This window comes from Somniosus microcephalus, chromosome 27 (genome assembly GCF_052327205.1).
Source record: "Somniosus microcephalus isolate GS21.2 chromosome 27, FLI_Smic_1.0, whole genome shotgun sequence".
Taxonomy (NCBI): domain Eukaryota; kingdom Metazoa; phylum Chordata; class Chondrichthyes; order Squaliformes; family Somniosidae; genus Somniosus; species Somniosus microcephalus.
The window spans coordinates 15,562,307-16,560,439 of record NC_141013.1 but is presented as its reverse complement, the minus strand read 5'-3'; the positions used below and the strand labels follow the sequence as shown (position 1 = coordinate 16,560,439).

The window sequence follows — 998,133 nt, the reverse complement described above, 5'->3', positions numbered from 1 at the left end:
TTCTAACATGAGTCCTTCTCCACAGACTCAGTTAGAAATCTCTCCTGCACAGAAAGCTGAAGGCTGTCACTTTTAACAGTTCGCAGCCATTCTGCTTTCTGTGCCGGTGAGATGAGGGACTCCCGAGACCTAAAGGAAGGAAGGCTGTAAAGGTAAGAAAAGGTAATTTAAACTTCTTTAATCACTTTACACACACCAAACACACTTACCTTTGCACTCATGCACACATCACTCACCTGAACACCGACATCTCGACCCCTCCAAGTCCTTCAACCCGATGGCCCGCCTCCTCTAACTTGGCGTGGTTTGGAGCCATCGGGAATCCCACAGTTCAAGCTTAAAAATAGGGATTAGGCTAAAAACTGCCTGTTAACTACCTGTTAACAGGCAGTTAATTGGCACTAATCTCCTTCCCGCCTCAGGGAGGCGGGTCCCAGTGCGGGGCAAGTAACCACCTCCTTTGAAACTGGCATGGAGGCGGGTTGGGGGGCGGGATAGTGTCGGGACCCCCGATTTCGGGATTTTAACCCCTCACACGCCTCCAATCCTGACTCCACAGCCCAATAAAAATCCTGCCCGGTGTCTCTGCCCAGGCCTCCAGCATGATCCTGAGCTGGGCCTTAATCACAAGCCCCCACACCTAACCCTAAAATAGATCTCAATGTTTCAATTAAGTTTACTTTAATGTTCCTAAAACTGACAGGCCCTCCCTTCAAAGAGAAACATATATAGTTTCATTGTTAATTAATTCTCTTGAGCTGAGAATGTGGTGCCAGCTGATGCATTTCTTTAATCTCTACACGTGGACTGTTAAAAGTACAGCCCATAGGTCACATGTGACCCATTCTGTGATTGTTCTCATTCCACCAAATAATGTTAAAATGTATAAAGTATTACAGCTCGCTGAAGTAAAAAATTGATTCTGTGCAGGGCCCGTGTCCGACTCCTAGCACATCTCTGAGGCTGCTCAGGCAGGGTAAAGTTCCATCACCGGCAATGTCAGCGGAGCAACTTTCACGCTGGTCAGTGAGGAGGAAAATGTCGAGCGTGCAGGTGGAGCCCTGGCTGGATGGGAAGTGGCCACATTCTCAGTGGAGTCGATCTGTCCCACTCCGTCTGATATGTTTGGTGAACAAATTCAATCTCCGGCTGTTATCACATCAGCTCGGAGGAAAGCTGTTGTGACAAAGTTTTTCAAAATGATACTCACATGAGCAGAAATGAGCTTATGACAGCCTCGTAATGTAATGCGTGTATGTACATAAGCATCATATCGCTTCAAAACATTCCAAAGTGCTTCATACCCCGAATTAATGTGACATTTTGTGTTTGAAAGGAGATTGTTGAACACCGGCGCTGGTTGCGCTGCATGTTGATTCCTGACAAAGATTTGGAAGAATATATGAGGTATTCTTTGGGAATGGCTCCCATTCAGGGCGGTTATCTGCAGCCAGGGTTTTGCTGATTTGTTTGCACTTTCTTTCAGGAAAAATACCCCTGAATGAAACCCGCCCTTCTTTCTTGGCAACTTCAAGAGTGGCCAGCACTTTCCTTGGATCGCGGTGATCTGGACTGACACCACACTGCATGGCCAAGTGGTCCAGTAGAAGTCATATCACGCAAATTTCACAGAGCATGTGCAGGCCATCCTGCCGAACCCTCCCTAATCTGTGCAGGCAGTGGGAGTGTGCGACAGCATTCCACACACTGCTTCAATCACTGACCATCCTTTATGCAACTCCCTCTTCATAAGCATCATCACTTTGTGGATGATGTAGTGGAAGCAGTGGCCGTGGCTTGATATCAGATCCATGTCCATAATCGCCCAACAGCCACCCATGAAGTCATCTCTCAAGCATTCTGTACACAGCAGACTGAGATAGTGTGAAAGACTTGTGTGTTGAGTCTGGGCACCTGGTACTTGAGAGAGAAGGAATTGAGGGAATTAAGTCAATCAAGAAGGGACCCCGTGAACTTTTCCTATTACTAAATTTCTTGAGTTATTAATGCTAAATTAATTTTAATGTTAAAACTATTTAACATTGACCACTGAAAGTCATCAAGCACCACTCCATGGAAACATTCTGAAAAATAGTTGAACTGAACCTTGGATATATCGGGCACAAGTACAGAATTGGTCAGGCCCACCTCACACTGCCTCCAAGCTGGAGTGCTCTGGAGATTTTCTGGTGTGCTTTACCTTCCATAAAATAGTCAGTGGAAATCTCAAAGTGATCAGTTCAGAGCAGTAAAGACACAAACGTTAGGGTGGGATGCGGAGGGGTAGGTGGAGGGAGTAGAGAACTGCTCTGGCTCTTGTGTGTAACTGCAAGGGAAAGAGGTCTATTTATTAGAAATGCGGTTAGGAGCAGCTACATGCAAGATGCAAAATTAAAATGGGACAATAGTAACAGTTGGATGTGGATTTTTGTGAGCAAAGTTTATCTACAAGAAACAGATAAGTATTTCCATCCCTAATATATATTAGGCCAGGTACAGACATGGATGTAATGCGCTGTACAACTAATGGAGGAGGGATTGGGTTCAGCGGGTCAAGCACAGCAGGCATATACTCCTAATGTCTCTTCTTTCATCCCCTCCCCCATTTCCCAGCCCCCAAACTGCCTTTTAATCTGTTTCATTTCCTGCCTTTTTTTCTCAGTTCTGAAGAAGGGTTTCAACCCGAAACATTGGCCCAGAAATTCGGGTCGGGGGCTTCCCGTGGTTGTAAGCCCCCGACCTGCACTTACCTTGCGCGCCGGCCGTTGAGCTGCGGGCCCGCGTGGGATTCCGATCCTGGGCCTCCTCCAACTGCCGGTGCACCAGTGCTTGCGTATCCCAGGGGCGCAATTAGTTCGATGCGTCCCCTGGGATCACGTGGGCCATGGAGAGCCAATGGTAGCAGGGAATGCTTCATTCATAAGTTTGACAGGAAGGGCTGTCACACTTATAAATACTATAAGCCCCAAAACATCACTAAGGCCTAGAAATTCAGTTAGGGGCGCCCAGCTTGCCTGGGCGCCAGAATTACCGCTGCGCGCGGAGCCACTTGCGCCAGCGGGAAATTCACTTTCAGCGCCCCAAGTGGAAGCCGGCCGCTAAACAAGGGTTTTGGCGCCCCGCTTGGGGCGCTGGAACTGAATATCGGCGTGCAAAGTGCCGCAGCGCCACCCGCTGCGGCACGGCAGCCTATGGTACTGCAGGCCTTCCTCTCAGTCTTAAGGGGGAGGTGCCTGCAACAGCGCGATCCCCGCTCGCGAGTGCCGGCAAATGAGCCCGGCACCAAGGAGGAATGCCGGGCTCTCTGGAAACAGCCGGCAATGCCGCGGGGGGGTGGTGAAGGAGGCCGGGGACGGAGGTGCGGGCAGGCGGCCGCCGAAAAAGCGGCCGGCCGCACCTCCACCTTAACTCGCCCCACTACCGGCACAGGTAGGCCCCGTGTACCGGTCGCTGTTTGCGGCCGGCGCGGGGGAGGCGGCAGCAACCAAATATGGCCAGCGGGGCGATAGTGGGGCGCTGCGCACACCGATGGCGTCATCGGTGGCGGCGCAGCGCTACTGGCTAACGCCGCCATTAGCGCCCCGCTAAATATCGCGGTAGGTTTGCACAGTGGCGCAAAAGCCCTCTTTGGGCGCAAACTGGTGGCGCAGGCCACTGAATTTCTAGGCCTAAGTCTTCAAATTAAAAAAAATTTTAAATCACATTTTTAAATAAACTATAAATTACATGAAATAACTATTTTAAACAATAATCTAAATTTTTGAAAAAAATAATTTTATTTTCTAACAGGGCTAAAAATAAACTTACCTTTCTTTAAAGTATTTAAAAATAATAAACCTGTGGAAAAAATGTTTTAATTTTAATTAATTCACCACTTACCTTGTAAAAAGCAGGCCTTGCGACCGCTTTTTATATGTGTAACTTCTGGAGACTTACCCTCCCGGGAAAACCTGCAAAAAAAACGTAAGTTCGATGCACACACGCAGCCTCACCTGCGCACGCGTTCGACCTCTTAACCCCTTCTTTCAGGGGAACGGAAGTGCCGGTTTCCCGCGCATGCGCAGTGCATGCACGAAACCAGCACTTTCGTTGGGCCTACGCTTGAGTACCCCGTGCGTACTCACCCGTGGAGACCCGAATTTCTGGGTCTTTGACTCTGTTTCTCTCTCCACAGATGTTGCCTGGCCTGCTGAGTTTTTCCAGCATTTTCTGTTGTTAATTCGGATTTCCAGCATCCGCAGTATTTTGCTATCGAATCAGCATATACTCCTGCCTAACTTCTTATAGGATTGGGGTGGGGTGATACATATCCCTCGCCTCTACTGCCAGTCTCAAGGAACTCTACTGTCCTGAACGCTGGAGCTGGTTGCAGCTGAAACAAGTTTGCTAGCAACATCGCTCTTCCTGTGCACAGCATACCACATTGTTTGAAAGCAACCCAACCCAGCAGGGACACACTACTCCAGCCTTAACTGCTCCATACTTTAACATTAATGCAGTGTACTGCTAAACTGTAGACAACAATGTTCCATCAAAGTGAGAGAAACTAAATACATTTTAATAGAGCAAGGGCAGGAGGCAAATTAACCCAGCATTACATAGCGATATTGTAACTGCATTCAAACGAATGATGCTATGACACATAGCAAGCAGAGCAATTCTGTCCTCAGCACTTTGAAAGATTAAACACTGAAACTCCAAGGATAAAACTGAAAAGTCTGAATTGCTCTGGCATCTAAAAATAGCTGGCTATTGATTATGTCAGCTTACTAAAGTCAGTACGTGCACTCCATCCCTCTAATACATGACAGCCATTGAACAAATTCATACACATGTTTCACTAAATAGATAAAGATGATGGGTAAGATCAGAAATGCTGAACAGGCCAGCATCAGTCATTGCTCAAATTATGGCAAATATGACTGATCTCTTCAATCAATGATCTCCCTCATTTTTAATGGCCTGGCTCTTGGCAGTAGATCAAATCTCTGATTTTCCTCTACCAACTCAATAACCCTTCAAGGTCCACAGAAACACTGTAAAACCCATTGATTTAGAGTAAGGAATAGTACGTATCTCAGCTTAAAGGAAAGCTAGAAGTTCATTTAGAGCAATCACTTTCAATGATACCTGTGGTGCAACATCATTCCCCAGACTCTGCCACACCTTCCTGTTGAGACCGCAAATATGGTGCGATGATTGAAATTAATATGCAAATAAGCTACAAATAGTTGAGGTAACTCACTGGAAATGCAGAGGGAGGTATTCAGGGAAAATAAGTATGCTCTTAGTCATGCTTAGTGTGACTGAATAGGTATGCTCTGTGTATATGAAAAGCACATGTTTTGCACTGATTTGAAAGTGCTATCTCTGAAACACCTGGGCAGATAAAACACATCCAACTGCATTCCTTTGTCTCCACCATCAAATAAAACAGAATGTTTTGCTTCTTCTAGGCCAAGCTGGGTTACAATGCCGGAGCTGGAAGTGGAGTTGGAGGGGAAACTTGTCCTCGAGATGACTCTGTTACATTAGGAACATATGAACAGGAAGAGGCCATTCAGCCCCTCGAGCTTGATTTGCCATTTAATGAGATCATGGCTGATCTGTATCTCAACTTCATAAGGTCCCGCATAAGAGATTAGCGTGCAAAATTAAGGCACATGGGATTGGGGGCAAGGTATTGACTTGGATAGAGAACTGGTTGGCGGACAGAAAGCAAAGAGTTGGAATAAACGGGTCGTTTTCCGAGTGGCAGGCAGTGACTAGTGGGGTACCGCAAGGATCGGTCCTAGGACTCCAGCTGTTCACAATATATATTAATGATCTGGACGAGGGAATTGGATGTAATATCTCCAAATTTGCAGATGACACAAAGCTGGGTGGGAGGGTATGCTGCGAGGAGGATGTCATGAAACTCCAGTACGATTTGGACAGGTTAGGTGATTGGGCAGAAACATGGCAAATGCACTATAATGTGGATAAATGTGAGGTTATCCACTTTGGTGGCAAAAACAGGAAGGCAGCTCATTATTTGAATGGCAATAGATTGGGTGAAGGGGAAGTGCAAAGAGACCTGGGTGTTCTTGTGCACCAGTCGCTGAAGGTAAGCATGCAGGTGCAGCAGGCGGTTAAGAAGGCAAATGGTATGTTGGCCTTCGTAGCAAGAGGGTTCGAGTACAGGAACAAGGATGTCTTGTTACAGTTGTACAGGGCCTTGGTGAGACCGCACCTTGAGTATTGTGTGCAGTTTTGGTCACCTTACCTGAGGAAGGACGTTCTTGCCATGGAAGGAGTGCAGCGAAGATTCACCAGGCTGATACCTGGGATGGCAGGAATGACGTATGAGGAGAGATTGTGTCGATTGGGCTTATACTCACTGGAGTTTAGAAGATTGAGAGGGGATCTCATCGAAACCTATAAAATTCTGTCAGGCCTGGACAGACTAGATGCTGGAAGGGTGTTCCCGATGGTCGGGGAGTCCAGAACCAGGGGTCATAGTCTAAGGATAAGGGGTAGGACATTTAGGACAGAAATGAGGAGGAATTTCTTCACCCAGAGAGTGGTGAACCTGTGGAATTCTCTGCCACAGAGGGTGGTGGAGGCCAGTTCATTAAATATATTCAAGAAAGAGTTGGATATATTTCTTAAGGCTAAAGGGATCAAGGTATATGGGGAGAAGGCAGGGACAGGGTACTGAATTTGAATGATCAGCCATGATCTCATTGAATGGCGGAGCAGGCTCGAAGGGCCGAATGGTCTACTCCTGCTCCTATCTTCTATGTTTCTATGTTTTTATGTTACCTGCCATTGCTCCATATCCCTTGACACCCTTACCTAATAAAAATCCAGCGATCTCAGTCTTACAAATTTCAATTGGCCCAGCATCCACAGCCCTTTGGGGAGAGAGGGGTCCCAGATTTACACTACTAGCCTAGTGGAGTTTCTTGGCCACAAGACCCTTCTAGGGAGATTCAGGGAAAGGACAGGGGAATGGGATTAGAGTAGACTGCTTCAGTTGAAGACCTAACACCAGCATAGACATCGCGGCCTCCTTCTGTGCTGTAAGTTCCATGATAATAATAGGTCCGTTTGAGATGGGGGGAGGGATGTGCATGTCTGCGTATATGTCATGTGCTCGCGTACACTTGTAGCAAGCATCACCACATGCAGGCAATAAAGGTCTACAGCAAGAAGTGCCATCATTATACAGGAAGATTAACAGGCACACAGCAGGAGGTGCTGTCACTGCACCGGATGTTGAACATGCTCTGCATTAACCTATGTTTCTTATAATGGATGAAGTGCTTGCCGGTCTGCTCACTGGGCATTCCTGGCATAAGAGGAAGAGCATCCCTCTCCCCCATGCACGTTGGCAGCATTGAATCACCAATTCACAGGATATGGAGGTACAGCAGGGTGTTCCCAGTGACAGAAACAGCACCAGAAAATGCTGGAAAAACTCAGCAGGCCAGGCAACATCCGTGGAGAGAGAAATAGAGTTAACGTTTCAGGTCGAAACTTTTCTTCAGAACTGAAGCTGAACAAGGTTGAAGAGCCAAACGGAGATCACATCAAAGAGAAGAGCAGAACTTCTTCAAGGTAGGCATTCCTAGAAGAGATGTGGCAGTGAACCAAACACTAGTAAGATAGCAAAATATTGCAGATGCTGGAAATCCGAAATAACAACAGGAAATGCTGGAAAAACTCAGCAGGACAGGCAACATCCGTGGAGAGAGAAATAGAGTCAACGTTTCAGGTCGAAACCCTTCGTCAGGACTCAGATTTACTCAGAGGCGGCCTGGTATGATGAAATACAAATAGAAAAAAGACTTGAAAATTGGGTCTTTTTCATTCGAACAATGTAGATTATGGGGCGATATTATAGAATTGTTTAAAATTATGAAAGGATGGGACGGGGTAAATAAAAGCAGGCTGTTTCCAATAGTTGAGGGCCAATAACGAGGGGCCATAGATGCAAAACTAAATGTAAGAGATTTAGAACAGACAAGAAGAAAAATGTCTTCATACAAAGACTTGTGAGGCTGTGGAATTCATTTCCAGGGTTAGTGGTTGAGGCAAAATCTGCTCTTATCTGTTATTTCGGATTTCCAGCATCCGCAGTATTTTGCTACTGACAGAAACAGCACTATTGGTGAGGGGCTGTTCCCAGAGCAGTTCTCAGAGAGGCAGTGAGTCGTGCCAAACACATCTAAAGGGAATGGAACTTCTCGCTGGGCTCCTGGGGATGCTATTTGCTATATCGGCTATTTGCATGGTGTGCCTGTTTCATTTGACTCCAGTGGGGAGCCCTGTGCAGCAAGATCCGGACGCTATCAATGAAACCCGTACCTCACATCTCGAGCCACCTGCACAACAGGTCATCTTGGAAGGCTTTTCCAACCTGAGCTGGGAGGTGCAATAAACGCCAGCTGTTCTGGCGCAAGCTGCAGATCCTCCACTAATGACCTCACAGCACAGCGGCTGCTTCTCATTCAGAGGCTCACACTCCAGCGATGGGCGGCACCCTGGGCGACACAATCCAGTTGGCTGCACGGGCATCTTTGCCTCATTGGGGGCACTGTAGAGCTGCAGTTGGCGCACTTATTGCACTCAACAGAAAAGGGCACCAGTTGGTGGTGGGAGCCATTAACAAGTCTTAATTGACCGCATATTAAGCTATAGACAGGAACTTGGAATAGTGCTAAACCCTACAGCTAATGCTGCCAGCACATTTTTTTTTGGCTAGTTTTCCATCCCTTTAATGACCATCCCCAGTGGAGCTATGCTTTCAGCCCCTGTATTATTCAGTAATTAACCATGTTTCATTATTACTGGACTGTAACTTTAATGAAGCCTGTCTTGGTTAGTTACAACTGTGTCAGCTCCCTTCCCTCACCCAAGGTTCCTGCCTGTCACTGACCTGACTCTGTTGTGTACCCATGTCTGTTTGCACTGCATCATTGTTCAGCGAGGCAGCTGAATGAGGCAACAACAACAACTTGAATTTATATAGCGCCTTTAACGTAGTAAAACGTCCCGAGGCGCTGCACAGGAGTATTTCAAGACACAAAATTTGACACCGATCCACATAAGGAGAAAATAGGGCAGATGACCAAAAGCTTGGTCAAAGCGGTAGGTTTTAAGGAGCGTCTTAAAGGAGGAAAGAGAGGTAGCGAGGCGGAGAGGTTTAGGCAGGGAATTCCAGAGCTTAGGGCCTCGGCAACAGAAGGCACGGCCACCAATGGTTGAGCGATTATAATCAGGGAAGCTCAAGAGGGCAGAATTAGAGGAGCGCAGATATCTCGGGGGGTTGTGGGGCTGAAGGAGATTACAGAGATAGGGAGGGGCGAGGCCATGGAGGGATTTGAAAACAAGGATGAGAATTTTGAAATCGAGGCACTGCTTAACCGGGAGCCAAGGTCGGTCAGCGAGCGCAGGGGTGATGGACGAACGGGACTTGGTGCGAGTTAGGACACGGGCAGCCGAGTTTTGGATGACCTTAAGTTTACACCGTGGAGCACGATACCCCATCCTCAGGCGAGGGGGAAACAGAAATCAGACAGTACATGGCACTACAATTCATCACTGCCAAGGGTCAGGAACCAATCTCTGTCCTAGAGTGCCCTGTTCCCTTCACGACCTCCAAATCTTAGGCTGGATCTAGGACAATGAGTGATCTAGGAAAGAAAGAGGTTAGCAAAGCTGCATAAATGTGACAGACACTCCACAGTATTCAGGTAAAAGGATTTATTTAACAAGAACAGAGCACAATGGACAGATTGTTCACTCAGCGGGTGGCACTGACTATATTCCAGAACATCCCATTTACATTTCTGGAAAGAAATAGTTTGGAAAGCTTGCGGCACGCTCAAGGGAGCTCTGCAAAGTGTTTTTTATCCCTAGAATTTTTTTAAAATTACAACCAGTTGAGCTAAAGAAAGACAATAGTTGTCTTGTTTGTGGAGTGACCCATCTCTGTATCTTACTCATTGAAGAGTCCGTCTGTTAGGTGAGTAACCCATCTCACTTACTCACTGAATAGTTTGAAGGTTCGTGAGTAACCCATCTCTGTGCATTAGTCACTAAACAGTCCAACTGTTTGGCGATGTATGAAATGTGAACTGGAATTCCTTCTCTATTCTAATCTTGTGTGTTTAAGTCAAAGATTGATGACAGATAGGTCATGTCTGAAGAAAAAGAGCTGTAAAATGTGATCTGTCCAAAGTAAAGGTTTATTTAACAGCAAATCCCAGCTAAAATGATCCTATGTAACAGGAAGAGGAGTAAATATCAGCAGAAGATGGGGCGGGAGGGAGCGATGGAGGGGTGGGGTGAGTGTTAGGTGGGATTCACAGCACGTCAGACAATGTTGATGTCCTTCAGTTAATGATCTTAGCGAAAAGGTTTCTATCATTTAAAATAGAAACCTTACACTTTAACACAAATCATTGCCAGATGCCCAATAACGTGGAATGGGCCACTGCTGGCCCTTCCTGACAAGGAACTGAACCTCGGGTCACTGTGACAGAAAGCTGTAGTTGGCAGCTCTCTCTCTGCCTCTCCCGGCTAAAGCTTGTCCGGTGAGGTCAGGCGCATAGAAAACTGGGGCTGTCTTCTCCACAGGTCCCCTCAGACAGCAAGAGACTGACACACAAACCAGCTTGGGACACCGAGGGTTACAGCAAGGGTTTAGACAAGAGATAGCACATGCATCACAATGAGTCACTCTCTGAGACTTACTGCACAAAGGTTAATCTAGATGTCAGATTCCGTGACAGCTCTGAAATTGCTTCAGGGCAATGCTCCATCTGAAGTCTTAACACAGCACTCAATCTTACCCTGCCTTTAGGAAATGAAAGATTTTTTTTTTGTTTATCTGCCGAATCCATGTCACAACTTTCCCAGTGCTTGATACCTTGTCTAAACCATGTGTGTGTGTCTCACTCAGGTTATTTAGTGCCCAGCCTGCTCGGTAATATCCCCAGTCGCAGATCTGCAGTTCCTCAGTGATGAGCGATCTCAGGAAATCTTCAACTTAAAAAAAAAATGTCATGTTTTATTCAGGCTGTGATGGACTTTAACAGCGTCCGTTCTTCTGAAAGTGAAGCTGTTCACTATTGTTCTTATTAAACGGTCTGTCTAATGAGTGAAGTTGTGGGGTGGCGGGGGGGGGGGGGGGGGGGGAAAGTCAGGCCACTGGCACATGATAGTCATCTTTAGCAAATGATATCATTCTCCTGTCATGGTGCCAGATCACGTCTCCTGCACAAGATGAATTGGATGTCAGCACAGAGTGCTGGGCGCCTCAAGGAGCAACACTCCCTGCCAGTAGAAGGGCACTTGCCCTGCCAACCCATTCTCGTGTTTTATTTAGCAAATGGAAAACCTTCAATGATTTCCATTTTGCAGGAGCTCCTCCCACTGCTCAAGCTGCAGTCTAATATTTTTTTTTTTAGCTGTGGCATCGCAATTCCCTTCCGTTCTAATCACACTACATTCCAGGGTCATGAGGCACTGAGCAATGGACGGGAAATGATTCTCCAGTCTGTGACAGCGCACATCAGCCATGTCATTAAGAGAAGTGTGCTCGCTCAGCCGCTCTCTCCTCATTTCCCAGCTTCTGCCCTCATTGAGATGCAGGGCCCGCAGCAGCCCACTTGTTGGCTTGTCTCGCAACAACAGACCTTTTCAGTGCAAGTGTGATCCTCGCGATGTCTACATTTCCGCCACAACTCTGCGGCAGCTGCGTCAGTCAATTCAGGGAGAGAGAGAGAGAAAAACACACAGCGTGAGAGGAATATTAAAGGGATCAGGTGAATCGGCCTCAGAGGCGGCAAGCACTTCAAAAAAAACAAGCATGTGTTTTACACAGGAGTCGGCCTGATCTTGAATTAATACTTGGTATCGCAGACACTGGGATCCTGGCCACTGCTTATGAACTACACACACATCCTTATTAAGCCCTCAATAATACCGACACCAATGTTGACCTCTCATGGCCCTGGAGTGTGCCTACCCATCACAGAGAGAAAGCAAACCAGAATGAACAACTACATAAAACAGACAGAGTGTAACTATAAGCAGCAAGAGGTTTCACTGCAATGATTTCAAATCTATAATCTAATTTTGAGAGGGGCTAATCAGGGTTCTTAAGTGGATGAGAAGTTTGCTTTCACAGTTCATGTAGCTGCATGAACCCCCTTTCAATTAAATAATCATCTCGCATTTACTCACGACCATCTGTTATTCCACCTTTACCCTTGCCACTCCTACAGGCATGTTCCGAGGTTAGATTGGCAGGGGCGGCACAAGTCTTGCGATGCAATCAGCTAATTACTATGATCTTTTTTTAAATTGAAGGCTAAGGGAGCAGTTTGGGCGCTAGGTGCTCCACTCGAAGTGCCTCAAGGAAAATCCCTGAGCCAGTAGTGGCACTGGAATCCACGCACATGGCACAATAACAACTGCTACACTCCAGAGACTTGAGCACAAAAATCTAGGCTGACACTCCAGCGCAGTGCTGAGGGAGTGCTGCACTGTCAGAGGTGCCATCTTTTGGATGAGACGTTAAACCGAGGCCCCCCTCTGCCCCCGCAGGTGGACGTAAAAGATCCCATGGCACTATTTCAAAGAAAAGCAGGAGATTTATCCCCGGTGTCCTGGCCAAAAGTTATCCCTCAATCAACATCACTAAAAAACATTATCTGCTCATTATCACATTGCTGTTTGTGGGAGCTTGCTGTGCGTAAATGGGTTGCCGCGATTCCCACATTACAACAGTAACTACACTTCAAAAGTACTTCATTAGCTGTAAAGTGCTTTGAGACAGCCGGTGGTCATGGAAGGCGCTATATAAATGCAAGTTTTTCTTTCTACAAATTATTTCAATGTAAAAAGGATGCAAAAAGTGTAACACACACTGGGCCATCCTTAGAAAACTCCCAATGTCACTAACCGCCTAATAATTCTCGGGCACGGTTTGGCAAATGCTAAACACACAAGTGCTACAGCTACAAAAGTAACTGGAGAACCGGTAAACTCTTTTGATCAGGTTTTCTACCCAAAGGTATTAGTTCTGGTGAAGCCTCGTCACCTCTCTCAGCCTTGTCTTCAGCTCACAATCTACATGATTTTAAAACCTATGGCTTGGTGTCACTTGACCAGCATGTCCTGATTTATCTCCTCTTCCCTCCCACTCTTCAGTCTGGTTCTTTATTGCTCGGTGGCCCTTCACCAGTTTAAGAAACCCTGCTCTGTGTGTGTGAATCAGCTCTGCTTCTTTATTGTACATTTTGACAATTTTGGCTTTGAAAAGATATCGCGTTTAATTCTCAGTAAAAAATTTGAAAACGTCTAACCCATAAACTTATCGTAGATTCCTTCAATTCAGATGAATGTATAATTAACGAGTCTGTTCTATGGGTCTGTCATACAGTTGCAGTTGAATTCTGCTGGTAAACTATTTGAGGGTCACCTTTCGCTGGAGCTATGTGTTTCGGAGTCACATGATTTTGAACAGAGTGCAGATTTCAGCTGTAGTACAAACACACACACAGCAGGCTGACCGCTCCGTGTCTGTTTTGAAAACCTTGCTTGGCTAAAATACCTGATGAAATAATAATTTATCATCGAGAGGAGTCTGATCAGCAGAATCAGGCCTTTCGAGTCCTTCGCTCCTCCGTGACAGTTTTCTCCTCTCCTGACAGCACTGACACAGTGAGGTATGATAATGTGAGTGCTGCTACCTCACCAAGTAGCCAATTTTTTTTTAATATGCATCCAGTAATATTATAAAATGGTATGCTCAGCATGCATTTCCTGTCTGTCACACTTCAGATGTCATACTCAACTTTCTGTATCACACTTGACAGAAAAAATATAAACAAACGAAGAAACCCACCAGGACCACTGAATACCAGAGCCAGTATGTCTGCAGCCTCTTAACTGACATCTTTACTTGTCCCATTACCATCTCCTTTGGCCTCGCACCATCATCCCTTTTGTCTTTTAATCTCTCCTGCCTTCCACCCTATCACAGACCTTTTCCCCTCTCCCCGCTTTCCCTGTCTCTGCACTTGTTTAAAACCTGTTACATCTCTAACCTTTTTCAGTTCTGAGGAAAGGTCATCGACCCGAAACATTAACTCGGTTTCTCTCTCCACAGATGCTGCCTGACCTGCTGAGTATTTCCATCATTTTGTTTTTATTTCAGATTTCCAGCATCCGCAGTGTTTTGCTTTTGTATCTGGATAAACTCACCCAGTGTTTACTTAACAGCAGCAGCCCCTTAATTGGCCTCTGTATGAATTCAGTGTTTTCTTAACAGCAGCAGCCTCTTAATTAGCCTCTGTATGAATTCAGTGTTTACTTAACAGCAAATAGACAGTGGGGGCGAAAATTCAATGTTGGAGGGATGTAAAATGGAGATTTGATAACTTTTTAAGTACTGAATGCTTCTCTCAAAGCTATTCACTCAAGAATGAAAACACAATCATTAGGCCGCTCTGTAATTAGCTCCATCAATGTGATTTTTTCTTTTGCGAGGGTGGACCACTGTGAAAGAATTAAAACCTCAGTTAAGGAGCTGGCTACTTAAACATTTGTTAAATGCTGAGTTTGTGGCCTTATTCTTAAACCGGCCACTGGTTTCACATAGCATTACATAGAAGCTACAGTACAGAAACAGGCCATTTGACCCAACAGATCGTTGCTGCTTTTTATGCTCCACACGAGTCTCCTCCCACCCCTCTTCATGTAACCCAATCAGCAGAATCTTCTATTCCTTTCTCCCTCATGTGTTTAACTAGTTTCAGTTAAGACATTAAGCCGAGGCCCCGTCTGCCCTCTCGGGTGGATGTAAACGATCCCATGTCTCTATTCGAAGAAGAGCAGGGGAGTTCTCCCTGGTATCCGGGCCAATATATATCCCTGGACCAACACCCAAAACAGATCATCTGGTTATTTATTTCATTGTTGTTTGTGGGAGCTTGCTGGGTGCAAATTGTTTACTGTGTTTCCTACATTACAACAGTGACTACAATTCAAAAGTACTTCAAACCCTCATCCATGCCTTTGTTACCTCTAGACTTGACTATTCCAAAGCACTCCTGGTTGGCCTCCCACATTCTACCCTACGTAAACTTGAGGTCATCCAAAACTCAGCTGCCCGTGTCCTAACTCGCACCAAGTCCCGTTCACCCATTACCCCTGTGCTCACTGACCTACACTGGCTCCCAGTTAAGCAATGTCTCGATTTCAAAATTCTCATCCTTGTTTTCAAATCCCTCCATGGCCTCGCCCCTTCCTATCTCTGTAATCTCCTCCAGCCCCACAACACCCCCCCGAGATATCTGCGCTCCTCTAATTCTGCCCTCTTGAGCATCCCTGATTATAATCGCTCAACCATTGGTGGCCGTGCCTTCTGTTGCCTAGGCCCTAAGCTCTGGAATTCCCTGCCTAAAACCTCTCCGCCTCGCTACCTCTCTTTCCTCCTTTAAGACTCTCCTTAAAACCTACCTCTTTGACCAAGCTTTTGGTCACCTGCCCTAATTTCTCCTTATGTGGCTCGGTGTCAAATTTTTTGTCTTATAATACACCTGTGCAGCGCCTTGGGACGTTTTACTAGGTTAACGGCGCTATATAAATACAAGTTGTTGTATTGGTTGTAAAGTGCTTTGGGACGTGTCTGAGCTTGTGAAAGGCGCTATAGGAATGCAAGTTCTTTCTTTACAACAGTTGCCCTCGAGTGTTTTCATGATCTATACCCCTGAATTTGTGGTGTTGTCACCTGTGGTTCGGGCAATACCTGCACTGGCAGCTTGGAGCAATGGCCCTGCCAAAAAATGCGATGCTAGCTCCTCCCACTCTCTGTAACAGGCTCCCAGCAGTACGCTAGGAAAGACTGGTTAAAAGAAACACTGAGGAAATTTGCAAAAATGGCAACCTCCACATCTAAATAGCCTAATGCAGAGAGCACAATGCAACGAAATATCTCTGCTTCCATTAAAGCATACATAATGTATCAGTGTACTTTCGGAACAGAAAAGTAGCTTTAAAAATCCAGCTACAATTACAGTAGAATAGGCTGCTGATTTAGCATAAAATGTGTCCATTTTATACAGGTGGGGGAGTGGATTTTGGCATAGGACTTCATTAACTTAAGTTCTTCTCCACAAGGAAGCTTCACTTTGTGTGTGAAATTTTGTTTGACTCACTAATGCTCCCTGCTGCACGTTATAACAGCCTTGGCTCAGTGGGTAGCACTCTCGCCTCTGAGTCCGAAGGTTGTGTGTTCAAGTCCCACTCCAGAGACTTGAGAATAACATCAAGGCTGACAGAGGGGTCAATAACCAGGGGGCATAGTTTCAAGGTAAGGGGCAGGAGGTTTAGAGGGGATTTGAGGTAAACCTTTTTCACCCAGAGGGTGGTTGGAATCTGGAACTCACTGCCTGAAAGGGTGGTAGAGGCAGGAACCCTCACAACATTCAAGAAGCATTTAGCTGAGCACTTGAAACGTCATAGCATACAAGGCTACGGACCAAGTGCTGGAAAATGGGATTAGAATAGACAGGGCTTGATGGCCGGCGTGGACACGATGGGCCTCTTTCTGTGCTGTATGACTGACTCTATGACACTCCAGCGCAGTACCGGGGTAATGCTGCACTGTCAGAGGTGCTATCATTCAGATGAGACATCTACCCTCTCAGGTGGATGTAAAAGTGGACGTGGTACTATTTCGAAAAAGAGCAGTGGAGTTCTCCCAAGTGTCCAGGTCAATATTTATCCCTCAACCAACATCACTAAAACAGATTATCTGGTCATTATCACATTGCTGTTTGTGGGAGCTTGCTGTGCGCGAATTGGCTGTCGCGTTCTCTACATTGCAACAGTGACTACACTCCAAAAAGTATTTAATTGGCTGTCCTGAGGTCGTGAAAGGTGCAATATAAATGCAGTAGGCCCCTTTTAAAATGGAGCGATGGCACCCTAGATTATTTTGTGGGCCCTGGCGGTGCATTCTTCGGTTTCATTGCCAGTGGAACTGGTTGGAACCGGCATGGTGCCGGCTCGGACCAAAAATGGCAATCGGAGTGAGGCATATCCCCTGAAACAGGCCAGCCTTTGGACACCTGGCGGTAGGCCCCTTTCAAAATGGGTCCGGCCGCATCGCCAGTGTTAATGGGGCGGGAAGGCCTTTACCGCCCCCTTAATGCCAGGCGAAGACAGTCAAAATCGCCCCCAATGTGTTTGGAAGTGCACTGTGTAACACGCCCACACACCGTGCTCCAACCCGTGCCCTAAGAGGCCATCACGTGGCCTGTTAGTGCAGCTTTGTCTCCTGTCACCATGAGTTAATGGGCTGGATTTTCATTGAGGAGTCGGGTAGGAGGCGGGACTACAACTTTTCGGGTTGTGGTCCCGCCTCCATCGAGTTCTAGCCAACCCACGCGATTTAGACTTGATTGACCTTGTTGAGCCCACCCAGCGGGCTCAGCAGGCCAATTAAGGGCCACCCGGCAACAGGTGACATCACAGATTGAAATTTCATCTGTCAAGACCTTTTGACAGATGAAATATCAGTGTTTGACAGCTGTTTGAAGCTGTCAAACATTGACAATCTGTACTCCAGGTAATTCCTTCCTCTCAGGATGATTTAGAGATCTCCCCGGAACAGAAAGCAGAGGCTGCAGATTTTGACAGCTGGTGGCCATTCTGCTTTCTGTGCCGGTGAGATGAGGGACTCCCGAGACCTGAAGGAAGGAAGGCTGTAAAGGTTAGTAGAACTTCTTTAAACACTTTACACAGACCAAACACACTTACCTCTGCACTCATCCCTCACATGAACACTGGACATCTTGACCCCTCCAAGCCCTTCATCCCGACGGCCCACTTCGCTAACTTGGCGTGGTTTGGAGCCGTCGGGAATCCCACATTTCAACAATGAAAATAGGGATTAGGCTAAAAACTGCCTGTTAACTACCTGTTAACAGGCAGTTAATTGGCACTAATCTCCTTCCCGCCTCGGGGAGGCGGGTCCCAGTGCGGGTCGGGTACCCGTCTCCTTTGAAACTGGCATGGAGGCGGGTTGGGGTCAGGACCCCCGATTTCGGGATTTTAAACCCCACACGCCTCCAATCCCGACTCCACGGCCCAATGAAAATCCAGTCCAATGTGTCCATGCACATAACAAATTTAAAATACACGGTCAAGGACACTCAGTCAATGAAAGCTTTAAGAAAGTCATAAATGTGATTACATTTAAAGGGCATTAGCAATGGAGACATTAAATCTAATAGACCAAAATGTTTCTAAATATGTGGTGCAATTAGGAGACTTTAAATTCCAAAGAATAGATTTTGGTTTTGAAGTAATTTACATTACAAAGCAGGAATAACTGTCCAATTCTGATTCACCTCGGACAATGGACTTCTTGCTCTCAAGGGGATCCAGAAGTGGTTGCACATCTTAAAATTGCAGTGCTGCTGCGGCCTTTGCTGTTGTAGAGGTAACCTTGACCGCTAAAGTACGGCTGCATCACGAGGCATTGATCTATCTACACAACACACAGTGTTATGTCAGCTTTCCCGAATTCTCCAATAAAAGCCCATCAGTTCTGAGAGTGATATTGCCAAAGCCCATCTGCCACCTCCAATAGGCTGTAAATCAAATTTATTTTATAACAGTAAAACTTTATTGTGTGAGAGATGAGATGTAATTTAGAACAGTGCCAGTGAATGCTGCAGTTGGAGTCTGATGGCCCTCGTGATATCACTTATGGTTATGTATTTCTTTGTTGATTAAATAAATGTGGACTTTCTTCCTCTTTCTCCCAATGGCTGTGAGCAGGTTTGGTAACCAGCAGGGAGGGACGTTTGAGCCCTGTGGGCCTGGAACGCGAACCTTTATGGTTATATTCAGTGTTTCTGTGTGAATAGTAAGTATGCCTTTTCTAACTGAAACCCTGAAGGAGACATTGGGTTGCTCCAGTCCCATCAAACAAAAGCAAATGTGCCCCCTTTTTAAGAGGGGAACAACTGATATGGAACTAAACCATAAAAAAACAAAGGAAACTTATCAATTTAAATAATATTCTTACCAGTGTCCAATACATACTGCAGACCCTGCGGTGGGATTAAGCTTAAGATTATAACATAAGAAATAGGAGCAGGAGTCGGCCATTTGGCCCCTCACGCCTACTCCGCCATTCAATAAGATCATGGCTGATCTTCGACCTCATCTCCACCGTCCCCCACTATCCCCATATCCCTTGGTTCCCTGTTAAGTGGGTTTGTATTTTTTTCGCTTTCCGGTGCAGAGCAAGGAATGGTTCAGACCTAGGTAGGTTTACAATTCTTTCTCTCCCATCTGAACATTTTTGAAAGAAAAAATTGAAAAGGCTGGGAGCACCCAGCAGGTCGTTTCAAGTGAAGATCCATCTTCAAAACTGAAAGATACAAGGCAGGCAGGCGTATTAATACAATCAGGAAAAAAAGGAACAGGGGGTGGTATGGTGGAGCAGATCCTATCAGTCAAGTGACCGAAACAAGTGTCTCTTCACTTCTTCTGTTCTCTCCCAGCCCTGCCTTTCGATCTGTTTCATTTCCTTTCCAGTTTTGAAAAAGGGTTACGACCTGAAACGTCGACTCTATTTTCTCTCCACGGATGTTGCCTGGCCTGCTGAGTTTTTCCAGCATTTTCTGTTGTCATGACCGAAACAAACATTGAGACATTAAAGAGTCAAAAGCTTTGTAAATAGCCAAGGAAGAGGGAGGCCTGAGGAAATGCAAGAAATTGGAAGAGACGGAAAGCGTAGGGGGCAGGCGTGGAATTAAAACAGGTTTGAAAATGAGCCACAGGTAGCCCAGGGGTGACACTTGCGGACTGGACAGAGGTGTTCGGCAAATCTGCATGTGGTCTCCCCAAGGTAGGGGAGACTACTCTGTGAGCTGTGCATATGCTAGATTGAAGGAAATACACTTGCCACTTTAACTGCCCCTCCCATTCTCACTCTGACTTTTGTTCTGACGGAAAGGTCCTCACTTGAAACGTTAACTTCTCTATTCTGTCCATAGATGCTGACTGATTGGCTGAGAGCCTTCAGCATTTGTTGTTTCCTATTTCCAGTATCTTGCTTTCTTTTACACGGACCTCTCTGTCATTGGCCTCTTTCTACTGGGCACCCTGCAACCCTCTGGCCTGAACAGTGACTTCAGACTTCAGCTGCATCCTCATTTTCAAACAATTTTTAAAGAGAGATGGAGAAGGACACAGCTAAAAAGAGAGTGAGAGAGGCACACACAGATAAAAAGACTGAGAGTGCGAGAGTTCTGTGTGAGAGTGAAGAGAAACAGAAGGACTTTATTTGACGTGGTCACTGTGCGGCTGATAATAGAAGTGGTAAAAATTGTAATGGTCTCATGCCCACATGACTTCATATTTCACTCACATAAACCATTATCAACAACAACTTGCATTTATATGGCACCTTTAACGCAGAAAAATGTCCCAAGGTGCCTTCACAGCGGACCAGATAAAAATGGATGCCACGAAAGATAAAGCTATTAGATGGGGAAACCAAAAGCTTGGTCAATGAGGTGGGTTTTCAGGAGGATCTTAATGGAGGAGGGGTGAAGAGCAGGAGGGGGTTAGGAAGGGAATTCCAGAGCATGAAGCCTAGATGGCTGAAGGCACAGCTGCCAATGGTGGGGCGGAGGGAAGGGGGAACGCGCAATAGGCTGGAGTCAGAGCTATTATTTTTTGTTTTATTCATTTTTATGGGATGTTGGCGTCGCTGGCAAGGCCAGCATTTATTGCCGATCCTTAATTTCCCTCGAGAAGGTGGTGGTGAGCCGCCTTCTTGAACCGCTGCAGTCTGTGTGGTGAAGGTACTCCCAACAGTGCTGTTAGGGAGGGAGTTCCAGGATTTTGACCCAGCGACGATGAAGGATCAGCTGATAAACTATCTCAGGATGATGTGTGACTTGGAAAGGAACTTGGAGGTGGTGGTGTTCCCATGCTCCTGCTGCCCTTGTCCTTCTAGGTGGAAGAGGTCGCGGTTTGGGAGGTGCTGCTGAAGAAGCCTTGGCGAGTTACTGCAGTGCATCTTGTAGATGGTGCACACTGCAGCCACGGTACGCCAGTGGTGGAGGGAGTGGATGTTAAAGGTGGTGGATGGGGTGCCAATCAAGCCATATAAGATGTTATCACGGCATAGTGAGAGTTACTGACGTTTAGGGTTAGCTGGTGTAATCTGCTGTCCCCAGTAAACTACTGGTGTAGCGGAGAGCTTGAGATCTCTGCTTCTACCAGACCAAGGGCCACAAATGCTGTCAAGAGCACTCATGGGTTCGGTAGATGCTGCTGTTGTAACCAACCTTCCCTTTAAGCTACGCGGTCGCGCAGAAGTTGCAACGGGCTGCGCAGCACGTTAAAGGGGCGGAAAAACAAAATTAGGAGGAACATTGGTTGGAACTTCTGTCTTGAATTTGTTATTGGCAGAAGTAATCCTGTAACACCATCCCATGAGTCATGTCATGAATAAGCATCCGTTCCCTTTGCCACAATCTTTCTTCTCACATTGGACTGACATCACATGGAATGGCCCTGGTTAGCACTTGCCATAAGGGTGACTGAGATTTGTTTTAGTTGTAAGACTGAGATTTGTTTAAAACAATATGGATGATCAGAAATGAGTTACAGGAGAGTTACTCAATCTTTTGAGTTCAGGAACTGTGTATTGACCACTCGAGTGTCATGGGGCTGTAGATTTATGACAGTATGTGAAGCCTTTACCCTCTAACTGGTTGATTGCTCCATCTGGCCAGCCCAATTATGAAGACTGAACAGATATTTTATCCACAGTTTCGTTAACCCTTCGACTGAATCAGCAGCATGTCTGCATTAAAAAGGTACCGTTTTGGGTTTACTCAGAATTTTGCAAAACCTTCTTAGACTTTTCTGCTTTTAATCAGCGTCAGATTTACAGAGAATCGCTCAGATGGCAGATGATGGAATATATTGTAAACTGCAAATGCAGTCAGATTCCAGCCTACATGAAACAACAGGACCCTTAATTAATGAGTCTTTAATGAGCATTCCAGCTAACTGCATTTTCAAGGAAATAAAATACTAGAGTTACACAGAGCATTGCGCAGTCGCTTGGGAACTGCCCCATTCACTGATGGACCTGTACTTCTGAATGGGAGACATACTCAGTCAGGGGGGGGAGGTGAGACGGGGGACAAGAATTGTACGCTGCTCTCTGGTGACTGAGATTTGAAATAAATAAACATTGGATCTAGCCGTGGCCACGCTCACTTTCCTGCTCTCACATAGCTAGTCCTCAGCCATGATGCCACAGAATGTACCTAGCACGGGGCCAGAGTTCTTGGGGTACACTTCTGGTGCTGTGTGTAGTGACATCGTAAATGCATTGATGAAGATTTCCTCTAATGAAATTGGAAATGTGTTTGTAAAATACCACTTAGCAAGAGATACAGACCAAGAGAAATCTTCCACAAACCCTTTTATGAGTACGCTACACACAGTGCCCAGAGTCATTGTTACCCCTTGTTATTTAAGTGCATTGGTGTCAGTGCTAGCCTTGATCTTGGTGCCAGTCCTGCTGTCGGTGCCAGTCCCGGTCCAATTTAATTGTAACTCCCAGGATGGCGATTTTGTTCAGCGGGTTACTGGGCAAATATTAACCATCTGACTTTCAGGAATTTCCAGCTCACTCTCAGACCTGGAAGTCCATGGGGTATGAAGGAGGAAGAGAGTGGCTCGCATGTAGCAGCAAAACATTACATAAGGGCGTGGGTTCCCTTCCACCAAAAGCAACATGACAAATAAAACTAAAGATGGCTATAGAATAAAAACATAAAAAAATAAGTTAACAACAAAACAGAGTGCTTCCTGCAGCTTCTCAACACTCCAGCTCCAACTCGGAGTAATGCTGAGACGGGGGCCATCCCATAAAACAAGCTGAATGACAGAGAACGGGAGTGCACTGTTTGCAGGCCGTGCAGCTCTGGCTGTCCCGTGATATGCACTGTGAACACAGTGATTCAGCGCCACTCATATTTTGCCCCCAGTTTATGTCCTTGAGTTGGTGTTAAGAGGTGTGTAACATCAAGCCTCCAGAGCTGTCCACCATTACTTGGTACCCAATGTGCTGTCCTGCTGGGCTTCCAGAATTTTACTGTAGTCAACAGTGTTTCCACCTTTTGTCCAATTGCCGATCTGCCAGTTTTATAAACTTCCATGTCCGTAAGGGAATAGTACGGATAGGCTTGGTTGGGCGACTGTTGCATCACCTTCTCTCCGTTTCAGTATAAATTAGAATTGTAGAACTGGGATTTAAAAGTTTTCTAAATGCGAGAAACTAGCTCGGGATTGACGAAGCGGAGGACTGGTATGCTAAGCTCACTGTTTCCCTTGTTGACAATGATACACAATGCAGGCTTCTCCAGGCTTTCTCTGTACAGAGTGCCATCTACCCACGGACATTTGTCCTTTGCTAAAGTGAGTCTCTCAGAGCACAGCACTTGAGATTGCTTGGTACAAAACTATTAACAGGAATCTATACAGTGTGGCTGAAGAGCAGTGACACTCTCGAGAGTTTAAAGTTCATACTCGGACTCTGATCTCCTACACACACAGTTCTGTACATATAGCCTCTCTGAACCTTGCGGTGAGGAGCAGATCTGCAGTTGGCACAAGTCTGGATGACAAGCAGCCAAAGCCAAAGCCCAGTAAAACAATCATTCACCTCCAGGCCACCAACAAGCGATCAGAAGGAACAGGCGCCTCTGTGCAACCTGGGGCTTCCCTCCGCTCACACAAGCATCATCTGTGGGTCTTCCCCATGAAGGAGAAATTGACTAGGCCGATGGGTACTGATGCAAGCTCTTTAATGCTCAGTAGCCATGCACAGTCACACTCGATATTTTAATGCCAAGGAGACCTCTTGCTTCCAGTCTCCCTGGGAGAATGGGGTGGCCTAACCCAGGACTTCCGCCTGACCCATCAACACTCCTTGAGGTGGATCGCGATATCTTTTCACCTCCGCAGAGGTGACTGCCTCCTCAGCCAAGGACCAACTGAATTAATGTCAGCTGTAGATAGTGGCACTGGGTGATGGGCTGCCATCTGCTTGGCAGGCCAGTTCTGTATGGCCTTGGCTGCCGGTCGCTACTGCAGGATAATTACTGGGTCTGCAGGGAGAATTTCCCATGCATTTCTAATAGATATCAGGTCTACAAACTCTTTACTGATAACTCGGAGGAAACAGCGATCAGGTTTCACTCAGCATCCCCCTCCCGAGACAGGCATCAGCACATGTCTGCGGCTCATTGCTCTTTGACCTGTGGCACAGGAAGTGAATGGTACGGGAGCTCTTCCTGCCTCCACATTATTAATATGGAGTTTACTTTTTTTTTAAACTTTGCTGAGTGTCGTAGCATGGAAATAAAAATAAAATGAAAACATTTTTGTGTATAAATATACAGGTGGATAATGCAGGTGTCTATTTAAAGCATCATAACTGCAGCACACAAGGTAGCTGACGATAACTTTAAAATAACAGTTGGTTGACAAAAAGTACATAGAACTGGCCAGGGTAGCAGCCGGATTCAATTTACACCAAGCGATTTGCTGGACATAAGAAACCATCGGGGCACCTGCCTTTGACCACTGGGTATTTCAGCTCAGTAGCCCAACGGACCCTGGGGTAGCTCATCTGCTGCACTTCTCTGGTTTATAGGAACATCCTTTATCGATCCTGTAATGATCAGGCAATTGCCCTCATCAGGTTTAAAACGTTCCAAACATTGTTGATCCTTTTTTGTAAGTGAACTCGGAATGATCGTCCAAATGCCTCGGAGGCCGATTCCTTTCAACTCCAGATCCAATCTGAATTCACCGTCACAAAGCCTGAAGAGAATGCAGCTCCATGCCAGCACCTGCTCACCAGATGAACCGCTGAAATATCCAGGAACACGGGAACGGAAACTGCAACCTTATCACAAATTTGGCTTTTTTCACGCCGAGAAATGTGTTTGAACCCTTCTTCGAGCCGGGTTCGGTGGTTAGAGAATCCTAATTATTTGGTGGGCTTTGCCCTGCTCTTAAGCAGAGGCCTCTCTCTCTCGTATTTAAAGTGAGTCGGGATAAAGTGACTAGGTTTCACCAGTATGGAGGGATTCTGTTTGGAACCAAACTTCTTTTCAGTTCTGTTGCAGCAGCTTTCTGTGCGCAGGTACCAGGAAAACCGCCTCAGAAACAACTGTACATTTTATATACAGCAGGCACTTCACTTTTTTCATTTCCCAAATGAAGCCGTAGTTTACTGTTGGGATAAAGTACATTCAGAAGGGGGCCGGTGCACTTAGCCCACTAGCCAAGAATATCCAGGTAGATGGGGGAGGTCTTGCCCAGAGCTTGTAGTATCCGATGAATGTCTTTGATGGTCAGCCTCTGCTGGGGTTCCCGCTGCCAACATCCCAGCATGATGTCGTACACCTCCTTGGGACAGACTCTTGGCCTCTCCAGCACTCGTCCTTGCGTGATACATTCAATGACCTGCAATTAAACATACGTCCCTTTAGTTTCTGCAATCAGCTCCAATAGTTTTCCTGCCGAGTGCTAAACAGAGATTGCTACAAGGCAAAATCCGCTGGCGGCCTCTAAGAAAGCCTGTTCGGCAAAACATATGAATACATTACAGGCTCTGAAGCAGCCACTGACGGTCACTGCCTGCAGTTACACTGATCTACTCACTGTCAGGGTCTGTGCACCAAATTATTTGCTGAATTATGGAAGCTGTTCTAGGTGACTGCCCCGATTAGAATGGTCGCTGTGGAATGTGACACTCTGCCATTCTAGTTTGTAAATGCCCACTTTCTGATTTCGCTGGATCACAACTCCTCAGTAACTGACCAACCGTCTCTGTCCTGTCCTTATCCATCAATTAAAAAGAAATTGATTAAGTTTAAAATAAATTAAATTTGTTTTTCCTCTTGGCTGATTGGTGTTTTAGCTCTAGTGGATCTCCTTGATGCTTATAAGATCTTTACCTCTTCCCTCACTACTACTGAAGCCCTACGCTACACCTTCATCACCTTGAGGATTGACTTCTCCAACCCTCTCCTTGAGAGATCCCTACTCCAGCTAGTCCAGAACTCTGTACTCCAAGGTCTCTCCCACCAGTCCTGTATAGTCATCCTTACCAAACTCCATTGGGTCCATGTGCCCTAGTGAATTCATTGTCCTCATCTTCAAATACCTCCATGACCACACTCCACCCTTTCTAAATGAACTTCTCCAGTCTTATGTCCCAGCCAATGCCCTCCCACTCGGGATTACTGCTTCGCTCCCGCCTCTTCTGCTCTACCACTGGAGCTTGATTCCTCACTCAACGTTTCTCTGGCTGCTTGAAATCCTTCCGTAAACCAATTTGCCTTTCTCCGCCTGTTTAAAAACCTCTAAAGACCCTTCTCTTTAACTGTGCCTACCTTCTTCTAAAGACCAAAAGCAAAATAATGCGGATGCTGGAAATCTGAAATAAAAACAGAAAATGCTGGAACACTCAGCAGGTCAGGCAGCATCTGTGGAGAGAGAAACAGAGTAGACGAAGGGTCATCGACCTGAATCTGTTTCTCTCTCTCTACAGATGCTGCCTGACCTGCTGAGTATTTCCAGCATTTTCTGTTTTCTCCTTGACTATGCCGTGCACCCTCTTTCCTTCTAAAAACTTCTAACACCCTTCTCTTTGATGGTTCCATGCTCTCCCTCCCTAATGTCCTCCTTTCCCCCTTGTTAAGCTCGTCGAGACAGTTCCTTTATGTTAAGTGCTACCATGTCAAACCTGTAATAGAAAGAAGGAAATGAGCCAATGCTTATTCACACTAGAAAGCAGAAGGGGCCTAATTACTCCAAGGTGTTTCCATGCATCTCCTCAATATTTGCACTGCCCAACTGAAGAGTGGCAGATGCAGGCACTGAGCGAAAGCACCGTTGAACTCTTAGGTTAGGGAATAAGTTACAACAGAGAATACTAAAGAGGAAGGGGAATGACCAAAAGAAAACAGAAAAATATAAATTAAAAATGACAAAAAGATAGAGAGTGCATATTAAGCTGCAAAGAATGGATTACAAATCTTGCTCAGGTCTGTGTCAATTCTGTATATTCCGCTATTTGGAGGTTATTATCACACAGACAGGGAATACCCAACACTCATGGGTTAGGCAATGGATATGGAGCAAAGGCGGGCAAAATGGAGTTGAGGTACAGATCTGTCATGACCGAGTTGAATGGCGGAGCAGGTTCGAGGGGCTGAATGGCCTAATCCTGTTCCTGATGTCCCTGTGCCTCATATGAGTTAGTGAGAGAATTGCCAACAGTCAGAGGTTAATATCAGTCAGCAAGTGAATCACCAGCACTGAGGAGGTTATCACCCACCAAGGAAATGGCCAATACTCGAGGGGTTAATATCGCCCAGCGAGGCAATGGTCGGCACTCGAGGGGCTAATATCGCCCAGCGAGGCAATGGTTGACACTCGAGGGGTTAATATCACCCAGCGAACCAATGGTCGGCACTCGAGGGGTTAATATCGCCCAGCGAGGCAATGGTCGGCACTCGAGGGGTTAATATCACCCAGCGAGCCAATGGTTGGCACTCGAGGGGTTAATATCACCCAGCGAGCCAATGATCGGCACTCGAGGGGTTAATATCACCCAGCGAGCCAATGGTCAGCACTCGAGGGGTTAAAATCACCCAGCGAGGCAATGGTCGGCACTCGAGGGGTTAATATCACCCAGCGGGGCAATGGTCGGCACTCGAGGGGTTAATATCACCCAGCGAGCCAATGGTCAGCACTCGAGGGGTTAATATCGCCCAGCGGGGCAATGGTCGGCACTCGAGAGGTTAATATCACCCAGCGGGGCAATGGTCGGCACTCGAGAGGTTAATATCACCAGCGAGTGAATCATTTTTGCTCCACCCCCACTTAATTTCTATATTTTAGTAAATGAATTTTTATGTGGGTTTCCTGAATGAACACGACAACTCAGGGCGCTGTGTGTCGAATTGACCAGTCGAGTGCAGAGCGCGGCACGGTAATTATGAGCTAACGGCACCAATAAAATCTGCTTGCGTGAAACAGCTACAGGTCGCAGAGTGGTCACAACTTGAGAGCACTGTTTTGCAAAACTGAATTATGCAAATGACAAGAGAAGCTCATCTGGCTCATCACCAGACTCTGACTGCACCACTCACCCCACAGCCTGCGGCATGCATTTAATTACCAGGCACAAATAAAATGAGTTCAGATACATCGGGAGCTGAGAGAACATTGAAACAGAAAAATTAAGTGACAATAAAAGGAAATTAAATCTTCACAGCATTATGAACAAGGTGCTTAATCCCGTCCTCTTATAGCATGCATGTCACTAATTAGGTTAATTAATTACATTTTAACTTTGACGACATTCAGCTGTGATCACCTGTTTGCAAGTGCAACTACTTCGGTAACATAGTGAGTCCCAAGTGAAAGATCTGTCCCAAGTGGAAGATCAGTCCCAAGAGGAAGATCTGTCCCAAGTGGAAGATCAGTCCCAAGAGGAAGATCTGTCCCAAGAGGAAGATCTGCTCCAAGTGGAAGATCTGTCCCAAGTGGAAGATCTGTCCCAAGTGGAAGATCTGTCCCAAGAGGAAGATCAGTCCCAAGAGGAAGATCTGTCCCAAGAGGAAGATCAGTCCCAAGAGGAAGATCTGTCCCAAGAGGAAGATCTGCTCCAAGTGGAAGATCTGTCCCAAGTGGAAGATCAGTCCCAAGTGGAAGATCAGTCCCAAGAGGAAGATCTGCTCCAAGTGGAAGATCTGTCCCAAGTGGAAGATCTGTCCCAAGTGGAAGATCTGTCCCAAGAGGAAGATCAGTCCCAAGTGGAAGATCTGTCCCAAGTGGAAGATCTGTCCCAAGTGGAAGATCAGTCCCAAGTGGAAGATCAGTCCCAAGAGGAAGATCTGCTCCAAGTGGAAGATCTGTCCCAAGTGGAAGATCTGTCCCAAGTGGAAGATCTGTCCCAAGAGGAAGAGCAGTCCCAAGAGGAAGATCTGCTCCAAGTGGAAGATCTGTCCCAAGTGGAAGATCTGTCCCATGTGGAAGATCTGTCCCAAGTGGAAGATCTGCCCCAAGAGGGCTGTGGCGCAGAGACTGTGGGGATGATCAGGACCTGTGCCACTGAGAATAGCTACAATTGGAAAAACAACAGCAACAACCTGCATTGATATAGCACCTGTAATGTAGGAAAATATCCCATAGTGCATTCACAAAAATGGACTCCGAGACAAAGAAAGAAATATTAGGTGATCAAAAGCTCGGTTGAAGAGGGAGGTTTTAAAGAGAGTCTTAAAAGCGAGGGAGGTGGAGAGCCAGATGGGTGCAGGGAAGGAATTCTGGAGTGTGAAGCCTAGGCAGCTGGGGAATGGAGGGGTGGCGGGGAAGATATACACAAGAGGCTGGAATCCGAGGTAGAGAGAGTTCGGGAGGGATTGTAGGGCTAGAGGAGGTTACGGGGATAGGTTGGGGCAAGGCCACAAAGGAATTTAAACATGATGAGGATTTTAAATTTGAGGTGTTGGGAGGTCAGTAAGGTCAGGGGTGATGGGTGAGTGGGACTTGTACAAGACAGAATACAGACAGCAGAGTTTAAAGAGGGTAGAGCAGGGGAGACAAGTCAGGAGAGCACTGGAATAGTCGAATCTGGAGGTAACAAAGGCACAGGTGAGGGATTCAGCAAAAGATGAGCTGAGGCGGGCGGAGGGGGAGGAACATTACGGAGATGAAAGTAGGTCCTCTGATGGAGTGGATAGACGGTCAGAAACTCATCTTGAGGTTATATAGGACGCCAAGGCTACAAACAGTCTGGTTCAACCTGAAACAGTGTCCGAGGAAGGTGATGGAATTGGTGGCAAAGGTATGGCTTGTTGGGATAAGGGAAGGTTGGGAGGCAGCTGAATGGACGGTCTCAATCTTCGTGATAACAAAGCTCATGACACTTTCTACTGGAGCCGAGGGGAGAGGTTTAAGCCGATGTTTGGTAGTGGAGAAAAGTGGGTCAATCTTTGTTCTTGAGGATGATCCCAGAGTAGTTGGCGGTTTTGGCAGAGAGCGAGTGATGCCCGATAGTGCATTAGACCTGGTCCAGCCAGATTTGGTGATGGAGAGATAAAACGGTTGTACACCAGATACGCTCAAATGTGTGCCCCTTGGACTTGAGGGAGCAAAGATGGGAGAAAGTAAAGGTTTTGCTGGACACAATACCTGGCGTGAAATTGGCACGTGTACATTGCATGTCATATTGTGCCCTTCAGTGCCTGGTTATCGCCAGTTTCTAGACCAAGGTCACTCACAAGACAGTTTATGGCCAAAGTGAAAGGTGTTAGGATAAACGAGGATATACATTGAATAATCAATTGTGCAAATAATAGGAAATAATGGTGACCGATGGTGGTGGATCTAACTGGACAGCTGTGACCAGTAGAGTCCAACAGAGTTCGGCCCAGGGATCTCTGCTGTTTATAATGTTTATAAAGATTTTGATGAATGTACTAAAATTAGAATGTAAACATTTGCAGATGATAGCAAGTTGTGTGTGGTTGGGGTGGGGGGGTGGTGGAGGATGTTCAAAGGAAAAGGATAAAATTGAGAGATTCACAGAGGATTAGAAAATGGGGGAGATGAATGACAGATTCAATTTAATATGGAGAAATGTACAATTAGGTTCTAAAGTAGCAGATATGATTAAAAAATTAATTTACTTAAGGTGGAACAGTCAGTGTCTCCCATGCAGTGTTCTAACATCATCAAAAGGTAGAATCTTGTGTTAATAATTGAAAAATGAGCCCACAGTAAAAGCAGAACGTCTGTTATTGAATGTAATCTGACCTTGACTGTTCTGACTAACTCATCATATCGTCACTCAAGGAAACACAGGTTGACCACTTGTGGAAGGAACAGCATGCATCCCAAGAGACCAAAGAGCGAGGCAGACAGGCTCTGCTCACAGTGACTTGTGTCTCTAAGCACCATGTTCTTTGTAGCAATTCTAGCCTTTTTTTCTTAACTCCTCCCCATGACACTTTTCTCCAAGGAGTGTTTCTTCCAGTTTCTTACCTCGTTGTTTGAGAGCTGGAACCAGGGTTGTTTGCCATAGGTGAAGATCTCCCACAGGATCACTCCGAAGCTCCAGACGTCACTCTCGGTGGTGAACTTGCGATACATTATACTCTCAGGAGGCATCCAGCGGATTGGAAGCATGGTGTGACCACCCACCTGGAACACAACCAATCAAGAAAGTGAATGACTGAATTAGAGAAGCGCCATAAACATCAGCTACATTATGGCCTACCTTGTCACAACCTTGTCACAACCTTGTCACAACATAACCCAACAGTAAAAACATGGGCACAGTGTGGACTAACACAAGGATGGAATACAATACTGGAAAGTGTGAGGTTATGAACTTTGGCAGGAAAAATCGTAGAGCAAGTTATTATCTTAATGGCAAGAAACTGGAAAGTACTGAAGTACAAAGGGATCTGGGGGTCCTGGTGCACGAAACTCAAAAGGTTAGTATGCAGGTGCAGCATGTGATTAAGAAGGCCAATGGAATGTTGGCTTTCATTGCTAGGGGGATAGAATATAAAAATAGGGAGGTATTGCTTCAGTTGTACAAGGTATTGGTGAGACCGCACCTGGAATACTGCATACAGTTTTGGTGTCCATACTTAAGAAAAGACATACTTGCTCTCGAGTCAGTACAAAGAAGGTTCACTCGGTTAATCCCGGGGATGAGGGGATGGACATATGAGGAGAGGTTGAGTAGATTGGGACTCTACTCATTGGAGTTCAGAAGAATGAGAGGCGATCTTATTGAAACATATAAGATTGTGAGGGGGTTGGATCGGGTGGATGCAGGGAAGATGTTCCTGATGATGGGTGAAACTAGAACTAGGGGGCATAGTCTTAGAATAAGGGGCTGCTCTTTCAAAACTGAGATGAGGAGGAACTACTTCACTCAGAGGGTGGTAAGTCCATGGAATATGCTGCCCCAAAAAACTGTAGAAGCTACATCATTACATAAATTTAAAACAGAAATAGAGTTTCCTAGAAGTAAAGGGAATTAAGGGTTACGGGGAGCGGGCAGGAATTTGGACATGAGTCTAGGTTCGGATCGGTCATGGCCCTGTGGGTAGCAGAGCGGGCCCAGGGGCCGTGTAGCCTGATCCTGCTCCTATTTCGTGTGTCTAATTCTGTTAGATGCAGGAGATGGTTCTGTGATAGTGGATTGGCAGTTAGGATCAGATCAGCCACGATCTTATTGAATGGCGGAGCAGGCTCGAGGGGCCGATTGGCCTACTCCTGCTCCTATTTCTTATGTTCTTATGTTCTTATGAAGTAGTGTGTAATGTCATAGCTTGGTGAGATGTAGGCTTATGGCTCCTGATCTTAGCCACATGGGGCAAGTGACACCTTGTCATCTAACTCAATGCATACAGATGATCCCTATTGGGAATGACTGTAAAACATTGGCTGCATCACGCAAAACTAGAACACACAAACATGCATACACATGCACAAGCACACGTATGCACAAACACACACCAATACACAGGTAATATCAACAGCCCTGGTTCAGCAGGTGCTGGTTTTGAGTGCGCTTGACCTTGCCCAAAACAGCTTGCTAATTCTCAGCTTAGAAATGATATGCCATTCCAAAGTGAAAGACACAATTGTTCTATTATTTGATTGCGACTCTGTTCCAGCCAATAAGAAATGACCTTGTGCGATATCAGAGACAATTAATTTTTTTTCATTTCCATCCTCACTCTTCCACTCCTCCTCACCTCCCTCCTTTCATCTTGCCTCCTTTCACTTCATCTCCCCTCCTTTTGCTCCCCTCAAGTGTAGTGTTCAGAGAGAGAGCGAGAGCAGACTGATGGTGTCTGGTGAGATTTCCTGAACGTGGCACTTGTGCCTGATTGGAAGCTGTATCATTTCTAAATATAGGGAGCACGAATCTCTCTCCTATCTCTCTCTCTCTCGCTTCACCTATCCTCCTGTCTCTCTCCATCTCTCCTCCTGTGTCTCTCCATCTCCGATGTGCCAATGTGTCACTATAATGAGTGGAACAACTGTTATTAAGCCGCCTGCAGATGTTACTGTTTATGTAACTCAGTGTTTGTTGGTTTAGCACATTCATTTGATTGAAGGTTTATTCAGCTGTATGTAGTTTGGAACTTGTTACTCGCAGTAGCTGCTGTGTGACTACAGCCAGCTGCACTGACTCCTGACCTGTACTCGTGTATTCATAAATGACTATTTTTTTTCAATTCACAAATCCCCAGCAGTCACTGGATTTTGAAGCCTGTCTCCTGTGGTGTGTCATTTTGTGAAGCTCATGCTAGTAATCAGCAACTGAACAACTTCTCCAGCATCATCAAGAGTTTCTAGTAACTGGTGGCATCCCAGTGCCAAGTGACTGCCCTAAAACAGGCACAGTGCCTCCCAGTGTCTGCAGGGGTGGTGCGCCAGACTGCAGCTTGAATGCAGATCCAAGAGCCACACCATAAACATTTGCAGGGGTCAAGAGGCAATCTTTGAATATCGCACGGATCATAGCTGCGGCCATCACTGCTGAATCAGAGGGAGAGGCTGAGATGATGAATGAGTTCCCATTTCAGTGAATGATCCATCTCTCCAACATATTAGGGGACTCCCCGGAAAACAAATTCACAGCTGTGACATGCTTACCCCTCTCAATGCTGATTTACTCCATTTTCAAGGGTCCAGTTGCTTTCTGTTTCTATTCCTGCCATGGGCACATTGCTGATGGGGTGGGGTGGGTGGACTGTCGGCATTGTTGACTGACCTTTACCTTGCTTACCTCTTCACCCCACACCACCCCCCTGTCTACGTGTCACTACATGGTTGAGAAAATTGACAAGCCCCCCCCCCCACCCACCCCGAGTGGAGCACTTCACAAGCAGCAGAGTGAGGGTGAATTGCCACCATTCTCTTCATCACAGCATGGACACACACCATCAAACCGCGGTGCGGAGCTTCATCAGCAGCTATCTGTCTCTCTGCAACTCAATCCGTGGCCGGCATCGAGCCGTGGAGATGAGAACGTACTCGGCCTTCTGGTAGGACTTCCCAACAGCTGTCGTCTTAAGCCTTAGAGTTTTTTCATCAGCTGTACAACAGACATCTGCCCTCAATGGGATGAAAGGATCTAAATGGGGCACTTTGCATTATGCCAGCCACATTTTTGTTCTAAAAATCCAAACACATCCAAGGCCGGTGCCATTTATCAGACTTAATCCAAGTCTTCTTGTTTGGGGCTTTGGCAAAGAGGTGTTCTTGCTGTGAGGCTGGCTCTCTCTCTCCAGGGAATTCTGGGACAGGTCGGCATAGTCTTCCCTCCCTGTAGCCACTTCCACTTTCTGCCACAAATCCACGTCATATCTCATAGCTTGATCTTGCATCTTGCACATGGGCTAAAGAGTGCCCTTCCATCGAGCGCCCTTCCATCGAGCGCCCTTCCATCGAGCGCCCTTCCATCGAGCGCCCTTCCATCGTGTGCCCTTCCATCGTGTGCCCTTCCATTGTGTGCCCTTCCATCGAGCACCCTTCCATCGAGCGCCCTTCCATCGAGCGCCCTTCCATCGAGTGCCCTTCCATCGAGCGCCCTTCCATCGAGTGCCCTTCCATCGAGCGCCCTTCCATCGAGCGCCCTTCCATCGGGCGCCCTTCCATCGAGTGCCGTTCCATCGAGCGCCCTTCCATTGAGCGCCCTTCCATTGAGCGCCCTTCCATTGAGCGCCCTTCCATCGTGTGCCCTTCCATTGAGTGCCCTTCCATCGAGTGCCGTTCCATCGAGCGCCCTTCCATCGAGTGCCCTTCCATTGAGTGCCCTTCCATTGAGCGCCCTTCCATCATGTGCCCTTCCATCGAGTGCCCTTCCATCGAGCGCCCTTCCATCGAGCGCCCTTCCATCGAGCGCCCTTCCATCGAGCGCCCTTCCATCGAGTGCCCTTCCATTGTGTGCCCTTCCATTGAGTGCCCTTCCATTGTGAACCACAAAAGAGAACTGTTTGGACACAAGTTCCACCACAAGTTAACCTGCAATGAACTTTGCTGTCAGTGTAGAAAGATGAGAAATATGGAAGTGCCTTTCGCCCCTTCCTACTGTGGAACTGGAGGACTGTGTCCAGACTGAAGATGGCATTCACCTGGGCACCCATGACTCACCTGAGACTTTATGTTGGACAGGCCAGAAGCAGTCTGGGGGTTGCGAGAGCTGGTACTGAGTATTATCAGTGTATGTGTGAAAGCTGACTCTAGATAAGGAACAGGAGGGTGCTGAGGATAGAGCGGGAAGGTGACAGCATGGTGGAGGCTAGAGAAGCCATTTTGGAGATACACTGGCTGTGTTCTGATAGGTGGGAGTGGAACCATGCATGTGTGGAGCTGTATTACAGAGCAGTGACATTGGAGGATGGCAAAGTCAATCACATCAGAGAGTTCGAGAAGGAATAAAGCACCTTGGTCACAATTACAGAGGATGCCATTCATGACTTTGGACAAGATGGTTTCTGTGCTGTGAGAAGGCTGGAAGCCAGACTGGAAGCGTTTGAACAGGGAATTTTAGTAGAAATGGGTAGAGAGCAGGGAGGCAACAGCATGTTCAAGGACCTAAGAGGAAAGGGAAGTGGGACAATAGTTGGAATGGACAAAGGCATGAAAGAAGATAGTTAGAAAGAGACTGTTTACAGTAATTGAGGGGTCTAAAACAAGGACGTAAACGGAAGATTAAATGTAAGATTTAACAGACCACAAGAGAAACTGTTCTATACAGGTTGTGAGGCTGTGGAATGCACTACTGGAGCTAGCGATTGAAGCAGAAATCATGTCAACTTGTAAGAAAGAATAGGTCCGATCGGGTGGTTGAAGGAAAGAGGATTAAAGGGAGATGGGAACAGAGCTGGCATGTGGAGAATAAACAGCAACATGGACTGGTTGAGCTGAATGGCCTGTCTCCATGTTGTAATTTCAAAGTAATTCTATTGCTTCTGATATCAATGCTATTAATCAGTTCACAGGATGTGCAAGTACAGCCGATGGGATAGAAACCTCGTTAAATCTGAGGAAATTGGACTGCTTGTAATAGGTGTTTGTTTAATCGAGGTTACCACTAATCGGAGTAGAAGGAAGGTCAGAGTGTTGCAGGGAGCCTAAACGATGCTTCGCAAATCCCAACATCCACAATTTAGTGAAAAGAATGAATCCCTTCTCTTGTTCTCGATGCCTGCAGCATTTACATCAGTTACATGGGAAGCAGAATAGTAGCTTCGCCGTGGGAATGGTAAGTGATATTGATGGGATTTGTGCTTCTGAATTGGTAATCAACAGCACAGCAGTCTCAGAATTCGACTGAGCCATCTCTAATCTGTTCAAACTGAGGGGTCTTGTAACCCTCTCAAAGAGCACGGCTAACAGGATTATTGGCAGGTTTATAAGAAAAGAAAATTAGACCCTGGATAGATTGAGAAACAACATAGTGTCACAACAGTGGCTCCTCTCCTCCACAATAGGGTTCCTTCCATAAGCGGGCCCTCTCCCCAACAGGGTCCCATCTTCTCCTCCTGCATCCTGTGGCCTCTCTAAGGAACCTTGAAAATGACTGCCCAATAAGGGGCAGTTGTGTGCTGTAGGCCAATGGCCACTGGGAGCTGGACTGACAGAAGATACAGTAGGTCGGGGCTGAATTCTGGGTTGCAAAGGGAAAGGGCGCTGTCCAAGCCAGTGCATCAAACGTATGCGTTTGAGGCTTCTTTAATGTTAGCTGATGGTATTCACGATGCCTTTACTCTCATGTCACTGGACTATTAGACTGAGTAGGAGGAGGAAACAAAAAGATGTCTAAAGGGATATACAGCAATGCTGTAAGGATTCTCCAAGGCCTTAGTGCTCACTGAATTAATTGCTTAGTGCTGCCTGGGATTTAACAATGGCTGAGGCAGTGGAAGTTAAATTGACAGTCCGCAGTTGGTGTGACCATTCATAATCCTGGTCTCAAAGTGCCAATCTCTTCCTGACTGCCTGCGCACTGCGGAGCTCTTAAAATATGTCACAGCATTTAAAATTATTCAAAGAATAAATAAGATCAAATTCTGAAGAAACGATGACTGGGGAACCCAAGGGACCCGGAGGCTTCAAACTCAATTCATTTCTGTTGAATTTGGTGCATGTCTGCAGCAACATGTCTTTGTTTTGCTAGAGAGCGGGTTGCAGTGTCTAATAAATCCTGGAATAATTAAATCTACATGCGGTAATTTACAATTGTGAAATGATCTGGGTCCCAGATAGTATCAAACACCCTCTAATTGACTTTACAGCAACAAGCACAAGGCGAAGCCAAGGATTCACTACAATTGATTTGTTTAAATGAATACATTTTTCATGCACTAGTGAAACTAATATTAAATATTTCAATAATGACCTATCATTTAATTGTAGGAAAATGGTTGTTAAGTGATACCCCAGGGACATGATTCGCAGACATCTGATTTCTGTTAAGTAGCACTGGACAGCAACAGTTGATGTAACGGTTATAGCATTTAACAAAAAAATGTGCTCAAACTGTCGAACAGATCACTTCCACCAGTCGTCCCTTTTGGATCCTCTGTCTTCACTCTTTGAGAAGGAGGATTGCAATCTATTTAATCAAACTCAGCAGGGGACAGCTGCTGTGCTGGGCTTGTCCTCCTACACCTGCCCTGAGGGTTCTTCATCCGTGGCCACCTCAAACATAATGACTACACAATGGGAAAGCAGTGATCCGACCTTTCCCTTGTGATGTCTCTATCTCTGTGGTTTCCTCCGAGTGACACTGCCAAATTAGTGCCAACTACTGGCGTGCTGGATGGGAAGGGAGTTCGAGTCTGTGGGCTGATGTACACTGGGGCGGGCCCGAGGCTGCAGTGAACTCATTTCGCACTGGGCCTTTGTGTGCATTACCGAGAGAAGATAAAATATCTATCGGATTAAGAGTGGAACAATTTTTTGCTGAGGTCCCTGAGGTGCTGCACCTGTACTGGAAGAAGCTGGTTAAATTCTTTATCCAGTAATGCAGCCATTTTGAAGACTAGCAATTTTGGAAAACAGACATTTGCATTCAGAAATTCTGTCAAACCTTGCATTGAAGAGCTGGTCGTTCAATAGGCAGAAGGTGGTTAGGCAGTGAAATTGGGGTAACATTTTAAAATTATCCGAAAATCTCCTCATCCTCTTGCAAAATCTTCAAATTTTCAGCCGTATTTTTCCCACTGATTTTTTTTCCCCTTCTCTCCGAGGGTCATGAATCTTGCTATCTCTATCTCAACCAATTTCTTCACATGAGTCTAGGCAGTAAGGGGGTCATTTTAACCTCCCTCGTCGGGCGGGAAACAGGCGGGTTCGGCTCGGCCTGATTTGACAGCCCGCCCAATTTCACTCTCTGTTAAAGTCAACGGAGAATGAAATCGTCTGGGGTGTAAAACAGGCGGCCGACCCGATCCCTCAGCTTGGGTGCCAGCAGGGGATGTGGTAGGGGACACCACAGCCAAGTCTGAATCCCTCCTCATCCAAAGTCTGCACACATGCTCTTTCCACTCGGGACAGGAACCCTGGATGATATTCACAACCACCCCCCCCCCCCGCCCCCTCCTCCCCCAGCCCCCCCCTCCCCCAGCCCAGTGGCACAGAGACAGACTGTAGCACTGCTACAGCCACCCTGGCAGAACCACCTAACTCCGCATAGAACAGGGATAAACCTGGCACCGTCTGGTCTGTATGGTTCAATATATCAACTCACTTGACATAGAATAGGAACATCTATGCTGAAAAATATTAGATCAGCTTTTTATCAAATTATATCACATTTACAGATTCTCTGCTAATTCTCCAAAACAGGAGGTGGTTTATATAACATTGGCAGATCTGGTGATGTTAAATATGACACTGGTGTTCTCCCTGCCACAGAGTTCTTTAGAGTGATGAACAGACCCTGGAGTTCCATTCATGTAACTGGCGGTCGCTTCCATTCAGCAGTGTATCATGTGCCAACTGCAGTGGCTCAGTCCCATTTGCCAGTGTCCCACATGCACTGCTGGTGCTACAGTCTCCCTGGAATGAAGTGCTAATCCTATAAGACAGATCCTGCAAGAGGGAATGTTTTTGGAAAGATATAAACGGCGGGCGAATGAGAACAATGAGAGCTTCTTAAAGGGAAATAGAGAGTTTGACAGTAGAACAGTCAGTATTGAAATATCTACCCTATAATAATCTGTACTGATGAGGCACCTAACCTGTAATAATGCAAGAACAATAACAACTTACATTTATATGGTGTTTTTAAATGTAGAAAAACATTCCAAGGCACTTCACAGAGACGTAACTTAAAAAAAAACACAATGCCAAGCCAAAGAAGGAGTTATTAGGAGGAGTGACCAAAAGCTTAGTCAAAGAGTTAGGTTTTAAAGAAGGTCTTCGTTAAGCCTTCAGCTGCCAAGGCCCTAAGCTCTGGAATTCCCTCCCTAAACTTTTCCATCTCTCGTTCCTCCTTTAAGACGCTCCTTAAAACCTACCTCTTTGACTAAGCTTTTGGTCACCTGTCCTAATTTCTCCTTATTTGGCTTGGTGTCAAATTTTGTTTTATAATGGTCCCGGGTCTGTTCATCACTCTAAAGAACTCTGTGACAGGGAGAATGCCAGTGTCATGAAGTGCATTGGGACGTTTTGCTATGTTAAAGGCGCTATATAAATACAAGTTGTTATTGTTGTTACAGGTGGAGAGGCAGCGGGGGTTAGGGAGGGAATTCAAGAGCATGGGGCTAGGTAGCTGAAGGCACACCTGACAATTGTCGGGTGATGAGATGGTGGATATACAAGAGGCCAGAAGCAGACAAATGGAGGGATTGTAGGGCTGGCGGAGTTTACAAAGATAGAGTGGGGCAAGGCTATGAAGGGTTTTTAAACCCACGGATGAGAATTTTAAATCAGAGGCATTGGGGAACTGGGAGCCAATGTAGGTCAGCAAGGACAAGAGTGATGGGTGAGCAGGACTTGGTGCGGGAGAGGATATCACAGATCACAGAATCACAGAAACCCCACAGTGCAGATAGAGGCCATTTCGGCCCATCGAGCCTGCACCGACACATATCCCACCCGATCCCCGTAACCCCTGCACCAACACATATCCCACCCTATCCCCGTAACCCCATGTATTTAATCCCCCTAACACTAAGGGTCAATTTTTATCATAGCCAATCATCCTAACCCGCACATCTTTGGACTGTGGGAGGAAACCGGAGCACCCGGAGGAAACCCACGCAAACACGGGGAGAATGTGCAAACTCCACACAGACAGTTACCCGAGGCCGGATTCGAACCGGGTCCCTGGCGCTGTGAGGCAACAGTGCTAACCGCTATGCCACCGTGCTGCCGTCAGGGTTTTGGATGACCTGAAGTTTAGAGAGGGTGGAGGGTGGGAGACTGGCCTGGAGAGCATTGGTATAGTTGTCTGAAGATGACAAACGCACGGATAAGGGTTTCAGCAGCAAAGAGGCTCAGGTAGAGGCAGAGGCGGGTAATGTTACCGAGGTGGAAGTAGGCTGTCTTTGTGATGGAGAGGATATGGGGTCAGAACCTCAGCTCAGGGCAGAATAGGAAGCTGAAATTGCAAAAACAGTCTGGTTCAGCCTGAGACAGTGGTCGGGATAGGAAATGGAATCGGTTTGTGTTGGAGCCTAAGGCAATGGCTTTGGTCTTCCCAATGTTTAACTGGAGGAAACTGCACTTCATTCAAGGCTGGATGTTGCACAAGTAGTCTAACAACACAGAGGCAGCAGAGAAGTGGTGGAGAGGTAGGGCTAGTGTCATCTGCGCATGTGTAGAAACTGACCCAGTGCCTGTGGCTGATATCACCAAGGGGCAGCAGGTAGATGAGGAAGAGGAGGGGGCCAAGGATAGATCTTTGGGAAACTCCAGAGGTTATGGTGCAGGGATGGAAAGAGAAGCCATTGCTGGAGATGATCTGGCTAAGATTGGATAGGTATGAGTGGAACCCAGCGAAGGCAGTCTAACTGAGCTGGAAAATGGAGGAGAGGTATTGGAGGAAGATGTTGTGGTTGACTATGTAATCAAGGATGATGAGCAGGAACACACTATGGTCACAGTTACAGAGGATTTCACTTGTGACTTTGATTAGGACCATTTTGGCAGTGGTAGAAATGTGATTGGAGAGATTCAAACATTGAGTTGAGGGAAAGATGGGCACGAATTTGGGAAGTGACAGCACGTTCAAGGGCTTTGAACAGGAAAGGGAGATTGGATTTGGGGTAAGAGGGTCGAGCATGGTTTTTTTTGAGGAGGCAGTTGGTGACAGTGATTTTGAAAGGGAAGTAAATAGTACATGAGGAGAGGGAACCATTTGCAATGTCAGTTTAGCCTGAGGGCCAGGAAGGGAAGTTGGTTGGTCAGCGTATTTTTGGGAATGGTGTCAACGGAGCAGGAGGTGGGTCACTTAGACGGGATGACCTTACAGAGGGCATCAAGGGAGATGGGAAATAAACTGGAGAGCGGCATCTATAATCATCATATATAATGAATGAGGAACCGACACGATAATAATTCATACTGAATAAGGAATCTACCCTGTAATAATCTGTAGAGAATGAAGCACTTAACCTGTACTCCATAGTGAATGAGGTACCTGCGTTTAATGTCCATAGTGAATGAGGTACCTACCCTGTAATAATCTGTAGTCAATGAGGAACCTACCCTGTAATAATCTGTAGTCAATGAGGAACCTACCCTGTAATAATCCGTACTGTAGACATCTCTTGACATTCCAAAATCGCCAATTTTAACCTGCACAGTTCCTCCGACCAGGCAGTTGCGGGTGGCCAGGTCTCTGTGCACAAAATGTTGTGAGGCCAGGTACACCATGCCAGATGCGATCTGTGTGGCAATGTTTAACATCTGCGAGATGGTCATCTCCCCCTTTAGTCGTGGTTGTCCGTCCACCAGAATCATTGCATCCGGACCGCGAGCCCTGTGAAACCAGTAAAGAGGACCATCAGTGGGGCAGGGTAATCGTGCACACCAAAGCTCCTCTCATTTACTGAAATCTGACTGTCTCAACAGATTGGGTTTTACAAAAACAATTGGACAAGATAATCCCACAGAGAGGCTCATCCAAAATAGGCAGCTCGGGCAGGTTTACACCTCACGGATTAGAATCACATCAGGCGTTTCCCATCTGAACTTTCTCCTAGTACCCAAACATGTCCCTGTTTTACCTTTTTTGAACCTTATACTCATCAAGTGCTGAGAAATGAAAGGAACACTTCCCATTTCAGGCACCCAGTGTCAACATCAAGCACTCCCAGTTTAGGTACAGCAAGGATTACATAGAAAGTAAAGCTCCCCGCTACACTGTTCAATCAAGCACTCCCAGCTCAGGTACAGCACAGTTTAGATACAGAGTAAAGCCATCTACCCTCTCCTCCCCAACAATGTGTCTCATCCCCAACCTCAAAAGAGCCTCCTACTCCATTTTGATTCCCTATAACAAATTCCTTCTTCATCTCTTTAATATATGTGGGTAGAACAAATGAAGTTCAGAGCCAGGATGAGTTGCTAGTCCCTGTGCTTGCTTTACTAGGCCAGAGCGAACTGAGCATGCTCATACCAAACCATGTGACAAACCATGTGATAATACATTACACTGCTTTCCCCGTAAAATTTTTTTTTTACATATTCCCCTCTCAAATACAACAAAACTCTGGTCCCACCTTCCCCAACATTACATGTACCACATAACAAAAACTCCTGTCTTTTTTTCTTTTAAATCAACTACAAATGAACTATAAATCCAGTTTAATAACAGGTTTGCGGAGCCTTTCTGATCCCCTTACAAAAGGTTTTGGCGTTGAACCAATTTTCGGGCTGTTTTGTTCTGGTTCCGAACTCAAAAGATGCTCGTTTCCACCTCAGACTTGTTTGAACCTATATGTTTCACTTCAATCCACTTTGCTGACAAGTGATTCAAGATCACTGTCCAATCCAGGCCAGTAAACAAAACTGATTTCATACTGATGATCCCTGGATGTTCAGTATGAAATTCGGTCAGAATTCTATCTCTCAAAGAAGTAGGTACCACCACTCTGTTTCCCCACTTGATACAACCTCGCTCACAAGACAATTCAGTACAACGGTTATGGAATAATTTCCACTGTGTCCAGACACTGATCAGTCCATCCACTTAAGGTGTGTTCATACACTCTTTTCAGTACTGAGTCCTGAGTCCTTTTGAGTCTCATCTGCAATCTCAGTTACATTCACGGGAAAGTCTTTGTCAACTGCAACTAGCATGAAAATCTCACCTTCACTCCCAACACGAGTCTTCATGTGGCAACCTGGACAAGGCATCTGCGATTGCGTTTTGCTTTGAAGTGCAATATTCAATCGTGTAGTCATATTGTGACAACAACACTGCCCAACATTGCATTCTTGATGCAGCCATTGCAGGGATGGCAGATTTGGGCCCCAACATTGCTAGGAGTAGTTTGTGATCGGTTATCAGGGTAAACTTTCTGCCGATCAGGAACTGTTGGAATTTCTTGATTCCAAATACTATGGCAAGTGCTTCCTTTTCAATTTGCGCGTAGTTTCTTTCGCTCTTTGTGACGATTCGCAACGCGAACGCGATTGGTTTCTCTTGGCCATCATCCATTATGACAGCTCCCACACTGTAGCTAGAAGCATCACACAATAACTTAAGCTCACACTCTGTGTCGTAGTGCACAAGTAGAGCATCGCTAGAGAGACTTCTCTTACAAGCATTGTAAGCTTCCTGTTGTGCTTTCGTCCACTTCCACTGGACATCCTTCTCGAGGAGCTCATGCAATGGAGCTAACATGGTCGCTAACTCAGGTAAGAACCGTGCGTAGTACTGGACCATTCCAAGGAAAGATCTTAACTCAGACACGTTCTGTGGCTTTGGAGCATTGATGACAGCATCAACCTTTTCCTTAACTGGTTGCACGCCATTTGCATCAACTTTCAGACCAAGGTAAACAACCTCGGACTGCACAAAAGCACATTTGCTCCTTTTCAATTTGACATTGTGGGAATTCAACCTTTGAAGCACTATATCTAACACTTCTAGATTTTCTTCCTCGCTGCTTGTTGCAATCAGCACATCGTCTTGATTGCATAAACAATTTGGAATTCCTTGCAAAATGTTATCCATCGTAGCCTGGAAGATTTTGGGGGAGGACTTTACACCATTCGGCAGCTTGGTGTAGGAGTACAGTCCCTTGTGTGTGTTGATGGTGAGATACTGTTGATTCGCTTTGTCAACATTCAGCTGAGTGTAAGTGTGCGACAGGTCAAGCTCAGAGAAAACCTTTGACCCCGAGCGTGCTGCATACAAATCTTGCGATGTAGGTAACGGGTACTGCTCATCGTCAACTGCTTGGTTGATAGTAATTTTGTAGTCACCGCACAAGCGTACAGTTTTGTCTGCTTTGGGCACTACCATAATCGGGGAAGCCCATTCACTTTTGTCAGTTTTTACCAGCACTCCGTTCTCTCTGAGTTTCTCTAGCTCTTCCTCCACCTGACTTTTCAATGCATAGGGGACCGGCCTTGCCTTACAATAGACAGGCTTTGCGTTGGACTTGATGCGGATATACCCATAACTGTCTGAGAACATGTTTTTATACTTGTTCAGCATTGTGTCGCATCGCTTCTTTGAAGCATCTACACTGAAGATGTTTTTCCAGTCTAGTTTCAACTTTCTCAACCAGTCTTTGCCCATGAGGGTTGGCCTGTTGCTGTAGCTCACTACAATAATAGGCAGCTTTACTGACTGGCCATTGGGCTGAACTGTACATTCCATTTGTCCACATGTCTCTAGGATTTCTCCGGAGTAGGTTTTTAACTCTACATTACTCTTTGTAAGTAGTATTTGATTAAACTTACTCTCATATGTGTCCTTACTCATGATAGAGCAGTCTGCCACCTTGTTAATGCATATAGCAATATATTGGTCACTGATAAAAAGTTTTGTACGGAGGTCTTTCTCACAACTGCTAGCATTGCTGCTAGTGGCATAGATACTGTCGATGCCTAGTTCTTCATCAGGTGTGTTCACCTCAATATTGTGAATTCCTCTCTTTTGTTGTCGCTGCTTTGTATTGCCACTAGAATGATTCTTAATTCCTGCTTTCGATCTAGCTCTGCAAGCTGTTGAAATATGGCCTTGCTTCTGGCAGTGAAAACACTTCGCATTTCTGTATTGGCAGGACTGTGGTGAGTGATTTCCATTGCAGTGATAACAATTCACTGAACTGCTCTCACCGACATGCTTTTGACTCGGTCTCACAGCTTTAGGTTTGACGGTGACTTTGTGACTGTAGACCTCAGCTGCACTAGTCCCTTGAGTTGGACGGAGCTCCCTAGCATTCTTAGACGCCATCTCCATAGATAGAGCAATTTTGCATGCTATGTCAAACGTTAGGTTCGGAGTGTTCAGTAACTTGGACTGTGTGCGCTCATCCACCAGTCCACACACAAACTTATCTCGCAACGCACGATCCGACAACGTGCTGAAGTTACAATGCAAAGACAGGTTCTTAAGAGCTACAATGTACTCACTGATGGTTTCACTTTGTTTTTGGTTTCTGGTACCAAACTTATAGCTCTCTGCTATTTCTAACAGCTTTGGGTCGAAATGGTCCTCGAGTTTCTTGACAATGTCTTCAAACGACGCACCCTTCGCTTTCCCTGGTGCGAGTAGGTTTGTCAACGTTCAGTGGACATCTTGCCCGATCTCCGTTAGAAAACTGGCTTTCTTGCGTGCACAAATTACTTTATTTTGAGCTTGAACATTCTCATCTGCACCTTCAGTTTCAATGTTATTGGCCTTAAAAAACATCTCAATCCGCTCAATGTAAGAACTGAATGGTTTGCGAGCTCGGCCATACATACCGAGGCTTCCGATGAATCCTGTAGGCGCGGCCATGATTGTCCCGATCCCGTCGAACAGTGACTCTGCACGCAACCTGTGTACCTGTGTGAATCAACACCGCTGTTGCTGTGTATACATACACACGAAAGCGAAGCACAGACGATTCTGCATCAGCATTAACAGTAAAACATTGCAAAAATTCAGTTTAGGTGTCACAAATTCACCTTAAACTTTTCCACGCGAAGGTTGAACACTGTGTCCTTCCTGTAATGTATATACCTTTAAGGGGGGAACTATGTTTTACAGCTCATGTATACTGCAGTACCGGCAGTGACCACACCTGTATATAGCACTGAGTAGTAATCTGTACAGATCAGTTGCAGTGTGAGCCATGTTGAGTAAACACCTGTTGTACCGTTCTCCGCAGTCTGTGTCTTATTATACACGGACGCAACACTTCCATGATCTCTAAAAATGGCTTTGGGATCCCATCCTTGTCGCCAAAATGTAATATATGTGGGTAGAACAAATGAAAGACAGAGATAGGATAAATTGCCATTCTATGTGCTTGCTTTACTGGGCCAGAGCAAACTGAGCATGCTCATACCAAACCATGTGATACTACATTACAATCTCCAACAGCTTTTTGACCTGTTTCAACCAGAAAGCACATTTACAATCAAAACACTGCAATCTCTCTGTTCTGTCTGTTTCCACTGTCCCTGGGGCCACTGTCACTCTCTCCTCTGCAGCAGCACACTGATGTTTGACTGCCTATTTGTTAACTTGTGCGTAATATTAGATTGATGACTGGAATAATAGGATACGTTTCAACAGTACAAATGCCACTCTAAACACAGCCCTTGATCTGTGGTAAATGCACAGAGCGACTTGCTACTTATTGTCAGCATTCTGTTTCACTTTCTGTTTTGGACACGACAGGTATTATAACTGCCTATGGGGATGAAGCTCTAGCTTGAAATTGCAGACAGAGAGCTCCAGAATACATGCAGAGACAAGTTCAGATTTCCCCAAGAATAAACAGATTAGTTCAAGGTATTTGCCCATTTCTTGGAAAGATCGTTATTATGTGTGCATGTGAAAGGCTGGAAACCTTGAACTGAAAACAGCAACGAATAAAACCTCCAACATGGATACCCAGGGGAATAACAATCCAGAGCAATAAAACTCCTGACGTGAGCACCCAAGGGTATAAAACTTTTGATGTCAGCACAGTAGGGAATGAAAAGAAAGACTTGCATTTAGATAGCGCCTTCCATGACCACCAGATGTCCCAATGCACTTTACAGTCAATGAAGTACCTTTTGAAGTGTAGTCACTGTTGTAATGTAGAAAACGCGGCAGCCAATTTGCACACAGCAAGCTCCCACAAACAGCAATGTGATAATGACCAGATAATCTGCTTTAGCGATGTTGATTGAAGGATAAATATTGGCCAGGACACCGGGGATAACTTCCCTGCTCTTCTTCAAAATAGCACCATAGGATCTTTTACGTCCACTCCAGGGCAGACAGGGCCTCGGTTTAACGGCACCTCAGACAGTGCAGCACTCCCTCAGCACTGCACTGGAGTGTCAGCCTAGGCTTCTGTGCTCGTGTCCCTGGAGTGGGACTTGAACCCACAATCTTCTGACTCAGAGGCGAGTGTGCTGCCCACTGAGCCACGGCTGACACGGAAACCAGAAAGTTCTGAGTGAATAAAATTCATCTCGATCTAGGTCCAGACATCAAGAAATTAGTTATTATTATGAATTCCTGGGGAGGTTTTATTATTGACTGAATATTTGGAATCCTTCCTCTGACCTCTCCCAATCCTCAAGAGCTGGCACATTGACATTGGGCTTTGTCTGTGGAGTAGTTCACTCGGCTAATTGCTTTAGTGGAAGTGATTTGTCATTTTCCTAAAGTCCCAATGAAAGTACTTTTATTACCAAGTTGTGAACATTTATAAAATGAAGATATTGGTGCAGATAGAAATATTCTGGACAACCTTATGGCAGGGTTGTGCTGTGACCGGTTAGAGACAACCTGTCAGAGTTGGACAAGCTGGATCTTAAAGTGTCTCATTCTTCACTTCTGCCGATGATTGAAGGAAGGAAATGAGCAAAAAAGGAAGAGAGGAAAAGGAGGAGGAAAGGCTAAGAGGAACCAGATCTCTTACTGTGTGACAGCTCCAGCCTACCAGAAATGGCTTCACTCATAGAAATTTGATACTGAATTGCATCCAATGTTTTATTGGTGACAGGGACACACATGAACCAGTCTCTACAAATCCAGTCATGTCTGGGAACTGAAAGTCGGACTCCAGTAGGCAACCATGTTGGCCCGGAACTTGCGGTCCTGTTGATGGCGAACTGGCTGAGTTGAATTTTTCAAGTAGGTGAAATATGCACCACTATTTATTTCAGCTTCTACAATTTAAATGTTTGTCAGGTACAGAGTTCACATCTGATATGTATGTTGTGGAATTGCTCTTTGTTTTATCAATTGAGTTGTTCTTTCTGGGATTCAATCAAACCCTGAATGGCCTGGTTTTATATTAGCTCTAAATGTGTCGATGCATAAACAGGAATAAAACAAGCCAGATAGTTCAGATTGTCCCTTTGGTTTCTAACATTGGTTGATAGAAACTTTGAAGAAGTAATTCCCTGTCCTATCTACTTTTGATTTGAGCGTTCCTCTTTGTTAGCTCTGTTAGGTGACAGAACGGCAGCCATGTCATTGAAAGCTCCCAAGCCGGAAGCTGCCATCGGACAGAACGTGCAGTCTCTTTTTATTACTGTACAGTAATCATTGCCTGAGTAAAGCCAATCAGTTTAACGAGTGGAGAGGCTCTCGCTCTTGCGCCTGCTCTTTTTCCGATGCTGCAGATCTTTCCCATTTATTCGTCTGAAGCATAGCTCCCAGGACGTGTGCGAATGAAGCCATCTATTTTAAAAGAAAGACTTGCACTTGTATAGTGCCTTATCGCATCTCCCAGAAACGTCACAAAGTGTTTCACATATAGCTGTAATTACAGGAAACTCTCGATTTACCGGCAGCTAAATAACCAGAAATCTCTGTTAACCGGCAAAATTCAGGAGTAGGTTCAGGTAAGTTTTACTTCATATTAGTGGTCGTTCCTGGATCTGTGGCTGTGTAACCGGGGCTCCTACACTTGTTGCTAAGCAACAGGGACGCTTGGTCTGTGGCTGGAGTTCCTGCACCTGTTGCTAAGCAACAGGGAAGCCTGGATTTGTTGCTGTGTACGGAGCTCTCGTACCTTTTAACTATACCTCTCTGTAATCCGGACTTTTTGATAAACCGGCACCACGCGATAAAAAAGAGTTTCCTGTATTCTGAAGACCAGTGATTGTCTTTGTGTGGACAATGTGGCGGTTATTTTCTGTAAAGCAATGAGATCAATGGCCATTTAATCTGGTCCTGTTGGCTGTCTGAGGAATGCTCCCCAGGGCACTGGGAGAACGCTTTGCTCTTAGTGCCTTGGAATCTTTCTCATACGCCTATTTGTTTATCACTTCAATTTAGATAGGAACAGAGCAATTCAGGTCCATCATTATTTTATACAGTATTTTTGCTGAAAGTAAACATCGCTTTAAAAGATTTTCTGGAGGTGTACATTCTGTTAACTTCGCAGCAGCTCTTCAAAGCTTGTTTTACACAAATCCTGATAACTGCCTCTGATAACCAACAATGTCTCTTTCTGATCAAACTCATAATCTAACAAGGTTTGGCAACAAAATCTTCCAATTAACTTTTCACTTCCTGTTTTTGTTAATATTTGTGACAGTGTTTGCAAAGAGTAGGAGAAAGTAAAACGGATTAAATTTAGCAAATGGACAATTGCATAACATCCCCGTTTATTGTGAGTGGGTGAGGGTGGGAGAGAGAGAGAGAGAGAGAGAGAGAGTGTTCGTGTGTGTGTTCATACACGAGTGAGGTATTTAAAATGATTAAGGGATTCAATAGGGTCGATACAGAGAAACTATTTCCTCTGGTGGGGGAAATCCAGAACAAGAGGGCATCATCTTGAAATTAGAGCTCGGCCATTCAGGAGTTAACTCAAGGAGCACTTTTCCACACAAAGGGTAATGGAAATCTGGAATTCGCTCTCCAGAAAGGCTGTAGATACTGGGTCAATTGAAATTTTCATGACTGAGAGTGATAGAATTTTGTTAGGTGAGGATATCAAGGGATATGCAACAAATGCGGGTAAATGGAGCTGAGGTGCAGATCAGCCATGATCTCATTGAATGGTGGGTCAGGCTTGAGGAGCTGAAAGGCCTCCTCCTGCTCCTACGTGACAGAAGGCAAGACAGAGAGAGAATTTGTGAATTCTTGATCATGGTTTGTTATCTCTAGAAAATTACTGCTAAGGAGGAACACCGGTAAATACTCGGCCAGTCAGATCGACGGGTCTGACAGGGCACGTGCACTGTAGTCTCGTGCCCCGTATGATGCATGTAAGCCAGCGGCTTTGACCTTCCATTTCATTTCCCCTCTCCCTGTTCTGAAAGCTCCCAGTTTGTTTATTTATTTCTCCCCTGACAGCCGCTTCCCGGAGGAAGCCACTCGCTGCCTCACTCCTTCCATCAACGGTGACAATATAATTTGTGGCCATTGCTTCTCAGCGACATTTCCATGGCCTGCTGGGCCAGTGATCTAGTGGCTTCTGAATGATTGCATCAGCGAAGTACGGCAGAAGCACGAGACATTCGGCACAGCTTAAATCCCCGAAGGAAGGCCTTTTTAAATTAAAGAGGCAGTTTCCGCACCATCGGTCACCTTTATGGTTGAGTATTTCCTCTAAACACAATAAGCAATAAAACATCGACCTTTCCCACTGACAACCCCTGCTGTTGGCTCTGAATGGATTAGGTTGATAAAACTGCATGCAGGAATGTTACAAACCTTGTGTATACACAGCACATAGCAGCAGCACTCCCACTCCCACTCAGTCCAGGCGATAATGAACATTGTCCAATTACCCAAAGTGGTTGTAGCTTCATTCGGACAATCACAATATTTGGTTAATCCTCCAGTTCCCAATCTCAAGCTTTCGCTGGTTTTGCCTGCAGCTCTGTGACAGGCGGTGTATAGGGGCATGAAAATCTTGAGGCCTGTGTTTGCTTCCAGCACTGAGACGGGGAGCCCGGAGTTCACTGTACTTGTTGGAATCCAGGACAGTCATGAAGAAAATCACTGGGTCAAAATAGGGTTTCCAGCTCTAGTTGAATGTATTCCTGGAGGTTCTGTCACATGACCTCCTGCCTCCAACTGCCCTGCCCCCACACTCCTGCCATTGGTCGCCAGACATGTCCATCCTCACGACGCCCCGCCTCCCCACGCCAAGTGAAAAGTCAAAAGACAATTCATTGCTCAACTGGATGACTCGTGACTGTCAGTCAAACAGCCATTTTTCCCCATCTCCAATATTTTTATAATAATAAAGAAAGGAAGACTTGCATTTATACAGCACCTTTCACAACCTCAGGACGTCTCAACGCGCTTTACAGCCAATTAAGTACTTTTGAAGTGTAGTCACTGTTGTAATGTAGGAAACACAGCAGCCAATTTGTGCACAGCAAGCTCCCACAAACAGCAATGCGATAATGGCCAGATAATCTGTTTTAGTGATGTTGATTGAGGGGATAAATATTGACCAAGATTCAGAACTTCCCTGCTCTTCTTCGGAATAGTGGCCGTGGGATCTTTTATGTCCACCTGAGAGAGAGCAGACGGGGCCTCGGTTTAACGTCTCATCCGAAAGACGGCTCCTCCGACAGTGCAGCTCTCCCTCAGCACTGCACTGGAGTGTCAGCCTAGAATTTTGTGCTCAAGTCCCTGGAGTGGGACTCGAACCCACAACCTTCTGACTCAGAGGTAGGAGTGCCACCCACTGAGCCATGGCTGACACTAGCTAATAAACAAAAGTGTTAAAAGAAAATGAAAAAAAACACTATTTTTATTGCCCAACGGAAGGTTGGCAACCATAGTTCAAAAGCATTATTACAGTTTTAAGGAGGGATATCAAGCTTCTGAACACCAAAGGGCAGTCTTTAACACAGGAACAAGGGCAGTAATGCTCAAATAGGTAGCAAAGAATGAGTAAGATTACATAAATCCATAAAATGTTCCTCTCTTCACCACTCCAAAGGTTGACAAAGGTTGGTTTTCCACATACTTATGAATATTTCCATATGAATACCACCCACATTATTCAGGTGGGCGGAACTGTTGATGATACTCAAAACCTCAAGTTTATCAATTTTATAAAATTTTAGATTTGAACAGTGTGACCCAGCAGGGAGCTCGAGATTGTTGAGAGTCATAAACCAAATGTACATCATTTTCTTTAAGAGGAATGTGGAGTGGCAATTGTTCACCGAATACTTCAAGCTGCGATTCTGCTTCCCCAGAAAATGCCTCAAGGCTAAAGGCATCACAGAGCAAAATACAGTAAATACTGCAAATTCCCCCAGAGCAGTTGCATCTTTAATTCAGTACAATTTTATTTACAGCTTTTGAAGTATAAATGGATAGAAACATAGAAATATAGAAAAATAGGAGCAGGAGTAGGCCATTCGGCCCTTCAAGCCTGCTCTGCCATTCAATATGATCATGGCTGATCCTCTATCTCAATACCATATTCCCGCTCTCTCCCCATACCCCTTGATGCCTTTTGTGTTTAGAAATCTATCTATCTCCTTCCTAAATATATTCAGTATAGAATCAATTTTATATGGGATTCCCAGACCTGTGCCAACTTTTCCTGTTGTCCCAGCCTGGGCCTCCTGCAGGATTTGCGCCTAACTGCAGGAGGAGCAGTGGGATGGGAAATGTCATTCGTACCGATGGGTTGGCCGCTAACTCTATGGACAAGCAGTTCAGTAAATTGGGACTTTTGTTCAGAATCAGCTGAGGAGGCCCTTCAAATCCAAAGTCTGAGATTGAAAACTGCAAAGGCAAGTTATATGGGCACCGTTGCTTAGAATCATAGCATGTTGCAGCACAGAAACAGGCCATTAGGTCCGCCAAGTTTACATCGGTGCTTTTCTCCACATGAGCCACCTAGCCCTGCTTGCTCCCCATATTCATAAATTTTCCTACTCACCCAGGTTTCTCAGTGCAGAAACCGGTCTATAGGATTGCAGAGCAGCTTTACTCAGTGCTCCTATCACTGGAATGTGTGTTCAACACAGCCCAGACTGATAGGTTGGAAGTCACCTCTCTCCCTGCTGTAAGTGTCCACTGTGAAATGAGACTGAAGCTATCTCAACCCTCTTCCAGTTGTATAGCGACCACAGTATGAAATCTCACACAGTGCAGCACACACCTTCATCCTCACTCAAGAGAATCTGATGTGGGAAGTGCAAGAATTCACGTCGATGTGGTACAAGTGCTTTTTTGAAGGTGGATTTGAGACTTGGGGCTCGATTTTCAGTGTGCTGTGGAGTCGGGTTTGGAGGCGTGCGGGGGGTTAAATTCCCGAAATCAGGGGTCCCGACCCCATCCTACCCCCAACCCGTCTCCATGCCAATTTCAAAGGAGGCGGGTACCCGCCCCGCACTGGGACCCGCCTACCCGAGGTAGTTAACAGGCAGTTTTTAGCCTAATCTCTATTTTTAAGCTTGAACTGTGGGATTCCCGACGGCTCCAAACCACGCCAAGTTGGAGGAGTCGGGCCGTCAGGTTGAACGGCTTGGAGGGGTCGAGATGTCGGTGTTCAGGTGAGTGATGTGTGCATGAGTGCAAAGGTAAGTGTGTTTGGTGTGTCTAAAGTGATTAAATAAGTTTTACATACCTTTTCTTACCTTTTCAGCCTTCCTTCCTTTAGGTTCGGGGAGTCCCTCATCTCACCGGCACAGAAAGCAGAATGGCTGCGAACTGTCAAAAGTGACAGCCTGCAGCTTTCTGTGCAGGAGAGATTTCTAACTGAGTCTGTGGAGAAGGACTCATGTTAGAAGTAAGACTGTCAGTGTTTGACAGCTTCAAACAGCTGTGAAACGCTGATATTTCATCTGTCAAAACGTCTTGACAGATGAAATTTCAGTCTGTGACGTCACCTGTTGTCGGGTGGCCCTTAATTGGCCTGCTGAGCCCGCTGGGTGGGCTCAACAAGGTCAATCAAGTTAAAATCGCGAGGATTGGCCGCATCTCGATGGAGGCGGGACTACAACTCCGAAAGTTGTAGTCCCGCCTCCAACCCGACTTCTGAATGAAAATCCAGCCCATAGCACGAGGGGAGGGAGCTCTATGCTCCTGGCCTGTGCTCAATGCCGACACTGGGTGGAAACATGTCTCACTCCCTAGCACTACCATTCCTGTCTCTGATGAGCACATTCACTCCACCTCCCACTAAAAGAAATATAAATTGCATTGGGAATACACAAATGTGGCAGAAGTAAAAAGCACTGTAATAGAACATTCATCTGCTGCTACAACAACAACATGCATTTATATAGTGCCTTTAATGTAGTAAAACATTCCAAGTCACTTCACATCAGACCAAATTTGACACCGAGCTACATAAGGAGATATGAGGACAGATGACCAAAAGACTGATCAAAGAGGTAGGTTTTAAGGAGCGTCTTAAAGGAGGACTGAGGAAAAAAAAGGCTGAGAGGTTTAGGGAGGGCTTTTCGAGCTTATGGCCTAGAAAGTTGAAGGTACGGATACCAATGGAGAGAGGAAGGAAATGGGGGGGGGGGGTGTACAAACATAGAAACATAGAAACATAGAAACTAGGAGCAGGACTAGGCCATTCGGCCCTTCGAGCCTGCTCCGCCATTCAACGAGATCATGGCTGATCATCCAAACCCTAGCACCCGGTCCCTACACCGACAGCCATCCCACCCAAGCCCTATCCCTGTAACCCCGTAACCCCACATATTTAATCCCCCCTAACACTAAGGGCCAATTTTTTTTATCATGGCCAATCAACCTAACCCGCACATCACAAGAGGCCAGAATTGGAGAAACGCTAAGTTATTGGAAAGTTGCAGGAAGAGGTTATAGAGATGGGGTAGGGTGAGGCCATGGAAGGATTCGAACACAAGGATGGTCATTTTAAATGTGAGGTGTTGCTGGACTGAGAGCCAATATAGCTGAATGAGCACACGGGTGGTGGGTGAACGGAACTTGATGTGAGTCATCTACACTAAGAAGGCCAGTCAAGAATCTGTGCTGGGGCCTCTTTTGTTTTCCATTTATATAAATAATTTGGATATATATGCACAAGGGGTATTATATAGAAGTTTGATGATGATAATACCAAATTAGGGAGCATAGCAAACTCTGAGGAAGACTGGAGGAAGCAGCAGGAGCACATGAACAGGTTAGCAGTGGGCAGATAGGTGGCAGATGCAGTTCATTGCAGAGAAAGATGAAGTAGTACATTTTGGGGAAAAAGAACAGTGAAAGAAAGTGCATCCTGATTGGGAATGTTCTCAACAGAGTGGAGGAACAGAGATCTGTGAGCTAATATAGAGATCTTTGGATGGAGGACCTCATCAGGATGGTGCAACCTTACTTCTATCTCCTAGTAATGCTGCCTCCTTGGTGAAGCAAACAAAACACGGGAAAAAAATACCTGGAAATCAAGAAAAACTCTTAAAAACACCACAAAACGACAAATGGGATTCTGGGTTTTATACATATGATGAATCTTTCGGGTCCTTGTGCACGAAACACAAAAAGTTAGCATGCAGGCGCAGCAAGTAATCAAAAAGGCACATGGAATGTTGACCTTTATTGCAAGGGGGTTAGAGTATAAAAGCAGGGAAGTCCTGCTACAACTGTACAGGGAATTGGTGAGACCACACCTGGAGTACTGCGTACAGTTTTGGTCTCCTTATTTAAGGAAGGATATACTTGCATGGGAGGCAGTTCAGAGACAATTCACATGGTTGATTTCTGAGATGAGGGGGTTGACTTATGAGGAAAGGTTGGGCCTATACTCATTGGAATTTAGAAGAATGAGAGGTGATCTTATTGAAACGTATAAGATACTGAGGGGGCTCGACAAGGTAGATGTAGAGAGGATGTTTCCCCTCGTGGGGAAATCCAGAGCTCGGGGGCATAGTTTCAGAATAAAGGGTCGCCTTTTTAGAACTGAGATGAGGAGGAATTTTTTCTCGGAGGGTCGTAAATCTGTGGAATTCTCTGCCCCAGAGAGTCGTGGAGGCTGGGTCATTAAATACATTTAAGGTGGAGATAGACAGATATTTACAAGATAAGGGAGTGAAAGGTTATGGGGAGCGGGCAGGGAAGTGGCTTTGAGCCCAAGATCAGCCATGATGTTATTGAATGGCGGAGCAGGCTCGAGGGGCCAAGTGGCCTACTCCTGCTCCTATTTCTTATGTTCTTATAGGGGCATTGGATTGAATTTGTACAAGATATTTATTAGACCACAGTTGGAGTATTGCATTTAGTTCCGGACACCAATTATAGGAAAGATATTAAGAGTCATGGAAAGGGTGCAGTGAAGATTCACTAGAATTATATCAGACAGGAGAGGGAAAAAAGGCTCAAAAAATTGGGGCAATTTTCAGTGGAACAAAGAAGGGTGAGGGACATCTGATAAAGGCTTCCAAAACCATGAAAGGATTTGAAAGGGTAAATAGTGAAAAATTGTTTCCACAGTTTGGCGAATCAGTAACAAGGGGATACAAATTGAGGATAACCACTTGATTAACGAGGGGGGGGAAGTTCGAAGACATTTTTCTCACATGGAGGGTTATTAGAACATGAAAATTTTTATCACCTGGTACTATAGTATCACTTAAAAAAGAATTAGATATGTATTAAAAAAACAAAAGTGCTGTAATGTCTGATTCTATAAGGATAGACCAAGGAATTTCATTTGCCTGATAATATCAGCAGCACACTGACAGACCCTTTCAGTCCTCCCTTCTGTCCTCTTCTCAATGTAAAGCACTTTGAAACATCTTTCTGTGCCTGCGGAGCACTCCAGAAATGCAAATTATTGCTGTCTGCTAGCTCTGGGAGCTGAAGACTGATTGACGTGCTGAGTGTAAATAAATGCTCACTTATTTAAAGAACAGAGAGCAGTCCGCATGGGATTCACGCTCTTACCTTTTTACACTGGAATCATAACATTGAATTCTTGCTGGCAGACAAACTGGTTCTGTGGTTATTGTCCATCTGCAGGCAACCTCTTCAAGAGTATTTTCAACTACCTAGCTTCCATGCTCTGGAATTCCCTCCTTAAATTGCTCTAGCTCTCCACTTCCCTTTCCTCTTTTAGGACCCTCCTTAAGACCCACCTCTTTGACCAAGCTTTTAGTCATCCCTCCTAATATTTCCTTCTTTGGGTTGGCATCAATGTTTTTGATTATGCCTGTGTGAAGCACTTTGGAACATTTTTCTATGTTAAAGAAAGACTTGCATTTATATAGCACCTTTCACAACCATCGGACATCTCAAAGCGCTTTACAGCCAATGAAGTACTTTTTGAAGTGGAGTCACTGTAGTAATGTAGGAAATGCGGCAGCCAATTTCCGCACAGCAGGCTCCCACAAACAGCAATGTGATAATGACCAGATAATCTGTTTTTAGTGATGTTGATTGAGGGATAAATATTGGCCAGGACACCGGGGAGAACTCCCCTGCTCTTCTTTGAAATAGTGCCATGGGATCTTTTACATCCATCTGAGAGAGCAGACGAGGCTTCGGTTTAACGTTTGATCTGAAAGATGGCACCTCCGACAGTGCAGCACTCTCTCAGCACTGCACTGGGGTGTCAGACTAGATTTATGTGCTCAAGTCCCTGGAGTGGGACTGTGAACCCACAACCTTCTGACTCAGAGGCGGGTGTGCTACCCACTGAGCCACAGCTGACACTATAGGCACTATATAGAGTTGTTTTTGTTCTTCTAGTAGTTGTACCACTAAGGAACACTAGACTGCTCCTGCAGTCATGTTTATCCAACATTTTAGGGTGTCTCAAGGCAGGACATCACATTATGCTGGCCCCAGAGAAGATGGTGCCACCCTTAGACCGCTCCCCCCCACCCCAACCCCACCAACAACCACTGGCTCTTAGATCCTATCACACCATCATCTATCTTGTGGTACTTCTAGCACAAACTTGTCTGTGAATCGTAAGGCACATTGCTCTGGAGATGGAGGCGGGTCTTTAACTGAATTAAGGCACATGCTCGGTGCCCAAAATGGTCTTAGATTTACTCCAATTGACTTCATGTCCAAAGAGTTTCACCTGGTTTTCTATTGTAGGGTCTAACATGAATCAGCCATTCATGAAAGAAAGACTTATGAAATAATACTGTGCGGCCTGCAGGTGGTGCTGTTCAGGGAGAGTATAAATACTCGGGCACGGGCCCAGCTTGCACAGGACATTCTTAACAGAACTAGTGAAGGACACAACTAGACCTCCATGTTGTAAAACAATTGATTAAAGCTTTGTTTAACGCTTAGACCAAGTGCCTAGTAGTTTTCTTACATCAGGGTCTATTGTGATTTGCTTGGCTTGGTTAGTAGTACAAACCTGTGCAGGGGGAAACAGATAGTCCAGCAACAGCACTAACATATCTCCCCCTCATATCAGCAGTAAAGGCAAAATAATGTTAAAATAAAAGGGGAAAAACTACAAATATTGGAAATCTGAAATAAAAACAGAATGTTCTGTAAATTCATAGCAGGTCAGTCAGCATTTGTACAGAGAAAAGACATTTCAAGTCTGTACCATTCATTATAGCTCAGCAAAAATGCCATAACCTTTCTTTTCTCTCCACAGATCTGCGATGTACTTCCTCAATTTTCTGTGAAATAATGTGACCTGGCCAGAAAAGAAGTGAAGGTTTTCCTCAGAGAGGTCACATTCTGAGGTTGACAGGTGTCCATGTCTGAAGAGCTAATTTAGTGCCAATTAACCCATCCAAAGAGTTTCCCTGGTTTTCTGCTGTGGGCTCTCAATGTTTCCCCTGGTTCCCTCCAGGAAGAGTAGGTGAGCTACCAGCTTGCCTGCACAACCCCAGTGTTAGAAAGAAAGACAGACAGACAGACGGCACCTCCGACAGTGCAGCACTCCCTCAGTACTGCACTGGAGTGTCAGCCTAGATTTTCGTGCTCAAATCCCTGGAGTGGACTTGAACCTTCTGACTCCAAGGCGAGAGTGCTACCCACTGAGCTACAGTTATCAGTGAGTTGTTCTGCACACAGAATTCAGTTGCTCTGATAGGATCTTATTAAAAGGAAACACTAACTTGTTCTAACTAGGATTCCTCCGCCTCTCCTGTTCCAGTGATCATCAAGTTAATAACCTTCCCCCTGATACTTCCTCTTGAACTTCAGTTTCAGCTGAGTGAGTTGTCAGATTTAACGCTAATTATCCTAGATAAGGATTGACTCCTTTTAGCTGCTGAATTCATTCTTTTAATGTTCAAAGAAACAGTTTGATGTTGAGATACCGCGGCAAACGTGGGAGTCGAGACAGAGCTATTGAAAACACAGCTTCTTTATTCTGACCACATGGCAAACAGGAACTAGAAAAGCCCGCGCATCCACTTAAATACTTCCCAGACAGGAAGTGCTCCCGGCAGCCTGTCCCTGCGGGAAACAAGTTGCTGGAGGAAAGGGCCCCCGGCTGGGGGCTTCTGCTTAGACTGTCTGTGCCGCCGTGAGCGGATTATGTCCAGTGGTGGCGTGTCGCCACAGAGCTCCCCCCAGAATCCGCTTAGGAGGAGTGGACGAGTCGTGACGGTGGTCTAATGGTTCTGCCGCAGCGGCTCTGAGTGGTCGCCGGTCTGGTTGGTTGGGTCGGGCGGTTCGCCGCCGGCTGTGCTGGCTTGCCGGGAGGACGGCCTCTGGCTGGAGGCTGGGCCACGGGGACCTGTTCCCCTGGTTCTGTGTGTGCTGGTTTGAGCCGGTCGATGGAGACTGTCTCGACCCTGTCGCCGAGTCGCGGCTTGAATACCTTGTCCCCGGTTTGTAGTACCTCGTACGGACCGTCGTACGGGGGTCGCAGGGGCCCGCGGTGCGCGTCGTGTCGCACGAAGACGAAGCGCGCCTGCTGTAAATTTGGCGGGACGTGAGGTGCGAGTTCGCCGTGTCGGTTGACCGGAAGTGGGGCGAACTGCTGAGCGGAAGAGAAAGAGTCAAGCCGCTGCTGTTCGGCCGACCAAGGCTTGGTAGGCTCCGGAAGGAATTCGCCTGGGACGCGCAGCGGTTGTCCGTAGACTAACTCCGCTGCCGAGGACTGGAGGTCTTCCTTGACCGCGGTGCGTAGGCCGAGTAGCACCCACGGTAGGCGGTCAGTCCAGGTACTGTCCTGCAGGCCGGTGCGGAGTGAGGCCTTGAGTGACCTGTGGAAGCGTTCACAAAGTCCGTTGGCCTGCAGGTGGTACGCCGTGGTGCGGTGGAGCGTCACCCCGAGGTTGCGTGCTGTGGCCGTCCAGAGTTCGGAGGTGAACTGGGCGCCTCTGTCGGAGGTTATGTCGGCCGGTACGCCGAAACTCGCAACCCAGGTGTTAACAAACGCCCTGGCAATGTCGGCTGTGGTGGTGGAGGTCAGCGGCACTGCCTCAGGCCAGCGTGTGTAGCGGTCGACCATCGTGAGGAGATAAGTTTGGCCTTGCGATGGCGGCAGGGGACCGACGATGTCGACGTGTACGTGGTCGAAGCGGCGGCTGGGTACCTCGAAGTCTCCCAGGGGTGCTTTGGTGTGCAGCTGTACCTTAGCCCGTTGGCAGGCGAGGCAGGAGGTGGCCCAAGTCCGAACATCTCTGCTAAGGCCGCGCCAGACGAAGCGCTTGGAGAGGAGTTTGACGGATGCGCGGGAACCCGGGTGAGAGAGCCCGTGGAGCGCGTCGAAGACGCGGCGGCGCCAGGTCTCAGGGACGACCGGCCTGGGTTGGCCGAGTGAGACGTCGCACGTGACTGCCGTGGCTTCGGGCCCGTGCGCGACCTTGGCTAGGCGTAGCCCTGGCAGGCTGGTAGCCGCCGAGAGGAGGTCTGGGTCCGTGAGCTGGGCCGCTACTAGTTGTGCGTAGTCGACCGCGAGGTGATTCGCACAGACGGCGGGACGGGAAAGGCAGTCGGCGACCACGTTGTCTCTACCGGAGACGTGCTGAATGTCCGTAGTAAACTCGGAGACGGCCGCGAGCTGGCGTTGCTGCCTAGCGGACCAGGGTTCGGTGTGCTTGGCCATCGCGTATGTGAGTGGCTTGTGGTCCACATACGCGGTGAAGGGGCGGCCTTCCAGGAGGAACCTGAAATGGCGGACCGACAGGTGGAGCGCGAGAAGCTCGCGGTCGAAAGTGGAGTATTTGACCTCCGGGGGGCGCAGTTGGCGGCTGTAGAAGGCAAGTGGCTGCCACGCGCCATTGACCCACTGCTCGAACACGGCCCCGACCGCGTGGTCGGAAGCGTCGGTGGTGAGCGCGACCCGGGCATCGGCCCTCGGGAGCGCGAGCAGAGTGGCGTTGGCGAGCGCGTTTTTGGTGGCGTCGAAGGCGGCTGCCGTGTCAGTGGTCCAGGCTACGTCCATCTTGCCGGATTTCCCTCGGAGGGAGTCGTATAGGGGCTGCGGCTCTGGGGATGAACCTGTTGTAGAAGTTCACCATCCCGAGGAACTCCTGGAGGCCCTTGATGGTTGTGGGGCGGGGGAATTGCTGGACGGCCTGCACCTTGTTGGGCAGGGGGACGGCCCCAGCAGGGGTGATGTGGTGACCGAGAAAATCGATCGCGGTTAGGCCGAATTGGCACTTCGCCGGGCTGAGGATGAGCCCGTGTTGGGCTAGGCGCCCGAACAGGATGCGAAGGTGTTCGAGGTGTTCCTGTTTGGAGGAGCTGGCCACGAGAATGTCGTCTAGATAGACGAATAGGAAGTTCAGGTCCCGGAGGACTGAGTCCATAAGGCGCTGGAAAGCCTGTGCTGCATTCTTGAGGCCGAAGGGCATCCTCAGGAACTCGAACAGGCCGAATGGGGTGATGACGGCCGTTTTGGGGATGTCCGCGGGGTGTACGGGGACTTGGTGGTAACCGCGCACCAGGTCGACTTTGGAAAAGACGGTTCGTCCGGCCAGTCGGGCCGAGAAGTCCTGGATGTGTGGCACCGGGTACCGATCGGGGGTGGTGGCGTCGTTGAGGCGGCAGTAGTCCCCGCAAGGGCGCCAGCCTCCGCCGGGCTTGGGGGCGATGTGGAGGGGCGAGGCCCAAGGGCTGCTGGAGCGGCGGATGATGCCGAGTTGTTCCATGTTGGTAAACTCGGCCCGCGCGATTTCCAGCTTGGCCGGGTTGAGTCTGCGGGCGTGGGCAGAAACTGGGGGGCCGGTGGTGGGGATATAGTGTTCCACACCGTGCTTGGCGGCTTTGGCCGAAAAGGTCGGGTTAGTGAGGGCGGGAAACTCAGCTAGGAGTGCCGAGTAGTCGTCCGTGGCTCTGGCGAGGCAGTAGGTCGTCGGGCCGGCCGAACGGGCCGGGGTAAAGGCGCCGGGGATGGGGGCCATAGTGTTGATGTCGACGAGGCGGTGCCTCGGAATGTCGACAAGGAGGCCGTGGGCGCGTAGGAAGTCGGCGCCGATGAGTGGGCAGAGGACCTTGGCTGTCAGGAACTCCCAGCGGTAGCGGCGGCCCGCGAGGTCGAGCGTGACCATGCGGGTGCCATATGTGCGGATTTCAGAGCCGTTGGCTGCAGCCAGTGTGATACCCCGTGTGCCTCGTTGGATCTCAAGGGCGGAGGCGGGGGTGATGCTGTGCTGGGCCCCTGTGTCGCACAGAAATCGGCGGTTGGTTCTGTCGTCAGTGACGTACAGTAGGGGCTCCTTCTGCCCCGCGGCCATCACGGGGGCCGGTGCGGGGGGGGGTTTGAAGGAACACGGTGGCGTGCAGCGTTGAGCCCTAGCGCCAAAACGGGTGTGGTAGTAGCAGTGACCCGGAGTGGTAGGGCGGTCAGGCCTAGCGGCCCGGGAAGACCGCGTGGTCGTTGCCGTGAGGTCGGGCGCGACGTCGTGAGCGGCCTGTGCAGAGAGCAGCCGGTCGGCCTTTTCGGCTATCTCATTCAGGTCCGTGGAGTCAGACTCCACAAGGAGTGGGCGGATGCTGGCGGGGAGCTGCCGAATGAAAAGCGTGCGAAAAAGGGCGCCGGGATTTTTGTCGTCTGAGAGGGACAGCATGTGGGAAAGCAGGTCTGATGGTGAAGCGTCACCAAGGCCGGGGAGGTCCAGGAGTTGGCAGTGGCGCTGGTAAGAGGACGTTTGAAATTTTTTAAGTAGCGCAGCCTTCAGATGCTCGTACTTGCCCTCCGTTGGTGGATTCTGCAGCGCTGCCCAAACCTTGGGGACTGTAGCGTAGGTGAGCGAGGCGACGAGGTAGTCGTACTTCGTGGCGTCGACTGTAATGCCTTTCAGCTGGAATCTGGACTCAGCTTGAACGAACCAGGCTTCGGCGAGGTTCTCCCAAAAGTCAGGTAATTTAACCGTGACTACGTTTGTATCCGCCATGCTAACTTAGGATTCGTCCTGAGCGTCGGGGTCACCAGTGTTGAGATACCGCGGCAAACGTGGGAGTCGAGACAGAGCTATTGAAAACACAGCTTCTTTATTCTGACCACATGGCAAACAGGAACTAGAAAAGCCCGCGCATCCACTTAAATACTTCCCAGACAGGAAGTGCTCCCGGCAGCCTGTCCCTGCGGGAAACAAGTTGCTGGAGGAAAGGGCCCCCGGCTGGGGGCTTCTGCTTAGACTGTCTGTGCCGCCATGAGCGGATTATGTCCAGTGGTGGCGTGTCGCCACATTGAATCATTTTCGTCTTTCTTGTAGAGTAACCAAGTTGGTCCCTGAGGGATTCATCCCACTACCACTTGGCAGGATGGGCGCACCAACGTCAGTGTTCTCGCTCAGGCCAACATCCCCAGCATCGAAGCTTTGACCACGCTCGATCAGCTCCGATGGACGGGTCACATTGTCCGCATGCCCGATACGAGACTCCCAAAACAAGCGCTCTACTCGGAGCTCCGACACGGGAAGAGAGCCCCAGGTGGGCAGAGGAAACGCTTCAAGGACACCCTCAAAGCCTCCTTGAAAAAGTGTAACATCCCCACCGACACCTGGGAATCCCTGGCCCAAGACCGCACAAAGTGGAGGAGAAGCATCCGGGAAGGCGCCGAACACCTCGAGTCTCTTCGCCGGGAGCAAGCGGATTCCAAGCGCAGACAGCGCAAGGAGCACACATCAACCCAAGCACCCCACCCACCCACCCCTTCAACCACCTGTGACAGACTGTAGGTCCCGCATTGGACTCATCAGTCACCTGCGAACTCATTTTTAATGTGGAAGCAAGTCATCCTCAATTCCGAGGGACTGCCTAAGAAGAAAAAGAGGGAATGTAGGAGTCTCTGCACTCCTAACAAAGAATCTATAACTTACTGGAAGTTAACAAACTGAATTTATTGTCTAAGAACTTTACAAAACAAGAAACTACAGGAGAAGCTCAAAACAGGTCTTTTCTCTTTCAATCCACACGAGGACTGGCTGGCCCCGCCCTCTACCTCTGACGTCATGACGTCATCACGTTTCCCGCCGAAGGGGACGTCACGTGACCCACGTGATGACGTCATCGCGTCAGATCGCGATGTTGTCGATCTAGCTCTGTTTAACCAGAGCCAACTTGAAAGGTAATAACATTGGTTACAGACAATTAATGCTAGAGGTAATAACATTGGTTACAGACAATTATGTAAGTCACTGTAAGAGTCTCTTAGTGGTTTTGCCACATACGCCCCCCCAGAATTGTCTTTAACGAAAAGAGTCAATCGCTGAGGAGGTCGGACAAGTCTGTTGGACCGACTCCGAAATTCCCGGAGGGGAAAACGCTGAGCAGGCGGCGAACTGGTAGGCAGCACGGCGTTGTCAGGTGTGGTAGCGGCCAGCGGCCGGCCGCGGCACGGAGGCTGCGCCAGCTCGATCGGTCGTTCGAGGTCCAGGTGCGCAGGCTTGAGGCAATCGACAGAGATGTGATCCGGTTTGCCCCCGACGTCAATCGCGAAACTCTTGTCCCCGCCTGCAAAACCTTGAAGGGTCCGGCATACGGCGGTGCGAGTGGGGTACGATGGCCGTCCTGGCGCACAAACACGAACTTGGCTTTCGACAACTCCCCCGGGACGTTGGACGAAAGCAAACCGTGCCGTGAGGTCGGAACTGGGCGGAAACAGCGGGCCGCATCCCGGAGGGTCTCTTTTTGTGTGGCCGCGGACCATGGTCGCGTAGGTAACGGCAGGAATTCACCTGGGACTTGAAGCGGTTGCCCGTAAACCATCTCCGCCGCCGATGACTGGAGATCTTCCTTCGGCACCGTGCGGAGTCCTAACATCACCCACGGTAGTTTGTCGACCCAGGATGCATCCAGCAGGCTGGCCCTGAGCGACGCCTTCAAGGAGCGGTGGAACTGCTCGCACAAGCCGTTCGCTTGTGGGTGATAGGCCGTAGTGCGGTGGAGTTTAACGCCCAACACGGAAATCACCTCGTTCCACAGTTCGGACGAAAATTGCGGCCCCCGATCCGACGAAATATCCGCAGGGACACCAAAACGGGCTACCCAGGATGAAACGAAAGCTCGAGCAACGTCCGCAGATGTGGTGGACGTCAGGGGAACTGCCTCCGGCCACCTCGTGGTGCGATCCACCATCGTCAAAAGGTACGTAAAGCCCCGGGAAGGTGGGAGTGGTCCCACTAAGTCGATGTGAATATGATCAAATCGCCGTTCCGGGACCTCGAAGGTGGCGAGCGGGGCTCTGTATGGCGCTGCACCCTGGACCATTGGCAAACAACACAAGTGTTCGCCCAGTCCCTGACGTCTTTGCATATTCCCCTCCATACGAATTTGGAGACCAGCAGTTTTTGCGATGCCCGCACTCCAGGGTGCGATAGGCCGTGTAAGGCATCGAAAATCGTACGACGCCATTTAGATGGGACGATCGGACGGGGTGCACCCAGCGAAACGTCGCAGAGCAGAGTGGTACCTGCGGAATGGAAAGGCACATCCCTCGGCTGGAGGCTGTTTGGAACCGAACGAAAACCCTGGGTCTCCGGGTCGTCCGCTTGGTCAACTGCCATCTGTGCGTAGTCAATGCCCAATTGGACGGCCTGGACGGCGGCGCGGGATAGGCAATCGGCGACGACGTTGTCCTTACCGGCCACATGTCGGATGTCGGTGGTGAACTCCGATATGTACGTCAGCTGCCGTTGCTGCCGAGCCGACCATGGTTCCGCAGACTTGGCCATTGCGAACAGCAATGGCTTGTGGTCGACAAATGCGATGAAGCGTCGTCCTTCGAGGAGGAAACGGAAATGGCGGATGGCCAAAAACAAAGCCAACAGCTCTCGATCGAAAGTACTGTACCGGCGTTCATGCCGTTGTAGCTGGCGGCTAAAAAAGGCCAGGGGTTGCCACGCGCCGTCGACCCACTGCTCCTGGACGGCCCCCACCGTGTAGTCTGACATGTCCGTCGTGAGAGCGATGGTGGCTCCCGGCAGGGGGTGTGCTAACATGGTCGCATTGGCGAGTGCGGCTTTCGTCTCCTCAAAAGCACGATCCATGTCCTGTGACCATACCACAGGGTCCTTTCCCGTCGAGCCTCTGAGGGCCTCATATAGAGGACGCATGAGCTGTGCAGCCCTGGGGATGAAACGATGCTAGAAGTTAACCATCCCCAGGAACTCCTGTAAAGCTTTCACGGATTTCGGTTTCGGGAACGCTGCAATTGCTTCCACCTTGACCCGAAGTGGCGTTGCCCCCGTGGGGGTTATGCAGTGGCCCAGGAAATCCAGTTGCGATAGGCCGAAACGGTATTTGTCCGAGTTAACGATGAGGCCGTGCTGCTGAAGCCGTCTGAAAAGGACCCGAAGGTGCTCGAGGTGTTCCTCCTTGGAGGTGCTGGCAACCAGAATATCGTCCAAATAAACAAACAGAAAGTCAAGGTCCCGCAGGACTGAATCCATGAGGCGCTGAAACGCCTGTGCCGCGTTCTTAAGCCCAAAGGGCATTCGCAGGAATTCAAAGAGTCCAAAGGGGGTAATTACCGCTGTCTTTTAGACATCCTGAGGGTGCACCGGCACCTGATGGTAACCACGGACGAGGTCGATTTTGGAGAAGATGGACGTCCCCGCCAAATGTGCTGAGAAGTCCTGTATATGGGGAATGGGGTAGCGGTCGGGCGTCGTTATGTCATTGAGGCGGCGATAATCCCCACAGGGCCGCCATCCCCCGCCGGGCTTGGGGACGATGTGGCGAGGGGAGGACCAGGGGCTACTGGACCGATGGATGATCCCCATTTTTTCCATCACGGCGAACTCCGCCTTTGCTGCCGCTAGCTTGCTGGGCTCTAAACGTCGCGCCCTGGCGTAAATGGGCGAGCCGGTAGTCGAAATATGGTGCTCCACCCTATGCTTGACGGTTGGAGCCGAAAAGTTGGGCTTCGTCAGCTCGGGGAAATCCTCGAGGAGACGGGTGAAATCGTCGGGCTGCGGCCGCGCACATGAAATCGTGTGTGATGCAGCTGTGCTGCACGTCCCCGAAATATCGTCGAGCGTGGCGGCGCGAACGAGGCGTCGATTTTTCACGTCCACCAACAGGCCGTTGGCGCCTAAAAAGTCAGCACCCAACAGGGCCTGTGAGATTTGAGCGGTGATGAAATTACAGCTGAAAAACTGTCCACCGAAACATACTCGGACGAGGCGCTGCCCGCAAGTGCGGATCGAACCCCCGTTGGCCGCTTGCATAGGGGGACCACGGCTGCCGGAGCGAAGGTCTATGACCGAGGCGGGCAGTATGCTGCATTGTGCCCCCGTGTCGCATAGAAAACGACGGCCGGAGATGGAGTCGGTTACGTAGGTGAGATTCCCAGAAGCACCGATCGCCATCGCGGCTGCGGGGGAAGTACCGGGACCGGCGTGCTTGACTTGCGGCGGTCTATTCGACGGTCTGGTAACGAAACTGCACGGCAAGCGGCAGCAGCGGGCCTTCAGGCCGAAACGGGCGTGGTAGTAGCAGAAACCGGTCGTCGGAGGCGCCTTTGTCAGAGCCGGGGCCGGGCTCTTCGTGGCGGGGCGTTGCGCGAGGGCGCAGTATTGTTGCCGGACCGCGGAAATCTTATCCGCCTCTTCGGCGAGCGCGACGCAGTCTGCGGTTTCTGCTCGGGCGAGGGACGCCTGTACTTGCTCAGGAAGTTGAGTAAGGAACAGTTCGCGAAACAGAAAGCACTGGGGCTCGGACCCCAGGAGAGTCAGCATATGACTCATCATTTCCGAGGGTTTGGAGTCTCCTAACCCTGGTAGAGCCAGTAAACGGCGAGCACGCTCCGCTTTGGTGAGACCAAATACCTGCAGCAATCGTGTCTTGATGGCGACATACTTGTCAGCAGTCGGAGGACTCTCCAGCAGGCTGATGATTCTCGACGCCGTCGAGCTCTCGAGGGCGGAGACCACGTGGAGATATCTGGTCTGATCCTGAACGATGTTGCGGAGCTCAAATTGCGCCTCGGCTTGCACAAACCAAGAGGCTGCCTGTTGTTCCCAGAATTGGGGGAGCTTCAAGGCCACTGCATTGGCCTCCATCACTGGCCTGTGTTCGGCATTCACCGCGAAAAACGATCGCGAGGAATTGGGGTCACCAATGTAGGAGTCTCTGCACGCCTAACAAAGAATCTATAACTTACTGGAAGTTAACAAACTGAATTTATTGTCTAAGAACTTTACAAAACAAGAAACTACAGGAGAAGCTCAAAACAGGCCTTTTCTCTTTCAATCCACACGAGGACTGGCTGGCCCCGCCCTCTACCTCTGACGTCATGACGTCATCACGTTTCCCGCCGAAGGGGACGTCACGTGACCCACGTGATGACGTCATCGCGTCAGATCGTGATGTTGTCGATCTAGCTCTGTTTAACCAGAGCCAACTTGAAAGGTAATAACATTGGTTACAGACAATTAATGCTAGAGGTAATAACATTGGTTACAGACAATTATGTAAGTCACTGTAAGAGTCTCTTAGTGGTTTTGCCACAGGAAGGACTATGTTGCAGATTCACTCACTCCATCATCTGTGTAAGCTTGGTTTTAACACATTTTTAAAAAATGTGCTACCATCTGAGTTAAAATAATGTACAATTATTTCATGCAGATGTGTTAAATGTGCACTCACTGACACTGCACACAATAATCACAAGGCTTTAAAGATAAAAGGTTTACTAATTGGTTAATTATCTGAGCTCCAAAACTGAGCCAAAGTCTGTGACTCTCTGCCGCCTCGCCAGTATTCTTCAGTTCTGACTAAAGGTCATTGACCTGAAACGGTAACTCTGTTTCTCTCTTCACAGATGCTGCCTGACCTGCTGATCTCCAGCATTTTCTGTTTTTATTTCAGATTTCCAGTATCTGCAGTATTTTCTTTTTCTTCTTCCATTGGGTGTTCTGTCTAATGGAAACCAATGCAGCAACTCAGCCCCAGAAGATGGGGTTTGTAATCCAAGACTCACATGGAATGTGAGGTTTGCAATCCAGGATCCATAAAGAATGTAGGGTTTTATATTGCCGGATATCTTTTTTTTGGATGGAGAATCACAAACATAATCACTTTCTGTATACTTGGGTTGAAAGACTAGTAGGGAGCCAACATTTGGAGCATTCCTACGTTACAACATTGACAACACTTCAAAAGTACTTTGTTGGCAATGATGTACTGTAGGATGTCCTGAGGTCATGAAAGGCGCTATAAAAACAGATTAACTGGTCATTATTTCATTGCGGTTTGTAGGATCCTTTTGTGTGCAAATTGGCTGCCACATTATACTTAATAACAACAGTGACTACACTTCAAAAGTGATTTATTGATTGTCTAGCACTTCAGGATGTCCTGAGGACAAGAATGGTGATATACAACTTCAAGTTTCTCTTTCACCCAAGCCTCAGACAGCATCCAATCCAAGCTTCACCCAACATCGCTCCTGAGCTGCAGGCAACATCTAATCTGAGCTTCACACAACATCTTATGCTAGTTTCACTCAGCTAACTACAGCTGTACGCAGTGTCGAACCCATTCTTCACTCAATCTCTATCCTTGGCTACACGCATCCTCTGACCCTCAGCTTCAACCAACATCAGCATCCACCCAAAATCTAACCTGAGCTTCAACCAATATCTAAACTGACTTTCATCCAGCACCTAGCACATGGTTTGCCTGACATCTAATTTCAGTTTCACACAACCTCTAACTCATGTCGTTCCTCACCTCTAACCCTAGTTTCATCCAATCTCTAACCTGAGTTTCAACTAACCTCCAATCCAAGCCCACCCAACTGCCAAACCTAAGTTTCAACAGCATCTAATCCTGGCTGCACCCAACCCGTTTCATCCAACAACTAATCCTACTTTCATCAGTCGTCTAAAGCCAGCTTCACTCAACATTTAACCTAAAACGTAAGCAGAGCTTCAGGCAATGAAACCCAGCTTCAGCTAAACTCTAACCTGAGCTTCACCCAACGTTTTAACCACAGCTTCGGTCAACCTCTAACCCCAACTTTATAAGGCTTCTACACCCAGTTTCATCTGACATTTACCACCTTTTTCACTTCAGCTAAATACTTAAACTCAACTCATCCAACATCTAAGCCAAGCTTCCCCCGCCATCTAATGCTTGCTTCACCCAATTTCTAAACCTAGCTTCATCCAATATCTAAACCAAGCTTCATCCAACGTTAAACCCAGATTCATCCAACATGCTGCACCCCAGTCCCGTTCCCGAGTATGAACAATGCAATCCTTATCTGCTCTCCTGTCCTGAACCCTGTCCATTCGGGACCACAGAATTTAACAAAAGCAATTTAAAGAGGTTGAGACTTGATTTTTGAACAGATTTTTGATCAGCTTCATTAATAGAGGTATTGAGTACAAAGTAGAGAAGTTATGCTGAACATTTATAAAGCGCTGGTTAGGCCACAACTGGAGTATTGCGTCCAGTTCTGGTCACCACACTTTAGGAAGGATGTGAAGGCCCGTGAGAGGGTGCAGAGGAGATTTACCAGATTGGTTCCGGGGATGGGGGATCTTGGCTACAAGGACGGATTGGAGAAGCTGGATTTGTTTTCATTAGAGCAAAGGAGGTGAGGGGTGATTTGATAGAGGTGTACAAGATTATGACGGGTTTGGATAGGCTAGACAGGGAAAGGTTGTTCCCACTAGTTGATGGTACAAGGACTAGGGGACACAGATTTAAGGTTTTGGGCAAGAGATACAGGGGGAATGTGAGGAAAAACTTTTTTACGCAGCGAGTGGTGAGGGCCTGGAACTCGCTGCCGACAGAAGTGGTGAAGCGGAGACACTCAATGTTTTCAAGGGGAGACTGGATAGGCACTTGAGGGAAATAAACTTGCAGGGCTACGGGGATAGAGCGGGGGAATGGGACTGACTGGATTGCTCTACAGCGAGCTGGCACGGACTCGATGGGCTGAATTGCTTCCTTCTGTGCCGTTATGACTCAATGATGTCAATAAAAGCTTCAGTGTTGCATGCAGGTAGGCACTGTAGTTTTAATTAACTCAATATTTCTACAAGAGAAGAAGTCTAACAGCAAAAAGAGGAATCATTTTATATAAAAAATATCGCTCTGCCTTCTGATGCAATTGACTGATGGAGTAAATTACATGAAATGACTTAGTCTGCCTAAGTTGCTAACTCTCCTCGGTGACGGAACTGGTGCTCATAGTTAAAATGCAATGAATGTAATGGAGAGAAAAGCAAAATACTGGGATGCTGGAAATCTGAAATAAAGAGAGAAAATGCTGGAAACACGCAACAGAACTGATGAAGGGTCATCGACCTGAAGCGTTAACTCTGTGTCCCTCTTCGCAGATGCTGCCTGACCTGCTGCATGTTTCCAGCATTTTCTGGTTTTATTTACAATATAATAAAGAGGATTTACACTTTGATCCCTAAAGGCCTGCACTCTGATTACGCGCCTAATCTGCAAAAACAATGAAAGGACAACGAATAAAACAAAACAGAGAATGAGCTATACCGAACATGTAACTATTCTGTTACCACCGCCACTGGTTCAGTATTTGTTGATGCAAGTAAACAATTCATTTCAGAAATAGCAGCAGTCTCCAGATCTGTAATTCCTCGTTCCTATTCTTGGCAGCTTTCACAATACTCCAATCAATACAGGACCTAGTGGAGATTATTGAGCAAGATCATATTAAATGCTGGTGCTCCACAAGTTTAGCTGTGGAAATTTGAAAAGTACTGCAGATCTATCAGAAGTGAAAGTGGCAATAAACACGCAATTACAGTCACACAATTTCACGTAACTGGCTTCAGACAAACAGCTAGAGCATTTGGTAATAAAATCACAATGAAATAAGTCAGTTACTCTTCTGTCATCTGATGGAGATTATGATTCTGTCTACATTGGCAACTGACTGGGTGACAACAGAATGATAATGAAATGTAAATGTAGCTGAAAGAATGTATGGAATTGACAATGGATTGGCAATTGACAACACCTTCAGCTCATTTATTAAAATGGGATAGAAATTCCACTCACTGGCGAATAAAAATGAATATGGATTTATTTCAAAGAATTGGGATATCAGAAGCAGTAATAAAAGAGGTGCCTGGAACCTGCTGGTGTTGGAATCACCACAAATTGTACTGATAAATGAAAAAAAACAATGCTGGAAATCGGAATTAACAGCAGGCTCACCGGAAATATACAGATCTTTCAGCACCAGAAACAGCACAGGCTGATTAATGTTTCATGCGGGTTCCTTCATCAGATCTCCGTTAAACAGTCACACTTGAAGCCTATCTTTCAATTTCAGACACTGGTCAGAATTTCTCCTCAGTGAGCTCAAAATGCTTCTCTCCAGTTCCAATCCAAGTGTAGCAGAGCAGAATGTAGAATTAAAAATTGAATTAATCTGGAATTGTAGTGTTGGATGTTTCTCACAGTTCAGGCATATAGAGAATGAAAAACACAGACACAAACCTCACACACACACCTCACACACACAAACCTCACACACACACCTCACACACCCCCCCCACACATACAAACCTCACATACAAACCCCACACACACAAACCTCACACACACACCTCACACACAAACCCCACACATACAAACCTCACATACACACCTCACACACAAACCCCGCACACAAACCCCACACACAAACCCCACACATACAAACCTCACACACAAACCCCACACATACAAACCCCACACACACAAACCCCACACATACAAACCTCACACACAAACCCCACACATACAAACCTCACACACACACCTCACACACAAACCCCACACACAAACCCCACACACAAACCCCACACATACAAACCTCACACACACCTCACACACAAACCCCACACACAAACCCCACACATACAAACCTCACACACACCTCACACACAAACCCCACACATACAAACCTCACATACAAACCCCACACACACAAACCTCACACACACACCTCACACACACAAACCCCACACATACAAACCTCACACACACAAATCCCACACACACAAACCTCACACACACCTCACACACAAACCCCACACATACAAACCTCACACACAAACCCCACACACACAAACCTCACATACACACCTCACACACAAACCCCACACACAAACCCCACACACAAACCCCACACATACAAACCTCACACACACCTCACACACAAACCCCACACATACAAACCTCACATACAAACCCCACACACACAAACCTCACACACACACCTCACACACACAAACCCCACACATACAAACCTCACACACACAAATCCCACACACACAAACCTCACACACACCTCACACACAAACCCCACACATACAAACCTCACACACAAACCCCACACACACAAACCCCACACATACAAACCTCACTCACACAAATCCCACACACACAAACCTCACACACACCTCACACACAAACCCCACACATACAAACCTCACACACAAACCCCACACACACAAACCCCACACATACAAACCTCACACACAAACCCCACACATACAAACCTCACACACAAACCCCACACACACAAACCCCACACATACAAACCTCACACACAAACCCCACACATACAAACCTCACACACACACCCCACACACACAAACCTCACACACATACAAACCTCACACACACAAACCCCACACACAAACTGTAATGTATGTAATGTATATATACCTTAAGGGAGAGAACTACTTTTTACAGCTCCTGTACACTGTAGTACCGGCAGTGACCACACCTGTATATAAACCCTGAGTAGTGATTTGTACAATTAGTTCTAGAGTAACCCTCATTCAGTAAACACCTGTTGATCGTCCTGTTGTCTGATTATTGAAGGACACAACATTAAGATACACGGATATAACATTGGCGACGACGCAGATTCGAACCTACCTGCAACTCTGCATCACCTCCCAGGGATTCGCTCCTGGAGAACAGTGGAAGGAGGTCGAGTCCAGAAGCACGGGCGTCGACCACGGGCACCGCCCAGTCATCCAGCGGAGATTTGAGCATCGCAGGGGAGGCTGTCGAGAGCCAGGCTTGGCTTTCCAGTCACGGTGGTCCAGCGAAACGGGCTGGCAACAGGTACTGTGCAGACCCTTCCCGGACAGCGGCGGCTAGAGCTGACCGAGCGGCACAGAAAAAGGCCGAGCAGCGTCGAGGGGGGAGAGAGAGAGGGCAGAGCGCACAGGGCGCAGCCGGTGTTCAAGACTGAGCGGCGTCAACGGGGAGAGAGACGAGAGAGAGCAGAGCGCAGCCGGTGTTCAAGGGCCGAGCAGCGTCAACGGGGGAGAGAGGCGCGCAGGAAAACGCGAGGCGCTGCCATTGCCACAAGGACCGCAGAGAGCGGCATTGGCAGCAGCGCAGGAGCAGCGCACAAAACCCACAGGGCGTTGCCATTTGCCACGAGGACTGCCGAGAGCAGCGTTGGCAGCAGCGCGGGAGACGCCATTTTAAGCCGCAGCGGGGAAGAAAGGAAAGAGCGGGAGACGCCATTTTAAGCCGCAGCGGGGAAGAAAGGAAAGCGCAGGAGACGCCATTTTAAGCCAGTCTAACCATACCCAAAAATGCCAAAGAGTGGCAGTATCACAGCGTCCGACAATGAAGTCGAAGATTGGACAACATATGTCGAACGCATAGAAGTATACTGCAAGGCGAATGAAGTGCCAGATGACAAGAAAGCGCTGGTATTGTTGAATTCAATGGGTGCAAAAACATATGGCTTACTACGAAACCTAGTAACCCCAGAGAAGCCAGTAGAAAAGGATTTTGAAAACATAGTGTCAATCCTACAGGACCACTTAAACCCCACACCGCTGCTGATAGCAGAAAGATTTAAGTTTCACAAAAGGAACCAGCATAAAGATGAAAGTAATGCTGAGTATTTAACAGAACTGCGCAAGCTATCGAAACACTGCCAGTTTGGAACGAGACTAGCAGATACTTTAAGGGACAAGTTTGTGTGTGGGCTTCAAAGTGAAGGAACCCAGAAGCGGCTTCTATCAGAAAAGGATCTTACGCTGGACAAGGCTTTCAGCATTACAGTATCACACGAAGCAGCAGCACGGGGCACTGCAGAGATACAATGGAGACTGCAAGAATATGGCACAAATGAAATGTCATACGGAACAGTGAAGTGCTATCGCTGCGGCAGAACAACACACGACCATAACGATTGCTGGTTCAAGGACAAAGTGTGCAGACAGTGTGGAAAAGTAGGACACATAGCAAGAGTCTGCAGGTCGGGAAAGAAAACCAGCAGCAAGAAATCTCCACAGGAGAAGTACAAGAAGGTACATAAGGTGACGGAGAGTAGTTCAGACGAACAGAAGAGTGATACAGACTCCGGAAGCAAGGAGCTGGGTTGTCTGAAACTACATAATGTGATCAAAACGGAGGATCACCAAACTATCTGGGTCACGCTCAAGATAGCAGGAGTCCAAGTGAAAATGGAATTGGACACAGGATCAGCCCTAACAGTCATAAACCGAAGGGACTACAAGCGGCTATTCTCACATATACCCTTGAGAGATACAAAGATTGTCTTGAAGACGTACACGGGGCAAAAAGTCTACCCCAAAGGAAAAATAAGGGTGAATCTATATATATAAAGCGGTTCTTCTGTCTGTCCTTCTGTCTGTCTGTCTGTCCTCACGTGTGTGTCTGTCCGGCTATGCGCTCGAAAGTTATAGAGCGTACCTACGCGTGCGTTACCTCCAAAGAAAGCTTACGCTTCCGTGTCGCTGGTAAGCATATTTACTTTTCGGTCGGATGAAAATTGTTCGCGTCTTATGCAAAAAACCTTCAAAATTAAACTCATTATCTGCTAGCATTGATTGGCTGACGTCAAGGTTCGACCAATCCTGTGCCGTCATGATTGACCAATCCTACAGTACAGTCCCCTGAAGGTTGGCCAATCGGTGTGTGCGTGTGTGGGCGGAACTAATCATTTTCATCTCGGGGATCTGGCAGCCATTGTTTCAGTGCTGCCATGACTTCAGCTTCCAGCTCAAACTACTTTGAAAGTTAGTATCTCTTTTAAAAATAACATAAGATTTACCAAAAACGTTTTATAAGTACTTTCACTTTCATCTTTCAAGGTATTAAAAGGTAGAAATGTTGCCCGGCAGCACATTCACAAAGGGACACAGACAGGGCCCCAAAGCCTGGCACTCGATTTAAACCGCCTGCCCCAAAACAGCCCTGGCATAGCCGGGCTCCCCCAGCTAGTGTTATATATAATGGCAAGGAAACACCAAAAATGGACCTATATCTATTGCCAGATGGAGGACCACCACTACTAGGACGTGAATGGATCTGGAAGATACAGCTAGATTGGCATTCCATACAAGCACTGACTGTAGATGCCAAAAAGGATGACGACGTCACACCTGGACGACTGTCAAAAATGCTAACTGACGCACAAGAAGTGTTCCAGCAGGGAGTCGGAACACTAAAAGGCATAACAGCGACGATCAAAATAGAGGAAAATGCAAGCCCAAAGTTTTTTAAGGCCAGACCTTATGCGATCCGCCCAGCCGTCGAAGCAGAGCTGGAAGGTTTGGAACGTTCAGGAGTACTGTCCAAAGTGGACTGGAGCGAGTGGGCTACACCCATCGTTACTGTAATGAAGAGGTCGTTGAGTAATACGCCTGGGGAACCAAAGAAGGTTCGCATCTGTGGGGACTTTAAGGTGACAGTGAACCCAGTCCTTCACACGGTACAATATCCGCTTCCGCGGATTAAAGAAATTTTCACCTCGCTATCTGGAGGGAAACGCTTCACTAAGATTGATCTGGCCCAGGCGTACCTGCAAATGGAGGTAGAAGAAGCCTCGAAACAGTACCTCACGATCAACACTCATAAAGGTCTCTACCAATACAACCGGCTGCTGTTCGGGGTAACATCAGCTCCGGCTATTTGGCAAAGGGCAATGGAACAAGTCCTGCAAAGGATTCCAGGAACCCAGTGTTATTTGGACGACATCCTGGTCACGGGCGAAAATGACAGTGATCACCTCGCCAACCTGGAGCAGGTGCTCACTAGATTGAAGGAATATGGGCTCCGAGCTAATCGCCACAAATGCGAGTTTTTCCAGAAGCAGATCTCGTATTGTGGCCACGTTATTGATAAAGAGGGGTTACATAAGTCCCCTGAAAAGATTGAGGCAGTAGTCAAGGCTCCAGCACCGGAAAATGTGTCACAACTGAGGTCATTCCTCGGGCTGGTGAACTACTACCATAAGTTCTTGCCGAATTTGTCCACCGTACTACACCCACTGAACACCCTACTGCAAACGGGGGTACCATGGAAGTGGAGTGACGAATGTAAACGAGCTTTCCAGAAGAGCAAAGCATTGATCACATCAAAAGAGGTGTTGGCTCATTTCAACCCAGCACTACCAATTCGGTTGGCGTGTGATGCATCACCCTATAGCATTGGAGCGGTGCTGTCGCACAAATTCCCGGATGGCTCGGAGAGGCCAGTAGCCTTTGCATCTCGGTCACTAACCTCAGCCGAGCGTAACTACGCCCAGATTGACAGGGAGGCCCTCAGCCTAGTGTGGGGAGTGAAAAAGTTCAATCACTATCTGCACGGGCAGAAGTTCACCTTGCTGACTGACCACCAACCACTTGTCTCCATCTTTAATCCAAAGAAGGGCGTTCCAGTGATGACTGCGCAACGGCTACAAAGATGGTCCCTTTTTCTAGGGGCGCACCAATATGAAATCGAGTATAAGGGCACAAAACAGCATGGAAACGCTGATGGGCTATCATGCCTGCCACTGCCTACTGCGGAGGAAGCACCAGCAGTGGATCCTGTCGAAATATTTCATTCGACTATAATTGAATGCTTGCCAGTAACTAACGCTGGTATAGAGAAGGAGACCCGAAATGACCCGACACTGTCTCGGGTATATGATTTGACGGTGAAGGGATGGCCAGCACATGGCGACTCACTGTTGCCAGCATTCTCATCCAGAAGAGAACAGCTGTCAGTATGCCAGGGGACCTTGATGTGTGGATCCCGAGTGGTAATTCCACTCAAGTTAAGGGAGAGAGTGCTCAATGAGCTTCACGAAGGTCATCTGGGAGGGGTGAAAATGAAAAGCCTTGCTAGGGCTTATGTGTGGTGGCCGGGGATCGATCAGCAAATCGAGGACCTGACAAAGAGCTGCTCAAGATGCCAGAAGGTCCAAAATGCACCACCACATGCCCCTCTACACCCATGGGAGTGGCCCTCATCTCCATGGCAACGGGTGCATATTGATTTTGCTGGTCCATTCATGGACTCAATGTTTTTAATAGCCATGGATGCGCACTCGAAATGGCCTGAGGTGATCAAAATGTCCTCCACCACCACGGAGAAAACTATTGCAGTCCTACGGACCATTTTTGCCAGGAACGGCTTGCCAGAGCAGATTTGCTCTGATAACGGACCACAGTTTGTGTCCGAAGAGTTTCGAAGATTTATGAAAAGGAATGGGGTAAGGCATTACACATCCGCCCCGTATCATCCAGCCACAAATGGATTGGCTGAGAGGTTCGTACAAACCTTTAAAAAAGCAGTAAAGGCCATGTGCGATGACGGCATTCCACTGCAGCATAAGGTGGACAATTTCCTGTTAGCCTACAGAAATGCGACACATGCAGTCACCAACCAGGCCCCGGCCATGATGTTCTTTAACCGAAGGTTGAGATCTCGTCTGGATTTGCTCAGACCAAATGTACGAAGAGATGTTGAGAGTAAGCAATTCCAGCACATCAATGAGAAGCCGACAAGGAGCTTCAATGTAGGGCAACCAGTCTTGGCCCGCGACTACCGAACAGAGAAATGGCAACCAGGAACGATATGCACACGGCAGGGGTCACTAATGTACACAGTGGATGTTGGGGAGAACATTGTGAGACGCCAGATCCTAGAGTCACAGGAACGAGTCAACCCCATGTCTCGGCCATACGTACCTGGTGAGGAACCCGACGTACAGGTCGCATCTACCTCAGAAACAATAGCATTGGAAGCTGATGAATCAACTGACGACAGGGTGCTAGAATCGCCTCCGCACCAAGGGCGAGACACTCGGGAAAGGCATTATCCAAAAAGAATCAGGAAGCCTCCCCAGAGACTGAATATATGAATGGACTATTTTCATATAACATTGTATATTAAAAATGTTAATTGTTAAATGAGTATTATGGTACTGTTAATCTAAAAGGGGAGGAATTGTAATGTATGTAATGTATATATACCTTAAGGGAGAGAACTACTTTTTACAGCTCCTGTATACTGTAGTACCGGCAGTGACCACACCTGTATATAAACCCTGAGTAGTGATCTGTACAGTTAGTTCTAGAGTAACCCTCATTCAATAAACACCTGTTGATCGTTCCCTGCAGTCTGTTGTCTGATTATTGAAGGACACAACATTAAGATACACTGATATAACAGAAACCACACACACAAACCTCACACACGCTAACCCCACACACAATCCCCACACACACACAAACCTCCCACACACAAAACTCACACATAAACAAAACTCACACACACAATCCCCACACACACACAAACCTCACCAACAAACCTCACGCACAAACCACACACACAAACCACACACACACACAAACCACAAACACACAAACATCACACACAAACCCCACACACACACAAACCACAAACACACAAACATCACACACAAACCTCACACACACAAACCTCACACACACAAACCCCACACACACAAACCCCACACACACAAACCCCACACACACAAACCCCACACACAAACCCAAACCTCAAACATGTGGCTTCCAGCAGCTCTGATATTCATAGCAGATTTGGAAGCAGATGCTGTTTCCTATGCAGCTGTCATTTAGGAAGCAACACGATACTGACATTACGACGTGGAACAAGACATCAAACACTAATCAGAGACCAACCGAACCAATTAATGAGTCACTTTATTGTTCCACAGGAAAGGAGTTTGGAAAATATTCAGGAAAAGCCGCCACCAACATCCAAATCAGTCACAAATTGTGGAAAAATGTCAGAAAATCATCTCAAGTGTAAGAATGCCATAGACACCCTAGTAAAGAAAATCATTTTAAATAGTGCCGTGATACAGTTGAAGCTGATGATCAGGATTTGGTTATTGTGTGATTTCTATTTAGAGGAGACCTTCTCTCAAATTTCATCCCAGGAATGAGGATACCAAGAACAGTTCAGACCTGACAAGTTGGCTCCATTAGTAACCTTCTGAGTCTGAAGCCCGACCCAAGTCACCGGAATTACAGTTAATGTTCTGCCTGATCCAAATTATCCCATGGGGACTGTTATAAGTCTCATCATTCATCAAGAAACTACTCGTGAAATAACGCAGGACAGCCAGCTGGTGGCGCCGTCCAAGGAGTATAAATACTCGGGCGTCGGCCCCAGCTTGCCAGGGACATTTTGTAAGACAAGGAACTAGTGAAGTACAACTAGAACTCCATGTTCTGAAACAAGTTGATTAAAGCCTTGCTTTATGCTCAAGCCAAGTGTGTAGTGAGTTTTATTATGTCAGGGACCTTCCTGCCGGTTGGTGCCACGTTGTGCTGTGCGAGTTCAGCAGGTGGCGAGTGAAGCGTTGGGGTGATCGAAAATCGGAAATGAGCCTTGTAAGAAATGCAAGTCCCTAATTTAAATATATGGCCCAGAAATTCGGGTCTCCACGGGTGAGTACGCGCTGTGTACTCACCCGTAAGCCCGATGGAAGTGCCGGTTTCGTGCATGCACTGCGCATGCGCGGGCAACCGGCACTTCCGTTCCTCTGAACGAAGGGGTTCAGGGGTTGAACGTGTGCGCAGGGGAGTCTGCGCGTGCGCTTTGAACTTACGTTTTTTTTTACAGGTTTTTTCGTGAGGGTAAGTCTTTAGAATTTAGAAATTTAAAAAGCAGGCATAAGGCCTGCTTTTTACAAGGTAAGTGGTCAACTAATTAAAATTAAAACATTTTTTCCACAGGTTTATTATTTTTAAATACTTTAAAGCAAGGTAAGTTTATTTTTAGCCCTGTTAGAATATAAAATTCTTTTTTTCAAAAATTTAAATTATCGTTTAAAATAGTTATTTAATGTAATTTATAGTTTATTTAAAAAATGTGATTTAAAAAAAAAATTATTTGAAGGTTTACTGCTATTTTGGGGCCGTAGTATTTATAAGTCTTGACAGCTCTTCCTGTCAAGACTTATGAATGGGCTTTTCCCTCCTCCGATTGGCTGCCCATGGCCCACGTGATCCCAGGAGACGCATCGAACTAACTGCGCCCTGGGACATGCAAGCACTGCGCGCCGGCAGCTGGACCAGGCCCCGGATCGGAATTCCACGGGGCCCTACAGCTCAACGGCCGGCGCGCAAGGTAAGTGCAGGTCGGGGGCTTGCAACTGCGGGAAGCCCTCGACCCGAATTTCTGGGCCAATGTTCTGTAGTTAAAATGTTCCATACGTGCGCTTCTGACACCAGCATCTTGGCCTACTCCTGAGGTCCCCACCATCACAGAAGCCAGTCTTCAGCCAATTCGATTCACTCCACATGATATCAAGAAAGGGCTGAGCGCACTGGATACAGCAAAGTCTCTGGGCCCCGACAACATGCCGGCTGTCGTGCTGAAGACTTGTACTCCAGAACTAGCCGCGCCTCTAGCCAAGCTGTTCCAGTACAGCTACAACACTGGCATATATCCGACAATGTGGAAAACTGCCCAGGTACGTCCTGTCCACAAAAAGCAGGACAAATCCAATCCGGCCAATTACCGCCCCATCAGCCTACTCTCAATCATCAGCAAAGTGATGGAAAGTGTAATCAACAGTGCTATCAAGTGGCACTTACTCACCAAAAACCTGCTCACTGATGCCCAGTTTAGGTTCCGTCAGGACCACTCGGCTCCAGACCTCATTACAGCCTTGGTCCAAACATGGACAAAGGAGCTGAATTCCAGAGGTGAGGTGAGAGTGACTGCCCTTGACAGCAAGGCAGCATTTGAGCGAGTGTGGCATCAAGGAGCACTAGTAAAACTGAAGTCAATGGGAATCAGGGGGAAAACGCTCCACTGGCTGGATTCATACCTAGCACAAAGGAAGATGGTTGTGGTAGTTAAAGGTCAATCATCACAGCCCCAGGACATTACTGCAGGAGTTCCTCAGGGCAGTGTCCTAGGCCAAACCATCTGCAGCTGCTTCATCAATGACCTTCCCTCCAACATAAGGTCAGAAATGGGGATGTTCGCTGATGAATGACTGCACAGTGTTCAGCGCCATTCTCAACTCCTCAGATAATGAAGCAGTTCATGCCCGCATGGAAAAAGATCTGGACGACGTTCAGGCTTGGGCTGATAAGTGGCAGGTAACATTCGCGCCACACAAGTGCCAGGTAATGACTATCTCCAACAAGCGAGAGTCTAACCACCTCCCCTTGACATTCAATGGCATTACCATCACTGAATCCCCCACCATCAACATTCTGGGGGGTCACCATTGACTAGAAACTTAACTGGACCAGCCACATAAATACTGTGGCAACAAGAGCAGGTCTGAGGCTAGATATTCTGCAGCGAGTGTCTCACCTCCTGATTCCCCAAAGCCTTTCCACCATCTACAAGGCACAAGTAAGGAGTGTGATGGAATACTCTCCACTTGCCTGGATGAGTGCAGCTCCAACAACACTCAAGAAGCTCGACACCATCCAGGACAAAGCAGCCCGCTTGATTGGCACCCCATCCACCACCTTAAACATTCACTCCCTCCACCACCGGCGTACCGTGGCTGCAGTGTGTACCATCTACAAGATGCACTGCAGCAACTCGCCAAGGCTTCTTCGGCAGCATCTCCCAAACCCGTGACCTCTTCCACCTAGAAGGACAAGGGCAGCAGGTGCAATGGGAACACCATCACCTCCAAGTTCCCCTCCAAGTCACACACCATCCTGACTTAGAAGTATATCGCCGATCCTTCATTGTCGCTGGGTCAAAATCCTGGAACTCCCTAACAGCACTGTGGGAGTACCTTCACCACACGGACTGCAGCGGTTCAAGAAGGCGGCTCACCACCAACTTCTCAAGGGCAATTAGGGATAGGCAATAAATGCTGGCCTTGCCAGCGACGCCCACATCCCATAAACTAATTTTAAAAAATCGACCTTATCCTATATAGTGGGCGGCACATGTCCTGCCCGCCCTATTGGAGGCTTATGAGGCCAATTAGCGCCCAACAAATGGGTACTGCACGGCCAATGTTCTAAGCCCGTGTGTCCCACACAGCTCAGCTGTAAGAAGTTTGTCAGTGAAGGTTTGCGGTTCTTGCTGGAGAGCGAGTTCTGTTATTGTTCAAGAAATCCAACCTTGAATCCAATCTGAGTGAAGTAGCTCGCTCTGATACTGTGGTTCCCCCTCCCCACCCCTTCCACCACCTTAAATCCCTGATTAGCTGAAACAGTGCCAATGGGCATTGTTTGACAGCAACATTGTGATGACACCGGGGAATGATCATTAAGAGGCTTCAATTGGATCACAAGAATTGAAATAACATAACACATCATTAATTCCAGCACTTTTTGTGGCAATTAAACATCCTGTAATTGTTAAAGCCTTGTTATGGTCCCTCTTAATCTCTTTTCTGTTGATCTATCATAACTTTTATGACAATTGCAATAAACAGGGAGCATGGAGCTGCATCATTGTTGTAAAAGCACCAACTGTTTACATGGCCCACTGTGAACAGTGCAAACTGCACCTGCACTCTGATTATTCTGGATCGGAGCCTCTGGTCCCACTCCAAATGCAATCATTACCTCACTCCTCAGTGATTGGGAGGGTCAGTGTCAACATGAACTGTAACGTGCAGCTTTTAGTCTTTTACATTGGGAGCCTCTTTCTTGTACAACTACAGTATCCCAATAATTACTAAAAACCAGCGGACAGGTGCAAAAAATAATTTTAAAAGGCTAATGGAATGTTGCTCTTTATCTCGAGGGGGCTGGGGTGCACAGGGGTGGAAGTTATGTAATCTAAAGCTCTGGTTAGACCTAATTTAGAGTAACTGCGTTCAGTTCTGGGCACCGCACCTCAGGAAGGATATATTGGCTTTGGAGGGGGTGCAGCGCAGATTCGGCAGAATGATACCGGGCGGGGGGGGGGGGAAAGGGCAGGGGAGTAGGACTAGCTGAAGTGCACTTGCAGGGAGCCAGCACGGGCTCGACAGGCCGAATGGCCTTCCGTGCTGTAACCGTTCTATGATTCTACAAAAGGGTTAAATTCTGAGGACAGGCTGCATAGACGAGGCTTGTATTCCCTTGAGTATAGAAGGTAAGGGGTGATGTAATGGAGGTGTTTAAGATGATTTTAAAGGAGAAATTGAGTAGATTGGGCCGAGACTCTCTGGAGTTTAGAAGAATGAGAGGCGAACATATAATATTCTGAGGGGGATTGACAGGGTAGATGCTGTCAGGTTGTTTCCCCTGGCTGGAGAGTCTAGAACTAGGGGGTATAGTTTCAAGATAAAGGGTCGGCCATTTAAGACTGAGATGAGGAGGAATTTCTTCACTCAGAGGGTTGTGAGTCTTTGGAATTCTCTACCCCAAAGGGTTGTGGATGCTGAATCATTGAGTATATTCAAGGCTGTGATAGATAGATTTTCTCCTAATCAAGGGATATGGAGATCGGGCGGGAATGTGGAGTTGAGGTCGAAGATCAGCCATGATCTTATTGAATGGCGAAGCAGGCTCGAGGGGCCATGTGGCCTCCTCCTGCTCCTAATTCTTATGTTCTTTTTGATTTGATAGGGTAGATAGAAACTATTCCCTCTGGTGGAGGAGTCCAGAACAAGGGGGCATAACCTTAAAATAAGAGCTAGGCTGTTCAGGGGCGATGTCAAGAAGCTGCTCTGCACACAAAGGGTAGTGGAATTCTGGAACTCTCTCCCCCAAATAGCTGTTGGGGCTGAGAGTCAATTGACAATATCAAAACTGAGATGAATAGATTTTTGTTAGACAAGGGTATTAAGGGTTATGGAACCAAGGCAGGTAAATGGAGTTAAGGTACGGGTCAGGCATGATCTAACTGAATGGTGGAATAGGCTCAGGAGGTTGAATGTCTTACACCTGTTTCTATGTCACTGTGTTCCCACCCCTTCCCCTACTGGCTAATAATCTATTCCACTGCTGTTATAGAGGCAGCAACACAGGACATTTTAGGCTGCTACAAAGGGCTGAGGGCTTCACTGAGTGGCTGCTGGTAGCAACACCGCAAACTGAGGAACATACAAAAAATGGTGGAGAGCGGTAGAGAGGCAGAGAGGTTTAGGGAAGGAATTCCAGAGCTTAGGATGTAGGCAGCTGAAGGCATGGCTGCCAATGGTGGAGCGATGAAAATTGGGGATGCGCAAGAGGCCAGAAATGGTGGAGCACAGAGATCTCGGAGGGTTGTAGGGCTGGAGGAGGTTACAGAGATAGGTTGGGGTGAGGCCATAGAGGGATTTGAAAACAAGGATGAGAATTTACTCATTTACATTTACTCGAAGGCCAGAGACCTCAAAAAATGGAGAAAAAAAGCTTGTAAATGAAGACATCTCCTGAAGCAAACCTGATCCTTTAATGCCCGTCAGGAAACTGGGATTGTGGGTTCTGTGAGAGAGATAAATTCAGTTCAAGGCAGGGAGCAGGGGATTCAACACAACAAGGTCAGATGGAAAAACACAGAGATAAATAAAGACGACCAGGTTTTTGTGGATACGATTTCTTAGCAAGTTGGACCAATAGCTCAAGTCGTTGATGCCTGCCTTCAAAGCAAGTGGGTTTGGGTGTCAACCTTTCTATCTGAGTTGGGCGGGCTCCTTGGTCAGACTGCTTGAGAGAGTACTGCACAAGTATTCTAACTCCGAGAGGGACCGACATTAACCGGCTCACCAATGCTGAATCCTGTCTCCTCCCAGAGGCACAGGGGCAGTCACGGCGATGACTGTGACTCAGGTCCTGATGTCCTCCCAGTTACAGGAGAACATCTGGTAGGAAACAGTCGGCATGGCAACAAAAAATAGAAAATATCTATGTAAACTAAAAGAAAATGTTCAAATCCCTCACTTCCTTGCGAGACAAATTAAATTACAGTTCATAAAATCACAGAATGTTCTAGCACAGAAACAGGCCATTTGACCAATCAAGTCTGCACTCGTGCGTGTCTCCACATGAGCCCACCTGGTCTAACCTTAACCTCCTGTTCATTCCCCGTGAAGTTTAATATTACAACAGTTCCTCAAACTGACGAAGGGTCCTCGACCCGAAACGTTGACTCTGTTTCTCTCTCCTCGATGCTGCCGGACCTGTTGAGTGTTTCCAGCATTTTCTGTTGTTATTTCAGTTCCTCAAACTTCCTGGGCTAGAAATTCGTCTCGGGCGGTGGCGCAAAACGGGCGGTATCGGATCGGCCACCCGTTAGACCCAGTGCCCAGGCGCCGCATATAACGGGCAGCCCATCCAATACCGCCCGCCTTGTGCCCCCGCTTGAGACAAATTTCTGGGCCCCTTTCTTCCAAACCTCCTCGTTTTCAATGTGTGCACTGCAGGATTTGTCTGCTTTGCCGAGTGTGCATTTGTTCACCAGGACAACACTTGATTAGATTAGGAGACTGCAACCCTCATTTATCGGTTAAAAGATGAAACCATTTGTAAAAGAGCGTCAGAAATAATAAGGGATGACCTATAGAAAGAAAAAGAGGAATGTGCGGCAGCACGTGAGCGTGCGCTTCTGTGGACGAGTGTATTTGTAAATGTCTTTGTGTAAGAGAGACAGTGGCCGGGATTTTGCTGGCGCTTAGAGTGCGGCTTCGGAGACAGGTCCACTGTCAAAATCCAAAAGATTGACAGTGGGGCGGTATCCCGCTCTGAACCCGCCTCCTTGTGAGTTTCCAAAGTGCCGGGTCTGTCTTCGCTTCACAGACCTGAGACCAAGCGGCAAGCCAGCCAATTAACATCATTAAGAGGTTGTTTAAAGGTATTTATAAAGAATTTTACTGGTTACTTACCATTTTTCCAACTTTTCAGGAGGTTTCCGTCACTCGGGCATCACGTCAGGTAAGTGTGTCAGGTTCTCTATGTCTCCCCATTGCTGTGAACAAGTGACAGCTGCAAGAGTGGTATAAAAGCTACCATTTCACAGCTGTTCACTTTCCAATGTCAGAAGCTTGAGCCTTCAGGATTTGGAAGACTCTTTTGAGCTTTATGCAGCTTGGAAGTGTTTGGAGTAAACTCTCTATCCACTGTCATCTCCTTGGAGCAACCTCTCTCACCATTGACAGATCGCTTCTGTCATCTCAACTTCAGCTGCCATCTATTCCAGCAACATGGGTGCCCTTGAAACTCTCTCACTTTGGTCCTCAGAATCCCACCACGATCAGCCCCAACACCAGCACCAGGCACACCAGCAGCACCAACAACACCAACCTTCTCCGCAACCACCTAATGCTGCACAGGACACAAGGCATCAGCACCTGACCACACTGCTGCCTGGGACGCCAGGGATGGCCTCACCATGGCCAGATTTACTTCACATGGCTGCCACATGGTGCGCCAGGTTAACACCACCCCACACCAACACCATAAAGCATCGCTACAATGCCCAAGCCATTCCTTTCATACTCATCACCATTGCGGGGGGTACCGTTATGTCTCACCATTCACTGCAACTCACTAAGCCACTTCCAAAGGTGCACACAAATCTGTCCAAGAAGGCAAAGTGTTGAAAACAAAGATCTCCATGTTTGACAGCACATTAACAGAAATTTTACATGAACATTGGCTATAGACCCAAGTGCCTACCCTTGTGTGTTGTTGGTTGGTATGACTGGACTAGGATGATGGTGAGTGTGAGGGGTGGCTAATGAGATGGGGAAGTGACAATGTAGATAGAGAGGGATGGGTGGAGGTGCAAGGTAAGTTGGTGTGAGTAAGGATGTGCAGGAGTAGGGTAGGGAAGGCAGAGTGATGGGGATGTGATGAGAGGCACAGCAGGATGAGGTTGAGTGTGGCTTTGCAATAATGTTTCGTGATCTACTGGGATCATTGAAAGGTTCGCACCACTGCAGTCTGGTCCTCCTGACCACATCCCTGCTTGTGCCCTCCTCTGCAATGTGTAATCAGGCTGAGTTGGTCTCCTGGGGAGGTCTCTACTGCCCATGAGAAGGGAAGAGGACCTCCCTGCATGCTGTGACTCCCTCCTTAAGCATAAGGAGGGAGTCATGGGAGAGCCTTGGTGCAGCCGTGCACCTTTGTGCAGTGCTTGTCATTGTTTGCAGCACCTCAACTGTCAAAATGAACGTGGCCGTGGTCCCTTTAAGGAAACCTGCTTCCTTTTAATTGGCCGGGAACCTGGCGGGGCAGGCTTAACAAGCCCTATTAACGGAAAATAATTTCAGAGGCCGGGATCGACGCAGCTGCGGAGTTGGGACCCACCGAGTTTGGTAAAATCCAGCCCAGTATGCATGTGTGTGCTTGTATGTGTGTGAGTGCGAGTGTGTTTTGTGTGTGTATCTGTATGTGAGTACCTTTACGCAGGAGTCTATGTGTGAATGTTTGTACATGTGTGAGGGTCTGTGCGTATGTGTGTGTTTGTATGTGAGATTATGTATGTGAATGCGAGTCTATGTGTGTGTGTATCTGAGTGTGTGTCTGTGAGTCTGAGTCAGAGTGCGTGTCTGTGAGTATCAATGTTTCCTGTAAGCAGCGCGACCGCCCAGCGCTCCAAAAAACCCGCCCAGTGCTCCAAGAAACCCGCCCAGCCGGCTTTTCAATACAAAAACCTTGCATGCTCGGTATTTTCAATGGCCCACACAGCCCCTTAAAGGGGCCGTGCAGGGCCAAACAGAATTAGAGGGAACATTGGTGAGTATGTGTGTGTTTATATGTATGCAAATGTGGATGTGTGACTGTGAATGAGTGTGTGTATGTGAATGTATATATCTGTGCGAGTATATGAGTGTTTTTATATATATCTATATATGTGAGTATTTATATGTCTGTGTGTGTGTCTGTGTCTGAGAGTGTGTATGTTTCTGTGAGTGTGTATATGTGTCTGAGAGTGTGTATATGTGTCTGAGAGTGTGTATATGTGCCTGTGAGTGTATATGTGTCTGAGAGTGTGTATATGTGCCTGTGAGTGCATGTGTCTGAGAGTGTGTATATGTGTCTGAGAGTGTGTATATGTGCCTGTGAGTGTATATGTGTCTGTGAGTGTGTATATGTGTCTGAGAGTGTGTATATGTGTCTGAGAGTGTGTATATGTGCCTGTGAGTGTATATGTGTCTGAGAGTGTGTGTGCCTGTGAGTGTATGTGTCTGTGAGTGTGTATATGTTTCTGTGAGTGTGTATATGTGCCTGTGAGTGTATATGTGTCTGTGAGTGTGTATGTGTGCTTGTGAGTGCATGTGTCTGTGAGTGTGTATATGTGTCTGAGAGTGTGTATATGTGTCTGAGAGTGTGTATATGTGCCTGTGAGTGTGTATATGTGTCTGTGAGTGTGTATGTGTCTGAGTGTGTATGTGTCTGTGTGTGTGTATGTGTATGTGAGTGTGTATATGTGTCTGAGAGTGTGTACATGTGCCTGTGAGTGTATATGTGCCTGAGTGTGTATATGTGTCTGTGAGTGTGTATGTGTCTGTGAGTGTGTATATGTGCCTGTGAGTGTGTGTATGTGCCTGTGAGTGTGTATATGTGTATGTGTCTGTGAGTGTGTATATGTGCCTGTGAGTGTGTATATGTGTATGTGTCTGTGAGTGTGTATATGTGTCTGTGTGTGTATATGTGTCTGAGAGTGTGTATATGTGTCTGAGAGTGTGTATATGTGTCTGAGAGTGTGTATATGTGTCTGTGAGTGTGTATATGTGTCTGTGAGTGCGTATGTGTGCTTATCTGTATTTGAGTGTGTATATATATATATATATATATATATACTAGCTGGGGGGAGCCCGGCTTTGCCAGGGCTGTTTTGGGCCGGGCGGTTTAAATCGAGTGCGAGGCTTTGGGGCCCTATCTCTGTGTCCCTCTGTGAATCTGCTGCCGGGCAACATTTTAAATCGAGTACCAGGCTTTCAGGCCCTGTCTGTCTGTCCCTCTGTGAATCTGCTGCCGGGCAACATTTCTACCTTTTAATACCTTGAAAGATGAAAGTGAAGGTACTTATAAAACGTTTTTGGTAAATCTTATGTTATTTTTAAAAGAGATACTAACTTTTTCAAAGCTGGATGAGCAAAGTAGTTTGAGCTGGAAGCTGAAGTCATGGCAGTGAAACAATGGCTGCCACATCCCTGAGATGAAAACGATTAGTCCCGCCCACACACACACACACCGATTGGCCAACCATCAGGGGACCGTACTGTAGGATTGGTCAATCGTGACGGCACAGGATTGGTCGAACCTTGACGTCAGTCAATCAATGCTAGCAGATAATGAGTTTAATTTTGAAGGTTTTTTGCATAAGGCGCGAACAATTTTCGTGCGATCGAAAAGTAAATACGCTTACGAGCGTCCCGGAAGCGTAAGCTTTCTTCGGAGGTAACGCGCGCGTAGGTACGCCGTATAACTTTCGAGCGCATAGCCGGACAGACGCACACCCGAGGACAGACAGAAGGACAGACAAACAGATCGACTCCTTTATATATATAGATATATATATATATATGTATATATATGTGTGTGTGTATAAGTGCTTTCACTGTGAACAGAAAGCTTTGTTACATCAGACACACTGCACAGGAACAGAAGTCCCTGCAGAATTTCCCACAATTCTTTTGATAAACTGAAGCTACATGATTTCACTTCCTCACAAACCTTTTGTGCTGCTGCCCTTTTACACGCAGATACCGCAAGCTTTCTGAGATTATTATTAAAACGTTGGTAAAAATTGCCTGCCAATGATGCTGAAGTGTGATTGAACAGGCTCTGCACTAGAATGGGCACGGGGGACTGGGAGCTCAGTTGCTGCTTGGTGCTTTCATCAATTCTCTGTCCCATTCTTAGCCTCCCCATCAATCAGACTCAGCATCCTTCACAACACAAGGAACATATATGTAACATCAACACTTTTTCAACGGAGTCCTTTGTGTGTCCCTACTTTAAAACATAATCTTTGTAAAAGTGTAAAACCGTTCTACCGATGATCTCTAAATCACTCTCATAAATTATGAAGGATGCAATATCTGTATAATTATCATTCAATTGGAATCAGAGACATCGGGAAACGAAGGATTGACTTTGGGGAGACAAAGGATTGACAACAACAACAATTTGTATTTATATAGCGCCTTTAATGAGTAAAATGTCCCAAGGTGCTTCACAGGAGTATTATAGAACAAAATTTGACACCGAGCAACATAAGGAGGTATTAGGGCAGGTGACCAAAAGCTTGGTCAAAGAGGTAGGTTTTAAGGAGCATCTTAAAGGAGGAAAGAGAGGCAAGAGGCAGAGAGGTTTAGGGAGGGAACTCCAGAGCTTAGGGCCTAGGCAGCTGAAAGCACGGCCACCAATGGTGGCGCGATTAAAATCGAGGATGCTCAAGAGGGCAAAATTAGAGGAGCGCAGATATCTCGGAGGGTTGTAGGGCTGAAGGAAATTACAGAGATAGGGAAGAGATTTGAAAACAAGGATGAGAATTTTAAAATTGAGGCGTTGCTTAACCAGGGGCCAATGTAGGTCAGCGAGTACAGACATCGGGAAACAAATGATTGACATTGGAGAGACAAATGATTGACATTGGGAAACAAAGGTTTGATGTCAGCGAGACAAAAGCATAAACAGTGTTCAACCCTCATCCTGAGTTTGGACTCTTCAATACTGCTCCCCCTGGATCTGAAGCAGTGCACTAATCACTGGTGCTGAGGGATGGGTAGCAATAACTTGGGCTTGGTCCCGTCCAAACTCATTGACAGTGATCTGAATTTAGCTCAATTTAGGCTACTTATAATATGGCTGCCCTTGGTGCCTCATTATTGGCTCACTCTCAACATTGCGTATACATGGCTTTTTAAATTATATTTTGTATATACAACACCGCTGGTAATCTATGTAGGTAGGCATGTGTGTGCGTGCGTATACGTAGGTACAAGTGCATGAATCCCTTGGAAGCTGTTGTGTAAGTTATTCTCATTATGTTCACTGCTAGTCCAGCGATGTGTAGGTACCCAGCACTCGATACTCTGGCACTTGTATTGACCCATTGTAAGACGGGGCTGATGGGTATGACTTCAGGTTCAGGTTTAGCCAGTGTAAGAAGAATTTTGTTGTTTCAATGCGAATTACCTCACATTTATCAATATCAAAATCCATCTGCCATCCTTGCCTAGCTGCTTCATTTATTTGCATTTTTGTGAAATTAAATAAATTTGCTTAATTTGATCCCCTGAATGCTATCAGTCTCCATGAGACTCATCATCTAGCCAGATGGGGTGCTGTCAATGGCAAATGATATAATATTACAAACATTCTCCTCCTAATCTATGAGTATAGGAAACAGCAGTGACCTGGAACAGACCACCTCAGGACTCAACTAGTCAGAACTTTGTCCATTTATCACCACCTTCTGCTTCCTATTCCCAGTTTCCAGCTCAGTTAACTAATTCACCAATATTTCCACGAACTTTGATCAGTTTTAAAAGGCTCGTGTGTGGAATGTAATTAAATGTCTTCTGAACATCCAGTTAAATTATAGCCACTAGGTAGCCCCGATCCATTAATTCACTTAACTCTCTGAAAGAATCTCAGCAGACCCACGGGACTTGCCTTTTCACTCGTACATCCATGCCGAGTGTTTCTCAGCCTCCATCAATGTTCTGTTCTTCAATGTATTTTCCACTCCAGATACTGGCTTAACTGATCTATTCCCTGCATCCTGACATTACCGTTCCAGTACCCATTGTTTTCTGACTTTCAGCCAACTTCTTATCCATATCCAAGTTTGCCCCGAATTCCCACAGTTCTGAGTTTAGTCAGCAATCTTTCATGTGCAACTTTAACAAATGCCTTTTGGAAGCCTAAGTACACAACGTTATAGCATTTACTACAATCGCCTTGGGTTGTCACTTCCTCAAAGAGATCAAGGAGATTGGTCAGGAAGGATCTTTGCCATTTAAAGCCATGTTATTAACTGTTGTTTACTAATCCTCCTGAAAATTGATTCCATTATTTTACACAGAATTGAAGATTAATGAGTCTGTAGTTGCCCGTGTCTGTTGTGTCACACTTGCTGAATATGGACACTGACATGAATCTTGTCATTCATGTGGAAATGACATGAAATAATACTGGGTGGCCTGCTGGTGGCGCTGTCCAGGGAGAGTATAAATATTCGGGCGTGGGCCCAACGTGCTCAGGGCATTCTTTAACAGGAACTAGTGAAGGACACAACTAGATCTCCATGTTGAAAAACAGTTGATTAAAGCTTTGTTTAATACTCAGACCAAGTGCCTAGTAGTTTTCTTACATCAGGCACCACATTAGGCTGTTTCCAATCTACCGGTACCTCCCAGTGCCCATTGATTCTGTCATAATGACTGTCAGTGCCTTGAAATCTCCTTGCTAGTCTCTCTCAACGCTCTGAGAGAAATATCATGTGTCCCCAGAGGTTGACTTGTTTTAAGCTCTCTCAGCTTGTCTAGGACTTCCATCTCATTTATATCAAAGCTCACCGGTCTCTTCAGGAGTACAATTGACTGGAGCACAGATTCCGGGGGGGGGGGGGATGTTACGAGAACGGGCCGAAAGATTTTTGTGGGAGTCCAAAGGAGCATGGCTGCTTCTTCAGGCACCACCAAAAAATCAATTAAAAAAAAAAACTTACCTCTTGGGAGAGGTCTCCAGCGGTCCTTCCAAGGCCACTCAATGGCTGGAGAAAGTGGGATTGGCTTCACCCGTTTTTACATAGGACTACATAGAACTCTGGCACAGAATCAGGCCATTTGGCCCAACTGGTCTGTGCCGGCGCTCATGCTCCACAAGAGCCTCCTCCCACCCCTCTTCACCTAACCTATTTCTCCTCAAAAGTTGCAATTGGTGTCCAAAAAGAGGCGTAGGATCCCGATTTGCATACTTAAACATAGAAACATAGAAGATAGGAGCAGGAGTAGGCCATTCGGCCCCTCGAGCCTGCTCCGCCATTCAATGCGATCATGGCTGATCATCCAAATTCAGTACCCGGTCCCTGCCTTCTCCCCATATCCCTTGATCCTTTTAGCCTTGAGAAACATATCCAACTCCCTCTTGAATATATTTAATGATACTTAAATTGTTCTGGGCGGAGCTGCTGGGCTTGAACGTTGCTTTGGTGGGTGGGCGAGGAAGCAAATGGTGCACAGAGGCCTCACCAGACATTCACCTGCCAGTGGCTCGTTTGTTCAAGTTGAGAAAAATTCAGCCAAAAGCTGAAAAGGTACTAATGAGAAAGGATTATGACATAAATGACCCCTTGCAGCCCCGAGCTTCACTGCTCTACTGCAAGGAGAGCTGGCAGCACCCGTAGCTTTTGAAGAGTAATTATTCAATATGCTTCCTGTTCAGAGCTTTCGACTGGACTATTAAGGAGCCATTTCAAAGGCAAATGTTGCTTATATTGGTAGGGATGATCCAGGTCCATTTACATTGCCGATTTTAAAACCCGGGTTTTCTGGGTGTTTTTAGTTTTTTTTCTTTAGTGCCGAAAATCTGGGTGGAAAAAAACTGAACTAAAAACCCCGGGTTGATGTGGAGAAAATCAGCAAAAAATCAGTTTTTTGTTTGGAACTTTGCTAAAGACAAGAAAGAGTCTAAAAAGCACACACAGTTGAACTTAATCACAAGCCAGCACCTCAGTGATGGTAAATCTGTTCCACTGCACATCTATACTGCTGCTGTGAAATGAAAATAAATTTAAACATAAAATGATGCACCATTCTCCTGGAACATTTCCTTGTTCAGCCGATGTCTGCACTGAGACATTCTGCAGTTGCTGTCAAACTTCATCAAACCCACAGTAAAGAGATAATAAGTGTTGGGGAAAATGTAGTCGATATTTATGCTTAGCTGCACCACAAACAAAGTTAACATTCAATGCAAGAAGAAATTAAATTACTCGGCTCTGCGGCTTTATATAAAACATATGACGTTCTAGTTTCTTCCCCTCCATTTTTAAACCAATTTCCTTAGTTGCTTATATTGGAAGCTGGAAATCAATTCCAAGCTGTAAGTGCCTCATGTTGTGATATAATCAGCGACGCAATGCAAAGGGATTTTTTTTTTTTAAATTAGTTCCTGGGATTCTGGGCATTGCTGGCAAGGCCGGCATTTATTGCCCGTCCCTAATTGCTCTTGAGAAGGTGGTGGTGAGCCGCCTTCTTGAACCGCTGCAGTCAAGGTACTCCCACAGCACTGACTTTGTCGTAGCAGTTTGGTACAACTGAGTGTCTTATTAGGCCATTTCAGAGGGCAGTTAAGAGTCAACCACAATTACTGTGGGTCTTTAGTCACATATAGGCCAGACCAGGTAAGGACAGTAGATTTCCTTCCCTAAAGGACATTAGTGAACCAGATGGGTTTTTACGACAATCCGGTAGTTTCATGGTCACCATTACTGATACTAGTTCTTTAATTCCAGACTTTTTATTTAATTAATTGAATTTAAATCCCCCAAGCTACCATGGTGGGATTTGAACTAACGTCTCTGGATTTTTACTACCAGGCCTCTGGATTACTAGTCCAGTAACATAACCACTCTGCTACCATTCCCTTGGATGGAATGAGAGTTAAAATGGAAACGCTACACTTACCGCTCACTTCCCACCCCCGCGGACATTTTAACGCCGCTGTATTTTCGGGCGGCTGAGGTTTCCGACCCCCCACCCCCCAGTCTCAGGTGAGGGCCTCATACATTTATGCAAATCAGAACCTATCACTTAGCCAGGATGCCAATGCAATTTTAATGGCCTAACTGAGCATTACCTCTGCGGCAGGCAACCTGCTCAGTAAACCTGGTGGACACGAATCGGAGGGCCTGTGAGATAAATCTTTTCTTTGTGGGGACAGGAGGATTTAGCCAAACACAGGCCATGGTATCAGCAGCCAAAATCAGGTCCAACCCACATCCCGGGGGCTGAGTTGTTTATACTGGCCACCCCAGGTAATCAGCAGCAAAACTGTGACTCCCACCACCGTTTGTTTTACTTCTTTACTGACCACAAACTGACTGGACAGTGACTGGAAACTGACCACAAACTGACTGGACAGTGACTGGAAACTGACTGGAAACTGATCATAAACTGACTGGACAGTGACTGGAAACTGATCACAAACTGACTGGACAGTGACTGGAAACTGACCACAAACTGACTGGACAGTGACTGGAAACTGACTGGAAACTGATCATAAACTGACTGGACAGTGACTGGAAACTGATCACAAACTGACTGGACAGTGACTGGAAACTGACCACAAACTGACTGGACAGTGAATGGAAACTGACTGGCAACTGACTGGACAGTGACTGGAAACTGACTGGCAACTGACCACAAACTGACTGGACAGTGACTGGAAACTGACCACAAACTGACTGGACAGTGACTGGAAACTGACCACAAACTGACTGGACAGTGACTGTGAACTGACTGCACACTGAGCCTGTTGGGTGAGCACTGCCCATAATGTAAGGGGGAATATGTTGGGTGGACGTTAAGTCATTTATTTAATTTACATCACCAGTAACCCAGATTATCCCTGATCTGTCAGGATTTTCCCTCACTGCAGGAACCATTCCAGTCAGTCCCCTGGAATAACTCCCTCCCTCCCCTCAATTGTAAGAGCTTCATAGACACACAATGAAAACACTCAGTAGAATGAATCATGGAAAAACATCTAAACCACTAGAACAGAGGCGCTGAAATATACTTACATCAATGCAATAATTTTGAAACTAGCCCCCATTGTACATTCTGCAATTAAATTAAAACCTATTATCTAATCATGAATGCTTACAATTAAGCATTTAGAAAAGGTAAGGCATTGAAAAAAATTAAATTAGCAACTCTCTAAATTGCCTAAAGATCTTCTCTGTTATCTTTTGTTTGTCATGCAGCATTGCTGCTCTCGTGGCTTGCGGGCAACGCACTCACCTCAGGAACTTGTTCAAGTCGCCGTTCTTCATGTATTCAAAAACCATGATGAGAGGGTCTCCATCCACACAGACACCATAGAATTTCACAATGTGCTCGTGCCGAAGGTTGGTGAGGAGCTCCGCCTCTCGCTGGAAATCTTTCCGTGCCGAGACAGTGGCATCTTTCAGAGTCTGCGGGGGGGACAGGGGGGGGGGGAGGGGCACAGTTACATTGTTACAATCATTCTCAAGCAAGGAAGCTATGCTAAACCTTTGTAAATCCCTGGTTAGGCCTCAGCTGGAGTATTGTGTCCAGTTCTGGGCACCGCACTTTAGGGAGTACGTCCAAGCCTTGGAGAGGGTGCAGAGATTTACTATAATGGTGCCAGGGATGAGGGGCTTCAGTTATGTGAAGACCAGGGGAGTGGAGAAGGTTAAGGGGAGATTTAATAGAGGTGTTCAAAATTACGAGGGGTTTTGATAGAGTAGATAGGGAGAAACTGTTTCCACCGGCAGGAGGGTCGGTAACCACAGGACACAGATTTAAGACAATTGGCTTTTGTTTTAATGCAGTAGTGAGTTGTTATCATCTGGAATGCACTATTGAAAGGGTGGTGGAAGCAGATTCAATTGCAACCTTCAAAAGGGAATTGAATATATACTTGAAAAGGACAAAATTGCAGGGCTATGTGGAAAGAACAAGGGAGTGGGACTAATTGGAGAGCTCTTTCAAAGAGCCGGCACAGGCATGATGGGCTGAATGGCCTCCTTCTGTGCTGTATCATTCTACGATTAGCTTTCAGAGCAGTTCCCCAAAATGCGACAACCTGTTTCAAACAGCTTTACCTGTTCAGGTGAGGAACTTTGGGTCACGTTTGGTGGGAATGGTTCAGCAGAAAGGTCGTAAACATCAATCAATAAACTGCTCCCAATGCCAATCAGCACAATCCCTCTGAATGGTAGCAGCAGCTTTCTAAAACTGACACCAACGGGCGGGAGAGGATTCAACCGCAGACACACCAATGGGTGTTGGATTTATGCTGGGCACAGACACTGTTTGAAGTGGCACAGACTGCTGGCACCGGGGGATTCTGGCTGGTGTGTGTGTGTGTGAATCAGGTTGAAGAGGCTGGCCATATCCTTAGGCTGTTTCACTCAGATCAGATCGAGAGCTTGAGCAGGGCTGGCCACGCTTACACCTAAACCTGCTCTCAGTCCAAGCCCATCAACATTCTGCTGCTGCAGTTGGGATGTATGTTCACCTCAGGCCCTGCCCTCCACACTGTACTGGAATTAGGAGCAGAGTTGGGTGTTAGATTTTAGGACAAGGAATCAGGGTAAGTAGTTGTGTTTGGCACTGGAGTTGCAAAGTTTAATCATGAGCAAAAGCCAGCACTAAATTCAATCCGCAACAAACTACAAACAGGGTTTTATTAAAGAGGTGAATTAGGTGTCATCTCCAGGGTACATGATGCACTCACCTTCACTGCCACCAGCATCTTGTCCTTAGTGGGGCTCAGATTGTAACATTCAGCCAAGAAAACTTTGCCAAAAGCTCCCTCACCCAGCTCTCGTTTCAAAACAATGTCCCTCCTCTTGATATGCTGCACATCTGCGAGATCAGAATAACCGATACAGTGAATGCCTGAGGTTGAGACAAACAGCGTGGGTTAGATACAGATACTTGGTCCCATTATGCACTCCCAGGCCAGATACAGTATAGAGCAAAAGCCCCATTACCTGGCAAAAACTGCTTTTACATTAGGTTGAAGGAGTGCCAGTGCTGCCGGTTACCCATCGCAAGAGCTATGGCAACCCCAGTGCAAACCTGCCAGATTAGGCCGGCTCCAGATCCAGAAAACATCTTACTTCCCCAACAGGCAAACAAAGAAATCAGGGTTCCTGCTCCTGATCACTATCCAGGGACCCCCGGGTTAGGGATTGGTTCCTGCTCCTGATCACTATCCAGAGACCCTTGGGTTAGGGATTGGTTCCTGCTCCTGATCACTATCCAAAAGACCCTTGGGTTAGGGATTGGTTCCTGCTCCTGATCACTATCCAAAGACCCTTGGGTTAGGGATTGGTTCCTGCTCCTGATCACTATCCAGAGACCCTTGGGTTAGGGATTGGTTCCTGCTCCTGATCACTATCCAGAGACCCTTGGGTTAGGGATTGGTTCCTGCTCCTGATCACTATCCAGAGACCCTTGGGTTGGGGATTGGTTCCTGCTCCTGATCACTATCCAGAGACCCTTGGGTTAGGGATTGGTTCCTGCTCCTGATCACTATCCAAAGACCCTTGGGTTAGGGATTGGTTCCTGCTCCTGATCACTATCCACGGACCCGGGGTTAGGGATTGGTTCCTGCTCCTGATCACTATCCATGGACCCGGGGTTGGGAGGGGTTCCTGCTCCTGATCACTATCCAGTGACCCCAGGATTGGGGGGGTTCCTGCTCCTGATCACTGCCGAGTGACCCCGGGGTTAGGGAAGGGTTTCTGCTCCTGATCACTATCCAGTGACCCCGGGATTGGGAGGGGGGGTGGTGGTTCCTGCTCCTGATCACTATCCAATGACCCCAGGGTTGGGAGGGTTCCTGGTACTGAACACTATCCGACGATCCCGGGGTTGGGAGGGTTCTTGCTCCTGATCACTATCCGATGACCCCAGGGTTGGGAGCGTTCCTGGTCCTGATCACTATCCGATGACCCCGGGGTTAGGGAGGGGTTCCTGGTCCTGAACACTATCCGATGACCCCAGGGTTAGGGAGGGGTTCCTGTTCCTGATCACTATCCAATGACCCCCGGGTTAGGGAGGAGTTCCTGTTCCTGATCACTATCCAGTGACCCCGGGGTTAGGGAGGGGTTCCTGGTCCTGAACACTATCCAGTGACCCCGGGGTTGGGGGGTTCCTGCTCTTGATCACTATCCGATGATCCGGGGTTAGGGAGGAGTTCCTGGTCCTGATCACTATCCAATGACCCCGGGGTTAGGGAGGGGTTCCTGCTCCTGATCACTATCCAGTGACCCCGGGATTGGGGGGGGGGGTTGGAGGGGTTCCTGATCACTATCCGATGACCCCAGGATTGGGGGGGTTCCTGGTCCTGAACACTATCCAGTGACCCCGGCTATCTGTGGCTCTCGAGTGAGGAGGGAATTGGTCTCGGCTGTGATGGGCTCACCAATGAAGAACGGCCACTCGAGCGATATACTGGTGGGCAGCTGGTACCCGATACCTCAGCACCTTCAGGAGAGGAGGGGCAGCAAGAAGTCTGCACGGTTTTAGGATGTAGCAATAAAAAAAGCGAGGCAAACGGAGCAGAGGCGGAGACACTTGCTGCACTCGCCTGACCTCACTCGGGGGGGTTCAGTGCTTTCAGCTCCTGATAGAAGCGACCACCTCAGAGTAAACTTACAGGGGCGCAAAGTGTAAACGCTGGAAATCTGAAATAAAAGCAGAAAGTGCCGGAAATACGTACGAGCATCTGTGAAGAGAAAAGACAGGGTAACTCGTGGTACGAGGTGTTCCCTTTGCAGAGGTTGTGTTACCGGAGCTTCATTCTGTTAATCCTCAATGTGTTTATGTGCTAAGTTTGACCGCCAGAAAAAAAAAACACCTTTTCCAGATCCTCACACAGAACGAGTGAATTGACAAATTTACTCTGGGGTTGCTGTCGACTGGATGTCAGGATCTGCCAGCACTAACACCCACTAAACCCGGGCAGAAACCTTTTGCCAGGCTGAGAGCCAGCAGAGAATAATGTTCCATTCTGTGGACTTAATCAAGGGTGGGGGGAGGCAAGTCCCATAGAAACAGGAGAAGCAAACACAGTGCAAAACGCTGAGAGCAGCGCCGGGGAAATTAAATGGGGGAAACACAAAAAAAACAGCAGAAACAATCAGATTCGCATCTCATCAGCCTGTCAAACACACGGTGCTGGAGTTAAACAAACTGCAAGCAAGCTGGCGTGACAACCTGCGGGAGTGTGAACAGGATCGGTCACGCAATGTTACGCGAAATACAAAAAGCAGTGACCCCCCCCCCCTTCGGGCCGTAAAATGGTTTGTTAAATTAAATATACAGCAGGAGCCCAGAGCAGGCACGTGGCTGCGAGTCTGCAGGCAACATGTGTAGAAAGGCAGCAGCCCACAGAAGCTCAATCACACAGACAGCCTGTTAGCAGGCTCACCTCGTGAAAGCTCTGAATTTATGTGGGCAGCTGGAAAGTTAAGCGGGGATTGACTTGACACAAATGAAAGGATATTGAGAGCAATGGTCTGGGACTCCTAAGACGGTCCCCGCTATTGTCAAGCTATATTTTACATGCACAGCCGCTAAATCACCAGTGATGGATCGGCATCCGACAGCCAGAGAAACAGTTGCCCCTGGTCTCGATCACTGATTCCTGCTCGGTTTCGCTCCTTAAATTCCACCCTAATGCACAAGGACCTTTCCCACACCAGCTCACAGTTAGTTAACTAAAGGAATTCAATTCAATCAATGTTCTCATCACTGCAATTTAGCTCCAGATCAGTGATGCTTCCTCCTGGCCAACACTGTGCAAGCTGCTGATTTCTCACATAATACGGTCAGTCGCAGACCACTATGGTCAAAGCAGGAATGGGGGGTACTATTTATCTGGGTTAGGAATCAACTATGTAAAATGGATATCTAAAATCAGCTGTTAAGGATGATGGGGGAGAAATTCGGTTGCTTTGCGCCTCCTGTTAGCGCCCTAAGCAACTAGCGCCCGGGCTCGGTGCCGCCAACGCCTCCCGCGAAATTCAGCGGGAGGTTAGCGGCAGCGGTAACCATTAGCGCCCCGCGGCGCTGCGCCACCAGCGATGACATCATCGCCGTGTGCAGCGCCACGGCCGTGATCTTCGGTAGCGCCCCGACTTACCGCCGGACGCTATGTCCAATGGGGTCGGGGGGGCCTACCTGCGGCCGGGGCAGCGTTATTTAAAGGCGAGGTGCCGGGCGGCCATTTTTGTTGCTGGCCGCCTGCCAGCACCTGCCCCCATTGCCTTCCCCGGTCTCCTGAGCAGCCCCCCAACCCAGCGGAGTGCCGGCTGCGCTCCAGGAGCCCGGCACTTCTCTTTGAGTGCCAGGCTCTTTTGCCGGCACTCCCGATCCAGCTGGGCTTCGGGTCGTGCTGCGCAAGCCCCTCCCCTTTAAGAAGGGGAGGAAGGCCTGCAGTACCGCGGCACGTAGCCCCGCGATATTCCCTCACAGCGCCTGATCAGGGAGGCGGGACGCTTCCAGTAGAGCCCCACTTCTCTCTTGGGGCGCTACTGATGAATTTCGATCATGGGGGTGCTAATTTTCTCGGGGCGCGACTCAATTTTTCCCCGATGTCTTTGTTTTCCACGTAGTGGTGAACCTCAAGATGTAGAGACATTGATTATGAGATGAATGAGGTTTGCAATAAATTTTCATTAGCAGCCATGTAAGTTTCAGAACTAAGTCCTTAACTAACCCCCACCTCATCCTTTGCACCGTCCTTACCGTAACCCTCACCCTGCTCCCACATGTTGTTGTGTATGTACCTTTAAGAGAAGAGAAGTACCGGCAGTGACCACCCCTGTATAAAAGGCCCTAGCAGGCTTCTGTACTTCAGTCTGACGTTACCCTCTGTTCAGTAAAATACCTGTTTAATTGTTCTCCCGAAGTCCGTGTATTATTGAGGCGCGGACTTTACACATGCCATCCTTACCCAGCTACATCCCATCTCCTGCCTCAACCATCCTCTACCCGACTCCCTATCCCAGACCCTGTTCCATCTTTACCCAACCAACTGGAATAGCCCTAACCTGAATCCTGACTCCCGCTGGTGTCCCAACCTGAACCCGGCCCCCCGCTGGCGTCTCAACCTGAACCCTGACCCCCGCTGGTGTCTCAACCTGAACCCTGACCCCCGCTGGTGTCTCAACCTGAACCCTGACCCCCGCTGGTGTCTCAACCTGAACCCTGACCCCCGCTGGTGTCTCAACCTGAACCTTGACTCCTGCTGGTGTCCCAACCTGAAGCCCTAACTATTACCGCTCTCCTAACCGGAGGCTCTGACTCCTGGTAAAAGTTCCAGTGGTGCTTCCACACAAATTCTGGTAGGTAGTTGAGAGTGACTTAATGGGTGAGTGCGGATAATGAAATTTACGCAGTGTGTCTATTTGCAGAACTGGCTCCTGATACCGATAATAAAAACCTCAAAGAATTACTGACTGCAGAGTAGTGCGATATCCTTCTGTGAAGGAGCCGTGGCACCCGCAGTGCCTGCTTGGAATTTCCTCAGAGCTGCTCCTGCTCACCGAAAGTTGGATGGAATGTTCATTGATGCCGTAAAACAGGGTTTCCACCGCACGTCCAGTGAAGTTATGGCAGTGGCGCGCGAGCAGCTCCAAGGAACTTCCGACCTAAATAATATTTGGTGCTGCCTGGGCATCTCCAGCTCCACCTCACAGCACACTGACAAAGAGAAACACTACTGCCATCAGGAGCAGAATAATAAGAATGCTTTCTCACGGGAGCCTGTTCCAGGGTTGTGAGATATGACGGGCTGTCTGCTGCTAACATTTGGCGCTCTCTGTTTCCACAACACAATCTCCTTCGTGTTTCGAGATTCTTGTGGCTCCTGCCAGCTCCTATGCCCCCTTGCTCTTCTATCAGAAAGTTTTTTGACAGTCTGAGCTGGAAGGACAGTCCGTTTCTGTCGATGGACAATCTCAGACGCAGAATCTTCCAACTCTTGTTTGGTGAGTTGTTGTTGGACCGGGTGATCTATGCACTCAGGGTAGGAGCGATGCCAGTTTTCCATTTCCTTCACCCTCCCATATTTCCATGCAGACTCCAAGTAGAAGCCAGGCCAACAACAGTCAAAACTCAGCCATCAGAAGTGAGGTTCTGTGAGATCCAGATGTGGGCTGGGCCCATGGTTCTATCCTCTATCACCAGCCATTTATACAATTCAAAACATATTTTCTCAGGGTCTGATAAACCCTTTCAAGGTGTCAGCCTTGGCTCAGTGGTAGCAGTCAGAGAATCATGTGGTACAGCACAGGAAGAGGCCATTTGGCCCATCGTGCCTGTACCGACTCTTCGGTAGGGTTGTCCAATTAGTCCCACTCCCCTGCTCTTTCCACATAGCCCTGTATTTTTTTTCCCTTCAAGTATTTATCCAATTCTCTTTTGAAAGTCACTATTGAATCTGCTTCCACCGCCCTTTCAGGCAGCACATTCCAGATCACAACAACTCGCTGTGTAAAGAAACGGCTCCTCATGTCGCCTCCGGTTCTTTTGCCAATCACCTTAAATCTGTGTCCTCTGGTTACCAACCCTTCTGCCACTGGAAACAGTTTCTCCTTATTTACTCTATCAAAACCGTTTATGATTTTGAACACTTTTATTAAATCTCCTCTTATTCTTTGCTGCTCTGAGGAGAACACTCTCGCTTCTGAGGTAGAAGGTCATGGGTTCAAGGGCAGAGACGTCAGAGACTTGCGCACATAATCCAGGCTGGCACTTCAGGTCCTGTCTGCCCTCTGAGGTGATGTAATAGATTCCACGGCACTATTCAAAGAAGATTAGAGGAGGGCTCCTGGTGTCCTGGCTAATGTTTATCCCTCAAACAACACCGTTAATGCAGGTTATTACACAGTATTACAGCACAGGAACAGGCCATTCGGTCCAACAGGTCCAAGCTGGTGTTTATGCTCCACACGACCAGATTATCTGGTTGTTTATCTCATTGGGCCTGAATTTCCGATCGGAGACTTCCTGCGGGCGGACGCCGCCGATTGGAAAAAATCTACGCACTTACCTGCTGGCTCCGTAGAAACATAGAAGATAGGAGCAGGAGTAGGCCATTCAGCCCCTCGAGCCTGTTCCGCCATTCAATGAGATCATGGCTGATCATTCAAATTCAGTACCCTGTTCCTGCTTTCTCCCCATATCCCTTGATCTTTTTAGCCTTAAGAAATATATCCAACTCCTTCTTGAATATATTTAATGAGTTGGCCTCAACTGCCTTCTGTGGTAGAGAATTCCACAGGTTCACCACTCTCTGGGTGAAGAAATTCCTCCTCATCTCAGTCCTAAATGGCTTAACTCTTATCCTTAGACAGTGACCCCTGGTTCTGGACTCCCCCGCCATCGGGAACATCCTTCCTGCAGCTAGCCTGTCTAGTCCTGTTAGAATGTTATAAGTTTCAATGTGATCCCCTCTCATTCTTCTAAACTCTAGCGAATACAAGCCCAATCGACCAATTCTCTCTTCATACATCATTCCTGCCATCCCAGGTATCAGTCTGGTGAATCGTCGCTGCACTCCCTCCATGGCAAGAACATCCTTCCTCAGATAAGGCGACCAAAATTGCACACAATACTCAAGGTGTGGTCTCACCAAGACCCTGTACAACTGCAGCAAGACATCCTTGCTCCTGTACTCGAATCCTCTCGCTATGAAGGCCAACATACCACTTGCCTTCTTAACCGCCTGCTGCACCTGCATGCTTACCTTCAGCGACTCATTGCACTTCCTCTTTTCCCAATCTATTGCTGTTCAGATAATAATTTGCCTTCCTGTTTTTGCCACCAAAGTGGATAACCTCGCATTTATCCACATTATACTGCATCTGCCATGCATCTGCCCAATCACCCAACCTGTCCAAATCATACCGGAGTTTCTCTGCATCCTCCTCACAGCACACACGCCTACCCAGCTTTGTGCCATCTGCAAACTTGGAGATATTACATCTAGTTCCCTCGTCTAGATCATTAATATATATTGTGAATAACTGGGGTCCTAGCACCGATCCCTGCAGTACCCCACTAGTCACTGCCTGCCACTCGGAAAAAGACCCGTTTATTCCAACTCTTTGCTTCCTGTCTGCCAACCAGTTCTCTATCCAAGTCAGTACCTTACCCTCAATCCCATGTGCTTTAACTTTGCACGCATATCTATTAGGCGGGACCTTATCGAAAGCCTTCTGAAAGTCCAAATACACCACATCCACTGGTTCTCCCTTATCTATTCTACCAGTTACATCCTCAAAAAATTCCAGTAGATTAGTCAAGCATGATTTCCTTTTTGTAAATCCATGTTGACTTTGTCCGATCCTGTCACTGTTTTCCAAGTGCTCTGCTATTACATTTTTTATAATGGACTCTAGCATTTTCCCCACTACCGATGTCAGGCTTACCGGTCTGTAATTCCCCGTTTTCTCTCTACCACCTTTTTTAAATAGTGGGGTTACATTAGCTACCCTCCAATCCATGGGAACTGTTCCAGAGCCTATAGAATTTTGGAAGATGACCAGCAATGCATCTATTATTTCTAGGGCAACCTCCTTAAGTACCCTAGGATTTAGATTATCAGGCCCTGGGGATTTATCGGCCTTCAATCCCATCAATTTCCCTAACACCATTTCCCTACAAATACTGATTTCATTCAGTTCCTCCCTCTCATTAGAACCTATGTTCCCTGACATCTCTGGGAGGTTATTTGTGTCCTCCTTTGTGAAGACAGAACCAAAGTATGTATTTAATTGGTCTGCCATTTCTTTGTTCCCCATTATAAATTCCCCTGATTCTGACTGCAAGGGAACTACGCTTGACTTCACCAATCTTTTTCTCTTCACATATCTATAGAAGCTTTTACAGTTCGTTTTTATGTTCCCTGCAAGCTTACTCTCATACTCTATTTTCCCCCTCTTAATTAATCCCTTTGTCCTCTTTTGCTGAATCCTAAACTGTTCCCAATCCTCAGGTTTGCTGTTTTTTCTGGCCAATTTATATGTCCTCTCCTTGGATCTTATGCTATCCCTAATTTCCCTTGTTACCCAAGGTTGATTCACCTTTTTTGTTTTATTTTTATGCCAAACAGGGATGAACAAATTCTGTAGTTGAACCATGCGATCTTTAAATGTTTGCCATTGCCTATCCACCATCAACCCTTTAGTAACGTTCCCCAATCCATCCTAGCCAACTCGCGCCTCATACCATCATAGTTTCCTTTATTTAAATTCAGGACCCTAATCTTTGAGTCAAATACTTCACTCTCCATCTTAAAGAAGAATTCTATCATATTATGATCGCTTCTCCCCAAGGGGCCTCACACAACAAGATTGCTAATTAATCCTTTCTCATTACATAATACCCAGTCTAAGATGGCCTGATCTGTAGTTGGTTCCTCGACATATTGGCCCAGGAAACCATCCCATATACACTCTAGGAATTCCTCCTCCACAGTATTGTTACTAATTTGGTTAGCCCAATCTATTTATAGATTAAAGTCACCCATGATAACTGCTGTGCCCTTATTGCACGCATCTCTAATTTCCCATTTAATGCCATCCCCAACCTCAGCATTACTGTTTGGGGGTCTGTATACAACTCCCACTAACATTTTCTGCCCCTTGGTATTTCTCAGCTCTACCCATACAGATTCCACATCATCAGAGCTAATATTCTTCCTTACTATTGTGTTAATCTCCTCTTTAACCAGCAATGCTACCCCACCTCCTTCTACTTTTTGCCTGTCTTTCCTGAATATTGAATACCCCTGGATGTTGAATTCCCAGCCTTGGTCACCCTGGAGCCATGTCTCCGTAATCACAATTATATCATATCTGTTTACATCTATTTGTGCAGCTAATTCATCCACCTTATTACGAATGCTCCTCACATTAATACACAAAGCCATAGGGGTCGCAAAATTCAGCCCAACGTTATTTGTGGGACCGAGCTATTAGTTATATTACAATAGCGACTACATTTCAAAAAAGTACATAATTGGCTATGAAGCACTTTGGGATGCCCTGAAGATGTGAAAGGTGCTTTATAAATGCAGGTTCTCTCTTTCTAACTCGAAAACAAGGAGCAGAAGAGGGTGTGTAGCCCGCAGTACATGTAGAGAATGAATCTGCTCCCAGGTCACTGACCTCTGACCACAGAATGAAAGTTCTGAGAAAAGAAAGAAAGACTTGCATTTATATAGCGCCTTTCACGACCACCGGACGTCTCAAAGCGCTTTACAGCCAATGAAGTAGAGTCACTGTTGTAATGTGGTAGCCAATTTGCGCATAGCAAGCTCCCACAAACAGCAATGTGATAATGACCAGATAATCTGTTTTTGTTATGTGGGTTGAGGGATAAATATTGGCCAGGACACCGGGGAGAACTCCCCTGCTCTTCTGTAAAATAGTGCCATGAGATCTTTTACGTCCACCTGAGGGAGCAGACGGGGCCTCAGTTTAACGTCTCATCCGAAAGACAGCACCTCCGACAGTGCAGCACCCCCTCAGCACTGCACTGGAGTGTCAGCCTAGCTTTATGTGCTCAAGTCTCTGGAGTGGGACTTGAACCCACAACCTTCTGACTCCGAGGCGAGGGTGCTACCCACTGAGCCACGGCTGACACATATGAGGATGTATTTGTCTCTGGGCCAAGTTTCAGCTCTTGCTTTAAACTGGTCAGTCTGCATAATCTGGTCATATGCATTCCTGAACAGTGATGTATCCTGTACTTGCACCTTCCAGCATTTCAAAGACCCTCACATGTCACCTCTGAATTGGAAAGGGAGGCTCTGAAACAGAGTCATCTATTGCCAGGGACCATTTCAGACTGAAGTTAAACAAATGGGTCCCTCATTAGTTCACACAATGCCTGCATGACAGCGCTATGGTCTCTCTCACAGAGGCTGTGCACACACAAAGCAGATTCTGACATCAGACAATCCATCACACAATGGTTCCACATCCTCTTTACAGTCTGACATGTCTCAAAATATTCTGGTTTACTTGCAATGCCAAAGAACGGGAAATTAAATTGAGTTAATTCCTTGAGAAGCAAGCAAACACATACATACATTACAATCACAGACACACACGCTGGTTCACAAACAATAACACATCACCCATACACAGCAACAATAACCTGCTTAATCAATCAGACAGAAAACTGCCCAGTCTCACATGCAAATCATTCAAAAACAACTAGGATAGGAGCGTTAATATAGACACACTTCCCAAGTAGCTTCACAGAGGCGTGAGAAAAACGACAGTGAGCTAAAGAAGGAGAGGTCAGAAGGGTTGACCAAAACCTTCGTCAGAGAGGTGGGTCTTATAGGAGGCCACGATTTCCCCTACCTCAGCGGGTTCGGGGCGGGCGATGTCGGTGGCAGGTCCTGACCCTGCTGCCAGCTCCAGTCCGCCCTATCGAATGATTTTTCATTGATTGGGCTTGTTAAGCCTACCCAGCGCGTTTGCCGGCCAATTGAAGGAAGCGGGTCTGATGACATCATTTGATGACACGTCATCAGCCGGTTTCCTTAAAGGGACCATGCGCAAATTGATTTTGACATTTCTGCTGTCAGTGTTCTACAGCATTGAGGTGCTGCCAACACTGACAGGCACTGCACAGAGGTGCACAGCTGCACCCAGGTTCTCCCAGGATTCCCTCCATATGATAATGGAGGGAGTCACAGCACGCAGGGAGGTTCCCTTCCCTTCCAATGGGCAGAAGAGACCTCCCCAGGAGACCAACACAGCCTGGTTGCGCATTGCAAAGGAGGACACAAGCAGAGATGTTGTCATGAGGACCAGGCTGCAGTGGCACAAACCTTTCAATGATCTCAGTAGATCACAAAACGTTACTGCAAAGCCACACTCAACCTGATTCTGCAGTGCCACTCATCACATCCTCATCACTCTGCCTTCCCTACCCTACTCCTGCATATCCTTACTCACACCAACTTACCTTGCACCTCCACCCATCCCTCTCTGTCTACATTATCACTTCCCCATCTCACTAGCCACCCCTCACACTCACCCTCATCCTAGTCCAGTTGTACCAACTAACAACACACAAGGGTAGGCATTTGGGTGTTTTAGCCAATGTTCATGTAAAGTTTCCGTTAATGTGCTGTCAAACATTGAAACCTTTATTTGCAACACTTTGCCTTCTTGGACAGATTTGTGTGCACCTTTTGAAGTGGCTTAGTGAGTTGCAGTGAATGGTGAGCCATAACGGTACCCTCCGCAATGGTCATGAGTGCGAAAGGAATGGCTTGGGCATTGTAAGGATGCTTTATGGTGTTGGTGTGGGGTGGTGTTAACCTGGTGCATCATGTGTCAGCCAGGGTGTACAGCGCCAAGTGAAGTAAATCTGGCCATGGTGAGGCCATCCCTGGCCTCCCGGGCAGCAATGTGGTCGGGTGCTGATGCCCTGTGTTCTGTGCAGCATCAGTTGATTGCGGAGAAGGTTGGTGTTGTTGGTGCTGCTGGTGTGCCTGGTGCTGCTGGTGTTGGGGCTGATCGTGGTGGGATTCTGAGGACCAAGGTGAGATAGTTTCAAGGGCACCAATGCTGGTGTCATAGATGAATGTGAGATGACAGAAGCGATCTGACAATGGTAAGAAAGGTTGGGCTGAATTTTGCCAATGGGGAGCTTTTGGAGGCGGGACTCCCAATTTTTGCCAGATGAATTGTCATCGTTTGACAGCTCTGTGAAGCTGTCAAACACTGACATTCTCTGTAGTTTGATGAGTTCTTGAATTCAAGACACATCAAACCTCTTTCTTTAGCAGAAATTAGATGGTTGTTGCACTGGAGAATGCAACGGCCATCTGTCATCTCTGCTGCGGAGATGCGAGACTCTCTGCATACCCAACGATTGAAGCCTGCAGGAAGAAACAAAGGTAAGTAAACTTTTTCTAACACTTTCCACTTACCTCACCTACTCACCTCTCCACACTTGCACCCATCACTTACCTTCACAGCGCACCTTTGCACCCCTCCGACCCCCGCAGCCCCACTGCTCACCTCGGTGACCCTGGTGGGGTTCGCAGCCTTCGGGAAGCCTGCACTTGTGTGGGTAAAATGGGGATAATCCTCTTATCTGCCTGTTAACTACCTGTTAATGGGCAGTTAAGTGGCTGTAATTCCCTTCCCACCTCCAGGAGATGGGACCCGGCGTGGGTCGGCTACCCGCCTCCTGGGAAGATGGCACAGAGGCGGGTTGGGGGCGGAATGGGCACCTGCTCCCAGATTCTGCCATTTTCCCGGCAGTCCCACCTCCAAACCCACCTCCCCAGGGCTGGCAAGATTGCGCCCGTTGTTCCAATGAGGTGACACTGGATAGAGAGTTTGCTCCAAACAGTTGCAAGCTACATAAAGCTCAATCTGTCCTCCAAATGCAGTAAGCAACAGCTTCTGAGCTTGGAAAGTGAACAGCTGTGCGATGGGAGCTTTTATAGCACATTTGCAGCTGTCAAGTAATGAGATGGCTCCATGGTCATACAACCCCTGACCACTTTACTTGACGTGATCCCCGAGCAGCGTGGGCCCCTTGGGCAACCTCATAAAATGGTAAGGTGGGCTCAAAATACTTTTTAATGGGCTGTTAACAAGGTCATAATGACCTGAATTGCCTCCCCTGCCGCTGCGTGTCAGGTCTGTTCAGCCCTGACAAACCCGACATCTGGGAAAGTCGCGTGGCGGTGGATTGACAGCGGGTTCCAAAAAAAAATTCCCACCTGACCCGCCACCGAACGCGTCCACTGACCCCCTGAAAAATTCCCTTCGAGTTAGCAAGACAGAGGCGTTTAGGGAAGGAATTCCAGATAATGAGACCTAGGCAGCTGAAGGGTTGGCCATCAAATGGTGGGTGAAGAAATAATAATAATTAATAATAATAATTCAACTTTTATTGTCATTGCACAAGTACATGAACAACGAAATGTGATCTTGCAAGCTCCCATGAGTCCAGTACAAATAACATTAACATTAAACGTAAATAGCACCGTCCTGGGAGAAGCAAAGCCGCTGCGTCTGTGCGCGCCGCCATTCCATTTCCACCATTCCTCCTGTCCGACAATCTTCAGCCCAACGCCCGGGCCTGCTCACCAGCGAGGAGGTTACACAAAAGGGATTTACAGGAAGCTTTCGATTAACCGGCCACTAAATAACCGGAACGCTCTATCCACCGGCAAAATTCAGGAGTCGGTTCAGATAACTTTTTTTACATTTAGTTACTTTTTTTACTCATTTGTTGCTGTGCAAGCGTGTAGCTGAAGCTGTTGCTAAGCTACAGAGACGCTTGCAAGTTGTGCCGATTGTTTTGAAGCTGTTGCTAAGGGTTTGTTGCTTTAGACGGAGCTCAGAAGCTCCGTATCTTTTAACTATAGCGTTCGGTTATCCGGCATTGTTGATGGACCGGCACCAGGTCGGTACCGTCTGTGCCGGATACCAGAAAGTTTCCTGTACCTCACCACCACCTCTCTCAGCACCTCCACTGTCTCTAAATTCTCTGACTGCTTGTCTAACATCCAGTACTGGAGGAGCAGAAATTTCCTCCAACTAAATTGTCTTTGGTCCCCGCCATAAACTCCGTTCCCTAGCCATTGACTGCATTCCTCTCCCTGGCAACTACCCGAGGCTGAACCAGACTGTTTGCAACCTTGGTCCTTGGTATTTGACCCCGAGATGAGCTTCCAACCACATATCCGCGCCATCACTAAGATCACCTATTTCCACCTCCATAACATCGCCCGACTCCACCCCTGCCTCAGCTCATTAGCTGCTGAAACACTTATCCCTGCCTTTGTTACCTCTAGACTTAACTATTCCAACGCACTCCTGGCCAGCCTCCCATCTTCCACCTTCGATAAACTTAAGATCATCCAAACTCTGCTGCCCGTATCCTAACTCGCACCAAGTCCCGTTCACCCATCGCCCCTGTGCTCGCTGACCTACATTGGCTCCCGGTTAAGCAGCGCCTCCATTTAAAAATTCTCATCCTTGTTTTCAAATCCCTCCATGGCCTCGCCCCTCCCTATCTCTGTAATCTCCTCCAGCCCTACAACCCTCTGAGATATCTGCGCTCCTCCAATTCTGGCCTCTTGTGCATCCCCGATTTTAATCGCTCCACCATTAGTGGCTGTGCCTTCAACTGCCTAAGTTCTGGAATTCCCTCCCTAAACCTTTTTGCCTCGCTACCTCTCTCTCCTCCTTAGGATGCTCCTTAAAACCTATCTCTTTGACCAAGCTTTTGGTCACCTGTCCTAATAGCTCCTTATTTGGCTTGGTGTCAAATTTTGTTTGATAATCACTCCTGTGAAGCGCCTTGGAATGTTTTACTAAGTTAAAGGTGCTATATAAATACAAGTTGTTGTTATAAAACACACACAGACACCTACTCAATCAATCACATACTCACACAGACACAAAAATCACTTTCCTTTGCACAGCACTGCCCAATCACACACACTGCCCACTCAGTCACTGTACAAACGCTTGCTAGTCTATCACCCCTTTAACAACCCAATCACCACACACACAGCAACCCATTCAATCACACACAAGCACTCTGATGGAAAAGCGTGATGTATTAGTAAATTCTCTCACATGCTTCATTAAAAAGGCCTTTGCATTTCACTAGGATTCACTAGGAAGTGATATGAAGGGTTTCCTGTGAAAAACAGCAGGCCCCTACCTGATGAAGCCGTGCCCCCCCCCCCCCCCACTCACCCTGAATTATTAAGGCCTCTCTCTTATTACAAACTCTAAGAACAGCGAGCAGAATGAGGAATCTCTCTCAGTTCCTAAATGTCTGACTAAAAAGTTTAGATATGCTACGGTTTCAAATATTAAGGGCTGGCGGTGGGCTACTCATTTACTGAGGGTGGTCCTGATTATAATCCCCCTCCCCACGTTTTCTTCCCTTTTCCCCTCCATTCCTGAAGGTGTTGTCTCTCACTCGGGGATAGATCCAAGGGTACTGGGTGCCACTCAACTGAACCTAAGTGGGCATTCTCCATGTACAATCTCAGACTCTGAATCTCAGCAGGGTATTCAAACATAGGGGACAACAGAGGTGGGCCTCATCCAGTCCCCACCCAATGTCCCCCCACACACACACACTGTTGCCGTGCCTTCTGCTGCCTAGGCCCTAAGCTCTGGAATTCCCTGCCTAAACCTCTCCGCCTTGCTACCTCTCTTTCCTCCTTTAAGATGCTCCTTAAATCCTACTTCTTTGACGAAGCTTTTGGTCATCTGCTCTAATATCTCCTTATGTGGTTCGGTGTCAAATTCTTTTGTCTTATAACACTCCTGTGAAGCGCCTTGGGATGTTTTACTACGTTAAAGGTGCTATATAAATACAAGTTGTTGTTGTTGTTTCAGCAGGCGTCACTGGAAATGATCAGAAACAGGAACCCCCGGCTGATATTTCCTTTTTCGAGTCCAGGAGCATAGATACCAAGTGTAGCACTCCCTACTGCTGGCCCAGTTAACAACAACTTGCATTTATATAGTGCCTTTAATGTAGTAAAACAATCCAAGGAGCGTTATCAGATCAAATCTGACACTGAGCCAAACAAGGAGACATTAGGACCAGTGACCAAAAGCTTGGTCACAGAGGAAGGTTTTAAGCAGCGTCTTAAAGGAGGAGAGAGATGTAGAGAGGCAGAGAGGTTTAGGCCGGGAATTGTATAGCTTACGGGTTAGACAGCTGAAGGCACGGCCGCCAGTGGTGGAGTGATTAAAACCGGGGATGCGCAAGAGGCCAGAATTGAAGGAACTCGGGGGGGGGGGGGGGTTGCAGGGCTGGAGGAGGTTACAGGGATAGGGAGGGGGCGAGGCCATGGAGGGATTTGAAAACAAGGACGAGAATTTGAAATTCCAGGTGTTGCTGGACCGGGAGTCAATGTAGGGCAGCGAGCGCAAGGGTGATGGGTGAACGGGACTTGGTGAGAGTTAGGATACGGGCAACAGAGTTCTGGATGAGCTGACCTTATGCAGGGTGGAAGATGGGCGACCAGCCAGGAGAGTATGATCAGCTAACTCAGCAGAGATCAGCGATCAAACCCAGGACCTTCGTTCTGTGTTCAGCTTTTTAGGTTCTGTTTTGATTCTCTCTGATGAACTCCACAAGCATCTTTGAACAGCATGCCAGGTGTTGAATATAATCTTTTAGGGGGAAAAATTCAGTTGGTTGCACCTCCCGTTAGCGCCTTAAGAGGGCGCTAACGGACGCAAAGCAACTAGCGCCCGGGCGTGGCACTGCCCACGCCTCCCGCAAAATTCAGCAGGAGGTTAGTGGTGGCGCTAACCGGTAGCACCCTGCGGTGCTGCACCGCTGGCGATGACGTCATTGGTGTGCGCACCGCCCCACTCACGCCCCGGCCACGATCTTCGGGAGCGCCCCCTGACTTACCGCCGGACGCTATGTCCGACGGGGTCAGAGGGGCCTACCTGCGGCCGGGGAGGCGCAATTTAAAGGCGAAGTGCGGGGTGGCCATTTTTGTTGCTGGCCGCCTGCCAGCACCTGCCTGCGCTCCCGACCCAGACCTCCGGAAACGCCCCCCCGCCATCCCCCGCGAGTGCTGGCTGCGCTCCAAGAGCCCGGCACTTCTCTTGAGTGCCGGGCTCTTTTGCCTGCACTCCCGATCCCCGGGGGCCCAGCTGGGCCCCAGAACGCGCTGCACAAGGCCCCTCCCCTTTAAGAAGGGGAGGAAGGCCTGCAATACCGCGGCGCGACGTGCCACAGCGTGTGGTGCTGCGGCACATAATGCCGCAATATTGACTCCCAGCGCCCCAAGAGGGATGCGGCGCGCTTCCAGTAGCGCCCCGCTTCCATCTTGGGGCGCAACCACTCAATTTCCGGCGCGGGGACGCTAATTTTTCCGGGCGCTACTTTTAGCGCCCCGGTGAAGGGACGCTACTCAATTTTTAGCCCTTAGTCCCTTGAAAGTATTCAAACATTTTCCCCTTGTAGAAGCGCAGCAGGTACCCCTATTTGCAGCCATTTCTAAAACCCTCTAACCGGCACCTGTTTATACCAAGGATTTCACTCTCCACAAAGCACAAATTCCCAACAATAGGGCTCTTAAACACTGTCAGACAAATCAAGTAAAAATGCCACGTGTCACATAAACCTGTTGGATTAATTAGAGCCTTTCAACTGACACAGTGCTGGGGATGAGCAGTACGTGACAGCAATGTTAATGATAAATAATTTAATTAAGTACAAAACAAAATGTTATCTTCCCCCGTGTATCAAAGCACGATTGTAATGTCAAAAAAGGGGTTTGTTTAAGATACACCCCCATCCATTCACACGCACCCACCCACACATCCTGAACACAATCCAGTCCCACATCCTCATTGCAATGCACTGTCATCCCAGGATCTTCATCCTTTGCTGTTGTCAGCAGTCTCTTGCTGAGTGGCTTCTCAAATCCCAAGCGCTGAATTCCATTCCTCCCATGTTGTCTTCCATGGGTATCACATAAAAGGGCCAATTTCCCGAGTCCATGCAGCAACAAAATGGTGGGCAGTGCCTCATGACTTCCCATGGGGCGGTGAGCAGGTGGGGCTCCCACAGCCTGGAAAATTACCCTTGTAACCATTACAATCACATGGCTCCGTTGTTGCTGTCAAACTTCTCCTGTCTCTCGCTTTATTTGATGTTCTTTTTAACCCATACTACCCAACAGCAGTGTGGGAGCGCCTTCACCACGGATCAAGAAGAAGACCCACCACCACCTTCTCAAAGGCAACTAGGGATGGGCAATAAATGCCGGCCTTTCCAAAATGCCCATATCCCAAGAATGAATTTAAAAACACTAGTGAGCTAGAATCAATGACTTGCTGCTACTCCAGCTTTAACTAACCATGAGTAAGAGAATAATCCTTTGTCTACTGCTGGTCAATGATCGCTTTCCTTTCAGGGCAAGATCTACTGTTCATCCACTTGTCATTATTGCTGGTATAACTTGGGCAAATATTTGTATATGGACAACAAACACCCAAAATTTGTACTGCCCAGTAAATATTAGAACTAGGTTCCCAGACCAGCAAGGAACTTGGGGTAAAATATACATAGAAACATAGAAGATAGGAGCAGGAGTAGGCCATTTGGCCCTTCGAGCCTGCTCCGCCATTCAATGAGATCATGGCTGATCGTCCAATTTCAGTACCCTGTCCCTGCCTTCTCCCCATATCCCTTGATCCCTTTAGCCTCAAGAAATATATCCAACTCTTTCTTGAATATATTTAATGAACTGGCCTCCACCGCCCTCTGTGGCAGAGAATTCCACAGGTTCACCACTCTCTGGGTGAAGAAATTCCTCCTCATTTCAGTCCTAAATGGCTTACCCCTTATCCTTAGACTATGACCCCTGGTTCTGGACTCCCCGGCCATCAGAAACATCCTTCCTGCATCTAGTCTGTCCAGACCTGACAGAATTTTATAGGTTTCGATGAGATCCCCTCTCAATCTTCTAAACTCCAGTGAGTATAAGCCCAATCGACACAATCTCTCCTCATACGTCATTCCTGCCATCCCAGGTAGCAGCCTGGTGAATCTTCGCTGCACTCCCTCCATGGCAAGAACGTCCTTCCTCAGGTAAGGTGACCAAAACTGCACACAATACTCAAGGTGTGGTCTCACCAAGGCCCTGTACAACTGCAGCAAGATATCCTTGTTCCTGTACTCGAACCCTCTTGCTACGAAGGCCAACATACCATTTGCCTTCTTAACCGCCTGCTGCACCTGCATGCTTACCTTCAGCGACTGGTGCACAATAACACCCAGGTCTCTTTGCACTTCCCCTTCTCTCAATCTATTGCCATTCAAATAATAATCTGCCTTCCTGTTTTTGCCACCAAAGTGGATAACCTCGCATTTATCCACATTACAGTGCATTTGCCATGTTTCTGCCCAATCACCCAACCTGTCCAAATCGTACTGGAGTTTCACGACATCCTCCTCACAGCATACCCTCCCACCCAGCTTTGTGTCATCTGCAAATTTGGAGATATTACATCCAATTCCCTCGTCCAGATCATTAATATATATTGTGAACAGCTGGGGTCCTAGGCCTGATCCTTGCGGTACCCCACTAGTCACTGCCTGCCACTCGGAAAACGACCCGTTTATTCCAACTCTTTGCTCTACTTATATAATATCTCTACTAATATAATATCAGCTTGGCACAGTGGTAGCACTCTCACTTCTGAGTCAGGAGGCTGTGGGTTCAAGCTCCACTCGGGAGACTTGAGCACATAATTTGGGCTGACACTTCAGTACTGAGGGAGTGCTGCAATGTTGAAGGCCCTGTCTTTTGGATGAGACATTAAACTGCGGCCCAGTCTGCCTTTTCAGGTCGATGTAAAAGATCCCATGGCGTTCATTATTCGAGAAAGAGCAGGGGAGTTCTCCTGGTGTCCTGGCCAATATTCAACCTTCAACCAACGCCACCAAAACAGATTAACTGGCCATTTATCTTGTTAATGTTTGTGAGATCTTGCTGTGTGCAAAATGGCTGCTGTGCTTGCCTACATAACAACAATGACTACACTTCAAAAGTAATTCACTGCCTATGAAACACTTTAAGAGGTCTGGAGGATGTGACAGGCACAATGTAGATGCAAGTTTTTCAAAATTCCAATGCACGGCTCCTTGGTGTGCTAGGACTGTAGTCACAGTTTACAATTTTCCATCAAGTAACGTTAACAAACTGATAATTATGGGGTAGGGGGCGATTCTGCAATACAGGAAACTTTGTTATATCCGGCACCGACAGGACCGAGCTGTTGCCGATCTATCAAAACTGCCGGACATACCAGCGTTAATGTTGAAGCATACGGAGGTTTTCATCTCCGTATTTGACAACAAACACTGTTGCTTCAAACAGTCGGCCCGTACCTTGGAAGCGTCTCTGTAGCTTAGCAACAGCTTCAGAGAGACTTTCCAGAGCCTGGCTGTTGGGAAAAAAAAGCCACGAGAAGAAAAAGAACCTAACAAAATGGCTCCTGATTTCTGCCGGTAGATCGAGGTTTCCGGACACACAACCTCCGGATAAACCAAAGTCTCCTGTATGTGGTCCAGGTGTGCGCCATGAAGTTACTCATCAGAGTTTTTGCCTTTTTGACACCTCCCCCAGACACACAGGCAAAAACAAATCTATCAACTTTAGTATGTCCATTCCATGAACCTGCACCAGATTCAATTGAAACCCAAAGAGAAAATGACTCTGAGCACAGGGAGCGCGCTCAGGGCCAGCCTTCCATTTATCTGCGCTCTGATATAATCTTTCTTTAAAGGGACAGGAGCACTGTAATATTACAAGCCGCAAGCGTCATGCACAGTCCTGAATGATGCTGCCGTCCACGTGGGACGGGGCTTCGGAAATAAGAGTTCATTTTAACTGGGGCTGTATTTGGGATGGGCGGGAGGGAGGGAACCCCTATGGAAACTTCAGCCTGACTGCAGCACTATCTGGCGGCCAAAGCCGGCGGGAATGACGTCACAGCTGGCAAGGGCAACCCCAATGGAATGGTACAAAAAGAAAATACTGCAGATGCTGGAATTCTGAAATAAAAACAGAAAATGCTGGAGATACTCAGCAGGTCAGGCAGCATCTGTGAAGAGAGAAACAGAGTTAACGTTTCAGGTCGACTGCTGCCTGACCCAATGGAATGGTCCCCGGCAGAAGGTTAGTGGTGGGACGGGGAGGTCTCCAAGGAGCTGCTGATGGTGAGAAAGAGAGGCAAGATCGCGGCAGGGGTGGCCCAAGGGAACCCACAAGGAATCCACAGAAAATGTGAATTTAAATACTTACTGGGGCCTCTTCTGGCCTCCCCGCTCACTGCTGCCAGGTTTTGCTTTTGGGGTTTGACCCATCCCGTGCAGGCCTCCCGAATTGTTCTGGGTAAAATAGCGTTGTGGTGCTGGTGACATAATCGGACCGTGACTTTTTAATGTAAAGTCGGTTCCCGTCTGCCTGGGGTGGGTTTTCCTCTTGTACCTGTTCTGAGGAGTTAAGATGGTGGGAGGGACAAGAAGGCGGCTTAATGCCCCTGCAACCTTAACCCCCCCATCCGTAGCATCCCTGCCTCGCGGGCGGGCGGGTGGGGTTAAAATCAATCCTAAAGAGCTCAAAATCATTTCCAATTATTAAAGTTCAAATGATGCTTTGGATAAGTTAACCTATTCAGCTCCTCCCCTGTCATGCACCGCTCATCTGCCTCCATAGTGTCCACCTTTGTTGCTGCACTTTATCCCTCTGTTCTTTTGGTCCTTTCCCAACAATCTATGAGTGAGAAGAGATAGTAATTCTTGCAGAAATTAGCTCAAAATGAACTCCAGTGAAGTTTATTGCACAGGAAGCCATTTGGCCCATCACATCTGTGTAGGCTCGCTCTGAGAGCTATCCAAAACTAATCCCAATGCCCTGCTTTCTCCCCATAGTCCTCCCCATCACTTGGCTAACTGTAGTGTATGTGCCTTTAAGTCAGAACTACTTTTACAGCTCCTGTATACTGTAGTGCCGGCAGTGACCACACCGGTATATAAGCTTTGCGCATGCCTCTGTACCCCCAGTCTTGAGACTACCCTCCTCCAGTAAAGACCTGTTTATTGTTAATGTACAGCATCCGTGTCATTATTTAATAACAGCATATCCACTGAGCCACAAATCCAACAGTGGCGACGAGTGTCGATTCGAATCTACCTGCAACATAAAAAAATAAAAAAAATAGTCGAGGCCAGGAACACGGGCGTCGACCACGAGCAACCGCCCAGCAGTCAGGCAGAGATTGAACTTCGCAGGGGAGGCTGTGGTGCGCCGGGCTTGGTTCCCCAGCCACGATGAGCAGCAAGAGACCGACGACAGGTCCAGCGCAGACCCTTCCCAGACAGCGGGGGCTGGAGCCGACCGACGGTGGAGAGAAAGCCGAGCAGCGTCGACAGGGTAAGACAGAGGGTGAAGAGCGCAGGGCGCAGCCGGGGGTCGAACACCGAGCAGTGTCGAGAAAAAGAAAACAAACCGGAGAGAGAGAGGGTAAAGAAACAGCCGGGTTCTAGACTGAGCGGCGTCGAAAAATATAAAAAGAAGAATGCGCAGAGCACAGCCAGGGCTCACGGGCTGAACAGGGTCTGCGGGGCGAAGAAAGGGGAGCGCGGGAGACGCCATTGAGCCGCGGAGAAGAAGGAAGAGCGCGGGAGACGCCATTTTTAGAAGCCGCAGCGGAGAAGAAGGGCGAGCGCGGGAAGGAAGGAAAGCGCGGGAGACGCCATTTTGTGCCAGCGGAGAAGAAGGGGAAGCGCGGGAGGCACCATTTTTGACAGTTAACTCACACCCAAGGATGCCGAAGAGTGGCAGTATCTCTACGTTCGACAATGAAGTCGAAGATTGGGCGACATTTGTGGAACGTATTGAGGTGTACTGCAGGGCGAATGAAATGCCAGATGCTAATAAAGCACTGGTTCTGTTAAATTCCATGGGTGCAAAAACTTATGGGTTACTGCGAAATCTAATAACCCCAGAGAAGCCGGTAAACAAGAATTTTGAAAGCATAGTAGAAATCCTATGGGACCACTTAAACCCCACACCGCTGCTGATAGCAGAACGATTTAAGTTCCATAAAAGGAACCAACACAAAGACGAAAGCAATGCTGAGTACCTAAAGGAACTGTGCAAGCTATCGAAACACTGCCAGTTTGGAGCGGGACTAGCAGATACGTTAAGGGACAAGTTTGTGTGTGGGCTACAAAGTGAAGGAACCTAGAAATGGCTTCTATCAGAAAAGGACCTTACGCTGGACAAAGCTTTCAGTATGGCAGTATCACACGAAGCAGCTGCAAGGGGCGCTGCAGAGATACAACGGAGACCGCAAGAATATGGCACCAATGAAATATCCTATGGAACAGGGAAGTGCTATCGCTGCGGCAGAACAACACATGACCAGAAAGATTGTTGGTTCAAGGACCAAGTGTGCAGACAGTGTGGGAAAGCAGGACACATAGCAAGAGTCTGCAGGTCTGGGAAGAAAACCAACAGTAAGAAATCTCCACAGGAGAAGTACAAAAAGGTACACCAGGTGATGGACAGTGGTTCAGACGAACAGAAAAGTGACACAGACGCCGGAAGCAAGATGCTGGGTTGTCTGAAACTACATAAGGTAACAGAAATGGAGGATCACCAGACTATCTGGGTTACACTCAAGATAGACGGAGTCCAAGTGAAAATGGAATTGGACACAGGGTCAGCTCTAACAGTCATAAATCAAAGAGACTACAAGCGGCTATTTTCACACATACCCTTGAAAGCTACAGAGATTGTCTTGAAGACGTATACGGGGCAAAAAGTCTACCCCAAAGGAAAAATAAGGGTGAAAGTGACATATAAAGGCCAGGAAATACCTAAAATGGATATATATGTATTGCCAGATGGAGGACCACCACTGCTAGGATGTGAATGGATCCGGAAGATACAATTAGATTGGCATTCCATACAGGCACTGAAGGTTGAGGCCAAAAAGGATGATGACGTCACACCTGGACGACTGTCAAAAATGCTAACTGACGCAAAAGAAGTGTTCCAGGAGGGACTAGGAACACTAAAAGGAATAACAGCAACGATTAAAATAGAGGAAAATGCAAGCCCAAAGTTTCTGAAGGCCAGACCAGTGCCTTATGCGATCAGACCAGCTGTTGAAGCAGAACTGGAAGGGCTGGAACGTTCAGGAGTACTGTCCAAAGTGGACTGGAGCGAGTGGGCTACACCCATCGTTCCTGTAATGAAGAGGTCGTTGAGTAATACGCCTCGGGAACCAAAGAAGGTCCGCATCTGTGGAGATTTTAAGGTGACAGTGAACCCAATCCTTCACACGGTACAATATCCGCTTCCACGAATTGAGGATATTTTCACTTCGCTATCTGGAGGTAAACGCTTCACCAAAATTGATCTAGCCCAGGCGTACTTGCAAATGTAGGTAGAAGAAGCTTCGAAACTATACCTTACGATCAACACTCATAAAGGTCTCTATCAATTCAACCAGCTGGTGTTTGGAGTAGCCTCGGCTCCAGCTATCTGGCAAAGGGCGATGGATCAGGTCCTGCAAGGGATTCCAGGGACCCAGTGTTATTTGGACGACATCTTGGTCACTGGCAAAAATGATGGCGATCACCTCGCCAACTTGGAGAAGGTGCTCACCAGATTAAAGGAGTATGGGCTACGAGCTAATCGCCACAAGTGCGAGTTTTTCCAGAAACAGATCTCGTATTGTGGCCACGTCATCAATGAAGAGGGGTTACATAAGTCCCCTGACAAGATTGAGGCAGTAGTCAAGGCTCCAGCAGCGAAAAATGTGTCACAACTGAGGTCATTCCTCGGGCAGGTAAACTACTACCACAAGTTCTTGCCAAATTTGCCTACGGTATTAGACCCACTGAACACCCTACTGCAAACAGGGGTACCATGGAAGTGGGATGATGACCGTAGACGAGCTTTCCAGAAGTGTAAAGAATTGATCACATCAAAAGAGGTGTTGGCCCATTTCAACCCAGCACTACCAATTCGTTTGGCATGTGATGCATCACCCTATGGTATTGGAGCGGTGCTGTCGCACAAATTCCCAGACGGGTTGGAGAGGCCAGTAGCCTTTGCGTCTCGGTCACTAACCTCAGCCGAGCGCAACTACGCCCAGATTGACAGGGAGGCCCTCAGCCTAGTATGGGGAGTAAAAAAATTCAACCACTATCTGCATGGGCAGAAGTTCACCTTGCTGACTGACCACCAACCACTTGTCTCTATCTTTAATCCTAAGAAGGGCGTCCCAGTGATGACTGCACAGCGGTTACAAAGATGGTCCCTGTTTCTAGGGGCGAATCAATATGAAATAGAATATAAAGGCACGAAACAGCATGGGAACGCTGATGGGCTATCGCGCCTGCCACTGCCTACTGTGGAGGAAGCACCAGCAGTGGACCCTATCGCGATATTTTATTCGCCAATAATTGAACGATTGCCAGTAACGAACACGGATATAGAGAAGGAGACCCGCAATGATCCGACACTGTCTCGGGTATATGATTTGACGGTGAGGGGATGGCCAATACATGGCGACTCACTGTTGCCAGCATTCTCATCCAGAAGAGAACAGCTGTCAGTATGCCAGGGGACAGTGATGTGTGGATCCAGAGTGGTGATTCCACCCAAGGGAGAGAGTGCTAAATGAGCTACATGAAGGTCATCTGGGGGGAGTGAAAATGAAAAGCCTTGCTAGGGCTTATGTGTGGTGGCCAGGAATCGATCAACAAATCGAAGACCTAACTAAGAGCTGCTTAGGATGCCAGAAGGTCCAAAATGCACCACCACATGCCCCTCTACACCCATGGGAGTGGCCCTCCTCTCCATGGCAACGGGTGCATATTGATTTCGCTGGTCCATTCATGGACTCAATGTTCTTAATAGCAATGGATGCTCATTCAAAGTGGCCTGAGGTGATAAAAATGTCTTCAACCACTACAGAGAAAACGATTGCAGTCCTACGGACCATATTTGCCAGAAACGGTTTGCCAGAGCAGATTTGCTCTGATAATGGACCACAGTTTGTGTCCGACGAGTTCCAAAAATTTATGAGAAGGAATGGGGTAAGGCATTACACATCCGCCCCGTATCATCCAGTCACAAATGGATTGGCTGAGAGGTTCGTACAAACCTTTAAGAAGGCGATAAAGGCCATGTGCGACGAGGAAATTCCACTACAGCATAAGATGGACAATTTCTTATTAGCCTACCGAAACGCGACACATGCAGTTACCAACCAGACCCCGGCCATGATGTTCTTTAACCGAAGGTTGAGATCTCGTCTGGACTTGCTCAGACCAAATGTGCAAAGAAATGTTGAGGACAAACAATTCCAGCACATCAATGAGAAGCCAACAAGGAGCTTCAATGTAGGGCAACCAGCCTTGGCCCGTGACTATCGAACAGAGAAATGGCAACCCGGAACGATATGTACAAGGCAGGGGCCATTAATGTACACAGTGGATGTCGGGGAGAACATTGTGAGACGCCACGTCGATCAGATCTTAGCGTCACAGGAACGCGTCAACCCCATGTCTCGAGTACCTGGGGATGAACCCAACATACTGGTAGCATCTACTTCAGACCCAGTAGCAGTGGAACCCGATGAACTACCCGATGAAAAGGGGTCAGAATCGCCTCTGCACCAAGAACAAGAACCTCCGGGAAGGCGCTATCCCGAAAGGGTCAGGAAGCCGCCCCAAAGACTGAATCTATAAATGGACTTTTGTTGTTTAATGTACATGTTGAAATGTTAATTGTTATTTGAATATTAGGGGTACTACTAATCTAAAAGGGGAGGAATTGTAGTGTATGTGCCTTTAAGTCAGAACTACTTTTACAGCTCCTGTATACTGTAGTACCGGCAGTGACCACACCGGTATATAAGCTTTGCGCATGCCTCTGTACCCCCAGTCTTGAGACTACCCTCCTCCAGTAAAGACCTGTTTATTGTTAATGTACAGCATCCGTGTGATTATTTAATAACAGCATATCCACTGAACCACGGATCCAACACTAACAAATACCAGATACAGTAGGAAAGAGAACTGCCCCCTATTCTGTAACTCCCCAACCCTCCACTCCTACTTGATTACATCCAGGCAAACATAGATCCAAATGAAGCCGCAGTTGTACAAACCTTATCCACCCGGGCTCAGGGGGTAATGCACCACCGGGCGAGATACAGCGCCATGGTGACCAGGGAGGTCCTAAATTTCATCTCTGGCCTGTGCTGAGACAGCTCATCTCAGCTGGGTAGGAATATATTGCTGGTTTGGATGCAATTCAAGGTTTCAAATGATTTATATATAGAATAATGGATACCAGGAGTGAGTTTATAGACTGGAATCTAATCAAGGGGTTGGGATGGATATATATAGAATAACTGACAGGCCGGAGTCTAATCAAGGGGTTGGGATGGATAATTTATAGAATAACTGTGACACCCAGGAGTGAGTTATAAGCTGAGTGGAACAAATTTTTGTTAAAATGCCATTTGGATTGACTAAAATGATGGGAAGATTGTGTGTATCGTAAGTCTTAAGATGCACATGAGAAATATAATTAACGTATGAGAGGTAAATGGTTAAAGTAAAGCAACAGCTGGTGCAGTGCCCAGCATATGGTGCTGGTTTGGCTGTGAGAGGGACAGCTGGGTACATGACTCCCACCCAAATGAAGCTTTTAAAGAGGCTGTGAGACCTTTGAGCAGCCATCCTTCCAGCACAGGAGATTGACCATTCAGCTATTCAACTCTCCAGATCTTCACAGCGTCCAAACAACGCTGATCGGGCTGGCTTCGGAAAAAAGGGAGTCAAAGTCTGGGTATTTTAGTCACGCCAGAACGATGCTCTTTAAAATATCGTTGGCATCGTTCCAAAGTCTGGCATTGCAGGAATGAAGCACATCTCTGGAGAACTTTCTGGACACCCACGCTACACCACTCATCAGGTGTGTGGGCCTCAACGGGGAGAGAGATTCCAATTATGGTGCATTCAGTTATGGCCAAAGTGATACATGGCAGAGAATTAAACTTTGGAACATTAACACGGATATTTGAAACTTGCTTCTTATTGGCTGTCACAGTCTGGTACACCATGGAGTGACTGGGCACCCAATCAACTCCCTTCCCCCATCCCCATTCAGCTGATTTCCAATCTTGGATATACTCTGGGTGAAATCAGGGCTGGAAAATTGGATGGACAGTGGGAAACTTCCACCAGGCTCTTAAGCACCCAATGGTGCCAACTATGAGTGGCATTATGTGTGTCAGTTAGAAGGTTGTGGGTTCAAATCCCACTCCAGGGACTTGAGCAGAAAAATCTAGGTTGACACTCTAGTGCAGTGCTGCATTGTCAGATGTGCCGTCTTTCGGATGACATGTTAAACCGAGGCCCCATCTGCCCTCAGGTGGACGTGAAAGATCCTATGGCACTATTTTGAAGAAGAGCAGGGGAGTTTTCCCCGGTGTCCTGGCCAATATTTATCAACATAACAAAAACAGATTATCTGGACATTATCACATTGCTGTTTGTGGGAGCTTGCTGTGCGCAAATTGGCTGCCGTGTTTCCTACATTACGAAAGTGAATACACTTCAAAGAAGTACTTCATTGGCTGTAAAGCACTTTGGGAGTTGCTGAGGTCGTGAAAGGCACTATAGAAATACAAAGGGGGAAAAATTCGGTTGCTTTGCACCTCCCGTTAGCGCCTTAAGAGGGCGCAAAGCAACAAGCGCCCGACATCACATGAGCTTCGCCAACGCTCTGAGGTAACGCCTTGCTCCTCGGCATTAGTGCCTTAAGAGAGGTGTGTAGCGCCTGATTTAGCACTCCAATTACCTCCAGGGGCGCCCAGCCGACAATTGCGCCCCAAATGGGGCAATACCGAATTTCTCCCCCCAAGTCTTTATTTTTTGGGCAGAAAAATGGAGCAACAACAGGTTGCATGCCCTTGTCGTAAGGAGAAACACCTTCAACAAACACAGCCTATATCAGTAACACATGGAGCCGAGATTCACTGAATTACCAATCAGTATTTAACAGATTTTGCTGCTCTAAACACTCAATGCATAATTTATTCTGAAACATGCTCCTCAGCACCCCAGGCACTGTCAGTAATAGGTGACTGGTTTCACTAACTAGCCTGAAGCCTACTCTATTCAGTTAGAATATTCCAGAAATCTCTCCTAATTTTACCTTTTTCTCTATGTGCAGAGGAAAGTTTGCAGATGATACTAAAATGGGAGGGAAAGTAATGAGTGAGGAGGACATAAAAAACCTGCAAGGGGACATAGACAGGCTAAGTAAGTGGGCAGAGATTTGGCAGATGGAATACAATACTGGAAAGTGTGAGGTTATGCACTTTGGCAGGAAAAATCGTAGAGCAAGTTATTATCTTAATGGCAAGAAACTGGAAAGTACTGAAGTACAAAGGGATCTGGGGGTCCTGGTGCACGAAACTCAAAAGGTTAGTATGCAGGTGCAGCGAGTGATTAAGAAGGCCAATGGAATGTTGGCTTTCATTGCTAGGGGGATAGAATATAAAAATAGGGAGGTATTGCTTCAGTTGTACAAGGTATTGGTGAGACCGCACCTGGAATACTGCATACAGTTTTGGTGTCCATACTTAAGAAAATACATACTTGCTCTCGAGTCAGTACAAAGAAGGTTCACTCAGTTAATCCCAGGGATGAGGGGATGGACATATGAGGAGAGGTTGAGTAGATTGGGACTCTACTCATTGGAGTTCAGAAGAATGAGAGGCGATCTTATTGAAACATATAAGATTGTGAAGGGGTTGGATCGGGTGGATGGGGGGAGGATGTTCACGATGATGGGTGAAACTAGAACTAGGGGGCATAGTCTTAGAATAAGGGGCTGCTCTTTCAAAACTGAGATGAGGAGGAACTACTTCACTCAGAGGGTGGTAGGTCCATGGAATATGCTGCCCCAAAAAGCTGTAGAAGCTACATCATCACATAAATTTAAAACAGAAATAGACAGTTTCCTAGAAGTAAAGGGAATAAAGGGTTATGGGGAGCGGGCAGGAATTTGGACATGAGTCTAGGTTCGGATCGGTCATGGCCCTATGGGTAGCGGAGCGGGCCCAGGGGCCGTGTAGCCTGATCCTGCTCCTATTTCGTGTGTCTAATTCTGTTAGATTCAGGAGATGGTTCTGTGATAGAAGATTGGCGGTTAGGATCAGATCAGCCATGATCTTATTGAATGGCGGAGCAGGCTCGAGGGGCCGATTGGCCTACTCCTGCTCCTATTTCTTATGTTCTTATGTTCTTATAGTGAAACTGAGGCTGAATATAAAATCTTTTTTATTCATTATTTTAAAAGTTTGTTTTCAACGGAGTGAGAAATATCAAAGTCCTTGCAAGAGGATTTGAGTACAGCAGCAAGGATGTCTTACTACAGTTATACAGGGCCTTGGTGAGACCACACCTGGAGTAGTGTGTGCAGTTTTGGTCTCCTTACCGAAGAAAGGATATACTTGCTATTACGTCCGTGAATGATTGAGACACGGACAGCAGGAGTGGAACAAAATAAGTCTTTACTGATGGAAGTCAATAGTGAAACTGAAACAACAGAGGCTCACTAGCGCCTTTCATACAGGGGTGGTCACTGCCGGTACTGCAGTCTGAGACCAGTTATTCTGTTAAAGGTACATACACAACAATTCCTCCCCTTTTAGATAAACAGTACATAACATTCATTTAACAACTAAGTGATAACTAATTACAATCACAATTACTGTTGCTAGATACATTGGTTAAGTTTAAGCAATTATAAGTTCAGACTTTGAGGAGGCTTCCTGATTCTGTCTGGATAACGCCTCTTTGGGGTATCAGGTTCTTCTGGCGATGTTGAGTCGGGATCAATGTCGTTGTTTGGTTCATCTGCTTCCAATATTACCGGTTCTGCGGTAGCTGCAATTGGAACGTCGACTTCATTACCAGGCGTATCAGATCATGGTGTGGAGTTGACGTTTTCCAGTGACTCTAGAATCTGGTCAGCATGGCGTCTTACAATGCTCTCCCCAACGTCCACGGTATACATGAGAGGTCCTTGTCGTGTACAAATCGTTCCTGGCTGCCATTTCTCAGTGCGGTAGTCCCGGGCCAAAACTGGTTGACCTATCTTAAAACTCCTGGTCGGCCTTTCATTCATATTCTGAAACTGCCTGTTCTCCACATCTCTTCGGACGTTTGGCTTAACCAAATCTAAGCGGCATCGTAGTCTTCGATTGAAGAACATCATGGCTGGAGTTTGGTTGGTAACCGCATGTGTCGCATTCCGGTAGGCAAACAAGAAATTGTCCACCTTGTGTTGTAGGGGTATATCTTCATTACACATTGCCTTGATAGCCTTCTTGAATGTTTGGACAAACCTCTCGGCCAATCCATTAGTGGCTGGATGATATGGGGCAGATGTGTAATGCTTAACACCATTGTTCTTTAAGAACCTCCGGAACTCTTCAGACACAAACTGTGGTCCATTGTCAGAGTAAATCTGTTCAGGCAGCCCATTCCTGGCGAATATGGTTCGTAAAACTGTGATAGTTTTTTCCGTGGTGGTTGAGGACATTTTTATTACCTCTGGCCACTTTGAATGTGCATCCACTGCAATTAAAAACATCGAGTCCATGAAGGGACCAGCAAAATCAATGTGCACCCTTTGCCATGGAGATGAGGGCCACTCCCATGGATGCAGAGGAGCTTGTGGTGGGGCGTTTTGGACCTTCTGGCATCCTGCACAGCTCTTGGTCATCTCTTCGATTTCTCTATCGATTCCCGGCCACCACACAAACGCTCTGGGAAGTTCTTCATTTTTACCCCACCCAGATGACCCTCATGAAGCTCATTGAGCACTCTATCCGTCAACTTAGGTGGAATTACTACTCTGGATCCACACATCAAGGTTCCTCTGCACACTGACAGCTGTTCTCTTCTCGGCAAGAATGCTGGCAGCAGTGGTTCGCCATGTGCTGGCCATCCCTTCACCGTTAAATCATAGACCCGTGATAGTGTCGGGTCATTCCGTGTTTCCTTTTCTATGTTTGCATTCGTCACAGGGAGACATTCGACTATGGTCGAGTGGAATAACTCCATTGGATCCACTGCAAGGTCTTCTTCTTCCACCGTCGGCAACGGTAGGCGTGACAATCCATCAGCATTTCCATGCTGTTTAGTTCCTTTGTACTCGATGTCATATTGGTGTGCCCCTAGGAAAAGGGACCATCTCTGCAGCCATTGTGCTGTCATTATCGGTACGCCCTTCTGAGGGTTGAAAATGGAGACAAGAGGTTGATGATCGGTTAGTAGAGTAAATTTTTGACCGTGCAGGTAGTGATTGAACTTCTTCACCCCCCACACTAGGCTGAGGGCCTCTCTGTCAACCTGGGCGTAGTTACGCTCGGCAGAAGTTAACGAGCGTGACGCAAAAGCTATCGGCCTCTCTAAACCATCAAGGAATTTATGTGACAGTACCGCCCCAATGCCACAGGGAGACGCATCACACGCCAGTCTGATTGGCAGTGCTGGGTTGTAGTGAGCCAATACTTCCCTTGAAGTGATTAAGTCCTTACTCTTCTGAAAAGCACGCTTACAATCATCGCTCCATTTCCATGCTACCCCCGTTCGTAGCAGGGCGTTCAGTGGGTGCAGAATTGTCGACAAATTCGGCAAAAACTTATGATAGTAATTCACCAATCCGAGGAATGACCTCAGTTGCGACACATTTTCAGGCGCTGGGGCCTTAACAACCGCTTCAATTTTGTCAGGGGACTTATGTAACCCCTCTTCATCAATCACGTGGCCACAATACAATATCTGTTTCTTAAAAAATTCGCACTTGGGGCGGTTGGCTCGCAGCCCATGTTCCCGTAGTCTAGTGAGCACCTGTTCTAGGTTGTTAAGGTGTTCACTGTCATCTTCACCTGTCACAAGGATGTCGTCCAAGTAACACTGAGTCCCCGGAATCCCTTGCAGGACTTGTTCCATCGCTCTTTGCCATATCGCCGGAGCCGATGCTACTCCGAATACCAATCGATGATACTGGTAAAGACCTTTGTGAGTGTTTATCGTGAGATACTTCCTAGAGGACTCTTCAACCTCCATCTGCAAATATGCTTGTGCTAGGTCAATTTTTGTAAAACGCTTCCCTCCAGACAGTGAGGCGAAGATGTCTTCTATCCTTGGAAGAGGATATTGTACTGTGTGAAGGACTGGGTTCACCGTCACCTTGAAATCCCCACAGATGCAAATCTTCCTTGGCTCCCCAGACTTATTGCTTAACGTTTTCCTCATGACAGGAACGATGGGTGTCGCCCACTCGCTCCAGTCGACCTTAGACAACACGCCCGCCTTCTCCAAATTCTCCAGCTCTGCCTCGACGGCTGGGCGAATTGCATATGGTACCGGTCTTGCTTTGAAAAACTTGGGAACTGCATTCTCTTCTATTTTTATCGAGGCGGTTACGCCTTTAAGCGTGCCCAGTTCTTGTTGAAATACCTCTTTGGCGTTAGCTAAGATTGTTGACAATCGTCCAGGAGTGACGTCTTCATCTTTTTTACCATCCACCGTCATTGCATGAATGGAGTGCCAATCTAAGTTTATCTTCCTGATCCATTCCTGTCCCAATAACGGTGGTCCACCATTTGGCAGTATGTAGAGATACAATTTCTGTATTTTCTTGCCGTTGTATTCGACAGGCACCCTTATTTTTCCTCTGGGGTATACTTTTTGCCCCGTATACGTCGTCAAGACGATGGATGTCTCTCTCAAGGGTATGTGTGAAAATAGCCGCTCGTAGTCTCGTCGATTCATGACGGTTAGCGCTGATCCTGTATCCAATTCCATTTTAACTTGGGACCCTGCTATCGTGAGGGTGACCCAAATGGTTCGGTGATCCTCTTTTGCGATTACATTGTGAAGTTTGAGACAGCTTAGTCTCCTGTTCCCGGATTCACTATCGCTCATCTGGTCTTCGGAACTACTGTCCGTCATCTTTTGTACTTTCTTGTACGGTTCCTTAGTAGCCTTTTTGTTGTCGCTGGTCTTCTTCCCAGACCTGCAAACTCGTGCAATGTGTCCCAACTTCCCGCATTGCCTGCATATTTTGTCTTTGGACCAGCAGTCCTTCTGGTCATGGTTAGTTCTGCCGCAGCGATAACATTTTGCAAATCCCCGTGTCATTTCGTGGGTGCCGTATTCCTGTGGTTTTTGTTGAATTTCTGCAGCTCCCCTGGCTGCTGCTTCATACGATACTGCCACACTGAAAGCCTTATCTAGCGTCAGCTCTTTCTCTGAGAGTAACTTCTTCTGTGTTCCTTCACTCAGGAGTCCACAGACAAATTTGTCCCGTAGGGTATCTGCCAGTCCTGCTCTGAACTGGCAGTGCTTTGATAGCTTGCGTAGTTCCGTAAGATACTCAGCATTGCTCTCATCTTTGTGCTGAGTTCTCCTGTGGAATTTTAATCTTTCTGCTATCAACAGCGGTGCAGGGTTTAGGTGTTCCTGTAGGACAGCAACAATTTTGTTAAAACTCTTCGCCTTCGGTTTGGCTGGAGTAATCAGGTCCCGCAATAGGCCGTACGTTCTAGCACCCATTAAGTTTAGCAATATCGATGCCTTTTTCTCCTCCGCTATTTCGTTTGCCTCGAAATATACCTCGACTCTTTCCACATACGTGGTCCAGTCCTCTATTGTAATATCAAAAGCAATGATACAGCCAGTCTTCGGCATCTTGCAAATCTAAAATGGCGCCTCCCGCGCTTTGCCTTCTTCCCCGATTTAACAAAATGGTGCCTCCCGCGCTTTGCCTTCTTCCCCGCTGATTAAGATGGCGCCTCCTGCGCTTTGCCTTCTTCCGCGCTGTTGTTAGCGCTGCTTTCCACGGTTTCTTGAGCGTTTAATATTTTTTTTAAATTATTTTCCCATCGTGGAACAACCCTGTGGGACTCTTGCCTCCCTCTTTGCGGGTCTATACGCAGCCCGGCTTCGTAGCACCGGCCGCGCCCTGTGTGCTCCACCCTCTCTCTCTCTTCTTCCCGACAACGCTGCTCGGCCCCGTTGCAAACCACCCGCTCGAGTTCGCGACCGCCGCAGCCCAGGAAGGCTCAGTGCACTACCTGCCACCAGCCCGATTAGCTGAAGCACCGTTGACAGGAACCAGGCCCCGCATCCGACAGCTTCTCCAGCAATCTTCAACTCTGCAACACAGGGCGGATGCTCACGGTCGACGCCCGTTTCTACTGCCTCTTACTTTCTTTTCTTTCTGGCCTCGACCTCTGCTCACTTCGCTGTAGGAATGGATCCCAGGAGGTGGTGCAGACTGTAGGTAGGTTCATATCTGCTCGTCGCCAGTATTACGTCCGTGAATGATTGAGACACGGACAGCAGGAGTGGAACAAAATAAGTCTTTACTGATGGAAGTCAACAGTGAAACTGAAACAACAGAGGCTCACTAGCGCCTTTCATACAGGGGTGGTCACTGCTGGTACTGCAGTCTGAGACCAGTTATTTTCTTAAAGGTACATACACAACACTTGCCATAGAGGGAGTGCAGCGAAGGTTCACCAGACTGATTCCTGGGATGGCAGGACTGTCGTATGAGGAGAGATTGGGTCGAGTAGGCCTGTATTCACTAGAGTTTAGAAGAATGAGAGGGGATCTCATTGAAACGTATAAAATTCTGACAGGGCTAGACAGACTGGATGCAGGGAGCATGTTTCTCCTGGCTGGCGGATCTAGAACGAGGGGTCACAGTCTCAGGATACGGGGTAGGACATTTAGGACTGAGATGAGGATAAATTTCTTCACTCAGAGGGTGGTGAACCTGTGGAATTCTCTACCACAGAAGGCTGTGGAGGCCAAGTCACTGAATATATTTAAGAAGGAGATAGATAGATTTCTAGACACATCAAGGGGTATGGGGAGATAGCAGGAATATGGTATTGAGATAGAGGATTAGCCATGATCATATTGTATGGCCTACTCCTGCTCCTATTTTTCTATGTTTCTATGACTGGATAAATATGAAGCTGTAGTAGCACTCTGACAGAAAAGGTTTGAGGCGTTTCCTACATTACAATAGTGACTACACTTCAAAAAATAAGTACTTCATTGGATGTAAAGCGCTTTGGGACGTCCTGAGGTCGTGAAAGGCGCTATATAAATGCAAGTCTTTCTTTCTTTCTTTCTTGTCTGTGACTGAGGCGGTTCTATGGAACAGGCTTTGGTCGCTGCGATGTGAAATAACCACTTTACTATATGGGGTCCCACACTCGCAGCTGCTGAAAACATCTGCACGGCTGTGCTGATCTCCTGCTCATTAATGTAACGAGGATGGTCCAAGATGTGACCTGGGCAGAAATAGCTGAACCCTCTATTACACTTTTGCCCTTCTGATACTAGACACTTCAGCTTCTGTATTTTAGACCACGAGCCTTAGCTCCTTCACGGCCTTGGGAATACCTTCAATGCCCTACTTTCTAGGCAATTGTTCGTAATGTGCCCAGGATAACAAAGAGAAAACCTTTCTTTAAGATGTTCCTCGGCTAAAGGATCCACAGGATCTTTCTCGGGTCTTCAAACTGCTGCAGAGCATCACAACATCAGACATTGTTTCAAACGTTAACTAACAAGCAACTGGAAAGAAGAAAGACAGACTTGCATTTATATAGCGCCTTTCACGACCACCGGACATCCCAAAGCGCTTTATAGCCAATGAAGTGCTAATCGAGGAATAAGCGAATGAACAACAGTAACACAATGCACGGCCGAGATAGCTCCTCAAAAAGAAAATAATAATTGTTCGCACTCACTCTGCTAAATTATTATTTTACAGTTAACCATTATATACACAATTATTCCTCTTATACCCTTACCTATCCATTGAAAAGTTCCAACTTGGCTCAATGATTTGAACAGACCAGTCTCATTCGATAGTCCCCAAACAGTTGCTGGGATTTAAATAACTATCAGCTTAATTCAAAAGCAACTGCCAGCCATATACAGGAAACTCTTGTTTAAACGGCACCTAAATATACGGAATTCTCTTAACCGGCAAAATTCTCACTCCGAAAACAACACCTCAATAACCGGCAATGTTGCCGAGTCCGAGTCTCCCGCGGTGGCCGAGTTAGTCAGTGGGGGTAGTTCTCCAAACTGCCACTACTCGGCTTCTTGGCGCTGTCGGAAGTCAGAACACCTCAGTACCCCTGTAACAGGAGTCTGGCTCTCCCGCGCTGCCAGTAGTCTCTTCTGATCCACCATTTTACAGGGGTACTGTGTGTCTCCCACGCTGCTGGTAGTCATTGCATTGCATTACCCTCAACTGGCAGTACTGTACTTAATCAAGCATCTTCCACCATCCATTTAACACAACATTCTGTAGGTGAGTACCCAATTACTGTATACTGCACATTTCTTGATTTTTTTATTTTTCTTTGTTAAAAATAGCCTCGGTAGATAACCCTCTCCGTCATCCGGAATTTTTGATCAACCGGCAACACGCCGGTCCCGTCGGTGCCGGATACCAAAGAGTTTCCTGTAAATGACCAAACAAATGATACAGCAAGGCAGATTCTTGTCGTCACCATTCCATTGAGATCATTGGGATGAAAATCAGATGGGTTCGACAATGAGCGGGCAATCTCTTCCACCAGGTTATCGTTCAGGCGGTGAAGACAAAAATTCCCCCCCCCGCCCCCCCCCCCCAAGTGTGTTTTTATTTGAATGTGGCTTGTTTCATCTTCTCAAGCTATTTGCTTGGAATGTTCACAATATTGTATTGGATTAGGTTTCGCGACACGATTTTGATTGCAGCTGATTTTTAAATTCCCTCCGTGTTGTGACTGAATTAAAGGGATTACTCCCAAGCTAAGACCAAACAAAAAGGCTTCCAATTTTGTCACACCCTCGTCACGCTGGTTGGGCAACAAAAGAAAAAATAAAGCAAGTCTTGCACTTAAATAGCGCCTTTCCCGGCCTCAGGGTGTCCCAAGGAGCTTTACAACCAATTAAGTACTTTTTGAAGTTTAGTCACTGTTGTAACATAGGAACAGTGGAACCACTCAGTAACAATCATAACAAAGAAAGACTTGCATTTATATAGCGCCTTTCACGGCCACTGGACGTCTCAAAGTGCTTTTTGGAGTGTAGTCACGGTTGTAATGTAGGAAACGCAGCAGCCTATTTGCACACAGCAAGCTATCCGGATTCTATGGGCTAGAAATTCAGTAAGGCCCCGCCAGCTTTGCGCCCAGTTACCGCCCAAAGAGGGCTTCTGCGCCAATAGAGGAGTTTGCGCTGATATTCAGCGCAGCAGTAATGGCGGCGGTAGCCGGTAGCGCTGCGCCGGCACCGATGACGTCATCGGTGTGCGCAGTGCCCCGGTTCCGCCCCGAGACCGGCCCGACCCCCATATTTAGTTGCGGCCGCCTCTTCCTCAGCGGCCGCAAACAACGTTCTGCAACCGTGGCCGTCCTGCAGCCTTGGTGGCGCTAGTTAAGGCGGAGGTGCGGCCGGCCGCTTTTTCGGCGGCCACCTGCCCGCACCTCCTTCCCCGGCCTCCTCCACCCCCCCCCCCCGCGGCATTGCCGGCTGCTTTCCGCGACAGTGGCATAGTGGTTAGCACTGTTGCCTCACAGCACCAGGGACCCGGGTTCGAATCCGGCCTCGGGTGACTGTCTGTGTGGAGTTTGCACATTCTCCCCGTGTTTGCGTGGGTTTTCTCCGGGTGCTCCGGTTTCCTCCCACAATCCAAAGATGTGCGGGTTAGGTTGATTGGCTATGATAAATTGACCCTTAGTGTTAGGGGGATTAAATACGTGGGGTTACGGGGATAGGGTGGGATATGTGTTGGTGTAGGGGTTACGGGGATCGGGTGGGATATGTGTCGGTGCAGGCTCGATGGGCCGAAATGGCCTCTATCTGCACTGTGAGGTTTCTGTGATTTCTGTGATTTCTCCGTGGTGCCGGGCTCATTTGCCGGCACTATCAAGCGGCGATCTCCCCGTTGCAGGCACCTCCCCCTTAAGAGAAGGAGGAGGCCTGCAGTTCTGCAGCCTGCCGCTCCGCAGCGGGTGGCGCAGCGGCACCTACAGCGCTGAAATTCAGTTTCAGCACCCCAAGCGGGGGCGGGCACACCCTGGAATAGCGCCCGGTTCCGACTTGGGGCGCAAAAACTGAATTTCTGACGGTCGCAACTGGCTCCGCGCGCAGCGCTAACTTTTGGGCGCAAGCGAGCTGGCGGGGCCTTACTGAATTTCTAAGCCTATATCTTATAACGTCAATGGGAGTTCCAGGAAAGCCTTGGATAGTCCAGACTGATAATGGACTTGGGATATCTCATTTGATTTAATTATAATTCAAAACAAAATATTCCACCCTTGAGCTGCTTTTTATTGCCCCAGTGGCCTGCTAACATGTGTGGATCTTGCACAGTCCAATGTGTCCTTGAAAGATTTGCTAAGGCCAATGGCTGGAAAGATCTTTTTTTCCCTGGGTCTTTCTGGTCACCAGCCTTTTGTTTATAGATCATTGGTGAAGATGCATTAGGAACGCTGTGCAACCTTGAAAAGAACATTGATGCATTCGTGACAGGCAAGGATTGAAGCACTGATATCCGTGGCCTCGGGCACTGAAGCCTGAACCATTACAGAACTGAAAGACAATCAATGTGTAGGCTGTGAACAGTTTCTGTTTAATCTGCATAAGATATGCAGCACAGCAATTACTCTGACTGACACCTACTCCACTGTGAGTTTCTGCTCCTCTGTGGCAGATGATTGAGTGAGGTCTGCACTCTACAACAAACAATCTTTGCAAAAAATATACACACATTCCTCACTGGAATTTCTGCTCTTAACTCCACAATAAAAGAAAATATAATCCCCTTTGCATTCTTTATATCTATCATCGCTTCTTGTGAATTAATTCCTTGAATTGTGTTTGGTATACTGCTGGTTTGATTTCTACAGCTTACCTAAGTTAATGCCATTATTTCATTAGTAAGAGGTTGCGTTGCGCTGACACAAATGCAGATGTTTCATGAGTGGGATTACAGTGTGCGAGACAAAACCTTCATCTAAAATGTCTGTGACAGATGGATTAACCAATGTCATCTTTTAACCAGAGCTCCGGCATGATGACTATGATATTTTAAATAAACTTTTTTCTGAATCCCAACAATTAAAGATGTTTCTCATTTTTTTTTCATATGAAAACATTATAGTTCATTTACTGCGGTGCTATCCTGGCACAGTGCGGCCAATTTACCCCTCCCCGAGCCCTCTTCAAGATGGTGCTATTAGCAACTAAATTGTAAAGGGGCTTTAGGAAGGCCTGCACCTGCACAAAAATCCAGGTTTATGCCACTGCCCATCAACAGCACAACAATTCCGTGGCGGCTAAACAAATGATGCTGAATCCATTTTTCTAGATGCTCTTTAGCAATTACTCTTCAGGCTTTTTGGGCCATAGATCCCTCTCACTAATTACCACAGGCCTCGATCTCTCACTAATTACCACAGGCCTCGATCTCTCTCACTAATTACCACATGCCTCGATCTCTCTCACTAATTACCACAGACCTCGATCTTTCTCACTAATTACCAAAGGCCTCGATCTCTCACTAATGATCACAGGCCTCGATCTCTCACTAATTATCACAGGCCTCGATCTCTCTCACTAATTACCACAGGCCTCGATCTCTCACTAATTACCACAGACCTCGATCTCTCTCACTAATTACCACAGACCTCGATCTCTCACTAATTATCACAGGCCTCGATCTCTCTCACTAATTACCACAGGCCTCGATCTCTCACTAATTACCACAGGCCTCGATCTCTCTCACTAATTACCACAGGCCTCGATCTCTCACTAATTACCACAGACCTCGATCTCTCACTAATTACCACAGACCTCGATCTCTCACTAATTACCACAGACCTCGATCTCTCTCACTAATTACCACAGTCCTCGATCTCTCACTAATTACCACAGACCTCAATCTCTCTCACTAATTACCACAGGCCTCGATCTCTCTCACTAATTACCACAGACCTCGCTCTCTCACTAATTACCACAGACCTCGATCTCTCTCACTAATTACCACAGACCTCGATCTCTCACTAATTACCACAGACCTCGATCTCTCACTAATTACCACAGGCGTCGATCTCTCTCACTAATTACCACAGGCCTTGATCTCTCTCACTAATTACCACAGACCTCGATCTCTCACTAATTACCACAGACCTCAATCTCTCTCACTAATTACCACAGACCTCGATCTCTCACTATTTACCACAGGCCTCGGTCTCTCTCACTAATTACCACAGGCCTCGATCTCTCTCACTAATTACCACAGGCCTCGATCTCTCTCACTAATTACGACAGGCCTCGATCTCTCTCACTAATTACCACAGACCTCGATCTCTCACTAATTACCACAGACCTCGATCTCTCACTAATTACCACAGACCTCGATCTCTCACTAATTACCACAGATCTCGATCTCTCACTAATTACCACAGGCCTCGATCTCTCACTAATTACCACAGATCTCGATCTCTCACTAATTACCACAGACCTCGCTCTCTCACTAATTACCACAGACCTCGCTCTCTCACTAATTACCACAGGCCTCGATCTCTCACTAATTACCACAGGCCTCGATCTCTCACTAATTACCACAGACCTCGCTCTCTCACTAATTACCACAGACCTCGATCTCTCTCACTAATTACCACAGGCCTCGATCTCTCATAAATTACCACAGACCTCGCTCTCTCACTAATTACCACAGACCTCGATCTCTCACTAATTACCACAGACCTCGATCTCTCACTAATTACCACAGGCCTCGATCTCTCACTAATTACCACAGACCTCGATCTCTCACTAATTACCACAGACCTCAATCTCTTGCACTGTCAGCTGTGGCTCAGTGGGTAGCGCTCTCACCTCTGAGTCAGAAGGTTGTGGGTTCAAGTCCCACTCCAGTGACTTGAGCACATAAAGCTAGGCTGATACTCCAGTGCAGTGCTGAGGGAGTGCTGCACTGTCTGAGGTGCCGTCTCTCAGATGAGACGTTAAACCAAGGCCCCGTCTGTTCTCTCAGGTGGACGTAAAAGATCCCACGGCACTATTTCAAAGAAGAGCAGGGGAGTTATCCCCGGAGTCCTGGCCAATACTTATCCCTCAACCAACATAACAAAAACAGATTATCTGGTCATTATCACATTGCTGTTTGTGGGAACTTGCTGTGCACAAATTGGCTGCCACATTACAATAGTGACTCCACTTCAAAAGTACTTAATTGGCTGTAAAGTGCTTTGAGATGTCCAGTGGTCATGAAAGGCGCTATATAAATGCAAGTCTTTCTTTCTTAATTACAGCAGGCCACAATCATTCTCCCTAATAACAACGAACCTCGATCACTACCACTGACCGCGATCTCTCTCATTAATTACCAGAGGCTGCATTCTCTTTCACTAAAAGCAGACAGTGAGCTCTCTCACTAATTACAACAGACCTCGAGCTTTCTCACTAATTACAAGCAGCCGTGATCTCTCTCACTAATTACAATAGGAAGGCATGTTAGGGAAATAAAATTGATGAGCTCACAACCAGGTGCAAACATTAAAATGAGTTGGGAAGTGCCAACCACTGCCATAATGTTGCATCCTATTTGCAATGAGGTACCCGATTGCAACACATCCCTCAATGACCCATCGCCCAGCTGACTGATGACATTCGGGAAATTGATGAGACAGCTGTGACTTTTCGTTCAAGTCTCCAAAAGTGGATGACACCTCATTAAACAAGGAATGAAACACGGTGATCACTCATCACAAAATGGATGCTCCTATCTACATGGCCTTGTCTAATATCATAACAGCTTACACTGATATAATGCTTTTAACATAGAAAAGGCCCTTAAAAAGGTGGAGAAATGGATGTCAAGCAGTAGTAGGAGAAAAGGTAGGGGAGGTGAAGAGATGACACAAGTGACAGCTTTTGAGAAGGTCGCTGAAGGTGGGAGAGAGCTAGCAAGGTAGAAAGGTTTTAGGTAGAGAGTTTCAGAGCACGGGGCCAATACAGTCTGAAGGTGCTGCGACTGAAGTTGGAGTGGAGAGAATTCACAGGAGTCTAGGGTGAGAAGTGTGAAGGCTAAATACTGGCACATAGAGATGAAGGAGATTGCAGAGGGTAGAAATATAGAAACAGGAGCAGGTCATTCAGTCCCTCGAGCCTGTTCCACCATTCAATGAGATCATGGCTGATCTGTATCTTAACTCCATCCACCCATCTTGGCTCCATATCCTTTTATACCCTTTGTCTAACAAAAATCTATCGCTCTCAGAATAAAATTATGAATTGTGCTAGCATCTACTGCTTTTTTGCGGGAGACAGTTCCACACTTCTACCACCCTTTGCGTGAAGAAGGGTTTCCTAACTTCTCTCCTGAATGGCCTGGCATTGATGTTAAGATCATGTTCCATTGGGTAGGGTGGGCAAGGCTGTGGAGGGATTTGTAACTGACGATGAGGATTTTGAATGAAATGCACTGGGTGATGGACGTTGGCAAGGGTAGGATGAAATGTGAGCAGGACTTACTGCAAAGTAGGTGGCGTTTTAGATAAGTTTGAATTTGTAGTGTGGAGCCCAGGAAGCTGGCAAGGGGGGAATTAGAAAAGTCAAGGCTGGAGGAGAAAAAAGCATGGTTTCAATGGCAGTGCAGTTGAGATAGGGATGAAGATGAAGGATGATGCAAAATGGGAATTACGTGGTCTTGATGATGAATTAGTTATGGGTTTTGAAGCTCAGTACAGGGTTGAACGCACTCCTGGCTGGCCTCCCATGTTCTACCCTACTTAAACTTGCGGTCACCCAAAACTCGGCTACCTGTGTCCTAACTCACACCAAGTCCCGTTCACCCATCACCCCTGTGCTCGCTGACCTACATTGGCTCCCGCTTAAGCAGCGCCTCAATTTCAAAATTCTCATCCTTGTTTTCAAATCCCTCCATGGCTTCGCCCCTCCCTATCTCTGTTATCTCCTCCAGCCTGACAACCCCCCCGAGATATCTGTGCTCCTCGAATTCTGCTCTCTCGAGCATTCCTGATTATAATTGCTCAACCATTGGTGGCCATGCCTTTTGTTGCCTAGGCCCTAAGCTCTGGAATTCCCTCCCTAAAACTCTCTGCCTCTCTTTCCTCCTTTAAGACTGACATGAATCTTGTCGTTCATGTGGAAATGACTTATGAAATGATACTGGGTGGCCTGCTGGTGGCGCTGTCCAGGGAGAGTATAAATACTCGGGCATGGGCCCAGCTTGCTCAGGACATTCTTTAACAGGAACTAGTGAAGGACACAACTAGGTCTCCATGTTGAAAAACAGTTGATTAAATTGATGTAAGAAAACTACTAAGCCTTGTTTAATACTCAGAACAAGTGCCTAGTAGTTTTCTTTTGTCAAAGACGGTCCTTAAAACCTACCTCTTTGACTAAGCTTTTGGTCATCTGCCCTAATTTCTCCTTATATGGCTCGGTGTCGAAATGTTGTCTTATAATACTCCTGTGAAGTACCTTGGGATGTTTCACTATGTTAAAGGCGCTATATAAATACAAGTTGTTGTTGTTGTTGAACAGTTACCGAGAGTGTGCACCACCAGGTTCACACAGATTGAACAGCTGGGCAGGGGGATGCAAGCAGGAGGGTAGGCTGCGGAAACTTTGGCGGGAGCTGAACAGGATGACCTCGGTCTTGCCACATTCACGTGAGATGAGGGCTTCTCGGACTCAGCTAAATACGGTCCTATTACAGCGTACCCTTTGAAGGTCATAATCATGAAGATCGGTTCTTGAGAGATCAGTATTGCTTTTCATGGTGATACAAAATTAAATAAAGGCCCCTGAAACTTGGCTGGGTACGGAATCCAGCTGCAGACCTGGTGTGGTCTCAGCTTCTGATTGCACAAATGCTGCCTGATTTGGAGCTGTCAAAATTGCTGGCTTCACCTGGGAGATGCGAGAATCAAGTTAATTCGTGAACAAGTTCACAGAAAATAGGGGAGATCAGGAAATAAATCAGATCTATCCGAGATTAGTAAATAACTCATATCCATCGGTGAGATTAGCAAAAGTTTGACATCTGTCCGTGAGATTCCCTCAAATGTTTAAAAAAAAATATATAGCTCTTTATTATGTAGGGTTATTCAGTATACAAGTTACTTAGGCACACCAACAAAAGCACAACAGTTTACAGCATCGTTTGTGGTCAGAGAACCCAACGGAGCCCCTTCCGTCCAGTCACACCCCTTATCCTGTATAGACACAATGCACAATACAGTGCTCTCAAAAATCTCATGGTCACCATCTGCTGCTTACAGGGCAGGACCAAATGTCCAGGGACATCTGCAGTTGGAGAGAAAACAGGATTCCGAAACCGGATATCCCATGAGCAGCACTCGTGGGCTGCAGGGAGTAGCAGTGACAATGCTCTGGCATCAGTGCAGTCCTCTCCACTGTCCAGTAGGGAGCTTCTAGTCTGGGCATTGGGCGCGTATGCAACATGACACTGCAAGCAAATCCTTCAAGGGACGTTGACTTCACTGAGTGGCACCTCATTCCTCGAGGGGTTCATCAGTACAGTCCCAGCCACAAACCTCAAGACTTCCTGACACTGAGGTTAGAGTCATGAGTGAAGAGAGAGAGTCACGGCGATGAGATAGCAAGGGCTAGTCACGGCGATGAGGTAGCAAGGGCTAGTCACGGTGATGAGGTAGCAAGGGCTAGTCACGGCGATGAGGTAACAAGGGCTAGTCACGGCGATGAGGTAACAAGGGCTAGTCATGGCGATGAGGTAGCAAGGGCTAGTCATGGCGATGAGGTAACAAGGGCTAGTCACGGCGATGAGGTAGCAAGGGCTAGTCACGGTGATGAGGTAGCAAGGGCTAGTCACGGTGATGAGGTAGCAAGGGCTAGTCACGGTGATGAGGTAGCAAGGGCTAGTGATGGCGATGAGGTAGCAAGGGCTAGTCATGGCGATGAGGTAACAAGGGCTAGTCACGGCGATGAGGTAGCAAGGGCTAGTCACGGCGATGAGGTAACAAGGGCTAGTCATGGCGATGAGGTAACAAGGGCTAGTCATGGCGATGAGGTAGCAAGGGCTAGTCATGGCGATGAGGTAGCAAGGGCTAGTCACGGCGATGAGGTAACAAGGGCTAGTCATGGCGATGAGGTAACAAGGGCTAGTCATGGCGATGAGGTAGCAAGGGCTAGTCATGGCGATGAGGTAGCAAGGGCTAGTCACGGCGATGAGGTAACAAGGGCTAGTCACGGCGATGAGGTAACAAGGGCTAGTCATGGCGATGAGGTAACAAGGGCTAGTCACGGCGATGAGGTAGCAAGGGCTAGTCATGGCGATGAGGTAACAAGGGCTAGTCATGGCGATGAGGTAACAAGGGCTAGTCATGGCGATGAGGTAACAAGGGCTAGTCATGGCGATGAGGTAACAAGGGCTAGTCATGGCAATGAGGTAGCAAGGGCTAGTCACGGCGATGAGGTAACAAGGGCTAGTCACGGCGATGAGGTAGCAAGGGCTAGTCACGGCGATGAGGTAACAAGGGCTAGTCACGGTGATGAGGTAACAAGGGCTAGTCATGGCGATGAGGTAACAAGGGCTAGTCACGGCGATGAGGTAACAAGGGCTAGTCATGGCGATGAGGTAGCAAGGGCTAGTCACGGCGATGAGGTAACAGTAGAAGCAGAGCACAAAGAAAGGACAAGTTGGTAGAATAGTGTATATTTCTGGCAGTTCAGTGCATTTACGTATTTTTTCCCCAGAGAGGCCTCCTCTTCTTCCTCTCATACGATGATTAGTGTTTGCAACTGCCCTCTCCCAGAGAGGATATTAGAGGTACTAGAGATTAGCTGAATGATTATCTGAGAGCAAGGAAAAGGCCGTCGCTCGAGGAAAAATGAACCAGAGCTACTCCCAGGTAGCATTCGTTGACATGTAAACAGAGGTGGCTAACATCATTCACTATCTGAACATTCGGGGAATGAAATCATTTTATGTTCATGAAGTCGATGGGATTTTCATATGGGGCCGTTATAAACACATAGGTGGCATCAATGGCACCTTCCACTAATGGGAATCCAGCCACTCAGGAGAAGTTGATGGTTCTCTCTCTCTTTGTTGGGTCCACGTAGAGTTGAATGAACTCAGAAAGGTGCCAAAACAGGGCATCTGGGATGTGTCTAGTAGCAATGAACTGCTAACTGACTGTGACTAATATCACCAGAGGCTGCCTGGCTGCCTCCGATGCATTTAAAGTTAAGTACTGATGTTACCTTCACAGCCACAGACAAGACAGTGTTCCTGGTGGAAAGAGCCTGTAAGTTAGCTTGCAATGGTTGGCATATCTCTTGTCAGGATCTGAGGGATAAAAGCAGCCTTCTCAAACACTGTCGATAGGGAAAATCCAGATAGGACCTCTGTGGTCTGTAGACCCTGTGCTCAGATACCTGCGGCTCAGGTGTTGCCTGCATGCATACTGCCACCCTATGTTAGCTTCCATTCTTCCATCTCCTCCTCCTCCTCAAAGCGCAGGAATAATGGAATCTCCATTATTTCCCTTCCTTTAAATCCTCAAAGTACCTTTCAATGCTCAGAAACTGCAGCTTCAAAGTACAGAAAATGACTCTCACCCAAAACAGTGTTGCAGAATTGCATTCTGTAGTGTATGTACCTTTAAGAGAGAACTACTTTTACAGCTCCTGTATACTGTAGTACCGGCAGTGACCACATCTGTATATAAGCCTTGAGCATGCCTCTGTACTGTTAGTCTTTAGACTACCCTCCTCCAGTAAACACCTGTTGATTGTTAATTTACAGCCTCCGTCTAGTTATTGGAAAACATCATACTTTAAGAATCACGGATTTAACAGTGGCGACGAAGTCGATTCGAATCTACCTGCAACTCTGCATTTCCTTTCAAGGATTCGCTCCGGGAGGACGGTGGAAGAAAGTCGAGGCCAGAAGCATGGGCGTCGACCACGAGCATCCGCCCAGTCATCCGGCAGAGAGTGAACATCGCAGGGGAGGCTGTTGAGAGCTGGGCTTGGTTCTCGAGCCACGACGATCCAGCAACAGACTGGCAACAGGTACAGCGCAGACCCTTCCCGGGCAGCGGCGGCTGGAGCCGACCGACGGCACAGAAAAAGCCAAGCAGCGTCGACGGGGTAAGAGAGAGGGTGAAACGCACAGGGCGCAGCCGGGGGTTGAAAGCCGAGTGGCATCGACGGAAAACAAAAAGAGAGAGAGGGTAAAGCAGCAGCCGGGTTCAGGACCGAGCGGCGGCAACGAGAGAGGCGCACAGGAGAACGCGCAGAGCACAGCCAGGGCTCAAGGGCTGAACAGCATCTGCGGGGGAAAGAAAGGAAGCGCGGGAAACGCCATTGAGCCGCGGAGAAGAAGGGAGAGCGCGGGAGACGCCATTTTAGAAGCCGCAGCGGAGAAGAAGGGTGAGCGCGGGAAGAAAGGAAAGCGCGGGAAACGCCATTTTGTGCCAGCGGAGAAGTAGGGAGAGCGCGGGAGACGCTATTTTAGACAGTTTAATCACACCCAGGGATGCCGAAGAGTGGCAGTATCACTGCATTCGACAATGAAGTCGAAGATTGGGCGAAATATGTGGAACACATTGAGGTGCACTGCAAGGCGAATGAAGTGCCAGATGCTAGGAAAGCACTGGTTTTGTTGAATTCCATGGGTGCAAAAACTTATGGCTTACTGCAAAACCTAATAACCCCAGAGAAGCCAGTGGATAAGAATTTCAAAAGCATAGTGGAAATCCTACAGGACCACTTAAACCCCACACCGCTGTTGATAGCAGAAAGATTTAAGTTCCACAAAAGGAACCAGCATAAAGACGAAAGTAATGCTGGGTACTTAACGGAACTGCGCACGCTATCGAAACACTGCCAGTTTGGATTGGGACTAGCAGATACATTAAGGGACAAGTTTGTGTGTGGGCTTCAAAGTGAAGGAACCCAGAAACGGCTTCTATCAGAAAAGGATCTTACGCTGGACAAGGCTTTCAGCATGGCAGTATCACATGAAGCAGCCGCACGGGGCGCTGCAGAGATACAACGGAGACCGCAAGAATATGGCACCAATGAAATGTCATATGGAGCAGGGAAGTGTTATCACTGCGGCAGAACAACACACGACCAGAAGGATTGTTGGTTCAAGGACCAAGTGTGTAGACAGTGTGGAAAAGCGGGACACATAGCAAGAGTCTGCAGGTCAGGGAAGAAAACCAGCAGCAAGAAATCTCCACAGGAGAAGTACAAAAAGGTACATAAGGTGATGGACAGTAGTTCAGACAAACAGAAAAGTGATACAGACTCCGGAAGCAAGGAGCTGGGTTGTCTGAAACTACATAAGGTAATCAAAATGGAGGATCACCAGACTATCTGGGTCACACTCAAGATAGACGGAGTCCAAGTGAAAATGGGATTGGACACAGGATCAGCCCTAACAGTCATAAACCAAAGGGACTACAAGCGGCTATTTTCACATATACCCTTGAAAGCTACAGAGATTGTCTTGAAGACGTACACGGGGCAAAAAGTCTACCCCAAAGGAAAAATAAGGGTGAACGTGATATACAAAGGCCAGGAAATACCCAAAATGGACCTATATGTATTGCCAGATGGAGGACCACCACTACTAGGACGTGAATGGATCCGGAAGATACAATTAGATTGGCATTCCATACAGGCACTAAAGGTTGAGGCCAAAAAGGATGACGACATCACACCTGGACAACTGTCAAAAATGCTAACTGACGCACAAGAAGTGTTCCAGGAGGGACTCGGAACACTAAAAGGCATAACAGCGACGATTAAAATAGAGGAAAATGCAAGCCCAAAGTTTTTTAAGGCCAGACCGGTGCCGTATGCGATCAGACCAGCCGTCGAAGCAGAGCTGGAAGGGTTGGAACGTTCAGGAGTACTGTCCAAAGTAGACTGGAGCGAGTGGGCTACACCCATCATTCCTGTAATGAAGAGGTCGTTGAGTAATATGCCTGGGGAACCAAAGAAGGTCCGCATCTGTGGGGATTTTAAGGTGACAGTGAACCCAGTCCTTCACACGGTACAATATCCACTTCCACGGATTGAGGATATTTTCGCCTCGCTATCTGGAGGTAAACGCTTCACCAAAATTGATCTGGCCCAGGCGTACCTGCAAATGGAGGTAGAAGAAGCCTCGAAACAATACCTCACGATCAACACTCATAAAGATCTCTACCAATACAACCGGCTGGTGTTCGGGGTAGCATCAGCTCCGGCTATTTGGCAAAGGGCAATGGATCAAGTCCTGCAAGGGATTCCAGGGACCCAGTGTTATTTGGACGACATCCTGGTCACGGGCGAAAATGACAGTGATCACCTCGCCAACCTGGAGAAGATGCTCACTAGATTAAAGGAATATGGGCTACGAGCTAATCGCCACAAGTGCGAGTTTTTCCAGAAGCAGATCTCGTATTGTGGCCACGTTATTGATGAAGAGGGGTTACATAAGTCCCCTGAAAAGATTGAGGCAGTAGTCAAGGCTCCAGCACCGGAAAATGTGTCACAACTGAGGTCGTTCCTCGGGCTGGTGAACTACTACCATAAGTTCTTACCAAATTTGTCTACAGTATTACACCCACTGAACACTCTACTGCAAACGGGGGTACCATGGAAGTGGAATGACGAATGTAAACGAGCTTTCCAGAAGTGGAAAGAATTGATCACATCAAAAGAGGTGTTGGCCCATTTCAACCCAGCACTACCAATTCGGTTGGCATGTGATGCATCACCCTATGGTATTGGAGCGGTGCTGTCGCACAAATTCCCAGACGGGTTGGAGAGGCCAGTAGCCTTTGCGTCGTGGTCACTAACCTCAGCCGAGCGCAACTACGCCCAGATCGACAGGGAGGCCCTCAGCCTAGTATGGGGAGTAAAAAAATTCAACCACTATCTGCACAGGCAGAAGTTCACCTTGCTGACTGACCACCAACCACTTGTCTCCATCTTTAATCCAAAGAAGGGCGTTCCGGTGATGACTGCACAACGGCTACAAAGATGGTCCCTTTTTCTAGGGGTGAACCAATATGAAATAGAGTATAAGGGCACGAAACAGCATGGAAACACTGATGGGCTATCACGCCTGCCACTGTCTACTGTGGAGGAAGCACCAGCAGTTTGTCCCTGTCGAAATATTTTATTCGGCGATAATTGAACGATTGCCAGTAACTAACGCGGATATAGAGAAGGAGACCCGCAATGATCCGACACTGTCTCGGGTATATGATTTGACGGTGAAGGGATGGCCAACACATGGCGACTCACTGTTGCCAGCATTCTCATCCAGAAGAGAACAGCTGTCAGTATGCCAGGGGACAGTGGTGTGTGGATCCCGAGTGGTAATTCCACCCAAGTTAAGGGAGAGAGTGCTCAATGAGCTTCACGAAGGCCATCTGGGAGGGGTGAAAATGAAAAGCCTTGCTAGGGCTTATGTGTGGTGGCCGGGGATCGATCAACAAATCGAGGACCTAACAAAGAGCTGCTCAGGATGCCAGAAGGTCCAAAATGCACCACCACATGCCCCTCTACACCCATGGGAGTGGCCCTCCTCTCCATGGCAACGGGTGCATATTGATTTTGCTGGTCCATTCATGGACTCAATGTTCTTAATAGCTGTGGATGCGCACTCGAAATGGCCTGAGGTGATCAAAATGTCCTCAACCACTACAAAGAAATCGATTGCAGTCCTATGGACCATATTTGCCAGGAATGGCTTGCTAGAGCAGATTTGCTCTGATAACGGACCACAGTTTGTGTCCGAAGAGTTTCGGAAATTTATGAGAAGGAATGGGGTAAGGCATTACATGTCCGCCCCGTATCATCCAGCCACAAATGGATTGGCTGAGAGGTTCGTACAAACCTTTAAAAAGGCGATAAGGGCCATGTGCGATGATGAAATTCCACTACAGCATAAGGTGGACAATTTCTTGTTAGCCTACAGAAATGCGACACATGCAGTTACCAACCAGACCCCGGCCATGATGTTCTTTAACCGAAGGTTGAGATCTCGTCTGGATTTGCTCAGACCAAATGTGCGAAGAAATGTTGAGGATAAGCAATTCCAGCACATCAATGAGAAGCCAACAAGGAGCTTCAATGTCGGACAATCAGTCTTGGCCCGTGACTACCGAACAGAGAAATGGCAACCCGGAACGATATGCACACGGCAGGGGCCATTAATGTACACAGTGGATGTCGGGGAGAACATTGTGAGACGCCACGTCGACCAGATCCTAGCGTCACAGGAATGAGTCAACCCCATGTCTCGCGTACCTGGGTTTGAACCCGACATACCGGTAGCATCTACCTCAGAAACAGTAGCAGCGGAACCTGATGAACTAACTGACGACAGGGGGCCAGAATCGCCTCCACACCAAGAACAAGAACCTCAGGAAAGGCGCTATCCAGAAAGGATCAGGAAGCCGCCCCAAAGACTGAATCTATAAATGGACTATTTCAGTTAATGTGCATATTAAAGTGTTAACTGTTATTTGAATGTTATGGGTACTGTTAATCTAAAAGGGGAGGAATTGTAGTGTATGTACCTTTAAGAGAGAACTACTTTTACAGCTCCTGTGTACTGTAGTACCGGCAGTGACCACACCTGTATATAAGCCTTGAGCATGCCTCTGTACTGTTAGTCTTTTCCAGTAAACACCTGTTGATTGTTAATTTACAGCCTCCGTCTAGTTATTGGAAAACATCATACTTTAAGAATCACGGATTCAACACATTCCTCTCTCACCTTTCCTATTCTTGATCTCTTCCCGCCTGTGGGACACCATGGGCCAGTAATTCCGGTCCCAACGCGTGAGTACGGACGGTGTACTCACGTGTGGGCCCGTTGGAAGTGCCGGATTTCTGCATGCACAGCGCATGGGTGGGAAACCGGCATTTCCTCTCCATCGAACTAAGGGGTTAAGAGGTCCAACGCGTGCGCGCAGGACTCTGCGCGCACGCGTTGAACTTCCTTTGTTTTGACAGGTTTGCGCGTGTGCAAGGGCCTGGACTTTTTGGAAATGAAAAAAGGAGGCGTAAGGAGTGGATTACTGAAGGTAAGTGGTTTATTATTTAAAATTATTAAATTTTTTCCACAGCTTCATTGTTTTTAAGGACTTTACAGTAAGGTAAGTTTATTTTTAGACCCGATTTCGTAAAAAATTACTTTTTTCAAAAATTTTATTAATTGTTTTTAATAGTTTGTTTTACAGTTATTTAGAGTTTATTTAATTATTGGGATGTTTTTTAAAATCTTTTGGGTGCCTGTACTTTTCATGAGTTTGACAGTCTTTACTATCAAACTCATGAATGAGTTTCCCCTCCCCTGATTGGCTGCAGAGTGCTCACCTGATCCCAGCCGGCACATCGCACTAACTACGCCACTGGATCAGGTAAGCACAGCGCGCCGACATCGGAACCGGGCCAGTGACAGGAAATGCAAGCAGGCCCGGGCTTCAGATGTCAGCGCGCAGGGTGAGTGCAGATCGGGGGCTTGCACGCGCGGCAAGCACCCGATCCATATATTTTCAGAACTGCTAAGCTGGTGGAAACACAGGGTAATCGCAGGGGTGGGGGGCACTTGGCCACTCACCTACTCCACCCCCCACCTCACCGCATGTCTTTTATATGCAGTGTGGCATCTTTCCAGCAGGCAGATCAGGGTCACAGTGGTGTCATGGGAAGCCATTATGGGGCAGAGTTTTCCTGAAGGGTCCCTCTGCCCCATTTTGCCAGACCACCTGAAAATGGGCACTTTCTTCCAGGAAAATCCTGGTCCTTATGTCTGAAAAAGAACACGCAGATCATCTCTTCCAAAGAGATGAACAGAGAGGAGCAATTCACCAGCCTATGCTTGTTGCTTGGACAGATCTGGGTAATTCAGAAGTTGATCAGACAGCGAGAGATCCAGATCAAGCCTTAAGCAAGAACTCCAGACACTTTTGAGTTAAATAAATAAATATTCCCCCAGCAACAAGCCACTGGCACCAAGTCACCTAGTAGCATTCTATCTGTACAGGAAAAATCAACTCTGCCGTGGGTGTCTCTAGTTATCGAGAGCAGCCATTAGTGACCGTGAATAATTGTACAAACTCTCTGATGAGACATCAGAAAACCGACCTTGGGATGAGCCAAGGTCAAGCAGTATGGATGGCATCGCTAGACCTCATTACATAAAGACATGTTTCAGAATTTAACATTACTCAGTTATCAGCAATTTCCTGTTAACGCGTTTTTGCTGTTTTTATCTGGAAATGTCAAACCTTGACAGGCTTGTTTACCAGGAATTCACATTGGGCATGGTGAATACATGCAAAAACTCATCAAATGGAAAACCTATCACTTTGGAACATTCTAACTGAGTTCTCTGATGCTTGAGTGAGTCCGCTGCCTTGTGCGTGAACCAGGATATCTCAGGTTCTGTGCCTCTTCTGTACTGAGCTATTTGATTTCAGCTGGGGTAGCAGTTACCCTGAGCGAGGCAGGGGAAATATCTGCCACTGGCACAGCCACCACTGTGAAGCATGTGCCCTTAATACAGATGGTACAGCTCTGCCCCCTTCAGCATCAGAGCCATACACTGGCATCAGGGTCATGCAGTGGACACTGCTCCACCATGAGGGAGTAGGTCAGGCAGGAGCACTAAGCACTGTGTGAGACACTAAGACAGAGGCCCTGTATACCCGTGGATCGCAGGGACAGAGGACACATCAGAAGCTAAGAGCTGATTCTTCTCCTCTTCTGCCTGACAAGGCCCCACACTTCAAACGTTTCCTTGAATCACTTTCCTTTCTCAGTGATCTTCTACGATGGCTCCAACGCATTAGATTGAGCACACCAGCAGAATTCTGGGTGCAAGTTAGAAACAAGAGAAGTAAAAATGGACCGTCTGGGGACTTTGAAATATAAACAATACTCCCAGGACCAATAAATGCAGGCAACTCGAGTCATATGAGATCAGCTGAGGGATGTCTGGCTTTCAAACGTCGATGAATCGTTGTATAAATTTAATACTTTGATTCTTTATTAAGACCTGACGAAGGTAATTTAAAGAGATGATTTTGAGTACTGATATTAATGAGTCACAGACCTTTCTCAGGACCACTAATCTATCTGGCATTCGCTTTGTTTGGCCCTATTATGTTACTGTATCCCTTACACTGGCTGAATTCAATAGTAATTAATTATTTAGGTGACTACAGGGAGATCTGCCCACTGTGAGATGGTATTAAATCAGATATAAACTGCCTGTTTGAATACCTCCAAAAGGGGCCACACAATGCACATGAGAGGCATGTGCGTGTACTTTTACCAATTCTGTACACATTGGAGATATGAGACACAGAGGGTTCTATCATTAACATTGTCTGTCCCACTCTCAAATACCATTTCTCCACCCCAATACTCACAAATTCCTGCTGCTTCAACACCAACACAGCCTGTCCCACACTCAAATACCTCCTTCAACAGCAACGCAGCCTGTCCCACACTCAAATACCTCCTTCAACACCAACACAGCCTGTCCCACACTCAAATACCTCCTTCAACAGCAACGCAGCCTGTCCCACACTCAAATACCTCCTTCAACAGCAACACAGCCTATCCCACACTCAAATACCTCCTTCAACAGCAACACAGCCTGTCCCACACTCAAATACCTCCTTCAACAGCAACACAGCCTATCCCACGCTCAAATACCTCCTTCAATAGCAACACAGCCTGTCCCACACTCAAATATCTGCTTCTTCATCCTCAACTCCGTCCATCCCGTTCTCAAATAGCAAGTTGTCCATCATTGGCACACAACCTGTTTCATTCTCGAATAACAGCTTCTTCATCCCATAACATATCCTGTCCAATTCTCAGATTTTCCAAGACCAATACAGCTCGTCTCACTTGCAGCTACAAGCTACTCCAATACCAATACAGCCTTGTTTTCCTTGCAGATACCAGCTCCTCCAACACCAACACACAGCCTGTCCCACTCCCAGATACCAGCTCCTCCATCACCAACACACAGCCTGTCCCACTCCCAGATACTAGCTCCTCCATCACCAACACACAGCCTATCCCACTCCCAGATCCTCCATCACCAACACACAGCCTGTCCCACTCCCAGATACTATCTCCTCCATCACCAATACACAGCCTGTCCCACTCCCAGATACCAGCTCCTCCATCACCAACACACAGCCTGTTCCACTCCCAGATACCAGCTCCTCCATCACCAACGCACAGCCTGTCCCACTCCCAGATACCAGCTCCTCCATCACCAACACACAGCCTGTCCCACTCCCAGATCCTCCATCACCAACGCACAGCCTGTCCCACTCCCAGATACCAGCTCCTCCATCACCAACACACAGCCTGTCCCACTCCCAGATGCCAGCTCCTCCATCACCAACACACAGCCTGTCCCACTCCCAGATACCAGCTCCTCCATCACCAACACACAGCCTGTCCCACTCCCAGATACCAGCTCCTCCATCACCAACACACAGCCTGTCCCACTCCCAGATGCCGGCTCCATCACCAACACACAGCCTGTCCCACTCCCAGATACCAGCTCCTCCATCACCAACACACAGCCTGTCCCACTCCCAGATACCAGCTCCTCCATCACCAACACACAGCCTGTCCCACTCCCAGATACAGCTCCTCCATCACCAACACACAGCCTGTCCCACTCCCAGATACCAGCTCCTGCATCACCAACACACAGCCTGTCCCACTCCCAGATACCAGCTCCTCCATCACCAACACACAGCCTATCTCACTCCCAGATACCAGCTCCTCCATCACCAACACACAGCCTGTCCCACTCCCAGATACTATCTCCTCCATCACCAACACACAGCCTGTCCCACTCCCAGATACCAGCTCCTCCATCACCAACACACAGCCTGTCCCACTCCCAGATACTATCTCCTCCATCACCAACACACAGCCTGTCCCACTCCCAGATACCATCACCAACACACAGCCTGTCCCACTGCCAGATACCAGCTCCTCCATCACCAACACACAGCCTGTCCCACTCCCAGATACTATCTCCTCCATCACCAACACACAGCCTGTCCCACTCCCAGATACCATCACCAACACACAGCCTGTCCCACTCCCAGATACCAGCTCCTCCATCACCAACACACAGCCTATCTCACTCCCAGATACCAGCTCCTCCATTAAGGTCACTGCCTTGCTCAGAAGCTTTCACAGATGGATAAAATTTCCCGATGTGGGACATGCATTACCCCCTCTGCTTGCCTCTGAATTTTATAGCAAAGTCTGTATTTTCTACTTCAGCACCAGCTGTGAAATGAATTGTCCATAAATAGTATGCCAGGCAGATGTGACTGTTTGCTTTCTGCTGGCTGACATTTTAGAGTTGCTTGTTGGGCAAAATAGGATGCGGGGAACCATGCCTGTGGTTATTAAAGAAAGAACTTGCATTTATAAAAGACCAGATAATCTGCTTTAGTAGTGTTGGTGGAAAAATAAAAATTGGCTAGGACATCAAGAGGACACCCTTGGTCTTCTTCAAAGAGTGCCGTGGGATCTTTTAACTAAGAAGTTAGATAGGGCCTCGGTCTAACACCTCACCCGAGTGCGTAGGTGAACTGGAATGCTAGCCTAGGTTATGTGCTCAGTCTCTGGAGCGGGCCTTGAATGTACAATCTTCTGACTCAGGTGCAAGTGTGTTACCCCCGAGCCAAGGCAGGTTTAAAAGTCACCTGTTCCAAAGTCCCATCATTCCAGGGATAAAAATCTTAAAGAATGGTTTTGTGTATGGCTGGTTCCTTTTGAATCATTCTCATCAGCTCCCCATATCGTGGACTCCAAGACCTGATGCCAAAAATTCTTAGCCCTGAAGGCTCCGAAGCCAGTATCGTACAAATCAAAATTAAATGATTGCCTCAAGTGTCTTTTATTGCAAGGGGGATGGAGTATAAAAGCAGGGAAGTCTTGCTTCAGTTATACAGGGTACTGGTGAGGCCACACCTGGAATACTGCGTACAGTTTTGGTTTCCATATTTAAGAAAAGATATACTTGCTCTCGAGGCAGTTCAGAGAAGGTTCACTCGGTTGATTCCGGAGATGAGGGGGTTGACTTATGAGGAAAGGTTGAGTAGGTTGGGCCTCTACTCATTGGAGTTCAGAAGAATGAGAGGCGATCTTATCGAAACATACAAGATTGTGAGGGGGCTTGATCGAGTGGATGCAGTGAGGATGTTTCCACTGATGGGTGAGACTAGAACTAGGGGGCATAATCTTAGAATAAGGGGCTGCCGTTTCAAAACTGAGATGAGGAGAAACTTCTTCACTCAGAGGGTAGTAAATCTATGGAATTTGCTACCTCAGAGAGCTGTGGAAGCTGCGACATTAAATAAATTTAAAACGGAGATAGACAGTTTCCTAGCTGATAAGGGAATTAAGGGTTATTGGGAGCGGGCAGGGAAGTAGACTTGAGTCTAGGTTTGGATCAGCCATGATCCTATTGAATGGCGGAGCAGGCCCGAGGGGCCGTATGGCCTACTCCTGCTCCTACTTCTTATGTTCTTATGTCTACCTTCTCTATTACTCAATTCAATTTGACTGAGTCATCGACATGTTTAAAATGAGGTCTTAAGGAAACAGAAAATTGGGAAGAAACTGCTTCTAAATACTAAATGAGAGGTGAAAACAAGGATTAGGTGGTGCGGTGGATGAGATGTTCTCCCTTCACCTACCTGACTTAGATTCATTATTGACCTGGACTGAGGGGATGAAACCCTCTAGTCACTGGCATCTGTTGAGCATTTGAATGGATTTAATTCAAACAGTTTCCATCCATTTCCTCGCACAGTTCACAAAACAAAATTTATGCTAAAATGTTCAGCAGAATTGTAATGAATAAAACAGTGTTGGCCATCGGAGTAGGAGAGTGGGGAGAAATAAAAAGAACTAGTGCAACAAGAGATTTCCGGAAGGGGACTTTATGAGCGAGAAGAATGCAGAGCGTGATGTTTCTTTTTCATCAAAAAAAAACCAGGAGAAATCTGAACAAGCTGCAAATGAAATTGCAGGAAATGGCACCTAGCTTTGAAACAGGCACTTTCTGAAAACACAACTTTATTCAGCGTGTCTATTGACACTATTGTATCAGCCAATAAGTTGTACTGTGTTAGCCAATGAGTTGGAGATGGGGTGGGACTAAAGGCAGGACTTGCAGCAGATAGTCTATTTACTAAGCAAACAGAGTTACTTAAACAACGCACTACTGCTACCAGTCTACAGAGTCTATTTTTTTTTAATTGCCTACGAACTACAGCAAACAGAACTCATGATTGCAGCAACGTCACCCGATAAAAGCAAGGTGATCATAAATGCAGTGAGTGGAGAATAGTTACATACAAATTATGGGTGTTAAATCAGTCCCAGTCACTTACAGCAGTGCTGTCTCCAGGTGAGAGTGACGGGGGAATTACCCAGTCATCTCCTTTCGGGCTGGGAATAGCGGTGTCATTATATGCAGCCAATTTTGCTAGCAGTAACAAAAAGATGAGCAGCCAATCACAATACACCTAGAACAATGACCGGGTACCTGAGCAGGAGATGTCCACACCAATGGGTCTGGCTGCCTACTGTGGCCAGTACAGATTTTTCTCACCTCGTGCATTTCCCAATCGACATTCCTAGAACTCCCTTTGGATGCATTCTCTGAGGCACCTCTAATTGATATCAAGGGAAGGGGGAAGCATTTAAATCTGCAATGAAATCTTTCCTCTATGTTATCCTATTACATAAATGGGGGTGGGGGGGGGCTCTAATATTGATATAAAACACAATAAACTAGTCCTTATACACACCACAGAATAAATGAATGCCGTGTTACACCAGTCACATTACCTGCCCAGTTACAGCTCATCCTTTATCCCTCTGCACTATCCGCACAACTCATTTACGCACAGTCCCTCACCTATCTGCAACTTAAACAGAATATTTCTGTCTACACAGTACTGTAGTTACCAATGTAATCACACACAGATGGGTCTAATATTCCACTCTTTTACACATGAAAACTGATATATCGAGACAGGCACCTCCTCCCTCACAGAAACGTAACATGGAGATATCAAGACAGCACGGTGGCATAGTGGTTAGCACTGTTGCCTCACAGCGCCAGGGACCCGGGTTCGAATCCGGCCTCGAGTGACTGTCTGTGTGGAGTTTGCACATTCTCCCCGTGTTTGCGTGGGTTTTCTCCGGGTGCTCCGGTTTCCTCCCACAGTCCAAAGATGTGCGGGTTAGGTTGATTGGCTATGATAAATTGACCCTTAGTGTTAGGGGGATTAAATACGTGGGGTTACGGGGATAGGGTGGGATATGTGTTGGTGTAGGGGTTACGGGGATCGGGTGGGATATGTGTCGGTGCAGGCTCAATGGGCCGAAATGGCCTCTATCTGCACTGTGGGGTTTCTGTGATTCTGTGATTCTGTGACAGCTCTTCCCTCACAGGAATGTAATGTGGAGATATTGAAATAGGCACCTCCTCCCTCACAGGAACATAATGGGATCTAATTCAGAACTGACTAACTCCTCCAACAGAAATCACATGGACTGTATAATCCAACCAGCAAAAATACCCTGTTCAGTGTTTCCTGCTCGCGCCAGGGGGTTGTGCTTCATTTCCAAAGGTTACTTGAACATAATCCATTGTTAACTGCTGGCTTTGCACTCTGCTCATCGCACCTCATTAGCAAGAATATTCTGTCAGTTGCTGACATCAGGAGTTGATACCAGGGGGTCTGTGAGAGTCTAGTGCTGGACCACGTATTCTGCACTAAAGTGACTCACAGCTACATCAGGAGCCTACCCATATTCAGTTAACACAGCAATGGCATTAATTACCCGCACTGTTACCTGGTACATTGAAGACAATGATGGAATGGAAGTGGTGAGGCTGCTAACTGCTGGCTGAGTACTGAATGTCATCTCTGACTAATGCATAACAGAACTTGGGTCAGTGCGATCTGTGCGGGGATCGAGGGGATATCTCTGAAACTAGCTTGTTCTCCTTTATAGTGGGCACGATGCCACGAGTGTGGTTAGTGGTTACTGGTGAAATCACCTCACAATATCAATCTCCCCTTTATCTTGGCCCAAAGTGTTTGGCATTGACAGAGCCTCACTGGGTGTGGTACTCAATGCAAAAACAAAAGCAAGCTGAGAATTTATTTCTTTAACAGTTGCTAACAAGGGCTGATCATTCACACCAGTCACCAAGCACAAACATACAGTGCATGAATTTAGCACCGACTGGTTCAGCGTCCTTGGGATGATTTAACGTAATTGGCAAAAGAATCAGAGGGGAGATGAGGAGAAATTTTTTTATACAGCGAATTGTTATAATCTGGAATGCACTGCCTGAAAGGGTGGTGGAAGCGGATTCAATAGTAGGGAATTGGATATATACTTGAAAAGGGAAAAATTGCAGGGCTATGGTGAAAGAGCAGGAGGAGTGAGACTAATTGGAGAGCTTTTTCAAAGAGCTGGCACAGGCATGATGGGCTGAATGGCCTCCTTCTGTGCTGTATGATTCTAGGACAGTGCTATAAGAGCTTCAATAATGTGGCACTGCAGTTCAACAGTCTGCATGTGTTCAGCCTTTATGCCAAGTGCTTTATGCCATTAAATCTCTTGGGTGATGAAAATTAATTTGGTGCTTACCAACTCCCCTCCAACGCAACACATCGGTGACAGGAAACTGTGGCACAGTGAGCTACTGTCAGAACGGACACTGCTCCAGACAACAAGCCAAAGCATGCTGCCCTCTTGGGAACAGCCACTGGCAAAAGCATCAAACCCCATCACCGCACAGGGTGTCTCCAACACCAGCCACCACGGCCCTTCCCCAACCCCCCCACCTCCTCAAAAAATCGAAATCAGATTCCAGTTTCCATATGGCAGAAGCCCAAACTATCCGAAAAACTCGTTGCGTATTCTGAAAAATGCTCCACAGCTGATGGCTGCCTCGCTCGCACTTTTAGAGACCCCGACAGTTTACGACACCGTTTGGAACCCTCGCTGAGGTCAGTATCCTGTAATAACTGTTTAAAATCCACCCACATTGCCAAAGGGCTGTCAGCCATTTTAAATAAACTTTATTACTTCACTGATAATCAAACATGAAATGAGTAACAGTGAATGTTTCGACAAAGGAGCAACAATCTGTTGGTAATTTTAGTGCTCACATCAATTTTACAATAATTTCACCCTAAATTTAGCTTGTAAAAATAACCACAATCCCATTATGCTTTGTGATGGTGAGTTACAGAGTACAGGAAACTTTGGTTTATCCGGAGGTTAACTGTCCGGAATGCTCGAGCCACCGGCAAAAATCAGGAGCCGTTTCATTTGGTTTTTTTTCTTTTTGTTGCTTTTTTTTCACCAGTCAGGCTCTGCAAGGTCTCGCTGAAGCTGTTGCTAAGCTACAGAGATGCTTGCAAGGTACGGCCGACTGTTTAGAAGCAACAGGGTTTGTTGCCAGATACGGAGCTCAAAATCTCCGTATGTTTCAACATTAGCGCTGGTTTGTCCGGCAGTTTTGATGGGACGGCAACAGCTCGGTCCCGTCGGTGCCGGATAGCACAAAGTTTCCTGTACTGTTAGTAACTAATAAAAACTAATTCTCAGACAGCATTTCAGAGAATCCTACCCATCGCTGCCAGGGTCTGTGTTCAAGCTGGAACAAAAAGGCCTCAGTCTTTTTTTTAGTTTTAAGCTCCCGTAATATCCCAATTATCGTCAAGGAGAGTTATTGAACATGTATTACAGATAACACCGTATGTGTGGGCAGCTTAGGTACAGAGCAACTTCAGGCTGCAGTTCAGGAGAAATTATCACTTCATTCTTAAAATGCTGTCACTGCTATTTGCTCCCCCTCTCCTGGGCTCCGATGCTCTTTGGCGTAAGAGTGTGGGGAGAGGACGGGATTGAGGTCCCTCATACATGATTCTGATTCAAACGGCTTCATTTTGAATTTTGAAAATCAGGAAAATATAAATGAAAACAACCTGTTTTGCACATCCCCGATTTCCTTCGTTCCACCATTGGCGGCCGTGCCTTCAGCTGCTTGGGCCCTAAGCTCTGGAATTCCCTCCATAAACCTCCCTTCATTAAGATGGAGAATGAAGTAGTTGACTCAGAGACTAGGGTCCTCAATTTAAATAAAGGAAACTACGATGGTCTGAGGAGCGAGTTGGGTAGGATTGATTGGGGAATGGCACTCAAAGGGTTGACGGTGGATAGGCAATGGCAAACATTCAAGGACCGAATGGATGAGCTACAGAATTTGTTCATCCCAGTTTGGCATAAAAATAAAACAAAAAAGGTGACTCAACCGTGGCTAACAAGGGAAATTAGGGATAGCATAAGATCCAAGGAGACGACATATAAATTGGCCAGAAAAAGCAATAATCCTGAGGATTGGGAGCAGTTTAGGATTCAACAAAGGAGGACAAAGGGATTAATTAAGAAAGGGAAAATAGAATATGAGAGTATGCTAGCAGGGAACATAAAAACTGACTGTAAAAGCTTTTATAGATATGTGAAGAGAAAAAGATTGGTGAAGTCAAGCGTAGGTCCCTTACAGTCAGAATCAGGGGATTTTATAATGGGAAACAAAGAAATGGCAGACCAACTAAATTCATACTTTGGTTCTGTCTTCACAAAGGAGGACACAAATAACCTCCCAGAGATGCCGGGGAACATAGGGCCTGATGAAAGGGTGGAACTGAAAGAAATCAGTATTTGTAGGGAAATGGTGTTAGGAAAATTGATGGGACTGAAGGCCGATAAATCCCCGGGGCCTGATAATCTACATCCCAGGGTACTTAAGGAAGTGGCCCTAGAAATAGTAGATGCATTGCTGGTCATCTTCCAGAACTCGATAGACTCTGGAACAGTACCCATGGATTGGAGGGTAGCTAATGTTACCCCACTATTCAAAAAAGGTGGTCGAGAAAAAGCGGGGAATTATAGACCGGTAAGCCTGACATCGGTAGTGGGGAAAATGCTAGAATCTATTATAAAAGATGTAATAGCAGAGCACTTGGTAAGCAGTGACAGGATTGGACAAAGTCAACATGGATTTACAAAAGGTAAATCATGCTTGACTAATCTACTGGAATTTTTTGAGGATGTAACTGGTAAAATAGATAAGGGAGAACCAGGGGATGTGGTGTATTTGGACTTTCAGAAGGCTTTCGATAAGGTCCCACATAAGAGATTAGCGTGCAAAATTAAGGCACATGGGATTGGGGGCAAGGTATTGACTTGGATAGAGAACTGGTTGGTGGACAGAAAGCAAAGAGTTGGAATAAACGGGTCATTTTCCAGTGGCAGGCAGTGACTAGTGGGGTATCGCAAGGATCAGTCCTAGGACCCCAACTGTTCACAATATATATTAATGATCTGGACGAGGGAATTGGATGTAATATCTCAAAATTTGCAGACGACACAAAGCTGGGTGGGAGGGTATGCTGTGAGGAGGATGTCGTGAAACTCCAGTACGATTTGGACAGGTTGGGTGATTGGGCAGAAACATGGCAAATGCACTATAATGTGGATAAATGTGAGGTTATCCACTTTGGTGGCAAAAACAGGAAGGCAGATTATTATTTGAATGGCAATAGATTGGGAGAAGGGGAAGTGCAAAGAGACCTGGGTGTTCTTGTGCACCAGTCGCTGAAGGTAAGCATGCAGGTGCAGCAGGCGGTTAAGAAGGCAAATGGTATGTTGGCCTTCGTAGCAAGAGGGTTCGAGTACAGGAACAAGGATGTCTTGCTACAGTTGTACAGGGCCTTGGTGAGACCGCACCTTGAGTATTGTGTGCAGTTTTGGTCGCCTTACCTGAGGAAGGACGTTCTTGCCATGGAAGGAGTGCAGCGAAGATTCACCAGGCTGATACCTGGGATGGCAGGAATGACGTATGAGGAGAGATTGTGTCGATTGGGCTTATACTCACTGGAGTTTAGAAGATTGAGAGGGGATCTCATCGAAACCTATAAAATTCTGTCAGGCCTGGACAGACTAGATGCAGGAAGAATGTTTATGATGGCCGGGGAGTCCAGAACCAGGGGTCATAGTCTAAGGATAAGGGGTAAGCCATTTAGGACTGAAATGAGGAGGAATTTCTTCACCCAGAGAGTGGTGAACCTGTGGAATTCTCTGCCACAGAGGGCGGTGGAGGCCAGTTTATTAAATATATTCAAAAAAGAGTTGGATATATTTCTTAAGGCTAAAGGGATCAAGGGATATGGGGAGAAGGCAGGGACAGGGTACTGAATTTGGATGATCAGCCATGATCTCATTGAATGGCGGAGCAGGCTCGAAATGCCGAATGGCCTACTCCTGCTCCTATCTTCTGTTTCTATGTTTCTGTTTCTATGTTTCTCTCCTCCTTCAAGTTGTTCCTTAAAACCTACCTCTTTGGCCAAGTTTTTGGGCATCTGTCCTAATATCTCCTTCTGCGACTCGGTGTCAAATTTTGTCTGATAACGCTCCTGTGCAGCGCCTTGGGACATTTTACTACATTAAAGGCGCTATACAAATGCAAATTGTTGTTGGCGTTTGAGATTTTCTCCCAATTCAGCACACTGCCTGGTATCCTCAGTCTCCGAACTACAGACAGCTCAGAGTCTCAGCTTTCTGTGGATGTTGTGTCACTGTATTGTACTATTTCCCTGTACTAAACTGTGTAGCTGTACAGTATTAGGTACTTGTATCATGTATCTGTGCTGTATTATACTTTGCCATAGATGTTTACCATGTTCCTATACAGTACCATTAACCTGTTTGATGTAACTGTATGGTATACCTGTGTATATGTATGGTATACCTTTTTTGTACAGTGTACCTGTACTGTATACTCGCACCCTATTCTTGTACCATCTTAAAACCTTACTAAATAATCAGCCAACCACATTAATAATAAACTGTAAAACTTTAATTTCATTGAATAAATCTTCTGAAATCATTACAATTTTACTTATGATTCTGAGAACATTAAAAATTCAACAAAATAACCTGAAGAGAAACAGCAAATTAAAGTCTGATTGTAGAGAAACTGTTTCCTGGTGGTCTCTCGGAGGTGACGTGAACTAAAGAATCTGTTGGGCCTTTAAAATGGGGGTGGGCGGTCCCACAGGACAGGAGATTGGAGTCTGTATTGGAGACTCCTGAGATCAGGATGCAATAATGAAGTCTCTCTGGTCCCCAACTGATTTCTGCTGGCGTGCTGGAACCCGAAGCATACTCCTCACTAACCCATCCACAATTTTACTTTACACACTGACACCAAGTAGTCTTTCATAGTGCGGAGATTACATGGGGAGCCGGGAGCGCGGGAGACGGGAAGGGAGAGTCACAGGTTTCATTTCTGTGAACGTTCTGCAAAGTGCCTTTTCTTCTTCTTTCAGGAATGATGCTATCAGACCCCGACAACAAAGCACCTGATCCCGCAGTAGTGGTTAGATTTGAACGCAGGGGCTAGGGCAAAAGGATTTTCCTAACTAAAGTGGAATGAATCCTTATGTTCTTTTAGAAAAAAGCTTATCCCACGTGTTTAAAATGACAGAATCACAAGAGTGTTCCAGCACAGAAACAGGCCATTCAACCCATCAAATCTCTGCCACTGTTTTTCTTCACAGGTGCCATCCATTCTAACCCAACTCTCCTGCTCGCTCCCCATACCCTTTAATATTCCTCTTTTTCACACAATTCCCATTTGTAGAATTTGCGGTTTCTACTTCAGCGACAGTTTGTGGCAGGGAGTTTCACATTCTAACCACACTCAGTGTAAAGAATTTTTTCTTAACCTCCCTTTCAATTCTTTTCACGATTCTCTTAAACTAATACCCTCTCGATACCATCTCACCGTGGAAACAATCCATCACTTTAACCCTATTACAACCTTTTGTGATACTGAAGATCTCGATCAGGCCACCCCATGAACATTTTCAGCTCTAACAAGAAAAGTCCTAACTTCTCATCGTCTGCTGTTATGTGCCTGGGATCAAAGGATTTTGTTTGTAATGCAAAGCACACCACACAGGGCTGTAGAGTTTGGAGGAGAGTATTCCTATGAGGGAAACAGGCTTCGGCAATGATGAGATGATAGCCTAGATTTTTCAATCAGTATTATTTTACTGCTGCCGTTAAAATCCCATCACTTGGAAAATCTGTTGGGTTGTTGGTGGGTCTCATCCTCTCCTGTCTACAATACCCGGCCTCCTTGAGAAAGTCAGCTAGCAAAGGCAACACTCAGCCGGGACCATCCACTGAATCCCAGGTGGTACTGCATGTTTGTTATCAAATAAGATGACTGTGTCTCATTGCTACCACAATGCCACAAGTGTCTTCTTCTTAGAAAGGCTCGAGACCATCGAAGTCTTAGGTTCCATCCCCAGTCGGTGCTGAACTCAACCCAGGGCCGTAGTTGGGAGCTATCATTGGCCTCAGTGCCTCTGCATTAGGGAGGGGGAACAAAATCAGCAAGGCTTCTTGCTCCTGTTTGTTAACCAGTGACTTCTGTTAGAAAGTGCACAAGGGAAACGGAACAAGGGACAATGGCTAAGGGAAAAGGATAAGAGACAGCAAAGTGAAAGGGAGGGTTATCAGCGTCCAATAACCCATGGACGTGTCTCAGAGTGCAGTAACACAGGACTATCACAGATGTTTCTGAGAATGCAGTAATGACTTTTGGAAGAATGCTGAGGGGCACAAGGGGCTAACAGGGCGACAATGCAGATGTTATCATCATGGAATGATCTTGGGCTTTGATTCATAAGTGGTAAGAGGCTCCTTTTCATCCCCTTGCTTGCGCAGGCACCTTCATCCCTTTTTTTAACCTCTTCTTAGAACTTGAGGCTTTCTTCCGGTACAGTGGATTTATAACAGACACTGTTCTTGACTAACTCGAGAGTCAGTGGACTGCCAGCTTTTCTTGGATCCAAGGGCTGGATGATTCCCTTGGTCACTTTTTGTGGATGGACTGCGGCAGTCTGTGCAATTCTCACCCAATATCATTAAACCTTCACACAGTTGAGGATGTGAACTCATGGTGCCTTTCCTCACCCCTAGTGAGAGTACTTATTCTTGCTGCAGTATGGCTTCCATGGACAGCAACTGCCCTACAGCACCTCACCCAAAATGACCACTTGGGTGTGATTAGTTGGCAGGATATTTGACTGTGAGGGGCATCACATCCAGGCCAGAGACTTTCCTCACCTAATGTCACATATGCACCCACTCACAGGATAATGAGCAGAAGATGGTACTTGGGCTGATCTTCTCCCTCCCTAGCCCTGGGTTGCTGTGTCAATTGTAGGCCTAGGATTGATCTTGGGACTTTCTACTCTGTACGTACCACACCAGGCGAATGGTGAATGGCTGCTGCTTACAGAGAAAGAAAATAAGCAAGGACACGAGGATAGGCACGAACGGAGGCAAAGGTTTTAAGAAATGAACGACACGTGAAATACACTCAAATCTTTGGCATCTTGAATCTAACTCTCCTGGTTCAGTAGATCAGGTCCCAGGGTGGGTTATGTATTGTGGCCGGCGGCTCTTTTGAACCTACAACAGGAAAAAAAAAACACACAAACAAAAAAAAACACAGAAAACATCAAATTAAAACAATGCAAATAAAATAGGAACTGGAATTAAACAGGGTGAAACAGAACTGAAACTTTAACTAAAAACACAAAACAACTTCGACAGCTTGGAGATTGAAGAACTTGGAATTATGTAGCACTTTATCACATCTCTCACAAATACTTCAAAGCGCACTGCGTACAATGAATTACTTTGAAGTGCAGTGACTGTTAGCAGTTAGAAAAATGTTGCAGTCATTTGGCACATAGCAAGACCTTGTAAATAACAATGAGATAAACGACCACTTAATCTGTTTTTGGTGGTGCTTAAGGGAAGAATGTTGGCCAGGACATTGGGAGAACTCCCTTCTCTTGATTCACCCCATGGGATCCTTAATGTCTCGAACAGGCAGACGGGGCCTCATATTAATATATTCTGAAGGACAGCATCTTCGACAAGGCAGCACTCTGTCAATACCGCACTGGAGTGTCGGCTTCAATTATGTGCTCAATCATTGGTGTGAAGTTCTGATAAACCATTCAGCTCGATTCTATTTTACACTAACACAAAATAAGCAGCAAACTCTGAAATCTCTGGAACTACAGTCCTGCAAAAGGAGAGGAGTTTGAACATTTCACCCCGTAAAAATTCACTTTAGACAGGACTGAGAGTAGACGAACATCTCTCTGCTACTGGAGTAATGTTCTAGTGGTACAGAGTGCTGGGTTTAGGATTCGATAATGGGGTCCAGGGCACACAATCTTTAAGTTTGTTTCCAATAGATTTAATTTTGCAAAACTTCTGAATTCAAATTTGAAAAGTTGCCATATCGCAAATGCTCGTACTTAAAGGATAGCTGATGCAACCGATCCACCCTCAAAACCTCTACCACTGAGTGGGTATGGACTGGAGACAAGTGACTTACCAGACACAGACTGGGAGAGAGTGACCCAGTAAATACAGGCTGGGAGCAAGTGGCCCAGCAGATACAGCCTGGGAGAGAGTGACCCAGCAGATACAGACTGGGAGAGAGTGACCCAGCAGATACAGGCTGGGAGAGAGTGACCCAGCAGATACAGACTGGGAGAGAGTGACCCAGCAGACACAGACTGGGAGAGAGTGACCCAGCAGATTCAGACTGGGAGAGAGTGACCCAGCAGATACAGCCTGGGAGAGAGTGACCCAGCAGATACAGACTGGGAGAGAGTGACCCAGCAGATACAGTCTGGGAGAGAGTGACCCAGCAGATACAGACTGGGAGAGAGTGACCCAGCAGATACAGTCTGGGAGAGAGTGACCCAGCAGATACAGTCTGGGAGAGAGTGACCCAGCAGATACAGACTGGGAGAGAGTGACCCAGTAGATACAGACTGGGAGAGAGTGACCCAGCAGATACAGACCGGGAGAGAGTGACCCAGCAGATACAGACTGGGAGAGAGTGACCCAGCAGACACAGACTGGGAGAGAGTGACCCAGTAAATATAGACTGGGAGAGAGTGACCCAGTAGATACAGGCTGGGAGAGAGTGATCCAGCAGATACAGACTGGGAGAGAGTGACCCAGCAGACACAGACTGGGAGAGAGTGACCCAGCAGACACAGACTGGGAGAGAGTGACCCAGCAGACACAGACTGGGAGAGAGTGACCCAGCAGACACAGACTGGGAGAGAGTGACCCAGTAGATGCTACAACCTCTACGGACACTTTTGCAATTTTACAATAAGCGGATTCCGTACAGTATTTCACCTCGCAAGTCACAGGACATGTTTCCTTCTCTTCACTATCTGACTCCCTAATGGGCGTATTCACACAGCTCAGGCTGGTTTGCAATCCTATTTCTTCACCCTCGATGGTCTCTGAAGTGGGTACAGTCAGGGGGTGGAGAGAGGCAGGGTAAGGAAGCAGTCACTTCCTTAGATTATTTCACCTGAACTAACTGTGAAATTGAAACCACTGAAAAGGAGAACCTATAAAGGGCAGCTTCTCATTGTCAGACTCTTTCTCCTGTAGTTCAGTGGTACCAGTTACAGATGAAAAGGAAGTTTGCAAAGGTGCAGTGTAACATAAAATGCAACAGGCACATCTTTCGATAAAATAATAAACAACGAGAGACAAGAGAAAACTAGAGGTACAGAAACCCTTGATCAGGAGGAAATCAGACCCAACGACCTCAGTGAAACCGTCTTCCTGTATGACACTAATTAGCTTCACTTCATAGGAACAGGAGTAGGCCAATTAGCCCCTCGAGCCTGTTCCGCCATTCAACGAGATCTCGGCTGATCTGTGACCTAACTCTGTATAGGCAGAAGGGCACTGGTGGCGCAGTGGGTTAAACACTGGCCTTTCGTCCCTGGCGCCTGGATTCAAATACAGTGTAAAGTAACAATATGAGAGTCTCTGCTGTCTGTGACCATATAGCGTTCCTGTGTTACAGGCTTCGACCCAAGTGATGGGCTCAGGTGACTTCATAAACCATGACCTGATTATAATTGGCATCTGTAGACAGAGATGAAATAAGAGCTCACTGCGTCAGTTATTTTTATTGCGCTGGTTATGACTGGTTTAATTTGCTTCTGGGTAGTGCGTTTTCCAGGGTTGGTAGCCCTGGACTAACTCCCCGATCCAGCCCAAAGTTGTGGCCTCAATTAAAAGGAGCAGATCTGCTCCAGGATGCAGGGAGCTCCTCCCTGACAGTGATTTCACAAAGTGTCGAGTCTCATTCAGGCAGGCAATTTGACTTGATTAAAAATATTGTAATAATATGTTGGTTGCTCTATTTTTACATAGGTATTGGCGAGGGACTTGGAACAAGCAATGCACGCCTTCATTAATTCACATTAAATAACCTGAAATATAGTCAGTAATACTAATTCCCAGATGGCCTGTAATACAGTAGGAATAATCGGTAAGGCTACTCCACATTGGAGTCATTTATGGACCAGTTAAATGCTGCAATGGGAATATGGTAGTGTTGGAATTCTGGGCGGTTGAGACCAAATGGGCCAAAGGACCTCTTCATCTGAACCATGCCTTTGAAACTATCTACCTCTCTATATATACAATATATATATGCACCTAAAGAGCTTGCATCTAGCACATGTCGCCACATCTCAAGCATCATAACTGGTATGCAAATCTTATGTCGCACTTGCACCTGATTGGTTGAAAGTTTATATTCATAAAACTGCAATAGATCCCAACTGAACTGGCAGGCATGCACCAATCAAAAGCAGGTGTTTAAACTTCTAAAGAAAGACTACAAAGGACACGTGAAAACAAGAGATCAATGATGAGTAGGCAGCAAAAGCGACCAATAACAATTGAAGACAAACCCATGAAATCGCACCAAATAGGTTTGAAAATCCTGTTAGCCACCACTTTGGACTTTTCCTCACTTCACTGGAAGTAAGGCTTGTAGCATAACATAGACATTAAAAATTACAATATTTGCAAGAAAATGATTAATCTTACCTATAGAAAAGCATTTCTGTGTTTAGAACGAGTCAGAGGGTGGTGAATCTTTGGAATTCTCTACCCCAGAGGGCTGTGGATGCTCAGTCGTTGAGTATATTCAAGACAGAGATCGATAGATTTTTGGATATTAAGGGAATCAAGGGATGTGGGGATAGTGCAGGAAAGTAGAGATGAGGCCGAAGATCAGCCATGATCTTATTGAATGATGGAGCAGGCTCGAGGGGCCAAATGGCCAACTCCTGCTCCTATTTCTTATGTTCTTATCCCCTGCTTTTGAAGTGTAGTATATATTATCTGTCAATCTCAAATATATTAAAAGTCTTGTGTATGAGCAAACCTCATATAAGTGCCATACTTCCTGTAGAAATTTCCTGTCACACATATTACCTTTGTGCTTTTTTGTCACAGGTTTCTGCCACTATTACTTCAATTTACTTAGAGCAGAGAAGGTTAAGGGGTGATTTAATAGAGGTGTTCAAAATCATGAAAGGTTTTGATAGAGTAAATAAGGAGAAATTGTTTCCAGTGGCAGGAGGGTCAGTGACCAGAGGACACAGATTTAAGGTAACTGGCAAAAGAGCCAGAGGAGACATGAGGAGGATTTTTTTTTTTAACGCAGCGAGTGGTTATGATCTGGAATGCACTGCCTGAAAGGGCGTTGGACGCAGATTCAGTAATAACTTTCAAAAGGGAATTGGATAAATACTTGAAGGGGAACAATTTACAGGGATATGGGGAAAGGGCAGGGGGAGTGGGACTAATTGGATAACTCGTTCAAAGAGCCGGCACAAGCCTCCTTCTGTGCTGTATCATTCTATGATTCTATTCTATTCTCTGATTGAGTTTTCCATGCCTGGTTTGCAGTGTAGATGGCGCTGTTGCACACCTCTGAGATTTTTCCCCAACCCAGATCATGCGATTGGCACCCCACCAATTTTAATGGGAAGGAATATCGGGAGTGGTGTAAAATGGCCGCTCCTTGCTCGCTTCCTGGATATGTTCCATTGTGCAAAGTTCTGTGCCAGGACCGCTAATTCATAAAATCTGTCCCTGAAGAAACCTCCAATAGCAACAGTAACTTAGCCTTGAATTCACCTCAAAATGGCCCTTTTTAGTCCACTTCCCAAAGGGAACACCTGAGCATAATATACGATTTGTTGTAACATAATATCGTATGTAATAAAATACAGTATGTAAAACAATACACTGCAATATAATAAAGTCTATAATTTACTATAGTCTCGAGAATACTGTAGCCCAGTATAATTTTTGGTAATATAATATAGTTTATAATATAATGTAGTCTGTTAGTTAATAGTCTCTATTATATGCTGTAATATAATAGTCTGTAATACACTGCAGTTTGTAATCTAAAATTACCTATAACATAATATAATCTGTAATATAACAGTCTATAATAGTGTTTAATTGTATATAACATAATATAATACATCTACTAGTCTGTTGTATAATAATGGAAGCATACGATGAAATAAGGGTCGCTAAATTAAATTAACACTGGAGAAGAAAATCAGGAGAAATTTCAATTTTTTTTTAAAGATGTACATTTTATTTCTTAGTCTGTTGTGTAATATAATAACAGTCTGTAATACAATAGTTTGTAATGTAAGTCAGTACTATGTTCAGATATATAATATTGTCTGTAATACATCATATAATAGTCTGCAACATAGTATAGTTTGTAATATAATATAATCTGTAATACAACTTAGTCTGTAATAGTATGTATTCTGTAAATTTAGCATTGTCTGTAATATGCTGTAGTCAGTAATATAAATATATTATAAAGTGTAATAGTCTCTTATAAGCCCCATTTATTTAGTGCAATTCATTCATATGAGGTGTTTTGCGATAAATTTCTGTTGTTGTAAGACAGAATGTGATGTAGGTGTTAGCGACTGATCCCATTTAAAAAGCTGATGAGTGTTCAGTGATTCTGTTGGCTGTTTTTCTCAAGTCAGGGCTGGAGGCGCACTGCTGCCACCCTCTTCCTGAGGCATTCATGTTTATTTAATTTCACAGACGGGAACAAAATGAATTTGAATGGAGTGTTTGTTGTTGCCCAGCTGTTAAATAATGCAGAGCTAGCACAGGTTAAACAAATCCCTCCACTGAATGACACTCGCTGTCAAGGCTGTAGGAGAACGGGTTCAGTGAATAGTCTGTTCAGAAATCATAGAAATATCACACCACAATCAACAAGAGAGCCCTCCGTTTTAACAATTGATGAACCTTACAGCAGATGAAAAAAGATTCAAACCACTAAGCCAATGACGGAAAAGCCACTTCTCAGAGGTGGCTGTTGCTGACACATAAGTGACTTAATGAATACTAAATAAATAAACCGTTTCCCAGGAGTGACCCAGCCTCTGCTCACTGTCACCAGTGCGGTGGGACCCTGCCATACTCAACAGGGCTGCAATCTACTTACCAAACCGAGTATTTGAGAGAATGTCAATACTTACAGTGCTGGGATGGACTGATCCAGGGCCCAACATACAGGAGGATTCAGCCTCAATATTGCACCGCAGTGGGTATAGACTGATTCAGCTCCTTCATCGGCTCTCAGCAATCAATAGGCTGTGCTAGTTCTGATTTGAAAGGTCTCACCCAAACTATTAACCTGTTTTTTTTTTCTCTATCAGATGCTGACTGTGTATTTCCCACATTTTCTGTCTTTACTGTATTGTGACTGTCTTTTTTTCAAATGTTCAGACCAGTTTCTCCCCTCTTATCCAGAAGGTGCTGATTCTTGCTAGGGTGCAGCTCCACATGTGTATGTCTAGACGGTGAATATTGGCAGGGTATTGAAACATGGGGGGGCATCACAACTGAGCTGGATCCTGTTCTCATTCACATAACTCGGGGCACTGAAGCCAACTGTAGCACACTCACTGACGTAAGAAAACTACTAGGCACTTGGTCTAAGCGTTAAACAAAGCTTTAATCAACTGTTTTACAACATGGAGGTCTAGTTGTGTCCTTCACTAGTTCCTGTAAAAGAATGTCCTGCGCAAGCTGGGCCCGTGCCCGAGTATTTATACTCTCCCTGGACAGCGTCACCCGCAGGCCGCTCAGTATTATTTCAGAAGTCTTTCTTTCATGAATGACTGATTCATGTCACTCACCATCGCCCAGGCTGAGATTGACTCACTCAGAATGGGATCTTCCTGTTCTGTATGAGTCAGCTCTTCAATGGCTGAACTTGCTGAGCCATTGCGGAGGCTACTGGGATGATTGTGCTTTTGTTTCATATTTTCATTTATTACATATCCTTTATTGTTATGTTCACTATTCATAACTCTCATATTACACATCAAATGAACAACTGCCCAAGTGTGAAGATATTGCTCACCATCCCTCACTCATGCCACACTCTCCACACACTAAATCTGCCATTAAAACCACTTCAAAAATAATCAAAGGATTTCACATCTCTCTGTAGAGCTGCCCCTACCTCCCTCACTTCCATTAGCACAGAGAAAGCTCACGGCTTCAAATCGCACTCTTCCAAGTTAGTATGAGGTTCGAAAGAGTGATCGGACCCTTTAGGGAGAGTACGAGGTTCCAAAGAGTGGTTGGACCCTATAAAGAGAGCTGAAACCCTCCAGAGAGCGATCAGGCCCTGCACAGAGAGCATGAGGCTCTAAAGAGTGCTCTGACTCTCCAGAGAGTGACTGAGCCCTTCAGGAAGAACACAGGACTGGAGAATGATCAGGCTCTTTCCAGAGAGAGCTCAGAACCTGGAGAGACTTGGAGCCTGTAGAGATTCCAAACAGAAGAAAGAAATGCCCCAAACACAGCCAGCTCCAGGGAATATTTCCGAAACAGAAGCTTTTCTTATGGGTTGGTGAGGTGCACAGGCCACCTAAAAATTGGGTCTTCCTTGCATCCAGCTTTAGCAGAATTGGCAATATACTGTGGGATTTAAGTCTACCGTACAAGAACCAAATGTTGGGAGCTGGTGTCCCAACACCTCACTAACCCAATAAAAAGCAGCTAGAAACTACAACCACCACAGTCACATCACAAGATCTTATCCACAAAATACATTAATGAAATGTATGCATTTGGATGGTACTGGATTTCCCATAACTAGGAGGTCACAACAGTAACTCCTTTCACTTGACTGGCGTGAAAAAGCTTACTGTTTACATGCGTCTGCAGTTCTTGTGAATTATGAGGCTTTCATGCTGATGAAATTAGCGCGGCAGCCGCTGCTATTGAAGTGATAGCCCACACATTCTGATTATTTGAGACAGTGAAGCAGGAATTTAATAAGAAGCAGAGATGAAGATATTTCGGGGCAATAGCAGTTCACCAATGAATTTCATAATATCACGTTAAAAGCTGCACCGGAGATAATGGGAGTTGATGTTTGTTTAATATTTATGAAATACAATCTTGTTCTGAAACAGACATGCTGATATAATTCAGCTTATTATTAAAACACTTCAAATTCAGGAGAAAAATTCTGAGCTCTGTAATGTTGCCCAATCCTCCTGCAATGATTGTCTGACTTCTCTTTTGTTTCTATGACATCTGTCTCGTTCTCATTGTTTGAACTCAACCCAGACTGACACTGGGGTCAATTGTGTTCAATCCACTCCAGTTAATTATGGTACAACTATCAAACTCACTCTTTCCATAGACCATGAACAAGCTATCCTGTCACGCCTGTACCCAATTTGCTTAATCTTCTAAGGGAAGGATTCTGTCTCCAGCTGCATGTGGAGTTTCTTGTGTGGAAAAGTCCACTTTCATTTATCATTAACAGGAGCCAAAGTGAAGACACTGGACTGAAAATGAAGAGGATGGGATGGGGGGCCTGCAGCAATCTCAGGTATTTGATAGGAGCTGAAGAGAATGGAATGGGATGGATGGGATGGGTGGGAATGGGATGGGATTGGGGGAGGGTTGCAGCAATCTCAGATGTTAGACAGAAGCTGAAGAGGATTGTACATGGAAGGGAATCACTACACTTTCAGACATTTGATAGAAGATGAAGATGATGCCTTTGGAGCGGGAGAAACTGCACTTTCAAATATTGGACACAAGATCGAGAGGATGAGATGTGGGGCGGGTGGCGGTGAGGGTGGAAATCACCGCACTTTGTGTACTGATCTAACACTTTCCATTAGAAATTATTTCTCATCAATAGAGTCAAATGAATTGCACTGTTATCAATGGTCCGCTTTTAATGAAACTGGTAGAGCCATACACACACTGCCTGCCTGTAATTGAGTCTGTAATTGAGACTGATACTATCTGTAACACTTTATCTACACAGAAAGAATTTGTATATGAATATTAATAAAAATTCAGGCCAGAATTTTAGATAAGTCTGACTTGGGGAATAGTCAAAATAAAACTTTAAAATCTGAATAATTGACTTATTCTGCTCCCCATCAATATTAACTGCCAAAGCAGATTTAATGAGGGAGATGTTCAGATGCAATTATCTGAGCAACACAGAGTGGTCTGTTGGAACATAAATGAGTCAGCCACAGGGAATGGAAATTATGACATAATTAACTTAGCAACAGAACCTGATATAGAGTTACTACTACATTGTGTTGAGTTTTAAACTAAATGTCTCCCCTCCTTTCTTTGAAGGCGCTAACTCTTGCTGTGGTCCATCCCATGGACATTGGTTGCCTCCAGTATCTCACCAAGGTAGTCATGTATGATTGCAGGCAGTGACTGCCGACAGGATATTGGATCACCACATTCCCGCACATTTTCCACCAGGGGTCACCAGACAGCGATCAGGAGCTGGAGCTCTGGATCATGTTCCCCTCCTTAGGCCAAGGGCGCTGAGGCCAAACGAGTTAGCTCAGCACGGAGCAGACTCTCTGCTCTACATGACTTAGTGACACACTCTTGCCTCTGAGTCAGAAGGTTGTGGGTGCAAGTCCCACTCCAGAGACGTGAGCACAAAAATCTAGGCTGACACTTCCAGTGCAGTGCTGAGGGAGTGCTGCACTGTCGGAGGTGCAGTCTTTTGGATGAGACGTTAAACCGAGGCCCCATCTGCTCTCTCAGGTGGACGTAAAAGATCCCATGGCACTATTTCGAAGAAGAGCAGGAGAGTTATCCCTGGTGTCCTGGCCAATATTCATCCCTCAATCAACATCACTAAAAAACAGATTATCTGGCTGCAAACCACTTTGGGACATCCGGTGGTCATGAAAGGCACTATATAAATGCAAGTCTTTCTTTCTTTACACTGGATGGTATTTATACCCAGAGGCCATCTATGATGCATTAAGCATTGTGGTTTACACATTAAATGGGACATTCAGCGATTCCAGGGACTTAGCAACTTCTGCAACTTGGGATCACTGTCAAACATCAGATAATAGTGTTCAGGGAATAATCACTTAGACTAAGCATGCCCTTGGTGATGTTACTGTAAGTAAAAAACAGATTTATGGTCCCAGGGATGTGGCTATCATCTGATTTTTCACATAAGAGCTTTGTTACAAAAGGATGACAAAATGTTATTTCTCATGAGGACTGGCAAACACTCTGCACGTTTTTGCACTAATATATTACCACCATTAAGCTTCACACATCCAGCAATTTTACCTCAATAAGCAAGTACCTTGAGTTATGTATCATAAATCATTCATAACGCAGGTAGGCAGACCTGAATGGTATGTTTAACACATGGTTCCTGTAACCTATTTATTAACCTGCAAGTCCTCACTAAGAGTTATGTATTATAAATCATCTGCATTCTCAAGCGTTAAAAATTCGTATGATTTATAATGCATAAGTTCAGGCATTTATTTATCAATGATAAATGTGAATTTTTGGACTGTCACTGATTCCTATCTTTAAGGTAGGGTGGAACAGAGGTTAGGCAATAGGTGTTTAACTGTGGAGCATTGCAAACAATGTTCCCTTTAATTTTTTTGGAGGGGGGGTTCAAGATACCGCACCTGCGCGACTGTTCTGATTTAAAAGCCGGTGAGCCAGCTACACGGGAGCTGCAGAGCGCTGCACGGCTGCGCAGCTTAAAGGGAACAATGATTGCAAGTGAGCTTGGTCCTGTCCTCACCCGATGTCTACACACATGTGCTTCCATTGGGCCCAGGGTGGCAGCCCTGGCTGATAGCCCCAGGGCACTGAAGCCAGTTGTTGAGCCATCCCAGCAAAGATCAACAAAACCAGCAGCGCCTAGAAATTAGATCACACGTTTATCATGTAATTATTTTCACAGCGTTTTCCTTTGATGTTGTCCAATGACACAAGACTCTGGAATATCATTTACAGGCTTGAAGGATATTGTGCTGTGATGTAGAATCTCGCAGAATATTGGGCGTGGTTGTAGGACTGGGCGAGTGGAGAATTGCAGAACTTACTACAATATTTAGAATTTTAAAAAGAGTAAATTGATTTTTCTTCCTCGACAATTTTCTCCCTTCTCTCCTGGAGGTGCTGTTTCTCGCTGGGGGTGGTTCCACAGGCGCAGGCTGCCCTCCAATACATCAACCAAGTGATCTTTGTTTACATATGTGTCTAGACAGTGAGTGTCAGCGGGCTATTTAACTGTGGGGGACCATTACAGATGAGCCTGATCCTGTCCTCATTGTCATCTACACAAACACACTACCAACAGGAGTCACCAGATAGAAAACCAGCTGATTTTTCCAGAATGTCTATTGACACCACTGTGTCAGCCAATAAATTGGAGCTGGGGCAGGATTTACGGCAAACAAAGTATTTAAACAGTACACTAATGCAAACAGTCTACAGAGTCTATTTAAGAGTCTCTACGAACTACAGCAAACAAACCCCATGACCGAAACTACAGCAACATCTCCCGATAAAAGCAGGGTGATTTCTCCAGAAAATGCAGTGAGTGGTGGATAGTTACATACAAGTAATGTACGTAAAATCAATCCCAGTCACTTACAGCACTGATTGACGGGGGAATTACCCAATCATCTCCCTTCTGGCCGAGAATACTGGTTTCACTATATATAGCCCTGATTTTCACCACCCAATATAGGGCCATTGAAGCTAATTGTAACAAACTGCCTGAAATCAGATAAGCCAAGCCAGGCCATGGATGGAGCACAGGCCTGGGGCCCTTTAGATCTGTAGGATTCAGCTACTCACTGGATAAACTGTCTAAGTCATCAGGGAGCAAGAAAGTACAAGATTAAAGGCTGCAATTTTAAATGGGTCGTATCCTCTGGGATTTAGCTTGCAAATAGAAACACCTGATCACATGGCATTGAGATGTTGCACATTGCCGAGATTGTTGTTCCTATAGCAGAGAATTGGATGACATCAAACAGAAACTGTTAGACAGGTGAGTCCATCTGATTACAGTACTTCAACATAAATTCATTTTGGTAACATTTTTATACATCCTTCCAGGTTGTAATGTAGAACCTTGCAGGATATCAGGCTGTGGCATAGGACTTCACAGTACATTTGGGTGTGATGTGGGATCTTATGGGATGTCAGGATGTGATGTTCGATCTCATGGGATATTAGGATGTGATGTTCGATCTCATGGGATATCGGGATGTGATGTGGGATCTCATGGGATATCGGGATATGGTGTTCGATCTCATGGGATATTGGGATGTGATGTGGGATCTCATGGGATATCGGGATGTGGTGTTCGATCTCATGGGATATTGGGATGTGGTGTTCGATCTCACAGGATATTGGGATGTGATGTTTGAACTCACGGGATATCGGGATGTGATGTGGGATCTCATGGGATATCGGGATGTGATGTTCAAGCTCACAGGATATCGGGATGTGATGTTTGAACTCACGGGATATCGGGATGTGTTATGGGATCTCATGGGATATCGGGATGTGATGTTCGAGCTCACGGGATATCAGGATGTGATGTTTGAACTCACGGGATATCGGGATGAGATGTTGATCTCACAGGGTATCGGGATGTGAAGTTTACTCTCACAAGTATTGGGATGTGATGTTCAAGCTCACGGGATATCCCCTGCAGTATTTTACCAAAAGCCGTTTCAATTATTTCTGCTGAGAAAATTCTAAAACTAACATAATTAAATAGGCATCAACTTCAACTTTCCATCTTACAAAAATAATCATCCTTAGACCGTATATGCACACTGACCTCACTACTCAATTATCTATTGCGGTTACCCAGTAACAGTTTAAACCAGCGATAATCAGAATATTGCATTTTGGAGTTTTAGAAAGTCTTTTTATCAAATGATCCCCATGTGATTTTTTTTTTAACCTAGTTTTTGACATCAGTGTTTGTCACCCAGAATCAAAGACACCAATCAACACACAGGTTCAGAGTGTGAGATTTGCCTAGGCTGAGGTTCTGATGAATTCTTCTACAATTAGCTGCGACAGGAACTGCAGTCCTTCTGGTATTTAATAATTGGGTCATGTCAGCAAAAGTAGAAAAGTTAAACAGAGGCTGTGCTGTGGTAAACGTGTCACCTTATCTTCAACTTTCCAATCATAGAGATTTGATGCTACTCTGCAATCATTTCTTAGAATGAATTTATCCCCGTATCAGACATCTTCTGGGATCTCTTTGTCCTTGTTTCTTAGCACAAAGCTGGGAACATGTGCTTCGACTGAAAGCGCTTATACTGCAGAAATACAGTCTTAGCATTTTAAATCCTTAAAAAAAATAAAATGGCAATGTTTTCACTTGTGGGGGAGTCCAAAACTAGGGTCCATAAATATAAGATAGTCACTCATAAATCCAATAAGGAAAAACGTCTTTACCTGGAGAGAGGTTAGAATGTGGAACTCGCTACCACAGGGAGTGGTTGAGGTGAATGGCATAGATGCATTTAAGGGGAAGGCCAGATAAGTACATGAAGAAAGGTGTAGAAGGATATGCTGATAGGGTGAGATGAAAGGAGGAGGCTCATGTGGAACATAAACACCGGCATAGACCATTTGGGCCGAATGGCCTGTTTCTGTGATGTAAATTCGAAGTAATTCTTTACAAAATCCCTGTTTCTCGAATTTGTGACAGAGAAGGTGATGAGAGGCAGGGAATGGGGGAGCGTGATAGAGAAGGAAGGGAGCAGAGATGAGCACTACTAAGTGGGGTGTAAGGAGAGGGGGAAAATAAGGGGGAGAAAGGGAGAAACGGGAAAAGGGGGGAGAAGACATGGACTGACTGAGAAGGTGTATGGGATAGAATGGGAAAGACGGGAAGGGAAGATGAAGGTAAGGGTCATGGCCAGAGCTTAAGGGTCATCATGGGAAGAAGGCTTGGGGACAGGGGAAAAGGGAGGGTAGAAACAGCAATGTAGCAGGAGTGACAGAGACAGTCAAGATGGCTGATCCTGATAGTGAATTGTAGAGGGGGAGTCAAGGTAAAGGGGTCAGGAGGTTGCAGCTTGGGTGGAGAGCTTGGGTGGCTGTGAAAGTTTAGCTAGGCAGTGGGGCAGGGCATGTGTCAAACTGCAAATACACTGTGCTCGCTGACCTACATTGGCTCCCGGTTAAGCAGCGCCTCGATTTCAAAATTCTCATCCTTGTTTTCAAATCCCTCCATGGCCTCGACCCTTCCCTATCTCTGTAATCTCCTTCAGCCCCACAACCCTCCCGAGATATCTGCGCTCCTCTAATTCTGCCCTCCTGATTATAATCGCTTAACCTTTGGTGGCCGTGCCTTCCGTTGCCTAGGCCCTAGCTCTGGAATTCCCTGCCTAAACCTCTCCGTCTCGCTACCTCTCTTTCCTCCTTAAGACGCTCCTTAAAACCTACCTCTTTGGCCAAGCTTTTGGTCACCTACCTTAATTTATCCTTATGTGCCTCGGTGTCAAACTTGTTGTCTTAAAATACTCCTGTGCAGCACCATGGGATGTTTTATTACGTTAAAGGCGCTATATAAATACAAGTTGTTGTTATTGTTGTTGTGGTAAGCACTTTAGTGCTTTACCGCCCCTCACCTGTCTCCTGAAATAAGAGAACCAAGAGGCAGACAGACAGAAGTAGATGGCCCAGAGAGAAGCAGCAGAGTAGATAGAGAGCAGAAAACAACAACCGACAGGTGAGTGAAGCTCCTCTAACTCCCCAGGAGCAGTGGCACGGGAGACCTGCTTATATCTGAATAAAAAGTGTGTGTCTGTCATACTTCTGACATTATGCTTCGATACATACGCAAAAACAATTCAAAAAAATAAAGCTAGGCAATCAAGGGGGAAAAAATGACCCTCTGATGGAGCTCAGAACATGCCTACTTTCAGCAACTACATCTTGTGGCCTTAGTCACCTACATGATAGTTACATAGGTCGGGAAATTCCTCAGAGCTGCTCCCGCTTCGCTGGTGTTACTTTGAAAGAAAGAAAGAAGAAGAAAGAAAGACTTGCATTTCTATAGCACCTTTCATGACCACCAGACGTCCCAAAGCGCTTTACAGCCAATAAGTACTTTTGAAGTGTAGTCACTGTTGTAATGTGGGAAATGTGGCAGCCAATTTGCAGACAGCAAGCTCCCACAAACAGCAATGTGATAATGACCAGATAATCTGCTTTTGTTATGTTAATTGAGGGATAAATATTGGCCAGGACACCGGGGATAACTCCCGTGCTCTTCTTTGAAATAGCGCCATGGGATCTTTTACATCCACCTGAGAGAGCAGACGGGACCTCGGTTTAACGTCTCATTCGAAAGATGGCACCTTTGGCGGAAATGCGGCGGAAACTCTTTTGCGTGTATAAACGGGGTTTCTGGCACACTGCGGGCGAAGTAGTGCTGGTGGAGGGGGAGCAGTTCTGAGGAAGTTCCCAGTCCTGCAGTTCCACCTTAGGAGAAGACCCTGAAATTCCTCATTGTCTTCAGCACTTCCAGCTTTGTAACACCATTATTGCAACAAAAAGATTGAGGAAATTTGCATTTTAGCGCATTACGCCGCTTATGCACCATTATTGCACCAAATGCAGATTTCTTTTTAACGATGCAAATCTTACGCCCGCCAGTGCCCTTCAGTGCTTATATGCATAATTGCGGTGTTTAAATACACTGAGGTTTCCTGAGTTTATGCCGCTCCTACAAGCGGTGTAACTTTACACCCAAATAAAAATGATTCAACAACTCCCCATAGCATTTCAGAGCAGTGTAAGTGAGAGATTCCGAGCTGAAGAGGGCTCCAACTTCACTTACTGATTACAGGCTTTTGAGGAACAGTTTTGAACCCCTTCCGTCACATTTATTTAATCACTGACATCCGTACTTCATTTTACTGTTGTCCTTTCCTCTCTTCCGAGAATTTTTTTTCTGGGACCCCGACTTCGGCCAACCCCACACTCAGATTGACTTTGAGCAAGGGGCAGCCTTCCCCATGGGCAAACCACTCTATGGCATCGTAATGGAGGGGGAGCTGCAAAAGCAGCATGTCGAGGCCAGGAGAATCAGGCAGCATGGTAGAGGACGGAGGTCCACTTAGGTATGACCCTCCCCAATGAGAGTAAAGGCCGCACTGGTCCTACGACCACCTCCCCATGGTCCTTTACATCAGATGGCTGCCGCTCACCAAGGGTCCACTGGGCATCTCTGCCAACTTCATCACGACGATTTGGAGACTCGCTCCACTGCCACAACTGCTCTGTCCATGGCAATTAAAGTGACAACAGAACCTCGGCATTTAACGGCTCCAGGACCTTCCAGGGGATCTGTGCGTTATTAACCGGAGAGCTGTCAGGCTCTCTTCAATAGAACAGTCGTATACATTCGCTGCGACAACAGAGACACAGAGCCAGGGATTTCCATGGGCTATCTGGATTCCACAGGGTACGGATGAATAGATGACACCAAAGCAGAGTTCTTTGGCCCAGCAGGACTTTGCCAGAAACCCTCACCTGTGTGAAGAAGTCCAGGCCTACCGAATGGTCTATTTCCTGACACTGTAGAGGGACAAGCCTGGTGACAGGCTTTACCCTTGTCAGTCCTTGTGAAGGGTTTTCAGTTCTTGCTGCACTGTTGATCAGTCCTGGGCATGAGGGAGTTGGGAGTCAGTGCCAGCTCCCTGCAGATGACAGGACAGTTCATCTCTGGCTTGGCCAAAGGAAGATCAAGGAGTCTGAGGCTTCTGTCATCAGAGGTCAGTTGGACTTCTTCTGCCTGCTGACACGATGCCCAGTGGGCACAGCTGGCATCATAGGTGCCGATCTAGATTGATGCAGTGGGTGAGAATGCCATTGAGTGATCTGATAGATATTAAGAACTAAACCACTTGTAGTCTGCTGATCTTGCTGTTGATCAGTGTTTAGCTGCTGCTGGGCTTCAGTAGGGTGCTTTTAAAGAGTTCCGTTCTTGTTACATGAAGCTGGATTTTCATTAAGCTGTCGGGAAGGAGGCGGGACTACAACTTTCGGGTTTTAGTCCCGCCTCCATCGACGTCCGGCCAATCGACGCGATTTTCCCTTGATTGACCTTGTTGAGCCCGCCCAGCGGACTCAGCAGGCCAATTAAGGGCCACCCGGCAACAGGTGACGTCACAGGCTGAAATTTCATCTGCCAAGAGTTTTTGACAGATGAAATATCAGTGTTTCACAGCTGTTTGAAGCTGTCAAACACTGACAGCCTGACTTCTAACCTGAGTCCTTCTACGCAGACTCAGTTAGAACTGTCACCGGCACTGAAAGCTGATGGCTGTCACTTTTGACAGATCGCAGCTGTTCAGCTTTCAGTTCCGGCTGAGTGATGGACTCCCGATGCCTAGAGGAAGAAAGGCTGTTAAGGTAAGTACAGGTAAGTAAAACTTCTTTACACACTTTAGACACACCAAACACACTTACCTTTGCACTCATGCACCCATCACTCACCTGGACACCGACATCGCGACCCCTCCAAGTCCTTCAGCCCGACGGCCCGCCTGCTCTAACCTGGCGTGGTTTGGAGCCGTCGGGAATCCCACACGACACCCCTCAAAATAGGGATTAGGCTAAAAACTGCCTGTTAACTACCTGTCAGGCAGTTAATTGGCACTAATCCCTTCCCGCCTCGGGTAGGCGGGTCCCAGTGCAGTGCTCGCCTCCCTTGAAACTTACATGGAGGCGGGTTTTGGGCGGGATGCTGTCAGGACCCCCGAATTCGGGATTTTTGCCCCCCGCACGCCTGAAAGCCCGCCTCACGGCCCAATGAAAATCTGGCCCATGGAAATTTCCTGAGGTGGGGGCCAGTAACTGGCAAAGTTTCTACACTAAAGTTACACCAGGCCTGCACCAAAAATATTTATATTAATTTACCCCAGGAAATTTGGTTGTAGCTCTCTCTGTTGGTGAACAGTGAACCAGCAATGGCGTAACTGACATTGAGGAAATTCAGGCCCATTGTGTGTACTCTGCTTCTACACTTACAAAGCAGCACATTCACCGACTCAACATGAGCGACACCATGGGAGACCAGCTAGTAACAGATGAAAAAACGATTTATCTTTGTGGCTATTTTCCCCTGCCACAGACATCACGCTCCAGAGGGAAGATGCTTGGTGAGGCACTGACTATGCGCATCCAAATAATGTTCCTGTCACTTAAACAATGAAGTGATTGATTTAAAATCCACTAAACTTGAAAAGATGCTTGGGAGCTTCTTTCTATCTGCAGCATACAATGGGGCCACCAGCACAACACGAAATACACATAAAAACATTCTGATTGCTTTGTTACAATTCTGGTAAAACATAAATGAAACAGCAGGACATGGGAGTCTGCTTTGAGGACAGGATCACTTCTGAAGGCAGAGCTGTGCTGAGCTCTGAATTACAGTGGGGCTGATTACAGCACTGACCTTCCCAATTCCAGGTTTGACACCCAGGAACTGAAAGACTTGAGTGTCTGCTGTCTACCCTGCCTCCGCAAGATCCTGCAAATCCATTGACAGGATAGGCGCACCAATGTCGGTGTTCTCGCTCAGGCCAACATCCCCAGCATCGAAGCTTTGACCACACTCAATCAGCTCCGATCGACGGGCCACATCGTCCGCATGCCCGATACGAGACTCCCAAAACAAGTGCTCTACTCCCGGAGCTCTGACAGGGCAAGAGAGCCCCAGGTGGGCAGAGGAAATGCTTCAAGGACACCCTCAAAGCCTCCTTGAAAAAGTGCAACATCCCCACTGACACCTGGGAATCCCTGGCCCAAGACCACACAAAGTGGAGGAGAAAGCGCCGAACACCTCAAGTCTCTTCGCTGGGAACAAGCGGAAGCCAAGTGCAAACAGTGGCAGGAGCGCACGTCAACCCAAGCACCCCACTCACCCGCCCCTTCAACCACCGTCTGCCCCACCTGTGACAGAGACTGTAGGTCCCGCATTGGACTCATCAGTCTCCTGAGAACTCATTCTTAGTGTGGAAGCAAGTCATCCTCGGTTCCAAGGGACTGCCTAAGAAGAGAAGACAGACAGTCTGGGCATGGTCAGAGAGTGGAGTGGAGATGGGAGCTCATTAATCTTCCGCTATACCCTCAGTTTGTCAGTGTGCTGCACATGAACCTCATTATTATTCAATCACATCTACAATTCGCTCCAAACTCTCCGTCCATATTTCCAGCAACCCAGCTGGTTCCACATAAATGCCACCTGACGGGAGCAGCGCTCTGATCCAGCATCGAAAGCCAATGTAGCAGCCATGGTTCATTCAAACTTCCAACAGGCCCGCCACTTCGACTCACTCCCTGACGGCTATATCTATTCACGGCGGTATCAGTACTTTTTCTTTTGTCCATTGTGTCGTTGTTGCTGTCTAGCGTAGGACTCATGCTGTTCTTCCTAGCCACTGCAATAGCTGCGCTGCGACTGCTGTCCAATGCGGTACTTGTACTGTTATATCTATTCATTGCAGTCCTTGTAGTTACTTCTGTCCAATGCAGTATCTGTACTGTTATTTCTCTCCACTGCAGTACTTGTAGTGTTATCTCTAAGTCGAAGAATGGCTGCCAGGTACTTTTTGCTGACTGCAGTGCCCCGAACTACAATCTCAGCTACGATATTAAGGAGGGCTCTGGGGCTACTGTAAGCTTTACACTGGCTCTGAGCCAACCACAACACTTTAATAAATTGACCCATAATAACCTAATAAATTTTTTTGCTGAGTGACCAGTAATCACAGCTTAAAATCAACACCTAGAAAATTAAAATTCACTCCAGGATATTTTTCTCCAGCTACTAAAGTACTAACTGCAATTTATTATTTGAAGGATGGTTCGATAAGGGCTTCCCGAACAATTGTTCCAGTCTGGATTAAATTTCAAAGTTCCATTTAAATGTCAACTGTTTTTTTTTCAAATGCCAAATCACCGTGTGAAAGGAGGTCTCGATGACTAGGGAACATGTTGTCAACGCCTCGATTCATCTTAACAATGAGCCACTTTACTTATTGTTTGATCAGTGAAGGCAATGAAGGAGTCACCATCATTCACCAGCCTTGACCTGGAAGTCAGGCAGCCAGCGATGCCCCATTAAAAAAAATAATGGGGTCAGGAATGAGCAATCCAGGACGAATCCAGGTCCGAATGTGTTTCAAACAGCTTTCATAATTTTCAGGCGTTTAACGGCTTTGCACCCTCAATATAAGTGCTCATACTCAGCACGTGTAGCCCACGGTGGCTTCATAATGTCTGGATCATGACATCATTACATTGCTACATCTCTCTCTCTCTCTCTCGCTTAGGCAGTCCCTCGGAGCCGAGGATGACTTGCTTCCACATTAAAAATGAGTTCTCAGGTGACTGATGAATCCAATGCGGGACCTACAATCTCTGTCACAGGTGGGGCAGACGGTGGTTGAAGGGGCGGGTGGGTGGGGTGCTTGGGTTGACGTGCGCTCCTTGTGCTGCCTGCGCTTGGCTTTCGCTTGCTCCTGGCAAAGAGACTTGAGGTGTTCGGCGCCTTCCCGGATGCTTCTCCTCCACTTTGTGCGGTCTTGGGCCGGGGATTCCCAGGTGTCAGTGGGGATGTTGCACTTTTTCAAGGAGGCTTTGAGGGTATCCTTGAAGCGTTTCCTCTGCCCACCTGGGGCTCTCTTGCCATGTCGGAGCTCCGAGGAGAGCGCTTGTTTTGGGAGTCTCGTATCGGGCATGCGGACGATGTGGCCCGTCCATCGGAGCTGATCGAGTGTGATCAAAGCTTTGATGCTGGGAATGTTGGCCTGAGCGAGAACACTGATGTTGGTGCACCTATCCTGACAATGGATTTGCAGGATCTTGCGGAGGCAGCGTTGGTGGTACCTCTCCAGTGCTTTGAGGTGCCTGCTGTACATGGTCCATGTCTCTGAGGCATACAGGAGGGCGGGTATCACTACTGCTCTGTAGACCATGAGCTTGGTGGACTATATCTACAGTCCAAGTGACTTGTGAAACTTCACTGCAGCCAATGGCTGGAGCATCCACTTGAACCACTTTCTCCAGAATTCTAACTACCAAGAGATCTCTGCCAGACCGGAGCAGCTCCTGTGCGAACCATCCCAGTAATGTTGCTGTTGGGGGCAGGAAATTGGCTTGTTCTTCTTTCCAGTTGCTGATAAACCAAAGCATTTCAATAGCCCTTTAAAAATTCCAAACCGTTCATAATCCGTATGTCACTCTAATGTTAATCTGCTTATGCAGAGCACTACTGACACCTACTGGTACACCAGCCCCAGCTTGGCCACCTTTACACCAAGTCACTTGAGATACGCTGGCACCGTGCCTTGAATATTGCCAGATTAATTTGGAAGATCTCAAATTATCAACAATGCCAAGTCGTAAGAGTCAGATGTTGGATCTTGTTACAAACTCAATGTTCAGACCCCCAAAACAACCAAGGCTACACTACACTAAAACTGAGGCAGCATCTTGCAGCTTCTCCTGATCAGCCCATTTTCAGGGGGATTTCCTCTCTTTGGTATTAGTTTGTGAGAGATTGTCACAGTGACTGCACCAATCCCACAACTGCTTGTAGCGGCTTTTCCTGTTTATAGCTACTCGGGGTGAAATATCCTCGTACCGCCAACTAACTCCAAACGTCAACTTGTCTTTTATCTCTACAGATGCTGACTAACCTGTGGTGTGTTCCAGCATGCACAAAAATTTGAATGGGCCACTGCATTGGGTGAGGCAGGCCGCGCAGGAGGCAGTGCAGCTTATGGGGGACATTGCTGGGCACCCCATTATAATCGGCATATTAGAGTAATGGCCAGGGTACAGCGTAGATCGACGAGAATGATACCAAGAATGAGGAGTTGCAGATATCAAGAAAGGTTTAAAGAATTGGAACTTCTTTTACTCAAACAGAAAAGGTGAAGGGGAAATTGAAAAAAGAGGTTCTCCACACGATGATTAGTTTCGTGTGAGCAGATAGTGAAAGGTTATTTCCACTGGTTGGTGAATGAGTAACAAGGGGGCACAGACTGAGGATAACCACGCAAAGAACGATTTTACACAGCGGGCTACATTAGCACAAGCCACTATTAACACAAAGACAATAACAGCATTTAAAAGGAAACTGGTTAAGCATTTGAAAAGGAACAATATGAAAGTAGCAGAGTTAGTACTGGCATGGGCACGATGGGCTGAATGGCCTCCTTCTGTAATTTCTATCATTCTATCATCTGAGGATAGTGTGTAACCCGTTGATAAGCTACAGCATTCAAAATTGTGATTAATGCCTAGTTGCCCACCACTAGTGTTTAGAGCGAGTGGTCAGTGCTTTGGGTCCATATTTACATCAGCACATAATGACTGAAATGGTCATGAATATCTGGATTTCGCGAATGATCTCTTCTTTATGTTTGCTGAACTTCGCGCGTGTGGAGAACAGATGTCACTCTGCTGTGAGAATGCAAACCATGTGCTGCGAATCGCTCCCTATAACTCCAGGTGTATCTGCCGCCTGAATGTGAAACTTGGAGCAACACTCAAGAGCTGTTGGCTTCTCCTTGAATGTGCTAAAGAGCTGAATATTGACATTATTGGAGTAAGGCTTCATGTGGGAAGTGGCTGCACAGATGCTCAAGTGTACGGTCAAACTATTGCAGATGCTCGTTCTGTTTTTGATATGGGGCAGAGAAAAGTTTCAACATGCACTTGCTTGATGTCAGTGGTACCCTCCTTGGGTCACTAAACGCTAATTTGAAGAGATTATTAGGGCTAAAAATGGAGTAGCGCCCCAATTGGGGCGTTAACTTCGCCGGGGCGCTAAAAGTAGCACCCTGGAAAAATTAGCATCCCCGCGCAGGAAATTGAGTGGTTGTGCCCCAAGAGGAAAGCGGGGCGCTACTGGAAGTGCCCCGCATCCCTCTTGGGGCGCTGTGAGTCAATATTGCGGCGTTATGTGCCACAGCGCCACACACTGTGGCACGTCGTGCCGTGGTATTGCAGGCCTTCCTCCCCTTCTTAAAGGGGAGGGGCCTTGTGCAGCGCGACCTGGGGCCCAGCTGGGCCCCTGGGGATCAGGAGTGCAGGCAAAAGAGCCCGGCACTCAAGAGAAGTGCCGGGCTCTTGGAGTGCAGCCAGCACTCCGCGGGGGTGGGGGGGGGGGGCATTTCAGGAGGTCTGGAACGGGAGCGCAGGCAGGTGCTGGCAGGCGGCCAGCAACAAAAATGGCTGCCCCGCACCTCGCCTTTAAATTGCGCCTCCCCGGTCGCAGGTAGGCCCCTCTGACCCCGTCGGACATAGCGTCCGGCGGTAAGTCAGGGGGCGCTCCCGAAGATCGTGGCCGGGGCATGAGCGGGGCGCTGCGCACGCCAATGATGTCATCGCCAGCGGCGCAGCGCCGCAGGGCGCTACCAGTTAGTGCCACCACCATCCTCCCGCTGAATTTTGCAGGAGGCGTGGGCAGTGCCATGCCCAGGCGCTAGTTGCTTTGCGTCTCGTTAGCGCCCTCTTAAGGGCGCTAACTGAATTTTTCCCCCTATGACTTTCAGAAATTGTGGCTAGACAAGTATTTGCCCTCTGATTTTGAGGGTTCTTATCATTGCTGAGGCTGGTCGGTTATATGTGGCATCTACCTATACACTGTAAGGATGTTGTCTTCAATGACAAAGTAGCTCTCATGATGATAATGTTGGAAATGACAGGACCTCGTGTACTATGTAAATGATGGAGGTTATAGTGGTGTCATTGGGGTTGTTGATTGCTTCCCATTACGAACCGGACAATCTCCATCTGCCAGAAGCAAGTGGGTGAAGACTTTGCAGTTCATGTGGATGATGGAGATGTGTCTGTAACTCTCACTGCTCTGTAGACATTTCCTGGCTTTGTGTGCAATCCATTTTTAATAAAAGAACAAAATGTTCTTACTGCAAATAATATGTATTTCTAGAAATTGCATACAGTTAAATTAATTTCAGCTTTGTACATGGTTCCTTTGTCTGGGTCTCTCTCTGCTGAATCATAATACACGTCAAAATGCTGGAAAATCACCAAAAAACTTTAAAAATTCAAAATATCTGGGGTAGGGCCATGCCGACAGACTCCTCAACATATAAATTTTACACAATCGGAGTGCACTTCGCTCTTCAAAAAAATTTAAATCCACCACTGCAAAAACTACAGGTGCAGCTTAAGGCACAAGTTCATGTCCCACTTCACTCTCAGTGTAACTGCCTATTGTATGTCATAAACACGGGGTTCAATTTGCACAGAAAAACAAACTGAATTGCAGAATATTATCTGAAAACACTACAGTATTAGAAATCTGGAAATCCAAATGTAATGAAAAAGAATTGAACTTATTCATTTGTCATGATTTTGGCCATAGGCTTTTATTCAGGGCTGCTTTCTCAGTTGTACATTTTTATTGAGTTTTTTATTTATTCGTTCAGAGGATCTGGACGTCGCCGGCAAGGCCAGCATTTATTGCCCATCCCTAATTGCCCTTGAGAAGGTGCCGGTGAGCCACCTTCTTGAACCACGGCAGTCTGTGTTGCCACTTTTAAGGGTCTGTGCTGTTGAAGCTTTTCTGAGTTTTGTTTGTTGGCATGTATGTTTACAAAGGTCCCTCCCCAAATCAGTTGTGCATACAGCTGGAGATCCAGCTCCCTTCCCCCTCTCCTTCCTCCTTTCCAGGGAGTAAGCGCCTCACTGTCTGGCAGCCTTTGGTTTCACTCGCTGTAAAACATACCAGACTATACTGACATTATTTCAGAAAGCCAAAAAAAAATCATCACATAATTAACCAAAGTATGCTCCAGCAGCCTTCCAGCAATCACATAAACATACATTTTTGGAATATTATGGCTCAATTTTCACTGAATTTAACAAAAATGAAAAACATACTGTCACAACACACCTCAGGAAGCCATTTTGTTTTTCTCCAAAGTTTGACCTGACTGGGCCTCAACTCACACTTGCCAAGAGTGCTCCCTCCACAGGTGTCAAAGCGCATTACACTGAGGCAGGTTACAATCTGCGCCCAAACTCTGCAAGCATCAGGAAGTGCCTTGCAGAGTTCAGCGCTGTTACTGGCTGCCTAATCGTTGTTATGGTGTTTCGGCACGCACGTGTGCATCTGTTACTTATTATTCACAGTGTTGCGCAGCAATTGTAATGTGGCAGATCATAATGCAAAAAGTTGTCAGAGGCAAAAAAAAAGTGAAAAATTATTTGTACTTACATGTCTCCGGGTGTTTTCCGAGGCTGTGAGTCTGGCGGAAATACTGAGGGTTTTCAATCACCGGGATCCGGGTCATCCCAATAACAACCGCGTCTGGTCCGATATCCATGGACGAGGGTGTGATAATCCCATGATTGATGTGGTGGAGTGGGCTGCCGGAATCTTCCTCCCCGCTGATCACGGCCACTGGCCCTGCAACACAGAAGAGAAAAATGGACATAAACCATGCTCACGTCTCTCACCAGGATTTGCCCCGCTCTGTGCCATCTACCTTCACCTCAACACCCCAAACCTAACAGTATTCATCCCACACACTGTCAAACCTATGATTGAGATGCGATTCCACAGCCTGTGACTGACATGTGATTCCTCCACATTGTGACTGAAATGATTCCTACACAGTGCGACTGACATGCAATTACAGAGGAAACTGTTAAATGAATATGATTTTGCCAAGCAATTTTATTCGCTTAACCATTTTATTCTTTTCACTATTGTACCAAGTTTGATTGACGTGTGATTGTGACTCACACACTGAAAGAAAGACTTGCATTTATACATCACCTTTCATGACCACCAAAGTGCTTTACAGCCAATGAAGTACTTTTGAAGTGTAGTCACTGTTGTAATGTAGTAAACACGGCAGCCAATTTGCGCACAGCAAGCTCCAACAACCAGCAATGTGATAATGACCAGATAATCTGTTTTTTTTTTAGTGGGGTTGACTGAGGGATAAATAAGGCATAACTCCCCTGCTCTTCTTCGAAATAGTGCCACGGGATCTTTTATGTCCCCCTGAGAGAGCAGACGGGGCCTCGGTTTAATGTCTCATCCAAAAGACGGCACCTCTGACAGTGCTGCACTCCCTCAGTACTGCACTGGAGTGTCGGTCTAGATTTTTGTGCTCAAGTCCCTGGAGTGGGTCTTCTGACTGGGCCATGGCTGACACTGAGACTGGTGTGTGATTGTGCCTCACATACTGAGACTGACATGTGCTTCTTGCTCACCTAGTGGGACTGATTGCTGCCACTACTTTGAGTTGCTGGCCCATACCTTGAAAAAATACCCTTAGAGTAGTCTGTTTTCTAAACTCTGTAGATGCCACCCACGAACAGTTGCCCTACTTCATATTTAAAATTCCACAAGGATACATGCCTCCCACAGTCTGAGAAGTCAAGGTCACATCTTTGCTCAGAATGAGATTTGGTATCAGATGGAGTTGAGCAGATTGAAAAACCATTTTAGCGTACGAAACGGTTTATTTCTTTTAAGAGTCAGGTGAATTGAAATAGCCTACTTTTTCAAATCAAACAATGGTGTCTGAGTGCGGATGAGATCTAGCAGGTATAGCAATCCATTGCTGCCACCTTATACATTCATGTTAAATACTCCACTGAGCCCCGACACCACGCACAATGTCAAACTCCTCTTGGACTACCTGCAGACACTCATGGCTGTCTGGGACCATAATAAAGCTATTAACGTGAAGAAATTCGACTGCATTTTAAAAATATGATCCCACCAAAGTAAAAGATCGACGCTGTTTAAGAAAGTAACGTACAGAATATAACTTAAATGGATCTAAATCCATCAGAAAAGTACCAGGAAAGTGCTTGGACTTCATCCTAGGGTCTTAAAAGAAGTGGCTAGTGAGATAGTTGGTTTTAATTTTCCAAAATTCCCTAGATTCGAGGAAGGTTCCATTAGATTGGAAAATAGCGAATGCAACTCCTTTATACAAAAAGGGAGGGAGACAGAAAGCAGGAAACTACAGGCCAGTTAGCTTAACATCTGTCATAGGGAAGATGTTAGAAGCTATTATTAAAGACGTTATAGCAGGGCACTTAGAAAAGTTCAAAGTAATCAGGCAGAGTCAACATGGTTTTGTGCAAGGGAAATCATGTTTAACCAATTTATTGGAGTTCTTTGAGCAAGTAACATGTGCTGTGGATAAAGGGGAACCGGTGGATGTACTGCACTTAGATTTCCAGAAGGCATTTGATAAGGTGCCACATCAAAGGTTATTGCGGAAAATAAAAGCTCATGGTGTAGGGGGTAACATATTGGCATGGATAGAAGATTGGCTAGCGAACAGGAAACAGAGAGTAGGCATAAATGGGTCATTTTCTGATTGGCAAGATGTAACGAGTGGTGTGCCATAGGGATCAGTGCTGGGGCCTCAATTTTTTACAATTTATATAAATGACTCGGATGAAGGGACCGAAGGTATGGTTGCTAAATTTGCTGATGACACAAAGATAGGTAGGAAAGTAAATTGTGAAGAGGACATAAGGAGGCTACAAAGGGATATAGATAGGTTAAGTGAGTGGGCAAAGATCTGTCAAATGGAATATAATGTGGGAAAATGTGAAGTTGTCCATTTTGGCAGGAAGAATAAAAAAACATATTATTTAAATGGTGAGAGATTGCAGAGCTCTGAGATGCAGAGGGATCTGGGTGTCCTAGTGCATGAATCGCAAAAGGTTACTATGCAGGTACAGCAAGTAATTAGGAAGCTAATAGAATGTTATTGTTTATTGCGAGGGGAATTGAATACAAAAGTAGGGAGGTTATGCTTCAGCTATACAGGGCATTGGTGAGACCACATCTGGAGTACTGTGTACAGTATTGGTCTCCTTATTTAAGGAAGGATGTAAATGCGTTGGAAGCAGTTCAGAGAAGGTTTACTAGACTAATACCTGGAATGGGCGGGCTGTCTTATGAGGAAAGGTTGGACAGGCTAGGCTTGTATCCGCTGGAATTTAGAAGAGTAAGAGGTGACTTGATTGAAACATATAAGATCCTGAGGGGTCTGGACAGGGTGGATGTGGAGAGGATGTTTCCTCTTGTGGGAGAATCTAGAACTAGGGGTCACTGTTTAAAAATAAGGGGTCGTCCATTTAAGACAGAGATGAGGAGAAATTCTTTCTCACAGAGGGTCGTGAGTCTTTGGAACTCTCTTTTTCAGAGGGCGGTGGAAGCAGAGTCTTTGAATATTTTTAAGGCAGCGGTAGATAGATTCTTGATAAGCAAGGGGGTGAAAGGTTATCGGGGGTAGGCGGGAATGTGGAGTAATCAGATCAGCCATGATCTTACTGAATGGCGGAGCAGGCTCGAAGGGCCGAGTGGCCTACTCCTGCTCCTAATTCGTATGCTCGTCTGTAAAAATCTCTACCTCCGGTGTGTAAGCAGACCGCGAGAGCCAAGTATAAGAGAGGACACTGCTCTGCAATTTCCGGCTTGCAAGCCAGAAATTCATGCACAAAGACAGCAATTTGCATCAATAAAAATGGAAGGCTGCCATTTTTTTTACAATATGGATGTGCGGACAGTTTCAAAAGATTGAATCTGAGGGATATTTTTCTGACTCTATGCTCCCAGCGGAAGTGTGAATCAGAAATTCAGGTGTGCACCGTGCATGATATTCCGACCATCCATTTAAATAGTCAAAAAAATCATGCACAACAGAACATCAAACCATGTTCCCGTAAGGTTGGGTTTCTTGCTGGGAATGTAGTTAAAAAAGAGAGAAAGATCTTGCATTTTATACCACCTTTCACGACCTCAGGGCGTCTCAAAGCACTTTTCAGCCAAGGAAGTACTTTTGAAGTGTAGTCACTGCTGTAATGTAGGCAAACACAGCAGCCAATTTGCGCACAGCAAGCTCCCACAAACAGCGATGAGATAAATGATCAGATAATCTGTTTTAAGTGTTGGTTGAGGGCCCCGAGGGAACTCCCTTGCTTTTCTTCGAATAGTGCCATGGGATCTTTTATGTCCACCTGAGAGGGCAGAAAGGGGCGCCTCGGTTTAACATCTCATCCAAAAGACGGTACCTCTGACAGTGCAGCACTCCCTCAGTAACTCACTGGAGTGTCAGCATATATAATGTGCGTCCATGATTTAAACTGCAGTTATACCCCATATGGTAGCAAAAATAAATGAGAATACACATAAGTACAATGGGCCGGCTATTCCGATCCCTACGGGTGTGTACGTGCTGTGTAGCCACCCGTAGGGACATTGGAAATGCCAGTTTCAGGCATCCACTGCGCATGCGCTGGAAACCGGCATTTCCGATCTATCAAGAAAGGTCTTGACAGATCCTCCGCCTGCCCGGGAGAAGGGCCTCTGCGGGCGGATAGTTCCGCTTTTTGGAGACCCTCCGCCCGCAGAAAACACTTACAATTCTTGCACCTGGTAAAAGCAGGCATAAGGTCTGCTTTTACCAGGATAAGAGTTGAAAAAAGTGAAAAAAATAATTTTTCCCACTGATTTATCATTTAAAATACTTTTTAAAAAAAGTAAGTTTATTTTTAGCCCCGTTAAAAACTTTAATTATTTTTTTCAAAAATTTAAATTTTTGTTTAAATTAGTTAATTTATGTAATTTCAAGTCATTTTAAAAATGTGATGTTTTTTAAAAGTTTATTTGAAGTTTTACTATGTTTTGGGGGTGATCTCCATTCATATATTTGACAGGTCTTCCTGTCAAGTGTATGAAGGGAGATTCCCTTCTTTGATTGGCTCCCCATGGCCCACGTGACCCCAGGGATGCTGCGAACCGCCTGCGCCTCTCGGATACGTGGGCCCTGCGCACCGGCAGTTTGGAGAGGCCCAGCAGCGGAACTGTGCGCCTCCCGGGAGCCCTCCGGTCCAAGCGCAGATTTTTCCAGATCGCAGCCCTCCGCCCGCGGGAGGCCTGCGATCGGAATATCTGGGCCAATATTTGTAATGGTGAATTTAGACATTTTTGAAGGGTGGGTGAGCTTTGGTGGCCCCAAATTTATTTCCTAGGGGTCTGGGAGTATGTCCCCCAGGAAACTTTGATTCGCAACATCTTTTGGTGCATTTTTCAGCATTTTGAAGTGTATTGTGATTTGGCATTTGAAGACAATAATATATTGTTAAATACTAAAACAAATGTAGCTATTATAAGTCACAATTGATGGTTGACTTTTACACCATCAGAACGTAACACTCAAACTCACCCAAACCATTGAGACTATTAAAAATTAAATACGGCTCCTATCTGGCTTTACTTATGGTCCAAAGACAGGTTGATACAAAATTCAGTTACAGTACTTAGCTCTAGCAGTGGTTGCATATGGTATGTACAGATAAAGGTTTTCTTTATTATTGTTTTAGAAACTTACACAAAGCCAACCAGAACTGCAGATAACAATGTTTGCAACATTTCAAATAGAAAATCCAGCCTTTAGTTTCCTTTAGATCCCAACAAATGAAAAGTTGTTAATGAAACATATCAGGATGGGCTGTAAATGGACAGCACACCAAATTGATGGGCAAACTCGAAACAACAACAACAACTTGCATTTATATAGTGCCATTTAACATAGTAAAAATATCCCAAGGCACTTTACGGGAGCGTTATCAGACACACAGCCATATAAAGAGATATTAGGATAGGTGGCCAAGAGCTTGGTCAAAGAGATAGGTTTTAAGCAGCGACGTAAAGGAGGAGAGAGAGGTAGAGAGGCATAGAGGTTTAGGGAGGGAATTCCAGAGCTTACGGCCCAGGCAGCTGAAGGCACGGCTGCCAATGGTGGAGCGATGAAAATCGGGGATGCTCAAGAGTCCAGGATTGGAGGAGCGCAGAGATCACGGAGGGTTGTAGGGCTGGAGGAGGTTACAGAGATAGGGAGGGTGAAGCCATGGAGGGATCTGAACACAAGGATGAGAATTTTAATATTGGGACATTGATGAACCGGGAGCCAATGTAAGGTCAGCAAGCACAGGGCACGGGTGAATGGAACTTGGTGAGAGTTAGGATAAAGGGCTCAATAATCCAGTAATACATAGCAAGGACACAAAAAGCACTCACATTTTTCTCTGTGGAATATGTTAGTTCACTTAACCTTTGTTAATCTCTCCCAATTAAAGGTTGCTGAAAATTTATTTTTATGAACAAAGCTTTTAGAATAAAGTTGGTTGCTATTACTGATGAATATATTCTTGCCATACATTAGATTAAATTACACTGCATATTTTTAATGTAGAGAACATTTGTTCTACTTTGTAAACAAGCATCAGTTAATTTTTGTTGAGAAAATATGAGTGTGCCATTCTTTTGTGGCATAATATTACATCCCTCTCTGACTGGACCTTCACCTTTATTGTTTTTGATTAATATACCAAATAGTTCAACCCAGTGACCACCCACTCTCGTTAACAAATTGCCGAAAAAATCCTTGGTGAGTGCAACGGCAAAGTTAAACTTGAATAATTGGACACAAGGATCTATGGTTGGTGCGTTCGTTTTTCTCGTAGTTATTTATCTTATGGATGGAGGCAGAGTGCCGAGGGCTTTGCTGATGTGAGACTGAGCTCATTATCACTGTGCTTGGAATTAAACTGTGCTGTTCAGATATTTATTTACTCAGTAAATATAGGGCCTGAATTATGCTGCTTTTTGCAATTTGCATTAAAGTAACCAATTTTATTTAAATGTAAGTGCTTTGTACGATTACTCACACTGAAGTGTAGTTTTCTGCATGAAACTCACGCCAAATGCAAACCTTGTGAAAACTGGGAATCTGCCAAAATAATAGAGAATTTGCTTCCCTTTCAGACCAGGGCTTTCGGATAATTTACATTCGGATTTAGTAATGATCTGTAAAGGTCTGGCATTCATCCACAGTTCGAGAGATCATATGTTAGACTCCCCTTTACTTTGGCAGTGAATGATTTGCCATTACTCTATACAATCTGTATTGTAGCACTCCACCCACTCCCCCCATCCCACATTCCCTGAAAGTAAATACCATACGAGGATCTTGGTGGATCCCTTCAAACTTTGTACTTGTAAACTGAAACACTGCCCCACTGATGAGATTACTGTTTCATCATTCCCCTGGTGATAATTAAACACTTCACCTCATAAACCCCTGTCCTTTATCGAGTTACAACGAGGCTGCAGCACAGAAACAGGCCATTTGGCACAACTGGTCCATGCCGGTGTTTATGCTCCACACGAGCCTCCTCCCACCGCTCTTCATCTCACGCTATCAACAGGTCCTTCGATTACTTTTTCCCTCATGGGCTTATCTAGCTTCCCCTTAAATGAATCGATGTTATTTGCCTCAACTTCTCCTTGTGGTAGTGCGTTCCACATTCTCTCCATTCTTTTGGTAAAGAGGTTTCTCCTGAATTCCCTATTGGATTTATTAGTGATTATCTTATATTCATGGCCCCTAGTTTCGGTCTCCCCATAAGTGGAAATATTTTCTCTACGTCTACCTTAGCGACCCCTTTCATTATCTTAAATACCTCTATCAGGTCACCCCTCAGCCTTCTCTTTTCTAGAGGAAAGAGCCCCAGCCTCTTCAGTCTTTCCTGGTGGTTATAACCTCTCAGTTCTGGTATCACCCTTGTAAATCATTTTTGCATCTTCTCCAATGCCTCTATAACCTTTTCTATAATATGGAGAGGAGAACTGTGCAGAGTACTCCAAATGTGGTCTAACCAAGGTTTGGAACAAATCCTTGGGCTGACCTAAGAAACACTTGCCAATATTTCTAGCATGCAATTGCCCGGGTTTGAGTGGGTGGTGGCGGGGGGGGCTGATGAACTAACCCCACAATGCATTGGGTGTTATCTCTTCGTCACATGGACTGAAACATCACTCGTGTGCAGAAGAGATAACACACAGTGAAATGTGGACTGATTTTAAATGCCCAAAAGTGGCATATTTGTGAGGCTTGGCAGAGGAAGCATGAAAGTGGGCCAGAAACACCAAGCAAGAAGCAGACAGTTGGCAACTATGCATATGTACCTCACTCCCAAACTATACTCAGTGCCCCTCCTTTAACTTCACACACACACCCCTCCACAATGCTTCACAAACGTGCCCCCTCCCCATACTTTGCATAACTACCTCTTCCCCAAATTTGGCACATTCCCCATTCCTATCTTTTAAACAGGAGACCTTTCCCCTTCTACAGCACGAAGCCTTGAACAACATTCCAATTCAAAATCAGGAAACTCTTGATATAAACCGAAGTTTCATCAGTAACTGTCCCACCTCCTCTGCATTTCTAATACTTTCCATTTTTATTTCAGATTTCCATCATGTAGAGTTTTAAAAAATATATATTTTTCAGTTCCAATTTAACAAATATTTTACTGGGTTTTCAAACCCAGTTTACTCCATTCCAACTGCTCCTTTAACCATTAACTACAGAGCCAACAACGAAATACATAAGAAGATAGAATGTACTAACTGCAGCATTGCAGAGCTCTTGTGTTGCAGCATGCTTACTCCTTGGGCCAAAGTTGGGAACATTCCAAGAGCCTTTACTACTCCACTACTGAAAAAGCTACACTTCCATACAGTCTCTCCCTCCAAACAGATACCCCCGCCACACAAATCCACCTCCACACAGACTCCCTCCATACAGATTCGTCCACAAAGACTCCTCCATACCTAATCCCTTTTGTCATAGACTCTCCCTTTTTGTACAGACTCCGCTCTGCACTTAAAGCTAGATCCAGGAAATGCAGATTACATCACATTACTAACCTGGAAGCACAAAATCCATTCTTGATTAAGACTAAAGACCTATAAGAAGCATAGGAACAAAGGAACGTCCAGGACCAGAAAAGGCGATTATGGCCCCACTGTCCGGGAAGTATCATAATCCTAGAATAGCTCTCAAAATCCTTCAATCGGATATTTCTCCAGGTACTTGTCCAACTCTCTCTTGAATATGCTGATACAATCTGCCCCACTGCCTCCCATTCCATACATCCAGCTCCCTCTGTGTAAGGTATTGTCTATTCACCCTCATTCGTCCAAGTTTGAAGCTTATTGTAGATTGTGTGACTATGTTAAACATATTGGCCCAGAAATTCGGGTCAGGGGCTTCCCGCAGGTGCAAGCCCCCAACCTGCACTTACCTTGCACGCCGGCCGTTGTGCTGTGGGCCCCCGTGGAATTGCGATCCTGAGCCTCCTCCAACTGCCGGCATGCAGTGCTTGCGTATCCCAGGGACGCAGTTAGTTCGATGCGTCCCCTGGGATCACGTGGGCCATGGAGAGCCAATGGTAGCAGGGAATGCTTCATTCATAAGTTTGACAGGAAGACCTGTCAAACTTATAAATACTATAAGCCCCAAAACATCAATAAATCTTCAAATAAATTTTAAAAAACATCATATTTTTAAAATAAACTATAAATTACATGAAATAACTATTTTAAACAATAATTTAAATTTTTGAAAAAATAATTTTATTTTCTAACGGGGCTAAAAATAAACTTACCTTTCTTTAAAATATTTTAAAATAATAAAGCCGTGGAAAAAATGTTTTAATTTTAATTAATTCACCACTTACCTTGTAAAAAGCAGGCCTTGCGAATGCTTTTTATATGTGTAACTCCTGGAGACTTAACCTCCCGGAAAAACCTGGAAAAAAAATGTAAGTTCGATGCACACGCGCTGCCTTTCCTGTGCACGCGTTCGACCTCTGAACCCCTTCTTTCAGGGGAACGGAAGTGCCGGTTTCCCGTGCATGCGCAGTGCATGCAGGAAACCGGCACTTCCATTGGGCTTGCGGGTGAGTACCCCGTGCGTACTCACCCGTGGAGACCCGAATTTCTGGGCCAATGAAATTTGTCTTGTCGATGCCATTTAGGATCTTTAATGATTCCATGTTAGATCACCCTGAGCCTTTGTGGTAAACCACTGTATTGTATATTGCCACCTCTGGGTGGCGCTGTGTATGGAGGCATGCCTCAGCTGACTCCACCCACCACTGTGTGGGTTTCGTTCAGACTTGTTCAGTCACTCACGAAGAAGCATGGTCTCTTCTTAGCTAATAAAAGCCTTATTCATCTCTTCTTTCGACTCATCATCTCTTCTTCGACTCATCACCTTTTATGAAGTAATTGATAAGCGTATCAATTTTATTAGCTAAAAGTTAAATGGCGACACCTGAGGAGCAACAACAGCAACGGATACAGCAGACATTGCTGAGAGCCCTCAGACCACCACGCCTGGACCTCGACCCTCAAGATGTGGGTGCATCAGCCAAGTTTGAACACTGGCTGAGCTGCTTTGAATCCTTCCTCGCAATCTCACAGGTTACAGAGGAGGATCACAAACTGAAAATTTTGACCGCCCAGGTGAGCCATCAAGTATATATGCTAATCCGGGACTCTAATACGTACGTGGCGGCCCTCGAGCTACTAAAAGGGCAATATACGCGCCCAGTGAACACAATTTACGCCCGACACCTCTTGGGATCCCGCAGGCAGCAACCGGGAGAATCGGTAGGGGCATTTGCACGGGCGCTACTGGCACTCTGCAGAGACTGCGATTGTAAAGCGGTAACGGCTGTGGAGCACGCGCAGGGACTCGCCTGTGATGCCTTCGTCAGGGGCCTCCAGTCAGACCACACCCGGCAGAGACTGCTAGAAAGCAAGGAACCCGACCTGAAGACGGCCATTGCCCTTGCGCTCTCGTTAGAGGAGGCCCACCGAAACCTCGAGGCATACCCCCGTAACGGCGCCGAGACATGGCAATCGAAACCGTGGGACACGGGACCGCCGCCCCCGGCACCAACCGCTGCAGCGACCCAACCGAGACAGCAGCCTCCGGTAAGAACTGCTTCGATGCCCAGTAACCAGGCCCAAAAATGCTATTTCTGTGGCCAGTTAAAACATCCCAGAGCGCACTGCCCAGCTAAGACAGCTACCTGCTCGGGCTGCGGGAAGAAAGGCCATTACGCTAACGCCTGCAAGGGGAAGCCAGCCAGCAGCGCAGCGTGCGGGCCGTGGGAGCAGCCATCTTATCCGCCATTTTGTGTACCCCCGGCCGCATGGCATCCGCCGCCATCGTATCCAACGCACTCAACCGCCATTTCGTCACCGGAACCGACCACCGTCTCGGCGGATGACTATAGTGACTCACTAAGCCACATACTGGCCTCCGTGACGCTGGATCAAGGCCACCCTCACCATCTATCCAGCTCCATGATGGATATCGCGGTAAACGGCCGCGCCACCAGTTGCCTGATCGACAGCGGGAGCACAGAGAGTTTCGTCCACCCCGACACGGTACGTAGCCACTCCCTCACGATTCTGCCAACGCACCATCGCATTTCTATGGCGTCCAAGTCCCAGTCAATGGACATCAGCGGCTACTGTGTGGTGACCCTGTCAGTAGGGGGCACTGAATATCAAAAATTTAAACTGCTAGTCCTGCCCCGTCTTTGCGCTGCCGTCCTGCTAGGGTTGGATTTTCAGTGCCACCTTAAGAGTGTCACACTAGCATACGGTGGACCCCTCCCCCCACTCACAGTCTGCAACCAACAACTTTTAAATCGCCCGCTGCAAACCACCTGCAGCCTTTCCACATTAAAAGTCCCCCCCCCTCCCCTGTTCGCTAACCTCACCCGCGACTGTAAACCCATCGCTACCAAAAGCAGGCGGTACAGTGCCGGGGACAGAGCTTTTATCAGCTCTGAGGTGGAGCGGCTCTTGAAGGAGGGCATTATCGAAGGTAGCACTAGCCCCTGGCGAGCCCAGGTTGTAGTCGTTAAAACCACTGCAAAACGCCGCATGGTAATCGACTACAGCCAAACCATAAACCGGTACACCCAGCTGGACGCGTACCCCCTCCCTCGCATATCTGATATGGTCAATCAGATTGCGCAATACAAAGTATTCTCCACCATCGACCTTAAGTCAGCGTACCACCAGCTGCCCATCCGCCATGAGGACCGCCAGTATACTGCCTTCGAGGCAAACGGCCGCCTCTACCACTTCCTTAGGGTCCCCTTCGGCGTCACCAACGGGGTTTCGGTCTTCCAAAGGGAGATGGACCGAATGGTTGACCAGAACGCGCTGCGGGCAACCTTCCCCTATTTGGATAACGTCACCATCTGCGGCCACGACCAGCAGGACCACGACGTTAATCTAGCAAATTTCCTCCGTACGGCCCAACGGCTGAACCTAACGTACAATAAGGAAAAATGTATGTTTCACACCAAGCGCCTGGCCATCCTCGGCTGCGTGGTGGAGAACGGAGTCATCGGGCCCGACCCCGACAGAATGCGCCCCCTAATGGAGCTACCCCTTCCCCACTGCCAAAAAGCACTGAAGAGATGCCTGGGGTTTTTCTCCTACTACGCCCAGTGGGTGCCCCTCTATGCAGACAAAGCCAGGCCCCTCATCAAAGCCACCTCCTTCCCCCTGACACCAGAGGCGTGTGCAGCCTTCACTCTTATCAAGAACGATATCGCGAAGGCCGCAATGCACGCGGTGGATGAGTCCATCCCCTTCCAAGTGGAGAGCGATGCCTCCGACTTCGCCCTAGCCGCAACCCTTAACCAGGCGGGCAGACCCGTGGCCTTTTTCTCAAGGACCCTCCAGGGCCCCGAGACGAGACACTCCTCCGTCGAAAAGGAGGCCCAGGCTATTGTAGAAGCGGTGCGTCACTGGAGGCATTACCTGGCCGGGAAACGATTTACCCTGCTCACTGACCAGCGTTCAGTAGCTTTTATGTTTAATAATAAGCAGAGGGGTAAAATCAAGAACGACAAGATCTTGAGGTGGAGAATCGAACTCTCCACCTACAATTATGATATCTTGTATCGGCCAGGGAAACTCAATGAGCCCCCAGATGCCCTATCACGTGGTACATGCGCCAACGCGCAGAGTGATAGGCTGCAGTCCCTCCACAATGACCTCTGCCACCCGGGGGTCACCAGGTTTTTCCATTTTATCAAATCCCGTAACCTGCCCTACTCCATCGAGGAGGTCAGGACCATGACCAAGAGCTGCCAAATCTGCGCCGAGTGCAAACCGCACTTCTATAGGCCGGACAGAGCAAGCCTGATCAAGGCCACCTGCCCCTTCGAACGCCTGAGCGTCGATTTTAAAGGGCCCCTCCCCTCCGCTGACCGCAATGTGTACTTCCTCAACATAGTTGATGAGTACTCCCGTTTCCCCTTTGCCATCCCTTGCCCAGACATGACCAGTACCACGGTCATCAAGTGTCTGAATGACATCTTCGCTCTGTTCGGGTTCCCCAGCTATATACATAGCGACAGGGGCTCATCGTTCATGAGCGACGAACTTCGGCAGTACCTGCTAACAAGAGGTATCGCCACGAGCAGGACCACCAGTTACAACCCCCGGGGGAACGGCCAGGTGGAAAGGGAGAACGCGACGGTTTGGAAGGCAGTCCTCTTAGCACTAAAATCTAAGGGCCTTCCGACCTCCCGCTGGCAGGAGGTCCTCCCTGCAGCGCTTCACTCCATTCGGTCACTGCTTTGTACTGCCACTAATGCGACCCCTCATGAGAAAATGTTCGTTTTCCCCCGGAAGTCTACATCGGGAACCTCGCTACCGGCATGGTTGACTTCTCCTGGGCCCGTCCTACTGCGGAGGCACGTGAGGACGCATAAAACGGACCCCCTGGTCGAGCGGGTGCACCTCCTGCACGCCAACCCCCAGTATGCCTGGGTGACATACCCAGACGGGCGGGAGGACACGGTCTCCATACGAGATCTCGCACCCTCGGGTACCCCTGAATTACCACCGTTATCCCCCTTACCACCGTTATCCCCCTTACCACTGTTATCCCCCACCACCCCTCCCAACCCAACCCCTGCAGACGGCATGCCAAAGCCCCAGGAATCTTCGCCAACCACCCAGACACCAGACCCGACGTCGGATGCTGCAACACCACCGCCGCCACCACGACGATCAGGACGTCAGACAAGGCCTCCTGATAGACTTAACTTGTAGTACCCTTCACCCCGCCGGACTTCACATTAAACAAGGGGTGAATGTGGTAAACCACTGTATTGTATATTGCCACCTCTGGGTGGCGCTGTGTATGGAGGCATGCCTCAGCTGACTCCACCCACCACTGTGTGGGTTTCGTTCAGACTTGTTCAGTCACTCACGAAGAAGCATGGTCTCTTCTTAGCTAATAAAAGCCTTATTCATCTCTTCTTTCGACTCATCATCTCTTCTTCGACTCATCACCTTTTATGAAGTAATTGATAAGCGTATCAGCCTTCTCTTCTCCGGTGTAAACATTCCTAGCTTCCGCTCCCTCTCCTCACAACTCCCTATAATTCCAACTATCAATCTGCTCTTTTTCTGGACCCTCTCCAATCTTCCTCATAATATAGTGACCAGAATTGCACACAGTACTACATGTAGAGTCGGAGCAGTGTTCTGTACAAACTCAGAACGACCTCATGAGATTTGTGTTACATTCCTCTGCCTTTACAGCCTAAGATTCTATCTGCTGCCACACTGACCTGACAGCTTCAGTGATCTATCCAACAGTAACCCCAAATCCCTCTGCTCTGTATAATACCATTGAGCTTATATCGCCACTGTTTATTGCCCTTAGCAGTCATTAGTTTTACACAGTGATGTTCAGAGAACCAGATACTGAAAAAAAAATCTAAATAAAATCACGGGTTTAAAAGCTTCAAAGGGAGCTTGCACATCTTGTGAACAAAAACTTTTTGTGGCCTTGTAAATGGTAAGTAAACCTTTCCGAGACTCACTGGTAAGACTGAATCTTCCTTTAGATACCGAGCTGTTTAGCAGCTGAATTATCCTAAATTGACGATGGTGAGGCAAATCTTAGCGACTTTCTTTCTCCATTTGTCCCTCTCCTCTCCTGAAAGCGCTGTGGATGGTTCCGGGCCAGTCTGGTACCTCGTCCAAGTGGCCACTTTTCACGTGTGTACCTTGACAGTAAGCGTTGGTAGGCTATTAAACCACGGAGTGGCATCAAAGCCGAGCCCAATCCTTTCCTCATATCGTATCAATGCAGACACGTACTTCCCAGACACGTACTTCTACATAAATGATTTGGATGAGAATTTAAAAGGTATGATCAGTAAGTTCGCAGATGACACGAAAATTGGTGGGGTGGTAAATTGCGAGGAGGAAAGCCTCCGGCTACAGGACGATATAAACGGGTTGGTCAGATGGGCGGAAAAGTGGCAAATGGAATTTAACCCTGAAAAGTGCGAGGTGATGCATTTTGGACGGACAAATAAGGCAAGGGAATACACAATGAGTGGTAGGACCCTAGGAAGTACAGAGGGTCAGAGGGACCTTGGTGTACATGTACATAGATCCCTGAAGGCAGCAGAGCAGGTAGATAAGGTGGTTAAAAAGGCATATGGGATACTTGCCTTCATTAGCCGAGGCATAGAATATAAGAGCAGGGAGGTTATGATGGAGCTGTACAAAACGCTGGTGAGGCCACAGCTGGAGTACTGTGTGCAGTTCTGGTCGCCTCACTATAGGAAGGATGTGATTGCTTTGGAGAGGGTGCAGAGAAGATTCACCAGGATGTTACCTGGGATGGAGCGCCTCAGCTATGAAGAGAGGCTGGACAGGCTGGGGTTGTTTTCCTTGGAGCAGAGAAGGCTGAGGGGGGACCTGATTGAGGTGTACAAAATGATGAGGGGCATAGATAGGGTAGATAAAGAGGAACTTTTCCCCTTAGTGGGGGGGTCAATAACAAGGGGGCATAGATTCAGGGTAAGGGGCAGGAGATTTAGAGGGGATTTGAGGAGGAACTTTTTCACCCAGAGGGTGGTTGGAATGTGGAACTCAATGCCTGAAAGGGTGGTAGAGGCAGGAACCCTCACAACATTCAAGAAGCATTTGGATGAGCACTTGAAATGCCATTGCATACAAGGCTATGGACCAAATGCTGGAAAATGGGATTAGACTGGACAGGGATGGATGGGCGGCGCAGACACGATGGGCCGAAGGGCCTCTTTCTGTGCTGTAAAACTCTATGACTCTATGACTCTAACAACCAGTAGCAGGAAGCCTGGCCGATTCTGCTCCTCCCTAGCTCAGTCTGCTTAGGCACTCCTACACAGCCATCCTTGCTGAAATCGGAATCTGGAAGTTAAACCTGAGACCTTCTGGGTCTGTATGGCTGTTACACCAACTGCTTCTTAGGGGGAGCAGTGCAGTTCAAAATTACTATCTTCATGGACAAGGAAGTGACAAATATTCTTTTGTTTGTGAGGGAGAAGAGCTGGAGGAGCAGTATCACATTCATTCCTGATGATACTATATAAGAGTCACTATATGATGGATTTAGTACAGTCCATTTCATGATGACTGACATAAGAAAACTACTAGGCACTTGGTCTAAGTATTAAACAAGGCTTTAATCAACTGTTTTTCAACATGGAGATCTAGTTGTGTCCTTCACTAGTTCCTGTTAAAGAACATCCTGAGCAAGCTGGGCCCATGCCCGAATATTTATACTCTCCCTGGACAGCGCCACCAGCAGGCCGCCCAGTATCATTTCATAAGTCATTTCCACATGCATGACAAGATTCAAGTCAATAACTTTACCCTTTAAAAAGAAAAAGACTCAGAAACATAGAAAAGTAGGAGCAGGAGTAGGCCATTCGGCCCTGTGAGCCTGCTCCACCATTCAATATGATCATGGCTGATCCTCTAACTCAATACCATATTCCTGCTCTCTTCCCCCCTACCCCTTGATGCCTTTTGTGTCTAGAAATCTGTCTATCTCCTTCTTAAATATATTCAGTGACTTGGCCTCCACAGCCTTCTGTGGTAGAGAATTCCACAGGTTCGCCACCCTCTGAGCGAAGAAATTTCTCCTCATCTCAGTCCTAAATGTCCTACCCTGTATCCTGAGACTGTGACCCTTCGTTCTCGACCCCCCAGCCAGGGGAAACATCCTCTCTGCATCCAGTCTGTCTAGCCCTGTCAGAATTGCATACATTTCAATGAGATCCCCTCTCATTCTTCTAAACTCTAGTGAATACAGGCCTAGTCGACCCAATCTCTCCTCATATGACAGTCCTGCCATCCCAGGAATCTGTCTGGTGAACCTTCGCTGCACTCCCGCTATGGCAAGTATATCCTTCCTTAGGTAAGGAGACCAAAACTGCACACAGTACTCCAGGTGTGGTCTCACCAAGGCCCTGTATAACTGTAGTAAGACATCCTTGCTCCTGTACTCAAATCCTCTTGCAATGAAGGCCTACTAACAGAGACAACCTGGGTCTATTAGAAAACCCAATTCTAATATTATTGGAGTGTGTCATAGCCACTTCCGCTCAGAAAATCTTAACCTTTGAGCAATCTCATATTCAACACTATTAGCGTCACCTTTAAACATCAACAAGTATATGGGGGCGGAGGACACCAATCCACAACTTGAGAAACATTGCTTAAAAGAAACAGAGCGACAATTGGAGGAGGAACTAGGATTTTTTTCCTTAGATGTTGCCATTCTTCATATTTTGCCAAACCTCTGAGGTTGAGACGGAAATTCAGGGCTGGTCAGCTATTGAAAAGGAAGGACGCCCTCTCAGCTCAGAGTACCATTTTGCTGCATATTTTCATTGAAACATCTGAGCAGTTATATCTGTCAAGGAGGCACCTCTGGAAGAGGTGAGAGCACGAATGGAGATACAAAGCAACTTTAGCTGTAGGCGTTTAAAACTCAGTAGTGGCGTGTGTTTTCTAATCAAAAAACGGCACTGCCAATTCCAGTATTAAATCATGTGTTGTTTTCAATTAGGAAAATCAATTAGCGTTCCTGCAATATTAAGACGACAACACCATAAGGGAAATACCTTCACACTGATTAGCTCAGGCAATCTGAACCTTGTCCTAGTGAACACAGGTCTAAAAACTGCTCATAATTTTGCGCAAATTGACAATCTCGCTCTGAACTCTCAAGGCCAATGGCTCATCTCCCTCAATGGCCCATAGATGTTGTTAAGCACTCAATACTGAGAACTTTCATATCGAGAGGCTGCTGTAGTTTATTGTTAAGGTTACTGGAAGAGGATGGGGTTGGGAACAATGCAGGTGAACTGGACCTAACTGTATTGAAATCTACAGAATCTAAGGGCTGGATTTTACCAACCTCGGCGGGTCCGTGGCGGGCGATGTCGGTGGCGGGTCCTGGCCTTGCTGCCAGCTCCATTCTGCTGTTTGAAATGATTTTCCCCTGATTGGGCTTGTTAAGCCCAGCCAGCGTGTTTGCCAGCCAATTGAAGGAAGCGGGTCTGATGATGTAATTTGATGACGCATCATCAGTCGATTTCCTTAAAGAGACCATGCGCAAATTGATTTTGACATTTGTGCTGTCAGTGTTCTACAGCATTGAGGTGCTGCAAACACCGACAAGCACTGCACAGAGGTGGAGGACTGCACCCACGTTCTCCCATGACTCCCTCCATATGCTTATGGAGGGAGTCACAGCACGCAGGGAGGTTCTCTTCCCTTCCAGTGTGCGGAAGAGACCTCCCCAGGAGGCCAACACAGCCTGGTTGCACATTGCACAGGAGGGCACAAGCAGGGATGTCATCAGGAGGACCAGGCTGCAGTGGCACAAACCTTTCAATGATCTCAGTAGATCAGGAAACATTACGGCAAAGCCACACTCAACCTCATCCTGCTGTGCCACTCATCACATCCCCATCACTCTGCCTTCCCTACCCTACTCCTGCACATCCTTACTCACACCAACTTACCTTGCACATCCACCTGCCATCTATTCCATCAGCATGGGTGCCCTTTGTACTCCCTCACCTTGATCCTCAGAATCTCACCACAATCAGCCCCAACACCAGCAGCACCAGGCACACCAGCAGCACCAACAACAACACCAACATTCTCCGCAATCAACTGATGCTGCACAGGATACAGGGCTTCAGCACCCGACCACATTGCTGCCCAGGACGCCAGGGATGGCCTCAACATGGCCAGATTTATTTCACTTGACGCTGTACACCGTGGCTGCTACATGATGTGCCAGGTTGGCACCACCCCACACCAACACCATAAAGCTTCCCTACAATGCCCAAGCTATTCCTTTCACACTCATGACCATTGCAGGGGTACCGTTATGTCTCACCATTCACTGCAACTCACTAAGCCACTTCCAAAGGTGCACACAAATCTGTCCAAGAATGCAAAGTGTTGAAAATAAAGGTTTCAATGTTTGACAGCACATTATCAGAAACGTCACATGAACATTGCATAAAACACCAACGTGCCTACCCTTGTGTGTTGTTAGTTGGTATGATTGCACTAGGATGAGGGTGAGTGTGGCTTTGTACTAACGTTTTGTGATCTACTGAGATCATTGAAAGGTTTGCAGCACTGCACCCAGGACCTCCTGACCACATCCTGCTTGTGTGTTGATCTCCTGGGGAGGTCTCTTCCGCTCATGGGAAGGGAAAAGGACCTCCCTGCATGCTGTGACTCCCTCCATAACCATATGGAGGGAGTCATGGGAGAGCCTGGGTGCAGCCCTCCACCTCTATGCATTGATTGTCACTGTTTAGAGCACCTCAATGCTGTAGAACACTGACAGCACAAATGTAAAAATCAATTTGCGCATGGTCCCTTTAAGGAAACCGGCTGCCATCAAATGACGTCACCAGACCCGCTTGCTCTAATTGGCTGGGAAACACGCTAGGCAGGCATAACAAGCCCAATCAACGGTAAGTCATTTTACAGAGTGGGGTGAAAGCAGTGGAGGGGTCGGGACCCGCCACCAACGTCGACCGCCACGGACCTGCCGAAGTTAGTAAAATCATGGCCAAAGTAACAGTTAGAAAAAATGCAGAAAGCAAAATATGTCAACTAAAAGAGAAAATATATTTAATAAATCGCAGTGTGTGTTCAAAGACAGAAAGTGTAATGTATGTACCTTTAAGGGGAGAACTACTTTTTACAGCTCCTGTATACTGTAGTACCGGCAGTGACCACACCTGTATATAAACCCTGAGTAGGGATCTGTACTGTTAGTTTTTAGAGTAACCCTCATCCAGTAAACACCGTTGATTGTTCCTCTGCAGTCTCTGTCTATTTATTGAAGGACACCATACATCAAGATTCACGGATTTAACATTGGCGACGAGTCGATTCGAACCTACCTACAACTCTGCAGAAGAAGGCTGATTCCAGGGGCACGGGCGTCGACCATCCGGCGGAGACTCCAGCGAGACGGGCTGGCAGCAGGTACGGCGCAGACTCTTCCCGGATGGCGGCGGCTGGAGCCGACCGACGGCACAGGGGAAGGCCGAGCAGCGTCGACGGTGTAAGAGAGAGGGGGTAAAGCGCACAGGGCGCAGCCGGGGTTGAAGACCGAGTGGCGTCGACGGAAAAAAGAGAGGGTAGAGCGCACGGGGCGCAGCCGGGGTTCAGGACCGAGCGGCGTCAACGAGAGAGGCGCGCAGGAAAACGCGCAGAGCGCGGCCGGTGTTCAAGGGCTGAGCAGCGTCCGCGGGGGGAAGAAAGGAAAGCGCGGGAGACACCATTTGAGCCACAGCGGAGAAGAAGGGAGAGCGCGGGAGACGCTATTTTTGAGCCGCAGCGGAGAAGAAAGGAAAGCGTGGGAGACGCCATTTTGAGCCAGCGGAGAAGAAGGGAGAGCGCGGGAGAGGCCATTTTTAGCCAGTCTAACCACACCCAGGGATGCCGAAGAGTAGCAGTGTCACCGCGTTCGACAATGAAGTCGAAGATTGGGCGACATATGTAGAACGCATAGAAGTGTACTGCAAGGCGAATGAAGTGCCAGATGCCAGGAAAGCGCTGGTATTGTTGAATTCCATGGGTGCAAAAACGTATGGCTTACTGCGAAACCTAGTAACCCCAGAGAAGCCAGTGGAAAAGGATTTTGAAAGCATAGTGGCAATCCTACAGGACCACTTAAACCCCACACCGCTGCTGATAGCAGAAAGATTTAAGTTTCACGAAAGGAACCAGCATAAAGACGAAAGTAATGCTGAGTATTTAACGGAACTGCACAAGCTATCGAAACACTGCCAGTTTGGAACGGGACTAGCAGATATTTTAAGGGACAAGTTTGTGTGTGGGCTTCAAAGTGAAGGAACCCAGAAACGGCTTCTATCAGAAAAGGATCTTACACTGGACAAGGCTTTCAGCATGGCAGTATCACATGTAGCAGCCGCACGGGGCGCTGCAGAGATACAATGGAGACCGCAAGAATATGGCACAAATGAAATGTCATATGGAGCAGTGAAGTGTTATCGCTGCGGCAGAACAACACATGACCATAAGGATTGCTGGTTCAAGGACCAAGTGTGCAGACAGTGTGGAAAAGTAGGACAAATAGCAAGAGTCTGCAGGTCGGGAAAGAAAACCAGCAGCAAGAAATCTCCACAGGAGAAGTACAAAAAGGTACATAAGGTGACGGAGAGGAGTTCAGATGAACAGAAAAGTGATACAGACTCCGGAAGCAAGGAGCTGGGTTGTCTGAAACTATATAATGTAATCAAAATGGAGGATCACCAAACTATCTGGGTCATGCTCAAGATAGACGGAGTCCAAGTGAAAATGGAATTGGACACAGGATCAGCCCTAACAGTCATAAACCGAAGGGACTACAAGCGGCTATTCTCACATATACCCTTGAGAGATACAGAGATTGTCTTGAAGACGTACACGGGGCAAAAAGTCTACCTCAAAGGAAAAATAAGGGTGAACGTTATATATGACAGCAAGGAAACACCAAAAATGGACCTATATGTATTGCCAGATGGAGGACCACCACTACTAGGACGTGAATGGATCCGGAAGATACAGCTAGATTGGCATTCCATACAAGCACTGACTGTAGATGCCAAAAAGGATGACGACGTCACACCTGGACGACTGTCAAAAATGCTAACTGACTCACAAGAAGTGTCCCAGGACGGACTCGGAACACTAAAAGGCATAACAGCGACGATCAAAATAGAGGAAAATGCAAGCCCAAAGTTTTTTAAGGCCAGACCTTATGCGATCCGCCCAGCCATCGAAGCAGAGCTGGAAGGTTTGGAACATTAAGGAGTACTGTCCAAAGTGGACTGGAGCGAATGGGCTACACCCATCATTCCTGTAATGAAGAGGTCGTTGAGTAATACGCCTGGGGAACCAAAGAAGGTTCGCATCTGTGGGGACTTTAAGGTGACAGTGAACCCAGTCCTTCACATGGTACAATATCCGCTTCCGCGGATTGAAGATATTTTCACCTCGCTATCTGGAGGAAAACGCTTCACTAAGATTGATCTGGCCCAGGCGTACCTGCAAATGGAGGTATCAGAAGCCTCGAAACAGTACCTCACGATCAACACTCATAAAGGTCTCTACCAATACAACCGGCTGGTGTTCGGGGTAGCATCAGCTCCGGCTATTTGGCAAAGGGCAATGGATCAAGTCCTGCAAGGGATTCCAGGGACCCAGTGTTATTTGGACGACATCCTGGTCATGGGCGAAAATGACAGTGATCACCTCGCCAACCTGGAGCAGGTGCTCACTAGATTGAAGGAATATGGGCTCCGAGCTAATCGCCACAAATGCGAGTTTTTCTTAAGCAGATCTCGTATTGTGGCCACGTTATTGATGAAGAGGGGTTACATAAGTCCCCTGAAAAGGTTGAGGAGTCACAACTGAGGTCGTTCCTCGGGCTGGTGAACTACTACCATAAGTTCGTGCCGAATTTGTCTACCGTACTACACCCACTGAACACCCTACTGCAAACGGGGGTACCATGGAAGTGGAATGATGAATGTAAACGAGCTTTCCAGAAGTGCAACGAATTGATCACATCAAAAGAGGCGTTGGCTCATTTCAACCCAGCACTACCAATTCGGTTGGCGTGTGATGCATCACCCTATGGTATTGGAGCGGTGCTGTCGCACAAATTCCCGGACGGCTCGGAGAGGCCAGTAGCCTTTGCGTCTCGGTCACTAACCTCAGCCGAGCGTAACTACGCCCAGATTGACAGGGAGGCCCTCAGCCTAGCGTGGGGAGTGAAAAAGTTCAACCACTATCTGCACGGGCAGAAGTTCACCTTGCTGACTGACCACCAACCACTTGTCTCCATCTTTAATCCAAAGAAGAGCATTCCGGTGATGACTGCGCAACGGCTACAAAGGTGGTCCCTTTTTCTAGGGGCGAGCCAATATGAAATAGAGTATAAGGGCACGAAACAGCATGGAAACGCTGACGGGCTATCATGCCTGCCACTGCTTACTGTGGAGGGAGCACCAGCAGTGGACCCTGTCGAAATATTTTATTCGACTATAATTGAATGCTTGCCAGTAACTAACGCGGATATAGAGAAGGAGACCCGAAATGACCGGACACTGTCTCGGGTATATGACTTGACGGTGAAGGGATGGCCAACACATGGTGACTCACTGTTGCCAGCATTCTCACCCAGAAGAGAACAGCTGTCAGTATGCCAGGGGACCTTGATGTGTGGATCCCGAGTGGTATTTCCACCCAAGTTAAGGGAGAGAGTGCTCAATGAGCTTCACGAAGGCCATCTGGGAGGGGTGAAAATGAAAAGCCTTGCTAGGGCTTATGTGTGGTGGCCGGGGATCGATCAGCAAATCGAGGACCTAACAAAGAGCTGCTCAGGATGCCAGAAGGTCAAAACTGCACCACCACATGCCCCTCTACACCCATGGGAGTGGCCCTCCTCTCCATGGCAACGGGTGCATATTGATTTTGCTGGTCCATTCATGCACTCAATGTTTTTAATAGCCATGGATGCGCACTCGAAATGGCCTGAGGTGATCAAAATGTCCTCCACCACCACGGAGAAAACGATTGCAATCCTACAGACCATATTTGCCAGGAACGGCTTGCCAGAGCAGATTTGCTCTGATAACGGACTACAGTTTGTGTCCGAAGAGTTTCGGAAATTTATGAAAAGGAATGGGGTAAGGCATTACACATCCGCCCCGTATCATCCAGCCACAAATGGATTGGCTGAGAGGTTTGTACAAACCTTTAAAAAGGCAGTAAGGGCCATGTGCGATGACGACATTCCACTGCAGCATAAGGTGGACAATTTCCTGTTAGCCTACAGAAATGCGACACATGCAGTCACCAACCAGACCCCGGCCATGATGTTCTTTAACCGAAGGTTGAGATCTCGTATGGATTTGCTCAGACCAAATGTACGAAGAGATGTTGAGAATAAGCAATTCCAGCACATCAATGAGAAGCCGACAAGGAGCTTCAATGTAGGGCAACAAGTCTCGGCCCGCGACTGCCGAACAGAGAAATGGCAACCAGGAATGATATGCACACGGCAGGGGCCTCTAATGTACACAGTGGATGTTGGGGAGAACATTGTGAGATGCCATGTCGACCAGATCCTAGAGTCACAGGAACGAGTCAACCCCATGTCTCGCGTACCTGGTGATGAACCCGACATACAGGTAGCATCTACCCCAGAAACAGTAGCATCGGAAGCTGATGAACCAACCGACGACAGGGGGCCAGAATCGCCTCCGCACCAAGAGCAAGACACTCAGGAAAGGCGCTATCCAGAAAGGATCAGGAAGCCGCCCCAAAGGCTGAATTTATAAATAGACTATTTTCAGTTAATGTTGCATGTTAAAAGTGTTAATGTTAAATGAATGTTATGGTACTGTTAATCTAAAAGGGGAGGAATTTTAGTGTATGTACCTTTAAGGTGAGAACTACTTTTTACAGCTCCTGTATACTGTAGTACCGGCAGTGACCACACCTGTATATAAACCCTGAGTAGGGATCTGTACTGTTAGTTTTTAAGAGTAACCCTCATCCAGTAAACACCGTTGATTGTTCCTCTGAGTCTCTGTCTATTTATTGAAGGACACCATACATCAAGATTCACGGATTTAACAGAAAGAACTATTCACTGATCATAATCTGCAGTAACGTTTTCTATCAGCAATCTCTTTACACTTTGGGTTAGTTTTTCACCCAGAATTTCCTGGATCGCAGTTACGCAGAAATTATGCTGCAATTTATGCCGGTTTCTTTGCCGATCTTGTAACGAGAACTTACGTCCAAATTACCAATGGAACTCATTTGCCTACACCAGAACATTAAAACCGGGGTCGTACAAGGCAAGTGCAGTGTCACCAATGGGGGTAATGAGCAGTAATGATACTCGCCCTCCTGTATGCTTCAGATACATGGACCATGTACAGCAGGCACCTCAAAGCACTGGAGAGGTACCACCAACGCTGCCTCCGCAAGATCCTGCAAATCCATTGGCAGGATAGGCGCACCAATGTCAGTGTTCTCGCTCAGGCCAACATCCCCAGCATCGAAGCTTTGACCAGGCTCGATCAGCTCCGATGGATGGGCCACATTGTCCGCATGCCCGATACGAGACTCCCAAAACAAGCGCTCTACTCGGAGCTCCGACACGGCAAGAGAGTCCCAGGTGGGCAGAGGAAACACTTCAAGGACACCCTCAAAGCCTCCTTGAAAAAGTGCAACATCCCCACCGACACCTGGGAATCCCTGGCCCAAGACCACACAAAGTGGAGGAGAAGCATCCGGGAAGGCGGTGAACACCTCGAGTCTCTTCGCCGGGATCAAGCGGAAGCCAAGCGCAAACAGCGGAAGGAGCGCACGTCAACCCAAGCACCCCACCCACCCGCCCCTTTAACCACCATCTGCCCCACCTGTGACAGAGACTGTAGGTCCCACATTGGACTCATCAGTCACCTGAGAACTCATTTCTAGTGTGAAAGCAAGTCATCCTCGGTTCCGAGGCTGCTGTGTTCTGCTATGGTGCCTCACTCTTGGAACCTCTTGCCTCTGCTGCTCCTCTGTCACTTCCATTATTATGTAGAACAGAGGTATGCCCATTGGGAAGGCCATTCCAGTTGCTCAGTCCTTCTGAATGTGTGTGTGTGGAGTGGGGGTGGGGCGGGGGGGCGCATCTGAAAAATTTCATGTGCACACAGACTGACAGTACTTTGTTTCAGTGTCGTGCAGGTCACAGTAAGAAAAATTCAAAAAGTGGAGCAAATCCGTTCTTATGCCATAGTTACACTGAAACATTCTGGGAAATTCTAGGCCCTTGTGTATTTATACATGTCCATGAATATTCTTGTATTTAATCCCTGTATATATACACATCTATTAATCCCTGTCAATACATCTCCTTATGCTTACCCACTATCTTTCCATCCTCTATTTAATCACTATCTACGGATCTGCTGTTTACTCCCTTGTATCACTGTCTAGACATTTCCTATTAATTTCTTCTATACATCTTTTTGTATTTTATCCACCTATACATGTACTATTTAATCCTGTCTATACATCTCATGTCTAACCCTCATCTATAAATCTCCTTGTAGTTTACCTGTCCATACATCTCCTATTTAAATCTCATCTATGCATCTCCTTGAGTTTGATCCCTGTCTGATGCCAATCAAACACAGCAAGTGAAAAAGCTTAAAACAAGACACAGAAGAAAAGAAACTGCTCACCAATTTTCCAATTAATATTAAACCCAGCTAGCGACCTACTTCAAAGATAGATGTTGAGCAAAGCAATTAGAGTTCAGTGGGTGGTAAACAAGTAGCCTTATGTTTCTTTTTATTCATTCATGGGATGTGGGCATCATTGGCAAGGCCAGCATTTATTGTCCATCCCTAATTGCCCTTGAGAAGGTGGTGGTGAGCCGCCTTCTCGAACTGCTGCAGTGCGTGTGATGAAGGTGCTCCCACAGTGTTGTTAGGGAGGGAACTCTAGGATTTTGACCCAGCGATGATGAAGGAACAGTGTTATATTTCCAAGTCAGGGTGGTGTGTGACTTGGAGGGAAACTTGGAGGTGATGGTGTTCCCATGCGCCTGCTGCCCTTGTCCTTCTAGGTGAGAAAGGTCATGGGTTTGGGAGGTGCTGGTGAAGAAGCCTTGGCGAGTTGCTGCAGTGCATCTTGTAGATGGTGCACACTGCAGCCACGGTACACCGGTGGTGGAGGGAGTGAATGTTTAAGGTGGTGGCTGGGGTGCCAGTCAAGTGGGCTGCTTTGTCCTGGATGGTGTCGAGCTTCTTGAGTGTTGTTGGAGCTGTACTCATCCAGGCAAGTGGAGAGTATTCCATCACACTCCTTACTTGTGCCTTGTAGATGGTGGAAAGGTGGAAATGTCATCGACCTACGGAGCTATTTAGTGTTGGAAAAGCCCAATAGTAGCCCCATTGTTGGCACTGATTTCATACCAAATCCTACTGGCTCCAAGGTTTAATTGAATAATAATGTAGTAGAAGGGAGGAGAGGGGGAGCAGCCAAACCCCATTCTTCAGCCCATTCAAAACTGAGGAAAATACAGCACTAGTCAAAATATTACAGATAAAAAAAGTATGCATGTTTAAAATACTCCGTCACATTCCATGGGGTGGACATGGGTCCAAAACTGCTTAGAATTTGAATAAATTAGAAACTTTAAAGTTAATGAGGATGGCTAGCAGGGGCAATGGAAATGTGATTCTTCAGAGATTGGGATTAAATTGCCAGACTGGGACACTTTAGAGAGAGCTTTACTCTGCATATTACCAATGCTGTACCTAGCCTGGGAGTGCTTGATGGTGACACTAGGTACAAAGGTGAAAGCATATTTCATTTCTCAGCACTGACATCCCTCACCTTAATGAGCAGAAAATTCACAAAAAAGTACTCCTTTAATAAACACCATTTTACATCTTCAGCTAAAATTAGACATCCATCAGAAGATTACATCTTATTAAATTAAATTCATTGCAAAGGTCATTAATTATCTGTAACACCAAACCTGATTAATTGCTGGAGCCATTCTGCAGTGTGACTCAAGTGCTGGAGTTGCTGCCCCTCTTTCTATTCCGGGAGGGACTTGTTGACGGGATATTTTAATTATATTGCTCTAATGAACTGCAAACTGGAATGTAACCTTCCCTAGCTACTGGAAGACAAGCTGGAAACTCCTTTTTTGATTGGAGTGAGAAAAGAATTCTTGGCACTTGGCAGCATGAAAAGTATATCAGTGGCATTGAATTTCCATAGAAAAAAACCTCGACTGATTCATACTGTGTGCCTCTCGTATATTGAACTATCTTTTACTCGAATGACACCGAGAATAATTTTCTTTCTGAATGGGGAATAAACAAAACCATAAACGTTTGCAGCTCAATGCCAGGCCTTGCTAAAGGTTCATTACCCAATGCACTTCATCACTCTCAGAGTGTTGGGCGGTGTTCCTCGCCCAGAGGAGAGAGAATGTCCCCTGTAGCTGTATTATTCCATTCGTTCCCTTAGATTCCTTTTGCAAACCTTCAGTCTGCTTTCATCATTACAAGATCCCAAATACTTTATTTTCATCTCAAAGTCTCTCTTTTCATCAGTTACAGAATAAATCTGGCCTCGGGCGACTGTCTGTGTGGAGTTTGCACATTCTCCCTGTGTCTGCGTGGGTTTCCTCCGGGTGCTCCGGTTTCCTCCCACAGTCCAAAGATGTGCAGGTTAGGTTGATTTGGCTGTGATAAATTGACCCTTAGTGTTAGGGGATTAAATACGTAGGGCTGTGGGGATGGGGTGGGATGTGTGTCGGTGCAGGCTCGATGGGCCGAAATGGCCTCTATCTGCACTGTAGATTCTGTGATTCTGTGATTCTGTGAATAGTTGGTCACCACCATTCATCCTGTAGCAATCACTCTCAGCACGACCACTCTGCTCATTACAGTCACTCTCAGACACCACCAGTCACCACCATTCTGGCCATTACAGTCACTCTCAGACACCACCAGTCACCACCATTCTAGCCATTACAGTCACTCTCAGACACCACCAGTCACCACCATTCTGGCCATTACAGTCACTCTCAGACACCACCAGCCACCACCATTTTGGCCATTACAGTCACTCTCAGACACCACCAGCCACCACCATTCTGGCCATTACAGTCACTCTCAGACACCACCAGCCACCACCATTTTGGCCATTACAGTCACTCTTAACCACCATGACTCTGCACATACAATCACTCTCACCCTTCACTCCGCCCATTGCAGTCACTCCCAGCATCTGTAGGACAGAGAGTACCTGTAGGATTTAGGAAACATTGTTAAAATTTGTAACCATTGTTAAATAACTGTAATATGTGAAATTGTATGTTAAAAACCTAAAAAGCCTGTATAAAATGGCGAACGGCTGAGAAGCAAAGCATGATGGGAAATTGCGCCAACTTGATGTAATTCTGTAAAATGGTCTGTTAAGTAAACAAGGAGATAGTGGGGAACAAGAAATTCAGCAACATTGCAAAAGAAGACTGTCTCCAGCCCCATATCTTCTTTTGCAATGTTGCTGAGTTTATTATCACTGTTTATACTTTTAGGTCACTATAAATTACCAACAACTCATCCAGGATCACTAGTAATTACCAACAGCTCACCCAGCGTGAAGATCCTCCCATTCTCTGGCAGGTTGACCATTATTTGCACCTCCTTTTTGTGACCCTTTCTCTTGACTGATTCTCTGCTTTCTGCAAATGTAATGGTTCCTTCGGTTTCCATAGCGATTTCAGAGCCAATTTCGATTGTTCCATTATCATTCTGTAGCAGTTCTTAATATTTTCGGCATCACTCCATTTAATTAAATTTGGAAATGCATCGTGGTAATTTTGTAGGAGGCAGGATTGTCAATTGGACTGATGGTCTTCAAATACGAATCCTATTCCCCTTTAAATGATGTGATAGTGTCTGCCTCAATAGGCATTTTTGGTAAAGCGCATGTTCTAATTACTCATTGTCTGAAACAAAAATGCTTCCCCTTCATTCTTCGAGTGATAATCCTGAGTCTATGCCACCTTGTTATTGATTCACTGACCAGGGAAAAAATATTGCACTATTTTCCTTCTCAAAGCCCATCAGAATTTTGAAAACCTCCATTAGATCCTCCTTAATTCTTTCTGTTCTAGTCAGAAAAGACCCAAGTTTTTGAGCTGTATTCACAAGGGGAAGCTAGAGAAATACATGAGGAAGAAAGGAATAGAAGGATACGTCTATAGGGTGAGATGAAGGATGTGGGAGGAGGTTTGTGTGGAGCATAAAAACCGGCATAAACCGAATGGAAACTGTTGGGCCACCACAAACTCCGTTCCCTAGCCACTGACTCCACCCCTCTCCCTAACATCTGCCTGAGGCTGAACCACACTATTCGCAACCTTGGTGTCATATTTGACCCTGAAATGAGCTTCCGACCACATATCCGCAGCATAACTAAGACCGCCTATTTCCACCTCCGTAACATCGCCCGTCTCCGCTGTTGCCTCAACTCATCCGCTGCTGAAACCCTCTAGACTTGACTATTCCAATGCACTCCTGGTTGGCCTCCCACGTTCCACCCTACGTTCACTTGAGGTGATCCAAAACTCGACTGCCCGTGTCCTAACTCGCACCAAGTCCCGTCCAACCATCACCCCTGTGCTCGCTGACCTACACTGACTCCCAGTTAAGCAGCGCCTCAATTTCAAAATTCTCATCCTTGTTTTCAAATCCCTCGATGGCCTCGCCCCTCCCTATCTCTGTTATCTCCTTCAGCAGCCCCCCCCCCCGCCACGAGATATCTGCGCTCCTCTAATTCTACCCTCTTGAGCATCCCTGATTATAATTGCTCAACCTTTGGTGGCCGTGGCCGTGCCTTCTGTTGCCTCGGCCCTAAGCTCTGGAATTCCCTGCCTAAACCTCTCCGCCTTGCTACCTCTCTTTCCTCCTTTAAGACGCTCCTTAAAACTTACCTCTTTGACCAAGTTTTTGGTCACCTGCCCTAATTTCTCCTTATAGGGATCGGTGTCAGATTTTTTGTCTTATAATATTCCTGTGAAGTATCTTGGGACGTTTTACTTTGTTAAAGGCGTTATATAAAATACAAGTTGTTGTTGTGCTGTAAATACTATGTAACTCTAACGTTTCATATCTGGATTGCACTGTTAAGGAAACTGGACAGGGAATTACAACAAAATGCCATTCTTACATCTCCTTGGCCACCTCAGATCAGACCAGGGATGGAGCATAGGACCTTCTGGTCTGTACCACACCAAGCATTATAGAGAATGGTGTGTATGGCTCAGTGTCTCGTTGAGTGGTGTAGTTAATGATCTATATGGCTTTTTAGGGATTTACTCATTGAGGCATCCAGATAGCTAGCAGATGTTCTAAATTTTCTCCGTGGAAATGTTGCTTCCATTTTTGGCCCATTGAAATATTGTGCGTTACTGGTCACGCTATTTGAAAGTATATTAGTAACATGTGATGCACCGCGGTTTACAACAAGCAATGGGAGGATGAAATCATTACAGCATTTTATTGCACAATTAAAGTTTCTTTCAAAAATAAATCTAGGGAATGAGAAACACGGGTAAATTAAGCAAGATGGCACTGAAGATTGCTACTTTAATGATCTGCACAACATCCTGAACAATGCAGCCTGTTGGGATATTGGCAGTTCATGACTCACTAGTGCGTCTGTCAATGAGCGAAAAATCAATAGCCAGCAGAGTGCAGCTCATTACTGCGCACTGTCTAGTGTCCGCACATAGCGGATAATGATGGCGTCTCCCAGTGGGAGAACTCAGGTTGAATTCGGCCATATAACGTAAACCATGGTGAGAAGTAGTTCAGCTGTAACAAAATTAGAGCATTGAGGACCTTTAATTTAAGATGAATACTTTGTAGGATTTATACTCAGAAAAGGAAGGTAATTGTTTTATAAATGTGAATTGGTGAGAATGCAGCAGCCAGAGATTGGATGCTGGTCATTCTGATAAGGTATTGATGAGATATTTTGTTGAAATAGCCTAATTTCTTGATCAGAGAATTTCTAAATAACAATAAGATAAGCCTGAAAGAGTAAGGGTTGTAATAGGAAATGTATTAACAATGAAAACATATCCTCTAATGGGAACATACTGACAATGAGGTCACACTAATAAGGAGGTGGCATTGACAATAGTAATATGCTGACAGTGGGGATCCACTTAATATGAGGTCACACTGAAAGAAAGAAAGACTTGCATTTCTATAGCGTCTTTCATGACCACTGGACGTCTCAAAGCGCTTTACAGCCAATTAAGTACTTTTTGAAGTGGAGTCACTGTTGTAATGTGGGAAACGTGGCAGCCAATTTGCACACAGCAAGCTTCCACAAACAGCAATGTGACAATGACCAGATAATCTGTTTTTGTTATGTTGGTTGAAGGATAAATATTGGCCAGGACACTGATGGAGGTGGTATGTGGGATGAGAAAGGAAAATAAACTGAGTACGATAGCAAAATACTGCAGATGTTGGAAATCCGAAATAACAACTGTCTATTAGAATCCAATTTTCATGAAGATCTCCCCAATGGAGAGAGAAATTAGTCACTAAATCAAACTAACCTGAAATATTAGTTGGGTAATGGTCCTCATCCTTACTTTTCATGCCAATTAACTGATGAAAGAAAGTGTTAGAGCCAACAACAACAATAACAACAACTTGTATTTATATCGTGTCTTTAACGTAGTATAACGCGCCAAGACGCTTCACAGGAGCGATTATAAAACAAAATTTGACACCGAGCTGCATAAGGAGATATTAGGGCAGATGACCAAAAGCTCGGCCAAAGAGGTAGGTTTTAAGAAGCATCTTAAAGGAAGAAAGAGAGGCGAGGAGGTTTAGGGAGGGAATTCCAGAGCGTAGGGCCTTGGCAACTAAAGGCACGGCCGCAAATGGTGGAGCAATTAAAATCGGGGTTGTGCAAGAGGCCAGAATTGGAGGAGGGCAGAGATCTCGTAGGGTTATGGGGCTGGAGGAGGTTACAGAGATAGGGAGGGACGAGGCCATGGAGGGAATTGAAAACAAGGATGAGAATTTTAAAATCGAGGTGTTGCCTAAGTGGGAGCCAGTGTAGGTCAGCGAGCACAGGGGTGATGAGCGAACGGGACTCGATGCGAGTTAGGACATGGGCAGCAGAGTTTTGGATGTGCTTAAGTTTATGGAAGCTAGCCAGGAGAGCATTGCAATAGTCAAGTCTGGAGGTAACAAAGGCATGGATGAGGGTTTCAGCAGCAGATCAGCTGAGGCAGGGGAAGGGTCAACCCCCCAGGCTGCATTGACTTGACCTTCATATAGTCAAGAATAAGACCTGTACAAAATCTGTTCCATCTGATTTACTATAACTTAATAAGGAAGCTCACTATATGCAGTTCAACTTTGTGCTAAGGGAAGTAATGCTTTCTAGTATGAGGGAGTCAGGGTGCTCTGAGGGGTAGTTTTGACCTGACATGAATAGAACCTGTAATCCCGATCCAATGAAGGAACATGATTATCAGATGATACGTCAAAATCAATTGCTGAATGTTATTGGATCGGCCTGCGACTCGGACACCTCCCTGGGGCAGCATTTGGTCAACACCATGGTAATTACTGAAGACAGATGGACACTTCTAACACAAAGAAGATCTTAGTGTGTTATCAAACTCCAGACGTTATCAATACAAAGCAGTCACAATAACAGAACCATTTAACCCCGTGAGGAATGTGGTCACATGTACATGTACAAAAACTGGGAGTATCTGGGATTTGAGAGGCCCTCCATCTGTAATTGGATAGCCAAGGATGAAGTTACTTTCTCTTGGCTATTCCCACATCAACATTAGATTTTTATTTTTTGCAGAGTTCATGTGAGCATCTTGAAACTGAATTCTTTGATTAGCATATGAACATTTTGGCCCTGGAGCATCGCGAATCTTTTGCTTACAGAAACCACGAACAGCGGACCGCACTGGAACGTGCAGGCTGATCCAATAATATTCAGCAATTATTTTCAATACATCATCTGCTAATCATGTTCCTTTGCTGCTCTGGATTACGGCTTGTATTTTTAATCAGGCCAAGACTGCCCTGAGAGCACTCAAGCTCCTTTGCACAAGAAAGCAATGCTTCCCTTATTGAACAAAACACAACTGTAGAAAGGGAGTTTCTTCATTAATATGTAGTAAATCGATTTTAATCTTGACCATGTGAAGGTTGTAAGAATTTTGTATGAAATTCCTTCCTCTGCCATTTTAATGCAGATGCGAACCTGCTTAAAGAATCCAGCCAGTGCCTCTGTTAATCTAGTGGACAGAAAATGTCATGCACGCGCACTAAGTATTCATCCAAGTACTTCAAGTGCTCAGTTTCAAGGCATGGAACAATCAGAGCCGGAGCAGCAGAGGCTACACTTTGTAGAAATCACTGCCAGCTTCACTTAACTTTATTGTATGTCTGAGATCCGTGAGGTATTATTATGCATGAAGGAAGCGGCTCATCAACCGTTAATCGAGTGTAGCTGGAGACAATTAATTATTTTAAGCCTGATTAGCTGGGAAAAGAGAGAATTTTTTTCGTATTTGTTAACTTCTCCTTTCTTCACTTTCATTTTTATTCTGTTCTTTCCTTTTTCTTTTAATATTCCTCACACTCCGTACCTGGGCTTGGACAGCCATTGATAAGAAGCAAAATACAAAGAATTAAACAATGTACATCCGTCGTGTGCATGTGAGTGGTTTTACCCAACTGTCTGCTAGTCTCTGTCGGAGATGGACTGTGATCTTCTAGGAACGCCAGCAGTTAATGGAATCCAAGCTAGTGCCCACCAAATCACAATGCGCAGGCGTTAGCTTGTGATAAAGTTGTTAAAGAAAAACTTTGTGTTAGAAGTATTGATTGATCGAACAGTGCCTGCAAATATTAACCCAAGTAACTCTCTGATTCCAACCTGCCCAAACAATCTTGCTCATATTCTATGTCCACAATGTCGGTTAATTCAACCAGTTGTCCAGGTTAGAGATTTAGATCTAGAAATTATACTGTGTGGCGGAGACCACATAGGGACAGTAACACAATTCACTATGTATAGCCAATGTTGTTATCGCTCCACGTTAGGTACAGAACTTGGTTGGGTTATCGGGGCAGGGTCCCTTTAAGAGTCGTCGATTGTGTGCGACAAGGCCGAGTCCCTGAGTCCATGCGGAGAGTTAATAAAGCTAACACGCGTTTTTCTTTGCTGCTATGAAAGTCTCGCAGTCTGTTTATTTCCAACGACTCCTACATTGGATCACGTCGGGGTGACCAATGTAGGAGTCGTTGGAAATAAACAGACTGCGAGATTTTCATAGCAGCAAAGAAAAACGCGTGTTAGCTTTATTAACTCTCCGCATGGATTCAGGGACTCGGCCTCGTCGCAGGGCTATGACGTCATCACACAATCGACGACTCTTAAAGGGACCCTGCCCCGATAACTTCTGTACATAACGTGGAGTGATAACAACATTGGCTATACATAGTGAATTGTGTTACTGTCCCTATGTGGTCTCCGCCACAACTGTGCAATATTGGCATCCAAGCACTTAACATGTTTAGATCCAATTCCTTTGTTTTAACAAAGATATTAATTGGCTTTGTGCTCTTAGCAAGGAAAGGGAACACATAGAGGATAATCTCAAACCCGACCCCAACCCGCCCACTTCCGAGTTTAACGGAGTCGGAACGGGGGATTATAGTCTTGCGGATTCAGGGAAGTACCTGGATGTCTGAGCTGACAGATGACCATTCCTATTGGCAAGAGCTCCAAAAAAATAATTCCCATATTTCTAAATTTTGCTACATAACTGCACTTTACAAAATCCTCAAGCTCCCACACAAAAATTGTTCATCAAACAATGCAGTGATTGATGACTACTTCAGGGAATTGCGGGATGTCAGCATTTAACGGTTCTGAGCTGGAGATGGTTGAACTTAACCATGAGAAATGAAAGGAGCTTTGAAATAGGAATAATGCATTGATCTGACTGCACAACACTTCATTCACATCTGAACAATTAGCACATAGGAGAGCACTGGCTATGATATAGAGGAAAGTACAGGTTATACTATAAATAACTAGACAGTACCAGGTGTAAGAACATAAGAAATAAGAGCAGGAGTAGGCCATTTGGCCCTTCGAGCCTGCTCCGCCATTCAATAAGATCATGGCTGATTTTCTACCTCATCTCCACTTTCCAACACTATCCCCATATCCCTTCATTCCACTACAGTAATATCCAAAAATCTATCAATATAGATCAATAAATCTTGAATATGCTCAATGGCTGAGCCTCCACAGCCCTCTGGGTTAGAGAATTCCAAAGATTCACCACCCTCTGAGTGAAGAAATTTCTTCTCATCTCAGTCCTAAATGGCCGACCCCTTATTCTGAGACTGTGACCCCTGGTTCTAGACTCCCCAGCCAGGGGAAACATCCTCCCTGCATCTACCCTGTCAAGTCCTGTAAGATTTTTGTATGTTTCAATGAGATCACCTCTCATTCTTCTAAACTCTAGAGAATATAGGTCTAGTCTACTCAATCTGTCCTCATAGGGCAATCCCCCCATCCCAAGAACCAGTCTGGTAAACCTTCGTTGCACTCTCTCTATGGCAAGTATATCCTTCCTTAGGTAAGGAGACCAAAACTTACACAATACTCCAGGTGTGGTCTCACCAGGGCCGTATATAATTGCAGTAAGACGTCTTTACTCTTATACTCAAATCCTCTTGTAATAAAGGCCAACATACCATTTGCTTTCCTAATTGCTTGCTGTACCTGCAGTTAACTTTCAGTGATTTGTGTACAAGGACACCCAGATCCCTCTGAACACCAACATTTCCCAATGTCTCACCATTTAAAAAATACTCTGCTTTTCTATTTTTTGTACCAAAGTGAATAACTTCATATTTCTCCACATTATATTCCATTTGCCATGTTCTTGCCCACTCACTTAGCCTGTCTATATCCCCTTGAAGCCTCTTTGCATCCTCCTCACAACTTACATTCTCACCCAGCTTTGTATCATCAGCAAACTTGGATATATTACATTTGGTCCCCTCATCCAAATCATTGATGTAGATTGTGAATAGCTGAGGCCCAATCACTGATCCTTGCGGTCTTCTTCTACTTCTTAGGCAGTCCCTCGGAACCGAGGATGACTTGCTTCCACATTAAAAATGAGTTCTCAGGTGACTGATGAGTCCAATGCAAGACCTACAGTCTCTGTCACAGGTGGGGCAGATGGTGGTTGAAGGGGCGGGTGGGTGGGGTGCTTGGGTTGACGTGCGCTGCCTGCGCTTGGCTTCCGTTTGCTCCCGGCGAAGAGACTCGAGGTGTTCGGCGCCTTCCCGGATGCTTCTCCTCCACTTTGTGCGGTCTTGGGCCAGGGATTCCCAGGTGTCGGTTGGTATGTTACACTTTTTCAAGGAGGCTTTGAGGGTGTCCTTGAAGTGTTTCCTCTGTCCACCTGGGGCTCTCTTGCCGTGCCGGAGCTCCAAGTAGAGCGCTTGTTTTGGGAGTCTCATATCGGGCATGCGGACAATGTGACCCATCCATCGGAGCTGATCGAGTATGGTCAAAGCTTCGATGCTGGGGATGTTGGCCTGAGCAAGAACACTGACGTTGGTGTGTCTATCCTGCCAATGGATTTGCAGGATCTTGCGGAGGCAGCATTGGTGGTACCTCTCCAGTGCTTTGAGGTGCCTGCTGTACATGGTCCATATCCATGGACCATGATCCTTGCGGTACCCCACTAGTTACAGCTTGCCAACCCAAAAATGACCAGTTTATTCCTACTCTCTGTTTTCTGTCCATTAACCAATCCTCAATCCATGCTAGTATATTACCCCAATCCCATGAGCCCTAATTTTGTTTAATAACTTCTTGTGTGGCATCTTATCGAATAACTTCTGAAAATCCAAATACACCACATCCACTGGTTCCCCCTTATCTATTTCCCTTTCATAAATCCGTGTTGACTCTGCCCAATCCCATTATTATTTTCTAAGTGTCCTGTTACCATGTCCTTAATAATAGATTCCAGCATTTTCCCTACTATTAATGTCAGGCTAACTGATCTGTCATTCCTCGTTTTCTCTCTCCCTCCTTTCTTAAATAGTGGGGTTACATTTGCCACCTTCCAATCTGTGGGAACCATTCTAGATTCTATGGAATTTTGGAAAATGACAACCAATGCATCCACGATCTCTATAGCACCTTTTTCAAAACCCTAGGCTGTTGGCCATCAGGTCCAGGAGATTTATTGGCTTTCAGTCCCATTAATTTCTCCAGTACTATTTTTTTACTAATATTAATTTCTTTCAGTTCCTCATTCTCGCATGAGCCTTGATTCTCCACTATTTCCGGTAAGTTTTTTGCGTCTTCTTCCATGAAGGGTTGGATTTTACCAGTCCTGAGGAGGAGGGTCTGGAGGTGGGACTGCTGGGAAAATCAAAAAAATAGAAGCGGGTCCCGAACCCACTCCTGACCCACCTCCAACCAATCTTCCCAGGAGTTGGGTCCCTGATTTGCGCAGTGACCTGACTCCTAGCGGCGGGAAGAGGATTATAGCCACTTAACTGCCTGTTAACAGGTAGTTAACAGGCAGTTAAGAGGCTTTTTCCCATTTTGAGACTTCTGCTGCGGGCTTCCCAACGCCGGGAAACCCCACCAGGGTAAGTGAGGCATGCTGTGGGTCTGTTGTAATTTTTGTGTATAGATGACAGCTGCAGAAGTGGTGTGAAGGATGCAATGGGACACTGGTGAGTATCAGAGGTAAGGAAATGTTGGGAAAGTCATTTTTAATGTGATTAGATTTTTCTGTAGGTGAGAAGCTTTGAAGTGTTTGTGTGGCCTCACCTCATTGGGAGAAGTGACAGATCACTTCTGTACCCTCACCTACAGTTGCCATCTGTTTTATCCTAAGGAGAGAGTCATTGGAGAGTCTGGGTGCAAGGGCTCACCTTTGTACAGTGATTGTCAGTGTTTGATAGCACCTCAATGCTGTCAAACACTGACAGATCATCTGTCAAAAATAAAAGATTCATGTCACTTTAAGAAAGCCGGCAGATAAAGCGTCATCAACTGACGTCATCTGACACTGGCTTTCCCTTAATTGGCCGGCAAGCCCGCAGGGCGGGGCTTAACAAGGCCAATCAGGGGAAAATAGCGTCTCTGCGTTGGATGTTGCTGGGGGCGGGACTAGAACCCGGAATGCAGCAGTCCCACCCCCAACTTGTCTCGGCAGGTAAAATCCAGCCCAAAGTATTTGTTTAATTTCTCTGCCATTTCCATATTCCCCATTATAATTTCTCCTGTCTCAGCCTGTAAGGGACCCACATTTACTTTCGCTAATCTTTTCCTTTCTACATACCTATAGAAGCTTTTACAATCCGTTTTGATGTCTCTCGCTACTTTACTCATATTCTATTTTACCTTTCTTTATCAATATGTAAGATATAGGAGAGTGCTGGATATAACACACACAAGAGTACTGGCTGTAACATTCACCCATCACCCCTGTGCTCACTGACCTACATTGGATCCCGGTTAAGCAACGTCTCAATTTAAAAAAAAGAAAGACAGACTTGCATTTATATAGTGCCTTTTTTGACCACCGGACCTCCCAAAGTTCTTTACAGCCAATGAAGTACTTTTGAAGCGTAATCACTGTTGTAATGTAGGAAGATTCTCATCCTTGTTTTCAAATCCCTCCATGGTCTCGCCCCTCCCTATCTCTGTAATCTCCTCTAGCCCAACAACCCTCCGAGATCTCTGCGCTCCTCCAATTCTGGCCTCTTGAGCATCCCCGATTTTAATCACTCCATCATTGGCGGCCGTGCCTTCAGCTGCCAATGCCCTAAGCTCTGGAATTCCCTCCCTAAATCTCTCCCCCTCTCTACCTCTCTTTCCTCCTTTAAGGCGCTCCTCCTATCCTAATATCTCCTTATGTGTCTCGGTGTCCAATTTTATTTTATAACGCTCCTGTGAAGCCCTCTGGGATGTTTTACTACATTAAGGGCGTTATATAAATGCAAGTTACTGTTGTTGAGAGTACGGGCTATAATGGGCAGTAGATTACGGAATATAATACACAGGAAAGTACTGGTTATAATATACAGGAGAGTGCTGGTTATACTCAAACTCCACACGGTCACCAGTAATTGCCAAATGATAGCACCTAAAGTGTTTGGCAAGTTGGCGCAGAACCGTTGTAAATATTATGCTAAAAAATGCTGGAAACAGAGTACATTCCTTCTGTAAAACCGTTTTTTGCAGCGGCTTGATAATTTTCTAGGCTCCGATGTATTTGTACCTAAAATATAGAAAATACAGATTAAAAAAAAAATTCCTTCAGCTTACTTAGTGATTGATCCAATTGAAAAGATAACAAACTATCCTAAAACCATAGGGCGCTAACAGGACGCAAAGCAACTAGCGCCCGAGCGCATCGCCGCCAATGCCTCCTGCGAAATTGAGCGGGAGGTTAGCGGCGGCGGTAACCGTTAGCACCCCATGGCACTGCGCCGCCGGTGATGACATCATCGCCATGCGCAGCGCCCCGCTCGTGCTCCGATTGCGATTTTCAGTAGCGCCCCCTGACTTACCGCTGGATGCTATGTCTGACGGGGTCAGGGTGGGGCCTACCTGCGGCTGGGGCGGCGCTACTTAAAGGCGAGGTGCCGGGCGGCCATTTTTGTTGCTGGCTGCCTGCCAGCACCTGCCTCCGTTGCCGTTCCCGGCCTCCTCTTCAGCCCCCCCGCGGAGTGCCGGCTGCTTCTCTTGAGTGCCGGGCTTTTTTGCCGGCACTCCCGATCCCCGGTGGCCCAGCTGGGCCCCGGGTCACGCTGAGCAAGGCCCCTCCCCTTTAAGAAGGGGAGGAAGGCCTGCAATACTGCGGCGCGACGTGCCGCAGCGCCTCCCTTGCAGCGGCTCAAGGGGGAGGCGGGGCGCTTCCAGTAGCGCCCCGCCTCCCTCTTGGGGCACTACCAGTCAATTTCGGCCTCGGGGGTGCTAATTTCCCGGCGCACTTAGCGCCCCAAAGGGGGCACGACTCAATTTTTCCCCCATAGTTTTTAATGAAAAATACCTTTTCATGTTTAGAGAATGCTCATTTTTGTTGGTTAGGTGGAAGGAAGGATTGAGTTTGTAGCTGAAGGTTAGACTGCACAGCAATTTAGTTGAGTACAAAGAGGCAACAGACCACTTCAGCTATCAACACGAGAATAAATCCAATTGAGAGGAAGAATGTTTGTGTATTCTGAGTGGCGTGGTGTAATTATTGGGTCTTTCACTGGTCAGTACTTGTCATGGAGAAGGTCTCACAAGGGAACAAATTTCAGTTTATGGTGTAGTTAATTAGTTAGAATCATAGGGGGCGGAATTGGGTGCCTTTGCACCTCCCATTAGCGCCCCCCCGGCGGGCGTTAACAGGGATTGTGCCCGGGCGGGGCGCAGAAAATGACTTCCGCCATATTCAGCGGACGTTTTGCAGCGGCGCTATGGCGTTGCGCCCTGACCTCCTTCGCCCGGAGATCGTGATGTCATCGCCGTGCGCATCGCCCCAGTAGCGCCCTGGACCCGAAATTGACTTCTGCCCCCTGCAGCAGCATCGGGCGAAAACACCGACAGCTGCAGGAGGCGGGCATCGGGCGGGCGGCCGCTTCAGTGGGGGCGATGATTAAAGGCGAGGTAAAAAAACTTACCTTTCATGTTCTAGTTTTTTTTCGCGGGTTCCTGGCCACGATCGATCAGCCCAGTACTCTACTGGAGCTGCCTTGGTGGTCCAGGTAGGTAATCTTTCTATTGCAGAGCCTGCAGCGACGGCCCTTCCCTTTAAGGGAGGGAAGGAGCCTTTGAATGTGGCGGCGCCGCACGGCCCAGTGTGCAGCGTTGCTGGAGTCTCCGCCCCGCCTGCTGCTGATTGCGCTCCAAGAAGGAAGTGGAGCGCTTCATTTAGCACTTCACTTCCTTCCTGGAGCGCAAAACTGAATTTTTTAAAAGTTTAGAAACATTAGTGCCTGCCGCTAATTTTCTCAACTTTTAAAAGTTAGCGCCCCAAACGGGGCTCTAATAAATTTCTCCCCCACGGAGTTTGATTTTATTCCAATTCTTACTGCATCCAATCTTTTCATTTAACAGGACTAGACATACCAGATGCAGGAAGGATGTTCCCGATGGTGGCGGAGTCCAGAACCAGGGGTCACAGTCTAAAGATAAGGGGTAAGCCATTTAGGACTGAGATGAGGAGGAATTTCTTCACCCAGAGAGTGGTGAACCTGTGGAATTCTCTACCACAGAAGGCAGTTGAGGCCAGTTCATTAAATATATTCAAGAAGGAGTTAGATATATTTCTTAAGGCTACAGGGATCAAGGGATACGGGGAGAAGGCAGGGACAGGGTACTGAGTTTGGATGATCAGCCATGATCTCATTGAATGGCGGAGCAGGCTCGAGGGGCCGAATGGCCTACTCCTGCTCCTATCTTCTATGTTTCTATGTTTACAATATACTGTCCACTGCGAGATTCTTCTGTTTAAATTTAGGCATGAGCTGGTGAAAGGGTGACCGAGGGGAAATGGGTATTTGAATCGCTTTTTCGGAGCATGTATGCCTCGGGAGGCAGCACCATGGTAACCATTTAGAATCGCAGGGAACTGATAAGCTGCTTTCAAGGTTCACCAAATAAAACTCCTCTCAGCAACTGGATGAGACCAGAACCTCACCGAGCGGCAGGTCGTGGCTGAGAATGCCTGTTCCACGCGTCCCCGTTTCAGCTCTCTGCTCCAGAAGACTTGACCTTTTACAGGGAAAACTGTCCTGTAGCGAGAATAGGGAGCAGCATCTCTCTCATTGGTTAGGATTCTAAGGGCTTTGATATCTCAGAGGAGGCATCTGGTGATGCGTGGGGTCACCGATTCACCGCTCCATTAGGTTATCAGATCTAGGTTTCTGCCCCTCACCTCCTCCTGGGTGATTTCCTAAGCTCAGCCGACATCTTGTGGGAGCCGCGGAAAATAAATCAGAGGAGGAAACGAGCGGAGCCGGGCTCACATACCTCCCGGCAACTGAATAAAAAGAAGCACAAAACACAGGCAATAGGCTGCCTCAATGAGCATAACTAACGTAATATTCAATAGCTGGTCTGAAGGTGTGAGGAGCTGGGAACAGCTTGTTCCTGTATCCATGGAACACTGCGCACAACGAAGTCTCTATTATCAGATGTACTTTAAAAAGGGATAAAGAAATAAAGTAAATATGATCATGAAATCCGCATTTAAAAGCTTATATCGATTTTTAAAGAAGCTTTATGGTTTATTTAATTCTCTTCCATTGCTGGATTAATCTCTGCCATGCCTCAGAGTCAACTGCAGTGACAGATGTGCAGTGCTGAGGTAGTGCTCTATTGTCGGAGGTGTTAAACCGAGGTTCTGTTCACCTCCAGTGCTCAGATGGGTGTTACAGGTCCCATGGCGCTATTTGAAGAGCAGAATTGTCCTGGCCAACATTCTGCCTTCAAGCAACACCGCCCATTCATCTCATTGCAGTTTGTGGGCTGTTGCTGGTGCAGCATGGCCGCCACCTTTGCCTCCATAACAACAGTCACTACAGCCCAGCAGTAATTAATGATGTGAAACACTTTGAGATGGCTTGATATGTTATAAAAAGGGAAAGATTATTAGTACAGACTTCAGAATTCCAATTGACAAGCTTTATGTACAAAGGGGCTAACTTCTGTATGAAAATAGCACAGACAGGAATGTGGTATCAGAGGGACTTTGACTGGAACATTGCTGGTCGGAATCTCTATCCTATGAATCTGGTGCCATGAAAACTGTCGGTCGATCTGAATATACAGTCGCAGTCCACTTATACCACCCACATAGACAATAGCAGTCATGGCAAGAGCAGGAAGAAAGATGCTTAACTGAATGTAGGAAGAGGAATGTAAAAAGAGAGATCTGGACACTGGTGGCTGGACACCAATGTTCCCTTTAAGCTGCACAACTGCGCAGTGATCTGCAGGTCCCACGTAGCCGGCTCAACGGCGTTCTAATGGCAAAAACTGCGCATGTGCGGTAATGTGAATGGGCCGCGCAGCTCCTTAAAGGAGCCACGCACCCAAAGAAAAAATTAGCGGGAGCATTGGTTCTTAATGAAGCAGATGAATCTTAATTTTACAACTGTTTCCCCAATTGCAGTACATTAAGATAAACCACAGCTTAAAATCATCCATTTTATGGTCCAGGTTGCCGTGGACCAACCAATGCCTCAGTTGACAAGCCTTGGTCTCTACTACGATAGCAAAATACCACGGATGCTGGAAATCCGAAATAACAACAGAAAACGCTGGAAAAACTCAGCAGGCCAGGGCAACATCCGTGGAGAGAGAAACAGAGTTAACGTTTCAGGTCGAAGACCTTTCGTCAGAACTGGAAAAAAAGCAGGAAAAGGGATAGATTTTAAAGCAAGTGGGGGCTGGGAAAAGGGGGAGGGGATGAAAGAACAAAAGGGAAGGTCAGAGGTAGGATAGAAAGCAGGAGAGATTGAGAAATATTACGAGATATTCAAGGAATAAAGGATGGCTCTAGATGAAGTGGGAATGGCCCGGGCAGAGTGAAGGACAGCTGCCATGTGGGAGGGAAGAAAAAAGCCCCAACGAAAGTGTGGATTAAAAAAAGGGGGGAAAAAAATATATATCTGTGATAGGGGCCGTGGAACAATGCAAGAGGCCGAGGACGGTGAGGTCTGAGTGGGAATGGGGCGATGAATTAAAGTGACAGGCCACCGGGAGCTCGGGGTCCCCCTTACAGACTGAAAGGTGTTCCGCAAAGTGGTCAGCCAATCTGCGTTTGGTCTCGACCTGAACAACCGCTGAAACACCCGACATGAATCTCCTAGCATAAAAGGGCTTGAAGTGTGAGATGTTTTCATTATACTTTTAACTCACAAGTGGGTTCACAACTGAGAGCAGCAGTGTTTCCAGTCAGGCGGCAGAGTTTCTGCAAATAGCTTACTTGCCCCCAGTGATGCTTTACTTAAGGAGGAAGCAGCTTGGGCAAAAAATTGGAGAAGCAAACCAGACAAGCCTCACCCGTCTCCAACACCCTATGAATACGAGGCGGCTCTCACCCCTCCCCTATACCCCACACAAAAAAAACAACCCTCACCTTCCGCTGCACGTTATAGACAGGATACAACCCTCGCTCCACCTCCACACCATATAGAAACAAGACAAACCTCACCCCTCCCCCGCATCATATAGAAACAAGGCAACTCTCACCCTCCCCCGCACCATATAGAAACACAACTCTCACCCTTCCCCCACACCATATAGAAACAAGACAACTCTCACCCCTCCCCCGCACCATATAGAAACAGAACAACTCTCACCCCTCCCCCGCACCATATAGAAACAGAACAACACTCACCCCTCCCCCGCACCGTATAGAAACAAGACAACTCTCACCCCTCCCCCGCACTGTATAGAAACAAGACAACTCTCACCCCTCCCCCACATCATATAGAAACAAGGCAACTCTCACCCTCCCCCGCACCATATAGAAACAAGGCAACTCTCACCCCTCCCCCGCATCATATAGAAACAAGACAACTCTCACCCCTCCCCCGCATCATAAAGAAACACAACTCTCACCCCTCCTCCGCATCATCTAGAAACAAGACAACTCTCACCCCTCCCCCACATCATATAGAAACAAGGCAACTCTCACCCCTCCCCCACATCATATAGAAACAAGGCAACTCTCACCCCTCCCCCACATCATATAGAAACACAACAACTCTCACCCCTCCCCCACACCATATAGAAACAAGGCAACTCTCACCCCTCCCCCACACCATATAGAAACAAGGCAACTCTCACCCCTCCCCCGCACCATATAGAAACACAACAACTCTCACCCCTCCCCCACACCATATAGAAACAAGGCAACTCTCCCCCTCCCCCGCACCATATAGAAACAAGGCAACTCTCACCCTCCCCCGCACCATATAGAAACACAACAACTCTCACCCCTCCCCCGCACCGTATAGAAACAAGGCAACTCTCACCCTCCCCCGCATCATATAGAAACAAGGCAACTCTCACCCCTCCCCCGCACCGTATAGAAACAAGACAACTCTCACCCCTTCCCCCGCACCGTATAGAAACAAGGCAACTCTCCCCCTCCCCCACACCATATAGAAACAAGGCAACTCTCACCCTCCCCCACACCATATAGAAACAACACAACCCTCGCCCCTCCCCCGCATCATATAGAAACAAGACAACTCTCACCCCTCCCCCACACCATATAGAAACAAGACAACACTCACCCCTCCCCCGCACCATATAGAAACAAGGCAACTCTCACCCTCCCCCGCACCATATAGAAACAAGGCAACACTCACCCCTCCCCCGCACCATATAGAAACAAGACAACACTCACCCCTCCCCCACACCATATAGAAACAAGACAACTCTCACCCCTCCCCCACACCATATAGAAACAAGACAACTCTCACCCCTCCCCCGCACCATATAGAAACAAGGCAACTCTCACCCCTCCCCCGCACCGTATAGATATGAGATAATCCTCCCCCTTCCCCGAATTCAAACAGGTATAAGACGCTCCTCCCCCACACACAATATAGATACAGGACAAACTGTGTTTCTCCCCCACACCCTATAGAGATGAAATAACTTTTGCATCGTCCCCCCACATCATATACATACTAGACAATTCTTGCCCTCCTGAATGCCTATAGATATGAGACAGATATCACCCCTTTTCCACCTATTGGGAAGACCGAAGCCATTGTTTTCGGTCCCCGCCACAAACTCCGTTCCCGAGCCACTGACTCCATCCCTCTCCCTAACATCTGTCTGAGGCAGAACCACACTGTTCGCAACCTTGGTATCATATTTGACCCTGAAATGAGCTTCCAACCACATATCCGCAGCATAACTAAGACCGCCTATTTCCACCTCCATAACATCGCCCGTCTCCGCCCTTGCCTCAGCTCATCCGCTGCTGAAACCCTCATCCATGCTTTTGCTACCTCTAGACTTGATTATTCCAACGCACTCCTGGCTGGCCTCCCACATTCCACTCTAGGTAAACTTGAGGTCATCCAAAACTCGGCTGCCCGTGTCCTAACTCACACCAAGTCCCGTTCGCCCATCACCCCTGTGCTCACTGATCTACATTTGCTCCCGGTTAAGCAACGCCTCAATTTCAAAATTCTCATATCCTGGTTTTCAAATCCCTCCATGGCCTTGCCCCTTCCTATCTCTGTAATTTCCTCCAGCCCCACAACCCCCCCCCCCCCCGAGATATCTGCGCTCCTCTAATTCTGCCCTCTTGAGCATCCCTGATTATAATCACTCAACCTTTGGTGGCCGTGCCTTCTGCTGCCTCGGCCCTAAGCTCTGGAATTCCCTGCCTAAACCTCTCTGCCTCTCTTTCCTCCTTTAAGACGCTCCTCCTTTAAAACCTGCCTCTTTGACCAAGCTTTTGGTCACCTGCCCTAATTTCTCCTTCTGTTGCTCGGTGTCAACATTTTTTGTCTTAAAATACTCCTGTGAAAGGCCTTGGGACGTTTTACAATGTTAAAGGTGCTATATAAATACAAGTTGTTGTTGTTGTGTACCTATTACTACACAACATTGTCATCATCTGTTAAATATGAAACACTCCTATTTAGATATGAGACATCGATCTAGATGTCAGGAGATTGTCAACCTCTCCCCCATAAGTACAATGTAATCACCCAGCCTCACAGACAGGAGATAGTAATCCTCGCCCCTATAGATAGATATAAGACAGCTACGATTCCCAAATCTCCTATAGATAAAAGCTCTAATCTGTTATAATTTGCCCTCAACATTTCTTATTTATCACTGTGCGGTAACAGTTCAGTGCTAATCTTTCATGGTGTGTCCTATTTTGCAGTCAAAGTGCAAGTACACATGTTACTATATTATTATTCATTAGACTGCACTTTATCAGACCTAATCTAAATTTGAAAGGGAAGAGCCTTATTCTGAGGGGAGTTGCCTGTACAATCTGCAAAACCATTCTTTAGTTATTTTGTTGTCATTTTGGCAAAGGCAGACGGGCAGATGGATGGATAGGAACACCGGTGGATCTCACCTTCCACAGGGGAGAGAGGATAATGAGGAATGATGTTCTCCAAGGATCTACTGTTTTGCCAAACAGAAAATTATGCTTATAAACAAAGCTGCCAATTGGGACTATCAAAGATGGAGGCAAAAAGGCTTCATGCACAGATTGCAGCACAGTTTTCCATGAATTGGACAAACCTTTCTACAAAGACACAAATATGGCATTTCTTCAAAACAAAAATCTTCATTGTGATCCTATAGCAAACTTGCATTTTCATTGTTCTCTGATTTTACCTCATTGATGCCATCACTATGGCAACAGTTTAGGCTGTGCTAATTCATGACCAGAGCTGCCCTTCTTCTAGTCTCCCAGCATCTGTAGAAGAGCAAGTCAAATGCAAATGCTCACTCTCTGTGGATTCTGCGTTACAATCTCCAATTAGATAGCCACAATTAGTTGGTTTAAGTGTAATGATTCATCAGCCAAGTTTTTCCAACACTGTTGCTCGACTTTCGGGGGGCAATTTTTCCAGGTTCAATGGAACAGCTGGGGCATAACAAATAGTGAAAAAATGGGCAAATCAGAGCGTACACCTGAAAAGGAACCCGCCCGATTTTGCAATAATGTCTGTGCCCAGATAATCCAGAAAAATCTTCCCTTCTAAGTGGAGGTTCTTTATGAATCAGAGCTAAGCTGGCTTTGGCAATTCTGCAGGATGCTTCGGTATTGACATAGACTTCCCCAGACAGGGTGCTCCACAGGTAGGTGAATCTGTCCACAGCCTAAAGCATGTAATCACCGCTGATGATGATAGGTGGAGTGTAATCCTTGTCTGGAGCTGGTTGGAAGAGGACCATTGTCTTTCCTAACCCTCCCATCGAAGCCCATTCCTCTAGTGCCCTAACCTTCCCATCAAAGCCCATCCTTTTAGTACTCTAACCTACTCAATGAAGTCCATTCCGCTAATACCCAAACTCTCTCATCAAAGCCCATTCCTCTAATATCCTAACCTTTTTATTAAAGCTCATTCCTCTAGTACATTAACTATCCCATCCGACCTTAATTTCCTAGTACCCTAAGCTTCCCATCAAAGCCCATCTCTCAAGTACCCTAACCATTCCATCAAAATCATGCCCCCATACCCTAAACCTCCGATTGAGGTTTGCCCCTCAGTATTCTAATTCCCTTAAATGACTCCCCTCTGTTGTATCCCATTCCCCTCTGTACCTTAGCTCTCCTCCAATATACCCAGTCTTTGCCCCATTTTACCACTTTACTTGTTCATATGTGTGCATTTCCAAAAACAGGCTGTTTTCCTTTAATAAACCTCGTTCTTGTCTGATCTCTCCAGCGACGTCGTCTCTTCCTGTGTTAATCTTTAAACTGGTGTTGAGCTAGCTCAGTGGGCTAAATCTGAGACTCCATCCTCACCAACATCTCTTAAAAGTTCTCCGCAGCAAATGAAGCCAATCAGCTCAAAGCAAGAAGCAGTGTGACAAGAAAAATGCAGCTAGAAGAGGTTAACAGAAAGAAATAGGACAGAGCTATCGGAGGAAAACGAGCGAGGATAATCATTATTCTTTTCAGCAGGGTAAAGAAAAATTGATAACATTGCATCATTCGAATTAAAGGGAAGCGTGGGGAGGGTATTGAACTCAACCCATTAAACATTTACCATTATTACTAGTGAAAGGAAAATGAAAGGATCCATTGCGCCAAACAAGAGGGCAATCAATCTCATGCCAGCTCTGGCTCTCGAGGCAGTCCTTCTCATTGCAGATGAATTCCTCCTTATTTTTCCTCTATATTTGCCAAGCAGGGGAGAAATGATTACAAATTTCTGTTACAAAAAATCGTGACCAAACCCGATTATTTGAGAGATACAGAGCTTGGAAGGCCGCAGCCTTAAGGAATCTGGTATTTCTAAAGACGCAGGTTCACGATGTACGGCTTGAATTCAAGGCATCCTCAGCCTCCCAAAAATGCCATGGTCCCTCTATGCAGGGCCAGTGGGCTCTCAGGACACAGAAATAAACCATTTCAAAAAGATATTGATGGTTTCGAGAGGTACAGAAATGCGAGAAGTGTGATTTTGAGATTTTACTTGTTTTAATTGGAGCTTGAGAACAAACGGAGGTTATCTCCATATAGCTGTAGACTGCCAGATAACACAGTTAATGTGTGAATTAACACCTATTTAAAAATATTCTGTTCCGAGTCTGACTTGAGGTCATCCAAAACTCGGCTGCCCGTGTCCTAACTCGCACCAAGTTCCGTTTGCCCATCACCCCTGTGCTCGCTGACACACATTGGCTTGCCAGTTAAGCAACGCATCGAATTCAAAATTCTCATCCAAAATTCTCATCCTTGTTTTCAAATCCCTCCATGGCCTCGCCCCTTCCTATCTCTGTAATATCCTCCGGCCCCACAAACCCCAGTGATATCTGCGCTCCTCTAATTCTGGCCTCTTGAGCATCCCTGATTTTAATCGCTCAACCATTGGTGACCGTGCCTTCTGTTGCCTGGGCCCTAAGCTCTGGAATTCCCTGCCTAAACCGCTCCGCCTCTCTACTTCTCTTTCCTCCTTTAAGACTCACCTTAAAACCTACCTCTTTGACCAAGCTTTTGGTCATCTGCCCATAGTCGGCTATCGACCATAGAGCACATATACCAGAAACGCTGTTTACGGAGGTCACGGACCATCATCAAAGACCCTACCCACCCCAGCCACAGTCTGTTTGCCCTCCTGCCATCTGGGAGACGCTACAGATGCATTCGCACCCGAACGACCAGATTTAGGAACAGCTTCTTTCCCAGGGCTGTCATCCTACTGAACTCCACAAATAAACTCTAAAGCCTGCACATCTGCCAATGCACTTTATTATGGTTATGTTTATGTTAATGTATTACAAGCCAAATGAATGTTGAATGTTTAAATGTCTTAATCTAAATGTACACTCTCGGGAGCCGCAAGCCTACATTTCGTTGTACTGCACTTGTGCACTAACAATGACAATAAAGTTGATTATGATGATTATGATTATGATTATTTCTCCTTATATGGCTTGGTGTCAACATTTTTGTCTTATAATATTCCTGTGAAGCGCCTTAGGACATTTTACTATGTTAAAGGCGCTATATAAATACAAGTTGTTTTTGTTGTTGAGTACCTGGTTAGGAATGGAACTGAGGATTATACGGATAGGTTGAGATAGAGATGATGGGATGCTGTGTGGAACCCTGCGGCTATAAGGCCAAGGGAGGCAACTTGCCAAAGATGCCTCATGCAGAATGTGAGGACAGAAGGAGTTCTGCTGTGAGAGGGCAGGGGAAAATGTTCCAGGGCCTTACCTCGACAGATGATGTATGCAGGGTAGTTTCTGCTGGGGTAGATTGTGCATGCCCTATGTAAGGAACGACTCAATGTGGCAGATGGTCGTTTCACCTTGTATTACTCCTATCTTCAAATCAAAGAATCACAGAAATTACAGCACAGAAGGAGGCCATTTGGGCTGATGAACTGCTGGTGCTAGCTCTTTAACTGGAACTATCTATTATAATCCCAGTTCCCTGCCCTTTCCAGGTATCCTTTATATTTTTCCTTTTTAAACACATCCAGTTTCCTTTTAAATGATGTTACAGCTTCTGGCTTGATGGCTAATGTGGTAATGCATGCCATATTTTAATAACCCTCTGTGTGAAAGCATTTCTTCTAACTTCCCCCCTTTATTCTTCTAGTTATAATTAGTTCTTGTTCCCTTGTTACTGACTCACCAACAAGTGACAACATTTTTACCATTCATCATCTCAAATCCTTTCATAATTTTGAAAAACTTCTATTAGATTCCTCCTGAAACTTCTCTGTTCCAATAAAAAGCCTCATTTTTTGAGCCTTCCTTTATAGCTATAATAACCTTTCATTCCTAGTATCATTCTAGTCAATTTTTACCATTCCCTTTCCATTCTATAATGGGGTATCCAGAATTGCGCACAATACTCCAACACATGTTCCCATAAACAACACTATCGATGTCTACACTAACATACAAGTTTGCCTTCAGTATTATTGATGGATACACTAATGTTCACAATTCTATACAGTGTTACAGATGAAAACTGTTCCATGTAGTACTTGCTAATTCCATATTCCACAACCATAGGCTTTTCCAAACTGTATTTGATCATTTCTTGCCGCAGCAGCGACAGGTGGATGAGGAGATGTGATGGACTCACTTTTAAGGTGTCTGTGTGACAGGAGTGCAGTTCAATGGCCCTCCCTTTTAATTAATGCAAATGATTTTAGATAAGAACAGAAATATTGTTGAGCTTGCAGTGCGGTTAGTTCTGATCGCTTAATGCATCCTGCAACTGATTGAATCCCAGCCAATTGCTTGCAAATATATATCAATCCACACTAAGGGGGAGATAGATGGCACACTCTGCTAACACTTGAATGTGTGGCAGTCCAGGGCTTTGTGCTGCACTGAGGAGCTCTCCTTTTCTACATTACCTTCTACCATGGAACCTTTGACCCATTCTCTCCTACCGATACCCAAAGGGTCAAATACAGAGCCCACTTTAAAGTGCATCAACCTATTATGTTCATTAGGAAGAATCACAGCTCGGGCCTCTGTGACTCTGCAGAGTTTTGACTCCTTTTCCTGGGCCAAGTTCCAACCTTGGTCTCGTGGGACAAGGACTGTAAGGCCTTGGCATCGTTCTCCAATGCACCATGCCACTGGGCCTCTGCGAGTGCTTCAGCACATGCATTAGGCAGGTTTATTGCCAATTATTTCTTACTTACGAGCTATGTGAAATTTGGCACAGGTTGGAATTATCCTCCAAAGTACTTAAACCTCCCGCAGATGATGGGACACTAAAAGCAGAACTAATCGGCTCCCTCAGCATCAGTTTGATGGAATATACTTCAGCAGCTATTTTAATCAGTCAATCAAGCCCATCATAGTCAGAGTTTGAACGGACTGAAGCTAATTTTGGAACACATTATGATGGAGAAACCCAATCCCCGGTAAAACCCCATTTAAGTAATTCCCTGAAGCAACAGTGGTCATTGTAACAAGTCTTAAAAATCCAGAATTCAAGCAACAGAGATCCCGTGCCTGTAACACAATTCTACTCAGCAACACGATTCTATTCTGTTGTGATCCTTACACCCACCGCCCAAAACAATGCCACAAAATGTGGTTTTGTTTCTACCTTATTAGCCTGTTCCTGCTTCCACCCCTCCCTCCTCCACACCTTGCACCAGCTTCCTTGACACCCCGTATCCTGATTTGTGAACTTTTCTTTGCGTTCTATGTAAGAAAAGAATTAGGAGCAGGAGTAGGCCATATGATCCCTCGAGCCTGCTCCACCATTCAATAAGATCATGGCTGATCTTCGACCTCAACTCCACTTTCCTGCCCGATCCCCATATCCCTTGATTCCCCTAGAGTCTAAAAATCTATCGATCTCAGCCTTGAATATACTCAACGATTCAGCATCCACAGCCCTTTGGGGCAGAGAATTCCAAAGATTCACAACCCTCCTCTCCTGAAGATGAGGCTCACACTGGGGCAACAGTTCCATGTGCAGTGGCACCTTCCGAGAACAAACTAAACCAAGCTCTGCTGTAGTATCACCGCACTACAGAATGGTCTGGTTCAGTGGCACCATAGCGCAGCCATACTACTGCCCACGCACCCCAACCATATCAAAGGGCAGCCACCTCATTTAAATAGAACTCGGGAGCCTAATATCCCTAGCGCTCAACTTGTGTACTCACTACCTTCACTGGACACGCTGAGCACCTTTGGTGGATTGTAGGCCTCACACCTCTGTGCCCAGTTTTCCAGGGAGCGGATGTTGTAGCACCTTGGGTACCTGCTTTATTGGTTCCAAAACATCCTTGCATTACCTTGTACAATGAGAGGCTCAGCCCTCCTCAAACCAATGTTGCCATTAACTGGGTACCATTTACTAACATGCTCCGCTGATATTCATTTCATTAGGTACTGGTTTCAGCCACATAGGTGTCAGCTGTGGCTCAGTGGTAGCACTCTTGCCTCTTAAGTCAGAAGGTGATGGGTTCAAGTCCCACTTCAAAAGAATTGAGCCCATCATCTAGGCTGACTTCTTCGTGCAGTGCTGAGGGAGAGCTTGCACTGTCGGAGGTGCTGTTTTTCGGATGAGACGTTAAACCGAGCCCTCGTCTGCCCTCTCTAGTGGACGCAAAAGTTCCCACGGCACTATTTGCAGAAAGGCAGGGGAGTTGATGCTGGCGTCCTGGCCAATATCTATTCCTCAACCAACATCTAAAACAGATGTACAAAAAGAAAATACTGCAGATGCTGGAAATCTGAAATAAAAACAGAAAATGCTGGAGATACTCAGCAGGTCAGGCAGCATCTGTGAAGAGAGAAACAGAGTTAACGTTTCAGGTCGATGACCCGATGACGAAAGGTCATCGACCTGAAACGTTTACTCTGTTTCCCTCTTCATAGATGCTGCCTGACCTGAGTATCTCCAGCATTTTCTGTTTTCATTTCTAAAACAGATGATCTGGTTATTTATTTCATTGCTGTTTGTGGGAGCTTGCTGTGCACAAATTGGCTGCTGCCTTTCCTACCTTACAACAGTGCCTACACTTCAAAGGTACTTCATTGGCTGTAAAGTGCTTTGGGGCGTCCTGAGGTTGTGAAAGGTGCTATAGAAATGCAAGTCTTTCTTTCTTATAGAAAATGCTCTTTCTATTAGAATCCAAAAATGATTGTCTAAGATTGATCCGGAAATGAGGAAACAGAATGCATCCGCTGGAATTTAAACTTGTGTAAACAAAAGTAGTGTTTGAATGTTTACTTCACATCAGACAGAAAACATGTCAAATTTTGTCCAGTGTATCAGGCACAAAAGCATCGAGAAATACATCTGAACAAACTATTCCATTGATTAACCCATTGCAGCATCATTCATCACCTTGCTCCGTTGCAAATTAAGTGGCTCACTCCTGGCAGCCTGCAGATTATTCCTGGTAACAGGGTCATAGATTTATATCTCTCACACACAAAAAAAAACACTTGTCACCGTTTGACAGCTTTTTTTTTCCCAAGGTCGTGTGTGTGTGTGTGTGAGACTGCATCGTGTTTAATGGGACGAAACCGCATTCAAATTTATGACCAAAAATGGCACTGGGTCCATCGAGGGATTTGTTTTTTGCATCTGAAAGGTAGAAATTTGTCACGATGCTGTAAGTTTGTGGGTGGAATAGAGCAATGCTGCAGACGTCAAGATGGAAGATTATTACAAGACAGGGAATAAAGCAAAGTCGTGCCCCCAGCACCACTTACATTCAGGCTGCTAGTTTGGATTGTGAATGCCAATTAATAATTGTAGAGGCTTCGGAGAAGAGCAAAAAGAATGATTTGGGGATTTAGGGCCCTCAGGTTATGAAGAAAAGCTCAGATAACCATGGCTGCATTCATTGCAAAATGAAGATTAAGAGGAGACATGATTTAGGTCTTTCAAATGCCGAGAAGACCAGATAAAGGAGACATAAGCAAGCTGTTTAACTTGGGCTTGGAAGGCAACTAGAGGACACAGGTAAAAAATTAATGAGCCTCAAGCGAAAAGGGGGATTAGAAGAATTCCCCCCCCCCCTCCCAGGCACAGTGGATAGACGGAAGAGTCTGAGGAAAAGCAGCGATTATAGACTCCATCAAATAGAAAAGCAACTGATTAATATTTTTAACAATGTGCCTGGCCACAGAGTCTCAAACATTCAATAGATTGTAAGGGTTTCTCTACCACTGTGACCAGCTAAAATGCCAGCTGGGGAAGGCAATGTGCTAGGTTTGAGCACGGAGATGTGAGTGTAGGTACTGCTGAGGAGGGGTGAGTGTAGATTCATTAACTTGCCAAATTTCGCCCTCAGTCACAGTGAGGACTCAGTCATTGTTTGCATGTTTTTGTGTCAGCTGTGGCTCAGTGGGTAGCACACTCGCCTCTGAGTCAGAAGGTTGTGGGTTCAAGTCCAACTCCAGAGACTTGAGCACATAAAACTAGGTTGACACTCCAGTGCAGTGCTGAGGGAGTGCTGCACTGTCGGAGGTGCCGTCTTTCGGATGAGACGTTAAACTGAGGTCCCGTCTGCTCTCAAGTGGATATAAAAGATCCCATGACATTATTTCGAAAAAGAGCAGGGGAGTTATCCCCGGTATCCTGACCAATATTTATCCCTCAATCAACATAACAAAAACAGATTATCTGGTCATTATCACATTGCTGTTTGTGGGAGCTTGCTGTGCGCAAATTGGCTGCTGCATTTCCCACATTACAACAGTAACTACACTTCAAAATGCACTTCATTGGCTGTAAAGCGCTTCGAGATGTCCTGAGGTCGTGAAAGGCGCTATAGAAATGCAAGTCTTTTTTTTAAATAAACAGCAGTGAGGTCTCTACTCAGCTGTGCTCTTCCTTATAATCCACTGAATTAAAAATAAAATATTTCCTTGGGATTGTGTAACTTTCCTTCTGTTTTGCTAGAACTATTTTTATATGAATATTATTATGGTGGCGAATCCCAAAATGGTGGCATTTCAGGAAAAATTATCCAGGCTCTGGGTTAAAAGCATTGGAAAAATTTTACAGGGCTCTGGGGAAAGAGCAGGGAGTGGGACTAATTGGATAGCTCGACCATGGAGACAGCACAGGTTTGAATGGACTCCTTTTGTGCTGTATGATTCTTGGTTCAAGGAATGAACTGTCCCACTGATGTATTTCCTGTGCGCTGCCATTTTAAGATTACTCACAAGAGCCCACAGACTCTCTGCCTAGTTGCCATAATGACACCATCTGCTACCTCAAGTCCCTGGGAGCAGGGATTGTAGTAGGAAAGATGCCAAATGGTGTCTTTAGTTAAAGGGTCGGATCAGTTCAAACCATTTGCTGGAAGCCAAGGAAAACAAAACAAGCAGCATTTACAATACTCAGTTCAGTGTCTACTGCACATTGCGAGATTATTAGTGATCTTATGAGTGATAGCTGTGGCTTCACAATGAGGCTGAGGTTAACAGACACTGCTCTCCTCCGAGGGCACCTTGAACCTCCTTTGGCAACACTTAAACCCAAAGGATTGAGTCTTTAAAGGAAGCAGGTAGCAAACCTTTGTTGCACCTGCTCCCAAAAGTTATAACAGCATCAATATCTTCAAGAGGACACCTGAGGCCAGTCCAAATTGTGGCATAATGACGTGGCCAGCATATGTGCAAGCCATTTGTGTCATTCTCATTATCAGCAGGGATTTGCAAAAGGCCATTCACAATGTATATCCCACAGTTTGACAAGTTTGGGAAAAATAAATACAAGACCCATCTTCAGGGAAGGCAGTCTGCTTGGATGGTATTCTATTGCACTTGATGAATAAAACCCCTAATACATAGATACATAGATACATAGAAGATAGGAGCAGGAGTAGGCCATTTGGCCCTTTGAGCCTGCTCCACCATTCAATGTGATCATGGCTGATCATCCAAATTCAGTACCCGGTCCCTGCCTTCTCCCCATATCCCTTGATCCCTTTAGCCTTAAGAAATATATCCAACTCTTTCTTGAATATACTTAATGAACTGGCCTCCACCGCCCTCTGTGGCAGAGAATTCCACAGGTTCACCACTCTCTGGGTGAAGAAATTCCTCCTCATTTCAGTCCTAAATGGCTTACCCCTTATCCTTAGACTATGACCCCTGGTTCTGGACTCCCCGGCCATCAGAAACATCCTTCCTGCAGCTAGTCTGTCCAGGCCTGACAGAATTTTATAAGTTTCGATGAGATCCCCTCTCAATCTTCTAAACCCCAGTGAGTATAAGCACAATCGACACAATCTCTCCTCATACGTCATTCCTGCCATCCCAGGTATCAGCCTGGTGAATCTTCGCTGCACTCCTTCCATGGCAAGAGCGTCCTTCCTCAGGTAAAGCGACCAAAACTGCACACAATACTCAAGGTGTGGTCTCACCAAGGCCCTGTACAACTGCAGCAAGACATCCTTGTTTTGTACTCGAACCCTCTTGCTACGAAGGCCAACATACCATTTGCCTTCTTAACCGCCTGCTGCACCTGCATGCTTACCTTCAGCGACTGGTGTACAAGAACACCCAGGTCTCTTTGCACTTCCCCTTCTCCCAATCTATTACCATTCAAATAATAATCTGCCTTCCTGTTTTTGCCACCAAAGTGGATAACCTCACATTTATCCACATTATAGTGCATTTGCCATGTTTCTGCCCAATCACCCAACCTGTCCAAATCGTGCTGGAGTTTCACGACATCCTCCTCACAGCATACCCTCCCCTCCAGCTTTGTGTCGTCTGCAAATTTTGAGATATTACATCCAATTCCCTCGTCCAGATCATTAATATATATTGTGAACAGCTGGAGTCCTAGGACCGATCCTTGCGGTACCCCACTAGTCACTGCCTGCCACTCGGAAAACGACCCGTTTATTCCAACTCTTTGCTTTCTGTCCGCCAACCAGTTCTCTATCCAAGTCAATACCTTGCCCCCAATCCCATGTGCCTTAATTTTGCACGCTAATCTCTTATGCTGGACCTTATCGAAAGCCTTCTGAAAGTCCAAATATACCACATCCACTGGTTCTCCCTTATCTATTTTACCAGTTACATCCTCAAAAAATTCCAGTAGATTAGTCAAGCATGATTTACCTTTTGTAAATCCATGTTGACTTTGTCCGATCCAGTCACTGCTTTCCAAGTGCTCTGCTATTACATCTTTTATAATGGACTCTAGCATTTTCTCCACTACCGATGTCAAGCTTACCGGTCTATAATTCCCCGCCTTTTCTCTATCACCTTTTTTGAATAGTGGGGTAACATTAGCTACCCGCCAATCCATGGGTACCGTTCCAGAGTCTATCGAGTTCTGGAAGATGACCAGCAATGCATCTACTATTTCTAGGGCCACTTCCTTAAGTACCCTGGGATGTAGATTATCAGGCCCTGGGGATTTATCGGCCTTCAGTCCCATCAATTTTCCTAACACCATTTCCCTACAAATACTGATTTCTTTCAGTTCCACCCTTTCATCAGACCCTATGTTCCCCGGCATCTCTGGGAGGTTATTTGTGTCCTCCTTTGTGAAGACAGAACCAAAATATGTATTTAGTTGCTCTGCCATTTCTTTCTTCCCCATTATAAATTCCCCCGATTCTGACTGCAAGGGACCTACGCTTGACTTCACCAATCTTTTTCTCTTCACATATCTATAAAAGCTTTTACAGTCAGTTTTTATGTTCTCTGCAAGCTTACACTCATATTCTATTTTCCCTTTCTTAATTAATCCCTTTGTCCTCCTTTGTTGAATCCTAAACTGCTCCCAATCCTCAGGATTATTGCTTTTTCTGGCCAATTTATATGCCCTCTCCTTGGACCTTATGCTATCCCTAATTTCCCTTGTTAGCCACGGTTGGGTCACCTTTTTTGTTTTATTTTTATGCCAAACTGGGATGAACAAATTCTGTAGTTCATCCATTCGGTCTTTGAATGTTTGCCATTGCCTATCCACCGTCAACCCTTTGAGTGCCATTCCCCAATCAATCCTACCCAACTCGCTCCTCAGACCATCATAATTTCCTTTATTTAAATTGAGGACCCTAGTCTCCGAGTCAACTATTTCATTCTCCATCTTAATGAAGAATTCGATCATATTATGATCGCTCCGACCCAAGGGGCCTCTTACAACAAGATTGCTAATTAGTCCTTTCTCGTTACATAATACCCAGTCTAAGATGGCCTGATCTCTGGTTGGTTCCTCGACATATTGGTCCAGGAAACCATCCCGTAAACACTCCAGGAATTCCTCCTCCACAGTATTGTTACTCATTTGGTTGGCCCAATCTATATGTAGATTAAAGTCACCCATGATGACTGCTGTGCCCTTATTGCACGCTTCTTTAGTTTCTCTTTTAATGCCATCCCCAACCTCCGCCTTACTGTTTGGAGGTCTATAAACCACTCCCACTAACGTTTTTTCCCCCTTAGTATTTCTCAATTCTACCCATACAGATTCCACCTCATCAGAGCTAATATCCTTCATTACAATTGTGTTAATCCCTTCTTTAACCAGTAATGCTGCCCCACCTCCCTTTCCTTTTTGCCTATCTTTCCTGAATATCGAATACCCCTGGATGTTGAGTTCCCAGTCCTGGCCTTCCTTGAGCCATGTTTCCGTAATCCCAACCAAATCGTATTTGTTTACTTGTATTTGCGCAGCCAATTCATCCACCTTATTACAAATGCTACTCGCATTAAGACACAAAGCCTTCAGGCTTGCTTTTTTAAAGCTCTTAGACCTATTAGAATTATTATTTACTGTGGCCATGTTTGATTTAAACCGTTGATTTCTCGGACTGCCACTTTTGTTTTTCTCCTTCCTATCTTTTGCTTTTATCCTTGTTTCCCTTTCCTCTGTCTCCCTGCTCAGGTTCCCAACCCCCTGCCATTTTAGTTTAAAACCCTCCCCCACAGCACTAGCAACACAATTTGCACACTGTGGGGTCGATTTTCCTGGAGCCGTCAGGCGGGGTTTCAGGCGTTTGGGGGGGGGGGGGGGGAAATCCTGATTTCAGGGGTCCCGACACCATCCCGCCCAAATCCCGCCTCCATGTAAGTTTCAGGGGAGGCAGGTACCCCCCCCCCCCCGCACTGGGACCCGCCGACCCGAGGCGGGAAGGTATTAGTGCCAATTAACTGCCTGTTAACAGGTAGTTAACAGGTAGTTTTTAGCCTAATCCCTATTTTGAGGGGTGTCATGTGGGATTCCCGACGGCTCCAAACCACGCCAGGTTAGAGCAGTCGGGCCGTCGGGTTGAAGGACTTGGAGGGGTCACGATGTCGGTGTTCAGGTGAGTGATGGGTGCATGAGTGCAAAGGTAAGTGTGTTTGGTGCGTCTGAAGTGTGTAAAGAAGTTTAAATTACCTGTACTTACCTTAACAGCCTTTCCTCCTCTTGGTTTCGGGAGTCCATCACTCAGCCGGCACTGAAAGCAGAATGGCTGCGAGTTGTCAAAAATGACAGCCTTCAGCTTTCATTGCCGGTGAGACTTCGAACTGAGTCTGTGTAGAAGGACTCAGGTTAGAAGTCAGACTGTCAGTGTTTGACAGCTTCAAACAGCTGTGAAACACTGATATTTCATCTGTCAAGACCTCTTGACAGATGAAATTTCAGTCTGTGACGTCACCTGTTGCCGGGTGGCCCTTAATTGGCCTGCTGAGCCCGCTGGGCGGGCTTAACAAGGTCAATCAAGGGAAAATCACGTGGATTGGCCGAACGTCGATGTAGGCGGGACTAAAACCTGAAAGTTGTAGTCCCGCCTCCTTCCCGACAGCTTTATGAAAATCTACCCCTGCGATTCCAAATCCCAGATGTGCACTGGAGGGAGTTCCTGAGCAAATGCTAGATACTTTTCCAAAGGGAGGGAGGAAATCTCGGGGGATTCAAGCATGCCTCATAATGGTCTACTGCACAGTGGTATCCACAGAGGCTCAGGGGAAGTCTCTTGCCCACCACCACCACCACCAGAGAATCGCACGTAGCTGTCAGCCCTCTCAACTAGAGGATGAGGTGCAGTCGCCCAGCAGAACAAGGCCTGGTTGCCTCGTCTTGGCTAGAGAGTGAGGTGCAGTCATCTGCTGTCTGAAAGAATCATAGAATGGTTACAGCGCATAAAGAGGCCATTTGGCCCGTCGAGCCCGTGCCGGCCCTCTGCAAGAGCACTTCAGCTAGTCCCACTCCCCCACCCTTTCCCCGTAGCCCTGCAAATCTTTTTCCTTCAGGTACTTATCCAAATCCCTTTTGAAAGCTGTGATTGAATCTGCCTCCACCATCCTTTCAGGCAGTGCATTCTAGACCCTAACCACTCGCTGAGCAAAAAAGTTTTTCCTCATGTCACCTTTGATTCTCCTGCCAATCACCTTAAATCTGTGTCCTCTGGTTTAAGTCATCCTCGGTTCCGAGGGACTGCCTAAGAGAAGAAGAGAAGAGTGTCCTCTGGTTCTTGACCCTTCTGCCAATGGGAACAGTTCTCTCTATCTACTGCACCCTCTCTAAGGCCTTCACATCCTTCCTAAAGTGTGGTGCCCAGAATTGGACACAATACTCCGTTGAGGCCGAACTGGTGTTTTATACAGTTTCATCATAATTTCCACACTTTTATACTCTATACTTCTATTCATGAAGCCCAGGATCCCATAAGCTATTATAACTGCTTTCTCAACCTGCCCTGCCACCTTCAATGATTTGTGCACATATACCCCCAGGTCTCTCTGTTCGTGCACTCCCCTTTAGGATTGTACCATTTTAGTTTATATTTCCTCTCTTCATTCTTTCTACCAAAATGTATCACTTCGCACTTTTCTGCGTTGGATTTCATCTGCCACGTGTCTGCCCATTTCACCAGCCTGTCTATGTCTCCTTGAAGTCTATTACTCTCCTCCTCACTGTTCACTGTATTTCCAAATTTTGTGTCATCTGCAAATTTTGAAATAGTGCCCTGTACACCCACATCCAAGTCATTAATGTATTATCAAGGAAAGCAGTGGTCCTATAACTGACCCCTGTGGAACACCACTGTATACCTTCCTCCAGTCCGAGAAACAACTGCTCACCACTACTCTCTGTTTCCTGTCACTTATCCAATTTTGTATCCATGCTGCCACTGTCTCTTTTATTCCATGGGCTTCAACTTTGCTGGCAAGCCTATTATGTGGCATTTTGTCGAACGCCTTTTGGAAATCCATGTACACCACGTCAACCGCAGTGCCTTCATCAACTCTCTCTGTTACCTCATCAAAAGAATCAATCAAGTTGGTTAAACATGATTTGCCTTTAACAAATCCATGCTGGCTTTCCTTAATTAATCCACAAAGGGATATAAATTGCTTGATCAAAACAAATCCTAAAGACGAGCTGCATTTACCTAAGGAGGAGGGATCGGGAGGGGCTTTATATTTTAAAGGGCACCATTTTGGTGAAAAAATGTTTGAGCAAACCTTTTCAAATTTCATTACAAACACGCAGCAGGGTGCGGTAAATCACATCCAATGCATCGCTGCATCAGCTGCGTGTTGTCATGGTGACAACGGTGTCAGTTGGTTCTTTCAGGTCCTTCTCCCTGATCAAGCCAAACAGGTGAAATTCTGGATGGTAACAGCTTCCCTTTAAGATCTGCTTTTGCCTTGTGTAGCTTTATTCCTACAAGCTATAGCCAACACAAGGAGCTTTGGGACAAGAACTAAATTCATCTGGCCTACCGACCCAGGTCTAAAAGGACGATTTGAAGCCGGCCCAATCGACGGGCGGGCAGTTAAAATCACCTGTGGGACTCACTCGCCAACATCCCATGCCACTCCTGCAGTTTCTGATTGTAACTGCTCTTCTGAGCAGGCGAGAGGGACACCCGCCAAAATCCAGGGGGGGTCCTTATTTAAATATGCAGATCGGGCTCCGATTCTGTTATCAGGGCCAGACTTCTATGTTAACCAGAGGCCTGCATGGGGAAGCTGCTGTGGCTTCCCGGACAGGCCAACTTTGCGGGAAGAAGAGTCAGAGCCAACAGCGGGTCAAAATAGTAAGGGGGAAAAATAAAGTGCCTTATCGCCTTCCGTTAGCGCCAGCAGATGGCGATAATGAGGCGCTAAAGCAGTATCGCCGGGGTGAGGCGAATCCAATGCCACACGCCAAATCCCGACCCCCACAGTGCTGCCGCTAACAGTTATCGCCGGGAGCCTCAATGCCAGGTGGATCGTGACGTCAGTGAGTGTGCAATGCTCACTGGCCGCCCGATCTGCAAAACTGATTCTCATGGGCGTCATGCTGATGAGGCCAGGATGGTTTGTTGCTCACTTCGGCCCCCAGAACCGCCCTCCCCCTCCCCATCAAGTTAAAATCTGGGCCAACAACAATAACTTGCATGTATATAACACCTTTAAATTAGTAAAGCTCCCAAGCTGCTTCATTGGAACGTTATCAAACAGAATTTGACTCTGAGCCACATAAGGAGATATTAGGGCAGGTGACCAAAAGCTTTGTCAAAGAGGTAGGTTTTAAGGAGGATCTTAAAGGAGGAGAGTGGTGTAGAGAAGCAGAGAAGTTCGGTCCGTAAGGGTGACCCCGAGCTTCCAGTCGCCTGTCATTTTAATTCAACGCTCCATTCCCACTCGGACCTCACTGTCCTTGGCCTCTTGTATTGTTCCACGGAAGCTCAACGTAAACTCAAGGAACAGCACCTCATCTTCCGATTAGGCACTCTGCAGCCTTCCGGACTCAATATTGAGTTCAACAATTTCAGATCATAACCTCGGCCCCGATTTCATTTTTTCTTGTAATTTTTCCACTCCTTTCCCCCCCCCTTTCCTTTTCTTTCTCTCACACACCTGGCAGCTATCTCTTGCCCTGCCAGTACACTTTACACCCAATCTCAGCCTATTACCATCTCGTCTAGCTTCTAATACCTTTTATTGTCTCTTTTTTACTTCTTTTGTTTCTTTTATTCTTTTGTCCGATCGCAGCCCTGCCTCCGATCTATCTTTTCTTTCCAGTTTTGAAGAAGGGTTCGACCCGAAACGTCAACTCAAATTTCTGTCCACGGATGTTGCCTGACCTGCTGAGTTTTTCCAGCATTTTCTGTTGTTACTCCAGAACTTAGGGCTTTGGCAGCGATTAAAAGAGGGATTCAAGAGGCCAGAATTGGAGGAGCGCAGAACTCTCAGAGGGTTGTAGGGCTGGAGGAGTACAGAGATAGGGAGGGGCGAGGCTATGGAGGGATTTGCAAACAAGGATGAGAATTTTAAAATCGAGGCATTGCTGGACGGGGAGCCAATGTAGGTCAGCGAGCACAGGGGCGATGGGTGAACGGGACTTGGTGCGAGTTAGAATACGGGCAGCAGAGTTTTGGATGACCTCAAGTTTATGGAGGCAGAAAGCTGTGAGGCCGGCCAGGAGAGCATCGGAATAAGTGAGTCTGGAGGTAACAAAGGAATGGATTACAGGCAAGCTGTGCATTCCCACCACTCAGAACTACTTATAAACCATCAGGTCCATTGCCTGTAGAAATGATCTATGGGACATAGTGAGTTTGTTTGCATAGAGCATAACAGATGGTTGGGAGTCTGTTCAAGGCTGGAGCTTGCTGGAGGGGTTCCCACCTTGTTAATGATACAGCTCTGAACACAATCCCAGCCATTACTTCTCCTTTATACCACATGATGATGATGATGATGATGTCTGATGCTTGTTTTTGTTCAAGTTGCAATTTGCCATGTGAAATATTTCATTCACCTCAGTGCCATCTTAATGCCACCAATTCTTCAGCACAATAAGCAACACCATTATGGACGACATGATTTGGGGTGTGATGTACCAACATGCAACATAACCATATCTAGAAACGTCACAGTCCTAGACACTGGGGGTGTTAAGTAAAATGTGTGATCTTTTAACGAGAGTGGACCAGATTGGAGGGGCTGAATGGCCTACTCCTGTTCTTACATTCCTATGCCACTGTTATTGGATTAGAACACTGCAGAAAGCACATTTATTGTTATAATTTATGGGGCATTGCATAAAATGAGCCATCTCTCAATGACGTTCCGATTGGGGTGCCATTCTCACTGCAATGGATCCTGTGCAAGATCTCTGTATAAATTCTGACGATGCAGTGATTTAGCTGGTTAACTGACAGACTGAGGTCCCTCTTTAGAGGATGGCATCTGCAGATGTGCAGTCGCTCAATGAATTAACCCTTTGTGTTTCCTGGCGGTTATTATCTCGCAGGTGAGGAGCAGTTTACCTGCAGCCTGCTGACATCAGCCAAGCCATTGCTCAGCAAACAGGAAATGCCGTCAGCCTCCGTGACAAGAGGCATCGGGAAAGTGGCTGTTATTTTTAACTCAATCTTTTGGACTTTCAACAGTGACTGGAAGTGAACCAACTCTGCGCTTTTGAAAGTCGGGCAATCACCTGGAGGGCTTCTCTGGCTGACTTTGTGCTGCATGAGTTTCACTGCCTCATTAGTGAAATAGGTGAACTCTTTAACTAACAGCTCTCAGGAGATACATACAGATAGCATCATAGCCAAGGAAGAGGGGAAGTATTATACATTAGTTTCCCTGTGCAATGGCCCTCCTTCAATATCATTCCATGGCAGCAGGGTTATCAATAAATACCAACATGTGACTCGGTCAAACCTGGCAAGTTCAATCCAAAGTTTGGACTTGCTGAAAGGGTTAAAAGCAAATCCTTTCAGTGTTTAAAATGCAGGGCAAACAAATTAAAGAGAGAGGAGTCATGTGCGAGATCACGAAGAGCTGAGGAGAAGCCAGGTGGCAATAAAATGTCTGCCCAGCTCAAGGACTTTATACAATGGAGCCTTACAAGAATAAGATAAGGCATAGCCACCAAGCTACACACAGCTAATGCTGAACTGTGAGGAAGATTTAATAAAATCAGCTAAACTTAAAGTAGTAACATAAAGAAACAAAATGGCTTGCGTAATTATTAAAGAAGCCTCAGCCTAGCAAATATGGTCTGGCAGCCTGTAGAACCAGACGTCATAATCCAGGTGGCAGAGATAAGAAATAGAACAGAAAGAATGGGCTCAGTTACAAACGAGTTGTTGATACTGTAACCTATGACCTGCAGCCCAGTGTTGCAGACCAAGAAGGGTCACGAGGGCCTAACCGCCAGAATCATTGCAGGGGAGGATTAATTAGCTATTGTATTGAAGGGGTTAAATTGAACCCTCTCAGAATTCGGACAGCCGAGGTAACCACTACTTAAGTGATGCCAGCAAAATTAAAATCAGAACAAAGGAGTGGGGTCATGTGAAAGTGACTAAAAGAAATCAGGTTGAGATAAGAAATATCACAATAAAAATTGACTTACGTAAAAAGGCAGAACTAAACAAAGAACAATGTGAGAAGCTTCGAAAAACCAAGATTGTTGCGTTTGCAAAGATAATCCAGAGACCGTAAGCAGAGTTCAGTTCATGCTGCTTTTATAATGGCTGCCATACACACACACACCCAGGCACAAGCAATCGAATACCTATACACAATACAATGATAACAGCACGATCAAACTCCATGTGCTCAGGCCAAGGCAATCGAGTACCTATCGCCAATGTCAGACATAACATTTCCTCCCCCCTCACAGAATTTCAAACATGAAATGTAGTGACAAAGTCCTGTAGGTGGCCAGGGCGAGAACGTGTATGAACAGGCCGAGGTGCGGACTGGTGAAGAGCAGGCTGAAGTGGAGACTGGTGAGGAGCAGGCTGAGGCACAACATCTGCTTGGGGGTTGGCTGGCTGAGCCACATGTGCATCCCGCCACTCTGGGGGTAAGGCTTGGGGATTAGGTCCGTATAATCCCGCATCAGGGGGTGCTGGCACCTTCCGAAGGCGGCTGGCATGCCACCAAGAGCCGTCAGTGAGGCAGAAAGTGGCTGGTCCAAGTTGGCAGCTGATTTGGAGAGGGGAGGACCAGAATGACGCCATCTTATTGTTGCGGTGAGGCCTGCGGGCTCTGACCCAATCGGAGACTGAGATGTTGGGCACCTTGGCCCTCTTTGACTGGTCGAAGCGGAGTTTCATCTTCTCCTGCTATCTAGCAACTGTGGCTTGAGCCAGTGGAGCAGGGCTCTGAGCTAGCGAGGGGCAGAGCCTGCCAAGGGGCAGCATGAGCTCACGGCCTAGCACGAGGGATGCAGGTGAGACCCCTGTAGTGGAATGCTGGGAGGCTCTGTAGTGCAGCAGTATGTGGAGGAGGGCCTTGTCAAACGCACATCCCTGGGATAGGTGTGCTCTGAGGCCATTTTTCAGTGTCTGGTTAAAACGTTCCACCCCCCCATTTGATTCGGGGTGGTAGTACGTGACGGATGCCCTTGCTCTCAAGGTAAGAGGAGAGTTCCGAAGAGACCATTTGGGGGCCATTGTCTGTGGTGATGGCCTTTGGATGCCCCCAGCGGGAGAAGAGGGACTCAAGGATATCAATGATGATCCGAGAGGTGACGGAGCCCACGGCAGTGACCTCTGGCCATTTTGAGTGCAGATCATAAGTCACCACTAGGAACCGTTGATGGTGGGGGACACCATGGATCTCCCCGCAGACGTCCAGCTGCAGGTGCTCCCAGGGCTGAGAGGGCCAGGCAAGGGGTTGCAGGGGTGGAGGAGCTTGGTGGCCAGTCTTGCCACTTACAAGGCAGGCTGCACAGTCCTTGACCAGGGCCTCGATTTCCCTGTCGATACCCGGCCACCACACTAGGTCTCGGCATCGTTGTTTGAGCTTCACTATGCCCAAGTGGCCCTCATGCGCCATGGATAAAACACGCGCACGAAGGGCACTTGGGGTCACAGTGCAGAGCCCACGTGCAACACAGGAGTCATTCCAGCAGGAGAGCTCCTCTTTAACTCTGGAGTAGGCAGACAGTTCCTCAGGCACCTTGCGAGGCCAGCCATCTCTGATGAAGGTGCACAGCTGGGAGAGGGCCGGATCCTGTTCAGAGGCCTCTTTGAGCTCCTGGAGAGAGACTGTGGTTTGGAGAGGCGTGTGCAGCATCTGGACGATATCCTGTTCCACATGGTCAGACCCGACGAGTGGGGCTGGGGCAGAGACAGTGCGGGAGAGCAGATCTGTAACAACATTGTCACGTCCTGGTGTGAACTGGAGACTGAAATTGTATTGGCGGAGGCGGTCAGACCAGCGGTGTAGACGCAGTGGTCTGTGGCCCATGCCGGATGTTGACATCAGGGCAGTGAGAGCCTGGTGATCAGTTCGCAGGGTGAAGGCACGGCCATACGTGTACAGGTGCCACTGCTCACATGCCCAGACGCACGCCAGCGCCTCACGCTCGCCTACTGAGTACTGCTGTTCGGTGGGGCTGAGGGCTCGGGTGGCAAAGGCGATTGGTTTCTCCACTCCATTCTGTATCTGCGATAACACCGCCCCCACAGCTGCAGCGGACGCATCACAGGTGACAAGGGTGGGGCTGGCGACGTCAAAGTGAGCCAACACTGGAGGCAACGCGAGCTGTGATTTGAGGAGGCGAACAGCTTCTGTACAGGCTTGTGACCACACCCAGGGCTCATCCTTTCGCAGGAGCTGGCGCAGTGGGACTGTGGTGGCTGAGTACTGGGGCAAAAACTTCAGGTAGTACCCAGTCATGCCAAGGAAGGAGGCAACCTGTGCTGCAGAGCTGGGTTCTGGGATGCTGTGAATGGCATCCACGTTTGACTGGAGTGGGGATATATCATCAGCCGACAACCGAAACCCCACAAATTCGATCTCTGAAACAGCAAAGACACACTTTTCGCCATTCAGTGTGAGCTTGTGTTTTGCTAGAGCCGTGTAAACTCTGCGAAGACGTTCGTCGTGAGTGGAGGTCGAGGGCCCATGCACGACGATGTCATCCAGGTAGATGGCCACCCCAGGAATGCCCGCGAGCCCAGAGGACATCGCCTTTTGGAAGCAGCTGGGTGCAGAGCTAAGTCCAAATGGCATCCTGGTGTACCGAAAGACACCAGCATGTGTCACAAAAGCAGTGAGGTCCCTGCTGCTGGGGTGGAGGGGAACCTGTAGATAGCCCTGTCGAAGGTCCAGTTTCGAGAACAGGATGGAACCATAGAACTGCGCTGTGAGTTCCTCTGACGTGGGCAGTGGATATTTGTCAGGGATTACGGCCTTATTCACTGCTCGAAGATCGACACAGACGCGTAGACCACCTGACTTTTTCGTTGCGACCACCAGGTTGGAGACCCATGGGGAGGCATCAACTGGTTCGATGATGCCAGCTTCCAGCAGCTGCTTTAGTTCAGCTGTGACCCCATCACGGAGAGCAAGCAGGATGCGGCGCAGTGGCTGAATGACAGGGGTAACGGTGGAGTCAACCATGGGCTGGTGGGTGAAGGCAGTCAGGCAGCCCAGACCCTCGAAGAGTGCTGGCCATGTTTGGCGCCACGATGAGGCGACGTGCAGAATCGCAGACCTGCCGGTGTCCAAGAGAGAAAAACCCAGGTCAGTGAAAAGATCCAATCCCTTCAGGTTGGCTCCTTGGCGTGCCACATGAAAACAAAAATCTGGCAAAACTTTTGTTCCATAGCGTACAGTGAGGTTGACTGAGTCCACTAGTCAAATTTTTGAATTACCATACCCACAATGGGCAGTGGAAGGCGCAGAGAGTGGCAGGGAGCTGAAAAAGCGTTTGAATGTGTCCACATTCAGCAGTGAGACGCTGGCACCGGTATCCAATAACAGAGGGATGCACACATCATTCAGGTTAATTGTGCATGACTTGAAAGCCACTACTGGCCCAGAGCTCACGTTGTGAATTATAGGCCAACTGCTTGAGGACTGAGAGTGTTCATCTGTAGCAACAGGGGCAGAGCGGCAGACCTTGGCAAAGTGATTTTGTTTTCCACAATTGCGACAGGCTTGGCCGCGCGCGGGGCAATTCTGCGCTCTGGTAGCATGTGAACGAGATCCGCAGTTTCCACACTGTTGCCGCGATAGCGCACGTTGCTGCCGTCGCGCGAGCATTACTGTGTCAGGGCTGTCGGGGCCAAGGGCGCCGTCACTGGGTGTGTGTGCTAGTTTCGCTGCACATTCGGCTGCAGACTCCACTTGAAAGGCAATGTTGACTGCCTGTGACAACGACAGATCGTCGGACTCAAGTAACAGTCTTTCACGCACTCTCACGTTGTTGGTGTGCTCTATTAGTTGATCACGCACCATCTCATCTTGTAGCGCACCGAACTTGCACGAGCTAGCTAACCCCCTCAAATTAGCCACGTATTGATGCACTGACTCGCCGGGAAGTTGGTGACGCTGTCTAAAAATGAATCGCCGCAGGAGGGCACTTTGTGGGGCAGAGAAGTGTGTGCTTAACAGAGCCACAGCCTCATCATATGTTTGAATTGAGTCTGCTGTGCATAATGTCCCAAGAACACGCTGGCCTTCCGCTCCCAAGCAATGGGATAACAGTGCCTTTTTCCGAGCCGTACTCACAGTTCCTAGTCCAAGAGCAATGAGGTAGGTTTCAAAGGACTGTAACCAGCGAACCCATGGGATCGGGGGCTCACCTGGTAGTGCAAGGAAGGGAGGAGGTGGTGGAAGAGAGATTTCAGCCATCCTCGTCGCCAAATGTTGCGTTTGCAAAGATAATCCAGAGACTGTAAGCAGAGTTCAGTTCATGCTGCTTTTATAATGGCTGCCACACACACACACACACCCAGGCACAAGCAATCGAATACCTATACACAATACAATGATAACAGCACGATCAAACTCCATGTGCTCAGGCCAATGCAATCGAGTACCTATCACCAATGTCAGACATAACAAAGATAAGACGCAGTTGTGGGACCAGACAGAATATGTGCGTTTTGCGTAAGTGATAAGGAATATGCTGCTTTAGCTAAAAATTGTAGACACAGCAGAATATAGGGGTCATGGGAATTTGACCTGTGACCAAAGGCATAGTAAGATGTAACTAACCTTTACTAATACTGAAAATAATCCCTTTGTGATCAGGTGATTATTGTAATACAATGTGATCAGGTGATTATTGTAATACAATGTGATTGGATGAAAATAGAATAAAAAGCTGTACCAACCAAGAGAGAACGAGAAGGTGCTCACACAGACCGTGGGGTCTGAGACGCTTCTCCCAGAGCTCTGATAATAAACTGCATATCTTCAATATCATTCCATGGCAGCAGGGTTATCAATAAATACCAGCATGTGACTCGGTCAAACCTGGCAAGTTCAATCCAAAGTTTGGAGTTGCCGAGGCCCTAAACTCTGGAATTCCCTCCCTAAACCTCTCTACCTCTTTCCTCCTTTAAGATGCTCCTTAAAACCTACCTCTTTGACCAAGCTTTTGGTCATCTGCCCTAATATCTCTTTATGTGGCTTGGTGTCAAATTTTGTTTTATAACAAGTTGTTATTGTTGTTGTTGTTGAATTTCATAATGTTGCAATCCGTTCCCCATTTCTTCAGGACCTATTGTACTTCTCCAGAACTGCTCCAATACTCAACAAATAAGCAATGGATTTGCAGACTAACTCTGCTGGACCTGATGTCTGTCTGCAGTTCTGACGAGATGGGGGGGAAGTAGATACAACTGGGTACCCCAAACACGGGAAGGGGGGGGGGGGTGGGAGTGCCCAAATTAATAATGAAACTGATCAGTGATAAAATAAATGCAGTATAGAAAACAGAATAAACATTTTTTCCCGAGTTTCCGTCAACTTTAATTTAAGATGTTCAATTTACAATGGAGCTTTTCTTGTCTTTATCTCAGCAAGTGGCATAGAACTACATAGAATGTACAGCACAGAAACAGGCCAGTTGGCCCAAGTGGTCTACGCCGGTATTTATGCTCCACACAAGCCTCCTCCCACCCTACTTCATCTAACTCTATCAGCATAACTTTCTATTTCTTTCTCCCTCATGCGCTTATCTAGCTTCCCCTTAAATGCATCCATGCTATTTTTTTTTATTCATGGGATGTGGGCATCGCTGGCAAAACCAGCATTTATTGCCCATCCCTCATTCCACTTGAGAAGGTGGTGATGAGACGCCTTCTTGAACCGCTGCAGTCCGTGCGGTGGAGGTACTCCCACAGTACTAGTAGGGAGGGAGTTCCAGGATTTTGACCCAGCGACGATGAAGGAACGGCGATATATATCCAAATCAGGATGATGTGTGACTTGGAGGGGAACTTGGAGGTGGCGGTGTTCCCATGTGCCTGCTGCCCTTGTCTTTCTAGGTGGTAGAGGTCACGGGTTTGGGAGGTGCTGCCGAAGAAATATTTGCCTCAACTACTCAATAATGTTATTGAAATCTACAGGTCTTTTTAGATCACTTTCAATGGGAAGAGTTGCTGAGCCATTAGGTCTTGACTGACCCATCGTTGCGAGGCTATAGTTCTTCACACGTTTGAGCGCACTAAACGATCTTTCTGTGCTGACCACAGTCGCTACTGTGCAGCAAAATATGCGCAGTGCAACATTCAGGTTGGGGAAGAAGTTCTGAAGAGAGACCTCATATAGCTTATTTAGTAAACGAAGCGGCGATTGTATTTTTTGGTCAATGTTTCCCATGTGTTACTCTTTTTTTTATTGACGTCAGGGAATGGCTTGTACAGCTGGTGCTAGCTGTGAGCGGCGGTCTAGCCAATTGGCGAGGCTAAGGTTGGAAGAAAACCTTGAGGGGCCCCATCCCGCGTTCAATTTTCTCTCCATTAGGAAGAGTGCCCAAGGAAACCGCTTTCCTCTGATATTCCTTTTTGGATGGCATTTTATTTTCCAGTTATGAAGCACAAGTCTCTCTAGGTCATCCTGTTTTAGGGGCCCTGCACTTGAAAGGATTTTCTCAACAGAAACATGAGGTGGTGCACTGTCATCTTTTTTCCCTTTGTGCTCTTCCTCCGCCTGCGCTTCATCTAGGAACATAGGAACAGGAGTTGGCCCCTCGAGCCTGTAATGCATCTTAATGAATCTCAACTCCATCTACCTGCCTTGGTTCCGTACCCCTCAATAACTAACAAAAATCTATCGCTATCGATTTTGACATTTTTAATTGACCCCTCAGCTCAACAGCTTTTTGGCGGGGAGAGTTCCAGATTTCCACGACCCTTTGTGTGAAGAAGTGTTTCCTGACATCATCCCTGAACGGCCTAGCTCTAGCTTTAAGGTGATGCCCCCTTGTTCTGGACTCCCCCAACCAGAGGAGATACTTTCTCTCTATCAACCCAATCAAATCCTTTAATCATCTTAAACACCTCAATTAGATCACCCCTTAATCTCCTATACTCGAGGGAATACCAGTAGGAGGAGGATTACCATCTTCTTCATTCTCTTCAGCAGCAGACTCAAATTGGTCTGGCTCCATTTCGTTGTCATCAGCGCCAGCATGAGATATGTTAGATAATTCACCACTCTCTGTTTCTGAACTCTCTGGGGGAAAAATTCAGTTGTTTGCGCCTCCCGTTAGCGCCTTAAGAGGGCGCCAATTGGGGCGCAACGCAACTAGAGGCCGGGTGCGGCGATGTTTGTGCCGCTCGCGAAATTAACTAGGCATTTTGTGGCGGCGCTAAACACTTCCGCCACGATCTACTGCGCCGGTAGATTGTGATGTCATTCGAGTGCGCAATACCCCGTTAGCGCCCCAGACCAGATATTGAGTGGCGCCCCCTGCCTTACCGCCTGCCACTAGCAACGACAGGTTGAGGGGAGCGTTATTCTGTCAGAAAGGGACAAGGGGAGCGCTATTTAAAGGTGACCGCTTCCTGCCTTTTTTTGTCGGTGACATTTTTGCACCACGCAGTCTGACAGAGAGAGAGACTTCTGGAGAGATTCAACGCTTTGTGAAGGAGTTTTGAGTACTGAGCAGCACTTTGCAGGTTTATTTTGATTTGCCCTTCCTTGCTTTGCCAGCGCTCTGAGGTAGCGCCTCGCTCCTCGGCCTTTGCACCTTAAGACAGCCAAGTTTGCTGTTGGAGGCGATAATTAGCGCCAGGTGCTGAACTTTGCGCACGGCTGATAACGGCGCCCCAAATGGGGCGATACCGAATTTTCCCCCCTCTATCTTCTCGGATGACTCGGAAGATTTCCCGTGTCACTGCTTTGGTCTCCATCCCAAAGATTCGAATGTCTTTTTCCCTGCTCCTTGCTCTACACGTTTTCTCTGCCTTTCCTTTCTTTTTCTTCTCCCCTGACGTGTCTGCACACTTTGTTTAATTACTGACTACAGCCCGAGACCCTCCAGAATTCCATTTTACTGCTTCTAGCGGTAAAAGCTCACCAATCGGGAAGCAACAAAGACCTAGAATGTTCCATAAATCCTGATTGGTTAACTTGGGTGGGTGACACCCTGACATCACCGAATGCCCAGTACAAATCTGGTACTACAAAACTTCTTTTAATGAAATTTATTGCTATTTCTTGGAATAGAAAAGAAATAAGAAGTTAAAATTTATGGAAATCTTAGTTATGTATGATTTATGTAGGGTTAATTAAGCAACCCCCTTATATACAGTAATATTGTGCGTAGAATTTTATATTTTCAGTCACTATCCGAGCTATCCCCATACTTTTCTGCTTTCTGTCAAATAAACTTTAAAAAACTTATATTAATTTATTAAATGATGAAAAGTACAAATACTTGTTTCCTAAAATCCATTCTATTAGACACTATAGCAGATTTTGAACTGATTGGCTACAAAACTCAGCATTGTGGTGGGGGTGGTGCGGTGGGAGGTGTGTCCCAACGAAGGTGATCTACCGAGCCTCCAAATTCCTCTCGATGGGCTTGTCTGTCCGCGTTCCAAATAAATATTCCAGACTGCGCAACTCCACCAACATGCCAGATTGGCCAAGGTTCACCGAACACAATGAAGTCCTGGCCAGTCAAACCCCCAGGGGCTACAACCCCGCCACCACCCCACCCTCCCACCCCCGCCCCCCAGCCTTGTATGCCTAGAAAAATCGCAAAGTGTCTGCCGACATTTTCAAGAAAATCTGCGTTAATTCTGCTTTATGTGAACTTGTGCCAAATTACACTATGCTTAGGGAACTGGTTTATGCTGAGCTTTTAGTTCAAGTTACTGAAACTAGTTAACAGCCGATTAGAAAGTCTTCCAGCATAGTGGATGTTTCGTGACAAAATGGCTGCTCAAAAGTCTACATCACTAAATTCTCAAACTCTCCTGGGCTATTCTGCTGGCACCTAAATATACATTTCAGCTAATTAAAATAGAGCAATTCTATTCCCACTTCGAAATGTTGAAAATGGCCATTATATGTCTTCCCAAAGCAGCCACCCGTGGTTCCAACAAGCAGATTCTATCATTTACTCATTTTTGTAATAAGTTGCACAGTATTCACTGATGACACAGAACTTTAGTGCAGCTTTGTTATTGCTTATTAAAATTAAACATATTGGGAGTTGTTCTTGACTTGCTCTTGACAGTAATGTGGCGAGGCACTCGGCTCACTGCAAATTAGGGACACTAATGACACTGGATTGGAAAAAATCCCCAAATGGGAAAAGGCAAATGGAGAAGCTTGACAAGATGTCACAAGTGTTTGTTCATTTAACTATTGAGCAAATTTTTAAAAGATCAGGCTTTATGTAATTTGACTGTCAATAAGGATCTTAACTTTCTGCATTAATCCCCAACTCTCAGCTGTCAGTGCTGTTCACCTTATCATCTACCTACTCAACACTTCATATGCTCTGAGATGCCTGCTCCTGACTCTCCTAATTGCCTAATTTCTCTCCTCTCTTGTGTTACATTAAAAATGTGGTTAAAAAGTTCATGCCAAATAAACCCAGTGCCAGTAGGTGCCAGCTCCAGGACTCAAGTTAATAGGCAGCCCTGTGATATCTAATTATCCTTTCTGATATGGAAATGTCAAGCAGACAAATGGGTAATAATAGGAGATCAAAGTGTAGAAAGAGCAGGTCTGCTTGCAGAAAAATATAAAGTTTCTGCTCCTCAACTTGATTCAAAGGATCAGTTGTGTGAAAATGATCATCTCCCTACGCTTTGGGTTATTTTAAGATCTCTAAGATGTGTCAGGTTCACCAGCCATTTCATGGTGTACAGTACTGACTGCCTTGTAAAGATCAGGTCAACTCAGGCCCATCAACTCTGCCTCATTTGGAACCGATTCACTCATTTTGGTTTAAAAATGTGGCCTATTTTGGACTCATTTCAGTCTTAACAATTAGCTCCTCAGGTTTGGGATAAATCTCATTTCCCTTGATTAGCTGTGGCTCAGTGGGTAGCATGCTCGCCTCTGAGTCAGAAGGTTGTGGGTTCAAGTCCCACTTCAGAGACTTGAGCACGTAAATCCAGGCTGACACTCTGAGGGAGTGCTGCACTTTCGGAGGGGCCGTCTTTCGGATGAGACGTTAAACCGAGGCCCCGTCTGCTCTCTCAGGTGGACGTAAAAGATCCCATGGCACTACTTTTAAGAAGAGCAGGGGAGTTATCCCCGGTGTCCTGGCCAATATTTATCCCTCAATCAACATCACAAAAAACAGATTATCTGGTCATTATCACATTGCTGTTTGTGGGAGCTTGCTGTGCGCAAATTGGCCGCTGCGTTTCCCACATTACAACAGTGACTTCACTTCAAAAGTACTTCATTGGCTGTAAAGCGCTTTGAGACGTCTGGTGGTTGTGAAAGGCACTATATAAATGCAAGTCTTTCTTTCTTATAAATCTCTCTCCTAACATTTCCCCAATGTTAACGGCTCTGTAATGTTCAATTGATTTTAAAGATTAAGATCCTGGTTTACTATCCCGTGCTTTGCTTTTTAATTTGGTGATAAGATTTGCACTACTACAACGCCTTACCACATCTCTCAGAAATCTCACAAAGCACGTCACGTGCAATGGATTCCTCTGAAGTGCAATAACTGCTAGGTAAGAGAACCCCAAGGCTATTTTGCACACAGCAATATCCCACAAACAGCAAAGAGATTAGCAACCAGTTAATCTTTTTTTGGTGGTTGAGGGAGAAACATTGGCCAGGACATCAGGACAGCTCCCTGCTCTTATCCAAATAGGGGCATGGATTCTTTGACATCCACCTGAACCAAGAGAACAGGAAAACAGGCCTTGTTTTCATGTCTCACTTGACGGGTGATGTGACAATCACCAAGCAGTTTTGTCTAAGATTTAACATGGCATTGTTTCCTTTAAGTTAGTTGTATTACATTAGGAGGTTAAAAACAGGCGCAGACAAGCTCCCCAGATAGGACGTGAGTCTTTTCAGGATTCTCATGGCAAAAAATAGGGCGCCAATACAGTGCTATGGAATCACTTAAGAGGGCACTCAGGAAATCTCTTGATTTCCCATTTGGACAGTCCACCCCTGGCTGGAAACCAGCTTAACTCAATACAGTTCTCACCACTTACACCGCCCTCACTTATCCCGGACAGGCGCAATATCGGGCAAATGACGTTAACTATCTGTCGTCACCATAGGCGTCAATTAAAAAGGCAACTCTTAAAACGTATTAAGTGCATCATTTTGTGCAGTTCAGTATGTACTGATTTTTAAAAGCCGATTTTTTTTACATCCGTATCCAATCAACATCTCACTTTGCAACATAAGCAGGGCAGTAAACAGAACCACAGAGGCAATAACAGAACATAGGATTACACAGGATGTACAGCACAGAAACAGGCCATTCGACCCAACCAGTCCATGCCGGCATTTATGCTCCACTCGAGCCTCCTCTTGTCTTTCCTCATCTAACTCTATCAGCATAACCCTCTATTCCCTTCTCCCTCATATACTTGTCTAGCCTCCCCTTAAATACATCTATACTGTTCGCTTCAACCACTCCCTGTGGTAGCGAGTTCCACATTCTGATCACTCTTGGGGTAAAGAAGTTTCTTTTGAATTCCCTATTGGATTTCTTGGTGACTATCTTATATTGATGGCCTCTAGTTATGCTCTTCCCCACAAGTGGAAACATTCTCTCTGTATCCACTCTATCAAAACCTTTCATAATTTTAAAGACCTCTATTAGGTCACCCCTCAGCCTTTTTTCAAGAGAAAAGAGGCCCAGCCTGTTCATCCTTTTCTGATATGTATACCCTCGCATTTCTGGTATCATCCTTGTAAATCTTCTCTGCACCCTCTCCAGTGCCTCTATATCCTTTTTATAATATGGCGACCAGAACTGTACGCAGTGTGGTCTAACCCAGGTTCGATACAGGTTTAGCATAACTTTCCTACTTTTCAATTCTATCCCGCTAGGAATAAACCCTAGTGCTTGGTTTGCTTTTTTTATGGCCTTGCTAACCTATGTGGCAACTTTTAGAAATGTGTGTATTTGTACTCCTAGATTCCTATGTTCCTCTACCCCACCTAGACTCGCACCCGCCAAGTAATAAGTGACCTCCCTATCCTTCCTACCAAAATGTAATACCTCACATTTATCTGTGTTGAACCAAGACTTTATTGCAGAGGTTAACCTGATCTAAAGAGCTGGCGCAGACTCGATGGGTCGAATGGGCTCCTTCTGTGCTCTACTACTCTATGATTCTACGTTAAACACAGCGGCTGATCAAAGCTGCCTGAAGTCACCACTTTCCGACTGCCTCCTGTAGCAGTGCCAACAGCTGATGGAGACTTCGGGCAGCTTCAATCAGCTCTTCGCACTGTTACCAACTATAGGAGACGGTCAGAAAGTGCAGTCATGCCACCATGGCCACTGAAACTCCTGCAAAGCTTTCTTGCCAGCTCGTTGAGCCCCACATCTGTAAAGAACCCCTTAATTTTGTTTTGGTTACACCTGCCACCGCGTATAGTGGCCAAATTGCATTGACACCAACTACAGGAAACTCTTTTTTATCTGGCACCGACGGGACCGGCGTGGTGCCGGTTTATCAAAAAGTCCGATTACAGAGAGGTATAGTGAAAGGTACGAGAGCCCAGAACACAGCAACAGATCCAGGCATCCCTGTTGCTTAGCAACAGGTGCAGGAACCCCGCCACAAGATCCAGGCGTCCCTGTTGCTTAGCAACAGGTGCAGGAACCCTGGTTACACAGCCACAGATCCAGGAACGGCCACTAATATGAAGTAAAACTTACCTGAACCTACTCCTGAATTTTGCCGGTTAACAGAGATTTCCGGTTATTTCGGTGCCGGTAAATCGAGAGTTTCCTGTATAAGCGGTGGGTACCGTACATTGTTTGGTTGACCACCTTGCTAACTCTAGGTAGATTGTTTAGGGAAGGGGCTGAACCACACAATTCAAACACAAAGATGCTGTGTGATTTGCTCAGGCCTGTTTCTGATTGACAGCATTTTGAAAAAAAAAAGTTATTTAAATTTAATGAAACCCTGGTAACAGTTTTAAGGGTGTTTATTAGCCTTCACTGTTCAAATCAGTGAGTGTAATATTGGAAAGAAAAGCTAAAAGACTAGCATTTATATCACGACCACCGGACGTCCCAAAGCGCTTTACAGCCAATGAAGTACTTTTTGAAGTGTAGTCACTGTTTTATGTGGGAAACGCAGCGGCCAATTTGCGCACAGCAAGCTCCCACAAACAGCAATGCGATAATGACCAGATAATCTGTTTTAGATGTTGAGTTAGGGATAAATATTGACCAGGATACCAGGGATAACTGGCAAGTGTACAAAAACAGTCTAACTGAAACTTTTGAAGAGTATTAATTAAGGTTGATAACTGTAGTTGATAAGAGGGAAAAAAATCAATAAAGAGGATTAATTGCAATTAGTTTGGCATAGGGGTGCAAACTCTTTGTTGTTTTCCACTTTATGGTGAGTTAGCGCAATTTAACAATGATATCGTGAAAATATATGTTAAGATCCTATCATTTGTTCGCTTGCTCATTTACTGCGTATTAAATGTGTTTGGTAGTTAAAGCCTAAAACAAGGTCAAGTATGGTGTAAAACTCCCGCTTCTTGGAAATAAGCAGCACCTGTGCAGGCACAAGGCAGAACCAGTAGCTAAAACACTCTTAAAAAAAAAAGGGTTTTCTGCTCATTATGCTGGATAAGCTATCAGACCTATCTAGATAGTAGCAAGAGCTGTAATTACGCAATAGAGTAATTATCTGAATAATTAGTGTTTTTAGAACAGTTCTATTATGAATATTAATTCGTCATGCTGTATATATAAACAGGTCGATCAGCCTATCAAGTCTGTGCCATGTAAACCACCTAATGGTTGATTTTAACCCTACCTGCCCAGGGGAAACCGAGCGAGGTACACAGGACCTCGATGCAATTTTAGTGATTCAACAGGCTGCACAAACCCCGCCCAGTGGAACTCAACATAGAGCAGCCTTTAAAGGGACCACTGGAGGCCATGTTGAAAATGCTCCAGGTAAGTTATTTTCACAATTTTTGTAGCATGAATGCTCCTCCTGGCCCCACAAAAGCGATGAAAAGATCTGGTCCCGTCCACTGCCACAGCCCCTCACTGCGATCATCTGCGCCCACCACCCCCCCTTAATTAAATACTGCCAGTTCAGTTCCACGAAGGAGCCACCAGAATAACATCTCAGTAACCAACACCTCACCAACCAACACCTCAATAGCCAGCACCTCAATAATCAACACCTCAATAATCAACTCTTCAACAACCAACACTTCAACAACCAGCACCTCAATAACCAACACTTCCACATCAGTATACATGCAGGGAAGTGGAAAAAGGACATCAGTTTTGAAATTGAACGTTTGGTGTCACGTTTACATCTTGGAAATTTCAGGACTCCCCATTCATAACTGAACTGTCTGGTTCAAAATTGGAAAGATGGTGACCCCGAGTGGGATAAGTGAAAGTTGCTTTCCATTCACAGAAATTAACTTGATACTCTTCTTGTTTTTCCTGTTCCCTGGCAAGATGTTGCCCACTGTGCTTCCTCACATATCAAGCCATCAATAAAATCCAGCTCAGTGCCATGTAAGCCAAGTTCAACCTAATGATGCAGATACACCTTAATTGTAGCCCATAATGAGCTGGAGCAACTAACATGGCCAATTATCCTCCCTCCTCAGCCTGTATGCCAGGCAGGAAGAGTGCATCCAGATCATGATTCACTTGCAGTGACTTGAGCCCACCTGTATTTCTGGGTCCAAGTCATTATCAGCACCTATCTTCCATCCCCCAATGTGCCTTCGGCCTATAGACAGGGGCAGAAATACAACCACCAGCTTCAGGGCCTCGTGGCTGCTGTTCAAAAACAGTCTGAAGTTTATCACGTGCATTAAAAGCACACAATCTTACAATCATAGAGGGAAAAAATTCGGTATCGCCCATTTTGAGGCGCTAATATCGGCCGGGTGCAAAGTTTAGTGCCCGGCGCTAATTATTGCCTCCGGCTGCAAAATTTGCCTCTATCACCCCTGGAGGTGATTTGAGCATTAAATCAGGCACTACATACCTCTCTTAAGGCGCAAACGTCAGGGAGCGAGGCGCTACCTCAGTTCAGGCGATGCCAATTACCATGGAAGCCAGACAGACTGTCGCCGTCCAGTTCTTAAAGGGGAGGGGCCATCTTGCTGGTCAGCCACTCCCTGCTCATTGCAGCCTTGAATCTCGGCCTGGAGAGAACTCAAAAGCAATTGTGTTGGAAGCACTAATGGATAGGCCCAGGGAAAGAGCTCGGCACTTAGGAACCTCAAAAGTGGTGCTGAGGGCCAAAACTCCTTAGGGCAGCATTAAAACCAAAAATTTTGCCGACAAGAAAAGGCAGGAAGTGCCCGCCTTTAAATAGCGCTCCCCCAGCCCCTTCCCGACTTGAAAACGTTCCCCTCTACCTGTTGTTCCTAGCGATAGGCGCTAAGGCAGGGGGCGCGACTCAATATCCGGTCTGGGGCGCTACACGCTTGACTGGCGTCACGATCTGCGGGCGCAGGAGATCATGGCGGTAGTGTTTAGCACCGCCGCAAAACTACTGGTCAATTTCACAAGCAGCGCTAACATTGCCGCGCCCGGGCGCTAGTCGCTTTGCGGCCCGTTAGTGCCCCATAATATCTTAGAATCAGAATCTTGGAATCACAGAATATCTCTGAAAATCCAAGCCAGGTTTTATCTACTGCACCGCTCTCATCAGCCAATTTAGTCGCTTTCTACACATTTGTGGGCCAGTTGCATCATAACCTCGTTAACCAGTTCAAAGCAATAAAAAAAGGCTTGAAAAATCAGCACCAATTAAAGAAAATGCGTTCTGATTTCTACAGGCTGTACTGTGGGAATGGGAAGCTCTACATAACTCTTAACTCTTCGCGTCTTCAGGCCCTGGTCCTTGTCCATCACAAAAGAAGATACAAAGGCAAGGAATAAGAAAAGCCATTGGGCCAGCCAGCCTCTTCCTCCCATACACCATGTACGGTCTTACCTAAAATACTACGGGCATGCTTTACCGCTTCAGTCAGCGGCTAACCTACAAATTTATACTGGAACTGTGAGAAATTTAATGTCGTGGGGCTGTAGATAAAGATCGAGGATGGGCCATCTCCCTCCCCACTCCTGAACTGGACACCGTGAAGTGGACACTGTCCAGACCGAGGATGGGCTGTCTTCCTCCCTCTCCCTAAATTGCAAGGGAAGATTTGCAAAAGCAAACCCATTTCAACACCATTTACACCCAGATTCCCGTATTGGTTCGATAGCAAAATACTGCAGATGCTGGAAATCCGAAATAACTTTTGTCTCCACCGGCCTATTACCATCTCGTCTGGTTTCGAATACCTTTTATTGTCTCTTTTACTTCTTTTGTTCGATCGCAGCCCTGCCTTCGATCTATTTTCTTTTCTTTCCAGTTTTGAAAAAGGGTTTCGACCCGAAATGTCAACTCAAAGTTCTCTCCACGGATGTTGCCTGACCTGCTGAGTTTTTCCAGCATTTTCTGTTGTTATTCCCGTATTGGTTGCCTGACTTCCCATCAGCCTTGTCACTCTGAGCGCCCTGGCTAGTCTGGGAGTTTGATGTGCACAGTTTCCTGAGTGAGTTCCGACTTCCCTAACTGTGCAGAGGGCTTGATATAATTGGATTCAGATTATCCGAGTCCCAAACAGATCCAAGCTTTCTTCTTTGAAATAAACAGAACTCCATTTACTCTGCTGACTTCTACAGAACCATTGCAAAAAAAATCCCCAAATCTGAAGAACTGAACCCCAAAACAGCTGGTCGTCAGCTACAGCTGTTTCCCACCCAACATTATTTATAGTAAACGCACAGAGCCACGAGGAAGCCGAACGATGCTGGAGATTGATCTTTTTCCGTCACTAGAGGCAGGGTTGTGATTAAACTGCAAGAAGTTGCCAAACTCAGCAAAGCTCGGGCTAATCCATCTCGCTCACAATGTGAGCCCAGCCATTTCCAGAGTAGAAACACTAGAGAAAACAAACAAGCTTTTTTATTGTTGTGGACATTGCCATTCTTTCCCCCACCCGTTTTGAAGCGGGTTTGAATTTTTGCACAGAGCCTGCTCTCTACTCACAGCTCTCTGCTTTTGTAACTTACAGCAGTCTTGTCACTAATTATCAGGTACAAGGAGATAGATGATAGCGATTTGTAAATGTTGGCGCGCGGGGGGGTGGGGGGGGCGAGTTGGCGGGGGCGGGGTGGTGGGTGAAACTGCAATCGCCTCAGATTGTCCAAAAATGACAAAGTTCTCCAGATCGCAGCCAAGGTCAACAGCTCAAGTCATCAAACCGCTGACGTTTTAGAACTACCGTTAAATGGGGGTGTTTGCCAGCGAGATCCAGAAGGCCACCACCACTATCTCAAGGGCAACTAGGGATGAGCAATAAATGCTAGCCTTCCCAGTGAAGTCCACAACCCAAGAATGAATAAACTAAAAACCTGCCACTGCTGTCAGGCACAGTGTCACGCATAAAGTGCTGAAGTCAGTAAACTCACTACCCGCTGCTGACTACCCTAAAACTGATTCCACAAACTAATAAATATGGATCCATCAATCAGAAACTTTAAGGTTTGATCGTTTTTAATTTGTGTACATGACAAAATTCCACATTTGTTGTGTTTACAAATCAGACAGTCCTTTTCTTTATGTGTGTATAAAAAGCAGAATTTGAAAATCAGATTGTTTCTAATCTGGCAGTGTTCAATGAGGCAGCGTAGTGGGAGCTTTACTCTGCATCTGACCCATGCTGTACCTGACCTGGGAGTGCTTGATGGGACAGTGTGGAGGGAGATTTACTCTGTATCTAACCCTTGCTGTAACTGCCCTGGGAATACTTGATGGGATAATGGAGAGGGAGCTTTACTCTGTATCTGCCCTGGGAATGCTTGATGGGATAATGCAGAGGGAGCTTTACTCTGTATCTGCCCTGGGAATTCTTGATGAGATAATGCAGAGGGAGCTTTACTCTGTATCTGCCCTGGGAATTCTTGATGGGATAATGCAGAGGGAGCTTTACTCTGTATCTGCCCTGGGAATTCTTGATGGGATAATGCAGAGGGAGCTTTACTCTGTATCTGCCCTGGGAATTCTTGATGAGATAATGCAGAGGGAGCTTTACTCTGTATTTAACCCATGTGGAGCTTGACCTGGGAATGTTTGAAGCTGACACTAGTATGAGTTCCATTTCTCAGCAGTGATGTAGCTCGTCTGGATTGATATCAAATTTACCTTGAAAACATCGTTGATGAAATTATTGACTTTGTTTAGGAAATTGCTCCTTGAGGTTGGAGACCAGAGAACTTGTTAAATGTCCTGTGCAAGCTGGTGGGGAGCAGCAGGCAGTTTGATTATTTAATTTAATATTACTTCCCTTTAAGAATCGGATTCAGCAAATTCTCAACAGAAAGCTGTTGGTTGCTCGGGGTAACGCCTCAGTGGCCCAGGCTTACTACCTGCCGTTTTACATCCTGAAGTTTATTATAATGCAGCTTTTAAAATCCCCTCTATCAAATCAAAAGAAAGTCACAAACAAAAAACAAGGTGACCTTTGACCCATCATACTGCATAATAATGTCACAAATGACAGAGATGAAAATGGGAGAATGAGAAGGAAAACAGAAACTGCTCACGATGATTGGCAGCTAATGGCCTACTTAATCTCTGCATTTCACCACTTGCTTTGTCTATTCTGTCATTTAACGCCTCTGATCAGGCTCTTAAAGCAGCTGGATGCTTTGCTTCTGTTTAGAAGAACTACTTTTCTACATTGTAAACCCACTGGGGTGCATTTGGCAGCAGCTCTGTCTGAACTTTGCCAGTAATCTTCTACACCTGGACTTTCATGTGGCATGCATCACACTTGTGCTCAGCCTTCCTTGCGACCCATTCCCCCTTTGATCTGTGACCTGTGTTGATCAGCTCCCATCCTGACCCATTCCCCCCTTTATCCATGACCTATCTTTAGCTCTCCTCTGACCCAACAACAACTTGTATTTTTATAGCACCTTTAACGTAGTAAAATGTCCCAAGGCGCTTCACAGGAGCAATTATCAAACAAAATTTGACACTGAGCCACGTCAGGAGAAATTAGGACAGGTGAGGTAGGTTTTAAGGAGTGTCTTAAAGGAGGAGAGAGAGGTGGAGAGGCAGAGAGGTTTAGGGAGGGAATTCCAGAGCTTAGGGCCTAGGCAGCTGAAGGCACGGCCGCCAATGGTTGAACGATTAAAATCAGGGATGCTCAAGAGGCCAGAATGGGCGGAGCGCAGATATCTCAGGGGGTTGTGGGGCTGGAGGAGATTACCGAGATAGGGAGGGGCGAGGCCGTGGAGGGATTTGAAAACAACGATGAGAATTTTAAAATCGAGGCGTTACTTAACCAGGAGCTAATGTAGGTCAGTGAGCACAGGGGTGATGGGTGAATGGGACTTGGTGCGAGTTAGGACACAGGCAGCTGAGTTTTTGATAACCTCAAGTTTACGTAGGGTAGAATGTAGGAGGCCAGCCAGGAGTCCGTTGGAATAGTCAAGTCTATTCCCCTTTTATTCATGACCCGTGTTTAGTTCTCCTCTGACTCATTCCCCCTTTTATCCATTAACAGGCTGCCTATCGGATAGCAGAGCTGCATGGGGGTTGCACAGAGGCTCCATTCAAATGCATTCACTCAAAAATGGCTGACAACAAGGCCATGGCTCATCACCTCTGCTACAAGACTGTCATTTTCCATTAACAGTGATTATTTCTTGTCTCTGATCAGTGCATGTTTTAGTTAAATCATTGGGCACCAAGTAGCATGATGATAAAAGACTCATTTTCACAATGGGTAAAACCCACTAGAATTTGTCAGAAATTAAAGCCAATTTTCCATCCCTCAAAATCTTTATAGTAAAATTACTATGAAACAAGATGGTATGTGTGAGGAATACAGAGTAATCCCCCCACCTAGGAAGCTTTTAAAAAATAAATTCCCATATGGTACGAGATGTTTGATTATTTATTTCCCTGCCCCCCGCCCCACACACAGGGCGCTCCTATGAAAGGTCTCTAAAATCAGCAGGGCCTCACTGAGTTGAGGTTAATAATGTGATCGAGTGGCTCCATCAGCAGTGCCATGGTTCCTATCCTGAATGCTAATCAGGAAAACGCCCTACTCAACACACACCAACCCTGGAAAGAAAGAACTTGCCAAAGAACTATGGCGTCTTTTACATCCTGAAGAAATCACAAAACACTTCACAGCAAAGAATTACTTTTGAAGTGTAGTCACTGTTGTTTTGTCGGCAGATGTGGCAGCCAATTTGCACACAGTAAGGTACTACAAATTGCAATAAGATAAATGGCCACTTACCTTGTTTTTTTCTGATGTTGGCTGAAGGATAAATATTGGCTATGACACCGGGAGAACTCCTCTGCTCTTATTTGACTAGTGCCATTCATCCACCTGAACCGGCGGATGGGGCCTTGCCTTTAAAGACTGCACCTCCAACGGTGCCTCAGTGCTGCACTGGAGTGTCAGACTAGATTATGTGCTCAAGTATCTGGAGTGGGGCTTGAACCAACAGGTTTTCTGACTCGGAGGTTGAGAGTGTTATCACTGAGTCAAACTGGCACTTATAAGTGAGAAATGTGATGGCTAGGAATGTCTGAGCTGTAGTCACGCCATGAAAAGCATTAGGGTGATATATTGGGTTGATTGCTCCACTGTACAACTGACGGCTGGTGTGTGAATGGTGAAGAATAAACTGGCTGTGAAAGGACCAAAATAAACAGTTAATATAAGAATAGCTGATCAAAATCTTAGGTTTTCTGTTGCTGAATGCAAGATATGTAAGAATAATATGTAGGCAAAAATCAGTTTGGCATTTTAGAAGCACCCAATAGCGTATAAAACACACAGGTTTCCCATCCCCCAAACAATTTCTTTCTTCCTACAGCTCCCCTGCCTTAAGACAAGCTGGAATGATAGGGTGGGTAGCCTGGTGACTGAGGTACTCAGAATACCATTTCTCGATCCTCTCCGACAGACCTTATCACCTAGACGGGTGTTCTCTAAGCTGCTGCCTCACTTGGCGGACCCCAGGTCTCCCCTTGAAGAGTGGTGCTCTCAAAAATGTTTCTCATCATTAACCGGAAAGAAACCAAAATCACTTAACAAGCTGTTTTCGGTGCAAGTGGGAAAGGAGGTGAAGTGGCAACAACCAGGACATAGAGTGACACCCGCCACGGGAGTGGGGGTGATCAGTGTGACATAGTTGGGGTGAGGGCTCGTGGTGTGACAAGTCACAGGGGAAGTGCATGGTGTGACATGGTTGTTGGTGGGGGTCATTTTGTAACACAGTTGAGGGGACTCACAGTGGAACAAGGCCCTAGAGGGGATAATGTGGCACAGCCGGGGAAGGGGGCTCACGGTATGGCTCAATCAGGGAGGGGGCTCACAGTGTGGCACGGTCAGGGAGGGGGCACAGTTGGGAGGGTACCCTGTTCAGAGACAAGGTGAGCATCTGAGAGACACAGGACTGGGTCTGCTGCTTTTCACCCATAGGCACGATTCTCTAGATTGTTGTCATCTGGTGATAGAAAAGCAATTTACCCTCTGGAGCGGGTAACTATGACAAGTGGGCACAAAAGTAAGTCCATTTTGAACTTCTTTATAGTGTATTTAAAAAAGATGTAGTGACGGTAGCACTAAGTACTGAAGCTGTGCTCGGTGCACTGAGCAGAAATTCTCTAGAGCCTGATGTTCCTACGTTGTGTGTGAACTGAATTTGTTCAAACTGTACTCTTTACTGCTCTCTAAAACAAGGTAGGTTCCAAGGGACTTCAGTTTGCTACACCAGGTTTCCACATTCCCTGTAGTACTGACACAGGTTTCATTTGGTTGCAATTGGCTGGGTTACAGAAACACACATACTGACATCGTCCCCAACGCTTCTTTCCTCGGGCATTTCATAGTTTAGGCTGCAGTGGTGTGATTCCCTCGAAAACATTTGATTCCTCTGGCTCCCCGGGCCATATTTTCCAGCCGTTTTGTGGCAACTGGATACAGAGGAACCAACAACACAAACCAGATCTATCCCAGGGTTTGATGGAGTCCTCAGAAACTGCAACAAGGGCAGCAAGCAAGAGGAACCTGCCAACCTTACCTGCTCTGGCCTACTCAAGACTCTACTCCACACTGTCAATGACTCTCAAAGCTCTCTTTATTGGTCTAGCGAGCCACTCAGTTGCAAGAAGGTTCAACACCAACTTCTTGGGCAATTAGGGGTGGGCAATACGTAGGACCATGCCAGGATTCTCCACATCTTGATAAATTTAAAAAAAATGCACTGCAATATATTCATCCCAATAGCAAAAAAAACCCAGCAAATGGGTAGTCAGGTGATATAAATGTTAAACCTGTACTAAGGATGTTGCCCCTGGGCATCTGCCCACAAACACTGCAGCCCCCTCTAGTAAAGAACTTGTGTGATTGTGACTTTTGACCTGTTTTAAAAAAAATAGATTTCCCTCTTTTTAAAAAATTTTCAATCAATGTTTCTGTTTTGCTTTTGCGCAGAAGGCAGAACCCTAAGGTCACCTGTCGCTGGGACTGAGGGGACACATGTGGCCCTTTGATCTGCGGAATATTTGAAGCTATAAGCAGGTTCAAACAGTGCAGGAACTGCACCACTTCCAACAGTTGTAGGCTTCATTTTGACGAGCGTCTCTATTGACACGCGGTACACACACACACACACACACACACACACACAGAGCTCGGCTGGACTGCGCTCATGTGAATCACTGGATTGTCCTTTATAATAGTTTCTGACACCATCTCTCATGCACTGAAAAATGGATCTATAATCACTGTGTTCTATCTACTTGACTCATTGGAGACAGCTGCATCGCAAACATATTTCCAATATACTCACTTGCTCCGCAAGTAAGCTAGAGAGAGGCCATTAAAATGCCAGGCATTCTTCATCTCTTACTTTACTCAGTCTACACTTATTTCCTTGTGTTCTTTCCTTGCCCTTTGCCCATCGCTATCTATTTGCCGGCAGCCACTTATTTTTTGTTTTTACAGTGAGCAAGCGATGGATCTTCCCCGCCCCCGCCCGTTGACACCTGTTGTTACTGGCGGTGCTTCTTTTGGTGCGCTCGTTGCACGCACCGGCCACTCGCCTGGGTGGCCCTGGAGATGGAGCACGCGGTATCCGCCGGCACACATGAGGCCTTCCGAGACCGGTGGGCGCCGCGGGGACTAGAGTGCATCATCACCCCAGCAAACCAAATTTTAATTTAATTTGTTAAGTTTTATTTAAAGTTTTATTAAGTGACAGTTAATTTACTGTTAATTTGGTTCAATAAAAAGAGGACTGGCCACTCGGCTAGCAGGTGATTCATGCCATTTGCAACGAATGATTTGAAAGTATTAATAAATCCAGAGAGGGCCTGCTGGTTTTGCTCGCTGACACACAGCGAGGGGCCTGTGCCAGTTGCCTCGCAAACCGAGCTGCTTAAAGAAAGAGGTTTTTTTTTAAATTGTGGAACAGTGCTGCCACAGGCTCGCAGCCCATTTAAAGACAAAAGCCACAGCAGCGGGGGGGGGGGGGGGGGGAAAAGGGTCACAGTTGCACGAGTGGTACAAGTCCGATTCTCAATGAATTTCAGTGTCTCGATGAACCTTCTGAAAGTCTTGGAAGGGAAAACACGTTACTGGAATATGCTAATTGGACATTGTTTTTTATATTTAAATTAGCTTAATTAGTAAATTGTCTTTCTTCTGTAACTGCAAACACCATTAGGGATTGGAATTTGTTAACAGAGTATGTTAATTTTATCTAATCTGCATATATAGATTAGTCTGATTACAATATAGTTCTGGCATGGAAAATGCCTGTTACCATGGTAATCACATCAGAACAGAGGACATTTAGGAAAAGGCCATTAAACCCAACATGCCTGTACCTTATTCATAGATTAACCCCACCTTCTCACCATAACCTTCATAACTACTCACAGAAACACATCTAGTTCCCTCTTAAGCCCATTCCTACTGGTCACTTCAATGTCCTTCGCTGGTAACTTATTCCACAAACTCTTTTACCCATTAGGTGAAAAAAGATTGCCTTGACTTTCCTTCTTACTCCGAACTTCCTCATGTTTAATTACATTAATACTCAACCCTACGCTCTACATAGAGACAAAGCAAATAACTTAAAAATAGCCACAATTAAAGCCAGCGGTAGCTGTCACTGTGACATCATCAACTGGGGACAAAATGCTGCTGAGAAGTGAATGGCAGCCATTGGGGCACAAATCATCTCCTCTCTCAAGCGATTTGTTCGTGTAATGAGTTAGCAAGAAGGAAAGACTTCTGTTGGGCTCACTGTGCTGAATAGAAATTGTACTGGAGCCTGAGCTTTAGCATTGATGCATATAGCCTCTGAATCTAAGAAACAAATGATGCTTTCTACCCTAATACCAATTTAATGCCAGCTTTGTGCAATAATTAATTGAAGGAACAATGCTGGTCTCATTTGTATATGGTGCTAACCTGCCACTTTGTAACTAAGGCCTGGCTGCACTGGCAGATGGCTGCTGGTCCCAGAGGTGGCCCCTATTGAATTCAATTACTGAATACTGAATTCAATCGCAGTCCTGTCTACAATCAGCTGTTTAATACAGGTGGCTGTTTAACAAAGGTGATCACAAGGGCAGTTTCTTTTCCTTTCTCATCCCACATACCACCTCCACCGGTGTCCTGGCCAATATTTATCCCTCAACCAACATAATAAAAACAGATTATCTGGTCATTATTGTGGTGTATGTAACCTGTTCCACCTTAAGAGAACTTAAGCCTGTTCCACCTTAAGAGATGTACTACTTTCTCTGGCTGCTGTATACGTAATACCGGTGGTGACCACCGGTATATAAGCACTGTGTAGTAATATTGTATTTAGTATAGTCCTGACCTCCAACCAGTAAAGACCTGTTGAACTTTAATCTTGTAGTCTGTGTTAGTAATTACAACTAGAACACACAGAATTAACAGTGGCGACGAGTCCGATTCTTACCCTGCGGCAGTTTATATCCACGGCGGCTTCGTCCACAGAACGGACGTCGAAGAGAGGCTTCCACCCTCATCACCCTGCTGGAAGACACGTCGCGTGGCAGACATCGAGAAACCAGAGTGCAGAAGACATCCTGAACTCGAAGCCTCCATCAGCGGCTGTCAGCTATCTTCTTTCGACCTCGGTGGTGGGTAAGCCGGGCAGCGACGCGACCAGAAAGTCGGCCGCGTTGGCTGTACAGACGGGGAGGGAAGACGGAGGAATAAGGGCGGTGAGATCGATCGCGACCGGAGATAAGGGCCGGGCCGCATTCGGGCCGAAAGGCACAGCGCGGGGACATCGATCGCGGCTGGTGATAAGGGCCGGGCCGCATTCGGGCTAAAAAGGCGCAGCGTCTGGGGCAACTGAAGGCGCGAGAGTCGCGGTGAAGCGGAGACAGCGTCGGGGGACGGGTGAAGACCGCCAAACGCGGGAAAACCGCCATTTTGTAGGCGGAGGACGAAGACAAGAGCGGGAAGCTGCCATCTTGGATAAAAATTAAAATAAATTAAATCGCAACGATGCCTAAACATGGGAACATTAATACCTTTGATAGCGACATCGAAGATTGGGCCATGTATGTAGAACGCATACAAAATTATTGTAAAGCAAATAAAATCCCAGATGAAGAGAAAGCACTAACATTATTAAACTTAATGGGTGCGAAGACATACGGGCAATTGAAACACCTTTTATCACCAGATGAACCAGCGGATAAGATGTTCGAGGAGATTGTTACTGTCCTGAAAAATCATCTAAACCCCACGCCGCTGATGCTAGCGGAACGATTTAAATTTTACAGCAGAAGGCAGCTGAAGGATGAAAGCAATGCTGAATATTTAATGGAATTGCGTAAGCTAGCAAAGGACTGTCAGTTTGGAACGGGACTGACAGACGCGCTAAGAGATAAATTTCTGTGTGGATTATTAAAAGAAGATACACAAAAGCGACTGCTCGAGGAGAATGAGCTGACGCTTGAGAAAGCGGTCACTATGGCAGCAGCACACGAAGCCGCAGCGAGAGGCACGGCAGTAATGCAGCTATGGTCACCGGAACTCAGTACAAATAAATTGGGTTTGAGTACTGTAAAATGTTATCGTTGTGGAAAGACAACGCACGATCAGAACCAGTGTTGGTTTAAAAACCAAGAATGCAGAACGTGTGGCAGGCTTGGCCACATAGCTAAAGTATGCCGGTCAGGAAAGAAGACCAGCAACAAAAAGTCACCGCAAGGAAAATACATAAAGGTACACAAGGTGACAAAGAACAGTTCGACCAAACAGAAGTCAGATTCAGACGCTAGCAGTAATGAACTGGGTAGCTTAAGAGTACACAACGTTGGTAAGGATGCAGATCTCCAGACAATTTGGGTCACCCTTCAGATAGCAGGAGTCCAAGTAAAGATGGAATTGGACACTGGATCGGCATTGACGGTCATGAATAAGAAAGATTACAAAAGGTTATTCCAACATATTTCCCTACGGGATACGGAGATTATATTGAAAACATACACGGGGCAAAGAGTGTACCCCATCGGAAAGATAGAGGTAAAAGTGGTCCACAAGGGCGAAGAAAGCCAAGTAATGGACTTATATGTGCTACCTGAAGGAGGTCCACCACTACTGGGATGGGAGTGGATTAGGAAAATGAATATGGACTGGCACTCCTTGAAGGCACTAACGGTAGATTCTGGGGAAACAGATGTCAAACCTAAACGATTGTCCAAAATATTGGATGATGCTAAAGAGATGTTCCAGCAGGGACTGGGAACACTGAGAGGAATTACGGCAAACATCAAGATTGATGAACATGCACACCCAAAAATTTTTAAAGCCAGACCGGTACCCTATGCAATACGACCTACTGTAGAAGCGGAACTGGAAGCACTAGAACGTTCAGGTGTACTGTCTAAGGTAGATTGGAGTGAGTGGGCTACGCCCATTGTTCCCGTTATGAAACGTCCTTCGAGCAACAAGCCAGGAGAACCAGGGAAGGTTCGCATCTGTGGAGATTTCAAAATCACCGTTAATCTGGTGCTTCACACGGTGCAGTATCCGCTTCCGCGGATTGAGGATATTTTTGCTTCGTTGTCTGGCGGGAAACACTTCACTAAGATAGACCTGGTGCAGGCGTACTTGCAGATGGAGGTTGAAGAAGTGTCACGCCAATACCTCACGATCAACACGCATCGAGGTTTGTACCGGTACAATAGGCTGGTTTTTGGAGTGGCATCGGCTCCAGCAATTTGGCAGAGGGTCATGGAGCAGGTATTACAGGGAATTCCAGGCACACAATGTTACCTGGACGATATTCTGATTACAGGTGATGGTGATGAAGAACACCTCGCAAACTTGGAACTGGTGCTCAACAGACTGAAAGAGTATGGACTTAGAGTTAATCGGCAGAAATGTGAATTCTTCCAGAAGCGGATCTCGTACTGTGGTCATGTCATTGACCGGGAGGGGCTTCATAAGTCTCCTGACAAGATAGAGGCAGTTGTAAAGGCTCCCACTCCGGATAATGTCTCTCAGTTGAGGTCGTTTCTAGGATTGATTAACTATTACCATAAATTTCTACCAAATCTATCCACGGTACTGCACCCGCTAAACGCTCTTTTACAGAAGGGGGTACCATGGGAATGGAGCGAAAACTGTAAGAAGGCATTTCACAAAAGCAAAGAATTGATCACCTCAGAGGAAGTGTTGGCTCACTTCAACCCGACACTGCCTATTCGGTTGGCTTATGATGCTTCTCCATATGGTATTGGGGCAGTACTCTCACACAAGTTGCCAAATGGCACGGAAAGGCCAGTCGCGTTTGCATCCAGATCATTGACCTCCGCTGAGCGCAACTATGCGCAGATCGATAGGGAGGCTCTCAGCCTTGTATGGGGAGTGAAGAAGTTTAATCATTACCTGCAGGGCCAAAAATTCACACTTCTGACAGACCATCAGCCATTGGTATCCATTTTTAACCCTAAGAAGGGTGTTTCAGTGACGACAGCACAGCGTCTCCAGAGATGGTCCCTTTTCCTAGGGGCACATCAATATCAAATAGAATTCAAAGGTACGAAGCAGCATGGCAATGCTGATGGGCTGTCGCGCCTGCCACTACCTGAAGAAGAAGAAACGACGAAAGTTGACCCTGTTGAGTTATTTCATTCGACCATCATCGAGTGTTTACCAGTCACCAATGCAAGTATTGAAAGAGAAACCAGGAACGACCCGACACTGTCCAGAGTTGAAGAAGGGTCAAACCCGAAACGTCAACTCAAATTTCTCTCCACGGATGTTGCCTGACTTGCTGAGTTTTTCCAGCATTTTCTGTTGTTATTTCGGATTTCCAACATCTGCAGTATTTTGCTATCGTACTGTCCAGAGTCTACGAGGTGACAGTGAAAGGATGGCCAACACGTGGTGATCCTCTGTTACCGGCATTCTCGGCAAGGCGAGACCAGCTGTCCGTCTGCCATGGTACTTTGATGTACGGGACAAGAGTGATTATTCCTCCCAAGTTAAGGGAAAGAGTTCTAAAAGAACTGCATGAAGGTCATCTGGGGGGAGTTAAGATGAAAAGTCTTGCTAGGGCTTATGTATGGTGGCCGGGTATTGACCAACAGATAGAGGAGTTGACGAAAAGCTGCGCTGGGTGCCAAAAAGTGCAAAATGCACCTCCGATTGCATCACTACACCCATGGGAATGGCCTTCAGCCCCATGGCAACGCGTACATATTGACTTTGCTGGTCCATTCATGGACTCCATGTTCCTAATTGCGGTGGACGCACGTTCCAAATGGCCAGAAGTGATCAAGATGAATACCACTACTTCAGAAAAGACAATTGCAGTGTTAAGAACAATATTCGCAAGGAACGGATTGCCAGAACAGATCTGTTCGGACAACGGACCACAGTTCGTGTCAGAAGAATTCCAAAAATTCTTAAAGAAGAATGGGGTGAAACATTATACCTCTGCCCCATATCATCCGGCGACAAACGGGTTGGCCGAGAGATTTGTCCAAACATTCAGAAAGGCAATAAAGGCCATGAACGATGATCAGATTCCGCTACAGCACAAGGTGGACAATTTCCTAATGGCATATCGAAACGCCGCTCATGCAGTGACTAACCAAAGTCCTGCCATGATGTTTTATAACAGGAGGTTGCGGTCCAGGTTGGACTTGTTAAAACCAAATGTGCGGAGGGAAGTGGAAAACAAACAGTTCCGGCATATTAATAACAAGACCACTCGAAGTTTCGACGTAGGACAACCAGTGTTGGCAAGGGGCTATGGAAACGAATAATGGCAGTCTGGAACAATTCGGGCCAGACAAGGACCTCTGATGTACACAGTAGATATTGGTAACAATGTGATAAGGCGTCATGCGGATCAACTGGTAGAATCGAGAGCAAGGGTCGAACCCATGGTTGCGACAGAGACAACTGTGGAAGACGTTAATGAACCTGAAGCATCTACCTCGGCAGGGAATGTACCTGATGATGATAACACCCAATGCATGGGAGACCAACTAGAGGAGTCACCTCAGCAACAGGAATCAGAGACCACTGTGAAGTAAGATTTAAAAATGAGCGTAACAAGGGCACATTTAGTAGAACGCAATTGCGCAGCAAAATGTTTAAAGATGAAATGTACTAATTATTCGTATGTTTAATTGCAGAAATGACCATACCAGTTTAGAGAGATGAAACTTACAAAAAGAGACAATGACATAACCCTTTTCTGGAAAAACGAAACTTAGTCGTGGTCAAGAGAGAGAGGGTCTCATTTCTCAGAAATCACATGACCTGATGACTCATTTCCAAGAAATCAGAGGGGCCACAGGCCCATACAGTGAAAAGTGAAACTTATGTTATTGGTTACCTTGTAGAAGTTAGACACACCTAGTTAGTGATTAATGTATAGACTTTTAAATCGATTGGACCTCTGGAGTAGGAGGTCTCGGAATATGTGTATAACTGTGTAAACCTCAAGAGATTCGGTGGAGTTGGAGCCTTGTGTTGGGACGCAAGAGCCATAGCTCCCCAGGCCTGAATAAACCGTTTTACCTCAATTATTGGGTCTGTCTTTCTTACAACAAGCCAGTGTTGTCGACTTTGTATATCACTCAGTCCACACTTTGGGGGCTTACATCAATTGGCGACGAGGATGGGATGCGCGTTCTGAACCAGACTCTCGGACAGCGTTAACCTAAGACGGGTGAGTATGTTTTAATTACCACCTGTAAAATTAGGGGTTAATCGCTGGTGAGACATTGAGTCAGAATCGACGTATAAAAGAACTATAAGGAGAAAGACACCCTTAATTGAAGGCGGTTAAAAAGATAGGGATAAGGTGTTCCCTAAGCTGTATAGCGGCAAACCGACAGGGGCGGAAAGACCCCTACCCCGGGAGGCGGGAAATCCTCATTTAGCCGTGTGGCGGCAAACCGACAGGGGCGGAAAGACCCCTACCCCGGGAGGCGGGAAATCCTCATTTAGCCGTGTGGTGGCAAACCGACAGGGGCGGAAAGACCCCTACCCCGGGAGGCGGGAAATCCTCTTTATCCGTGAGACGGCGAAATCTCAACAATTGAATGAATGGGTGCACCGTGGTGAGTGAATGAGATAAAACCCTACGGTCATAAAGAGGTTAGAACGGACAAGGGTGAGGTCTGTCCCCAGCACCTAGCCTGAGCCTGAATTAAGAGGACAGTAGTCCCACGTGACGGCCAGGATCAAGTAGGACGCCGGGAGCTACAGACCCCACAGTACCGAAACCTCGGAACTAAAGGGTTGGTGTGTTTAACGAAACGAAGTGACTAACAGAAAGCAAGAAACTAACTAAGGTAACGCTATAGGGGTGAGCAACGTAGTGTATAAACCTAATTCACCAATACCGTGAATTACGCATTAAACATAGCAGTTAGTTATGACTAAGAGGGTGGAAGAAGAATCCTCAAGGGACCTGGATTCGATAACCCGACTCCTGGAAAAAAAAACAGTGCAGAGAGCCAAAGGCTTGGTAGGGAGGAGCTAAAGATAAAGAGGCAACAGATAATGTAAGGAATTGAAACAGAAGGGAGAGATAAAGAAGGAAAAAGATCTAATTTGCAGGCGAACCAATTTGAAACCCCAGCAAAAAAAAAAAAGAAACAAACAGGGATTTGGAAACTAGGGAAAGCTGTTGAGTCACCGAGTTAAAAAGGAAGGAAAAGATAAACTTAAAGTTTTACCAACATGGAAGTTATTAGCATCTGTACCAAGACAAGTAAAACACGAGATTTGCTGAGTGAAAGGAACCTTAGACATATGCTGAAATTACAGTTTGTATAAAAATGTGTGAGTGTGGATGTTTTCCTGATTAGGAATGTTTAAGAGGATTCAATATTCCTTTGTCTGAAAATCTGTCCGTTAAGAAAAAGAACTGTCTGCTGTGTTTTGTAGCCCCACCCACTTCTCTGTGTTAAAGAAAAAGCATTTAACCCCTTTGTCTGGTCTTGGATTTTGGAAGTTTAAGAATGTGCAAATAAGATTGTGCCCTCAGAATGAAAAAAAACCTATTACAATTTAAGTTAAGCTGGAGTGTAAAAACTGAGAAGAGCAACAAAAAGTTTGTTTAATGAAAGATTAAGTTTCAGTCTGAGATCTAACCTTGAAGTTATGAGGTAAATTAACCTATTAAAACCAGACTTTCATTGTGGCCACAGTGAAATTCTGGTTGATGTAAATTGGTGTAGTCCGAATTGAATAAGATAACTCCACTCCGCAAGAATATCTGATAGCGGCAGGTCCCTCTACAATATTTAATTGACTATGGTACTGGAAGCCTTATAGAAGGCGGGACTAGAGTTAAACCTTAGAAAGGTATAGGTAGGGAAGGATGAAGTAGTCGACCTAGGATACATAGTGACACAAGGGAAGAGACAAATGCCCAAAAACAGATGGGAGGGGCATTAGGACTGGCTGCGTGCTTTGATTGCTCGCAAGCTTCTAGGGATGGCAGCAGGAAGGGACCGCGCCAGAGAGGGGAGGGGGATCCGAGGATGTTTGTTGATGCATTGGTAGGGGGCCGACAGTGCAAAATGTTAATAGACACAGGAGCCACAATCTCATTGACAGACTTACCCTTGCCCCGAACGAAACTTTCAGTTAGTATAGCAGGAATCGGTGGACGAAGAATCAGGGCTTATAAGAGCGAAACAGTCTTACTAGAAATTGGCTGTATAATAATACCTACACAGTTGTGGGTATGCGAGAACACCGAAGGAACAATCCTAGGGATAGATATACTGCGAGAAGTAGGAGCTTTAGTCGACCCTAAAGCGAATGAAGTGTACTGGCCCCCAGATTATAAGTCAAACAAACAGGCAGACCCGGGAAACAAAGTAGAAATGGCCCAGCCTATACAGGATTTGATCAAAGGGGGGTAGCCAAAGGAAAATGTGTAAACCTATATAGATAGTCGGAATGCCTTTGGGGTGGTGTCTGATTACATGATAGCGGGAGTAGGCAGGGATATATGACACCAGGAGAAGACCCGTAAGAGACAAGAATATAATCAAAGAATTAGTAGGAACCTCTCTCCTACCCAAAGAGTCCGTAATAATAAATTAAAGCGCACAAGAGGATGGGCAGCTAAACGATCAACTGAGAGAGGGAATCTGACCAATGAAGCCCAAATGTTCATGTTGAATCAAAGTGTGAAACCACAACTGTCTTTCAGTCAGGGATGTTTTTTGGGTTGCGTGGAGTGACGCAATAATGTTTAGCTCAGCTCCACCTTCAAAAGCCTGCGAAGGAGTTAACCCTTTCCACTGACAGCTGTTTGAGTTCACCAAGCAACAACTTCAGTATTACTGAATAGAATTTAAAGATATTGGACATTATTAAATTTAAGTTTCTTAATGTTAAGCTGATATTTCCCCACAGTGATAGAAGGAAAATTAGGATTTGATAAATGGAAGTTATCTTATAAACTAATTGCAGCACCGTCTCAAACGGCCGGGAGACTGCTGGGGAGGCTGTCCTGTTACCCAAAGATAAATCTGGACAGATAGTTAGAGACATGAGGCCAAAGACCAACAGATTATACGGGATCGAGAACAGGATACACGGGACGACCAGGAGGAGGTCTTAGCAATAGATAGCAAAGTGATAGCAGAAATAATACCAGCCAAACCAGGGCTAGCACCCAGATGGTCAGGACCTTATGAAGTATTAATGAATAATGACACGTGCTCATGTAGATGGGTCTGGAACGGGTAAAGGAAGGTGGAAACACTGGACCCAGTTAAAAATATATAAGAAAGACAATGAGTAAACCAGAGATGGTGCCCTTTTTGACAGAGTGAGGAGTATACTAGAAGATATAAAGAATGGGAAGGGGAGTTACTACATATATCAATGATAGGGCTGTGTATGATGATAATAGGCTGTGTATGATGATATTATATGCCATAGTTTGCATCTTCAGGTATGTCTGGGGACAGAGCCACAGAACAAGAAATGAACCAGATGTACAGCATTTTGAACTGATAAAATGTATAAGAGCAGAATAATTCTAACTGGCTGGTGACGACCAGCCCCCTTTTTGTAATTACAGGAACATCGGACGTCCGGAATGAGATGGAGCGTCCTCGCCTTGATTCTAGGGATAAATATAAGTATTGCCATTATCGAGGGGGATTAGTAATAAGGAGAACACAGGATGAGGTGTATTTTAGTGTAGCACATAGAGTTACTAAGCTTGCCATTAATATGAGTACTTTTGAGATACAAAACAAACCTGGAACTCCCTGTGGGTAAAACACTTAGAGGATCCACAGGAAAAATCTGTCTTACAAAGATGTAAGAAACGGGGAGTATTGGAAGCGACCGGAGCAGGGTATGCGGCCGGGTTAGCAACAGTTAATAGCTTGGACATAGAAGGAGTAAATGAAGGAGTAGAAGAATTACAAGCAAAAATAGAGAAGTTACTAAAACAAGCTGCTGGAAATAGCCAGCAATTGACACTGGCAGGGAAACCAAACAATAATGCAATTGTCGGGGGTGGAAGAGATAGTAGCCCCCCATGCAGAAACAATCAATACAATTATTGATAGACTTAATATTGCTTCGCGCCAAACCGATAAGGAACTAATGTGTGCCACATAGGGCTCATGGCTATTGTCGAATGCTCAGCATAACATGAGGCAAATAAATAATGGACAGATCCCTGATTGGATTACTAATAAGGATCTGGAACCTTGGATTGACACAAATAAAAGCCTATGCAAAGGATGTAAAATGGGACAAGTATACCGGGCAGGCGATTGTCTGACCCCATGGACTAAGATGATTGGCTTTGTACTGGCCATCCCACAATTCCCAGAAGGGGGACAACCCCGATACGACGTGATTAATATAGGAGAAGTACAAAGGGAAAGTGGGTTAAATATCATGATGTCCCTACCAAGGCGCTTTGGGAAAGGGATGAAGATAATAAACAGAAGAATGAAACCTAAAGGGGGGTGGTAGTGGACAGGTGCCACCACAAGGCAAGGACATGGGTGTGCACACACCCCCCCACCGAGAGAGACACATCCGAGTACGGATTTGCGAAAATTACCAATTGCACCCTCGAGGTACACCCAAGGGGATACACCGGACCTGGGTAGCATCAAGGAACAATGGGACCTGTTGTGTCACCACAATTGAACAGAAATATGAATATCAAGATATGGCTTATACCATTCCCCAACCAAACCGTTGTATTGGTCTAAAGATACCTACACAGATAGGAAAACCTGGTCATTTGATAATATGGGACTTACTAAAAAGGGGTGAAACTTATGTCATACCAGAGCCCAAGGCAACTCCTAAGTTAGAGGAAGCTTGGCAGAAGTTACGGCAGGAAACAAAGGAAATTTTAAAGTACTATCATAAAATAGAAGAAGGCTTAAAGAAACAACAAAAAGACATTAGTACAACATTAGAGGAAACTCACCCACTTCCTCATATTTTGATAATTGGGGACCAGGATGGTCGGGGACATTGGGCGCCTCAGTGATACAAGGCGTAATGATATTCCTCTTGGTTGTTATTCTGATATATTGTGTATTTTTATTTCTCCAGTGCCTTTGTGCCAGAATGAGTAAGGCCGAAATTGGTGCGGTGAAGGAAGTAGAGCCTGAGGAGGGGCAGGTAGCGATGTTAAGAATGGACAACTCCACCGCCTCTCCAAGGCAAATGGTGTAAGACGTGATGGGAAGCCCTGAAATTATATGGGATTAATTGGGCATGGTAATGAAAGACCGGGCCGGCCAACCGTAAGATGGAGGTGGCAGAAGGAGGGTGGCAGAAGGAGGGTGGTGAATGAGGATTGGTGTGTGATGACAGTCTCGAATTGGCATGTCACACACCCCACGTGGGAATGAGGGACAGGCTTGAGCAGAAAAGCCTCAACCATTAGTGCAGGGTCTAAGGGGCCCCGGGAATGGTTACACCGGAAGGAGTGCATAAAGGAAAGCCCACCCTAAAGGAAAGACCACCGTAAAAGAAAGATCACCATACCACAGGGGGGGAAGTCGGCTTCCAAATTAATAAGACATATACATGTATAACCTAGACTGGTAGAAGGCCAGAGAGTGCACGCTTTGGCAGACACCAGGCAGTGGAAATACATGTTGACCTGTTTTGGAACAATTGTCCAAAAGGTCAAAAGGAGGGACTGAAGTAAGATTTAAAAATGAGCGTAACAAGGGCACATTTAGTAGAACGCAATTGCGCAGCAAAATGTTTAAAGATGAAATGTACTAATTATTCGTATGTTTAATTGCAGAAATGACCATACCAGTTTAGAGAGATGAAACTTACAAAAAGAGACACTGACATAACCCTTTTCTGGAAAAACGAAACTTAGTAGTGGTCAAGAGAGAGAGGGTCTCGCTTCTCAGAAATCACATGACCTGATGACTCATTTCCAAGAAATCAGAGGGGCCACAGGCCCATACAGTGAAAAGTGAAACTTATGTTATTGGTTACCTTGTAGAAGTTAGACACACCTAGTTAGTGATTAATGTATAGACTTTTAAATCGATTGGACCTCTGGAGTAGGAGGTCTCGGAATATGTGTATAACTGTGTAAACCTCAAGAGATTCGGTGGAGTTGGAGCCTTGTGTTGGGACGCAAGAGCCATAGCTCCCCAGGCCTGAATAAACTGTTTTACCTCAATTATTGGGTCTGTCTTTCTTACAACAAGCCAGTGTTGTCGACTTTGTATATCACTCAGTCCACACTTTGGGGGCTTACATCAACTGAAAGGCGTTATCCAAACCGAATCAGAAGGCCTCCTGAGAGACTGAACCTTTGAACTGTTTATACCTGAAGTTATATATGTTATTATGTTATGTTAAATGGGGATATGACTGTTAAGCTAAAAAGGGAGGATTGTGGTGTATGTAACCTGTTCCACCTTAAGAGAACTTAAGCCTGTTCCACCTTAAGAGATGTACTACTTTCTCTGGCTGCTGTATACGTAATACCGGTGGTGACCACCGGTATATAAGCACTGTGTAGTAATATTGTATTTAGTATAGTCCTGACCTCCAACCAGTAAAGACCTGTTGAACTTTAATCTTGTAGTCTGTGTTAGTAATTACAACTAGAACACACAGACTTAACAATTATCACATTGCTGTTTGTGGGAGCTTGCTGTGCGTAAATTGGCTGCCGCGTTTCCCACATTACAACAGTGACTCCACTTCAAAAAGTACTTCATTGACTGTAAAGCGCTTTGAGATGTCCGGTGGCCGTGAAAGGCGCTGTAGAAATGCAAGTCTTTCTTTAAGGATGGTGAAATCAGCTCAATGCTGCTCAAACCTATTCAGGTCGAACCACCACAGCCAACAGAGAGAGCGGACACATTCATCCACTTGGTCTGGATCATACTTGAAGACAAGCCTCAGAGGTACAAGGGCAGCGGTCGAACAGACTATGTGTCCAATCCCTCAAAAATGATTTAATCTGCCATTTGATCTCAGTGGGATTGGCTTTAAGTAGGCTCACCTGTCGTGATTTTCTCCTGGGTAATTGCAGTGACACAGTGTTAATAGTACTTGTCTCCTACCCATATGCTCAGGGAGCTGGGTTCTACAGTTCTAATCTGCTAGCCACGGTTGCCGAGGGTCTGAGTTATAGAATCATGGTATAATACAGCACAGGAGGCCGCCATTTGGCCTATTGTGCCTGCTCTTTGAAAGAGCTACCAATTAGTCCCATTCCCCTACTCTTTTCCCATAGCCCTAAAAATTAATCCTTATGAAGGAAGACCGGAGAAACTTGGGCTTTTCAGCCTTGTTAGGGAGGTGTCTGAGAGGTGATCTTATAGGGGTATACAAGTTAGTGAATGGTATGGAAATAATGGCCTAGAAATTCGGTGGGGTTAGCGCCCAATTAGAGGCGTTAGAGGGACTTGCGGCGGAATTATAGCCGCGATCGAAATTGCGTTGGGCCCTACCATCGGCGTTAGCCGGTAGCGCTGCGCCGGCACCGATGACGTCATCGGTGTGCGCAGCGTCCCGGTTGCCGTGGTAACGCGGCCGGACGCCCAAATTCAGTTGCGGCCGCCTCGCCCGTGGCAGCCGCAACCAACGATTGTTCAACGGGATGTTGCAGCACGTAGCGCCGGCGCATTAAGGTGGAGCGGCGGCCGGCCGCTTTCCCGGCGGCCGCCTGCCCGCACCTCCCTCCCCGGACTCCTCCACCACCCCCCCGCGGCACTGATGTGTGTGGCCCACGAGCCCGGCACTTCTCCGAGGTGCCGGGCTCATTTGTCGGGCGAATCGACCGGTCAGCGGTCGGCTGCAGGCAGCTCCTCCTTAACAGAAGGAGGAGGCCTGCAGTACCCCAGCCTGCCGCACCGCATCGGGTGCCGCAGCGGGGGATTAGCGCCGCAAACCTGCATTCAGCGCCCATAGCGAGGCGCTGAAACCCTCCATTAGCGCCCGCAGCCGTCTGGGCGCGGGGCAGCTGAATTTTTGGCGGGCGCAGCGGCAATTATCGCGGGCGCAAAATTTCGGCCGCAAAAGCCCTGGCGGAGGCAAACCTAATTTCTAGGCCAATCAATCCAGAAAAAAAATACATTATGTTCAATTATGGGAGCAGGACAAAGGGATACAGGCTCCATCTACTGAAAGATAATTTTAGAACTGATAGCACAAAATTCTTCTTAACACAAAGAGTGATCAATGTGTGCAATAGACTTTCGGACAGAGTAGTGGAGGTGAAAACCTGGAATCATTGAAGAAACAATTGGATGCTAAAATGGGGAGGGGTATGTGGGGGGGGGGGACGACTGTAGGATCTTTCTGAACAGATGAGCTAAGATGGGCCACATGGCCTTCCTCATCTGTAATTATCTTGTGACCTTGTGAAGGCTTGGCAGAGTGTTTTGCAGTGACTGTTCTATCTCAAGTTTGTGGAATAACTGACTTTGGGAATCTTGCCTGTGGTATGCAGTGAATGGTGCCTCACTAATGCCTGTCTTTGAATTGTATCATACTCCCCCTGGTAATCTGAAGGTGGCGGCATGGGGGTCAGACAAAGAACATCCCTTCAGCAGACACACAAAATTCGGGTGTAAAATCTAAGTGAATAAATTGGGTCAAACAGGGGTAAGAGACCATTCAAAATCACATGTCACCTCATTAATGCTCCCTCTCTGGTTTGACTTGTGCTACCATCCCAGAGATGGATGGCTAAGATGGACGTGCCTTTTGCAAACACTTCAACCCTTTACAGTGTCAACTTGGCTCAGTGGGAGCACTCTTGACTCTCATTCAGTCGGCCATGGGTTCAAGCCCCACTCAAAGACGAGCACATAATCTAGGCTGCCACTTCAGTACATTACGGAGGGAGTGCTGTATTGCCAGAGGTGCCACCTTTTGGATAAAACATTAAACCCAGGCCCAGTCTGTCTGTTTAGGTGACGTAAAAGATCCAATGACACTATTCAAAGAAAAAAGCAGGGGCATTCTCGTGCTCTCCTGGCCAACATTCATCCCATGGCCAGCGCCATCAACACCGAGTTAGTGGCCATTTACCTCACTGTTGTTTGTGGGATCTTATATGAAAATTTGCTGCTACATTTGTCTACCGAATAACAGTGATTGCACTTCAAAAGGAATTTGTTGACTTTGAAGTGCTTTGGAACATCCTGAGGACGTGAAAGGAGTAATAAATGCAAGTTTGTTCGCTCTTTCTTTGCTTGTCTCAAAAGTTTGAATTCTTCAAAATTTGATATAAAATGTCCTTGTAGTTATCGCTCAATGTCACGTCCCTGCACATTAAATTGTAACAGTTGCCAACAGCCTGGGTTACAGAGCTGCACAGAATGATTTAGTAATGGGTACCCAGAGCTCACTTGAAAAAAGCAACAAATAAACCTCATGTGGGCCAATGCACCTCTGGTTTATGGAAGAGAAAAATTAGCCCAAGGCTCCTGCAACTGATCACGGACCACTGACACTTGTATGTGTGGACGCGGGTCAGGTTGGCTATGATATCCCAACAGGGATAAGATACAACAACAACTTGCATTTATATAACACCTTTAATGTGGTAAAACATCTCAAGGTGCTTCACAGGAGCGATTATCAAACAAAATTTGACACTGAGCCACATAAGGTGATATTAGGACAGATGGCCAAAAGCTTGGTCAAAGAGGTAGGTTTTAAGGAGCGTCTTAAAGAAGGAGAGAGAGGTAGGGAGGATACAGGAGCATGCTACATGGACAGGATACCGGGACCGGAAATAGGGATAGAATCCATGCACAGGACACAAGGACAGGATACACATAACAGGGGGACAGAATACCATGACAGCACAGGGACAGCACATGGGAGCAGGTGACAGGGACAGTATACAGGAGCAGGAAATGGGGACAGCGTATGCATCTGGGATACAAGGATATAATGCAGCAGCAGCATATGGACCAGGAATACAGAGAGAGAATATAACAACGGGATGGGGGAATGGTTATGAGCACAGGATATGGCAACGTGTCGTACCAATGTATAATTCATTTTCTGGAGGATTTTCAGTAAGCAGGTGCCTGCAGATGCTGAGCTATAGTTCAATGGCAATTCATAAACTGTTAATTCTACTATCTGTGGTGCTGCTGTTAAACGGAAAAGGTTGAGTGACTCCATAATCAAACTGCAGCTTAAACAACAGCTGTGAGAATGATTGAATTTTTAATGAGGGCCCTGATGTTGAGCATTCTATAGCAACACACCATCTCCCCTCCAGACGGCACAGCCTCTCACTTGGAGCTGAACTCTTGGCGAGGTCCTGTCGGAAGTAATTTACATCAATGAGTGCTCGTTTGATTGGTGAGTATTGAATCTCCATAGCTGAAGTCCAGGACCAGCCCCAGGAGTTCCGGTTACATGGTGGGGGTAGGGGCGAAGAGTTCAGAGAAGAAGATGAGCCTGAAATAATCTATCCAACTTTTCTTCTTGACTTCTTGCACTCTGAAGAGTTGCCTCAAAACCGGAGACCTGACATTGACTCACCGCCAGTAAATCACTCAGCCACCCCACCATACCTCTCTCCGGATTCCCCGCCTGTTACTGTATGTTGAACTAAGAGTTGTGCCGAATGTTTGTGCTGAAGTTTATGCAGTTACTTCAGGCCAAACTAACTCTCGTTCTCTGGATCTATTCCTTTCGCACAGATGCTGTTGCTGCTTCTCCCTGCTCCCAACGTCGGACATTAATAACTGGCCCTCAAACCTCCTCCTGAATCTGCAGGCTGGCTGCGCACTGCTAACAGAACCCAATGTGCTCCTGGAGCTTTTCCTGCTAATGCAAACACTTCCCCACACCCCAGTCAGTAGACATACTGACTAATGCGGCTTTTGAATACGTGAGACTTTCAAATGCTTCACTCTGTGATGGACCTCAAAGAACAAGCGTCATTATCTCCGCTTGTGCCTTACCCTGGGGGAAGGGTAGGGCAGGGGGTTGCTCTTTTATGATTCCACACTTTCCCTTTGAAGATCGAGACCAACATGGCTTCTCCAAGCCCGTCAATCTCTTTTCCTCGTTCCCCAAGTATTTTCTTCAAGACTGCAAGCAGAGTCCCTAGACAAGGAAGAGTAAATATGATTCTCTGGCGAAATGCCTAAGCATCTAATGCCCAAACCAAGGTTCGCATTTGTTGGTAGTTAACATCAAACAGTATGGACTGAGTTCACAACCATTCGAAATCCCAAAGGCTTTCATGGATTTAATGAACTCAGTGTCAGTTCCGACCTTCTCACTGACCAAGGATAATCCCAGCCTCACTCCTGTCAATCTCAAAAACCCGACAGGAAATCTGAAATTAGCATTTTCGCAACTTTCATTTATGTTTTCTTTTTATGGATCATTTATTTGAAAATCAAACCCACAAGCATTGCTATGAACAATTTTTCACATCTTGGAAAAGACGTAGAGACACGGAAAGCGAAATAACTATATAATATTCTCTGCTTTGTGGTATGCAATCAGTCCCAAAATGGCCCCAAACCCATCAGCTTTTACTTTTGATTACTTTTTGAGGAGACTCAAATTATTATTAAAAATTATATATTATAACTCATAATTATTGATTTAAAGACTTTAAGAGTCTGAAGCCAATATTAATCAATAAGAAGGGAGGAGCAGGGCCTGAGCCAACAGCCAAGAAGCAGCATCCAGGCAGCCTCTGCCAATCAGCAATACCAGATACTGAGGTGTCAGCGTTAAACAAGTATGTCTGCAATAGCAACTCTTAAATACTCCCACGCTCCAACCCTTAAACACCCCACAAATAAAACTTCGGAAATGATCCCTTTCACTACCTCAACTACCTCGCCAAGGCTTCTTCAGCAGCACCTTCCAAACCCGCGACCTCTTCCACCTAGAAGGACAAGGGCAGCAGGCGCATGGGAACACCGCCACCTCCAAGTTCCTCTCCAAGTCACACACCATCCTGACTTGGAAATATATCGCCGTTCCTTCATCGTCGCTGGGTCAAAATCCTGGAACTCCCTCCCTAACAGCACTGTGGGAGTACCTTCACCACACGGACTGCAGCGGTTCAAGAAGGCGGCTCACCACCACCTTCTCAAAGGGAATGAGAGATGGGCAATAAATGCTGGCCTTGCCAGCGACGCCCACATCCCATGAACAAATAAAGAAAAACCACAAAGCCAGTAATTTGACAGGACTTTGCTCCAAAGCACTCGCAATAAAAGTCACCACACTGACCATTAACATGTTCATTGGATGGCACAGCCCTGAATGTGCTCCCTCAGTGTCCTAACTGACCCCGAACTGAGCTTCCAACCCCATATCCTCTCCATCACCAAAACTGCATACTTCCACCTCATTAATATCTCCCATCACCTCCCTTGCCTCAGCTGATCCACTGCTGAAACCCTCATCCATGCCTTTGTTACCTCCAGACTCGACTATTCCAACGCGCTCCTGGCCAGCCTCTCATCCAAAACTCTGCTGTCCGTATCCTAACTCGCACCAAGTCCCGTTCACCCATCATCCCTGTGCTCGCTGACCTACATTGAGTCCTGGTTCAGCAACTGCTCAAATTTAAAATTCTCGTCCTTGTTTTCAAATCCCTCCACAGCTTCATCCCCTCCCAATCTCTGTAACCTCCTCCAGCCCTACAACCCTCCAAGAACTCTGCATTCCTCCAATTCTGGCCTCCTGTGAATACCTGATTTCCTTCACTCCACCATTGGCGACCGTGCCTTCAGCTGTCTAGGCTCCGAGTTCTCGAATTCCCTCCCTAAACCTCTCCGCCTCTCTACCTCACTCTCCTCCTTTAAGACGCTCCTTAAAACCCATCTCTTTGACCACCTGTCTCTTTAAGTGGCTCGGTGACAATTTTTGTCTGGTAACGCTCCTGTGAAGCACCTTGGAACGTTTTACTACATTAAAGGCGCTACATAAATGCAAGTTGTTGTTGTTGCTCGGGACACGATCCCCACTGTTACGCCAGGTTTGTGCCCACCAGCGCTGTCCCCATGGAGTTTGTGGGAGGGCACATCATTTGCATGGGCAGGTGGGTGCAAGTACACTACGGGTGCATTTCTGGCCTCTGCCTGCTTCACGTGGCCAGAAAATCTGGTGCCTTCTTGCCATGCAGCGGGTGTTGCTCAGGCACCCTATCTAAAGAAGCTGGTACACATTTGTTTTTTTTTTTGGAAAAGTGCTGTCCCCTTTCTTTGGAGAACCAGGTCACTTTCCTGCCCTTGGCCTCACCGGTGAGGCCCACTTTCACCTCTTTGGTGGAGCAGCCTCCAGAGATACACGGGGTTCTGACTGAACCTGGCTATCCCGAAATTTAAAGGGGCCCCGCATTAAAAGAAACAGGCCGCGCAGACCAAAACGCAGCTCACAGGGAACGTTGGCAGGCACCGGGGGTCTGTGTGTTTGTCATTTTCCAGGTGCTGCCAGTGGGAGACTGGTGGAACTCCTGCAGAATTTCGGGACCACTGTAACCATGATGGATGCCTCATGAATTTGACCCTGGCAGTTGTGACGAGCACAGAAAGATTGGCATCAGCGGCTGTGTGGTGGCGGAGGGATTGAGAGGGAGAAAAATGGAAAAGCTTTAAAAATGTTTCCCTTCCTCTTTTACCTATCTCCAGTACATTGCTGTACAGGTTGAATGATCTGGAGTTGGTTTGAGTTCAATGCATCCTCCAGAACTCATTTCTCCAAATTTTCCAGAAAATCTATACAACAAAAGAACAGAGAACTAAGCTGATTGATTTTTTTGAGGGGCGTGTGCAACTGAAAGTAAAAATGAGCTGCTTTTAGCAGATTTATTCCCAGTATTACAGAGGAGCACAGACTGTTCCTGCCAATTTGTACAGTTGTGCCAAACTACCATTCTTCAAAATAACAATCATTGGAAGAACTGTCAGAGTCCGCAGCACACAAACGCTTTCCTCCTACGAACTGGGTGAGACAGACAGCAGCAGCAGACAACATAAGAACATAAGAATTAGGAGCAGGAGTAGGCCATACGGTCCCTCGAACCTGCTCCGCCATTCAATAAGATCATGGCTGATCTTCGACTTCAACTCCACTTTCTCATCTGATCCCCATATCCCTTGATTCCCCTAGAGTCCAAAAATCTATCTCAGCCTTGCATATACTCAACGATTCTGCATCCACAGCCCTTTGGGGTAGAGAATTCCAAAGATTCACAACCCTCTGAGTGAAGAAATTCCTCCTCACCTCAGTCTTAAATGGCCGATCCCTTATCCTGAGACTATGCCCCCTAGTTCTAGACTCTCCAGCCAGGGGAAACAACCTTTCAGCATCTACCCTGTCAATCCCCTTCATGATCTTATATGTTTCAAAGAGATCACCTCTCATTCTTCTAAACCCCAGAGCATTTTGGCCCAATCTACTCAACCTTGACCCTCATCACAGACAGGCATACCCACCTCGGTGCCAGCTCCCCCAACTCAGGCAGGCTGACCTCACCAGGTTAGCCTTCCCAGCTACTTCAGCTCAGGCAAGTTGGCTTCCTTACCAAAGAGGGTTGAAGCAGGAAGAAGACTGGCACTACCCAGGGGCCCAAACGTCCTCTCCTACCAACCAGAAAGGCACAGTTGGGTTGGAGAAGGCAGATAAAAAGGGAGCAAATCTATAAAATAATTAAAAATGTTAACACCTTCAACAGAAGTCCTTTCCATAAAAGTGCAGATGGACACCTCAGGTGGGATCTTCTGCTCGGGCAGAATCCTCAGGCAACTTCAGCAGGGTTGGACTTTCACCCACCCCAATGTCCTGCTCCAGCCCCAGTCAATTTACTGGGGCTAGTATCATTAGATTCCATTCTGTATCAGGAAGCCCTTTGTGGGAGGGTTGTGGGAGGAGGTAGAACGTGTGGCAAATCGCTTCTCATCACTAATGCGTCATTTGAATATATCCACCCCACTTCATAGAAACATAGAAAAATAGGAGCAGGAGTAGGCCATTCGGCCCTTCGAGCCTGCTCCGCCATTCAATATGATCATGGCTGATCCTCTATCTCAATACCATATTCCAGCTCTCTCCCCATACCCCTTGATGCCTTTTGTGTCTAGAAATCTATCTATCTCTTTCTTAAATATATTCAGTGACTTGGCCTCCACAGCCTTCTGTGGTAGAGAATTCCACAGGTTCACCACCCTCCTGCCCATCTCTGCTGGAGATCTGCCCAAGAAACTGAGCTGGTTTAAGCACAGTTACAGATCCCCTGGTGCAATGATGCATAACAATCTGGAACTGGTTTAAGCAGTTACATCCTCAGGAACCTTATGGAGATAGAAATGAGAAGCCATCCTAAAACCAGTGGAAAAGTGACCCCTCATATGCGACTTTAGGTAGGTTTACAGGTTGTCTGGGCACTTGTAAGAGCACCTCAGATAACAGTCAAGGTCTACTGCAGGACAAGAATAATCCATGTACACGTTTGCTATATCCATTCCTTTGGCCTGGATTTCCTATTCACTGTAGGTTCGGCCAATAAATCTCTTCTACGTTCAGATCCAGCATATCCCAGTGACCCCTTTTAATCGCTGGTCTGCTCATTACCACTTAATGGTCCGTAGTATAGAACATTGCCTCATAAGGTGTTAATGTGTCTGTTCAAAAAAGGTGAGAAGCATGTGCGTCATTCTCCTTCAACAGCACAAGCCTGCGTGCCTCTCTCTCAATGTCTACTGTCAACCACATGCATCTAATGAGTTTCACTGTGAAAGTGCGCTCTACCATCCACTTTAATAGATCATTGCACTTCACAGTAATTTACTTATCTGTGCCAATTTCGGGATCAGTTAGTGAGGGGGAAGACGAGAGTCTGACAGATGCAATTTATGACTAGGAGCAAATTTTTTTTTCTAATTGGAAAATTCTACTTCCTAAAGCAGTGGCAACAAACAACACTTCAGAAAAAGATTTCTCACTTGTGTATTGATCCACAAACTGCCAAATGGCTGACAAAACCATTCTAGTTACCTCACCAGAGAAAAATAAATCGCTCCCAGATCTCCTTCATAAATTTAAATATCTATTACTCATAACGAGCTCCCACAGCCTATCAGAATGAGCTTCCTGTAAAGTTACACGGAAATCCATGTGATGCCCACTGGAGATGTTCAACAATTGAAGTTATCTCCTCCTTACAGTTTCCTAAAACCAGAATCTCTGTTGTCTCTGTTATTTTAATTGGAATAAAATACTGGTTAAAGTAGGCCTCTCAGGCAAACTCGATACGGCCACGTCTTGAATCTGTAAAAAATCTCAAAATTGAAGTTTGAAACAAAAAGCGATCTCTTTTACCTTTCCTCCTTGATAATTGACAGCCAATTTAACTTCTATCAGGGCGATGAGTCCTTCAAAACACAAGAGCAGGAGTCAGCAGACTCCAAACGCCATCCTTACATTGAGTCTGCGATATAGAGCAACTACTGGCTGGGGCGGTCAGGATGCTCCTCCACTCACCAGTCTCTGTCCTATTTTCTGCTTCCTTCTATATCTGTGCTCGGAGGTGTGCAGGTCAGCTGTGCCGGCAGCTTAAGTGTCTTCTTTTTGCGCGGTGTGCACATCAAGCGCTCCCAGGAACAATGTGCAGCGTGTTGGATGCACAAGGAGAGCTTCCCACAGATGGTTTCCAAAACATATTTCAGAAATACGGCTTCAGATAAACAGCTCCCTGCTGCGTCAAACATGACATTTCCAATTGCTTACACCAGCCATCTGTACGGCCTCCCTAAGTGAGGCTGCCAATTAATGCAACTATCTGCTAATTTGTGCTGAATTAAGGGCAGTGTGCTGCTGTAAACTAGCTCTTACCAGAGCATAAGATGAAACCAATTACACTCAAATTTTCTCAGGATCTGCATAAAAATAAAATTGCCAGACTGGACACCCTCATCCTTTGTCTGGACTGGAATTTAGTTGGGTCATTCACTTAGATGCCCAGTGACATGATTCAGTCATTCTTGAAAGAAAGACTCATGAAATAATACTGAGCGGCCTGTGGGTGGCGCTGTCCAGGGAGAGTATAAATACTCGGGCATGGGCCCAGCTTGCGCAGGACATTCTTAACAGGAACTAGTGAAGGACACAACTAGACCTCCATGTTGTAAAACAGTTGATTAAAGTTTTGTTTAACGCTTAGACCAAGTGCCTAGTAGTTTTCTTACGTCACCCAGTACCCTGCTGAACCTCTTGAACAGGAGAGACAAGTTCAGACAACGGTGTCTGATGCTTCCCCTCGGACGCACCAATGGCCGATTTTCTCTGAACCAGTCACACAAATAACCAATCCCCAGCAAGGGGAATTGACAGGATAGATGCTGAGAGATTGTTTCCCCCGGCTGGAGAGTCTAGAACTAGGGGTCACAGTCTCAGGATAAGGGGCCTTTCAAGACTGAGATGATAGGAATTTCTTCACTCAGAAGGTTGTGAATCTTTGGAATTCTCTACCCTAGAAGGCTGTGGATGCTGAATCATTGAGAATATTCAAGGCTGAGGGCGATAGATTTTTGGACTCTAGAGGAATCAAGGGATATGGAGATCGGGCAGGAAAGTGGAGTTGAGGTCGAAGATCAGCCATGATCTTATTGACTGGCGGAGCAGGCTCGAGGGGTCGTATGGCCTACTCCTGCTCCTAATTCTTATGTTCTTAAGTGCCCCCTTAGGGGAGCACCACTAAAATAACTTCCAACTAAAAAAACCGCATGGGTCAATTTACAATATGACATTATTCCCATCTATATATATATAAAAGAGTTTGTCTGTTTGTCTGTCTGTTTGTCTGCTTGTCTGTCTGTTTGTCTGTCAATCAAAAGTTATAGAGCGTACCTACACATATGTTATATCAAAAGAAAGCTTATCATTAGGGGAGTCTAATAGGCGTATTTATATTTTGGTCAGACAAAAATTGTTCGGACAGTATCCAAAAAAGGTTCAAAAAACGGCAACATTCCGCTCATTAGCGTTGAGTGACGTGATGGTTCACCAATCGTACAGGGGATAGCGTTGAGTGACGTGATGGTTAACCAATCGGTGCATCACGGGGGTGAGGTTCATTGTGTGTGTGGGCGGGCCATCCTACAGGGGATAGCGTTGAGTGACGTGATGGTTGACCAATCCTACAGTTGAGTGACCTGATGGTTGACCAATCGGTGCGTCACGGGGGGCGTTTCATTGTGTGTGTGGGCGGGCCTAATCCTTCTGAGCTGAGGTGAGTGGCCGCCATCTTGATTCCTAACTATTGATTTATTTTTCCCACTTTCTGTGTGTTTATTTTGAAATATAGATTTCCAGCAAAAAAAAAAGTTGGTTTTAAAAGAAAAAAAAATCCTTTTGCAAAGGGGACTCGGGCTTCCCCCCCCTCGGTGTTGGATGAGCTGCCTGCAGGCCTCAGGCTTCGACGCCTCGGCCTCTCCTCGCCAGCCACGCCCAAGCTAGGCACCGCTCGTCCCGCTGGGCCCGATTCCAAACCAGCGGCCCGCGATCGCCGCCATCTTGGTAAAGGCTGGCGCGGCGGGACTGAGCCGAGCATAGCCATCGCCGCCATCTTGGTAAAGGCTGGCGGGGCGGGAGACAGTGAGTGCGTGAACGTTGGCGGCAGCCCGGAGCGGGACCTGAGATTCGCCGGGCCTCACGCGCTCGGCCGTGCACCGGCCGGCCCTGAGGCGCTGATCTGCACACGGGGGCTTCGGCTCACCGCGTCTGGGCTTGGAGGAAAGGGAGAGAGAGAGGGGGAGGGAGGGAGAGAGAGAGAGGGGGAGGGAGAGAGAGAGAGAGGGGGAGGGAGGGAGAGAGAGGAAATCAGGGAGAGACAGGGGGAGGGAGAGGACAGGGGGAGGGGGAGGGAGAGGAGAGGAGGAGGGGAGGGAGAGGAGAGGGGAGGGAGAGGAGAGGGGGAGGGAGGGAGAGGAGTGGGGAGGGAGGGAGAGGAGAGGGGAAGGGAGGGAGAGGAGAGGGAGAGGAGAGGGGGAGGGAGGGGGAGGAGAGGGGGAGGGAGGGTGAGGAGGGGGGAGGGAGGGGGAGGAGAGAGAAGGAAGGGGGGTGAGGAGAGAGGAGGGAGGGAGAGGAGGGAGGGAAGGAGGGAGAGGAGAGGAGGGAGGGAGGGAAGGAGGGAGAGGAGGGAGGGAGGGAAGGAGGGAGAGGAGGGAGAGGAGGGAGGGAGACGAGAGGGGGAGGGAGAGAGGGAGAGAGAGAGAGGGGAGGGAGAGAGAGGGGGTGGGAGAGAGGGGGAGGGGGAGGGAGGGAGAGAGAGGAAATTAGGGAGAGACGGGGGAGGGAGAAGAGAGGGGGAGGGGGAGGGAGAGGAGAGGGGGAGGGAGAGGAGAGGAGAGGGGGAGGGAGGGAGAGGAGAGGGGAAGGGAGGGAGAGGAGAGGGGGAGGGAGGGAGAGCAGAGGGGGAGGGAGGGAGAGGAGAAGGGAGGGTGAGGAGAGGGGGAGGGAGGGTGATGAGAGAGGAGGGAGGGAGAGGAGGGAGGGAGAGGAGGGAGGGAGGGGAGGGAGGGAGGGGAGGGAGGGAAGGAGGGAGAGGAGAGGAGGGAGAGGAGGGAGAGAGACGAGAGGGGGAAGGAGAGAGGGAGAGAGCGTGGGGAGGGAGAGAGAGGGGGAGGGAGAGAGAGAGGGAGGGAGAGGGGGAGGGAGAGAGAGGGGGAGGGAGAGAGAGGGGGAGGGAGGGAGAGTGAGGGGGAGGGAGGGGGAGGGAGAGAGAGGGGGAGGGAGGGGGAGGGAGGGGGAGGGAGGCAGAGGGGGAGGGAGAGAGAGGGGGAGGGAGAGGAGAGGGGGAGGGAGGGAGAGGAGAGGGGGAGGGAGGAGGAGGAGAGGGGGAGGGAGGGGGAGGAGAGGGGGAGGGAGAGGAGAGGAGGAGGGAGAGGAGAGGGGGAGGGAGGGGGAGGAGAGGGGGAGGGAGGGAGAGGAGGGGGAGGGAGGGAGAGGAGAGGGGCAGGGAGGGAGAGAAGAGGGGAGGGAGGGAGAGAGAGTAAAGCAGGGAGAGACAGGGGGAGGGAGAGAGAGAGGGTGAGGGAGGGAAAAGAGTGAGGGGGTGGGAGAGGGAGGGAGAACTCGCCTTCTTCCTTCCTTCCTTCCTTCGCAGGGGTCCATCGGGCCAGGCCTGAGGCGCTCCTTCCCCCCCTCTCTCTCCAGGCTAATCCCAAACTAAATCCAGCAGTCTCTCTCTCTATCTTCCCACCCATCTCTCTCTTCTCCCCCAAGTCTCTCTCTCTCTTCCCCCCAGTCGCTCTCTCCCCCCCTTCCCCCCAGTCGCTCTCTCCCCCCCAGTCTATCTCTTCTCCCCCCAGGCTCTCTCTCTCTCTCTTCCAACAACAACGTGCCCTCAAAAAACCCTCGGCACCGCCGGGCACTCCAGCTAGTCATCAATAAAATGACATGTATCTTGCAGTGCCCACCGATCTTGAAAGGCTTGAAGCGAGACTGTGGACATCACGTGATTCCGTTCTAGAGTCACCCGGGTGTGTACGAGGGGCAGTCCATCGATCTGGACCTGTAGATGGTTAATGTTGCCAGGCCCAGGAACAGACTGACCAGGATGTCCTCTGACCTGCTCACCCCCCACCCTCCCTGGCCCCCTTGCCCCACTCCCTGGGTGGCCAAGGATAAAGTGTCGGGGGGCAAAAGTGCAATCAGAATTTTAGGAACTACCCCTTCAACATGTGAAAAAGGGGGCAGCAATCTCTGGCACTGTGCGTGCATGTGGAAAACAGATTCTTATTAGTCACAAAATACACACGTGGCTTGAGCATTTGTAAAGTGCCTGAGGAACTAGTTTGAAGCTACTGCACCATGCAACACCTTCCATCCTAGGTGCCCAGTGGTGCCAGGGTGGGTCCCAGAATAAATGGCTTTCCACTGGGGAAGGCACCAATGGCATACCCTGTTCATTCTAAAAGGAGTAATAATGAGCCCATCAGCCATGAGTACCCATGAGTGCAATGCACTCAGTGGTCCTGTGTTCCTTTTGTCCGTTCGGTGTATATTTGGCCACTGCTCCAGGAACTCAGTGTATTTACAGTTCGCTAGAAGCACTTAATCTCGATCAGAGAAAAATCCCTGTGGGCTAAGCAAGAGTCAAAGTCCAGACTGACGCTGCTACTGATGATGGTACATTCCCACTGGCAGTAATCCAATGATTAAAGTTGTCACTGCACCTCACATAAACACTGAATTAGGCTTTAACACAATTGCATCAGTTGATTAAAATACCAATTAAGACAATTATAGGTTTGGATTTATTTCAATAATTCCAAGTGTTTCCATTCGTTTCAAGGTACGCCCATTTGTGGGCAGTTTTTGTGAGAAGAAATGGATCGAGATTAGTAAAATTCATTTTACTATGGAGACTTACAGTTGGCAGTGAGGGGTGAATCTTTCCATTAGACTGGGCTGGATTTAAACCCTGGACCCAGATGTGACTGGTTAGTTTCTGATGTGCTGCTCACTGTTACTGAACTCATTCAGCCAGTTCTTTTTCCCTCTTCATCGCCTGGAGTGTTAGCTGTGGCTCAGTGGATAGCACACTCACTTCTGAGCCAGAAGGCTGTGGGTCCAAGTCCCCACTCCAGAGACTTGAGCACAAAAATCCAGGCTGACGCTCCAGGGCAGTACTGAGGGAGTGCTGCACTGTCAGAGGGTGCCGTCTTTTGGATGAGACGTTAAACCGAGGCCCCGTCTGCTCTCTCAGCTGGACGTAAATGATGCTATGGCACTATTCCGAAGAAGAGCAGGGGGAGTTATCCCCGGTGTCCTGGCCAATATTTATCCCTCAATCAACATCAATAAAACAGATTATCTGGTCATTATCACATTGCTGTTTATGGGAGCTTATTGTGAGCAAATTGGCTGCCGCGCTTCCTACATCACAACCGTGGCCACACTTCAAAAAAAGTACTGCATTGGCTGTAAAGCACTTTGGGACGTCTGGCGATCGTGAAAGGCGCTATATAAATGCAAGTCTTTCTTTCTTTCTAGCATGAGACATTTTGTTGGGTTTCGGTGCCAAAGGGCTGTTGTGGTTTATCTAAGGATTTCCCATTTTACCTTTTCTAAATGTTGGATCAGTGCATGTAATTGTTGTGGTTTGTTTGATTTCAGGCACTTGCCTTCACATGTCAGTGCGGTGTGCTGCAGTTTTACCTTCTGGCCACCAATGGAGGACCACAATGTGCATTTTTCTTTATTGAGGTGAAGGCCTGTTATGATGGACACCATCGAGGCTGAGGAAAGTAGGAGAGAAGAGGAGAATAACCATGATGCAGCGGCTAGGTGACACCAAGCTTAGTTTAAAAAAAAACCTGCAGATTATTGGAGATGGGGAGACTGAAGGAGGCGAGGAGCTCCACAGTTTTGAGGTCATGGGAAAGAATGAGTTGGAGTAGGATCTGCCTCAACATTTAATTGTAAATTGTGTCCTGCAGCTTACATTCTGATGTTGTTTTAACTGATGTGGGCAATTTGTTTTTCTTTTAACGTGCCGCTCAACCTGTGAGTAACATTCCTCTGGTGCCCTGGCACTGCCAGTGATCCCTCTGGGAAACCCGCCACAGTGCTTTACGCGCGGCTAAATGAATCCACTTTTGCACTGTCACTGTACTCACTTATTCTTAGTTAATTGCATCGCTTGCTAAATAGATGAGTGTGAATGAGGCCGGCCTCAGGCCCAACATATGGAGTTGTGCTAAAGAAAGCATGTCCGGGAACAAGTTGTTCGCAGAATGCATTCGTGTTCCGGAGCTAAGTGATAATAATCAATTCATTTGTTTTCGCTGCCCCAGAGCCGTTTAACATGGCAAATTCATGGGTCAATCCCACCAATGGTTTTGTGGAGCTCGGGCAGATTTGGCAATTCAGAGGTTCAAGGCAGAAATAAAAGGACCGGTTGTCCTCTCCTGATGCTGACCGGGAGCAATGTGATCGCAACAAATTGGAAATTCATTGTAACAGAAAATGCTGAAAGCACTCAGCAGGCCAGGCAGCATTCGTGGTGAGAGAAACAGAGTTAACGCTTCAGGTCTGGGACCCTTCATCAGAACTGGAAAAGGTTAGAGATGTAACAGGTTTGGGCGACCGCTTTGCGGAACACCTCCGTTCAGTCCGTAAGGGTGACCCCGAGCTTCCGGTGGCCTGTCACTTTAATTCTCCACTCCACTCCCACTCTGATCTCTCTGTCCTCGGCCTTTTACACTGTTCCAATGAAGCTCAACATAAGCTCGAGGAACAGTACCTCATCTTTTGATTAGGCACTTTACAGCTTTCTGGACTCAACATTGAGTTCAACAATTTCAAACTATAACCCCTGCCCCCATTTTTCAGGCGGCTGTTGATGATTCTGCCGTTCCCCATTTGCAACGTTTAATCCCTCCTGCCTCCTTCCCGAGCACAGACTATTCCTTCAGTTCCTTCCTCCCCTCCCCTCCCCGCTTTCCCTGCCTCTGCATCTGCTTAAAACCTGTTACATCTCAAACCTTTTCCAGTTCTGACGAAGGGTCACAGACCTGAAACGTTAATTCTGTTTCTCTCTCCACGGATGCTGCCTGACCTGCTGACTGCTTCCTGCCTTTTCTGTTGATATTTCAGATTTCCAGCATCCGCAGTATTTTGTTTTTGGAAATTCATTGTGCCTGGAGCTCAACCACAGAGGCAAACTTCCTGTCGAGCATAATTTAAAAAGTGCGAGTGTGCAGCGGACACATTTGGTTGGAGGGTGAGGGGTGGGGGTGGGGGGTGTGTGGGGGGGGATTACGAATGGGTGCAGGCCAAAGGAAGTCCAGGCACTCCTGGGATCTTCATGCTCCTGTGTGGTGAGTTTTCTTGAACTGTTAATAAGAATATCTCGTGTCGGCGATCTTGTTGAAAGAGCTATGTGATTCTGTGTGAGCTGATGGATTATATGGAGCTGCAGCCTTTGCGTCACGTTTCTTTGTAGGGGGAATGGATTGCACTGATGGTGCCTTCTTCCGTAACGCTGGAAGTGAAGTCATTCAACAATGTATTCATTGATCAATCTTAAATAGATGAGTGTGAATCACAGTTTTAGATTTTAAACTGTTGAAATCCATTTTTGCCAGCCAGAAGCTAAAATTTGCATGTCTCTGCTTCTCTCGTTTATTTTAGTGTCACTTCCCCTGTGGGAGCTGGTTAGAGAGTGGCAAAATGTGACAAGAAGTAGGTGGAGGATAAAGAGAAACGGGTGTGGGTATGAAGAACAGTGGTGCGGGAAGAAGAGGAGGATGCTGGTTTGACTGCGAAGCTTCTTCTTTCATTCCATGGGCATGGAGCAGGTTTAAGGTCCGAGGGTGGGGCGGGGGGGTGGCTGGGATAATCCTTCTCTGTGATAGGGTAAGAAGCATTTGTGGCTCAGGAGGACAATGACTTCAGCAGCTGACAAAGGGGGTTGTGGTTGTTTCCCCACGCCGACCTTTCAAAAGGGGGTGGCGTGGCACAGTACCGCCCCAGGATGCCATCATGAAGTGTAGAATCCCAACAGCTATCAGCAACAAGTCCCGAAGCAGCAAAATGATTCGCTATTCAAAAAGTTTAAAATGAAGACAATACCAGCCTGTCCCTTAAGAGCGATGGCGCCTAAACTCAGGGATTAGTCGTGTCAGGTTTTTATGGGAACAGTTCGCCCCTGAATTGCACCTGGAGTTATTCGAGGATATTTGGGTGTGAAGCTTCCTCATGTTCACTGGCATGAAATTGACATTGCTGCGTTCTCTTTGGGCACGGTCAGGGGCAGACATCAGGAAAGAACATGGAGGAAGCTCAGGCGCATTTATACAAGGCCTTTAACATAGAAACAAATCCCAGGGTGCGTCACAGATGCGTAATCAGACAAAAATAGTCTCCAGGCCAAAGAAGGAGATAGTGGGGGTAATTTTGACTATCGGATCAGCCACCCGTTAGACATCTCTCCCGATTTTCAAATTTTACACTATCGCCCAGTCAAAATTAGGAGGGGAATTTGGTCAAAGAGGTGGGTTTTAAGGAGGGTCTTAAATGAGGAACAAAATAAAAGCAAAGGATTACCACACACTTTCTCTCTGCTACATACCCATTTTTCAAGCACCATTTGGGAATAGGACAGGGGGAAATAGTCTTAAAGTATTTAGAAACCAGAGAGACCACGGGCTCGATTTTGCCATTGGGGGCAGGCTGGGGTGTGTCAGGTGGTTTTCGTGTCAGGACCCCGACTCCGATGTGAAGTGGGAAAAGAGTGCGATTTTGCCCTAACTGGGAACTTGATTTCCAGCGTGTGGAAACCCCTGGCCCAGTGAGTCTTTTCATACAGAAAGTCGCCGCCGATGACGTCATCAATGCTGCTGGATTTAAGGCCTGCAAGCAGCCTTGCTTCTTCTGGAGACTGGAAACTTTATGCCCATTGTTGTGATTGCTTCATTCAGCAACTATGTCCAGCAGTAAGCCAAAGTGTATTCCAAGGTTCGATGAGGCCTCCCTCCTGTAAAGTCTGTGGGTTTTTTAGTTAATTAATACACAGACTACCAGAGTAACTTAAAACAGGACTTTACTATTCGAAGGTCAGGGCGAATCTGCCCAATAAATCCTGACACAGCACTTATATACCGATGTGGTCATCGTCGGTATGACAGTATACAGAAGCCAACAAAGTAGTGCAACACCAAAAGTAGTTCTCTTAAAGGTGGACGGTTACATACAATAGTTCTCTTAAAGGTAGACGGGTACATACACTACAATCCTCCCTTTTTAGCTTACAACATACTGATTCCCCATTAAACATACATTATAACATATATACAACTTTATGCAAGACAGTTCACAGATTCAGTCTCTCTGGAGGTTTCCGGACTCTGTCCGGATAACGCCTCGGTGGTGTCGTAACTCCCGTCGGGGTAGTAGGTGCTTCTGGCAAGGTCGATTCGGCTTGAAGGACAGTGTCAGGTTCATCTGATTCCAGTATTACCAGATCGGAGGTAGGTGTTCTGGGTATCTCTGTCTCAACATTAACCGTGTAAGGTGGTGGAGTAGGTTGGCCATTTGTGGCTGACCCTATGATCTGGTCAACATGGCACCTTATTATACTGTCCCCAATGTCCACGGTATACATCAACAGCCCTAGCCTTTTTCCAATAGTTCCAGGCTGCCATTTCTCGGTACGGTAGTCCCGGGCCAAAACTTGTTGACCTATCTGAAAAGATCTAGTTGGCCTTTCATTCATGCCCTGGAATTGCCGGTTCTCTACGTCCCTTCTGACGTTTGGCTTAAGCAAATCCAGCCGGCATCTTAGTCATCTATTAAAAAACATCATGGCGGGAGTTTGATTTGTGACCGCATGTGTTGCATTCCTGTACGCCAACAAGAAGCTATCCACCTTATGTTGTAAGTTAATGGCTTCATTACCCATGGCCTTTATGGCCTTCTTGAAGGTCTGGACAAACCTTTCAGCCAATCCATTGGAGGCGGGATGGTATGGGGCTGACGTGTAGTGCTTAACCCCATTGCTCTTTAAGAATTTCTTGAATTCTTCGGACACAAATTGCGGTCCATTATCAGAACAGATCTGTTCCGGCAGCCCATTCCTAGCAAACATGGTCCTTAACACTGTGATGGTTTTTTCCGTGGTGGTGGTGGACATCTTTATTACCTCCGGCCACTTGGAGTGTGCATCCACCGCTATTAGAAACATTGAGTCCATAAATGGACCAGCAAAGTCGATGTGCACCCTTTGCCAAGGAGATGAGGGCCACAGAGGAGCCTGTGGTGGCGCGTTTTGGACCTTCTGGCATCCTAGACAGCTCTTAGTGATTTCTTCGATGTCCCCATCAATGCCTGGCCACCACACAAACGCTCTTGCTAGGTTCTTCATTTTCACTCCACCCAGATGTCCCTCGTGCAGCTCCTTTAACACCTTCTGTTGAAGTTTGGGTGGAATCACCACTCTAGATCCACACATCAGGGTTCCTCGACACACTGACAGCTGTTCTTTTCTCTGCGAAAATGCTGGCAGCGTTGGTTCGCCCTGTGCTGGCCATCCCTCCACCGTTAAATCATAGACTCGTGAGAGAGTCGGGTCATTTCTTGTTTCGTTTTCGATCATCGAATTTGTTACTGGTAGACATTCCACTATGGATGAGTGGAACATCTCTATCGGGTCCACTGTAGTCGCTTCTTCTACTATCGGCAATGGCAAGCGCGATAACCCATCAGCATTTCCATGCTGTTTGGACCTTTTGTATTCGATGTCATATTGGTGTGCCCCAAGTAACACGGACCACCTCTGTAACCTTTGCGCTGTCATGGTGGAAACGGCCTTGTTAGGGTTGAATATGGACACCAACGGCTGGTGGTCTGTCAGTAATGTGAACTTCTTGCCCTGCAGGTAATGATTGAATTTCTTTACGCCCCACACAAGGCTGAGGGCCTCCCTATCTATTTGAGCATAATTTTGCTCCGCGGAGGTCAATGATCGGGACGCGAATGCCACTGGCCTTTCCGAGCCATTTGGTAACTTGTGTGAAAGTACTGCTCCAATTCCATAGGGGGAAGCATCACAAGCTAGACGAAGAGGTAACGGTGGGTTGAAATGAGCCAACACTTCTTCAGAGGTAATCAACGCCTTGCTTCTGCGAAAGGCCTTTTTACATTCCTCACTCCACTTCCATGGTACTTCTTTCCGCAACAGAGCATTCAGCGGATGCAGCACCGTGGATAGATTCGGCAGAAACTTGTGATAATAATTAATCAACCCCAAGAATGATCTTAACTGTGATACATTTTCCGGAGCGGGGGCCTTCACGACAGCTTCTATCTTGACAGGTGACTTGTGCAGCCCCTCTCGGTCAATGACATGACCGCAGTACGAGATCCGTTTTTGGAAGAACTCACATTTCTTGCGATTAACTCGAAGGCCATATTCCTTCAACCTAGTGAGCACCAGTTTCAAATTTGTGAGGTGTTCTTCCTCGTCTTCTCCCGTAATCAGGATATCGTCTAAGTAACACTGCGTGCTTGGAATTCCTTGTAATACCTGCTCCATGGCCCTCTGCCAAATTGCTGGAGCCGAAGCTACCCCAAAAACCAGTCTATTATAACGATACAAGCCTCTGTGTGTGTTGATGGTGAGGTACTGACGCAACTCTTCCTCGACTTCCATTTGTAAGTATGCCTGTGCCAGGTCTATCTTGGTGAAGTGTTTCCCTCCAGCCAACGAAGCAAAGATATCTTCAATCCGCGGAAGCGGGTATTGTACCGTGTGAAGCACCGGATTCACTGTGATCTTGAAGTCTCCGCAGATGCGGACCTTCCCCGGTCCCCCTGGCTTGTTACTTGGTGAAGACTTCATGACGGGAACAATGGGCGTGGCCCACTCACTCCAGTCCACTTTTGACAGTACCCCTGATCGTTCAAGTTCTTCCAGTTCTGCCTCCACAGCAGGTCGTATCGCGTAAGGTACCGATCTGGCTTTGAAAAATTTTGGGCTTGCATGTTCTGCAATCTTAACCTTTGCTTTAATTCCTCGCAGTGTTCCCAGTCCTTGCTGGAATACCTCTTTAGCTTCGTCCAATATTCTGGACAACTGTTCAGGTTTGACATCTTCCTTTCCGGAATCTACCGTCATGGTGTTTAGTGAATGCCAGTCTATCTTTATTTTCCTGATCCACTCCCGTCCCAGAAGTGGTGGACCTCCCTCAGGCAACACATACAGGTCCATCCTTTGGTGATCTTTGTCCTTGTATCTCACCTTGACTTCTATCTTTCTGATGGGGTATACTTTGTGCCCCGTGTATGTCTGCAATACTAGTTCCGTATCCCGTAGGGGAATATGCTTGAATAACTTTTTATAATCATGCTTATTCATGACCGTCAACGCCGATCCGGTGTCCACTTCCATTTTCACTTGGACTTTTGCAATCTGTAGTGTGATCCAGATAGCTTGTCGGTCAGCTTCATTACTCACATTGTGAATTCTCAGACTATCCAGTTCCTTGCAGTTGGAGTGTGAGTCCGAATTCTGTTCTTCCGGACTCTTCCTAGTCACCTCATGTACCTTCCTGTACCTCTTTTGTGGTGACTCATTATTGTTGGTCTTCTTTCCTGACCGGCATACCTTAGCTATGTGACCGAGCTTGCCACATTTCCTACATTCCTGGTTTTTCAACCAGCATTGGTTCTGGTCATGTGTTGTCTTCCCACAACGATAGCATTTCGTTGTACCCGAAGTAATTTGCTGCACACTGAGTGCCGCTGCCTTTAGCTGCATTTCCGCCGTTCCTTTCGCTGCGGCTTCGTTCGATGCAGCAATAAGGACAGCCTTATCAAGTGTAAGATCGTTCTCTTCGAGCAGTCGTTTTTGTGTTTCTTCCTTCAACATTCCGCACACGAATTTGTCTCTGAGTGCCTCTGCCAGATTTTCCCTAAACTGACAGTGTTTCGCTAGCCTACGCAGTTCAATCAGGTACTCCGTGTTGCTTTCCTCTTTCCGTTGCGTTCTCGCGTAAAATTTGGATCGTTCCACTAACATCAGTGGTGCTGGGTTAAAATGATCCTTCAGGACAGCAACAATATCATCGAAAGTCTGATCCGCCGGTTTAGCTGGTGCTAGTAGCTGCTTAAAGAGCCCGTATGTCTTCGCGCCCATCGAGTTTAGCAAGGTTATAGCTTTGTCATCTTCTTCTATTTTATTGGCCTCACCATAGATCTCAATGCGTTCCACATACGTGGCCCAGTCTTCTACTTCGGAATTAAAATCGTTGATGTTACCACGCTTAGGCATCTTCCTCTCTTCCTGATAACACCACGGATTATTTCTTTAAATTTTCTTTTTTTTCTTCTTCAAGATGGCGGTTCCCGCGAAAATGGCGGTTTCCCGCGCTTATCTTCTCTCCCCGCCCACTTCAATGGCGGTTCCCCGCTTCTGTCTTCTTCTCCGCCTAATGGCGGCTTCCCGCGTTTCTTCCCCTGGTGGGAGGGGTACACTTTCCCCACGGGCGACGGCCGCTGGCTTTCAGGTTCACAGCCTGCGCGTCGGCTTCAGTGCTTTCCCTTTTTTTCGGCAGGGCAACCGGCGCTAGGTACACCCCGTTGACGGCGAACAGTTTCAGCCGCTGGGCTGGCTCTCGCTCAGTTCCCCTTGCTCGGGCTCTGTCTCTCTCCCGCTCGCTCGGCTCTACCGGCACTGGGTACACCCCGTTGACGGCGAACAGTTTCAGCCGCTGGACTGGCTGTCGCTCAGTCTCCCTTGGTCGGCTCTGCCTCTCCCGCTCGCTCGGCTCCCAATCGTGCCTCCCAGCCCTCTCGCAGTCCGGTGCTTCCCTCCTCGGCTGCGGCTGAGTTTTTATATCTTCCCGCGCCTACGCTCCCGGTCGCAGCGCTTCATGGCTTCGGTCGCTGCCCGGCCTTTTCCGCCGGTCGCGGTCTAGCTGTCTCACGACGCCGTTGCGTCCCCAGCCTGTCTGTACCGCGGCTTCCTTGCTCCACGCTGCCCCAGTCTCAGCGCCTCTGGGCCCGACTTCTGTCCGGCTCCTTTCCCCCTCGACCGTGGTCGAGTGCACCGCCCTTATCCTCCGGTTATTCTTTTTACTTTTCCCTTACTCACAGTCACCGTGGCCGGCTTGCTTCTCGTGCTGATCGGCTCACTCCTCACCGTGGCAGAAGGGACAGTCAGTGCCTGTTGCTGATGGAAGTCTTTGTCTCTGAATTCTTCCTCCTTTCCAGCTCTGCAGACTCGAGTTTTCTCCCAGCAGAATGACGAGGGCGGTTGCCTCTTCTCGACGCTCGTTAACTGCTTCGGAAGTATTGTTGCCGCAGGGTACGATCGGACTCGTCGCCACTGTAAAGTCTGTGGGTTGTTTAGTTAATTAATACACAGACTACCAGAATAACTTAAAACAGGACTTTACTATTCGAAGGTCAGGGCGAATCTGCCCAATAAATCCTGACACAGCACTTATATACCGGTGTGGTCACCGTCGGTATTACAGTATACAGAAGCCAACAAAGTAGTGCAACACCTAAAGTAGTTCTCTTAAAGGTGGACGGTTACATACAATAGTTCTCTTAAAGGTAGACGGGTACATACACTACACCTCCCAGCACTGGTTGAGGGAGCAAGATCAAATAAGGAGGTGCTCTTCCCTTCCTCAGGGAGAAAAAAAGCCTCCCCAGCAGACTAAAGCTGTGTGGATGCAAGTGGCCCTGGAGGTCAACTCAATCTCTATGTGCCGCAGAACTTGGCTGCAGTGCAGGAAGAGGTTTCATGACCTTCTCCGCACAAGAAAAGTGAGTATGACTTTCCCATCACCCTTAATCTGATCCCCATGGCCTCTCCTCACCAGCACTCTGCTTTGCCAAACTCTTCCTCCACATCCCACTTGACACTGACATCCCTGCACCCTTACCCATTCCCTTTCTCTCTATGGTAACATTCACTTAACTATTCGACCATACAGCCCTCACACTCCCTATCACTGTGATGCAATGACAACAACTTACAACACACAGGGAGGGCCCTTTGTCTCCTTCTAAGCATCTATGCTGTGGATTCTCTACACTCACTCCTTCATTCTCACTCAAACTCCACTTGTGTCCCTCATTGCAGGAAAAGAGAAGCCACAATAAGAGGGAAAGAGCGAGGACAGGAGGAGGGCCACCCTCAGAAGCCCAGCTCACCACCTCGGAAGAGGCGGCCCAGGAAATCACCGGTGTCAAGGAAGATTCGCAAGTGGGGGACGGACAGGCGGGTGCATCACAGCAAGCTGGTGACAGAATAGTTTGGCATCTCTCTCATTGACATTGCATGAGTGACTGATAATGATTCTGATGGTCTAACAGATTGACTTATGATCATCTGCACAATTCAATGTGCATGCAACCTTTACCTCACATCTCTAACTCTTTCCTTTACTCCCCCACAGGACCATCGACAGCCCCCGTCCCCACTGTCCAGGAGGAACAGCTGGAGCCTCAAGACTCCTCAGAGGAAGCTGCAACCTCTGAGGGCGCAGCGTCAGCAGAATTCAGCACACCCAGCACCAGCGCAGACACTCACACATCGGAGGGACCTTCGCGAGATAGAGTAGTGTTGTCACCTGGTGTATCACAGCTCACAAGTGAGCATCAGCAGATGGTGGAGACAGGGACAGCAGCGGAGAGTCCTCGTTGGAGGGCGCAGGACTCTGCCAGCTCGACTCAGCTGCATGTTGACCCTGTGCCTCCGGGTCCATCCAGAAGGATAGCGGTGCTGGAACTCCAGGAACAGGTGCAGGAGTCTCTGGCAGGTTTTGTCTCCAGGGTCGCTGCGAGTGTGGAGTGAATGGAGGAGTCCATCGCGAACATGAGCAGAGCCTTTGTGGAGGCATTGGCGCATGAACGCATCACCATGGAAAGGATGGCAACCTCCGTGGAAAGGATGACTACGGTAGAGGGAAGAGTGGCTATGGCCATGGAGGAGCTAAGTAGCCAGAGTGTTGAAAACATGGCAATTATTCGGAATAGACTGGCATCTCTTGAGGAGCGATGGTCAGCTATTGAACATAGAAACCAGATCTTCATGGACGTCCTCTGGATTAGGACTTCCAGTGCAGAAACGGGGCCTCATGGCCCCCCTGAAGTGCAGCCAGGTGCTGTCAAGTCACTTGCTAGCTCTGAAGTAGGGCTGACCCATGAGAGGGATGTTGGTGGCAGACAACAAGGAACTGGGGGCTCCTCTCCAAGCACTCACACGACCATGCCACTGCAAAGCCCTCGGTCAGAACCCCACCAGAGTCCTCACCCAACTGAGATGGGCTTCTCAGCCCCTGCACAACCACAGGAGCAGCAGACTGTTGCTGAGCCCTCATAGGTTCGCAACCCCAGAGGACGGCCGCCAAAGGTGTCGAGACAGGAGCAGCAAGAAAGTGAGCAAGGGGCCTCCACATCTGCTGAAGCCACAGGGGAAGCACCACGTAGGAGCACGCGTAAGAGGAAGATAATGCACAAGTAGTCACAAGGGTAGTCACTTGGGTGTTATGTTGTGTTTATTTTTGAAATGCCATCAGTTGCTTATTGTGATAAAAATATTGAGGGCAAACTGTTGAAGTTGTGGCCTGTGTCATTTCGCAAATGGGACTTCCACATTGAGGGCTTAGAGCGACTAGCAATTGTCAGTATGGTGGTCAGAGTGATAGGAATCCGTAGGTTCTTGGCCATTGTCGATGCTCTGGTAAGAAGGTGTGAGGCAAAAGTGTTTGATTGTGCAGGCTAAGCAATCTGGCCAACATGAGTGCGTCCCTTGCATCCCGGGCAGCGATGTGGTCGCTTGCTGGCACCTTCTGGCCTGTGCAGCTTCAGGTGGGTGAGCAGCAGCTTGGCGCTCCTGTTGTTGCTGCTGCTGTTGGTGCTGCTGTTGTTCATGGTTCTGCTGCTGTCACAGCTGGTCTTCGTCCGAATCTGATGTCCAGGAGCAAAGGAAATAAATGGTTCCCATGCTTCTGGTATATGCCTCAGTTGAGGAAGCGCTCAGTCAAGGTGGGAAGAGGGGTTTCCCAGGTGGTCACACTGGAGATGGGTGTCAGGCTCCAAACTTCCACAACAATGAGTATGCCTGCTAAAAGTTCCCCCAGACCTGAGACAACAAAGTTCTGCCACCTGCAAATGATCATTGGTGAAAACTCCTTTTTAATGGTGGGGCTGCAGCTGTTAGTAAGCAATCCATCTGTGAGGCTGCCAGGATTAACTGGCGTGTTCCAGAGGAGGCGTGCAGGACGGGGGAAATGTGTTAAAATCAGAAAGGCCTCTCAAAATGGGATTATAAAGGCAATTAACTGGTTAAGGTCCTTAAGGGCCTATCCCACCTCTTGGAGGAAGGATGGAAATGGGGTCTGAAACCCCAATTCTGGGAAAATTGCTCGGAGGCGGGCTGAAGGCGGGATTGGAGCCGCCCGCCATTTTTTGCGATTTTAACACCTCACACGCCTCCAATCCCGCCTCCTCGGGACTGGCAAACTCGAGCCCCACGACTTAAGGGCTTGGATTTTAACTTTCAGAGCAAATTCACCAACCCCCATGAATCAAAGATGGATTACAATGCTATATCATTAATTCACTAACCCTGGCTCTGTTCGAGTGCCACTTGAAGCTTCGGAGAATGCGGTCAATGAATTTACCCTTAGTGTACGTTTAGTAGCTTAAAAATTCCAACTCCTTTTGGTCTCACTATATTTATCCAGATATTGGATAGAAATGGTGCACTCCGAATCATAGGGAATATGAGGTCCACTTATGGGAGTGGCTGGGGACACAGAACCTAAGAAATTACCAATGATGAAAACCCAAAAAGGTGGCAGTCACACTCTACCTGTTCATTGAATCTGGCTGGAAAAAGAGTTTAGGGAAGGAGAAGAAAGGAGAGAACATGTTCCACATTACTGTCATTAATAATCAGTTACTGTCCTTGCTCCGCATGTGGGCGAATAAGAGCAGATCTGAACCTGCAATTCCGAATCTTCAAAATAGTAATTTGCAAATGAACTAGGTTTAATGAGTAGCAGAGGGGTGCTGATACGTTTGGCTGTTTAATTGTGATATTCATCAAAATAAAAATCCATCAATAGCAACGGCCCATAATTTGCTAGCAGAATAGCAGTGAGGGTAGTGGCGTTTACCGTTATTTATGCGCAAATGCCACAACTTCAAGCAAGGGTAAATGCACGGTTCAACGTGGCCATGCAAAAGTTGCTGTCGGAGATGTGCCCCTCTGCGAAAATGGCATCTCGCTGTCTGGCTCACCATTGAAATGTACTGAACAGCATGAAGTTGCTGTACTTGCGCGGTAGATATGAACTAAACTCAGCACAGAAAGCCCATTTCGGTCTAAATACCCTTTTAACCATGTGATAGGTGTTAATTACTGCCAGTCTACCTCTCTGGCACTGAAAATTAACCATTACAATTGTGGAGTCTCATTTCTTCAGGTTTTAATGGTTGGAAATTAAAAAAAAAAAATTAAATTTAATTTAGTTTTTTGCTTTACCTTTTTGTCACTTTTTTCCACTTTCTTTTAATCCAATCTTTCTTTCCCTCCCTTTATTTCTCTCTCTGCACCTGAATTGACTTTGAATTCACCCTTCCTCCTAACTTACACTTCCTTCTCAGTCCTTCCGCTGTTTATAATCCTAGAATCATCGAAATTTACAGCACGGAAGGAGGCCATTTCGGCCCATCGTGTCCGCGCCGGCTGACAAAGAGCTATCCAGCCTAATCCCACTTTCCAGCTCTTGGTCCGTAGCCCTGCAGGTTACGGCACTTCAAGTGCACAGCCAAGGACTTTTTAAATGTGGTGAGGGTTTCTGCCTCTACCACCCTTTCAGGCAGTGAGTTCCAGACCTCCACCACCCTCTGGGTGAAGAAATTTCCCCTCAAATCCCCTCTAAGCCTCCTACCAATTACTTTAAATCCATGCCCCCTGGTTGTTGACACCTGTGCTAAGGGAAATAGGTCCTTCCTATTATTTTAATTTCACAATCATTCAATCTGATTGGCTAAGGAGATACACAGTTGCTTTCCCTGTTCACTCAGGTCCTACCTGCCCGGTTTCACTCGCTGTGATGTTATCAACTCGCACTTTCAGCAACTTGCCACGCAAAAAATGTAAAAGCCTAAACGTGCAAGAGCATGTCTAACTAACGGCAGACGTCGTTAGATGCCCTGCCACACCAAGTTATGGCCCAATATCTTTGTCATCAGAGTTGACGAGGAGAAATGAGACAATTCTGTGATTGGACTGACTGTACACACAGATTTGTCACAACACAGTCAGTATAGCCCTGTCCAACATCCACATGCTTTAACTTCACACCTCCCTCCCACTCACTCCATAGCCAGTGCTGCTACCACCTCTCTCCGTGTCCTCACCACCGGTGAAGGCGGAATGTTGGAGGGGTGCGTTCTGCAGCAAGTTGTCACAAGTGGTCAGCTACTCCTCAGTAGCTGCATATCAGACCCAAAATATTAACCAAAGAGCACAAAATCTGTGATAAAACACTGAATGTAAAATGCTCAGTCCGTGATCGAGCCATGAATACAGTGTTTAGCCTGTGATACATTACCGAATATAGTGCATGCAGACTGTGATAGCTCACTAAATATAGAGGGTATAGTTTGTAATTGATAACTGAATATAGAGAGTATAAACTGTGATAGATCATTGAATATAGAGCATACAGTTTGTGATAGGGTCACTGATTTTAGAGGGTACAATTTGTGGTAGATCACTGAATATAGAGCAGGCAGTCAGTGATATATCACTGAATATAGAGCATACAGTTAGTGATATATCACTGAATATAGAGCATACAGTTAGTGATATATCACTGAATATAGAGCATACAGTTAGTGATAGATCACTGAATATAGAGCATACAGTTACTGATATATCACTGAATATAGAGCATACAGTTAGTGATATATCACTGAATATAGAGCATACAGTTAGTGATATATCACTGAATATAGAGCATACAGTTACTGATATATCATTGAATATAGAGCATACAGTTAGTGATAGATCACTGAATATAGAGCATACAGTTAGTGATAGATCACTGAATATAAAGCATACAGTTAGTGATAGATCACTGAATATAGAGCATAGTTAGTGATAGATCACTGAATATAGAGCAGACAATTAGTGATATATCACTGAATATAGAGCATACAGTCAGCGATCACTGAATATAGAGCATACAGTTTGTGATAGGTCACTGATTATTGTGGTAGATTACTGAATATAGAGCATACAGTCAGTGATATATCACTGAATATAGAGCATACAGTTAGTGATATATCACTGAATATAGAGCATACAGTTAGTGATATATCACTGAATATAGAGCATACAGTTAGTGATAGATCACTGAATATAGAGCATACAGTCAGTGATATATCACTGAATATAGAGCATACAGTTAGTGATATATCACTGAATATAGAGCATACAGTTAGTGATATATCACTGAATATAGAGCATACAGTTACTGATATATCACTGAATATAGAGCATACAGTTAGTGATAGATCACTGAATATAGAGCATACAGTCAGTGATATATCACTGAATATAGAGCATACAGTTACTGATATATCACTGAATATAGAGCATACAGTTACTGATATATCACTGAATATAGAGCATACAGTCAATGATATATCACAGAATATAGAGCATACAGTTACTGATATATCACTGAATATAGAGCATACAGTCAGTGATATATCACTGAATATAGAGCATACAGTTACTGATATATCACTGAATATAGAGCATACAGTCAGTGATATATCACTGAATATAGAGCATACAGTTACTGATATATCACTGAATATAGAGCATACAGTCAGTGATATATCACTGAATATAGAGCATACAGTCAGTGATATATCACTGAATATAGAGCATACAGTTAGTGATAGATCACTGAATATAGAGCATACAGTTAGTGATAGATCACTGAATATAGAGCATACAGTTAGTGATATATCACTGAATATCGAGCATACAGTTAGTGATATATCACTGAATATCGAGCATACAGTCAGTGATCACTGAATATAGAGGGTACAGTTTGTGGTCGATCAAACAATATAGAGAGCAGCTTCTGCACCTAATCACAGAAGTCGTGTCAGCAATGTTTGCACATCTACCTATCTGATATTCCTACTGGCAGGGGACAATGAAAAGCTTTGACAACATCCATTTTACCCAACCAAGAAACTGCCTCTTAAGGCATATTGATGGTCGGAGCTTGTATGTGTGTGAACCATGCTTGTGACAGAACTGTAGCTGCTCCAGAGAGCAGGCACTGAGAAACGGCAAGGTAAAAGTTTACTTCTGTGCATTGATGCCTGAAGATCCCTTTAGTCACACTTCAGCAAAGATACTATTGTAAGTGGCAGGTCTAATCCTTTGCTTTGCACGGTTCATTTCTTTCACAATTAAGGTTTTCATTCTCACCTCAGCAGAGAAAGGTTAAAATAAAAGAGCGCAAAGCCTCGGAGGCTCCAAGTTCCATTTTCACTTCTCTCACACGACCAGCGAATCTTTCTTCAGTTTGTTCAGGGAGCCTGGTGTGCCCGCAACTGCAGCATGTGGGAGTTTGTGGAGAGCATTGTGATCCCGGACAACCACGTTTGCAGTAAGTGCCTGCATCTTGAGGAACTTCAGCTCAGAGTTTTTGAGCTGGAGTCTGAGGGGCAGACATTGCGGGGCATCAGGGATGAGGAGAGCTACCTGGACACTTTGATCCAGGAGCCAGTCACACCCATTAGGTTAGGTAGTAGTACAGGTCTGGTTAGTGGTCAGAGACAGGAGGGTGTGACCGCAACTCAGGCAGGTAAGGGGAACCCAGGTGCAGTGCTGGAGGAGCCTCAGCCTTTGCCCTTGTCCAACAGGTATGAGGTTCTTGCTGCCTGTGTGGATGAGGGAAAAGCCTGCAAGACGAATGAACAAGCTGACCATGGTGCAGGAGGCCATTCAAGTGGGGGGAGTGAAAGGGAATGTCGTTGTGGTCGGGGACAGTATAGTCAGGGGGATAGATACTGTTCTCTGCAGCCGCGACCGAGAGCTCCGAAGGTTGTGTTGCCTGCCTGGTGCCAGGGTTAAAGACATCTCTTCACAGCTGGAGGAGAACTTGGAGTGGGAGGGGGAGGATCCAGTTGTCGTGGTCCATGTAGGAACCAACGACATAGGTAGAACTAGGAATGAGGTTCTGCTGAGGGAGTTTGAGGAGCTAGGATCCAAATTAAAAAGCAAAACCTCAAAGGTAATAATCTCTGGATTGTTACCTGAGCCATGTGCAAATTGGCATAGAGACAAACAGATTAGAGGTTTAAATGCGTGGCTCAAAGAGTGGTGTGGGAGGAAGGGGTTTCAGCTCATGGGGCACTGGCACCAGTACTGGGGAAAGAGGGAACTGTTCCATTGGGACAGGCTCCATTTAAACCGGGCTGAGTCCAGTGTCCTGGCGAACTGAATAACTAAGGCAGTAGACAGGGCTTTAAACTAATGAAGGGGGAATGGGAGGATTCAGGAAAGAGTAAATTTAAAATCAGCAAGAGAAACGTCAAGGCTCTAGAGCAGAGTAGAGTTTTGGGTAAATATAAGCAGAGTGGGTAACAAAGGTAACAAAGCATCAGTGACTAAGGTGACATCAGGGAAAAATATAAATAAGTCAAAGCTAAAGGCACTATATCTGAATGCGCGAAGCATTCGCAACAAAATAGATGAATTAATAGCGCAGATAGAAATGAACAGATGTGATCTAACAGCCATAATGGAGATGTGGTTGCAAAGTGGCCAAGGTTGGGAACTAAATATTCCAGGATACTTAACATTTAGAAGAGATAGGCAAAATGGAAAAGGAGGAGGGGTAGCCCAGATAATAAGAACATAAGAACATAAGAAATAGGAGCAGGAATAGGCCATTTGGCCCTTCTAGCCTGCTCTGCCATTCAATGAGATCATGGCTGATCTTCTGTCTCAACTCCATTCACCGGCCCTATCGCCATATCCCTTGATGCCCTTACTAGTCAGAAATCTATCGACTTCTGTTTTGAATATACCCAATGACTGAGCCTCCACAGCCCTCTGGGGTAGAGAATTCCAAAGATTCACCACCCTCTGTGTGAAGAAATTTCTTCTCATCTCAGTCCTGAATGGCCTACCCTTTATCTTGAGGCTGTGGCCCCTGGTTCTAGACTCCCCAGCTAAGGGAAACATTCTCCCAGCATCCATCCTATCAAGCCCTGTAATAATTTTGTATACTTCAATGAGATCCCCTCTCATTCTTCTGAATTCAAGAGAATACAGACCTAGTTTACTCAATCTCTTCTCATACGACAGTCCCGCCATCCCAGGAATCAATCTCGTGAACCTTCGTTGCACTCCCTCTATGGCAAGTATATCCTTCCTTAGGTAAGGAGACCAAAATTGTACACAGTACTCCAGGTGTGGTCTCACCAAGGCCCTATATAATTGGAGTAAGACTTAATTACTCCTGTACTCAAATCCTCTTGTAATGAAGGCCAGCATACCATTTGCCTTCCTAATGGCTTGCTGCACCTGCACATTCACTTTCAGTGACTCATGTACAAGGACACACAGGTCCCTTTGAGCATCTGCATTCCCTAATCTTTCATTTAGGAAATACTCTGCCTTTCTGTTTTTTCTACCAAAGTGGATAACTTCACATTTATCCACATTATATTCCATCTGCCATGTTCTCGCCCACTCACTGAGCCTGTCGAGATCCCCTTGAAGCCTCCTTGCATCCTCCTCACAACTTACATTCCCACCCAGCTGTTCCCATTCACTTTAAGGAAACCAATCTAGAAACAATCTTGAGAAAGACTTCGGAAACAAAACTGGGAGACTACAGAATAAAGTGAAAACTATTTTCCAAAAAGACCATTCCAAAGTCAAGTAATGAGCCTCTATCTAACAGCATAAAAAAAACCACCTTTAATATTCCAGTATCAGATAACTCCTCAATCTTCTGTACTCAATGGCATACAAGCCTATATTAAGTAGAGGGTAACATAGAAGGGTAATGTAGCAGAGATAACACAGAGCGAGTAAGGCAGAGGGGTATCACACAAACTGATGCTATTGCTGCATAAAAAGGTTTCATTCTCTTCACCTGTATATACAACTGCACGTGTCCTCCTACCATAACTCACGCACCTGCGCTTCCCCCCTCCCCCGTGACAGTGCGAGCATCTCCCCCATGTCTCCTCAGTGTACATTCTAACCCGTTTCATTCAGAAAGTGATATATATTCCGCATAAATGTGCTGAGTATCTGAGAGCCAGGACAAGGCAATGGCTGGAATCCAACAGCCCGTATCGCAATCCGAATGCACTGCTGGCGCAGGCAGTAAGGTCACAGCGCACCCCGTGAAGGGTTAACGTGGTTTAGTTTGTAATCCCCAGTGAGTGTCTGCTGATAGTCAGTGAAGGCTGGATCCTGACATTGTGTTGTAAAGTATGAAAACCCATTTGCTCGGGTGCAGTAGTAACTACGGAAAATGATATAACTAATTTCACTTTAATGAACTAGTTTGTGGGTTATGCTCATAAATTTTCCAAAAAGCAATCTAATTTCCCCCCCTCCCCCCCATTCCACAGGCTGCGAAATCCATTTAATCTTTTTTTAATTAACTCTGTTTACCGAAATGAAAATGTGAGATGAGACCTTCTGCTTGCTGCATATGTGGCAGAAAATAAAAAGAAAGAGGTGATGAATTGGTGGGACGGGGAACTGTCAATGAGTCCAGCATAAATCCGAGGCATCCTCAACAACTCAATTATATCTCGATTTTCAAATAGAGCTCCTGGCTACGTCTGAACCCCCATTAACACCAATTAGGTTAGATACGTAATAAAAAATGCTATTTTACAAGATGGACCTCTTAGTGAATGATGAGGCTGTGAACATATGCCGTTGTCCTTCGATGAAATGAGGTGGCTGATTGACAACGCTTGGCAGGTAAAGTGCTGAAAATGTCACTGTGGGGAGGACTGCAGGCCTGGATCAAAGGTTTAGTTTTAGAAGCCTGCAGGGACCAGGGATCCAGGCTGTCGTCAGAATGAATGGGTAATGCGATTCATGAACACCTCTTACAAATAGGAGGGAGCGGTAAGCAAATCAGATCGTTAGAAAATCGAATAATGAGAGAAAGGAGCAGCCAAGGGGCAAGTACTGGAAATCTGAAACACTAAATGGAAAATGCGAGAAACACACAGATCAGCCAGCATCGATGGAGAGAAAAGACATTTTGAGCAGGGCCTTCTTTCAGTGGAAAGCAGTTTAGATTATTTAGTTGTATACAATGCCAGTGAATGGGATGCTGGAATTATGTCCTTGAAATACACTTAAATCGAGAGTCTATCATTTTCAGTTTTGATGTCGGGTTTATTATGTGGACTTCAATGGAAAGAAAAATCAGATGTAAAATGGGCTGCTGATTCTCTATCGCCCGTTTTACACAAAACAACAACTTGCATTTCTAAAGCGCCTTTAATGTAATAAAACATCTTGCGGCACTTCACAGGAGCGTTATCAAACAAAATTTGACACCGAGCCACATAAGGAGATATTAGAGCAGATGGCCAAAAGCTTGGTCAAAGAGGTAGGTTTTAAGGAGCATCTTAAAGGAGGAGAGGGGTAGAGAGGCGGAGAGGTTTAAGAAGGGAATTCCAGAGCTTAGGGCCTCGGCAGCTGAAGGCACGGCCGCCAATGGTGGAGCGATTAACATTGGGGATGCGCAAGAGGCCAGAATTGGAGGAGTGCAGATATCTCCGAGGGCTGTAGGGCTGGAGGAGGTTATAGAGATAGGGAGGGGTGAGGCCCTGGAGTGATCTGAAAACAAGGATGAGAATTTTAAAATCAAGGCATTGCTTAACCGGGAGCCAATGTAGGTCAACGAACACAGGGGTGATGGGCGAACGGGACTTGGTGCGGGTTAGGATACACTATCGCACAAAGTCAAAATGATCCCCTATGGGTGCACGAGCCAGTCAGCTTGCTGTGCTACCGGTCCAGGGACAAACCATCAGCTGCATCATAGCCATCATCTGCTTGAGCGCCAGGCTGATCGCGCGGGATCGCGGCTGCCTTGATGGTCCAGGTAGGTAATTTTTCTATTGCAGAACCTCCAGCGATGGCCCTTCCCTTTAAGGGAGGGAAGGAGCCTTTGAACGCGGCGGCGCTGCACGGCCCAGTGTGAAGCACTGCTGGAGTCTTTGCCCAGCTCTCCGATGTTAGCGCCCTAAGAAGGAAGTGGAGAGCTTGATTTAGCGCTCCACCTCCCTCATGGGGCACGAAAACTCAATTTCGCTGTCTTTGATGCTAATTAACACCCCAAAATGGTTGATACCGAATTTTTCCCCCTGTGATGCTGAAATTCCACACAGCTTTAGATGGGTCTGCTATTCTACTGGTTGTCCTAGGTTAGCATCACGAGGGGTGGTTGGCTGTTCTCGGTGGGACAAAAAGCTCATGAAAATGAGGTGGCTCTCATCTCCTAGAAGCTTGTTCCTGGAGGGAACCTCTGCTGGCTGAGTCTCTGGAGCTTAAGCCTGGGTAGCCTGATGTACTGGCTGGCCTCCCACATTGCACCCTACGTAAACTTGAGGTCATCCAAAACTCAGCTGCCCGTGTCCTAACTCGCACCAAGTCCCGTTCACCCATCACACCTGTGCTCGCTGACCTACATTGGCTCCTGGTTAAGCAGCACCTCGATTTCAAAATTCTCATTCTTGTTTTCAAATCCCTCCATGGCCTCGCCCCTCCCTGTCTCTGTCATCACCTTCAGCCCCGCAACCACCCCCCCCAAGATATCTGCGCTCGTCTGATTCTGCCCTCTTGAGCATCCCTGATTATAATCGCTCAACCATTGGTGGCCGTGCCTTCTGTTGCCGAGACCCTAAGCTCTGGAATTCCCTGCCTAAACCTCTCTGCCTCTCTACCTCTCTTTCCTCCTTTAAGAGGCTCCTTTAAACCTACCTCTTTGACCAAGCTTTTGGTCAGCTGCCCTAATTTATCCTTATGTGGCTCAGTGTCAAATTTTTTGTCTCAAAATACTCCTGTGCAGTGCATTGGGATGTTTTACTACATTAAAGGCACTATATAAATACAAGTTGTTGTTGTTGCCTCTTACATGCCACTGGCTTTGAGAGGGAATGCCAGTGGCCTTGGCATGTGTTGGTATCCTGAGGAATGGCAGCGTCAGGCAGGTCTATTTTAGGAGTCATCATTTCAATGGGCTCTGGATCTGTGTTCCCACTGATCAGATGGATGGCCTAAAGGCAGCTGTGAGATCCTGAGAGATGGCAGCCTGCATGCTGGCCCCCAGGGTCTGGAGGCTGGTACGCAGGATACTGTCTAATCTGTTCCCTACTGCCTCCAGAGCAGCCGTCTGTGCTTCTGTGGCAAAGGAAGCACCAATTGAGCCCTGGCCACTTCTTGGGTGGGGGAGTTGCAGCATATTCTAGTGAAGAGGCTACCTGCTCCATTGATGTCTGCCATAGTCTGTTGCTGCACATCCTCAGAGACTGCCCTCGGAGTATGCATGTAGGTGTGAGGTTCGTCAAACATCTGTCATTTCAGGCAAGTACCTATATGTTCTGGGTCCAACAGCTCCAAAGCCATGGGCAGCTTTCTCCTTGTCCCCTGCCAGGAAGGTGGCACATCCTCACCCACGCCACACTTCTCCAGCTCCCTCATGCTCTGTAAATCACCCAATGTCACGGACACTACCTACTTCCCCCCAAGTGAAAGTATCTGAGCCAGAGCATGGAGTGAAAGAGCAAGCGATGCAGGGGTTGAGATCAAGGGGGTTGTGGCAGAAGAACACAGGGCAGGATATTGGGTTGGTCCAGCCTCTCAGTGGGGAGGCATGGCCTTGACAACCTCTACTTCCCTTAAATTCGCCTCAACACGTCAACGAGTTATCAGGGTAAATTATGTAAGTCCCCACTCGCCGGCTGCCAGCTCATATCACAGGCCCTCCCACAGCCAGCACCTATCAGAAAATAACACACAGCACCCGCCCACCGTCAGCGTTAGGTTTACCCCGTTTCAATGAACCATTTATCACCACCTTAGGGTCACACGGCCAACTTCATCCATCCAACACATAGATCTGATAAAGTAAGATCAAAGCTGATCCTAAATTGGCCTTTGCGCCAGTGCCCGCCCCATCCCCAACCCAACAGCAGTCTTCAGAACATGTCACCAGGACTACCCCACAGATGAACGTCGGGGGGGTATCGGCTTGACTGGGAATCGCTAACAAGCCGGTAATGAATTTATTCTAGTACGATAGCAAAATACTGCGGATGCTGGAAATCCGAAATAACAACAGAAAATGCTGGAAAAACTCAGCAGGTCAGGCAACATCCGTGGAGAGAAAATAGAGTCTATTTCTCTCTCCACGGATGTTGCCTGGCCTGCTGAGTTTTTCCAGCATTTTTCTGTTGTTAGTATGGATTTATTCTGTTCTTCTGGACCAGGAGCTGCATCGCAAAATAGCAGCTGTGGAACCAACTTGTAAAAGAAAAGAGGAAGTGCCGCCTTGCCTTCGGGCGAGTATGAGGGAGTGGTGGCCTCCCCAAGCGTCCAGCTGCTGGCCTCTGATGCGACTGAAATGATGTCAAGCAGCGGAGACACAGAGAGCAGTTGCGCCACAGGGTGTGTCGAGGCTTCTGAAGCCAGAGTGGATTGACGTTCCTTGCGCTACGCACAGCTCTGAAGTGTCCGTCCCAGCAACAGGTAACATTTAGAATGCACGCAAACCATTCTCGGGCGCATCACCCAACCAAAAAAAAATACACTTGGAACATTCGTGTTCTAATGTCAGACGTGTGCTGTAATAAACCTGCAATTTTCATCCTCACTCACCATTCATTTCCTTGCCTCCCGCTGTCAGCTGTGAAGCTTTGCTGTTGGTTTATAGCAATAATCATGTCCTACATTGTTTCACATCTTGTTAAACTATCAAAGATTGTCACACAGAACAATGCTTTAAAGCGGCATCCCTTTAGAACGCTGACAGCCAAGCTGAAACAGGCTACGAGGGACATTTTTTTTGTTATTATATATACCACATTATTTATGTGTGATGTGGGTACATAGTGACAGATTTATTCCCACCTGGAGTAAATTTAATGGAGGCCGCAGACAGGGTGAGCTCATGTCAACAGCCTCGACATTCGATAACGGGTCTGCTCATTTATAAAATGACAAGGGGTTAGATAGAAACTAAAAATCGGATGCACGCCCAGTGTGGTACTGAAGGGTACCGGCTAGGAAGGTTCCATGCCCGGTCTATGAGTTTGCTGATAGTAGTAAGAGGTGCTACAATTGGACTCAGTGCCTATGGGTTAGGAAAGCAAAAAATAAAATGAAAAATCAGCTCCCGATTGTTATCCAGTGAACTCCTTTTGGAAATGTCGGGTTCGGGCTCAGCAGCGCTGCCACCCATGGTTGAATATCCTTCTGGTGTTCGCTGTCTGGCCTCATACAGGAAGAACGGCCTCTTGGACGAGGTGCTGGGGGTTGCCAAGTACCTGTGGAACTCAGTCGGTGTCGTCAGGAGAAGAGGAAAGAAAACTGGGAGAATTTTAAAAATAAAGAATGCTTGTTGGTGCAGGACTGAAGTGACAGGGGTCCGAGTTCTCAAATCCGAGTTCTCAGAGACAAACACCAATGATCCATTTATCTCCTGTCATACCGAGACTTGTCTATCAGAAAAGAGCCTCCTGGGTTGGGTTGGGAAGCCTGAACCTTATGATGCCGCTTCACAAAAAACACCTTAATAGGCCACTTAATGTCTGCATATATTTTCCCATTCAACCTCCATCTGTCTACTTTCTGTCCAAACTATGTTTATTCATTTTTTTGAGAAAAGACAACTCAAAATTAGGTATGAGGAGGGTTTACAGAAAGTGCAAGTGAATGGATGCTGCAAGAGGAACAATAGGCAGTGTTCCATATTGACTAATAACGCATGTCATATGAAGCTCTATATTCATCACATCACTGTATTGTATAATTTCAGCACAAAAATTATCATTCAATATGTCTTCTGAAATGGCAGCTATTGCCCGCTACAGTGCCAAGGGGAAATCGCAATACCGCCACTGCCCGCTACAGTGCCAAGGGGAAATCACAGTACCGCCACTGCCCGCTACAGTGCCAAGGGGAAATCGCAACACCGCCACTGCCCGCTACAGGGCCAAGGGGAAATCGCAATACCGCCACTGCCCGCTACAGTGCCAAGGGGAAATCGCAGTACCGCCACTGCCCGCTACAGGGCCAAGGGGAAATCGCAATACCGCCACTGCCCGCTACAGTGCCAAGGGGAAATCGCAACACTGCCCGCTACAGTGCCAAGGGGAAATTGCAGTACCGCCACTGCCCGCTACAGTGCCAAGGGGAAATCGCAACACCGCCACTGCCCGCTACAGTGCCAAGGGGAAATCGCAATACCGCCACTGCCCGCTACAGTGCCAAGGGGAAATCGCAACACTGCCCGCTACAGTGCCAAGGGGAAATCGCAACACCACCACTGCCCGCTACAGTGCCAAGGGGAAATCGCAATACCGCCGCTGCCCGCTACAGTGCCAAGGGGAAATTGCAACACTGCCACTGCCCGCTACAGTGCCAAGGGGAAATCACAACACCGCCACTGCCCGCTACAGTGCCAAGGGGAAATTGCAACACCGCCGCTGCCCGCTACAGGGGGAATGATAGCATGGCCATTGCTCATTACTGTGCTGAGATGATGGCAGCTTGGACACTGCCCCCTACAACAATTGAAGGCAATGATTAAACACAGCCCAGATAGTCTATCCGCACTGTTTCTTTTACTATGTCCTTTTGCTGGCTGTCAAAAAGAACACCAGTTCCAGCCAGGGTCGGTGCCTTTTTCTGGGAGCAGGGATATTAGACCAGCCCGGAGATAGCCACTTAAATAATGGGCAACTAGTCACCAGAAATCATTCCTGTCCTGTCCCCTCGAAACAGACTTATACAACACAGCTAAAATTATTTTAAAAATGTATTTGTGTCAGTGCTAAATTGTTCCTGCACCATAAGACAAGGTGCAAAATAATTAAAAGCTGGCGCCCTAGCTCACAGCCGAGTCCATTATTAGTCGGAGCTTTAATGTGTAAAACAGTAAATCTACGTGACACTCATCTGAATTTCATAGACGTTCTTTTGAAAGTTCTGCCATTATTCTGACCATCTATTTATTGAGGGTGACACGTTTCACATTTGGTCTTCCTTTGATATAAATAAGTGGCTCATTCTGAATTAACAAGGTTGGTCTGAAACTGATGAGAAACTCACATCACTGATCGAGCATTGGCAAAGTGATCTAGCGTATGTGGGACACAGATAGACAATGGACTGACCAGCAGGGCGGGTACACATCACTGACTCACCACCAACAGTTCAAATATAAGGTCAAATTCAGCAAACCTGCACTTCCAGCATGGAACCTCACTACATAGAAGTTCAAATCAGTGATACAGCTAGAAAATTGTGTTCTTGTATCGTGAGGTTCTGTGCTAGGAATACAAGATTACTGAACAAACTCTACAGCATGGAAACAATTGCATTGGCTCACCTTTTATTACAATATTCAACGGTACTGTTGTACCAGTAACAATTTCTAGACTGCTCCTTTCATCTCTCACCTCCTCACTACCCATGTCCTTGAGGAAATGATGGCTATACCACAACAGCACCAAAAAACAAAATTGGTCCATTCCTGACACATGACTGTCTGACCCAAACAAAGAATCCTGATGGGCCACTCACAGCGTGAAGAATTCCAATGGACCAAACTACTTCCCATTCATTAAAGAATGATTGTGTGCTATGAGATTGAGATCCCCATACTGTCAAGCTTTGTTCTTAATTCACAGAGTGAGTACGCATCACTGACTCACCACCAGAGTGGGTACACATCACTGACTCACCACCAGAGTGGGTACACATCACTGACTCACCACCAGAGTGGGTACACATCACTGACTCACCACCACCAGAGTGGGTACACATCATTGACTCACCACCAGAGTGGGTACACATCACTAACTCACCACCAGAGTGGGTACACATCACTGACTCACCACCAGAGTGGGTACACATCACTGACTCACCACCAGAGTGGGTACACATCACTGACTCACCACCACCAGAGTGGGTACACATCATTGACTCACCACCACCAGAGTGGGTACACATCACCTACTCACCACCAGAGTGGGTACACATCACTGACTCACCACCACCAGAGTGGGTACACATCACTGACTCACCACCACCAGAGTGGGTACACATCACCTACTCACCACCAGAGTGGGTACACATCACTGACTCACCACCACCAGAGTGGGTACACATCACCTACTCACCACCAGAGTGGGTACACATCACTGACTCACCACCACCAGAGTGGGTACACATCACTGACTCACCACCACCAGAGTGGGTACACATCATTGACTCACCACCACCAGAGTGGGTACACATCACCTACTCACCACCAGAGTGGGTACACATCACTGACTCACCACCACCAGAGTGGGTACACATCACTGACTCACCACCAGAGTGGGTACACATCACTGACTCACCACCAGAGTGGGTACACATCACTGACTCACCACCAGAGTGGGTACACATCACTGACTCACCACCAGAGTGGGTACACATCACTGACTCACCACCACCAGAGTGGGTACACATCATTGACTCACCACCACCAGAGTGGGTACACATCACCTACTCACCACCAGAGTGGGTACACATCACTGACTCACCACCACCGGAGTGGGTACACATCACCTACTCACCACCAGAGTGGGTACATGTGGTAAACCACTAATCTGCCTGTACAGAACATGTCTGGGCATGCCTCAGCTGGCTCCGCCCCTGGCTCCACCCCTAAGCCCAGGTATAAAGGTGATTGACCTCCAGTCCCCCTGGCTTTAAGGATCGGTCTACCAGCAGAGGCATGCTCGTATTCTTTTGTTAATAAAAGCCTACTTGTTATAAGTTTAACTCTTAGTCTTCTGGAGTTATTGATGGCGCATCAATTTTATTAACAAAAGGTTTTGAAATGGAGCAAATCCTGAAACCGGAACGCCTGGAACTGGACCCTCAAACGGCGGATGCATCAAATAACTTCGAGCACTGGCTGAGCTGCTTCGAAGCATTCCTGCAGGCCTCCAGCACTACCGTCAGGACCGAAGCCGACAAACTGCTAGTACTGAACTCACGGATGAGCCACCAAGTATATTCGATTATCTGAGATGCTGTATCCTACACGGCTGCTATCACGATACTAAAAGAACAATATACTAAGCCAGTCAACAAGGTCTACACTAGACACCTCCTGGCTACCCGCAAACAGCGACCCGGGGAATCGGGTGACGAATACCTACGGGCACTGAGAGTCCTCGGCCGGGACTGCAAGTGCAAATCGGTGACGGCCGCGGAAAATACTGATGACCTAATCAGAGACGCCTACGTCGCCAGCATCAGGTCCAGCTACACTCGACAGAGACTGCTAGAGCAAAGTGGGCTCAACCTGCAGAAGGCTGTGGCCCTTGCTAACTCACTGGACGTGGCCCTCCGAAACATGGATGCCTACCCCCCCGACCATACGGCCCTCCCCGCCCTGTGGATGTCGTGGGGGCCGCCATCTTGGGACACGGTAAGGCCACAGGCCTGCGCCACGCCACCACCGCCATGGCCCACCTGCAGCCCAACTACAGCTGCGATGTCCAGAGGCTCAAAGTGCCATTTCTGTGGCCAGGCCAAGCACCCCAGACAACACTGCCCGGCGAAGGACGCGATCTGCTCCAAATGCGGAAAGAAGGGGCACTATGCCAAAGTGTGCAGGGCGAAACTGACCAACTCCAGCAGCGCCACGTGTGAGCCGTGCAGGCCGCCATCTTGGACACCACCAGCCGTGTGTGAGCCGTGCGGGCCGCCATCTTGGACATCACCAGCCGCGTGTGAGCGGTGCGGGCCGCCATCTTGGACGTCACTTTGGGACCAGGCCCCTGACTCCCCCACTGCCTCGCGCGAGTACAACAGCGACCCACCGACCTCAACGATGGCCTCCATCATCCTGGACCAATCCAGGCCTCATCAACTGGCCAGGTCCACGATGGACATCAAGGTAAACGGTCACGCAACAAACTGCCTATTTGACTGCGGGAGCACGGAGAGCTTTATCCACCCCGACACGGTGCGACGCTACTCCCTATCAGTCATGCCCATGCACCACCGGGTCTCTATGGCCTCCAAGTCCCATACGGCGGACGTCGGCGGCTACTGTGTAGCGACCCTGGCAGTAATGGGCACAGAGTACAAAGACTTTAAACTCCTTGTCCTGCCACAGCTCTGCGCTGCTGTGCTACTGGGACTGGATTTCCAGTGCCACCTAGAGAGTGTCACGATGGCGTACGGCGGGCCCCTGCCCCCACTTACAGTCTGCAGCCGGCAAAATTTAAAACAACCGCCACGCACAATATGCAGCCTATCCACCCTGAAAGTCAGCCCCCCCCCGTTGTTTGCTAATCTCGCCCACGACTGCAAGCCCATCGCAACAAAAAGCAGGCGGTACAGTGCCGGGGATAGAAGCTTCATTAAAATAGAAGTAGAGAGACTCCTGCGGGAGGGGATTATCGAGGGCAGCAGCAGCCCATGGCGAGCCCAAGTAGTGGTCGTGAAGACCGGCGAGAAACAGCGCCTGGTCATTGACTACAGTCAAACAATCAATAGGTATACCCAATTAGACGCATACCCCCTTCCCCGCATATCTGATATGGTCAATCAGATTGCACAGTACCGGGTATTCTCTACCATTGACCTGAAGTCGGCATACCACCAACTCCCTATCAGGCCTGAAGACCGCCAGTATACTGCCTTCGAGGCAAACGGCCGCCTCTGCCACTTCCTCAGAGTCCCCTTCGGCGTCACCAACGGGGTCTCAGTCTTCCAAAGGGAGATGGACCGGATGGTTGACCAGAACGCGCTGCAGGCCACTTTTCCCTACCTGGACAATGTCACCATCTGCGGCCATGACCAGCAGGGCCATGACGCCAATCTAGAAAAATTCCTCCGAACAGCCCAGCGTTAAATTTGACATACAACAAAGAAAAGTGTATGTTTCGCACCACCCGCCTCGCTATCCTTGGCTGTGTAGTGGAAAACGGAGTCATCGGCCCCGACCCCGGCCGAATGCGCCCCCTTCTGGAACTACCCCTGCCTCACTGCCTCAAAGCCCTGAAGAGATGTCTGGGGTTTTTCTCTTATTACGCCCAATGGGTGCCCAATTACGCGGACAAAGCCCGGCCCCTTATCAAGTCAACCTCCTTCCCCCTGGCGGCAGAGGCCTGTGCAGCCTTCACCCGCATAAAAGAGGACATTGCAAAGGCTACAATGCACGCCGTGGACGAGTCCATCCCTTTCCAAGTGGAGAGCGATGCGTCTGACTTCGCCCTGGCCGCAACCCTTAACCAGGCGGGGAGACACGTGGCCTTCTTTTCACGAACCCTCCAGGGCCCCGAAATTAGACACTCCTCAGTCAAAAAGGAGGCCCAGGCTATAGTGGAGGCTGTACGGCATTGGAGGCATTACCTGGCCGGTAAACGCTTCACCCTGCTCACTGACCAATGATCAGTAGCATTTATGTTCAATAACAAGCAGAGGGGCAAAATCAAAAACGACAAGATATTGCAGTGGAGGATCGAATTATCCACCTACAATTATGATATCTTATACCGGCCCGGGAAACTTAATGAGCCCCCGGACGCCCTATCCCGTGGAACATGTGCCAACGCACAGGTCGATAGGCTACGGGCCCTCCACAACGACCTCTGCCACCCGGGGTTCACCAGGTTTTTCCACTTCATTAAGGCCCGCAACCTGCCTTACTCCATCGAGGAGGTCAGGACCATGACCAGGAACTGCCAAGTCTGTGCCGAATGCAAACCGCACTTTTATAGGCCAGACAGGGCGCACCTGATAAAAGCCACCCGCCCCTTCGAGCGCCTAAGCGTAGATTTTAAAGGGCCCCTCCCCTCCTCTGACCGCAACACGTACTTCCTCAACATCATTGACGGGTACTCCCATTTCCCGTTCGCTATCCCCTGCCCGGACATGACCAGCGCCACAGTCATCAAATGTCTCAATGACCTCTTCGCCATATTCGGTTTTCCCAGCTACATCCATAGTGACAGGGGCTCGTCGTTCACGAGCGACGAGCTGCGCCAGTACCTGCTCGAAAAAGGGATAGCCATGAGCAGGACCACCAGCTACAACCCTCGGGGTAACGGACAAGTAGAAAGGGAGAACGCGACAGTGTGGAAAACCGCCATGCTAGCCTTAAAGTCCAGAGGCCTCCCAAACTCCCGCTGGCAAGAAGTCCTCCCCGATGCGCTTCACTCCATACGGTCACTACTCTGTACCGCCACGAACGCCACCCCTCACGAGAAAATGTTCATCTTCCCTAGGAAATCCACCTTGGGGACATCGCTACCGCCATGGCTGACGTCTCCAGGGCCCGTCTTGCTCAGGAAGCACGCGAGGAGCCATAAAACAGACCCCCTGGTCGAAAGGGTCCACCTCCTCCACGCCAACCCACAATATGCATACGTTGCGTAGCCTGACGGGCGGGAGGACACGGTCTCCATACGAGACCTCGCACCCTCAGGTGCCACCGAAAACACCATTACCCACTACCCATTACCATTACCCACTACCATTACCCACGACACACCCCTAGAAGGGAATCCACATCTAACCCAAGTAGACGGCACGTCAGGGCCCTGTGACCCACCCTTATACACCCACCGACGCCGCACCCACGAAGACGACACGCCGGTGCTCCGGCCCACGCGGGAAACAGCCGCGGGAAAAGAACCGCCGCAGCCGGCACCACGACGATCACTACGGCAGACAAGACCCCCGGAGAGACTTGCCTATACGAACTTCTGAGACACTTCACCCCGCCGGACTCATTTTAAACAAGGGGTGAATGTGGTAAACCACTAATCTGCCTGTACAGAACATGTCTGGGCATGCCTCAGCTGGCTCCGCCCCTGGCTCCACCCCTAAGCCCAGGTATAAAGGTGATTGACCTCCAGTCCCCCTGGCTTTAAGGATCGGTCTACCAGCAGAGGCATGCTCGTATTCTTTTGTTAATAAAAGCCGACTTGTTATAAGTTTAACTCTTAGTCTTCTGGAGTTATTGATGGCGCATCAGTACACATCACTGACTCACCACCACCAGAGTGGGTACACATCACTGACTCACCACCACCAGAGTGGGTACACATCACTGACTCACCACCACCAGAGTGGGTACACATCACTGACTCACCACCACCAGAGTGGGTACACATCACTGACTCACCACCAGAGTGGGTACACATCACTGACTCACCACCAGAGTGGGTACACATCACTGACTCACCACCACCAGAGTGGGTACACATCACTGACTCACCACCAGAGTGGGTACACATCACTGACTCACCACCAGAGTGGGTACACATCACTGACTCACCACCAGAGTGGGTACACATCACTGACTCACCACCAGAGTGGGTACACATCACTGACTCACCACCACCAGAGTGGGTACACATCACTGACTCACCACCAGAGTGGGTACACATCACTGACTCACCACCACCAGAGTGGGTACACATCACTGACTCACCACCAGAGTGGGTACACATCACTGACTCACCACCAGAGTGGGTACACATCACTGACTCACCACCAGAGTGGGTACACATCACTGACTCACCACCACCAGAGTGGGTACACATCACTGACTCACCACCAGAGTGGGTACACATCACTGACTCACCACCAGAGTGGGTACACATCACTGACTCACCAACAGAGTGAGTACACATCACTGACTCACCACCAGAGTGGGTACACATCACTAACTCACCACCAGAGTGGGTACACATTACTGACTCACCACCAGAGTGGGTACACATCACTGACTCACCAACAGAGTGAGTACACATCACTGACTCACCACCAGAGTGGGTACACATCACTAACTCACCACCAGAGTGGGTACACATCACTGACTCACCACCAGAGTGGGTACACATTACTGACTCACTACCAGAGTGGGTACACATCACTGACTCACCAACAGAGTGAGTACACATCACTGACTCACCACCAGAGTGGGTACACATTACTGACTCACCACCAGAGTGGGTACACATCACTGACTCACCAACAGAGTGAGTACACATCACTGACTCACCACCAGAGTGAGTACACATCACTAACTCACCACCAGAGTGGGTACACATCACTGACTCACCACCAGAGTGGGTACACATTACTGACTCACCACCAGAGTGGGTACACATCACTGACTCACCATCAGAGTGGGTATACATCACGGACTCACCATCAGAGTGGGTATACATCACGGACTCACCACCGGAGGTTGGACTATTCTCCTTACTGCACCATCAATTTTGTTTAAATACTGAAAGTGGGCTGGTCAAGTCATTTTCCAAGCAACTAATTCATTTTAATTCTAAGGTTCAGGTATTTTCTAATACTTAGGATGACTCCTAGGAACACTCCTATCTGTGGTTCACAAAAGGATCACTTACAGCCTGTCCCATGTCCACCTCCAGTATTTAGCCCTGGCTGATGTCTTTCCACAGGCAACATTTCCAGGATCCCAATTGCCATTGAGTTCTATGGAACATTTGACCATTTCCATCTACCCCTCCAGTCCTGCTCCTAACCTGATATTTATATCCATTGCTCTAACGGGAAAAAAAAAATTCTTTTCTTTGATCTTGCTGGAGGTTTGTCTTCTTGTACCTATGCCCCCCGAGTTCTATGTTTTGAACCGAAGATAAATAGACTACGTCATTTCCTGTCTGTCGGTTTTCATTCTTTAAACAGAAGAAGATACATCTTCAGCCAGTCTCATGCAGAGGGCAGGCTGAATTTTAAGACATTGCACTGCTACAGCGCCATCATACCTCTACGATAAGTCACATTTATGTTTGAAGATTATCATCGAGGAGGCAGAAGAGCAACAAACCATCATATTACAGAGAATACAAGATGCACTTTGATTCAATGATGGCAATTAAATCTAAATACCAGTATTCAAACATAGTCAATTAGCTTGGCCCATTATATCAACCACTCGAGCCATCCTTATATTATACACAGTCAAGTGTGAGCACAGCTTAAATGTCAAATGCAACATTAGGAGCTGCATGAGGATTTAAATTCAGTATTATAGCAGTATGTCACCATGGTTCAGTGACTCCAAAAGGACGGAGGCAGGTACTGTTGCAGACATCAGTTCATCCTTCTGATTGTAGTGTTCATTTATGAAGCCTCGTCTTCGGGGACAATCAATCATTCCTCCAGGAGTGACTGTTAACTGTCCCCATTTGCTTTTCTGTGAGTAGGAGAGTGAGCAACAATAACTCTCGATGCAGGATGTGGAGACTCAGTTCTGTTGATCTTGGGCCAATCTACAGCGACATGTGAGAAGTGTTCCTATTTTCCTTATACTCCATCAGAAGTTTGATGATTCTGGACCAGAGCTTTCTGCCCCTTCCTTCACCCCTGCACCTGTGCTTGATTTGTATAGCAACAGCAACAACTTACATTCAAATAGCACCTTCAATGTGGATAAACTTCCCAAGGTGCTTCACAGAGGCATAAGGAAAACAAAAGCCAAGCCAAAGAAGGAGGAGTGGTCCAACATTTTGGTTAAAGAGATAGGTTTCAAGGAGCATCGTAAAGAAGTAACATAGAAACATAGAAGATAGGAGCAGGAGTAGGCCATTCGGCCCCTCGAGCCTGCTCCACCATTCAATGAGATCATGGCTGATCATCCAAACTCAGTACCCTGTCCCTGCCTTCTCCCCATATCCCTTGACCCCTTTAGCCTTAAGAAATATATCCAACTCCTTCTTGAATATATTTAATGAATTGGCCTCAACTGCCTTCTGTGGTAGAGAATTCCACAGGTTCACCACTCTCTGGGTGAAGAAATTCCTCCTCATTTCTGTCCTAAATGGCTTACCCCTTATCCTTAGACTGTGGCCCCTGGTTCTGGACTCCCCCACCATCGGAAACATCCTTCCTGCATCTAGTCTGTCTAGTCCTGTTAGAATTTTATAAGTTGCAATGAGATCCCCTCTCATTCTTCTAAACTCCAGCGAGTATAAGCCCAATCGACCCAATCTCTCCTCATATGTCATTCCTGCCATCCCAGGTATCAGCCTGGTGAATCTTCGCTGCACTCCCTCCATGGCAAGAACATCCTTTCTCAGATAAGGCGACCAAAACTGCACACAATACTCAAGGTGTGGTCTCACCAAGGCCCTGTACAACTGCAGCAAGACATCCTTGTTCCTGTACTCGAATCCTCTCGCTACAAAGGCCAACATACGATTTGCCTTCTTAACCGTCTGCTGCACCTACATGCTTACCTTCAGCGACTGGTGCACAAGGACACCCAGGTCTCGTTGCACTTCCCCTTCTCCCAATCTATTGCCATTCAGATAATAATCTGCCTTCCTGTTTTTGCCACCAAAGTGGATAACCTCGCATTTATCCACGTTATATTGCATCTGCCATACATCTGCCCAAATCATACTGGAGTTTTTTGGCATCCTCCTCACAGCACACACGCCCACCCAGCTTTGTGTCGTCTACAAACTTGGAGATATTACATCTAGTTCCCTCGTCTAGATCATTAATATACATTGTGAATAGCTGGGGTCCTAGCACCGATCCCTGCGGTACCCCACTAGTCACTGCCTGCCACTCGGAAAAAGAGCCGTTTATTCCAACTCTTTGCTTCCTGTCTGCCAGCCAGTTCTCTATCCAAGACAGTACCTTGCCCCCATTCCCATGTGCTTTAACTAGTTTGGAGTTGGAGGTGAAAAGCTGGAAGGGTATAGGAAAGCGATTCCAGAGCATGGGATCCAGGCTTATGAAGGCGTGGCTACCAATGGAGGGGTGAAGCGAAGGGGCAATATGCAAGAGGCCGGAGTACGATAAACAGAGAGGTTATGGGGGTGGGGGGTGGTGTTGCATGGCTGGAGGAAGTTACAGAAATAGGGAAGGTATGAGGCCATTGAGAGATTGAAACACAAAGATAGGAATTTTAAATTTGAGGCATTAGGGAACTGGGAGCCAACAAACGATTCAATCAGTTAGGAATGAACCTTGCAGACACACTTTAAGACTTGTTTTTAACAATGTACAGGACAAAGAGGGACCACTGAAATCTATTTGGCTAGTCTCAAAATTCAAAAAATACCACCTCATATTTTTTATATCACTCAATGTACAATGAACAATGCACTTTGGTCAAAACACAGCAGTGACAATGGAGTCTGAGGTAGAAGCTGTCATCAACTCCAATTCTGCACAAAGTACACATAATGATGTGCATAAAAATAGACAGTAAATTGTAGTGCTATGTAATTGCCTTTGTTAGAAAACTTTCAGATTTTGAGTGAGTTAAGTACAGAGATGGAACCTGGCTATTGCGTCTTTCCGTTTATACAAAAATTGACCTCATTAAAAGGTCATGAGGCCCTTTATTAATTTTTCTTTCAAAATTCCTAGCTAAGGTGGTTTTAGATAATAGGTTGGTCACAATCTTGCTAAATAACCAGTTGATCTCCCGTGATGGTGCTCAAGGCAGTGGAGCTACAGCAGGAGGAGGCAGGGGAGTTCGCACTGTCCGAGTGACCTGGTTTGTGGCAGCACGGTGAAAGGAAGCAATTCAATTCAATTTTATTTGCCATATGTAAGCAGTACAAGTACAATTACAATGGAATGCTTACTCCCCGTGGGGACACATCAGCTATTCTTACAGCGCCATGTTCAGAAAGTCAATTCAATGGCATCCAGTGGCAGTGGGAGCACGATGTCCCTCAGCCGCTCCGTCCTCCTCGTCATCGCGGCCTCCTCCTCACTGTTGCCGGCTCCAAGTGGTGGCCTGCTTTCCCGCTCACGATCCGACCTCTGGCCACCATGCCCGGCTCCCCTCCTCCCAGTCGGACTGTGAGCTTCACACCAAGGAGCTGCCGGCCGACGTGCTGCAGCGGGTCGTCGTGGCTGCTGCTGCTGCTCGTTGCGCTGCGCTGCCTCCGCCCGACTCGCCGAACACATCATCGGGATGTGAATGCTCTGGTCGCCGCGGCCTCCTCCTCACCGTCGCCGGCTCCACGGTCCGACGGCCCGGGGCCTGCTTCTCCCGCTCACGGTCCGGCCTCTGGCCGCCATGCCCGGCTCCCCTCCTCCCAGTCGGAATGCCTTCCTGCCGAGGAGCTGCCGGCCGACGTGCTGCCGGCTAATGAGTGGAGCATGGAGGTGGGGAGTGGAGTAGGTGGCAGGGAAGAATGGTGGGAGCAGGGTATGGAGGCAGGGAGAGTGGCAGGAGCAGAGAATGGAGCAGCGGGAAGTGGGCTCATTCTTAAAATTAGTGCATGGGGCGGAAGCAGTCGAAGCAGTGCTGGAGCATTGGAAAGAACGAGGGAGGGGAGCAAAACTGAAGCATTCGCAGCAATTAGAGGCTAAGGCCGAGCCTGAGAGTGAACAGATCTTAGTAGGGTGGGTAAAATTCCCAAAGCGCAAGACGAATTGAAGGGGAAACCGGGAAATACAATGGCAGCTGAAAACGGACAGAAATATTTTTCCAACAATCTGATTGGTCGATAATGTCATATGGTTAGCATGGACTGATGTTGGGATTTCATTGGTGTATGATGTCAGGTTGCTAACATTGACCAATCAGCAAGATTAGAAGCTCACTACAATATTACAGATGGAAGATTTACCAGGAATCAGTCATGCTGTGTTCATACCGGTATGTGACATGGTTTAAACAGTTCAAATATAAGGGCAAGTTCAGCAAACCTGCACTTCCAGCATGGAACCTCGCTACATGGACGTTCAAATCTGTGATAGAGAGCTAGAAAATTGTGTTCTTGTATCGTGAGGTTCTGTGCTAGGAATACAAGATTACTGAACAAACGCTACAGCGTGGAAACAATTGCATTGGCTCACCTTCCATCACAATATTCAACGGTACTGTTGCGCCAGTAACAATTTCTAGGCTGCTCCTTTAATCTCTCACGTCCTTGAGGGACTGATGGATGTACCGTAACAGCACCAAAAAACAAAACTGGTCCATTCCTGACACATGACTGTCTGACCCAAACAAAGAATCCTGATGGGCCACTCCCAGCGTGAAGAATTTCAACGGACCAAACTACTTCCCAATCATTAAAGAAAGTTATGAGATTGCGATCTGCATACTGTCAAGCTTTGTTCTTAATTCACAGAAACCATGATTCAAGCAAAACCGGAATAGAAGTCTCTATTGTTTCACCAATTCTAGCTATTCAGAACTTTATCTGTTGATCATATTTTAGCCAAAAAATTGCTGTTTCCAGTCAAAGAAATCATCCATTAAATCCCGACAGTTCATTCATCCTCTGATGAGCAGTGATACCTTCAACATATTCCCCCCCCCACCAAATAACCCAGCACAGCAGCATTGCAACATGCCTGGAGTGGGCAGGGCAGGCACTTCAGTATCATTACTCACCCTTCATTCCAAATTTGGAACGCCGTCCATATTTGTTAATCATTATGAATAAGATGAGCAGGAGGACACAGGCAAATGCTGCGAGTCCAACAGCGATGGAGACCTGTGGGGGGGCAAAGCAGAGCATCAGAAATTGTGTCTCTGGAATTCAAAATACTCTGACTTCACCATCACCAGGCACTCGTTAATGAGCAGCAATCTGGTTTCTCTTCTTTTCCCTTGAAGTATCAACCATCAAATATTCATGAAGCAAAATCCAATTTAAGGGACATTTTTAATTAACCAACTAACAACCTCACTCACATAATATGTGCACCTTCAGACTCAGTTTGGACCCCTACCACGTGGTGAATGTACACGCTCTGTACCCCAACATGGGTTCAGTTTTCTGACCCTGATTTGGGCACGTTCCCATTCTAAGAAGGGATCCCTTGCCTGGGGGAGGTCCAGGTCAATTGGGGCAAAGCTCAGTTTCACAGTGCACTGTCCAAATTGCACTCAGGTGGAAGATCAGCGTGTACATCATTTAAAAGTTTTTTACCTAAGGTTAGTTTAATTCGTTACAATCTTTATTATTTTATCGACCAGAGCAGTTAGGTGGAAGGATATCCACTGTAAATATCAGTAAATAACTATCAGGAAAGACTGAACAGGATGGGGCTCTTTTGTCTAGAAAAGAGAAGGCTGAGGGGTGACCTAATAGAGATCTTTATAATTATGAACAGCTTTGATAGGGTAGAAGTAGAAAGGATGATTCCACTTGTGGGGGAGTCCAAAACTAGGGGCCATAAATATAAAATAGTCACTCATAAATCCAATAAGGGATTCAGGAGGAACTTCATTACCCAGAGAGTGGTTAGAATGTGAAACTTGCTACCACAGGGAGTGGTTGAGGTGAATGGCATAGATGCATTTTTGGGGAAACTGGATAAGTACACGAGGGAGAAAGGAATAGAAGGATATGCTGATAGAATTAGATGAAGTAGGGTGTGAGGAGGTTTGTATGGAGAATAAACACCAGCAGAGACCAGCTGGGTCGAAAAGTCTGCTTCTGAGCTGTAAAGTCTAAGTAATTCTTTATAAATATATAACCATATATGATTTACTAATTCAGTTGTTCAACTTTTGTAATATAAACTCGTTGACATTTTAAACTTAAAACTAGGTCACGTGATGTTTTATTGCATTCGAAGATTGGAGTCATAGGATAAGTCTAGTAGCTAAATGTATTTTCCAGACTAAGCTAGTGTTTCAATTCTGGGGCACGTTATTGATCGTTTGTCTAGGTCTCAAAGTAAGGATAGACGCTCTTGAAGATGTGAGAAGTTGGGACTCACCGATGAGAGTGATTTAAGATACGAGACCTGAAATAATCTAGAATACGAAAGTTAGAAAAGACCCAAAACATAACACCATGCAAAGTCCTCATGCAAAATATAGGCCTTGTGCACCCTTCACACTCTCAAATGAGCATATATACCCCTTGTGTGAGCATAAAGACTGTTTATATCCCCCACATGGATATACATTTCGAGTGTATACCTCTCTGGGGTTATATACCTTGTACATAGAGGAAGAGGATAGCATGCCGGACATCCCATGGAAACTAATATTAAATCTGGGATGGGGACTCACCAAAATTAACGTAAGCAAAACAACAGTAATGAAGAAAATAATGGCACTAAAAAATGACAAATCCCCTGGACAAGATGGTTTCTATCCCAGGGTTTTACAGGAAGTAGGTGAGAACATTGCAGATGCTCTAGCTATAATCTTCCAAACTTCTCTCGATTTGGGAACTGTTCCTTTAGATTGGAAAATTGTGCATGTCACTCTGCTATTAAGAAAGGTGAGAGAGGGAAACCAGGGAATTATAGACCAGTTAGCCTAACATCTGTAATTGGGACAATAGCAAAATACTGCGGATGTTGTTATCTGTAGTTGGGAAATTACTAGAGTCTATAGTTAAGGATAGAGTCGTGCAGACCATGTATATTCCCCACAGGGTCCACAAACTGTGTATATTCCCTATGTGGGGGGTACAGATTGTTGAGTATATTTTCTTTGACTGTCCCTCCTTTCTACACATTACACAGCACAGGAGTCATAACAATTTCCTTCTCCACCGAGTACCAGCACTGCCTCAGTAAATGTTCTGAAGACAGTCTCCAGTAACAATTCGTCACGGTGATCATGTACATTTTCTTTCTTTCACACTGCTTATGCTCATGAAAATGTTAATCCTTGGACTGCCGGCTGCTCCAAGGAATTTTTGTGTTCCCTGAGTCAGCCAGATTTGTTAAGGATTTCAGTTCAGCCACATGACGCTGAACAATCCATTAATATTACAGTTAAAATATTACAGCAAAACATTTTGAACTGCACAGCTCATGAAAACCTGTGAGCAGGATGTATATGATACGACTAACAATACCTGTGGGTTATTAAGGAGATACATTCTTAAAGTGTTTTTCCTCACTCTTTCATCTCCCATTTTTCTCCATCTCAACGATCATTGCTTTTCCTCCTATTCTATTGATGCATGTTAAACATGGGCCTGGATTTGGCGGTGGTAATGACGGCAAAACTGTCAGCGTTCGCCGTCGTTACCCCTCTGAAACTGACCGTAACTTCAGGATTTAGCAGAAGCGCAGATAAACGCAGAAATCCTGAAGTTGCAGTCAGTCATCCCCTGCTCTGCCACAGGCTGCGCTGTGGAACTCCCCATAGCCAGCAATCAGTGAAATCAGTTGAACTGATGAATACTTCCCCTTTTTCGCTCAAATAAAATGTTAAGCCTCATTAAAATAGGTGTAACTGGGGTTTTAACAGTGTATTGACTGCTAAACAACCATTCTGGTCCTGAAAAACGAATTTCATATTTGTGGAATGTCAAATTTCTCTATTATGATAAAAATTACTAGATTTTTAAAATAATAAAACAATTATATTTTTTAAAGTTTGTTTATGATAGTTCAGCTTCTACCTTAACCCCATGTGTATGGCTCAATCTTTATTTTGCTCTCTGTAAAAATTTTAAAAAGTGAATGATAATCAGTGCTTTTTATTTCCTGGTTTGCTGTCTCTGAGAATTCTTCAATGTGATTGGCGGCTTAGACAGCTTGATGACATCACTGCTGCTGTGCCCTTTTGACAGTGCTACAATAAAATTAAGGTCGAGAAAGCTAAAGTTTTCACCACAGACTTCAAATTCTGGGCCATAGAGTATAAAAATCAAATTCTACTTCTGACCGAGAGCAAACCATAAAATACAGCAATGGCAGACTGCAAACATGCTCACTGTGCTGATGTTGATCTGTGTGTAGAACACACAGGTACACATTCAATACAGATACATGATTACTAGTGCACACATCCAATAGTGTGAACAGGTCTATATCCAATAGTACATACATAGAAACATAGAAGATAGGAGCAGGAGTAGGCCATTCGGCCCCTCGAGCCCGCTCCGCCATTTAATGAGATCATGGCTGATCATCCAAATTCAGTACCCTGTCCCTGCCTTCTCCCCATATCCCTTGATCCCTTTAGCCTTAAGAAATATATCAAACTCCTTCTTGAATATATTTAATGAATTGGCCTCTACTGCCTTCTGTGGTAGAGAATTCCACAGGTTCACCACTCTTTGGGTGAAGAAATTCCTCCTCATCTCTGTCCTAAATGGCTTACCCCTTATCCTTAGACTGTGACCCCTGGTTCTGGACATGTACATATTGAATAATACACAGATATATTGACTAGTACACACAGATACTTAATAATATACACATTGAATAGTGCACACAGATGTACATTCAATAGCGCACATGTTCAATAGTACACACAAAGACCACAAAACTGACAGCTTAAGCCAACTTGTCAGTCTTGGTACTTCAGCGTTCCTCTTTGCCAGCCGTAGTTTTGTGATAATTAAAATGTTCCCCTATCTGCAAGTGAAGCTGTGCTAAAAATCCTACCAAGCCAAGAGCTTCCCTTGTCGTCAATACTGTCAAGCATGATTACCTCACAATGTTCTGGACCATTATCTCAGCCAAAAATGCCTGCCAGTTGGAGCACAGCTATTTCAGGTTTCCCATTGTGTGATGGTGCTCCTGCTATAAGGAGCGAATAAATACTTTGCTTTGGCAGGTGGAGGCATTAATCTCATCGTTGAAATGCAATTACACAATGAGAGCACCAATAATGTCTTCCCCAAACTGGTCCTGTTAAATTCTTCTGCAGATCATAAAGGTTTTTGACACAAAAGTGGAGACAGGAACACTCTTGGAATCACAGAGGACCCTTGATGCAGTGCTTGCCAATAACAACGAGAGGTTGGTTCCTTCAGAATCAAAACTGGTTCTAGAGGGATCAAATCTGAAATCCTTCAAAATCTAAAAATGCCAATGTTAAATAGAGAATGAACCGAACAGGGCACTTTTGGAAGGGCACTAAGGGATTTTAATTTTGCCGGAGCATTCACCTACTGGTACATTGAAAGGCACCACTGGGAGGGGTGATAATGATATTGGGCAACTGGGAAATGGCATAATCCTGAACAACTTCTTTATTATTTGTCCGTGTTTGTGGAAAAAGCTGCGGACTCTCTCCCAGAAGTGAGGGTTGATTTTTTGAGAAACGAAGAGGAAATTTTAAAAGCAAAGTAATTATTAATAAGGGAATAATGGAAATGTTGAAGGTATTGAAAGAGAATAAGGTCCTGGGGCCAGATGAGTTGCACACAAGGGTACTCAAGATAGCCATCATGGTATTGGGAAAGGTTCAGAAAGAGGCCACCTGGCATATCGCAACTAATCTTGTTTATACTAGAGAAGAGAAGATTGAGAGGGGGGTTTTATTGAGGTAATCAAGATCCTTAATGATATTCACAAGTTAAACCCCGAGAAATTGTTCAACATGACTCCACAAACAACAGCAACGTGGAGGTATGGCATGAAGTTCAGAAGAGGGAAGGTGACTGAATAGACCAGATACAAGTCTTTTACAGATAGGATGGTGAATGTTTGGAATAGACTGCTCAGTGAAGCAATCAAAGCTGATAAAATCAAACAACATAAGAGGTATTTAGTGAATAGGGATAGAGACAGTGGCCTAGAATTTCAGTATAGCCAGTTTTGGGGCGCTAACCTTAGCGCCCGCCCGAAGTTAGCGCCCGCCCCAAAGTAGCGCCCCGTTGCCGGAAATTCAGTGGCTTCGCCCTAAGAGGTTGTTGGAGCGCTAAAAGAGGCATTCCACTACTATCTTTAGGCGCTAAGCCGGCGGTCCAGAGGGATAGCGCCCAGGCAGGGCGCAGCGCGGGTGCGGTCATTTTTTGACTGACAGCAGACCCCGTGGCGCCGACCAGCTCTTAAAGGGGGAAGGGACGAATTGGTCTGCTGCCACGCCCTGCACACTGCAGCCTTGCAAAAAGGCCTCAACACTGCTGCTCAGCCCCAGGGAGTCATGGCAACGCCAGAGAAGGCCCGTGAGCGTGCCCTGCGCTTCTCAGAGGGTGATCTGGACATAATGGTCACAGCTCTGGAGCAGAGGCGCAGGATCTTGTTCCCAGAGAGTGGGAGGAATCCGAACCACCACGACTACACCAGAGCCTGGAAGCAGATCGCCCAGAGGGTGACGTTCACCGGCGATGCCCCCAGGACCCACAAACAATGTCGTAAAAAATACAACGACCTGACCAGGATTGTCAGGGTGAGTACCCTTTCCAGTCTCCTCCTCATTCTTGCATGTACACCTGACATGATGGGCAAAGGGAGCTGAAAGTCCTAATGGCCAGCCCTCAGCCAGCAGCATTGGGACAGTCATGAGCATCAATTGGCCATTCTGCACTCTACACTCTGGCCCAGCTATTCCACCATGGGAGGCAGTGCACACGACATCAGGGCTACACTCTGGCCAAGCTATTCCACCATGGGAGGCAGTGCACACTACATCAGGGCTACACTCTGGCCAAGCTATTCCACCATGGGAGGCAGTGCACACTACATCAGGGCTACACTCTGGCCAAGCTATTCCACCATGGGAGGCAGTGCACACTACATCAGGGCTACACTGCGCACTTACAGCCCGTCCTTTCTCTTGCAGGCTAAAGTTGCGTATAATCGCCAGGCCCGTGCCAGGGCCAGGGGAGGCCGTGCAAAGCTGCAGAAGCTCACTCGGCTGGAGGAGCGCGTGTGTGTGCTCATGGGAGCCCGTCTGATCGTGCGCACAGCGTGCGGAGTAGCCGACCCTCCACTGCCCGGCAATGGTAAGGACCTCGCCTTTTGGCCCTCTCGCGTCGCACTTGCGCATCTGAGCTACCTCCTTTGCCACTGTCCCACCAATGCGCTGAATGCCACCAGTCCTAACTCCCTCGCTGACGCCATCTCCTCACTCTGAAGCTACTCTTGTGCATTCCTGCTTTCAGCTGGTGACGACCAGGACCCTGAAGCTGCCAGTGACAGCCCCTCCGAGCAGGAGGAGGAGGAGGAGGAGGAGGAGCAAGCCGGACCATCGGGGGAACACTCAGGTCCCGCCGGAGAGGACGAAAGGCTTGACACGTCCTCACTGGACGAGTGCCTGGAGGAACTGTCGCAGGGGAATGCAGCTTCTGGGAACAGTGGCGTCCAGCCACCCAGGAGCCGTGCGCGTGGCCCGCGGCCTTCCCCCCAAAGGGGGGAAGGATCAGAGGGGAGTGCTGCTGATCGGCACACTCGCCGCCACCAACGTGGCAAGGTTCCCCTAGTTCGGCCCCCTCCTCCCCAGCGGGAGAGTCGCGACTCCAGTCCGGACACCTTCACCTCGGAGGAGGTGCGGAAGCTGGATAAGATGGCCGAGGATTCGGACCGGCGCCACACGGAGCTCATGAGCGTGGTGGGGCGCATGCCTGAGGCCATCGAGTCGCTGGCGACCAGTGTGCGCGAGTTCGGGGCAGCAACTGCCGCGAGTGGCCGCATGCTGACTGATGCCGTCAAGACCCTGGCGGGTGTGATGCGGGTGCACACCAGGACAACAGGGGCACTCACTGCTGCCACACGCGCTGTCTCAGGCAGGCATCGCCAGGGCAGCCGCCGCGCTGGAGCATCCCAGCGAGCCGCCCCTCGGCTGATTGTTGCGGATCCTGCAGTGCGGGCCCGGCCGAGTGCCAGCGCGCCACAGCACCAGCCAGCCCATCCCAGACGCCAGCTGGCCCACATTGCGCCATCCGTCGCCGCCATTCCCCCACTGGGGCGTCAAGGGCAAGCGGCTGGAGCTGATGGTGGCCAGGCTCAGGTGCGCCACTCAGCAGACGGCCCCTCGAGGCCCAAAGGCCGTGTAGGCCGCCCCCCAGCGGCATCTGGCGGAAGGACATCTGAGCCTCAGGCGCCTTCCCCCAGCCTCGCAGCAGCCACTGGGCAGAGCTTGCAAAGGAGCAGCAGGCCGGGCAGGGGAGGCAAAAGGCTGGGCAAGGTCTCGCCCTCGCGGGCCACTCAGTAGAGGGTGTGGCCAGCTTTCGTTTTATATGGCGGTGGCCATCTTTCTTTTGCCCATGGTTGTTTGGTTCGTGGGCTTTTTTTTTTGGGTTAGGCAGAGGTTGAGGCCCGGGTTTTACAAATGTGGAGTGACTCCTCCCCAGTTTGTGGGAGTGAGTCGTTTGTTGGGCTTTTTGTTGGGCCCGTTTATTGTTTTTGGGGATTCATGTGGGAAGCGGTTTTCATTTTTGTGTAATAAAAAATTATCTTTATTCATGCAGTCTCCATGGTTGTTCTTCTTAGTGTTTGTTGGCTTCGCCAGCTGAGGGCTTGCGGAGCGGCTGCATTCATCTTCCCTCATGGCCCCAAGGCATTCCCTGACAGGGGGCTTAGAAGTACCGTGTAATAAGGTGGCGTCGCGCGGCCCTTGGCCCTGGTCGCTCCCTCCTGGGAACGTACTCCTGCTCCTCCTCCTCCTCCTCCTCCTCCTGCTCCTCCTCATGCTCCTCCTGCTCCTCCTCATGCTCCTCCTCCTGAGGTGCTGCTCCAACGTCAGGTGGCAGTGCCTGAGTCCTGCGGATAGCCAGGTTGTGTAGCATGCAGCAAACTACCACAAATTGGGAGACCCGGTCCGGCGAATACTGGAGAGCTCCTCTGGAGCGATCAAGGCAGCGAAACCGCTGCTTGAGGACCCCAATAGTTTGCTCGATGATGTTGCGGGTGGTTTGATGGCTCTCATTGTAGGTCTCTTCAGCAGCGGTCCTGGGCGCGCGGAGCGGGGTCATGAGCCAGGTACACAAAGGATAGCCTTTGTCCCCGAGTAGCCATCCTCTTGGGGGAGGCTGTGCCTCGAACATGTCATGCACAGTACTCTGCCGCAGGATAAAGGCATCGTGGCTGCTGCCTGGGAAGCTGGCATTGACAGCCATGATGCGCTGCTTGTGGTCACACACCAGCTGCACATTCAGAGAATGGTAGCCCTTCCTGTTGCGATACTGCTCGCCATGCTCCAGAGGGGCCCGCAAAGCCACATGCGTACAGTCAATGGCGCCCTGCACCAAGGGGAAGTCCCCGAGTCTGGCAAATCCCAATGCGCGCTGATGCTGGCTCTCCAGGGCCATGGGGAAGGAGATGAATTGGCTTCTCCTTCTGAACAGTGCTTCGGTCACCTGGCGGATGCAGCGATGCGCACCATACTGGGAGATGTTTGCTATGTCCCCAGCAGCGGATTGGAAGGAGCCGGTGGCATAGAAGTTCAATGCCACCGTCACCTTCACTTCCACTGACAGAGACGTCCTGCACCTGAGCTTTGGCCGCAGATCTCTGCGAAGCAGGTGGCAGATCTCTGCAATCACCTCCTTTCGGAATCGGAGCCTTCTAACACATCGCGCGGCACTCATGTTTAGGTAGGAGCGCTGCTGGCGGTATAGCCTGACTGGGTAAGGCCTACGTGGCCGACGCCTGTAGCCCCCTCTGCCTCTAGCCAGGGCTGCCCCTCTCACAATGCGTCTGCGAGCCCTACGGACATGGCGCTGCAGCTCCGCGTTGGCACCCCATGCAACCCCCATCAAATCCTGGCAAACACTCAAATTTCCAAAAGGCCACTTGCAGCGCTCTGGCCTGAGTCCAAAAATACCTGAGCTGTTGCTGCTTGAAACCAGTTAGCTATCCTCCTTGTTGTGTGTCCAGAAATGCGTTGCACAAGAGTGTTTGCTGAAAAATGGCTGGCCTTTATACTGGAGGGCACGTCCCCTTTAATTTGCACCCCCTGGGGCCCGCGCTGGTTGTGTTGCGTTCCTTTTTTCAAACGCTCCGGCCGCCAGCCGCACAATGGGACGGTGCGACTGAAGTTTGGAATCGGGGCGGCCAAAGGGCGTTGCACGAGGATGTGACGTCATTTTGTGCGCGTGCATCCGGACGGGCGCTAAACTTTGCGCCGGCGCTAACGGCCAACTTAATGTGGGGCGAGGCGCAAACTGCGCTGCGCCCGGGCGCTACACGCATAGCGCCCGGAAATCACTTCTCTTAAGGCGCTAACTGCTGGCGCAAGCAACTGAAAATCTAGCCCAGTGAACTGTATATTCTGTTATTTGAACTAAGGAATGGTCTTTTCCAGACTTGAATGTTCCTATGATTTTAGCTAAGAGCACTTGCTATTGTAACCTTCATTTATGCATTGAATCGACTCATTAGTTGGAGGTACAGGGAACTCTCTTTTAACCGGCACCTAAATAACCGGAAATCTCTGTTAACCGGCAAAATTCAGGAGTAGGTTCAGGTAAGTTTTACTTCATATTAGTGGCAGTTCCTGGATCTGTGGCTGTGTAACTGGGGTTCGTGCACTTGTTGCTAAGCAACAGGGACACTTGCTCTGTGGCCGGAGTTCCTGCACATGTTGCTAAGCAACAGGGAAGCCTGGATTTGTTGCTGTGTACGGAGCTCTCGTACCTTTTAAACTATACCTCTCTGTAATCCGGACATTTTGATAAACCGGCACCACGCCGGTCCCGTTGGTGCCGGATAACAAAGAGTTTCCTGTAGCTACCAATCCCATTCTACCAGGGATTGTGTGATCAGATACATCGCTACCACACTAGCTACTAACTATGGACCAGTAGGGCTTGGAAAGATGCAGTGCTTGTGGAAGCTTGCATAACCTAAACCACCCTCCCTCAAGGCTGTCAGTGATTGAGTGGACCACTATTTTCTTTAATTCTCGGATGTGAGTGACGCTGGCCAGGCCGCTTTTATTGCCCATCCTTAATTGCCTTGAGAAAGTGGTGGTGGGCCTTCCTCTTGAACCCCCACATTAATTTTTTTTTTTTTACAACTGAATGGCTTGTTTGCTAGGCCACGTGAGAGTTCAATCCCACAGTGTGGGACAAGAGCCATACGCAGGCCAGACCAGGTGAAGGTCCCTGCCCTGAAGGACATTAGTGAGTCAGTTGTGTTTTTATAACAATCCAGCAAATTTCGTGGTCATTTTTTTCTGGTGCCAGTCCACAAATCACCAGATTCATTGAATTCAATGTTTTCACAAAGTGCCTTGGCAGGAGTTGTACTCATGACCACTACACTATTGTACCTTGTATTACCGAGAATGGCACAATCCCTCCAGACACCTAGAGATTCAACAGATGCAGCATTACTGGAGAGTTTGACATCCCCCCCAACACAGAGTTTCAACCTGCACTCTGCTATTGCTGTCAAGACACGCAACATTTAATTAAAGGGAAACAGTTTTAATTTTGAGGTAACATCACGAGTATTAGGGTAACAGCTGTTTAATGTAGAGATTTAAATAAAGAGCAGATGGTAAGTGAGGATTAGCAATGAAGAACTGGGGAGGGGACAACTGAGACGTAATGTGCAAAAGCACAGGTATGAAACTGTCATTAAATTAGTCTTCATTGCAGAGGAACCTCACAGGCAGATTGACAGCAGAGGACAGTCCGAAGACAAAGGTCACAGATGAGCCACATACAATATAGAGCAGGTAGGACATCACCTCAAACTCGATTACTCGGCAGAACTCTGCCGTCAGGTCATGCCCGCACCTCACCATCAGTAAAAGGTGTGTGGCAATGGGAGAGCAAGAGAGCGAGGAGCAAAAAATGACAGAGAAACTGAAAGTGGGCCGTCAATGACACCATCGTCCCCGGAGACAGATGTAGTGATTGTCAGATTCAGAACCATTTTTTTTCCCCTGCAGGTCATATCTGTGAAATTACAGCAGTTTGATAATACAGCAACAAATCTTTCCATCTGTACTGTCTCCTTCCGGCAGACAGATGAAAACTCAATTGCAAGCAGAACCTCAGGGCACAGAATGATAATATCAAAGGATGCCAATCTGTTCAGCGAAGGGATCTCACTGTTCAGCACTCATTAAAACTGGATTTACTGGAAAAAAAATCACCTCAGATCATTAAATTGTGTCATTATTTTGGTGACATTACGAAAGCAACGAGGTAAATACCTCCTCTTCATACTGTAATTACCAAGAGGAATGAAAGAATTACACGGCCAAGAATACAGAAAAAGCACGAAACAATTAAGTACAATGAAGGCAAAAGACGTGAGAAGGTTAAGAGGTGATCTGAGCAGGGAAGAGATGTTGGATAACAACAGAAAATGCTGGAAAAACTCAGCAAGTCAGGCAACATCCGTGGAGAGAAATTTGAGTTGACGTACAAGAGATGTTGGATATTGGAACGAGGGAAATACGCTGAAGATATGAATGGGATGGGGGAGCAAAACTGAAGATATGAGGGGGCAGAGGGAGACACAATGGATATCTGAGAAGAGAGAAAGATACTGGAAATCCTCAGGGGTGGGGCGGGGGAGGGTGGAAGAGATAAAAAGCTTCAGCAGTAGCCTGACAATGTTACACTCTCAGTACTGGTCTCCTTAAACTGATTTCCAGAGGCAGCACAACAACAGAGCTGAACATCCAGTTTACCTGGGTGGATACAGGAAGCAGTGTGAATTCAGCAGATCATTAGGTGTCTGGCATAATGGCAGTGCCTTTGCACTCATTTACATGCACCCACCCACAAAAAGAGAGGTGCTTCCAGAAGCAAAATGTAAAGAGATCTGGCATAACCGATCTTCGCCCAAAATTCTGATTGGGAATGTGCACTTTGTGCCCAAATAGCAGGTGCTCCCAATTGGAAAATCCAGGCAATTTGAGTATTAGCATCGTCTGGTGGAATCATTCAGTTTGTGGGGTCCTGATCTCAGCGTCTCTCTCTCTCTCATTTATACCCATCCCTGGACGGACAATACTCCACATCTTATGTCGCCAGCTCCTCGTATAATACAAAAATGAATGGAAGTTGATGAAAATTGGCTGGTAATTTAACTGAAACTTTGGAAAAACATCAAAACAAAACAAATCATTTGAAAACAAGGTGAAAAGTGAAGCGTGCAAAGCAGTAATTCCACTTCCCGACTCTGAACCTGCCTGTGTATTGCTTGTGTTACAGGCAATGATCCTCAGGCTTATTGACAAAGTGCTCTTTTCAACCTGTTAAACTGATCGATTGGGGAACTCCTGGGGGAAGTTAACATGATTCTATATCAGGACTGTTTCACCAACAAACATCAATTGGGAGATCGAACCTGATATTTCAAATTTAAAGAATGATGGACAAGATAAAAGGAGTGACTTCAAACGCTTTGTCCTTGAACGTCAGAAGGGAAGGATGTACCTGAACAGATCCCGCTCATTCTTTGCTGCCTTGTGTCCGAAGAATAATCAATGAGCTTAACATTTCCCAGCTAAATGACAGCGCAGTAATTCCACTTAAAGAGATACTCACGCCAAAAGTGTCTCCCTCGGGCTTGTGGGTTACACTGACGGGAGGACCTGTCGTCACTTCAAATGATGGAACTAGAAAAAGAGATCACATGGTTGCCCAGAGTGCCAAATAATTGCGCAACTGCTCACAAACAACCTCAAACGTCGTTTGGAACCTCGTCCCTAAAGGTTCCCTCACTCTCCCTTTAAAAGGGATGCAGTAATGCTTCTTCAGTAACACAGACAGGGCAACTCAGGGCACTGGACTGTTAACAGAGGCTCAGTTGCTGGCTTGAACCCAAGTGGTTTCTCTTCAAAGCCAGGGGTTGGACTGGATCCAAGTACACAGATCTGCAGAATTACTGATAATAATTGGAAGCTTTGATAAATAGTTCTGACAGGAGTAGGCTCATTTATATCCTGAGTGCCTCTCCCCAGGTAGTGCATTATTATGTCGGACCATACAGGGCGGAGCGTTCAAGATGCAGGTCTTCACAGTAATTAGGTGATTCGTGACAACAAATCAGACAAAAAGTCGGGCAATCCTGAGGTGATTTAAACAGACACCTCCTTCAAGTATCAGGAAATTACTGTCCCATTTGGCATGCACAGGTCAGATACAGCATGAATTAGATTCAGAGTAAAGCTCCCTCTGCACTTTCCCATCAAACATTTCCAGGTCAGATACAACACGGGTTAGAGACGGATGAAAGCTGCCTTTGCATTGTCCCATCAAATACTCCCAGGTCAGCTACAGCACAGGTTAGATACTGTTCTGTATGTGAGCTGCCTGACTGCACATCCTGTTCCTTTATACAAGTGTCCGCCTGCCAGAACACTCACTGATTGCTCTGTATTTTACTACAATCTAATATGCTTTTTGCTGACTTGTGCTTTTCCCCTCACTCTCCACTCCCTAACAGCTGGCTCATCAGCATTTCAAGGGATGTTGTCAATTATCTGTCTTGTGCAAACCAGCAGGAAGTGCACCTGACTGACAAGGGAAGAGAACTTCACCCTGTGTAACTGGCCCTCATTCCCTCATTCCCCGGAGAGCAAGCCACTGGTTAATAGAAGGAATTCTAAGATGTGGAGTTGAACCCAACCAGTTGCCAAGGGCCAATGGTAGGGACTTGGCACCAAGTCACACAGCAGCTCTCTTGAGTGGGGAGTGGTGTGGAATCCTGAGGAAATAATAATTTGGGAAAACTGTAAACCAGGCCAGTTAAGAGCGTCATCTCATTCTCTCACATCCCCACTCTTCTACATCCTTGTCAGTTTGGTATATAACATTATTTGTATTCATTTATTAAAGGGGCACTGCCCTCATGAACATGTGATCGGCAACCTTTTTTATATCATACAACATGAAATGGCATGCATCAACAAATCATTGTGTCCCTGGTGCGTGATGCTACTTGATGGAGACGGAGCCCACTTAGTAATTAATAGTCTTGCTGTAGCATTTTGTCATATTATGACCTCTGTGCTTTGGCACACAGAGTGACGTAGCAAGTAGCCTCTCTGGAGCATGCTCCTCGCTCACAGCAATTCTCTTCAAACCCATAAAGAGGGTACAATCCAAGCTTAGTAACGAACAGATACTTACTATAAAAGGAGTTCTCCAGGCTTTCTGCAGAGAGGAAACAGAAAAGGAGAATGTAATTTAGTTCGAAAGAAAACAGGCTGGGCAACTTAGCTCCTGGGTTCACGCTGAGAGGCTGCAGAGTGAAGCTGCAGTTAACACCGAGCTAAATCTGTCAACATGCGGAGGAGCACAAATTTATTACCAACTGCACGTTGAGGTCCTCCATTTTACAAACTGTGCCTCTCAAGGGCACTGCCACAGAGAAGCTGACATTTGTCACAGCAGTGCTGGGAGTGTGCGCAGCTTACCTGCTGGGCCAAGGTCCTTCCACTGCTCCTTAAAGATATGTCCACTCACTCATTTAATACAATTCTAACTCTCTGGGGACAGTGAGCTTTTAATTCAGGATTTTTTTTTTCCTTTTCAGAAGTTTCTGTCACAACTCTTAGACCGGTGCCAACAGGCAGCTGCCTGCACCTGTCACGCAAATACTTCGGGAAGCGAAGGCAGATCTATCAAACGTGCCTTGGGATGGAGAGCCTCATGATCCATGCCCAGCCTTTCCATTATTTTGTTGCAGAAAGCTCACCTGGGAGTTTTTGTAGCAATGCTTTTGCTGCCACTGAATGTTCCTGTTGGTCTGTAATAAACCAAGAGGGTTCTTGCTGACTTAAAAAGTATGGATACTGCAATTATTCAAGCCTAGAAGCAGAATTAGGAATGGTTGTGAGGGGTGAGGGGGCGCTAATGGGGCGCTAGGAACTTAGCGCCCGAGCGCAGCAATTTTAGCGCCGCTCGCAAAATTGACCAGTCGTTTTGCGGCGGCGCTAAACACTACCGCCACGATCTCCTGTGCCCGCAGATTGTGACGTTCAGTTGAGCGCGCAACGCCCCGATAACGCCCCGGATCGGATATTGAGTCACGCCCCCTGCCTTAGCGCCTGCCGCTAGGAACGACAGGTAGAGAGGAATGTTTTCAAGTCGGGAAGGTGCTGAGGGAGCGCTATTTAAAGGCATGCGCTTCCTGCCTTTCTTGTCGGCAAAATCTTTGGTACACGCAGAGTGAGAGGGAGAGACACGTCTGGAAATATTTAACGCTGTCCTAAGGAGTTTTGGCCCTCAGCACCACTTTTGAGGTTCTTAAGCGCCGAGCTCTTTCCCCGGGCCTATCCATTAGTGTTTCCAACACAATTGCTTTTGAGGTCTCTGCAGGCCGAGGTTCAAGGCTGCAATGAGCAGGGAGTGGCTGGCCAGCAAGATGGCCCCTCCCCTTTAAGAACTGGACAGCGCCAGTCTGTCTGGCTTCCATGGTAACCGACATCGCCTGAGCTTCGGTAGCGTTCTGAGGTAACGCCTCGCTCCCCGACGTTTGCACCTTAAGAGAGGTGTATAGCGCCTGATTTAGCGCTCAAATCAAAAGGGGCGATAGAGACGAATTTTGCAGTCAGAGGCGATAATTAGCGCCGGGCGCTAAACTGTGCGCCCGGTCGATATTAACACCCCAAAATAGGCGATACCCAATTTTTACCCCTCTGACTCCAATCTGACAGCTTCCAGTATGAAAGGTTTCTTAGTTCCTGTCTGCGGCTGGATGGCATGTTCCACCTCAAGTGGACGGGGGGGGGGGAGGGCAGGAGAACCTGGCACTGCCCATCCCATCACTCCACTACACCTCCTGCTGATCCATCACCTGTGACTGTAAGGCTGTGGCCTAGGTGAGTGCTCCCTCTCCGTCAGCTAGCAAAATAACAAGTGGAAATTAGTGAGTATAAAAAACACGAGTGCTGGAAATGCTCAGCAAAGCAGAAAGTGTCAGAAAAAGAAAGGATGGGTTGTGACTGGGTGGAGTGGGGCTAATTTTCCTGTGGTTAGCACTCAGATAACACATTCCCCAGGCACAAAGCACAAGGAAAATGGACACTGGATCTCCTCTCCTCCCCCATTCCATTGCCTTGGAATTTCCCCTGAGGATAGCGGAGTGCGTGCACCTACAATACGAGCAGGTAATTAAGTGAGGTGGGAGGGGAGCTTCCAGCCTTCCTGCCTCACTCTCCTTTGGTTTGCCAGAGGGGCTCAGACACAGGGGCTCAGACACAGGGGCTCAGACACAGGGGCTCAGACACAGGGGCTCAGACACAGCGGCTCAGACACAGGGGCTCAGACACAGCGGCTCAGTCACAGCGGCTCAGACACAGGGGCTCAGACACAGGGGCTCAGACACAGCGGCTCAGACACAGGGGCTCAGACACAGGGGCTCAGACACAGCGGCTCAGACACAGGGGCTCAGACACAGGGGCTCAGACACAGCGGCTCAGTCACAGGGGCTCAGTCACAGGGGCTCAGACACAGGGGCTCAGACACAGGGGCTCAGACACAGGGGCTCAGTCACAGGGGCTCAGACACAGGGGCTCAGTCACAGCGGCTCAGACACAGGGGCTCAGACACAGCGGCTCAGACACAGGGGCTCAGACACAGGGGCTCCCAAGGAAGCTGTCACTGACCTTAGTGCCTACCCTACCCCCTCAGGTCAGCGTGTCTGAGAGAAGGAGGCAGTATTGCAAAAAAAGCCCCAAAATGTAATTATTTCAAAAGTGACCTATCACATCCTCTGGGATGAGACCTTCTGGCAATTGATGTGAGACAACAGCTACAAAGTACCATGATTACAAGACGACAGTTAATGGGTTCATAAATAGATGGAAAAATAATGCGAACATAAGAACATAGGAAATAGGGAGCAGGAGTCGGCCATTCGGCCCTTCGAGCCTGCTCCGCCATTCAATAAGATCATGGCTGATCTTCTACCTCAACTCCACTTTCCTGCACTATCCCCATATCCCTTGATTCCCTTAATATCCAAAAATCTATCGATCTCTGTCTTGAATACACTCAACGACTGAGCCTCCACAGCCCTCTGGGGTAGAGAATTCCAAAGATTCACCACCCTCTGAGTGAAGAAATTTCTCCTCATCTCAGTCCTAAATGGTTGACCCCTTATTCTGAGACTGTGACCCCTGGTCCTGGACTCCCCAGGCAGGGGAAACATCCTCTCAGCATCTACCTTGAACTATTGGACAATGTGCAAAGTTTTGCTCAGTCTGCGAAAAAGCTTTACTGGACACAGTGGCAGTGCAATTCAACTTCGGCAGGGGTGCATGGCAAGGAACATCAGGTGGGGCCGTATGTCGGGCGGGGCACATATTGGGCAGCCAATCCACTACTGTCAGTTTTGCATTCCTATTGAAATTGAAATTCACCCTCAGTGTCTTTAACATTTAGGTTAGTGAGGACCGGTGTGACAGTGAGGACGGGTGTGGCAGTATGGACTGATGTGACAGTGAGGACAGGTGTGACAGTGAGGACGGGTGTGACAGTGAGGACGGGTGTGACAGTGAGGACTGGTGTGACAGTGAGGACGGGTGTGACAGTGTGGACCGATGTGACAGTGAGGACAGGTGTGACAGTGAGGACGGGTGTGACAGTGAGGACGGGTGTGACAGTGAGGACCGATGTGACAGTGAGGACCGGTGTGACAGTGAGGACAGGTGTGACAGTGAGGACCGGTGTGACAGTGAGGACGGGTGTGACAGTGTGGACCGATGTGACAGTGAGGACAGGTGTGACAGTGAGGACGGGTGTGACAGTGAGGACGGGTGTGACAGTGAGGACGGGTGTGACAGTGAGGACCGATGTGACAGTGAGGACAGGTGTGACAGTGAGGACGGGTGTGACAGTGAGGACCGGTGTGACAGTGAGGACCGGTGTGACAGTGAGGACGGGTGTGACAGTGAGGACCGATGTGACAGTGAGGACAGGTGTGACAGTGAGGACGGGTGTGACAGTGAGGACCGGTGTGACAGTGAGGACCGGTGTGACAGTGAGGACGGGTGTGACAGTGAGGACCGGTGTGACAGTGAGGACGGGTGTGACAGTGAGGACCGGTGTGACAGTGAGGACTGGTGTGACAGTGAGGACGGGTGTGACAGTGTGGACCGATGTGACAGTGAGGACAGGTGTGACAGTGAGGACGGGTGTGACAGTGAGGACCGGTGTGACAGTGAGGACTGGTGTGACAGTGAGGACAGGTGTGACAGTGAGGACTGGTGTGACAGTGAGGACTGGTGTGACAGTGTGGACCGGTGTGACAGTGTGGACCGATGTGTCAGTGAGGACGGGTGTGGCAGTATGGACTGATGTGACAGTGAGGACAGGTGTGACAGTGAGGACGGGTGTGACAGTGAGGACAGGTGTGACAGTGAGGACGGGTGTGACAGTGAGGACTGGTGTGACAGTGAGGACAGGTGTGACAGTGAGGACGGGTGTGACAGTGTGGACCGATGTGACAGTGAGGACAGGTGTGACAGTGAGGACTGGTGTGACAGCGAGGACCGGTGTGACAGTGAGGACCGGTGTGACAGTGAGGACAGGTGTGACAGTGAGGACCGGTGTGACAGTGAGGACGGGTGTGACAGTGTGGACCGATGTGACAGTGAGGACCGATGTGACAGTGAGGACAGGTGTGACAGTGAGGACGGGTGTGACAGTGAGGACGGGTGTGACAGTGAGGACGGGTGTGACAGTGAGGACCGATGTGACAGTGAGGACAGGTGTGACAGTGAGGACGGGTGTGACAGTGAGGACCGGTGTGACAGTGAGGACTGGTGTGACAGTGAGGACGGGTGTGACAGTGTGGACCGATGTGACAGTGAGGACAGGTGTGACAGTGAGGACGGGTGTGACAGTGAGGACCGGTGTGACAGTGAGGACTGGTGTGACAGTGAGGACTGGTGTGACAGTGAGGACAGGTGTGACAGTGAGGACCGGTGTAACAGTGAGGACGGGTGTGACAGTGAGGACCGGTGTGACAGTGTGGACCGATGTGACAGTGAGGACAGGTGTGACAGTGAGGACGGGTGTGACAGTGAGGACCGGTGTGACAGTGAGGACTGGTGTGACAGTGAGGACTGGTGTGACAGTGAGGACGGGTGTGACAGTGTGGACCGATGTGACAGTGAGGACTGGTGTGACAGTGTGGACCGATGTTACAGTGAGGACCGGTGTGACAGTGAGGACAGGTGTGACAGTGAGGATGGGTGTGACAGTGAGGACAGGTGTGACAGTGAGGACCGGTGTAACAGTGAGGACGGGTGTGACAGTGAGGACCGGTGTGACAGTGTGGACCGATGTGACAGTGAGGACCGGTGTGACAGTGAGGACCGGTGTGACAGTGAGGACTGGTGTGACAGTGTGGACCGATGTGACAGTGAGGACCGGTGTGACAGTGAGGACCGGTGTGACAGTGAGTACCGGTGTGACAGTGAGGACTAGTGTGACAGTGAGGACCGGTGTGACAGTGAGGAGGGGTGTGACAGTGAGGACTAGTGTGACAGTGAGGACCAGTGTGACAGTGAGGACCAGTGTGACAGTGAGGACGGGTATGACAGTGAGGACTGGTGTGTCACATGACTCGTCTCAGAATGCATGTTGGAACAGCCCAGAAATTCTTATACATATTCTCGGAGGAAACAGCAGCTGAAGGAGACAGCCTCCTCACAGTGTATTGTTTAATAGCTAAAGTAAATGCACAGGAGGTCAGTCAGTATCTGAAGAAGAAAGGGAGGGTAATGTTTCAATTGCGACCTTTCATCAGCTCTAACAATGGGTCCTGGCCCCAAAGGTTAACCGACCTTTTCTCTTTTAGATTTAGATGAATATTCACAAATCTTTGAAGATGGCAGGGCAAGTTGATAAGGCAGTTAAGAAAGTGTATGGGATACTTGGCTTTGTAAATAGGGGCATTGAATATAAAAACAAGGAAGTCATGCTAAACCTTTACAAATCTCTGGTTAGGCCTCAGCTGAGGTAGTGTGTTCAACTCTGGGCACAACGCTTTAAGAAGGGTGTCAAGGCCCTGGAGAGGGTACGCAGGTTCACCAGGGTGATACCAGGGATGAGCGAGTTCAGTTCTGTGGAGAGACTGTTGAAGCTGGGATTGTTCCCTTACAGCAAAGAAGGTTAAGGGGAGCCCTAATGTCATCCAGTGGCTCAGTGGGTAGCACTCTCGAGGCGGGAGGGGCTAGGAGTGAGCAGATGCTGCTGGGTGCTTGATTACTGCAGGGAGTTGGAGTGAGTTTGTAAAAAGTTGGTGGTGGTTTCTTTTTTCAGGTTTTAGGGCCTTTTTGGTCCTTAAACAGCAGCTGAGGGGTGTCGGGTCCCTCAGAGGACAATGCTCCAAAGGATGAATTGAATCAGGGGAGAAAATGTTGGGGGAAGGGAGAAAAAAAGGCCCAAAGATTTGGGCCGGGACCCCAGGAGGTTTGGAAAAGAAAACACGGTGGTGGTTCAGCGCGAGGATAAGGAGATACGAGCTTGGGATATTATCCAGGCGGTACATGAGGATTACGGCGAGGGACGCTGCTTTGTCTGTCGACCAAAGCCGAATGTTGGGTTCGAGGTGACGGTCAGTGGCCGAGAGGAGTTGGAAAGACTTTTACTGAGTTTGAAGGTTGGAGATAAGTTCTTGGAGGTATCTCTGCTATATTCTGAAGAGGTGGTGGTCTCATTCTTAAACCTGCCGATTTATATTGAGGACGATGTGCTAATCAAAAAATTTGAGTCGTGGGATATTAAAATTTGCTCAGCAATAACTATCCAGGAACGTGGGTAGCAGATGGAACACGTTACGTAAAGGTACGGTTCCCAGAGGGGGTGAAGTCATTGCCGTATAGCATGAAATTCGAGACAATGCAAGGAGTGCAGTACTTCCAGGTACTGCATGATAACCAGGTGAAGGTTTGTTATTATTGTCTTGGACACGACCATTTTGTAATAAGCTGTCCAGATTTGTACTGTTATAACTACGGCTAGTCTGGACACATCGCTCGGAGCTGCAAGGTGGAGAGCTGTGGGGTGTGTCACAAAGGCCCCACCCACTGTGAGTGTGAGGCAGAAGGAAGCCCCTTGAGTGACGAGGAGATGGGAGAAGGAGGTGCAGGAGGAGTGAGTGGAGCGGCTGGAGGAGCAGAGCAGGGGGAGGACACAGCTGCTGAATTGAAGGAGAAAATAGAGCAGGAAGAGGCAGAAAATTGCAGGGCAGAGAACAGGATGGAGATGGTGGAAAAAACATCAAGTACGGTGGAAAAGGACAAAGACAGCAGAAGGCAGCAAGGGTTGAGGGCAGAGTCAAGCCATAATACGGCTCGGCTCTCCCTAAAGAATCTGGTGTCTGCGGGGGGAGAGGAGGCAGGAGCGGGCTGCGGGGTAAGTGTAAGTGCTCCAAAGAAAGACAGGGAGCCGGACATCTCAGGGAGCAGGAGGGGACAAGACAAGGAGAGGGTGCAAGAGGTAGGAGCCTTAAAGAGGCAGCAGGACGGGAGCAGGGAGACAAAAATGCCAGAAGGGAGCAAGATAGGTGCAGATGCACCATTGACCCAGAGAGAGAAGAAACAGGGAGCAAGGGTCAGCAGTGGAGATGAGGCTGAAGGGAGTGACACTGTTGGAGAAACCGTGATGGCAGGAAGACTCTCTAAGGGAGATTATGTATCTGACGGGGAGCAGGGATGGGAGGTTACAGAAGAACTCGAGAGTGAGAAGTCAGAGGGGGACAGAGACATGGCAGTGGGGGGTGGGGTGGCATCGTGTGGAAAGGGAAAGGTTGGTGAGGGGCAGAAGGAGGGAGAAGGGGCAGCTCCTCGGCCCAAACCTAATGTAAGGAAGAGGCTGAAACTGCAGGGAAGGTTCAAACAGGAGGTGATAAAGAGCCGGAGGCTGCAGGAGAAAGCAACAGCTGCCCGAAAAGTTGGGAAGGAGCTTGAGAGAAGGGAAGGGCCAGAGATTAAATGATGGGGGGATTATCAGGCACACTTCCCTTATTCAGAGCCATGATTACTGATCAATTTTTAAAGTACAATAGATTAGTATATGTTATGGGAGACAAATTAAACTTCAGGTTTTGATGTTAATATGTGGTGGAGGAATGGCTGTGCAGAGCAGCGGAATGGGTTGGTATGATACAATGGAATGATCACGATGTTGTAAATGTTTTTAATTTTCAATAAATGATATATTAAAAAGAGTTGGTAGTACTCTCTCCTCTGAGTCAGAAGGTTGTGGGTTCAAGTCCCACTCCAGAGACTTGAGCACAAATATCTAGGCTGACACTCCAGTGCAGTACTGAGGGAATGCTGCACTGTCGGAGGTGCCGTCTTTCGGATGAGACGTTAAATAGGAGGCCCCGTCTGCTCTCTCTCAGATGGACATAAAAGATCCCATGGCACTATTTCGAAGAAGAGCATGAGAGTTATCCCCGATGTCCTGGCCAATATTCTATAGCTCAATCAACATAACAAAGACAGATTATCTGGTCATTATCACATTGCTGTTTGTGGGAGCTTGCTGTGTGCACATTGGCTGCCGCGTTTCCTACATTACAACAGTGGCTCCACTTCAAATAGTACTTCCTTGGCGGTAAAGCACTTTGAAACATCTGGTGGTCGTGAAAGGCGCTATAGAAATGCAAGTCTTTCTTTCTTTCTAATAGAGCTACTCAAAATTTTGAGGGGTTTTGATAGAGCAAGCAGGGAGAAACTATTTCCTCTGGCATGTGGGTTGGTAACCAGAGGTCATAGATTTAAAATAAATAGTAAAAGAACTAGAAGGTAAATGAGGAGAAATTTCTTCACACAGAGGGTTGTTAAGATCTGGAATGCACTACCTGAAAGAGTGGTGGAATTAGATTCCATAGGAACTTTTAAAAGGCAATTAAGAACGTTAGAATTAGGAGCAGGAGTTGGCCATACGACCCCACGAGCCCGCTCCGGCATTCAATAGGCTCATGACTGAACTTCAACCTCAACTCCACTTTCCCGCCCGATCCCCATACTCCCCTCGAGTCCAAACATTTATCAATCTCAGCCTTGAATATACTCAACATCTCAACATCCACAGTCCTCTGGGGTAGAGAATTCCAAAGATTCACCACCCTCTGAGTGAAATTGGACATGTACTTGAAGAGGTCTCATTTTCAGGGTTGTGAGGAAAAAGCTGGCGTGTGGGACTAAATTCGACAGCTCTTTCAAAGAGCCAGCACAGGCACGACGGGCCGAATGGCCTCTTTCTGTGCTGTAAGATCCTATGGGGGAAAAATTCAGTTGTTTGCGCCTCCTGTTAACGCCTTAAGAGGGCGCCAATTGGGGCACAAAGCAACTAGCGCCCGGGCGTGGCGATGTTTGCACCGCTCGCGAAATTAACTGGACATTTTGCGGCGGCACTAAACACTACCACCACGATCTCCTGCGCCCATAGATCGTGACGTCAGTCGAGTGCGCAACGCCCCGTTAGCGCCCCGGACCGGATATTGAGTGGCGCCCCCTGCCTTACCGCCTGCCGCTAGCAACGACAGGTTGAGGGGAGAGTTTTGCAGTCAGGAAGGGACTGGGGGAGCGCTATTTAAAGGCGACCGCTTCCTGCCTTTTTTTGTCGGTGACATTTTTGCACCACGCATTCTGAGAGAGAGAGAAACTTCTGGAGAGATTCAACGCTGTGTGAAGGAGTTTTGAGTACCGAGCAGCACTTTGCAGGTTCATTTTGAATTGCCCTTCCTTGCTTCGCCAGCGCTCTGAGGTAGCACCTCGCTCCTTGGCCTTTGCACCTTAAGACAGGTGTGAAGCGCCTGATTTAGCGCTCCAATCACCTCCAGGGGCGATAAAAGCCAAGTTTGCTGTCGGAGGCAATAATTAGCGCCAGGCGCTAAACTTTGCGCACGGCTGATAATGGCGCCCCAAACGGGGCGATACCAAATTTTCTCCCCCTATGACTCTAACTGACCTGCAGTGCATTGGCAGCATTTTTTGTGTTTGGTTGAGATTCCCAACATTCCTGCTTTTTCATCTTTCCTTTTGGGTTGGCTTCCCTTTACCAGAAAAATAGAAGCTGAACCGAGTATTTCAATCAGCCGGCGTCCCGTCATTATCAGAGGTGAAAAGAGGCATGAAAATCATTCAGAGAATGAAAATGAAACAGCAGGATTCTGAATTATAAAGGGCAGGATTCTGTCGTAAATGATAACCGAATGCAATCGCAAGTTACAATTACAATCTGCACAGCTGTGAACATTGAAACAATTCAAATTAGATGAATTAAGATGGAGCTGCTTGGGACAGATTTTATTTGCTGATGCATTGTACTTCCACTGTCTCTGTGAGGCAGGAGCTTTGTTTGAATATCAGATAGGATCTTTGTGTTTTCATTAAAACATATAACAAGCGCTGACTGGATTTCTCTTATCCTCGCACTAGTCACATCCAGAATTGATTACTCCAACGCTCTCCTCACTCAATGTTTCTCTCATCCTCCACAAACCCCAACTAGTCCAAAGCTCTGCCGCGCCTGTGTTATTGCACACTACGTCCCTCGCGCCCATTACCCCCCGTCTTTACTGACCTACACTTTGCTCTGCATTCCCCAATGCTTCCATTTCAAAATTCTTGTCTTCCTCTTCAAATGTATCATGTCCTTACATCTCCCTGCCTCTGCAACCTCCTCAGCCACTGTTCCGATCTTACCCCCTTCCGCCCTGTGGTCTCTTAAGCAATCCTCCCACCCACCTCTTACTTTGCCCCGCCATTGATCGCAGAGCATTCAGCTGCCTCGACCTGCTCATCGGAATTCATTGCTAAAACCCTCCACTTCTCTGTCCTTTAAAAACCTCTCAACACCCACCTTTCTGACCTAGGCTTCAGTCACCTCATCTAACCTTGTTGAGTATATTCAAGTCAGAGATCGATAGATTTTTGAATATTAAGGGAATCAAGGGATATGGGGATAGTTCAGGAAAGTGGAGATGAGGTAGAAGATCAGCCTTGATCTCACTGAATGGCGGAGCAGGCTCGAAGGGCCAAATGGCCGGCTCCTGCTCCTATTTATGTTCTTATGTAACCTCTTTCCTATGGCTCAATGTCTGTTCCTCTTATTATTTCTTTGTAAAATCACCTTGGGATGTCTTGTACGTTAAACACACTATATAATTGCCAGTTGTCGATAGTGCAACAGGAACCATCCTGAGCATAAATATTTAAACAACCTTCTCGCAGAGTCTAGTCAGCCACACTCAGGGATATTAAACACTCCCAACTCCCAGCACAGATGAGACTCATCCTAAATCAGTAAATTAAATCAAAAGCTAGGGTTGTCAACCCGCCAGGATTGTCCTGGAGTCTCCAAGAATTAAAGGCTAGTCTCCTTTAAGCAACCAAAGTCATTGGGGCTCTAAAATAAAGTGTTTTTTTTCATTTTTTGAGCCTCTATTTATTAGATACAAGTTGGGGGGGAAAGGACAGTTTGACTAACAGTCATGGATCAGCCAATCGGGGAACGAAGAGTCTGTTCGCTCTCCGATTGGCGTGCGAAGGCAGCGCTTCGTGCGGAGCAACATGTCGGGCAACCAATAGCAGGAGCAAGGGAGGCGGGGCTGTTGGAGACGAGGAGGTCATTTTATGAAACCTCCCAGAATACGTCCAACCAGAGTTGACAATCCTTCCAAACACATTTATCAGTTCTTCACATTCGAAAAGCTTAGCATTGAAGCATTGGCTGGTTAGCGATGGTGCTTCCAGCAGTCATTCCCCACACACAAGGACTATAAACACCCTGAACCTAATGCTTGCATCCTGATTCTTTAAATAAAGCTGTTGGAAGCTTTACCTCAACAAAAATAGAGCTTCCTTTGGTGTCCGCCATGGCTCAGTGGGTAGCATTCTTGCCTTTGAGTCAGAAGGTTGTGGGTTCAAGACCCACTCCAGAGACTTAAGCGCAAAAATCTAGGCTGACACTCCCAGTGCAGTACTGAGGGAGGTGGCATCTTTTGAATGAGACATTAAACTGAGGCCTCGTCTGTTCTCTCAGGTGGATGTAAAAGATCCTATGGCACTACTTCGAAGAAGAGCAGGGGAGTTCTCCCTGTGTCCTGGCCAATACTTATCCCTCAATCAACATCACTAAAAAAACAGATGATCTGGTCATTATCACATTGCTGTTTGTGGGTGCTTGCTGTGCGCAAATTGGCTGCCACATTTGCTACATTACAACAGTGACCCGGGTTCAAATCCGGCCTCGGGTGACTGTCTGTGTGGAGTTTGCACATTCTCCCCGTGTTTGCGTGGGTTTGCTCCGGTTTCCTCCCACAGTCCAAAGATGTGCGGGTTAGGTTGATTGGCCATGATAAAAATTGGCCCTTAGTGTTAGGGGGGATTAAATACGTGGGTGTTACGGGGATAGGGCTTGGGTGGGATGGCTGTCGGTGTAGGGACCGGGTGCTAGGGTTTGGATGATCAGCCATGATCTCGTTGAATGGCGGAGCAGGCTCGAAGGGCCGAATGGCCTACTCCTGCTCCTATCTTCTATGTTTCTATGACTCCACTTCAAAAAGTACTTCAGTGGCTGTAAAGCGCTTTGGTGCTCGCAGGTGGAAGATGAGCCAAGTCCGTGCTGCTTTACAGCAATGGAGAAATGCTGAAGCCCTTTCTGTGAACCACACAGTGAATATAAAATGGATTGAGTGCAGCACATCCTCTGTGAGCCAAACAGGCAGCTCTGCAGCACTGACCTAGCATCAAGCTACAGGAATAAAAGGCTAGACTCCCCCCCCCCCCCCCGCCCACGCAGTTTAGCACCAAAACTCTGCACTTTCCTCTCATTTTTATGCAGTTCAGAAACCATTGAGATACAGAATCTCCTTGGTCACAGCTTTCTACTCAGCCTCACGAGGTGCTGGTCTTCCCCGGAGGTAACTCTGTGCTCTTCTCCAGATGTGTGTTATTTGTCACCGTCCCCATACAATTTCTGTCCTCCTCAGTCAGGAAGATGTTGCAGTTATACTGCAGTTACATCCTGCACATGACCCCTTTATGTTCCAGGGTTACCTCCCATGGCAGAAATACAATGAAGGCAACTCTTGACCAGAAAAGGACCAGATAGAGGCCTTGCTATATGAGCCAACAAACACCCTACCATGGTGATCATTTCACTGGGTGTCTCTGATAGGAAGTGTCATAGCAGCAAGGCTAAGTGCTCCCATTGTTAACACTTAATCTGTGTTGTGTCTGGCCATGAGTGAATGAACCTTTCGCCTGCCCATAAGGCAAGCGATGCGCTTTCACCCAACCTTCCCCAGCACTGCATTATAAATGGGGCAACTCACACCTCTGCAAACTGACTCAGTGGATGAAATTAATGGGCCGGATTTTGCTGTAGAAATAATGGTGCGGCTAACAGCGCCCACCGTTATTTATGTGGATATCTGACAGAAACTTTCAGCGGCCGCACGTGCGCAGTTAAACGCGGAAATCAGGAAGTTATTGTCCGCGATGCCCTGCTCCTCCAAAAGCTGGGCGGTAACGGTACCTCGCCGAGAGACTCGCCATGCAAATATATTGAACGGCGTGAAGTTGCTGTACTTACCTGATAGACACGCACTAAACTCACCAGAAAATGTTAGGACTTGTCCATTCCAGTGAAAGTACCCTTTTAATGGCATGGTAAGTCTCAATTACTGCCAGACAACCTCCCTGATACTGAAAATTCACTTTTACAAGTGTGGAGTCTCATTCTTTCAGATTTTAATTATTGTTGGAGATTTCAAAAAATTAAAAATTAAAAAAAAATGTTTAACTTTTTTTTCTTTCTGCCTCTTTTCTCTCTCTCTCTTTTAACCCAATCCGTATTTCCCTCTTTATTTTTTCTTTCTGTACCTGATTTGACATTGAATTCAATATTCTAACTGACACTTCCTGGTTCAGACTCTGCGCTGCTCAGTGACGATCCTTCAATCTGATTGGTTAAGGAGAAACAAAGTTGCCTGCCCTTTTCACAGAGGTCCCAGATCCCCTGTAGAGGGCGCTGCACTTTTTGGATGGTTGGCTGACAGGAACTTCCAGTGCAAAAGCCCACAGCAAGTCTATGGGTAAGTGCAAGTCTAAAGAATGGTGCCGCTCAGAGTAAACTCTGGCCCTATATAAAAGTCGGATCAACAAAACTCGCATTCCAATGTCTAGGACAAGACTGCACCCCTCAAGGGTTAACCTGCCTTTTCTCTTTCAGATGCTGATAAGCCTGTTGTGTCGTTTCTGTTATTATTGCAGCATTCTGGTACACAATGCTGTTCTTCTGTTCATGACATCCCTTAGCTGTGATTCTCTCCCTCCTTGTGGCGTGGATCTCATCTCCGTACACTACCTTCCCCGATGCCATTACTGAGATCATGTTCAAAGATCCCACGCTGCAAGTTGATGTCTTGGCAGCGAGAGACATGAGGGTAATTTTGCTTGTAATAATCAGGGAGCACTTCACCAAGGGTGACCTGCTTCCACTAGACTGCTGATGTTTAAGTGGACATCAGTCAAATGCCATTGCTCCTCCACTGTCCTGTTAATGAGCGACAGAATTCTTTGAATAATAAGTAGCCAGAAGTCTTGGAGCCCATAAAAAAATTTCAGAACAGGCACCAAGGCTGCTGTTTATTTAGATTCTCTCTCCATCAATTAATTACTGTAAAAATTCCTGGTGCTTATTACTGTGTGCTCAGGATGGTTCAATTGATAGAACTCGCGCCTCTTCAGTCAGAAGGTTGTGGATTCAAGCCACACTCCAGCACTTGAACACGTAATTTAGCCTGACTTCAGTGCAGTACTGAGGGTATTTCTTGGATGAGTCCCACAAGGATCAATCCTTGGCCGCCTTCTCTTCATCTACATGCTGCCCCTTGGCGACATCATATACAGAGATACGGTCAGCTTCACACGTACGCTGATGACTCCTGGCATTACCTCTCCTCTCTTGACTCCTCCACTGCCTCTGTTGTCAGGCTGTTTCACAGAATCACAGAAACCCCACAGTGCAGATAGAGGCCATTTCGGCCCATCGAGCCTGCACCGACACATATCCCACCCGATCCCCGTAACCCCTACACCAACACATATCCCACCCTTTCCCTGTAACCCCACGTATTTAATCCCCCTAACACTAAGGGTCAATTTATCATAGCCAATCAACCTAACCCGCACATCTTTGGACTGTGGGAGGAAACCGGAGCACCCGGAGAAAACCCACGCAAACACGGGGAGAATGTGCAAACTCCACACAGACAGTTGCCCGAGGCCGGATACGAACCCGGGTCTCTGGCGCTGTGAGGCAACAGTGCTAACCACTATGCCACTATGGAACATTTTAACCTAACCTGACCGGCAGGAATCGGACGGGATCGGGACTTCAATGGAGAGTAAAATTCGGAGGGGTATAAAATGACCCAAACCCGCCTGTTGAATTAGGTTGAGATTACCGCCTTTGTTCGACATCCAGTTTTGGATAAGCCACAAAAGTCCTCCGGTTAAACACTGGGAAGATTGAAGCCATCATCTTCGACCCCTGACACAAACTCCAAACCCTCATCATTGATTCCAATCCCTCCCCAGCCAATGTCTCAGACTGAACCAGACTGTTCGCCACCTCAGCATCCTGTGACCCAGAGCTGAGCTCACCACCCCATATCCTCTCCGTCACATCGACCGCCTCCTTCCACCTCCATAACATCGCCCATCTCCGCCCCTGCCTCAACCCATCTGCTGCTGAAATCTTCATTCATATCACCTCCATACTTGACTATTCCAATGCACGCCTGTCCGGCCTCCCATCCTTCCCTGCCCTAAACTTTAGCTAATCCAAAGTTCTGATGCCTGTATCCTATCCCACACCAAGTCCCACTCACCCATCATCCCTGTCCTTACTGACCTACATTGGCTCCTGGTCCCCCAAGCCTCAAACTTAAAACTCTCATCCATGTGCTTAAATTCCTTCATGGTCTAACCTCCATCTCTGAACTTCCTCCAGCCCTACCATTCCACCCAGCCCCCCACCCACTAAAATCTCCCTTCCTCTGATTCTTGCCCCATCCCTATCTCTGTCACCTCCTCCATCCTTACAACTACCACCCTCCCACCCCCTGCAGAGCAATAGGCAATGCACTTCAAACTTCAACATTGTGAAGTGATTTTGGATGTCTTGAAGGCATAGAAAAGTGTGATATAAAAAGCAACTTATTTCTTGCTTAGTAGTTTTAACTCATATATTAACTGAGAAATAATATTGACTACTGACTAGTTATATAGCAGTGAAAACACGCCACACCGATCAGTTGTACTGAGTAATGATTCTCAGCCACCCACAGTCATCATTCCGCTCAACTTATGTCACGTCCTGTATTACTGTGCTGTTCTCTTCCTACTGAAGCAAAATTAAAGTACTCAATTGAGGCTTGAAATACCTCTCAGGCTGCGCCAAGGTGAGATCACACCTCATTCCAGATGTACCGAGCCTCAAAGATGGTACAACTTAAAGCCCAATTACAATTTGAATTCATTGATGCCAAAGGACTTCACAATCGACAGAGGGATTCAACATTGCATCCAGCTCCTGTCACATGGCTACCCAGACTGCACACTTACTTCTGCCACTAAATCTTATTTAAAATTCATCCCTAAATGTAAAATCGACTGCCTCTTAACTTTGGGCCACACCCTTATCTTTATGCGACTTTGAACTTTTGTCTGCATCGGGTCCTTTGGTTCTTGGAAGGTGAAGTTTGAACTCAGGCTGCCTTTCCAACTTACAGTTCCCAAAACTTATTCAGCAACACATTGAGGATTATTGGACTGCAAAACATCAAGATATCCGCACTAAACAACAGGGCTTCCATACAATACCCCCCGCCCCAAACAGGCCCTCCTGTACAATAACAGGTCTTCCCTAAAACAATACCCTCCCCCCCCACAACAGTTCTTCTACCTTCTTCACAATTGACAAAGCATCTGAGCTTAGTACCATATGCAAACTTAATTATACTTCCCCCCTGTTCCTAATCCAGGTCATTTATGAATAAAGTGAAAAGCACCAAATCCTGGGTTACAACTGCTCACAAATCCGAGAATGGTCCTTTTATTTCAACTTCCTGCCTCCTGCCTCCCAACTAGTTTCCTATCCATGCCATGAGACTCTCTCATTCTAATCATCTCAGTTTTAGCTTGCAACCTCTTGTGTAAAACGTTAATAAATGCCATGTATGCAACATTCATCTAACCCCTTCAGTAAGAAGCCCACTTCAGTAATTGCTCATCTTCACTATCCCTCTGGTATTTTAGCCTTTTTTCCTGCCCCTCTAGTATTTTACCCTCTGTTACTGTACCCTCTTTCCGGCATTGCATCCTCTTTCTGCATTGTCGAGAGAAAAGCAAAATATTCATTTAGCAATTCCAACACATCGTCTTCCTTAATTATTTACAATGGTTTAAATTTAAAAGCATTTAAAACATTTCCCTTCTGGAAATGTGCAAAACAACAAATGCTGAATAACTTGATTGATCCCACACCATTTAACAAATATTCCCAAATCAGCCCTTCTATAACTTGTAGATTCTGAGCAATGACACCAGCTGGCTAACAATCTACACGGAGTTTAGAATGATATTTAAAAATAGCTATGTAATGAATATCCAGAGGGCAGTCTTTAGTTTTTAAACTGATGAGCGGGGGAAATGTTGCAGAGTGTGGGATATGGGTAGCACCCACGGGGAAACAGCTGCAAGACATCTGGCTACAGATTCATAAATTAACAGATTTAGGAATATCTAATGAAATTCCTCCATCACCATAAAATGATCGACCTTGAGAAACCTCTACGTGATTCTACCCAGACTCTATGCCTACACATTCTGGGATTGTGTTAACATCCTACCTCTCTGGAATATGCAGCTTGTTTATTCAATTCACCCAGGGATACAGTCAGAAACAGAACCCACAATGCTGCCATTATGCCCCCTGTTCCAATCCTGGGTAGATGCCACTCTGTATTGTGGATAACCTGCCAACCGCAACCAAAAGATAATTTTATAAAACTCATAGTTCATATAACATCCCTGGATTTAAAATAATACCAAGGATCTAGAGAATCCCAATTATCCCAATCTTCTTTGCTTATTCTCGTCCCATTATTTTCCTTATAATTATTGTGCTCACTGAGTTTAAGGATGTCCCTGCTGGCATTGGAATGCATCTGCACATTCTGCACCAAGATTAGGTACAGCATGGATTAGATATAGCATAAAATTCCCTGTACGCAGTCCCATCAAGCACTTCCAGGTCAGGTACAACACAGCTTAGATTTTACTCCCTTTGCATTGCCCCATCAAACACTTCCAAGACAATTTAGATATAGAGCAAGGCTCCTTCTGCACTGTTTGATCAAACACTCCTAGGTCAGGTATAGCATGGATTAGATGCAGTGTAAAGTTCCCATCATTGTGCCTTAATCCCAACCTTAGAAGTGTGAGATTTTCCCATTTCCCAAACCAGCCATCCACTTTCAGCAATATTATCTGTTACTAATGCCAAATCCATGCCGAGTTTGTGAATTCAGATTGCTCCAAATTCATCTCACATCAGACTTGTACAACTGATGGAGAGAGGTGATTTATCCCATCAGCTTAGACTAGATTCAAACACATGTGTCCCTGCAGTATTCCCCTGATTTATAAATCTTTGGTGCGACCGCACTTTGAATACTGCGGACAGTTCTGATCGCCGCAGGGCAAAAACGATATTGCAGTTCTTGAACAGATGCAGAAGAGAGCAACCAGAATGATTCTGGGGGTGAATGGATTCTGAGGAGTGATTATGTAAATTGGGCATGTTCTCACTGGCAAAAGTGTTGAGAAGTGATATGATCGCCCTTTTTAGGATTCTAAAGGGACGAGATAGCGTACACTGTGACAAGCTGTTTCACCTTGTCCAGAACAGCAGAACCAGAGGACACGGCCTGCACTAGCAGGGGGGCAAACACAAAGCTAATCTACGAAAACGTTCTCAGCGAGCGAGTGGTAAATCTATGGAACAGGCTCACTAGGGAGACAGTAGAAGTAGATTGTATTGATTCATTCAAATACAAATTAGATAGACTTCTTTCGGAAAATGATTATTTTGGAATACAGAATATGAGTAATTTGAGGCATGACATGTGGTAAGTGTAGCAAGTTTGGGAAGAACAGGGGACTTCGGATCTTTGGTTCCCAAAGCTCTCCACCACTGGGGTTTTCCTTTCCTTGCCTCATGTTGTAGACTAATTGATAGAGACCGACTGTCAAAATGAGTGAACTTCATTATTGTTGTATCATGCGACTACCAGGATGGTAGACGGTGAACTAAATGCGCCTTGGTCTTTTCCCGTCTAGAAATTCCTATGTTCCTATTCCCTGACTGAGGGGCCACATGGTAATGGGCTCCCAGTCCTCTTCCAACTCTGCTCTGTAATCAACTCCAGAGATGTGTGACAATGGCCCAGTCCAATTGATCTGCTCATTTTCTTCCCTCGATCACCTCTACACAGCCTGGTGTTAGGGGAATCGAAATACTGTCAGTCTGAGGCACACATCAGAAGGCTGGCTACAGAGACTAGTCTGGAATCATACCTTGATTGATTTTGATCAGTTTGGATGAAACTATATCAGATTATCATCACAGCAAAATAAAACCAAAAATCTCAGTGCTTTGTGAAAAGGAAGATAGCCTCCTCTTGTAAATATTCCTGTTTGGGATAAATCTGGCATTTGCGTGTTCACACTCACCCGCACTCACACATTTCCCTTTAAAAGCACATGTGATTTTATTTATTCTTCATTTACAGGCTTCAATTCAATTGGGGAAGGGAGGGCGAAGTGGAAGGGAGAGAGGGGGAGGAAGAAGGCTGAGCGGGGAAAGGAAAGGCGAAACAGGGAGGAGGAAGTGGATAGGGGAAAAAACAAAGGGAAGAGGGGAAGGAAAGGAGAAAGGGAAGGTGAAAGGGAGAGGGGAGGGGAAGGAGAAGGGTAGAGGGAAAGAGAAGGGAGAGGGAGGGAATGAGTGGAGGGAGAGAAAATGAAGGGGAGGGGAGGGGAGGCGAAGAGGGTGGAGGGGAAGGGGATGGATAGGAGCTTTAGGATAGGAAGTGGGTTAGGGAAGGGACCAGGAGTGGGGTGGAATAGAGAAGGAAGAGGAGAGGACATGGGGTGTGTTAAGGGGGTAGGTTAGGGGAGAGGCAGAGATGGGATAGGAGAAGAAAGGGACAGGAAAAGAGGAGTGAAGGAGAGGGAATTGAATGGGAATGGATTTTAGAGAAGGGATAGAGGTTGGGATAGAGATGAGATGGGGTAGGGTGGGGCAGAATGAAGGTTAGGGAAGGGCTGGAGGTGGGATAGCAGTGGGTCTACGGTGAGATAGGAGTGGGCAGGGATCTAGCAGGGCAGAGGGTGATATTGAGTTCTGATTTTTGCTTTGCTACCGGTCAGTGCCGCAACTTCACGACAATGCCAATCCGAGAGACGAGCATCGAAGCCTCAGTGCCGAGGTGAGGGGTCCATTAATGAATCAGTCAGAAGGTGAAGCAAGGTGAAATAAACCCACTGAGACTATCACAGAAAAAATTTCTGCAGCTTGTACTCAAACATTTCTGCAGTGATGAAAATTTCACATCCAGTAAATGAAGTTTGCTATGACTGCATTTGTCCTCACTGCAGACGCTGAAGCATGATACGTTATATCTGTTTGACAGGAAATTAAAGGAACGCAGAAAGAACCGTACTTCAGGTATTCTACAACATTAAGAATACACAGAGCCAATCATGTGGCACAGGAATGCAATTATGCAACTATGTGATACTTTCTGATAATTCTAGTAATTGATCTGAAATACAGTCCACTTAATTACGCATCATTCAATTCAGCATAATCTCGACAAGCGTACCTGTGCACTACACGCCTGGGATAAGTGTGCACTGTACGCCTGGGATAAGTGCGCACTGCACGCCTGGGATAAGTGTGCAATGTATGCCTGGGATAAGTGTGCACTGTGCGCCTGGGATAAGTGTGCACTCTACGCCTGGGATAAGTGTGCACTGTACGCCTGGAATAAGTGTGCACTGCATGCCTGGGATAAGTGTGCACTGTATGCCTGGGATAAGTGTGCACTGCACACCTGGGATAAGCGTGCACTGTGCGCCTGGGATAAGTGTGCACTGCATGCCTGGGATAAGTGTGCACTGCACACATGGGATAAGTGTGCACTGTATGCCTGGGATAAGTGTGCACTGTATGCCTGGGATAAGTGTGCACTGTACACCTGGGATAAGTGTGCACTGCACACATGGGATAAGTGTGCACTGTATGCCTGGGATAAGTGTGCACTGCACACCTGGGATAAGTGTGCACTGCATGCCTGGGATAAGTGTGCACTGCACGCCTGTGATAAGTGTGCACTGCATGCCTGGGATAAGTGTGCACTGTGCACCTGGGATAAGTGTGCACTGCATGCCTGGGATAAGTGTGCACTGCACACCTGGGATAAGTGTGCACTGCATGCCTGGGATAAGTGTGCACTGCATGCCTGGGATAAATGCACACGATACACAGGTGGTAGGAAAAATTATGGAATCCTTGTTAAAGGAGAAAATAGAAGAACATCTAGAAACCAAAAATATAACAATGAATAGTCAGCATGGATTTCAAAAGGGAAAGTCTTGCTTGACCAACCTCAGTGAATTTTTTGAAGAGGTAACAGAGAGAGTAGACAAGGGTAATGCAGTAGATGTAATTTATCTGGATTTTCAAAAGGCCTTTGATAAGGTACCCCATAATAGACTGATGAACAAGGTCAGAGAATGTGGAGTCAGGGGACAAGTAGCAGAATGGATTGCTGGCTGGCTTCAGGACAGAAAGCAGAGAGTGGGAGTAAAGGGTAGCTATTCACAGTGGCAGAAGGTGGGTAGTGGTGTTCCACAAGGATCAGTGCTGGGACCACTGCTGTTCACAATTTACATTAACGATTTAGACTTAGGAATCAAAAACACAATTTCTAAATTTGCAGATGACACCAAATTTGGGGGGATAGTCAATACTGAGGAGGACTGCAACAAGTTACAGGAGGACATTAATAAACTTGCACCGCTAACAACGACAGGTTGAGGGGAGCGTTTTGCAGTCAGGAAGGGACTGGGGGAGCGCTATTTAAAGGTGACCGCTTCTGCCTTTTTTTGTCAGCGAGATTTTTGCACCACGCATTCTGAGTGAGAGAGAGAGACTGCAGGAGATATTCAAAGCTGTGTTGAGGAGTTTTGGGTACTAAACAGCACTTTGCAGGTTCTTTCTGATTTGATCTTCCTTGCATCGATTTAAAAGAGAATATGGGGGCTGCACTCTGAGCTCTTTCCCTGGGCCTCTCCTTTGTTCTTTCCAACAGATTTGATGTACAGCTCAATATTCCAGGGTATAGAATCTTTAGGCGAGACAGTGGGGGGTGTAAAAGAGGAGGGGGCATCGCAATATTAATCAAGGAGTTAATTACTGCTGTAAGGAGGGATGATATCTTAGCAGGTTCCTCTAATGAGGCCAGATGGGTAGAATTTAAAAACGAAAAGGGGGCAAGCACTTTGCTGGGAGTGTACTATAGACCCCCAAACAGTCAGGGGGAGATAGAGGAACAGATATGTAGGCAAATCTCAGAGAAGTGCAGAAATAATAGGGTAACAATAGTAGGGTATTTCAACTTCCACAATAATTACTGGGATAGTCAGAGTGTGAAAGGCTTAAAGGGTGCAGAATTCTTAAAGTGCATCCAGGAGAGCTTTTTGATCCAGCATGTAGAAAGTCCTACAAGAGAGGGGGCGGTACTGGACCTAATTCTAGGGAATGTAGCCGGGCAAGTGGTAGAAGTGACAGTGGGAGAGCATTTTGGTGACAGTGACCATAATTCGGTGAGATTTAAGGTCGTCATGGAAAAGGACAAAGATGGACCAGAAATAAAGGTTCTAAATTGGGGGAAGGCTGATTTTAATATAAGGCCGGATCTGGCCAAAGTGGACTGGGATCAGCTACTTGTAGAAAAATCCACATCAGAGCAGTGGGAGTCTTTCAGAAAGGAAATAGAGAGAGTACAATGCCAACATGTTCCCGTAAAGGTCAAGGCTGGGACCAACAAGCCCAGGGAACCCTGGATGTCAAGGGATATACAAGAATGGATTAGGAAAAAAAGGGAGACTTTTGGCAGATACAAAGGACTAAAAACAGTGGAAGCCCTAGAGGAGTATAGAAAGTGCAGGGGGGGTACTTAAAAAAGAAATTAGGAAAACGAAGAGGGAGCATGAAAAAACACTGGCGGGCAAAATAAAGGAAAATCCCAAGGTGTTTTATAAGTATATTAAGGGCGAGAGGATAACCAGGGAAAGAGTAGGGCCCATTAGGGACCACAGTGGCAATCTGTGTATAGAGCCGGAAGATGTAGGTGAGGTTTTAAATGAATATTTTGCATCTGTGTTCACTATGGAGAAGGACAATGTAGGCATAGAAATCAGGCAGGGGGATTGTGATATACTTGAACAAATTAGTATTGAGAGGGAGAAGGTGCTAGTGGTTTTAGCGGGCTTAAAAGTGGATAAATCCCCAGGCCCAGAAAAGATGTATCATAAAAACATAGAAGATAGGAGCAGGAGCAGGCCATTCGGCCCCTCGAGCCCATTCAATGCGATCATGGCTGATCATCCAAATTCAGTACCCGGTCCCTGCTTTCTCCCCATACCCCTTGATCCCTTTAGCCTTAAGAAATATATCCAACTCCTTCTTGAATATATTTAATGAACTGGCTTCCACCGCCTTCTGTGGTAGAGAGTTCCACAGGTTCACCACTCTCTGGGTGAAGAAATTCCTCCTCATTTCTGTCCTAAATGGCTTACCCTTTATCCTTAGACTGTGTCCCCTGGTTCTGGACTCCCTGACCATCGGGAACATCGTTCCTGCATCTAGTCTGTCCAGTCCTGTCAGAATTTTATAAGTTTCAATGAGATCACCTCTCATTCTTCTAAACTCCAGCGAGTACAAGCCCAATCGACCCAATCTCTCCTCATACGTCATTCCTGCCATCCCAGGTATCAGCCTGTTGAATCTTCGCTGAAATCCTTCCATGGCAAGAACATCCTTCCTCAGATAAGGCGACCAAAACTGCACACAATACTCAAGATGTGGTCTCACCAAGGCCCTGTACAACTGCAGCAAGACATCCTTGTTCCTGTACTCAAACCCTCTCGCTACGAAGGCCAACATACCATTTGCCTTCTTAACCGCCTGCTGCACCTGCATGCTTACCTTCAGCGACTGGTGCACAAGGACACCCAGGTCTCGTTGCACTTCCCCTTCTCCCAATCTATTGCCATTTAGATAATAATCTGCCTTCCTGTTTTTGCCACCAAAGTGGATAACCTCACATTTATCCACGTTATATTGCATCTGCCATGTTTCTGCCCAATCACCCAACATGTCCAAATCATCCTGGAGTTTCTCGACATCCTCCTCACAGCACACACGCCCACCCAGCTTTGTGTCGTCTGCAAATTTGGAGATATTACATCTAGATCCCTTGTCTAGATCATTAATATATATTGTGAATAGCTGGGGTCCAAGGACCGATCCCTGCGGTACCCCACTAGTCACTGCCTGCCACTCGGAAAAGGACCCGTTTATTCCAACTCTTTGCTTTCTGTCTGCCAACCAGTTCTCTATCCAAGTCAATACCTTGCCCCCAATCCCATGTGCCTTAACTTTACACGCTAATCTCTTATGCGGGACCTTATCGAAGGCCTTCTGAAAGTCCAGATACACCACATCCACTGGTTCTCCCTTATCTATTTTACCAGTTACACCCTCAAAAAATTCCAGTAGATTAGTCAAGCACGATTTACCTTTTGTGAATCCATGTTGACTTTTTCCGATCCTGTCACTGTTTTCCAAGTGCTCTGCTATTACATCTTTTATAATGGACTCTAGCATTTTCCCCACTATTGATGTCAGGCTTCCCGGTCTGTAATACCCCATTTTCTCTCTACCACCTTTTTTGAATAGTGGGGTAACATTAGCTACCCTCCAATCCATGGGTACTGTTCCAGATTCCATCGAATGTTGGAAGATGATCAGCAATGCATCTACTATTTCTAGGGCCACTTCCTTAAGTACCCTAGGATGTAGATTATCAGGCCCTGGGGATTTATCGGCCTTCAATCCCATCAATTTCCCTAACACCATTTCCCGACAAATACTGATTTCTTTCCGTTCCTCCCTTTCATCAGACCCTATGTTCCCCGGCATCTCTGGGAGGTTATTTGTGTCCTCCTTTGTGAAGACAGAACCAAAATATGTATTTAGTTGGTCTGCCATTTCTTTGTTCCCCATTATAAATTCCCCTGATTCTGACTGCAAGGGACCTACGCTTGACTTCACCAATCTTTTTCTCTTCACATATCTATAAAAGCTTTTACAGTCAGTTTTTATGTTCCCTGCAAGCTTACTCTCATATTCTATTTTCCCCTTCTAAATTAATCCCTTTGTCCTCCTTTGTTGAATCCTAAATTGCTCCCAATCCTCAGGATTATTGCTTTTTCTGGCCAGTTTATATGCCCTCTCCTTGGATCTTATGCTATCCCTAATTTCCCTTGTTAGCCACGGTTGAGTCACCTTTTTGTTTTATTTTTGTGCCAAACTGGGATGAACAAATTCTGTAGTTCATCCATGCGGTCTTTGAATGTTTGCCATTGCCTATCCTTTGAGTGACGTTCCCCAATCAATCCTACCCAACTCGCGCCTCAGACCATCATATCCCAGGCTATTATGTGAGGCAAGGGAGGAGATTGTAGGGGCTCTGACACAAATTTTCGGAACCTCTCTCTGGCCACAGGGGAGGTACCAGAGGATTGGAGAACAGCTAACGTAGTACCATTATTCAAGAAGGGTAGTAGGAATAAACCAGGGAATTACAGGCCAGTGAGCCTAACATCAGTGGTAGGGAAATTATTGGAAAAAATTCTGAGGGACAGAATTAGTCTCCAATTGGAGAGGCAAGGATTAATCAAGGATAGTCAGCATGGCTTTGTCAGGGGGAGATCATGTCTGACCAATTTGATAGAATTTTTCGAGGGGCTGACTAGGTATATGGATGAGGGTAGTGCAGTTGATGTGGTCTACATGGACTTCAATAAGGCTTTTGACAAAGTCCCGCATGGGAGACTGGTCAAGAAGGTAAGAGCCCATGGGATCCAGGGCAATTTGGCACATTGGATCCAAAATTGGCTTAGTGGCAGAAGGCAGAGGGTGATGGTCGAAGGTTGTTTTTGTGACTGGAAGCCTGTGTCTCGTGGTGTACCGCAGGGATTGGTGCTGGGTCCTTTGCTCTTTGTAGTGTACATTAATGATTTAGATATGAATGTAGGAGGTATGATCAGTAAGTTTGCAGATGACATGAAAATTAGTGGAGTGGTAAATAGCGAGGAGGGAAGCCTCAGGCTACAGGACGATATAGACGGGTTGGTTAGATGGGCAGAACAGTGGGAAATGGAATTTAACCCCGAAAAGTGTGAGGTGATGCGTTTTGGGAGGACTAACAAGGCAAGGGAATACACAATGAATGGTAGGACCCTAGGAAGGACAGAGGATCAGAGGGACCTTGGTGTGCATGTACATAGATCCCTGAAGGCAGTAGGACAGGTAGATAAGGTGGTTAAAAAGGCATATGGGATACTTGCCTTCATTAGCCGAGGCATAGAATATAAGAGCAGGGAGGTTATGATGGAGCTGTACAAAACGCTAGTTAGGCCACAGCTGGAATACTCTGTGCAGTTCTGGTCGCCACACTATAGGAAGGATGTGATTGCATTGGAGAGGGTGCAGAGGAGATTCACCAGGATGTTACATGGGCTGGAGCGCTTCAGCTATGAAGAGAGACTGGACAGGCTGGGGTTGTTTTCCTTAGAGCAGAGAAGGCTGAGGGGGAACCTGATTGAGGTGTACAAAATTATGAAGGGCATAGATAGGGTAGATAGAAAGGAACTTTTCCCCTTAGTAGAGGGATCAATAACCAGGGGGCATAGTTTCAAGGTTAAGAGCAGGAGGTTTAGAGGGGGTTTGAGGAAAAACTTTTTCACCCAGAGGGTGGTTGGAATCTGGAACTCACTGCCTGAAAGGGTGGTAGAGGCAGGAACCCTCACAACATTCAAGAAGCATTTAGATGAGCACTTGAAACGCCATAGCATACAAGGCTATGGACCAAATGCTGGAAAATGGGATTAGAATAGACAGGGCATGATGGCCGGCGCAGACACGATGGACCGAAGGGCCTCTTTCTGTGCTGTATAACTCTATGACTCTATGACTAGATCTCTCCAGGCCGAGATTCAAGGCTGCAATGAGCAGGGTGTGGATGGAGAGCAAGATCGACCCTCCCCTTTAAGAACTGGCTGGCGCCAGTGTGTCTGTGTTCCATTGCTGACTGACATCACATGAGCTTCGCCAGCGCTCTGAGGTAGCGCCTCGCTCCTCGGCCTTTGCGCCTTAAGACAGGCGTGTATCGCCTGATTTAGTGCTCCAATCACCAAGGGCGATAAAAGCCAAGTTTGCAGTCGGAGGCGATAATTAGCGCCAGGCGCTAATCTTTGCACCCGGCTGATAATTGCGCCGTAAATGGGGCGATACTGAATTTCTCCCCCTATAGATACATGTGTACTATACACTTAGGATACACCAAGGGTACATGTATTCTATACTCCTATCGCTCATGTATACCCAACTCTCAGGGTATACTATATGCCTGGGATATGTGTGTACTCTGCATTATACACCTGCGCTGGATGTGCACTGTAGTACCTCAAACAGTTCCAAGCAAGATTTGGAAAAGCGCTGTTTTCAAGGATACATAATTCGTGTTTAAAAAATTGCACTGTTTGTATCGAACAAAAATTCTCGAATACTTCACTGAAACACTGCCCGTGACTGTTCTTGTTGGTTTCTGTTTGGTCAACAATGTGACAGAAGTCAACTCGGGTCAGCAACAAATTCCAAAATGACTTCAAGTTTACAATATTGAAACGTTTTCAAAAATACAATAGGCCAACATTTAAAAACTGAACTGAACTCAAGACGCAGGAGTCACAGGTCTGCAAACCCCCTGGACAGATCAGGCGCTCTGGTCTGCAGATGCTGCCCAACAAGCTATTCTAACCAATCGCTTTCTGCTGGTCCCTCCAAGCAGGGCTCAGGTCCCGATCAGAAGGCCTTGGTTTGTTGCCCTCCATCCTGTCAATTTGCATTAACTAGGTTCAGAAGCACTAGTTAGCAGATAGCTAAGGCACTCTGAATATAGCAAATACCAAGAAATTCCCTTTATAATCCCATATTATTTCAACAATCTCATTAAGGCTGTAGCTTCAATTTGGATAATTGTTCATAATGTGCAGAAAATTGATTTTAATTACTCTTCCATTAGAACTGGGAAAACTTTCATACTTAAATTATTAAAGGATAAGCATTACTGTACTTAATTAGCAATTTCTAAAAGAGGTTCATGTTAAACCTCATCATAATGCTGTTTTGGAAGTGCTGCAGTCTGTTGCTACCTGCTGACTATCTCCTATTACAGTAGTAGGTTGAGGGATAATCTCTGTAACCTCTGCTGCAGTAACACAAACACTTAACTATTTCTCTGCCATGAAGACAGCCGTTGAAGAAATGCACTCCCCCCCCACCCACCTCCCCATCAACCTCACTTTTCAAACTTGCCACTGACAGGCTCATGGGTTGGGAGGGCCTGTTATGTGTCTAAGGGCCCTGCTGGACCAGTGGAAGACTGTCTCTTGCTGTCCCTATGAGCCTCGATAGTCATCTCCAAGTCGGCCTGGAGCCTCGGCCTATGCCTGTGTCCCAGGATGCATAATAAAAAAAAGTTGGGATACGTACCGGGAAACGGGATACCCAGGAAGTGTGCGTAGACGGTCTCTGTGTCGGTCCCCAAGTCATTTTCAGCCACAAGTGTGTAGTTCCCGTTGTTGTAGTGGGTGGGCTTGTCGAAGAGCAGGCAGCCGTGGAGCCAGTCTGCAGTCTCCTCGTAGACATTTGTTTTGATGTAGTCGGTTTCATTCAGCCTGCGGCCCTGGTGCAGCCAGTGAATGGTGGGCAAGGGGTTGCCATAGACGGTGAACTGAATGCAGTGCATGTGTCGCTGTTCGGGCTCTGTTAGCTCCTTAATATCAGGAGGATCTGTAAGTTGGAAGAAAAAAAAAGCACTCAAACTCATTAAAGTTCAGTGAAGGGCCAATCCAAGGTCCTCACCCTGACTCTGAGTTTTTACCAAATCATAAATGTGGGGCTGGATTTTCATTGAGGAGGCGGGTAGGAGGCGGGACTACAACTTTCGGGGTTGTAGTCCCGCCTCCATCGAGTTGTAGCCAACCCACGCGATTTTGACTTGATTGACCTTGTTGAGCCCGCCCAGCGGGCTCAGCAGGCCAATTAAGGGCCACCCGGCAACAGGTGACGTCACAGATTGACATTTCATCTGTCAAGACCTTTTGACAGATAAAATATCAGTGTTTAACAGCTGTTTGAAGCTGTCAAACACTGACAATCTGGACTCCAAGTTAATTCCTTCCGCTCAGGATGATTTAGAGATCTTTCCGGAACAGAAAGCTGAATGCTGCAATTTTTGACAGATCGCGGCCATTCTGCTTTCTGTGCCGGTGAGATGAGGGACTCCCAAGACCTGAAGGAAGGAAGGCTGTAAAGGTAAGTAAAGCTTCTTTAAACACTTTAAACACACCAAACACACTTACCTCTTCACTCATGCACCCATCACTCACCTGAACACTGGACATCTTGACCCCTCCAAGCCCTTCAGCCCGACGGCCCGCCTCGCTAACTTGGCGTGGTTTGGAGCCGTCGGGAATCCCACACTTCAAGAATGAAAATAGGGATTAGGCTAAAAACTGCCTGTTAACTACCTGTTAACAGGCAGTTAATTGGCACTAATCCCCTTCCCGCCTCGGGGAGGCGGGTCCCAGTGCGGGGTGGGTACCCGCCTCCTTTGAAACTGGCCCCCCGATTTCGGGATTTTAAGCCCCCACACGCCTCCAATCCCGCCTCCACGGCCCAAAGAAAATCCTACCCGTGATGTCTGGTCGTCACCGAATCCTGTCACTGAGTCCCTCTAACAGAAAGTGATCTGGGATGAAGACCAATGCCTGTAAAAGCATAATCATCGAATCATACAGCACAGGAGGAGGCCATTCGGCCCATCGTGCCTGTGCCGGCTCTTTGAAAGAGCTACTCAATTAGTCCCACTCCCCCTGCTCTTTCCCCGTAGCATCTGTAAATTTTCCCCTCATTTAAACCCGGGATTCCTGCAGCCTCTCCCAGGCAGAGTCAATCAGTTGAATGTCAAAGTCACCCTTAACACTGGATCTTGCAACTCCCTTATGCCCACCGACAGGGATAAGCTGCTATTGAAACTGTACTCACAGTAAACGTGCAACAGCACTGAGGCATTCGTCATCCCCACCACATTCTCTGCGATGCACGTCAGCAGCTTTCCGTTATCCTCCTGATCCACGTTAAATAGGGTGAGATTTACAGCCGAGACTGTCGTCAGGTTATTGTTGGTCTGGCAGAGAGAGGGGAAAAAAAAGAAAATAAAGAACTCCTGACTGATCTCACAAAGCAAACACAGGAAACCCCTGAAAATCCAGGCAGCCGGTGGGAATAATTAACGAGGGCCAAGGACAGCAGGGATAAGCCTTGGGTGGAGTTGCTACATTCCCCCCAAAACTTGCCTCTGATACAAATTAAAAATTCATGTGTGCATGCACATCACCGCAGTCACTTGTTTTATTCAGATTCGAGGCTCAGAGATGTTTTCAGGAAAATCAATCTCTCTAGCAGAATCCAAGATGTTCTTATGAACACTACATAAGAACATAAGACGTAGGAGCAGGAGTAGGTCATTTGGCCCCTCGAGCCTGCTCCGCCATTCAATAAGATCATGGCTGATCTGATCTTGGCCTCAACTCCACTTCCCTGCCCGCTCCCCATAACCCTCGACTCCCTTACCTTTCAAAAATCTGTCTATCTCCACCTTCAATATATTCAATGACCCAGCCTCCACAGCTCTCTGGGGAAGAGAATTCCAAAGATTCACGACCCTCTGAGAGAAGAAATTCTTCCTCATTTCCGATTTAATAGGGTGCCCCCTTATTCTGAAATTATGCCCCCTAGTTCCACGAGGGGAAACATCCTCTCTGCATCTACCCTGTCAAGACCCTTCAGAATCTAGTGGGCTAAAAATTGAGTAGTGGGGCGCTAACTTCGGCGCCCCAGAAAAATTAGTGCCCCCGCGCTGGAACTTGAGTGGTTGCACCCCAAGGGGGAAGCAGGGCGCTACTGGAAGCGCCCTGCATCCCTTTTGGGGCGCTGCGAGTCAATATTGTGGAGTTATGTGCCACAGTGCCACACGCTGCGACACATCGCGCCGCGGTATTGCAGGCCTTCCTCCCCTTCTTAAAGGGGCGGGGCCTTGTGCAGCGGGACCTGGGGCCCAGTTGGGCCCCTGGGGATCAGGAGTGCAGGCAAAAGAGCCCGGCACTCAAGAGAAGGGACGGGCTCTTGGAGCGCAGCCATCACTCCGCGGGGGGCGGGGGGGCATTTCAGGAGGTCTGGAACAGGAGCGCAGGCAGGTGCTGGCAGGCGGCCAGCAACAAAAATGGCCGCCCCGCACCTCGCCGTTAAATTGCGCCTCCCCGGCCGCAGGTACGCCCCCCTGACCCCGTCGGAAAGTCAGGGGGTGCTCCCGAAGATCGTGGCCGGGGCGTGAGGCGCTGCGCACGCCAATGATGTCATCGCCAGCAGCGCAGCACCGCAGGGCGCTACCGGTTAGCACCACCACTAACCTCCCGCTGAATTTTGCGGGAGGCGTGGGCAGTGCCGCGCCCGGGCTCTAGTTGGTTTGCGTCCTGTTAGCGCCCTCTTAAGGCGCTAACGGGAGGCGCAACCAACTGAATTTTTCCCTCAAAATGTTTCAATAAGATCCCCCCTCATTCTTCTAAATTCCAATTAGTATAGGCACAACCTGCTCAACCTTTCTTCATAAGACAACCCCTTCATCTCTGGAATCAACCTCATGAACCTTCTCTGAACTGCCTCCAATGCGAGTATATCCTTCCTTAAATAAGGAGACCAAAACTGTACGCAGTACTCCAGGTGTGGTCTCACCAACGCCCTGTACAGTTGTAACAGGACTTCCCTACTTGTATACTCCATCCCCCTTGCAATAAAGGCCAACATTCCATTTGCCTTCCAACATTGAGCCTATATTGGATGATCCAAGTTAATGTCTCACTCATATTGGTCTCCTCGACTATGCATCTCTCCCTGACCACGGCAGCCTGCATAGGGAGTCAGACCCTTGCCAACGCCACTCTTAGTCTGGCGTCCAGCAGGTGCTGGAGCTCAGCATGTCCCCATTCCTGTTCTGATTTTCCTTCTCTTCCTCTTAGTAGGTCCCACACCTCCCCTCACTCCCCTCCTCCATTTCATAGGCAGCCCATCACAGAAGGAATCCTTGGATCTCCTGCACGGCTGGTGTGTGTGGATTCCTGATGCTGGACGGTAGCAATGCTGTACGCATTTAACCAAAGCTGACCATGGATCACTAAAATCAGTACAGGGCACCAACTGAGGTACACTGCAACACTGCCAGATTTCACCCTCAGACCTAGCTTAATCAGTTAGTCAGAGTGTTACTCAAGCAGCAGCACGAGGAGTGTGAACTACACTAATACCAGCAGGATCTCTGAGGAAGCTTCTTAAGAATGCACTACTTTGACTGTAATTCTTGACAAGCTGTGTTTTTGTTGCCCAAGCTGCTAAAAATGCATTAGTGCCAATTTAGTGTTGTATTTAGGAAGCTTTAGAACAAGAGATACAAAGGTGTGGGTCGAAATCTCCAGGGACTTATCACACAAAATAATTTGAAAATCATCATTCTACCAGGAAGCCCGAACACTGTTTCTTCTCCATCAAGAATAAAATGTTCTAAATATTTGATGCGCGTCCATCTTTCACTCTCCAACATGCCAGATAATCACTTGATTATCTTTTTGATCATTCTTTCAGGTGCCAATTTTGTCGAGAAGATGTAATTACATGGACTCCGCTGGGACCCATCAAATCCTCATCCATGAGTGCACAGGTGACAGTGATACCAAATCCCACAGTGAGGCATTGCTCTGCTCTCCAGTGTAGGAAGGGCACAGTCCAGTGAGATGGGTGTGACTAGATATGAGGTTGCAGTGCAATCAGATTAATTAGACAATCTCACTGAGAGACCACAGCAGCTCAAGAAATGGAACTGTCACTCCAGTACGGAGAAAGGTGCTCGCCTGGATCAAGTTAGGGATTTGTTTTGTTACAGTAAAGTCAAGTGTCAGGGCAGGTCCTACATGACTTCTAAGCTGTAATATACCTGCCCCGAGAGCACTCAGTGCTGTCATTAATGCAGTCACTGCTGAGCTTTCATCTGTCTCTTTGATGAGTGCAAATCGCCAAAGGAGAAAATAAACTGCAGGTCTCACGGAATCAGCAGCGAAAGACAAGTTATTCACCATGTGACAGCACAGAGAGGAGTGTTAAGCAGTAGGGGGAAAAAAATCAATACAAAAAGTAGCAAAGTCTCTCAGCTCTAAAATGACCACCGCAGATTGACCAATCCTTGACAAGTTTCTTTTGATCTGCGTGTGAATTAGATTGGGGTATTTTAAATGGTTGTGAATGGCTAAATCCCGGTGTGCGCAGCTGGGTAGGGCACACGTCGGTCGGTGTTGCATCCTTTGGCCTCCATCCACAAAGTGTTAAACCAGCTAACATCTCAGACAGTGCTAATGTACTTAATCATTAGCATTCTGTGAGGTGAGCTTGTAACACGTTGATATCTAAATTGTCACTGAGAGAGCAAAGAAGAAATTTCTTTACAGAGAGTTGTTGGAACATGGAATGCTTTGCCACAGGGAGTATTTGATGCATCTTCTAAAGGAACATTGGATAATTATTTGAAGCAAAGAATGGTACAGGGCTATGAGGAGACAGCAAGATTAGCTTTGGATTGTTCTAGTAAAGAGCCTGCACAGACACGATGAGCCGAATGGCCTCCACCTGTGCTGTATACTTCTATGTTTCTACTGTATATTTTCCATTGGAAAAATACTAAGGCGGAGAAATTCAGCAGCGCCCAGGAAGGGGCGTTAACTTTTGAGAAATTGGAAATTTAGCGCCAGGCGCGAATCAAGCTCGCTGCCCACTAAATTCAGTCTCAGCGCTCAAAGAATGCAGGGGAGCACTAAATCAGGCGCTAATGGCATAGGTGAGTGGCGTTAGGCTCCAAGCGATAATGAATATGAGGTGTTGTGTAATCGGGAGAGAGCACTGGCGCAGGCGCCTTCCAGCCATTAAAGAGGAGGGTCACTGGAGTCTACACACCAGCCCCCAATGATTCAGGGAGTGCAGAACAGCGATATGCTGTGAGATGAAATGCAAAGTGCTTTGACAACCCGCAACACTCTGGGGAATAAGCAACCTTTATTTGGCATCCTGCGCTCTCTGCCACTCATAACTGACCGTTGGAACGGAAGTTCCTTGACAGTTGGGGGCGCATCCCTTTAAGTAGCGCCCCGCCAGCCGGCTAGCTCACGCCTCCACTCCCTGGCACTGTCCGCACGAGGCAGTAAGGAAGGGGGCACTACTGATGTTTGCAGATCGGGCGCCCAGCGAGTGTTGCACACTCACTGACGTCACGACCTACGTGGTGAAAGGGATCGAAGCGCTAACTGTTATCGCCGGCGCTACAGGTCCGGCGAATTTGCCGTGCGGCACGGGATTCATCTCCACCGCAGCGCGACTGCCTGAGCACATCATTAGCGCCCCCGCCAGGCGCTAACTGGAGGTGCTAACCTACTGATTTTCGTCCCCTATGTGTGCTATTGTCATGTGACAAAATGCTATTATAATTTTGACATTAAAGTTATCAAGGTTGATTGGCAGTCCTAACTCCAAGGGACCAGTGAACGTAGAGCTGAACTTTGTCTGCTAGTCCTGCAGTTTATTTTTTAACTTGAGCCTGTCAGAAGGAAGAGGTCAGCATGACAGGTACCACAACAAACTCGAATTGACAGATTTTAAACTACAGAAAACTTCTTCTTCGGGAACAGCTCAGAGTAGTTGAGTGAACTTTTCCATGCTGTGTGTGTGTAAAATATTACCTTGTGACTGTGGGTTTTTTCCAAGTTCCTAAACTTTTGTATATTTAGTGTGTGTTACTTATTTTTTTTAAATTCGTCATTTTAGCCTGTGGAAGTCTGGTCTGCTAACAATATTTCCGTATCTAAATAGGCTGACGGCACAGTGGGAATCCTACGTAAACTCCAGTACAAAGGTACCTGCGGCTGAGCTTGTTGTTAGACCTCCAACCACATTAGCCCCTGTGAGGGCAGAGCTAGTGACATGTAAGCTACGTCAGATGGTGTTCATTCGGACAATTGTTTCAAGTTGTCTCTACAAGAAATCAGTAGAATGCCTTTACAATACCAAAAAAAGTCAGAAATTAACTTTTACAAATGTTTCCAATCTCAATTTATATAGGCCTAGAAATTCGGTATAGCCGCGTTTGGGGCGGTAGTCCTGGCGATGCGCAAAGTTTAGCACCAGGCGTAATTTAGCGCCACCTAGCGCGATATTGGGTTGCAGCGCCCCTAAAGGTGATTGCGGCGCTAAATCAGGTGCTGCACACTACTCTTAAGGCGCTAACCCGGCGGCGCAACCCAATTTCGCCGCGGCGGGGCGCAGCGAGGGTGCTGTCAATAATCACTTTCCCTGAGACACAGTGGCGCCGGCCAGCTCTTAAAGGGGCAGGTCAATTGGCATCACCAGACACACTCACTGCCTTGTAGGCCTTCAAAGCGGTGGGAGCCTACCTGTGGCGCACCAGCCTAGCAAGACATGGAAAGGGTGAGGCAGAGGGCGGAATGCCTCACTGATGGGGCATTGGATGCTTTGGTTGGCGCAGTGGAATCAAGGCCAAGGAAGATGGTCGGAATGTGATTTATGTTTTCGACAGTCTCCCGGGTGTGAGAGGCAGTTATGTGTCAGTGTATTAGTTTTGCTTTCTGTTGCCATAGCTTTCTCATGTTTGAAGGAACCACATTTTGTGTAATGAAACACTTTCTTCATTTACAATGGCCATGCCTGCTATTTACATGCATCTTGCCCTTCACAGGCTTGGGGGTATCAGACCAGTTCCATTCCTGTTCTTGGAATGGCAGCAAGCATTCCGTGAGAGGGGCCTAGAAGCTACTTCTGATCAGCCTCTGACGCGCAGCCTGAGAAGAGCCGCTCGCGTAGAAGTTCAGGCCAGCAGTCATCTTCTCAGCCTCCGACAGAGATGTCTTGCACCTTATCTGAGGCTGCAGATCTGGCTGAAGCAGCTGGCACAGCTCAGTCACCACCTCCTTTCTAAATTGCAGCCTTCTGACACACTGCTCCTCCGGCATGTTCATGTAGGAAAACTGCTGTCGGATAACCCTGCCAGCGTAAGGTCTGCTGTGGTGACGTCTGTTGGCCCTCCTCCGTCTGGCCATGCCCGCCCCCCTCTCCCAGCGTCTCAGTGCCCTTTCCAGATGATTCAGCAGCAGGACGTTCTCCTCCAATGCAGCCCCCATAATAAGTGCCCACAGGAAGGTTCCCCGTTGTCAAGGCTCACCAACAGCAAAGTGATGGTCAGAAGGCTGAAGATCGTCTGCCTGCGCTGGCTCAGTGGTCAAATGGCTCTCAGTGTGCAGCTCAGCAACTCTTTGTAGCTCTCGAGGAAGTTGTGATCCAAAAATGGCTGCCATTTTTAAACCACACCAGTCCCCTTTAAATAATGCTCCTCCAGCCCGAGAGCGACTTGGTAAGGTCCAGGTAAACTGTCACTATTAGCACCAGGTGCTACGGAGGGGGGCGCCATTGAATTTCCAGTCCAGGGCACCCAAAAGGCGTTGCACACTCAAATGGCATCATAATCAGCCTGCGCCCATGAGCGGGCGCTAAGATTTAGCGCCGGCGCTAAATGCATGCTCAATATGGGGTGAGGCGCTAGGCGCCTTGCGCCCGCCCGGAAATTGGCTGACGCCCCACTTCTCGGCTTCTTTAGGCGTTAATCGGTGGCGCAACCAACCGAATTTCTCCCCCTTAGTGCCTTATCGCAGCTCTCGGAAATGTGTAGAAAGTTCCTCACATACAATGAATTACTTTGTAGTACAGCAACTGTAGGCTAATGCGGCAGCAATTTTTGCACAAAGCAAGATCCCACAAGCAGCAATGGGATGAATGAGCAGTTAACGTGTTATTTTGTTGGCGCTGGCAGAGCAGGGCACCAGAAAAAAATGCCTGCTCTTCTTGCAGTGGTGCCACGGGCTCTTTAACATCCACCTGAGCAGGCAGAAGAAATCTTGGTTTAACTTCTCATCCAAAGGAAGGCACAACTAACCATGTTATACTCGATTATTCTTTATCCTGGAGTGGGACATGTATCCACAATGTTCCGATTGAGAGGCAACGGTGTTACCAATTGGAATTTAGAACTGAATAAGAATGATTATGCACAGCGGTTCATGCTCGTTAGTTTTGTACCTGAGTCCCCTAGACCGACCTATGTGCACACGCCAAATTAAACAATTTGCTTGCATTCACGTTACCCCTGAACTTCAGTGTATTAAAAACTTGGATCCTATTCTGGCAGTATGGAGCAACAGATTGTACGAGGCTCCACATTAAGTTTAGTTCAGATCTGCTCTGATACATTCACACATAGGCTGGGCCTGCTCTCACATTGAACTTTGCAGACACGCCCCAGGCCTGCTCTCCCACACCCAACGCCTGCTCGTAATCACACCCCAGGCCTGCTCGTACTCACACCCCAGGCCTGCTCGCACCCACCCCAGGCCTGCTCGTACTCACAACCCACCCCAGGCCTGCTCGTACTCACACCCCAGGCCTGCTTGTGCTCATACCCCAGGCCTGCTCGCTCACACCCCAGGCCTGCTCGTACTCACACCCCAGGCCTGCTCGCGCCCACCCCAGGCCTGCTCGTACTCACAACCCACCCCAGGCCTGCTTGTACTCACACCCCAGGCCTGCTCGTACTCACACCCCAGGCCTGCTCGCTCACACCCCAGGCCTGCTCGTACTCATACCCCAGGCCTGCTCGCTCACACCCCAGGCCTGCTCGTACTCATACCCCAGGCCTGCTCATACTCACACCCCAGGCCTGCTCGCTCACACCCCAGGCCTGCTCGTACTCACACCCCAGGCCTGCTCGCGCCCACCCCAGGCCTGCTCGTACTCACAACCCACCCCAGGCCTGCTTGTACTCACACCCCAGGCCTGCTCGCTCACACCCCAGGCCTACTTGTGCTCATACCCCAGGCCTGCTCGCTCACACCCCAGGCCTGCTCGTACTCATACCCCAGGCCTGCTCATACTCACACCCCAGGCCTGCTTGTGCTCATACCCCAGGCCTGCTCGCTCACACCCCAGGCCTGCTCGTACTCATACCCCAGGCCTGCTCGTGCTCACACCACAGGCCTGCTCGTACTCATACCCCAGGCCTGCTCACTCACACCCCAGGCCTGCTCGTACTCATACCCCAGGCCTGCTCGCTCACACCCCAGGCCTGCTCGTATTCATACCCCAGGCCTGCTCGTACTCATACCCCAGGCCTGCTCTCACACACCCCAGGCCTGCTCGTGCACACCCCAGGCCCGCTCGCACACACCCCAGGCCTGCTCATACTCACACCCCAGGCCTGCTCGCACACACCCCAGGCCTGCTCATACTCACACCCCAGGCCTGCTCATACTCACACCCCAGGCCCGCTCGCACACACCCCAGGCCCGCTCGCACACACCCCAGGCCTGCTCATACTCACACCCCAGGCCCACTCGCGCACACCCCAGGCCTGCTCTCACACACCCCAGGCCTGCTCATACACACACACCCCAGGCCTGCTCATACTCACACCCCAGGCCCGCTTTCACACACCCCAGGCCCGCTCGCACACACCCCAGGCCCGCTCGCACACACCCCAGGCCCACTCGCGCACACCCCAGGCCCGCTCTCACAAACCCCAGGCCCGCTCTCACAAACCCCAGGCCTGCTCTCACACACCCTGGGTTCACTTCCACACCCTCTGGGATCATTCTCATGTACTCTGGCCCACTCTCACAAGCAAGGGTGTTAATTTAACAGAGCTGTGCGAACGAGTCCCCTACCCTCCACATAGTGTGTGGTGCTAGTAGATGGACAGCAAGGGGGAAAAATGCTTCAAAGTACATTAGGAGAGAATCTTGCCCTGGGATAGGAGGGGGCTGGGGGTGTGGTGGGGTGGGAGGAATATCACTTGCATGTTGACACTGTTCAGTTTACATTCAGTCGAGAGCAGAAGTCTTTGTGTCAATATTATTATTGTAAATGTTTGTAAATTTTCATTAATGAAAACAAATCCTGGCTTTAAAATACATGGAAAGTATGTTTGTTATGTATTATGGAAAATGTATTAATTATGTTAATGAGAGGTAATTTACATGTGCAAATTGGGTTAATTAAAATGCGAGCTGTCCTATAATTCAAAGGCAATCTCATTATTGAGTAATTTAAAAATAAAAACCTGACGCTGCTCTATAAAGTATTTCAAGTCAGCGGTTGGCCATAGGCAAGCTCCATGGGACACTCACAGCTTTGTGTCACAGGCACTCACCTGGGCCCTTCACAGGATGGTCACTCATTACATGTGCGACTGAGCTCAGCCATGTGCTCAGACACAGTAATAAGTCTTTTGCATTGAACACCTTTCCTTAGGAAGCCGTAGGAGCTCCAATGCAGGGATTCCCTCGCTCTCAGAATGGTGGTGGGGGGGACACCTTGGAGAGCCTGTGGGGAAATCCTGAAGATGTCTTTCTACAGGATGTTCTTCCTGAGCTCTAACTAGCCGGCCCGACATACTCTTCCTCCTCCTCTCATCCTCACTGTGCTGAAACCAAGATCATTGCACTGTCTCCAATTCCTTCTTACCCAGGGTTCTAAAGCTGTGGAATCTCTTACCTCCCTCAGAATACCCTTCCCCCTACATCCTACAGGCCTTTAATACCCAAGCTTGATTTACCACTGCTTTCTGATCTAGTCATCTTCAACTTGGAGGTGTCCTACACTGTAAGACAAGACTCTTTGCCTGGTTTTGCAACAAGATTGGAGAATATCTATTTAAAATTCAAAATACACCATTCAATGTGTTCGTCTTCCTAAAATAATTAGTTCGCTCCTGGTGAATTTTATATGATGCAATGTCATAGGTAGAAAAACTGGGAACAGAAAATGTGAATATCCATAACTTGAGGTCAGGCTCTAAGGCCTAAAGCTTGTGCTTGACCCCTGCTGAAGGTCTCATTATACATACTCTCAGGTTGGTATCCAGCATAACAATTTTCATCAATAGCTTATCTTTCCTGTGTTTAAATGAGCTGCTTTTCTTTCATGTCCAGCTGAAACCAGCTACTGTGACAGAAAGGGAGTACGGTGTGTCTTGGAAGGTACTGAAGGAGCAGCCATTGATGATCTCTGACACATAACATCTAACTTCAATAAAGGTCCAATGCACCTGACAGTGAGGCCTTTTTGTCTGTAGTAATCTAACATTATGAAGAATGGAGGATTTATCCCTCATAAATTGAATCCAATGGTATAAATGGTCTAATTTGATCCCCTTCGCCCTTGCCTACTTTCATTTACAAGCCCAGTATACACGCACTGAGGGACATTAAACCGTGCCCTCTCTGTAAGGAGACGGCATATAAGCTGTGCATCAAATTTCTTTTTTACACACTCCTCCGTGACATTCTGTGAAACCTTCACAAACAAAACACTCATTTGCATATTCAGACTGGAGCCCCGTTTCAAGACTGAACTCCAAAGGTGAAGTCAGGCGTGGAAAATTCTGAGATATTAAAGAATTATCAGCATCTGAATCGTGTCGCAGTCAGAGAGGTTTTTAAAACATTCAGCTGCTTAAGTCTGGCTGGGAACATAATGGGCTAGAAATTTGGTGCATTTGCGCCTCCCGTTAGCGCGTCCGAGAGACACAAACGACTTTTCGCCCGGACGCGGCACAGCTAACGATTCCCACTAAATTCAGCGGGAGTTTAGCGGTGGCGGTAACCGGTAGCGCCCCGCTCTGCTGTGCAGGCGATCACCGAGCACAGCGTCCCGTTTTCGCCCTGCCTGCAAATTTGGCCCACGGCCCCATAATTTGTGCTGGGCAATGACAGCGACCGATTCAGGGGGCGGGAACGGAGCGGCAGGAGGCTCGCAGGGCGGTAAGTAAAGGTGAAGGTGGCGGATGGGGGAAAAATAAATCGGCCGACTTACTTGTCGTGGCCCGTTGCGTCGTTCAATGCGGGGGTCCGTGCCACGTCTGCTCCCTGGTGGTCCAGGTAGGGCCCGGCAGAGTTGTGGGCCTGGGCCCTCCCCTTTAATGAGGAGCGGAGTCCGTCCATGCGGCAGCGCTACGTGGCCCAGTGTGTAGTGCTGCAGAACGCACCACCCCGATATTCGGGGTTATCGCTCTAAGAAGGAAGTGAAGCATTTGAATTAGCTCCACCTCCCTCTTGGGGCGCTAAAACTAAAGTTAGCGATCGCCGGCGCTATTTTTCACCGGGCACTAAATTTAGCGCCCAGACGATGTTAGTGACCCAAAATGGTCGCTAATGAATTCTTCCCCCAATATTTTTTGTTCTTGACGCCACCCCCCACCCCGCCAAAATGTTATTCCACGTCTCTAAAGCTGCGACATGGCTGCATATAGTGACACCACTATTCCCAGCAAGAATGGAGATGAGAGGGTAATTCCCCCCGGCAATCACACTGCTGGAAGTGACTGGGATTGATTTTAACACATAATTTGTGTCGGGAGACCTTGCTGTAGTTTCAGTCATGTGTTTAGTTTGCTGTTGTTCGCAGATTTAAATAGACTCTGTAGACTGTTTGCTGTAGTGTGCTGTTTAAACAGACTCTGTTTGCTGAGTAAATAGACTTTGATGGCTGTAAAAAAAATAGACTGTTTGCTGCGCGTCCTGCCATAAGTCCCACCCCGCCTCATTGGCTGGCACAGTGCAACTCATTGGCTGACACAATGGTGTCAATAGACACTCTGTGCTGACACTGACCAGGATATGGTGCCATAGGTGTTAGCTCTCACTAAAATAAGGTTCCACTATGCTGACTATCACTGGGATATGGTTACGTAGACACTGACTCTTGCTGAAGTAAGTTTTCGAGGCCGTTGAGTCTTGCTGAGATGCTCTGAAGAGCAGTCAGTGTTGTTCTGTAATCCAAACATTATATCTGGCTCACCTTGGCTCACTCTTGGCTCGGACTCAGAAGGTTATACTTGCAAATTCCACTGCAGAACCTTGGCACAGAATCCAGGCTGCCACTTCAGTGCAGTCCTCGGGGAGTGCTGCATTGTTGGAGGTGCTGTCTTTCAGATAAAATGTTAAACGGAGGCTGCACCTGCTTGCTCCAGTGAATGCAAAAGATCCCAGGGCATGTTTTCAAAGACAAGCACGGGAATTCTCCCTGTGTCCTGAAAAGTATACATCTCTTAACCAACTAAAACATTCTCTCATTTGTTGTTTGTGGGACCTGGCCATGTGCAAATTAAAGGTTGCCTACAAAATCAACAGTGCCTTCAAAAGTAATTAATTGGCTATGAAATGCTTTGGAATGTCCTGAGGATGTGAAAAGTGCTATATAAATGCAAACTATTTCTTTGTGTGTGTGTCCAAACAGTGCGTGTTATCAGGCTATTTGACCACAGCCAGGCTTGACCCTAGCCTCACCTGACATTCATATACATGCACCTTCCAGTAATAGGCATTGGACAGTGATAAGGAGCCGGAAGATTGACCCAATTTTCCCCTTCCCAACACCTAGCATTCAGGAGAATTGTAGAGAGCTTGGCTGACATCAGCTAACTCAACACTGACCAGGGATGGGACCAGTGTTCCGCTGCCCTGTAACACAATGAACTGTGGCTCAGCAGGTAGCACTATCACCTCTGCGTCAGAAGGTTGTGGGTTCAAGCCTCACTCCAGAGACTTGAGCCCAAAAATCTAGGCTGACACTCCAGTGGAGTGCTGCACCGTCGGAGGTGCCGTCTTTTGGATGAGATGTTAAACCGAGCCCCCGTCTGCTCTCTCAGGTGGATTAAAAGATCCCATGGCACTATTTTGAAGAAGAGCAGGGGAGTTATCCCCGGTGTCCGGGCCAATATTTATCCCTCAATCAACATCGCAAGAACAGATGATTTCGTCATCATCGCATTGCTGTTTATGGGAGCCTGCTGTGCGCAAATTGGCTGCCACGTTTCCTACATTACAACAGCGACTGTAAAGCACTTTGGAACATCCTGAGGTCATGAAAGGCGCTATAGAAATGCAAGTTTTTGTTCAATTACACGCTGAGGCATCGGGTACCCCGAGGCTTCCTTTTAATAATACGCACATCAGAGCATCAGTACAAAATGTGACGGGAACCCAAATACTGAACGTTCATTAATATCCTAACACACCTTCTCCAGGCAGCACCAATAATCAAAACAATGACGAGTCAGTCTGCACATTTATTATAGCATCACGTCGCAAATCATAAAATTGCCTCAATTTAATTCATTCTTGTTTTAAAGGTCATGATATGAGGATTACAATCACAGTGTGGTTCTAAAGAGAAAGGGAGCGGGTGATTAGTGACGACAACAGTATTCATCTTAATCCGCCTTTCCTCTTTCCTGCAGTTCCCCCCAACAGACACATAATGTAATCGCTGATGTTTGCTCCAGTTTATTGCTTGTAAATACCTCGCCTCTTCCAATGCCTTTTGTCTTCCAACCAGTGAGACTCGGGGCCCCCCACAAATCGACTGGATTCATTTCAATGATTGAGGCTGCGCTCAGTCGTTGAAAGGAGCACCAGGCAAACTGATTCGTGATTTGCAGACCTTTTCTTCTTTTATCACATTCTCAGTCAATGACTCCAAGCCGCAGAGACTGACATTAAGCAGGCATTTTGCACACAGCAAGATTCCACGAACAGCAGCGAGATGAGTAACCAGTTAACCTGACTCCGGCAGTGTTGGTTGAAGTTGGGATCAGTAAAATGTGCGGGCACAGAAACAGGCTGTTCGGCCCAGCTGATTCATGCCAACGCTTTGCTCCGCGTGAGCCACGTATTCTGATCCCGTCCTCCTGCTCGCTTCCCTAATAAATGAACATTCCTCTTTTTCCAGCAACTGTTTAGTTCACTGTGGTGACAGGTTCAAACGTCAGGTGGCAGAAGTTGAAAATGAGGAAGTTAGGAGTGAGGGGGAAGTCTTTTCACACAAAGGGTCGTCATGTTGTGGACTAGGTCGTCAGGACAGCTACGAAAGTGGACGGTTTAAGTGTGTTCAAGGGGACATTAGGGGCTAGATTTTCAGTCGCTTGCGCCAGCAGTTAGCGCCTTAAGAGAAGTGTTTTTCGGGCACTATGCGTGTAGCGCCCGGGCGCAGCGCAGTTTGCGCCCCGCCCCAAATTAAGTTGCCCGTTAGCGCCGGCGCAAAGTTTAGCGCCCGCCCGGATGCGCGCGCAGAAAATGACGTCACATCCTCGTGCAACGCCCTTTGTGCGCCCCGATTCCAAACTTCAGTCGGACCGCCCCATTGTGCGGCTGGCGGCCGGAGCGTTTGGAAAAAGGAACGCAACACAACCAGCGCGGGCCCCGGGGGGCGCAAATTAAAGGGGACGTACTCTCCAGTATAAAGGCCAGCCTTTTTTCAGAAAACACTCTTGTGCAACGCATTTCTGGAGACACAAGGAGGATAGCTAACTGGTTTCAAGCAGCAAGAGCCAGGTATTTTTGGACTCAGGCCAGAGCGCTGCAAGTGGCCTTTTGGAAATTAGAGTGTTTGCCAGGATTTGATGGGGGTTGCATGGGGTGCCAACGCGGAGCTGCAGCTCCATGTCCGTAGGGCTCGCAGACGCATTGTGAGAGGGGCAGCCCTGGCTAGAGGCAGAGGGGGCTACAGGCGTCGGCCACGTAGGCCTTACCCAGTCAGGCTATACCGCCAGCAGCGCTCCTACCTAAACATGAGTGCCGCGCGATGTGTTAAAAGGCTCCGATTCCGAAAGGAGGTGATTGCAGAGATCTGCCACCTGCTTCGCCGAGATCTGCGGCCAAAGCTCAGGTGCAGGACGTCTCTGTCGGTGGAAGTGAAGGTGACGGTGGCATTGAACTTCTATGCCACCGGCTCCTTCCAATACGCTGCTGGGGACATAGCAAACATCTCCCAGTACGGCGCGCATTCGCCAGGTGACCGAAGCACTGTTCAGAAGGAGAAGCCAATTCATCTCCTTCCCCATGGCCCTGGAGAGCCAGCATCAGCGCGCATTGGGATTTTCCAGACTCGGGGAATTCCCCTTGGTGCAGGGCGCCATTGACTGTACGCATGTGGCTTTGCGGGCCCCTCTGGAGCATGGCGAGCAGTATCGCAACAGGAAGGGCTACCATTCTCTGAATGTGCAGCTGGTGTGTGACCACAAGCAGCGCATCATGGCAGTCAATGCCAGCTTCCCAGGCAGCAGCCACGATGCCTTTATCCTGCGGCAGAGTACTGTGCATGACATGTTCCAGGCACAGCCTCCCCCAAGAGGATGGCTACTCGGGGACAAAGGCTATCCTTTGTGCACCTGGCTCATGACCCCGCTCCGCGCGCCCAGGAGCGCTGCTGAAGAGGCCTACAACGAGAGCCATCAAACCACCCGCAACATCATCGAGCTAACTATTGGGGTCCTCAAGCAGCGGTTCCGCTGCCTTGATCGCTCCGGAGGAGCTCTCCAGTATTCGCCGGACCGGGTCTCCCAATTTGTGGTGGTTTGCTGCATGCTACACAACCTGGCTATCCGCAGGACTCAGGCACTGCCACCTGACGTTGGACCAGCACCTCAGGAGGAGGAGCAGGAGGAGCATGAGGAGGAGGAGGAGGAGGAGCAGGCGTACGTTCCCAGGAGGGAGCGACCAGGGCCAAGGGCCGCACGACGCCACCTTATTACACGGTACTTCTAAGCCCCCTGTCAGGGAATGGCCAGGGGCCATGAGGGAAGATGAATGCAGCCGCTCCGCAAACCCTCAGCCGGCGAAGCCAACAAACACTAAGAAGAACAACCATGGAGACTGCATGAATAAAGATAATTTTTTATTACACAAAAATGAAAAGCCCTTCCCACATGAATCCCCAAAAACAATAAACGGGCCCCACAAAAAGCCCAACAAACGACTCACTCCCACAAACTGGGGAGGAGTCACTCCCCCTTTCTTCAAACCGGGCCTCAACGTCGGCCTAACGCAAAAAATAAGCCCTCCAACAACACAACCATGGGCAAAATAAAGATGGCCACCGCCATATAAAAGGAAAGCTGCCAACACCCTCTACTGAGTGGCCCGCGAGGGCGAGACCTTGCCCAGCCTTTTGCCTCCCCTGCCCGGCCTGCTGCTCCTTCGCAAGCTCTGCCCAGTGGCTGCTGCGAGGCTGGGGGAAGGTGCCTGAGGCTCAGATGCCCTTCCGCCAGATGCCGCTGGGGGGCGGCCTACACGGCGTTTGGGCCTCGAGGGGCCGTCTGCTGAGTGGCGCACCTGAGCCTGGCCACCATCAGCTGCAGCCGCTTGCCCTTGACGCCCCAGTGGGGGAATGGCGGCGACGGATGGCGCAATGTGGGCCAGCTGGCGTGTGGGATGCGCTGGCTGGTGCTGTGGCGCGGTGGCACTCGGCCGGGCCCGCACTGCAGGATCCGCAACAGTCAGCCGAGGGGCGGCTTGCTGGGATGGTCCAGCGCGGCGGCTGCCCTGGCGATGCCTGCCTGAGACAGCGCGTGTGGCAGCAGTGAGTGCCCCTGTGGTCCTGGTGTGCGCGCGCATCACAGCCGCCAGGGTCTTGACGGCATCAGTCAGCATGCGGCCACTCGCGGCAGTTGCTGCCCCGAACTCGCGCACACTGGTCGCCAGCGACTCGATGGCCTCAGGCATGCGCCCCACCACGCTCATGAGCTCCGTGTGGCGCCGGTCCGAATCCTCGGCCATCTTATCCAGCTTCCGCACCTCCTCCGAGGTGGAGTTGTCCGGACTGGAGTCGCGACTCTCCCGCTGGGGAGGAGGGGGCCGAACTAGGGGACCCTTGCCGCGTTGGTGGCGGCGAGTGTGCCGAACAGCAGCACTCCCCTCTGATCCTTCCCCCCTTTGGGGGGAAGGCCGCGGGCCACGCGCACGGCTCCTGGGTGGCTGGACGCCACTGGTCCCAGAAGCTGCATTGCCCTGCGACAGTTCCTCCAGGCACTCGTCCAGTGAGGAGGTGTCAAGCATTTCCTCCTCTCCTGCGGGACGTGACTGTTCCCCCGAAGGTCCGGCTTGCTCCTCCTCCTCCTCCTGGTCGGAGGTGCTGTCACTGGCAGCTTCAGGGTCCTGGTCGTCACCAGCTGAAAGCAGGAATCCACAAGAGTAGCTTCAGAGTGAGGAGACGGCGTCAGCGAGGGAGTTAGGACTGGTGGCATTCAGCGCATTGGTGGGACAGTGGCAAAGGAGGTAGCTCGGATGGGCCAGTGCGACGCGAGAGGGCCAAAAGGCGAGGTCCTTACCATTGCCGGGCAGTGGAGGGTCGGATACTCCGCACGCTGTGGGGACAATCACACGGGCTCCCATGAGCACACACACGCGCTCCTCCAGCCGAGTGAGCTTCTGCAGCTTGGCGCGGCCACCCCTGGCACGCGCCTGGCGATTAACCGCTACTTTAGCCTGCAAGAGAAAGGACGGGCTGTAAGTGCGCAGTGAAGCCCTGATGTAGTGTGCACTGCCTCCCATGGTGGAATAGCGTGGACAGAGTGAAGCCCTGATGTAGTGTGCACTGCCTCCCATGGTGGAATAGCGTGGACAGAGTGAAGCCCTGATGTAGTGTGCACTGCCTCCCATGGTGGAATAGCTTGGACAGAGTGAAGCCCTGATGTAGTGTGCACTGCCTCCCATGGTGGAATAGCTTGGACAGAGTGAAGCCCTGATGTAGTGTGCACTGCCTCCCATGGTGGAATAGCTTGGACAAAGTGTAGAGTGCCGAATGGCCATGTGATGCTCATGACTGTCCCAATGCTGCTGGCTGAGGGCTGGCCAATAGGACTTTCAGCTCCCTTTGCCCATCATGTCAGGTGTACATGCAAGAATGAGGAGGAGACTGGAAAGGCTACTCACCTTCACAATCCTGGTCAGATCGTTGTATTTTTTACGACATTGTTTGTGGGTCCTGGGGGCATCGCTGGTGAACGTCACCCTCTGGGCGATCTGCTTCCAGGCTTTGGTGTAGTCGTGGTGGGTTGGATTCCTCCCACTCTCTGGGAACAAGATCTTGCGCCTCACCTCCAGAGCTGTGACCATTATGTCCAGATCACCCTCTGAGAAGCGCAGGGCACGCTGACGGGCCTTCTCTGGCGTTGCCATGACTCCCTGGGGCTGAGCAGCAGTGTTGAGGCCTCTTTGCAAGGCTGCAGTGTGCAGGGCGTGGCAGCAGACCAATTCGTCCCTTCCCCCTTTAAGAGCTGGTCGGCGCCACGGGGTCTGCTGTCAGTCCAAAAATGACCGCACCCGCGCTGCGCCCCGCCTGGGCGCTATCCCTCTGGACCGCCGGCTTAGCGCCTAAAGATAGGAGTGGAACGCCTCTTTTAGCGCTCCACCAATCTCTTAGGGCGAAGCCACTGAATTTCTGGCAACGGGGCGCTACTTCGGGCGGGCGCTAAGGTTAGCGCCCCAAAACTGTCTATACTGAAAATCTAGCCCTAGGTGTTACCACTTAGAGCAGGATTGAGGGATCTGGTGAGGACACAGAAAACTGGAATTGATCTGTCAGAAAGGGGAAGGTTTATTGTACTTCACAGAATGCGACAGCACAGAAGGAGGCTATTCGGCCCATCGTACCTGTGCCGGTTAAGCGGAACGTTCTTCAGTTCCTGGAATCATCCAAGGACGACAATGCTGATGGTGGCCAGTGATGGCTGCTTAGGCCATCCCCTCACCGTGACTGTAAGGGGGCCACAGTGCCAGACCAGATCAACCAGCAGAAAAAATTAACAAAAATGCCCTCTTTACAGAGCTGTTATTATTTTGCAAAATCGGATTGAAATTCAGCAAGCACCACGATGCCCTGTCAATCCTATTGAGAGATAACTTGTTAATATGCTTCAGGATATAAATCGAGGCTCTGGGACCTCCACGATTGACAATCAGCCCTTGATCCAGTTGGATATTCGGAGCATGTTATAAAAAAAATGATCTGTTTTGTGAAGATAGAATTGTGAAGGTCTGAGGCTTTGTTGAGTTATTTCCCATGAAATGGAGATTGTCTATAAATGTTATATATATATGAATACATATATGAAATATAGGAATGATAGAGATCGGAAAAACACCCTTGGATTTTTCTAAATTTCCATGTTAGTTGCTAAATTAACACAACAACATTCCAAACAACAAGGCCACCTGACACCCTGCCTGTTACATTCGATCAACAACTGATTGTCAATCATTTCACAATCAGACAGGTTTCATCAAAGATGTGTTCCATACTACAGCCAATGCTCAGCTTGAGAATTCTATCATTTGCCGACGTTACCATAAGCTCCATTTCACTTTATAAGTAACTTGAATTGACACACTAGTCCTGATTTTCCACAACTCTGCTGCAGCCCTAGGGTCTCACGGCAGCAGACGCAGGTATGAAAATCGCTATTGCCTCAGCGTTAATATATAGGGCTATGTTATTACATAAAGTAATGATATTCAATAGAGTACCAATGCTTCATAGAGGAGTCTTACTAAGCTGAGCAGTGTTACTCGACAACGATAGCATCCCTCAAAATCAGCGACCCTCGGCAACAGTTACCCTTGGCAACAACAGCATCTCTCGACAACGCCGACCCTCGACAACAACAACCCTCCCCTCCTCCCCCTCCCCCCCACACATACACAATCTGCAGATACCACAGGTAACTATAGAGAGATGGCAGAAATATTAAATCGTTACTTCGCTTCAGTATTTACCAGAGAGATACAACAGATGGATATGACATTGGATGACGAGATTAGTAACAAGATAAGTGCATTTAAAATTTTAAAAAAGGGGATATATTAAGTAAACTAATCAAACTCAAAGAGGGTAAAATCCCTGGTCTGGATGGATTGCATCCACGCATTTTAAAAGAATCTAGGGAAGAGATGGCTGAGGCATTACGAAGCATATTTATTAATTTGTTAGAAAAAGGTACAGTGTCAGAGGACTGAAAAGAAAGAAAGACTTGCATTTATATAGCGCCCTCCACGATCATCAGACGTCTCAAAGCACTTTACAGCCAATGAAGTACTTTTGGAATGTAATCACTGTTGTAATGTGGGAAACACGGCAGCCAATTTGCGCACAGCAAGCTCCCACAAACAGCAATGTGATAATGACCAGTTAATTTGTTTTTGTTAATTGAGGGATAAATATTGGCCAGGACACCACGGATAACTCCCCTGCTCTTCTTCAAAATAGTGCCATGGAATCTTTTACATCCACCTGAGAGAGCAGGCCTCGGTTTAACATCTCATCCAAAAGACGCACCTCCGACAGTGCAGCACTGCACTGGAGTGTCAGCCTAGATTTATGTGCTCAAGTCTCTGGAGTGGGACTTGAACCCACAACCTTCTGACTCAGAGGCAAGGGTGCTACCAACTGAGTCACTGGTTGACACCCACTAGCGGATAGCTAACGTAATACCGATATTTAAGAAGGGGGATAGAACATGTCCAGGGAATTATAGGCCAGTCAGCTTAACATCGGTGGCAGGAAAAATAATGGAATCCCTACTAAAGGAGAAAATAGAAGAACATCTAGAAACCAAAAATATAATAATGAATAGTCAGCATGGATTCAAAAGGGAAAGTCTTGCTTGACCAACCTTATTGAATTTTTTGAAGAGCTAACAGAGAGAGTAGACAAGGGTAATGCAGTAGATGTAAGTTATCTAGATTTTTAAAAGGTCTTTGATAAGGTACCCCATAATAGACTGATGAACAAGGTCAGAGAATGTGGAGTCAGGGGACAAGTAGCAGAATGGATTGCTGGCTGGCTTCAGGACATAAAGCAGAGTGTAGGAGTAAAGGGTAGCTATTCACAGTGCAGAAGGTAGGTAGTGGTGTTCCACAAGGATCAGTGCCGGGACCACTGCTGTTCACAATTTACATTAACGATTTAGACTATTTAGACTTTGGAATCAAAAGCACAATTTCTAAATTTGCGGATGTCACCAAATTTGGGGGGATAGTCAATACTGAGGAGGACTGCAACAAATTACAGGAGGACATTAGTAAACTTGCAGAATGGGCATATAATTGGCAAATGAAGTTCAACACAGATAAATGTGAGGTATTACAGATTAGTAGGAAGAATAGGGACTTATCACTTGGAGGGTGCGAGTCTAGGTGGGGTAGAGGAACAAAGGGATCTCGGAGTACAAATACACAAATCGCTAAAAGTTGCACCACAGGTTAGCAAGGCCATAAAAAAAGCAAACCAAGCACTAGGGTTTATTTCTAGAGGGACAGAATTGAAAAGTAGGGAAGTTATGCTAAACCTGTATCGAACCTTGGTTAGACCACACTTGGAGTACTGCGTACAGTTCTGGTCGCCATATTATAAAAAGGATATAGAGGCACTGGAGAGGGTGCAGAGAAGATTTACAAGGATGGTAACAGAAATGCGAGGGTATACATATCAGGAAAGGATGAACAGGCTGGGTCTCTTTTCTCTTGAAAAAAGGTTGAGGGGTGACCTAATAGAAGTCTTTAAAATTATGAAAACTTTTGACAGAGTGGATACAGAGAGAATGTTTCCACTTGTGGGGAAGAGCATAAGCAGAGGCCATCATTATACAGGAAACTCTCTTTTTACCGGCACCTAATAACTGGAAATCTCTCTTAACTGGCAAAATTCAGGAGTAGGTTCAGGTAAGTTTTACTTCCTATTAGTGGTCGTGTAACTGGGGTTCCTGGATCTGTGGCCGTGTAACCGGGGTTCCTGCACCTGTTGCTATGCAACAGGGATGCCTGGATCTGTGGCCGTGTAACCGGGGTTCCTGCACCTGTTGCTATGCAACAGGGATGCCTGGATCTGTGGCTGTGTACGGGGCTCTCGTACCTTAGTAAGTATACCTCTCTGTAATCCGGACTTTTTGATCAACCGGCAGCACGCCGGTCCCGCCAGTCCCGGATAAAAAAGAGTTTCCTGTAAGATAGTCACCAAGAAATCCAATAGGGAATTCCGAAGAAACTTCTTTACCCAAAGAGTGGTGAGATGTGGAACTCGCTACCACAGGGAGTGGTTGAAGCGAACAGTATAGATGCATTTAAGGGGAGGCTGGACAAGCATATGAGGGAGAAGGGAATAGAGGGTTATGCTGATAGAGTTAGATGAGGAAAGATGGGAGGAGGCTCGAGTGGAGCATAAACGTCGGCATGGACTGGTTGGGCCGAATGGCCTATTTCTGTGCCGTATATCCTGTGTAATCCTATGTAAGCAACTATCGCAAACAACTGGGATCTCAGCAACAACAGACGTCACTCCATTTCTTGAAAATAACAGCACCGTACACTACCAAGTTTAAAGGCGAGCAGAAGTGATGGAGCAGATAACCTGATTCTCAGAATAATAAAATACTCGAGAGCTTCACTTTCACTGCCTTTCAGATCTCCGAAGTAAATGACTGACTTGCTGTCTCTCTCCCAAATGTCTACACACAAAACCACGGTTCACAACCATTGAAACCAAAGTCAGGTATAAATTATATGAAAGTGGGGTGGGGGGGGAGAATTACCTTGGAATGGGTTTGATAATACAGGAAACTCTCGTTTAAACGGCACCTAATTATCCGGAATTCTCTAATAACCTGCAAAATTCAGGAACAGGTTTTGAGGCTTCCGTATACTGAATAATTGCGGCTGTGTAACCGGGGATCTCGTACCTTTTGTTGTGTACCCATGGCTCCTGCACCTCTGGTTGTGTAACCGGGTCCCCTGTACCTGTGTTACGGGGCTCCAGCACTTCTGGCTGCGCTACGGGGCTCCAGCACTTCTGGCTGTGCTACGGGGCTCTCGTACCTTGGGCCACTGTCACTCCATGTAGTACAATATGCTTTACATGCGTGTGCAGCTCTAACATTAACCAACTGTAAACTGTGGGTGGGTTCTACCCTGTCTGTCAGCTCCTGGTTATTTGCGTTCGGTTGGAGGCGATTGTTTGGTAAGTTCCCAGCTGCTCAGTGGCAGATGTTGGTTCTATGCTGCCGTGCCTGAACCACGAACTGGTAGGATTCAGCGTGCCCCCTCCCCCCACCCCGAGAGTCCCCACCAGGCAAGTTCTGGAGGTTAGCAGGTGCCACCTGGAGAGATTCTGAGTCAAAGGTCGGCCAGCGTCTCTCCTGATCACCCCTCTGTGCACCGCTACAGGAACAGCAGTCCAGAGGTAGGCCTGGGGCTCAGCAAAGCTCCGACAGGCAATAAATAATGGAGAACGAAGATCATTGATTTTTGGATTATGTTACTGATAATTTTAAATGGATGATAATCACCTCTTTTATTTTCCTGCCCTCAGGTTTTTATATTTTGCCGGAGCCCAGAATGGACTGAGGATCCAACATGGCTTCACATGAAGGGAAAATTCCCTTAGCTCTGATTTGCCCATAACAAATGAAGAGGATGTGGAACTTAAAGTGGTACCAGATAAATTCAGGTTTACGTCCCAGGCACCTCTCACCCGCAGAATAAACAGAAGAGCCTAAATCGTCTGCTGGCAGAAGCGTGGCACACCTCAGCGGGACATGCTCCTTCCACTGGCATACGCCCCTGGTCTGGGCCAGAGGGTCATTTGCATTTTCCAGGTGAGTTTTCCAGCCTCTTCCAGGGATTCCAAGGGTTCGGGAGGGGTTGTGGGGGGGCGGGGACAGAGATTGACTATGGTAAGTCCTGGTGGCCACGATCGATGGCAGAGGTTTATTGGCCATTTTGATTTTAAAGGGACCCTCTGCTGCCAATAGCAACCTGCACACCAGGGATGGACAGGATGTGGTCCCTCACATCCAGCCCTACTATTGTGCAAACGACAGAAGATACGTTGGATGGCATGTTTCCATCATTTGCATAACATTTTACAATATCCGACCATATATAGGCAGATGGACTGTATGCCCCCGTCACTTCCAGCAGGAAATCCTGGAAATGGTGAGCACCAGAGAGGAGCCAGCGGGTTTAGGGCAGCTCCTGGGCAAAACTCCAGCGGAGAATCTGGGCCAGTATCTCACCAGTGAGAAACAGCAGCATGTATACCAAGATCTCCTTGATCACGCTGATGATTACAAGGCAGTTCATTAGGGCAGATGCCCTCTTTAAATATAGTATGGCAGAATTCAAACCTCACTGTGCTGGATCTCACAGGCAGACTGTGCACAACAGGAGGGAATGGCGTTGGTACTTGGAGTGCTGGCCAAGTCTTTGCTATACAACACTTCATCATAAACAGGTTTTACTCTACTTTGCAAGTGTTACTTTGACTAGGAGCATAATTCCTTATGTCGTTCTGAGACCAGATAATATCTATCCTACTCTATGATACTATTCACTGATTGACCAGCACAAGTATATCGCCGATCCATCATCGTCACTGGGTCAAAATCCTGGAACTCCCTCCCTAACAGCACTGTGGGAGTACCTTCACCACACGGAATGTAGCGGCTCAAGAAGGCGGCTCACCGCCACCTTCTCAAGGGCAATTAAGGATGGGTAATAAATGCTTACCTTGCCAGCGATGCCCACAACCCATAAACAAATTTTTAAAAAAGAGATAGGAGGTATCAGCCATGGCTCAGTGAGCAGCACTCTTGCCTGAGTCAGAAGGTTGTGGGTCCAAGTCCCACTCCAAAGACTTGAGCAGAAAATCTAAGTTGACACTCCAGAGTAGTATTAAGGGAGCGCTGCATTGTCAGAGGTGCCGCCCTTCAGATGAGACATTAAACTGAGGCCCCATCTGACCTCTCAGGTGGACATAAAAGATCCATGGCACTATTTCTAAGAAGAGCAGGGAAGTTCTCCCCGGTGTCCTGGTAGAGTATCCTTCAACCAACATCACTGCGACAGATTATCTGGTCCTTATCTAGCTTGTGGGACAATTGTCCAAACTGTGCACAAATTGGCTGCCGCATTTCCTACACTTCTATAGTGACTACACTTCAAAAGTACTTCATTGGCTGTAAAGCGCTTTGGGACGTCCTGAGGTCATGAAAGGTGCTGTTAAATGCAAGTCTTTCTTTCTCTTACCTGGTGGATGCCAATGGAGTGCACATGAGTGACGTTCCAATCCACGTCGGGGAGTGGAGAGCCCGATCCGTTACACGTCACCACCGCGTCCTCTCCCGCTTTCACTGTCACATTACTGTGACTCACGCTGATCTCCGGCAATTCTACACAGCAGAAAAAAAAGCATCTGGTGAAGGGAAACCCTTACAGATTAAAGCACTTGTGTCCGCAGCAGCGGAAGGGGGAGGGAACAAGGAGATTAAAGCAGGAGGTGAGACACATAAAAAAATCTTCTGCTTTAACCGTGTCAGAATCCTGTGTCTGAGACAGAAGCTGCTGGAGGTCGTACAATAGGACCACTCCGTCGTAATATTCTACACTAAAACCCGGGACTCACGAGGTAGAGATAATCGACAGGCTAAAGGGACTGAACATCAACAAATCGCTTGGGTTGGATGGCGTATATCATAAGGTGCCAATTATGAAAGAGACATTTAAGGTTCCACAGGGCTAGAAGCAGCAAATATAGTGTCTGCATTAAAATGGGGATCAAATATGAGGCCGACATCTATCATTATCAATGACAGGTCAAAGAATAGGGGTAAGTTGGAGAAGAACCTGTACAACAATAGCTTAATAAAGAACATTCAGCATGGAGTTAGAAGGGGTGGGTCTTACCAATAATCACAGAATCATAGAATGTTACAGCACAGAAGGAGACCATTTGTCCCGTTATACCTGTTCCAGTCCCTGCCATACCCCCATTTCTTCTTTTTCAAGTATTTGTCCACTTTCCTTTTAAAAGCTATTATGGATTTTGCTTCCTCCATTGTTCCTGGCAGGGCATTCGATGTCCTAACAACCTAAAGCTGAAAAATAATTCTCCCAGTCTTTCCTGTCATTGTTCTGGTGAATTTTATGGCCTCTAGTTACCATCTCACTAATCAATGGAAACAGTTTTTCCTGATTTACTTTATCAAAGTCCCTCATAATTTTCCAGTATCTCTGTTAGATTTCCTTTTAGCCTTCTTGACTCTAATGAAAAAGAACCCCAGTTTCTCCTCATTACTAAAGCCTCTCATCCATGATATCATCTTACTGGATCTCTCTTCACCCTCTCCATTACCTTGACAACCACCCAAAAGAAAGACACCCAAAACTGGGTACAATATTCTAACTGTGGCCTAAGCAATAATTTGTATAGGTTTAGCATTACCTCATTGCTTTTGTACTCAATGTCCTTTTTAAAAAATAAAACCTAGAATCCATATACTTTTCTTAATTTAAAAACAGTTTTATCAACTTATTCTCCATCTTTTAAAGATCTGTTTATCTGAACCACTAATTTCTCTGTTCCTCTACTGCTTATAAAGTTTTACCATTTATGATGAAGTACATAGCTGATTTCCCCCTGATACAATTTATTTCTTGAAGCATATAGCACAGAAGGAGGCTGTTCGGCCCATCGTGCCTGTGCCGGCTCTCTGAGAGAGCTACCAATTCGTCCCTTAGTGTTAGGGGGGATTAAATACGTGGGGTTACGGGGATTGGGCTTGGGTGGGATGGCTGTCGGTGTAGGGACCGGGTGCTAGGGTTTGGATGATCAGCCATGATCTCGTTGAATGGCGGAGCAGGCTCGAAGGGCCGAATGGCCTACTCCTGCTCCTATCTTCTATGTTTCTATTCCCCTGCTCTTCCCCCATTGGCAAATGTTTCCTTTCTAAGTATATATTCAGTTCCCTTTTGAAAGTTACTATTGAACCTGCTACTTAGACTTTTATTAATCTTTTGAAAAGTTCCACATGAAAGACTCCTAATTAAACTAGAAGCTGAGTGAAACCAGGCTAGAACATAGGACTGGATAAGAATTTTGTTGCAGGATAAGAAATAGACTTAACCCGTGAGAGGAATGACGACCGACTGAGGGGATAACATAAGAAATAAGAAACAGGAGCAGGAGCAGGCCATTCGACCCCTCGAGCCTGCTCCGCCATTTAATGAGATCATGACTGATCCGATTTTGGCCTCAACTCCACTTTCCTGCCCGCTCCCCATAACCCTTGACTCCCCTGTTGCTCAAAAATCTGTCTATCTCAGCCTTGAATATATTCAATGACCCAGCTTCCACAGCTCTCTGAGGTAAAGAATTCCAAAGATTCACGACCCTCTGAGAGAAGAAATTCCTCCTCATCTCCGTCTTAAATGGGCGACCCCTTATTCTGAGACTATGCCCCCTAGTTTTGGATTCCCTGATGAGGAGAAACATCCTCTCAGCATCTACCCTGTCCAACCTCCTCAGAATCCTATTGGGAAAAATTGAGTCGTGCCCCCTTTGGGGCACTAACTTTGCCAGGGCGCTACTTTTATTGTCCCGAAAAAATTAGCGCCCCCGCAGCCAAAATTCATCGGTAGCGCCTCAAGAGAGAAGCGGGGTGTTACTGGAAGCGCCACGCCTCCCTCTTGGGGCGCTATGGGGGAATATCGCGGCACTATGTGCCGCAGCGCCACACGCTGTGGCATGTCGTGCCGCAGTACTGCAGGCCTTCCACCCCTTCTTAAAGGGGAGGGGCCAAGACCCGGGGCCCAGCTGGGCCACCAGGGATCGGAGTGCCGGCAGAAGAGCCCGGCACTCAAGAGAAGGGTCGGGCTCATGGAGCGCAGCAGGCACTCCGCGGGGGGGGGACTGCTCAGGAGGCCGAGGACAGCAACGGGGGCAGGTGCTGGCAGATGGTCAGCAACAAAAATGGCCGCCCAGCACCTCGCCTTTAATTAGCGCCGCCCCGGCCGCAGGTAGGGCCCCCTGACCCCATGGGACATAACTTCTGGCGGTAAGTCAGGGGGCGCTACCGAAGATCGTGGCTGGGGCACGAGCGGGGCGCTGCGCACGGCATTGACATCATCACCGGCGGCGTAGTGCCACAGGGCGCTAACGGTTACCGGCGCCGCTAACCTCCCACTGAATTTTGCGGGAGGTGTTGGCGGCGCCCTGCCCGGGGGCTAGTAGCTTTGCGCCCCGTTGGGCTCTAACAGGAGGCGCAAAGCAACCGAATTTTTCTCCCTTTATGTCCTCCTCACATCTTGCTTTCCCGCCTATCTTTGCATCTTCTGCGAATTTGGCTACAATACACTCTCTTCCTTCCTCCAAGTCATTAATATAGATTGAAAATAGTTGAGGCCCCAGCACTGATCCCTGTTGCACCCCACTTGTTACAGATTGCCATCCTGAAAATGACCCATTTATCCCAACTCTCTGTTTTCTGTTAGTTAGCCAATCCTCTATCCAATCTAATATATTACCCCCAACACCATGAGCTCTTATCTTATGCAGTAACCTTTTATGTGGCACCTTGTTGAATGCCTTTTGAAAATCCAAATACACCACATCTACTGTTTCCCCTTTATCCACCTTGCTTGTTACCTCCTCAAAGAACTCTAATAGATTTGTCAAACACAATTTCCCTTTCATAAAACCATTGTATTACGATTTTCTAAATGCCCTGCTATTACTTCCTTAATAATGGATTTGAGCATTATGCCAATGACAGATGTTAGGCTAACTGGCCTATAGTTTCCTGCTTTCTGTCTCCCTCCTTTTTTGAATAAGGGCGTTACATTTGCGGTTTTCCAATCCACAGGGACTTTTCCAGAGTCAAGGGAATTTTGGAAGATTACAACCAATGCATCCAATACCTCTGTAGCCACTTCGTTTAACATCCTAGGATGCAGACCATCAGGTCCAGGGGATTTGTCAGCCTTTGGACCCATAAGTTTGCCTAACATGTTTTCTCTAGTGATAGTGATTGGTTTAAGTTCCTCCCTCCCTCTTGCCCCTTAATTTTCTACTATTACTGGGATATTTTTAGTGTCCTCTACTGTGAAGACAGATACTAAATATTTGTTCAATGCCTCTGCCATTTCCTTGTTTCCCATTATTATTTTCCCAGTCTCGGTCTCTGAGGGACCAATGTTTGGGAGTTTGCTGTGCGCAAAGGAGGTATTCAGTGCCATACCACAGGGTCAGTGCTTATGCCCCCTTTTTAACTTCAGCTGGATTCCCCGTTCAGGTCAGAGTTAAAATTACAATCGGGTCTCAATGATGTCACCAGACCGCAGCATGCATATGTAAAGAAGGACCCTGTTGGCTCTGGGCGGGTGTCCTTACTGCCTGCTCAGAAGAGCAGGTTAAAATTGCAGATGTTGCGATCATGGCGGCTTTTGGACAGGTAAGAGGCAGGACAATTTTAACCCCCCACCCGCCAGGTTTCTGCTGAGAGAGTAGGGTTAAAATCACCCCCAATTTAGTAATGGCCAATATAAATGTAATGTAACGATAGCAAAATACTGCGGATGCTGGAAATCCGAATTAACAACAGAAAATGCTGGAAAAACTCAGCAGGCCAGGCAACATCCGTGGAGAGAGAAATAGAGTCAACGTTTCAGGTCGAAACCCTTCGTCAGGACTGAAAAAACACAGGAAATGAAACAGATTAAAAGGCCAGTTTGGGGGCTGGGAAATGGGAATGAAAGAACAAAAGAGAAGTGAAGAGACATTAAGAGGTATTCAAAACCAGACGAGATGGTGATAGGACTAGTGGAGACAAAAGACGGCTCTAGATTAGGTGTGAAATGCGCTGGCAGAATGAGAGGCAGCTGCCATGTGGGAGAGAGAAAAAGGGGGACGGGCACAAAACAACGGTGTGGATAAAAAATATATATATAAAAATGTAATAGGGGCCGAGGTTATGATCTGAAATTGTTGAACTCGATATTGAGTCCAGAAGTCTGTAAAGTGCCTACTCGGAAGATGATCGGAAAATGTAATGTAAACCTGTTTAATTTGCAAACAACACGCAAAAATATAAAAGAACAGTGGGGACCGTGTCTGCAGCTAAAGACTTGCAGAAAAATTTAGATCAGTTATGCACATCAGTTATGCAGATACTGTCTACTCTTCTTAATTCAAAGTTGCTTAATTTGAATTATTCATGAATTCAAATTGGAAAAACTGTGGGGGAAAAATTGCTCTCTGTGCTGTTTTCTTAAAAGTGCTTAATTTGAACTTGCGGGTAATTTAAGTTTTCTTCAAGTGAAAGATGACTTTGAATTAATAGGATTCGATTGTATTTGGGTCAGCAGCACAGGCCCAATAACCTTTTCATCTTCCTGGTGTTTCTTTTATGTTCTATGACCTTCTCAGGAAATTAGCCAATCAAGACACATAGGCCTTGATATTTCTCTTCAGCTCACTGTGCTGGGGCGCAAGTCAAAGACAGGACATCCAAAGTGCACTGCGCCTGACCTGAACTAGCTGGTACTTGTGGGTTTAAACCTGCCCCTGGCAGTGGGCAGAAAGGTAGCCAAAAACAGCAGTCAGAAGATCTCCAGACCAGAGGATCCAATGGGTCCCGGGGGGGGGGGGTGCGTGGGGGGAAAAGAAGGCCCCTTGTCTTTTTAGGCCTTCTCGTGACCTGAGAAGGGGCTTCTTCGCTAACCCCTGAAAATGGGCAGCCAGCTGCTGTTCGGAGAGAAAAATGGGGCAGGAGGAACAGTTAGAATGTCAGCTGTGGCTCAGCTAGTAGCACTCTAACCTCTGAGTCAGAAGATTGTTCAGAGACTTGAGCACAAAATAAAATCTAGGCTGACACTCCAATGCAGTGCTGAGGGAGTGCTGCACTGTCAGAGGTGCCGTCTTTCGAATGAGATGATAAACTGAGGCCCCGTCTACTCTCTCAGGTGGACGTAAAAGATCCCACGGCACTGTTTCAAAGAAGAGCAGGGGAGTTCTTCCCGGTGTCCTGGCCAATATTTATCCCTCAGTCAACATCACTAAAACAGATTATCTGGTCATTATCACTGACGTAAGAAAACTACTAGGCACTTGGTCAGAGTATTAAACAAGGCTTTAATTGACTGTTTCACAACATGGAAGTCTAGTTGTCCTTCACTAGTTCCTGTTTACAAAATGTCCCTGAGCAAGCTGGGCCCATGCCCGAGTATTTATACTCTCCCTGGACAACGCCACCAGCAGGCCACCCAGTATATTACATAAGTCCTTTCTACATGAATGGCACGATTTATGTCATTCACATTGCTGTTTGTGGGAGCTTGCTGTGCGCAAATTGGCTGCTGCGTTTCCTACATTACAACAGTGACTACACTCCAAAAATACTTAATTGGCTGTAAAGCGCTTTGGGACATGCTGAGGTTGTAAAAGGCGTCTTCTTTTTCCTTTTACAATGTCTCCGCATGTTGTAGGTGCTGGTGCTCCCTCCCCACACCCACCATCGTGAAAGGTCACAAGCCAATGTAATGAGGGTGGAGATCCATTTTCGAGGATCTCGGCCCCTCTTCTTTGCGTCCAAAGTGCATTGGAGAGGAATATCAAGACCCTAAAAGCAAATTGGATATTAACGCACAGAATTTAGTTCAGACCAAAATCTAGTCCCGCCCATTGATGTTTTTCGAAATGTTTTCTGATTCCTCTGTTCAGGAATGAGTTTTCTCAGCCATGTCTGAATGATACTTACCGCACTGTGTGATGTTCATCTGGGAGAGGAGGATGTTTGCTCCATCAGTCTTACAGTACAGCTGCTGCCGCTCCAGCTGTGCTTCGCCTGCCTCCTGCCACAGCTGGATCCAGCGGATGTCACAGCTGCAGTTGAATAGGTTTCCGACCAAAATACTGGGAAGTCACAAAAGAGAACAAAGTGTTGGTTCAGAGATTAATCTCTAAGATAGATCGCGCTGCCATCTTTTTTTTCAGCATATAAGCCTCATTTTGTCTAATTTTCACCTATCTCCTTGAACCCCACTCCAAGGACAGCCAAGGGGATTAGACGAGCAACTTTCTCTCACACCTCCACCGATGCTGATCTGACCGCCACACTGATTCTTCCCCTACAGCTCATGGAGATGCACTAGGCCTCTGGAGCAGGTCTCTGAACCAGGCCTTCTGAACCAGGCCCTCTGAACCAGGCCCTTGAACCAGGCCCCTGAACCAGGCCCTCTGAACCAGGCCCTCTGAACCAGGCCCTCTGAACCAGGCCCTCTGAACCAGGCTCTCTGAACCAAGCCCTTGAACCAGGCCCTTGAACCAGGCCCTCTGAACCAGGCCCTCTGAACCAGGCCCTCTGAACCAAGCCCTTGAACCAGGCCCCTGAACCAGGCCCTCTGAACCAGGCCCTTGAACCTGGCCCTCTGAACCAGGCCCTTTGAACCTGGCCCTCTGAACCAGGCCCTCTGAACCAAGCCCTTGAACCAGGCCCCTGAACCAGGCCCTCTGAACCAGGCCCTTGAACCTGGCCCTCTGAACCTGGCCCTTGAACCAGGCCCTTGAACCAGGCCCCTGAACAGACACAGCTGAGATCACTGACTTTGTGGGGAGGGATAGTATGGGGGTTGGCGGGGGGATTATAGGCTGAGTCCACATCGTGTTAGCCCGTGGTGTTAGTCGCTCCAATAACTTGTGTGGTGGCAGCAACAATGGAAACACACACGGCTAGTATTTCCTGCAGACTGTGTCTGAAATATGTTAGTATGAAATGTGCAGAGTTACCAGTCATGCGATACACACAGGAGAGTCTGCACCATGTGTGGGTGCAACCTGGCCGCACCAGGATTGTAACTTCATCTGCAACCCAATTACTACCTGGGTTCAAAAGGCAAGGGCTGTGGGCTGATTAACCATCAGGGGCCAGGAGTAGTGGGCACTGGCCGCACACCCACTGGGGTCGAGGAGTAGTGGGCACTGGCTGCACACCCACTGGGGTCCAGGAGTAGTGAGCACTGGACCGCACACCCACTGGGGTCGAGGAGTAGTGGACACTGGACCGTACACCCACTGGGGTCGAGGAGTAGTGAGCACTGGACCGCACACCCACTGGGGTCCAGGAGTAGTGAGCGCTGGACCGCACACCCACTGGGGTCGAGGAGTAGTGGGCACTGGACCGTACACCCACTGGGGTCCAGGAGTAGTGAGCACTGGACCGCACACCCACTGGGGTCCAGGTGTAGTGGGCACTGGCTGCACACCCACTGGGGTCGAGGAGTAGTGGGCACTGGCTGCACACCCACTGGGGTCCAGGAGTAGTGGGCACTGGCTGCACACCCACTGGGGTCCAGGAGTAGTGAGCACTGGACCGCACACCCACTGGGGTCCAGGAGTAGTGGGCACTGGACCGCACACCCACTGGGGTCCAGGAGTAGTGAGCACTGGACCGCACACCCACTGGGGTCCAGGAGTAGTGAGCACTGGCTGCACACCCACTGGGGTCGAGGAGTAGTGAGCACTGGACCGCACACCCACTGGGGTCCAGGAGTAGTGGGCACTGGACCGCACACCCACTGGGGTCGAGGAGTAGTGAGCACTGGCTGCACACCCACTGGGGTCGAGGAGTAGTGAGCACTGGACCGCACACCCACTGGAGTCCAGGTGTAGTGAGCACTGGCCGCACACCCACTGGGGTCCAGGAGTAGTGGGCACTGGCTGCACACCCACTGGGGTCCAGGAGTAGTGGGCACTGGCTGCACACCCACTGGGGTCGAGGAGTAGTGGGCACTGGCTGCACACCCACTGGGGTCGAGGAGTAGTGGGCACTGGACCGCACACCCACTGGGGTCCAGGAGTAGTGGGCACTGGCTGCACACCCACTGGGGTCCAGGAGTAGTGGGCACTGGACCGCACACCCACTGGGGTCCAGGAGTAGTGAGCACTGGACCGCACACCCACTGGGGTCCAGGTGTAGTGGGCACTGGCTGCACACCCACTGGGGTCCAGGAGTAGTGGGCACTGGCTGCACACCCACTGGGGTCCAGGAGTAGTGGGCACTGGACCGCACACCCACTGGGGTCCAGGAGTAGTGGGCACTGGACCGCACACCCACTGGGGTCCAGGAGTAGTGGGCACTGGACCGCACACCCACTGGGGTCGAGGAGTAGTGGGCACTGGACCGCACACCCACTGGGGTCGAGGAGTAGTGGGCACTGGCTGCACACCCACTGGGGTCCAGGAGTAGTGGGCACTGGACCGCACACCCACTGGGGTCCAGGAGTAGTGGGCACTGGACCGCACACCCACTGGGGTCCAGGAGTAGTGGGCACTGGACCGCACACCCACTGGGGTCGAGGAGTAGTGGGCACTGGACCGCACACCCACTGGGGTCCAGGTGTAGTGGGCACTGGCTGCACACCCACTGGGGTCCAGGAGTAGTGGACACTGGCCGCACACCCACTGGGGTCGAGGAGTAGTGGGCACTGGACCGCACACCCACTGGGGTCGAGGAGTAGTGGGCACTGGCTGCACACCCACTGGGGTCGAGGAGTAGTGGGCACTGGCTGCACACCCACTGGGGTCCAGGAGTAGTGGGCACTGGACCGCACACCCACTGGGGTCCAGGAGTAGTGGGCACTGGACCGCACACCCAATGGGGTCCAGGCGTAGTGAGCACTGGACCGTACACCCACTGGGGTCGAGGAGTAGTGGGCACTGGACCGCACACCCACTGGAGTCCAGGGGATTTTGGTAGTGGAACAAGCAGCCACTGACACCAGGAGGCACAGATTGTGTAACCACTGGGGTCCAGGGGAAGTGTGCTACAGGTTAGGAAACCAGAACTGATATTACGTGAGGAACCTCCACATTCAGGATGTAACCATAATGAATAGAGACACTGAGTTACTGGAATCAGAGTGTTTCCCTTTAAATAAATGGGCACCGCGATGTACTAAAGATACGGATGCAGGTTGGCATTTTTGCAGCAGGCAGCCAAAGGAAGCAGATGTCGGCTGAACAATCAGGAACTAAGACATCAGCTGTGCCGAAGTAAGTTTCTTCGTATAAAAATCAACGGCTGGAGCAGCTGCCAATGGAAAGTGAATAAATAGAATGGGATGGGGAGAAAAAGGAGCGAGACCTGGATAAAGAGGAAGGACAGGGAATGTCAGAGAGGAGGTAGAGAAGGAACGAGCGGACACAAACAGGGAAAGAGAGACAGGCAAAAGCAGAGTCAAAGACAAAGAGAGGAAAGAGGGCGCACAGACAGGGAAAGAAAGGAGAGAAATAGAAAAAGAGAGAGACAAGGAGAGAGAAAGGGAGAGAGACAGAGGAAGAGAAGAGAGATGAGAGACAGAGAGATGCGACGAGAGGGACAGAGCAGGGACAGAGTGGGAGAAGGAAACAAGAGCGTAAAGAGAGACAGAGGGAAGTACAGAGAAAGAAGAGAGAGGCAAAGGGAACCATGTAAGGAGCAGAGGGGCCGATAATTCCTTAGCTCTTCTAGTACTGCCATTTTTCAATCCTCTCTTGCTTCAGGTGTGTTGCCGGAGAACTGGAGGACTACTAATGTGGTAGCCTTGTTTAAAAAGGGAGAAAATGATAGACCTAGTAATTACAGGCCAGTCAGCCTAACCTCGGTGGTGGGAAAATTATTGGAAAGAATTCTGAAGGACAGGATAAATCTTCATTTAGAAAGACACGGATTAATCAAGGATAGTCAGCATGGATTCGTTAAGGGAAGGTCATGTCTGACAAACTTGATTGAATTTTTTGAGGAGGTAACAAGGAGGGTAGATGAGGGTAGTGCATTTGATGTAGTGTATATGGACTTTAGCAAGGCTTTTGATAAGGTTCCACATGGCACGGTCAAGAAGCTAAAAGCCCATGGGATCCAGGGCAAAGTGTCAAGTTGGATTCAAAACTGGCTCGGAGACAGGAAGCAGAGGGTAATGGTTGATGGGTGTTTTTGTGACTGGAAGGCTGTTTCCAGTGGGGTTCCGCAGGGCTCAGTACTAGGTCCCTTGCTTTTTGTGGTATATATCAACGATCTTGACTTGAATATAGGGGGTATGATTAAGAAGTTTGCAGATGATACTAAAATCGGCTGTGTGGTTGATACTGAAGAAGGAAGCTGTAGACTGCAGGAAGATATCAATAAATTGGTCAGGTGGGCAAAACAGTGACAAATGGAATTCAATCCGGAGAAGTGTGAGGTAATGCATTTGGGGAGGGCTAACAAGGAAAGGGGATACACATTAAATGGTAGGACACTGAGTAGTGTAGAGGAACAAAGGGACTTTGGAGTGCATGTTCACAGATCTCTGAAGGTAGCAGGCCAGGTAGATAAGGTGGTTAAGAAGGCATATGGAATGCTTGCCTTTATTGGCCGTGGCATAGAATACAAGAGCAGGGAGGTTATGCTTCAACTGTATAAAACACTAGTTAGGCCTCAGCTAGAGTACTGCGTGCAGTTCTGGTCACCACATTACAGGAAAGATGTGATTGCACTAGAGAGGGTACAGAGGAGATTTACAAGGATGTTGCTGGGAGTAGAGAATCTTAGCTATGAGGAAAGACTGGATAGGCTGGGTCTGTTTTCCTTGGAACAGAGGAGGCTGAGGTGTATAATTGAGGTGTATAAAATTATGAGGGGCATAAAGTGGATAGAAAGGACCTATTTCCCTTAGCAGAGGGGTCAAAAACCAGGGGGCACAGATTTAAAGTAATTCGGGGAAAGTTTAGAGTGGATTTGAGGGGAAATGTCTTCACCCAGAGGGTTGTGGGGGTCTGGAACTCACTGCCTGAAAGGGTGGTAGAGGCAGAAACCCTAACCACATTTAAAAAGTACTTGAATGTGCACTTGGGATGCTCTAACCTGCAGGGCTACGGACCAAGAGCTGGGGAGCGGGATTAGGCTGGATCGCTCTTTGTTGGCCGGCGCGGACACGATGGGCCAAAATGGCCTCCTTCCGTGCTGTAACTTTCTATGATTCTGTGATTCCAGTGGGCCTGCAGCGGAAGGGCTGGAAAATAGACCAGGACCTGGATCTTCCGAGTCATGGTCTTATGCTAGGGGTTCATGTGGCCTTTGTTGGGAAAAGAGCTTGCAACCACCCAAACGCCCACTGGTCAGAAGGGGCAGGAACTCCGTGCACTGGGAGTTCCCGTATCCCTGACCTCACAGAGGCCTAGCCCATCTTTGAAGGACCTCCATGGTCATATAGTCTGTCTCTGGATTCACATGTAAGGATGGCCACTTGACTGAGGAACCAGAGGGTGCCTGGCAGCTGTGGAAATGTACTCCAACCAGAGCCAGTACCTCCAGGAGGTGAGAGGAGAACACTGGCGGAGGATGGAAAAAGGGGTGATGGTCAGCACAGTGCAGGACCCCTGTTCTTCACAGTTTCACTCAGCTTACAACTGCATCATGCAATGTTCCAGCACTGGAGCCGGTCAGTAGAAGTGAGGTAAAGAGATCCGGATCACTAGAGTGGCCAATAGACCAGCCGACGCGCCCAAAGACTTCACCTCAGTGTTAGGAAGAGAAAAGCAGAGCTTGTAGCTGAGATTGGAACGCTTACAACATCCACACATGTTGTACTTACAGCTGGGAGAGTCGCAGTGTTCTGAAAGGCTGCCAGGACAGGCTGATGAGCCGATTACCCGAGAGGTTACTGCAAATTCAAGAGGAAAGGAAATACATTATTAATTACTTTCAGTTGAATGTATTTGAGGGTCCAACGTCAGAGACCTCGCTGTATTCAGAGCTACCTGAGGCGGCAACCGCTGAACAAACGCACGCGTCCATTCGTTATATTCACACTTCGACCAGTGAGTGGGGGCTTGCTGCATTCAACCAGCTCAATGGGGGCTCCTGCCCCACCAGGAGAGTGCAAATATAACCAGAGTGATACCCACCCCCAAAGCTGCCCAACATCTCCCAAAGGCAGGCAGTTACAGAGGATGCTGAATCTTTGAGTTCATTTTCTTTTAGTTGATTCTGTTTCCATAAATCAGAGAGAATGCAGAGCCGGGCAGGTATTGGAATCGGTGGGGTTGGGCAGGAGCAAGGCACCCTGTTCAGAAGATTAAGGGGGGAAAAATTGGATTGCTTTGCGCCTCTCGTTAGCACCCGGGCAAAGCAACTAGCGCCCAGGCGCGGTGCTGCCCATGCCTCCCATGAAATTCAGCGGGAGGTTAGCGGCGGCGCTAACCGGTAGTGCCCCGCGGTGCTGCACCACCGGCGATGACGTCATCGTCGTGCGCAGCACCCCGCTCGTGCCCCGGCCGTGATCTTCGGGAGCGCCCCCTGACTTACCGGCGGACGCTATGCACGACGGGGTCAGGGGGGCGTACCTGCGGCCGGGGAGGCGCAATTTAAAGGCGAGGTGCGGGGCGGCCATTTTTGTTGCTGGCCGCCTGCCAGCACCTGCCTGCGCTCCCGTCCCCGACCTCCTGAATGCCCCACCCCCCCACCGCAGGGTGCCGGCTGTGCGCCGTGAGCCCGGCACTTCTCTTGAGTGCCGGGCTCTTTTGCCGGCACTCCTGATCCCTGGTGGCCCAGCTGAGCCCCGGGTTGCGCTGCGCAAGGCCCCTCCCCTTTAAGAAGGGGAGGAAGGCCTGCAATACCGTGGCGTGACGTGCTGCAGTGTCACGTAGCACTGCGATATTGACTCACAGCACCACAAGAGGGATGCAGGGCGCTTCCAGTAACACCCCGCTTCCCTCTTGGGGCACAACCACTCAATTTCCGGCGTGGGAGTGCTAATTTTTCCGGGGCACTAAAAGTAGCACCCCGGCAAAGTTAATGCCCCAAATGGGGCACTACTCAATTTTTAGCCCTAAGTGCACTCTCTGATTAAAGTGTGTCAATAAATAGCTGGGAATCAAAGAGGGAGCCTCGCCAGTGATTGACGTTATCAAATATTCAACATTAAAGGCAGCCGCCTTTTCCACTTCAGAGACTTGAGTACAAAAATCCAGGCTGACACTCCAGTGCAGTGCTGAGGGAGTGCTGCACTGTCGGAGGTGCCGTCTTTCGGATGAGACGTTAAACCGAGGCCCCGTCTGCTCTCTCGGGTGGATGTAAAGGATCCCATGGAACTATTTCGAAGACGAGCCGGGGAGTTCTCCCCGGTGTCCTGGCCAATATTTATCCCTCAATCAACATCACTAAAACAGATTATCTGGTCGTTATCACATTGCTGTTTGTGGGAGCTTGCTGTGTGCAAATTGGCTGCCGCGTTTCCCACATTACAACAGTGACTCCACTTCAAAAGTACTTCATTGGCTGTAAAGCGCTTTGGGACGTCCTGAGGTCATGAAAGGCGCTATAGAAATGCAAGTCTTTCTTGCGAGTCGGTGATGGCTGAATCCATTCCGTCAAAGGGGGGCTGGGCTGAGAGGAATGAATTGCATGCACAGCGGGATTGGTCAGCTAGCGGCCAGGGCTTATTGCGAGCGGACAGCTTGATGTCCCAGCATGCTGATACGGGCTGGCAGCAAACTCTGAAGCAAAGAACCCCACCGCCACGGAATTATTTCATATGGGGTCAACAACCCTAATCCCCAGCCCTCCTGGCCAGGGTCTGTGAGGGAGCACAGTGCCGCTCCAGTTGCCAGTGTATTTTTAGAACGCCACCCTGCGGTGCCACAGTGGGACGTTCAGCAAATACGTGGCGGCTCATTCAACATCTGAAAGAGACGGCGGGGATCACTTTTCAAGTGGGTCCCTTCATCAGAATTGATCAAATCGAGTTGAAGGGTCCTTGCTCTGAACTTTTAACTATCCTCTTCTGAAGCTGACAGGTCTGCTAAATATTTCCAGCGTTTTCCGGACCAGCCAAGACCTGGTTGTATTGTGTTTGCACAGTCTGTGCAGCAGGTGCTCAGATTCTTGAAGGGGATCTCCACTTCACGATAAAGTGTTTGGGAAACATCACCCTGTCAGGACTGATCGAAACAGCAATTGAGGCTCAGAGAGAGGCGTTTCACGGCACAGCTCGCACCCCCTCAGAAGCAACTGGTTTCTGTTTTTGTATTCAGTTGATTCTATTGTTACACCGATGGTCAGGTCACGTGTCCTGTACATGTGACCGACGTTCCCAGTACCTCCAGCAGGAATTGCTGATCCCAGCACTGAGCTCCCACAGAAACCTCCAGACATTCAGCCGGCGTCTGCGCCTCAATTATTACTGACAAAGATCTTTATTCAAATGGAATTAAAATTCTCTTTGTTTAGTGAAAACGTTGTCTCACCACAGATCAGCATCCGCTACTGTAAATTCACAAACCAGTGCCCTCTATTGCCCCACCTCGAGACACTGCCCTCTACTGTGCACCAACAGAAACATAGAAACATAGAAGATAGGAGCAGGAGTGGGCCATTCGGCCCCTCGAGCCTGCTCCGCCATTCAATGAGATCATGGCTGATCATCCAAATTCAGTACCCTGTCCCTGCTTTCTCCCCATACCCCTTGATCCCTTTAGCCTTAAGAAATATATCCAACTCCTTCTTGAATATATTTAATGAATTGGCCTCTACTGCCTTCTGTGGTAGAGAATTCCACAGGTTCACCACTCTCTGGGTGAAGAAATTCCTCCTCATTTCTGTCCTAAATGGCATACCCCTTATCCTTAGACTGTGACCCCTGGTTCTGGACTCCCCGACCATCGGGAACATCCTTCCTGCATCTAGTCTGTCCAGTCCTGTCAGAATTTTATAAGTTTCAATGAGATCCCCTCTCATTCTTCTAAACTCCAGCGAGTACAAGCCCAATCGATCCAACCTCTCCTCATATGTCATTCCTGCCATCCCAGGTATCAGCCTGGTGAATCTTTGCTGAAATCCTTCCATGGCAAGAACATCCTTCCTCAGGTAAGGCGACCAAAACTGCACACAATACTCAAGATATGGTCTCACCAAGGCCCTGTACAACTACAGCAAGACATCCTTGTTCCTGTACTCAAACCCTCTCGCTACGAAGGCCAACATACTATTTGCCTTCTTAACCGCCTGCTGCACCTGCATGCTTACCTTCAGCGACTGGTGCACAAGGACACCCAGGTCTCATTGCACGTCCCCTTCTCCCAATCTATTGCCATTCAGATAATAATCTGCCTTCCTGTTTTTGCCACCAAAGTGGATAACCTCACATTTATCCACGTTATATTGCATCTGCCATGCTTCTGCCCAATCACCCAACCTGTCCAAATCATTCTGGAGTTTCTCGGCATCCTCCTCACAGCACACATGCCCACCCAGCTTTGTGTCGTCTGCAAATTTGGAGCTATTACATCTAGTTCCCTCGTCTAGATCATTAATATATATTGTGAATAGCTGGGGGTCCAAGGACCGATCCCTGTGGTACCCCACTAGTCACTGCCTGCCACTCGGAAAAAGACCCATTTATTCCAACTCTTTGCTTTCTGTCTGCCAGCCAGTTCTCCATCCAAGTCAATACCTTGCCCCCAATCCCATGTGCCTTAACTTTACACGCTAATCTCTTATGCGGGACCTTATCGAAAGCTTTCTGAAAGTCCAAATATATCACATCCACTGGTTCTCTCTTATCTATTTTACCAGTTACATCCTCAAAAAATTCCAGTAGATTAGTCAAGCACGATTTACCTTTTGTAAATCCATGTTGACTTTGTCCGATCCTGTCACTGTTTTCCAAGTGCTCTGCTATTACATCTTTTATAATGGACTCTAGCATTTTCCCCACTACCGATGTCAGGCTTACCGGTCTGTAATTCCCCGTTTTCTCCCTACCACCTTTTTTGAATAGTAGAGGGTGCTGTTCACAGAACAGCACCCTCTACTGTAAATTTACAGAACAGTGCCCTCTATTGCCCCATATTGGGGCAGTGCCCTCTACAGAACAGTGCCCTCTATTGCCCCACACTGGGGCAGTGCCCTCTACAGAACAGTGCCCTCTATTGCCCCACACTGGGGCAGTGCCCTCTACAGAACAGTGCCCTCTATTGCCCCACATTGGGACAATGCCCTCTATAGACCAGTGCCCTCTATTGCCCCACCTCGAGACACCGCCCTCTACTGTGCATCCACAGAACAGCACCCTCTACTGTAAATTTACAGAACAATGCCCTCTATTGCCCCATATTGGGGCCGTGCCCTCTACAGAACTGTGCCCTCTATTGCCCCATATTGGGGCAGTGCCCGCTACAGAACAGTGCCCTCTATTGCCCCACCTCGAGACACCGCCCTCTACTGTGCATCCACAGAACAGCGTCCTTTACTCCACCCACAAATGGCGCCCTCTACTGCCCCATCAACAGAACAGAGCTCCTCTGCTGTACACCCACAGAACAAAATAATCATGTTGGGTTATAATATTTTTACGTGGGACAGAGTAGGCAAGAGAGGAGGAAGAGGTCATAAAATATGGTTAGAGACCAGAATTAAAAATGGCCTGTTACATTAGTGGAGGCACGACAGACCCCCTAATTGTGGGAGTGAAATGGAAGAAGAAATGTGTAGACAGATCAGGAAGGTGAGTAGGAATAACAGAATTATTGTTTGATGAGGTTTTTATTAGCCATTCACTGATTGGGACAGGGAGTGAGTAAACCGAGAAAGGCAAATAGAATTCCCAAAATTACTCCTTCCTTGGGCAGTAGGTCCTGACACCTAAAAAGGGAGAAATGTTGCGAGATCCAGTTATGAGGAGTGAAATAGATCAAATAGAGAAGATAAGTGTGGGTGTAATGACCATAATATTATAAGGTTTAAGGTTCAATAAGAAAGGAACGAAGTAGAAACACAAGAGCAGGTTTTGGAAGTTGAGTCATGGGCCAGCTGAAGTGAGGTGGAAAGAGAAATTGGCACAAGGACGACAGATCGACAATGGGACATTATTAAAAAGGAGATTGCACAGTTGCGGAATAAGCATATACCTTAAAAAAAGAGGCTACCTTCAAGCTTCAGGAGGCCGTGGATAAATAATGACGTTGGAAACCAACTAAAATTGAAGAAAAGGGCATATGTGGTGTATAGATAAGATAAAAATAATAAAAAGAGAGAATACAAGAAAATGAGGAAAGAGGTTAAGAGATAAGGAAAGCAAGGGGGAGTACGAGGAGAGAATCTCAAAAAGGACAGTATTCTACAAATGTATCAGTAAAAATAGAATTGTTAAATGTGAGGCGGAACCCTTGGGAGGAGAGCAAAGTGAGTTAGCAGAGGATAAATGGAATTTGCCGGGAATACTTAACCAGTACCTTGCTTCAGTGTTTACAGAAATAAAGATACTGGCGAAGAATGATTACAACCAGAAAGTTAAGCTACAGAAGAACAAAGTACCTGGACCTGATGGGATGTATCCAAAAAAATCCTCAGGTAAATGTGGGAAAAAAGAACGGAGGTCCCAGACATTATATTTCAGGGTTGTATTGAGAGTGGGTGTGTGTTAGAGAACTACAAAATGACCATTTTCAAAAAGGACAAAGCTAATCCAAGTAATTACAGGCCAATTAGTTTAACATCTTGTATTAGGGAAAAGTTCAGAACTTTCAATTGAAGATGAAATTACTAAATAATCTAGATGAAGAACATAATTGGAAGCCTGATAGAGTTCTTTGAAGAGGTGACAGATATGGTGGATGGGGGACATGCAGTGGATGTGATTTACATGGATTTTCAGAAAGATTTTGACACGGTGCCACACAAAAGTCTATCGGAGAAGATTAAGGGGTACGGAATTAGGGAAGAGCAGCAAATTGGCTTAAAATCTTAGGGGGAAAAATTGGGTCGCGCCCTCTCTGGGGCGCTAACTTTGCCGGGGCACTACTTTTAGCACCCCCGCGCCCAAAATTCACCGGTAGCACCCCAAGAGGTAGGCGGGGCGCTACTGGAAGAGCCCCTCCTCCCTCTTGGGGCGCTGCGAATGAATATCGCGGCACGTCGCGCCGCGTTAATGCAGGCCTTCCTCCCCTTATTAAAGGGGCCACCAGGGGTCGGAGTGCCGGCAGAAAAGCAGTCAAGAGGAGTCCGGCGGTAAGTCAGGGGGCGCTACCAAAGATCCGGTGCGCGAGCGGGGTGCTGTGCATGGCGATGACATCACGGCCGGCGGCGCAACGCTGCAGGGCGGTAACGGTTACTGCCGCCGCTAACCTCCCGCTCAATTTCGCGGGAGGCATTGGCGGCGCCATGCCCAGGCGCTAGTCGCTTTGCACCCCGTTAGCGCCCTCGCTAACTGGAGGCGCAAATCGACCGAAATTTTCCCCCTTAGAGTGGTTGGAAGTGGGTAGCAGTGTCACACTGGGTACTGATCTGGCACCACTTCTGTTCCATGCGTTCACTGATGATTTGTCTATAAAGTTAGAGGCTGTGACGTCCACATTTGCAGCTGATGCTACAGTAGGAGGCATAGTAAATAATTCTGAGGACCAAAGAAAGCTGCTAAGGGATATTGATTAAGATGCATAAAGTGGCAGATGGAATTCAATGTCCATAAGTGTGAGGTGGTACATTTTGGTAAATAAAAGTAATAATTATACTTTGAATGGGGGAAAGTTGGAAGATGTGGAAGAGCAGAGGGATTTGGGGTTCAGGATCACAAGACATTAAAAGTAGCACCTCAAGTGGATAAGGCCATAAAAAAAAACTAATAGAATACTGGTTTATGGCTAAAGACAGAATATAAAAGTCAAGATGCAATGGTGAATCTAAATAACACTTTAGTAAGAACATATTTTGAGCACAGCATGCAGATTTGGATTCGCACTATAGGAAGGATGTTGAAGCAATCGAGAGGATACAATAGAGATTGACTGGGGTACATGGTGAAGCAATAGGGAGGATACAGCACAGATTGACTGGGGTACATGGTGAAGCAATAGGGAGGATACAGCACAGATTGACTGGGGTACATGGTGAAGCAATAGGGAGGATACAGCACAGATTGACTGGGGTACATGGTGAAGCAATAGGGAGGATACAGCACAGATTGACTGGGGTACATGGTGAAGCAATAGGGAGGATACAGCACAGATTGACTGGGGTACATGGTGAAGCAATAGGGAGGATACAGCACAGATTGACTGGGGTACACGGTGAAGCAATAGGGAGGATGCAGCACAGATTGACTGGGGTACATGGTGAAGCAATAGGGAGGATACAGCACAGATTGACTGGGGTACATGGTGAAGCAATAGGGAGGATACAGCACAGATTGACTGGGGTACATGGTGAAGCAATAGGGAGGATACAGCACAGATTGACTGGGGTACATGGTGAAGCAATAGGGAGGATACAGCACAGATTGACTGGGGTACATGGTGAAGCAATAGGGAGGATACAGCACAGATTGACCAGGATGCTGTCCAGTATGAGGAGAAGCAAATGCAAAGAGGAACTTGGAAAAATTAGGGTTGCTTTTTTTGGATTACTGTGCGATTTATAGACGCATTAATATTATGAAGCGATGGGACAGAGTAGATAGAAACAGACTGTTTCCAGTGTTTGACTGGTCTAGAATGAGGGAACATAGATATAAGATGAAGTGCAAGAGACTTAGGACAGAGAGCAAGAGAAAATCTTTTTTACACAGAGGGTCTGAGACTGGAATGAACTGTAGTGTTGGTGATTGGAGCAGAGGCCATGTCAACTTTTAAGAATAGGTTAGATAGATGGTTGAAGGAAAGGGTGATAAAGGGATATGGGAACAGGATGGAACATAGGATTAGGATTACTGCTCGTGTGGAGGATAAACACCATCGCGGACTGGGGGAGCTGAACAGCCCAGTTCCGTGTTGTAATGTCTTTCGTAATTCTATTAACAGCACCCTCTACTGCCCCAACCACAAACAGTGCCCTGCATTGTCCCCCACAGAACAATATCCTCTACTGCCCATGTAAAGAACAGTACTCCCTAGTGCCCCACCCACAGAAAGGTACCCTCTACCACCCACTCTCAGAGCAGCACATTGTATGGTGGGACTTGAACCCACAACCTACTGACTCCGAGGTGAGAGTGCTGCCCACTGAGCCAGGCTCAGAGGGTAGCACACTCGCCTCTGAGTCAGAAGGTTGTGGGTTCAAGTCCCACTCCATGAACTTGAGCACAAAAGCTAGGCTGACACTCCAGTGCAGTGCTGAGGGAGTGCTGCACTGTCGGAGGTGCCGTCTTTCAGATGAGATGTTAAACCATCTGCCCTCTCAGGTGGATGTAAAAGATCCCATGGCACTATTTCAAGGAAGAGCAGGGGAGTTTTGCCCGGTGTCCTCAACCTACACGAAAGCAGCTGGTCTAGTCATTATCACATTGTTGTTTGTGGGACCTTGCTGTGCGCAAATTGGCTGCTGTGTTTCCTCCATTACAACAGTGACTTCACTTTAGAAAGTACTGCATTAGCTGTAAGTCGCTTCAGGATGTCTTGAGGTCATGAAAAGCGTGATATAAATGCAAGTCTATTTTCTTTCTTTATACACAGAGCAGCACTGTCTACTGTACACTTACTCTCCTCCCCCACCCACAGAAGTGTCTCTACTGCCCCACCCATGGAACAGTGTCTCTACTGTCCCACCCACAGTACACTCACTGAATGGCGCCCTCTCCTCCCCCACTCACAGAACAGTGCCTTCTACTGCCTACCCACAGAACAGCACTCACTACTGTCCCATCACAGAACACCCTCCATTGTACACCCAAGGAACAGAACCCTCGACTGCCCAAACCACAGAATAGCTCGGATCAGATATCTGATGACCAAATCTGCCACAGCCCGTTTACTTGGTTCCAAGTTTCAATCCCAGGTATGTTGTGTTTGAGCCACAACTTCCAATAGGATCTATTTATCACCTCACCACAAAGGATCATAATCACCAGATCACGAATTGGTTGTTACTAACTGACAACCATGAGTTTGGGGAGCCATTGATAGGCGGGCAGCATGAACCAGGAATTATTTACAGTGGCGCAGCAAGTAGCATAACACGCCGTAAGATGCGAGAGTCCTCCTCACTACCGCATGTACACAACACACCCCAGTTAATGGTGGTTCCACCAGTTGGGAGGTGCGGAGCTTCAGGTACATCTGCTTGCCCCACTACAACCTGACCGTGGGAGGCATCGCGCCCTGGCTATTGGAGCACATGTTCTCTTGCTTAGCCTCCTGGTAACACCTTCCAACGGTGGTCCCTAGTCTCAGAGTTTCATCAGTTACACGATGGCCATCTGCCTTCATCACCACCTCCCAGTGAGTAAAGGAACTAATTGAAGGGGAAGATCTAAACGTGAGTAATTTATATCCTTATTTAAAGGAAATATCCAAGTCAATAGAAGCCACCAGTCACCTTAATGTTCCAGATGACCAAATCCTGCGCTGGGCATTTAACTTAATCACCATTAGCTACTTAATCCAGTACTGCTATGATGCTGACTCAGAGATGGATCGGTGGAGGTTGGCGCCCATTATCCCTGCAGTCACTTCCACTTTTTTTGCCACAAACGGCCTTGGACCTCATATATGAGGAAGAAGCAACTCTTCTGAGGAGTTCTGAACCATAAAGGAGAACAGCGCCCTGTATTGTTCCACTCCCAGAACAGCACCTCCCATTGTTGTACCACCTATGATGCCTTGCCTCCTACTGCCCCAATATAGAGCTCACAGAGTGTATAGCTCATGGAACAACAAACCACATAACACCCAGCAATTTCAATCCCTAGAATCTGTGGTAAAATTCCTATATTCCTGACAGTTTCAGATATTAAGCCATTACTAATGTCTGATATTTACTGTACCACACAAACAGCCTGCACGGCTGTACAGAATAAACCCCTTCCTTAGAGCTGTGGATTAAATGCTAATTTTCTAAATGATTTCAGTTGATGTTGGAGTCCCAGGCAGGTGTGAAAAGTGACTGACTGAGCAAACACAAGGTGACAGTAATGAAAGCAGAGGTCAGTAACAGATAGAGGCGGGACAGTGGGTTTCAAGACTGTCCATTTATCAATCTGGCTCAGTTCCTCTGACAGATGGAGGCGAGTCTCCTCTCTCTCTGATGAGGATGACTGGTACAGTCCCTCTCTGCTTTTATCTGCAGTACCTGGGCTTCAGTCCAACGGAGACAGATGCAGTGACAGTCTCCACTCTCTCTGTGGGGGGATCTAGCTGGCCTCAGGGACCTTGGCTGAGATCCAATACATTCACAGGATGAAACGCTCTTCTCTCTGACACCTGGGGAGGGTGCCAAGGGGAAATGAGTTCAGGTTGTCTCAGGTGAGGTCCCGGGGACCGATACACTGCATAAAACCAGCCGTAATAGAATAATCAACCTGCACCAATTGAGCAATCAGTTAGACAAGAGTGGCTGGTGCTGAATGGAAATGTCCTGGTGAAGGTTTTCTGTTAAAATGCAGAGCTCTTTATTTGGAAACTGCCTCAACGCGGGCTAAACCCAGCCTGGCACAACCTGATAGGGGCAGCATGGGCAGAGTGAGCGTGGATAGTCAGACAGACACAAGCACACAGAGAGGAACACATTAAGACATGCCCACACACGACACACGAAAAGACAGCTACACACACTGACGGAGAAGGAAGGCCAGATTCATTTGGAGACAGACGGATATAGATGGATACACACACACACAATCACTAGCAACACAGGCAGAGACACACGTACATAGACAGACAATAAGTTTTATCGATATAATGTTCCTGAGCTGTATGAGGGGGAGTGGTGGTCAGCACGCAGGAAAGAGGAGGAATTAAAGAGGGACTGGAGAATCAGTTGGAGAGATGGGTTTTTAGGAGATTTTTGAAAATAGGGAGAGTGGTAGCAAAGTGATTCAAGCAGAGAATTGCAGCGGGCTAGAGCACAGTAACAGATGCACACACACATACACACTCACAAAGACACACACCCACAATCACACACATGAAGTCAGACACACACAGAAACGCACACACTTAGACACAAAGGCACACACAGACACATACAGACAGACATAAAGACACTCACATAGACTGACGCACACAGACACACGCCTGCATACAGACAAGAGAGAGAGAAACAGACATGCATACAGAGAGACAGACAGACAGACGCACACACACACTCGCACAGACTAATGATGGAACCTACAGTTAGCTTTGAGTGAGATTCTTATTAATGAGCTCTTGCCTGCTGGGAGGAGGGTTTGAAGATTTCCACAGTGTGACTGGTGGTTTCTATTGACTTGGATATTTCCTTTAAATACTCACATTTAGATTTTCCTCTTCAATCAGTCGCCTTTTTACAGAGCTCCATTTGGATACTAACCCTCATCAACACTCAGACCTTCCTCTCAGTAGTGTCCGCTGTGCTTTGTGCAAAGTGTAACATGGACCTTGTATATTCGTGACCCCTTAACTGCGAGCAGGTAAAACAAGGCTGAACTAACCAGATTTGGTGCATGTTTACTTACAGTAAAACTCTCCTGGGTCACTCCAGCAGTCACAGATTCTCAGGAGGCCCATTATCCCTTGAGTTCTGAATCTTTGACAGTAAATCTACACCCAACCCTTGCAAAATCTGTATCAATGGAAGAAGCTGTGTCGTGGAAAGGCTGCAATGAGTGTGGTACAGCCCCCCCCCCCGAGTGTGGTACAGCCCCCCCCCCCGAGTGTGGTACAGCCCCCCCCCCCGAGTGTGGTACAGCCCCCCCCCCCCCGAGTGTGGTACAGCCCCCCCCCCCGAGTGTGGTAGAGCCCCCCCCCCGAGTGTGGTACAGCCCCCCCCCCCGAGTGTGGTACAGCCCCCCCTGACTGTGCAAACCCCCCCTGAGTGTGGAAAAGCCCTGTACCAAGTGTGTAACACTCCACGCTATTGGTGGCATAACCCCACTGATGGTGATTAGTCCCTGGATTATTAATGGTACATCCCTGCACGAATAAAACCTCACACTACATGTGGAGCAGCACAGTGCTGTGTGCAATGGCCCCACACTATTAGTGGTACAATAAGGTACAACACCCACACTAAGTGTGCAGTAGTCCTGCACTATTAGTGTAACACACCTGCACTGCTAGTGTAAAGAAAGACTTGCATTTATATAGCACCTCTCACAATCACCGGATGTCCCAAAGCACTTTACAGCCAATGAAGTACTTTTTGGAGTGTAGTCACTGTTGTAATGTAGGGAACGCGGCAGCCAATTTGCGCACAGCAAGCTCCCACAAACAGCAATTTGATAATGACCAGATAATCTGTTTAAGGGATTGAAGGATAACTATTGGCCAGGACACCGGGGATAACTCCCCTGCTCTTCTTTGAAATAGTGCCATGGGATCTTTTACGTCCACCTGAGTGAGCAGACGGGGCCTGGGTTTAACGTCTCATCTGAAAGACGACACCTCCGACAGTGCAGCGCTCCCTCAGTACTGAAGCATTGCTTATTAACATCTGATACCTTGCGTATTATACTCTGCCATTATCCAGCTTTTATGGGCACAATGATTCGGATTTTCACTACAAACAGTTTTCACTATCCGAGGGTTTCATTATAAGCAGGTAACATTACATCTGAGCTCAGCGCTTATTAAGGATGTCAGATAATGTGGTAGTGAGCCGTACATACTCCAGAGGTCCCAGGGTTCTGTGTCAGTCTGTGCTGAGTTAGCTGGGCTCAGATGGGATGGCAGTAGAGGTGTTACAATTGGCTTCTGCGTCAAATGGCTGGGCGGGGTGGGGCGGGGTGGGGGCTGGTGGAGGAGAATCAGCCAGGGCTCCCGCTTCTGGGTTACCCGAGCCCCGGGAAACCTGGCCCAGAGCCTGATTTAAATATTATAATTCCTTACCCGCCTCTCGGGAGCAGGTTACTTGCTCGACCCTCAACCTGGCCTGGTTAAGCCGGAAGTAGGCACATTCGTAGCGGGTTTCCCGTTTTTAAGCATAGTGGTTATGTTACTGGACTAGTAATCCAGAGGCCTGGACTAATGATCCGGAGACATGAGTTCAAATCCCACCACTGCCAGCTGCCGGGCGGGAAACGGAGAAAAAAAATTCAAATGAGATCCTGCTGTTAAATTCAGAAGGACCTCTGCGTTGTTCCTCTTTCCGGTAAAAGTTGCCCCCACTCTCTCCCTTCCTCCCCATAAATATCAGGGCCTGTATCTAACCTGCGCTGCACCTGATGAAAAAATTTAAATGAAGTGGCTCGTGAGGAGGTAACTTACCCAGTTATACCTGAGGGATGAACAGCCACTGTAGAACACAGACCTCCTTACTGTCTTGAGTATAAGCACCACTTATCATAGAATGATCGAATTTTACAGAAGATAATTCGGCCCATTGCGCCTGTACCAGCGCTCTGAAACAAGCCTCCAATATTAACAACTTGCATTTATATAGCGCCTTTAACGTAGTAAAACATCCCAAGGCGTTTCACAGAAGTGTTATCGAACAAAATTTGACACCGAGCCACATAAGGCAGTTTGAGGGCAGGTGACCAAAAGTTTGGTCAAAGAGGCAGGTTTTAAGGAGCGTCTTAAAGTAGAGTGAGGTAGAGAGGCGGAGAGATTTAGGGAGGGAATTCCAATGTTTAGGGCCTTGGCAGCTGAAGGCACGGCCGCTAATTTATATTCTTATGCAACTCCACGCACCCAATATCCATTGCTTTTCATTTATCAATACACTCCATTATTTCCTCAAAGAACTCTAATAAGTTTGTCAGACACATCTCGCTGTTTACAGTGCTGGCTATCCTTAATTAACCCATATGTTTCTAGGTGAGTATTCATTTTATTCCATATTAAGGCCTCTAGAAACTTACCCACTACTGACGTTAGGCTGACCTTCCTGGTTTGTATACTAGTGTTGTATCAGTGTGAGTATGCACTGGTGTTATATGAGTGTGAATTTGCACTAGTTTTGAATCAGTGTGAACGTACACTAGTGTTCTATCAGTGTGAATGTGCCCAGTGTTGTAGGAGTACACTTACCTGGTTTGTCCCTTTGAACTGAAGTGTCGCACTGGCACACTGCCAGTCTACTGGCACACTGAGAGTGGTGATAAAATAACATGCCACCAAGAGCCAAGTGAACCAGTGCCGGCACCAAGAACGAACCCTACACTTTACACAGGAAGAGACCGCCTGCACGTTGGGAAGAGTACAACCCAACCCAAGAGCAGAACATTCCAAGTTTCAGGAATACAAAGAGTGAGGAAAGGCTCAGGGAGTTTTCTTTTAAAGAAGGAGACTTCAATTTGATCTGATTCAAGTTTACAAGGTGAGGAAAAGGACAGACAAAAGCGAACCGGGCAAAGGGTTTCAAATCTCAGGAATTACAAGACAAAAATGAGGAAGGCAGGAAGACGAGGGAAGTGAGCAGAACTTTTTCACCCAAGGACTTTGTGGAATACATTATCGGTGGAAGACACTGAAGCTGACAGTATAAATAGGTTCGTCAATCGGATATGTTTCTAGGGATTGAAGAGATTGGGAGACATTGTGAGAAGGTTTGGGTTGATCTATGAAAATGAGACGAGATTGTCTAATTGCTTTTTCCTGTTACTAAAAATTCTTCTGCTCTTAAACGATCCAAAAACAATGACAAAAATAAAGGATTAAATCTGCTCAGGAATGAATAATGAATCAGGCTTGTCAATTATTAAAGGCGTACTTTAATTCTGTAATAACTCTTCCATGTCACAGAAGCAATAGTGAGCTGAGTGACATTTAAATCAATCCCTTTCATTCCCTTTTATTGCTTCTCATTATTTTCTGTGCCACGTGTTTCTAGTTAAGCTGGTGGCTGGACACCACTCGTCCTTCCTGCCCTGTCCATATGCCCCTTTGATCAGCCATGACCCCAGCTGTGTGTCTCTGCACTGAAACCTTACGTCCAACACCCCCATCTTCTCATCCATATTGGGGGGTGGACGTGTGCTGGGGGACATCAAGTGCACTGACCCTTCTTAAGAACAAGCGGGGGGGTGGCAAGAACGCGGACAGGATATTGTCCTTGTACTTATTAAAAATGTATTGAGCTGAAATACCTGACTGATGTTTAACAGGAAAAAGGAATTAACAGCAGCAGAAGATGCAGCATCTCACATCAAAGCAAATCTACGACCGTCTATAAATTCAGAGCATTTCAAAATCTATTTTCAGTTATTACCAGTGTGAAGAAAGTCTCTGCATCCTCTCCCAAGGAGAGGCCCCGTGCAGTCTAATGAAGCTGCCCTGTTCTGTATTCCCCTTTAGACTGCTGCATAAAAAGGGCAGCAGCCCAGCTAATGAGTAGGAAAATGTGTCCATTGAACCCGGACGCTTTGTTAATCCATACATGGGTCTAGGGCTCAGGGCAAAGGGTGCTCAGAAGCTGGCCTTAGTGTCAGAACAGAGCACAATTGTGGCCGAGACGTTAATCTGTCAGGGGGAAGGTGACTGACATGAATCAGTCGTTCATGAAAGAAAGACTTATGAAATAATACTGAGTGGCCTGCGGGTGGCGCTGTCCAGGGAGAGTCTAAATACTCGGGCATGGGCCCAGCTTGCACAGGACATTCTTAACAGGAACTAGTGAAGGACACAACTAGACCTCCATGTTGTAAAACAGTTGATTAAAGCTTTGTTTAACGCTTAGACCAAGTGCCTAGTAGTTTTCTTACGTCAGTGACCACAGGCATAAGCGCTGGAAGGGGATGAGTGGGATGCGACTCCACCAAAAATCTTTTGGCACAGGTTATGTCATTCTCTTCCTTCCTCCAAATTCTAGAATCACCTCAAGTGTCCTTCCCTTCCTCTTGATGTGTGGCTGCACCTTTGAAGATGATGACGACCCTGGTCATGTGTCATGCTGACTGCTCCTCACATGAGCTGAAATTTGCGCTGTTTCTAAATACAAAAAGCAAATCAGCAATTTCTTTTTTGGCCAAAGAAGCCTCATTGTGTTTGATATTTAATTGACAGCCACATTCCTGTGCTTGCTGTGCAACAGGAACTGGGAACAGGCCGAGTGATGGATCCACCTGACTCTAGAGCCAGCCTTCCATAAAAGAAAGAGAGAAAGAGAGAAAGAAAGAAAAGGGAAGGAAATAACAACAACTTGTATTTAACGTAGTAAAACGTCCCAAGGTGCTGCACAGGATTATTTTAAGACAAAAAATTTAACCCCGATCCACATAAGGATAAATTAGGGCAGGTGACCAAAAGCTTGGTCAAAGAGGTAAGTTTTAAGGAGCATCTTAAAGGAAGAAAGAGAGGTAGAGCGGCGGAGAGGTTTAGGCAGGGAATTCCAGAGCTTAGGACCTCGGCAACAGAAGGCACGGCCACCAATGGTTGAGCGATTATAATCAGGGATGCTCAAGAGGGCAGAATTAGAGGAGCGCAGATATCTCGGGGGGTTGTGGGGCTGAAGGAGATTACAGAGATAGGGAGGGGCGAGGCCACGGAGGGATTTGAAAACAAGGATGAGAATTTTGAAATCGAGGCACTGCTTAACTGGGAGCCAGTGTAGGTCAGTGAGCACAGGGGGTGATGGGTGAACGGGACTTGGTGCGAGTTAGGACATGGGCAGCCGAGCTTTGGATGACCTCAAGTTTACATAGGGTGGAATGTGGGAGGCTGGCCAGGTGTGCGTTGGAATAGTCAAGTCTAGAGGTAACAAAGACATGGATGAGGGTTTCAGCAGTGAGGCAAGGGTGGAGACGGGCGATGTTACGGAGGTGGAAGTAGGCGGTCTTTGTTATGCTGCAGATATGTGGTCGGAAGCTCATTTTAGGGTCAAATATGACACCAAGGTTGTGAACAGTGTGTTTCAGCCTCAGACAGATGTTGGGGAGAGGGATGGAGTCAGTGGCTAGGGAACGGAGTTTGTGGCTGGGACCGAAAACAATGGCTTCGGTTTTCCCAATATTTAATTGGAGAAAATTTTTGCTCATCGAGAACTGTATGTCGGACAAGCAGTCTGACACTTTAGACACTGTGGAGGGGTCGAGAGAAGTGGTAGTGAGGTAGAGCTGGGTGTCATCAGCGTACATGTGGAAACTGACGCTGTGTTTTCGGATGATGTCGCCAAGGGGCAACATGTAGATGAGAAATAGGAGGGGGCCAAGGATAGATCCTTGGGGGACCCCAGAGGTAACGATGCGGGAGCGGGAAGAGAAGCTGTTGCAGGTGATTCTCTGGTTACGATTAGATAGACAAGAATGGAACCAGGCGAGTGCAGTCCCACCCAGCTGGACGACAGTGGAGAGGCGTTGGAGAAGGATGGAGTGGTCAACCATGTCAAAGACTGCAGACAAGTCAAGAAGGACAAGGAGGGATTGTTTACCTTTGTCACAGCCACAAAGGATGTCAAAAGAAGGAAGGAAAGAAGGAAGGAAGGAAATGAAAGAAAAAAAGAAGTAATAAGATAGATGACCAGATAAGCTGTTTTTAGTTCTGTAGGATATTTGACTATCCCTGCACCTATGCCTTAAACCTCCAGTCCCATTCTTAGCCAGATATTTCTCCAGCTCCTTTTTTACAGGAGTTGATTGTTTTAACCTCAGTTGCTTTTGCAGTGAGTCTGATCCACATTCCCTGCTCTGTGGGGAACGGGCATTCTTCTAACACGCAGCTAGCTGTATCCTTCTTTTGTGTTTGAAGCTTTCAATTCTTTGATCAGTCTCACATATTATTATCTTTTGGGTGTTCAGAGAGAACATAAGCTGCTAACAAAAAAAAAACATAAAATAAAAATCCTTCCAATGTCGGTTACAAAGCGCTCGAGCACTTTGCGACTATTTTTTTTTACTGAGCTCACTTGAGTGAGTCACTTAGGAAGCTACAAATAAACCTTCACTTTTAATGATGTTCAGGACATATGTGCCACTGCTGACAGGCAGAGCAAGTCAGGAATCAGAAACAGAACGAGCGTTTCTATACCTCTGCTAGGAGCAGGAGGCTGAGTCATTAAGGGGAGACAGGCTAAATCATCTTTCAAAGTCGTGTCTGATCTGAGCTCAGGCAGCTGCAGTGGCCGAGGATCTTAGAAGTCACAATCCTGTCAAGGCTCTACCATTTAGTGCCCGTCTCATCTTACTACCCTACGCTTAAAAGGTGACTGTCATTTTAAAGGTTACATTTCATGTTCCAATGCTTTATCTTCTGGGTACTTTTCAAGTATAGTCACAAACCGCTGAGGTAGAATGGGAGAAACCTGAACTCGTACTGGCAGAGACCCTGCTCAAAGTGTTCTAGTTGTCGACAGACAGGGATATAACATAATAGGAAATAAGAAACCGTTCTGGGGGTCTTTGAATCAGACATTCTGTTGCCCAGAGGGTGATATGAATGCATGCCCCCCGATTCTCTCCTGGTGGCTTGCTGTCTTCCACAGGTGTCATCCTCCATGGACAAAGTGGATGTTCTACATATATTATTACTTAATTAACCTTCATTTAAAAGGAAATCTCCCCTGTTCAGATCCCACCAACCCCCACTTGTTTTTTTTTATTGAGGAACCTGAGTGAAGGGTCAAGGCCCACAGAGCAGGACACCACCCGGGTTGGAAAAAAGTAGGAAAGAAGATCAGGAAAGTAGGTGGCAGCAAGCTTGGGTTTTAACAGCCTGTAGATTATAGAAGGAAGCGAAGACCAAAGCAGGCAAGGAGCTACATAGCTCTCAGGTCTAGGAAACAAATTCGAGTAAGGGGGGGTATGATGAATCTTTGCTGCCGGAGAGAGGAAGATTGCATGGGGCGTGGTATTTGGAGCTTAGAAGAAACAAGACGGAAACGTTCAGAGGATCACTGACCATCGTAATAATATTAATAAAACAGAACAAGAAAGGCTGCAGCAGAAAACCTTTCCTCTGTCATCTAGTCCAACATGCTGCCAACACAGGCCTATAGCCTAATACCTCATGCTAAATGTGAGTGTCTATTATTATGCTTTTATTAATAATTAGGAGATTAATATAGCAACAATATCATTCTGCTCACGCATTCTGGCCATTACCAAACCAGCCTGAGATAGTAATGAGGCCCTCAGGGCCAGTAACAACAACAGTGCCCGAGTACAATTGCATTACAATCATTATCTCAGGCCGGTGTGTAATTTGCTCTCCTCCATCATTGCTTTGTTGAACTAGACAAGAGAGTCTGGATTCCTTTTTTAAGATGACAGAATTCACTTGAATTTCCTGCTGCTTTGTCAATGGGACCCTTAATCCCAGGTTTCAGATTCAGTAAGAGCTGGAATCACCTCTCTTCTCTCTTAGGCAGTCCCTCGGAACCGAGGATGACTTGCTTCCACATTAGTGGAATCACCTCCAAGACAATGGCCCAGGCAATTTTTTCAGTGACTGAGTGGTCCGTGGTTGAAGTAGTCACTGCCCTTTAACACCTCGGACAAATCATCAGTAACGCCCTAACTATTAGTACTCAGCATGTCGAAGAGCCTGAAATACTTGCATTCAGACAAAAGAGATGAAGATACCAACCCATCAGCACTGACATTTTGGGATAATACACTGAGGTGACATATGCACTCATACTGAAATCAGATACTTATTGGTGTAGGGAATATATTGTTTCAGATTTTATATTGGCAAAGTTAAAAAAAATAAGGAATTAAAGCACAGAAATATTTGTGGTGAGATTAACACCAATAAAGAATTTAACGAATTCAACTAGTCTTAGTCGTCCAGAACAAGTCAGATAATGCCTCACTGGTCAATACTCAAATGGCATTGAACCATAAGGGTCGATTTTAACTCAGGGTGGGAGTCGTGTGTGTGTGTGTGGGGGGGGGGTGGGGTGGGGCTTAGGGATAGGGGTGGGGTGGGGGGGGTGGCAGAGGGCAAGGCAGGCGGCAAATAGTCCAGACCTCTGCTGTGTGTGGCCTTGGAGATGTTAATTCCTGGGCCTCATCTGCACAGTCTCCCTGCAGCAAAACATTCCATGCTCCAACAACTCCTTATGTAAAGATCTTCCTCCTAACCTCTTTCTTCACTTTCTTAGTGATCATTTTAAATTGAACGCCCTTCGTCACTGACTCCCCAGCCAGATAAAATAGTCTTTTCCTCTTCACTCTATCATAGTTTGGAAACCCTCAATTAAATCTCAATTCAGCCTTATTTGCTCCAGTGGAAGTCGTAATAGCATCTCAAATCTGTCCTCATAACTATAGTTTCCTATTCCCGACATTATCCTGGTAAGTCTATGCTGAATGCTTTCTATGGCTTTAATGTACTTGCTAGAACGGGATGTCTAGAGCTGTACATAGTTCTCTAACTATGGTGCGATCAGGTGCCCTTGTGCCAGGATGACCGGTATCTCCACACCAATTAAACCTAGTCAACAAAAGGCACTTTCAATGCTCCTGCTCACTTTTACTGTTAGGTTCACAAAGACAAAATCATACTTGTCATAGACCCCATGCCTCTCCACCCTGCAGGTCTGCCCCTGATCTGAAACATTTGGTTTTATAAGCCCCTTGCTTGTTTTACTAGATCAGGGACACGTGTGATGATATATTGGGAGCCTACCTGGCCACCATCATCCACACCCCATGGTTCAAGTACCCAAAAATTAAGGGGTAACCAATATTTTGTATAAACCTATTGTTACTTCTTTATTCTTGTAACCTGTGCCCCTATTTATAGAACCTATCCTGTTAATAATGTGTTTACTTCAGAAAGGAGAGAACTGGGCTTGCCTGTGATGCGCTCATGCTGAATAACCTGCCACCTAGAAGGACAAGGACAGCAGGCGCATGGGAACACCACCAGCTCCAAGTTCCCCTCCAAGTCACACACCATCCTGACTTGGAAGTATATCGTCATTCCTTCATCGTCGCTGGGTCAAAATCCTGGAACTCCCTCCCTAACAGCACTGTGGGAGTACCTTCACCACACGGACTGCAGTGGTTCAAGAAGGCAGCTCACCACCACCTTCTCAAGGGCAACCACAGATGGGCAATAAATGCTGGCCTTGCCAGCGATGCCCACATGCCATGAACGAATAAAAAAAAACCTTGGCATGGTTTTGAATGGCTATCATAGAAACATAGAAACATAGAAGATAGGAGCAGGAGTAGGCCATTCGGCCCCTCAAGCCTGTTCCGCCATTTAATGAGATCATGGCTGATCATCCAAATTCAGTACCCTGTCCCTGCTTTCTCCCCATATCCCTTGATCCCTTTAGCCTTAAGAAATATATCTAACTCCTTCTTGAATACATTTAATGAATTGGCCTCCACTGCCTTCTGTGGTAGAGAATTCCACAGGTTCACCACTCTCTGGGTGAAGAAATTCCTCCTCATCTCAGTCCTAAATGGCTTACCCCTTATCCTTAGACTGTGACCCCTGGTTCTGGACTCCCCTGCCATCGGGAACATCATTCCTGCATCTAGTCTGTCTAGTCCTGTTAGAATTTTATAAGTTTCAATGAGATCCCCTCTCATTCTTCTAAACTCTAGCAAATACAAGCCCAATCGACCCAATCTCTCTTCGTACATCATTCCTGCCATCCCAGGTATCAGTCTGGTGAATCTTCGCTGCACTCCCTCCATGGCAAGAACATCCTTCCTCAGATAAGGCAACCAAAACTGCACACAATACTCAAGGTATCAGCCTATATGGAACCATACCCCAACGAGAACCAGCACCTTCAAGAGGGGATGGGGAAAACATGAAAATTAAGAAGAAAATCAGAAAGGCAGAGTGCTGTCTCACCTGCAAACTGTCTCATTGCAGTGGCTCAGGGCCTGCAGATACAGGCTGAGGATCAGGCCTACTTCTAACAGCCAACTGTTCCACAATGAGTAACCAAACCTACTGAAGTCAGCAAGTGCCCGCAGGCAAGGGGACAGTGAGTCAGGCGATGGAGAAATAACATTAAACCTGCTTCAGAATGGCAACATATGAACATACGAAGATACCTCCATTTACTCCCTATGAGGAGAGATTGAGTAGATTGGGCCTATGCTCTCTGGGGTTTAGAAGAATGAGAAGTGATCTAATTGAAACATATAGGGGGCAAAATTCCCCTCGCCTACGCCTCTGGTGTGAAATTCTGCGGGAGGTTTGCGGCGCCGCTACTGGGTATCGCCCCGATCTTCTGCCCCCGGAGATCATGACATCATCTCCGGGCGCAGTGCCCCGGTAGCGCCTCGGGAGAAAAATTCCCCCTCGCGCCCCGCAGCAGCGCCGGGCGATGTTACCGACTGCTGCAGGGGTCGCGAACACTGAGGCCGGCCGCTCGCGGGGCACCATTTAAAGGCGCGGTGGCCGGCCGACATGAAAAATATCTTCTGAGCACCGGAGGTGGGCTGAATGCCGCGATCGGTCAGCCCGGCACTCAGCTTGAGTGTCGGGCTGATCGTGCGGCACTCCCGCACCCCGGTGCTCCAGCAGATGCCAAAAAAATGCGGAGCTCGCAGCGGGGAGACCTTCCCTTTAATGCAGGGAAGAGCCCCTGCAACGCAGCAGCGCCACGCGTGGCCACACGTGGCGCTGCTGAGCACATCGCCCCGGATCGGGACATTCCCTGTCTCTTATGCTCCAAGAGGCAATTGGAGAGCTAGATTTAGCGCTCCACTTCCCTCTTGGAGCAAAAAATGGGAATTTCTCAAATGTTTGAAAATGTTAGCACCTGACGCTAACTTTTCAAACATTTTTGACTTAGCGCCCCAAATGGCCCTCTAGGGGAATTTCTTCCCCATAATATTCTGAGAGGGCTGTACAGGGTAGATGCTGAGAGGCTGCTTCTCCTGGCTGGGGAGTCCAGAACCAGGGATCACAGTCTCAGAATAAGGGGTCGGCCATTTTGGACTCAGATGAGGAGAAATTTCTTCACTCGGAGGGTGGTGAATCTTTGGAATTCTCTACCCCAGAGGGCTGTGGAGGCTCAGTCGTTGAGTATATTCAAGACAGAGATCGATAGATTTTTGAATATTAAGGGAATCAAGGGATATGGGGATCGTGCGGGAAAGTAGAGTTGAGGCCGAAGATCAGCCATGATCTTATTGAAGGGCGGAGCAGGCTCAAGGGGCCGTGTGGTCTACTCCTGCCCCTATTTCTTATGTTCTTACTGACTTAACTGTATTTAAATGAAAAGAAAAATCTGAACTTTAAAAAAGCGGAAATAAGCAGCAGGCCTAACAATGTCAGAAAAGGGAAAAGATCCAAGGTTCCATCTGAAACATTAACCTGATTTTCTCTCAGACACTGATTGGCCTGCTGTGTTTTCCCCAGCATTTTCAGTTTATATTCCTTTTGGTGTGAATCACTTAATGTCCAGTTGTGGACCAGAGACCGACTAATTCTGTGCATCGTTCCTCAGCTTTTATTTTTTAAATCATTGAAAGAAAAAAAAAGAATTGCATTTATATAGCGCCTTTCACGACCACTGGACACTTTACAGCCAATTAAGTACTTTTTGAAGTGCAGTCACTGTTGTAATGTAGGAATCACATCAGTCAATTTGCACAGCTCCCACAAACAGCAATGTGATAATGACAAGATAATCTCTTTTAGTGATGTTGATTGAGGGATACATATTGGCTAAGACACTGGGGATAACTCCCCTGCTCTTCTTTGAAATAGTGCCATAGGATCTTTTACGTCCACCTGAGAGAGCAGACGGGTTAACGTCTCATCCGAAAGACGGCACCTCCGACAGTGCAGCACTCCCTCAGCACTGCACTGGAGTGTCAGCCTGGATTTTTGTGCTCAAGTCTCTGGAGTGGAGACTTGAACCCACAACTTTCTGACTCAGAGTCAAGGGTGATTATCAATGAAACCACTGCTTAAGTACGACTCATTGTTTTTTCTAAACAGCCTGCAGCACCAGCAGAACGCTTCTCACCCCCAAGGCAGCTACTGAATCCTCCTGCCCACAGATATCAGATAGGCACCTAGAATGTGCGGCCTGTGCTCAGCCGATCACACATGGGGTGTCAAAACCAAGTGAAGTCCAAGTGAAGACTCCTCAGAGGGAAAAGGATAAGTGAACCAGAGCGTGTGAACATAATTCAGTCACCATTTTAAAGTGATACATTCTGTCCTTATGCTTTACGCTTCTCTAATATATGAGAGATATATAGATTTTTCTATCAAATTCCTGTTAGATCTAATCCCAGTGATGGCAGGATCGACAGATTGCACCAGGAGGACTACACAGATGACAGGCTATTGCATTTAAAGGCAAGGTGTTGCTAACCTCAAGTGTATAGAGGCCCAGTCACTCACACAGCTAGCTGCTAACAGTGCGGAAAATAATTTATTCCAAGCTTTCGATTTTCCGCCATGCTCGTGCGTGCAGCTCCAAACCCCCAACAAACCACAAGACTGGCCCCGAGTGCGAGAGAAATCATTTGTGAACAAAGACTGGGGAGACTTGAAGCCTAGAAAGGAGACATCTGAAAGCTGATCTTATAGAGGTATACAAGGCAGTGGACACTATAAAACTGGTAAACCTGGAAAATTACTTTACTGCCACAGTTTCAAAGTGATAAAAGGCCAGATACCAAGAAGTTCTCCTTCACACAAAGTGCCTTCAATACATGGAATGAATCTTCAGATAGAGCAGTGGAGGTGAACACCCTGGAATTATTTAGGAACCAATTTGATATTGCAGTGAGATTTATGGGTCATTCTTCATAGATGTACAAAGATGGCCTTCCTCATCCATAATTATTTTTTGATCAAAACAAGTGTTGGAATCCAGGGCTGATTGTTTGCTTTATCATAACCAAGCAGAGCTCTCCTGGTATTGTGATAAGGGCTGGCTCATAGCCATGTCTATCCCCGTGCCTCGCCCTAGATGACCATGGCAGCTGTCAGGATTGGCCACCTTAGCGCACCTGGCACATAGACCTGAAGGAACAGAAGCAAGAAGCACAAAGCCTGATGGTGAGGTTATATTAAAAAGAACAAAGAACTCGACAGATAAAAAAAAAATGAAACCGTACCATGTACTTAACTTAAATTGAATTTAGTATCACAAACGCCACCTGAATTTTAATCCTGAGCTCCACCAAGCTTGCATCGGTTCAGAAGCACTGTGGTCTAGAAATTCATCTTGTGCCGTGGCGCTATATGAGCAGTATCGGATCAGCATTGACTGCAATGGAAGTGAATATCAGGCGCTGCGTATAAAGGGCGGCCGATCCGATACTGCCCGTTTTGCGTCACCGTCTGAGATGAATTTCTAGGCCCATATCTTAAGCTAATGGGAGTTTGCGTGACATAGAGGACGATGGATGTGCCTCCATCTTGGTACCTCAGCATCTTCCATCATGTGAGGGCAATTTTAAAAGATGTTGGGGGCAAAACTGGGCCGTGCTTTTAGCGCCCCGAAAATGTTAGTGCCCCCGTGCCCAAAATTCACTAGTCGCGCCCCAAGAGGGAGACCGGGCACTACTGGAAACCTTCCTCTTGGGCCCTACGAGTGAATATCGCGGCGCTACGTCACACCGCGGTACTGCAGGCCTTCCTCCCCTTATTAAAGGGGAGGGGCCTTGTGCAGCGCGACCCAGGGCCCAGCTGGGCCACCAGGGATCGGAGTGCCGGCAAAAGAGCCCGGCACTCAAGAGAAGGGCCGGGCTCACGGAGCGCAGCCGGCACCCCATTGGTGGGGGGGGGGGGGGGCGCTGAAGAGGAGGCCGGGGATGGCAAAGGGAGCAGGTGCTGGCAGGCGGCCAGCAACAAAAATGGCTGCCCAGCACCTCTCCTTTAATTTGCGCCACCCCGGCCGCAGGTAGATCCCCCTGACCCTGTCGGACATAGCTTCCGGCGGTAAGTCAGGGGGCGTTACCGAAATACGTAGCCGGGGCGCGAGCGAGGCGCGGCGCACAGCGATGAAGTCATCGGCGGAGGCGCAGCACCATGGGGCGCAAACGGTTAACATCGCTGCTGACCTCCCGCTGAATTTTGCGGGGGCATTTGTGGCACCGCACCCAGGCGCTAGCTGCTTTGCGCCACATTAGTGCCCTCTTAGGGTGTTAACGGGAGGCGCAAATCAACCAAATTTTCCCCCGGTGACCTTTATAACTCCAGTTTTACTTTTCTCACCTTTTAATTTTTTCTTTGCTCTTTTACTCTCTGAGCTTCCTCCCATCCTACTATTCATTGATTCATTCCCTTCCTTCTCTTAGTGTTTTTCTTAGCCCTTTATTTTCATTGACACTTGCACGCTGCACGCTTAGAGATTAGGTCAATGGAGTCAGACAGGGGTCGTGACACGGTGTCACTAATAAAATGACAGTGCAGACAACCAGCTCCGTGTATTAACATATCCATAATTCCACATATCAGCAATCACCCACTCCTGCACAGAGCGGGATTAAATCGGAGTGGACTTAAGCAGAGTGTTTTATTTGGGAATTTGGAAAGAATGGGAATTGGGAGAAGAGGGGGAAGGAGTTGCTGCTTTTTGCCTGCACTACTTGTAGTGCTTTGTGTAGATATTTAATTTCAGTACCCATAACTTAATCTAGATCAAGTAAGAAGTCAAGAAACTATGCTGTAAACTAAGTTAACTAATCACAAATTTAATTAAATAAAACAAGGTCATACAGGGCTGGCAGTGCAGGCGGTGTGCCGCAACTGCAGCATGTGGGAGTTTGTGGAGAGCATTGTGATCCCGGACAACCACGTTTGCAGTAAGTGTCTGCATCTTGAGGAACTTCAGCTCAGAGTTTGTGAGCTGGAGTCTGAGGTGCAGACATTGCGGGGCATCAGGGAGGGGAGAGTTATCTGGACACTTTGGGCTGGATTTTGCCAGTCCTGGGGAGGCGGGTTTGGAGGCGGGACTGCCGGGAAAATGGCAGAATCTGGGGGTGGGTATCCATCCCGCCCCCCAACCCGCCTCCGTGCCATCTTCCCAGGAGGCGGGTAGCCGACCCGCACCGGGTCCCGTCTCCTGGAGGCGGGAAGGGGATTACAGCCACTTAACTGCCTGTTAACAGGTAGTTAACAGGCAGTTAAAAGGATTATCCCCATTTTTCCACCAGAGGTGCGGGCTTCCCGACGTCGGGAAACCCCGCCAGGGTCACCAAAGCGAGCAGTGGGTCTGCAGGGGTCGGAGGGGTGCAAAAGTGCACTGTGGAGGTAAGTGATGGGTGCAAGTGTGGAGAGGTGAGTATGTGAGGTGAGTGGAAAGTGATAGAAAATGTTTACTTACCTTTGTTTCTTCCTGCAGGCTTCAACAGTTGGGGATGCGGAGAGTCTCGCATCTCACCGGCAGAGATGACAGAATGGCTGCTGCATTCTCTAATGCAACACCCATCTAATTTCTGCTCACAAAAGAGGTTTGATGAGTCTTGAATGCAAGGACTCATCAAACAACAGAGAATGCCAGTGTTTGACAGCTTCACAGAGCTGTCTTTGACAGATGAAACGTCATACGCCGGCATTCTCTGTAACCGGCTTCCCCTTAATTGGCCTGCTAAGCCCGCTGGGAGGGCTTAACAAGGTCAGTCAAGGGAAAATTGCGTAGGTTGGCCACAAGTTGATGGAGGCGGAACTGAAATCCGACAAGCAGCAGTCCCACCTCCAACGCGCCCCCATTGGCAAAATCATCCCCTCAGATTCAGGAGGTAGTCACACCTCTTAGGTTAGGTAGTGGTACAGGTCTGGTTAGTGGTCAGGGACAGGAGGGTGTGACTGCAACTCAGGCAGGTAAGGGGACCCCAGGTGCAGTGCTGGAGGAGCCTCAGCCTTTGCCCTTGTCCAACAGGTATGAGGTTCTTGCTGCCTATGTGGATGAGGGAAAAGCCTGCAGGATGGATGAGTAATCTGTCCATGGCACCTTGGTGCAGGAGGCCATTCAAGTTGGGGGAGTGAAAGGGAATGTCATTGTGGTAGGAGACAGCATAGTCAGGGGGATAGATACTGTTCTCTGCAGCCGCGACCGAGAGTTCCGAAGGGTGTGTTGCCTGCCCGGTGCCAGGGTTAAAGACATTTCCTCGCAGCTTGGGGAGAACTTGGAGTGGGAGGGGGAGGATCCAGTTGTCGTGGTCCACGTAGGAACCAACGACATAGGTAGAACTAGGAATGAGGTTCTGCTGAGGGAGTTTGAGGAGCTAGGGTCCAAATTAAAAAGCAGACACTCAAAGGTAATAATCTCTGGGAGAATTCAGGAAAGAGTAAATTTAAAAACAGCGAGAGAAATGTCAAGGCTTTAGAGCAGAGTAGACTTTTGGGTAAAAATCAGCAGAGTGGGTCAGGAAGGATCAGAGAGAGTAACAAAGGTAATAAGGCATCAGTGACTAAGGTGGCATGAGGGAAAAATAGAAATAAATCAAAGCTAAAGGTACAATATCTGAATGCATGAAGCATTCGCAACAAAATAGATGAATTAATAGCGCAGATAGAAATTAATAGGGTTGATCTAATAGCCATTATGAAGACGTGGTTGCAATGTGGCCAAGGCTGGGAACTAAATATTCCAGGATACTTAGCTTTTAGAAGGGATAGGCAAAATGGCAAAGGAGGAGGGGTAGCCCTGATAATAAAGGATGGGATAAAGACAGGAGAGAGAAAGGATCTTCGCTCCGAAAATCAGGAAGTAGAATCAGTTTGGGTGGAGCTAGGAAACAGCAAGGGGCAGAAAATGGGATAACAAAAGCAGAGAGAAATGATCTTAGCTCAACAAAGCAAACTACATAGGTATGAGGGGCGAGTTGCCTAGGGTAGATTGGAAATTTACATTAAAATGTATGACGGTAGAGAAGCAATGGCTAGTCTTTAAAGAATTAATTCATAATTTACAACAAATATATATTCCTTTAAGGTACAAAAACCCCTCAGGAAAAGTCGTCCAACCGTGGCTAACAAGAGAAGTTAAAGATAGTATTAGATCAAAGGAAGAGGCTTATAATGTTGCCAAAAAGAGTAGTAAGTCTGAGGATTGGGAAGATTTTAGAATTCAGCAAAGGAGAACCAAGAAATTGATAAAGAAGGGGAAAATAGAGTATGAGAGTAAACTAGCGAGAGACATAAAAACAGACTGTAAAAGCTTCTATAGGTATGTAAAAATGAAAAGATTATCAAAAGTAAATGTGGGTCCCTTACAGGCTGAGACAGGAGAAATTATAATGGGGAATAAGGAAATGGCAGAGAAGTTAAACAAATACTTTGGGGGGAAAATTCAGTTGGTTGCGCCTCCCATTAGCGCCTTAAGAGGGCGCTAACGGGACGCAAAGCAACTAGCGCCCGGGCGCGGCACTGCCCACGCCTCCCGCAAAATTCAGCGGGAGGTTAGCGGCGGTGCTAACCGGTAGCGCCCTGCGGCGCTGAGCTGCTGGCGATGACGTCATTGCCGTGCACAGCACCCCAATCACGCCCCAGCCACGTTCTTCGGGAGCGCCTCCTGACTTACCGCCAGACACTATGTCCTACAGAGTCAGGGGGGCCTACCTACAGCCAGGGAAGTGCAATTTAAAGGCGAAGTGCGGGGCGGCCATATTTGTTGCTGGCCACCTGCCAGCACCTGCCTGCGCTCCCATCCCAGACCTACTGAAATGCCCCCCCCGCCCCCGCGGAGTGCTGGCTGCGCTCCAAGAGCTTCTCTTGAGTGCCGGGCTCTTTTGCCTGCACTCCCGATCCTCGGGGGCCCAGCTGGGCCCCAGGTCGCGCTGCACAAGGCCCCTCCCCTTTAAGAAGGGGAAGAAGGCCTGCAATACCGCGGCGCGATGTGCCACAGCATGTGGCGCTGCGGCACATAACGCCGCAATATTGACTCACAGCGCCCCGGCGAAGTTAGCGCCCTCAATTTTTAGCCCTTTGTGTTTATCTTCACGGGAGAAGATGCAAAAAACTTCCCAGAAATAATGGAGAACCAAGGGTCTAGCGAGAATGAAAAACTGAAAGAAATTAGTATTAGTAAAAATATAGTACTGGAGAAATTAATGGGACTGAAAGCCAATAAATTCCCTGGACCTGATGGCCAACATCCTAGGGTTTTGAAAGAGGTGGCTATAGAGATAGTGGATGCATTAGTTGTCATTTTCCATAATTCCATAGATTCTAGAATTGTTCCTGTAGATTGGAAGGTAGTAAATGCAATCCCACTATTTAAGAAAGGAGGGAGAGAGAAAACAGGGAACTACAGACCAGTGAGCCTGACATCAATAGTAGGGAAATTGTTAGAATCTATTATTAAGGACGTGGTAACAGGGCACTTACAAAATAATAATAGGATTGGGCAGAGTCAACATGGATTTATGAAAGGGAAATCATGTTTGATGAATCTGTTAGAGTTTTTTGAGGTTGTAATTAGCAGATTAAATAAGGGGGAACCAGAGGATGTGGTGTATTTGGATTTTCAGAAGGCATTCGATAAGGTGCCACACAAGAGGTTATTAAACAAAATTAGGGTTCACGGGATTGGGGGTAATATACTAGCATGGATTGAGGATTGGTTAATAGACAGAAAACAGAGAGTAGGAATAAACGGGACATTTTCGGGTTGGCAGGCTGTAACTAGCCGCAAGGATCAGTGTTTGGGCCTCAGCTATTCACAATCTACATCAATGATTTGGATGAGGGGACCAAATGTAATATATCCAAGTTTGCTGATGATACCAAGCTAGGTGGGATTGTGAGAGATTGGGAAATGTTGTGTTCAGAGGGACCTGGGTGTCCTTGTACATGAATCACTGAAAGTTAACATGCAGGTACAGCAAGCAATTAGGAAAGCAAATGGTATGTTGGCCTTTATTACAAGAGGATTTGAGTATAAGAGTAAAGACATCTTACTGCAATTATATAGGGCCCTGGTGAGACCACACCTGGAGTATTGGGTACAGTTTTGGCCTCCTTACCTAAGGAAGGATATACTTGCCATAGAGGGAGTGCAACAAAGGTTCACCAGACTGATTCCTGGGATGGGGGGAGTGTCCTATGAGGAGACATTGAGTAGACTAGGCCTATATTCTCTAGAGTTCAGAAGAATGAGAGGTGATCTCATTGAAACATACAAAATTCTTACAGGGCTTGACTGGGTAGATGCAGGGAGGATGTTTCCCCTGGCTGGGGAGTCTAGAACCAGGGGTCACAGTCTCAGAATAAGGGGTTGGCCATTTTGGACTGAGATGAGGAGAAATTTCTTCACTCAGAGGGTGGTGAATCTTTGGAATTCTCTGCCCCAGAGGGCTGTGGAGGCTCAGTCGTTGAGTATATTCAAGACAGAGATCGATAGATTTTTGGATATTAATGGAATCAAGGGATATGGGGATAGTGCGGGAAAGTGGAGATGAGGTAGAAGATCAGCCATGATCTTATTGAATGGCGGAGCAGGCTCGAAGGGCCGAATGGCCTACTCCTGCTCCTATTTCTTATGTTCGTATGTTCTCCCTCCCAGCAACTGGCGGTTCCCAACTTCTGGATTCCGATCCTGATTTTTACAGAGTGCCTTGTGGTTAGGGGGCCACATAGTTAAATTTGGTTTTACATCATCTAAATCAGCATCTAAATCTATGCAGCCATGACTCATGGCACATTTGACCAGAAGCAGGACGCAGGTAGAACGAGAATCATGCTACAACCAGAATAATCAAACTTACCATTGGACTCTTGAAGCAGTGTTTCAGAGATTTAAACATAGAAACATAGAAGATAGGAGCAGGAGTAGGCCATTCGGCCCTTCGAGCCTGCTCCGCCATTCAATGAGATCATGGCTGATCATCCAAATTCAGTACCCTGTCCCTGCCTTCTCCCCATATCCCTTGATCCCTTTAGCCTTAAGAAATATATCCAACTCCTTTTTGAATATATTTAATGAACTGACCTCCACCGCCCTCTGTGGCAGAGAATTCCACAGGTTCACCACTCTCTGGGTGAAGAAATTCCTCCTAATTTCAGTCCTAAATGGCTTACCCCTTATCCTTAGACTATGACCCCTGGTTCTGGACTCCCCGGCCATCATAAACATCCTTCCTGCATCTAATCTGTCCAGGCCTGACAGAATTTGATAGGTTTCGATGAGATCCCCTCTCAATCCCCTGGCACCTTACAGTACAACTCCCCCTTTCCCCCACTCTGCCAGCTTTTAAGAATAATTGTCTTCTGCTGCATTCTCCAATAACTTCACCCTGCAAAGAGGCTGCAGATGCCAGTTGATGACTAGGATACAGAAGCCACAGCAGACCAAAACAGGGTGAAAATGCCAATGAGGAATTAGCTGCCAAAGCAGAATTGCAACCACAAAGACTGGTGTGCCAGGTACTGATTTACGGTACCTTCCAAGATGTTCCACAGCTGCACCATTTCCTAAAGCAGCAAATCTGCCAAGAAATCAGAGCCAAACCCATTTATCCTGCACTTCCATATTCAATTCTTCAAATATCATCAATAGCCACCTTATGCTGCCCCCAGTAGTGCCAATCAGATTGTTGATGCCCTGAGACCTACTTGGCTGTATTCAAGCCCCACTCACTTGAGGGCCAGAAGATATAGTCCTCTCCGCTCTCCTGCCCAAGGCATCTGCAATAGCAGTCACAGCTTCCATAGCAAAAGGTGTGACTGCCCTCAGCTTCTCTGCTGCAGATCATTGCTGACTTGCTACACACTGCAGGATTGTGCTGAACACACATCCATCATAGTGCCACAAATGTGGTTAGTGGACTTCTCCAATCAAACCACCATCTGCAGCAATGCTGGGACACTATCCCCAGTGCGCTATATTCACCCTTCTTTTCAATGCAGGGCCTCTGAGATGTGGGTCCTGAGGCTCCTGGGCTAAGGCCAACAATCCCCTGATCATCCGGTCAGCCTCCTCATGTTCTATGCATTACTCTGTGCACTCCACTCAGGCTCACTAACTACTCCTCCATGGTGAGTGCCTCTGGGCTGTTTCTTGGAACTGACAAAGTGACTGGCAGTCGGTGTGGAGAAGGGCTGGACTGCTATGAAGCAAAGGGACCAGGTTCCTCTTGTTGCTCTTCAGCTGCTTGTTAGTGTGACACAAATTAAAGTGCACACAAAGAAGAAAGGTATACATGGGTAGGGAAATCGTATAAAGGCCTTCCAATCACAGTTTCAATTCACAGCTGATAAGAACATAAGAATTAGGAGCAGGAGTAGGCCATACAGCCCCTCGAGCCTGCTCCGCCATTCAATAAGATCATGGCTGATCTTCTACCTCAACTCCACTTTCCCGCCTGATCCCCATATCGTATGATTCACTTAGAGTCCAAAAATCTATCAATCTCAGCCTTGAATATACTCAACGACTGAGCATCCTCAGCCCTCTGGGGTAAAGAATTCCAAAGATTCACAACCCTCTGAGTGAAGAAATTTCTCCTCATCTCAGTCCTAAATGTCCTGAGACTATACCCCCTAGCTCTAGACTCTCCAGCCAGGTTTCTTCTGTTTCATTGACTGTTTCACTGTGTAAGAGTTACTCAAAAACAGTAAAATTAGGGGTATGCTGCAGTCTTCGTAACCCTCAAAAATGAAAGTAACCCTCAGTTAACCCTCAATAGCATACAAACAGCTTACATCCTTCAATTCCCTAACTCAATGATTGTCCTTACAAGTTCACTTGTCCACACTTTGATAACTAACTTAATGTCAGTTTATGCTGAACTGTGGGTGGATTTGTGCTGTGGCTCCATGGCCATTGGGAATCAATTGAAACTTCGCCAAACTCATGTCACATGGGACAATTAAAGTCAGCAGAACGAGGAGACTTTCATCACATCATTCCGGGCTATATTCGAATATAAGCTTTGGAGGTGAAAGGAGGGTGTCTAATCCATTGCATTATCCAGACTCATCCTCCTTCAAACAATTAAGAATTGTTTTATAATGCAGCGTATGTAAATGAAGTCTGGAAACCGCAGTCACCAAGAGGACTTGATTCAATCTGGCACTAATTGTTATGAGGTGATTGGAGACTTGCATTTTTAGCCACTCTGTCAATATTTTGGTTTATTATGCTGGATCGTCTCTCAGGTTCAATGTCACCAGCCATCTCCATAAGTGGACCTAATGTCCCCTACAATCTGGAGAGCACCTTTTTCTATCTAATATCTAAGCAAATTATAGTATGACCCAGCAATTGTAACAGAGAACATTTACTCTGTATATCAGCTACATAACTGTATCAAATGAACTCCCCTCTCTCTGAAAGGTGAGCTGGATAAGTACTCTTATCAATTCAAGACACAGGCTTTGAATCAATAAGTGATTTTATTTCCATAAAGTATGTGAACAAATAGCCCACAATGAGATATATGTTTCTCTACCCCATGATATATAAACAATAAAGACGAAATTTGCTTTCTCTCTTTTCATGGATATTTAAGCAGAAAGCCACTTACTGTGAACTCACTCTAACCTAACTCCCTCTGGTTAGGCTGGTACCAACTTTCTAGTGTCAGCCGTGGCTCAGTGGGCAGCACCCTCACCTCTGAGTCAGAAGGTTGTGGGTTCGAGTCCCACTCCAGAGACTTGAGCACAAAAATATAGGCTGACACTCCAGTGCAGTGCTGAGGGAGTGCTGCACTGTCGGAGGTGCCGTCTTTCAGATGAGATGTTAAACCGAGGTCCCGTCTGCTCTCTCAGGTGGACGTAGAAGGTCCCATGGCACTATTTTGAAGAAGAACAGGGGAGTTATCCCCGGTGTCCTGGGCCAATATTTATCCCTTAACCAACATAACAAAAACAGATTATCTGGTCATTATCACATTGCTGTTTGTGGGAGCTTGCTGTGCGCAAATTGGTTGCCGCGTTTCCCATATTACAACAGTGACTACACTTCAAAAGTACTTCATTGGCTGTAAAGTGCTTTGCGACGTCCGGTGGTCGTGAAAGGCGCTATAGAAATGCAAGTCTTTCTTTCTTTCTTTAGACACTTGGGGGAGAAATTCAGTATTGCCCCATTTGGGGTGTAATTATCGGCCGGGCGCAAAGTTTAGCGCCTGGCGCTAATTATCGCCTCCAATTGCAAACTTGGCTTCTATCGCCCCTGGAGGTGACTGGAGCGCTAAATCAGGTGCTACACACCTCTCTTAAGGCGCTAACGCCGAGGAGCGAGGCGCTACCTCAGAGCGCGGGCAAAGCTCATGTGATGTCAGTCAGCAATGAAACACAGACACACTGGCGTCGGCCAGTTCTTAAAGGGGAGGGTCGATCCTGCTCTCCATCCACATCCTGCTCATTGCAGCTTGGAATCTTGGCCTGGAGAGACCTGTACATCAATTCTGCTGGAAAGAACAATGGAGAGGCCCAGGGAAAGAGCTCAGAGTGCAGCCCCCATAGTCTCTTCTAAATCGATACAAGGAAGATCAAATCAAAATGAACCTGCAAAGTGCTGCTCAGTACCCAAAACACCTTCACACAGCGTTGAATCTCTCCAGAAGTCTCTCTCTCTCTCTCAGAATGCGTGGTGCAAAAATGTCAACAACAAAAAAAGCCAGGAAGCGGCCGCTTTTAAATAGCGCTCCCCTAGTCCCTTCCCGACTGCAAAACGCTCCCCTCAACCTGTCGTTGCTAGCGGCAGGCGGTAAGGCAGGGGGCACCACTCAATATCCAGTCTGGGGCGCTACCAGGGCGTTACACGCTCAACTGACGTCACGACCTGCAGGCGCAGGAAATCGTGGTGGTAGTGCTTAGCGCCGCCGCAAAATGTCTGGTCAATTTCGCAAGCGGCGCAAACATCGCCTCGCCCGGGCGTTAGTTCCTTCGCGCCCCATTATCGCCCTCTTAGGGCGCTAACGGGAGGCGCAAAGCAACCAAATTTTTCCCCCTTAGCCCTGCAGCTGGCGACTGTGAACTCTGACTGCTCTCTCTGACTGACTCCAAACGGCCAATATAATTCTGTGAGATGAAGTCTGTGCCCACCAAGCTGTCTGTCACTGAGGCCACTGGGGCACTGCCCTCTTCTCAAATGTCTCAGCAACAACTTAATCACTACCCCAGGTTGGGGCCTTTTCTTTGAGCTCTGAATGCAAGCTCGATAACACCCCCTGCAGATCCTGAAACAAAGGCAGCAGATGATACACCTCTCATTATTTAATTAAATGAAGTGGCCATTCATCAACATTGAATGAAAGCGCGCTCTAATAATGGCCTAAGATGTTTGTTATGGAATGCAGCAACACTGACCAATTGACACCTCAAACTGCTCAGTTTATCAGTTGGCACTTAAGACGAATGCCTGAGCTAATTTGTCTGGAACTGAACTGATGTATTTCCTTTTGAGAAATAACGTGTGTGATGCTGTTTTAACCCCTCACATGCTGACTCTAGCACTACAAAAATACAAGTTGAAAGGTTCAACACAGTTTGGCTGTCTGCAGGTACAATGCAGATTCGTGAAGCGGATTGTTGTTGGCTCCTGATGGCTTAGTGAATTTACCCCTGTGCTCGCTGACCTACATTGGCACCTGGTTAAGCATCGCCTTGATTTTAAAATTCCCATCCTTGTTTTCAAATCCCTCCATGGCCATGCCCCTTCCTAAAGAAAGAAAGACTTGAGATGTCGGGGAACATAGGGTTTAATGAGAGGGAGGAATTGAATGAAATCAGTATTCGTAGGGAAATGGTGCTAGGGAAATTGACAGGATTGAAGGCCGATAAATCCCCAGGGCCTGATAATCTACATTCCAGGGTACTTAAGGAAGTGGCCCTAGAAATAGTAGATGTATTGGTGGTCATCTTCCAAAATTCTATAGACTCTGGAATAGTTCCCATGGATTGGAGGGTAGCTAATGTAACTCCACTATTTAAAAAAGGTGGTAGAGAGAAAATGGGGAATTACAGACCGGTAAGCCTGACATCGGTAGTGGGGAAAATGCTAGAGTCCATTATAAAAGATGTAACAGCAGAGCACTTGGAAAACAGTGACAGGATCGGACAAAGTCAACATGGATTTACAAAAGCTAAATCATGCTTGACTAATCTACTGGAATTTTTTGAGGATGTAACTGGTAGAATAGATAAGGGAGAACCAGTGGATGTGGTGTATTTGGACTTTCAGAAGGCTTTCGATAAGGTCCCGCATAAGAGATTGGCATGCAAAGTTAAAGCACATGGGATTGGAGGTAAGGTACTGATTTGGATAGAGAACTGGTTGGCAGACAGGAAGCAAAGAGTTGGAATAAACGGCTCTTTTTCCGAGTGGCAAGCAGTGACTAGTGGGGTACCGCAGGGATCGGTGCTAGGACTGCAGTTATTCACAATATATATTAATGATCTAGACGAGGGAACTAGATGTAATAGCTCCAAGTTTGCAGACGACACAAAGCTGGGTGGGCATGTGTGCTGTGAGGAGGATGCAGAGAAACTCCAGTATGATTTGGACAGGTTGGGTGATTGGGCAGATTCATGGCAGATGCTGTATAATATGGATAAATGCAAGGTTATCCAGCATCGGACCGAGGAGTGAGCAGCGAGGTCAGGAGGAGGAGCTATAACCCGGCATAAGTGATTGGTTGGATTGGTTGGTGAGTATTTCTTCTTTTTATTACAAGCTTAAATTCGGCGGTTTTTTTCTAGGGTCTGTGCTGTAAGGGAGACAGTTGGTTAACCATTAAACTGGTGTAATTTAGAGGGATTGATTTAATCTAAATCCAATTAATTAAATAAAATTTTTTATAATTAATTACATAGAATGGAGCAGATGATGTGTTACTGTTGCGAGATGTGGGAGCCGGTAGACCCCATTGAGGCTAACGGTGATTACATCTGTGACAAGTGTCTGCTGCTACAGGATCTCCAGCTCCGTGTTGATGAGCTGGAGTCTGAGCTTCAGATACTGCGACACATCAGGGAGGGGGAGAAGTACCTGGACACTGTGTTTCAGGAGGTGATCACACCTATGAAGTTAATTAATTCAGATGTAGCCCATGGTCAGGGACAGGACGGTGTGACCACGAGTGAGGCAGGTACGGGGATCCAGAAGGTAGTGTTGGAGGAGCCGCAGCCCTTGCTCTTGTCCAACAGGTTCGAGCTTCTTACTCCCTGTGGAGACGGAAGCAGGGGCTGCAGGGAGGATGAGCAACCTGGCCACAGCACCGTGGAGAGGGGGGCCATTCAAGAGGGGGGAGTAAATAGAAATGTTGTAGTGGTAGGGGATAGTATTATTAGGGGGATAGATAGAGTTCTCTGCAGCCAAGAGCGAGAGTTCCGTAGGCTGTGTTGCCTACCCGGTGCCAGGGTTAAGGACATCTCCTCTGGGCTGGACAGAAACTTGGAGTGGGAGGGGGAGGATCCAGTTGTCGTGGTCCATGTTGGTACCAACGACATAGATAGGACAAGGAAGGAGGTTCTGCTGAGGGAGTTTGAGCAGCTAGGGGCCAAATTAAAAAGCAGAACCACAAGGGTAATAATCTCTGGATTATTACCTGAGCCACGAGCGAATTTGGCTAGGACAAATAAAATAAGAGAGTTAAATGCGTGGCTCAAAGACTGGTGTGGGAGAAATGGGTTTTGCTTCCTGGGACACTGGCACCAGTACTGCGACAGGAGGGAGCTGTTCCGTTGGGACGGGCTTCACTTGGCCAGTGCTGGGACTAGAGTCCTGGCGGATCATATAACTAGGGCTGTAGAGAGGGCTTTAAACTAACTAGTGGGGGGGAGGTTCCTAGAGAGCAAATAATAAAAATGACAACAGAGAAGGTCAAAGACTTAGGTAGCAGTGGGGAAATTAAAAACCAGAGCGTGTCAGGAAGGGGTAGAAGGTGTGGAGTAAAAGGTAAAGTAATAAAAAGGGCAATAGCAGGAACTAAGTGTCACAAAACATATTTGAAAGTTCTCTATCTGAATGCACGTAGCATTCGTAACAAAATAGACGAGTTAAAGGCACAAATAGCTACATATGGGTATGATCTTGTGGCCATTACAGAAACATGGCTGCAGGGTGACAATGCCTGGGAATTAAACATACCAGGTTATTTAACAGTCAGGAAGGACAGGCAGGAAGGAAGGGGAGGTGGGGTGGCTATGTTAATAAAGGAAGGAATCACTGTAATACAGAGAAATGATATTGGGTCAAAGGATCAGGATAATGAAACAGTTTGGGTGGAGATAAGGAATAATAAGGGGAAAAAAACACCAGTGGGTGTAGTATATAGGCCTCCGAACAGTCGCAACTCGGTTGGACGGAGTATCAATCAGGAAATAGTTGAGGCTTGTAATAAGGGAACATCTATAATTATGGGGGATTTTAACTATCATATAAATTGGACGAATCAAATTGGGCAGGGCTGCCTTGAGGATGAGTTCATTGAGTGTATTAGGGATGGGTTTCTTGAGCAGTATGTAACTGAACCAACCAGGGGGCAAGCAACCTTAGATCTGGTCCTGTGTAACGAGACAGGATTAATTAAAAATGTCCTAGTAAAGGATCCCCTTGGAATGAGTGACCATAACATGGTTGAATTCCATATTCAGTTAGAGGGTGAGGAGGCTGTATCTCAAACAAGCGTGCTAAGCTTGAATAAAGGAGACTATGAAGGTATGAGAGCGGAATTGAGTAAAGTGGATTGGGAAAATAGGTTAAAGGATAAGACGATACATGATCAGTGGTGTACATTTAAGGAGTTATTTTACAAATTCCAAAAAAAGTATATTCCACTGAGAAAAAAAGGGTGTAAAAGAAAAGACAGCCATCCGTGGCTAAGTAAAGAAATTAAGGATAGTATTCGACTAAAAACAAGGGCATATAAGGTAGCCAAATCTAGTGGGAGGATAGAGGATTGGGAAAACTTTAAAAGACAGCAAAAAATAACAAAAAGATTGATTAAGAAAGGGAAGATAGATTATGAAAGTAAATTAGCAAAAAATATAAAGACAGATAGTAAGAGTTTTTATAGTTATATAAAAAGAAAAAGGGTGGCTAAAGTAAATGTTGGTCCCTTAGAGGATGAGACCGGGAAATTAATGGTGGGAAATATGGAGATGGCAAAAACACTGAATGAATATTTTGTATCAGTCTTTACAGTAGAGGACACCAAGAATATCCCAACACTTGACAAGCAGGGGGCTATAGGGGGGGAGGAGCTAAATATGATTAAAATCACTAAGGAAGTAGTACTTGGTAAAATAATGGGACTCAAGGCGGATAAATCACCTGGACCTGATGGCTTACATCCCAGGGTTTTGAGGGAAGTGGCGGTAGGGATTGTGGATGCATTGGTAATAATCTTCCAAAACTCCCTGGACTCAGCAAAGGTCCCGGCAGACTGGAAAACTGCTAATGTAACACCCTTATTTAAAAAGGGCAGTAGACAGAAGGCTGGAAACTATAGACCGGTTAGCCTAACATCTGTGGTAGGTAAAATTTTGGAGTCCATTATTAAGGAGACAGTAACAGGACATTTGGATAATCATAATTTAATAAGACAAAGTCAGCATGGTTTTATGAAGGGGAAGTCATGTTTGACAAATTTGCTGGAGTTCTTTGAGGAAGTAACATATAGGGTGGATAAAGGTGAACCAGTGGACGTAGTGTATTTAGACTTCCAAAAGGCATTTGACAAGGTGCCACACAAAAGATTATTGCTTAAGATAAAAAATCACGGGATTGGGGGTAATATTCTGGCATGGATAGAGGATTGGCTATCTAACAGAAGGCAGAGAGTTGGGATAAATGGTTCATATTCAGACTGGCAATCAGTAACCAGTGGTGTTCCGCAGGGGTCAGTGCTGGGTCCCCAACTCTTTACAATCTATATTAACGATTTGGAGGAGGGGACCGAGAGTAACACATCAAAGTTTGCAGATGATACTAAGATGGGAGGGAAAGTAGTGAGTAAGGAGGACATAAAAAACCTGCAAGGGGACATAGACAGGCTAAGTAAGTGGGCAGAGATTTGGCAGATGGAATACAATACTGGAAAGTGTGAGGTTATGCACTTTGGCAGGAAAAATCGTAGAGCAAGTTATTATCTTAATGGCAAGAAACTTGAAAGTACTGAAGTACAAAGGGATCTGGGGGTCCTGGTGCACGAAACTCAAAAGGTTAGTATGCAGGTGCAGCAAGTGATTAAGAAGGCCAATGGAATGTTGGCTTTCATTGCTAGGGGGATAGAATATAAAAATAGGGAGGTATTGCTTCAGTTGTACAAGGTATTGGTGAGACCGCACCTGGAATACTGCATACAGTTTTGGTGTCCATATTTAAGAAAGGACATACTTGCTCTCGAGTCAGTACAAAGAAGGTTCACTCGATTAATCCCGGGGATGAGGGGATGGACATATGAGGAGAGGTTGAGTAGATTGGGACTCTACTCATTGGAGTTCAGAAGAATGAGAGGCGATCTTATTGAAACATATAAGATTATGAAGGGGTTGGATCGGGTGGATGCAGGGAGGATGTTCCAGATGATGGGTGAAACTAGAACTAGGGGGCATAGTCTTAGAATAAGGGGCTGCTCTTTCAAAACTGAGATGAGGAGGAACTACTTCACTCAGAGGGTGGTAGGTCCATGGAATATGCTGCCCCAAAAGGCTGTCGAAGCTACATCATTACATAAATTTAAAACAGAAATAGACAGTTTCCTAGTAGAAAAGGGAATTAAGGGTTACGGGGAGCGGGCAGGAATTTGGACATGAGTCTAGGTTTGGATAGGTCATGGCCCTGTGGGTAGCGGAGCGGGCCCAGGGGCCGTGTAGCCTGATCCTGCTCCTGTTTTCGTGTGTCTAATGCTGTTAGATTCAGGAGATAGTCCTGTCATAGTGGATTGGCGGTTAGGATCAGATCAGCCATGATCTTATTGAATGGCGGAGCAGGCTCGAGGGGCCAATTGGCCTACTCCTGCTCCTATTTCTTATGTTCTTATGTTCTTATGTAAACAGGAAGACTGATTATGATATGAATGGCAATAGATTGGGAAAAGGGGAAGTGCAACGAGACCTGGGAGTCCTTGTGCACCAGTCGCTAAAGGTAAGCGGCAGGTGCAGCAGGCGGTTAAGAAGGCAAATGGTATGTTGGCCTTCATAGCAAGAGGATTCGAGTACAGGAGCAAGGATGTCTTGCTGCAGTTGTACAGGGCCTTGGTGAGACCACACCTTGAGTATTGTGTGCAGTTTTGGTCGCCTTATCTAAGGAAGGATGTTCTTGCCATGGAGGGAGTGCAGTGAAGATTCACCAGACTGATACCTGGGATGGCAGGAATGACATATGAAGAGAGATTGGGTCGATTAGGCTTATATTCGCTAGAGTTTAGAAGAATGAGAGGGGATCTCATTGAAACTTATAAAATTCTAACAGGACTACACACAGGAAGGATGTTCCCGATGGCGGGGGAGTCTAGAACCAGGGGTCACAGTCTAAGGATAAGGGGTAAGCCATTTAGGACTGAGATGAGGAGGAATTTCTTCACCCAGAGAGTGGTGAACCTGTGGAATTCTCTACCACAGAAGGCAGTTGAGGCCAACTTATTAAATATATTCAAGAAGGAGTTAGATATATTTCTTAAGGCTAAAGGGATCAAGGGATATGGGGAGAAAGCAGGGACAGGGTACTGAATTTGGATGATCGGCCATGATCTCATTAAATGGCAGAACAGGCTCGAGGGGCCAAATGGCCTACTCCTGCTCCTATCTTCTATGTTTCTATGAAAGATTTGCATTTATATAGCACCTTTCACGGCCACTGGATGTCCTAAAGCGCTTTACAGCCAATGAAGTACTTTTGAAGTGTAGTCACTGTTGCAATGTAGGAAACATGGCAGCCAATTTGCACACAGCAAGATCCCACAAACAGCAATGCAGTAATGAGCAGATAATCTGTTTTTGTTATGTAGATTGAGGGATAAATATTGGCCAGGACACCGGGGATAACTCTCCTGCTCTTCTTCGAAATAGTGCCATGGGATCTTTTACGTCCACCTGAGAGAGTAGGCGGTGCCTCAGTTTAACATCTCATCTGAAAGACGGTACCTCCGACAGTGCAACAGCACTCCCTCAGCACTGCAGTGGGGTGTCAGCCTAGATTTTTGTGCTCAAGTCTCTGGAGTGGGACTTGAACCCACAACCTTCTGACTCAGAGGCAAGGGTGCTACCCACTGAAGCACAGCTGACACACTCCCTAGCTCTGTAACCTCCTCCAACCCTCCGAGCTCTCTGCGCTCCTCCAATTCTGGCCTCTTGAGCATTCCCGATTTTAATCGCTCCACCATTGGTGGTCATGCCTTCAGCTGTTGAGACCCTAATCTCTAGAAATTCCTCCCTAAATCTCGACGCCTCTCTTTCCTTCTTTAAGCCCCCTTATGTGGCTCGATGTCAAATTTTGTTTGATAACGCTCCTGTGAAGCACTTTGGGACATTTTACTATGTTAAAGGCGCTATATAAATGCAAGTTGTTGTTGTTACAGTTGAGCTATGCAGGCCAGAGGGTATCACATTGAATCCCTATTTGGTGCTGAGTGAGCTGATCTGAAGTGGGACACAGCTGGAGGTGTCACAACTGACCTCAGTGACACTGCGTTGAGAAGGTGTTAAAATCTGTGATGGTTTCCAATTCATGGTTCGGTGACGTTGTTGTGTCAAGTAATGGTAGCCCAGACTCCACTATGATGCCCTTCATGGTAAAATAGCGTGCCACTGCTCACTGTCTTGGCAAGATCGTGAAGAACAGCTAGTTGAGTGAGGTATAGGAGGACTGCTGGTGGCTGTGGAGCTATACCCCAGTGACATGAATCTTGTCATTCATGTGGAAATGACTTATGAAATGATACTGGGCGGCCTGCTGGTGGCGCTGTCCAGGGAGAGTATAAATACTTGGGCATGGGCCCAGCTTGCTCAGGACATTCTTTAACAGGAACTAGTGAAGGACACAATTGGATCTCCATGTTGAAAAACAGTTGATTAGAGCCTTGTTTAATACTTAGACCAAGTGCTTAGTAGTTTTCTTACGTCAATTTAATCAACTGCAACCCGCTCCACGCTCCACGCTCTGAGTAATTTGGGAACAGACAGCTATGATTCAAACTGCAGAAGGGAACTCGGACGTAGTAATCAATCCATCATGGAGAAACTACTCAGACCCGCCCGTCTCGACCTGGACCTGAATTCACTTACAGCTGCTAAGGTATGGAAACACTGGTATCGTACCTTCAGCAACTGCCTCGGGGCTTGTGGTGAGAATGTTCCTAATAAGTTACGAATGCTTGCCAATTATGTATCCCCTCATGTGTTTGACTATATCGAAGACTGTGTAGACTATGACTCCACTATCCAAACTCTACAGCAAGTATATGTTAAGGCCCCAAACAAAATTTTTGCTTTGCACCTACTGGTCACAACTCGACAACAACCCAAGGTATCACTTGACGAATTCCTTCAAGAGCTTCGCAGGCTCAGCAAAGATTGTAACCTTAAAGCTGTCTCAGCTGAGCAGTACCGGGAGGAATTAATTTGTGACTCTTTTATTAACGGAATTGCTTCTCCCCTCATACGCCAGCGTCTGTTGGAGAATAAAACCCTTGGGTTACAAGCTGCCTATAACCAGGCATATTCTCTGGACTTAGCTCAAAAAAATGCAGATGCCTATTTTTTACCATATGCATGGACTGCTGCTACCACTTTTAGTGACTCCCCCAGTAAGCCTCAGGTGGAAGCTCTCACTGATGACGACCCTACCCTAGCAATCAAAAAAGAAGTGTTTCTTCTATGGAGGTGCATTACATTATAGGAAAGTCTGTCCTGCTCGTAATGCAACCTGCAATCATTGCAGTAAGAAAGGTCACTTTTCTAAAGTATGCCGGTCAAGAGCCTCTACTAGTGTTGCAGCTGCTATCTATAAAACTGCTCCTCCCCCAAGAGCCACTACTAGTGTCACAGCTGCTATCTATAAAACTGCTCCTCCCCCAAGAGCCACTACTAGTGTTACAGCTGCTATCTATAAAACTGCTCCTCCCCCAAGAGCCACTACTCGTGTTACAGCTGTTTTTCCCCAAAGCCTGTCCCATGTAGCCACGAGAGTTTCGGTAAATGGACACATTTTGAGTGCATTAATCGACTCATGTAGCTGTGACAGCTTCATCAGTGAGCGGGCTGTCAGTAAGTTAAAACTGCGTATTTACCCCTCGGACAGGGAAATTGTAATGGCTCTGATGACACTGACCACTAACTCTTCCGGCTTTTGTCTGGTTGACTTTATTCTCAATGGCCACACTTATTTTTCCACCCGGCTCGGGGTGCTCAAAAACCTATGCAGTGATGTGCTCCTGGGACAGGATTTCCAGAAACAACACAAAAGACTCAATTTCGAGTTTGGAGGGCCAAAGCTGGAGCTTACTATTTCCAAAGTACTGTTTTGTGCGCTTTTGGCAGCTTTGCTCGATGAGCCCTCCTTGTTTGCCAATCTTTTCCCCCGATGTAAGCCCATAGTCACTAAATCATGACGTTTCAGCCAAGATGATCTATCCTTTATCGAGGCAGAAATCTCTCGCTTTCTAGCTGATGGTATCATTGAGCCATGTTCATCTTCCTGGCGGGCTCAAGTCGTCGTTGTTAAAAATCCTCTGAAGCAACACAAGAAACGCAAACTATTAACCAGTATACCGACCTGGATGCCTACCCACTACTATGCATCGATGGCATGGTCAATAACCTTGCCAACTACAGGGTATTTTCAACTTTTGACTTAAAGAGTGCATACCATCAAGTACCGTTAAAGGACTCTGACAAAAAGTATACGGCCTTTGAGGCCAATGGTCGGCTTTACCAATTTTGTCGCCTTCCATTTGGGGTCACCAATGGGGTGGCCGTCTTTCAATGGGCAATGGAGAGCCTAGTCAAACAGGAGAACTTAACGGACACTTTTCCATATCTGGATAATATCACTATTGCTGGTCATGACCAGAAGGAGCATAACGCCAACCTCCAGAAATTTCTTGACGTTCTCCATCGTCGCAACTTAACCTTAAATGAGTCCAAATCTGTGAAATCAGTACCATCAGTCAACATCCTTGGCTACTGGGTGGGCAATGGTGTCATCAAACAGGATCTGGAGTGACTTCGTCCACTTCAGGAGCTCCCTCCTCCTACGAATCTCGGCTCTCTTCGTCGGGCCCTCGGCATGTTTGTCTATTATGCGAAGTGGATACCCCACTTTTCTGACAAGATCCAGCCCCTGCTTCACGCGAAGTCATTTCCGTCGGACACGATGGCTATTTCAGCTTTTGACCTCCTCAAGCAACAACTGGAAAAAGCCACGCTTCATTCCATCGATGAAAATCTCCCTTTCGTGGTCGAGTGCGATGCATCGGAGGTGGCGATCTCGGCTACCTTGAATCAAGGCGGTCGGCCCTTTGCATTTCTGTCCAGAACTTTGCAGGGTAGTGAGCTCCATTATCCTCCTGTCGAGAAGAAGGCTACGGCTATCATCGAAGCAGTACGTAAATGGAGTCATTTTCTCGCTCGTCGCCATTTCACGCTCATAACTGATCAGCGCTCCGTGGTCTTTATGCTGGATAACCGGAAACACACTAAGGTCAAGAATAACAAAATACAGCTCTGGAGGATGGAATTGGCCGCCTTTGGATACACCATACATAATCGACCCGGCAAAGAGAATGTGGCCCCAGATACCCTCACGCGTGCATTCTGCTCTTCCATGTCAACTTCGACTCTTACGGGTCTTCATACTGACTTATGCCATCCTGGCATTATCCGTATGTTGCACTTTGTGTGATCTAAAAATCTCCCATTTTCTATGGAAGACGTGAAAAGAACATGCTCCACTTGTAGAATTTGCGCAGAATTAAAACCACAATTCTTCCGTCCGTCGGTTGGCTCGCTCATACACGCTACACAGCCTATGCAGCGACTCAGCATTGACTTTAAAGGGCCATTGCCTTCCTCAACACAAAACACCTACTTACTTACTATGGTGGATGAATATTCACGCTTTCCCTTTGCTTTCCCCTGTCCCAATATGCTTACTTCCACAGTGATCAAATGCCTCGATCAGGTCTTTTCCCTTTGCGGTATGGCCAATTTCATCCACTCTGATCGGGTCCCTCCTTCATGTCAAGCGAACTCAAAAGTTATCTTTTCCAATGGGGAATCGCCACAAGTAAAACAACACCGTATCATCCTATTGGAAACGGACAGTTTAAGAGATACAACGCCATCGTTTGGAACGCTGTTCGTCTTGCACTGAGGTCACACAACCTCACAACCTATCAGACCAGCAGTGGGAAACTATGCTCCCTGACGCGTTGCATTCCATCAGGTCTCCTCTGTCTACATTCACCAACGCTACTCCTCACGAATGATTCTTCAGCTTTCAACGTCGCTCCACTCATGGGACATCCCTACCATCATGGTTAGCAGCTCCTGGCCCCGTGCTGCTCCGAAGATTTGTCCGATCCTCTAAGAGTGATCCCCTCGTTGACGAAGTGGAACTGATGGATGTCAATCCCACGTACGCGCACGTGCGGTACCCTGATGGCCGGGAATCCACAGTGTCACTTCAGGATCTGGCTCCCTGCCCAACCGGTCCCACGGACCCAATCGCTAGTGGGATCTGTATTAATGACGCCGATATCCTGCACTCCTCTGAGGATGACGCCCTACCCGGGACGTCAAGGGATCTGCCAGCTATTCCGCCGGATCAACCCGGGGAACAGAGCGCTCTCTGCGGGATGGCCACCCAAAGCCAGGACGCCGGTCAGTCACCGACTACTGAGCAGGGTGAAGCCAGCTCTGTGCCTGTTGGGGCCCGCACCTGGAGTCACGATCTCCCCAGTCCCCCTCAGGTCGATCAAGGCGATACAGACTCTGCCGGCCCGCCGGTACGAACCAAGCGACCCAGGGACCAAAACACGGTCCGAGGAGAGGTGCCTTCCGGCCTCCAACGGAGATCCAAACGACTGCGTCTATACTTAGTCCGATTAATTCGGTAGAAGGAAGCCACCGGACTTCCAATCTTTCAGGCGGAAAGAATGACATGAATCTTGTCATTCATGTGGAAATGACTTATGAAATTATACTGGGCGGCCTGCTGGTGGCACTGTCCAGGGAGAGTATAAATACTCGGGCACGGGCCCAGCTTGCTCAGGACATTCTTTAACAGGAACTAGTGAAGGACACAACTAGATCTCCATGTTGAAAAACAGTTGATTAAAGCCTTGTTTAATACTCAGACCAAGTGCCTAGTAGTTTTCTTACATCACCCAGTGTCTTCAGGAGCAAGAGAAAATTGGCAAGAACATTTTTTTAAATAGCAAAATAATGTCCACGAATCTACTTCCTGTTATTTCAGTGCTAGGCATCAACTGCCGTTATTAGGAAAGAGGGATATCATAATTCAAGTTCATTAAGAGACCCTAAATTTTCCTCTTAGTTGAATACATTATTGTTGAAGGTGCAGCTTACTCTATACTTAATATTTTAAACTTTTACCCCACATTATTCTAGAACTCCACTTCTACATTTGCCAAGAGTTTAATGTCCATGCGCACCCTATCATAGACTCCATCCATCCATTTAATGTCCTTCCACACCCCATGTACAATTTACCCTATCACTGTCTCTATCCATTCACTCAATCTCCCTCTACAGCTTGTGTACAATCCACCCCATCATTCACTCCAGCTACTCTTTTAATCTCCTTCCACAGCTCATGTCATGGACTTTACTCACTTATTCAATCTTCTTCCATAGCCCAAGCTTAATCTCCCCTATCATAACGCCTACCCCAGCCTTCTGATCTCAAGGGGAAATTGTGCATAAATAACCCCAGATCCCATTGGCAATCACAAGAAACCCCAGAACATCTCCCTAGCCTACATCTCCAGTACAGAACAATTGGCTAGTCACTTTCTACAGCCAACATGTTGTGGGTCCCAGGAGTATTTGTGTGAGTATTTGTCCATTGTGCCCACTCAATCCCAATCCTCATCACATATTGATATGCTCTTTTTTTGAAGAAGTTCATCGATTTAGTATTAATCATTTTGCTGGATTCTGGTCCATTGCTTCGTGGGAAAAATGATTTTATGTCCTAATCAGCAGTCACCTTCCAGATGTGTTAATGTTGTGCTTGTGTCTTCTAGTTCTGGGCTCACTGACTGCACAGCCAGTCTGCTTATTTCCACCCCACCCCAACACTGTACTGTGATAACCCCCTCCTTGGGTGGGAGGAGAATACAGCAAGCATTTTGAAGTGCTCCATAGTTTTAACCAGGTTTTTCAGTGAATGCTCGGTGGCAGGTGGCTAAGAGGTTTTATACGATCAGTTTGCAGAAGACATTTAAATTCAGCTACGCGGAGATACTCAACTGCGGAGACACCGATTGTGGACATCCTGAGGCATCCTGAGACATCACGGGTATGATAGCCTAGTGGTTATGTTACTGGACTAATAATTCAGCGGCCTGGACTAATGATCTGGAGATTAGGCACTTTACAGCCTTCTGGACTCAACATAGAGTTCAACAATTTCAGATCATAACCTCAGCTCCTATCATATATATATTTTTATCCACACTTTTTGTCTGTGTCTTTTTTTCTTCTCTCCCACAGGGCAGCTGTCTTTCACTCTGCCAGCGCAATTCACACTTCATCTAGAGCCATCCTTTGTTTCTTAACCTGTTCCATTACCATCTCCTTTTGGCTTGAATATCTCTTAACGTCTCTTAATCTCTCCTGCCTTCTATCCTATCACAGACCTTCCCTTTTGTTCTTTCATCCCCTCCCCGCTTTCCGAGCCCCTGCACTTGCTTAAAAATCTGTTCCATTTCCTGCTTTTTTCCAGTTCTGACGAAAGGTCATCGACTTGAAACGTTAACTCTGTTTCTCTCTTCACAGATGCTGCCTGACCTGCTGAGTATCTCCAGCATTTTCTGTTTCTATTAATGATCTGGAAACATAAGTTCAAATCCCATCATAGCAGCTGGGGAATTTATAATTCAATTAAATAAATCTGGAATTAAAAAGCTAGTATCAATAATGGTGACCCTGAAACTACCAGATTGTTGTAAAAACCCATCTGGTTCACTAATGTTCTTTAGGGAAGGAAATCTGTCATCCTTCATATGTGACTCCAGACACAGAGCAATGTGGTTGACTCTTAACTGTCCTCTGAAATGGCCTAGCAAGGCACTCAGTTATATTCAACAAGGCAGCTCATCACCACCTTCTCGAGAGCAATTAGGGATGGGCAATAAATGCTGGCTGACATGAATCAGTCATTCATGAAAGAAAGACTTATGAAATAATACTGAGCAGCCTGCGGGTGGCACTGTCCAGGGAGAGTATAAATACTCGGGCACGGGCCCAGCTTGTGCAGGACATTCTTAACAGGAACTAGTGAAGGACACAACTAGACCTCCATGTTGTAAAACAGTTGATTAAAGCTTTGTTTAACGCTTAGACCAAGTGCCTAGTAGTTTTCTTGCATCACTGGCCTTGTTGGCGACGTCGGCATCCCGTGAGTATAGAAAAAAGTCCTCTTTAAATCATACCCTGCACAATGGTTCCTCAACAGTTAAGGGCATAAAGCGGGATAGTGACCAAAAAATAAACAAGGTAAGTAAATCTTAGAGTTCGGCTGACAGCAGCTTTTTAGAAAGGTCACTTTAGCAACAAGAAAAATAAATGTCAGCCAAAATTGAGTTCCAGAAATCAAATCTCCAACGTCAACAGAGAGTAAATTGAAGTATTTTGGTTACTGAGAGTGAAAGCATTAATCAAATACGAGGCGGATTCGAATTGAGAGGCGGGAGGGAATACCTTCAAACTCTCGGGAAAGCAAACCGTTCATCCACAGGTATGTGACCCTGTTGCATCTAATGGGAACTGGGGCAATAAGTGAATGAGCAGAAGTCGGCACTGCAGAGAAATATTTAATTTCATGCATTGCTTATTAAAAAATATACCAAGAAACAGGGAAATCTTTTCAGTAAATACATGAGGAGCTCTGAAGCTGATCCTCCAGAGGCTCTGCATCTCATTATTTCTGTTCAGAGTGTGAACACACGGTGAGCATTGTGCCTTACCTTAAACTGACACCACGTCTCGTACCCTGACAGCAAGCACTGATGATTACCCTGCCCCCACTGGGCCATAATGCAAGCTTCTATTGCTGCGCCCAAAATTGGCTTTTCAGCATCCGAAAAGGTTTGTGACACCGACAGTTGCAATTAGGACTCGCGGTCAATTTTTGGCTTACGGACAAGGTGCCCAGTTTGATTATCAGCAAAGTATCAGAAACACAAGCCAACAACAACAACTTGCATTTATATAGCGCCTTTAACGTAGTAAAACATCCCAAGGTGCTTCACAGGAGCGTTATCAAACAAAATTTGCCACAACTTTTGTCAACTGCATTCCCAACTCTTGTCTTCCACTGTGAGTAAAATTACAGGGCAGATTTTCCTGTTCCAGCACCCGAGGCAATTGGAGCACCACAAATCCAGGAAAATTGGGCTAGGGTGAGCATACACCCTTAAGGGAGCCCACTCACTTTTCTGCCCATTTAAATTAATGGACGGATAATTGGCCACACTCCATTAAGGGTACGCGCTCCTTGCTGCCCGATTTTCCAGTATTTGCGTCACCCAAGCGATCCAATAGCCCCGGTTGCAAGAACCCAAGATCCGTTGCATTTTCTTTTCCTATCTATGTTCCATCCTCCCAGTGAAATGTAGCCTTCCCCACCCAGGAGTTTAGGCAGGTAACGGTGTGGGAGAGTGAGGGACAGGGGCACCTGCTGACATTCTGTCCCTTCCTCTGGGCAACACCTCGTCCAGATAATGTGACACCAAATGGGGAGCCAGATAAAAGTCCCATTCCAGTCCGCTGCAGTCCATGAGTATGGCAATGCATTACGAGTATGCAAAATCCAGCTCCGCACTTCACAAAGCACAAAAAAGTGACACTGCAACAAATGCGAACTTTATTTTGAACTTAAATTCCAAAATTAATTTCAATCAGTTTCCAACTCACTAGAGCTAATAGAACTGTAGAGCAGCCTCACATTGGGGGGAAAAATTTGAATTAATTAAAAGTGAAATAAATTATCTGATTAAACTGTATTAATGACAGACATGGATAGAACTCTGGGATTAATTACAAGGATGTGTAAATGGCAGCCCTTTCAAGACTGTGAAAGATCTGCAGCTGACGGAAATGCTTTGGGGTGAGCAAGTTACAAGCCTCAGACAGAAGCAAACCATCTTCACATCTCAAACAGGGAGATATTCAGGGCTGAGTGTCTTGGTTACTGACACCGTGGCATCTTGAGACCCGAAGAAAGAAAGACTTGCATTTCTATAGTGCCTTTCATGACCTCAGGGCATCCCAAAGTACTTTACAGCCAATGAAGTACTTTTTGAAGTGTCTTCGTCTCCTTAGGCAGTCCCTCGGAGCCGAGGATGACTTGCTTCCACACTAAAAATGAGTTCTCAGGTGACTGATGAGTCCAATGCGGGACCTACAGTCTCTGTCACCAATGGGGCAGACGGTGGTTGAAGGGGCGGGTGGGTGGGGTGCTTGGGTTGACGTGCGCTCCTTCCGCTGTTTGCGCTTGACTTCCGCTTGCTCCTGGCGAAGAGACTCGAGGTGTTCGGCGCCTTCCCGGATGCTTCTCCTCCACTTTGAGCGGTTTTGGGCCAGGGATTCCCAGGTGTCGGTGGGGATGTTGCACTTTTTCAAGGAGACTTTGAGGGTGTCCTTGAAGCATTTCCTCTGCCCACCTGGGGCTCTCTTGCTGTGTCGGAGCTCCGAGAAGTGTAGTCACTGTTGTGATGTAGGAAACACGGCAGCCAATTTGTGCACAGCAAGCTCCCACAAACAGCAATGTGATAATGGCCAGATAATCTGTTTTAGTGATGTTGATTGAGGAATAAATATCGGCCAGGACGCAAGGGTCAGAAATTCACACGGCATCCAATTTTACACTTTTAGCTGCTGCCTGTGGTGCGAATGTTCTTGGGACTGAAAAGCAAATACAGGAAACTTCGCGATATCTGGCACCGACGGGACCGGCGTGATGCCGATCTATGAAAACTTCCGGACAGACCAGCGCTAATGTTGAAGGATACGGAGGTTTTCATCTCCGTATCTGACAACAAACACTGTTGCTTAGCAACAGCTTGTAAACAGTCGGCCCGTACCTTGGAAGCGTCTCTGTAGCTTAGCAACAGCTTCAGAGAGGCTTTCCAGAGACTGACTGTTTAAAAAAATGCTAGGAGAAGAAAAAAAAAGAAAAAAAACCGAACAAAACGGCTGCTGATTTCTGCCGTTAGATCGAGGTTTCCGGCCATACAACCTCCGGATAAACCAAAGTTTCCTGTACAAACTTAAGTTTGAGCTTTGGAATTGAGCTCCTCCTCCAATGGACCACCAAGAAATGGGCAAATAAAAAAAATAAAGGAGCATCACGGTGGGGGTGGGGTGGGGGGGCAGTGAGTGGGGAGAGAAGTGGGTTTCTACTCACAGCCATGGCAATAGTTGAATTGGTGTCTGTGAAACACAGTTTGAGGATTGTAAAGATATTAACAGCACTGCCTGATTTTTTTTTCAGGGAGGTTGAGTAAGAAACTTAAGAGTTTCTTAAAAAAAAATGCAGTGCCACTGTGGGCCAAGGTTAACCCCCGCCCGTAAAAAGAGCGCAGGCAGCACCGTTATTTGCTGATTTAAATGAGCGCTGAGCAGCACCTCCCGTGCAACGCACTCTTTCAGGCGGTAAGATCAGCAGGAGGCCGAAGGTTGAGTTTAAAGTATCTGTGCAGCATTATCAGGAAATTGCGATTGATGAAAGTGAAGTGGAATGTTTCTGATTATGGTTCTCGTGTTTTGTAGGGTGACAGAGAGGGTATGCAAGATAAAGCAAAGCCAAAAATACACTAATCTGTCAGATTTTAAAGAATGCAACCCGCAGTTTAGCTGAATTCTATTTTTAATTCAACTGCTGACACTCTCAAATATTTAGCCGGCTAATTTGCCAACTACAATTATTAATCAAAAAATGCCATCATTAACTGCAATTTGGGTGGAATCATTCGAGCAGTTTGAGGTTCCAAATACTTGAAGTTATGAAAACTCATGCTACATGTGTCATCAAATTTCTGATTCCACCATCTAGTGCAAACAATGTCAAAGTTATTTGAAACAGTGATCAGGAATGCAAACCTGTCACAGAGCCTGAGTTCGGTGGGGCTGCACCTACTCTGCATAGTTATTGAAGACTTCTCAGGGATCTATAGATCTCTGCCGCTTTCTCCCGGGTCTCACGCTGGCAATGGCTGCACGCACGGGCGTGCTTTGGAGAGGGCGGTAAAAGGAGCGACGACATCCAAAATCACTCAGCTAGTGTCAATTCGGCATTGCACGGCGATTGACATCACGCTCTTGATCATTAAAATATTTGTGGCGAGCACAGGCAATGGCAGTGCTGCCAACTTATCCAATATGGCAGCCGCCGCGTTCCACGCCGGAAAGTGGGCGGAAGCGAGGCGGCCGCCATTTTTTTCTTAAGGGCCGGCGCTAAAGATTCCAATTTCTAGGCCAATATAACTGATGTTATATTAGGACACATGGCGTTGACATTAATTTACAGGTAGCAACTGAGAACAAAGTCAGTTTGAACCTAAATGTTCACTGCCCAATATCAAACAGCACTTGGCACAGTTGATGTCAATGCAACACTTCCATAAACAACCAAGGCACTGCAGGCTGTGGAGTTGTGACAAGAAAAGTAATGGGCCAAATAGAATGATTTAGAGTGTGCCACACACTTGGTCTGAAATTGGCCTGGAAAAGTTGAGTTGATCTGACGAAAATATTAAATATTTTATGCCCATCACATGCTACTGCTCTTATACGAAGATTCACGTTTGAAAGACTTTAAAAACATCTCTACTGTAATCACCATAACGTACTTCCATCTGTGAATCCAATTTTGATTTTACTGAGATAACATTGTCACTATGGCAACAGCACCAGTTGTTCTAATATCACACTGTCTTCCCTGGCCGACCGCACAGTTCTTTCAACAGTTGCACTGTTTGATACATTGATTTTAAAATTTATTTCAGAGTGTTAGTCAAATATACAAGCCTGGTTCAGAGGTAAGCTTTTTCTGGTTTTCCCCTTTTTCCTACATACTGAGATTGACTTCCATTAAATGTATGCACTGGTTATAAGCTGGGGGGTGGGGGGGTTTAGAATATAAAAATGAGGAAGTGATGCTTCAGTTACACAGAGCCTTGGTCAGATCCCATCTGAAGTACAGGAAGCTTTCGATTAACCGGCCCCTAAATAACCGGAACGTTCTATCCACTGGCAAAATTCAGGAGTTGGTTCAGATAACTTTTATTACTTTTATTACTTTTTTTACTCCATTTGTTGCTGTGCAAGGGTGTAGCTGAAGCTGTTGCTAAGCTACAGAGACGCTTGCAACTTGTGCCGATTGTTCTGAAGCTGTTAGGGTTTGTTGCTTTATACGGAGCTCTGAGCTCCGTATCTTTTACTATAACGTTCGGTTATCCGGAATTGTTGATGAACCGGCACCACGTCGGTCCCGTCCGTGCCGGATACCAGAAAGTTTCCTGTATTGTGTTCAGTTTTGGCCATCAAACCTCAGGTGATTCGTAGATTCACCAGAATGGTAATGGGACTTGAAGCGTTAAATTATGAGGACAGGTGGCATAAATGTGGTTTGCATTCCCTTGAGTTTAGAAGGTTGAGAGGTGACCTAATCAAGGTGTATAAAATGATAAAGGGATATGATAGGGTAGACACAGAGAAACTATTTGGTCTGGTGGGGAAATCCAAAAACAAGGGGGCGTCATTTTAAAATTAGAGCTAGGCTATTTAGGAATGAAATCAAAAAAAAATATTTCACAGAAAAGGTAGTGGAAATCTGGATCTCTCCCCCCAAAAGGCTGTTGATGCTGGGTCAATTGAAATTTTCAAGACTGAGATCAATGGCTGTTTGTCAGGTAAGGGTATCAAGGGATATGCAGCAAAGGCAGGTAAATGGAGTTGAAGTACAGATCAACCATGATCTAACTGAATGGTGGAACAGGCTCAAGGTGCTGAATGGCCTACTCCTGTTGCTATGTTCCACCCATATCCAGTGCGCACTCCTCTTCCAGCCACTCCGCCCATCCCCCAAAAGGAAAACAACTGGAACACACTAAAATAGCAAGTTGTTGAAAGTCACACCGCTCTGGTCTTCAGCATCAAGCAATCGAGCAACTGCTAAAAGTTTAGACTGTTGGAGATGGCATATTGGCATGTGGTGAAAGTGATACCGTTGAAGAACGCACCAATCACTATGATAGAGCAAAAACTAAAACTCAACAAAGGTAAGGCTAAATTAAGGCTGAGGTGTTCCATTTCTAGCTTATCTCTGTGATGAAATATTCCATTCATCACTGCCTGTGACTGTGGTTGGTTTCAGGTTCCCCCTTACCATTGTATTGCCTGTGACTGTGGTTGGTTTCAGGTTTCTCCTCACCATTGTATTGTGTATTGGAATGTATGGAATGTGTTGTGTGTAGGGCTCCGCCCATACCTGGCCTCTATGTAAGCCAGCTCAGTCTGGCCTCACAGCCAGTACTGCAGACCTCCAGGGAAGATACCTCTCTCCACTTCTAAGTTAATAAAAACCTTGTTTTGTTTCGCTAACATCGAGTCTCAGGGTTATTGAGGCACATCAATTTTATTAACTTATTTTTCAACACAATGGATCAACTCCTGAAACCCGAACGTTTGGATTTGGATCAGCATGCTCCGGACGCATCAGCACGCTTCGGACACTGGTTTATGTGTATGGAATTCTTCCTGGACAAGTCCGCAGCCGTCAAAGACGCTACGGACGCTGTGAGTATGAAACTCGGAATTCTGCGGAATTGGGTAAGCCACCGGGTTTACCCCCTCATCCAAGACGCCGACACGTACCTGGCCGCCTGCGACATCTTAAAGGCGCATTACCAGCAGCCTACGAATGAGGTGTATGCTAGGCATCTGCTCGCCACTTGCGCACAGCGACCTGGGGAATCGGTGGAGGAGTTCCTAGGCACCCTGAAAATGCTTGGCAAAGACTGCAAGTGCCGAGATGTAAAAGCCGCAGTGTACACCGACGAGCTTGTTCGCGATGCCTTTATCACAGGCCTCAGCTCCACTTACATCCGGCAAAGACTGCTGGAAAAAACGGGATTGGACCTGAAACAGGCTGCGGACACCGCGCGATCCCTGGATGTGGCCCAGAGAAACTCGGACGCCTACTCTTCAGCCCGCGCCGTCCACGCCGCCACGTGTGCACCAAGGGCGCCGCCATCTTGGAAGGCATCTTCCCCGCCCAGAAGCCCTACGACAGCCGCGACGCGTCGGGGACCCAACTGCTACTTCTGCGGGCAACCAAAGCACACCAGAAACCTGTGCCCGGCGAAAGGCACCACCTGCTTTAAGTGCGGTAAGAAGGGGCACTTTGGGAAGGTGTGCAGAGGGAACCCCGCTGGAAAACCAAAACCAAAACCCGCCACCGCCGCGTGTGCGCCGTGGGAGCGGCCATCTTGGATGCCATCTTGCCCGACCTCGTGGGGTCCGCCATCTTGTGAGCAGACAGCGCGGACGCCATCTTGTCTCGATCAGGGCCCTACAGTGGCATCGGTCACAGTGGACCAGACCAGGCCCCACCCGCTATCCAAATCAATGGTGGACATCGAGGTAAACGGGTGCGGGGTTAAATGTTTAATTGACAGTGGAAGCACGGAGAGTTTTATCCACCCGGAACTGGCACGACAACTCTCCCTAAAGGTGGTCCCTACTCGGGGTACCATCTCTATGGCTGATAAAACCCAGACATCGACCATTCTGGGTTACTGCACGGTACAATTGTCCGTTAACGGGACTGTATACGATAATTTTAAAGTGTTAATCATGAAGAATCTATGCGCGAGCGTGATCTTGGGCCTGGATTTCCAGTGCAACCACCAAAGCATCACGCTCAAGTACGGTGGGTCCCAGCCGCCCCTCACAGTGTGCGGCCTGGCTACCCTGAAGGTAAAGCCGCCTTCGCTATTCGCGAACCTTACCCCTAACTGCCGGCCAATAGCGACCAAAAGCAGGAGGTACAGCTGGGAGGACAGGCGGTTTATCGCAACCGAGGTAGACAGGCTCCTGAAAGAGCGCATTACTGAATGCAGCAATAGCCCGTGGCGCGCCCAAGTGGTGGTGGTAAGGGGTAGCGAGAAGAAACGGATGGTGATCGACTGTAGCCAAACGATCAACAGGTACACCCAACTAGACGCCTACCCGCTACCCCGCATATCAGAAATGGTGAACCAAATCGCCCAATACCGGGTGTTCTCCACCATCGACCTCAAGTCAGCGTACCACCAGCTCCCTATCAGACCAGAGGACCGCCCGTACACCGCCTTCGAGGCGAACGGACGCCTCTACCAATTCCTCAGAGTCCCCTTTGGGGTGACGAATGGGGTCTCGGTCTTCCAGAGGGAGATGGATCGCATGGTCGATGACCACCACTTGCAGGCAACCTTCCCCTACCTCGGCAACGTCACCATCTGTGGTCACAACCAGCAGGATCACGACTCGAACCTCGAGAGGTTCCTGAAAACCGCACAAAAACTCAACCTCACCTATAACGAGGACAAGTGCATTTTCAACACCACGCGCCTCTGCATACTAGGCAGCGTGGTGGAGAATGGGGAAATCGGACCAGACCCCGACCGATTGCGCCCCCTACGGGAGCTGCCCCTGCCCAACACTCCCAAAGCCCTGAAAAGGTGCCTGGGGTTATTTTCTTATTATTCCCAATGGGTCCCCAACTACTCCGACAAAGCCCGCCCCCTCTTGAAAGCATCCTCTTTTCCGCTCTCTGCTGAGGCCCACGCCGCCTTCAAAAGCATTAAGCAGGATATTGAGCGGGCCACGCTACAGGCAGTGGACGAGAACACTCCATTTCAAGTGGAAAGTGATGCGTCTGACTTTGCCTTGGCGGCCACCCTCAACCAGGCGGGGCGGCCCGTAGCTTTCTTCTCGAGGACCCTCCAAGGGCCCGAGATCAGACACTCCTCCGTGGAAAAGGAGGCCCAAGCCATCGTGGAGGCAGTGCGCCACTGGCGCCACTACCTAGCCGGCAAACGCTTCACCCTACTTACCGACCAGCGGTCGGTAGCGTTTATGTTCAATAATAAACAGAGGGGGAAGATCAAAAATGATAAGATTCTTAGGTGGCGGATCGAGCTCTCCACCTTCGAGTATGACATCATTTACCGGCCAGGGGCCCTTAACGAATCCCCAGATGCCCTCTCACGAGGGATGTGTGCCAGCGCCACCGGGGATCGGCTACAGACCCTCCACAACGACCTCTGCCACCCAGGGGTCACGCGGCTGTTCCACTTCATAAAATCCCGCAACTTACCCTACTCGATTGAGGAAGTTCGGTCTCTGACCAGGAACTGCTGCACTTGCGCTGAGTGCAAGCCTCGGTTCTACCACCCTGATAGAGCCCACTTAATCAAAGCTACACGGCCCTTTGAGCGGCTCAGCTTAGATTTCAAGGGCCCCCTCCCGTCCGTCGACCGCAATGTTTACTTCCTGAACATTGTGGACGAATACTCTCGTTTCCCATTCGCCTTCCCCTGCCCAGACATGACCAGCGCCACGGTCATTAAATGCCTCAACAGCCTGTTCTGCCTGTTCGGTATGCCGAGCTACATCCACACGGATAGGGGGGCGTCCTTCATGAGTGAAGAGCTACGCCAGTACATGCTGTCCAGGGGTATCGCCACGAGCCGTACCACCAGCTACAACCCCCGGGGTAACGGTCAAGTGGAATGAGAGAACGGGACAGTATGGAAAGCAGTCACTCTAGCTCTAAGGACCAAGGGCCTCCCTATCTCCCGCTGGCAGGAAGTCCTCTCAGAAGTGCGCCATTCGATACGGTCGCTATTGTGTACTGCCACTAATGCCACGCCTCATGAACGAATGTTTAGCTTCCCCCGGAAATCCACCTCAGGCGTATCCATGCCGTCATGGCTCTCCACCCCGGGTCCAGTATTCGTGCGAAGGCATGTGAGGGGCCATAAGACGGACGCCCTCGTGGAGCCAGTGCACCTACTCCACGCCAACCCCCAATACGCGTATGTCCGGCACGCCGACGGAAGGGAGGACACCGTGTCAATAAAAGACGTCGCCCCAGCCGGTAACGACAGCAACCACGGCAATAGCAGCAACAACGACCACAGCAACTCTTACCCACCCACTACTCTTTCATCACCCCCGGAAGAACATCGACCAACGGCACCCCCACCAACTACCCCTTCAACAACCCTGGCGGCACCCCCGGCAGAGACCCAGGAGGCCACCGGGGACACCCAGCCGACACCCGCGACACCACAACAGCCACGTCGGTCGCAGAGGACTACCAAGCCCCCGAACAGACTAAATCTATAGAAGGGGTGAATGTGATGAAATATTCCATTCATCACTGCCTGTGACTGTGGTTGGTTTCAGGTTCCCCCTTACCATTGTATTGCCTGTGACTGTGGTTGGTTTCAGGTTTCTCCTCACCATTGTATTGTGTATTGGAATGTATGGAATGTGTTGTGTGTAGGGCTCCGCCCATACCTGGCCTCTATGTAAGCCAGCTCAGTCTGGCCTCACAGCCAGTACTGCAGACCTCCAGGGAAGATACCTCTCTCCACTTCTAAGTTAATAAAAGCCTTGTTTTGTTTCGCTAACATCGAGTCTCAGGGTTATTGAGGCACATCAATCTCACTTCTAGCAAAGATCTGAAGCCAGATCCAGGTCAAGTCATAGCAGTGTTGGAGATGTTCAAACTACAAATGTCACAGGAACTGAAAGGCTCTTTGGGCTTGTTACTTATCTCACTACATTTTTGATGAACCACTGATGTATATCAGCCACTGAAGAAAGTTAACACTGAAGATATGGAATGGTATTGTTACACAAGTCAAGAGACCATCCAGCACAGAAATACTGCAGTCCACTGCCACTTTAGAATCAAGTACTGGGAGCAGTTATCACACTCATTGGACAGCCAGTTCCATGTGCAAGTAAAGCACTTGCAGTCACTGAAGCTCAGTGAGCCCAGACTGAAAAAGAGCCACTAGCTCTGAGCTCAAGAGATTCCATCAAAATACTCCTGGTAAATCATTGACTGTCCAGACAGATCTTAAAGCCTTAGAGGAATATATAGCAGAGTTGGAGTCAGTTGATATGATGGACGATGCACTTATTGTTGAGGAACAACTACAAGAAATATGGGGGCAATAATATAACCAAGGATCCTCATTATAGGCTATTGAGGGCTGAGGCCTTTTAAGAACTACTGGTGCTGAAAATCTTGCCCCAGGACTGTGGCACTCATGCAAAATGCACTGGATCACCATTAAAATATTTAGAAGACCTCATATTATTGTGTGTCAGTTCATTTGGGTGAAGATGCATGCAGTGCCCAAGGAGCAGCTGTCCAGGCAGCACATACTGCAAGACAAAAAAAAATACTGCAGATGCTGGAAATCTGAAATAAAAACAGAAAATGCTGGAGATACTCAGCAGGTCAGGCAGCATCTGTGAAGAGAGAAACAGAGTTAACGTTTCAGGTCAATGGTCTTTCGTCGGAGTTGTGCACTGTTGGAGATGGAAGCTTTCAGACCCTGAACAATATTATGTTGAATGGTTGGCCACAGCACAAGGCAGAACTCCCAGCCCCAGTCATTTCATTCATTTACTTTGGAGATGAATTCGGTATCTAGGATCACATGTTATTTAGGGGGCGAATGAGCAGTAATCTCAAGAGTTTTGCAACAGGACATGGTGCAGTGCATCCCACACTGAAACAGGACACGATGCAATGTATCCATCCATCCCACATCGAGGAAAGATTTGATGCAGTGCTTTGTTGAGCACTAGAAACCAGACAGCAATCTTCTTCTTAGGCAGTCCCTCAGAACCGAAGATGACTTGCTTCCACACTAAAAATGAGTTCTCAGGTGACTGATGAGTCCAATGCGGGACCTACAGTCTCTGTCACAGGTGGGGCAGACGGTGGTTGAAGGGGTGGCTGGGTGGGGTGCTTGGGTTGACGTGCGCTCCTTACGTTGCTTGCGCTTGGCTTCCGCTTGCTCCCGGCGAAGAGACTCGAGGTGTTCGGCGCCTTCCTGGATGCTTCTCCTCCACTTTGTGCGGTCTTGGGCCAGGGATTCCCAGGTGTCGGTGGGGATGTTGCACTTTTTCAAGGAGGCTTTGAGGGTGTCCTTGAAACGTTTCCTCTGCCCACCTGGGGCTCTCTTGCCGCGTCAGAGCACCGAGTAGAGCGCTTGTTTTGGGAGTCTCGTATCGGGCATGCGGACGATGTGACCCGTCCATCAGAGCTGATTGAGCATGGTCAAAGCTTCGATGGTGGGGATGTTGTCCTGAGCGAGAACACCGACGTTGGTGCGCCTATCCTGCCAACAGAATTACGCTGACGTCCCATGAACCTGATCAGCCTTGGTAAAAGGTCGAAATTACCTGCTTCTCTTTGATGGCAATGATCGCCTGATCGCCATCAATTCCTATTTAACGTATTGGGAAGTTGACACTATAACAAAGAAAACTCAAGGGTCAGGTAGCGGGAGTTGGAAAGTGGGTATCTATTCATCAGATAATAGTCCACAGTTTATATCTTACCAATTCACCAGAAAGGGAATTTCAACAGGTAACTTCATTGTCAGGATATCCACAAAGCAACAGAAAGGGAGATCAAGCAGTCCAAAGAACAACATCTCTTAACGGGAAGAGCAAAGATATCTGGGACAGACTTTGTAATGTTGGGCAATAGGAATAAATCCACACAAGGAATGGAAGTTCATTCAGTGCAGCGCTCACCGAACAGAAGAACTAAGACGCTATTACCTAGCAGAGGCAATCTACTCAGGTCTAAAGTATTGACAACAATACAACAGAAGCTCCAGGGGATAAATGCACAGGCTCAGGATTATAACAAGGAAGCCGCCGAGGAAGGAAGATGTGGGAAGAGTGTCTTGCAGGGACCATGAGAAAGATTAAAAGAAAGCAGCAATCTCAAGACAAGCAGGTATCATCACATTTTGTGAGGTTCTTGCAAAGAAGGTGGACAGGTAGTGAGAAGAATTTGTCACCATTTGAGGAGAACAACAAAGCACAGACTGCACTATCCTGGGCCCATGCGCTCTACATCTACACAAGCACAAACAGAGCGACGGTTTTCAATTACATGGAATCTTTAACGGGATAAAACAGCCCAAAGTGCTTCACATAGGCAAAACTGGACATCAAGCATCAATGGGAGAAGAGTTGGGGAGGATACTGAAGGCGTGGTCGAAAAGTAACTTTCTGGAGGCTTCTGAAGAAGGTGAGAGAGATGACAACTCAGAGGGTCTAGGGAGATTGTTCCAGAATATATGACCAAAATGGGTGAAGGCTGTGTAACCAAAGGTAGAAGAACGGGTTGTAGAGGTCAGACCTTTGTTTCAACCTTTGACTGCCGCTGATCAGCTGTTTCACAGAGTGCCAGCTAACTTTTCTGTCGTCTGAAAAGTACAAACATCACATTACTCAACTGGAAGAATGGAGACCATGTGCTGCACCTTAGGATGACAGAGATATGAGTGAAGAACCAGACTAGAGAAATCAGATTACTTGTTCCACAACTGATGATGAATAAAGATCACAGCGAGTTGTGACATGATCGGGAAGGACTGTTTAGAGAACAACTCAAAAGGGAATTAGATATATAATTGAAAAGGAGAAATTTGCAGAGCTATAGGGGATAGAACAGAGGAATGGAACTAATTGGATAGCTCTTCAAAGAGCCGGCACAGACATGATGGGCCAAATGGCCTTCTTCTGTGCTGTATGTTTCTGTGATTTTGTTAGTTATTGTATATGTGCTGATTCACTTTGATCTGGGCCAGTTATAAGGCGTGTATAAGATATTCAATAGAGATTAGTGGTCCAGGCTAGGGACAGGGATTTGATTTGTTTCTGCGGTACCTCTGTGGTCATGCTGAATCCAATGGTTAGATTGAGGATGGAGCCAAACAGCTAACGGTTAGCTTAGATATAGATTCCTGGAACAGCGCCGTCTGGTGTGTAGGCTGAGCAATAACCTGTAACTGTATGTATACAACACTGGTCATGGTGAGAGCGGCGTGCAGTGGCCGCAGCCAGCAGTGCCTTCTGAAATAGTGGTCTTGTTTGGAGACGCAGGCTCTGATGTCCCTTTAATTATACAAGGAACCAGAGGGGTAAAAATTGCTTGGTCTTTATGGCTGAGTATCCACAGAGCCATCAGGGGAGCGAGTGAAATAATATTGAACTTTCAAGCCGGCAGATTTATCTGTGAAGCCATCGTTCACTGCGGCAGCAGATTGTCATTCAGTCACAGATCTCAGTCGTGCTGCTGTTTGCCTCAAGCTGTCCCTGGCTGCTCCTTTTGTCTCACTTCCCCTGCTGATGATTGTTTTATAAAGATGCTGATGTTCTTATTGAATTCCATCTGTTCCATGTTCAGTTGATGTTGCACGAGTGTGAAACAAGTCTGATTGAACAGTGTAATTAAAAATATAGGATAATTAAAGGGATATTGTCTGCAGGAAGAAGTATTTGCCAAACTCACTGGCGTCCTGTTTGCAAACACGTGACACAATGATGCGGGCTACATCAGAGGTTGCTTGTACATGATGTGTTGCATGGTTCTGTACTGCTCTACCACCCCAGACCAAACATAAAGGATTTGTCAGACATGTTTCTATTAAGATACTGAGTGCCCCTTTAACCTGGAAACTGCAGACTCGTCCTCTTCAAGGACATGTCCAATTACCGTTTGAAAGTTCCTGTGGAACCTGATTCCAGCATCCTTTCAGATGGTGTGTTCCAGATCTTAACAACCCTCTGTGTGAAAACAATTCTCCTCATTTCCCTCTAGTTTTTCATGTCCTCAACCTGAAAGAAGCTTCACTGAGAACCATTTATGGCAAAACAGTACATCCTATGTTGTCCTGTTTCCTACAGGCATCAGGCTGTAGCCAATGGGTACCAGGCAGTGTGCCCAATGCTGCCCACTGCAGCAAATAGGTATTAGAATGTGCACTCGACAGACACCAGGCTACAGTCAATGGGTACCCAACTGTACATCCAATGGTGTGAGGCTGCACATTCACGGGGTACCAGCCTGCGCAGCCAATGGGCACCAGACCGTGATTCCGATGCTGCCCACTGCAACAAATGTGCACCCTCTCCCTAAATACAGCTTGTGTGAACTACGAGGTACTGGCACATCACAACAAACGCATATTGGAGTTCATCACATCCTAAGTTAGAAAGGTGGAGCTTTTTTCCCCCTCTTCTTGCATTTATACACGCACAGAAATCCCCCAAAATACTAATAAATAACACCAACAGGAGTGACATGAATCTTGTCATTCATGTGGAAATGACTTATGAAATGATACTGGGCGGCCTGCTGGTGGCGCTGTCCAGGGAGAGTATAAATACTCGGGCATGGGCCCAGCTTGCTCAGGACATTCTTTAACAGGAACTAGTGAAGGACACAACTAGATCTCCATGTTGAAAAACAGTTGATTAAAGCCTTGTTTAATACTCAGACCAAGTGCCTAGTAGTTTTCTTACATCAAGGAGCATGCTACACAGAAAAGGAAATCTGAGGCTTTGCCCAAAGTATTTCCTAATTTTTTTTCCTGACTCCCAGTTAATTCTGATGTCGGAAACATTCCTGAGATGTCTGGAAATTATCAGATTTTGAGTGAAATCCTGAGAGTCCTTGTAAAGAAAGAACCATTTTAAGAGCTTGTTCTGTAGGTTCGTTAACTGGATAATCATCATAAAAAAGCAGTTAAAGGATCATCAGAAACCAGTCAGCTCAGACACCAAGGGAGATGATCCTCTTTTAAACAGATGTCAGTTTGTTGAACCTTTAACTTCATTCTTTCTTGTAACAAATTGCTTAATTTGAAAATAATGGTAAGTTTACTTATTTCAATTGAGTTAACACCTCTATTAAAGCAGGGGAGAAGAGAATTGCAAGTGTTTTCAACAATAACAACTTGCATTTATATAGCACCCTTAACATAGGAAAACACCCCAAGGGGCTTCACAGAAGTATAATCAGACAACTATTGACACCGAGCCGAAGAAGGAGATATTAGGAGGAGTGACTGTAACTAAAAGCTTGGTCAAAGAGGTCGGTTTTAAGGAGGGTCTTAAAGGAAGAGAGAGAGGTGGAGAAGTGGAGAGGTTTAGGTCGGGAATTCGAGATCTTCAAGGCTTGACGGCTGAAGGCACAGCCACCAAAGGTGGGGGCAAAGGGAGTGGGGGACACGGAGGAGGCAAAAATTGGAGGAACGCAGAATTCTCGGAGGGTTGTAGGAAGTTACAGAGATAAACTTCCATACATGACCATCTATAATGGGTTCTGTGGAATAGAGTGCTCATGTTGGAAAGCCCCTTGGCTTGGCAATAAACTGGCTATCTCTGAGAGGCCATAGCATGGTTGGTATGGGAAATGGAAATGTGACTGGCACTATAGGGGACAATCTTCTGAGGCGAAGGTTAGCGCAGAGCAGAAGGAACTTTACACTACATCTAATCTGTGCTGTATCAGACCTGGGCGAGTTTAACGCACTGTCGAGGAAGCTTTACTGCATATCTAACCTATGCTGTACCTGACCTGGGAATGCTTGGTTGGCACTGATTAGAGGGAGCTTTACAGTACATGATCTAACCCATGCTGTATCTGATTTGGGAGTGTTTGATGTCGACACTGGATCTCTGACATTAGGACAGAATTTATACTCTCACGCCCATGTGATAACACAAATCATTTGAAGAATATTTTCATCGCACTCCACAGGGACTTCCTGCTGTATTACTTAAACCATTCATTGGAGATCAAGCCACAAGAAGAAAAAGTGAAGTGAATAGACAGAAAGACAGGAAGGTCAAGTGCAAGGAAAATAAATGAGGAGGAGTACAAGAATAGTTTTAGACACAAAAATATAATAACAGATTCAATTGTGTTTCAACAGAAGGAGATTGCACTGTTAAATTTTCAAAGTGAGGTATGTCAGTACTGGAGAATGGAACATGTTCCATGTGAGGCATCTAGTGTCAATATCAAACACTCCCAGGTCAGGTACAGCACAAATTAGATACAGAATAAAACTCCCTCTACACTATCCTGTAAATCACTCCCAGGTCAGGTACAGCAAAAGTGTTGTTCCTAGAATCATAGACATCTACGGTACAGAAGGAGGCCACTCGGCCCATCGTGTCCGTGTCGGCCGAGAAAGAGCTCTCCAGCCTAATCCCACTTTCCAGCTCTTGGTCCGTAGCCCTGTAGGTTACGACAGTTCAAGTGCATATCCAAGTACTTTTTAAATACGATGAGGGTCTCTGCCTCTACCACCCTTTCAGGCAGTGAGTTCCAGACCCCCACCACCCTCTGGGTGAAAAAACTTCTCCTCAACTCCCCTCTAATCCTTCTACCAATTACGTTAAATCTGTGCACCCTGGTTATTGACCTCTCTGCTAAGGGAAATAGGTCCTTCCTATCCACTCCATCTAGGCCTCTCATAATTTTTTACACCTCAATTCAGTCTCCCCTCAGCCTCCTCTGTTCCAAAGAAAACAACCTCAACCTTGATCTTACTGCTGCCCAGCTGAAATCAATGATCTCAGCACAGACCAGGGATAGAACCGGAGATCTTCCTGGTCAATGTGGCTCAATATCACACTGGGTTTTGCATTTACCCATCGAGTCATCGGGGGAATCCCACATCACATTGTTCACAAGCTCCGAAATGACCAAAGGTGTTACACCGATGGGAGATGAACCTGAAACAGCGACAGCAAGGCAGCGGGAACCCCAGACAGCAGGGAATAAAACCGCTCCAGCAACAGAGATAGAGGCTGTGATTGAGAATCAGAGAACAGAGTGGGAGACAATTCTGAATTTTAATGAGACTCTGTGCACTGCATCAACAAATCCAGCACCTGAAACAACAGGAGGGTGTTAAATAAACAGCAGCGCAATAAAATATTCAAGGACATCAACAGGTCACAAATAGCAGACGTGCTCAGATCCGCTCACTGCCCCAGCATTAATTCTTTTTTGCCACAGTAATCAGTAATTATTTGTAATTATTATAATTAGTTTTGTCAAACGCGCAGCTGAATTTCCTACATTTTAACACATTGGTGGATCTGGATCCAGTCTTTTCCGGTCATGTACTTTCCTATGTAATCTTTACCATCAGGACCACTCGAAGCCTCAGCCACCACCGCTAATTATCAGCCCCACCCCCCCTTTGAGAATTGGCTTTAAGATATACTTGGGATCTAAATTAAAATTGCATGACCACCAACTTTGCTTTATGAACTGTTCAGGTTTGTCTGATGTCTTTAGCTCTCAACAGCCTGAGTGTAGCTGGGACACAATCCATCCACTCTTTTCCAACTGTCCCAAACTACCAATGGAGAAGAAAAGACATCCTCATGTCTCGGAACTAAGCTTAATTTTTAATCGGCCAAATACTTTATGCAGACAAATAGGGGAATTTTAACCCCCAAAACGGGTGGGTTTAGGTCGGGTGGTATGTAACATTTTTAAATTCTCAAACCCAACCCACCTCAAACCCGCCCACTTCCGGCTTTAATGGAGGTGGGACGGGGCGGGCAACTGACCTGCTTCCAGGAGGTGAGTTGCTCACTTAAATATTTTAGTGAGGTGGCATGTCTGAAATTTTATTTCTCTTACAGTTTGAACCCTGGCTGGCTGGGTTTCCCGGGCCTCAGGAAACCTGGCAGCTAAAGGGAAGCGTGGACAGCTGCGTGAAAGATGTAAGTGCCTTTTCAGCGCTGCTTGTGGGCCAGGAGGAGCAGACACCACCCCCCGCCATGAGCGGAGCCACCCCCCCCCACCGTAATTGCAACTCCCCCTGCGATATCACCAACCCTCCCCCTGGCCGCCCATCTCTGCCCCATGATCTGTCTCTGACTGCCCACGATCACCCCGATCCTCCAAGCCACACTGTGCCCCCCCCCGCCCACCTGCTCCATGGTGACTGCCTCTTCTGAAGCGTTCCCCACCCAACAGGGAGCCAAGCCTGTCAATCAGGCTGGCTTCCAGGGTGGGGAGGATCCTGTTGAAAAAAAAAACGCGCGTGTTTGGCCAGAACTCCTGCCCCCTGCTTGGAAATCCTGCTCCGGTAGAGATTGGCGCCAATGCCTCCATTAGCAGCTTCAGTAGCCCAAAGCCTTGTAAACCCTCTGAACAAGCAGATCTGGCAACTCACACTTAACAACTTGTTTTTTGTCACATTTCACACATAAAAGAACATCTTAGCGATCTTAACAAAGAAAAGAAGTGGACAACAAGCAGAAGGAGGAAAAAGTGAGGGACTGAAGCCACAGTGAAAGAGAAGAGGCTTCGGGGCTGCTGAAGAGAGGGAGCAGGTAACAAGTCTTGAACAAGAATTCCAGAGAATAGTGGTACAGTAATTGAAAGAATAGCCTCTGCTAGGGCAGCGGAGGGTGCCTGAAACAAGCAGCAATCTGGATTCAGAGGAACAAAGGTGCATGGGAGGGCCTAAAGGAAGAGAATATCACTCTGTTAGGGCGGGGGTGGGGTGGGGAGTATGTATGGCTACAGAGGATCATTCTGATCGGGTGAGGCAATGACATATGGGTGGAGAAGATCACTGATTGGGTGAGGTGAAGATGTATAGCTGGAGGGGATCACTCTGACTGGGTGAGGCAGGGATGAATGACTGAAGAAGATCACTATGGTTGTATGGACCAAGGCCATGGAGAGATTTGAAGATGAGGATGAGGCAATTTGCTGGAGCACAGGGAGGCCAAAGCTTGGCACAGTTGGATGGGCGGGACTTTGTGCGGGAAAGGAGGCAAACTGTGGAATTCCGAACTCGATGAAGTTGATGAAAGGTGGAGGTGGGGAGTGGGTGAGGAGAACGGTGGAGATGTGGGTATGGTTTCAGCAGCGGTTGGGGGGAGAGGCAGAGGTTCAGTGTAGAATATTTCAGAGGGGAAAACAATGCATCAGGGGAATGGGCTAGATGTGCAGCATGAAACTGGGCTCTGGATTTAGTAGAATGCCTGAGTTACACACCTCCAGAGTTAGCCTGAGATGGTAACCGGGCAGATTGGTTGAGTTAGGGTTGGCGGAAGCCCAAAGGGACAGCTTCAGTCTTGCCAGTGCTGAGCTGATGTAAATTCATTTGGAATGAGATATACTTATTTTGGTTTAAATGCATCAGCCGTTTGAATGCATCTCACTCTTATGAATAAGCAGAGCTCCATGGAGTGTCAATGTGTTTGGGATCAGCCTCATGCTTTTTAATAATATATCACTCCTGACAATGACAGCTGTAGTGCAGCACACACTGCTGCAGACAGAAAGACTCACAGCTCACTGGGCACAATCGTCCTATAGCAGTTAACGCATCCGTCGCGCGCTGTCCGTTGCATCAGCTACGACATGTTAATACTTCCTCGGCTATTGTGCAGACCAATATTACATTACTAGAACATTGTTCCACATAAGTAAATGATTGATTTTTCAATTAAAAACACAACCAGCAGACATGTACTGCTACACTTTCTGAACATGTTCTATTGTGGCTTGTAATTACACAGATAGGGGCCTGTAGGAGCGAAGGCCATCTCAAACCTCTGTCACTTTACAATTAAACAAAAATGCTTCTTTGGAGCATGCATACAGTAAGATTGCCATTTGAGATCTGAGGCATTTTGTGCACAGCATATATGTGGCTATTTATCATTTAAAGGATCTCTCTCTGCAAAAATTTCAGAGGTTTTTCTTTGCATTGTGTTGCTGGCAGCATATTCAAGAGCAGTTTAATGAAACACGTTCTGAGGAGCCGATGAGGCATGTAAAAGCAGTGGCCTTGCAATTTTGTGCCTGAAGCTGGTCTGGCCTTTCTTAACTGGGCTGCCACTCTGAATGATTATTTAGTTTGCTACTTTATGTAGAACGCTCCTAACAGCACCAACCTGACAGAGTCCGTGAAGAGATAGATTGTGAAAGGTGCAGGTTTGATGGGCTGAATGACCTTTCGTCACTCTCCTGTAACTGCTGCTGTAACTGAAACTGGGGCAGGTTGACAACTGTCCTTGGTGGGATAGCTTATATTGCACGAGCCCTGATGTTGGCTGGTACTGCACTGCCCCTAGTGGGTTAACTGGTATTGCAGCACCCCAATGAGTTAACGAGTACTGCACTGCCAATGGTGGGATGACTAAAATACACGATCCAAAGAAGGGTAACTAGTGTTGCACTATCCATGGTGCGGTGACTGGCTTTGCAGACTCCCTGGTGTTGAATGGTAATGCATTGCCCCGGTGGGGTGCCTGGTGAGTGATATTTTAGTGTTTCATTAAACTGACATCACTGCACAAGGATATTTAGACATCCCCATCGGACCTGGAAACATGCATTCCCATTAGGTTACCATGGACACATGTACCCAATCAGAATAGGAAACATACACTCCAGTTGTACCACCAGATAATAACCCCTGTCCCTCTCAAAAACAACAAGGACTATGTTAGAATCATAGAATGGTTACAGCACGGAAGAAGGCCATTTGGCCCGTCCAGCCCATGCCGGCTCTCAGCTAGTTCCACTCCCCTGCCCTTTCCCCGTAGCCCTGCACATTTCTTTCCATCAGATACTTATCCAACTCCCTTTTGAAAGCCGTGATTGAGTCTGCCTCCACCACCATCTCAGGCAGTGCATTCCAGATCTTAACCCCTCGCTGCGTAAGTAAGTTTTTCTTACGTCGCCTTTGGTTCTTTTGCCAATCACCTTAAATCTGTGTCCTCTGGATCTCGACCCTTCCGCCAATGGGAACAGTTTCCCTCTGTCTCATGATTTTGAACACCTCTATCAAATCTCCTCTCAATCTTCTCTGCTCCAAGGAGAACAACCCCAGCTTCTCCAGGCTATCAACGTAACTGAAGTCCCTCATTCCTAGAATCATTCTCGTAAATCTTTTCTGCACCTTCTCTAAGGCCTTCACATCCTTCCTAAAGTGTGGTGCCCAGAATTGGACACAGTACTCCAGTTGCGGCCGAGCCAGTGTTTTATACAGGTTCATCATAATTTCCACACTTTTGTACTCTATACCTCTATTCATGAAGCCCAGGATCCCATAAGCTTTTTTAACTGCTTTCTCAACCTGCCCTGCCACCTTCAACAATTTGTGCACACATACCCCCAGGTCTCTCTGTTCGTGCACCCTCTTCAGGATTGTACCATTTAGTGTATATGTCCTCTCCTTGTTCTTCCTACCAAAATATATCACTTCGCAATTTTCTGCATTAAATTTCATCTGCCATGTGTCCGCCCATTTCAGCAACCTGTCTATATCTTCCTGAAGTCTATCACTCTCCTCCTCACTGTTCACTATAGTTCCAAGTTTTGTGTCATCTGCAAATTTTGAAATTGTGCCCTGTACACCCACATCCAAGTCATTAATATATATCAAGAATAGCAGAGATCCTAGAACCGACCCCTGGGGAACACCACTGTATACCTTCCTTCAGTCCGAAAAACAACCGTTCACCACTAGTACGATAGCAAAATACTGCAGATGCTGGAAATCCGAAATAACAACAGAAAATGCTGGAAAAACTCAGCAGGCCAGGCAACATCCGTGGAGAGAAAATAGAGTCAACGTTTCGGGTCAAAACCCTTTGTCAAGACTGAAAAAGCACAGGAAATGAAATAGATTAAAAGGCCAGGCTGGGAGAGAACAAAAGAGAAGTGAAGAGACATTAAGAGGTATTCAAAATGAAATGAGATGGTGATAGGACTAGTGGAGACAAAAGACGGCTCTAGATTAGGTGTGAAATGCTCTGGCAGAATGGGAGACAGCTGCCATGTGGGAGAGAGAAAAAAAGAAAGGGGCGGGGGGGGGGGGGGGGGAAAGGGCCAAAACAAAGGTGTGGATAAAAAATAAGTAAAAATGTAATGGGGGCCGAGGTTATGATCTGAAATTGTTGAACTCGATATTGAGTCAGGAAGGCTATAAAGTGCCTAATCAGAAGATGAGGTGCCGTTCCTCGAGCTTACGCTGAGCTTCCGTGGAACAATGCAAGAGCCCGAGTACTGTGAGGTCTGAGTGGGAATGGGGCGGTGAATTAAAATGACAGGCGACCGGAAGCTCGGGGCCATCCTTACGGACTGAACGGAGGTGTTCCGCAAACCACTACTCTCTGTTTCCTGTCACTTAGCTAATTCCGTATCCATGCTGCCACTGTCCCTTTTATTTCCATAATTTGCTGGCAAGCCTATTATGTTGTTGTCGAGTTGAGACTCAGGCACCATTTTCCAGTGCACTGAAGTTCAGCCATAAGTAAAATGAGCTGTTCAAATCATGTATGCCACGTTAGTAAACTGGTCAAGAACTAACCAACAGCCTTCAAAAAGCTGACATTTAAAGCTACCTGAGTCTCCCCCCACCTCCCGTTCCAATTCACAGATTCACTGTGCTCCTTCCAACTCCACGCTGTTCGCTGAGACTCTCCCTCCCCTTCCAAAACCAACAGTTGCTGTTGCCATTTTTCTCCCACTCCAACCCAGGTCAAGATGGTACTTTTCTTCTAGCCCCACCCGTACAAGGTTGCACTCTATTTTCTCTCCCCCCTCTCAGCTCATGCTGACACGCTCCTTACACAAAGCAGCACTCCTGGATTTTCCCCCAACAATTCTCTGTCCCCCCAGAGGTCAGAAGATTATTATGAATGAGGAAGGCCATTCGGCCCATCGTAGCTCATCCATCCAGAATTAACCTAAAGTCTTCCCTTTTTTTTATTCATTTATGGGATGTGGGGCCAGTGTTCTGGCGAGTCGTATAACTAGGGCGGTAGAGAGGGCTTTAAACTAAATATTGGGGGCATGGGATCAAATTTGGGAAGATGTGGTAATTCAAAGTTTAGAGACAAGGCAATAGAGAAAGGTATTAATATGGGAAATGATAAACAGACCGTGACAGGAAGGGATAGAGAGTACAAATCTAAGAGTACAAATCTAAGAGTAAATCAACAGATAAGGCTAGAGGTTACTAAAATAATGGCCCAGAAATTCGGGTCTCCACGGGTGAGTACGCACGGGGTACTCACCCATAAGCCCAATGGAAGTGCCGGTTTCCTGCATGCACTGCACTTCCGTTCCCCTGAAAGAAGGGGTTCAGAGGTCGAATGCGTGCGCAGGAGAGGCTGCATGTGCGCATCGAACTTAAGGTTTTTTCACAGGTTTTCCCGGGAGGGTAAGTCTCCAGAAGTTAGACATGTAAAAAGCAGTCGCAAAGCCTGCTTTTTACATGGTAAGTGGTGAATTAATTAAAATTAAAACATTTTTTCCACGGTTTATTATTTTTAAATACTTTAAAGAAAGATAAGTTTATTTTTAGCCCCGTTAGAAAATAAAACTATTTTTTTCAAAAATTTAAATTATTGTTTAAAATAGTTATTTTATGTCATTTATAGTTTATTTAAAAAATGTGGCATTTTTAAAAAATTTATTTGAAGATTTAGTGATGTTTTGGGGCTTATAGTATTTATAAGTTTGACAGGTCTTTCTGTCAAACTTATGAATGAAGCATTCCCTGCTACCATTGGCTCTCCATGGCCCACGTGATCCCAGGGGACGCATCGAACTAACTGCGCCCCTGGGATACACAAGCACTGTGCGCCGGCAGTTGGAGGAGGCCCAGGATCGCAATTCCACGGGGGCCCAGAGCTCAACAGCCGGCGCGCAAGGTAAGTGCAGGTCGGGGGCTTGCACCCGCGGGAAGCCCCCGACCCGAATTTCTGGGCCAATAAAAGGACAAAACTAAAGGCTCTGCATCTGAATGCATGTAGCATTCGAAACAAAACAGATGAACTGATAGCGCAAATAGAAATAAATAAATATGATCTGATAACCATTACAGAAACATGGCTGCAGGGTGACATAGATTGGGACCTGAATATTGAAGGGTGCATGACATTTAGGAAGGACAGGAAGGTGGGAGAAGGTGGAGGGGTGGCTCTGTTAATTAATGATGGCATTAGCACAATAGAGAGGGATGACCTAAGCTCAGGAAACCAGGATGTAGAAGCGGTTTGGCTAGAGATGAGAAATAATAAAGGCAAGAAGTCACTTGTGGGAGTGGTGTACAGACCCCCTAACAGTAACCACATGGTAGGATGGAGTATAAAGGAAGAAATAATGGGAGCTTGTCAGAAGGGTATGGCAATAATCATGGGGGATTTTAATCTGCATATAGACTGGAAAAATCAGATGGGCAAAGGTAGCATAGATGAGGAGTTCATGGAATGTTTTCGGGATAGTTTCTTACAACAGCACGTTCTGGAGCCAACCATAGAGCAGGCTATACTAGACCTGGTATTGTGCAACGAGATAGGATTAATTAATGACCTCATAGTGAAGGCAGTGATCGTAATATGATTGAATTTTACATTCAGTTTGAGAGAGAGAAGAGTGGGTCCAAGACTAGTATTTTAAACTTAAATAAGGGCAATTATGAGGGCATGAAAGCAGAGCTAGCTAAAGTGAACTGGCAAATTAGATTAAGGGATAGGTCAATAGAGTTGCAGTGGCAGACATTTAAGGGGATATTTCAAAATACACAGAGTATATACATTCCAACAAGAAAGAAAAATTCCAAGGGGGGGACCCACCATCCGTGGTCAACTAAAAAAGTTAAAGATAGTATTAAACTTAAAGAAAAAGCATATAATTGCGCAAAGATGGGTGGCAGGTCAGAAGATTGGACAGAATATAAAAAACAGCAAAGAATGATTAAAAGATTAATAAGGAGAGAAAAATTAGAGTATGAGAGAAAGCTAGCTAGAAATATAAAAACAGATAGTAAGAGTTTCTATAGATATTTTTTAAAGAAAAGAGTTAAAAAAGTGAGCGTTGGTCCTATTAAAAGTGAGTCTGGGGAATTAATAATGGAAAATAAGGAGATGGCAGTTGAATTGAACAGGTATTTTGCATCGGTCTTCACTATAGAGGATACAAGTAACATCCCAGAAATAGCTATAAATCAGGAAATGGAAGGGAGGGAGGAACTCAAGAAAATTATAATCACCAGGGAAGTGGTACTGAGCAAATTGTTGGAGCTGCGGGCTGACAAGTCCCCGGGTCCTGATGGACTTCATCCTAGGGTCTTAAAAGAAGTGGCTAATGAGATAGTTGATGCGTTGGTTTTAATTTTCCAAAATTCCCTAGATTCGGGGAAGGTTCCATTAGATTGGAAAATAACGAATGTAACTCCTTTATACAAAAAGGGAGGGAGACAGAAAGCAGGAAACTACAGGCCAGTTAGCTTAACACCTGTCATAGGGAAGATGTTAGAAGCTATTATTAAAGACATTATAGCAGGGCACTTAGAAAAGTTCAAAGTAATCAGGTAGAGTCAACGTGGTTTTGTGCAAGAGAAATCATGTTTAACCAATTTATTGGAGTTCTTTGAGCAAGTAACATGTGCTGTGGATAAAGGGGAACCGGTGGATGTATTATACTTGGATTTCCAGAAGGCATTTGATAAGGTGCCACATCAAAGGTTATTGCGGAAAATAAAAGCTCATGGTGTAGGGGGTAACATATTGGCATGGATAGAAGATTGGCTAGCTAACAGGAAACAGAGAGTAGGCATAAATGGGTCATTTTCTGATTGGCAAGATGTAACGAGTGGTGTGCCACAGGGATCAGTGCTGGGGCCTCAACTTTTTACAATTTATATAAATGACTTGGATGAAGGGACTGAAGGTATGGTTGTTAAATTTGCTGATGACACAAAGATAGGTAGGAAAGTAAATTGTGAAGAGGACATAAGGAGGCTACAAAGGGATATAGATAGGTTAAGTGAGTGGGCAAAGATCTGGCAAATGGAGTATAAAGTGGGAAAATGTCAAGTTGTCCATTTTGGCAGGAAGAATAAAAAAGAAGCATATTATCTAAATGGTGAGAGATTGCAGAGCTCTGAGATGCAGAGGGATCTGGGTGTCCTAATGCGTGAATCGCAAAAGGTTACTATGCAGGTACAGCAAGTAATTAGGAAAGCTAATAGAATGTTATTGTTTATTGCGAGGGGAATTGAATACAAAAGTAGGGAGGTTATGCTTCAGCTATACAGGGCATTGGTGAGACCACATCTGGAGTACTGTGTACAGTATTGGTCTCCTTATTTAAGGAAGGATGTAAATGCGTTGGAAGCAGTTCAGAGAAGGTTTACTAGACTAATACCTGGAATGGGCGGGTCGTCTTATGAGGAAAGGTTGGACAGGCTAGGCTTGTATCCGCTGGAGTTTAGAAGAGTAAAAGATGACTTGATTGAAAGATATAAGATCCTGAGGGGTCTGGACAGGGTGGAAGTGGAGAGGATGTTTCCTCTTGTGGGAGAATCTAGAACTAGGGGTCACTGTTTAAAAATAAGGGGTCGTCCATTTAAGAGAGATGAGGAGAAATTTTTTCTCACAGATGATGGTGAGTCTTTGGAACTCTCTTCCTCAGAGGGCGGTGGAAGCAGAGTCTTTGAATATTTTTAAGGCAGCGGTAGATAGATTCTTGTTAAGCAAGGGGGTGAAAAGTTTTCGGGGGTAGGCGGGAATGTGGAGTAATCGGATCAGACATGATCGTATTGAATGGCGGAGCAGGCTCAAAAGGCCGAGTGGCCTACTCCTGCTCCTAATTCGTATGTTTGTGGGCATCGCTGGCAAGGCCAGTATTTATTGCCCATCCCTAGTTGCCCTTGAGAAGGTGCTGGTGAGCCGCCTTCTTGAATCGCTGCAGTCCGTGTGGTGAAGGTACTCCCACAGTGCGGTTAAGTAGGGAGTTCTAGGATTTTGACGCAGCGACGATGAAGGATCGGCGAAATACTTCTAATTCAGGCTGGTGTGTGACTTGGAGGGGAACTTGAAAGTGGTGGTGTTCCCATGCACCTGCTGTCCTTGTCCTCCTCGGTGGAAGAGGTTGCGGGTTTGAGAGGTGCTGCCGAAGAAGCCTTGGCGAGTTGCTGCAGTACATCTTTTAGATGGTACACACTGCAGCCACGGTATGCCGGTGGGGGAGGGAGTGAATATTTAAGGTGGTGGATGGGGTACCACTCAAGTGGGCTGCTTTGTCCTGGATGGTGTCGAGCTTCTTGAGTGTTGTTGGAGCTGCACTCATGCAGGCAAGTGGAGAGTATTCCATCACACTCCTCACTTGTGCCTTGTAGATAGTGGAAAGGCTTTGGGGAGTCAGGAGGTGAGACACTCGCCGCAGAATACCTAGCCTCTGACCTGCTCTTGTTGCCACAGTATTTATGTGGCTGGTCCAGTTAAGTTTCTGGTCAATGGTGACCCCCAGGATGTTGATGGTGGGTGATTTGGCGATGGTAATGCCGTTGAGTGTCAAGGGGCGGTGGTTAAACTCTTGCTTGTTGGAGATAGTCATTGCCTGGCACTTCTGTGGCGCGAATGTTACCTGCCACTTATCAGCACAAGCCTGAACGTCGTCCAGGTCTTGTTGCATGCGGGCATGGACTGCTTCATTATCTGAGGAGTTGTGAATGGCACTGAATACTGTGCAGTCATCGGCGAACATCCCCATTTCTGACCTTATGTTGGAGGAAATGTCATTGATGAGGCAGCTGAAGATGGTTGGGCCTAGGACATTGCCCTGAGAAACTCCTGCAGTGATGCCATGGGGCTGTGATGATTGAACTTCAACCACCACAACCATCTTCCTTTGTGCTATGTATGACTCCAGCCAGTGGAGATTTTTCCCCCCGATTCCCATTGACTTCAGTTTTACTAGGGCTCCTTGATGCCACACTCGGTCAAATGCTGCCTTGATGTCTAGGGCAGTCACTCTCATCTCACCTCTGGAATTCAGCTCCTTTGTCCATGTTTGGACCAAGGCTTTAATGAGGTCGGGAGCCAAGTGGTCTTGACGGAACCCAAACTGGGCATCAGTGAGCAGGTTATTGGTGAGTAAGTGCCGCTTGAAAGCACTGTCGATGACACCTTCCATCACTTTGCTGATGATTGAGAGTAGACTGATAGGGCGGTAATTGGCCGGATTGGATTTGTCCTGCTTTTTGTGGACAGGACATACCTGGGCAGTTTTCCATATTGTCGGATAGATGCCAGTGTTGTAACTGCACTGGACCAGCTTGGCTAGAGGCACGGCTAGTTCTAGAGCACAAGTCTTCAGCACGATAGCCGGGATGTTGTCGGGGCCCATAGCCTTTGCTGTATCCAGTGCGCTCAGCCGTTTCTTGATATCACATGCAGTGAATCGAATAGGCTGAAGACTGGCTTCTGTGATGGTGGGGACCTCAGGAGGAGGCCGATATGGATCATCCACTCGGCACTTCTGGCTGAAGATGGTTGAAAATGCTTCAGCCTTGTCTTTTGCACTCACGTGCTGGGCTCCACCATCATTGAGGATGGGGATATTCATGGAGCCTCCTCCTCCCGTTAGTTGTTTAATTGTCCATTACCATTCATGACTGGATGTGGCAGGACTGCAGAACTTTGATCCGTTGATCATGGGATCGCTTAGCCCTGTCTATAGCATGCTGCTTCCGCTTTTTAGCCTGCATGTAGTCCTGTGTTGCAGCTTCCCCAGGTTGGCACCTCATTTTTTTTAGGTATGCCTGGTGCTGCTCTTCTACGCTCCTTATTGAATCAGGGTTGGTCGCCTGGCTTGATGGTAATGGTAGAGTGAGGGATATGCCGGGCCATGAAGTTACAGATTGTGGTGGAATACAATTCTGCTGCTGCTGATGGCCCACAGTGCCTCATGGATGCTCAGTTTTGAGCTGCTAGATCTGTTCTGTATCTATCCCATTTAGCACGGTGGTAGTGCCACATAACACGATGGAAGGTGTCCTCAGTGTGAAGACGGGACTTTGTCTCCACAATGGCTGTGTGGTGGTCACTGCTACCAATACTGTCATCTGCGACAGACAGATTGGTGAGGACGAGGTCAAGTAGGTTTTTCCCTTGTGTTGGTTCTCTCACCACCTGTCGCAGGCCCAGACTGGCAGCTATGTCCTTTAGGACTCGGCCAGCTCGATCAGTAGTGGTGCTACCGAGCCACTCTTGGTGATGGACATTGACGTCCCCCACACAGAGTACATTCTGTGCCCTTGCTACTCAGTGCTTCTTCCAAGTGGTGTTCAACATGGAGGAGTACTGATTCATCAGCTGTGGGAGTGCGGTAGGTGGTAATCAGCAGGAGGTTTCCTTACGCATGCTTGACTTGAAGCCATGAGACTTCATGGGGTCCGGAGTCAATGTTGAGGATTCCCAGGGCCACTCCTTCCCGACTGTATACCACTGTACCGCCACCCCTGGTGGGTCTGTCCTGCCGGTGGGACAGGACATACACAAGAATGGTGATGGAGATGTTTGGGACATTGGCTGAAAGGTATGATTCTGTGAGTATGACTATGTCAGGCTGCTGCTTGACTGGTCTGTGAGATCCCCTTACCATTGGACCAAGACCTTGCTCTGTCAAGCCTGTGTGGTAGCTGGTGTACAAAGGCCACCCCATGTTAAAAGAATTCACGCACAGGCATCTTCCAAGAGAAGGGTCTGTGGGACAACTCTCTCAATTTTGAGCACAATCCCCAGATGTTGGTGAAGAAGACTTTGCACAGTTGACTGGGCTAGTTGTGCCTTTGCCATGTCCGTAGCCGGTGCCAAGATCGACACCGTGTCGTCTGTCCGGTTTCATTCTTATTATTGTGTTTCATAGCGGTTTGTTGCAACTGAGTGACTTGGCCATTTTAGAGGGCAGTTAAGAGTCAACCACATTGCTGAGGGTCTGGAGTCACATATAGGCCAGACCAGGTAAGGACAGTAGATTTCCTTCTCTAAAGGGCATTCGTGAAACAGATGTGTTTTTACCACAATCCGATAGTTTCATGGTTACCATTACTGATACTAGCTTTTTAATTCCAGATTTTATTTAATTAACTGAATTTAAATTTCCCAGCTGCAGTGGTGGGATTTGAACTCATGTTGCTGGATCATTAGTCCAGGCCTATAACTAGTTTACTAGTCCAGTGACATTACCACTACGCTACCGTTCCCGTAACAGCCAATCAGTTCTAAAATGATTCCTAAGTTTTTGCCTCCAGCACTCTATCCAACAACAGCAACAAGAACCGGCATTTATATTGCACCTTTTATGCAGAAAAACATCCCAAGGTATTTCAGGAGTCCATTGCATGTATTAGTCACTTTTAGTGTGAAGAAAAACATCCTAAGTACTTTTTACTGGCTAAAAACCGTGACCTTTAGAGTTACTGTCTCAATTTATTTTAGAGTAATTTTCCAGATTTACCTTTTCCATATCATTTACAAACTTGTATAAGAGAACCACTCAGGTAACTCATTTGAAGGCTGAAGTGCCCAAGTTTCTCCAGTCTTTCCTCCTAATTCAGATCGCTAAGACTGGGGATCAGTCTTGTAGCTTTTCTCTGCACTGCCTCCAGGGCTTGAACCTCTCCGCTGTGTCTCAATGACCAGAACTCGACGCAGTACTCAAAGTGTGGTCTGATCAGAGCACTGCACAGTTTGAGCATGCCTTCTGCTGACTTGTACTCCAGAGTTCTGGCTATATAGCTCAACATTCTATTGGCTTTGCTGCTCATACACTGTAAGGTCAAAGTCTACTAAGACGCCTAGGTCTTTTTCCACTTCATCCTCAGCTATTTCAACACCAATCATGCTGCTCATATGTGAGTAATTTTGTCTTCTACATACTGTTGGCTGGGAATTCCTGTTCTCTCAAGGTTTACTGCATACAGTATACAGCGGCCAGAATAACGACACGTAGCAGTGGGACTTGGGTAGGACGATGCTGAGGTAAGGATTGGGGGAGGGGGCTGGCCAGTTAGCATTTATGCAAATTGGAGAATTCAGCACACAACTGGAATCAGGCCCAATCTGGCCATGAATTTCTGATTTACAATTCAGTCAGCCTCATAATCACATCTAATAAGTTAAACACACAGCGCGTCTCTCTAACAGATGTGATATATTGATGTAGATATTTCCTGCCTCCTCTGGGGTTGTGTAATCGAACAAAACTATGGAGAGAAAAAATGTCAACAGCATCACAGCCCAGCCCTACCGCAGCCCAATCCCTGCTCCTCACAGTGCAGCCTTACTGCAGCCCAATCCCTGCACCTCACAGTGCAGCCCTACCGCAGCCCAATCCCTGCTCCTCACAGTGCAGCCCTACCGCAGCCCAATCCCTGCACCTCACAGTGCAGCCCTACCGCAGCCCAATCCCTGCTCCTCACAGCCCAGCCCTACTGCAGCCCAATCCCTGCACCTCACAGTGCAGCCCTACCGCAGCCCAATCCCTGCACCTCACAGCCCAGCCCTACTGCAGCCCAATCCCTGCACCTCACAGCCCAGCCCTACTGCAGCCCAATCCCTGCACCTACACCGTGCAGCCCTACTGCAGCCCAATCCCTGCTCCTCACAGCCCAGCCCTACCGCAGCCCAATCCCTGCACCTACACAGTGCAGCCTTGCCGCAGCCCAATCCCTGCACCTACACCGTGCAGCCCAATCCCTGCACCTCCCAGTGCAGCCCTGCTGCAGCCCAATCCCTGCACCTCACAGCCCAGCCCTACTGCAGCCCAATCCCTGCACCTACACAGTGCAGCCTTGCCGCAGCCAAATCCCTGCACCTACACCGTGCAGCCCAATCCCTGCACCTCCCAGTGCAGCCCTGCTGCAGCCCAATCCCTGCACCTACACCGTGCTGCCCAATCCCTGCACCTCACAGTGCAGCCCTACTGCAGCCCAATCCCTGCACCTCACAGTGCAGCCCTACCGCAGCCCAATCCCTGCACCTCACAGTGCAGCCTTACTGCAGCTCAATCCCTGCTCCTACACAGTGCAGCCTTACTGCAGCCCAATCCCTGCACCTACACAGTGCAGCCTTACTGCAGCCCAATCCCTGCACCTCACAGTGCAGCCTTACTGCAGCTCAATCCCTGCTCCTACACAGCCCAGCCTTACTGCAGCCCAATCCCTGCACCTCACAGTGCAGCCTTACTGCAGCCCAATCCCTGCTCCTCACAGCCCAGCCTTACTGCAGCTCAATCCCTGCTCCTACACAGCCCAGCCTTACTGCAGCCCAATCCCTGCACCTACACAGTGCAGCCTTACTGCAGCCCAATCCCTGCACCTCACAGTGCAGCCTTACTGCAGCTCAATCCCTGCTCCTACACAGCCCAGCCTTACTGCAGCCCAATCCCTGCACCTCACAGTGCAGCCCTACTGCAGCCCAATCCCTGCACCTACACAGTGCAGCCTTACTGCAGCCCAATCCCTGCACCTACACAGTGCAGCCTTACTGCAGCTCAATCCCTGCACCTCACAGTGCAGTCTTACCGCAGCCCAATCCCTGCACCTACACAGTGCAGCCTTACCGCAGCACAATCTCTGCACCTCACAGTGCAGCCTTACTGCAGCCCAATCCCTGCACCTCACAGTGCAGCCTTACTGCAGCTCAATCCCTGCTCCTACACAGCCCAGCCTTACTGCAGCCCAATCCCTGCACCTCACAGTGCAGCCTTACTGCAGCCCAATCCCTGCTCCTCACAGCCCAGCCTTACTGCAGCTCAATCCCTGCTCCTACACAGCCCAGCCTTACTGCAGCCCAATCCCTGCACCTACACAGTGCAGCCTTACTGCAGCCCAATCCCTGCACCTCACAGTGCAGCCTTACTGCAGCTCAATCCCTGCTCCTACACAGCCCAGCCTTACTGCAGCCCAATCCCTGCACCTCACAGTGCAGCCCTACTGCAGCCCAATCCCTGCACCTACACAGTGCAGCCTTACTGCAGCTCAATCCCTGCACCTCACAGTGCAGTCTTACCGCAGCCCAATCCCTGCACCTACACAGTGCAGCCTTACCGCAGCACAATCCCTGCACCTCACAGTGCAGCCTTACTGCAGTCCAATCCCTGCACCTACACAGTGCAGCCTTACTGCAGCCCAATCCCTGCACCTCACAGTGCAGCCTTACTGCAGCTCAATCCCTGCACCTACACAGCCCAGCCTTACTGCAGCTCAATCTCTGCACCTACACAGTGCAGCCTTACCGCAGCCCAATCCCTGCACCTCACAGTGCAGCCTTACTGCAGCTCAATCCCTGCTCCTACACAGTGCAGCCTTACTGCAGCCCAATCCCTGCTCCTACACAGTGCAGCCTTACCGCAGCCCAATCCCTGCACCTCACAGTGCAGCCTTACTGCAGCTCAATCTCTGCACCTACACAGTGCAGCCTTACTGCAGCCCAATCCCTGCACCTCACAGTGCAGCCTTACTGCAGCTCAATCCCTGCTCCTACACAGTGCAGCCTTACTGCAGCTCAATCCCTGCTCCTACACAGTGCAGCCTTACTGCAGCCCAATCCCTGCACCTACACAGTGCAGCCCTACTGCAGCCCAATCCCTGCACCTACACAGTGCAGCCTTACTGCAGCCCAATCCCTGCACCTACACAGTGCAGCCCTACTGCAGCCCAATCCCTGCACCTACACAGTGCAGCCTTACTGCAGCTCAATCCCTGCTCCTACACAGTGCAGCCTTACTGCAGCCCAATCTCTGCACCTACACAGTGCAGCCTTACTGCAGCTCAATCCCTGCTCCTACACAGTGCAGCCTTACTGCAGCCCAATCTCTGCACCTACACAGTGCAGTCTTACCGCAGCCCAATCTCTGCACCTACACAGTGCAGCCTTACTGCAGCCCAATCCCTGCTCCTCACAGCCCAGCCTTACTGCAGCCCAATCCCTGCTCCTACACAGTGCAGCCCTACCGCAGCCCAATCCCTGCACCTACACAGTGCAGCCTTACTGCAGCCCAATCTCTGCACCTCACAGTGCAGCCCAATCCCTGCTCATAAGAACATAAGAACATAAGAAGTAGGAGCAGGAGTAGGCCATACTGCCCCTCGGGCCTGCTCCGCCATTCAATAGGATCATGGCTAATCCGAATCTAGACTCACGTCTGTGGTGTATGTAACCTGTTCCACCTTAAGAGAACTACCTTAAGAGATGTACTACTTTCTCTTGGCTGCTGTATACTGTAATACCGGTGGTGACCACACCGGTATATAAACGTTGTGTAGGGATTTGCTGGGCAGTTCAGCCCTGACCTCCGAATAGTAAAGACCTGTTAAAAGTTATTCTTGTGATCTGTGTCCAGTGATTTATAATAAGCATAACTGGGACACACAGACTTAACAACGTCCACTTCCCTGCCCTCTCCCTGTAACCCCTAATTCCCTTATCTGCTAGGAAACTGTCTATCTCCATTTTAAATTTATTTAATGTTGCAGCTTCCACAGCTCTCTGGGGTAGCAAATTCCATAGATTTACTACCCTCTGAGTGAAGAAGTTTCTCCTCATCTCAGTTTTGAAAGGGCAGCCCCTTATTCTAAGATTATGCCCCCTAGTTCTAGTCTCACCCATCAGTGGAAACATCCTCCCCGCATCCACCCGATCAAGCCCCCTCACAATCTTATATGTTTCGATAAGATCGCCTCTCATTCTTCTGAACTCCAATGAGTAGAGTCCCAACCTACTCAACCTTTCCTCATACGTCAACCCCCTCATCTCCGGAATCAACCGAGTGAACCTTCTCTGAACCGCCTCGAGAGCAAGTATATCTTTTCTTAAATATGGAAACCAAAACTGCACGCAGTATTCCAGGTGTGGCCTCACCAATACCCTGTATAACTGCAGCAAGACTTCCCTGTTTTTATACTCCATCCCCCTTGCAATAAAAGCCAAGATTCCATTGGCCTTCCTGATCACCTGCTGCACCTGCATACTAACTTTTTGTGTTTCATGCACCAGGACCCCCAGATCCCTTTGTACTGTAGCACTTTGCAGTTTCTCTCCATTTAGATAATAACTTGCTCTTTGATTTTTTCTGCCAAAGTGCATAACCTCACACTTTCCAACATTATATTGCATCTGCCAAATCTCTGCCCACTCACTTAGCCTGTCTATGTCCTTTTGCAGGTTTTTTATGTCATCCTCACTCATCCTCACAGTGCAGCCTTACTGCAGCTCAATCCCTCCCTTGGAGCTGCCAAGCACCACACCACACACAGCCTCCTCTATGGCAGCCTTGGACACGTAGCATATTCACCTCTGAGTCAGTAAGTCATGGGTTCAAGCCCCACTTTAGAGACTTGAGCACATAAAGTAGGTCGACAATCCAGTGCAGTAATGAGGGAGTGCTGCATTGTTGGAGGTGCCATCTTTTGGATGAGACGTTAAAGCAAGGCCCATCTGCCCTTTCAGGTTTTATCTCATCGAAACCTATAAAATTCTAACAGGACTAGACAGACTAGATGCAGGAAGGATGTTCCTGATGGCCGGGGAGTCCAGAACCAGGGGTCATAGTCTAAGGATAAGGGGTAAGCCATTTAGGACTGAAATGAGGAGGAATTTCTTCACCCAGAGAGTGGTGAACCTGTGGAATTCTCTGCCACAGAGGGCGGTGGAGGCCAGTTCATTAAATATATTCAAGAAAGAGTTGGATATATTTCTTAAGGCTAAAGGGATCAAGGGATATGGGGAGAAGGCAGGGACAGGGTACTGAATTTGGATGATCAGCCATGATCTCATTGAATGGTGGAGCAGGCTCGAAGGGCCGAATGGCCCACTCCTGCTCCTTTCTTCTATGTTTCTATGTTAAAGATCCCATGGCACTATTTAAAGAGGACTAGGGGAGTTCTCCCCGGTGTCCTGGCCAACATATATCCCTCAACCAGCATCACTAACACAGAGTATCTGGTCATTATCACATTCCTGTTTGTAGGGCCTTGCTGTGCACAAATTGGCTGTCACGTTTTATACATTACAAGTGTGACTACATTTCAAAAGTACTTCATTAGCACTTTGGGATATCCTGAGGGTGTGAAAGGCATTAATTCAGTGCATGTTCTTTCTTTTCTTTCTCTACATGTGCAGGTCATCTTCCCCAATTATTTCAGTAAACTTATCACTGCAATTTAGGATGGATCACAGCAAGGCCAAAGCAGTAGACGAAAGTCCTGCCCGGGTGCATTTCCACTTCCTTGCCAGCATCTGTGGAGTCCTAGGCCACCGTGTTTTGTTCACGTGAGCTGCATTGAGCCAGATATCTCACTAAAAACTAAAACTCACCAGTGAACAGCACAATGGGCAGTTTTCATAGTTTTCATTCACAATGGGAGAGCAAGATGGCGTCCGTGGCGGTCGCAGGGTAAGCGCTCTCCCTGAGTCGGTCAGCCCACTCCCACTACAGACGCTGTGCATCGGCGCTGATGAGTTCGGCGAGTCGGCGGGGAGGCAGCAGAAGCAGCGATGGAGGCCACGACGACCCGCTGTAGCACAGCGGCCGGCAGCCCCTTGGCGGGAGGCTCGGAGGTCAAAATGGTAGGAGGGGAGGCGGCCAGCGGACCGAGGGCGGGAAAAGCAGGCCCTGGAAGGTCGGGCACCGCGGGAGGCTCGGAGGTCAGACCGGGTGGAAGGAGAGCCAGGGAGAAGCAGGCCCCGGGACGTCGGTACCACGGCGGCTGAAGATTGTCGGGCAGGAGTGCGGGATAGGCGGAGCGAGGCGAGAGCGGACCCTATTGTGATGGCACCAATGAAGATGGCTGCCGTCCTTGCGGGCTCCGTGCGTACCAGGCAGCTAAGTGTCCTTTGCTGCTTGGTGCGCTCGGCTCGTTAAGAAAAAAGCATTTCACTGACTGGATTTCACTTGTTGTATTTGGTTATGTGACAAATAAAATTGAAATTGAAATTAAATTTCACCCAGATATAAAGAGGTCTCAGTTGACTAGAAACTTAACTGGACCTGCCACATAAATACTGTGGCAACAAGAGCAGGTCAGAGGCTGGGTATTCTGTGGCGAGTGTCTCACCTCTTGATTCCCCAAAGCCTTTCCACCATCTACAGGGCACAAGTCAGGAGTGATGGAATACTCTCCACTTGCCTGGGTGAGTGCAGCTCACACTCAAGAAGCTCAACACCATCCAGGACAAAGCAGCCCGCTTGATTGGCAACCCATCCACCACCTTAAACATTCACTCCCTCCACCACCAGCGCACCATGGCTGCAGTGTGTACCATCGGCAAGATGCACTGCAGCAACTCGCCAAGGCTTCTTCGGCAGCACCTCCCAAACCCGCGACCTCTACCACCTAGAAGGACAAGGGCAGCAGGCGCATGGGAACACCACCACCTCCAAGTTCCCCTCCAAGTCACACACCATCCTGACTTGGAAATATATCGCCGATCCTTCATCGTCGCTGGGTCAAAATCCTGGAACTCCATCCCCAACAGCACTGTGGGAGCACCTTCACCACACGGACTGTAGCGGTTCAAGAAGGCGGCTCACCACCACCTTCTCAAGGGCAATTAGGGGTGGGCAATAAATGCTGGCCTTGCCAGCGACACCCAGATCCCATGAATGAATAAAAAAAAAGTAGCAGACTCCCCCCCATTCTCGCCTTTTTATTTTAAATATCTGCCGAACCGGTTTTCTCCCCTCCTCTCCTAAAGGTGGTGACTCCTTGCTGGGGTAAGGTTTCATTGGTGCTCTGGTACCATGCCCAAGTGGCCTTTTTCATGTGTTACTATTGATAGTGATGGCCAGCGCTGGGGAGTAGGAATATCACAACTGAACCTGATGAAAAAAGAAAAAAAGACTTGGGCCTAGAAATTCACCAGTCTCGCCAGGGCGCCGGAAGTACCGCCCCGGAAGGAGTCGCGAATGCCCGCCGGAAATTCAGCTACTCGAGGCGAACCCGCATCCCTCTTGGGGAGCTGCAACTGAAAATCGCAGCGCAACGTGCCACAGCGCCACACGCTGCAGCACGGCGCGCTGCGGTACTGCAGGCCTTCCTCCCCTTCTTAAAGGGGAGGGGCCTGCTGCAGCGCGATCGGCGAACACGAGTGCCGGCAAAAGAGCCCGGCACCGAGGAGAAGTGCCGGGCTCCTGGGACACAGCCCGCACAATGAGGGGGGCGGTGCTCAGGAAGCCAGGGATGGCGGCGCGAAGAGGTGCTGGCAGGCGGCCAGCAAAAAAAATGACCGCCCCGCACCTCTACGCCTCTACCGCCGCAGGTAGGCCCCCCTGAACCGGTCGCAAATTGTGACTGGTGTTAAAGCAGGGGGCGCTACCAAATTTCGCGATCGGGACGGTAGCGGGGTGCTGCGCACACCGATGATGTCATCGGTAGCGGCGCAGCGCTAACAGCCAGCGCCGCCATTAGCGTCCTGCTAAATTTAGCGGGAGGCGTGGCCAGTGGCGTTAAACCCACTAAGTGCCCTCTTTGGGCGCTAACGGGTGGCGCAGCCCACTGAATTTCTAGGCCCTGCATTTCTATAGCGCCATTCACAACCACCAGACGTTCCAAAGCACTTTACAGCCAATGAAGTACGTTTTGGAGTGTAGTCACTGATGTAATGTAGGAAACGCAGCAGCCAATTTGCACACAGCAAGCTCCCGCAAACAGCAATGTGATAGTGACCAGATAATCTGCTTTTTAGTGAAGCTGATTAAGGGATAACTATTGGCCAGGATAACTCCACTGCTCTTCTTCAAAATAGTGCCATGGGATCTTTTATGTCAACCTGAGAGAGCAGACGGAGCCTCGGTTTAACGTCTTATCCGAAAGACAGGACCTCTGACTTTGTAGCACTCCCTCAGTACCACACTGGAGTGTCAGCCTAGGTTTTTGTGATCAAAACCGCAAATTTAATTGAGGAGGTAGGATGGGGGCGGGTCAGCTAGTTTCTGGGTTCCGGTCCTGATCCCAGCTGCATCCGCTCTGCAGACGTGATTTTACCTTGATTGGCCTTGTTAAGCCCGCCGGCCAATTAACAGGAAGCGGATCTGATGATGTCATTTGATGACGCGTCATCAGCCGGTTTCCTTAAAGGGACCACGTCCACATGAAGTTTAACAGTTGTTCTGTCAGTGTTTGACAGCATTGAGGTGCTGCAAACACTGACAATCACTGCACAAAGGTGAACGCTTGCACCCAGGCTCCCTAATGACTCTCTCCATATGCTTATGGAGGGAGTCACAGCACGCAGGGAGGTTCTCTTCCCTTCCAAGGGCAGAAGAGACTTCCCCAGAACACCAACTTACCTTGCACCTCCACCCAACCCTCTCTATCTACTTTACCACTTCCCCATCTCACTAGCCACCCCTCACACTCACCCTCATCCTACTGCAAGCATACCAACTAACAACACACAAGGGTAGGCACTTGAGAGGTTTAGCCAATGTCCATGTGAAGTTTCTGGTAATGCGTTGTCATACAGTGAAATCTCTTTATCAAAAAGTGCCCCTTATTGGACAGTTCTGAGTGTACCTTGAAAAGTGTCTTACTGAATTCCAGTGATTGTTCAGTCATAAATTCCACCCCCCTCCCCACTATAGTGATGAGTGTGCATGGAATGGCTTGGACATTAAAGGGATGCTTCATGGTGCTGGTGTGGGGTGGTGCCAACCTGGCGCATCATGTGGCAGCCAGGGTTTACAGCATCAAGTGAAGAAAGTCTGGCCATGGTGATGCCATCGCTGGCCTCCTGGCCAGCAATGTTGTCAGGGGCTGATGCCCTGTGTCCGGTGCAGCATCAGGTGATGACAGAGAAGGTTGGTGGTGATGTTGGTGTTGGGGCTGATCGTGGAAGGATTCGGAGGACCAAAGTCTGATTGTTTCATTGGCTCCGATGTTGTTGGAATAGATGGCAGCTGCAGGTGAGATGACAGAAGCGATCTGTCACTGGTGAGAGAGAATCTCCCAATGAGGTGGCACTGGACATACAGTTGGATCTAAAAGCTTGTAAGCTAAAGAAATCTCTATACGTATAAAAAAATTCAGTAATCAACATTTCCTGTGCTCTGAAACTCACCATCTGCAACATGGCATCCTTGACACCACTTCTGCAGCTGTCAGCTTTTCACAAACATCAGAGCAGGCTCACAACACGCCAGGTTGAGCTGGCGTGTTCCCCGAACAGCAGGTAATCAGTGAGGCAGAAGGTAAAATTACAAATAAACCTCAAAATACTCTTAAATTGGCACTTAACAAGCCATTTAAGTACCAGAATTGTCTCCCCCACCACTGGGTGTCGGGTCAGTTCTGCACTGACAGACCCGACACCTGGGATACTCGCGTGAAGGCAATTTTGACAGTGGACCCACCCCCAAACCCTCGGCGCAATTAAATTCGCAGCCCAAGTCTATGGAGCGAGACTTGAACCCACAACCTTCTGACCCAGAGGCGAGAGTGCTACCCACTGAGCCACAGCTGACACACAATAAGGCCTCTCCTGATATTCACACATGAGCACTGCAACAGCAGTCACTGGACAGTAATCAGGAGCAGGTACCTTGAATGATTTTTCTCTCCTAACCCGAGAGCTCTGAGGAAAATTGAACCACCCCTACTAGGAGTCAAATGCTGCTGTGGGTGAGCTCACTGCCCTTACACCTCTTATTTCCAGCTGTCACTCTAGCACTCTGAGGGAAGGACCAAGGTTCATAATGCAGGACACCACCAGGGGAAGAGCCAAGGCCCATAATACAGGGCACCATTCTGCTTCTTCTTCTTAGGCAGTCCCTCGGAACCGAGGATGACTTGCTTCCACATTAAAAATGAGTTCGCAGGTGACTGATTAGTCCAATGCGGGACCTACAGTCTCTGTCACAGGTGGGGCAGATGATGGTTGAAGGGGCGGGTGGGTGGGGTGCTTGGGTTGACGTGTGTTCCTTATGCTGCCTGCGCTTGGCTTCCGCTTGCTCCCGGCGAAGAGACTCGAGGTGTTCGGCACCTTCCCGGATGCTTCTCCTCCACTTTGTGCGGTCTTGGGCCAGGAGTTCCCAGGTGTCGGTGGGGATGTTACACTTTTTCAAGGAGGCTTTGAGGGTGTCCTTGAAGCATTTCCTCTGCCCACCTGGGGCTCTCTTGCCATTAGAGGATGAGCTGAGGCCCACAGTGCAGGGCGCCAGTGGAAGGACCAAGGCCCATAGTGTAGGGCTCCAGCAGGAGAAGAGCCAAGACCCATAATACAGGGCACCATTAAAGGATACCATTAGAGGACAATGCAGGGCACCAGGGAAAGGACTAAGTCCCATAATGTAGGGCACCAACAGAGGAAGGGACAAGTCCTACAGTGCAGGGCACCAGCAAAGGACTATGTCTAGGATTGAAACGAGTATGAGAAAAGGCAAAGATAAATAAAGAAGTGTTATTAGATCAAGCTTGGAGATTAAAAGCCTGTGGACAGCAGGAGGAAGGGGAACCTGAGGGGGGTTAGGAGTACCACAGTTTTGTAGTCTTAGTAGGACTCAATGCAATGAGTCTTGATTTCAAAAAAAGTCACAATGTAAGGAAGAGTAAAAGTATATTGAATGGGGTAATTGGAGCTCAGGGGAGCCCCAAATTGTCCACTCAAAGTGCTCCAGCTGCCTTGTAACTGGTTTGACACAACTGCCATACATTACCCAGATCTACATAATGGCAACTTTAAACGTGAATGCACTGCGTGCATATTGCTGCAAATTCAGCATCAACAGGATGTGGCAGATGTTAAATATAATATTTATTCTGTCTTAAGTGGCTGTGTTTTGTGAGATTCTGACATATTTACATAAAAAAGGATTAACAATTGCAACAACGAGAACGTGGGCCATTAACCAGCTACATAACGAGCAATGTTTCAATATTGAAAAGATCGGCAAATTTCAACACTGAACCATTGGGCTAGTTAAATTACACAGTCTGAGGTGATGTCAAGCGGTTTCAGCTTCGCATCGATTAAACCGTGCCATGTAATTCAGGTGTTGTTACTCAGCACCCATTTGGGTAAGAGGTGTGAAGACACCACAGGAGGAAGTCTCATACCCAATACAAAAAGAAAATACTGCAGATGCTGGAAATCTGAAATAAAAACAGAAAATGCTGGAGATACTCAGCCGGTCAGGCAGCATCTGTGAAGAGAGAAACAGAGTTAACGTTTCAGGTCGATGACCTATCTGACGAAAGGTCATCGACCTGAAACGTTAACTCTGTTTCTCTCTTCACAGATGCTGCCTGACCTGCTGAGTTTCTCCAGCATTTTCAGTCTCATACCCAACTCAGCTTCACACCTGACTCTACACATCTGGGATCAGTGCTCGTGCTGAAAAAATTCCCACCTGCAGCACGCGAGGATTATCACTGCATCGACTTCTTACAATACAGGAAGAGGCCATCGTGACGTACACAGCCGCTAATATTTCTGTGCAGTTTCAGCTTACAAATAATAATCTTTAACAAAGGAAAAGAGATCATTTTCAGCGAAATTGTGAACAGGGAGCCAACAGATTAACATTCTTTTCATAAAGAACAGGAAATTATTGGGAACGCGCAGTAGGTCTGTCAGCTTGTGAAAGAGAAAAGGCGGATTAACGTTTCCGGTAGGACCCATTATCAGAACTGGCAGGAGGCGAAGGGGCTGCCCTCACCGTGCCTGTTCTGATGAATGGTCCCACCCGGACATTAACCTGTCTTTCCTCTTTCAGGTACTGATAGACTGCATGGCCAGCGTTCGCTGCTGTTTGCCTACACAGCCGTCACTGTATTTCAGACATTAATGCATTGTTTGCAAAATGCATCGAGACATCATAAAAACAAGGATTATCATATTATTACAAAAGAAAATACTGCAGGTGCTGGGAATCTGAAATAAAAACAGAAAATGCTGGAGATACTCAGCAGGTCAGGCAGCATCTGTGAGGAGAGAAACAGAGTTAATGTTTCAGGTCGATGACCTTTCGTCAGAACTGGAAAAAAGCAGGAAATGGAACAGATTTTTAAGCAAGTTTAGGGGCTGGGAAATGGGGGAGGGGATGAAAGAACAAAAGGGAAGGTCTGTGATAGGATAAAAGGCAGGAGAATTAAAGAGACATTAAGAGATATTTAAGGCAAAAGGAGATGGTAATGGGACAGGTTAAGAAACAAAGGTTGGCTCTAGATGAAGTGTGAATTGCGCTGGCAGAATGAAAGACAGCTGCCATGTGGGAGAGAAGAAAAAAAGGGCACAGACAAAAAGTGTGGAGAAAAATTATATATATGATAGGGGCCGAGGTTATGGTCTGAAATTGTTGAACTCTATGTGGAGTCCAGAGGGCTGTAAAGTGCCTAATTGAAAGATGAGGTGCTGTTCCTCGAGCTTACACTGAGCTTCAGTGGAACAATGCAAGACGCCGCGGACGGTGAGGTCTGAGTGGGAGTGGAGCGGTGAATTGAAATGACAGGCGACCGGAAGCTCGGGGTCCCCCTTACGGACTGAACGGATTATTATATTATTATTAGAACACTTGTTAATATATAAAAGAAACAGTTGCCTTGTGTATTTCCAGTATTTTCTGCCTTTATTTCAGGTTTCCATCATTCCCAATCTCTCTCTTTCCTCCCCCCCACTTTTTTAGATGCTGTAAGTGTTTCATTTGACTTTGCCTTGTTATTTTCTTTAATCCCAGGCTGATTCATGACGCAATAGTTTTTCTGAGAGTCTTTATGCTCCACGAAGTCTCTTCTCCTTGTTTATTCTAGATCCACATTGATAAGGAGGTTCTGGGCTGGAGCTGTGAACTAAATCTATTAAGCTGACCGATATTGCATCTTCTGTACAACAGAAGGCGTTTGTTGCAGGGGTTGGAGGGTGCGATCCAGTAAATATCGCCCCAGGATCCTATCTACAGGAAACTCTTGTTTAAACGGCACCTAAATATCCAGAATTCTCTATTAACCGGCAAAATTCATACTCCGGAAATGTTGCCAAGACCGCGTCTCCCGCGGTGGCCACGTTAGTCAGTGGGGGTAGTTATCCAAACTGCCACTACTCGGCTTCTTGGCGCTGTTGGAAGTCCGAACGCCTCAATAACAGGAGTTTGACTCTCCCGCGCTGTCGGTAGTCTCTTCCGATCTGCCATTTTTCTGCTTACTGTATAAGTTTTGTTTTACTGTTAAGTAATTAAAGAGTTATGGATTACCCTCAACTGGCAGTACTTTACTTAATCAAGCATCTTCCACTGTCCATTTAACACAACATGTGAGTACCCAATTACTGTATACTGTTAAAAATAGCCTCGGTAGATAACCCTCTCCGTCATCCAGAATTTTTAATCAACCGGCACTGTAGTGTATGTACCTTTAAGAGAGAACTATTTTTACAGCTCCTGTATACTGTAGTACCGGCAGTGGCCACACCTGTATATAAGCCTTGAGCATGCCTCTGTACCCCCAGTCTTGAGACTACCCTACTCCAGTAAATACCTGTTGATTGTTTAGTTACAGCATCCATGTGGTTATTGAAAAGCATCATACTCTCAGAATCACGGGTCTAACAGTGGCGACAAGTGGCGATTCGAATCTACCTGCAACTCTGCATTTCCCTTCGAAGATTCGCTCCAGGAGGGCGGTGGAAGAAAGTCGAGGCCAGAAGCACAGGCGTCGACCACGAGCAACCGCCCAGTCGTCCGGCAGAGAGTGAACATCGCAGGGGAGGCTGTGGAGAGCCGGGCTTGGTTCCCCAGCCACGACGATCAGCAACAGACTGACGACAAGTACAGCGCAGACCCTTCCCGGACAGCGGCGGCTGGAGCCGACCGACGGCGGAGAAAAAGCCGAGCAGCATCGACAGGGTAAGATAGAGGGTGAAGCGCACAGGGCGCAGCCGGGGGTTGAAAACCGAGTGGCCAGAGAAAAAAAAAACGGAGAGAGAGAGGGTAAAGCAGCAGCCGGGTTCAGGACCGAGCGGCGGAAACGGGAAAGGCGCACAGAAAAAAACGCGCAGAGCACAGCCAGGGCTCAAGGGCTGAACAGTGTCCATGGGGAGAAGAAGGGAGAGCACGGGAGACGCCATTGAGCCGCGGAGAAGGAAGAGCGCGGGAGACGTCATTTTTAGAAGCCGCAGCGGAGAAGAAGGGCGAGCGCGGGAAGAAAGGAAAGCGCGGGAGACGCCATTTTGTGCCAGCGGAGAAGAAGGGAAAGCGCGGGAGACGCCATTTTTGACAGTTAAATCACACCCAGGGATGCCGAAGAGTGGCAGTATCTCTATGTTCGACAATGAAGTCGAAGATTGGGCGACATATGTGAAACGTATTGAGGTGTACTGCAGGGCGAATGAACTGCCAGATGCTAGGAAAGCACTGGTTTTGTTAAAATCCATGGGTGCAAAAACTTATGGGTTACTGCGAAACCTAATAACCCCAGAGAAGCCTGTGAACAAGAATTTCGAAAGCATAGTAGAAATCCTACAGGACCACTTAAACCCCACACCGCTGCTGATAGCAGAACGATTTAAGTTCCATAAAAGGAACCAACACAAAGACGAAAGCAATGCTGAGTACCTAACGGAACTGCGCAAGCTATCGAAACACTGCCAGTTTGGAGTGGGACTAGCAGATACGTTAAGGGACAAGTTTGTGTGTGGGCTTCAAAGTGAAGGAACCCAGAAACGGCTTCTATCAGAAAAGGATCTTACGCTGGACAAGGCTTTCAGTATGGCAGTATCACAGGAAGCAGCCGCAAGGGGCGCTGCAGAGATACAACGGAGACCGCAAGGATATGGCACCAATGAAATGTCCTATGGAACAGGGAAGTGTTATCACTGCAGCAGAACAACACACGACCAGAAGGATTGTTGGTTCAAGGACCAAGTGTGCAGACAGTGTGGAAAAGCAGGACACATAGCAAGAGTCTGCAGGTCTGGGAAGAAAACCAACAGCAAGAAATCTCCACAGGAGAAGTACAAAAAGGTACACAAGGCGATGGACAGTAGTCCAGACGAACAGAAAAGTGACACAGACTCCGGAAGCAAGGAGCTGGGTTGTCTGAAACTACATAAGGTAACCAAAATGGAGGATCACCAGACTATCTGGGTTACACTCAAGATAGACGGAGTCCAAGTGAAAATGGAATTGGACACAGGATCAGCCCTAACAGTCATAAACCAAAGGGACTACAAGCGGCTATTTTCACATATACCCTTGAAAGCTACAGAGATTGTCTTGAAGACGTACACGGGGCAAAAAGTTTACCCCAAAGGAAAAATAAGGGTGAAAGTGATATACAAAGGCCAGGAAATACCTAAAATGGACATATATGTATTGCCAGATGGAGGACCACCACTGCTAGGACGTGAATGGATCCGGAAGATACAATTAGATTGGCATTCCATACAGGCACTGAAGGTTGAGGCCAAAAAGGATGACGACGTCACACCTGGACGACTGTCAAAAATGCTAACTGAAGCAAAAGAAGTGTTCCAGGAAGGACTCGGAACACTAAAAGGCATAACAGCAACGGTTAAAGTAGAGGAAAATGCAAGCCCAAAATTTCTTAAGGCCAGACCAGTGCCTTATGCGATCAGACCAGCTGTCGAAGCAGAGCTGGAAGGGTTGGAACGTTCAGGAGTACTGTCCAAAGTAGACTGGAGCGAGTGGGCTACACCCATCGTTCCTGTAATGAAGAGGTCGTTGAGTAATACGCCTGGGGAACCAAACAAGGTCCGCATCTGTGGGGATTTTAAGGTGACAGTGAACCCAGTCCTTCACACGGTACAATATCCGCTTCCACGAATTGAGGATATTTTCGCCTCGCTATCTGGAGGTAAACGCTTCACCAAAATTGATCTAGCCCAGGCGTACTTGCAAATGGAGGTAGAAGAAGCCTCGAAACAATACCTTACGATCAACACTCATAAAGGTCTCTATCAATACAACCGGCTGATGTTCGGGGTAGCATCGGCTCCGGCTATTTGGCAAAGGGCAAGATGGCGGCGCGCACAGACGCAGCGGCTTTGTCTCTCCCGAGACTGAGCGTTTTCACCCTCCTTCTGAGTCTCTTCTGGACTCTGCTGATACGGGAATTGAGGGCAGACCTGCCGTACAGCCGGCAGACGCTCCTAGACATCAGGGCCGACTGCGTGCGGCTCACACTCGGCGACATCGATCTGCCTCCCGACATCGCCTGACCCCCGGGACCAGCGTGGCGTCCTTCCCCAGCCGGAAGTCGGCGCAGACCGCGCAGGGAACACAAGCAGAAGCGGGGTAAGAGGGCCGGTATCCAAAACAGGCTGAAGAGGGCCCCACACAAACCCTCCCTCCCAAGTATTTTCCTGGCCAACGTCAGGTCACTAGAAAACAAAATGGATGAGATCAAACTGGATCTCTCCACACAGAAAAGGACAAAGGAATGCTGTGCCATGATCTTCACAGAGACCTGGCTGAAAAACGGCATCCCTGACACCACCATCCAACTAGAAGGACGCACGGTCTTCCGCGCCGACAGAACTGCAGACTCCGGTAACAGCAAGGGAGGCGGTTTGTGCATTTACACTAACAATGCCTGGTGCACTAACACGGACATAATTGATAGATCCTGCTCGGCTGATTTGGAATTCCTCATGGTAAGGTGCAGACCCTCTACCTGCCTCGGGAATTCGTGGCTGTTATCATCACTGCGGTCTACATCCCACCACACGCTAATGCCAAACTAGCACTGAAGGACCTCTACAGGGCCATCAGCGAACAACAAACTGCACACCCAGATGGAGCTTTTATCGTCGCGGGGGACTTCAATCACATAAACCTAAAAACTGTACTACCGAAATTCCACCAGAATGTTTCCTGCCCCACAAGAGGGGAGAACACTCTGGATCAAGTCTACATGAGCATTGTAGACGCTTATAAGGCCATTCCCTGCCCCCACCTTGGGAAGTCTGACCACCTCTCCCTGCTTCTAGCCCCGGCATACAAACCGCTCATCAAAAGAGGGAGAACATCAGTGAGAGCAGTGAAAGTATGGCCAGAGAGGGCAGTATCGGAGCTTCAGGATTGCTTCGAACGCACTGATTGGGGCATGTTTGCCCATAATGACATCGAGGAATACGCATCCACAGTGCTATTCTACATTAACAGCTGCGTCGAGGTCGTCACGACCCATAAAAATATCAGGACATACCCCAACCGGAAACCCTGGATGAACGGAGAGGTCCGCTCACTGTTGAAAGCACGCGACGCAGCATTTAAATCTGGCGACGCGGCGGCTTACAGTGCAGCTAGGACCAACCTAAAAAAGGGGATCAGGACTGCCAAAAGGAAACAGACACTGCGGATAGAGGATCATTTCCACAACAACTTGGACCCCCGGCGCATGTGGCAAGGCATCCAGTCCATCACTGATTACAAGGGCAAAAACACCAGCCCCCTGGTTAGCGATGCCTCCCTTCCGGAGGAGCTTAACAACTTCTACGCTCGCTTCGACAGGGACAACAGGGAGCCGGCTACCAAAGCCTTGCCACCCCCGGAAGACCAGGTGCTCACTCTGTCGACCTCCGACGTAAGGGGTGTTCTACGCAGAGTGAACACACGAAAGGCTGCTGGACCGGATAGCATCCCTGGACGGGTACTCAAGGAATGTGCTGATCAGCTGGCTGATGTCTTCACCGCCATCTTCAATCTGTCATTGGCTCAGGCAGTAGTCCCTACATGCTTCAAGACCGCTACCATTATTCCTGTGCCAAAACAAACGGCTGTGACGTGCCTGAACGACTATCGACCTGTCGCACTCACACCCATCATAATGAAGTGTTTCGAGAGACTGGTCCTGGCTCACATCAAAGCCAGTGTTCCCGCCTCTCTTGACCAACACCAGTTTGCCTATCGTGCAAACAGATCAATGGAGGATGCAATCACAACTGCTCTACACTCGGCACTGAATCACTTAGATGGTAAGGAGACCTACATCAGAATGCTGTTCATAGACTACAGCTCAGCATTCAACACTATCGTCCCCAACAAGCGGGCCACCAAACTCCAAACTCTTGGCCTGAACACTTCCCTCTGCAACTGGACCCTGGACTTCCTAACAAACAGACCCCAGTCTGTCAAATTAGGTAACCACACCTCCCTCCCCGCTGACCCTGAACACGGGGGCCCAACAAGGATGTGTGCTGAGCCCCCTCCTCTACTCCCTCTTCACCCACGACTGTGTGGCTGTTCATGGTTCCAACACCATCATCAAGTTTGCGGATGATACCACGGTAGTAGGCCAGATCACCAACAACGATGAGTCAGCCTACAGGGAGGAGGTCCAGCATCTCGTGAAGTGGTGCGCCGATAACAACCTGGCCCTTAACATCAAGAAAACCAAAGAAATCATTGTGGACTTCAGGAAGTCTAAAGGCGGAAGTCACACCCCCATACACATCAATGGGGCTGTGGTGGAAAGGGTGGACAGCTTTAAGTTCCTCGGAGTCCACATCATGGAAGACCTCTCCTGGTCCCTCAATACCCCCTCTCTGGTGAAGAAGGCCCAGCAGCGCCTATATTTCCTAAGGAGGCTGAAGGGATGTAACCTGTCACCCCTGATCCTCTCTAACTTTTACCGCTGCACAATAGAGAGCATCCTGACAAACTGTATCACAGTATGGTATGGCAGCTGTAGCTACTATGACCGGAAAGCCCTGCAGCGGGTACTCAAAACTGCCCAACGCATTACCGGCACCCGGCTACCGACCATAGAGCCCATATACCAGAAACGCTGTTTACGGAGGTCACGGTCCATCATCAAAGACTCTACCCATCCCAGCCACAGTCTGTTCGCCCTCCTGCCATCTGGGAGACGCTACAGATGCATTCGCACCCGTACGACCAGATTTAGGAACAGCTTCTTTCCCAGGGCTGTCATCCTACTGAACTCCACAAATAAACTCTAAAGCCTGCACATCTGCCAATGCACTTTATTATGGTTATGTTTATGTTAATGTGTTACAAGCCAAATGTATGTTGAATGTTTAAATGTCTTAATCTAAATGTACACTCTCGGGAGCCGCAAGCCTACATTTCGTTGTACTGCACTTGTGCACTAACAATGACAATAAAAGTTGATTTGATTTGATTTGATTTTGATTTGATCAAGTCCTGCAAGGGATTCCAGGGACCCAGTGTTATTTGGACGACATCCTGGTCACGGGCGAAAATGACAGTGATCACCTCGCCAACTTGGAGAAGGTGCTCACCAGATTAAAGGAACATGGGCTACGAGCTAATCACCACAAGTGTGAGTTTTTCCAGAAGCAGATCTCGTATTGTGGCCATGTCATCGGTGAAGAGGGGTTACATAAGTCCCCTGAAAAGATTGAGGCAGTAGTCAAGGCTCCAGCACTGGAAAATGTGTCACAACTGAGGTCGTTCCTCGGGCTGGTAAACTACTACCATAAGTTCTTACCAAATTTGTCCACGGTATTACACCCACTGGACACCCCACTGCAAACAGGGGTACCATGGAAGTGGAATGATGAATGTAGATGAGCTTTCCAGAAGTGTAAAGAATTTATCACATCAAAAGAGGTGTTGGCCCATTTCAACCCAGCACTACCAATTCGTTTGGCATGTGATGCATCACCCTATGGTATTGGAGCGGTGCTGTCGCACAAATTCCCAGACGGGTTGGAGAGGCCAGTAGCCTTTGCGTCTCAGTCACTAACCTCAGCCGAGCGCAACTACGCCCAGATTGCCAGGGAGGCCCTCAGCCTAGTATGGGGAGTAAAAAAATTCAACCACTATCTGCATGGGCAGAAGTTCACCTTGCTGACTGACCACCAACCACTTGTCTCCATCTTTAATCCTAAAAAGGGCGTTCCAGTGATGACTGCACAACGGTTACAAAGATGGTCCGTTTCTAGGGGCGAATCAATATGAAATAGAATATAAAGGCACGAAACAGCATGGAAACGCTGATGGGCTATCGCGCCTGCCACTGCCTACTGTGGAGGAAGCACCAGCAGTGGACCCTATCGAGATATTTTATTCGTCAATAATTGAACGATTGCCAGTAACGAACGCAGATATAGAGAAGGAGACCCGCAATGATCCGACGCTGTCTCGGGTATATGATTTGACGGTGAGGGGATGGCCAACACATGGCGACTCACTGTTGCCAGCATTCTCATCCAGAAGAGAACAGCTGTCAGTATGCCAGGGGACAGTGGTGTGTGGATCCAGAGTGGTGATTCCACCCAAGTTAAGGGAGAGAGTGCTAAATGAGCTTCATGAAGGTCATCTGGGGGGAGTGAAAATGAAAAGCCTTGCTAGGGCTTATGTGTGGTGGCCGGGAATCGATCAACAAATTGAAGACCTAACCAAGAGCTGCTCAGGATGCCAGAAGGTCCAAAATGCACCACCACATGCCCCTCTACACCCATGGGAGTGGCCCTCCTCTCCATGGCAACGGGTGCCTATTGATTTCGATGGTCCATTCATGGACTCAATGTTCTTAATAGCAGTGGATGCTCATTCGAAGTGGCCTGAGGTGATAAAAATGTCCTCAACCACTACAGAGAAAACGATTGCAGTCCTACGGACCATATTTGCCAGGAACGGCTTGCCAGTGCAGATTTGCTCTGATAATGGACCACAGTTTGTGTCCGAAGAGTTTCAAAAATTTATGAGAAGGAATGGGGTAAGGCATTACACATCCGCCCCATATCATCCAGCCACAAATGGATTGGCTGAGAGGTTTGTACAAACCTTTAAGAAGGCGATAAAGGCCATGTGCGATGATGAAATTCCACTACAGCATAAGGTATTATTAGCCTACCGGAATGCGACACATGCAGTTACCAACCAGACCCCGGCCATGATGTTCTTTAACCGAAGGTTGAGATCTCGTCTGGACTTGCTCAGACCAAATGTGCGAAGAAATGTTGAGGATAAACAATTCCAGCACATCAATGAGAAGCCGACAAGGAGCTTCAACGTAGGATAACCAGTCTTGGCCCGTGACTACCGAACAGAGAAATGGCAACCTGGAACGATATGCACAAGGCAGGGGCCATTAATGTACACAGTGGATGTCGGGGAGAACATTGTGAGACGCCACGTCGATCAGATCTTAGCGTCACAGGAACGAGTCAACCCCATGTCTCGCGTACCTGGGGATGAACCCGACATACCGGTAGCATCTACCTCCGAACCAGTAGCCGTGGAACCCGATGAACTAACCGACGAAAAGGGGCCAGAATCGCCTCCGCACCAAGAAGAAGAACCTCTCAGGAAAGGCGCTATCCCGAAAGGATCAGGAAGCCGCCCCAAAGACTGAATCTGTAAATGGACTATTGTTGTTTAATGTGCATGTTAAAATGTTAATTGTTATTTGAATATTATGGGTACTGCTAATCTAAAAGGGGAGGAATTGTAGTGTATGTACCTTTAAGAGAGAACTACTTTTACAGCTCCTGTATACTGTAGTACCGGCAGTGACCACACCTGTATATAAGCCTTGAGCATGTCTCTGTACCCCCAGTCTTGAGACTACCCTACTCCAGTAAATACCTGTTGATTGTTTAGTTACGGCATCCGTGTGGTTATTGAAAAGCATCATACTCTCAGAATCACGGATCTAACAGGCACCATCTTGGTCCCGTCGGCGCCGGATACCAAAGAGTTTCCTGTATTTATTGATGTACAGATGGCTCAGGCAGAGCGTTCCCTTGCAACAATAATGGACAACCTACAGGAGAACAGGCATCAGAGGAGCAAGGGAAGGGGACACAACTGTCAAGTGAGCTAGAAAGCAATGAGAAAAATGACCAGAGTGCAGAGGGGCCTGAAAGGAAGCCATTAAATTTAATTTCTGGCGCAATAAAAATTCAGTGAGCTTTTTCAATTTTGATGGAAATTGTGTCATTTTTATATTGTGCAACAAAAAAAATGGTTTTATGATTGAATAATTGTGTGGAAAATTGCATACAGGAGCCTGCGGTCACTGGGACGTTTATCCAGAGCTGTGAGCTGAATGAAGGAGAAGTGATGGAGCCCTCCCCACCCCTGCCCAGTGCAGAATCTCCATGATGGGGAGCCCCTTCCCTGAGGTGCTGAATCTCAACAATGGAGCCCACTACCATGTTGTTGGGTCTCAGCAGTGATGATCTCCCCTCCCCCCCACCCCACACCTCACACACACCCCAACGTCGGTGCAATGAATCAATTACAGAGCCCCTCCCCGGGTGCAGAGTATCAATGATAGGGTCCCACCTCCACTTCTACATACTAGAGTCTTATCCTACTGAGACGTGTGTTGTTTTGAACAGTAAAACTCCATTTTTAAAAGGGTATTGCTTCATGAAAAAGTGTCAAATCTTGTTTCATTTTTTGTACAAACACATGACACAATGATGTCAGTTGTGTTGAAATATGTCGTTGGATTCCTTGTGGGAGTGCAATTCCCGAAACAAAAGGTTTGCCAAAGACTTCAAGTTCATCTGCACATTGCTTCATACCACTTTCTTTCCTGAAGGAAATGGCAGTGCATCAACAACCTGACTGCAGGAATACATGTACGGGACCATGCCAAGAGGAACATTTATAATCAAGTGTGACACAAACTGTAAATCCATTTAAAGGCATTGTACAGATCTCCAAGTGATCACAGATCACAGAATCACAGAAACCCCACAGTGCAGATAGAGGCCATTTCGGCCCATCGAGCCTGCACCGACACATATCCCACCCGATCCCCGTAACCCCTACACCCACACATATCCCACCCTATCCCCGTAACCCCACGTATTTAATCCCCCTAACACTAAGGGTCAATTTATCATAGCCAATCAACCTAACCCGCACATCTTTGGACTGTGGGAGGAAACCGGAGCACCCGGAGGAAACCTGTAGTGTATGTAACGTTCCACCTTTAAGAGAACTATTTTAAGGGTTGCACTACTTTATCTTGGCTACTGTATACTGTAATACCGGTGGTGACCACACCGGTATATAAGTGCTGTGTAAGGATTTATTGGGCAGATTCGCCCTGACCTTCGAATAGTAAAGTCCTGTTAAAGTTACTCTTGTAGTCTGTGTATTAATTCACCATATACCCACAGACTTTACAGTGGCGACGAGTTCGATCTTACCCTGCGGCAGCGATACATCCGAAGCAGTTAACGAGCGTCGAGAGGAGGCACCCGCCCTCGTCATTCTGCTGAGAGAAGACTCGAGTCTGCAGAGCAAGGAAGAAGGAAGAATTCAGACACGAAGCCTTCCATCAGCAACAGGTAGTGATCGTCCCTTCTGCCACGGTGGTGAGTGAGCCGATCAGCCACGAGAAGCAAGTCGACCACGTTGACTGTGAGTAGGGGGAAAATTAAAAAAAAAGGAACGGAGGAAGGGCGGTGAACTCGACCACGGTCGGGGGGAAAGGAGCCAGACAGAAGTCGGGCCCAGAGGCGCTGAGACTGGGGCAGCGTGGGGCACGGAAGCCGCGGTGCAAGCGGGAACGCAGCCGGTGTGAGAGACCGGGCTACCAGCGGGAACGCAGCCGGTGTGAGAGACCGGGCTACAAGCGGGCTGGGAGACGCAACAGCGTCGTGAGACAGCTCGACCGCGACCGGCGAAAGGCCGGGCAGCTACCGAGGCCGCAAGGCACTGCAACCGGGATTGTAAGGCGCGGGAAGAAATAAAAATAAGAAACCACGGAGAACTCAGCCGCAGCCGGGGGAGGAAAGGACCGGACTGCGAGAGGGCTGGGAGGCGCGATTGGAAGCCGCTGAGGGAGAGACAGAGCCCGAGCGAGCGGGAGAGACAGAGCCGAGCGAGGGAGACCGAGGAGATTCAGCCAGCGGCTGGAACTGTTCGCCGTCAACGGGTTGTCCCCAGCGCCGGTTGCCCTGCCGAGAAAAGGGAACAAAGAACGCACTGAAGCCGGTGCGCAGGCTGCGAACCCCGAAAGCCAGCGGTCGTCGCCCGAGGGAAAAGCTTACCCCTCCCGCCAGTAGGCGGAGAAGAAGACAGGAGCGGGAAACCGCCATCTTGAAAGTGGGCGGGGAAGAAGACAAGCGCGGGAAACCGCCATTTTTGGAAAAAAAAAAGAAAAAAAAAGTTAAAGAAAAATTTCGTTGTTGTTTCTCAGGAAGATTGTAAAGATGCCTAAGCGTGGCAACATCAACGAATTCGATTCTGATGTGAAAGATTGGACCATGTATGTAGAACGCATCGAGATATATTGTAAGGTCAATAAGATAGCAAATTATGATAAAGCTCTAACCTTACTAAACTCAATGGGTGCGAAGACATACGGGTTATTGAAGCATCTTCTATCACCAGCTAAACCGGCGGATCAGTCTTTCGCTAATATTGTTGCTGTCCTGAAGGATCATGTGAACCCCACACCGCTGATGTTAGCAGAACGAGCTACATTTTATGGGAGAACGCAACTAAAGGAGGAAAGCAACGCGGAGTACCTGGTTGAACTGCGTAGGCTAGCAAAATACTGTCAGTTTGGGGTAAATCTGACAGAGGCACTGAGAGACAAGTTCGTGTGCGGGATGTCGAAGGAAGGAACACAAAAGCGACTGCTCGAAGAGAACGATGTTACACTTGATAAGGCTGTCCTTATTGCAGCATCGCACGAAGCCGCAGCGAGAGGCACGGTGGAAATGCAGCTGAAGACAGCGGTACTCAGTGTGGATCAAATGACTTCGGGTACAACGAAATGTTACCGTTGTGGGAAGACAACACACGACCAGAACCAATGCTGGTTTAAAAACCAGGAATGTAGAAAATGTGGCAAACTTGGTCACATAGCTAAAGTATGCCGGTCAGGAAAGAAGACCAGCAACAATAAGTCACCGCAGAAGAAGTACAGAAAGGTACATAAGGTGACTGTGAAGAGTCCAGATGAACTGAATTCGGATTCAGACCCCAACAGCAAGGAACTGGGTAGTCTGAGGATTCACAATGTGAGTAAAGAAGCTGACCGACAAACTATCTGGGTCACACTGCAGATTGCAAAAGTCCAAGTGAAGATGGAAGTGGACACCGGATCGGTGTTGACGGTCATGAATAAACAAGATTACAAAAAGTTATTCAAACATATTCCCCTACGGGATACGGAGATAGTATTGCAGACATACACGGGGCATAAAGTATACCCCATCGGAAAGATAATAGTCAAGGTGAGACACAAGGGCAAAGATCACCAAGGAGTGGACTTATATGTACTACCCAAGGGAGGTCCACCACTTCTGGGACGGGAGTGGATCAGGAAAATAAAGATAGACTGGCACTCACTAAACACAATGACGGTAGATTTCGGAAAGGAAGATGTCAAACCTGAACGGTTGTCCAGAATATTGGACGAGGCTAAAGAGGTATTCCAGCAGGGACTGGGAACACTGAGAGGAATTAAGGCAAAAATCAAGATTGCAGAACATGCAAGCCCAAAATTTTCAAAGCCAGATCGGTACCTTACGCGATACGACCTGCTATGGAGGCAGAACTGGAAGAGCTTGAACGTGCAGGGGTACTGTCGAAGGTGGACTGGAGTGAGTGGGCCACGCCCATTGTTCCCGTCATGAAGTCTTCATCAAGTAACAAGTCAGGGGGACCGGGGAAGGTCCGCATCTGCGGAGACTTCAAGATCACAGTTAATCCGGTGCTTCGCACGGTACAATACGCGCTTCCGCGGATTGAGGATATCTTTGCTTCATTGTCTGGCGGGAAACACTTCACCAAGATAGACCTGGCACAAGCATATTTACAGATGGAGGTCGAGGAAGAGTCACGCCAGTATCTCACAATCAACATGCACAGAGGCTTGTATCGATATAATAGACTGGTTTTTGGAGTAGCTTCGGCTCCAGCAATTTGGCAGAGGGCCATGGAGCAGGTCTTACAGGGTATTCCAAGCACTCAGTGTTACTTGGACAATATCCTGATTACGGGAGAAGACGAGGAGGAACACCTCACAAATTTGAAACTGGTGCTCACCAGGTTGAAGGAATATGGCCTTCGAGTTAATCGCCAGAAATGTGAGTTCTTCCAGAAACGGATCTCGTAGTGCGGTCATGTCATTGACCAAGAGGGGCTGCACAAGTCACCTGACAAGATCGAAGCGGTCGTGAAGGCCCCCGCTCCGGAAAATGTATCACAGTTGAGGTCGTTTCTGGGGTTGATTAATTATTACCATAAGTTTCTGCCAAATCTATCCACGGTGCTGCATCCGCTGAATGCTCTGTTGCGGAAAGAAGTACCATGGAAGTGGAGCGAGGACTGTAAGAAGGCCTTTCGCAGAAGCAAGGCATTGATTACCTCTGAGGAAGTGTTGGCTCACTTCAACCCAACGCTACCTCTTCGTCTAGCTTGTGATGCTTCCCCTTATGGTATTGGAGCTGTACTCTCACACAAGTTACCAAATGGCTCGGAAAGGCCAGTCGCATTTGCGTCCCGATCATTGACCTCCGCTGAGCGAAATTATGCTCAGATAGATAGGGAGGCTCTCAGCCTTGTGTGGGGAGTAAAGAAATTCAATCATTACCTGCAGGGCAAGAAGTTTACATTGCTGACAGACCACCAGCCGTTGGTGTCCATATTCAACCCTAACAAGGCCGTTTCCACTATGACAGCACAAAGGCTACAGAGGTGGTCCGTTCTACTAGGGGCACACCAATATGACATCGAATACAAAAGGTCCAAACAGCATGGAAATGCTGATGGGTTATCGCGCCTACCGTTGCCAGTGGAAGAAGAGGCGACTACAGTGGACCCAGTGGAGATGTTCCACTCAACCATAATGGAATGTCTACCAGTAACAAATTCCATGATCGAAAAGGAAACAAGAAATGACCCGACTCTCTCACGAGTCTACGATTTAACGGTGGAGGGATGGCCAGTACATGGCGAACCAATGCTGCCAGCATTTTCGCACAGAAGAGAACAGCTGTCAGTGTGCCGAGGAACCTTGATGTGTGGATCTAGAGTGGTGATTCCACCCAAACTCCAGCAGAAAGTACTAAAGGAGCTTCACGAGGGGCATCTGGGTGGAGTGAAAATGAAGAACCTAGCCAGAGCATTTGTGTGGTGGCCAGGTATTGATGGAGACATCGAAGAAATAACCAAGAGCTGTCTAGGATGCCAGAAGGTCCAAAACGCGCCACCACAAGCTCCTCTGCATCCATGGGAGTGACCCTCATCTCCATGGCAAAGGGTACATATCGACTTTGCTGGTCCATTTATGGACTCAATGTTTTTAATCGCGGTGGATGCACACTCCAAGTGGCCGGAGGTAATAAAAATGTCCTCCACCACCACGGAAAAAACCATCACAGTATTAAGGACCATATTTGCCAGGAATGGGCTGCCGGAACAGATCTGTTCTGATAATGGACCGCAATTTGTGTCCGAAGAATTCAGGAAGTTCTTAAAAAGCAATGGGGTTAAGCACTATACGTCCGCCCCATACCATCCCGCCACCAATGGATTAGCTGAAAGGTTTGTCCAGACCTTCAAGAAGGCCATAAAGGCCATGGGTAATGAAGACATAAATCTACAACATAAGGTAGATAACTTCTTGTTGGCGTACAGGAATGCAACACATGCGGTCACAAACCAAACTCCCGCCATGATGTTTTTCAAAAGAAGAATAAGATGCCGGCTGGATTTGATTAAGCCAAACGTCAGAAGGGACGTAGAGAACCGGCAATTTCAAGGCATGAATGAAAGGCCAACTAGATCCTTTCAGATAGGTCAACAAGTTTTGGCCCGGGACTACCGTACCGAGAAATGGCAGCCGGGAACTATTGGAAAAAGGCTAGGACCGTTGATGTATACCATGGACATTGGTGAAAGCATAATAAGGCGCCATGTTGACCAGATCATAGAATCATCCACAAAGGCCCAACCTACTCCACAACTCTATACGTCTAATGTTGAAGCAGAGATACCCAGAGCATCTACCTCCGATCCGGTAATACTGGAATCCGATGAACCTGAAACGGTCCTTCAAGCCGAATTGACCTTGCCAGAAGAACCTACTACACCACCGAAAACGACTACACCACCGAGGCGTTATCCGGACAGAGTCCGGAAGCCTCCAGAGAGACTGAATCTGTGAACTGTTTCACATAAAGTTGTATATATGTTAAGATGTTATATTAATGGGAATATGTATATATTGTTAACCTAAAAAGGGAGGATTGTAGTGTATGTAACGTTCCACCTTTAAGAGAACTATTTTAAGGGTTGCACTACTTTATCTTGGCTACTGTATACTGTAATACCGGTGGTGACCACACCGGTATATAAGTGCTGTGTAAGGATTTATTGGGCAGATTCGCCCTGACCTTCGAATAGTAAAGTCCTGTTAAAGTTACTCTTGTAGTCTGTGTATTAATTCACCATATACCCACAGACTTTACAAAACCCACGCAAACACAGGGAGAATGTGCAAACTCCACACAGTCACCCGAGGCCGGATTCGAACCCGGGTCCCTGGCGCTGTGAGGCAACAGTGCTAACCACTATGCCACCGTGATGTGGTGCCATGAGCCCAATCTGCTGTCTACCAGCCAGTCCTCCAAATTACAGGAGGGGCAGGATTCAGCAGAGTGGCCCATCATATATATTGCAGATCCAGGGACTCAGCAGGCAGGCCACCACATATACCGAAGATCCAAGGACTCAGGAAGATGGCCCACCACACATACCGCAGATCCAGGGCCTCAGAATCCTTCACTTCCACATCCTTCTGCTAAACTCCAAGTGTGGAGAGTACTTCTTGTCTCCCACAGGTAATGTGACTGAGGCTGTCACCAACTATGGTACCCCTGTCCTAGGCTTCCCACCATCACCCATACCCCTGCTCCACTGTATTCCCCATACCCCCGACTTCATCCCTTGTCCCTGCCTAAGCCCCTCACATGTCCCATTTGGCTCTGGTCTGGGTAAAAGGTCGCACCTTTAGCAAATGAATGCAAGTGATAGTTTGTGACATGACAGCATATTTTGTCACCATTCACTTCATTGCTTCAGTCTTTGTACTGTGTCAGCTGTGGCTCGGTGGGTATCATCCTTACCTCAGAGTCAGAAGGCTGTGGGTTCAAATCCCACTCCAGAGAATTGAGCACAATAATCTAGGTTGACACTCCAGTGCAGTGCTGAGGGAGTGCTGCACTGTCGGAGGTGCTGTCTTTCAGATGAGACGTTAAACTGAGACTCTGTCTACTTTCTCGGGTGAACGTAAAAGATGCCATGGCACTATTTTGAAGAAGAGCAGGGGCATTATCCCCGGTGTCCTGGGCCAATATTTATCCCTCAATCAACATCACAAAAAACAGATTATCTGGTCATTATCACATTGCTGTTTGTGGGAGCTTGCTGTGCGCAAATTGTCTGCCGCGTTTCCCACATTACAACAGTGACGACACTTCAAAAAAATACTTCATTGGCTGTAAAGCACTTTGGGACATCTGGTGGTCGTGGAAGGCGCTATATAAATGCAAGTCTTTCTTTCTTTTCCTCTCAAACAGAAGAACAGTTTGAAAAATGCACACCTGTCCACTGAGTCAGGGTCTACCCAACAGGAACCTACTTCAACTAAGAAAGAGAACGGACTGGCAAGCTTTGAAGACAGATGTTCTTTTTTGACTTTCTGTAAAAGAATAAAATGTCTCCAGCAGGGGCTAATCCAATACTCAAGTCAGAAACACAAGCTTCAGCAACATTAGGATTTTAAATTAACATAATAATTACCCCAGAAAGGAATAAAATTAAAAATATATTGAACAAAATCAATTGAAGATTGGCGTAGGTTCACGGATGATGGGGGAAGACCTGCAGGTGGCTCACATGTGACTGAGTTCCCTAAGGCCACATGTGCGTTATCTGTGGGTCTCTCTCGTGGGGTGAGGGGGGGGGGACACAGATGTACAATGGAATTTCATGCTTTGTCAGTGTCACAAAGGCATCGCCATCCTTCAACCTGAGACTAGCTGATATGGGAGAAGGAGAGCATTGTCTTCAGCTATCTGCAGTTTTCAATCGATGTTCCAATTATTGCCATACCTTGACATTTAGCAGCTTTTATGAAAAATTACATTAGATTTAGACTGCAGTAACTCACGCCCTGGAGTTACAATGCAACATAGCACATAAAATCTGCCAGCATTAACTCACAGACCTGAAAATAAACTCCATTCAATGAGATATTTGCTGTACAATAGCAAAATACTGCGGATGCTGGAAATCTGAAATAACAACAGAAAATGCTGGAAACACTCAGCAGGTCAGGCAGCATCGAGGAGAGAGAAACAGAGTCAACATTTCGGGTCGAGGACCCTTCATCGGAATTGGAAAAGGCTAGAGAAGTAACAGATTTTTAAGCAAGTGCAGAGGCAGGGACAGGGAGGAGGGGAGGAAAGAATATTGGGAGGGACTGTGATAGGCTGGAAGGCAGGAGTGATTAAAAGACAAAAGGGATGATGGTGCAAGGCAAAAGGAGAAGGTTAAGAAATAAAAGATGAGTCTAGATGAGGTGTAAATGGCGACGGCAGAATCATCAACAGCTGCCATGTGAGAAAAAAATATAGGGGCCGAGGTTATGGTCTGAAATTCGATGTTGAGTCCAGAAGGCTGCAAAGTGCCTAATCGAAAGATGAGGTGCTGTTCCTCGAGCTTACGGTGCGCTTCATTGGAACAGTGCAAGAGGCCGCGGACAGAGAGATCAGAGTGGGAGTGGAGCGGAGAATTAAAGTGACAGGTGACCGGAAGCTCAGGGTCACCCTTACGGACTGAACGGAGGTGTTCCGCAAAGCGGTCACCCAATCTGCATTTGGTCTCCCCAATGTAGAGGAGACCGCATCGTGAGCAGCGAGTACAGTATACTAAATTGAAAGAAGTACAATTATGGGTTGTCATAACAACATTGGATTCAGCTTTTTAACCTTTTAAGGAAGCGGCAGTGTTTCTGTTCTGAGTATAAATATTAATTTCAGTTTATTTGGAGAACTATTTAAATAAAGAGTTGTCAAATCTAATAGAAATGTTCAAAATTAATATGGTTTCAGCAGATAAATAGTAAAAGGTTATTACCACTGGTTGGTGAATTGGGAACAAGCCCTAAAGTGAGAAACAGTATGAGCAGCATAAAGGGGCAGGCTAGAAGTAATGTTTTCACGTAAAGAATATGGAATGAACTGAATTCACCAGTTCTGGGCACTTTTTCAAATACTACTTTTATCATATTAAACTCACGTATAAAAGAATTGTCATTGTTTGGTGGATTAAAGAAAAGACAGATTTGAAAGAGTACAATACGTCTGTGCAGTAATCAGCTAAATGAATGTTAGGAAAATCTTCCCAATTCACCAACATAACAAATTGTACCAGAATAGCTTGTCTAAGGGCAACAGGGATCTGTTAAATGGATCTGACTAGCCATGTTCTTACCATTTCAATATAGTAATTGGTCTTCGAGCAAGAAATCCAACCTACACAACATCACTTCATCTTGTGCACTCTTGGGCATTACAATCTCCTTCTATTCAAGCTTTTTTCTATGAAATTTGTAGAAAAATTAAGGACAATTGTGTTTGGTAATTCAGTGGCTCCGGCAGATTCCCTGGAGGGCCCAAGTCTGAATCTGAGCCTCGGCAATTAATCAGCCTTAGCTCTATTAATCAGCCTAGGATCTATTAATCAAACTCAGCTCCATGGGCAAGTTTCATTGTTTCTCATCTTCAACAAATGATAGAACTAAAGGTCCAATTGGTATTGGTGTCAAAGGTCGCCAGCTGAGAGATGCGAGGTGATTTTCCATGTGCCAGGCTGTGGCAGAGACAGTTGCCTTGACGGAAACTTTGCCTGACATGAGGATGCAAGACAAATAGTGACATCTCGCTGACTAAAAGCATAATAACAATACCGAACAAGTAAGTAAACCAAACAAAAAATTGTCACAAGTAGGCCAGCTTATTATTCAGTGGTAATGTTCTGGTCACTGGGGGGTCCTGCCAGAACCTTCAGAGTCTCCAGAAGGTCTGATCTGTTAGCACTAGCTTATCGCCGGTGAATAGAATGCACGAGGATTGTTTTGCACCCAGGCTTTAGCAGCAATACACACTGAAATATGGACTGACCGGCCAGGGTGTTAGATTGTTCCTGTGATTGGGCTTTGCTGTGAAACCAACTGGTCCTTCATACATTATTCTGATCAGTGCTGATACAATCAGTGCTGCTAACGATTGCACGGTAATTGTGGCTGAATAGACGCTCACAATTATTTCCCTGCTTAGTCATATAACGCCTGAATTACAGGCACCAGACACGGTACTTACATCTGCTAATCCAATAATGATTCGGTTACGGTCTAGACTGAGGATTACGCCCATGAAACAACAGCCAAGTCTAACAGGAGATGTTATCAGTTTAGAGAATCCAGGAGTCGAGTCTGCACTTGAAGACTATGCCCATGGAAAAATTCCCATCAGACAAGCTCCCATTAGTGGCAAAGAATGGAGACATGCATTGGGAAACCACTGACTCCCACATATTCAGGACGAGTGAAACCCTGATCCATGCCTTTGTTACCTCTAGACTTGACTATTCCAATGCACTCCTGGCCGGCCTCACATCTTCCACCCTCCATAAACTGGAGCTCATCCAAAACTCGGCTGCCCTTGTCTGAACTTGCACCAAGTCCCGTTCACCCATCACTGTAGCTCGCTGACCTCCACTGGCTCCTGGTTGAGCAATGCGTCAATTTTAAAATTCTTATCCTTGCTTTCAAATTCCTCCATGGCCTTGCCCCTCCCTATCTCTGTAACCTCCTCGAGCCCTACAATCCTCCAAGGTATCTGCGCTCCTCCAATTCTGGCCTCTTGCGCATCCTCGATTTTAATCGCTCCACCATTGGTGGCCATGCCTTCAGCTGCCTAGGCCCTAAGCTCTGGAGTTCCCTCCTTAATGAGGAGGAATTTCTTCACCCAACGAGTGGTGAACCTGTGGAATTCTCTACCACAGAAGGCAGTTGAGGCCAACTTATTAAATATATTCAAGAAGGAGTTAGATATATTTCTTAAGGCTAAAGGGATCAAGGGATATGGGGAGAAAGCAGGGACAGGGTACTGATTTTGGATGATCAGCCATGATCTCATTAAATGGCGGCACAGGCTCGAGGGGCCGAATGGCCTACTCCTGCTCCTATCTTCTATGTTTCTATGTTTCTATGTTTCTATGTAAACCTCTTTGCCTCGCTACCTCTCACGCTCCTCCTTTAAGACGCTCCTTAAACCCTACCTCTTTGACCAAGCTTTTGGTCATCTGCCCGAATATCTCCTTATGTGGCTCAGTGTCAAATTTTGTTTGATAACGCTCCTGCGAAGAGCCTTGGGATTTACCGTTTTACTATGTTAAAGGCGCTATATAAATGCAAGTTGCTGTTGTTGTTGAGCGGGATTGTGAAGGACGGGTCGATGAAGGCATAGCCCGCCGTCTTCCCAGCTGAGGCAGGGAGAGGAAACTTGGAAGGAGAGTTGGGAAGCAGCAATAATGCCTCCCCACCCAATTTTTCCTCCATTTTCCTCTGCTACACTGCCCAACTTAGCACAGTATAGTAGAGGAAAATTCAAGCCTTAGTGTCTCTGTCTGTATCCCAAACCCTTCTGTGTCACTGTGCTCTGATGACCTGGTGGGATCAGGATCTCCAAGGGTCCATTCACTAACCAATGCCAAGGTAATCTAACATCAAAAGAGATTGGAACTCAATAATTTGTTTCTGTTGCTGCTCCTGCTAATCAAAAGCTAATCAATAGGGGTTTTGGGAAATGGGTCATTAAAACTATTGATTCAATGTGCACAGGTAGTTAAGGAAGCAGATAAAATGTTGGGGTGTGGAGCTAGGATATGTCTAAAGAGGTGATGTTGAAGTTGTATTCGGCTTTGGTGAAGCTGCATCTGGAACAGTGTGTTTAGTTTTGGTCTACGTATTACAGAAAGGATACAGAGTTATTAGAGAGATTCCAGAGAGGGCTGCAGGGATGATTCCTGAACTTAGGGGCTGTGTTGTGAGGAAAGATTGTCGACCCTGGATGAGTGGGCCTTGATAGAAGCCTGTGGGGGAAAAATTTGTCCTCGCCCGGAAAGCAGTCGGTGTCCTCGCCAACTGCCATTAATGGCCACCGCGCTAAACGAGGTAAGTTGGTGTGGGGGGGGGGGCATGGTGGTAGGTGGCGCAGCGCTAACCTGCACGAGAGATCTGGTACTAATTCTGATGAAAGGTCTTCGACCTGAAACGTTGGGCTGGATTTTCCTTAAGCTGTCGGGAAGGAGGCGGGAATACAACTTTCGGGTTTTAGTCCCGCCTCCATCGACGTCCAGCCAATCTACGCGATTTTCCATTGCTTGACCTTGTTGAGCCAGCCCAGCGGGCTCAGCAGGCCAATTAAGGGTCACCCGGCAGCAGGTGACGTCACAGACTGAAATTTCATCTGTCAAGAGTTTTTGACAGATGAAATAGCAGTGTTTCACAGCTGTTTGAAGCTGTCAAACACTGTCAGACTTACTTCTAACCTGAGTCCTTCTACGCAGACTCAGTTAGAACTGTCACCGGCACTGAAAGCTGAAGGCTGTCACTTTTGACAGATCGCAGCCGTTCGGCTTTCCGTTCCGGCTGAGTGAGGGACTCCCGCAGCCTAGAGGAAGAAAGGCTGTGAAGGTAAGTAGAGGTAAGTAAAACTTCTTTACACACTTTAGACACACCAAACACACTTATCTTTGCACTCATGCACCCATCACTCACCTGAACACCGACATCGCGGCCCCTCCAAGTCCTTCAACCCGCGTCCCGCCTGCTCTAACCTGGCGTGGTTTGGCGCCATCGGGAATCCCACACGACACCCCTCAAAATAGGGATTAGGCTAAAAACTGCCTGTTAACTACCTGTTAACAGGCAGTTAATTGGCACTAATCCCTTCCCGCCTTGGGTCGGCGGGTCCCAGTGCGGGGCGGGTACTCGCTTCCTCTGAAACTTACGTGGAGGCGGGTTTTGGGCAGGATGGTGTCGGGACCCCCGAATTCGGGATTTTTGCCCCCCCCCCGCACGCCTGAAAGCCCGCCTCACGGCACCCTGAAAATCTGGCCCGTTAACTCTGTTTCTCTCTCCACGGATGCTGCCTGGCCTGCTGAGTTTTTCCAGCATTTTCTGATGTTATTTGGGACCAATTTCTAGTCCTGTTGAGGCGTTGCTGCTTCCCCGAGCGTCTGTGTGCGAGGCTGTGAAGCTCACAATGCATTGTGGGCGGTGAGCCGCTCTGAAATTTAAAGGGCCATGCACATTGAAGCAAGGGAAAATAAAATGCACTGATTCAACATATTTTTCAGCCCTTTCTGTCTTTTAACAAATAATCAATATTTAAAAGAAGTTCCACATGTCACTATTCAGTACTTAAAGCTGAATTGCCTTCCTAAACTCAACAAATGGGAAAACTGTCTCAGGCCTACCACAAATGGACTCAGCAAGCCAGAGAAGGGGCACCCAGGGTCTCGCATGCAGCACTCCAGCTTTGTGCAGGGGGTCAACACTGCAAGACTGGCCCTCTACCCACAGGGGCCAGGAGGCCCTCCAGAAAGAACAATGTGGGAGTACATCACTAAGGCCATCACTGCCAGCAGTGTCGCACCCACCACCTGGCTCCTGTGCCCAAAGAAGCTTCATGACCTTAGACCTCTGGTCAATGTCAGTGAATGCATCTTCAAAAGACGTCATCTACAAACTGAACCACTAGCCTCACACACTGCTCAATGCAGGACCCCCAATCACTCACCTACCAACAATCTGCACCAATGACGAGGCACATCTCCCATTCCTAGCATCACCTCACCCCCTTGGAGGAGATGGTGCAGGCCATTCTTGGCAGGGGCATGGCTGAGCCCTTGTCCAGCGGCGGGGCTGCAAGGATACAAGATGCGGGTATCCTCATTCGTTATCCTCCTTCTGGCATGCACCTCTAGGCTTCCTGCCCTCCCGTCAGCACAACTCCACCCTTGTGCCTTCCTCATTTCACACACCAAAGTAATGCATCCTGCCCAGCCAGTGGGACCGCAGACAGATGATTCCATCCCAGATATGCCGGCCAAAAAGGGGCTGTCTGGGATGCATCCTTCCGTCTGATTCCTCCTCTTCTGCGTCTTCCTCTTCCACCTGCAAGCGGACACTGTAAATGTGAAATGACAGCATTAAATGCTGCAAATACTCAGTGGGTCAGGCAGCATGTCGACCTGAAATGTGAACTCCATGGATGTTACGTGACCTGCTGAGTGTTCGTAGCATGTTCTGTCTTCTCAAAGGCATTCACTTACTATCCGAGCCCTTGCAAGCATCCATCAGCACTCCCAAAACACTTAAAAAACTTTTCATATCTATTACAGCAAGCCACCACTTCAATAAAAAAAATTTTTTAAATTCCATTCAAACTTACCTGATTGATGTGTGTGTCCCTTTAACAGCCCCTGTCAGCATCTGTCAGCCCACTTGTACACCAGGTTAACCTGACGTGCTTAGGACCCAGGGCTGGCTTGAGCGCTAGGGTCGAAGTTCGCGTAGGTGACTTTAAGTCGGCATGACATCACCACGCTGCCATTTTTTTTCAGGGTGTTGCCGGTTACCAGCAGCACAAAGCGGGCGACCTATATGGCGGGCGCTGCCGGGACCGCCTCCAGCTGCCACAAGAGCGGCGGCCACCATTTTTTCACGCATCGCTGGCGCTACCAGGTGGTGGTAAGGACATCAATTTCTCGCCCCATGATTTTCAGGGGTGTGGAGAAATGAGTTTGGGAACACCATCAGCTCCAAATTCCCCTCCAAGTCACACACCATCCCGACTTGGGCATATATCGTGGTTTGGAGGAAGTGAGTGGAGTCAAAGGAGAAGTTGTTCAATGTGAGAACAAGTTCAGCCAGGCGGAGGAGGGTGGTGGTGGATGGGGTCTGGTTGGGCCTCTGTTCAATGAAATAGGCGGTTTTGGTGATGAAATGGATATGTGGTTGGAAGCTCATCTCGGGGCCAAGTACGACACCAAGGTTGCGAACAGTCTAGTTCAGCCTCAGAAAGTTGCCAGGGAGAAAACAAGAAGGAATAGAACGATAGCAAAATACTGCAGATGTTGGAAATCCGAAATAACAACAGAAAATGCTGGAAAAACTCAGCAGGTCAGGCAACATCCGTGGAGAGAAATTTGAGTTGACGTTTCGGGTCGAACCCTTCTTCAAAACTGGAAAGAAAAGAAAATAGATCGAAGGCAGGGCTGTGATTGGACAAAAGAAGTGAAAGAGACAAAAGCAGTAGAAGAGACAATAAAAGGTGTTCGAAGCCAGATGAGATGGTAATAGGCTGAGATTAGGTGTGAAGTGTACTGGCAGGGCAAGAGATAGCTGCCAGGTGGGAGAGAGAAACAAAAGGAAAGGGGGGGTGCGTGGGAAAGGAGTGGAAAAATTACAAGTAAAAAATGTAATAGGGGCCGAGGTTATGATCTGAAATTGTTGAACTCAATATTGAGTCCGGAAGGCTGCAAAGTGCCTAATCGGAAGATGATTTGCTGTTCCTCGAGTTTACGTTGAGCTTCCGTGGAACAATACAAGAGGCCAAGGACGGTGAGGTCCGAGTGGGAATGGAGCGGTGAATTAAAATGACAGGAGACCGGAAGCTCGGGGTTACCCTTACGGACTGAACGGAGGTGTTCCGCAAAGCGGTCACCCAATCTGCGTTGCCTGACCTGCTGAGTTTTTCCAGCATTTTCTGTTGTTATTAAGGAATAGAACAGGTTTGAGTATTTCAGTTGTAGCCGCACTGCTGACTCTTCTGATCTGACTCCCGGTGAACTCATCTGCAAAGTTCTGTTGACTGTGACTTATTGCGACCAGCACTGATTTAGGTCCTTTGCAATCATTTGCTAAAATCATCTAATGGAACTGGCAGATTAAGCCTCAAAAAATAACTCGCACGCATAATGACTTCAGAATTTTCCTTTCAAAACTTTGGATTTAACAACAGATCAATGAGTTGTCAGAATTGAAAAAGTGAGTTGTTTGTCAGTGTTGAATCGATTTTCAGATCAATCTGCCAATTATCACTGCACTTGGTTTATTTTACCTGAAAATATAGCATAATAAGAGGCATTGGTAGCCAGAATCTTGGGAATATGCTGCAATTTGATTAGCAGAACTGTCTGTATCGATTCATATTCTTAAAAAATAAATGCCTCATGAGCATAATGCTATAAAATGTCTGAGCTTGCAGAACCGTGAATGAAATGTTGGGAAAGTGTATGAAGATTGAATTGATATTGGAATCTTTATGGCTGTGAGGCACTTTGCTGCTGCATAAACACCTCTGGAATTTCCTGACTGTCAGCAGTGCAAACAGCTGATGGCCTGCATTAATATTCATTGGCAGGATTTACTGGGGTAATGAGCTGGTGTTGAGGTGATGGGTTAAGGGCTGGTGAGCTGCATGCTTAGATTTACACGTTAAATCATTTTCGGTGAGATGAATTGTAATGAGTGAAAGTGATGGGAAGGACAAAAGACGGGATGAAATTGAAAACTTGGAGCTCATCCAAATCAGCATGGAACAACCCGGGACCGAGAAAGAAAAAGGTAAAAATACGTAACACCTTCAAGAGCCAGGGCGCACAGGCTAGCAAGATTTCAGTCAGGTGTCTCTCCTTCCAATGTTCAGAGCTGAGCTGGCTCCTTGAAGTAGATTTTCCACAACGTGCACAGATGCAGATGGAGTGTTGCAGTGCAGACTTTGCCCCCACATGAGGGACTCATGGACATCCCCAGTGAATCTTCCAGAGCTGGCCCTAATTGCACATTCATTGAGCTCCTGGTGTGCATTCTATCAGTGATGTGAGCTTGCAGATTTGGGAGGGGGGTCGCGGGGGTGGGAGTGGGTTATCTGGTGCTGTTGCAGTCAAAGAATGTGAAGAGGTAACAGAGAGAGTAGACAATGGTAATGCAGTAGATGTGATTTATCTGGACTTTCAAAAGGCCTTCGATGAGGTACCCCATAATAGACTGATGAACAAGGTCAGAGAATGCGGAGTCAGGGGACAGGTAACATGATGGATTGCTGGCTGGCTTCAGGACATAAAGCAGAGTGTAGGAGTAAAGGGTAGCTATTCACAGTGGCAGAAGGTGGGTAGTGGTGTTCCAGAAGGATCAGTGCTGGGACCACTGCTGTTCACAATTTACATTAATGGTTTAGACTTTGGAATCAAAAACACAATTTCTAAATTTGCGGATGACACCAAATTTGGGGGGATAGTCAATACTGAGGAGGACTGCAACAAATTACAGGAGGACATTAATAAACTTGCAGAATGGGCATATAATTGGTAAATGAAGTTCAACACAGATAAATGTGAGGTACTGTATTACATTTTGGTAGGAAGAATAGGGAGGTCACTTATCACTTGGAGGGTGCGAGTCTGGGTGGGGTAGAGGAACAAAGGGATCTCGGAGTACAAATATACAAATCACTAAAAGTTGCGACACAGGTTAGCAAGGCCATAAAAATGCAAACCAAGCACTAGGGTTTATTTCTAGAGGGATAGAATTGAAAAGTAGGGAAGTTATGCTAAACCTGTATCGAACCTTGGTTAGACCACACTTGGAGTACTGCGAACAGTTCTGGTCGCCATATTATAAAAGGATATAGAGGCACTGGAGAGGGTGCAGAGAAGATTTACAAGGATGATACCAGAAATGTGACGGTATGCATATCAGGAAAGGATGAACAGGCTGGGTCTCTTTACTTTTGAAAAAAGGCTGAGGGGTGAACTAATAGAGGTCTTTAAAATTATGAAAGGTTTTGATAGAGTGGATACAGAGAGAATGTTTCCACTTGTGGGGAAGAGCATAACTAGAGGCCATCAATATAAGATAGTCACCAAGAAATCCAATAGGGAATTCAGAAGAAACTTCTTTACCCAAAGAGTGGTGAGAATGTGGAACTCGCTACCACAGGGAGTGGTTGAAGTGAATAGTATAGATGCGTTTAAGGGGAGGCTAGACACGGATATGAGGGAGAAGGGAATAGAGGGTTATGCTGACAGAGTTAGATGAGGAAAGACGGGAGGAGGCTCGAGTGTAGCATAAATGCCGGCATGGACTAGTTGGGCCAAATGGCCTGTTTCTGTGCCGTATATCCTATGTAATCCTATGCAATCCTATGTAATTACGCAAGCATGATGTACTTTGTCTATTGTTATTGTAGCGTAGCACCAAAGAACAATATCCAGCTTTATAGACACAGCATTTGAGATGCAATGACAGAGGTAGGAGAAAGGGCACCGTCCCCACAACAGAGGTCATGCAATGTGTAAATGCAGTCTCCAGCACCCAAAGAGAGTGGTACCAAATAGGACCGAAGGAAATCAGCCCAGGTAGGGCTACCCACCAATACCTTATACCTTCTTCTTCTTCTTCTTCTTCTTAGGCAGTCCCTCGGAACCGAGGATGACTTGCTTCCACATTAAAAATGAGTTCTCAGGTGACTGATGAGTCCAATGCGGGACCTACAGTCTCTGTCACAGGTGGGGCAGACGGTGGTTGAAGGGGCGGGTGGGTGGGGTGCTTGGGTTGACGTGCGCTCCTTGTGCTGCCTGCGCTTGGCTTCCGCTTGCTCCTGGCGAAGAGACTCGAGGTGTTCGGCGCCTTCCCGGATGCTTCTCCTCCACTTTGTGCGGTCTTGGGCCAGTGATTCCCAGGTGTCGGTGGGGGTGTTACACTTTTTCAAGGAGGTTTTGAGGGTGTCCTTGAAGCTTATACCAAGTAGATGGGCAAAGTGTACGTCATAAAGTGTTTCCTCTCATAGCTTCAATGTTATACATTGATTGTTGACCTGGACAACTCCAACTGAATGCTCACCATGCATGTCCATAATGCAGCAGGGCACAATCTATGGCTGAAACCTATCTATAAAACTCTTGGCACAATGACATCTCACAAAACCTACATACACGATGTATGTTATGTACTCGCACATGATATGTAGAAGGATGGGCACTTAGGTGTCATTTTATCTGTCCCTGATTCTTCTAATATCTCAACACTACTTTTCCGCTTGCAGGACAAGGCAGCACAGAGCAACAGGGAGCAGATCTAAACTGGAGAGGGGCCCACAACCATCAGCTTTTGAGTGCCTTTAAACAGTTACCTTGAAAATTCTTAATATTGGCAGCAGAGGGAATTTGGCAGGGTTAAAACGGAGGCCGACTCCGCAAGCTCAGGTCTACTATATTCTCATGTTCTTTCTGCTCTACCTATTCACTCAACACCTCCACCCAGGCAAACACTCAAGCACAACACGAGGCAAACAGTGTGTAACCAGGTAAGGAAGAATTGGCGGGGAGAATTGGCGGGGTACTGCATAGCTAACGTTCCAACATATGTTCCTAGAAGTGGCATCACAGCAGTAGGAAACCTGCCTGATTTTTCCTTTTGTAACTCGGGTATTCTCACCAATTGTATCACTGCTACCAGACTGAGATTATCTTACTCAGCACTGACTGGGGATCAAACATTCTCTGTATGGCACAGTGGTGTCTTTACGAACAAGTTATTGGAGGGTTCTGACGAAAGGTCATTGACCTGAAACATTAACTCTGTTTCACTCTCCACAAATGCTGCCGGACCTACTGATAGTCCCAACATTTTCTGTTTTTATTATTAGAAGAGTTACTGGTTGCCAATATGTATATATTTTAAAAATTGCCTCCGACTACACTATGTAAAATTAATTGTGACGCTAGGTTTGTGTATCTGATGAATGGCTCTGTTGCTACAGCTGTAATATAAGGGGAGAGAGGAAGAATTCATCAAAGGACATTTTCAGTTGCCCTGGGTAAAATTGTAAATGTTGAGCTCAAGAGTGATGTGGGGAGAAGAAAAATAAATTGGAAAATAGCACATTGTAGTCTCCAAACCTATTGCAATCCTCAGGTTCGAACGCTGCACCTACTGACGCAGAGGTGGGAATGCTAACACTAAGTCAAAGGCTTACTCCTGGGCCCTAGTATTCTGCCTACAATGAAGTGTCCAGCACTGCATACAATACTCCAACTGTGGCTTAACCAATATTTTGTACAAATTCAACATCACTTTCTTGTTTTTATATTTAATTCTCATGTATAAAACCCACGCTCCAATTTGCATTTTTACTCATGGCCTTTTCTACCTGCACTCACACCTTTAAAGATCTAAGTACCTGCATCCCTAAGTCTCTCTGTTCCTCAACTCTAGTTTCAGCTTGCACCTTCTTAGAGGTTTTACTTGGGGTTAGTCACCTGCCTCAGGAAATGAAGTTGGGGAAAGTTTATGAAAGGCCAAACTACACATGGTCTACTGAAGGAACAAGCTTAATGAGTCAATTGCCTTTACTTATTCTAAACTAACGTACATTCCAAACATTACAAACATATATGGACTTTCAGGGGGAAAAATTCAGTTGGTTAGTGCCTTCTGTTAGCGCCTCCAGGGGCGCTAACGGGGCGCTAGGAACTTAGCCGCCACGATCACTTGCGCCCGCAGATCGTGACATCAGTTGAGCGTGTAACGCCCCAGACCGAATATTGGGGGGAAAATTGGGTGAGTAGCGCCACCTGTTAGCGCCTAAAGAGGCAGTCAGTGGCTGTAGCGCCACTGGCTGCGCCTCCCGCGATATTCAGCAGGGGCGCTAATGGTGGCGTTAGCCTTTTCCACTGCGCCGACACCGATGACATCATCGGTGTGCGCAGCGCCCCATTCGCGCCCTGATCGCGATATTTGGTAGCGAACGCCGCTGTAGCGCCGTTCGCTACCCGCGCCCGGTTCACGGGGCCTTGCTGCGCCGGCAGAGGTGCAAGTTAAGGTGGAGATGCGGGGCGGCCGCTTTTTTGGCGGCCGCCTGCCAGCACCTCCGTCCCCGACCTCCTGGTCCCCCCCCCCCCTGCGGCATTGCCGGCTGTTTCCCGAGAGCCCAGCACTTCTCCTTGGTGCCGGGCTCTTTTGCCGGCACTCGCGATCGGGGCTCGTGCTATTGCAGGCCCCTCCCCCTTAACAGCGGGAGGAAGGCCTGCAGTACCGCAGCGTGCCGTGCCGCAGCGTGTGGCGCTGCGGCACGTAGTGCTGCGAAATTAACTTTCAGCGCCATAAGAGGGACGCGGAGCGCCTCGAGCCGCGCCCCGTCTCCCTCTAGGGGCACTTCAACTGAATTTGCGGCGATCGCTAATGCGGCGATCACAGCGCAAATTCCAGCGCCCAGGCAAACTTTGCGCCACTTGGGCGCCTCAGGCCAGTTTCTAGGCCATTGAGTTTAGCGGCTGCCACTAGGAATAACAGGTAGAGGGGAACATTTTCAAGTCGGGAAGGGGCTGGGGTAGCGCTATTTAAAGTCGGGCAGTTCCTGCCTTTTTTTGTCGACAAAATTTTTGGTACACGCAGGTTGAGAGGGAGAGAGACGTTTGGAGAGATTTAACGCTGTCCTACAGAGTTTTGGTCCTCAGCACCGAGCTCTTTCCCGGGCCTATCCATTAGTGCTTCCAACATGATATACCTATCAATTCATCCAATGAAAAGCGACGAGTTAAGATAGTAACTATAGGTTTTTATTGGCTAAATAACAGAGCCCACCCTCGTGGGTGATCGGGTCCAACAAGGAGGAATACCAGCCAGTCGACCACCTTTATACCTGGGCAAGCAGGCGGAGTCATGGGCGGAGTCAGCTGTGGTCAGCCCAGGTATAACAGCGTGACAAGAGGTGACCTTGTGTAGTGATACAACAGTGTAAACAGTGATAACCATAGTGTAACGATATAAACAGTGATAACCATAGTGTAACGATAGTGAACGATGAAAGTGGTTTACCACATTCACCCCTTGTTTAGATTTGAGTCTGGCGGGGTGAAGTGTACTACCAGTTCGGGTATGTCAGTCTGTCCGGAGGCCTCGTAAGTCTCTCTGATCGGCGCAGCAGCGGCGGCGGTGATGCAGTATCCGATGTTAATGCTGGTGTCTGCGTGGTCGGCGAAGGCTCGTGGAGTTCCGGCATGCCGTCTACCTGGGGTGGATTTGGGGGGGTGGTGGGGGGTAACGGTGGTGTCTCAGGGGTGCCCGAGGGTGCAAGGTCTCGTAAGGAGACTGTGTCCTCCTGCCCGTCTGGGTATGCCACATAGGCGTACTGGGGGTTGGCGTGCAGGAGGTCCACCCTCTCGACCAGGGGGTCCGTTTTATGGGCCCTCACGTGCTTTCGCAGCAAGACGGGCCCCAGAGAAGTCAGCCATGTTGGTAGCGAGGTTCCCGTAGTCGACTTCCTGGGGAAAACAAACATTCGTTCATGGGGGGTGGCGTTAATGGCCGTGCAAAGCAGTGACCGGATGGAATGCAGTGCTGCCGGGAGGACTTCCTGCCAGCGAGAGGTTGGCAGGCCCTTAGACTTTAAGGCTAAGAGAACGGCCTTCCAGACAGTCGCGTTCTCTCTTTCCACCTGGCCGTTCCCTCGGGGGTTGTAGCTGGTGGTCCTGCTTGCAGCAATGCCTCTCGCTAGTAGGAACTGGCGAAGTTCCTCGCTCATGAAGGATGAGCCCTGGTCGCTATGTATATAGTTCGGGAACCCGAACAAGGCGAAGAGGTCGTTCAGGCATTTGATGACCGTGGTACTGGTCATGTCTGGGCAGGGGAAGGCAAAGGGGAAACGGGAGTACTCATCAATGATGTTGAGGAAGTACACATTACAGTCAGAGGACAGGAGGGGCCCCTTAAAATCGATGCTCAAGCGCTCGAAGGGGCGGGTGGCCTTGATCAGGCTTGCTCTGTCCGGCCTAAAGAAATGCGGTTTGCATTCGGCGCAGGTTTGGCAGTTCCTGGTCATGGTCCTGACCTCCTCGATGGAGTAGGGCAGGTTGCGGGCCTTAATGAAGTGGTAAAGTCTGGTGACCCCGGGGTGGCAGAGGTCGTTGTGGAGGGTCTGCAGTCTATCAATTTGCGCGTTGGCGCATGTACTTCGTGATAGAGCATCTGGGGGTTCGTTCAGTTTACCAGGCCGGTACAAGATATCATAATCATAGGTGGAGAGCTCGATTCTCCACCTCAAGATCTTGTCGTTCTTGATTTTGCCCCTCAGCTTGTTATTAAACATAAAAGCGACCGAACGCTGGTCGGTGAGGAGGGTAAATCGTTTGCCTGCCAGGTAATGCCTCCAGCGTCGTACTGCCTCCACAATCGCCTGGGCCTCCTTCTCGACCGAAGAGTGTCGGATCTCAGGGCCCTGGAGGGTTCTTGAGAAGAAGGCCACAGGTCTCCCCGCCTGGTTAAGGGTTGCTGCTAGGGCGAAGTCGGATGCATCGCTCTCCACTTGGAAAGGGATAGACTCATCCACCGCGTGCATCGTGGCCTTAGCAATATCTCCCTTTATGAGGGAGAAGGCTGCGCACGCTTCTGCCGTCAGGGGGAAGGAGGTGGACTTCATGAGGGGTCTGGCTTTGCCCACATAATTGGGCACCCATTGGGCATAGTAGGCGAAGAGCCCCAGGGTTCTCTTCAGCGCCTTTGGACAGTGGGGGAGGGGTAGCTCCATGAGGGGGCGCATTCTTTCGGGGTCGGGGCCGATGACCCCGTTCTCTACTACGCAGCCGAGGATGGCGAGACGCGAGGTGTTAAACACACATTTCTCCTTATTGTAAGTGAGGTTCAGCCGTTCGGCCATACGGAGGAATTTCTCCAGATTAACATCGTGGTCCTGCCGGTCGCGGCCGCAGATGGTGACGTTATCTAGATAAGGGAACGTGGCCTGCAGCCCGTTCTGGTCAACCATCCGGTCCATCTCCCTTTGGAAGACCGAAACCCCGTTGGTGACGCCGAAGGGAACCCTAAGGAAGTGGTAGAGGCGGCCATTCGCCTCGAAAGCGGTATACTGGCGGTCCTCAGGGCGGATAGGGAGTTGGTGATAGGCCGACTTAAGGTCGATGGTGGAGAATACCCGGTACTGTGCAATCTGATTGACCATATCAGATATGCGGGGAAGGGGGTATGCGTCCAGCTGGGTGTACCGGTTTATGGTTTGGCTGTAGTCGATGACCAGGCGGTTTTTATTGCCGGTCTTAACGACTACGACCTGGGCACGCCAGGGGCTGTTGCTCCTCTCGATGATGCCCTCCTTCAGGAGACGCTGCACCTCAGAGCTAATAAAAGCTCTGTCCCCGGCGCTGTACCGCCTGCTCTTGGTGGCGACAGGTTTACAGTCGCGGGTGAGGTTAGCGAACAGGGAGGGGGGCGGGACCTTGAGGGTGGATAGGCCGCAGGTGGTATGCGGTGGGCGGTTTAAAGGCTGCTAGTTGTCGACTGTGAGTGGGGGGAGGGGTCCACCGTATGCCAAAGTGACACTTTGAAGGTGGGATTGGAAGTCCAGCCCTAGTAGGATGGCAGCGCAGAGCTGGGGCAGGACGAGGAGTTTAAAATTTTTATACTCCGTGCCCCTAACCGACAGGGTCACAACACAGTAGCCGCTGATGTCTGTAGAATGGGACCTCGACGCCATCGAGATCCGGTTGCGCGTTGGCTGGACAGTGAGGGAGTAGTGGCTCACCGTGTCTGGATGGATGAAACTCTCCGTGCTTCCGCTGTCGAACAGGCAGGTCGTGGCGTGGCCGTTTACTTTGATGTCCATCATGGACTTGGACAAGTGATGCGGGCGAGCTTGGTCCAGTGTGACGGAGGCTAGTGTATGGCTGAGCGAGCTGCTGTAGTCTGCGGGTGAGGCGGTGATCGGGTCTGGAGACAAGGTGGCGGTCGAGTGTGGTGGACAAAATGGCGGCGCCCACGAGGTTGAATAAAATGGCGGAGGAGATGGCCGCCCCCACAACTCACATGAGGCACTGCTGGCGTCGGTGGCCTTGATCAAAGATGGCCGCCCCCACAACTCACACGAGGGGATACTGGCATCTGTGGCCTTGATGAAAGATGGCCGCCCCCACAACTCGCATGAGGCACTGCTGGCGTCTGTGGCTCTCCCCCTGCAGGCCTTAGCGAAGTGGCCTTTCTTGTGGCAATCGGAGCAAGTCGCGTTTCTTGCAGGGCAGCGCGTCCTCGGGTGTTTCGCCTGGCCACAGAAGAAGCAGCCGGCGGCCCGGTCGCGGGGCTCCGATGTTGCAGCCGGTACCGGGGGTGGCGGTCCCGATCGGTTCTGGGACGCCGACGTTGAGGTAGGTCCCAGAGGCGGCGGTGCGAGGGGTATTGCGGCCGGGGTCGGGCCGGAGTCCCAGGGTCGCGCAGCACAGTACCTGGAATACGCCTCAAGGTCCCGATGGGCCACTTCCAGAGAGCGAGCGAGGGCTGCAGTTGTATTCAGGTCGAGGTCCTTTGATTCGAGCAGTCTTTGCCGTGAGTAGTCAGACCGAAGGCCTTTCACGAAGGCATCGCGGATATTCCCTTCAGTATTTTCTGCAGCCGTTACAGCTTTAAAGTCACAGTCCCTGCCGAGTGTTTGTAGCACCCGTAAAAATTCATCTACAGACTCTCCTGGCTGTTGCGAGCGGGATCTTAGGAGATGTCTGGCATACATAGAGTCTACCGGGCTCCGGTACTGCTCTTTCAGCAGGTTGAGGGCGTCCTCATATGTAGTAAGGTCCTGGATGAGTGCAAATACTTTAGGGCTCACTTGGGCGGTCAGAACTCTTAGTTTGGATCCCGGAGGCACGCCGGATTCTCCCAGGTAGGATTCGAAACAGCTCAGCCAGTGTTTGAAGTCGAGGGCTGAGTTCGCTGCCTGTGGGTTTAGATCCAGGTACGGCGGTCGGAGGGCTCGCAGCCAGGCCGGCTGCTGTGGCTGTTGTAGCTGGCCGTTTGGCTGGTCGTTTGGCTGCTCCGATCCACTCATTTCAAAATTTAGCCAATAAAATTGATATACCTATCAATTCATCCAATGAAAAGCGACGAGTTAAGATAGTAACTATAGGTTTTTATTGGCTAAATAACAGAGCCCACCCTCGTGGGTGATCGGGTCCAACAAGGAGGAATACCAGCCAGTTGACCACCTTTATACCTGGGCAAGCAGGCGGAGTCATGGGCGGAGTCAGCTGTGGTCAGCCCAGGTATAACAGCGTGACAAGAGGTGACCTTGTGTAGTGATACAACAGTGTAAACAGTGATAACCATAGTGTAACGATATAAACAGTGATAACCATAGTGTAGCGATAGTGAACGATGAAAGTGGTTTACCACACAACACAATTGCTTTTGAGGTCTCTCCAGGCTGAGATTCAAGGCTGCAATGAGCAGGGTGTGGTTGGTCAGCAAGATGGCCCCTCCCCTTTAACAACTGGACAGCGCCAGTGTGTCTGGCTTCCATGGTAACGTCATCGCCTGAGCTTCGGTAGCGTTCTGAGGTAGCGCCTCGCTCCCTGACGTTTACGCCTTAAGAGAGGTGTGTAGCGCCTCCAGGGGCAATACAGGTGAATTTTGCAGTTGGAGGCGATAATTAGCGCTGGGCGCTAAACTTTGCGCCCGGCCGATATTAGCGCCCCAAAATGGGCGATACCCAATTTTTCCCCCCTCAATGCTTTGGCCTGTAACTTTTATTCTGTGAATTTATTAGACACCTTGCTGGCTTTGAGTTCAAATTCATCAAACAGATATATTTGACCTCCACGCAAAACTCTTTTCCAACACTATCCAGGTGCTGCAACACTTTTGGATTCTGTTGCTGTGATTCTTTTATTTGGCGATGGAGCTGTCTTTGCACAGGAATCGTGAGCATTTAACACTTCGATAAAGCAGCCACCATAAACAAGAATGTCAGTCAGACAACAAACAATACCTGAAATAACAACAGAAAACGCTGGAAAAACTCAGCAGGCCAGGCAACATCTGTGGAGAGAGAAACAGAGTCGACGTTTCAGGTCGGGGACCCTTCGTCAAGTTCCTCGAGCGCCTCATCTTCCGATTAGGCACTTTACAGCCTTCCGGACCCAATATCGAGTTCAACAATTTCAGATCATAACCTCGGCTCCGATCATATTTTTATATATTTTTTATCCACATTTTTGGTTTGTGCCTTTTCCTTTTTTTTCTCTCTCCCACATGGCAGCTGTCTCTCATTCTGCCAGTGCATTTCACACTTCATCTAGAGCCATCCTTTGTCTCTTTACTTATCCTATTACCATCTCGTCTTGCCTTGAATATCTCTTAATGTCTCCTCACCCCTCCCAGACCTTCCCTTTTGTTCTTTCATCCCCTCCCCCATTTCCCAGCCCCCTAACTTGCTTCTTAATCTGTTTCATTTCCTGCTTTTTTTTTCTCAGTCCTGACGAAGGGTCCCCGACCTGAAACGTTGACTCTGTTTCTCTCTCCACGGATGTGGCCTGGCCTGCTGAGTTTTTCCAGCGTTTTCTGTTGTTATTTTGGATTTCCAGCATCCGCAGTATTTTGCTAACACAATACCTGAAAATGGACGTTATCCATCCATATCATCATGCAGAAAATTAGCACTGGTAATAGAAAATTCGGCTCAAAGATCTGCCAATCAAGCCACCCTAAACAGACTCATCATTAAGACGTTGTTAATCAAAAGGCCCATTCCAGATGGTGTGCAGCTCCTCAAAAAAAACCAGGAATTTTCACACAACTGATGTGCCAAATAACTGGCTGAATCCATGAGGTTAAAGCTTAAAACTAAAGGCTTTTATTAACTAAGAACATGGCATCAAGTTAACACAGGGCAACCATCATTCATCACTGACCCAGCCCTTGGTAGAGCATTCCAGAAGAGGGGTGGGGCTAGGGAGGAGCATTAGTGGTTACACCGGTAGAACATTCCAGACATTAACAAGTACAACAACAACAGACAATATAAATGCCAGAACACAGAGTTATTTCATCACATTCACCCCCTGCTATAGATTCAGTCTGTCAGGAGGTCTGATAATCCTCTGGGAACGACATAACTCTTGCTGAGGCTCCTCCCGGAGTACTAACTCCGGTTCATTCGAATTCCCAGAATCATTAGTATTTTCTACACTGAGGGTTTGTGTCCCTGAAGGTCCAATACCACGATTGAAAACTCTACTCTCAGAGTTGAACTCTTTTCGAGCTCCAGCAGGTGCAAGATCTTTAATAGAGACCGTATCCTCTTGCCCATCCGGATATTGAATATATACATACTGGGGATTAGCATGGAGGAGTTGTACTTCCTCCACCAATGGATCAGTCTTGTGGCCTCTCACATGTCTGCGCAACAACACAGGGCCCGTGGTCGTCAACCATGTGGGTAACATTACTCCATTAGTAGCTTTTCTTGGAAAACTAAACATCCTTTCATGAGGGGTGGCATTCGTCGCTGTACACAAAAGAGACCTTATGGAATGCAGCACGTCTGGCAGGACATCCTGCCAGCAAGAGGTCGGCAGGCCTCGCAACTTCAGAGACAGAACGATAGCCTTCCACACTGTCGCATTTTCTTTCTTGACCTGCCCATTACCACGAGGGTTATAGCTGGTAGTTCTACTCGTTGCAATCCCTTTCGATAGCAAAAACTGTCGCAATTCTTCGCTCATAAAGGAAGAACCCCTATCACTATGTATATAGTTAGGCATGCCAAACAAGGAAAACAGTTGGCAGAGGCATTTAATTACAACAGCACTAGTCACATCCGGACAGCGGATAACAAAAGGAGACCAAGAGTACTCATCTATAATATTACAAAAATAGACATTACGTTCGCTCGATGGAAGGGGACCTTTAAAATCGAGACTCAAACGCTCAAATGGTCGAGTTGCTTTAATAAGATGAGCTGGCTTGGATGGCTTATAGAAGCGGGGTTTGCATTCAGCACAAACACGACAGGTTCTGGTCATTGTCTGGACCTCCTCAATAGAGTAGGGTAGATTGTGGGACTTAATGAAGTGGTTCATTCTGGTAACCCCAGGGTGGCAGAGTGCGTCGTGGAGACTTTGAAGCTTATCTATACCTAGACTAGCACATACTCCTTGTGACAAAGCATCCGATGGCTCATTAAATGCTCCAGGCCTGTACTGAATATCATATGTTGACAGTTCTATTCGCCATCTTAAAATCTTATCATTTTTGATCTTGCCTCTCTGCTTAGTATTGAACATAAAGGCCACGGATCGCTGGTCAGTAATGAGCGTAAAACATAGGCCAGTGAGATAATGTCTCCAATACCTGACTGCTTCGATAATCGCCTGTGCCTCCTTTTCCACTGAAGAATGTCGAACTTCTGGTCCTTGCAATGTACGAGAGAAGAAAGCTACTGGTCTACCAGCTTGGTTAAGAGTTGCTGCCAATGCAAAATCAGATGCATCACTTTCCACTTGAAAAGGGATCTTCTCATCCACGGCACATACCACTGCCTTCTCAATGTCCCGTTTGATATTAAGGAAAGCCTCCTGAGCTTCTGCCGATAGCAGAAAAGACGTCGACTTAATAAGAGGTCGGACTTTATCTGAGTAGTTAGCCACCCACTGGGCATAGTACGAGAAGAATCCCAGACACCTTCTTAAAGCTTTTACAGTGTGAGGTAAAGGTAATTCCTTAAGTGGGCGTAATCTTTCAGGATCTGGCCCGATTACCCCATTCTCCACAACGCAACCAAGAATACACAAATGTGTAGTATTGAAGGTACACTTGTTTTCGTTGTAGGTCAGGTTTAACCTCTTTGCAGTCTCTAGGAACTTCGCGAGATTTTGATCATGCTCCCGTTGGTCGCGCCCACAGATAGTAACATTGTCCGGGTACGGGAATGTTGCTTCCGACGCGTATTCATCCACCATACGATCCATCTCCCGTTGGAAGACGGATACCCCATTCGTCACTCCAAAGGGCACCCTAAGGAATTGGTACAGGCGCCCATTAGCTTCGAAGGCCGTATAAGGTCGGTCTTCTATTTTAATGGGGAGTTGATGGTAGGCAGACTTTAAATCAATGGTGGAGAACACGCGGTACTGAGCTATCTGGTTCACCATCTCAGAAATACAAGGCAAAGGATAGGCGTCTAATTGGGTATACAAGTTTATAGTCTGGCTATAATTGACCACAAGTCTTTTCTTTTCATTAGTTTTAACCACCACCACCTGGGCACGCCACGGGCTATTACTGTGTTCGATGATTCCCTCCTGTTGAAGCCTTTCCACTTCTTCATTTATAAATTTTTTATCTTCTGAACTATACCGTCGACTCTTAGTCACTATAGGTCTACAATTAGGAGCAAGGTTCACGAACAAAGAAGGCGGACTTATTTTTAAAGTAGAAAGGCCGCAGACTGTGAGCGGCGGCTGGGATCCACCATACTTAAGGGTGACGCTCTCATGCTGACACTGGAAGTCCAAGCCTAAAATTAAGTTCACACACAACTGAGGTAATATGAGGAGTTTAAAATCCTTATACTCCGTATCCTTAACGGTCAATGTGACTTTACAATATCCAGTTACCTCCGAAGTAAGGGACTTGGACGCCATCACGATTTCACTTCGAGTAGGATACACCTTCAATGAACAGGAGTTAACAAGGTTGGGGTGTATAAAACTTTCAGTACTGCCACAGTCTATCAAACACCCAGTAAGACGACCATTAATCTTGATGTCCATCATAGATTTCGACAAGGAACACGGTATGGTCTGGTCAACCGTAACCGAGGCTAGAGTAAAACAATAGGCGGCAGCAGAAAAGACATCGGGTACAGGATTACCCTTACACACTTTACTAAAATGTCTCCGTTTCTTACATTTAAAACAGGCAGCCTCTCTGGCTGGGCATCGTTGCCTGGGGTGTTTAGATTGGCCACAAAAATAACACTTAGACCCATGGGGTACAGCCGCAACAATAGGATTTAGTGGAGGCTCCATTGGTGTTATGGATGCCTCCATACTCAGAACACATGAGGCTGAGAAAGACGCGTGGGCTGATGCATACACTTCTAAATTCTTCTGGGCTACATCTAACGATCGAGCAGTAGCAACGACCGTTTTTAAAACTAACGAGTCATTCTCGAGAAGTCTCTGTCTAATATAATTAGATCGGAGGCCAGATATGAAGGAATCGCGGATGGCCTCTTCCTGATACAATATGACAGAGACAGCCTTGTAGTTGCAATCCTTAGCCAAAGCCTTAAGGTCCTGCAGGAAATCGTCCAGAGATCCCTCGGGTAATTGCCTGCGAGTAGACAAAAGATACCTGGCGTATACTTCGTTAACCGACTTAAGGTGCTGGGCCTTAAGGGCTGCGAGGGCCTCTTCATATGTAGTAATATCTTCAATTATCGAGTAAGTTTGATGACTTACCAAGTTGGTTAGAAGACCCAACTTGTTAACCGTCGAATCGACCGATGCGATGAAGTGTTCAAAACATCGAAGCCAATGCATAAATTTCTTCGACGCGTCTGCCGAATGGGGATCAATATCCAGATGCTCTGGTTTCAAAAATCGATCCACCTTCCAAAAGTTGTTACTTAATAAAATTGATGTGCCAAATAACTGCCTGAATCCATGAGGTTAAAGCTTAAAACTAAAGGCTTTTATTAAGTAAGAACATGGCATCAAGTTAACACAGGGCAACCATCATTCATCACCAACCCAGCCCTTGGTAGAACATTCCAGAAGAGGGGCGGGGCTAGGGAGGAGCATTAGTGGTTACACCAGTAGAACATTCCAGACATTAACAAGTACAACAACAACAAACAATACAAATGCCAGAACACAGAGTTATTTCATCACATTTGCCAATCAAGCCACCCTAAACAGACTCATCGTTAAGACGTTGTCAATCAAAAGGCCCATTCCAGATGGTGTGCAGCTCCTCAAAAAAACCCAGGAATTTTCACACAACTGAGACCTAAATTTAGTTAAGCATTCAAACAACATTAGATATTTATAATTTTTATACTACAGGGCACAAACAGCTCATTTCTAACAGGGAAGTCATTTTAAAATGTCTTCTACACAAGAGGATTTAGAAAAGTAAGCCTAAATATCCAAGACCCCAGGGGGTTGTAGATAGAGATGTTTACTTGGGTACAGCAATTAAATGCACAAAGGACAGAACCAAATGAGATCAATTAAGTTTGAATGAAGTGCTTTCAACGTGTTAAAAGCCACTTGAACAACATGCCAATAATATCACAGGTTCTTACAGTGCAAAAAGACAATCACTGGCCTTGAACTTCAAATGAAACAAAAGTGGGCAGTTTATTTCTCACTGAGGATAATCCTGAAAAGAAAATGTTAGAAAATTAAAAAAATAACAATGATTGCGGCAGCAAGATTAAAGACACAGACTGAGAAAGATGGTGGATGAAAAGTGAAGATCTTCTGTATCAGAATATCATTTCTTCATGCGATTGCAAAATACAGGAAATCTCTCCTAACCGGCAAAATTCAGGAGTAGGTTCAGGTAAGTTTTACTATATATTAGCGGCCGTGTAACCGGGGTTCCTGGATCTGTGGCCGTGTAACCGGGGCTCCTGCACCTGTGGCCGTGTACGGGGCTCTTGTACCTTGGTAAGTATACCTCTCTGTAATCCGGACTTTTTGATCAACTGGCATCACGTCGGTCCCGTTGGTGCCGGATAAAAAAAGAGTTTCCTGTACTGCGGATGCTGGAAATCCGAAATAACAACAGAAAACGCTGGAAAAACTCAGCAGGCCAGGCAACATCCGTGGAGAGAGAAATAGAGTTAACGTTTCAGGTCGATGACCCTTCGTCAGAACTGAGAAAAAAGGCAGGAAATGAAACTGATTAAAAGGCCAGTTTGGGGGCTGGGAAATGGGGGGGGGGATGAAAGAACAAAAGGGAAGTGAAGAGACATTAAGAGGTATTCAAGACGAGACGAGATAGTAATAGGACAAGTAAAGAGACAAAAGATGGCTCTAGATGAAGTGTGAAATGCGCTGGCAGAATGAGAGACAGCTGCCATGTGGGAGAGAAAAAAAGGGGAAAGGCACAAACCAAAGGTGTGGATAAAAAATATATAAAAATGTAATGGGGGCCGAGGTTATGATCTGAAATTGTTGAACTCGATATTGAGTCCGGAAGGCTGTAAAGTGCCTAATCGGAAGATGAGGTGCTGTTCCTTGAGCTCATTTCTTCATGCTGGATTTGTTCCTAAATAACACAATGGCTGTCACAAGAAAGTCTCCTTACTCACTACTAATGAAGCACTTACCAACATTATATGGCATCACATTGCCAGTCACTGATTGAACCAGACATGAGGACTTTCGGACAATTATACTCTGCAGTGAACCAATCCAATACAATCCAGACCAAACCAACCAACCCATCATCCACCATATGTCGCAAATTGGGTGACCAAAATCTAACAAAAGACAGAAATAAATCTGGAATTATTAAGTACAGGGGTGAGCAATATTCTCTTTGTGTGCAACAAACTCCATTCTTTATAAATGACATTGCACAATGACATTTTACAATTCTGCAATGGCATAAACATACCGCACAGAGCAAATTTCTCCTGGGATTTTTTTTTTGGGAGGGGGAGATGAGCCAGAATCTCACCGTGGCATTTTGATGTCAACTGTTGACTTGACACCAACTTGGGTTAATACTGCTCCATTCTGTCTGAACCTTGAACCGTAGAGATCTAACAGTCTAGAATTTTGCCTTACAAATGAAGAAGTGGATGCTTGGCTGTGACGTGCGTTAATCTTGAAGCAACTGTAAACATATTGATAGGGTTAGTGGCTCCAAATCCCAGCAGAGTTTGCAGGGTCAGTGGGCGGGCAACTAGTTATCATGCAGCTTGCAGGCACAAGCACTACTACAGGTACATTTCCAGCAACTGCCTGCCCCATTCCCACAGGTAGGGAGGACTCCAACCTCCTTTACCCACTCCCCGACCCCAACCATTTTCCTTTTGGTTCCCCAACCAACTGGACTAATCTGGATTTTTTTAAATGACTCTCTTCAAGGGCCTGGACCCAACTGATGGGCCCCACATACACCCTTGTGGAGGCTGGTATGCCTCTACTCACCCAGCGAACCAGCCTGCACTGAGACGCCATGCCCCTATACAACCTGACGAAAGTCACAAACGACATCCTTTGTGACTGTGACAAAGGTAAACTATCCCTCCTCATCCATCTTGACTTGTCTGCAGCCTTTGACATGGTTGACCACTCCATCCTTCTCCAACGCCTCTCCACCGTCGTCCAGCTGGGTGGGACTGCACTCGCCTGGTTCCATTCTTATCTATCTAATCGTAGTCAGAGAATCACCTGCAACGGCTTCTCTTCCCACTCCTGCATCGTTAACTCTAGTGTCCCCCAAGGATTTATCCTTGGCCCCCTCCTATTGCTCATCTACATGCTGCCCCTTGGCGATATCATCCAAAAACACAGCGTCAGTTTCCACATGTACGCTGACAACACCCAGCTCTACCTCACCACCATTTCTCTCGACCTCTCCACGGTCTCTAAATTGTCAGATGGCTTGTCCAACATCCAGTTCTGGAAGAGCGGAAATGTTCTCCAATTAAATATTAGGAAGACCGAAGCCATTGTTTTAGGTCCCCGCCATAAACTCCATTCTCTAGCCGCTGACTCCATCCCTCTCCCTAGCATCTGTCTGACGCTGAACCACACTGTTCACAACCTTGATGTCATATTTGACCCTCAAATGAGCTTCCGACCACATATCCGCAGCATAACAAAGACCATCTATTTCCAGCTCCGTAACGTCGCCCGTCTCCGCCCCTGCCTCAGCTGCTGAAACCCTCATCCATGCATTTGTTACTTCTAGACTTGACTATTCCAATGCACTCCTGACTGGCCTCCCACGTTCTACCCTAAGTAAACTTGGAGGTCATCCAAAACTGGGCTGCCGGTGTCCTAACTCCCCTTAAATGCACCTATGCTATTCGCCTCAACTACTCCATGTGGTAGCGGGTTCCACATTCTTGCCACTCTCTGGGTAAAGAGGTTTCTCCTGAATTCACTAGTGGATTTATTGATGTTCGTTCTTGCAGAGGGATATTTTGCAGCCAGTGTTTTGGAGTTGTGGATGCAACTTGTGAGCAACTACAGGTGTGCAGTAGTTTCAACATCGCTGCTAATCTCCAAATCCACCTTGCAGTTTTACTGGGGTGAACTTAGAACACCAGCAACCATACCACATTGGTCCTACAATATAAATGGGGCATTAAACATGAGGTAGGATGCAATAAATCTCGGTTTAACTAGGTAAAAGTACACACTAATCAGTCACAGCTCATTACGCCAGCCCTCGTTAATCCATCAGTCTTGGATTCCAGCAGCACATTCAGGACCAAAGAGGCATCTGCACAAGGAGAATTAGCCATTGAAACAGCGATTTAAATTCCGGCTCTGTATGCTTGATTTATAGGCCAATTTACCCCTATTTCAATATACGTTCAACACACCACATTCTAATTCAGGTCGATTTGTGCAGAAAGGAGCTGAAGATAGATGGGAAGCCAGATCAGATAGATACCTGCAAACAGATACTGATAGATAGATGGGACAGATACAGAGGTTAGGGACCATCACTAAATCACAAAATATTTGACTTCTAAATGACAGCGATAGAATTAACACTGATTTAAGATGGTTTGAAACTGTCATTGCTATATTGCCATCATAATGTCTAAAAGTTTCAAGATTAGCCAAAAGCACTGAACCTTCAGCGGCCACCACCTGTTTAGGTCAACCACCTATACCCGCCTATAGTAGGACCTCGATAACATCCAAGTGGCAGGTAACTTCCATGCCACATAAGTGCCAGGTAATGACCATCTCAAAAAAGGGAACACCCAGCCCTCTCCTCATGACCTCCAACAACATTATCCCAGTCCCCCAGCATTAACATCTTGCTGGGGTCACCAACGACCAGAAGCTGACTTACTCAATTCAATTCAATTCAATTTTATTTGTCATGTATGCAGCAAACGTGTGTACTGCACAATGAAATGTTGATTTTTACGAGTCCTCCCAACATTGGATAAATATGGCATAGCAATGATAAAAATACTAATAGAAATACAGTAATAATAAATAAAACAACAGTAATAAATAATAATAAATTATTCGTTCATGAGTCTTATGGCCTGGGGGTAGAAGCTGTTTCGAAACCTGCTGGTACGAGACCGTATGCTTCGGTATCTCTTACCGGACAGGAGCAGGGCGAAGAGGTTGTGGCTGGGGTGGCTCGCGTCTTTGATGATTCTCAGGGCCTTCCCCCGGCACCTCTCGGGGTAGATATCCTGCACAGCAGGTAGTTTAATTCCTATAGTGTGTTGTGCAGCTTTCACCACCATCTGTAGAGCCTTGCGGTCTATGGCGGTGCAGTTGCCATACCAGGTAGTGGTGCAGCCGGACAGGATACTCTCGATGGTGCACCGGTAGAAGTTGGTGAGAATCTGGGGGGCCATTCCAAATTTCTTCAGTCTCCTGAGGAAGAACAGGCATTGGCATGCCTTCTTGGTTACGACGTAGATGTGATGGGACCACGTTAAGTCCTCCGTAATGAATACACCCAGGAATTTGAAGCTGCTAACCCTCTCCACCTCAGCCCCTTCGATGTAGATTGGGGTGTGTCCCTCCCCCTGCCGCTTCCTGTAGTCCACGATCATCTCCTTTGTTTTGCTGATATTGAGGGAGAGGTTGTTGTACTTGCACCATTCTGCTAGGGCTCTTACCTCCTCCCTGTAGCCTGTCTCATCGCCATCTGTGATCAGGCCTACAACGGTAGTGTCATCAGCAAACTTGATGATGGAGTTGGAGTTGTGCGTGCATATCAACACTGTGGCGACAAGAGCAGGGCAAAGGCTGCGTACTCTGCAATGGAGTGGCTCCATGACAAAGGGTCTTCGACCTGAAACGTTAACTCTGTTTCTCTCTCCACAGATGCTGCCTGAGCTGCTGAGTATTTCCAGCATTTTCTGTTCCAGCATCCGCAGTACTTTGCATTTGTAGAGGATTCATGAAGATGCCTGTAGGCCTGGAAGAGGTTACAGAGATAGGGAGGGACAAGACCAGGAAGAGATTTAAACACAAGGATGGGTATTTTAAGTTTGAGCCGTTGGGGGACCGGGAGTCAATATAGATCAGTGAGGACTGGGGTGGTGGGTGGGTGAGTGGGACTTGAAATTCTGAAACACTGGAATACCCTACTTAACACCACAAGGACTGAGCAGTTCTAGGAGAAGGCCCACCACCACCTGCTCAGAGCAACTAGGGATGCACAACAAATGCAGCCTTGCCAGCATTACCCACATCACAAGCACAAATAATAAAAAATTATGTAGCTCCTTATCACATCCATGATATTCCAATGAGGTTTTTTTTCAACAAATGGATAACTTTTGAAGTCAGTCACTGTAGGTAAAAATGGCAGTCAATTTTCACACAGCAAAACTCCACAAACAGCAAATGAATCAAATCAAATCAAATCAACTTTTATTGTCATTGTTAGTGCACAAGTGCAGTACAATGAAATGTAGGCTTGCGGCTCCCGAGAGTGTACATTTAGATTAAGACACTTAAACATTCAACATACATTTGGCTTGTAATACATTACCATAAACATAACCATAATAAAGTGCATTGGCAGATGTGCAGGCTTTAGAGTTTATTTGTGGAGTTCAGTAGGATGACAGCCCTGGGAAAGAAGCTGTTCCTAAATCTGGTCGTTCGGGTGCGAATGCATCTGTAGTGTCTCCCAGATGGCAGGAGGACGAACAGACTGTGGCTGGGGTGGGTAGGGTCTTTGATGATGGACCATGACCTCCGTAAACAGCGTTTCTGGTAAATGTGCTCTATGGTCGGTAGCCGGGTGCCGGTAATGCGTTGGGCAGTTTTGACTACCCGCTGCAGGGCTTTCCGGTCATAGGAGCTACAGCTGCCATACCATACTGTGATACAGTTCGTCAGGATGCTCTCTATTGTGCAGCGGTAAAAGTTAGAGAGGATAACCATATAATCTTTCTCTTTCACTTGTCTTGCTCAAGGGAACAATATTGGCCAGAAGGGAGAACTCCTGGCTCTGTTTCAAACAGTGCTGTGGGATCTTTTACATCCACCTGAGCAGACTGATGGAGCCTCAGCTTAACATCTCATGTAAAAGACGCCTAGATGGAACACACATATTATACGGACTTGTATTCCCAGCATCAGGCGCTCATATCAATTGAAACAGCGTGACTTGAGGTTCCTTCTCTTCTTTAATGTTTTTAATTACATTTGAGGGAATATATAGCGATGAGGAATAGAAGTTCCCTCACCCGATTCAACAAATGAGAAAAAGCTCACAGACACCCCGGTGCTAGAAATAATGAATATGGATCACCGGGCTGTGATCTTCCAAGATTACAGCCTATTCCTGTGCTATTGTACCAAGCGTTCAAAGGGCACCAGCTGTGGTAACTGTCTCAACAGGGGGTTCTGGTTATCAAACTCACAGCTGTGCTTTGTTTTCAAAATGGATTAAGGGCTTGAGTTTTCTGAGAGACTGCCCAAATACCTTTGAAATTTTTTTTTTGGTTGCCAATTCTTTAAGCCAGACTATGCCTGAAACGTTGTAGAGTTATACAGCGGAGGTTGACGAGAGACCCAGTGGCCAAGAAATTTGTTCCGCACTGAAGTCCAGAGTAAAACAGGCTTCAGGCCTGGAACGAGAGCCCGAAGATGTTGGCCTGAGGCTCGCTGCAAATTAGTCCTCAGGCTTTATCTGCACACGACCACCAAGCTACAGACGCCAATCGGTAAAGAAAGAAGAACTTACATTTCTATAGCGCCTTTCATGACCACCGGACGTCTCAAAGCACTTTACAGCCAATGGAGTACTTTTGAAGTGTAGTCACTGTTGTAATGTGGGAAACGTGGCAGCCAATTTGCACACAGCAAGCTCCCACAAACAGCAATGTGATAATGATCAGATAATCTGTTTTTGTTATGTTGGTTAAGGGATAAATATTGGCCAGCACACCAGGGAGAACTCCCCTGCTCTTTTTCGAAATAGTGCCATGGGATCTTTTACGTCCACCTGAGAGAGCAGACGGGGCCTCGGTTTAACGTCTCATCTGAAAGACAGCACTTCCTACAGTGCAGCACTCCCTCAGCGCCAGCCTAACTCTATGTGGTCAAGTCCCTGGAGTGGGCCTTGAACCCACAACCTTCTGACTCAGAGGTGAGTGTGCTACCCACTGAGTCACAGCTGACACAAGCTAACACCAGGTAGCCTCTAGTGGTCCCTTTGTGGACCTCTGGTTAGGCTGCTGTAGACCAGGAAAAACTGAGCAGAGCATTCGCAGCACCTGTTTAAGGAAATTTAGGAGTGGGGGCCGAAAGCAGGTGTTTGGGCCCATATTAGTATATTTACGGGAACTCAACATCTTTTCAGGCATGTGCCCTGGGCACTTGGGAGATTGGGTGTAAGAGATCAGGCTCAGAAATTGGTCCACCCAACAGTAACGTTTTGCCCAAATAAAGCGGGCATGGCAGGGACCAATTTCTCCCAGTCTTTCTCACATAAAAGTATTAAATAAAATGTGTGTGTTTAAAGGACTGTGAAGAACTACTGAAGGCCTCTTGACTTTTATTATTTTGAAAGGGACATTGTGAGTTACAAATTATTGTAAGATAGCAAAATCGGATATTTGTTTTAATCTTGCTTCTGTTATTCTCACTTTCCAATAACCTTGACTGATAGCTTTTAGCCTGAGATAGCTGCCCTGGTATTATTTGTCCAATAGTCAGAGATTCCATATTGTGTTCGGTGTATGCAGTATAATTAAAAAGGTCCATTGCTCAGACTCTAATGTACTGTACCAGATTAGTTGATGCACATAGTAATATTTCACCTCGTAAGGATTGAAGATTTGCCTAAGGAAGTGAACTTTTGTATTGGGCATGAGAAAAATATCTGGAGTGAGCTCGAATCATTACACTGCTCTTGTGTTACATGTAGTGCCTGGTTATACAGAGGCAACAGAAAGAAATGGGAGTAAATTATCTGACTACTTTCTATAGTAGGAAATCTGAAGAAGAAGCACAGTTAAAAAGTAAACACAGTGGCCAGATCTTGCTGGAGTGGGGCATCTCACGGTGTATGCCGTTAGACTTTATCCTGCACATTTCAGCTCAAAAATGCTTCTTCAACAGCACCTCCCAAACCCGCGACCTCTACCATCTAGAAGGACAAGGGCAGCAGGTACATGGGAACACCATCACCTGCAAGTACCCCTCCAAGTTACACACTATCCTGACTTGGAAATATATCACCATTCCTTCATCGTCGCTGGGTCAAAATCCTGGAACTCCCTCCCTAACAGCACCATGGGAGTACCTTCACCACACGGACTGCAGTGGTTCAAGAAGGCTGCTCTCCAGCACCTTCTCAAGGGCAATTAGGGATGGGCAATAAATGCTGGCTTTGCCAGCGACGCCCATATCCCAGGAACTAATTTAAAAAAACCTTGCTCAAAGTGTGAGGGCAAGGGGCATCTAGGACCTTAGTGAATGGTGGGACCAAACAGTGTATCTCCTTAACCAATGAGATTTAAGAACTAAGAAACAGAAATGGCGGAGAAGGAGGGTGAATTAGAGTCAAATTGGGTAAAAAAGAGAAACAATGAGAGGGAAAGAAAGATTGGATTAAGAGAGAGAGAAAAAAGAGAGAAAGTAAAAGTAAGAAAAATATTTTAAAATTTAAAATTTGATATTCTTAAAAACTCTAACAACAATTGACTACATGCAGGAATAAGATTGATCAGTTTAAGTAGTTCTCTTTCTGGGTCCGAGAGGTTGACTGACATTACATTAGCAATTGTCACGTTGTTAAATGGGTACATACACTGTTAAGTTCCAGCCCTAACTTTCTGCGGCGAGTTTAATGAGCAATTAATGTGCAAATTGAGCAGGCTCTTAAAAATAATGGCTAGGCTAAAGACAAGATGCCTTTTATATGAAGCAACCGGCAGAGTGGCGTAAATCGACCAGCAAGTTCTAGAGTTTCGCAACTCATGGCGTGTCTCTCAATCTCCAGAACTCGGCTGCCTTTGTCTTAACTCGCACCAAGTCCCATTCACCCATCACCCCTGTGCTCGCTGACCTACATTAGCTCCCAGTTAAGCAAAGCCTCGATTTTAAAATTCTCATCCTTGTTTTCCAATCCCTCCATGGCCCTCGCCCCTTCCTATCTCTGTAATCTCCTCCAACCCCACAACCCCCCAAGATATCTGCGCTCCTCTAATTCTGCCCTCTTGAGCATCCCTGATTATAATCACTCAACCATTGGTGGCCGTGCCTTCTGTTGCCTAGGCCCTAAGCTTTGGAATTCCCCGCCTAAACCTCTCTGCCTCTCTATCTCTCTTTCCTCCTTTAAGAAACCTACCACTTTGACCAAGCTTTTGGTCCTCTGCCCTAATTTCTCCTTATGTGGCTCAGTGTCAAATTTTTTGTCTTATAACACTCCTGTGCAGTGCCTTGGGATGTTTTGCTATGTTAAGTGTGCGATATAAGTACAAGTTGTTGTTGTTTGTTAAAATGCACCAAATTTTCAATCAATGAACATCACCGTCTGCACAGTTCTGGCCTCCCTCCAAGCAGAATTCAGCAAAGACGAATGTTTGGGCGGTATAGCACAGAGCCAACACTCTAAGGTAGTAAACCCTTGGGGACTGCAGTGGCAGCTATTCAATTACTTTAAATTAGAATACTTCAGAACTGTCAAAAATTTCAGTCATCGAGCTATCTGATGGAACAGGGCCGCAGTTGAAAGAAATCTGAATGATTGCGCTGGGTTCTAAATGCTCAAGGCTTCTTTATGGGTTTCTTGCCGATTACGGTCCAGACCTTCTCCCAACACTCGGTGTTTTGCGCTCATGGAAGAAAGACGGTATCCTTTATCAGACAGAGTCGCTCCTATGAATCAAACCCTGCACCTTGTGGCGAGTGGAATAGCATGCCCATGTAGGGTTAACAATTATTAGAACTAAATATTCTTGGTTATAAAGTGTTCAGGAGAGAGAGAGAGAAAGAAGAAGGGAGGAGAGGTTGGCTCGTTAATTAAGTACATGATTGCAGCCATTGAAAGCAAAGTTCTTACTGGCAGTGGTGCTCAGACAGAGCCTGTCTGCATTGAGTTAAGAAATCTTAAAGGATCTGTTACTACATTGGTAGTACATTATAGATCATTGAATTGTAGGAAGAAAATCAAGGATGAAACTTACACTCTGACTAAATCTCATCCTATTTTCACCTTGATAACTTTGCTTGCCTCCACCCCTATTCAGCCCAACCACCATTGAAGCCCTCAAATATACCTTCATCACTTCCAGACTCAATTACTGCAATGTGTTCCTATACAGCCTCCCTTGCTCCATCCTTCCTAAACTCCAGCTTGTCAAAACTCTGCTGCTTGTATCCTCTCCCGCACCAAGCCTGGCTCATCTATCTGATTTACATTGGCTCCCGATTCCCCCCAGTATCTCAAATTTAACATTTTCATCCTTGTTTTTGAATCCTTCCATTACCTCAAGCTCCCCAACTCTGTAACCTCCTACAGCCCTACACACTCTCTGTTCCTCTTGTGCATCCCTTCACTCCATGATTAGACGGCCATGCATTCAGCCGCCTGGGATCCACTCTCTGGGATTTATACCCTAAACCCCTCTGCCTTCACCCCTCCCTCTCCGCCTTAAAACCCTCCTCTTTAACCAAACTTTGGATCACCACTCCTAATCTCTCCTTCTTTGGCTCAGTGTCTATTTTCCTCAGTGCCTGTCTGAAGCGCCTTGGGATAATTTTCGATATGAAAGGTGCAGCAGGCGGTTAAGAAGGCAAACGGTATGTTGGCCTTCATAGCGAGAGGGTTTGAGTACAGGAACAAGGATGTCTTGCTGCAGTTATACAAGGCCTTGGTGAGACCACACCTTGAGTATTGTGTGCAGTTTTGGTTGCCTTATCTGAGGAAGGATGTTCTTGCCATGGAAGGAGTGCAGCGAAGTTTCACCAGGCTGATACCTGGGATGGCAGGAATGACGTGTGAAGAGAGATTGGGTCGATTGGGCTTGTACTCGCTAGAGTTTAGAAGAATGAGAGGATCTCATTGAAACTTATAAAATTCTAACTGGACTAGACAGACTAGATGCAGGAAGGATGTTCCTGATGGCGGGGAAGTCCAGAACCAGGGGTCCAATCTAAGGATAAGGGGTAAGCCATTTAGGACAGAGATGAGGAGGAATTTCTTCACCCAGAGTGTGGTGAACCTGTGGAATTCTCTACCACAGAAGGCAGTAGAGGCCAATTCATTGAATATATTCAAGAGGGAGTTAGATATATTTCTTGAGGCTAAAGGGATCAAGGGATATGGGGAGAAGGCAGGGACAGGGTACTGAGTTTGGATGATCAGCCATGATCTCACTGAATGGTGGAGCAGGCTCGAGGGGCCGAATGGCCTACTCCTGCTCCTATCTTCTATGTTTCTATGTCTCTATGTTATATCACTGCGAGTTGCAGTCGCCGAAGGCAATTTAGCGAGGTTTTTAGCAGTAACAGAATTGTAATAATGTAGAACTGAACCTAGCCAGGGTCAGCACGTTTAGGAGAGGAAGAAAACTTAAAGTAAATAGGGCTAAAACAAACATTTGCAGTCAAAATGGGAGAGGTTCTTAGAATCATCCAGGACTGTTTCCTTATTGAGCAGGCTGTGTAGCCAACAAGGATACGTGTCCTGCTGGATCTGGTTCTGGGTAATGAAGCAGGAAAGTTAGTGACCTGAGGGAGAACACTTGGGAAATAGTAACCAGAACATAATTAGTTTTACATTTTAAATAGAATAAAGAAAAAAGAGGAGTCCAAGATAAAAATGTTGGATTGGAAATTTGTTAATTTCAGTGGAATTAAAGATGATGCAATGGTTGGGGGCAAAAAAAATCAGTCAAACAGTGGATAAGAGGAAGATATTTAAATATGAAATGGACAAGTACAAGCTAAATACATTCAGACTGGAAGCAAAGGGTGTGCATCAAAGGGCATGATAAATATGAAGGGGATAATACAGAAATAAAAATACTAAATATAAAAAATTATAAAAGGGAAGCAAAAGGGAAGATTAGGAAACTTAAGAGGGAATATAAAAGACTGGCAGTCAACAGGAAACTAAAGATAAACACATGAGATGTAAAAGAGCAGTCCATAAGGGATAAGGGGACCAACTTATACTTGAAAGTGAGGGAATGGAAGAGATGTTTATTAAGTGGGACTACGGGAGTACCTGAAAACGATGTGATAGAGCGATTACTGGAGATAAATATTCAAAAGGAAAAAGGATCAAAAAGGACTCAAAGTAGAAAAATCACCAGGCTTTTGAGTGTGGTTGGGAATTTATTTTTAATTTGTTCATGGGATGTGGGTGTCGCTGGCAAGGCCAGCATTTATTGCCCATCCCTAATTTCCCTTGCGAAGGTGGTGGTGAGCCGCCTTCTTGAACTGCTGCAATCCGTGTGGTGAAGGTACTCCCTCAGTGCTGTTCGGGAGGGAGTTCTAGGATTTTGACCCAGTGACAATGAAGGATCGGCGATATACTTACAAGTCAGGATGGTGTGTGACTTGGAGGGGAACTTGGAGGTGATGGTGTTCCCATGCACCTGCTGCCCTTATCCTTCTAGGTGGAAGAGGTCGCGGGTTTGGGAGGTGCTGCCGAAGAAGCCTTGGCGAGTTGCTGCAGTGCATCTTGTAGATGGTACACACTGCAGCCACGGTACGCCGGTGGTGGAGGGAGTGAATGTTTAAGGTGGTGGATGGGGTGCCAATCAAGCGGGCTGCTTTGTCCTGGATGGTATCGAGCTTCTTGAGTGTTGTTGGAGCTGCACTTATCCAGGCAAGTGGAGAGTATTCCATCACTCTCCTTATTTGTGCCTTGTACATAGTGGAAAGGCTTTGGGGAGTCAGGAGGTGAGACACTTGCCGCAGAATACCTAGCCTCTGACCTGCTCTTGTTGCCACAGTATTTATGTGGCTGGTCCAGTTAAGTTTCTGATCAATAGTGACCCTCAGGATGTTGATGGTGGGGGATTCAGCCATGGTAATGCCGTTGAATGTCAAGGGGCAGTGGTTAGTGACATGAATCTTGTCATTCATGTGGAAATAACTTATGAAATAATACTGGGCGGCCTGCTGGTGGCGCTGTCCAGGGAGAGTATAAATACTCGGGCATGGGCCCAGCTTGCTCAGGACATTCTTTTACAGGAACTAGTGAAGGACACAACTAGACCTCCATGTTGTAAAACAGTTGATTAAAGCTTTGTTTAACGCTTAGACCAAGTGCCTAGTAGTTTTCTTACATCAGTTAGACTCTCGCTTGTTGGAGATAGTCATTGCCTGGCACTTCTGTGGCGCGAATGTTACCTGCCACTTATCAGCACAAACCCGAACGTCATCCAGGTCTTGTTGCATGCGGGCATGGACTGCTTTATATCTGAGGAGTTGTGAATGGCACTGAACACTGTGCAGTCATCAGCGAACATCCACATTTCTGACCTTATGTTGGAGGGAAGGTCATTGATGAAGCAGCTGAAGATGGTTGGGCCTAGGACACTGCCCTGAGGAACTCTTGCAGCGATGTCCTGGGGCTGTGATGATTGACCTTCAACCACCACAACCATCTTCCTTTGTGCTAGGTATGTGCTAGCCAGTGGACAGTATTCCCCACGATTCCCATTGACCTCAGTTTTACTAGGGCTCCTTGATGCCACACTCGGTCAAATGTTGCCTTGATGTCAAGGGCAGTCACTCTCACCTCACCTCTGGAATTCAGCTCCTTTATCCATGTTTGGACCAAGGCTGTAATGAGGTCTGGAGCCAAGTGGTCCTGGCAGAACCCAAACTGGGCATCTGTGAGCAGGTTATTGTTGAGTAAATGCCACTTGATAGCACTGTCGATGACACCTTCCATCAGTTTGCTGATGATTGAGAGTAGACTGATGGGGCGGTAATTGGCCGGATTGAATTTGTCCTGCTTTTTGTGGACAGGACATACCTGGGCAGTTTTCCACATTGTTGGGTAGATGCCAGTGTTGTAGCTGTACTGGAACAGCTTGGCTAGAAGCGTGGCTAATTCTGGAGCACAAGTCTTCAACACGACAGCCGGCATGTTGTCGGGGTCCACAACCTTTGCTGTATCCAGTGCGCTCAGCCGTTTCTTGATATCACGTGGAGTGAATCGAATTGGCTGAAGACTGGCTTCTGTGATGGTGGGGACCTCAGGAGGAGGCCGATATGGATCATCCACTTGGCACTTCTGGTTTTTCCACACAGATGGTTCTTGGAACCTGAAATGCTTTACCACAAGTGGCTAGTAAGGCGAAAACTATAACATCTTTTAAAAAGAAATTGGACAAGAAAGAAAAAAATTCTTGCATACATACAGCACCTTATCACATCCACAGGATATCTCAAAACACTTCTCAATCAACAGATTGCTTCTGTAGATAAAAGCGGCAGCCAATTTGTGAGGGCCCACAAACAGCAAATGAATGAATGACCTGATAAGCTGTTGTGAATGGTGTAGGTTGAGGAACAAACGTTGGTCAGAACACTAGGAGAACTCCCTGCTCCTCTTCAAATAGTGCTATGGGGTCTATTACATCCAACTGAGAGGCCACAGTGCCTCGGTTTAGATGGGGGCATGTGAAAGACAGAACCCGACTTCCTCAGTACAGCACCAGAGTGTCAGCCTAGATTTTGTGCTCAAGTTCCTGAAGTGGGACTCGAAACCACAACCATCTGACTTAGAGGCAAGATTGCTACCACTGAGCCACGGCTAACACCAAACAATGAATCTACCTGTAAAGACCCGCTGATAGTTATAGGAAATCATAAAAAGCTTTGCTTCTGAAGTTCAGAATAGGGCTTAAACCCATAACCTTCTGATTCAAAAGAGACAGTATAGCTAACTGAGCCAAGTTGCCACTATAAAGTATTTAAATAGAAATATAAAAGGAGCCAGGGAAATGAGATTACTGTAATTTGCTCCAGTTAAATGGTTAGCATCACTGTAGGCTGAATGGCCTCCTACTGTGCTGTAATTTCTATGATTCTATGATTAGAACACAGGTCAATTCCCCCTAATCATGTTATCAACCACTGGAGATCATGTGGAGAAAACATGTGCTTTTGTCTCCTTCAAAAGATGAAAAGTATTGCTCAGTCAGATTAATGTGTACAAGTTAAAACTAATAGATTTCTTTGCAGGTTGATTAATGTGCAGAAGCAGAGAGACACAGCAAGATATAGAGAGCACAATAACTAGAAAACAATAAAGATAGAATCTACAAGGAGTTAAGAAAGCCTTATCAGAACACATTTTTTACACAACTTCCTAAGCAACAGATTTGGATGAAAGAATCATGACATACACGGGTAATACAAACTTCCAGTTCCCCCTGTGAAGTTTGGACTCCCAGTCAGAACTAAAGACATGAAGGCATTCTGTCATAGTTAAACTATCTTAAAGATTCTAAAGTCTATTGTTTGACCATCCCTAGTTAAAAAGATAAATATTTGGCAAATCATGGGGTGCTGATCAGCAGTTGTTTCCACATTAGACCACTCTCACATACCTGCTGTAAATCATTTAATTAGCACCTAGTACAAAGCCCCCTGTATCTTGAGTGATTTACATGGGTTTGAACAAAAAAAAATCTTTGGCCTGGATCTGCAGACAACAGGGCTTCTGACCTCCATTTTGACATGTGGTCTTCTTCTTATTGTGTCCACGGACAGTCTATACATAGACCAGCCAGAACTGGACACATTTTTGCGCCTTGTTGTTGAATTCGGCAAGATCTGGCAAGTAATGGCAAGGAAAGCCAGCTTCCATTTTACATGTAGCTATTAAAAAGCACTGCTTGAAATAAAGACAGAAATTTCTCATCTTTGTCACGATACCTTTTGCTGTTCTTTCTGAGTCCTGACTTGATACAATGGGTTTAAAATTCCATAATAACCCCCTCTGCTTATAGCACTGGAAGTTAGCCAAAAATTAGCCCAATTCTATCTGCTTTTTCTTCTCTGGATAGGCACTAAAATAACATGATTAATTCCTGCAAAATGCGTTGAGTTATCTGTAGGAACACTCCAGATAAAGGATCTCCAAGTTGAACATTCTGTTATCTATCGATCGATCCGTGCTCCTCACTAAACCTGCCAGAAAATCTGAATCATTATCTAATTTCTTTGAGACTTTCTCCTGTCGCTTTTATTATTAGTGTCAGGCACAATGCTAATGCCTCTCTAATATCAGATTGGTTCAAGACCTGAATCAGCCATGGGTTGCAAAAATCATTACAGGACCATCCAAAGAAGCATCCTGCACTGTGATTGCTCACAAAGTGAAGTGTGTACTCACTGCCTAGCACAGTCATCAGCTGCAACGCTGAGACCGATTACTCAAATCCATCTAAATTACTGGTTAAAAAGCTACAACTCTAGCCTTGTCTTACATCAGACCCACTCCATCATCTCAGCTTAAAGCTCACATTTCTCCTGGCTCGGATTCCAATCTAAGGTTCGGCTAATGTTGACGGTCAGAGTGAGCTACATCAGCAATAATAGGCAGATGTTTGCTTGGTCTCGCCACATTGAGGTTGGGCTGGGCATTTGGAGAATTGGCTCATGGATCTTTCAGTGTAGAAAGATGGCATGAATTCAGCGCATTACAGCAAACCTCAGGACTACTTGTACCTTGTGCTGGGTGGCATGAGTGGTGGCATGAGTCTATTCATCTTCTAGTTCAGGAAGACATAGGAACCTATAGAATTGGGAGTGAGCACAGCATTCCATCAGGTTGCTCTCAAAGTTCAAAGAATATCACACATTACTCATCTCACACACCCCTTGATCGTTTTCTCTGCCAAAAATCTGCCTAACATTCTCTTGAATTTGCTGGAACACCCAGTATGAACGAACCTAAGTGCATTACAGCTAACTTTGGTTTTAATTCCAAACTTGCATCATATTGCAGCTTTTAGGCTGTTTTTATCAAATATTGGGCTTTTTCTATAGCCGTTCATCTAACACCCATGGCATCATCAAAGTACCTTCACTGAGGACTAAACCAGCAGTAACAAATGAGGGGTGGCTGAACAAATGACACAGTGGAGTTCAGTCCTTAAAGGGACAGAAGCTTTTGGTCAGATTCTTTGATGCTGTTTCTAATTTTATTTCAAACTTCAGTTTGCAGGTTCCTCGAGCTTACTGTAGATATTTACTTCACAGAAACAAAGTTAAAATGTGCCACAAGTTGCCCAAAACAGCAGCACTTTATAGTGAAAACACAGAACCAAGTATGAGCTGATCAAAGGGTAGGTCGCGTCGGACTAATCTGGTTGTATTTGTTAAGGAGATCACTAATGTGGTGGATAGGGGAGTGTCTGTGGATGTTGTCTACATGGACTTTCAGAAGACATTTTCTATGTTTCTGCACAAGACATTATTAACAAAAATGAAAGTGCACGGAATTGAGGTTAACCTTGTGACATGGGTGGGTAAATGGTTGGGAGGTGGGGACAGAGAGTAGGAATTAAGAGATGTACTCTGATTGGCGGGATGTGACAAGTGGTATTACCCAGGGATCTTTACTGGGGCCTCAGTTTTTCATCATATCGATAACCTGGATGAAGCAATAGAGAGTTGTATATCCAAGTTTACAGCTGACACTAAGCTAGGAGGTACAGTAAGCTGTATAGATGGAAGTTACAAAGAGACATTGACAGACTAAGTGAGTGGACAAAACTGGTAGATAGAGTTCGATGTGGGGAACTCTGAGATCATCCGCTTTAGATCAGAGAAAGACAAAGCGGAATATTTTCTTATTGATGAGAGACTAGGAGCTGTGGAGGAGCAAAGAGATTTGAATGTCCAGGCACACAAATTGCTAAACTCTAGTGCACAGGTACAGAAAGTAATCAAAAAGGCTAATGGAAAGTTGGCCTTTATCTCAAGGAGGTTGGAATACAAAAGTGAGGAAGTGATGCTTTGGTTATACACAGCCTCGGCCATCTGGAGCACGACTGCCTTCAGTTTGGGCAATGCACTTCTTGAATAGTATATTGGCCTTGGAGAGATTACAGCACAGATTCACCAGAATGATACAGGGACTGAAGGGTTAAATTATGAGGACAGGTTGCATAAACTTGGTTTGCATTTCCTTCAGTTTAGAAGGTGGTCCAATCAAGGTGTTGAAAATCATCAAGGGATTTGATAGGGTAGATAAAGAGAAACTATTTTCTCTGGTAAAGGAAACCAGAACAATGGGGCATAATAAAATTTAGGAGTGAAATCAGGAAGCACTTTTTCACACAGAAGCTGGTGGAAATCTGGAACTCTCTCCTTCAAATGGCTTTTAATGCTGAGACATTGGACTTTTCAAGATTGAGATTGATAGAATTTTGTTAGGTAAGATTATCAAACAATATGGACCATAGGTGGGAAGATGGAGTTGATGTACAGATCAGTCATGATCGAGTAGAAAGGCAGAACAAGCTCGAGGGGTTGGATTGTCTATTCCTGTTCCTAGGTTCCTATGAAACTTGAAAATATATTGGAGAAATACATCAAAGTGTTTCCTACAAGAAATCTAATCAAAGTAAAAAAAAACCTTCGTATGTTTGCACTATTAATGTTTCAGCACCTGAGGTGTAGTGACTAAATTAATGACAATGTCAAGTGTGAATGGCCTGAGGGGTAAATGTAAGATTCACAATGATGAGTTCTGCCCCATACACAGTAACTCATTATCTACCAAATGGTGCATGAGATACAATTAATGCTTGGAGTGGGATATAGATCTTAATCAGCTGCACAAGGGGGTTGGAGTAAGAGTGGAAGGGCAATAGTGGTAGGAGACTCAATTGTGAGGGGTGCAGACAGGCGTTTCTGCAGCTGCAGACGTGACTCCAGGATGGTATGTTGCCTCCCTGGTGCCAGGGTCAAGGATGTCATTGAATGGCTGCAGGGCATTCTGTAGGGGGAGGGCGAACAGTCAGAGGTCGTGGTTCACATTGGGACCAACGACATAGGTAGAAAGAGGGATGAGGTCCTGCAACAAGAATTTAGGGAGCTAGGTAGCAGATTAAAAAGCAGGACCTCAAAGGTTGTAATCTCTGGATTACTCCCGGTAGCACATGCCAGTGAGTATAGGAATAGGAGGATAGAGTAGATGAATGCGTGGCTAAAGAGTTGGTGCAGGAGGGAGGGCTTTAGTTTCCTGGATCACTGGGTCCGTTTCTGGGGAAGGTGGGACCTGTACAAGTCGGACGGGTTGCACCTGAACCGGAACGGGACCAACATCCTTGCGGGGAGGTTTGCTAGTACTGTTGGGGGTTTAAACTAACTTGGCAGGGGGATGGGATACAGAGTGGAGCTATAGTAGGGGGTGATGCACAGCCAAATATAGAGGAAAAAACAAGTCAGTCTGGAAGGCAGAGCAAATATGTAATGGCACAAGGGGGTATGGCAAGGCTGGATGGCATTTATTTTAATGCAAGGAGTCTTACGAGTAAGGCAGATGAATTGAAGGTGTTGATGAACACATGGGAGTATGATATTGTTGCTATCACAGAGACATGGTTAAGGGAGGGGCAGGACTGGCAGATCAATATTCCAGGGTATAGAATCTTCAGGCGAGACAGAGGGGGGTGTAAAAGAGGAGTGGGTGTCACAATATTAATCAAGGAGTCAATTACTGCAGTAAGGAGGGATGATATCTTAGCAGGTTCCTCTAATGAGGCCATATGGGTAGAACTTAAAAACAAAAAGGGGGCAAGCACTTTGCTGGGAGTGTACTATAAGCCCCAAAACAGTCAGGGGGAGATAGAGGAACAGATATGTAGGCAAATCTCAGAGAAGTGTAGAAATAATAGGGTAATAATAGTAGGGGATTTCAACTTCCCCATTATTAACTGGGATAGTCAGAGTGTGAAAGGCTTAGAGGGTGCGGAATTCTTAAAGTGTATCCAGGAGAGCTTTTTGAGCCAGCATGTAGAAAGTCCTACAAGAGAGGGGGCGGTACTGGATCTAATTCTAGGGAATGGACCCTGGACTTCCTAACTAATAGACCCCAGTCTGTCAAATTAGGTAACCACACCTCCCCCCCCCCGACCCTGAACACAGGGGCCCCACAAGGTTGTGTGCTGAGCCCCCTCCTCTACTCCCTCTTCACCCACGACTGTGTGGCTGTTCATGGTTCCAACACCATCATCAAGTTTGTGGATGATACCACGGTGGTAGGACAGATCACCAACAACGATGAGTCAGCCTACAGGGAGGAGGTCCAGCATCTCGTGAAGTGGTGCGCTAATAACAACCTGGCCCTTAACACCAAGAAAACCAAGGAAATCATTGTGGACTTCAGGAAGTCTACAGGCGGAAGTCACACCCCCATCCACATCCATGGGGCTGTGGTGGAAAGGGTGGACAGCTTTAAGTTCCTCAGAGTCCACATCACGGAAGACCTCTCCTGGTCCCTCAATACCTGCTCTTTGGTGAAGAAGGCCCAGCAGTGCCTATATTTCCTAAGGAGGCTGAAGGGATGTAACCTGTCACCCCTGATCCTCTCTAACTTTTACCGCTGCACAATAGAGAGCATCCTGACAAACTGTATCACAGTGTGGTATGGCAGCTGCAGCTCCTATGACCGGAAAGCCCTGCAGCGGGTAGTCAAAATTGCCCAACGCATTACCGGCACCCGGCTACCGACCATAGAGAACATCTACCAGAAACGCTGTTTACGGAGGTCACTGACCATCATCAAAGGCCCTACCCACCCCAGCCACAGTTTGTTCGCCCCCCTGCCATCTGGGAGACGTTACAGATGCATTCGCACCCGAACGACCAGATTTAGGAATAGCTTCTTTCCCAGGGCTGTCATCCTACTGAACTCTACAAATAAACTCTAAAGCCTGCACATCTGCCAATGCACTTTATTATGTTTATGTTTATGTATTACAAGCCAAATGAATGTTGAATGTTAAATGTCTTAATCAAAATGTACACTCTCGGGAGCCGCAAGCCTACATTTCGTTGTACTGCACTTGTGCACTAACAATGACAATAAAGTTGATTATTATTATTATTATTATTATGAGATTATGAGGTGTATCCCAGGCTGTTATGTGAGGCAAGGGAGGAGATTACAGGGGCTCTGACACAAATTTTTAGAACCTCTCTGGCCACAGGGGAGGTGCCAGAGGACTGGAGGACAGCTAACATAGTACCATTATTCAAGAAGGGTAGTAAGGATAAACCAGGGAATTACAGGCCAGTGAGCCTAACATCCGTGGTAGGGAAAGTATTGGAAAAAATTCTGAGGGACAGAATTAGTCTCCACTTGGAGAGGCAAGGATAGTCAGCATGGCTTTGTCAGGGGGAGATCATGTCTAACCAATTTGATTGAATTTTTTGAGGGAGTGACTAGATATGTGGATGAGGGTAGTGCAGCTGATGTAGTCTACATGACCTTCAGTAAGGCTTTTGACAAAATCCCGCATGGGAGACTGGTCAAGAAGGTAAGAACCCATGGGATCTAGGGCAATTTGGCACATTGGATCCAAAATTGGCATAGTGGCAGGAGGCAGAGGGTGATGGTTGAAGGTTGTTTTTGTGACTGGAAGCCTGTGTCCAGTGGTGTACCGCAGGGATTGGTGCTGGGTCCCTTGCTGTCTGTAGTGTACATTAATGAATTAGATATGAATGTAGGAGGTATGATCAGTAAGTTCGCAGATGACACGAAAATTGGTGGAGTGGTAAATAGCGAGGAGGGGAGCCTCAGGCTACAGGACGATCAGATGGGCAGAACAGTGGCAAATGGAATTTAACCCTGAAAAGTGTGAGGTGATACATTTTGGGAGGACTAACAAGGCAAGGGAATACACAATGAATGGTAGGACCCTTGGAAGGACAGCGGATCAGAGGGACCTTGGTGTGCAGGTACATAGATCCCTGAAGGCAGCAGGACAGGTAGATAAGGTGGTTAAGAAGGCATATGGGATACTTGCCTTCATTAGCCAAGGCATAGATGAGAAGAACAGGGAGGTTATGATGGAGTTGTACAAAACGCTAGTTAGGCCACAGCTGGAATACTGTGTGCAGTTCTGGTCACCACACTATAGGAAGGATGTGATTGCATTGGAGAAGGTGCAGAGGAGATTCACCAGGGTGTTACCTGGGCTGGAGCGCTTCAGCTATGAAGAGAGACTGGACAGGCTGGGGTTGTTTTCCTTAGAGTAGAGAAGGCTGAGGGGGGACCTGATTGAGGTGTACAAAATTAATATAGGGCATATATAGGGCAGACAGAAAGGAACTTTTCCCCTTAGTAGAGGAGTCAATAACCAGGGGGCATAGTTTCAAGGTAAGGGGCAGGAGGTTTAATGGGGATTTGAGGAAAAACTATTTCACCCAGAAGGTGGTTGGAATCTGGAACTCACTGCCTGAAAGGGTGGTAGAGGCAGGAACCCTCACAACATTCAAGAAGCATTTAGATGAGCACGTGAAACGCCATATCATACAAGGCTACGGACCAAGTGCTGGAAAATGGGATTAGAATAGACAGGGCTTGATGGCCGGCGCGGACACAATGGACCGAATGGCCTCTTTCTGTGCTGTATAACTCTATGGGCTGGATTTTGATACTGGAGGCGTGGAGGAGGCGGGACTACAACTTTTGGGATTGTAGTCCCACCTCCATCGAGTTTTGGCCAACCTACTCGATTTTCCCTTGATAGACATTGTTGAGCCCGCCCAGTGGGCTTAGTAGGCCTATTAAGGGCCACCCGGCAACAGGTGACGTCACAGATTGACATTTCATCTGTCAAGAGCTTTTGGCAGATGAAATATCAGCGTTTGACAGCTCTTTGAAGCTGTCAAACACTGATAATCTGTACACTATGTTAATTCCTTCCTCTCAGGCTGATTTAGAAATCTCTCCAGAACAGAAAGCTGAATGCTGCAACTTTTGACAGCTCGCGGCCATTCTACTTTCTGTGCCGGTGAGATGAGGGACTCCCGAGACCTGAAGGAAGGAAGGCTGTAAAGGTAAGTAAAGGTAAGTAAAACTTATTTAAACACTTTACACACACCAAACACACTTACCTCTGCACTCATGCATCCATCACTCACCTGAACACCAGACATCTCGAACCCTCCAAGCCCTTCAGCCCGACGGTCCGCCTCGCTAACTTGGCGTGGTTTGGAGCCGTCAGGAATCCCACACTTCAGGGATAAAAATAGGGATTGGCAAAAAACTGCCTGTTAACTACCTGTTAACAGGCAGTTAATTGTCACTAATCCCCTTCCCGCCTCGGGGAGGCGGCTCCCAGCACAGGTCGGGTATCCGCCTCCTTTGAAACTGGCATGGAGGCGGATTGGGGTCAGGATGGGTTTGTGCCCCCCGATTTCACGATTTTAACCCCCCACACGCCTCCAATCCCGTCTCAACAGCCCAATGAAAATCAAGCCCTATGACTCTATGACTCATGGGACCACATTTCCTGTTCGGTGGCGGCACAAAAATCAGGCGGGGAGTAGTTCCATCAGCTCCCTGTTCGCCGACAGCACCTCTGGCATTTTCTGGAGGAAGCGACATTAAAAAGGAAAGGAAAGGCTTGCATTTCTATAGCGCCTTTCATTCATGGCCACCAGACATCTCAATGCACTTTACAGCCAACTAAGTACTTTTGGAGTGTAGTCACTGTTGTAATGTGGGAAACGAGGCAGCCAATTTGCGCACAGCAAGCTCCCACAAATAGCAATGTGATAATGACCAGATAATCTGTTTTTGTGATGTTGATTGAGGGATAAATATTGGCCAGGACACTGGGGATAACTTCCCCTGCTCTTCTTTGAAATAGTGCCATGGGATCTTTTACATCCACCTGAGAGAGCAGACAGGGCCTGCACTGGAGTCTCAGCCTAGATTTTATGTGCTCAAGTCCCTGGAGTGGGACTTGAACCCACAACCTTCATAAACTCAGTAGACGAGTGTGCTACCCACTGAGCCACAGCTGACGGGTTAGGCACATAACATACCCGCGCCAAATATGGGCAGGCATATTTGAACACAGGCATATGAAGGACATCTATGTGGCCCTGTTACCCAGTGTTGCTATGGGTCACGGCGGCTGGGTGGGAGTTAACATTTTTTAAAAGGCCAGTTTTGGCAAAGCAATCAATTGCAGAACGTCACAGAAGCCAGCATAATGAAAGAGTGGCAGCTTTAAAAATCTTTAGTACCTGTTTCTCCACCCCCCTCCCCCCAAACCAACTGGGACCAGCGATTAATCCCCTCCCCCAGCTGAGGTGGGACTTCCACTGGTGCTGTAAATGTTTTAATGGGCCAGTAATTCCGGTCCCAACGCGTGAGTACAGACGGGGTACTCACGCGTGGGCCCGTTGGAAGTGCCGGATTTCAGCATGCACAGTGCATGTGCGGGAAACCGGCATTTCCTGTCCTCTGAACCAAGGGGTTCAGAGGACGAATGCGTGCGTGCAGGAGTCTGCGCGTGCGCGCTGAAATTCCTTTTTTTCCACAGGTTTGCGCGTGTGTAAGGGCCTCTCCTTTTTACGAATGTAAAAAGGAGACGTAAGGACTTCATTCTTTAAGGTAAGTGGTCTATTACTTAAAATTATAACATTTTTTCCACAGCTTTATTGTTTTTAAGGACTTTACAGTAAGGTGAGTGTAGTTTTAGGCCCGATTTTTTTTTAAATTATTTTTTTCAAAAATTTGATTAATTGTTTAAAATAGTTTTTTAAAGTTATTTATAGTTTATTTAATTATTGGGATGTTTTTTAAAATTTTATTTAAAGTTAAACTAGTCTTTTGGGCGCCCGTACTTTTCATGAGTTTGACAGTTCTTACTATCAAACTCATGAATGAAGTTTCCCCTCCCCTGATTGGCTGCACAGTGCTCACCTGATATCAGCCGGCACATCGCACTAACTACGCCGCTGGATCAGGCAAGCACAGCGCGCCGACATCTGAACCGGGCCAGTGACAGGAATTCCAAGCAGGCCCAGGCTTCAGATGTCGGCGCGCCGGGTGAGTGCACATCGGGGGCTTGCACGCGCGGCAAGCACCTGATCCTAATTTCTGGGCCATTGTATCTTACCCAAGAAGTGGATCGGGGTCAGGGCAGCCAGCAATGGGTGAGCAGTAGTCCCCAGTTATATTTCCGCTGGCGGAATGCGACCACAGGAAATACACACCCGTTCTGTTTACACATTTACTAAGCAATTAACATTGATAAAAGTGGAACATAAATATTAATTTTAGGTGCAATCTAAATCATAGGTTTCAGCTGGGTTTCCCAGACCCGAGGGAGCTGCAGTGTCATCAGATTTCTGCTTGTCTGTCAACAGATTGCCATCGGTTTTTTTTTCTGTATTTGTTACTAGGCTGTTATTTATTAATAAACATGCTATTACATTAGCATTATTATTTTCCTTTGGGTAACTGACACTGTCTTTCATGAGTTAAGGCAATATTTGCAGAGACCCAATTCCACTTGCACTTTTTAACCATAATTCGCCACTAATTGGCATCACTTTGGGCAATCCCAACAGGAGAGGCCTCGAGGGGATTAAATGTGGGGATGGAACTCTTGCTGTGGTAGGAGCGCCACTCAGACAGGACTGAGAGACACACGCAGGCGATGTTCCCTCTGAAATTTTCTGGAGGAAGCGACATTAAAAAGGAAAGGAAAGGCTTGCATTTCTATAGCACCTTTCATGACCACCAGACATCTCAAAGCACAGCAAGCTCCCACAAATAGCAATGTGATAATGACCAGATAATCTGTTTTTGTTATGTTGATTGAGGGATAAATATTGGCCAGGACACCGGGGATAACTCTCCCTGCTCTTCTTTGAAATAGCGCCATGGGATCTTTTACATCCACCTGAGAGAGCAGACAGGGCCTCGGTTTGGCGTATCATCTGAAAGACGGCACCTCCGGCAGTGCAGCACTCCCTCAGCACTGCACTGGAGTCTCAGCCTAGATTTTATGTGCTCAAGTCCCTGGAGTGGGACTTGAACCCACAACCTTCATAAACTCAGAGACAAGTGTGCTACCCACTGAGCCACAGCTGACGGGTTACTTTAAAAAATTTTTGCACGGTATGCGGCTCTGGCCACGCACGCGCGGTATTTGAAAGCTTGTGAGCGGCCTGCGTGGTACCTTCAAGATTGCTGCGTGCCCGCGCGCATCTTAAAGGGAACATTGCACTCAGGGTGATACAGGGGCACATCAGCAACCCGTGTCACACCAGGCTTCAGAGTTCTTGGTAGGGGTTAAGAGAAAGTAATTTTGTGCCCAACACCTTCAACTCTCATCTTCATGACATAATATTCAACACACAGAAAAAACTGTGAAAGCTAGTTATATTTTTTTTGGCATGTTTAAGCATGTCTTTCAGCTAATTAATTCTTAAAGTGTTCATCAACAATCTGTTGTGCGAACTGCAGAAAGTTCCTGTTACACATGTGTGTTTAGGATGTTGCCCAGTGCATCTGCCAAACTCTACACTGTACAGGTGCTTGGTGCACCTGGTTCACATTATACAGTACAGGTACTGCATGTACCTGATTAACCCCATACTGTACAGGTACTGCATGTCCCACTCTAGAGACTTGAGCACAAAAATCTAGGCTGACATTCCAGTGCAGTACTGAGGGAGTGCTGCACTGTCGGAAGTGCCGTCTTTCAAATGAGACGTTAAACCGAGGCCCCGTCTGCTCTCTCAGGTGGGCATAAAAGATGCCACGGCCACTATTTCGAAGAAGAGCAGGGAAGTTATCCCTGGTGTCCTGGCCAATATTTATCCCTCAATCAACATCACTAAAATAGATGATCTGGTCATTATCACATTGCCGTTTGTGGGAGCTTGCTGTGTGCAAATTGGCTGCTGTGTTTCCTGCATTACAACAGTGACTACACTTCAAAAAGTACTTCATTGGCTGTAAAGCGCTTTTTGAGATGTCCGGTGGTCATGAAAGGTGCTATATAAATGCAAGTCTTTCTTTCTTTGTGGGTGCATCTGGGTGATTGCATACTGTTAACATCTACCAGCCCATAGCAATCTTATCTGCAATCTGTTGTCTATTTCTTTCCCAGTAGCCGTAGAAATGCTAGTTATTGGTCCCACCTTGGTCATAGAACCAGCATCTACATCCAATCCTTCCGATGATGCACGAGCAAGCTGGCTGCCAAATTCCAATGAAGATACCATCTAACTAGTAGAAAGTGGTGTATATAAGAAACATTCACTTATCAGTCCAGGGACAAAGCATTAGCATCCTGCTTAGTGTTTGGGGGACTCGAATGCCAATTCAGGGTTAAGTGAAGTCCTATGAGGTCAAATTTGCACAAACGTACATCTCCACTTTAGTTGAAATTGCTCCTCTTTTGTCCCGATTATACTGCAGCCAGAAAGCACGTGTAGCCTCTGCACCAAACAGACAATTGAAATCTGAGGCCCTGTAGGACTCGTTATCTGAGGATAAATGTCTATCCTGGAAGGTGTAGTGAGCTTTGTCAGCCTCACAGGTTACAGAAAGTGGAATTGTACAGCCCACGTTGAGTGCCTCGGCTTCAGTCCCTCGTATTTTGACAGATAATTAATTTCATTGTTTGAACTGATCAGAGACAGGTTCCAGATTAACAGAGGGAATGACAGAGCTTGATGGATTGTGGAGCGCAAATTATAAATCATGACCTCATCGCAAAAAGAACAATTGTGTTGTACAATGTTCAATCAAAGAAAGCCTGATAATATCACACACAGATAATTTTCTACCCGTGTGTATGGAACAGTAATACAACACAGCCTTGACAAATGGCTCATGGCTTGCTCCCATATCCTGATCTTTGACGGTATTCAACACATGAGCATTGGCTAACGGATCACCAAGAGCGGTATTGGGCTGTTCCCAATGCATGCGTGATCCGATGATGCCTCGACCAGAAGGCACAGACTTTGCATCAATTCCACCATTAAAGAACTGACAGAAATGCACTTCAAGGAAATATGGTTTCATTCCGTTTGAGATTTTTGGGCGAAAAATGGAGTCATGCCGCGATATTCCCCCTTGCGCCCGCTGGGGATCGGGAGTGCCGGTAAAAGAGCCTGGCACTCAAGAGAAGTAGCGAGCTCATGGAGCACAGCCGGCAATCCGCCGGGGGGGGGGGGGGCGGCGGGTCAGGAGGCTGGGGACGGGAGCGGAGGCAGGTTCTGGCAGGCAGCCAGCAACAAAAATGGCCGCCCGGCACCTCGCCTTTAAATTGAGCCGCCCCGGCCACAGGTAGGCCCCCCTGACTCCGTCGGACATAGCGTCTGGTGGTAAGTCAGGAGGCGCTACTGAAGATCGCGGCTGAGGTAAGAGCGGGGCACTGCGCACGGCAATGACGTCATCACCGGCAGCGCAGCAACGTGGGGCACGAATAGTTAGCGCCGCCGCTAACCTCCTGCTGAATTTCGCAGCAGGCGTTGGTGGCGCCGCACCTGGGTGCTTGTTGCTTTGCGCCCCGTTAACACCCTTGGGAGGCGCAAAGCAACCAAATTTTTCCCCTTTTATATTTTGTGTTTTTATTGCTTGTAAGCATTTATTTTTTTCCCTGCTCCATTACACATCTGAGGAACATAGGAACAGGAGGAGGCCATTTAGCCCCTCGAGCCTATTCCACCATTCAATGAGATTATGGTTGGTCTGTGACCTAACTCCATATACCCGCCTTTGGCCCATATCTCTTCATACCTTTAGTTAATAAAAATCTATCAATTTCCAATTTAAAATTAACCATTGGCCTAGCATCAATTGCCATTTGCAGAAGAGAGTTCCAAACTTCGACCACCCTTTGTGTGTAGAAGTATTTCTTAATTTCACTCCTGAAAGGTCTGGCTCTAATTTTTAGATTATGCCCCCTAGTCCTAGAATCCCCAACCAGCGGAAATAGTTTCTCTCTATCTACCCTATCTGTTCCCCTTAATATCTTGAAAATACCGATCAGATCACCCCCTAACCTTCTAAATTCTAGGAAATACAACCCTAATTTATCCTTCCTAAGGTGTTTCTAAACAAGAAGTGACCAGACGACCTGCTTCCTGTGTCACATTGTGATTACCCCCCTCCGCCCCAGAATCCATCCCGACTTCCCCAAATCCAGCAACCCCAGGCCCTGCCTTTGCCTTCTCCTGTCCAGGGACTCTACAAAACCCTAGCCTACCATAATATAACAAGACAGTTGAGTTTCTACAGCAATTAAGATGTTTTTCCAATAACGCAAGGCATTTGAAACAGAACAAATCTCTTTCTGTGCCTGTCTTCTCAGGTGACACAGGCGACAGCAGACTAGCATAGCCACTGCGTCCACATAAAGTGTGAAGTCCTCTGGTGACAGACAGGCATTCCACTCACATACCGCAGTACTTGGCTGCCACAATGGGAAACTAAAGCATTTTGGCCAGGAGCACATTTTCACCAATAACAGGAGCTGTGAACGGATGACTTGGCAAGGGGAAATCGTGGCCATTGTTGGTGTAGTTAGAGAGGAAGATCTGGAGTCTTTCTAACGCGAGTCCTGACCTGGAAGATGTACGTGCAGGAGGGGAAAAAAAAATTCTGTTTCACAGCATCGCCCTCACCTTACTGAATACATAATTTTAGAAAATTAAATCTACCTGATCTTTCCTTTGCAATTAACAGTCACTTCCCTTCGTCAAGCGTCAAGGTAATGTCTCAATGTAAGTTCCTCACAGGATAAAATTCACAACATTTTTCCTCATCCTTGCTGACTAATTAGTGTTATTGCAAAAAAACAGAAGGCAATCAACATTTGGCTTTTGAAATTCAGGCTGAACATTTCTCTGGCAGAGACGTGAAATGTTCACATCATCATAACCTTTCTTATGAAACTGCAGATGCTTGTGGATTATCTCTCAGTGAGAGTTGCCTCTGTTGTTCATAAATAAACAAGATTCCATTATCTCACACTAGCATTTTTTTTTTAACATAGTGCAAAAACAAGCTTGCGGAACCTCCAAGGTCCTTTCTCCATAAATCTTTCTGAGCTTGTTCAAACTCCTGCGCATCAGAAGGATGTTAATTTAACCAAAAGAAATAAGCTTCTAGGCCATTGACGTTTTAGATCTCTCGAGTAATAGATTGTAGAACAGCCTAATCTTTATTACCTCCGCATCTGAATTTAAACATGCGACTCTTAACCCTCTATAAACCCAATTTAAGCTCGGCATGACTTACATGTAGTGCAGGTGAGGATTTTTGGCAAATGCTCGGGGAGCGATCGACCGAAGTCCTGAATTTATGATTGTCCTGGAAATGAGAACAAATGCAGGAGGTTACAAGCTCTGCGTGTTCATAACTGTGATTTATTGCACACCTGATCAGATGGGTGGATTGGATAAACCCTCACTTCATGGTCGTTTGTATTCTGTACAAATTAAACGTCGACGGTGACAGTAAGACAACCAACAAAAAAAAAGCTTCAACATTTATTAAAAATGAAAAGTACCTTTTGATGCGTTCAGATCAAAGAGATGAATACATTCTTTGTTCAGTTTTTCTCCTGCTACTTTTCACAGACAGGTATCTTAGGTTAATATTAGTACACATTGCACATTGTGTCATACAGCTGAAATGAGCCATCAAGCACTCTCAGTGAAAACCAGGGAAGTGGGGCCCAAGTTGAATCTGGTGCATCTCATAATGCAGCAGACACGTTGCTAATCTAATATTCTCTACAATCACTGCAGGTGTAGCGATTCGTGTTCATCTAGGTAGGTATTGGATTAATTGCCTACTAAATAATCGAGTTCGACTTCAGGAGAACAATAAATAAGTTCTTTAATGCAGGAAACAGATGGAATACAGCGATGATACAGATGGATGCAGGAGAGCCAGCAGGTAGGTCTTGTCCCAGCGGGGACGGCACGAGGACTGAGTTCGCAGTCCTGTGGATTGCGTGATGATGTCATCACGTCCGCGTCGTGACGTCATCGCGTTGTCCGCGTTTCCCGCACTTGGGGCGTCATGTGACTCGCGACGTGACATCGTCGCGTTTGCCCGCATTTGGGGCGGTCACGCGACCCGCGTCGATACGTCGACACGTCTACCCGGCACTGAGGCTGGCCGTTGCGGCCGAAGTCGCGAGCGCGAGAGGCACCCGGCACTGTGGCTGGCCGTTGCGACCGTCAAGGGAGCGGACGGCCGAACTAGGCCGGCAGCTGACGCGTTTAGGTGCGTCACATGATGCATGACGTGACGTCAGCGCGTTAGGTCGCTTCTTAAAGGGGCAACGGCCCAAACAGGTAAGTTAAAGGGGCAACGGCCCTAACAGGTAAGTTATATACATACATAGTAAAGTTAAAGTGAATTATTATGTATAATACAAGTAAGGGACACTCGGTAGTACCACCACACAGGCAATATTTTGCAGATAGAAACCAACTTGGGCAAGCTGGAGAGAAGTATTTGCCCTTTTTTGATGATATTGAAGTATCTATGGATGGTGAGCAACTACAGATTTAAAGTAACATTAGAATTTAGCATCTTTTAGCTGCTTTTCAGTCAACTATAAGGTCTTACCCTGAAGTTATACGAGCTCACTGAAAAGCACTATCATCTCCTATACATTGACAGGTAGTTGAGCTAATTTACTGCATTGAGACTGTGAACTCTCCAGCAAATATATATATGAGATATGAACCAGCTCACAATTTAAGTCTCGGTCCAGTTACTGGAAAACTGAACTTCAAACCAAGACGTTAAGGGTAAAGTTCGGGTAGACCTGAAACTTGAGCCAGGATCTGTGCTCAGTTGGACTCTGAGTTCTGGGTCAATAAGCAGGCCTCTAGGGGAACAACAACAGGTCCTTGCCTTCTATGGAATTGTTGGATCAAGGGGAAGAACTCATCCTTTGGATGGAATGGACCAAAGTTAGAGGTCTGAGGTCTCAAGCTGTTAAAGTAAGGCTGCATTCATTAGCAGAAATCTGGTCGATGCCTTCAGCTCTTGAGAATAATTCTTATGTTTAAGATGCATTTAAAGATTTTTAGCCAAAGATTTCCAGCATGACCTAATGCTTTTCTCAAACCTGACTTGACTTAAGAACTGAAAACAAAGGGAGCACAAGAGGACTAATTGGTAGCTCTTTCAGAGAGGCACGAGGTGCCGAATGGCCTCCTTCTGTGCAGTATGTTTCTACGATTCTAAGAGGTCCAATAAAGACAGGGCCTTCTGTTGCTTTAGTCCCCTCATCCTCCCATTGTCTTCAATTGAAACATTCAAATAGGTATGTTACAGTGATGAACATTCCCCAGGAAGCAAACAGTGGTCTCGCTCAATGGGAATTACTGAGATAGGATTTGAAGTAGAGAATTGAGCAGAACTAAAACAGGGTGCAAAAAATAAAATACTGCAGATGCTAGAAATCTGAAAATAAAAACAGGAAAAGCTGGAAGCACTCAGCAGGTCAGGCAGCATCCATTGGAAAAACAGCAGCCAACATTTCAAGCCACTGGCCCTTCCTCATGGCAAGAAGATATTACAGATGAGCAGCATTTAAAAAGGAACACAACGTGAAAAAGTGGAAAAATATAGACACACAGGAAAAGAAATGGAATGACCTGCGAAGTGTTTGGGTGGAGGACAGGAGGTGTTTGAATGGCAGATGTGATGCTAACAGGAGACAAATGCAGGAATGATGAGCGAAATCAAAGAAATGGAAGACATATACCAGACAATGTGAATAGCTTCATTGCCTCTATTAAACGTTCAACCACACTGTGTCGTCAGTTACATTGTATGTATCACACTGTGTCATCGGTTACATTGTGTGTATCACACCGTGTCATCGGTTACATTGTGTATCACACCGTGTTGTCGGTTACAGTGTGTGTATCACACCGTGTTGTCAGTTACATTGTGTGTATCGCACCGTGTTGTCAGTTACAGTGTGTGTATCACACCGTGTTGTCAGTTACATTGTGTGTATCACACCGTGTCATCAGTTACATTGTGTGTATCACACCGTGTCGTCGGTTACATTGTGTGTATTGCACTGTGTTGTCAGTTACATTGTGTGTATCACATCGTGTCGTCGGTTACATTGTGTGTATCGCACCGTGTCTTCAGTTACATTGGCCCAGAAATTCGGGTCTCCACGGGTGAGTACGCACGGGGTACTCACCCGTAGGCCGAATGGAAGTGCGGGTTTTCTGCATGCACTGCGCATGCGCGGGAAACCGGCACTTCCGATCCTCTGAACGAAGGGGCTCAGAGGTCGAACGCGCGCGCAGGGGAGGCTGCGCGTGCGCTTTGAACTTAGTTTTTTTTTTACAGGTTTTCCCGGGAGGGTAAGCCTGCAGGATTTACACATTTAAAAAGCAGGCGTAAGGCCTGCTTTTTGCAAGGTAAGTGGTCAATTAATTAAAATTAAAACATTTTTTCCACAGGTTTATTATTTTTAAATACTTTAAAGCAAGGTAAGTTTATTTTTAGCCCCGTTAGAATATAAAATTATTTTTTTCAAAAATTTAAATTATTGTTTAAAATAGTTATTTAATGTAATTTATAGTTTATTTAAAAAGTGTGATTTAAAAAAAAAATTATTTGAAGGTTTAGTGCTATTCTGGGGCCCGTAGTATTTATAAGTTTTGAAAGGTCTTCCTATCAAACTTATGAATGGGCTTTTCCCTCCTCCGATTGGCTGCCCATGGCTCACGTGATCCCAGGGGACGCATCGCACTAACTACGCCCCTGGGACATGCAAGCACAGCGCGCCGGCAGCTGGGCCAGGCCCCGGAGCGGAATTCCACGGGGCCCTACAGCTCAACTGCCGGCACGCAAGGTAAGTGCAGGTCGGGGGCTTACACCCGCGGGAAGCCCCCGACCCGAATTTCTGGGCCATCGTCTGTATCGCACCGTGTCATCGGTTACATTGTGTATCACATTGTGTCATCAGTTACATTGTGTGCATCGCACCGTGTCGTCGGTTACATTGTGTGTATCGCACCATGTTGGCAATTGCAGTGTGTGTATCACACCGTGTTGTCAATTACATTGTGTGTATCGCACCGTGTTGGCAGTTACAGTGTGTGTATCACACCGTGTTGGCAGTTACAGTGTGTGTATCACACCATGCCATTGGTTACAGCGTGTGTATCACATTGTGTCATCGGTTACATTGTGTATCACACAGTGTCATCGGTTACATTGTGTGTATCGCACCGTGTCATCGGTTACATCATGTGTATCGCACCGTGTTGTCGGTTACATTGTGTGTATCGCACCATGTCGTCGGTTACATTGTGTGTATCACACCGTGTTGTCAGTTACATTGTATGTATCGCACCGTGTTGTCAGTTACATTGTATGTATCGCACCATGTTGTCAGTTACATTGTATGTATCGCACCGTGTTGTCAGTTACATTGTATGTATCACACCGTGTCGTCAGTTACAGTGTGTGTATCGCACCGTGTCGTCGGTTACATTGTGTATCACACAGTGTCGTCGGATACATTTTGTGTATTGCACCGTGTCATCAGTTACATTGTGTGCATCGCACCGTGTCGTCAGTTACAGTGTGTGTATCACACTGTGTTGTCGGTTACATCGTGTGTATCACACCGTGTCGTCGGTTACATTGTATGTATCACACCGTGTTGTCAGTTACATTGTGTGTATCACACCGTGTCTTCAGTTACATTGTATGTATCACACCGTGTTGTCAGTTACATTGTGTGTATCACACCGTGTCTTCAGTTACATTGTATGTATCACACCGTGTTGTCAGTTACATTGTGTGTATCACACTGTGGCTTCAGTTACAGTGTGTGTATTGCATCGTGTTGTCAGTTAAATTGTGTGTATCGCACCGTGTCGTCGGTTACATTGTTGAATCAGACACGTAAAGATTTTCAGATCTGGCTTCAAATTTAAAATGATAAATAGAATATTTACATTGAAGCCAGTTTGCTCCCTTGGAGAGGGCTCAGTAGTCCCAATATTAGAATTTATAATGGGTTTTGAAGACAGGAGTTAATGAACTCACCATCCTGTAGAGTTGATTTGAACCAGTCTCCGAGAAACCATAGAGCAGTAACTTTGACTCACAACTTTGCACGCTACTTCATTAGCAGCGAACACTATTTGACCAATGCAATCTTTTACAAAATATCTCCATGTTCCTGATTTACTTACAGATTCTGTAGTCCAATGTAAGGTTCCATGTCGAAAGCATTCAAAGTCTGAAGGCTCTTCTGGTTCTCCATGTATCTGTAAAACAGCCAATAAATAAAGAGATCAGAATGGGTCCAGTCTCAGTCCATGATTTTATGGGACAATTCCAAATTTGTGCCTTTTCTAAGTGTAACTACAGTGCACCTTAACAATCAGACTGGTGCTGTGCAGGTGAGTCCTGGCACATGCTTAGTAGTGTCAACTTTCCTGAAATAGCAGCACTTCGTAGTATTTTATCACCAGTAAAAATGGTGTAAAGAGACCGATTGTCGAAACTCCAACAAATCTACAACCTCGTTTACTGACAGAAAGCTTGATAAATTCCGACTTGTCATTGACTTTTGATTAAAATGACAAAGTTAACTGAATGCTCTCCGTGTGGGCCAGTCCTCCAGCTCTCGCTGTACATCTCCACTAATGTGTTGCCTCGGCCCTGCTTTTTCCATTATTTATTCAATTCACATTGCTCAGTGAGGCAGTTGGGTGAAAGGCTGGATCACCATCAGTTTGGGGAAGCAGTCTGATGTGCGTATTCTGGACTCTGAAATCAGAGCTGGGCTTCAGGAAGGGAATGAGAAGCCAGCAGCAATTAAATGCTTTCTGAAAGCTGAGGGAGTTACTATAGAGAGCTGCTGTCTCTTTGATGATGTTGATTGTCTCACAGACTTGGCACACTGTTACATTTGGGGAAACTTAAGAGGATATTTTGCGTGGAAACATTTTTTGATGAAGCCTCAAGAAAGATTCCGTTCTGCGGCCAACTACGGCGCAAAAATAGGAAATTATGGAGCAAGTGACCTACACCGTTAATTATGCCACTCCCTAAAATCCTGGGGCTTTTGCGCCACTCCACCATTACCCTTGCCGAAAACAGTAAGAAGGTAATTATCAAAAGTCCACTGCCATTAAAATCAATGGCGATCGCGATTTTCCTGCATTTAAGCCAGTTTTTACGCTGCTCCCACTTAGACTTAAGAATAATGGCCTAAGTGGCCTGATTTATTGCTCCAGGTTCGATATGGAGAACGGAGAGCCAAAACCAAATTGATCCGACTCTGGAGTCTCACCTGAACTAGCAGAAGAACTGCAGCTGCAACTATTATCATCGACAGCACAAAATTTCCTGGCGAACAAATGATCTCTTTATCAGGATTCAATGGGTATATAATGGATAGCGTAGCCCAGTAGTCATGCTATTCCATCCATCCACAGTCATACAAAGGCTCTGAATGTGTATATTCTAAATACGTTAATGGTACCCAGCCCTGCTTGAAATGTCCACGCTGCTAATGTTGTCAATTATCCTTTTTAACGCATGGAATTTATCTTAAACAGTTGATTAATTAGTTGACAACTATGTTTTAATACACAATGCAAAATCCATACATAGTGCAGCCTAAATCAATTGGTAGTTGTCAGCAGTGCCTGAAAAATAACACTTAATTCAAGTCTGATTCTTCTAATGATCCCTTACAATGAATTGTCTCGACAGTCAGGCACACGAAGATCAGCTTGGTCATCTGCCTTCCCTCTGTTTGAAATCTACAAATTTCCATGTGACATGGAGGAATCAGATTGCGGGGGTTAATTGTTCAAATATTTTGATCAACGGCTAACAGAACATTCATCTCTGACCAAGCATGGGTTCATACAATTCACAACCGCAGTAAATGCCCATTGATGTAAGAAAACTACTAGGCACTTGGTCTAAGCGTTAAACAAAGCTTTAATCAACTGTTTTACAACATGGAGGTCTAGTTGTGTCCTTCACTAGTTCCTGTTAAGAATGTCCTGCGCAAGCTGGGCCCGTGCCCGAGTATTTATGCTCTCCCTGGACAGCGCCACCCGTAGGCCGCTCAGTATTATTTCATAAGTCTTTCTTTCATGAATGACTGATTCATGTCACCCATATCTACTAACATTTTATCGGCAATTTAGTAACAAAGGGGGAAAAAAAACAGGCAGGTGTGAAACTACCCTGCACGTTGCTGTAAGGTTTGTGGGTGCTTGAGGTGATTAAAGAACCCGCCCAACCAGATCACATAATCAACTAAGGTAAGGGTAAGTAAGAATTGGGTTTCATTGTACTGATCCATTTAATGGACGCGTCAGTATTTAAGCCGTTCTGATGAAAGGTCATCGACCTGAAACGTCGTTTTTCTCACACCACAGATGCTGAGTTGCCACCATGTTAAATGGTAGCTTTTTACCACCATGGCAAATCACACTGTTAACGGTGTAAAGTCGCCAACTCCAGGTGGACGTACGCCTGGAGGTTTCATCACATGACCTCCCGCCTCCAGCCGTCCTGCCCAATCAAACAGCCTTTTTTCCCATTGCCCGTATTTTTACAATAAACAAATGAAAGTGTTCAAAGAAAATGAATACATTTGTTTTAATGCCCCTAGGATTTTTCTCCCTGGTTGCTCGCAACAGTGTCCAGGAGATTGATCTTTAATTCCTGGAGATTCCCGGACAATCCTGGAGGTTTGGCAACCCTATAACAGCGGGATCAATATATTGGCCATCGGCTTCGGCGCTTATGATTCGCCACCATGCTCGGTGTGGCATATTCTAACTAGAAAAATGCAGGGAAATATGGAGGACGTTAGCAATGACAAGATTGGCGCACCAGATGGCAAAGCTTATGGTGTACATCGCCAATCTCACCATCGCAGGAATATCTGGACCAATACCATGGCCTAGATTTTCTGCCTTTTTGAGAAGGGGATGCAGAGATGCGGTCTTGCACCCATTACGGGAATGTGCCCCTTTGACCTTGGCTGACCTTTTGGCATTGCAGCCATTTGAATACCGGAGACAGACTCCATGGGAACTTTGCTTCGACGCGCCTTGGGGAGATCTGCCACATCATAGGGGTGCAGGTAGCTTCTGCGGTGCCTGTGAATTGGCCGCATTTTAGAACATTTTTGCACCAAATTCTTGGGCCGATACAGTCCATTACTCTGAGAGCAACTGCACAGGTCCCAAAACCGAAAAAAAAATATTCTTCCATTCAGTGCTCGCTGCCTGGGATTAACAGAACTCCCTTATATACAGCGTGGTAGTGATGCAATGGAGGTAAATAAGTCATAGGATGTATTTTACTAACTTGCATTTATTTTCAATACACTCACCACATATTAATTTTTGACCTATGTCACCCTAGATCTGCAGAAAAATTGGGATTGGATGGAAAATCCAGCCCATGATTTCTTAATTCTCGACTGGTTTCCCTACCTCCTTCACTAAATTCCACTAAACTATCAGCCCTGTCCTTGCTGATTTCCTCTGGCTCCACATCCCCTGATGCATTCAATTCAAAATCTCAGCCTTACAAATCTCTCCATGACTTCCCTCCACCCAACCTCCTGCTGCCTTAATCCCCCGCTGTCACCCGCCGCTCTCCTGCGTTTAAACTATTGGCCCAGAAATTAGGATCGGGTGCTTGCCGCGCGTGCAAGCCCCCGATGTGCACTCACCCGGCGCGCCGACATCTGAAGCCTGGGCCTGCTTGGAATTCCTGTCACTGGCCCGGTTCAGATGTCGGCGCGCTGTGCTTACCTGATCCAGTGGCGTAGTTAGTTCGATGTGCCGGCTGGGATCAGGTGAGCACTGTGCAGCCAATCAGGGGAGGGGAAACTTCATTCACGAGTTTGATAGTAAGAACTGTCAAACTCATGAAAAGTACGGGCGCCCAAAAGACTAGTTTAACTTTAAATAAAATTTTAAAAAACATCCCAATAATTAAATAAACTATAAATAACTTTAAAAAACTATTTGAAACAATTAATCAAATTTTTGAAAAAAATATTTTTTTTAAAAATCGGGTCTAAAACTGCACTTACCTTACTGTAAAGTCCTTAAAAACAATAAAGCTGTGGAAAAAATGTTATAATTTTAAGTAATAGACCACTTACCTTAAAGAATGAAGTCCTTACGTCTCCTTTATACATTCGTAAAAAGGAGAGGCCCTTACACACGCACAAACCTGTCAAAAAGAAGGAAGCACTCTGCGCGCACGCATTGGACCTTTGAACCCCTTGGAGGAAATGCCGGTTTCCCGTGCATGCGCTGTGCATGCTGAAATCCAGCACTTCCAACGGGCCCATGCGTGAGTACCCCGTCCGTACTCACGCGTTGGGACCGGAATTACTGACCCATTATGTATCTTCCCTCCCTCCACTCAGCCATCAGTGGCACCGCCTTCAGCAACCCTGCCTCTGCATTCCGAGCGTCCCTTCCCCTCCACCTTACTACTTCTCTCCCCAACTTCAAAAGCCAACTCAGAACCTTCCTCTTTGACGGTGTCTTTGGTCACCTTCCCTGATCTCTCCCAATTCCTGCTCCTTGCCCAACTTGCGCTTTGTAATAAAAGCGTTATATCAGTTGTTATGAATTTGGGCTTTTAGGTCCAAAATCGATCAATGCATTTTCCAATTTGTCCACAGTGCAATATACATTTTAAATATTGATTATGATTGGTTATTGATAAGTTGAATTCTTTCCCATTTTTAAGTCCCGACTCAAGGTTTTCTTAGTATCATTGTCCCATCTGTAAACTTTTTGATTTGTATATTAAAATGCATGGCTCTTTTTCTATTTCTCTATAATCCAGAGATCCCCAGAGACAGGATGACAGACTAATCACAGTCTCCCACCAATCTTGCTGTGGAAGCAGCTGCTATTAGTCCTCGTTGCATGAAAGCCCCCTTGCTTCATCCTGCTCACTAACACTGACAATTTAAATAAGGTACTCATGGGCAGAGACACAACGCAAATAGGGTCTCCTAATAAGTTGGTCAAACATTGTTATCTAATATATGTGAAGCATGAGATGTAATGAGAGGACATCGTAACTGTGACCATGGATTGGCTTGGTAACCACACCTGATCTATATGGCTAGACGCACATCGGTGACAACTGATAAAGCTGAAAAAAAGAGTCAGAGTCCGAGTCCTCTAGGAACCAAGAACCAATTAGTCATTGTACTTGGTCAGTGTCTATCTAGCCTATATCTACAAGGTGATGGAATACAGTAACCCTGCTCTACAGACTGCACTGGAAGCAATTCTCTTAGCAGTGGAGTGGATGAAGATGACTGCTTCATGGCAGAGTCCACAAGGTACAGTCCCAAGATGATTTTTTTTCCAGGCTGTGAGTCCTCTACAAGGTGAGGGCTAGAACAATGTGCCAATTATTGTTAGCAGTTCAGCTGACCTCCAAGCTTATTCCAGGAACACAACAGCTGTGCCTCAACCTTCTGCATCGATTCAATAGGTTTGTTATGCAAAGCTTTACGCACAGCTTGTCCCACAACTCAGGTATGCAAAAAGCTGAAGCGCAGAGTTAACCATGAAGCTGTAACTTGCCCATTGTGTCCACAGTATAATTTGCGCCCTTAGCAACTAGAGCCATTTTAATAGGACATCTCAGTTACTGCACCACCTAATATAGAAGCTTTTTTGTTGTTTTTAAATGTAACTCAAAGGCAAGAGATGGTAAAAGCAGTTATTCTCCTTTATAGTCAAAGGGACAAAATGAAGGGTATGAGTTAATCCCCGTGTCCTTCATCATAAAGGATGTGAATAAACAGTTATCCCCAAGGCCTCATTGGTAACTCAAATCAAATCAGCAGTCAATATCCTCAGAATGAAGTTTTATGGCAGTTTGACCCCTTCAGTGCTGGATATCTATGGTATGTCTTTATGTTTCTGGTTTTGTAACAGCAAGATTAAAAGACAAAAGGGATGATGGTGCAAGGCAAAATGAGATGGCTGATTGACCTGAAATGTTAACTTTGTTTCTCTCTCCACAGATACTGCCTGACCTGCTGAGTATTTCCAGCATTTTCTGTTTTTATTTCAGATTTCCAGCATCCGCAGTATTTTGCTTTTGTAAAAGGAGGTAATAATGGGAGAAGTTAAGAAACAAAAGATGAGTCTAGATGAGGTGTAAATGGGAATGGTAGAATCATCAACAGCTGCCGTGTAAAATAAAATAGGGTCAGAGGTTATGGTCTGAAATTGTTGAACCCGATGTTGAGTCCAGAAGGCTGTAAAGTGTCTAATCGAAAGATGAGATGCTGTTCCTCAAGCTTGCGTTGAGCTTCATTGGAACAGTGTAAGAGGCCGAGGACAGAGAAGTCAGAGTAGGAGTGGAGCGGAGAATTAAAGTGTCAGGCGACCGGAAGCTCGGGGTCGCACTTGTGGACTGAACCGAGGTGTTCCGCAAAGCGGTCACCCAATCTGCGTTTGGTCTCCCCAGTGTAGAGGAGACCGCAATGTGAGCAGTGAATACAGTATACTAAATTGCAAGAAGTACAAGTAAATCGCTGTTTCACCTGGAAGGAGTGTTTGGGGCCGTGGACAGTGGAGTTTCTCTCTCCACAGATGCTGCCTGACCTGTTGAGTATTTCCAGCATTTTCTGTACTTTATTGAGGGGTATGTCAGGTTATCCCAGTGTGAGTGGGATTACTATCGAGGGGTGGGTCAGTAATTCTACCGAAACCCAGGATACCCTAAAGAGGCATAGGTCAATAATTCTACCCAAGAGCCTAAGTTCTCCTCTCAGGATGGATACAGTAATTATACCCACCCCAGGTGACCCACACCAAGTATCGTCTCAAGAGATGGGTCAATAACTCTGCCCATTCCAGGTAACTCCACCTTGCCTGTAGAGCTACTGTCATGAGAGTCACTGTGATGGGAAAACTCTGGAACTGTCAGGAACAGGTAAAAGTATTTAACAAACTATTCAGTGGGTAACCACAGAAAGGGAAGGAACATCCAGGCCCCAGGTGTTTGCCAGACTCTGGTGAATAAGTTTAGAGAATTTAGATGTACAGTTGTACAGGGCCTTGGTGAGACCTCACCTTGAGTATTGTGTGCAGTTTTGGTCACCTTACCTGAGGAAGGACGTTCTTGCCATGGAGGGAGTGCAGCGAAGATTCACCAGGCTGCTACCTGGGATGGCAGGAATGACGTATGAGGAGAGATTGTGTCGATTGGGCTTATACTCACTGGAGTTTAGAAGATTGAGAGGGGATCTCATCGAAACCTATAAAATTCTGTCAGGTCTGGACAGACTAGATGCAGGAAGGATGTTTCGGATGGCCGGGGAGTCCAGAACCAGGGGTCATAGTCTAAGGATAAGGGGTAAGCCATTTAGGACTGAAATGAGGAGGAATTTCTTCACCCAGAGAGTGGTGAACCTGTGGAATTCTCTACCACAGAAGGCAGTGGAGGCCAATTCATTAAATATATTCAAGAAAGAGTTGGATATATTTCTTGAGGCTAAAGGGATCAAGGGATATGGGGAAAAGGCAGGGACAGGGTACTGAATTTGGATGATCAGCCATGATCTCATTGAATGGCGGAGCAGGCTCGAAGGGCCGAATGGCCTACTCCTGCTCCTATCTTCTATGTTTCTATGTTTCTATGAGCCCCACCTCCCGAATTCCCTACAACCAGAGACTAAGAATAGAGATTACCAATCAAGCCAGGGCCCTCACGCATGGGGCAATTTTAACCCTACTCGCTCAGCAGAAACCTGGCGGGTGGGCAATCCAAAAGCCACCATGATCGCAACATCTGCAATTTTAAGCTGCTCTCCTGAGCAGGCAGCAAGGACACACGCCCGGAGCCAACAGGGTCCTTCTTTACATATGCATGTTGTGGCCCGATGACATCATTGAGACCTGACTCTAATTTTAACTCAGGCCTGAGCGGGGAATCCACCTGGAGTTAAAATCGTGGCCAGTCAGAACCATGAATAGCTGGAAAATGTTAGGAGTGACCTTTATTATTAGTGAGACAGATTGGAAATCTGTTTAATCACACGGACATGCGTGTATTTTGAAAAGTGACATGCATTAAGTAGGTTCCACTTGTAAAGCAAAATCAGTGCATGCTTATCAGTCCCAATGAGTGACATTCGGTTGGTCAGTAAAGGTTATGGCAGAACCGCACATGTGCCAAAACAAACGGCTGTGACATGCCTGAACGACTATCGACCTGTCGCACTCACACCCATCATAATGAAGTGTTTCGAGAGACTGGTCTTAGCCCACATCAAAGCCAGTGTTCCTGCCTCCCTTGACCAACATCAGTTTGCCTATCGTGCAAACAGATCAACGGAGGATGCAATCACAACTGCTCTACACTCGGCACTGAATCACCTAGATGGTAAGGAGACCTACATCAGAATGCTGTTTATAGACTACAGCTCAGCATTCAACACTATCGTCCCCAACAAGCGGGCCACCAAACTCCAAACTCTTGGCCTGAACACTTCCCTCTGCAACTGGACCCTGGACTTCCTAACAAACAGACCCCAGTCTGTCAAATTAGGTAACCACACCTCCCCCGCCCTGACCCTGAACACGGGGGCCCCACAAGGATGTGTGCTGAGCCCCCTCCTCTACTCCCTCTTCACCCACGACTGTGTGGCTGTTAATGGTTCCAACACCATCATCAAGTTTGCAGATGACACCACGGTAGTAGGCCAGATCACCAACAACGATGAGTCAGCCTACAGGGAGGAGGTCCAGCATCTCGCGAAGTGGTGCGCCGATAACAACCTGGCCCTTAACACCAAGAAAACAAAAGAAATCATTGTGGACTTCAGGAAGTCCAAAGGCGGAAGTCACACCCCCATCCACATCAATGGGGCTGTGGTGGAAAGGGTGGACAGCTTTAAGTTCCTCGGAGTCCACATCACGGAAGACCTCTCCTGGTCCCTCAACACCTCCTCTCTGGTGAAGAAGGCCCAGCAACACCTATATTTCTTAAGGAGGCTGAAGGGATGTAATCTGTCACCCCTGATCCTTTCTAACTTTTACCGCTGCACTATAGAGAGCATCCTGACAAACTGTATCACAGTATGGCATGGCAGCTGTAGCTACTATGACCGGAAAGCCCTGCAGCGGGTAGTCAAAACTGCCCAACGCATTACCGGCACCCGGCTACCGACCATAGAGCACATACACCAGAAACGCTGCCTACGGAGGTCACGGTCCATCATCAAAGACCCTACCCACCCCAGCCACAGTCTGTTCACCCTCCTACCATCTGGGAGACGCTACAGATGCATTCGCACCCGTACGACCAGATTTAGGAACAGCTTCTTTCCCAGGGCTGTCATCCTACTGAACTCCACAAATAAACTCGAAAGCCTGCACATCTGCCAATGCACTTTATTATGGTCATATTTATGTTAATATACTACAAGCCAAATGTATGTTGAATGTTTAAATGTCTTAATCCAAATGTACACTCTCGGGAGCCGCAAGCCTACATTTCGTTGTACTGCACTTGTGCACTAACAATGACAATAAAAGTTGATTTGATTTGATAGAGGAGGCTGCCACTTGTTCAAACTAGAAATCGTTCTTTTCTGGATTTTGTTTACGATTCCAACATAAGGACATAGGAATGTACAGGAAGAGGAACTTATGTAGAATCTTGTTGTGTCCTCAGGACATCCCATAGCGCTTCACAGCCAATGTATTACTTTTGAAGTGTATTCACTCCCAAACTCGTGATCTCTACCACCTAGAAGGACAAGAGCAGCAGACTCATTGGAACACCACCGAGCCGCCCATCCTAGTCACACACCATCCTGATTTAGGAGCATATCGGCCGTTCCTTCATTGTCGCTGGGTCAAAATCCTGGAACTCCCTCCCTAACCGCACTGTGGGAGTGCCTTCACCACGCGGACTGCAGCGGTTCAAGAAGGCAGCTCACCCCCACCTTCTCAAGGGCAATTAGGGGATGGGCAATAAATGCTGGCCTTGCCAGTGACGCCCACACCCCGTGAATGAATGAAAAAAGCTATTGTTTTGTAGGTAACTGCAGCAGCTAATTTGCAGACAGCAATATCCCACAAAAAGAATTTCGATTAATAACCAGTTAATCTTCCAGCCCTTTGAGAACCCTGCGTTCCTCTAACTCTGGCCTCTTGTGCATCCCTCATTCCCGTCACTCGATATTGGCAGCTGGATAGGCCCTAAACTCTGGAATTCCATGCCTAAGAGCTCTCCTCATTAAAACCTACCTCTTTAACCAAGCTTTTAGTCACCCCCTAATATCTCTTTCTTTGGCTTGGTGTCAATTTTTGTATGATTGTGCTTTGTGAAGTACCTTGCAACATTTTTCTACATTAAGGGCAGCATATAATGGCAGGTTGCTGTTGTTTAATCTGTTTCGGTTGTGTTGGGTTGGATGTTGTCCAGGCAAATGGAGCCGCAGTTTTAACATCTCATCAAAGTCACAGCATCTCCAACAAGGCAGAACACTCTCTGGGACTGGACTGAAGTGTCAGCCTAGGTTGATGTGCTCAAGTCTGTACTGGGACTTGAACCCACAACCTTCTAACTGAGAGGCAAAGAGTGCTACCACTGAGCCAAGCTAACACAGTGGTAGGACGCTTGCCTCTGAGACTGACTCTTGCAGGCTACCTCAGTGTCAAGGAACCATAGCCCATGCTATCAAATTTCAGACCATAACCTCTGCCCCTATCTTTTTTTTTCTTTTTTTTTCTCTCTCTCACGTGGCAGCTGTCTTTCATTCTGCCAGTGCCATTTACACTTCATCTAGAGCCATCTTTTAGAAACATTGAAACATAGAAGATAGGAGCAGGAGTAGGCCATTCGGCCCTTCTAGCCTGCTCCGCCATTCAATGTGATCATGGCTGATCATCCAAATTCAGTACCCTGTCCCTGCCTTTTCCCCATATCCCTTGATCCCTTTAGCCTCAAGAAATATATCCAACTCTTTCTTGAATATATTTAATGAACTGGCCTCCACCGCCCTCTGTGGCAGAGAATTCCACAGGTTCACCACTCTCTGGGTGAAGAAATTCCTCCTCATTTCAGTCCTAAATGGCTTACCCCTTATCCTTAGATTATGACCCCTGGTTCTGGACTTCCCGGCCATCAGAAACATCCTTCCTGCATCTAGTCTGTCCAGACCTGACAGAATTTTATAGGTTTCGATGAGATCCCCTCCCAATCTTCTAAACTCCAGTGAGTATAAGCCCAATCGACACAATCTCTCCTCATACGTCATTCCTGCCATCCCAGGTATCAGCCTGGTGAATCTTCGCTGCACTCCTTCCATGGCAAGAACGTCCTTCCTCAGGTAAGGTGACCAAAACTGCACACAATACTCAAGGTGCGGTCTCACCAAGGCCCTGTACAACTGTAGCAAGACATCCTTGTTCCTGTACTCGAACCCTCTTGTTACGAAGGCCAACATACCATTTGCCTTCTTAACCGCCTGCTGCACCTGCATGCTTACCTTCAGCGACTGGTGCACAAGGACACCCAGGTCTCTTTGCACTTCCCCTTCTCCCAATCTATTGCCATTCAAATAATAATCTGTTTCTTAACTTGCCCCATTACCATCTCCTTTTGCCTGCACCATCATCCCTTTTGTCTCTTAATCTCTCCTGCCTTCCATCCTATCACAGACCTGCCCTTTTATTGTTTCCTCCCCTCCCCCCTTTCCCGGCCCCCGCACTTGCTTAAAAACCTGTTCCATCTCCAGCTTTTTCCAGTTCTGATGAAGGGTCATCGACCTGAAATGTTAACTCTGTTTCTCTCTCCACAGATACTGCCTGACCTGCTGAGTATCTCCAGCATTTTCTGTTTTTATTTCAGATTTCCAACATCCGCAGTATTTTGCTTTTGTATCAAATTTCAGGCTGGGTTTTGCATTGCTTAGGACGGGATTGCATGAATTCACCATCTTCTGCCTGTTCCTTGTGTAGCCTTTGGTTATTCACCGGGTACAATTGCAGCTCCTTCTGTGAGAAGTGCTGTGTTTTCCTGTGCGTCTTCATGTAACAGATCAATGCCGCCCTCCACGCGTTTCACTGGCTTTGTGATTGGCGTTGCTGTTCCCTGTTTTACCTTTTCCATGACAGGCGTCCATGCAATTTCACTTGCACGACACATTCATGCGTGCGTGTGACTGCGCCCCAGTGATTGGCGTCTTTGCTGTCAGCGCAGTGTTGCCTCATGCATCACCAATAAGGCTATTTGCAAAATGCATGCTGTCATGCCAGTAGCAGTGGGCAGCAGCCGCAGTGTAGAATCGAACCACAGATTGAAAAGCTGGTCTTTCCTATCGGTAGAAATTTCATCGGGAGTTGGAAGCTGGTGAGCCCAGCTCCATGCGTGTGTGGGATCGAGTACACATCCGCACTTCCAGCTCTTCTTCGCACAATGAGGAATGGCCTGGTGGTGGGAGCAAACTTCGGAATGATGGGAAGAAGCAGTTGGTTGCTGGGATGAGGGGAGGGACTGTAGACTTCTAAGGAAGGATGAGTTAAACGAGCAAAATGGCCAACCTCATCTGTAATTTGAGACCTTTAATCTTTGAGCTGTAGGATCGGTACGCCACAGAGCTGTGTTTTACCCCCTCATAAATAGCACAAGCATATAGTATCAGGATAAGGGGTCGGCCATTTAAGATTGAGATGAGGAGGAATTTCTTCATTCAGAGGGTTGTGAATCTTTGGAATTCTCTGCCCCAGAGGGCTGTGCATGCTGAGTCGTTGAGTATATTCAAGGCTGAGATCGATCGATTTTTGGACTCTAGGGGAATCAAGGGATGTGGAAATCGGGCGGGAAAGTGGAGTTGAAGTCGATGATCAGCCATGATCTTATTGAATGGTGGAGCCGGCTCGAGGGGCCGTATGGCCTACTCCTGCTCTTACTTCTTATGTTCTTATGTTCTTAGTATAACTGTAACGACCCACTGGGACAGCTCTTAACACCACCGAGTACAATGTAACTAGACAATACTGTTCAACTCCTCTGGAACTAGTCAAAACTCTTAATAGTTTCTTCTAAACTGATTCAATGTGACTTCCATCACCACAGAATTGTACCAGCACTGGCCTGTGAAAGATTCGTCATTTACTTAATCATAATTCTAGTTCAATTTCGCTCATCGTGGGTGATTCTGTAAGAACCACATCAAACTGCAGCAAAGCCCCTGCCAGTTCTTGTTTATTGTAACTTTGTCAGCTGTTAAATTGAAAGTGACAAGAAACTATCTGCACTGCAGTCGTTCTGTGATATATTCCTTTCTTGTTTTGTGGGATATTAATATCATTTTAGTTTGTGACATAGAACCACAGTCACTGCGCTCTTAAAAAGTGCTTCACTGAATGTGAAGTGTTCTGAGACATTTCAATCTTACCGCAAGATAACTGCAGATGAGGGTGCCAATTTGGTCAGTGATGCGCTATCAATTACTCATAAAAGACGGAGAGTTAGGAGAGTAACGAAAAGGCTTTTATTAGCAAAGAACAGAGCATGCCTCTCGTGGTTGACTGGGTTCCAAGAAGGCAGGGGGCTGCAGAGCGGTCACCTTTATACCTGGGCCTGTGGGTGGAGCCAGGGGCGGAGCCAGCAGAGACATGCTGAGGCATGCATAGGTACAACAGTGTGCAACAACAACAACAACGGTGAACAACAATAACAGTGGTTTACCACATTCACCCCTTGTTTAAAATTGAGTCCGGCGGGGTGAAGTGTACTAAAGGTTCGTGTAAGTAAGTCTATCAGGTGGCCTTGTATGCCGTCCTGATCGTCGTGGTGGCGGCGGTGATGGTGCAGCATCCAACGTTGAATCAGGCGTCTCATTGAGTGGTTGGGTGGTCAATGACGGGTCCTGGGGCTGCGGCATGCCGTCTAGCGGGGTTGGGTTGTGGGTAGTGGTGGATGGCAATGGTAGTGTTTCAGGGGCACCCGAAGGTGCGAGATCTCGTGTGGAGGCTGTGTCCTCCCGCCCGTCCGGGTACGCTACGTAAGCGTACTGGGGGTAGGCGTGGGTAGTGGTGGGTGGCGAAGGAGGTGTTTCGGGAGCACCCGAAGGTGCGAGGTCTCGTATGGAGACTGTGTCCTCCCGCCCGTCCGGGTACACCACATAAGCATACTGAGGGTTGGCATGGAGGAGGCTCACCCTCTCGACCAGGGGGTCCGTCTTATGGGACCTCACGTGCTTCCGCAGTAGGACAGGTCCTGGAGAAGTCAGCCATGTCGGTAACGAGATCCCCGATGTGGACTTCCTGGGGAAGGAGAACATTCTCTCATGAGGGGTGGCATTGGTGGCTGTACAGAGCAGTGACCGAATGGAATGGAGCGCCGCAGGGAGGACCTCCTGCCAGCGAGAGGTCGGAAGGCCCTTAGATTTCAAGTTTAAAAGGACTGCCTTCCAGACCGTCGCATTCTCCCTTTCCACCTGGCCATTCCCCCGGGGGTTGTAGCTGGTGGTCCTGCTTGTAGCAATACCTCTCGCGAGCAGGTACTGACGAAGTTCGTCGCTCATAAAGGATGAGCCCCTGTCGCTATGAATATAGCTAGGGAAACCGAACAAGGCGAAGAGGTCATTCAGACATTTAATGACCGTGGTACTGGTCATGTCTGAGCAAAGGATGGCAAACGGGAAACGGGAGTACTCGTCAATTATGTTGAGGAAGTACACATTGCGGTCAGGGGAGGGGCCCTTTAAAATCGACGCTCAGCCGTTCAAAGGGGCGCGTGGCTTTGATCAGGCTTGCTCTGTCTGGCCTATAAAAATGCGGTTTGCACTCGGCACAGATTTGGCAATTCCTGGTCATGGTCCTGACCTCCTCGATGGAGTAGGGCAGGTTACGGGATTTGATGAAGTGAAAAAACCTGGTGACCCTCGGGTGGCAGAGGTCATTGTGGAGGGTCTTCAGTCTATCAACCTGCGCATTGGCGCATGTACCACGTGATAGGGCATCTGGGGGCTCATTGAGTTTCCCGGGCCGGTACAAGATATCGTAATTGTAGGTGGAGAGTTCAATTCTCCACCTCAAGATCTTGTCATTCTTGATTTTGCCCCTCTGCTTATTATTAAACATAAAAGCTACTGAACGCTGGTCAGTGAGCAGCGTAAACCGTTTTCCGGCCAGGTAATGCCTCCAATGTCGCACAGCTTCCACAATGGCCTGGGCCTCCTTTTCGACAGAGGAGTGTCGAATCTCGGGGCCCTGGAGGGTCCTTGAGAAAAAGGCCATGGGTCTCCCCGCCTGGTTAAGGGTTGCTGCTAGGGCAAAGTCGGATGCGTCGCTCTCCACTTGGAAAGTGATGGACTCATCCACTGCGTGCATCGTGGCCCTCGCAATATCTCTTTTTATGAGAGCGAAGGCTGCACAGGCCTCTGCTGTCAGGGGGAAGGAGGTGGACTTGATGAGGGGTCTGGCTTTGTCCGCATAGTTGGGCACCCACTGAGCATAGTACGAGAAAAACCCTAGGCATCTCTTCAGTGCTTTTTGGCAGTGGGGGAGGGGGAGCTCCATAAGCGGGTGCATCCTGTCGGGGTCGGGGCCGATGACTCCGTTCTCCACTACACAGCCAAGAATGGCAAGGCGCGTGGTACGAAACATACATTTGTCCTTGTTGTATGTTAGGTTCAGCCGCTGGGCCGTACGGAGGAATTTCTCTAGATTAACATCATGGTCCTGCTGGTCGTGGCCGCAGATGGTGACGTTGTCTAGATAGGGGAAAGTGGCCTGGAGCACGTTCTGGTCAACCATCCGGTCCATCTCCCGTTGGAAGACTGAAACCCCGTTGGTGACGCCGAAGGGAACTCTGAGGAAGTGGTAGAGACGACCGTCAGCTTCAAAAGCTGTGTACTGGCGGTCCTCAGCCCTGATGGGGAGCTGGTGGTATGCCGACTTCAGATCAATCGTCGAGAACACCCGGTATTGTGCTATCTGATTGACCATGTCAGATATGCGGGGGAGTGGGTATGCATCTAGCTGGGTGTAGCGATTGATCGTCTGGCTGTAGTCAATAACTAGGCGCTGTTTTTCGCCAGTCTTCACTACCACCACTTGTGCTCGCCATGGGCTGGTGCTACTTTCAATAATCCCTTCCTTCAGGAGTCTCGCTACCTCGGATTTAATGAAGCTCCTATCCCCGGCACTGTAACACCTGCTTTTGGTAGCGATGGGCTTACAGTCGCGGGTGAGGTTAGCGAACAAGGAGGGGGGGGGACTTTAAGGGTGGAGAGGCTGCAAATGGTGCGCGGCGGGCGATTTAAAAGCTGCTGGCTGCAGACTGCGAGTGGGGGGAGGGGTCCGCTGTACGCTAATGTGACACTCTTAAGGTGGCACTGAAAATCCAACCCCAATAGAACGGCAGCGCAGAGATGGGGCAGGACCAGAAGTTTAAAATTTTTGTATTCTGTGCCCCTTACTGAAAGGGTCACTACACAGTAGCCACCGACGTCCGCTGACTGGGCTTTGGAAGCCAAAGAGATCCGATGGCGCGTCGGCAGGACCGGGAGAGAGTAACTGCGCACCGTGTCAGGGTGGATAAAGCTCTCTGTGCTCCCGCTGTCAAAAAGGCAGGTAGTGGCGCGGCCGTTTACCGTAATGTCCATCATGGACCTGGACAGTTGATGAGGGAGAGATTGGTCCAGCGTCACGGAGGCCAGCGTATGGTCGAGCGAGTCGATGTGGTCGTCAGATGAGGCGGTGGTTGAGTCCTGGTCCCCCGTGGTTGAAGTTGGAGACGTCCAAGATGGCGGACAAAATGGCGGCGCCCATGATCCCGATCCCCACGCGGCTGGGGGAGCCCAAGATGGCGGACAAGATGGCTGCCCCCACGGTTCGCACGCGGCGCTGCTGGCGTTAGCGGTTTTACCTTTGCAGGCGCTGACATAGTGTCCTTTCTTCCCGCAGCTGGAGCAGGTAGCGTTTCTCACCGGGCAGCGTGCTCTGGGGTGTTTTGCCTGGCCACAAAAATAACATACGGGAGTAGTCAGACCTTAGACCCGCGACGAAAGCATCTTGGATCAGTCCCTCCGTGTGTGCTGCGGCTGATACTTCTTTGCAATCGCAGCCTCAGCCGAGTATCCGTAGTGCCCGTAGGAAGGCCTCCACCGATTCCCCGGGCTGCTGTCTGCGGGATCTTAAGAGGTGCCTGGCATAGACCGTATTTACCGGGCGTGCGTATTGCCCTTTTAGCAGATCGATAGCCGCCGCGTAGGTCGTCGCGTCCTGGATTATTGTATAAACTTGGTGGCTCACCTTTGAGGCCAGGATTTCCAACTTGTTTTCGTCCAGGGTCACAGTTGAGGCTTGCAGGTAGGCCTCGAAGCAACACAGCCAATGCGCAAATTTGGTAGCCGAACCCGCTTCTTGGGGGTCTAGGTCCAGGCATGTTGGTCTGAGGGCTCGCAGCAGCTCCTGCTGCTCAGTGTTTGGTGCAGCAGCCTGCTGCTCAGCGTTTGTTGCCAGCATTTTGTTTTTGCTAATAAAATTGATGCGCTATCAATTACTCATAAAAGACGGAGGCCTAGAAATTCGGTCGGCTTAGCGCCGCATTTGAGACGCTAGAGGGCCTAGCGCCGGAGTTATGGCCAGTTGAGAAATTCCCTGGGGCCCTAAATCGGCGTTGCACCGGTAGCGCGGCACCGGCACCTATGACGTCATCGGTGTGCGCAGCGTCCCGGTTGCCGTGGTAACCCGGCCCCAAGCTGAAATTCAGTTGCGCCCGCCTCGCCCGTGGCAGGCGCAACTAAGACTCTGGCAACAGAGTCTTCCCCCAGTGTGCGCCGGCGCATAAAGGTGGAGCGGCGGCCGGCCGCGTTCCCGGCGGCCGCCTGCCCGCACCTCCCTTCCCGGACTCCTGCATTCCCCCCCCGCGGCCCTGATCAGTGTCTGATGCGAGCCCGGCACTTCCCCGAGGTGCCGGGCTCAGATGTCGGGTCAATCCGCCGGACAGTTGTCGGCTGCAGGCAGCTCCTCCTTAACAGGAGGAGGAGGCCTGCAGTTCCCCCGCCTGCCGCACCGCATCGGGTGCCGCAGCGGGGGATTAGCGCCGGGAAACCCAAGTTCACGCCCGTTTTGAGGCGCTAAAGGAGGGTTTTAGCGCCCGCCGCCGTCTGGGCCCGGCGCACCCGAATTTTCGTCGCGCGCTGCCGCATTACCGCTGGCGCAAACTTTCTGGCGCTACAGCCCTGGCAAGACCAAAACCCAATTTCTAGGCCGGAGAGTTAGGAGAGTAACTAAAAGGCTTTTATTAGCAAAGAACAGAGCATGCCTCTCATGGTTGACTGGGTTCCAAGAAGGCAGGGGGCTGCAGAGCGGTCACCTTTATACCTGGGCCTGTGGGTGGAGCCAGGGGCAGAGCCAGCAGAGACATGCTGAGGCATGCATAGGTACAACAGTGTGCAACAACAACAACAACGGTGAACAACAATAACAGTGGTTTACCACAGTCAGTTTAGCTCATCCACCCAAATTATATCCCCTGTTGTGTCCTCTAATGGATCTTGAATGTGTCTATGGTTTCTGCCGCCTATTGCCCTATCTGGAAGTGTTGACCACTCTTTGTTTGTAGAACTTCTTCCTACATCTGTCTCAACTTTCCCTTTAACCTGTGCCCCTTCGATTAGTGTCCTGGCTCATCTTGGAGTAGTGCTCTGGATTAACCTTACCTGTGCTACTTATATCTTGCACACTTCCATATCTCTTAAGATTCAACATGCTCAGGCACAATAACATAAATTATTGTGTATCCCCGATTTTAATCACTCCACCATTGGTGACCCTGCCTTCAGCTGCCTGGGCCCTAAGCTCTGGAATTCCCTAGCTAAACCTCTCCGCCTCTCTACCCCCCTTTCCTCCTTTAAGACACTCCTTAAAACCTACCTCTTTTACCAAACTTTTGGTCAGCTGCCCTAATAGTGTCAGCTGTGGCTCAGTGGGTAGCACACTCGCCTCTGAGTCAGAAGGTTGTGGGTTCATAGTCCCACTCCAGGGACTTGAGCACATAAATCTAGGCTGACACTCCAGTCTAGTACTGAGCGAGCACTGCACTGTCGGAGGTGCTGTCTTTCAGATGAGATGTTAAACCGAGGCCCCGTCTGCTCGCTCAGGTGAACGTAAAAGAGCCCATGGCACTATTTTGAAGAAGAGCAGGAGAGTTATCCCCGGTGTCCTGGCTGATATTTATCCCTCAACCAACATCACTAAAAACAGATTATCTGGTCATTATCATGTTGCTGTTTGTGGGAGCTTGCTGTGCGCAAATTGGCTGCTGCGTTTCCTACATCACAACAGTGACTACACTTCAAAAAGTGCTTCATTGGCTGTAAAGCGCTTTGAGACATCTGGTGGTCGTGAAAGGCGCTATATAAATGCAAGTCTTTCTTTCTAATAGCTCCTTATGTGGCTCAGTGTCAAATTTTGTTTGATATCACTCCTATGAAACGCCATGGGACATTTTACTACATTAAAGGTGCTATATAAATGCAAGCTGTAAGGTTGTGTGAGGGCTTGGCATGGGTGAGGAGAACATGTGGAACAAGCAGCATTTAGTGGGAAGCGATCTTTGGGCCACGAGATACATGGCACTGTTGGGTGCTGTTTCCCTGCCAGATTCCTTTAAGCATGCTGTCTTTATTCCATCTGTTCCGAGGTCCAGCAGGTATTGTCGACAGCATTGAGCCTGCTTGCCATCTGCTGCCCTGGCATGGTGCCCTGGTGTCCTCTGGGGAGGGTGCCCTGAAGTGTCAATTTAGGCAACCGTCCTCATCTCACGAAGCTGCAAACCAATTTAGCCATTCCTTAAATCGGGGAGCGGGTGTTCCACCAGCCATTCACGATGCCCGCGCTGGGTTTCCTTTCACGTTATTTATGCCCGACACTTCTTCGGCTGATAAATATCTGAAATTAATTTTGAAGCTTGATAAAGGCTGAAATAAATAGTTGTCCCCATATTTAAGCACTTATCTTTTAGTGTGCACATCCCTTTAATTTTACGCTGCTGGCCAGAATTTTCACTTGCCTCAGTGAGCTTGTATTTGGTTTAAAAAAAACAGCAGTGATTGTGTTCTAACTGGAAGTAGGCTCGGTGCTGAGGAAGCGCAGGTTAGGACTAATGTGCCCATGTTGAGGGTAAACACCGACACAGGCTGGCCGGGAGAAATGGCTTAACGTTTGCGATAAACGCGTTAAAAAGGGTCCCGCCTGTTTCGGGCGATAGGCCCTTTTAATATGGAAATCAGGGCCCTAGGATGCAAATCGGAACATGGCTGCCGTTTTGGTCTGTGCAGCTCTCCTGCCCGGTTGAAATGAGGCCGGGGCCTCAAAATCCCTGGGGCAGTGGAGGGGGGGGGGAGCGGGGGAAGTGGGCTCTTTGCTATCGGAATGGACGCTCCACCAGTTAGTTGCCCAAAGGTCAAAATAGACCCCAATCTGCTTAAAATCTGCTGATGCAAGCAAATCATACTTTTATATGCTTGCCGTTACTTAACTTGACTCTAAGCTGGCGATAGCTATCTGTGGACATCCCTCCACTTCTCACAATTACCTTGTCAGCATTCTGAAAGAATGTCAGCTCATTACTGCTGTGCTTTGGTGTTTAATTTGGGATTAGACGCCCAATTAACAGGAGCTGCAGGAATCTGCCCTTTTCTTTCTCTCTCTCTCTTGGGTTTCGTGGAAGATTTTTTGGTCAATTTGACACATTTGACAAGGTTTGAGGGAGAAGAGATTTGGGGCCTGAAAATTGAAAAGAGCTATTGGCCACACTGCGGCGGATGTGCAACAGGAAGAAAGAAAGAAAGACTTGCATTTCTAAAGCGCCTTTCACGACCATCGGACGTCTCAAAGCATTTTACAGCCAATGAAGTACTTTTTGAAGTGGAGTCACTGTTGTAATGTAGGAAGGAGGATAATGATCATACATTTCTCGCACTTTTGCTCCTTTGTTAACTTTATGCAAAGAATTCTGTCCCAAAGTCCCTTTTCCCTCAATAAAGTATCTTGGTGTGAATGAAATTACTGACCCACCCCTTGATAGGGTGTCCTGGTATGAATAGAATTATAGGCCCGCCACTCAACTTTTCAAATTTTGATGAAAACGGAGAAGAGATTGACTCTGCAGACAGAGGTACCTCTCCATTGATCAATGATGGAGGTTGGTCTCAGTGCGTATCCTCGATCTTGCCCATATTTGTGAAGGGTGTTTGGTAAAGACCAGGCTCATCTTCAGCTTGTGCTTAAACAGTTTTTTGAGACCAATTGTGCATCCCGAGTTTATAGATAGTTTTTGGGAATGGCCTGGCTCCTTCCCCTCTACTCCCATGTGCTTCAACGTTTTTTGGGGAGCACCCGGGTGTCCCTCAGGTCTTTAAATGGTATTTGGGGATGGCGGGATCACGAGGAAGTTACGCTTCCTGTTGTTGCTTAGTTAACACTCTTGAATTGATTTCTCACCCTCCCTTTATCGCTGCGGAGGCTGCATCCTTGACTGTGGTGATTATCAGCAGGTGAGCGTAACACTCTAAGCTGGTGTCTGCCAACAGTACTGGAAGACAGACTACATGGTGATGTCAGTAAACTTCCTGCGGCCATCCTCATTATCACTTGACCGGGGAAATGTAACCATAGGCCTAGAAATCCGTCGGGTGGTGGGGCAAAACGGGCAGTATTGGATCAGCCGCCCGTTACAAGCAGCCCGTTGACTGCAATGGAAGTGAATATCAGGCGCTGCGTATAACGGGCGGCCTATCCGATAACGTGCGCTTTGTGTCACCGCCCAAGACGGATTTCTCGGCCTTAGTGTCCTGGAGAGCTCAGAACCGCACTGGAGTGAGGAAGGGGTAGGGAGGAGGGCAGGGAGGATATTTTAATTCAACGGCTGTAAAATCTTATACAAAATTCTCTCTTCTCCGTTATGCTCTGCTATTTCTCACTTGTGCGCACAATGCCTGGCAGAGGAGCCCATGCTGTGGGTTGGAAGATAATGGAAAGATGCAGAAACCTCTGTGTGGGAGAGGTCAGTCATGCTGTGTTAATTGTGCAATTTGTATGCCACCTCCGTTATTAACTGAATTAAATTTACTCATAAAAAGCCAAAAAATTTCCACTGACTCCAGAAGGGATTGATAACCCTTTAATATTTGAAATGAAAGCTTTGAAAACCAGAGTGAGCCCTTTAACTGAGGTGCTAACCTGACCGGGCCAAGGAAATGAAAATTCTGTCAAAGGAGATAAGAGGCAATAACTGCCAATGAAAAATACTTATCAGATTGAATCGAAATGAAAGAGAATCCACTGGAAAAGACAATGACAGCGAGATGAAACCATAGACTAAATAGCTCACCCTTTTGTAACGTGCTCACGTATGTGTCAGCCCATGAAAAACACACGTGTACAGGGCAGATGCCACTCCTGATGAAAGGTTCCACACAAACTATTAAACTATTAAAATGCCCTTTCAGATGCTGATTGATCTGCTGTGCATGTCCAGCATTCTTCTGTTTCATTGATTGGCACCCCATCCACCACCTAAAACATTCACGCCCTCCACCACCGGCGCACCGTGGCTACAGTGTGCACCATCTACAAGATCCACTGCAGCAACTCGTCAAGACTTCTTCGACAGCACCTCCCAAACCCGTGACCTCTACCACCTAGAAGGTCAAGGGCAGCAGGCGCATGGGAACACCACCACCTCCAAGTTCCCCTCCAAGTCACACACCATCCTAGCTTGGAATTATATCGCCCGCTCCTTCATCGTTGACATGAATCTTGTCATTCATGTGGAAGTGACTTATGAAGAAATACTGGGCGGCCTGCTGGTGGCGCTGTCCAGGGAGAGTATAAATACTCGGGCACGGGCCCAGCTTGCTCAGGACATTCTTTAACAGGAACTAGTGAAGGACACAACTAGATCTCCATGTTGAAAAACAGTTGATTAAAGCCTTGTTTAATACTCAGACCAAGTGCCTCGTAGTTTCCTTACGTCAATCGTCACTGAGTCAAAATCCTGGAGCTCCCTACCATACAGCACTGTGGGAGTACCTTCACCACATGGCTCACCACCACCTTCTCAAGGGCAGTTAGGGATGGGCAATAAATGCTGGCCTTGCCAGCGACGCCCACATCCCGTGAATGACTAAACTTTTTTTACAAAGGACTGATAGTTGAATGCTTTCTGCACATCCTAAATACATCAAGTTTACAGTACAAGGTCAGCTACAGTCATAGAATCAGAGAATGTTACAGCTAAGAAAGAGGCCACTCAGCCCCTTTATGCCCACTCTGAGGTTGTGCTTACAAACTCCTGAGGTGGATTTTTTTTTCTAACTCTGCTGGGCGGGGTGAGAGGAGCCAGTATGAAGGCAGCACCTCAGGAGCCGAGCAACAGATCAAACCATGTGATCCAGGGCTGGAGCAGATCAAAAAGAAAATGTAGCAAGTACACAGCGGACTGTCAGTATCGGAAATGGGAAAAGATAAGTTCACATTTCAGGTGAGACCTTTCTACAGTTCTGACAAATGGTCTCTACACCTCTGTCAGACGCTGACTGATCCGTTGTACTGGTGCACACTTTCTGTTTTTATTTCCGATGGTGAGCCCTCCAGACCTGTGACCGCTCATCCTCTATTAAGAGGAGGCCATGAATATGGTGGGAAGGGAGGCCATGTTGAAATTGCTGAAACAGGAGGGCATACGCCAACTGAGAGTTCGTCACGACAATCTGCTCCTCTTCTGATTGCAACCTGGCTTACCACCATTGTTCCTGCGCCTCCTCTTCCAAGAAGGAAACAGTAGAGGAGAATCCTCAATGGAAAACCCACATTTTACCACGTCTGAAGGGGGCAGCCCCAGAACAAATGGCAGAAAGACAGATGTATGGTAGCTGGTAGAACCAAAAACCAAATTCCTACAAGTGGTGGAATAATAAGGATTCTACAAAGCTTTAACATATCTATGTTGTGTCTTTAAATTCACTTCCGCCTGTTCCCCAGTGCCTTCAAACTTTTCAGGAGTGTAAATGAGGTGGTGCTGATAAAAAAAAATGGGATTAATGACATCCCTACATCATTACTGCCTCCTTTAAATCTGCCCACCCATTTTAAGTTGGGCACTTCCGTCAGCCAATGGAAATGACAGCGGAAGATTGGATAGGGATCCAACATGAAAGGTCCCTGCCAGAGGAAGATGGTCGATTCCCCGGTGGACTCACAGTGCAGGTGTGTTAATGATTCCTGCCGTCTGCTAGCTTGTGGCCCAGGTGGGTCAGGCGATATATGTGTCTGACCCCTGATGCTCCAATCCTGAAAATGGAATGTCTGCATCCTCCTCGTCTGAGGTGCAAACTATTGATGCAATTATTGTTACTCAGTTGTGTCTCGCTTGCCTGATTCATTCCGCTCTAGGTCTGGGGTTAAATTTCCCTCCACTCAGGCAGTGGGGCTTCCTCAGCCAAATCTTGGAGAGCAGTACGTGTGAGGACTTATCTCTGCGGTGCACTATAGTTATCATTCATTGGGTGTGTATATATAAATAGATATTACAATCAGTACTTCAGCAACAAACTGAAATAAGAGTGCATTCTTGGGGCTCTGAGCAGCAACATTTTACTGTTAATAAATCTAAATTACATACATACTTACATATATACACACATAAAATACATTTTTTTTATTTGTTCCTGGGATGTGGGCGTCGCTGGCAAGGCGAGCATTTATTGCCCATCTCTAATTGCCCTTGAGAAGGTGGTGGTGAGCCGCCTTCTTGAACCGCTGCAGTCTGTGTGGTGAAGGTACTCCCACAGTGCTGTTAGGGAGGAAGTTCTAGGATTTTGACCCAGCGATGATGAAGGAATGGCGATATATTTCCAAGTCAGAATGGTGTGTAACTTGGGGGTGAACTTGGACGTGATTGTGTTCCCATGCACCTGCTGCCCTTGTCCTTCTAGGTGGTAGAGGTCGCAGGTTTGGGAGGTGCTGCCGAAGAAGCCTTAGCGAGTTGCTGCAGTGCATCTTGTAGATGGTACACACTGTAACCACGGTACGCCGGTGGTGGAGGGAGTGAATGTTTAAGGTGGTGGATGAGGTGCCAATCAAATGGGCTGCTTTGTCCTGGATGGTGTCGAGCTTCTTGAGTGTTGTTGGAGCTGCACTCATCCAGGCAAGTGGAGAGTATTCCATCACACTCCTGACTTGTGCCTTGTAGATGGTGGAAAGGCTTTGGGGAGTCGAGAGCTGAGATACTCGCCGCAGAATACCTAGCCTCTGATGTGCTCTTGTTGCCACAGTATTTATGGGGCTGGTCCAGTTAAGTTTCTTGTCAATGCTGACCCACAGGATGTTGATGGTGGGGAATTCAGCGATGGTAATGCCGTTGAATGTCAAGGGGCAGTGGTTAGACACTCGCTTGTTGGAGATAGTCATTGGCTGGCACTTGTGTTGCAAAAATTTTATTTGCCACTTATCAGACTGAGCCTGAATGTCATCCAGGTCTTGTTGCATGCGGGCATGGACTGCTCCTTTATCTGAGGAGTTGCGAATGGAGCTGAACACTGTGCAGTCATCAGCGACCATCCCCACTTCTGACCTATGATGCAGGGAAGGTCATTGATGAAACAGCTGAAGATGGTTGGGCCTAGGACACTGCCTTGAGGAACTCCTGCAGTGATGTCCTGGGGCTGAGATGATTGAACTCCAACAACTACAACCATCTTCCTTTGTGCTAGGTGTGACTTCAGGCAGTGGAGAGTTTTCCCCCTGATTCCTAATGACTTCAATTTTACTAGGGCTCTTGATGCCGCACTCGGTCAAATGCTGCCTTGATATCAAGGGCAGTCACTCTCACCTCACCTCTGGAATTCAGCTCTTTTGTCCATGTTTGGACCAAGGCTGTAATGAGGTCTGGAGTCGAGAGGTCCTGGCGGAACCCAAACTGAGCATCGATGAGCAGGCTATTGGTGAGTAAGTGCCGCTTGATAGCACTGTCAACGATACCTTCCATCACTTTGCTGATGATTGAGAGTAGACTGATGGGGCAGTAATTGGCCGGATTGGATTTGTCCTGCTTTTTGTGGACAGGACATACCTGGGCAGCTTTCCACATTGTTGGGTAGATGCCAGTGTTGTAGCTGTACTGAAACAGCTTGGCCAGAGGCGCGGCTAGTTCTGGAGCACAAGTCTTCAGCACGACAGCCGGGATGTTGTCAGGGCCCATAGCCTTTGCTGTATCCAGTGCACTCAGCCATTACTTGATATCACATCGAGTGAAATGAACTGGCTGAAGACTAGCTTCTGTGATGGTGGGGACCTCAGGAGGAGGCCAATATGAATCATCCACTCGGCACTTCTGGCTGTAGATAGTTGCAAACACTTCAGCTTTGTCTTTTGCACTCATATGCTGGGTTCCACCATCATTGAGGATGGGGATGTTCATGGAGCCTCCTCCTCCCGTTAGTTGTTTAATTGTCCACCACCATTCATGACTGGATGTGGCAGAACATTGATTGTGGGATCGCTTAGCTCTGTCTATAGCATGCTGCTTCCGCTGTTTAGCTTGCATGTAGTTATGTGTTGCGGCTTCCCCAGGTTCGCACCTCATTTTTAGGTATGCCTGGTGCTGCTGGTCCTGGTGTGCTAGCGAATATAATATATATACGATAGTTCTGTAGAAGGGTTTCGACCCGAAACGTTGATTCTATTTCTCTCTCCATGGATGTTGCCTGGCCTGCTGAGGTTTTCCAGCATTTTCTGTTGTTATAATATTTATATATATATATATATATATATAGAGACGGACACATATATATATATTATATATATATACACACAAACATGCTAGCGAATATAAAATAATTCAGCAAAGCTATTAAATACTAAAGAAGTTAGCAATGTAAATAATCTAAGTGAATTGCTGTTAAAACCTAGGATGACTGGCCTGTACCTGTCTGTATTTCCCAATATTAATCCCTTTTTTTATGTTGGTGATTTTATTTTCAGGGAAAGGGTCCATTATTCTTCAATCTAATTGCACACATATCTCTCCTGTGAAGAGCCTGACCTCTCTCCTCTACTGCTGCACACTGTAGCAGTGCAAGTCACGGACCAGGCCGCGTTACCCCGTCCAACTTTCCTTCCTCATCTGCTTCTCCACCGGGTCCGATCTCCCAAAAAAGGCGATGCCACAGCATCCTCTTGGGGCGCCCCAGCTCAGCGTGGCTCAGGTCAGTCAGCACCCAAACAGAGTGAGGGATCGAACTGGTCTCCTCCCGCTCCACGAGCAAGCTCCTGATGCTCGCCCTCACCAGACAAGCACTTCCAATGGGATTGTGAAGATGGGAGTGGATGTGTTCAGTGAGAACTGCAGGTGTTCAAATCCCACCACAACAATCGCTGCACTGTTGAGGGAGCGCTGCACTCTCGGAGGGGCCGTCTTACAGTTGAGACGTTAAAGCGGGGCTCTGGTCTGCCCTCTCGGGTGGATGTGGAAGATCCCACGGCCATTACTCGAGGAGGAGCAGGGATCAGTTCTCCGCGGTGTCCTGGAGAAAGGAATAGAAGGATTTGTTGTTGGGGTGAGATGAAGAAGGGTGGGAGGAGGCTCGTGTGGAGCATAAACACCGGCATGGACCAGTTGGGCCGAATGGCCTGTTTCTGTGCTGTAAATACTATGTAATACTATGTACAGGAAACTTTGGTTTATCCGGAGGTTGTATGTCCTGAAACCTCGATCTAACGGCAGAAATCAGCAGCTGTTTTGGTTAGGTTTTTTTTCTTCTCCGAGCATTTTTTTTAACAGTCAGGCTCTGGAAAGCATCTCTGTAGCTTAGCAACAGCTTCAGAGACGCTTCCAAGGTACGGGCCGAGTGTTTACAAGCTGTTGCTAAGCAACAGTGTTTGTTGTCAGATAAGGAGATGAAAACCTCCGTATCCTTCAACATTAGCGCTGGTCTATTCGGAAGTTTTGATAGATCGGCAGCAGCTCGGTCCCGTCAGTGCCGGATATCGCGAAGTTTCCTGTAATGTAATTTGTGAATTTGAACTCAATAAATCGGATAGTTTCCAGGACAAAAATGACCATAAAGAAATACGCCGTTTTGTCAATAAAAACCCAACAGTTTCATTAATTTCCTTCCACCACTACTGGTCTGGTCTGTACATCCCACACTGCATGCCCTCTGATGTGACCGAGCAAGCTACACTGCTGCTATTTACAGAAACAAGTAGTGTAGGCGAACTACTGAACAATTGGAATCTAAAAACAGAAGTCTGGAAACAAATTCCCAAGGCGTTGAAAAAAAAAACTAAACAGGGAGTCTCTTTGAATTCTTCATAAAGAATTTGAGACGAAATGCTTCTCAGAAAGAAAGAAATAATCTTGTTCCTTAGCAAGAGCAGAATAAAGTTCTGTAGGATTTCCGTAAACACAATCTTCCAGAGTGTTATTTGTCCCCATGCTTCACAGCAGGACAAACAGAACTGCCAGCACACAAAATTTACAGCTTTTTTACACTGTCTGGGTCTGTGCCTTATGACACGTTTCCATCACAGACGGTTCAAAATGCCTTTCACTTAATTTTTCCTGACAGTGTTCTCCTTGCAGCCTGTCCGAATCAATGTATTACATGTAGAGTTGCCAACGCTGGTTGACCTCCTGCCTCCTACCCCCATGCCCCCGCCATCGGTCACCCAACATGTCCATCCTTCATACAAAAGCAAAACACTGCGGATGCTGGAAATCGGAAATAAGAACAGAAAATGCTGGAAATGCTCAGCAGGTCAGGCAGCATCTTTGGAGAGAGAAACAGAGTTAACATTTCAGTTTCTGACGAAGGGTCATCGACCTGAAATGTTAACTCTGTTTCTCTCTCCACAGATGCTGCCTGATCTGCTGAGTATTGCCAGCTATTTCTGTTTATATTTCCACCCTCGTGGCGCCTCTCCTTCCCAAGGCCAATTGGAAAGGCAACAAGACTCTTCATGACCCCCAGTTGGATGATTCTTGGCTGTCGGTCGAACAGCCTTTGTTCCCCAGGTCGAATATTTTTATTACTAGTAAACAGAAATTTTTAAACCCCAATTTTCTTATTGACCATGACATGAATCTTGCCATTCATGTAGAAATGACTTATGGAATAATACTGAGCGGCCTGCTGGTGGCACTGTCCAGGGAGAGTATAAATACTCAGGCACGGGGCCAGCTTGCTCAGGACATTTTGTAAACAGGAACTAGTGAAGGACAACTAGATCTCCATGCTGTGAAACAGTTGATTAAAGCCTTGTTTAATACTCTGACCAAGTGCCTAGTAGTTTTCTTACGTCAGACCATGTGATTTTTTTTCTCCTTGGTTGTTCGCGGCAGTGACTTGGACATTAGTTTTTCATTCCTGGAGACTCCAGGGCAATCCTGGAGGGTTGGCAACTCTATTTACATGTCAGCGTATCTTCATGTATGGACTTTCCAGCAGTGAGCATGGAATAATAATCAGGAGAAGGAACCCTGCCTGGTTTTTATGCCCCCCTCCTAACCCAGGGGGTGCTGTGGAAAACTAGAGTTCCCCAACTGCGGCCCCACCCTGAGATCAGCCATCTCAGCACAGGCCAGGGTTTGGTACCTGTGCCCTCCCGGGTCTGTGCGACTCGGTCCCACACCAGGCAGTGCAGGAGCCAACCTGCAGGGCAGCTTAAGCGTTCTACTTCTAAAGTAAAACATTTTTTCTGGTACGGTTCTCACCGATTCTCTGGGGTTTCTGCCAAGTGTCTGCCGTAGTTATGGCAGGAATTCAGGAGAACGCCCATGGTATTTCCAGGCGCAGGCGAGGACAGGATCGAGTTAACCTGCGCTGCTTCCCATGGTTGAATAGCCTGCTGACCATCTGTTGGAACATGGAGAAGGAAGAGGCAGAGAGCTTGATGGGATATTAAGGCTAGCTTAGCATGTGGTATAGGGAGCAAACACTACAAGACAATGCACGTTTGTTTATTAACACGTATTTTCTTTATATATTCACACAGGTAATTACAATTAACTTATGAGGCAAATGAATTAGCTCAGCAGAGAGCTTGCTGGGAAATGAAAAGTTAACTCAGCATACAAAATAGGAATCATATATAAGCTTGTAAACTTAATTGAAGTACTGTGCCTGGACCTTGAAAAACTTGCTGAAGAAGAGCTTTTTACAACAGTTGCCTAGGAAACCAGATTGGACAAGCAGCTGCAGACAGCGTAATAAGTAACACCCAGTTGTTCACACAGAAAAGCAAACTGATGATTAGGTGTTGAGAACAGACAAGGTAAGGGATGATATGGAGCTTGAGCCTTGGTTCAGCCTGGACACCATGGGAAGGTTACTGAAGGGGGGGTGGGGGGCGTCATGTTAAGTCAGGTGACAGGAGGAATCTAATCAAGGGAGAAGAGGCAGATTTGAGTTTAGTAAAGGTACAAGACTCATATAAAAACAGGCATTTTGTGCTTAGGGGGTTAGTGCAATGAGGGAATAGTGAAATGCGTGTCTACAGTTCTGTAGACTACCGGCGAAGAGACTCGAGGTGTTCGACGCCTTCCCGGATGCTTCCCCTGGTCCAAGACTGCACAAAATGGAGGAGAATCATCTGGGAAGGCACCGAACACCTCGAGTCTCTTCGCCGGGAGCAAGTGGAAGCCAAGCGCAGGCAGCGCAAGGAGCGCACATCAACCCAAGCACCCCACCACCCCTTCAACCACCGTCTGCCCCACCTGTGACAGAGACTGTAGGTCCCGCATTGGACTCATCAGTCACCTGCGAACTCATTTTTAATGTGGAAGCAAGTCATCCTCGGTTCCGAGGAACTGCCTAAGAAGAAAGAAGACTCGTATCTGTTTAATCTACTTTGCTTGTAAAGTGCTTTGCCCGCTGACTTAAGAAATAAAGGTATTGAACCTGAAGCAACGACTATTTTTGTCACTACTCAATTAAAGAGACAACGTGGGCCTCTTTACCTAGATCTCAGTATCTAGACTCACACCTTAAGCGAGATACCCCTGTAGGGCTGTGCCCTAGAAAGGAATCGGCACCTTCAGGAGCGGAGGGGACATCGAGGCAGTCACAGACATTCCAAACTCGGCATCTCACAATGTCCTCCGGCCGCATCATTCTTTCCATTGTGTTAGGTTTGCTTCTCAGGTTTAGCTTGCAGTTCAGAATTATTAGCGGTAATCATTCATTTCCATTAGGTGGGTCAATAACAAATTGTTTGGGCAAATAAGAGGCAGCAGGGAATTGTAATGTGATAATCATTCATGACTGCATATCCCGCAGGTAAAAGGGACAGGTCACCGCGGAGTGAAAACATAAAACAAGTTCGGAAAGTCAATCAGTGACTGTTCCTTAACACAGGAGACAGGGAGGCGTTAGATTAACTTTAGATTCGATTTAGTATCGAGAACACCATAAATGATTAGTGAACTGAAGGGTTACAATACACAATGCAGGTGCTCATTGTGCAGATAAGGGCTAATTACTACACTTGATGCTAATGCCAAAAACAAGACAAGTGGACAACCTACGGTCCAGGTTTCCAGACTGGGGTATCTCAGGGTCCACAAAGGAACCGCAAGGGATCCAGTATTTCTGTCCGTCTGTAGCATGATGCACCATGAGTAGTGAGAAGCCCCTCAAGAGCTCTCCATTCTATATATTTTTTGAAATAACAACAGAAAATGCTGGAAAAACTCAGCAGGCCAGGCAACATCGGTGGAGAGAAAATAGAGTCAACGTTTCGGGGCAAACCCTTTGTCAAGACAAAATTTTTTGTATTTGTTGACTGACTGGCAAGTTAATTCTGTTGTTTTATGCGCTCTGTGATGCTGACACTGTTTCCTTTTGGATACACAAGGTAAGAAAATCCAGAGAGGGAAAAGGTTATTTGGCCCATCAGTCCTGCTCTATCCAGTGCACATGTAGCATGGAACCCCTCATCACTACCTGCTGATCCCCTAATTTGAGAAGGCCAAGATGTTGAAATTCCACTCCTGTATCCGGGCGCAGAAAATCAAGATTTGTGCCTTTGTGTGGCTGTTGCACCAGGCACAGGTTTTCTGCTGGGGCTGGTCTGGAGCTACAAGAGGCTAACATTGCTGCAAGCTTCATTGGGGGAAGGCGCGAGCGGGAAGCTTGAAAAAGCTTCAGAGACCAGGTAAGGCCTCAGACCGCGGGTGTCGGCGGGAGGCCAGGTAGGTTTACCAATCTCCAGTCTCGGACCTCAGAGGGAAGGAGAGAGGTAAAAAGTAATCCAAGTGTGACGTCACCAGAAAGCAGGTAAGTGATTGGTTGGTGAGTATTTCTCTCTTTTGAAGCTTAAACTCTATGGTTTCTAGAATCGGGGCAGAGGGTATTTAAGAATAATATTAATAAATTTAATTAATTACATAGAATGGGAGAACAGGTGATGTGTTGCTGCTGCAATATGTGGGAGCTGGTGGACACCATTGATGCTCACAGTGATCACATTTGCAGTAAGTGTTGGCTGCTCGAGGAATTCCGGCTCCGTGTTGAAGAGCTGGAGTCCGAGCTTCAAACACTGAGACACATCAGGGAGGGGCAGAGTTACCTGGACTCTGTGTATCAGGAGGTAGTCACACCAATTAGATTAATTAATTCAGATGTAGTCCGTGGCCAGGGTCAGGATGGTGTGAATAGAAGTGAGGCAGGTACGGGGATCCAGGAGGTAGTGTTGGAGGAGCCGCAGCCCTTGCTCTTGTCCAACAGGTTTGAGGCTCTTACTCCCTGTGAGGATGGGAACGGGGATGGCGGGGAGGATGAGCAACCCGGCCACAGCACCGTGGAGCGGGGGGCCATTCAAGTGGGGGGACATAAAAGAAATGTTGTAGTGGTAGGGGGTAGTATCGTTAGGGGGATAGATAGAGTTCTTTGCAGCTGAGAGCGAGAGGGTTAAGGACATCTCCTCTGGGCTGGAGAGAAACTTGGAGTGTGAGGGGGAGGATCCAGTTGTTGTGGTCCATGTTGGTACCAACGACATAGATAGGACAAGGAAGGAGGTTCTGCTGAGGGAGTTTGAGCAGCTAGGGGCCAAATTAAAAAGAAGAACCACAAGGGTAATAATCTCTGGATTACTACCTGAGCCACGTGCAAATTTGGCTAGGGTAAATAAAATTAGAGAGTTAAATACGTGGCTCAAAGACTGGTGTGGGAGAAATGGGTTTTGCTTCCTGGGACACTGGCATCAGTACTGGGACAGGAGAGAGCTGTTCCGTTGGGACGGACTTCACTTGGCCAGTGCTGGGACTAGAATCCTGGTGAATCGAATAACTAGGGCTGTAGAGAGGGCTTTAAACTAATTAGTAGGAGGGAGGTTTTAAGAGAGCGAAAAATAAAAATGACAGCGGAGAAGGCAATAGAGCAAGGTAGCAGTGGGGGAATTAAAAACCAGAGCGTGGCAGGAAGGGACAGAATGTATAATGATAAAGGTAAAGTAGTAAAAGGGGTAAAAGCAGGAATAAATTGTCAGAAAACATATTTGAAAGTTCTTTATCTGAATGCACGCAGCATTCGTAACAAAATTGACGAGTTGACGGTACAAATAACTGCACATGGGTATGATCTGGTGGCCATTACGGAAACATGGCTGCAAGATAATCAGGACTGGGAACTAAACATACAAGGGTATTAGACAGACAGACAGACAGACAGGAAGGAAAGGGAGGTGGGGTTGCTATGTTAATTGTTGGATCTGTGGTTCAGTGGATATGCTATTATTAAATAATCACGCGGATGCTGTACAATAAACAGGTCTTTACTGGAGGAGGGTAGTCTCAAGACTGGGGGTACAGAGGCATGCGCAAAGCTTATATACCAGTGTGGTCACTGCCGGTACTACAGTATACAGGAGCTGTAAAAGTAGCTCTGACTTAAAGGCACATACACTACAATTCCTCCCCTTTTAGATTAGTAGTACCCCTAATATTCAAATAACAATTAACATTTCAACATGTACATTAAACAACAAAAGTCCATTTATAGATTCAGTCTTTGGGCCGCTTCCTGACCCTTTCGGGATAGCGCCTTTCCGGAGGTTCTTGTTCTTGGTGCAGAGGCGATTCTGACCCCTTTTCATTGGGTAGTTCATCGGGTTCCACTGCTACTGGGTCTGAAGTAGATGCTGCCGGTATGTCGGGTTCATCCCCAAGTACTCGAGACATGGGGTTGACGCGTTCCTGTGATGCTAAGATTTGATCGACGTGGCGTCTCACAATGTTCTCCCCGACATCCACTGTGTACATTAATGGCCCCTGCCTTGTACATATCGTTCCGGGTTGCCATTTCTCTGTTCGATAGTCACGGGCCAAGACTGGTTGCCCTACATTGAAGCTCCTTGTCGGCTTCTCATTGATGTGCTGGAATTGTTTGTCCTCAACATTTCTTTGCACATTTGGCCTGAGCAAGTCCAGACGAGATCTCAACCTTCGGTTAAAGAACATCATGGCCGGGCTGCATGTGTCGCGTTTCGGTAGGCTAATAAGAAATTGTCCATCTTATGCTGTAGTGGAATTTCATCGTCGCACATGGCCTTTATCGCCTTCTTAAAGGTTTGTACGAACCTCTCAGCCAATCCATTTGTGGCTGGATGATACGGGGCGGATGTGTAATGCCTTACCCCATTCCTTCTCATAAATTTTTGGAACTCGTCGGACACAAACTGTGGTCCATTATCAGAGCAAATCTGCTCTGGCAAACCGTTTCTGGCAAATATGGTCCGTAGGACTGCAATCGTTTTCTCTGTAGTGGTTGAAGACATTTTTATCACCTCAGGCCACTTTGAATGAGCATCCACTGCTATTAAGAACATTGAGTCCATGAATGGACCAGCGAAATCAATATGCACCCGTTGCCATGGAGAGGAGGGCCACTCCCATGGGTGTAGAGGGGCATGTGGTGGAGCATTTTGGACCTTCTGGCATCCTAAGCAGCTCTTAGTTAGGTCTTCGATTTGTTGATCGATTCCCGGCCACCACACAAGCCCTAGCAAGGCTTTTCATTTTCACTCCCCCCAGATGACCTTCATGTAGCTCATTTAGCACTCTCTCCCTTAACTTGGGTGGAATCACCACTCTGGATCCACACATCACTGTCCCCTGGCATACTGACAGCTGTTCTCTTCTGGATGAGAATGCTGGCAACAGTGAGTCGCCATGTGTTGGCCATCCCCTCACCGTCAATTCATATACCCGCGACAGCGTCGGATCATTGCGGGTCTCCTTCTCTATATCCGCGTTTGTTACTGGCAATCGTTCAATTATTGACGAATAAAATATCTCGATAGGGTCCACTGCTGGTGTTTCCTCCACCGTAGGCAGTGGCAGGTGCGATAGCCCATCAGCGTTCCCATGCTGTTTCGTGCCTTTATATTCTATTTCATATTGATTCGCCCCTAGAAACAGGGACCATCTTTGTAACCGCTGTGCAGTCATCACTGGAATGCCCTTCTTAGGATTAAAGATGGAGACAAGTGGTTGGTGGTCAGTCAGCAAGGTGAACTTCAGCCCATGCAGATAGTGGTTGAATTTTTTTACTCCCCATACTAGGCTGAGGGCCTCCCTGTCAATCTGGGCGTAGTTGCGCTCGGCTGAGGTTAGTGACTGAGATGCAAAGGCTACTGGCCTCTCCAACCCGTCTGGGAATTTGTGCGACAGCACAGCTCCAATACCATAGGATGATGCATCACATGCCAAACGAATTGGTAGTGCTGGGTTGAAATGAGCCAACACCTCTTTTGATGTGATCAATTCTTTACACTTCTGGAAAGCTTGTCTACGTTCGTCATCCCACTTCCATGGTACCCCTGTTTGCAGTAGGGTGTTCAGTGGGTGTAATACCGTAGACAAATTTGGTAAGAACTTGTGGTAGTAGTTTACCAGCCCGAGGAATGACCTCAGTTGTGACACATTTTCCGGTGCTGGAGCCTTGACTACTGCCTCAATCTTGTCAGGGGACTTATGTAAGCCCTCTTCATCAATGACGTGGCCACAATACGAGATCTGTTTCTGGAAAAACTCGCACTTGTGGCGATTAGCTCGTAGCCCATACTCCTTTAATCTGGTGAGCACCTTCTCCAAGTTGGCGAGGTGATCACCGTCATTTTCGCCCGTGACCAAGATGTCATCCAAATAACACTGGGTCCCTGGAATCCCTTGCTTGCAGTACCTGATCCATCGCCCTTTGCCAGATAGCCGGAGCCGAGGCTACTCCAAACACCAGCCGGTTGTATTGATGGAGACCTTTATGAGTGTTGATCGTAAGGTAATGTTTCGAAGCTTCTTCTACCTCCATTTGCAAGTACGCCTGGGCTAGATCAATTTTGGTGAAGCGTTTTCCTCCAGATAGTGAGGTGAAAATATCCTCAATTCGTGGAAGCGGATATTGCACCGTGTGAAGGACTGGGTTCACTGTCACCTTAAAATCCCCACAGATGCGGACCTTCTTTGGTTCCCCAGGCATATTACTCAATGACCTCTTCATTACAGGAATGATGGGTGTAGCCCACTCACTCCAGTCCACTTTGGACAGTACTCCTGAACGTTCCAACCCTGCCAGCTCTGCTTCAACAGCTGGTCTGATCGCATAAGGCACTGGTCTGGCCTTCAGAAACTTTGGGCTTGCATTTTCCTCTATTTTAATCGTTGCTGTTATTCCTTTCCTAGTCCCTCCTGGAACACTGCTTTTGCGTCAGTTAGCATTTTTGACAGTCGTCCAGGTGTGACGTCGTCATCCTTTTTGGCCTCAACCTTCAGTGCCTGTATGGAATGCCAATCTAATTGTATCTTCCGGATCCATTCACATCCTAGCAGTGGTGGTCCTCCATTTGGCAATACATTTATATCCATTTTAGGTATTTCCTGGCCTTTATATGTCACTTTCACCCTTATTTTTCCTTTGCGGTAGACTTTTTGCCCTGTATACGTCTTCAAGACAATCTCTGTAGCTTTCAAGGGTATGTGTGAAAATAGCCGCTTGTAGTCCCTTTGGTTTATGACTGTTAGGGCTGACCCTGTGTCCAATTCCATTTTCACTTGGACTCCGTCTATCTTGAGTGTAACCCAGATAGTCTGGTGATCCTCCATTTCTGTTACTTTATGTAGTTTCAGACAACCCAGCTCCTTGCTTCCGGAGTCTGTGTCACTTTTCTGTTCGTCTGAACCACTGTCCATCACCTTGTGTACCTTTTTGTACTTCTCCTGTGGAGATTTCTTACTGTTGGTTTTCTTCCCAGACCTGCAGACTCTTCCTATGAGTCCTGCTTTCCCACACTGTCTGCACACTTGGTCCTTGAACCAACAATCTTTCTGGTCATGTGTTGTTCTGCCGCAGCGATAGCACTTCCCTGTTCCATAGGACATTTCATTGGTGCCATATTCTTGCGGTCTCCGTTGTATCTCTGCAGCGCCCCTTGCGGCTGCTTCGTGTGATACTGCCATACTGAAAGCTTTGTCCAGCGTAAGGTCCTTTTCTGATAGAAGCCGTTTCTGGGTTCCTTCACTTTGTAGCCCACACACAAACTTGTCCCTTAACGTATCTGCGAGTCCCGCTCCAAACTGGCAGTGTTTCGATAGCTTGCGCAGTTCCGTTAGGTACTCAGCATTGCTTTCGTCTTTGTGTTGGTTCCTTTTATGGAACTTAAATCGTTCTGCTATCAGCAGCGGTGTGGGGTTTAAGTGGTCCTGTAGGATTTCTACTATGCTTTCAAAATTCTTGTTTACCGGCTTCTCTGGGGTTACTGGATTTCGCAGTAACCCACAAGGTTTTGCACCCATGGAATTTAACAGAACCAGTGCTTTATTAGCATCTGGCACTTCATTCGCCCTGCAGTACACCTCAATACGTTCCACATATGTCGCCCAATCTTCGACTTCATTGTCGAACGTAGAGATACTGCCACTCTTCGGCATCCTTGGGTGTGAGTTAACTGTCAAAAATGGCACCTCCCGCGCTTCCCCTTCTTCTCCGCTGGCACAAAATGGCCTCTCCCGCGCTTTCCTGCCTTCTCCGCTGCGGCTTATAAAAATGGCGCCTCCCGCGCTCTTCCTTCTTCTCCGTGGCTCAATGGCGTCTCCCGCGCTCCCCTTTCTTCGCCCCGTGGACCCTGTTCAGCCCTTGAGCCCTGGCTGTGCTCTGCGCATTCTTTTTATATTTTTCGACGCCGCTCAGTCTAGAACCCGGCTGTTTCTTTACCCTCTCTCTCTCCGGTTTGTTTTCTTTTTCTCGACGCCACTCGGTGTTCAACGCCTGGCTGCGCCCTGCGCTCTTCACCTTCTGTCTTACCCCGTCGACGCTGCTCGGCTTTCTCTCCGCCGTCAGTCGGCTCCAGCCGCTGCTGCTCAGGAAGGGTCTGCGCTGGACCTGTCGTCGGTCTCTTACTGCTCGTCGTGGCTGGGGAACCAAGCCCGGCTCTCCACAGCCTCCCCTGCGAAGTTCAATCTCTGCCTGACTGCTGGGCGGTTGCTCGTGGTCGACGCCCGTGTTCCTGGCCTCGACTATATATTTTTTTTATGTTGCAGGTAGATTCGAATCGACACTCGTCGCCACTGTTGGATCCGTGGTTCAGTGGATATGGTATTATTAAATAATCACACGGATGCTGTACATTAACAATAAACAGGTCTTTACTGGAGGAGGGTAGTCTCAAGACTCGGGGTACAGAGGCATGCGCAAAGCTTATATACCGGTGTGGTCACTGCCGGTACTACAGTATACAGGAGCTGTAAAAGTAGTTCTGACTTAAAGGCACATACACTACATTAATCAAGGATGGAATCACTGCAATAGTCAGAAATGATATTGGGTCAAAGGATCAGGATAGTGAAATAGTTTGGGTGGAGATAAGGAATAAGAAGGGGAAAAAGTCATTAGTGGGCGTAGTCTATAGGCCTCCTAACAGTGGCAACTCTGTTGGTTGGAGTATAAATCAGGAAATAGTTGGGGCTTGTAATAAGGGAACAGCTATAATCATGGGGGATTTTAACTTTCATATTGACTGGACTAATCAAATTGGGCATGGCAGCCTTGAGGAAGAGTTCATAGAATGTATTAGGGACTGGTTCCTTGAGCAGTATATAACTGAACCAACCAGGGGGCAGGCAATCTTAGATCTGGTCCTGTGTAATGAAACAGGATTAATAAAAATGTCCTAGTAAAGGATCCCCTTGGAATGAGTGACCATAATATGGTTGAATTCCAAATTCAGTTTGAGGGTGAGAGAGTTGGATCTCAAACCAGCATACTGAGCTTAAATAAAGGAGACTATGAAGGTATGAGAGTAGAATTGACTAAAGTGGACTGGGAAAACAGATTAAAGTGTAAGACGGTACAAGAGCAGTGGTCTACATTCAAGGAGATATTTCACATCTTTCAAGATAAATATATTCCACTGAGGAAAAAGGGGAGTAAAAGAAAAGACAGCCATCCGTGGCTTAGTAAAGTAATAAAGGATAGTATCCGACTGAAAACAAGGGCATATAAAGTAACCAAATCTAGTGGGAGGATAGAAGATTGGGAAGCATTTAAAAGCCAGCAAACAGTAACTAAAAGATTAATTAAGAAAGGGAAGATAGATTATGAAAGTAAACTAGCAAAAAATATAAAAACAGATAGCAAGAGTTTCTACAGCTATATAAAAAGAAAAAGGGTGGCTAAAGTGAACATTGGTCCCTTAGAGGATGGGACCGGGAAACTAGTGGTGGGGAACATGGAGATGGCAAAGACGCTGAACAAATATTTTGTATCAGTCTTTACAGTAGAGGACACTAAAAATATCCCAACACTGGACAAACAGGGGGCAATGGTGGGGGAGGAGCTAAACACGATTAAAATCACTAAGGAGATGGTACTCAGTAAAATAATGGGACTTAAGGCGGATAAATCCCCCGGGCCTGATGGCCTACATCCTAGAGTCTTGAGAGAAGTGGCGGTAGGGATTGTGGATGCATTGGTGATTATTTTCCAGAACTCCCTGGACTCAGGAAAGGTCCCGGCAGATTGGAAAACTGCTAATGTAACACCCTTATTTAAGAAGGGAAGTAGACAAAAAGCTGGAAACTATAGACCAGTTAGCCTAACATCTGTGGTTGGCAAAATGTTGGAGTCCATTATTAAGGAAACAGTAACAGAGCATTTGGATAAACATAATTTAATAGGACAGAGTCAGCATGGTTTTATGAAGGGGAAGTCATGTTTGACAAATTTGCTCGAATTCTTTGAGGATGTAACATACAGGGTGGATAAAGGGGAACCAGTGGATGTAGTGTATTTGGACTTCCAAAAGGCATTTGACAAGGTTCCACACAAAAGATTACTGATCAAGATAAGAAATCACGGGATTGGGGGTAATATACTGGCATGGGTGGAAGATTGGCTATCTAACAGAAAACAAAGAGTTGGGATAAATGGTTCATTCTCGGGCTGGCAATCAGTAACTAGTGGTGTTCCGCAGGGATCAGTGCTGGGACCCCAACTCTTTACAATCTATGTTAACGATTTGGAGGAAGGGACCGAGTGCAACATATCCAAGTTTGCCGACGATACAAAGATGGGAGGGAAAGCAATGAGTGAGGAGGACATAAAAAACCTGCAAAAGGACATAGACAGGCTAAGTGAGTGGGCAGAGATTTGGCAGATGCAATATAATGTTGGAAAGTGTGAGGTTATGCACTTTGGCAGAAAAAATCAAAGAGCAAGTTATTATCTAAATGGAGAGAAACTGCAAAGTGCTACAGTACAAAGGGATCTGGGGGTCCTGGTGCATGAAACACAAAAAGTTAGTATGCAGGTGCAGCAGGTGATCAGGAAGGCCAATGGAATCTTGGCTTTTATTGCAAGGGGGATGGAGTATAAAAACAGGGAAGTCTTGCTGCAGTTATACAGGGTATTGGTGAGGCCACACCTGGAATACTGCGTGCAGTTTTGGTTTCCATATTTAAGAAAAGATATACTTGCTCTCGAGGCGGTTCAGAGAAGGTTCACTCGGTTGATTCCGGAGATGAGGGGGTTGACTTATGAGGAAAGGTTGAGTAGGTTGGGCCTCTACTCATTGAAATTCAGAAGAATGAGAGGCGATCTTATCGAAACATATAAGATTGTGAGGGGGCTTGATCGGGTGGATGCGGGGTGGATGTTTCCACTGATGGGTGAGACTAGAACTAGGGGGCATAATCTAAGAATAAGGGGCTGCGCTTTCAAAACTGAGATGAGGAGAAACTTCTTCACTCAGAGGGTAGTAAATCTATGGAATTTGCTACCCCAGAGAGCTGTGGAAGCTGCAACATTAAATAAATTTAAAATGGAGATAGACAGTTTCCTAGCAGATAAGGGAATTAGGGGTTACGGGGAGCAGGCAGGTAAGTGGACGTGAGTCTAGATTCGGATCAGCCATGATCCTATTGAATGGCGGAGCAGGCCCGAGGGGCCGTATGGCCTACTCCTGCTCCTACTTCTTATGTTCTTATGGGATATGGGTTTGAAGTGTTCAGGGGGCATGTCCTGGAAATGACAATACTTTGCATCATTGGAGCAAGCTCAATCAAATGCACTATTAAAAACTGGAGCAGAGGTGAAAATTGGGCCGAGAGGATGGCCTGCCTGTTAGAGAACCCACCTGAGTTTCCTTCCATTTAAATGAAAGGAATTTAATTAGCTGGGTTCTGTTCCCCACATGCTGTATTCCCCAATAATTTCCTCTCAGTGTTCCACTCAGGCGGTGCTTAATACCCAGACAGTAAAAATGCAGATCTACACACTGCCCCACCCCCCCCCCACACCCCACCTTTCTATAGCCATCTGTTGTCATAAATAATGACCCAGATTTTCCTGTCAAAATAACGGTGAGGCTAATGGCGCTCGCCATTATTTAAGCGCAAATGCTACAGCAGCTTCAGGCGATGTGCGGTTAAACTTAAATATCAGAAGTTGCTATCCGAGTTGCGCTGCTCCGCCGTTAGCTTCATGAAAACGACATCTCGCTGCCAGTGAAACGTACTGAACAGCGTGAAGTTGCTGCACTTGCGTGGCAGATATGAAAATAAACTCGCCACATAAACTTAAGTCTTGTCCATTCCAGTCTAAGTACCCTTTTAACAACGTGATAAGTATTATTTACTGCCAGTTAACCTCTCGAGTACTGAAGATTACAAGTGTGGAACCTCATTCCTTCACATTTTAATTGTCGGAGATTTTTAAAATGCAAAATTTAAAATTCAATTAAAAAAAAAACTTTTCCTTTCTGTCTTTCTTTCCCCTCTCTCTTAATCCAATCTTGCTTCCCCTCTCTTTATTTCTCTTTCTGTACCTGATTTGACATTGAATTCGCCCGCTTAATTTCTCAATCCTTCAATCTGATTGGTTATGGAGATACACAGTTGCTTGCAATTTTCACTCGGGTCCCAGAGGCCCGGTTTCCCCTCGCTGCGCCGTTATCAGCTCGCACTTTCAGCATCTCGCCAGGCGAAATTTTTTTAAAAACCTAAACGTGCCAGGGCAAAACTAACTAACGGCAGACGCAGTTAGAGGTCCTGCTACAGCAAATCTGTTCCCCCCCTAACTCATCCAGTATGTGGCGCCAGGGTAACCCTTAGATTATTACCCTTGTGGTTTTACAGTTCAAGATAGCTTACACATTCTTTCAGAAGTTAGGGCAAGGCAGCAGGGGCTGGGGGGAAGGGGGTCCCTGTAAGTGTGAGAATAATTACAGGGTGTCCCCAGGGGTATGTCAATATTTGCAGGGGTCCCTGAGAGTGTGCCAATATTTACAGGGGATCAATCCCAAGATTGTTTTGCAAGAGGTTTCCAGGAGTGTGTCGGTATTTGCAGCAATCCGCCCTTTTGAAGCTGTATCAATACTTACAGAAGGTTCGCAGGAATCTGCAAATACTTGTAGGTGGTACTCGACTGTGTTATTATTCCATGGAAGTGTGCCAATATTTGCAGGAACACCCACTCCCCGGGAGTGTGCCAACATCTGTAGCTAGTCCTCAGGCATATGCCAATGCATGCAGGGGATTTCAAGCATTGGCCAGCATTTACAGACACCCCCTCCCATTCCCCGCCCCCCCCCCCGCCCCCCACAGGAGTGTGTGAATATTTGCAGGGAGCCCTCACCTCCCTCCATTCAATGAAAAAGGTTTGTAAATCACTGTCAATAGAGTGCGTGGCACGGCTACAGAATGAAAAGGCATTAGAGAAATTAAACTTCAATACAAAACTGAAGCATTGATGAAGATACTTAATATGACAATCAAACACCAAACTACAGTATTGGAGAGAACAGCAAGTGCATTATTCAACCTTAATTTAATCACAACCGCCTGGAAGCTGATTCAAACAAACACGACTTTAAATTCAAAGAAGGATATTGGAGAAGAAGTAAATCCTGAATTGGTGAAAAGCGAGATGAGAGGTATAATAAATTAAAGGAAAGTGTTAGAGAAGTTAGTTAAGCTGAAGGAGGACAAAGTGCTGAGACCTGATGGGATATATCCAAGGACCCTGAGGGAAATGGCCGAAGAAGCAGCGGAGGCCCAAGAAATTATATTTCTGGGTTCTGTTGAGAGTGGGACTGTGGAAGGCGCCGAACACCTCGAGTCTGTTCGCCGGGAGCAAGCGGAAGCCAAGCACAAGCAACGCAAGGAGCGCACATCAACCCAAGCACCCCACCCACCCGCCCCTTCAACCACCGTCTGCCCCACCTGTGAGAGTCTGTAGGTCCCGCATTAGACTCATCAGTCACCTGAGAACTCATTTTTAATGTGGAAGCAAGTCTTCCTCGGTTCTGAGGGACTGCCTGAGAAGAAGACCTGTGGACCGGGGAGTGTCCAATGTCCAGAAAGAGAGGCTGGATAATTACAGGCCAGTTAATTTGACATCTATGATAGGGAAGAATTTGGAATCTTTAATTAAAGATGGCATTACTAAATATTGAGATGAAGAGAAAATATTTAGAAGAAGGCAACATGGATTTCAGCAAGGATGATTGTGTTTGACACACCCGAGAGTTCTTTGAGGTATGGGGGGAAAGGCAGTGGATGTGGTGTCTATGGACTTTCAGAAAGCCTTTGACAAGATTCTACACAGGAAACTATTGGAGAAGATTCAGGGGTATGGAATTAGGGGAAGGGTAGCAAATTGGTTTACAAACTAGTTAGAAGGGAGGAAACAGAGGAGTTAAAGCAGTTTTTCAAAGTGGTCAGAAGTGGATAGTGGTGTGCTACAGAGTTCTCTACAGGGACCGTTTCTGTTCACTGAGTATATCAGTGATTTGGAAATAGGGTTAGAGGGATGGTGTTCAAATTTGCAGATGCATAGTAAGTAATTCTCAGGACCAAAGGAAGCTGCTAGGGGATATAAGAACATAAGAATTAGGAGCAAGAGTAGGCCATATTGATAAGATGGTGGAATAGGCTAAAAGTGGCAGATGGAATTCAGTAAGTGTGAGGTGGTAAAAAAAATAGAAGTAATAATTATACTTTGCATGGGAAAGGTTTGGTAATATATAAAATTTTACAGCACAAAAACTGGCCATTAGGCGCAACGGTGTTTATGCTCTACATCAGCCTCCTCCCACCTTACTTCATTGTCAAGGCATTTACAGGAGGAACAGTGAACAAAAAGGATGGATCTGCTGTGGATGTGGAAGAGCAGAAGAAGGTTCATAGGGAACGTAGGCTCACCTATAGAAACTGATATCTGCCATGACCATAAACGAGAGTTGGGTGAAGGCCTGAATTGTAACAACCTGAAGTGAGATCAATAATGGGAGTGTGAATGTGTTGACTGATAGACAAGACAAGAATAATAAAATAAGAGATATTTCAAACAAGGAACAAATTTTTAAAAATCGGGATTCATACACATGTCAGTTTATCACAGAGTAGTCAGAAAAATCAAATCATTTCTGGTACAGGCACAAAGGGCCAAATGGCCTCCTCCTGTGCCGTAAACTTCTATGATTCTATTTTTTAGTCAACTGCAAAGTGCGCATAGCAACTGAAAGGATACCAATTATTATAGGGGTTGAGTTTAACGAGATGATAGGTAGTACAGAGACTCAGATATTCTTAAAGCGAACAAGAGGGCAAATTGGAAAATGACTCAAAATCTATAAAAATGCAAAGGTCAGTTCCATATGAATTATGAAGACTCGATGAGATTCACTTTGCAATCCTCAAAGAAATGGACAAGGGCCTGTTTTCAATTTCACTAATTCAATGGTTGCGACTCAACACTGAATCATGTAATTCCAATATTCAAAAAAGCAGTGCAATGCAAATGAGAAGAATTAGCCAGAAAACTGACAGCGTGGAAGAAATTCCAGATTATTATTTGGGAAGCGATGAATAAACATGTAATGAGCACAGAGGACACAATGGGTGATCAGTGCAGTTTTGGATCAATTTACTTTATACATAGGTATAACCTAGGCAACCCAAAAGAGATGATTTTTTTAATAAATGGCTCTGATTGTAAGCCTGTGACATGTGAAAATAAGTAATTACACTTAAAGTGCAGTGGATCATGGACTTGTCACCTAAGATGCAGATACACCCTACGTTCTTTCGCTAGTATTGCAGAAAATAAACCAAAGATTCATGAAAGCCTTAAGGGGATACGAGTATTGAAAGCACAAGATTAATTTTCCGGGAGGTTTGATACTATTTCCCCACCATTTGGAAATCTATAATGAAAATGGCCATTGCTTGTTTATTGTATCTAAAAAGGAAACATTTGTTCAATTTTATTGAAAACTATTTGCCATTTGATAATTAATTATATATTTTTTTAATGCTTTCTCCCAGGAGCAGCTGATAATTATTACTCAGAGAAAAGAGTTTTAATTTTTTTATTAATTGACTAATAGCAAATAAGGTATTTCAACCCGGTCTTATTGGTCATTCCTTCCAACCCCATCCCCCGTGCCCTCGCCGCCCATTTATGCTGGCACCCGTCTACCCCTCCCCCACTACCCATTCAGTGAATCTGACACATTTCATCCTCTTCAACTCTCCGGCCCTCCCATAATTTGTTTTTGGAGGTATTGATTGAGAGCGAAATGTTGGCCAGGCCACGAACAGAAACTCCTCTATTTTGTACTCCCGCTAGTCTTTGATCAGTGCTATGGATTTTATGTCCCTCTGAACAGGCAGACGGAGCCTCGGTTTAACATCTCATCCAAAAGATAGCACTACCAACACTGCTCTCTGCTATAGGCCCATGATCAGTGTTTGCTCCGTTGGATTACCTGCCCTTCCAAGCAGCAAGCTGCCTGTGAGAAGTGCAATTAATGCTGGCAGCTCGCTTAAAGCATGCAGGTGAAGCCCAGCCATCAAAGTTGATTGGGCCCCCCCCCTGTCGAAATCATCGTCCGGGCAGAGAGGTTGCCTCGGCAACAACTTGCTTTAGTGAAACTCAACATGAAAATCAACCCTCATATTTGAAAGGAAGTCAAGACAAACCATTCTACATAATCCAGTGTGGGACACAAAGTCTGCATTACGTGTACACCACTGTGAGAGATCAATGCGAAACTTTGTGGAGATTTATTTTCTTGGAGCTTTTCCATGCAATTATTTTATCTTCTCAGGAAATTAATGAAGTTTGGGACAATATCAAATGTAAATTGCACACTGCACATTGGAGGCAGATTGCTCAGCAAGCTGAATCTTTAAAAATCATTCCAGAGCTTTTTTAGGTGGGGAGGATTTCTGTTCATCATGGTGAAGGGCATGAATGCTGAGGTACACCCAGCATCAGCATCAAGCACTCCCAGGTTAAGTATAGCATAGGTTAGATGCAGAGTAAAGCTCCCATTCACATAGGCCCATTCCGTATTCCCAGGTCAGATACAACAGAGATTAGCTGTAGAGTAAAGCTCACTCTACTCTGTCCCATTAAGCATACTCAGGTTGAATATAGCTCTAGTTAAATACAGAGTAAAGCTCGCTCTACACTATCTCATCAAGCACCCTCAGGTCAGGCATAGCAAGGGGTTAGATGCAGAGTTAAACTCACTGGGCTAAAAATTGAGTAGCGCCCAACTTCGCCGAGGCGCTACTTTTAGCGCCCCGGAAAAATTAGCGCCCCCGCGCTGGAACTTCAGTGTTTGCGCCCCAAGAGGGAAGTGGGGCGCTACTGGAAGCATCCCGCAGCTGTCTTGGGGCGCTGCGAGTCAATACGTGGTGCGGCGGCACATCGCGCCGCGGTCTTGCAGGCCTTCCTCCCCTTATTAAAGGGGAGGGGCCTTGCACAGTGTGACCCGGGGCCCAGCTGGGCCCCCAGGGATCGGGAGTGCCAGCAAAAGAGCCTGGCACTCAAGAGAAGTGCCGGGCTCTTGGAGCGCAGCTGGCACTCCGCGGGGGGGACCGTTCAGGAGGCCGGGGACAGGAGCGCAGGCAGGTGCTGGAAGGCGGCCAGCAATAAAAATGGCCGCCCCGCACCTCGCCTTTAAATTGCGCCTCCCTGGCCGCAGGTAAGCCCCCCTGACCCCATCGGACATAGCGTCCGGCGGTAAGTTAGGGGGCGATACCGAAGATCGCGGCCGGGGTGCTGCGCATGACGATGCGGGGCGCTACCGGTTAGCGCCGCCGCTAACCTCCTGCTGAATTTCGCGGGAGGCGTGGGCAGCGCAGCGCCTGGGCGCTAATTGCTTTGCGCCCCATTAGCAGAAGGCGCAAAGCAACCCAATTTTTCCCCCACTGTGCTTTTCCACAACAATGTGCCTTAACTCCAGTGACAGAAGATCATCCCATGTACATGAATGTAACAGTTATATTCCCATAATAGTTATTCTCATGCTTCTTTGAATGAAGCTAACAATTTAATGCCAATTAGTACTTAAATTATGCAGTTTCCACAGTCGCTTAGAAATGACAGAACTGAGCAAATGGGTAATGGATTGAATCACTGAAAGTCGACACAGATTGTTTGGGCATGTAAGCAGAATGAATGATGAGTGTATAGTGAAGACTTGCATATTCCTACGTAGAAGGACCAGGTCATGCAGAACACCACAAGAGCCTGGGTTCAAGGATGATATTAGGGCCAAGCAATTTAGTATAATGGAGACAGTAACCGTCCATCTGTTAAGAAGGGTTGGGGTAGTTTTATTCATTCATTCGGTGACTGATAGTGAATGTGGTCTCATCAGCATTTTTTTAAAGAAGAATGTAAGGGGGGGGGGAAAAGGTGCTTGGATTCTTGGCAGTATGTAATGTGGAATCACATCAACTGGGAACTGGACTGAAACTCCCCAAACTTATTTCACTTTGTACCATTACAGATAAAGGACTTTTATCCATCATCCTGAGCTGTTTCCAAACCAACATCTCCAAGGCAAAAGGACAGTGTGCTCACTGACAGCGTCACTAAATCCAAATGTTCTTCATATTCCAAAATACATTTGAGGTCATGATCAAGGTGCCTGTGGCTGGTTTGCATGATTTGCATATTACTGACTAAGGCGGAGCCGTACACCTTTTAGTAAAGGCTGTGGTTTACTGCTGTACAACGTGCAGCCTAATATCACTGTCAGCATCATGAGGCAGGGACAATCAGTATTTACCAAGAAAATGCCAGACACCTATATTTCTAATCTGGTAGTGCCCTGGTTAACACATTCAAATAAATGGGTCAACAACTGAATTAAAGTAACACACACAGGAATTTGGCACCAACATGTGAAGCAGGGCATTACCAGAGACGATGGCTCTTTATTAATATAGATAGACTCAGGAGGGTCTTGCCAGGGGCTCGATTTACTGAAATCCTAGCTGCTATGCCAACAGGGAAAGAGTGTCGGGCAGCGAAGGAACCAGAGTCGTCAGAAACACAGCAAATATATATATTGTATTTTCTTTAAAAAAAAACAAGCACTGGATTCATGTAAAAAGGTGTTGTTTATTAGAAATTTAATTATGTCCCTAGCCATTGCTTTTTGTGAAATGTGTTCATCCATGAGACAATCTCAGTCTTTTATCTATTAATGTAACAGTAATTTAAATATAGAAGAGCATGACCAAGCTTTTGGAACTGAACTATTCAGTAACTTGAAACTGCATTAGTCCCAGGAGAACAGCAGAACAATTTATGCATTATTACAAAACAGTACAGTATTAACAATTGTTCTTTTACAGAATGTTGTGAATTAGAAGATATTTGAAGGCTTCATAGAAAAATAGTTTTCTGAAGTTTTTTTTCTGAAAAACATTGTGGGCCAGTAATTCCGGTCCCAACGCGTGAGTAAGGACGGGGTACTCACACGTGGGCCCGTTGGAAGTGCCGGATTTCAGCATGCACAGCGCATGCGCAGGAAACCGGCATTTCCTCCAAGGGGTTCAGAGGTCCAACGCGTGCGCGCAGGACTCTGCGCGCACGCGTTGAACTTCCTTCTTTTTGACAGGTTTGCCCGTGTGTAAGGGCCTGAACTTTTTAGAAATGTAAAAAGGAGGCGTAAGGACTTGATTCTTTAAGGTAAGTGGTCTATTATTTAAAATTATAACATTTTTTCCACAGCTTTATTGTTTTTAAGGACTTTACAGTAAGGTAAGTTTATTTTTAGACCTGATTTATTAAAAAATTATTTTTTTCAAAAATTTGATTAATTGTTTAAAATAGTTTTTTAAAGTTATTTATAGTTCATTTAATTAGTGGGATCTTTTTAAAAATGTTATTTAAAGTTTAAGTAGTGTTTTGGGCGCCCGTAGTTTTCATGAGTTTGACAGTTCTTACTATCAAACTCATGAATGAAGTTTCCCCTCCCCTGATTGGCTGCCCAGTGCTCACCTGATCCCAGCTGGCACATCGCACTAACTACGCCGCTGGATCAGGCAAGCACAGCGCGCCGACAGCTGAACCGGGCCAGCGACAGGAATTCCAAGCAGTCCCAGGCTTCAGCTGTCGGTGCGCCGGGTAAGTGCACATTGGGGGCTTGCACGCGTGGCAAGCCCCCGATCCTAATTTCTGGGCCTGTATGTTGAAACTGAAGAATTTATTCCATGCTGGAGTGGTTACTGTCCCCTTTCTTAGCCCACTCTTCTTCATTTGAACGTCTAAAGCTCTTCCAAAGGGAGTTCATTCTTTATCCTCCTATTGTACAGCTCCTTACAGTCTTCCTGAGAGAAGACACGAGGCACTGAGTCAAGCAATTGGAAAGAACTTGTGCACAGAATCAAGAACAGGAAGAAGTTGGATTCTAGTTCATTTTTTTTTACATTTGTTCATGGGATGTGGGCGTCACTGGCAAGGCCAACATTTATTGCCCATCCCTTATCTGAGGAAGGATGTTCTTGCCATGGAGGGAGTTCAGCGAAGATTCACCAGACTGATACCTGGGATGGCAGGAATGACGTATGAGGAGAGATTGGGTCGATTGGGCTCATACTCGCTGGAGTTTAGAAGAATGAGAGGGGATCTCATTGAAACTTGTAAAATTCTGACAGGACTGGACAGAATAGATGCAGGAAGGATGTTCCCGATGGCAGGGGAGTCCAGAACCAGGGGTCACAGTCTAAGGATAAGGGGTAAGCCATTTAGGACAGAAATGAGGAGGAATTTCTTCACCCAGAGAGTGGTGAACCTGTGGAATTCTCTACCACAGAAGGCAGTAGAGGCCAATTCATTAAATATATTCAAGAAGGATATATTTCTTAAGGCTAAAGGGATCAAGGGATATGGGGAGAAAGCAGGGACAGGGTACTGAATTTGGATGATCAGCCATGATCGCATTGAATGGCGGAGCAGGCTCGAGGGGCTGAATGGCCTACTCCTGCTCCTATCTTCTATGTTTCTATGTAATTGCCCTTGAGAAGGTGGTGGTGAGCTGCCTTCTTGAACCGCTGCAGTCCGTGTGGTGAAGGTACTCCCACAGTGCTGTTAGGGAGGGAGTTCCAGGATTTTGACCTAGCGACGATGAAGGAACGGCCGATATATTTCCAAGTCAGGATGGTGTGTGACTTGGAGGGGAAAACACTATCCAAAGAAGCCATTATATAAGTTATGTAAATAAATAGAGCCAGAGACAGAGAAACCCACACAGACAGACAGGGACGGTCGAGAGGGAGGATGTGAAAGGGAGGAAGCAGGAAGAGGCAGGCAGAGAGACATAAACATAGTTCGAGAGGGAGGAGGAAGCAAAGAGAGACAAAGATACTGAGAGCTGGGTGCAAATAGATGGAGAAAAGGAGGCAGAGACAGAGAGACACACACACAAAGGCACAATGAGACAGAGAGAGGTCCAAACAGACAGTAAGGAGGAGGCAGACAGATGTATAAAACACAGGCATAAGATTGAAAGAGAGCTGCACAGACTGAGAGCTGAGGCAGACAAAGAAAGAGAGACACACAAAGACACAGTGAGACAGGGAAATGGTCTCTATGTGCATCTTGGCTGAACTGCTAGTTGACTGCACTCCATTGCGTTCCATGTTATATTTTGGACTGTTTGCAGTAACATGCACCTCATTATAACACAAAAACTGTTGGCATCCCTCAGACTGTGGCATGGTCCTGAGCTGTGAGGCGTATATATGACACACACGCAGAAATGGAAACTCAGCCTCGTCCTTTGCCAGCCATGCAGGTATATCCCGGTGGACTCACTGAAATATTGATAGGATTCTGCGCGCTGAGGCCCGTGGCTTACACTCAGGGAGCAGGGATAGAGAAACATCGCATGCGGAACTGGACGGTGTCCAATTTGTGAATCTGGCTGAGGGGATCAAATAGAGAAAGAGTTTTGTCAATTTGGAAAGGAGGCCGGAAGGAGCTGGATTAGTAATAGAGCGCAGTCTGTTTGAACTGAGCAACCAGTTTAAACGGTTTGTGAAAAATCAGGGGTTCTGCTGAGGGCTGCGGGAGGTGTTGCCCATCCAGACCATGTGCAGAGTCTGAACTACAGCACCTCCGTGAAAACAACCATGTTTCTATGTCGCAACACAAATAACAAACAGCTCCAGCGAGTCCGTCCTAAACCCTGTAATCAAAACACTGATTTTTAGGCGTCGAAAATCCGATTTAGTACAGAGCAGAGAATCTTTCCAAATTTGGATTTATTTCAATTCCATTTACAAAATCATACTCTGCTCACCCAGCCAGTTCTAAATCCTCTGTTGTCAGCGTGCAGGTTATTACAAGGAAAATCCCACCATCTTAAAATATTACATCCCCAGGATCCACATTCATTTATTCATAAGACCAGGTTTACCTTTTCATGTTGTAAAATATGTGTATATCTTTTCATTTAAATCTCCTGGGCAAATATTTTCCTGTCCAGGTATCCAATTACTAAATATTTGCTCGGTATTTGTGCTTAAGAACAGACTTGAAATCCCAGTAAATCCCCAATTTTCAAATGTTTTCATTCAGTGGATCTAATGCGGAAAATGGAAGCTTCTCATGTAGCAGTTTGTAAATCTCCACACTGAATTTGTTGAAAGGCTCTGTGTTGTTTAATTTAAGGCTCGGTTGCTAAACCAATAGCGCCACAAGCAGCCTTTCCGTTGTGTTAAACCCGTCGGATAATTCCATTATTACATTGGTATCATCTTCAATATGATACAACTGTTACCAATTGGGTGTCAGTAATAAGCAAGAAAGCTTTTAAAAAAAACCTTAAGTTTACTATTGTGATGACGTCCAACGCCAGCTTCAATTGCAACTCAAACATCGTATTTTTTTATTTCAAACCATGGGAGGCCCAGCTCCTCCAATGGTCCAGTAGATCAATGCAACTCCTAGGCCTAGAAATTGAGTTTGCGCTGCGCCAGGGCTTTAGCGCCGGAAGTTAGCGCCGGCGCTAAGTCCCTTTGCGCGCGCCAAAAATTCAGTAGCGCCGCGCCCAAACGGCTGCCGGCGCTACTGAAGGGTTTTAGCGCCTGAAAACTGGCGCAACGCGCCGCATTGCGGCGCTAGTCCGGCGCTGCGGCGCCCGCTGCGGTGCGGCAGGCTCGGGAAGTGCAGGCCTCCTCCTTCCGTTAAGGAGGAGCTGCCTGCACCCGGCTGCGGCCCGCGCAAATCTCAGCAAAAATGAGCCCGGCACCTCGGACAAGTGCCGGGCTTGCATCTGTTCCGGGGGCGGGGGGGGAGAAGTCCGGGGAGGGAGCTGCGGGCAGGCGGCCGGCGGGAAAGCGGCCGGCCGCCGCGCCTCCTTAAAGCGCCGGCGCAGACTCCGGCAACACTCGTTTGCCGGAGTCTTAGTTGCGGCTGCCACTGGCGAGGCGGCCGCAACTGAATTTCGGCTTGGGGCCGGGTTACCACGGCAACCGGGACGCTGCGCACACCGATGACGTCATCGGTGCCGGCGCAGCGCTACCGGTCTACCGCCGCGGAAGGGCGCCAGGCAATTTAGGAACCGGCGCCAATTGCAGCGCTAGGCCCTCTAGCGCCGCAAAATCGGTGCTAAGGGCACTGAATTTCTAGGCCCTAGTGTGGTACGGAGCCTTCCATAGCAGGAACGCCGACCTTTGTCTGCTGAGCTGAGCCAAGTCAGCCGATCTCAGTGGGTTCCAGCTTCTAAATTGATCCAGTTGGATGTGCCAGTTTGTGACCAACCCCACTCCCATCGACCCCTCCCCACCATTTGATCCTAGCCATTTTGGTCCAAGACATTGGATTTCAGGTAAACTTTCAACAAATACGATGTTAAGTAATTCCACCTTCCCTACAGAAGCTGAGCATGTGACCTATCCTCTTGGGAAGGAATTGAGGGATGGCCATCTCCCACCTCCCTGGAACTTGCACGGACCAGACCTTGGACCTGTAGCTCTCAGGAACTGGTAAAAACATTTTTTATATTGGGACTCAACATGGAGTTATGATCCTTTATCCTTGTGTCAACCGTGGCTCAGTAGGTACCACTCTCGCCTCAGGATCATGGAGGATGTGGGTTCAAGCCCCACTCCAGAGACCTGAACACAAAATCTAGGCTGACACTTCACTGAGGAAGTGCTGCACTGTCGGAAATGCCGTCATTCGGATGAGACGTTAAACCAAGGCCCCGTCTACCCTCTCAGGTGGAGGTAAAAGATTCTATGGCACTATTTTGCAGAGCAGGGGAATTATCTTGGCTGTGCAGTAATGTGCTTTGGGATGCCGTGAGGTCATGAAAGGTGCGATATAAATGCAAGTCTTTCTTTCTGTTTTGGCTGAATGATCTTCCTCATATACCAAGATATTTACCCTTTTCAGACAACGCTGCAGTACATCTTTCACTGAAGCCGGGCTGTGGGCCAACACCAGTGCAAAGCTGCTTAGATGCAGTGTGACCTGCTTGGCCTGAGAAGAGATGACGTCTGGGATCTTTTTAACTGGTAGATTGATGCCAGTCTAAGATAGCAACTTCCTGCTCAACAGCATTCCAATTAGTCTCATCATGCACTTGGCATTTCTTTCAGGATATCAATGAAAGGGCCACTTGGATGTCAACCAGCTCGGGGTCGGACGTGCCAACTGGTGTTTTTTTTCATTGCTTTCAAATGATCAGGAGAATCAGTCAATGCTCAATCTAAGTAGGCATTACATCTAGTTAAACAGTGAACCAAATAGGCAAGGACATTAGGAACTGTGATGAAGGTTCCAACATGGGTGCTTATTTCTCGTTCCCTGTTTAACCATTCCTCATGGTGGCAGTTGAACTCATCACACAGAAAATGGCAGACCTAGGGGGCCCATGAACAACAGGATCACACAACGTGCAAAAGCAGATCCACAGGGGATGTTTATAAAAGAAGTCATTCATGAAAGAAAGACTTATGAAATAATACTGAGCAGCCTATGGGTGGTGCTGTCCAGGGAGAGTATAAATACTCGGGCACAGGCCCAGCTTGCACAGGACATTCTTATCAGGAACTAGTGAAGGACACAACTAGACCTCCATGTTGTAAAACAGTTGACTAAAGCTTTGTTTAACGCTTAGACCGAGTGCCTAGTAGTTTTCTTATGTCAAGAACCATCCTCTCCTTGAGGAAAAAAGTTTACACCAAATGAATTTCAAAAGTACTCAATTGCGAGATGCGCCTGTAGAGGTTGCTGACCCATGGCTGGAATATGGTGAACCTCCACCATCATCTATACCAGATTTTTCCAAGCTATTTTTTCTCCTAGGCTTGGAGGAGACTGCATACCATGGAGTCTCAGGGGTCACACATGAAGTTTAAATCCATGTTCTCATTAAATGTGCTTACATCTCAAGCTCCTAATACTAACAGGTCATGATGTTCTGATTTAGGATTCATCCACCAATGAGGCACCAATGCTAAAAACAGTCCTTTCCAAACTCTAGGCCCACAAAATTCAAATGGGACAAACCAGTGAATAAGAAACATAAGCACAAATAGGGTTGAGCTGCCTGGGCGTCGAGGGCCATATACTCAAGGTTTAAGGGGCCACATGTGGCCCTGGGGCTGCAGGTTGGACAAATCTGATCTACCATGGACTCTACAAAAGGGATTGTAGCCAGGGACTGCCTCTCAGCTGGGCACCTCGAAAATGATCATCAGAAAATGATCGTCAGAAACTGCAACATCAGCGATAGCTGACAGTTTGGCGTGTGGCTACAAATATTTGTGTAAAATAAATTTACAACCCATGCCCAGAAACAAGTGCCACTTGGAAATAGTTTGCCAAAGAATGCACTGCTTTAGCACAGTACAGAAATGGCATAGACAACATCAACAATTGAATCAGATTGTCTTCTCTGTCAAAGTTTTTGCCACAAAAATGACCTCCAGTTATATAGCAGCTTAGCACATCTCTCAGAAACTTCTCAAACCACTATATACACAGCGATTTACTTCGAACTGAATGAATTAAAAAAAACAATCCATTCATTGGATGTGGGCGTCACTGGTAAGGCCAGCATTTATTGCCCATCCCTAATTGCCCTTTGATGCGCTATCAATAACTCAAAAGACTGAGATTAAGCGAGTAATTAACAGGCTTTTATTAACAAGAGAATGAAGGTGTGCCTCGAGTGGTCGACCGGTCCAGAATACAGAGGGACTGTGGAGCAGTCACCTTTATACCTGGACTCGTGGGAGGAGTCAGCCTAGACATGTACAGGCATGTACACAGTGGAATACAAACAGTGGTTTACCACATTCACCCCTTGTTTAAAAATGAGTCCGGCGGGGTGAAGTGTATTAAAAGTTAGTGTATTGGAGTCTCTCCGGAGGTCTTGTCTGCCGCTGTGATCGATGTGGCGACGGCAGGGGTAGTGAAGCTTCCGGCGTCGAGTCCCGCGTAGGCTGGGGCACTGGTGTGTAGTCCTCGTAGGTGTCGAGCGGGTCGCAGGGCCCAGGCCTGCCGTCTGCTGGGGCTGGATATCGGGTCGTGGGGGCGGTGGTAGTGGGTAGTGGGTTACTGCGGCCCCCGAGGGTGCGAGGTCTCGTATGGAGACTGTGTCCTCCCGCCCGTCCAGGTACGCAATGTAAGCATATTGGGGTTGGCGTGGAGGAGGTCGACCCTCTCGACCAGGGGGTCCGTTTTATGGGTCCTCACGTGTCTTCTCAGTAGGACCGGCCCTGGGGATGTCAGCCATGGCGGTAGCGATGTCCCCGATGTGGACTTCCTTGGGAAGACAAACATTTTCTCATGAGGGGTGGCGTTAGTGGCAGTGCAGAGCAGTGACCGAATAGAGTGGAGCGCATCGGGGAGCACATCCTGCCAGCGGGAGGTCGGAAGGCCCCTAGACTTTAAGGCTAGCAGGGCCGCCTTCAAAACTGTCGCATTCTCTCTTTCCACCTGTCCGTTCCCCCGGGGGTTGTAACTGGTGGTCCTGCTTGTGGCAATACCCCTAGTGAGCAGATACTGGCGGAGTTCGTCGCTCATAAACGATGAGCCCCGGTCGCTATGGATATAGCTGGGGAAACCGAACAGGGTGAAGAGGTCGTTCAGACATTTAATGACCGTGGCACTGGTCATGTCCGGGCAGGGGATGGCGAACGGGAAACGGGAGTACTCATCAATAATGTTGAGGAAGTACACGTTGCGGTCGGAGGAGGAGGGGAGAGGCCCTTTAAAATCAACGCTCAAGCGCTCGAAGGGGCGAGTGGCTTTTATCAGGTGAGCCCTGTCTGGTCTATAAAAGTGCGGTTTGCACTCAGCGCAGACTTGGCAGTTCCTGGTCATGGTCCTGACCTCCTCAATGGAGTAAGGCAGGTTGCGGGCCTTGATGAAGTGGAAGGACCTGGTGACCCCCGGGTGGCAGAGGTCATTGTGGAGGGCCCGCAGTCTATCGATCTGCGCGCTGGCGCAGGTGCCACGCGATAGAGCATCCGGGGGTTCATTGAGCTTCCCGGGCAGGTACAAGATCTCGTAATTGTAGGTGGAAAGTTCGATTCTCCACCTCAAAATCTTGTCGTTTTTGATTTTGCCCCTCTGCTTGTTGTTAAACATAAAAGCAACTGAACGCTGGTCAGTGAGCAGGGTAAATCGTTTTCCGGCCAGGTAGTGCCTCCAATGACGCACGGCCTCCACAATAGCCTGGGCCTCCTTTTCAACGGCGGAGTGTCTGGTCTCCAGGCCCTGGAGGGTTCGTGAAAAGAAGGCCACGGGTCTCCCCGCCTGATTGAGGGTAGCGGCCAGGGCAAAGTCGGACACGTCGCTTTCCACCTGGAAGGGGATGGATTTGTCCACTGCGTGGAAGGGGATGGATTTGTCCACTGCGTGCATGGTGGCTTTGGCAATGTCTTCCTTGATACGGTGGAAGGCTAAGCGGGCCTCTGCCGTCACGGGAAAAGAGGTGGACTTGATCAGCGGACGGGCCTTGTCCGCATAGTAGGGGACCCACTGGGCGTAATAAGAGAAAAACCCGAGGCACCTCTTCAGGGCCTTGAGGCAGTGGGGCAGTGGGAGTTCCATAAGGGGACGCATCCGGTCGGGGTCGGGACCGATGACTCCATGTTCCACAACACAGCCAAGGATGGCGAGGCGGGTTGTGCGGAATATGCACTTCTCCTTGTTATACGTCAGGTTGAGGAGTTTGGCGGTGCAGAGGAATTTTTCGAGGTTTGCGTCATGGTCCTGCAAGTCATGGCCGCAGATGGTCACATTGTCCAGATATGGGAAAGTGGCCTGCAACGCATTTTGGTCGACCATCCGGTCCATCTCCCTTTGGAAGACGGAGACCCCATTGGTGACGCCAAAGGGAACCCTAAGGAAGTGATAGAGGCGGCCGTTTGCCTCAAAGGCAGTATACTGGCGGTCCTCAGGGTGGATAGGGAGCTGGTGGTACGCTGATTTCAGGTCAATGGTCGAGAAGACGCGGTACTGCGTGATCTGGTTGACCATATCAGCTATGCGGGGGAGTGGGTAAGCGCCCAGCAGGGTGTAGCGATTTATTGTCTGGCTGTAGTCGATGACCAGGCGCTGCTTCTCGCCGGTCTTAACGACCACAACCTGGGCTCGCCAGGGGCTGGTGCTGCCCTCAATAATCCCTTCCTTCAGGAGCTGCTCCACTTCGGTTTTAATGAAAACCCTGTCCCCGGCACTGTATCGCCTGCTCTTTGTGGCGATGGGCTTACAGTCGGGGGTGAGGTTAGCAATCAGTGGGGGAGGGGTGACTCTGAGTGTGGAGAGGTTGCACCTGGTGCGCGGCGGGCAATTTGGAGGCTGCTGGCTGCGGACTGTGAGTGGGGGGGAGGGGTCCACTTTTACGGTGGCACTGAAAATCTAACCCCAGTAGAACGGCAGCGCAGAGGTGGGGCAGGACCAGAAGTTTAAAATTATCGTACACAGTCCCGTCTACTACGAGTGTCACCACGCAGTAGCCGCCAATGTCCGCCGACTGGGACTCGGAGGCCATAGAAATCCGCTGGTGCGCAGGCAGGACTGGGAGAGAGCAACGCCGCACCGTGTCGGGGTGGATGAAGCTCTCCATGCTCCCAGAGTCAAAAAGGCAGATTGTTTCGTGACCATTTACCTTAATGTCCATTGTGGACCGGGCCAGCTGGTGCGGTCTCGCTTGGTCCAGCGTAACGGAGGCCAGCGTAGGGGTCGGTGTGTCGCTGCGGGTATCAGATGAGGCGGTGTTGGGGGCCTGCTGCGTCCCGGCTGTCGTCCAAGATGGCGGCGTCCATGATCCCCATGTGGCTGGAGGCGTCCAAAATGGCTGCTGTTCCGGTGGTTCGCACATGGCTGGGGAGGCCCAAGATGGCGGCCCGCACGGCCCACACGCGGCGCTGCTGGGGTTCGGGGTGGCTTTGGCCCTGCAGACGCTGGCGTAGTGTCCTTTCTTCCCGCAGCCCGAGCAGATCGCATTTTTCACCGGGCAGCGCGCTCTGGGGTGTTTGGCCTGGCCACAGAAGTAGCAATTCTGGCCTTGGGGCACTGCTGTCTGGCCTTGGGACACTGCTGCGGTAGTTGGGCCATTGCTGGGATGTGGCTGGGGTGGCACGGCGCTATGAGACGGTCCTACCGTGTCCCAGGCTGTCGTTCCCCGCGGCGTCCACGGTGCAGAGGAGTAGGCGTCCATGCCCCGGTAGGCTGCGTCCAATGATAGTGCGAGTTCAGAGGCCTTGTTGAGATCGAGGTCACTCTGCTCCAACAGTCGCTGTCGGGTGTAATTGGACCTGTGGCCCGCTACAAAAGCGTCCCGGATAAGTTCCTCTGTGTACACAGCGGCCTTTACATCCTTACAACCACAGGCCCGGCCAAGCACAGACAGTGCCTGAAGGTATTCCTCGGTCGATTCCCCAGGTTGTTGTTTACGACTCCCCAGGAGGTGCCTAGCGTACACCTCGTTCACTGGGCGCGTGTACTGGTCCTTGAGGAGCTTGATAGCATCCGCGTACGAGGTCGCGTCCTGGATGACCGAGTACACTCGGTGGTTCCCTTTGGAGGTCAGGACATCCAGTTTGTCCTCGTCCGATTTGACCGTTGCAGCGGAGGCGGTCAGGAATTTTTCAAAACACCTAAGCCAGTGAGTAAACTTGGTGGATGAGTCCGCCTCCCGATGATCTAAGTCCAGGCATGCTGGTGTGAGGATCTTCTCCATTATGAAAATCTTGTTAATAAAATTGATGCGCTATCAATAACTCAAAAGACTGAGATTAAGCGAGTAATTAACAGGCTTTTATTAACAAGAGAATGAAGGTGTGCCTCGAGTGGTCGACCGGTCCAGAATACAGAGGGACTGTGGAGCAGTCACCTTTATACCTGGACTCGTGGGAGGAGCCAGCCGAGACATGTACAGGCATGTACACAGTGGAATACAAACAGTGGTTTACCACACCCTTGAGAAGGTGGTGGTGAACTACCTTCTTGAACCACTGCAGTCCGTGTGGTGAAGGTACTCCCATAGTGCTGTTAGGGAGGAAATTCCAGGATTTTGACCCAGCGATGATGGAGGAACGGTGACATATTTCCAAGTCAGGGTGTTGTGCGACTTGGAGGTGGTGGTGTTCCCATATGCCTGCTGCCCTTGTCCTTCTAGGTGGTAGAGGTTGCGGGTTTTGGAGGTGGTGTCAAAGATGCCTTAGCGAGTTGCTGCAATGCATCTTGTAGATGGTATATACTGCAGCCACGGTGCGCTAGTGCTGGAGGGACTGAATGTTGTTTTGTTGGCAAACATGGCAGTACAGCAAGATCACAGAAGCAGCATTAAGATGAATGGTGGTGTAGCTAAAGGGTGGAATGGTGGCTAGGATATCCATTTCAACAATTGGGTGGCCATTCGGCAGAATGCACTAGCTGCACCCTCCCGCCCCTCCCCGCGATAGTACTGGTAGAAGGCCTGGACCGTTTTTAGGACCAGGCCTCATTACCAGGTTGCTGTGGGCACCAAACAGGCACCCTACTGCAGCTCTCTCAGCAAGGTAAGTCCGGGGGGCAATTGCAGAGGGGAGGGAACTTGGGGCGACTGCGGCCGACATTATTCTTTGGCACCCGAAGGAGAACTCCTGCTCCTCCTGACCCCACAGAAATAACTTCAACACTTACCTTTGGGCTTCTTCTGCTATACCGCCAGGTATTGCCGAGTATTCTCAATGCATGCTCTACCCAATTCAAATTGCATCAGGGTCTTATGTACATTATAAAGTGAAAAATTGCCCAGGTGTGTCCTGTCCACAAAAAGCAGGACAAATCAAATCCAGCCAATTATCACCCCATCAGTCTACTCTCAATCATCAGCAAAGTGATGGAAGGAGTCGTCAACAGTGCTATTAAGCGGCACTTACTCACCAATAACCTGCTCACTGATGCCCAGTTTGGGTTCCACCAGCATTACTTGGCTCGAGACCTCATTGCAGCCTTGGTCCAAACATGGACAAAAGAGCTGAATTCCAGAGGTGAGGTGAGAGCGACTGCTCTTGGCATCAAGGCAGCATTTGACCGAGTGTGACACCAAGGAGTTCTAGTAAAATTGAAGTCAATATGGATCAGGGGGAAAACTCTCCACTGGCTGGAGTCATACCTAATACAAAAGGAAGATGGTTGTGGTTGTTGGAGGCCGATCATCTCAGCCCAGGGCATCACTGCTGCAGGAGTTCCTCAGGACAGTGTCCTAGGCCCAACCATTTTCAGCTGCTTCATCAATGATCTTCCCTCCATGTTTGCTGATGATTGCACAGTGCTTAGTTCCATTTGCAATTCCTGAGATAATGAAGCAGTTTGTGCCCGCATGCACCAAGACCTGGACAACATTCAGGCTTGGACTGATAAGTGGCAAGTAACCTTCGCACCACACAAGTGCCAGGCAATGATCATCTCCAACAACAGAGAGTCTAACCACCTCCCCTTAACATTCAATGGGATTACCATCATCGAATCCCCAACCATCAACACCCTGGAGGGTTATCATTGACCAGAAATTTAACTGAACCAGCCACATAAATACTGTAGCTACAAGAGCAGGTCAGAGGCTGGGTATTCTGTGGTGAATGTCTCACCTCCTGACTCCCCAAAGCCTTTCCACCATCTACGAGGCACAAGTCAGGAGTGTGATGGAATACTCTTCACTTGCCTGGGTGAGTGCAGCACCATCAACACTCAAGAAGCTCAACACCATCCAGGACAAAGCAGCCCGCTTGATCGGCACCCCATCCACCACCTTCAATATTCGCTGTCTCCACCACCAGCATACCGTGGCTGCAGTGTGTACCATCTACAAGAAGCACTGCAGCAACTCGCCAAGGCTTCTTCGACAGCACCTCCCAAACCCGCGACCTCTACCATCTAGAAGGACAAGGGCAGCAGGCGCATGGGAACACCACCACCTCCAAGTTCTCCAAGTCACACGCCATCCTGACTTGGAAGTATATCGCCGTTCCTTCATCGTCACTGGGTCAAAATCCTGGAACTCCCTCCCTAACAGGTTCAAGAAGGCGGCTCAGCACCACCTTCTCAAGGGCAAGTGGGGATGGGCAATAAATGCTGCCCTTGCCAGTGACGCAAATCCCGTAAATGAATAAAAATAAGTCCCCGATTTGCATAGATACATGAGGTTCCCACATGATTTAGGGGTCACATTGACTGCCCAGTGGAAGGCTCCAAGAAAAATGTCAGTGGAGCGGGAACAGGGCAGGAAGCCCACCACCTCCATTTCAACTCCACTATCTCCTCGATTTCAGCAGGTGGCGGGAGTTAAAATCTCCACCCAGAACTCATTGCTCTTCTTTGAATAGTCCTATAGGATCTTAACATCCACTAGAAACACTAGAACAGGCAGACAAAGCCTCAAGTCTAAAGTCTAAACTGAAGGACCATATCAACAATGCAGCACTCCCTCAGTACTGCTTCGAAGTGTAAGTCTATATTACATGCTGAAGTCCTGAAGGGGAGTCCAATACACCACCTCCTGACTTCCGACTGAACCAATCTGACACTCATGTCTGCCATCCAAGTGAAAAATTCGCCTAAATATATGGGATAGTTGTCCATTACTTTTCTAATGCAAATGGGACATCAACATTTTTTACAAGGCTCATCATTAAGTTGTTTGAGAGAAGTGAGCCATTCAGATCCTCTGCTATTTTGTTTGTGCACTGCATGTATAGCACCTGTAACACATTGCAGAACATTACATACAATAGATTTTTGGGGCACTACGAGAATCAAGGGATATGGGGATAGGGCGAGGAAAGTGGAATTGATACAAAAGTTCAGCCATGATCTTATTGCAGGCTCGAGGGGCCGTATGGTCTACTCCTGCTCCTATCTCTTATATGCCAGTATAAACTGCTTATGCGACAGCCGCCAGGCAGAACTATGCCACCCAGGGACAGCTGGCATGGTGAACAAAGATATATCAATGTGAACAATACATTGCAATACACTCTGGGGAAAAAATGTGCCAGACTGGATGGAGTTTTTGTTTTAGAGTAGGAGGAGAACATGGCACAGAAACACAATTATAGTTTCAAAGCACAGTTAGACTAGTGGTAGCAGCGTTCCTACTCTATTAATATGCAAATATATTCAGTTTAGAACAATTAGGTCAAATAATTAACATTTTCATTTAACATGTACCTGACATAAGTTGACAGACTCGAGCTTGCTGCCATTGTTTCTCTTCATTCATTTTAATGAAACTCCAAATCTAATTGTGCAATTCACCTGAAATCTAAAGGTTTGCACAGAACACATCCACCATACTGCAGCAATCTTGTAAAATTAATGCGTTACTGATTACAATTTTATTCCACCTGCCAAGACTGCAGTGGCATAAGAATTGCAATCTAACACAGCGAGGGTCAAATGAAATGATATTCAAAGTTTTTCATTGCTTCCTGTGCATTTTTTCCAAGCAGCGCGTTTTTACATTTGCAGTGCTGGTCTCAAAAGCGCTGCGTTTTACCAGCCTCCCAGCACTGCCCTACCCCACTTATATTTCCGTCCAGCACCATTCCCCATTAGTTGCCAGGCAGAAGTGAAGCCTGGTGCCTCTCAAAAAAAAAAGTGGATTCCTACTGCAATCGGGGCAAGGTAAGTCAAGCAGTTTATGTCACTGACTGCCATCAGTGGTGAGGGAACTGCACAGCTGCCATTGGCTACAAGTTCTAAACACAAAACGCACTTAAATTCTCCTTTGTAATATTCTGCAGGTTACAAGGCCAGGAAATAACTTCCACAGATATCTGATGACAAAATACACAGTGGACTTTCATTGCATCACATATCAATGCAGTACCACGCTTGAAATAAGCAAGGCTCAAATCTTCACGGGATCTAAAGAGATGGAAGATAACGAACTGTGTTTGGAAGGCCTTACTTCACATCTTTTGAACAACTACAAATGAAACCTTGTTTCTTTTGCTGAAGTTACAGTAAATGTTAAAGAGTCGACATGGTGGATGAGGAACAAACCAATTACGTTTGGCCTAAAGAAGCCACTTCAAAATTATATTAAATTCTTGTTGTATCACAAAAGAAGTCATTGCAGGATATTGAGAGGATCAGCCAGAATTTTGCATCACCAGGAAGAGATTATTCATCTGACAGGAAATTCCTCTATCACATTTAGCCTAGATCCTTTCTCCATTCTAAATTTTCTTGTCCCTTTTTGTTTTCTCAGTGCTACCATGGATTTAGGTCCGTTCTAAGATCCCAATTTCCTGCAGAATCTACTCGCCTCTCTCAGCCTTCCGTTCTTTGTACAGTTTACAAGCTTTTGCAAGCTTGGCATCAGCTAACCACTGTTTCCTGATTTACCTCAACTTCTCTCATGCTCTTTTCATCTCCTTGGTGTCCTGAATTGTGGGCCTTGGCACTTCACTAATGATATAAAAATATAGTATTGTGGCGGTACCACTGGTTGTCCCTTACATTGAGATACATAATTCCCTTTAACTTACCTTACTGTATGTGTCTGTTACTATACTCAGGCTTCTCTTCTGTACTCTGTGTCATGACGTCATGACATCAGAGCTTGGAACCTTCCAACAGTTGAGCTCGGAACCTGCTGGCAGTTGAGCTGGGAAACTTCTAGTTAGTCCTCGTGGCGTCCCCGCTGGGGAAAGACCTACACCACGGTGCTCCTACAGTCAGCCATCTTACCTGCTACCTTACCTGTTGTATTTAACCTGTTCCTGTAAATAAACAACTTATTTATAGTTCGAAGTCAACTCGATTATTTAGTGGCGATGCACACGAATCGCTACAGTATAATGAATCTTCACAACTTTCTTCAAACACTTTCCATTTGCCATGTTTTGCAGACCTGGCTCTTTTGCCTTGCAACATTTAGAAACACTTTCTGCTACAAAAATACATCAGCACTGAGTTCAGATACTCCATACACTCGCCACATCTGCAGACTAGACAAGCTAATTTTGGGCAGTGATCTCCAATTCTGGCCTCTTGTGCATCCCCGATTTTCATCGCTCCACTATTGGCAGCCATGCCTTCAGCTGCCTAAGCCCTAAGCTCTGGAATTCCCTCCCTAAACCTCTCCGCCACTCTACCTCTCTCTCTCTCCTCCTTTAAGATGCTCCTTAAAACCTACCTCTTTGGCCGAGCTTTGGGTCAGCTGTCTTAATATCTCCCCAGGTAGCTTTGGGCTGGAATTTGCCAATGGGGAGCTTTTGGAGGCGGGACTCCCACTTGTCGGGTTTCAGTCCCGCCTCCATCGACTTCTGGCCAACCCACGCTATTTTCCCTTGATTGACCTTGTTAAGCCCGCCCAGCGGGCTTAGCAGGCCAATTAAGGGAAAGCTGGTTACAGAGAACGTCAACGTATGACATTTCATCTGTCAAACACTTTTGACAGATGAATTGTCATTGTTTGACATCTCTGCGAAGCTGTCAAACAGTGACATTCTCTGTAGTTTGATGAGTTCTTGAATTCAATACCTCATCAAACCTCTTTCTTTTGTAGAAATTAGATGGTTGTTGCATTGGAGAATGCAGCAGCCATCTGTCATCTCTACCGCGGTGGTGCAAGACTCTCCTCATACCCACCGACTGAAGCCTGCAGGAAGAAACAAAGGTAAGAACACTTTTTCTAACACTTCCCACTTACCTCAGATACTCACCTCTCCACACTTGCACCCATCACTTACCTCCACAGCGCACTTTTGGACCCCTCCAACCCCCGCAGACCCACTAATCGCCTCAGTGACCCTGGCGGGTTTCGGAGCCTTCGGGAAGCCCGCACTTGAGGGCAAAATGGGGATAATCCTATTTTCTGCCTGTTAACTACCTGTTAACAGGCAGTTAAGTGGCTGTAATCCCTTCTCACCTCCAAGGAGATGGGACCCGGTACGGGACGGCTACCCGCCTCCAGGCAAGATGGCATGGAGGCGGGTTGGGGACGGGTTGGGCACCCGCCCCCAAATTCTGCCATTTTCCCGGCAGTCTCGCCTCCAAACCCGCCTCTCCAGGGCTGGCAAAATCCAGCCCCAGGTGTCACGTTTTGTTTGATTACGCTCCTCAGAGGTGCCTTGGAATGTTTTATTACATTAAAGACGCTATATAAATGCAAATTGATGTTGTTGTCCTTGAATTTTGGCCATTAGAACCAAAATAAAAATGTTCCTAGATTTAGCATTGCATGTTTCTTTGATTTTTTCTCAAGCAGCATAAAAGGATATGGAGTTGAGCCAATTTCTCTCTCTGTGCCATTAAGATGGATGAGAGAACTGAAGATTTCACTGATTCACATTCAGCCCAGCTCTGGCCTACAGTCAATGAGAAACTTTGTTTGCTCATCTCTCCTGGATTAATTACTTGTCCAATTTGTCTACTGGCAGGTCAGGTAGAACATGAAAGCATCTGGGATTCAAACCAGACCAAATCAGCCAGGCTGCTGTAAACAATATTTTTTGCATCTGAGATAGTTTTAATATATTGACGGTGACGAGTCATTTCTCAACACGCTGCCTCGCATAGTAAAACCAACTGAACCTTTTGATGTGAAACAGCTGAAAGCCTACAATTGAAATGCGAAGTCGGAGGGATGAAGGCCCAAGCCCCTCGTGATACTGAGCCAAATTCAAGCAGCTGGCTCCACTGTTCACTATTCCAGCTCAACAACAACTTGAGAAATTGGCCCAAATCGAAATTTCATTTCACTCCTACTGGTAAACCCAACTGGGACCTGAAACCTCAAACTAGTTTCATTTATAAATTCAAAAACCAATTGGCCTACACCCCAGCACAGATCATTTCACAACTAACTGTTGTGACAGAGATGCACTTCCTCACAGCCTGTGGAAAATATCAGGGCATCAGAGAGAATTTCTATCAAAAATTCTCACAAATATGCCCTGAATTCAGAAATCTGACTGACAACCAAAAACTCCCATTCCTACTGGGGGAGGAGAGAAGCTGTGTAACACTGGCGGCACACTATGTTACAGCTTGCCATGAACAGAGGGACAACCAGTAAACTAAGACAAGAGTATATATAAACAAGGCGAAAATATATTTATAAACTCAGGGATATACCTGTTTATACACTGTATGAATGGAACCGCGTTTATGTGTTCAACCATAAATGTATTTTGATGCTTTGGCAACATAAGATGTACCTTATCATGCCAATAAAGCGATTTGTATTGTATTGTATTGTACTGCATTTAGTGTCAAGACAAGATAAACCGGCACTCTATCAAGGGTCAGAGCTTCACCAAGGGTCAGTGCTCGATGAAGGGTCAGCATCTCACCAAGGGTCAGAGCTTCACCAAGGGTCAGAGCCTCACCAAGGGTCAGAGCCTCACCAAGGGTCAGAGACTCACCAAGGGTCAGCATCTCACCAAGGGTCAGAGCTTCACCAATGGTCAGAGCTTCACCAATGGTCAGTGTCTCACCAAGGGTCAGTGTCTCACCAAGGGTCAGAAACTCACCAAGGGTCAGAGACTCACCAAGGGTCAGTGTCTCACCAAGGGTCAGAGACTCACCAAGGGTCAGAGACTCACCAAGGGTCAGCATCTCACCAAGGGTCAGCGTCTCACCAAGGGTCAGCGTCTCACCAAGGGTCAGTGTCTCACCAAGGGTCAGAGACTCACCAAGGGTCAGAGACTCACCAAGGGTCAGCATCTCACCAAGGGTCAGTGTCTTACCAAGGGTCAGAGACTCACCAAGGGTCAGCATCTCACCAACGGTCTGTGACTCACCAAGGGTCAGCGTCTCACCAAGGGTCAGAGACTCACCAAGGGTCAGTGCCTCACCAAGTGTCAGAGACTCACCAAGGGTCAGCATCTCACCAAGGGTCAGGGACTCACCAAGGGTCAGAGGCTCACCAAGGGTCAGTGTCTCACCAAGGGTCAGCATCTCACCAAGGGTCAGAGCCTCACCAAGGGTCAGCACCCACTAAGGGTCAGTGTATCACCAACAGTCAGTGCTCGATGAAGGGTCAGTGACTCCCCAACGGTCAGTGCTTGATGAAGGGTCAGCGCTCCACCAAGGGTCAGTGACTCAGCAATGGTCAGTGCTTGATGAAGGGTCAGAGCCTCACCAAGGGTCAGTGGCTCACCAACGGTCAGTGCTTGATGAAGGGTCAGAGCCTCACCAAGGGTCATGCCCTGTCAAGGGTCAGCGCTCCACCAAAGGTTGCGCCCCGCCAAAGGTTGGCGTCTCACCGAGTACCATTGTTTCACCAAAAATTGACTTTTACTTAGAACACAACATAAAATCCATGGGGGGAGAGGGATTGGGATTTCAGATCAGGCACTTTATTATCATCACAGTGAAGAGGCGTGTATATCATTTCACTGCGTTTGGACAATGACATAACAAGTGATGCAACAACAGCAACATCTTTAATGTTAAAAACATCTTAAGGTACTTCGGCCTAGAAATTCATTGACGCCACTTTTGGGGCGCTAAAGTGGGGCGTCCGCTAAAGTTTGCGGCCGCCGCCAAATCTAGGCCACTTCTCCGATATTCATTAGCTTCGCCCTACTAGTTCGGGCGAGCGCTAAAACTGCTGCTGGACGCCTCTCTTTGGGCGCTAGGCTGGAGGTGGTGATCGATAGCGCCGAGGCCGGGCGCAGCGCAGGTGCGGCCATCTCGTGACTGACAGCAGACACCCTGGCGCCGGCCAGCTCTTAAGGGGGAAGGGTCGACTGTGTCTGCTGCCATGCCCTGGATAGTGGAGCCCTCCAGCTAGGCCTGAACACTGCTGCTGGACCCAAATAGCGCCTGAAGACATGGAGAAGGCCCGTGAACGTGCGCAGCGCTTCTCAGAGCGTGATCTGAGTGTGCTGCTTGCTGCTGTGGAGAAGAGGCGCCATGTTTTGTACCCGGACAATGGCAAGAAGGCGACGGTCCGCGTCTACAGGAGAGCCTGGAGGCGTGTCGCCAGCAAGCTGTCAGCCAACAGCGACGTCCCCAGGACCGGTGCCCAATGCCGCAAAAAATTAAATGACCTCACACGCATTGTCAGGGTGAGTACCCTTTCCAATGACCTCCTCATCCTTGCATGTGCACCTCACATTATGGGCAAAGGGACCTGAAAGCTCTAATGGCCAGCCTTCATCCAGCAGCTATGGCACAGGCATGAGCATCAATTGCACATTCTGCACTGAACACACTGGCCAAGCTATTCCACCATGGGAGGCAGTGCACACCAGATCATGGCGACACACTGGCCAGGCTATTCCACCATGGGAGGCAGTGCACACCAGAAGGCTATTCCACCATGGGAGGCAGTGCACACCAGATCATGGCGACACACTGGCCAGGCTATTCCACCATGGGAGGCAGTGCACACCAGATCATGGCGACACACTGGCCAGGCTATTCCACCATGGGAGGCAGTGCACACCAGATCATGGCGACACACTGGCCAGGCTATTCCACCATGGGAGGCAGTGCACACAAGATCATGGCGACACACTGTACTTAGAGGCCGTCCTTTCTCTTGCAGGCCAAGCTGGCGAATAATCGCAAGAGCCGGACTGCGACCGGGGGAGGACGACCCCATATCCAGCCACTCACCGACCTGCAACATCGCGTGGAGCGCCTCATGGGTGGCCGGGTGATTGGGCCCGTTGCATGTGGAGATGCCGACCCTGTTCTGGGCAGCAATGGTAAGGACATCACCTTTTGCACCTCTCTCGTCCCACTTGCGCATCAGATCTACATCCTTTGCCACTGTCCGACCAATGCGCTGAATGCCACCACTCATGCATCCCGCACTGACGCCCTCTCCTCACTCTAAAGCTACTCTTGTGCCTTCCTGCTTTCAGATGGTCAAGAGGAGGTCCCTCAACTTGCCAGTGACAGACCCTCCGAGGAGGAGCAGGAGGAGGAGCAAGAGGAAGGCGGCCCATCAGGGGAACCCTCAGCCGCGGCCACCCAGGCCAATGTAGGGGACACGTCTTCCCTGGAGGGCAGCGTGGCGGAAGTGTCGAAGGGGAGGGGAGCTCCTGGGACCTGCGTGCTGCAGAAAGGTGGGAGGGGGGTGGAAGCTCGGCGGCCTTCTCCCCAGAGGGGGGATGCGTCGGAGGGGAGTCCAATTGCTGGACCCAGCGGCCTCCAGCAACGCAGGAAGGGTCGGCCAGCTCGGCGGCCTTCTCCCCAGAGGGAGAGTCCGGCCTCCAGTCAGGAGATGCTCTTCGCCGAGGAGATGGAACGCCTCGAAGACTTGTCCGCGGACTCGGAGCGCCGGCACACGGAGCTCATGGCGGCAGTGGCACGGTTGCCTGAGTCCATCGATTCCCTCTCTCGGAGTGTGGCCGAGTTCGGGCCCTTAGAGGCCACCAGTCGGGCGGAATACCGGGCAGATCTGTCAGCGACTGGCCAGGTGATTAGTGGTGCCGTCCAGTCACTGGCTGCTCTGCTGCGGTCAGTGAACAGGTCAACACGGGCACTCACTGCTGCCACACTCGCTGTGTCAGCCAGGCATCGCCAGGGCACCTGGCGCGCTGCAGCAGCACAGCGGTCTGTCCCTCGGCAGATTGGTGCGCATGCTGCAGTGCTGGCCCGGGCGAGTGCCAGTGTCTCAGGCGACCAGCGAGCGCCTGCCATCCGCCAGCTTGCCGCCATTCCTCCAGCCGCCACTGCCACTCCCCCAGTGGAGCTGCCAGGAGCTGCTGCAGCGACTGATGCTGGCCAGCCACAGCTGCAGCAATCAACAGCCGCCCGCTCGACGGCCAGACCTCGACTAGGCCGACCCCCAAGGGCATCTGCCGTCACGACATGTGCCCCTCAGGAGCCTGCCCCCAGCCTTGCAGCAGCCAATGGCCTTACTTTGAGGCGGAGCAGCAGGGCGGGCAGGGGCCACCCAAAGATGGCCAAGGCATCGCCCTAGCGGGCCAAATAGTCGAATGTGTGGCCATTTGTGTTTGTTTCTTGAGGCCGAGAATTGGATGTTTGTTTTTTGAAGGCCGATGATGTGATGTTTGTTTTTGACGTAGGCCGAGAATGACGGCCATTTTAGTTGCCCTATTTTGTTAATCCTCTCCAGGTTGTGGGAGCGAGTAATGTGTTTGAGTGTTTTTTGGTGGTTTCGTCTGTTTTTGGTTTTCATGTGGGAAGGGCCCAGAGTTTGTACAATAAAGCATTTTATTTATTCACATTGTCCATGTTTGATCTTTGAAGTGTTTGTTGCCTTAACCGGCTGAGGGCTTGCGGAGCGGCTGCAATCATGTTCTATCATTGGCACAAGCCATTCCCTGACAGGGGGCCTAGAAGTGACGTTCAATAAGCCGCCGACGGGCGGCCCTTGGACCTTGTGCGTCCCTCCTGGGCTGGTACTCCTCGTCCTCGTCATCCTCATGCTCCTCCTGCTCCTCCTCCTGAGGTGGTGGTCCAACGTGAGGTGGCAGTGCCTGAGTCCTGCGGATAGCCAGGTTGTGCAGCATGCAGCAAACGACGACGAATTGGGAGACTCGATCCTGCGAATACTGGAGGGCTCCCCCGGAGCGATCGAGACAGCGGAGCCGTTGCTTGAGCATGCCGATTGTTTGTTCTATGAGGTTCCTCGTCGCTTGATGGCTCTCGTTGTATGCCTCTTCAGCAGGGGTCGTGGGCGCGCGGAGCGGGGTCATGAGCCAGGTACACAAAGGATAGCCTTTGTCCCCAATAAGCCATCCTCTTGGGGGAGGCTGTGCCTGGAACATGTCAGCCACAGTTGTCTGTCGCAGGATAAAGGCATCGTGGCTGCTGCCTGGAAAGCGGGCATTGACAGCTAGGATGAGCTGCCTGTGGTCACACACCAGCTGTACATTGAGGGAATGGTAGCCCTTCCGGTTGCGGTACTCCTCGGCATGCTCAAGAGGTGCCCGCAAAGCCACATGCGTGCAGTCAATGGCGCCCTGCACCATGGGGAAGCCCGCTATTCTTGCAAACCCCACTGCACGCTGCTGCTGCTTGTCCAGGGTCATGGGGAAGGAGATGAATTGGTGTCTCCTTCTGAAAAGGGCTTCGGTCACCTGGCGGATGCAGCAATGCACGGCGAACTGGGAGATGTTAGCGATGTCCCCAGTAGCGGATTGGAAGGAGCCGGAGGCATAGAAGTTGAGAGCCATCGTCACCTTCACTGCCACCGACAGAGACGTCCTGCGCATCAGCTGTGGCTGCAGATCTCTCTGAAGCAGCCGGCAGATGTCTGCAACCACCTCCCTTCGGAATCGCAGCCTCCTAACACACATCGCGGCAGACATGGTCAGATAGGAGGTCTGCTGGCGGTATACCCTGCGTGGGTAAGGCCTCAGTTGGCGACGCCTGTTGCCCCCTCTGCGTCTAGCCAGGGCTGCCACTCTCTCACGGCATCTGTAAGCCCTTCTGGCATAAGGCTGAAATTCAGCGTTGCCACCCAATGCAGCCCCCATTATATGCTGGCAAACACTGAGCTCTGAATGAAGGCAAAGATAATTGGTAAGCTCTGGCCTGAGCCAAAAATACCTGTCCAAGTGTTGGTCCAAACCAGTAAACTCTCCTCCTTGGTCTCTGTCCAAAAAACCGTTGCTCAAGAGTGAATGCTGCAAAATGGCTGGCCTTTATACTGCTGGGTAAGTGCCCTTTAATTTGCGCTCCCCGCGGCCCGGCTGGCCTGTGTACCGTTCCACTTCACAGTCGCTCGGGCCGCCCGGCGCACAATGGGCCGGCGCGAGTGAAGTTCCGGTTTGGGGCGCACAAAGGGCGTTGCACTAGTAAATGACATCATGATCTGCGCGCGCAGCAGGGCGCGCGCTAAGACTTTGCGCCAGCGCTAAATGTGTCCTGAAGTTGGGGAGAGGCGCAGATCGCGCTGCGCCCGGGCGATAAGCGCCTAGCGCTCGAGATCTACTCCCCCTAAGGCGCTAACGGCTGGCGCGCCCAACTGAATTTCTAGGCCTTCAGATTACATCTCCAATTATGCCTGACAGTAACCAGGGTGGTCTTAGTACTGGAGACGCTACAGTGAAGGGCAATTAAACTCATAGCTCAGTTGCCAAATCCAAGGTTAAGAGTAAAGGCTATGGAAATTGGGAATGATTTCATTAAGGAATTCAAGATTTTAAGGCTACAGGTAACAGCCCTAATAAATTGTTTGACATAATCACAACCTCTGTAATCAGGAGGTATGCTCAGAAACAGGAAGGGAAGAAGCAGTTTGGATTTAAATACTTCAGACAGAGCGTCATGAATGTGTGGACCAGACTGCCTAGGGTGCCCGTGGAAGCAGGTCATGCCATTAAATTCAAGAGGGAACAGGATAGATATTTGATAGGGGATTGGATTAAGGATAGTAGAGGGAGAGAAAAATGGAAGAGGGAGAGTAGTGAATGGGACTCCTCCTATTTGGGGGCTGGCTAGACTTTTCTGGTCCTGTACATACCTCTGTTAAGCAAAAGAAAGTTGGCTGAGAACAAGAAGGCGAGAATGAAACAGAATCAGTCGCAGACAGAATTCCAACCTGGCGAGCTTCAGGGGGCAATGCCAGGACTTGGTGCAGCAAACCAATAAACCCAAGGCCAGGACCAGATAATGAAATCAAACATGGAAACACAGCACACGGGCAACCCAGCCAACGCTTAGCACAGTATCTGGTTCAAAAAAAACAATGCAAGTAAATAGCCCTTGGAGTGATACATTTAAGTTTCAAAGCGTACTTGTTCTAACCAATATGCCTAGTGAAATTGAAACATGCATTTAAATCTGAACACGATGTGACAATTATGTGCCATTACAGTTGAAGGTAGCTGAATGGGTAAGTAAACACTGGTGGAATTAATTACGAGTCAAGTTTCTCTCTGGCTCCCAAAAAATATTTAGCAGCTTTGGTTTTCTAATTATCTTCATTTCCAGGCTGGGTTCCTCTGTCGAGTTCTGTCGATATCCATTTCTGGCAGCCAGTGTGGAGTGAGGTCCAACATGGGGACCTCTGCCTGCTCGGAGATCAATTACTACTGAGCTTTCATTTCCTTCCCCAAAGTCTGTCAATATGTGAGGGAACCTTGAAACGGAGCAGTTACCAGCTGTTAGAAGGAGAAACATTCACATGAGCGAGTGACTTGAAGAATGAGGCAGATTCGGACGGTAATCATTTCAGATCGAACCCTGTGGCCATGTGAACGAATTAAGGTAAGAGCCTGGTACAAACAAATGAACATAAGAAAGATTTGCATTTATACAGCGCCTTTCACGACCACCAGATGTCTCAAAGTGCTTTACAGCTAATTAAGTACTTTTTGAAGTGCAGTCACTGTTGTAATGTAGGAAACGCGGCAGCCAATTTACGCACAGCAAGGTCCCACAAACAGCACTGTGATAATGACCAGATAATCTGTTTTTGTTATGTTGTAAGAAGTCACACAACACCAGGTTATAGTCCAACAGTTTTATTTGAAATCACAAGCTTTTGGAGCGCTGCTCCTTCGTCAGGTGAAGTGGAGAGATGCATAAAGACACAGCTTATATAGTTGGAGAATAATGCCAGATGATTACAGGTAATCTTTCTAACTGCCATTTATCACACCTCGGCAGAGAGATAATCACAGCGATTAAAGGTGTGAATGGTGTCCAAGCAGGTTAGTCAGGAAAACATTACATCAAAGAACAATGAGGTGGGGTCACAAGGGGTCAAATGTTGCAGATGCTGGGGTCTGTATGAAAAACAAAAAAGAGACAAAAAAACATTTTTTTTTTGCTGGAAATCACAGCAGGTCCGGTCGCATCTGTGTAGAGAGAACAAGCCAACGACGACTCGAGTCTGGGTGACCCTACGTCAGGTGGGGTTACATGTAGCATGACATGAACCCAAAATCGCGGTTGAGGCCGTCCTCATGAGTGCAGAACTTGGCTATCAGTTTCTGCTCGACGATTTTGCATTGTCGTGTGTCTCGAAGGCCGCCTTGGAGAATGCTTACCCGAAGATCGGAGGCTGAATGTCCTTGACTGCAGTCAAGGACATTCAGCCTCCGATCTTTGGGTAAGCAGTCTCCAAGGCGGCCTTCGAGACACACGACAACGCAAAGTCGTCGAGCAGAAACTGATAGCCAAGTTCCGCACTCATGAGGACGGCCTCAACCGCGATCTTGGGTTCATGTCATGCTACATGTAACCCCACCTGACGTAGGGTCACCCAGACTCGAGTCATCATTGGCTTGTTCTCTCTACACAGATGTGGCCGGACCTGCTGTGATTTCCAGCAAAAAAAAGAAAAAATGTTTTTTTGTCTGTTTTTGTTTTTTGTTTTTCATACAGACCCCAGCATCTGCAACATTTGACCCCTTGTGACCCCACCTCATTGTTCTTTGATGTAATGTTTTCCTGACTAACTTGTTTGGACACATTCACACCTTTGATTGCTGTGATTATCTCTCTGCCGAGGTGTGATAAATGGCAGTTAGAAAGATTACCTGTAATCATCTGGCATTATTCTCTGACTATATAAGCTGTGTCTTTATGCATCTCTCCACTTCACCTGACGAAGGAGCAGCGCTTGTGATTTCAAATAAAACTGTTGGACTATAACCTGGTGTTGTGTGACTTCTTACATTTGTCCACACCAGTCCAACTCCGGCATCTCCACACCTTTGTTATGTTGGTTGAAGGATAAATATTGACCAGGACATCGGGGATAACTCCCCTGCTCTTCTTCGAAATAGTGCCATGGGATCTTGTACGTCCACCTGAGAGAGCAGACGGGGCCTCGGTTTAACGTCTCATCCAAAAGACGGCACCTCTGACAGTGCAGCACTCCCTCAGCACTGCACTGGAGTGTCAGCCTAGCTTTATGTGCTCAAGTCCCTGGAGTGGGACTGTGAACCCACAACCTTCTGACTCAGAGGCGAGTGTGTTACCAACTGAGACACAGCTGACGGCTGAACAATGACGGACAGGTAAAGACCCTCTGGTCCATCCAGCCTGACCCACACAATGACGATACCTCGTGTATCACAATATAGACACTCTCCATCCCACCCGAAAGCATGTGATCTCCTGGGAGAGGCAAAAAAAGATAAAAACCCGGGCCAATTTGGGGGAAATTCCTTTCTGACGCCCTTAGGCGATCAAAACTTGTCCAGGAGATCACTCTGGCCCTGATAATTCCTTGCAGTACCTCAGTAAGTGTAATGGTTACAACTGCTGTCTACTGTAGGACTCATTAATGGAGTACTCCAATACTCAGTAATTGGGTCCTTGTTTTAATATTCATTTCAGTAATCCCTAATTGATTACTCCACTACTCCCTAATAACAAAAATCTCCAAATACCCCAAGCACTCCAGTAATCCCTAATCGAGTACTTCAGTACTTCCACTTGAGTCCTGGATTAGTCACATTCAACCATCTTCGACTCCAGATTAAAACTAGATTGAGGCTCTCAGAGAGAAGGCATTCATTTTAACTAAAGAGGTTAAATAAGAATTCAGTAGGATTGAAACTGAATAATCTTTAGCCTGAAGGGTGGATGGGAGGGAGATACTTTAGCTGAAAATGTGAGTCATCCTGTAGCTTCCTGTGGTGAGTCAAATCTGTGCACAGTCGACAGCCCACAGGAACTCTGACTGTAATATCAACCCTCAACAGGTGTGCCCACGAGTCAAACTGGCTCATCTGAGTCATCAGGAATGAACACAATAGGCAGACAGTAAATAGATTGTTTTTTAAATTTCTGTTCAATTCAACAACAACAACTTGCATTAATATAGTGCCCTTAACATAGCAAAACATCCCGAGGCATTTCACAGGAGCGTTATCAAAGAAAATTTGAGACCAAGTCACATAAGGAGATATTAGGACAGGAGCTTGGTCAATGAGGTAGGATTTAAGAAGTGTCTTGAAGGTGGAGAGGCGGAGAGGTTTAGGGAGGGAATTCCAGAGCTTCGGGCCTCGGCAGCTGAAGGCATGGCCGCCAATGGTGGAGCGATTAAAATCGGGGCTGCGCAAGAGGCCTGAATTGTAGGAGTGTACAGATCTTGGAGGGTTGTAGGGCTGGAGGAGATTACAGAGATAGGGTGGGCCGAGACCACGTCATTCACCGTGCTCCTTCAACGGCTCGTGTGTACCTGCACTGCCTGGTGTTGGGACTGAAGGTGCTCATCCCAGGTTCGATCCCTGATCTGTGCTGAATTAGCTGAGCTCATCCAGCGTCAACACTACAGGCGCACATTTGGCACCATCGCCTTGGAGTCAAGAAGGAAATGAAACCCACCAGGGTTCATGAGAGTTTCCGGCTCCTGATGAACATCCAGTGACCCACTGTTGGAAAATGCATGTGCGGATGGAGGCCATCATTGTCCCCGCTCATTGTCCATGAGGAACAGCACGTTGTACGAGGTACCGGAGATATGGCCGGCACACATGGGTGCTGCACCCCAGGCAGAGTTTCCAGGAAAGGAGGGGAGAAAAGGATGGAAATTGGAAGTGAATAATAGTACAACTAACAAACCCCCACACAGTGATACATGCAGTTCACAAGAATGCTGCATTAAAAATGTTAAATAGAGCCCCAGACAAAGGGAAGCAAATATATCAAAAGAGTGAGTAAGCACTGAGAAGGTGGCTGTGGGGGCGTTTAGGGCTGTTTTTAAAAACACACAGATTTTCTCCACCCAAGAGATGCAGCAGCATGATAGTTAATATTCCGTTAGCAATAAACTGAGCTGAGGAACAGCTCGGAGAATGTCACACCAACGCCCCCGACAATGTATCACGTCATGCCTTAAAGTATCTGTTTGCCATTTAACCCTCTTCCACTCTACAACATGGCTGCCCTGGTTTCTAGGTTGAGCTTAATTCCTGCCACCTTCAAACGACATTAAACCTCAGAGTTACACGAGAATAACCAATCCCATAATTATCGGTTAGCAATAAATTTTAGTAACTCATTCTTGCCCAAAACCTCAAAAATGTGGAACTCTTCACTTCCATAGAAACATAGAAGATAGGAGCAGGAGTAGGCCATTCGGCCCCTCGAGCCTGTTCTGCCATTTAATGAGATCATGGCTGATCATCCAAATTCAGCACCCTGTCCCTGCTTTCTCCCCATATCCCTTGATCCCTTTAGCCTTAAGAAATATATCAAACTCCTTCTTGAATATATTTAATAAGTTGGCCTCAACTGCCTTCTGTGGTAGAGAATTCCACAGGTTCACCACTCTTTGGGTGAAGAAATTCCTCCTCATCTCAGTCCTAAATGGCTTACCCCTTATCCTTAGACTGTGATCCCTGGTTCTGGACTCCCTGACCATCGGGAACATCCTTCCTGCATCTAGTCTGTCTAGTCCTGTTAGAATTTTATAACTTTTAATGAGATCCCCTCTCATTCTTCTAAACTCTAGCGAATATAAGCCTAATCGACTCAATTTCTCTTCATACGTCATTCCTGCCATCCCAGGTATCAGTCTGGTGAATCTTCGCTGCACTCCCTCCATGGCAAGAACATCCTTCCTCAGATAAGGTGACCAAAACTGCACACAGCACTCAAGGTGTGGTCTCACCAAGGCCCTGTACAACTGCAGCAAGACACCCTTGCTCCTGTACTCGAATCCTCTCGCTATGAAGGCCAACATACCATTTGCCTTCTTAACCGCCTGCTGCACCTGCATGCTTACCTTTAGCGACTGGTGCACAAGGACACCCAGGTCTCATTGCACTTCCCCTTTTCCCAATCTATTGCCATTCAGATAATAATCTGCCTTCCTGTTTTTGCCACCAAAGTGGATAACCTCGCATTTATCCACATTATACTGCATCTGACCAATCACCCAACCTGTCCAAATCATACTGGAGTTTCTCTGCATCCTCCTCACAGCACACATGCCCATCCAGCTTTGTGTCATCTGCAAACTTGGAGATATTACATCTAGTTCCCTCGTCTAGATCATTAATATATATTGTGAATAGCTGGGGTCCTAGCACCGATCCCTGCGGTACCCCACTAGTCACTGCCTGCCACTCGGAAAAAGAGCCGTTTATTCCAACTCTTTGCTTCCTGTCTGCCAACCAGTTCTCTATCCAAGTCACTACCTTACCCCCAATTCCATGTGCCTTAACTTTGCACGCCAATCTCTTATGCGGGACCTTATCGAAAGCCTTCTGAAAGTCCAAATACACCACATCTACTGGTTCTCCCTTATCTATTCTACCAGTTACATCCTCAAAAAATTCCAGTAGATTAGTCAAGCATGATTTACCTTTTGTAAATCCATGTTGACTTTGTCTGATCCTGTCACTGTTTTCCAACTGCTCTGCTATTACATCTTTTATAATGGACTCTAGCATTTCCCCACTACCGATGTCAGGCTTACCGGTCTATAATTCCCCGTTTTCTCTCTACCACCTTTTTTAAATAGTGGGGTTACATTAGCTACCCTCCAATCCATGGGAACTATTCCAGAGTCTATAGAATTTTGGAAGATGACCAGCAATGCACCTACTATTTCAAGGGCCACTTCCTTAAGTACCCTAGGATGTAGATTATCAGGCCCTGGGGATTTATCGGCCTTCAATCCTGTCAATTTCCCTAACACCATTTCCCTACAAATACTGATTTCATTCAATTCCTCCCTCTCATTAGACCCTATGTTCCCCGAAATCTCTGGAATGTTATTTGTGTCCTCCTTTGTGAAGACAGAACCAAAGTATGTATTTAATTGGTCAGCCATTTCTTTGTTCCCCATTATAAATTCCCCTGATTCTGACTGCAAGGGACCTACATTTGAACTCTCCAATCTTTTTCTCTTCACATATCTATAGAAGCTTTTACAGTCAGTTTTTATGTTCCCTGCAAGCTTACTCTCATATTCTATTTTCCCCCTCTTAATTAATCCCTTTGTCCTCCTTTGCTGATTCCTAAACTGTTCCCAATCCTCAGGTTTGCTGCTTTTTCTGGCCAATTTATATGTCCTCTCCTTGGATCTTATGCTATCCCTAATTTCCCTCGTTAGCCATGGTTGAGTCACCTTTTTTGTTTTATTTTTATGCCAAACAGGGATGAACAAATTCTGTAGTTCATCCATGCGATCTGTAAATGTTTGCCATTGCCTATCCACTGTCAACCCTTTAAGTAACGTTCCCCAATCCATCCTAGCCAACTCGCGCCTCATACCATCGTAGTTTCCTTTAGTTAAATTCAGGACCCTAGCCTCTGAGTCAACTACTTCACTCTCCATCTTAATGAAGAATTCTATCATATTATGATCGCTCCTCCCCAAGGGGCCTCGCACAACAACATTGCTAATTAATCCTTTCTCATTGCATAATACCCAGTCTACTATGGCCTGATCTCTAGTTGGTTCCTTGACATATTGGTCCAGGAAACCATCCCGTATACACTCTAGGAATTCCTCCTCCACAGTATAGTTAATAATTTGGTTAGCCCAATCTATATGTAGATTAAAGTCACCCATGATAACTGCTGTGCCCTTATTGCACGCATCTCTAATTTCCCATTTAATGCCATCCCCAACCTCAGCATTACTGTTTGGGGGTCTGTATACAACTCCCACTAACGTTTTCTGCCCCTTGGTATTTCTCAGCTCTACCCATACAGATTCCACATCATCAGAGCTAATATCCTTCCTTACTATTGTGTTAATCTCTTTAACCAGCAATACTACCCCACCTCCTTTTCCTTTTTGCCTGTCCGTCCTGAATATTAAGTAACCCTGGATGTTGAATTCCAAGCCTTGGTCACCCTGGAGCCATGTCTCCGTAATCCCAATTGCATCATATCCGTTTACATCTATTTGCGCAGCTAATTCATCCACCTTATTATGAATGCTTCTCGCATTAAGACACAAAGGCCCAGTAATTCCGGTCCCAACGCGTGAGTATGGACGGGGTACTCAGCGTGGGCCCGTTGGAAGTGCTGGATTTCAGCATGCACAGCGCATGCGCGGGAAACCGGCATTTCCTCCTGCACGCACGCGTTGAACTTTCTTCTTTTTGACAGGTTTGCCCATGTGTAAGGGCCTCAACTTTTTAGAAATGAAAAAAGGAGACGTAAGGACTTGATTCTTTAAGGTAAGTGGTCTATTATTTAAAATTAGAACATTTTTTCCACAGCTTTATTGTTTTTAAGGACTTTACAGTAAGGTACGTTTATTTTTAGACCCGATTTCTTAAAAAATTATTTTTTTCAAAAATTTGATTAATTGTTTAAAATAGTTTTTTAAAGTTATTTATAGTTCATTTAATTAGTGGGATGTTTTTTAAAATTTTACTTAAAGTTTAAGTAGTGTTTTGGGCGCCCGTAGTTTTCATGAGTTTGACAGTTCTTACTATCAAACTCATGAATGAAGTTTCCCCTCCCCTGATTGGCTGCCCAGTGCTAACCTGATCCCAGCCGGCACATCGAACTAACTACGCCACTGGATCAGGCAAGCACAGCGCGCCGACAGCTGAACCGGGCCAGTGACAGGAATTCCAAGCAGTCCCAGGCTTCAGCTGTTGGCGCGCCGGGTAAGTGCACATCGGGGGCTTGCACGCGCGGCAAGCCCCCGAACCTAATTTCTGGGCCAAAACCTTCAGGCTTGTTTTTTTAACACTCTTAGTCCTTTTAGAATTATTATTTACTGTAGCTCTGTTTGATTTACACCCTTGATTTCTCTGCCTTCCACTTTTGCTTTTCTTCTTCCTGTCTTTTGTTTCTATCCTTGCTTCCCTTTCACCTGTCTCCCTGCACAGGTTCCCAACCCCCTGCCATTTTAGTTTAAACACTCCCCGACAGCACTAGCAAACACTCTCCCTAGGACATCGGTCCCGGTCCCGCCCAGGTGTAAACCGTCTAGTTTGTACTGGTCCCACCTCCCCCAGAACCGGTTCTAATGTCCCAGGAATTTTAATCCCTCCCCCTTGCACCATTCCTCTAGCCACGTATTCATCTGAAATATCCTTCTATTTCTACTCTGACTAGCACGTGGCACTGGTAGCAATCCTGAGATTACTACCTTTGAGGTCCTATTTTTTAATTTACCTCCTAACTCCCTATATTCAGCTGTTAGGACCTCATCCCGTTTTTTACCTATATCGTTGATACCTATATGCACCACGACAACTGGTTGTTCACCCTCCCCCTCCAGAATGCCCTGCAGCCGCCCCGAGACATCCTTGATTCCCTCCGTCTTCTCTTCCTCGTACAATTTACAGGCTTTTGGCATCACCTAACCACGACTTCCTGATTTACCCTATCTGCTCTTTTCTTCTTTTCAGTCTTGCTAGTGCCCCTCCACCACTGGCCTTGTTCTGCGCTACAGGCTTTTTTCTGTTCTACAGGCCTGTCCTAGGGTGGCCAACTCTGGTTGTACATATTCCAGGAGGTTTTATCACGTGACCTTGTGTCTCCAACCGCTCCGCCAGCACACATCCGCCATTGGCCGCCTAAAACGTCCATCCTCGCGGCTTACTGCCTTCCCCCACCAATTGGAAGGCAAGCAGACTCTTCATTACCCGATTGGCTGATTCTTGACTGTCAACCTTTTTTTCCCCCCAATCTCGAATATTTTTATAACTAATAAATAAAAGTGTTGAAAGAAAATGAAATGAAAACACTCTTTTTGAAATGATGGTCTGTCACATGGGTTCCAATTCACCCAAATGTCACCGAGGCAGTTAGCAGTGGGTTTATTCAGCAAGGACCGCTGCATTGAATTTACCTTCAAAAATGACAAAATAGCAAATATTAAACACTTAAGAGAGCCAAACGGCTGTGCACATAACCCCTGCGCAAACGATCCCGGAATATTTTGCAGCAGAATGAATGAATCAAGCAGAACGAAGGTACATTTTGCAATCTTCAGCAATGCTGACATGGGCAAAAAGGTCACATCCTCTGCGAAAAACCTCTTACCAAACCTTTTTACTGTTTATAAACAGATTCCATTATTTACATCATCGCATCCATTCTATACAGTGTCAAGATTACAATCACACAAGGTGATGTCCCTCCCAATAACAAGAAGGTTGGCAACCATTTTTTCATGGATGCAGTGCCCCTTTAAGAGGTATTTCTTTGCAGAGAGCATTTTCTGTGATAGATGATGAAAAAGCTTTTCAGCAGTAACACAATTAACTGGCTTTACACACGTAAACCTGGAAATTACTGTTTGCAATATTAGCAAACTGTAGGTGAGACAAGGGAGAAAAATAGAGATGAGAGTGGGAGGAGAGAGAGAGATAGAGATGGGATGAGAGAGAGATTAACAGGGGATTGAAACGAGGAAGGGGATAAGACGAGAGACAGAGATGAGAGGCAGAAAAGACTGATTTTGTAAAAATATTGAACAAAAACAAACCTGAAAAGGCTGAAAATCTGATTTAAGTACAAAGATTTTTAGAAAAACATAGCAGTTCTGTTAGTATCTGAAAACAGGAAAGACGATGGGGTTAGTTTCATGGGACTTCACTCTTTACACAAATACTTGCTCATTGGCAAGCGAGGGATAGGAAAATTGGGGCTATAATGTAATCTTATCTCTGCCCCACCCCCACGTTCGCTGCTAGTGAGGCAGCATGTGGGGAATCATTCTAGGGTAACATCTGAATAGAGACTCTTTCTCAATGCCGCAATGTTGGTGGAGCTCCTACTGCCATCTGAAAGTGTTAACAGTGAAAATATCACATCTACTATTTAAAAATCTCCTCACTACGTCCATGTTGCAAGTGATTTCTCTTGATCTTTTTAGGCTCTCTCTGCCACCCATCATTCTCCCATGAGAAGCTGGGCAATTGAGTCTGTCCAGGAGTCTGTCTATATCCTTACTGAGCCATCACCTGGAGGGGTGAGAGTACCTCACCCACTGACTCGCTGACTGCTATTCCTGCCTCGTTCTTCCAGGGTAGGAGAAAGGAAGAACATCTGGCCAACTGCAAATTTGCAATTCACTCACTTTTGGTAGGGACATCCCTTCCGATACCCATCCAGTGTTTGTGGGATATCAGGTGGGTTAAAGGGCATCAGAAAACAGTGCAACATAAAATGTGCCAAACTCTTCCTATAACAACGCCAGAGGTTTATCATGAAATAAGCATAAAATCAATTTTAATTTTTTTTTATCTTCACCAATGCATCATAGGTAGGAGCCATGCAAGAAGGCAACACCACATCGGATCCACCAATATATCATCCAACCTTTTATATTAGAATCTATTATAAAGCTCTGAAATCTGTCACTGTAAATGCTGTAGGGAATTTGCATCTCTCTAACTGTCTTTAATATTGCCAATTAATCCATCTGTATTAAAACAGGAAATCCTGTTGTGTAAACAAATGATTCATGCCAACACAGGGTGGGTAAGCTCCAAACCAGATACAAAATCCAACTCAATCAGAACTGGACGGGTCAAAATTCATTTGGAATAAGGATTCCAGATTTAGGAAGATTCACCCCGTTCATTCTCATTGTTCATTCTCCCATCATCCCCACTTCTTCTGCCTTTCCCCTGGCATCTTCCCATGCAAATAGGCCAATGCAACACCGGTCCATTCAGCTATTCCAACATCATAATCCAAAACAACAAAAACACTCCTTCCATGTGAAGCATTGATTCACTCCAACCAAATACAGTATGCTGCATCCACTGCTCTGTGGTGCAGCCTCCTCTGCACTGGAGCACGGACTGGGCTGACCATTTTTGCCGAATGTCTCCGTTCTGTCTGCAGGTGTGATTGCCACCTCCTTGCGTGTCACCACTTCTCTTCCCACTCTGACCGTTCCGCCTTTGGTTCTCCTATACCATTCCAACCAGGCTAACTGCAAACATCGGGAATTGTATCTCACCTTTCTCCTGGCTACCTTGCAGCTTCTGGTCAGAACACTGGCTTTAGCAACTTCAAGGCCGCGATTTTATTAATAGAGACTGGTTGAGTGCGGGTCAGGTGGTTTCCGGCTTCCAGTCCCACCCCAGTTGCCTCCGCTCCACAGACGTGATTTTGCCTTGATTGACCTTAACAGCCAATTAACAGGAAGCGGATCAGATGATGTTATTTGATGACACGTCATCTGCCAGTTTCCTTAAAGGGACGATGCACAATTTTATTTTGACAGTTGATTTCTCAGTGTTTGGCAGCATTGAGGTGCTGCAAACACTGACAATCACTGCACAAAGGTGAACTCTTGCACCCAGGCTCTCCAAGAACTCCCTCCATAGGCTGGAATAGATGGCAGCTGCAGGTGAGGTGACAGATGTTGTGTCGGTACCTTTCTACCTAGACACAATTTAGGACTCAGAACTCAGAGATTCAAACATGAAGTGCTTTATTGGAAGGAAAGGAAGTTCTGGCAAGTTCCGAACAAAGAGAGCTAAACTTAACAGAGAACACCCAACCATTTATCTCCTGTGACAGCGCCACCACAGGTGGGAGGAGAACACACAATAGAACACACAATACATAACATTTCCTCCCCACTTAAATGGAAGGTCCACATTATTCCTCAACAGGTAAGTTACTTTCAATGCACTCAACGAACCTAGGGTAGAGGTAGACTGCCTCAAACCCTGACTTTACCCTGGGGTTTATTCTGCCCCAGTCTTGTGGGTAAGTCACTAAGCCTACAGATCCAAGTGTCTTGGAGGCCGCCGCTCTCTGACAGGATACCGGCGGTCATCGCTGGCTTCCACAGCAGTAGGCATTGACACAGGCCTGGATGGAGAAGGTGCCTGTGTCAGTCGAAAGTCAGGAGTTTGCACAGGTGGAACGGTCTCTTTGACTTCCTGTGTTGGAAAAGAGCACTGTGGCAAAGGATGCTGGTTTGCGGTATCATCCGGAAACAGTTCAGGCCAACCAGCCGTTGGAGCCTCTGTGGCTGTCTCTGCTCCTAGCAACAGTTGATCTGTGTGTCTTCTCCAGACGACGTCCTCAGCAGTCTCAACCGTGTAAGGCACAGGGCTCATCTGCGCGATCACTGTAGCAGGAACCCATTTCGGTCCAGTGTTGTAGTTTCGAGCTAGGACGTGCTCTCCAGGGTGAAACTGTCTCTCCTTGGCTCTTTTCTCTCTCTTTTCAACTTGAGCTTGTTGTTGACAATGGACAACCTGTTCTGCCCTTGGAGGTTTGAGTAAGTCAAAACTTGTCCGCAACTGCCTCTTCACCATGAGCGAAGCGGGGGAAGTTTTGGTTGTGGCATGCGGCTCGTTCCTGTAGGACAACAGGAAGCTGTTCAGACGTTGGTGGATTGAGCCCTGACCTTGCGATGCCTTCAAGGCGTGCTTCAAAGTTTGCACAAACCTTTCTGCCTGGCCGTTAGTAGAGGGATGATAGGGCGCAGACCTGATGTGTTGGACACCATTCACATGCAGGAAGGTTGCAAGCTCCTGTGATACAAATTGTGGACCATTGTCACTTACGAGTTGTTCCGGTGAGTCATAATGGCTGAACATCTCACCAAGTTTCTCAATTGTTTTCTCTGCCGTGGTAGACCTCATCACAGCGACCTCCGGCCACTTGCTATGAGCGTCCACAACCACCATAAACATCTTCTCTTTGAAAGGACCGGCGAAGTCCACATGTACTCGCTGCCACACTTCTGCAGGCCAATCCCAGGGGTGTAGGGTTGCCAGCTGTGGAACATTCCGGACCCTTTGACATGGGGAACATGTTTTGGCTTTCTCCTCAATATTCCCATCGAGACCTGGCCACCAGAAGTAGCTTCTTGCCATTTCCTTCATCTGAAACATCCCACTGTGGCCTGTATGAAGTTGTTGCAGTATAGGTTCCCTCAGAGATGGCGGAATGATGACACGGCGTCCCCAAAGATGACAACCTGCCTGGACGGAGAGCTCATTTCTTTTTGAAACGTAAGGTTTCAAACTAGGAGAATCTCCTATAGCTCTCCCTCGAATGACATCGTCCATTACCTCAGACAGGACTGGATCATTGCGGGTGTACCTTTGCACCTGAACTGCAGTGACAGGTGCTCCCTCCACTTGTCTAAAGTAGAAGATGTCTATCTGACGAGGCTCTGGGGGAGTAACAGGCAAGGGTAGCCTCGAGAGACCGTCTGCGTTGCCGTGCAAGTCTGATTTGCGATATTTGATGTCGTATGTGTGTCCTGACAACAGTAAAGCCCACCTTTGCATCCTGCTTGCAGCGAGAGATGGAATTCCGGTGTGGGGCCCGAAGATTGAAGTCAATGGATGGTGGTCCATCAGGAGTGTGAACCTTCTCCCAAACAGGTACTGATGAAATTTTTGAATTCCAAAAACGATTCCCAAGGCCTCGCGCTCGATCTGCGCATAGTTACTCTCGGCCTTGTTCAAGGTGCGTGATGCAAAGGCGATAGGTTTCTCTTCACCCGAAGGCATGATGTGAGATATGACTGCTCCCACACCATATGGTGATGCATCACATGCTAGCTGCACGGGTAGCTTTGGGTCGAAGTGTGTCAGGACCTCCGATTTCAGCAATGCTTTCTTTGCTTGGGCGAAAGCTTCGTTGCACAGTTCAGTCCATTTCCATATTTTGCCTTGACATAGCAACTGATGTAATGGCTTCAGCAATGTTGCGAAGTCTGGAATAAACTCCCCATAGTAGTTAAGTAGCCCCAGAAATGAACGTAACTGGCTCACATTCTGGGGTGCTGGGGCCTCCACGATCGCCTTGACCTTTGACGGCGCCTTATGCAGGCCAGTAGCGTCAATCACATGCCCCAGGCACTCAACTGAAGACTGAAAGAATTCACATTTGTCTTTACGAACTCTGAGTCCGTACTCTTTCAGTCGTTGTAGTGTCGCATCCAAGTTCAGAAGATGATCCTCCTCATTTGTCCCAGTGACAAGGATGTCGTCCAGGTAGCACTGGACTCCTGGCAGTCCACTCAAAATCTGATCCATTGCCCTTTGGAATAGAGCAGGGGCCGACGTAATTCCAAACGGAAGGCGGCAGTACCTGTATAGCCCCTTGTGTGTCACAATTGTCAGCAGCTCCTTTGATTTGTCATCGACATGCATTTGTAGATAAGCCTGGCATAAGTCTATTTTGCTGAACTTTTGCCCTCCGGCCAGGCCCGTAAAAAGATCATCAATGAGGGGAAGAGGGTACTGTTCCGCAGACAGCACCGGGTTAATAGTCACTTTAAAATCCCTGCAGATTCGAACAGATCCATCCTTTTTCAGGACAGGAACAATGGGTGTGGCCCATTTGCTCACACTCACAGGCTCCAGGACTCCATTCTCGACTAAGGCCTCCAAGTTAGCCTCAACTTTTGGCCTAATTGCATAGGGTACAGGTCGGGCTTTGTGAAACTTCGGCTTGCTGTCAGGTTTAATGTCCAGTCTCACGCTGATCTTTTTCATGCTCCCAAGTTCCCCATTGAAGAGTTCTGCATGTTTGTTTAACACTGCAGTCAGACCTGACTCCCCTTTTGACATCATGCGGACTGCAGGCCAGTCCAGCATGATTTTCTCTAGCCACGCACGTCCCAGTAGCGATGGGTAATTTCCCTTTACCACATATAGTGGCAGTTTTGCAGTCTGTCCGTTCAATTTAACTGTCACCTCAATCACGCCTCTCATGGCCACAGGTTCGCCGGTATACGTCTTTAGCACAATGTTTGTTGGCTGAAGGGTAAGATGCTTTAGCATTTTGTTGTAGACAGTGTCTGAAACAAGGGACACAGCCGTGCCTGTGTCCACCTCCATCCGCACTGATTATCCCTCCACCAGTGGTGACACCCAGTAGCCATTTAAATCACCTGCAACTGTCAGTATGTACACCTCTTCCTCCTCAGAGGTGTCGCTCCCCTCTGTTTTGCTTGTTCCATCATACTGCACTGAATGAACACTCTTTTACTTCTCTTGTCCAAATACAGACATTTTGCTTCCATGCTTCCCAGCTCTGTCTGTTCTTTTTTTACCTCTACAGGCGCGTTCAATGTGACCCTTTTTGCCACAATTTCGGCATTCCAGCTCCGTACACCAGCAGTCATTAGCGTGATGGCCCGTTTTCCCACAACGGTAACATGTGCCGTTCCGCGCACCTTTAGGCTCAGACGACACCTTGTGAACTCTCCCTGTTGAACTCAACTGGTGAGCCTCCTTTTCCGCCATCTCCATGGAGACACTAACTTCAATGGCCTTTTTAAGAGTAAGGTTGTCCTTAGTAAGAAGGCGCTTCTGTGTGGCTGGATTTTGCAGACCACACACGAGTCTGTCTCTAATGGTGTCCTTCAGCACCTCCTTGAACTCGCAGTGTTCCGACAACCTTTTAAAAGCAGCAATAAACATCGTCACTGATTCCCCCTCCTCTTGATTCCGTTTATGAAATCTAAATCTCTCAGCAATAACCAGAGGTTTCCACTAGTTGCTTATATGTTTTAGTTCCTGGCTTATCTGGCTGCACGAGGCTGCGAAGTAAATTGAATGTCTTCGGCCCGATTACACTCAAAAAGGTAGGCACGACCTTTTCATTTGCCACCGCATTCACCAATATAAAATAGTCAAAACGTTCTGTATAAGCGCTCCATTGCTCCACATTTTCATCAAAATCACCGATGTTTCCTAATATAGTAGCCATCTCACGTTTCAAATTAAATTTTCTCTTTACTCACTGTTGGGAGGAGAACACACAATACATAACAACAGAAGTGACCTGTCGCTGGTGAGAGAGGTTCTCCCAATGAGGTGGCACTGGACATGGATTTAAAAACTTGTAAGTTAAAGAAAGGTGTAAATGTATTAAAAATGTAGTACCCAACATTTTCTTTCCTCTGAGACTCACCATGTGCAACATTGGATCCTTCACACCACTTCTGCAGCTGTCGTCATTCCAGAAAGATTACAGCAGACTCACAACATGCCACATTTACCTGCGTGGTGTCCGGACATCGGGAAACCCAAGCCAGAAGCGGCAAAATCCAAAAATAGGCTGGCAACTACTGTCAAACACCTGTTAATAGGCAGGTAATTGCCTTTAATCTGCTTCCCACCACTAGGTGTCGGGTTCATTCGCAAATCGGGGACCTGACACTTGGGAAAGCTGTTTGGAGGCGGGTTGACGGCGGGATCGGAACCCGCCATCAATCAAAAAGATTTTAACCTATGACCCGCCTCCAAACCTGCCCTCTGAGTGCCAGCAAAATCGCAGCCCAAGCCTCAGCTATCTCTCCCGTATTCTTGCCACTTTCTTTCATCCACCTTCCACTCAATGACCCATTTTGGAGCAGTTTTTACTTCCTCTTTTGTCTTTCTAATGCCCTTTCACTCTCTAAGATAATCCTTGTACATTACCCAGCTTAAAAAAAAATACACTTGTTTACGTGGTGTTAAACCCATTAACTTCCAGTCTGAGAGCAATTTATTTTTTAATGCTTACAGTACAGAGCTGATAGCACACATCAGAAAATCGTAGGCCTGTGAATTGGGCAGGCACCCTAACTACTGATATATATGCCATCACATGTAGCTCAGCACTGGGACTGCAATAGAAGAATCATAATCATAATCAACTTTATTGTCATTGTTAGTGCACAAGTGCAGTACAACGAAATGTAGGCTTGCGGCTCCCGAGAGTGTACATTTAGATTAAGACATTTAAACATTCAACATTCATTTGGCTTGTACTACATTAACATAAACATAACCATAATAAAGTGCATTGGCAGATGTGCAGGCTTTAGCGTTTATTTGTGGAGTTCAGTAGGATGACAGACCTGGGAAAGAAGCTGTTCCTAAATCTGGTCGTTCGGGTGCGAATGCATCTGTAGCATCTCCCAGATGGCAGGAGGGCGAACAGACTGTGGCTGGGGTGGGTAGGGTCTTTGATGATGGTCCATGACCTCCGTAAACAGCGTTTCTGGTATATGGGCTCTATGGTCGGTAGCCGGGTGCCGGTAATGCGTTGGGCAGTTTTGACTACCTGCTGCAGGGCTTTCCGGTCATAGTAGCTACAGCTGCCATACCATACTGTGATACAATTCATCAGGATGCTCTCTATTGTGCAGCGGTAAAAGTTAGAGAGGATCAGGGGTGACAGGTTACATCCCTTCAGCCACCTTGGGAAATATAGGCGCTGCTGGGCCTTCTTCACCAGAGAGGAGGTATTGAGGGACCAGGAGAGGTCTTCCGTGATGTGGACTCTGAGGAACTTAAAGCTGTCCACCCTTTCCACCACAGCCCCATGGATGTGGATGGAATATGTACTCCAATGTGATAGGAGTGTGAATACTTGTCTCTTTTACCTGGTCTCCTGTCTCCCCCTTTCAGTCCTATTAATGGGGTCACTTATCTTTCAGTTTCAATGAAGTGTCTAATCAAGAAATGTTAGCCTGTCTCTTTTTTTTTTAGGATGCTGGGACCAGCTGTACATTTCCAGCATTTTTCCTTTATTTACTTCAGATTTTCAGTACTCGCAGTTTTCCTTCATTAGCTCTGGACTTCCATCTCAGTCTCAAATCAAACCCTGAATCTTAAAAGGCCACCTTTAAAGGAACTCCTGTGATGAAACGAGATATCTGCGCTCCTCAAATTCTGCCCTCTTGAGCATCCCTGATTATAATCACTCAACCATTGGTGGCCGTGCCTTCAGCTGCCAGGGACCTAAGCTCTGGAATTTCCTGCCTAAACCTCTCCGCCTCTCTACCTCTCTTTCCTCCTTTAAGATGCTCCTTAAAACCTACCTCTTTGACCAAGCTTTTGGTCACCTGCCCTAATTTCTTATGTGGCTTGATGTCCAATTTTTTTGTCTTATATTATTCCTGTGAAGCGCCTTGGGACGTTTTACTATGTTAAAGGTGCTATATAAATACAAGTTGTTGTTGTTGTTGATGAAACAATTCCAAGAACAGATCCAATTAACCTTTCTACATCGACGCAGAAATATAATCATTCTCGATTAATCCGCAATCTCTTCCGACAATCAGAATATTCGGCGGTTCTGATTTGTTTTATCCAGTGCAAGTTTGAACAGTACATGTTTGAAACTCTGTTCTGAGCAGTAAAAGAACAGCCCCCATTCCCCATTCTCGTACCAGGCTGGGGCTATCACCACCCACCCATCAACCCCCCATCAAGAAAACAACAGAATGTGGGGCTGGTAGAAATGCATTCGCCCATCCACTTTGTTCTTTGAACCAGCTCCTTTTCCTTGCCCTCTTCTTCTTAGGCAGTCCCTCGGAGCCGAGGATGACTTGCTTCCACATTAAAAATGAGTTCGCAGGTGACTGATGAGTCCAATGCGGGACCTACAGTCTCTGTCACAGGTGGGGCAGACGGTGGTTGAAGGGGTGGGTGAGTGGGGTGCTTGGGTTGACGTGCACTCCTTGCGCTGCCTGCGCTTGGCTTCCGTTTGCTCCCGGCGAAGAGACTCGAGGTGTTCGATGCCTTCCCGGATGCTTCTCCTCCACTTTGTGCCAGCTGTGCCGGAGCTCCGAGTAGAGCGCTTGTTTTGGGAGTCTCGTATTGGGCATGCGGACAATGTGACCCGTCCATCGGAGCTGATTGAGCATGGTCAAAGCTTCGATGCTGGGGATGTTGGCCTGAGCAAGAACATGGATGTCGGTGCGCCTATCCTGCCAATGGATTTGCAAGATCTTGCGGAGGCAGCATTGGTGGTACCTCTCCAGTGCTTTGAGGTGCCTGCTGTACATGGTCCATGTCTCTGAGGCATACCTTGCCCTGTATTTAGCCTAACCAAGGATTCTCCATTAATAATCCTGTCCTCTAGTTCTCCTATCCCACTCGGCATCCCCATTATCAATTCTCTCTGTTTATGTTAACAACAATTGGATCAATTTTGATCTTGATTTTAACCTCCCTCCTCCACCCCCCGCCCCCCACCAATGACAACACATTTATCTCCCGCAGCCTCTCCATTTATCTCAAATAAACTAAAACTGGCAGTCACCTCGGAGCCCTTTCCATTGTCTCCACACCCTTTAGAAGTCTGGCAACCTTAGCTGGACACAGCACTCAGTGTGTGGCCTCGCTAACGACTCATAGCGTCAGTAACACTTCTGTGTGTATCTATTCTATTGATTTACTTCCATATACTCCCATCCAACACTTTGAAGCTGCTGCCAAACACTGCAATGGTGCTTTCAAAGGTCAACTTTCTTGGCCAGAGCTATCTCCTGATGCACTAGTTATGCCCTTCACTCTGCCATCTTGTTTTCTATTTTAAGTAGAAATGAGCATTACAAATAAGTTGAGACTTATAAAGTAATACGTCTCTCCATTTTCTACTTCTCTGTGGATCTCTCTGAATTTTAACACTTGTCATCTGAACATCTTGCTTCTCCGAAAATGTGTTACTTTCGCAGTTAGACATTCTCCTGTTAATACTTTAATCTGGCATAAATATTGTGAACAGCAAACGTCCCACAACTGATCCCTGCCTGACCCAGGTGGTCACAGCTGTCCAGTTAGATCCATCGCCATTGACCGCTGCTCTTTGCTTCCTGTTTGACAAATTTATTTTCCAACATATAACGGGCCTGAATTTGCGATCGGAGGCTTCCCGCGGGCGGCTGCCTCCGATCATCACATTTTCTACGCATTTATCTGGTGGTCCAGGAGATACAGAGGCTTGCAATCCTGGGCCTCTCCTGGTGGAAATGCATAGAGGCCCACGTATCCCAGGGGCGCATGTGGTTCGCAAGTGCCCCTGGGATCATGTGGGCCAGCCCAACCAATGAAAGAAGGGAATCCCCATTCATACTTTTGACAGTTCTGTTCCTACGGAACTGTCAAAAGTATGAATGGAGATGACTTAAAAAATACATGAGCACGTGAAATAATTTTTTTAAAATTACATATATAAAATTAATTAAAATGGCATTTAATTAAATATTTTAAACAAAAATTTAATTTAAAATGTATATTTTTTAACGGGGCTAAAAATAAACTTGCCTTATTGGACAGGGTTTTCAATGTATAAAATTTTATTTTTCTATTTTTTGAAACTCTTATGCTGGTAAAAGCAGGCATTACACCTTTTACCGGGCGTAAGAATTCCACAGCCTTTCAGCGGGCGGAAGTTGGGCAAATAAGGCAACTCTCCACCCACAGAGGCCCTTTTCCCGGGGGCGCGGAGGATCTGTCAAGAAGATTCTTGACTGACCGCAAGTGCCGGTTGACGTAATAAAACTCACTACGCACTTGGTTTGAGTATAAAGCAAGGCTTTAATCAACTTGTTTCAGAACAGGGAAGTCTAGTTGTATTTCACTAGCTCCTTGTCTTACAAAATGTCCCTGGAAAACTGGGGCCCACGCCCGAGTATTTATACTCCTTGGACGGCGCCACCAGCTGGCCGTCCAGCGTTATTTCATAAGTAGTTTCTTGATGATGAGATTTATAGCACCGGGTTTCAGCGCATGCATTTCGCATGCCTAAACCCGGCACTTGCGCGGCCCTACAGGTGCGTGTGCACCTCATAAGCACCCATAGGGGTCGCAAAATAGGGCCCATTTACCGATTTCCAAGAGCTTACGTGTTAGCCAAAAGTCACACGTGAGGCACCTTATCAAATTATTTCTGAAAGTCTAGATATTTAGAGGGTAACTTGAACCTAACCCTTCTTCTTCTTAGGCAGTCCCTCGGAACCGAGGATGACTTGCTTCCACATTAAAAATGAGTTCTCAGGTGACTGATAAGTCCAATGCGGAACCTACAGTCTCTGTCACAGGTGGGGCAGACGGTGGTTGAAGGGGCGGGTGGGTGGGGTGCTTGGGTTGACGTGCGCTCCTTGCGCTGCCTGCGCTTGGCTTCCGCTTGCTCCCGGCGAAGAGACTCGAGGTGTTCGGCGCCTTCCCGGATGCTTCTCCTCCACTTTGTGCGGTCTTGGGCCAGGGATTCCCAGGTGTCGGTGGGGATGTTACACTTTTTCAAGGAGGCTTTGAGGGTGTCCTTGAAGCGTTTCCTCTGCCCACCTGGGGCTCTCTTGCCGTGTCGGAGTTCCGGATAGAGCACTTGTTTTGGGAGTCTCGTATCGGGCATGCAGACAATGTGACCCATCCATCGGAGCTGATTGAGCATGGTCAAAGCTTCGATGTTGGGGATGTTGGCCTGAGCAAGAACACTGACGTTGGTGCGCCTATCCTGCCAATGGATTTGCAGGATCTTGCGGAGGCAGCATTGGTGGTACCTCTCCAGTGCTTTGAGGTGCCTGCTGTACATGGTCCATGTCTCTTAGCGGAAGACTGATGCGATTGGATAGCTCCCCGATTTACATCTCGCCTGATTTTACTCTCCAATGATGTCAATAGAAGGTGTAAAATGGACGGACATCCAATCGCCTCAATTTCCCGCCGGGCGGATTCGGTTAAAATGACCCCAACCCCCCGTTACCCTCAGCAATCAATTGCGATTCAGCCTCAAAGATTTCCAGTCCGTTTATTGGACATGAGCTGTCTGTCGCTTTGAAATGATTCACTTTATTTTGACTTGCTTCTTTAATAATCGACTCCAATATTTTCCAGCTGTCAACGTCAAGTTAATGGAATTCTCAGGATCGAGCTTCTGACAAAACTGGAAAATCTGGAATTACTTTCCAGTTTTCTGCTTCCAGAGCTACAACAGAGCCACAGCTTATTCTGATTCCACCCTCATCTCTTTATGTCTTTCACAAGCCTCAGGCTAGGTAAGAGATGGTGAAAAAATTCATCCACAGGTTGGTGGACATGTGCTAGAGAAAGGAGGTGATTCAGGGTTAACTGACACTTTTAAAAGGAGCTGGATTGGTATCTGTTGAGAAGGGGGATTGAGCAGTTTCGAGATATTTAATAGCGCTGCTTTTTTTTTCTGGGGGAAGGTAGCAGGAAGAAAATCAATGCTCCCTATAGTAGAGGATCAACGGCACCTCAATTCCTTAGCGCCTCCAGACCCGCCGTGATTCTGACGGTGCACCAGATCAGAGAGACCCGCAGACCGAAGCTGCATCAGAATAAATCAGGTGAACTGCGGGTGCCAATCAGCAGCTACAAGCCAGGCATAAGAAGTTGGACTTATGCATGTTTCAGGTCCAGATATCTTAGGCCAGGTGTTTAGCCCATCGGCTTGAATGTTTCCAAATCCTGCTTCAGAACATATGCCGGGAACTTTCTTGATGGTCCTCCCGTTCGGTCAGAAGTAACTTCAGTGGAAGCCCCGTTTATGTGTCTATCCAGGGTCACATCGACTGATCGGGAGAATTCCCCAAGGAAATTTGCAGCACTGATCTCCTCAGTTTTCATTTATTTCCTACCTCAGACCCCTTTCCCACATTACAATAGTGACTCCACTTCAAATAGTACTTCATTGGCTGTAAAGCGCTTTGAGCCATCCGGTGGTCGTGAAAGGCGCTATAGAAATGCAAGTCTTTCTTTCCCCACGAGTCAGAAATCCATGTGATTCGCTTTTGAATACATCAGCAGAGGCAGACTCCACTGTACCAGACAGCAGCTAATTGTACAAGTGAGGGAGAGCACAAGTAGAGGTTTTCTTTAAAAAATCATATCATTCAGACTCAATTCGATATCATGAATTTATATTGAGTTCCTGCCTTTGAAATAGAGCAGCTCTCAATAAACATTGTTCCCCTCAGTATTCAGAACAGGACAAAGAAAATAGGAGCTACTGGAGATTATAAATAAGTTTACTATGAGTGATTTGTTCTGTAAATCTTGTAAAATCACTGCAACTATTTTTCTCAAACTGCATTATTTACATTCCATCACGCATCCCTGAGTTTTGCAGGGCTCAAAGAACAAATATCCTTCCAGCAAAAAGAAGTAAATACAATTTCCTTCTATTATTAAGAATAGAAGAGTTCTCAATGTATTATTGCCTTTTTTATTACTCATGTTTATAAAGCAACAACAACAACTTGCATTTATATAGCGCCTTTAATGTAGTAAAACGTCCCAATGCGCATCACAGGAGCGTTATCAAACAAAATTTGACACCGAGACACATAAGGAGATATTAGAACAAATGACCAAAAGCTTGGTCAAAGAGGTAGGGTTTATGGAACATCTTAAAGGAGGAAAGAGAGGTAGAGAGGTGGAGAGGTTTAGGCAGGGAATTCCAGAGCTTCGGGCAGCTGAAGGCACGGCCGCCAATGGTTGAGCGATTAGAATCAGGGATGCTCAAGAGGCCAGAATTAGAGGAGCTCAGATATCTCGGGGGGGGGTTGTGGGGCTGGAGGAGATTACAGAGATAGGGAGGGTCGAGGCCATGGAGGGATTTGAAAACAAGGATGAGAATTTTGAAATCGAGGCATTGCTTAACCAGGAGCTCAGCGAGCACAGGGGTGATGGGCAAACTGGACTTGGTGCGAGTTGGGACATGGGCAGCCAATTCGCACAAAGCTTCCAATCAATTAACAGCCCAATGATAGAATCATAGAGTCTTTCAGCACAAAAGGAGGCCATTCGGCCCATCGTGCCTGTGATACAGAAAACAGCTCACAAAATTTAGGATGCTGTGAGGACTTGGCTATCAGAAATGGAATCAAAATTTATCATAGTCTCTTGTCCTCTAACTTATTCTTTTACAGGACCTTAAAACTGGTGAATTCCTCAGTCTTCCCTTTCTCCTACACACTTCAGGCTTTTAAAAAGCGAGCTTGGCAGCGCCTAACCATCATTTCCTGATTTACCTCATCTTCTCTCCTACTCTGTGCTATCCTGCATTACAGGCCTGGTGGTTCTTCTGGGTTTCGCAATCAAAAAATATTAGAATAAAATAATACAGACTCCCCCACCCCTGATAAGATTGCCTGGCTGACGATGAGTTGCTGTTGCGCGCAAGCCATGAGAAGCATTGTTGCGGCATTAAAAAAAATTGGGGGTAATTTAAGCACACAAAAACGATTGGGTTGGGATCGGGTCAGATGTTAACATTTTAAAAATCTGAACCCTGACCCCAATCCACCTCCAACCCGCCCACTTCCAGGTTTTACGGAGGCAGGACGCGGGCAGCCAACCCGCTCCCAGAAGGTGGGTTGGCAATTTAAATATTTTACTATGAAGCTGGCAGCCTCTGATTTAACCTGCTTTGCAGGCTTTCCAGTGTGCGGCCGGGTTTCCCAGGCCTCGGGAAACCCGGCGGCTGAAGTTAGGAGGAGAAGGGGAGTGCCTTCACGGCACTGCTGGTGGGCCAGGAGGAGCAGGAGTGCTTCCTCCCGGCCACCCAAGCTCCTCCCCATCAGAAGCCCCCATCATGAGGGTGGACATGTTGGGTGACCAATGGCGAGAGTATGGGGGGCGGAGCGATTGGAGACAGAAGGTCATGTGATAAAACCTCCAGAAAGATGTCCAGCTAGAGATTGCAACCCTAATCATAGGCCTATATAAAAAATAAATGACATTGGTATTCGGCATTGCAAAAACAATGTTATTTTATCTAAAAGTACAGGGTCAAGATGGCGACCGAGGCGGTCCGGAGGTAAGCGCTCTCCCTGCTTCAGACGGCCCGCTCCCCCGCCGCCCGCTCCCGCTGCCAGAGCAATGTGTTCGGCGAGTCGGGCGGAGGCAGCGCAGCAGCAACAAGCAGCAGCAGCAGCCACGACGACCCGCTACAGCACGTTGGCCGGCAGCTCCTCGGCGGGAAGCTCGCATTCCGACTGGGAGGAGGGGAGCCGGGCATGGCGGCCAGAGGCCGGACCGTGAGCGGGAGAAGCAGGCCCCGGGCCATCGGACCGTGGAGCCGGCGACAGTGAGGAGGAGGCCGCGGCGATCGGAGCTTATACATCTCGATGATGTGTTCGGCGAGTCGGGCGGAGGCAGCGCAGCAGCAGTAAGCAGCAGCAGCAGCTACGACGACCCACTACAGCACGTCGGCCAGCAGCTCCTTGGTGGGAAGCTCGCAGTCCGACTGGGAGGAGGGAGAGCCGGGCATGGTGGACAGAGGCTGGACCGTGAGCGGGAGAAGCAGGCCACCACATCGTGGAGCCGGCAACAGTGAGGAGGAGGCCGCGGTGACGGAGCAGCTGAGGGACATCGCGTTTTCACTGCCATTGAATGCCATTGAATTGACTTTTTCTGAACATGGCGCTGGAGAATAGCGACGTGTCTCTGTGAGCTCCCACAGCTTATTGTGGGAGTGATCGGGGAGTAAGCATTCCATTGTACTAGTTACATATGGCAAATAAAATTGAAATTGAAATTGAATTGAATTAAATCAAAGTATTTAGCCCAAGTAATTCAGACAGTGTTCACATAGTGAAGCCAGGCAGACTCCCTGGAGTGTTACCATCCCTTTGAGTTGTCTTACTGTTTGCTGCCAACAGACTGGGGCCTGCCCACAACTCATCATCGAATCAGACAAGATTTCCTTTCTCATGGCCTGCATCATCAGCTCTCCTGGTTCCCAGTGATTCACCACTGGCTACATTTAAAGAGTCCGTGTTGTCTTGAATTTTATGCTTGTAAATTCAACTAGAAATGTTCATCGTAAAAAGATATCAAACTCATAGCCAATACAAACAAGTCATTCATTAACATGGTTAGTACCCCATGGGATGGCATTAACTTAACTGGATGCTTGAATATCTGAGTGTAGCGACAATTTACAAAACTATTCAGCGTTGATTTTGCATCATTTATTTGGAGTTCTTCAGAGGCAAAAAAACATTAAAGCAACTTCATTGTCGCTGGGTCAAAATCCTGGAACTCCCTCCCTAACAGCACTTTGGGAGTACCTTCACCACACGGACTGCAGTGGTTCAAGAAGGCGGCTCACCAGTACCTTCTCAAGAGCAATTAGGGATGGGCAATAAATGCTGGCCTTACTAGTGATGCCCACATCCCATAAACTAATTTTAAAAAACTGAGTACAGTCCCCTCCTTGTGGGTTTTATCCAGAGCAAGAAAGGCCCAGGTTCAATTCACCAAGTGTGCAGTATTAGCTGATCTGAGACAGAATGACTAATCACAAGATCGCCCTGTAGGTTCAGGTGAAGACGGCCCTTCAGTGCTTTTGATCTCATCCTTCCAACTACAATCGCGGGCGGCACAATGGACTTCAGCACTCGGCCAGCGTTCCTGCTTCCGATCACTAGCCAGCAACCCTTGCTTGAAATCCAGGTGCGCGGAGGTTTGGGGGAGGGCAGAATTTCAGTTGACTGCCCTGCACTCCACAGTTGAATCACCTGCCAACACTCACTGTCAAGGCTTACATATAAAGAATGGTCACTTGGGCGAGGAAGATTGACCTGTCGATCCGAACCCCACAACAAGTCAGTCCCTTTAGGAGATGGTGTGAGGAAGCTGCTAACTATCATTCCCATTGATGGAAATGAAAATCGGGGTGGCTGATCCGATATTGCCCATTTTACATTATAGCCAATGTCAAAATGTTGTTTTCTTTCTTCACTAAGATGGGTATTTGTGCTGGTTACAATGTTGAATAAGAAACTTTTCCAGCACACAGAGATCGATGAGCGTTACAATGGCAATTGTTTTAAGTGTGGTATCCAACATGGAATTGGAATGAACAAAGGGGGAAAAATTGAGTCGCACCTCCTTTGGGGCGCTAACTTCACCCCCCAAAAAATTAGCAACCCCCGCGGCCGAAATTCATCGGTAGCGCCCCAACAGGGAAGCGGGGTGCTACTGGAAGTGCCTCGCCTCCCCTCTTGGGGCGCTGCGAGGGAATATCGCGACACTACGTTCCACAGCACCACACGCTGCAGCACGTCGTGCCGCGGTACTGCAGGCCTTCCTCCCCTTCTTAAAGGGGAGGGGCCTAGCGCAGCACGACCCGGGGCCCAGCTGGGCCACCAGGGATCGGAGTGCCGGCAAAAGAACCCGGCACTCAAGAGGAGTGCCGGGCTCACGGAGTGTAGCTGGCACTCGGCGGGGGTGGCTGCTGAGGAGGCCGGGCACGACAGTGGGGACAGGTGCTGGCAGGCGGCCAGCAACAAAAATAGGCACCCGGCACCTCACCTTTAATTAGCACCACCCCGGCCGCAGGTAGGCCCCCCTGACCCCGTCGGACATAGCATCCGGCGGTAAGTCAGGGGGCGATACCGAAGATCGCGGCTGGGGCGCAAGCAGGTCGCTGCGCACGGCGATGACCTCATCACCAGCGGCGCAGCACCACGGGGCGCTAACGGTTACCGCCGCCACTAACCTCCCGCTGAATTTTGCAGAAGGCATTGGCGGCACCACGCCCGGGCGCTAGTTGCTTTGCGCCCTCTTAGGGCACCAACGGGAGGCGCAAAGCAACCGAATTTTTCCCCCAAAGCCTCAGAGAAATTTCAGAAGAGTTTGAAAGAAGCATTTTTAATTCCTTCTTTTGGATGTTTGCTGCTGAAACTCCCTTAACCAGGAGGTTAGGAAAGTACTGGCCATTATCTCACCACATCCTGAAAATGTTCACAATGAGCTGAGGCTCAAATGGAATTAGATAACAATCCCTGAATCCTTTCTGGGATATGGGTCCCTTTATACCACCAAACTCCAGTCAAGAACAGTGAAAACCATTAATTTTGGCATACAACCTGGAAGTTAAAGTGGTGTGGAGATTTCAGGAATCATCCTTGTCCAACTCCATGAAGCAAAAGAGAAAAGAAATGACGCTGTAAAACTGTATTTCTCGTTCGCAAATGATTAGCTGAACTATGTCAAACCTTGTACCAGAAATACAAATCCACCATCATCTCGACGAGAGGCTATTTTAAAAATTGATGGTGAATCCGAACATGACAGATTTCATTTGAAGTCGATGCTTGTGATACGCTCCAAACACATCTGTATGGTAAGCAGCACAGTAGTCTTGTGGACACCGCAAAGTGTGATTATGTGAAGCTGACACCCACTGTTATAGTGACAGGTTAAGTGGCTGCTGGCTGGAGTACAAGCAGCTCCTGGCAGGAGTACACTTTCCCAGCTCCCTCCACGCAGAGTGTCACAAAATCTTTCCAAGATTTGGTGATTATGTAGACACTGCATCTTAAATCATTGATGGGGCTTTCAGGGCACACACGTTGTACCCGTCATGAATGTTTAGAAAAACAAGGCAATATGTAAACCTCTAACGCTGGGTATCAAGCACAAGTGCCAGAGCAAATTAATTTTCTGAAATGATGTTAAAAAAACCTTCATCAGCATCACTGCTCTCTCTTGCAGATGGCGAGCCGCAGCAGATAAGAGAAGAGGGATCAGAGAGCAACTGAAGTTATATCAATTGGCCCAATTTCAGGACTTTATGACTAGTACCATTATGGCCCAGTTTGGCTTAGAAACATAGAAGATAGGAGCAGGAGTGGGCCATTCGGCCCCTCGAGCCTGCTCCGCCATTCAATGCGATCATGGCTGATCATCCAAATTCAGTACCCTGTCCCTGCTTTCTCCCCATATCCCTTGATCCCTTTAGCCTTAAGAAATATATCTAACTCCTTCTTAAATATATTTAATGAATTGGCCTCAACTGTCTTCTGTGGTAGAGAATTCCACAGGTTCACCACTCTCTGGGTGAAGAAATTCCTCCTCATCTCAGTCCTAAATGGCTTACCCCTTATCCTTAGACTGTGACCCCTGGTTCTGGACTCCCCCGCCATTGGGAACAGCCTTCCTGCATCTAGTCTGTCTAGTCCTGTTAGAATGTTATAAGTTTCAATGAGATCCCCTCTCATTCTTCTAAACTCTAGCAAATATAAGCCTAATCGACCCAATCTCTCTTCATACATCATTCCTGCCATCCCGGGTATCAGTCTGGCTTACTTGGGATTTTATGACTTCCGATTACCCTCGAGGCAGAATACTCCCTTGAGCCTTCCGGCCACCATTTTGGATGTCCTGCGGGAACTTCCTTATCAGTGACTGCTGCATGTGGGTTAGCATTACAGAGAAAATTACATAGAATTGACAGCACAGAAACAGGCCATTCAGCCCAACTGGTCTATGCCGGTGTTTATGCTCCACATGAGCCTCCTCCCACCCTTCTTCATCTAACCCTATCTGCGTACCCTTCCATTCCTCGCTCCCTCATGTACTCAAGCTTCTCCTTAAGGGCATCTGTGCTATTCGCCTCAACTACTCCATGTGGTAGCAAGTTCCACATTAAAAGCATTAAATATTTTTATATGGTGTTCGTCTGGTTGAGACAGAAGCAATTCTTGCCAGTCCAGTTAGGGATGGGGAGCAAATTCAGCTTCTCCAGTAGGCTACAGGAAACAGAGAGTCGGGATAAATGGGTCATTTTTGGGTTGGCAAACTGTAACTAGTGGGGTGCCACAGGGATCGGTGCTGGGGCCTCAGCTGTTTACAATCTATATTAATGACTTGGATGAAGGGACCAAGGGCTAGAAATTAGCTATAGCCCCGCCAGCTCGCTTGCGCCCAGAGTTTACCGCTGGGCGTGGAGCTACTTGCGCCCATCCGATATTCAGTTTCAGCGCCCCAAGTCGAGGACGGGCGCTGTTCCAGGGTGTGCCCGCCCCCGCTTGGGGCGCTGCAACTGAATATCGGCGCGCTAGTTGCCGCAGTGCCACCCGCAGCGGAGCGGCAGGCTGCGGTACTGCAGGCCTTCCTCCCTCTCTTAAGGGGGAGGTGCCTGCAACAGCCGGAGCCCCGGTCGCGAGTGCTGGCAAAAGAACCCGGCACAACGGAGAAGTGCCGGGCTCCCGGAAACCAGCCGGCAATGCCGCGGGGGGGGGGGGGTGGTGGAGGAGGCCGGGGAAGGAGGTGCGGGCAGGCGGCCGCCGAAAAAGCGGGCGGCCGCACCTCCACCTTAAAGCGCCCCACTAAGGCTGCATTACGGACCCGGTCTCTGAACGTTGTTTGCGGCCGCCACGGAAGAGGCGGCCGCAACTAAATATGGGGGTCGGGCTGGTATCGGGGTGGAACCGGGGCACTGCGCACACCGATGATGTCATCGGTGCCGGCGCAGCGCTACCGGCTACTGCCGCCATTCCCGCTGCGCTGAATATCAGCGCAGCCTCCTCTTTTGGCGCAGAAGCCCTCTTTCGGCGGTACCTGGGCGCAAAGCTGGCGGGGCCTTACTGAATTTCTAGGCCCAAGTGTACTGTAGCCAAATTTGCTGATGATACAAAGATAGGTGGGAAAGCAAGTTGTGAAGAGGACACAAAGAATCTGCAAAGGGATATAGACACACTAAGTAAGTGGGCAAACATTTGTCAGATGGAGTATAATGTGGGAAAATGTGAGGTTATCCACTTTGGAAGGAAAAATAAAAAAGCAAATTATTATTTAAATGGAGGGAGACTACAAAATGCTGCAGTACAGAGGGATCTGGGGGTCCTTGTACATGAAGCACAAAAAGTTAGCATGCAGGTACAGCAAGTAATTAGGAAGGCAAATGGAATGTTGGCCTTTATTGCAAGGGGGATGGAGTATAAAAGTAGGGAAGTCCTGCTACAACTGTACAGGGCGTTGGTGAGACCACACCTGGAGTACTGCGTACAGTTTTGGTCTCCTTATTTAAGGAGGGATATACTTGCATTGGAGGCAGTTCAGAGAGAAGGTTCACGAGGTTGATTCCTGAGATGAAGGGGTTGTCTTATGAAGAAAGGTTGAGCAGGTTGGGCTTATACTCATTGGAGTTTAGAAGAATGAGTGGTGATCTTATTGAAACATATAAGATTCTGAGGGGGCTTGATGGTAGATGCAGAGAGGATGTTTTCCCTCGTGGGGGAATCTAGAACTAATGGCATAGTCTCAGAATAAGGGGTCGCCCAGTTAAGACAGAGATGAGGAGGAATTTCTTCTCTCAGAGGGTCGTGAATTTTTGGAATTCTCTACCCCAGAGAGCTGTGGAGGCTGGGTCATTGAATATATTTAAGGATGAGGTAGACAGATTTTTGAATGATAAAGGAGTCAAGGGTTATGGGGAGCGGGCAGGGAAGTGGAGTTGAGGCCAAGACCAGATCAGCCATGATCTTATTGAATGGTGGAGCAGGCTCGAGGGGGCCAAATGGCCTACTCCTGCTCCTATTTCTTATGTTCTTATGTTCTGCAGGAATTGATGGTCTAGTGGGGGGAATGTGTAGGAAAATTGATGGACTTGTGGTGATATTTATATTTTTTGGGGAAAAATCTAAAAGGGCCACGGCCCACAGTGCAGGACACCAGCAAGGATGAAAAGAAGATGAAAGAAGATGAGATAAATCAAGGAACAGTGATTAGGTGAAGCCAAGTTTGGCTTGTAAAAGCCTGTAGCCTGTAGGAGGAAGGAAAGATTGAGGGTGGGTCAGGAGTTCCACAGTTTTGAGGTCCGAAGAAAGACGAGTTGGAGTAGGAGTCAGTGGGAAGACTTCAGCATCACGAGAGTTAAAGATAATGGATTGAAAAGTGGAAGAAACTTGAATATTGCTCTATTCAGGCACAGTCTGAGATTTCAACCAACATCAAACACTGAAACAAGGAGCTGGAAAGGTTGTTAAGAGGTTTAATTAAACTTGAGAAATAGAACAGGAACAATGTATTGCAATTAGATTGATCACAGTAACTGGAGTACCAATCTTATGGGGCCGGTATTACAAATCAGGATTCCATAGCGATGATATGTTATTGCACTTACAGTGTTGTCGTTGTAAGCAGGTTCAGTATTAGATCATATACAGAATAAGGGGTGCAGGTGTTCCTGGGTTGTTGTCAGACTGCTTTAGACTCACTCCATCACTTGCAAATACCCCCTCTCGTACTTTACAATGCCATTATTTCCTAATCTACCTCTTCCCCCCTCCTGTTCTCACACACCGTGCCCAGAGGGATTCTCCCCACCCCTGTATATTATTATACTGAGAAAGCTGGGTGGAAGGTCAAAGTTCACAGTGCAGGACATCACTAAAGTTGAAAAGAGTAGGAAAGAAGATAGACTTGCTAAAATTCAATGATTTTATAAGATCTCACTCGCATTACCTGCACAGGGACCATTACATTCATTCTGTGTTTAAACACTTCCCCAGTGTTTCAGCCAAGTACCTGAGCCACACAGATCAGGAAAGACGTGGGGGTCATTTTAACTTAACCTTGTACAGGAGCCTTGGTTAGACCACACTTGGAGTACTGCGCACAGTTCTGGTCACCATATTACAAAAAGGACATAGAGGCACTGGAGAAGGTGCAAAAAAGATTTGTAAGGATGATACCAGAACTGAGAGGTTATAACGATCAGGGAAGATTGAACAGGCTGGGGCTCTTTCCCCTACAAAAGAGAAGGTTGAGGGGTGACCTGGTAGAGGTCTTTGAAATTATGAAGGGTTTGATTGGGTAGACGTAGAGAAAATGTTTCCACTTGTGGGGGAGTCCAAAACTAGAGGCCATATATATAAGATAGTCACTAATAAATCCAATAAAGAATTATGGAGAAATTGCTTTACCCAGAAAGTGGTTAGAATGTGGAACTTGCTACCACATGGAGTAGTTGAGGTGAATAGCATAGATGCCTTTAAAGGGAAGCTATAAGTATATGAGGGAGAAAGGAATTGAAGAGTATGCTGATGGGGGTTAGATGAAATAGGGTGGGAGGAGGCTCATGTGGAGCATAGACACTGGCGTAGGCCAGTTGGGCCAAATGGCCTGTGCCTGTGCTGTAGATTCTATGTAATTCTATGTCCCCCACCAGGCAGAAACAGGCTGCTTTGAGTTGGATGCCAATTTTACGCCCTGCCCAATTTTACTCTCTATTGACTTCAAATGAAGAGTAAAATTGAATGGGATGTAAAGTGAGCGGCCAACCTCAATCTGCTCGTTTCCATCCTGATGGGTTAGATTAGAATTAATTTCCTGCATTCAGTCCCTGGTCTGTGTTGAGTTATCTGATCTCCGTGGAGGTAGCAGTAGGGATTCCTCACTGTTCCTGGCAGATGTGGCGGTGGAGGGGGGCGGGGGTGGGGGTGGGGGGGGCGCAAAATCAGCTAGACTTCCTGTTCCTGATCAATATGGAGTGATCCCTGCTGAAATGATGCATGTGCGTGGACATTTGGTGAGAATGGGATCGAGCTAGCTATGGTGCCCCTGGTGGCCAAACACGTCTAGGCTCGCACATGAATAAATGGCCAATTGGGGAGGTATGGGGGCGGACCTGGCATCAATGGAGTCGTAGCCCAGCAAGAGTCAGCACCTCCAGCCGGGGAGGCGAGAAACTAGTGGAAAGAAAAAACAACATGCGCACCCGTCAAGACAACAGGTGATTGACATCACTTTCAAATTAGAAACCTAAGGTTATGCAGATTAAGACATTAAAAATAAATTAACATGTCAGTAGGTTAACTTTTCTACAAATTGCATTTAAAGTCATTAGAAGATTAATAAAAGAGGCAGCTTGTTGCAATTCATCAGCAGAATGGACTGAGGACTGGAGTTGGAAGTGGAAGCAATTACCAGGCCCCCTGAAGAGTACGCAGATTGCAAACGCTCGCTACTGGGCAAACGCATCACAGCGCAAATACATCGGTGAGACTTACTGTCCTAAAATTGCGTGTTTCGCTCATGTGCATAATCAGAGAGATGAACAGAATATCCCCACAGGGACCAATGGATAGAAGTAATTTATAAGTTTGTTGGAACTTAAATCGAAAGCTTCACTTCATTGCGCTCAGCCGTCCTCGTTTGCTGCGTCTTTATTTAAGTCAAAGGCACTCGGACAGAAAAGCGACCTTTGCAGCTGGTTTTAACCCTTAGCACACCACAGGTGAGCTTAATGGTCTAGTCAATAATCAAAAAGGCTAATGGAATGCTGGCCTTTATATCTGGAGGACTAGAGTACAAGGGGGTAGACGTTATACTACAGCTATACAAAACCCTGGTTAGACCACACCTGGAGCACTGTGAGCAGTTCTGGGCACCACACCTTAGGAAGGATATACTGGCCTTGGAGGGAGTGCAGCGTAGGTTTACCAGAATGATACCCGGACTTCAAGGGTTAAGTTACAAGGCGACATTACACAAATTAGGGTTGTATTCTCTAGAATTTAGAAGGTTAAGGGGTGATCTGATCAAAGTTTTCAAGATATTAAGGGGAACAGATAGGGTAGATAGAGTGAAACTATTTCCGCTGGTTGGAGTCTAGGACTAGGGGGCAGAGTCTAAAAATTAGAGCCAGACCTTTCAGGAGTGAAATTAGGAAACACTTCTACACACAAAGGATGGTAAAAGTTTGGAACTCTCTTCCACAAATGGCAATTGATGCTAGATCAATTGTTAATTTTAAATCGGAGATTGATGGCTTTTTGTTAACCAAAGGTATTAAGGGATATGGGGCAAAGGCAGGTATATGGAGTTAGATGGCAGATCTGCCGTGATCTCATTGAATGGCAGAACAGGCTCGAGGGACTGAATGGCCTACTCCTGTTCCTATGTTCCTATGTCACGGTATTACCCTAGGCAATATTCATTTGTCAACAGATTCTTCCCGTTTGACACAAGATAGCACCTCAGAGATTGAGCTGGTTACATCCATACTAGGAACACATCAACTCTCAATGTTGTGGTTTTTGGTTGGCACCAAATAATTTTGCTTGAAAGCAAGTTTTTAACCAGTCAAAACCCACCTTTTAAAATTGCTTGTGAGAGAAAAGAAAGGAAGGGAAACATTACAAAGTAGAAAAGGATCGTTTAAATGAGCATAAGGTAAAATTAGCAGTTAGGATTTTTAAATTGGACTGAAAAATGGGAAAGAAGAGAGAGAATGAATGGAAAGAGGTAGCAGGACCAGCAGAATTAAAATAATTTCTAATGTTAATTTTCAATTAAAGTTGTGATTTAGGTGCTTATTTTAGTAGCTCAGGGTAAATATTTCTATACAAAACTGATGTTTGAGTAGCTTTATTGCTGTAATATTCTTCTTTCACACTGTGTGAGCTGAAAACAAACAGAATCAGCTGGCCCTGGGAGACGGGAATTTCCCAGGCCTGTTAGCCAAAGGATTATAACACGAAAAGAAGTAATAGTGCAGTGAGGCATGCTGGGAAGTGACTTCTAGGCCTAGAACAACATAACTGGAAATGGCAGCTTTGACAAGGAGGCTGGCTGTCACTGTGTAAAACTTTAACATTGAATCCTTTCCTCTTCAAATACTCAAGGACGGGACTATTATAGGGTGCGTTATCCTGGGAGTATTCCTTAAACAAAGTCATTAGAAATCCTTTAATGCAATCAACTGGATTGAAGCAACTGTGAGCTTGTGTTTCTTAGGAAGGACATTTTAAGATGATCCAATAGATTTTTTTTCAGGATTATCTAGAGGAACTGACTGAACAGATCCAGGCAAATTGTTTGTTGTGGTGCATGGTTCGAATCCCAGGAGACAAGTTAAAAAAGATGAAGTTAGGAGTGACTAAGGAAGTCAGGTAGAACTTTTACCTCGAGGCGGTATTACAAATGTGGGATGAGTTACTAGGAAGAACACTGAAGTGAGACAGTATAAATGGGGTCAAGAGACAACTGGTGCGTAGAGAGAAGAGATTAAGGGATAAACTGAAAGTGGGTAGGTGGAGTTGATCGATTAAAAAAAAAATGATGGGATTGTTGGGCCTAATGTCTTGGTCCTGTTCCTAAAATTTATTTTTCTAAATCTTCACATCTGACAACTTCACACAACAACAACTTGTATTTATATAGCACCTTTAACATAGTAAAACGTCCCAAGGTGCTTCAGAGCAGCATAATCAAACAAAACTTGACACCGAGCCACATAAGGACAGATATTAGGGCAGATGACCAAAAGCTTGGTCAAAGAGGTAGGCTTTAAGGAGCGTATTAAAGGAAGGTAGAGAGGTGAAGAGGCTTAGGGAGGGAATTCCAGACGTTGGGCCTCGGCAGCTGAAGGCACGGCCGCCAATGGTGGAGCGATTAAAATCGTGAATGCGTAAGAGACCAGAATTGGAGGAGCATAGATATCTTGGAGGGTTGTAGGGCTGGCGGAGGTTACAGAGGTAGGGAGGGGGCGAGACCATGGAGGGATTTGAAAACAAGGATGAGAATTTTAAAATCGCGGCATTACTTAACCAGGAGCCAATGTAGGTCAGTGGGCACAGGGGTGATGAGTAACGGGATTTGGTGCGAGTTAGGACATGGGCAGCCGAGTTTTGGGTGAGCTCCAATTTGCGGACGGTGGAAGATGGGAGGCCAGCCAGGAGTGTATTGGAATAGTCAAGTCTGGAGGCAATAAAGGCAGAAGGTGAGTTGAGACAGAGGTGGAGTCGGGCGATGTTACGGAGGTGGAAATAGGCGGTCTTGGTGATGAAGCTCATCTCGGGGTCAAATACGACACCAAGGTTGCGAACAGTCTGGTTCAGCCTCAGACAGGCCAAAGGGTTAAAAGCAAGAATAGTTGCTCAAAAAAAAATGATTCAAAAAGGCACAACATTTTATTTTGGGAGGTCAGACAAAAAACCTCATGCCATTCAACAAGGTCAAAGTAGAAGCCTGGGTTAGTCTATAGGGCTGTCCAGGAACCTTAATCTAAACCGTAGGGGAGCCAGGAGCCCCAGGTTAATTATAGGGGAGTCTGGTACCCTCAGATTAATCCATAGGCGTCCTCAAATCGTGGTGGAACCTTAAGGTATTGAGTTAATCCATAGAGGATTCCCGGATCCTTGGGCTAATCCGTGAGTCTGGGACACTCGGTTCATTCTGGATCTCTCAGCTTAGCTGTAGAGCGTCCGCAACCCTCACTTTAACCGGGAGCCTCGGGTTACCCTCACTTTAATCCATGTGTGCCTCAAGTGGAGCTGCAGGGGGAGCCTGGGGCCCTCAAGTTAGTCCAGAGAGAGTCTGGGCTAAGCTTACATCTTCAAATCCTTTTCTTCCTTGGGCGATTTCACACTTGGCTGCATTATAAAGAGAGCCTCAGCTTTTCTCATTGCTGAAACCAATTTGGTACAAACAGGAGCAATGCGTTCCGTACTGCTGATCCTCGAGGTCACTGGGGTTTAAGCAGATGTGTGAAACATGCTGACGAACAGAACACGATCAACGAGGCCAGTTTCAGCCCTTTGCCGTGAATCACAGCACTGCCTGAAGCAAGTGGAGTCTGACGGCCCTGCATGTGCAGTGAGTTGTCCATCCTCTGTACCAGACTGTCCCCGTACTCCCACAGATCAATCCTCAATGAGCAGGACGGTCAGTGCCGATTCTAAACCTTGCTTGCTGCCTCCCAAAGGCCGTGGTTTATTTTTTTTCTTTTCGCCGTTCTGTTGTCGAATCAGCTTTGACCCGTTTGCATCCCAGCTTCCAGGGAAACTCACAGCAATAAGAGAGAGAGAGAGACAACTGCCTGGAGCACCTGATCACTTCACGACCCTGAGCACAGTCTGTGCTCCAAACCTTTCCAAACTTTGCATCAACGCACACCATAACCGCTGTACTAGAGCTCTCCTCTGACTCACAACGCCGACCTTTCCAACCCAGTTACAGCTTCCACATTCATGGATGGAAAGAGTAATGAGTTCCCCTCTTCTGTATATCGCTCCTCTGCCTTTCTGTCCACCGCCCAAGCATTGCAAATGGGAACACTTCTAAATGCAACCACAGAATACTGACAAGGTGCTTAATTCTGCAGGTGTGCAGGTGAACTGACAGTTCTGAGGGTTCTCGTCAGAAACACGAATAGCCCAACCGCAAGCTCTGTTTATGTTATAGCTATGGCACCAGGAGACTGGTTCCTGACACATGGATGCCAATCTTGGTGCCACCAGCCCACCTACAGTCAATCATAAACTAGCATCCTCAACCAACATCGCTTACACAGATTATTTGGTCAGTATCACATTGCTGTTTGTGGGAGCTTGCTGTGCACAAATTACCTGCCACATTTCCTACATTACAACAGTGACTACACTTCAAAAAGTTCTTAATTGACTGTAAAGCACGTTGGGATGTCCTGAGGTTGTGAAAGATGCTATATAAATGCAAGACTTTCTTTTTACCCATTTATACCTCTAAATCATGTGTAGGTATCTCTCTCCCCATCTGGGGATTTCTTTCTTCTATCTTCCATCAGTAACTCTCCCTCCCTCCCTCCTTGGATCGCAGTCTGTCTGTATCTTTCTGTCTCACATGGTTGTCAGGATCTACATCTGGATCTCTCTTTTGTCTTCCTCTCTTCCATCAGTCACTATTTCTCTCCTCACTCTCTCTCTCCCCACCACCACCCCCGACCTGCCCCCACCATCTCCTGGTCTGGATTTCTTTCTGCCTTTGTTGCCAGTCAGTATCTGTTTCTGGCTGTTTTTTCGGTCTACCTCCCTAACCTGTCCGTATCTGTCTGTCTCACTTCCTCTCTGTTGTCAGTACGTCTCTCTGTGTGTCTTGTTTGTCAGTATCTGTCCACAGTGTACAGCACTTTGGAGTAGTACATGACAGTTTGGGCATGCCATTATAGAGAGGATATAAGAAACAATTGAAAAGGTGCACAAGATTCATTAAGATGTTAGGTTACAGTTATGAAGACACACTTGACATGTTAGGGCTTTTTTCCACTAGTGAAAAGATTAAGTCGTGATCTGATAGATGTCATCAAGATTTTTAAGGGTTATAAAAAGATAAATAATGATGGATTGATTCTATTGCTCGGTGAGATGATAATGAGAGAGAAGAAATTTAAGATAATTACAAAAAGTATTAAAGGTGCGATTAGAAAAAATATTCTTATGCAGTGGGGCTATTTCTACTGGAGCAGAGAAGACTACTGAAAGGATATTTACTAGTCCTAGCCCCTTTGGGGCTATCCCAGATCGGGCGTATTTCTCAGATGTGCACTTTCAACTAAAGTTTGAGGTAGCCAAATCCTAAAGACGCTTAACTGGGTCTAAAGGTCCGGGCTATCTCTCCCTAAAGGAAAGGAACAACCCGAGAATGTTGCCGTCCTCCAGATAGCACTTTTAGTAAGTTTAACTAGTCTGTAACATTCCGGATATTATGAGGGTCCGGAGAACTCCCCTCAGAAATGTAAATTTCCACCAAAGAGTGTACAGAGATTGAGTTTGCGAGTTATTGATACAGAAGACTTGTGAGACAATTCTAAAAATATATAGAGATTTATTCAAAGAACCGACATGCAATTTACAGTTGGTGAATCAGTCAATCGCAACGTTAACAGTTGTAAAAAGAGAAAAAATACGATCTTTTTAACAGAGAATCTGAGAATCTTACTTTTAAATCTTAACTTCGCTACAGTATTACAGTTCTTAAAGTTTTCTATACAGGATATCCATCAATATCAAAATACCTTTGATCCCCGAGGTACAAAGAGTGGAAGACCACAGAGCTGCCTCTGTAGTCGAGCATCGCTTTGCCCAATTAAAGCAAGTCTGATATCCCATTTGAGACTTCAATATTTATACTCTTTTTCAGTTGTATTTCCTTTAAGGTTTCTGCTGATGCAAGTTAATTATCATTATTCATCTTTCTGCTGACCTCTGCAATTCTTTACTGCCACATCAACTTGTAATATTCCAGAATCTGCCGCATCTCCAGGTGTTCTGGGTTCACCATATAAAAAGGTGTGAAAGGCAGGTGTCCCTTATTTTATGTGTCATCTTTACGAGGGCAGATGTTCCTTATCTTATGTGCCATCTTTACGAAGTTTAATTTATATCACATATATCCAGGGTTGACCATTGTGTTGTTCCCAAAAGGTCAGCCACTCGGAGCCATCCCATTCTTCTGTTTTAATAAGGTTATTTATTCAGGGTCAACAACTTGTCCTGTTTCAATAGCCAGAATTCTTTCATAGCTATTTCATAGTTAGGTTTCTAAATTTCCAAACCCAGTTTGTCATGTTTTAAATAATTTATAAGGTAGAGTTCCTTACAAGGTACTCTTCAGGATCAACCACTGTCTTACCTCAGCAAGGCCAGAATTCTTTCATAAGATAGTGTATTTTTCTAAAAAGACTATATAATATGGTTTTCTAAAAAGGTTATATAGTATATTCCTTCACACTACAAGGAGGTTTAATATTGTTTTTTTTAAACACTGAAGGATTTTGATAGAGTGAATTGAAAGACTGGTTGAGAAGTCAATTAACTTTGTCACTATGAGTGAGGAGAGAGACCAGGAGAAATATCTTTATGCAGAGGGTTGTTGAAGCATGGAATGGTTTGCTATAGAAAGTATTCATGTCAAAGACCCATTGTAGCTTTTAATGAAAAATGGATAAATATGTGAAGCAGAGGAAGATATAGGGATTTGAGAAGAGAGAAGATCAGTGGAATTAGTTTTTGGAAGCTCTAGCATAGAGCTGGCACAGACACAGCGGCCAAATGATTTGTTTAGAGATGGAGCGAGTCTGAAGCTCGCTGCAAATTGCGCCTCAGGCCTCATCTGCTTATAACCGGTGAGCTGCGGACACCAGTGCAGCTTGTGGGTCAGGGCCACAGGAAAACCAGCTGGCTCCCATGCCGATCCAGCCGCGGGTAGGTCCTGGGGCATGGGTGGGGTGTACCCAGGCTGCCAGTGCCCTGCAGTGCTGTGGTGATGCCAGAAGGAGCCCTCCTGCCCTTCCCAACTCCACATTAAAAGGTAAGTTTAGAAAAAGAAGTTACTTACCTTTCTGTCGGTAGCCTCCTGCCCTAGTTAGGCTACTGTAGAGCCAGATCTTTCAGGGGTGAAGTTAGGAAACAATTCTATACGCAAAGGGTGGTAGAAGTTTGGAACTCTCTTCTGCAAATGACAGTTGATGCTAGATCAACTGTTAATTTTAAATCTGAGATGGATAGATTTTTGTTAATCAAAGATATTAAGGGATATTGGGCAAAGGCGAGTGACGTAATAAAACTCACTACGCACTTGGTTTGAGTATAAAGCAAGGCTTTAATCAACTTGTTTCAAAACATGGAAGTCTAGTTGTACTTCACTAGTTCCTGTCTTACAAAATGTCCCTTGACAAGCTGGGCCATGCCCGAGTATTTATACTCCTTGGACAGTGCCACCAGCTGGCCGTTCAGTGTTATTTCATGAGTCGTTTCTTCATGATGATGAGATTTATAACAGCGAGTATATGGAGTTAGGTCACAGATCAGCCATGATCTCATTGAATGGCGGAACAAGCTCAAGGGCTTAATTGTCTCCTCCCTATGTTCCTATGTAGATACACACACACACACACACACACACACACAAGATATCTGCACTTCTCTAATTCTGGCTTCTTGAGCATCCCTGATTTTAATCACTCTACCATTGGCAGCCATGCCTTCAGCTACCAAGGTCCTAAGCTCTGGAATTCCCTCCCTAAACATCTTTGCCTCTTTACCTCTCTTTCCTCCTTTAAGACGCTCCTTAAGACTTACCTCTTTAACCAAGGTTTTGGTCATCTGCCCAATATCTCCTTATGTGACTCGGTGTCAAATTTTGTTTGATAACACTCCTATTAAGCGCCTTGGGACGTTTTACTACTTTAAAGGCGCGATATAAATATAAGTTGTTGTTGTAGACCCCGAAGAACTGAGCGTGCACAGTGTACGCTCTGCGTAGTTTATGCCGAATTTGGGAATGGAATCCCAAAACAGGTGTCAGGACCCTTTTTAGCAGATTGAAGGGGCCGACCACCTGTTTCAGGCAGGTGCTCTACACACTTGGAAATAGCCGGCTTCCAATTTGACGCAACGAGGACCAATTTCATTCCCCAGCGGGTCAAATGGCCTCCTTCAATGCCGTCAACCTCTATAATTAAGGGGATGGTGAAAATGTGGAACTCTCTGCTCTGCTACAAAGTGTTGCGGAGGCAGAGTCCATAAATTCGTTTAAAAAGGAATTAGTCAGTTGCTTGAAAAAGAGGAATATGAAAAGGGTGTGGTGAACAAGCAGGAGTGTGGGATTAGACTCGACTGCTCGCGTGGTGAAAAAACACCAGCACAGACATGGTGGGTCAAATGGCATGTTTCTCTTGCTTTACCAGTTAGTACCTCTCTCTGACTCCTGTTCATGGGCCAGAATCTTTCGTGGGTCAGTATTTCTTGGTCCTCTTTCCTCTGTCAGTACTGAACTTTCCGTCAGTATTCTCTCCCTCTCTCGGTCTTTCCCTGTCAATGTCACTCTCTCTCTCTCTCACACACAGTATTATTGCTGCCTTTTATCTGTCAGTATATCTTATCTATATATACACACACACACACAAAAGATATACTGATAAAAGAAAGAAAGACTTGCATATAGCGCCTTTCACGACCACCGGACATCTCAAAGTGCTTTACAGCCAATGAAGTACTTTTGAAGTGGAGTCACTGTTGTAATGTGGGTAACGCGGCAGCCAATTTGTGCACAGCAAGCTCCCACACACAGCAATGTGATAATGACCAGATAACCTGTTTTTGTTATGTTGGTTGAAGGATAAATATTGGCCAGGACACCGGGGATAACTCCCCTGCATATATATATATACGTGTGTAGGAACTGGGGTTCCTAGCCGAAGAATTGAGATCGACTCAGAAAATCAAAAACAATAAAATTTAATGAACAAACGAAGCTGTACAGGAAACTGTAGGATACAATGCAAATAGGTCTGGTCTGCTTGAAAGAAGCCCTAGTACAGTTAACAGATACATTAAAGGTGCAGCCCCCAGCTGTACTACATTGCTGAAGAAGAATGCAGGTCGTCCTTAGGCGCCGTGCGAAGACCTAGCAGCACCCAAGGGAGCCTGTCCACCCAACTAGGCCCACGGAGACTAGCACGCATTGCGGCTTTAAGGGACCTGTGGAATCTTTCACACAGACCGTTCGCCTGTGGATGGTAGGTGGTGGTACAATGAAGCTTGCTGCCCAAACCTTGAGCTACGGCGTTCCAAAGCTCAGAGGTAAATTGAGGCCCCCGGTCGGAGGAGATGTCAGCCGGTACCCCGAACCGAGCTACCCACGACGAGATGAAGGCTCTGGAGACGTCTGCTGCTGTGGTGGCAACCAAAGGAATTGCCTCTGGCCACCTGGTGGTGCGGTCTACCATGGTGAGGAGGTGAGTGTACCCGCGAGAGGAAGGGAGAGGACCAACCAGGTCCACGTGCACATGGTCGAATCGACGCTCCGGAACCGGAAAAGTGGCAACTGGGGCCTTAACATGGCGTTGTATCTTGGACTTCTGGCAACTCACGCAGGTATTGGTCCAGTCATGGACGTCGAGATGCATGCCCTTCCAGACGAATTTCTTTGCCATGAGTCGTTGTGACGCTCTCATGCCAGGGTGTGACAACCCGTGGATAGTGTCGAAAATTCTCCTGCGCCATTCAACTGGAACGATTGGACGTGGGACGCCCATCGAGATGTCACACAGGAGTGTGGTCCCTGCGGCCTGGAAACTGACATCAGCCACTTGTAAGCTGGAAGGTGCGGTCTGGTATGCCTGCACTTCAGGGTCTGCCTTCTGTTCTTTTGCCAAACCAACATTGTCGACTCCCAGGTGTACTGCGTGGAGCTGGGCGCGGGAGAGACAATCCGCCACCAGGTTGTCTTTGCCCGAGACATGTTGTATGTCGGTTGTAAATTCAGATATGTACGTAAGATGACGTTGTTGCCATGCCGACCATGGTTCCGCTGTCTTGGCCATCGCAAAAGTAAGTGGCTTGTGGTCTACAAAAGCCGTGAATGGGCGTCCTTCCAGTAGGAAGCGAAAATGGCGGATGGCCAGAAACAATGCCAACAACTCCCTATCAAAAGTACTATACTTGCGTTCGTTCTTCCGCAATTAGTAGCTGAAGAAAGCCAGTGGTTGCCATGTGCCGTCGACCCACTGCTCCTGTACTGCCCCGATGGCATAATCAGATGCGTCGGTGGTAAGGGCAATGGTTGCGCCCGGAAGGGGATGTGCCAACATGGTCGCAGCAGCCAAAGCGTTCTTAGTGTCGAGGAAAGCCTGGTCCATCTGGGGTGTCCAATCGATCGGGTCTTTGCCCGATTTACCTCTGAGGGCCTCGTACAAAGGTTGCATCAACAATGCCGCCTTGGGGACAAACCGATGATAAAAATTGACCATTCCCAGAAATTCCTGGAGGGCCCTGACGGTCTGAGGAAGAGGGAACGAGGTGACTGCTTCCACCTTCGTGGCCAGCGGGACGGCGCCTTCTGAGGTGATTCTGTGTCCCAGGAAATCAATGCTGTGCAACCCAAACTGGCACTTGGCTGGGTTGATAATAAGGCCATGTTGGCTGAGACGAGAAAAAAGGGTACACAAGTGCGTAATGTGTTCTTTCGTGCTGTTACTGGCAATAAGGATGTCGTCTAGGTAGACGAAGATGAACGGCAGATCACGCAACACGGAATCCATGAGACGTTGGAAGGCTTGTGCTGCATTCCTCAGCCCAAATGGCATACGAAGGAACTCAAAGAGCCCGAAAGGTGTGATGACGGCAGTTTTGGGGACGTCCTGAGGATGCACGGGCACTTGATGATAGCCTCAGACGAGGTCTACTTTGGAAAAGATGGAATTCCCTGCCAGATGGGCCGAAAAATCCTGAATGTGAGGAATTGGGTACCGATCCGGTGTGGTAGCCTCATTCAGGAGTCTGTAGTTGCCGCATGGTCGCCATCCGCCGCCTGGCTTAGGAACAATGTGTAATGGCGAGGACCAAGGACTATTCGAACGTCGAATAATACCCAGGCGTTCCATTGTATGGAACTCCACCTTGGCGGCCGCGAGTTTACCGAGTTCCAGCCTTCGAGCTCTCGCATAAACGGGGGATCCTGTCGTGGTAATGTGGTGCGCCACACCGTGCCTCGCGACTGAAGAAGAAAATGTGGGCCTGGTGAGCTCAGGGAACTCACTGAGAAGACGAGAGAACTCATTTGGAGATGGGACTGCACAGGCAACTGACCAAGACATCGCGGTGCTTCGGTGGCAGGGGACCGAGTGAAAAGTGGAGGCACTGATTAGCCGGCAGTGTCGGACGTCGACGAGAAACCCGTTTGCGCAGAAGAAATCTGCCCCCAGGATGGCCTGTGAGACTTTCGCCGTGATGAACTCCCAAACAAAACGTTGGCCGCCAAAACTCAACTGGACCCTACGCTTTCTGAACGTGCGAATGGCCGCACCATTGGCTGCCTCGAGGGGGGGACCTTGACCACTGGATTGAAGATCTAGCTTCGACGCTGGTAGGATACTGCACTGGGAGCCAGTATCACAGAGAAAACGTCGCCCTGACAGGGAGTCTGTAATGTATAGGAGTTTCCCTGCGGACCCGACGGCCATCGCAACTTCGGCGCGTCCCTTAGGCCTTATTGATCCTCTCAGAAGCCGCTGGTTTGAGGTAGGTTTTTTTTTGGTGAGAAACTGCAGGGCGGACGGCAATTTCTGGCCTTCGCGCCGAAATGAGCGTGGTATGCACACCAGCCTGCAGGAGGAAGAGTCAGATTCGCTCTTGTGGGGGATGGGCACCTCGTGGTTGCACAACATGGCTGTGTGCAGGAGCATATTTTATCCACCTCTGCGGCGAGTTCAGCATAGTTTTGGCACCTCGTGGCTGTACAAGATTGTTGTGAGACGGTGAATATTTTATCCGCTTCCGCGGCGAGTTCAGCACAATCCGTGATCGCGGAATTGGCCAAGGCCGTCTGTACTGGCTCTGGTAGTTGACAGAGAAACAGCTCACGGAACAGAAAACTTTGCGATTCCGAGCCCAAAAGCGTGAGCATTTGGCTCTTGAGCTCTGAGGGTTTTGAGTCCCCGAGGCCAGGCATGGAGATAAGTCTGCGAGCGCGCTCCGACTTGGACAGACCGAAAATCTGCAGTAAACGTGCTTTTAAAGCTTCGTACTTGCCATCATTTGGTGGACTCTCGAGGAGGCTGACGACCCGCGAGGCCGTGGCGCTGTCGAGGGCGGAGACCACGTAATAATAACGGGTCGAATCCACTGCTACTCCCCGGATTGCAAATTGGGCTTCCGCCTGGAAAAACCACGCGGCCGGTTGTTGCTCCCAAAATTGCGGCAGTTTGAGGGTGACGGCGTTCGTGTCCATGATGTAACTTCAACGAAAATTGTTCAAAGAAATTGGGGTCACCAATGTAGGAACTGGGGTTCCTAGCCGAAGAATTGAGATCGACTCAGAAAATCAAAAACAATACAATTTAATGAACAAACGAAGCTGTACAGGAAACTGTAGGATACAATGCAAATAGGTCTGGTCTGCTTGAAAGCCTCTCTGGAACTGCTAGAAGGTTCCGAGCTCAACTGCTAGCAGGTTCCGAGCTCAACTGCTAGCAGGTTCCGAGCTCTACTGCTAGAAGGTTCCGAGCTCTGACGTCATAACGTCATCACGTTCTTCCCGCTGTTGAGAGATCACATGACGGATGGCATGACGTCATCACGCGGAGTACAGGAAAGAAGCCCTAGTACAGTTAACAGATACATTAAAGGTGCAGCCCCCAGCTGTACTACATTGCTGCATAAGGAATTATATACAATTGTCCGTAATCCTCTGGTGGTTCCGCCACATATGTATATATACATATATATACACATATACATACACATATATATATGTACATTCACACACACATACAGTTCAGGCATTTAATTTTAAGTCATTCTGTACTATAGAAATTACCACAGAAATCAGGTCAGGCTCTCTCCTTGGAGTTTTCATGCACTTGCGTCTAAAATTGTGGGTCTATTCAGGGAGTGATGCTGCATTCACAGATGAGAAATAATGCACATTAGCAGCCAATGTAGTACCTGCAGCCTGACTTTACCTACACATTAGCATTGGAATCAGCGTACAGCTGATTATACCTCACCTAGGGCAGGACAACCCCTTCAGCTGGGAGTTCCTCTTTTTAGAATTAATCTCAAGTGGTCTGGACAATATAAGTAGCAGAATGGCGTGCATGGTCTAGATGTGTATGACATAAGAAAACTACTAGGCACTTGGTCTAAGCGTTAAGCAAAACTTTAATCAACTGTTTTACAACATGGAGATCTAGTTGTGTCCTTCACTAGTTCCTGTTAAAGAATGTTCTGAGCAAGCTGGGCCCGTGCCCGAGTATTTATACTCTCCCTGGGCAGCGCCACCAAAGGCCGCCCAGTATTATTTCATAAGTCGTTTCCACATGAATGACAAGATTCATGTCAGTGTGTATTGCACATGATAAAATATAACTCTTTGCATTAGTTCCATTTAATCAGGGTTGGAATTTACACTCTGAACATGACGCAAAAGAACACACTGTCGGTTCAAACTTTGACCTGAGCAGAATGCCGATTGTGTTCGGCACACATCCCTTGCCATTCACTTCAGTGTAGAAAATCCCACTGCCAAGGCATTCAGCAGAATCAAAGTAATGTACAGAGAAAGAGATATGCACATCCACACATAAAGGGAAAGGTGGAGAGCTTCGATCTCTCAGCTTCTCTCCTACTGTCTGTGTATCTTTATGATCCCATCTCCCTGTTTTTTCTCTGCAGATCTTTTTTCCCTGTGTGTGTGCGTGTGAAGGTTGTGGGTTCACAGTCCCACTCCTAGGACTTAAGCACAAAATCTAAGCTGACACGCCAGTGCAGTACTGAGGGAGTGATGCACTGTCGGTGGTGCCATCTTTCAGATGAGACATTAAACCGAGGCCCCGTCTGCTCTCTCAGGTGGACGTAAAAAATCCAATGGCCCTATTTTGAAGAAGAGTAGGGGAGTTATGCCCGTGTCCTGGCCAATATTTATCATCAACCTACACCTAAAAACAGATTATCTGGTCATTGTCACATTGCTGTTTGTGGGATCTTACTGTGCACAAATTGACTGTGTTTCCTACATTACAACAGTGACTGCACTTCAAAAGTACCTCAGTGGCTTTAAAGCACTTTGAGATGTTGAGGTCGTGAAAGGTGCTATATAAATGCAAGCCTTTCTTTCTTGTCTTAACCTGCAGATCTCCATGGCTCTTTCTTTCTCGATCTCTCCCTCGGCCTGATTTTCTTCCTCACCCTCTCCCTTTACGCCCTATCCCCCACCTGCTTCCTTATATCCAAGCTAACCCTAGATTGGACAGAACAGTGGTTGCTCCTGGGTTAGATACAATTTGATATTTTGACGTTGGAATGCAGGAGGGAACTTCAGGAAAATCGTTCCCCATCAAAGAGAGCTGTGATGAAAATGAAGCATTTTTTTCTGGTTTTATCTTGGTGAAGTCACAATACATGAAGGGGTTTAAAAACCAGCTGCAGTCAGAATCATGTCCCCAATCTAACTCAATATAAAAACAAATTGACAATTTTATCTTTTGTTATCTCGAGGCAAATTTGCTTGCGGGAGGAACCAAGTCACACATTTCAAATATAAACATGATGTGTGAAGTTGTGTGTATGACTAGCAGCTCCTTTTCAATTAAGCTGACAGCTAATTAAATCCAACAGGCCCTTGGACCTGTTGGAGGGGTATTTAAGTAGAGTGAAGTGTTCAAATCACTGAGATCGATCAAGGCAGTTAGCTCCCACTGTTGGAAAATAAATGAAAAGAATAACTGTCCGCATAGGTTAACTACAGACTAATAGCTTAGCATGCAGACTATTGTATTCCATTTGGGGAGTTAAATAGTACAAGATCTACTGTGAATATATATTATTTATATTATATATGTTCATTTTCCCCCCATTAAATTCAAGGTCTGATGTCATGATGCTCTACCACTTTTCAAAGATGTAAGAAAGTTCCTGTGCAGGCACTGGATAGATCTAGTAGCTAAGGCAATTTACAGAAAGCTTTGATCATTATCAGATCCTTACCTAGATATCAGAACCAGTAAAAAGACTCTTGAGGCCAGAGGAAGCTGAGATTCAACTAGGAGAATAATTTAAAATATGATGGGTCAAATTATCTCGAGCAAGATTGGCAGCAAAGACCCAGAAATGTAAAAAGGACCCTAAAATGCACTTGCCTGCCAAAAAGGAACAACTGCTCGTGGGAATGGATCGGTCAGTGAGAAATTACATGCCTGGCAATAGGAACATGCCCATTGCACATTTAAAGAGAACAATTTGTTGAGAGTTTAACTTACTCCCCTACCTTTGACAAGGAAAGCTGCTCCTTTACAGAAACAGTTCAAGCAAGATCAACAACACCATCACCTCATCACGTCATGAAATGCCAAAGCAAAGTGTCTCATACAAACATTCACCATAGCAACAATCCAACTTTAAAGAAGTTATTGGATATAGGGGTCATTGTGGGAATGATCCCATTAAGTGGCTTCTCCTGTTTTGTGATATTATCCATAGAATGAAAATGTTAACAGTAAAGCAGAGAACCTGAGTTTCCAGCTGTTTAAAAGTCTGAGAATGTTTTAAAGGATAATGCCTGTGGGATCTCATTATTGCTGCTTAAAGACTGTAGGATCCCATAGCAAAAAACTGCAAACGTGTCTGGATTTTTTCTACATCTCAAGTGTTCACTCTGGACACTAGCCTGGAGTGAGGTCTATGACCCTTCCGTACCTGCAGATAAGGTTTAATATGCATTATAGGACTGTGCCCAACATATAATGGGTGGAATTTAATGCTAATAATCTAAAGGGGCAGGTTGCAGACTGACCAATCACTTGGTTCGGGGTCTTTATAGCTAGTTACAGTCAGTCTTGTTTTACTCCACCATCTCCTTTCCTCTCCAGCACGGCTCGGGTGCTGTCCTCAGTTGGGAGAAGTGGAGAAAGAAATTACTTTTAATGTTATGAATCAGCGGCCATTTCCTGCTTACTTTCCACACCACATAAATACTTAAATACTCAAATATGACGATCAGCACCAAAGAAACAAAGGGCAGGCAGAAAACCACAACCCACCCAGCGCAGGCTCCAGGTATTGATCTATAGATTAGGTAGTGCACCAACCACAGCAGTTTGCATTTATATAGTGTCTTTAATACAAAGAACATCTCAACATACATCACAGATAGGCATGAGGAAAACGGATGTTGAGCCAGGAAGTGAGAGGTTAGGAGGAGCAACCAAAAGCTTGTTCGAAGAGATGGGTTTTGAGAGGGTTTTTTTTACGGGAAGAAGGGGAGCTGAAGAGGCAGAGAGGTTTACCGAGAGAAATTCAGAAAGTAGGACCCTGGTGGCTGAAGGCTTTGTCGCCAATGGGTGGGTAAAAGGAAGAGGGTGCGGGTCAGCATATTGGCAGCAATTGAGGGGTTGTAGTGATTGAAAGGGCAGAGGTGAGGGATTGGAGAGCGAGGTTGTAAGGGTCCTGTAGAGAGTTTATTTTAACAAGGTTGGATGATGAAAGTAATAGGACTGTCACAGGGTAAAAAGGTAAGGGTGGAAGTGGTCAGAGATAGTCTTGCCACAGATTGAAACCACAGGTACAAACAGACCATGACATATGGTGAGGTCAAGGGAGTGGTCAATCATATGGGTGGGGGAGTTTATATCAGGGATGAGATTGTGGCAAAAGAAAAAGGTGATGAGTTCAGAGGAGAGGAGTTAGGGAAGTTGATGAGAAGATTAAAATTGCTGAGGGTGAGGAGTTGCTCAGTGCAGACGCTAAGGGAAGAGAACAGAGAGGCTGTCATAGGGACCAACTCAGCATGGGTAGCAAATGAACAATCAGATAGGTGAAGGCTTGACTTGAAGATAAGGACCATACTGCCACCACAGCAGTTTGGGTAGGACCAATGATCCCGTTTAGCTGCACGGTCACGCAATGATCTGCAGCTCCCGTGCAGGCTGCTCAACGGCGTTCTAATGGCAAAAACTGCACGTGTCGTGATTTGAATGGGCCATGCAGCCCCTTAAAGGGAATTAGCGAGATCATTGGGTGGGACAGTTGTGAAAGGTATGGCGTAATAGCTTTATTAAAGGGGAAGGATTCGCTACATGTGAACCAAGCTTCTGTCGATGCCAGGATGTTGATAAAATTGTCCATAATGAGGCTGTGAATGAGAAGGACCTTGTTCACAAATGAGCAAATGCTCAGGAGGCAAATATGGATGGGAACGATGATGCTTTGTGCACTGGTGGAATCAGGGGGCAGTGATGCCGAGTGCGAGGAATTGGGATGAAAAAGCACTAGAAGCTGAAAACTCCCATGACAACTCAACTGAGCCATGAAGCCCAGGAAGGCGCCAGGTTGAATCTCCAGTCTGTGCCAGGTTTGCTGATCTGACTTGGGATGGCAATAGAGATGCTACAGTTGCCAACAGCACTCTCGTGCTCGTGTGGCAAGATCAGTGACTCCCATTTGTTATCCAGTGACTCCTGCTGGAAAGTACATGTGGGGGGGCATCAACTGAGGACAGAATTAGATCTGGCTGTGTTGCCCCCACCACCCCACCAATAGTCTGCTGACAACGAGGAAATGTGGAAAAAAATTGACAAGAAAGAGGAAATTCGGAATGGATTTTCTACCGTTATCCTAATTTAAATCAGGTAAGATAGTGGCAGGAAACATGGGAAAATTGGCCCATCCCAAGTTTCCTCCCCTGTGCTTCAGCTAGGAAGACCACGAGCTACATCTTCACTTTATGTGTGGTAAGCATCACTGCCTGTCACATATAAAGCACGGCAGGGTGATGAGAACTGGCAAACCACCTGATTTTCCTTCTTGCCAACCCCAGAGATCACCAGGAGTGTAATGGTGGTACTCCCTAGGGTAGGGATGCAAGGCCCCTACTTCATTAATTGAAGGGAGGGGGGCCGTGTAGTGGCCTCCTCTCCCTCCATTATGGCCCCATGACAAACCTCAGTCCAGTCCGAGGGCTTCACTAAAAATCTGATGAAATCTTTGAGGCACTTCTGCCTCTTTGAAAGTAGGACCACTGCATCTCCATCCTCTTGGTGGGGGACCTCTTGGTGGCGTAAATCCTGGCGAGAGCTCGACCTCCAAATTTAAACAAGGCCAAAAGAGGCAACTGGGCCAGGAGCACAACGGGATCTGGGCGGTGGGTGAAAGTCCCATCCTGACCCTCCTCTGACGGGAAACATGAAAATCCAGGCCAATGTGTTCTTTTGAGGAAAGGCTGTTTGCCAAAAAATGACTAATCAGAGAGAATTGTCAGATGCCGTTGTGCTCCTGGCCCAGATGCTGAGTCTTCATTCAATACACAGCTTTACTTTTGTTGTGTGGAAGTGACTCTCTAGCAAAGGTGGCGAAGGATATGATTTGGGTGAGATTATTTACCGGTCTATGTGAAGGTGTTGCCAGCGCGGAGAGTCGCTCACTGCAACACAGCTCAAAGACATTTAGCTACAACCTGAAGCGCATCACTCTAGACTTGTATAGACTATTGGGAGGCCACATTTGAAATATTGGGGGAGAAATTGGACCCTGGTGCACCTGTTTTTCGGGCACAGAACGGGCCAAAAAGCACCAGTTTCATGATGTCTCCCACAACCTGAGGACGCCTGAAATTCGACTGACCCCCCAATTGGAGACTGCCTGAAATAGGGGCCAAACTGTTTACATATGTTTCTGAGCAGCCTTGTATTCAGACCCCTCTCCTAAACAGGACAGCACTGGGTACTTCCACTTAAAATGAGACTGGGGCCTCAAAATATCCCTGGCCTCTTTGCCCCCGGAACGGGTGGCTGTTGGTGCACTCCACTGGCCAAAAGTTAAAATCGTCCACCCTCCTCCAGTCAGTAAAATATGATCGATGTGGCGATTCTACTCTTAGAGCCTTTCCCAGGGACATCACGCCATTCTCATTCTCTTCAAAAAATATTACACTGAAGTTGATGGCACAGGAAAGTGAATCACACCTTACACCGAAGTGTCAAATGCTTTGTTCTAATCAATGCGCCGAAAGAACGGGCCTCCTAGAGAACAGTACAATTGCAGTGAATAACAGTGACTGCAAAGTGACAGCAATGTGCACTAGGGAGTTAAAAGATGAGAGCTGTTTTGTTTCAGTCCTCGCCCTCCACAAGTAGCGACACTTTGGTTTTATTCCTTTGTTTCTTGTTCCTGCTTTCATCCACTCCTGAAAATGCTGGCTCTAGTACAGTTCCACTTGTGAGAGATAATGAAGCAATCCATGCTCGCATGCAACACGATCTGGACGACGTTCAGGCTTGGGCTGATAAGTGGCAGGTAACATTCGCGCCACACAAGTGCCAGGCAATGACTATCCCCAACAAGCGAGAGTCTAACCACTGCCCCTTGACATTCAACGGCATTATCATCGCTCAATCCCCCACCATCAACATCCTGGGGGTCACCATTGACCAGAAACTTAACTGGACCAGCCACATAAATACTGTGGCAACAAGAGCAGGTCAGAGGCTAGGTATTCTGCAGCGAGTGTCTCACCTCCTGACTCCCCAGAGCCTTTCCACCATCTACAAGGCACAAGTCAAGAGTGTGAAGGAATACTCTCCACTTGCCTGGATGAGTGCAGCTGCAACAACACTCAAGAAGCTCGACACCATCCAGGACAAAGCAGCCCGCTTGATTGGCACCCCATCCACCACCTTAAACATTCATTCCCTCCACCACCGGCGTACCGTGGCTGCAGTGTGTATCATCTACAAGATTCACTGCAGCAACTTGCCAAGGCTTCTTCGGTAGCACCTCCCTAACCCACGACCTCTTCCACCGAGAAGGACAAGGGCAGCAGGCGCATGGGAACACCGCCACCTCCAAGTTCCCCTTCAAGTCGCACACCATCCTGACTTAGAAGTATATCGCCGATCCTTCATCGTTGCTGGGTCAAAGTCCTGGAACTCCCTCCCTAACAGCACTGTGGGAGTACCTTCACCACACGGACTGCTGCGGTTCAAGAAGGCGGCTCACCACCACTTTCTCAAGGGCAACTCGGGATGGGCAATAGATGCTGGCCTTGCCAGTGACGCCCACATCCCACAAATGAATTTTAAAAAGAGTATTTACTACTTGTGGCAGGCGGCTCCTCACCTAACATCCACATTGGTGCAATTTCAAGCAGGGCCACGAGATAGTCATCAGGAGTACCCGACCCCAAGGATTCCCCCAGCCCCCCTCCTCTTAAGCACCAGGAAGACCAGTTGTAGAGGCTCTACCACCACCTCAGCTAAGATCCACTTGCTAAGCATTCACGTCGTTTACGCAAAGGTACTGTGCGTTTCATTTGCCTGACATTATCTGTTTACTGAGTAAGACTAAGGCTGTGAAATTATCCTGTGGGCACTTGTAAACAGTCAATGTATTGGTCTGTAATTCCTCTCTCCAGTGTTTTAGTGCCACTGTTAACTAACGCCTAGAGCAGCGGAGAGATTTCAGATGAATACGCTGAGCATCCGTATCCCGCAGTTTAATTTGAGGGCCTGGATTTTGTTTAAACACATATATTTTGTATTCCAATACCTCAACCCAACGCACACTTAAACCACAGGATTGACGACTTCAGGGTCCCACCTTCGGAAATGTAAGTGTTTTAATTATTTCTCCAAATGGTTATTTTAACAGATCATTAGTCACTAAGTGCCAGAGAGCAACCATTACAAACATCAGATTTGCATTATTTCAAATTGTCCTATTACTGTAATTATAAAACAGCAGGTTTCTACATAAATTGCCTTTTGTACTTCGTGGTGTGAGGGTCACAGCAGTGTGTACTTCAGATAAACATGTCATACGTAATTATAGGGGCAGATAATGCACTGAAGTGCTTTGGGGGGGGGGGGCCACACCCCTCCCCCATAGTATGAAGCCTGAGGCCTTCAATGCGCCCGATGGGTTCAGCGTGGGTCAGTGTGGCCAGACCACAAGAAGAGCATTAGCACACTGTGAAAATTATTTAAATTAAATTAAGAGACCGCCCCTGTATTCGAGTGCCTGAGCCTGTTTGGGAATGAGCAGTGAAGGGAATACTCTGTAAAACGGTTTTAGCTGTCTCGCCTCCCAGCCCTCCTCCAACACCACCTCCATCTCCCCGAACACCAAGGAAAAACTCCCAGCCTTCTGCAGGCAGCCAGCAGTCATTCTTTGGCACCCCCTGGTGTCTCTGGTGCATCATGAACAACATGCAAGGAGCGTCTGAAATATATTTAAATGAGCTGGCTTAGTGTTGTTGGACAAGGCCAACTCTTTCATGCATGGAACACACACAACACCTAAGGATCATTTATCAGCTCCATATAATGGTAGAATGTCCCAGCATAGAAAGCCTCTGTTAGTGCTTTTCTCTACACAAGCCATATAGCCTAATCCCACTCTCCACATTTCCTTTAATATTCCTTTTCTACAAATCACGAATTCCTTTTTAAAAGAATTTATAGACTCTGCTTCAATGATAGTTTGTGGCACAGAAGAGCCACATTCTAACTACCCTCTGTGTAAAGGATTTAAAAAGAAAATTCCACATGAATTGTTTTTGTGATTATCTGAAATTGATGTCCTCTCGTTAACGGCTTGTCAACTAGTGGAAACAATCTAATGCTATTTACCCTATCATAATTCTTTCTAACCTGAATATCTAACTTCAAGTCTCTTCACAACTGGAGCCTCTCATCCACTGTAGAAAAATCACATCACACGGGTGAGTGGATACAACAGCACAGGCAAACATATGCAAGAAAACAATGTCTGGGTACATCTGGCTCCCACCCAATGGATAGTTGATAGAAAGATGGCGCCACTCAATCACACCTGGAAGAGTTTGAGGAGCAACTGAAAATATAAACAGAAATTACTTTGTCAAAATAATGAAATAAAAATAGAAAATTTAGAAAAATAGACATTTAGGACTGAGATGAGGAGAAATTTCTTCACTCAGAGGGTGGTGAACCTGTGGAATTCTCTACCACAGAAGACTGTGGAGGCCAAGTCACTGAATATATTTAAGAAGGAGATAGATAGATTTCTAGACACAAAAGACATCAAGGGGTATGGGGAGAGAGCGGGAATATGGTATTGAGATAGAAGATCAGCCATGATCATATTGAATGGTGGAGCAGGCTCGAAGGGCCGAATGGCCTACTCCTGCTCCTATTTTTCTATGTTTCTATGTTTCTAATTCTGGAAATCCACTTTGTTGGTCAACACCCAAAAGAGAAAATGGAGGTAAACGTTTGTCAGACACTGGCAGACCTGCTGTACATTTCCACCATTTTCTGTTTCTATTTCAGAATTTGCATTGCTTTCCGCCCAAAGACGGAGCTGTTTCAGAAGACCCGGCAGGGTTTGCGGTCAAATCCACTAAAATGTCACAGCAGCGGCACGACTTTTCCAGAGAGTGAGCGCCGCCCTCAGCTGCCCGCAGCTTAACTGGTGATGGCAGAGACGGCGAGGGTCCCTCCGAGTGTGCAGGGGTCAGAGGTGATGTTGGGAGAGCAGTTTGAGGATCCATTTGTTCCGGATGGCAGTTAGAAATTCACTTGCAGAGCTGAACACCCTTGACCAGCACAATCTGATAAAGAAAAGAGTTCAACCGGAAGGCATTTCCTCTTCCACATCTGACAAGATTACGCAGCTGTCGCGTTCCTAATACTGTAGCCAGTGACTGCTGCAAAGTGCCCGAGATGCAGAATGTTGCTGAATGCCCCAAGACTCTTATTCACTTAAAAATAAAACTCACAAGAAATATTTGCAGCTGCACAAGCAGGATGAGGCAGAATGGTAATGAGGCAGGGAATAGCATGTGAAGGATGGCACAGCAGGGATCTCGGATGCCATGCGATGCACTTGCTTTGCTGAACTTTAACTCAGCTGCTACTGTATTCAGGAATAGCAACAATATTCGCAACATGGAAGGAGGTTTTTATACAGCCCGATTTAGCTGCAAGACCTAATTTACAACAAGGGAGTTATTTGCATTTCCAAAACACAACATGAGGGAGGCTTAGTACACACAAAACCACAATGCCCAACAGTAGAAGTACCAGGCAGTAAAACAGCACTGGGCACTTCCGTGTCGCCACGCTTTCACCGGCGGCTCTTTGATCAACCAGAGAAACTGAAAGAACATTAGACATCAAAGGCTGAAGATCAACCAAAGACGCCAGGGAAAGTGGAATTATTAAAAGCACAGCTCATAGGTTGGACCAAATCACCATGGGACACTGGGGAAAGGACACTGGGGAAAGGACACTGGAGGAAGGGACAGTGGAGGAGGGGACACTGGAGGAAGTGACACTGGAGGGTCAGTGGAGGAGGGAACAGCGGAGGAAGTGACACTGGTGGAAGGGACAGTGGAGGAAGGGACACTGGAGGAAGGGACAGTGGAGGAAGTGACACTGGCGGAAGGGACAGTGGAGGAAGGGACAGTGGAGGAAGGGATACTGGAGGAGGGGACACTGGAGGAAGGGACAGTAGAGGAGGGGACACTGGAGGAAGTGATACTGGAGGAAGGGACAGTGGAGGAGGGGACACTGGAGGAAGTGACACTGGAGGAAGGGACAGTGGAGGAGGGTCAATGCCCAGGACAAGCACATCCACAAGAAAGAAAATGATTTCTGCCAGTGATTTATTATTGCCCGAGTTCCTTAGAGGTTTATCCCTACGTGAACCTTTAACTGACTTCTCCTGGAACGCAATTACCCGGAGATCAACAACAACAACAACTTGTATTTGTATAGCACCTTTAACATAGTAAAACATCCCAAGGCGCTTCTCGGGGGCATTATGAAACAAAATTTGACACCGAACCACAGAAGGAGATATTAGGGCAGAGTTAGGTTTTAAGGAGCATCTTAAAGGAGAAAAGAGGGGTAGAGAGGCGGAGAGGTTTAGGGAGGGAATTCCAAAGCTTAGGGCCTAGGCAGCTGAAGGCACGGCCACCAAAGGTTGAGTGATTATAATCAGGGATGCTCAAGAGGCCAGAATTGGAGGAGCGCAGATATCTCGGGGGGGTTGTGGGGCTGAAGGAGATTACAGAGATAGGAAGGGGTGAGGCCATGGAGGGATTTGAAAACAAGGATGAGAATTTTAAAATTGAGGTGTTTCTTAACTGGGAGCCAATGTAGGTCAGCGAGCACAGCGATTATGGGTGAATGGGACTTGATGCGAGTTAGGACACAGGCAGCAAAATTTTAGATGACCTCAAGTTTATGGAGGGTAGAACGTGGGAGGCCGGCCAGAAGTGCGTTGGAATAGTCAAGTCTCGAGGAAACAAAGACATGTATGTAGAGGTATCAAACACCCTCTCTAGGGGCAGTGGGTGCTGATGCTGAATGGACCTTAAGGAAAGTGGATGTATCCTGTAGTTGAATGCATTCAATGAGTACAGTCAGAATGCTGCACTTGTACAGTAAGTGAGCAGGAGCCACCAGCAATTGTAGTTTGGTTCTCAATAAAATGAATTGTAAATGCACAGCTGGCTAAGTTAATCACCACACTTTTACATGTATTTGATGCTAGAATTATCATGAACAATAGATACATTACAATATTAAGAGCAACCCCACCTAATCCTTTGCAATTAAGATTTAATTTTCATCCCATTTAGGAAGGTTGAAATGCGTAGAAGCTGAATCCATTTCCTATCTGTTGTGTCCGTGTGTTGATAGAGACACTGAAGACAGGAGTAGGTTTCACAGGTGTTTACTGAACAAAGTCTGGAGGGGAACTAACTGATACAACACAATATACAGGCTTATATAGCCCGAGTGGCCATTACCAGCATTACAGTACACAGGGGGTTCTTAAAGGCACATACACTACAATTCCTCCCCTTTTAGCCAACCAGTACATAATATTTTAAGTAATCATTAATTACATGTTACAAGAAAAATAATCTACACATTGCTGCAGTTAATTAATTATAAGTCAGTCTCTCTGGAGGCTTCCTGACTTGGTCCGGATAACGCCTCGGTGGTGTAGTAGTTTCTGGTGGTGTAGTAGGTTCTTTTGGCAAGGCTGATTCGGCTTGAATGCCAGTGTCGGGTTCATCGGGTTCCAGTATCACCGGATCGGAGGTAGATATGGGTATCTCTACTTCATCATTAGGCGTATAGAGTTGTGGTGTAGGTTGTCCCTTTTCGGATGACTCTATGATTTGGTCAACATGGCGCCTTATTATGCTTTCTCCGATGTCCACGGTATACATCAGCGGTCCTAGTCGTGTGCAGATAGTTCCAGGCTGCCATTTCTCGGTACGGTAGTCCCGGGCCAAAACTTGTTGACCTATCTGGAAGGTTCTAGTTGGCCTTTCATTCATGCCTTGAAATTGCCGGTTCTCCATGTCCCTTCTGATGTTTGGCTTGATCAAATCCAGCCGGCATCTTAGGCTTCTATTGAGGAACATCATGGCGGGAGTTTGGTTTGTAACCATATGTGTTGCATTCCTGTATGCGAACAAGAAGTTATCCACCTTGTGCTGAAGTTTTATGTCTTCATTACCCATGGCCTTTATGGCCTTCTTGAAGGTCTGGACAAACCTTTCAGCCAATCCATTGGTGGCGGGATGGTATGGGGCGGACGTGTAGTGCTTAACCCCATTGTTTTTTAAGAACTTCCTGAATTCTTCGGACACAAATTGCGGTCCATTATCAGAACAGATCTGTTCAGGCAGCCCATTCCTGGCAAATATGGTCCTTAATACTGTGATGGTTTTTTCCGTGGTGGTGGAGGACATCTTTATTACCTCCGGCCACTTGGAGTGTGCATCAACCGCGATTAAGAACATTGAGTCCATAAATGGACCAGCAAAGTCGATATGTACCCTTTGCCAGGGAGATGAGGGCCACTCCCATGGATGTAGAGGGGCTTGTGGTGGAGCGTTTTGGGCCTTCTGGCATCCTAGGCAGCTCTTGGTCATTTCTTCGATGTCTCCATCGATACCTGGCCACCATACAAACGCCCTGGCTAGGTTCTTCATTTTCACTCCACCCAGATGCCCCTCGTGAAGCTCCTTTAGAACTTTATCCTGGAGTTTGGGTGGAATCACCACTCTGGATCCACACATCAAGGTTCCTCGGCACACTGACAGCTGTTCTCTTCTTTGCGAGAATGCTGGCAACAGTGGTTCGCCATGTGCTGGCCATCCTTTCACTGTTAAATCGTAGACTCGTGAGAGAGTCGGGTCATTTCTAGTTTCCCTTTCAATGGCAGAATTTGTTACTGGTAGACATTCGACTATGGTAGAGTGGAAAATCTCCACTGGGTCTACGGTAGGTGCTTCTTCTACCATTGGCAACGGTAGGCGCGATAATCCGTCAGCATTCCCATGCTGTTTTGATCCTTTGTATTCTATGTTATATTGGTGTGCCCCTAGAAAAAGGGACCACCTCTGTAGCCTTTGCGCTGTCATAATGGGAACACCCTTTTTAGGGTTGAATATGGAGATGAGTGGTTGATGGTCAGTCAACAAGGTAAATTTTTGTCCGTGTAGGTAATGGTTGAATTTCTTCACTCCCCATACCAGGCTGAGTGCTTCCCTGTCGATTTGGGCATAGTTACGCTCAGCTGAGTTCAATGAGCGTGACGCAAAAGTTATCGGCCGCTCCGAGCCATCAGGGAATTTATGCGATAATACTGCTCCTACGCCGTAAGGGGATGCATTGCACGCCAGTCTGATTGGCAGTGATGGGTTGTAATGAGCCAAAACTTCTTTGGACGTGATTAAGTCTTTGCATTTATGGAAGGCACGTTTACAGTCTTTGCTCCATTTCCAAATTACTCCTGTTTGTAGCAGTTCATTAAGAGGGTGCAGAAGAGTTGATAAGTTCGGTAAAAATTTATGATAGTAATTTATTAATCCCAGGAACGACCTTAATTGTGAAACATTTTCAGGTGCTGGGGCTTTTATGACCGCTTCAATTTTTTCAGGTGACTTATGCAACCCTTCCTTATTAATTATGTGGCCACAATATGATATTTGATTCTGGAAAAATTCGCACTTGGCGCGATTTGCTCGTAGGCCCCGTTCTCTCAGCCTAGTGAGCACCTGCTCCAAATTGGCAAGGTGCTCGTTGTCATTTTCTCCTGTTACAAGGATGTCGTCTAGGTAGCATTGAGTCCCCGGAATCCCTTGGAGGACTTGCTCCATAGCTCTTTGCCAGATAGCTGGAGCGGATGCTACTCCGAAACCAGTTGATTGTACTGGTACAGACCTTTGTGTGTATTTATCGTGAGATACTTTTTAGAGGCCTCTTCAACCTCCATCTGTAGATATGCCTGTGCCAAGTCAATTTTGGTGAAACATTTCCCTCCGGATAGTGAGGCGAAAATATCTTCTATCCTCGGAAGAGGATATTGTACCGTGTGAAGGATCGGGTTTACAGTCACCTTGAAGTCTCCACAGATGCGAATTTTTCTCTGTTCTTCAGATTTATCATTATTCAATGCTTTCTTCATGACTGGGACGATGGATGTTGCCTACTCGCTCCAATCTATTTTGGATAATACGCCTGCCTTTTCCAAATTCTCCAGCTCTGCCTCGACTGCTGGACGAATTGCGTATGGCACCGGTCTTGCCTTAAAAAACTTGGGAATTGCTGCATCTTCCACTTTTATTGAGGCGGTGATGCCTTTCAAGGTTCCTAGTTTCTCTTGAAACACTTCTTTGGCGTTGGCCAAGATGTCTTTTAATCGTTCAGGTATGACGTCATCATCGTTTTCCTCTTTACTGGTCACCGTCAGTGCCTGAATGGAGTGCCAGTCTAAACGTATTTTCCTGATCCATTCACATCCCAACAGCAGTGGACCACCACCTTGTAGAACGTATAAATACAACTTTTGTATTTCCTTGCCATTGTATACAACAGGCACCCTTATTTTTCCTTTGGGGTATACTTTCTGCCCCGTATATGTTTTCAAGATAATGGATGTGTCTTTTAAAGGTATATGCGGAAATAGCCGCTCGTAATCCCGTCGATTTATGACGGTCAGAGCTGATCCTGTATCTAGCTCCATTTTAACTGGGGACCCTGCTATCGTGAGGGTAACCCAAATGGTCTGGTAATCTTCTTTGGCAATTACATTATGTAATTTGAGACAGCTTAGTCTCTTGTTTTCGGAGTCGCTGTCGCTCTTCTGGTCTTCGGAGCTACTGTCCGTCATCATTTGTACCTTTCTGTACTTTTCTTTATTGATTTTTTTTTTCCTGTCCGTGGATTTTTTTTGTCCAGATCGGCATACCCGTGCAATGTGTCCAATCTTTCCGCATTGCCTGCATGCTTTGTCCTTGAACCAGCAGTCCCTCTGGTCATGGGTGGATCTGCCGCAGCGATAACATCTCTCAAAACCCTGTGTCATTTCATGGGTGCCGAAGTCCTGTGTCTTTTGTTGTATCTCTGCAGCTCCTCTCACAACTGCTTCGTATGATACAGCCATACTGAAAGCCTTGTCCAGTGTTAAATCTTTTTCAGAAAGCAGCCTTTTCTGTGTTCCTTCACTTAGGAGACCACAGACGAATTTGTCTCGAAGATAATCTGCTAGGCCTGCCCCGAATTGGCAGTGCTTTGATAGCTTTCTTAATTCGGTGAGGTAATCAGCATTACTTTCATTCTTGTGTTGATTCCTCTTGAAGAATTTGAATCGTTCCGCTATCAGCAGCGGTGTTGGGTTTAAGTGCTCCTGTAGGGTATCAACAATTTCTTTAAAATTCTTGTCCTTTGGTTTGGCTGGAGTGATTAAGTTTCGTAACAGCCCGTATGTCTTTGCGCCCATTAGATTTAGAAGTACTGACGCCTTTTTTTCATTTTCTATGCCATTTGCGGTGCAATATACCGCCACTCTTTCCGCATATGTGGTCCAATCCTCTATCTCGTTATCAAAAGCATCAATATTGCCAGACTTAGGCATCCTAGAAAAAAATGGCGCTTCCCGCGCTTTTCTTTCTTTTCTGCAGAAAAGATATGGCGCTTCCCGCGCTTCCCCGCCGCTGCTGCCGATGACAACACTGTTTCCCGCGGGTTTCCGTTCTTTTTATTTATTTATTTACAGTTGGAGACTCGTTCCCGCCGGACTCTCTCTCTAGGTCTGAACGCCGACCTGCTCGCAGTGCCGGCCGTCTCCCGAGTGCTCCCTCCCCGTCTGTTACTGCTTGCCTCCGCCTTTGCTGCTTGGCCTAGCTGCAGAGCCAGCCGCTGGAGCCCCAGCCCGACGCCCAGGGAGGATTATTGCAGTACCTGCCACCAGCTTGGCTAGCTGGTGAAACCACAGCTTTTTCTTTTTCTTGATTTTCTTCAACTTTGGACGCCAGAGGAATCGATGTCCTTGAGGTGCTGCCGAATTGCAGGTAAGTCCATTTCCAATTCGTCGCCACTGTTGTGTCCGTGTGTTGATAGAGACACTGAAGGCAGGAGTAGGTTTCACAGGTGTTTACTGAACAAAGTCTGGAGGGGAACTAACTGATACAACACAATATACAGGCTTATATAGCCCGAGTGGCCATTACCGGCATTACAGTACACAGGGGGTTCTTAAAGGTACATACACTACACTATCCTTGTGTGATTTACTCTTAATGCCTGACAGTGGACTATGAGTCACCCATCTAGAGATTTTCACGGTTCATTATAGGAAATGGACAATTTTGTAGAATCTGGGCTCCACCTGCACAGTTATTCTGAGTATTCAGCAATACCTCTGCTCAGCATCCTCACTGAGGCAAGTGCATGGTTTTCATGATTGCATCATCATGGTGACATCACCTGCGAGCAGTACAACAATATGGTTTTCAGCATTGTGCTGTGTTTGTAAAACATGGTTCCTCCAAAACATTTCTTCATAGAAGATAGGAGCAGGAGCGGCCATTCGGCCCCTCGAGCCTGCTTCGCCATTCAATGAGATCATGGCTGATCATCCAAATTCAGTACACTGTCCCTGCCTTCTCTCCATATCCCTTGATCCATTTAGCCTTAAGAAATACATTCAACTCCTTCTTGAATATATTTAATGAATTGGCCTTTCCACAGGTTCACCACTCTCTGGGTGAAGAAATTCCTCGTCATCTCTGTCCTAAATGGCTTACCCCTTATCCTTAGACTGTGACCCCTGGTTCTGGACTCCCCGGCCATCGGGAACATCCTTCCTGCATCCAGTCTGTCTAGTCCTGTTAGAATTTTATAAGTTTCAATAGATCCCCTCTCATTCTTCTAAACTCCAGCGAGTATAAGCCCAATCGACCCAATCTCTCCTCATGCGTCATTCCTGCCATCCCAGGTATCAGTCTAGTGAATCTTCACTGCACTCCCTCCATGGCAAGAACATCCTTCCTCAGATAAGGCGACCAAAACTGCACACAATACTCAAGGCGTGGTCTCACCAAGGTCCTGTACAACTGCAGCAAGACATCCTTGTTCTTGTACTCGAACCCTCTCGCTACGAAGGCCAACATACCATTTGCCTTCTTAACCGCCTGCTGCACCTGCATGTTTACCTTCAGCGACTGGTGCACAAGGACACCCAGGTCTCGTTGCACTTCCCCTTCTCCCAATCTATTGCCGCCTTCCTGTTTTTGCCACCAAAGTGGATAACCTCGCATTTATCCACATTATACTGCATCTGCCATGCTTCTGCCCAATCACCCAACCTGTCCAAATCATACTGGAGTTTCTCGGCATTCTCCTCACAGCACACATGCCCACCCAGCTTTGTGTCATCTGCAAACTTGGAGATATTACATCTAGTTCCCTCGTCTAGATCATTTATATATATTGTGAATATACATTGTTGGGGTCCTAGCACCGATCCCTGCAGTACCCCAGTAGTCACTGCCTGCCACTCGGAAAAAGACCCGTTTATTCCAACTCTTTGCTTCCTGTCTGCCAACCAGTTCTCTATCCAAGTCAGTACCTTTTCCCCAATCCCATGTGCCTTAACTTTACACGCTAATTCCTTATGCGGGACCTTATCGAAAGCCTTCTGAAAGTCCAAATACACCACATCCACTGGTTCTCCCTTATCTATTCTACCAGTTACATCCTCAAAAAATTCCAGTAGATTAGTCAAGCACAATTTACCTTTTGTGAATCCATGTTGACTTTGTCCGATCCTGTCGCTGTTTTCCAAGTGCTCTGCTATTACATCTTTTATAATGGACTCTAGCATTTTCCCCACTACCGACAGTTTAATGATTCAATTGGAGACATTTTCTTGGAGGGCGCACTCTCAGTCTGCAGAAGCTCCTTTATGGAACTGTCCAAATCAAGAAGGAAGAACAAACGGCAGAGCCCAGGTGCACAGATATGTTGACTACTGTCACAAGGAGGCAGCTGAAGGGTCAGGAGCCTGGAAGTAGATTTTAAACGGCTGGAAAGAGGTGGAAAGTGCTGGATGATAGACAAAAGCCATGGAGGCAACGTCCTTTAATAATGAAAAAAGTACCAGTAAGATGGCACTCTATTATCCCTCGACCACACCCTGTTCCACCTGCACCATACCCGTACACCTGGCATCCGCTTGGACAGTATCTCCAGTTCCTCCTGGATACTCTGCAGGCCACTGCTCAGAAGATTAACATCAATAATTTCAGACAGTAGCTGCGACTCCAATCTTTCTGCTGGAATCTCCTGATCAAATCCTCTGTTTTCCTTTCCATTTTGGGGCTGTTCTCAACCCACCCCTTTTGATTTTCTTTGAAGCCTTTTCATGGCCTAAGTGAGATGGCTCTTGAGCACAGAATCTAGTCTGACACTCCAGTGCAGTACTGAGCAAGTGCTGCACTGTTGGAGATGCCGTCTTTCAGAGGAGATGTTAAACCGTGGCCTCGTCTGCCCTCTCAGCTGGACGTACAAAATCCCATGGCACTATTGTAACAAGAGCAGGGGAGTGTCATGGCCAATATTTATCCCTCAACCAACAGATTGACAGGTCATTTTCAGTGCTGTTTGTGGGAGCTTGCTGTGCGCAAATTGGCTGCCACGTTTCTTACATTACAACAGTGACTACACTTCAAAAGTACTTCATTACTGTTAAGTGCTTTGGATGTCCTAGGGTCGTGAAAGGTGCAAGTCTTTCTTCCTTATCTTAAGCTGCAGATCTCCACGTCTCTTTCTTTTCCGCTTTCATCTCTATGTTCCTGTTTGTTCAGCAGTCACCCTTCACTCGTTACACCAACTACTTTTATACTGCACCAAGCTCAGGTTAGTGGCACCAGCTCCTGGTGCATGGTAGTCAGTCTCAGCGAATTCTGGCAAGGTTACTTTTGGGTTGCCACTGGTTACACAAAGCAGGAGCCACCATCACTAGCATGTTATTAGCACAAAATAAAATTTGCCACAGTCGACAAAGGACAGGACTCCAGAGACCAAACAGCCCTTGCTGACTCATCACCACACCCACCCCCACCAGCTTGAGGACCTCAGGGACTAGACCACACTCACGTGCACATCTCCACATCCACCTAGTGTGGAACGAGAGAAGAAAACACCATGGATCTTGACGTAAGAAAACTACTAGGCACTTGATCTAAGCGTTAAACAAAGCTTTAATCAACTGTTTTACAACATGGAGGTCTAGTTGTGTCCTTCACTAATTCCTGTTAAGAATGTCCTGTGCAAGCTGGGCCCGTGCCCGAGTATTTATACTCTCCCTGCCACCCGTAGGCCGCTCAGTATTATTTCATAAGTCTTTCTTTCATGAATGACTGATTGATGTCAGATCTCCTTACACAAAGATATTCCAGCCAGCTTGTGTAGCTGTAGTTCCTAAAGGGCTTAATTTAAAGGCATAAAACCTGGACCCATCTGTAACAAATATTTAATAAGCAACAAATCAAGGCAATTTCCTTCAAGGTCAGATGTAGTAGATCTTATCTGGCTGGACTGGGCACAACATATTAAAAGGAGCCAGCAAGGAAGGAGCTGATAATTGCTTGCCCAGCAGTCACCAAGCTGAATCTGGTTATTCATTCATTTTTGGGTTAAGTTGTTTGCAAACAGTTTCCTTTATTTAATTATTAAGAACATGAACTGAGCAGTTAAGTTACATCGAATGGCCACAGTGACAGCAGGATGGAGGCAGCTCCAAACTCGTTACAAACTGCTCATTATTTTGAGACATTCACTGTACCACCTGAAGTTTACAAGTTTGGAACAAAACTTTTTATTTTAAGATAAGATTTCCTCCCCCCTCAGTGTGCATCTCGACTCCATTACATTCTCTCTCTTTTCTATCCTCTTCCCCGTTCCTGCATCCCTTCCCTCTCCTTCTCCATTTTCCATCATTTTCCCCATTCCCTATTCTATTCACTTTTTTAAAAATGTTATTTTTGCCTAGTTGTCTCATTTCGTATATATTTTTTCGCAACTCAGTAGCTTACCAGGCCACTTCAGAAGCATTAAGAGTCAACCACATAGTGTGGGGCTGGGGTCACATGTAGGCCAGACTGGGTAGGAATGGCAAGTTCCCTGTCTGAAGGACATTGGTGAACCAGTTGGGCTTTTCAGGCAATCCAACAGCTTTCATAGTCCTTTTTCCTGGTGCTAAACCACAATTTAGCACCACAACCATTACATTACCATACCCATATCGCTCACTACCTTTCCGACCACTCTCCGTTTCCCCTGTTTTCTCCATTCTCCTCTTCCCCTGTTCGCTACTGTTTGTTTACCAAGGTTGGACCTTTAAGATTCAATAGCACTGTGGTAAACCACTGTTATAACCTGTCTGTATATGTATGTGTATTCCACTAGGTACAGGTCTGGACATGCCTCGGCTGACTCCTCCCACTATTCCAGGTATATAAGTGACTACCTCCCAGTCCCTTAGTATTCTGGACGGGTCGACCACTCGAGACAAGACCTTCATTCTTTAGTTAATAAAAGCCTGGTTGTTACTCGCTTAGCCTCAGTCTTTTGAGTAATTGATGGCGCATCAATTTTATTAACTAAATTTTTATAATGGAGAAGATCCTCACACCAGCATGCCTGGACCTGGACAGCCGGGAAGCGGACGCTTCCACCAAGTTTGCTCACTGGCTCACGTGCTTCGAGACATTCCTGACTGCCTCCACTGCGGTCGTAACGGATGCGGACAAACTGTCTGTCCTGATCTCCAAGGTGAACCACCGAGCGTACTCAGTCATCCGGGACGCGACCTCGTACACAGCCGCCCTCCAGCTCCTCAAGACCCAGTACACGCGCCCTGTGAACGAAGTATACGCCAGGCACCTTCTGCGGAGTCGCAAGCAACAACCTGGGGAATCGACTGAGGAATACCTCCAAGCACTGTCCGTGCTTGGCCGGGCCTGTGGGTGTAAGGCGGTAACGCCCGCTAAGTACACGGAGGAACTGATCCGGGATGCCTTCGTAGTGGGCCACAGGTCCAACTACACCCGACAGCGACTGCTGGAGCAGAGTGACCTCACCCTCGACAAAGCCTCCGAAATCGCACTAACGCTGGACGCAGCCTACCGGGGCATGGATGCCTACTCCTCTGCACCGTGGACGCCACGGGGAACGACAACCTGGGACACGGTAGGACAGCCCCATAGCACCGTGCCACCCCAGCCACAGCCCAACAATGGCCCAACTACCGCAGCAGTGTCCCAAAGCCAGACAGCAGTATCCCAAGGCCAGAAATGCTACTTCTGTGGCCAGGCCAAACACCCCAGAGCGCGCTGCCCGGCGAAGAATGCGACCTGCTCGGGCTGCGGGAAAAAGGGACACTACGCCAGCGTCTGCAAGGCCAAAGCCACCCCGAACGCCAGCAGCGCCGCGTGTGGGCCGGGCGAGCTGCCATCTTGGGCCCCCAACAGCGCCGCGTGTGGGCCGTGCGGGCCGCCATCTTGGGCCTCCCCAGCCATGTGCGAACCACCGCAGCAGCAGCCATCTTGGACGACTCCAGCCACATGGGAATCATGGACGCCGCCATCTTGGACACCAGCCGGGACGCAGCAGGCCGCCAACCCCCCCCCCATCTGATACCCGCAGCGACACACCGACCCCTACGCTGGCCTCTGTTACACTGGACCAAACGAGACCGCACCAACTAGCTCGGTCCAAAATGGACGTTAAGGTAAACGGCCATGCAATAAACTGCCTTTTTGACTCCGGGAGCACAGAGAGCTTCATCCACCCCGACACGGTGCGGCGTTGCTCTCTCCCAGTCCTGCCTGCGCACCAGCGGATTTCTATGGCCTCCGAGTCCCAGTCAGCGGACATTGGCAGCTACTGCGTGGTGACACTAGTAGTAGACGGGACTGTGTTCAATAATTTTAAACTCCTGGTCCTGCCCGATCTCTGCGCTGCCATCCTACTGGGGTTGGATTTCCAGTGCCACCTCAAAAGCGTTACGATGGCGTACGGTGACCCCCTCCCCCCACTCACAGTCCGCAGCCAGCAGCCTCCAAATTGCCCGCCGCGCACCAGATGCAACCTCTCCACATTCAGAGTCCCACCCCCCCCACTGTTTGCTAACCTCACCCCCGACTGTAAGCCCATCGCCACAAAGAGCAGGCGATACAGTGCCGGGGACAGGGTTTTCATCAAAACCGAAGTGGAGCGGCTCCTGAAGGAGGGGATTATTGAGGGCAGCTCCAGCCCCTGGCGAGCCCAGGTTGTGGTTGTTAAGACCGGCGAGAAACAATGCCTGGTCATCGACTACAGCCAAACAATAAACCGCTACACCCTGCTGGATGCCTACCCACTCCCCTGCATAGCTGACATGGTCAACCAGATCACGCAGTACCGCGTCTTTTCGACCATTGACCTGAAATCAGCGTACCACCAGCTCCCCATCCGCCCTGAAGACCGCCAGTATACTGCTTTTGAGGCAAACGGCTGCCTCTATCACTTCCTTAGGGTTCCCTTCGGCGTTACCAACGGGGTCTCCGTCTTCCAAAGGGAGATGGACCGGATGGTCGATCAAAACGTGTTGCAGGCCACTTTCCCTTACCTAGACAATGTGACCATCTGCGGCCATGACTGGCAGGACCATGACGCAAACCTTGAGAAATTCCTCCGCACCGCCCAACTCCTGAACCTGACATATAACAAAGAGAAGTGCATATTCCGCACAGACCGCCTCGCCATCCTTGGCTGTGTTGTGGAACACGGGGTCATCGGTCCCGACCCGGACCGGATGCGTCCCCTTATGGAACTCCCACTGCCCCACTGCCTAAAAGCCCTGAAGAGGTGCCTAGGGTTTTTTTCCTACTACGCTCAGTGGGTCCCCTACTATGCAGACAAAGCCCGTCCGCTGATCAAGTCCACCTCTTTTCCCCTGATGGCAGAGGCCCGCTTGGCCTTCCACCGTATCAAGGAGGACATTGCCAAAGCCACCATGCACGCAGTGGACGAATCCATCCCCTTCCAGGTGGAAAGCGATGCGTCCGACTTCGCTCTGGCCGCCACCCTCAATCAGGCGGGGAGACCCGTGGCCTTCTTCTCACGAACCCTCCAGGGCCCGGAGACCAGACACTCCGCGGTCGAGAAGGAGGCCCAGTGTGATGAAATATTTCCATTCATCACTGCCTGTGACTGAGATCGGTTTCAGTGTCATTTCCCTTCCCCCAGACCTCATTGTATTGTGTACTGGAATGTGCTGTATTGTATACTGGAATGTGCTGGAATGTGCTGTGTGTAGGGCTCCGCCCATACCTGGCCCCGTTTGTAAGCTAGCTTCAGTCTAGCCCCAATCTCCAGAAGGACGACATCTCTCTCGCTTACGTGTTTCGTTCTAAGTTAATAAAAGCCTTGTTTTGTTCTGCTACCTTCGAGTCTCGGAATTATTGAGGCACATCAATTTTATTAACTTATTTTTTCAACACTATGGATCAACTCCTGAAACCCGAACATTTGGATTTGGATCAACATGCTCCGGACGCATCAGCACGCTTCGGACACTGGTTTGAGTGTATGGAATTCTTCCTGGACAATTCCGCAGCCGTCAAAGACGCTACGGACGCTGCAAGGATGAGACTCGGAATTCTGCGGAATTGGGTAAGCCACCGGGTTTACCCCCTCATCCAAGACGCCGAGACGTACCTGGCCGCCTGCGACATCTTAAAGGCGCATTACCAGCAGCCTACGAATGAGGTGTATGCTAGGCACCTGCTCGCCACCCGCGCACAGCGACCTGGGGAATCGGTGGAGGAGTTCCTAAGCACCCTGAAAATGCTTGGCAAAGACTGCAAGTGCCGAGATGTAAAAGCCGCGGTGTACACTGACGAGCTTGTTCGCGATGCCTTCATCACAGGCCTCAGCTCCACTTACATCCGGCAAAGACTGCTGGAAAAAACGGGGTTGGACCTGAAACAGGCTGCGGACACCGCGCGATCCCTGGATGTGGCCCAGAGAAACTCGGACGCCTACTCTTCAGCCCGCGCCGTCCACGCCGCCACGTGTGCACCGAGGGCGCCGCCATCTTGGAAGGCATCTTCCCCGCCCGACAGCCCGACACCGGCTGGGCCCCGCTCTCCCCCCAGAAGCCCTACGACAGCCGCGACGCGTCAGGGACCCAACTGCTACTTCTGCGGGCAGCCAAAGCACACCAGAAACCTGTGCCCGGCGAAAGGCACCACCTGCTTTAAGTGCGGTAAGAAGGGGCACTTCGGGAAGGTGTGCAGAGGAAACCCCGCCGGAAAACCAACCGCCGGAAAACCTGCCACCGCCACGTGTGCGCCGTGGGAGCGGCCATCTTGGACGCCATCTTGCCCGACCTCGTGGGGTCCGCCATCTTGTTAGCAGACAGCGTGGACGCCATCTTGTATCGATCAGGGCCCGACAGTGGCATCGGTCACAGTGGACCAGACCAGGCCGCACCCGCTATCCAGTTCAATGGTGGACATCGAGGTAAACGGGTGCCGGGTTAAATGCTTAATTGACAGTGGAAGCACGGAGAGCTTTATCCACCCAGAACTGGCACAACAACTCTCCCTAAAGGTGGTCCCTACTCAGGGTACCATCTCTATGGCTGACAAAACCCAGACATCGACCATTCTGGGTTACTGCACGGTACAATTGTGCGTTAACGGAACTGTATATGATAATTTTAAAGTATTAATCATGAAGAACCTATGTGCGAGCGTGATCTTGGGCCTGGATTTCCAGTGCAACCACCAAAGCATCACGCTCAAGTACGGTGGGTCCCAGCCGCCCCTCACAGTGTGCGGTCTGGCTACCCTGAAGGTAAAGCCGCCTTCGCTATTCGCGAACCTTACCCCTAACTGCCGGCCAATAGCGACCAAAAGCAGGAGGTACAGCTGGGAGGACAGGCGGTTTATCGCGACCGAGGTAGACAGGCTCCTGAAAGAGCGCATTATTGAACGCAGCAACAGCCCGTGGCGCGCCCAAGTGGTAGTGGTAAGGGGTAGCGAGAAGAAACGGATGGTGATCGACTATAGTCAAACGATCAACAGGTACACCCTACTAGACGCCTACCCGCTACCCCGCATATCAGAAATGGTGAACCAAATCGCCCAATACCGGGTGTTCTCCGCCATCGACCTCAAGTCAGCGTACCACCAGCTCCCTATCAGACCAGAGGACCGCCCGTACACCGCCTTCGAGGCGAACGGACGCCTCTACCAATTCCTCAGAGTCCCCTTTGGGGTGACGAATGGGGTCTCGGTCTTCCAGAGGGAGATGGACCGCATGGTCGATGACCACCACTTGCAGGCAACCTTCCCCTACCTCGACAACGTCACCATCTGCGGTCACAACCAGCAGGATCACGACTCGAACCTCGAGAGGTTCCTGAAAACCGCACAAAAACTCAACCTCACCTACAACGAGGACAAGTGCGTTTACAACACCACGCGCCTCTGCATACTAGGCAGCGTGGTGGAGAATGGGGAAATCGGACCAGACCCCGACCGATTGCGCCCCCTGCGGGAGCTGCCCCTGCCCAACACTCCCAAAGCCCTGAAAAGATGCCTGGGGTTATTTTCTTATTATTCCCAATGGGTCCCCAACTACTCCGACAAAGCCCGCCCCCTCTTGAAAGCATCCTCTTTCCCGCTCTCTGCTGAGGCCCACGCCGCCTTCAAAAGCATTAAGCAGGATATTGAGCGGGCCACGCTACAGGCAGTGGACGAGAACACTCCATTTCAAGTGGAAAGTGATGCGTCTGACTTCGCCTTGGCGGCCACCCTCAACCAGGCGGGGCGGCCCGTAGCTTTCTTCTCGAGGACCCTCCAAGGGCCCGAGATCAGACACTCCTCCGTGGAAAAGGAGGCCCAAGCCATCGTGGAGGCAGTGCGCCACTGGCGCCACTACCTAGCCGGCAAATGCTTCACCCTACTTACCGACCAGCGGTCGGTAGCGTTTATGTTCAATAATAAACAGAGGGGGAAGATTAAAAATGATAAGATTCTTAGGTGGCGGATCGAGCTCTCCACCTTCGAGTACGACATCATTTACCGGCCAGGGGCCCTTAACGAATCCCCTGACGCCCTCTCACGAGGGATGTGTGCCAGCGCCACCGGGGATCGGCTACAGACCCTCCACAACGACCTCTGCCACCCAGGAGTCATGCGGCTGTTCCACTTCATAAAGTCCCGTAACTTACCCTACTCGATTGAGGAAGTTCGGTCCCTGACCAGGAACTGCCGCACTTGCGCTGAGTGCAAGCCTCGGTTCTACCGCCCAGATAGAGCCCACTTAATCAAAGCTACACGGCCCTTTGAGCGGCTCAGCTTAGATTTCAAGGGCCCCCTCCCGTCCGTCGACCGCAATGTTTACTTCCTGAACATTGTGGACGAATACTCCCGGTTCCCATTCACCTTCCCCTGCCCAGACATGACCAGCGCCACGGTCATTAAATGCCTCAACAGCCTGTTCTGCCTGTTCGGTATGCCGAGCTACATCCATACGGATAGGGGGGCGTCCTTCATGAGTGAAGAGCTACGCCAGTACATGCTGTCCAGGGGGATCGCCACGAGCCGTACCACCAGCTACAACCCCCGGGGTAACGGCCAAGTGGAGCGGGAGAACGGGACAGTATGGAAAGCAGTCACTCTAGCTCTAAGGACCAAGGGCCTCCCTATCTCCCGCTGGCAGGAAGTCCTCTCGGGTGTGCTCCATTCGATACGGTCGCTATTGTGTACGGCCACTAATACCACGCCTCATGAACGAATGTTTGTCTTTCCCCGGAAATCCACCTCAGGCATATCCATGCCGTCATGGCTCTCCACCCCAGGTCCGGTACTCGTGCGAAGGCATGTGAGGGGCCACAAGACGGACCCTCTCGTGGAGCCAGTACACCTACTCCACGCCAACCCCCAATACGCATATGTCCGGCACGCCGACGGAAGGGAGGACACCGTGTCCCTAAAAGACGTCGCCCCAGCCGGCATCGACAACAACCACGGCAATAGCGGCAACGACGATCACAGCAACTCTTACCCACCCACTACTCTTTCATCACCCCCGGAAGAACACCGACCAACGGCACCCCCACCAACTACCCCTTCAACAACACTGGCGGCCCCGGCAGAGACCCAGGAGGCTACCGGGGACACCCAGCCGACACCCGCGGCACCGCAACAGCCACGTCGGTCGCAGAGGACTATCAAACCCCCGAACAGACTAAATCTATAGAAGGGGTGAATGTGATGAAATATTTCCATTCATCACTGCCTGTGACTGAGATCGGTTTCAGTGTCATTTCCCTTCCCCCAGACCTCATTGTATTGTGTACTGGAATGTGCTGTATTGTATACTGGAATGTGCTGGAATGTGCTGTGTGTAGGGCTCCGCCCATACCTGGCCCCGTTTGTAAGCTAGCTTCAGTCTAGCCCCAATCTCCAGAAGGACGACATCTCTCTCGCTTACGTGTTTCGTTCTAAGTTAATAAAAGCCTTGTTTTGTTCTGCTACCTTCGAGTCGCGGAATTATTGAGGCACATCACCCAGGCTATTGTGGAGGCTGTGCGTCATTGGAGGCACTACCTGGCCGGAAAACGATTTACCCTGCTCACTGACCAGCGTTCAGTTGCTTTTATGTTCAACAACAAGCAGAGGGGCAAAATCAAAAATGACAAGATTTTGAGGTGGAGAATCGAACTTTCCACCTACAACTACGAGATCTTGTACCGGCCTGGGAAGCTCAATGAACCCCCAGATGCCCTATCGCGTGGCACCTGCGCCAGCGCGCAGATCGATAGGCTGAGGGCCCTCCACAATGACCTCTGCCACCCGGGGGTCACCAGGTTCTTCCACTTCATCAAGGTCCGCAACCTGCCTTATTCCATCGAGGAGGTCAGGACCATGACCAAGAACTGCCAAGTCTGTGCTGAGTGCAAATCGCACTTTTATAGACCAGACAGAGCCCACCTGATAAAAGCCACTTGCCCTTTCGAACGCCTGAGCGTCGATTTTAAACGGTCTCTCCCCTCCTCCGACCGCAATGTGTACTTCCTCAACATCATTGACGAGTACTCCCGTTTCCCGTTCGCTATGCCCTGCTCGGACATGACCAGTGCCACGGTCATTAAATCTCTGAACAGCCTCTTCACCCTATTCGGTTTCCCCAGCTATATCCATAGCGACCGGGGCTCATCGTTTATGAGCGACGAACTCCACCAGTACCTGCTCGCTAGGGGTATAGCCACAAGCAGGACCACCAGTTACAACCCCCGGGGGAACGGACAGGTGGAAAGAGAGAATGCAACAGTTTGGAAGGCCGCCCTACTAGCCTTAAAGTCTAGGGGCCTTCCGACCTCCCGCTGGCAGGAGGTGCTCCCCGATGCGCTCCACTCGATTCGGTCACTGCTCTGCACTGCCACCAATGCCACCCCTCACGAGAAAATGTTTGTCTTCCCAAGGAAGTCCACATCGGGGACATCGTTACCGCCATGGCTGACGTCCCCAGGGCCAGTACTACTGAGAAGACACGTGAAGGCCAATAAAACGGATCCCCTGGTCGAGAGGGTCGACCTCCTCCACACCAACCCCCAGTACGCTTACATTGCGTACCCGGACGGGCGGGAGGACACAGTCTCCATACGAGACCTTGCACCCTCGGGGACCGCTGTAGGGCGGGAGGACACAGTCTCCATATGAGACCTCGCACCCTCGGGGACCGCTGTAACCCACTACCCATTAACACCCCCCCCACGACCCGATATCCAACCCCAGCAGCCGGCTCGCCTTCGACCGTCACCAACGAGGACTACACTCCAGGGCACCAGCCTACACGGGACGCGACGCCGGAAGCTCCACCACCCCTGCCGTCGCCACGTCGATCACAGCGGCAGACAAGACCTCCGGAGAGACTCCAATACACGAACTTTTAAATACACTTCACCCCGACGGACTCATTTTTAAACAAGGGGTGAATGTGGTAAACCACTGTTATACCTGTCTGTATGTGTATGTGTATTCCACTAGGTACAGGTCTGGACATGCCTCGGCTGACTCCTCCCACTATTCCAGGTATATAAGTGACTACCTCCCAGTCCCTTAGTATTCTGGACGGGTCGACCACTCGAGACAAGACCTTCATTCTTTAATTAATAAAAGCCTGGTTGTTACTCGCTTAACCTCAGTCTTTTGAGTAATTGATGGCGCATCAAGCACAAAATAAAGTAGGGATAAAATCATTCAAAACTTTTTCTGCTTAACTATTAGGATTAAGCTCAGTCAGCCTAGTTAGGAATATTTCTGCTCTTTACGCAGTCCCTTCACAATGTCTTGGTATCACTATCTGCACAATCTTACTGCATTTAACAAAAACACAAAGTGGTTTTTATAACTCTTTATTTGACGCACACACACATTCCATTCTGATTTCAGTATTCAAATAGTTGAATGAATGATTTTTACACTCCAATTATTTCAAGTAAACTCTTAGGGCTCGGTTTTCCAAGCCCCGAGGAGGCGGGTTTGGAGGCAGGAGTGGTGGGAAAATTGCCGAATCGGGGGGCAGGAACCCATCCGGCCCCCAACCCGCCTTTGTGCCAATGTCCCAGGAGGCGGGTATCCGACCTGTGCTGGGAGCCGCCTCCCTGAGGCGGGAAGGGGATTGGTGCCAATTAACTGCCTGTTAACAAGTAGTTAACAGGCAGTTTTTGGCCTAATCCCTATTTTTAGCCCTGAAGTGTGGGCTGTCCGATGGCTCCAAACCACGCCAAGTTAGCGAGGCGGACTGTCGGTTTGGAGGTGTCGAGATATCCGTTGTGCAGGTGAGTGATGAGTGCGTGTGTGTGAGGTAAGTGTTTTAATAAGTTTTACTTACCTTTACTTTCTCCTGCAGGCTTCCTTCCTTCAGTTCTCGGGAGTCCCTCAGCTCACCGGCACAGAAAGCAGAATGGCCGCTGAACTGTCAAAAGCTGCAGCCTCTGCTTTCTGGTCTGGAGAGATCTCTAACTGAGTCTGAGTAGAAGGACTCAAGTTAGAAGACAGATTGTCAGTGTTGGACAGCTTCACAGAGCTGTCAAATGCTGATTTTTCATCTGTCAAAAGTTCTTGACAGATGAAATGTCAATCGCTGATGTCACCAGTAACCAGGTGTCCCTTAATTGGCCTGCTGTGCCTGCTGGGCGGGCTTAACAAGGTCAATCAAGGGAAAATAGCATGGGTTGGCCACAAGTCGATGGAGGCGAGACTACAACCCAAAAAGTGGGAGTCCCGCCTCCAAAGGCTCCCCATTGACAAAATCTAGCCCTTACGAGTTTGGCAGCACATACTTATATAAGGATTAGGATGAAGTGCCCCCTGGACTGGCTGGGCTATTCCTCGCCCAGTGTTTACTTCAATTCATAACATCCTCTGAAAGGAGAAGAGGTGGAACAGATCCCACTCCATTAAAAATTGAGACATAAGAATGAAACAAAATCTTTACTTTGCAGCCAGCTGCTGTTCGACACAAGATCAGGAACTCTCCAACGAGACAGACACGATTAGCAAGGCACTGCCAATTCGGCACACTTCAAAGCGAAGAGGATCTACGTGACCTGAGGTAACTGCAGATTATTTTATAAATGCACTCCCGCATCACTTTTACATCTCTTTATTCGAGCTTCTGTCATGGCACTCACTGCCTCACTGGACTAGGGCCTCGACATGGTGGCAGGAGTGTCTTATGCTAACGTTATGAATGTGTTGATTATTTTGGCATCTCAGTTTGGACGGGCCGTCCGTTCCTCAATTTTGTGTGAAAAGAACAGGCTTATTGTATTTTTCAGAAACACCAAAAATATCTCAAAAGCTCTTTGGAATGAATTACTTTAAAATGCAGCCAGTTTGCACACAGCAAGATCCCATAAACAGCAATGGAATGAATGACCGATTTGTGGTGGTGTTGGTTAAGAGAGAAGTATTAGTCAGGACACTGAGTGAACTCTCTGCTCTTCTTCAAATAGCACCATGGGATCTTTGAAGTCTGCCCGAACAAACCTCATCCGAACGACCACACCTCGAGCAATGCAGCACTCCTTCAGTACTGCATTGGGCTGGATTTTGCCAATGGGGAGCTTTTGGAGGCGTCTCTCCCACTTGTCGGGTTTCAGTCCCGCCTCCATCGACTTGTGGCCAACCCACGCTATTTTCCCTTGATTGACCTTGTTAAGCCCGCCCAGTGGGTTTAGCAGGCCAATTAAGGGGAAGCCGGTGACAGAGAACGTCAGCGTATGACATTTCATCTGTCAAAAATTTTTGACAGATGAATTGTCATCATTTGATAGCTCTGTGAAGCTATCAAACACCGACAATTTCTGTTCTTTGGTGAGTTCTTGTACTCAAGACTCACCAAACCTCTTTCCTGAGCAGAAATCAGATGGTTGTTGCATTGGAGAATGCAGCAGCCATTCTGTCATCTCTGCCGGTGAGATGCCGGAGTCTCCGGTTCCCCAACTGTTGAAGCCTGCAGGAAGAAACAAAGGTAAGTAAACATTTTCTATCACTTTACACTCACCTCACATACTTACCCCTTCACACTTGCCTGATAAATCCCCAGGGCCTGATAATCTACATCCTAGGGTACTTAAGGAAGTGGCCCTAGAAATAGTAGATGCATTGCTGGTCCTCTTCCAACATTCGATGGAATCTGGAACAGTACCCATGGATTGGAGGGTAGCTAATGTTACCCCACTATTCAAAAAAGGTGGTAGAGAGAAAACGGGGAATTACAGACCGGGAAGCCTGACATCGGTAGTGGGGAAAATGCTAGAGTCCATTATAAAAGATGTAATAGCAGAGCACTTGGAAAACAGTGACAGGATCGGACAAAGTCAACATGGATTTACAAAAGGTAAATCGTGCTTGACTAATCTACTGGAATTTTTTGAGGATGTAACTAGTAAAATAGATAAGGGAGAACCAGTGGATGTGGTGTATTTGGACTTTCAGAAGGCTTTCGATAAGGTCCCACATAAGAGATTAGCGTGTAAAGTTAAGGCACATGGGATTGGGGGCAAGGTATTAACTTGGATAGAGAACTGGTTGGCAGATAGAAAGCAAAGAGTTGGAATAAACGGGTCTTTTTCAGAGTGGCAGGCAGTGACTAGTGGGGTACCGCAGGGATCGGTCCTTGGACCCCAGCTATTCACAATATATATTAATGATCTAGACAATGTAATATCTCCAAATTTGCAGATGACACAAAGCTGGGTGGACGTGTGTGCTGTGAGGAGGATGCCGAGGAACTGCCGGATGATTTGGACAGGTTGGGTGATTGGGCAGAAGCATGGCAGATGCAATATAACCTGAATAAATGTGAGGTTATCCACTTTGGTGTCAAAAACAGGAAGGCAGATTATTATCTGAATGGCAATAGATTGGGAGAAGGGGAAGTGCAACGAGACCTGGGTGTCCTTGTGCACCAGTCGCTGAAGGTAAGCATGCAGGTGCAGCAGGCGGTTAAGAAGACAAATGGTATGTTGGCCTTCATAGCAAGAGGGTTTGAGTACAGGAACAAGGATGTCTTGCTGCAGTTGTACAGGGCCTTGGTGAGACCACATCTTGAGTATTTTGTGCAGTTTTGGTCGCCTTATCTGAGGAAGGATGTTCTTTCCATGGAAGGGGTTCAGAGAAGATTCACCAGGCTGATACCTGGGATGGCAGGAATGACGTATGAGGAGAGATTGGGTCGATTGGGCTTGTACTCGCTGGAGTTTAGAAGAATGAGAGGGGATCTCATTGAAACTTATAAAATACTGGCAGGACTGGACAGACTAGATGCAGGGAGGATGTTCCCGATGGTCGGGGAATCAAGAACCAGGGGTTACAGTCTAAGGATAAGGGATAGGCCTTTTAGGACAGAAATTAGGAGGAATTTCTTCACCCAGAGAGTGGTGAACCTGTGGAATTCTCTTCCACAGAAGGCAGTAGAGGCCAATTCATTAAATATATTCAAGAAGGAGTTGGATATATTTCTTAAGGCTAAAGGGATCAAGGGGTATGGGGAGAAACCAGGGATCGGGTACTGAACTTGAATGATCAGCCATGATCACATTGAATGGCGGAGCAGGCTCGAGGGGCCAAATGGCCTACTCCTGCTCCTATCTTCTATGTTTCTATATTACCCACCTCCACAGTGCACATTTCGACCCCTCCGATCCCCGCAGACCCACTGCTCGCCTCGCTGCCCCCGACGGGGTTTCCCAACGTCGGGAAGCCCGCACTTGCAGGGGTAAAATGGGGATGATCCTCTTAACTGCCTGTTAACTACAGGTAGTTAACAGGCAGTTAAGTGGCTGTAATCCCCTTCCCGCCTAGGGGAGGCGGCTTTCAGCGCGAGTCGGGCACCCGCCCCAAGATTCTGCCATTTTCCCGGCAGTCCCGCCTCCAAACCCGCCTCCCCAGGGCTGGCAAAATTCCCCCCAAGAGTGTCAGGGTATATAAAGTGCTCAGCTCATGGAGTGGAATCCTGCCTATGAGGGTGGGAGCGGGCAACATTTATAGATGCTTCTGCAGATCATCAAGAAACTCCGGAAAATTCTCCTCAACTGCCAGCATTTCTATCAGAGGGTTCACTCTGGAAATGATGTAGGTATGTGAACTTTTGATGTTTGCTTTGCTGAATTTGGAAAATTACAAGAACCTTTGCCTCCGGCCCTCGTCTCTTTCCTATAATTCTCTACACACCTCACTGTTCCAGTCTTTCCTTATCCCTCCCTGAAACCTATTCAATATTACTCCGTTTCTTGTCACTGTTTCCACCCTCCTTTCCAGCACTGTTCCCATCCTAAATCTTCACAGACAGTTAACTAGTCTCAGCTTTTTAAAACCAATGAATCCCCCTACGTCTCATCGGTTCTGCTGAGCTTCTAGTGCGCACGAACTAACTTATCCTTGCAAAGCCAACTCAGATGTTTAAAGCTGTGTCATCCTGCAATAAATCTCATGCCATTGAAATTTATTCTTTAGTCCATTTTGGGGTTTGTGTTTTTGTAACAGAGATTTAGGGCTAACAAGGCAAGGGAATACACAATAAATGGTAGGATACTGAGATGTGTAGAGGAACAGCGGGACCTTGGAGTGCATGTCCACAGATCTCTGAAGGTGGGAGGACAGGTAGATAAGGTGGTTAAGATGGCATATGGAATACTTTCCTTTATTAGCTGAGAATATAAGAGCAGGGAGGTTATGCTAGAACTGTATAAAACACTAGTTAGGCTTCAGCTAGAGTGCTGCATACAGTTCTGGTCACCACATTACAGGAAAGATGTGATTGCACTACAGAGGGTACAGAGGAGATTTACAAGGATGTTGCAAGGACTGGAGAATTTTAACTATGACGAAAGATTGGATCGGCTGGGGTTGTTTTATTTGGAACAGAGGAGGCGGAGGGGAGATTTAATTGAGGTGTATAAAATTATGAGGGGCCTGGATAGAGTGGATAGGAAGGACCTATTTCCCCTAGCAGAGGTCAATAACCAGGGGGCAGAGATTTAAAGTAATTGGTAGAAGGATTAGAGGGGATTTGAGGAGAACGTTTTCACCCAGAGGGTGCTGGGTGTCTGGAACTCACTGTCTGAAAGGGTGGTAGAGGCAGAGACCCTCATCACATTAATAAGTACTTGGAAATGCACTTGAAGTGCCGTAACCTACAGGGCTACGAACCAAGAGCTGGATTAGGCTGGATAGCTCTTTTTCGGCCGGCACAGACACGATGGGCCGAATAGCCTCCTTCTGTGCCATAAATTTCTATGATTCTACGACTGATTTAGTTTATGAACATCACTGGCATCTGTAATAAAAATAGAAAATACTAGAAATAAATCAGTAGATCAAGAGAGATAGACAGAGGTTAGCATTTCAGGGGATGCCCTCCAACGGTCCCAACCAAAACCTTAACCTATCTTGGATCTGCTGTGTATTTCCAGCATTTTCTCTTTTTGTTTCAGGTTTGTGAGCATCCTTTTAATCTCCGCCATTGTCTTCTGCTCTTCACTGTTCAATGACCGAGAAAGATGGGGTGAAACTGAGTGTTGAGTGGAACTAATTTCATGCTCATGTGTCAAGATGATGCAAGCCAGATCTAAGTTGATCCCAATGTAAGGCTTTCTGTATCTTGATTTAGTTGTTGTTTTTTAATAAATAATGGAAACCGAATTTCTGCCATGGTTCTGATATTGAGTTGCATTTAGTCTTTATGCTCTTTTGGCCCATTGGGATTATTTGCTTGGCTGGTTAAATTATTTTTGTATGGATACAAAACTGATTTTATGACCAACTTGCATCTGTATACCGTCGTCGCTTATAAGAATGACTCTCAGTGTTTTACAAGCTAGGGGTGGGGGGGGGGGGGGGGAGGTGGAGAAGAAAGAGGTGGACACAAGGAAGGAAATTAAGGGGGGAGCAGAAACCGATGGTACAGTCCAAGACTTCCAATTTTGCAGGCAGACAGAGAGGGGACAAGACAAAAAGGTTTCAAAGAGTCTTCCAGATGGCAATAGCTAAAATATCAGCCTCTGATGATACAGCACAGGGTGGATAACAAGGCATTCAGAATCAGTGGAGCCAGGCTGGGCCACGTGGCTGGGGAACTTTGGGGTGAGGTATTGGTGCAAGAAGGCAAAAATAGACAGATCGATAGTTCCTGTTGCAGTGAGCGTTCCTGGCTTTCCTCTGTGGGTCAGAGCCTATGATTTGCTCAGGTGTTTGAAAGAAGAGATAAAGAATGGGCATTTATATAGCACCTTTCACAACCTTAAGATCCCCCAAAGTGCTTGACAACCAATGAAGCACTTTCGAAGTGCAATCACTGCTGTAATGCAGGGAAACATGGCAGGTAATTTGTGCACAGCAAGGTCCCGCAAGCAGCAATGAGATAAATAACCAGACGATCTGTTAGTTGAAAGAGCACCATTAACCAAGGGACCAGGAGAAGCCCCGCTCTTCTTCAAATAGTGCCGTGGGATCCTATAGTCCACCTGAGAAGGTAGACAGACATCAATTTAATGGTTCTCCTGAAGTATTGCACTGAAGTGTCAACCTAGAAATGCGCTCAAGTCTCAGGGAGTGAGGCTTGAGCCCGCAACTCAGAGGAGGGAGTGCTATCAGCGGGCCAAGGCTGACTCCTGAAGGAAATTTTGATTTTCCACATTGCATTGAGTCTGTCAGATTTCACAGCTAAAAATGCACAGTGCCTTCAACAAAAAATACTTTATTTCAGTAGAAGCTGAATTGTTGGTGGAACACCATTTGCCAGGATAATATTTCTTGATATCTTGTAATTGTGGTTTGCCTCAGGCTGCGTCCATTATTAACACACTCTTGCTTACTCGATACACAGACTAAATTATTCGAATGCAGCACTTTCGCTGAAAGAAACAGCCTGCTGTCTTTCCACATATGTTTCTGTGCCAGAGACTGGTCTTGTCTTCCTGAAGAATTAGAAAGATTAGAGAGTTTGATAAAGTCGTGCTGAGTCAGCAGGAGTTATGTGACAGCTCTGTAAACACACTAATCTGAACATTTCCCTTTGCTGACCTTTCACACTCTGCTGCTTTGGATTACAACATCAACAACAACAACTTGCATTTATATAATGCATTGGATTAAAGCATTTTCAGATCCAAGTTGTACAGAGTTGGGAGAGGGGGGAAGGGACAGTGGAAGGAGCAGAGCGGGCAATGCACATCTCTATAATGATCACAATAAATTATATGATAGGAACATAGGAACAGCAGTAGCCCATTCTGCCCCTCAAACCTGTTCTGCTGTTCTATTAGATTATGGCTGGTCTGTACATTAATTCCATCTACCCTTGGCGCTGTAACCTTCAATACCTTTGCCTATTAAAAATCTATCAATCTCAGTTTGGAAATTTTCAACTGAATGATGACATACATCAACAAGAATTTACATTCATATATTGACTTCGGCATTAAGCAGCTTTGAATGAGGACGTGATGGACAGTGAGCAGGAAGCAGAAGAGAGGCTGCGCCAGGTGACTGGAAGTACTGTCAAAGACATAGGTTTTGAAGGATCTGAGATAGGCAGTGAGGCAAACAACAAAAGAGTGGGCCAGGCGATGGGGCAGGGGGGCTGAAGACTCTTACTTTGACACAAAGGAAAGTGTAGTGTATGTACCCGTCTACCTTTAAGGAAACTATTGTATGTAACCGTTCACCTTTAAGAGAACTACTTTAGGTGTGGCACTACTTGTTTGGCTTCTGTATACTGTAATACCGACAGTGACCACACCAGTATATAAGTGTTGTGGCAGGATTGCTGGGGCAGATTCGCCCTGACCTTCGAATAGTAAAGACCTGTTTGTTTGTTATTCCTGAAGTCTGTGTCGTTATTAACAGTACAACCCACAGACTTTACAGTGGCGACGAGTCCGATCGTACCCTGTGGCAAGACTACCAAAGCAACTAAAGAGCGTCGAAGAGAGGCAACCGCCCTCGTCGTTATGCTGGGAGAAAACACGAGGCTGCAGCAGGAGGAAGGAAGAAGACTTTAGCAACAAAAGCTTCCAGCAGCAACAGGCACTGACTACCCTTCTACCACGGTGCGGAGTGAGCCGATCAGCAGGAAACAAGGCGGCCGCGGAGACTGTGAGTAGGGGAAAGTGTAACGAAATCCGGAGGATAAGGGCTGTGCACTCGACCATGGTCGAGGGGGAGCAGAGCTGGTCAGGAAGGCGGGTCCAACGGCGTCGTGAGATAGCCGGACCGCGATCGGCGGGAAAAGCCGGGCAGCGACCGAAGCCATGAAGCGCTGAGACCGGGAGCAGGCGCGGGAAGAGAGAAACTCAGCCGCAGCCGGGGAGGGAAGCACCGGACTGCGTGAGGGCTGGGAGGCGAACGGGAGCCGGGCGTGTGGGAGAGGCAGAGCCGACCAAAGGAGGCTGCGCGAGAGCCAGTCCAGCGGCTGAACTGTTCTCCACCAACGGGGTACCCAGCGCCGGTAGAGCCGAACGTGGGGGAGAGAGAGAGACAGAGCCGAGCAAGGGGAGAGAGACTGCGCGAGAGCCAGTCCAGCGGCTGAACTGTTCTCCGTGAACGGGGTACCCAGCGCTGATAGAGCCGTGCGAGCGGGAGAGAAAGACAGAGCCGAGTAAGGGGAGCTGTGCGGAAGCCAGCCCAGCGGCTGAACCTGTCCGCTGTGGGGAAAGCGTACCCCTCCCACCAGGGAAGAAACGCGGGAAGCCGCCATTAGGCGGAGAAGACGACAGACGCGGGAGACCGCCATTGAAGGGGCGGGGAGAGAAGGAAAGAGCGGGAAACCGCCATTTCCGCGGGAAAAACCGCCATCTTAGAAATAAATAAATAATAAATAAGAATTTAAAGAAATACTTGTGCTGCTCCCAAGGAAAGGAAGATGCCTAAGCGAGGGAATATTAACGATTTTAATTCTGAGATAGAAGACTGGGCCACGTACGTGGAATGCATCGAGATCTATTGTGAAGCCAACAAAATAGAGGAAGACGACAAAGCGATAACATTGCTAAACTCGATGGGCGCAAAGACATACGGGCTCTTGAAGCATCTACTAGCACCAGCTAAACCGGCGGATCAGACTTTCGAAGGGATTGTGGCTGTTCTGAAGGACCACTTGAACCCCACACCGTTGATGTTGGCTGAACGATTCAAATTCTATGCAAGAACGCAACGGAAAGACGAAAGCAACGCGGAATATTTGGTCGAACTGCGTAGGCTAGCAAAATGCTGCCAGTTCGGAGGGAATCTGACAGAGGCACTGCGAGACAAGTTCGTATGTGGATTGTCCAAAGAAGGGATGCAAAAGCGACCACTGGAAGAGAACGACCTCACACTAGACAGGGCTGTTCTTATAGCTGCATCGCACGAAGCCGCAGCGAAAGGAACGGCAGAAATGCAGCTGAAGGCGGCGGCACTCGGGGTGGACCAAATTACCTTGAATACAACAAAATGCTATCGTTGTGGGAAGACAACGCACGACCAGAATCAATGCTGGTTTAAGAACCAAGAATGTAGGAAATGTGGCAAACTGGGTCACATCGCAAAGGTATGCCGGTCAGGGAAGAAGACCAACAACCAAAGGAAGCCACCACAAGAAAAGTACAGCAAGGTACACAAGGTGGCTGAGAAGAGTTCAGACGAACAGAATTCAGACTCAGACCCAAACAACCAGGAGCTGGGTAGTCTGAGAATTCACAATGTGGGGAGGGAAGCTGATCTACAAACTATCTGGGTCATGCTAAGAATAGCTGGAGTCCAATAAGAATGGAGTTGGACACTGGATCAGCTCTATCAGTCATCAATCGAAGGGACTACCACCGGCTATTCTCTCACATACCCTTAAGGAATACCAAGTTCATATTACAGACATACACGGGGCATAAGGTATACCCCATGGGGAAGATAAGAGTCAAGGTGAGAGATAGGGGTAAAGAACACCCAAGAATGAACTTGTACGTATTATCTGAGGGAGGACCACCACTTCTAGGACGAGAGTGGATCAAGAAAATAGACATGGAATGGCACTATCTAAAAGCCATAATGAGTGAGGACTTGGTGCAAGCTATCAGCTCAGATTCTGAAACGGATGACGATAAGACCAACTCAAATATGGAAGACAAGGCTAAAATGAACTTGCCGACTATGGTGGAGAAAACGAAGACATGCATAAAGGCTTATGCTACCGAGAAGAATAAAGCTTCAGAGCAGAACTCCAGTTTGACAGAGAATTCTGAGCCTGTTCAAGTTAAGGACGTATCCACGATGGAAGAACACCGAACTCGGACTCAAACTTATTTCAAAGTACGACAACAATTAGAACAGTTGAGTTACCGTCTCGTACAAGAGATGAAAACAATGGAAAAGTTCTGGGACACCGAATGGGAGAACCTGGAAAGACAGCAGAGGCAGCTAGCTCAAGCAAAGAGCGACCATAGAGCCATCGTGACCAATTACCGATCACATCTCCCTTATGATGTTCAGGAGTTAGAATATTTGCATGATCTAGAGATACAGCATAAAGGCAAACCACGCTACACTGAGGATTTTGTTCTGCAATTGGAGACGGAGCTAGTGCAAGCAAGGTTAAGAGAAGCTGAATCGCAGTGTGCACTTAAAGATATGCAAAAAAAAATCTTGGACATGGAAAAGAGAAACGCTTCTTTACCTGATGTGAATAATGTGGCCATGTTGCAAGAGGAGCTTATAGGGGCGAAACTGAAAGAAGCTAAGCAAAGGATGTTGGAACTTGAAACACAGAACCAAATCAGCAGTAACCAGCTATGTCGAGCAGAGAAGGAGTGCTATGGTCTACATGAGAAGGTGCAATATCTCTCAGCCCAGAATAAGGGACTACTCACTCAGTTAAATGAAAGTAATCGGAAAATGGCTGAGGTAGACTGCAAGAATAAAGAAGATTTGATGGCAGTGAGACTTCGAGAGGCAGATAGCATAGCAGCCTTGGCTGAACTCCAACAGGAAATTGCGAAAGAAGCAAATGAAGAGGAATCTTCAGGAAGCCAGGATGTTATTCCAGTTTTTCTCTACGACTCCTTACAAGCAGAGTGTGAGAAGTTGAAAGAACAGTATGAACAGGCCCAGGCTACAATTCTGGAGGGGGTTAACTCGGCAACCTCCGAAAAGCTAGTTTCAGTAGAAGCATATGAACAACTAAAGGTTGAACATGAGCAAGAAGTCCAAAGGCTGCAGGAAATTCTTGATGAGCTCAAGGCCAAGACAGACTCATCGGTAGAAGTTCCATCCATAGATGAGAAATTAGAGGTGAAAGACATGGCAGAACATGAAAGACAAGATGTCCAAGAACTCATAAAAATATTGAAGGAAACCCAAGACAAATATGAGGCGGCAATGTCCGAGGTTCAACAACTTGAAGAACAGATTCAACTGGGAATCCTTTCAGTGGAAGAAAAGGAAACTGTAAGAAACACAGAGACTGTAAGAATGGTCCCTGAACATGAGCTAGAGAGCATCAGGGCGCAACTTTTCCGAGCGCTGAAAGCCAAAGTACAAGAGGAACAGAAGGTGGAAGCATTGGAGGAAAAGGTGGATGAAATGGAGAAGACTCTGATCCACAGTGTTCCCGTGGAAGAGTTAACGGTCAGCCAACTCCTTCATATGCTGAGGGAAAAGACTCTGCAATGGGAACAATCTGAACATGAGCTTCAATCTTCAACGGGAAGGAGTTCGGAGCTCTCAAAAGTTTGGGAAATAGCTGAGGTTGCAAAACAGACTTTACTGGGATGCCAAAAGTACGCTGAATCGCGTCTATGTGAACAACAGAATGTTGAAACAGCTGCTCCAGTAGAAGGATTGAATAGCCCGATCAATCAATCCCCGAGGGAAGGGGAAGTATTGAAATCACAAATGAGGTCATTAGTGAAGGATTTGCAGGAAACCCAGGAAGAGCGGGATGAAGATGAATGCATGAAGAAGTCTATTCAAGAAAGATGTCTAGGGAAGGAACCACAGTCAGCTAACGTCCAGATGGGTAAGGAGGAAGTAGAAGGCCCTTTCGCTGACCTAACTCAGGACGAACCCGAATATTACCATGACCTGTTGAGTGACACTGAATATTACGAGGATGTGGTCTGCCCAAGTTGTGAGGAAAACTCCCAAAGTGCTGAAATCAGGATGAAACACTTAAGGTCTAAGGAACATAGAGAGTTGGTGGCGCTACAGCTGGCAGCCGAGAAAGGAGCCCCGAGAGTCTCAAAAAGGCAGAAAAGAAAAAGGAGAGGCAGAAGACAATAATTTTCTAAAATATTATCACTTCTACCAGCTCAGGAGGGGACCTACGAAAGGAGCTAAATTAGTTGAAAAGTGGGAAATTATCAAGACAGCCAGTTGGTTATAAAAGTCGGCACTGCCGGTTCAACAGGACGAAAATTCAAGCTGTTACGTCAAGGAAAAGGCTATGGAGGAGTCACACTAACCATGTGAACCGGCTACACCAAAGAGATGTTGTTCGGACCAAGTCAAGATCGGAGGCTGAATCTGTGAACTGTTCCGGCAGAGACTGACTTTGTGGACTGTTTCCCACCGAGATTATATCTGTAAAGTGTTTTATATGAAGTTGAAGATATGTATGTTAATGGGACTCTAAGTAATAAGCTAAAAAGGGAGGATTGTAGTGTATGTACCCGTCTACCTTTAAGGAAACTAGTGTATGTAACCGTTCACCTTTAAGAGAACTACTTTAGGTGTGGCACTACTTATTTGGCTTCTGTATACTGTAATACCGACAGTGACCACACCAGTATATAAGTGTTGTGGCAGGATTGTTGGGGCAGATTCGCCCTGATCTTCGAATAGTAAAGACCTGTTTGTTTGTTATTCCTGAAGTCTGTGTCGTTATTAACAGTACAACCCACAGACTTTACAGAAAGGAGAGCACCAACTTGCCCAGAGAGAAGGGGGAGCACATACAAGAGCAAGGAAGAGGGAACACAGACTAGAACAGAGAGAAGGGGGAACACAGGCTAGAACAGAGAGAAGGGGGAACACAGACCAGAACAGAGAGAAGGGGGAACACAGACTAGAACAGAGTGAAGGGGGAAAACAGACTAGAACAGAGTGAAGGGGAACACAGACTAGAACAGAGAGAAGGGGGAACACAGACTAGAACAGAGAGAAGGGGGAACACAGACTAGAACAGAGAGAAGGGGGAACACAGACTAGAACAGAGTGAAGGGGGAATACAGACTAGAACAGAGTGAAGGGGAACACAGACTAGAACAGAGAGAAGGGGGAACACAGACTAGAACAGAGAGAAGGGGGAACACAGACTAGAACAGAGTGAAGGGGGAACACAGACTAGAAAAGAGTGAAGGGGAACACAGACTAGAACAGAGAGAAGGGGGAACACACACTAGAACAGAGAGAAGGGGGAACACAGACTAGAACAGAGTGAAGGGGAACACAGGCTAGAACAGAGAGAAGGGGGAACACAGACTAGAACAGAGAGAAGGGGGAACACAGACTAGAAAAGAGTGAAGGGGGAACACAGACTAGAACAGAGAGAAGGGGGAACACAGACTAGAACAGAGAGAAGGGGGAAGACAGACTAGAACAGAGAGAAGGGGGAACACAGACTAGAACAGAGAGAAGGGGGAACACAGACTAGAACAGAGTGAAGGGGAACACAGACTACAACAGAGAGAAGGGGGAACCCAGACTAGAACAGAGTGAAGGGGAAACACAGACTAGAACAGAGTGAAGGGGAACACAGACTAGAACAGAGTGAAGGGGGAACACAGACTAGAACAGAGAGAAGGGGGAACACAGACTAGAACAGAGAGAAGGGGGAACACAGACTAGAACAGAGAGAAGGGGGAACACAGACTAGAACAGAGGAAAGGGGGAACACAGACTAGAACAGAGAGAAGGGGGAACACAGACTAGAACAGAGAGAAGGGGGAACACAGACTAGAACAGAGTGAAGGGGAAACACAGACTAGAACAGAGTGAAGGGGAACACAGACTAGAACAGAGAGAAGGGGGAACACAGACTAGAACAGCGAGAAGGGGGAACACAGACTAGAACAGAGAGAAGGGGGAACACAGACCAGAACAGAGTGAAGGGGGAACACAGACTAGAACAGAGTGAAGGGGAACACAGACTAGAACAGCGAGAAGTGGGAACACAGACTAGAACAGAGAGAAGGGGGAACACAGACTAGAACAGAGTGAAGGGGGAACACAGACTAGAAGAGAGTGAAGGGGAACACAGACTAGAACAGAGAGAAGGGGGATCACAGACTAGAACAGAGAGAAGGGGGAACACAGACTAGAACAGAGTGAAGGGGAACACAGACTAGAACAGAGAGAAGGGGGAACACAGACTAGAACAGAGAGAAGGGGGAACACAGACTAGAACAGAGAGAAGGGGGAACACAGACTAGAACAGAGAGAATGGGGAACACAGACGAGAACAGAGAGAAGGGGGAACACAGACTAGAACAGAGAGAAGGGGGAACACAGACTAGAAGAGAGTGAAGGGGAACACAGACTAGAACAGAGAGAAGGGGGAACACAGACTAGAACAGAGAGAAGGGGTAACACAGATTAGAACAGGGAGAAGGGGGAACACAGACTAGAACAGAGAGAAGGGGGAACACAGACAAGAACAGAGAGAAGGGGGAACACAGACTAGAACAGAGTGAAGGGGAAACACAGACTAGAACAGAGTGAAGGGGAACACAGACTAGAACAGAGGAAAGGGGAACACAGACTAGAACAGAGAGAAGGGGGAACACACACTAGAACAGAGAGAAGGGGGAACACAGACTAGAACAGAGAGAAGGGGGAACACAGACTAGAACAGAGTGAAGGGGGAACACAGACTAGAACAGAGAGAAGGGGGAACACAGACTAGAACAGAGTGAAGGGGGAACACAGGCTACAAAAGAGAGAAGGGGGAACACAGATTAGAACAGAGAGAAGGGGGAACACAGACTAGAACAGAGAGAAGGGGGAACACAGACTAGAACAGAGAGAAGGGGGAACACAGACTAGAACAGAGTGAAGGGGAACACAGACTAGAGCAGAGTGAAGGGGAAACACAGACTAGAACAGAGTGAAGGGGAACACAGACTAGAACAGAGAGAAGGGGGAACACAGACTAGAACAGAGTGAAGGGGAAACACAGACTAGAACAGAGAGAAGGGGGAACACAGACTAGAACAGAGAGAAGGCAGAACACAGACTAGAGCAGAGAGAAGGCGGAACACAGACTAGAAGAGAGAGAAGGGGGAACACAGATTAGAACAGAGAGAAGGGGGAACACAGACTAGAACAGAGAGAAGGGGGAACACAGACTAGAACAGAGAGAAGGGGGAACACAGACTAGAACAGCGAGAAGGGGGAACACAGACTAGAACAGAGTGAAGGGGAACACAGACTAGAACAGAGAGAAGGGGGAACACAGACTAGAACAGAGAGAAGGGGGAACACAGACTAGAACAGAGTGAAGGGGGAACACAGACTAGAAAAGAGTGAAGGGGAACACAGACTAGAACAGAGAGAAGGGGGAACGCACACAAGAACAGAGAGAAGGGGGAACACAGACTAGAACAGAGTGAAGGGGAACACAGGCTAGAACAGAGAGAAGGGGGAACACAGACTAGAACAGAGAGAAGGGGGAACACAGACTAGAAAAGAGTGAAGGGGAACACAGACTAGAACAGAGAGAAGGGGGAACACAGACTAGAATAGAGAGAAGGGGGAAGACAGACTAGAACAGAGAGAAGGGGGAACACAGACTAGAACAGAGAGAAGGGGGAACACAGACTAGAACAGAGTGAAGGGGAACACAGACTAGAACAGAGAGAAGGGGGAACCCAGACTAGAACAGAGTGAAGGGGAAACACAGACTAGAACAGAGTGAAGGGGAACACAGACTAGAACAGAGTGAAGGGGGAACACAGACTAGAACAGAGAGAAGGGGGAACACAGACTAGAACAGAGAGAAGGGGGAACACAGACTAGAACAGAGAGAAGGGGGAACACAGACTAGAACAGAGGAAAGGGGAACACAGACTAGAACAGAGAGAAGGGGGAACACAGACTAGAACAGAGAGAAGGGGGAACACAGACTAGAACAGAGTGAAGGGGAAACACAGACTAGAACAGAGTGAAGGGGAACACAGACTGGAACAGAGGAAAGGGGAACACAGAGTAGAATAGAGAGAAGGGGGAACACAGACTAGAACAGAGAGAAGGGGGAACACAGACTAGAACAGAGAGAAGGGGGAACACAGAATAGAACAGAGTGAAGGGGGAACACAGACTAGAACAGAGTGAAGGGGAACACAGACTAGAACAGAGAGAAGTGGGAACACAGACCAGAACAGAGAGAAGTGGGAACACAGACTAGAACAGAGTGAAGGGGGAACACAGACTAGAACAGAGTGAAGGGGAACACAGACTAGAACAGAGAGAAGGGGGATCACAGACTAGAACAGAGAGAAGGGGGAACACAGACCAGAACAGAGTGAAGGGGATCACAGACTAGAACAGAGAGAAGGGGGAACACAGACTAGAACAGAGAGAAGGGGGAACACAGACTAGAACAGAGAGAAGGGGGAACACAGACTAGAACAGAGAGAAGGGGGAACACAGACGAGAACAGAGAGAAGGGGGAACACAGACTAGAACAGAGAGAAGGGGGAACACAGACTAGAACAGAGTGAAGGGGAACACAGACTAGAACAGAGAGAAGGGGGAACACAGACTAGAACAGAGAGAAGGGGGAACACAGATTAGAACAGAGAGAAGGGGGAACACAGACTAGAACAGAGAGAAGGGGGAACACAGACGAGAACAGAGAGAAGGGGGAACACAGACTAGAACAGACTGAAGGGGAAACACAGACTAGAACAGAGTGAAGGGGAACACAGACTAGACCAGAGGAAAGGGGAACACAGACTAGAACAGAGAGAAGGGGGAACACAGACTAGACAGAGAGAAGGGGGAACACAGACTAGAACAGAGAGAAGGGGGAACACAGACTAGAACAGAGAGAAGGGGGAACACAGACGAGAACAGAGAGAAGGGGGAACACAGACTAGAACAGAGAGAAGGGGGAACACAGACTAGAACAGAGTGAAGGGGAACACAGACTAGAACAGAGAGAAGGGGGAACACAGACTAGAACAGAGAGAAGGGGGAACACAGACTAGAACAGAGAGAAGGGGGAACACAGGCTAGAACAGAGATAAGGGGGAACACAGACTAGAACAGAGAGAAGGGGGAACACAGACTAGAACAGAGAGAAGGGGGAACACAGACTAGAACAGAGAGAAGGGGGAACACAGACTAGAACAGAGTGAAGGGGGAACACAGGCCTGAACAGAGAGAAGGGGGAACACAGACTAGAACAGAGAGAAGGGGGAACACAGAGTAGAACAGAGTGAAGGGGAACAGAGACTAGAACAGAGTGAAGGGGAACACAGACTAGACCAGAGGAAAGGGGAACACAGACTAGAACAGAGAGAAGGGGGAACACAGACTAGAACAGAGAGAAGGGGGAACACAGACTAGAACAGAGAGAAGGGGGAACACAGACTAGAACAGAGAGAAGGGGGAACACAGACGAGAACAGAGAGAAGGGGGAACACAGACTAGAACAGAGAGAAGGGGGAACACAGACTAGAACAGAGTGAAGGGGAACACAGACTAGAACAGAGAGAAGGGGGAACACAGACTAGAACAGAGAGAAGGGGGAACACAGACTAGAACAGAGAGAAGGGGGAACACAGGCTAGAACAGAGATAAGGGGGAACACAGACTAGAACAGAGAGAAGGGGGAACACAGACTAGAACAGAGAGAAGGGGGAACACAGACTAGAACAGAGAGAAGGGGGAACACAGACTAGAACAGAGTGAAGGGGAAACACAGACTAGAACAGAGTGAAGGGGAACGCAGACTAGAACAGAGGAAAGGGGAACACAGACTACAACAGAGTGAAGGGGAACACAGACGAGAACAGAGAGAAGGGGGAACACAGACTAGAACAGAGTGAAGGGGGAACACAGACTAGAACAGTGTGAAGGGGGACACAGACTAGAACAGAGTGAAGAGGGAACACAGACTAGAACAGAGGAAAGGGGAACAGAGACTAGAACAGAGTGAAGTGGAACACAGACTAGAACAGAGAGAAGGGGGAACACAGACTAGAACCGAGAGAAGGGGGAACACAGACTGGAACAGAGAGAAGGGGGAACACAGACTAGAACAGAGAGAAGGGGGAACACAGACTAGAACAGAGAGAAGGGGGAACACAGACTAGAACAGAGTGAAGGGGGAACACAGACTAGAACAGAGTGAGGGGGAACACAGACTAGAACAGAGAGAAGGGGGAACACAGACTAGAACAGAGAGAAGGGGAAACACAGACTAGAACAGAGTGAAGGGGAACACAGACTAGAACAGAGAGAAGGGGGAACACAGACTAGAACAGAGAGAAGGGGGAACACAGACAAGAACAGAGAGAAGCGGGAACACAGACTAGAACAGAGAGAAGGCGGAACACAGACGAGAACAGAGAGAAGGGGGAACATAGACTAGAACAGAGAGAAGGGGGAACACAGACTAGAACAGAGTGAAGGGGAACACAGACTAGAACAGAGGAAAGGGGAACACAGACTAGAACAGAGAGAAGCGGGAACAAAGACTAGAACAGAGAGAACGGGGAACACAGACTAGAACAGAGGAAAGGGGAACACAGACTAGAACAGAGAGAAGCGGGAACACAGACTAGAACAGAGTGAAGGGGGAACACAGACTAGAACAGAGAGAAGGGGGAACACAGACTAGAACAGAGAGAAGCGGGAACACAGACTAGAACAGAGGAAAGGGGAACATAGACTAGAACAGAGAGAAGCGGGAACACAGAGTAGAACAGAGTGAAGGGGGAACACAGACTAGAACAGAGAGAAGGGGGAACACAGACTAGAACAGAGAGAAGCGGGAACACAGACTAGAACAGAGTGAAGGGGGAACACAGACTAGAACAGAGAGAAGGGGGAACACAGACTAGAACAGAGAGAAGGGGGAACACAGACGAGAACAGAGAGAAGGGGGAACACAGAATAGAACAGAGAGAAGGGGGAACACAGGCTAGAACAGAGATAAGGGGAACACAGACTAGAACAGAGAGAAGGGGGAAAACAGACTAGAACAGAGAGAAGGGGGAACACAGACTAGAACAGAGAGAAGGGGGAACACAGACTAGAACAGAGTGAAGGGGGAACACAGGCCAGAACAGAGAGAAGGGGGAACACAGACTAGAACAGAGAGAAGGGGGAACACAGACTAGAACAGAGTGAAGGGGAACAGAGACTAGAACAGAGTGAAGGGGAAACACAGACTAGAACAGAGTGAAGGGGAACACAGACTAGAACAGAGGAAAGGGGAACACAGACTACAACAGAGTGAAGGGGAACACAGACTAGAACAGAGAGAAGGGGGAACACAGACTAGAATAGAGTGAAGGGGGAACACAGACTAGAACAGTGTGAAGGGGGACACAGACTAGAACAGAGTGAAGGGGGAACACAGACTAGAACACAGGAAAGGGGAACACAGACTAGAACAGAGTGAAGTGGAACACAGACTAGAACAGAGAGAAGGGGGAACACAGACTAGAACCGAGAGAAGGGGGAACGCAGACTAGAACAGAGAGAAGGGGGAACACAGACTAGAACAGAGAGAAGGGGGAACACAGACTAGAACAGAGAGAAGGGGGAACACAGACTAGAACAGAGAGAAGGGGGAACACAGACAAGAACAGAGAGAAGCGGGAACACAGACTAGAACAGAGAGAAGGCGGAACACAGACGAGAACAGAGAGAAGGGGGAAAACAGACAAGAACAGAGAGAAGGGGGAACACAGACTAGAACAGAGAGAAGGGGGAACATAGACTAGAACAGAGAGAAGGGGGAACACAGACTAGAACAGAGTGAAGGGGAACACAGACTAGAACAGAGGAAAGGGGAACACAGACTAGAACAGAGAGAAGGGGGAACACAGACTAGAACAGAGAGAAGGGGGAACACAGACAAGAACAGAGAGAAGCGGGAACACAGACTAGAACAGAGAGAAGGCGGAACACAGACGAGAACAGAGAGAAGGGGGAACACAGACAAGAACAGAGAGAAGGGGGAACACAGACTAGAACAGAGAGAAGGGGGAACATAGACTAGAACAGAGAGAAGGGGGAACACAGACTAGAACAGAGTGAAGGGGAACACAGACTAGAACAGAGGAAAGGGGAACACAGACTAGAACAGAGAGAAGCGGGAACACAGACTAGAACAGAGAGAACGGGGAACACAGACTAGAACAGAGGAAAGGGGAACACAGACTAGAACAGAGAGAAGCGGGAACACAGTCTAGAACAGAGTGAAGGGGGAACACAGACTAGAACAGAGAGAAGGGGGAACACAGACTAGAAAAGAGAGAAGCGGGAACACAGACTAGAACAGAGGAAAGGGGAACACAGACTAGAACAGAGAGAAGCGGGAACACAGAGTAGAACAGAGTGAAGGGGGAACACAGACTAGAACAGAGAGAAGGGGGAACACAGACTAGAACAGAGAGAAGCGGGAACACAGACTAGAACAGAGTGAAGGGGGAACACAGACTAGAACAGAGAGAAGGGGGAACACAGACTAGAACAGAGGAAAGGGGAACACAGACTACAACAGTGAGAAGGGGGAACACAGACTAGAACAGAGAGAAGGGGAACACAGACTAGAACAGAGATAAGGGGGAACACAGACTAGAACAGAGTGAAGGGGAAACACAGACTAGAACAGAGTGATGCGGAAACACAGACTAGAACAGAGGAAAGGGGAACACAGACTAGAACAGAGAGAAGGGGGAACACAGACTAGAACAGAGGAAAGGGGGAACACAGACTAGAACAGAGTGAAGGGGGAACACAGACTAGAACAGTGAGAAGGGGGAACACAGACTAGAACAGAGTGATGCGGAAACACAGACTAGAACAGAGTGAAGGGGAACACAGACTAGAACAGAGGAAAGGGGAACACAGACTAGAACAGAGAGAAGGGGGAACACAGACTAGAACAGAGTGAAGGGGAAACACAGACCAGAACAGAGTGAAGGGGAACACAGACTAGAACAAAGAGAAGGGGGAACACAGACTCGAACAGAGTGAAGGGGAAACACAGACTAGAACAGAGAGAAGGGGGAACACAGACTAGAACAGAGAGAAGGCGGAACACAGACTAGAACAGGGAGAAGGCGGAACACAGAGTGGAAGAGAGAGAAGGGGGAACACAGACTAGAACAGAGAGAAGGGGGAACACAGACTAGAACAGAGAGAAGGGGGAACACAGACGAGAACAGAGAGAAGGGGGAACACAGGCCAGAACAGAGAGAAGGGGGTACACAGACTAGAACAGAGAGAAGGGGGAACACAGACTAGAACACAGAGAAGGGGGAACACAGATTAGAACAGAGTGAAGGGGAACACAGACTAGAACAGAGTGAAGGGGAAACACAGACTAGAACAGAGTGAAGGGGAACACAGACTAGAACAGAGAGAAGGGGGAACACAGACTAGAACAGAGTGAAGGGGAAACACAGACTAGAACTGATAGAAGGGGGAACACAGACTAGAACAGAGAGAAGGGGGAACACAGACTAGAACAGAGAGAAGGGGGAACACATACTAGAACAGAGTGAAGGGGAACACAGACTAGAACAGAGAGAAGGGGGAACACCGACTAGAACAGAGTGAAGGGGGAACACAGACTAGAACAGAGTGAAGGGGAACACAACTAGAACAGAGAGAAGGGGGAACACAGACGGGAACCAAGAGAAGGGGGAACACAGACTAGAACAGAGAGAAGGGGGAACACAGATTAGAACAGAGAGAAGGGGGAACACAGACTAGAACAGAGAGAAGGGGGAACACAGACTAGAACAGAGCGAAGGGGGAACACAGACTAGAACAGAGTGAAGGGGAACACAGACTAGAACAGAGAGAAGTGGGAACACAGACTAGAACAGAGAGAAGGGGGAACACAGACTAGAACAGAGTGAAGGGGGAACACAGACTAGAACAGAGTGAAGGGGAACACAGACTCGAACAGAGAGAAGGGGGATCACAGTCTAGAACAGAGAGAAGGGGGGACACAGACTAGAACAGAGTGAAGGGGAACACAGACTAGAACAGAGTGAAGGGGGAACACAGACTAGAACAGAGAGAAGGGGGAACACAGACTAGAACAGAGAGAAGGGGGAACACAGACTAGAACAGAGTGAAGGGGAACACAGACTAGAACAGAGAGAAGGGGGAACACAGACTAGAACAGAGAGAAGGGGGAACACAGACTAGAACAGAGAGAAGGGGGAACACAGACTAGAACGGAGAGAAGGGGGAACACAGACGAGAACAGAGAGAAGGGGGAACACAGACTAGAACAGAGAGAAGGGGGAACACAGACAAGAACAGAGTGAAGGGGAACACAGACTAGAACAGAGAGAAGGGGGAACACAGACTAGAACAGAGAGAAGGGGGAACACAGACTAGAACAGAGAGAAGGGGGAACACAGACGAGAACAGAGAGAAGGGGGAACACAGACTAGAACAGAGAGAAGGGGGAACACAGACTAGAACAGAGAGAAGGGGGAACACAGACTAGAACAGAGAGAAGGGGGAACACAGACTAGAACAGAGAGAAGGGGGAACACAGACTAGAACAGAGAGAAGGGGGAACACAGACTAGAACAGAGTGAAGGGGGAACACAGGCCAGAACAGAGAGAAGGGGGAACACAGACTAGAACAGAGAGAAGGGAGAACACAGACTAGAACAGAGTGAAGGGGAACAGAGGCTAGAACAGAGTGAAGGGGAAACACAGACTAGAACAGAGTGAAGGGGAACACAGACTAGAACAGAGTCAAGGGGAAACACAGACCAGAACAGATAGAAGGGGGAACACAGACTAGAACAGAGAGAAGGGGGAACACAGACTAGAACAGAGAGAAGGGGGAACACAGACTAGAACAAAGTGAAGGGGAACACAGACTAGAACAGAGAGAAGGGGGAACACCGACTAGAACAGAGTGAAGGGGGGACACAGACTAGAACAGAGTGAAGTGGAACACAGACTAGAACAGAGAGAAGGGGGAACACAGACTAGAACAGAGAGAAGGGGGAACACAGACTAGAACAGAGAGAAGGGGGAACACAGACTAGAACAGAGAGAAGGGGGAACACAGACTAGAACAGAGAGAAGGGGGAAGACAGACTAGAACAGAGTGAAGGGGGAACACAGATTAGAACAGAGTGAAGGGGAACACAGACTAGAACAGAGAGAAGGGGGATCACAGACTAGAACAGAGAGAAGGAGGAACACAGACTAGAACAGAGTGAAGGGGAACACAGACTAGAACAGAGAGAAGGCGGTACACAGACGAGAACAGAGAGAAGGGGGAACACAGACAAGAACAGAGAGAAGGGGGAACACAGACTAGAACAGAGAGAAGGGGGAACATAGACTAGAACAGAGAGAAGGGGGAACACAGACTAGAACAGAGTGAAGGGGAACACAGACTAGAACAGAGGAAAGGGGAAAACAGACTAGAACAGAGAGAAGGGGGAACACAGACTAGAACAGAGAGAAGGGGGAACACAGAAAAGAACAGAGAGAAGCGGGAACACAGACTAGAACAGAGAGAAGGCGGAACACAGACGAGAACAGAGAGAAGGGGGAACACAGACAAGAACAGAGAGAAGGGGGAACACAGACTAGAACAGAGAGAAGGGGGAACATAGACTAGAACAGAGAGAAGGGGGAACACAGACTAGAACAGAGTGAAGGGGAACACAGACTAGAACAGAGGAAAGGGGAACACAGACTAGAACAGAGAGAAGCGGGAACACAGACTAGAACAGAGAGAACGGGGAACACAGACTAGAACAGAGGAAAGGGGAACACAGACTAGAACAGAGAGAAGCGGGAACACAGACTAGAACAGAGTGAAGGGGGAACACAGACTAGAACAGAGAGAAGGGGGAACACAGACTAGAAAAGAGAGAAGCGGGAACACAGACTAGAACAGAGGAAAGGGGAACACAGACTAGAACAGGGAGAAGCGGGAACACAGAGTAGAACAGAGTGAAGGGGGAACACAGACTAGAACAGAGAGAAGGGGGAACACAGACTAGAACAGAGAGAAGCGGGAACACAGACTAGAACAGAGTGAAGGGGGAACACAGACTAGAACAGAGAGAAGGGGGAACACAGACTAGAACAGAGGAAAGGGGAACACAGACTACAACAGTGAGAAGGGGGAACACAGACTAGAACAGAGAGAAGGGGAACACAGACTAGAACAGAGATAAGGGGGAACACAGACTAGAACAGAGTGAAGGGGAAACACAGACGAGAACAGAGTGATGCGGAAACACAGACTAGAACAGAGGAAAGGGGAACACAGACTAGAACAGAGAGAAGGGGGAACACAGACTAGAACAGAGGAAAGGGGGAACACAGACTAGAACAGAGTGAAGGGGGAACACAGACTAGAACAGTGAGAAGGGGGAACACAGACTAGAACAGAGTGATGCGGAAACACAGACTAGAACAGAGTGAAGGGGAACACAGACTAGAACAGAGGAAAGGGGAATACAGACTAGAACAGAGAGAAGGGGGAACACAGACTAGAACAGAGTGAAGGGGAAACACAGACCAGAACAGAGTGAAGGGGAACACAGACTAGAACAAAGAGAAGGGGGAACACAGACTCGAACAGAGTGAAGGGGAAACACAGACTAGAACAGAGAGAAGGGGGAACACAGACTAGAACAGAGAGAAGGCGGAACACAGACTAGAACAGGGAGAAGGCGGAACACAGAGTGGAAGAGAGAGAAGGGGGAACACAGACTAGAACAGAGAGAAGGGGGAACACAGACTAGAACAGAGAGAAGGGGGAACACAGACGAGAACAGAGAGAAGGGGGAACACAGGCCAGAACAGAGAGAAGGGGGTACACAGACTAGAACAGAGAGAAGGGGGAACACAGACTAGAACACAGAGAAGGGGGAACACAGATTAGAACAGAGTGAAGGGGAACACAGACTAGAACAGAGTGAAGGGGAAACACAGACTAGAACAGAGTGAAGGGGAACACAGACTAGAACAGAGAGAAGGGGGAACACAGACTAGAACAGAGTGAAGGGGAAACACAGACTAGAACAGAGAGAAGGGGGATCACAGACTAGAACAGAGAGAAGGGGGAACACAGACTAGAACAGAGTGAAGGGGAACACAGACTAGAACAGAGAGAAGGCGGAACACAGACGAGAACAGAGAGAAGGGGGAACACAGACAAGAACAGAGAGAAGGGGGAACACAGACTAGAACAGAGAGAAGGGGGAACATAGACTAGAACAGAGAGAAGGGGGAACACAGACTAGAACAGAGTGAAGGGGAACACAGACTAGAACAGAGGAAAGGGGAACACAGACTAGAACAGAGAGAAGGGGGAACACAGACTAGAACAGAGAGAAGGGGGAACACAGACAAGAACAGAGAGAAGCGGGAACACAGACTAGAACAGAGAGAAGGCGGAACACAGACGAGAACAGAGAGAAGGGGGAACACAGACAAGAACAGAGAGAAGGGGGAACACAGACTAGAACAGAGAGAAGGGGGAACATAGACTAGAACAGAGAGAAGGGGGAACACAGACTAGAACAGAGTGAAGGGGAACACAGACTAGAACAGAGGAAAGGGGAACACAGACTAGAACAGAGAGAAGCGGGAACACAGACTAGAACAGAGAGAACGGGGAACACAGACTAGAACAGAGGAAAGGGGAACACAGACTAGAACAGAGAGAAGCGGGAACACAGACTAGAACAGAGTGAAGGGGGAACACAGACTAGAACAGAGAGAAGGGGGAACACAGACTAGAAAAGAGAGAAGCGGGAACACAGACTAGAACAGAGGAAAGGGGAACACAGACTAGAACAGAGAGAAGCGGGAACACAGAGTAGAACAGAGTGAAGGGGGAACACAGACTAGAACAGAGAGAAGGGGGAACACAGACTAGAACAGAGAGAAGCGGGAACACAGACTAGAACAGAGTGAAGGGGGAACACAGACTAGAACAGAGAGAAGGGGGAACACAGACTAGAACAGAGGAAAGGGGAACACAGACTACAACAGTGAGAAGGGGGAACACAGACTAGAACAGAGAGAAGGGGAACACAGACTAGAACAGAGTGATGCGGAAACACACACTAGAACAGAGGAAAGGGGAACACAGACTAGAACAGAGAGAAGGGGGAACACAGACTAGAACAGAGGAAAGGGGGAACACAGACTAGAACAGAGTGAAGGGGGAACACAGACTAGAACAGTGAGAAGGGGGAACACAGACTAGAACAGAGTGATGCGGAAACACAGACTAGAACAGAGTGAAGGGGAACACAGACTAGAACAGAGGAAAGGGGAGCACAGACTAGAACAGAGAGAAGGGGGAACACAGACTAGAATAGAGTGAAGGGGAAACACAGACCAGAACAGAGTGAAGGGGAACACAGACTAGAACAAAGAGAAGGGGGAACACAGACTCGAACAGAGTGAAGGGGAAACACAGACTAGAACAGAGAGAAGGGGGAACACAGACTAGAACAGAGAGAAGGCGGAACACAGACTAGAACAGGGAGAAGGCGGAACACAGAGTGGAAGAGAGAGAAGGGGGAAAACAGACTAGAACAGAGAGAAGGGGGAACACAGACTAGAACAGAGAGAAGGGGGAACACAGATGAGAACAGAGAGAAGGGGGAACACAGGCCAGAACAGAGAGAAGGGGGTACACAGACTAGAACAGAGAGAAGGGGGAACACAGACTAGAACACAGAGAAGGGGGAACACAGATTAGAACAGAGTGAAGGGGAACACAGACTAGAACAGAGTGAAGGGGAAACACAGACTAGAACAGAGTGAAGGGGAACACAGACTAGAACAGAGAGAAGGCGGAACACAGACGAGAACAGAGAGAAGGGGGAACACAGACAAGAACAGAGAGAAGGGGGAACACAGACTAGAACAGAGAGAAGGGGGAACATAGACTAGAACAGAGAGAAGGGGGAACACAGACTAGAACAGAGTGAAGGGGAACAGAGACTAGAACAGAGGAAAGGGGAACACAGACTAGAACAGAGAGAAGGGGGAACACAGACTAGAACAGAGAGAAGGGGGAACACAGACAAGAACAGAGAGAAGCGGGAACACAGACTAGAACAGAGAGAAGGCGGAACACAGACGAGAACAGAGAGAATGGGGAACACAGACAAGAACAGAGAGAAGGGGGAACACAGACTAGAACAGAGAGAAGGGGGAACATAGACTAGAACAGAGAGAAGGGGGAACACAGACTAGAACAGAGTGAAGGGGAACACAGACTAGAACAGAGGAAAGGGGAACACAGACTAGAACAGAGAGAAGCGGGAACACAGACTAGAACAGAGAGAACGGGGAACACAGACTAGAACAGAGGAAAGGGGAACACAGACTAGAACAGAGAGAAGCGGGAACACAGACTAGAACAGAGTGAAGGGGGAACACAGACTAGAACAGAGAGAAGGGGGAACACAGACTAGAAAAGAGAGAAGCGGGAACACAGACTAGAACAGAGGAAAGGGGAACACAGACTAGAACAGAGAGAAGCGGGAACACAGAGTAGAACAGAGTGAAGGGGGAACACAGACTAGAACAGAGAGAAGGGGGAACACAGACTAGAACAGAGAGAAGCGGGAACACAGACTAGAACAGAGTGAAGGGGGAACACAGACTAGAACAGAGAGAAGGGGGAACACAGACTAGAACAGAGGAAAGGGGAACACAGACTACAACAGTGAGAAGGGGGAACACAGACTAGAACAGAGAGAAGGGGAACACAGACTAGAACAGAGTGATGCGGAAACACACACTAGAACAGAGGAAAGGGGAACACAGACTAGAACAGAGAGAAGGGGGAACACAGACTAGAACAGAGGAAAGGGGGAACACAGACTAGAACAGAGTGAAGGGGGAACACAGACTAGAACAGTGAGAAGGGGGAACACAGACTAGAACAGAGTGATGCGGAAACACAGACTAGAACAGAGTGAAGGGGAACACAGACTAGAACAGAGGAAAGGGGAGCACAGACTAGAACAGAGAGAAGGGGGAACACAGACTAGAATAGAGTGAAGGGGAAACACAGACCAGAACAGAGTGAAGGGGAACACAGACTAGAACAAAGAGAAGGGGGAACACAGACTCGAACAGAGTGAAGGGGAAACACAGACTAGAACACAGAGAAGGGGGAACACAGACTAGAACAGAGAGAAGGCGGAACACAGACTAGAACAGGGAGAAGGCGGAACACAGAGTGGAAGAGAGAGAAGGGGGAAAACAGACTAGAACAGAGAGAAGGGGGAACACAGATTAGAACAGAGAGAAGGGGGAACACAGACGAGAACAGAGAGAAGGGGGAACACAGGCCAGAACAGAGAGAAGGGGGTACACAGACTAGAACAGAGAGAAGGGGGAACACAGACTAGAACACAGAGAAGGGGGAACACAGATTAGAACAGAGTGAAGGGGAACACAGACTAGAACAGAGTGAAGGGGAAACACAGACTAGAACAGAGTGAAGGGGAACACAGACTAGAACAGAGAGAAGGGGGAACACAGACTAGAACAGAGTGAAGGGGAAACACAGACTAGAACTGATAGAAGGGGGAACACAGACTAGAACAGAGAGAAGGGGGAACACAGACTAGAACAGAGAGAAGGGGGAACACATACTAGAACAGAGTGAAGGGGAACACAGACTAGAACAGAGAGAAGGGGGAACACCGACTAGAACAGAGTGAAGGGGGAACACAGACTAGAACAGAGTGAAGGGGAACACAACTAGAACAGAGAGAAGGGGGAACACAGACGAGAACCAAGAGAAGGGGGAACACAGACTAGAACAGAGAGAAGGGGGAACACAGATTAGAACAGAGAGAAGGGGGAACACAGACTAGAACAGAGAGAAGGGGGAACACAGACTAGAACAGAGCGAAGGGGGAACACAGACTAGAACAGAGTGAAGGGGAACACAGACTAGAACAGAGAGAAGTGGGAACACAGACTAGAACAGAGAGAAGGGGGAACACAGACTAGAACAGAGTGAAGGGGGAACACAGACTAGAACAGAGTGAAGGGGAACACAGACTCGAACAGAGAGAAGGGGGATCACAGTCTAGAACAGAGATAAGGGGGGACACAGACTAGAACAGAGTGAAGGGGAACACAGACTAGAACAGAGTGAAGGGGGAACACAGACTGGAACAGAGAGAAGGGGGAACACAGACTAGAACAGAGAGAAGGGGGAACACAGACTAGAACAGAGTGAAGGGGAACACAGACTAGAACAGAGAGAAGGGGGAACACAGACTAGAACAGAGAGAAGGGGGAACACAGACTAGAACAGAGAGAAGGGGGAACACAGACGAGAACGGAGAGAAGGGGGAACACAGACGAGAACAGAGAGAAGGGGGAACACAGACTAGAACAGAGAGAAGGGGGAACACAGACTAGAACAGAGTGAAGGGGAACACAGACTAGAACAGAGAGAAGGGGGAACACAGACTAGAACAGAGAGAAGGGGGAACACAGACTAGAACAGAGAGAAGGGGGAACACAGACGAGAACAGAGAGAAGGGGAACACAGACTAGAACAGAGAGAAGGGGGAACACAGACTAGAACAGAGAGAAGGGGGAACACAGACTAGAACAGAGAGAAGGGGGAACACAGACTAGAACAGAGAGAAGGGGGAACACAGACTAGAACAGAGAAAAGGGGGAACACAGACTAGAACAGAGTGAAGGGGGAACACAGGCCAGAACAGAGAGAAGGGTGAACACAGACTAGAACAGAGAGAAGGGAGAACACAGACTAGAACAGAGTGAAGGGGAACAGAGACTAGAACAGAGTGAAGGGGAAACACAGACTAGAACAGAGTGAAGGGGAACACAGACTAGAACAGAGTCAAGGGGAAACACAGACCAGAACAGATAGAAGGGGGAACACAGACTAGAACAGAGAGAAGGGGGAACACAGATTAGCACGGAGAGAAGGGGGAACACAGACTAGAACAAAGTGAAGGGGAACACAGACTAGAACAGAGAGAAGGGGGAACACCGACTAGAACAGAGTGAAGGGGGGACACAGACTAGAACAGAGTGAAGTGGAACACAGACTAGAACAGAGAGAAGGGGGAACACAGACTAGAACAGAGAGAAGGGGGAACACAGACTAGAACAGAGAGAAGGGGGAACACAGACTAGAACAGAGAGAAGGGGGAACACAGACTAGAACAGAGAGAAGGGGGAAGACAGACTAGAACAGAGTGAAGGGGGAACACAGATTAGAACAGAGTGAAGGGGAACACAGACTAGAACAGAGAGAAGGGGGATCACAGACTAGAACAGAGAGAAGGGGGAACACAGACTAGAACAGAGTGAAGGGGAACACAGACTAGAACAGAGAGAAGGGGGAACACAGACTAGAACAGAGAGAAGGGGGAACACAGACTAGAACAGAGAGAAGGGGGAACACCGACTAGAACAGAGAGAAGGGGGAACACAGACGAGAACAGAGAGAAGGGGGAACACAGGCTAGAACAGAGAGAAGGGGGAACACAGACTAGAACAGAGAGAAGGGGAACATAGACTAGAACAGAGAGAAGGGGGAACACAGACTAGAACAGAGTGAAGGGGAACACAGACTAGAACAGAGGAAAGGGGAACACAGACTAGAACAGAGAGAAGCGAGAACACAGACTAGAACAGAGAGAAGGGGGCACACAGACTAGAACAGAGTGAAGGGGGAACACAGACTAGAACAGAGTGAAGGGGGAACACAGACTAGAATAGAGTGAAGGGGAACACAAACTAGAACAGAGAGAAGGGGGAACACAGACTAGAATGGAGAGAAGGGGGAACGCAGACTAGAACAGAGAGAAGGGGGAACACTGACTAGAACAGAGAGAAGGGGGAACACAGACTAGAACAGAGAGAAGGGGGAACACAGACTAGAACAGAGTGAAGGGGAACACAGACTAGAACAGAGAGAAGGGGGAACACCGACTAGAACAGAGTGAAGGGGGGACACAGACTAGAACACAGTGAAGTGGAACACAGACTAGAACAGAGAGAAGGGGGAACACAGACTACAACAGAGAGAAGGGGGAACACAGACTAGAACAGAGAGAAGGGGGAACACAGACTAGAACAGAGAGAAGGGGAACACAGACTAGAACAGAGAGAAGGGGGAAGACAGACTAGAACAGAGTGAAGGGGGAACACAGATTAGAACAGAGTGAAGGGGAACACAGACTAGAACAGAGAGAAGGGGGATCACAGACTAGAACAGAGAGAAGGGGGAACACAGACTAGAACAGAGTGAAGGGGAACACAGACTAGAACAGAGAGAAGGGGGAACACTGGCTAGAACAGAGAGAAGGGGGAACACAGACTAGAACAGAGAGAAGGGGGAACACAGACTAGAACAGAGAGAAGGGGGAACACAGACGAGAACAGAGAGAAGGGGGAACACAGGCTAGAACAGAGAGAAGGGGGAACACAGACTAGAACAGAGAGAAGGGGGAACATAGACTAGAACAGAGAGAAGGGGGAACACAGACTAGAACAGAGAGAAGGGGAACACAGACTAGAACAGAGGAAAGGGGAACACAGACTAGAACAGAGAGAAGCGGGAACACAGACTAGAACAGAGAGAAGGGGGCACACAGACTAGAACAGAGAGAAGGGGGAACACAGACTAGAACAGAGTGAAGGGGGAACACAGACTAGAATAGAGTGAAGGGGAACACAGACTAGAACAGACAGAAGGGGGAACACAGACTAGAATGGAGAGAAGGGGGAACGCAGACTAGAACAGAGAGAAGGGGGAACACTGACTAGAACAGAGAGAAGGGGGAACACAGACTAGAACAGAGAGAAGGGGGAACACAGACTAGAACAGAGAGAAGGGGGAACATAGACTAGAACAGAGTGAAGGGGAACACAGACTAGAACAGAGTGAAGGGGAAACACAGACGAGAACAGAGTGAAGTGGAACACAGACTAGAACAGAGAGAAGGGGTAACACAGATTAGAACAGGGAGAAGGGGGAACACAGACTAGAACAGAGAGAAGGGGGAACACAGACTAGAACAGAGGAAAGGGGAACACAGACTACAACAGTGAGAAGGGGGAACACAGACTAGAACAGAGAGAAGGGGAACACAGACTAGAACAGAGATAAGGGGGAACACAGACTAGAACAGAGTGAAGGGGAAACACAGACTAGAACAGAGTGATGCGGAAACACAGACTAGAACAGAGGAAAGGGGAACACAGACTAGAACAGGGAGAAGGGGGAACACAGACTAGAACAGAGGAAAGGGGGAACACAGACTAGAACAGAGTGAAGGGGGAACACAGACTAGAACAGTGAGAAGGGGGAACACAGACTAGAACAGAGTGATGCGGAAACACAGACTAGAACAGAGTGAAGGGGAACACAGACTAGAACAGAGGAAAGGGGAACACAGACTAGAACAGAGAGAAGGGGGAACACAGACTAGAACAGAGTGAAGGGGAAACACAGACCAGAACAAAGAGAAGGGGGAACACAGACTCGAACAGAGTGAAGGGGAAACACAGACTAGAACAGAGAGAAGGGGGAACACAGACTAGAACAGAGAGAAGGCGGAACACAGACTAGAACAGGGAGAAGGCGGAACACAGAGTGGAAGAGAGAGAAGGGGGAACACAGACTAGAACAGAGAGAAGGGGGAACACAGACTAGAACAGAGAGAAGGGGGAACACAGACGAGAACAGAGAGAAGGGGGAACACAGGCCAGAACAGAGAGAAGGGGGTACACAGACTAGAACAGAGAGAAGGGGGAACACAGACTAGAACACAGAGAAGGGGGAACACAGATTAGAACAGAGTGAAGGGGAACACAGACTAGAACAGAGTGAAGGGGAAACACAGACTAGAACAGAGTGAAGGGGAACACAGACTAGAACAGAGAGAAGGGGGAACACAGACTAGAACAGAGTGAAGGGGAAACACAGACTAGAACTGATAGAAGGGGGAACACAGACTAGAACAGAGAGAAGGGGGAACACAGACTAGAACAGAGAGAAGGGGGAACACAGACTAGAACAGAGTGAAGGGGAACACAGACTAGAACAGAGAGAAGGGGGAACACCGACTCGAACAGAGTGAAGGGGGAACACAGACTAGAACAGAGTGAAGGGGAACACAACTAGAACAGAGAGAAGGGGGAACACAGACTAGAACCAAGAGAAGGGGGAACACAGACTAGAACAGAGAGAAGGGGGAACACAGATTAGAACAGAGAGAAGGGGGAACACAGACTAGAACAGAGAGAAGGGGGAACACAGACTAGAACAGAGCGAAGGGGGAACACAGACTAGAACAGAGTGAAGGGGAACACAGACTAGAACAGAGAGAAGTGGGAACACAGACTAGAACAGAGAGAAGGGGGAACACAGACTAGAACAGAGTGAAGGGGGAACACAGACTAGAACAGAGTGAAGGGGAACACAGACTAGAACAGAGAGAAGGGGGATCACAGTCTAGAACAGAGAGAAGGGGGGACACAGACTAGAACAGAGTGAAGGGGAACACAGACTAGAACAGAGTGAAGGGGGAACACAGACTAGAACAGAGAGAAGGGGGAACACAGACTAGAACAGAGAGAAGGGGGAACACAGACTAGAACAGAGTGAAGGGGAACACAGACTAGAACAGAGAGAAGGGGGAACACAGACTAGAACAGAAAGAAGGGGGAACACAGACTAGAACAGAGAGAAGGGGGAACACAGACTAGAACGGAGAGAAGGGGGAACACAGACCAGAACAGAGAGAAGGGGGAACACAGACTAGAACAGAGAGAAGGGAGAACACAGACTAGAACAGAGAGAAGGGGGAACACAGACTAGAACAGAGAGAAGGGGGAACACAGACTAGAACAGAGTGAAGGGGGAACACAGGCCAGAACAGAGAGAAGGGGGTACACAGACTAGAACAGAGAGAAGGGGGAACACAGACTAGAACAGAGAGAAGGGAGAACACAGACTAGAACAGAGTGAAGGGGAACAGAGACTAGAACAGAGTGAAGGGGAAACACAGACAAGAACAGAGTGAAGGGGAACACAGACTAGAACAGAGTCAAGGGGAAACACAGACCAGAACAGATAGAAGGGGCAACACAGACTAGAACAGAGAGAAGGGGGAACACAGACTAGAACAGAGAGAAGGGGGAACACAGACTAGAACAGAGTGAAGGGGAACACAGACTAGAACAGAGAGAAGGGGGAACACCGACTAGAACAGAGTGAAGGGGGGACACAGACTAGAACAGAGTGAAGTGGAACACAGACTAGAACAGAGAGAAGGGGGAACACAGACTAGAACAGAGAGAAGGGGGAACACAGACTAGAACAGAGAGAAGGGGGAACACAGACTAGAACAGAGAGAAGGGGGAACACAGACTAGAACAGAGAGAAGGGGGAAGACAGACTAGAACAGAGTGAAGGGGGAACACAGATTAGTACAGAGTGAAGGGGAACACAGACTAGAACAGAGAGAAGGGGGATCACAGACTAGAACAGAGAGAAGGGGGAACACAGACTAGAACAGAGTGAAGGGGAACACAGACTAGAACAGAGAGAAGGGGGAGCACAGACTAGAACAGAGAGAAGGGGGAACACAGACTAGAACAGAGAGAAGGGGGAACACAGACTAGAACAGAGAGAAGGGGGAACACAGACGAGAACAGAGAGAAGGGGGAACACAGGCTAGAACAGAGAGAAGGGGGAACACAGACTAGAACAGAGAGAAGGGGAACATAGACTAGAACAGAGAGAAGGGGGAACACAGACTAGAACAGAGTGAAGGGGAACACAGACGAGAACAGAGGAAAGGGGAACACAGACTAGAACAGAGAGAAGCGGGAACACAGACTAGAACAGAGAGAAGGGGGCACACAGACTAGAACAGAGAGAAGGGGGAACACAGACTAGAACAGAGTGAAGGGGGAACACAGACTAGAATAGAGTGAAGGGGAACACAGACTAGAACAGAGAGAAGGGGGAACACAGACTAGAATGGAGAGAAGGGGGAACGCAGACTAGAACAGAGAGAAGGGGGAACACTGACTAGAACAGAGAGAAGGGGGAACACAGACTAGAACAGAGAGAAGGGGGAACACAGACTAGAACAGAGAGAAGGGGGAACACAGACTAGAACAGAGTGAAGGGGAACACAGACTAGAACAGAGAGAAGGGGGAACACCGACTAGAACAGAGTGAAGGGGGGACACAGACTAGAACAGAGTGAAGTGGAACACAGACTAGAACAGAGAGAAGGGGGAACACAGACTAGAACAGAGAGAAGGGGGAACACAGACTAGAACAGAGAGAAGGGGGAACACAGACTAGAAAAGAGTGAAGGGGAACACAGACTAGAACAGAGTGAAGGGGAACACAGACTAGAACAGAGTGAAGGGGAAACACAGACTAGAACAGAGTGAAGGGGAACACAGACTAGAACAGAGAGAAGGGGGAACACAGGCTAGAACAGAGAGAAGGGGAAACACAGACTAGAACAGAGAGTAGGGGGAACATAGACTAGAACAGAGTGAAGGGGAACACAGACTAGAACAGAGAGAAGGGGGAACACAGACTAGAACAGAGAGAAGGGGGAACACAGACTAGAACAGAGAGAAGGGGGAACACAGACTAGAACAGAGAGAAAGGGGGAACACAGACTAGGACAGAGAGAAGGGGGAACAACGACTAGAACAGAGAGAAGGGGGAACACAGGCCAGAACAGGGAGAAGGGGGAAGACAGACTAGAACAGAGAGAAGGGGGAACACAGACTAGAACAGAGAGAAGGGGGAACACTGACTAGAACAGAGTGAAGGGGAACACAGACTAGAACAGAGAGAACGGGGAACACAGGCTAGAACAGAGTGAAGGGGAACACAGACTAGAACAGAGAGAAGGGGGAACACAGACTAGAACAGAGTGAAGGTGAAACACAGACTAGAACAGATAGAAGGGGGAACACAGACTAGAACAGAGAGAAGGGGGAACACAGACTAGAACAGAGAGAAGGGGGAACACAGATTAGAACAGAGTGAAGGGGAACACAGACTAGAACAGAGAGAAGGGGAAACATAGACTAGAACAGAGTGAAGGGGAACACAGACTAGCACAGAGAGAAGGGGGAACACAGACTAGAACAGAGAGAAGGGGAACACAGACTAGAACAGAAGGAAGGGGAACACAGACTAGAACAGAGAGAAGGGGGAACACAGACTAGAACAGAGAGAAGAGTGAACACAGACTAGAACAGCAAGAAGGGGGAACACAGACTAGAACAGAGTGAAGGGGGAACACAGACTAGGAAAGAGTGAACGGGAACACAGACTAGAACAGAGAGAAGGGGGAACACAGACTAGAACAGAGAGAAGGGGGAACACAGACTAGAACAGTGAGAAGGGGGAACACAGACTAGAACAGAGAGAAGGGGGAACACAGACTAAAACTGAGTAAAGGGGCAACACAGACGAGAACAGAGAGAATGGGGAACACAGACTAGAACAGAGAGACGGGGGAACATAGACTAGAACAGAGAGAAGGGGAGACACAGACTAGAACAGAGAGAAGGGGAACACAGACTAGAACAGAGAGAAGGGGGAACACAGACTAGAACAGGGAGAAGGGGGAACACAGACTAGAACAGAGAGAAGGGGGAACACAGACTAGAAAAAAGGATAGGGGAACACAGACTAGAACAGAGAGAAGGGGGAACACAGACTAGAACAGAGAGAAGGGGGAACACAGACTAGAACAGGGAGAAGGGGGAACACAGACTAGAACAGAGTGAAGGGGAACACAGACTAGAACAGAGAGAAGGGGGAACACAGACTAGAACAGAATGAAGGGGGAACACAGACTAGAACAGAGAGAAGGGGAACACAGACTAGAACAGACTGAAGGGGAACACAGACTAGAACGGAGAGAAGGGGGAACACAGACTAGAACAGAGAGGAGGGGGAACACAGACTAGAACAGAGAGAAGGGGGAACACAGATTAGAATCGAGAGAAGGGGGAACACAGACTAGAACAGAGTGAAGGGGGAACACAGGCCAGAACAGAGAGAAGGGGGTACACAGACTAGGACAGAGAGAAGGGCGAACACAGACTAGAACAGAGAGAAGGGGAACACAGACTAGAACAGAGACAAGGTGGAACACAGACTAGAACAGAGTGAAGGGGAAACAAAGACTCGAACAGATAGAAGGGGGAACACTGACTAGAACAGAGTGAAGGGGAACACAGACTAGAACAGAGAGAAGGGGGAACACAGACTAGAACAGAGTGAAGGGGGAACACAGACTAGAACAGAGTGAAGGGGAACACAGACTAGAACAGAGAGAAGGGGGAACACAGACTAGAACAGAGAGAAGGGGATCACAGACTAGAACAGAGAGAAGGGGGAACACAGACTAGAACAGAGTGAACGGGAACACAGACTAGAACAGAGAGAAGGGGGAACACAGACTAGAACAGAGAGAAGGGGGAACACAGACTAGAACAGAGAGAAGGGGGAACACAGACTAGAACAGAGAGAAGGGGAAACACAGACTAGAACAGAGAGAAGGGGGAACACAGACGAGAACAGAGAGAAGGGGGAACACAGACTAGAAGAGAGAGAATGGGGAACACAGACTAGAACAGAGAGAAGGGGGAACACAGACTACAACAGAGAGAAGGGGGAACACAGGCTAGAACAGAGAGAAGGGGGAACACAGACTAGAACAGAGAAAAGGGGGAACACAGACTAGAAGAGAGTGAAGGGGGAACACAGACTAGAACAGAGTGAAGGGGGAACACAGACTAGGAAAGAGTGAACGGGAACACAGACTAGAACAGAGAGAAGGGGGAACACAGACTAGAACAGAGAGAAGGGGGAACACAGACTAGAACAGTGAGAAGGGGGAACACAGACTAGAACAGAGAGAAGGGGGAACACAGACTAAAACTGAGTAAAGGGGCAACACAGACGAGAACAGAGAGAATGGGGAACACAGACTAGAACAGAGAGACGGGGGAACATAGACTAGAACAGAGAGAAGGGGAGACACAGACTAGAACAGAGAGAAGGGGAACACAGACTAGAACAGAGAGAAGGGGGAACACAGACTAGAACAGGGAGAAGGGGGAACACAGACTAGAACAGAGAGAAGGGGGAACACAGACTAGAAAAAAGGATAGGGGAACACAGACTAGAACAGAGAGAAGGGGGAACACAGACTAGAACAGAGAGAAGGGGGAACACAGACTAGAACAGGGAGAAGGGGGAACACAGACTAGAACAGAGTGAAGGGGAACACAGACTAGAACAGAGAGAAGGGGGAACACAGACTAGAACAGAATGAAGGGGGAACACAGACTAGAACAGAGAGAAGGGGAACACAGACTAGAACAGACTGAAGGGGAACACAGACTAGAACGGAGAGAAGGGGGAACACAGACTAGAACAGAGAGGAGGGGGAACACAGACTAGAACAGAGAGAAGGGGGAACACAGATTAGAATCGAGAGAAGGGGGAACACAGACTAGAACAGAGTGAAGGGGGAACACAGGCCAGAACAGAGAGAAGGGGGTACACAGACTAGGACAGAGAGAAGGGCGAACACAGACTAGAACAGAGAGAAGGGGAACACAGACTAGAACAGAGACAAGGTGGAACACAGACTAGAACAGAGTGAAGGGGAAACAAAGACTCGAACAGATAGAAGGGGGAACACTGACTAGAACAGAGTGAAGGGGAACACAGACTAGAACAGAGAGAAGGGGGAACACAGACTAGAACAGAGTGAAGGGGGAACACAGACTAGAACAGAGTGAAGGGGAACACAGACTAGAACAGAGAGAAGGGGGAACACAGACTAGAACAGAGAGAAGGGGATCACAGACTAGAACAGAGAGAAGGGGGAACACAGACTAGAACAGAGTGAACGGGAACACAGACTAGAACAGAGAGAAGGGGGAACACAGACTAGAACAGAGAGAAGGGGGAACACAGACTAGAACAGAGAGAAGGGGGAACACAGACTAGAACAGAGAGAAGGGGAAACACAGACTAGAACAGAGAGAAGGGGGAACACAGACGAGAACAGAGAGAAGGGGGAACACAGACTAGAAGAGAGAGAATGGGGAACACAGACTAGAACAGAGAGAAGGGGGAACACAGACTACAACAGAGAGAAGGGGGAACACAGGCTAGAACAGAGAGAAGGGGGAACACAGACTAGAACAGAGAAAAGGGGGAACACAGACTAGAACAGAGTGAAGGGGGAACACAGACTAGAACAGAGTGAAAGGGAACACAGACTAGAACAGAGAGAAGTGGGAACACAGAATAGAACAGAGAGAAGGGGGAACACAGACTAGAACAGAGTGAAGGGGGAACACAGACTAGAACAGAGTGAAGGGGAACACAGACTAGAACAGAGAGAAGGGGGAACACAGACTAGAACAGAGTGAAGGGGAACACAGGCTAGAACAGAGAGAAGGGGGAACACAGACTAGAACAGAGAGAAGGGGGAACACAGACTAGAACAGAGAGAAGGGGGAACACAGACTAGAACAGAGAGAATGGGGAACACAGACGAGAAAAGAGAGAATGGGGAACACAGACGAGAACAGAGAGAAGGGGGAACACAGTTTAGAACAGAGAGAAGGGGGAACACAGACTAGAACAGAGAGAAGGGGGAACACAGACTAGAACAGAGTGAAGGGGGAACGCAGACTAGAACAGAGAGAAGGGGGAACACAGACTAGAACAGAGAGAAGGGGGAACACAGACTAGAACAGAGTGAAGGGGGAACACAGACTAGATAAGAGCGAAGGGGGAACACAGACTAGAACAGAGGGAAGGGGGAACACAGACTAGAACAGAGAGAAGGGGGAACACAGACTAGAACAGAGAGAAGGGGGAACACAGGCTAGAACAGAGTGAAGGGGAACACAGACTAAAACAGAGAGCAGGGGGAACACAGACTAGAACAGAGAGAAGGGGGAACACAGACTAGAACAGAGAGAAGGGGGAACACAGGCTAGAACAGAGGAAAGGGGGAACAAAGACGAGAACAGATTGAAGGGCGAACACAGGCTAGAACAGAGAGAAGGGGGAACACCGACTAGAACAGAGTGAAGGGGAAACACAGATAAGAACAGAGTGAAGGGGAACACAGACTAGAACAGAGTGAAGGGGAACACAGACTAGAACAGAGAGAAGGGGGAACACAGACTTGAACAGAGAGAAGGGGGAACACAGACTACAACAGAGAGAAGGGGGATCACAGGCTATAACAGAGAGAAGGGGGAAGACAGACTAGAACAGAGAGAAGGGGGAACATAGACTAGAACAGAGTAAAGGGGGAACACAGACTAGAACAGAGTGAAGGGGAACACAGACTAGAACAGAGAGAAGTGGGCACACAGACTAGAACAGAGAGAAGGGGGAGCACATGCTAGAACAGAGTGAAGGGGGAACACAGACTAGAACAGAGTGAAGGGGAACACAGACTAGAACAGACAGAAGGGGATCACAGACTAGAAAAGAGAGAAGGGGGAACACAGACTAGAACAGAGTGAAGGGGAAGAAAGACTAGAACAGACAGAAGGGGGAACACAGACTAGAACAGAGAGAAGGGGGAACACAGACTAGAACAGAGAGAAGGGGGAACACAGACTAGAACAGAGAGAAGGGGGAACACAGACGAGAACAGAGAGAAGGGGGAACACAGACTAGAACAGAGAGAATGGGGAACACAGACTAGAACAGAGAGAATGGGGAACACAGACTACAACAGAGAGAAGGGGGAACACAGACTACAACAGAGAGAAGGGGGAACACAGACTACAACAGAGAGAAGGGGGAACACAGACTACAACAGAGAGAAGGGGGAACACAGACTAGAACAGAGTGAAGGGGGAACACAGGCTAGAACAGAGTGAAGGGGAACACAGACTGGAACAGAGAGAAGTGGGAACACAGACTAGAACAGAGAGAAGGGGGAACACAGACTAGAACAGAGTGAAGGGGGAACACAGACTAGAACAGAGTGAAGGGGAACACAAACTAGAACAGAGAGAAGGGGATCACAGACTAGAACAGAGAGAAGGGGGAACAGAGACTAGAACAGAGTGAAGGGGAACACAGGCTAGAACAGAGAGAAGGGGGAACAGAGACTAGAACAGAGAGAAGGGGGAACACAGACTAGAACAGAGAGAAGGGGGAACACAGACTAGAAGAGAGAGAAGGGGGAACACAGACGAGAACAGAGAGAAGGGGGAACACAGACTAGAACAGAGAGAATGGGGAACACAGACTAGAACAGAGAGAAGGGGGAACACAGATTAGAACAGAGAGAAGGGGGAACACAGACTAGAACAGAGAGAAGGGGGAACACAGACTAGAACAGAGTAAAGGGGGAACACAGACTATAACAGAGAGAAGGGGGAACACAGACTAGAACAGAGAGAAGGGGGAACACAGACTAGAACAGAGTGAAGGGGAACACAGGCTAGAACAGAGAGAAGGGGGAACACAGACTAGAACAGAGAGAAGGGGGAACACAGGCTAGAACAGAGAGAAGGGGGAACACAGACTAGAACAGAGAGAAGGGGGAACACAGACTAGAACAGAGAGAAGGGGGAACACAGATTAGAACAGAGAGAAGGGGGAACACAGACTGGAACAGAGAGAAGGGGGAACACATACTAGAAGAGAGTGAAGGGGGAACGCAGACTAGAACAGAGAGAAGGGGGAACACAGACTAGAACAGAGAGAAGGGGGAACACAGACTAGAACAGAGTGAAGGGGAACACAGGCTAGAACAGAGAGAAGGGGGAACACAAACTAGAACAGAGAGAAGGGGGAACACAGACTAGAACAGAGAGAAGGGGGAACACAGATTAGAACAGAGAGAAGGGGGAACACAGACGAGAACAGAGAGAAGGGGGAACACAGACTAGAACAGAGAGAATGAGGAACACAGACTAGAACAGAGAGAAGGGGGAACACAGATTAGAACAGAGAGAAGGGGGAACACAGACTAGAATAGAGAGAAGGGGGAACACAGACTAGAACAGATTGAAGGGGGAACGCAGACTAGAACAGAGAGAAGGGGGAACACAGACTAGAACAGAGAGAAGGGGGAACACAGACTAGAACGGAGTGCAGGGGGAACACAGACTAGAAAAGAGCGAAGGGGGAAAACAGACGAGAACAGAGAGAAGGGGGAACACAGACTAGAACAGAGAGAAGGGGGAACACAGACTAGAACAGAGAGCAGGGGGAACACAGACTAGAACAGAGAGAAGGGGGAACACAGACTAGAACAGAGAGAAGGGGGAACACAGACTAGAACAGAGGAAAGGGGGAACACAGACGAGAACAGATTGAAGGGCGAACACAGGCTAGAACAGAGAGAAGGGGGAACACAGACTAGAACAGAGTGAAGGGGAAACACAGAATAGAACAGAGTGAAGGGGAACACAGACTAGAACAGAGGAAAGGGGAACAAAGACTAGAACAGAGAGAAGGGGGAACACAGACTAGAACAGAGAGAAGGGGGAACACAGACTAGAACAGAGTGAAGGGGAACACAGACCAGAACAGAGTGAAGGGGAACACAGATTGGAACAGAGAGAAGGGGGAACACACACTAGAACAGAGAGAAGGGGGAACACAGACTAGGACAGAGAGAAGGGGGAACACAGACTAGAACAGAGAGAAGGGGGAACACAGACTAGAACAGAGAGAAGGGGGAACACAGACTAGAACAGAGTGAAGGGGAACACAGACTAGAACAGAGTGAAGGGAAAACACAGACTAGAACAGAGAGAAGGGGGAACACAGACTAGAACAGAGAGAAGGGGGAACACAGACTAGAACAGAGTGAAGGGGAACACAGGCTAGAACAGAGAGAAGGGGGAACACAAACTAGAACAGAGAGAAGGGGGAACACAGACTAGAACAGAGAGAAGGGGGAACACAGATTAGAACAGAGAGAAGGGGGAACACAGACGAGAACAGAGAGAAGGGGGAACACAGACTAGAACAGAGAGAATGAGGAACACAGACTAGAACAGAGAGAAGGGGGAACACAGATTAGAACAGAGTGAAGGGGGAACACAGACTAGAATAGAGAGAAGGGGGAACACAGACTAGAACAGATTGAAGGGGGAACGCAGACTAGAACAGAGAGAAGGGGGAACACAGACTAGAACAGAGAGAAGGGGGAACACAGACTAGAACGGAGTGCAGGGGGAACACAGACTAGAAAAGAGCGAAGGGGGAAAACAGACGAGAACAGAGAGAAGGGGGAACACAGACCAGAACAGAGAGAAGGGGGAACACAGACTAGAACAGAGAGCAGGGGGAACACAGACTAGAACAGAGAGAAGGGGGAACACAGACTAGAACAGAGAGAAGGGGGAACACAGACTAGAACAGAGGAAAGGGGGAACACAGACGAGAACAGATTGAAGGGCGAACACAGGCTAGAACAGAGAGAAGGGGGAGCACAGACTAGAACAGAGTGAAGGGGAAACACAGAATAGAACAGAGTGAAGGGGAACACAGACTAGAACAGAGGAAAGGGGAACAAAGACTAGAACAGAGAGAAGGGGGAACACAGACTAGAACAGAGAGAAGGGGGAACACAGACTAGAACAGAGTGAAGGGGAACACAGACCAGAACAGAGTGAAGGGGAACACAGATTGGAACAGAGAGAAGGGGGAACACACACTAGAACAGAGAGAAGGGGGAACACAGACTAGGACAGAGAGAAGGGGGAACACAGACTAGAACAGAGAGAAGGGGGAACACAGACTAGAACAGAGAGAAGGGGGAACACAGACTAGAACAGAGTGAAGGGGAACACAGACTAGAACAGAGTGAAGGGAAAACACAGACTAGAACAGAGAGAAGGGGGAACACAGACTAGAACAGAGAGAAGGGGGAACACAGGCCAGAACAGAGAGAAGGGGGAACACAGACTAGAACAGAGAGAAGGGGGAACACAGACTAGAACAGAGAGAAGGGGGAACACAGACTAGAACAGAGTGAAGGGGAAAAACAGACTAGAACAGAGTGAAGGGGAACACAGACTAGAACAGAGTGAAGGGGAAACACAGACTAGAACAGAGAGAAGGGGGAACACAGACTAGAACAGAGAGAAGGGGGAACACAGACTAGAACACAGAAAAGGGGGAGCACAGACTAGAACAGACAGAAGGGGGAACACAGACTAGAACAGAGAGAAGGGGGAACACAGACTAGAACAGAGAGAAGGGGGAACACAGGCCAGAACAGAGAGAAGGGGGAACAAAGACTAGAACAGAGAGAAGGGGGAACACAGACTAGAACCGAGAGAAGGGGGAACACAGACTAGAACAGAGTGAAGGGGAAACACAGAATAGAAAAGAGTGAAGGGGAACACAGACTAGAACAGAGAGAAGGGGGAACACAGACTAGAACAGAGTGAAGGGGAACACAGACTAGAACAGAGTAAAGGGGGAACACAGACTATAACAGAGAGAAGGGGGAACACAGACTAGAACAGAGAGAAGAGGGAACACAGACTAGAACAGAGTGAAGGGGAACACAGGCTAGAACAGAGAGAAGGGGGAACACAGACTAGAACAGAGAGAAGGGGGAACACAGGCTAGAACAGAGAGAAGGGGGAACACAGACTAGAACAGAGAGAAGGGGGAACACAGACTAGAACAGGGAGAAGGGGGAACACAGATTAGAACAGAGAGAAGGGGGAACACAGACTGGAACAGAGAGAAGGGGGAACACATACTAGAAGAGAGTGAAGGGGGAACGCAGACTAGAACAGAGAGAAGGGGGAACACAGACTAGAACAGAGAGAAGGGGGAACACAGACTAGAACAGAGTGAAGGGGAACACAGGCTAGAACAGAGAGAAGGGGGAACACAAACTAGAACAGAGAGAAGGGGGAACACAGACTAGAACAGAGAGAAGGGGGAACACAGATTAGAACAGAGAGAAGGGGGAACACAGACGAGAACAGAGAGAAGGGGGAACACAGACTAGAACAGAGAGAATGAGGAACACAGACTAGAACAGAGAGAAGGGGGAACACAGATTAGAACAGAGAGAAGGGGGAACACAGACTAGAATAGAGAGAAGGGGGAACACAGACTAGAACAGATTGAAGGGGGAACGCAGACTAGAACAGAGAGAAGGGGGAACACAGACTAGAACAGAGAGAAGGGGGAACACAGACTAGAACGGAGTGCAGGGGGAACACAGACTAGAAAAGAGCGAAGGGGGAAAACAGACGAGAACAGAGAGAAGGGGGAACACAGACTAGAACAGAGAGAAGGGGGAACACAGACTAGAACAGAGAGCAGGGGGAACACAGACTAGAACAGAGAGAAGGGAGAACACAGACTAGAACAGAGAGAAGGGGGAACACAGACTAGAACAGAGGAAAGGGGGAACACAGACGAGAACAGATTGAAGGGCGAACACAGGCTAGAACAGAGAGAAGGGGGAACACAGACTAGAACAGAGTGAAGGGGAAACACAGAATAGAACAGAGTGAAGGGGAACACAGACTAGAACAGAGGAAAGGGGAACAAAGACTAGAACAGAGAGAAGGGGGAACACAGACTAGAACAGAGAGAAGGGGGAACACAGACTAGAACAGAGTGAAGGGGAACACAGACCAGAACAGAGTGAAGGGGAACACAGATTGGAACAGAGAGAAGGGGGAACACACACTAGAACAGAGAGAAGGGGGAACACAGACTAGGACAGAGAGAAGGGGGAACACAGACTAGAACAGAGAGAAGGGGGAACACAGACTAGAACAGAGAGAAGGGGGAACACAGACTAGAACAGAGTGAAGGGGAACACAGACTAGAACAGAGTGAAGGGAAAACACAGACTAGAACAGAGAGAAGGGGGAACACAGACTAGAACAGAGAGAAGGGGGAACACAGACTAGAACAGAGTGAAGGGGAACACAGGCTAGAACAGAGAGAAGGGGGAACACAAACTAGAACAGAGAGAAGGGGGAACACAGACTAGAACAGAGAGAAGGGGGAACACAGATTAGAACAGAGAGAAGGGGGAACACAGACGAGAACAGAGAGAAGGGGGAACACAGACTAGAACAGAGAGAATGAGGAACACAGACTAGAACAGAGAGAAGGGGGAACACAGATTAGAACAGAGTGAAGGGGGAACACAGACTAGAATAGAGAGAAGGGGGAACACAGACTAGAACAGATTGAAGGGGGAACGCAGACTAGAACAGAGAGAAGGGGGAACACAGACTAGAACAGAGAGAAGGGGGAACACAGACTAGAACGGAGTGCAGGGGGAACACAGACTAGAAAAGAGCGAAGGGGGAAAACAGACGAGAACAGAGAGAAGGGGGAACACAGACCAGAACAGAGAGAAGGGGGAACACAGACTAGAACAGAGAGCAGGGGGAACACAGACTAGAACAGAGAGAAGGGGGAACACAGACTAGAACAGAGAGAAGGGGGAACACAGACTAGAACAGAGGAAAGGGGGAACACAGACGAGAACAGATTGAAGGGCGAACACAGGCTAGAACAGAGAGAAGGGGGAGCACAGACTAGAACAGAGTGAAGGGGAAACAGAATAGAACAGAGTGAAGGGGAACACAGACTAGAACAGAGGAAAGGGGAACAAAGACTAGAACAGAGAGAAGGGGGAACACAGACTAGAACAGAGAGAAGGGGGAACACAGACTAGAACAGAGTGAAGGGGAACACAGACCAGAACAGAGTGAAGGGGAACACAGATTGGAACAGAGAGAAGGGGGAACACACACTAGAACAGAGAGAAGGGGGAACACAGACTAGGACAGAGAGAAGGGGGAACACAGACTAGAACAGAGAGAAGGGGGAACACAGACTAGAACAGAGAGAAGGGGGAACACAGACTAGAACAGAGTGAAGGGGAACACAGACTAGAACAGAGTGAAGGGAAAACACAGACTAGAACAGAGAGAAGGGGGAACACAGGCCAGAACAGAGAGAAGGGGGAACACAGACTAGAACAGAGAGAAGGGGGAACACAGACTAGAACAGAGAGAAGGGGGAACACAGACTAGAACAGAGTGAAGGGGAAAAACAGACTAGAACAGAGTGAAGGGGGAACACAGACTAGAACAGAGTGAAGGGGAAACACAGACTAGAACAGAGAGAAGGGGGAACACAGACTAGAACAGAGAGAAGGGGGAACACAGACTAGAACAGAGAGAAGGGGGAACACAGACTAGAACAGAGTGAAGGGGAACACAGACCAGAACAGAGTGAAGGGGAACACAGATTGGAACAGAGAGAAGGGGGAACACACACTAGAACAGAGAGAAGGGGGAACACAGACTAGGACAGAGAGAAGGGGGAACACAGACTAGAACAGAGAGAAGGGGGAAAACAGACTAGAACAGAGAGAAGGGGGAACACAGACTAGAACAGAGTGAAGGGGAACACAGACTAGAACAGAGTGAAGGGAAAACACAGACTAGAACAGAGAGAAGGGGGAACACAGGCCAGAACAGAGAGAAGGGGGAACACAGACTAGAACAGAGAGAAGGGGGAACACAGACTAGAACAGAGAGAAGGGGGAACACAGACTAGAACAGAGTGAAGGGGAAAAACAGACTAGAACAGAGTGAAGGGGGAACACAGACTAGAACAGAGTGAAGGGGAAACACAGACTAGAACAGAGAGAAGGGGGAACACAGACTAGAACAGAGAGAAGGGGGAACACAGACTAGAACACAGAAAAGGGGGAGCACAGACTAGAACAGACAGAAGGGGGAACACAGACTAGAACAGAGAGAAGGGGGAACACAGACTAGAACAGAGAGAAGGGGGAACACAGGCCAGAACAGAGAGAAGGGGGAACAAAGACTAGAACAGAGAGAAGGGGGAACACAGACTAGAACCGAGAGAAGGGGGAACACAGACTAGAACAGAGTGAAGGGGAAACACAGAATAGAAAAGAGTGAAGGGGAACACAGACTAGAACAGAGAGAAGGGGGAACACAGACTAGAACAGAGTGAAGGGGAACACAGACTAGAACAGAGAGAAGGGGGAACACAGACTATAACAGAGAGCAGGGGAACACGGACTAGAACAGAGAGAAGGGGAACACAGACTAGAACAGAGAGAAGGGGGAACACAGACTAGAACAGAGAGAAGAGTGAACACAGACTAGAACAGCGAGAAGGGGGAACACAGACTAGAACAGAGTGAAGGGGGAACACAGACTAGAACAGAATGAAGGGGAACACAGACTAGAACAGAGAGAAGGGGGAACACAGACTACAACAGAGAGAAGGGGGAACACAGACTAGAACAGAGAGAAGGGGGAACACAGACTAGAACAGAGAGAAGGGGGAACACAGACTAGAACAGAGTGAAGGGGGAACACAGACTAGAACAGAGGGAAGGGGGAACACAGACTAGAACAGAGAGAAGGGGGAACACAGACTAGAACAGAGAGAAGGGAAAAACAGACTAGAACAGAGAGAAGGGGGAACACAGACTAGAACAGAGAGAAGGGGGAACACAGACTAGAACAGAGAGAAGGGGAACACAGACTAGAACAGAGAGAAGGGGGAACACAGACTAGAACAGAGAGAAGGGGGAACACAGACTAGAACAGAGTGAAGGGGGAACACAGACTAGAACAGAGAGAAGGGGGAACACAGACTAGAACAGGGAGAAGGGGGAACACAGATGAGAACAGAGAGAAGGGGGAACACAGACTAGAACAGAGAGAAGGGGGAACACAGACTAGAACAGAGTGAAGGGGAACACAGACTAGAACAGAGAGAAGGGGGAACACAGACTAGAACAGAGAGAAGGGGGTACACAGACTAGAACAGAGAGAAGGGGGAACACAGACTAGAACAGAGAGAAGGGGGAACACAGACTAGAACAGAGAGAAGGGGGAACACAGACTAGAACAGAGAGAAGGGGGAACAAACACTAGAACAGAGAGAAGGGGGAACACAGACTAGAACAGAGAAAAGGGGGAACACAGACTAGAACAGAGAGAAGGGGGAACACAGACTAGAACAGAGAGAAGGGGGAACACAGACTAGAACAGAGAGAAGGGGGAACACAGATTGGAACAGAGAGAAGGGGGAACACAGACTAGAACAGAGAGAAGGGGAACACAGACGAGAACAGAGAGAAGGGGGAACATAGACTTGAACAGAGTGAAGGGGAACACAGACGAGAACAGAGTGAAGGGGAAACACAGACGAGAACAGAGTGAAGGGGAACACAGACTAGAACAGAGAGAAGGGGGAGCACAGACTAGAACAGAGTGAAGGGGAACACAGACTAGAACAGAGAGAAGGGGGAACACAGACGAGAACAGAGAGAAGGGGGAACACAGACTAGAAAAGAGAGAAGGGGGAACACAGACTAGTACAGAGAGAAGGGGGAACACAGACTAGAACAGAGAGAAGGGGGAACACCGACTAGAACAGAGAGAAGGGGGAACACAGACTAGAACAGAGAAAAGGGGGAACACAGACTAGAACAGAGAGAAGGGGGAACACAGAGTAGAACAGAGTGAAGGGGAACACAGACTAAAACAGAGTGAACGGGGAACACAGGCTAGAACAGAGTGAAGGGGAACACAGACTAGAACAGAGAGAAGGGGGAACACAGACTAGAACAGAGTGAAGGGGAAACACAGACTAGAACAGATAGAAGGGGGAACAGAGACTAGAACAGAGAGAAGGGGGAACACAGACTAGAACAGAGAGAAGGGGGAACACAGACTAGAACAGAGTGAAGGGGAACACAGACTAGAACAGAGAGAAGGGGAAACACAGACTAGAACAGAGTGACGGGGAACACAGACTAGCACAGAGAGAAGGGGGAACAAAGACTAGAACAGAGAGAAGGGGAACACAGACTAGAACAGAAAGAAGGGGAACACAGACTAGAACAGAGAGAAGGGGGAACATAGACTAGAACAGAGTGAAGGGGAACACAGACGAGAACAGAGTGAAGGGGAAACACAGACTAGAACAGAGTGAAGGGGAACACAGACTAGAACAGAGAGAAGGGGGAACACAGACTAGAACAGAGTGAAGGGGAAACACAGACTAGAGCAGAGAGAAGGGGGAACATAGATAGAACAGAGTGAAGGGGAACACAGACTAGAACAGAGAGAAGGGTGAACACAGACTAGAACAGAGAGAAGGGGGAACACAGACTAGAATAGAGAGAAGGGGGAACACAGACTAGAACAGAGAGAAGGGGGAACACAGACTAGAACAGAGAGAAGGGGGAACACCGACTAGAACAGAGAGAAGGGGGAACACAGGCCAGAACAGGGAGAAGGGGGAACACAGACTAGAACAGAGAGAAGGGGGAACACAGACTAGAACAGAGAGAAGGGGGAACACAGACTAGAACAGAGCGAAGGGGAACACAGACTAGAACAGAGTGAACGGGGAACACAGGCTAGAACAGAGTGAAGGGGAACACAGACTAGAACAGAGAGAAGGGGGAACACAGACTAGAACAGAGTGAAGGGGAAACACAGACTAGAACAGATAGAAGGGGGAACACAGACTAGAACAGAGAGAAGAGGGAACACAGACTAGAACAGAGAGAAGGGGGAACACAGACTAGAACAGAGTGAAGGGGAACACAAACTAGAACAGAGAGAAGGGGAAACACAGACTAGAACAGAGTGAAGGGGAACACAGACTAGCACAGAGAGAAGGGGGAACATAGACTAGAACAGAGAGAAGGGGAACACAGACTAGAACAGAAAGAAGGGGAACACAGACTAGAACAGAGAGAAGGGGGAACAGAGACTAGAACAGAGAGAAGGGGGAACACAGACAAGAACAGAGTAAAGGGGAACACAGACTAGAACAGAGAGAAGGGGGAAGACAGACTAGAACAGAGAGAAGGGGAACACAGACTAGAACAGAGTCGAGGGGGAACACAGACTCGAACAGAGTGAAGGGGGAACACAGACTAGAACAGAGAGAAGGGGGAACACAGACTAGAACAGAGTGAAGGGGAAACACAGACTAGAGCAGAGAGAAGGGGGAACATAGACTAGAACAGAGTGAAGGGGAACACAGACTAGAAAAGAGAGAAGGGGGAACACAGACTAGAAAAGAGAGAAGGGGGAACACAGACTAGAACAGAGAGAAGGGGGAACACAGACTAGAACAGAGAGAAGGGGGAACACAGACTAGAACAGACAGAAGGGGGAACACCGACTCGGCAGAGAGAAGGGGGAACACAGGCCAGAACAGGGAGAAGGCGGAACACAGACTAGAACAGAGAGAAGGGGGAACACAGACTAGAACAGAGAGAAGGGGGAACACAGACTAGAACAGAGTGAAGGGGAACACAGACTAGAACAGAGTGAACGGGGAACACAGGCTAGAACAGAGTGAAGGGGAACACAGACTAGAACAGAGAGAAGGGGGAACACAGACTAGAACAGAGTGAAGGGGAAACACAGACTTGAACAGATAGAAGGGGGAACACAGAGTAGAACAGAGAGAGGGGGGAACACAGACTAGAACAGAGAGAAGGGGGAACACAGACTAGAACAGAGTGAAGGGGAACACAGACTAGAACAGAGAGAACGGGAAACACAGACGAGAACAGAGTGAAGGGGAACACAGGCTAGCACAGAGAGAAGGGGGAACACAGACTAGAACAGAGAGAAGGGGAACACAGACTAGAACAGAAAGAAGGGGAACACAGACTAGAACAGAGAGAAGACTGAACACAGACTAGAACAGCGAGAAGGGGGAACACAGACTAGAACAGAGTGAAGGGGGAACACAGACTAGAACAGAGTGAAGGGGGAACACAGACTAGAACAGAGAGAATGGGGAACACAGACTAGAGCAGAGTGAAGGGGGAACACAGACTAGAACAGAGAGAAGGGGGAACACAGACTAGAACAGAGAGAAGGGGGAACACAGACTAGAACAGAGAGAAGGGGAAACACAGACTAGAACAGAGAGAAGGGGGAACACAGACTAGAACAGAGAGAAGAGGGAACAGAGACTAGAACAGAGAGAAGGGGGAACACAGACAAGAACAGAGTAAAGGGGAACACAGACTAGAACAGAGAGAAGGGGGAACACAGACTAGAACAGAGAGAAGGGGGAACACAGACTAGAACAGAGTCAAGGGGCAACACAGACTAGAACAGAGTGAAGGGGGAACACAGACTAGAACAGAGAGAAGGGGGAACACAGACTAGAACAGAGTGAAGGGGAAACACAGACTAGAGCAGAGAGAAGGGGGAACATAGACTAGAACAGAGTGAAGGGGAACACAGACTAGAAAAGAGAGAAGGGGGAACACAGACTAGAAAAGAGAGAACGGGGAACACAGACTAGAACAGAGAGAAGGGGGAACACAGGCTAGAACAGAGAGAAGGGGGAACACAGACTAGAACAGACAGAAGGGGGAACACCGACTAGAACAGAGAGAAGGGGGAACACAGGCCAGAACAGGGAGAAGGCGGAACACAGACTAGAACAGAGAGAAGGGGGAACACAGACTAGAACAGAGAGAAGGGGGAACACAGACAAGAACAGAGTGAAGGGGAACACAGACTAGAACAGAGTGAACGGGGAACACAGGCTAGAACAGAGTGAAGGGGAACACAGACTAGAACAGAGAGAAGGGGGAACACAGACTAGAACAGAGTGAAGGGGAAACACAGACTTGAACAGATAGAAGGGGGAACACAGACTAGAACAGAGAGAGGGGGGAACACAGATTAGAACAGAGAGAAGGGGGAACACAGACTAGAACAGAGTGAAGGGGAACACAGACTAGAACAGAGAGAAGGGGAAACACAGACTAGAACAGAGTGAAGGGGAACACAGACTAGCACAGAGAGAAGGGGGAACACAGACTAGAACAGAGAGAAGGGGAACACAGACTAGAACAGAAAGAAGGGGAACACAGACTAGAACAGAGAGAAGAGTGAACACAGACTAGAACAGCGAGAAGGGGGAACACAGACTAGAACAGAGTGAAGGGGGAACACAGACTAGAACAGAGTGAAGGGGAGCACAGACTAGAACAGAGAGAAGGTGGAACACAGACTGGAACAGAAAGAAGGGGAACACAGACTAGAACAGAGAGAAGCGGGAACACAGACTAGAATAGAGAGAAGGGGGAACACAGACAAAAACTGAGTGAAGGGGGAGCACAGACTAGAACAGAGAGAATGGGGAACACAGACTAGAACAGAGTGAAGGGAGAACACAGACTAGAACAGAGAGAAGGGGGAACACAGACTAGAACAGAGAGAAGGGGGAACACAGAAGAGAACAGAGAGAAGGGGAAACACAGACTAGAACAGAGAGAAGGGGGAACACAGACTAGAACAGAGAGAAGGGGGAACAAAGACTAGAACAGAGAGAAGGGGGAACACAGACTAGAACAGAGTAAAGGGGAACACAGACTAGAACAGAGAGAAGGGGGAACACAGACTAGAACAGAGTGAAGGGGGAACACAGACTAGAACAGAGTGAACGGGGAACACAGGCTAGAACAGAGTGAAGGGGAACACAGACTAGAACAGAGAGAAGGGGGAACACAGACTAGAACAGAGTGAAGGGGAAACACAGACTAGAACAGATAGAAGGGGGAACACAGACTAGAACAGAGAGAAGGGGGAACACAGACTAGAACAGAGAGAAGGGGGAACACAGACTAGAACAGAGTGAAGGGGAACACAGACTAGAACAGAGAGAAGGGGAAACACAGACTAGAACAGAGTGAAGGGGAACACAGACTAGCACAGAGAGAAGGGGGAACACAGACTAGAACAGAGAGAAGGGGAACACAGACTAGAACAGAAAGAAGGGGAACACAGACTAGAACAGAGAGAAGGGGGAACATAGACTAGAACAGAGTGAAGGGGAACACAGAGGAGAACAGAGTGAAGGGGAAACACAGACTAGAACAGAGTGAAGGGGAACACAGACTAGAACAGAGAGAAGGGGTAACACAGACTAGAACAGAGTGAAGGGGAAACACAGACTAGAGCAGAGAGAAGGGGGAACATAGACTAGAACAGAGTGAAGGGGAACACAGACGAGAACAGAGTGAAGGGGAAACACAGACTAGAACAGAGTGAAGGGGGAACACAGACTAGAACAGAGAGAAGGGGGAACACAGACTAGAACAGAGTGAAGGGGAAACACAGACTAGAGCAGAGAGAAGGGGGAACATAGACTAGAACAGAGTGAAGGGGAACACAGACTAGAAAAGAGAGAAGGGGGAACACAGACTAGAACAGAGAGAAGGGGGAACACCGACAAGAACAGAGAGAAGGGGGAACACAGGCCAGAACAGGGAGAAGGGGGAACACAGACTAGAACAGAGTGAAGGGGAAACACAGACTAGAACAGATAGAAGGGGGAACACAGACTAGAACAGAGAGAAGAGGGAACACAGACTAGAACAGAGAGAAAGGGGAACACAGACTAGAACAGAGTGAAGGGGAACACAGACTAGAACAGAGAGAAGGGGAAACACAGACTAGAACAGAGTGAAGGGGAACACAGACTAGCACAGAGAGAAGGGGGAACACAGACTAGAACAGAGAGAAGGGGAACACAGACTTGAACAGAAAGAAGGGGAAAACAGACTTGAACAGAGAGAAGAGTGAACACAGACTAGAACAGCGAGAAGGAGGAACACAGACTAGAACAGAGTGAAGGGGGAACACAGACTAGAACAGAGTGAAGGGGAACACAGACTAGACCAGAGAGAAGGGGGAACACAGACTAGAACAGAGAGAAGGGGGAACACAGACTAGAACAGAGAGAAGCGGGAACACAGACTAGAATAGAGAGAAGGGGGAACACAGACTAAAACTGAGTGAAGGGGCAACACAGACTAGAACAGAGAGAATGGGGAACACAGACTAGAGCAGAGTGAAGGGGGAACACAGACTAGAACAGAGAGAAGGGGAACACAGACTAGAACAGAGAGAAGGGGGAACACAGACTAGAACAGAGAGAAGGGGAAACACAGACTAGAACAGAGAGAAGGGGGAACACAGACTAGAACAGAGAGAAGGGGGAACAGAGACTAGAACAGAGAGAAGGGGGAACACAGACTAGAACAGAGTAAAGGGGAACACAGACTAGAACAGAGAGAAGGGGGAACACAGACTGGAACAGAGTGAAGGGGGAACACAGACTAGAACAGAGAGAAGGGGGAACACAGACTAGAACAGAGAGAAGGGGGAACACAGACTAGAACAGAGTCAAGGGGGAACACAGACTAGAACAGAGTGAAGGGGGAACACAGACTAGAACACAGAGAAGGGGGAACACAGACTAGAACAGAGAGAAGGGGGAACACAGACTAGAACAGAGTGAAGGGGAAACACAGACTAGAGCAGAGAGAAGGGGGAACATAGACTAGAACAGAGTGAAGGGGAACACAGACTAGAACAGAGAGAAGGGGGAACACAGACTAGAACAGAGAGAAGGGGGAACACAGACTAGAACAGAGAGAAGGGGGAACACAGACTAGAACAGAGAGAAGGGGGAACACAGACTAGAACAGACAGAAGGGGGAACACCGACGAGAACAGAGAGAAGGGGGAACACAGGCCAGAACAGGGAGAAGGCATAACACAGACTAGAACAGAGAGAAGGGGGAACACAGACTAGAACAGAGAGAAGGGGGAACACAGACTAGAACAGAGAGAAGGGGGAACACAGACTAGAACAGAGTGAAGGGGAACACAGACTAGAACAGAGAGAATGGGAAACACAGACTAGAACAGAGTGAAGGGGAACACAGACTAGCACAGAGAGAAGGGGGAACACAGACTAGAACAGGGAGTAGGGGAACACAGACTAGAACAGAAAGAAGTGGAACACAGACTAGAACAGAGAGAAGAGTGAACACAGACTAGAACAGCGAGAAGGGGGAACACAGACTAGAACAGAGTGAAGGGGGAACACAGACTAGAACAGAGTGAAGGGGAACACAGACTAGAACAGAGAGAAGGGGGAACACAGACTAGAACAGACAGAAGGGGGAACACAGACTAGAACAGAGAGAAGCGGGAACACAGACTAGAATAGAGAGAAGGGGGAACACAGACTAAAACTGAGTGAAGGGGAGCACAGACTAGAACAGAGAGAATGGGGAACACAGACTAGAACAGAGTGAAGGGAGAACACAGACTTGAACAGAGAGAAGGGGGAACACAGACTAGAACAGAGAGAAGGGGGAACACAGAAGAGAACAGAGAGAAGGGGAAACACAGACTAGAACAGAGAGAAGGGGAACACAGACTAGAACAGAGAGAAGGGGGAACAAAGACTAGAACAGAGAGAAGGGGGAACACAGACTAGAACAGAGTAAAGGGGAACACAGACTAGAACAGAGAGAAGGGGGAACACAGACTAGAACAGAGTGAAGGGGGAACACAGACTAGAACAGAGAGAAGGGGGAACACAGACCAGAACAGAGTCAAGGGGGAACACAGACTAGAACAGAGTGAAGGGGGAACACAGACTAGAACAGAGAGAAGGGGGAACACAGACTAGAACAGAGAGAAGGGGGAACACAGACTAGAACAGAGGATAGGGGAACACAGACTAGAACAGAGAGAAGGGGGAACACAGACGAGAACAGAGAGAAGGGGGAACACAGACTAGAACAGGGAGAAGGGGGAACACAGACTAGAACAGAGTGAAGGGGGATCACAGACTAGAACAGAGAGAAGGGGGAACACAGACTAGAACAGAGTGAAGGGGGAACACAGACTAGAACAGAGAGAAGGGGAACACAGACTAGAACAGAGTGAAGGGGAACACAGACTAGAACAGAGAGAAGGGGGAACACAGACTAGAACAGAGTGAAGGGGGAACACAGACTAGAATAGAGTGAAGGGGAACACAGACTAGAACAGAGAGAAATGGTAACACAGACTAGAACAGAGAGAAGGGGGAACACAGACAAGAACAGAGTGAAGGGGGAACACAGACTAGAACAGAGTGAAGGGGAACACAGACTAGAACAGAGAGAAGGGGGATCACAGGCGAGAACAAAGAGAAGGGGGAACACAGACTAGAACAGAGTGAAGGGGAACACAGACTAGAACAGAGAGAAGGGGGAACACAGCCTCGAACAGAGAGAAGGGGGAACACAGACTAGAACAGAGAGAAGGGGGAACACAGACTAGAACAGAGAGAAGGGGGAACACAGACGAGAACAGAGAGAAGTGGGAACACAGACGAGAACAGAGAGTAGGGGGAACACAGACTAGAACAGAGAGAAGGGGGAACACAGACTAGAACAGAGAGAAGGGGAAACACAGACTAGAACAGAGTGAAGGGGAACACAGACTAGCACAGAGAGAAGGGGGAACACAGACTAGAACAGAGAGAAGGGGAACACAGACTAGAACAGAAAGAAGGGGAACACAGACTAGAACAGAGAGAAGGGGGAACATAGACTAGAACAGAGTGAAGGGGGAACACAGACTAGAACAGAGGATAGGGGAACACAGACTAGAACAGAGAGAAGGGGGAACACAGACGAGAACAGAGAGAAGGGGGAACACAGACTAGAACAGGGAGAAGGGGGAACACAGACTAGAACAGAGTGAAGGGGGAACACAGACTAGAACAGAGAGAAGGGGGAACACAGACTAGAACAGAGTGAAGGGGGAACACAGACTAGAACAGAGAGAAGGGGAACACAGACTAGAACAGAGTGAAGGGGAACACAGACTAGAACAGAGAGAAGGGGGAACACAGACTAGAACAGAGTGAAGGGGGAACACAGACTAGAACAGAGTGAAGGGGAACACAGACTAGAACAGAGAGAAATGGTAACACAGACTAGAACAGAGAGAAGGGGGAACACAGACTAGAACAGAGTGAAGGGGGAACACAGACTAGAACAGAGTGAAGGGGAACACAGACTAGAACAGAGAGAAGGGGGATCACAGGCTAGAACAAAGAGAAGGGGGAACACAGACTAGAACAGTGTGAAGGGGAATACAGACTCGAACAGAGAGAAGGGGGAACACAGCCTCGAACAGAGAGAAGGGGGAACACAGACTAGAACAGAAAGAAGGGGGAACACAGACTAGAACAGAGAGAAGGGGGAACACAGACGAGAACAGAGAGAAGGGTGAACACAGACTAGAACAGAGAGAAGGGGGAACACAGACTAGAACAGAGTGAAGGGGAACACAGACTAGAACAGAGAGAAGGGGGAACACAGACTAGAACAGAGAGAAGGGGGAACACAGACTAGAACAGAGAGAAGGGGGACCACAGACTAGAACAGAGAGAAGGGGGAACACAGACGAGAACAGAGAGTAGGGGGAACACAGACTAGAACAGAGAGAAGGGGGAACACAGACTAGAACAGAGAGAAGGGGAAACACAGACTAGAACAGAGTGAAGGGGAACACAGACTAGCACAGAGAGAAGGGGGAACACAGACTAGAACAGAGAGAAGGGGAACACAGACTAGAACAGAAAGAAGGGGAACACAGACTAGAACAGAGAGAAGGGGGAACATAGACTAGAGCAGAGTGAAGGGGAACACAGACGAGAACAGAGTGAAGGGGAAACACAGACTAGAACAGAGTGAAGGGGAACACAGACTAGAACAGAGAGAAGGGGGAACACAGACTAGAACAGAGTGAAGGGGAAACACAGACTAGAGCAGAGAGAAGGGGGAACATAGATTGGAACAGAGTGAAGGGGAACACAGACGAGAACAGAGTGAAGGGGAAACACAGACTAGAACAGAGTGAAGGGGAACGCAGACTAGAACAGAGAGAAGGGGGAACACAGACTAGAACAGAGTGAAGGGGAAACACAGACTAGAGCAGAGAGAAGGGGGAACATAGACTAGAACAGAGTGAAGGGGAACACAGACTAGAACAGAGAGAAGGGGGAACACAGACTAGAACAGAGAGAAGGGGGAACACCGACTAGAACAGAGAGAAGGGGGAACACAGGCCAGAACAGGGAGAAGGGGGAACACAGACTAGAACAGAGAGAAGGGGAACACAGACTAGAACAGAGAGAAGGGGGAACACAGACTAGAACAGAGAGAAGGGGGAACACAGACTAGAACAGAGTGAAGGGGAACACAGACTAGAACAGAGTGAACGGGGAACACAGGCTAGAACAGAGTGAAGGGGAACACAGACTAGAACAGAGAGAAGGGGGAACACAGACTAGAACAGAGTGAAGGGGAAGACAGACTAGAACAGAGAGAAGGGGGAACACAGACTAGAACAGAGAGAAGGGGGAACACAGACTAGAACAGAGAGAAGGGGGACCACAGACTAGAACAGAGAGAAGGGGGAACACAGACGAGAACAGAGACTAGGGGGAACACAGACTAGAACAGAGAGAAGGGGGAACACAGACTAGAACAGAGAGAAGGGGAAACACAGACTAGAACAGAGTGAAGGGGAACACAGACTAGCACAGAGAGAAGGGGGAACACAGACTAGAACAGAGAGAAGAGGGAACACAGACTAGAACAGCGAGAAGGGGGAACACAGACTAGAACAGAGTGAAGGGGGAACACAGACTAGAACAGAGTAAAGGGGAACACAGACTAGAACAGAGAGAAGGGGGAACACAGACTAGAACAGAGAGAAGGGGGAACACAGACTAGAACAGAGAGAAGCGGGAACACAGACTAGAATAGAGAGAAGGGGGAACACAGACTAAAACTGAGTGAAGGGGAGCACAGACTAGAACAGAGAGAATGGGGAACACAGACTAGAACAGAGTGAAGGGAGAACACAGACTAGAACAGAGAGAAGGGGGAACACAGACTAGAACAGAGAGAAGGGGGAACACAGGCTAGAACAAAGAGAAGGGGGAACACAGACTAGAACAGAGTGAAGGGGAACACAGACTAGAACAGAGAGAAGGGGGAACACAGCCTCGAACAGAGAGAAGGGGGAACACAGACTAGAACAGAGAGAAGGGGGAACACAGACTAGAACAGAGAGAAGGGGGAACACAGACGAGAACAGAGAGAAGGGTGAACACAGACTAGAACAGAGAGAAGGGGGAACACAGACTAGAACAGAGTGAAGGGGAAGACAGACTAGAACAGAGAGAAGGGGGAACACAGATTAGAACAGAGAGAAGGGGGAACACCGACTAGAACAGAGAGAAGGGGGAACACAGGCCAGAACAGGGAGAAGGGGGAACACAGACTAGAACAGAGAGAAGGGGAACACAGACTAGAACAGAGAGAAGGGGGAACACAGACTAGAACAGAGAGAAGGGGGAACACAGACTAGAACAGAGTGAAGGGGAACACAGACTAGAACAGAGTGAACGGGGAACACAGGCTAGAACAGAGTGAAGGGGAACACAGGCTAGAACAGAGAGAAGGGGGAACACAGACTAGAACAGAGTGAAGGGGAAACACAGACTAGAACAGATAGAAGGGGGAACACAGACTAGAACAGAGAGAAGAGGGAACACAGACTAGAACAGCGAGAAGGGGGAACACAGACTAGAACAGAGTGAAGGGGGAACACAGACTAGAACAGAGTGAAGGGGAACACAAACTAGAACAGAGAGAAGGGGGGAACACAGACTAGAACAGAGAGAAGGGGGAACACAGACTAGAACAGAGAGAAGCGGGAACACAGACTAGAATAGAGAGAAGGGGGAACACAGACTAAAACTGAGTGAAGGGGAGCACAGACTAGAACAGAGAGAATGGGGAACACAGACTAGAACAGAGTGAAGGGAGAACACAGACTAGAACAGAGAGAAGGGGGAACACAGACTAGAACAGAGAGAAGGGGGAACACAGAAGAGAACAGAGAGAAGGGGAAACACAGACTAGAACAGAGAGAAGGGGAACACAGACTAGAACAGAGAGAAGGGGGAACAAAGACTAGAACAGAGAGAAGGGGGAACACAGACTAGAACAGAGTAAAGGGGAACACAGACTAGAACAGAGAGAAGGGGGGATCACAGACTAGAACAGAGTGAAGGGGGAACACAGACTAGAACAGAGAGAAGGGGGAACACAGACTAGAATAGAGTCAAGGGGGAACACAGACTAGAACAGAGTGAAGGGGGGAACACAGACTAGAACAGAGAGAAGTGGGAACACAGACTAGAACAGAGAGAAGGGGGAACACAAACTAGAACAGAGGATAGGGGAAACACAGACTAGAACAGAGAGAAGGGGGGAACACAGACGAGAACAGAGAGAAGGGGGGAACACAGACTAGAACAGGGAGAAGGGGGAACACAGACTGGAACAGAGTGAAGGGGGAACACAGACTAGAACAGAGAGAAGGGGGAACACAGACTAGAACAGAGTGAAGGGGGAACACAGACTAGAACAGAGAGAAGGGGAACACAGACTAGAACAGAGTGAAGGGGAACACAGACTAGAACAGAGAGAAGGGGGAACACAGACTAGAACAGAGTGAAGGGGGAACACAGACTAGAACAGAGTGAAGGGGAACACAGACTAGAACAGAGAGGAATGGTAACACAGACTAGAACAGAGAGAAGGGGGAACACAGACTAGAACAGAGTGAATGGGGAACACAGACTAGAACAGAGTGAAGGGGAACACAGACTAGAACAGAGAGAAGGGGATCACAGGCTAGAACAAAGCGAAGGGGGAACACAGACTAGAACAGAGAGAAGGGGGAACACCGACTAGAACAGAGAGAAGGGGGAACACAGGCCAGAACAGGGAGAAGGGGGGAACACAGACTAGAACAGAGAGAAGGGGAACACAGACTAGAACAGAGAGAAGGGGGAACACAGACTAGAACAGAGAGAAGGGGGAACAGAGACTAGAACAGAGTGAAGGGGAACACAGACTAGAACAGAGTGAACGGGGAACACAGGCTAGAACAGAGTGAAGGGGAACACAGGCTAGAACAGAGAGAAGGGGGAACACAGACTAGAACAGAGTGAAGGGGAAACACAGACTAGAACAGATAGAAGGGGGAACACAGACTAGAACAGAGAGAAGAGGGAACACAGACTTGAACAGCGAGAAGGGGGAACACAGACTAGAACAGAGTGAAGGGGGAACACAGACTAGAACAGAGTGAAGGGGAACACAGACTAGAACAGAGAGAAGGGGGAACACAGACTAGAACAGAGAGAAGGGGGAACACAGACTAGAACAGAGAGAAGCGGGAACACAGACTAGAATAGAGAGAAGGGGGAACACAGACTAAAACTGAGTGAAGGGGAGCACAGACTAGAACAGAGAGAATGGGGAACACAGACTAGAACAGAGTGAAGGGAGAACACAGACTAGAACAGAGAGAAGGGGGAACACAGACTAGAACAGAGAGAAGGGGGAACACAGAAGAGAACAGAGAGAAGGGGAAACACAGACTAGAATAGAGAGAAGGGGGAACACAGACTAGAACAGAGAGAAGGGGGAACAAAGACTAGAACAGAGAGAAGGGGGAACACAGACTAGAACAGAGCAAAGGGGAACACAGACTAGAACAGAGAGAAGGGGGATCACAGACTAGAACAGAGTGAAGGGGGAACACAGACTAGAACAGAGAGAAGGGGGAACACAGACTAGAACAGAGTCAAGGGGGAACACAGACTAGAACAGAGTGAAGGGGGAACACAGACTAGAACAGAGAGAAGGGGGAACACAGACTAGAACAGAGAGAAGGGGGAACACAGACTAGAACAGAGGATAGGGGAACACAGACTAGAACAGAGAGAAGGGGGAACACAGACGAGAACAGAGAGAAGGGGGAACACAGACTAGAACAGGGAGAAGGGGGAACACAGACTGGAACAGAGTGAAGGGGGAACACAGACTAGAACAGAGAGAAAGGGGAACACAGACTAGAACAGAGTGAAGGGGGAACACAGACTAGAACAGAGAGAAGGGGAACACAGACTAGAACAGAGTGAAGGGGAACACAGACTAGAACAGAGAGAAGGGGGAACACAGACTAGAACAGAGTGAAGGGGGAACACAGACTAGAACAGAGTGAAGGGGAACACAGACTAGAACAGAGAGGAATGGTAACACAGACTAGAACAGAGTGAAGGGGAACACAGACTAGAACAGAGAGAAGGGGGAACACAGACTAGAACAGAGTGAAGGGGAAACACAGACTAGAGCAGAGAGAAGGGGGAACATAGACGAGAACAGAGTGAAGGGGAACACAGACTAGAACAGAGAGAAGGGGGAAACACAGACTAGAACAGAGAGAAGGGGGAACACCGACTAGAACAGAGAGAAGGGGGAACACAGTCCAGAACAGGGAGAAGGGGGAACACAGACTAGAACAGAGAGAAGGGGGAACACAGACTAGAACAGAGAGAAGGGGGAACACAGACTAGAACAGAGTGAAGGGGAACACAGACTAGAACAGAGTGAACGGGGAACACAGGCTAGAAACAGAGTGAAGGGGAACACAGACTAGAACAGAGAAGGGGGAACACAGACTAGAACAGAGTGAAGGGGAAACACAGACTAGAACAGATAGAAGGGGGAACACAGACTAGAACAGAGAGAAGAGGGAACACAGACTAGAACAGAGAGAAGGGGGAACACAGACTAGAACAGAGTGAAGGGGAACACGGACTAGAACAGAGTGAAGGGGAAACACAGACTAGAACTGAGAGAAGGGGGAACACAGACTAGAACAGAGTGAAGGGGGAACACAGACTAGAACAGAGTGAAGGGGAACACAGACTAGAACAGAGAGGAATGGTAACACAGACTAGAACAGAGAGAAGGGGGAACACAGACTAGAACAGAGTGAAGGGGGAACACAGACTAGAACAGAGTGAAGGGGAACACAGACTAGAACAGAGAGATGGGGGATTACAGGCTAGAACAAAGAGAAGGGGGAACACAGACTAGAACAGAGTGAAGGGGAACACAGACTAGAACAGAGAGAAGGGGGAACACAACCCAGAATAGAGAGAAGGGGGAACACAGACTAGAACAGAGAGAAGGGTGAACACAGACTAGAACAGAGAGAAGGGGGAACACAGACGAGAACAGAGAGAAGGGGGAACACAGACTAGAACAGAGTGAAGGGGAACACAGACTAGAACAGAGAGGAATGGTAACACAGACTAGAACAGAGAGAAGGGGGAACACAGACGAGAACAGAGAGAAGGGGGAACACAGACTAGAACAGAGTGAAGGGGAACACAGACTAGAACAGAGAGGAATGGTAACACAGACTAGAACAGAGAGAAGGGGGAACACAGACTAGAACAGAGTGAAGGGGGAACACAGACTAGAACAGAGTGAAGGGGAACACAGACTAGACCAGAGAGAAGGGGGAACACAGACTAGAACAGAGAGAAGGGGGAACACAGACTAGAACAGAGAGAAGCGGGAACACAGACTAGAATAGAGAGAAGGGGGAACACAGACTAAAACTGAGTGAAGGGGCAACACAGACTAGAACAGAGAGAATGGGGAACACAGACTAGAGCAGAGTGAAGGGGGAACACAGACTAGAACAGAGAGAAGGGGAACACAGACTAGAACAGAGAGAAGGGGGAACACAGACTAGAACAGAGTGAAGGGGAACACAGACTAGAACAGAGTGAAGGGGAACACAGACTAGCACAGAGAGAAGGGGGAACACAGACTAGAACAGAGAGAAGGGGAACACAGACTAGAACAGAAAGAAGGGGAACACAGACTTGAACAGAGAGAAGAGTGAACACAGACTAGAACAGCGAGAAGGGGGAACACAGACTAGAACAGAGTGAAGGGGGAACACAGACTAGAACAGAGTGAAGGGGAACACAGACTAGACCAGAGAGAAGGGGGAACACAGACTAGAACAGAGAGAAGGGGGAACACAGACTAGAACAGAGAGAAGCGGGAACACAGACTAGAATAGAGAGAAGGGGGAACACAGACTAAAACTGAGTGAAGGGGCAACACAGACTAGAACAGAGAGAATGGGGAACACAGACTAGAGCAGAGTGAAGGGGGAACACAGACTAGAACAGAGAGAAGGGGAACACAGACTAGAACAGAGAGAAGGGGGAACACAGACTAGAACAGAGAGAAGGGGAAACACAGATTAGAACAGAGAGAAGGGGGAACACAGACTAGAACAGAGAGAAGGGGGAACAGAGACTAGAACAGAGAGAAGGGGGAACACAGACTAGAACAGAGAGAAGGGGAAACACAGACTAGAACAGAGTGAAGGGGAACACAGACTAGCACAGAGAGAAGGGGGAACACAGACTAGAACAGAGAGAAGGGGAACACAGACTAGAACAGAAAGAAGGGGAACACAGACTAGAACAGAGAGAAGGGGGAACATAGACTAGAACAGAGTGAAGGGGAACACAGACGAGAACAGAGTGAAGGGGAAACACAGACTAGAACAGAGTGAAGGGGAACACAGACTAGAACAGAGAGAAGGGGGAACACAGACTAGAACAGAGTGAAGGGGAAACACAGACTGGAGCAGAGAGAAGGGGGAACATAGACTAGAACAGAGTGAAGGGGAACACAGACGAGAACAGAGTGAAGGGGAAACACAGACTAGAACAGAGTGAAGGGGAACACAGACTAGAACAGAGAGAAGGGGGTACACAGACTAGAACAGAATGAAGGGGAAACACAGACTAGAGCAGAGAGAAGGGGGAACATAGACTAGAACAGAGTGAAGGGGAACACAGACTAGAACAGAGAGAAGGGGGAACACAGACTAGAACAGAGAGAAGGGGGAACACCGACTAGAACAGAGAGAAGGGGGAACACAGGCCAGAACAGGGAGAAGGGGGAACACAGACTAGAACAGAGAGAAGGGGGAACACAGACTAGAACAGAGTGAAGGGGAACACAGACTAGAACAGAGTGAAGGGGAACACAGACTAGCACAGAGAGAAGGGGGAACACAGACTAGAACAGAGAGAAAGGGAACACAGACTAGAACAGAAAGAAGGGGAACACAGACTTGAACAGAGAGAAGAGTGAACACAGACTAGAACAGCGAGAAGGGGGAACACAGACTAGAACAGAGTGAAGGGGGAACACAGACTAGAACAGAGTGAAGGGGAACACAGACTAGACCAGAGAGAAGGGGGAACACAGACTAGAACAGAGAGAAGGGGGAACACAGACTAGAACAGAAAGAAGCGGGAACACAGACTAGAATAGAGAGAAGGGGGAACACAGACTAAAACTGAGTGAAGGGGCAACACAGACTAGAACAGAGAGAATGGGGAACACAGACTAGAGCAGAGTGAAGGGGGAACACAGACTAGAACAGAGAGAAGGGGAACACAGACTAGAACAGAGAGAAGGGGGAACACAGACTAGAACAGAGAGAAGGGGAAACACAGATTAGAACAGAGAGAAGGGGGAACACAGACTAGAACAGAGAGAAGGGGGAACAGAGACTAGAACAGAGAGAAGGGGGAACACAGACTAGAAAAGAGTAAAGGGGAACACAGACCAGAACAGAGAGAAGGGGGAACACAGACTAGAACAAAGTGAAGGGGGAACACAGACTAGAACAGAAAGAAGGGGGAACACAGACTAGAACAGAGAGAAGGGGGAACACAGACTAGAACAGAGTCAAGGGGGTACACAGACTAGAACAGAGTGAAGGGGGAACACAGACTAGAACAGAGAGAAGGGGGAACACAGACTAGAACAGAGAGAAGGGGGAACACAGACTAGAACAGAGTGAAGGGGAAACACAGACTAGAGCAGAGAGAAGGGGGAACATAGACTAGAACAGAGTGAAGGGGAACACAGGCTAGAACAGAGAGAAGGGGGAACACAGACTAGAACAGAGAGAAGGGGGAACACAGACTAGAACAGAGAGAAGGGGGAACACAGACTAGAACAGAGAGAAGGGGGAACACCGACTAGAACAGAGAGAAGGGGGAACACAGGCCAGAACAGGGAGAAGGGGGAACACAGACTAGAACAGAGAGAAGGGGGAACACAGACTAGAACAGAGAGAAGGGGGAACACAGACTAGAACAGAGTGAAGGGGAACACAGACTAGAACAGAGTGAACGGGGAACACAGGCTAGAACAGAGTGAAGGGGAACACAGACTAGAACAGAGAGAAGGGGGAACACAGACTAGAACAGAGTGAAGGGGAAACACAGACTAGAACAGATAGAAGGGGGAACACAGACTAGAACAGAGAGAAGAGGGAACACAGACTAGAACAGAGAGAAGGGGGAACACAGACTAGAACAGAGTGAAGGGGAACACGGACTAGAACAGAGTGAAGGGGAAACAGAGACTAGAACTGTGAGAAGGGGGAACACAGACTAGAACAGAGTGAAGGGGGAACACAGACTAGAACAGAGTGACGGGGAACACAGACTAGAACAGAGAGGAACGGTAACACAGACTAGAACAGAGAGAAGGGGGAACACAGACGAGAACAGAGAGAAGGGGGAACACAGACTAGAACAGAGTGAAGGGGAACACAGACTAGAACAGAGAGGAATGGTAACACAGACTAGAACAGAGAGAAGGGGGAACACAGACTAGAACAGAGTGAAGGGGGAACACAGACTAGAACAGAGTGAAGGGGAACACAGACTAGACCAGAGAGAAGGGGGAACACAGACTAGAACAGAGAGAAGGGGGAACACAGACTAGAACAGAGAGAAGCGGGAACACAGACTAGAATAGAGATAAGGGGGAATACAGACTAGAACAGAGAGAAGCGGGAACACAGACTAGAATAGAGAGAAGGGGGAACACAGACTAAAACTGAGTGAAGGGGCAACACAGACTAGAACAGAGAGAATGGGGAACACAGACTAGAGCAGAGTGAAGGGGGAACACAGACTAGAACAGAGAGAAGGGGAACACAGACTAGAACAGAGAGAAGGGGGAACACAGACTAGAACAGAGAGAAGGGGGAACACAGACTAGAACAGAGTGAAGGGGAACACAGACTAGAACAGAGTGAGGGGGAACACAGACTAGCACAGAGAGAAGGGGGAACACAGACTAGAACAGAGAGAAGGGGAACACAGACTAGAACAGAAAGAAGGGGAACACAGACTTGAACAGAGAGAAGAGTGAACACAGACTAGAACAGCGAGAAGGGGGAACACAGACTAGAACAGAGTGAAGGGGGAACACAGACTACAACAGAGTGAAGGGGAACACAGACTAGACCAGAGAGAAGGAGGAACACAGACAAGAACAGAGAGAAGGGGGAACACAGACTAGAACAGAGAGAAGCGGGAACATAGACTAGAATAGAGAGAAGGGGGAACACAGACTAAAACTGAGTGAAGGGGCAACACAGACTAGAACAGAGAGAATGGGGAACACAGACTAGAGCAGAGTGAAGGGGGAACACAGACTAGAACAGAGAGAAGGGGAACACAGACTAGAACAGAGAGAAGGGGGAACACAGACTAGAACAGAGAGAAGGGGAAACACAGATTAGAACAGAGAGAAGGGGGAACACGGACTAGAACAGAGAGAAGGGGGAACAGAGACTAGAACAGAGAGAAGGGGGAACACAGACTAGAACAGAGAGAAGGGGAAACACAGACTAGAACAGAGTGAAGGGGAACACAGACTAGCACAGAGAGAAGGGGGAACACAGACTAGAACAGAGAGAAGGGGAACACAGACTAGAACAGAAAGAAGGGGAACACAGACTAGAACAGAGAGAAGGGGGAACATAGACTAGAACAGAGTGAAGGGGAACACAGACGAGAACAGAGTGAAGGGGAAACACAGACTAGAACAGAGTGAAGGGGAAACACAGACTGGAGCAGAGAGAAGGGGGAACATAGACTAGAACAGAGTGAAGGGGAACACAGACGAGAACAGAGTGAAGGGGAAACACAGACTAGAACAGAGTGAAGGGGAACACAGACTAGAACAGAGAGAAGGGGGTACACAGACTAGAACAGAGTGAAGGGGAAACACAGACTAGAGCAGAGAGAAGGGGGAACATAGACTAGAACAGAGTGAAGGGGAACACAGACTAGAACAGAGAGAAGGGGGAACACAGACTAGAACAGAGAGAAGGGGGAACACCGACTAGAACAGAGAGAAGGGGGAACACAGGCCAGAACAGGGAGAAGGGGGAACACAGACTAGAACAGAGAGAAGGGGGAACACAGACTAGAACAGAGTGAAGGGGAACACAGACTAGAACAGAGTGAAGGGGAACACAGACTAGCACAGAGAGAAGGGGGAACACAGACTAGAACAGAGAGAAGGGGAACACAGACTAGAACAGAAAGAAGGGGAACACAGACTTGAACAGAGAGAAGAGTGAACACAGACTAGAACAGCGAGAAGGGGGAACACAGACTAGAACAGAGTGAAGGGGGAACACAGACTAGAACAGAGTGAAGGGGAACACAGACTAGACCAGAGAGAAGGGGGAACACAGACTAGAACAGAGAGAAGGGGGAACACAGACTAGAACAGAAAGAAGCGGGAACACAGACTAGAATAGAGAGAAGGGGGAACACAGACTAAAACTGAGTGAAGGGGCAACACAGACTAGAACAGAGAGAATGGGGAACACAGACTAGAGCAGAGTGAAGGGGGAACACAGACTAGAACAGAGAGAAGGGGAACACAGACTAGAACAGAGAGAAGGGGGAACACAGACTAGAACAGAGAGAAGGGGAAACACAGATTAGAACAGAGAGAAGGGGGAACACAGACTAGAACAGAGAGAAGGGGGAACAGAGACTAGAACAGAGAGAAGGGGGAACACAGACTAGAACAGAGTAAAGGGGAACACAGACCAGAACAGAGAGAAGGGGGAACACAGACTAGAACAAAGTGAAGGGGGAACACAGACCAGAACAGAAAGAAGGGGGAACACAGACTAGAACAGAGAGAAGGGGGAACACAGACTAGAACAGAGTCAAGGGGGTACACAGACTAGAACAGAGTGAAGGGGGAACACAGACTAGAACAGAGAGAAGGGGGAACACAGACTAGAACAGAGAGAAGGGGGAACACAGACTAGAACAGAGTGAAGGGGAAACACAGACTAGAGCAGAGAGAAGGGGGAACATAGACTAGAACAGAGTGAAGGGGAACACAGGCTAGAACAGAGAGAAGGGGGAACACAGACTAGAACAGAGAGAAGGGGGAACACAGACTAGAACAGAGAGAAGGGGGAACACAGACTAGAACAGAGAGAAGGGGGAACACCGACTAGAACAGAGAGAAGGGGGAACACAGGCCAGAACAGGGAGAAGGGGGAACACAGACTAGAACAGAGAGAAGGGGGAACACAGACTAGAACAGAGAGAAGGGGGAACACAGACTAGAACAGAGTGAAGGGGAACACAGACTAGAACAGAGTGAACGGGGAACACAGGCTAGAACAGAGTGAAGGGGAACACAGACTAGAACAGAGAGAAGGGGGAACACAGACTAGAACAGAGTGAAGGGGAAACACAGACTAGAACAGATAGAAGGGGGAACACAGACTAGAACAGAGAGAAGAGGGAACACAGACTAGAACAGAGAGAAGGGGGAACACAGACTAGAACAGAGTGAAGGGGAACACGGACTAGAACAGAGTGAAGGGGAAACACAGACTAGAACTGAGAGAAGGGGGAACACAGACTAGAACAGAGTGAAGGGGGAACACAGACTAGAACAGAGTGAAGGGGAACACAGACTAGAACAGAGAGGAATGGTAACACAGACTAGAACAGAGAGAAGGGGGAACACAGACTAGAACAGAGTGAAGGGGGAACACAGACTAGAACAGAGTGAAGGGGAACACAGACTAGAACAGAGAGAAGGGGGATCACAGGCTAGAACAAAGAGAAGGGGGAACACAGACTAGAACAGAGTGAAGGGGAACACAGACTAGAACAGAGAGAAGGGGGAACACAACCTAGAATAGAGAGAAGGGGGAACACAGACTAGAACAGAGAGAAGGGTGAACACAGACTAGAACAGAGAGAAGGGGGAACACAGACGAGAACAGAGAGAAGGGTGAACACAGACTAGAACAGAGAGAAGGGGGAACACAGACTAGTACAGAGTGAAGGGGAACACAGACTAGAACAGAGAGAAGGGGGAACACAGACTAGAACAGAGAGAAGGGGGAACACAGACTAGAACAGAGAGAAGGGGGACCACAGACTAGAACAGAGAGAAGGGGGAACACAGACGAGAACAGAGAGAAGGGGGAACACAGACTAGAACAGAGAGAAGGGGGAACACAGACTAGAACAGAGAGAAGGGGAAACACAGACTAGAACAGAGTGAAGGGGAACACAGACTAGCACAGAGAGAAGGGGGAACACAGACTAGAACAGAGAGAAGGGGAACACAGACTAGAACAGAAAGAAGGGGAACACAGACTAGAACAGAGAGAAGGGGGAACATAGACTAGAACAGAGTGAAGGGGAACACAGACGAGAACAGAGTGAAGGGGAAACAGAGACTAGAACAGAGTGAAGGGGAACACAGACTAGAACAGAGAGAAGGGGGAACACAGACTAGAACAGAGTGAAGGGGAAGCACAGACTAGAGCAGAGAGAAGGGGGAACATAGACTAGAACAGAGTGAAGGGGAACACAGACGAGAACAGAGTGAAGGGGAAACACAGACTAGAACAGAGTGAAGGGGAACACAGACTAGAACAGAGAGAAGGGGGTACACAGACTAGAACAGAGTGAAGGGGAAACACAGACTAGAGCAGAGAGAAGGGGGAACATAGACTAGAACAGAGTGAAGCGGAACACAGACTAGAACAGAGAGAAGGGGGAACACAGACTAGAACAGAGAGAAGGGGGAACACCGACTAGAACAGAGAGAAGGGGGAACACAGGCCAGAACAGGGAGAAGGGGGAAAACAGACTAGAACAGAGAGAAGGGGGAAGACAGACTAGAACAGAGAGAAGGGGGAACACAGACTAGAACAGAGTGAAGGGGAACACAGACTAGAACAGAGTGAACGGGGAACACAGGCTAGAACAGTGTGAAGGGGAACACAGACTAGAACAGAGAGAAGGGGGAACACAGACTAGAACAGAGTGAAGGGGAAACACAGACTAGAACAGATAGAAGGGGGAACACAGTCTAGAACAGAGAGAAGAGGGAACACAGACTAGAACAGAGAGAAGGGGGAACACAGACTAGAACAGAGTGAAGGGGAACACAGACTAGAACAGAGTGAAGGGGAACACAGACTAGCACAGAGAGAAGGGGGAACACAGACTAGAACAGAGAGAAGGGGAACACAGACTTGAACAGAGAGAAGAGTGAACACAGACTAGAACAGCGAGAAGGGGGAACACAGACTAGAACAGAGTGAAGGGGGAATACAGACTAGAACAGAGTGAAGGGGAACACAGACTAGACCAGAGAGAAGGGGGAACACAGACTAGAACAGAGAGAAGGGGGAACACAGACTAGAACAGAGAGAAGCGGGAACACAGACTAGAATAGAGAGAAGGGGGAACACAGACTAAAACTGAGTGAAGGGGCAACACAGACTAGAACAGAGAGAATGGGGAACACAGACTAGAGCAGAGTGAAGGGGGAACACAGACTAGAACAGAGAGAAGGGGAACACAGACTAGAACAGAGAGAAGGGGGAACACAGACTAGAACAGAGTGAAGGGGAACACAGACTAGAACAGAGTGAAGGGGAACACAGACTAGCACAGAGAGAAGGGGGAACACAGACTAGAACAGAGAGAAGGGGAACACAGACTAGAACAGAAAGAAGGGGAACACAGACTTGAACAGAGAGAAGAGTGAACACAGACTAGAACAGCGAGAAGGGGGAACACAGACTAGAACAGAGTGAAGGGGGAACACAGACTAGAACAGAGTGAAGCGGAACACAGACTAGACCAGAGAGAAGGGGGAACACAGACTAGAACAGAGAGAAGGGGGAACACAGACTAGAACAGAGAGAAGCGGGAACACAGACTAGAATAGAGAGAAGGGGGAACACAGACTAAAACTGAGTGAAGGGGCAACACAGACTAGAACAGAGAGAATGGGGAACACAGACTAGAGCAGAGTGAACGGGGAACACAGACTAGAACAGAGAGAAGGGGAACACAGACTAGAACAGAGAGAAGGGGGAACACAGACTAGAACAGAGAGAAGGGGAAACACAGATTAGAACAGAGAGAAGGGGGAACACAGACTAGAACAGAGAGGAGGGGGAACAGAGACTAGAACAGAGTGAAGGGGAACACAGACTAGCACAGAGAGAAGGGGGAACACAGACTAGAACAGAGAGAAGGGGAACACAGACTAGAACAGAAAGAAGGGGAACACAGACTAGAACAGAGAGAAGGGGGAACATAGACTAGAACAGAGTGAAGGGGAACACAGACGAGAACAGAGTGAAGGGGAAACACAGACTAGAACAGAGTGAAGGGGAACACAGACTATAACAGAGAGAAGGGGGAACACAGACTAGAACAGAGTGAAGGGGAAACACAGACTAGAGCAGAGAGAAGGGGGAACATAGACTAGAACAGAGTGAAGGGGAACACAGACTAGAACAGAGTGAAGGGGAACACAGACTAGAACAGAGAGAAGGGGGTACACAGACTAGAACAGAGTGAAGTGGAAACACAGACTAGAGCAGAGAGAAGGGGGAACATAGACTAGAACAGAGTGAAGGGGAAAACAGAATAGAACAGAGAGAAGGGGGAACACAGACTAGAACAGAGAGAAGGGGGAACACCGACTAGAACAGAGAGAAGGGGGAACACAGGCCAGAACAGGGAGAAGGGGGAACACAGACTAGAACAGAGAGAAGGGGGAACACAGACTAGAACAGAGTGAAGGGGAACACAGACTAGAACAGAGTGAAGGGGAACACAGACTAGCACAGAGAGAAGGGCGAACACAGACTAGAACAGAGATAAGGGGAACACAGACTAGAACAGAAAGAAGGGGAACACAGACTTGAACAGAGAGAAGAGTGAACACAGACTAGAACAGCGAGAAGGGGGAACACAGACTAGAACAGAGTGAAGGGCGAACACAGACTAGAACAGAGTGAAGGGGAACACAGACTAGACCAGAGAGAAGGGGGAACACAGACTAGAACAGAGAGAAGGGGGAACACAGACTAGAACAGAGAGAAGCGGGAACACAGACTAGAATAGAGAGAAGGGGGAACACAGACTAAAACTGAGTGAAGGGGCAACACAGACTAGAACAGAGAGAAGGGGGAACACAGACTAGAACAAAGTGAAGGGGGAACACAGACCAGAACAGAAAGAAGGGGGAACACAGACTAGAACAGAGAGAAGGAGGAACACAGACTAGAACAGAGTCAAGGGGGAACACAGACTAGAACAGAGAGAAGGGGAACACAGAGTAGAACAGAGAGAAGGGGGAACACAGACTAGAACAGAGAGAAGGGGAAACACAGATTAGAACAGAGAGAAGGGGGAACACAGACTAGAACAGAGAGAAGGGGGAACACAGACTAGAACAAAGTGAAGGGGGAACACAGACCAGAACAGAAAGAAGGGGGAACACAGACTAGAACAGAGAGAAGGGGGAACACAGACTAGAACAGAGTCAAGGGGGAACACAGACTAGAACAGAGTGAAGGGGGAACACAGACTAGAACAGAGAGAAGGGGGAACACAGACTAGAACAGAGAGAAGGGGGAACACAGACTAGAACAGAGTGAAGGGGAAACACAGACTAGAGCAGAGAGAAGGGGGAACATAGACTAGAACAGAGTGAAGGGGAACACAGGCTAGAACAGAGAGAAGGGGGAACACAGACTAGAACAGAGAGAAGGGGGAACACAGACTAGAACAGAGAGAAGGGGGAACACAGACTAGAACAGAGAGAAGGGGGAACACAGACTAGAACAGACAGAAGGGGGAACACCGACTAGAACAGAGAGAAGGGGGAACACAGGCCAGAACAGGGAGAAGGCGGAACACAGACTAGAACAGAGAGAAGCGGGAACACAGACTAGAACAGAGAGAAGGGGGAACACAGACTAGAACAGAGTGAAGGGGAACACAGACTAGAACAGAGTGAACGGGGAACACAGGCTAGAACAGAGTGAAGGGGGAACACAGACTAGAACAGAGAGAAGGGGAACACAGACAAGAACAGAGTGAAGGGGGAACACAGACTAGAACAGACAGAAGGGGGAACACAGACTAGAACAGAGAGAAGGGGGAACACAGACTAGAAAAGAGGATAGGGGAACACAGACTAGAACAGAGAGAAGGGGGAACACAGACTGGAACAGAGAGAATGGGGAACACACACTAGAACAGAGAGAAGGGGGAACACAGACTAGAACAGAGTGAAGGGGGAACACAGACTAGAACAGAGACAATGGGGAACACAGACTAGAACAGAGTGAAGGGGGAACACAGACTAGAACAGACAGAAGGGGAACACAGACTAGAACAGAGTGAAGGGGAACACAGACTAGAACGGAGAGAGGGGGGAACACAGACTAGAACAGAGTGAAGGGGAACACAGACTAGAGCAGAGTGAAGGGGAATAAAGTGTAGAAGAGAGAGAAGGGGAACACAGTCTAGAGCAGAGTGAAGGGGAACACAGACTAGAACAGAGAGAAGGGGGATAACAGACAAGAACAGAGTGAAGGGGGAACACAGACTAGAACAGAGAGAAGGGGAACACAGACTAGAACAGAGTGAAGGGGAACACAGACCAGAACGTAGAGACGGGGGAACAAAGACTAGAACAGAGAGGAGGGGGAACACAGACTAGAACAGAGAGAAGGGGGAACACAGACTAGAACAGAGAGAAGGGGGAACACAGACTAGAACAGAGAGAAGGGGGAACACAGACTAGAACAGAGAGAAGGGGAACACAGACTAGAACAGAGAGAAGGTGGAACACAGACTAGAACAGAGTGAAGGGGAAACAAAGACAAGAACAGATAGAAGGGGGAACACAGGCTAGAACAGAGTGAAGGGGAACACAGACTACAACAGAGAGAAGGGTGAACACAGACTAGAACAGAGTGAAGGGGGAACAGAGACTAGAACAGAGTGAAGGGGAACACAGACTAGAACAGAGAGAAGGGGGAACACAGACTCGAACAGAGAGAAGGGGGAACACAGACTACAACAGAGAGAAGGTGGAACACAGACTAGAACAGAGAGAAGGGGGAACACAGACTAGAACAGAGTGAAGAGGGAACACAGACTAGAACAGAGTGAAGGGGAACACAGACTAGAACAGAGAGAAGTGGGAACACAGACTAGAACAGAGAGAAGGGGGGACACAGACTAGAACAGAGTGAAGGGGGAACACAGAATAGAAAAGAGTGAAGGGGAACACAGACTAGAACAGAGAGAAGGGGATCACAGACTAGAACAGAGAGAAGGGGGAACACAGACTAGAACAGAGTGAAGGGGAACACAGACTAAAACAGAGAGAAGGGGAACACAGACTAGAACAGAGAGAAGGGGGAACACAGACTAGAACAGAGAGAAGGGGGAACACAGACTAGAACAGAGAGAAGGGGGAACACAGACTAGAACAGAGAGAAGGGGGAACACAGACTAGAACAGAGTGAAGGGGAACACAGACTAAAACAGAGAGCAGGGGGAACACAGACTAGAACAGAGAGAAGAGTGAACACAGACTAGAACAGAATGAAGGGGAACACAGACTAGAACAGAGAGAAGGGGGAACACAGACTACAACAGAGAGAAGGGGGAACACAGACTTGAACAGAGAGAAGGGGGAACACAGACTAGAACAGAGAGAAGGGGGAACACAGACTAAAACTGAGTGAAGGGGGAACAAAGACTAGAACAGAGAGAAGGGGGAACACAGACTAGAACAGAGTGAAGGGGGAACACAGACTAGAACAGAGAGAAGGGGATACACAGACTAGAACAGAGAGAAGGGGGAACACAGACTAGAACAGAGAGAAGGGGGAACACAGACTAGAACAGAGAGAAGGGGGAACACAGACTAGAACAGAGAGAAGGGGGAACACAGACTAGAACAGAGAGAAGGGGGAACACAGACTAAAACTGAGTGAAGGGGGAACACAGACTAGAACAGAGAGAAGGGGGAACACAGACTAGAACAGAGTGAAGGGGGAACACAGACTAGAACAGAGAGAAGGGGGAACACAGACTAGAACAGAGTGAAGGGGAACACAGACTAGAACAGAGAGAAGGGTGAACACAGACTAGAACAGAGTGAAGGGGGAACACAGACTAGAACAGAGTGAAGGGGAACACAGACTAGAACAGAGAGAAGGGGGAACACAGACTCGAACAGAGAGAAGGGGGATCACAGACTACAACAGAGAGAAGGTGGAACACAGACTAGAACAGAGAGAGGGGGGAACACAGACTAGAACAGAGTGAAGAGGGGACACAGACTAGAACAGAGTGAAGGGGAACACAGACTAGAACAGAGAGAAGTGGGAACACAGACTAGAACAGAGAGAAGGGGGGACACAGACTAGAACAGAGTGAAGGGGGAACACAGACTAGAAAAGAGTGAAGGGGAACACAGACTAGAACAGAGAGAAGGGGATCACAGACTAGAACAGAGAGAAGGGGGAACACAGACTAGAACAGAGTGAAGGGGAACACAGACTAAAACAGAGAGAAGGGGGAACACAGACTAGAACAGAGAGAAGGGGGAACACAGACTAGAACAGAGAGAAGGGGGAACACAGACTAGAACAGAGAGAAGGGGGAACACAGACTAGAACAGAGAGAAGGGGAACACAGACTAGAACAGAGTGAAGGGGAACACAGACTAAAACAGAGAGCAGGGGGAACACAGACTAGAACAGAGAGAAGAGTGAACACAGACTAGAACAGAATGAAGGGGAACACAGACTAGAACAGAGAGAAGGGGGAACACAGACTAGAACAGAGAGAAGGGGGAACACAGACTAGAACAGAGAGAAGGGGGAACACAGACTAGAACAGAGAGAAGGGGGAACACAGACTAGAACAGAGAGAAGGGGGAACACAGACTAAAACTGAGTGAAGGGGGAACACAGACTAGAGCAGAGAGAAGGGGGAACACAGACTAGAACAGAGTGAAGGGGGAACACAGACTAGAACAGAGAGAAGGGGGAACACAGACTAGAACAGAGAGAAGGGGGAACACAGACTAGAACAGAGAGAAGGGGGAACACAGACTAGAACAGAGAGAAGGGGGAACACAGATGAGAACAGAGAGAAGGGGGAACACAGACTAGAACAGAGTGAAGGGGAACAAAGACTAGTACAGAGAGAAGGGGGAACACAGACTAGAACAGAGAGAAGGGGGAACACAGACTAGAACAGAGAGAAGGGGGAACAAAGACCAGAACAGAGAGAAGGGGGAACACAGACCAGAACAGAGAGAAGGGGGAACACAGATGAGAACAGAGAGAAGGGGGAACACAGACTAGAACAGAGAGAAGGGGGAACACAGACTAGAACAGAGAGAAGGGGGAACACAGGCTAGAACAGAGAGAAGAGTGAACACAGACTAGAACAGAATGAAGGGGAACACAGACTAGAACAGAGAGAAGGGGGAACACAGATGAGAACAGAGAGAAGGGGGAACACAGACTAGAACAGGGAGAAGGGGGATCACAGACTAGAACAGAGTGAAGGGGAAACACAGATTGGAACTGAGAGAAGGGGGAACACAGACTAGAACACAGAGAAGGGGGAACACAGACTAGAACAGACAGAAGGGGGAACACAGACTAGAACAGAGAGAAGGGGGAACACAGACTAGAACAGAGAAAAGGGGGAACACAGGCCAGAACAGAGAGAAGGGTGAACACAGACTAGAACAGAGAGAAGGGGGAACACAGACTAGAACAGAGAGAAGGGGAACACAGACTAGAACAGAGAGAAGGTGGAACACAGACTAGAACAGAGTGAAGGGGAAACAAAGACAAGAACAGATAGAAGGGGGAACACAGGCTAGAACAGAGTGAAGGGGAACACAGACTAGAACAGAGAGAAGGGGGAACACAGACTAGAACAGAGTGAAGGGGGAACACAGACTAGAACAGAGTGAAGGGGAACACAGACTAGAACAGAGAGAAGGGGGAACACAGACTCGAACAGAGAGAAGGGGGAACACAGACTACAACAGAGAGAAGGTGGAACACAGACTAGAACAGAGAGAAGGGGGAACACAGACTAGAACAGAGTGAAGAGGGAACACAGACTAGAACAGAGTGAAGGGGAACACAGACTAGAACAGAGAGAAGTGGGAACACAGACTAGAACAGAGAGAAGGGGGGACACAGACTAGAACAGAGTGAAGGGGGAACACAGACTAGAAAAGAGTGAAGGGGAACACAGACTAGAACAGAGAGAAGGGGATCACAGACTAGAACAGAGAGAAGGGGGAACACAGACTCAAACAGAGTGAAGGGGAACACAGACTAGAACAGAGAGAAGGGGGAACACAGACGAGAACAGAGAGAAGGGGGAACACAGACTAGAACAGAGAGAAGGGGGAACACAGACTAGAACAGAGAGAAGGGGGAACACAGACTAGAACAGAGAGAAGGGGGAACACAGACTAGAACAGAGTGAAGGGGAACACAGACTAAAACAGAGAGCAGGGGGAACACAGACTAGAACAGAGAGAAGAGTGAACACAGACTAGAACAGAATGAAGGGGAACACAGACTAGAACAGAGAGAAGGGGGAACACAGACTACAACAGAGAGAAGGGGGAACACAGACTTGAACAGAGAGAAGGGGGAACACAGACTAGAACAGAGAGAAGGGGGAACACAGACTAAAACTGAGTGAAGGGGGAACACAGACTAGAACAGAGAGAAGGGGGAACACAGACTAGAACAGAGTGAAGGGGGAACACAGACTAGAACAGAGAGAAGGGGATACACAGACTAGAACAGAGAGAAGGGGGAACACAGACTAGAACAGAGAGAAGGGGGAACACAGACTAGAACAGAGAGAAGGGGGAACACAGACTAGAACAGAGAGAAGGGGGAACACAGACTAGAACAGAGAGAAGGGGGAACACAGACTAAAACTGAGTGAAGGGGGAACACAGACTAGAACAGAGAGAAGGGGGAAGACAGACTAGAACAGAGTGAAGGGGGAACACAGACTAGAACAGAGAGAAGGGGGAACACAGACTAGAACAGAGAGAAGGGGGAACACAGACTAGAACAGAGAGAAGGGGGAACACAGACTAGAACAGAGAGAAGGGGGAACACAGATGAGAACAGAGAGAAGGGGGAACACAGACTAGAACAGAGTGAAGGGGAACACAGACGAGAACAGAGAGAAGGGGGAACACAGACAAGAACAGAGAGAAGGGGGAACACAGACTAGAACAGAGAGAAGGGGGAACACAGACTAGAACAGAGAGAAGGGGGAACACAGACTAGAACAGAGTGAAGGGGAACACAGACTAAAACAGAGAGCAGGGGGAACACAGACTAGAACAGAGAGAAGAGTGAACACAGACTAGAACAGAATGAAGGGGAACACAGACTAGAACAGAGAGAAGGGGGAACACAGACTACAAAAGAGAGAAGGGGGAACACAGACTTGAACAGAGAGAAGGGGGAACACAGACTAGAACAGAGAGAAGGGGGAACACAGACTAAAACTGAGTGAAGGGGGAACACAGACTAGAACAGAGAGAAGGGGGAACACAGACTAGAACAGAGTGAAGGGGGAACACAGACTAGAACAGAGAGAAGGGGATACACAGACTAGAACAGAGAGAAGGGGGAACACAGACTAGAACAGAGAGAAGGGGGAACACAGACTAGAACAGAGAGAAGGGGGAACACAGACTAGAACAGAGAGAAGGGGGAACACAGACTAGAACAGAGAGAAGGGGGAACACAGACTAGAACAGAGAGAAGGGGGAACACAGATGAGAACAGAGAGAAGGGGGAACACAGACTAGAACAGAGTGAAGGGGAACACAGACTAGTACAGAGAGAAGGGGGAACACAGACTAGAACAGAGAGAAGGGGGAACACAGACTAGAACAGAGAGAAGGGGGAACAAAGACGAGAACAGAGAGAAGGGGGAACACAGACCAGAACAGAGAGAAGGGGGAACACAGATGAGAACAGAGAGAAGGGGGAACACAGACTAGAACAGAGAGAAGGGGGAACACAGACTAGCACAGAGAGAAGGGGGAACACAGGCTAGAACAGAGAGAAGGGGGAACACAGACTAGAACAGAGTGAAGGGGAAACACAGATTGGAACTGAGAGAAGGGGGAACACAGACTAGAACAGACAGAAGGGGGAACACAGACTAGAACAGAGAGAAGGGGGAACACAGACTAGAACAGAGAAAAGGGGGAACACAGGCCAGAACAGAGAGAAGGGGGAACACAGACTAGAACAGAGAGAAGGGGGAACACAGACTAGAACAGAGAGAAGGGGAACACAGACTAGAACAGAGAGAAGGTGGAACACAGACTAGAACAGAGTGAAGGGGAAACAAAGACAAGAACAGATACAAGGGGGAACACAGGCTAGAACAGAGTGAAGGGGAACACAGACTAGAACAGAGAGAGGGGGGAACACAGACTAGAACAGAGTGAAGGGGGAACACAGACTAGAACAGAGTGAAGGGGAACACAGACTAGAACAGAGAGAAGGGGGAACACAGACTCGAACAGAGAGAAGGGGGAACACAGACTACAACAGAGAGAAGGTGGAACACAGACTAGAACAGAGAGAAGGGGGAACACAGACTAGAACAGAGTGAAGAGGGAACACAGACTAGAACAGAGTGAAGGGGAACACAGACTAGAACAGAGAGAAGTGGGAACACAGACTAGAACAGAGAGAAGGGGGGACACAGACTAGAACAGAGTGAAGGGGGAACACAGACTAGAAAAGAGTGAAGGGGAACACAGACTAGAACAGAGAGAAGGGGATCACAGACTAGAACAGAGAGAAGGGGGAACACAGACTAGAACAGAGTGAAGGGGAACACAGACTAGAACAGAGAGAAGGGGGAACACAGACTAGAACAGAGAGAAGGGGGAACACAGACTAGAACAGAGAGAAGGGGGAACACAGACTAGAACAGAGAGAAGGGGGAACACAGACTAGAACAGAGAGAAGGGGGAACACAGACTAGAACAGAGTGAAGGGGAACACAGACTAAAACAGAGAGCAGGGGAAACACAGACTAGAACAGAGAGAAGAGTGAACACAGACTAGAACAGAATGAAGGGGAACACAGACTAGAACAGAGAGAAGGGGGAACAAAGACTACAACAGAGAGAAGGGGGAACACAGACTTGAACAGAGAGAAGGGGGAACACAGACTAGAACAGAGAGAAGGGGGAACACAGACTAAAACTGAGTGAAGGGGGAACACAGACTAGAACAGAGAGAAGGGGGAACACAGACTAGAACAGAGTGAAGGGGGAACACAGACTAGAACAGAGAGAAGGGGATACACAGACTAGAACAGAGAGAAGGGGGAACACAGACTAGAACAGAGAGAAGGGGGAACACAGACTAGAACAGAGAGAAGGGGGAACACAGACTAGAACAGAGAGAAGGGGGAACACAGACTAGAACAGAGAAAAGGGGAACACAGACTAAAACTGAGTGAAGGGGGAACACAGACTAGAACAGAGAGAAGGGGGAACACAGACTAGAACAGAGTGAAGGGGGAACACAGACTAGAACAGAGAGAAGGGGGAACACAGACTAGAACAGAGAGAAGGGGGAACACAGACCAGAACAGAGAGAAGGGGGAACACAGACTAGAACAGAGAGAAGGGGGAACACAGATGAGAACAGAGAGAAGGGGGAACACAGACTAGAACAGAGTGAAGGGGAACACAGACTAGTACAGAGAGAAGGGGGAACACAGACTAGAACAGAGAGAAGGGGGAACACAGACTAGAACAGAGAGAAGGGGGAACAAAGACTAGAACAGAGAGAAGGGGGAACACAGACCAGAACAGAGAGAAGGGGGAACACAGATGAGAACAGAGAGAAGGGGGAACACAGACTAGAACAGAGAGAAGGGGGAACACAGACTAGAACAGAGAGAAGGGGGAACACAGGCTAGAACAGAGAGAAGAGTGAACACAGACGAGAACAGAATGAAGGGGAACACAGACTAGAACAGAGAGAAGGGGGAACACAGATGAGAACAGAGAGAAGGGGGAACACAGACTAGAACAGGGAGAAGGGGGATCACAGACTAGAACAGAGTGAAGGGGAAACACAGATTGGAACTGAGAGAAGGGGGAACACAGACTAGAACACAGAGAAGGGGGATCACAGACTAGAACAGACAGAAGGGGGAACACAGACTAGAACAGAGAGAAGGGGGAACACAGACTAGAACAGAGAAAAGGGGGAACACAGGCCAGAACAGAGAGAAGGGGGAACACAGACTAGAACAGAGAGAAGGGGGAACACAGACTAGAACAGACAGAAGGGGGAACACAGACTAGAACAGAGTGAAGGGGATACACAGACTAGAACAGAGTGAAGGGGAACACAGGCTAGAACAGAGAGAAGGGGGAACACAGACTAGAACAGAGTGAAGGGGAACACAGACTAGTACAGAGAGAAGGGGGAACACAGACTAGAACAGAGTGAAGGGGAACACAGACTAGCACAGAGAGAAGGGGGAACACAGACTAGAACAGAGTGCAGGGGAAACACAGATTGGAACTGAGAGAAGGGGGAACACAGACTAGAACACAGAGAAGGGGGAACACAGACTAGAACAGACAGAAGGGGGAACACAGACTAGAACACAGAGAAGGGGGAACACAGACTAGAACAGAGAAAAGGGGGAACACAGGCCAGAACAGAGAGAAGGGGGAACACAGACTAGAACAGAGAGAAGGGGGAACACAGATTAGAACAGACAGAAGGGGGAACACAGACTAGAACAGAGTGAAGGGGATACACAGACTAGAACAGAGTGAAGGGGAACACAGGCTAGAACAGAGAGAAGGGGGAACACAGACTAGAACAGAGTGAAGGGGAACACAGACTAGCACAGAGAGAAGGGGGAACACAGACTAGAACAGAGAGAAGGGGAACACAAACTAGAACAGGGAGAAGGGGGAACACAGACTAGAACAGAGAGAAGGGGGAACACAGACTAGAACAGAGAGAAGGGGGAACACAGACTAAAACTGAGTGAAGGGGGAACACAGACTAGAACAGAGAGAAGGGGGAACACAGACTAGAACAGAGTGAAGGGGGAACACAGACTAGAACAGAGAGAAGGGGATACACAGACTAGAACAGAGAGAAGGGGGAACACAGACTAGAACAGAGAGAAGGGGGAACACAGACTAGAACAGAGAGAAGGGGGAACACAGATGAGAACAGAGAGAAGGGGGAACACAGACTAGAACAGAGAGAAGGGGGAACACAGACTACAACAGAGTGAAGGGGAACACAGACTAGAACAGAGAGAAGGGGGAACACAGACTAGAACAGAGAGAAGGGGGAACACAGACTAGAACAGAGAGAAGGGGGAACACAGACTAGAACAGAGTGAAGGGGGAACACAGACTAGAACAGAGTGAAGGGGAACACAGACTACAACAGAGAGAAGGGGATCACAGACTAGAACAGAGAGAAGGCGGAACACAGACTAGAACAGAGTGAAGGGGAACACAGACTAGAACAGAGAGAAGGGGGAACACAGACTAGAACAGAGAGAAGGGGGAACACAGACTAGAACAGAGAGAAGGGGGAACACAGACTAGAACAGAGAGAAGGGGGTACACAGACGAGAACAGAGAGAAGGGGGAACACAGACTAGAACACAGAGAATGGGGAACACAGACTAGAACAGAGAGAAGGGGGAACACAGATGAGAACAGAGAGAAGGGGGAACACAGACTAGAACAGAGAGAAGGGGGAACACAGACTAGAACAGAGAGAAGGGGAACACAGACTAGAACAGAGAGAAGGGGGAACACAGACTAGAACAGAGAGAAGGGGGAACACAGATGAGAACAGAGAGAAGGGGGAACACAGACTAGAACAGAGAGAAGGGGGAACACAGACTAGAACAGAGAGAAGGGGGAACACAGACTAGAACAGAGAGAAGGGGCAACACAGACTAGAACAGAGAGAAGTGGGAACACAGACGAGAACAGAGAGAAGGGGGAACACAGACTAGAACAGAGAGAAGCGGGAACACAGACTAGAACAGAGTAAAGGGGAACACAGACTAGAACAGAGTGAAGGGGAACACAGACTAGAACAGAGTAAAGGGGAACACAGACTAGAACAGAGAGAAGAGGGAACACAGACTAGAACAGTGTGAACGGGGAACACAGACTAGAACAGAGAGAAGGGGGAACACAGACTAGAACAGAGAGAAGGGGGAACACAGACTAGAAAAGTGTGAAGGGGGAACACAGACTAGAACAGGGAGAAGGGGGAACACAGACTAGAACAGAGAGAAGGGGGAACACAGACTAGAAAAGAGGATAGGGGAACACAGACTAGAACAGAGAGAAGGGGGAACACAGACTAGAACAGAGAGAAGGGGGAACACAGACTAGAAAAGAGGATAGGGGAACACAGACTAGAACAGAGAGAAGGGGGAACACAGACTACAACAGAGGATAGGGGAACACAGACTAGAACAGAGAGAAGGGGGAACACAGACTAGAAAAGAGGATAGGGGAACACAGACTAGAACAGAGAGAAGGGGGAACACAGACTAGAACAGAGAGAAGGGGGAACACAGACTTGAACAGGGAGAAGGGGGAACACAGACTAGAACAGAGTGAAGGGGGAACACAGACTAGAACAGAGACAAGGGGGAACACAGACTAGAACAGAGTGAAGGGGAACACAGACTAGAACGGAGAGAAGGGGGAACACAGACTAGAACAGAGTGAAGGGGAACATAGACAAGAGCAGAGTGAAGTGGAACACAGACCAGAACAGAGACAAGGGGAACGCAGTCTAGAGCAGAGTGAAGGGGAACACAGACTAGAACAGAGAGAAGAGGTGCACAGACAAGAACAGAGTGAAGGGGGAACACAGACTAGAACAGAGAGAAGGGGAACACAGACTAGAACAGAGTGAAGGGGAACACAGACTAGAACGGAGAGAAGGGGGAACACAGACGAGAACAGAGAGGAGGGGGAACACAGACTAGAACAGAGAGAAGGGGAACACAGACTAGAACAGAGAGAAGGGGGAACACAGACTAGAACAGAGAGAAGGGGGAACACAGATTAGAACAGAGAGAAGGGGGAACACAGACTAGAACAGAGTGAAGGGGGAACACAGGCCAGAACAGAGAGAAGGGGGTACACAGACTAGAACAGAGAGAAGGGGGAACACAGACTAGAACAGAGAGAAGGGGAACACAGACTAGAACAGAGAGAAGGTGGAACACAGACTAGAACAGAGTGAAGGGGAAACAAAGACTAGAACAGATAGAAGGGGGAACACAGGCTAGAACAGAGAGAAGGGGGAATACAGACTAGAACAGGGAGAAGGGGGAACACAGACTAGAACAGAGTGAAGGGGGAACACAGACTAGAACAGAGACAAGGGGGAACACAGACTAGAACAGAGTGAAGGGGGAACACAGACTAGAACAGAGAGAAGGGGAACACAGACTAGAACAGCGTGAAGGGGAACACAGACTAGAACGGAGAGAAGGGGGAACACCGACTACAACAGAGTGAAGCGGAACACAGACTAGAGCAGAGTGAAGGGGAACACAGACTAGAAGAGAGAGAAGGGGAAAACAGTCTGGAGCAGAGTGAAGGGGAACACAGACTAGAACAGAGAGAAGGGGGAACACAGACAAGAACAGAGTGAAGGGGGAACACAGACTAGAACAGAGAGAAGGGGAACACAGACTAGAATACAGTGAAGGGGAACACAGACTAGAACGGAGAGAAGGGGGAACACAGACTAGAACAGAGAGGAGGGGAACACAGACTAGAACAGAGAGAAGGGGGAACACAGACTAGAACAGAGAGAAGGGGGAACACAGACTAGAAAAGAGAGAAGGGGGAACACAGACTAGAACAGAGAGAAGGGGGAACACAGACTAGAACAGAGTGAAGGGGGAACACAGACTAGAACAGAGTGAAGGGGAACACAGACTAGAACAGAGAGAAGTGGGAACACAGACTAGAACAGAGAGAAGGGGGAACACAGATTAGAACAGAGTGAAGGGGGAACACAGACTAGAACAGATTGAAGGGGAACACAGACTAGAACAGAGAGAAGGGGGAACACAGACTAGAGCAGAGAGAAGGGGGAACACAGACTAGAACAGAGAGAAGGGGGAACACAGACTAGAACAGAGAGAAGGGGGAACACAGATTAGAACAGAGAGAAGGGGAAACACAGACTAGAACAGAGTGAAGGGGGAACACAGGCCAGAACAGAGAGAAGGGGGTACACAGACTAGAAGAAGAGAGAAGGGGGAACACAGACTAGAACAGAGAGAAGGGGAACACAGACTAGAACAGAGAGAAGGTGGAACACAGACTAGAACAGAGTGAAGGGGAAACAAAGACTAGAACAGATAGAAGGGGGAACAGAGGCTAGAGCAGAGTGAAGGGGAACACAGACTAGAACAGAGAGAAGGGGGAACACAGACTACAACAGAGTGAAGGGGGAACACAGACTAGAACAGAGTGAAGGGGAACACAGACTAGAACAGAGAGAAGGGGGAACACAGATTGAACAGAGAGATGGGGGAACACAGACTAGAACAGAGAGAAGGGGGAACACAGACAAGAACAGAGTGAAGGGGGAACACAGACTAGAACAGAGAGAAGGGGAACACAGACTAGAACACAGTGAAGGGGGAACACAGACTAGAACAGAGAGAAGGGGGAACACAGACTAGAACAGAGTGAAGGGGGAACACAGACTAGAACAGAGAGAAGGGGAAAACAGTCTGGAGCAGAGTGAAGGGGAACACAGACTAGAACAGAGAGAAGGGGGAACACAGACAAGAACAGAGTGAAGGGGGAACACAGACTAGAACAGAGAGAAGGGGAACACAGACTAGAACACAGTGAAGGGGAACACAGACTAGAACGGAGAGAAGAGGGAACACAGACTAGAACAGAGAGAAGGGGGAACACAGACTAGAACAGAGAGAAGGGGGAACACAGACAAGAACAGAGAGAAGGGGGAACACAGATTAGAACAGAGAGAAGGGGGAACACAGACTAGAACTGAGTGAAGGGGGAACACAGGCCAGAACAGAGAGAAGGGGGTACACAGACTAGAAGAGAGAGAAGGGCGAACACAGACTAGAACAGAGAGAAGGGGAACACAGACTAGAACAGAGAGAAGGTGGAACACAGACTAGAACAGAGTGAAGGGGAAACAAAGACTAGAACAGATAGAAGGGGGAACACAGGCTAGAACAGAGTGAAGGGGAACACAGACTAGAACAGAGAGAAGGGGGAACACAGACTAGAACAGAGTGAAGGGGGAACACAGACTAGAACAGAGTGAAGGGGAACACAGACTAGAACAGAGAGAAGGGGGAACACAGACTAGAACAGAGAGAAGGGGGAACACAGACTAGAACAGAGATAAGGGGGAACACAGACTACAACAGAGAGAAGGGGGAACACAGACTAGAAAAGAGAGAAGGGGGAACACAGACTAGAACAGAGAGAAGGGGGAACACAGACTAGAACAGAGTGAAGGGGGAACACAGACTAGAACAGAGTGAAGGGGAACACAGACTAGAACAGAGAGAAGGGGATCACAGACTAGAACAGAGAGAAGGGGGAACACAGACTAGAACAGAGAGAAGGGGGAACACAGACTAGAACAGAGAGAAGGGGGAACACAGATCAGAACAGAGAGAAGGGGGAACACAGACTAGAACAGAGTGAAGGGGGAACACAGGCCACAACAGAGAGAAGGGGGTACACAGACTAGAAGAGAGAGAAGGGGGAACACAGACTAGAACAGAGAGAAGAGGAACACAGACTAGAACAGAGAGAAGGTGGAACACAGACTAGAACAGAGAGAAGGGGAATACAGTCTAGAACAGAGAGAAGGGGGAACACAGACTAAAACAGAGAGAAGGGGGAACACAGACTAGAAAAGAGAGAAGGGGGAACACAGACTAGAACAGAGAGAAGGGGGAACACAGACTAGAACAGAGTGAAGGGGGAACACAGACTAGAACAGAGTGAAGGGGAACACAGACTAGAACAGAGAGAAATGGGAACGCAGACTAGAACAGAGAGAAGGGGGAACACAGACTAGAACAGAGTGAAGGGGGAACACAGAGTAGAACAGAGTGAAGGGGAACACAGACTAGAACAGAGAGAAGGGGATCAAAGACTAGAACAGAGAGAAGGGGGAACACAGACTACAACAGAGTGAAGGGGAACACAGACTAGAACAGAGAGAAGGGGGAACACAGACTAGAACAGAGAGAAGGGGGAACACAGACTAGAACTGAGAGAAGGGGGAACACAGACTAGAACAGAGAGAAGGGGGAACACAGACGAGAACAGAGAGAAGGGGGAACACAGACTAGAACACAGAGAATGGGGAACACAGACTAGAACAGAGAGAAGGGGGAACACAGATTAGAACAGAGAGAAGGGGGAACACAGACTAGAACAGAGAGAAGGGGGAACACAGACTAAAACAGAGTGAAGGGGGAACGCAGACTAGAACAGAGAGAAGGGGGAACACAGACTAGAACAGAGAGAAGGGGGTACACAGACTAGAACAGAGAGAAGGGGGAACACAGACTAGAACAGAGTGAAGGGGAAACAAAGGCTAGAACAGATAGAAGGGGGAACACAGGCTAGAACAGAGAGAAGGGGGAACACAGACTAGACCAGGGAGAAGGGGGAACACAGACTAGAACAGAGTGAAGGGGGAACACAGACTAGAACAGAGACAAGGGGGAACACAGACTAGAACAGAGTGAAGGGGGAACACAGACTAGAACAGAGAGAAGGGGAACACAGACTAGAACAGAGTGAAGGGGAACACAGACTAGAACGGAGAGAAGGGGGAACACATACTAGAACAGAGTGAAGGGGAACACAGACTAGAGCAGAGTGAAGGGGAACACAGACTAGAACAGAGAGAAGGGGAACACAGTCTAGAGCAGAGTGAAGGGGAACACAGACTAGAACAGAGAGAAGGGGGAACACAGACAAGAACAGAGTGAAGGGGGAACACAGACTAGAACAGAGAGAAGGGGAACACAGACTAGAACGGAGTGAAGGGGAACACAGACTAGAACGGAGAGAAGTGGGAACACAGACTAGAACAGAGAGGAGGGGGAACACAGACTAGAACAGAGAGAAGGGGGAACACAGACTAGAACAGAGAGAAGGGGGAACACAGACTAGAACAGAGAGAAGGGGGAACACAGATTAGAACAGAGAGAAGGGGGAACACAGACTAGAACAGAGTGAAGGGGGAACACAGGCCAGAACAGAGAGAAGGGGGTACACAGACTAGAAGAGAGAGAAGGGGGAACACAGACTGGAACAGGGAGAAGGGGAACACAGACTAGAACAGAGAGAAGGTGGAACACAGACTAGAACAGAGTGAAGGGGAAACAAAGAATAGAACAGATAGAAGGGGGAACACAGGCTAGAACAGAGTGAAGGGGAACACATACTAGAACAGAGAGAAGGGGGAACACAGACTAGAACAGAGTGAAGGGGGAACACAGACTAGAACAGGGTGAAGGGGAACACAGACTAGAACAGAGAGAAGGGGGAACACAGACTAGAACAGAGAGAAGGGGAACACAGACTAGAACAGAGTGAAGGGGAACACAGACTAGAACGGAGAGAAGGGGGAACACAGACTAGAACAGAGTGAAGGGGAACACAGACTAGAGCAGAGTGAAGTGGAACACAGACTAGAACAGAGAGAAGGGGAACACAGTCTAGAGCAGAGTGAAGGGGAACACAGACTAGAACAGAGAGAAGGGGGAACACAGACAAGAACAGAGTGAAGGGGGAACACAGACTAGAACAGAGAGAAGGGGAACACAGACTAGAACAGAGTGAAGGGGAACACAGACTAGAACGGAGAGAAGGGGGAACACAGACTAGAACAGAGAGGAGGGGGAACACAGACTAGAACAGAGAGAAGGGGGAACACAGACTAGAACAGAGAGAAGGGGGAACACAGACTAGAACAGAGAGAAGGGGGAACACAGATTAGAACAGAGAGAAGGGGGAACACAGACTAGAACAGATTGAAGGGGGAACACAGGCCAGAACAGAGAGAAGGGGGTACACAGCCTAGAACAGAGAGAAGGGGGAACACAGACTAGAACAGAGAGAAGGGGAACACAGACTAGAACAGAGAGAAGGTGGAACACAGACTAGAACAGAGTGAAGGGGAAACAAAGACTAGAACAGATAGAAGGGGGAACACAGGCTAGAACAGAGAGAAGGGGGAATACAGACTAGAACAGGGAGAAGGGGGAACACAGACTAGAACAGAGTGAAGGGGAACACAGACTAGAACAGAGACAAGGGGGAACACAGACTAGAACAGAGTGAAGGGGGAACACAGACTAGAACAGACAGAAGGGGAACACAGACTAGAACAGAGTGAAGGGGAACACAGACTAGAACGGAGAGAAGGGGGAACACAGACTAGAACAGAGTGAAGGGGAACACAGACTAGAGCAGAGTGAAGGGGAACACAGACTAGAACAGAGAGAAGGGGAACACAGACTAGAACAGAGTGAAGGGGGAACACAGACTAGAACAGAGAGAAGGGGGAACACAGATTAGAACAGAGAGAAGGGGGAACACAGACTAGAACAGGGTGAAGGGGGAACACAGGCCAGAACAGAGAGAAGGGGGTACAGAGACTAGAAGAGAGAGAAGGGGGAACAGAGACTAGAACAGAGAGAAGGGGAACACAGACTAGAACAGAGAGAAGGTGGAACACAGACTAGAACAGAGTGAAGGGGAAACAAAGACTAGAACAGATAGAAGGGGGAACACAGGCTAGAACAGAGTGAAGGGGAACACAGACTAGAACAGAGAGAAGGGGGAACACAGACCAGAACAGAGTGAAGGGGGAACACAGACTAGAACAGAGTGAAGGGGAACACAGACTACAACAGAGAGAAGGGGGAACACAGACTAGAACAGAGAGAAGGGGGAACACAGACTACAACAGAGAGAAGGGGGAACACAGACTTGAAAAGGGAGAAGGGGGAACACAGACTAGAACAGAGAGAAGGGGGAACACAGACTAGAACAGAGTGAAGGGGGAACACAGACTAGAACAGAGTGAAGGGGAACACAGACTAGAACAGAGAGAAGTGGGAACACAGACTAGAACAGAGAGAAGGGGGAACACAGACTAGAACAGATTGAAGGGGGAACACAGACTAGAACAGAGTGAAGGGGAACACAGACTAGAACAGAGAGAAGGGGATCACAGACTAGAACAGAGAGAAGGGGAAACACAGACTAGAACAGAGAGAAGGGGGAATACAGACTAGAACAGAGAGAAGGGGGAACACAGATTAGAACAGAGAGAAGGGGGAACACAGACTAGAAGAGAGTGAAGGGGGAACACAGGCCAGAACAAAGAGAAGGGGGTACACAGACTAGAAGAGAGAGAAGGGGGAACACAGACTAGAACAGAGAGAAGGGGAACACAGACTAGAACAGAGAGAAGGTGGAACACAGACTAGAACAGAGTGAAGGGGAAACAAAGACTGGAACAGATAGAAGGGGGAACACGGGCTAGAACAGAGTGAAGGGGAACACAGACTAGAAAAGAGAGAAGGGGGAACACAGACTAGAACAGAGTGAAGGGGGAACACAGACTAGAACAGAGTGAAGGGGAACACAGACTAGAACAGAGAGAAGGGGGAACACAGACTAGAACAGAGAGAAGGGGGAACACAGTCTACAACAGAGAGAAGGGGGAACACAGACTAGAAAAGAGAGAAGGGGGAACACAGACTAGAACAGAGAGAAGGGGGAACACAGACTAGAACAGAGTGAAGGGGGAACACAGACTAGAAAAGAGTGAAGGGAAACACAGACTAGAACAGAGAGAAGTGGGAACACAGACTAGAACAGAGAGAAGGGGGAACACAGGCTAGAACAGAGTGAAGGGGGAACACAGACTAGAACAGAGTGAAGGGGAACACAGACTAGAACAGAGAAGGGGATCACAGACTAGAACAGAGAGAAGAGGGAACACAGACTAGAACAGAGTGAAGGGGAACACAGACTAGAACAGAGAGAAAGGGGAACACAGACTAGAACAGAGAGAAGGGGGAACACAGACTAGAACAGAGAGAAGGGGGAACACAGACTAGAACAGAGAGAAGGGGGAACACAGACGAGGACAGAGAGAAGGGGGAACACAGACAAGAACAGAGAGAATGGGGAACACAGACTAGAACAGAGAGAAGTGGGAACACAGATTAGAACAGAGAGAAGGGGGAACACAGACTAGAACAGAGAGAAGGGGGAACACAGACTAGAACAGAGTGAAGGGGGAACGCAGACTAGAGCAGAGAGAAGGGGGAACACAGACTAGAACAGAGAGAAGGGGGAACACAGACTAGAACAGAGTGAAGGGGGAACACAGACTAGAACAGAGAGAAGGGGGAACACAGATTAGAACAGAGAGAAGGGGGAACACAGACTAGAACAGAGTGAAGGGGGAACACAGGCCAAAACAGAGAGAAGGGTGTACACAGACTAGAAGAGAGAGAAGGGGGAACAGAGACTAGAACAGAGAGAAGGGGAACACAGACTAGAACAGAGAGAAGGTGGAACACAGACTAGAAAAGAGTGAAGGGGAAACAAAGACTAGAACAGATAGAAGGGGGAACACAGGCTAGAACAGAGTGAAGGGGAACACAGACTAGAACAGAGAGAAGGGGGAACACAGACTAGAACAGAGTGAAGGGGGAACACAGACTAGAACAGAGTGAAGGGGAACACAGACTAGAACAGAGAGAAGGGGGAACACAGACTAGAACAGAGAGAAGGGGGAACACAGACTACAATAGAGAGAAGGGGGAACACAGACTAGAAAAGAGAGAAGGGGAACACAGACTAGAACAGAGAGAAGGTGGAACACAGACTAGAAAAGAGTGAAGGGGAAACAAAGACTAGAACAGATAGAAGGGGGAACACAGGCTAGAACAGAGTGAGGGGGAACACAGACTAGAACAGAGAGAAGGGGGAACACAGACTAGAACAGAGTGAAGGGGGAACACAGACTAGAACACAGTGAAGGGGAACACAGACTAGAACAGAGAGAAGGGGGAACACAGACTAGAACAGAGAGAAGGGGGAACACAGACTAGATAAGAGAGAAGGGGGAACACAGACTAGAACAGAGAGAAGGGGGAACACAGACTAGAACAGAGTGAAGGGGGAACACAGACTAGAACAGAGTGAAGGGGAACACAGACTAGAACAGAGAGAAGTGGGAACACAGACTAGAACAGAGAGAAGGGGGAACACAGACTAGAACAGAGTGAAGGGGGAACACAGACTAGAACAGAGTGAAGGGGATCACAGACTAGAACAGAGAGAAGGGGGAACACAGACTAGAACAGAGGGAAGGGGGAACACAGACTAGAACAGAGAGAAGGGGGAGCACAGATTAGAACAGAGAGAAGGGGGAACACAGACTAGAACAGAGTGAAGGCGGAACACAGGCCAGAACAGAGAGAAGCGGGTACACAGACTAGAAGAGAGAGAAGGGGGAACACAGACTAGAACAGAGAGAAGGGGGACACAGACTAGAACATAGAGAAGGTGGAACACAGACTAGAACAGAGTGAAGGGGAAACAAAGACTAGAACAGATAGAAGGGGGAACACGGGCTAGAACAGAGTGAAGGGGAACACAGACTAGAACAGAGAGAAGGGGGAACACAGACTAGAACAGAGTGAAGGGGGAACACAGACTAGAGCAGAGTGAAGGGGAACACAGACTAGAACAGAGAGAAGGGGGAACACAGACTAGAACAGAGAGAAGGGGGAACACAGACTACAACAGAGAGAAGGGGGAACACAGACTAGAAAAGAGAGAAGGGGGAACACAGACTAGAACAGAGAGAAGGGGGAACACAGACTAGAACAGAGTGAAGGGGGAACACAGACAAGAACAGAGTGAAGGGGAACACAGACTAGAACAGAGAGAAGTGGGAACACAGACTAGAACAGAGAGAAGGGGGAACACAGGCTAGAATAGAGTGAAGGGGGAACACAGACTAGAACAGAGTGAAGGGGAACACAGACTTGAACAGAGAAGGGGATCAGAGACTAGAACAGAGAGAAGGGGGAACACAGACTAGAACAGAGAGAAGGGGAACACAGACGAGAACAGAGAGAAGGGGGAACAAAGACAAGAACAGAGAGAATGGGGAACACAGACTAGAACAGAGAGAAGTGGGAACACAGATTAGAACAGAGAGAAGGGGGAACACAGACTAGAACAGAGAGAAGGGGGAACACAGACTAGAACAGAGTGAAGGGGGAACGCAGACTAGAACAGAGAGAAGGGGAACACAGACTAGAACAGCGAGAAGGGGGAACACAGACTAGAACAGAGTGAAGGGGGAACACAGACTAGAAAAGAGCGAAGGGGGAACACAGACTAGAACAGAGAGAAGGGGGAACACAGACTAGAACAGAGAGAAGGGAGAACACAGACTAGAACAGAGAGAAGGGGAACACAGACTAGAACAGAGTAAAGGGGAACACAGACTAGAACAGAGAGAAGGGGGAACACAGACTAGAACAGAGTGAAGGGGGAACACAGACTAGAACAGAGATGGGGGAGCACAGAATAGAACAGAGAGAAGGGGGAACACAGATGAGAACAGAGAGAAGGGGGAACACAGACTAGAACAGAGAGAAGGGGGAACACAGACTAGAACAGAGTGAAGGGGGAACACAGACTAGAACAGAGAGAAGGGGGAACACAGACTAGAACAGAGTGAAGGGGAACACAGACTAGAACAGAGAGAAGGGGAAACACAGACTAGAACAGAGTGAAGGGGGAACACGGACTAGAACAGAGAGAAGGGAGAACACAGGCTAGAACAGAGTGAAGGGGGAACACAGACTAGAACAGAGAGAAGGGGAACACAGACTAGAACAGAGTGAAGGGGAACACAGACTAGAACGGAGAGAAGGGGGAACACAGACTAGAGCAGAGTGAAGGGGAACACAGACTAGAGCAGAGTGAAGGGGAACACAGACTTGAACAGAGTGAAGGGGGAACACAGACTAGAACAGAGTGAAGGGGAACACAGACTAGAACAGAGAGAAGGGGGAACACAGACTAGAACAGAGAGAAGGGGGAACACAGACGAGAACAGAGAGAAGGGGGAACAAAGACAAGAACAGAGAGAATGGGGAACACAGACTAGAACAGAGAGAAGTGGGAACACAGATTAGAACAGAGAGAAGGGGGAACACAGACTAGAACAGAGAGAAGGGGGAACACAGACTAGAACAGAGTGAAGGGGGAACGCAGACTAGAACAGAGAGAAGGGGAACACAGACTAGAACAGAGAGAAGGGGGAACACAGACTAGAACAGAGTGAAGGGGGAACACAGACTAGAAAAGAGCGAAGGGGGAACACAGACTAGAACAGAGAGAAGGGGGAACACAGACTAGTAAAAAGAGAAGGGGGAACACAGACTTAGAACAGAGAGAAGGGGAACACAGACTAGAACAGAGTAAAGGGGAACACAGACTAGAACAGAGAGAAGGGGGAACACAGACTAGAACAGAGTGAAGGGGGAACACAGACTAGAACAGAGATGGGGGAGCACAGAATAGAACAGAGAGAAGGGGGAACACAGATGAGAACGGAGAGAAGGGGGAACACAGACTAGAACAGAGAGAAGGGGGAACACAGACTAGAACAGAGTGAAGGGGAACACAGACTAGAACAGAGAGAAGGGGGAACACAGACTAGGACAGAGAGAATGGGGAACACAGACTAGAACAGAGAGAAGGGGCAACACAGACTAGAACATAGAGAAGGGGGAACACAGACGAGAACAGAGAGAAGGGGGAACACAGACGAGAACAGAGAGAAGGGGGAACACAGACTAGAACAGAGAGAAGGGGGAAAACAGACTAGAGCAGAGAGAAGGGGGAACACAGACTAGAACAGAGAGAAGGGGGAACACAGACTAGAACGGAGAGAAGGGGGAACACAGACTAGAACAGAGTGAAGGGGGAACACAGGCCAGAACAGAGAGAAGGGGGTACACAGACTAGAACAGAGAGAAGGGGGAACACAGACTAGAACAGAGAGAAGGGGGAACACAGACTAGAACAGAGAGAAGGGGGAACACAGACTAGAACAGAGAGAAGGGGGAACACAGACTAGAACAGAGAGAAGGGGGAAAACAGACAAGAACAGAGGGAAGGGGGAACACAGGCCAGAACAGAGAGAAGGGGGTACACAGACTAGAACAGAGAGAAGCGGGAACACAGACTACAACAGAGAGAAGGGGGAACACAGACTAGAACAGAGTGAAGGGGAACACAGACTAGAACAGAGTGAAGGGGAAACACAGACTAGAACAGAGTGAAGGGGAACACAGACTAGAACAGAGAGAAGGGGGAACACAGACTAGAACAGAGTCAAGGGGAAACACAGCCTAGAACAGATAGAAGGGGGAACACAGACTAGAACAGAGAGAATGGGGAACACAGACTAGAACAGAGAGAAAGGGGAACACAGATTAGAACATAGTGAAGGGGAACACAGACTAGAACAGAGAGAAGGGGGAACACAGACTGGAACAGAGTGAAGGGGAACACAGACTAGAACAGAGAGAAGGGGGAACACAGGCTGGAACAGAGAGAAGGGGGAACACAGACTTGAACAGAGTGAAGGGGGAACACAGACTAGAACAGAGAGAAGGGGGAACACAGACTAGAACAGAGTGAAGGGGAACACAGACTAGAACAGAGAGAAGGGGAAACACAGACTAGAACAGAGTGAAGGGTGAACACGGACTGGAACAGAGAGAAGGGAGAACACAGGCTAGAACAGAGTGAAGGGGGAACACAGACTAGAACAGAGAGAAGGGGAACACAGACTAGAACAGAGTGAAGGGGAACACAGACTAGAACGGAGAGAAGGGGGAACACAGACTAGAGCAGAGTGAAGGGGAACACAGACTAGAGCAGAGTGAAGGGGAACACAGACTAGAACAGAGTGAAGGGGGAACACAGACTAGAACAGAGTGAAGGGGAACCACAGACTAGAACAGATAGAAGGGGGAACACAGACTAGAAGAGAGAGAAGGGGGAACACAGACTAGAACAGAGTGAAGGGGAACACAGACTAGAACGGAGAGAAGGGGGAACACAGACTAGAACAGAGTGAAGGGGAAACACAGACTAGAACAGATAGAAGGGGGAACACAGACTAGAAGAGAGAGAAGGGGGAACACAGACTAGAACAGAGAGAAGGGGGAACACAGACTAGAACAGAGTGAAGGGGAACACAGACTAGAACAGAGAGAAGGGGAAACACAGACTAGAACAGAGTGAAGGGGAACACAGACTAGAACGGAGAGAAGGGGGAACACAGACTAGAACAGAGAGAAGGGGGAACACAGAGTAGAACAGAGTGAAGGGGAAACACAGACTAGAACAGATAGAAGGGGGAACACAGACTAGAGCAGAGAGAAGGGGGAACACAGACTAGAACAGAGAGAAGGGGAACACAGACTAGAACAGAAAGAAGGGGAACACAGACTAGAACAGAGAGAATTGGGAACATAGACTAGAACAGAGAGAAGAGTGAACACAGACTAGAACAGCGAGAAGGGGGAACACAGTCTAGAACAGAGTGAAGGGGGAACACAGACTAGAACAGAGTGAAGGGGAACACAGACTAGAACAGAGAGAATGGGGAACACAGACTAGAACAGAGAGAAGGAGGAACACAGACTAGAACAGAGAGAAGGGGGAACACAGACTAGAACAGAGAGAAGGGGGAACACAGACTAAAACTGAGTGAAGGGGGAACAAAGACTAGAACAGAGAGAATGGGGAACACAGACTAGAACAGAGTGAAGGGGGAACACAGACTAGAACAGAGAGAAGGGGGAACACAGACTAGAACAGAGAGAAGGGGGAACACAGACTAGAACAGAGAGAAGGGGAAACACAGGCTAGAACAGAGATAAGGGGGAACACAGATTAGAACAGAGAGAAGGGGGAACACAGACTAGAACAGAGAGAAGGGGGAACAAAGACCAGAACAGAGTAAAGGGGAACACAGACTAGAACAGAGAGAAGGGGGAACACAGACTAGAACAGAGTGAAGGGGGAACACAGACTAGAACAGAGAGAAGGGGGAACACAGACTAGAACAGAGAGAAGGGGGAACACAGACTAGAACAGAGTGAAGGGGGAACACAGACTAGAACAGAGTGAAGGGAGATCACAGACTAGAACAGAGAGAAGGGGGAACACAGACTAGAACAGAGAGAAGGGGGAACACAGACTAGAACAGAGGATAGGGGAACACAGACTAGAACAGAGAGAAGGGGGAACACAGACTAGAACAGAGAGAAGGGGGAACACAGACTAGAACAGGGAGAAGGGGGAACACAGACTAGAACAGAGTGAAGGGGGAACACAGACTAGAACAGAGAGAAGGGGGAACACAGACTAGAACAGAGTGAAGGGGGAACACAGACTAGAACAGAGAGAAGGGGAACACAGACTAGAACAGAGTGAAGGGGAACACAGACTAGAATTGAGAGAAGGGGGAACACAGACTAGAACAGAGTGAAGGGGAACACAGACTAGAGCAGAGTGAAGGGGAACACAGACTACAACAAAGGGAAGGGGAACACAGACTAGAGCAGAGTGAAGGGGAACACAGACTAGAACAGAGAGAAGGGGGAACACAGACTAGAACAGAGTGAAGGGGGAACACAGACTAGAACAGAGAGAAGGGGAACACAGACTAGAACAGAGTGAAGGGGAACACAGACTAGAACGGAGAGAAGGGGGAACACAGACTAGAACAGAGAGGAGGGGGAACACAGACTAGAACAAAGAGAAGGGGGAACACAGACTAGAACAGAGAGAAGGGGAACACAGACTAGAACAGAGAGAAGGGGGAACACAGACTAGAACAGAGAGAAGGGGGAACACAGACTAGAACAGAGTGAAGGGGGAACACAGACTAGAACAGAGTGAAGGGGGAACACAGACTAGAACAGAGAGAAGGGGGAACACAGACTAGAACAGAGGATAGGGGAACACAGACTAGAACAGAGAGAAGGGGAACACAGACTAGAACAGAGAGAAGGGGGAACACAGACTAGAACAGGGAGAAGGGGGAACACAGACTAGAACAGAGTGAAGGGGGAACACTGACTAGAACAGAGAGAAGGGGGAACACAGGCTAGAACAGAGTGAAGGGGGAACACAGACTAGAACAGAGAGAAGGGGAGCACAGACTAGAACAGAGTGAAGGGGAACACAGACTAGAGCAGAGTGAAGGGGAACACAGACTAGAACAGAGAGAAGGGGAACACAGACTAGAGCAGAGTGAAGGGGAACAAAGACTAGAACAGAGAGAAGGGGGAACACAGACTAGAACAGAGTGAAGGGGGAACACAGACTAGAACAGAGAGAAGGGGAAAAAAGACTAGAACAGAGTGAAGGGGAACACAGACTAGAACGGAGAGAAGGGGGAACACAGACTAGAACAGAGAGAAGGGGGAACACAGACTAGAACAGAGTGAAGGGGAAACACAGACTAGAACAGATAGAAGGGGGAACACAGATTAGAAGAGAGAGAAGGGGGAACACAGACTTGAACAGAGAGAAGGGGGAACACAGACTAGAACAGAGTGAAGGGGAACACAGACTAGAACAGAGAGAAGGGGAAACACAGACTAGAACAGAGCAAAGGGGAACACACACTAGAACAGAGAGAAGGGGGAACACAGACTAGAACAGAGTGAAGGGGGAACACAGACTAGAACAGAGAGAAGGGGGAACACAGACTAGAACAGAGAGAAGGGGGAACACAGACTAGAACAGAGTGAAGGGGGAACACAGACTAGAACAGAGTGAAGGGGGAACACAGACTAGAACAGAGAGAAGGGGGAACACAGACTAGAACAGAGAGAAGGGGGAACACAGACTAGAACAGGGAGAAGGGGGAACACAGACTGGAACAGAGTGAAGGGGGAACACGGACTAGAACAGAGAGAAGGGGGAACACGGGCTAGAACAGAGTGAAGGGGGAACACAGACTAGAACAGAGAGAAGGGGAACACAGACTAGGACAGAGTGAAGGGGAACACAGACTAGAACGGAGAGAAGGGGGAACACAGACTAGAAGAGTGAAGGGGAACACAGACTAGAGCAGAGTGAAGGGGAACACAGACTACAACAGAGAGAAGGGGAACACAGACTAGAGCAGAGTGAAGGGGAACACAGACTACAACAGAGAGAAGGGGGAACACAGACTAGAACAGAGTGAAGGGGGAACACAGACTAGAACAGTGAGAAGGGGAACACAGACTAGAACAGAGTGAAGGGGAACACAGACTAGAACGGAGAGAAGGGGGAGCACTGACTAGAACAGACAGAAGGGGGAACACAGACTAGAACAGAGTGAAGGGGAAACACAGACTAGAACAGATAGAAGGGGGAACACAGACTAGAAGAGAGAGAAGGGGGAACACAGACTTGAACAGAGAGAAGGGGAAACACAGACTAGAACAGAGTGAAGGGGAACACAGACTAGAACAGAGAGAAGGGGAAACACAGACTAGAACAGAGTGAAGGGGAACACAGACTAGAACGGAGAGAAGGGGGAACACAGACTAGAACAGAGAGAAGGGGGAACACAGACTAGAACAGAGTGAAGGGGAAACACTGACTCGAACAGATAGAAGGGGGAACACAGACTAGAGCAGAGAGAAGGGGGAACACAGACTAGAACAGAGAGAAGAGTGAACACAGACTAGAACAGCGAGAAGGGGGAACACAGTCTAGAACAGAGTGAAGGGCGAACACAGACTAGAACAGAGTGAAGGGGAACACAGACTAGAACAGAGAGAAGGGGGAACACAGACTAGAACAGAGAGAAGGGGGAACACAGACTAGAACAGAGAGAAGGGGGAACACAGACTAGAACAGAGAGAAGGAGGAACACAGACTAAAACTGAGTGAAGGGGGAACACAGACTAGAACAGAGAGAATGGGGAACACAGACTAGAACAGAGTGAAGGGGGAACACAGACTAGAACAGAGAGAAGGGGGAACACAGACTAGAACAGAGAGAAGGGGGAACACAGACTAGAACAGAGAGAAGGGGAAACACAGGATAGAACAGAGAGAAGGGGGAACACAGACTAGAACAGAGAGAAGGGGGAACACAGACTAGAACAGAGAGAAGGGGGAACACAGACTAGAACAGAGAAAAGGGGAACACAGACTAGAACAGAGAGAAGGGGGAACACAGACTAGAACAGAGTGAAGGGGGAACACAGACTAGAACAGAGAGAAGGGGGAACACAGACTAGAACAGAGAGAAGGGGGAACACAGACTAGAACAGAGTGAAGGGGGAACACAGACTAGAACAGAGAGAAGGGGGAACACAGACTAGAACAGAGTGAGGGGGAACACAGACTAGAACAGAGAGAAGGGGAAACACAGACTAGAACGGAGAGAAGGGGGAACACGGACTAGAACAGAGAGAAGGGAGAACACAGGCTAGAACAGAGTGAAGGGGGAACACAGACTAGAACAGAGAGAAGGGGAACACAGACTAGAACAGAGTGAAGGGGAACACAGACTAGAGCAGAGTGAAGGGGAACACAGACTAGAACAGAGAGAAGGGGAACACAGACTAGAGCAGAGTGAAGGGGAACACAGACTAGAACAGACAGAAGGGGGAACACAGACTAGAACAGAGTGAAGGGGGAACACAGACTAGAACAGAGAGAAGGGGAACACAGACTAGAACAGAGTGAAGGGGAACACAGACTAGAACGGAGAGAAGGGGGAACACAGACTAGAACAGAGAGAAGGGGGAACACAGACTCGAACAGAGTGAAGGGGGAACACAGACTCGAACAGATAGAAGGGGGAACACAGACCAGAAGAGAGAGAAGGGGGAACACAGACTAGAACAGAGGGAAGGGGGAACACAGACTAGAACAGAGTGAAGGGGAACACAGACTAGAACAGAGAGAAGCGGAAACACAGACTAGAACAGAGTGAAGGGGAACACAGACGAGAACGGAGAGAAGGGGGAACACAGACTAGAACAGAGAGAAGGGGGAACACAGACTAGAACAGAGTGAAGGGGAAACACAGACTAGAACAGATAGAAGGGGGAACACAGACTAGAGCAGAGAGAAGGGGGAACACAGACTAGAACAGAGAGAAGGGGAACACAGACTGGAACAGAAAGAAGGGGAACACAGACTAGAACAGAGAGAAGGGGGAACACAGACTAGAACAGAGAGAAGAGTGAACACAGACTAGAACAGCGAGAAGGGGGAACAGAGTCTAGAACAGAGTGAAGGGGGAACACAGACTAGAACAGAGAGAAGGGGGAACACAGACTAAAACTGAGTGAAGGGGGAACACAGACTAGAACAGAGAGAATGGGGAACACAGACTAGAAGAGAGTGAAGGGGGAACACAGACGAGAACAGAGAGAAGGGGGAACACAGACTAGAACAGAGAGAAGGGGGAACACAGACTAGAAAAGAGAGAAGGGGAAACACAGGCTGGAACAGAGAGAAGGGGGAACACAGACTAGAACAGAGAGAAGGGGGAACACAGACTAGAACAGAGAGAAGGGGGAACACAGACTAGAACAGAGTAAAGGGGAACACAGACTAGAACAGAGAGAAGGGGGAACACAGACTAGAACAGAGTGAAGGGGGAACACAGACTAGAACAGAGAGAAGGGGGAACACAGACTTGAACAGAGAGAAGGGGGAACACAGACTAGAAAAGAGTGAAGGGGAACACAGACTAGAACAGAGTGAAGGGGGAACACAGACTAGAACAGAGAGAAGGGGGAACACAGACTAGAACAAAGAGAAGGGGGAACACAGACTAGAACAGAGGATAGGGGAACACAGACTAGAACAGAGAGAAGGGGGAACACAGACTAGAACAGAGAGAAGGGGGAACACAGACTAGAACAGGCAGAAGGGGGAACACAGACTAGAACAGAGTGAAGGGGGAACACAGACTAGAACAGAGAGAAGGGGGAACACAGACTAGAACAGAGTGAAGGGGGAACACAGACTAGAACAGAGAGAAGGGGAACACAGACTAGAACAGAGTGAAGGGGAACACAGACTAGAACGGAGAGAAGGGGGAACACAGACTAGAACAGAGTGAAGGGGAACACAGACTAGAGCAGAGTGAAGGGGAACACAGGCTACAACAAAGAGAAGGGGAGCACAGACTAGAGCAGAGTGAAGGGGAACACAGACTACAACAGAGAGAAGGGGGAACACAGACTAGAACAGGGAGAAGGGGGAACACAGACTGGAACAGAGTGAAGGGGGAACACGGACTAGAACAGAGAGAAGGGGGAACACGGGCTAGAACAGAGTGAAGGGGGAACACAGACTAGAACAGAGAGAAGGGGAACACAGACTAGGACAGAGTGAAGGGGAACACAGACTAGAACGGAGAGAAGGGGGAACACAGACTAGAACAGAGTGAAGGGGAACACAGACTAGAGCAGAGTGAAGGGGAACAGGGACTAGAACAGAGAGAAGGGGAACACAGACTAGAGCAGAGTGAAGGGGAACACAGACTAGAACAGAGTGCAGGGGGAACACAGACTAGAACAGAGAGAAGGGGAACACAGACTAGAACAGAGTGAAGGGGAACACAGACTAGAACGGAGAGAAGGGGGAGCACTGACTAGAACAGAGAGAAGGGGTAACACAGACTAGAACAGAGTGAAGGGGAAACACAGACTAGAACAGATAGAAGGGGGAACACAGACTAGAAGAGAGAGAAGGGGGAACACAGACTTGAACAGAGAGAAGGGGAAACACAGACTAGAACAGAGTGAAGGGGAACACAGTCTAGAACAGAGAGAAGGGGAAACACAGACTAGAACAGAGTGAAGGGGAACACAGACTAGAACGGAGAGAAGGGGGAACACAGACTAGAACAGAGAGAAGGGGGAACACAGACTAAAACTGAGTGAAGGGGGAACACAGACTAGAACAGAGAGAATGGGGAACACAGACTAGAAGAGAGTGAAGGGGGAACACAGACGAGAACAGAGAGAAGGGGGAACACAGACTAGAATAGAGAGAAGGGGGAACACAGACTAGAAAAGAGAGAAGGGGAAACACAGGCTGGAACAGAGAGAAGGGGGAACACAGACTAGAACAGAGAGAAGGGGGAACACAGACTAGAACAGAGAGAAGGGGGAACACAGACTAGAACAGAGTAAAGGGGAACACAGACTAGAACAGAGAGAAGGGGGAACACAGACTAGAACAGAGTGAAGGGGGAACACAGACTAGAACAGAGAGAAGGGGGAACACAGACTTGAACAGAGAGAAGGGGGAACACAGACTAGAAAAGAGTGAAGGGGAACACAGACTAGAACAGAGTGAAGGGGGAACACAGACTAGAACAGAGAGAAGGGGGAACACAGACTAGAACAAAGAGAAGGGGGAACACAGACTAGAACAGAGGATAGGGGAACACAGACTAGAACAGAGAGAAGGGGGAACACAGACTAGAACAGAGAGAAGGGGGAACACAGACTAGAACAGGCAGAAGGGGGAACACAGACTAGAACAGAGTGAAGGGGGAACACAGACTAGAACAGAGAGAAGGGGGAACACAGACTAGAACAGAGTGAAGGGGGAACACAGACTAGAACAGAGAGAAGGGGAACACAGACTAGAACAGAGTGAAGGGGAACACAGACTAGAACGGAGAGAAGGGGGAACACAGACTAGAACAGAGTGAAGGGGAACACAGACTAGAGCAGAGTGAAGGGGAACACAGGCTACAACAAAGAGAAGGGGAGCACAGACTAGAGCAGAGTGAAGGGGAACACAGACTACAACAGAGAGAAGGGGGAACACAGACTAGAACAGGGAGAAGGGGGAACACAGACTGGAACAGAGTGAAGGGGGAACACGGACTAGAACAGAGAGAAGGGGGAACACGGGCTAGAACAGAGTGAAGGGGGAACACAGACGAGAACAGAGAGAAGGGGAACACAGACTAGGACAGAGTGAAGGGGAACACAGACTAGAACGGAGAGAAGGGGGAACACAGACTAGAACAGAGTGAAGGGGAACACAGACTAGAGCAGAGTGAAGGGGAACAGAGACTAGAACAGAGAGAAGGGGAACACAGACTAGAGCAGAGTGAAGGGGAACACAGTCTAGAACAGAGTGCAGGGGGAACACAGACTAGAACAGAGAGAAGGGGAACACAGACTAGAACAGAGTGAAGGGGAACACAGACTAGAACGGAGAGAAGGGGGAGCACTGACTAGAACAGAGAGAAGGGGTAACACAGACTAGAACAGAGTGAAGGGGAAACACAGACTAGAACAGATAGAAGGGGGAACACAGACTAGAAGAGAGAGAAGGGGGAACACAGACTTGAACAGAGAGAAGGGGAAACACAGACTAGAACAGAGTGAAGGGGAACACAGTCTAGAACAGAGAGAAGGGGAAACACAGACTAGAACAGAGTGAAGGGGAACACAGACTAGAACGGAGAGAAGGGGGAACACAGACTAGAACAGAGAGAAGGGGGAACACAGACTAGAACAGAGTGAAGGGGAAACACAGACTAGAACAGATAGAAGGGGGAACACAGACTAGAGCAGAGAGAAGGGGGAACACAGACTAGAACAGAGAGAAGAGTGAACACAGACTAGAACAGCGAGAAGGGGGAACACAGTCTAGAACAGAGTGAAGGGGGAACACAGACTAGAACAGAGTGAAGGGGAACACAGACTAGAACAGAGAGAAGGGGGAACACAGACTAGAACAGAGAGAAGGGGGAACACAGACTAGAACAGAGAGAAGGGGGAACACAGACTAGAACAGAGAGAAGGAGGAACACAGACTAAAACTGAGTGAAGGGGAACACAGACTAGAACAGAGAGAATGGGGTACACAGACTAGAACAGAGTGAAGGGGGAACACAGACTAGAACAGAGAGAAGGGGGAACACAGACTAGAACAGAGAGAAGGGGGAACACAGACTAGAACAGAGAGAAGGGGAAACACAGGCTCGAACAGAGAGAAGGGGGAACACAGACTAGAACAGAGAGAAGGGGGAACACAGAATAGAACAGAGAGAAGGGGGAACACAGACTAGAACAGAGAGAAGAGTGAACACAGACTAGAACAGCGAGAAGGTGGAACAGAGTCTAGAACAGAGTGAAGGGGGAACACAGACTAGAACAGAGAGAAGGGGGAACACAGACTAAAACTGAGTGAAGGGGGAACACAGACTAGAACAGAGAGAATGGGGAACACAGACTAGAACAGAGTGAAGGGGGAACACAGACGAGAACAGAGAGAAGGGGGAACACAGACTAGAACAGAGAGAAGGGGGAACACAGACTAGAATAGAGAGAAGGGGAAACACAGGCTAGAACAGAGAGAAGGGGGAACACAGACTAGAACAGAGAGAAGGGGGAACACAGACTAGAACAGAGAGAAGGGGGAACACAGACTAGAACAGAGTAAAGGGGAACACAGACTAGAACAGAGAGAAGGGGGAACACAGACTAGAACAGAGTGAAGGGGGAACACAGACTAGAACAGAGAGAAGGGGGAACACAGACTTGAACAGAGAGAAGGGGGAACACAGACTAGAACAGAGTGAAGGGGGAACACAGACTAGAACAGAGTGAAGGGGGAACACAGATTGAACAGAGAGAAGGGGGAACACAGACTAGAACAAAGAGAAGGGGGAACACAGACTAGAACAGAGGATAGGGGAACACAGACTAGAACAGAGAGAAGGGGGAACACAGACTAGAACAGAGAGAAGGGGGAACACAGACTAGAACAGGCAGAAGGGGGAACACAGTCTAGAACAGAGTGAAGGGGGAACACAGACTAGAACAGAGAGAAGGGGGAACACAGACTAGAACAGAGTGAAAGGGGAACACAGACTAGAACAGAGAGAAGGGGAACACAGACTAGAACAGAGTGAAGGGGAACACAGACTAGAACGGAGAGAAGGGGGAACACAGACTAGAACAGAGTGAAGGGGAACACAGACTAGAGCAGAGTGAAGGGGAACACAGGCTACAACAAAGAGAAGGGGAACACAGACTAGAGCAGAGTGAAGGGGAACACAGACTAGAACAGAGAGAAGGGGGAACACAGACTAGAACAGGGAGAAGGGGGAACACAGACTGGAACAGAGTGAAGGGGGAACACGGACTAGAACAGAGAGAAGGGGGAACACGGGCTAGAACAGAGTGAAGGGGGAACACAGACTAGAACAGAGAGAAGGGGAACACAGACTAGGACAGAGTGAAGGGGAACACAGACTAGAACGGAGAGAAGGGGGAACACAGACTAGAACAGAGTGAAGGGGAACACAGACTAGAGCAGAGTGAAGGGGAACAGAGACTAGAACAGAGAGAAGGGGAACACAGACTAGAGCAGAGTGAAGGGGAACACAGACTAGAACAGAGAGAAGGGGGAACACAGACTAGAACAGAGTGAAGGGGGAACACAGACTAGAACAGAGAGAAGGGGAACACAGACTAGAACAGAGTGAAGGGGAACACAGACTAGAACGGAGAGAAGGGGGAGCACTGACTAGAACAGAGAGAAGGGGGAACACAGACTAGAACAGAGTGAAGGGGAAACACAGACTAGAACAGATAGAAGGGGGAACACAGACTAGAAGAGATAGAAGGGGAACACAGACTTGAACAGAGAGAAGGGGAAACACAGACTAGAACAGAGTGAAGGGGAACACAGACTAGAACAGAGAGAAGGGGAAACACAGACTAGAACAGAGTGAAGGGGAACACAGATTGAACGGAGAGAAGGGGGAACACAGACTAGAACAGAGAGAAGGGGGAACACAGACTAGAACAGAGTGAAGGGGAAACACAGACTAGAACAGATAGAAGGGGGAACACAGACTAGAGCAGAGGGAAGGGGGAACACAGACTAGAACAGAGAGAAGAGTGAACACAGACTAGAATAGCGAGAAGGGGGAACACAGTCTAGAACAGAGAGAAGGGGGAACACAGACTGGAACAGAGTGAAGGGGAACACAGACTAGAACAGAGAGAAGGGGGAACACAGACTAGAACAGAGAGAAGGGGGAACACAGACTAGAACAGAGAGAAGGGGGAACACAGACTAGAACAGAGAGAAGGAGGAACACAGACTAAAACTGAGTGAAGGGGGAACACAGACTAGAACAGAGAGAATGGGGAACACAGACTAGAACAGAGTGAAGGGGGAACACAGACTAGAACAGAGAGAAGGGGGAACACAGACTAGAACAGAGAGAAGGGGGAACACAGACTAGAACAGAGAGAAGGGGAAACACAGGCTAGAACAGAGAGAAGGGGGAACACAGACTAGAACAGAGAGAAGGGGGAACACAGACTAGAACAGAGAGAAGGGGGAACACAGACTAGAACAGAGTAAAGGGGAACACAGACTAGAACAGAGAGAAGGGGGAACACAGACTAGAACAGAGTGAAGGGGGAACACAGACTCGAACAGAGAGAAGGGGGAACACAGACTAGAACAGAGAGAAGGGGGAACACAGACTAGAACAGAGTGAAGGGGGAACACAGACTAGAACAGAGAGAAGGGGGAACACAGACTAGAACAGAGTGAAGGGGAACACAGACTAGAACAGAGAGAAGGGGAAACACAGACTAGAACAGAGTGAAGGGGGAACACGGACTAGAAAAGAGAGAAGGGAGAACACAGGCTAGAACAGAGTGAAGGGGGAACACAGACTAGAACAGAGAGAAGGGGAACACAGACTAGAACAGAGTGAAGGGGAACACAGACTAGAACGGAGAGAAGGGGGAACACAGACTAGAACAGAGTGAAGGGGAACACAGACTAGAGCAGAGTGAAGGGGAACACAGACTAGAACAGAGAGAAGCGTAACACAGACTAGAGCAGAGTGAAGGGGAACACAGACTAGAACAGACAGAAGGGGGAACACAGACTAGAACAGAGTGAAGGGGGAACACAGACTAGAACAGAGAGAAGGGGAACACAGACTAGAACAGAGTGAAGGGGAACACAGACTAGAACGGAGAGAAGGGGGAACACAGACTAGAACAGAGAGAAGGGGGAACACAGACTAGAACAGAGTGAAGGGGAAACACAGACTAGAACAGATAGAAGGGGGAACACAGACTAGAAGAGAGAGAAGGGGGAACACAGACTAGAACAGAGGGAAGGGGGAACACAGACTAGAACAGAGTGAAGGGGAACACAGACTAGAACAGAGAGAAGCGGAAACACAGACTAGAACAGAGTGAAGGGGAACACAGATGAGAACGGAGAGAAGGGGGAACACAGACTAGAACAGAGAGAAGGGGAACACAGACTAGAACAGAGAGAAGGGGAAACACAGACTAGAACAGAGTGAAGGGGGAACACGGACTAGAAAAGAGAGAAGGGAGAACACAGGCTAGAACAGAGTGAAGGGGGAACACAGACTAGAACAGAGAGAAGGGGAACACAGACTAGAACAGAGTGAAGGGGAACACAGACTAGAACGGAGAGAAGGGGGAACACAGACTAGAACAGAGTGAAGGGGAACACAGACTAGAGCAGAGTGAAGGGGAACACAGACTAGAACAGAGAGAAGCGGAACACAGACTAGAGCAGAGTGAAGGGGAACACAGACTAGAACAGACAGAAGGGGGAACACAGACTAGAACAGAGTGAAGGGGGAACACAGACTAGAACAGAGAGAAGGGGAACACAGACTAGAACAGAGTGAAGGGGAACACAGACTAGAACGGAGAGAAGGGGGAACACAGACTAGAACAGAGAGAAGGGGGAACACAGACTAGAACAGAGTGAAGGGGAAACACAGACTAGAACAGATAGAAGGGGGAACACAGACTAGAAGAGAGAGAAGGGGGAACACAGACTAGAACAGAGGGAAGGGGGAACACAGACTAGAACAGAGTGAAGGGGAACACAGACTAGAACAGAGAGAAGCGGAAACACAGACTAGGACAGAGTGAAGGGGAACACAGATGAGAACGGAGAGAAGGGGGAACACAGACTAGAACAGAGAGAAGGGGAACACAGACTAGAACAGAGAGAAGGGGAAACACAGACTAGAACAGAGTGAAGGGGGAACACGGACTAGAAAAGAGAGAAGGGAGAACACAGGCTAGAACAGAGTGAAGGGGGAACACAGACTAGAACAGAGAGAAGGGGAACACAGACTAGAACAGAGTGAAGGGGAACACAGACTAGAACGGAGAGAAGGGGGAACACAGACTAGAACAGAGTGAAGGGGAACACAGACTAGAGCAGAGTGAAGGGGAACACAGACTAGAACAGAGAGAAGCGGAACACAGACTAGAGCAGAGTGAAGGGGAACACAGACTAGAACAGACAGAAGGGGGAACACAGACTAGAACAGAGTGAAGGGGGAACACAGACTAGAACAGAGAGAAGGGGAACACAGACTAGAACAGAGTGAAGGGGAACACAGACTAGAACGGAGAGAAGGGGGAACACAGACTAGAACAGAGAGAAGGGGGAACACAGACTAGAACAGAGTGAAGGGGAAACACAGACTAGAACAGATAGAAGGGGGAACACAGACTAGAAGAGAGAGAAGGGGGAACACAGACTAGAACAGAGGGAAGGGGGAACACAGACTAGAACAGAGTGAAGGGGAACACAGACTAGAGCAGAGTGAAGGGGAACAGAGACTAGAACAGAGAGAAGGGGAACACAGACTAGAGCAGAGTGAAGGGGAACACAGACTAGAACAGAGAGAAGGGGGAACACAGACTAGAACAGAGTGAAGGGGGAACACAGACTAGAACAGAGAGAAGGGGAACACAGACTAGAACAGAGTGAAGGGGAACACAGACTAGAACGGAGAGAAGGGGGAGCACTGACTAGAACAGAGAGAAGGGGGAACACAGACTAGAACAGAGTGAAGGGGAAACACAGACTAGAACAGATAGAAGGGGGAACACAGACTAGAAGAGATAGAAGGGGAACACAGACTTGAACAGAGAGAAGGGGAAACACAGACTAGAACAGAGTGAAGGGGAACACAGACTAGAACAGAGAGAAGGGGAAACACAGACTAGAACAGAGTGAAGGGGAACACAGACTAGAACGGAGAGAAGGGGGAACACAGACTAGAACAGAGAGAAGGGGGAACACAGACTAGAACAGAGTGAAGGGGAAACACAGACTAGAACAGATAGAAGGGGGAACACAGACTAGAGCAGAGGGAAGGGGGAACACAGACTAGAACAGAGAGAAGAGTGAACACAGACTAGAATAGCGAGAAGGGGGAACACAGTCTAGAACAGAGAGAAGGGGGAACACAGACTAGAACAGAGTGAAGGGGAACACAGACTAGAACAGAGAGAAGGGGGAACACAGACTAGAACAGAGAGAAGGGGGAACACAGACTAGAACAGAGAGAAGGGGGAACACAGACTAGAACAGAGAGAAGGAGGAACACAGACTAAAACTGAGTGAAGGGGGAACACAGACTAGAACAGAGAGAATGGGGAACACAGACTAGAACAGAGTGAAGGGGGAACACAGACTAGAACAGAGAGAAGGGGGAACACAGACTAGAACAGAGAGAAGGGGGAACACAGACTAGAACAGAGAGAAGGGGAAACACAGGCTAGAACAGAGAGAAGGGGGAACACAGACTAGAACAGAGAGAAGGGGGAACACAGACTAGAACAGAGAGAAGGGGGAACACAGACTAGAACAGAGTAAAGGGGAACACAGACTAGAACAGAGAGAAGGGGGAACACAGACTAGAACAGAGTGAAGGGGGAACACAGACTCGAACAGAGAGAAGGGGGAACACAGACTAGAACAGAGAGAAGGGGGAACACAGACTAGAACAGAGTGAAGGGGGAACACAGACTAGAACAGAGAGAAGGGGGAACACAGACTAGAACAGAGTGAAGGGGAACACAGACTAGAACAGAGAGAAGGGGAAACACAGACTAGAACAGAGTGAAGGGGGAACACGGACTAGAAAAGAGAGAAGGGAGAACACAGGCTAGAACAGAGTGAAGGGGGAACACAGACTAGAACAGAGAGAAGGGGAACACAGACTAGAACAGAGTGAAGGGGAACACAGACTAGAACGGAGAGAAGGGGGAACACAGACTAGAACAGAGTGAAGGGGAACACAGACTAGAGCAGAGTGAAGGGGAACACAGACTACAACAGAGAGAAGCGGAACACAGACTAGAGCAGAGTGAAGGGGAACACAGACTAGAACAGACAGAAGGGGGAACACAGACTAGAACAGAGTGAAGGGGGAACACAGACTAGAACAGAGAGAAGGGGAACACAGACTAGAACAGAGTGAAGGGGAACACAGACTAGAACGGAGAGAAGGGGGAACACAGACTAGAACAGAGAGAAGGGGGAACACAGACTAGAACAGAGTGAAGGGGAAACACAGACTAGAACAGATAGAAGGGGGAACACAGACTAGAAGAGAGAGAAGGGGGAACACAGACTAGAACAGAGGGAAGGGGGAACACAGACTAGAACAGAGTGAAGGGGAACACAGACTAGAACAGAGAGAAGCGGAAACACAGACTAGAACAGAGTGAAGGGGAACACAGATGAGAACGGAGAGAAGGGGGAACACAGACTAGAACAGAGAGAAGGGGAACACAGACTAGAACAGAGAGAAGGGGAAACACAGACTAGAACAGAGTGAAGGGGGAACACGGACTAGAAAAGAGAGAAGGGAGAACACAGGCTAGAACAGAGTGAAGGGGGAACACAGACTAGAACAGAGAGAAGGGGAACACAGACTAGAACAGAGTGAAGGGGAACACAGACTAGAACGGAGAGAAGGGGGAACACAGACTAGAACAGAGTGAAGGGGAACACAGACTAGAGCAGAGTGAAGGGGAACACAGACTAGAACAGAGAGAAGCGGAACACAGACTAGAGCAGAGTGAAGGGGAACACAGACTAGAACAGACAGAAGGGGGAACACAGACTAGAACAGAGTGAAGGGGGAACACAGACTAGAACAGAGAGAAGGGGAACACAGACTAGAACAGAGTGAAGGGGAACACAGACTAGAACGGAGAGAAGGGGGAACACAGACTAGAACAGAGAGAAGGGGGAACACAGACTAGAACAGAGTGAAGGGGAAACACAGACTAGAACAGATAGAAGGGGGAACACAGACTAGAAGAGAGAGAAGGGGGAACACAGACTAGAACAGAGGGAAGGGGGAACACAGACTAGAACAGAGTGAAGGGGAACACAGACTAGAACAGAGAGAAGCGGAAACACAGACTAGGACAGAGTGAAGGGGAACACAGATGAGAACGGAGAGAAGGGGGAACACAGACTAGAACAGAGAGAAGGGGAACACAGACTAGAACAGAGAGAAGGGGAAACACAGACTAGAACAGAGTGAAGGGGGAACACGGACTAGAAAAGAGAGAAGGGAGAACACAGGCTAGAACAGAGTGAAGGGGGAACACAGACTAGAACAGAGAGAAGGGGAACACAGACTAGAACAGAGTGAAGGGGAACACAGACTAGAACGGAGAGAAGGGGGAACACAGACTAGAACAGAGTGAAGGGGAACACAGACTAGAGCAGAGTGAAGGGGAACACAGACTAGAACAGAGAGAAGCGGAACACAGACTAGAGCAGAGTGAAGGGGAACACAGACTAGAACAGACAGAAGGGGGAACACAGACTAGAACAGAGTGAAGGGGGAACACAGACTAGAACAGAGAGAAGGGGAACACAGACTAGAACAGAGTGAAGGGGAACACAGACTAGAACGGAGAGAAGGGGGAACACAGACTAGAACAGAGAGAAGGGGGAACACAGACTAGAACAGAGTGAAGGGGAAACACAGACTAGAACAGATAGAAGGGGGAACACAGACTAGAAGAGAGAGAAGGGGGAACACAGACTAGAACAGAGGGAAGGGGGAACACAGACTAGAACAGAGTGAAGGGGAACACAGACTAGAACAGAGAGAAGCGGAAACACAGACTAGAACAGAGTGAAGGGGAACACAGATGAGAACGGAGAGAAGGGGGAACACAGACTAGAACAGAGAGAAGGGGAACACAGACTAGAACAGAGTGAAGGGGAAACACAGACTAGAACAGATAGAAGGGGGAACACAGACTAGAGCAGAGAGAAGGGGGAACACAGACTAGAACAGAGAGAAGGGGAACACAGACTAGAACAGAAAGAAGGGGAACACAGACTAGAACAGAGAGAAGGGGGAACACAGACTAGAACAGAGAGAAGGGTGAACACAGACTAGAACAGCGAGAAGGGGGAACAGAGTCTAGAACAGAGTGAAGGGGGAACACAGACTAGAACAGAGAGAAGGGGGAACACAGACTAAAACTGAGTGAAGGGGGAACACAGACTAGAACAGAGAGAATGGGGAACACAGACTAGAACAGAGAGAAGGGGGAACACAGACGAGAACAGATAGAAGGGGGAACACAGACTAGAACAGAGAGAAGGGGGAACACAGACTAGAAAAGAGAGAAGGGGAAACATAGGCCAGAACAGAGAGAAGGGGGAACAGAGACTAGAACAGAGAGAAGGGGGAACACAGACTAGAACAGAGAGAAGGGGGAACACAGACTAGAACAGAGTAAAGGGGAACACAGACTAGAACAGAGAGAAGGGGGAACACAGACTAGAACAGAGTGAAGGGGGAACACAGACTTGAACAGAGAGAAGGGGGAACACAGACTAGAACAGAGTGAAGGGGGAACACAGACTAGAACAGAGTGAAGGGGGAACACAGACTAGAACAGAGAGAAGGGGGAACACAGACTAGAACAAAGAGAAGGGGGAACACAGACTAGAACAAAGGATAGGGGAACACAGACTAGAACAGAGAGAAGGGGGAACACAGACTAGAACAGAGAGAAGGGGGAACACAGACTAGAACAGGGAGAAGGGGGAACACAGACTAGAACAGAGTGAAGGGGGAACACAGACTAGAACAGAGAGAAGGGGGAACACAGACTAGAACAGAGTGAAGGGGGAACACAGACTAGAACAGAGAGAAGGGGAACACAGACTAGAACAGAGTGAAGGGGAACACAGACTAGAACGGAGAGAAGGGGAACACAGACTAGAACAGAGAGAAGGGGGAACACAGACTAGAACAGAGTGAAGGGGAACACAGACTAGAACAGAGAGAAGGGGGAACACAGACTAGAACAGAGTGAAGGTGGAAGACAGACTAGAACAGAGTGAAGGGGAACACAGACTAGAACAGAGAGAAGGGGGAACACAGACTAGAACAGAGAGAAGGGGGAACACAGACTACAACAGAGAGAAGGGGGAACACAGACTACAACAGAGAGAAGGGGGAACACATACTAGAACAGAGAGAAGGGGGAACACAGACTAGAACAGAGTGAAGGGGGAACACAGACTAGAACAGAGTGAAGGGGAACACAGACTAGAACAGAGAGAAGGTGGAACACAGACTAGAACAGAGTGAAGGGGAAACACAGACTAGAACAGATAGAAGTGGGAACACAGACTAGAACAGAGGGAAGGGGGAACACAGACTAGATCAGAGTCAAGGGGGAACACAGACTAGAACAGAGTGAAGGGGAACACAGACTAGAACAGAGAGAAGGGGGATCACAGACGAGAACAGAGAGAAGGGGGAACACAGGCTAGAACAGAGAGAATGGGGAACACAGATTAGAACAGAGAGAAGGGGGAACACAGATTAGAACAGAGAGAAGGGGGAACACAGACTAGAACAGAGAGAAGGGGGAACACAGACTAGAACAGAGTGAAGGGGGAATGCAGACTAGAACAGTGAGAAGGGGGATCACAGACTAGAACAGAGAGAAGGGGGAACACAGACTACAACAGAGTGAAGGGGGAACACAGACTAGAAAAGAGCGAAGGGGGAACACAGACTAGAACAGAGAGAAGGGGGAACACAGACTAGAACAGAGAGAAGGGGGAACACAGACTAGAACAGAGAGAAGGGGGAACACAGACTAGAACAGAGTGAAGGGGAACACAGACTAAAACAGAGAGCAGGGGGAACACAGACTAGAACAGAGAGAAGGGGGAACACAGACTAGAACAGAGAGAAGGGGGAACACAGACTAGAACAGAGGAAAGGGGGAACACAGACGAGAACAGATTGAAGCGCGAACACAGACTAGAACAGAGAGAAGGGGGAACACAGACTAGAACAGAGTGAAAGGGAAACACAGACTAGAACAGAGTGAAGGGGAACACAGACTAGAACAGAGGGAAGGGGAACACAGACTAGAACAGAGAGAAGGGGGAACACAGACTAGAACAGAGAGAAGGGGGAACACAGACTAGAACAGAGAGAAGGCGGAACACAGACGAGAACAGAGTGAAGGGGAACACAGACTAGAACAGAGTGAAGGGGAACACAGACTAGAACAGAGAGAAGGGGGAACACACACTAGAACAGAGAGAAGGGGGAACACAGACTAGGACAGAGAGAAGGGGGAACACAGACTAGAACAGAGAGAAGGGGGAACAGACTCGAACAGAGAGAAGGGGGAACAAAGACTAGAACAGAGTGAAGGGGAACACAGACTAGAACAGAGTGAAGGGAAAACACAGACTAGAACAGAGAGAAGGGGGAACACAGACTAGAACAGAGAGAAGGGGGAACACAGGCCAGAACAGAGAGAAGGGGGAACACAGACTAGAACAGAGAGAAGGGGGAACACAGACTAGAACAGAGAGAAGGGGGAACACAGACTAGAACAGAGTGAAGGGGAAACACAGACTAGAACAGAGAGAAGGGGGAACACAGACTAGAACACAGAGAAGGGGGAACACAGACTAGAACAGACAGAAGGGGGAACACAGACTAGAACAGAGAGAAGGGGGAACACAGACTAGAACAGAGAGAAGGGGGAACACTGGTCAGAACAGAGAGAAGGGGGAACACAGTCTAGAACAGAGAGAAGGGGGAACACAGACTAGAACAGAGAGAAGGGGGAACACAGACTACAACAGAGTGAAGGGGAAACACAGACCAGAACAGAGTGAACGGGAACACAGGCTAGAACAGAGAGAAGGGGGTACACAGACTAGAACAGAGTGAAGGGGAACACAGACTAGAACAGAGAGAAGGGGTAACACAGCCTAGAACAGAGAGAAGGGGAACACGGACTAGAACAGAGAGAAGGGGAACACAGACTAGAACAGAGAGAAGGGGGAACACAGACTCGAACAAAGAGAAGAGTGAACACCGACTAGAACAGCGACAAGGGGGAACACAGACTAGAACAGAGTGAAGGGGGAACACAGACTAGAACAGAATGAAGGGGAACACAGACTAGAACAGAGAGAAGGGGGAACACAGACTACAACAGAGAGAAGGGGGAACACAGACTACAACAGAGAGAAGGGGGAACACAGACTACAACAGAGAGAAGGGGGAACACAGACTAAAACTGAGTGAAGGGGGAACACAGACTAGAACAGAGAGAAGGGGGAACACAGACTAGAACAGAGTGAAGAGGGAACACAGACTAGAACAGAGAGAAGGGGGAACACAGACTAGAACAGAGAGAAGGGGGAACACAGACTAGAACAGAGTGAAGGGGAAACACAGACTAAAACAGATAGAAGGGGTAACACAGACTAGAAGAGAGAGAAGGGGGAACACAGACTAGAACAGAGAGAAGGGGGAACACAGACTGAACAGAATGAAGGGGAACACAGACTAGAACAGAGAGAAGGGGAAACAGACTAGAACAGAGTGAAGGGGAACACAGACTAGAAGAGAGAGAAGGGGGAACACAGACTAGAACAGAGAGAAGGGGGAACACAGACTAGAACAGAGTGAAGGGGAAACACAGACTAGAACAGATAGAAGGGGGAACACAGACTAGAGCAGAGAGAAGGGGGAACACAGACTAGAACAGAGAGAAGGGGAACACAGACTAAAACTGAGTGAAGGGGGAACACAGACTAGAACAGAGTGAAGGTGGAACACAGACTAGAACAGAGAGAAGGGGGAACACAGACTAAAACTGAGTGAAGGGGGAACACAGACTAGAACAGAGAGAATGGGGAACACAGACTAGAACAGAGTGAACGGGGAACACAGACGAGAACAGAGAGAAGGGGGAACATTGACTAGAACAGAGAGAAGGGGGAACACAGACGAGAAAAGAGAGAAGGGGAAACACAGGCTAGAACAGAGAGAAGGGGGAACACAGACTAGAACAGAGAGAAGGGGGAACACAGACTAGAACAGAGAGAAGGGGGAACACAGACAAGAACAGAGTAAAGGGGAACACAGACTAGAACAGAGAGAAGGGGGAACACAGACTAGAACAGAGTGAAGGGGGAACACAGACTAGAACAGAGAGAAGGGGGAACACAGACTTGAACAGAGAGAAGGGGGAACACAGACTAGAACAGAGCGAAGGGGGAACAAGACTAGAACAGAGTGAAGGGGGAACACAGACTAGAACAGAGAGAAGGGGGAACACAGACTAGAACAAAGAGAAGGGGGAACACAGACTAGAACAGAGGATAGGGGAACACAGACTAGAACAGAGAGAAGGGGGAACACAGACTAGAACAGAGAGAAGGGGAACACAGACTAGAACAGGGAGAAGGGGGAACACAGACTAGAACAGAGTGAAGGGGGAACACAGACTAGAACAGAGAGAAGGGGGAACACAGACTAGAACAGAGTGAAGGGGGAACACAGACTAGAACAGAGAGAAGGGGAACACAGACTAGAACAGAGTGAAGGGGAACACAGACTAGAACGGAGAGAAGGGGGAACACAGACTAGAACAGAGTGAAGGGGAACACAGACTAGAGCAGAGTGAAGGGGAACACAGACTACAACAAAGAGAAGGGGAACACAGACTAGAGCAGAGTGAAGGGGAACACAGACTAGAACAGAGAGAAGGGGGAACACAGACTAGAACAGAGTGAAGGGGGAACACAGACTAGAACAGAGAGAAGGGGAACACAGACTAGAACAGAGTGAAGGGGAACACAGACTAGAACGGAGAGAAGGGGGAACACAGACTAGAACAGAGAGGAGGGGGAACACAGACTAGAACAGAGAGAAGGGGAATACAGATTAGAACAGAGAGAAGGGGGAACACAGACTAGAACAGAGTGAAGGGGGAACACAGGCCAGAACAGAGAGAAGGGGGTACACAGACTAGAACAGAGAGAAGGGGGAACACAGACTAGAACAGAGTGAAGGGGAAACACAGACTAGAACAGATAGAAGGGGGAACACAGACTAGAACAGAGTGAAGGAGAACACAGACTAGAACAGAGAGAAGGGGGAACACAGACTAGAACAGAGTGAAGGGGGAAGACAGACTAGAACAGAGTGAAGGGGAACACAGACTAGAACAGAGAGAAGGGGTAACACAGACTAGAACAGAGAGAAGGGGGAACACAGACTACAACAGAGAGAAGGGGGAACACAGACTGGAACAGAGAGAAGGGGGAACACATACTAGAACAGAGAGAAGGGGGAACACAGACTAGAACAGAGTGAAGGGGGAACACAGACTAGAACAGATTGAAGGGGAACACAGACTAGAGCAGAGTGAAGGGGAACACAAACTACAACAAAGAGAAGGGGAACACAGACTAGAGCAGAGTGAAGGGGAACACAGACTACAACAAAGAGAAGCGGAACACAGACTAGAGCAGAGTGAAGGGGAACACAGACTAGAACAGAGAGAAGGGGGAACACAGACTAGAACAGAGTGAAGGGGAACACAGACTACAACAAAGAGAAGGGGAACACAGACTAGAGCAGAGTGAAGGGGAACACAGACTAGAACAGAGTGAAGGGGAACACAGACTAGAACAGAGAGAAGGGGGAACACAGACTAGAACAGAGTGAAGGGGGAACACAGACTAGAACAGAGAGAAGGGGAACACAGACTAGAACAGAGTGAAGGGGAACACAGACTAGAACGGAGAGAAGGGGGAACACAGATTAGAACAGAGTGAAGGGGAACACAGACTAGAGCAGAGTGAAGGGGAACACAGACTACAACAAAGAGAAGGGGAACACAGACTAGAGCAGAGTGAAGGGGAACACAGACTAGAACAGAGAGAAGGGGGAACACAGACTAGAACAGAGTGAAGGGGGAACACAGACTAGAACAGAGAGAAGGGGAACACAGACTAGAACAGAGTGAAGGGGAACACAGACTAGAACGGAGAGAAGGGGGAACACAGACTAGAACAGAGAGGAGGGGGAACACAGACTAGAACAGAGAGAAGGGGAATACAGACTAGAACAGAGAGAAGGGGGAACACAGACTAGAACAGAGAGAAGGGGGAACACAGATTAGAACAGAGAGAAGGGGGAACACAGACTAGAACAGAGTGAAGGGGGAACACAGGCCAGAACAGAGAGAAGGGGGTACACAGACTAGAACAGAGAGAAGGGGGAACACAGACTAGAACAGAGTGAAGGGGAAACACAGACTAGAACAGATAGAAGGGGGAACACAGACTAGAACAGAGTGAAGGGGAACACAGACTAGAACAGAGAGAAGGGGGAACACAGACTAGAACAGAGTGAAGGGGGAAGACAGACTAGAACAGAGTGAAGGGGAACACAGACTAGAACAGAGAGAAGGGGTAACACAGACTAGAACAGAGAGAAGGGGGAACACAGACTACAACAGAGAGAAGGGGGAACACAGACTAGAACAGAGAGAAGGGGGAACACATACTAGAACAGAGAGAAGGGGGAACACAGACTAGAACAGAGTGAAGGGGGAACACAGACTAGAACAGATTGAAGGGGAACACAGACTAGAACAGAGAGAAGGTGGAACACAGACTAGAACAGAGTGAAGGGGAAACACAGACTAGAACAGATAGAAGTGGGAACACAGACTAGAACAGAGGGAAGGGGGAACACAGACTAGATCAGAGTCAAGGGGGAACACAGACTAGAACAGAGTGAAGGGGAACAGAGAGAAGGGGATCACAGACTAGAACAGAGAGAAGGGGGAACACAGACTAGAACAGAGTGAAGGGGAACACAGACTAGAACAGAGAGAAGGGGGAACACAGACTAGAAAAGAGAGAAGGGGGAACACAGACTAGAACAGAGAGAAGGGGGAACACAGACTAGAACAGAGAGAAGGCGGATCACAGACGAGAACAGAGAGAAGGGGGAACACAGGCTAGAACAGAGAGAATGGGGAACACAGACTAGAACAGAGAGAAGGGGGAACACAGATTAGAACAGAGAGAAGGGGGAACACAGACTAGAACAGAGAGAAGGGGGAACACAGACTAGAACAGAGTGAAGGGGGAATGCAGACTAGAACAGAGAGAAGGGGGAACACAGATTAGAACAGAGAGAAGGGGGAACACAGACTACAACAGAGGGAAGGGGGAACACAGACTAGAAAAGAGCGAAGGGGGAACACAGACTAGAACAGAGAGAAGGGGGAACACAGACTAGAACAGAGAGAAGGGGGAACACAGACTAGAACAGAGAGAAGGGGGAACACAGACTAGAACAGAGTGAAGGGGAACACAGACTAAAACAGAGAGCAGGGGGAACACAGACTAGAACAGAGAGAAGGGGGAACACAGACTAGAACAGAGATAAGGGGGAACACAGACTAGAACAGAGGAAAGGGGGAACACAGACGAGAACAGATTGAAGGGCGAACACAGACTAGAACAGAGAGAAGGGGGAACACAGACTAGAACAGAGTGAAAGGGAAACACAGACTAGAACAGAGTGAAGGGGAACACAGACTAGAAAAGAGGAAAGGGGAACACAGACTAGAACAGAGAGAAGGGGGAACACAGACTAGAACAGAGAGAAGGGGGAGCACAGACTAGAACAGAGAGAAGGGGGAACACAGACTAGAACAGAGTGAAGGGGAACACAGACTAGAACAGAGTGAAGGGGAACACAGACTAGAACAGAGAGAAGGGGGAACACACACTAGAACAGAGAGAAGGGGGAACACAGACTAGGACAGAGAGAAGGGGAACACAGACTAGAACAGAGAGAAGGGGGAACAGACTAGAACAGAGAGAAGGGGGAACACAGACTAGAACAGAGTGAAGGGAAAACACAGACTAGAACAGAGAGAAGGGGGAACACAGACTAGAACAGAGAGAAGGGGGAACACAGGCCAGAACAGAGAGAAGGGGGAACACAGACTAGAACAGAGAGAACGGGGAACACAGACTAGAACAGAGAGAAGGGGGAACACAGACTAGAACAGAGTGAAGGGGAAACACAGACTAGAACAGAGAGAAGGGGGAACACAGACTCAAACAAAGAGAAGAGTGAACACCGACTAGAACAGCGACAAGGGGGAACACAGACTAGAACAGAGTGAAGGGGGAACACAGACTAGAACAGAATGAAGGGGAACACAGACTAGAACAGAGAGAAGGGGGAACACAGACTACAACAGAGAGAAGGGGGAACACAGACTACAACAGAGAGAAGGGGGAACACAGACTACAACAGAGAGAAGGGGGAACACAGACTAAAACTGAGTGAAGGGGGAACACAGACTAGAACAGAGAGTAGGGGGAACACAGACTAGAACAGAGTGAAGAGGGAACACAGACTAGAACAGAGAGAAGGGGGAACACAGACTAGAACAGAGAGAAGGGGGAACACAGACTAGAACAGAGTGAAGGGGAAACACAGACTAAAACAGATAGAAGGGGTAACACAGACTAGAAGAGAGAGAAGGGGGAACACAGACTAGAACAGAGAGAAGGGGGAACACAGACTAGAACAGAGTGAAGGGGAAACACAGACTAGAACAGATAGAAGGGGGAACACAGTCTAGAGCAGAGAGAAGGGGGAACAGAGACTAGAACAGAGAGAAGGGGAACACAGACTAAAACTGAGTGAAGGGGGAACACAGACTAGAACAGAGTGAAGGTGGAACACAGACTAGAACAGAGAGAAGGGGGAACACAGACTAAAACTGAGTGAAGGGGGAACACAGACTAGAACAGAGAGAATGGGGAACACAGACTAGAACAGAGTGAAGGGGGAACACAGACGAGAACAGAGAGAAGGGGGAACATTGACTAGAACAGAGAGAAGGGGGAACACAGACTAGAAAAGAGAGAAGGGGAAACATTGACTAGAACAGAGAGAAGGGGGAACACAGACTAGAACAGAGAGAATGGGGAACACAGACTAGAACAGAGTGAAGGGGGAACACAGACGAGAACAGAGAGAAGGGGGAACATTGACTAGAACAGAGTGAAGGGGGAACACAGACGAGAACAGAGAGAAGGGGGAACATTGACTAGAACAGAGAGAAGGGGGAACACAGACTAGAAAAGAGAGAAGGGGAAACACAGGCTAGAACAGAGAGAAGGGGGAACACAGACTAGAACAGAGAGAAGGGGGAACACAGACTAGAACAGAGAGAAGGGGAACACAGACTAGAACAGAGTAAAGGGGAACAAAGACTAGAACAGAGAGAAGGGGGAACACAGACTAGAACAGAGTGAAGGGGGAACACAGACTAGAACAGAGAGAAGGGGGAACACAGACTTGAACAGAGAGAAGGGGGAACACAGACTAGAACAGAGTGAAGGGGGAACACAGACTAGAACAGAGTGAAGGGGGAACACAGACTAGAACAGAGAGAAGGGGGAACACAGACTAGAACAAAGAGAAGGGGGAACACAGACTAGAACAGAGGATAGGGGAACACAGACTAGAACAGAGAGAAGGGGGAACACAGACTAGAACAGAGAGAAGGGGGAACACAGACTAGAACAGGGAGAAGGGGGAACACAGACTAGAACAGAGTGAAGGGGGAACACAGACTAGAACAGAGAGAAGGGGGAACACAGACTAGAACAGAGTGAAGGGGGAACACAGACTAGAACAGAGAGAAGGGGAACACAGACTAGAACAGAGTGAAGGGGAACACAGACTAGAACGGAGAGAAGGGGGAACACAGACTAGAACAGAGTGAAGGGGAACACAGACTAGAGCAGGGTGAAGGGGAACACAGACTACAACAAAGAGAAGGGGAACACAGACTAGAGCAGAGTGAAGGGGAACACAGACTAGAACAGAGAGAAGGGGGAACACAGACTAGAACAGAGTGAAGGGGGAACACAGACTAGAACAGAGAGAAGGGGAACACAGACTAGAACAGAGTGAAGGGGAACACAGACTAGAACGGAGAGAAGGGGGAACACAGACTAGAACAGAGAGGAGGGGGAACACAGACTAGAACAGAGAGAAGGGGAATACAGACTAGAACAGAGAGAAGGGGGAACACAGACTAGAACAGAGAGAAGGGGGAACACAGATTAGAACAGAGAGAAGGGGGAACACAGACTAGAACAGAGTGAAGGGGGAACACAGGCCAGAACAGAGAGAAGGGGGTACACAGACTAGAACAGAGAGAAGGGGGAACACAGACTAGAACAGAGTGAAGGGGAAACACAGACTAGAACAGATAGAAGGGGGAACACAGACTAGAACAGAGTGAAGGGGAACACAGACTAGAACAGAGAGAAGGGGGAACACAGACTAGAACAGAGTGAAGGGGGAAGACAGACTAGAACAGAGTGAAGGGGAACACAGACTAGAACAGAGAGAAGGGGGAACACAGACTAGAACAGAGTGAAGGGGGAACACAGACTAAAACTGAGAGAAGGGGGAACACACACTAGAACAGAGAGAAGGGGGAACACATACTAGAACAGAGAGAAGGGGGAACACAGACTAGAACAGAGTGAAGGGGGAACACAGACTAGAACAGAGTGAAGGGGAACACAGACTAGAACAGAGAGAAGGTGGAACACAGACTAGAACAGAGTGAAGGGGGAACACAGACTAGAACAGAGTGAAGGGGAACACAGACTAGAACAGAGAGAAGGGGATCACAGACTAGAACAGAGAGAAGGGGGAACACAGACTAGAACAGAGTGAAGGGGAACACAGACTAGAACAGAGAGAAGGGGGAACACAGACCAGAACAGAGAGAAGGGGGATCACAGACGAGAACAGAGAGAAGGGGGAACACAGGCTAGAACAGAGAGAATGGGGAACACAGACTAGAACAGAGAGAAGGGGGAACACAGATTAGAACAGAGAGAAGGGGGAACACAGACTAGAACAGAGAGAAGGGGGAACACAGACTAGAACAGAATGAAGGGGGAATGCAGACTAGAACAGAGAGAAGGGGGAACACAGACTAGAACAGAGAGAAGGGGGAACACAGACTACAACAGAGGGAAGGGGGAACACAGACTAGAAAAGAGCGAAGGGGGAACACAGACTAGAACAGAGAGAATGGGGAACACAGACTAGAACAGAGCGAAGGGGGAACACAGACTAGAACAGAGAGAAGGGGGAACACAGACTAGAACAGAGTGAAGGGGAACACAGACTAAAACAGAGAGCAGGGGGAACACAGACTAGAACAGAGAGAAGGGGGAACACAGACTAGAACAGAGAGAAGGGGGAACACAGACTAGAACAGAGGAAAGGGGGAACACAGACGAGAACAGATTGAAGGGCGAACACAGACTAGAACAGAGAGAAGGGGGAACACAGACTAGAACAGAGTGAAAGGGAAACACAGACTAGAACAGAGTGAAGGGGAACACAGACTAGAACAGAGGAAAGGGGAACACAGACTAGAACAGAGAGAAGGGGGAACACAGACTAGAACAGAGAGAAGGGGGAACACAGACTAGAACAGAGAGAAGGGGGAACACAGACTAGAACAGAGTGAAGGGGAACACAGACTAGAACACAGTGAAGGGGAACACAGACTAGAACAGAGAGAAGGGGGAACACACACTAGAACAGAGAGAAGGGGGAACACAGACTAGAACAGAGAGAAGGGGGAACACAGACTAGAACAGAGAGAAGGGGGAACACAGGCCAGAACAGAGAGAAGGGGGAACACAGACTAGAACAGAGAGAAGGGGGAACACAGACTAGAACAGAGAGAAGGGGGAACACAGACTAGAACAGAGTGAAGGGGAAACACAGACTAGAACAGAGAGAAGGGGGAACACAGACTCGAACAAAGAGAAGAGTGAACACCGACTAGAACAGCGACAAGGGGGAACACAGACTAGAACAGAGTGAAGGGGGAACACAGACTAGAACAGAATGAAGGGGAACACAGACTAGAACAGAGAGAAGGGAGAACACAGACTACAACAGAGAGAAGGGGGAACACAGACTACAACAGAGAGAAGGGGGAACACAGACTACAACAGAGAGAAGGGGGAACACAGACTAAAACTGAGTGAAGGGGGAACACAGACTAGAACAGAGAGAAGGGGGAACACAGACTAGAACAGAGTGAAGAGGGAACACAGACTAGAACAGAGAGAAGGGGGAACACAGACTAGAACAGAGAGAAGGGGGAACACAGACTAGAACAGAGTGAAGGGGAAACACAGACTAAAACAGATAGAAGGGGTAACACAGACTAGAAGAGAGAGAAGGGGGAACACAGACTAGAACAGAGAGAAGGGGGAACACAGACTGAACAGAATGAAGGGGAACACAGACTAGAACAGAGAGAAGGGGAAACAGACTAGAACAGAGTGAAGGGGAACACAGACTAGAACAGAGAGAAGGGGGAACACAGACTAGAACAGAGAGAAGGGGGAACACAGACTAGAACAGAGTGAAGGGGAAACACAGACTAGAACAGATAGAAGGGGGAACACAGACTAGAGCAGAGAGAAGGGGGAACACAGACTAGAACAGAGAGAAGGGGAACACAGACTAAAACTGAGTGAAGGGGGAACACAGACTAGAACAGAGTGAAGGTGGAACACAGACTAGAACAGAGAGAAGGGGGAACACAGACTAAAACTGAGTGAAGGGGGAACACAGACTAGAACAGAGAGAATGGGGAACACAGACTAGAACAGAGTGAAGGGGGAACACAGACGAGAACAGAGAGAAGGGGGAACATTGACTAGAACAGAGAGAAGGGGGAACACAGACTAGAAAAGAGAGAAGGGGAAACACAGGCTAGAACAGAGAGAAGGGGGAACACAGACTAGAACAGAGTGAAGGGGGAACACAGACTAGAACAGAGAGAAGGGGAACACAGACTAGAACAGAGTGAAGGGGAACACAGACTAGAACGGAGAGAAGGGGGAACACAGACTAAAACAGAGAGGAGAGGAACACAGACTAGAACAAAGAGAAGGGGGAACACAGACTAGAACAGAGGATAGGGGAACACAGACTAGAACAGAGAGAAGGGGGAACACAGACTAGAACAGAGAGAAGGGGGAACACAGACTAGAACAGGGAGAAGGGGGAATACAGACTAGAACAGAGTGAAGGGGGAACACAGACTAGAACAGAGAGAAGGGGGAACACAGACTAGAACAGAGTGAAGGGGGAACACAGACTAGAACAGAGAGAAGGGGAACACAGACTAGAACAGAGTGAAGGGGAACACAGACTAGAACGGAGAGAAGGGGGAACACAGACTAGAACAGAGTGAAGGGGAACACAGACTAGAGCAGAGTGAAGGGGAACACAGACTACAACAAAGAGAAGGGGAACACAGACTAGGGCAGAGTGAAGGGGAACACAGACTAGAACAGAGAGAAGGGGGAACACAGACTAGAACAGAGTGAAGGGGGAACACAGACTAGAACAGAGAGAAGGGGAACACAGACTAGAACAGAGTGAAGGGGAACACAGACTAGAACGGAGAGAAGGGGGAACACAGACTAAAACAGAGAGGAGGGGAACACAGACTAGAACAGAGAGAAGGGGAATACAGACTAGAACAGAGAGAAGGGGGAACACAGACTAGAACAGAGAGAAGGGGGAACACAGATTAGAACAGAGAGAAGGGGGAACACAGACTAGAACAGAGTGAAGGGGGAACACAGGCCAGAACAGAGAGAAGGGGGTACACAGACTAGAACAGAGAGAAGGGGGAACACAGACTAGAACAGAGTGAAGGGGAAACACAGACTAGAACAGATAGAAGGGGGAACACAGACTAGAACAGAGTGAAGGGGAACACAGACTAGAACAGAGAGAAGGGGGAACACAGACTAGAACAGAGTGAAGGGGGAAGACAGACTAGAACAGAGTGAAGGGGAACACAGACTAGAACAGAGAGAAGGGGGAACACAGACTAGAACAGAGAGAAGGGGGAACACAGACTACAACAGAGAGAAGGGGGAACACAGACTAGAACAGAGAGAAGGGGGAACACATACTAGAACAGAGAGAAGGGGGAACACAGACTAGAACAGAGTGAAGGGGGAACACAGACTAGAACAGAGTGAAGGGGAACACAGAATAGAACAGAGAGAAGGTGGAACACAGACTAGAACAGAGTGAAGGGGAAACACAGACTAGAACAGATAGAAGTGGGAACACAGACTAGAACAGAGGGAAGGGGGAACACAGACTAGATCAGAGTCAAGGGGGAACACATACTAGAACAGAGTGAAGGGGAACACAGACTAGAACAGAGAGAAGGGGATCACAGACTAGAACAGAGAGAAGGGGGAACACAGACTAGAACAGAGTGAAGGGGAACACAGACTAGAACAGAGAGAAGGGGGAACACAGACCAGAAAAGAGAGAAGGGGGAACACAGACTAGTACAGAGAGAAGGGGGAACACAGACTAGAACAGAGAGAAGGGGGATCACAGACGAGAACAGAGAGAAGGGGGAACACAGGCTAGAACAGAGAGAATGGGGAACACAGACTAGAACAGAGAGAAGGGGGAACACAGATTAGAACAGAGAGAAGGGGGAACACAGACTAGAACAGAGTGAAGGGGGAATGCAGACTAGAACAGAGAGAAGGGGGAACACAGACTAGAACAGAGAGAAGGGGGATCACAGACTACAACAGAGGGAAGGGGGAACACAGACTAGAAAAGAGCGAAGGGGGAACACAGACTAGAACAGAGAGAAGGGGGAACACAGACTAGAACAGAGAGAAGGGGGAACACAGACTAGAACAGAGAGAAGGGGGAACACAGACTAGAAGAGAGTGAAGGGGAACACAGACTAAAACAGAGAGCAGGGGGAACACAGACTAGAACAGAGAGAAGGGGGAACACAGACTAGAACAGAGAGAAGGGGGAACAAAGACTAGAACAGAGGAAAGGGGGAACACAGACGAGAACAGATTGAAGGGCGAACACAGACTAGAACAGAGAGAAGGGGGAACACAGACTAGAACAGAGTGAAAGGGAAACACAGACTAGAACAGAGTGAAAGGGAACACAGACTAGAACAGAGGAAAGGGGAACACAGACTAGAACAGAGAGAAGGGGGAACACAGACTAGAACAGAGAGAAGGGGGAACACAGACTAGAACAGAGAGAAGGGGGAACACAGACTAGAACAGAGTGAAGGGGAACACAGACTAGAACAGAGTGAAGGGGAACACAGACTAGAACAGAGAGAAGGGGGAACACACACTAGAACAGAGAGAAGGGGGAACACAGACTAGGACAGAGAGAAGGGGGAACACAGACTAGAACAGAGAGAAGGGGGAACAGACTAGAACAGAGAGAAGGGGGAACACAGACTAGAACAGAGTGAAGGGGAACACAGACTAGAACAGAGTGAAGGGAAAACACAGACTAGAACAGAGAGAAGGGGGAACACAGACTAGAACAGAGAGAAGGGGGAACACAGGCCAGAACAGAGAGAAGGGGGAACACAGACTAGAACAGAGAGAAGGGGGAACACAGACTAGAACAGAGAGAAGGGGGATCACAGACGAGAACAGAGAGAAGGGGGAACACAGGCTAGAACAGAGAGAATGGGGAACACAGACTAGAACAGAGAGAAGGGGGAACACAGATTAGAACAGAGAGAAGGGGGAACACAGACTAGAACAGAGAGAAGGGGGAACACAGACTAGAACAGAGTGAAGGGGGAATGCAGACTAGAACAGAGAGAAGGGGGAACACAGACTAGAACAGAGAGAAGGGGGAACACAGACTACAACAGAGGGAAGGGGGAACACAGACTAGAAAAGAGCGAAGGGGGAACACAGACTAGAACAGAGAGAAGGGGGAACACAGACTAGAACAGAGAGAAGGGGGAACACAGACTAGAACAGAGAGAAGGGGGAACACAGACTAGAACAGAGTGAAGGGGAACACAGACTAAAACAGAGAGCAGGGGGAACACAGACTAGAACAGAGAGAAGGGGGAACACAGACTAGAACAGAGAGAAGGGGGAACACAGACTAGAACAGAGGAAAGGGGAACACAGACGAGAACAGATTGAAGGGCGAACACAGACTAGAACAGAGAGAAGGGGGAACACAGACTTGAACAGAGTGAAAGGGAAACACAGACTAGAACAGAGTGAAGGGGAACACAGACTAGAACAGAGGAAAGGGGAACACAGACTAGAACAGAGAGAAGGGGGAACACAGACTAGAACAGAGAGAAGGGGGAACACAGACTAGAACAGAGAGAAGGGGGAACACAGACTAGAACAGAGTGAAGGGGAACACAGACTAGAACACAGTGAAGGGGAACACAGACTAGAACAGAGAGAAGGGGGAACACACACTAGAACAGAGAGAAGGGGGAACACAGACTAGGACAGAGAGAAGGGGGAACACAGACTAGAACAGAGAGAAGGGGGAACAGACTAGAACAGAGAGAAGGGGGAACACAGACTAGAACAGAGTGAAGGGGAACACAGACTAGAACAGAGTGAAGGGAAAACACAGACTAGAACAGAGAGAAGGGGGAACACAGACTAGAACAGAGAGAAGGGGGAACACAGGCCAGAACAGAGAGAAGGGGGAACACAGACTAGAACAGAGAGAACGGGGAACACAGACTAGAACAGAGAGAAGGGGGAACACAGACTAGAACAGAGTGAAGGGGAAACACAGACTAGAACAGAGAGAAGGGGGAACACAGACTCAAACAAAGAGAAGAGTGAACACCGACTAGAACAGCGACAAGGGGGAACACAGACTAGAACAGAGTGAAGGGGGAACACAGACTAGAACAGAATGAAGGGGAACACAGACTAGAACAGAGAGAAGGGGGAACACAGACTACAACAGAGAGAAGGGGGAACACAGACTACAACAGAGAGAAGGGGGAACACAGACTACAACAGAGAGAAGGGGGAACACAGACTAAAACTGAGTGAAGGGGGAACACAGACTAGAACAGAGAGTAGGGGGAACACAGACTAGAACAGAGTGAAGAGGGAACACAGACTAGAACAGAGAGAAGGGGGAACACAGACTAGAACAGAGAGAAGGGGGAACACAGACTAGAACAGAGTGAAGGGGAAACACAGACTAAAACAGATAGAAGGGGTAACACAGACTAGAAGAGAGAGAAGGGGGAACACAGACTAGAACAGAGAGAAGGGGGAACACAGACTAGAACAGAGTGAAGGGGAAACACAGACTAGAACAGATAGAAGGGGGAACACAGTCTAGAGCAGAGAGAAGGGGGAACAGAGACTAGAACAGAGAGAAGGGGAACACAGACTAAAACTGAGTGAAGGGGGAACACAGACTAGAACAGAGTGAAGGTGGAACACAGACTAGAACAGAGAGAAGGGGGAACACAGACTAAAACTGAGTGAAGGGGGAACACAGACTAGAACAGAGAGAATGGGGAACACAGACTAGAACAGAGTGAAGGGGGAACACAGACGAGAACAGAGAGAAGGGGGAACATTGACTAGAACAGAGAGAAGGGGGAACACAGACTAGAAAAGAGAGAAGGGGAAACACAGGCTAGAACAGAGAGAAGGGGGAACACAGACTAGAACAGAGAGAAGGGGGAACACAGACTAGAACAGAGAGAAGGGGAACACAGACTAGAACAGAGTAAAGGGGAACAAAGACTAGAACAGAGAGAAGGGGGAACACAGACTAGAACAGAGTGAAGGGGGAACACAGACTAGAACAGAGAGAAGGGGGAACACAGACTTGAACAGAGAGAAGGGGGAACACAGACTAGAACAGAGTGAAGGGGGAACACAGACTAGAACAGAGTGAAGGGGGAACACAGACTAGAACAGAGAGAAGGGGGAACACAGACTAGAACAAAGAGAAGGGGGAACACAGACTAGAACAGAGGATAGGGGAACACAGACTAGAACAGAGAGAAGGGGGAACACAGACTAGAACAGAGAGAAGGGGGAACACAGACTAGAACAGGGAGAAGGGGGAACACAGACTAGAACAGAGTGAAGGGGGAACACAGACTAGAACAGAGAGAAGGGGGAACACAGACTAGAACAGAGTGAAGGGGGAACACAGACTAGAACAGAGAGAAGGGGAACACAGACTAGAACAGAGTGAAGGGGAACACAGACTAGAACGGAGAGAAGGGGGAACACAGACTAGAACAGAGTGAAGGGGAACACAGACTAGAGCAGGGTGAAGGGGAACACAGACTACAACAAAGAGAAGGGGAACACAGACTAGAGCAGAGTGAAGGGGAACACAGACTAGAACAGAGAGAAGGGGGAACACAGACTAGAACAGAGTGAAGGGGGAACACAGACTAGAACAGAGAGAAGGGGAACACAGACTAGAACAGAGTGAAGGGGAACACAGACTAGAACGGAGAGAAGGGGGAACACAGACTAGAACAGAGAGGAGGGGGAACACAGACTAGAACAGAGAGAAGGGGAATACAGACTAGAACAGAGAGAAGGGGGAACACAGACTAGAACAGAGAGAAGGGGGAACACAGATTAGAACAGAGAGAAGGGGGAACACAGACTAGAACAGAGTGAAGGGGGAACACAGGCCAGAACAGAGAGAAGGGGGTACACAGACTAGAACAGAGAGAAGGGGGAACACAGACTAGAACAGAGTGAAGGGGAAACACAGACTAGAACAGATAGAAGGGGGAACACAGACTAGAACAGAGTGAAGGGGAACACAGACTAGAACAGAGAGAAGGGGGAACACAGACTAGAACAGAGTGAAGGGGGAAGACAGACTAGAACAGAGTGAAGGGGAACACAGACTAGAACAGAGAGAAGGGGGAACACAGACTAGAACAGAGTGAAGGGGGAACACAGACTAAAACTGAGAGAAGGGGGAACACACACTAGAACAGAGAGAAGGGGGAACACATACTAGAACAGAGAGAAGGGGGAACACAGACTAGAACAGAGTGAAGGGGGAACACAGACTAGAACAGAGTGAAGGGGAACACAGACTAGAACAGAGAGAAGGTGGAACACAGACTAGAACAGAGTGAAGGGGGAACACAGACTAGAACAGAGTGAAGGGGAACACAGACTAGAACAGAGAGAAGGGGATCACAGACTAGAACAGAGAGAAGGGGGAACACAGACTAGAACAGAGTGAAGGGGAACACAGACTAGAACAGAGAGAAGGGGGAACACAGACCAGAACAGAGAGAAGGGGGATCACAGACGAGAACAGAGAGAAGGGGGAACACAGGCTAGAACAGAGAGAATGGGGAACACAGACTAGAACAGAGAGAAGGGGGAACACAGATTAGAACAGAGAGAAGGGGGAACACAGACTAGAACAGAGAGAAGGGGGAACACAGACTAGAACAGAATGAAGGGGGAATGCAGACTAGAACAGAGAGAAGGGGGAACACAGACTAGAACAGAGAGAAGGGGGAACACAGACTACAACAGAGGGAAGGGGGAACACAGACTAGAAAAGAGCGAAGGGGGAACACAGACTAGAACAGAGAGAATGGGGAACACAGACTAGAACAGAGCGAAGGGGGAACACAGACTAGAACAGAGAGAAGGGGGAACACAGACTAGAACAGAGTGAAGGGGAACACAGACTAAAACAGAGAGCAGGGGGAACACAGACTAGAACAGAGAGAAGGGGGAACACAGACTAGAACAGAGAGAAGGGGGAACACAGACTAGAACAGAGGAAAGGGGGAACACAGACGAGAACAGATTGAAGGGCGAACACAGACTAGAACAGAGAGAAGGGGGAACACAGACTAGAACAGAGTGAAAGGGAAACACAGACTAGAACAGAGTGAAGGGGAACACAGACTAGAACAGAGGAAAGGGGAACACAGACTAGAACAGAGAGAAGGGGGAACACAGACTAGAACAGAGAGAAGGGGGAACACAGACTAGAACAGAGAGAAGGGGGAACACAGACTAGAACAGAGTGAAGGGGAACACAGACTAGAACACAGTGAAGGGGAACACAGACTAGAACAGAGAGAAGGGGGAACACACACTAGAACAGAGAGAAGGGGGAACACAGACTAGAACAGAGAGAAGGGGGAACACAGACTAGAACAGAGAGAAGGGGGAACACAGGCCAGAACAGAGAGAAGGGGGAACACAGACTAGAACAGAGAGAAGGGGGAACACAGACTAGAACAGAGAGAAGGGGGAACACAGACTAGAACAGAGTGAAGGGGAAACACAGACTAGAACAGAGAGAAGGGGGAACACAGACTCGAACAAAGAGAAGAGTGAACACCGACTAGAACAGCGACAAGGGGGAACACAGACTAGAACAGAGTGAAGGGGGAACACAGACTAGAACAGAATGAAGGGGAACACAGACTAGAACAGAGAGAAGGGAGAACACAGACTACAACAGAGAGAAGGGGGAACACAGACTACAACAGAGAGAAGGGGGAACACAGACTACAACAGAGAGAAGGGGGAACACAGACTAAAACTGAGTGAAGGGGGAACACAGACTAGAACAGAGAGAAGGGGGAACACAGACTAGAACAGAGTGAAGAGGGAACACAGACTAGAACAGAGAGAAGGGGGAACACAGACTAGAACAGAGAGAAGGGGGAACACAGACTAGAACAGAGTGAAGGGGAAACACAGACTAAAACAGATAGAAGGGGTAACACAGACTAGAAGAGAGAGAAGGGGGAACACAGACTAGAACAGAGAGAAGGGGGAACACAGACTGAACAGAATGAAGGGGAACACAGACTAGAACAGAGAGAAGGGGAAACAGACTAGAACAGAGTGAAGGGGAACACAGACTAGAACAGAGAGAAGGGGGAACACAGACTAGAACAGAGAGAAGGGGGAACACAGACTAGAACAGAGTGAAGGGGAAACACAGACTAGAACAGATAGAAGGGGGAACACAGACTAGAGCAGAGAGAAGGGGGAACACAGACTAGAACAGAGAGAAGGGGAACACAGACTAAAACTGAGTGAAGGGGGAACACAGACTAGAACAGAGTGAAGGTGGAACACAGACTAGAACAGAGAGAAGGGGGAACACAGACTAAAACTGAGTGAAGGGGGAACACAGACTAGAACAGAGAGAATGGGGAACACAGACTAGAACAGAGTGAAGGGGGAACACAGACGAGAACAGAGAGAAGGGGGAACATTGACTAGAACAGAGAGAAGGGGGAACACAGACTAGAAAAGAGAGAAGGGGAAACACAGGCTAGAACAGAGAGAAGGGGGAACACAGACTAGAACAGAGTGAAGGGGGAACACAGACTAGAACAGAGAGAAGGGGAACACAGACTAGAACAGAGTGAAGGGGAACACAGACTAGAACGGAGAGAAGGGGGAACACAGACTAAAACAGAGAGGAGAGGAACACAGACTAGAACAAAGAGAAGGGGGAACACAGACTAGAACAGAGGATAGGGGAACACAGACTAGAACAGAGAGAAGGGGGAACACAGACTAGAACAGAGAGAAGGGGGAACACAGACTAGAACAGGGAGAAGGGGGAATACAGACTAGAACAGAGTGAAGGGGGAACACAGACTAGAACAGAGAGAAGGGGGAACACAGACTAGAACAGAGTGAAGGGGGAACACAGACTAGAACAGAGAGAAGGGGAACACAGACTAGAACAGAGTGAAGGGGAACACAGACTAGAACGGAGAGAAGGGGGAACACAGACTAGAACAGAGTGAAGGGGAACACAGACTAGAGCAGAGTGAAGGGGAACACAGACTACAACAAAGAGAAGGGGAACACAGACTAGGGCAGAGTGAAGGGGAACACAGACTAGAACAGAGAGAAGGGGGAACACAGACTAGAACAGAGTGAAGGGGGAACACAGACTAGAACAGAGAGAAGGGGAACACAGACTAGAACAGAGTGAAGGGGAACACAGACTAGAACGGAGAGAAGGGGGAACACAGACTAAAACAGAGAGGAGGGGAACACAGACTAGAACAGAGAGAAGGGGAATACAGACTAGAACAGAGAGAAGGGGGAACACAGACTAGAACAGAGAGAAGGGGGAACACAGATTAGAACAGAGAGAAGGGGGAACACAGACTAGAACAGAGTGAAGGGGGAACACAGGCCAGAACAGAGAGAAGGGGGTACACAGACTAGAACAGAGAGAAGGGGGAACACAGACTAGAACAGAGTGAAGGGGAAACACAGACTAGAACAGATAGAAGGGGGAACACAGACTAGAACAGAGTGAAGGGGAACACAGACTAGAACAGAGAGAAGGGGGAACACAGACTAGAACAGAGTGAAGGGGGAAGACAGACTAGAACAGAGTGAAGGGGAACACAGACTAGAACAGAGAGAAGGGGGAACACAGACTAGAACAGAGAGAAGGGGGAACACAGACTACAACAGAGAGAAGGGGGAACACAGACTAGAACAGAGAGAAGGGGGAACACATACTAGAACAGAGAGAAGGGGGAACACAGACTAGAACAGAGTGAAGGGGGAACACAGACTAGAACAGAGTGAAGGGGAACACAGAATAGAACAGAGAGAAGGTGGAACACAGACTAGAACAGAGTGAAGGGGAAACACAGACTAGAACAGATAGAAGTGGGAACACAGACTAGAACAGAGGGAAGGGGGAACACAGACTAGATCAGAGTCAAGGGGGAACACATACTAGAACAGAGTGAAGGGGAACACAGACTAGAACAGAGAGAAGGGGATCACAGACTAGAACAGAGAGAAGGGGGAACACAGACTAGAACAGAGTGAAGGGGAACACAGACTAGAACAGAGAGAAGGGGGAACACAGACCAGAAAAGAGAGAAGGGGGAACACAGACTAGTACAGAGAGAAGGGGGAACACAGACTAGAACAGAGAGAAGGGGGATCACAGACGAGAACAGAGAGAAGGGGGAACACAGGCTAGAACAGAGAGAATGGGGAACACAGACTAGAACAGAGAGAAGGGGGAACACAGATTAGAACAGAGAGAAGGGGGAACACAGACTAGAACAGAGTGAAGGGGGAATGCAGACTAGAACAGAGAGAAGGGGGAACACAGACTAGAACAGAGAGAAGGGGGATCACAGACTACAACAGAGGGAAGGGGGAACACAGACTAGAAAAGAGCGAAGGGGGAACACAGACTAGAACAGAGAGAAGGGGGAACACAGACTAGAACAGAGAGAAGGGGGAACACAGACTAGAACAGAGAGAAGGGGGAACACAGACTAGAAGAGAGTGAAGGGGAACACAGACTAAAACAGAGAGCAGGGGGAACACAGACTAGAACAGAGAGAAGGGGGAACACAGACTAGAACAGAGAGAAGGGGGAACAAAGACTAGAACAGAGGAAAGGGGGAACACAGACGAGAACAGATTGAAGGGCGAACACAGACTAGAACAGAGAGAAGGGGGAACACAGACTAGAACAGAGTGAAAGGGAAACACAGACTAGAACAGAGTGAAAGGGAACACAGACTAGAACAGAGGAAAGGGGAACACAGACTAGAACAGAGAGAAGGGGGAACACAGACTAGAACAGAGAGAAGGGGGAACACAGACTAGAACAGAGAGAAGGGGGAACACAGACTAGAACAGAGTGAAGGGGAACACAGACTAGAACAGAGTGAAGGGGAACACAGACTAGAACAGAGAGAAGGGGGAACACACACTAGAACAGAGAGAAGGGGGAACACAGACTAGGACAGAGAGAAGGGGGAACACAGACTAGAACAGAGAGAAGGGGGAACAGACTAGAACAGAGAGAAGGGGGAACACAGACTAGAACAGAGTGAAGGGGAACACAGACTAGAACAGAGTGAAGGGAAAACACAGACTAGAACAGAGAGAAGGGGGAACACAGACTAGAACAGAGAGAAGGGGGAACACAGGCCAGAACAGAGAGAAGGGGGAACACAGACTAGAACAGAGAGAAGGGGGAACACAGACTAGAACAGAGAGAAGGGGGATCACAGACGAGAACAGAGAGAAGGGGGAACACAGGCTAGAACAGAGAGAATGGGGAACACAGACTAGAACAGAGAGAAGGGGGAACACAGATTAGAACAGAGAGAAGGGGGAACACAGACTAGAACAGAGAGAAGGGGGAACACAGACTAGAACAGAGTGAAGGGGGAATGCAGACTAGAACAGAGAGAAGGGGGAACACAGACTAGAACAGAGAGAAGGGGGAACACAGACTACAACAGAGGGAAGGGGGAACACAGACTAGAAAAGAGCGAAGGGGGAACACAGACTAGAACAGAGAGAAGGGGGAACACAGACTAGAACAGAGAGAAGGGGGAACACAGACTAGAACAGAGAGAAGGGGGAACACAGACTAGAACAGAGTGAAGGGGAACACAGACTAAAACAGAGAGCAGGGGGAACACAGACTAGAACAGAGAGAAGGGGGAACACAGACTAGAACAGAGAGAAGGGGGAACACAGACTAGAACAGAGGAAAGGGGAACACAGACGAGAACAGATTGAAGGGCGAACACAGACTAGAACAGAGAGAAGGGGGAACACAGACTTGAACAGAGTGAAAGGGAAACACAGACTAGAACAGAGTGAAGGGGAACACAGACTAGAACAGAGGAAAGGGGAACACAGACTAGAACAGAGAGAAGGGGGAACACAGACTAGAACAGAGAGAAGGGGGAACACAGACTAGAACAGAGAGAAGGGGGAACACAGACTAGAACAGAGTGAAGGGGAACACAGACTAGAACACAGTGAAGGGGAACACAGACTAGAACAGAGAGAAGGGGGAACACACACTAGAACAGAGAGAAGGGGGAACACAGACTAGGACAGAGAGAAGGGGGAACACAGACTAGAACAGAGAGAAGGGGGAACAGACTAGAACAGAGAGAAGGGGGAACACAGACTAGAACAGAGTGAAGGGGAACACAGACTAGAACAGAGTGAAGGGAAAACACAGACTAGAACAGAGAGAAGGGGGAACACAGACTAGAACAGAGAGAAGGGGGAACACAGGCCAGAACAGAGAGAAGGGGGAACACAGACTAGAACAGAGAGAAGGGGGAACACAGACTAGAACAGAGAGAAGGGGGAACACAGACTAGAACAGAGTGAAGGGGAAACACAGACTAGAACAGAGAGAAGGGGGAACACAGACTCGAACAAAGAGAAGAGTGAACACCGACTAGAACAGCGACAAGGGGGAACACAGACTAGAACAGAGTGAAGGGGGAACACAGACTAGAACAGAATGAAGGGGAACACAGACTAGAACAGAGAGAAGGGGGAACATAGACTACAACAGAGAGAAGGGGGAACACAGACTACAACAGAGAGAAGGGGGAACACAGACTACAACAGAGAGAAGGGGGAACACAGACTAAAACTGAGTGAAGGGGGAACACAGACTAGAACAGAGAGAAGGGGGAACACAGACTAGAACAGAGTGAAGAGGGAACACAGACTAGAACAGAGAGAAGGGGGAACACAGACTAAAACAGATAGAAGGGGTAACACAGACTAGAAGAGAGAGAAGGGGGAACACAGACTAGAACAGAGAGAAGGGGGAACACAGACTGAACAGAATGAAGGGGAACACAGACGAGAACAGAGAGAAGGGGAAACAGACTAGAACAGAGTGAAGGGGAACACAGACTAGAACAGAGAGAAGGGGGAACACAGACTAGAACAGAGAGAAGGGGGAACACAGACTAGAACAGAGTGAAGGGGAAACACAGACTAGAACAGATAGAAGGGGGAACACAGACTAGAGCAGAGAGAAGGGGGAACACAGACTAGAACAGAGAGAAGGGGAACACAGACTAAAACTGAGTGAAGGGGGAACACAGACTAGAACAGAGTGAAGGTGGAACACAGTCTAGAACAGAGAGAAGGGGGAACACAGACTAAAACTGAGTGAAGGGGGAACACAGACTAGAACAGAGAGAATGGGGAACACAGACTAGAACAGAGTGAAGGGGGAACACAGACGAGAACAGCGAGAAGGGGGAACATTGACTAGAACAGAGAGAAGGGGGAACACAGACTAGAAAAGAGAGAAGGGGAAACACAGGCTGGAACAGAGAGAAGGGGGAACACAGACTAGAACAGAGAGAAGGGGGAACACAGACTAGAACAGAGAGAAGGGGGAACACAGACTAGAACAGAGTAAAGGGGAACACAGACTAGAACAGAGAGAAGGGGGAACACAGACTAGAACAGAGTGAAGGGGGAACACAGACTAGAACAGAGAGAAGGGGGAACACAGACTTGAACAGAGAGAAGGGGGAACACAGACTAGAACAGAGTGAAGGGGGAACACAGACTAGAACAGAGTGAAGGGGGAACACAGACTAGAACAGAGAGAAGGGGGAACACAGACTAGAACAAAGAGAAGGGGGAACACAGACTAGAACAGAGGATAGGGGAACACAGACTAGAACAGAGAGAAGGGGGAACACAGACTAGAACAGAGAGAAGGGGGAACACAGACTAGAACAGGGAGAAGGGGGAACACAGACTAGAACAGAGTGAAGGGGGAACACAGACTAGAACAGAGAGAAGGGGGAACACAGACTAGAACAGAGTGAAGGGGGAACACAGACTAGAACAGAGAGAAGGGGAACACAGACTAGAACAGAGTGAAGGGGAACACAGACTAGAACGGAGAGAAGGGGGAACACAGACTAGAACAGAGTGAAGGGGAACACAGACTAGAGCAGAGTGAAGGGGAACACAGACTACAACAAAGAGAAGGGGAACACAGACTAGAGCAGAGTGAAGGGGAACACAGACTAGAACAGAGAGAAGGGGGAACACAGACTAGAACAGAGTGAAGGGGGAACACAGACTAGAACAGAGAGAAGGGGAACACAGACTAGAACAGAGTGAAGGGGAACACAGACTAGAACGGAGAGAAGGGGGAACACAGACTAGAACAGAGAGGAGGGGGAACACAGACTAGAACAGAGAGAAGGGGAATACAGACTAGAACAGAGAGAAGGGGGAACACAGACTAGAACAGAGAGAAGGGGGAACACAGATTAGAACAGAGAGAAGGGGGAACACAGACTAGAACAGAGTGAAGGGGGAACACAGGCCAGAACAGAGAGAAGGGGGTACACAGACTAGAACAGAGAGAAGGGGGAACACAGACTAGAACAGAATGAAGGGGAAACACAGACTAGAACAGATAGAAGGGGGAACACAGACTAGAACAGAGTGAAGGGGAACACAGACTAGAACAGAGAGAAGGGGGAACACAGACTAGAACAGAGTGAAGGGGGAAGACAGACTAGAACAGAGTGAAGGGGAACACAGACTAGAACAGAGAGAAGGGGGAACACAGACTAGAACAGAGAGAAGGGGGAACACAGACTACAACAGAGAGAAGGGGGAACACAGACTAGAACAGAGAGATGGGGGAACACATACTAGAACAGAGAGAAGGGGGAACACAGACTAGAACAGAGTGAAGGGGGAACACAGACTAGAACAGAGTGAAGGGGAACACAGACTAGAACAGAGAGAAGGTGGAACACAGACTAGAACAGAGTGAAGGGGAAACACAGACTAGAACAGATAGAAGTGGGAACACAGACTAGAACAGAGGGAAGGGGGAACACAGACTAGATCAGAGTCAAGGGGGAACACAGACTAGAACAGAGTGAAGGGGAACACAGACTAGAACAGAGAGAAGGGGATCACAGACTAGAACAGAGAGAAGGGGGAACACAGACTAGAACAGAGTGAAGGGGAACACAGACTAGAACAGAGAGAAGGGGGAACACAGACTAGAAAAGAGAGAAGGGGGAACACAGACTAGAACAGAGAGAAGGGGGAGCACAGACTAGAACAGAGAGAAGGGGGATCACAGACGAGAACAGAGAGAAGGGGGAACACAGGCTAGAACAGAGAGAATGGGGAACACAGACTAGAACAGAGAGAAGGGGGAACACAGATTAGAACAGAGAGAAGGGGGAACACAGACTAGAACAGAGTGAAGGGGGAATGCAGACTAGAACAGAGAGAAGGGGGAACACAGACTAGAACAGAGAGAAGGGGGAACACAGACTACAACAGAGGGAAGGGGAACACAGACTAGAAAAGAGCGAAGGGGGAACACAGACTAGAACAGAGAGAAGGGGGAACACAGACTAGAACAGAGAGAAGGGGGAACACAGACTAGAACAGAGAGAAGGGGGAACACAGACTAGAACAGAGTGAAGGGGAACACAGACTAAAACAGAGAGCAGGGGGAACACAGACTAGAACAGAGAGAAGGGGGAACACAGACTAGAACAGAGAGAAGGGGGAACACAGACTAGAACAGAGGAAAGGGGGAACACAGTTGAGAACAGATTGAAGGGCGAACACAGACTAGAACAGAGAGAAGGGGGAACACAGACTAGAACAGAGTGAAAGGGAAACACAGACTAGAACAGAGTGAAGGGGAACACAGACTAGAACAGAGGAAAGGGGAACACAGACTAGAACAGAGAGAAGGGGGAACACAGACTAGAACAGAGAGAAGGGGGAACACAGACTAGAACAGAGAGAAGGGGGAACACAGACTAGAACAGAGTGAAGGGGAACACAGACTAGAACAGAGTGAAGGGGAACACAGACTAGAACAGAGAGAAGGGGGAACACACACTAGAACAGAGAGAAGAGGGAACACAGACTAGGACAGAGAGAAGGGGGAACACAGACTAGAACAGAGAGAAGGGGGAACAGACTAGAACAGAGAGAAGGGGGAACACAGACTAGAACAGAGTGAAGGGGAACACAGACTAGAACAGAGTGAAGGGAAAACACAGACTAGAACAGAGAGAAGGGGGAACACAGATTAGAACAGAGAGAAGGGGGAACACAGGCCAGAACAGAGAGAAGGGGGAACACAGACTAGAACAGAGAGAAGGGGGAACACAGACGAGAACAGAGAGAAGGGGGAACACAGACTAGAACAGAGTGAAGGGGAAACACAGACTAGAACAGAGAGAAGGGGGAACACAGACTAGAACACAGAGAAGGGGGAACACAGACTAGAACAGACAGAAGGGGGAACACAGACTAGAACAGAGAGAAGGGGGAACACTGACTGGAACAGAGAGAAGGGGGAACACAGGCCAGAACAGAGAGAAGGGGGAACACAGTCTAGAACAGAGAGAAGGGGGACCACAGACTAGAACAGAGAGAAGGGGGAACACAGACAACAACAGAGTGAAGGGGAAACACAGACAAGAACAGAGTGAACGGGAACACAGGCTAGAACAGAGAGAAGGGGGAACACAGACTAGAACAGAGTGAAGGGGAACACAGACTAGAACAGAGAGAAGGGGGAACACAGCCTAGAACAGAGAGAAGGGGAACACGGACTAGAACAGAGAGAAGGGGAACACAGACTAGAACAGAGAGAAGGGGGAACACAGACTAGAACAAAGAGAAGAGTGAACACCGACGAGAACAGCGACAAGGGGGAACACAGACTAGAACAGAGTGAAGGGGGAACACAGACTAGAACAGAATGAAGGGGAACACAGACTAGAACAGAGAGAAGGGGGAACACAGACTTCAACAGAGAGAAGGGGGAACACAGACTAGAAAAGAGAGAAGGGGGAACACAGACTTGAACAGAGAGAAGGGGGAACACAGACTAAAACTGAGTGAAGGGGGAACACAGACTAGAACAGAGAGAAGGGGGAACACAGACTAGAACAGAGTGAAGAGGGAACACAGACTAGAACAGAGAGAAGGGGGAACACAGACTAGAACAGAGAGAAGGGGGAACACAGACTAGAACAGAGTGAAGGGGAAACACAGACTAAAACAGATAGAAGGGGTAACACAGACTAGAAGAGAGAGAAGGGGGAACACAGACTAGAACAGAGAGAAGGGGGAACAGAGACTGAACAGAATGAAGGGGCACACAGACTAGAACAGAGAGAAGGGGAAACAGACTAGAACAGAGTGAAGGGGAACACAGACTAGAACAGAGAGAAGGGGCAACACAGACTAGAACAGAGTGAAGGGGGAACACAGACTAGAACAGAGTGAAGGGGAAACACAGACTAGAACAGATAGAAGGGGGAACACAGACTAGAGCAGAGAGAAGGGGGAACACAGACTAGAACAGAGAGAAGGGGAACACAGACTAGAACAGAAAGGGGAACACAGACTAGAACAGAGAGAAGGGGGAACACAGATTAGAACAGAGAGAAGAGTGAACACAGACTAGAACAGCGAGAAGGGGGAACACAGTCTAGAACAGAGTGAAGGGGGAACACAGACTAGAACAGAGTGAAGGGGAACACAGACTAGAACAGAGAGAAGGGGGAACACAGACTAGAACAGAGAGAAGGGGGAACACAGACTAGAACAGAGAGAAGGGGGAACACGGACTAGAGCAGAGAGAAGGGGGAACACAGACTAAAACTGAGTGAAGCGGGAACACAGACTAGAACAGAGAGAATGGGTAACACAGACTAGAACAGAGTGAAGGGGGAACACAGACTAGAACAGAGAAAAGGGGGAACACAGACGAGAACAGAGAGAAGGGGGAACACAGACTAGAACAGAGAGAAGGGGAAACACAGGCTAGAACGGAGAGAAGGGGGAACACAGACTAGAACAGAGGGAAGGGGGAACACAGACTAGAACAGAGAGAAGGGGGAACACAGACTAGAACAGAGTAAAGGGGAACACAGACTAGAACAGAGAGAAGGAGGAACAGACTAGAACAGAGAGAAGGGGGAACACAGACTAGAACAGAGTGAAGGGGAACACAGACTAGAACAGAGTGAAGGGAAAACACAGACTAGAACAGAGAGAAGGGGGAACACAGACTAGAACAGAGAGAAGGGGGAACACAGGCCAGAACAGAGAGAAGGGGGAACACAGACTAGAACAGAGAGAAGGGGGAACACAGACTAGAACAGAGAGAAGGGGGAACACAGACTAGAACAGAGTGAAGGGGAAACACAGACTAGAACAGAGAGAAGGGGGAACACAGACTAGAACACAGAGAAGGGGGAACACAGACTAGAACAGACAGAAGGGGGAACACAGACTAGAACAGAGAGAAGGGGGAACACAGACTAGAACAGAGATAAAGGGGGAACACAGGCCAGAACATAGAGAAGGGGGAACACAGTCTAGAACAGAGAGAAGGGGGACCACAGACTAGAACAGAGAGAAGGGGGAACACAGACTACAACAGAGTGAAGGGGAAACACAGACCAGAACAGAGTGAACGGGAACACAGGCTAGAACAGAGAGAAGGGGGAACACAGACTAGAACAGAGTGAAGGGGAACACAGACTAGAACAGAGAGAAGGGGGAACACAGCCTAGAACAGAGAGAAGGGGAACACGGACTAGAACAGAGAGAAGGGGAACACAGACTAGAACAGAGAGAAGGGGGAACACAGACTAGAACAAAGAGAAGAGTGAACACCGACGAGAACAGCGACAAGGGGGAACACAGACTAGAACAGAGTGAAGGGGGAACACAGACTAGAACAGAATGAAGGGGAACACAGACTAGAACAGAGAGAAGGGGGAACACAGACTTCAACAGAGAGAAGGGGGAACACAGACTAGAAAAGAGAGAAGAGGGAACACAGACTTCAACAGAGAGAAGGGGGAACACAGACTAAAACTGAGTGAAGGGGGAACACAGACTAGAACAGAGAGAAGGGGGAACACAGACTAGAACAGAGTGAAGAGGGAACACAGACTAGAACAGAGAGAAGGGGGAACACAGACTAGAACAGAGAGAAGGGGGAACACAGAGTAGAACAGAGTGAAGGGGAAACACAGACTAAAACAGATAGAAGGGGTAACACAGACTAGAAGAGAGAGAAGGGGGAACACAGACTAGAACAGAGAGAAGGGGGAACAGAGACTGAACAGAATGAAGGGGCACACAGACTAGAACAGAGAGAAGGGGAAACAGACTTGAACAGAGTGAAGGGGAACACAGACTAGAACAGAGAGAAGGGGGAACACAGACTAGAACAGAGTGAACGGGGAACACAGACTAGAACAGAGTGAAGGGGAAACACAGACTAGAACAGATAGAAGGGGGAACACAGACTAGAGCAGAGAGAAGGGGGAACACAGACTAGAACAGAGAGAAGGGGAACACAGACTAGAACAGAAAGAAGGGGAGCACAGACTAGAACAGAGAGAAGGGGGAACACAGATTAGAACAGAGAGAAGAGTGAACACAGACTAGAACAGCGAGAAGGGGGAACACAGTCTAGAACAGAGTGAAGGGGGAACACAGACTAGAACAGAGTGAAGGGGAACACAGACTGGAACAGAGAGAAGGGGGAACACAGACTAGAACAGAGAGAAGGGGGAACACAGACTAGAACAGAGAGAAGGGGGAACAAAGACTAGAGCAGAGAGAAGGGGGAACACAGACTAAAACTGAGTGAAGGGGGAATACAGACTAGAACAGAGAGAATGGGTAACACAGACTAGAACAGAGTGAAGGGGGAACACAGACTAGAACAGAGAAAAGGGGGAACACAGACGAGAACAGAGAGAAGGGGGAACACAGACTAGAACAGAGAGAAGGGGAAACACAGGCTAGAACGGAGAGAAGGGGGAACACAGACTAGAACAGAGAGAAGGGGGAACACAGACTAGAACAGAGAGAAGGGGGAACACAGACTAGAACAGAGTAAAGGGGAACACAGACTAGAACAGAGAGAAGGGGGAACACAGACTAGAACAGAGTGAAGGGGGAACACAGACTAGAACAGAGAGAAGGGGGAACACAGACTAGAACAGAGAGAAGGGGGAACACAGACTAGAACAGAGTGAAGGGGGAACACAGAAAAGAACAGAGTGAAGGGGGAACACAGACTAGAACAGAGAGAAGGGGGAACACAGACTAGAACAGAGAGAAGGGGGAACACAGACTAGAACAGAGGATAGGGGAACACAGACTAGAACAGAGAGAAGGGGGAACACAGACGAGAACAGAGAGAAGGGGGAACACAGACTAGAACAGGGAGAAGGGGGTACACAGACTAGAACAGAGTGAAGGGGGAACACAGACTAGAACAGAGAGAAGGGGGAACACAGACTAGAACAGAGTGAAGGGGGAACACGGACTAGAACAGAGAGAAGGGGAACACAGACTCGAACGGAGAGAAGGGGGAACAAAGACTAGAACAGATTGAAGGGGAACACAGACTAGAGCAGAGTGAAGGGGAACAGAGACTACAACAAAGAGAAGGGGAACACAGACTAGAGCAGAGTGAAGGGGAACACAGACTAGAACAGAGAGAAGGGGGAACACAGACTAGAACAGAGTGAAGGGGGAACACAGACTAGAACAGAGAGAAGGGGAACACAGACTAGAACAGAGTGAAGGGGAACACAGACTAGAACGGAGAGAAGGGGGAACACAGACTAGAACAGAGAGGAGGGGGAACACAGAATAGAACAGAGAGAAGGGGGAACACAGACGAGAACAGAGAGAAGGGGGAACACAGACTAGAACAGAGAGAAGGGGGAACACAGATTAGAACAGAGAGAAGGGGGAACACAGACTAGAACAGAGTGAAGGGGGAACACAGGCCAGAACAGAGAGAAGGGGGTACACAGACTAGAACAGAGAGAAGGGGGAACACAAACTAGAACAGAGAGAAGGGGAACACAGACTAGAACAGAGAGAAGGTGGAACACAGACTAGAACAGAGTGAAGGGGAAACACAGACTAGAACTGATAGAAGGGGGAACACAGACTAGAACAGAGTGAAGGGGAACACAGACTAGAACAGAGAGAAGGGGGAACACAGACTAGAACAGAGTGAAGGGGGAAGACAGACTAGAACAGAGTGAAGGGGAACACAGACTAGAACAGAGAGAAGGGGGAACACAGACTAGAACAGAGAGAAGGGGGAACACAGACTACAACAGAGAGAAGGGGGAACACAGACTAGAACAGAGAGAAGGGGGAACACAGACTAGAACAGAGAGAAGGGGGAACACAGACTAGAACAGGGTGAAGGGGAACACAGACTAGAACAGAGTGAAGGGGAACACAGACTAGAACAGAGAGAAGGTGGAACACAGACTAGAACAGAGAGAAGGGGGAACAGAGACAAGATCAGAGTGAAGGGGGAACACAGACTAGAACAGAGTGAAGGGGAACACAGACTAGAACAGAGAGAAGGGGATCACAGACTAGAACAGAGAGAAGGGGGAACACAGACTAGAACAGAGAGAAGGGGGAACACAGACTAGAACAGAGAGAAGGGGGAACACAGACGAGAACAGAGAGAAGGGGGAACACAGACTAGAACAGAGAGAATGGGGAACACAGACTAGAACAGAGAGAAGGGGGAACACAGATTAGAACAGAGAGAAGGGGGAACACAGACTAGAACAGAGAGAAGGGGGAACACAGACTAGAACAGAGTGAAGGGGGAACGCAGACTAGAACAGAGAGAAGGTGGAAAACAGACTAGAACAGAGAGAAGGGGGAACACAGACTAGAACAGAGTGAAGGGGGAACACAGACTAGAAAAGAGCGAAGGGGGAACACAGACTAGAGCAGAGAGAAGGGGGAACACAGACTAGAACAGAGAGAAGGGGGAACACAGACTAGAACAGAGAGAAGGGGGAACACAGACTAGAACAGAGTGAAGGGGAACACAGACTAAAACAGAGAGCAGGGGGAACACAGACTAGAACAGAGAGAAGGGGGAACACAGACTAGAACAGAGAGAAGGGGGAACACAGACTAGAACAGAGGAAAGGGGGAACACAGACGAGAACAGATTGAAGGGCGAACACAGACTAGAACAGAGAGAAGGGGGAACACAGACTAGAACAGAGTGAAGGGGAAACACAGACTAGAACAGAGTGAAGGGGAACACAGACTAGAACAGAGGAAAGGGGAACACAGACTAGAACAGAGAGAAGGGGGAACACAGACTAGAACAGAGAGAAGGGGGAGCACAGACTAGAACAGAGAGAAGGGGGAACACAGGCTAGAACAGAGTGAAGGGGAACACAGACTAGAACAGAGAGAAGGGGGAACACACACTAGAACAGAGAGAAGGGGGAACACAGACTAGGACAGAGAGAAGGGGAACACAGACTAGAACAGAGAGAAGGGGGAACAGACTAGAACAGAGAGAAGGGGGAACACAGACTAGAACAGAGTGAAGGGGAACACAGACTAGAACAGAGTGAAGGGAAAACACAGACTAGAACAGAGAGAAGGGGGAACACAGACTAGAACAGAGAGAAGGGGGAACACAGGCCAGAACAGAGAGAAGGGGAACACAGACTAGAACAGAGAGAGGGGGAACGCAGACTAGAACAGAGAGAAGGGGGAACACAGACTAGAACAGAGAGAAGGGGAAACACAGACTACAACAGAGAGAAGGGGGAACACAGACTAGAACAGAGAGAAGGGGGAACACAGACTAGAACAGACAGAAGGGGGAACACAGACTAGAACAGAGAGAAGGGGGAACACAGACTAGAACAGAGAGAAGGGGGAGCACAGGCCAGAACAGAGAGAAGGGGGAACACAGACTAGAGCAGAGAGAAGGGGGAACACAGACTAGAACAGAGAGAATTGGGAACACAGACTAGAACACAGAGAAGGGGGAACACAGACTAGAACAGAGAGAAGGGGGAACACAGACTAGAACACAGAGAAGGGGGAACACAGACTAGAACAGACAGAAGGGGGAACACAGACTAGAACAGAGAGAAGGGGGAACACAGACTAGAACAGAGAGAAGGGGGAACACAGGCCAGAACAGAGAGAAGGGGGAACACAGACTAGAACAGAGAGAAGGGGGAACACAGACTAGAACAGAGTGAAGGGGGAACACGGACTAGAACAGAGAGAAGGGGAACACAGACTAGAACAGAGAGAAGGGGAACACAGACTCGAACGGAGAGAAGGGGGAACAAAGACTAGAACAGATTGAAGGGGAACACAAACTAGAGCAGAGTGAAGGGGAACAGAGACTACAACAAAGAGAAGGGGAACACAGACTAGAGCAGAGTGAAGGGGAACACAGACTAGAACAGAGAGAAGGGGGAACACAGACTAGAACAGAGTGAAGGGGGAACACAGACTAGAACAGAGAGAAGGGGAACACAGACTAGAACAGAGTGAAGGGGAACACAGACTAGAACGGAGAGAAGGGGGAACACAGACTAGAACAGAGAGGAGGGGGAACACAGACTAGAACAGAGAGAAGGGGGAACACAGACGAGAACAGAGAGAAGGGGGAACACAGACTAGAACAGAGAGAAGGGGGAACACAGATTAGAACAGAGAGAAGGGGGAACACAGACTAGAACAGAGTGAAGGGGGAACACAGGCCAGAACAGAGAGAAGGGGGTACACAGACTAGAACAGAGAGAAGGGGGAACACAAACTAGAACAGAGAGAAGGGGAACACAGACTAGAACAGAGAGAAGGTGGAACACAGACTAGAACAGAGTGAAGGGGAAACACAGACTAGAACTGATAGAAGGGGGAACACAGACTAGAACAGAGTGAAGGGGAACACAGACTAGAACAGAGAGAAGGGGGAACACAGACTAGAACAGAGTGAAGGGGGAAGACAGACTAGAACAGAGTGAAGGGGAACACAGACTAGAACAGAGAGAAGGGGGAACACAGACTAGAACAGAGAGAAGGGGGAACACAGACTACAACAGAGAGAAGGGGGAACACAGACTAGAACAGAGAGAAGGGGGAACACAGACTAGAACAGAGAGAAGGGGGAACACAGACTAGAACAGAGTGAAGGGGAACACAGACTAGAACAGAGTGAAGGGGAACACAGACTAGAACAGAGAGAAGGTGGAACACAGACTAGAACAGAGAGAAGGGGGAACAGAGACAAGATCAGAGTGAAGGGGGAACACAGACTAGAACAGAGTGAAGGGGAACACAGACTAGAACAGAGAGAAGGGGATCACAGACTAGAACAGAGAGAAGGGGGAACACAGACTAGAACAGAGAGAAGGGGGAACACAGACTAGAACAGAGAGAAGGGGGAACACAGACGAGAACAGAGAGAAGGGGGAACACAGACTAGAACAGAGAGAATGGGGAACACAGACTAGAACAGAGAGAAGGGGGAACACAGATTAGAACAGAGAGAAGGGGGAACACAGACTAGAACAGAGAGAAGGGGGAACACAGACTAGAACAGAGTGAAGGGGGAACGCAGACTAGAACAGAGAGAAGGTGGAAAACAGACTAGAACAGAGAGAAGGGGGAACACAGACTAGAACAGAGTGAAGGGGGAACACAGACTAGAAAAGAGCGAAGGGGGAACACAGACTAGAGCAGAGAGAAGGGGGAACACAGACTAGAACAGAGAGAAGGGGGAACACAGACTAGAACAGAGAGAAGGGGGAACACAGACTAGAACAGAGTGAAGGGGAACACAGACTAAAACAGAGAGCAGGGGGAACACAGACTAGAACAGAGAGAAGGGGGAACACAGACTAGAACAGAGAGAAGGGGGAACACAGACTAGAACAGAGGAAAGGGGGAACACAGACGAGAACAGATTGAAGGGCGAACACAGACTAGAACAGAGAGAAGGGGGAACACAGACTAGAACAGAGTGAAGGGGAAACACAGACTAGAACAGAGTGAAGGGGAACACAGACTAGAACAGAGGAAAGGGGAACACAGACTAGAACAGAGAGAAGGGGGAACACAGACTAGAACAGAGAGAAGGGGGAGCACAGACTAGAACAGAGAGAAGGGGGAACACAGGCTAGAACAGAGTGAAGGGGAACACAGACTAGAACAGAGAGAAGGGGGAACACACACTAGAACAGAGAGAAGGGGGAACACAGACTAGGACAGAGAGAAGGGGAACACAGACTAGAACAGAGAGAAGGGGGAACAGACTAGAACAGAGAGAAGGGGGAACACAGACTAGAACAGAGTGAAGGGGAACACAGACTAGAACAGAGTGAAGGGAAAACACAGACTAGAACAGAGAGAAGGGGGAACACAGACTAGAACAGAGAGAAGGGGGAACACAGGCCAGAACAGAGAGAAGGGGAACACAGACTAGAACAGAGAGAGGGGGAACGCAGACTAGAACAGAGAGAAGGGGGAACACAGACTAGAACAGAGAGAAGGGGAAACACAGACTACAACAGAGAGAAGGGGGAACACAGACTAGAACAGAGAGAAGGGGGAACACAGACTAGAACAGACAGAAGGGGGAACACAGACTAGAACAGAGAGAAGGGGGAACACAGACTAGAACAGAGAGAAGGGGGAGCACAGGCCAGAACAGAGAGAAGGGGGAACACAGACTAGAGCAGAGAGAAGGGGGAACACAGACTAGAACAGAGAGAATTGGGAACACAGACTAGAACACAGAGAAGGGGGAACACAGACTAGAACAGAGAGAAGGGGGAACACAGACTAGAACACAGAGAAGGGGGAACACAGACTAGAACAGACAGAAGGGGGAACACAGACTAGAACAGAGAGAAGGGGGAACACAGACTAGAACAGAGAGAAGGGGGAACACAGGCCAGAACAGAGAGAAGGGGGAACACAGACTAGAACAGAGTGAAGGGGAAACACAGACTAGAACAGAATGAAGGGGAACACAGACTAGAACAGAGAGAAGGGGGAACACAGACTACAACAGAGAGAAGGGGGAACACAGACTACAACAGAGAAAAGGGGGAACAGAGACTAGAACAGAGAGAAGGGGGAACACAGACTAAAACTGAGTGAAGGGGGAACACAGACTAGAACAGAGAGAAGGGGGAACACAGACTAGAACAGAGTGAAGGGGAAACAGACTAGAACAGAGAGAAGGGGGAACACAGACTAGAACAGAGAGAAGGGGGAACACATACTAGAACAGAGAGAAGGGGAAACACAGACTAGAACAGAGAGAAGGGGGAACACAGACTAGAACAGAGAGAAGGGGGAACACAGACTAGAACAGAGAGAAGGGGAACACAGACTAGAACAGAGTAAAGGGGAACACAGACTAGAACAGAGAGAAGGGGGAACACAGACTAGAACAGAGTGAAGGGGGAACACAGACTAGAACAGAGAGAAGGGGGAACACAGACTAGAACAGAGAGAACGGGGAACACAGACTAGAACAGAGTGAAGGGGGAACACAGACTAGAACAGAGTGAAGGGGGAACACAGACCAGAACAGAGGGAAGGGGGAACACAGACGAGAACAGAGAGAAGGGGGAACACAGACTAGAAGAGCGGATAGGGGAACACAGACTAGGACAGAGAGAAGGGGGAACACAGACTAGAACAGAGAGAAGGGGGAACACAGACTTGAACAGAGAGAAGGGGGAACACAGATTAGAACAGAGGAAAGGGGAACTCAGACTAGAACAGAGTGAAGGGGAACACAGACTAGAACAGAAAGAAGGGGGAACTCAGACTAGAACAGAGTGAAGGGGGAACACAGAGTAGAACACAGAGAAGGGGAACACAGACTAGAACAGAGTGAAGGGGAACACAGACTAGAACAGAGAGAAGGGGGAACACAGACTACAACAGAGAGAAGGGGGAACACAGACTAGAACAGAGAGAAGGGGGAACACAGACTAGAACAGAGGAAAGGGGAACACAGACTAGAACAGAGTGAAGAGGAACACAGACTAGAACAGAGAGAAGGGGGAACACAGACTAGAACAGAGTGAAGGGGGAACACAGACTAGAACAGTGTGAAGGGGAACACAGACTAGAACAGTGTGAAGGGGGAACACAGACTAGAACAGAGGAAAGGGGAACACAGACTTGAACTGAGTGCAGGGGGAACACAGACTAGAACAGAGAGAAGGGGGAACATAGACTAGAACAGAGTGAAGGGGAACACAGACTAGAACAGAGAGAATGGGGAACACAGACTAGAACAGTGTGAAGGGGGAACACAGACTAGAACAGAGGAAAGGGGAACACAGACTAGAACTGAGTGAAGGGGGAACACAGACGAGAACAGAGAGAAGGGAGAACACAGACTAGAACAGAGAGAAGGGGGAACACAGACTAGAACAGAGAGAAGGGGGAACACAGACCAGAACAGAGAGAAAGGGGAACACAGACTAGAACAGAGGAAAGGGGAACACAGACTAGAACAGAGTGAAGGGGGAACACAGACTAGAACAGAGAGAAGGGGGAACACAGGCTAGAACAGAGAGAAGGGGGAACACAGACTAGAACAGAGAGAAGGGGGAACACAGACTAGAACAGAGAGAAGGGGGAACACAGACTAGAACAGAGAGAAGGGGGAACACAGACTAGAACAGAGAGAAGGGGGAACACAGACTAGAACAGAGAGAAGGGGAACACAGACTAGAACAGAGAGAAGAGGGAACACAGGTTAGAACAGAGAGAAGGGGAACACAGACTAGGACAGAGAGAAGGGGGAACACAGACTAGAACAGAGGAAAGGGGAACACAGACTAGAACAGAGAGAAGGGGGAACACAGACTGGAACAGAGGAAAGGGGAACACAGACTAGAACAGATGAAAGGGGGAACACAGATGACAACAGAGTGAAGGGGGAACACAGACTAAACAGAGGAAAGGGGAACACAGACTAGAACAGAGTGAAGGGGGAACAGAGGCTAGAACAGAGAGAAGGGGGAACACAGACTAGAACAGAAGAAAGGGGAACACAGACTAGAACAGAGAGAAGGGGGAACACAGACTAGAACAGAGAGAAGGGGGAACACAGACTGGAACAGAGGGAAGGGGAACACAGACTAGAACAGATGACAGGGGGAACACAGACTACAACAGAGAGAAGGGGGAACACAGACTAGAACACAGAGAAGGGGCAACACAGACTAGAACAGACAGAAGGGGGAACACAGACTAGAACAGAGAGAAGGGGGAACACAGACTAGAACAGAGAGAAGGGGGAACACAGGCCAGAACAGAGAGAAGCGGGAACACAGACTAGAACAGAGAGAAGGGGGAACACAGACTAGAACAGAGAGAATTGGGAACACAGACTAGAACAGAGTGAAGGGGAAACACAGACTAGAACAGAGTGAAGGGGAACACAGACTAGAACAGAGAGAAGGGGGAACACAGACTAGAACAGAGTGAAGGGGAACACAGACTAGAACAGAGAGAAGGGGGAACACAGACTAGAACAGAGAGAAGGGGAACACGGACTAGAACAGAGAGAAGGGGAACACAGACTAGAACAGAGAGAAGGGGGAACACAGACTAGAACAGAGAGAAGAGTGAACACCGACTAGAACAGCGAGAAGGGGGAACACAGACTAGAACAGAGTGAAGGGGGAACACAGACTAGAACAGAATGAAGGGGAACACAGACTAGAACAGAGAGAAGGGGGAACACAGACTACTACAGAGAGAAGGGGGAACACAGACTACAACAGAGAGAAGGGGGAACAGAGACTAGAACAGAGAGAAGGGGGAACACAGACTAAAACTGAGTGAAGGGGGAACACAGACTAGAACAGAGAGAAGGGGGAACACAGACTAGAACAGAGTGAAGGGGGAACACAGACTAGAACAGAGAGAAGGGGGAACACAGACTAGAACAGAGAGAAGGGGGAACACATACTAGAACAGAGAGAAGGGGAAACACAGACTAGAACAGAGAGAAGGGGGAACACAGACTAGAACAGAGAGAAGGGGGAACACAGACTAGAACAGAGAGAAGGGGGAACACAGACTAGAACAGAGAGAAGGGGGAACACAGACTAGAACAGAGTGAAGGGGGAACACAGACTAGAACAGAGTGAAGGGGGAACACAGACCAGAACAGAGGGAAGGGGGAACACAGACTAGAACAGAGAGAAGGGGGAACACAGACTAGAACAGAGGATAGGGGAACACAGACTAGGACAGAGAGAAGGGGGAACACAGACTAGAACAGAGAGAAGGGGGAACACAGACTTGAACAGAGAGAAGGGGGAACACAGATTAGAACAGAGGAAAGGGGAACTCAGACTAGAACAGAGTGAAGGGGAACACAGACTAGAGCAGAGTGAAGGGAACACAGACTAGAACAGAAAGAAGGGGGAACTCAGACTAGAACAGAGTGAAGGGGGAACACAGAGTAGAACAGAGAGAAGGGGAACACAGACTAGAACAGAGTGAAGGGGAACACAGACTAGAACAGAGAGAAGGGGGAACACAGACTAGAACAGAGAGAAGGGGGAACACAGACTAGAACAGAGAGAAGGGGGGACACAGACTAGAACAGAGGAAAGGGGAACACAGACTAGAACAGAGTGAAGGGGAACACAGACTAGAACAGAGAGAAGGGGGAACACAGACTAGAACAGAGTGAAGGGGGAACACAGACTAGAACAGAGTGAAGGGGGAACACAGACTAGAACAGAGGAAAGGGGAACACAGACTTGAACTGAGTGCAGGGGGAACACAGACTAGAACAGAGAGAAGGGGGAACACAGACTAAAACAGAGTGAAGGGGAACACAGACTAGAACAGAGGAAAGGGGAACACAGACTAGAACAGAGTGAAGGGGGAACACAGACTAGAACAGAGAGAAGGGGGAACACAGACTAGAACAGAGAGAAGGGGGAACACAGACTAGAACAGAGAGAAGGGGGAACACAGACTAGAACAGAGAGAAGGGGGAACACAGACTAGAACAGAGAGAAGGGGGAACACAGACTAGAACAGAGAGAAGGGGGAACACAGACTAGAACAGAGAGAAGGGGAACACAGACTAGAACAGAGAGAAGAGGGAACACAGATTAGAACAGAGAGAAGGGAAACACAGACTAGGACAGAGAGAAGGGGGATCACAGACTAGAACAGAGGAAAGGGGAACACAGACTAGAACAGAGAGAGGGGGGAACACAGACTGGAACAGAGGAAAGGGGAACACAGACTAGAACAGATGAAAGGGGGAACACAGACTACAACAGAGTGAAGGGGGAACACAGACTAGACAGAGGAAAGGGGAACACAGACTAGAACAGAGTGAAGGGGAACAGAGACTAGAACAGAGAGAAGGGGGAACACAGACTAGAACAGAGAGAAGGGGGAACACAGACTAGAACAGAGAGAAGGGGGAACACAGACTGGAACAGAGGGAAGGGGAACACAGACTAGAACAGATGACAGGGGGAACACAGACTACAACAGAGTGAAGGGGGAACACAGACTAGAACTGAAGATAGATATTAAAATTGAGCATATCAGGGCATGTTTGATAGACCTCATTGCAGCCACAGAATGTTTAAAGATGAAGTGTACTAATTATTTGTATGTTTAATTGCATTAATGACTCTACCAGTTTAGAGAGATGAAACTTACAAAAGGAAACACTGGCATAGCCCATTTCTGGAGAAACGAAACTTAGTAGGGGCCAGAAGGGGGCAATGACTCATTTCCCAGAAATCAGCGAACCTGGATGACTCGTTTCCAAGAAATCAGCAGACTTTCATGTCTCCTTCTGGGGAAAAGGAAATTTATCTTATAGGTTATTCTGTGTGAATTAGACACTCCTGGATAGTGATTAATGTTTCGACTTTTAAATCGATTGGATCTCTGAGGAGGGAGGGCTTGCAAAATGTGTATAACTGTGTGGATTTTGAGAAGCTTGTTAAGAGTTCAATTCAGACGTGATCTGAAGGCTCTCCTCAGGCCTGAGTAAACCGTTTTTGACTTCAATTCGTGGTCTGTCTTTCTTTCAACAAGCCAGTGACGTCGACTTTGTATGTCACTTAGTCCGCACTTTGGGGGTTTACATCAAGAACAGAGAGAAGGGGGAACACAGACTAGAACAGAGTGAAGGGGGAACACAGACTAGAACAGAGAGAAGGGGAACACAGACTAGAACAGAGTGAAGGGGGAACACAGACTAGAACAGGGAGAAGGGGGAACACAGACTAGAACAGAGAGAAGGGGGAACACAGACTAGAACAGAGAGAAGGGGAACACAGACTAGAACAGAGAGAAGGGGGAACACAGACTAGAACAGAGAGAAGGGGGAACACAGACTTGAACAGAGGAAAGGGGAACACAGACTAGAACAGAGAGAAGGGGGAACACAGACTAGAACAGAGAGAAGGGGGAACACAGACTAGAACAGAGAGAAGGGGGAACACAGACTAGAACAGAGAGAATGTGGAACACAGACTAGAACAGAGAAAAGGAGGAACACGGACTTGAACAGAGGAAAGGGGAACACAGACTAGAACAGAGTGAAGGGGGAACACAGACTAGAACAGAGGAAAGGGGAGCTGCGATGTAGCACTGGAGAAGACAAAATGTAGGATGGGCAGTGCCATGAAGGGACTTGAACATGAAGACAAGTATTTTTCAATTGATGTGATGAGTGACAGTGGCCAGTGGAGATTGCTGAGGACTTTTCACATCCTTGAGTTATTTGTTTGTAAATAAATGGGAAACGGGTTCCTATCATTGTCATTTATTATCAAGCATATTTGTGTGATCAAAATGTGCCTTTCATGAATCAACAATGCACCTATTACTCCCAGATAGATAAATCTTTCATCAGCAATTTGACAATTAGGATCAAACTGCGATCTTCTTAAAGGAGTCATTGTTTCCATGCAATAAACAAAGGCCTTGCTATTATGCTCGGGGTACTTGGCAGGACCACCGAACACCATCTCAACCTCCTTTCTTCACCATTTTAACATAGCAGAGAGGGAAACTGTGAACAGCATAATTTCAAGGCCAAAGTGTTTAGAAAATAAATGCAGAGTGATTTGCTGAACGTTCAATGTAACTCACTTAGAAACAAAACACAGCATTGCCGAATGTCACTCTATTGAAAATGGCACATTGCTGTTCTGACCTTTCCACATTCTCAGTGACACTGGCGGTGTCTTCTGTAATATGGAGCATGTGGCAGCTCCCACAGAGCAGAGAATAACCCTCTACCTTCGACAGGCTGCGGAGGTGTGATGAAATAACTGTGTTCTGATATTTGTACTTGCACTTGTAATGTCTGGAATGTTCCACCAGGGGGAACCACTAATGCTCCTCCCTGGCCCCATCCCTCTTCTGGTATGTTCTACCAAGGGCTCAGTCGATGATGGACTCTGTTAACTCTGCCATGATTCTTATTTAATAAAAGGCTTCAGTCTTAAGCTTCAACTTCGGATTCGGGCAGTTATTTGGCACATCAGGAGGTCACTTTAATCGGCAGGGCACAGAGAAATGGTAAATTCCCCGTCATTGTAACTTAGCGCTCCACTAACGGTCCAGTGGGTAAATGCACCATCCCGTGTGGCAATGAGCCAAAATTCCATCCAGGTTCCATTTCCGGCCTGTGCTCGGATAGCTGATCTCAGTTGGGGCGGCAATTGGGATATAACATGACTTGAGGGTCGCTGGGATAAACAACCCACTCCCGATCGCTACGCAGTGACCTCTGCCGGAAAGTGCACGTGTGTGGACATCAGGTGAGGGCAGCACCAGGTTCACCGAGATGCATAACATGGTCGAACAGCCCACTGACACTCACCGACTCGGCTCACACATGAAGCATGGGCTTCTGGTTGAGGTACCAAAGGTTGGGCAACCATACCACAGCGAGAGTCTGTGCCATCAGCAGAGGCGGGGAGAACAATGGCAGATTTTAGATTTAATTTAACTTGATCCTGTTGGTAACCGCCGCACATGAGAAGCATAGACAGCAAGGGAAGTCTATAATAGAATGTAAGAATACGAGCAGAAGAGAAACCTATAAAAAGTCAAATAAGAAGGAGAAAGGGAGAGATGGCATCAAGTCAAACAAGCATAAAAGATCCTTGAATTCTACTCTCTTTTAAGTTGACCCAGGAGTTCAGGAACCATACGTGGGAGAGTCAGTGGCTCTGGTGGAGCTGCTGTTAAGAGCAAAAGAAAATCGACCCTCAGCTTTTGAAAAGGATTTGGCTATTTCAGTTTATTCTAAAATATCCAGTTCGGATTAAGACCGGGGGCAGGAGGAGGGTCATTTTAACTTTGGGCGATAGTGTAAAATGGGCACTATCGAGTTAGCCACCCGTTATACACCACGCACGATTTTCCATTCCAGTGACTTCAATGTATAACAGGCAATATCACCCATTCAATATCGCCCATTTTACAGTATCGCCAAAAGTTAAAATGACCCCCCCCAAAAGTGATCTGGAATATCCTCGAAAGTCAGGGTTTAGATATTGGGAATGATTTTAATGGGGGAGCCAATAACAACACTGCAGATGATTTGTTAAAAAGGTTGCTTGTATTGATTAAGAGAGGCTGTGGTGAGAGGGGAGTCTGAGGATAGCGGCAGAAGCTGCAAAGGAGAAGACCACAAGGATCTAAGGCCACAAGAAACAAAGAGATACATGAGGAGGGGGCTGGCTAAACTCCCAATAACCAGAATCAGCGTACATCAATGCTTGGGCCAGCCAGTCTGTGAACCAGCCCAGTCTGTGAGTAACACCTCTCGATCAAACACGGAGACAAAACGGGGCAAAGTTCAACATCGACAGGGGCACAAGACAAGCTGTAGCGGATCGACCGCCCGATATACAGTCTGCCCGAATTTTCCATTCCATTGAAGTCAATGAAAGTTGGGCGGGGTGTATAACGGGCAGGGTATATAACCGGCAGGGGGTATATCCAGGCGGGATGTATAATGGGTGGAGAGTATAACCAGCAAGGGGTATAACGGGCGAGGTGTATAACGGGTGGGGCGTATGACCGGAGTTTCACGACATCCTCCTCACAGCTTACCCTCCCACCCAGTTTTGTGTCATCTGCAAATTTGGAGATATTGCATCCAATTCCCTCGTCCAGATCATTAATATATATTGTGAACAGCTGGGGTCCTAGGAGCGATCCTTGCGGTACCCCACTAGTCACTGCCTGCCACTCGGAAAACGACCCATTTATTCCAACTCTTTGCTTTCTGTCCACCAACCAGTTCTCTATCCAAGTCAATACCTTGCCCCCAATCCCATGTGCCTTAATTTTGCAAGCTAATCTCTTATGTGGGACCTTTTCGAAAGTCTTCTGAAAGTCCAAATACACCACATCCACTGGTTCTCCCTTATCTATTTTGGACAGGTTGGGTGATTGGGCAGAAACATGGCAAATGCACTATAATGTGGATAAATGTGAGGTTATCCACTTTGGAGGCAAAAACAGGAAGGCAGATTATAATTTGAATGGCAATAGATTGAGAGAAGGGGAAGTGCAAAGAGACCTGGGTGTTATTGTGCACCAGTCGCTGAAGGTAAGCATGCAGGTGCAGCAGGCGGTTAAGAAGGCAAATGGTATGTTGGCCTTCGTAGCAAGAGGGTTCGAGTACAGGAACAAGGATGTCTTGCTACAGTTGTACAGGGCCTTGGTGAGACCGCACCTTGAGTATTGTGTGCAGTTTTGGTCACCTTACCTGAGGAAGGACGTTCTTGCCATGGAGGGAGTGCAGCGAAGATTCACCAGGCTGATACCTGGGATGGCAGGAATGACGTATGAGGAGAGATTGTGTCGATTGGGCTTATACTCACTGGAGTTTAGAAGATTGAGAGGGGATCTCATCGAAACCTATAAAATTCTGTCAGGTCTGGACAGACTAGATGCAGGAAGGATGTTTCTGATGGCTGGGGAGTCCAGAACCAGGGGTCATAGTCTAAGGATAAGGGGTAAGCCATTTAGGACTGAAATGAGGAGGAATTTCTTCACCCAGAGAGTGGTGAACCTGTGGAATTCTCTGCCACAGAGGGCGGTGGAGGCCAGTTCATTAAATATATTCAAGAAAGAGTTGGATATATTTCTTGAGGCTAAAGGGATCAAGGGATATGGGGAGAAGGCAGGGACAGGGTACTGAAATTGGATGATCAGCCATGATCTCATTGAATGGCGGAGCAGGCTCGAAGGGCCGAATGGCCTACTCCTGCTCCTATCTTCTATGTTTCTATGTTTCTATAACCGGGCGGGGGGTATAACCGGCAGGGTTATAACCGGTGTGGGGTATCCGGCGGGTGGTATAACCGGGCGGGGTGTATAACGGGTGGGGCGTATGACCGGTGGGGGTATAACCGGGTGGGGGGTATAACCGGGCGGGGTGTATAACGGGTGGGGCATATGACCGGTGGGGGTATAACCGGCAGGGTTATAAATGGCAGGGTTACAACCGGTGTGGATTATAACCGGCAGGGTTATAACCGGCGGGTGGTATAACCGGGCGGGGTCTATAACGGGTGGAGAGTATAACCAGCATGGGGTATAACGGGCGGGGTGTTTAACGGCGGGGTGTATAACGGGTGGGGCGTATGACCGGTGGGGGTATAACCGGGCGGGGGATAATCGGCAGTGGGTATAACCGGCGGGGTGTATAACAGGCAGGGGTATAACGGGTGGAGCAATTAATGGGTGAGGCATATAACAGGCGAGATATCTAATGGGCAGGGCGTATAACGGGTGGCCAATCTATTACCACCCGTTTCACTCCCATTGTCTTAATGTTCATCATCCTCATTTCTCAAAACATTATTCTCACAAATTTTCATCCTGAGGATGGGAAAATTGGCACAAAGTCTTCTCTTTATTTATTTATGAGAGTGTTTGACGGGGCAGAATAAAAGAGGCTTTCCTGTGAATCTAACCCGTGCTGTACCTGAGCTGGGTGTCTTTGATGGGCAGCATAGAGGAAGCTTTACTTTGTATTGTTCCATGCTGTACCTGACCTTGGAGGGTTTGATTCTCTGGCTGGATGAGCAAAGACATTCACCTTCAAAAACTAAAAGAGGTTTATCCATAATCGTGCAGAGTGCAGCTGTTCCCCATGGGTGTGACAACTATTGCAGTTTCCATCCTTGTTGCATGCGCTCCTGATTCATATGTAAAATATTTATTCTGAGTAACCAAGCTCGTCTGAATTTAATGACTGCCGCCCCCACAGCAGGCACAATGTGAAGTGTTTACTTAGAGAATACTTTCCCTTAAACAACATGTTTGTCTCACTATGATGGTCCTTTAATGGAGAATGACCTAATTACTTCACCCAGATTCCCAGGTAATAATAACATTGTATTCAGAATAATAGCTGCACAACCATCAGCAGTGTACTTGACTCGCCAGCAATGTGTTGGATGCACGAGAGATCTACTCAAACTGCTACGATGGACTGCAGCGGTTCAAGAAGGCGGCTCACCACCATCTTCTCAAGGGCAATTAGGGATGGGCAATAAATGCCGGCCTTGCCAGCGATACCCACATCCCGTGAATGAACAAATAAAAAAAATCCTCGCCAGCAATGTGTTGGATACGAGACGTGTGCTGAAATCAGCAGCAGAAAGTTGAACTCACCAGACACTTCAGGCCTCCCTTTATAACCAGCCGAGAACTCCATAACAAATGGATCCATCTCACTATTAATTTTAAGGCTTTTCTAGATTTTTAGGCACCCAAAATGAATAATTTCTGCAAATGATAAAGTACTGGATGGTCACCATAGAACAAAAGGATTTTTCAGAACAGGAAAGGACCATTGGGCCCAACAAGCCCATTCTTTTTTCATAGATCAACCCCCCACCCACCTTCTCAACATACGCCTCAATCCCTTCTCTGTAGGAACAAGTCCTATTCTTGAGCCAAGTTATACCCGAGGCTGCACTCTCCTTACCCGGTGACCTATTCTATAGATCTACTGCGTATAATAAACAGAAACCTTGTGGCCTGGGTTTAGCCCAGCAGCTCCTTTTATGCCTACTCCTAACTCATGGAATTGGCACCTCTGCGTTTATCCCAATGATGATGGATGTTCCTAACTTCACGCGTTGCAGTTATGAGTTAAAGGACAGTCACAGATCAGAGAAAGCTCGCTCAAGCTTTGATTAGTACACAGAGCAGCCAGAAAATCTCAATCCTCATCAAGTTATTCGTGGGAAGATTAATTAATGACATTTCAGGGAGTCTTACTATTTTTAGGAAACTGTGCTAACATGCCAGTGTTGAAACAACACGTCAGAGCAATGAAGGATAATTGCTTTAAGCTCTCATTCTCAGAAAGGTTCTCAGCAGCCAAGCAGGCAGAGGACACCTAGAAGTCACACCAACTGCTCTAGATTTTTCTTCAAGGAGCCTGAAAGGACCTGTTAAAGGCCCTGTTAACTTTTACTGCTTATGTCAACAATTCGAAATAATGCACATATTGAATAGAGAATTGGGCTTTGAAGTTAGCTAATGCCAAGTTTAAAGGCTGCTGTTTATTTTTCAATTCTCTGGTAATCTCGGACAAGCTTAACTTGAAGCATGAATTCGGAGCTCCACAACAGCAGCAGCAGCTGATCAGATCTCGACCTTGGGTCTCTGAGAGTTGGCAGGGATCATCTTAAGGTCTGTGTGCCAGTGGCGATGGCACGTAACAGAGAAGAGTTGTTGCTTTTAGCAGAAACGTAGTAAAACTATAGGCACAAGAATGTGTGAGCAGAGAGCTGCAGCTGGTGAATGAAGAGCAAGTGTGGGACAAAAAGTAATCACAGCTGTCAACAGTCATAAAATTTTCAGAGTGGCATTTACAATCAGGAAGAACGACGTGAGCCTAAAAATTATGGCTTCTGATAATAGCGGTCGAATGTTTAATGTATTTACGACATTACTCTGTCTGCTATTTTATTGAGGCACTAATCCATTTAAACAGGTTGATGCCTCCTTAAAACAGCAAACAGAGGAATGTCATATGAAGACATTAAGCATTCATCCACCACCATTGCAAACAGTAATTCTTAGTCTATAGCTTGTTAACCGGTTTGAACACTGGAGTGGTATTTACTGGAGAGTGATAGACACCAAAATAAGTGGCATTAAGATGAAGTAAGTGGTTGTCAGTCCCACTGACTGACTGCTCTGAGGTACTGAGCCAATCTTGACCTGTGCTGTCAGCTGATCGCAGCCAGGGCAGCAAGAGGCTGATTACTGTTCCCCTCAGTGGCCCCAGGGCTAGGAAGAGGGTAATAAAACAAGCAGCCAGGGCTCCTGATCACTAGCCAGTGGCCCCTGCTGGAAACTGTGGTGTGTCTGGACATTGAGTGAGGACAGGATCAGGCTTGACTGTGATATTCTCCATGGTGAGACTTGCATGTGGAGAATGTTCAGCTGGACAAGGTGCTGGAAGCCAGCAGACATCCACGGAACTTCATCCCAGCAAAAGTGAGTACCTCCAGGGAGAGGAGAGGAGAAAACTGAAAGGGGGAATAAAGAGGCCTGCCTCGCTACGGTCATTAACGTTGTCCATAGTGCAGGTTCTCCGGTCTGAGAGCCCTTTCATTTTGTTACAGGCTGTGTGAAGATATAGCACTGGGCGCTGGGAGCGACATGGGACTGAACTGAGCTTTGGGATTCACGGCACACACAGGTCAATCCAGTTTTAATTTGCGCAGACTGCAACCAAAATAAACAACAGCAATTATCTTCTCCCTGTGTGAGCTCAGTAATATCCCCGTCGTGGGTTCAAGGGGGCTGACGAGGAGACATTCACTGTTCACTTTGAATGGGCTTTATGCTCAGGTTTCAGAGTGAACCGCTAGCTCTCAGATCGGACACATCAGTGTGCTTGCTGTGCGCTGGAGATCAGCGCTCTCCTCGAAGACACATCTGACCTTTTAAAGCGGGATAAACGGTTGAGGAGGCTGCTACGCTTGACCGCCCCTTCTGATAGCTTTTTCAGATGAACGAGTACAGGCTAGAATTTCTAATTCTCTCTCTCCCCCACCCCCACCCCCCCCCTTTACCTGACTCAGTCACAGACACCTTGGCCATTCCTTGACCGTGTGTCCAGACTGTGACTGGCGACAGGCCAGAGCTGAGCTTGAGCCTGCCCTTACCTCAAACACTCTGCCCAGCGAGGCTCACCGCTTCGTAGTCAGGAGTGGAAACCCTGGCTGATTTCTTTTTCTCCCCGTTCTCTAACCCAGGGGCAATAATTTGTTTCCGCTTCTATCATTTGAATTTTGCTCTTAATTAAGTTCTAATCTTTCCCAAGAAACTTCTCGGAGGCGAGTCACATGCAGTTGGTTCAATTCATCGATCTGCGACAAGTTTATTTGCACAATATGTTTTTTTCCCCAGTGTATCTGTATTTTCAAATCCCCTTCACTATTGACTACATCTAATGATTTTGCCACATTTACTAATGCCTTTGAGAGGAGACAGCATCAATGGAGGTGGTTCTAGAAAGCAGGAATCTAAGTTATCAGGAAATTACATAGAAGGCAACTGGCCAATTCCAGCTGACAGCAAAAATTGAGGCTCGAGTCTGGGGCCTTCAGGTCTGCGCGCTCACTCCTACACTGGCTGGGACATTGTAATCCTTAAAGCATATGTCCCTCGCTCAACCTGAGCACTGTGTTACATTTAAAGAGTTGGGGGGTGATTTTCTCAATGGAGAGCTTTTGGAGGCGGGACTCCCACTTGTCGGGTTTTAGTCCCCCCTCCATCAACTTCTGGCCAACCCACGTTATTTTGGGCGGGCTTTAACAAAATTTTTGACAGATGAATTGTCATCGTTTGACAGCTCTGTGAAGCTGTCAAACACTGACATTCTCTGTAGTTTGATGAGGTCTTGAATTCAAGACCTCATCAAACTTCTTTCTTTTACAAAAATGAGATGGTTGTTGCATCTGAGAATGCAACGGCCATCTCTCATCTCCAACACGGAGGTGCGGGACTCTCCACATAGACACCAACTGAAGCCTGCAGGAAGAAACACAGGTAAGTACACTTTTACTAACACTTTGCACTTACCCCGGATACTCACCTCTACACTCTTGCACCCATCACTTACCTCCACACCACACTTTTGCACCCCCACCCCTGACCCCCAGCACTCGTCTCGTTGAGCTGGCGGGTTTCGGAGCCTTTGGGAAGCCCGCAGTTGTGAGGGCAAAAAGGGGATAATCCTATTTTCCACCTGTTAACTACCTGTTAACAGGCAGTTAAGTGGCTCTAATCCCTTCCCGCCTCCAAGGAGACGGGACCCGGCATGGGTCGGCAACTTGCCTCCTGGCAAGATGGCACAAAGGTGGGTTGCGGGCGGGTTGGGCACCCGCCCCCAAATTCTGCCATTTTCCCAGCAGTCCCGCCTCCATACCCGCCTCCCCAGGGCTGGCAAGATCGCCCCCTTAGTTACTAGATGCCGTATATGCGTGTGGGGCACCGTCTAAAAACAGCTAAGCAACTCTGCAGAGTGAGGACAGTCATGTTCATTTTATTCCCATTATGACAAACCTTTCCCTCCTTCCCAGTAAGGAAGGAAGGGAGAGAGAAAGAAAGAAAGAAAGAGAGAAAAATTGATTTATATAGCATTTTTCACGACCTCAGGACGTCACAAAGCACTTTACAGCCAATGAAGTACATTTGAAGTGTAGTCACTGTTACAATGTAGGAAACGTGTACAGGTCTTTGGTGAGACCGTGCCTGGAGTACTGTGCACAGTTTTGGTCTCCTTGTCTGAGGAAGGACATACTTGCCTTAGAGGCAGTGCAACGAAGGTTTACTAGATTGATCCCTGGGATGTGAGGGTTGTCTTATGAGGAGAGATTGAGTAGATTGGGCCGATACTCTCTGGAGTTTAGAAAAATGAGAGGTGATCTCATTGAAACATATTGGCCTAGAAATTGGCTGAGGCGCCCAAGCGGCGCAAAGTTCGCCTGGGCGCTGGAATTTGCGCCGCGATCGCCGCATTAGCGATCGCCGCAAATTCAGTTGAAGTGCCCCTAGAGGGAGACGGGGCACGGCTCGAGGTGCTCCGCGTCCCTCTTAGGGTGCTGAAAGTGAATTTCGCAGCGCTACGTGCCGCAGCGCCACACGCTGCGGCACGGCACGCTGCGGTACTGCAGGCCTTCCTCCCACTGTTAAGGGGGAGGGGCCTGCAACAGCACGAGCCCTGATCGCGAGTGCCGGCAAAAGAGCCCGGCACCAAGGAGAAGTGCTGGGCTCTCGGGAAACAGCCGGCAATGCCGCGGGGGGGGGGGACCAGGAGGCCGGGGGCGGAGGTGCTGGCAGGCGGCCGCCGAAAAAGCGGCCGCCCCGCACCTCCACCTTAACTTGCGCCTCTGCCGGCGCAGCAAGGCCCCGTGAACCGGGCGCGGGTAGCGAATGGCGCTACAGCGGCGTTCGCTACCAAATATCGTGATCGGGGCGTGAATGGGGTGCTGCGCACACCGATGATGTCATCGGTGGCGGCGCAGCGCAAAAGGCTAACGCCACCATTAGCGCCCCTGCTGAATATCGCGGGAGGTGCAGCCAGTGGCGCTACAGCCACTGACTGCCTCTTTAGGCGCTAACAGGTGGCGCTACTCACCCAATTTTTCCCCCATTAGATTCTGAGAGGGGATTGAGAAGGTAGATGCTGAGAGGTTGTTTCCCCTGGCTGGAGAGTCCAGAACTAGGGGGCATAGTCTCAGGATAAGGGGTCGGCCATTTAAGACTGAGATGAGGAGGAATTTCTTCACTTAGAGGTTTGTGAATCTTTGAAATTCTCTACCCCAAAGGGCTGTGGATGCTGAGTCATTGAGTATAGATAGATTTTTGGCCTCTAGGAGATTAAAGGGATATGGGGATTGGGCGGGAAAGTGGAGTTGAGGTCGAAGATCAGCCATGATCTTATAGAATAGCAGAGCAAGCTCAAAGAGCTGTATGGCCTACTCCTGCTCATAATTCTTTTGTGGCAGCCAATTTGCGCACAGCAAGCTCCCACAAACAACAATGTTTTAATGACCAGATAATCTGTTTTAGTGATATTGATTGAGGGATAAATATTGGCCAGGACACCGGGGATAACTCCCCTGCTCTTCTTTGAATAGTGCCATGGGATCTTTTACGTCCACCCGAGAGAGCAGAGGGTGCCTTGGTTTAAAGTCTCATCCGAAAGACTAGCCTTGCTGTCCCTGGTCAGTTTTTGATGGTGAAACATGCCGAGACCTTCTGGAGAAATGCATTTGACAGTTTTTCTCAGCACGTTCATCCCCTACAATAATCCGACAGTCAGAAATTTGTTTGTAAGGATCTCAGCACCAAAAACAGAGGCAGCGGGTCAAAGTGGGTTACGCCTCCAAAAATGGGAATTCTTTTGTCTTGTAAAACAAAAATGACTGACAGACTGGAAAATTAACCTTTGGCATTTATTTTTAAGCATACACTAGCTTTCTGTAATTTAGTTAAAGAATCATTATTAGTGCAGGCCAAGAGGCTAATTGAGGTTAATTGAGGAACACTGTATTTGGCAGTAATGGGCAAACAGCAGTACAGTAATAGCAGAGGGTTATTTATTAAAGGAAAATTATGCGGTTTTATAATTAAATGGAGACATTACTTTAAAATGATTGTAATAAAGTGAAAAATCTGAGATTAATGAAGCTCAATTAATAATTTATTCCCGTTTCTATCTTTTGAATTTTGTTTTTAATTAAGTTCTAACCATTCGCAAGAAATTTCTCGAAGGCGAGTCACATGCAGTTGGTTCAAGTAATCGATCTGTGACAAGCTTATTTGCACAACATGTTTTTTCCAGTGTATCTGTTTTTTCAAATCCCCTTCACTATTGACTACATCTAATGATTTTGCCACATTTATTAATGCCTTTGAGAGGAGACAGCATCAATGGAGATAGTTCTTGAAACCAGGAATCTAAGCTATCAGGAAATTACGTAGAATTTTACAGCATAGAAATAGGCCATTCGGCCCAACAGGTCCATGTTTATGCTCCACACGAGCCTCCTCCCACCTTACTTCATCTCACCCTATCACCACAACCTTCTATTCCTTTCTTCCTCATGTATGTATCTAGCTTCTCCTTAAATGCATCTATACTATTCACCTCAACTACTCCTTGTGGTAGCGAGGTCCACATTAGAGCTACCTATGTCAGCTGTGGCTCAGTGGGTAGCACACTTGCCTCTGACTCAGAAGGTTGTGGGTTCATAGTCCCACCCCATGGGACTTGTAGCACATAAACCAGGGGAGTGCTGCACTGTTGGAGGTGCCGTCTTTCGGATGAGATGTTAAACCGAGGCCCCATCTACTCTCTCTCAGGTGGACATAAAAGATGCCATGGCACTATTTTGAAGAAGAGCAGGGGAGTTCTCCCCGGTGTCCTGGGCCAATGTTTATCCCTCAACCAACATCACTAAAACAGATTATCTGGTCATTATCACATTGCTGTTTGTGGGAGCTTGCTGTGCGTAACTTGGCTGCTGTGTTTCCCACATTACAACAGTGACTACACTCCAAAAGTACTTCATTGGCTGTAAAGCGCTTTGAAATGTCCGGTGGTTGTGAAAGGCGCTACATAAATGCAAGTCTTTCTTTTTGATTCTACTCCCATTCCCATGCACTTCCCTTGCATCTACAGCACTAATATTTTGTTTGTTCAGGTTTTATCTCATTCCCTTTAAAGTTATAATTGACTGAGCTTTAATAGCCATTTATGGTATAAAGTTACCATATGTTAATAACTCTGCATTAAAGTATTCCTTCTAACATTCCCCCTTTGCACTTTCAGTACTAATACTGAGTTAATGTGCTCTTGTTTCCAATTCACTGGCCGTGTAAATAATATTTCACTATTTAGCCTCTCAAACCCTTTGATAATTTTGTAGAATTTTACAGCATGGAGTTCGGCCCATCGTTCCTGTGCTGAATCTCTGAAAAAGCTATCCATTTAGTCCTATTTGTCCTTTCTCCATATCCTTTAGTTTTATTTTTCAAAAGCTATTATGGTTTCTGTTTCTATAATTTGTTTCTGGTAGGTTATTCCATGCCTGAGCAACCCTCTATGTAAAAAAAAAGTTCTCCTAACCTCTCCCTTCATTCATGGTGATGATCTTGAGATTGATGCCTTCTTGCTACCGACTCACCGATAAGTGTAATTCTACCTATTTACCTAATCAAAACCCCTAATAATTGTAAACACCGAGAAGACCATCTCTTAATCTATTCAGGGAAAGTGAATAGATCGGTAGAGGAATTAGAGTTGGCTGAATTCACAGTTACAAAGGAAGGTTTTGAAGAGGTCATTAAAGGCAGGCAGGTTTAGGGAGGGAGTTCCAGAGGGTGGGGCCAAGACGGCTGAAAGCTGTGTCATTGAGTTTGGAATGGAAGTGGAGGGTGGGGTTGGCGGGGAATGGGATACACGGGAAGCCAGTGTTTGAGGACCACAGGGTATAGCTGAAGGATGCTACAGGAGGTCAGGTGGGGTGAGCCCATGGAGGCGTTTGCAAATGACAATGAAAAATGTGAATGTGGTGCATTGGAGATGAGCCGCATTGGAGATGAGCCAGTAGAAGCCAGTGAGGACAGGCATGATGGGTGATGTAATAAAACTTACTACGCACTTGATTTGAGCATAAAGCAAGGCTTTAATCAACTTGTTTCAGAACATGGAGGTCTAGTTGTATTTCACTAGCTCCTTGTCTTACAAAATGTCCCCGGAAAGCTGAGGCCCACGCCCGAGTATTTATACTCCTTGGACGGCGCCACCAGCTGACCGTCCAGCGTTATTTCATAAGTAGATTCTTGATGATGAGATTTATAACAATGGGTGAGCAAGACCTAGTGCAGGAGGCGGAGTTGGGTAAGTGGGAAATTGTATAGGGCGGAGTTTAGGAGGGCATTTGAGAAGTCGAAGCTTGAAGTAACAAAAGCACAGATGAGGGTTTCAGTGACTATAAGGATGAAGAGGCAGTGCTGTAGGGGATGTACTATGCTGTCTTAATGATGATTAGGATATAGAGTTTGAGGTTCTGCTCAGGGTTGAACAGGACACTGAAGTTACCTGTTTCAGCCTGAGTGAACAACTAGGGCAGGGGGGAGGCAATAGAATCAGGACCAAGGATATGAAACTTTTGGTGGGAGCCAAATAAATGATTTTAGTTTCCCCATTATTCCTGATATTAACTTAGTGAATCTGAGTGTATTAGGGATGGGTTTCTTGAGCAGTATGTAACTGAACTGACCAGGGTGCAAGCAACCTTAGATTTGGTCCTGTGTAATGAGACAGGATTAATTAAAAATGTCCTAGTAAAGGATCCCCTTGGAATGAGTGACCATAACATGGTTGAATTCCATATTCAATTAGAGGGTGAGAAGGCTGGATCTCAAACAAGCATGCTGAGCTTGAATAAAAGAGACTATGAAGGTATGAGAGCGGAATTGAGTAGAGTGGACTGGGAAAATAGATTAAAGAGTAAGACGGTATATGATCAGTGGTGTACATTTAAGGAGTTATTTTACAACTTCCAAAAAATATATATTCCACTGAGGAAAAAAGGATGTAAAAGAAAAGATAGCCATCCGTGGCTAAGTAAAGTAATTAAGGATAGTATCCGACTAAAAACAAGGGCATATAAGGTAGCCAAATCTAATGGGAGGATAGAAGATTGGGAAGTCTTTAAAAGACAGCAAAAAATAACTAAAAGATTGATTAAGAAAGGGAAGATAGATTATGAAAGTAAATTAGCAAAAAATATAAAAACAGATAGCAAAAGTTTCTATAGCTATATAAAAAGAAAAAGGGTGGCTAAAGTAAATGTTGGTCCCTTAGAGGATGAGACCGGGAAATTAATGGTGGGAAACATGGAGATGGCAAAAATGCTGAACAATTATTTTGTGTCAGTCTTTACGGTAGAGGACACTAAGAATATCCCAACACTGGACAAACAGGGGGCTCTGGGGGGGAGGAGCTAAATACGATTAAAATCACTAAGGAAGTGGTACTTGGTAAAATAATGGGACTCAAGGCAGATAAATCCCCTGGACCTGATGGCTTACATCCTAGGGTCTTGAGGGAAGTGGCGGTAGGGATTGCGGATGCATTGGTAATAATTTTCCAAAACTCCCTGGACTCAGCAAAGGTCCCGGCAGATTGGAAAACTGCTAATGTAACACCCTTATTTAAAAAGGGTAGTAGGCAGAAGGCTGGAAACTATAGACCTGTTAGCCTAACATCTGTGGTTGGTAAAATTTTAGAGTCCATTATTAAGGAGACAGTAACAGGACATTTGGATAAACATAACTTAATAGGACAAAGTCAGCATGGTTTTATGAAGGGGAAGTCATGTTTGACAAATTTGCTTGAGTTCTTTGAGGAAGTAACATACAGGGTGGATAAAGGTGAACCAGTGGACGTAGTGTATTTAGACTTCCAAAAGGCATTTGACAAGGTGCCACACAAAAGATTATTGCTCAAGATAAAAAATCATGGGATTGGGGGTAATATTCTGGCATGGGTGGAGGATTGGCTATCTAACAGAAAGCAGAGAGTTGGGATAAATGGTTCATTCTCAGACTGGCAATCAGTAACTAGTGGTGTTCCGCAGGGGTCAGTGCTGGGTCCCCAACTCTTTACAATCTATATTAATGGTTTGGAGGAGGGGACCGAGTGTAACATATCAAAGTTTGCAGATGATACAAAGATGGGAAGGAAAGTAGTGAGTGAGGAGGACATAAAAAACCTGCAAAGGGACATAGACAGGCTAAGTAAGTGGGCAGAGATTTGGCAGATGGAATACAATACTGGAAAGTGTGAGGTTATGCACTTTGGCAGGAAAAATCATAGAGCAAGTTATTATCTTAATGGCAAGAAATGGAAAGTACTGTAGTACAAAGGGATCTGGGGGGTCCTGGTGCACGAAACTCAAAAAGTTAGTATGCAGGTGCAGCAAGTGATCAAGAAGGCCAATGGAATGTTGGCTTTTATTGCTAGGGGGATAGAATATAAAAACAGGGAGGTATTGTTGCAGTTGTACAAGGTATTGGTGAGACCGCACCTGGAATACTGCATACAGTTTTGGTGTCCATACTTAAGAAAAGACATACTTGCTCTCGAGTCAGCACAAAGAAGGTTCACTCGGTTAATCCCGGGGATGAGGGGGTGGACATATGAGGAGAGGTTGAGTAGATTGGGACTCTACTCATTGGAGTTCAGAAGAATGAGAGGCAATCTTATTGAAACATATAAGATTGTGAAGGGGCTTGATCGGGTGGATGTGGTGAGGATGTTCCCAATGATGGGTGAAACTAGAACTAGGGGGCATAATCTTAGAATAAGGGGCTGCTCTTTCAAAACTGAGATGAGGAGAAACTTCTTCACTCAGAGGGTAGTAGGTCTGTGGAATTTGCTGCCCCAGAAAGCTGTGGAAGCTACATCATTAAATAAATTTAAAACAGAAATAGACAGTTTCTTAGAAGTAAAGGGAATTAGGGGTTACGGGGAGCGGGCAGGAAATTGGACATGAGTCTATGTTCGGAACGGTCATGGCCCTGTGGGTAACGGAGCGGGCCCAGGGGCCGTGTAGCCTGGTTCTGCTCCTACTTCTTGTGTTCTAATTATGTGTTAGATTTCAGGAGATGGTTCTATTCCTGTTCCTGGCTGGGGTGGAGATCACCTTTTACAGAAGGTAAGTACTGTAGAAAATATAGGGACATTGATCTGGACGAGTTTCGATCGCCTAAATGGGTCGGAGAGGAATTTCCCAGATTTTTTTCTCCCAAATTGGCCATTGGGTTTTTTATCTGGTTTTTCGCCTCTCCCAGGAGATCACATGGGTTCGGGAGGGATGTAGAGTGATAGCAGATTTGAGGTTAGGATCAGATCAGCCATGATCTTATTGAATAGTGGAGCAGGCTCGAGGGGCCGATTGGCCTACTCCTGCTCCTATCTCTTATGTTCTTATGTTTTTCTGTACCTTCTACATGGCCTTGGCATCCTTTCTAAAGAAAGGTGCCCAAAACTAGACATATTCTATCTAGGGCCTAACCAATGTATAGGTTTGACGTGACCTCATATTTCTGTACTCTATACCCCAATTTATTAAACCTAGATCTCATAGGCTTTTTTATTACAACTTTATCAACTGGTCTTCCCAGTTTTAAAGATTTGTATAAGTTTAGGATTACCTCTTTTTATACTCTATTTATAAAACCTGGGATCCGATGCGCTTGTTTTACAACTTAATCAACTTGTTTGCTCACTTTTAAACTTCCAAAAGTAAAAGATTTAAGTATAAATGGGGGACAAATTAGTAGAAGATCCTGAACTATTGAATTTCCAGTTATATAAAGTTTACGTGTCAGGTTTTTCCTTTTACTACTAAGATCCAGAATCTGCATTGCAGACTTCTACAGTAAATAAGTATGAAGATTGGTGACCCTGGTCATGGGCCCTCGCTGGATATATTAAGACAGCAGGCACCCAAGAACAAGAGAAAGCCCAGCCATCTCCCCTTGACATTCAATGGCACACCCATCACCAAGACTCTTGGCTAAAGCTTAACTGGATCAGCCATGTCAACACTGTGGCTACACAGCAGGGCAGAGACTGAATACTTTGTAATGAGTGGCTCACCTTCTGACCCCGCCCCCCCCCCCCCCCCACCAAAGGCCTGAACACCATATACAGGGCTCACCAGGAGCGTGATGGCATGCTCAGTATAGATGGTTCTGACATAAGGTCATCGACCTGAAACGTTAACTCTGTTTCTCTCTTCACAGATGCTGCCTGACCTGCTGAGTATCTCCAGCATTTTCTGCTTTTATTTCAGATTTCCAGCATCTGCAGTATTTTCTTTTTGTTTCAGTATAGATGGGTGCAGCCGCAATAACACTCAAGAATCTCAGCACAATTCAGGACAGAGCCGTTTGTCTGATCAGCACCTCTGCCACTGGACTCAATATCCATCAATGAGATCCCCTCTTATTCACTCGAGTTTAGAAGAATGAGAAGAATGAGAGGGGATCTCATTGATATGTATAAAATTCTGACAGACTGGATGCAGGGAGGATGGTTCCCCTGGCTGGGGGGTCTAGAACGAGGGGTCACAGTCTCAGGACACGGGGTAGGACATTTAGGACTGAGATGAGGAGAAATTTCTTCCCTCAGTGGGTGGTGAACCTGTGGAATTCTCTACCACAGAAGGCTGCGGAGGCCAAGTCACTGAATATATTTAAGAAGGAAATAGATAGATTTCTAGACACAAAAGGCATCAAGGGGTATGGGGAGAGAGCGGGAATATGGTATTGAGAAAGAGGATCAGCCATGATCATATTGAATGGCGGAGCAGACTCGAAGGGCCAAATGGCCTACTCCTGCTCCTATTTTTCTATGTTTCTATCCACTCCATTACTGGCATATTTTGGCTGTAGTATGTACAATCTACAGGATGCCCATCAGCAACTCACCAAGGTTATTTCAATAGCATCAACCTCCCCTGTGACCTCTACGACCGAGAAGTACAACAGCAGGAAATTATGGAGTAAGTGACTTACATCATTAATTATGCTGCTCCAAATTTTCCTGGGGCTTTTGCCGTATTTATCATTGCTCCATTGAAATCAATGGAAATGGCCATTTTCCTGCATTGAAGCCAGTTTTCACATCACTGCCACTTAAGATTTAAAAATAATGGCACTGGGTGCCTGGCAGTAGTGTTTTATGAGCTTTATAACGCATTCACTGAATCAGATTTTTACCTTTAGATGACTTTTAAATGATGCTGAAAATAATTTTGAGCTTCTAAAGAATTGGTTTCCTGTTAGAGTACAAATGATAACTATTTCTGAGCCAAAGAGGTCGCAAAGAAAGATGTTTCAGCAAAATACCTGAAGCTCGAGCAACACAGGTTATGTTGTTCTGGGTAAAAATAAACAGCCATAAAACATCAGAGAGTTATTTAAACCAACTGGTGTACATTTATCCGCCCTGGCAGAATTCTAACTATAACATTGTTTAGTGGGACGTTCTGTATAAGCTTACTATTTTAAATTGAGATTTCAATAGACCTCACAGCTCAAATGAAACTCTCAATGACTCAATGGAAATACAATTAAACAGGTGAAATGCAGCACTGGCAAGCCTCGGCATTCTGAATTTTATATTTTTTTCGAGCATTGTAAAAAGTGAAGCGGCTTAATGAATATTACAATCTAAATTAACTTAAAAAAAAAATGAACCGGACGAGCAAATCGTTCAACTTCCAATGTAGACCTGTAGATTCTGGTTCAGCTCCAAGATAAATGGAGCACTTATGATGGTATAACTGACAACTTTGAAATTGATAGTGGCCCGTAATGTGCGGTCTGTGACGAAGCAAAGGCGCTTCGCCGCTGGCCCCGAAGAACGCTGCCCACAGAGATCGCGCGATCTCGGTGGCGAGACGTTTGCCTTTGTCGACGTGCAATTCATTGTAGCTGTGAAAAGGGGATTCCCAGCGAAGAGCTGCAGTGACATCAACAAGCTGGGATGAGAGGGCTGTCCTATGAGGAGAGATTGAGTAGATTGGGCCTAGACTCTCTGGAGTTTAGAAGAATGAGAAGTGATCTCATTAAAACATAAGATTCTGAGGGGAATTGACAGGGTAGATGCTGAGAGATTGTTTCTACTGGCCGGAGAGACTAGAACTAGGGAACATAGTTTCAGGATAAGGGGTTGGCCATTTAAGACTGAGATGAGGAAGCATTGCTTCACTCAGAGGGTTGTGAATCTTTGGAATTCTCTACCCCAAAGGGCTGTGGATGCTGAATCATCATTGAGTATATTCAAGGCCGAGATTGATAGATGGTTGGACTCTAGAGGAATCAAGGGAAAGTGGAGTTAAAGTCGAAGATCAGCCATGATCGTATTGAATGGCGGAGCAGGCTCGAGGGGCTGTATGGCCTACTCCTTCTCTTAATTCTTAAAAAAAGCTGTCTAAGCAGCCAATCATGTTGAGGAATTCTCACAGACAGCAAACCAGGAAATGAAAACCTGCTTTTATCGCCACTTTTTAAAAATAACAGAGTGAAATAAAGATTGGGACTTTCACATGGGGATAGGTAGAAGCTGAAATATCATGAACAAATATTTAAAATATATATTTTTTAAGCTTTTTAAAAATTGAAATGATCATAATGGAAAAATTTGCGATTCCCCAAATATAAAAATTAGTTTCTCAGGGCCCTAACGTTTGTTTAGCAGTCAATACGCTGTTAAAACCCGTTACACCTATTCCAACAAGGCTTAACATTTAATGGGATATTTAACAGCAATATTACCGCAGAAAAGCACAAGTTGTCAGTTTTACTGATTTCACCGATTGCCGGCTATGAGGGAGAGGGGGTCCACAGCGCAGCCTGTGTCAGAGCAGTGAATGACTGACCGCAACTTCAGGATTTCCGCATTTAGATCCACAAGTGCTAAACCCTGAAGTTGCGGTCAGTTTCGGAGGGGTAATGACGGCGAACGCTGACAGTTTCAACACCATTACCCACCAGGCCATTAATGCAAATGGTTATTGCTTTTTGGATGATATATAAGCGACTGCCTGATTTCAACATGCACGTTTCAAGTGGTGGGGGGAAGGTGCCTCTTTCTGTACGTCATGCTTCAGACAGTTGGTTTGCAGTTTTCACAGAAAAACAAACTAAACTACAGAATGCGATCCCAAATCACTAATAAAAATCCTGAAATCCGATGTAATAAAAAGGAATTTCACTGATTCAATCACTTTGAAGCAGCTACATTGCTCATAAGCCTTTACTCAGCCCGAATTTCCAGTTGTATATTGCTTTTCGAGCTGTCAGCTTTTTAGGGGCTGTGTCAGCCTTAAAGCTGGTTGGAAACTTTTCCAAGTTTCACAGCCCAACACGAATGGTATTAGGAAGATAGCAAATTACCTCTACGGGTAAAGATTCCGAATCCAACACACTCTTTCAGATGCTGACTGACCTGCTGTATATTTGCAGCATTTCCTGGTTTGCACATTTCCAGAATTGGTATTTTTTTGCTTTTTTTCCCCCCTCTCCGCAAGCGAAGCTGTTTTGGTTATTCATTTGGTCTGAATCAGATTCATGAATGCAGACATTTATCAGGCCTCACTGCTGGCTCGGGCAAGTTTTATTTTTAGGACTTGAATCCTCTCAGCTGGCAGTGAAATAAGAATTTTAATACGAACACCATTAGCTTTCTTTCTTGCATGGCGGCTGCTCCTTGCTACTTAGTCGTTGCAATGGCGCATTGTTAAGCATAGCGTTTATTTGCCCTGCAGCTTCTGTGCATGGTGATTATAAATCATTCCACTCGACCCAATCTCAGTGCAATCACACTTGCACGTGGAATGGAACATCTCAGTGTAGATTTTATCTTCTTCATTACAAAGACCGAGATAACATTGACACAGCCAGCAGGTTTTTTCATTTTGCCGAGAGAAGAAAGCAATTAATATATTACTGTCCGGACAATTCATATTGGAAGAGCTTTTGTCCAATTTTTCATCAGACGTGCTACCATGTTACCAAAGAGATTCAACTCATTTTGTTTCGAAATCCTTCCTGGCTTGTACGATTACCTGGATAGCAGTACAATCCCATGGTGCCCAGAATCTAGCTTGAAACATTGGCCCAGAATTTTCTGACAAAAATTAACGGTGAGGCTTGTGGCGCTCGCCGTTGTTTATGCGCAAATGCCACAGCAACTTCAGCCGATGGGCAGACGGGCGGTTAATCTCAAAAATCCAAAAATTGCTGTCCGAGTTGTGGCATTTCGCTGTCTGTGTCACCATTGAAATGTATTGAATGGTGTGAAGTTGCACGATAGATATGAACTAAACTCGCCACAGAAAGTTAAGTCGTCATTTCAACTCTAAGTACCCTTTTAATCATATTATTACAACAGTGACTACACTTCAAAAAGTACTTCATTGGCTGTGTCCAGTGGTCGTGAAAGGCGCTATATAAGTGCAAGTCTTTCTTTAATGATGCGACAGAATTAATTACTGCCAATAAACCTCTCGGACACTGAAAATTAACAAGTGTGGATTCTCATTCCTTCAGGTTTTAATTGTTGTTGATGTTATAAAAATATAAAATTTAAAAAATAATATTTTTTTTACTTCTCTTTATGGCTTCCTTCTTTCTCTCTTAATCCAATCTTTCTTTCCCTCGCTTTATTTCTCTTTCTATATCTGATTTGACATTGAATTCACCCACTCTAATTTACACTTTCTTCTCAATCCTTCCATCTGACTGGTTAAGGAGATACACAGTTGCTTGCCCAGTTCATTCAGGTCGTAGATGCCTGGTTTCCCACGTTATCAGCTCGCACTTTCAACAACTTGCCCCGCAAAAATTCAAAAACCCTAAACATGCAAAGGGCAAAACTAACTAATGGCAGACGCCGTTAGATGCCCATTAAACCTTCAAATCAGGCCTATCAACAAAAACCTCCTCGAGTTACCCCCTGATGCTATGGGATTGGACAGTCCTGATTTTGAGGGGGTTGTCCAGAAATTTTGAAAGTATAGACCAGACACCAAGGGGTCGATTTTCAGTGTGCCCTGGAGTCGGGATTGGAGGCGTGCGGGGGGGCTAAAATCCCAAATTCGGGGGTCCCGACACCATCCTGCCCAAAACCCACCTCCATGTAAGTTTCAAAGGAGGCGGGTACCCGCCCCGCACTGGGACCCGCCGACCCGAGGCGGGAAGGGATTAGTGCCAATTAACTGCCTGTTAACAGGTAGTTAACAGGCAGTTTTCAACCTAATCCCTATTTTGAAGGTTGTCGTGTGGGATTCCCGACGGCTCCAAACCACGCCAGGCTGGAGGAGTCGGGCTGAAGGGCTTGGAGGGGTCGAGAGGTCAGTGTTCAGGTGAGTGATGGGTGCATGAGTGCAAAGGTAAGTGTGTTTGGTGTGTCTAAAGTGTGTAAAGAAGTTTAAATTACCTGTACTTACCTTTACAGCCTTCCTTCCTCTCGGTTTCGGGAGTCCATCATTCAGCCGGCACAGAAGGCAGAATGGCTGTGATCTGTCAAAAGTGACAGCCTGCAGCTTTCAGTGCCGGTGAGATTTCTAACTGAGTCTGCATAGAAGGATACAGGTTAGAAGTAAGACTGTCAGTGTTTGACAGCTTCAAACAGCTGTGAAACGCTGATATTTCATCTGTCAACACATCTTGACAGATGAAATTTCAGTCTGTGACATCACCTGTTGCCGGGTGGCCTTTAATTGGCCTGCTGAGCCCGCTGGGTGGGCTCAACAAGGTCAATCAAGCTAAAATCATGTGGATTGGCCGCATCTCGATGGAGGCGGGACTACAACCCTGAAAGTTGTAGTCCCGCCTCCTTCCCGACTTCTGAATGAAAATCCAGCCCCCGCACACCTCCAATCCCGACTCCACGGCACACTGAAAATCAAGCCCTAAAGCTCTGATTTTAACCCTGCCAACCTGGCGGCTTAAAATCACGGTAGTGTACTTACCGCCGCATTTCGAATGCACTCCTGCCCGCCATCATTTTAACTGCGCACTTTTCAGTATTAGCTGAGGCACCTGCAGCAGAGATTTTTATACACAAGGGCACCATAACAGCAAACTTTCCAGCATTCACCAAAAACATCCGAGAGTTGAGTGAGATACCCGTGGAGCGCGAATGTCAGTGTAGCAAGTAGGCTTTAGTGTCAAGTGAGCACACTCTCTGCCTTCAGGGCAGCTACTATAGGTTACAGCTCAACTGAGCTGTCTCAATCAATTTAGTGTGCTATTTTGTTACCTTGTTCAAGTCCTTTTAATTAAAAAAAATAACACGAGCTAAATCAAGCTGAACCAGTGTCATTCCATCAGGAAGTTCCATTTATTCCCAGTCTCTGATAAAACGGAATCCTTTTAATGTCAATGTTTTGTTTCCACCTCTTTTGTGTTCTCACTATTTCACAGTCCCTTCACCACTGCCTTGGCACCGCTCCCCAGAACCCTCACACAGCCACTGCCTTGCGACGTCACTAGAGCAGTGACTGCTGTCCCTCTATTGTCACACTGATTCCATTTCAACACATTCAGAATGTCGGTCTTGAAAAATGTCCTGTGAGATACAGCTTCAAATTCTCACTTGTCCGAAGTTCCTCCCTGCACTATTTAAGTAGAGGCATCAGTTTATTTATTCTAAAACAAACTATTAAAACTAACACAGTGAAATTAAATACTCAACCAGCATTACCTTCTGACCTTCTTCTTCTTAGGCAGTCCCTCGGAACCGAGGATGACTTGCTTCCACATTAATAATGAGTTCGCAGGTGACTGATGAGTCCAATGCGGGACCTACAGTCTCTGCCACAGGTGGGACAGACAGTGGTTGAAGGGGCGGGTGGGTGGGGTGCTTGGGTTGACGTGCGCACCTTGCGCTGCCTGCGCTTGGCTTCCGCTTGCTCCCGGCGAAGAGACTCGAGGTGTTTGGCGCCTTCCCGGATGCTTCTCCTCCACTTTATGCAGTCTTGGGCCAGGGATTCCCAGGTGTCGGTGGGGATGTTACACTTTTTCAAGAAGTCTTTGAGGGTGTCCTTGAAGCGTTTCCTCTGCTCACCTGGGGCTCTCTTGCCATGCCGGAGCTCTGGGTAGAGCGCTTGTTTTGGGAGTCTCGTATCGGGCATGCGGACAATGTGACCCATCCATCGGAGCTGATTGAGCGTGGTCAAAGCTTCGATGCTGGGGATGTTGGCCTGAGCAAGAACACTGACATTGGTGCGCCTATCCTGCCAATGGATTTGCAGGATCTTGCGGAGGCAGCATTGGTGGTACCTCTCCAGTGCTTTGAGGTACATGGTCCATGTCTCTGAGGCATACATTCTGACCAATGGTGTTGCAGCCTGACATTTCCCACTCATTTTGACTTACGGACGTCACTTTTACATCTTTCTTACCCGCTCTAACTAGCAACCCTAACTAGCAGTCCTTCCAGCTCTAACAAGTACAATAAGAACAACTTGCATTTATATAGCACCTTTAACATAGTAAAGCATCCCAAGGCGCTTAACCACCCCCACAACTACCCCAGGCTTAACTATCAGCCGCTTCTACCAGCCCTAACTAATAACCAGCTCTATCAACCCTAACTACAACAAATAGTACAATCAGCCTTAGCTATCAGCACCAACTAACAGCTTTATCAGTCGAAACTATCAGCTCGCTCATTGTTATGCTCTCACTCTCTCCATATTACGCGCTGCAACTAATGCAGAATTCTTGCGGCCAAAGTTTTGTGGTAATTTGTGGGGGCGGCTGTACTTTCAGATAAAGAATGAAAAACCCTCAAGCAGCAATACTGTTGCATTAAAGCTTCCCCAGGAGTGATCTGAACAATGGCTGTCTGTTAGTACAAAGAAAATGTGGGATCAGGCAGATAAAAGAGGAGAGTTAATGATCCCACTGATGTTCAGTGGGAGTCAGAGCCACCTTTAACCCTCCATCAAGATGCAAGGGAAATGTGTAAGGCTCATCTTAAGATCTGGCCTGGTCCATTGAAATCTACTTAACCGTTCTTGCAATACCGCGGAAGCAAGCTCTGCCAGCCCCATGTCTCCGTTTACATCCTCTGCTCTTCCGAATTTGGGTTACAGCACCGTCCCTTCCCCCTTCCTTCTCAGCACTCCCCCACCATGGGTGGCAGCCTTCATCCAGCATGGGCCTGTTACAGACCGCTTTCTCTGCCATGCCCCCACTCACCCAACTTCAAATACCTCCTCAAATCTACCGCTAGAAAAAAAACTTGCATTTATATAGTGCCTTTCACGACGCGCTTTACAGCCAATGAAGTACTTTTTGAAGTGTAGTCACTGTTGTAATGTAGGAAATGTGGCAGCCAATTTGCACACCGCAAGTTCCCACAAACAGCAATGTGATAATGACCAAATAATCTGTTATTTAGTGATGTTGATTGAGGGATAAATATTGGCCTGGACACCGGGGATAACTCCCCTGCTCTTCCTCGAAATAGTGCCTTGGGATCTTTTACGGCCACCTGAGAGCAGCTGGGACCTCAGTTTATCATCTCATCTGAAGAACAGCACCTCCGACAGTGCAGCACTCCCTCAGCACTGCACTGGAGTGTCAGCCTAGATTTTTGTGCTCAAGTCTCTGGAGTGGGACTTGAACCCACAACCTTCTGACTCAGAGAGGAGGGTGCTACCCACTGAGCCACAGCTGACATAAAAATGCATCTGGTCCTGTTCAGTTTCCCATCCCCCTCTTATGAATCACCTTCCTGGAATAGTGCAATGCAGGAGCAGGTTTTGATATTGCACGCGGTATAAACGGGCTTGCCAGAATGCGCCCGGCTAGGATCCTTTAACAAGGAAAGGATTTGAATGAATGCAAAAGGTCATTCAGGGAAGGGAGCCGATCACTCCTTCCCCGTTTGGCCTGCCCGTGACTCCAGTCCCGGACTACATGGTTGACTCTTGACGCTCTTTGAAGGGACCTAGCAAGCGGTTCAGTTGCAAACAGTCGGCGAGCAGTTCAAGGAGAAGGCCCACTACCACCTTCTCAGGGTATCCAGGGCTGGGCCATAAATCCGGCCTTGCCAGCATCACCCAGGTCCAGAGAACAAACAGAAAAAAAACTTGGAACATGCACCTAGTATTGTAACAGCTGCGAACATTGGATTATTGGAATAATAATAGGGTTGGTTTTACAAGTCCACACCATTAACGCAGAGCCTGGCCTGCCGATACCACATATTAGTTCGGGCCCACGCTGCCAGAATTTCCAATGCAGTTACCGACTGAGCCATTCGTGAGGCTTATAAGGAAGGTTTGAGAATGTGTTTATACAGATGTTGCAGCACAGGGAGATCACAAGATTGTGTGGCACTGCCGGTATTAACAGTTTAAGGCACGTGGTACGGTTTGTATTCCGTTTGCAGCAAACAAGGTTATTTTTAAAGAAATTGGACATTTATAGCAATGAAAGTGGGTCACCTCCTCACGGGTTGCAGTGTGGTGCAAAAGAGCCATGAGCAGAACTTGCAGTGCACTCCACTGAAATCCAAAGGAAGGTCGACAGCTTTGTGAAGCAGCGTTACTGCACTTCAAATATCACAGCTAAACGAGCTTTAAAAGAGTCAACAACACTTTGATGGCTGTGAACTCAGTCCGCACGCACACTGCTGATCTCCAGCAGTATCCCACAAGGTGGAGAAACTCTCACCGCTGTCCCCAAACAGCTCTTGTGCATCAGACAAGTCACTTAGAAAACAAAATTGCACAACGATCTCCAGAACTGATTATCTTTACAGAGCCACAGCAACTTCATTTGGGATTTAACCCAATTTGAATTTTTTTTTAAATATGCAATTGACTAATGAAATTAAATATACCTGCACGTGTCATTTACTCTATCTGCACTGGTACTGGCCACGAATATCTCACAAGAACACTTGCTCGTAAAGTATTACTGTGCTTCCTCTCCCAAGCGCTACACCCTCACTGTTGTGGGATCAACCCTTGCTGTTTCGAAGAGATTAGACCATAATGGCTCCAGCAGCTTCTGACTATCGCTGGAATAATTAGAGATGCTAAAGATAAAGATTATTAACATCAGTCATCAAGTTAGTTACATGGCTGCTCTGGCCTCCAAGGAAGGGGCTTAGGATGGGTTGGTGGCATGGTGCGTTAAAGTATGAGGGAGAGGGAGGATAGGAATGTAAGGCCATTCACTGCTGGGCACCGGAACGCAGATTCCGAATGGAGAGAGGGGTAATTGGAGAGAGTGTCACTCTATTGTGTCTCCTGGCATCAGGCTCAATAGTGGCACTGACCCTCGTCTGGTAACGTTACCCTTATCCTCTTAAATCAGGGGCATGGGGAAAACAGGATATTAAAAGGAGACCAAAAAATCCCGGGCAAATGTATCACATGGTTTTGCTTCACGCGAGGGATCAAGGCCAGTGGTGTAGGACATCACTAAGGCAGAAAAGAACACGGTTGCATGACAACATGGAGATGAAAAGGATTGATGAAGGATCTATTCAATTATCATGCCTTTCCCAGAACTTTTAACAAGATCTTTAGATATATATCTAAACATTATGTAGCCAGCTCTAAATACACGAAAACCCTTGTTGATAAAAATCAGAGTTGGCTGTTTTCATTGAAGTTGATTAGCTACCATTTGGGCAATAAGTATCAGCCCAGTACATACATTCATCTCGTGGAGCAGTCTTCCTCACTGTTTATATAATGTATAAAATGAAGTCACCCATGACTGAATTCCTGCTGCTGACATTTGGTGAGGACTCTGTGCCAATCCAAAGCACAAATGGCTCAGGAGGGATTAGGATATGTGCTGCAGCTCAACAGGACACCGGTAGAAATGAGCTATGTAGATTTTGCTTGTGTGCCTAAGCCAAGAGAACGACCGATGGGCTCAATGGTCTTTGTGCCCCTGATTCACTCTGCCTATTTATAAACCCTGGGTCCGCTGTGCACTGAAAGCTTTGATCCAAATTACTTTGAGTGATTTATTGGGCAGGTTCACGTAAAGTAAATATAATGCAACTCCAGCGGTCTTGAGTTTTGTCATTATGAGAAATTCAATGTCGAACATTTACCTCTAACATCACCCCTTCTCTCACCTGCTTTTAATTTGTCATCTGACAATTTTGCTACTTTACAGGGGACTGGCAAGAGCTGCTTATTCTTGATTAACATTTATATTATGTAAATTACTTCAGTGGTACGAAAGATAAACTAGTATTATTAACAGTTATTGACACAGAATGATAATCTCACTTGTGCCTGTATTCCAATAACAACATTTCTGCCTTCAGAGGTTAGACTTTTCCATGTGTTCTGGAATATTCTGGAAAAAAGCAGACACCGCAGGTTGAGGGGAGGATCTAAGTCAGGATCATTTTTTGGATTGTGACTCATATACTGAGCTTGCAACCCACCTCCACGATCAGGAACTATAAAAGCAGTGTTGGGGTGGAGGGGGAAGTAACATGAATGTCAGTAATCACTCCTGGGCGGATCCCATCCTACTCCCCACCCCCACCCCCAATTTGAAGAACTGCAATGTAACAGCTACTCTGAAAATGATGGAAATACACAGCAGTTCAATATACATTTGAAAGAGATACACAGGCTAATCTTTCAGCTGGAACTCTTCATTGGAAATCAATGAAGGGAGAAGCACAACTTCTGGAAATGGCCACAAAAGAGAGAAAAAAAACACTTGAAATGTGAAATTAAAAAATGACCTTTTTTTTTTCTTTCATGTCATCCTTTTGTGCCCATCAAGATGAGGGATGTCAGTGCTGGAGCGGAGAACATGTTCCATTTCAGGCCCCAGAGTCAGCATCAAGTATGGTTCATAGCGAGGGGCGAAAAACATTAATAGGAGTGGTATATAGGCCTCCAAATAGTAAAATAGAGGTTAGGGAGGGCATCACGAGGGAAATTAGAGAAGCGTGCAATAAGAGCACAGCTGTCATCATAGGTGACTTTAACTTACATATAGATTGGACTAGCCTAATCAGTAAAAATAATGAGGAGGAGGAATTCCTTGAGTGTTTAAGGGATGGTTATCTGGATCAATATGTCGAGGAACCAACTCGGGAACAGGCTATATTGGACTGGGTACTGTGCAATGAGAAGGGACTAATCAGTAATCTTGTTGTACGGGGACCCTTGGGTCAGAGCGATCATAACATGATCGATTTCTCACTCGAAATGGAGAGCGAAGAAATTGACTCAGAGACTAAGGTCCTGAATTTAAACAAGGGGAATTATGATGCCATGAGACGGGAACTGAGTAGGTCTGATTGGACAACGTTCCTGAGAGGACTGGAGGTAGATAAACAATGGCAAACATTTAAAGATAGAATGACAAAATTGCAAAAATTGTTTATACCAATCTGGCATAAAAGGAAATCTAAAAAGGTGACTCAACCGTGGATAACAGGGGAAATTAGAGACAGCATAAAATCCAAAGATAGGGCGTATAAAATAGCCAAAAAAAGCGCCAGAGCGGAAGATTGGGAACAGTTTAAGATAGAGCAAAGGAGGGCAAAGGGCATGATCAAGAGGGGCAAAATAGCTTACGAAAACAAGCTGGCGGAAAATATAAAAACTAACTCCAAAAGCTTTTATAAATATATCAAAAGGAAAAGACTGGTGAAAACCAAAGTTGGTCCATTGCAGTCAGATACGGGGGAATATATAATGGGAAATAAGGAAATGGCAGATCAACTAAATGCATACTTTGGGTCAGTCTTTACGAAGGAAGACACAAAAAACCTCCCTGGGATATCGGGAAAAATAGGGACATTGGCAAAGGAGGAACTGACGCAAATCGATATCTCTAAGGATATGGTGTTAAGGAAGCTAAAGGGATTGAAGGTGGACAAATCCCCAGGGCCTGATAACATGCATCCTAGGGTACTGAAGGAGGTGGCCCTAGAGATAGCGGATGCACTAAGGATGATTTTTCAGAATTCATTAGACTCGGGAACAGTGCCGATGGATTGGAGGGTAGCTAACGTTACCCCACTATTCAAAAAGGGGGGTAGGGAAAAAGCAGGTAATTACAGACCTGTAAGCCTTACATCAGTTGTGGGCAAAATGCTGGAGTCCATCATTAAGGATGAAATAGCGGAGCACTTAGCAAATGGGGACAGGATAGGACAGAGTCAACATGGATTTACAAAGGGTAAATCGTGCTTGACTAATCTATTGGAATTTTTTGAGGGAGTAACTGGTAGAATAGATGGGGGAGAGCCAGTAGATGTGGTGTACCTGGACTTCCAAAAGGCCTTCGATAAGGTCCCACATAAAAGATTAGCATGGAAAATTGAGGCTCATGGGATAAAGGGGAAAGTTTTGGCGTGGATAGGGAACTGGCTGTCAGATAGAAAACAGAGAGTTGGAATAAACGGCTCATTTTCTGAATGGCAGGCAGTAACAAGTGGGGTACCACAGGGATCTGTCCTGGGCCCCCAGCTGTTCACAATTTACATTAATGACCTGGATCAGGGAGTCGGATGCAGCATTTCCAAATTTGCAGACGACACTAAACTAGGAGGTGGGGTGGGCTCAGAGGAAGAGACCAGGAAGCTCCAGAGCGATTTGGACAGACTGGGCGATTGGGCGGATAAATGGCAGATGCACTATAATGTGGACAAGTGCGAAGTTATCCACCTTGGGTGCAGGAACGGGAGGGCAAATTATTATTTAAATGGCAATAGATTGGGAGAGGGGGAAGTACAGAGAGACCTGGGTGTTCTTGTACACCAGTCACTGAAGGCGAGCATGCAGGTGCAACAGGCGGTCAAGAAGGCAAACGGTATGCTGGCCTTCATAGCAAAAGGGTTAGAATACAGGAACAGGGATACCTTGCTGCAGCTGTACAGGGCACTGGTGAGACCACACCTCGAGTACTGTGTACAGTTTTGGTCGCCTCATCTGAGGAAGGATGTTCTTGCCATGGAGGGGGTGCAGCGGCGATTCACCAGGCTGATACCAGGAATGGCGGGAATGACCTATGAGGAGAGACTATGTAGTTTAGGGATGTACACACTGGAGTTTAGAAGATTGAGAGGGGACCTCATAGAAGTGTATAAAATTCTGACAGGTCTAGACAGACTGGATGCAGAAGGAATGTTTCCCTTGGCGGGTGAGAACAGAACTAGAGGACATAATTTAAGGATAAGGGCTAAACCATTTAGGACAGAGATGAGGGGGAATTTCTTCACTCAGAGAGTGGTGAACCTGTGGAACTCATTGCCACAGAGGGCAGTGTACGCCAGCTCATTAAATATATTTAAGAGGGAATTAGATATATTTCTACGGGCAAAAGGGGTTAAGGGTTACGGAGAGAAGGCGGGGACGGGATACTGAATTAAAGGATCAGCCATGATCTCATTAAATGGCGGAGCAGGCACGAAGGGCCGAATGGCCTACTCCTGCTCCTATCTTCTATGTATCTATGTATTACACCAGGACAGCTGCAGCACGGCGTAAATACAGAGTAAAGCTTCCACCACAGTGTCCAAAGAAGCACCCCATGGTCGTTCATGCCATTCCTCTCCAACGCCTCTCCTCTGTTGTCCAGCTGAGTGGGACTGGCCTCATCTGGTTCCACTCTTACTGATCCAGTCATAGCCCGAGAATCTCCTGCCTTGGCTTCTCTTCTCTCCCCCCACACTGTTACCTCTGGAGACCCACAAGGATTTATCTTAGACCCCCCTTCTATATCTCATCAACATGCGGCCCCTTGGTGATACCACCTGACGTAATAAAACTCACTACGCACTTGGTTTGAGTATAAAGCAAGGCTTTAATCAACTTGTTTCAGAACATGGAAGTCTAGTTGTACTTCACTAGTTCCTTGTCTTACAAAATGTCCCTGACAAGCTGGGGCCAACGCCCGAGTATTTATACTCCTTGGACGGCGCCACCAGCTGGCCGTCCAGTGTTATTTCATAGGTAGTTTCTCGATGATGAGATTTAGAGATTTATGACACCACCTGAAGACATGACGTCAGGTTTCACATGTGATGACACAGCTCTGCCTCTGTGATGTTAGACTGCTTGTCCAACATCCAGCCCTGGATGAGCAGCAAGTTTCCCCCAATTAAACGTTGGGAAGTCCGAAGCTATTGTCTACGGGCCCCGCCACAAACTTCAATACCTCGCCACCGATTCCAACCTCCTCCCCGGCCACGGACTTGAGGCTCATCCATTAAAAAAATAACCAGAATCCGTGTCTCAAAAAGCCCATTATCTCACTCCCAGTTGATCTAAATTATTAAATCTTACAGCAGAATTTTGCGGAACTCTAAATAGGCTAGTTTTATCATTTCAAATCCAGCGAGGATTTCACAACCTGGCCCAGTTTGCTGCAGTTTGAGCAATCACCATTTTATCTCAATATTATTGCTGGAAAATCACAGATTCCAAGAGACAGAGCTGAAACAAATAGCCGGTGAAACCTAATAGGAAAGAGTTTCGACCAGACACAGTCATCACCAACATGGAAGCAGTTTTCAGCTCCGGGCTATATATAGTTTGGGACTTTATTCTCGTATGACAATTACCTTCCCCTAAACCGCAGAGAGGCATTTAATCTCATCAATAAGGTTCATTCATCAACTAATGGTTTATAGCAATTATCTGAATAGAAATTACTGGTCATAACTTGGATTTTAGCAAGGCTTTCGATAAGGTCCCGCATGGCAGGCTGGTCACGAAAGTAAAAGCCCATGGGATCCAAGGCAAAGTGGCAAGTTGGATCCAAAATTGGCTCAGAGGCAGGAAACAAAGGGTAATGGTCGAAGGGTGTTTTTGTGACTGGAAGGCTGTTTCCAGTGGGGTTCCGCAGGGCTCAGTACTGGGTCCTCTTCTTTTTGTGGTATATATCAATGATTTGGACTTGAATGTAGGAAGTATGATTAAGAAGTTTGCAGATGATACAAAAATTGGTTGTGTGGTTGATAATGAAGAAGAAGGTTGCAGACTGCAGGAAGATATCAATGGACTAGTCAGGTGGGCAGAACAGTGGCAAATAGAATTCAATCCGGAGAAGTGTGAGGTAATGCATTTGGGGAGGACTAACAAGGCAAGGGAATACACATTAAATGGTAGAACACTGGGAAGTGCAGAAGATCAGAGGGACCTTGGAGTGCATGTCCACAGATCCCTGAAGGTAGCAGGACAGGTAGATAAGGTGGTTAAGAAGGCATACGGGATATTTGCCTTTATTAGCCGAGGCATAGAATATAAGAGCAGGGAGGTTATGCTTGAACTGTATAAAACATTAGTTAGGCCGCAGCTAGAATACTGCGTGCAATTCTAGTCACCACATTACAGGAAGGATGTGATTGCAATAGAGTGGGCGCAGAGGAGATTTACAAGGATATTGCCTAGGCTGGGGAATTTTTAGCTATGAGGAAAGATTAGATAGGCTGGGATTGTTTTCTTTGGAACAGAGTAGGCTGAGGGGAGACCTAATTGAGGTGTATAAAATTATGAGGGGCCTAGATAGAGTGGATAGGAACTCACTGCCTGAAAGGGTGGTAGAGGCAGAAACACTCATCGCATTTAAAAAGTACTTGGATATGCACTTGAAGTGCTGTAACCTACAAGGCTACGGACCAAGAGCTGGAAAGTGGGATTAAGGTGGATAGTTCCTTGTCAGCCGACGCAGACAAGATGATCCGGCTGGCCTCCTTCTGAGCTGTAAATTTCTATGATTCTATGAACTATAATCAGTGGAAGTTTGTGATGCACTGGACAGAGCATAAAAGAATAATTGGGTACTGAAGAGTCTCTGTGTGATTGAAAGCAGCAAATGTAGTGCCATTACAAATCTGATCCAGATAACTACAGGCCCAATAGCAGTTGCAGATAAAATAATGGAGTCCATTATAAAGAGCAGGTTGAAGGAGTTCCTATATGATGATAATTGAATAACAGACGGCATAAGTTTAGAAGCAGAAGGTCCTGTTTGGCAAATCTCCCAATTTTTTTTGGAACCGGTTACAAATAAAACGATTGGTGGCATATCATTTATTTGGCCTTTCAGAAAGCATTTGACAAGGACCCACACGAGCGACTATTAATGAAACAAAGTCACGGTAATCCAAGTTAGAATGCGAGACTGGATAAGGGACTGCTTTAAAATAGGGAAAAGGAAATCATAGAATTTTACAGCACAGAAGGAAGACATTAAGCCCACCACGCCTGAACCAGCTTTCTGAAAGACTGGGGGAGATGTAGTGTTCTCAACCCGAGTCTCCAGGATTTAGAGTCATCACCTGGAGTGGACACTACTTCCAACAGCCCCAGAGACATATTATTGGGGCATTAAAAAAATATATTCTTCAAACTCTTGCATTTATTAGTTATGCAAATATTGGAGCTGGGGGGGAAAAAAGGCTGTTTGACTGACATCATCCAATCAGTTAGAAGAGTCTGTTCACTTTCCAATTGGCGTGGGAATGCAACATGAGGATGGTTGCGACAGGCGACCAATGGTAGGAGCTGGTGGGGGCGTTCGGGAGACAGGGTGGTTGGAGGTCGAAGTGTCACGTGACAATACCTCCAGGAATATGCCCAAGCAGAGTCAGCAACCCTAAGGAGATGCTAAGTGACGTACCACAGTATTCGCACGAATGACCTGGATGCAGAAACCAATTGTGAGCTTGTTGAACTTGCCGACAACGCTAAAATAGGGTGCGCAGTGGGGAAGAGGCAGCGGAGGGGTTGCAGAGGGTTTAGATCAATGGCAAATGCAAAGTATTGGGCAAAATGAGTGGCACAGCTATACAATGAAGAGAATTGAATTGCCACAAGGAAACTTGGCAAGGAACTGGGAGTGATGGGGAACTTGTTCACTTTGAGGAGAAGCAATTAAAAAGGCAAACAGAATGCAAGGGCATACATAGCCAGAACAGTGGAGTATTAGTCTACACAGGTTACGCTGGGACTTTATAATACTCAGCAGACTGCACTTCGAGTACTGGGTACAATTTTGGTCAGCCCATGTATAGGAGGAAATACATGGACTGGGGAGGGTGCAGAGAAGAGCAACAAAACTGATACAGATAAGATAAAGCTAAAATATTAAAGATATTCAAAGACAGTCCAGTAGGAGGAGACCAAAATAAATTTAAATGAATGGAAAGTACATTTAAAACAAATCTTGGAAAGAGCTTCTATACTGAAAGGATGATAAACGTTTGGAATAATCAGTCAATTAAGGCAAGGTAAGGGAATGAAGGGAGTGATTTTGACTTGGGAGACAGTGTAAACCGAGTGACGATTTAGCTGCTCCTTGTACATCTCTCCCTGATTTTTATTATAATGACTTGAAGTATAAGTACTTTCATCAATTTGAGAACCAATTTGTAAGTACTGTACTGGGGAGACAGAATAACAGTAAACCACACAACAGTGTTGCTCCTGTGACAGCTGCCCTTGTTCCACTGCTGTTCCTTGCCCATCTCCCGCTGTTCTGTTTGACCCATCCCAACCATTCCTGTCCTGCCTGCTTCACTCACATTACTATTCTCAGGGTCTGCGAGAAGGTTCTTAATACTTTTGATCAAGACTTATGTGGATATTCATTGTAGGATCTCATAAAGGCTTTCAGTACCACACACTGTTTTATTCCCTGATGTAATTCTAGTTAGTCATTGATCAATTGGTTTAGACTTTATTTACCAAAAACAGTATTTTACAGCTCACAGAATTAAATTGGAAAATCAGACCTTCAATTGGTCGTACCTGAGGGTCTCAAAGGCTCAATATTTATCCAACTCTTACTTTTTATTGGTCTTTTTACACATCAACAATTTTACAATTGCAGCCAATCAGGAATCCCTACATGTTGGTGACAAGCTGACTGTTTTAAGCCTCCACTGCTTATGATGTTGCCCCAGCCTAGCTGTATGATTGATCTTTCCTGATGTATTGGTTGGAGCTGAAGCCATTGACTGCTTGCTGCCCATTCCCCTCCCCTCCCTTCCTGAAGGTACTGACTCTTCCAATTGGCTGCGGGAAAATAACGGCGAGCTTAACGCGCACGCTGTTATTAGCGTGTAAATAACTCAACAATTTGTGGCGATAAAGAGATGTGCTGTGAGTTGCGAATCGCCACAAATTAGTGGACGATTTGCTGTTAGCCTAAAGACAACTGTAGCTCGCCATCAACCTCCCCATGAATTTCAAGAAATTGCTGCGCTTGTGCTGTTAAAACAAATTCAACCCCCCGCAGAAAGTTAGGGCTGGTATTTAACGACACAAGGTCTCTTTCAATGATGAGATTTATGTTCCTGCAATGCCACACAACCTCAGAGGCCCAGAAAGGGAACAATTGAAACTGTGGAGTCACATTCCTGCAGGTTCGGAGAGGTTTTTAAAATTTAAAAAAAAAATTCTGACTTTTCCTTTCTGCCTCTTTTTTTCCCTTAAATCCCATTGGTTAAGGAGGTAGACTGTTGGTCCCGTCGTTCATCAAGGTCCAAGATGACCGTTATCAATTCGCACTTCCAGCAATGTGCAGCACAAAAATCTTTCGAGCTGAGAGAAGCAATCGAACAAGCAGGGCACGTTGTGAAAGGCCCCGTTCCAGCAAATTCTGGACCATTAATTCTATCTCTTTAACACAAACTATTATTTTCTACTACACTAGATGCTAGCTCAGCTCAACAGGACATGTTGCCGTACTGCTACTGTTATTATTTGTTTGTTCTTTTACCGTTTCATAAATTTGCTTGGCAGTTAAATCCCAAGTCATGTCGTGTTACTCTACCACCTTCGAAAGACGAGGAAGACCACGTGAGAGCATGTGATACAGCCAGAAGCTAAAATAAACTGCAGAGGGTTCTCGGTTTGATCCCAGGGCACACACAAAAATTACTTGGATACATGGGGAGGTAAAAGCCACTCACCAGAATATAGGGAGCGAGGGTGAGCCATGGAAACCAACAAAATAAAATCTACAGCAAAAATAATTTATCAAAAAAAATACATTCTTCTTTTCACTATATATCTCCCAGGGGAAAAAAAGGATTGATTTTGAAAATGTCAATATCATTAATTGCCAAGCAACAAAATATGTTCTATTCACAAACATTCAGGAACCGTACTTTTTAGTTCAGTGCTTATCTGTAAAGGACAGCCTGTGCATAAAGAAATTTATATTGTCACTGAAGACACTAATGCACTCTGAGTAATGCTTGAGAGTTGCCATGTGGGTTTGCTAAATCTATGGATCCAGGGGCGCTTTCCAGCTACAATGTCACAGGAATATTGGAAAGGTGGCTATCCATCATGTTCTTGCATCTGTAGAATGCTTGCAAGGCAAAGCAAGACTTGGTACCTGGTAGAATTACAACTATATTTAAAATGACACAGCCTTCTATCATGACTTTGCATCCATCTTTTGGATGAGATGTTAAACCGAGGCTGGAATGGATACAAGTGATGTTAATGTCTCTCAAGGCACCAGCCTATTGGGGAACGGTAGCATAGTGGTAATGTCACTGTGCTAATAATCCAAAGCCTAGACTAATGATCCAGACGACATGAGTTCAAATCCCATCACTGTAGCTGGGGAATTTAAATTCAATTAATTAAATAATTCTGGAATAAAAAAACTAGTATCAATAATGGTAACCATGAAACTATTGGATTGTTGTATTTGGTTCACTAATGTCCTTTAGGGAAGGAAATCTGCTGCTCTGGTGACTCCAAACCCACAGCAATGTGGTTGACTTTTAACTGCCCTCTGAAATGGCCTAGCAAGCCACATAGTTGTAACAAACCACTATGAAACAAAATAATAAGAATAAAACCGGATGGACCACCCGGCAATGGCACACCCAGCCCAGTCGACCCTGCAAAGTCCTCCTTACCAACATCTGGGGACTTGTGCCAAAATTGGGAGAGCTGTCCCACAGACTTGTCAAGCAACAGCCTGACATAGTCATGCTCACAGAATCATACCTTTCAGCCAATGTCCCGAACTCCTCCATCACCATTCCTGGGTATGTCCTGGCCCACCGGCAGGGCAGACCCACAAAGGGTGGTGGCACAGTCAGAAAGGAGTGGCCCTGGGAGTCCTCAACATTGACCTGAAGTCTCATGGGCAAGGAAACCGCCTGCTGATTAATGCCGCCCTCCCTCAGCTGATGAATCAGTATTCCTCCACGTTGAACACCACTTGGAAGAAGCACTGAGAGTAGCAAGGGCACAGTACTTACTCTGGGTGGGGGACTTCAATGTCCTCGGTAGCACCACTACTGACCGAGCTGGCCGAGTCCTGAAGGATATAGCTGCCAGTCTGGGCCTGCGACAGGTGGTGAGAGAACCAACACGAGGGAAAAACGTACTTGACCTTGTCCTCACCAATCTACCTGTTGCAGATGCATCTGTCCATGAGAGTATTGGTAGCAGTGACCAACGCACAGTCATTGTGGAGACAATGTCCCGTCTTCACACTGAGGACCCCCTCCATTGTGTTGTGTGGCACTACCACCGTGCTAAATGGGATAGATTCAGAACAGATCTAGCAGCTCAAAACTGGACATCCATGAGGCGCTGTGGGCCATCAACAGCAGAATTGTATTCCACCCCAATCTGTAACCTCATGGCCCGGCATATCCCTCACTCTACCATTACCATCAAGCCAGGGGACCAACCCTGGTTCAATAAAGAGTGTAGAAGAGCATACCAGGAGCAGCACCAGGCGTATCTAAACATGAGGTGCCAATCTGGGGAAGCTGCAACACAGGACTACATGCATGCTAAACAGCGGAAGCAGCATGCTACAGACAGAGCTAAGCGATCCCACAACAAACGGATCAGATCAAAGTTCTGCTGTCCTGCCACACCCAGTTGTGAATGGTGGTGGACAATTAAACAATTAATGAGAGGAGGAGGCTCCATGAACATCGCCATCCTCAAATGATGGCGGAGCCCAGCACGTGAATGCAAAAGACAAGGCTGAAGCGTTAGCAACCACCATCAGCCAAAAGTGTCGAGTGGATGATCCATCTCGGTCGCCTCCTGAGGCCCCCACCATCACAGAAGCCAGTCTTCAGCCAATTCGATTCACTCCACGTGATCTCAAGAAATGGCTGAGCGCACTGGATACAGCAAAGGCTATGGGCCCCGACAACATCCCGGCTATCGTGCTGAAGACTTGTGGTCCAGAACTAGACGCGCCTCTAGCCAAGCTGTTCCAGTACAGCTACAACACTGGCATCTATCCGACAATTTGGAAAACTGCCCAGTTATGTCCTGTCCACAAAAAGCAGGACAAAATCAATCCAGCCAATTACCGCCCCATCAGTCTACTGTCAATCATCAGCAAAGTGATGGAAGGTGTCATCGACAATGCTATCAAGCGGCACTTACTCACCAATAACCTGCTCACTGATGCCCAGTTTGGGTTCTGCCAAGACCACTAGGCTGCTGACCTCATTACAGCCTTGGTCCAAACATGGACAAGGGAGCTGAATTCCAGAGGTGAGGTGAGAGTGACTGCCCTTGACATCAAGGCAGCATTTGACCGACTGTGGCATGAAGGAGTCCTAGTAAAGCTGAAGTCAATGGGAATCGGGGTGATTGAAGGTCAATCATCACAGCCCCAGGACATCGCTGCAGGAGTTCCTTATGCAGTGTCCTAGGCCCAACCATCTTCACCTGCTTCATCAATGACCTTCCCTGCAACATAAGGTCAGAAATGGAGATGTTCACTGATGACTGCACAATGTTCAGTGCCATTCACAACTCCTCAGATAATGAAGCAGTCCATGTCCGCATGCAACAAGACCTGGACAACGTTCAGGCTTGGGCTGATAAGTGGCAGGTAACATTCGTGCAACAGAAGTGCCAGGCAATGACTATCTCCAACAAGTGAGGGTCAAACCACCGCCCCTTGACATTCACTGGCATTACCATCACCGAATCCCCCACCATCAACATCCTGGGGGGTCACAATTGACCAGAAACTTAACTGGACCAGCCACATAAATACTGTGGCAACAAGAGCAGGTCAGAGGCTGGGTATTCTGCAGCGAGTGTCTCACCTCCTGACTCCCCAAAACCTTTCCACCATCTACAAGGCACAAGTAAGGAGTGTGATGGAATATTCTCTACGTGCCTGGATGAGTGCAGCTCCAACAACACCCAAGAAGCTCAACACCATCCAGGACAAAGCAGCCCGCTTGATTGGCACCCCATCTACCAACTTAAACATTCACTCCCTCCACCACCGGCGTACCGTGGCTGCAGTGTGTACCATCTACAAGATGCACTGCAGTAACTCGCCAAGGCTTCTCCGGCAGCACCTCCCAAACCAGCGACCTCTTCCACCTAGAAGGATAAGGGCAGCAGGCGCATGGGAACACCACCACCGCCAATTTCCCCTCCAAGTCACACACCATCCCGACTTAGAAGTATACCGCCGATCCTTCATCGTCGCTGGGTCAATATCCTGGAACTCCCTCCCTAACAACACTGTGCGGCTCACCACCACCACAATTAGGGATGGGCAATAAATGCTGGCCTTGCCGGCGACGCCCACATCCCATAAACAAATTTACAAAAAAGACCTTCCCATCAGTCCCCTCTGAGGTCTGCTTGTGTATCAGAAGGTATACAGGGGCAAGACAGCCCATACAGCAGCGGAAGTGATACAGTCTGCACCAGTTCCATCTTATGATTGAACTGGCCGGAGGCAAGGGTGATGCCCATCCCAAGAAGCTCCTATTGACACAGCAGCCAGCCGCCTCACACATTCCTGCTACTGAGGTAGTGTCAAGATGAAGCACCAGCTTAAGTTGAGAGGGCGTACTTCACACAATGTGACCAAGGGGAAGCAGTGTAATAGAATACAGTAGGGACACACACACAGGTTAAATACTTGGTTGCAATGAAGTTCCTATTTCTGCAGAGATTGTTCTTGCATAGATTTGGGACCGAGCTTCATCGGGTGGCATGAATAGGAACTTTGTGAGTTGCGTAACAAAGGGAAGGCACTGTAGGCGAAGATATATTTCAGGCGGGAATGCGAAAGATATAAACAGGACTCTTAATGCAGTGGCCACATTTCCAAATAAAGTGGCTCCACACTCAGCAATGGGTTCTCTTCTCTAGTCTCCCCAGGCTGTTTTACTTCCACCTGATAAACTGAGGCCCCATCTGCCCAAACGTCTCATCCGAAAGAACTGTGTAGATCGTGCAGTGGTTGAGACACGCTTCGCACATCTGTCCATTGTTGGTTGACTGATAGCCACGATGTCGCCAGTGGCAGCTTGAAACAGCTCCAACACATACAAGTTAAGTGACTTTCGCAGTCACTGGTAATACAGTGCCTGTGGTGGAGTTTGGCTGCAGGTGTGCTTGCAGCATGCTGCACAACTCTATCGTGGCTTCCCTGGTAAATTAAAGCTGCTACCCCTTGGATAAGTGAAGGCACGTGCACCCCTGCCTGGATATGCTGTGATGTGGAGATGCCGGTGTTGGACTGGGGTGGACAAATGTGAGAAGTCACACAACACCAGGTTATAGTCCAACAGCTTTATTTGAAATCACAAGCTTTCGGAGCGCTGCTCCTTCGTCAGGCATGACAAAGGAGCAGCGCTCCGAAAGCTTGTGATTTCAAATAAAGCTGTTGGACTATAACCTGGTGTTATGTGACTTCTCACATTGGATATGCTGGCGTGGGAGTACTGGCGGGTGGGTGCAGAGAGCCTCTGCTGCAGCCTGACCGCCTTCTCCTCTACTTCCAAAAGGATCTCGGGGAATTCCCAGTGGAAAACCTATTGTGGCACTATGTAGTAGGAGTAAAAAGAAAAGGCAGTTCTATCGGGACAGGAGTAGGTCATTTAGCCCCTCGAGCCTGTTCCACCATGCAATTAGATCATGGCTGATCTGTATCTCAACTCCAGTTGGCACAAAGACCCTTGAAAGACGTCATTAGCAAAAGGGGAAAAAACTACAAAGAAGCTTCAGAAATGGCCTGGTGCTGTGACACTCTCACTGCTGGCTTCTGCAAATTGAATTCTGCATGTAGCTTAGCAACTCCAAGGGCCCGATTTTGTGGATTGTGTGGGAAATGGTCGGATTCCCCCGAATGTGGGGTTCTGACACACAAAAAAATGGGTCAGCCAGCTCCACGCAATTTTCCCTCAGGTGGCCAATTAATTTCCAGCGTGTGGGCAGCCTTGCTAATTGTCCATTTCCAGTCAGGAAGCCCCACAGTATGATGTCATCATTCGTGGTGCTTTCAAGGTCCACAGCAAGCATTGCTTCCTCTGTTGGCTTCCAAACTATACAGGATGGCAGAGGAGCCTGCAGCAGCTGTGGCCAGTGCCAGACCCCGAGCTGCCTCCAAATTCAACGAAGCTTCACTGCAGGCATTATTGGATGGGGTTAGGATGGGGTTAGGGCCCACAGGGAGGTCCTCTTCCCTAGGCAGGAAGAGGCCTCCCACTGAGACCAAGGCTGCATGGATGCAGGTGTCAGCAGATGTCAACTCGAATGTGCATGTAACCTTGGCATCACATCTCTAACTCCTTCCTCTACTCCCCCACAGGACCATCCAGAGCCACCGTCCCCACTGTGGAGGAGGAAGAGGCTGTGCAGCCAGACTCCTCAGAGGAAGCTCCAACCTCTGAGGGCGCAGCGTCAGCAGAAGTAAGCGCACCCAGCACCAGCGCAGACACTCACACTTCGGGGGGACCTTCGGGACATAGAGTAGTGTTGTCACCTGGTGTTTCACAACTCACAAGTGAGCCTCAGCAGATTCTGGAGACAGGGACAGCAGTGGAGAGTCCTCGTCGGAGGGCACAGGACTCTGCCAGCTCAGCTCAGCTGCGCTGCATGTCGGCCCTCTGCCTCTGGGTCCATCCGCAAGAGAAGAGGTGATGGATCTCCATGCACAGATGCAGGAGCCTCTGGCAAGTTTTGTCTCCAGGGTCGCTGTGAGTGTGGAGTGAATGGAGGAGTCCATAGCGACCATGAGCAGAGCCTTTGTGGAGTCATTGGCGCATGAACGCATCACCATGGAAAGGTTGGCAACCTCCATGGAGGAGATAACTCACCAGGGTACGGAAAACATGGTGAGTGCTCATAAGAGAATGACATCTCTTGAGGAGCGTTGGCCATCTATTGAACAGAGAAACCAGACCTTCATGGAAGTCCTTCTGAGTAGGACTGCCAATGCAGATACGGGTCCCCATGGCCCCCTAAAGCGCAGCAAGGTGCTCTCAAGCCACTTCCAAGCACTGGCCCCTTCTGGCCTGTGCAGCTTCAGGTGAGTGAGCAGCAGCCTGGTGCTCCTGGTGCTCATCCTGCTGTTCCTGGTTCTGCTGCTGCCGCCTCTGCTGCTGGAGATCCTCTAATGGCAAGAAGGGAAGGAAAAAAAGGTGTCCCATGCTTCTGGTAGATGCCTCTGCTGAGGAAGCGCTGAGTGAGGGTGGCGAGAGGGGCTTCCCAGGAGATCACATTGGAGAAGTGTGTGAGGCTCCAACCTTCCACAGCTGTGCCTAAGCCTTGAAGAAGTAGCCCCAAGCCTGCAACAACAAGGTCCTTCAACATACAAATGCTGTCCCTTTAAATCGCAGCTTTCCCAAATGACCTGCAGCTGAGAGCAAGCAAGCCGGCAATCTTCACGCCAGGTTTCATCAGCGGGGTTCCCCGCAGGCGTGTTTAGCGTGGGGAACCCCTGAAAATCGCAAGGGCACCCTAAAATGGCATTAAACATGCCAATAATTGGTGACCAGGGTCCCGACGGCCAGTCCCGCCAGCGGCGGGCGGGACTGATTCGAGTCGCGGAGAAACGGCGGTCCGAAAGTCGGACGGGGCAGGGAATCAGGCGGGGGGGGGTCGCAACCCTCATATTTCGGTGATTTTCGGCCCCCACCCGCATGAAAACCCGCCCGACGGCTGGCAGAAAATCGGGGCCCAAATGTCCAGTTTATATGGGCTGGTAACGGAAACGGCTTTAAACAGGTGGAAATGATCGAGTGAATTACATTGTCATTATGCATTCCTTTATAAGCATCCACCCACAAACCAACAGGTGTTTCCTGCATCGATTAAAATCCCAATGGGAGAATCATAATGAACACAAAACAGGTGGAAATCTGATATAAAAGATTCCCACTCAATTTTCCAATTGGGAATTCCCAATTTACATCCAACTATCGGGAATTCCTGAGTAGAAAATCCACCCCAATGAATCAAGATAAAAAGGATGATGCCAGGTCTCAAGATATGCATCCTAACTGCTTTTGAAGTTGCTGGTTTACAGCAGAGCCATGCAGTCAAGCTGTATTCTGGAGGATCGGGATAGTTCCTTGTCAAACATCCATGTATTAAATGAAATCCAAGGAAAACACAACTTTAAACCTGGAACAAGTAATTCACTGGGGCCGCACAGTTCTGAATATTTTCGACGTTCAGTTCCAGATGTTGTGGGTTTATAAAAATAATCTGTTTAAATGCGGAATGGAGAGGGCGGAGGGCGATATTGAGAGTTTTCGACACTCAGCATCAGGTTATTAAAGATTCTGTACTGAAGCTGCACTTGACTGCATTGCAGGGAAGGTCAGATCACAATGCCATTTCTTTTGACAGGTCTGTTGCAAGGAAATTTATGTCCCTTGGAGCTCGCTTTCAGTGCTTCATGTTTTGCTAGTCTGTCTCAGTCCCAAGTATAATTAAATGATGTAACTATTAACACTGGAGTGTAAATGTTGCAGAATGATATCAGAGCACCAGAATATATTAGGGCCTACTTAACATGTGCACCTGGAAGAAAAAAAAAACAAGTTTGAAGCAACTAAGGACTTGCTCTCTGCTCCATACTTCAACAGCCTTCATATTGAGATATAGTGACTTTCTGCATGACATTAGTAAATGGCTGCAGGTTTAAAACTCTTTGGAGCCTATCCAGTACATTGGAACATCTGCTGCAGACTGAACCTTCAACCCATCTCAAGCTCCAACTTGAAATTTTGCAGGTATTTTGTTCAGCGCCATTCACAACTCCTCAGATAATGAAGCAGTCCATGCCCGCATGCAACAAGACCTGGACGATGTTCAGACTTGGGCTGATAAGTGGCAGGTAACACTCGTGCCACAGAAGTGCCAGGCAATGACTATCTCCAACAAGTGAGAGTCTAACCACCTCCCCTTGACATTCAACGGCATTACCATCGCCGAATCCCCCACTATCAACATCCTGGGTGTCACCATTGATCAGAAACTTAACTGGACGAGCCAGTTAAATACTGTGGCATAAAGAGCAGGTCAGAGGCTAGGTATTCTGTGGCGAGTATCTCACCTCCTGACACCCTAAAGCCTTTCCACCATCTACAAGACACAAGTCAGGAGTGTGATGGAATACTCTCCACTTGCCTGGATGAATGCAGCTCCAACAACACTCAAGAAGCTCGACACCATCCAGGACAAAGCAGCCCGCTTGATTGGCACCCCATCCACCACCTTAAACATTCACTCCCTCCACCACCGGCGTACCGTGGCTGCAGTGTGCACCATCTACAAGATGCACTGCAGCAACTCGCCAAGGCTTCTTCGGCAGCACCTCCCAAACCCGCAACCTCTTCCACCTAGAAGGACAAGGGCAGCAGGCGCATGGGAACACCACCACCTCCAAGTCCCCTTCCAAGTCACACACCATCCTGACTTAGGAGTATATCGCCGATCCTTCATCGTCGCTGGGTCAAAATCCTGGAACTCCCTCCCTAACAGCACTGTGGGAGTACCTTCACCACACGGACTGCAGCGGTTCAAGAAGGCGGCTTACCACCACTTTCTCGTGGGAAATTAGGGATGGGCAATAAATGCTGGCCTTGCCAGCGACGCCCATATCCGATAAATGAATAAATAATAACTAAGTAATTAAAAGTCCCCAAGACCCTGACTAGAACACTGAACAATCCATCCTGAACAACACGGGAATAGCAGACATCAGAAGAATGCCAATCCCCCCCCAACACCAACACCAAAAAAAATATATAGTGTAACTGAACGGAGGGGGAACCAGTCAGGGCGATTTATACCCAGTTGGAATAAACTGTCACCTAACACAGTGAATGTGGACCCAGCTGGTATCAACTATCACCCATCACATTGAACATGGATCCAGCCCGTCACCCAGCACAGTGATCGTGAACCCGGCTGTGATAGGCTGTTACCGCCGTAGGGAATGTGATTCAGTTAGCCCATAAGAGGCAGCCTTTTTCCAATCTGCCGGCGATGCTGTTTATTTGCACAGAGTCACAGTCACTGCACGTAAAGCAACGCTCTGGTGCTGCAGTAGGATTGCCAATGCCCCATTTAAGCCTCCGAGGTTAAGGGGCAAATCTCCTGAATACAAACCCAGTTTTACCACAGTGATGACAGATAGTCACGGCAGCCAGTTACACATTCCTGCAGATTTCCTGCCGAATTTCAAGAAGTTTGTGCAGTTGACGTTTATTCAATGGCTGCTTGGCTGGAAGAGTTTGATTAAATGGGTCCCGATAATTACAAATGATTGAGTTCAATATTTGTTACTGAGCTTCAACAAATGTCCAAGAGTTCAGGCAACAGCAGACCTGATCCATCCAAGAATCACCACATCTGAATAAACAGTGATTGAATTGCCTTTGTAATCTTTATATACCCTGTCACTAAAATGTACAGAAGATGTCAGGGATTGCCATTTCAAATTGCCTCTAAATCATGGCCCTCTACTTTGCTGCAATATTTGCAGCCTTTGGAAAATATAGGTATATACCTGTATTAGAAAGAAGGATTTAGTCTAGGGCTTCTTGTGGTCTCTCTCTAACCTCTAGATAATATCCTCTGTCACCATTCTTGTCTCTTTCTATTTTATCAATACTAATATGGTCAGTGCTTCTCTGAATTTCCATTTTTCCTCCTAAGGTCTAAGTACTCCAGCTGCACACTCATCCTCCTTGTTTCAACCACCTTGTGTTGAAATCAAGACTCACCGCACTGTCACTTACTCTAACTCACTCTTTCCCAGGAACTATTTAGGACTCCTTAACTCTCTGTCCTCCCTTCCTCCTACAATCTACAGGCCTTTAAACCTCAAGCTTAGTGTTACCTTCTCACTATTTCTTGATTTGTCCCATATTTTCAGCCTAGCTGATATCCTGCACTATGGGCCATGGCCCTTCACCATGAGTAATAATTTTAAAAATGCACTTAAAAAAAAAAACTTTATTCATGGGCCGTGGGCAATGTTGGCAAGGCCGCGTTTATTGTCCATCCCTAGTTGCCTTGAGAAGGTGGTGGTGGGCCTTCGTCTTTGAACCACTTCAGTCTTTGTCTTGATGGTACCACGGTATTAGGTTGACTTATTAGGCAAGATTTTGACCCAGCGACGATGAAGGAATGTTGGCATAAGTCCAAGTCAGGATGGTGTGTGACCTGGGAGGGAAAATTGGAGATGATTGGTGCTCTCACAATTTTGCTGCTCTTGCCCATCTCAGTAGTTGAGGTCACGGAGAAGTATGGTCAAAGAAGGTTTGGCGAGTTGCTGCAGTGCATCCTGGGGACAGGACATACTGCAGTCACAGTGTGCCAGTAATGACAGGGTTGGATATTGAGTCTCCCCAAGCCAACTATAATCACTCGATATTTTATTCCATTTTAGAGTAAGTAAGAAAATTGCAGCTAGGAATAATGTTCATCTATTATTTGAAAAAAAGAGGTTAATCCCACCAAGATTCCTCCTACTGTTTCACACCAATCCCAAATCGGGGCCATCTGGCAAACTTCTGTTTAATCAAATTACTCTTCAATTACTCCCTGTTAAATGGACCAAGTGTCGAAAACCTTATTTTCAAAGCAGAAAAATTGGGAAGTGCGAGCGGGAACTAAAAAGCACAAGTACAGATTGAGTATTGCTGCAGCAGTGAGAGAAATAGATCACACTCGACTCTGGTCAGGTGGCTACCACCTTTAGATATGAAACGCTTGACTGCTGTGTCAGATACCATTCCATGAAAAGGAAGTACTTGCTCTCCGTATATGAACCAGAATATCCAGTAGTTGTATTATGTTGAACCTATTGTGTAATGCACATTCCAAGATATTGTGTTAACTGTTAGCCTGTTGAAAACACATTTGAATTCATCATAGAATTTATGTGTGGCCAACTTTAGGCTATGAAGGCACTCCATATAATACACCTTCCACTCTATAACACACCGGTATACATCACTCTATAACACATCAGTCACCATTATGCCTTGGACATATGCCACCATTCCTCCATCATCACTAGGTCAAAATCCTGGAATTCCCTACCTAATACTATCTGCATAACGAACCATCTATGTAACAACCTTATCTAATAACACACTGGCATACACAATGAAATCTCATATAATAATATATTCATTATGACTCCTGTAATTAATGAACCATCTGTATAAACACCACCTCCATTATACACGCACTTAAAATATGTTTTTAGCATAGTTTCAAATGACAAAATTGTGAGGAATGTTTTACATTCCTATTATTACTGGAGCACAAGCTAAATAAAGTTTACTCCCTGTAGATCGGGCAGCTTAAAATGAATAGCTTCACCATCAGGATCTCTTAAAATCCTGGAAGGAGTAACTGAGCTTGACAGTGCAAGGGAGCTGATTAACATTAGTAAAGACACAGACACAGGGTGCTAGTTAAGAGCCGGTCAATTTAAAAGGAACTGGACTTTCTAGTAGGCATCTCTGGATAGTGATCAGGAGTGGGAACCCTGGCTGATTTTCCCCTTCCTAGCCCAGGGGCACCTAGGCAAATTGTTGTGGCCCAACTCTGCCCTAATCCAGTTCAGTTAATTAATCGGGATTCAATCCTGAGATTCTCCTTGCTCTTATGACTCAGTAACATTCAGGCAGTGCCCATACCCACTGAGCTATCAGTGTAGCCCACTCACATTCTTTATGAAACAATTTCCTGCCTCAATTCATTTATAATTGGGGAGGGGAAGATGTTTGAAAAAAAAATACAGCAGGGAGAGATGAAGACCTCCCTCAAATACTTCAGTTAAGAAGCAAATCTTGATCTGGTGTCGAGGTCACACGCCCCTCCATCTGCACTATGCAGTCTGCTTTTTGGCACATGTTTATATGCATAATTAATATGAGTAGATCAAACCATTTAGACAGCACTTATAAAATATAATAGGATAGAAAGGGAAGCACAGGACTAGTTCATGCCACACACACACTCAGCCAAGAAGGTAAAGGTTCCTGACCATGATACTCAGTCTCTGCACAAAACCCAATTATTTGGCCAACCCTTACTCGTCCTGCTGTATTCAGTGCTCCCACATCAATTAGAAATTAATTTTTTATGCTTTTTCAAAAACATTTGGCCAAAAATGACAGGTGCCCACAGATGGAGCATCTGCTGTCAACAGGGAAAGTCATTTTAGAATCAGGACCATAGAATTAAAAATGACTTTTAATGTTAATTAGATTTGAGGGGAATATGTTTGTGTAAATGTTGCGCTCTATATACGTTAAGGTGGTTCAATATGACCACAACCATTTCTATCTATATGCTAATCCTAGCAAAGTGTGTCGGTAAAATGGGTCCCACAATCTTTTCAAACATTTACAACATCAGTTGGATGTTGTTTGCCAGCTGCATAAACCTGTTGTAAGCTGATTTAAAATTGTTACGGACCAAAAAACCTTCAGACATAACAAGTTGTGTTGACCAGACACCATCACCTCAACCACTGGCGTCTACCACTTGGCAGGCGTGATAGACACTAGAGTTACATTTACAAATATAGATCCAATAACTGCAGGCAGTTACTGTGAGCTATGGGCCCATTCCCTCATACACGCCATGGATTTTCTTGTTAACTTCTGACAGATTGCTCTCAATAAACAGAACCATTTCTAAGCTTTTACCTGCTACTAGAATGGTACAACCTTTGTAAACAGGTTTAAACCACTAGGAGTTGCTTGGGCCCGCAGTCTCACCAACGAGACTTGGTGTGGAAGCTCAGCATGTTTGATTTCTATATTCTGCAGCAACTTTAAAAAAAAATGCAGCAGGGCATTATTCCCAAAGCTGTCCTGTGCCAGTCTCTTGGAGAAACATCAATCTCAAAAAGGTGAGGCAACGCTACAGGGTCCCACTGGAAAATAATAGCATGTCTTTCAGATGCTGATTGACCCATTCTGCATTTCCAAAATGTTGTTTTTATTTCATGTTTCCAGAAGAGATTTTATAATTTAGACATTAAGCACTGCAATGTGACTGCAAAACCTGCTCCCTTTTGACCTGTTTAATAGATTTCATATTTTTCTAAACAATTTGTTGGATTATGAGAGTGCAGCTTTTGTATTTTTGTTAGCTCTAGTCTGACGCTTTCAAATGACAAGTCGTTTTGAAATGTGTTCCTGAGATGCGTTAATGCAGCAGACCGTGTGTGTGTGTACATTCCCTGGAGATTAGATTAAACATGTTAGTCAGCTCAAGAGCCAGCCTTCAGCAGAGTCTGAAACCACTGTACCTGTGGGCTTATTGGCCAGTTTAGAATCCCACTACCGTCCATGGTTGAGTTGTTTTAATTTACAAATGTTAACAGTAACAGAGCACAGTCGATGCAATATTGGGCTGCTAATTTAATTTAGCTTCCTACAGATCTTATTTTCCTTGAAAAGCACATCAATTGTTCACAGTGCAGTTGTGTGTGATAATATAGCGGCCAGCCCCTTGACATGATTTTATACCTGCTCCTGGACATTTGTACAGCCTGCATTTAAAAGCAGGGCAACAAAGATGGTTTACCTGTATTCTGTAATAAACTATTTGTAAAGACAGTAATTTGGTGTGAATTTTGACTAACAGGAATTCCTTTAAATATAAACTATTAAGACACTCTTAGTCTCTGCCTCCACATGTTGCACTCTGTCCCTGTCACACTCTGTCATCATCTTCCTGCTCTCTGTCACACTCTCCCACAGAGTCTATCACTGTCACTCCGCATCACAGCCTGTCATACATTCTTAACCTTTGCATCAGTGTCCTTCTCACACTCTTCCCTCCCCAAGTCCGTTGCTCTCCCACTCTCCTTGTCAGTCTTTATCTATCACTACTGCACCCCTGTACTCCAGCCCACTGTTGGTGTCTCTCCATTATCCCCTGTCACACTCTCTGTGTTTGCCTCACTCGCTGTATGTCTTTGTCTTCCTTCAGAGAGAGTGTGTGAGAGTGAGAGAGTGCATGAGAGAGGGAGTGAGAGAGAGAGTGAGAGAGAGAGTGAGAGAGAGAGTGAGAGAGAGAGTGTGAGAGAGTGTGTGAGTGTGAGAGTGAGTGTGAGCGAGTGTGAGAGTGTGTGAGAGAAAGTGTGAGAGAGAGTGAGAGAGAGAGTGAGAGAGAGTGTGAGAGAGAGTGTGAGAGAGTGTGAGAGTGTGAGAGAGTGAGTGAGAGAGTGAGAGAAAGTGTGAGAGTGTGTGAGAGAGAGTGTGTGAGAGAGCGAGAGAGAGTGTGAGAGTGTGAGAGAGAGAGTGTGTGAGAGTGTGAGAGATTGAGAGTGAGAGAGAGTGAGAGTGAGTGAAAGAGTGAGTGAAAGAGTGAGTGAAAGAGTGAGTGAGAGTGAGTGAAAGAGAGAGTGAGTGAAAGAGTGAGTGAGTGAAAGAGTGAGTGAGTGAAAGAGTGAGTGAGTGGAAGAATGAGTGAAAGAAAGTGAGAGTGGGTGAAAGAGTGAGTGAGTGAGTGGAAGAGTGAGTGAGAGAGTGAGAGTGAGAGTGAGTGTGAGTGTGAGTGTGAGAGTGAGTGTGAGAGTGAGAGTGAGTGTGAGAGTGAAAGAGTGTGAGAGAGTGAAATAGGGCGAGATTTCAATTCCAGGAATGCACTGTTGAGCCCACAGCCCAGTGAGCAGACACTCTGACCCTTGACCTTGGCTTCTGGAATGGAGCCTGAAGATCCTCCAGTATAAAAGCGGCCTCCCTCCCTCCCTCTCTCTCGCCCTCCCTCCCTCCCTCCCTCTCTGTCCCTCCCTCCCTCCCTCCCTCTCTGTCCCTCCCTCCCTCTCTCTCTGTCCCTCCCTCCCTCTCTCTCTGTCCCTCCCTCCCTCCCTCTCTCTCTGTCCCTCCCGCTCTCCCTCTCTCCATCCCTCTCTGTCCCTCCCTCCCTCTCTCTCTGTCCCCCTCCCTCCCTCTCTCTCTGTCCCTCCCTCCCTCTCTCTCTGTCCCTCCCTCTCTCCCTCCCTCCCTCCCTCCCTCTCTCCCTCTCCCTCCCTCCCTCCCTCTCTCTCTGTCCCTCTCTCTCTCCCCCTCTCCCTCTCCCTCCGCCTGTCACACGGTCATTCTCTCTCCATGAATACTTTGATGGGCCACTCTCCTTTCCTTTCTACATGTGTACACTGTGTGACAGTGTGTGCCCTTAAACGATGCGGGGAGAGACTGCCCCTTCTGGAGTGCCATCCTTCCAATCGCGATATGCTCAAACACTGAAAAAATGAAGAACAATTTCGCAAAAAATTATTCTCCAAACTTGAATCTTTTTGCGTACACGAGACATAACAGCATTTTAATCGGCAGGAAACAAATGGAAGAGCTGAGTTTGGCCGGGATTATTTCCAGGAGGCTGGGCTATCTGGGTCCCAGTCCAGACTCGGACCAGCGGAACTCGCTCAGATTCCAGCATAAATGGGCTGATTCTGAACAGCCCATTGGCGCACAAATTAACCCGTTAACTTCCGCCAGTACTGGAACCGAACTGAAATCCACCCGGAGCTCGCTGAGCTGCTGATAAACACGGTTAATACCCATTGAAGGAAACAGGGGCATCGCTGCAGTCCAGTTCAAATCGGAAGAGATACAGACAGGAGAAGCGCAGATCTTTAATCCTGGGGTTCTGACGCTCACTGTTTAAAATGTAGTCCTGCAGCCTCCCCTATGTGTTAGTAACTAGACCTGCTGGAGAATTGTGTGTCTCGCAGATCACTGGGCCCAAGAGTTACTTTCAAGCTCCGAGAATATCAAAGGCTATAATATTTGACATGATGTCTGTAGTAAAGAGAGAAAGTAATGTATGTCCATCAGTGTTTGAATGGGGGAGGGTGGGATCCATTGAGCAGTTTATATCTGACCAGGGTCAGGGGACAGGGGTCAGAGTGGCTGCTCACTGGGCTGTGGGTTCAACAGTGCGTTCCTGGATTTAAATCTCACCCTATTTCACTCTCTCACACTCTTTCACTCTCACACTCTTTTTTATCAAATATTGTGGATGATAAAAAAAATTTAACACTGAAATACCCACAAAGTGTCAAATACAGAAATAGGTACTTTCCCTTTTTTCTCTCATAGTTTTGGGGGAAACATTTATAGAGAAGGGTGTCCATTCTGTATAACATTGACACCCAGAAAGGCAGGAGGAGGGGCTGTAAAACTGTTCCAAGGGAGACTCCACCCGAAGTCAGCACACTTCGAACAAACTTCCCAAGGGCTCCGGTCTTTTGATTTGAATTTTCTTTTAAAGAGAGTCCGAGCGCTGTGTGAAGATGCGCTGTCCGAGCAGTGGGACTCAGTCCAGACAGGTACTGTCAAGGGGAGGGCAATTCATCAGAACCGATTATAGTCTGTTCAAAGGGACATCCCGGGCCAGATTCTCGTGGCCCAGGAGAGGGTGATGGAGGGGGAAAGGAGATGGATGAAAAATAAACGAGAGAGAGAGAGAGAAGCAGGAGATGGGGACACTGAGAAATATGATCAGAGGGAAAGAGAGAGAGACCCGGACCCAGACACAGAAACAGAGAGACAGACACTGAGAGACAGGGGCAGAGAAAGGCAGTTCAACAGTAACGCAAGAGGGGGGGGGGGGGGCAAAGACAGGAAGAGAAATACACTGAGAGGCGAGAACAGAGAGAATGAGAAAGAGAGAGACCCAGGCATTGAGACACGGGTGAGGAGAAGAGAGAAAAAACATCTAGAGACAGAGAGAGACACAGGTATTGAGACCAGGGCGGACAGATGGAGACACACATTGAGAAACAGGGAGACAGAAAGGCAGAGAGAGAAATTAAATGTCTAACAGAATTTAGATGGTTCTGAAGATTCGCTTTGAACAGCCCAATCTTGGCAGACCCCCTGCCCTGCTCCTAGGCAGCCTCGAATTACTGGGGTTAAGGAATTTAAAACGTCTCTTAATTTCCCCAATGTTTTTTTTAAAAGGCAGCCGCTGTATTCACCGTGTGATGCTGTTGGCTGAGATTCTCCCGGGCCGGGACTCCAGGTGATGCCATTGCCGAGTGTGCGGCGCCGGGAGCCCAGGTCTCGGAGCCTCGACCCGGGACTGTGTCGAGTTGGGAAGGGGGATCAGTGGCAAACTTCAAACAATGAAAGGGGAGCTGAATTTGTGCGACCAGATTCGCGTTAACGACATTCCCCTGAGGGAAGAGGGATGGACCTCTCTCCTTTTAAACGCGACCTTCTGGTTAGTCCCGCAGAAATAGCTGTTTTTAAAACGTGAATTTTTAAAACTCGATTTTATCAGAACGTCTGATGGGGAATTTTAACTGCACTGCAGTGTTAGTGATGCAAACATCTCCAAGTCCCACATTGTATCCTAACTTATAGTCCAGGCGCCTTTCATCAATTCGCAACACACCAGCTTCTCTGGCTCTATATATAGTGCAATGATTTTGTAAATATACAGTCAAATATTCAGTGAAAGCTCACTCCTCGCATACCCGGTCCTTCGTTCAGCCGAATCTCCAAAAGGAACAGGTCGGCGTGTGATAAATGTGCAAGTACTGGACAGTGACTGAGCGCCCAGCGCCTGCAAGGGACGTGCGTCGAAATTTAACACACACACACAGAAGGCAATAATAAGAGACAAGCATTACTTACATTTCCGCGACGGTCTCCATCTCCTGCAAATCCAGGACCGGGAAGATGGTGACATTATCGGGCTGGTTGCAGTGAATCTGGCTGGTTTTACAGATACAGTTGCCCGGGCAGCCCAGCACCCAGAAACAGTTTTGCAAACTGCAAGATATCCACAAAATTCTCCACAGCAATCCCCGAGAAGCAAGGGCAGGCCAGCACGACATGATCAGTGTCTCAAACTGTTACAGCTTGTCCGAGCCTTTCCAGTCACTAATACACTCCCATAGACAAGAGAGACACCGAGAGAGAGAGAGAGAGAGAGAGAGAGGACAGACAGGATCAGGCAGGAAACACCGCCCCCCCTTCAAAACATCTCCACATCAGCCGCTTTTCCCCCCTCTATTTACCACATCAGTTACTTCGATGATCCCCCTTCCAAAGAGGAGAGACATAAAGTCATTTGTTTCAAACACAACCGTGCAAATCACAAGGGGGGGGGGGGGGGGTGGGGGGAGATGAAACTAAACCAGAGAAGAAATTGACCAGCCTTCACACAACTGGGAAAATCCCAGGGTAAACTGACAGAACACCTGGGAGTCGGAGATGATAGTGATCCAGAGCCAGGGGTTGACCAGCCACGGCCACAGCCACCGAGTTTAGACTGAGGTACCGTGACGCAGGGATGCTGCGTCCTGGCGGTGAGAGAATGAGAGAGAGAGAGAGAGAGGGAAAAAAACAGGAGACGTGATTAGAGAGGCATAATGTAGAGCGAAGGCTGGAGGCGAGCGCGCCCCGTTCGGTTTATAGATTTCCAATCCTGTGCATCATCACCACCAGTGTGAGTGGGAATAAAGCCCCCTCCCTGCTCCTCCTCTCCGGAGGATTCAGTAATGAACACTACGCAACAGTCATAAGCAATGCTTCTTAATCCAGTCTTCAGAGATTTAACACTCGAAAGTTGCAGCCAGTACATTTAAGCTAAAATATGCCAACATTACGTCTGCAGAAAAAAAAATCACACCCTCTCCTCAAAGGGAGAGAGAAAGCTGGAGCTGAGCCCAGTGATGTGGAATTGGGGCAGGTTCAGTGGGAACAAGGGGTTCATTTATTGACGGTCTTCCCTGGAAGCGCTGTGCTGATGAGTGCGAGAGCTGAGGCAAGAATCCACCAGCAGATGCCCAGAAAATCAGGAAATGTGCGAGAGAGAGGGACTCCCAGAGAGAGAGGAGAGTGTGAGAGAGAGGGACTCCCAGAGAGAGAGGAGAGTGTGAGAGAGAGAGACTCCCAGAGAGAGGAGAGTGTGAGAGAGAGGGACTCCCAGAGAGAGAGGAGAGTGTGAGAGAGAGTGTGTGAGAGAGAGAGAGACTTAATATTTACATAAATGAATTGGCAAAACTACTTGAACAATCTACAGCACCCGGCCTCACCCTATATGAATCCAAGGTTAAATTCCTCCTCTATGCAGATGATCTGGTTCTGCTGTCACCAACTAAGGAGGGTCTACAGCAGAACCTGGATCTGCTGGAGTCATTCTGTCAGACCTGGGCCCTGACAATAAACCCCCAAAAAACCAAAGTCCTTGTGTTCCAGCAAAGATCCAGACATCAGGGACCCAGAATAAATTTCACACTAGGAACAACTAAAATTGAACAAACCACTAACTACACATACTTGGGCTTAAAAATCAGCTCTACGGGAAATTTTCATCTGGCTGTGAATGAACTGAAAGAGAAAGCTAGAAGGGCTTTCTATGCCATTAAAAGATCAATCCAAATAGAAATCCCAATTAGCATTTGGCTCAAAATTTTTAAATCAGTAATTGAACCAATTGCACTCTATGGAAGTGAGGTGTGGGGACCGCTAACACAACAAGAATTTGCAAAATGGGACAAACACCCAATTGAGATCCTACATGCAGAATTCTGTAAAAGTATCCTCCGGACTCAAAGGAAAACCTTAAACAATGCATGCAGGGCAGAACTAGGCCAATATCCATTAATAATTACTATCCAAAAAAGAGCCACCAAATTTTGGAAACACCTAAAAATGAGCAACCCCCACTGCTATCATTACGAAGCCCTGAAATGCCAAGAGAGGACCATAAAGAAGAATACCCTCAGTCAACTAGTCCTGGGATTCAGTGAAGCAACCACTAACACTACTAACAATAACCAGCCCCAGGACAGTGACATCGTAGCACAGAGAATTCGACCCAACACAATTGTCACTAAGCAAAAGGAAAAATACCTGTCATATTGGGCAGAAACAACAAAAACCCAAAACAAACTCAATTGCTACTTGGCCCTAAACAGACAATACAACATGGCTGAATACCTGACCATGGTAAAGGATAGCAAACTGAGAAAAACCTTGACAAGGTACAGACTTAGTTAATATAGCCTGGCCATCGAAAAAGGCAGACACAGACAGACCCGGCTGCCAAGAGAGGACAGGATATGCTCTCACTGCAGTCAGGGAGTGGTGGAGACAGAGATGCACTTTCTCACAGCTTGTGGAAAATATCAGGGCATCAGGGAGAATTTCTACCAAAAATTCACACAAATATGCCCTGAATTCAGAAATTTGAATGACGACCAAAAACTCCCATACCTACTAGGGGAACAGAGAAACTGTGTAACCTTAGCGGCACACTATGTTACAGCTTGCCATAAATAGAGGGACAACCAGTAAACCTAAGAAAAGAGTATATACAAATTATACGAATGTATATTTATACACTCAGGGATATATCTGTTTATACACTGTATGAATAGATCTGCGTTTATGTGTTCAGCCATAAATGTTTTTCGATGCTTTGGCAACATAAGATGTACCTTATCATGCCAATAAAGCGATTTGAATTTGAAAATTTAAATTTGACTCCCAGAGAGAGGAGAGTGTGAGAGAGAGGGACTCCTAGAGAGAGGAGAGTGTGAGAGAAAGGGAGTCCCAGAGAGAGGAGAGTGTGAGAGAGAGAGAGAGTCCCAGAGAGAGGAGAGTGTGAGAGAGAGGGAGTCCCAGAGAGAGGAGAGTGTGAGAGAGAGGGAGTCCCAGAGAGAGGAGAGTGTGAGAGAGAGAGAGTCCCAGAGAGAGGAGAGTGAGAGAGAGAGAGGGACTCCCAGAAAGAGAGGAGAGTGTGAGAGAGAGGGTGTCCCAGAGAGAGGAGAGTGTGAGAGAGAGAGGGACTCCCAGAGAGAGAGGAGAGTGTGAGAGAGAGAGAGTCCCAGAGAGAGAGGAGAGTGTGAGAGAGAGAGAGAGTCCCAGAGAGAGGAGAGTGTGAGGGAGAGAGACTCCCAGAGAGAGAGGAGAGTGCGAGAGAGAGAGAGTCCCAGAGAGAGAGGAGAGTGTGAGAGAGAGAGACTCCCAGAGAGAGAGAGTGTGAGAGAGAGACTCCCAGAGAGAGGAGAGTGTGAGCGAGAGGGACTCCCAGAGAGAGAGGAGAGTGTGAGAGAGAGAGAGAGTCCCAGAGAGAGAGGAGAGTGTGAGAGAGAGGGAGTCCCAGAGAGAGAGGAGAGTGTGAGAGAGAGAGAGTCCCAGAGAGAGGAGTGTGTGAGAGAGAGAGTCCCAGAGAGAGAGAGTGTGAGAGAGAGAGAGTCCCAGAGAGAGGAGAGCGTGAGAGAGAGAGAGTCCCAGAGAGAGGAGTGTGTGAGAGAGAGAGTCCCAGAGAGAGAGAGTGTGAGAGAGAGAGAGTCCCAGAGAGAGGAGTGTGTGAGAGAGAGAGAGTCCCAGAGAGAGGAGAGTGTGAGAGAGAGAGTCCCAGAGAGAGAGGAGAGTGTGAGAGAGAGAGAGTCCCAGAGAGAGAGGAGAGTGTGAGAGAGAGGGAGTCCCAGAGAGAGAGGAGAGTGTGAGAGAGAGTCCCAGAGGGAGGGGAGTGTGAGAGAGAGAGAGTCCCAGAGAGAGAGAGTGTGAGAGAGAGACTCCCAGAGAGAGGAGAGTGTGAGAGAGAGAGAGTCCCAGAGAGAGAGAGTGTGAGAGAGAGAGAGTCCCAGAGAGAGGAGAGTGTGAGAGAGAGGGAGTCCCAGAGAGAGAGGAGAGTGTGAGAGTGAGGGACTCCCAGAAGCATGGGAGGAACTTTGAAGAAAGTGTGAGGAGAGGAACCCCAGAGTTAGAGGTGATAGTTTGCATACCGGAATTGCCAGAACAAAGTCCAGCTGATTTTGGATGTAATCTAGAGTGAGGAAACATTTCAGGACATTTTGGGGGATTTATTTTTTCACTCTGAATGTTTTCACAAATTGAAAATACTCAGTGGTATTTCTGCCAGTTCATGTTTTTTTTAAATCGATTTAAGATGCAGTAAAGTGACAAAGCAGATCATTGAAGAGCTAAAAGAGGAAGTAGGTGTGAAAATATTTTGAGTATTTGCACAGTGAGAGGGACAGGGATGCACAGGAATGTGGTGAATGAGTGTGTGGGCGGATGCCATGTGGGAATGATGGAGGGACTCACAGGATCAGATTCACTGCAATAAACCTAAAAAATACAACATTTAAATAAATAGATAGAAAAATAAATAAATACATCGAAGTATATAGTAGCACAACACTGTCCAACTCTCCTCATTCTTCAGCTCTTAGGCTGTTATTACACTAAGGAAGATTGAGAAAACTTGCATATAGCAGATTACGCTGCTTATGTGCGGTTAGTGCATTCGACTTGTGCTGCCTATAGACATGCTGTGGAGGGAGTACCTGCTGGGATGGTGTCTTCGGCTATGCTGCCTTATTTTCTTATTTTCTTGGCACCTGGATCCTTTTTAGATGCCACAGGGGATCTATGCAACATCACTCAGGTCCCTCCTGTCTTTCATCTCTTCCAGAAGGGCTTGCAGGTCTTCCTGTGCAAAAATTGTCTTGGAGTCTCCAGGAATTAAAGATTAATCTCCTGGACCCTGTTTCGAGCAATCCGGGAGAGAAACCATTGGGGCATGAAAAACAATAGTCCATTTTTTTTCCATTTTCTTTGAGCACTTTCATTTATTATTTAATAAAAATATTGCCGATGATTTAAAAAAAGGCTATTTGAATGGGATGGAGGCGCAGGTCACGTGAGGCAACCTCCAGGATTACGCCCTAAAGTCCCTCTCCTCTGGCTCTCCACCTGCTATGGCACCTCTGCCGCTGTTGACCAACTCCACTGCTCTTTCCCATCCACCTTCACCATCCTTGTTACCACTGAGCCACTCACCGTCTCCTACCCCGCCCTTCCTCTTGGATCCATCACTCAAGTGCACTGCACACCTAATCTAATCATTCATCACCAGCTTGCGCTATATAAAAGGTGAAGGAAAGATTAGCCCTGAGACAATAGTATGATAAACTACAATTTGATGTCAACAACCTAAAAGGTTTGTCTAAAAATATAGATTTTCAGTGCAGTGAGGATTAAGGTATACACCTGATTTGTGACAGGTTTGTTCAGTCCCTATTTCTGTGCAATTAGCAGACACTGTGAATGATGACGCAGCCAGTGTGTGAGAGTTAGTAACAAGTCTGTCATCTAATGGTTTAATTTCATGATTCCTTCATGGGGATGAACTACAGGAACAAATGAGTTTCATTGGTCTCACATACAACAATGCCTCCATAGACAGACTGGGGCTGATTTTCCTTATCTGGTGCAAATCACGCCTAAAAGGTCAAGAAATGGTGCCAAGTCTGCCTGAGTGCTAATGTCTTAATTGCACTCAAATTTCCTGGGTCAGCTCAGTTGCGCCATTAGTCACAGATCCAGGTGCACACCAGATCAAGCGTAAGAAGCACACCAGCAGCGGGAGTAGAAAATTGCTGGCAAATGAAATTTAAAGAGATAAGGACAATTAAAGGTAAGTGTCATAATGGGGAGGGGGGATTCTGAAAGCCTTCAGAAGAGCCCAGAAGGCATGTTAATCCATTGGTAGCCTTTGCCAAGCATGAAGGGGCAAGGTATTAAAAAGCGACAGACAAAAATAATGGCAAAGGAAGCCCCATGTGAAAGCTGACTGGTTCCAGTACTTGCATGTGCCAGACATTGGAACATTGGGGCATAGGAACTGGAGTCAGCCATTCAGCCCCTTCAGCCGGCTCCGCCATTCAATGAGATCATGGCTGACCTGTGACCTAACTCCATATACCCATCTTTGGCCCATATCCCTTAATACCTTTGGTTAACAGAAAACTATCAATCTCCGATTTAAAATTAACAATTGATCTAGCATCAATTGTCATTTGCGGAAGAGAGTTCCAAACTTCTACCACCCGTTGTGTGTAGAAGTGTTTCCTAATTTCACTCCTGAAAGGTCTGGCTCTAATTTTTAGACTATGGCCCCCTAGCCCTAGAATCCCCAACCAGCGGAAATAGTTTCTCTCTATTTACCCTATCTGTTCCCCTTAATATCTTGAAAACTTCGATCAGATCACCCCTTAAACTTTTAAATTCGATGGCATACAACCCTAATTTGTGTAATAACAACCCTAATTTGTGTAATGGGCCTATGGTGGGATAGTAGCAGAAGGGGTCCTTACACATCTCTGTTGACCCAGACTCTGTGAAGGTACTTCCCTACAGCCAACATACCCAGCATCGAAGCTTTGACCACGCTCGATCAGCTCGAATGGACGGTTCACATTGTCCGCATGCCCGATACGAGACTCCCAAAACAAGCGCTCTACTCGGAGCTCCGGCACGGCAAGAGAGCCCCAGGTGGGCAGAGGAAATGCGTCAAGGACACCCTCAAAGCCTCCTTGAAAAAGTGCAACATCCCCATCCACACCTGGGAATCCCTGGCCTAAGACCGCACAAAGTGGAGGAAAAGCATCCGAGAAGGTGTCGAACACCCCGAGTCTCTTTGCCGGGAGCAAGCGGAAGCCAAGCGCAGGCAGTGCAAGGAGCGCACGTCAACCCAAGCACCCCACCCACCCGCTCATTCAACCACCGTCTACCCCACCTGTGACAGAGACTGTAGGTCCCGCATTGGACTCATCAGTCACCTGCGAGCTCATTTTTAATGTGGAAGCAAGTCATCCTTGGTTCCAAGGGACTGCCTAAGAGGAAGAAGAGGAAGGTATTTCCCTACAGCCACTCCCTGGTGGGTACAACAATGCCTGCAATTGTAGTTGGTGGCATCTTGGTGGGTACAGCCAATTTAGGCTTTGCTGACGAGTGATTAGCCTGGTATGCCTTCTTCTAGTACCAGATAAAGCATGATGTTCCCTGATTGGGGTGCTTCTGAAGAACCATTTGACATCACAGTTAGTCGGGTGTCCATGCTCACCTGTGCCACTGTGTATGCTGCCATAAATTACATTGAGAATTGGAGCATCCACCTGCACTAATCATCTGCCAAAGTGAGGTCTGGTCACCTCTGCCTGCAGATGCAGGTGTGTGGGGACTGGCACGAGGGCACAGAGTCTCTCTTGTGCATCATGGCCTTTGGCCCATATCCCTTAATACCTTTGGTTAACAGAAAGCCATCAATCTCCGATTTAAAATTAACAATTGATCTAGTATCAATTGCCAATTGCGGAAGAGAGTTCCAAACTTCTACCACCCTTTGTGTGTAGAAGTGTTTCCTAATCTCACTCCTGAAAGGTCTGGCTCTAATTTTTAGACTCTGCCCCCTAGTCCTAGACTCCCCAGCCAGCGGAAATAGGTTCTCTCTATCTACCCTATCTGTTCCCCTTAATATCTTGAAAACTTCGATCAGATCACCCCTTAACCTTCTAAATTCGATGGAATACAACACTCAGGATTCTCCTTTTCTTCCCAGCACCTCACACCAGAAGATTCCCATTGGGAAATGCATTGATGGTCCTGCAGTGGTGCTGCCCCCACCTCCCCCCCCCCCACCAACAAAATAAGACCAATTGCAAAAGGTTTCATGGAAAAATGTAGTAAGAGAAACAGATGAGAAATAGCTTCTGTACAGTAAAAAAGTTCTTCTGATTTACCTGCACTACTCATTGCCTGGCAACACCGGTTGCCCAGTTACAATGGGCATTCATTTCAAAGGCCTCCAGAAAAGGACACTGGAGGCTCTGAACAATGATTGTGCGTCATTTAAATATTAAAATGAAGCTCCCACCGATTTCACACCACCCTCACCCGCCCCGCCGCATGCCACTTTCATTTGGTATGTACATAAATCAGGTGGTGGAATATGAAGATCGAAAATAGCCCATTTTAATTTTTTCACTTAATTTTCTGCTCATTGAGATGCGGCAGTGCTGGGGATGAAACATTTTTTTCTCTTTGGGTGTCCAGTGTCAGTATCCACCACTCCCAGGTCAGGTACAGCAAGAGTTGTTTTTTTTTTGCACTTGGTCTAAGGATGAGAGTGATATTTATTGCGTAGCCATTCATTGTACAACTGAACATCTTGGCAGGGCACTTCAGAGGACATTTTGCTGAACAGAAGCTATTTCTCAGCTGTTTAACTCTTGCTTCTTTTTTATTTCATGAGACCTTTTGCCAATTGTTCTCATCTATTTTGGGCAGCACCACTGCAGGACGATCATAGTGTGGACTCGAATCACACGTAGGCCAGGCTGGGTAGGTCTGGAAGCTCCCCTTCCTTGTGGGACATTAGTGAACTGGTTGGGTTTAGTAGAGTAATGATCCCTCTACACTGTCCCATCAAATACTCGCGATCAGATACAAAAAGGGGTAGATACAGATTACAGCTCTCTCGGTGCTATCCCATCAGCACCACTGGTCATCTCAGATATAACACAAGTTAGATGCAGAGTAAAGCTCCCTCTACTCTGCCGAATGACGCAACTTAACTTCAGCATCAGAAAAATCACCCAATTTCTCCAATGTAATATTTCAATTCATCAGATCATCATACATGTGAATCATCAGCATTTTACGTTGACAGTTAATATTTTGAGGACCTAGTCAGCATATCACTGTTCGCTGACAAAAGTCATTGTGAACTGAGCCCCCTCTTCTCAGTGTTCTCTTATCCTCCCTCCATATCTTCCTGAATCTTTGCTTTCCCCGCTAGTTTCTTCACTCCTGCCCGAGCCCAGCTGCTAAAGGACCTGTGTGATGAAATATGTCATTCATCAGACTCTGTATTTAACTACATATATTGTATTGCCTGCTCCTGTGTTTTTACCTTGTATTGTATATAGTGCACCGCCCCCTTTCTCCCCATTGGGTGTGTCGGCTCCGCCCATACCTGGCCCTACTTAAGACAAGCCCAGGCTTGTCTTGCAGCAGAACAGCAGAATGCTAGGTGAAGACACAGGCATCTTTCTTTGCTAATAAAAGCCTAGTTTTATCCAGTTAACTTTGAGCCTTGAAGTTATTGAGGCGCATCAATTTTATTAGCAAACTTTCAACGATGGATCAACTTTTGAAACCGGAACACTTGGATTTGGACCCGCATGCTTCGGATGCATCGGCACGGTTTGGACACTGGTTCCAGTGCTTGGAATTTTTTATGGCCAACTCCGAAGCCGTCACAGCCTCTAGAGCCACCGGAGATGTGAAACTCGGGATCCTGCAGAATCGGGTAAGCCACCGGGTTTTTCCACTCATCCAAGACGCCGCCACCTACCTGGATGCCTGCAACATTCTAAAGGCCCACTATCAGCGGCCTACCAACGAGGTGTACGCCAGGCATCTGCTTGCTACCTGCACACAGCGACCCGGAGAGTCGCTAGAGGACTTTCTAGTCACCCTAAAAGCGCTTGGCAAAGACTGCAAATGCAAAGAGGTGAAAGCCACGGTATACACAGACGAGCTTATTCGGGATGCCTTTATCGCAGGCCTTAGCTCTAATTACATCCGGCAGAGACTGCTAGAGAAAACGGGCCTAGATCTGACACAGGCTGTGGACACAGCGCGATCGCTGGATGTGGCTCAGAAGAACTCTGACTCCAACTCTTCAGGCCGCGCGGCCCACGCCGCCTCGTACGCACCAAGGGCGCCGCCATGTTGGAAGACATCTTCCCCGCCCGGTAGCCCAACACCATCGGGGCCCTGCTCTCCCCCCAGAAGCCCTACGACCGCCGCGACGCATCGGGGCCCCAAATGCTACTTCTGCGGGCAGCTGAAGCACACCAGGAACCTGTGCCCGGTGAAAGGCACCACCTGCTGTAAGTGCGGTAAGAAGGGGCACTTTGGGAAGGTGTGCAGAGGGAACCCCGCAGGCAAACCCGCCACCGCCGCGTGCGCGCCGTGGGAGCGGCCATCTTGGACGCCATCTTGTCCGACCTCGTGGGGTCCGCCATCTCGCGAGCAGACATCATGGACGCCATCTTACCCGGCCTTGTGTGGCCCACCATCTTGTCCCGATCAGGGCCCTACAGTGGCGTCGATCACAGTGGACCAGTCCAGACCGCACCCACTATCCAAATCGATGGTGGACATCGAGGTAAACGGGTGCAAGGTTAAATGTTTAATTGACAGCGGGAGCACGGAGAGCTTCATTCACCCTGGTCTGGTACAACGACTCTCTCTAACTATAGTCCCTACTCAGGGTACGATCTCTATGGCCGACAAAACCCAGATATCGACTATTGCGGGTTACTGCGCGGTACGATTGTCCGTTAAAGGCACTGTATATAATAATTTTAAACTGTTAATTATGAAGGATTTATGTGTGAGCGTGATCTTGGGCCTGGATTTTCAGTGCCACCACCAAAGCATCACGCTCAATTTCGGTGGGACCCAGCCGCCCCTCACAGTGTGCGGTCTGGCTACCCTGAAGGTAAAGCCGCCTTCACTATTCGCGAACCTTACCCCTAACTGCCGGCCAATAGCGACCAAAAGCAGGAGGTACAGCTGGGAGGACAGGTGGTTTATCGCGACCGAGGTAGACAGGCTCCTGAGGGAGCACATTATTGAACGCAGCAACAGCCCATGGCGCGCCCAAGTGGTGGTGGTGAGGGATAGCGAGAAGAAGCGGATGGTGATTGACTATAGTCAAACAGTCAACATCTATACCCAACTAGATGCCTACCCGCTACCCCGCATATCCGAGATGGTGAACCAAATTGCCCAATACCGGGTGTTCTCCACTATCGACCTCAAGTCAGCGTACCACCAGCTCCCTATCAGACCAGAGGACCGTTCGTACACCGCCTTCGAGGCAAACGGACGCCTCTACCAGTTCCTCAGAGTCCCCTTTGGGGTGACGAATGGGGTCTCGGTCTTTCAGAGGGAGATGGACCGCATGGTCGATGACCACCACTTGCAGGCAACCTTCCCCTATCTTGACAACGTCACCATCTGCGGCCACAACCAACAGGACCACGACTCAAACCTCGCGAGGTTTCTGAAAACCGCACAAAAACTCAACCTCACTTACAACGAGGACAAGTGCGTTTTCAACACCACGCGCCTCTGCATACTAGGCAGCGTGGTGGAGAATGGGGAAATCGGACCAGACCCCAACCGATTGCGCCCCCTACGGGAGCTGCCCCTGCCCAACACTCCCAAAGCCCTGAAAAGGTGCCTGGGGTTATTCTCGTATTATGCCCAATGGGTCCCTAACTACTCCGATAAAGCCCGCCCCCTCTTGAAAGCATCCTCTTTCCCGCTCTCTGCTGAGGCCCATGCTGCCTTCAAAAGCATTAAGCAGGATATTGAGCGGGCCACGCTACAGGCAGTGGACGAGAACACTCCCTTTCAAGTGGAAAGTGATGCGTCTGACTTTGCCTTGGCGGCCACCCTCAACCAGACGGGGCGGCCCGTAGCTTTCTTCTCGAGGACCCTCCAGGGGCCCGAGATCAGACACTCCTCCGTGGAAAAGGAGGCCCAAGCCATCGTGGAGGCAGTGCGCCACTGGCAGCACTACCTAGCCGGCAAATGCTTCACCCTACTTACCGACCAGCGGTTGGTAGCGTTTATGTTCAATAATAAACAGAGGGGGAAGATTAAAAATGATAAGATTCTTAGGTGGCGGATCAAGCTCTCCATCTTCGAGTACGACATCGTATACCGGCCGGGGGCCCTTAACGAATCCCCTGATGCCCTCTCACGAGGGATGTGTGCCAACGTCACCGGGGATCGGCTACAGACCCTCCACAACGACCTCTGCCACCCAGGGGTCACACGGCTGTTCCACTTCATAAAGTCCCGCAACTTACCCTACTCGATTGAGGAAGTTCGGTCTCTGACCAGGAACTGCCGCACTTGCGCTGAGTGCAAGCCTCGGTTCTACCGCCCTGATAGAGCCCACCTAATCAAAGCTACACGGCCCTTTGAGCGGCTTAGCTTAGATTTCAAGGGCCCCCTCCCGTCCGTCGACCGCAATGTTTACTTCCTGAACATTGTGGACGAATACTCCCGTTTCCCATTCGCCTTCCCCTGCCCAGACATGACCAGCGCCACGGTCATTAAATGCCTCAACAGCCTGTTCTGCCTGTTTGGTATGCCAAGCTATATCCACACGGATAGGGGGCGTCCTTCATGAGTGAAGAGCTACGCCAGTACATGCTGTCCAAGGGGATTGCCACGAGCCGTACCACCAGCTACAACCCCCGGGGTAACGGTCAGGTGGAGTGAGAGAACGGGACAGTATGGAGGGCAGTCACTCTAACTCTAAGGACCAAGGGCCACCCTATCTCCCGCTGGCAGGAAGTCCTCCCAGATGTGCTCCACTCAATACGGTCACTATTGTGTACCGCCACTAATGCCACGCCTCATGAGCTAATGTTTGTGTTTCCCCGGTAATCCACCTCAGGCGTATCCATACCGTCATGGCTCTCCACCCCAGGTCCGGTACTTTTGCGGAAGCATGTGAGGGGCCACAAGACAGACCCTCTCGTGGAGCCAGTGCACCTGCTCCACGCCAACCCACAATATGCGTATGTCCGGCACGCCAACGGACGGGAGGACACTGTGTCCATAAAAGACCTCGCCCCAGCCGGTAACAACAGCAACAACGACAACGACTACAACAACAACAGCAACAATGACTACAACCACAACAACTATTACCCACCCACTCCACCCACTATTCTTTCATCACCCCCGGAAGAACATCAGCCAACGGTACCCCCACCACCTACTCCTTCAACAACCCCGGTGGCGCCCCCGGCAGAGACCCAGGAGGTCACCCGGGACACCCAGTCAGCACCCGCGGCACCGCAACCGTTACGTCGGTCACAGAGGACTATCACACCCCCGGACAGACTAAATCTGTAGAAGGAGTGAATGTGATGAAATATGTCATTCATCAGACTCTGTATTTAACTACATATATTGTATTGCCTGCTCCGGTGTTTTACCTTGTATTGTATATAGTGCACCGCCCCCTTTCTCCCCATTGGGTGTGTCGGCTCCGCCCATACCTGGCCCTACTTAAGACAAGCCCAGGCTTGTCTTGCAGCAGAACAGCAGAATGCTAGGTGAAGACACAGGCACCTTTCTTTGCTAATAAAAGCCTAGTTTTATCCAGTTAACTTTGAGCCTTGAAGTTATTGAGGCGCATCAACCTGCATAGGGACTCTCCTCAGTGTCAATAATGGCAGTTATCCCAGCCACTATATACTGTAGGAATGAACTCCCGTGAGAACAGGAGCTGCTGCCTACAGCATACAATTAACAGGATTGCTGCCTTTAGTGGCATTGTGAAGAGATGGAGCCCTAGTCCCGTCCATTAGCAACTGGAGTCAGGTAGAAATGAAAGGGAAATGGATGGCAATAAGAGGGGCAATGGATGGTAATGAAGTGGAAAGGAGAGGGGAGAAGGATGGTAATGAAGGAGAGTGGTGTGGGGCAATGAAGGGGAAGGAGAACTGGATGGCAGTGAAGGGGACAGGGAAGGGGCAGAAACTGGGAGTGTTGCTTTGGGAAGAAGGAGCATGCTAGCATTAATGGAGGAGAAGAAAGCATGTCAGTGAATTAAAAAGCAATTAGATGCCTATAATCAAAACTGCATCGCAGCAATTAACAACAAAAAAATCAATAACTTGTGTTTGTGAGAAACAGAACAAATTAAGACAGGATGGGCAAATCAGAAAAGGACCATCTAAAAACAGGACCACAACCCAAATGAATGAATTATAGCATGCAAGCCACTTATTGTCCCAGACACTGTGGACAAAGGGCGGTTACCACTTTTTTAATAATGTAGGCTAGGGGGATTGCGAGCGGGAGAGGTGAGGAAACCGGATGGTACAATGAGCTACCTGCCATCTCAACTAGAGATCTGGATCCGGGATCAATGGGATGAAAGTCTCTGTCAGCTGACTATAAGGTTGTTACATGACATGAGTTTCCAACCCAGTTCCCAGGGAGCATGGGCTCGCAGCACAGGGCTACCCTTACATTTGACACAACTTGGCAATACCAGAAAGGCCACAGATTACTGATGTGGGAATGAAGAAGTGTTACACTTGTGCAGTAAAGAGGTTTCAGTTGAAGCACATTGCTGGGGTAGATTAGAGAACGTAAGAAAAACCAAAGTGAGAAAAAAAGCTGCTCACATGGCAGATGAAATTTAACGCAGAAAAGTGTGAAGTGATACATTTTGGTAGGAAGAACGAGGAGAGGACATATAAACTAAAGGGTACAATTCTAAAAGGGGGTGCTGGAACAGAGAGACCTGGGGGTATATGTGCACAAATCGTTGAAGGTGGCAGGGCAGATTGAGAAAGTGGTTAAAAAAGCTTACGGGATCCTGGGCTTCATAAACAGAGGCATAGGGCTGGATTTTGATACTAGGGGCGTGTAGGAGGTGGGACTACAACTTTCAGGGTTGTAGTCCCGCCTCCATCGAGTTGTGGCCAACCCACGCGATTTTCACTTGATTGACTTTGTTAAGCCCGCCCAGTGGGCTCAGCAGGCCAATTAAGGGCCACCCGGCAACAGGTGACATCACAGATTGACATTTCATCTGTCAAGCGCTTTTGACAGATGAAATATCAGCGTTTGACAGCTCTTTGAAGCTGTCAAACACTGACAATCTATACACTAAGTTAATTCCTTCCTCTCAGGCTGATTTAGAGATCTCTCCAGAACAGAAAGCTGAATGCTGCAACTTTTGACAGCTCGCGGCCATTCTGCTTTCTGTGCCGGTGAGATGAGGGACTCCCGAGACCTGAAGGAAGGAAGGCTGTAAAGGTAAGTAAAGGTAATTAAACTTCTTTAAACACTTTACACACACCAAACACACTTACCTCTGCACTCATGCACACATCACTCACCTGAACACCGGACATCTCGAACATTCCAAGTCCTTCAGCCCGATGGCCCGCCTCGCTAACTTGGCGTGGTTTGGAGCCATCGGGAATCCCACACTTCAGGAATAAAAATAGGGATTAGGCTAAAAACTGCCCGTTAACTACCTGTTAACAGACAGTTAATTGGCACTAATCCCCTTCCCGCCTCGGGGAGGCGGCTCCCAGCACAGGTCGGGTATCCGCCTCCTTTGAAACTGGCATGGAGGTGGGTTGGGGGCGGGATGGGTTCGTGCCCCCCGATTTCGTGATTTTAACCCCCCACATGCCTCCAATCCCGCCTCCACGGCTCAATGAAAATCCTGCCCATAGAGTACAAAAGCAAGGAAGTTATGATGAACCTTTATAAAACACTGATTCGGCCTCAACTGGAGTATTGTGTCTAATTCTGGGCACCGCACTTTAGGAAGATTGTGAAGGCCTTAGAGAGGGTGCAGAAAAGATTTACAAGAATGGCTCCAGGGATGAGTGACTTCAGTGGAGAGACTGGAGAAGCTGCGGTTGTTCTACAGTACTTAGAGCAGAGAAGGTTAAGAGGAGATTTGATAGAGGTGTTCAAAATCATGAGGGGTCCAGACAGAATAGATAGGGAGAAATTGTTCCCATTGGTGGAAGGGTCGAGAATCAGAGGGCACAGATTTAAGCTGCTTGGCAGAAGAACCAAAGGCGACGTGAGAGAAAACTTTTTTATGCAGCAAGTGGTTAGGATCTGGAATTCCCTGCCTGAGAGGGTGGTGGAAGCAGATTCAATCATGGCTTTCAAAATGGAATTAGATAAGTACCTGAAAGAAAACAATTTGCAGGGCTACGGGGCAAGGGCGGGGGAATGGGACTAACTGAAGTGCTCTTGCAGAGAGCCGGCACGGGCTCGACGGGCCAAATAGCCTCCTTCTGTGCTGTAACCATTCTATGATTCTATGATTCATTCTACCAGTCTTGCTCCATACACAGTCTAGGACTGATTATTTTATCCTGGACTTCCTTTCCCTAGCCGTCTTTTGAGCCCGTACTTTAATGAACACAAATCTCCTTCCCCAAACTTCTGTGAATTACAATCAAGCAGCATTACGAGCAACGGGCAGCACGGTGGCATAGTGGTTAGCACTGTTGCCTCACAGCGCCAGAGACCCGGGTTCGAATCCAGCCTCGGGCGACTGTCTGTGTGGAGTTTGCACATTCTCCCAGCGTTTGCGTGGGTTTTCTCCAGGTGCTCCGGTTTCCTCCCACAGTCCAAAGATGTGCGGGTTAGGTTGATTGGCTATGATAAATTGACCCTTAGTGTTAGGGGGATTAAATACGTGGGGTTACAGGGATAGGGTGGGATATGTGTTGGTGTAGGGGTTACGGGGATCGGGTGGGATATGTGTCGGTGCAGGCTCGATGGGCCGAAATGGCCTCTATCTGCACTGTGGGGTTTCTGTGATTCTGTGTGATTCTGTGAACTTTACTCCCTAACTTGGAAGTGCTCAAGCAGATAGTATAGAGGAAGCCTTACTCTGCATTTCAAACTGTGGTCTACTTGAAGTGGGTGTGCTTGATGCTGACTCTGGGTGACCGAGTGGAAAAATGTTCCATTCCCTGGCCCGAACATCCAGTACCTCAATGACCAATAATTGCAATCAAACTGTCCATGTTAATGGTTTCCCTTGTAAATGTTCAGATATTAGACAGATTATTAAAAACACACTGTGATGCTATCCTTTGATCTTGTTCAAATTTCTTTGCTCTCTTAATCAACTTACTCTTCATATGTCTCTTTCTTCTGTTATATTTGGCTTGCAATCCACAATTTACTTCTATACTCGGTGTACTTCTCCCACTCCCGATTCCTTCTATTGCTTTGAAATATGTTACTGGAGCAAAATCATATTTAATCATTTAACAAACCATGCATATGATATTAAATTATGTATTTTCTTCTTAACAGTATCAATTGTGATTAAATCTGAGGTTTTTTTTTCATTAAACCAATCAATATGCCTATGGTAATTTTTTTTTTTTTTTAAAGTGGAAGTGAAATGAGCAACTACGTTCAGGGCTGGAGCATTGCGCAAATCTGAATATTGAACATAGTCTAGTGTGGGGCCTTGGGCTGGAGCATAACCTGAGGTTGCAGTGGGGCCAGAGTGGAGCACAAGTTTGGACTGGGACATGAAAGAAAGAAAGAACGCAGCGCCTGAGGCTGGAACTGAATCCAGGGTTGCAGTGCGATCTGGGGCTGCAGCAGAAGCATGCAGTTTTTGTCACCCTTGACTTGGGACTCCATGCATGATGGGGGGGGGGGGCAGGATCAAATCACATGATCCCAGAGATAATTGCTGTCTGGTAAAAGTATTTATATGTTGTAATGTATATACCTTTAAGTGGGGAACTATCTTTTACAGCTCATGTATACTGCAGTACCGGCAGTGACCACACCTGTATATAGCCCTGAGTAGTAATCTGTACAGATCAGTTGCAGTGTGAGCCACGTTGAGTAAACACCTGTTGTACCGTTCTCCGCAGTCTGCATCTTATTATATACGGATGCAACATTGACGACGAGGCAAGTTCGAACCTACCTGCAACTCTGCATCACCTCCCAGGGATTCGTTCTTGGAGATCAGTGCATTGGAGGTCAAGGCCAGAGACTCGGGCGTCGACCACGGGCAACCACCCAGCCATCCAGCAGAGACTCGAGAATTGTGGGGGAGGCTGTCGAGAGGCAGGCTTGGCTTTCCAGTCGAGGTGGTCCAGCGAAACGGGCTGGCAACAGGTAGTGCGCAGACCCTTCCCGGACAGCGGCGGGCTAGAGCCCGACCAAGCGGCACAGCAAAGGGCCGAGCAGCGTCGACGGGGAGAGAGAGAGAGAGAGGGCAGAGCGCACAGGGTGCAGCCGGTGTTCAGGGGCCGAGCAGCGTCGGAGAGAGGGAGAGAGAGATGCGCAGAAACCCGCGAGGCGCCGCCATTGCCACGAGGACCGCCGAGAGCGGTGTTGGCAGCAGCGCAGGAGAAGCGTGCGAAACCTACAGGGCGCTGCCATTGCCACGAGAACCGCCGGGAGCGGCGTTGGCAGCAGCGAGGGAGGAAGGAAAGCGCGGGAGATGCCATTTTAAGCCATTGGGAGACGCCATTTTAAACCACACCCAAAATGCCGAAGAGTGGCAGTATCACCGCATTTGACAATGAAGTCGAAGATTGGACTACATATGTCGAACGAATAGAGGTGTACTGCAAGGCAAATGAGGTGTCAGATGACAAGAAAGCGTCGGTATTGTTAAATTTAATGGGTGCAAAGACATATGATTTATTACGAAATCTAGTAACCCCAACGAAGCCAATGGAAAAGAGTTTTGAAGACATAGTAATGATACTAAAGGAACATTTAAACCCCACACCGCTGCTGATAGCAGAAAGATTCAAGTTTCACAAACGGAACCAGCATAAGGATGAAAGCAATGCTGATTATTTAACAGAACTGCACAAACTATCGAAACGCTGCCAGTTTGGAGTGGGACTGGCAGATACCTTAAGGGACAAGTTTGTGTGTGGGCTTCAAAGTGAAGGAACCCAGAAACGGCTTTTATCTGAAAAGGACCTTACGCTGGAAAAGGCTTTCAGCATTGCGGTATCATATGAAGCAACAGCACGGGGCGCTGCAGAGATACAACAGAGACTGCAAGAATATGGCACAAACGAAATGTCATATGGAACAGAGAAGTGCTATCGCTGCGGCAGAACAACACACGACCAGAATGATTGCTGGTTCAAAGACAAAGTGTGCAGACAGTGTGGAAAAGTAGGACACATAGCACGAGTCTGCAGGTCGGGAAAGAAAACCAGCAACAAGAAACCTATCAAAGAAAAGTACAAGAAGGTACATAAGGTGACGGAGAATAGTTCAGGCGAACAAAAGAGTGACAACGACTCCGAAAGCAGGGAACTGAGTTGTCTGAAACTACATAATGTGATCACAATGGAGGATCACTGAACCATTTGGGTCACTCTCAAGATAGCAGGAGTCCAGGTAAAGATGGAATTGGACACAGGATCAGCCCTAACAGTCATAAACCGACGGGACTACGAGCGGCTATTCTCACACATACCCTTGAGAGACACAAAAATTATTTTGAAGACGTACACGGGGCAAAAAGTCTACCCCAAAGGAAAAATAAGGGTGACCGTTATATATAACGGCAAGGAAACACCAAAACTAGACCTGTATGTATTGCAAGATGGAGGACCACCATTACTGGGATGTGAATGGATCCGGAAAATACAACTGGATTGGCATTCCATACAGGCACTGACTGTGGCTGACAAAAAGGATGACGACGTCACACCTGGGCGACTGTCAAAGATCCTAACTGACGCGAAAGAAGTATTCCAGCAAGGACTCGGAACACTAAAAGGCATGACAGCGACGATTAAAATTGAAGAAAACGCAAGCCCAAAATTTTTTAAGGCCAGACCTTATGCGATCCGCCCAGCCGTCGAAGCAGAGCTGGAGAGCCCGGATCGTTCAGGTGTACTGTCCAAGGTAGACTGGAGCGAGTGGGCTACACCCATCATCCCGGTGATGAAAAAGTCGTTGAGCAGCACGCCTGGGGAACCAAGGAAGGTTTGCATCTGTGGGGACTTTAAGGTAACAGTGAACCCGGTCCTTCACACCGTACAATATCCACTTCCGCAGATTGAAGATATTTTCGCCTCGCTATCTGGAGGGAAACGCTTCACTAAGATTGATCTGGCCCAGGCGTATCTGCAAGTGGCGGTAGAAGAAGCATCAAAAAAATACCTCACAATCAACACCCATAAAGGTCTCTACCAATACAATCGTCTGGTATTCGGGGTAGCATCAGCTCCAGCTATTTGGCAGACGGCAATGGAACAAGTCCTGCAAGGGATCCCAGGGACCCAGTGTTATTTGGGCGATATCCTGGTCACGGGCGAAAATGACAGTGATCACCTTGCCAACCTGGAGCAGGTGCTCACTAGATTGCAGGAATATGGGTTCCGAGCTAACAATCAAATCAAATCAAATCAACTTTTATTGTCATTGTTAGTGCACAAGTGCAGTACAACGAAATGTAGGCTTACGGCTCCCGAGAGTGTACAATTTGGATTAGGACACTTAAACATTCAACATACATTTATACATTTGGCTTGCAGTATATTAGCATAAATATGACCATAATAAAGTGCATTGGCAGATGTGCAGGCTTTAGTGTTTATTTGTGGAGTTCAGTAGGATGACAGCCCTGGGAAAGAAGCTGTTCCTAAATCTGGTCGTACGGCTGCGAATGCATCTGTAGCGTCTTCCAGATGGTAGGAGGGCGAACAGACTGTGGCTGGGGTGGGTAGGGTCTTTGATGAGGGACCGTGCCCTCCGTAGGCAGCGTTTCTGATATATATGCTCTATGGTCGGTAGCCGGGTGCCGGTAATGCGTTGGGCAGTTTTGACTACCCGCTGCAGGGCTTTCCGGTCATGGGAGCTACAGCTGCCATACCATACCGTGATACAGTTTGTCAGGCACCCAAATGCGAGTTTTTTAGAAAACAGACCTCGTATTGTGGCCACGTTATCGATAAAGAGGGGTTACATAAGTCCCCAGAGAAGATTGAGGCAGTAGTCAAGGCTCCAGCACCGGAAAATGTGTCACAACTGAGGTCGTTCCTCGGGCTGGTAAACTACTACCATAAGTTCTTGCCAAATTTGTCTACAATACTACACCCACTGAACACCCTACTGCAAACTGGGGTGCCATGGAAGCGGAGTGACGAATGTAGACGAGCTTTCCAGAAGAGCAAAACACTAATCACATCGAAAGAGGTATTGGCCCATTACAACCCAACATTACCAATTCGGTTGGCATGTGATGCGTCACCCTACGACATTGGAGCGGTGCTGTCGCACAAATTCTCGGACGGCTCAGAGAGGCCAATAGCCTTTGCGTCACGATCACTAACCTCAGCCGAGCGTAACTACGCCCAGATTGACAGGGAGGCCTTCAGCCTAGTGTGGGGAGTGAAAAAGTTCAATCACTATCTGCACGGGCAGAAATTCACCTTGCTGACTGATCACCAGCCTCTTGTCTCCATTTTTAATCCGAAGAAGGGCGTTCCGGTGATGACTGCGCAACGACTACAAAGATGGTCACTTTTTCTAGGGGCGCACCACTATGAGATTGAATATAAGGGCACGAAACAGCATGGAAATGCTGATGGGCTATCACGCCTGCCACTGCCTACTGCGGAGGAAGCACCAGCAGTGGATCCTGTCGAAATATTCCATTCGACTATTGTTGAATACCTACCGGTAACTAACGCTTGTATCGAAAAGGAAACCCGAAATGACCCGACACTGTCTCGGGTATATGATTTGACGGTGAAGGGATGGCCAACACATGGCGACTCACTGTTGCCAGCATTCTCGACAAGGAGAGAACAGCTGTCAGTGTGCCAGGGGACCTTGATGTGTGGATCCCAAGTGGTAATTCCACCCAAGTTAAGGGATAGAGTGCTCAATGAGCTTCATGAGGGTCATCTGGGAGGGGTAAAAATGAAAAGCCTAGCCAGGGCTTATGTGTGGTGGCCGGGAATCGATAAACAAATCGAGGACCTGACCAAGAGCTGCTCAGGATGCCAGAAAGTCCAAAATGCACCACCACAGGCCCCTCTACACCCATGGGAGTGGCCCTCCTCTCCATGGCAACGTGTGCATATTGATTTTGCTGGTCCATTCATGGACTCAATGTTTTTAATAGCCGTGGATGCGCACTCGAAATGGCCTGAGGTCATCAAAATGTCCTCCACCACCACGGAGAAAACTATTGCAGTCCTACGGACCATTTTTGCCAGGAATGGCTTGCCAGAACAGATTTGCTCCGACAACGGACCACAGTTTGTGTCCGAAGAGTTCCGGAGGTTCTTGAAAAAGAATGGGGTAAGGCATTACACATCCGCCCCATATCATCCAGCCACAAATGGATTGGCTGAGAGGTTCGTATAAACCTTTAAGAAGGCAATAAAGGCTATGTACAATGACAACATTCCGCTGCAGCACAAGGTGGACAATTTCCTGTTCGCCTACCGGAATGCAACACATGCAGTCACCAACCAGGCCCCAGCCATTATGTTCTTTAACCGAAGGTTAAGACCTCGCCTGGATTTGCTCAGATCAAACGTACGAAGAGATGTTGAGAGTAAGCAATTCCAGCACATCCATGAGAAGCCAACAAGGAGCTTCAATGTAGGGCAACCAGTCTTGGCCCGCGACTACCGAACAGAAAAATGGCAGCCAGGAACAATATGCACACGGCAGGGCCCACTAATGTACACAGTGGACATTGGGGAGAGCATTGTGAGACGCCATGCTGACCAGATCCTAGAGTCACAGGAACAAGTCAACCCCATGCCTCGCCCATACGTACCTGGTGATGAACCCGACGTACAGGTCGCATCTACCCCAGAAACAGTAGCATCGGAAGCTGATGAACCAACCGACGACAGGGGGCCAGAATCGCCTCCGCACCAAGAGCAAGACACTCGGGAAAGGCGCTATCCAGAAATGATCAGGAAGCCTCCCCAAAGACTGAATATATAAATAGACTATTTTCAGCTAATGTTGCATGTTAAAAGTGTTAATTGTAATTAGTTTGATATTTAATTGTTAAATGAGTGTTATGGTACTGTTAATCTAAAAGGGGAGGAATTGTAATGTATCTACCTTTAAGTGGGGAAGTATCTTTTACAGCTCATGTACACTGCAGTACCGGCAGTGACCACACCTGTATATAGTCCTGAGTAGTAATCTGTACAGATCAGTTGCAGTGTGAGCCACGTTGAGTAAACACCTGTTGTACCGTTCTCCGCAGTCTGTGTCTTATTATACACGGACACAACATATGTTGTATCTTAAAAAGAATGAGAATAGAGAGACAAATCAGCATCAGCAATCTATGTGAAGATAAGTTGGACAATATTTTTGTCTTATATCCATATCTGGCAATTTTAGAACATCCTTACATATACATACTGACGTAATAAAACTCACTACGCACTTGGTTCAAGTATAAAGCAAGGCTTTAATCAACTTGTTTCAGAACATGGAGGTCTAGTTGTACTTCACTAGTTCCTGTCTTACAAAATGTCCCTAGGCAAGCTGGGCCCACGTCCGAGTATTTATACCCCTTGGACGGCGCCACCAGCTGGCCGTCCAGTGTTATTTCATGAGTCGTTTCTTCATGATGATGAGATTTATAACACATACTAAGTGAGGGCAGTCAGGGGACTGGCTCTTTGAAGTTACTGAGTGTAACAGTGTGAGAGAGCTGGGTTAACATCAGTAGAGATACAGTCAGTAACACAGGGCGGTGGTTGGGAAGAGTTACTCAGTTCGATAGTGTGGGGAGGTTGGATTAACATCTGTAGACAGACAGTCTGTAATGCAGGGCGGTGACTGGGAGCAGCTACTGAGTCCAATTGTATGAGGGAACTTAGTTATCATGACTGTTGTAAATTTCATTTAAACACATTATTGTGTGACCATGAGGGCAGTGCATGGTATATCTTTCTGCTTCTTCTCTCTACACAAAAAAATACCTAACATTATTTTTAAATGAACGTTAATCTTCCACCTCTAAGAGTTGTGTCTGAATCCAATACTGATAGGATGAAGCAACAACAACTTACATTTAATATAGGGCCTTTAATGTAGGAAAATGCCCCAAGGTGCTTCGTAGAGGCGCAATCGGAAATAAATGGGCACTAAGCCAAAGAAGGAGAAACTAGGAGTGGTGTCCAAATGCTTGATCAAAGAGCTTAAGGAGGTCTCACTGAAGGTTTAAGGAGGGTCTTACAGGAGAAGAGGGAGGTGAAGAGGCAGAGCGGTTTAGGCAGGGAATTCCAGAGTGTGGGGCCTAAGCGGCTGAAGGTATGGTTGCCAATGGTGGCGAGGGGAATGGACAAAAGGCCAGAGTTGGAGGTATAGAGAATTTGAGGGTGGGGGGGGGGGTTGGGTGGCTGTAGGAGGTTACAGAGATAGGGAGGGGGGAGGTCATGAAGGGATTTAAACATAAGAATGAAAATTTTAAATTGGAGGCACTGGGTGACCAGGAGCTCATGAAGGTCAACAGAAGTGATAGGTTAGCAGGACTTGGTGTTGGATAATACATGGGCAGCAATGTTCCTTGTAAGCTGCACGTCCGCACAACGCTCCAGGGAACCCGCGCAGCTGGCTTGCCGGCTTTTCAATGTAAAAACCATGCATGTGCGGTATTTTGAATGGCCGGTGCAGCCCCTTAAAGGGGCCTCGCAGGTCCAAAAGAATTACAGGGAACAATGATGGGCAGTACAGTTTTGAATGAGCTGAAGTTTACAGAGGGTGGAGAATGGGAGGCCGGTCAGGAGAGCCTTGGAATAGTCAAGCCTGGCAGTGACAAAGGCAAGGATGAGAGTTTCAGTGGGAGGTGGGCTACGGTAGAGGTGGAGGCGGGCAATATTATAGAGGTGGAGGCGGGCAATATTATAGAGGTGGAGGCGGGCAATATTATAGAGGTGGAAGTAGCTGGTCTTTGTGATGGAAAGGATATGGGGTTGGAAGCTCAGTTCAGTGTCAAATGAGACACTGAGTTTGTGAACAGTTTGATTCAGCCTGAGGCAATGGCTGGGGAGGGGGATGGAATCGCTGGCAAGAATATGGAGATTGTAGCAGCAGCCAAAAGTCTGTTCTGTCTCTGCTGGCTGTGAGGTTCCTACATAAAATGAATTTGGACAACGTCAACCCAGTTCCTGGTGGATGTCACTATTCAACACTAACTACTGATCTCACTACAGAGAGTACAGGATGTACTCTGGAATGGGCAAGGGGAATGTTACACTGGCACATTGATGTACGGGGGTGCTCTTCTGAGATTGGAGGACAAGGCACATGCTGGGTTGATAGATGGATTCTACAACACTGGTAGTTAAACACAGGCACTCTACCGCTGATTTTATCGAGTCCTCATCCACTCCCGCCAGAATCATGCCTCCCTCAAGGCTTGGAGCAGCGTGGCAGGAGGCAGGGTCATGGTGCTCACTTTATGGTCCAGAAGCACTTTCACAATTCACCCGTTTGTATTGCAATTGGATTCAGCAACAAGGGGAAAGCTACAAGCTTGCAACTTGTGCCTTTGTAACTTAGGTCGGAATCTTCCCTGCTACCAGGGGATGGTCTGCACAGGCCATGAATAGTGGCTTCTGGCCTGTACGGATGCACTGAGAGACACAACATAATAAACCCAATGGTACACGTTGGCAGCGACCATTCAGCTATGTCAATAGCAAAATACGGCGGATGTTGGAAATCTGAAATAACAACAGAAAGTTCTGGAAGCACTCAGCAGGCCAGGCAGCATCGAGGAGAGAGAAACAAAGTCAACGTTTCGGGTCAAACCTTTCGTCCGAAAGAGCTATGTCGTTGCTGACACTTTCTGTTGGAGGCACCAGCAAAGCCTCCCACCTGAGAAAGAGGTCAGTGTCGCTGACAACAGGTTTGCCATCAAAAGCAACTGCTGTATAAAAGCAACAACAACTTGCATTTATATAGCCCCTTTAACATAGTAAAATGTCCCAAGGCGTTTCACAGGAGCGTTATCAAACAAAATTGACACCGAGCCACATAAGGAGATATTAGGACAGGTGGAGGTAGGTTTTAAGGAGCATTTTAAAGGAGGAGAGAGAGGTAGGGAGGTGGAGAGGTTTACGGAGTGAATTCCAGAGCTTCGAGTCTAGATGGCTAAAGGCACGGCCAACAATGGTGGGACAAAGGAAATCGGGAATGGACAAGAGGCCAGAATTGGAGGAACGCAGAGGGCTGGAGGAGGTTACAGATAGCAGCACTACGGGAGTGAATGCCAAGCGTACAATACCCACTCTTTAACATTCACTGTTAATGAATTTAGTTCCTGTGTAAGGACCCAGCAGTGTAACAGTGTGCTCACACTGCTCGACGATTCTGGATCACAATCAGGTCTGGGTTACTTCACCAGGAAAGTGCTGATTCCATGCAGATGAGAGCCAACCGACTGCAGGGAGGCTGTGTGACAGCAGCCAGCAGTCACTGTAAGCTTTGGAGCTCAACAGGGGATTACAGGAACCGATGACGCTGCAGGGTCTGGGCATCAGGATGGCACCTCGTCCTTGCATTGTCAGTACATCTTCCAAAAGGGATCTCAATTTGGCTCAGTCAGCATGACTAAAGTTTGGCCAGCAGCAATGCTGGGATTCTCCAATAAACTGATAGCTTCTGCAACGCCATAGAATTTGTTCCAACTCCGAACACTCCGCTTTCATACCACTTTTTGCTGAATGTTGGAACCAAACACAAGTTGTGTTTATTAGGGAATTAGAGAGTTCTGTGAGTCAAACACAACAGATTCTCTCAAAAGGGGTAGATTTTGACTTTGTGCGATAGTCTTTTGACAGCCCGTTTTACATGACTCTGAAATAAAAATCAGGAGAGACGTAAAACGAGCTACCAATTCCTTCTCACCCCTTCTACCCTATCGCACAAAGTCAATATCTACCCCAAAGTGTTTAATTAAAAGTAGGAGCAAAATATCAATTTGCAACACCAGATGCAGTGATGTCATCTCATCACCAATGGTATCTATAACATCAGGTTTAAACAGCTTGCAAGTATGTGAGAGGAAGGAAAAAAAAGAGCAGAGGGAAACGGTGAGAGACAGGCAGAGGTGGCGAGAGATAGAGTGAAACAAAGAAAAAATAAACAAAGGAAGAGGGAGAACGAAGTAAAAGGAGAGGATACAGAGAAAGACTTACATTTATATCGTGCCTTTCAGGACCTCCGGATGTCTTAAAGTGCTTTATAGCCAATGAAGTACTTTGTCACAGTTGTAATGTGGGAAACGTGGCAGCCAATTTGCGGAAAGCAAGATCCCACAAACAGCAACGTGATAATGACCAGATAATCTGTTTTTGTTATGTTGATTGAGGAATAAATATTGGCCAGGACTCCTGCTCTTCTTCGAAATAGTACCATGGGATCATTTACATCCACGTGAGAGAGCAGACGGGGCTTTGGTTTAACGTCTCATCCGAAAGACGGCACGAAGGTGTAGCGCTCCCTCAGCACTGCACTGGAGTGTCAGCCTAGCTTTATGTGCTTGGGTCCCTGGAGTGGGACTTGAACCCACAACCTTCTGACTCAGCGGCGAGTGTGCTACCAGCTGAGTCACAGCTGACATGCTGTGACAGTGGTAGACAATGGTAGACAGTGAGAAAGCGAAGAGAGAGAGGCAGAAAGTAAGAGACAGAGAGGTAGAAGGAGACATACGGACAGAAACAAGAGAAAACAGAGAGAGAAAAAGATAGAGATACAGGCCTAGAAATTGGGTTTTGGCTTAGCCAGGGCTTTAGCGCCGGAAATTAGTGCCGGCGCTAAGTCCCCTGCGCGCGCCAAAAATTCAGTGGCGCCGCGCCCAAACGGCTGCCGGCGCTACTGAAGGGTCTTAGCGCCTGGAAAAGGGCGCTAACTGCCGTTTCGCGACGCAATTCCGGCGCTGCGGCACCCGATGCGGTGCGGCAGGCTGGGGAAGTGCAGGCCTCCTCCTTCCGTTAAGGAGGAGCTGCCTGCACCCGGCCGCGGCCCGCGCAAATCTGCTTAAAAATGAGCCCGGCACCTCGGACAAGTGCCGGGCTTGCATCTGTTCCGGGGGGGGGGGGGGGGGGCGGGGGAGAGAAATCCGGGGAGGAAGCTGCGGGCAGGCGGCCGGCGGGAAAGCGGCCGGCCGCCGCGGGGCCTTTAATGCGCCGGCGCTAACTGCAGTAAGGCACCTCTGACAAAACGCTGGTTGCGGCTGCAACTCAATTTCGGAGTTCGGGCGGGTTACCACGGCAACCGGGACGCTGCGCACACCGATGACGTCATCGGTGCCGGCGCAGCGCTACCGGAGCAACGCCGATTTAGGGCCCCAGGGAATTTCACTACTGGCCATAACTCCGGCGCAAGGCCCTCTAGCGCCTCAAATGAGGCACTAAGGCTACTGAATTTTCAGCCGACAGAGAGATAGTTAGAGACAGGTAGAAAGCCAAGTGGCATGAAGTTATAAAACACTTAAGAGTCTATCAATGACTATATTTTAAATGATTACAAAGCAAGTGCAAGGAAGGCGGTGGGCCACAGAGCCTTTTTAAAACAGTGCCTTTTCATCTCTGCCCTTGAATCTGACCCAAAATGAGAGGGCACAGCTCACTGATGATTACTGAAGGGCCATGATGTGGAGCCCAATATCTGGTCCCAACAGGAGATTGCCTGCCTCATAAAGCATCCCATAATTTGACACTAATTGGCACTAACTGTCATGGTGCAATTTGTGTCAGAAAAGCCACAGGATGGATGGCGAGGTTGAGGGCCAGCATGACGAGGAACAATATCCAGG

The 998,133-nt window shown here is 47.5% G+C and overlaps 2 protein-coding genes and 2 pseudogenes across 3 annotated transcripts; 3 read left to right on the top strand and 1 right to left on the bottom strand.

The window, feature by feature from the left end:
• Positions 1-24,561: 24,561 nt before the first annotated feature.
• Positions 24,562-970,387, bottom strand: LOC147100008 (NT-3 growth factor receptor-like). Of its 2 annotated transcripts, none has more exons than XM_085968572.1 (17): positions 969,555-970,387; positions 603,872-603,946; positions 598,911-598,982; positions 432,324-432,392; positions 426,473-426,627; positions 419,967-420,109; positions 394,942-395,083; positions 393,385-393,684; positions 364,567-364,590; positions 362,980-363,050; positions 350,208-350,310; positions 193,045-193,236; positions 99,286-99,449; positions 97,824-97,996; positions 41,923-42,163; positions 31,180-31,338; positions 24,562-25,584 (listed from the first exon to the last, which is right to left on the bottom strand). In XM_085968572.1, exons 1-17 carry the CDS (start codon positions 969,755-969,757, stop codon positions 25,399-25,401), a joined length of 2,472 nt encoding a protein of 823 aa, XP_085824698.1. In that variant the 5' UTR covers positions 969,758-970,387; the 3' UTR covers positions 24,562-25,398. The 2 variants fall into 2 exon arrangements, with proteins under 2 accessions (XP_085824698.1, XP_085824699.1); XM_085968573.1 differs by having other exon boundaries at positions 99,286-99,416.
• Positions 153,154-156,559, top strand: LOC147100011 (uncharacterized; annotated as a pseudogene).
• Positions 339,622-343,155, top strand: LOC147100010 (uncharacterized; annotated as a pseudogene).
• LOC147100009 (uncharacterized) lies at positions 354,892-361,547 on the top strand. Its single transcript, XM_085968986.1, has 4 exons — positions 354,892-354,975; positions 356,310-356,472; positions 356,632-357,518; positions 361,368-361,547. Exons 1-4 carry the CDS (start codon positions 354,892-354,894, stop codon positions 361,545-361,547), a joined length of 1,314 nt encoding a protein of 437 aa, XP_085825112.1.
• Positions 970,388-998,133: the final 27,746 nt, after the last annotated feature.

Excerpts from the sequence above, each read along its gene's own strand:
- LOC147100009 (XM_085968986.1), top strand. The coding sequence starts at position 354,892 with ATGGAAATGTTGAAGGTATTGAAAGAGAATAAGGTCCTGGGGCCAGAT. Across the intron at positions 354,976-356,309 it reads TACTCAAGATAGCCATCATG|GCTAAAGTTGCGTATAATCG; the intron begins GTATTGGGAAAG and ends TTTCTCTTGCAG. Across the intron at positions 357,519-361,367 it reads CCTCGAGGCCCAAAGGCCGT|GTCATATCTGTGAAATTACA; the intron begins GTAGGCCGCCCC and ends TTTCCCCTGCAG.
- LOC147100008 (XM_085968572.1), bottom strand. The coding sequence starts at position 969,757 with ATGTCGTGCTGGCCTGCCCTTGCTTCTCGGGGATTGCTGTGGAGAATT. Across the intron at positions 432,393-598,910 it reads AATCCTCACCTGCACTACAT|TAACCTCTCGGGTAATCGGC; the intron begins GTAAGTCATGCC and ends TTGAATTTGCAG. Across the intron at positions 420,110-426,472 it reads GATGAACATCACACAGTGCG|AATTGCCGGAGATCAGCGTG; the intron begins GTAAGTATCATT and ends TCTGCTGTGTAG.